The sequence below is a fragment of the Schistocerca cancellata genome, chromosome 1 (genome assembly GCF_023864275.1).
Source record: "Schistocerca cancellata isolate TAMUIC-IGC-003103 chromosome 1, iqSchCanc2.1, whole genome shotgun sequence".
Lineage (NCBI taxonomy): Eukaryota > Metazoa > Arthropoda > Insecta > Orthoptera > Acrididae > Schistocerca > Schistocerca cancellata.
Genome location: NC_064626.1, coordinates 643,041,808 through 644,065,672, shown reverse-complemented (window position 1 = coordinate 644,065,672; position 1,023,865 = coordinate 643,041,808). Strand labels below are relative to the sequence as shown.

Sequence of the window (1,023,865 nt, the reverse complement as noted above, 5' to 3'; positions counted from 1 at the left end):
CTTATTAGACTTCTGCTTAATTTGAGTTACCTTCAGGGGAAAACAATTTCCAAATAAGTTGCTAACTTTATTAATGAATGTTCCATCATCTTTCGGGCGTGCACTCGGGACAGCGACAATTCTTCTTGCGATATTTCAGCTAGAAACCTCCCAGCCATCTTCAAGGCGAGTCGGAGACTGAGTTCATAGCGTTTTTTTTCCTTTGTTGTGATTTCATTCCCCTGCCCCATATGGGCAGGGGAGGGCTGTCACCAGCACAATCCGCCGCTCTTCAGCCGAGTGACATGACAACTAAAACAAGAATAAAATAATACACTCCTGGAAATGGAAAAAAGAACACATTGACACCAGTGTGTCAGACCCACCATACTTGCTCCGGACACTGCGAGAGGGCTGTACAAGCAATGATCACACGCACGGCGCAGCGGACACACCAGGAACCGCGGTGTTGGCCGTCGAATGGCGCTAGCTGCGCAGCATTTGTGCACCGCCGCCGTCAGTGTCAGCCAGTTTGCCGTGGCATACGGAGCTCCATCGCAGTCTTTAACACTGGTAGCATGCCGCAACAGCGTGGACGTGAACCGTTTGTGCAGTTGACGGACTTTGAGCGAGGGCGTATAGTGGGCATGCGGGAGGCCGGGTGGACGTACCGCCGAATTGCTCAACACGTGGGGCGTGAGGTCTCCACAGTACATCGATGTTGTCGCCAGTGGTCGGCGGAAGGTGCACGTGCCCGTCGACCTGGGACCGGACCGCAGCGACGCACGGATGCACGCCAAGACCGTAGGATCGTACGCAGTGCCGTAGGGGACCGCACCGCCACTTCCCAGCAAATTAGGGACACTGTTGCTCCTGGGGTATCGGCGAGGACCATTCGCAACCGTCTCCATGATGCTAGGCTACGGTCCCGCACACCGTTAGGCCGTCTTCCGCTCACGCCCCAACATCGTGCAGCCCGCCTCCAGTGGTGTCGCGACAGGCGTGAATGGAGGGACGAATGGAGACATGTCGTCTTCAGCGATGAGAGTCGCTTCTGCCTTGGTGCCAATGATGGTCGTATGCGTGTTTGGCGCCGTGCAGGTGAGCGCCACAATCAGGACTGCATACAACCAAGGCACACAGGGCCAACACCCGGCATCATGGTGTGGGGAGCGATCTCCTACACTGGCCGTACACCACTGGTGATCGTCGAGGGGACACTGAATAGTGCACGGTACATCCAAACCGTCATCGAACCCATCGTTCTACCATTCCTAGACCGGCAAGGGAACTTGCTGTTCCAACAGGACAATGCACGTCCGCATGTATCCCGTGCCACCCAACGTGCTCTAGAAGGTGTAAGTCAACTACCCTGGCCAGCAAGATCTCCGGATCTGTCCCCCATTGAGCATGTTTGGGACTGGATGAAGCGTCGTCTCACGTGGTCTGCACGTCCAGCACGAACGCTGGTCGAACTGAGGCGCCAGGTGGAAATGGCATGGCAAGCCGTTCCACAGGACTACATCCAGCATCTCTACGATCGTCTCCATGGGAGAATAGCAGCCTGCATTGCTGCGAAAGGTGGATATACACTGTACTAGTGCTGACATTGTGCATGCTCTGTTGCCTGTGTCTATGTGCCTGTGGTTCTGTCAGTGTGATCATGTGATGTATCTGACCCCAGGAATGTGTCAATAAAGTTTCCCCTTCCTGGGACAATGAATTCACGGTGTTCTTATTTCAATTCCCAGGAGTGTACATACATAAGGAGATAAAAAAGGGGAACATAAAACAGAGTAAGGGGAGAAAATGGAGGTAAAAATACACTGACACGTAGACGTTCATTGGGGACAGTTAAAAAAGTCACCAGAAAGTTAAAAAACACCGTTGGCGATTCTTGTTCATAGCGTTTGCGCGTGCCTATTTATACAGAGAGTCACGTGATACAAAGCTGCTGAGGTTTAAAAGTGCATGCGTCAAAGATATCAAAGTCGCCACTACTGCGCTAGTCATAGATAAGATGTATATAGGAAAGATAAACATATAAGTGCAGAATGCAAACAAAATAGTGCTGCTGCGAATCCACCATGCTTGTAAATAAATAATTAATCTTTAAAATTGGTAACATCTGTCGGAAGTGAAGATGCAGAAATTCTTCCCAAACGAAGGTGTGAAATAAGCGGTTTCCAAGCATTGTCAAGATGAAATCCTTCGTCACGGTGTAGCAGGTTGTCGGCTAGTTGTATTTCTACAGCTTCCTTAACAACTGAGTCCCAGAAAGATGAAGCAGTAGTTAAAATCTTAACATCTTTATAATCTATGGTAAGGCCAGTAGAAATGCAATGTTTGGCAACTGCTGATTTGTTGGACTGAAGAAGACGTGTGTACCGCTGGTGTTCGACGCGTCGTTCCTGTACGTGGTTTGCCCTATGTTACGTTTGCCACGCTCACAAGGGATTTCATAAACTCCCGCCTTTCGCAAGAGCAGATCATCCTTAACGGATCCCAACAAGGCTGCAGTCTTACCTGGTGGGCGGAATATCACATCTACCTTATGTTTCTTCAAGATTCTAGCGATTTTAGAAGAAACATTACCCACGTATGGGAGAAAGGCTGTAGATTTTACTTCCCTTTCCACTTCCTTATCCTTTTCCTGTGATAAAAACTGTAGAAAAATCACAGGAAAAATTCAAGGGGCGTTCCACTACGTATCTTTAACCACATTTGATTCAATTTTCCGCATTTGTTACTGCTGGTATGCAGGCAAAGACAAATTCGTACTGCAAACGTCTCATTGGTAGTTACATTAGTATGTTGCACTTAATACATTAAAAAACATTTAGAGTCATTGTGCTGAATGCGTAATATGTGTTACGCTATAAATCACTCTGCCATTCTACTAATAATTCGTAACCAGTTGCCTTCAATCAATCACGTATGACTCTAATCATAACTCTACGCTGCGGATTAGTATGTCACCATAATTGACATTACTCACATACGAAAATGTTTCTACATTTAATTTTTTTAACGGAAATTCATTCAAACAATCTGGATTGACTTGACGTTGCAAAATGACAGCTTAAGACAAGTCTGTATAAAGGCTGTCGCCAACAGGTGACGTCACTTATGTCAACAGAGCTGCTTACAGGTCTAGTCACCAGGCAGCTCTGTCACTGTCAAGTTTTCGGCCTTTCTGATGACGTCTTGAAGTGATACCTCGTGGTCCACTAGATGCGCTGAATCCACCCAGAAGCAGAAGTCGAAACACCATAATCTATGGTAGGGCAAAGTAGTGGAGACACAAAATTAAACAGAGATGGCGTTAAACGAATGGTGGGACCGAAGTGTACCTATTTCCCAATGCATTTTCGATGACGCCACTGAAGTGATGTTACTGCAGTTGAATGTTTGTTAAAGCTCAGTTTACACAAGCATCGAAAACTTGCAGATGCACTAGTTTGTGGCTCCATTTTGTGCAGGAGCATCTTTGAAGTGCCAGAGTTTTCCATTGGCTGCACTGAATTGTGCGGTTGTCAAAGTTGTATTCGAATGGGTGAAGTTGTGATATTGTAACGAATTACGGAATGGAAGAGAAAACCAATATACGCGAGATAATAGCAACATTAAGTGACCACACGGAAAGAATATTATGCAAGGTAAACGAATTTTACAGTTTCTAATACAACAAATTTATGCGGTTATTGTGTAGTCTCGATGAAAGTGCATTAATTGTTTATCTTTTTTCTGTTTTGTGTATCAAGAGACGACAGGAGTTGAAGGACGATGAGGTTGTGGTGAAAGGGGTTATTGACAGACTAAATTCTCTGAATTATGTTCGAAATACAGGGTGGCCAGATAAAGAGGAGATCCTGAATGCTTATCAAAAGGCTCGAGAGGTAAGTATATAATGATATATATAATTTCAGGTAGGCCGCTTTGTGTGGCCGAGCGGCCGACCGCTAAGGTCGCAGGTTCGAATCCTGTCTCGGCCATGGATGTGTGTGATGTCCTTAGGTTAGTTAGGGTTACTTAGGGGTCATTCCATGCCAAGTGGTCTAAACCTTCCCACCATCATGTCTCCAATTTTCTTCAAATTTTATCTGTAGCACTAGTCAAGTGCTAAATTAAGTTTCTCAAGATTTCAAGCCTCTAGCTGCAATACTTGCTGATCTACACCCCCTTGTCTGAAGGGTAGTAAGTTCGCATGCGCGCGACATCAGACAAAATGCCATTTTTGGGGTCTCATAAAATTGAAACCAATTCATAAGAATGGTTAGTAAGATGAGACCCTGTACAGTTTTTTGTGCTGATTCAAACGAAATTAATTATAAGATTACTGATGCAAAATCCGGTCAAACAAGTCGACTCAAAGTGTACCCCTAATTCTGTCGTGACTTAATGCGACAAATTTTGACCAATATTCAGACTGCAATAATTTCCTTGCAGATAAAGATATGGACTTGAACTTTTTACCAAGTCTTATCTTTGTGCTGGACATAATACAGCTGGATTTCCAACTACCCAGGCTTTATAGTCGCCTTGCAAAATCTCTTCAAATTTGGCAGTGTCAGCGCAAATGGCTTTATTTACCAAAGTTCAAAGCCCATTACTACAAAATAGTCAGCCTGGATTTAATTGTGAATAGTATCATCTGAAAGAGAAACTCTTGCTCTACAAGATGGATATATTTTTCTTTTGCAACGCTTCCATTAAGTGCTTATTTACTCAGGTCAAAGTATCTTATATTTTGTGTGCGCAGTGCCCTGCGTTGGTCCATGATGGCTGAGCCATTACTGGTTATCACAATAAAACCAGCATCCCCATCGCCATAGGGGCCACGCCCGATAGCCATGCAGTAACAGCCACGGGTGGGTATCTTTACTGCAGGTTCCCAAGCCTGATTACAGGGTGTCTTTACCACAGGATCCCAAGCCTGATTGTGGGTTTCTTTATGCAGGTTCCCAAGCCTGTCTTCCTCAGTTACTTCATCATTCTGGAAGCATCGTTGATTTGCAAGAGAATGCTTTCAGGAAAACTGTATTGCCGACCAGATGATGTCACTGATGGAGCTGGAATAACACCAATGATAAGTTGTTCTGGAATCCAGCAAGTATCACGTCTTAAGGGCCAATAAAATGAACTTGCAGGACCATGAGGATGCATAAAGCTTATGAAAGCATCTTTCTGTTCGACTGAGATTTCAACGATGTTTCCAATCCACCATTTCTTTTCATAAATGCAAGCAACATACTGCCCAGGCTGAAGATCCATGACTTGAACTACTACTTCAGCAGCACTAATTTTGGCCAAAAAAGATGTCGCATCATTAGAAACTCTACTGACCTTAATTGTCGTCATATCAATGGGCAAAAAATGGTGGTTTTCTCTTGTGCCAGCTAGAGTGTGCCCTTGCAGGAATCTTTCTTCTTGAGAAGCTTTTTCTTCTTCAACTTCCTCTTTGCTGATGAAAAAGAATTTGATTCCATTGATATTATCATTGCAGAAGTTGAAAAGATCTTTGGGTGTTAGAATCTGGTTTTCATATGGACGTTGCAAACTTGCTCTTGCTGCCAACCGTTTTGTTGTGCCTCCAATGCCATCACAAGGCGACTTTCCATGGCTTGTTCCAAAGAAATTCCATTCTGCTGTTATTTCAAAATCTTCTTTGTGATAGCATAAGTTGAGAAAATTCTTGAAATTCTTATATTGTGCAGCTGAACCATCACTGAAGTAGTGGATGTGGCTTATTTTGGAAAATTGCATCTTCAGGTAATTGATTACTTTTCCAATGTAAACATGGACAGTAATCGTATCGTGTCGAAGGCAGTCACTAATAACACAAAGATTCACACATTGCACCTCTTCGTTTTCACAGTAGTAGACTACAAATGGATGAACTGTTGCTTGACTGTTTTCCCAGTGAAAGCCTTGCACTGCATCTTGAACAATAAATGAATAGTTTTCAGCAAAATCCATTAGTATTATGAATTCGCCTTCTTTCAAATCAGTTTTGAGAGCTTTCAGGTGCTGGCTTTGATGCTTGGCAATGTAGTGATGACAAGACAGGTTCCAAATTTTTGCTGCAATATCTTCAACATACTCTTCTGTTGAAAGCTGCTTTGTTTCTAAAGTATCCCTGTCGGTATGAATCCATTGTTTGTACTCAATCAGTTCTTCAGGGTCATTATCTTCAAAATATGTTGCAATAACTGCTTCTACACCTTCTGGACCAGGGCAGTTTTCACAACGATGAAGCATACAATCCTTGTTTTCCAAGCTGCAAACAGCTTTGCTAAGAATTTCCTTGTAGTCTTCATTGATTGATGCACCAGTGAGCATAAGCTTGACATTTTGGTGTATTGTACAGACACAAACTGAGTGCATTCCAGCAGAGCCAACTGTAACACACCATTTTGGTCTAAGCTCGCAAAACTTTGAGAAGCCAATTTCTGGTCCATTTTGCTTCTGATAAGACACGTACATTTCCTTCAAATTGCAAAGCAACAACCGCTTTTGCTTGTACACCTTTGTTCCTGAAATTCTCACAGGCACACAGTCTTTCTTCCCTGGACAAAGTCTGCTGAATTCGTCATCTTGAAAAAAGTCATGTACTTTCTGGACAACTTCATCTGAAAGCTTCCTTCCTTGCCGATTTGCTGGAAAAGCTAGAACACCTTGCTCATTCTTCAGTTTTCTCGCTTGCTTTACCATTCTTTCTGATACATTAAATGCTGTTGTCGTATCTTTAATTGTCCAGCTTCTTGGAACCAAGGTCAATATTTGAACTTTTGTCCTACGATTTGACACTTTACATTTTTCTTTCAACTCTTCTATAAGATTATCAAGATCTGCACAATTATTGCATGGGCGACTTTTACTTGAACTTGGCTGTTCATCGTAATTGATTCCTACAGCAGCAGCAATTTGATTCCCAATTAAACTTTGTGCATCCAAGATCTTTCTTTTTGCATAGCTTTGCTTATCTCTTTTACTTAGTTGTCTTCTTTTCAATGGTGAAGCACCAATAAATGATAAACTTTTGTTGATGGCTGGTTCAGTTTCATCCGTTGTGAAATCTTGTTCAGATTGGGTTGATAGTGATGATGAATCTTCTAGCTTTTGGTTCAGTGCCGACATGCAGCGAGGGCAAAGCTTCTGACCAGGTTTTATATCAATCACTTCTTTTTTCTTTAACAGGCAAAGTTTGGCAGCTGTTTCATTATCAAGCAGTCTAAGTCCAGCTTTTACATTGTGATTCCTCTTCTTGAATGGATTGCAACATTTCTTTTGCATCGCTTGATATTCATGTAGGAAGAGGGCTTCATGGTGGAAGCAAATGATGGAATTTTCGTCAAGTTTGGCTTCTGAACGCGAAACAAGCAATTTCTGGTCACATTCTGTGAAATCACTAAACGCTTTGAATCCAGTCTTCTTAGCATAGAAGATAACATGGCACTTTGATGCAGCAGCATCTTTTCCAATTGAACAGGGGGCCAACGATTCTTCTTCTTCATTAACTTCTGACATCTCTCACTGGCCAATCACTGAATAAAACACGAATGAAATATCCAATTATATCAGTAATTCTAAGCGACTATTAAGATTCAAATTCCTAGAAATGAAGAAAAATTAGTGCATCGCGCATACAAAATATAACAACTTTGATGTGAGTTAATGAGTACTTAATGGTCGCGTTGCAAAAAAAACAAATGTCAGTCTTGTAGAGCAAGAGTTTCTCTTTTAGGTGATACTATTCACAAGCAGATTCAGGCCAACTATTTTTTAGTAATTGGCTTGAAACTTTGGTAAATTTTACCGTTTGTGCTGACACTGCCTAATTTGAAGAGATACTGCAGGGCGACCATATGGCCTGGATCATTGCAAATCCGGCTGCATTATGTCTAGCACAAGCATGAAGCTTGGCCAAAAGTTCAAGTCCATATCTTCAACTGCAAGGAAATCATTGCAGTCTTAATATTGGTCAAAATTTGTCGCGTTGTGTCACGACAAATTTTGAAGTATACTTTGAGTCGAGTTATTTGACCGGGGTTTGCATGAGTAATGTTATACATAATTTCGTTGGAATCAGCAAAAAAAACTGTACAGGGTCGCATCTTACTAACCATTCTTATGAATTAGTTTCGATTTTATTAGACTCCAAATATGACATTTTTTTTATGTTGCATGCACACGGACTAAGTACACTTCAGACAAGGGGGTCTAGATCAGCAGCTATTGCAGCTAGAGGCCTGAAATCTTGGGAAACTTACTTCAACACTTGACTAAAGCTACAGTTAAAATTTGACGAAAATTGGAGACCATGATGGTGGGAACTTTTTTCAGTTTTAGACCACTTGGTGTGGAATGACCCTTAGTTCTAAGCTCTAGGGGACTGGTAACCTCCGAAGTTAAGTCCCATAGTGCTCAGGGCCATTTGAATTTGTTAGTGATAGAACATCAATGAAAATATTATGTTAGTCACTTGATATGCCGGCTGGCAAAGTGGCATTGACTACAAATTCTTACTGTAGGCTTTGATCTCTACGAGGAAATATTTTTCAAATATATTTATTCTTCTGTTTATTTAAAATGCGAAGTAGTGTAATGTCTAGAAATAATGACGGCTCACTTCTCTTGCTTCGGTATCCAGGGCAACAATGACTTCCAGGCAAATGCCGTGATGGTTCCTTTCAAAGGGCACGGCCGACTTCCTTCCCCATCCATCCTATGGGACCGATGACCTCACTGTTTGGTACCCTCCCCCAAATCAACCAAACAACAGTGACTTTTACCTGTTAATAAATTCAGTATGTGTGTACGCTGCTGCCACTGGTTCTCAGATACACATCTTTGACTGGCGGGTCATTCCACATCAAAGGGACCAATATTAAAAAGTACCCCCACTCGACCAGCTCCAAATCTAATGAAATTTGGTGTGAAGGTTTTACAATGACTTTGGTGCTTATATACCAAATTTCAGTCTAGGGGGCAGGCTGTGCTATTTTTTTGTTTTCTGTGAAACCTGGGTAGTAAAAAACTTCAATTAGAAATGGAAAACCAGGGTACGACATACATTCTGCAAACTGTTACAAGCAACAGGAATTTTTTATGCATTTAAATAGTAATATAATGCTTCTATATTTTCAATATTAATTAGTTTACTAAGCTTTAAGGACTTGAATATAAAGAATAATTCCTGCTCTGATGTTTGTTTCACTTAGCAAAGTTTTTAATTGGTCAACTGCATATGTTTAGTATACAAATAAGGGCATAATAGATTTTTTTAGCTCTTAGATTAAATGCTGCATCCAAGAAAGTGAGTAGCTGCAGTGTTACGGAAGGACATTTTTTCCCAGCCATACAAATGACTTTTAACATAAAATATATTATTATTTATTGAATTGTATAACAATAAATGCTATCTTACAGGTTACTTATTAATTTATTAGGGTCATTCCATGCTAAGTAGTCTAGAGGCTCCCACATGACCCTCATGGATTTTGATGAAATTTTGTATGAACATTCACACATGTTCTCAATGAACACTGGTAAAACTTCAGCTTCAGAAATTCAATACTTGCAAAGATATAGTCACTTGTTTGAAACCATAGTACAGCTTTCTATAGTGTGTCCTTGAATTTTCAGCAACTTTGAGATGAGATGGTCTTAGAATATAAAATTTTATTCTACTATTGCTTTCCATTATTTCACAAATCTAGGGTAAATTTGATGATTTTTCAAAAAGTGCTAAAAATGGGTATTTTTAGTCAAATTTTTCAAAAAAGTGTTTTCTCCAAACTCTTCTAAACTATGGTCATTAGAAAGAGCATATTCTAAACTATCTAGAAAAGTGGATTTGGTTTTGCAATGCAAGCATATAAGGCCCTAAAAAGTAGCATCATCAAAGACTAGCACTGGAAGTTTGAACACATTTTTCTGGCACTCAAATTATACCTCAAATGTTTTATTTTGCCTTATACATGTTTATTAATGTCTGGGTAAGTGAAATACGAAGTCCTGATGAATAGGACCTAGCTTAAGTCCAAATAGCAAAAGAATAAAAATAGAAACAATGTTATTTCTTAATTCCCCCCCCCCCCCTCTCTCTCTCTCTCTCTCTCTCTCTCTCTCTCTCTCTCTCTCTCTCTCTCTCTCTCTCTCTGGCTATGGTCCATCGTGGCTTAACCACTGCTAGTTTCATTTCACCTGAGAAAACCAGCATTCCCATTGCCATAGGGGTCACGCCTGATAGCTTAGCAACAACAGCCATGGGTGGGATTTTCTACCACAGGAACCCAAGCAAAGGGTTTCTTTACACAGGTTCCCAAGCCCTGATAGTAAAATTATTCAAGTGCCCTGTGTAAAATTAGAAGGCACTCTTGGATTCCTTAGATTGTTTCCTCTAACCTATTTCAATTTTTTATATGTGCTACGTTAATTTTCTGATGAATATCAAGAGGAATGGTGTATTGCCGGCCAGACAAATTTACTGATGGAGCTGGAATATCTGCAATGATGTGGTGTTCCGGAACCCAGCACTTGTCACTTCTTGGTGGCCAATAAAATGAATTTGCTGGACCATGTGCATGCATAAATTTTATTAATGCATCCCTTTGCTCTGTGGAGGTCTCACAGATATTCCCAATCCACCACACGTTTTCATATATGCATGCAACATATTGTCCTGGTTGGAGAGCAGACATTAATATGCCTCCTGTCATCCCAAAATCACTCTTATGATAGCACAAATTTAGGAAATTCTTGAAATTTTTATGTTGAGCACTGGAGCCATCACTGAAATAATGAATGTGGGATATCTGTGCAAACCGTGCTTTTATATATTTGATGAGTTCCTTGATAAAAACGTGAACTGTAATAGTGTCATGTTGCAAACAATCACTGATAATGATAATGTAAAAACTTAAAGATTCTACTTTCTCGTTTTGACGAAAGTAGATAACAAATGGATGAATTGTTGCTTGACTATTGTCCCAGTGGAAGCCTTGCACAGCATCCTGAATGATAAAAGAATACTTTTCTGCAAAATCCAGTAGGACAACAAGCTCTTCGTCTTTCAGATGACATTTAAGGCCTTTAAGATGCAAGCTTTGATGCTTGGCAATGTAATGATGGCATGACGGACTACATATTTTATTTTTTACATCTTCAGTAAAGTCATCCACTTCCATTTGCTTCGTGCCCAGCATGGCCCGATCGGTATGTATCCATTGCTTAAACACAATAACTTCCTGTGGCTCATGATCTAGGAAACCGCTGGCAATTTCAGATGCTGTAGCTTCGGGCCCAGGACACCTTTCACAGCGATGTAGCATGCACTGTTTAGAGTTCAAACTGCCTTGCTGGGAATCTCCTTATAATTTTGACATATACCAGCTGCGTTAAGCCTAAGCTTAACATTTTGGTGAATAGCACAGATGCAAACTGCATGCATTCCAGCTGATCCTACTGTTACACACCATTTGGGTCTAAGTTCACAAAACTTTGAGAACCCTATTTCTGGACCATTTATATTCTTATAGATAACATACATTTCCTGTAAATCTTTTCTGCATGTATGTCTTTCTATCTAAAAGTCTAACTGAAATACTATTTTTTTTTCCAGGGCACACCCTACTATGCTTATCATCTTCAAAAAAATTTTGCACTCTACTAGCAACTTCTGCTGGTAATTTCCTGCTTTGCCTATTTTCGGGAAGTGCCAGAATGCCCTTCTCTGCCTTAAGCTTCCGAACATTCTTCACCATTCTTTCGGACATGCCGAACTGAGCTGCTGTTTGTCTGACTGTCCAACTTACAGGTGCCAAGGTTAAACTTTGCATCTGTTCTTTATGAATTGCATTCTGCATCTTGGCTTTCAGTTCAGTCAGCAAATGTGCATAGTAGGCACAGTTTCCACATTCCTTAATTTCAGTAGCATCTTCAGTTTGTCGGTTTACTCCCATTGCATTTACAGTTCTGTTTTTAATTACATTTTGAGCCTTTTGAAGTATCTTCTTCATATATTGGGGCTTATCTCTGTAGCTTACTGTTCTCTTCAGGGGGGAAATACCAATAGACAATAAGCTACTATTTAATTCTTCTTTTGGTGTAAAGTCCTCATCAGAATGTGATGATGAGGCTGACAAAGCTTCGTGCAAGTGTTTATTTAAGGTAGTCCTGCAAGCCGGACAAATTTTCTGACCTGGCTTTATGTTATTAACAAGCTGCTTCTTCAACATATCAGAAGCCTTAGCTGTTTCAGTATCAAGAGTGCGAATTCCTGCCTTAACATTATGATTCACCTTCCCAAAGGGATTGAAGCATTTTTTTTGTAACCTCTCATATTGTGTCAATAACAGGGCTTCATGGTGTAGGGAAACTTGAGAGGTATTGTCCAGCTTTGCTTCAGAACGTCGGACCAACAACTCTTTTTCCTTATCACTAAAATCTGCAAACCATTTTAAAGCAGCTTTTTTGGCAAAGAAAGTGACATGACACTTTGTTCCACTATCTCCTTGCCCAATTGAGAAGGTATGCTGTTCCCTTCTGCATCCATCTCTAATCAGTAACTAAATAATGTATTTGGCCTCTAAGTGCAAATTATAATCTGCTTAAATTTCAGACAAATTGCTGCTGAATGGAATTATACACAATGTATAATACCAATGAAAAAATCTAATAAGAGATATATGCTATAAAAGACACATTCAAAACAATTTTTTGTAAATTAGATTACAAACTTTGATGGTCTTACGAATCACTTAACAAGCCACACTCAGTCAAGAGAACCTACTCACTATGCTGCAAACACCCCACTGAAATACTGATTGTTCAAACAAGGCTCACAATAATGAAACAATCTGATTGTTAAAGTAATTGTTGCCATTATATTTTCTATAAACGGTGAATCTTGTTAATTTTTTTGTGAAATTAGTGATTATGTATTTACCAAGGTAGTAGGCTACATTTGTGATTAAATACAAAATTAAAACTCTTAAATGTTTAACCAACCAATTTCACATTCCCCTCATAACTTTAAGACAAAAATTCACAGGTTGCAACACCCAGGTATTAAAATCTCTGCAATATTGATTGGAAAATTTACATCACTTGGTGCATGATTCAAGCAAACCGATTCTTTTTTGGAAAAATGTTTTATACAATTGAATCCAAAAATTAGGTCTTTATTTTCCACTTGTAAATATTTACAATTTTGAGAAGTACAAAAAATGACATTTAATAGGCATAATAAGATTTCAGGTATAATTTGAGTGCCAAAAAAATGTGTTCAAACTTCCAGTGCACCTCTTTGATGATGCTACTTTTTAGGACCTTATATGCTTGCATTGCAAAACCAAATCCACTTTTCTAGATGGTTTAGAATATGCTCTTTCTAATGACCATAGTTTAGAAGACTTTGGAGAAAACACTTTTTTGAAAAATTTGATTAAAAATACCCATTTTTAAGCACTTTTGAAAAATCAACTTCACCCTAGATTTGTGAAATAATGGAAAGCAATAGGAGAATGAAATTTTATATTCTAAGACCTTGTGTTGGTGAGTTATGGTGTGCTAAGTTTCATGCACATCCCACAATTACTTTTGTAGATATAAAAAACTAAAGTTCGCATTTTTTTATAACATCTATTTTTTCGCCCAACTTTGCTTCAAATTATCTATATGAAAATTGCTCAGAAATCCTTTTCTTAATATTTTACTTTAAAGAGGTCTAAAAGTTGTATAAGATGGCCAAATTTTGTTTCTTTCATGCAAATACTTAGAGATATCTCATCTCAAAGTTGCTGAAAATTCAAGGACGCACTATAGAAAGCTGTGCTATGGTTTCAAACAAGTGACTATATCTCTGCAAGTATTTAATTTCTGAAACTGAAGTTTTACCAGTGTTCATTGAGAACATGTGTGAATGTTCATACAAAATTTCATCAAAATCCATGATGGTCATGTGGGAACAATTCTCGATATTAGACCACTTGGCACGGAATGGCTCATTATTGAAATGAAAATTATGTAGCATAGGAAAGTGAAATTATTGTTAGTAAAATATAGACTTTGTACATGCATAATTAAAACACTGTTTTGAGAAAGTACCCTTTACATTTAATAAAGATATTTCTTTTTTTGTTTTTTAAGAAAGTACCAGGGAAAAAACTTTCATTTAGTTATTGTTCATAAACATCAACAGGATCTGAAGATTTATAAGTAAGTCTTTCAGAACTACCATTTGTTCACTTAACAAAAATGTCAGCAGCAGAAATATTAAAGACATCATTCTGGACAATTTAAAATGTGTTTTTAGTATTGTCTGTTGACTTCATTCCCATCACTTTGTAAACGTCTGTATCGGCAAGAAACTTCTGAATAACGCATGTAGCATACCTGTGTACAACAGCTATATCACTAAACACTTTGCAAAGTAAAAATGACCCATTAGACAAGACTGAATCATTTGTTAACTTGCTTTGAACTACTTGGTTCTGCTGCTGCTTGAAAACATTTGCATTCTGAATAAGTTTGTAGGTCCTTCCAGTACTATGCTGCACAGAAAAAACAGAATTTTCCAAAAGTGTGATGTGTTTTTTTTATCAGAAGAGGGTTGTGCAAAATGATATTTTCTAAGGCCACTTATAGGCAAACAGTTAATTCATTGGCTTTCCAACATTTTCTTTACTGCTTCAGTTCTTGACTCTGGAATGTAAATCACAATAATACTTTTTGCAAGATCTTTTGCAGTTGTTGCAAATTCTTCTGCATTATTTACTACTATTTTTTTTCTGGAGAATGGAACGAAAAATGGCTCTCTTAAGTTCTCCTCCGATGCCATCATGTGGACTCTTTCCATGAGCTGTTTCGAAGTAACTTCGATCAACTGTTACACCAAAATCTTCATGAAAAAGAACATCACAAACGGAGAACCAGCTTTTGAACTGATTTGCAGCTCCATCACTAAAGTAATGGACATGTGAAATTGGAAACCTAACTTTTGTTTTCAGATGTGCTAAAATTGCCAGATTGAAAGCATGGGCACTGTCCTTACTATGTTCTAAAGAATCAGATACAACACAGTAGTTTATATGCTTCAGTTCAGGATACTTGTAATACACAATGGATGTAAAACTACACATTGGGTGAACACCAGTGAGCCTGCATGATCTCAAATTGATGTTTTATCAAAACGTTTTCTGAGAAATCCTCTAGTACAACAATGTCTGTTTCGGGAAGGACACGTTTTAACATGAGAAACTTGGAGTGCTGCCTACATGCATTGTAAACATGCCCGGTCAAAGTCTGTAATTGTAAATAAAGTTGTACCTTCGCTTCTGACAATTTTGTTTGCATTTCTTGTTTCTTTGCATGACCTTCTTCTAGACACCATCCATAAAAAGTTATTCTTTCGTTTAAATCTAACCCTTCAAAATAACTGTCAAGAATTCAAGTGCCACACTCTTCACAACTCCAGTCTATACAGCTGATATTGGTGGAATCACTTCATCTAAACTTTTTGGTATGCTTAGCACATGCTTGTTCAAAGACCTTGCAGACACAAACTTCTCGACCTCTTAGTGTTGTAGGTACAACATGCTTTGGTCGTAATTGTTTAAATTTTGACAGTCCAGTGGGTAACTCCCCATACTCTTTGCAGAAAAGTTCATAAAGTTCTACCAAGGCATTGCCAGCTTATGTCACCTCTTTTGTAAAATTGTATCACCTTCTGTATTGTTTGATTTGGTACAGAATCCCTTCTTTTTTTCTTTCAAATATTGATTGTTTTGGTTTTACATTCATAGCAGTAAAGCCAGCAACTTCAAAAAAAATTATTAAGTTTTTGAGGTGAAAAGGATTTGATGAGTTTTCCAAGAACTTCGGGATGCTTGGAAGGTGATTTTGGGAGAAATCTGTTGATCCTAGCGGTAGCTTTACCTAATGTGCTAGGTGACATTTTTAATGTTGGATTTGCACTGGTTTGACGAGCAAGGGCTCATTCCATCTTTTTCTTTTCTTTTTCATATTTTCGTAAATGACCTATCTTTCCCTCAGGTATTAACTTCTGTCATTTTGCTTTCTTTCTCTCACGATCTTTTTGATGATATGCTTCTGCTGTTCCTGGATCATTCATTTTTTGTTTTTTGCATTCCTTATCACGCTTGGCACCAGTTTTGGCCATCACACCTGCACATATATTCAAGAAACTTGTTAAGTCTATAACTGAACGAAAGAAGCAATTGAATTTACATTACATTTCCAAAAAATTCATAGTAAGCCATTGATGTACATTACATTTTATTTTCAACCTCAAAGAGTGAACATATGCTCAGCTTAAAGGGGATATGCCATGTTTGATTAGAGTATAAATTAAAAATTACAAAGCCAAAGAATTGAGAAATTCTTTTTACATGTTTTTAAAAGTGTTGCACATAACAATGTCATCTAGTCTTTGCAGAGCAGGCTACGATATATTCATTCACTGTTAATAGTTATAAAAATATTTGGAAGTTGTCAGATAAATGCTAACAATATTAACAAGATGCCTCAGAATTTAAATATTTGATACTCTTGCTTATATAGCACATCGAATTATAGCCTACATTCTTCACTCAGGCCTTTAGAGTAATCAGGCTTATTCAAAAAAAATTTCAGAATTATGCATAAACAAACAAACTTCGTTTACATTAAACTTATACTTACTTTCAAATTGTTTATAACCTTTATAACCAGCAAATTTACACTTCCAACATGAACAGTCACTTGAAACCTATATAACAATGGAGAGAGAGAACGGAAAACTGGAGAGAAAACATCTGACAGAATTGTTTCATTGGCTAGCTAGGTAAAGACATGCTGTGAGTGGCTGGTTTCATTTTTAGAGAGAAACTCATATAGAAATTTATAGCAAATGTCCTTCCGTAACAAGTTTTACAAAATAAATATTTATTAAATAGTTGTTTCATGTGGATTTATGGTACTGAAGTTACAGAAAAGAAAATTTTATATTAACTGTTCATTATATTTTATATTGAAATTATGTCAACAATTTGTTACGGAAGGACATTAACAATTTTGGGGAAATTTTATGTCTTTGATAAACATACCAAATTCCTTCTTTTAATACCAAGGTATTCCTGTTAGGCTAACTTAAGTGCCTACATAGATTTTGTCACAGGATCATTAATGTTTGTGATACAAATAATATAAAATGAAACATCCTCCTGTAACAGAAAATATTTTATCTTTCTAATGTGTGAGGAAAAAATCACACTAATAATTTTTTTAAAAAAGGGAAATGACTGTAGCATATGAAACTACATAGTTTTCTGAACAATATAGCACAAAGTTTTATGGTGATTAAAAGGTTTTTGAATTTCAGTACTTGTGGCATACAATATCACGACCTGACCCACCAGTATCTTCAGTGGTTGAATTCTTAGGGGATTTTAAAGAGAGGCTACTCACCTCCGCATCATGTACGAAGAGGTGCAAATGTGCCAACTTTGCTAGGCTTTTCTAAAAGCTCTAGGAAACATTTGGTCATTTGCTTTAATATACATAGACAACTTTTTATGCCGAATGACACTATGGCAAAATTTACAGATTTAGCCATACATAAATATAAATACAAGTCTCCAAAGTGGCTAAAAAATTCGTCGCACTGTTCGGAGAGCTATGATTTGACCAACCACTGCTACTTTTCGTATCAGCCAATCACGCCAAAACTTCAGATGGCTATTCCTACCTACAATTTGTATATATCTATCAAATTTAAGTAGTACTGGATGCCCAGATGAAAAGACATGCATCTACAAAGTTGGCCAAAATTTTCGACTTGCAAATCTTATGGTGTTTTTGGGGGGCAATGTCTCAGCTGTGTCTTTAATCCCCCCCACACACACACAGTTGGATAGAGCATCCGTCAAGTGTTCAAAGCTATTTTGTTTAATTTCTGGTTCTTGCATATTGATGAGTAAGAATACGTATAAGCAGTGGGAAAATGTATTACTGATGAATACAAACATTAATACAATTTGAAGTTGTAAATCAAAAGGTGTGTAATTGTAGGGTCTTATAAAGTATAAGATTTTCCTATGGTTTAGAGAAAGTAACTATGCTAATAAGTGTTTTTACATCATTTTTCAGTGTAGAATATAAATACATTAAAACCTCAGAAAGTGCCCTGAGGATTATAAAATCTAGATCATAATGGAATGCTATGTTGCTTTAGAAGGTTTTAACCCTTCAGTGCATTGTCACTCGGTTTCCATTGGTATTTTAAAGCAGCAATACAGTGACATACATTGCTGAATCGCCACTTTCAATTGCTACTTTCATTATTGGCAATTTTCACAATGTCAATCTTTTGTGCTGTACAGTCTTGGTGTTGAGTATTGAGTTTCTGAATAATAAATAATAATTGTTTTAGCTGAAGGGAAGCACTAAAACAGTGTTTTGATAGCCTAATTTGTATATTTTATATAAAAGCTACACTGAATATTCCAGAATTTTGTCTGAAGTCATCACCATTCTATCAAGGCAATAGGGAACTACAATCAGTTAAGGAAATGTCACCAATTGACAAGGAGCTTCTTCACTGTAGGTCTGGCCTTGGTTTTACTGCAGATGCCCAAAATTTGTTCATACCAGAATGCCTTGTTAACAACAAAATTTCAATTCCTGCAAAATTTCTGCAACCCATTTGGTAAAGAAAAACATATAACCAAGAAGGCTTGAACACCAGTAAACACGGCAGTGTCTGATAGGTTGAAGTTGCTGACTGACCAAGCTTTTGAACTTGGTCAGAAAATTTGTGCCAAATGTAGACATGAAATGCCCAAAAAGAATCATCCCACCAGGATAAGCAAGAATCACCATCCACTGAAGACATGGGTGTTGTTGCTGCTTGCTTTACCACTAACACTTCATTATCATCACTTGGAGAATCACTACTAAAGCTTCAACAGACCAGCAAAAGGGATTCAATGGGGGACACAAAGTGCAAATGTCTGAAAGCTCAAGGCAGCATTACTAAGGTAATTGCCACAGCTGCTGCTGTGAGCCAAGTAGTTATTGCTCAGCTACAAATTGAAGAGTGCCAGAAATGTAAAGGTATGGACATCTTAATCACACAGCTTAAGATTAAACTTCAGACTTCAAGCAATAGCAGTAAAGTTCAAATTTTGACCCTGGTACAAATAGCTGCACTACTGAAAAAATGGCTAAAGAATTTGCTGTTCCAACTAAGATGGTGAAGAAGGCTAGGAAACTAAAGATGGAAGATGGGATTTTGGCAACACCTGCAAATCGAAAAGGGAAAAAAGCTCACTGGTGAAATAAAACAAAATGTCATCACTTTCTTTGAAGATGAATTTTCTTGTCTATGTCCAGGCAAAAGGATTGTGTTGCAGGAAGAATAAATGGGGAAAGATTCACAAGGAGAAATGCCTGCTCCTTTGTAACCTTAAAGAAATGTTCATTGCTTATTGTAAGCAATATGGAAATGAACTAAGCTTCTCAATTTTGTGAGCTCAGGCTGAAATGTAGTACAGCTGGTGCTTCTGGATCACATTCAGAAAGCGTATGTGCAATTCATCAAAATTTCAAATTAATGTTGGTTTCAGCAACATCCATTCAAGATGATTACAAGGATTTGATGAAAAAATGTATGCAGTTTGGAACCAAAAAATTGTATGCTTCAGCTTTGTGAGGAATGTCCAGAAAAAATGCGACTAGATGCTTTCCTTGAAGACTCTTTTAAAGACGATGACCGTGAAGAAACAACGGAATACAATCAGTGGGCCCATGCTGGCAGACACACATTGGAGACTTGCCAGAGAACTGTTGAAGATTTCATGGAGGCATTGATTTTTGAAAATTGCCCGTTTAAGAAGCCATCACTTTGTGTCAGAACACCAAAGTTTACATCTTGTTGTTGTTGTGGTGGTGGTGGTGGTGGTGGTGGTGGTGGTGGTGGTCTTCAGTCCTGAGACTGGTTTGATGCAGCTCTCCATGCTACTCTATCCTGTGCAAGCTTCTTCATCTCCCAGTAACTGCTGCAACCTAGATCCTTCTGAATCTGCTTAGTGTATTCATCTCTTGGTCTCCCTCTACGATTTTTACCCTCCACGCTGCCCTCCAATACTAAATTGGTTATCCCTTGATGCCTCAGAACATGTCCTACCAACTGATCCCTTCTTCTAGTCAGGTTGTGCCACAAACTGCTCTTCTCCCCAATCCTATTCAATACCACCTCATTAGTTGTGTGATCTACCCATCTAATCATCAGCATTCTTCTGTAGCACCACATTTCAAAAGCTTCTATTCTCTTCTTGTCCAAACTATTTATCGTCCATGTTTCACTTCCATACATGGCTACACTCCATACAAATACTTTCAGAAACCACTTCCTGACATTTAAATCTATACTCGATGTTAACAAATTTCTCTTCTTCAGAAACGCTTTCCTTGTCATTGCCAGTCTACATTTTATATCCTCTCTACTTCGACCATCATCAGTTATTTTGCTTCCCAAATAGCAAAATTCCTTTACTACTTTAAGTGTCTCATTTCCTAATCTAATTCCCTCAGCATCACCCGACTTAATTCGACTACATTCCATTATCCTCGTTTTGCTTTTGTTGATGTTCATCTTATATCCTCCTTTCAGGGCACTATCCATTCCGTTCAACTGCTCTTCCAAGTCTGTTGCTGTCTCTGACAGAATTACAATGTCATCGGCAAACCTCAAAGTTTTTATTTCTTCTCCATGGATCTTAATACCTACTCCAAATTTTTCTTTTGTTTTCTTCGCTGCTTGCTCAATATACAGATTGAATAACATTAGGGAGAGGCTACAACCCTGTCTCACTCCCTTCCCAACCACTGCTTTCCTTTCATGTCCCTCGACTCTTATAACTGCCATCTGGTTCCTGTACAAATTGTGAATAGCCTTTCACTCCGTGTATTTTACCCCTGCCACCTTCAGAATTTGGAAGAGGGTATTCCAGTCAACATTGTCAAAAGCCTTCTCCAAGTCTACAAATGCTAGAAACGTAGGCTTGCCTTTCCTTAATCTAGCTTCTAAGATAAGTCGTAGGGTCAGTATTGCCTCACGTGCTCCAACATTTCTACGGAATCCAAACTGATCTTCCCCGAGGTTGGCTTCTAGTTTTTTCATTCGTCCGTAAAGAATTCGCATTAGTATTTTGCAACCATGACTTATTAAACTCATAGTTCAGTAATTTTCACATCTGTCAACACCTGCTTTCTTTGGGATTGGAATTATTATATTCTTCTTTAAGTCTGAGGATATTCCACCTGTCTTATACATCTTGCTCACCAGATGGTAGAGTTTTGTCAGGACTGGCTCTCCCAAGGCTGTCAGTAGTTCTAATGGAATATTGTTTACTCCCAGAGCCTTGTTTCAATTCAGGTCTTTCACTGCTCTTTCAAACTCTTCACGCATTATCATATCTCCCATTTCATCTTCATCTACATCCCCTCCCTTTTCCATAATATTGTCCTCAAGTACATCGCCCTTGTTTACATCTTAAGCAGCTAGAAAAAAAAAATTATCTTGCAGAAAATGAATTAATTATATTGATTGATTTTGTTGAGAATTATTCATTTGGTGTTCGGGATACTGTGCAAAGATTCCATTGGGAGAAATAGTCAGGCCACATTTCATCCATCTGTTGTCTATTTCAATGGCAAAGAATGTCAGAGTATTAGCATTTGTATGGTCAGTGACTGTTCTGTCAAGATACCATTGCTGTCCGTGCTTTTCAAATAAAGTTGATAACATGTTTAAATACAGACTGAATACATTAAGAGCATTTATTACTTTACTGATGATTCAGTTGCTCAATATAAGAATCTCAAAAATTTCATCAATTTATGCCTGCACGAAAAGGATTTTGGCATCACTGCCAAATAGAATTTTTTTTGGAACAAACCATGGTAAATTGCCTTGTGACGGCATTGGGGGAACAGCAAAAGGACTTGCAGCCTGTGCTAGTCTGCAGAGGGCCTTAGGTAACCACTCCATATGATTTATTCAAATTCTGTGATGATAGTATTCCAGGTGTAAAGCTATTTATGAAGCAAAAGAAGAAATTGAAAAAATCCACCCAGATCAAAAACAAGGTTTATCACGGGACATCCAGTATCTGGAACGAGAGAAAAACAATTAATTGTGATCAGCTCAGAATAAGCAGAGTTCCGATGATGCTACTATATTCACAGTTAATGCCTTCGAAGCAGATGAAGAAATTCCAGCTGTCTCAATTCAAAGTTTACACCCAGGACAGTATGTTACTTGTATGTATGGCAATTTTTGGTGGATTGGAAACACAATGAAGTTTCACATGAGGGTCATTCCATGTCAATTCAACCAGTTTGAGAAAATGTTCCAGCTGATAGTCTCAAATTTGGCTAAAATTTAGCACACCGATGCTACCTAGTGTGGAACACTCATGTTCCCCTGCCAATTAGTTCCAGAATTATGGCTTGTGAAAAAAGGTGGTGTGACCCGGAAACTGCAACCCGCGTCTGGCAATATATCTTCAGACCCAACTTCAGGTCTTAATAACTTTGGAACTATTCCACACAGTCCAGTGACATTTTTACAACCCAGTAACATCCACTTAGAGAACACACACTATGAATCAAAACACCAACAACATATTTCTGAGGAAAAATAAAAAATTTCAAAATGTGATTAAAAAAATGTAATACGTTAAAAGGTACATATTGTAGGTGCCCTCTATGCCAAATATAATTCACTCAAAAAGGGTATAATTTTTTTGTGGTAAGCTTAATGTGGCCTAAACACACACAGAACTCACCATGCCCATATCAGTCACACAAACAGTTACATGCACACGAAAATACAAAAATTTGAAAAATTACCTGAAAAACGTGGCTTTTTGAAGTGTGGTAATACAAAAGGGACAAGTGATATCCAAGCCAAATTTCAAACACTGCATAAGTAGACCATAATATAATATGTGGCAAAATTTCAACTTGTTATTGCAAGGCATTTGTGTACAATAAAAGTTGACAGATGTATTTGGTTACGTTTCTTTTAACATGATTTAGCAAGTAATAGTGATGATGCAGACGGCTTGTTTCAGATAAAGCTGCAGCAATTGTTGGGAACCATTAGGCAACAGAAAGTTAAACAATGGTAGTTTTCTTGCAGGAACAACAAAGGAAACAAGCAACAATTACAGGTTACTCATGTTTTTAAGATTCTAGTTCAGACTGGTCAGTACTGTTGTGGAAAGACAGTATGGAGGCAGAAGAGTGTACTAGTAGTGCTTTTGTTCAAACAAGTTGCAGTGTTGGTAGAGCACAAGCATCTGAATGTCATAAAACAATATATGGAACAAAATGTGCTATTTGCTGTGTACTGTATGATCTGGACGAATCGGACCAAGATTTGTTGCTATGGAGATCCAGGATACACCGTGTGGGAACAAGAATTACAGTTCCAGGAAACTTTAGTGTTTATCATCATATGAAAGTGTTTCTGGATAAGTATTCTTTCCTACAAAGAAGTTGTTTTGATCCATTTCAGACAGTGAAGTGAAGTGTAGCCTCAGAGAAATTGATATAAAATCAGTATTGAAAGTGAATCAATGCATGGGACTTAACATGAAACCAGGACAAAAGTTATGTTCCAGGTGTGTTACACAGCTAAAAAATGAAGAATATTCTGATAATTTACATGACAGTGATGAAGAGTATCAGCCACCTACAACAGATGAGCAATTAAATATTTCAGTGACTGCTCTTGGTTTGTCTCCCATGAAGACACACAAAGTTGGGAAAAGAGACAGGCCCAGCTATGGTAGAAGAAAACTACAAGCAGCTCAAATGCAATTAAAACACAAAATAGCTGACACACTAATGATGGAAGAGGAAGAACTATCTGCTCGAAAGGAACAGAAATCATGCTAGAAATGCTCTGATTTGGACAAAATTGTGCACGATTTGAAAGAAAAATGTGCCATATCCACATGCCAGAAAAAAGTAGCTATTCTTACCTACACTGCAAAGGAATTCAATGTTTCTACATATATGGTAAAGCAAGCTAGGAAAATAAAAGCAACCCAATGAGTGCTTCCATAACTTCAGCAGGCTCAGGGTAAGCAATTGAGTTCAGAAATAAAGATGCTAGTGTCGGAGTTTTATGAAAATAATGACTACAGCCGAATAATGCCTGGAAAAAAGACTATGTAACGGTGAAAATGGGAAATGTACGTGTACAGATGCAAAAGACTGTTGCTATGCAAAGTAGTTGTATCATCTTTTTCCAATCTTCGGCCAAAATGGGTTGTGCCTGTAAGTGCAAGGGGCACAATGCTTGTGTATGTGAGACCCATCAAAATGCTAAGCTGATGTTTGCTGCTATAAAGGATTCTGGTCTGGATTACAAAGGTGCAATGAAGCTGCTAGTGTGTGACATCAGCTCCTACCAGTGCATGATACACAGGTGTGAAAAGTGTCCTGGTAAGGCAAATCTTGCAGAACACATGAATAACAAACTGTATGGTGAACTCCTTATGGATGACGATGAACTTGTTTCTTACTAACAATGGATGCACATGGATCACACAAGTCTTGAAACAAAGCTAAGTACAGTGGAAGATTTTGTTGAAATGTGTTGTCAAAAAATGGACAAACTGACCACACACAGCTTCACAGCAACAGCACAATCGGCTTATCTCCAGTTTTGTAAGGATAATTTGAAACAAGATGAAATTATAGTAATACTAGACTTTTCTGAAAATTATGCATTTATAGTTCAAGGTGCCATCCAAGGACATTTTTGGGACAACATTCAAGCAACTCTCCAGCCATTTGCAATTTACTATAGAGGTGAATCAGGTGATGTGTCTGTCATGAACCTGTGCCTGTTTAGTGACTGTTTAATTCATGATGCCATTGCAGTTCATGCCCACATTCGCACTGTCATGGCATATGTGAAAAACAAGCTGCCTCACATACGTTTTGCAAAATACTTCAGTGATGGGGCAGCTAGTCGGTACATAAACTAAAAATCTCAAAAATTTATGCATGCATTACCATGATCTTCAGATTCACGCAGAATGGAATTTTTTCGCAACATGTCATGGTAAAAATGTATGTGATGGTATTGGTGCTACCATTAAGTGCATGGCATCACGAGCTAGTCTGCAGCACCCTACAGGAGGTCACATTCTAACACCTCTTCAATTATTTACCTGGGTACAGAAAAATATCTCTGGCATACAATCATTCTATGTTTTGAAAGATGAGGTGAAATCAGTCGAAGAGTTGCTAAAAAGCAGACTAGAACACGTTAAAACTGTTGCAGGCACAAGGAGCGATCATCACTTCTCTCCAGTGGACTCTGACAATGTGCACATGAGCAGACTGTCTGGTTATAATTATAGGTTCATGCACAACATGTGTCTTCACAGTGTGTCTGACTCAGGATTCAGAAGCAAAAGCAGCAACATACAACCAGGTTGCTATTTTATTGCAGTTTATGATGACAAATTGTACTTAGGATGTGTTGCAGAGTGCTTTGCAGCAGAAGGTGATGTATTTGTGAACTTCATGGCACCAGCAGGACCAGCAAGATCATTTCATTGGCCACGTTTGGCAGGCAGGTGTTGGGTTCCTTTTGAACGTATTCTTATGACAGTTCCAGTTCCTACCACAGTGTCACGAAGCCAGTACAATTTGCCACTCAATGTACAGAGTACAGTAGCTAAAGTGTGGGAGAATTTCTGTTCGAAGCACAATTGACTGGTTTTTAGCAGTTAAGGTGCAGTCAACATTAATGATAGGTTGTGTTAATCTGTCCATATGTTGTTGCTTAGTGATGAAACAGTTGTGGGAGAGGATAAGAAGAGGCCGAACAGTTTACAATATGTTTTTACAAAATTGTGTTGTGGAACAATGGCCACATCACCAAATACATATGTCAACTTCCATTGTACACAAATGTCTTGCAATAACGTGCTAAAATTTCGAGATATATATCATTATGGTCTACTTATGCAGTGTGTGAAATTTGGCTTGGATACCACTTGTCCCTTTTGTGCTACCACACTTAGAAAATCCACGTTTTTCAGGTAATTTTTCAAATTTTTGTATTTTCGTGTGCATGTAACTCTGTTTGTGTGACTGATATGGGCATGGTGAGTTCTGTGTCTGTTTAGGCCACATTCAGCTTATCACAAAAAAATTTATACCCTTTTTGAGTGAATTATATTTGGCATAGAGGGCACCTACAATATGTACCTTTTAACGTATTACATTTTTTAATCACATTTTGGAATTTTTTATTTTCCCTCATAAATATGTTGTTGGTGGATTGATTAATGGAGTGTGTTCTCTAAATGGATGTTACTGGGTTGTAAAAATGTCACTGGACTGTGTGGAATAGTCCCAAAGTTATTAAGACCTGAAGTTGGGTCTGAAGATAGATTGCTAGATGCGGGTTGCAATTTCCGGGTCACGCCACCTTTTTTCACAAGTCATAATTCTGGAACTAATTGACAGGGGAAACTAATACTTTGTACACGAGTGTTCCACACATGATAGAATTAGTGTACTGAATTTTAGTCAAATCTGAGACTATGAGCTGGAGCCCCTGGTTGAACTGACATGGAATGACCCACGAACAACATGTCCTCATCACCTTTATGCACCCACATGGTCATGCCTGTTCATTCCACTAGTTGACTGCTAAAAATACCTCTTGGATTCCTGAGCAACATATCTTCATGACTTTAGAAGCCCCATCATCATCATCACCAGGAAGACAATACAGTTATCCATGATCTGTCATTGACAAAATTGTAGAAGTGCTTAACGAAAAGTGGAACTGACTCTTTAGTATTTTTGTTCTGCAAATTTGCTGTGTTTTGACTATATTTGTTTTTATGTCGTGTGTTAAACTAATGTTTGAAACTGACTTATACACTTCAATAAAAATAATTATGGGACTTAATGAGCAAAATATTTGACTTTTCAATCTTCTTGAAGTGCTAAGATAACAACTTTTGAAATGTATTCTTACTCGTCAAACTGAAAGATCCAGGAATTAAACAATATTTCTTTCAAAGCGTAAAGCATTCTTTTTCCAGCTGTAGCAAGAAAGAGGTTTGAAGAAAACGCAGTTGAGATATTGTCCCCCCAAAACACCCTAAAGTTATCAATTAGAAAATTTTGGCCAACTTTGCAGGTGCATTTCTTTTTATCTGGGCATCCAGTGTTAATTACATCTGGTCGATATATAGACATCATAGATATGAATAACCCTCTGAAGTTTTGGTGTGATTGGTCCATATGAAAAGTAGCAGTGGTTGGTCAAACCATGGCTCTCAGAATAGCACAACGAATTTTTTAGCCACTTTAGAGGCTTGTATCTATATTTAGGTAAGGCTAAATCCCTAATTTTTGCCACGGTGTGATTCAGCATGAAAAGTTGTCTGTGTATATTAAAGCAAATGTTTGCTAGACTTTTAAAAAAGCCTAGCAAACTTGGCACATTTGCACCATTGTACATGATGTGGAGGTGAGTAGCCTCTCTTTAAAATCCCCTAAGAATTTAACCACTGAAGATACTGAACTGAAATTTGGTATGTAGCCAACAAAGACCATATAGAACCTCCACACAAAAATTCATTAGATTTGGAGATGGTCGAGTGGGGGCCTCTGGCTCTTGACATGGAATGACTCTGGTGTAAGAGTAATACATTTAGGGAGTTGGAACTGAAGAAAGACCCAAAAGACTGCCAACTTTCCTCATTAGTTGCCTCAGGAATCCCATGTACTTGTCCTCTTCGACCTGGAGAAGTGACGGCCACTTATGGACAGGGTGGTGCAGATCTTCTGGGCTGCAGCTGCAAAATGTGATTCTTAATTCCTATTGTTCTTAATTCCTATTGTTGTGAAAACGCACAGCCTACTGTAACCTCAGATATTTGCCATTGAAAATGTTTTACCTGTTGCCATCTCATGGCACATTGTTGAATAAACACACTTGAATTAATTCAACTTTAAATAGGATTAAATTTTTATAACGAAAAACTCATTTCACTGTAGAACAGATAATAATCAGAATCCTGTTGCTCTCTCTCAGTAGGCCAGTGAAAGATAAAAAAGCCCCTTCCCTCTTACCTAACAGTCAGTGTGCTGTCATTCTTGGGTTATGCTGGTTCTGAAAGTAGGTTCTGCTACTGTCATTCCAATACTTAAACACCTGATTGACATTCTTAATCGTGTGAAGTTGTATTTTGGACTTAAAGTACAAGGATTGGTTCTACTGAACCCACATATATCAGATGCATGCCCTGTCCAGTAACTTACTGATCTGCATGACATAAGTGTGCAAACTTGAAGAGAATAGAACAAAGAATACTTATTTTACAACAACATTAGTTTTTGGGGTGTAGGTTGTGGTGATAGCATGGGCTGAAGTCTGGGTTCGGCTGGAAAGTGACAGTTTGGTTGAGAGTTAGTGAAGCCTATGAATTTTTAGGTGTGGTGAAATACTGATCTGTAGGGTAACCGGAAGTCTAGGTTTGTTTGAATGGTAACAGTTTGGTTGTAAATTGGTAAAGGAGTGTTTTGGTTAATCCCAAGTGTCCACTTAATAAGCCCATACCTCTGACACATCAGAAATTTGGCTGAAATGTAGTAGATAATGCATTCATACATGGTGTTATACCCTGATATTACTGATACAAACCATCAGATTTTAATTTTTTTGTGATTAAATGATGCTATATCTCTTAATTGGCCTTATGCTTTTTCTACACAACTTTGCTTAATTGAACCGAGATATGCCCTCTCCAACTTACTGTTTTAGTGCACTTGTTATTTAGCCATCTACCTCAACTTGTGCGGTTCAAGACTCAGACCTTCTCCTTGTAGTGCCAGTTTATTTTGCGAAGACTCAGAAGTGTTGTGCTTACGTCTGCCTTGGCTTCATTTACAGAGTCAATAAATTATTTACTTGTAATAATAAGGAATTTTCTAAGTATCATTAATATTAGAAAGCTTTTAGAAAACTGAGTTTCTCAGTTTGTTTAAATTTTACGTGATTTTGTATTGTTTCTCTGTAATTCGTCTTTCTGCTCTTAAGATATGTGAATGTATATGTAGTTGGAAGCTGTATCAAAATTTCTGCTCAGTTAATAATTTGTTATTTTGTTTTCTTTTTGACCAGACAACTGATTTTTTAAAATTGGTTACTTACGTATTCTGTCATTTCTGTTATTTGCGCAGTCCAAGCTGCAACTCAGCATTGTGACTCATAGGAGTGAGTATAAATGGGAAATGCCTTTATGGTCACTCTCATCAGCTACCGTGCGATGTGTCAGCATAGTGTGTGAGAGTTGTATTATTTCAGCATCCGTTTTTACGAATAATTTAACAGCTGTCATAGACAGTGTGCTGATGAGAAGGTAATGGGCATTTACAAATGGCAGCATTTCTGAATTGCTGAATGTTAGGTTGTGTGAAGATGAGCCTGGTGCCAACTGGCAGAGACCAGACTTATAGCCATTACTTATGTTCAGAACCAATCTTGAGCAAGCTTCTAGAAGCAGTTGATGTGCCACAAATACTCTACATTCCCTTGGCATGCTGCAAAATTCACCCTGGGCATTTCCTTTCTCTTGGTTTGCTAGTTTTGTTTCCCTTTCTTCTCCAGTCAAATTATATTCTTTGCAACATTTGTTGTTCTTTAATGAGTCTTTTCCGTGTGTTAAAAGAAATGCACATTTCCAAGAATGTTTTTGTGGAAAAGAATTCCCTAGTGATGCTTAGTTTGCCAATAAAACCTCTTTATCCTGTTGAGCTGTATATCATCTTTTTCTTGGCCTTTTAGGTATTCAGTTTATGATGATGATTTGGGTGTTTCGTTGCATAGTTAAGTTATAATCTTACAAAAAAGATGTTAGGGAACTATATAACATTTTTATAAAAATGTTTTACCTGAAATTGGTTGGTAGCCTACATTGTAAATTGTGCTACAAGATGTACATTGTGATGATGCTTACCAGTATACAAAGTGACATTAATTCAGTGTTGCAATAGTTTATAGTTTGAGTATAATTTTAATGGATCGAAACTATGATGTGCTTCAAATAACGTCATGGCGGACATTATTATTGTGGTATTGTTTTTTGTTTATGTGAGACATCTGTAGTGTGAATGGTAAGGTCACTTCTTAATTTGAACTTTAAAAAAAAGTTAAGATAATCTTAAATTTTATTAATTAGTTTTCTTATACATTTGACTTACTGCTATGTGTATTGATGGTGTTTGGGAAAACAAATATACGTTTTTGGAATGTGGAGCATTTAGCAACCACATAAAAGAAAATATAAAAAATCTTGATTGAGATTGTCACTCTGCAGCAGAGTGTGCGTTGATGTGAAACTTCCTGGCAGATTAAAACTGTGTGCCAGACCGAGACCCGAACTCTGGACCACTGCCTTTTGCGGGCAAGTGCTATACCATCTGAGCTACCCAAGCACGACTCGCGCCCTGTCCTCACAGCTTTAATTCTGCCAGTACCTTGTCTCCTACAGGAGAGCTTCTGTGAAAATTGGAAGGTAGGAAATGAGGTACTGGCAGAAGTAAACCTGTGTGGATGGGGCACGAGTCATGCTTGGATAGCTCAGATGGTAGAGCACTTGCCTGCGAAAGGCAAAGGTCCCGAGTTAGTCTCAGTCCGGCACACAGTTTTAATCTGCCCGGAAGTTTCACAGAAGAAATCTTTTTCTGTAGAAACAAAGTTTGATAATTTTTAGCATGTTTTACTTGCAGGATCGTGATGAATATAAATTTCAACTAAATGACTGCAAAAATAAAATAAAAGAACTGAAGGAGGAGCTTGAAGCAACAAGACTGAACCAGACACAGCACAATATATCCATAGCAGCAGATTTATCACAAATCAATGAAAGGGTAAGCAATATATTGTCATAATTTACACGTGTTCCTGCTAACAATTAGTGTATAAAGTAGGTTCCTTTCCTTGCAGCAGTTGCAAATCCAGCAACTGTATCAAAAAATTGATAACATTTGAATATTCTTATATGTGAATGAATAAAATTAGTTAATTTGCTTGTAAACACACAAGCTCATTTGGTGGTAGGATTTTAGGTTTAGAAAACTTTTGCGTTCATAACCCTATCCCTTGTTTGGTGTTAATTCACATTCTAAATATGGTTACAGAATTACTCTTTAGTGGTAAAATTAAGCCACAAAGAACTCGAATAAACTAGTGTAGGACAAGTTTCCCATCCTAGACAAATGTAAGGTAATGCTTTATTGCTAATGACCTCAACACCACATCCAAGTTGAACACTAGTCTCCTTGAAATAGGGCCATATACACTAAATAAATACCCTTCAATGGTATAGTTAAGAGATAAGTAAATTTGTTCTGTTTTGGGCACTAAGTTTGCTGCTGATCATTCCTTTTCTGAAACTTCAATTTTACTTGTACACCATTCCTTTTTTAAAATTCATAAATGTCCTTAATGTATAATCCATTCCCATTTTATATTAAAATTCATAAATGTTTTTAATGAATGTGCCACGACAACAAGAAAGTACTTTAGAAGCCTGAAATAACGCAGTTGTTGGGGGACATGCTTCCACGTTATATCATACCAATGGTATATTGAGAGTGAACTGTGTAATGACAAAATATGCATAGAATATTAGGAAGAACACACAATGCAATATTATATATGCTGTACAATAGTATATTTACATTTAAAGAACATTAGAAGTAAAACATTTCAGAAATTTATCAAAAAGGGTACAGAAATTAGACGAACTTTGCTCAAACGTCAAACAGTAACACAAGTCTCAATACGGTTTATAAAGTATACTGTCACCTACAGTACGATAATTTACAGCACTACCTGTAACCTACAGTACGTCATTATTCTGCTGCTTTAAAGAAGTCAGTTAACTTTCTTTGGCAGGTCATTTCACCCAGTTTCTTTAGTGCTTATTGTTTTGTGCTCATCTTGTGCAGCAACTCAGTTCGATTTGGTTCACTCTGTTGCTCCATACACATTCTCACTTTGTTTATATTATCCAATATTTTGTGTGTATTGGGAACATCATCTATACTTTCTTTTTTAGTTTCTTCATTGCCATCACTGACTGCTTCACTAATCTCATTTCAAACAGCATCAATAATCTCATTGTCATCTATGATCTCCAAAATTGGTCCTTCATTATTGATGAATAACCAGTGGTTGAAGTATTCTAGATCAATATTGCACTGTAGAACATCACATGCAGACTGGATGTCGCCACTATTGAAATCTATGTCAATACAGTGTACATCTGTTCATTTTCTTCAATTTAACATTTTTTCCAGCAATTCCTAATAGTGGTTGGACCAATGCTTTGCCATGCCAAGCCTACTGAATGTGAAACACTTAGAATTTACAGATTTCTAGGCCATTTTCTCATCTGAATTTAATATTCAAGCAAGGAATTCACTGCGATCAAGAGTCTCAAATGCTCGTATGATGCACTGATCCAGCAGCTGAATTAATTCTGTCATGTTTTTTTGGCAAAAGCAAAGCTTCTATTTTTCCATATTCTGATTGCAACACATCAGCAGGTAGATGAGCTGGAGAGTGATGGAGGATTAGTAGAGGTTATTCTCTGAGCTTGAGTAACCGTAGGTGCTGTCTTACTGATGGAACAAACTCTTCTTGAAACCAGTTGGTAAAACTGTCACACATCATCCAAGTATTCTTTGAATGCCTGTAAGTGAATTGTAAGGATGACATGTTTACTTGCTTACCTTGGTCTCTTACTTTCACCTGTTTTTCAGCTTACTGCTGCCCAATTTATCTGTGACAAGGAGGGGGGTTATTATGTATACTCATTTTCTAACCTACCCCCCGCCCACGTGCGCGTGCACACCCACGCGCAGAGTTTTGGTTGGAAGCAATTGATAGTAAAGCACTGTTCAATCACAATTATACACTTGATGGTCATTTAAATGTTCGTCTACCATTGCTTTATGTAGAATTTCAGGAAACGAGCAGATTCACTGTTCAAAGACCTTCCTTCTCCTTCAGCGGTTGTTTCGTGAACTTCATAGTAACATTTCAATCTTAAAATCTGTCACTCAATAGCTATAAAATCTTTGTTGCCATGTAAATCAAAGCTGAAATTTTTCAGCTTGGGCTCGCAAAATGGCTCTCACCTTCACTTCTCTTTATTAAAAACTGCCTTTAAAGGCATTTGTCAAGTTCACTTGCCTTTTCTTAGTTTAGTCAATCTTCTGTTCATTCCCACACTTCAATAGTATTTAAAGAACTTGGAAGTTTATTGTCTTCTTTCACTCATCTGCTGATTGTTGCTTCAGGTGTACCAACTCACTTTATAAGCTTGCTAAAGTTTCATCATTCTTCACATAATGAATAATTTTTAGTTTATCATTCACAGAATGCACTTTCTGTTTCTGTGACATCATAACAAGCACACAGAAACCTAGACAATGAATGAATAATTTGATCCACATGCTGGTTATGCTGATTTAGATTATTGCAAAGCACTATGGCATAGTTACTATGTTGACCGTGTCGCTATGTTAACTGAGATGTGTGTATTCAAAGCTTCTGTCCAGCAATGATCCTGAGATGACAAACCAAAGGTTGGGTTTAATTAAAATAATTAGTGAAATATTTTACGTATTTCAAACTCAAATGGAATCAGAAGTTTTCAAAATTTGATCTAAAAAGGTTGCTGACTTGAGTGAACAAAAATGACATCAGAATTAACTCCAAGTAGTCCCACTGTCCTTTAATCCCTTTACAAAGAATTACTGTCAAAATCTGAAAAATGCTGGAGGGAATTGTTCGATTTTTTTATGGTGTGTAGAACATTGAAAACATTGCCTTTGTTCGTCGGTGTATTAGCTAGTTTTGAGAGAAATATTCTGAGATTATGGCAGTGAGTGCTATAAAGTGAACTGATATTATGTGTGTCTCTGGATTAATTGCAGAGACAGAGAAATGTATCAAATGTGGTGGTGAAATGAATATGCAGTCAGTCTGCGCGAGCACACTAAGTACATAGATCAGTGTTTTTTACTTAAATCGTTGGAGAAGGCAGGTGGATCATTGTTTATATGTGATTGTGGCACGTTCAACTTGTTAATAATCAGTGATACACCTACATCTCCCCATGATTTAATTAACAAACATTGATCCACTCTCTTGGTCTGCTCTCGCAGATAGATTGCATAGCAAGACAGAGCAGAAAAATATTTTGGTGCTCTTTCGAATGTATTGGGGGTTTTGACACTGTCCTTGGTTTTCAGATAGTAGCACAGTGTAAACAGCTGTGACTCAAACAAAGAACAATTAATTTTATAATCCTCATTTACAGCATCACGGCACTCTTTCTTCTGAATGTATTGCTTCAAAACACGTGGTCTGCCTGCAGCTCTCATTGTCCGTGTAACAAACGGCTGGCACACCTTCTTTTGTTCCCATCATACCTCAAGGCAAGTGCGGACAACATTCCTGCACAAAACCACTTAAGCACTCCAGCGACCCTATTCGAGACTTATTGGTAAAAGATACTGAAATCATACATATGCATAGTCTCTTTAAAGTGCACACAACTTTGTCCAATAGCTAGAAATACATCCAACAGTTTTCTACTAAATGTACCTGTATGCTGCACAACACTTCGTTCATATGGCGAGTAGCGATATAGCCATACAAAAATTATACGAGAAAAGACTCAACACTGCTTACTACGGTACAGTGTGATCTGTGAAGACCAACTAATAATACGCACCAATCAGTCTGTGACCAGGAGGTGTTTGATTAGTGCATAACTGATTGCATGATAATATTGTCAGTCGTTCCCTCAAAATACATTGAAACCTGTATTTCATTCTGTGGGAACACACACTATACATTCAGAATCTTGCTCCTGATTATGTTCAACTGACACGCTTGAAATGCATTATTGAGGTTACTGAAATGCCACAGCGTATCGTATTTAGTGCACATTCATACTTGTAGAAGAAATACACGAAGGGAAAGAAATAAATGGTATCAACAAATTGTCGAGGGAACTATAAAGTTGAGACACAGAATTGCTGACCAAGTTCTGTATTCAGAAAGTGAAAAATTTAGTCCTGCCAGTAGACATATGTTACACTCAACCTATCCTACCTTTCAGAACTATTATTTCCTTCCTCTGGGGTGAGAGAGAGAGAGATAGATGGGGAATGCATACAAAGGAGGGGCAGTTCATGTAGACTTCAGGATGAGACGGTTTCACCAATTATGAAGATGAGATGAGACAAAGATGGAGAAAGGGATGTGTCATAGAACATGAGGTCAAAGATAGTACATTGGTAAGCACAGTCCCAGCTTCAGTCCGGTGGTGGTGGTGGTGGTGGTGGTGGTGGTGGTGGTGGTGGTGGAGGGAGGGGTAAGAATGAAAAGGTGAGAGATAAAAATGTTTTTAGAGGAAGAAGAAAATAGAAACTAGTTGTTGTAAAACTAAGAAACTATCTTTTGCGTGGTTTATGTTCATCATCAGGATTTCCTTCCAGTGAGCCGGGTAGGAACTTGGTGAAGTATATGCCTCCATTGGTTTCTGTCCTGGTATAACTTTTCCCTCTCCACTACATGTCATGTTACTCCTCTCCTCTTGAGATCTTCCTTAATCTGGCCTGTCCATCTCTTTCTAGGCCACCCAATTGGTCTTCTTCCTGGTACCTCCATCTCCGAATACTGGCGTGGCGTTAGTCGGGTGCATTCGCTTCACATGACCGAACCACTTCAATCTCAGAGCACTCATTCTCTCCTCTGTAGTCAATGTTACCTGCAGGTCTCTCTTTACATAATCATTCCTGACTCTCTCTCTCTCTCTCTCTCTCTCTCTCTCTCTCTCTCTCTCTCTCTCTCTCTCTCTCTCTCTCCTAGTTTTTTGTAGAGCTGACCTAAGGAACTTCATTTCACGTGCTTGTATTTGACTCTCTTCTCTCTTATGACACAAGCCTCTAGTCTATACATCATGATTGGCGGGAGATAAGTTTTATACGTGATCTGTTTGGCTCTTTGAGGGACTTCCTTGCCCCAGGTTAGATTTCGTTGTTGGTGGAAGACGCTAGATCCTTTTGTTATTCGGTTTAAGACTTCTAGTTTGGAACTTCCATTGCGTGATATGATGCTACCCAGATAATTGAAGCTTTTCACACATTCATCCTTCTCCCACCTCCAGTATGATGTGACAAGGTGTGGATGCCCTGTTCATCTTCATTGCCACTGCCTTGTTCTTTCTCACAGTTAACTTGAATTTTTTTAAATTTTGTGTTCCATTAATCTAGTCTCCTCTGAACCTCCTGCGATGTCATCAGCAAAACCAGAAGCATTGAGACCTTCTTTTTCTTCTTCTTCATCCTTGATTTTTTTCATGACTGTGTCCATAAGTGTAATGGAGAGTAAAAGGGATAGCAAACTGCCTTGCTGAACACCTCTCTTTGTCTTAAACGATTTTGATCTTCCACCTCCTACATGTACACTGCTCTCAACCTTTGTACAGCATCTGGACTTTTTAAATTAATGAATCACGAACATTGTTTTCTCAAGCATTCCCATATTTTATCCCTTGGTACACTGTCATATGCTTTTTTCAAATCCACGAATATGACTATAAACTTCTTTCCTTTTTCCCAATATTTCTCCATTAACTGATGGAGGGAGAAAATGAGATCTTTTGTTCCCCTATTACTTCTGACCCCATGCTGTTGTTCCTCTAATTGGTGTTCTAGAATTTTCTGTAATCTTTTTTTTCTAATGATCTTTTCTGTTATCTTAAGGCAGTTTGATAACAGTGTGACTCCTCGGTAGTTGGTGCATTTCTTTCTACTACCTTTCTTGTACAATGGTATTATAATTCCTTTTTTCCATTCATTCGGCTCTTTGTTTTCTTTCCATGTCACCCCCAGTACCCGGTGTAACCATTGTATTTTGTGGATTCCTGCGGCTATAATCATATCCGCTGTTAGCTCATCTACTCCAGCCGCCTTCCCACTTTTCATCTGTTTTAGGGAATTCTTAGTCTCTAACAGAGATTGGATCCTGCTCTTCCTCTAATTCAATGACTTCGGTGTCACTTTCTTGTGCACCTTCCTCATTCAGTAAGATTTCAAAATAATTCATCTCTTCTCTGATACCTTCCATGTCCCTGATAATATCCCCATCCTCTGTTTCAACCTCTATCAGATCTTTTACATTTCAATAACCCATATAGCAGTTTTTTGTTCCCATTGCTATCCTGCTCTAATTTCTGGGTGAATATTCCCCTCTCTTGTCCTTTACTTCTGTCACAATTCTCTTTGCCTGGAGTTTCTTTTGTCAGTATTCCTTCTCCAGTGTTGTCACCTTGTGTTCATCTTTTGGTACCAGCCCCTAGTTTTGTTTTCTTTTTTTCAAACTCTATGTTCTCCTTTGCCATATTACATTTTTAATTGCATTTTTTACTCTATCATTCCACCAACTGGTTTCTTTGTCTTTCACTTTACCCTTTGTTTTGCTGCATATCTACACAGCACTGTTAACTATTGATGTTTTAAATAGGTTCCACTCTTCCTCTACACTACCCTTTGTTTTTGGAAATTTTTGTGCTACTAGATTTTGGAAACTTTTCTTATTTTTTTTTCTTCTTTCAACTTCCACTCCTTAATTTTTGGCATTCTTTGTATAGCATTCAAACTTTTCATCTTATAATTTAGATCAGCTACTAGTAACCTGTGGTTGCTATCCAAGTGCTCAGTTGGTATGACCTTTTTTTGCCTATAACTGTCTTAGATTTGCCATCCCAGCCATATCTAGTAATCTTATGGCTATCTTGTTTCTTGAAGAATGCATTCTTCACTAAAAGATGATTCCTTATGCACAGATATAGAATTTCTTCGCCCTCAACATTTCGTCTTCCATATCCAAAAGGTCCCATCACCTCCTCATATCCATTCCTATCTGTGCCGATCTGAGCATTCAGATGCCCAACTATCATAATGTTATCTTATCTTAGTTGGTCTTCCAGTTGGTCAAGGAATTTAGTTTATTTCCTACTGCACCCTTGCTGAGGTGCATACTTGGGGTATAGGAAAACTATTCTTTCCCATGGTCACTCTTGCTCCAATTATCCTTTCACTTACAAAGCTCACATCTGCAACTGGGACAATGTCTTTGTGAAACACAAACCCCACTCCATTTTTTGCCTCTTTATTGTGACCCTGCCAGTATAATTTGTACCCACCTCTCAGCAATTTAGAGTTTTTCCCCTTCCACTTGGTCTCTCACAATCCAAGGATATGAATCTTTCTCCTCTCCATCATGTCTGAACCTCTTTAGTGTCTCCTGTCAAGGTTATTACATTTAGTGTTCCCACTCTCAACTTGTTTTTGTCTTTTTGTTGGGTTCTAGTTTTCTGTTCGTGTTTAGTGTATCTTCTTGCATTCCTCGGTTATTCTTCACGCTGTGAAGAGCTGTCATTCGTTCCAGGGGAACAAGAAGTGCTGTCTACATTAAGTATTTTTAATCTGGTGCTTGTTCTTTGATTGAAAGCAATGATAACTTTTTCTCATCTACTGGCCTGCTAAGCCTAACACAGCTGAGGAATTTCTTTCAGGGTTAACTTCCTCAGCCCTTGAAGATCCCTTTTTACCACAAGGTAGTGGTTCCACTCCTCATTTGCCCTTAGGAGGGGAAGGGTGCCTCCTCCACTAGCTGCGCCGTACCATAGATGTTCTTCTCCACCGTAGCTGCTGTTAAGGACTTCAGCGTATCCCTGGCAAGGGTTTGTAATGGTAAGGAAAACGAGACGTTTAGGATAGGATAGGAGACAGGCTAATATAGGTTGTTGTGGGACAGACTTCGTCTGGCTCCTCCCCTTTGGCCTGTCCGGCATGGCATGGGTGACTCTGCTGGTAGCTATGCTACTGCCAGCATAGCCCTCCGGATGCAGAGCACGCAAATCACCTCGTCCACACAGCTAGTGCTACGTTAAGGCAGTTGCAAATAATAATTTTTTGTATACAGAACTTAAGTACTGGTTACCGCTTCTGTGTCGTTATTTTAATGAAAGGTATTGTGAGGTTCTGGCATGAAGACTGCATTAAACAAGATAATTATGATTTTGATACTGATATTCCAGTGTGATATAAAAAACTTTAGTCCAGGTAATTCTTGATTTATCATCTTCAGTTGCCCAAAATTAACAAGATCTTTCAGATGAGATCATAATAGTGCATTGTATGTATGGATATTCCAAATAAGATTTTGATTTCGAGATTGATGCCATCACTGCCCTTTCCTTTTGTAAAGGCTGACACTAAATTTAGTCTTAACATTGTGACAAATATTTTACTTTGTCTACATTTTGAAAACTTTTCCAATTGCGTTTCAAACTAGCTTCATGCTTTTACTGTCAAGTGCAGCAATGGGTTAATGTGTAAGACACACCTAATGGCACTGATGCCTTCTCTGATTGCATCCATTGCACCAATATGCAAAACATATTCAGTGTTACATGCAGTTATTAGGGGACCAGAACAGATGAAGCAGACATATTCCTTCAGTGCACTCCATGCTGCTCAGTGGCAACATCTGAAAGGCAAAATACTTGTAGTAACAGCAACTGCATTTAGTGTCACTAATTGAAGGGAAATGACCCACCTCTAGAAGACTGTGGTCTTTGCCTCTTTAGCATATAAGGGGAAAACAGTGTAATTCTTCACAATTGGTAGAGTTAACTTCTGTAGACAAGAGTGGTGGTAAGTCAGACCTCAATACTCTTGAAGTAACATGTATAAGGCGCACAAACAAGAATTTTCTGTACAGACGATAGAGCAAAGGCAGGTTGCTTAGTGAGCCGTTTTCCACCTTGGATGATAGCAAATGAGCAAGGTACAGTTTTTCTTGGTGCCCTTTATCATCCCCCCACCCAACAGCTCCTCATTTCTCCAACAGTTGGAGGCTGTATTTCTTCAATCAGTAGCGAATAATCAGTTGACCTCATGAAGTTGTATCCATCATTTTTATTTGTAAATATTTCTAGTTAAAAGTAGCATTTTGAATGCTTGAAGTTATTTCACCTCATGATTTTAAAAAGAAAGACATATTTTCTCACTTTATTAATTAATGGAGTATGAATGCACCTGGTTATTAGCTCAGTACAAATCTAGACTTATAATAATGCCATGAATTTCATTTTAATCATGCAATTTGATTTATTCAGGACATTATAAAAAGAAATTCTGTGCAACTTATTGTGTCTTGTATGAATGTGTTGGTGTCTGTTCTTTTGGACTTGTCTGAAAGAAAAAGACACCATGCATTCGTATAATTAATTCACCTCGATGGGCTGTGAACCCACAACCTTCAGTGTGGATTTACAACAATGGCAGACATCTGATGGAAATCTAGAATTAGCAAGCATGGAGGACGTAGAACGAGACTGATAACACTTTTTCCCTTCCATTCCATTCCCTTTCCTTTCTCTCCCCCTCGATTTTCAGTTTGTATAATTATTGCATCTTGTTACATAGGAAACACTGGAAAGTTTATGTGCCCTAAGAAACAAAAATATCAAACAAGTTTCATTAGGAATCTGGCATATGGTCAGAAACAGAATTAACATACGAATTTCATGCAGTGGATCATCATAAAAGGTAAAATTGCGAGCTGTGATTCCAGCATGGGAAGTTGTACTAGACCTATCTAATTTACAAAGAGTGGGTAAGGAAAGCTAAAGCACTGACATTATGAATGATCCATTTCAACACCCCTCTCCCTCCATCTCGCCAGATCTACACATATGCCTCTCCCTCTGTAAAAAGGGATGTGGCTCTTGTGGGATGCATGCATTTTGTGATCAGTCATAACGTGTTGTAGGTAAATATTGGTGTCATAAATTTACGAGGGGCATTTGAAGAGTCCATGCAAAATATAAAAACTACTTAAGAGTTTGGGGTAAACCTTTTTTGTTTTTCGACATAGTCTCCTTTTGGACTTATACACTTTGTCCAACGCTATTCTAATTTGTTGATCCCTTCCGAATAATAGGAATTGTCCAAGTCTGCAAAATAGCTATTAGTTGCTGCAGTCACCTCCTCGTTTGAATAAAAATCTTTGCCCCACCAGCCATTTCTTCAAATTGGCGAACAAATAGTAGTCTGAGGGAGCCAAGTCTGAAGAATAGGGGGGGATGTGAAATGAGCTGGAATCCTATTTCCAATAATTTTGCGACCACAACTGCTGAGGTGTGTGCTGGTGCATTGTCGTGATGGAAAAGGACTTTTTTGCGGTCCAATCTCCGGCGTTTTTCCTGCAGCTCGGTTTCCAAATGGTCCAATAATGGTGAATAATATGCACTTGTAATAGTTTTACCCTTTTCCAGATAGTTGTTGAGGATTATCCCTTGCGAATCCCAAAAGACAGTCGCCATAACCTTCCCGACCGAAGGACTGGTCTTCACCTTTTTTGGGGTGCAGATTCTCCCTTGGTAACGCATTGTTTAGATTGTCGTTTGGTCTCAGGAGTATAGTAATGTATCCATGTTTCATCCACAGTGACATAGCAACACTTAAAATCCTGTGGATTCTTCCTGAACAGCTGCAAACCATCCTTGCAACACTACACTCAATTCTGGTTTTGGTCAAGCATGAGCAATCGCAGAACCCATCTTGTGGATAGCTTTCTCATGTCCAAATGTTTTTGCAAAATATTATGTACCTGTTCATTCGAGATGCCCACAGCACTAGCAATCTCACACACCTTAACTCTTCTGTCATCCATCACCGTATCATGGATTTTATCAAAGATTTCTGGAGTCATAACCTCCACAGGGCATCCAGAACATTCAGCATCACTTGTACTCATGTGGCCGCTCCGAAAATTTTGAAACCACTTATAAACTGTTCTAATCGAAGGTGCAGAGTCACCGTAATGTTTATCAAGCTTCTCTTTAGTCTCCTGAGATGTTTCACCTTTCATAAAGTAATGTTTAATCACCACACTAAATTCTTCTTCGTCCATTTTTTGACAATCACTAGACTTCCTTGATTCACATGAATGCCAAACAAATAAATAGACAAATATGGCTGAAATGTGGTGTGCATTCTTTCCAAAGATGCTACTAACTAAACATCACCTCGATACGCACCGGTGGTGCCATCTCTCAGACTTTGCGTGGACTTTTCAAATGTCCCTCGTAAGTAGCTGATTAATAATAGTAAAATCAAAATGGAAAAATATATGCTTAGTATTCATTGGTGTGTATATAGGTCACCTGGAGCACTAGTTGATAGTTTCTTAACTACATCCATAGGCCACCTGATCCATAACTTAGGAATTATGGTAATTAGCTCATAAGCAGTAAGTACTCTGACAAAAGAAAATGTAACCATTGCAATGCAATCTGAAAAGGGATTGCAGCAGAGAACAGAAGAGCATCTTAGAACCCATTCTCCTTTCTTCATTAGGGTCATGTGGGGGCTCACGTTCCAATATTAGTTCTTAATGTCAGTTACACCTTCCATTTTTTTCTGTATTGCTTCATTAGCTCAGACTCTGTCTTTTGTCATTTGAAAATATTTTACACCACATGCAATGGTGAATTACTTTTTTCCTTTTTTCAACATGCTCTATTACATTGTAAAATCAAGCAATGGAAAATCCAAGATGGAATGTGACAATAATATGGAAAGGATAGTTGCCACTCACCATATAGCATCATAGATGCTGAGTTGCAGGTGCAACGAAAAGACTGTTGGAAGTGAGCTTTTGGCCAACAAGGCACTCTTTTCTCCATGACCACCCACTTGTGATTGTGGTGGTAGACAACCCTTTGTCTTCTGCTGTTAGTAAGGGAATTTGGTTATGATGGGTGGAAATGGGTGAGTGTGGGTGGCAAAAACCATTTTGTCACACATTGTGCTTATGAATAGTGTTTAAAATGTTTTGAGTGGTGTTTCATGTGTCCATGTGTCAGTGAGGGACAGATGTATTCAGAATTTTCTAGAAAGTACCAAGTATCTTTAGAAGTAGATTATTCCAGAATGTTCGTAAAACTTTGAACTTACAGATGACTGAAAATTATAACTACATTATTATAAATAATTGCAATAATTATTAAAAATAGCTGTTAATAGAATCAAGCAATGGAAAATGCGGGATGGGATAATGAAAATATTATGAAAAGGACAGATTGCTACTCGCCATATAGCAGAGAGAGAGAGAGAGAGAGAGAGAGAGAGAGAGAGAGAGAGAGAGAGAGAGAGAGAGAGAGAGAGAGAGAGAGAGCTGCATTTGCATGAATTGATTCAGGTCATCATCTCTCTAAGATTAAAATAAGATTTCTCTCATCTAAAACAAAAAGTACTACCAAGAAAGTAATCAGATACAACTCCACTGCAGCTAATATTACAATAGAAAATATAGAAAAAATAGGGATAAAATTGACAGCGAAACAAGGTAATTGGCATGAACTCCTCGTACATATTACTAAAGCAGCAGAGAAAACTTTAGGACTCTCCAGGAATAAAAAGAGAACATGGTGTAACGAAGTGTGAAGCAGCACTAGAATGAAGAGCTCAAAAATGGAAATGTTAAAAAAAAGACTATTTAGAAGAATTCAGATAACATAGAAGAGAAGTGCCAAAAGTAATCAAAAAAATCAAAAGTACCTTTGAAAAACTCTGCTTATGGAAATACAAGAAAATATTAATAAAAGTAATACCAGAAATTTTTACCAAACTTTTGAACATGTACTTAAGGGGGGTTAGGACGTCAAACAGGGCGACTTGGAGCAGGAGAGACACCACAGGAATTTTTAACTTCCACTGTCTATACTTTTAAAAATAAATTCATAAAACTTTGTCAGAATGACCAGAAAGGATTCAGGATTTACACTTATAGTGGTGGAAGTTCAAAAATATAAGAAAATAATTTATATTTTTACGTTTATGTTTCACATTTTTTTCACTTATCATTGGCTGCATTTGTTGCTATAGGTACACTTTTCTTCATAAGTAAGGGAGATTCTTCAATTAATTTTTCACAGCATACAAACCATACTTACAGATGTATGAAACTGTAGAATTTACCAAGTATATTAAAAACTGTGGTAAAAATTGAGATAATTAACTATAATATTAGAGTTTTTTCCAAACATAAAGATTAAAATGTAACAGCACATTCATTTTTTCATGAATTAAATAATTTCTAGAGTTACTTACATCTGTAAGTGTGGTTTGTATGCTGTGCAAAATTCATTGAAGAATCTCTCTTACTTACGAAGAAACGTGTACCTATAGCAACAAACGCAGCCAGTAGAAAAATGAAAAAATGATGAACACACATGTAAAAAAAATTATTTTGTTATATTTTTTTTTAACTTCCACTGCTATGATAGTGAATCCTGAATCCTTCCTGGTCATACTGACAGTTTTATGAATTTATTCGTAAAAGTATAGACAGTGGAAATTAAAATGTCATGTGGTGTGTCTCCTGCTCCAAGACGGCCTGTTTGACGCCCTACCCCCCTTAAAGAGTATCAAGCACCAACTATGTATTTCAAAGATGAAAACAGCAAAATAGGCTTAAATAACTAAGAAAATTACAAAATAACATCATTTTTTGACACTCTTAAACTGTCCAGTTCCAACAGTTAAGTTGGAGTTTCCAGCAATTCCACAAACTCGAGTGGAAGATTTCCCACCAACAGAGTGAGAAATTTATAAAGCTATCAAATCACTCAGAAGTGGTGAAGAATCTATTACAGCAGAATTATTGAAATGGTCAGAACCAAAGATTACAAATAATCTAAAACTGCTTTTTGAGAACATTTGAAAAACTGAAGAGATTCCAGAAGGGTGGGAAATAGCATTAATCCACCCACTGCATAGAAAGAAAGACAAACAAAATGTCAGTAATTATAAAGGAGTGCTACTTCTGTCAGTGGCATACATAATATTATCAAAAATTCTCCTGGACAGTGTGCAGAAGCTTCAGACAAACAATTGGGAGAATATTAGAGAGGTTTTCAAAATGGATTAGATTTTTTTACTTCAAGTCAATGATTCGCCACACAAAGTTAACCAGCAAAACTTGTAATAGTGTTATTTATTGATATCAAGATAACATTTGATTCGATAGACAGAGAGACAGTAGATAAAATCATTAGAGATGGTATAAAGCCAAATTAACAAACATAATTCGTGAAACTCTATCAAAGATCATGTCTAAATTTAAATTTATGGAGGAACTGTCTCAGCAATTTGAAATAAAAACTAGGGTTAAAGAAGGAGATGGTTTATCATCTTTACTGTTTGACTGCATTCTAGACAAAAATGTGAGGATCTGGAATTTGGAGTTAGTCACAGAGTTTAACCAATAATTATAGGAAGGAAACCAAATGGAATTAAGGTAAACTGCTAGGATTTTGCAGTACTTTCAGAAACTCTGACACACGCAGTTATTCAAATAAATCTTCTAGAAGAAACGGCAGCTAGAACGGGTCTCAAAATTTCAGCTGAAAAAAGAAAATTAATGAAAAACATAAATTGTTACCAAAATTCATAGAAACACAAATTGGTAAAATAGAGTGAGTTAGTAAATTGAAATATCTTGCAGACACTATACAACAGAATGAACTAGAAAAATTTGCATTAGATGTAAGTGTTAACAAATGGGAAAGAGCGTATGGTTTGACAAAGAATATTAACAACAAGAAAATGCGTATCTAGAGAAACAAACCCAAACGCTAGACCACACTAGTATGATCATAATGTTTATATGGGCATGGGTGCCTAACAGTGAGCTATAAGCTAGACAGAATAGAGATACTTGAAAGACAGATAGAAAATAATCAATGCAATACAAACTACAGATGGCTGGAAAGTAAGAAGTAGTGAGATCTACAAAAACTTAGAGAAAATATCAGAAGTAATAGCTAAAAGGAGCTTAATATTTTTTGGGCATGTCTAACAAATGAATGAGAACAGGCACAGAACACAAATATTTCTGTATTTCTGGAAGAAGAAATCGACAATAGGATGGATTATAGAAATAAGGAAAGCTCTAGAAAGAAACACCATAAGGCAGAAATCTTTTCAAGAATAAAATATTAAATTTAGAAGGCTTCCAATGCAGAAGAGGTAAGAAATTGGGAACAAGATGAGCAGAAGAAAGGAAAGGACAATATGGGGAGAAGATTGGAGTACTACTGTAAAAACAGAAAACGTGGAAAGAGGACGAGTTGAAGTTGTTACTGGATCCTTATTGGTCAATATAAAAATAAATAATAAAAAAAATCAGCAATTGCTGTGAATATTGAGAAGGTTTAACTGAAACCAAAAGCAGTTACATTGCCAGTAAGCACAAAAATGCAAATAATTTAATTGTTGGCATATGGGACACAGTTAATAGCTTTAGAGCAACAACTAGCAAATGCTACAGTGAATTCACCACTAATCACAATAGGAGTCTTAAATGACCCATGCAAAATTGTAAATATGTTCAGTGATTATTCTCATCAGTTAATAGTGATTTCGCTCATAAATATAAAAATCTTCAGTACAGTTTCAAGGGCAATCTCTCGAAGGACAGCTTATTTCTAGCTCCCACTGATAAGAGAAATGAGCAACTTCATTTTTCATTAAAATATTTTATATCTGCAGGACATGTTGATAAAACTTTTCTGCAGTATTGAGAAACATCATTGAAATAGGTGCCTTTGCAGAAAGTCTAAAAAAAATGGCTCTGGGAAGAAAGATGACAAAGAATAGAAATTTAAGGCCAATTTCTGTTTTGCCAGTCTTCCCTTAAGATAATAGTAAAGGTGATCTACAACAGAATCTTAAATTGTATAAACAAATAAAATTTAATTTTTGAAATCAAAATCAGGAGATCAGCAGATTAGTCTCTTGAAGAGGTAAGAAGTTGTCTAGAAAACAAGAAATGTGTATATCCCATGATCTCGAGAAACTATTTGACTGTCACTGTTTCAGTATTATCAGATAAATCACAAAATATTGAAATTAGAGGTATTGTCTATGGCTTGATGAAATCTTAAGATAACAAATTGGAAACAGTCGGTAGTTATAAAAACAGCAAGTCACGTATTATGGTCCTAAACCACTAGCATTACTTAGCACATGCCTCAAGGTTCTTTACTTTTATTGCTACTCTTGGTTGTATATGCTAATGAATTAAAGGCTATTCTCTCTCTTATGAAGTAGCTCCGTATGCAAATGATGCATCTGTTCTTTACAATCACAAATCCTACTATAAATTAGAGATGTGCTGTAACAATGGTTTAAATAAAATAGCACCGTATTATGAAGGAAGCCATCTCAGTGTAAGCACCAGCAAAAATCAACATGGAATTTAATAGAAATAGGCAAAGTGATACTGGTGTAGAAGCATAAATAGGTAACAAAATTGTAAAAACATAATTTCATGTAAAGTTTTTGGAAATAACCATTTGTGACAACCTAAAATTGGACCATGATGTAGTCTCCTCAACAAATGAAATACCCAGGAATATATCTGCACTAAATAGGTTAGCCAAATACTGTAAAGACACTGTTCCACTAAAGACTGCATATCATTCATTATTTTCCTCAAGCATTATTTATGGGATAGAAATGTGGGAAGCAGCTACTCAATGCAAATGCGTTATATGTTATTGGTCCTGTAGAAAAGACTGTGAAAATCATTTGTGGGACTTGACCCAAAGTGTTTTGATGGTGTTTACTCCCACAAAATGTTACTTTACCAGTAATTAATGAGTGTTTTAAGTGAATTTCTATTGTTCACAACATTGCAGCCATCCTCCAACATCAGTCCACACCAACATAACAAAATAACTAAAGACAAATACCATATTAACTACAGGATAGCATTGCATGGAAGACTCACTGCATGCAGGAATCAAATTTGCATATGTATTGTACAGAGCTGTTTCAAGTCTTTGAACACTGACATTGATATTTTGCTTTAAAAAAGGTACTTACCAGAAATTTTTTGACCATGAAAAATACTGTAATTTCAGGCAGACTATATCATCTTGCAAGAAATGAATGTTGCATTGAACTCTAAGAAAGATGTCTTTCTCTTACTGTGTCTTAATATTTGAAATATAATGTACTTCTATCAGAAGAAATAAACTAAAATTTGCTGCCGTTGGACATATGCTAATCATTTGCTGTAGTATAAATAACGATAACGTTGTTGTTGTTGTTGTTGTTGTTGTTGTTATCACCACCATCGTAGTATGTTAGAGAGTACTAGGAAATAACTTTTGATTGGGACATTTGTTTTGTTACTATTTGAAGGTGAGAAATAATTTTTATTTCTATCTTTCAGAAAAGCTGTGTCTACGCGAGATTGGAACCAGGTGCTAGCAACAAGAATGGTGCTGGGGGAGAACCTAATACAATACACTCAGCTTCTGAAGAAACATATAAGAGAGAACTTCAGTATCTTCACAAGACAAATGAACAATTCCTTGAAAAAATTCGTAAGCTTGAGTCTGATTTGTTATCACACGAAGCACTCAAGGAAAAACTGAATGAGTATGAAGGAGAAAATATGAAGCTTAGGAAAATTGCAGAAGAAAAAGAGGCAAAAATTATGGATATGCAAATCAAATTTGACGAAAAATTTAAAAATTCGAAACGTGATTTCACTTTCCAAATCTCTATGTTGAACAGCAAAAATCTAGAGTTAGAGAAGCAGAGAGAGATTTTGGGAATCGAGCTAGCAGCAGCACATGAAGAAATAAGATTAATGAAACTGTCACTCAAGAATCCAGTGAAAGAAGTAAGTTTGTGTGTTTTTTCTTAATGTAATGTAAACATACTTGTTAAAATTTAAACTGTAGGTTTAAACACTTGTTTTCTATATTTCCTAACCCAGTTCTGATAGTCCTTCATTATTTTTCCTGGACTCTGTAGTCATATTCCAAAATTGTAGGGATAAAAGTATACATCAGAACACCATACATGTATTGATTTCTTTCCCTTTAAAACTGTTGCATAACAACAAACTTTGACTCTTTACTGGACTAAATCCTGGTATGGTTTTATGAAAGCTGCTGAAACTCAATAGGCCTAGACATTAGAACTTTGAGGAATGGCATGGCATTCTCACTTTGACACTCTGTTTGCGAATCCCACTCCCATAGAGTGCTGCAACGCTCAGTGTTTGACCGGTCACGGCTCGCCTGTTGACGTGGGGACCGAGTCGCTCATGTCCGGCCCCATAAGACTCGGCTCGGTCACGTACTCGCCCCATTTCTGTTGTCCGGATTCCGGACATGCGGATAACAGTGCATGACCGGTCACCGCTGACGTCTCACCTCGCCTCGCCCCGCCCCGGCTCGCTGCACTGTACTTTACTGTACAAATCCAACGCCTCTCTCTCTCTCTCTCTCTCTCTCTCTCTCTCTCTCTCTCTCTCTCTCTCTCTCTCTCTCTCTCTCTCTCTCTCTCTCGCTCTCTTTTAATACAAAAGTAACATTTCCAAGAACGGGTACGTGACACAGCTAAATTCATAAAGCACCTGTGGAAAGTAAAATGATATTTCAATACAATCGCGGATAGAAGACGAGTCTCATTTCCAAACAAAAGAGGTATTTTTCCTTTCATTTATAGGAAACATTAAATAAGTGCTTTCCCTGTAATCTAGAAGACAACCATCTTCATAAAGAAAGCATACAAAGAACGTTAAACATTTACAGACGTAACTTGTCATACATTTCAATTGTTTGCAACATAAACAAAATTATAGTTATTGTTGATCAGCAGGAAATCACTAACGCGTTCCGGATTTAATTGGCTGCGGCAATTTGTTACTAACATGCCGGCTTTACTAAAGCACCTTTCACTAGGTGCGCTTGTTGCTGGGATACATAAAATCAAAGCAGGCTATGAGATAATTTCCGTTCGCCCTTACGTCCCAAACCCTACGCGTTGCTATCGTTGTCAGCGGTTCAATCACACCAGCCAGTCCTGTTCCAATCCAGCAAAATGTGTTACGTGTGGCAAGGATGCCCATGAGGGTGCTTGTCCACCTCCATCCCCTCGCTGCATCAACTGTATGGGTGACCACGTTGCTTCCTCTCGAGATTGCCCCGTTTTTAAGGACGAAAAGCTCATCCAGGAAATCAGAGTGAAGGGAAAGGTGTCGACCTTTGCTGCCCGAAAATTATTCGCCAGTCGACAGCTCACCGTGCCTCTGACAGGAAAATACAGCACTGTCCTTGCTTCTCCTCGGCCAACAAAGGAGGCGGCCACGCAGACTTGCGACCTCACCTTTAGTGCCACGGTCGTCAGATCAGCCAGCGCAAAGATCGCCCGTTCAACCTCACCACTTTCGCCTGCCCACTCCCTGGCTCACCCTTCGTCGGGTTCTACTAAATCTCGAGCCCAAAAGTCAGACACCAAGACTTCGAAAAAAGAGCATACTCGTGAAGATTTTTTATGTACCCCAACTTCACAACCATCGGTTCCTCCTTCATCTAAACATCATACTTCCAAGAAGGCTACAAAGAAACCCATTTCATCTCCTTCTCCGCCAAGGCGTGTCCCATCTACAGCACCACCTGGCGGAAATCACCCTCGGCCGTCTTCTGTGTCGCCGAGGCGCACTGTTGGCGGCCAATCAACCGGCCGATCGCTGGTGGCGGGAGCTGCTCCTGAACAACGTATGGATCAGGATCTTCTGCCTTCGGCTGAATGCCATTCCATGCTGTCGGTTGCAAGCTTTGAGCAGTCGTTGAGTTGACAGCAACCTTTGTCACATTCCTCCATTTTCTGTTCACCCTATGTCCATTATCCAGTGGAATATCCGCGGCATTCGAGCCAATCGTGATGAATTGTCGATCCTCTTACGATCCTACTCGCCGGTCATCTTCTGTCTTCAGGAAACAAAGTTGCGTCCCCATGACCGCTTTGTTCTCCCTCATTTTCAGTCCGTCCGATATGATCTCCCCTCTGTTGAAGGCACTCCAGCCCATGGAGGACTCATGATTCTTCTCCATGATACTCTCCATTATCACCCAGTCCCCTTAAACACTTCCTTCCAAGCTGTTGCTGTCCGTCTTTCCCTTTCTGGATATACCTTTTCTCTTTGTACTGTATACATTCCATCGTCCACACCAATGGCACGAGCTGATCTCCTTCATCTTCTTGGCCAGCTACCACCCTCCTATTTGCTGGTTGGGGACTTCAATGCCCACCACCCGCTTTGGGGATCTCCACATCCTTGTCCATGTGGCTCACTGTTGCTAGACGTCTTCCATCAAGCGGATCTAGTTTGCCTCAGCACTGGGGCCCCTACATTTTTGTCTGCCTCCACGACAAATTTATCTCATTTGGACCTCGCGGTCGGTACTGTTCCGCTGGCTCGGCGCTTCGAATGGTTCGCCCTTGATGATACACACTCCAGTGACCACTTTCCATGTGTCCTTAGACTGCAGCCTCAACTGCCATATATGCGCCCGAGACGCTGGAAGTTTGCCCAGGCCGACTGGACACTTTTTTCGTCTCTAGCGACATTCGATGACCGTCACTTTCCTAGCGTCGACGATGAGGTCACACACGTTACCGACGTTATTCTTACAGCTGCGGAACGTTCAATACCACACACCTCCGAATTGCCCCGGAGCCCCCCAGTTCCTTGGTGGAACGAGGCATGCCATGACGCAATACGTGAGCGGCGACGTGCTCTTCGCGTTTTCCGCCACCATCCTACTTTGGCCAACTGTATCCGCTATAAGCAGTTCCGAGCGCGATGCTGTCGTGTCATCCGCGATAGCAAGAAGGCAAGCTGGAAATTCTTTATTAGCTCATTTAACACCTTCACTCCCTCCTCGGAAGTTTGGAGTCGGCTTCGACGGTTCTCAGGCGCGCCTAGTTTCTCGCCGGTCTCTGGGCTCACTGTCGCGCATGATACATTAGTGGACCCCGTCGCAATTTCTAACTCATTGAGTCAGCACTTTGCTGAGATTTCGAGCTCTTCAAATTACCCACCAGCATTTCTCCCGAAGAAACATGCAGCGGAAGTGCGACCTCTTGCTTTCTCCTCTCAAAATCGCGAAAGCTACAATACTGTTTTCTCCATGCGGGAACTCCAACATGCACTCTCTTCTTCTCGCTCCTCCGCCCCAGGACCGGATGGTATCCACGTCCAAATGTTACTGCATTTATCAACCCATAGTCTGCGTTACCTCCTTCACCTTTATAATCGAATTTGGACCGACAGTACTTTTCCCAGACGATGGCGGGAAGCTATCATCGTTCCTGTTCCGAAACCTGGAAAGGACAAACATCTCCCCTCCAGCTATCGCCCCATTTCTCTCGCGAGTAATGTCTGTAAGGTTTTGGAGCATATGGTGAATTACCATTTAGCTTGGTGGCTGGAATCCCGCAGTCTTTTAACACCTGCCCAATGCGGCTTCCGGAAGCATCGTTCTGCAGTTGACCATCTTGTTGCTCTCTCCACTTATATCATGAATAATTTTCTCCTGAAACGCCAAACAGTAGCAATATTTTTTGATCTGGAGAGAGCATACGATACCTGTTGGAGGACAGGTATCCTCCGCACACTGTTCTCTTGGGGCTTTCGAGGTCAGCTGCCCCTTTTTCTTCGCAAATTTATGGCAGAGCGCACATTTAGGGTGCGGGTGAACACTACTCTCTCCCGTACTTTCTACCAAGAAAACGGGGTACCCCAGGGCTCCGTGCTGAGTGTTGTACTGTTTGCCATTGCCATCAATCCAATTATGGATTGTCTCCTTCCTGATGTCTCGGGCTCCCTCTTTGTGGACGATTTTGCGATCTACTACAGCTCTCAACGGACCAGCCTTCTAGAACGACGTCTTCAAGGATGTCTCGATCGCCTCCACTCTTGGAGCATCGACACCGGCTTCCGTTTTTCTCCTAGTAAGACCGTTTGTGTTAATTTTTGGCGATATAAGGAGTTTCTTCCGCCCTCCTTACATCTAGGACCTGTCAACCTTCCGTTTTCAGACGTCGCTAAATTCTTGGGTCTTATGTTTGACAGAAAACTGTGCTGGTCCTCCCACGTTTCCTATCTTTCGGCTCGCTGTCTGCGATCCCTCAACACCCTCCGTGTCCTGAATGGTACCTCCTGGGGAGCGGACCGAGTGGTCCTCCTCCGCCTCTATCGCGCCTTAGTGCGCTCGAAATTGGACTATGGAAGCATTGTCTACTCCTCTGCTCGGCCGTCTATTCTTTGGCGTCTCGACTCTATCCACCACCGTGGATTACGTTTAGTGTCTGGAGCTTTTTACACCAGCCCTGTGGAAAGCCTTTATGCTGAGACTGCTGAACCTCCGCTGTCCAATCGGCGAGCAGTCCTTCTGAGTCGTTATGCTAGCCATCTGTCTTCCATGCCTGCTAATCCAGCCCATGACATTTTTTTCGACGCCTCCTTTGATGTAGGGTATGCAGGCCGCCCCTCCTCCCTACTACCACCGGGAGTTCGCTTCCGTCAATTGCTCCATTGTTTCACAAATAGATTATTCATAAGATTTAGAAGCACATCCCTGTTGGTTTTTGAACATTTGTAAGTTGATTTCTGAATGAATCTTAAGTTGATTTTTGAATCTGTGCATAGTGTACGTGATGTCTCTGTCAGGAGAATCCTCGTCGCATCTAGAAATAAACTTTCCGCAGACAAAAGGGGATGGGGCTATACAAGCTGAACGGAGTAAAGCCAAGCGGAAACGGATCAATGCCAATCGCTGTCTGATTATGTGGTTGATTGGGTTGGCGAATGATTAGTGTTGTTCTAATTGCTAGCGAAGTCCATAGATTCAGACCACCAGACTGGAAGTAAATGACTAACAGGAATAACAGGTGAGAAATATTACGTATTATCTTCTCAATGTATCCAAGAAAATGAAATTTTGACAGAAAAATTTTGGCCAGATGGCGACACTAGTAAGAACCAGTCGCTTAAGTTCTATTCTGGAAATAACGCGGAAAACATGTTGTACGGACATGTAACGACACCTAACTGGACAATAACTAAACCTGTGATTCTGGCAGGGTTAGTGAAGTTAATCGATGAACAAATTTTGACAATGGCAGGAATAGCTACGGAATTGGTGATGACAAGATTGTTTGTTAGAATGTGGAAGGAGAGGAAATGGGGACATCACACAAATTATGGAAGAATAAGACATTTCCAATTTTATATGAAAATTTCGTAATACTACTTTCCGATCCCATGCTTGAGAAACTGGAGCATAAAGCTTTTTGCTTGTAGTAGGCATAATAGGCATTTGATACTGATATTTTGTGAATTATATTCTGTTGCGTTATAAAAATGACCATTTGTGCCAAAACAGTCTCGTTTATTTGGTGCGTGTTAAAATTGCTGCAGTATTAGAAAGGCCTATTTTGTTTTATCTAGCAGACACTGACAAAATAGACGTAATCAGATCGAGAAACCACACCAGGCTTGGGTATTATTTTTATTAACAGCTTTTTCAATATTAGGTAACGACATTTCGATTTTTCATGTGGCAAAATGTTTGAGAAACTTTGATGAGGTAATAGATTCTTTCACAGAAAGGAAAGCATGCCATGTAAAGCTCTAGCAAGATTAAAGAGAAAAAAATGCTAGGAGCTAAGGATTGAAGAAATGTGTACTTTCTTGCTTGTCTCTTGTCTTTATTGGTTTTATGTATCCTGTATTTAATTTTATGTCACACAAAACAGCAAGTTATTAGCTAATAGGCAATAAAGAGTGCAATCCCATTTGCTATTAATTGCGAGAGTTTTTTGAGGGGCAGGCTGTCATACCGGCAGACTGGGAGCAGGAGAGGCACCACAGGACGTTCCAATTTCCACTGTCCGGAATATAGTTTGATGGCATCATTTTACAAAATACACGTTCAAATTCCACAGGGGGAAATACAGTGATGTGCGATAGAAGAATGCTGTATGAAGAGACGTGGCACTGCACTTTGGCAGACTTAAGACCAAATAACATGTTTTATATTTCCTCGAAGACACGTTTCAGACTTTTCAGAAAGATGTGTGCCAAAATATTTTTGAAAATTAGATTTTTTTTTTTTATTTATTTATTTTTTTTTTTTTTAAGTATTGGCTCGGGTAGCAAATATTGTAGATCTGGGGCTGATGCAGAGTAGTCAGAGTTATAGTGGGTAGTCTCCACGTGACCTGTGTTTACATTTAGTGATTTTGCTGTTTCCCCTTCATTTACTCTCACGTCATATGTGGCCGGGTGTTATCAAGTGAATTAAAATAAATTGACATAATTATGGAAGGCTAAAATATGTTATTAGTTTCAGATTTTATTTTATTTCCGCCTTTCTGACACTCGAGCATTAATCGCCTTGCAGAACAATGAAGTTATTTTTGTCTGTTTGCTAAAGAAATTTGACGTTTATTAACCTTTTCTGAAAAGGCACTCGGTGTATTTGAAACGAAAGGTTTAATTCCACAGTACTGGCTAGTTTCAACTGTTTGCTGCATTTCAAGTGCATGTTTTCATCTTTTAGCAAGTATGGCATTATGCCATAATAAAGAACCAAACATGATATAATACAGTACTGGTGCTCCAAGAAAACTTACATTCCAAAAACCACACTGAAAAGCTTAATATCAGGTCGAGGTCTACTTCATTGGGAATCTGGACATATGAATGTGCACTTTAAGTATGCACTTTAAACGTGCAAATTTTTAGTGTCGTTCACGAAATTCCGATGCTCTTGGAGTATCCTGAGATGTTTTGTTTCTTTTATGACATAATGTACGATCTTCCAATGTTTTACACATTGTACATACGGGCTTCCTGCATCATGGTAGCTGTGCGAACAAACCTATTTCTAACAGGTCACAGGAAAATATTGCGAATGGTGGTTTGAAAAGCGTTACTTTCAAAGTAAATATCCTTTCACAGGAGTTGAACTATGTGGGAGAATGTACCATGAATTTCCTAAATCACAGAGCATTTGACTCTCATTTAAAAATCACCTCTTTGATGATGAGTCATTTAGAAGAATTTCGAACCCTGAAGATCAGACATTTATGTCATTATTAAAAATTTTACTGGCACATTTGTGTGGCATATTCTAAGAGTAACACGCGGAAAAAGGTCATTATTATATGTGAAAGCTTAGCTTGTATTGCAGTTTATTAACCTTAGAGACCAATATTATATGTGAAAGCTTTGCTTTTCTAGTAGCAACACTATGTATATTAATTTAAACTATTAACTTTCCTTGTTTGTGTGTTCGTGCTAGTTAAGTGATGTTGCTGGAAGCCGACTACATCACGTGTCGTATGCTCTGAACATCCGTTGTGTGTACATGTTGTGTGTACATGTTGCCGCACATCAAAGATATTTCCAAAACGTTTCTCTTTCCCTAAGTTTCGTTTTCTAAAGTGCTACATCTACATCTACATTTATACTCCGCAACCCACCCAACGGTGTGTGGCGGAGGGCACTTTACGTGCCACTGTCATTACCTCCCTTTCCTGTTCCACTCACGAATGGTTTGCGGGAAGAACGACTCCCGGAAAGCCCTCCGTGCATACTTGAATCTCTCTAATTTTACATTCATGATCTCCTCGGGAGGTATAAGTAGGGGGAAGCAATATATTAGATACCTCATCCAGAAATGCACCATCTCAAAACCTGGACAGCAAGCTACACCGCGATGCAGAGTGCCTCTCTTGCAGAGTGTGCCACTTGCGTTGCTAAACATCTCCGTAACGCTATCACGCTTAACAAATAACCCTGTGACGGAACGCGCCGCTCTTCTTTGGATCTCCTTTGTCAACCCGACCTGGTACGGATCCCACACTTATGAGCAATACTCAAATATAGGTCGAACGAGTGTTTTGTAAGCCACCTCCTTTGTTGATGGACCATATTTTCTAAGGACTCTTCCAATCCTAGAGGTGGCAAAAAATAACGTAACTGATAGAAATAACCGGTTACTGAAAAGTAACGGTTACTGTGATAACCGTTCCTCTGATACAGGCAGTTATTTCAATAACTGTCTGTCAACAGTGCCTCGCGCCATCTGTTGACCGAAGATCGTACTACGCTTTCCCATCAACTCATCGGAGATCTGGCTAGGAACTAAGGAGAGGGTAGACCATTTGGAAGGCGTTCTATAGGCCATGGGAATAACTGTAAGACTGCACGCCATCTGTTGATAAGAACTGTGTACTATATCGTGCACCTTCGTTACTTTTAGCACGAACAATTAAATAAGGTTAATGTACGAGCAGTGGCTGATGGGAGCTGCAGTACAGGCATTAACAAGTACGGTCGTTCCCTTAAGCCACCGCCTCATATGACAATTTAGCTTGGATGGGTTGTATAAAGAGAGGTACCATAAGGAATTCAAGCGACTATGGAAATAACTGTCAGAGATTGGTATTTTCCTCTGGCAGTTATCGTTAGTGACTCACAGTTCTCGCTCTCTGGCAGTTATCGGACTACCATTACAAGTAACCTGGAAGTTGGTAACGGAATAACTGTGAGTCTGTGTTCCTGATACAGTGACTCCAGTCTTAGACCCCAGTGATATTACAGAGACGATAGTTACTGGAGTGAACAAATATTTACGTACTTCTTCGGAAATAGCCACTGGCCATCGCGAATGACAAATAACATGTCAGAAAGTATAACATAATAAAGTGGAATATAATAATCATTATCCTAATCATTTGTCAGGATATTGTCAAAATATGTGAATATATCACAGTAACTGCTGATATTGACAGAATTGATACACTGTCAGAATAAAACACAGTTATGTACTTTTAATAAATTTATCATACACAGAATACCCGATCTTGACTGTTGCAACAAAGTGCTGTCAAAACTGAAATATAGCAGAATTTTTACTTAAGCTGGTCTATCAGTCTCTGTTACGATATTCATCTACAGAGTAGAAGGAGGGGTCAATGAAAGTGTCCGATTCCACCCGTCTGCTTCGACGTAAAGGTGTTGTGGTGTGTGAATGTCATTACGGCACGGTGTTTATGATTTGGTTTTTGTGTGTGTGTGTGGGGGGGGGGGGGGGGGGGGGGGCGCTGTCGATCTAGGTTGCAATGCCGGAATTTGCTGATGGTAATGAATTTTTTTTTCTAGCTGTTATGTTTTGTGTATTTATGAAGTATGGAATGTAATTTAATTTATGTAGGAATGATTGATTTGTGGACTTTTGGGATTGTGGTTTTATTTTTCGCAGTTGTAGGTGTTGGTTTTTTGGCATCAGTAGCTGTGGACCTGTATAGGTCACAGGAAATGACAGATTCCCATTTTCATAGTTGTATGTGTTGATGTTTTAGTATCGTCATCTGAGGTTGAGCTATGTAGGTCAAGGGAAATGTCCGATTCCAATTTTCGTACTTTTAGTTGTGCGTATTGGTGTTTTGGTATGGTCACCTATGGTTGACCTATATTGTTCAAGGGAAGTGTCAGATTCCTGCAGATTTTTGTTGGTGTAGCAGAATGCTGTATTTTTTTTTTTCTTTTTGTTCTTCATTTTGTGTTTTGGGATCATGGTGTGTTTTTTTTTACTAGCTTGTCCTCACCCTAAAACCCCCAACTTCCCGCAGTTGTCCCATTGGTTTGATTGTATTTTTGGTGGGAAATGTTACTGTATTATTTATATGTATCTTCCTGTTTGTTGCCATGTGAATGTAGTGACGTCATAGACACACTTAAAATAGCCATTTCCGGCATATTGATGACGGGTGGAATCGGACACTTCTGTGTCAAATAGTCTTTCAAACACACTGTAAACCGTGCTTTATCTGAAACCAAGTTTTTAATGGTTGCTGACTTGCTGGCAGTTTATTGAAAATGCCTGTTCCTGAATATTGGACCCCTTTTGGACCAAGGTAAGTGGTTTTAGGTCTTTATGTAGATTGCTGTTCCCATTTCTAGTACTGATATTATGTATTAAGCTATTGGTTGGAAATACTTGTAACAAATTTCATTAAGGAATAAATATACTAGGAAGCAGCGGTTAGAATACAAAGTTCCTTGAACAGGTTCCTACATGATGTTCTTGAATTGATACCACAAACGATTTTTATTACACGCTTTTACATGCGAAAAACTTTTGCTACGTTTGATAAGTTACCACAGAATATGCACAGAATGAAAAAATATGGTATGCCCTTCCCAACTGAATTTATTATCGAGTTGTAGTCCCAGAAATGTAACACTGTCAACCTTTTCGATCTGCGTGTCTTCATATGTTTTAAAAATGCTGTAGCTGGAGAAATCGAGCAGTTTCCAAATCTGATATAAAACTTGGATTAGCGTACTCACACTTTTCCTAATAGGACTAGCTTTTACAGCACAGGAGTAAACGAATCTGTCACATTACGTATATTTTTTGTTGTGTTACAAGGCTGTACACTTCATTCTATTATGTGAGCAGCACAAGAAATTAAGCTTCGAATTTAACCTACAGTACTCAGTTTACATATTACTTCATACTTAAAAATGCACGTTGTTAACATTTTACTTAAACAGTGCTTTGGCGAAGTTCCGCGTACTTTCTGTCGCAGCTGCGAAGATAATATTTCTAATAGTGACCGATAACCTACAAACATATAATATGAAACACTAATAATCGTTCTAACATCAACTAAAATGTACCCGGAGTTCATAAGCTACGGTTATGACACGATTCATATGACATTCCTATTTCACACTACTCGCAGTTATACCGATAACTAAACTGATGGATTCCAACTATGTCGTTATTTAACTGTCAGAGTATTCGGTATTCGCTAGCGAAAAATAACTTGACAGTTATTAATAACAGTTAAAAGTAACGGTTATGAAAGAATAACTAGAACTGTGATAACGGTTACTCCAGAATAACCGTTTGGCCCACCTCTACTGACACCCACCTTACCAACAATTAATTTTATATGATCATTCCACTTCAAATCGTTCCATATGCATACTCCCAGATATTTTACAGAAGTAACTGCTACCAGTGTTTGTTCCACTATCATATAATCATGCTGCAACATCTCTGTATATTACAGCATCATCCGTGAAAAGCCGCATGGAACTTCCGACACTATCTACTAGGTCATTTACATATATTGTGAAAAGCAATGGTCCCATAACACTCCTCTGTGGTACGCCAGAGGTTACTTTGTGTGTAGACGTCTCTCCATCGAGAACAACATGCTGTGTTCTGTTTGCTAAAAACTCTTCAATCCAGCCACACAGCTGGTCTGATATTCCGTAGGCTCTAATTTTGTTTATCAGGCGACAGTGCGGAACTGTATCGAATGCCTTCCGGAAGCCAAGAAAAATAGCATCTACCTGGGAGCCTGTATCTAATATTTTCTGGGTCTCATGAACAAATAAAGCGAGTTGGGTCTCAAACGATCGCTGTTTCCGGAGTCCATGTTGATTCCTACAGAGTAGATTTTGGGTTTCCAGAAATGACATGATACACGAGCAAAAAACATGTTCTAAAATTCTACAACAGATCGATGTCAGAGATATAGGCCTATTGTTTTGCGCATCTGCTCGACGACCCTTCTTGAAGACTGGGACTACCTGTGCTCTTTTCCAATCATTTGGAACCTTCTGTTCCTCTAGAGACTTGCGGTGCACGGCTGTTAGAAGGGGGGTCAAGTTCTTTCGCGTACTCTGTGTAGAATCGAATTGGTATCCCATCAGGTCCAGTGAACTTTCCTCTGTTGAGTGATTCCAGTTGCTTTTCTATTCCTTGGACACTTATTTTGATGTCAGCCATTTTTTCGTTTGTGTGAGGATTTAGAGAAGGAACTGCAGTGCAGTCTTCCTCTGTGAAACAGCTTTGGAAAAAGGTCTTTAGTATTTCAGCTTTATGCCTGTCATCCTCTGTTCAAATGCCATCATCATCCCAGTGTGTCTGGATATGCTGTTTAGAGCCACTTACTGATTTAACGGAAGACCAGAACTTCCTATGATTTTCTGTCAAGTCGGTACATAGGATTTTACTCTCGAATTCACTGAACGCTTCACACACAACCCTCCTTACGCTAACTTTGACATCATTTAGCTTCTGTTTGTCTGAGAGGTTTTGGCTGCGTTTAAATTTGCAGTGAAGCTCTCTTTGCTTTCGCAGTAGTTTCCTAAGTTTGTTGTTGAACCACAGTGGGTTTTTCCCGTCCCTCAGTTTTACTCGGCATGTACCTGTCTAAAACACATTTTATGATTGTCTCAAACTTTTTCAACATTGTCAGTGTCGGAACAGAAATTTTGATTTTGATCTGTCAGGTAGTCTGAAATCTGCCTCCTATTACTCTTGCTAAACAGATAAACCTTCCTCCCTTCTTTTATATCCTGTTTACTTCCACATTCAGGGATGCTGCAACAGCCTTATGATCACTGATCCCTGTTCTGCACTTACAGAGTTGAAAAGTACGGGTCTGTTTATCAGTAGGTCCAAGATGTTATCTCCACGACTCGGTTCTCTGTTTAATTGCTAGAGGGAATTTTCAGGTAGTGCACTCAGTATGTCACTCGATGCTCTGTCCCTACCACCCGTCCTAAACATCTGAGTGTCCCAGTCTATATCTGGTAAATTGAAATCTCCACCTAATACTGTAACATGCTGAGGAAATTTATGTGAAATGTATTCCAGATTTTCTCTCAGTTGCTGCCAAGTAGGGAGGTCGGTAAAACGAGCCAATTATTAATCTAGCTCGGTTGTCGAGTATAACCTCCACCCATAATAATTCACAGGAAGTATCCACTTCTATTTCACTAAAAGATACACTACTACTAACAGCAACAAACACGCCACCACCGATTGCATGCAATCTATCCTTTCTAAACACCGTCTGTGCCTTTGTAAAAATTTCGGCAGAATTTATCTCTGGCTTCAGCCAGCTTTCTGTACCTATAACGATTTCAGCTTTGGTGCTTCTTATCAGCCATTGAAATTCCTGTAGTTTACCAACGCAACTTTGACAGTTTACAATTACAATACCAATTGCTGCTTGGTCCCTGCATGTCCTGACTTTGCCCCGCACACTTTCAGGCTGTTGCCCTTTCTGTACTTGCCCGAGGCCATGTAACCTAAAAAACCGTCCAGTCTACGCCACACAGCCCCTGCTACCCATGTAGCTGACTGCTGGGTGTAGTGGACTCCTGACCTATCCAGCGGAACCCGAAACCCCACAACCTTATGGCGCAAATCAAGGAGTCTGTGCAGCCCACATGGTCGCAGAACCGTCTCAGCCTCTGATTCAGACCCTCCACTCGGCTCTGTACCAAAGGCCCGCAGTCAGTCCTGTCGACGATGCTGCAGATGGTGAGCTCTGCTTTCATCCCACTAGCGAGACTGGCAGTCTTCACCAAATCAGATAGTTGCCAGAAGCCAGAGAGGATTTCCTCCGATCCATAGCGACACACATCATTGGTGCCGACATGAGCGACCACCTGCAGATGGGTGCACCCTGTACCCTTCGTGGCATCTGGAAGGACCCTTTCCACATCTGGAAGGACCCTTTCCACATCTGGAAGGACCCTTTCCACATCTGGAATGACTCCCCCCAGTATGCACACAGAGTGCACATTGGTTTTCTTCCCCTGCCTTGCAGCCATGTCCCTAAGGGTCCCCATTACGCACCTGACGTTGGAGCTCCCAACTACCAGTAAGCCCACCCTCTGCGACCACCTGGATCTTGCAGACTGAGGGGCAACCTTTGGAACAGGACAAGCAGCCAAATCCGGCCGAAGATCAGTATCAGCCGGAGACAGAGCCTGAAACCACTTCGTCAGGCAAACTGGAGAGGTCTTCTGTTCAGCCCTCCAGAATGTCTTTCGCCCCCTGCCACAGCTCGAGACGACCTCCCGCTCTACCACAGGTGAGGGGTCAGCCTCAATGTGGGCAGTATCCCGGGCAGCCACAGCCGTAGTCAGATCGTGGGATGCATGGGACGAGCTGGCCATCCCCGACAAACCCCCGTCCGAACCCCCACAGTGATGCCCATTTGCAACAGCCTCAAGCTGTATGACTGAAGCCAACACTGCCTGAAGCTGGGAGTGAAGGGATGCCAACTCAGCCTGCATCCGAACACAGCAGTCGCAGTCCTTATCCATGCTAAATTATGTTGTGCAAAGAACGTCTGAACTAATCTACAGAGAGCACAAACAATTAGACACAAAATTTAAATGGTTATTAAAATACAAAATTGCCTAGTAAATGCAGTAATGCTGCTACTCGCGCACTGCTGACACACTGCTTGGCGGCAGGAGGAGACTACGCGATTTTACACTATTCAGGTACTAAAACGCAATGCTACAACTCTCAGATACTAAAATACACCCGAAATTTATAAATTAAACAAATAAAGTACCTAAAAACACGCTAAGAAATTAAGAATTAAACTATGTAACAAGTAAGTGAGCTAAGAGCATACAACTTGCTGCTGGCAGCCGGGAAATTCTACGCCCGTGTATAAAACCATAACCATTCAAAGGATTGACAAGTTCTGAGGGAAAATATACTGTCACTTAACACGGGAAAAGTGTGTTTTCACCCGGGAGAAAGTGTATTTTTAACTGGGAAAAAATCTGGGAATTTATTTTCCTTGTCCGTATATACACCCTGATAGAGAAGTACAGGTCTCTAAAATGGCGTCCTTTCAGCTAAGAAAATCATAACAGCACACTTAGGTTTTTCAAGCTGGGAGTATTTTAAAAGTTCATGGATATCTAGGACTAGACTGTGTCAGATATTACATGATAAGAGAGAAACTTAAAAATTTTGCTGCGAATGATGAAACTGAAGTCAATGGAAAAAATAGCATTTTTCGTTTTAACTATTAACTATTTGTGTACAACTTATTCCTATAGGTGTACTTAAAACTCTTACCTTTCAAAATTATATGTTCCTTCTTAACAAAGAATACGGGAAAGTGAGGGGAAATGAAAATGGGGGAGGGAGGGGACAGGGTCACTCACACTGCTTTGTCTCTCTGCTTCACTTCCTCCTTAAATCATTTCAATTGAGGTTTCCATTTTACAAAAACTTATTATAGTTTTAAAAAGGTCATGTCAGATTTTGTCAAATTCTTCACTTAGGCAGTATATGCAATGGGATTAACTTAAAATTGGAATCTCGTTTTGTCACTACATTTCTGACTGCGCAAATTATGCAACCTATTGTTAGAATGTACAGCTTCATCTGTACTCTGGAAACAACTGTGAAAATCATGGCAGAGGTTACTTCTTGCAGTAATCTCTTTTTTCCTGTTCCACTCATGTATGTAGCACAACAAGAATGATTGCTTAAATGGCAATGTCTCTGTGGTCATTGTGGGAGCAGTATGTTGATGGGGGTTGTACTATAGTGTAGTTTCCTCACTAATCATTGTTTTTGTTGCATTGTAAGTAGGCTTTCATGTGATAGTTGGCGTCTTATCTTCAAATGTGTGCCAGTTCAGGTTTTCCAGCATCTCAGTGTTGCTCTCCCATGGCTCAGACAAACCTGTGACCATTTGTGCTTCACTGTACACATTCAATATCCTCTATTAGTCCTGTTTGATATGGGTCCTATACACTTCAGCAGTACCACAGTGTACTGGGATAGGGAGCCAGAATGTTCGTAAGCAGTCGCCCTTACTGATTCATTGAATTTTCCCAGTACCCTACCAATGAACTGAAGTCTGCCACTAGTTTTATCTATGGCAGTCTGTGTGCAAATATGGCTCACTTATGTTGTAGTCAAAGGATGCTACATTTTTGTATTTTATGAAGAGCACAATTTTACATTTATGAACATTCAAAGAGCATTACCAATCTGTGTACCACTTTGAAATCCTATCAGGATCTGACTTAATACTCGTGGAGTACCTCTTTTTTCCAGACAGTAGTTCATTATACTTCCTTTGTCAGAAAAGTTCCAGGAAAAGTTTTTTATTTCTGAGTTTGCAATAAAAAAGGAACAAATTTTTTTATGTCACGTGGTATGTGTGTGTCCTTGAAATGACCTTGGCCATGTTTCCACACAATCACTTGTGTGGCAGTGCTTTGCTTAGCAACATACTGTTTTTGGCTTGTTAGTTACAGTAACATAATGGGTGTTGATTGTAAGCGGAGTGAACTTTAAGTTCGGGACCCTTGGTGAAACATGGACAGTGATTAAGCAAGCATATGCAGGTGAGGCACTTTCAAGAAGTTTTGGAACAATAATGATGTCATGAAAAGGATAGATTGCTTAACCACCATATAGACGAAAGTTGAGACACAGACAGTGTAATGTTAAAAGTAGCTGGTTTGACTGCCACAGTACGGACTTAATCTGACAGGTCAGCTATGGGATAGCATGAATGTTTGTCGGAGCAGCTAGCTGTCAGATGGACGCTGACAGTTTATTTAAATGCAAGTAAAGGTAGCTAGCAAGTCACGAAGCCCAGAGGTTATCAGGGTTTTCCTAGGCAGAAAGAAGGGTGTGTTTCGGCGACATGGTTGCAGGACAAGCTAAGATGAGGGACCTGAGACTCTGATTGTCATGACTAATATAATTTTGAGGAACAATACATAAAATTCATTAAAAGTCTGCTAAAGAAAAACCAATAGGTTTTGAAACTGCGACAATGAGATGAACTCATTGAGTGTATGGAGCTTCAATAGTTAAATAGTTATTAACATTATTACCACTATTCTTTGTAATGAATTGTAACAGCTGAACCCATCACAAAAGTCATGCTTGTGATATGCTCATGGAAGAGGATAATGGCTGCAATATAATGAACAGATTATTTTTTTAACTAAGCAAATAAAAAAAAGTTATAAACAACTTAGTTAATTGCACAAATAGTGCCATAACTGTTATCCTCCTCAGAGACACAAATGATCTTGTCAGCTTGAGTTTCCCTTTTTAATATTCAAATAACTTTCGATTTGTATTAATTATAATTTTGATGTATGAAATAGTGTGTTAGGATTTTGACTGAAGTGCGTATATGGTGATTAATGTGTTTGAGAAATGTTTAAAATTAAGGAAATAATATATAAATGAGTTTATTAAGAGGTCACAAAATTAATGCAAAAATTTCTATGTATTTTGTCTTACGGATTTATCTGAGATTATTGTGAAAATCACAAATGGCGGTCAGGATGAATGTACCTGCACTGAGTCAAGGAGTGATCATGTGACCGATTCTTTAAATAAGGGTGCAGGGCAGAGCTCATGGTCTTTCACCTGTTGTCTTGCATCTGGAGTTTTCGTGAGGTATTTTTGTCATAGTTTCGACTGGAGTTGGAAAAAGTTATGGGCAGCATATATGCTGCAAATGTTTTTTTCATGTACTGGGACTTATGCATTTATTTAGTGCACTCTGCAGGGTGTAAATGTTCTGTCTGCACAAAGCAGTTTCAAATTTTGTGTGTGGAGAGAGAGAGAGAGAGAGAGAGAGAGAGAGAGAGAGAGAGAGAGAGAGAGAGAGACTTACATCAAAGCTAAAATCAATCTATTTGAGCAGTGTTGTTATCCTATGGGGTTTCAACCAACATATGCAACCTCAATATATTTTTTAATAAATTATTCTCTAATGTCTCACTCCTATTATAAGGTTTTGGTATTAACATTATTAGTTGTGTTTTTGGGCTAAAGAGTGACAATGTATGGCCACTCACTATTGACGATAGGAAGCCACGCTCGAAGTTAATGGCTGTACATTGGTCACACTCTGGCGGAACTTGCATCATCATAATTGTTTGCATCAAAAGAGATACATGATGTGAGGAACAGGAGACAGAACACTAGAAAAAAATGTTGTAACAGACACAACATCAAGACTGACGCTTTTGGCTGAAAGCTTAACTACAAATTCTGGAGGATGGCAGTTCAAATTCCCATTGAACTGTCCAGATTTAGGTTTTTGAGATTTCTCTGGATCACTTAAAGCATATGCTAGGATTGCTCCTTTGAAAGATAATACCCAGTTCCTTTCCCCATGATTCCTCAATCCTCACTTGTGCTCAGTGCCTATTGATCTCATTGCCTATTGATCTCATTGCCTTTGGAGTGTAAAACCCTATTCATTGTTGTGTTTTCTTGTCCTAACATTTCACAAATGTTCCAACCACATTGCATTCTCATAGAATATTTTTCATGAAAAATGTGTTATGGTCCTGATTTGCTTATACTTTTAAGGGGGAATGACAGTGTGGTAGACAAAAATATTTCTCAAATTCAGGACTTTTCCTCCTTAATGGAATGTAGTAGACAAATGGGGTTTACTGCAATGAATAAAGCATACATTGAAGTTTTAATTGGTACTTTTTATTGAAAAATATAAATATCTTCACTGCGTAATTGGGATTTTCCCGAGGCAGCTCTGAAAGCAGGTAGATCAATGGTTGTCACTGTAACTCTGGTTGTAGTTATCTGAAACATGAAATTAACATGTTATCTTGATCCCTGCAGACGTAATTGTAGTTCATTGTATGGATTTTAGATATTATAGATATTTGAAAAAATGGCAATTTTTTGGATCCATCTTTTTTTGGCTGAAAAAATACCAAATATCAACAAAAAAAGGTCAGCTATGATGAAATGAAGAAAATTCTTTTTGCTTCAAGAGACACCAAAAAATCATTAAAATTGGATGAAAATTGTAGCACGGACAACAAAAACCATACTGAAAAACTTGAGTTTAAGAAAAATGTGTTTAATGTTTGACAAGTATTTATTATATGAAAAAAGGACAAAGCTTGAAACTCACAGGATATTCTCATGCCTGCTCCATAATAATTATCGCCCCAGCTAGTGGATGATCGTTTTCTGCTACTTTGTCCTGATAAGCCCTCATTTTCATCACTGAGCACAGTGCTGCTGGTGTCTGTCTTCACAGAATTGGCGCATTTCATCGCCGATTTTGACTTAAAGGGCATTTGCCATGTGTATAAATACAAGTTTGAAACCTGCCCCCAGCAGCTTATCTCTTCAAAATTAACTACACTTTTATTATCTTTTCACATGATATAATTCGAAATAGACAAAAACTGTGATAAAATTGAAAAGTCTGTAACCAGTTGTCACACATCTTGATACATGTCCCAATCCCTATGCACAAATACTCCTTTCCACTGCATGTACAGCACTGTCGTTATTTTCTATTTGGTAATGATTCATTGCTTTACGTTTTATAAAACCATCACTACTTCTAGATTTTGCTGTTCTTGGAGAGCCTTTCTGATCCAGTTTTGCTAATTTAAATGTAAAAAAATACAAAAAAATTATTTTCACTTTACACTGAACAATACAAACGCTCATCTCTGAGTACCTCTGTCTGACCCTAACTCAGCCACAAAACAGCGGACTGAGCATCTACCAGGGGACCAACATGAGAAAAGTGAAAGTCTACTATGTGTTTCCCCATTCGAATCAGCCCTAAACATCTCACGGAGGCAACGAAGGGAATGAGAGTGCGGAACTGGTTCTTAAATGCCAAGGCATGCTGTGCACACTCAGCTTCAAACGCTCGCAGAATTGTTACTTCTTGGGGTTCGCGCTTAGTATTTTGGGGAATAATTCTTCAATGTATATACTTTAGAATTCTGTGATTTAAAAAAAAAATTGCGTTTTTTCAATCATCAGCCTGTCATTCCCCTTTAATTGTCTGTTGGCTAATGTTGTGTGCACACTTTTTTGTTACCCATCAGGGGTAGGAGGCCACTTTTATTTATTTTTATTCATCCAAGTATCTTCTTTCAATGAAACAGGAAGGTCATGATAATACACTAATACACACACACGCACACAAGCACGCTTTGAGTACATGACAGGTGACTAGCTGTTGCCTGGATGAAGGAACCACCTGGGCATTGGTGTGAACTGATTAGGAAAAGCACAGAAAACTCTAATCAAAGTAGCTGTACAGAGCAAACTCCATCCTCCCGAGTATGATGTTTGTACCTTATTCGTAAAAACTGTGTGTTTTTTTACACAATTTGTGCTTAATGTGACAGTATTGTTTCCCCTCTTTATGTTAAAATGTATGCTGTTTGTTTTCGTTATGTTCCATGTTAATTTATTACATACTACCCAATCATAAACATCTGTGAAGGTTTCATTTGCTTTCCCTAATAGGAGCTCTGGTGTTTTATAAGTGACTATTGTGTTCCTATCATCATAAAAAAGTTTTTCACCATATCTTATACTAACTGGAAAGTTATTGATTTATATTAAGAACAGAATTGATTGCAATGCCCTACCCTATCCTTGTCTGATAATTGTATTACTAAAAATTTATCATTGGCAGATGTATGAACAGTGTCTATCTTTTGCACCCTGTTTTCCAGGTAAGATTGGAACCACTCATTCTCTATTCCTTTTGCATCGGGTGCCTCTAGCTTGTTTAGTAGTATTTTAAAGGCCAACAGTGTCAAAAACCTTGGAAAAATATAAGAATATACCTGTAACATAGTCATTCTTGTCAAGAACCACAAGTACCACTTTTGCAAACTTTGTAATGTCCAATACTGTTCTTCACCCACTTTGGAAACCAGACAGTGCTTCGTTAAAAAGATTGTATTTATACATGTAACTCATTAGTTTATCTTTAGTGATTGATTCAATTATTTTTACAGGCAGAAGTGAAACTTGCTTGTAGTTTTCAATACTTTTTTGAGTAAGGGTACAACTTTTGCATGCTTTAGGTACTCTCAAAAATACATGAACTGAAGGGTTCACTTATGTTTGTTAATGGGGCTTATATACTGTCTACACACCCCTTCAGAATGTAGACCGGATTCTCAGCTACACCTGCTGTCTTCTCATATTTTAATTTCTCTTTTATCTCCCTGATGTGAAGCTGTGTTGTGGGAACAGCATTATGTTTGCTGTGTAAGTTAGTTTGGGTGCTACATGTGTTTTAGGAACATTTTGCAGCAACTTCTCAGCAATACCAGAGAAAAAGTCAGTTACAAAATTGGCAAACTCCTGAGGATTTTCTAGTATTCTACCCTCATCTTTGATTTGTATGTTGTTATACTTGTCTGCCTTTTTCCAGATTCTTGTTTGACATCTCACATTATTCTGCTTTTATTTTCTGTATTGTGTGTTATTTTGTCATTGCATGATTTTTTTTTTTTTTTCAACAAGGTGTATCCTTCTGCATATTTTTTACACCTGTGATAGTAATATAGAAAATATGGGTTAGTGGATTGCTTATTAAATAACTGAGAAATTTAATTGTCTGGGAGAACTTTCTAAACCCCCGCCCCCGTTACCCATTTATTTTCTTTTGCTGCTTAGAAATGGCTAATTTTGAAAATGTATCCCCAAAAACTAGTTATTATGAAGTGCAGAAATGAGAAAACTTAGCGTGTATGTTTTGCATACACACTTAAAACCCAGATTTGATTTGCCAGTGTCCTAGAAAAAGCAAGCAATTTATATTCCTTGAAGATTTTTTTGTAGGTCTACAGTTTTGCAGGTGAAATCTTTAGACAAGAGCCCTAAACCACCCCCCCCCCCCCTCCCCCCAGTCACCTGATTTAGTCCAGCACTCTGACCTGATATTCTTCTCCTAGCTTCTCCTGTATTTGAGGGTCTAGAACCCTACCATGTCTGCTATCTAGCAGCAGCTCTCAGCACTGTCTTTCTCTTCACAACATTTATACTCTTGGCCACAATTATGCAAGAATTGCCTTTCACTTCAATGGCAGCAGTAGTGTATTTATACAATTTTAGATTAGATGGCATGGATTACAGGCTACTCAATTAATTGTGCTTTTTTCACCCAGGCAGCAGAACACGGTAACTGCACTGAATTTGCAGATGAGGCTGTGACTAATTCAGAACAGAGTAAGTAACTCGAAATACTTTTAGTTCAGAACTATCTAAAATTATTTTAAATGAACTTATAATAAAGTTCTTTCTATTTTCAATAGTACTCCATTTCATTCTGACAATATAGTTCTGCAATTTATGTTGGAGTGAAGGCCTTTGTACTTATGTGCTTATGTCCATGGATCATTTTTCTGTCATTTCAGTATAAATGAGACTTGTCACGTAGTTTACATAGGTAACATATTTTTGAATTATTTTTATGACAATGCAGTGTTTATTTTCACATGTGACTTCCGGAAATATTTACAATAAATGTAGATTTAAATTTGTTAAAAATTTGCCTTCTGGATATAAGTTTTCTGAACAGGAAATTTGTAGTATTTTTATGTTAAAAGTGTTGTCCTTCAACAGCCTCACTTCATAAGTGATGGGAGTAGATTTTTCTATTAACTGTAGAACTTATTTTTTTCTTTGCTTTCATAATATTAAGTTAGTTATGAACAGCAGAAATAGTTTACCCTCAGTATCATATCCATAAATACTGTGTGCAGCCCCCCCCCCCCCCCCCCCCTCTCTCTCTCTCTCTCTCTCTCTCTCTCTCTCTCTCTCTCTCTCTCTCTCTCTCTCTCCCCCCCCCTCCCCTTTCCACTCCAACCCACCCCACCCCACCCCCCAAATCTTCTGCAGCCAACATAATTGTAAGTTGTTGTTAATGACAAACTTTATAGGGCAGTCATGTATTGTGAGGCTGATAGCAGTATGCTAAATTGCCTAAATATTACTCTTCAGTAATATCAATATTAATAAATTTGTAAAATATGGGAAACAACCACTTACCTGTAGAGGACTGGCATGTGGCACACGGGAATACATAAAACAACACAGTCAGTGTTAGCTTTCAAGCTCTTGCTCTATTCCTCATAAGAGAACACACATTCACACACGCACACTCAAATGTAATACATAGGAAATGTGGATTCAGAATCCCCATCAATACAGGAAACAGTAGACATCAGTAGTTCACTTTAGAAGAACAAATTCCATGGTGAAGGTTGAATTACAGCTGAGATGTTGAAGTTAGGAAGAGATGAACTCGTGAAAAGAAAAGAGAAGAAACACGCAACAGAGATCTGGGAAACTGCAGTTATTCGACAGGACTGGAAATGTGCATCAGTACAGCCATTGCATAAAAAATGTGATAAGGCAGACCCAAACAACCTAGACACTGAACAGATATAGAACTTGAAGTCAGCATGGAAAATTTGACAATGTGCAAGCAGATTTTCCATCTTTGTGGACTTTTAAGGAGGTTATGACTCTGTAGAAAGACACTGTTTTTGATACTCTAGGAGAGCTTAGAGTAGAGAGAGGCCAGAGGACTAATTTGCCAGGGTCTTGGCAAAATCTGAGCCTTTTGGTATACATGTAGTTATTCTGCATCTGCATCAAACAGGAAAGTTCCACTAAAATGGTATATAGCAAACTTTTACAGGTATCCTCCTTCAAATATCTTGCAGAGCTTGTACTGCCATCAGGGTTGGGCAGTAGTGCAAACCTAGAAACTTTGAAAGGTGTTCAGAATCATATTGTACTATAGCAAAAAAGTAACATCACACAATGCAAAATTGTGATATTACAAGACAATTCTTTTACTAGAGGTGTTACATGCATCACAGACCATAACTGTTGGAGACAACTCTTTTAAGTTGCAGAAACTGAAAAACTGAGTGGAAAGTTCTTAGAAAATATATGGCACCACACAAGAAAATAGATTTTAGATAAGAGGAGAACATCTGACATCTACAACAAATAGATAGGTCTACCAACACGATGCATGAAAGGTGCTTGAAATTCTCTGCCACATTTATAGAATGTACAACACTAGACACATCAGAAGACGATTCAACATTATTAATTTGAGGGAGGTCAGAATCAGCTGGCTGGCAGAAACTAGGAAGATTTATTATAACATGACATAACTTACAACAACGAAAATAATCAATTATTGACAATATAATGTAAATTGATAGAATAAAAAAAAATCACTCACCAAGTGGTGGCAGGAGAACACACACACACACACACACACACACACACACACACACACACACACAAAAGGGTTTAACTTTTACAAGTTTTTGGAGACAGTCACTCCTTGAGGCATAAGAGTTGAAGGGGAAGGAAGAGGGATAGAGGAGGGCTGGAGAGGTTTAGGGAAAGTGGTACAGTTCAGAAAAGTACCCAGTGGTAGGCGACGTGCAACGTACAATAACAAGAAGCCAATAAGTACCTAAAAAAGGTCCCGCCAAGTCAGCATGAATACTCTCCCAGGGCTTCTCAGGCAAAGGCCACGGCGACAAAGATGACTTCGGGGCGGCGGCCTGTGACGCACAAGGGCTGCAGGCAGCGACCAGAGTCAATGCCAGGCCAGTACACATGACGGCACGCCAGAGATTTTGTGCGAGACACACCCCAGTGCCCTTGGTGAAGGAGGCACAAGAGCGAAGCACGCAAAGATGCAGGTACCACAACACATGGCGAAGCATTTTCGGTGGAAAGGAGGATAACACCATTTCTAGCCGTGAGGCGGTAACGCAAAGCGTAGTAGTTCCAGAGTGGATCAGAAGTCTTAGCAGACGGATGATCTGGCCAACCCTTCTGAATACAGCGTAAAACCCGGGAGAGGGTAGGGTCAGAACCCGTGGCAGCCGCCAGCTGGTCCCTGGTGATGGGGAACCCATCCACAACCCGCTGCTCAGCAACATCCAGGTGGAAACACAAAAGTTCGTCCCTCTCGAATGCCAGATCAGGACCCTTGGGAAGGTGACAGTGCATCAGCATTCGCATGTTGAGCCGTCAACTGTAAATGAACCTCATAATTGAAACGAGACAAGTAAAGAGCCAACGCTGGAGGCGCTGTGCAGCCTTGTCGGGAAGTGACATTGATGGATGAAACAAGGAAACAAGTGGTTTGTGATCCATAACAAGATGAAATTTGGATCCATAGAGAAAAAACACCAAACGTATGAAGAGCATAAATAATGACCAAAGCTTCTTTTTCGATCTGAGAATACTTTTGTTGGGCGTCCATGAGCGTTTTGGAGCATAAGCAATGGGTTGTTCAGAACCGTCAGAAAAACGGTGTGCAAGGACTGCACCAACCCCATATTGAGAGGCATCCGTGGCAAGAACAAAATGTTGGCCAGGTCGTTAAGTAGCCAAGCATGGGGCCTGTTTCAGCATAGTCTTCAATTTCTGGAAAGCCGCATCGCATGACGCGGACCAGTGAAAATGCACGTTTTTATGCAACAGGCGATGCAACAGCTGAGCCACCAAATCAGCAGACAGTAAAAACCTGTGATAGTATGCTGTTTCCCCCACGAAGGTCTGCAGTTCCTTAACAGATGTAGGGCAAGGAAGGGCATCGATTGCTGCAACAGTTTGTTGAAGCGGACAAATACCATCCCGAGAGAGTTGAAACCCCAAATACGTGATAGATGCCGGAAAAAATTTTGATTTCTGAAGATTACACTCAAGACCGGCAGTCTGTAAGACATGAAAAAGTGTGGGGAGATTTTGAAGATGTTCATCAGTGGTGGAGCCAGTGACAACAATGTCGTCCATGTAATTTATACACCCAGGGACAGTGAGCAATAATTGTTCCAAGAATCGCTGAAAGAGAGCAGGGGCACTGGCAACCCCAAATGGCAATCGTTGGTATTGATAGAGGCCGAAACGCGTGTTAAGGACCAGAAAATGCCGGGAAGCATCGTCGAGAGGAAGTTGATGATAAGCTTCTGACAGTTTAGAAAAATACTGCCCTCCAGCAAGTTTAGTAAACAATTTTTCAGGTCAAGGCATAGGGTAAGTGTCGATAAGGCATTGAGCATTTACAGTGGCTTTGAAATCACCACAGACGAATATCACCATTTGGCTTAGCAATGACGACAGGAGAGGGCCACTCACTGGAAGTGACAGGAAGCAAGACCCCTGAAGCAGTGAGACGATCCAGCTCCCGTTTGACCTGATCACCAAGGGCCACAGGAATGGGCCGAGCCCGAAAAAACTTCGGCCGAGTAATGGGTTTGAGAGTGATATGAGCTTCAAACTCGCTTGCACGGCCTAACCCAGGAGAAAAAAGGGACGAAAATGTCGTCGACAAGGAATCCAATTGAGCCTAAGGAATCGCATCAGAGACGATATTGACAGTCATCTATGGAGAACCCAAAAACGCGAAAGGCATGGGAACCAAAAAGATTCTCCGCGTTACTATGGTCGACCACAAATATGGGAACAGTGCGAACGACAGATTTGTAAGATACCTCAGCATCTAATTGTCCCAAGAGAGAAATCTTCTGTTTATTTGTTAAATCCGTAATTGCCTAGTGACAGGTGACAGGCTTGGAGAACCCAACTGAAGATACGTCTGAGAATTGATGATAGTGGCAGCAGAACCAGTATCCACCTGCATGCGAACATCTCGACCAAGTATTTGGACAGTGAGGAATAACTTTCCTGAAAGGGAAGAAGTACAATTGACAGACAACACAGAATCAGAATCGGCGCTATGTTCGTGAACATCATGTATGCGGTCAGATCGTGAATGTTCCGTGCAACACCGCAGACATGAAGGAAGTTGCCGTGGGTTTTGCTGCAGTTTCTTAAAGGTTTGTTCACAGTTAGGCTGAGGCTGCGCATGGGAGCGTACTGCAGCCACGTCGACCGGCGGGGACATGCCAAACGCATTGTTAACAGTGCACAGAGGTTGTATTTCCCCAATGTCACCCCATGCCTCTATTTGCGCTCCAGCAGCGCGAGAAATTTCAAAAGACTGAGCGATGGATAGGACTTCATCTAGAGTCGGATTTGCCAACTGAAGGGCACATTGCCTAACTTCTTTGTCGGGTGCCGATCGGATAATAGCATCCGTTACCATGGAATCGGCGTAGGATTCTTTGTGAACTTCAGAAACAAATTGACACTTTCTACTGAGGCCGTGAAGTTCAGCAGCCCAAGTGTGATAGGATTGCTTCGGTTGTTTTTGACAACGATAAAAGGCAACACAAGAGGCTACCACATGCATATGCTTTTGAAAATAGACGGACAGAAGTGAGCACATTTTAGCAAAGGACAAAGATGCAGGATCTTTCAAAGGAGCCAATTGCGACAACAACCGATACATTTGAGGGGAAATCCATGAAAGGAACAGAGACTTACATGTTTGGTCGTCCGCGACATGAAATGCCAAGAAGTGTTGTCGAAGACTTTTTTCAAAATCAGACCAGTCTTCCGCCATCTCGTCGTAAGTAGGAAAAGAAGATAGAGACGACGACGAGAGACGCCCCGCATTTGATGCCCAGACAAAATCATGAATCGCATTTGTGAGAAGTGTTTGCTGTTCTGAGACCTTGCAATAGTTGCTGTAAAGTAGCCATGGAAATCCGTGGGTCAACAATGGAAAAGAAAAATTCACTACCTTGTCGCCAATTGTTATAACTTCAAGTTGAACAACTATATTTCAAGGACGATGCAATACATGAAAGTCACAGATCAAGTAAACAGAGTAAGACGTATGCCACCTAACAGTCAAATCATAACTGAGTCTGAGTCTAGCGGCCGCTGGCAGACAGCACCGCATGTAGAGGACGCGCGTAACTGCGTGGCGGCACTTTGGAAGATCAGCAAGTCACAACAGTCAGCTTAAATTTTTCTTCTCCATCTAACATGTGTATCACTTCGTGTTCTATTTGTGCTTGTTATGGTGGCTGTCTTAAGACATCGTTTTCCTCTGATTGTTTAATTGATGCGTGTTGTTCTTTGTTTGCTCTGTGATGTTTGAGTCCATTACTGTATTTTCTTCTTCTGATTGCACATTATTTGTACCAGTATTTGTTGTACTTGTTGTTTGAGGTTTTCTAATTCTGACTGGGGGATCCTGTTGTTTTTGATTATTACACGGATTTGATCAGCTAGTCGTTGTTCTGTAAAAAATTTTAATTCTGGGTATCTGGTAATATATGTTGTGTATACTTGTGATCTGTATCCACAGGGTGTATACGACCCGGGACAACCGGGAATTCCGGGAGAAACTCGGGAATTTTTTCATCCGGGAGAAAACCGGGAATTTTTCGGAATTCCGGGAATTTTTCATTGTTTTAGCCTTCAGTTACATTTTTGTAGTTTTGACTGCAGAATTGATTCTCTAGCATAGAATGTTATTGTATCCTGCTACTGGAGAATGATACTGCAGCAATAAAATATAAACGAGAGGGAAAAAAATAAAACTGTAGTGGCAAAGGAAATGTGCATTTTACGACAACGAAACACTGTGCACGCACAAGCGTCTACAGATAGCAAAAATATGTTAAAGGCCGTAGGGCGCAGACTGTAATTCTTCGTAACAATAAACTGCTTGCTATGAGCATGACGTCACAATTGTTCACATTAGGTTCGTTTGACCAGTTGCCAGCGGTCTGTTGCGCATGCGCATTTGACTCGCGTATAAGCAGTACCTTCTCTCGCTTCCCGCTTCTTGAAGTTTGGCTGTTAGCCGCATCGGTAGTAGTAGCAAGCAGCCAGATGCAAACGAGAAAAATTTTTCTCGCGCGCCCTAGCTGCCAGATTCGCACTTGTACAGAGTTGTCTGAATTGTAGTGGGGAGGGGGTTAGTCTGCACGTGACCCGTGTTCACGTTAAGTGATTTCGCTGCTTCTCTTCGTGTACAGCTCCCACGTCAAATGAAAACAAAACGGATTTCTGTGGCCGGGAGCTATCAAGTGAATTAAAATGCATTCACATAATTACAGAGGGCAAAAATATATTATTAATTTCAGTTTCTGATTTTATTTTCTTTACAAGTTAGTAGCAGTCAAGCATTAATCGCCTTGCAGAAGAATGAAGTTATTTTTACAAGTTTGCTAAAGAAATTCCGCTGAGGCAATCATTTTATTTGAAACGAAGTGTTTCATTTAACAATTTTGGGTACTTCCAACTGTTAGGTGATTTTCAAGTGCACGTTATCATCTGCCATGTATGGCATTATGCCATAATAAAGAACCAAACAAGAGATCGTAGAGTACTGGTACTCCAAGAAAATTTACATCCCAAAAACCACACTGAAAAGCTTAATATCGGATAGGACCTACTTCATTGTGAATCTGGAAAAAACCAATGTGCACTTCAAGCCGAATTATGCATTTTAGTATGATTCACGAAATTTTGATGCCTTTTGGAGTATCCTCTGATGCCCTGTTTCTTTTATGGTGTAGTGTAAGCTCTCTTAGTGCTTTATACACACGAACATGCGGGCTTCCTACACCACTGCAGTTGCACATGCACAATAATTCGTTTTTGGCGCTCTCTGGCAACTGGTAAATCGAACCTATAACTAACAGTATTGCGAACGGTGGTTAGAAAAGCGTTACTTTCAAAGTAAATTTCTTTTTACGCAAGATGAATTATGTTACGTGTGTGAAAGTGGGATGGATATCTAAATCACAGAGCGTTCGAAACTGAACAGTTTGAGGACCAGCCACTTCAAGAATTTCGAGCCGAGGCATTTATGTCACAATTTTAAATTTACTGGCACATTTGTGTGATGTATCTTAAAGTATATCACACCAAAAAAAGACCAATATTACACGTGAAAGCTTAGCTTTTCTTGTAGGTGTACGGTACTGTGTACATTAATGTAAGCCGTTAACTTTTCCTCTTGTGTGTTCGCGCTATGTAACCAAGTAATCTTGCTAGTGGCTGACTATAACACGTGCCCTATGCTCTGAATAGCTGCTGTCATCGGCTGGCGAGATCTCGTGGCTTGAGATATGACTCGCTTACAAAAGGACATCACAACCTCGGTTGCAACGCTCCGGAAACTAACAAGCTGTGTTTGGTGCAATTCGAATTTATACTTTCGTAATACGAAAATATGCAGCGTATATGTTTCTGCAAATCAAAGGTCTTTCCAAAACTTCTCTGCTCCGGCTTTTCTTTTTTTTCCGGGAAGTTCTACGCGATTATATAAAACGTTAACCTTTCAAAGGATTGATAAGTTTTACAGTTCCGAGGGAACTTTTTCTGTGCTAAGTGACAGTAGGTCGCCCGGGAAAAAGCATATTTTTTAAACGGGATATCCGGGAGAAATCCGGGAATAATCCGGGAATTTTTTTTCCTTGTCCCTGTATACACCCTGATCCAGTTGTGTTGGTTCCTAAGTTTGTTGCTTGGTAATAACAGAACATGAGATGTCGGTTAACTTCATCTGACCATCTCATCCTCTGTCTCTGTTTTCCTTCTAGAGTGGTTGCAGGAAGCATATCCTGCAAAACACCTCTATTTGGATTTAAATCATTTTCCGTGTGGCTAACAGTGTCACTACCATTGTGGACGGGCATAGGGTTCAAGCATCGTCCCTGACCATGACAGCGCTTGTCTGAGGCTTCATTAGCTCTGTCCTGAACCAACTCCTCACACTAAGAGGGGGTTAGCCCTATTAGTGGTTTGTTCTTTTCGTCGCCTTTTATGACTGGCAGAACATACCGGAGGGCTATTCTTTTCCTGGACCTCCACGGGTGGTGTTGTTGTTGTTGTTGTTGTTGTTATTTTGGAGGGGGGGGGGGTGAGAAGCCCACATATTTGCTGTATTTTAGAAGCACTAGTGTTGGAAATCGTCATTTAAATGATCAGGCAGATTATGATAAAACAGTTCTGGTGTATATTAATATGCTCCATGGCACTTTCAGCAAAGTTTTATCTTAGTCTATGAGTTTTCATAGAAGTTTTTTTTGCCATCATTCATTACAGTATGAAACCATAGGCAAAATTTACAAGTCGTTTTATATGACACATTCATGCTATCATGCCTTCTGTGTAATTTAGTTGTTTATACTATTAGTGGATTTTAGGAATGTGATGGATGCTAACAGCTATTCAACTCCATGGGAATATCAGATGTTTGATCTTTTCTATAATAACCATAATCTACTGACAACACTGCACTGTGGTTGTAGTGGCTATAGCTCTGGACCTCTTTGGTAGGAATGAGAGCCGAATCAGTCATGTATTGGAATTTATATTTTTCATGGTTTCCTTTTCTCATTCAGGTAACTGATGGGAGAATTTTCAGCCAGTCAGATTTTCATTTCAAGGTGCAAAGGAATTGATGACATTGGCTGCCAGTGGGCATTGATTTAAGTGAATGGAGAAAGTTTCAAATTTGTGCAGAACCTAGATTTGAACTTGGGTCACCTGCTTACTTGGCAGATGTAAAGGCCATTGCACCATCCACATATACAATTATGGTGAGGGCGACCAATTGCTCACTTCAGTGTGGATGCATCGGGAATCGGTGAAATGCCGCAAGTAAAGAGGATAATAGGCAAGAGACACTACGTTAGTAGTGTGTGGATAAGTTGAGAATTTGTATGATGGAAGATGTGCTGGGGTAGTTTGTGCAGGTGCAATGATGACTGTGTCCATGGCACAGTGGTAAGTACATCTACCTAGTAAGTGGAAGACCAGGTTTCGAATCTAGCCCAACACAGTCTTCCAACTTTCGCCATTGATATAAATCAGTGCCCACTGGCAGCCAATGTCATTAATTGCTTTGTGTCTTGACTGATTCATAATGGTAGCAGGATGGAAATTGTCTGTTCTTTTGGATATGTCCAAAAGACATGAATTCAACATCTCTGTTGAACGATGGGGTGGGAGGAAGGTATAACTAACAGTGAATGTTAGAGTACCTTCAGCTCCTGTTGGAGTTTGCTGTTGACAACTGCAGAGGTATGTGCGAGAGAGAGAGAGAGAGAGAGAGAGAGAGAGAGAGAGAGAGAGAGAGAGACATGCTTTTAAACTGATTCCTGATATTATCTGTAAGTAACAATAGGTATTTTATTTTGTTGCATATGAATGGTATAGCAGAAAAGGAAATTACACTTGGAAAAGAAGAGCTCTTGAATGTAAATACACAAAGGGAGAAAAGAGGTCTGCTGCAATCAATAGAGAATATGCCTGAGCATTGTACTCTTACAAGCCTGTCAGAACAATCACTCACTGAGGAGCAACAAGTAATGGTGGTAAGTATATCATCAACTGAGAGAGAAAAAAAACTGTTATAAAATTCCTTATGCTTAAAGACAATACTATCTCATGGTACAAATATAGTATATAGTGGATTATTTATGTTACAGAAAGCATAGAATCTCATTTGCGTTTATTATATATTTCTTAAAAAGCAATTTGAAGAAAGACAGCTACTATCGGCTGCTGAGAACACACACACAGCAGGAATACAGCAGTGAGCACAGTATACATAGTGACATGTTCTAGAGCAGAATAGTATGCACTGTTCTAAAAACATTTTCATGAATGCAATTACATTAACGTTTTAACTGTGACTGACCAGATGAGGTTTGAATGTCAAATACCGTATTTGTTTGCTATGAATAGTCTCACTGCTTCAGCATTCTACTTCCAGAATAATGTTGGTCAAATTCTTTATTTGTTTTTACATGGTATCTGAAGCGGCAGTATAAATAATGTATACAACAATTGAGTTACCTCCCCCCCCCCCTTCCCCGTCCCTGTGATATATGTTTCATTTTATCAAATTAAAACATCTCAAATGGTACGATTTTCTTATCTGTTTCTTACACACAGTGAAGAAGTATGTTATGTATGTATGCACGCACGCACACATGCATGCATGTTTCACTAGAATTTTTCCCTGTGACACTGATGCTGTACATAAAAATTAAAGAATTTGGGAGACCATGAATAGGTGAACAGCGAAACCGAACAAGGCTGACAATGAAGTCTAGTAGTAAGTCAGTATTTGTTAGATGGCCTTACACACACACACACACACACACACACACACACACACACACACACACACACAGGAAGAGCCACTCTGAAGAAGCCATTGGCTGATAGTCTAGGAGACACTATTGGAGGTGTACTTGCTTTCAAAAGACAGGAGTCGCAGTTCAGTCTGGTGTACAGCCTTAAGTTTGCACAGATAACAAAACCATGAAAAATGAACACAGTTTAATTTCCGTTTGACATATTTATTAAAAAGAACATTAAAAGCTGTGAAACTGCATTAGAAATGTATGAAAACTACTACATAAAGTATCCATGTAGTGTTGCTGAACGAATTATTGTTTCCATTCATTTATGCTTGGATATGGACAGAAATGACTGTCAATAATAGTACAAGATAGCTATGAACAGTGTAGCAGAAGCTAAACTCACTCTTGAAGCATTTGCAACATTGTACTGTAATCAAGTCAGTGCAAGATGATCCCTGACTGTTTGCAGCACTGTTGCCAACTTTCAGCTGCATAGTGCTAATGGTTGCAGACACAAATAATAGTGGGCTATATAGCTGCAACAACACTGAAGCGTTACCATAAAGACATTTACGAAATCACATCACATGAGTGGTTGAGAAGGGCACATGGAGCTGGTGTGCCTAGTGCACTATAACTGTCGAATATCTTTCTATGTCAACTTGCTACAGACAAGCTGTTTGGATTAACTTCATGATTATATTGTGCATGAATTTTTAATTTTCTGCAAGTCGGTGTCCCCGCAGCCTCCACCCTCCCCTTCATCGTAATCATCATCATCATCATCATCATCATCATCATCATCATCATCCTACTTATTTTTCTAAGAAAAAGTAGTTGGGTTCTTTCTTATAGCCTAATCTTTTGGCAAGCATTGTTGCTCCAGTTGGTTGATGCTGCAAGAACTGGTGTAACTGAAGATAATAGCTTAACTAGTACTATAAAGTCCTTAATGCTAGACATAGTGCAACAACAAAGTACAAAAGTTTGTGTATCCACATTTAAGTAAACAACATAACACCAGTGCAATGTTGCTAGCAACAGCAATAGAACACAGTCTGAGGAATGGCACGTGCTACTTTGCGCTTGCATGGATGAGAATTCGGGTAGATAACATGGTGAATGTTATGCCTTGTGCACAAGTTGTAGGCTTCCTGCAGTGGCTGCCCTGCGCAGATGCTGTTTGTGGAATATTTGAGTGCAGTGTACCAGCGGCATGCTGCCAGGTGCGTACCCAGATACAATGTTCAAGGTTATAGGACCCCCCTGCCACTTTGGGGAAAGGGTGTTAAACCAGTGTGGGAAGCAGGGCGACTTAAGACACATCAATGGCCTCTGCAATGGGTGATGATGGGAAAGGGATTCTTGATCAGAACTGGTGAGTAGGGATGGAAGCAGCGTGATCATGGACAGGTGCGGTGGTCCACCCTTTCACCCCATTCCCCTACTGTGCATTTGCGAAGTACCAGCGCAGCAAGGGCACTGGTTGCTTTGTAACATACAGGCCCGTGACTTGGTAGAACTGCACTGATGGTGAAGGTGCCTGGCAACTGGGCTGGTGGTGAAGAACCAGATAGTGCTGGCCCAGCAATTGGCAGAAATACTGGTGGCAGTGAAGTATCACTGGATTGTGTGGCAGCATGTGTTGGGGTGCTGGACCCCAGAGGAAATTACAGGAAGTGGTGACATCCACAAGGAGGTCAGGTCCACACCAAGGCAGGGACACACCGCTTTGCTGGAAAGGCGCTGAGGGAGGAGGAAAAGGAGGTGGCGGCGGACCCTCATCCCGCACTACGGCACAAGGATGCAGCTGATTGTGATGGTGCACCACCAGTCCCCCTGGTGCATACCATACAGGGGCGGCGGCGGCGGCAGCTGCTGCTGCTGCTGCTGCTGCTGCTGCTGCTGCTGCTGTAGACCATTGTCGGAATCCATTTGTCAGTTCCTTAACCCCCAAGCCCAGACAATGGAGCCAGGAGCGAACTGCAGTGAGGACATTGGTGGAGCAATATGTGCAGATGCAGGAGGGGACCCCAAGTCCCCACCATCACGAACCTATAAGAGACCAAGAAGAACAATGAGGTATCTTCCATGGAAGAGTCCACAGTATACTTCTTTATTTGAACCTTAATTGTGGGACAAGCCATTCTATCCCACCATTAGATTGGGGGTGAGCTGGAAGAGCAGTCATGTGGCAAATGCATAAGATCTGAAACATGAACTGTGAGCCATTATGTCACAAATTTTGAGAGGGCCTCAACTGTTAACATTCAAGGATAGCAAATAAAGTAAAGAAGTAGAGAAAACAACCAAACCCAGTAAGAACTTAGGAAGGGACCTACAAAATCAACATGGACATATTCCCACAGACATCGCTGTGCAAGCTGTGGCGAGAGGGTCGCTGCAACGCTGCCTGGTGTGTAGCACACTGAGAACAGACTGTGACAAGACATCCAATGTCACTGATGATGCCAAATCAAAACACATATCAATGGACCAATGACTTGGTATAAGATATCCCCAGGTCTGGCTGAAGCACATTCCACCGTAGGGCAGCTGAGACTACAACCCTGGGTGAGAGCTCTTTTATAGCTAAGAGAAAACCACCACCATCAGACATTGAAAAATGGTGATGGAGGACAAAATAGTTAAATAAAGGATCAGAAGGCCTGCCCGACCAAGCTGAATGAGGTGAACAACTTGTCACGAAACCACATCAGCAGCAACAGCAGCTGCGATCTGGGAGCCTATAATAGGAGATTCTGGCTACAGAAATGTGGCTTTTGGCTGTGTAAGCAGTAGCAGCAAGCAGCTAGATGCTACAGGGGACAATACTATCTAGTATTGCCCCAGTTCAGAAATATCGTAGAGCCAGGGCTGATGCGCAGAGCAGTCAGAGGTGTAGCGGGGAAGTGGGTAGTCCTCACGTTACCCGTGTTTACATTTAGTGCTTTTGCTGTTTCCTCTTCGTTAACTGCTCTTACGTCAGATGAAAACAAAACAGATTTCTGTGGCCAGTAGCTATCAAGTGAATTAAAATACATTCACATAATTACGGAAGGCAAAAATTTGTTAGTTTCAGATTTTATTTTATTTCCACTTTTCTGATGGTCAAGCATTAATCGTCTTGCTGAACAATGAAGTTATTTTTGTCGGTTTGCTAAAGAAATTTCCTTTTATTAATCTTTACTGCTGAGGCAATATTTGAAACGAAGTGTTTAATTCCACACTATTGGCTAGTTTAAACTGTTTGCTGCCTTTCAAGTGCATGTTTTCATCTTCTAACAAGTATGGCATTATGCCATAATAAAGAACCAAACATGAGATAACACAGTACTGTACTACAAGAAAATTTACATCCCGAAAATCACATTGAAAAGGTTAATATCAGGTCGAGGCCTACTTCATTGAGAATTCAGACATATAAATGTGCACTTTAAATGTGCGCCTGTTATCTGGAGCTCCCTGGCAACTACTGAAACGAACCTATTTTTAAAAGGCCGTGGGAAAATATTGCAAATGGTGGTTTGAAAAGCGTTACTTTCAAAGTAAATTTTCTGTGTACGAGAATGTATGATGAATTTCTTAAATCACAGAGCGTTTGACTTTCATTTAAAAATCAGCTCTTCGATGTCGAGCCATTTAGAATAATTTCGAGCCCACAAGATCAGACATTTGTGTCTTTATTAAAAATTTTCCTGGCCCATTTGTGATATATATCATAAAGTGTAATACGCGCATAAAAGACAAACATTATATGTGAAAGCCTAGCTTCTCTTGCAGCGTCTTAACCTAAGGCACCAATATTATACGTTAAAGCTTTGCTTTACTTGTAGTAATACTATGTATATTAATTTAAACCATTAACTGTTGCTGTTTGTGTGTTCATGCTACTTAAGTGATGTTGCTATTGGCTGACTACATCATGTGTCCTATGCTCTGAATATCCGTTGTCATCGGCTGGCGAGACCACGTGACATGAGCTACGACTGGCATACAAAAAAAAACCTTTTTACTTCAAGTATCATATGTGAAAGCTTAGCTTTTCTTATAGCTGTACTGAAGATATATTAATTTAAACCATTAACTTTTCCTAGTTGTGCTTTTGCGCTACTTAACAATGACATTACTATTGTCGGACTGCATCGTGTGTCCTGTGCTCTGAATATCTGCTGTTGTTGGCAGGCCAGGTCACGTGACATGTACTATGGCTGATAAAAGCAGTCACAATCTTGATTTCAGTGCTTCGGAAGCTACCGTATTGCATTTGGTGGAATTTCTATTTATACTTTCGTTAAGAGAAACGTGCAGCGTAAATGTTGCCGCACACCAAAGATCTTCCAAAGATGCGCTGTTTTTCGTTTCCTAAATGCCAGGAAGATCTATCCTAGTGTATAAAACCTTCACCATTCAAAGGATTGATAAGTTGTGTACAGCTCAGAGGGAAAGTGTATTGTCTCTTAACATAGAAAAATTGTAGTTCTGTCAGGGATATAGACTATTTTCACCCAGGAAAAAGTGAATTTTCAACTGGGAAATTAGAATCCCCCCCCTTGTGTGCATTTACACCCTGCATACAATATACAATATATATTGAATCATAGGTACCTTAGAAATAACAATTCTGATATGACAATTGGTACTGAAGTGACTGGGGTCTCTTGAGGTGGTAGTGTGAGTAATTATACTGACTGAACTAAAAATGTTACTACTGGCGTTACTTGTACTATTGCAGCTACTGCCAATAATAATAATAATAATAATAATAATAATAATAATAATAATGTGTTGTTGTTGTTGTTGTGACAATAGTAACAATAATAAGTGGCAAATATAAGAAGAATTTATAGGTTTGCAAAATATGTGTTTTGATACATCAAGTTCTGGGAAAAGGAAATTTAAGACTGCATTGGTTAATAATACTGGGAAATTAGGAAGATAAGGTTGGAAAGATGGATGTACAAGGGTAATTGGACAACAACTTACACATTTTGTTGCTGCTGCTGGTTCTTCTTGAGGGGAGATTTGAGGACAGTCTCCATGGACATGAGAATAAACAAACAACCGAATAGATTGAGCATGTGGAAGTGAGCAAAACAAATGAAGAAAAGTTACAATAAGCAGTAGAATACAATCTGAGGACAGACACCTTCCGCGTTATCCTTATATAGAGCAGAGCTCCGATGTGTGGCATGGTAGGTATCGTCCCATGTGCCTAAGCTGCTGGTGGCCAGCCCGCATAGATGCTGTTGCGGCATATTTGAGTGTAGTTTGCCATCAGCCTGGTGCCGTTGTACGTATCCAGACGTGATGTGAAGGGTTCAATAGGAAAATGTTCCCTTGCAGAGCAGTAACTCTGTATTTGCTCCTGCAGTGAAAACTATGCCTCATTCCACATCTGAAGGTGATTCAATTTGTAGGGGGAAACAACTGCATTGATGTTCCTGAGAAATGAAGTTGTCTTTGGCCTTGTTAATGACAGTGCTCTCTCCATGTCTAGTATCAGCTCCAATAAAGTATTTTTTCTCCAAGTATTTCACAACTTCAATTGCTTCTGGCTAAAGAAATATTTCCACTCATCATTCCATATACTATTTTATGAGAATGGCTGCAAATATTTTGCATGGTCCCTCCTCCACTCCCCCCCCCCCCCCCTCAAAAAAAAAAAAAAAAAAAAAAAAAAAGTATTACAGTGGGCAAAATAAGACAAGGGTGTGCTCGCACACTCATATCTGGGCATGTCCGATTTCAAAACAAATATCGTATGTCACATGGTGAGATGCAAATTTGAGTGGATATTAAAATCACTGCAATGTTTCTCTATTTTGACCTTCATCTATTTTCTCATATTCAGAAGTTTTATGCTGAAAGAAAAATATTTGCAATTTTCGAAGATTTTCTCAATGCACCATCTGCAATACAACCTCAAATGCACAATTGTACAACCTCATCAGGAAGCATTAGTGTATCATTTAACTCCCTAAAATGGAGATGGAAAATATTGACCGAAAACTGTGATCTACCTATAAACTGAAAGTATCAGTTTGAATTACTGCTGTCAATTCAGTTAAAATTTTAGCTGAATATGTTTAAAAATGAAGACTAACCACAAACCTTCGTAGGAGTTAGTACCCTGTCAGAAATGGAGATTGTAATTTATTTGTTGAAAGCAGGATTTTTTGTGTAAAGTGGGACTTGTTAAAAAGATTGCCTGTAGCAAAACTTCTTATTCCAGTTTCAGTGTAACCAATGGTAGCTTCTAAGAGAAACATTGGGGTGATTGTGGCATCTGGTATTATCTCACATTTGAGGACAGCTGCACAATAGTAGTTGGAAGGAAGCAGTGATATACAGTATGATGATACGGAACACATGCAACAAGACTTCATCCAGCAACTTACTCTGTTGGGAGAACACACAATATAGTTTACCTTCTGAGTTCTGTGCCAAGTGTATTTTAAATTTTAGGAGGGCAGCTTTTTGTGTTGTAATGACACTCTCTCAGTTGCCTGTAACGAGAGAAGTGTAATGTCAATTCAAGTTGTATTACATGAGGTCCACTTTGATACATTAATGACATTAATTTATCTGTCTTGAGTATTCGTGTCCTTTATATAAGTTCCAACCATGTACATCCTACCTGTTCATTTAGCCTTGTTTTCGTGTATTTCTAGAATTATTTAATTTTTACAACATATAATTCATTATCTTCATGCGTTAACCCTTTAGACCTGTTGAAAACTAAAGCTTATTTTTCTCTATTCTCCCTGGTTTGTGCACTCTGCGGAAACCGCCTAGGTTTGTACTTGGAGATTGATTTTGGCAAAAGCTCATTGCTGATCCACTGTGTAAGAGATCTCCAGTGTTGTTGATATTCAAAGAATTTGTCACCAAGCTGTAAATGTTGTGTGTCTGCCATATGTCTTCATTTTCTTCCTTCCATATTTGGCAGTGGGTATGTATACGTGACTGATTTAAATACTGACAGTCAATAAAACTGATGTGCTTTGGTTCAATCCTTTATTTTATTGGGTACAATTACCACTGGGTGCCCTCTAGGGCTGGTACTCTTTTATAATCACATCAGGCAACTGCTAATTTATAAACTCTTCCATCACCAGTTGGAGGTGATGTGGAACTTGATATTGTTTCTTGTACATTGGCTGTTCGTTCTGTGGGAATTCTATGCTTTGTATTATTGGAGGCAATGATTCAGGAGGGTTAAACAAGTCCGCATATTCCTCTAGCAACTTCTCTATTTCCTCCCTATCACTTCTCTGTAAAGGTAACATTTTCTCCTGCAAACTGGCTAAATTTGCAGACTGTCTTAGCTTAAAGTACTCCATATTTAATTCTCTATCCAAATATTCCTCCTCCATTACCTCTAGGTAGACTAGTATCGTATTTCATAATAGTTCTACCTCTACTGAACTGAAATTATCCATTGCACATATGATGCATTACAGTGCACAAAACATTGCAATTTGTCCAGTTCCTCACAGTCCACTAAGTAATTCACTTAAGATAAAATACTGAGTGGAAAATCTACTCCTGTGTCTACTCGGACTAGTTTTACTGTACCCTGCAGTATTTTATCTTGCAATTCAATTCCAAAAGACTGTGTGTATAGTTTAGGTGGCTTCTTCAGACTTAGAGACGTGCCTTGCAGTGCTTTTGGTGTTCTTGGCAATAGAACCTAAACAGAATGATGTACGATCCATCTGTCCTACGGACCATTCCATATTGACTTTAGCATGATCTTTACTCAGGAAACATAGAGTATAACATCATAGCTGAGGGTGACTTGAAGTACTTCCATGCAAGCCTGTGGCTCCGTGTCTAGTAAAAACTTATGTACTCTTCCTTTCACGGAGTTGGTTATGTAGTAGTCTGCCAGTGATTCCACAAATGGATTTTCTATGCTTAAATTTACTGAAGCTGCACAGTGGCCCACTTCTATTTAATGCCAGAGTGTGAATTACACTAGCCTGTGCTTCTGAAAATCTTTGCCGACTTTCCCACCCCTCATGTCCAACCTGTTTACAGTTGCCACACAGATTTCCTGCAGTATGCTGAATTTGATGAGCCTGACCATAGCAATAACATATGATTTGTATGTTAAATACTATCCATATTTCTCCAAGGCAGGTCACTGCATCTGTTTCTGCTAGTGCCAATGCAGTTGCCACTGCATTGTTCTATTATTTCTAAAACTGTGCTTGTACCTTAGGGAAATTTGAGATGGCAAACTCTGCAGGAATTCATCCAGTGCATTATGTTCTGCTTCATGTAGAATAGCTTTATTAGTGGTTTCATTTTTTGTAAGGTCTTAGGTATTAATATTTAGATTCATAATTCTGTCCACAAAATTTTCTATGGACTTTTTCTGTCTCTGAGAAGTACTATTTAGCTATTTGCAATAGTACTTAGAATTATTTTTGCTCCAGCAGTGTTCCAAAAACCCTTTTACAGCTGAAATGTTTGTTAGTGCAACATGCAAATACAATTCATACAGAGCTGCTAAAGCAGAGTTACTAAATACAGCCTTCTGAAATTCCTTCACCAAAGAAGATGAAGTAAATGTACCAGAATTCGAATTGGGAACAGCTGCCAGCATGAGTAACTTAGAAGTTGATGTCCTCGGAGTAGTGAATCACTTAATAAAAGCAAGTGTTCCAGTTCAGACTGTATACCAGTTAGGTTCCTTTCAGAGTATGCTGATCAAATAGCTCCATACTTAACAATCATATACAATAGCTCTCACAATGAAAGATCCATAGCCAAAGACTGCAAAGTTATGCAGGTCACAACAGTAATCAAGAAAGGCATTAGGAGTAATCCACCAAATGACAGGCCCATATCATTAATGTTGATATGCAGCAGGATTTTGGAATGGTCTGTTGACACATGGTCAACATGGATTTAGAAAACATTGTACTTGTGAAACATGACTAGCTCTTTACTCACATGAAGTGTTGAGAGCTATTGAAAATGGATTTCTGATTGATTCCTTATTTCTAGATTTTCAGAACGGTTTGGAAACTGTACCTCAAAAGTGATTTATAACCAAATTACGTGCTTATGAAAAGTTGTGTGACTGGATTTGTGATTTCATGTCAGAGTGGTCACATTTCATAGTAATTGCTGCAAAGTTATCAAGTAAAACAGAAGTGATTTCTGGCATTCCCGTAGGTAGTGTTATAGGCCCTATGCTGTTCCTTATCTACATAAACAACTTAGGAAAGAAATCTGAGCAGCCTTCTTAGGTTGTTTGCAGATGATGCAGTCATTTATTGTCTATTAAAGTCATCAGAAGACCAAAACCAGTTAGAAAACAATTTAGAAAAGATATCCATATGGTGCAAAAAATCGGCAATTGAGCCTAAATAATGAAAAGTGTGAGGTCATCCACGCGAGTGCTAAAGGAATTGCTTCAACTTTGATTACACGATAAAGCAATCAAATTTAAAGGCAGTAAATACAACTAAATACGTAGAAATTAAAATTACAGACAACCTAAATTGCAAAAACACACAGAAAATGTTGAGGAAGGCGACTCAGAGTGTGCATTTTATTGGCAGAACACAAGATGATGCCACAGATTTAAAGAGACTGCCTGCACTGCCGTTATCCGTTCTCTTATGGAATAGAGCTGCTCCGTGTGGGACCGTTACCAGATAGGATTTACGGAATACATCTACAAATTTCAAAGAAAGGCAGCACGTTTTGTATTATCACAAAATAGGGAAGAGAATGTCACTGGGATGGACATCATTAAAACAAAGGTGTTTCCCGTTGCAGTGGGATCTTCTCATGAGATTTCAGACACTAGCTTTCTCCACCAAATGCAAAAATATTTTGTTGATGCTGACCTATATAGAAAGAAACGATCATCATAGGGAAATTGGAGCTTGCACGGAAAGATATAGGTACTTGTTTTTTCTATGCACTGTTAGAGTGGAATAATAGAGAATTATTGAGAAGGTGGTTCGTTAAATCCTCTGCCAAGCACTTAAGAGTGATTTGCAGAGTATCCGTGTAGATATATATGTAGAAGAGATATTATCAGCACTGTATTGTGCATCCAGTGGATTCTGCAAAAGGTAGTTGTCATCCTTGTGTTTGCATTTATTCTTGCATACTACCTTGACGTCCTATTCCTGAAGCTTCAATACCCATGATACTGAGAGTCTTGATGGATCCTTGTCATTTGATAGTATGAAGACTAGTGAGTCAGTAGTGAGTGGTCTGCTCTGTAAATAGGATTGGAACTCAATGATTGCCCAAACAACTGCAAGACACACATTCTCAGTCATAGAGTTGTTCTTCTCTGACTTGGAGAGTACTGTGGAGACATAAGCTGATGCTGACCAAGTGGAAGGCACCATGTCGTTTGAAGTCTATGCTGTGAGTTGCACATCATGCAGCGTGGAGCAGCAATTGTTGCTGCTAGCTAGTACGCTGTGTGCCGCCCGTTCAGATCCAGTCACTAGCGAATATTTGTTATTTAGTGTTTACAGAGACATGAATTATATTAAATACATAAAATACCAATTTTTATACTGTAAATGAAATTTTAAGTAATCTTGGATTATTGGGGTTTAAAAAAATTGAAATACAATTTCTTAATGAATACATAAGCTGTTCAGAACCTGTAGCTTATGGCATCAGAACTTCAGAAAGGGACAAAGGCACCTACTATGGATGTCTTCTGCCAGAAGTAATGAGAATGCTGAGCAGGTTGCAACTGGGTAAACCTGTGAGCTGCGGTGTGTTAATAAGTTATTGAAGAACGTCTTCATAGGCATCTTGAAAAATTCAATAAATTAGAAAAACCAGAAAAAAGGCATATTGGCACCCATACCTTATCCTTTTTTGAATTGAAGTGGGTGCCGAAGGCTATCTGAGAGTACATTAAACAACTGTTAATTTCAGAAGTGCAGAAGATCAGACAAGAAGAAGAACATGGGAAGAACTTGGAACATTTTGATAACACGGAGGTTGACTCTCTTTATATGTTTGTTGATGGCTCTGATACTTCTGTAGCCAGAAGTATTGCCAACACTACAATAGATCTGTAAACACTACAATATTTAAAAAGTTCTGTTCTGTTCTGTTCTGTTGAACAACTATTTTTCTTTGGTGGAATAATGAGGCCACTTAGGCAGGATATGAGAGATGAAGTATTTGAACAATTATTGGTGCTAAAATTGGTGAATAAATAGCATGAAAATGTTCACTGGCTAGAGATATTTTATTTCAATAAACATATTTTGAAAATATGTATTGTGCATTTTGTATTTAAATATTTTTATTTAAAACCATTTTGTATTTACATTTTGAAATATGGTTCCCTGCTAAGACACAAGTTGAAAATATGCTCACTATTTTTTATTTACTTAAATTTGCCATATTTCGTGACAGTACCTTTTCCGTTAGACGTTTACAAGGCGTTATTAGTCTTGGCTTCAGTTGTCTAATGAAGTATGATTCCACAATGCATCTTTGTCGGTTGCAGAAATGACCTGGTTCAACGTGTTTTTCTCATTTGTGGTGTTTCAAATACCATTTCTTCAAATGTAGTTTCTTTTTATAGTTTATATAAAAAAATAGTAACATAATTCAAAATTATTTATGACGGCGACCTTGACATTCTTCTTCCGTCAACACACACCAAGAGTTAACTGCCGACTGACTATAGTCAAAGACGACTCCAGCGTCAGACATTTTACACAACATCACAAGCTTCCACTTGTAATAAGTCTCTTTGCTATTCTTCGACACATTTACTAATAGTAATCAATATGCTTTCACTCTCAAAAATATAAGTAAATTAACATATAATAAGGCAAATTACAATAAAAAATATTCTGACAAAAAATATAAGAAAACATTCACAATTTGGTATCGATAAATCCGGTAAAAAAATAACACATCTCCCAGATCCATTACAACTGCTCCCCAGGGCTTTTGTTGTTATGCACATATACAACAAAATCCCGACCACACTCAGTAATGGATCTGTATTACACAATTAGTACGTTAATGATGCAGTCTGATAACCTCTTCCAAATTTGGACTCTCTGAATCTGTGGACTTGTTACTGGCTGTTGTTGCAATGATACTTCCCCATCAATCTCATACACAAAAAATTCAAGTAAATAAATTATTTGACATGACAAATATACACGGTATAAAACATACATGAGAAATATTCTAATATACAGCATACAGATTGAAAATAATAGAAAGGTAAAACTCATTTCCTAGAATAAGATTTCTACAACCACTTCTTTGGTCACTATTTCCACGTGGGAAAAATATATCTAAAAAGAAAGATGATGAGACTTACCAAACAAAAGCACTGGCAGATCGATAGACACACAAACATACACACAAAATTCAAGCTTTCGCAACCAACGGTTGCCTCATCAGGAAAGAGGGAAGGAGAGGGGAAGATGAAAGGATTTGGGTTTTAAGCGAGAGGGTAAGGAGTCATTCCAATCCCGGGAGCGGAAAGACTTACCTTAGGGGGGAAAAAAGGACAGGTATACACTCGCGCACACACACACACACATATCCATCCGCATATACACAGACACAAGCAGACATTTGTAAAGGCAAAGAGTTTGGGCAGAGATGTCAGACGGGGCGGAAGTGCAGAGGCAAAGATGATGTTGAAAGACTGGTGAGGTATGAGCGGCGGCAAATTGAAATTAGAAATTAGCGGAGATTGAGACCTGGCGGATAGCGAGAAGAGAGGATATGCTGAAGGGCAAGTTCCCACCTCCTGAGTTCTGACAGGTTGGTGTTAGTGGGAAGTATCCAGATAACGCGGACGGTGTAACACTGTGCCAAGATGTGCTGGCCGTGCACCAAGGCATGTTTAGCCACAGGTTGATCCTCATTACCAACAAACACTGTCTGCCTGTGTCCATTCATGCGAATGGACAGTTTGTTGTTGGTCATTCCCACATAGAAGGCTTCACAGTGTAAGCAGGTCAGTTGGTAAATATATATAAAAAGAAAGATGATGAGACTTACCAAAAAAAGCGCTGGCAGGTCGATAGACACACAAACACAAACGTACACACAAAATTCAAGCTTTTGCAACAAACGGTTGCTTCGTCAGGAAAGAGGGAAGGAGAGGGAAAGACGAAAGGATGTGGGTTTTAAGGGAGAGGGTAAGGAGTCATTCCAATCCCGTTCCCACACACACACACACACACACACACACACACACACACACACACACACACACACATATCCATCCTCATATACACAGACACAAGCCTATATATATGTGGAATGTTTCCCTCTATATATATTACATTGATTTTTTAATTTTTTTTTTGCTCATGGTTTTTTCCTTTTGTATAATTTTTTTTCTTATGATTTTTTTTTTTTTTTTTTTTTTTTTTTTGCTTATGATTTTCTTCTTTTAGTACAGCTAAAGATACATTAGTATTATCTAAATTTTTTTGCAATTATTTATGTACACTTGCCTCTCTACTACAGTATTACTACAAGTCCCATTCTTGTGAAGAGTACTTTTGCTCCCCACAACATCAGTATAAACGACAATAAATTGCTCATATATCATGAGGCTTTATCTAAAATTGGTTTTGAAACTTATACCTTTGCATGCATGTCCCCACATGCATGCCTTCACCCACAGGGAAGACTTAGCTTCCAAAAATTAGAAAAATTCAGAAATGCTCACTATGGAGACTTATTTTTGTAAAAAAAGTAAAAATAAATCTTTCTCTCATTTTTTGTTACAACAGTGTTTTTTCATCAGTTTCAATTAACATGTGACTTCAAATTATTAATTTGTACATGTAAATATACATACTTGGTTGTACAGGTAGTTTTGTTCTAACAAGCGTATTCCAGTGGAGGACTTTTGTTTTAGATGATAATAGGTTATTTAAATTTTGAAATTATGATTTCTGTTTCTACAGTTTTAAAGAGACAACATTCCTGAGACCAAATAATTTCTTCGACTTAGGATACACCAAACGATAAGCATTAGGGTGTGGATTTTCTATGACTTTTCTCATGCTTGAGCAACATTCTGCTTGCAAATGCTATGGTACAATGTATCTTAACTCCATTCTCTACTCTTTCTTGAAATAACTCTGCTCCAAGCCCATAATTACTGCTATCAGTGTTCAAACAAAATGGTAAATTAAAATCAGGTCTGTGTAATAAGTGTTGCTTCCTCAACTCTTGCTTAATTTTATCAAACTCTTCCTGACAACTTTTATCCCAAACCCAAACAGTGTTTTTCTTTAGTAATTGACTTAAACATGGTGCATTCAGACTCTGATCACTTATATGTTTTCGGTAATAACCGCATAACCCAAAGAACGGCTTTAATTGTTTTTTAGTCTTAGGAATAGGAATTTCTGAAATTGCTTAAATTTTTTCTGGATCTGCCAAAATTCCCTTGTCTGTGACAACATGACCCAAAAATTTTAATTCAGAAACTGCAAACTTACATTTCTCTAATTTCAATGTCGTCCCCCCTTTTGTAAGTTTTTCACAAACTGACTTCAAAATCGAAAAATGTTCCTCCCAATTTTGCCCTGTAACCAAAATGTCATCTACATAAATTATCAGTTTAGATGCAAGTTCTTGCCCCAGTACATGATCCAAAGCTCTTATAAATTTGGAAACAGAAGAATTTAACCCAAATGGCACAACACAATATTGGTAACTCTTACCATTGTACAAGAAAGCAGTATATTTCCTAGAATTAACCGAAAGTGGTACCTGATGAAAGCCCGAAGTTAAATTCAAACTTGACATGTATTTTATATCTGTAAATTTATAGAGTAACTCATCAATATTTTCGGGATGGTCTGTCTGTCTGAACAAAATTTTGTTTAAGTTTCTAGAGCCCAAAACCAATCTTACTCCACCATCTTTTTTCGAAACTGCTACTAGAGGATTATTATATGCACTGATACTCCTTTCTATTATATTACATCCTTCCATCTTTTTCAGCTCTTTCTCAACAGCAGGTGTTTTTGATATTGCAATACTGTATGGTTTTATGAAAAATGGTTCATGAGGTTTTACCTGAAGCTCACACTGATAACCCTTCACCCTACCAGGTATGTCACTGAAAACATCACTGTATTCCCACAGCAGATTTTCTAACTGTTGTTTTTGCTCCCCAGATAAATTTTGTGTTTCTGAAATTTTCAAATTTACTAAATTCCCAAATTCAACTTCATCAGTATCAAATCTAAGAGTTTCAATATTCTCTAATCTATTTTCTTATAGTAAATTGATACTGTCAAAATTTCCATTACTCTGATCACCAAGTGTGTTCACAAAATTTGTCTGAATGTATTCCCTTTCACTAGTTTCTATCAAAAGTTTTCTTCCAACCCAATCAAATGCTGTATTTACTTTTACTATCCAATTCATACCCAAAAGAAAATCCTCATTAAATTCCTGAATTACAAAACATCCATGTGTGAACAACTTGCCTTCAATTAAAAATGTCACTAAAGCCTGGCTTTTTACCAATTTACTGCTCTTCCCAGTAGCACCTTTTATCTTTACCCCAACAACTGGCATTTCAACATAATCTTTCCCCGCTTTCAATTTCTTGCTTAACCTTTCAGATATTCCCGAGATCTCACTTCCTGTATCAATTAAACATTTACCAATCCATGACCCAGTTTGAACTTTTATATAAGGACTGCAAAATTGATCACTTTTCTCAGAACCTGTATCCTCATGTAATAAATCACTTTCAGTTTCCCCGAACTTATACTTATCAGAATCATATGGTGTATCATTACATGTACAGGGTCCAGCATAAAAAACTCCCCGATTACAAAGTAACGTGCAGCGGACAGTAGAAGGAGCAGAGTGGTGGGGGGGGCGCGTCGTTAAGTAGCTGCCTACGTGCCGTTTTCAGTGTACGCCATGGCGTGGTCTGGTGAACATCGTGCCTTCGTGGTGGAAGATTTTATTCAAAATGGCGAATCACCTATTAATACTCAACGTGCTTTTCGCGTTCGCTTTGCGCTCGGACGACGGGACCCTGTTCCCGATAAGAAAACAATTTATTCTTGGGTTGCTAACTTTCGTGAGACAGGTTCCGCATTAAAAAGGAAACCACCTGGACGACCACGGACTGCAATGGAAACGTTGATGCAGTTAGAGCTTCAGTTCAACAATCTCCTCGACGATCTGCTAAAAAGCATGCGGCAGCATTACGGATATCTGATCGAAGTGTGATAAGAATCTTGCATCGAGATCTTAAAATGCATCCTTACAAACTTGTAACTACGCAGGAACTGAGTGAACGAGACTGTGGTGTCCGTGTAAGTTTGTGCCAAGACCTTCTTCGGAACATTCGTCCCAACGATATTGTGATTTTTTTCTGATGAAGCACACTTTCACCTTGACCATAAGAGTATTTTCTAAAATGGCATAATATGTACTTTTATTTAGTATAAATAAAATTGTTCTACCTTATTTGGTTTTGTTTTTATTAGCTTTCCTTAAAGGGGAGGTTTTTCTGCCGGATATTATAAAATTTGCACAAGATACAAAATTGTCATTAGTACTCTCTATTATCTCAAATAGCCAAGAATTTTCATCCAAATCACATTGTATACTATTGAAGTACTTATCCTTCAGTTTTTCAAAAATAAAATATCTCATCTTTTTCCACCACTCAGGACATACAGTTTCACATACATTAATACGCATCTTTCTAAAGTTCTTGTCAAAAGAAATAGTTTCACTGTTCAGCCATAGATTCATAAGAAATGTGTGTGTATCATTAGTATCTGTAAAAGTTTCACTTACACTAGAAGTTATACATGTTCTTTACCAACAACATCAAAATTCACACTTTCACATACACCCAGCTTGTGAGCTTTATTCATCCTGGTAACATCCCTGGGAATTTCTATAATATTCTCACTATTTAATCCATTTTCAACCATGTGTATACCCAACTCCCTATTTAAACTAATGAAACACCTTTCCTCATCATCATTGTCAGTACCATTACCATCATTACCAACTTTATCATCAACATCATTATCATTATACATATTCAGGTCACACACATTCAAATTATCCCCCAAAATATAATTTCCCCTTTCTAAAGTTACCAGATCCCTTTCACCAATATTTTCATTCTCACAGCAAGCATTCTCTCTTTCATTCACACACGTCTCTGAACTACTACAAATTACATCATCTGACAAAGTGTTGCTCTTTTCTGCCCAAGTGTAAAACTCTGTCAAATTAAATGAATCACAATTACTTTTATCTACTGTATGTTCTTGTGTACTGAAAATTTTATCTTTATCAATATCATCATTATTTTCCTCTTGAAATTTTTTCAATAAGTAACAACTAATGACCTCATGTGATAGCTTAGGTTTGGAACTGTCATGTTTGGTTTTATGATAGTCACATCCATTGGTCCTTTCATCATGTTCACCTTCTGCCTCAACCTTGCAGACCTTCAAGGGGGCGTCTACTCGTTTTTTATTTCCTGAATTACAACTGGTTCCTGTTTGAACTGCTGATTGTGGTTCTGCCAATGTCTCTGATCAACATTTCTGTTCCCATTCCTATGCCAAACATTACATGATTGTTGGTAGTTTCTATTGTACTGATCTCTAACAAAATTTCTGTGATTTTGATCCTTAAAGTGTTCTCTGTTTTGTTGATTATTTCCGCGAAAATGTTGTTCTTGTTTTGGATAAAAATTATGGTCCTCCTTTTGAAAATTGTTATATCCCCCTGAATTTTGACTGACACCATGATTGTTTTGTTCCCTTTTTTGAAAGTTATCATTTCCCTAATTTTGACCATTACCTTTCTGAGTAAACCCACTGTGTGTTCTTGTTGTTACCCTATCCAACTTTTCAGTATAATTGAGAAACTGCTCTACATTACTATCAGGACAATGAACTAAACTCAACTGCATTGCTGATGGCAATCTTCTCTTTAAGGTATCAATTTTGATAAAGTCATCCAAAGGTTTTGTTAAATGGATAAGTTTTTGAAGTTTACTTTTGTAAAATTGTTTCATGCTCCCATCTGATTCTCTATAGTTTCTCCCATTCTAAGATCATCCCAAAAATTTTCCAGAAATGTTGATTCAAATTCTGAAAAGGTCATCCCCACAGTTACAATCTGGTTTGCCAAAGTCAAAGCTTCCCCCTCCAAGAATTTTTTCACAAATTTAATTTTCATATCATCTGGTGAGTGAGGTAAAAAACAATCCTTACAATACTGTATAAAATCAACGGGATGTAAGGGTCCATCTACTGAAAAGTGCTTCACTGGAATATTAGATACAAAATTGCATGTGTTGACATTGTGATTTTTGCTTTGAAATTCAATGTCAAAACTTTCAATTTTTTCGCTAAGTTCTTTGACAGATTTTTTGTTTTCTAAATCATTGCACTCTACTTTTTTTTTCTAGAGTAAGCAAACAATTGTCAGTTTCTTGTTGTACATTTTCTACTAAAACTTTTGTGTTCTCATCCAAATTTTTAATTTCCCCTTTTATCTCATTAAAACCAGTTAAATTTCTTTCCCTATCTGCCAGTAACTCATTTTTTACAGTATTAATTTCATCGCTCAATTTAGCATCAATTTCATTTACTTTTGCTTCCACAGATTCAATTTTTTCCTCAACACTGCCAACTCTGTTCGAAAGATCACCCACTTGGGTATTGACTGCTTGGACTTGCAACAAAATGTTATCAATTTTTTCATCCCAGGAAGTCTTATTGTCGTCAACTGTTTGTTTAATTTCTTTCGTGAAATTTACAAGAAAACTTTTTAAATCAAATTGATCGGTTCTTTCTATTTCATTTGACCTGCCCTGATGTTCGAAGTCTATTAAATTACTACTTTCTACTTCAGACACAATACTCTCGAAAATCTCATAAGTCATTGTGAAGAAAAAAAAAATTATACACAACAATACAAAACAAGATAAAAAGATCGTTTTAACAAAATACAAGGGTTTCGTGACTTATCTGGAATACTCTTTGACTGTTGCAAATCCACGTTTTCCATCCATGTGATTGTTGACCAAAATTCTTGAAATTGCTTCTTCTGTCGAAAATTATATTTTTTACCGAAACATTTCTTCTCCAAAACTTTTACTTCCCGATGAACACAAATACTGTAACACACACAAAAAAAGTTTCTTCCTCGTAGCACTGTTGAAGATCTCGTGAACACAATATCCTGGCTACAGTCCCCAGTTGAAATATGGTTCCCTGCTAAGACACAAGTTGAAAATATGCTCACTATTTTTTATTTACTTAAATTTGCCATATTTCGTGACAGTACCTTTTCCGTTAGACGTTTACAAGGCGATATTAGTCTTGGCTTCAGTTGTCTAATGAAGTATGATTCCACAATGCATCTTTGTCTGTTGCAGAAATGACCTGGTTCAACGTGTTTGCCTCATTTTTGGTGTTTCAAATACCATTTCTTCAAATGTAGTTTCTTTTTACAGTTTATATAAAAAAAATAGTAACATAATTCAAAATTATTTATGACGGCGACCTTCACATTCTTCTTCCGTCAACACACCAAGAGTTAACTGCCAACTGACTATAGTCAAAGACGACTCCAGCGTCAAAGACATTTTACGCATCATCACAAGCTTCCACTTGTAATAAGTCTGTTTGCTATTCTTAGACACATTTACTAATAGTAATCAATATGCTTTCACTCTCAAAAATATAAATAAATTAACATATAATAAGGCAAATTACAATAAAAAATATTCTGACAAAAAATATAAGAAAACATTCACAATTTGGTATCGATAAATCCGGTAAAAAAAATAACATATCTCCCAGATCCATTACAATTTGAAACTAAAAAATAGCATTTTGTGTTTAAATACTTTCAATAAACTATTTTTGCTCATCTATGAGCATTTACAGTTTCTAGAAGGTTCTCAAAACCTTGTTTGTAATATTTGCATATTCTGGAATATTCGATGTTTGTATAAATAGTAGCACCGTTCATCCAGGAGGCAGTTCTGTTCCATCTGTATGTTGATGTGCATACTACACCTAATTTGGTGCTAAGTGTTGTACTTGATTAAAGATCCAGCTTTTGGATATGAATTTGATGGTGGTTACTATTTGATGATATTATAAGAGCCAAAAATTTTCTGTATTTTTTGCTAAGATGCTGAATAGTTTTTCTGTGTTTTATGATTTGTATATGTTTTATCCAGGATGAAGCTAAGGAGTTGGGTCTTGGAGTTAACAGAGGAACCAAAAGAGGTCAAAGAGGGGCCAAAGGTTAGCATAAGTTCATAATCAATTATAAGTTGTTTTACACACACACACACACACACACACACACACACACACACACACACACACACACACACACAGAGAGACAGAGAGAGAGAGAAAGAGAGAGAATCGCTTTAAAAATGTCTGTATTTTCAGGATCAAAGAAGGAACGAGTTGCATCACAGAAACAAGAAGCAAAAAAGGTAATACATGCCCCCTTTTTTTAAAAAAAATATTGCAATTACCTGTAAGTAATACTTACTTGGGGTGTGATGTTAAAAAAGTAATGTTTTTCTTTTCCCAACAGATGAAGTCATCAGATGAGACAAACGATGATCCTTTACAAAATATAAAAAATGAATCAGTGGACACAAGTACTTCGAATACCAGGAAGGTTTGTGGCATTGCTTCAGAGACATTGACAAAATTCACACTTTTTCTCAAATTACATTTTTGGAACAGGATATAACAAATTTTGTTATGCAGCTAGCATACCTAAAAGAAATGAAACACAAAATGGGCAAAACATCAAATAGTGGAGATAAAAATTACTCTAGTGAAAGCATTAAAAATGGTCTAAAACAATATTTCATTGAGAAAACTACAAAAGAGCGAGAAGACAGAATTTCTGACGAATACCTTCAGGAGGTGAAGTTCTAAGTAAAGCAATAGAAAAATGCTGATGAAGACGATGAAGAAGAAACATAATACTTGCATTTGAAAGTACAAGAAACTGTCCTAGCCTTCAGAACTGATAGTTCCCTTCGCGAAGAAGAAAAGAGGAATAGCTTGGGGAAACTGGAGGAGAGGCAGGTTACTCAACCCCTGTGATGAGGGGGGAAAACCATGCGGTCTGGTGAGTCCCTGAGTGGCCTGCCTCACTTTTGATTTGTGTGTTTTAAAAAGTTGAAATGACCATCCCTCAAACTATTTGATGTACACACAGTAAATTTGTGCTTGCTCTCTTATTTGGTTTCTTACAAGCATGAAGTAAGACGTGTTGTTTTGACCATATTCCTAAAAATGCTAAATTTTTCCACACTGGAACCTCTTTTTTTATTTCCAAATTTCAAATATGGAGTTGCTTTAATACATATTTCATGTACTATTTGTTACTACATATGCTAAATTTCACGTGGTATTTCAGTGGGATCATATTAACATAATTATTTTGTAATGTGCTTTGTTAGCTGATCATAGCTTGTAGGCTGGTTCATAAAACTGCAGTTAAAATGAAATTAATGTGTGTTCATTAACCACACTTAAGCTTATCATTTTGTCATTTGTGACATAAAAATCTAAGGAATATTTGATTATATATTTCATCATAAATAACCATCTACTGTTTCCCATCACCAGCGGGGTCTACTTTGAACACCAGCCTCTCTCTTTTCTCAGTCAGTTCAGCCCTCCCCTGTCTTCCGAATACTTTCTTCCACCCTTTCTAGGCACTTGTCCCGTGCTGTCCGCTTTGGCTCTTGCCCTCCAGCTCAGTCTTGCACATCTTCCTAACCATCCTCATCTCATCCGTTTTCTTCCTATGCCCGTACCATTTTAGTCTCTTTTTTCTTCAATTTTCTACTGTAGGGATTCCTTGTATGTCAACTTCATTATTACCCTGTCTTTTCTCATGTTTCCTTTTTTTTGTTACAGCTATCAGACTTGTCAAAAATATATTTTTTATTTCAATATCACTTTTAATTTAGTTGTTGTAAAATATATAAGTATTCATGAAAAAGGAAAAAAATATATAGCCTTTCTATTGGCCATATAATTCACTTCAGAAGTGAGAAAACATTAAGATACAATTAGCCAAACCCTGCTGCCATTAGGAGGGAGCAGATTGCTGTGCGTGAATGTATAGTACTCACATACCTCATAAAATATGTGAACTTCACAAGTCATCTATGACCTTTATCAGACAGGTGTAGGTTTTTACATGGAATGCAATAGTTTTCACTTGAGTTAGAGGAAATTATTATTAAACATCACTGTACTCCAGTACTGAGTTTGTAAAATGAGATTTTGAAAAGTGTTTTTTAACACTTTTCTTTTAATATTGTGTAATTTAAAATACTTTATATTATTCTGTCCTTACAGAATATTATTTTTTTATCTGAATTATTCACTTTCGTTGTTGTGATATTTCAGTAACTTTCTCAAAAGGAATGCCAAGGATGAAAAATCAAAATTTGGGTGGAATTCCTTTAAAAAAGGATCATAGTGGATGGTTGATATTAGGAATGTAAATTCTTTGATGATTCACCTAAACTTTAATATGGTACAATGAATTAAAATCTGCACTTCGAGCAGACTGAAATTGTCCAGAGAAAGGAAACATGAACTCTTTAATAACTGAAAGCAAAGAATCAGAATTTGATGGAAATGTGCAACCAAGTTGTAGCATGTCTGAAGACCCTGCGTTTATTTGCATTGAAGAAAGTCTGAATTCGTTAAATGATTGTCGGCTTCAGTAAGTATATTCCCAGTGATTGAAAAAATGTAACAGCTCACAGTATGACAAAGATAAAGTTTAATTAAATTAAATGAAACATTATTTTAGAGAGAAACAACTGAAAATAAAACAGTGATATAATATGTGGGTGTCACACAAGCAGAAATGATTTATCATTTCACAAACAAGTTTTTGACAACATACTTATTTCTTAAAACAGATTTTTAAAATTTAGTATCATCGTCATAATCTTCCTTCCAAGGATTAGACTGTTGCCTGTTTCAGGCAAGTTGCAGTACTTGGAGCTGAAAGCCTCATCTTGTGACTTCACAGTACATGTGATTTACGGGCAAACTCACAAACAGCTTCATATAGAGAAGTGGATCAACTGGCAACAGCTGGAAAAATCTTTAAAATTTGGTTAAGGTGGAATTCCACATTTTTGGGAAAGTGGTTAAGGATGACATATTTTTGAAGCTTCTTCCTTAAAAAATACCACAGATCTTGACACAGTGGGGTGGCTTGCATGCCTAAACTGTATGAAGATCTCTCCAGCTGTGGACTACCCACTAAGATAATGTCATCAGGAAAACCAAATCTATAGGTCAGGACATAAAATGTTACATCCCTTAATCGGGCATGTAGGTTACAGAAATTTGAATGGGAAAGGGATAGGTTGCAGTTACGTATAATTGGAGTTAGTGAAGTGTGGTTGCTGGAAGAACAGGATTTCTGTTCAGGTCAGTACAGGATTATCAGTACAAAATCAAACGGGGTATTGCTGAAATAAGTCTAATAATGAGCAAGAAAACATTAATGCTACTAAGTTACTATAAACAGTACAGTGAATGGGTCATCAAAGGCCAAGGTAGATGCAAAGTATTGACCCAAAATCAAGAGAATGGAAAAATTTGTTATAAAATAAAAGAAATTATTTCTTCCATTAAGGAAGACTATTTTCTCATTGAGAGTACTAACCCAGGTGGGAACCACCTACTGTTGTCAGTGAAGTCTGCACCAATGGATTCTGGGGAGCTCACACCAACATGCAAGAGATTAAAAGTAAAAAAAGTGTTATACTTTCCTACCTTCAACGTTAACCCACTCTCCACAGCAGGAAAACTGAAACACCTTACAGATACCATGGCCAAACAAAAACTCATTAAACAGGTTTACACACAAATGATGCAGCATTAGATTGGAAGGAAAAGCCAGGCAAGAGAATAATGAAGAATGTACCTCACCTCGGCACAGGTTTTATAATCAGTAAGCAAATACTGGGAGTCATCACTGACTTCAATTCCAAGAACAAAAGTTTTTCCACACTTATTTTAGGGAAGCAAATAAAATATACACAGTGAATAATGCACATGACCCCGCAAATGAGACAAACAGAACAGAGAAAATACAAGACTTTCGGGAATGTATGTAGGAGAGACCACCCAGGATTTCAACCAAGAATTTTGCTATACGTGAAGACTTAAATGCTCAGCTTGGAAAGAATAAGAATTCAAGATCATCATTGGGAACTATCCATGCAACAACAGGACTAATCAGAATGGTGAAAATCTGGTGGAAGTGTTTTAAGAGTTTTGATCTGATAATGAACTCGGCAGCATTTACACATCTTCTAAGAAAACAGAAAACATGGGTCTCTCCCAATTCTCTACTAGGAGAGTTCCAGGTTAATCATGTAATGATCCCAAGACATACAGAGAAGGAAATCCAAAATTTCAATGTCCTTGGGGGTTGCAAACTTAGATTTAGATAGCTTCTTTTCGAAAATTAAGGTCAAATTTCTACCAGTAGCACAGCTAACTTAACCATGAAAAAGGAATAAATAACCAGTGAAACGGTAACATTCTATGAGTTAGCAAATGTGGAATGTTTGAAGTTTATACATGGTAGGAAAGGTAGAAAATCTCAAAAGGGAAATGTAAAAGCTCAGGCGTAATATTTGAGGGGGTCAGTGAAGTGAAACAAAAAGGAGATAATGATTGATGAAATTCTGTGTGGGCTTCTGGCCACATCGAATGGTTTAAAATCCATAAGATATTGGCAGACTACTTCTCGGCCATGTCAAGACTTCTTAGATCACATCATCAGTATCCATGACTCTACCAATTTCACGATGGAGGTAGAGATGGGTGGTGCCAGGCTGTTCATTGACATCATCATCCACTGTAAAGCAAATGGGTGTCGAAACCACAGTATTACCTGAAACCCTACCTACATGGATGGGCATCTATATGCTACCAGCTACCATCACCAAGGCCAGAAACATTCTGTTCTGGGGCCATGGTACATCAGGCAGAAGCCCTTGCAGACACAGAAAACCTTCCAATAGAACTGAGCTGCATACTGCAAGTTCTCAAAGAAAACTGCTACAAAAATCAACAGATTTCGCAAGCCATTTAACAGGAAACTTAAAAGCAAAAGGCCCATGAGGAGGACACAAGAAGTTTGCATTTTTGCCATTGTGTGTCACAGTAACTGGAAAAATTATCTATTCCTAAACAGGCATAAAGTCGATTCTGTCTTCAGGACCCAAGAAAAAATTCAGTAACTCATGCAGTCTGTGAAAATTATATAAGTGTCAGGACACCAGGAATATACAGAATACCATCAGTTGTGGACAATATTTTGTTGGACAGACTGTGTGCTCTATTGAACAGCACTGTATAGGACATGTTTTTCTGCCTATGTTATCCCTAGAAATCAGCAGTAGCAGAGCATACTCTGCAAAATGGATGCGAAGTTGCATTTGATACAGCTCTGGCTACTGGAGGGCTGAAGCAGCTGCCGATGATTAATTTTATATGGTCATTCCATTTTAAATCATCCCAAATGCCTACTCCTAGACAATTTATGGAATTAACTGCTTCCAGTTCCTGACCTGCTATATTGTAGCTAAATGATAAAGGATCTTTCTTTCTCTGTATTCGCAGCACATTACACTTGTCTTACATGATATACAATTGAATTACTTTATATGGTATTGGGCTGGGCACCAGTAATGTTAAAGGTAGTAGCACAGCTATATAATGATGGCAGCAGTAATCACATGACAGTCACCACTTCAGTGGTCCACAAGTACTCGGTTGAATGATCATGGATTTTAAACCACTTGGTGCCGCTGAAAGTGAGAGAGAATTTTATCTGTGTATGTCGCTAGGAAACCATGCATTCGAAGATAAGGATTTCTGTTCAAATCATATTGGAGAATATAAACAGCGGTAGAAAATGGTATAACAGTAGTACAGTACATTATAAATAGGAATGTAGGGCAGAGTGTTGAGTTAGTATGGACAGTTCAGTGATAGCATTGCTATCACCAGAATATAGAGAAAACCAGTGCAAGCAATAGTTCTGGTACACAAGCTGACAACACAAGCATAAGATGAAGAGATATTGCATGGGTACTGAACAGGTAATTCACTATGTAAAGGGATATGATAGTCTAATTATCATTGGGGGTTGGAATGTGGTAATAGGGGATGGAATAGGCGACAGTCTTGTGGGAGAATGTGGGCTTAGAATAGGAATAAGAAATGAGAAAAAATAATTGAATTCTGCAATAAATTTCAGTGGTAACAGTGAATACTCTTTCAAGAATTGCAAGAGCAAGAGATATATTTGGGTAAGGCCTTGAGATATGGGAGATTCCAGATGAATTACATTGTGGTGAGAGTGATTCTGAAATCAGATAATGGCTTGTAAGGCATACGTGGGATTAGTTACAGACTCAGATTAAAAGTTAGTAATGATTAAGGTTAGGTTGTTGTTTGAGACTTGTCCAGAAGAATCAGTATGCAAAGAAATGGGCTGCTGAATTAATGAGGGTTAATAAGATACGTTCGAAGTGTGTTGAAGCAATTGCTATTGCGATAATGAATACCACAGTAGGCAGTGCAGTTGAAAAGGAATAGACATCTCTAAAAAAGCAACAACAAAAGTTGGTGGAGACTGTGCAAGGAGGATAACTATGAGGAAACTGTGGGTAACAGAAGAAATACTGTAGTTGATTGATGAAAAAAGGAAGTACAGAAATGTCCAGTGAACTTCAGGAAGACATAACCCATTTAGGAATGAAATAAAAAGAAATTGCAGAAAGCCAAGGTTGCAAGAGAAAGTTGAAGAAATTACAATAGAAACAGTTGTCAGCAGGACTGATTCAGCTTGTAGGAATGTTAAAACAAGTGTCAGTGAAATTAAAGGCAAAGTCATAAACATTTAGATTGCAAGATGAATCTCATTTTTGAAATGAGAGGAAAGAGCAGATAGGTGGAAAGACTACATTGAAATACTCAAAAAAGGAACTCTCGTACCCTCAATTATAATTCTTCGTCTTCCATATTGTCTCTTACTGACATTCTGCAATTCCATGACCCAATTCACAACCCTCTCTCCCTCCATCCCCCACCCCCCCATCTCTCCCACTCTCCCTCCTTTCTTCACTTTATATCGCCCTACATCACTCATCCACTGCTCCCTCAATCCTTCCCTCTATATACCTCCTTCCTCCACATCTTTCCATCCCTCCGCAGCATCTGGTCTCTCCCTCCTGCCTCCCCAGCGTCTGGTCTCTCCCTCCTGCCTCCCCAGCGTCTGGTCTCTCCCTCCTGCCTCCCCAGCGTCTGGTCTCTCCCTCCTGCCTCCCCAGCGTCTGGTCTCTCCCTCCTGCCTCCCTAGCGTCTGGTCTCTCCCTCCTGCCTCCCCAGCGTCTGGTCTCTCCCTCCTGCCTCCCCAGCGTCTGGTCTCTCCCTCCTGCCTCCCCAGCGTCTGGTCTCTCCCTCCTGCCTCCCCAGCGTCTGGTCTCTCCCTCCTGCCTCCCCAGCGTCTGGTCTCTCCCTCCTGCCTCCCCAGCGTCTGGTCTCTCCCTCCTGCCTCCCCAGCGTCTGGTCTCTCCCTCCTGCCTCCCCAGCGTCTGGTCTCTCCCTCCTGCCTCCCCAGCGTCTGGTCTCTCCCTCCCGCCTCCCCAGCGTCTGGTCTCTCCCTCCCGCCTCCCCAGCGTCTGGTCTCTCCCTCCCGCCTCCCCAGCGTCTGGTCTCTCCCTCCCGCCTCCCCAGCGTCTGGTCTCTCCCTCCCGCCTCCCCAGCGTCTGGTCTCTCCCTCCCGCCTCCCCAGCGTCTGGTCTCTCCCTCCCGCCTCCCCAGCGTCTGGTCTCTCCCTCCCGCCTCCCCAGCGTCTGGTCTCTCCCTCCCGCCTCCCCAGCGTCTGGTCTCTCCCTCCCGCCTCCCCAGCGTCTGGTCTCTCCCTCCCGCCTCCCCAGCGTCTGGTCTCTCCCTCCCGCCTCCCCAGCGTCTGGTCTCTCCCTCCCGCCTCCCCAGCGTCTGGTCTCTCCCTCCCGCCTCCCCAGCGTCTGGTCTCTCCCTCCCGCCTCCCCAGCGTCTGGTCTCTCCCTCCCGCCTCCCCAGCGTCTGGTCTCTCCCTCCCGCCTCCCCAGCGTCTGGTCTCTCCCTCCCGCCTCCCCAGCGTCTGGTCTCTCCCTCCCGCCTCCCCAGCGTCTGGTCTCTCCCTCCCGCCTCCCCAGCGTCTGGTCTCTCCCTCCCGCCTCCCCAGCGTCTGGTCTCTCCCTCCCGCCTCCCCAGCGTCTGGTCTCTCCCTCCCGCCTCCCCAGCGTCTGGTCTCTCCCTCCCGCCTCCCCAGCGTCTGGTCTCTCCCTCCCGCCTCCCCAGCGTCTGGTCTCTCCCTCCCGCCTCCCCAGCGTCTGGTCTCTCCCGCCCGCCTCCCCAGCGTCTGGTCTCTCCCGCCCGCCTCCCCAGCGTCTGGTCTCTCCCGCCCGCCTCCCCAGCGTCTGGTCTCTCCCGCCCGCCTCCCCAGCGTCTGGTCTCTCCCGCCCGCCTCCCCAGCGTCTGGTCTCTCCCGCCCGCCTCCCCAGCGTCTGGTCTCTCCCGCCCGCCTCCCCAGCGTCTGGTCTCTCCCGCCCGCCTCCCCAGCGTCTGGTCTCTCCCGCCCGCCTCCCCAGCGTCTGGTCTCTCCCGCCCGCCTCCCCAGCGTCTGGTCTCTCCCGCCCGCCTCCCCAGCGTCTGGTCTCTCCCGCCCGCCTCCCCAGCGTCTGGTCTCTCCCGCCCGCCTCCCCAGCGTCTGGTCTCTCCCGCCCGCCTCCCCAGCGTCTGGTCTCTCCCGCCCGCCTCCCCAGCGTCTGGTCTCTCCCTCCCCCCCTCCCCTCCCCGCACTAATCCGAACCTCTGAGGCCTAGGTCTAATCATCCCTGTCTTACATCACTCTCTTATCACGCTTCACACGCCCCTCTCTGCCCCCACTCCTAGGCACACCCTTCCGTGGCCCTCGGCCAACCTCAACCTTCTCCATGTGCCCTATCCCACTCCTTCAACCTGCCCCATTTCACTGCGCCCTCTCTCTCTCTCTCTCTCTCTCTCTCTCTCTCTCTCTCAACTTTGGTTTTCTTGTTTGCTCTGGTCTGCTTACCTTCATGATGTATTTACACTGTGCCCTGGATTTCCTTCTCTGTCTGACACTCCCAATCTCTCTCCTTTTCTATGGCTTTGTTGTATCTGCTGTTCTTCCAGTGCACACATTACTTTCCCAAGCTCTTCTCTTCAGTTGTCTCTGTTTAAAAGCATAGTTTTTGACCCAACAGAAAACTTAATCTTTTGCAGCAAAAATTTGGAATGTTTTTTTCAGATGTAATATTTAACCATACATGATTTAGATTGTTCCTAGTTTCATTCCCTCTGCTTGCATTTACAGGGTACACGAATGAGAACAGTTGTGAATGCAAAGAAAAAGACTGTTGTATCAAGTAAAGATGCTGCTGTAACAAATAATAAGCAGTAGGTATAATTTTTATTTTGTGTTACAGTGTAATGTTTAGCATGTTTAAAATTTTTATGGTTTCATCTCCTTTTGTTTCAGGAACAAGAAATTGGCGGCTAAACAAGGTTCGTGCGGTGCTATATATTATATATGTGTTATTTGCCTCTATACATTTTTGTCTGTTTTATGACATCCATCTTACATGCTTTTACAACAAAATTTATACACTTTTGCATGCATTTGAATCTACTTTGAAGCCATTTTTTGCTATTATATTGTTGGTGCATTTGAAACATAGATTTTGACAGATTTATTAGTGAAGCAGGATAGGAACATACGATGGGAGTGGAAGGCTGGATATTAATTCAGACAGGGTTAATTTGATTCTGAGTTGTTAGAATAAAGTTTAGACAGAATAGTTGAATCTCTTAAAGGTGACTGGTACATAATGTCCCATTGTTGCTCTGGATGCAGGGAGGTGTAATCTCCTATGTACTGCTACAGGAAACTGGAAACTGTCACTATAAATCCCTACCAAAGTTTTGATGATAGCTTAGTAAGGACCCTGATGTCCACTGCAACAATTAAGGGAAACCACAAACGACAAAGTAATTTGTACTCAAATACACTACTATTGAAAGCTCAGTGTATATATAACAGAATTCTTCGCTCAGGCAAAACAGTTACTACATATACCTAATGAGACTGTGAAACCTGCCTTAAAACTGTAACCACTTTATTTGTGAGTACTCTAAAATTACAAATGCAGTGGGCCATCATAACTCAGCAATAAGTTTAATAAAACTAGCTGGGCAAATTAAAGCTGTGATAACATCGTCAGATAAATTATAAAATAATAGTAAGGTACCATCTAGAATAACTGCCACAGAGGACGGAACAGTTGTGCAATACCAGGTTCTTCGAAGTCTGGGGGCAGAAGCCACTCAATCATTACCAGACCCAATTCATTTCAAAGCACAATTACACTCCCGAAATTGTGTGACCTGTCGACAACATAATTCAATCGCACAGCAATCGTTCCACAATTTGTCTACAGACTTGTAACCAAAATGAGATAAAGTGATTATTCTCTGCCAGACTCACTCAATCAGTTACAGAAAATGACCAGATTGAGGGCACCAAAAGCACAAAGCCGTTTTAGCTTGTAAGCGTTCACAACACCATAGCACATGGCTCCATAGCTCATCTACTTGAACTGAGCAATAATCAGCACTTGGTCACAAGCGAAACCAACTAACCTTTACACTGCAATCAGATATTACTGTAACATATAGTAGCAACATACAGAAATTTTATATACTCCCTGGCAGTGTGCACTCCAGCACATATTTCCTTGTAATTGGGTGTTATACAGTGACTGAACCTTAACTCAGACCGAGTGAGGTGGCACAGTGGTTAGCACACTGGACTCGCATTTGGGAGGATGACTGTTCAATCCCGCATCCGGCCATCCTGATTTAGATATTCCATGATTTCCCTATATCGTTCCAGGCAAATGCCGGGATGGGTCCTTTGAAAGGGCACGGCAAACTTCCTTCCCCGTCCTTCCCTAATCCGATGAGACCAGTGACCTCACAGTTTGGTGTCTTCCCCCAAACAACTCAACCCCCCTAACTCAGTGGATTTTAGATACCACCAACCACTCCACGAGCAACAGTGTGATGAGTTGCAAATACACCAGCAAACACTCACGATGACAGCACTATCCAATTACATTGGCCTGTATCTTCGCTGTGGCCTGGCGAGTAACCTGTAAAGTGCGGGTTGTTAAGCAATAGACTTGGCCACTGTGTCTATGTTTTGATACAGTGTACCGATACGTGGAACTGTTTCAGTGTTTCAGAACGGCTGTGGTTCACTGTTTCGAAACAGTGGTGTTTCATTCCACCCGTCTCAGGTAACCGGACCAGATTCGATCTCGAGCCAGACACAGAAACTGTATCGTTGTATCAAAATAAGGCTGTTTCAGTCCACCTCTGCTTGGAACGGACTAATTGTATCGAAACAGTGATGTTTCATTCCGCGCTGTGTCGGACGAGATTCGGGCTCGGCATAGGTACTGAAACACAACATACACTTCGTGAAACACTTTAAAGAGTGTCGAAATCTTTTTGACAAGCAATAGCATGAAGCTTAAGATATCCGAAAATAAAGTTTCGTTTCTCTCTGACTGTCCTATTCCGAAATGGCGTAACATCTGCTTTATAAACACTAACCAAACAATAAAACAACGTATTCTATTCACATTCAAAATAATAAATATGTGAAAATCATTCAGTTAAATTACACTTTTTTTTACAACATACGTTTCTCTGGTCATGTGCAGTAATCATATTAAGAAACGCAAGTAAGCCTACAACATTTTGAATAAAAAAAAAAGCGTAAAGTGACAGTTACTAGACATATACATAAATTTGATGTAGGTATAACTGCAAGCAATCTGTTTGACGTATCACTGATAGTGTAATGGTGAACGGGAAGGGCTGGGAAGCATAGTGAATTTATAGTAACGGTTCGAAACACCTTAAAAGACAAAATTTTTTCTGTTATATTTTGTTATTTATTCGAATTGTTTGGCATTATTTGTGAGTCTATAGTCACTGTGCCTATTATCCACAATGATTCCCTTTGCGTGCATGGAAATTAGCAAGATAGGTATATTACCCATACTAACGGAATGTGGGAATCCCAGTAGCATACCCGTTGTTTCTGCAGTTTGCTCCCACCTCCAGTTCGTTCATGGTGGCTCTTCTGTCTTCAGCTATGGCTGTCCTCGGCCAATTGTAAAGTATGAAAGTCACAAGACACGGAAGCAGCGCATTTGCTGCAGGCAATACGAAACTGCCAAGACGCCTAAGTGATAGTTTCATGGTTTCTGCGACATGATTAGCGCTCTCGCACCTCATTTATGTTTATATGGACATACTTATACAGTAGACATTCAAGATGATAAAATGTGTAGATTTATTAGATTACAAAACACTAACTGTTCCACTGTTTCGAAACATCGTATCGAAACATCGTATCGAAACATTACATTGTACTGTTTCATTTGTTTCGAAACAGTTACGTGTTTCAGTTTGCCCATCTCTATTAAGCAATACACACAATAAAACCTTTTACCTGACTCCAAGCTACTAAATTGCTATCATGTCTTCGGGAACCAGACTGACTACCAGGTCTACAGCAAATGCCACACTCACCATCACATTCTGCAGTCTCTCTTCTTCGGCCAGCTATTCCATCGATTCCCGTCGCCGATCTACGGCGCGTTTTATGTCGTCGTGTTGTTCATTTATGGCACGCGCACTGGTCGACACTTCCCCAAAATAAATTGCGGGACGTGAAAACTCTTCCTTGTACTTGGACCTCTTCCTCCCGAACGCGTCGTCGGGAGGAGGTAATTTTAACTAGACTCCGGATAGGGCACTGTCTTTTTAGCCATAGACATCTTTTAAGCGGCGATCCTCCCCCACTCTGTCCCCACTGCTCTCAGTTGTGGACGGTAAGACACCTTTTAATTGAGTGCCCCTATTTTACTCCATTACGCGCCCGTCTACAGCTGTCGCCTGATATATCGTCAATTTTAGCAGATGACACGCGATCGGCCGATCGCGTTCTAGAGTTCATTCGTGCCAGTGAAATGTCGTCAGTTATTTGAAGTTTTTTTTGGGACAACCAACCCCCTTCTGTAGTGAATTTTTAAGCCTTCCTTCTGCTTTTAGTTTCTCCAATTTTATGGCTTTCGTTCCCATTGCTGCTAGTTTCCGTTTTCGTTTTTTTACTGTTTCCTAAGTCATAGACCAGGCGCTAATGACCCTAGTTTGACTATCAGCTGCTTTTTTATTTAAGAACCAAATACCGACCAGTTTGTCACAAACCATCTTCACAGGTTCTAGACAAATATACAAAATAAAATTACATGTAGTATACAGGAAATTTTACAAATTATCTTCCTATGAAGTGCAAAATATACATGAACACTAACAGGATCAGAACAGTGTAAGCCACAACATCACATCTGTCATTACTTAATAACGGCCAAATCTCGCGTGTAGAACATGTCATGAATTCCAGTATACAACACAGGACTTTTAGAGGCAAACATACTAATAAATGTGAACAGAGCAGTACTGAAAAGAAAATCAGTGTTATAAATATTAGAATTGTACAAAATATTGAGAAGTTTGTCAAAGATCTACCAAAAGTATTTCATCATATGGCATAAAAACATCTAGATGACAAGTTTCTTGATTCTAAAAATCTTTGAATGTGTAATGTTTCCTGTGTACTACAAGTAGTTTTTTTGTGTGTCTGTACAGAATCTGTCAAGGTGGTCTGTGACTGAAACCGATTGATATATATATATCATTATATATAATTTTTGGAAAGTGGTTATTAGCAGGCGTCAAGTTATGTTTGTTTCACCATTAAAAAATTGATATATATAAACAAAGATGATGTGACTTACCAAATGAAAGTGCTGGCAGGTCGACAGACACACAAACGAACACGAACATACACACACAATTCAAGCTTTCGCAACAAACTGTTGCCTCATCAGGAAAGAGGGAAGGAGAGGGAAAGACGAAAGGATGTGGGTTTTAAGGGAGAGGGTAAGGAGTCATTCCAGTCCCGGGAGCGGAAAGACTTACCTTAGGGGGAAAAAAGGACGGGTATACACACACACACACACACACACACACACACACACACACACACACACATATCCATCCACACATATACAGACACAAGCAGACATATGTCTGCTTGTGTCTGTATATGTGTGGATGGATATGTGTGTGTATGTATGTGTGTGTGTGCGTGCGAGTGTATACCCGTCCTTTTTTCCCCCTAAGGTAAGTCTTTCCGCTCCCGGGACTGGAATGACTCCTTACCCTCTCCCTTAAAACCCACATCCTTTCGTCTTTCCCTCTCCTTCCCTTTTTCCTGATGAGGCAACAGTTCGTTGCGAAAGCTTGAATTTTGTGTGTATGTTTGTGTTCGTTTGTGTGCCTGTCGACCTGCCAGCACTTTCATTTGGTAAGTCACATCATCTTTGTTTTTAGGTATATATCAATTTTTTAATGGTGAAACAAACATAACTTGACGCCTGCTAATAACCACTTTCCAAAAATTTAATACTGTTACTGCAGTTACTGATGGCAAACTGAGATGCTCCGAGGCGGCACTTCATGCCTAATGGCCACTCCAGAAAGTGACAGCTTCATCCAATAGCATAATAGCAGCGTGTGAAACCCCTGCTTACAACGGGTGGCAAAACAGGCAGAGGGACTGTTAGGTTGGTAGCTATGGCATGAATTCAAAAGTGCCAGAAAGAAAACCAAGCACAATAATTACGTGAAATGATTAAAATAATTATCCATGTTTCTCTCTTTTTACATAAGGAAAAAAAGAACATGTTTGGTAATAAATCAGGTGAATGAAGGCAATGAGATGTTGATTTGATGTTTTTCTTAACTTTTGTTGATTTTCATTTATCTAGAACAAACAAACAAACAAAGTGTATTGCTGGTTAGTGTGTGGCTCATGAATGTATTTGCCCCCTCCTTACCCACCCACATTATGAGGAGGAACAGATTATACATTTTGAATTTTTTTGGTGTTTCTTTACATCAATTGAGATGAGCTTGTTTTTTAATTTGCATCAAATTGTGTGAAATGCAGTGGGTACAGATCTCTTACTCAGCTAAATGTTCATGCAAAATGAGATGAGACATCTTCAGACAAAAAAATTAACTTTGGGCTACCCTAAGTGAATGCTGTAGCACCATTACATTTCCTTAATATGTAGAAAGTAGCGAACCGGCAGTGCCTCGCATTTGCTAAATATGTATGGGAATTGGATGTACAGTCTTAGACAAAAAAACTGACCGCCGGCCGGCCGCCAGAGTGACTAAGTCAGAGTCGTTCACTTTAGGTGGCCAATAAAACTGACCTCCCCTGACAACCCAAGTCCGGCCATCTGCATAATCTGGCAACACTGTTAGATGCGGAAGTGTTGGGAGGAAGTGTTGTCTACTTGCGAGAGGATATTGTTGGAGTGAGACCGTGGTCTTGCGGTAATCGTCGTGCATTCCAAACTTAGTCGCATGTTCGCGTCCACCTGATTTTTTATTTTTTTAAACACATTTCGGTCTCAGCTTATGAGTCTGATTGAACATCGAAGACAATTCGCTTAACATTCTACCCACCCGCAATAACAAGTATTCCAGAAACATTTCCGCAGGACACCTCGTGGCGGCGTCGCGAACATAACAGCTTACGCTCGGGCGTTTCCTTGTGCTGCAGCGGCCACCGGCCAGACGCCACCCGCCGCCTGATATCCGGCGCCGCCCATGTAAAAGCGGCGCCACGCTGTCAGTGTATCTATCAATGCCATTTTCGAATTTGAAGTTCTAGTTATCATCTTGCAGTTAAGCATTGGATTTTGCATACTTGAAAATCATGAACTACTGTTAAGCATTGTAAAATTGAGTCGCAAGTGGAAAAAGGTGTAACATCTGCAAGACAACGTTTACTTTGGGTATAACAGAGGGGTGTATGTAGAGGAGGCAGCTAGAAAGATTTGAAGTGTGTGTGGAGCGAGTGCTTTTGGGAAAAATACGCCAGAAAAAGATACTCTTGTTTCAACAAAGATCGTTCTGGCATGAATGATTTTCCACTACTCGACTACTGATATATGTGACAGATTACCGTTTTACCATCATGCGACATTTGCATTCAACAGGCAAAGTTCAGAAGTCTGGTGTAGGCGTACTGCAAGCCCTAATTCGAAACAACAAAAATCAACGGAGTGACTATTATTGAACGTCATCAGGTCGCTCATTGAGCATTCCTTTGCAGTACTGTTACTGGTGTGTTATGATGCCTTTATCGTTAACTTCCTAAGAATAAATGAACGGCTGAGTTCCCCAAAAGATGTAGACTAGAGCAAAGAGTAGTGCGAACATAATATTTTACATTTGACAGCTCCAAACGTGTGTTTTGGACTACAAATTCTGCCCCAAGGGGTGTGTGCAACACAGCAGGAATTTGTTAACAACTGAGACACCTTCGGTCGCAGTGTAAGAAAGTCGGGCAACAAAACTACATCACCTTTGCTACTGCATGATAACTCACTCTGTTGATCTGAGAAACAGAACTATCCAGCAGATTGATAGGAAGTCGTCTCTCAGACACTTGTATTGTTAGGGAAGTCCTCTCTCAAGCACTTGTCCCTCTCGTCATATATTCGTAAAATATTACCTTTCCCGCTCTTGATCGATCAACCGTCAAGGCAATTCATTTCTAGACAAAAATACTCTTAAAACTCCTATGGTTTAATGACCTCGTTAAAACAAGTAGGTTTCTACGGGCGTAGAATTTGTAAACAACTGTAGCATTGTCGGATTGTTTTAGATATCGTGAAAGAAAATTCAGCTGCTGATTAATTTCTCTTTGCTGATTACTGTTGCGTTTAGTAAACTAATGGAAAATGCAAATAAAATATTCACTTTACTAATACAAATTAAATTCAGCTTACTACAGAAACATCACGACGGCAGTCTATCTTAATAAAGCATTAAGTTCAAAAATGGTTCAAAGGGCTCTGAGCACTATGGGACTTAACTTCTGAGGTCATCAGTCCCCTAGAACTTAGAACTAGTTGAACCTAACTAACCTAAAGACACCACACACATCCATGCCCGAGGATTCGAACCTGCAACCGTAGTGGTCGCGCGGATCCAGACCGTAGCTATGCATTAAGTGTCTGTAAGACGATTGATCCTATTTTAATTTGAAGTAGCAGGATATTACCGACTTTTGACTTCGAAAAGATCTGTATTTACTTCATTTCCTGTATCATTCGCAAGTCTTATGAAAATGTGGCATTTCATAGATAAAATTATGTATTAACAACAACAACAAAAAATATGTCGGCAGAAAACAAAAGTGGCATTATGAAATTGGCAGTACCGTAAGGTTTTTGCTCTGACACTAAGGGTTACTGTAAGTTGCACGACGAATTTTGCTCGAGCATTATCTTAAGACTCCCTTATTGAGTTTGTATCTGCCTGCTTGTAGCTCTACTACAAGAGAATTAAAAATCTGGCTTTCAGCGAGTCTAGAAAGGCGAACGACAGCTGCTTGCACCTGGTAGCCAAGCACGTTACTTGAGAAATGGTATTTTCCAGAAGTGGGAAGACATCCTTTTGTGGTTGAATTGTTGGCAAATATCAGTCAGACATGTGCCGTTGGTCTAAGCGTTTCAGTGTGTTGAATTTGTACCAATGATTTTTCTACAGGTTTTTTTCTGTCCCAAATAGAGAGTTGAAGTCTCCCATTAGTATTTTCATGTCATCTTGGTGAATTTTGCTCATAGTATTTTCAAGTGTGTTCCAGAATTTTTCGACATTTTTGGTGGGGTATGTGCATTGATGAGTGTATATTTTTTACTGGGGCTCTGAATGAGCATAGTCATAAGTCGATTGTTGATGGCTGTGATTTCTTTGACAGAGTTTGATGATAGATCTGTGTTCGAGAAAAGCAATGCCGAAGATTGGTACGCCTTTCGCTACCTTTTTTTGTATTTTGCTCTTGAAGATGCAATGGTTTCCGTAATGCAAGGTTTCACTGTCAGTTAGTTGTGGTTCTTGAAGAGCAATGGTGAGAATTTTTTGTCGGTCGATGTATTATGTGAGATTATTTAGTTTTCGTATTGGATCGATGTTTAGTTATAAAAAAAAAAGTTCTTATGTGTGTGAAATCGTATGGGACTTAACTGCTAAGGTCATTAGTCCCTAAGCTTACACACTACTTAACCTAAATTATCCTAAGGACAAACACACACACACCCATGCCCGAGGGAAGACTCGAACCTCCGCCGGGACCAGCCGAACAGTCCATGCCTTAGACCGCTCGGCTAATCCTGCGCGGTGTGTATTTTCAAATGCATGTTTTCTGCTTGTAGGGAAATTTACAGAGATCTTCAATATTCTCTGCCGTGCTAACACGGACTCCCCAGAATACGAAATACCAACTGCCGCCTGTCGACAGCCGGGTTGTGTACCACCTGGGGTAAAGTTGACTTTGCTTGCACAGTTCATGTTTGCTTGTGTTTCATTGGTTTGGCCTAGGTGATTCCAGGACCGGACAGGACCAGAGGGTGTTGAAGCCTTTGGAAGCAAATATTTTCAGCCGAGCTCATTGAGCTAACAGACGGTGACCAGAGTAGCGGTGGTTTTCACTCAGACGTGTCTGGATTTTGAGTTCAAAGGATTGAGTAGCCGTTCAGGATTGTGTTAGTATTTGGTTCACCCCAAGTATTTGATTTCCTCGGTACCACCCATATGGCGGAGGGTTTCCCCTATCGGCCCCACAGGATTTTTATTATTATTATTATTATTATTATTATTGTCATTATGTCATCAGCAAATCCGATATGGTGCATCTTCCTACCACTGAAATAGATGTGCATTGTTCGCTTCTGTATTTCCGTCACATAAATATACATTGCTGCTAGTAGACATATTTCTCACTTTTTCTTAGGCAGTTGCTACTTGTTACTCCATCATAGGAATTTATTTGTGCAGCATTGTTACAATACAGACGTTCAAATTATCCGATTTCTGACATTTCATTTCGATACCGGATCGTTCTAATCGGATGCAGCCAGTCAGGTTGAATGTGGATATCCGAATACGACTCTCATCATTTGATAGACTGGGTAAACCACATTCTTAATCTAGATCATTTATTTATGACAGGGCCTGAATTCTTATACACTGTGGAAAATAATACAATGTGATTATTACTAATATGTTATTTATATATAAATATATGAACGAACGAGATAACAGTTTATTTACAGGAGCAGAGCCCCATCCATCATAGCAGAGCAGTGCGAGATTGGTTTCAGGGCCAAGAGAGGATAAAGCTGTTGCCGTTTGTTCCACGACCACCGAACATCAACCAGATAGAGAACATGTGGGCAGAGGTAACAAGGTCATTGCCATGTGGACCTACAAATGCAAGCGACCTTTGGACGAATATAGAAAACGTAAGGTGGGAAGTAAACCATCACGCTACACTGTCGACGTCTTGATGAAATCAATGCCCCTACACCTTCGAGAAATCTTACGTAATGATCGTGGGTGGGTTGGTTACTAAAAGTATACTCGTCCACAACACCCATGTTGACAATTATCTGATAGTCGGTCAAGCTTTGTTTTGTTGCAGTTCTTTAGATACAAGTCCATTTGCTTTCAGTCTCCTCCTTACAATTCTTGCAATGCAAGGTAATTGAAAAACCTCATCCACTCGATGCCAACTGAGGAATTGACTGGTGCGCGTGTTATTCAACACACAGTAATTGTCACCCTTACTGGAATCAATGACTGTTTGTGTGTGTGTGTGTGTGTGTGTGTGTGTGTGTGTGTGTGTGTGTGTGTGTGTGTGTGTGTGTGCCCACGACCTGCATATTACGTTAAGTAAGATGTATTAACTCCATAGTATCGTTAGCAGAGACAGTGCACTCTTGTTGTCGAGGCTCGCGACAAGTGCAGTGATTAGCAGTGCCCAATGCCGCCGCGATTTGTTTATGTTGGCTGAGAGTGGACACTGCAGCAGACGCTTAGCCATAAACAGAAAGAAATCACCTTGGCTCTGACTGCAGTGAGCGGATATCACTGCCTGCGTGTTCTTATAGTAACCAACGTGACTCTACTCACAGGTGCCATGGAGTAATTGCAATGGGTATCATGTCATTACTCATCAGAATATTAACCAGTGATGAAATGTCCACTCTATTTGAATCCCAAGAAAATAGGAACCTTCTCACAAATGAATGTGAGGTGTTATCAAAATTTATCCAACTTACTAAAATTAACTGCAGGGCTTTCATGTATGCAGTAGTAGCACACAAGAAAATATTATGTCTTGGAAGCGTATATTTCATTTCCTCTTCTCATATTAACGCCCTTGTTTTAGTATGAAGTGAGAAAATAAACACGAAAAACTAAAGTTCCTGAGAAGCATATCAGTCATTATCTCTTCTCATATCATAACTTTTATTTTAGTATGAAGTAAAAAAAATAATCAGTTTAAGGTTGTGAAGCATAATATGACACCTGATTCTTATCGTAGGCACTATCGGAAACGCAAAAAGCAGGGAGCTGTCGATTCTTTTGTCCAACAGTCTGTCTCCTTTCATGCATTACTCCCGCTAGGATATTCTTATTTAAGGACTTGTGGGCATCAAGTTCTTCAGCAGAAGAAGCCTTATGTTCTTGTGCTAATTACGGTATCGAAAAAATGCAACAAAGACGATTTCCCCTAAAGCAGTGGGGATATTTGCAAATGTCTGTATTCAGCAACGACTGCCAGCTGCCACAACACTTCACAGAATCCATGCGGCAGGCAACACAACTGTGCGTACACTTCAGGACTTCATTCAGTAAGACGTCAGGAGATGGATGGAAACGTCAAATTAACGTCGCTTTCCAAGTCGTATTCAATCCAGAATGAGGTGTTATTAAGGTAGTTGAGCGTTCTAGCAATTACACATTTGCAATTCACATATGAGTGTTCCAATAGCCAAAAGAACCCGTTAGTGTGAAACTATCGGGAACTGCATTAATATCAAACTGCAAGAACTTGAGACAATACGTGGGCTCTTCGCTTCGCTGGGTGACCTATTACTGTAATTTAGGATTCAATCCATTGAACTCAAAATCCAGACACGTCTTAGTGAAAACCACCGCTACTCTGGTCACCGTCTGTTAGCTCAATGAGCTCGGCTGAAAATATTTGCTTCCAAAGGCTTCAACACCCTCTGGTCCTGTCCGGTCCTGGAATCACCTAGGCCAAACCAATGAAACACAAGCAAACATGAACTGTGCAAGCAAAGTCAACTTTACCCCAGGTGGTACACAACCCGGCTGTCGACAGGCGGCAGTTGGTATTTCGTATTCTGGGGAGTCTGTGTTAGCACGGCAGAGAATATTGAAGATCTCTGTAAATTTCCCTACAAGCAGAAAACATGCATTTGAAAATACACACCGCGCAGGATTAGCCGAGCGGTCTAAGGCATGGACTGTTCGGCTGGTCCCGGCGGAGGTTCGAGTCCTCCCTCGGGCATGGGTGTGTGTGTGTGTTTGTCCTTAGGATAATTTAGGTTAAGTAGTGTGTAAGCTTAGGGACTAATGACCTTAGCAGTTAAGTCCCATACGATTTCACACACATAAGAACTTTTTTTTTTATAACTAAACATCGATCCAATACGAAAACTAAATAATCTCACATAATACATCGACCGACAAAAAATTCTCACCATTGCTCTTCAAGAACCACAACTAACTGACAGTGAAACCTTGCATTACGGAAACCATTGCATCTTCAAGAGCAAAATACAAAAAAAGGTAGCGAAAGGCGTACCAATCTTCGGCATTGCTTTTCTCGAACACAGATCTATCATCAAACTCTGTCAAAGAAATCACAGCCATCAACAATCGACTTATGACTATGCTCATTCAGAGCCCCAGTAAAAAATATACACTCATCAATGCACATACCCCACCAAAAATGTCGAAAAATTCTGGAACACACTTGAAAATACTATGAGCAAAATTCACCAAGATGACATGAAAATACTAATGGGAGACTTCAACTCTCTATTTGGGACAGAAAAAAACCTGTAGAAAAATCATTGGTACAAATTCAACACACTGAAACGCTTAGACCAACGGCACATGTCTGACTGATATTTGCCAACAATTCAACCACAAAAGGATGTCTTCCCACTTCTGGAAAATACCATTTCTCAAGTAACGTGCTTGGCTACCAGGTGCAAGCAGCTGTCGTTCGCCTTTCTAGACTCGCTGAAAGCCAGATTTTTAATTCTCTTGTAGTAGAGCTACAAGCAGGCAGATACAAACTCAATAAGGGAGTCTTAAGATAATGCTCGAGCAAAATTCGTCGTGCAACTTACAGTAACCCTTAGTGTCAGAGCAAAAACCTTACGGTACTGCCAATTTCATAATGCCACTTTTGTTTTCTGCCGACATATTTTTTGTTGTTGTTGTTAATACATAATTTTATCTATGAAATGCCACATTTTCATAAGACTTGCGAATGATACAGGAAATGAAGTAAATACAGATCTTTTCGAAGTCAAAAGTCGGTAATATCCTGCTACTTCAAATTAAAATAGGATCAATCGTCTTACAGACACTTAATGCATAGCTACAGTCTGGATCCGCGCGACCACTACGGTTGCAGGTTCGAATCCTCGGGCATGGATGTGTGTGGTGTCTTTAGGTTAGTTAGGTTCAACTAGTTCTAAGTTCTAGGGGACTGATGACCTCAGAAGTTAAGTCCCATAGTGCTCAGAGCCCTTTGAACCATTTTTGAACTTAATGCTTTATTAAGATAGACTGCCGTCGTGATGTTTCTGTAGTAAGCTGAATTTAATTTGTATTAGTAAAGTGAATATTTTATTTGCATTTTCCATTAGTTTACTAAACGCAACAGTAATCAGCAAAGAGAAATTAATCAGCAGCTGAATTTTCTTTCACGATATCTAAAACAATCCGACAATGCTACAGTTGTTTACAAATTCTACGCCCGTAGAAACCTACTTGTTTTAACGAGGTCATTAAACCATAGGAGTTTTAAGAGTATTTTTGTCTAGAAATGAATTGCCTTGACGGTTGATCGATCAAGAGCGGGAAAGGTAATATTTTACGAATATATGACGAGAGGGACAAGTGCTTGAGAGAGGACTTCCCTAACAATACAAGTGTCTGAGAGACGACTTCCTATCAATCTGCTGGATAGTTCTGTTTCTCAGATCAACAGAGTGAGTTATCATGCAGTAGCAAAGGTGATGTAGTTTTGTTGCCCGACTTTCTTACACTGCGACCGAAGGTGTCTCAGTTGTTAACAAATTCCTGCTGTGTTGCACACACCCCTTGGGGCAGAATTTGTAGTCCAAAACACACGTTTGGAGCTGTCAAATGTAAAATATTATGTTCGCACTACTCTTTGCTCTAGTCTACATCTTTTGGGGAACTCAGCCGTTCATTTATTCTTAGGAAGTTAACGATAAAGGCATCATAACACACCAGTAACAGTACTGCAAAGGAATGCTCAATGAGCGACCTGATGACGTTCAATAATAGTCACTCCGTTGATTTTTGTTGTTTCGAATTAGGGCTTGCAGTACGCCTACACCAGACTTCTGAACTTTGCCTGTTGAATGCAAATGTCGCATGATGGTAAAACGGTAATCTGTCACATATATCAGTAGTCGAGTAGTGGAAAATCATTCATGCCAGAACGATCTTTGTTGAAACAAGAGTATCTTTTTCTGGCGTATTTTTCCCAAAAGCACTCGCTCCACACACACTTCAAATCTTTCTAGCTGCCTCCTCTACATTCACCCCTCTGTTATACCCAAAGTAAACGTTGTCTTGCAGATGTTACACCTTTTTCCACTTGCGACTCAATTTTACAATGCTTAACAGTAGTTCATGATTTTCAAGTATGCAAAATCCAATGCTTAACTGCAAGATGATAACTAGAACTTCAAATTCGAAAATGGCATTGATAGATACACTGACAGCGTGGCGCCGCTTTTACATGGGCGGCGCCGGATATCAGGCGGCGGGTGGCGTCTGGCCGGTGGCCGCTGCAGCACAAGGAAACGCCCGAGCGTAAGCTGTTATGTTCGCGACGCCGCCACGAGGTGTCCTGCGGAAATGTTTCTGGAATACTTGTTATTGCGGGTGGGTAGAATGTTAAGCGAATTGTCTTCGATGTTCAATCAGACTCATAAGCTGAGACAGAAATGTGTTTAAAAAAATAAAAAATCAGGTGGACGCGAACATGCGACTCTAAGTTTGGAATGCACGACGATTACCGCAAGACCACGGTCTCACTCCAACAATATCCTCTCGCAAGTAGACAACACTTCCTCCCAACACTTCCGCATCTAACAGTGTTGCCAGATTATGCAGATGGCCGGACTTGGGTTGTCAGGGGCGGTCAGTTTTATTGGCCACCTAAAGTGAACGACTCTGACTTAGTCACTCTGGCGGCCGGCCTGCGGTCAGTTTTTATGTCTTAAGACTGTGCATCTTAATATGTAGTATCTGTGGTAATTATTTCAGGATACAGTTTTCGGTATTGTTTGCAGCTGTCCCCACTTTGAAGTTACAGAACATGAAATTATAATAAATAAAAAGACCTTGAAAAGTTTTTTACCAATGTACTTAAAACTTTCTGCATGATACTATTATGAAATATTTGGGTGGACATAGGTTGCATATTTATATGGTTCCATATCTCAGTCAGTACAAACCAAACCATTACAACCGACTTTATTAGTGTATTAAGACTCCTTTCTCTCAGGAATAGGAAAAAAGGTATCAAGTTGAAAATTATGTCAAACACTAATGTCTATAGTCCCTTGGCAATGTAAATGGTTTAAGATTCAAAATCAATGCAATCAAAAGCAGTCGCCATTTGTCACATATTTTGATGCTCACAAACTCTCTCATCAGAATGTATAGACACATTATCTGTATCAGGGCCAGCCACAGCATCCCAAACTTCATGTGTGCAATGTATGCGGGCCAAGACCTGGCACTGTCATTCAACTTTGCTCAGTCCGCCTCGGAAGTACCCGGAACAGCACAGCAGTTCATTTAGCATTGTGGTGCAGCATTTTCCGGTCGGCACAACTCCCCAAGTTAGGCAGAGTCATGTGTCACTGCTGTTAATCCTTTGCTATTTGTTTGAGGTTTAAAAGATATTCATAGGTCTGATGGCAGTTTGCACTAAAAGAGGCATTCTAGTGATCTGTCATCATAACCCATCAAATTGAATGGGAATGGTAGAAGAGAGGGTCGAGAATTTTCTGTTCGGATAAGCAACGATATTGCTTATTTGCTATGAAATGATATTATAATACCAAGTAGGAAGAGTTCAAACTTTTAGATCTCAATGAAAGAGCAAAAAATTAAGATGGTGGCAGACGGGATTCATTGTTCTGTACATCAAGAAGCACTTTGTGCTAAATTTGCAAGCATGGAACACTTGAAGAAACTGATGATACAAATAGTAAAGTTTCTGATGTTGTATCCATTATTATATTTTCAGTTGCAACAGTTTTTAATGGGAATGAATGGAGAGTATAGAGACTTCATAAATTACTACAAAGTGCATTGGTTAAGTCAAGAGCCATGCCTGGAATTATTTATTGATTTAAATTTAACTATTGTCGGATTTATGAAGAAAAAAGTAGTGCAGGAACGAAAATTAGAAAAGTCTGTGATGGATTGCAGACTTCACATTTTAGATGGACTTACGGTAACTACATACTACCCGCAGTAAGACATTTCGAGGTAACTTCTTTCTGATTTGATGGAGATTGCTTCCATCCCTGGTGACATACTTCTGCAATCTTGTAGTAATTGTGAAATTCTATTTGTATGTGGCACACGAGTGCACCTAGACAAGCCGATTTTGAGGTGCAAATTGTTTAATATCTTAATGTTTCATGACATATGTGTCAAGTTTGATTTAGAGTTACTTCGTATTTCATTAAAATAAGTTACGTTGAAAACTTAAAAAGTAAGTGTTTTGTTCCTTTATATTTTAGGGAAATTTCATCATGATGAAAAAATATATACCTCAGTATTTCAAATCCCATATACAGCATTAGGTGAAACGAATATCACGAGCTTTGCTATCCCAACAATGAAATTATATATCACACACTTTAAAGCCCCTTTCCATGCCAGAAAGCTTCAAGAAATGGGGAATTATAGATTATCTCAAATTGAATGCCTTAAACATAGAAAGCCTGAAAGGCGACGTTAGAATGTGTTTGGAGATAATGCTGCATAAGAACCAAACATGCTCGTGCCTTCTGTCTGGGATCCTGTATAAGATGAGCATGGCAAGCATTTCGCTACATAGCTGCCCGTAACACAGCTAAGAATTGACAACATCTGTGCATATATTTGGCAACCATGTGATTGTGCATTTACTTCAGCTTGTGGTCCTGAATTGTTCTGCTAAATTTGTTTGGCATTCCCTTTCCATTTTGGTGACTTACACTACATAATTCTCACGTAATGAGAGAGTGAGACAGAACATTTAATTTTTGTACTGCAGGTGCTCTGTACTTCGTATATGCTCTGTGCTAAGCCTATATAAAAGCAATTAGCAACCTCTGTAGATGTTTTTGCTGGTACCAGTATTAGTAACTCCCTACTGCTCCGGGAGCTACAAAACATGGCCACTTTTATTGGTTTAAATTTAATTGAATGCCATAAATACCCAATTCAATCACTGTTAAGTTTTCTATGAATCCGTACATGACAAAATGTGCAGTGTACTTCTATTGCTATAGAGCATGCACTGCAAGGTATTCACACAGTTTACCACATAAGTTTACCATAACAACATAAACGATGACAGTGAAACACACTACACCACAGTTACTGTGGCATGATTACATAAGAATTCGCCACGAAAAAATCGCATTAATAATTGCTTCTAAAAGGAAAACAAATGAGATATAAAGCTTTCTATAACATTAAACAACCTAGTGAGATATTCTGACTGGATCAGAAACTGTAAAATTAATTTTGAGCTACAGCACTCCTCATCTTAAAACACGTTGCTGTTGGACAACTAATGGAAATTGTAGACATTGTTTGTAGAGCATCACGCAACAGCAGTAAGGCATTTAATACTATCCAAAGCAAAGAGTGATAGCTGATGCTTTCAACAAAGGGTGAGAGCACAGTGCAACAGTTTCACCTCATTTCAATTTCTTCTGCAGTTCTTCCCTCATTGTCAAACAATAGCAGCTGGTCTGTGCCAGAATACCAGTTGTCGACGTACAGAACACACTCTAAATATATATCAAAAGTGTTGCCAGTACGTCGCCACTTTTCCATAAATTGTCAAACCCAGTATTTGTTGTTGCACTTTTATATACAGTGAAGTCCAAAATGTACCTAGTCTGACAGTCATACAACACAAATGTTTTTATTCTGAATATGCTGTCAGGATGACAGCGGTTCAAATCCATGTCTGCAATCCAGATTTAGGTTTTCCATGATTTCTCTAAATTGCTCCAAGCAAATGCTGATATGGTTCCTTTGAAAAGGCACAGTTGACCCCTTCCCCTTCCCCGAAACATTCCGAGCTTGTGCTTCATCTCTAATGTACCTCAACGCCGATGGGATATTAAACCCAATCTTTGTTCCTTCTTCCTTCTGAATCTACTTTCCTTTGATGGAATAAATTGTTTAAAAGATAATTCGACTTTTGAACGAGACTTTCGCAAATGCAAACCTCCTGACATGAACTAAATGCACTGTGAAACTTCATGAGATGTTTATCACAGATATTCCTAATTTTAAACAAACTTTCATCTCCAATACTAGCAGAAATGTCACAAAAGCCCAGCATCCTCAAAAGTAAAATTCTCAGGACCTGATTTTGCTGAAAATTTGCATGTTTAAAAGTATCTCTCTGAATCAGTAACTTTAACTTGAGCCATTAGAAGACAAGAAAAGCACAACTAAGTTCTTCAAAACCAGTATTTTTCCACTGTGACAGACAATGCACAGGTTTAGAAGTACTTTTGTAGGTCAATACATAAAACAGAGTTGTTTCACCTGCAGGTCTTCTGACAGGAGTATCACAAAAAATACGAGAATGCTTGAGTCATTAACCAGCTGACATTTATGCCCTGAAGCACTCATCAAATACATGCTGTAAGGGCTGGAAATATGTTTGTTTCCAATCAAAAGGGTCACTAAGGCATGCACTTTCCTGAAATGTTTCTCTATCATTTCTTGATTCTTCTGATGTACAGGGCTTGTGACTGTCATTTCAAGATTCTATTGAAGACTGTTACCGACACCATAATTAACACTCACTGTCACTCGTAATGAGTTCTAAAGGTTCTCTATAGAGTGATAAACCATTTCGATGAGACAAGAATGGACGTACTTAAGGTTTGGGCAAAAACACGAAACATAAAGTCTATATTTGCATTGAGGGACTACAGCAGCAAACGCAGATGTAGCTGGAACTCTGAAATTCTCTGGCAAGGCATTGCAGAAATTCTGCTTTGCGTGTCAACATGTCTAGTGCATGCAGGTACCTGTGGCAGAGTGCACTTGAACTTATCTGCAGCAATGAGAGGGCTGACAGAACAGGGCACCTCAGCACACCAATAACATGAAGGAAAACTCGGACCATACTTAGATGCATCCACAGCAGTCAAGTCAGTGGTTGGTCTAAAAAATCTAGTTTCCTCGGAACCACTTTCAATACTTCGGCAGAATAATTACTCCTATTCTGTAGGCATTTTCGTATGCATGGGAAGAGATTGGAACTGTATGTAGAATGTGTAAGGGCTTCTGAGTGAAATGTGCCGGACACAAATGCAGTTTGTTGCTGCAAAGCAACATTCTCATCTTAAGTGTGTCATGTGTCACGCAACTCTCTCTCTCTCTCTCTCTCTCTCTCTCTCTCTCTCTCTCTCTCTGTGTGTTGCATATTCTGCCTCGTGAGCCCTATCAGTCCACGTGAAATCATATTTCCTTCCCTATCCTTTTCCTCATCCCCTCCCCTTTGCTGCCAGTCCCAATTGCCACCGCCCCCCGTCCTCCCCACCTTTACTGCTCCCCCCCCCCTGCCCTTTTACTGCTCCCCCGTCCCCCCCCACCCTTTTGCCTCTGCCCCGTCCCCCCCCCACCCTTTTGCCGCTGCCCCCGTCCCCCCCCGCCCTTTTGCCGCTGCCCCGTCCCCCCCCCCCCCGCCCTTTTGCCGCTGCCCCCCCCCCCCGCCCTTTTGCCGCTGCCCCCCCCCCGCCCTTTTGGCGCTGCCCCGTACCCCCCCCCCCCCCCGCCCTTTTGGCGCTGCCCCCCCCCCCCGCCCTTTTGCCGCTGCCCCCCCCCCCCGCCCTTTTGCCGCTGCCCCCCCCCCCCGCCCTATTGCCGCTGCCCCCCCCCCCGCCCTATTGCCGCTGCCCCGTCCCCCCCCCCCCGCCCTATTGCCGCTGCCCCGTCCCCCCCCCCCCCCGCCCTATTGCCGCTGCCCCGTCCCCCCCCCCCCGCCCTATTGCCGCTGCCCCCCCCCCCCCCGCCCTATTGCCGCTGCCCCCCCCCCCCGCCCTATTGCCGCTGCCCCGTCCTCCCCCCCGCCCTTTTGCCGCTGCCCCGTCCCCCACCCCCGCCCTGTCCTCCTCCCCCCCTCTGCCCTTTGCCGCCCTTTCCCCTATTGTAAATTTTTTTAAACGAGATCACACTAAGTCACAAGCACTCCTTCTCATCAAAGAATTAAACTTGAGTGATGAAAGATTGCGTAGTGTAATTTGATTTTTAGTAGTGTGTTGCTATTGTAGAGATGTTTTGTGTGTACTTGTGTATATACATACTAAAACCCATTTGAGGCGAAGTAGTTGTTACATGCCATTTATTTTCTCATTGCAGGAGCAGATGAAAATGTGGAACCATGTCCTCTTGAATACAGTAGGTAAGATATGTTTCATATTGCTCTCATTTGTGCCACAATATGAAAATGTACAAGGTATTTATTTGGTTATATTTAAGTGGAAAGTGGTTTATCATGAGGAAAGCTAATTTCGAATTAAGTACTTTCACATTTGCATAAAGTCTATTCCGTTAATGCTTACTAATAGAACATTATCTTTTCAGATCTTCATCGAACGTTAACGTTACGTTGGGTAAGTACCTGTTATATTAAATTATGACACTTGGTTGTTGTGGTACAGTCAGTTACACAGCCTGGAACATGCAAGGAACACACGAAATGTGGTTGCAGGAATTGTCATTTGTCCAGCACCATCTACCATGGCAACACTGCATTTCCCCCTGCAGGTCATTTTATTAATGTTAATCCTATTTTATTAATGTTAATCCTATCTCTCTCTCTCTCTCTCTCTCTCTCTCTCTCTCTCTCTCTCTCTCTCTCTCTCTCTGTGTGTGTGTGTGTGTGTGTGTGTGTGTGTGTGTGTGTGTGTGTGTGTGTGTGTGTGTGTGTGTGTGTCACACTCGCTGCTTCGCTAGTGTAGACTGTATAGCCTGCAGATATTTTTTTTTTTGTTTTTATGTAATCAAATTTTTATTTTGTTCACAAATACCAGTTTTTAAAATTTTACCTTCAAAGTGCCCTAATACCGTATTTACTCGAATCTAAGCCGCACTTTTTTTCCGGTTTTCGTAATTTCAAAAACCGCCTGCGGCTTAGAATCGAGTGCAAAGCAAGCGGAACTTATGAAAAATGTTGGAACGTGCCGCCACAACTAACTTCTGCCTCGAATATATGTAGCGCGACACAAGCACGCTTTGTAGGCACAAAGATAAATACTGGCGCCAAAACCTCTGCGTCAGTAAATAAATTTAAAAAAAAAAAGTGGAAGACGAGCTTTTTTTCTCCGCCGCGAGTTTCGACCACTGCATTTTCATACATTATCCAACGAAGTAAATACAAATTCCGTATTGTTCATCTTCGAATGTAGCACAATTTCAGTGTACTACAAAAATCTGACTGGCAAGACTGTTTGGGATGTTTGTCAATATGGCCAACTCTATGTTCTGAATTTTTTCCTATCAGTGAGAAGAGATGGTTGCTAATAGGAACCTGATGAAATTTGAATCACATACAGTATTCTCTTCACCATAAGAATAATACGAATATAAACATTTTGCCATGTATTCTTTTGTGTCTGCTGCTATCTCATTTAAATCCTGTCTGCCTAATAAACTACGAAACTAGAGTGAGACAACAGCAAACGCGGAAGAATATACCTATCGTGTCATGTTTATATTCGTATTATTCTTATGCCTAATAATGACACAGTCTGAAATGAAGCACGGCAAGTGACTAGATTTTTAAATCTAAGATGACTCTAATTTCTGTGCAGAATTTGATGTAATAAAGAAGCGGCCGCAAAGATTTTCAAACGGAGAAAAATTTTCGCCTAACTCTCGTTCAGAAAATGTTCTATCATACGCAGTCTATTATTTGATTCTTGTTGATCATTATCAAAGAAAGCAGCAGTGTAAGTAACAACAAGTAGCAGTCTCTTGCCATTGCTGATTCCTCTTTAAATTGTACGCGGCAGTAGCGCGCACAAAAGCAAGCCATGCCGCAAGCCGCGACAGGCCATAAACACGCACTATCAGAATGCGACAAACAATGCATGACACAGTGCAGTAATGCATTTTCAGCTTAAGAGTGACGCAAATACCTATAACAAAGAAAACGGCACTTATCAGATCAAAGCAAAATAAGCAATCGATTCAAACCAGACGAAGCACGTGAAAAAGGAAGGGTACCCGTATAAATACGGACGGAGCGCCTGACACATAGCAATGGCTACGTGGTAAAGCTTAACTGCTAAGCTTAGGACTCGAACCAAACTACTGTAGCTGTATTGTCATTCGTTCGACCTAAATTGTGTCTCATATTACAATGGACCAACTTTGTTTCGATTTGGAGGTGTGGCCTAAAACTTTTCTCTCCCCTTGAATTTCGAGTCTCAAATTTCAGGTGCGGCTTAGATTCGTGAAATTTTTTTTTCCTTGATTTCGAGTCTCATTTTTCAGGTGCGGCTGAGATTCGAGTGCGGCTTAGATTCGAGTAAATACGGTAGTGACATACTTTCCAAAAGCCTTTCATCCCCTAGTTCACCACCTTTAGAGTGGAATTTCGGACAATCCCTTCTTTAATTATGGCTACAATATAAGATCCACACCCTCTCCAAAGTTAATGTTTCTATCCTTAGCAATTTGGGCTGAGCGGTGATGTCAGTGAATCAGTCTGATCCTATTTCACCCCCTTAGTGGTTGAATTACCAAAAACAGTGAAACACGTATTTTTTCACTTCCAACTGAGAAGCCAAGACCAATTTCCAAAAATTTAGCTGTAAATATGCATTCACAACGAAATATTTTCATAAAATGTTTCACCTCCTTAAGGGTTGGATTTCCAAAAACAGTGACACGCATGTGTTTTATTTCTAAAAGAGGAGCCAAATACAAATTTTCATACTTAAGCTTCAAAAATACTTGCACAATGAAATATATCCATAAAATCTTTCGTCCCTATAGTGGGTGAATTCCCAAAAATGATGAAACACTTATATCTTCTTTTATTATTAGTATTTTGGACTGAGAAGCTCATCCAGAACCATTGTTTAATAATGAGTCATACGTGATCGAGTGTTGTCATAGATCAGAATGCCTTCCCTATGCCAGAACACTGTCCACATCAGTTTTTCGAACTGACACAGTCTGTTTGCTCTGTCTTGACCAAAGATCCACATGCCACCAATGCATCGACTGCTGCATCGTTTCCATGATAAAGTTAGCAACCCACATATCATTGCTGTAATCGTGGTACTGCTGCAGAAATGTTAATGCTGTTCCTAATTTACTAATTTTGTCCTCGGTTGACAGAGATTATATCTCTTTAACGAGTAGATTATGACAACATTTTAAAGTCTGTCATAGCCCTGCGAAATGTTAAAAATCAGACTTTTGTTGCCCCACAAATCTGTTAGTTGGGCGACCTCCACTGGTACTGGGTTCCGGGATAGTTCCTTAGTAACATAGTTCCTTGGTAACATAGATAATTGTAAAGTAAAGGTGCTAATATACATGTTATGATGTAATAGTGGTCGTGTGGGCTTTGTTTGCATGTTACAGTGAGAATAAATTCTCATTACTAAAAAACTGTAAAATAAAAAATAAAAGATTGTCTTTAAAAATGAAAATCCTTATACAATGAGAGTTAAAGCATCAAAGTGCAGAAACTGAGTTTTGTGACTGGCCATAGTGAATAGTGGAGATGCCACTACATGTGCAGATTGGTAAATAATTACGAGACAGAGCTATCGGCAAGCATAGGAAAGATGTGTACAATGATTATGAATATTGGATACTGAGAGTTGTGCTCAAGATGGGTTCCAAGAATGCTGACAACAGAGCACAAGATCAAAAGACATTTAATAGGTATTGTTGGAGCAGTTTACAGCAAATGGAGAGATCACTTTGAACTGGAAAGGGAAAGGCAGGCAGTGGAGTGGCACTACCCATACTCACTGTAAGTGAAGAAATCTGAGGCAGCTTTCTTAGCTGCATTAGTCACAATGACAATCTTTTGGGATAGTAATTGTGTCTATCTCATGGGTGTGTTGCCAAAAGGGTCAACTATTAATTCAGAGGCATATGTAAAGAGACTGAATAAACTCGGGAACTGTTTCCGAAGTGTTCAATCTGACAAGAATCAAAAATAGATCTTGCTCCAACACTACAGCTCACTCTCGTGCACGTTTCAGAATTCATGAATACACAACTAGGAGACCAAGCAAGTTCAATAGCATCATGAGGCAGTGCAGAGTGATACAGCGGTATTCGGAAGCATTGCTTTATTTTCATAATTTACAGAAGCATAATGTAGGCGCGCCGCTCATATACTGTTCCTTGAGTCCAGCCATCTCAGCACTTCTGGAATGCAGACACAACTGCTGCCGTCTGCTAGGCCACTCAGCTGGAAACCAGCTGTGCTCGCCCGGTCGTTGTTCGCTGAGGCGTAGCGACTGGCGCCATTCCGTCCACGATCCCGGAGACTGTTACAGTCCTTGATCCCTGCCGCCCTCCGCCCTGTTTGGCCTGCTATGTCCGACCATGGGACGAAGATGGTTGTACTGATCACCCAGGGCTCTCGGGCTGCCGCTGCTCCCAGGACAGGACCAGACTCGAACCTGTGCCCTTCTGAATGCTGTGCTGCAACTTGCCACTAGTGATGCTTGCTGGATGGCAACACCCGCCACAGTCTCCAACACTGTTTCAGCATTGCTGTGCCTCCCACAGCATACACTTTGCTCAGACCCCAGTACGACAGGAGGGAAGCAAACGTGGCCCGTCCTGGACCCAAAGCAGACCGCTGTCACTGCCCTCCATCAAGCAGACCGTGCAATCTCTCTCTCCACCCCCCCCCCCCCCCCACACCCCCCCAAATTGAATTTTAACCCTTTCTTTAAAAGCTTTGTTAACGACTCGGCTATTTTAGCAAAATCATTCACAAATTCACGATAATATGAACATAACCCAATATAAGATTGTAATTGCTTCGTTGTACGTGGTGTGGAAAAATTTTGAACTGCCTCTGTTAACCAAGGATCAGTTTGAACCCCTTGTTCACTGATTACATGGCCTAAATATTTGACCTGCGTCTGCGCAAAATTACATTTTTCTAAACTTATAACCGTGCCGACTCCTCTTAAACGCGATACATGTTCTGGTATATCCTTCGAAAATACTATGTCATCTAAGTAAACCATACGAGTCTTTGGTTTCAATGCCCTTAAAATCCCATCTAATAATCGCTGAAAAGTTGCCGGTGCATTCTTCAACCCGAACGGCATACGTATATACTGATAGTGTCCCCCAGGAACAGTAAAAGCTGTCTTTGCACTATCCTCTGGCACTAATTCCAATTGGTTGTATCCACTCCGTAAATCCATCGTCGTAAAATACTTATATTGTCCCAGATTATCCAATGTGTCCGTGATATTCTGAATCGGATATGCGTCCAAAATGGTTTTCGCATTCAGAAACCTATAATCACAACAAAAACCTATATTTCCTTGTACCATCCACTGACTCCTTAGGTACGAGAACTACATTGCTTGAATACGGACTATTGCTATGCTCTGATTCCATCCCATAGTTGTTGTTGTTTTATAAACTCCTCTAGTAGTGGTTGCATATGACGTGCTACCCTATACGGGTTCCAAAACACTGGTGTATTAGCCTCTGTTGGTATGTGATGCTTCGTAATCGGTGTTGCTGGTAACCTACCCTCCGTTCCGAATAAATCGCTAAATGTCAATAACAATTCCTCCAACTGACCCTGTCGTCTCCCTGCATATGCTGTAATTTTCCCCTCAATTGCACTGCATTGACGTTTTGCTTATGGCTCGCCTCTAAATCCTCCCTATCGAGGTCATCTTCATAAAAAAAAACCAGTGTGGGCAAACAACAACACTTTCAACAAGCTAAAATCCGCTCTGCCAAAGTTTTGTATACGTACAGGAACCCAATAATCTCCTTCCACATAATTTGCGTAAGCTAAACTCCTCCGCACAAAACAGTGCGCATTATCCAACTCCTCATTGCTCGAGAGTGACTCCACCATGTGCAATGTCTCCTTTGGTAAATCCATATTTATTGAAACCCAAACTACCTTCCCTGTACCTGCTGGTACGTTATCCTGTTGATTAACCTTTAATTGATCCGTTTGCAGTTTAGCTGGCGTCACCTTCGCGTTAAGTGCGCCTTGTGACATTCATCCATTTGCAACCGTTTCCTGCATGCAAAACATTGTTCCACTGAGTTCCACTGTTTGTTGCCAAAGATCTATCTGTGCATGATGTTTATCAAGGAAGTCCAATCTGAGAATCACCGAATACCCTTCACCCACACAAGGTAACACCTCTACCTGCTTATTAAACTTAGTCCCTGCAATCATAAATGTAAGTACTGTCATATCCAATGACTTCACTTCATTATCCCTCACCCCATGTAACCTATAATGTGGTGACACAAGCCTTCTCCTGCCAACCAAGTCTAGACTAATAAGCCATGTGTACCCTTGTCTCAACCAGAAACCTCTAATAAGCAGTATTCTTTCTGTGCACCTACAAGTGCATTACCTAATTTCACTGGGACTGCCCGGCGACGGTTGAAGCAGTCCCGTTCTCGTTTAAAGGCTGCCCCAGACTTCATCGCTCAACCGCACCTTTACTGAATTCTAACAAAATTCCCCTTTCCTACGGCTAAGACTAATACTATCGCAGCAGAGCAGAAGACAAGAGCTTTTGCCAACAAGAGTATACAACAGCTTATTTCAATAGTGGTACACCTCAAATTTTGTACATTTGAGAATGCTCGGTGTTAAACATTCTGAGTGATGATCGTTCCCTGAGATATCAGAATTATTGCAGTGCATTGCTTGTTGCAAAGGATTACCATTTCTTTTTTGAAATGAGGCCTTCACATGCTCTTCCACAGTGCTGGCATAAGGCCATAGAACATGATGGAGACTGCATTGCCACAAAATCTTAATTCCTAAGAATAAATGTGTTTTGAAAATGTATTTAACAGCTCTCATAAAATCTGTAGAATACCATACTGCAGAGTTTGAGTTTCTGAGGAAATTGTGGTGGATTCAATATAGGAAGTGTTGGTCTTCTGCATGTAGGAAGATAGCTGTGGTGTATTGACACTATGACAGAAAATTTCTCACATTTCAGAAATTGTCATCTGTGAACAAAATGTCATTACATTAATATATTAATCTCTTAAAGTGGAGGAGTGAACCGTGTCTTTATACAGCATATGTAAAAGAGAAATTGAATGCTGTGCATAACAGCAAAATTACTTTTATGAAGTTCCATGTATAACTGACCAGGATATTGAAATAGCATCATCTGATAATTTTTGAAGATTGTGTAAAATAACGTTGTTTAACAATGAACATATTAATGATAGGCCCTTTAACATGTGTCATTTAAAGAGGTTTTACGCTGCTTCATTCACCTATTTGTTTTTGCTTCTCTCCAATCTGACTATAAGATAGAATAATTTTTTGTTCATCACATCTGGTTTGCTGAACAAATTCATCCCACCTAACTAACAGCTGCTTAGCTTAGCTCACTGCTTCCTTTACAAAACAACTGACACTTTTCAAAACACACTTTCTGAAGGTGGTGGTGCTTATACCCTACCTTAACATGCAGGTTTTCAGTCTCCCACATCCCCACACGTTTCAGTTGTGCCATATGACATCTCCACAGACATGACATGTGGCTTTTTCCAGAAACGCTATGATAAGCAGATAGGCATCATTCTCAGAATGTTCCAGCAACAGCTTAAAACTGTTTCTAATGATTAAATGTAATCCTCTACACAGAAGAAAACGTCATTTCATAAAAAAAGTCCATAATTTTTGTTTGTTTTTTCTTTGATGTGGCAGTAGCGTACACTGTACCCTCAAAACAGGATAACTTTTTCATCCTTTTGACAGGAACATTGTGATGCGTCACAAATTGTTTAATTATTTCTAACACATTTACTGCATGTTAAATGTCACAGGAATGCTGAGGCTCTTCTGTATCATCCTTATCGTCAGTTTCTTTCTTGTCCAGGTCCCGCAGTGCACATTGAACTATCTCAGGGATAGCCATGGGTTCTGTAGTGACGAGGTTCACATCATCGTCGCATGAAAATCGCTTTGGGAATGAACGAGAGTACATTTCAGTATGTGCTCAAGAAAGTGGCTCCTCGTATTATGAAGCGAAACACTCCTCAGAAATGCTACATCTGCAAAAGAAAGAATTACGTAGTACTGCAATTTCTAGTTACTCTAGTTTACAATACCAGTATTGCGCTCAAATGCTACAGTGCACATTGACGAAAATAATACCAGAAACATTTGAAGCTATTTATAATGCACTGGAGGAGAATATGTGAAGGCAAATAAATTTAATACATACTGTAGTCATGAAAAATTTTATTTCCGTAGAAGTTGTAGATTTTCTCCTTTTTCCCAGAGGTATATCCTGGCCTTACCTCACGGCTAATAGGATGTGCAATTTTTTTATGCTTCTCACTTTTTACTATTATTATTATTATTATTATTATTATTATTATTTTAAATTCAGGATTTCATAAGCTACACATTGCTTCATCTGCCTCGAATATTTGTCAGTTTCGTTATATACGGGAAGCCCCATGTAAATTTGGGAGTCTCTGCAACGATGCTAGCACTCCAAGCAGTTGATTTCTCCTTGCAGTAAATTTGACCAATGCTTAACTTTGAAAAAGTGTGTGTGTGTGTGTGTGTGTGTGTGTGTGTGTGTGTGTGTGTGTGTGAGAGAGAGAGAGAGAGAGATGTATAAATGAAGTTTTACTGTATTTGAGTTAACTCGTGCTTGGTTCCAAAGTTTGGATTTGACCTCCACTCAAAAAAAAATAGCCAGTCGATGTAGTGGTGCCCACATAATGGTAGCCCCTGACTAAACTGGAATTATGCCATTGATCAACCTGTTATCTCCCAGTTCTAACAACACTACCACAACAAAGGTAAAAAATTAATTATGATTGTAATGTTGCTCACGCTACTAAGTATTGCATTTTCGGGCAACGACGACGTTATATTATGTGGCAAGTGTCATTAGAGCACAGTTAATAAAGTCATTTCATGAAATAATGGATAAACTACGCACTCATCTTTTCATGTTTCCCACGCTGGTCTCGTTGTGAACTCATGGCTCAATTGTCGAAAATCTAGGTGGTGGTGATTCCAAGCTCGGATGCAAAGAGGCCTAGGTGTTATTATGCGATATTCGAAAGTTTTATAGATGTTTCACAAACTCTTCTTGAAGATTAAACCTTTGCAAGTTAGCACAATGGTGATGTAAAAATGTAATCAGCACTCCGAAAAGTTACACTTCTTTTTTATTACTTTTGTTGCAATACCACGTAACTCACAAAACATCACTTCACAATATAAAACATACTTGAAAATATCTTCCTCACTGTTAAAGTTCACATTTTATAAACTGACTACAATTTGTGTCTTTTCAACATGACGACCAAGACTTGACTCTCTCTAATAACCGCTTACGCGCCCAAAAATCAGAGTTACAAGTACGTCAAAGATCATAATGACAAAAGAAAGAATTCACATAAGAATAATATCATTGCAATATAAACATATCGATATATCAAAGTACCTCTACATTAATGAAATCAAATCTGAATGTTGTCTCAGAAATGTGTTAACTTTACCGAATCACAGTAGAATATTGCTGGTATCGAGAAGTTGAGGTGAGGTCCCGCAATGGTTACGTAATTCAAGTACCATTACACAGTGCATGTCGAAGAGTAGGTGCTGCATGCCAAAGAGTAGGTGCCTGTTTGTCTGGGGGCAACGGGCCTATGTGCAGTGGCCATCAAGCCAGGGGACCATTGCTCTGACTAGACGGCACCCACGGGAAGAGCCCTCGACTGGAACAGGTGGCATTGTAGTTGATATTTCACACAGTGTAAAGGTCCAAGGCTGTGAGGCTCTGGTAGTATCTCCAAACAAACTTGAATTATTCAGTTTCAGATTGTTACAAACCCAAGAACTTTTCCTCCTTGCCAAACTATGGGACGTAAGCAAAGTCAAGTGAATTGCTGAAACTTATTGCCGCCAGTTCCTGGTTTGCACTCACATTGATGGCGGGTCCTTCCTAACTACTAAGCCTTTGTTCTTTGTACGTAATACCAAAATTTATTCAGAAAAATCTCTTCCATCCATAAACCACAAAGTAGTTCTGCCTGAATTAAAACAGTGACTCGTACCCAGTCCTGAGCATTACTTTCTTGCAAGAAATTTTGTGGCATACTTGTCGCCATAAAATCTCACTAGACCTTGAACATGTTAAGAGATTTGATTTTTCATGAGGACTTAACACTACAAGCAGATAAGGAATTATGCAAAAACTTGGAGAAAAGAGGGATCCACTTTGCCGGACAGCTAGGTCAACAAAAAGACGTTCATCCTCACTTTTAATAGGGACTTGCTTCCTAAGAAAGTCAGAAACATAGACAACTGTTGTGATGTTGTGTTGTGTTGTGTTGTGATGTGATGTGAAGCTGTATTTCCCATCACTGATGCAGTGATTTAAATGTCACTGCTGTGGGCATACATCATGTCAGAGGCACCCCTCCCTTGACCCCCAAAATGTGATACCTGAATTAAGGAATATAAATTCTAGGATCTTAAGGCCTCATATTGAATCTGACATTTAGTAGCCCAGAAAATATACAATCACATATATCCAGTCCTAATAGTATTGACTTCTGCCATAACCGTACTTAGGTCAGCAGTAGTCTCCCTCAATGTCAAACGCCAAACACAGGTAGTTGCAGAAGAAGGGAGACAGAACCCCACTCATCCCACCCTGTCTTGTGGTTCCTGTAGCACCATTTCCTAGAATCTTTCCTCACTGTGTCCAGCTATAGAAGCATCAGCCTCCCAGACTGTCTACAAATGACGGACTCCATTTAGGAAACCTTCTCCATAGAAATCTACAGACTAGTGACCAAACATCAGCCATTTACTGATGGACCCACGGACTGAAAGTCCCAGGGGTGCTACCTCTTCTTCAGTTCTTTTCCTTACCGCAGCTAAGCCCTCATAAGAGTTCTGACTCTCAAAAGTAGTTACGAAGAAAAGGTAGAAATCACAGGAGAAGACTGTTCCAGTGAATCAGGAAGCATCAGATCCATCAATGACATTGTACATGAGTGTGTCTGTCAACGTTGTTCCGCCAACACCAGTGACCGACAGTGATCCAGGGGCATTACTCGTCCATTTGGTCCCTTCACACCTAACCAGGATGCAATTAATGTGATAATTCAATGCAGTTGGAATGGATGTTACTGTCACATTCCAACAATTGTGTCCTGTTCTACAGGGTGTGGTGTGGGAACTTCTTATTTGGAACACCCGGCACACAGTGGTTGTAATTGTTGCGTGGGTTTCAGTGCCATCAAAAGTGCGAGACTTAACTGCGTTTCAAATGGACTTTCGGTCATCAGAACTCGGCGTACGTTCAGGAAACAGTTTAACATCCGGCCTCCAAGTTGTGTTCCTGATGGGAAATCAACTGTTATGTGGGTAGACACCTTTATGGATACAGGAAGTATGCAGAAAAAGAAACCAGGACTTTCAAGAATCACCAGAACAACTGAAAACACAGAGAGGGTAAGGATGTTGTTTTTGAATTCCCCCGTGTGCAGCTGGCCTTGCAATTTCTGAATGCACAGTGAGATAAATTCTTTGTGAGTAGTTGAAATATCATCCGTATAAACTTTCAGTGGTGCATTCACTTCATCCACATTATTTTGTTGCACAAAAAAAGTGTGTGAAGCCTTTTTCGAGGAGCTTCATCATGAAGCCTTAGTGTTCTTCAGCATTTTCATTTGTCTGGCTGTGTGAATAAGCAAAATATGCGGTATTGGAGTGGCACGAAACTCCAAGAACTTCCATGAGCAGCCCCTGCATACAGAACGTGTGACTTTTTGATGTGCACTATCTAAAGTTGGTATTATTGGCCCATGGTTTTTCGAAGAGAATGATAGGGTCAGTCAATAGGCAGTCACTTCTGGGCATTGTGTCCAGATGACCTAACAATTTTTCATTCCAGAACTTGAGGAAATGAATGTGGGTGATGTCTGGTTTCAACAAGATGGTGCCACAGCTCACATGGCATGAACACTTCCCCGATCGTCTCGTATCTTTGAGGGGCGATCTCCAATGGCCAGCATGCTCGCCAGATTTAGCACTATGCAACTTTTTCTTATGGGGCTATCTCAAATCCTCAGTGTATTCCACTTGTCTGCAGACCCTGGCTGAGCTATGGAACAATATTCATGTTGCTATTGCCAACATTGACACACACGTCGGTAAAAGTGGATCAAAACTTCAGATTTCGACCCTCCAAAATTCACTGAACAGAACGGAGGCCACCTTCAAGATATCATTTTCAAAACTTAATGGAACAAAACTTCAGATATTACTCTTTGTAAAGAAAAAAGAATTAAATTGATGTCTCTAATGCTTTCTGATTTATGATTTCTTTTAAATAAGGAAGTTCCCGCACCACCCCCTGTATATTGCCCTCCGTGAAACACATTTGATTGATGACCATTCTCAAACCTTTTGAGGGGTTACCATGCCTTCTGCCAGATTCAAATATATTCACTGTGTCTTCTACAGTATATATTATTTGAAAGTTGCATCTTAAAGGTATGTATTACTCCTGTTCGTGTGCTTTGGAATGTCTTAACAGATATGAAATGTTAATGATCTAAGAACTTTTAGCATTATACTTGATAATGACATAAAAGCTGAAATATAGGTAGCACTGAAGAGAAATACACTAATACACAATCAAATGGCAGTTTATTCTCACAAAAAAAGTTATAAGAATGTAAAATAAAACAGTGGAAAATCAAGGGTAGAATGATGACAATATTATGAGAAGCATATACTGCTGCTCGCCATATAGCAGAGATGTTGAGTCGCAGACAGGCACTACAAAAACACTGTCAAACAAGCATGTCACACAGGTGAGATGTCATTCACATACAGTATAGGGAGGAGAGCAACAGACCTATCACTGAATCCTGGGGAATGTCTGAGAGCATGTTTCCAGCATGAGTTCCCCAAACTAATGGTCTACTCTTCAGTACCTGTATTTTAAATAGTTGTGAGACTGTAGTGTAGCACTGTTTGAGAAATTCAGCTGTTTTGTTTTTGTAATTAATGTATAAAAAAGTTGCCTGTTTAATATAATTTTCACATTTATTAATGTGATTACTATTCTTGTTTGAAACCTGTTTGGTATTTGGTTCAGATGCTGTTACTTTTACTTTTTAGCTAGTCTGCCAGCTGTTCATGAAGACTCTGGTTGAAGGCTTTAGATTCTGCCTCATTGGCCCATTGTTGCATGGCATTTTTAGGTTTTTGTTTTTTGGTACCCAATCCTCCTGGCATCAGTGTCTGCTAACCAGTGCCCCATACCCACCTCCACCCTACAATAGGACCCTAACTTCATCACCTGCACCCACACCCTTTTCTTCAGTCCCACCTTGCTCTGTTCTGTCACTCCTGCCTCCCAATCTACTCATCAACCTCCTCATGTGCTGCTCAAACTACTGTGTGTGTGTGTGTGTGTGTGTGTGTGTGTGTGTGTTTGGAGGAGGGACTGTTAACATAGTTTCCAGCCTTGCTTATGTGCCTGTCCACTACCTAACACATCTACTATTCGGTGAGTTGTTACCTTTGTTCCTGAAGTATTTACATTCATAATCACATAAGTTGTTCGGTCTTGGACAAAACAATTTGGAGCATCACATACAAGAAAACTTATGGATATGCCCCTCTTTTAATTAGTAGTCATTGAAAATAGTTGATAAAGGCAAGAAATTGGTTACAGTTTTTTTTCTCTGAATAAAAATGTCTTCATTAACCAGAGTCCTCCGCCTGCTATGAGGATGTTGGGAGAGAGCAGTACTTTGATGGCTACTAGACTTAGTGCTGACTGAACACTGTGCTTCAGTAACCAATCCTTTGAGTAGCTGTTGTGTTATCTGGGGAATGCTTGCATATGTTGTGCCCTATAAAGTCCACAGATCTTGCAGTACTATATTTCTTTCTCTGGGATTACAGGAAACTTGCGGTACATTTTTCTACTATTGGTATAGCGTTAATTGACAAATTATTTTGCAATCAACGTTAATATTGTACACACCTATGATGTTACTTGTAGATGTTTCAGTTGTCCTTGGCATCACCACAAATAATGATTTTCATTAATGTAAAAAAATATGAGTCTTTCTTTCCAGAAATGTGATAAATGTCACTTTTGATTGTGGTACATTCCAGCTTTTCAAATCTTTGTTTGTGTTCATATCCTTTGTTTGTGTTCATATCCTTTGTTTGTGTTCATATCCTTTGTTTGTGTTCATATCCTTTGTTTGTGTTCACATCCTTTGTTTGTGTTCACATCCTTTGTTTGTGTTCACATCCTTTGTTTGTGTTCACATCCTTTGTTTGTGTTCACATCCTTTGTTTGTGTTCACATCCTTTGTTTGTGTTCACATCCTTTGTTTGTGTTCACATCCTTTGTTTGTGTTCACATCCTTTGTTTGTGTTCACATCCTTTGTTTGTGTTCACATCCTTTGTTTGTGTTCATATCTTTTGTTTGTGTTCATTTTATACTTTTGACCATGCAGTCCTCCTTGCTTCTGGTAAATGAGTCAATGTTTTGAATAGGTGCTTGTTGTTCTTTTACAGAAAAGATCAAACTTACTGAAGATACATCAACACCAATTGGAAAACTGTTAAAAAAGGTAATGTTAAATGGTAGTAACACTATTTTTGTTTTAAGAATGTGCTGTTCAAACTAGTCGTGCTACAAATACAAATGTTAACGTTGCATCAGCCGCTGATAGTGTGTAACAAAACAGATTCACAAGTTTAACTGTGAAGTTGTAATCTGTTTATTTTCAGTTTGTAGCAGTGTCTGCTGTTACGTTGCATCTCATTAGATGCAACGTGAAGCTGCAACAGATAACATATGTGATTTCTGAAATTGTCAATCAGGCTTCTAAATACAGTACCACTTTTTAAAATTTTAGTGCGTGGCTAGCAGCTCGTAGGTAGTTGGCCGGTGTGCATACTATGAATGAATGAATGTGGGAGGGAGAGATGGCAGGTGTACGGACTTGGCCTGTGCCACACAGGTACCAAAGCACACGAGGTGTGACACGGCGACAGTGATATGGAGGCATGGTTGGGAGGGGGTCACAGGACAGAAAGGTGAAACTGTTGGGTAGAGGTTGTTGGTACAATGGATTAGTGGAAAGTTAGGGTAGGATTACTGGAGTGAAGGATGTGTTGCAAGGATAACTCTCATCTGCATTGTTCAGAAAAGATGATGCTGGGAGGGAGGTTCCAGGTGGTGTGGGTTGTGGAGCAGCTGTTGAACTTACGTTGTCCTCTGAAGTGTGGTGTGCCACTGCGCAGTCAACTTTGTTTGTGGCCACAGTTTTGAAATGGCCATTCATTCTGATGGACAGCTAGTTGGTGCTCATGCCCCCATAAAATGCTTAGCAGTGATTACAGCAAAGCATATGACATGGCTGCTTTCACACATGGCGCTGCCTCTGAATGTGTAGGATAAGCCTGCGACAGGACTGGAGTAGGATGTGCTGGGTCAGTGAATCAGACAGGTCTTGCACCTGGGTCTTTCTCAACAAAAGGGGTTGGGAGTGGGGAGGATGAAGGTGTTGTGTATGTTGAGTAGGTGACAGAATAGCACTTAAAGAGGGATGGGAAGGGTCTTCAGTAGGATGTCCCTCATTTCTGGGCACAGTGATATTGAGTGGTAAGGGAAATACTTCTTTGCAGCTGATTCTCTGTAGTAGTGGTAGGATTAGGGTTGTGTGAGGATGTGGCACGAGAAACCTGTTTATGGAAGTAGGTTGTGGGGTTAGTGCCTGTCTGAGCAGTCATAAATTATTTTCATTCTGACAGAACTTTCTTTTTCCATATTTATTACTGCTTGCTGGTATTTTTATGCCAATAGTGTGGTGGTTCTCTTGTATGAGATGTTTTGCAAATTCAGTGCTTCAGTTGTTCAGTGTGTCTTATTCTGAAACTTATGTTTGTCTGTGAGACATATGCTGAATACAGTCATTGAAGTTTAATTGACGTTTGTCTATTTTGCTGAATTTATTAAAGGCCTTCAGAGTGTTTGTAATCTTGCTTTTGAGTTTCACCATGAATCACATGAGTATGTAATAGATTATTTCTCTCTTCATCTCGTAAATTTCGTAAAACTGTCTGGTTGCTCAGATAACTGAGGAACAAGATTCTATCCTCCTTTATAGAACTGAGAGACCGAATTGTCAGCCGATGGAATTGGGTGACCTTTGGCGATAGTCTGGCAATCATCAGTGCCACTGTGAATCCAACCGTAGTACATTGGACTGTTAATTAGGCTTCAGGAATTACTGGTTGTTGTCTGGGAAATTCAGTGAAGACGTATCACAAATGACGTTTGACTCATTGTTTAGCTGCAGCAGAGGCAAACTGAAGTAATAAAATTGGCGTAATAGTTAGAATCCTCATACTGCCTTATGTGGGCCGGAAAAGAGCACAATGACCTTCTTAATTGATTACTGGGTTTGGAAATATTTCAGGTCCAATTTTGAGATGATCCTCCATCTCATTATCTTAAGTGCACATTTGAAATAGTTAATTGCTGAAAGCATACAATGAAGCAGTGGTGTCATCAAACAATATTTTTTTTAGCTTTTGTTACTATTTCTTATTTACTGTACACAAATGATACATGTCTGTTTTGTAGCTGTTGTTTGTTACTAGTTTTGCTGTTAATTTATCTCAGAATATGAAGCAGCTGTATCTGTCAGTTTTGCACAGTGTAACTGCTGACATTTTAAGGTGAAGACAATAACTATTTGATTATATTGGGTTGATGCACAAGTTCATGGTCTTTTTCCATAAGTTCAATAAACACAACAGCTACACATAACAGAGACTTTAGTCATCGGTAATATGTCTCCTTCACTATTTACAGCAGTCTGCCAATGCTGAGGTAACTTTTCGATTCTGTGGCTGTAGAAATCCAATGGTTTTGAGGCTAAGGGCTTGTCAAGCCTTGTTTGTTGCTCATTTTCATCCAGAAAGGAAGCTCTTTGAAGATTGTTCGATAGAGAATGGAAAATGTGAAAATCTGAGAGTGCAAGATCATTTGAATCCGGAATGGCTTCCCAACACAACTCAAGGCTAGTGTTTTCTGTCAGTCTAGGAGAATGTGGCCAGGTGCTATCGTAGAATAGTATCGCTTCAGATATTCTTCCTGGTCATTGTTCTTGTATTGTGTCTGCGAGCATCTCAGTTGTTGATAGTAAATGACAGCAGTGATGGTTACACCTAGGGGAAACAATTTGTAGTACACCACACCATCGCTGTGCCACCAGATGCATAACATTATCTTTTGTGGATGCACACAGGTCTTTGTACACGGACTTACTGCTTTGTTTGGCCCTAGTCATTCCTTTCTTTCCCTTATATTAGCATAAAGACTCCAATTCTCATAACCAGTAACAATACAGGATAGGAATGCTTGGTGATGTTCATGAGCTAGTTGATGATGAGCAAGCAGAGATGTACGTATGATCACAACCTGATTTTTGTGATACTAGCTTAGAGCAAGTGGTACCCATGCACCTGATTTTTCAACCTCCCCCATTGCAAATAAATGTCTTATGATGTTGGAACGATCACAGTTCATCACATTTGCGAGTTGTCAATTACAATGTGGATTAAAGTGTTTAAATGATTTTCGTCAAACCCCGAAGGTGTTCCTGAATGAATGGGGAGAGTCACTAATGTTAAAACGATGCTCCTTAAAATGAGTAAACCCTTTTCTTGACGTGCACAAATGTTTCTGGCTGCCTTTGCTGCTGTCACCCCTCTGTTGCACTCAAACAGAAGAATGTGTTCGAAACGTTCAGATTTCTCCACTTGGCACTCCATATTCTAATTTCCACAGCTACATTCACTATCTCCAAATGACAACATGTAAACTCAAAAAGCTGCAGTGAACTGCGAAGACAAAATGACAATCGATAAATAAAAGCATAGCAACTGAAGTTCCAACATGTAATACACAACTACTGCACACTTAAGCATCAACCTGATATGATTTTTGTCCCCACAGATTTTTTGCATTTACTCATATCTTCACTTAAGCAGCTTTGCTTCTCTATTCCACCATTTTATCCAGTTATACCTGCTAGCAAACCATCGAAGTGTATCTGATAGTTAAATTTATGACCTTAGCAATATCTTCCTTACTTATTTACAAACATGTCACAAGCTGAATGAACATTTTAAGTAAAATGGGACAAATATGTTCCCTTAATTGATAAAAGAAACATATTCTTTCCTTACACCAGGACTGGCTTAACTTAAAGCATACATGTTACGGTGTATTGGATTTTCTGATTATAAGGAAACCCATCCCAGACATCATTCTAAAGGACACTGAAGTGTTGGTGAACATGGTCTCCTTCATATTGTTTTACACACACACACACACACACACACACACACACACACACACACACACACACACACACACATTGATTGTGTAAATTAAGACCCGTTATATTCACTTAAAAGTAGACAATATATACCTAGTCCATCTGCTAAGTTCTTCAGAAATGTCTACACAATACTTGCAGACAAAGAGCAGGCTACTTTTTGGAGATGCCTGTAGGTCACATACAAATTAGAAACACAGTGATTATCTCCACAAGTGTGCTTAAATTGCTGTGCTGCTGTGTTTTGTTGAGAGATGTTATGTATTCAGTTTTATCATTTGGTTTGTGTTTCATCTGCCCATTTGAATACATATGGGAGTAGATCCTCTAACAAATTAACAACCTGTTACATCACCTGCATGTAGGTGGATTTGATACTGCAGTGTCTCAAAAAGAAAAGTCTCTGGTGGTGATTCGTGTTAAAATGTGGGTTTCATTCCATTTCATTAAAATGTAGACGCTGAAGATCGCCACAACATTCAGTTAACTCAAAAGTTCTTTGCAGGTGCATCATCATCGTCATCATCATCTTCTTCTTCTTCTTCTTCTAACTGTTTTTCTAATCCCTAAGTATTAGTGTGATAAACGCCATGTTTAGTAGCCCTGCACCAGGCGAGACGCGCGAGTTTTTTTGCTGCCATACGGATACGTGATTTAAAGTGTAATAAAATTCCTTTTAGTTCAGGAAACTAGTTCAATGCATGTATTAGTGTGTTTTGCAAGCTTTCTATTAAATGTTTCACTTCTCTCTGCGTATTATTCTAGAAAACATGAAAGAAACATAAAGTAGGGTTCCGATCGTATTCTTGCATACATTTTATCCCAGTAAAACTTACAGAATCTCATTTAATTGTTCTGTTCCATTCCAGAAAGTTAAGAAAAGCGTATCCCTTTGTTGTTTAACTCTTATTTTGCGAAACACAGCGTAAATTTTAAATTCCGGTATCTGGAAACGTTGCACATGCAGTAGTAGATTTGTTTACATACAGTTGCGACTAGGCCTAATTTTTGTAAACGTGTTTTTCTTCTTTTCGGCAATCTGACTTACTGTCACTAAAGTAAGTTTGTTTACATACGATTGAGCACTAGACCTAATCTTTCATAAATGTGTTTCCTTGTTTTTCTGTAATTTAATTTGACTTATTCTCGCTAAAGTAAGATCTTTACCATAAGTGAAAAGTGCCTGACGTGCCATAGAATTGTTAGCTCTGGGGTTTGGTGTGATGGGTGCAGTAGTTTTTCCATTGGGGTGACTGTAGCGGCGTGGGGAAATGGGGAAGTGGATCAGACTCACCAGTGGTTCTGTAGGATATGCAGTAGAGATAGGAAAATAGTGGAACAGGAGGGGAAAATTGCTGCCCTTCAGGCACAGTTAGAGCAAGCTAGGGAAGATCTGAACAGGTTAAGGAGGGAGAAGGGTAAAAAGAGGTGGGAAGTGGCAACAGGTAACAGGGGTAACAGACCTAGAACTTTATCAGACAGCTTTGTGGTGAATGTGAAGAATAAGTTTGACCTGTTGCTTCAGTTAGAAGCTGATGAACCTCAGACAGAGGTAGGTGTAGAGAGGGCACAACAGACTTTCAGTAGAAAATTGAATAAGAATGTAGGGAAGTCAGCAAAGAGAAAGAAAGTTTTGTTGTTAGGTAGTTCACATGCCAGGGCTTAGAAGTAAAATTAATGAACTACTTATGTGTATTGATGAATCAGTCATCGAACCCAGTTGACATAATCTGCCTCTCTGAACATCAGCAAAGAGAAAGTAAGTTTTGTTGTTAGGTAGTTGTAGGTAGTTCCTACTTCTGTAGACAAAAGATGGAGAAAGGAGGAGTTGCCACATTTGTTAAAAACAGTTTTAAATTTAAGAATATTGACATTAATAAATTTTGTTTAGAGCAGCACTTAGAAGCATGTGCAACAAAGATAGAATTTCATAATAGGTCCTTTATAATAGTAGCCATATACAGAGCACCTTCAAGAAATTTCAACCTGTTTATAAATGGTCTTGAAGATTTATTGTCTCATCTAAAATTAAAAAACAAAGAACTAGTGGTTGCTGGTGAATTTAATATAGATGTCCTGAAAAACACTGTCAGTGAACAGTTACTGAAATCAGTTACGTTGTCATTCTATTTAATTTCTACTGTAAATTTCCCAACTAGGGTATACAAATGTTCTAAGACTGCCATTGATAATATATTTATAGACAATTCTAGGCAACTAAGCCACATTACAAAACCAGTAATAAATGGGCTATCTGACCATGACATGAAACACCTAACATTAAAGTTTGAAAATTGTCAGGGTAAAACATCTATCAAAACTGAGTACAGAAGGCCAATAAAGCAGTCAAAAACTGAGAAATGTAGGAGATTGCTCAAAGAAATTAATTGGATTGATGTTTACAGCATCCAAAAGACAAATGGAAAATACAAAGCATTCGTTAATAAAATTAGCACCTTATTTGAACATTGTTTTTCCCTGAAGATAACTCAGATTAAGCAGAAGTCTAATAAGAAACCATGGATCACACAAGGGATAAAGATATCATGTGAGCCATCAAGGAAACACTATCTGATACATAGGGACACCTTTGATTCTAGCATTATAGCTCATTACAAAAATTACTGCAAAATATTGAAGAATGTTATCCAGAAATCTAAACACCTGCATTATGAGAAGAAGATAAATACATCCAGCAATAAAATAAAAACAGTATGGGATATAGTTAAGTCAGGTACAGGTAGGACCAGAAATGAGGAGGAACAAGTAGCTCTAAAAATAAATGAAACCCTGGTAACAAACACATGTTGAGTTGCAAATGATTTAAACAAGTATTTTGTCTCTGTTACTGACAGCATGGGGTTACTGACAGCATGGGGTTGTCAGGTTCAGTAAATAATGCAATGGAATATCTGAGACAAATGCACACAAGCAATCTCAGTAAAATGGAATTGACACTTACTTCACCCAAAGAAATAGAATCCATCATAAAGTCCTTGAAATCAAAGCATCCTAGTGATTAAGATAACATATCAACAAAGTTAATAAAAGAGTGTTATGTGAGCTTAGTCATATCTTAATTTATTTGTGTAATCAATCACTTGCCACAGGAACATTCCTGGACTGGCTTAAATATGCTGAAGTTATACCTCTCCACAAGAAAGAGGACAAAGAAATTCCATCAAATTACCGAACGATCTCACTTTTGCCAGCTGTTTCAAAAATCTTTGAAAAGGTTATGTTCAAGCATCTACTTAAGCACCTTAGTGAAAATAACATACTGTCAAAGTCAGTGTTTGGGTTTCTTAAGGGTTCTGATATTGAGAAAGCTATTTACACTTACAGCAAAAATGTCCTTAATTCATTGGACAACAAATTAGAGGCAACTGGCATATTCTGTGACCTGTCAAAGGCTGTTAATCGCAGCATTCTTTTAAGTAAATTAAAATATTATGGCATCACTGGTAGTGTTGCAAAGTGGTTTCAGTCATATCTTACTAATAGAAAACAAAGGGTGTCATTACGTAACACTTCAGCAGTAGGCAATCGGACATCATCTGACTGGGAAGAAATTGCATGTGGTGTTCCCCAAGGTTCCATACTAGGTCCACTACTGTTTCCTTGTGACCTGTCATCTGTTTCCTTGTGACCTGTCATCTGTTTCCTTGTGACCTGTCATCTGTTTCCTTGTGACCTGTCATCTGTTTCCTTGTGACCTGTCATCTGTTTCCTTGTGACCTGTCATCTGTTTCCTTGTGACCTGTCATCTGTTTCCTTGTGACCTGTCATCTGTTTCCTTGTGACCTGTCATCTGTTTCCTTGTGACCTGTCATCTGTTTCCTTGTGACCTGTCATCTGTTTCCTTGTGACCTGTCATCTGTTTCCTTGTGACCTGTCATCTGTTTCCTTGTGACCTGTCATCTGTTTCCTTGTGACCTGTCATCTGTTTCCTTGTGACCTGTCATCTGTTTCCTTGTGACCTGTCATCTGTTTCCTTGTGACCTGTCATCTGTTTCCTTGTGACCTGTCATCTGTTTCCTTGTGACCTGTCATCTGTTTCCTTGTGACCTGTCATCTGTTACATTACCAGATGCCAAGTTTGTTGTATTTGCAGATGATACAAACATTGCAATAAATAGTAAATCAAATATAAATTTAGAAAGTGCAGCTAATCAAATTTTTACTGACATTAATAAGTGGTTCATAGCCAGTTCACTGCCATTAAACATTGAAAAGACCCACAATATGCAGTTCAGAACTTCCAAGAGATTTCCTTCTGGTGTGTGTGTAAAATATGATGACATGGAAATAGGAGAAGTTGAGCGTGTAAAATTCTTGGGATTACAACTTGATAATAAATTCAGTTGGGAGCAACATACTAACGAACTGCTTAAGCACTTAATCAAGTCTGTGTTTGCAATGCGAATGATGTCAGACATAGGAGATATAAATATAAAAAAACTGGCATATTTTGCTTATTTTCAATCCATTATGTCATATGGTATCATATTTTGGGGTAACTTCACAAACAGAGAAAAAATTTTTTGAGTACAGAAGCATATAATAAGAGTAATGAGTAGTGTAAATCCAAGAACATCATGTCGAAATCTATTCAAAGACTTGGGCATATTAACCACAGCTTCTCAGTATATTTATTCCTTAATGAAGTTTGTTGTAAATAATAAATCTCTTTCCAACTAACTGCTTAGTACACAGTATCAATATTAGGAATAAGAACAATATACATAAAGATTTAAAATCACTTACTCTTGCCCAGAAAGGAGTCCAGTATTCAGCAAAGCATATTTTCAATAAGTTACCAGCAACCATGAAGAGTTTAGTTTCAGACAAGGCACAATTTAAACATAATTTAAAAGAATTTTTGGTGGCCAACTCCTTCTATTCCATCCATGAGTTTCTCAACAAGTGCAGTAGACCATTTTAATGAAAATTTATTATACTTTAATTTCTGACAATACTTGGTTGTAATAGCCAAGAAACTAGCAAATGTCTGAATGATGGATTTAATGAAAGCAGATGCAAGTGTTAAACCTGTAAATATTAGAAGTTTAAATTTAATTTATGTACATAGTTTTACTGTTTATTGAATGAGGATCATTAAAGTTAATGAAACTCAAGTTTTTCTAATTACATTTTTGTAATGTGTTTATCTGATATGTACCACACCCAGGAGGATTCCCTCTTTTATGGGTCTATGGAATGAATAATTAATCTAATCTTTATGTTTCAGGTACAAGGGGATAACAACAAACGCACAAATCGTAGGAGGAATAAGTAATTACAGAGCAGAAATATGTCTTACGAAATGAAGTGAGAATGTTGGTACATACTATTTTTTAATTGCTGTGGCATAAATAATTTTGAAGTAATTTTCTTGTGTGCAACATAACTATTTCTGTAGACTAAAAAAAGCACTTGGTTTAAGAGCATCATCAGGTCTGTCTTTATTTCTGCATGACTGCTAATATATTTCTTATATTGCAATTTTATCAAAGATAATATTTTAAATAATTGGTTAATTCGTCTGTTAACCAGTGTTTTATAGCAGCAGTCAAAATCGTACATGACTGATTGTCATTGAACAGGAGAGACGTTGCCAGGAAAGCAGATGGCAGATGTAAATTGGTTGTCATGCAGTATACACCAGCTATGCTTTTTAAAGCAATTTTGTCTTGAAATGAATACTTTTAAATGAAATAAGTAATTCACTTTTGATGAATGTCTGTAACATTTTAATAAATTAGTTTGTTTGCATTAACTAATACTGTGATTGTAACGGATAATACACCACATAAATTTGTGTTTTTAAGTTTAACAGGCTGACACTTTGTGTGAAGCAGGTGGCTGCAACATCACTGTACATTAGTATTAATACGGTGAAATTGAGGAAGGGCCTGCTTAAAGGGGATATATTTTTAATTCTCTTGAGCACTGTCAGTTGTGCATGACACACAGTGTGTTAGTGCAAATGTATGAAAAATGAAATCTGCTACTTGGTTTGTAAATACTATCAAACCATATTGTCTGTCAAGTTAGATTTATATGTCCCAAAGTCATTACTCAGTTTCAGTGAAAAACTTGAAATGTGGCACAGTCATATTAAGCAGCTTCTGAAACAGCTTGAAAGTAAGTATTTTTCCAGACTACTCTCCAGTTTCCCTATATCCAAAATTGATACCACATTTTAGTGAAGAATCGGAACTAACGTACCATTATCAATCATAAAGCACTTAGCAAAAAAGCACACAGTAAAACACTGGGCGTGTTTTTAAGATGGTGAAGGCTCTAATCCCCATCTGGCCATCCCAATTCAGGTTTTTGATCATTCGCCTCAAATTTGAATATGACTTTACTAAAAAGTAGATGGCTGATTTCCTTGTCAGTCCTTACCATCTCCAAGCTCATCCTCCAACTCAACGTCTTCGTCTGGAGGATGTTTAATCTTCCTTTTGTCAATCAGATCATAGCAGTAATGAAATCAATCTATGAAGGAAAAAAAAATCCTCACTAACTTCCCCATTACTAAATTTAAGTGCAATGAAAATCAAATGGCCAGCTGGCCTACCTCTAAATCACTTAGGGTGAATCCTAAAATTATTCATTTAGAGTTCACACAAACTCTAATTTATTGCAATGAACAGCTCAACTCGAAAGTCCATGTTAATAGCGGAATGTAAAACACTAGAGTATCAAAACCCATTCTTGGAACAGCCCTAACAGAAACTGTGGTCTAACAAGGGTAGGTCAAAGCTTGTGGTAAACTAGATGACGTGTTGAAGTCGAAATTAAACATAGCACTGGCATGGCCAGGCCAGTCATGTTGCCTACCATACTCGTCGCTGGTAGGGTCAGCACCACCTGTTTGAGTTAGGAGCTGGTGATGCACTCGACTTTGAGACTCGGTGTTCAGTTGATTAGTGCCATCTTCTCATAGCTTCTGATAAGGACACAAGAATTCTTTAGAGAGGAGCATACCTATTTCCTTTCCTATCACCATCTGTGTGACTTCAGTAAGTGGAACATCGAACTTACCATTCATTTATGTTGTTTCCAAACACCATGTACTTTGACTCGTGTAGATAAGAAATATTTTCCAATGTGCTGCAAATATTTAGTTTTATGTAGATCACTAAATCGCTGCTTCGCACATGTAGACTGTATGGCCTGCAGAGATTGATTTGTTTTTAATTTTTATGTTGTTCACAAATTGCAACACCTTCTAAGCTTTTCACACTAATTGAGGCCGTATAAGCATGGTCTTTTCTGATCGTACTTTGAGCAAAAAGTGATTCTGGTAGTCAAAAGTATCTGTTAGTCATATCCTTTGCATTTTTGTGAAGATATTTCCATAGCAACTTTCACGCTCTAACAAATATTTCTTCATATCTAGATGAGAAGTGAAATACCAGTTTTCTCAAGTTTAGCTATAAAATTTTTTTAATTTAACGGGATATTTTCTTAAAAATTTTCATCCCGAATTGCACGCCTGTAGGGGTTGAATTTTTAGAAACACAGAAACACGTGCATTGTTCTTATTTCTAACCAAGAAGTCTAATACAAATTGTCCTAGATGTAACCTTAAAAATTCTTTGGCAGTTCTTAAGTAATTATTTACTTTCAAAAAAAACTTTCACCCATTATTTTATCCCCATAGTGGTTGAATTTACAAAAATGCTGAAACAGGTATTTTTTATTTTCTGGCTGGGAAACCAAATACATGTGTTTGTATTTCTAGCTTCAAAATTCCCTTAACAGTGACACACTTTCAAAAAGCCTTTCATCCCCTATTTTACCCCCATAGGAGTGAAATTTCGGATAATCTCCTCTTAAACAATGCTTGCAGTATAAGATCCACACCCTCTCCTAACATCAAGTTTCTATCCTCAGCAGTTAGGGCTGGGCGATGATGAATCAGTCTGACTCTTTTTCATCCCCTTTGTGGTAGAATTCCCAAAACATAGAAACACATATTTTTTCGTCTTTAACAGAGAAGCCAAACACCGATTTTCAAAGAATTAGCTGTAAAAATGCTTCAGTAGCTCTTTAATAATATATTTTCAGGAAAAAGCTTTCACCAACTATCGAACCCCCCCCCCCCCCCCTCACAATAGGGTTAAATTTCCAAAAATGCTGAAACACATATTTCTTTATTTCCCACTTAGAAACAAAATACCAATTTTCGTAGGTCTAGCTTTAAAAAAAGTGTTTGTCCACTGTTTCACCCCTTAGGGTTTGAGTTTCAAAAAATCCCAACTTAAATTACGCCTACAGTATAAGATCTACACCTTCTCCAAATTCCAAATTTCTATCCATAGTGGTTTGGGATGGACAACGATAAGTTAGTCAGCCAGTAGAACCAGAAGTTGTTGCTTAAATTATAATGGTACCTTCTATCTGGGAGCTGAAATTGGTGGGTATTTCATGACAGTCAAAATGTAGCTTATTAATTTTTGAGGTACTGTGAAATTGGCTGTGTGTCCTCGAAATCTCATCTTCAAATACAATCTGAAGATTTCATAAATATAAGTAATTCAACAGAGAAAAGTACATTCAATTATGTGGGGCCACAAATAACTTGTCTGTGTGCTCCTTGGTGACAAATAAAATGGTTAGCTGCTGTTACATTCCACTACCTTACACTACCATGTATACTGAGTAATGATAATGAAAGCTAGGTTCATGAAGACATTGAATGAATGCATCTACTTTACTTCTACAAAGTTGGTTATTTTTGTAGACCTCCAGAAAATAATCTAACAGCAATTTGCAGGGAAATGCTTATCTCAATCCATGAGTTTTCTTCTTGTTTCAGTAGTGCGAAGAAGTTTTCATTGGAATTTGCTGCCTACAAACAACACTGAAGTGGGACACCATCTGGGTAGAAATGATGTGCATGTAACCCAGCTGAGGAGATCATACATGCACATTTGTGAAGAATTTGCAATAAGAATATCTTTCTTGTACAATTGTGACTGAGTGGACACACTTATAAAACAATATAGTGAACAATTAAAACATCTTTTCAAAGGTTTGAGTTTGGTAGTCAGTAAATAACAATACACTGCATGTAGAACTTGAGAAACTAATCCTGTGGAGAATACACTAGAAAAATCTGATGTCAACTGTAATAAAAATTACAGTAATGGGACACGTTCACAGCTGTAATGTCCTTGGGACAGTGAAAGAAGGGAATATTTGAAAACCCTTCTCACACAGTGACTGGCCAAGATCATGGCATATGTACCATACCATGTAAAAGTACAGAGATCTACGGGAAATGGACATTTTTTGACTGGATAACACACTGCTGTACAAAGGAGACGGCACTTACATCATTCACTTCGGGACTGTTTGCCACTTCAGGAGCATTGGAGCAGTGGACGATAGAGCATTGCATATTCATGAATGATAACTTCATCCTAAATGCCGAGTCTGTTGTTGCAACACAGAGAGTATTTAAAGACAATTTAAATACACAACCCCAAGTCGCAAGTCTGTCCTAGAACAGGTTACAGCTTTCAGAACTACAGGAAATATTACTAAGAAGCAGCCTCCAGGTCCTGATAAAATAGACCCCCTCTGGAAACATCGCTATGTGAGAAAAGCAATCCTGAAGAGTGAGACAATCTGCACGTCATGCATACTAAAGTTGCAATGTTCTGGGTTGTTAGGCCACATCATAATTCCTTCTAAAATAATCGACATTTTGACCCCTCTGCTGGGATCTTCTTCGATCAGTGTCACATTCCATTATGAGGGGAGTTTTCCTGCGGCCAAACACCCCAGAAGATTTTAACTTTAGTGACAATGGCCACGAAAGCCTGCAGACTTATGTAAAACACTTGTATTAGCAGGACGTTTATACCACCAGAAGACTGGAGAACCTTGGCAGAAGAGGAGGTAAGTTACAAAGCAACCTGGCCTTTCTCACCCGGTTCATGGTAATGATGTTATGGGCCACCAATAGTATCCACAAAAGTTTAGCCAGTAACGGCCCTCCTCCTGCATCAGCTTGGGAATATTAGTCTATGATAACGGCCCACCAGTGGTAGCCACAAGAATTCTAATTGATACTGCTACTTCTCCAGCATGAAAAAGGAATTCTACAGCAGTGCTTAACAAAACTGTATTGCCAGTCATCACCAACTCCACTAAACTGTTCTCTGAATCCTGAAATAGACTATTTACCAGAAACAAAAAGAGTTAAGTAGTATATTGGGAGTACATTAATTAGGCATAGATTAAATGTCAGTTCCATCTTACAAAGTGTTGGATGATAGACTACAAGAGAAACTCTCAGATACAAATCAAGTGAAAGCATTTGTCAACAAAAAATTCAGAAAAATTATGGGTCCAAATAATCATTTTATATACCAAGGAGCATTGTAACTCCTGCGAGCACAAGTGTCGCACTTTGAACGTATTAAAGGGGCTTAAAATTGGGACACGAGGGATTGAGGGGAATATATCTGAAAGCACCCTAACTTCTATGAAAGGAACTATTGTTGCTCAGCTTTAATGTGAGCTAAGACATCGTTAATGTTTGAGATGTAAATTGCAGCTGAGATTCAGTAACACTTATTATCCACAGCAGTGGTTTTCTATCTTTTTTTTCTTTGGGGCTCCCCTTCATGAAGAAAAATAATCTGAGAGCAGACGTGAAGAAAGGAGTAGTTGCCACATTCATCAAGAATTCTCATAAATTTAAAGACGTTCTGCTCATAAATTTTTCAGAGTACAGCATATGGAAGCAAGCACAACAGAAGTAGAATTTCATAATAAATACTTCATAATAGTAAGTGTACATTAAACACCTCCATGGAATTTTAATCTGTTCATAAAACACCCTAAAGCTCTACTGATTTATTTAATAACAAGAAATGAAGAAATAGTGATTGGCGGTCACTTTAACTTAGCTTTTCTTAAGAACTCTCCGAGAAAGATTCTGTTAATCAGTAACACTATCATTTGACTTCATTTCTATCGTAAACTTCCCAATTAGGATAGCTAATTGCTCATAGCCAGCCATTGATAACATCTTTATAGAAAGGTCTAATGAACAAAATTATATTACAAAACTAATAGACAATGGCTTCTGAGGTCAATGCATGCAGTTTCTTTTGTTAAATGTTAATACTGAACAGGGTATAAAATCTGTTAAATCTGAATTCGAGCCTGATCAGTAAGCCAAAAAATGGTTATTTTGGGACACTCCTCAGTCATGAACTGGAGTGATATTTGCAGTGCTAGTGGCATGAACAAAAAATACAAGACTTTCATTAATGAAGTACTTAGCTTATTTTAACAGTGTTTTCCCCAAAAACTAACCCAGATTAGACCAAAGTCTACAAAGAAACAAAGGATTACTCAAGGAATAAAGGTATCATGTAAAACAAAAAGGAAACTGTCAGTCAGAAACAGCTCTGATGCTATAGCGCATTAAAAGACCTAGTGCAAAATGTTAAAGGAAGTTACAGGGACTTTAAAGCAAGTACATAAAAAAGAACATCAGATAACAAAAATAAGGACAATATGGGATATAGTGAAGGCGGAGACTGGTACAATCAGACATGAAGAGGGGCAAACAGCATTAAGAGTAATGACTCATTAGTAAACAGATTTGTGCAGTATTGCAAAAACTTTTTTTTAAACCAATCAGATGGCCCTCTTCCTGCATATTCTATAAATAAGAGTAGCCATATTTTCTTTGCCTTATTCTATGTTTAAATTCGGTTGAGGAGGATCTTAAGCATCATCATAAACTAAAACTACATGAATCATTATATCCAAAATTTGGAACAAATTGTTTATATTTATCACACGTTCATTTGTTCAAAAGCTATGAAATGAACATCATTTACAGTTCAGCAAATCAGGAGCACAAGACCATTAAAATTTTAAATTACAAAGTTTGCTGTGCTGTGTAAACTTACTTTCCAGAAGAGTTTCTCCAGAGACAGAGTAATAGTAGAAACAGCCACTCTTAAGTTCGTTGCTTCCATGTAGCTTATTTTGTAATTGCCAAAGCTGAAAAACTGTCTCAAAAAAATGAATCAGGATCTCCACTGCACTTTGGCTCGACATTGGGAGTTCCGTGCTAATATGCAGGGTGAGTCACTAGCTATTGACACCAAGAATAACTCCGAAAACATGATAGGAGCTGAAAAGTTGCATGGGTCAACAGGAGCCATAATATGATTTTGGCTTTTTGTTGCTAGGTGGGGTTGCTTCAGAGATATGAAGTTCAACTTTTTTTTAACACTTTCGCTGCGGGTGATGTTTCTAAGCGACACAACAAGCCATGAGCCAGTGCGGCTGACGCTGATAAGCGTCTGCGCTCGCTGTCGGATTACTCAGTCTACTTGCAGCATGTAAGCTAGCAACAAAGCGTGTAAACTTCTGTTTTGTGTGGTCAGTTATCGAACGTATATTGTTCGTAATGGCGGCTAATGAACAGACACCTGGACCTTCCAATGTGAAAAGGAGCAGCAAAAGTGTTAAATTGACAGAGGAACAGTTACTTAGTGTACTAGATGACGGTTGTTTTCTGTGTAGTGAGGACAGTTGTTTTCTGTGTCATAAGGACGAGGCATACCATGGAGATTGTCATTTAGAGGCTGCAGAAGAATTGCAAAGTGATGATAGCGTGGAAGCACAGCTTTCGAATCTGTTTCGTGACATTTCCAAATCTGACGATACGAGTCACGGCGACTGTGTGGAAATAGACAACGAAAAAGAGCCCAACCTGTCACGCAGAGATAATCCAGGTGAGTCCTGGCACAAAGAACCACATAATATGCAGTATCACCCATTTACGAGGGAAGAAGTTTTGGCCGGCCGCTGTGGCTGAGCATTTCTAGGTGCTCAGTCCGGAACCGCGCGACTGCTATGGTCGCAGGTTCGAATCCTGCTTTGGGCGTGGATGTGTGTGATGTCATTAGGTTAGTTAGGTTTAGGTAGTTCTAAGTTCTAGGGGACTGACGACCACAGATGTTAAGCCCCATAGGGCTGACATGTTCCACATCCTGGAGGATCTCCTCACTACGGATCAATTGGAATGAAAGTAAATCTAATCTAATCTAATAGTGCTCAGAGCCATTTGAAGAAGTTTTGCAGATTCATTCTACTGGCAATTCTCCTGTGGATTTCTTCAGATTATTGGTAACAGACGAATTGTTGCAACTTGTAGTTGACAAAACGAACGATAACGCATATTGCCAAGCGAAAATACAAAAAAGGAATCTAGGAGCTGTAAATAGAAACCTCTAAGTATAGGTGAATTACTACTTTCCTGGTTGTTTCGTTACATATGAGTAATGTTAAATATCCGCGATAACGAGACTACTGGAAGAAAGAACCGCTGTTTGAGAATAGAGGAATAGTGATAAGTATAAGCAGAGACCGGTATTTGATCATATTACGCTCTCTGCCTTTTGCAAAAATCCACTTCAAAAATGGTTCAAATGGCTCTGAGCACTATGGGACTTAACTTCTGAGGTCATCAGTCTCCTAGAACTCAGAGCTACTTAAACCTAACCAACCTAAGGACATCACACATATCTATGCCCAAGGCAGGATTTGAACCTGCAACCGTAGCGGTCGCGCGGTTCCAGACTGTAGTGCCTAGAACCGCTCAGCCACTCTGGCTGGCAAAATCCACTTCCAGGAAACGCGAAACCAAACGATTGTTTATATAAGATACGACCTATATTGGATTATTGTAACATGAGAATGTCTTGAGTGTATTACCCGGGAAGAGATTTATCAATGATTCTTTGGAGGGGAAGATTGTCATTTAGATAATACACAAAAAGCAAACGTTGTAAATATGGCATTAAGATGTACATGCTCAACAGTCCAGACGGTTTCATAAATAAGTGTGCTGGGTCCACAGGAAGTAGTGGAATATAGGGAAAAGGACACGCTGAAAAAGTCGTTTTGCATTTGATGCATGTTGGTCATCACTTTTACTTGGACAATTATTATAACAGTTTTCATTTAGCTACAACTCTGTTGAACCTAAAAACACTTTCCACAGGTACTCTGAAAGTAAATAGGAAATATACCCCCGAAGACATTGTATAGGCAAAACCGGGAGAGGAGAGACAATTGCGCGGTATTCTAATGGACTTATGATTGGAAAATGGAAGGATGGACGAGAGGTTTCCTACATTTCCACAGTACATCTAAATATTATGGAGCAAGTAACAAATGCGCACCAGCAAATAGTCACAAAACCATTGCCTATTATTAGGTACACTGCGTGTATGTCTGGGACTGATAAACAAGATCAGATGTTTTTGTATTATTTATGTGAACGAAAGACTATCTGCTGGCCGAAAAACTATTCTTTCGTGTCACTGACATGATAGGTTTTAATTCTCGATATCTGTACAACAAATACTCAGGAAATAAAATGACGTTGTACGATTACAGAATGAACATTATAAAGGGCTTCCTTCCACCAATGGACGCTCCATGAAATGTGAGCAAGAAACATCACAAACACACGCACGTTGTACAAAAGTGGGAAGCTGCTGCAGGGAAGAAGCAAGTTATGAGGAAGCGGTGTAAGAAGTGCACGGAACAAGGCAAGCGCCCTGATACACCATACGAGTGTGCAACCTGCCCAGACAAACCTGGATACTGCTTGAACAGCTGTGTAATTTCCCAGTTTTTTGCGAAAGAATTTGTTGTGCTAAATTTGTTTTAATAGCACCGCAATTGGAGTGATGGGGAACACGAGAGAAGCCTCCACATAGGGTGTGTTTCGCTTACTAATTTCTACACATCCGGGCATCCCCTGAGCGTCTATGATAAATGTAGACGGCTAATTCTCTCGTACCAGGAGCAAATATGCTACTAAACTGACGACCTCTGTCAGTCAATCTTAAAAAATGTGCATTGGAAGTAAATATAATGTCAAATGAATCCAGTTTCCTTTTTTTTCCTTCTTAAGAATTTTTGTTTTGGAATCCAAATTTTTCCTGAATGCAGTGGATTTGTTGCTTGTTTGAGTTGTATTTTTTGTTACATTATCAACAAATCATGAACATTTGAATGACGCCTGTGACTCCTACAGGTGTCAGACAGCAAACAGACTTTAAAACATGACCACAATACAGTCAAAGCTTATTTGAAGTAATGCATCTAAGGTGTCATCATTAAGTCGGTATACAACATGATCCTACAGATCTTACAAGGTCTTGATGTCAGGCTGTAGCTCAGAGTGGTACCTGCTGTTTCAGAGTGTTACCAGCTCGCACTCGAGCATTACCCACCCGCACCGAAAGTGTTAATGGGATGCTAAAGTTTGGTGCCTATTGTCTGATAGCGGCTATCGAGACAAACCCAATGATGTGTAAAAGTAAGGTCAAGGAAGGTCAAGAAGGTAGCATGAACATCCATTTACAGAAGGTGTTCGAAGTAATGACCATTGGTATCAATGCAGTGCTGCAGTCTTCTTATCATGGATTGAGTGGTATTCCTCATCACATCGACACTTATTAAAGCACATGCTATGACAATTCTCTCTCGTGTATCTTCAGGTGTAGTTGGAAAGTCTTTATAAACAATGTCTTTTACGAATACCCACAAGAAAAAAAGTCCAGAGCCATAAAGTCTGGCGAACAAGCCGGCCACAACACATCTTTTTGCAAATTAACATTTTCATGGTTCATGAATGTAGCCTCGTCAGTAAATAAAATCAAATTGATAAATGTGTCATCCCTCTGAGTCTGAAGTTGAGCCCATTGGCAGAATTCGTCACGGGTTTTAATATTATTCAAGTTTTCATCAAGTATAGTTTAGGTGTTGTTTTGCCTGCGGTAATTTGCAAACAACTTGAGAACAGGCTAAATGCACACACACACACACACACACACACACACACACACACACACACACACACACACACACACACACACACACACACACACACACACGGAGCAGACAAGGGAGAAGATGAGATGATTTTGTCATGGGATGGAGACCAGTATAGCAACAATACTACAGCACAGAGCTGTGGAAGAAGTCTAGAGAGGGGGGTTATAACTATAGTGTGACACTAATTGTTAGCAACAAACATAGCAAATATACGTAGACAAACAAATGAACACATCGCTTGATCTCATTGATCCTTGGACAGATGACTGTGTCTGAGGTGGTGTTGAGGAGGTTTGTGTCTTATGTCAGACATAGCATATTGATCTGATGTTGATTTATATTTCTTGTCAAGCTGATGATATTAAGTATGGAAGGTTACTGATAGTGAGTCAGATTACAACATGGTCAGACAAAGATTCTGAAATCAGATTATGAATTGTAAGGCATACCCAGGAGCAGATATAGACTCAGATCACAATATAGTAGTTATGAGTAGTAGTCTGAAGTTTAAGACGTTAGTCAGGAAGAATCATGCGCAGAGAAGTGGGGTACTGAAGTACTAAGGGAGGACAAGATGCGCTTGAAGTTCGCTAACGCTGTAAATAGAGGAATAAGGAATAGCTCAGTAGACAGTAAAGTTGAAGAGGAATGGACATCTCTAAAAAGGGCGATCACAAAAGTTGGAAAGAAAAACATACGAACAAAAAAGGTAACTGTGAAGAAACCATGGGTAATGAAGAAATACTTCAGTTGGACTCTGAAAGGAGGAAGTACAAAAATGTACAGGGAAACTCAGGAATACAGAAGTAAAAGTCGCAGAGGAATGAAATAAAATAGGAAGTGCAGGGAAGCTAAGACAAAATGGCTTCATGAAAAATGTGAAAAAATTGAAAAAGAAATGATTGTCAGAAGCAACCTTTGGTGACATTAAAAGCAAGAGTGGAATAGGTTAAAAGCCTCTATGAGGGGGAAAATTGGTTTGATGTGATAGAAAAAGAAACAAATCGATTTAGAAGGGATAGGAGATCCAGTATTAGAATCAGAACTTAAGAGCTTTGGAGGACTTGAGATTAAATAAGGCAGTGGGGATGTATAACATTCCATCAGAATTTCTAAAATCATTGGGATAGTGGTAACAAAATAACTATTCCTGTGATTCTTCAGTTTCTCCCGGCGTATTTGTTGCTTAAACAGTCCACGGGTGTACTACCAGTTCATAGTGTCCAACGGGCACAATATTTCGGCGATCAGACATAAATAAATAAGTAATTTACAGGTAGAGTTACTCTTTGAGTATCAATATCTGTGCCTGACACATAGTAGCCTAATACAGCAGCAGGAGAGCTCCCAGGGATTAAGAGGCTGTTGTTTGCCACCAACTGGTAACAATTGTCATGGAAGGCAATGAGTGGTGGGGAGTTGTGGATGGATGCCATACATGGTTGGATGATACATTGCTGAGTGCTGTGAGAAGTCCAGTAAATTGGTTAAATGCTGCAGTGTTTATGGATGGGTTTGAGAACTTACCAATATTAGAAGCAAGTCATTAGCAAAGATTGGTAGAAGTGACAGTTACCTCAGAAAAGTAATAACAGGTCAAAATAAGAGTGAACGTTAATATGTCTGCTTAGAAACTTTAGGGACATATGCAGTGCCTTGTACTAGAGATAATAAACCTTTCAGTTCTATGAAGTCAGTGTCTATCTATTAGAACTGACTGAGTTTGAAGATTTTCCATGGCAAGTGTGGTGATTTTGATAGTGCATGTACTGGTAGGCATACAGTACGCAAGTTGAGAAAGAGAGAGAGAGTTATACACACGTGTGCGCATATGATAAACCTCTTCCCTGAAAAACGTTTCTCTCCTTCGTACCTCCTCTGTGTTAACACAGGTGACGTGTCATTGATCTCATTTGTACTAAGACTTCAGTACTTGCGAGGTGCCTATTTGCTTCCACCGCCCTGAGTGGAATGCATAAGTTCTAGTAAATGTCTTCTACAGTTCCTGTCCCCTGCACAGAAAACAGCACACCGGTCATGAATCTGTTATCTTGAGGCTATAAGAAACACTTAGTGAGGAACTGTTATTTTAGAAATAATTAAATTTCCAGTCAGTTTGTTTATACATTATTCCACTCGCTTTTTATTGGCGGATCACTAAAAACTGCACAATTGCATTCCACTTTAGAGTCACAAGTAATTTCTGTTCTTCAACAAAGTCATGAACTGCGTATTTCTGCAATTGCAATCACACTGTTCTCAGCTACTCGCCCATATATCCATACATTGAAAATTAGGTCTTAACTGACATCGCGGCAGACAACAATTCCGTCCTCTGAGACTGCTGAACGAGCTCTGATCTTACAGCCGAACCACTTCGCCTGCCATCCAAGTTAGGCATGATCCGAAGATCACTGAAATGTTTTGTCTGCCTTTTTGTTTAGTGGTTGTTTATTAAATATGCTATTTAATTTTTCAAATATTAATAATAGAAGGTTACTATGTTGGTTTGCAAATTCTGAATGCAGCAGCCACTCACAGAGAAGGACCACAATTTAGGCAGTCTTTCTCATGACACCCATACCAAACAAATAATCTGTCATCAGTATGTCACACACGTTACGTCATTTTGAAACTGCTGCCTTCTCAGCTGCTCTAAGAATTGCTTCTTGCATCTGAATAAGATGGCTGCAAAGCAAGAAGTATTACAACGGCCCCAATTTTAGTCTTCAAGTTTATGTTCCTTGATAGTAAGATGCCTTCTCGAAGCTATGCAGCATAAATATTGATCCAATCACTGTGGTTAAATCTACACAGCTGGTTTTAGAGAGAAACTTGGCCATGATAGAAACGAATAAGCCACATTTTGCTTGACAGTGTTGTATTTTCAACTTTAGGGCAGTGGCAGACTTGTCAGCAATCTGGCCTCTTATTTTAAGTGATGTAACAAATGTGATTAGAATTTTAAAGTTTTGTGATCTGTCCAACTTCTTTCCAAAAATTTTAGGAAGATGTTCTTAATGTGTTAACAGGGTGACTGGGTCACCCATGTTTTTTGTAAGTTGTCAGCCAGTCACATTTCCCTATGTTATTGTTTTAGCCCGTCTTTTGTTTTACTTATGTTTTAATACCAGGTACAGCACATTTCACCCTCGGATAGCCTTGGATAGCCTCACCATTTAGAGCCCATAAACTCCTAAAACACACAACACACACTGATAATGCCGAAGGTGTCTACTACCCAGTCTGTAGTCCAATGTGAGCCTGGCTGCAGCTGCACATGATTCAGCAAACACATGCAGTGTGCAGATAAAGTTACTTGCTATCTATGTGTGTCACGTATCTGTCACATTTATGAGTTTTTTGGTATCCTCTATCCACATGACAGTAATTAATCGGCTGTATTACTAGACTCGAGCTCTGCTCCCAATAAATGCCAGGTATTCAGGGCCTACCAACAACAGCCTGAGGTACATTACACATACATCTGAGTAGATATTTCTTAGTAGAGATACACATAATTTTTTTTCTTTTGTTTAGGAATTCATGTTGGACAAGCGCGTGCAGCTTACTACGAGAGAGCTCCTAAGGATCTATGGAGGCTGGACAAGCTACATTCTAAGCACTCAAGGATGGACTATGTCAGCTATAAGTTATGTCCTTGTGCTTGAGCGTGGAAATTTATCAGTAGCTTCTGACGTCTGGGCCTTCTGAAGTCGTGTTGTGATTAAGTGCAGAGGAGTGAGACATTTTGGTGGTAGCTGCCAGTAGTGATGGCTAGTTGGAAATTTTGTAGTGCAAAGTGGAGATGTGGAAAGTGGATATGTAGAAGAAGCTGGCAGTGTTAATCAAAGGCAGCACTTCGTCAAAAGTTACTAATGGTCAAAGACTTCTTAAAAGGAGAGTGAACTATATTGTTCGCCTGAGATAGATGTGCTTGATTTCCTATGGCTCCTTGTATCTTTCTTGTTTTGATCATTGGTCTTGAGAATTTTTCTTTGTTCTCATTTGTTATGACATTGCAGCACTCTAGCTTGGAGTTAAGTGGAGACCAGTAACAATGTATGTTTCATGTTCAGTGGTAGGAATTGGGAACTTAATGAAATCAGGTGCTACAGGGCCAATAGTTATATGTTGGTGATAACGTTGTTTTATCCTCATCTCTTGGATCAAGGATGGGGACCCTAACCTAAATTGTTTCAGTAATACTGAAGTTTTGCGAGTTGATACAGGTGTGCTGATAACTTTTTCACTTAATGGCAAAATTGCCTTGTATGCTGCACACCTCAGCGCATGGGGCTACATTGATGCTTGTCGCCACAATAGCCTCCAAGAGTTTTGAATAGTTTAGGACATGCCAAACACTTCATGGGGAGAAATCAGATGATTTCATTTATCTATGTTAAAGATTTCAGCTACATCTCTCTGTGAGAGAATTTAGTTTAAACAGAGAATGATATTCACATAACACGACATTAAATTACATCCAGGACATAATTTACATAACATCCACAGGCTGATGGCTGAATCAGCAGAATAAGAAGACCTACAATGCTGATGTATTCTTAAGATTTCACTGCCCACTTTCGGCGTGGCAGTTTAAAGAGGAGAAGAGGCACAGATGCAATACAATAGTCCTTCAGCCATCTTGGAACCCACAGCTAATACAGCCATAGCATCAAACTGCAGTAAGATTACCACTAAGCTAACAAGCCAGTGCTGTTGTCTCTTTTCTACAATTGCTATAGTGATGGCTAGTAAGATAATTTGTAATGTAAAGGATGAGATTAGTTTTATTCCCCCTCCCCAGGATGACCTTCCTGGACTCAAAGCCATTAATCTGATAACCCTATGTCGCATCTTATGTCAAAATTGCTGAGAATTTTTAATGGAACTGACAAGGAAAACAGGAAGTGAACTTACCAGGATAATTCTCCTCCACTTCAGGAAGTAGCTTGAAAATTGGAGAGTTTGTGGTATACCTGCCTTGCTGGGAATGATGATTGTCTAATAAAAGTAAATCAGAGTAAAAGTCTTTAGGAATGTTAATCATGAAGTTGGATGGGTGTAACACCAATTGTTAAAAATGTTACCATGAACTGAATACCTTTTTGTTGAAGTCAAACACATTTTGTCAGTTTTATGGGAAAATAAGTGAAATGATTCAAATAAACAGTGGTGATTCAATGTATGTTAATTGCACTGAATCTACATAAGCCCAAGTATGCCTCCCATATTTGCTGCTTCAAATTACTAAGTCAACGTCATTCACTGGCCATGACCAGATGGATTGTCACATGTTAGCGATTATATATTCAAACCACTACCAAAACTAAAATAACAGAAAAGAAGCATTGCACAAAACTTATGTTATAAACATTGGTTATAAAAAACAGTTCACAGCTTGTAATGTTTCCAGTTGGTGACTTCATGTGCGATGGTATCTTGTTGACCAATCTACAATTCCACTTGAAGAGAGAGATTCAGTGCTGTTGCTTGAGTGCACCCATCAGTCTAGCTCTCAACATCTTCAGTGGCAATGTTTTAACATCTAGTGATAGGTGGTTTAATATCTCCAGGGGTGCTGTGAGAAAACTGTGCAGTGTCTCACTTAGGTGACAGCTAGGAATACCAGTGTTGGCCTCATTTTGTGTGTTGTACACTCCTGGAAATGGAAAAAAGAACACATTGACACCGGTGTGTCAGACCCACCATACTTGCTCCGGACACTGCGAGAGGGCTGTACAAGCAATGATCACACGCACAGCACAGCGGACACACCAGGAACCGCGGTGTTGGCCGTCGAATGGCGCTAGCTGCGCAGCATTTGTGCACCGCCGCCGTCAGTGTCAGCCAGTTTGCCGTGGCATATGGAGCTCCATCGCAGTCTTTAACACTGGTAGCATGCCGCGACAGCGTGGACGTGAACCGTATGTGCAGTTGACGGACTTTGAGCGAGGGCGTATAGTGGGCATGCGGGAGGCCGGGTGGACGTACCGCCGAATTGCTCAACACGTGGGGCGTGAGGTCTCCACAGTACATCGATGTTGTCGCCAGTGGTCGGCGGAAGGTGCACGTGCCCGTCGACCTGGGACCGGACCGCAGCGACGCACGGATGCACGCCAAGACCGTAGGATCCTACGCAGTGCCGTAGGGGACCGCACCGCCACTTCCCAGTAAATTAGGGACACTGTTGCTCCTGGGGTATCGGCGAGGACCATTCGCAACCGTCTCCATGAAGCTGGGCTACAGTCCCGCACACCGTTAGGCCGTCTTCCGCTCACGCCCCAACATCGTGCAGCCCGCCTCCAGTGGTGTCGCGACAGGCGTCAATGGAGGGACGAATGGAGACGTGTCGTCTTCAGCGATGAGAGTCGCTTCTGCCTTGGTGCCAATGATGGTCGTATGCGTGTTTGGCACCGTGCAGGTGAGCGCCACAATCAGGACTGCATACGACCGAGGCACACAGGGCCAACACCCGGCATCATGGTGTGGGGAGCGATCTCCTACACTGGCCGTACACCACTGGTGATCGTTGAGGGGACACTGAATAGTGCACGGTACATCCAAACCGTCATCGAACCCATCGTTCTACCATTCCTAGACCGGCAAGGGAACTTGCTGTTCCAACAGGACAATGCACGTCCGCATGTATCCCGTGCCACCCAACGTGCTCTAGAAGGTGTAAGTCAACTACCCTGGCCAGCAAGATCTCCGGATCTGTCCCCCATTGAGCATGTTTGGGACTGGATGAAGCGTCGTCTCACGCGGTCTGCACGTCCAGCACGAACGCTGGTCCAACTGAGGTGCCAGGTGGAAATGGCATGGCAAGCCGTTCCACAGGACTACATCCAGCATCTCTACGATCGTCTCCATGGGAGAATAGCAGCCTGCATTGCTGCGAAAGGTGGATATACACTGTACTAGTGCCGACATTGTGCATGCTCTGTTGCCTGTGTCTATGTGCCTGTGGTTCTGTCAGTGTGATCATGTGATGTATCTGACCTCAGGAATGTGTCAATAAAGTTTCCCCTTCCTGGGACAATGAATTCACAGTGTTCTTATTTCAATTTCCAGGAGTGTAGTTGTGAATCTCATGTCTCTAACAGAAGCATCCTTGTTTTTCTTTTATATAGGCAAGAGAGCTGAAAAGATACTGGCTAAATATTGTCATTATTTGCAACTGCTTGCAAATTGGTCTACTGTGGTCAAATTTCTTGCTGGAAAATATTCTTACAGCCTTCCTTTGTAGGAGCAATATGTTTTTGTTGCCAGTAGAGCATTGCCACAGCAGCAATGCATATTTGCTGTGGCTGTGGAACAGTGCATAATATATTGTGGTTGATTACTGATCTGTTATTAAACATTTGACATTCCTGGGGAGATAAATTACTCTTCAGAGCTTAGAATAAACATATGTAGTGTGCTCGATTCACATCAGTTTATTGTCAGTTGTTATTCCCAGAAATTGGACACTATTAATATTTGCTATGGGTCCACAGTCAATAAGACAGCATAATATTTTCTGGATTTTATTTTCATTTAATTTCATTACTTCAAACAAAGTTTCAGCATCCTTTAGTGTGTCAATTTAATTTCTAGCCTTAGTTATTAATGTTGTATCGTCTGCAAATATTAAAAAGGAGCAGAGGGACAAGTACAGAACCCTGTGGTACACCATGTTCAACTGCCATTTCATCAGACATCACCCCCTGGATACAAACACTCTGCCACTTGTCAGTTAGGTACGTTGACAGTGTCAAAAATGACACTCTTTATACCAAAAGATTTAATTTTTCCTGCAGTGTCTGTGAAAGATGCAATCAGTTACCTTGCTTAGATCACAAATAATTAAAGCCGTGTTGTTTTTTTCCTTCAAATCCTTCCATTGTTTTTATTACATCAAATGTATAATTCCCTCTTCAAAACCCAGTGTGCTTATCCAGGAAGTATCGTTGTCGTCAAAGTAATGTTAAAAGTTGTTTCTTCATTATAGTTTAAATCACTTTTGCTAGTATAGGTATTCTAGAAATTGGTTTGTAGTTGGACGGACTGTTAGACTCACTTTTTTTTTACACTGGTACGTTGTTTGCCTGTTTTAAGAAGTCTGGAAAAGTGCCAGCCTCAAGGCATTGGTTAATGACAGCAGCCTAAGTTTCAGCAATATCATATACAATATCCTGCAGAACAGCACATGACACGCTCTGTGTGTGTGTGTGTGTGGTGTGTGTGTGTGTGTGTGTGTGTGTGTGTGTGTGTGTGTGTGTGTAAAACTATTGCTAATGCTTATATTGATTTTAATAGCAGTTTCTAAATATTTGGTATTTCAGCTACAGTATTCCCACCAACATCAATAAGATATTTGTTAAAATCATCAGGGCTGTGAGTGTTTAATGGGGCAGATGGTCGTCTTCTGTGTTTGTTGATCAGTACCCAGGCCGCTTTGTAAGGCTTGTGGGCTTTAGAAATGAACCTGGCATCTTCTATTTCCTTCCTATAATTTATTTTAGCTTTCAGATAACATTAGTGAAACATACCTTTGGTCCTGGTGTCTACCGTTTTAACTTGTGTCATTTAGCACCAAATTGTTTTAATATTATGTTTTCCAGCTTTAAAGTGTACCATGCTTTGTCTCTGCCTATTTTTCTTCTATTCTGTAGTTTATCTGAGGCAGTCTTTATGGTTACTGATTTGAAACTGTTGTCAAAATTTATTTTGAAGATCTGGAAAATACATTTAAAAGCATCACTTGGTCCCAGTCCTACACCTTCAGACTGCCAATCAATCCTGGCAAGCACATTTTTGAAGGTGTGTATACCTTCTTCTGTTATAATTCTTTTATTGAAGGTAGTCAGAATACCACTTACTGGCTTTTCTATAAAATTCTTTTGATTATTTAGGTGGACAACAAATGCATCATGATCTGCTGTCAGTGGATCACCACACTTATTTTGTAGTTCCATTTGTTTGAGTTGGTGATGACAGTGTTGAGGCAAACATCTGCTCTACATACAATCCATAGCTACCCATGAAATACTTGAATGTTTTCTCCTTAGTGCTACCTTCTCCTAAGTGGATGTTGAAGCCACCAAACAACTTAATTTTGTGGTTTTATGCACATTAAATAGCACAGTCATTCATCTTGGTGAGAAAATTACCAGTCTCCACCAGGTGCACGGTACATGGACACAACAGCAATATTTACATTAAACTGTTTTAACACAGCCAATTCTAAATCCAGGTACACAAAATTTTTTAGGCCATCTTCCCGAACACTGAGACTGTTCCTTAGTTATTTTATGATACTATGCACTTGTCATTTCAAGATATTCCCCTTGTCTACAATAATCCCCTGCCTTCTCAGCTAGACAGCATTCACTGGTGCACAAGACAATGTTCGGATACACTGCATATTTATTCTTGCTACAACAGGCACATTTTCTTCTGGATTAAATATCAGTGCATTATTTTTAATGGAGACCAAATTTCAATACATACTGTATTCCAGTAGCCGAAACAAACAATTTGTCAGTTAGTTTTGTATTTTGAATTACAGTAAGTAAGGAATAATTAGATTCTGTTATGTTAAACAGTAGTATATCAAGTTGACAGTATGACAAAGAAAGTTGTTACAGGTTTGTAACATTATGACATATGGTATGTATTATTTTTTTATCCAATTGTTCGTAAACGAAATGTCCTTACTGCAGCTAAACAAATCAGCAATACATGTTCCTACCAGTGAATGGATGTAATATTAGCCAATACTTTGCTGTGAAGTTGTTGAAAATCACATTTCAGAGCACAAAAGGCGAAATTACATATGAATCCTACCAAATGGCTTAACAGTTAATCAAGTGATCCAGATTAGCTTCAAAATCTTATGAAAAATGAGCTGATATGTTTCATGTTGCCAAACATGTTGCGCAATGTTGCCAATTGTACTAGCCATGGGAGTAATACGTTTGCACAGCTGAAGATTTCCCTGAGCGGACTTGGAAGTGAGAAGCATAGCTCGCATCTCAAAGATGCATTGCCTAGTTGACCCATGGCCAAAAAATCAAAAGTATTGGTCAATGACTTTTACTCTCATTGCTGTAACTAGGCTAGGGACAAGAGTCCAGATCCTAATAACACTCATATGCATTGATTGGAAGCTGAAAATCATAAATCTGTAGCTGTCTTAATTATGATTATTTTTAGGCGAACTGAAAACTGAAAAACTCATTCGTGAAAAGTGGTTACCCTCTCCTCCCCCCTTCCACCGTATGTTGCTGCTTGTAGTGTAAGCATTATATGTACTTAACACAGCTTTGAGAACAATGTCATTGGCAGTAGCCCCACTAAAGAGGAACATGAATGATAAGACAGCAACAGAGTATTGATTGCAAAACATGAACAACCCAGAGAAATTTAATAAGCTGTAAGTAATATAAAGTCTCAAATTGTTGAAGTGAATTGTGCACAGAAACAATGTGCCATTACAGAAAATGTGCTGCAAAAGCAAAAAGAAATTAAAGCAGGGAGTGAAAAATGGAACACAGTTTGTCAACAGTACAGTCTTTAATATTTAATTCTAAAGTAAAACTGTCATTCAGTCTATAATTATCAAAAGAACAAAAAGTAAGTATCCAATCAATCATTGCTGATGCTTCATAAAGTTGAAAATCTTCTGATGAATAAGCTATTCAATTTGCAGTCTGCTTATGGGAAAGAGGGGGAGATAGAGAAAAATAGCAAATAACTGGTTGACCCAGCTGAGCATGGAGCACATTTGCAAAGCAATGCCTCACAGTGAGTGCAGTTTTTTCTTAATTTATTTTCAGATGGTTTCATATTAATGACTTCTTTAACCTGTCACAATATTTATATGAGAATCAGCAAGGAGCAGTTGTTCAAATGGACTGCTATATTATGTGGCAATTTGCAAAATAAGAAAGCACTCATTGTTTTATCTCAGCCTGTGAAGCATTCAACATGTCCCAAAACAATCAGGAAGCCTGTACACTACTGTATGGGTTTAATAGTGCCTTCAAGATATCTCTTGATCACATTTACTTGTCTGCAGATATTATTACTCACCAACTCTTTTTTTCCTTCTTTTTCTTTGTTTTTTTTTTTAACTGAAAAAAATTGGGTAGGCTACTAATGAAAAACCAGAATGACCAACAGACATTAAAACGAGCAATTTCCCAGATGAAATCACTGTGGGAAAACATGAAAAGTCATTGGGTAATCGAAAAATGTATTGGAAACTTACATTCTTTGACCCTCAACTAACATCAAGTAATGCTGCCAGAAATTTCAACAAAATAAAAAAGCAAGTTAAAAAACATGGTTTATTCCCAGTTTAATAAACCTCATAATGACCTTTAACTCTCATCACTAGTTATTTTGCTCTGTAAGGCTGCCTTCAGTTAGTTACACAGTCTTCTTTTGTCTCCATGCATTACACTTTGAAAAACAAAACTGCTGATCACCAGTTATCACTGGAAGTGACAAAACTCAACACCTACGCATAAAAACAGAACTTGTTCTTATAGCCTTCCAGTACCCAAAATGACTTTGGCCAGTTGCTACAGATCCCAAATATCATTTTTGATAAATTGATACACTACCAAAAAAAACCTGCATCCATTTGGACACTGGGACCTATCTTTCGTCCCTGGCAAAGGACAGTAACTGACTCACCCACTCCACTAGTTCCTAGCTGCCTCAGAAATATTATAAGAGCTATGCCTTCGTGTTAGTAAGCACTGTAGCTACAGTTTGTTTCGCAGCTATCACTGCTGGCAGTTAGTGCCATAATGTCTTGCACTTATTCACTGTGCGACTTCAGAAGTCAGGAACTGCTGACCACGCCCTGGCACAGGGAAATAAATTATAAGTTTCTTCAGGCCTCCTGTACTCAAAGTGTAGCTTGTTCAATCTCCATAATAGACCACAACTAGCTGTCTGAAGTAACTGATATGCTATTCGCATTAGTCACTGCAAACCGAGGAGAGAGAGAGAGAGAGAGAGAGAGAGAGAGAGAGAGAGAGAGAGAGAGAGAGACGTGAAGGACCGGAGCAGGGGGGTGGGGGTGGGGGTGGGGGCTAGAAATGCAAAGTAAAATACAGGGTGTTGCAGGGAGAACGGTAAATAATTTAGGAGGTAGTAGTATGGACAAATTGCAATAAAAAAGTGTCATGTAACGTGTCCAATTTTTATAGAGTGCGGAGATTGGTTGGTTTGTGGGATTGAAGGGACCAGACTGCGACGGTCATCGGTCCCGAATACAGAGATACGCCTGTGTTCAGTGCATATTTGTTTCATGTGTTGGTACACCGGTTGCTATGGGCATATTTGTCGAATGTCAGCAGTAATGTGTTGAGGTTCATGTTGTGAAGTTGTGCTTTAGTTTGCACTGAAGTTTCCATTGTGATTTGTGACCAAGTCTGCTGTACAGTAGCATGTAAGCATGCTGCCAGTAATTACACATGTTGAGTGTGCTGATATGGTATTTGTGTACGGATTTTGTAATGGAAATGCTGCTGCTACTTCTAAGGAATACTGCAATGGTTTCCTAACCACAGACTACCTGACTCGAGTGTTTACTCATGTTCTCAATAAACTGCATGACACTGGTACAGTCCTCAGCAGTCATATTGCACCTGAACATGTAAATGAACAAACTGTGGATGAAGTAGAAAACATTATTCAGTCTGTACAACATAGTCCTTCAACAAGCACACACAGAATTTCTGCACGTAGGGGATGCCGTATGGTGGTGAGATTCAGTCTCTGAAATTCTGCTGTGGTAGCATCCAGGGTACCCATTGTGCACAGATCTTCCGATAGCCAAGCAAAGCGATAATGTGACCCACACATTCTTGTAAAATGCTGATTGTGCTTGCAATTTCTCTCTTAGTGAAACGACGATCATCCTGAATCAATCTGTCAACATTTTGTTTGTGAAACTCGGTGGTTGCTGTTACAGGACGTCCAACTCTTTGTTTGTCATGCAGGTCAGATGTTTCCACCTCAACATCCTTAAACTTACTCACCCAATGATGCACAGGACTCACATCAACACAGTCACGATAAACTGCTTTCATTCTCTGATGAATCTCCTGTCAAGAATTCAATGTCTGCACGTTGCTTAAATCACATTGACCGACCATCTGCGCAGAGTTCCATTCTTTACACTGTAACAACACAACTGTTCAATGATAAGGCTTCCCGCCAACTGGAGCTGTAGAGAAGAGGCTATGGAACAAGCCAGTACCTTCCACATACCAATGGTGCCAACTGTTGAAGAGTTACAAAATTGGAGGCATTACTTTTCAGTCAGCCCACGTACATTTGAGCAACTCTGTCACATCAGTTCTCAAAGCGTCATTACGAATATTTTCCTTCAAGTTTTCTAATGTTACTGGGTTATTTGATTGCGCTTTTTCCCTTTAGATTGCCTCCCAGATAAGTCACAAGTGGTTAGGTCCAGTGAGCATGGCACCCACAGTCTTTTGCTGACAGTCCCTTCTTCTGTGAACCTTTTATGAACTCCCAGGACATGTGGCAGATTGCCACATTCTGTTGGAACACAGCATACATATGTTCGTGTGTGTGTGTGCGTGGAGGGGGGGAGGGGACAACTATGCATAAAATTTCTCACAGATTCACATACACGCAGCAACGTTTACTGTTGTTTAAAATAAAAGGAATGCACAATATGACTTGCTGACATGGCACACCACATTCTAATTTTTATCAGTGAAAACAAGTTCCTCATTAATTGTATAGGGATTGTTTGTTGACCAGTATCTGATGATCTGGGAGTTCACATGTCCTGTCAGGTGGAAGCAGTCTTCATCACTTGTGAAATACAGCAGTGAAGCCAACATTCCACTCTTATCTCCCTCCTTCAATTCTTGGGCATGTCATATTGAAGGGCTTCATCCTTATATGGTGTAAAACACATGAAAAAATCCTATGCATTCGTTTCTTTTAATGTGTGTAAGGGTGCTGATAACCTCACCGTTGAGTGCGCTTAAACATACGCACACAAGACCTATGCGGAACGCACACTTGTTGCAACAATTAACGTTTTGTCTTCTTTGGACTCTGGCGCATTTGTGCTCAAATATCTGTGATCACAGCAGGTGTATGAATGGATAGGGTTAGATTCTGTTTGCATTTGTAACTGATTCTGTAGTACACCACATATGGAAATCCCAGGAAAATTATTCGCAAAAATATTTTGCATTTTCATATGTCTCAATTATTGCAATTCTTTCTTCAAGAGGATTCATCTAGCTAAGAGCTTTACTTCACACGTCTTATCCAAGTTACAACAGCTTTCATACTGACAATACCAAATGTAGCAGCAACAGCTTTGAAACAATACAATGGGCAGTCTAGTACTCGGGACTGGTTTTTCCTATGCCACCCCGTGGATGCAGAGGCAGGAGATGAAATAAAAGGTGAATACATATTAGAGAAATTTTTTTGTGTGTGGATGCAAGAAGTAGCAATAGAGAGGAATATGGATTCAAAATAACAAAAAAGCCTAAAAAAATTCCATGCTAATTTATTACTTTACAAGAATGTTGGCAGAGAGCAAATAACAGAGAAATGTAATAGTTAGAAAAAAATATAGGGTGTCCTATGAAGAATGCAATTTTTAAACTGAGTGCCTCGTTCAGTTGGTTAGGTTGCAGGACCTGAAATTTAAACAGCAGCCATGTGTTGATATTGTGATTACTATTGTCATTGTCAATTGGCATTTGTGCGTATTGTTATCAGCCAAAATGGAGTGATACATGATAGAGCAATGAATCAAGATTTTGAAAGTGCATTTGAAGTATGGTGAATGCTAGGCAGAGACCAGTTTTGGTAGGCAAAATGCACCTAATGTGTCAACAGTGTAGAGACTAGTAAGGAAATTTGAAGATACAGTGTCAACAGTGAACATCAAATCACTTTGTTGGAGAGAATGTCGCTAAGAGTCCAGTGAAGTTGATTTGCCACCATTCTCAACAGTTAGCCATTCTAAAAAGCAGTTTGCTTCAAATTTTAACAAAAGATATGCATCTGCGACATTTTACAGTCCAACTAACACAAAGCTGAAGCCGATGGACCATTTGAAGCATTGGACATCTGCCGATTGTGTATTCGGAAGACAAGAATTCAATAGTGATTTTCACAAGAAAATAACCATCACTGATGATGCACACTTCCAGCTTAATGGTTATGCGGATGAACAAAATCGCCAGACTTTGGGTACAGAGAAGCCCTCCATGCTCTGTGAGAAATGTCTTATCCAGAACAAGTCACTGTGTGGTGCAGGTTACGTACGGGCTGGCTGACTAATCGGCAAGACTGGAAAAGCAGTGACATTGACTGGTGATTATTATTGACAGCTGATAACACAGTTTTTATAGCCACAGTTGCAAGAATTGAATGTGGAACACAGATGGTTCCAACAGAATGGGGCAACATGCTACATTGCCGTTGAAACGACTAGGTTCCTGAGAGATGGGTTCCCTGCTCATTTCATCTCATCTCATCTCTTACAATGGCAATTGGAACTGGCTACACGAACCGGCCAAGATTTTCTGATTTGACATCTGTGAGTTGCTTGAGGGAGGTATGTCAAAGCTTTTGTTGAATTGAAATTCCACGGACCATCCTCAACTGAAGGCATAAATTATACATGTCATAGCTCAAATTCAAGTGGAACTTTGCTCTAGAGTAGTCAAAAATTTTGTACACAGAGGGGATGTGTGCAAGTTAAACCATGGAGGACATTTGAGTGATATTTTGTTTCATGTTTTATCACAGTCTGTGTATTATTGACAGGATAATACTAGCAATTTTCAAATAAATTATGTATTTTATTATTAAAGTAAAAACTGCATTCTTTGTGGGACACTCCATATGTAAAAGAAACTTAATCAATTAAAAACTTAAAGGAAAACTAACTCTATTATCACTGGTTCGATACTTTTCTATAGCCAAGTGAACTTCTTTTGGCTCTCTCCCACAGAAAATTGAGCAAAAGATCAAATAAGTAAAATATTATGTTTTCATGCTCTGATATCTTGTCCAGAATCCATTATTTCTAACTTCAATTCATCTGTCTTCACATGGCACCCTTGAGGCGTCACACGGTATTTGCCTGAAGAGGCAGCTTCATCCCAGGCTTCGAGAATGCAGTCCCAAAGAGCATCAGTTGTAGCTGGTATTGAGGAAATTGGTCTCTCATCAAAACTGCTTTGCTTTTGGGAATGGAAACTGTTGGGGTCTTATTCACAAATTCTGGGTACTTCTGGTGTGCAGTTAGTCTATTCCTGCCTGAGCCAGGAACTCTACTGGTGGTGTCTCATTCAACATAATTCCTCCACCATCTTTTTTCAGTAGTAGGTGGCACACCATACCTCCTGCCTTCTTCAGTAGGAGTGACGATTTTGTCTCGAACTGAATGCTTCCAGTGAGCCCTTTCAAATGACATCCTGTGATGTGATTTCTGCACGCCTTACTTATGACAATGCCTAGGAAAGAAACAAATGTATTTCCATAAAGAAACAGCAGTGGTGACAGCCCGAAGGAAGAGCTATTCAAAACTTCTTACCACTTTTAAAGTCTGCCCTTAAGGCAATGTGACTCCAGCTTGGGGGATAGAGTGGGCCAAAACACAAAGGCACTTTTCCGGAAGTTGTGGATTCGAATCAGTGATGTGAATGATTTTGCCTTATGTATGTTTTTGTCTATGTGTGTCCCTGAATAATCATTTGTGAACTAGTTTCTAAGAAACTTGCTTGACTTTAAACAAATAATTCATAGCTGTACTGTAATGTTGCTCAATGCTAGTAGTTAGCATCTCTAGCAGGGAAGTGCTTGAGGATACGTTCTTTAAAATGTGTATATTTAAGTAAATTAAAAGGACTGTTTGGCTGACCACTTGTTGCAGATGGAACTGTAGTGCCCCAAGAATTTCGGTGTAAGTTGTAGAGACTCTCGGCTTTCCACCGTATCAAACACCCGATATTTTAAGTATGAGGGTGAGAGAGTGGAGATGTGTCATCCTCGCCGCCGATTTCTGTGTGTGCAGGATGGATGCGTATTGGGAGAATACTGCAATAGTGATGGTCGATCGGTGCGGACAAGTGTTTGCAGTGCGAGCCATAGAAGCTGTATGTCCAGTACAAGGAGCAAGCACGCTATATTCCTTGGTGGTGTAACAATTGTATTCTTGTGAACAAATGAACTATGTATTGAACTAAAGACATTTACATTTGACTTTCTGGTGTTGGACTTGCGAGAAGGAAGAACTGGCTTTATAGGAATTATTAAACCAAACATATTGTAATTGTATCTGTTAGTATCTAATGGTCCAAGATGGGGTTGACTCACGAGAGTTGAACGCTAGTGTGAAACTTATGAAGTTGTTTTATTGTGAAGAAGAAAATATAACAGAATTGAACAAAAGTATCCTGAGAGTACAGAATCATTTCAAGAGTAGAAAAGAAGTCTATTTTGAAATTCCCTTAACCAGCTATAGTCTTCGAAGAAGAAGAGTTTGTGAAGATCGATGCAGCCGTCTGACCCGAGAAGAAGATCGGCTGCACACAATATGTGAGTCAACTGTGAGAGACATGTGAGTCGTGCACCCCAGTACCACACTGTCTCCTGTTGTCAGAAACTGTTAGAGAACCAAGGCAGCAAGACAGAGGCAGCAGATTTCACTTTGGTCCAAAGCGCAGCGATTTTCATGCAGAATTTGTGTTGTTTTATTGTGTATTTAGTGGGTAATAAATGATAAAACACAGTGAATGGTTGTTTGGCCTAATTGTTGAATGACAGTTTCGAGAATATGAAATTAGCTACACCAAATGTGTGTAATATATGTCGGGCTGTTTTTTGTTTGTTCTCAGTACTACGCATTTACCGTATCCAGAGTTTGAGTCTGGGAACATATCTTTATTCTGAGGTCCCATCCACTTTTCCCAATAAAAAGGCAATTTCTCTTCACATAGTCATCCTTGCAACCCCCAACCCCAATTATGAACCGTGGATGACAACAACAACAACAGTTGTCATAGGCTTGAACTTGTACAGCCTTTGAAAACAAATGTTATATGGATGTAAAATACCTAAACACTCATAAAGCATCTATAGCAAGTCACTTCATCAATATACTGCAATGTCTGCTGCATCCTGTGCAGATGCAGTTAGGTTCATGTTGGAGCACAAGATGTGTGGGCACAGACAATTTCTTTATACCACCTTTGAATCATGGTGAGAGATACCGTATTTACTCGAGTCTAAGCCACACTCGAATCTAAGCCGCACCTGAAAAATGAGACTCGAAATCAAGGGAATAAAATTTCCCGAATCTAAGCCGCACCTGAAATTTGAGACTCGAAATTCAAGGGGAGAGAAAAGTTTTAGGCCGCATCTCCAAATCGAAACAAAGTTGGTCCACTGTAATATGAGACAATTTAGGTCGAATGAATGACGATACAGCTACAGTAGTTTGGTTCGAGTCGTAAGCTTAGCAGTTAAGCTTTACCAGGTAGCCATTGCTATGCGTCAGGCGCTCCGTCCGTATTTATACGGGTACCCTTCCTTTTTCACGTGCTTCGTCTGGTTTGAATTGATTGCTTATTTTTCTTTGATCTGATAAGCGCAGTTTTCTTTGTTATAGGTGTTTACGTCACTCTACACTGAATATGCATTACTGTACTGTGTCATACTTTGTTTGTCGTACTCTGATACTGCGTGTTTACGGCCTGTCGCCAATCGCGGCATGCTTGCTTTTGTGCGCGCTACCGCCGCTTAAAAAGAGAGGGAGAGAGAGAGAGAGAGAGGAATCGTCTCATTAGCGAAACAATGGCAAGAGACTGCTACTTGTTGTTACTTACACTGCTGCTTTCTTTGATAATGATCAACAAGAACCAAATAATAGACCGTGTATGATAGAAGATGTTCTGAATGAGAGTTATAAAAAAATAGCGAAAATTTTTCTCCGTTTGAAAATCTTTGCAGACGCCTCTTTAGTACATTACATTCTGCACAGAAATTAGAGTCATCTTAGATTTAAAAATCTAGTCAATTGCCTCGCTTCATTTCTGACTGTATCACTGTTTAGCATAAGAATAATACGAATATAAACATGACATGATATGTATATTCTTCCGTGTTTGCTGTTGTCTCACTCTAGTTTTGTGGTTTATTACGCAGACAGGATTTAAATGAGATAGCAGCAAACACGAAACAATACATGGCAAAATGTTTATATTCATATTATTCTTATGGTGACGAGAATACTGCAAGTGATTCACAATTTATAAAAGTTCCTATTAGCAACCATCTCTTCTCACAGGTAGGAAAAAATTCAGAACGTAGAGTTGGCCATATTGACAAACATCCTAAACATTCTTGCCAGTCGGGTTTTCGTAGTACATTGAAATGCTGCTACATTCGAAAATGAACAATACGGAATTTGTATTTACTTCGTTGGATAATGTATGAAAATGTAGTCAAAACTCGGCGCGGAGAAAAAAAGCTTGTCTTCCACCTTTTTTAAAAAAAAATTATTTACTGACACAGAGGTTTTGGCGCCAGTATTTATCTTTGTGGCTACAAAGCATGCCTGTGTAGCGCTACATATATTCGACAGCAGTACTAAGTTGTGGCGGCACCCACCGACATTTTTAAGAACTTCCGCTTGCTTTGCACTCGATTCTAAGCCGCAGGCGGTTTTTTGGATTACAAAAACCGGAAAAAAAGTGCAGCTTAGATTCAAGTAAATACGGTACATCAACATCAGATCAGTACGCTATGACTGACATACATGTCTTAATCCCCTTTGACAGTTACAGTCATCCATCCCCAATCAACATCACAAGCGCATTACAGTTAATCAGAGGTCAACTGTTCGAGTTTAAGTTAGGTCACAAATAATGACATCCAGTGGTGTGTTCATTTGTTTGTGTTTATTTAACATGTTTTTTTACTTTAGATTAGATTAGATTAGCACTTAGTGTCCTACTATTGTTAAAACTTCTCTCCAGACTTATTCCACAGCTCTGCATCCTGTACTATTGTTGCCATAAGGGTCCACCACATGATTGCAGCTGTCTTTTCTTCTTCCTTGTCTTCCCCTACTGATTTTTCCTGTCAGGGATGGGTAGTCTGTTCGCAAATAACCAGAGGCATATCAACATGATGTTTCCTGTGTTAGAATTTGTGCCCAAGACCTAACTATGCCTGAAGGAAACTGAGTAACATTATAAGCCCCATGAAGAAACTGGAAACTTTTTGCAGTAGATGGGTTTGTGGAATTGCATTTCACAGTGCTGACATGTGCACTGGATCCTATGTAAGCATTTTAGTCATGGGGCTGGAAAATGAAATTATAGTTCAGCACACATGATGGACAAGATTTATAGGCTTATAATAGTGGATTGTGATGTAACTTTTTGCTTAATTAGATCAGTGACAAGAGGACATTTGGAATCATAATTTTTACTGTTTTCATCCCTTTACTGATGATTCGTTTGTATTTAGTAAATTTACCAAATTAAAGACCAATTAATTACACTTACATCATTATTCAAAATTCCATTGTTTGAGTTTAGACTCCTCTGCAAAGTTTTGAATTGTGTGCGCACTACATTTCTAGAAGTCTGTTATGGGTGTCTTATAATACAGTGAATATTTTTTGAAAAGTAGATGATTCAGTAAATTTGTGTTACTATTTTGATAATACTGCCCACTCATGATAGCTTTAATGGCTGTAGGCACCTAAGTACTTGTTACATCATTACTGTTGGTTGAAGTGTGCTGTCATCAATTGATTGGGAAAATATAATCACTACTTCTTAACACTTAGGGATAGTAACTATTAGATGTAGTTGTATGAATGTGTAACATTTCTTAAGCTGGACTGTTAATGGTTTCATGTTCTGTTCTATCTTTTAAGAATAACTATCCAAAAATTTATTTATTTAGATTTTTTGCGTGGAGTCGTCAATATGATGGCCTTTGCAAATGTCAAGTACAGTTACAAGCATAAAATACATTTAGATCTTAGCCTTACAGGTAGTAGTTAAACAGTAAATTGATGCTTGTCAAAATACATTACATCTTACACTTATTAATACAGCCAATTATTTTTTTTACACATTATTTTACAGCTCTTAAACTTAACCATTTAAAATTCGTTGTGTGAATAGAGACAATTTTCAATTACGAATTCTTTTAGTTCTGATTTGAATTGCTTTTTATTACTGTTTTTCATGGACTCTGGCAGTTTATTATACCATATCGATCCATTAGTATATGGGATCTGGTCCGTCATTTTTAATCTTGTTCTTTGTTGGCAGTAATTTTCTTTGGACCTGGTGTTGTGGTCATCTATATCACTACATTTAGTTACTTCAGTTTTCTGTGATACAAAAAATGTAATTAATTTATAAAGATACAAAGAGTATGTAGTGAAGTACTTGTGTTGTGTGAAGACATCATGGCAAGAGTCTTTATAGCTAGACCATGTATAATCCTTAACCCTCTTTTTGTAGCAATAGTACTCTGTTAAGGTGAATGTCAGCAGCACAACCCCATATTTCTATACTGTAGCTCAGATGGGGATAGATTGTCCCATAATACACAGTTTTAAGCACGTGGGTGGGCACCATTTTGGACAGTTAGCTAATAAGATAGAACCCATTGCTGACTTTTTTACATACAGCGTTAATGTGGAAGTTTGCATCCAGATGGACCACTAGAAATTTACACTTGATTGCTTCCTCTGCCACCATACCGCATATCTCATTTACATATGAGTGGTGTGAGCTGCCAGTTGTAAATATTAGCATCTGGGATTTATTTACATTGACCTTTAATCCTTGTGCATGAAAATATGAACTTAATTCTAGTATCCCATTACATGCTGAAAATTTCAGTTCCTCACAGTCTTTACCTTGAAATAAAACTGAGGTGACATCAGCATAATTTACAAAGTGCGAGTTAATGGGGCGTACAATGTTGTCATTATGTGCTAAAAAGGGGAAAGTCCAAGAATTGAGCCTTGAGGGATTCCCTGTGTCACTGTTTCACTTGTGGATTGAAAGGTTAAGATCTTATTGACAATTTTATGTGTAAGTTTGGTACACTATTTCCAATTAACCAGATAGGTGAATAGAAGTTTCAATGACGCATCACTGATATTGTACGCCTGCAGTTTTTTTAAGCTAAGCTCGTGGTTTACTGAGTCAAAAGCTTTGCTCAAGTCAAGGAATATTCTGGCTGTGTGCAAACCCCATTCTACATTGCTATATATTTCATGGAAGAAACTGGTAACAGCAATGGCCATGCTTAGTTCTTTCCTAAACCCATGTTGTGATTCGGAAAGCATTTTGTGTCTTGAGAAAAATGTTGTGAGTTGTGACAGAATAACTGTTTTAAATATTTTACTGAAGGTAGGGATTAGTGATATTGGTCTATAATTTGAAACTACTTCTTTACTTCCCTTGTTATGGATTGGCTGAATTACACTTATTTTTAAGGCATTTGGGTATATGTTTTCATTAATACTACATGTGATAACATTGGTAAGGGGTTTAGTTATTTCATACCATCCCATCCAGATGATTGCTTGTTCTTTAGCTTTTGTATTGTGTTAAATATTTCCTGTTGATTCACCTCCATAAATTCGAGCTCTATACCATTCATGAAATCATTTGGTGTGCCAGCCTGTAGATCTATAATAGGGGCTGGTTGGTCAAAAGGAGAGAGAAAATGCTTATTGAATAAATTACATACTTCATTTGGATCTTTCACTGGACGGCCCTCATGTCTAATGCTAACTGTTTTACTCTGTCCCTTGCCGGTGGCTTTACAATGTTTATTGATTAGTCTCCAGGATGCCTTACCTATTTTGGCTGAATGCTCTGTTGCAGCATTGTTTATGTTTCCTCAAGTGTAAAAAAAGGTCTGTCTTAAAAGTTTTTTTGGCCTGATTGTACTTTTACTTAAATATATATAGCTTTGTTTCCTTATATAAACAGTCAAGATCATATATATTCTGCCTTAACTTAATCATTCTAGTTGAAAGTTTCAGCCTAGTATTACTTTCAAGACGAGAGTTGGTTCATACCCTGGTTATTTCTTTGAGAGGGCAGCAGCAGTCAAAGTGCTTCAGCATTGTCCTATAAAAGTTTTCCTATTTGCTTTCTGACCCTTTAGTTTGGTAAATAGCGTCCCATTTCTCCTCTGCTAACTTAGTTTTGAAGGCACTGATGTTGGTGCTATTCAGGATCCACTTCTTCTCAATTATCCTAGTTGCCGTTGGTACAGCAAACCTTAAATATTCTAGCACCTGACAATAGTGCTCTGAGTAATGAAAATCAACACTTTGAACATTACTACTATCTTTTACATTTTTGTTGACTATTACTTACTACTATCACAGACTCATAACTTATCTTACTGGAGCTTGATTCTGTTACTGTAGTGTCAAGAGTTCACTATATTTGTGACATTATATGGGTTTAATATATCCATTATTTTCAAATAGGTTATACTACAGGAGTTGCATCAATATTTAAGTCTCCAACTATGCTAAGGTCAGTGGGGCCTGTTTGTCTAGTTGCCCTATGAAGTCTATCACGATAGTACAACATATCTGTATTTGGTGGGCAGTATATACCAATAACTTTATGCTTAGCTATCCTGCTTGAATGAGTGTTTATGTGGACCACAAAACCAGCCATTTCAATTGTTCCTTCTGTACAGTATTGTTTAACGAATGAGTGGAAGATGTTCCTTTACAGATATTGCCACCCCACCCCCTTTGTGTTGTCGCCTGCTATCTGCTAACGCATAACCATCTAGTTTGTAATACTCAATTTCATTGTCATTTAGTCCATATTCTGTAATTACTAACGGGTGTGGTGAATTCTCATCCACAAATACATGCAGCAGATTGAGATCTTACGTGGTTGGGTATTTTCTATGACATAAGACACCACTTCTCATGCAACTTCTGCTACGTGAGGCAAAATATTTGAATTAACAATGAAGCTACTCTCACATTCAATTCAAAATTGCTGCCCCTCCCCCCCCCCCCCTCTCTCTCTCTCTCTCTCTCTCTCTCTCTCTCTCTCTCTCTCTCTCTCTCTCTCTCTCTCTTTTCCCCAAAGTGAATTTGTACAAGCAATAAAAAAAAATGTTTGAACTCTGCACCTTCAAATCATTACTTCGCTCTTCTAACAATTACGATACCACTATCAGAGTAATAGTCTCCTTGGAAACATGAGTCGATGTGCTCATGGAATGTGATTTTGTGACTTTAAACTTGATTCCAAAACGTGCAAAGTTACCATTTCAAGCTGCAAAAGATGGGAGAAAAGGGATTCTAGAAAAAGGCAAAAAGAATGTTGGTGAAACTGGTCTCTCGTTCTTAGTTAAGCCTGAATGGTGGACTGTGAGCCCTTATTAGTGCATTATTAACAGTTTTATAGCCTCTGTGCCTCACAGTTGTTGGTATCCAGGTGCTGTTTTGCAATTTGAATATTCAGTCAGAACCATAATCTGCGTTGTAATCTTTAGCATATGGGGCATAGGTGGGTACAGAGTCACTGTCAGATATCTTGCATTTACTGAAACAGTCATCCACTACTTATGCTTGATGTCATGCCCATGCATGGTTTTTGTTCTATTGTTGCCATACTTTCCTGCCATTTTGTCTACAGTGGCCCAGTCTTTTTTTCTGTTGAGTACACATGACAACTAAAGTAATTCCAATTAAGTTTAACCTGAAACAGTTTTAATCTGCCAGGAAGTTTCATATCAGCGTACATTCTTTTGCAGAGTGGAAATCTCATTCTGGAAGTTTAACCTGTTTACAAAAATTAACAAAATTTTCCCACCAATTGGGCTGTAATTTTGTGTTAAATTTAAATAGTCTTTTGCACATAGAACTCATGTTTATAGAGGGTGTCTCATCTAACTCTGCCACCTCAAATATCTCTGGAACAACAATAGATATTCAAAAACAATTTTCACCAGCATGAACGGCAGGGGCTTAGGAAACCAAATACAATGCAAAATTTTAAAACGTAAACAAATACTACTTTCAACACAAACTTGTGTATTTTTAAATGGACACTCTCTATTATTTCGTATGCAATCAACAGCATGAAAAATCACAAAAATACTGGCATTGGTTGCATCACAATACGTCAATTACATCTCGAGAAATTGTGAAGCGAAGTTGACGCTTGAAATAAATGAAGCACACAGCTACCACGCGTCCTGAGACTCAAGCGTGCACCTCACACTGCCCGTGTCAGGGGCTCACACAAAGGGAATGTATGCACAATTCACAAAAATAAACAAGTAACACGTCCAATGCAAAGTTACATTTTTCAAATTGTAAATGTATGTTTATTCTATTGAAATGAAAAATAGAGCTACAATTACAGATAACACACTTGAATTCACTTTACTAAACACATTTACTAGTGCCCTGTCGCCCACATAACTGTATTGTTGTGCATTACATCCAGCATAGAAAATACACCCACATGTTGACCAATGAAACTGTGTCACGTCAACATTTGTTCGAAGTGCACTCTGTTTGCACCAATACACGTTTGCAGACAAGTAACGAAAGAGTGTGGCACAGATTGAAGAGTTTCTACAGATATTGCCACACATGTTGCAGTAATATGATGTTGCATATCCTCTATTGTCATTGGGGGTTCTAGATACACTCTGTCTCTTACTGCGCCCCAGAGAATGGCGTCAAGTCGTGGACCATTCTGGCCATCGCACAGTACCTCCCCGCCCCACCCATTTATTTGAAAATGTCACATCTAGAACATCTCTGGCAACTTTTGCATTGTGTGCGGGACATCCATCATGCTGGAACCACATTGATAGATGAGTTTCCAATCCTAGATCCTCCATGAGGAGCGCTAGTGTGTGTTGAATAAATGATGCATATCACTGTTCATTCAATGTTCCATGGTAAATATAGGGACCTAAAATACAGTTAGCAATGATACCGCACCAAACATTGACACTGTGCTGTTGTTGATGAGTAACTTGGCGAATCCAGTGGGGATTTTGCACAGATCAGTAGTGCGTGTTCTGCAGATTCTCATTACCAGGATTTGTGTCTGAAGCCTCGTCCATAAACAACGTATTGCTTAGGAATACTGGATTACCTTGCAACTGTTGAAGTGCAAAATGATATAATGCACTGCGGGATTCAAAGTCATTCCCATACAGTTCTTGGTGCAGTGATATATGGAATGGAAAAAACCAATGCCGATGCAAGATTCTGCACACAGCACTGTGGCTTATTCCTACACCTCACACAATTTCTCATACACCCAACTGAGAATTGTGCGCTACAGCAGCCAGAACAGCAGTTTTGTTTCGATTGCCATTCACTGGCATTGTACGTCGACGTTTTGTGGAAGCCCAGTTTCCTGTTTCCGTGAGTGTCTTGCAGATGTTGCCAATGGTTCGACGTGACGAACACCGCCAATCTGTTTAGCGGTCAGCATACAGTGTGTCACAACTTCGGTTGCATTTCTGTGACATTCATCATAAATTAAACTAATATCTAGTTTTGCCTTCATTACTGAAGGCCGGCATATCGACTAGATGACAGCAAATGTAACAAGCAACAAGAAAACAGGTTTTAATGTGTCAATGTATGTGAATTACGTTACAGTATGAGAACAGTTGAGCAGACCAGATTAGAAGACACTTGTACACTGAAGGTAGAGCATGCCATGGTGATTTGGTATGTTTACAGTAGGATACAGGCACCAGTGCAGGCAACCCCTGCTCTGACCACAGTACTACCTGTGATGTATTACGTCAGAAACCGTGACACCGTTGATATCCTTTACAAGCCACATATTTCAGAACTTATAGAGGTTTAGAAACGTGAAACCAAGTGTGTTACCACTAATTGTACCTCTAGTTGTCATTTCGCAACAATAAACATTATGCACAGGACGTGCAGTCTGATACCACATTATTTGACACATTATAAGAGACTGATCGGCTCAAGTAAGGTACAGCTCAAGAAGGGGCTAAACTATCCCCCTTTAGGAGTGACATCAATGAAATATGGGCCAATGATGTGTTGTCATACAATACCACACCGTACATTAACACTCCACTGACGTAGTACGTCAATCACATCATGAGTTCCGGCAGTGTGAGGAGCACACTTGAGTCTCAGGATGTGCACTAGCTGTGCACTTCATTTATTTCAAGTGTCAACTTCACTTTGCCATTTCTCGGGATGTAATTGACGTATTGCGATTCAACCAAACCCATTATTTTTGTGATTTTTCATGCTATTGATTGCATACAAATTATAGGGGGTTTCCATTTAAAAATACAAAAGTTTGTGTTGAAAGTAGTATTTTTTTACATTTTAAAATTTTGCGTAGTATTTGGTTTCCTAAACCCCTGCCGTAAGTTCGTGCTGGTGAAAACTGTTTTTGAATATCTATTGTTGTTCCAGAGATATTTGAGGTGGCAGAGTTAGGTGAGACACCCTGTATAGTGGAGCTATTTTCACTTTATTAAGTGAGTATTTATAGTTGTTAAGTAAGTTATTATGAAAATATCTCCACAATTAGAGCAGTCAACAGCCAACCACACTGAAGAGCCCTTAACAAGTGTATTTGACAATGTTAATTTCATTGTCTCCTCTGTCAGTGGCTGGAACACTTTTTGCACTATGAGGGGTGTCAAATGTATCACCCCTGCCTCAGCTCTCCCAACATCTAAAGACGCCAAGAGGCTTAAACTGGCTTCATCTGCAACACAACTAGGTCACCTAGGTATTAACAGACTTAAGTCTAACATTGAATTACAGCATATCACTGTTATAGATTGGAACATCATAAGGTCTACTCCATCAGACATGCTGACCTTGCAAGATATGCTACGATAGTGTGGTATGTGGCTCCACTCAGTGCAGCCCACTCTAGAAGTGCCAGAAATTCCTGAATGGAAGAGATTCATATAGTCTGTCAGTAACACAATGGTGAGAGAGGAGCATTAAGTTTTTGTCATTCATTAATTCACCACAAAGTAACTACAACATGGTTACATGGCAGTACAGTATGCTGTCAAGGACAAACAGCAGCAAGATGACACATTTATCAATCCAATCCCTTTCCCACTAACACTATGTAGGTCACTGACATCCCATTTACAAATTAAGCACTCAGCCATTGTTTATACAGACATATTTTATGAGTATGTACTGAAAAGTAATGCCTGTGAATTTTTTGTGTGAAAATTCCTAGAGCTTTTATAAGTAAAACAAATGTTATTAACATTCTTTATCTATATTCTTCAGTCTACATATTTGCAGCTCTCTGCTGCTAGGGGACTCTAAATTGTAGCTGCTAACATGGTGGTGTGTGACCATGGCAGCGCAAGAGAAACAGCATGCTGTAATCGAGTTTTGAATATGGAGAGTTCATGCACAAATGGAGCACCCTCTCCTTCACCATGACAATGTTAGATAACACGTGAGCACTGTGACATCTGCAACAGTCAAACACCTTGGGTTCCCTGTCACCGATCATCTTTCATTTGGTCCTGACTTGGCCCTATCCGATTTTCATCTGTTTCCAAAACTTAATGAACATCTTCAAGGACTTCACTTTGATATGATGAAACAGTGCAAGTAGAGGTGAGGTTGCGGCTGTGTCAACAAAGTCAAACATCCTACAGTGGCAGTATCGACAAACTGGTCTCTCATTGGGAGAAACGTGTCCATCACTTGGATGACTGTGTTCAGAAACAAATATATAGACTTTAAAAATGAAAATGTAGAATGTGTCATTTAAATGTGTCATTTAAAAAGCTTTGAGAGTTTTCACATAAAAAATTCAAAGGAATTACTTTTCAGCATGCCCTCGTACATAAAACTTCACTTACTAATTGCAAATAAGAACTCACTTACTAAACTGAAAATAACTGTACTCTGTTATATGAACATGAGCTCAGTGAAGTTATTTTGTCCGCTTAGATAAGAGAACTGGACAGGAATTGCTGGGAGATATATCTGTCTGTAAATTGAAAAACTAACATCATTGGTGCTGCAGGAAGTTGCATTTCTCAAAAGAATGCTACAACCGCTACAACTGCTGTACATTCTAAGAATCTATTGGCCTCTAGCAGTGTAGAACATTCTGCAGAAATTTGTGTAGATTCTTTAGATTTACATAGCTCTGTTGTCAGTGTCTGCATTGTTTTGTGTAGTTTAGCACAATCATCTCCAAGATAAACAACTGCATAATGTGCCATTCTGTCACCACTGTGTTGTTATCCACAACTTTGCCTGCTCTGTCTACAGCTCCATTTAGGTCTTGGATATTGTTGTCATCGGCAATTCTGAATACCATCTTCAGTATCTTCCCGTCAGCATTTAACCATCCCCTCTTGCACTGTTGCAAAGTTCACACATCTATTGCCCGTTGCAGTTCTTCCTGTAATCTCCTGTAGGAGATACACAACCTGTGGCATTCACCCCATACTTATCCAAACACTCTTTTTTTCTCTGTGTCATGATGCAACTTTGAAAACCTTCGCACCTCATTTTCCCACATTTATATCAGTTTTAGTGTACACTGGTGATTAGTGAGAATAACATGGTGTTACTGGGAAAGGGATTGAAATGGTAAATGTGGCCTCTTGCTGCTGTTTGTCATTGACAGCATACTGTAAAGCCATGTAACCATGTTGTAGTCACTTTGTTGTGAATTAATGAATGACAAAAAAATAATGCACTTCTCTCACTATTAATTATGTTACTGACAGACTGGATCAGTCTCTTCCATTCAGGAATTTCTGGCACTTATAGAGTGGGCTGCACTGAGTGGAGCCATATACCACACTATCGTAGCATATCTTGCAAGGTCAGCATGTCTGATGGAGTAGACCTTATGATGTTCCAATCTATAACAGTGATATGCTGTAATTCAATGTTTGACAATACCACATCCCAGAAGGTTCTCCTTCTCGGTAGGACTGTGGAACATGAATGAATGGATGAATGAATTCATGTTTAGTCAACCCTGGGTACAATGCTACAAATAGACAGCTTAGCCTGCACCCCGCTTGCATTGCTAGTTGGCTTCACCAAATCAGCCAGCCACCAAAAAGAACCGAGGATGGTCTCAGAACCCAAGCGGCAGGTATCATTCGTGCCAACATGTGCCACTACATGCAGCTGATTGCACCAAGTGTGCTCAATAGCTGTCGGCAGGGCCTCCTCCGCATCACGAATGAGACCTCCCGGCAAACATACCGAATGGACACTGGAATTCTTTCCCACCTTGCCTGCTATCTCCCTGAGGGGCTCCATCATGTGCCTAGCATTGGAGATCCCAATGACTAGCATACCCACCATCTGTACGTGTCTGGACTGGGCAGGAAAATCAACAGCTGGCCCAACAGGAGAGGCCTCCTGTGCTGGCTCAGAGTTATCATCAACACTGAGAAGCACCCCATACCTGTTGCTAAGATCTAGGGAGCCAGCCACATGGCCTGCTCCCTCTTTCGACTTCCACCCAGTGACATGTGGACCCACCACTGTCTGCCACCCACTGTGGAGTGAGGATGGACCAGTCAGATGTTGCATATCAGAAGCCACAATGACATATGGCTCACCAAGAGATTCCAGTGGTACCAAAGGTGTTGCAGGTCCCAACGTACCCGCAACTTTGAGCATTACCTAGAAGCTTGTCAACAGTAGCCAACGCAGCTTCCAGCTCTTTACGGATAGCAGACAACTCTCCTTGTGTCCACTCACAACAAGCACAGTCCCTAGCCACATCTTAACTGTGTATAAAATAGATATAATGTCTCAAATGGCGCTACTGAGTTTGACAATATACCAAAGGAGAATAAAGTCATACTAAAAGTTGGTGTGCATATTTCTCACTGTTCTCTGAGATCACAAGCTATTAAACAAAAATAAATTTCTCTACACGCAAAATTTACACTAGGAAGCCACCCTACACAATGATACTCACAAGACTTATGCAAAAACAAAAACTACGATTAATTTTTTAACCACTAGTCTACACAGTAAAATACACATATACAGTTTGTTTCTTTGCAGAAGCATGTGAACAAAAAACAAAGACTAAATTAATTTACAGTTCATCACACAAGTGCTACTGATTCGCAAATCAGATATTAATGGGTTAGCGATATCTGCACATTATGTACTGCCTGCTACACACTGTACTGTAGCTTGCAGACTGCAAATTTAAATGTTGAACAGACATTAAGTTTCTACCAGGCAAGAATAAACTAAAGAGAAATATTGCAAGTATAGTTTTCAGTTATATTACTCCAGGATAGTGTTAAAGCATTTGGCACTTAGCCCCTACACATTCTATGGAAGGTAAGAAAAATTTTCAAATAAACTTATTTTAAAAGCATGTGTCCCATGAATCTTTTGTGACAGCATTTTTAGCCAAGATTTGATTAACAATAGTTGCATCAGAAAACTTACACTATGTGATCAAAAGTATCTGGACAACTGGTTGAAAATGTCTTACAAGTTCATGGCGCCATCCATCGGTAATACTGGAATTCAGTATGGTGGCCCACCTGTAGCCTTGATGACAGCCTCCACTCTTGCAGGCATACGTTCAGTCAGCTGCTGGAAGGTTTCTTGGGGAATGGCCGCCCATTCTTGATGGCATGCTGCACTGACTAGAGGTATCAGTGTCGGTCGGTGAGGCCCGGCACAAAGTCGGCGTTTCAAAACATCCCAAAGATGTTCTATAGGATTCAGATCAGGACTCTGTGCTGGCTGGTCCATTACAGGGATGTTATTGTCATGTAACTGCTGTACCATAGGCCGTGCATTATGAACAGGTGCACGATCTTGTTGAAAGATGCAATTGCCATCCCTGAATTGCTCCTTAACAGTGGGAAGCAAGAAGGTGCTTAAAACATCAATGTAGGCCTGTGCTGTGATAGTGCCACACAAAACAACAAGGGGTGTAAGCCCCCTCCATGAAAAACATGACCACACCATAACACCACCACCTCCAAATTTTACTGTTGGCTCTACACACACGGACAGGTGACGTTCACCGGGCATTCACCATACCCACACCGTGCCATCGGATTGCCACATTGTGTACCGTGATTTGTCACTCCACACAATGTTTTTCCACTATTCAATCATCCAATGTTTATGCTCCTTACACCAAGCTAAGCATCGTTTGGCATTTACTGGCGTGATGTGTGACTTACGAGCAGCAGCTTGACTATAAAATCCAAGTTTTCTCACCTCTTGCCTACCTTCATAGTACTTGCAGTGCATCCTGATGCAGCTTGGAACTCCTGTGTGATGGTCTGATAGATGTCTGCCTATTACACGTTACAACAACCATCTTCAACTGTCAGCGGTCTCTGTCAGTCAACAGATGAGGTTGTCCTGTACACTTTTGTGCTGTACATGTCCCTTCACATTTCAGCTTCACTATCACATTGGAAACAGTGGACCTAGGGATGTTTAGGAGTGTGGACAGATGTATGACACAAGTGACACCCAATCATCTGACCACATTCGAAGTCCTTGAGTTCTGTGGTGAGTCCCATTCTGCTCTCTCACGATTTCTAATGATTACTGAGGTTGCTGATATGGAGTACCTGGCAGTAGGTGGCAGCTCAATGCACCTAATATGAAAAACTTATATATTTGGGGGTGTCTGGATACTTTTGATCACATAGTGTATTTGACCATTGAGATGGACTTTGAACCCTGAATGGAAACAGTAGAATATTTGACAGTTATACTTTGGTGGAATGGTAGTTACAAATAGATTTGCTGGCCACTACTGAATGCTGATGTCATCGAACAACAGTGAGCTGGCATTGTGGCAGCCTGCTTAATTCATCTTCCCAGATGCATTCATCCAGCACACCTCTGTAACGTTTTGGATGGCACTGCCTCATATATTATGCAGACTTCTTGCCTATATTGGCAGTCTGAGGTTGTAAGATCTGAGGACAATGGCAGTGGCAGGTTACTAAAGCTCAAGAATTTCATCTAATTGATGTAGCATGAAAACAGAGAACATTTTATCTGGTCTAAAAGCAGATATGTTTTAACTTTAGTAAAATAATCACATATACAGAAGTTTGTCTTTTACATTCAATCACATTGCAATGTGGGAACAAGTTGATATCATTACAAATTACAGAGTTTAGAAGTTAAGCCAAGTTAATATAATGTGATGTACAAAGCAGCCTCCTTAGCGGTTGTTGTAAAATATTTGTGGAGCACTTATGTAAAGGCTTTAACATTTCTGGCATGAGTGGAAGAAAATTATATCCTTTGTATGCTTGAAACTGCTGAAGCTGAAGTTTATGGTGAGATCAATAAACATAAAAAAGCATTGATTTGAGAAGTAAGCCATGATTTAGGAAAGATCAACCAGAGTTAGGTGCAGATGTAAAGTTTTCACCATTTATACTATGAGTTACTTAATAGGGTGAACACACAAAAAGATAGGTAATTTTTAATGACTTTCTAAAAATTTTTTCTCAAATAAAGCAAAAGTAATGCTGAATCTGATGATATGGTTTTATTCCTTACATTTTTGTCTTCAATTAATCATTTTTGTGTTCCATCAAAAGCTCCCTTTAACCACTGCATCAGGTTGCAACCAGAAATTAGTCCTCAGTGGGAAGTCTTTATTGGATCAGTAACAAAATAACTTTGCATAAATCATTTTCTATTAGCATGCATAGGATTATTAAAAAATCTTGAAGTTCTAACAACTTTTTTCATTGACTAAATTGAGGCAAAAGTGAGTACCAAAAATAGACTTTTGAAGATCTTGCAAAATGGCTTCATATCCTGACAGATAATTCAATTTAGAATGCTGGAATCAAATTCCAATCAAAATTGTATGTACAGTTTGCAAGTTGTGTTTTCCACCAATTTGAAGAATATGGTTTTGAAAAAACATATTTAAAGTATTGGGTTACATTTTTTGTAGTTAAGTGAAACATACCTCTAGTCAGTGATTACTGGCCCACATAGCAGTCCTTCCATATCCAAATGAAAGTCCTTCTCCATCTTCTTTTTGGCCACGGTGATTCTGCAGGCATCTTTGGCAGATTCTGTCATCCACTGCTTATGGTCGACACACTTTTCATTTGCTTTTGTGCAGAAGTTGTAACAAGCTGGTGCGATCTCAAGTTAAAGGATGTTCGTAATTTCCATAATGTCTGTTAAGCCATCACTGAAATTATTTGTTAACTATTTTCTTCCCATTGTGAATGGTTGTTGGAGACATTTGATCACAAATTCCCTTGTAACTCAATAATGGAGTTTCTGGTTAACTTGGAATAAACACTGCAATAAAGTAGAGATTGCAGAGAACATTTTAACCCAAAATATCATTTTTTGAAACTTTCAAAGAGGACTACCCCATTAAGTAATAGGCAAATGATTGATTGGGCAGGTAAGAAGACACACCTTGCCATTAAAACTGCAACACCAGACATTACAGAAAACAATGAAATCTTGCTTATTGTGCATATACAATATTGTTACTAGAATACATGACTAAATTTGTAGCTGGTTTGGTGATATAGAGGGTATGAAATTGAATGACGAGGACTGCCTCCTATGTCAACCACAACAGCTCTAACCTAGCTGTGCAATGATTCAGAATTTTTATTTTTTTATATATGGGAAAGTTATTCTGTGTTGGCTTCAACTTTGTCAGATTTCATCAGCCATAGTGGCTGGCTAGCAAGGGTGTGTAATTCTCTCAACAACGCATGACCAACGGTTGTTGACGGCTGAGAGATGGGAAGATTGTGCTAAATACACTCCTGGAAATTGAAATAAGAACACTGTGAATTCATTGTCCCAGGAAGGGGAAACTTTATTGACACATTCCTGGGGTCAGATACACACATGATCACACTGACAGAACCACAGGCACATAGACACAGGCAACAGAGCATGCATAATGTCGGCACTAGTACAGTGTATATCCACCTTTCGCAGCAATGCAGGCTGCTATTCTCCCATGGAGACGATCGTAGAGATGCTGGATGTAGTCCTGTGGAACGGCTTGCCATGCCATTTCCACCTGGCGCCTCAGTTGGACCAGCGTTCGTGCTGGACGTGCAGACCGCGTGAGACGACGCTTCATCCAGTCCAAAACATGCTCAATAGGGGACAGATCCGGAGATCTTGCTGGCCAGGGTAGTTGACTTACAACTTCTAGAGCACGTTGGGTGGCACGGGATACATGCGGACGTGCATTGTCCTGTTGGAACAGCAAGTTCCCTTGCCGGTCTAGGAATGGTAGAACGATGGGTTCGATGACGGTTTGGATGTACCGTGCACTATTCAGTGTCCCCTCGACGATCACCAGTGGTGTACGGCCAGTGTAGGAGATCGCTCCCCACACCATGATGCCGGGTGCTGGCCCTGTGTGCCTCGGTCGTATGCAGTCCTGATTGTGGCGCTCACCTGCACGGCGCCAAACACGCATACGACCATCATTGGCACCAAGGCAGAAGCGACTCTCATCGCTGAAGACGACATGTCTCCATTCGTCCCTCCATTCACGCCTGTCGCGACACCACTGGAGGCGGGCTGCACGATGTTGGGGCGTGAGCGGAAGACGGCCTAACGGTGTGCGGGACCTTAGCCCAGCTTCATGGAGACGGTTGCGAATGGTCCTCGCCGATACCCCAGGAGCAACAGTGTCCCTAATTTGCTGGGAAGTGGCGGTGCGGTCCCCTACGGCACTGCGTAGGATCCTACGGTTTTGGCGTGCATCCGTGCGTCGCTGCGGTCAGGTCCCACGTCGACGGGCACGTGCACCTTCCGCCGACCACTGGCGACAACATCGATGTACTGTGGAGACCTCACGCCCCACGTGTTGAGCAATTCGGCGGTACGTCCACCCGGCCTCCCGCATGCCCACTATACGCCCTCGCTCAAAGTCCGTCAACTGCACATACGGTTCATGTTCACGCTGTCGCGGCATGCTACCAGTGTTAAAGACTGCGATGGAGCTCCGTATGCCACGGCAAACGGGCTGACACCGACGGCGGCGGTGCACAAATGCTGCGCAGCTAGCGCCATTCGACGGCCAACACCGCGGTTCCTGGTGTGTCCGCTGTGCCGTGCGTGTGATCATTGCTTGTACAGCCCTCTCGCAGTGTCCGGAGCAAGTATGGTGGGTCTGACACACCGGTGTCAATGTGTTCTTTTTTCCATTTCCAGGAGTGTAGAACAATAGTTGAACACCTTCTGTTTTGACATAGATCGTAATTGTTTTGTCTAGGAATCCTGCATACCCGGTTTGCCTGAAAAACAATTGAACAACTCATATTAATGAGTTTTACTACAACAAGACAAATACAAACACTTAACTTTGATCTCAGAATTCTTGTAGTCCTTTATACATGATCATCCACAAGTGCAATTACGCAGATGTCTCGCAAGCAACGGGTGACATACAAAATAATCAGAATAGACAAATACAAGTAACACTTCTGGTCGTAGCAACTGCTTCTTACTAAAGTCTGTCAAGTGAACTGCACTGACTGTTGACCTCTAACTGTGCTACATAGAGATAGCTAACGAAGATGCTACGATGCATCAGCTAATGAAGTAAAGTGGCTAACACTGAAGCTGTCATCAAAGTGGTCTGCTGCTAGTCGGGCCCGACACTTCTGTTGTTTTCACCTAGGGGCTGCTGTTGTCATGTTATCGTCCTGGAGGGAGGTCACTCAGAATGCAATTGACTGACCTCTTCTCACAGCCTTCTCTTCTCTTTCATTCTCGACGAGCATGCTGGCGCTAACTGTATTATGCCGCATCCCCCCCCCCTCCCCACAAAGCGAATGGCCTATCATCGTATATGGAGCATGACAAAGGGCGGGGAGGCAGGAGCGTGGATGCTCTGATGGACCGGAAGCTGTGGCTGCAGGGGATGTCAGACTTCTAGTTGTACCCCACCATCTGCCCTTGTTCTGGTGGAAAAGTCCCCCTGAAAATGCCCAGAAGGGTATGCATCCACCTCCTAAGGACCATACCAAGCTGTACTGTAGAAGGCATCAGATGCTGTGGCGTGGGCGGGTCTAGCTCCATCGGTAGGGCGAGAGGAGGCAAAGGCCCTATACCATGGGCGTCGTCCCCTGGTGTCGTGATGACACCCTCTGGTGGCTGCTGTGGCTGCGCTGTCCTCGAGATCCATGAATCTGGGGAAGAGATACAGAAGGATCACCATGCGCACAACAGTGACGAATTTGACTGAGATGTCAGCACTGCAATCCACCTGGACCTGAAATGAGATACATGCATGCACCAAGTCGACGAAGGATCTTGCCTAACGCCCACCATCTGCTACTGCTAAAAACCCTAAACACACAACATCATGTGGCACAAAGCGATACTTGCGGCTTCCTTCAGTGCCAGAGTGCTGAGAGGGTGGAGCAGTGTCTGATGGTGGCGGCTGTGAAACAATTCCACCGGCGATGGTCCATCTCATGGATGCGAATGATAGGAGGTGAGAAACAGTTGCAGTGCTTGATCCCTGGTGCGTGTGGTGTGGAGTTTGGCCATCAGCTGCTTGAAAGTTCTGACAAAATGTTCCACTTCGCCATTTGACTGTGGATGGAACAGCGCACTAGTTAGATGCTGTAATCCATTCTGTTCACAGAATGTTTCAAATTCATTTGACGTGAACTGAGGGCTGTTGCCTGACACTATGACTTCAGGCAAACCTTTGAGGCAAAAAATAGAGGACAACACCTGAATTGTGCTACGTGACATTGGCACAGCAAAAGGAAACTTGCTAAACGTGTCAACCACAATCAACCACCAAGCGTTCCAAGGAGGTCCTGCAATGTCTATGTGCACACGTTGCAATGGTGATTGCAACTTAGGCCAATCAGAAAATTTTTGTGGGAGAGCTAACTGATTTTCCACACATGCATAACACTGTGATGTCATCTGTTCTATTTGGATGTCCATAGCCTGCCAAGTACAGTGTTGACGCACTAACTGTTTTGTATGGACATTTCCACAATGTCCTTGCTGAAGTAAATACACATGGCTGTCCACTGTCATTTTGTACAAGAATCATACCTTGCTGTATAGCAAGGTTAAGCCAATGTGCAAAGTTTCGGTGCATGACAGAGTTCTTTATGCTATGAAATGAGCAAGGCCAAGATGTGTGAGTGTATTTTAGCAAAATGTTCAAATATGATTCAGCTTCCGTGGCCTGTGCAATTTTCCTATAGTTCAGAGGAAAGGACTGAAGCAATTCAGAATCCTGAGCATCAATGTAAAAATGCATCAGAAGCGTCAAAGGCTGTATCAGGGCCAATCGGAAGACGTGATAGTGCATCTGCATTACCATGTTGAACTGTCAAATGATACACAATCTTGTACTGGTATTGAGACAACAACAAAGCCCATCTTTACAATTTTTGGACAGTTCGCACAGGAACCAACTTCATCAGATAAAACAAGGACAACAATGCCTTGTGATCCATTACGAAGTAGAATTTTCTGCCATTCAAATAGTGGTGGAATTTGGTGACACCATACACAATAGCCAATGCTTCTTTCTCTATTTGTGAATAGTTACACTGAGCTTTGGACATCACTTTTGATGTAAAAGCAATAGGCCTGTCTTTATCACCAAATCTGTGCAAAAGCACTGCACTGATTCCGTAAGAGGAAACGTCAATTTGCAACACAACTGTTTTGTCAAGATCAAAGCGAACCAAGCATCGATCACTGAGTAATGCATCTTTAAAGTTTTTTGAAAAGCTTCTTGTCACTCTTCTGTCCAAATACAGGTGACGTTCTTGCCGTGCAATGGAGCTATGATATGTGCAGAATTCAATATGAACTGAATATAATAGTTCCATTTTCCCTAAGATTGACTACAATTCTGGGACGTTGTTAGGAACTGGCACTTCACATTGCAAGAAACTGGCATGTCATGTATGGCTAACAAATGTGACTGAAGAGGATGTACACCTTGACTGTTCATGACATGACCAAGATACTGCAACTCAGGTTAAAAAAAACCACACTTGTCCAGTCTACGTTTTAGTCCTGCATCAGGTAACACATGAAACAAAGTATGCAATTTTGAGTATGTTCTTTGTTTTTGGTACTTGTGCAGTTAGCTGTCCCAAGTACCATTGGAAAATATCAGGTGCAGAAGCACTGCCAAAAGGCAAATGCAAATATTTAACCAAGTCCAAATGAGTGTTCGCAACACTCACAGTTTGAGATTCTTCATCGAGTGGTATTTGAAGATACATGCCATGCAAATCAATTTTTGAAAGCTACGACCAGTGTCTAATTTGTCCATGAGATCCTTTGGGCATGGCAATGGACAAGTATCAATCACAGTTTGTGGGTTTACTGTAGACTTAAAATCAACACAGAGGCAAATGTGACCTGAAGGTTTGGGGAGCAATACCAGTGGACTTGCCCCCTGGCTAGTTTTTATGGGTGCAGTAGCTCCACTATCTTGCAGTTCTTTAAGTACAGAAGCCACATTGTCTTGTACTGCAGTGGGAACAGTTCTGGCCTGGCAAGAATTCGGTTGAGGATTGTCTTTCATATTAATAGGTGCAACAAAATTGTTAGCCTTGCCTGAACCTCCAGAAAAGAATTCTTTCAGCAAGTTAGCTACACTGTCTTTGGCATTGAATGCAGTCACTGTACATACATTGTCCTGAATTTGCAAGCCAAACGAATCAAAGCCAAATATGTTCTCACAATCATGCGATTGTAGCACAGCGAAAGTCACAGTTCGCATATGCAAGCAATACATGGCAGGCAAAGTACATTTTCCGAGAACAGGAATGTCTTGTCCATTATAAGCTGTCATGTGTGTGCTAATTTTAGACAGGTGTGGAGAGCCTAACAGTTCATATGTGTTACGATTCATCAATATAGCAGAGACACCCATGTCCAACTGAAATTTTACACTTTTCCACTAAGATGCAAGTGAACAAAAAGTTTGTTGGACTGGCGTAGCACTGAAGAAACTGTTTGCTTGCTAGTTTTGCTAATGCCTGGAGCAGCCTTTGAAAACACTGCATTGATTATATGGGTCTTGTGTCTAGATTTTTGTGAGTGGGCAGAATTCTTATGTTTGTTCCATTGCAAACATAGGGATTGTGCTTGACCTTTCTTGCCACAAGTGTAACACTGTACTTGTATGGACGGGCATTCGTGGTGTTTGTGCCTTGAATAGCACTGAGGGCATGACTTAATTCTATTCACTGATGTAGCCTCCTGTTTAGAGAACTGTTTACGTGACTTGGTGCACGCATGCTGTTGCTGCCTACTGGACTGGTCATGAACAAGGGACGACTCAGCCCAACAAATTGGTGGCTGCTCAAATTTATCGGCTCCCACGGCACCTGAATCATACTGATGTAGAATTTGCAGTACTGATGCAATGATGGATCCAACTGTTTCAAAATCTGTTCTCTAAGTTTGATATCAGTTACATTGTACATGATCATATCAAGCAACATAACATCTGAATATAAAGCACCACAAGCACATTTGAATTGGCATTTCCTCATAATACCCCGCAAATCTATTACCCACTCATGATAAGTTTGGTCTGACCTTTTCTTGCAATGAAAGAATTGGTACATAGCTGCCACCACATTAATTTGTTGGTCGTAATAGTTAGTTAGAGAACATACAACGTGATCATAAGAAAGTCTGCTTGGAGTGGCATTAGGGAACAACTTCTGAATGAGGCGAAAGACTGTACATCCCAACATTGACAAAAAGTAATGTTGTTTCACAATACCTGATACTTTGTGAGCAATGATGTGGGCTTCATACTGTTGCAACCACTCGAGCCATTCCTCTTGTTTTTCATTAAACTGGCAAAAAGGCAGTATGGCACTTGGAGCTACAGTTGTTGCATGTTGGTCAGGTGGTTGCATTGCGTTTGTTGCTTGATTGGCCAGTAACTGCTGTACTGTGTTTATAAGGACTGCAATCTGCTGCATCTCAAACTAAAATATCTGTGTTAGCTGTGTTGTATCTATTGATCACAGCTGAGGCACCTGAGCAGGGGTTGGGGGAGGAGGGTTTCCTCATTTTGGAATAAGTAAATGCAACAAATATACAATGCAAACAATAAAAATAAGCACACAAGCAAAGAAAACTTCTGCACAGCCTGCCTGAAAACACTGAATAGAAAAAACACTGTCAAAACATGTAAACACACCCCTGCAAAGAAAAGACAAGGTGGAAGTAAGGCACCAGCAAAATACAAAAGCCCATGACAAAACAAAATAGAGACAATCTGTGGCAGCTGGTGGCACTGGGTCCAAAACGTTAACCAGTTGTCGCTATGTTATTGCTCCTATATCGTCAGCACCATGTTATTTGTACATCTCGTCACCATGTTGTTGTGTCTGTTGGAATTATGTAATACATTTATATCGGATATGAGAAAGTTCCAGAACATCGTTCTAGAATAAGTTATATCGAGTATGTTCGAGAAGTATCGATTGTGGTGACAGCTATGTTTGTGTATAAATGTGTGAGTGATGAGGTGCAATAGACAGTCTTCGTGCGTTTATTGTAAAGTTAACATGTGTATATTTTAATAAAGTATTTTATAAGTAAAAGTGTGAACATGATTCAAAACATGGTAGCAGAGCGTGGTTGTTGAAAAGAAAAGTAGAAGTTAAATATTATATTGTGGCCGTCGCGTGTTATTCAGAAAGTTCGACATGGCTGATATAACTATTCCTGTATTTGATGGCAAGGACTATGGGAACTGGAAGCAGCGGATAATCATGTACCTAAAAATGAAGAAATGCCATACAGTGACTACGAGGGCAAAAGTGAGTTCAGACAACGAAACGTGGGATGAAGAGGACTTGAAGGCTATCAACTATATTTATGGTGCAATCACAAATAAGCAACTAGAATTCGTGAGTGACAGAGAAAGTGCTTTCGAGATCATGAAGAAATTTGATGAATTCAAAAGAGTCTACAGCCCTTCAAATATTATGCAGAAACAAGTTGGACAAATTGAGGTTAAGTGATTACAGTGATACGGGGACATTTTTCAGTGCATTTGAAAAAACTGTAAATGAGCTGAAATCTGCAGGCGCTAAAGTAATGGAAAAGGAGAAGTTAAATTATATGCTGCGAACGTTACCATAGTCAATGAGCTATATTGGGGACTTAGTGGACGTCTTGAAGGAAGAGGACCAGACAGTTGAATACGTTAAAAGTAAGATTCAATTATTGAATGCAAAAACTGGAAATGAAGAGGTAAAATCAAATGCATTTCACACAGAAAGAAAATTGAATTCAAGAAATCAGGAGCGAGTATGTTATTGATGCGGCAAAGCAGGTCACTTCAAACGTGATTGTAACCAGGGAAGAACAAGTAACAGAGGCACATGGCATCGTGGAGTACATTTTCAAAGCAGCGACAGAGGTAATGGAAATATGCAGCGTGGAGGCTATAGCAATGTACAGCATGGAAATTACGGCAACATGCAGCGTGGAGGTTATGGCAGCAGGCAACATGGTCGAGGAGAGCAGCATGGTTTTAGCAGCGGTCGGTATCACAGCAAGCAAGGTTACCATCAGAGTGATCATGGTATGAGTAGTTTTATAACAGAGGTTAATTCTATAATAGGTCAAAATAAAACAGTAGAGTCAAGTAACAACAATCAAATTCAAATCAATTGGTTATTAGACAGTGGCTGTACTGATCATGTTGTTAATAATGAGGAATATTTTTCTAAGAGTATAACTTTAAAACAACCTATAAATGTAAAAATTGCTGATGGAAAAATTTTGCAAGCTACTAAAGTTGGTAATGTAATTAGTAATTTTCCTGTCTATGATCAAATGGTTCCAATTAATATGCGAAATGTTTTCTTTGTAAAAGACATAGACAAAAACTTGATCAGTTATGCTAAAATTACAGATAATCACAAAATTGTATCGGTAGGGAATAATGCTAAAATTTTTGATAAAGCTAATAGATTGATTGCGATTGCATGGAAAGAGGGTCGGTTGTATAAAATGAGTAGTACTATTAATAAAGGAGAAGTTAATGTTAATGTTATGAGTAAAGACAATAATATGACAGCAAAGGAAAAATGGCACCGCATTTTGGGACATGTTAATTTTAATTATCTAAATACTTTATGTAAACATCAATTGTTAGATGGGGTTCCTTCAGAACTAGAATCAGAATTTATGAAATGTAAAATCTGTATCGAAAACAAAATGCATAATGTTCCTTTTAAAAATAATAGAACCAAAGCAAAAGAAATCTTAGAAATTGTTCACACACCTCTAAATGGGCCTCACTCAACTACTGGAATGCATGGGGAAAGATATTTTCTTTCTTTCATTGATGATTACAGTAAGGCAGCTCGTGTTTACACCATAAAATCTAAAGATCAAGTATACAAATGTTTTGTAGAGTATATTAATGAAGTTGAGAATCTCACTGTGAAAACTGTTAAAAAGATAAGATGTGACAATGGGAAGGAATATTTAAATGAAAATGTCTATGAATTTGTGAGACAAAAAGGAATTGTATTGAATGTTTGTCCACCTTATGTGCATGAGCTTAATGGTACTGCTAAAAGGTATAACAGATCCATCATGGACATGTCACGGTGTCTGCTAGCCGAAGCGCGAGTAGACACGAGATTTTGGCCTGAAGTGGTTTGTGCAGCAGTGTACCTCAAAACAGAACTTTAGCTAATACCATTGAAAAGAAAACTCCTTATGAGATATTACTGGGGAAAAGACGCAATGTTAATAATTTGAAGTTGTATGGGAGTAGAGTTTTTGTAAGAGTACCTGAGTAACTGAGAAAGTCGAAATGGGATAGGAAAGCCGATTTGGGGGTTTTAATGGGTTATTGTGAAGTAGGCTACAGAGTGCTAATAAATAATAAGATAGTTGTTGCTCGACATGTGGACATTGTTGAAAGTGGTGTTAAATGTATTGGGTTTAAAGATTATGATTCAGTAAGTGAATATTCTAGTGATTCTGAACACGAGAGTATAGAAAATGAAACTGAACTAATAGAAAAACAGAAGGCAATTGAGAAAAATGATAAGCTTTCTGATAATCATGAATCAGAGAAAGTACTTGAGTTGAGGAGATCATCTAGAGAAAGAAAACCAAAAATATTAAATGATTATGTTTACAGCAATTTTATTTATGTAAACTTTTGCAGTGCAAATAGTCCGGAAAGCTTTGAGGAGGCGATTAACAGCGCCGAATCAAATTATTGGGAAAAAGCGATGAATAAGGAAATTGATTGTTTGAGCAAAAACAAAACATGGGAATTAGTAGACAAACCAGTTGATAAAGAAGCCATTGATGTAAAGTGGGTTTTCACAAAGAAATCAGAAAGTGTTTACAAAGCAAGATTAGTTGTCAGGGGGTTTCAACAAAAAGAAATCGTTGATGATATTTATTCTCCTGTAATCAATATGCAAACATTAAAGATTTTGTTGTCATACTGTTGTCAAGAAGGTTTGGTTATAGAACAAATGGACGTAGAGACTGTGTTTCTAAATTGTAAAGTTTTATCTGAAGTTTATGTAAAGCAGCCAAGAGGATATGATGATGGTACGGATAGAGTCTGTAAATTGTATAAAGCATTGTATGGTTTGCGAGAAAGCTCACGAGCTTGGTACAATTGTCTTGACGAGTTTTTAAGAAGTTTAGGTTTTAAAAGGAGTAAATATGATTATTGTCTCTATGTATTGCGAGATGGAGATGTCTTGATTTATTTGATTATTTTTGTCGACGATTTGCTCATTTGCTGTGTGAGAAAAGAAAAAAATGTTAAGATTAAGAACTTATTGTCATAGCGATTTAATATGAAAGATTTAGGTGAGGTAAAAAGATATCTTGGCATCGATATTAATTATGATTATGAAACAATACATTGATTCGTTAGCTGCGAAATATAAAATTGAAGATTCGATCTTGTACAAAACTCCAATGGAAGTTAGAACCAGCGTATGAAGATTGTAATGACGTTAGATGTAGAAACTTGATAGGTGCACTCTTGTACATAAGTTCGGGTACTAGACCAGATATTAGCTATAGTGTGAATTACTTGAGCAGATTCCAAAGTTGTTACAGTAGTACTCATTTTAAATATGCTTTGAAAATTTTGAAATATTTATATTTAACTAAAGATTTGAAATTAAACTATTGTAGGAATGAAAGTGCTGAGATATTAGATTGTTTTGTGGATTCAGATTGGGCAGGTGATAGTGTGGATAGAAAGTCAACTTCTGGTTATGTAATTAGATTATTTGGTAATGTTGTATTTTGGAAGTCAAGAAAACAAGCGAGTATCACAAAGGCTTCAACTTTCGCAGAATATGTAGCATTGTCTGAAGCTGTAAGCGAGGTGAAACTTGTACATGATATTTTAGACATTTTTAATGTTAAATTTGAAAAACCTATTGTCATATATGAAGATAATTCAGGAGCATTAAATATAGCGAAGTTTGGTAATTTTACAAAGAATTCAAAATATATAGAAGTACATCACCATTTTGTGCATGAGTATTATTTACAGGGACTCATTGATATTGTTAAAGTAGATTCAAATGAAAATGTTGCAGATATATTCACAAAGTCGTTATGTAAAGAAAAATTCATTAAAATTAGGAATATGTTAAACATCGCGATATAAATGTAAGGAGGCGTGTTGGAATTATGTAATACATTTATATCGGATATGAGAAAGTTCCAGAACATCGTTCTAGAATAAGTTATATCGAGTATGTTCGAGAAGTATCGATTGTGGTGACAGCTATGTTTGATATATATATGTGTGAGTGATGACACCGCCACACCTCCAAAGTGAATTGCAGTGACGCAGTCACTGCACAGTGGAAATTTACTGGCTCACCAACACAGTTAGACCGCAATAGACCGGTGATGCTGTATTGTAACCTATCACCCCGGACTACAAGTCCATTTAAGAAAAAAAAGGTGCAATAGACAGTCTTCGTGCGTTTATTGTAAAGTTAGCATGTGTATATTTTATAAGTAAAAGTGTGAACATGATTCAAAACAGTGTCTAGGATCCTGCAATGCATGCTAGGTTCGCTAAACAAACAATTAAACAACATCTATTAATAAGTTTTATTACAATAAGACAGATACAAATACTTCACATTGATCTGAGACCTCTTGTAGTCCTTTATACATAATCATCAACGACCGCAATTACACAGCTGTGTTGCAAGCAAAAGGCAACATAACAAAATAATCAGTCTACTTAAGAACAGACAAACAAAAGTAACACTTCTGGTACTAGCAACAGGGTGTATACGACCCGGGAGATCCGGGAAAAACCCGGGAATTTTTTCATCCGGGAGAAAACCGGGAAATACCCGGGAATTGTTTAGAATTCCGGGAATTTTTCCATTGTTTTAGTTTTCAGTTAAATTTTGGTGATTTTGACTAGTAAGAACCAATACTCTAACAAAGGATGTTACTGTATCCCGCTACTGCAGAATAATACTGCAGCAACAAAACATGAACGAGAGAAAAAAAAACGAAAATAAAACTTAGGTTGCGAAGGAAATGCGCCATATACAACAACAAAACAGTGCTCATACAAGCGTCTGCCAACAGCAAAGTGTGTCAAAGGCTTTAGGAAGACTGCGATGCTTCATAACATGCGCAGATGAGTCGCGTATGAGTAGTATCTTCTCCCGCTTTTGGTTACAGAAGTGTGGCTGGGCGCCACTACTTAACATTGCCCCTGTTCGGAAATATCGTGCAAGTAAGGAGTTGTGGTGGGGAGGTGGGTCGTCTCTACGTGACCTGTGTTTATGTTCAGTGATTTTGTTGTTTCCTCTTCGTCTATTGCTCTCACGTTAAATGGGAACAAAACGGATTTTTGTGTATTTTGTTAAAATACGTTCGCATAGTTACGGATGGCCAAAATATGTTATTAGTTCCAGATATTATTTCCACCTTTCTGACAGTCAAGCATTAATCGCCCTGCGGAACAATGAAGTTATTTTTGCCGGTTTGCTAAAGAGATTTGGCTTTCATTAATCTTTTCTGCTGAGGAAGTCAATTTATTTGGATCAAAGTATTTAATTTCACACTATTGGCTAGTTTCAACTGTTCGCTGCATTTCAAGTGCACGTATGGCATTATGCCATAATAAAGAACCAAACATCAGATAATACAGTACTGGTACTCCAAGAAAATTTACATACGAGTGTGCATTTTAAGCCGAATTATGCATTTTAGTATGTTTCACGAAATTCCGACGCTTTTTAAGTATCCTCTGATGTCTTGTTTCTTTTATGACATAATGTAAGATCTTTTAATGTTTCACACCTACGAACATATAATATATGGGCTTCCTGCGTCATCGTAGCTGCGCAGGCGCGGTTACGCCTGTTATCTGGCGCTTTCCTGCAACTGCTGAAACGAACCTGTTCCTAACAGGTCGCGGGAAAGTATTGCGAATGGTGATTTGAAAAGCGTTACATTCAAAGCAAATTTCCTTTTGCGGAAAATGAACTATGTGCGAGAATGTACGACGAATTTCTTAAATCACAAAGCGTTTGACTCTGATTTAAAAATCAACTCTTTGAGGACGACCATTTAGAAGAATTTCGAGCCCAGAAGATGAGACATTTGCGTCGTTATTAAAAATTTTACTGGCACATTTTGTGTATATCTTGAGTGCAACACGCGCAAAAAAGATCAACATTATATGTGGAAGCTTAACTTTTCTTCCAGCTTATTAATCTTCGAGACCAATATTATCTGTGAATGCTACGTATATTAATTTAAACCATTAACTTTTCTTATTTGTGTGTTCGCGCTACTTACGAGTGATCTTGCTATTGGCTGACTATATCACGTGTCCTGTGCTGTCATCAGCTGGCGAGATCAAGTGACATGAGCTATGACTGGCATACAAAACGCCCCCCCCCCCCCCCCCTCAGTCTCGTTTTCTAGAGAGCCGGGAACTACGTCGGTATATAAAACCATAAACGTTCAAAGGATTGATGAATTTTGCAGTGCCGAGGAAGAGTATACTGTCGCCTAACACAGAAAAAGTGTATTTTCACCCGGGAGAAAGTGTATTTTTAACCGGGAAAAATCCGGGAATTTTTTTTCCTTGTCCACGTATACACCCTGTGGCCCACTTCTACCAAAAGTCTGTCCTGGAGGGGGGCCGGTCAGCATGTGTCAGTCCTGATTGGTGTGCTGGCACTTACTGTACACTGTAACAATAACAGCAAGAGCAAGATGCGGTTTTGGGTTACCTTTTTGAAAGATGATCTCTTGGAAACACAGGCCACAGGCCTTTACACATCAGAAATGTAGTGGTCACTATCCAAATTACTGGCTACATAAACCAGAGATGATCATGTGTACCCAATGGCACCCCTACCGCAACACCAACTGCTGGGGCCATATGATAATAATGAATGCTGCCTGATAAAGTTTGTTCTCTTCAGAACCTCCACATATAGGACTCGTGAAAAGATGACGTCATGCCACTCCTTTGCTTAGTGTTGTCATTAAGTGCACCACTGGTCTGTGTACCTCTCTCTGTTGCTGTGTCAAGGAAAGGTGCAACAGTGGTTACCAGACTGATAGTTGAGATATTCCAGATACTGTTGCTCTGTCCATGTGGGTAATTGCCTTGTTGCAAATAAACCTCTTCTCAGATTGATATGTGAGATAGCTGTATAATCCTGCACAGCTGAATGGACAATATACATGGAGGAGAAACATTGTGTCATGAAATTTTAACCCTGGATAGTTGATGCCAGTAGGAACCAAAATTACTGATGTCGTGTAGATCGACAATGCACCATTTTTAAACTATGTGAACTTGGTGCCACACACTCCAATTGGTGGTGGGATTGCTCTGTTGCCATTTGTCAGTTGATGGACAGTGCTATGGTTGTCAGTTTTCACATATAAATGTCCCTTGCCTCGTCACTACTCCAACGTGATACGCACATGTGTCGAATAGGTCTTGCTGTTTGTCTCCACTTCACAACACAGGCATTCACACGTAAGCTTCGCTTCGGAGCACACACACATCACCTGTGATTTAGTCATACGGTAAGCATGGCAACACAGTAGTAGTTGAAGAACAACAAGATATGATATTTGTTTATGGACTAGCCAACAGTAATGTGCGTGAAGGTTGATGGTTTTATGAGGAAGAGTACCCAGCAAGATGCCACCCACACCCACAAATGTTTACAGCATTTCACCAGCACCTTGGCAAGACCTCGAATATGGCAAGATGCTGCCTTTGAAGAGACTGTTCTCAAGTGCTTTGAGGAAGCAAGTACAAGTACTCAAGTGGATGGACATGACATGAGGGTGATTGTTCGGTTAGTCTGGGAGGTTTTGAGGGATGATGGCCTGCATTTGTTTAATTTCCACCCTGTCCAAGGCCTGAGGCAGACTGTGAAACCAGGCTAGGATTTTGCCGGTGGTTTCTGTGACGTGTTGCATGAGATCCTGACTTCCCCACCATTGTGTTGTTTACCGACAAGTGCACGTTCAATCGGCATGGCGTTTACAACACTTGAAATGCTCATTATTGGGCAAGGGGAAATCCTCACGTCATTTACCTCCATGGACACCAGGACCAATTTTTGTTCAAGATTTGGGCAGGCATTGTGGGTAACAATCTGACTGGGCCGATCCATTTACCTCCTCGACTTACCGGGGCAAATTACCTTCACTTTTCGCAAGAAATTCTACTCAACCTGCTGGAAGATGTTCCTCTTGACGTACGGCTATGCATGTGGTTGCAGCATGATGAGGCATCTGCACATAACAGTTGTGCTGTGCGCGGATATTTAAATGAACTCTTCAACAGCCAGGTGATTGGCAGAGGTGTTCGTAGGACATGGCTCCCGCAATCATCAGATCTCATGCCACCGGACTTTATCCTGTGGGTTCTAGTTCATCCAACCTGGACGCAAACCACCTAGAAACAAAGAGGAATTAATGGGTCACATTGAACATGCCGCCAATCACATCAGGGCAATGCCAGGAATCTCTGAAAGAGTTCAGCAACACCATTCGACGTTACCAAGCTTGTGTCGCGTCAGAGGGTCACCAGTTCGAGCACCTGCTTTAAGTAAACTATGCCCTAGCTACAAAAAAGACCCTTTTCATGGCCTACACAATCTGTAAAAGACTTTCTGTACTCAAACTAACAGCTATTGCTAGGTTTGTTCCTGGTACGTCTTATTATGAAACTACAATGGATGTGTCAGGACACCAGTGGATTGACCCCCATAGTGGAAGGCTGGCACACTACCACCGAGTGTGCGGATCGCATTGAATACATCGTGATCTCTGGCAGGCAAAACATCTGCGGTCATGCGTTGTCCAAAGCATCCGGCAACAGCGCAATCATGCGACCAATTAGAATGCATGGTGCCAAGTTTCCATAGTTTAAAAACTGTGCATTGTTGACCTACACAACAGTAGTAACTTTGGTTCCTACTGACATCAGCTATCCAGGGTTAAAATTTCGTGACACAATTTTTCTCCATCCTGTATATCTGTCCCCTCAGATACTAGTCACAGGGGCTGTTGAGATCTTGAATGACTCTCCTGAACCTATTGATTCCAAATTCATGTGAGTCATGGGGTTCTGACCGACAAGAGCAACAATATCACAGAATTATAAACCAAAGTCTCATTATGAAACAATCCTGACATGATGGTAGATGTTTTTCCTTTCTGCAGTAGGCATAATAGGATATTTTCATGAACAACTAACTTTCAAATGTGATTTTTGATAGAGGAGCCCATGGCGCAATCTTCCCTTATACACAGAACGTAGACAGCTTTACTCCTACCTATTTTGTCCAATTGCATTAAAATGATAATCATTTGCATATGCCAGCAAGCTAGTACATTTTGTGTCAGTTTGGTGTTAGTTGCATACCATTTTCATAGTGTTGCAAATTTAATGGCTAGCACTGTACATCATATTAAGCAGATTTACAAAGCTTTTTATCTTGAAAGTTCCCTGTAGGTATCTGTTTCAACTAGTATAATTACAGTGGAGTAGTTACATATGTAGTTTCAAAACTAACAAGGATTTTCAACAGGGTATAAGCAGTAGTTCATTTATTTTAACATTATGTGAGGGAACTACATACCCTGCACAATCCTTATACCTTTTTATGACGTAGCATTACAGTCACTTCAAAATTGATCAGTCACAAACCCATACTCACTATTCTGACCTTTTATAGTGGGAAGTATAAGGAACAATTCTATCACTGCCAGTACAATTTTTGGATGATTATATCTAGCTCATTTCATGCAGGCACCTGTGTGTTGCTCCACATCACCACTGGAGAACTGCCAACAATACATGCATGTATTGAGAAGATAAGGTCTTCACTCCTCCCTGTGATTGCAGTATCTGAACTCACTGTACCATAACATCAGATTCACAATAGAGATAGCAAGGAACAACCAACCTTCTGCTCCTGGGTGCTAATCAAGTGGAGACCAGATAGCACACTGGGACACTGCATGTATCATAAACCAATGCATACAGATTTATACTTGAGTGCTTCTAGCTGCCATACCCAGGAAGCAATCCTCATGTGACTTCATCTTCAGGACACCAGTGCACAGGGTGCGTGAAATTTCCAATTAAGCGATCTTAGCAGCTGAGTTGCAGCACCTTAAGATAGCTTTCCAGGAGAATGGTTATAATCACTGACAGGTAATTAGCATTACCGCCCTTGTACAGTGTGATATCTAACTTAATTTCAGTTTAAGTCAATAGCTTAGCTTGAAGTTATGTAACTCAGTCATCAATAATTCAGTATTTGGTGGCAACATCATAAGAAAAACTGGAACCAAAAACGAAAATATTTACTTTCTTGTATTTTGGGAATGATAGCATGTAACAGTCAACAATAACTGCCAATGCTGTGATTTGATTTGTATTGCACTTATTTAAGTATCTATGGTCAACAGTAAGCTTGTACAACAATTTGTTTGGTAATTCTTAGTAGACCTTGAAAAGAAATGTTACCCCTATGGAAAACATTATTTAGGAATAATATCGGACTTAAAAAATAAAAAATTATTGCAGACTCAAACGGATATGATAATTAAATAACAGTCACACACAAATGTCACTTGAAAAGATCATGAACCAAAAGAAAAGCCTCTGCATTTAAATAATTCACTTTGACCACTTCTCAATATCATTACAGTAAAAGTAATAGCAACAGAGAGAGAGAGAGAGATATGCATATTACATGTGGTCATATGATACGTATTGTTCATGAAGTGAGGGAAAAATTTTAAGTCCAGCTGTGATGTTACAAGGTCAACATTTCAATAAAATTGAAGGAGGCTAGACAACGCCTTACGGAGGAAGAAGAGAAACCTGTAGCAATAGCATTTATTCCTTATGTTAGTAACATATACATGGAAGTTGGAGAAATACCTGGAAACATAATTTCAAGTATGTTTTTAAGCCACTATCAAAGAAGAAAGCCTCGTTAGGGTCAGTTAAGGACAGGCTAGAACTTCCAAAACAAGGAGTCTACCACATACAATTCCAGTGCAGGAAAATGTATGCAAGTCGGACAATATTGAAAAGATGCACAGAGCACAAGTGTCACACAGATAAAGAACAGCCAACAAAGTCTGCTGGGGTGGAGCACTGCTCTCCAGTGGATATAGCATGGATTATGGTGGCATCACATTGTTAAAGTGGAACAAACCAAAAACATGATGTGTATATGTGGGAATGTTTGATCTCAAGGTATAAGCTGAACATGTCTTTACCACTTTTAGTATATGTGTTGTACATGTTTATTGAGATATTATTTTTTCATATTTGCTTAGTTTGTGTTTCACATTACAGAATTACTTTACCAAAGATGAAAACATGTTATAGCTTTGCAACATTAAACAAAACAATGTTTTAACAAATGAGGAAGAAAATTTACTGAATACTTACCCACATTCTGAAACTGCTTTTCACCCACAAAGCCATCAATAGCAGACAATTATGTTTCAGTTCATGGAGTTTGTTGAACCATTGCATATTGTCTCACAAATTTGACAATAATTGAGGATATGAATGATGATGAGGTTGCTGAAACTGATCAGGATGAATCACTGTCGAGTGTTTTGATGTAGATCCTTACTCAGTGATAATACAAATCCACTAAGGAAAGATGTTCCTAGCTATGATAAACTCTATAAAGTAAAGCCACTAACTCTTTAAAGTAAAGCCACTAACTCTTTAAAGTAAAGCCACTACTTCTCTATATCTTGGAAAAACACTAAGGGTGTTGTTGAATTTAACAATTATTTGTGAAAGTGGAATAATTCTGTAGTTACTTTCAGAGCAAAAGGAAAGACTTCCAGAGACAGTGATGGATAGACATAGTCTTGTGAGGCAAATTCAAGGTAAAGGTCAAAGACTCAGTCATTGTGCTAGAGTAGCAAGACAAGTGTAGTAACATTAGTTTCCAGAAAAGGCAAGATGGTTCCACATAGAGCATAGATTTTCCCAAGTACCATAAGTTTTTGAAAAAGAGTGTAATGGAAGGTGTGTGTCTCGCTTATTGAAAGCTAGAATATTGTGAATTTGGAGATCACTAAAACCATGGCACAAAAATTTATTCTCTAATTGACACCACTATTGTGGGTGCAGTTGTAATGGATGTAGCAGGTGTGAGAAGTGGGGAGCTAGTAACATTTTCAGCATTATTACTGTTGTGATAGAACATTATTCCTTCTGTTCAATTCAGTAATTGATCAACAAAAGCAAGGGAGTTGGTGTCATGATTTTCATCAAGAAATCATAAGCATCAGCCTGTAGTTATAAAAAAAAAATAAAGCAGAATAGTGCAGGCTTTCAAGACAATGAATGAAACGATGTGGCCTTCAACCATATACCCTCAGACTCAGAGTTGAAATATTAAAAGGTTTGGCTAGTTTCATTGTCTAGCGGCTGGGATAAATAGTTGCCACATTACAGGCCAAATACTGCTGAGTCTACAGTATACGATAAGAATACACACATGAATCAAATGGTCAGAGGTTTCTATCACTCGGCAACTGCAAATTATGAATATAACATACAAATTTATAAATGAAAGATTGCAATTAATAAAATCTGCAGGTACTATCGTAATGACTTTAAATGATGAGTATGATAGTAGAAGTACCTCTGAGAATGCAGTATATTTCTGCAAAACACTTATTGGTGTCGATGGTCCAGCAATTAAATAAAATATAAGTTGAATAACAGGGTTCCAAACTACCTCGTGTCCTCTCTGGAAATGATGTTCCTCCCCAACCTCCATACGTCTCTCTTAGTAATGAGTGCTGTGATTGGCTAGAGTGCTCCCTCCATGTCTCCAAGACAACATGCACTCACAAACATATTGAAACACATAACAAATACTGGATTTACATTTAAATAAACTGAAATTAAATAAATATTCCTATGGCTGGACCATAAACACACTCCAAGACACGTTATTAAATACCTAAACAAATTAAATAAACTTTTATCAAAGGAATAGCAACAAAAGATAGGCCAGTAGCCTAAAAACTCTGTGCTTTCTAAAACACTGTAAATACTGGGTGATCAAAAAGTCAGTATAAATTTGAAAACTGAGTAAATCGTGTAATAATGTTGATAGAGAGGTACAAATTGACACACAGCCTTGGAATGACATGGGGTTTTATTAGAACAAAAAAAAAATTACAAAAGTTCACGAAATGTCCGACAGGTGGCGCTTCATCTGATCAGAATAGCAATAATTAGCATAAAAAATTAAGACAAAGAAAAAATGACATTCTTTACAGGAAATGCTCAATATGCCCACCATCATTCCTCAACAATAGCTGTAGTCGAGGAATAATGTTGTGAACAGGACTGTAAAGCATGTCCGGAGTTATGGTGAGGCATTGGCGTCAGATGTTGTCTTTCAACATCCCTATAGATGTCAGTCGATCACAATACACTTGCGACTTCAGGTAACCCCAAAGCCAATAATCGCACGGACTGAGGTCTGGGGACCTGGCAGGCCAAGCATGACGAAAGTGGCGGCTGAGCACACAATCATCAGCAAACAACGCGTGCAAGAGATCTTTCACGCGTCTAGCAATATGGGGTGGAGCGCCATCCTGCATAAACATCGTACGTTCCAGCAGGTGTTTATCAGCCAGGCTGGGGATGATGCAATTCTGTAACATATCGGCATACCTCTCACCCGTCACGGTAGCAGTTACCAAACCAGAATCACGCATTTCCTCAAAGAAAAAAGGCCCGATAACTTTCTCTTGTTTTTGTTCTAATAAAACCCTATGTCATTCCAAGCATGTGTGTCAATTTTTACCTCTCTATCTACATTATTCCGTGGTTTATTAAGTTTTCAAATTTATACTGACTTTTTGATCACCCGGTATTTAACCAGTTTATTCATGAATAGTAAATATCAGATATAAACAAAGACATAGATGAATAAATATATTTATAAGCATGCTGCTACCGTTTTTTTGTGTAACTGTGGAGTACTTATGGCCTGACGCTATCGATAGTAATTGGCCACTTTGACCTCCAATAACTCCTGTACTATTTAAGTTACATGCCTGTAATTTATACCAATTTAGGTTTACACTAGTAGCTTTCTAAAGACATGTAGATCAATTAAATCAGATGAACTGTTTAGATTTTGGAAATACGTTGCTCGGTGTAACTTGTATAATTTATCGTCAGATACTAAACTTTAAACTAATAAAGATATTGGAAACCTGATTACACCATCAGAATCATTGTGTAAATAATGATAATGTACATGTTTCTTTTTGAGGTACCATGATTCATCTGGCTACTATTGATTTCTATGCGGACTGTGATATGTCTGCCATTAAAGTCTCACAAAGTCCGCCATCTTTGGCACTCCCGGAATAGACATCTCCTTCATCAACACAAAGCACCGTCCTTGTCACAGCAGAATTCCCAGCCATGTGGCTGGACTATGCACTGGGGCTACCCCTCTCGCCTGGCTAGCATTCGGCACCACATGTTTTGCTGCTGGACCGCAGCTGGCCGAGCGGCCCGTGCGGCTGCACCAACTCTGAACGTATAATATTTCCAGGTCGCCACAATTCGCCCGTTACCTCACACACCTCCACTTATTTACATTCTGGCTTGCCAGAATGTTTGGAAGTAGCACCCTTCAGTTCATACTAGTACATATAAACAAATTACAAACAACATAATTAAATGCTTAATACGCTAGGCCAATAGTGTTTTCAAATCTTTTGTAGTGGTGTCGGAGCAGCATGAATTTCAAAATAAACTTAAACTAACACAAATTATGAATGAAACAGCATATTATATAAATGCCTGCATGCAATTTTTTTGGACAAGATATAAAATTTTTAAATGCACTTTCACTTATGTTTATGTATGGTGTAAAACTGGAGGTTCCTTAGGTAACGATTGTCAAGTTCAGGGTGATGTAATGTTTTATTATTGTAATCTTTGACTTCAAAAAATCACAATTTATTATATCATTTATGTTCTTTTATTTAAACATATCCTACACATTGATCACTCAACGCTAAGACACCTTCTTGCACTAACTTTTTCTGTCGCACTACACATGCTTACTCAGATTTTTGCACGAAGTCTTGATCAACTCACATCAGTCTTTTGACCAGTGCCTTGCAGAAATCGTGTCTGCCTCTGAATTCCAAGCTCCACTGTTTATCGTGACAAATCTGTCTACAACAAAAACCGGAAGTACAAACCCCTCAACAAACCATTTCCCAAAACCAACCAGGATCCTTGCTAAAGATTCTCTCCAGTGCCAATCGATACTTTAGGAACAAAGTCACAAGGCAAACGAATGAATCACAGTAAGCTCAACTCCCCATAAGTTCTATTTAATTGATTTTAATCAATCCTTCCTACCTCCAAGCACCAAAAAATGCGAGCACATACAATTATAATTTTAATACCCTTCAAATTGACCACTAAATTCTTTGAAACACTCTTATACAAAGCATAAATCAATACATATTTTACGTAAATCCACGAGGTCACTGACCTCCACACGCTCTCAGTGCTAAACTTCCCCCTTTTGCACACGTACAATGCCACAATAAACTAACAAATTACTAATGAATCCCCAAATACACATATAAATTATCCCTCCACAATTACTACCACCAATTACAGATTAGAACAGCTTTTCACTTCTACCCTTTCTATATATACCCTTAGCAGTTTTAAACTTCTCTCATTTCCACACATGCAGCAGTAATGACCGTAACGTTCTACCGTACCAGTGTCAATCAGTCTCACTAGAATCACACTCCTCCTTCACATACCAATTCGTACAAACTTCATTACACAAACTGTCCCCATCCATGCTATTTACTCCAGCCCCCTCTAAATTTCTGTTAGTTCTTCCACACATTTCGCCAATTCCCCACCCACAGCATATACAACATTACTGTTTTTCCCCTCTGAAATATCGACACTTGCAGCTTCAACAAAATTACACATCAATTCACTGTTAAACACTTTATCTTCCTGAAATAATACATCGATGCCTAAGCCATCACACCATAAATATTCATCTCAGCAAACTTACCTGCTGATACACCATTTAAATCACTACATAAATTCACATCTGAAACCTTACTTTCCTCCATCGACAAATTAACTTTACGTGAATCGTACACAACTTTATCCTCCACAGCTACATAAAACAAATTGCTGCTACCTTGTCATACAATTTTGGGACTTCCAGACTTGCTACATTCCGCTGTGATTGGACAGAAATCAGCACACACTGTTCCAGATTAACCCCCAATCCTACTTTACATACATTCTCACGTTCACTCTCTGACAAACGTTTTAGATCCGCACGTTCATCAATAAGCTTCATTTTACCTTCATTCATGACTAGAAACATGTAAATTCCTTTTTCCGAAGTATCAATACCAGTAGCTTTTACATCATTACATAAATTACCATTACTCAGTTCCTTTAAACAGAAATCATCTACCTCCGCAGATACATGTTTAACTTCAACTGCTGGCAAGACCAATGCTAAGCCTCCCTTAGTAACATTGATGCTTTCCGCCAAAACACAATCACCTTCACTTGTAGCAGGCGAGACCAAAGCTACACCACCTTCACCAACATCGACACTTTTCGCCATGACAACTTCCTTACTGCAATTGCTACTATTTGCTAATACCTCTTCAGAACTCTCCACACAATTTGCTTTCACAAAATTCATCACATCTTTAACTCACCACTCACACTCTCATTCATAACTTACATCATTCCCCGTGCCTGCTTTTATTGAAAGAGCCACCTATATAGCCTTCCTCTTTAGCGTACTCCATATTACATATTTGTTGTCTTTCTCCAAACCTATCAACATTTCTACCATTACCATTATCTCCAAACCTTTTCATTGCCTGGTTAGATCGCCATCCCTGGACCTGAGGTGTGGCGAACATCAGTTTCCTGACCGGTTGTTACACGACTGCACTTCACGCGAATTTCTCCCATCAAATCTGCATTCTTTACATGGATCCCATTCACAGAAGTTATCACTCCTGTTCGTTCTCCAACCATTCTGCTCATTCCAGTTACTATCTTCCTGAGAATTCCTTTGATTTCTCTCATGACTATTATTTTGGTGGTGATTATTTGGATTCCCGTTTAGATAACTACCACCCAGTTTGCTCTAAGGTTTAAACTGCAAAGCCCTCTCTAATTTTTCTACAAATTCTAGAAACTCATCCACAGAATCACATGGACTATGGACACGGTCCCACTGCAAATCTTTGGGTAATCACCTTTTTAATGTGGTGATTTCTGTTAAAACCCCCAAAGGATGTTTCACATGCATAAGCTTGCCAAGTTCGCGCTTGCAAAAATCTCTCATTGTCCGATTACCGTAGCTGTAACTCAGCCCATTTAAAAATTCATTTTGGATCCGCATCTGTTTTGCCTTGCTCCAAAATTTATTCGAAAAACACTTTTTGAATCTTCGTACAATGCACATGAACAACATTTAACATTTTCCGAAGACTGTTGGTCTCCGTCCCAATGCCATTTAACGTATTTTATTTTCGCTTCATCTGACATGCCGTGAACAAAAGTGTCCCTACACGCAGCCAATAAATTTACTGGGTGACATCTTCCGTCATCGGTGTAACATTTCACAAATCCGGTATTTGCCCAAGGGATATTTATAAACGCCATGGCCTGTTGGGAGGCTAATGAATTTAACTCACTTTTTATCTGTTGGATTTGTTTTTTAAATTCATTTTCACTAGTGATACTGGGCTCTATTTTATCTTTAATTTTGCCCACTTCTTTCTCCCCCTCACCTACTCGATTGGCAATGTCACTAATTGCTAAATTTATATTGCTTTTATGAGCATCTTGCATTTTCATACAATCACTTACCTTGGCCCCAAGTTCCATCTGTATCTTATCCATTTTTTCCCCAAGATCATTTTCTACTGATTCGATTTTAGATTTTACTATTACAACTTCATCTGTAATTTTCCCCATATCCACTCAGACACATTTTAATTTATCATCAGTTGCTTTTTCAAGGTTACACATAACTTTTTCAACTTCCTCTTTCACAGCGGAACTTATTTCAGTTCGCATTGTACTCATATCTGTTTGAATTCTACTGATATTTCACTTTCTCTCCAAGTGTCTGCTTAATAGGGGTAATTAACTCGTCAGCTTTGCAGCAGGCTATCACAGCTGAGTTATCTGCATAGAGGATAGTGTCAGAGGTTGTAGAGAGTTTCGGGAGAGCATAAGGGAACAATTGACAGGAATGGGGGAAAGAAATACAGTAGAAGAAGAATGGGTAGCTCTGAGGGATGAAGTAGTGAAGGCAGCAGAGGATCAAGTAGGTAAAAAGACGAGGGCTAATAGAAATCCTTGGGTAACAGAAGAAATATTGAATTTAATTGATGAAAGGAGAAAATACAAAAATGCAGTAAATGAAGCAGGCAAAAAGGAATACAGACGTCTCAAAAATGATATCGACAGGAAGTGCAAAATGGCTAAGCAGGGATGGCTAGAGGACAAATGTAAGGATGTAGAGGCTTGTCTCACTAGGGGTAAGATAGATACTGCCTACAGGAAAATTAAAGAGACCTTTGGAGAGAAGAGAACCACTTGTATGAATATCAAGAGCTCAGATGGCAACCCAGTTCTAAGCAAAGAAGGGAAGGCAGAAAGGTGGAAGGAGTATATAGAGGGTTTATACAAGGGCGATGTACTTGAGGACAATATTATGGAAATGGAAGAGGATGTAGATGAAGACGAAATGGGAGATAAGATACTGCGTGAAGAGTTTGACAGAGCACTGAAAGACCTGAGTCGAAACAAGGCCCCGGGAGTAGACAACATTCCATTTGAACTACTGATGGCCTCGGGAGAGCCAGTCATGACAAAACTCTACCATCTGGTGAGCACGATGTATGAGACAGGCGAAATACCCTCAGACTTCAAGAAGAATATAATAATTCCAATCCCAAAGAAAGCAGGTGTTGACAGATGTGAAAATTACCGAACTATCAGTTTAATAAGTCACAGCTGCAAAATACTAACGCGAATTCTTTACAGACGAATGGAAAAACTGGTAGAAGCCGACCTCGGGGAAGATCAGTTTGGATTCCGTAGAAATGTTGGAACACGTGAGGCAATACTGACCTTACGACTTATCTTAGAAGAAAGATTAAGAAAAGGCAAACCTACGTTTCTAGCATTTGTAGACTTAGAGAAAGCTTTTGACAATGTTGAATGGAATACTCTCTTTCAAATTCTGAAGGTGGCAGGGGTAAAATACAGGTCACGAAAGGCTATTTACAGTTTGTACAGAAACCAGATGGCAGTTATAAGAGTCGAGGGGCATGAAAGGGATGCAGTGGTTGGGAAAGGAGTAAGACAGGGTTGTAGCCTCTCCCCGATGTTATTCAATCTGTATATTGAGCAAGCAGTAAAGGAAACAAAAGAAAAATTCGGAGTAGGTATTAAAATTCATGGAGAAGAAGTAAAAACTTTGAGGTTCGCCGATGACATTGTAATTCTGTCAGAGACAGCAAAGGACTTGGAAGAGCAGTTGAACGGAATGGACAGTGTCTTGAAAGGAGGATATAAGATGAACATCAACAAAAGCAAAACGAGGATAATGGAATGTAGTCAAATTAAGTCGGGTGATGCTGAGGGAATTAGATTAGGAAATGAGACACTTAAAGTAGTAAAGGAGTTTTGCTATTTAGGGAGTAAAATAACCGATGATGGTCGAAGTAGAGAGGATATAAAATGTAGACTGGCAATGGCAAGGAAAGCGTTTCTCAAGAAGAGGAATTTGTTAACATCGAGTATAGATTTAAGTGTCAGGAAGTCGTTTCTGAAAGTATTTGTATGGAGTGTAGCCATGTATGGAAGTGAAACATGGACGATAACTAGTTTGGACAAGAAGAGAATAGAAGCTTTCGAAATGTGGTGCTACAGAAGAATGCTGAAGATAAGGTGGGTAGATCACGTAACTAATGAGGAGGTATTGAATAGGATTGGGGAGAAGAGAAGTTTGTGGCACAACTTGACTAGAAGAAGGGATCGGTTGGTAGGACATGTTTTGAGGCATCAAGGGGTCACAAATTTAGCATTGGAGGGCAGTGTGGGGGGTAAAAATTGTAGAGGGAGACCAAGAGATGAATACACTAAGCAGATTCAGAAGGATGTAGGTTGCAGTAGGTACTGGGAGATGAAGAAGCTTGCACAGGATAGAGTAGCATGGAGAGCTGCATCAAACCAGTCTCAGGACTGAAGACCACAACAACAACAACAACATATAAATACTAGTTTAGTGCCCACTGCTTCGCTCGCATACCGTAGTCTGTATGGTCTGCAATGGTTTTTTCCTTTGTTTTTCTTTAATCAAATTTTTATGTTGTTCACAAATTGCAACATCTTCTGAACTTTTCACACTAAGTCCATAGAAGCATGACCTTTCCTGAATGTACTTCTGACCAAAAAGTGATTCTGGTAGCTGGTGTCCAAGATTTTTGTTAATCATGCCTTTTGCATTCATGTTGTGGTATTTCCATAAGAACTTTTATCCCCTAACACATTTTTCTTTATACCTAATTGAGAAGTGAAATATCAGTTTCCACAGATTTAGATTTTAATATTTTGCAATATACTGAAATATTTTTTTAACGATTTTTGCTACCCATTTCACACTTTAAAGGGTTGAATGTTGAATTTCCAAGATCATGAAACAAGTATTTTTTTATTTTCTAGTAGAGAAATCAAACTTAAATTTTCATAGATTTAGTTTGAAAATGTTTTCACAATGAAATAATCTCACAGAACTTTTCATCCCCTGTTTCACTCCCTTAGGGGACTGAATATCCAAAAACAATGAAACACTTTTTTTTCATTTATTTCAAACTGAGAAGTCAAATACCACTTTCCAAAGATGTAGCCTTAAAATGTTTTCGTCATTCTTTAATCATGAATTATTTACAAAAAACGTTTTACCCCCTTAGTGGTTGAATTTCCAAAAGTGCTGAAACATGCTTGCATTTTCCTTTTCTTTTTTTTTCTGAACAAGAAACCTCATACCAATTTTTGCAGTTCTGTCTTAAAAATTACGTCAATAGTGATATATTTTCTAAAAGCTGCTTATCACCTATTTCAACCCCTTTAGGAGTGGAATTTTGAACAACCCCTTCTTAAAAGATACCTACATTAGTCCATTAGAATTAGCATTCAAATCAGAAATAATTGATACAGAAGGTTTTATTGTTTTAATGGTTTCGTTTGTGGCCCAATATGACTATCCTAGGTTTTCCCCCTCGGCAGAGTTTTGGTAAAGTGGTGGGGGGCAAAAATGTACCCAAAAAATGGGTATTCTTTCGATTTTGTGATTATATCTCTTAAATGACTCACAATTTCGGAAACATAGTGTAATTAAAAATTTTAGGGCATGAAATTCTGCACTGAATGAGCCCAGTATCACTAGTGAAAATGAATTTAAAAAACAAATCCAACATATAAAAAGTGAGTTAAATTCATTAGCTCTTCAAAATTGGACCAATTTTACATGTTCATGAAAAATTTTCGTTTTAACCTCTGTTTTTCAGTAATATCATTGAAACTAACCCATCTATCAATAATGTCATTCATAAAAAGATATGGAGAGATAAATTCTACATTCGAGGAAACCAAAAGTGAATTTATTGGACCACCCATTTGTGTACAGTTCCTCATTAAAGTTGGACCATTTCTCATCATAAATGAAGACAATTTCAAATGTAGTTCTTCAGTAATTCTTATGTACACTCTTTTAAATACGGACTATAGCAACCCATTGTCTTGTAATTATTTAATATAGTAATAGAATAAAATATTAAAATTTTGTAAAATTTGAAAAATAGTATTAAAAAAGTTTATCATATATCGAGGGTTAAGAACTGAGACCTCATATCTGACACATATCAGAAAAAGTCCTAGCTCAAAAAAACTTGTAAGTGAAATGTTATAACAAAATGATGCAAAAAAACAATGCACAACCTGAGAGTAATAAATGATTATGCTCCTAATAAAAAATCAAAGAATCAAAACTTTTATTAAAAAGTTATGTTTTTAGCTCCCTTGTAAAATTTGTCTTTTGTCAGATACGTGGTCTCCGTTCTTAACCCTCAATATAATATAATGATACCCATTGAACTGATATGAAGGAGGCAGGAAGAGGGAGACATTCCTTGAAATTAAGTAGTGGTTATTATATTTCATAATTACAAAAATTTACATAAATGTATGAAATGAAAAGGGTAAAAGTACACAAATTTCATATATGTCGACCTTTGACTGTCATTGCACCACTCGGTTCCTCAAAGTCTGTAATTTCTGGGTCCGATGCCATGTCACTCAGCTCCTCAAAAGTCAGTAATTTTCATCACCTCATATATACAGTCCAGGTCTTCATCAACATCTGGTTCGTCAGTTTCATCTGGTTGGAGGGAGTTAGTGCATGATTTCCCATTGCAGTTGACACAAATTAATGGGCACTTAATACCAGCCTTCCAACACCCACAACTATCTGCACAGCCCTTGTTGCATTTGCAGGAAATTCTTGAGAGAAGAGACTGTGGATCTGGTTCTTTGGAGGTAGGAGCGGGGCAAAGACCAAACTCTGAAGCCTGCCATCACCAGAGGAGTGGATCTGTCTGGTGTCCTATCCACATTGTACTTTTAAGTAGGTCCTCAAGCATTGCTGGCGAGCTGCTTCCGACGTTGGTGGTAGGGATGCTAGGGTGAATCTGGATTTCACAATCGCTTTGGAAAACAGGTCAAATTGCAATTTGTCTAAAGTGTCTCCTGCCACACCTCCATAGAGGGTTGTTAAAAATCGAAGGCCAGCTTCGACAATAACTAAGAAAGGGTTGATATCTTCCAGAAGACATTTATTTTTGACCAGTAGATTGACCACCTCCTTCTTGGCCTGATTGAAGAGTGCTGAAGTTGTGTCACATCCACGTATGGCGTGGAGAAATATGAGTGGCCTTCTGATGTTGTTTGCCAGTTTGAAACTGCTGGAACCAAATACTTTTGATGACATCTTTCCTCTTCCAGGTTTCAAGAACTATATATTTGCTGATGGTGTGGCTAGGGCATTGTGCATGATGAGAAGGTGTGTATCCACAACCTTATCATGTTCCTGTGATACCTCAAGCGCTGTGGCAACAATTAGGTTGTCTGCGTCTTCATTAGCTTGCTTTACTCAGAAGCCTTCATCTTCAAGCCTCGAAATAAGCAAGCTAATGAGACATGCTTTATTTCTGTTACTGGAAAGGAATTGCTCCTGAGTTGTAGTCATCATCATTAACTCGGTAAATATGACCTCAGGGGTAGCGTGTCTTTTGCTTCAGCAGAGGCGCTCATCATATTTGATGCTCTTGGTGGGCAGGTGTTTTGGGTAGCCATCAAACACCACACTTGTCGCACTTCCGCCTATAGTCTCTTAAATATTCAACGTATTTGGTTAGCAATAACTGGAATGTTTCACCATTCTTCCATACAACCCAGTGGAGAAGAAATCCACCATCGATGACAAATGCTGCATAGCAGTGAAAGTAAGCCGTACAGAAACGGGTGATTCATTTCACTTTTGGTCCCAATTTTTACACAGTCCAATCCAGCTACTGTCATGAATGATGATGATGATGATGAGGATGAATTGATGTGGATAACACAAACACACAGTCCAAGGCAGAGAAAATCCCAAACCCAGTCGGGAATCGAACCCGTGATCCAGAGGCAGCAACGTTAGCCACTAGACCATGAGCTGCTGTCTTAAAGGAGGAAGATAAGGTCATTTGCAAAATGCAGATGACTGCCAAAAAACCTTGCACAAGTTAAAAAAAGCAGAACACTAAGTGCATTGCATGTGATAGAGGGGGGAGGGCGAGAAAAAATAGACAGGTCAGAAAATGAAAGATATAAAAAACTAACAGGGAGTGAAAAAACAATAGTTTCTTTGAAGAAATCTTGAGGCCAAAGAAATTAATATAAATTAAGGTCAGGTGGTGGTGAGAATGAAGGACATGTTGTAATGCCAGTTCTCACTTGTGGAGTTCTGAGAAACTGGAGGGAAAGTCCAGATGGCATGTGTGGTGAAACAGGCACTGAGGTCACAACTGCCAATTGTAGAGCATGTTCGGCAACAGGATATTGTGTGTTGCCAATATGCTCCTTGTGCCTATGCTCATTTATCCTAAATGATAACTTGGTGGAGTCATGCTGATGTAAAAGTCCGAACAGTGTTTACATAACAGCTGGTATATGATATGTGTTGTTTCACAGGTGTGTGTTTTGCTGGTATAGGTGGTGGTAGGGGGTTGTGTAGGGCAACTCTTATATACAGGACAGTCGCGGAGGTATGAGCCAGAGGGTAGCAAAATGGATGCTGAAGAAACATAGGGTGTGACAAGGATATTGTGGAGATTGGGAGGGTGACAAAAAGATGCTCTAGGAATAGTGAGCAAAATGTCAGCCAGAATGGACCTAATTTCAAAGCATGATTCTAGGAGGTCATGGCCTTGTCAAAGTAGCTGATTAATATATTCAAACAAAGGTAAGAGTGACTGACAAGAGGTGTACTCCTAAGATGCTTTTTGAAGGAACCAGCAGTACTAGAACTGGATGTGGTAGGCCAGTAAATCTTGCTCTGAACTAGGCTGGTGCAGTAATTGAATGTGATGGCCCTGTAAATCTGCTTTTGAATTAGACTGGTTGGGTAATTATGTCCTGTAAACAGTCTGGATAATTGACTGATCTGGCCCTGTAACACTAACCAAAATGGCCTTGCTGCTGTGGTACTATGAACAGCTGAAAGCAAGGGGAACTACAGCCATAATTTTTCCTGAGGGCATGCAGCTTCACTGTATGATTAAATGATGATGGCGTCCTCTTGGGTAAAATATTCCGGAGGTAAAATAGTCCCCCATTTGGATCTCCAGGCGGGGAATACTCAAGAGGATGTCGTTATCAGGAGAAAGAAAACTGGCATTCTACAAGTCAGAGTGTGGAATGTCAGATCCCTTAATCGGGCAGGTAGGTTAGAAAATTTAAAAAGGGGAATGGATAGGTTAAAGTTAGATGTAGTGGGACTTAGTGAAGTTCGGTGGCAGGAGGAACAAGACTTTTGGTCAGATGAATATAGGGTTATAAATACAAAATCAAATAGGGGTAATGCAGGAATAGGTTTAATAATTAATAGGAAAATAGGAGTGCGGGTAACCTACTACAAACAGCACAGTGAACTTATTATAGTGGCCAAGATAGACACAAAGCCCAAGCCTACTTCAGTAGTACAAGTTTATATGCCAACTAGCTCTGCAGATGATGAAGAAATTGATGAAATGTATGATGAAATAAAAGAAATTATTCAGGAAGTGAAGGGAGATGAAAATTTAATAGTCATGGGTGACTGGAATACGACAGTACGAAAAGGAAGAGAAGGAAAAGTATTAGGTGAATGTGGATTGGGGGTAAGAAATGAAAGAGGAAGCCGCCTGGTAGAATTTTGCACAGAGCATAACTTAACCATATCTAATACTTGGTTCAAGAATCATGAAAAAAGGTTGTATACATGGAAGAATCCTGGAGATACTAAAAGGTTTCAGATAGATTATATAATGGTAAGACAGAGATTTAGGAACCAGATTTTAAATTGTAAGATATTTCCAGGGGCAGATGTGGACTCTGACCACAATCTATTGCTTATGAACTGTAGATTAAAACTGAAGAAACTGCAAAAAGGTGGGAATTTGAGGAGATGGGACCTGGATAAACTGAAAGAACCAGAGGTTGTACAGAGTGTCAGGGAGAGCATAAGAGAACAATTGACAGGAATGGGGGAAAGAAATACAGTCGAAGAAGAATGGGTAGCTTTGAGGAATGAAATAGTGAAGGCAGCAGAGGATCAAGTAGGTGAAAAGACGAGGGCAAGTGGAAATCCTTGGGCAACAGAAGAGATACTGAATTTAATTGATGAAAGGAGAAAATACAAAAATGCAGTAAGTGAAGCAGACAAAAAGGAATATAAACATCTCAAAAATTAGATCGACAGGAAGAGCAAAATGGCTAAGCAGGGATGGCTAGAGTACAAATGTAAGGATGTAGAGGCTTATCTCACGAGGGGTAAGATAAATAATGCCTACAGGAAAATTAAAGAGACCTTTGGAGAAAAGAGAACCACTTGCATGAATATCAAGAGCTCAGATGGAAACCCAGTTCTAAGCAAAGAAGGGAAAGCAGAAAGGTGGAAGGAGTATACAGAGGGTCTATACAGGGGTGATGTTCTTGAGGACAATATTATAGAAATGGAAGAGGAGGTAGATGAAGATGAAATGGGAGATACGATACTGCGTGAAGAGTTTGACAGAGCACTGAAAGACCTGAGTCGAAACAAGGCCCCAGGAGTAGAGAACATTCCATTAGAACTACTGACTGCCTTGGGAGAGCCAGTCCTGACAAAACTCTATCATCTGGTGAGCAAGATGTATGAGACAGGTGAAATGCCCTCACACTTCAAGAAGAATATAATAATTCCAATCCCAAAGAAAGCAGGTGTTGACAGATGTGAAAATTACCGAACTATCAGTTTAATAAGTCACAGCTGCAAAATACTAACGCGAATTCGTTACAGACGAATGGAAAAACTGGTAGAAGCCGACCTCGGGGAAGATCCGTTTGGATACTGAAATGTTGGAACACTTGAGGCAATACTGACCCTACGACTTATCTTAGAAGAAAGATTAAGGAAAGGCAAACCTACGTTTCTAGCATTTGTAGACTTAGAGAAAGCTTTTGACAATGTTGACTGGAATACTCTCTTTCAAATTCTGAAGGTGGCAGGGGTAAAATACAGGTCACGAAAGGCTATTTACAATTTGTACAGAAATCAGATGGCAGTTATTAGAGTCGAGGGGTATGAAAGGGAAGCAGTGGTTGGGAAGGGAGTGAGACAGGGTTGTAGCCTCTCCCTAAAGCTATTCAATCTGTATATTGAGCAAGCAGTAAAGGAAACAAAAGAAAAGTTCGGAGTAGGTATTAAAATTAATGGAGAAGAAATAAAAACTTTGAGGTTAGCCGATGACTTTGTAATTCTGTCAGAGACAGCAAAGGACTTGAAAGAGCAGTTGAACGGAATGGACAGTGTCTTGAAAGGAGGGTATAAGATGAACATCAACATAAGCAAAATGAAGATAATGGAATGTAGTCGAATTAAGTCGGGTGATGCTGAGGGAATTACATTAGGAAATGAGACACTTCAAGTAGTAAAGGAGTTTTGCTATTTGGGGAGCAAAATAACTGATGATGGTGGAAGTAGAGAGGATATAAAATGTAGACTGGCAATGGCAAGGAAAGCGTTTCTGAAGAAGAGAAATTTGTTAACATCAAGTATAGATTTAAGTGTCAGGACATCGTTTCTGAAAGTATTTGTATGGAGTGTAGCCTTGTATGGAAGTGAAACGTGGACAATAAATAGTTTAGACAAGAAGAGAATAGAAGCTTTCGAAATGTGGTGCTACAGAAGAATGCTGAAGATTAGATGGGTAGATCACATAACTAATGATGTGGTATTGAATAGAATTGGGGAGAAGAGGAGTTTGTGGCACAACTTGACTAGAAGAAGGGATCGGTTGGTAGGATATGTTCTGAGGCATCAAGGGGTCACCAATTTAGTACTGGAGGGCAGCGTGGAGGGTAAAAATCGTAGAGGGAGGCAAAGAAATGAATACACTAAGTAGATTCAGAAGGATGTTGGCTGCAGTAGGTACTGGGAGATGAAGAAGCTTGCACAGGATAGAGTAGCATGGAGAGCTACATCAAAGAAGTCTCAGGACTGAAGACCATAACAACAACATGACTGAGGTGTGAATGAGTCTACATCTGAACAAACAGATCTGACAGTTGTGTTGCGTGCCACTTGAATTTTGGAAGAAGTTGTGGCATCTGGCAGTCATGCGGTATGCGGATATGCCAAAAATCTTCAGTGCTGTAAGGGGTACTCTTCTTTGCTGCATGCTCGCCATACCATAATTAGTAAAATAACAAATGGATTTTTCTGCTGAAAAACTCAATATCCACAAGTCCGTAAATAAGAATGCGTGAGAGGCGCATGAAATGGAACAGCCTGAAATGTGGTAGTGTACTGTTATAACACTGTGCATGGTCAAGCTGATGCTGCCCACCAGAAGGTGATGCGAGATGTGGAATACCAAAAAGGATGGCTAGGCATTGGCGGTGTGGCTATGTCAAACCAGGCTATATTGGGTGGAAAAGTGACAGTGGGGAACCCCATGTGTCCAGTGAAAGAGACAACTGATATGTGTTCATATATAGTGCCAGTCCACTTCTCAGTTGCCATCAAATGAGCAATATTTCTCAGTTTCCTGGAAATGCAAGAACTGTGAGAAGGAGATAATGGACTTCTATGCTGAAGAGCTGCTATAAAGCAATGCTTGACTGTTTATCAGAAGATCAGCTGCATGGTTTTAGCAGAAGGCATATTGACTTGTTGTAATTTCTGATTACAAAATATTTTCTGCTGTAACCAATGCCTCATTTCATGTGAGTTATCAGTTAATTGACTGCATGTAGTATTGTAAATGCAATCAATTTGTTTATGTCTTAATTTGTGGTCTAGCTCCATTTCTTTGTTTCCAATCTCTGTTATATGCCATTTAGCAGTTTTCATCCTATCTGTGCTACCTAATTATCTATCCTTGTCTTTCCTAGATTGTCTCCAAGAAATGAAGATATTAGGAATGAACTAGATATAATATTAGTAAAAAGACTGAACAAAATAAAACATTATGGGAACTTCACCTACAAAGAATGAGAGCATTGAGACTCTCATACGTGGCCATGCTCTACTAGTCATAAGGAAGGAGGAATGTAGGAAGACCCAGAATGAGGTGGCAGTGAAAAATGAAGATGGAACAGGCACGAATGCCTAATCACTGAAGTTCAGAAGCAGAAGATATAAATGCAGATGTTGTAGATAAAACCGGTATTACGTTATTGTAGTGCAGTACACTCATTACAAAATCTGTTTCCCTTCTTTTATCGTTATGTCTATTTCATCTGGCATTTGTCAAATAAATGAGTTTATGAGCAGTTTTTTTAACAGGCTTTTTGGCATTACATTTCAATTTGGTGAGCAGGGCCCCTGTGGAAAATTGCGGGCTTCCTCAACAGAGAGAACTATGTTAGTATTCCAGAATACATAATGGAGCTAGGCATTGAGCTGCTGTATCCCCAAGGAGACATCTATTTCCTGCAAATATGAACAGAAAATAACATAAAAGCTTTTTGATAGTTTTCAGATAGTCACCCATTCATTTCCTAGGGACTACAAATTGCCAAAGCAACCACCCTACTCTGTTGTTCAGTGTTCTCAAGATGTCCCAAATATTGTTGTTACATTTTGTTCAGGTCATGATGGCTTGAAAGTAGTTTCCTCTGTCGCCTTCACAGCTTCTAGCCTCATATGTTGTCACTAAATACACACATCAAAAAAGTTTTGCATCATCTTACCTCGGTTCCGAGAGTTGCAGAACCTGTACAGAAAATTGGAATAGAGATCAACATAAACATCATTTCTGCCTTTTTTATTGCTCATGAAAACCACACATTGCATGTTGTACCACCATGCAGCGGGACCTTCAGAGGTGGCGGTCCAGATTGCTGTACACACTGCTACCTCTGTCCACAAGTTCATCTAGGCACTGTTGGTCCAGATTGTCCCATTCCTCAGTGGCAATACGGCATAGATCCCTCATACTGGCTGGTGGATCACATCGTCCATAAACATCCCTTTTCAATCTGTCCCAGGCATGTTTGATAGGATTCATGTCTGGAGAACATACTGGCCACACTAGTCGAGCAATGTTATCCTGCAGTAAGTCATTCACAAGATGTGCATGAGGGGGCTGCGAATTGTCATTAATGAAGGCGAATGCTTCACCAATATGCTGCCAATATGGTTGCACTATCATTTGGAGGATGGCATTCATGTATCGTACAGCCATTATGGTGCCTTCCTTGACCACCAGTGGCGTACGTTGGCCCCACATAATGCCACCCCAAAACAGCAGGGAACCTCCACCTTGCTGCACTCGCTGGACAGTGTGTCTAATGCGTTCAGCCTGACCGGGTTGCCTTCAAACACATCTCCGACGATTGTCTTGTCGAAAGCATATGCGACACTCATCAGTGAAGAGAACGTGATGCCAGTCCTGAGCGGTCCATTCAGCATGTTGTTGGGCCAATCTGTACTGCACTGTATGGTGTTGTGGTTGCAAAGATGGACCTCACCATGGATGTTGGGAGTGAAGTTGCGCATCATGCAGCCTACTGCGCACAGTTTGAGTCTTAACACAAAGTCGTGTGGCTGCCCGAAAAGCATTATTCAAAATGGTGGTGTTGCTGTCAGGGTTCCCCTAGCCATGATCCGTAGGTAGCGGTCATCCACTGCAGTAGTAGCCCTTGGGTGGCCTGAGCAGGGCATGTCATCGAGAGTTCCTGTCTCTCTGTATCTCCTCCATGTCCGAACAACATCACTTTGGTTCACTCTGAGGTGCCTACATATTTCTCTTGTTGAGAGTCCTTCCGGGCACAAAGTAACAATGCGGACATGATAGAACTGCAGTATTGACCATCTAGGCATGGTTGAACTACAGCCAACACGAGTCATGTACCTCCTTCCTGTTGAAATGACTGGAACTGATCTGCTTTGGACCCCCTCCGTCTAATAGGCACTACTCATGCATGGTTGTTTACATCTTTGGGCGGGTTTAGCGACATCTCTGTACAGTCAAAGGGACTGTTACTGTGATACAATATCCACAGTCAGTCTTCTATCTTTCAGGAGTTCTGGGAACTGAGGTGACGCAAAAATTTTTTTATTTCATGTATGTATATTGACAGGAGGGTGATATGTCCAGAGGTGTATTGACTGAGTTCGCATCTTCCTTTTCTGTATTTTGTCCAAGTGCCTTATTTGTTTTGTGTAGTGCTTTCAGCTGTTTCATTGTTTTTGTCTAGACTGTTCCATTCTTTGCCCTCTGCATGTAAATTACTGTTGCCTCCAGCCAGTTCTCCCCTTGATTCCTCAAGGGTTCATATAGATGTAAATCACATAAAGTAAATTTTGCACTGGAGCTATGTATTTTCTGTGATATGTTAAACTGTTGAAATATCTTAACAATAAGTGCTTGTTTCTTTATTGCTATTCTTCTATTTACATGTTATAATCATCTGTTGTAATTATCTACTTCTGAGATAATTCAGCAACTCAGTTTGATTAACTTTAGTACCCAATGTTTTCACATCTATATTGATCTCTTTAGTCTTTTTCCTCAATGACATTAATTTAATATTCACGTTTTTTAAAAGTTACTTTGACTCTCCTCTTTCATAATGCAAGGATAACATCCACATTGTCATGTTTCTTTTCTGAATTTGGAACTACCACTATGTCATATTCGTCAAATTTCCTTCTACAGTTGCTACTTGTTACTCCATCAAATGATTTTTTTTTTGCAAATTACTGTTGTAGTGCAGAAGTTGAATTTTTTTGTGTGTGTGTAATTTTTTCTATATCTCAGTTCAGTACCACATCATTCGTATCTGATTCTGGTCTTAATGTGGCTCTCAGCAGGCTACAACTCTCGTCATATGATGCACTCAGTAAACTGTCTTCTTAATCAGACTGCCTATCCTACATCTTTCAGCTGTGACAAGATCTGAACTCATAATGCTCTATAAAATACTAATACAGTGTGCTAGTTACAAATATGTTTTTTAAATACAAATAGATGAAATAACTAGACAACGATTTATTTACAGCACGACAGCCCAACCCATCAAAGCAGAGCTGTTCAGGATTGGTTTCAAGGCCAAACTAATAAAAATTGCATTAAATATCACCGTGGAGTATTTTAATCCAATGGCAAGTTACAAAATTCATTTTTATGCAACCTGTGTCCTGCATGTTCTTGGAGGACATATTACATCCAAAATGTATTTAACATAGACAGGGTAGTCTTGAGGTTGTGATTCATGACAAGTGCAGCAATAAGCAGTGCCCAGTTTGTTTATGAAATGGTTGACTGACACTGCAGCAGATGCTATATTACAAACAGAAAGACATTTTCACTCTGAATGCAGTGTGCAAACATTGCTGTCTGCACATGTTCATCAAGTAGCCAACATTTACAGATTTGATTGAGTACATGGAATGAATATCACATCATTAATCATGATAATATGAACCAGTAATATACTGTCTACTCGCTTTTGACCCCCAAGAAATTGTAAGATGTGATGGTATCAAAATTTACGCATCATGCAAAAAAGATGTAAGGAGCTTTTCTGCAATCAGTTGTAGTACACAAGTAAATAATTTTTCTTAGAAACATATAACTCATTTCCTTCTCTCATCAAATAAGACTTGTTTTAGTATGAAATGAGGAAATAAAAGCTTTAGGGTTCTGACCCATGATTTGACATGAGATTCTTATCTTAGTCCCAATCGGACACATTGCAAAAACCATGCAGTTCTCCATTCTTTCATCCGAAAGTCTGTTTCCTTACATGCATCTCTACTTCTCGCAGACACTTATTTGAGGACTTGGATGCACTGGGTTTTTTAGCAGAATGAGCTTACATTATTTTACTAATGATGGTATGGGGCACATGCAGCAAAGTAGAGTACCCCTTACAGCAGTGAAGATCTTTGCAAATACCAGCATTCAGCTCTGACTGCCAGATGCCACAACTCCTTCCAGAATTCAGGCGACAGGCAACACATTCCATTAGTCATCAGGAGATAAGACTGAAAGTCAAATTAATATCACATTCAGAATCATATTGAACCCAAAATGGAGTACTGCTGAAGGTATTCATGTGTTAAAGCAACTGAACTTTGATGTTACCCATACGGATATGTTGATAGCTGAAAGGACCTGGAAGTATACAACTGTCAAGAATTAATTAAAATCAAATTGCAAGAATTTGACAAAATACATAGAGGCTCTGCCTTTCCTTTTATGAACCTCTTATTGTTATTTTGGATCTCAGTCTTAGGCATACTGCAAATCAAAATTCTCATTCATAAGGAACTGTTTGCTTTTCTTGACAAAGTATTAGTAGCAATTATATTATAAAGATTGCCAGTAGATGGTAGTAACACTTGTAAGATCGTAATGGTATGGATGCTTAATGAATGTGGTGGTGTTACTCTGTCCACCTGGTTTGAATTACGTCAGTGGTGACGGATTTACTCTAGGACTGAGTACCTTAGTAAAAATAGTGTGGGGGCACTGGTGCTTTTTATGAGAAACAACTCTGATTAAGCTGTACTCACTTCCTCCTGGTCTGTGAGGAGGCATACACTATACACTGACGTGTGACTAGGCACACCTGCCCTGCTACCCTGACTGCCTCACTCTTCCATCAAGAATAAGTGGAGAAGGAACCAAAAACGCCCAACATTTGAAAGGAAACACCCGTCAGTCTGCTCAGCCTAATGTTCGAAGCACCTGTCTCACTAGCACCGAGCAGGCACACAGTTCATTCTTGTAGTAATTGCATTAATTCTGCAGATAATTCCTTAACAAATATTACTTTCTGCTTTGCAACTGAAATGTTGATCACTATGTTTTATATGTTATACTTAATTAGGTAATAAGCTAACTGCAGTCCTGCTTCCATTGCTCTGAAACATACCGACCATTCGTTATTTGACAATATAAATGCTACACTCTGATTCACATGTATTTGATATGAATTAACGGCATAACTAAACAATGATTAAGGAAAGGATGTCATTAAAATGTTGTACACACATAGCAAGACAGATGTTCGCAAATCATTAGTATTGTCTCAAAAAAACAATTATGTATAAAATTATATGAATACGGAACCCTCAGCTGTGATACATTACATATCTATTGGTGGAGAGGGGACAAAGAAAAGGAAAGGGATTAAAATGGAATCTTGCTTAATGAGCACCTCCCATAATGCACAATATGTTTAATGAGCAAATCAGGTTGTAAAAAGAATGAATTGCTTAACGAGCGATGTTTTGCATGATGAATGACAACAATCTAGTGTGATGTCACCAGCTATTTGCATGTGGTGGGGGAAACATTCAACAATATGAACATCTTTCATTGTCAGAAGTGACATATGAACAATGTCTTTAGTACATACTGCAGTGTGGGTTTAGCGCTGTTTCTGCAACTGTCTTAGTGCAGCTCGTGATCACACATTTTTCTAAACTTGTGTTCACACAGCTTTTTGTGTGTAAATTTTAATAACCTTCATAGAAATGTCACCGAAGGCAAAGCCGCAAAAAGACAACCATAAGAGAAAGAAAATGACCACAGAAATTAAACGTAAAATCAGTGAAAAATGCGGACATGTTGTGAGTGTTGTTGATTTAGCATGCACATACAATCAGTCTACATCAATTATTTGTGCTATCCTCAAGAACAAGGACAAGATTAAGGAGATAGAAGCTTCAAAGGGAGTGACAAGAGTATCTAAAGAATGATTTCTTACTCTGTTGATGCTGATGTTGAAAAGTTGCTCCTTATTTGGATAAATGGAAAGCAATTGCAAGGTGACACTGTTAACAAGAACATCATTTGTGAGAAGGGGAGAATGATTTTTGCAGACCTTATTGAGAAGATGCCAGGATCATCAAGAGCCAAAGAAGTGTTTAAGGGAAGCTGTGGGTGGTTCGAGAAGTTTAAGAGGAGAACCAGCACCTGCAGCATTCTAAGGCATGGTGAAGCAGCCAGCTCTAACAAAAAGGCAGCAGAGGACTTCATCAATAACTTCAAGACTCTCCTAGATTCTGAGGGTTACCTGCCACAACAAGATTTTTTTATTATTATTGTGACTAGGTGGATATATTCTGAAAAAAGATGGCAAAGCATGCCTTTATAACAGCAGAGGAGAATGCATTGCCTGGTCACAAGCCAATGAAAGACCATTCCACACTACTATTCTGTGCCAATGCAAGTGGTGATTTGAAAATTAAACCACTACTTTTTTACCATTCAGAAACTCCATGAGCCTTCAAGAAGTGTTAAGTCCAGAAGAGCAGGTTAAGTGTGATGTGGAGGTCCAACAACAAGACTTGGATGGACATGCGATCTTTTTTGTGATTGGATCAATTAAGTGTTTGGTCCTTTAGTAAAAAAATATTTTCGTGAGATGAATCTGCCACTTTATGTCTTGGTTGTTATGGACAATGTTCCTGCTTATTCTCCAGGCCTACAAGATCACCTCCTTGAAGAATTTCAATTCATCAAGATCCAATTTCTGCCTCCAAACACCACTCTGTTACTCCAGCCTATGTACCAGCAGATTATTTCTAACTTTAAGAAGCTCTACATTAAAGCACTCTTTGAGTATTGCTTTGAGTTCACAGAAACTACCGATCTCATTTTCAGAGAGTTCTGGAAATATCACTTCAACTTCATTGCCTGAGTCAAGATGACCGAAAAGGCATTGCAAAGGGGTTACCAAGAGAACTTTCACTTCCGCTTGGAAAAAGCTTTGGCCAGAGTGTGTTGTCGAATGTGACTGTGAAGCATTAGAGTCAGTACCTGTGGAGCCTGTAGTCAATGAGATTGTCTCTTTGGCCAAGAGCATGGGACTAGAAGTGCATAACAATGATATCAAAGAGCTTGTGGAAGATCACAGCCAAGAAACGACCACTGAAGAACTTACGGAGTTGCAGTGTGTTTCAAAGAAGGAAGTTGTGGAGAGTTCTTCAGAGGAGGAGGAGGAGGAGGAGGAGGAGGAGGAGGCAGTAACAGCAAAGCAGCGATCTTCTGGCTTAATAAGAGAAACACTGGAAGCATGGAGTCAGTTGCGTTGTACATTGAAAAGCATCACCCCAATAAAGCAGTGACTACAGGCGCTACAAATTTATTTGACCATGATTCTGTGTCATATTTTCATCAAGTGCTGAAGCATCAGCAGAAACAAATAACTATAGATAGCATCCTCGAAAAAAAGAATTAGTTACGTATCATGAACAATAATGTACAAAATACTGTATGTACGAGTATAATTGTCTTTGAATAAACTGCACGAATGAGATAAAACTTTTAGGATTTTTTCTGCATGTCCAAACTAACAGACACCACACAGAATCTGCAGCTGTGATACATTATATGTAAATTTAAGGTGGAGGGGGGAGAAAGGAAAGGAAAGGGGAAGGATTACTGATGTCAAATGGTCCAAATGGCTCTGAGCACTATGCGACTTAACTTCTGAGGTCATCATTCGCCTAGAACTTAGAACTAATTAAACCTAACTAACCTAAGGACATCACACACATCCATGCCTGAGGCAGGATTCGAACCTGCAACCATAGCGGTCGCTCGGCTCCAGACTGTAGCGCCTAGAACAGCACGGCCACTCCGGCTGGCGACTACTGATGTCATCTGTATCAGGACATTATGTGGAATCGGCAGCGACGAGCAAACGTATACAGACTGGGATTCAAACCTGGGATCTTCTGCTTACCAGGCAGTGCATTAACCAATTTGGGACACAGCGATATCACAACTGCAGACTATCTCAGTATGCCTAACAGCCAAACCACATTCCCACCAAGCACCACATATCCACAGTCCCTGTCTATTTCCTCCATGCTCTCTACTCAAGGTTTCCTGCAGGAGGTTGAACGTACATGTGCATCTGCACTGAAGAAGGTGGATCCATTGTCCACCTAGCTGAATCAGTTATATGAATGCATGGTGTCTGTTCTTTTGGACATGTCCAAAAGAACAGATACCACATGGAATCTGCAGCTGTGATACATTATATGCAAATCGAAGGTGGAGGGGGAAAAAAGGAATGGAAATGGAAGGGAAGGGATTTCTTATTTAGCTGCATCAGAACATTATGGGGAATCAGTAGCAATGAGCGAAATTGTGTACCGGGATTCGAACCCAGGATCTCCTGCTGGGCTAGAACATGTCTGAAAGTACAGACACAACACATTCATGTAATCCATTTGCCTATATGTGCAATGGATCCACCTTCTTCGGTGCAGATGCACAAGTATTTCCAATGTCCTGTGAAATCTCTGAGTAGAGGGCATGGACAAAATGGACAGGGCCTGTGCACAGGTGGTGCTCAGTGGAAATGTTGGTCGGCCATGAGGCATGCCAAGATAGTCCGTGCTGTTGCAATAACACAGTGCTCCAGATGGTGCAGTGGTTAACGAACCTGTCTAGCAAGCAGGAGCTTCCGGGTTCAAATCCCAGTCCAGTACACATTTTCGCTTGTCGTCACTGATTCTACGTAATGTCCCGATGCAGCTGACATCAGTAATCCCTTCCCTTTCCTTTTCTCCTCCCCACCCTCCACCTTCAATTTACTTATAATATAAATGAAATGCCATCCAGAAAATTTTTAGAGACTGTGTGATAGTCAATGGATTTCCAGGACTGGAGCTGAATTATCCTAGTATGTTTGCTAGATATTTATGTGCAATTTTGATGAAATAGTCTGAACAATCCTCGCGTAATAAGTCACAGTGAGTTTGCAAAATTTGGTTTTTGACACAAGAAGGCTGTGACTTCTTAAGCTTTCCCAACATGATAAGGCTTGAAAGTTTCCTCAGATCGTAAAATCTACTCGATTTAATATTTCAGTGATCCAGCTGTCTGCCATCTTCATGAGAACACTGCTGCTGCTGAGTCCCACCCTACTGTAAGTAATTTGGATCCACTCATTTATAATCTGACAAAGTATATAACATCTGTTCTTAGCCCATACATTGGCAAGTCTGAACACCATACAGTAGATTTTATTCGACGATTGAAACCTTTGAGGTTGGGTCCTTCGGATGTACTAATGAATTTTGATGTAGTATCTCTGTTTACATGATTCCATCTGGAAGAGTCCCTGAGTTTGATTAGTGAAATCTTGATGAAGAATTGGAGAAGCTTTGTCGTAATGTGCTGACATCCACATATTTTTTATTTAATGGTAACTTTTTCAAACAAAATGGAGTGGCTATGGGTAGTCCTTTATCGCCCATAGTCACCATTTATTTATGGAGGACTTCGAGGACAGGGCACTGAGGATTTCAGCGTTTCAACCAAAGTGCTTCTGGAGGTATGTAAATGATACCTTTCTCGTGTGGTCTCAAGGACATGATGTTCTCAACAGATTTTTGGACCACTTTAGCTGCCTTCATTTCAGCATCAAATTTACCATGGAGGTTGAAACTGATGAGATCCTTCCATTTTTGGATGCCATGATTAACAAAAATAAGATGGTACTCTGGGACACAGCATTCACTGAAACCTGGCACACACCGATTGGTATCTGCATGCTAGGAGTTGCCATACACCATATAAATGCTGTGGTGTTCTTAGGTCTCTGGTATGCTGAGCATATGCTATTTCCAATGAGGACAGTTTAATCTAAGAATTTGCAAATTTAATGGCTGTTTTGAAGGAAAATGGATACACTGAGAAGCAGATTTGTTGGACTACGGAATTTGGATCATGCCAGAGGTGCATGGAGAGGAGCATAGATCTATGTCCTTCATCCCTTATGCTGGGGGCATATCATTTAATATTGGAAGAATTCTAAAGAGTTTTGACATTAAGAGTGCGTTTCATCCACTTTCCAAGATAAGGGCACTACTCGGCTCTGTGAAAGATGATTTGGGGCTTAGGATGCCTAGCATATGCAAAATTCTGTATCATTATTGGAAGGCTTACATCTGCCATTCAATTCTCACAGTTCAGTTCAGGACAGGTTTGTTGAATATCATTGTCATACAAGGCTTCAACAACCGGAAAAATTGGTTGTAGCAGAACACTGCTTAAACTAGGAACATGGGATGAAATTTGATGAGGCTACAATAGTTGCCAACACTTCCGGTTTTTGAACAGCATTTATGAAGAGGCAATTCAAATTGGCAGACAGTTTGAGTGATAGACATTGGCTTTCCTCTTAGAAGGATGTGAAACCCTGTACTACCTCACATCAAAACAGAACATTCTTCAGTGCGGCCGTTCTGAGTGCTTTGAAAATAGTCTTTGAGTGCGATACACGGTTGCTGCCGGTGTTCAACTAATGAACGGCACCAGCTCTCCAGACTTACAGGGTACCAATTCTGATGGGCAGCATACATGCCACATACAGTAAAGAGGCCTATACAGGATGACATTTTGCAGCCTTGGCATCAGTTTTCAGTGGGACTCAGCAGCAGCATTTTACTGAGGATAGTGGACCATTGGAAGCACCAAAATATTGAATCAAGCTGATTTTAGTATCCAGCAACAAACCTAAGGAGATGTTCATGCAAGAAGGATACCCTACAAGTAAATTACAATGTTTCTTGTATTTTATGATGTGGGAAATCTGTTTCTTTCTACCTTTGTATCTACTACAGCAATGTTCACATCCTTGATGCCTCACTAGCTGTGACTGGTTTAATCTTCAATGGCATTTGAGTCCACATTTTCTGCATTGCATGTGGTTTCCAGCACAGTAGCCTTTCTTTATTGGAACTTTGTTACTCATAACTTATGAAGTATCCCTGTGAATCCTCAAAACTTGCAGCCTCTTCACATCTGGTGAGGAGTGTTTTAGTTTTCAGCTCTCTTAAGTCAGGAAAACAAAAACTGTGAAATTCCTTGACATATGATGTTTAGTTTGTGGTCAGTGTATCTGAGAATTATTAGTAACTACTACACTGTAGTCCCCAAACCTAGTTACAGAAATGCCAATAAGTCTCAGTAACATATACTTTGATATTCCGACACTTGGCAGCCGCATCTTTGAGACAGAATTTGTAGCGCTTCGCAGCCAACTCAAGGAAACCATAGCTGGTATTCTTCCTGGTAGTAGTATAACAGAATCTTGTCAACAATGCCTGAATGACAGAATTGCCCTGCTAAATTCACTTGATCTATTTGTACCACTTTCATTGAATAGCATGAATGATTTGCAAATAAGATGTGTAATAAGGTTATCCATTTATGGTTTTGAGTCTAGGAATGTCATTCCACATGGGCCTTTACTCTTGTCTTTTACACTGTGATTTAGCAGTCATAACCACATCTAGGGCAATTAAGGAGAGACTAATACTGTAGCTCTTCACCACCTCTGAGGTAATGTGGTCACCTGTGAAGCAGAAGCTGCATTGTCTCATGTTTCCAGTCTCACTGAAGATCATATTTTTATAAGTTTTGTGAGGGAGCTAAAGGCAGCCAGATCTAAAATCAACAAAGAAATTTATTTATTTATTTTATGAACTGCTACATTTCTGTACTACTTGAGACTGACGCAGGACAGCAAGTAGACATGGACTATTTCAAAGCCCAGTGTGAGTAATGTCTTACTGATTTGTGCCAATATAAGCTCATTTATGTTACAGATACCTATGTTTTACTACAATGGACTTTCAATGTATGGTTTGCATGGTAAGCAGCATGTCATTTGTATAGGTACAGTGAGTAATCTGATAGTATTTTCTATTATTTTACATCAGAGAGAAATTAATCATCAGTAGACTAACGTGCATTTTCGACTTTTTGCAGCGTAATGAATATTCCATGGACTATCACTAGACCATTCTCTCACATTATCTGAAACAGTCTGACAATGCTCAAACAGTTCGCCAATACCAAACCTGTAGAATTCTACAGGATGTGAGTTAAAGCCGTTGTCAAACAAAGTTTGAAGTGGATTTTGATCCACAAAGGTATTTTATTGACAGTTTTTCAATAAGGTGTGAGAATGGTAAACATTTGAAGGTATAAGATCAGAAGAATAAGTGTGTGAGGGTTGACTCTTAAAACAAACTCCTGGACAGTTTTGTTTGTGAAATCAGTAGAGTGCATTATCTTGTAGTAGCAACACACGATGCAGTTTTGTAGGTTGCTTTTATTACACTGTGAACGATAGATGTGTTAGTTGTTGGTAGACATGCGCCTGGGGAGAGGTTCATAGTGCAAAAATCCTTTTTGAGCTACAGGATGCAAAATATTACATTCAGACTGCCCTCTGTTTGAGTGTATGTCTTTTGTTAGGGTTCAGCCATTAATTTCTTCGTAAGAAGTTGACACAAATGCATCTTAACAAATCACCAATAACAATATTGCATAGGAATTTTCAATGCGCGAACTGATGTTCTAGCAAACATGCAGCAAGTCATCCCTTTGGCTTTTATTGCTTTGAGTCAGAGCATCCAGTACTCCTACTCCAGACATCTCAACCTTGCCTATTGAATACAAATGTCGCATCCTATTAAAATGGTTGCATTTCACCACACATGTGTTATTTAGACTTCCTGAATGTGGAGAATCTTTCATGCCAGAATGAACTTTCTTGAAACAAGAAAGCACTTTTCTAATGTGTTTTCCCAAAAGCACTCACCCTGCACACAATACAAAGGTTCCGAAATGCATCCACTGCCTTCACCCCTCTATTAATTCCACAGCAAATAACATGTCTCAAATGTTAAACCTTTTTCCATGTGTTACTATTTTATAACTTGAATGTTCATAAGTTTCAAGTAAATAATATGTAACTGAAACATAAATACTACAACTGCAAATAAGAAAACAATAGTTGATAATACACTAGTAATGCTGCACCATGTTTGCCCAGTCAGAAGGCTCGTGCCATTAGTCAGTGGGTGACATATGGCTGGTATCTGATGGCCACTGTAGCACAAGGAGATTCTCAAGTGTGAACTGTGTTGATCTTGACACAGCCATGAACCGTTTGCTGGAAGAAGTTTTTGCTATTTCTGGGGTTTTAGACAGTGAAACAAATTGTCTTTGAGGTGCCATCAGACCAAAATTTAGCAGACACTTGAAATATGATTTGAAAAATAAAGGCACAAAGGAGACTGGAACTCACGATTTCATAGGCATATTGCACGATATTTACCCATACACTTCCAGAAACTGAAATGTTGCCACATTGTGCATATGCGTGGGCTTAGTATTCTAAGGTGCAGCCCGCTATATTGGCAGCCTTTAGTGAACAACTCCGACTTAGACTCTGTGACAGCCACCAAGGTTTTATGTCTAAGTCAGTACATGTTTTTGCCTGCTGCTGAACATTTCCTCAGTCAGCACCCATGTGACTCTGAACCTGTGATGTCGTCCCTGCTCACCTCAATCATTTTTATACTTATCAACAACTACTGACAGACAATCAAACACATCAAGGGCACAGCCATGGGGACCACAATGGCTCCTTCCTATGCCACTCTTTTCATGGGGTAGTTGGAGGGAGCTTTCTTGGAATCCAGAAGCCTTCAGCCATGCATTGGTTTAGACAAACTGATGACATCTTAGTAATATGGACTCATGGTGAGGCTGACTTGTTAAAATTCTTGCACTCATTAAATATATTCTCCCAGTTAAATTTTCTATGGTACCATTCCAAATCCCATACCACTTTCCTTGACATTGACCTCATCCTCACTGAAGGTCAGCTGCACACCTCAGTTCACATTAAACCTACTAACAAACACTACTTATATTTAGATAGTTTCCAATCCTTTCCATCTCATACAGCGTTGGCATTTGAGGCAAACATTATTTGTTCAAATGCTGACTCTTTACAGCAGTATGCTGCCATTCACACCTCACTCTTCACTGGACATATTTAACCCACCAGCCTAGTTCAAAAGCAGGTTTCCTGGGCCATTACACCAGCCCCAGTACTGCTAATTCCTCCAAAACACATCTTAGCAATACACATCTTGTCACTCAGTATTATCTTGATCTTGACAGTATTACTTAGCTACTGTGAAAAAGCTACGACTTCTAAAATCAAGCCCTGAAATGAGGTCCATTATGTCCGACATTTTGCCCACCACATGTACAAAGTTTTTTGTTGTACTCCCAATCTCCACAAAATGGTTGTCAGATGCTACGCTCCGTCTGCCCCATTTCCCTACTCTATGGCTCTTTCTACTGTGACCATCCCCAGTGTAAGACTTGCCCTATGCACCAAACTCCTATACAGTGAACACTTAAAAAAACCATAAGGATGAGTCATCAAGTGAAACCAGCCAGAAGCCTACAAATGCCTAGGCATTTTTCAGTTTAACATTATTAAGGATTGATAAGTAAAAAGTGTGGTCAGCAAAGAGTACCCACAAAGGGTCGGAAAAATTTTGGTCAACTAAATGGCAGCAATACCATCATGGCAAGCAGTACCTGGGCCATACCCATTGTCAGATATACTGCACACATTGTGAACTGGACCTAAATACAGCTAGATATTATGGTCAGGAAAACGGAAATTCAGAAGATCCAAAGTGGAAACTCTGCAAAGAACCTGAGGAAACAACTGACCACACATTGAGCTGTTACAGAAACAACGATCAAACTAATCACAAGCAGACACAAAAAGCTCTGGTACAAATGGTGCACCAGAATGTATGCCAAAATTATGATCCGCTGGTGGCAGTGCAAGCCAGGAAACGATGTTAAAAATGGATGTGCAATATTACTGTAAGGGCTCGCAATTTAACCCTTTCGTGAGCAGTGGGAAACATGCTTCCCACCACAATGAACTCGCTCCTAGTCCTGTGGGATTCACAGTTCCCACCTCTGTATGGTGCTACCACCTATTTGAACAGTATAGGGTACTACTTCCAATTGGAAGTTCCCGCCGTTTTTGCTGTACCTTCGCGCAGAGGCATTGTATAGTTGAGTGTTGCTCTGTAGAGGAGCTTTTCAGTGCTGTTTGCGTGACATTTGTGATTTTTTCCTCAGAGCTGTAGTATAAGGTAAATACTTTTGATTTTTGCTATGGTATCTTATTACGAGGGCTATCCACAAAGTACATTATGTTTTGGAATTAAAAATTAATAAAGTATTGGAAATTTTTTTTATTATATACAGATGAAAGCCACACTTAAATACTACTTTTCTACATAGTTGCCATTTAAATTAAGGCACTTATTGTAGCGATGGATGAGCTTGGAAATTCCTTCGTCATAAAATTCGGCCGCCTGCGCCTTCAACCACGTGGTTACCTCTTCTTGAAGCTGTGCATCGTCATCAAAACGTTGCATAGCCAATCACTTCTTCATTGCTAGGAATAAGTGGAAGTCGCTCGGTGCCAGGTCGGGACTGTACGGCGGATGAGGAAACAACTCCCACTTAAAAGATTCGAGAACTTCACGAGTGGCATTAGCCGTGTGGGCCCGGGCGTTGTCGTGAATCAGCAAGATCTTTGAGCCCAACTTTCCCCTGCACTTGTTTTGTATTGCTCTTCTGAGGTTGTGCAGAGTTTGGCAATACCTTTGAGAGTTTATTGTAGTGCCTCTTTGCAGGAAATCCACAAATATCACACCTTTTCTGTCCCAAAAGACAGTCATTACGTGGTTGAAGGCGCAGGCGGCCGAATTTTACGACGAAGGAATTTCCAAGCTCGTCCATCACTACGATAAGTGCCTTAATTTAAATGGCAACTATGTAGAAAAGTAGTATTTAAGTGTGGCTTTCATCTGTATATAATAAAAAAAAAGTTTCCAATACTTTATTTATTTTTAATTCCAAAACGTAATGTACGTTGTGGATAGCCCTCGTATTTGGTGTGTCCTGTTTGTTGTAAAATATGTTTTACTTACATTACTTGTGGACTTTACTTGTAGTATTTGATTTGTTGGTGGGAAGGATCCTTCCCACTGCCTCTTTGGCAGCCCATTGTTTTACGTCTCTAGAACCAATATTTCTACATTTTACCACGTTTATTTGACATTTTTGACTTAAGTGAGTTTCAGAAATAATGCACAGATCATTATGTTACCAAAGACTCAAGTTTACCATACCAAACCAAGTGCTTGCTTCTGTTGAATCTGTCATAGTATTTTTTACACTGTCCAGTTCTCTATTTCTTGGCATTGCTTTCCTTTCAGATGTCTCATTCCCTAGACCTTAGCAATCCCAAACATGCTGACGAAATTTACAATATATTATTTTCATTACTTGATGAATGTGATTCAGAAACTGAAGGAGATGGAGGTGCTGCAGATGAACTGAATGTTCTAGATGAAAGTCACCAGTGCTTCAAGGCATGTTCTGTGGAACAAGACATTTATGGTGATGAACATGACAGTGAATCATTCGTGCTTCCGACTGTTGCCAGTAGTGATATGTTGGACAGTGAAAGTGAAGAAGTATGGAACGGCGACTGTTCTTACTTCCACAATGTAAAGAACAACTTTGAAACACGAATGGAAGGAAAACCAAAATTTCTCTGTAGTGCCAATGATCGAGAGCTCACTTATTTTTCTACGTTCTTTGATGGTGATGTTTTCACTCTCATTGTAAATAAAACAAACTTTTATGCAAAACAAAATTGTGGTAGTAGATATCCATCAAAAACCTGGGTGGACACGAACTACTCAAGAAATGAGAGCTTATATAGGATGTCTTATTCTAATGGTAATTCATCAACTTCCTGCTCTCTCTAACTTCTGGAGTTCAGGTCTCATAACTAAAAGTAGAGCCAATTGCTAATGTAATGGCAATTAAAAGATTTAAAAAGATTGTAGAGAATCGTTCACTGTAACAACGACAAAACTGCAAAGCCAAGAAATCATCCAGAATATGATAAATGCCTAAATTACGGCCATTGATTGAAAAGCTTTTGCAGAGCTGTAATAATAATAATTGTGAACCCTCATCATTTATGTCAGTGGATGAATCGATGATTCCTTTCAAATGATGATCATCTATGAAACAGTATATGCCAATGAAGCCGGTGAAACGAGGCTACAGTGTGGTGCTTGTCAGATTCAATCACTGGATATATAATGAACTTTGATGTTTACACAGGCAAGTATAGGCAGATAGTGACTTACAAGTCCATCGCAGTCATCGACGAAGACAAAGAACCCCCTCACCCCAAAGACCCAACAATATTTCAGAAAATATAAAACCCTCGATATGAAACAAAGGTAACGAAGGAAAACTCGCAGCTACTATTCTTGGAGAATATTTGTAAAGTGAAAATAAATTGGGCGAAAGGGTTGTAGTAGATCTAACAAAGGAAATAAATAATAAAAATAATGTAGTTGCATTTGACAGATTCTTCACCACCATGAAACTGATGTCAACACTTTTGAAGAAGTGTGTGTATGGATGTGCAACAGTGAAGACAAACAGAAAAATTTACCCAAATTTATGAAGGAAAATGTAAAATTGGAACGAGGAGAATTCCAGTTTGAAACAAAAGGAGCCATTTCTGCAGTAAAATGGATGGATAACTGCCCAGTCACTTTCCTGTCCTCAATTCATGACCCAAGAGAAACAGCCACAGTGAAAAGGAAAAACAAGGATGGTACTAGTACAGAGATTTCTTGCCCTGAAGTTGTGGCAGAATACAACAAAATAATAGGTGGTGTCAATAAGTTTGATCAATTACGAGAAAGGTATGCTATTGGCAGACGTTCTGTAAAATGGTGGCACAGAATATTTTATTTCCTGGTAGACGTTGCTGTAGTGAATAGTTTTATCCTGTGGAAAATATGTAAAAGAGAATGTGGACAGCATGATCAGCTCACATACAGGATCCATCTAGCCAGGCAATTGATCGCTGGCTTCTCATCCTGAAAAAGGACAAAAACGTGTCTTGCTGGCAAAAAGGGTAACGTACCTGAAGCTGTTTGCCATGTGGCTGTAGGGGAGCATCAACCCATTTTAGGAGAAACCTACTGGAGGTGCCATCATTGTAGTACCAAAGCTGCGGAAAAGAGCACTCGCTGTGTTTGTACGTATTGTCAAATACCACTTTGCATAGGCCCATGTTTCACAAAATTTCATGGCAAGTAATTGTGAACAATCATAACAAGAGAAGTAAATTTATCAAATAAATATACATATATTGAAAAAGTTGTTTTTGTCATTTAACTCCAAGGAAGGGCAGTGGGAAGAATACTTTCCACTTTGTTGTGTGACCTCACTTTCACAGTTGAAGCAAATTTGATATTCTGTATGATAATTATACCTATCTGTTAACTACTATCTGCTCTCCATTCATTGAAAAAAAAAATAAATAAATAAATTGCTCAATAATATTGCCCACGAAAGGGTTATGGCAGATCAGATGCTGGAACACAGTACACCAGACTTCATAACTGTGGATACAAAGGAAGATCACTGACAATATTATCCTAGGTGATAGCAGAATTGATGACGAACAAATGGAAAAACTTACTAATTACGACTTTTAAATATAACTGCTGTGACTCTGGCATGAACCAGTGGTTCTGAGCACAATGGAAGCAGTGCCAAAATATCTTTGTAGACAATTGAAAATCATTGACACTGAAAAAATTTCCACATGATAACTACGAAAAGCCACTTTACTGTGATATGAACAATTACCCACCGATACATTACACAATCTTACACACTTGGGAAATGTCCAACTAGTGATAAGAAACAAATTCAGTACAGTGATCTTATCTGCTGCATTAATGTTTATAAAAGAGAAAACTAATGAACAATTCTTTTTATAAAGACAGAGGCGATTATGGAAGGTGTAAATCAGAAAGTAATTTTGAAGTGTGATGATGGTGACAGATCTGATGGCAGCATACTTTTATCTCTTATAGCTCAGACCCTAAGTAAGTGAAGTATTACTTCCAATGTCAGCACATCATGTACCTGATGTGACTTGGAACTACTGAGACAGCCCTTAAGAGGCTGGGTGGATTGCAGCAGCTTTCAAAAAGAGAGAGGGTGTGTAGTTCTGCAAATTTTCAGTATACTGGAAATTAATGAGTTTAAGGTATTTTGAGTGGGGTATTATTGTATGGTTGGCAGTCTGCATTGGAGTAATCAAAGTTAAGCTTTCAAAAACCAGAGAAGTTATTAATTTGGATGGTGGTACTTCTATACATTTTGTAAACTCAAGTTTCAATAATTATAATTGGATTTTGTAAAGTTTCCACAAGGAAGTATTAGACTATACTAAAGAATATAGAAGACAAGAACTGGTGCTCTAAAATGTTCTTCCTAAGTTCTTTATGTAGGTGACAATGATTAGTATTAACAGATTTTTGTCACAGTAGTAACGGTATCCAATCTACTATGTTCTCCACAAAGTGGACTGCAATATCTTAGGAGCTGCTGGGGTAGTTACCTGCCTCACATTCTTCAAGTTAGAAACACTCTGACAGTAGTGGAGCAAGTCTGAAGTATATACTTGACTGCCAGATGAGAATTCAAAGATCTGCAGCAGGTTACATATTCTTAGCTAAACCATGAAAATAAATGGAAGAAAATGGACATTTCCAATGTAAATTATAGAACAGTAGAGTAAAACTGGAAAACATGTTGAACGAATTTATCATGGAACGAAAAAGTTAGGAGTTAGAATTGTTAACCAGAATTGATTTCTCATATTCTAATTTTTCTTTTGATACTAATAACAGCATTATTAAGATGCTGCTAGACTAAGGCAAAAATGTATCTAGGAAAACACCTCACTACCAATGAGGACAGTTTCCCTTGAAGCAAAAGGCCCATGGGTCACAACCTAAAAGATGACTAAGTTATGAAAACCACTATTCCCACTTTGGAATGAAAATCCTCCATTCCATACCTCGTAAGTGATTGGATTGGTTATTAAAACCAGGTATTTGTTATTTCAGATACTAATTTTTCAAACCGTCGATAATTCTGAGAAACATGCTTCACTTCACACATATAAATTGAGAATGGTAAGTTTCTGGCCAATGTCAGAATGAATGTGTAGTTCAGAAAAGCTGGTGTTTGAGGGATAGATACAGATGACCCATGTTATGATGCTGCCATTGAAATTAACCTGCTGTGGTTAGTTACATGTTGTGCCACTAGATGGTCAATTTTGTTCTTGGCTACTGTTTGGTGGTCATTCATTCTAGTTAAAAGCTGGTTATATACTACTGTTTGGTGGTGCCCATTCTAGTTGAGAGCTGATTGTTGTACCACCATGACAAACTGTGCAGTAATTGCAGAGCTGGTATGTGGCACTGCCTCTGATGAAGGAAGGTAAGCCTGTGTGCGGACTGAAGCAGAAAGTTCTGACTGGGTGGCTTGGACAGGTCTTGCACAGGCATACGATTCTTGTGGCATGGGTTTGAGTTGGGAGAACCTCTTGCCACAGATCAAATTAACTGAAATTGAGGCTACAGCAGCTCTGTCCACAAATGTAGTTGATGTAAATAGAATTTATTATTTGCTTGATTGACTGTGTGACCACTTTATGGACATGTCAAATGAACATTTGTTCAGTTCTTTGTAAAATAAAGTCACATACTGCAGCACAGATTCAACACTGCTTACCTGACAGAGCCTTTGTGTGCCAAGTAGTTATTTTCTATGTAGAAATCCAGTATGTTTGTTCCTAAATTTCTAGACAAATGGTGTCAAATTTTTGGCAGATTAAACTTTTGTATTTTGTCAAATTGAGAGCATTATAATTCAAGGGTTGTATTTCATACAATACCTCTCAAATCAACAAATGTGTCAACAAGAAGCAAATTCTTGAGTCACAACTTTGTTAAATGAGGGGAAAAAAGTATTTTATATGCAAATTTAAAACTTTTCACATGTAAACTATCTTCAACTGAAAGTTGTGCACTACATTTTGCAACATGCACTTGTTATTTTAGATAAATTTTATGTAACAGCAAGAAAATATTAGTTTAATAACGAAACAAATTTAGAATATACGTATCTTTAATAAGAGAAAAAACAGGTCATACATTTTTACAGTTATGTACACAACTGATAATTGGATCTTAAAAATATATATGTATTGTATATGTGTAGCATCACAATGAATGTTACAGTTACTATCAAATTATATCCAGTACTTAATTACATAGAATCAAATTGACTACAAAAAGCCATCATGAATCAGAACAGTACAAGTTCAATTGCACCTCCACACATTAAAAGTGTAAAAATAAAAATCAGTATGTGACCATTAAAGTCTGTTAAAAAGGTTACTAGTACGACGAGTACTGAAATTTCCTAAGGAATAATTTGAAACTATTTCAGAGATTTCACTATGAGAGGAGTGATTATATGACCTGTTTTCCAGTCACTATGTTGGGGTAGTACATATTTTTAATATTCATCCAGCACAGATGGGGAACACTAATATTCTGAAAAGTAGTAATGCAATGACTTTACAAATTCTGTAAGTTTTCAACCACACCAACATTTTGTTACTGGTCTGACAAGTGGATGGATTTTCACAGCACATTCTGTTTCTCCATTAAGATGATGTAAGGAATGTTAGATCACCTACAAACAAAGTTTGATGGATGACAGGTCAAAGAAAGTTTTAGAACAACCAACTTAGACAAAGAGCTTTATTGCCCTCCCAGTAACTTTTCCAAGTTCACAATTTATGTACAAATAAGATTCTAAATAAACTTAAAATGCTTTTTCTATGGCCAGACAAAAGAATCAACTGCCAACTTGTTTATACAATATCAACTATGAACATTCTTCATAAATATAAGCTATCCACATAATTCTGTACAACATTCTTCCTGCACTTACAGGAAGCAGCATGTTTAAACATTAAACCATTTAGTATAACACTGAGCTCTGGAATCTATATGTAGCCACCATTTTGATACTTTTAAATTATTTAAAGGGCAGAATAAAATTTACATTCACCAGGGCAATACAGTATTTGTACATCTAAATAAATTTCATCTGTAGATATCTATTCTTTATAATATATGTATATATATATATATAGTAAATATGTTAGAAACTCATTTCTGATATATAAGAAAAATGATTGCAATAATTTATCCAAGATACTTTCACATAAAAACTGCACTACAATTTTCTGCATAATAAAATAGGTTTCAAGTAAGTATAATCAATCTGATGAATCAGATAACACAATGGCCAATGAGATACATATGTATTAACATTTGCTTACAAGCTGAAACAATTTTGTTAGAAAATACCAACTGCTACACAGACCCTACAAGCAGACAACACTGGTATTAACATTTTTCCAAATTGCACAGCATTGCAACTGTTCATTTTATATTCACAGTGCTTGAGAAGAGTATATTCTTACAAATGTACACTTCCACATTACCTATAACTGCCAATGTTCATTTATTTTTTATGGGAATCAATTCATAATAGGAGTCCTTTCCACATGTGATGGTTCTCTGTTCTGACTGCCAGGAATGTTTCCAGCCACAGAAATGCCAGATGACCAGACTGGATTAGAGAAGCCAGTTGGATAACCACCTCCCAGCTAACAATGGAACAAACCTGTAATTTATCAATTTTAAAGAAAATTAGATGACAACATACACCAGTAAATGTTTTCTTTGAATTTACGTGCACAGAAATTGTTTGCAAGAAGGTAGGGTGAGAAATTTACAATCTCAAGTTATCAATGGCACAGTGGTTACATTGAAAACAATTTATGTAAGCTGCTTTTCTCAACAAAGATAATGTTGGATTCAGTTTTAAATACACACAAAAACAGCCACCAATAGTTAGCAAAAGAAGTTCAAAAGGAAAGTATGTTGCATGAGAATATTTCAACACAACCTTTCATTGTTCACAGAACAATGAAAGTCTTCTTGTGCTATTGTATAGTTCAGTTTACAGGGGATCCTTACATCTAGATTTGTAGCTTACTTCAACTGAAAACTTAAAATCATTTACATTAGAATTTGTTCAGGTTTAAATTTTATTACCTCTCACTCAGTGCTGTAAACACTTTGCTTTTCTTAGCAGCCACCAAAAGAGAATTACAGCAGCATTGAATTAACTGCTTTATTATATATAACAGGGGTAACCATCTCAACAAAATGGCACAGGACACATGCTCAATAACATTATTTGAAAAGAAATGCTTATTTCAGCCAGATTATCCCTTGAACTAATACGGGGCTTTGAATCTTTGATCTAAGGTAAGTACAATCTAAAATACGGTTGGGCCTGTAAGTTGGCACTTTCTCCCTTATGGAGACATAAGGAGTCATCCTGTACATAGTGTATACAGGACCTCCAAAACATGTTTCTCATCAAGAGCCTACCTTACAATTTGCTGATCTCTGTCTGTATTTTACAGCTTATTCTGTTGAAACAGCATATACAATTAGATCATGCCTTGACAGACCTTTGAATGTGACCAAAAAAAGACTTGTCTGGACATAGCCCTGGAAAAATTATTTGCCTTTATTTTTGTGGAGGGAAGAGAGATGCATTGCTCAGACAGTATGAACAAGCTCTGACTAAATATAGAGACCTCCATCATTTCTTCCAATATAGAAATGAAAATGTTGTATGAACAGTGGGGACCTCAACTGAAGAATATGCTCACCTTGGGTAGGATTCTTGAGATCAGTATGGTTATAGGTGTGTATTTTATCATGAAGGGGCAAGAAAGCTGATATCTAAACTGGACTGGCTTTTAGACCCCTGTACTCAAATACACACGGCAGCTGCACTATCCACAACTACAAACGTTTCCTTGTCGAGGCAAGGGAACTGCCATCAAATATAATGTGATTTACAACAGCAGCAATTAACTTTTTTAGCTTCGCAGACCTGCTGCTATTGCAGCAGCCCACCCCCCTCCCCATCTCCAAAATTATGAATGTAAATAATATTTTATGAACCCCATGTAAACAAACTACTACTACTACTACTACTACTACTACTACTACTACTGTGCCAACCTCTTCATCTCAGAATAGCACTTCCAACATACATCCTCAATTATCTGATGGATGTATTCCAATCTCTGTCTTCCTCTGCAGTTTTTGCCCTCTACAGCTCCCTCTAGTATCATGGAAGTCAGTCCCTTATGTCCTAACATATCTCCTATCATTCTGACCCTTCTCCTTATCAGTGTTTTCCACATATTCCTTTCCTCTCCAGTTCTACACAGAACCACCTCAATCCTCACTATCAATCCACCTAATTTTCAACATTCGTCTGTAGCATCACATCTCAAATGCTTCAATTCTTTTCTGTTCCGGTTTTCCCACAGTCCACGTTTTACTACTGTACAATACTGTGCTCCCAAATGTACATTCTTAGAAATTTATTCCTGCAGTTAAAAATCGATTTTTGTTACTAGTAGGCATCTCTTGGCCAGGAATGCTATTTCTGCGAGTGCTAATCTGCTTTTGATGTCCTTGCTCCCAGCTAGGCGAATTCCTTAACTACTTCTACTCCGTAACCATTAATCCTGATATGTTTCTCGCTGTTCTCATTTCTGCCACTTCTCATTACTCTGATCTTTGTTTTACTCTCAATCCATATTCTGTACTCACTAGAATGTTCACTCCATTGAGCACATCATGTAATTATTCTTCACTTTCATTCAGCATATCAATATCAGTAGCAAATCTTATCACTGATATCCTTTCACTTTTAATTTTAATTCCACTCCCAAACCTTTCCTTTATTTACTTAATTGTTGATTGATTCATTAATTGAAAAGGGTTATGGGACCAAATGGCGAGGTTATCAGTCCCACGATACTGAAGTTGGTTAAAAAAAAAAAAAAAAAAAAAAAAAAAAAAAAAAAAAAAAAAAAAAAAAAAAAAAAGAGGGCCCACTAAAAGTGGACAGATCCAGCCAAGGGAGTCAAATTATAAAACAATGTACATTAAACACACACAGTAAAAGCCATAAAAAGTGAAACCAAATCCAAAAACTGGGAAAAAAAAGGGGGCAGTCATGGTGCTACAGACCGAGAAGACTGGAAAAGAAGTCCCGAACACGACCAACCTGTTCCTACTCCAAATCTAAAGTAGAACAGATTTGAAAATAAAAACTACTTTCACAGTGTAAAGTGAGGACCAGTTCAACCATCTGTGGATCATCTGCTAATATTAAATTTAAGGAATCAGGATGACTATACATAACACAAAGGGCTGAAAGAAGGGGACATTCCACCAATATGTGGGATATCGTCAGTCTGGATCCACCACAACCACATTGTAGGGTGGGTTGTTACGTAGGAGGAAACAGTGGGTGAGCCGGTACGAGCGATGCGTAAACGGCACAAAACAGTAGATTCCTTCCAAGATGAGCAGAAGGAAAAGCTCCAAACTGCACAAAAGTTCTTGATTGTGCGGAGTTTATTACTATGAGCAGCACCACTCCAGATGTCACTCCACTTTTGGGCAAAGAGATTTGACAAACAGGCAGCATGCTCAAGGATGAAGAGAAGGTCATGGATAGCAGAGACCAAAGGGTGACAAGTAGCATCGGTGAACAGCCTGCAGGCTGCTCATTGAGTCTGAATTAAAACACTGTGGAGGGAGGCCCGACAAAAGAAAAATGGAGGTCCATCATTGTTAATCTGAGGACTTCGTTCTTTGTCATCCACTCTTATTCCCTCTTGGCTCTCCCCCTTTAACTCACCCCAATTTTTCTCAAAATTTCAAACATCTTGCACCATTTTACACTGTCCAACACTTTTCAGGTCAACAAAACCTATGAACGTATCTATATCTTTAGTCTTGCTTCCATTACCAACCACAATGTCAATTGCCTCTTGCACCTTTACCTTTCCTAAAACCAAACTGATCATCTAACACAGCCTCAAATTTCTTTTCCATTCCTCTGTATATTATTCTTTTAAGCGATTTGGATGCATGAACTGTTAAGCTGAGTGTGTGATAATTCTCACACTTGTCAGCTCTTGCAGTCTTCAGAATTGTGTGGCTGTCAGATAGTATGTCACCAGACTAACATTCTATGCATCAAAGTGAATAGTCATGTTGTTGCCACTTCCCAATGATTTTAGAAACGGAATGTTTTGTATTCCTCCTTTCTTAAGTCCTCCGCAGCTCTCTTAAATTCTGATTCTAATACTGGATCCCTGTCTCTTCTAAATCAAATCTTGTTTCTTCTTATATCACATCAGATAAATCTTTCTCCTCTTAGAGGCCTTCAATGTACTCTTTCCACCTATTCACTCTCTTCTACATTTAATAGTGGAATTCCTGTTGCACTCAATGTTAGCACCCTTGCTTCAATTTCACGAAGTGGTGTTTTGACTTTCGCATATGCTGAATCAGTCTTTGACTGATTACATAATAGTATTTTTTTACATTTATGATCACATTGCTTTAATTTTATACTCTAAGTCAACAGTATAAAAATGTAATAAAACTATTCCTATTATTTTATGTTGCTTCATTTATAGCAGACACGTACGTATGTGGTGTACATATGAGCAATTTACAAGTTCCAACTTTACATGTACCTACTCTGATTTGGTCTCTAACTCCGAGCACATTTGTACATTTATATGGAGACTTTTTTAAAAGTTGTGCTTTCACCAGTATAAAGAGGTTTTTCTGATTGCACAACTTCAGTTAAGTTTCAAATGCAAAGTATGCATTTAGTCCTTTTCTTTTAGTGTACAGTCAACTGTGAAACTTTAGTTTTTATGTGAAATGGATACATTAGTTTTTTCACAAAGTGCTCCACCTACTTCCAGCAACTGTTGGCAGAAAGATAAGGTTTACAATGACAGTTATTTAACTTAGTGTTGTATCCCTTTAGATAGAAAGCAACTGTAAATTGTTTGCTTTCAAGTTCTCTTTGAAGAAAGCACAAAGCCATCAAAATTAATTCAACACTTTGATATCAAACAATCAGTTCTTAAAAATGAACCCTTGTAATTTTTCAGAAGTAAATTTACATACTTTGAGAAATTAAAATTATGTTTAAGTCATGCCATACTAATGGCAGTGGAGGTGAAGCATCTTATCTCTTAGCATTGAGAGCAGCTAAGACATCCAAACCCAATGCAGTTACTGAAAACCTAACATTGCCTGCAGCAACTTATATGGTCAGTGTTTCAATAGGCATGGAAGAAGCAAAAAAATTGAAAAATTCTTCTTTCTAACACCAATATCAGGCTGAATTGATAAAATGGCTGAAGGTGTTCATGATTGGATAATTTACCAGGTTAGTTCATGGGAATTCTTCCATTTGATGAATCAATGGATGCAGCAAACTTATCATTGTTATGTTTTGTGAGGTATGAACATGATATGGACACACAATTTGTTGTTTTGTAAAATAATACTGAGTCATGTAAAATGACAATGTGGGATTTTCATGAAGCTAGTAGGAACTGTACTAACAGGCTGGACAAAGTTCTTCCATGTGTAGTGTTGTTGGAAAAGCACTAACAGGAAAGAACAGCTAATTAATGAAAATAAGTGTCTTATACCACAGGTGGAATGGATAGGCTGGTTTCTTCAAAGACATGATCCTGTAACAAAAAAATAGGCCAAAAATCTCCATGTAATTGTTAGTGAAGCTATAAAAATAGTAAATTTTATTTAAAAAGCTAAATGTCACAGAATATGCTGTTTGTGAAATTATGCAATTAAATGGGAGAAAATAAATCACTTCTTTTCCATATAAAAGATGCGTTAACCCTGATATTTGAAGTGTGAAATGAATTGCGAACATTTTTTTCCTAGGCTAAACAAATGCTGTTCTTGACATTTTTACAGTGATTATCATTTTCACTTAGCTAATTTATTTTACCATTTAAATGACTAATGTGAATTTATGAGGAAATGATGGAAACTTAGTGACAATTCATGCTTTCATTAATAAGCTTAATACCTGGATTATTGACCTTCAAACCATAAATTTGAACATATTCCCCTTCAGATTATATTGAGAAAAATTGGAAGACATTTACTCATCACAGTTTAGATCACACAACAACTTATCTGCATAAGCTAAAAACTCAGCTGGCAGAAAATTTTGCAGAAGACAAAAATGATTTTTTGCAGCTGTGTTCTGAATCCATTTAGTGGAAGTGTTGCTGCTGCTGCTGCTGCTAAGTTACCAGTTAAGATTCATGACCAGCTCATGAAAATGTCTGGTAACAGAATGCTCTAACTTCAATTTAGATCTTCAGATGTAAATAAGTTCTGGCTTTCTTGTCTAAATGACAAAGGGAATTTAATCACTGAAGCATTTAAAATTTTAATCACTTTTGCCACTTCACTGTCTAGGGTTTTTCATCTATATTTGCACTAACAGCCAAATAAGGAACCTCCTCATTCAATTTGCTTTTGGTTCTTCCTAGTGGTCAAAATCTCTCTTCACATGGAGAGGGTTTCATGTTTGTATCTCCTCATGTTGTTGGCATTTTTATCACTTAAATCTTTATTGAAGTGATATTTTTATTCAATTAATTGGTATAATTTTTATTTCTGATATTTTAACAGTTTACTAATACTTTATCATTTTAATCATCTTATTAACTTTTTCATTTACACTTCTTCCTATCACTATTTAAATCTTTGCCCATGTGATTTCAATTATTTCTGTGTATTAACTTTTTTTTCATTTATTCTGTTTTATCATTTTATACTTTCTTTCAAGTCACTTCCTTAGATTTATTCTTCATTATACTTGCAATTTTTTTTCAGTTCATTTAATCATATGTTTTTTGTCCATAGTGTAACATGAATTTTTGTTTTCATGGTTTTGTGACACCAGGAAATTTGCTTGTAATAATGAAAATACATCTGACAGCATTGCATTTGCAACCTAAACAGGCTACTTCATTCTGTTCTTTTAAACAATGAAACTGCATTTTGAATAAATATTACAGATAAATAAAAATTAAAACTTCCACAGAGCTTTCAAATAAAACAGAATAAGAGGAAGAAAAACAGAAAATAAAGTGAATACAATGATAAAAGTGACATGCCAATGGATTAAAAATAAAGTTTCATGTAAACAAATTAACTGATTAAAAAATACTGAGTCATTTCACTAAAGCTTGAAACAAATTTCAAAGAATCTGGTTCAAGTCAAACTCTTAACTTTCTACACAATAGGAATGCCTCTAATACTACACTTTGCCCCCACTGTGTAATGCTTAAGCCTCTAGAAAATGATTTTTCATCAATTACTCACAATTGAGGGTCCACACTGACAAATGGCTCCAGATGTGATACCGGGGACAACACATACCACTGTACATATGTTTTCAAAAAGTCAATCCCACCCGTGGGGGACCTCTCATTAGACATTATCCTATGCGATAACTAATGTCTTATCAAAATTAAAATTCTGACGGTTGGTAGGTTTTTGCGTCACATTTATCTTTCAGCACCTGCAGTAACAATCTAATCTAATACCTATTGTTTGAACATTTGCTGTTACCATATGAGATGTCCTGTGAATTCTCTATGCCACCCCCACTAATTCAGACTCAATTATTTTCTCCCCAACAATCTTTTACTAAAACAATTTACATAATTTTCACACTGTTTTTTATTGACCTGAAAGGATGTTGGTTCAATGGTTACTCTGTTTGGCAGGTCATACGTATATTTTCAGGCATCCTTGACACTGACTAGACTTAAGGCTATTGCCTTTAATTGTACTGATTAAAATGTTCATAGAAATATCAAGACAATAGTCACTCCAAGTCACTTTGATAATCGTTAGGCTGATTATCAAAGACTTTTTATATTTCCAGTGCACCAGTATCTGTTCCAGGAGCACTGAGCCTACACAATGAACGAAGTGCTTCTCAAGATCCTTTCAGTAACATACTTCTACAGAATTATTTTTGAATCTTTACATGCAATAGTGTCACCTCTAAATACAAGTTTAATCTCCTGGAACAAAAGCTTGATATGTTGTACTGTAAAACATTTTTCAGATTAATCTAGATTATATAGAAATTAAACTGTAAATATTATTGTCATCAATGACACTTTTAAAAGAAAATGTTTGCAGTAGAAGAAGCCATCCTATCTGATTACTGAACTTCTCCTCTTTGGCTTCATGAACTTATTGTGTGTCCTATTGGGAAAAGGGAGGGTTGAGAAATCTCTGCATGCATCATGCTTTGTCAGGGGTTGGGCCTTTTTTACTGTCAAGACAAAAAATTTACAAATAAATATAGTGGTTAAGCACTGATTAAATGAAGTATGTCTTATTCCCAGGAAAACTCATGAAAATTAAAAGTTTCTGCTACATTTTAATTAAAGAGTTGAGGTATTCACATGGAAGGTAAATTTAGCTTGCAGATAGCTTTTAGACAAGAATAACAAAAAACTTACTTGACTTGAATAAGATGAAAAACTGTAAGTGAGAGGTGGAATGGATCACTTGCAGCAATTTCCAGGTGCTTTCTGCTGCCCTTCTGACTCCACAAGTCTGCGCCCTTGTCCACTAGTGCCTGCACCTGTTACTTGCTCATTCTTTGGAAGTTTCTTGGCTGCAAGAAAGTGAAACATTACATAACAGAAATAAGCAAGGATAAGATAATCACGAAAATAAATTTTAGGCAGAATTTCCATTAAAGGAGATACCCTACCAAAGTTCTAGAATAATACTTTCTAAACTAATTGTTACAAATGCATGAAAACTTTACTTGTTTGAGTTTTTACCAAAACTTTACTGACTGCTTAAAAAAGAAGGTACACATAATTGAACTCCATTTGACCTTCCTAAAGTTCTTTTGAAATGACTGTTAAACAGCTCTTTACACATTTAAAGGCTGAAATGATTCAGAGCCAAATAATTGACATAGCATTGAAAAACCTACAGAAACTTACCTTTTGACATAAATTTAAGTATTGTCAAATGTGCATATTCTCTTAAGATTTTGAATGAATCAACAAGCAAGCTGAAATACACAGAAGTATGGAGAAGTGTGCCAACAACTGGAATGCAGAAAGAAAAGGAGAGGAAGCTGTCACACAAACTGCTCTAACGTAGAATTATATTGCAATATGACTGACTTGCCTAACATATTTCTAATTATTTTCCATGTCACATGCTTTGGGTAGGGCATCCATATCAACTTTTTCCAAGTGTATCACTATTTTTTTGTTCATTTCATGTACAACTGGTGAAAGATACATCTTATTAGGTACCAAATGTCTCCAAACTGGAGTGACAAAAGTGCCATCACTATGTCCGGACATAATAGCACTGCTTACAAGTAAATCTATTTAATACTTATTTCTCCCCTCTCACTTAAAGCTAATGGCTCATAAAAATAGTTTTACAATAAGGCTAACTAACACAAAGCATATCTGTTGGACAATTATGTATTCCTACTGTGTATAAAATATGAATGCAAATAATTTGTTTACAAATAAGCCCATTTCAAGGGCTAACTTCCAAAATGAATCTCATGCCATGTGTGTAATTGACTATTTACCACAGTAAACCATATTTCATTGTTGCTGGCTACAGGTGCTCGAAGTACAGCAGAACTACTTTGAAACTTAACCCACATTTTAGAGGATGTTTCATTACAATCAATGTATTCCCTCTTGCAACAAAAACTATTCCAATACTCCTTATAATCAAGTCACTGTTTTTGCCTCTGTCTTCATCTGTTAAGAAGTAGGAAGGTAAATACCCCGATCACCTTAATGTAGTTTTCTACTGTTCTCTATAGACCTGACTAAATTATTTTATTGCAAATTTCTGGTTACCAACAACCCTACACGAATGAAGTGTTAATCTGGCTAATCTTATTTCACGACCTTGCTTTAAGATGATGTATTAACTGTGTTATAAAGTTACAGCCATTATTATGACGAGAGTTAACTACAAGTGAGGGGAAAAGTAACAACCAACTCTAAGACTAGCCTTCATACCAATGTTATGAAGACTGAGGCTAAAGTTGCATATTTGATCCCCCTGAAATCTTGCTTGTGGTGACAGACTGATCTGTAGCACAGCCTTAGGTCCACTTTACGTTGGAAAGAGATAATTCACTAGTAGCAAAGCCTAATGATCATGTCCACATCACACAGAAAAATGCAGCTGTGGTCCAATACATAACTTTTACACTGTATTTATCATGTCTATAGTACAATCAGTATTTTGATCAGCAGAACAAATTGCTTAACATTTCATGTTAGATTTGTGTTCTCCTACTAACATTTACAGTTTTACATGAACCGTGGATCTTGCCGTTGGTGGGGAGGCTTGCATGCCTCAGCGATACAGATAGCTGTACCATAGGTGCAACCACAACGGAGGGGTATCTGTTGAGAGGCCAGACAAACGTGTGGTTCCTGAAGAGGGCAGCAGCCATTTCAGTAGTTGCAGGGGCAACAGTCTGGATGATTGACTGATCGGGCCTTGCAACACTAACCAAAACTGCCTTGCTGTGCTGGTACTGCGAATGGCTGAAAGCAAGGGGAAACTACAGCCGTAGTTTTTCCCGAGGGCATGCAGCTTTACTGTATGGTTAAATGATGATGGCGTCCTCTTGGGTAAAATATTCCGGAGGTAAAATAGTCCCCCATTCGGATCTCCAGGCGAGGACTACTCAAGAGGATGTTGTTATCAGGAGAAAGAAAACTGGTGTTTTACGGCGTCTGAGCATGGAATGTCAGATCCCTTAAACAAGTAGGTACGTTACAAAGTTTAGAAAGGGAAATGGATAGGTTAAAGTTAGATATAGTGGGAATTAGTGAAGTTTGGTGGCAGGAGGAACAAGACTTTTGGTCAGGTGAATACAGGGTTAAAAATACAAAATCAAATAGGGGTAATGCAGGAGTAGGTTTAATAATGAATAGGAAAATAGGAATGCGGGTAAGCTATTACAAACAGCATAGTGAACGCATTATAGTGGCCAAGATAGACACAAAGCCCAAGCCTACTACAGTAGTACAAATTTATATGCCAACTAGCTCTGCAGACGATGAAATTGATGGAAAGTATGATGAGAAAAGAAATTATTCAGGTAGTGAAGGGGGACGAAAATTTAATAGTCATGGGTGACTGGAATTCGATAGTAGGAAAAGGGAGAGAAGGAAATGTAGTAGGTGAATATAGATTGCGGATAAGAAATGAAAGAGGAAGCCACCTGGTAGAATTTTGCACAGAGCACAACTTAATCATAGCTAACACTTGGTTCAAGAATCCTAAAAGAAAGCTGTACACATGGAAGAAGCCTGGAGATACTGACAGGTTTCAGATAGATTTATATAATGGTAAGACAGATTTAGGAACCAGGTTTTAAATTGTAAGACATTTCCAGGGGCTGATGTGGTCTCTGACCACAATCTATTGGTCATGAACTGCAGATTAAAACTGAAGAAACTGCAAGAAGGTGGGAATTTAAGGAGATGGGACATGGATAAACTGACTAAACCAGAAGTTGTACAGAGTTTCAGGGCAAGCATTAAGGAATGATTGATAGAAGAAAGAAATACAGTAGAAGAATAATTGGTAGGTTTGAGGGATGAAATAGTGAAGGCAGCAGAGGATCAAGTAGGTAAAAAGACAAGGGCTAGTAGAAATCCTTGGGTAACAGAAGAAATATTGAATTTCATTGAAGAAAGAAGGGAAAGCAGAAAGATGGAAGGAGTATATAGAGGGTCTATATAGAGGTGATGTTCTTGAGGACAATATTATGGAAATGGAAGAGGAGGTAGATGAAGATGAAATGGGAGATACGATACTGCGTGAAGAGTTTGACAGAGCATTTTAAGACCCGAGTCGAAGCAAGGCCCCAGGATTAGACAACCTTCCATTATAACTACTGACAGCCTTGGGAGAGCCATTCCTGACAAAACTACCATCTGGTGAGCAAGATGTACAAGACAGGCAAAATACCCTCAGACTTCAAGAAGGATATAATAGTTCCAATCCCAAAGAAATCAGGTGTTGACAGATGTGAAAATTACGGAACTATCAGTTTAATAATCCACAGCTGTAAAATACTAACATGAATTCTTTACAGACAAGTGGAAAACTGGTAGAAGCTGACCTCCGGGAAGATCAGTTTGGATTCCGTAGAAATGTTGGAACACATGAGGCAATACTGACCCTACGACTTATCTTAGAAAATAGATTAAGGAAAGGCAAACCTACATTTCTAGCATTTGTAGACTTAGAGAAAGCTTTTGACAATGTTGACTGGAATACTCTCTTTCAAATTCTGAAGATGGCAGGGGTAAAATACAGGGAGTGAAAGGCTATTTACAATTTGTACAGAAACCAGATGGCAGTTATAAGAGTTGAGGAGCATGAAAGGGAAGCAGTGGTTGGGAAGGGAGTGAGACAGGGTTGTAGCCTGTCCCCGATGTTAATCTGTATATTGAGCAAGCAGTAAAGGAAACAAAAAGTAAAGTTCGGAGTAGGTATTAAAATTAATGGAGAAGAAATAAAAACTTTGAGGTTAGCCGATGACTTTGTAATTCTGTCAGAGACAGCAAAGGACTTGAAAGAGCAGTTGAACGGAATGGACAGTGTCTTGAAAGGAGGGTATAAGATGAACATCAACAAAAGCAAAACGAGGATAATGGAATGTAGTCGAATTAAGTTGGGTGATGCCGAGGGAATACATTAGGAAATGAGACACTTCAAGTAGTAAAGGAGTTTTGCTATTTGGGGAGCAAAAAGCGTTTCTGAAGAAGAGAAATTTGTTAACATCGAGTATTGATTTAAGTGTCAGGAAGTCGTTTCTGTAAGTATGGAGAGTAGCCATGTATGGAAGTGAAACGTGGACGATAAACAATTTAGACAAGAAGAGAATAAAAGCTTTCGAAATGTGGTGCTACAGAAGAATGGTGAAGATTAGATGGGTAGATCACATAACTAATGAGAAGGTATTGAATAGGATTGGGGAGAAGAGGAGTTTGTGGTGCAACTTGCCTAGAAGAAAGGATCGGTTGGTAGGACATGTTCTGAGGCATCAAGGGATCACCAATTTAGTACTGGAGGGCAGCTTGGAGGGTAAAAATCTTAGAGGGAGACCAAGAGATGAATACACCAAGCAGATTCAGAAGGATGTAGGTTGCAGTAGGTACTGGGAGATGAAGCTTGCACAGGATAGAGTAGCATGGAGAGCTGCATCGAACCAGTCTCTGGACTGAAGACCCGAACAACAACATTTTTTGTTGCGTATCCTGATAACATGATGGCCAATGAGTACAAACATTCTACCACAAAATGCCTGCACAGGAAGAATCTTAGTAAGACCACTGACCTCACTGAAAGTAAACAACTCAGCACATTTCTCTGTACTTTCAACAATAAGTGAGCTTTCATGTTCAATTTACAGTATATTTTCCACTTCTATCCTTGACACAATCATAGTGGACCAATATGTATGACAAGTTCAGCACCATTTTTTTTTATGTTCATTTGCAAAGCTTTCCTCAGCAACTTTATTAAATTTGTATCTAATGTGGTATTTGTGTTCTGATCAAAGTTGTGAAACTGTAAATGCATGCTAACCAATTTAACATCGTTAATTTCCAAGAGCAACACAATAAAATGGCAAAATACCTTATTGTGTGGCCCAAGTTCAGTCTTTCGTTTTCATTACTTGTCTATGTATTGATCATATTTTGTGAGCTAATTTACAAAATAGCTTCAGAGCACTCTAATGTGAGTACATTTAACATAATTTCTAATGTTCTTTTAAGTCCAATGCTAATGGTATACCGTTTTGCATTTTAATGTTTCAGTTTTATTCAATTTTTTCTATCTCAATATCTGATTTAGCTGCTTCTATATTACTTCAGTGTTTTCAATTCAAAGCTCCAGTAATTAAACAGTTATCAATATGCAAATAGCCAACAGAATTTAAAAACCTGTCACAAATGTAATAAGGTGCAAGGTACAACAGGAAGGTTTAAACAAATTGTAAATGCAATTAATTTATGAGTAAAATTGTGCACACCTGACGGTAAAGGCAGGCATGTACTGTGTTGACTCACCAATTGCTAGGAAGATCTCATTCACATTCATTGCAGTCTTAGCAGATGTTTCCATGAACAAAAGGCCATTTTCTTCTGCATATCCTTGCGCATCGTCATGTTCCACCACTCTCTTGTTAGCAAGGTCAGACTTGTTTCCAGCCAAAGCAATCACAATATTTGGTGATGCTTGTCTCTGAAGCTCTTTCACCCACGTTTTTGCTCTTGCAAATGTATCCTATATAACATTATGCAATTTCAAAAATTTATAGCTAATCAATAATCATGATCAAACAGTTTTAAGTGATTTTTCACAAAAATAATGTACCAATTTTTAAAAATCACTGAAGACTGTCTCAGAGTGTACTTACCTTTATTTCAAAAGGAGAATATGTTAGGGACATAGTGCACATTAACAATTTTTGTGTGAATGCAGAACATGAAAAAAATGTTCCACAGAAAAAATTATTAAGGATGTAACTTCTGGTAATATGCGAAGTTGATACACTGAGAATAAGTAAAGAGACAATGAAAAGAAGTTGGCCACTGTAATGGGTGAAAGTTTACATGGATTTAACACAATTTCCAATTTACTACTCATCTGAAGTCAAAATAGTTAAAATGAGATGCAGGAAAAAAAAAAGTTACACACTTTAGCATACAAATCCTACTTAAAAAAAAAATCACAAAAAGAAAAGTTGCCACTCGCCATGTAGTAGAGATACTGAGTCGCAGAGATAGGCACAACAAAAAGTAAGTCTCAAATATAAGCTTTTGGCCAATAAGGCCTTTGTCAAAAGTAGACTGCGCGCGCATGCACACGCATGCACACACACACACACACACACACACGTGATTACAGCCTCTGGCCAGAGGCTGTAGTCATATGTGCGAGATTCATTTGCACACACACACACACACACACACACACACACACACACACACACACACACACACGTGTGTATATTTTCGACAAAGTCCTCATTGGCTGAAAGCTTATATCGCAACAGTCTTTCTTGTTCCTATCTGCAACTCAGCATCTCCACTATATGGCGAGTGGCAACTTTCTTTTTCATGATCTTTATCATTCATCCTGGATTTTCTATTGTTTAATTACAACTCATTTTTGAAATGAACACTTCACTTCAAGCTGGTAGTTTTTATAGCTGGCTGGCACAGAAATGCAAAGTATCATTCTAATTGTTCTAGCAAGGCAATTATGTTAAGTTTTCCACGAAACTAGGCTTTTATTATATTTAAAAGATACATGATCACATAAACAACTTCCAGGTTAGTATACTTTGAAGCAACCTGCAAAACTAAGTCTTACAACTGGTCTTTCTGTAAATTTGCAGCCATTCGGTTACAAGGAAAAGCCTTAAATTTGTGCATGTTTACCTTTCAGTGGCTTGGTGAACAGTAAAAACATTGTTCACTGTAGTAGTCTTACACCACTTTTTTTTCCACAAAGTTTGTGGCTAACAATTTCAAGTTTTCTCAGTTTGTGCTAATCTTAATTGTGCGAGAGCACACATACACCTGCACTTAGCCGATTTTGTACTGCTGACCATCTACACATGGCAGATTAATACATTGTCACTTTTTATATTTTCCATCATTTGGTAGTTTTTTCTACATTCTTGCAATGCGGTTCATTTAAGTAAAATGACTGTTGTCCCAAACGAGTTTCACTTTGTTGTGAAGAATCTTCAGTGACCCATAATATGTATTTTGTATGTAATTGTGTAGTATACTAGTTACAGATAAAATATTACAAAGTTTTTCTTTTTTGTAGCTTCTATTTCGTGATATTAAATTACAATTTGTTTCTAATTACAATTTTTAAGTAGAATAAAGAGCCAACAATAAACTAATGTAATAACAAACCCGTAATTATATAACAGTTATACAAAAACATGTATCACATACCACTGAAGACTCTTCACAAATAAGATTTTTAATGCATATGGCACTTCATTTAGTTACATTAATTAATCGCATCCCAAGGATGGGTTTTTACATGCAGGATTTAAACTGGCAACTACACAGTTGGCTTCCTGCCAATGCAGACACTAATAGGTTACTAGTATACACTCTAGTTCCTGGTTTAAGTCTTAATGACTAGATGCTCAGGTTGTCGTTTAGACACCGCAAGGTGTGTTTTCTACTTATTTACATTTAGATGACTAACTGAATGTTTGTTAATAATCACAGTTTAATGAAAGAAAAAGCACCTGCAGTAGCAATTGCATCTTCCAAGAAATAACAAAAGCACTAATTAGCTATTCTTAAACATTCCACCATACAGGAAGTTAACTTTGTAAAATTATGACAAAGTTTTAGTCATTGACTAATAGTGAATATATGCTTTAGATGAATTCAGCCGAATGACTTTACCACAGTTTAGTTGGACCTTAGCTGTCCAAACGCAAAGCTACACAACAGAAAAAATTATTACATAGCAGTTATGATGCCTAGCTTTATTCTTAGTGAACCCACATAATTGTTAATTATGATTTACTTTTTCTTGAAGCTGTTATCTTCATGTTACCCCTACACACTAATTCTGAAAATGGTGTATTCATGTTATTACACTGTCATGGGAGTGACGAGTATTGGAGCTGTAACCTTACTGAGTTACAAACTACTTTGCCTGGTAAGAGCTTTGGTTAGAGAGAGAGAGAGAGAGAGAGAGAGAGAGAGAGAGAGAGAGAGAGAGAGAGAGAGAGAGAGATCATTTATTTATCTGAATGCCAAGCAAGTCTTAAGATAATAAGCCTTAAGCACAAAACTTTACAGAATATATTAAATGCACGCAAATGAACAATCAGAACAGCAAGCTATGCTGAAAATGACATGGCAGGGAGTATTTCACAAGATATCCAGTAAAATAAACAAGTATGGTTAAAGTATAAATCCTGGTGACAATGTCAAAGATGGTTTCATCAGAGCGAAGTCTGTTTCAGTAGCTATTCTGAGACTGCACAGCTTACATGACATCTGAATGCAGCTGACTGAAGGTAAGATTAATCTGCTAAACTAATTTTCATGTCACATGTGTATTAACTAATGAGTTAATGAACACATCTTGTTCATTGGGAGGGGGGGGGGGCAGTATTTTAACTCCCCATGAAGAGATGCAAACTTCTTTCACAATGATTTTACAGATTAACAGTTCCACTACGCCTAAAAGGTCAAAGCATTTAGGAAGCAAATTTTTCATTATATCAATAATCACATTTGAAGAAATAACCTCCATATGGTTTACAGACAGCATTATATAACCCCCTGTTAAGGCTGAAACCTGCGAAGTGCTAAGCAAATTACAATACGAGGGCCTTCTCCAGAATATGTATTTAAAAATACCCATGCTGGCAATGTGCACAACACTTTGTTGAAGTATTTGCACAATTTTGCCATTCCGAAAATTAAATGTTTTTAGCAATGGCATGTGTTCAGAATTATGAAGGAGAGAAAATCAATGAATCATTTAAATTTAGTGAACAAAAGTCAAGCCAGAATTTTAGCATACGTGTCATCAGAGAATGCTATTTATTACATCACCTGGCATACAATTTACATGGATTTCATGCTGATATCAGCCATTTCATTTCTGTAGTAATCTGCTAGAAAATTTGCTGTTTTTGTTTAGCAATAAGATTTCTGGGGCACACACAGTCAAATAAATATCAAAAAGTTCACATAAACAATCAAATTCTCATACTACATACCTACAAGTTATGAGAATATACAATGTCAGCTACATTTTTAACATGTTTTAGAGAAGCATGTTAATTGAACAGTATCCCATATAAACATATTTCACTACATTTTGGCTCTATGCAAAGCATCTATTGGCGTGGAAAATTTGCAGTAGGGTTTAATATTTGTTCTTCAGTGTCTAGTTATGTTTCTGGAATACTAATTTGAAGTTTAGACATTCATGGGAGAAAATCTCAAATTAAGAAAGTCAGCTATACATAGAAGGGATAAAGAGAAATGTCAATATGAGCCGTCAACTTCAATCAGTGACATAGGAAACATCCAACAAGCTCCGTAAACAGTACGGTGACTAATGTGATTAGCACTTTTTCAAGCAGGCTAAGCTATATCAGTGCCACCCCAACTTGTTTCCCTTACTTCCCACCCACATTAGCTGGCTTCAACTAACAACAAAACTGAATATATGTACTGAAAGGTGACTTTATAGCAGCCATTAACATCATATAACTGGCCAAAGCTGACAACCTATCTAACATTTCTTTTGACCCCAGAGGAGATGTTAGTGAAGCAGGTCCGCAATAGATTTCACCACACATTCATGTTGAGGCTTACTGCAAATGTTATTACAAAGTTAAACTTCAAAACAAATCTTTCCAACGTGACTACAGTTTGTCTGCCAATACTTTATAGCAGATCTTACCTGGTTTGTTATATCATAAACAACAATTGCAGCCTGTGCACCTCTGTAATACATGGGTGCTAAACTGTGGTATCTCTCCTGACCAGCTGTATCCCATATCTCAAATTTCACTGTCGTGTCTTCCAGACAAACAGTCTGTGTTAGAAATGCAGCTGTAAATTTATTAAAAATGTTTTAGCAGAATAATGTGTTGCAGTACATACTGTTATAAACACTATTATTGTATTATTAAAAAATTACCGTCTTCACAGTAATTCTATAGATCTTTCATTGGATGCTTACATAAAAACTATTCTTTTACAGTCTTTGCATTATGAGTACACTTTAGTAGAATTTTTCCTTATTTGTAGGAACATTTACATATTAGAAGAATTATTACATCATTCCTCTCAATGTAGCAACCTGGGTGCAGAAGAGTATATTGTCAACTATGGCAATCAGTTTAATAATCTACAAAACATCAATTTTTATTAGTAGTCATTTTGGTATTAGTCCATCTTCAAATTAACACTAACAAATATTTTTCTAATTTCGTTATTCAGGTCTCTAGCATTTGCAAATGCTTATGGTAAAGATATGTATAAACTGGTATTTGATTCCTGACAATCTTATTTTGGAGCTGAGTGTGAAATATTTTAAAAAATTCTCTGCTTGAGTAGCTGTAATTGACTCCACTGATTATCAGATTAAATATAAATTTCAACTAGAACCTGGAAAGTTAAAATAAATCTCATCTTCCAGAGAGAGAGAGAGAGAGAGAGAGAGAGAGAGAGAGAGAGAGAGAGAGAGAGAGAGACCCCTCATAGAAGTACTTGCCACAAAAGGATGCAAGTTTGCAGGTTCTAAGTGTGGGCCAGCATAGTTTTAATCTGCATGGAAGTTTGGTATGTTATTTTAACCATTTTCAAGTGGTTTTAATTAAAATGTATGCAAACATAATGCACAGTTACTGAAGTCTATTACACAACTACAACCATTAACCCTTAAAAGCAATTTACACTTTGATAAGCAAAGGACATATTATTTGATTTTGTTGACACAGCTTGAACTTAGGGCCTAACCCACCTGCAACAGATTCGTCTCAATTCACAACAGACCAACGAATTATGTCTGTTTCCATTCTATTCAATGATAATTACAAACTATTACTTTTTGCAATCTTTCACCTTATACAGTATGTTAAGTTCCACAGAACATTTCCTTTGCTACTTCATGTACAAATAACTATAGTATGATTTGCGCTAACAGATTTTGATTTACATCATTTCCCTATACATGTCATTTTTGCATTTGTTTACTTTCGTAAAATTTTCAATAGGCTTAGCCTGTGAAAAAATATTCATGGTACCTCATATTCCAGCAGCATAGACGTAATCAATGTCAATGCTATGTTGGCATTTATCCACGGAAAATCTGCAGGTAATAAGTTTTTAGATACCCTAGATCTCTCTTATAGCACTGTTCGAAAGGGTATGTTTTAAATTTCTTTTCATCCAACTACCTTAGCTAATCTGAGTAATTTGTTCCCGCAAAGCATTAATTATTTCTCAGGAATATCCTGAAAATACCTAACTGTCGGCAAAGTTATTTCTTGCCCTATGTTTTTTAAAATTACGTTCCTTTATTTCTCTATGCATCAAACGCGTCACTCATGACAGGTCAGACAGTACACAATGAGTAGCGTCATCACAATACAGTCAAAGAATTAAAAAAGCTACCTCCATATCGCTAAAATTTGTCCCAGAACAATTTAACAGTACTAATTAGATACAAACTATACGTGAACTTACGAAGTCTCAAGGCGACACGTTTCTCGATGCTGACTCACCTCCTATTGTGCTTTCCTGATATTCGTGGAATTGCCCTTTAACAAACCTGAGGACTAAACTCGATTTGCCAACAGCAGATTCACCAAGAAGAACAAGTTTAAATTGACAGACCTTTCCTTGCGTTGATCCATTTGGCCTCTGGGCCCCACCGCGACTGGCCATGACAGAGCCCTGCAACAAAACGATACCGATTAGTTCTATCTCAAAAGAATTTTCCATTCCATCAAACTTGTCAGCTCCTAACTGTCACGTTGTCTATATCCCTCACGTGTTTTCGTCCTACGGTTGGCGTTAGGCAAAATTAAAGTGGCTGACGTTTACTCCGTAAGTGAAAACAATCAGCTGACACCACTGAAGTTTAGCCATACTCCTGCAGAGAGCATACTATTCTGACAGCTGAAAGCGGTACAAATTTTCGATTGCTACAAAGACTAGGTCCAGCAAATCAACTAGGGTAGAGATAAAGAATAAAAATTTAAATACAGTATCTGAACAATAAATAAGTCTCTGATACTGACAATATATATCTAAGAAATTTTTTTTCCTAAGAGGAGCAACCTACCTTTCAAACTACACACAATGTCCACTGATCGATTATAATACACCACAAAACGGAGATTCAGAGCCGATACGATGGAATGCCAAAACAAACTACACAACCAACAACTAATTAGCCACTAAGACTGCTGAATATATGGTTGAGCATGGGCGACTTTCTCACAGCCCTATCGCACCTTCCAGCATCGAAACACCCCCTACCATAGCCACATCACAAAAGTGAACTACATTCATAGACTCTATAATTGCAAAAACGTCTAACGAGCGCAAAGTGTTTTAGAAAAAAGAACCATTGTTGAAGGTAAAATTACTTATGACTAATATTGGACTCTAAAAGAACATTTGACTATAGCGAATATTAAAATATGTGGGGGACTATTTTGCGATATCACAAACCGGAAGAAGACTTACTCCGCCAAGAGCTCGTGATGCATCTTACGTCACACCAAAGGAGCTGAATTTGAGTGTTGCTTTTGATGGTTAAAGGCGTGTGATGGAGTTATTGAAAGTTGCGGTACACTTATAATGGCATACATTGGGAAATTCACAGATAGAAGCCCCTCTATAAGAGCGGTAAGATCTCTCTTTAGTCTGTATCTTATTTTTTCTCGAAACTGACTGTACGATAGTAGAATGAAAATCCCAACTTTTTATATTTGAAACAACTACACAATAGTTCTACAAAAATAAGGGACAGCAACACTAACAAATATTTAATCGTACAAAAAGAAAAAAAAATCCCTTGTCTGTCATACTTGGCTCCTTTAATTTTAGACATTAGTGATTATAAAACCAGATGTTGCGTTAGTAATTCTGACGAGAAAGAGAGAGAGAACTGATATAAATGCTTTTTCAGATGTTATGAGGACAAATTACGGATGCAGCACTGAGTGTGCAGTAATGCACCATCATCCCATCCCTTAAATTTCACTGTCACAGGAAAAGCTACTGAAGTTCTAGTACAAATTTGTTGCATAATACATTACTGTTTAGCCAGAACTTTTCATTTTGGTTGAATAATAATGGGTCTTATTTCTACATGCTGTTAAGTACTTGACACTTTTTCCAAAAGAATGTTAATTGCCATACAGCTGGAAAAACATGATTAAAATATACTGCAAGAACACTATACAACAAAGGTAAAGATTTATCATGCAGCCACTTGATGCCTACACCTTACAAAAAGGTGTCAAGAATAAAGTCCACAATCACTTTATTAGACTACACCGATAAATTGATTTTAAATATCAAACATGACAACAGATACTTAAACTACTTAATATATTTCTCAGAAAATTCAACAACAAAAATCAGTTGACACTTGCTGCCAGGTGTTGTTTCAGATAAACATACCCTACAAATGCATCTTCAGCTAGAACATATTCATCTGGACCATCCAGTATGGTTATTCTGGTATTGGCCTCTCAATATATGTATTCTTTTCTGTTGTTTGTCAACAGTATCAGCTTATTCCCGAGAATTAGCAGGTTTCACTCGGTTAATACTAGACAGAAATCCCATCTGCGTTTGGACTGTACTTCCTTGACTCTTGTGCAGAAAGGTGTGCAGTATACTGCTGCATCCATTTTTAAATAAGCTACCACAAGAATTCATAAATCTCAGCAGTTAATCCACACACTTTCAAATCGAAGCTGAATAGTTTCAGCATGGGTCACTCCTCCTATTCTGTTGAGGAGTTCCTTGAAAAATTAAGCTGATTCCTGTGTAATATTATTGATTGCATTTACAGAAACTTATGGCTTGTCTATTTTCGGGTTCATAAACATTTTATTTTATCTGTTATTATTTTTATGTTGTTATTTCATGTACGGACATGTTCCATGACCTTGAAGATTTGCTCCTCAATTAGGTGCTACGGTACTAGATGGGTAATAAAATAAAAGATGTCATTGTCTACCTGAGTTTTATGTTTAAATTTAACTTGTCTAACTCAGTGACTGTTGGTAAAATGATGAACATAATGTTCCACAGTTTTTGGTGCCGTAATAGACTAGATCCAGGTGGTTTCCTTCCCCTTTCTCTTTCTTACCCTCCCAAAATTACTCTCCTCAGTCTCATGATTTACATATTGCATAACAACTGAGATATCATGTATGTCTGTATTAGACTCAGAATTGATATTTCCCATGCATATAATGATACATTCATGTGGTGACATCTCTTGTAAATGATTAATTTGAGCTATTGTAGATGTAGTGAGGTATATAATTGTACTTAACATAGCACAAGGCTAATGTTCCTGGCACTTTCTGTGCATCTTTCCATCATTCGAGAACCACCAGTAAGGTGAAAAAATTTCTTCTCTATCAACATACAAATTGCAAATATTCTCTTTACAACCACTGATGTGTATTCAATATAAACATGTTTGTTTCATGCAGTACGCTCAACCATGCAATCCTCTTGATATCGCTTCCAGTTTCATCAACTGCATCTTTGGCCTGTTACATGGGAGCTCCAGTCAGCTGAAAATCCGGAATCTCCCTTATGGCATGGAAGGTTCTCAGAAATGAATCTACCATATTTTTGATCTGATGTGTTGCTCTGTCATTTCAGTAATGACAGAATTTAATCTTATGGTCCCATTGCTGAAACTCATTTAAAACATTGTCATACTGCTGATGATTCGTTGAATCAGATATAACATAGTTGTGAAACTGCCATAAGTTCATCTCTGATGCAATATTATATCACAGCTGTGAGTAATGTGACAATTTCAAAACACCAGTGAACATGCATTGTTTCATTTTGAAACTTGATGACATAATTTTCTGAGAAACCAGAGTACAACATTATTTCACTATTTTTCAAATTTGCCATCAGTGCATAAGTCCTCTAACACTATTGCAGGGGTGAGGAGAGAAATCTTTTGGTAACTTCTTTAAAAGGAAAACTTCTGTGATGGTCGTGAATTGAATAATTTTTGTTTCATCTGGTGGTTTTCCACACATCCACTGGAAGGAGTATTGTCTTCAGTAACTTCAAATTCAGAAAGAAATTTGTCTGTTGTGTTAAGTTTTTGCATCCTCACTTGGCACAAGTGATATCAGTTGTGCAAACTATTTCAGCTGCCAATAAATCTGCATTGCATAGAAATGGTGGTATGTTGTGAGAAACCTTATTCACAAGTAACTGCACATTTTTGTTATATAAACATTTGCATACCTCTTGATCTCTGTTGTCAGAACTATCTGAGGTTGTCAATAAGATTGAAACTTCATAACTCCTGTAAATATGTGTGGATACTCCTCTGTAAATAGCCTCTGTGATATGCATGATGAGGTACCTTTTCTGCATTAGCAATGCTTTTACCAACATTTATGGATTTGACATTCTTCCTAACAGGAGACATCTTGCTAATATCAAGCCTTAATCACACTGCAGATACTGTGTGCAGTCTTGTCAGAGTATTCCTTGCATGATTTTTTTTTTTTACTAAGAACTGACTTTTTTGTGATAATTTGTAATAAAAGTACTGTAGTACCATTATCCATTTGTTAGGTGATCTTTGATTCTGCTTTCTTAGTTCTGCAGACTGAAGTAGGTGGCGTCTGCAGTGTATGCAGTAGTTTGCTTTTCGATGTGCAGGCAAATATGGAATTCTTGAAGGGAATCTCGCCATGGCATTCACAGATCTTTAGAAACCAGATGCATTTAAATAACCTGTGTAACCGTGTTCAGGATTTGTGGGTTGTGAATACAGACCCCAGTCAAGCCCCTCTTATTGAACAACTGTGCCATAAAGCTATTAAGTATGAAAATTTTCACTCTACAGCGGAGTGTGAGCTGATATGAAACTTCCTGGCAGATTAAAAATGTGTGCCGGACTGAGATTCGAACTCGGGACCTTTGCCTTTCGCGGGCAAGTGCTCTACCACTCCTGAAAGAAAGGATATTGCGGAGACATGGCTTAGCCATGGCTGTGGCTAAGCCATGTCTCCGCTATATCCTTTCTTTCAGGGGTGCTAGTTCTGCAAGGTTTGCAGGAGAGCTTCTGTAAAGTTTGGAAGATAGGAGACGAGGTACTGGTGGAAGTAAAGCCGTGAGGACGGGGCGTGAGTCGTGCTTGGGTAGCTCAGTTGGTAGAGCACTTGCCCGTGAAAGGCAAAGGTCCTGAGTTCGAGTCTCGGTCCGGCACACAGTTTTAATCTGCCAGGAAGTTTCAGCTATTCAGTAGTTACTAAATTGGTGAGGTACCAGTGGTCAGGACAGAATCAATTGTTATCCTCCTGACAGAGACTCAGGGTTATGAATTTAGATTCGAGGATAGTGAATGTGGAGACAGGTGGAAAGAGTTTAACAAATTACTTATTGTACATTTTCCGGTAATACAAAACGTTAACAAGTTGTTGGTTGAAATCAGCTGTTGAATTATAGGCCTTTGGTGGTTAAATGTTGGTTACAAAATTGTCCGTGCAGCAGTATTCAACTTACATGTCTTTTACTTGACAGATAAACAGATTCACTCTGAAGCCCTTGATAAGGGTGAATCATTGGCTAACTTGTGTGAACGTTTCCTAATGAAAAAATATCAAGCAGAGTTAAAAATAAGTTGACCAATCAACATTTTTATTGTGTTCAGAATCATTAGCAACTTGACCAATATATGAGGATATTTGAATGCCTTGTGAGCACTTTGTCTTCTCGTTACTGAACGGGAAGTGGTTAAAATATTTTAGGAGATATATACCTGCCAGACTGTTCTCACATACTATTTACTATCAAGCCAAAAACTCTTGTTGATTTAGATAAAGTGTTTGTGGGTATAGAAAAATTTAGTTTAATGATGAAAAGCACAGCACTTATGAATTATGCCAGACTGTTCTCACATACTATTTACTATCAAGCCAAAAACTCTTGTTGATTTAGATAAAGTGTTTGTGGGTATAGAAAAATTTAGTTTAATGATGAAAAGCACAGCACTTATGAATTATAGTTTGAGTCATTTTGTGTTAAAAATACTTCATCTGGTGGTAATAAGGGAAAACAGCTTGCTTCTGGTAACAGAACTTGTTTCCGCTGCCATCAATTAAGTCATCTAGAGCACAGATGTCCACTACCGTGAGAAAGATTGAAGAGAGGTAATGTCAGCATTGGTAGCTCATGATAGGAATCACTGTGGGCCACTGAAAGGCTGTAATGACAGTGTGTTTCGAGGTCGACTTTAGAGTTTTGCACCGTTTTGAACCATGAATCGACATGCTTTTTCCTTTACACAGGCAGCAATATTCTTCTTCTTGATTGTGTTTTGCCAGGTTGCGTATTCATGAGAAAGAAAATAGGGCGTTTAAAATACAGTAGTAAATTATTTTATATATATACCTAAAAACAAAGATGATGTGACTTACCAAATGAAAGTGCTGGCAGGTCGACAGACACACAAACGAACACAAACATACACACAAAATTCAAGCTTTCGCAACAAACTGTTGCCTCATCAGGAAAGAGGGAAGGAGAGGGAAAGACGAAAGGATGTGGGTTTTAAGGGAGAGGGTAAGGAGTCATTCCAGTCCCGGGAGCGGAAAGACTTACCTTAGGGGGAAAAAAGGACGGGTATACACTCGCACACACACACACATATCCATCCACACATATACAGACACAAGCAGACATATTTAAAGACAAAGAGTTTGGGCAGAGATGTCAGTCGAGGCAGAAGTGCAGAGGCAAAGATGTTGATGAATGACAGGTGAGGTATGAGTGGCGGAAATTTGAAATTAGCGGAGATTGAGGCCTGGTGGATAACGGGAAGAGAGGATATATTGAAGAGCAAGTTCCCATCTCCGGAGTTCGGATAGGTTGGTGTTAGTAGGAAGTATCCAGATAACCCGGACGGTGTAACACTGCGCCAAGATGTGCTGGTCGTGCACCAAGGCATGTTTAGCCACAGGGTGATCCTCATTACCAACAAACACTGTCTGCCTGTGTCCATTCATGCGAATGGACAGTTTGTTGCTGGTCATTCCCACATAGAATGCATCACAGTGTAGGCAGGTCAGTTGGTAGATCACGTGGGTGCTTTCACACGTGGCTCTGCCTTTGATTGTGTACACCTTCCGGGTTACAGGACTGGAGTAGGTGGTGGTGGGAGGGTGCATGGGACAGGTTTTACACCGGGGGCGGTTACAAGGGTAGGAGCCAGAGGGTAGGGAAGGTGGTTTGGGGATTTCATAGGGATGAACTAAGAGGTTACGAAGGTTAGGTGGACGGCGGAAAGACACTCTTGGTGGAGTGGGGAGGATTTCATGAAGGATGGATCTCATTTCAGGGCAGGATTTGAGGAAGTCGTATCCCTGCTGGAGAGCCACATTCAGAGTCTGATCCAGTCCCGGAAAGTATCCTGTCACAAGTGGGGCACTTTTGTGGTTCTTCTGTGAGAGGTTCTGGGTTTGAGAGGATGAGGAAGTGGCTCTGGTTATTTGCTTCTGTACCAGCCACTTCCTCATCCTCTCAAACCCAGAACCTCTCACAGAAGAACCACAAAAGTGCCCCACTTGTGACAGGATACTTTCCGGGACTGGATCAGACTCTGAATGTGGCTCTCCAGCAGGGATACGACTTCCTCAAATCCTGCCCTGAAATGAGATCCATCCTTCATGAAATCCTCCCCACTCCACCAAGAGTGTCTTTCCGCCGTCCACCTAACCTTCGTAACCTCTTAGTTCATCCCTATGAAATCCCCAAACCACCTTCCCTACCCTCTGGCTCCTACCCTTGTAACCGCCCCCGGTGTAAAACCTGTCCCATGCACCCTCCCACCACCACCTACTCCAGTCCTGTAACCCGGAAGGTGTACACAATCAAAGGCAGAGCCACGTGTGAAAGCACCCACGTGATCTACCAACTGACCTGCCTACACTGTGATGCATTCTATGTGGGAATGACCAGCAACAAACTGTCCATTCGCATGAATGGACACAGGCAGACAGTGTTTGTTGGTAATGAGGATCACCCTGTGGCTAAACATGCCTTGGTGCACGACCAGCACATCTTGGCGCAGTGTTACACCGTCCGGGTTATCTGGATACTTCCTACTAACACCAACCTATCCGAACTCCGGAGATGGGAACTTGCTCTTCAATATATCCTCTCTTCCCGTTATCCACCAGGCCTCAATCTCCGCTAATTTCAAATTTCCGCCACTCATACCTCACCTGTCATTCATCAACATCTTTGCCTCTGCACTTCTGCCTCGACTGACATCTCTGCCCAAACTCTTTGTCTTTAAATATGTCTGCTTGTGTCTGTATATGTGTGGATGGATATGTGTGTGTGTGTGCGCGAGTGTATACCCGTCCTTTTTTCCCCCTAAGGTAAGTCTTTCCGCTCCCGGGACTGGAATGACTCCTTACCCTCTCCCTTAAAACCCACATCCTTTCGTCTTTCCCTCTCCTTCCCTCTTTCCTGATGAGGCAACAGTTTGTTGCGAAAGCTTGAATTTTGTGTGTATGTTTGTGTTCGTCTGTGTGTCTGTCAACCTGCCAGCACTTTCATTTGGTAAGTCACATCATCTTTGTTTTTAGGTGTGTATATATATATATATATATATATATATATATATATATATATATATATATATATATATATATATATATATATATATATATATATATTTTGTGTGTATGTTTGTGTTCGTCTGTGTGTCTGTCGACCTGCCAGCACTTTCATTTGGTAAGTCACATCATCTTTGTTTTTAGGTATATATATATATATATATATATATATATATATATATATATATATATATATATATATATATATTGGTAATTATATATTATATATATTCATTTGGTAAGTCACATCATCTTTGTTTTTAGGTATATATATATATATATATACACCTAAAAACAAAGATGATGTGACTTACCAAATGAAAGTGCTGGCAGGTTGACAGACACACAGACGAACACATACACACAAAATTCAAGCTTTCGCAACAAACTGTTGCCTCATCAGGAAAGAGGGAAGGAGTATACATCAGCCCACAGACATTATTGATTGTACAATCATAATTTTATTCTGTGCATTTGGAGTGTTCAAGACAGTCATTCCTTTTAATGTGACTTGTCAACAAATTAAAAGCCAAGAAATTGGGTAATTACTTGATCATTTCCCAAGGCCTTTACAGACAAATTGGGAGTCAGGAACAATATTCGCCTTGAACACTGGAGAGGGGTGCTGTACGTCATTAAGTCAGTGTCATAATTCTTTTGAAAGCTCTGTGGGTACTTAATAGGGGAATTGGAAATTTTTTGCCAAGTTGTTCAGCCACTTTGTTGGTCTGTGTCATGTTATCAAGATTATATCTCCAGTTAACTTTCTTATTAAAGACTGAACCACTATGAAAAAGATTAGGACACATAAGTCAGCCTGATAATTGGAATGCTGCACTGCACTTATATTAATTAATTAAAAGGAGAATTGAGCCATGTGCACATTATAATTGATTTCTGCCACTCATGAAACTTCTCTGTTCATTGTTTCCGATCAAAAGGGTTGGTCGGCGTCTCGCAAAAGGGCGCAGAGTTGCTTGCAGAGTTCACTTAATTGCATGTGCGCTCCTCTTTGTTCTCAGTTTTTGTCTGGTGATCTGGAGAGTTAACTGTGCTCTTTCACTGAAGATAAGAGGCCCGATTTTTCATGTTATCAGTGTCTGTGGAAACGATGTGCATGCAACAGTTGGAGAGTTATTGCTTCCCTCTGCCTTCATGCTCACGGGTTTGCATCTTCGGAATCAACACATTTCTTGGTTGTGGGTGCTGTGCTGTTGGCATTTACTTGAAGCCAAACACAGTCGAACCAAGAAAATGTTAAGCACTTTTCTGACCTGTAACAGAAGAGCTAAAAAAGACTTGGCATTAGTGAAATCCCTTCTTCATTGGGTGAAACTCGGCTTGCTGCTTAGTTTTGGACAGTAACAGCAGTAGTAGTCTTGGACCACAATCTGGATCAGCATTCCATTGTCATAGTACAAGTCTAAGTTCTTTCAAATCTATTTGTAAAAGGAGGCAAACAGGAATTATATTTTAATATTGATTGCTTCATGGAAGTTCTATTTCTGCATTCATTATTTACAACAGATTAGTTTTTTAGTTACATGGTTTCATGTAATGGCCCCTTTGTTAAAACTGGCAGTCATGTTGGATTGTTTGATTTTCCTTTAAATTGTTGCAGTAATTCTTTAAATTCAGTTTTGCTGTGTGGAGATTTGCAAACTTTTATTAAGTTGTAAAGGCCTTGCAAGATCTTCCGGCATGCAATTTTTAGTAATGGCATTTTGAATGTACCTATGTCTGTGTTTTAGATTTGAAGGGACGGAGCCATGTCTGATGTAGCTCAAGCTGGCGGACTGATTAATGCGTGATTTCTAATCAGTTGCATTTATTTAAAGTTCTTTAATTATTTATTGTTTTGAAACTTATCAACTTGTTAACACTGATTCTCTCACTGTTCCTTGTACCTGAAAATCATAGGTATGAATGTTAAAACTTTTTGTAATGTTGTGTAATTTTCGGTAATGGAATTACTAACAATGTTATAGTGGCTTTGCAACACCTGGTTTGATTTGTTTATTTGGTCACTGCTAAAATACTGTTAAGACAAATAAATATTATGAAAAGTTTTTAAATTTTGGTCCAGCATTTTATTTTAACATTCCCAGATCCAAGCTCTCTACCATTTCAGATCTACATATTTCAATGCAGACAGCTCTAGTTACACGGTTTTCCCTTCTCTGGCTACTCCACGGGAAAAGGGACAATCCAGATGACTGTTAGCAAATCATTTAACTCAATACATGGTGTGTACTAGAACAGATGGAGATACTTTAACGGTGACAAAACAGACTGTTCTTTGTGGAACACATAGAAGACAAATTTGCAGTAGTTGACTCATGGGGCAAACTGCAAAATTGATCACTATCCATTAAAGCTTCCTCTGCTGCTCTTCAGGGATGTGAATGACTGGATGAGACACCAGTGACTAATATCCCACAAGAGTATGGTGCAAGGGGCTGTTTGTATTCTTGACAGGTGAGGAGCTATGAGCTGATCTTGAACAGCAAAGTGCAAATTTTTGTCAGATGTGTAGAAAAGTGTCCAAAGTACAGTAGAGTCCCGTTAATCTGAACTAATTGGGACTGGACCTTGTTGGGATTACTGATTTGTTCGGATTAGCCAGTATTACGGTGATGAGTTTCTAGATTGAATTATACCAAGCAGATAAGTAAGTGCACCACGGTAACAAATGGGAACAAGTGTGGGAACAGTGGCTCTCTCACTCCCTGCCCTTGTTGTTGTGCATTGTTGACACCTTTCTAGTGTCTGAGGACAGTGCACTACCAGTTGGCTCACAAAGTGCTTGGTTATGTTAGTTATCAATCGCTGGCACACGTAACAGTTGTATTGTATTCGTTCAGGTGTAGTGGTGTATGTATTTTCATATGAGTAAATGGAAACATACAACGTTAACTCTCAAAGAAAAACTGAATGCTTTGAAGTGGATAGCCAGTGGTGAGAATGTATCTAAACTGGCAACAGAACTGGGTGTTGGTAAAGCAACCGTTTGTGATTGGAAGAAGAACCGAGTGAAGCATGAACAGTCCTGTGCAATGTCTTCAGGAAAAACACTAGAAATTCAGCAGACTTTGAAACAGTCCCAGTACGATAAAGTGGATGAAGCTCTTTTCCTTTGGTTTACCCAAGAAAGAGAAAGGGGAACTCCTTTGAGTGGAGCACGGGTTCAGGAGAAGGCTGTTTACCTGAACAAGTTCATGAATGGTGATGAGTCTTTTAGTGCGAGTGCGGGTTGGTTGTACAGATTCAAAAAATGTAATGGAATCCATCAGCTAACAATTACTGGAGAGAAGCTTTCTTCTGAGCGTGATGCAGCAAAGGAGTACTTGGGTGAGTTTGAAAAAGTGATAAGAGAGGGAAAGTATTCCCCCCAACAAACTTATAATGCTGACAGGACTGGCCTTAATTTTAGGGCATTGCCAACAAAAAGCCTGGCATCAAAAGCAGAAGACAATGCTCCTGGTTTTGAAATGTGCAAAGATTGTGTGACTTTATTAGTGTGCAGCAATGCTGCTGGTAATTACAAGCTGCCTTTAATGCTGGTCGGCAAATCTGCTAGGACCACAGCTTTTAAAAACTGCAACATGAAGTCCCTGCCCATATATTATCGCAACTAGAAAAAAGCATGGATGGATGGTAAGCTGTTCAAAGAATGGTTTCAGTGCCAGTTTGTTCCCCTGTTCAACGGTTTTCTAAGGAAAGTCATTTGTCTCCCCGTGCAATCCTTTTGATTGATAACTTGCCATCTCACCCCTGCACTGAGGAATTATGTGATGGAGAAATTGTGGCGAAGTTTTTGCTGCCGAATGTTACACCACTTCTACAGCCGATGGGCCAGGTGTACTGCAAACATTAAAACTGAATTACAGAAAACAATTTTTAAGAATGCTGATCCAAGATGATAGCATTACTTCAGTGGACAAAATAAAAAAGACCAATGTGAAGGATGTTGTTTATTGGGCCGCAGAGGCATGGCAGAATATTTCAGAAAATACTCTGAGAAAATCATGGAGAAAACTGTATATATCTCTTGAATTTCAGGACAACCTAGTTGAAAATGAAGAGGAAAATCTACTACAAATGATACAGACAATCCCTGGACGTGAAGAAACTAGTGAAGGAGATGTAGATGAGTGGATGACAGTTGATGGGGCATGTGTGGACAACCTTAATGATGCTGATTTAGTTGCTGCTGTGACTCAAGACCAGGAAAAACTGGACTGCTGTGACGGAAGTGATGATGAGCCTGAAAGCGACAAAGGACAAAGGAGAGCTGATGCCACACAGTGACAGCAGAATCCTTTGACCTTTCACTAAATTATTTGGAGCAGCAACCCAATGCTACACCTGCTGATTTGATGTTTATGAGACAATGGTGCAACTATGCGTAATATAACAGACTGTCTTCATTACGCCGAAAAACAATGACTGAGTTTTTGTCATCTAAAAAGTAGGGATAAAATGTCTGCTGTATTTTAGTAAGTTTGACAGCTTTTCTTTCATTGTTATTCATTGTTTAAACCTAATGTTTTCTTGCCAATTTTTCTAATACATGTTTACTGTACTGTGTAAATTAAAATAGTGTGTATGTACAGTGGTTTACCACAAATTTTTCCATACTTAAATTAACGTTTTTTCATGTTCGGATTAACCTGCAGCCTGGGAGTTCCAGGGCTGTCCTGTCTTCATCCATCCCTGTGCCTTCAGCAAATAAGCCCACACACAAGAATCTGTGATCAATAGTTGGGGAGTCATCAGCAGTGCAAGTGCAAACTACCCCAGCATTCACCATCTGTGACATTTGTCTATCTCCAGGCAGGGCACTTTCTATGCTTGAGATGATCATCCATCCATCTTCCTCACTTTGCTCCTACTTGGGGATTTCAATGCAAACCATCCTCTGTGGGGAAGTAACACTTCATCTGTTCAGAGCCTTTTGATTGGGCAGCTTCTTTCTGATCTCAGTCTGTGTCTCTTAAATGACAGCACTCCTACCCACTTCATTGCTGCTCACTGCACCTTTATCGTTTCTGACCTTATGATCTCTTCTCACAATCTCTTGGCTTCATGACATTGGTCATTCCACGATGATCTTCGTGACAGTGAATCATTCCCAGTGGCCATGTCGAGGACAGTATTGAGGCTATGTCAAGATAGGATTCCGCCAAGAAAGCAGGCTCGTGGGGGGTGCAAAAACAGGCCAAATGAAGTTGAAAAAAGCAGCAATAACAGGTCATTTAAGAGTTAACTGGGAGAGGGGACGAAACTTTTTTCTTTCATCCAGATAGCGTCATAAAGAAATGACTACTAACAAACAGTCGTCACATGGGTTGTGTGTCAACCGTGTGCTTGGTTCATACAGGTGGTGCCTACATAGATAGCTCATGTTTTTGCCACTACTTCACTGTGGTGCTGTAAGAAATCACAGATTAGTGAGTAGATCCTGAAAGAAATATGCTATTTAACCGAAGGCTTAAGATTTTTGACAGTTTCAGCCAGCTGAGGACAGGAGTGAAAGTGTTTAACCTCCAAATCATTTGATTGAATAAAAAATGAAATTGGAAACATATGTCACATGAATACCTGGAATGGGAAGTCTGTATCTTATTTTGAAAAATGTCGGCAGATTTTGGTGTCAAATATAGCAGAAATATCAATACAGCTGAGATAGTTAATAAAACAGCGACTTTCAAATCTTAGTAGTTGAGTACTGTATACTTGTGACAATTTCAGTGACTGCAGCATCTTGTCAATGCAGTTTCAGCAAATTAAAGATGACAAATTATCTTTAGCTCAAGAATAGGGGAAGTAGACCATCAAATTCAGCTATCTTGCTGATAGAATACAACACAGCTGCTAAATTGATTTCAGTGGCTTAAGCAACGATTTAACGGCCTTATGTTGTCACAAAAATGTAATTTTAGGAAAGTAATATGTTCTCAACATTTATTTACAGCCCTTTCTTTTATTTCTAATTAATAACTTATGTGTCATTAATAATTAATGAGGAGCAAATAAAATTTGTTATTTATTATGCATTATACTACATTCTTCGAAATGTGGTGCTACAGAAGAATGCTGAAGATTAGATCATATAACTAATGAGGAGGCATTGAATAGGATTGGGGAGGAGAGAAGTTTGTGGCACAACTTAACTAGAAGAAGGGATCGGTTGGTAGGACGCGTTCAGAGGCATCAAGGGATCACCAATTTAGTATTGGAGGGCAGCATGGAGGGTAAAAATCGTAGAGGGAGACCAAGAGATGAATACACTAAACAGATTCAGAAGGATGTAGGTTGCAGTAGGTACTGGGAGATGAAGAAGCTTGCACAGGATAGAGTAGCATGGAGAGCTGCATCAAACCAGTCTCAGGACGGAAGACCACAACAACATCATATACTAAATTCATTGTACAGTGCTAACATAAAAGGAAAGATGTAGATTTTGTTTTACTTTGAATTTTTGAGAAAGTTTATACAATTTGTATTTTATTTACAAAAATTATACATTTAATTAGGTGTGTACAGCATTTTTCATTTGTTGTTGTTTTGGTAGTCAGGTGACTACTTTGCTGCTGCTCTCCATACTGGTCTACCATGTGGAAAACTTTTTTATCTCTGCATAACTGCTGTGCCACATCCACTTGAATCGAGCGAGGTGGCGCAGTGGCTATCACACTGGACTCGCGTTAAGGAGGACAACGGTTCAATCTGATGTCCAGCCATCCTGATTTAGGTTTTCCGTGATTTTCCTAAATTGCTCCTGGCAAATTGTGGGATGGTTTCTTTGAAAGGGTATGGCAGACTTCCTTCCACGTACTACCCTAATCTGATGAGACTGATGACCTCGCTGTCTGGTTCCTCCCCCAAACAACCCAACCCAACATCCACTTGAATCTGCTCACTGTAATCATTCCTTGGTCTCCCTTTACAGTTTTAATCCCCACTACCCCCCTCTCCCGTGCCCCCCCCCCCCCCCCCCTCACACACACACGTACACACACTTACTTCCAATACCAAACTGACATCCTGACGCCTCAGGATCTGTCCTATCATCTGATCCCTTCTTTTAGTCAAGTTGTGCCTGAATTTCTTTTTTTCCCAGTTTGATTCAGGAACTCCTCATTTGTTATACGATCTAAACCTATCTAATACTCAGCATCCTTCTACAGCATCACATTTCAAAACCTATCATCTTCTTGTCTAAATTGCCTATCATTCACATTTCACTTCCATAATGGACTACATTCCTGACAAATATCTTCAGAAAGCTTCCTAACACTGTTTTATATTGGTTGTTAACAAATTCTAATTTTTCAGGAATGCTTTTCTTGCTGTTGCCAGTCTGTATTGTATTTCTTCTGTACTTCAGCCATCATTAGTTATTTTGCAACCAAATAACAAAACTCATCTACTACTTTTAGTGTCGCATTTCCTATCTAATTCTGTTAGTATTGTGTGAGTTACTTTAACTACATTCCATTACGTATGTTGTAATTTTCTTGATGTTCATCTAATCTCTTTCCAAGACACTGTCTAATCTGTTCAAATGCTCTTCAAAGTCCGTAACAATATATGACAAAATTGCAATGTTCTTATTTCTTCTTTCTGAATTTTAATTCCCTTTCTAAATTTCTCTTTGGTTACCTTCAGAGCTTTCACAAATTACAGAGCGAATAACATTTCCTATCTCACTTCCTTCTCAACTGCTGCTGCACTTTCATTTGCTTTTATAACTGGAGTCTGACTTCTGTACAAGTTATAAATAACATTTTGGAACCTGTATTTTCTTCATACTACTTTCAAAATTGCTATTAAGTGTAGTCCGGTGCAATTGCAAAAACTTTTCCCCAAATGTACAAATGGGACAAGGTGTAAAACTTTGCTTCCACCGTTTGCCGATATGTGGCGGCACCGGTAAGTAGTGGTTGAAAGAAACAGATTGCAGGTGTAAGGCAGTTAGCTTGGACCTTGGTCAACATAACCTCACTCAAACATTAGTCGATTTATGTCTGCATCAGAAAGTTGTTCATGATCGAAAACGTCAGTTTACGAGCCTATTTCTCGTCACTTGTGAGAGGTGTTAACAGGGTGTATACGATCCGGGACAACCGGGAGATCTGGGAAAAACCCGGGAATTTTTTCATCTGGGAGAAAACCGGGAAAAATCCTGGAATTTTTTAGAATTCCGGGAATTTTTCGTTGTTTTAGTTTTCAGTTAAATTTTTGTTATTCTCTGTGGTAAGAACCGTTACTCTAACAAAGGATATTACTGTATCCCGCTACTGCAGAATAATACTAATACGAGAGAAAAAAACGAAAATAAAATTTAAATTGCAAAGAAAATGTGCCAAATAAAATAACACAGTGCTCGTACAAGCGTCTGCCAACAGCAAAAGGCCTTTGGAAGACTATGTAATGCTTCATAACAACAAATTGCCTTTGATGAGCGTGACATCACAACTGTTTACATTAGACTAATTTAAAAAGTTATGAGTGGGCTCATGCACGCACGTAGTTGAGTCGCGTATGAATAGTACCTTCTCCTTCTTCTGGCCACAGAAATGCGGCTGTTGGCTGTGTAAGCAGCAATCAGCCACATGATACCCGGAAAAATTTTACTGGCGCGCCCAAGTTGCCAGATTCACACGTGTGCAGCGGGCCCGGATCTAGTGGGGAGTGAGGGCAAACCGGGTTATCTGAACCGGGCGACAATTTCGGGGGAGGGGGAAAATTCATATTCTTGAGAAAAAAAAGTGTTTCATAAAGCATCTAGCGCATGTCAGTCAATCGATTATTCATATCATTTTGAAACGCACCCCTGCTGGTTTTTGAACACATTCTAAGTTGATTTTTGAATGCATGCATAGTGTACGTCATGTCTCTGCCAGGGGAATCCTCGTCAGATCTAGAAATAAACTTTCCTGCAGACAAAACGGGACGGGGCTATACGAGCTGAGCGGAATAAAGCCGAACCGGTGAATGCCAACTATTGCTTGTTTATGTGGTTGATTTGGTTTGCGAATGTTCAACCTTGTTATAATTACTAGCGAAATACATAGTTTCAGATTACCAGAATGGAAATAAACAAATAACAAGAATAACAGGTAACGAAGATTATGTATTATCTTCTTGATATATCCAAGAAAGTGAAATTTTGACAGAAATCTTTTGACCAAATCGCTACATGAGACAGGGTCACTTGTAGTCCCCAGCTAGCAGCCGCTTAAGTTCCAGTCTGAGAGTACCGCAGAAAACGCGTTGTACGAACACGTAATAACGCCTAACCGGAGAATAATCGCTGGATAACTAAACCGGTGATTGTGGCAGGGTTAGTGAAATTAACCGGAGAATGAGTTTTGACAGTGGTAGGAATAGTTACAGAGTTAGTGATGACAAGACTGTTTGTTAGAACGAGAAAGGAGAAGAAACGGGGACATCACAAAAATTATGGAAGAATATGACAATTCCAAATTCATACAAAAATTTTGTTCTACTACTTTTCGGTCTCGTGCATGAGAAACTGGAGCGTATGAATGAAATGCGAAAGTATTTCCTAATGTAAAGCTTTTTGCTTGTAGAAGGCCAAATAGGTATTTTCTATTGGTACTTCGTGAATTATATTCTGATCTATTATAAAAATGATCATTATTGCCAAAACAGTCTCGCTTATTTGGTGTGTGTGTGTTACAATTGCTGAAATATTTGAAAGGCCTATTTTGTTTTCTCCAGCACACAGTGACAAAATAGACGTAATCAGATCGAGAAACCACACAAGTCTCGGCTACTATTTCTATTAACAGCTTTTTCAGTATTAGACAACGACATTGCCATTTTTCATGTAGCAAAACGTTTGACGAACTTTGATAAGGTAATAGTCCTTTCGCAGAAAGGAAAGCACACCGTATAAAGCCGTAGCAAGTTTAGACAGAAAAATCGCTAGGACCTAAGGATTGAAGAAACATGTACTGTCTTGCCTGTCTCTTGTCCTTACTGGTTTTAGGTGTCCTATATTTAATTTTATGTCACACAGAAGAGCAAGTTATTAGCTAATAGGCAATAAAGAGTCCAGTTTTTCTGAAGAGTACTTGTTCTCCTCCTCCTCCTCCTCCTCCTCCTCATCATCATCATCATCATTTAAGACTGATTATGCCTTTCAGCGTTCAGTCTGGAGCATAGCGCCCCTTATACAGTTCCTCCATGATCCCCTATTCAGTGCTAACATTGGTGCCTCTTCTGATGTTAAACCTATTACTTCAAAATCATTCTTAACCGAATTCAGGTACCTTCTCCTCGGTCTGCCCCGACTCCTCCTACCCTTTACTGCTGAATCCATGAGTCTCTTGGGTAACCTTGCTTCTCCCATGCGTGTAACATGACACCACCATCTAAGCCTGTTCGCCCTGACTGCTACAGCTATAGAGTTCATTCCCAGTTTTTCTTTGATTTCCTCATTGTGGACACCCTCCTGCCATTGTTCCCATCTACTAGTACCTGCAATCATGCTAGCTACTTTCATATCCGTAACCTCAACCTTGTTGATAAGGTAATCTGACTCCACCCAGCTTTCGCTACCATACAACAAAGTTGGTCGAAAGATTGAACGGTGCACAGATAACTTAGTCTTGGTACTGACTCTCTTCTTGCAGAAGAGAGTAGATCGTAGCTGAGCGCTCACTGCATTAGCTTTGCTACACCTCGCTTCCAGTTCTTTCACTATGTTGCCGTCCTGTGAGAATATGCATCCTAAGTACTTGAAACCGTCCACCTGATCTAACTTTGTTCCTCCTATTTGGCACTCAATCCGTTTATATTTCTTTCCCACTGACATTACTTGCGTTTTGGAGATGCTAATCTTCATACCATAGTCCTTACATTTCTGATCTAGCTCTGAAATATTACTTTGCAAACTTTCAATCGAATCTGCCATCACAACTAAGTCATCCGCATATGCAAGACTGCTTATTTTGTGTTCACATATCTTAATCTCACCCAGCCAGTCTATTGTTTTCAACATATGATCCATAAATAATATGAACAACAGTGGAGACAGGTTGCAGCCTTGTCTTACCCCTGAAACTACTCTGAACCATGAACTCAATTTACCGTCAACTCTAACTGCTGCCTGACTATCCATGTAAAGACCTTTAGTTGCTTGCAAAAGTTTGCCTCCTATTCGATAATCTTGTGGAACAGACAATAACTTCCTCCTAGGAACCCAGTCATATGCCTTTTATAGATCTATAAAGCATAGATACAATTCCCTGTTCCACTCATAACACTTCTCCATTATTTGCCGTAAGCTAAAGATCTGGTCCTGACAACCTCTAAGAGGCCTAAATCCACACTGATTTTCATCCAATTGGTCCTCAAGTAATACTCGCACTTTCCTTTCAACAATACCTGAGAATATTTTACCCACAACACTGATTAAAGAGATACCTCTGTAGTTGTTACAATCTTTTCTGTTTCCATGTTTAAAGATTGGTGTGATTACTGCTTTTGTCCAGTCTGATGGAACCTGTCCCGACTCCCAGGCCATTTCAATTATCCTGTGTAGCCATTTAAGACCTGACATTCCACTGTATTTGATGAATTCCGACTTAATTTCATCCACCCCAGCCGCTTTATTGCACTGCAATCTATTGACCATTTTTTCCACTTCCTCAAATGTGATCCTATTTCCATCATCATTCCTATCCCATTCTACCTCGAAATCTGAAACATTACTGATCGCATTTTCACCTACATTGAGCAACTCTTCAAAATACTCCCTCCATCTGCCCAAGGCATCCACAGGATTCACCAGCAGTTTTCCAAAATACTTGTCATTTCCTTCTTACCTCCCTTTCGAAGACTGCTAATTACACTCCAGAATGGTTTTCCAGCAGCTTGACCCATAGTCTCCAACCTGTTTCCAAAGTCTTCCCACGATTTCTTCTTGGCTGCTGCAATTATGTGTTTGGCTTTGTTTCTTTCTTCAACATAACTTTCTCTGTCTACCTGGGTTCTGGTATGTAGCCATTTTTGATACGCCTTCTTTTTCCTTTTACAGGCTGCCTTGACTGTATCATTCCACCAAGCTGTTTGCTTCATCCTACTTTTACACACTACTGTTCCAAGACATTCTTTAGCCACTTCTAGTACTGTGTCCCTGTACCTTGTCCATTCCTTTTCCAATGACTGTAATTGACTACATTCAACTAACTGGTACCTTTCTGAGATCGCTGTTATGTACTTGTTCCTGATTTCCTTATCCTGAAGTTTCTCCACTCTTATCCTCCTACATATGGACCTTACCTCCTGCACTTTCGGCCTCACAATCCCAATTTCACTGCAGATTAAATAATGATCAGTGTCATCAAAGAATCCCCTGAATACACGTGTGTCCCTCACAGCCTTCCTGAATTCCTGATCTGTTATTATATAGTCAATGACAGACCTGTTTCCCCTGCCTTCCCAAGTATACCGGTGAATGTTCTTATGTTTAAAAAAGGAGTTTGTGATTACTAAGCCCATACTGGCACAGAAATCCAAGATTTGTTTCCCGTTCCTGTTGGCCTCCATATCCTCTCCAAATTTACCCATAACCTTTTCATACCCTTCTGTTCGATTTCCAATCCTGGCGTTAAAATCATCCATGAGCAGAACACTGTCCTTGTCCTTTACTCTAACAACTACATCACTGAGTGCCTCATAAAAACTATCCATCTTATCTTGATCTGTCCCTTCACAATGCGAATATACTGACACAGTCCTAATTTTCTTGCTAGACACTGTCAAATCTATCCACATCAGTCGTTCATTTACATACCTTATTGCAACTATGCTGGGTTCCATTTCTTTCCTGATGTAAAGCCCTACACCTCATTGTGCTATTCCTGCTTTGACTCCTGACTGGTAGACCTTGTATTCTCCCACTTCCTCTTCTTTCTCACCCCTTACCCGAATGTCACTAACAGCTAAAACGTCCAGCCCCATCTTACTTGCAGCCTCTGCCAGCTCTACCTTCTTCCCAGAGTAGCCCCCATTGATATTAATAGCTCCCCATCTCATTACCATTTGTTTGCCAAGTCGTATCTTAGGAGTCCCTGGTTTGTCAGTTAGAGGTGGGACTCCATCACCTCCAAAGGTCTGAGGCATTTTGCTCTGATTGTTGCCAGCATCATATTTAAAGTACCAGGGAAGCAGGTTGCTTGCCTTACTTGCCCCGAGTCCCATTGGGTTTTACCCCTAACGGCTGAGGGACTAACCGGTGGATTTGGTAGTCTTTGCCGTATGAGCACAAAGGTGACCACGACTCAGAATATGTCCGAGATGCCCAGCCTTATTCCAAAGTAACTGGTGTCCCGACTGTCGGGACCACTTACTTGGCCACTCATACGTTGCCCGTGGTTCATGACTACAGGAACCCACACTCCTGGTTACAAATAATCCTATCCAGTATTAATTGCTAGGGTATTTTTTTACAAAAAAAAAGTGTGTGTGTGTGTGGGGGGGGGGGGGGGCGGCAGGATGCCAAACCGGCCGACTGGGAGCAGGAGAGGCACTACAGGGCATTTTAATTTCCGCTGTCCTGAAATGGTTTGAGGGCATCCATTACAAAATATACACGTTTGAATTCCACAGAGCGAAATACAGTGATGTGCGATATAACAATGTTGTTTGAAGATGCGTGGCACCTCACTGCACACTTAAGACCAAATAACGTCTTACATATCCTCGAAGATCTTTTATGTATCAGACTCTTCAGAAAGATGTGTGCTACAAAATGAACTTATTTTTGAAAAGCATTTTTTCTTAATTTTTGACGTTCTGATGGGGGGGGGGGGGGGGGTAGTCTCCACGTGACCTATTTTTACATTCAGTGATTTTTCTGTTTCCTTTTCGTTTACTGCTCTCACGTCAAATGAAAACAAGACGGATTTCTGTGGCTGGGAGCTATCAAGTGAATTAAAATACATTTACATAATTACGGAAGGGTAAATTATGCTAGTAGTTTCACATTTTATTTTATTTTATTTTATTTTATTTCCACCTTTCTGACAGTCGAGCATTAATCGCCTTGCAGAACAATGAAGTTATTTTTGTCGGTTTGATAAATAAATTTGGCTTTTATTAAGCTTTCATGCTTAGGCAGTCAATTTATTCCACACTATTGGCTAGTTTCAACTGTTCGCTGCATTTCAGGTGCACGTTTTCGTCTTCTAGCACGTATGGCATTATGCCATAATAAAGAACCAAACATGAGATAATGCAGTACTGGTACTCCAAGAAAATTTACGTCCCGAAAACCACACTGAAAAGCTTCATATCTGGTCGAGGCCTACGTCATTGAGAATCTGGACATACCAATGTGCACTGTAAGGCGAACTGTGCGTTTTAGTATGGTTCACAAAATTCTGATGCTCTTGGAGTATCCTCTGATGTCTTGTCTCTTTTATGACATAACGTAAGCTCTTTTAATGTTTTACACGTACGAACACATGGGCTTCCTACATCACCGTAGCTGCGCAAGCGCGATGACGTCTTATCTGGCGCTCTCTAACAACTGCTGAAATGAATCTTATTTCTAACAGGTCACAGGAAAATATTGCGAATTGTTGTTAGGAAAGCATTATTTTCAAAGTAAATTTCCTTTTACGCAAGATGAACTGTGTGCGAGAATGTACGATGGATTTCTTAAATCACAGAGTGTTTGATCTCTCTTAAAAATCAAATCTTTGATTACGAGCTATTTAGAAGAATTTAGAGCCCAGAAGATCAGAGATTTATGTCGATATAAAAATTTTGCTGGCATATTTGTGTAATGTATATTAAAGTGTAACATGTGCTAAACAGATCAACATTATAAGTGAAAGCTTAGCTTTCCTTGTAGCTTATTAATCTTAGAGACAAATATTATATGCGAAAGCTTTGCTTTTCTTATAGCAACATTATGTATATTAATTTAAACCATTAACTTTTGCTGTTGGTGGAATTCTAATTTATACTTTTGTGATACAAAAATTTACAGCATACATGTTGCTGCACATCAAAGATCTTTTTTTTCCCCCCTGAGTATCGTTTTCTAAAGTGCCGGAAAATTCCACGCTGCTGTATAAAACCATATCCGATCAAAGGATAAGTTTTACAGTTCCGAGGGAAAGTATACTGTCACTTAATATGGCAATAGCATATTTTCACCTGGGAGAAAATGTATTTTTAACTGGGAGATCTGGGAAAAATCCGGGAATTTTTTCTCCTTGTCCGCGTATACACCCTGGTTACGCTTTTGTTTGAATATGAAGAAAACGGCGGCTGAGTCTCATCGAATGCTCTCAAGTATGTATGGTAAGGCTGCTCTTAGTGAAAGAACGTGTCGTGAGTGGTTTCAATGCTTCAAGAACGGTTATTTTAACGTCGTAGACCGGCATAGTGGTGGAAGAGAAAATGTTTTCGAAGATGCAGAATTGGAGACATTGCTGAGTGAAGACTCATGTCAAACTCAAGAAGAATCGACACAATTCGTGGGAGTGACACAGCAAGCCATTTCAAAACATCTCAAGGCTATGGGAATGATTCAGAAAGAACAAACTTGGGGCCCGTTTGAGTTGAAACCAAGAGACATTGAACGATGTTTGTGTGTTTGTGAACAGTTGCTTCAGAGGCAAAAATGGAAGGGATTCTGCATCGCATTGTGACCAGGGACGAAAAATGGGTTCGTTACAATAACCCTACACGCAAAAAATCAGGTCTAGTGAAGCAGGGGATACAACCCGTCGGCTTTGAACAATGTCATTCCTTAGTCATAGATAGTAATGTCTTCACTTCGAGGCATAGATAATAAAGCAGTTCTGTGTTCTAATAAGCGCTATCATTAAAATAATTGAATGTGAATCTAAAAGCGATCACTTGATATGCGCTAAATCATTAAACATGTGATTTAATTAAGTTAATTGTTTGTTTCTTATTCAGAGGTTGCAAATGTAACGTACGTGTATTTCCACCTATTCGTAAGTAGGATCAGTTTATTCTATCTCGTGAGATTTTTTTTTTTTTTTTTTTTTTTTAAAAGCCAAAAAACACTCATCAGCTACTGAAGCATCTGTATCTTCTAATGGGTGCGGGAGTTCCAACTCTCACCCACCCACCTCCCCAGGAGTCGGAACTCCCGCACCCATTAGAAGATACAGATGCTTCAGTAGCTGATAAGTGTTTTTTGGGCTTTTTAAAAAAAAATCTCACGAGATAGAATAAACTGATCCTACTTTATGTTAGTAATAGCGGAGACGAAATAAACAGCACATCTACAATTTGTATCCCGTGTTCCACTTAGGGTTTACTGAAGCGGAGGATACATCGTTCAGGTGAAGAACAGGACAGTAATGCTAGTGAAAACGAAGAAATCGCCTTACGACAAACTCATATTCCGGACTGTACGTAAGCAACACACTTCGAATGAGCTTTTAATTTTTATCGGGTTTCATTTGCGGTTTAGTGAAGCAGGGGATACATAGTTCAAGTGAACAACAGGACAGCAATGCTAGTTGAAACTAAGAAATCTACTATGCTGAACTTGTATCCCGTACTGCACTTAAGCAATACAGTTCAAAAGACTTTAGAGATACAACTGACATACATGTAACGTGATGTATTCTTTGCTAGTAATTTCATTCATTTCTTTCCATTGTATTTTGCGGAGAAATACTAAGATACAAACACGCGATATCATTAACGTGAAAATACTGCTGGCCCTTACATATGTGAAATAAAGTTTCTCTCTCTCACATTCCTTTGTTTCTCAACATTCTCCTCAGCTCTTTCATCTTTGTAATACATGCTCTCTGGCGACTTGTGACGTCATTGTTCAAAGCCGACGGGTTGTATCCCCTGCTAAACTAGACCCAAAAAATCATGGTGATATCCCAGCCGTGTTTCCACGTCGATGGCCAAGCCGAATATTCATGGCTCTGCATTTGGTGGGATCAGCTTGGCGTCATCTACTATGAGGTGTTAAAACTAAGTGAAACAATCACAGGTGCTCATTATCAAATGCAATTAATGTGTTTGAGCATAGCATTAAAAGACAAACATCCGCAATACAGCGAGAGGCACGATACTTTGATTTTGCAGCACGACAACGCTCGACCCCCACATTGCAAAAGAGGTCAAAATGTACTTGGAAACATTAAAATGAGAAGTCCTACCCCACCCACCATATTCTCCAGACATTGCTCCCTCTGACTATCACCTGTTTAGATGAATGGCGCATGGCCTGGCTGATCAACACAACCGATCTCATGAAGAAGTCACAAATTGGATCGATTCATGGATCGCTTCAAAAGATGAGCAATTTTTTTGACACAGGATTCGTACACTGTTGGAAAGATGGGAGTAAGTAGTGGCCAGCAATGGAAAATACCGTGAGTGATACATGTGTAACCAATTAGTTTCATTAAAGCCTCAAATGTTGGGGAAGAAACAATGGAAGCAAAGTCGAACACCTTGTAGAAACATAGGTGTGCCTTTCTTCAAACTATCTTCTAGGATAAGTTTTTGGGTCAGTATTGCTTTGCACATTTCTACATTTATCGAGAACCCAAACCAATTTGCCTCAAGGTTTGCGTCTATCTATTTTTCCATTCTTCATTACAGATTTCATGTCCATATTTTGTTAGCATGACTAATAGTCCAGTGGTATTGACACCTGTCAACACCTGCCTTCTGCAGTTTTGTCATGGCTGGCATACCCAAGAATCTCAGTAATGTTGGGCGAATGTCGCCTCTCTGTGGGCCTTCATTCCATTCGCACTCAAACCTCCAGATGTCAGACACTCAGATCGGTACCAAATATTGTGTATCGGTAGAGTATCAACGAAAACACAGATTTAGTTCGTGCTGTGAGCTGTTATCCAGTACATGTGTAAGCAGTAATTGAAAGTAACACCAAAACGACAGAGTATAGGCAAACTGTATCTGTGAGCACTGAATGTGTATAGGTAACACCACACCTGTCTATACAATTGTACTCTATAGGTTTGCTACTTGCAACTAATGAAGTGAAAGCAGACTGCCAAAAGAACATTGCTACAAACTCTGAAATGTCCTTTTACATGGCAGAAAAATGTTCTCCCATGTAACAATTTCACTCGTAATCGGTTAAAAAAAAATTGCCATCAGCAGGTTTCAAACCCGTGACCTTTAGCATGACTATCTGATGCACTATCAACTCACCTACCAGAGATTTTCATATTTAGAGCTCACATATATGGTTTGCCTATACTCTGTAGTTCTGGTGTTAGTTTTAATTACCATTTGGCTACGCATATTCTACTGGGCGACAGCACATGGCATAAACTAAATTGGGCTATCGACACACAATGTTTGGTACAGATCTGAGTGACTAACATCTGGACGTTTGGGTGCGAGGTCTCTCTGTGCACTGTTATATTCATCTTGCATGATCACATCTCCCATCTCGTCTTCATTTGCTCCCTCTTCCGTTTCTATAACACTGTCATTTAGTTCATTTCCATTGTAGAGGGCCTACATACTCGTATATTCCTCTGACTGCGTCACTTTGTACATGGAATCTTTCTTTGGGTTTGTGACCACATTTGGCTCAAGTAATTTGCTTTTGTCTTAGTGGCCAAAATTCTTTCATTTTTACTCCTTATGACGCATTTCACAACACGGCATTCTCAGATCTGTGATACAAGAATTAACAAAAGAATGAGTGGAAATTGATTATATACATTAACAATTAATTGGAATTAAGTACCTTAATGGGTATGCAGCATCTAGTTAAAATTCAACATTCTACCTTCACATCATTGGCCACACTGCCTCGCACTGTGTGGTGTGTTACAAACTAAAAGTATTAAGACACCAGGTGGGATTAGATTCAAATGTCATACACTGGATTATGATCTCTATGATGTGTAAATTAATTATGAAAAATTCATAAACCTTCCTTAAATATATTACAGTTAAAAAACCAACACTAAATAAAGGGTTTACACAAAGTCCGGGAACACTTTGTTATTTATTGCACAAGAACAAAACATGTACAGATATCATACATATGTCATTTTGAAGAGAAACCCTGGAAGTTTTTTCCATGTATATCACCACAGCATAGTTTGGTAATTTGCCGATAGTCAGCGGTAGTCGCAAACATGGCGACTTCAGGTGTGGAGTGTGTTGGAGTTTGACAAAAGCAAGTGTGCTACAGCTGTTCAGTGGATGTTTAGAACCAAGTATGGTAAGAAGTCACCAACAAGGAAAGCCGTTTACCACTGGCACAACAAATTCATTATGACGGGTTGCTTGTGCCCGGTAAAGAGAAATGGACATCCCAGTGTGAGTGAAGTGAATGTGGAGTGCGTACGAGAGACATTCATAAGGTGCCCAAAGAAATCGGTGTGTAATGCCTCCTGTGAACGTGAAATGGCTCTATTGACAGTGGGGAAAGTCCTGCGACAGAAGCTGTCTATGAAACAACTCAAATTGGAGCTAGTGCAGAAGCTCAATGACAAAGACAAGGACAAGCTTTTTGAGTTTTGTTTGCAGATGCAACAATTGAATGAAGATGGTTCACATATCGATTGTTTGTAAAAAAATAAAAAAAATTTCAGAATTTCTCTTCAAAATGCAATATGTATGATGTCTGTTCAGTGTTTTGTATATTACATTAAAAATAAGAATCACATTTTTATTTAAATGAGTGCTAGATTGTATCAGAACCTATGCAACATTCATTGGCTACATTTCAAAATAGTTTCCTTAAGAACACCAAAACTAAGATGTTACATACGAGAAGGAAAAAGGAAATGACAACCAACGGAGGAGACAAGGATCCTTTGTTATGATTTCCTAAAGAAAGTATTATATGTCACCACCCAAAAGACCAGTTACTAAGCGGTCTCTTCAAAGAGCCAAGTATCATCACCATCTCTGTATTGAATCGATGAGGTTGTGGGAGACATCTCCAGCGCAAACCCCCATGCTGCTGGAGCTACTATTACTCTTTCCTCTTTCTGCAGGCACAGCATCAGAAACACGCAATGAGTTACAGTAAACGAAACCCATATACAGACCGTCTCCCCCCCCCCCCCCCCCCCCCCCCCCCCCCCCCAACTGTCATACATGTTGTGCAGGTCCAAACAGCTTCACAAGCAAGTCGTCAGTTCATCAGCAGAACAGCAGAGAACATTCTGGTGGGCTTCAAGAGCAGAGCTAAGCCTTTATACGAGGGCCGTTCAGAAAGTAACCTCCGGTTGATTTAAAAAAATACACCAAGTTAAATAAAAATATTTTAATATATACGTCTTACAACTACATCTTTGCACTATTTTTCTACATAGTCTCCATAGCGATTGAGGCACTTATCGTATCTCTTCACAAGCTTTGAAATTCTTTCTGCATAAAAATCACCCGCTTGTGCCTGGAGCCAGCCTGTGACCGCATCTTTGAGCTCTTCGTTGTCATCAAACCGCTGTGACCCGAGCCATTTCTTCCATTGCATGAAGAGGTGATAATCACTTGGCGCCAGGTCTGGGCTGTAAGGTGGATGGTTGATAACGTCCCACTTGAAGGACTCAAGAAGGGCCGTTGTTCTGCGAGCAGAGTGAGGACGGGCGTTATCGTGCAAAAAAACGATACCGGAAGTCAGCATACCACGGCGTTTGTTCTGTATAGCCCGTCGTAACTTTTTTATTGTTTCACAGTACACGTCTTGATTAATGGTCGTACCACGTTCCATGAATTCAACCAACAACACCCCTTTGGCATCCCAAAACACCGTTGCCATCAGTTTTCTGGCAGAAAAATCTTGCGAGGCTTTTCTTGGTTTGGTAGGCGAATTTGAATGTGCCCACATCTTTGATTGTTCTTTTGTCTCAGGGTTCACGTACTTAATCCAGGTTTCGTCACCGGTCACGATTCTGTTTAACAATGGTTCTCCTTCGTCCTCATAACGTGACAGAAAGTCTAATGCAGAGGCCATTCTTTGAGTTTTGTGGTGGTCGGTAAGAATTTTGGGCACCCATCGTGCACAGAACTTACGGTAACCCAATCTTGCTGTCACTACCTCGTACAAGAGAGTCTTAGAAATCTGTGGAAAACCAGTAGACAACTCCGACATTGAGAAACGTCGATTTTCACAAACTTTTGCATCAACTGTCTGAACGAGTTCGTCAGTCACCAATGATGGTCTACCACTCCTCTCTTCATCATGAACGTTTACTCGTCCACTTTTAAATAAACGTACCCATTCACGGACAACTCCTTCACTCATAACTCTTGGTCCATACACGGCACAAAGCTCACGATGAATAGCTGCTGCAGAATATCCTTTGGCTGTAAAAAACCTTATGACAGCACGCACTTCACATTTGGCGGGGTTTTCTATTGCAGCACACATTTCAAACTGCCACAAAAACTAAACTAGCGCAGGTACGACGTTCACTCGACCACGGCTTGATGCTGACTGACCTGTTGAGTGCGTGAACGCACAGATGGCGTCGCTACTCCCCCCACAACCCGCACTGTGACCGATCGGAGGTTACTTTCTGAACCGCCCTCGTATAAAGATGCTGTTAACTTCCCAAACGAGAAAGTGATGGTATGTTGATACACACAATGAAAAACACACACACACAAATTTCAAGCTTTCGCAACCCAAGGTGATGAAGCAACCTTGGGTTGCGTAAGCTTGAAATTTGTGTGTGTGTTTGTGTGTTTTTCATTGTGTCTATCAACATACCATCGCTTTCTCGTTTGGGAAGTTAACAGCATTTTGTTTTATATATATTCCCACGTGGAATGTCGTCTCCCCCCCCCCCCTCTCTCTCTCTCTCTCTCTCTCTCTCTCTCTCTCTCTCTCTCTCTCTCTCTCTCTCTTGACACTGTGGATCGTTGAATAACTTACAAAACAGAAACAAAATGTCCCACACATCCACCTCGAACTACCATTCCGTGGCGAAAGTCAGTTAATTTCCATTAAGTGGCCATAATCGTGTCAGATCCCTTTCCACATGTATCACCTTAGTACAAATAACACCTCTGCCAATGCACTGCCTTTCTATACCTTGTGTATGTAATACTTCTGCCAACTGTAAATGTACATATCACTCTCCCATGACTTTTGTCACTTCAGTGTATTTACTGTCTCACCGCACTGGGTGTGGTTGGCAGCAACTATGTATCTGTAAATATTGCAAATGCCAAAAAAAGATTTTTATATTTGTATATTAACACAGTTATCGCAATTAGTTTATTGTGTTTCATTTGTGGCTTAAAATTTTATTTATTGATGTTTCAGCAATTATCTTAGTTACATGTTGCATATTGCTTTATGTTGTTGAGTGTGTTTCTCTTCCCCAGGCTGGGATTAGTGTGCCACTGGATGACATAAAAGAATGTTTCAAATTTGTATCTCTTGGGGAACAACTCAAAGCAGTTGGTGTTAAGGAGGAACATGAAAAGAGGACCTATCCAATGCCAAAATCAGATGGGAAGCGGTATGCTGGATTATATACTGATGTAAGATGATAGAAAAGAAATACTTCAGCTTGTAGCAGTTGGTGTTCTTGAATATTGCTCAGTGCTCCATTCACCTTAACAAATCGTCAATCATTTGTCTCTTAAGTTTAAGTAGCACACAGTCAATTCCATGTATCTCCTTTGACCCATTACATCAGATTTGGAATAAACAGCGTAGTTACACCAGTTACTAAGACAACCATAGGTAACATTTAACAACTGGCTACTTACATGCTTCGAGATGGTGACCAGAAGATTGATCATTACGGCCACAAAAGAGCATAAGAAACATGCGGGCTATTTCAGACACCAAGTGAAGTAAAGCTAACAGGACAGCCACATGAACTAGGGTCATTTCGAGTGGGGCAAACTAAAAATACTACAATAAGACTAACATCATTGCAATACAAACTTGTAATAAAAAAATAACATGTACCAATTCCTCCAGAATAAACCAAAGAAAAGAATACATAAAAGACACAGTTGGAATTGAATATCTCACTTGATTTATATAAGACAGTGATACCAGACATCTCTCCTCCTCCCTCCCTCTCCTCCTCTATAATAAATAAATAAAAAATATTTTCCATTACCCATCCCGAATGCACCTTGCCTCCATGACATCACATTTGAAAAAGCCGGATGGTGGGGGCAGCCAAATGAATATTATTAAGAATCAAAATTATAAATATGATCACTACTACATGTTTCACTCGCAACAATTTGAGCTATGCTCTTGGGTTCCTGTTTAACCTCAACCTCAAAAAACGTGTCACATCCCAAAACAACCAAATATTTGTGAGAAGCAAGATTATAAATATGATCACTAATCATTTCACTCACCGCTATTTAAACTGCGTTCTTAGGTTCCAGCCTAACCTTACCCTTGGAAATTGTGCCACATACGGAAAGAAACAGACAAATGTTGGTGAGAACCGAGGTTATAAGTATGATCATTACTGATTTCTCTAGCAACAATATAATCTTTGCTCTCAGTTCTTGCCTAGCACCACCCTTGTAAATCATGATTTACTTTGAATAAACAGCAGAGTGTACATCAGTTACTAAGACAATCACAGTTAACATTTAATAACAAGCTGCTTACATCCTTCGCATCATACGCAGGACATCATGGGTCAAAGCTGTCGAGTGGCACTGGACCATGGATTTGAACCTGCTGCACTGTACACATTACTACAATTTGACATTGTTGTCTTGATTAGTTGTATATTTTCTTTATCTTCAAGGCTAAGAAAATTGCCCATAATCAAGTTTCCATTAAAAAAAAACAGAAACAGTACTGTACATCTTTCATGTATTTCTGTGAAGGTATGTATCATATCTGTATGTCTGTATCTTTGTACTATCCATTAGTTCTTGTCATCTGATAGTAGTGTTTCTTATATTACTTTTTGAGAATGTCTCTCTGCTTTAATACATATGTTACCAAGGAGGGTTTGTTTACTATGATCAGCTTACTTGCTAAGATTAACTGAAAAGGTTTGTCATTTATTTATGTGTGGAAATATGGAAGAAATTAAAGTGATAATTGAAAGGCTGTGATTCTTCTTGATGTGCATTTAGATTGGCCACATTTAATCGTAATTTATTGCTACTGTATTGTTGTCGTAAACATTTCGGTACACGAATATTAATTGAACATGTGTAAATGGCCAGGCTATGTTTATGATACATCAGATATTTACTTCTTTGTCCACACAATGTGGAATTTGTTTACCATGGCATGAGTCCTCTCTCTAGCACACCATTTGTTTGTTATAAATAATTACATCCTCTAAAAAGCTGGACCCAGATATGCAGAGTATGGTATAAAGCATTGCAAACTTTCGGTATAAGCAGACATAACATTGAGAAATGCACCTCAAAGAAGTACATCAAATTTCCATATGAATACTAGTAGCTAAAACATAAAGGGCATTTCCAGTGTTGAGGTAACTGGTGACAGTCTTCCATATTTGTATCAGTTTTAGTAATTTTTTTGGCCAATTTCTTTTATGAGATATTCAAAATCTTGATTTGACAGCCTGGTGAAATTCTGGATCAGCATCAATCAGTGAATTAAATTTTCAGAAGCTGTTCACATAGTTAAAGAGTAACATATCCACAAATTGTGATGTCTCTCTTTTTTTCTTTCTCAGTGCAATATATAATTTCTCTGTGAGTTTTGCAGTATTAAAATTGCAGGAAAATTGTGTCTCAGAAAATTTGTTGTTCAATGTCTGTCATTGCAGCGAGTTAGGGAGAGCAATGCTTCATTTGAGCATCAGTCTTCTGGCTGGTTTGATGTTGCCTACCACAGTTTCCTCTCCTGTGCTGAACTCTTCATCTCAAGAGTATCGGTACACCAATCAATTATTTGTTGTATATATTCGAATCTCTGTCTTGTTCTGTCATTGCAACCATTCTTCTAGTCGGTGTTTTCCACAAATTGCTCTCCTCATTGATTCTAGGGAGGACTACCTCATTTCTTATTTGTGCATTTAAATTTTAGCATTCTTCTTCTGTAACACATCTCAGATGCTTTAGTTAATCTTCTTCTTTTCTGATTCTCAACACTCCATGACTCACTTTCATAAGATACTGTACTCCTTACTTAAATTCTAAGAAACTTCTTTTTTTCAAATTGAGGTCTGTCTTTGAAACTAGTCTTCTTTCTCTTCTTGGCTTCTAAGGGCTTGAAACACCGATGCCCATTTCACATTGCCTCTGTATGCTTCTATTTTGTGATACTTCCTGATAAATATTTATTCTCATCCTGTTGCATATTGTTTTAATTTCATTTACCCGTTTACTCCTGGTTCTTTTCCTCGGTCTTTTACAACTTTTACCAAATACGTTCTCCGTGATCCTCTTCCATTGTCATCAGATGGCCTGCTCATTGAAGTCTTCTGGTTTTTATTACACTCATTATTGTTGCTTGTAGTAACAGCATTTGGATTTTTGTGTTGTCTTCCCTTCCAGCTTTGTGATTTATTGTCATATTGTCAGATTTTTGTATAAACTTTGTTTTCAAGTACTTGTAACTGGCATTCTTCCCTTTTAGTTAACTCCATATTTTTTCTCTGTAGGGTGTTACTGCTCTGACGATTACATTATATTGCTTCATTTAAGTTTTCCTTGTGAGTAGTTTAGATCCTAGAAGTTCATGTATGGAGTAGTAGGCTTTACTAACATTTTGCAGGCTCATTTTCTCTTCTGTTTGTCTCTGATTTTGTTCACCTATTACTGCTGCCAGAAATTTGACTTTTTCTGCCCATTAAAATTTATGTTCGCTGGTTAGCTCATGAGAGTGGTTGTGTTCTTCGTATCTACATCTTTAAACTGTGATGCATGTAGTTTTCTGGTTGTTTACTTTTAGGCCGAACTTGGATGCTTCTTCCACAATCTCCGCAAATAGCTGTCCAGTTTTATTTTTAAAGCGGCCAGATTTTATTCCATTTAACAAAGCCTCACTTATATTATCATCCATGCATGTTTTACAAATATTTGTAAGTTTAATAAGTTGTTTTATACTAGTGGACATTTGCTCTCTTTTACTGTGCTAGTCTGTTACATGTGTGCTTCCATTTTCTTTCATGTTATTTCCCTTCCAAGGTAGCAGAATTCTTAAATTTTGAACCCCAATTTTTTAAAGTTTATTGCTAATCTCAGTTCTGCAATTTTATTATTATTTTTGTCAGACTTTGGTTTACTCTCAACCCATATTTTGTGATCATTGGACTGGTCATTCCATTCAACAAGACCTGTAATTCTTCCTCACTTTCATTGAGTATAGCAACATATGTGTTAAGGATAGACAGGATGGACCATTTTAATCCATAATGGGAAATAATGTGGGATGGAGGTTATTGATTGATTGAGGGGAATTATGGGACTAAACGACGAGGTTGTTAGTTGTAATGGGACACCCTTTTCTCACATTACCTTTTTTTATAGAAATAGCCGATACCATTTATACTATCAATTCTTGTATAGGTGAATATTATCTCAGCTGTTTAAGTAAAAGAATTTCATATGATTTTGTATACAATGTATTATATTTCAGTCTAAAATGTATAAAAGGAAATTAATTTCGTAGTACTATGTACGTACAATTAAAGTTACTTTTCTTTTAAAAATATTTGAAATTACAAAATATCTGGCATATTTAAAATTCATGTTATTAATTGACAAACTGACACTAATTATTAAATTCTGGATTCATTTGTAAAATAATTATATAACTTGGTGATGATTCTTCTTTTGTCAAGAAAGCTTGTAAACTCTTTTGCTTTGTTAACTCTTCGGCATATTGTGAGTATCGCAGAAAGTAGTTAATAATGGGCATGCCTCTGATGGAAACATACATGTCTTTTAATTTTGTCTTCAACAATGTAATTGATGGTTGTATGAAAATGGAGATTGTGAAATCAGTGTGATATAGATGAATGGGATAAAATAAAATAATATCGTGGCAACAGATAGTACTTCATGAGCTATTTAGTCATCTGGAACCCAGGAAGTAAAAATTGCAGCTGCAAGAACTGGAGCCAACAACGACAAGAGAAAATGAAGGTAAGTAAATAGTTTTTCTTTTGTATCTCTTACACCTCACGGATCATTCAAAACTTGTGCAGAGACTGAGAATTTTAATAGTGATGTGTGGGAGGGTAAGATTACGCAGTCCAGGATAGAGATGAGATACAACAAAATGTTATAGATAAAAGCTGTATGTGGCAAAGAGTGTCAGGCATTGTTACTAACGGCTGTGACACCGAAAGTGTTTTTGCAGGTGATTTGGAGGTTAAAGTGATTTTTCTTTTTTTAAATGGGAACCTAATACTTGATTCAATATTTGAAAAGAGCACCATGTTTTACGTATAAAATGATACATTATTCGAGGTCATGGCTAGCTTAATGAAGGTCAAATAAGCATATATATTTTTAGTTCTGGTAGGGATTAACTTTGAATAGAGGAAGGATACAAATTGGAAGGAGCATCTCAAAGAATGTGAGATAAGGGGACTGATTCAATGACTTGTAAATAATGATCAACATTTTATTTATGTTCTCTCTTGCAAATGCCACAATAACACTTATACTCTGTGACTTATTTATTTTTACCAAAAAATTAAAACTTAAAGTTTTAATCTCTGTTTGCTCTTTCCAAATCTGACATCACAAATAGGGGTTTCCATGTAACAAAACTTTCTGTTTGAATGACATTCAGTAATTACCTGTAAACTCAAGGTTGTTAATGGTACGTGACCACTTATGCCCCTTCCAGTCTGCATCTAACATTGTGTTTTACTGTATCCTTCCTCTGTTCTGAGTTAATCCATAAACTAAAGAAAAGACATATTTGCTTATTTTACCTTCATTGAACTTTGCCATTTACTTGAATAATGTATCATTTTATAAGTAAAATTTGCTGCTCTTTTCAAATATTAAATCAAATATTAGGGTTCCCATTTAAAAAAAACCACTTTAACCTCCAAATCATCTAAAATCACCTTCAAGGTAATGGCCTATTAGTAGCAATGCATGATCCTCTTTGCTGCTTACAACTTTTACCTAAACATCATGCTGTGTCTCATCTCCAGCCTGTTTCCCCTCCCCCAAGTACGGATTAAAATGGTCCACCCTTTATATCTGAGATTGATGTAAAATAATATGTACATCAATACTACAGTCTCAGAGACTTCAGAAGGACATAGAGACATTCAGAATCGGAAGATTTATTTATTTTATTTATTTCTTACTCCATTGATCCAACTGTGATAAACTCACAATGATGTAGTGTGTGTCAGTAAACAATCAATACAAAGGTAGTAGTAAAGCAGTCAATCGGACAAAAGTAATACTACATATTTGCTACACACACATGTGGTAAGAGTGACAGATTACATCAAACATTACACATAGAAAATGAAAACAAATTAAAAACCAGTGAAAATGACTATGAAAGTTACATGGGTATGTTACTCACATCATTGCTCAAACTTATACTACGGTATATCACACTCAAGATATCTGGCCCACAGACCTAGATGGTTTTTTCACTGTTGCTAAAAAAAAATCTTCTAAACTGTAAAATGTACTTTCCAGTAGATATTGCTTCGGATGCTCTCTAAAAGAGGAATGGTTATCAAATTTGTTTTTAATGTCTGGAGGGAGAGTATTAAAAACTTTTGCACCAGTGACTTGTACACCCTTTAGCACCATAGTTAGGTCTTACATTCATTATAGAAATCGTGCTTTCTCCTAGTATCATATCCATGGTATTCACTATTTCTTTTATGAAACTCAGTATTTTTGCTGATGAAACTCATAAGAGAAAATGTGCACTGGGACGCGATAGTAAGAATTTTTAATTTCCGGAAAAGGTTTCTACAACTACATCTGGAGCCTATGCTGCTCATTATTCCTATAACACGTCTTTGGGCCAAGAGTATTTTCTTTGCTATTTTTTGGTTTCCCCAGAATATAATATCATACATTATGTTGTTGTTGTTGTTGTTGTTGTTGTGGTCTTCAGTCCAGAGACTGGTTTGATGCAGCTCTCCATGCTACTATATCCTGTGCAAGATTCTTCATCTCCCAGTACCTACTGCAACCTACATCCTTCTGAATCTGTTAAGTGTATTCATCTCTTGGTCTCCCTCTGCGATTTTTACCCTCCACGCTGCCCTCCAATACTAAATTGGTGATCCCTTGATGCCTCAGAATATGCCCTACCAATCAGTCTCTTCTTCTAGTCAAGTTGTGCCACAAATTTCTCTTCTCTCCAATTCTATTCAATACCTCCTCATTAGTTATGTGATCTACCCATCTAATCTTCAGCATTCTTCTGTAGCACCACATTTCGAAAGCTTCTATTCTCTTCTTGTCTAAACTATTTATCGTCCATGTTCCACCTCTATACATGGCTACACTCCATACAAATACTTTCAGAAACAACTTCCTGACACTTAAATCAATACTCGATGTTAACAAATTTCTCTTCTTCAGAAACGCTTTCCTTGCCATTGCCAGTCTACATTTTATATCCTCTCTTCTTCCACCATCACCAGTTATTTTGCTCCCCAAATAGCAAAACTCCTTTACTGCTTTAAGTGTCTCATTTCTTAATCTAATTCCTTCAGCATCACCTGACTTAATTTGACTACATTCCATTATCCTCATTTCGCTTTTGTTGATGTTCATTTTATATCCTCCTTTCAAGACACTGTCCATTCTGTACAATTGCTCTTCCAGGTCCTTTGCTGTCTCTGAGAGTATTACAATGTCATCTGTGAACCTCAAAGTTTTTATTTCTTCTCCATGGATCTTAATACCTACTCCTAATTTTTCCTTTGTTTCCTTTACTGCTTGCTCAATATACAGATTGAGTAACATCAGGGACAGGCTACAACCCTGTCTCACTCCCTTCCCAACCACTGCTTCCCTTTCATGCTCCTCAACTCTTATAACTGTCATCTGGTTTCTGTACAAATTGTAAATAGCCTTTCACTCCCTGTATTTTACCCCTGCCACCTTCAGAATTTGAAAGAGAGTATTCCAGTCAACATTGTCAAAAGCTTTCTCTAAGTCTACAAATGCTAGAAATGTAGGTTTGCCTTTCCTTAATCTATTTTCTAAGATAAGTTGTAGGGTCAGTATTGCCTCTCGTGTTCCAACATTTATACGGAATCCAAACTGATCTTCGCCGAGGTCGGCTTCTACCAGTTTTTCCATTCGTCTGTAAAGAATTCGTGTTAGTATTTTGCAGCAGTGGTTTATTAAACTGATAGTTTGGTAGTTTTCACATCTGTCAACACCTGCTTTTTTTGGGATTGGAATTATTATATCCTTCTTGAAGTCTGAGGATATTTTGCTTGTCTCATACATCTTACTCACCAGATGGTAGAGTTTTGTCAGGACTGGCTCTCCCAAGGCTGTCAGTAGTTCTAATCGAATGTTGTTTACTCCCGGGGCATTGTTTCGACTTAGGTATTTCAGTGCTCTGTGAAATTCTTCACATAGTATCATATCTCCCATTTCATCTTCATCTACATTCTCTTCCATTTCTATAATAGTGTCCTTAAGAACATCACCCTTGTAAAGACCGTCTACATACTCCTTCCACCTTTCTGCCTTCCCTTCTTTGCTTAGAACTGGATGTCCTTCTGATCTCTTGATATTCATACAAGTGGTTCTCTTTTCTCCAAAGGTCTCTTTAATTTTCCTGTAGGCAGTATCTATCTTACCCCTAGTGAGAGAAGCCTCTACATCCTTACATTGGTCCCCTAGCCATCCCTGCTTAGCCATTTTGCAATTCCTGTCGATCTCATTTTTGAGACGTTTGTATTCCTTTTTGCCTGCTTCATTTACTGCATTTTTATATTTTCTCCTTTCATCAATGAAATTCAATGTCTCTTCTGTTACCCAAGGATATCTATTAGCACTTGTCTTTTAACCTACTTGATTCTCTGCTACCTTCACTATTTCATCTCTCAAAACTACCCATTCTTCTTCTACTGTATTTCTATCCCCCATTCCTGTCAATTGTTCCCTAATGCTCTCCCTGAAACTCTCTACAACCTCTGGTTCTTTCAGTTTATCCAGGTGCCATCTCCTCAAATTCCCACCTTTTTGCAGTTTCTTCAGTTTTAATTTACAGTTCATAAGCAATAGATTGTGGTCAGAGTCCACATCTGACCCTGGAAATGTCTTACAATTTAAAATCTGGTTTCTAAATCTCTGTCTTACCATTATGTAATCTATCTGATACCTTCTAGTGTCTGCGGGCTTCTTCCATGTATACAACCTTCTTTTATGCTCTGTCCAAACGTCTACCACGCGGCTTCCTCTTTTATTTCTTCCCCCCCATCCATATTCACCTACTACATTTCCTTCTCTCCCTTTTCCTACTATCGAATTCGAGTCACCCATGACTATTAAATTTTCGTCTCCCTTCACTACCTGAATAATTTCTTTTATCTCATCATACATTTCATCAATCTCTTAGTCATCTGCAGAGCTAGTTGGCATATAAACTTGTACTACTGTGGTAGGCATGGACTTTGTATCTATCTTGGCCACAATAATGCGTTCACTATGCTGTTTGTAGTAGCTTACCCACATTCCTATTTTCCTATTCATTATTAAACCTACTCCTGCATTACCCCTATTTGATTTTGTATTTATAACCCTGTATTCACCTGAGCAGAAGTCTTGTTCCTCCTGCCACCGAACTTCACCATATCCCACTATGTCTGACTTTAACCTATCCATTTCCCTTTTTAAATTTTCTAACCTACCTGCCCGATTAAGGGATCTGACATTCCACTCTCTGATCCGTAGATCGCCAGTTTTCTTTCTCCTGATAACGACATCCTCCTGAGTAGTCCACACCCCGAGATCCGAATTGGGGGACTTTTTACCTCCGGAATATTTTACCCAAGAGGACACCATCATTATTTAACCATACAGTAAAGCTGCATGTCCTCAGGAAAAATTACAGCTGTAGTTTCCTCTACGTTTCAGCTGTTCGCAGTACCATCACAGAAAGGCTGTTTTGGTTAGTGTTACAAGGCCAGATCAGTCAATCATCCAGACTGTTGCCCCTACAACTACTGAAAAGGCTGCTGCCCCTCTTCAGGAACCACACGTTTGTCTGGCCTCTCAACAGATACCCCTCCGTTGTGGTTGCACCTATGGTATGGCTATCTGTATCGCTGAGGCACGCAAGCCTCCCTACCAGCGGCAAGGTCCATGGTTCATACATTATAAGATAGTGGAAATATCCATAGTATGCTACTTCCATTGTGTGAATGTTTCTGCTCTCGGAGAGAATGTGTAGGGCAAAAATCGATGAGATGATGAGTCTCTTATGAAGATTTATTATATGATGAGACCAGTTTACTCTGGAGTCAATTAAAATTCCCTAAAAACTTTGCTGTCTCAACTCTTTCTATTGACTCTGTTGCACATTTCACAGTTAATTCATCCTCCGTTTTAGCAGTTGCAGTGAAATAAATATAATTAGTCTTATTAAAGTTTAACGAGAGTCCATTGAAGCCAAACCATTTCACTAAAACAATAAGAATATTCTTGACAGACCCTTGAAGATCTGTTCACAATGTTGGTGTCATCAGCAAAAATGGTAAAAAAGCACTGTAACATTGTACATTGAGGTAGGTCATTTATAAATACGAGGAACAATAGAGGACCAAGAATGGATCTGTGGGTCACTCCTCATTTAATGGTTCTCCATTCAGATGAAACCAGGCTACTATGGATCTCATCAGTACTATCTACTACTACTACTACTACTTTCTGCTTCCTATCTTTGAGGTTAGATTCTAACCACTTGTTTGCTAAGCCACCTATTCCAAATAGGTCTGCTTTCTGTAGTAGGATTTGGTGGCTCACAGTGTCAAACGCTTTTGGCAATTCACAAAATAATCCAATTGTTACCATTTTGTCATTAATTGATTCCAGAACTTTATTTGTGAAAGCATAAATTGCTTGTTCAGTTGATCGTCCCTTCCGGAATCCAAATTAACTTTTGCTGACAATGTTATATTTATTTAGATGTTCCAAAATTCTTGTATACATAAGCTTTTCCAGTATCTTAGAAAAGGCTGTTAGAAGGGAAATTGGCCTGTAATTTGCGACTTCAGTTTTGTCACCTTTCTTGAAAAGGGGTTTTACAACTGCATATTTGAGTCTGTCAGGCACAGTTCCTTGTTGTAAGGAGGCATTAAAATTTTGGCTAAGTACATCACTAATGTAAGCACAGCACTGTTTTAGTAAACTATTAGAGATATTATCTACCCCAGTGGAATAAGAATTCTTGAGGGAGATGATTATTCTTTTAATTTCAGATGCTGTGACAGGTCTAATGTGAATATTACCTGTGTATATTTGGGTGTAGTCTTTTGCATATGACTCAAAACTTCATCAACAGAGCCCTTGCATCCTATTTGTTCTGAAACTGACAAGAAGTGGTTGTTGAAAATATTGGCGTTGTTTATCAGGATCATGTACTAGATTACCTTCATGTTTAATTTAGACTTCTTCAGAAGTTCATATAGTCTCCCTTCTAACAATGTTCCAGATAGTCTTAATTTTGTTATGAGAGTTATCAATTTCTTGGTCATAATACAATGCATTTGATTTTTGTATTACTTTTTTTAGTATCATCATCATCATCATCATCATCGTCATCATCATCATTTAAGACTGATTATGCCTTTCAGCATTCAGTCTGGAGCATAGCCCCCCCCCCCCCCCCCCCCCTTATACAGTTCCTCCATGATCCCCTATTCAGTGCTAACATTGGTGCCTCTTCTGATGTTAAACCTATTACTTCAAAATCATTCGTAACCGAATGCAGGTACCTTCTCCTCGGTCTGCCCCGACTCCTCCTACCCTCTACTGCTGAATCCATGAGTCTCTTGGGTAACCTTGCTTCTCCCATGCATGTAACATGACACCACCATCTAAGCCTGTTCGCCCTGACTGCTACATCTATAGAGTTCATTCCCAGTTTTTCTTTGATTTTCTCATTGTGGACACCCTCCTGCCATTGTTCCCATCTACTAGTACCTGCAATCATGCTAGCTACTTTCATATCCGTAACCTCAACCTTGTTGATAAGGTAACCTGAATCCACCCAGCTTTCGCTCCCATACAACAAAGTTGGTCGAAAGATTGAACGGTGCACAGATAACTTAGTCTTGGTACTGACTCTCTTCTTGCAGAAGAGAGTAGATCGTAGCTGAGCGCTCACTGCATTAGCTTTGCTACACCTCGCTTCCAGTTCTTTCACTATGTTGCCATCCTGTGAGAATATGCATCCTAAGTACTTGAAACCGTCCACCTGTTCTAACTTTGTTCCTCCTATTTGGCACTCAATCCGTTTATATTTCTTTCCCACTGACATTACTTTCGTTTTGGAGATGCTAATCTTCATACCATAGTCCTTACATTTCTGATCTAGCTCTGAAATATTACTTTGCAAACTTTCAATCGAATCTGCCATCACAACTAAGTCATCCGCATATGCAAGACTGCTTATTTTGTGTTCACATATCTTAATCTCACCCAGCCAGTCTATTGTTTTCAACATATGATCCATAAATAATATGAACAACAGTGGAGACAGGTTGCAGCCTTGTCTTACCCCTGAAACTACTCTGAACCATGAACTCAATTTACCGTCAACTCTAACTGCTGCCTGACTATCCATGTAAAGACCTTTAATTGCTTGCAAAAGTTTGCCTCCTATTCGATAATCTTGTAGAACAGACAATAACTTCCTCCTAGGAACCCAGTCATATGCTTTTTCTAGATCTATAAAGCATAGATACAATTCCCTGTTCCACTCATAACACTTCTCCATTATTTGCCGTAAGCTAAAGATCTGGTCCTGACAACCTCTAAGAGGCCTAAATCCACACTGATTTTCATCCAATTGGTCCTCAAGTAATACTCGCACTTTCCTTTCAACAATACCTGAGAATATTTTACCCACAACACTGATTAAAGAGATACCTCTGTAGTTGTTACAATCTTTTCTGTTTCCATGTTTAAAGATTGGTGTGATTACTGCTTTTGTCCATTCTGATGGAACCTCTCCCGACTCCCAGGCCATTTCAATTATCCTGTGTAGCCATTTAAGACCTGACATTCCACTGTATTTGATGAGTTCCGACTTAATTTCATCCACCCCAGCCGCTTTATTGCACTGCAATCTATTGACCATTTTTTCCACTTCCTCAAATGTGATCCTATTTCCATCATCATTCCTATCCCATTCTACCTCGAAATCTGAAACATTACTGATCGCATTTTCACCTACATTGAGCAACTCTTCAAAATACTCCCTCCATCTGCCCAAGGCATCCACAGGATGTCATTTCCTTCTTACCTCCCTTTCGAAGACTGCTAATTACACTCCAGAATGGTTTTCCAGCAGCTTGACCCATAGTCTCCAACCTGTTTCCAAAGTCTTCCCACGATTTCTTCTTGGCTGCTGCAATTATGTGTTTGGCTTTGTTTCTTTCTTCAACATAACTTTCTCTGTCTACCTGGGTTCTGGTATGTAGCCATTTTTGATATGCCTTCTTTTTCCTTTTACAGGCTGCCTTGACTGTATCATTCCACCAAGCTGTTTGCTTCATCCTACTTTTACACACTACTGTTCCAAGACATTCTTTAGCCACTTCTAGTACTGTGTCCCTGTACCTTGTCCATTCCTTTTCCAATGACTGTAATTGACTACATTCAACTAACTGGTACCTTTCTGAGATCGCTGTTATGTACTTGTGCCTGATTTCCTTATCCTGAAGTTTCTCCACTCTTATCCTCCTACATATGGACCTGACCTCCTGCACTTTCGGCCTCACAATCCCAATTTCACTGCAGATTAAATAATGATCAGTGTCATCAAAGAATCCCCTGACTACACGTGTGTCCCTCACAGCCTTCCTGAATTCCTTATCTGTTATTATATAGTCAATGACAGATCTGGTTCCCCTGCCTTCCCAAGTACACTGGTGAAAGTTCTTATGTTTAAAAAAGGAGTTTGTGATTACTAAGCCCATACTGGCACAGAAATCCATGAGTTATTTCCCGTTCCTGTTGGCCTCCATATCCTCTCCAAATTTACCCATAACCTTTTCATACCCTTCTGTTCGATTTCCAATCCTGGCGTTAAAATCACCCATGTTCTTAGACATTATAGTTGCAATGTAAAGTTCCCTCTTTGTTTTACGTGATTGTTTAATTCCTTTTATGATCCAGGGTTTGTTCTGTGATGTACCAGTTTTGCATCTGACAAACGTTTTTGGCAATACCTCTTTAAATAAGGCCGAGAACTCATTTATGAATATATTAAATTTGGCATCCACCCTGTATACTGGGCTCCAGTCTATCTGTTGCAGTATGTGTATGCAGTATGCAGTATCATTCAGGTGAATCACTAGTCATTATCCTAATAGATTTCCAGGTGGGGATTAATTTCTTGAGAGAGTACTAAAAAGTCTACATTAAAATCCCCAAGAATGATTAGTTCCTTATTTTTAGAAAATAGAGTAGATAACAATAATTCTATTTGCACCAGAGAGGCCCTAAAGGTACCCTGTAAATTGCCACTATTATTACTGGGGAGCCATCTACTGTAACTTCTATTGCACAGGCTTAGTTGTTCTAAACAGTATTTACTTACATCTATAGATCTAAACATACTGTATCATCAGATTTATTCTTAGCAGTTTTTGGATCTTTAAACTGGGAAGATTAAAAAGGAATATATGTTGATGAACATAACTAAAACATCTGATGGGATTACAATATCATTGAGACATATGAGTCTCAACTTTATTTTTGGTAATGACAGAAACTGAATAATGAATTCTGCCAGACACTTAAATGTGATTGGCAGAGTATCGATGTAGAATTAAAATCTGTGCCACAGACAGGACTCGAACTGAGGTCCCCTCATCACTAGACAGATGTTCAATTACACCACTGTAGGGGTATGGCTAACACAAATTTTAAATAATTTCTTCAGCTTCTGTCATTATTGAAGACAAATAAAACACCTGTATTTTGATGAGGATATTGTGCTACTTGCTTCTTAGTTCACATAAACGCCAACAAAAATTAAAGGACTTAATAAACAAAGTCTGATAACGGGCCTTAAAAATGGATTATAATTAGGCTGAAATAATTTATAATCAGCTTGTACTATAGCTGGCATTACGAGGTAGTGATGAAATCATAGCACCAGTCTATGAAATTTTAAAGAAAGGTAGGAAGATTGGATTGAACATCTTGTCAATATTGAGGTCATTAGAGATGAAGCACAAGCTTGGATTTTGTCAAGGATGGGATAGGAAATTGGCCATGTCCTTTGAAATGAATCATCCTGGCATTTGCCTGTAATGATTTAGGGAAATCCGGAAAACGTAAATTTGAAAGGCTGAATGCGGGTTTGAACCATCATCGTCCTGAATGCGAGTGCAGTGTGCTATCCACTGTGCCACTTCACTCAGTATGAGATTTTATATTCATCACAACTATCTTATATTCATTGCAACTGTCTCAGTGACTGACTGCACAGTCAAATAAATTAGTGGAAGTGTAACAATGATCTGGAGCACTTCTGGTAATTTTATAGTGCTTTCAAAACTATGTTTCTGGAGTTCATGAGAAGGAAAGTTTACCATCAGCATGTGTTACCTACTATTAATTATGGCTGTGACCTGTCGATTTTTAATGTGAAAACCATTCAAAAATTGAGGGTTGCTTAACAAAGAGTGGAGAGATGCATTTAGGGAATTACTGAGAGGTGGGGGGAGTGCATCTGTGAACAGACGAGTAGAAGATACAGGTATGACAATGATGAAAATGAAATGGTGGGGAGTGGGTCATGTAGCCAGGTGAATTTGTGGTAGATAGACCAAGCCAGTTTTTACTGGATTCTGAGAGATAATAGAACATCTAATGAAAGATGACATTCGAAAAAATGCAAGAGATACACGGGTGTATAGCTGAAGATCAGAATGTATGGAAATCTGTAGAGGAGACCTCAATTGAGCAGTAGGTGGTGGTGGTGGTTATTATTATTTCTACACAGAATGAATGTAACGTGAACTGTTGCAGAGTATAATGCCAGCACTTGTGGCCTCCTGGTTAGCATTTCTGACTCTCAATCACAGGATTCCGAATTTCATTCCTGGCCAGCTTAACTTCACGATTTGACTTCTGGCCAAAAATACCATACACACACTCAAAGAATATAAAAACTTGCCTCTACAAATGTGTACATAGAAACAGTTATATCAACAATGCAATGGAAAATCCAGGATGGAATGTAATAGTATTTTGAAAAGTATAGCTGCTACTCCACATATAACAGAGGTGCTGAATCGCAGATAGACATAGCAAAAAGACTGTCAGAAAGCAAGATTTCAGCCCACAAGGCCGTCATTAGAACTAGCTCCTCTCATGCACATGACCACAGTCTCTGGCTGCTGAGGCCAGACTACTATAGGCAACCGGATGCCAGGGATAAGGGATAAGGAGCAGGCTGGGTTGGGAAGGACAAGGGGGTTAGCCGGGCTAGACATAGGGGATGGTAAAGTGCTGCTTGTGGGAGCATACAGGAATGAGGTGGAGAGCGACTAAGTGCAGTTGGGAAGTTAGGTGGAGGGTTGGGGGGGGGGGGGGGGGGGGTAGTGGTAATGAAAAAGGAGAGAAGTAAAAAGACAGTGGGTGCATTGGTGGACTAAAGGGCTGTGTAGAGCTGGAATGGGAACAGGGAAGGGGCTAGATGAGTAAGGACATCGACTAATGAAGGTTGAAGCCAGGAGTGTTACCAGAATGTAGGATATATTACAGGGAGAGTTCCCACCTACACAATTCAGAAAAGCTGGTGTTGGTGGGAAGGGTCCGGATGACACAAGCTGTGAAGCAGTCATTAAAATGAAGAACGTCATGTTGGACAGCTTGCTCAACAAGTTGGTCCAGCTATTTCTTGCCCACAGTTTGTCAGTGGCCATTTGTGCAGATAGACAGCTTGTTGACTGTCATGCAGCACAGTAGTTGCAGCTTAGCTTGTAGATTATGTGACTGGTTTCGCAGGCAGCCCTGCCCGTGATGGGATAGGTGATACTTGTGACAGAACAGGAGTAGTTTGTGGAGGGAGGATGTATGGGACAGGTCTTGTCTAGTTCGATTACAGGGATTTGAGCCATGAGGCAAGGGGCTTGTAGAGGTTTGGCCTTACTTTTGTTTATTCGTTTGTTGTCCCCAATGTCAGAGTACTGTGTTGCTACATTGGCTGAAAAAATGGGGTTTGTAATTTGGACACTGACTACTGTAAATTATGTAGCTGACAGATGCACAGGTACGTTTCACTGTCTTTTACTTTCACTTTTCACAACCACCCATATACACATTTATATGGCCAGTGCACTATTGTTTAACTTTCAATAAGCCTCATTTATAGGTTGCAGGCGAACATCCACATACTGCTACAATAGTTTCCTGTTGAACATCTACAAGCAATAAAACCTAACTGCTAAGTTCACAGTTCTTGAAGAATAATCAGGTACATATGGAGCAGACATTGTCATTGTTTTTACACACAGCCTGATTGTTTAACACTTATTCCACGGTTAAGTTGAAGCACTGTAGCAGATCTAATCAACACAGGTTTCTCGTCTGAAACTCGGCCGTGGACTGACAGCTTCTGGACAAAAAATTGGGCCCTTATATATCTTCACAATAATAGGTGCTGAAACTAAACATTGTTCAAAGTTAAATTTACAGACATTACCATTGAAACTTAACTCATTAAATTAACTGAATACATAGAAAAATTGCGTCTTTTTAATAGTTTCTTCTGCTGCAAGAGTTAGGCCACATTATTTGTTTAAATCATGAAATTAACAAATATCATTATACAAACAATACTTTTGACAAAACTGTTAATTATTTTGGAATTAATTTCAGGCCTGGCCTTGCTAACATGTTTTCATATAGAACGAAATAGAGCCTTTAAGATTACTAGTATTTTGTCGTCCTAATGTTTAAAATTATTATAGAATTTATATTTGTTTATTATATCAAAAGGTACTAACTAGGGCTAGTTAAAATAAATAAGAAAATCAATTACATATATAAAATTAAGCACAAAATCAGATCTGGTGTTATGTTCTTTAAAACCAAGGGCGAAACTTTCTCTTTTATGGAAGTGCACATTATATTCACCTATGTTAATGCTAATTAGTTCAAAAATGGAAAAAAAAAACGAATTTAAGTAGGCAGATGGCAAAATAAGAAGAGAATTAAAATGATCCCAGCTTGCTTCATCACTGGTTGAGAGCAGGGGTTGAGTAGGGATGGACGAGGATATTGTGTAGGTTTGGTGGGTGGCAGAATAGCAGTATGAAAGGGGCGAGGGGAAGAAGGATAGTGGGTTGTACATTCCTCATTTAGGGCAAGACAACAAGTAGTCAAAACCCTACCAGAGAATGTGATTCAGTTGCTCCAGTCATGGGTGGTACTGAGTCATGAGGGGAATTCTGCTCTGTGGTCAGATGGTGGGACTTTGGAAGGTAGTGGATGACTGGAGGGATAAGGCAAAGGCAAGGGAGATCCGTTTTTGTACAAGGTTGGGAGGGTAATTGCATTGTGTTGAGGTCTTATTGAGACCCTCAGTATATTTCAGGTGTGACAGCCACGGGTGGCTAGGCTGTATGGAAGGGAGTTCTTCGTATGGAATGGGTGGCAGCTGTCAAAGTGGAGGTATTGCTGATGGTTGGTAGGTTTGATATGGATGGAGGTACTGATGTAGCCATCTTTGAGATGGAGGTCAACATAAAGGAAAGTGGCTTCTTGGGTTGAGTAGAACCAGGTGAAGTGAATGGGAGAGAAGGCATTAAGGTTCTGGAGAAATGTGGGTAGGGTGTTCTGACCCTCAGTTCAGATCACGAGTATGTCATCAATGAATCTGAACCAGGTGAGGGATTTCAGATTCTGTGTTCTGCCTCAGCTTCAACTACAAGGAGCGAGCCAGAAGTTACATAACACCCTAAACTAACAGGAAAAACACTTCACTTAATTGTTTAAGAATATAGATTGCTTTGTTGTGTTATGCTTTTCATCTCACACTGTTTTTGTGATAGATAACCAGGGGTATTTTAATCCAAATTGTATGATTCATGTTCTCACAAAAAGAAGAAAAAAAAGCCTGTAATTTCGTCCAAATGTCTAAGTTGTATTTAATGCTTAAACTGTATGACTACCTAAGTTAATTGTATCATATAACCAATGCATAGTTTCTTCTGAGTATACTCCTCTGGCTCATGCATATTCTGAAACTATGGGCCATACTCCTCTTTGTTGCAAATTATTTGTCCTCAAAAGTCTCCCACTGGCTGGCAATAATTTTCTTATTTTTAATTTAATCTAATTTATTTATTGCATTGAGGCAGAATTGATGGTGCCCACATGTATTTTCTGCATATGAATTTAATTCATCAGCAAGTGCTATTATGATTCGTTAGATAAAGACAAAAACTATCAAAATATTTACATATTAAAAGAGTGTAACATTCCAGTTCTTTATTTAAACGATTTTTATTGAAAGAGTGTACTTGTATTATAAATTGGGCCTTATTGAAAGAGTGTACTTGTGATTATAAATTGGGCCAAAGTGATTCTTCAGTAAGTAGACAGAAGTACTGTTGAATATAACATGAAATTTCAAAGTGGTGAACGCCAGAGTGTCTGCATGAAAGACTTTTGCAACACTTTTGGCATTTTTTTCTATCCTTTACATGGCTAAAAGATCATGTGAAAATAAATGAGATGATGATGATGAACAACTACTTGGCAATGAAGACTGAATGCACTTGGCACCATTTAAGTTTGATCAGAGAGGTAAGCATGAAAACACACACAACACAATGTGGTGAAATTGTTGTTGAAGCTGTCAGGACTCACGTGAAAACTTCTAAAATTATACTAATCATTTTTATCATCTTGATGTTCCCACCTATGTGAATATAACACAGTGACTTCTTCCCATAGTTGACTATGTAAAAAGGAATGTAAAGAGAGAGGTGTACAGACTTCAGTGTTTCATTTAAATTAGCCTTATCTGCAACATGCAAAGCAAGAAATTAATGGCTTTTTAGAAAACAAAGAAATGCTGATGGCTGCGAAACTTCATCAGGTTAAAACTGATGCAGCTTCTGCTTTATTGAAGAGATTATTATTGGGTCCAAAATGTGAACCATGGGATTTGTGATCGGTAACATGATTTGCGCCAAATTTCACCCATTCTGACATTAGTGACTAAACACTTTTTTGTGGAAAAGGAAAGGGGCGGGGGGGTTTGACCTTGGAAATAAAATTTGAACACTCATGTATGGTACATAGGCACTACGTTTATGATTTGTGTTGTATGAAGTTATAGCATCCAGCATGTCTGCTGAAGTGTTATCTTGCTTGTTTACCTCCTTGAAGGTATTAGACAGTACACTTCAAAAAAGGAAGCTGTTTTTATTTTCAAATTCATGTTTAAGGCAGAGAAAAACATTCTCTTCAGTCTGTATAAAGTGTTTTGCTATAATCTGTATGATAATATTGAGTATTATTTCCTCATACTAAGGCACATCTACTTACATAGTGACTGCATTGTGCAGAGAAAACAGTTAGATGGAGAAGTCATACTGACACACTGGTTCAGGGGAATCACATATTTGAAAGCCATATGTTTTCTAGAAATGAAAAAGGAAGACTTCAAGAACTATAAGCTATGAGCACAAAATTAATAAAGCATAAATGTAACGATACTGCTGTGTTACTATTTTTGTTTCTTGAAGAAAGAGAGGTCATTGCATCGAAGCTACAAGGCCTATAGCACATGAGATTTTCCATCCCACCAGTTTATCTTTCATTTTGTAGTAGTTTTGCAATGTACATGCCAAAGAAATTTGACACTGAACATATTATTTGTATTTTCAAACCTTCTCAGATGCTCCAGATGTATGTTTAAATTATCCATTTGTAATTGTGAGTTGTTTCTTAAATATCAAGTTCAAGTTGAAAAAAATGTAAAAAAGATAATAAATTTTTAATTTCTTGTCTTTCAGTGATCTGTTTTATGTGGAGAGCATATCAAACTAAAAAGAATAAATCAAAATGGGGAAAGATATATTGCTACTAACTACATGACGAGATGTTGAGTGGCAGACAGGCACATCAAAAAGACTGCTATAAATTTGAGCTTTCAACCAAAAGGCTTTATTCTGAAGAAGTCATCGCATGCAGAGAGAGAGAGAGAGAGAGAGAGAGAGAGAGAGAGAGAGAGAGAGTGTGAGTGTTTTCTCATCTCTTCTCTTCTCATTATATTATGACCATGTAGTCAGCGTTAGACCTTTTTAAAATCTGTCTTCAGTTTTATGTCCATCCCTAATATCCAATATATTACTGGTACTTGAAATTAAGATTTAGTAGGATTTCTTTATATAAGTATCATCAGAATTAATGACATCAGTTCAGGTATGTATTATCGTGAAGTATATGGGAAACTGAAGTGCTCATCCTGACCTTTCTTTGACTGGCGACTTTTTATCAGAACAACACACAATGTTAATTAAGGACAATGCTTTATTTAGTCATTTAAAGACACGAGTTCTGTGTGTTCCTAAACAAATTTCACAGGCTCTCTCCACATTTACAAATAGCAACAAGCAGATTCACTTCACCACTTACTGTTCATTATACCTATGCATTAGTCATCACAATGTAAGGCCACACTGCATCACTGGGGAGGCTCTGAAAATTACCAGTATGACAGCTAGTCCACCTCATTTATCAAGTTGATGCCAAGGGGTTGCAGCTTCACATTTGGTGCCTCATATGAGTAGAATGAGAATGAATCATGAGAGACTTGAAATGTTTCTCGTGTACAGACTCTATTACCTAAGCTACTGTTGCATCATCCTTATTCTGAGGGTGTGGTGGATAACTCTGAGACATTGTCATTTGAATCTTTGCCTTAAGATTTGCTGGTGGGTGCGCAAAAACAAAGCTAAGGCAGTCACAGCCTTCTAAACCACAGATTTAAAATTTTTCTGTTGCGTGATATTGGTTTTTCAATACCAAACTCATTTCTCTCTCTCTCTCTCTCTCTCTCTCTCTCTCTCTCTCTCTCTTCACCTCCCCCTCCCCCTTTGTCCAAATCTATCCAGTGGTGATCTTATTTTTGAGCAGTTTGAGTGTTCCAAGCAGCTGGAAAAAAGCACAGGTAACTCCAGTGTATAAGAATGGTAAAAGAATGGAATCGCAAAATTACAGACCAATATCCCTAACTTCTGTTTGCTACAAAATCCTTGAACATATTCTCAGTTCGAATATATTAAACATTCCTGAGACTAAGAAGCTTATGTCCACAAATCAGCATGGTTTTCGAAAGCATCACTCGTGCAAAACTCAGCTTGCCCTTTTCTCACATGAAATACTGAGAATTATGAATGAAAGGTAACAGGCAGATTCCATATTTCTAGATTTCCGGAAAGCATTTCACATGTTGCCCCATTGCCAGCTGTTAACAAAGGTATGAACATAAGGAATAAGTTCACAGGTATGTGAGTGGCTCAAAGGCTTCTTAAAATAACAGAACCCAGTATGTTGACGGTGAGTGTTCACCAGAGACAATGGTATTGTCAGGAATGCCCCAGGCAAGTGTGACAGGACTACTGCTGTTCTCGATATACATAAATGATTTGGCAGACAGGGTGGACATCAATCTGCAGTTGTTTGCTGATGATGCCATGGTGTATGGTAAAGCATTGAAGTTGAGTGACTGTAGGAAGATTCAAGACAACTTAGACAAAATTTCTAGTTGGTGTGATGAATGGCAGCTAGCTCTAAGTGTGGAAAAATAAGTTAATGTAGATGAGTAGGAACATCAAATGTGTGATGTTCAGATACAATATTACTAGCATCCTGCTTGACAAAGTCAAGTTGTTTAAATATCTGGGCAATAATGTTTCAGAGCAACATGAGGTGGATCGAGCATATGAGAACTTTGGTAGGGAAGGCAAGTAGTTGGCTTCAGTTTATTGGGAGAATTTTAGGAAAGAGTGGTTCTCCTACAAAGGAGATAACATATAGGATGCTGGTGCAATCTATTCTTCAGTTCAGCTCAGACTGAAGGAAGGCATCAAAGCTATTCAGAGGCAGGCTGCTAGATTTGTTACCATTGGTTCGAACAACACGTAAGTGTAATAGAGAGGCTTAGGAAACTCAGCTGGGAATCCCCTGAAGGGAAGGCGATGCTCTTTTTGAGAAACACTATTGAAAAAATATAGAGAACTGACATTTGAAGCTGCCCCCAATACACTCTGCACATAAAAACCACAAAGATAAGATATGGGAAATTAGGCAAGTGTACAGACAGTTGTTTTTCCCTTGCCTTATTTTCAGGTGGAACAAGAGAGTAAAAGATACATAGTAGTACAGGGTACTCTCCGCCATGCAGCATATGGTGGCTTGTGGAGTATTTGTGTAGATGTGGATGTAGATGTAGATTACTATGATACTGTTGACTTGGTGAAGTATTTCTCTAGCTTGGTTGCTTGTCGTGAAACTTGTTTGTGTGTAGCCGCTTAGTTGGTACTGCCTGTATTTTTACTAACCATTGTACTTTCTTTATCCGTTTCTTTTGCCCATGCTTTGTACCTGTGTCCTTTCCTTATTTTCTTTCTCCAACTTCTCTAGTGTCTGTATTTGTTGTACGTATTCCAATAATAAGGATACTTGATCTATTCTTTTTCAAAAAGTTTTTTTTCTCATTTTCATCATGTCTCTTGCCAGCAACATCTCTGGGCATTAGTGTACAGAATAAAACTGTTGCATTTCCAGCTTTCATCTTTTTCTGCTATCCACAAATTGTAGTCTGGACCATATTTGGCTGCCCTGTCATTAACATGTAGCATTTCTGGGCAGCATTCACTTCATCAGCAGCAGTCTCTAGCCTACATCCACTGTCTTTAGCCTGCACCACAGTCATCATCTTACTTCATTAATGGCCTGCATTATCTTAGGTGTGAACCAGTTTCTGCCTACATTTTCCAGCCCACACTGTGTTTGGCATGCACTGTCTTTATATTTATAGCATCTCAGCTGTTATCATTTATAGCATGTGCAGTCTCTTGCCAGCACCATCTCCAGAGTTCACAACCCACAGTTGACACTATCTCTAGTATGAGTGTCTCATGCCTTCACTGTTATGTAGCCTCTACCGTCTTGTATCATCATCATCTTGTCCCTGAACTATCATCATGATCATTCTTAACCTGCATGATATTGGGCATCTGTGGTCTCCAATCTCAGCTTGTCCAGCACCACCTGCAACTTTAATTGTGTTAGCCTCCTCAATCTTTAGCCTGGATTGTCTTAGTGCTGCACCATTTTGGCTTTCACCGTTTCCCACTAGTGTGTGTCTAGCAACAGTGGTTTCAGCCTACAGACTCTTTGATATTAACATGCATTGATATGCCAGGTCTCCAGCCTGTTGCAGATTTGGCTTATGTAATCTCCATTTGACTTTGACTTGGGTCTGCAGCATATTCAGACTACAATACCAGAGTTATCTGTAGCCTCCATCTGGCACCATTTAATGCATCCAGTCTGCACTTTCTTCAGGCTTTACTGTGAAACCCATCCACACTGCTAGCCAGGTTTTTTTCTGGACTACACCATCCCAAAGATCCACAGTCATCAGGCTGGGATCTCTCTGGTGTGAATTGTCTGTGGCATCTTCTCTGGCAATTATAGTCTCCTGCCAACACAGTGTTTAGCATCCACAATCTCCAGCCACACAGAATTAGACCTACAGCATCTTGGCCTACACCATTAAGGCAGAATAAAGTTAATTATTTTTATTAATTTAATCTGTTAGGAAATTTACGTAGCTCCCTCTGCTATATTTTGAACATAACTTTAAAAGTAAATGATTTATAGAATTTGGTATCACAGCTGGTCTTCCTCTTTTATCAATTTGACACCAATAGTTGTTGTCTTATAGTGTGTAACAATTTTTGGGCCAAAGCAGATTCTAGGAAAATTTTGTTTTCCTCATATTTAGACACTTTGGTATAGCTCCCTTTGGCTCTTGGCTTCTTAATCTGGAAAAATGTAATCCATGAGAAGAAATAAAAGTTACTCCCAAACCTGTATTGAAGACCATACTAAAAGCATTCCTAATAAATTGCAGCTCCTGTTCTGTATGCGAATTTGTAAATATGCGAAAGCAGTAATGTTTCATTAAATGTAGGTTAATTAGTATAACTGAAATGTTTGTATATCTCTCTTATTCATTAACAGTGTATGCTATTTTTAATACTTTAGCCACTATGATGGAAAAACTGAAAAAATATTCATTGGATTTTCATATTAGTGATTTATGAGAACCACCACAGCTGTATTGATAGATATTTATTATGCCACATCTGGTTTCCTTTGTTAGGTCATCATCATCAGGTTGCTGAGTTGTCAAAACCATGATTTAAGATGGTTAGCCATTAGCAGTGACTATTAGTTTCAATCACTTTTGTGAAGACAATTTCAATCCCATTCTTCTGAAATGTCTATGCCTACGTATTTACTCTGAAAACCCGTATGAAGTATGTAGTTCATTTATCTTGTAATTGATCTACTAGGAAACTTCTTGTTGTTGTTGTTGTTGAAATTTGCAGAAATATGTATTGTATCCATCCTGGATTATAATATTGTAGTTAATAACATTTGTCATGTGGAAGTTTATATTATTATTATTATTATTATTATTATTATTATTATTATTATTATGTAAACACTGACGACACCAATTGCATCTAAATATGCTCAACGGTGGAATAAAATATTTGTATATGTGAAGTGTGTGACAGAAGGTGTGTAACATTGTATCACACACTAAGGTATTTTCCCATTCTATTCACATACTGTATGGAGCACAAGAATGATTGTTTAAATCCCTCTGTGCATGTTATGAGTAGTCCACATTGTCTTCATGATGTAGAGGGCCAAGATATATCTCTAAATTCTTCACTAAACAGTGCTTCTTAACAGAATGAGATTTTCACTCTGCAGCGGAGTGTGCGCTGATAGGAAACTTCCTGACAGATTAAAACTGTGTGCTGGACCGAGACTCGAACTCGGGACCTTTGCCTTTCGCAGGCAAGTGTTCTACCATTTGAGCTACCCAAGCACGACTCATGCCACATCCTCACAGCTTCACTTCTGCCAGTATCCCGTCTCCTACCTTCCAAACTTCTCCGGCACACAGTTTTAATCTGCCAGGTTGTTTTATTGGTTCTTAACAATTTGGAAGTAGGCTTTCGCAAAATACACTCCTGGAAATTGAAATAAGAACACCGTGAATTCATTGTCCCAGGAAGGGGAAACTTTATTGACACATTCCTGGGGTCAGATACATCACATGATCACACTGACAGAACCACAGGCACATAGACACAGGCAACAGAGCATGCACAATGTCGGCACTAGTACAGTGTATATCCACCTTTCGCAGCAATGCAGGCTGCTATTCTCCCATGGAGACGATCGTAGAGATGCTGGATGTAGTCCTGTGGAACGGCTTGCCATGCCATTTCCACCTGGCGCCTCAGTTGGACCAGCGTTCGTGCTGGACGTGCAGACCGCGTGAGATGACGCTTCATCCAGTCCCAAACATGCTCAATGGGGGACAGATCCGGAGATCTTGCTGGCCAGGTTAGTTGACTTACACCTTCTAGAGCACGTTGGATGGCACGGGATACATTCGGACGTGCATTGTCCTGTTGGAACAGCAAGTTCTCTTGCCGGTCTAGGAATGGTAGAACGATGGGTTCGATGATGGTTTGGATGTACCGTGCACTATTCAGTGTCCCCTCGACGATCACCAGTGGTGTACGGCCAGTGTAGGAGATCGTTCCCCACACCATGATGCCGGGTGTTGGCCCTGTGTGCCTCGGTCATATGCAGTCCTGATTGTGGCGCTCACCTGTACGGCGCCAAACACGCATACGACCATCATTGGCACCAAGGTAGAAGCGACTCTCATCGCTGAAGACGACACGTCTCCATTCGTCCCTCCATTCACGCCTGTCGCGACACCACTGGAGGCGGGCTGCACGATGTTGGGGCGTGAGCGGAAGACGGCCTAACGGTGTGCGGGACCGTAGCCCAGCTTCATGGAGACGGTTGAGAATGGTCCTCGCCGATACCCCAGGAGCAACAGTGTCCCTAATTTGCTGGGAAGTGGCGGTGCGGTCCCCTACGGCACTGCGTAGGATCCTACGGTCTTGGCGTGCATCCGTGCGTCGCTGCGGTCCGGTCCCAGGTCGACGGGCACGTGCACCTTCCGCCGACCACTGGCGACAACATCGATGTACTGTGGAGACCTCACGCCCCACGTGTTGAGCAATTCGGCGGTACGTCCACCCGGCCTCCCGCATGCCCACTATACGCCCTCGCTCAAAGTCCGTCAACTGCACATACGGTTCACGTCCACGCTGTCGCGGCATGCTACCAGTGTTAAAGACTGCGATGGAGCTCCGTATGCCACAGCAAACTGGCTGACACTGACGGCGGCGGTGCACAAATGCTGCGCAGCTAGCGCCATTCGACGGCTAACACCGCGGTTCCTGGTGTGTCCGCTGTGCCGTGCGTGTGATCATTGCTTGTACAGCCCTCTCGCAGTGTCCGGAGCAAGTATGGTGGGTCTGACACACCGGTGTCAATGTGTTCTTTTTTCCATTTCCAGGAGTGTAATTAGCTTCTGCCAGTCAGCTTTTTCAGTATTTCCATGATGCTCTTTCATTATTTCCATGATGCTCTTTCATTAGTCAAATAAACATGTGATATAAGTACATCTTTTCTTTGTGCTCATTCAGTACCCCATGTTAATCCTATTTGGTATGGGACCCATACACTTGGATAATATTCAAAGGTGAAATGCGCAAGAATTTTGCAAGCAATCACTTTTGTATACTGACAGCATTTCTTCAGTATCCTGACAGTGAATCAAAATCTGCAGTGTGATATTTCCTTGCCAATTTTTAACTTGTAGAAACCTTGGGTGTTGGCCTGGGTCACTTTGTAAGTTCTCCACAATATTTCAGTAAACTGATTTATTGCCACCTGCAGGTTGTTCCTGTTAGTGTCCTACATATACATCTTACTCGACAAACCACCTAACAATGTGTGGCAAAAGTTACTTCTGGATCCAATAACTGATCCTGCCTTCCCTGTTCCACTTGGTAGTGGCACATCAGTAGTATTATTGTCGGTAATCCTCTGTATTATCTCTAATTTCTCAGATTTTGTCATCATGTAATTTCATTTCTCATCGTGTAATTTCATTTCTTATCATGTAATTCCCACATTTTCTCATAATGTGGGAGAAAGTAATATGTTGTCCAACTCTTTCCAGAAATTGCACTCTCAAAATTTCAATAGTAAACCTCTACATGATGTGCAACACCCCTCTTGTAATGTCTGTCACTGGAGTTTGTTGAGCATTTCTGTAATGCTCTTGTGTTGACCAAACAATCCCATGATGAAACACAACACTTTTTGTTGGATCTTCTCCATCTGTTCTATCAGTTCTACCTTGTAAGGATCCCAGATAGATGCACAGTAGTCAAGAATCTGTCAAATAAAGGTATGCCAGTTCCTTCATGGATGAGTTACATTTCCTTAAGTGCCTCCTGTGAATCTCAGTCTGGCCTCTGCTTTTCCTACTGTTTGCTTCATCTGGTCATTCCACTGAAGGTCATGCTGGATAGTTACTCCTAGGCACAGGGGATAGGCAAAATAATGTGAATTGGGACGGCTGTGTTTGATGGTCAACAACGTAGATAAGAGATGTGTTGCACTGGACTGTGCATGTTCAGTACAGACTAGGCATCAGTGCAGGTTGTTTACGAATAGTGCACACTTCAAATTTGCATTCAGAGGCAGAGGTTGACGTGCAATGAAAGACCTAACAGAATTCCAAAGAAGGCAGATTGTGGGGGCCTGATTAGCTGGAGCATCAGCAACCAAGAGAGCCAACTTGCTGAATGTTTCAAGAGCAACTGTTTCAATTCTCATGACAGCCTACACAAAACATGGAAAGATATCATCATGTAAACATAATACTGGGTGCAAATGAAAACTAAATGACAGAGATCGTCATATGGCTAACACGAATTGTGTCAAAACAGCACACAACTATGGCAGCTAAAGTCACTACGGAGCTCAATAGCCATCTTCGAGACCCCTTATCTATTGATGCTGTCTGCTGAGAATTCCATAATGCAAATATTCATGGACGAGCTGCTATACCGAAACCATTAGTTATGACAGCCAAAGCAAAGAAGTGTAGAACGTGGTGTCAGGAGCATAAATCCTAAATGGGTGATCAGTGGAAACATATTATATTGTCTGACGAGTCAATGTTTTCATTATTTCCAACATCGAACCAGGCTTACAGCTGGAGAAAGCCAAAAGAAGCCTACAATCCTGATTGCTTGATTCCAATCGTTAAGCATGGAGCTGGAAGTGTGATGGTGTGGGCAGCCATGTCATGGTATTCCATTGGTCCCATCATTACTCTCAAAGGCTGTGTAACACCCAACGATTAAGTGAACATTTTAGGTGATCAGGTGCACCCCATGATTCGAATGTTGTTCCCCAAGAATGATACCATATTTCAGAATGATAACGCACCCATTCATACAGCCAGGACTGTATAATTATGGTTTGAGGAGCATGCAACTGAACTGCAGCATCTTCCCTGGCCAGCATAGTCCCCAGACTTGAACAGTGTCGAACTCTTGTGGGCAGTATTGGAGCACAGACTCCGGAGCAGATTTCCATTTCCTTCATCACTACAGGAATTAGAAGAGGTTCTGATTGAAGAGTGGCATAACATTCCACTGGACTCTATACAATCAGCATATGCCAGTATTCCAAGAAGAATCGCAGCTGTATTACGGGTAAATGGGGGTCCAACCCCTCATTAATAAACCATTCCCAAATAAGTACAGTTGTTTGCATTATTTTGCCTATCCTCTGTATTTTCAGTACATACTGTTTTCAGCAGTTTGTCACTTATAGTGTAGTTGTGCTGTAGTGGATTTCTTTTCCTATATCTACTCAATTTATTACATTTATTTACATTTTGGGTCAACTGCCAAAGCATGCGCCATTCATCAATCCTCTGCAGGTAATTCTGCAAATCTATACTATCTTCTGACATTACTACTTTCTTATAGACAACCACATCATCCGTGAACAATCTTAAAGAGCCTCTGACACATTCTAGTACATCTTTCATATACAATGTAAACAGTAATGGTCCTATCACAATTTCCCGGGGCACTGCAGGAATTACATTTGCATCTGTCAGTTTTGTTCAGTTACGAGTTATGTGTTGACTTCTATCTACAAGGAAGTCTCACATCCAGTTGCAAATCAGGTCCAATACAAAGTAATTTTATATTTTTCACTAAACGGCGGTGTGAGACAGTGTCAGATGTCTTCCTGCAGTGAAGGAACATGGCATCAACATGAGTGCCATTATCAACAGTACACTAGATTTCATGGAAGAACAGAGTGAACTCAGTTTTGCAAGCTCTCTGTTTGTGGAATCCATTGTGGTTTTTATAGAGGAGATTTTTGCTCTCCAAAAAGTCATCATCTTGAGCATAACACATGTTCCATAATTCAACAACAGAGTGATGTCAACAGCATAGGTCTGTAATTATGTGCATCTGTCCTGTGACCGTTCTTGAGAACAGGAATGACCTGCACTTTTTTACAGTCGCTAGGTGCCTTTCATTGCTCCAGTGATGTACACTCCTGGAAATTGAAATAAGAACACCGTGAATTCATTGTCCCAGGAAGGGGAAACTTTATTGACACATTCCTGGGGTCAGATACATCACATGATCACACTGACAGAACCACAGGCACATAGACACAGGCAACAGAGCATGCACAATGTCGGCACTAGTACAGTGTATATCCACCTTTCGCAGCAATGCAGGCTGCTATTCTCCCATGGAGACGATCGTAGAGATGCTGGATGTAGTCCTGTGGAACGGCTTGCCATGCCATTTCCACCTGGCACCTCAGTCGGACCAGCGTTCGTGCTGGACGTGCAGACCGCGTGAGACGACGCTTCATCCAGTCCCAAACATGCTCAATGGGGGACAGATCCGGAGATCTTGCTGGCCAGGGTAGTTGACTTACACCTTCTAGAGCACGTTGGGTGGCACGGGATACATGCGGACGTGCATTGTCCTGTTGGAACAGCAAGTTCCCTTGCCGGTCTAGGAATGGTAGAACGATGGGTTCGATGACGGTTTGGATGTACCGTGCACTATTCAGTGTCCCCTCGACGATCACCAGTGGTGTACGGCCAGTGTAGGAGATCGCTCCCCACACCATGATGCCGGGTGTTGGCCCTGTGTGCCTCGGTCGTATGCAGTCCTGATTGTGGCGCTCACCTGCACGGCGCCAAACACGCATACGACAATAATTGGCACCAAGGCAGAAGCGACTCTCATCGCTGAAGACGACACGTCTCCATTCGTCCCTCCATTCACGCCTGTCGCGACACCACTGGAGGCGGGCTGCACGATGTTGGGGCGTGAGTGGAAGACGGCCTAACGGTGTGCGGGACCGTAGCCCAGCTTCATGGAGACGGTTGCGAATGGTCCTCGCCGATACCCCAGGAGCAACAGTGTCCCTAATTTGCTGGGAAGTGGCGGTGCGGTCCCCTACGGCACTGCGTAGGATCCTACGATGTACTGTGGAGACCTCACGCCCCACGTGTTGAGCAATTCGGCGGTACGTCCACCCGGCCTCCCGCATGCCCACTATACGCCCTCGCTCAAAGTCCGTCAACTGCACATACGGTTCACGTCCACGCTGTCACGGCATGCTACCAGTGTTAAAGACTGCGCTGGAGCTCCGTATGCCACGGCAAACTGGCTGACACTGACGGCGGTGGTGAACAAATGCTGCGCAGCTAGCGCCATTCGACGGCCAACACCGCGGTTCCTGGTGTGTCCGCTGTGCCGTGCGTGTGATCATTGCTTGTACAGTCCTCTCGCAGTGTCCGGAGCAAGTATGGTGGGTCTGACACACCGGTGTCAATGTGTTCTTTTTTCCATTTCCAGGAGTGTATAATAAACTGCTACTAGAAGGGATGCAGCTTCTTTCAATAATCTTTATATAATCTTTTCAGTATCTCATCTGGTCCTGATGTCTTTCCACTGCTAAGCGATTGTAGTTGCTTTTTCTATTCAACAGTCGGGTGTCTCAGTATCTGCCATTTTGGCTTGAAAGGAGGGACTGGGCTATGATCTTCTGTGCTGAAACAATTTTGGAAAGTCGAATTCAATATTTTGGCCCTGTCTCGGTTATATTCCATATTGGTGCTAGTATGCTCAGTGAGTGAATGAACAGATTGGCTTACCGATTTTACATAAGACCCAGACCACCTACAGTTTTTACTCAGATTGTTTGACAAAATTTAACTTTCAAAGTCATTGAGTGCTTCTCTCATTGCTCTTCTTACACTCATTTTTGCTTCATTCAGCTTTTGTTTGTCATCTAGGGTTTGATTTATCTTGAATATGTAATGAAGCTCTCTTTGTTTAAATAGCAGTTTTCTGACATGAATACTAAACCGCAATGGGTCTTACCTATTCCTTAAGACCTTGCCCAGAACATACTGGGACTTGTCTAAGGTGTATTCAACAATGCTTTTGAATTTTTTTCCTTTTGCACTGCTCATCTTCAGCTTCAGCACTGAATGTTTGATTCTGATTACTCAGATACTCTGAAATATGTATCCTGTCACTCTTGATAAGCAAAAATATTTTCCTGTCTTTCTTAACATTCCTTGTAAAACTCATAGTCATAGTTGCTATGACAGCTGTATGGTCACTGATACCTTCCTCTACTGATTCAATAAGTTCATGTCTAGGAAGCTAACTTCATGATTTGGGTCTCTAATTATCTGCTCAAAGTAATTTTCGGACAATACGTTAAGAATAATATCACATGAATCGCTGTCTCTGCCACCAGTTTTCATGGCATGACTCTCGCAACCTATATCTGGCAAGTTGAAGTCACCCCCTATTACAATTACATGAGCAGCAATATGATAAATGATGTTCTGCAGGTTCTCTGTGAAGCACCCTACCACTACAGCTCCTGACACAGGCAGTCTATAAAAGCATCTGATTAGCATTTTTGACTAGCCTTTGATGCTGAATTTCACCCAGACTAATTCACATTTGGAATCTATGATAACCTCGCTAGATGTTATTGAAATCTTTACTGCAATAATTATGTTGACACCATTGGTAATTAAGTTATCCTTACAATAAATATTTGAGTCTGAGCTCAGGATTTCATTGATATTCACTTGCAGTCTCAACCAACTTTCTGTTTCTAATACTATCTGGCCATTATAATCTGCTGTAAGGGAAACTAATTCTAGAATCTTTCCTTGAATGTCCTGCAGTTTACTAATGTCGTATTAACCCTTTTTATACCCGATCTGCAAGGACAAACATTCTCTGAAAACATTGTGGCTGATGTAACTTTGATTTTGGCAGGCAATTAGTCTCTGATCTCAAGGGAGGTTGGGATTCTCTAACTTAAAAAAGGTTCCATGTGCATGCCATAAGTAATCTGTTATCCTTGTAGCCACTTCCTCTGTGTATTGCACACCTGACGAATTAAGGGGAACCCCACAAATCTGCATCAGATAACGGAGGTCGAGAAATTCGTGCCTAATGCCATCACAGTGTTGTCTGAGCCTCTGATTTAGACCTTCCACTCTGCTCCAAACCAGCTGACTGTGATCAGCCCTGAGTATGATGCTACTAATATATACATTAGCCATTACCCTCTCCATCACTCCACTCATGCCCCCAGGGGCTTGGCATTAATTTGCTGGGTACAGGCTTGGCTGGTAAGCGCTGCCAGTCCCCTGTCACCTGGGCATGCTTCATCAACCACCTTGCGGCGCAGTGGTGGAACATTGTATGTCTCAGGGAATGGGGATCTCAACTTGACTGCCCGGACTGTGAGGATGGAATGAACCTCTATAAAAAAACCCTCATTCTCATGGTGTGCTGCTTGCTGATGAGATACATGACTGTTGAGGTGGAACAGTCGTTAGCGGGCAACCTCCAGGGAACCTGCTGCACCTCAGTTGTATAAGGCGTATCTAGGCATGCGGGTCTCTGTCTAGGTGAACTTCTAGTTCCCTAGCTGCTCGTCGGACTGTGATGGATCCTTCGAAATTTTCTTTGCCTCCTCCCAGCAGAAAGGGTGGGGCACTGGTAGTTTCCAACACCCAATCCAACAAGAGGGCATGTGTAGCCAGTCCTCCTTACTCAGGAGCGAAATCTGAGAGTATCACAACTAGTAACAGAACACATGCTGGCAGTCAGAATGTGTGTTTAATCGTTAAAAGGAAAGACGGCAGCCTGGAGAAAGTTTCCCCTTTCTATACTCACAAAGGGCTCAAGGGCACTGCTGACAGTTTGTTAAGCAATTGCGTAATGGGACGCTGTTGGTGGAAACCACTAGTTCCCAACAAGCTCAGAATGTATAGAACGTGCAATCACTTGGGAATATACCATCAAAACTCAGCTGCACACCACCTTGAATTACAGCAAAGGTGCTGTGACGTGCAGGGATCTGGTGGACATTCCCGAAGAGGAACTGAAAGATGAGTGGGCTCCAGCAGGAATAGTTGATGTGCAAAATATCATGAAGAGGGTGGATGGAGTTTTTGTTAAGTCTGACTCCTTTAGCCTGACGTTTAATAGCACGAAACTCCCTGTGCATATTAAGTCAGGTTTCCTTTGTGTAAGTCTTGGCCTTATGTACGTAACCAATGCAGTGTTTCAAATCCAAGCACTTTGGGCATACTACTCTTAGGTGTCATGGAGAAGCTACTTGTGACAGGTGTGGTCAGGCCGCCGATGAAGGTGTCCATTGTTTGTCTCCATTGAAGTGTGTGAATCGCTCTGGGCCTCACACCATCTGGAGTTGGGACTGCAGCATGTATCTGGAAGAACGGAAGATACAGGAGCTTAAAACTGTTAAGCACATCCCCTCTACTGAGGCAAAAACGCTCGCTAAAGCCACGCCGCCTGTAATGCGGAAATGCATATCCTCCTATTTCCATCTATTGTACTATAAATTTTTTCCTTATTTTGTTACCTGAAGATACGACATTTCTGTGTCTTTATATATTGTAATTGTTTTACTATTTGTATATATATTTATTTATTTATGCATTTATGTTGATGTATAATTGGTTTGTTTTGTAAATATTATTTTTTATTTTTACGCTGGGTCTGGCCTAGGGAAAACTATGCTATCGAACTATTACATCGATAGGTCGTGTGGAGAACCAAAGTGTTTAGGATCTTTGGTAGTGTTAACTCTGCCGCATGGAGCGCAGGCAGAGTGAGTCTGGCTGGAGTAGTGCAGTGGAGCAGGTGTGTTGTGTGATGCTCCCGCGAGTTGCCGCACTTGCGGGGTTTGGCAGCATGTAATTGCGCTCGACTTGCTATGATAGTTTCTGACACGGTGTCGTGGACGGGAAGCATTAGCTGGCGCACATCAGAGCCTGTTTCACCTGGTGACCATGTCGAGAAGGAGGCGCGCCAACATCCAGCTTCTGCAACAGCGACGGCCGACAATGAGTGACTGTCGCCACCTCCTCGATCGATGGCTTCAAACCTTCAATCAACCAACAAGGAAGACTGGAAGCACATAAAGTTTTAGAATTGTATGGCAGACCTCAGCTTTTAAAACTGTTGCATCACAAAAATACAGCAACTTAGCATGAACCTTTGTTGCTCATTGTCCCAATTGCATTACCAAGTAGGGTCCCTTCCTTTTCTGGAATGAACCCGAGTGTCATTGAAATTAATATGCCAGCATTAAAGTAATATCATTCCATTTCACTGCTTTAATTTCGAAGTTCAGTTAAGGTATTCATAGCTGGCTACAATATTTAGATTACACAAGCACAAATTAAGAGTGCGACTTTGGTACCATATTTTAGCTTACCTGTGACTGCAGCTCAGCGTGGTACGTACTAAATTTTACTATTGTTAATTGTTCAGAATCATTTAATTCAAGTTCAAAGTTAAATCTCTCATTTCTAAATTGCGTAGATTCAAGTAGCTTTTGAAATGATTGTTGAGGTAGCCCAAGACTAACTTTATTTTATTGAATTTCGTAGTGCTTCAGAAACAAAGTTCGCTATAAATTTCAGTCACTAAGTTAACTTTAAATTTTCCAGTTTTATTGATTCTTTTGCTAAATTAAGTCAGGGTGTAGAGAAATTTATTACTTCTGACAAACAATCAGTTTTCACACAACACGTGTCAACCTTCAGTTGCCACGCTTTTAGTGCTAATTATATGTGCATTAATCTTTCATTTTCAGTTATTATAGTAGTTGTCCATAGGACTGGCGACCGTAATTTTCCCCAAATCTCAAATATCTAATTAATGCCAATTAATTGTTAACATAACGACCGCACATTTACTTTCTTTATTAATTTTACCCTTTTCTCAAAATTAATTTCCACCAATTTCATTTGCATTTTTCCTTTCATTTAGATGTAACCCTTTCCTCCCTCTTTACTGACAGATTAACTTCGGTGACGATTGCTTTTCCCAAATTTCCATTAGGTACACGCGCTTTAATTTTTCACTGTCATTAAGGTCGATAAGTGAGGGGGAGGTTACACGCCCTCGTGTTTTGCTACCTCCTTCACTTCAGTTGTTAAACAGCCCACACGGAAAGCTGAAGCTGCTACTCAATTGGAGGCTGCCAGTGTTGGTACTAGTACCTGCGTGTATCCATGCACTTGTTCTGCTGCAGTCGTTTCTAAGCCTGTCCCTCCCCCGAGAACTTCAGAAAAAGCTGTGTTTGCTGACATTGTACAGCTCCCTGCCCCTCCAAAGGTTCCGTCTGGTACACTGTTCGATATATATGAAGATAGTAACTGTTCTCGAAAGAACAGATACCATAGATGACCATGCAGCTTCTCTAGAATAAATGATAATTAATTGAACCCTCATATGAATGTGCACAAGTTGCCCGAATTATGGGAATCGTCGCCTTAGTATGCGCGAGTAATGAGTGGATGAACAAATATCTATTAGGTACATTACATATGTAGATTGTGGACAGTTGGGAATGTGGGTCTCACGGGAAGCATGCAAGGGATAAGTTCCTGCAGTGGCGCAATTTATCTGTGTCCTCGGTGGCTCGGATGGATAGAGCATCTACCATGTAAGCAGGAGATCCCGGGTTCGGGTCCCGGTTGGGGCACATATTTTCAGCTGTCCCCATCGAGGTATATCAACAACACCCATCAGCAGCTGACAGTTCAATTAATTATCATTTACACTGTCCATTATTGCCACACCTGCAACCACAGTTGTGGCTACCAAGGGGAAAAAAGTCCAAGGCAAAACGTCAAGCACCAGTGAAATTGGGCAGAAAACAGACATCGGCCTCTCTGACATCTGTTGATTCTTCCTTAGAAGCTACGGAGCTTGATGTCGGATTGGGGCAGCCATCTTGCCCCAAAACTGCACCTCCACCCATTGTGGGCTCACCTCGCCATCAGGAAGTCAGGATGAACGTACTACCCCCCTGATAGATGGCTCCCATTACACAGTGCAACATGAATGGATTCAGGACGCACATGGAGGAACTGAAACTCCTAGCACAGCAAAACTCTCCGTGCTTGTGGTTGCAGGAAACACATTTCAAAGCATCTGATGCCCCTGCGCTACAGGTCTATACCCTATATCGCTAGGATGACCTGACTGGGGAAAGAGCCTAAGGAGGGGTTGCTATGTTTGTCAATAATGGGCACCACTCTTCTGCTCTTCCCCTGGCTACCAACCTGTGAGCAGTTGCAGTTGAAAGTTCTGCACATCAGAGGCTTACAGTCTGTTCTCTTTATTTACCTCATTTGGATGCAGTAGACTCTGAGGCTCTCACATACCTTATCCCACAACTCCCCCGACCATTTCTCCTCCTGGGCGACTTCAATGCCCACCTTGCCCTCGGGGTTGAGTTTTGGAGATCCTCCTGACATCTCGAAAGCTGTGCATCCTAAACACTGGTGCTCTGACTCATTTCTGCGCTGCTACTGGGTGATTCTCAGCCAGCGACCTATCTTTCTGTTCTCCAGCCCTCACCAACTCTGTTCACTGGGAGCTCATTGACGACCACTTTCCAGCAACCACTTCCTGATCCACCTTCAGCTACTCGATGGCGTGTTGTGGGAACAGAAGCTACCAACATGGATGATTGGCAAGGCTAACTGGACACTGTTCAGCCAGTTGACTGTGTTTGAACACCGTGACAGTGTCCAGCAATGGGTGGATCACATCACATACGTGATCCATCATGCTGCTGATCTATCCATACCATTTTTTCGGCCCTCGACAGAGGTGACCTGTCCCTTGGTGGGCAGAAGAGTGCCATTTAGATATCTGGGACAGGTGTGCAGCTCTTTGGTGGTTTAAATGCTGCCCGACTGTGGACAATCTCACAACCTTTCGAATTGCAAGAGCCAAGGCTTGCCATGTCATTAAAGAGAGCAAAAAGCAGTCACGGCGTGAGTTCCTGAAATCCATCAGTCATTCCACTTGTTCCTCAAAGGTATGGAGGCCATCTTGAGGATTTCCGGTAAACACAGCCATTTACTGATAGCTGTAGTGCTGAACCAGGGGTGCCTCCAAACACCACCTAGAAACATGGCTCAGGTGCTGGCTGAGCATTTTGCACAAACTACTGCCAATGCAAGCCAAGATCCAGCGTTTTGTTGCTACTGTGTGGCTGTCAAGAGGAAAAAGTTGGATTTTAGGTTGAATAGTTCTGAGGCCTACAACTCCCCTTTCTCCACATGGGAGCTCAAATTGGCACTGACTGAGTCTTCTGACACTGCACTCAGTCATGACCACATCCAGTACTGCATGCTCCAACATCTGACAGCGGCATCAAAGGAAATCCTCCTTGAATGTTTTAATCTAATATGGCAGACAGGCGTCTTTCCCAACTCATGGAGGGAGGCAGTTCTCATCTCTCTCCTCAAACCAGGAAAGGACCACACATGTCCCAGTAGTTATCGGAGTATCGCCTTGACAAGCTGTGTAGGAAAGACCCTGGAATGGGTGGTTAACCGTCGTCTGATCTGGCTCTTAGAGACCAAGCAACTCCTTAGCCGCTCTCAGTGTCGATTCTGAAAATTCCAGTCCACAGTCGACAACCTGACCCTCATAGAGGCAGCTATTCAGCAGGCTTTCCTCCGTCAGCATCACTGTATTGGCATATTATTTGATATCAGTAAGGCATACAAACACATAACTAATGAGGAAGTATTGGATAGGATTGGGGAGAAGAGAAGTTTGTGGCACAATGTGACTAGAAGAAGGGATCGACTGGTAGGTCATGTCCTGAGGCATCAAGGGATCACAAATTTAGCATTGGAGGGCAGCGTGGTGGGTAAAAATCGTAGAGGGAGAGACCAAGAGATGAATACACTAAGCAGATTCAGAAGGATGTAGGTTGCAGTAGTTACTATATGAGGGACACTAGCCTACATTTTAGAGACACAGTGTGGTTTCTGGGCTCATTTTTTACTCCAGATTGTCATTGTTGCCACACCTGCGAGACTAGAAAGCCAGAACCCTGAAGACACTGTACATCCTCAAGTGCCTCAGCCACAGGTCTTGGGGAGCCATCAGGGCATGTCTCCTCCTGTTTTATCAGGCTTTTGTGCGTTCACGGCTGGACTACGGGTGCATGGTGTATGGGTCAGCAAGGCCCTCTTATTTGTGGATCCTTGACGCTGTCCACCATGCAGAGATTTGAATGGCCACGGGTGCTTATCAGACCAGTCCCATACCCAGCCTCTGTGCTGAGGCCGGGGAACTGCCACTTATTATCTGGTGGCAGCTCCTGCTGGTGCACCAGGTGTGTAAGTTTCTTGCAGCTCCAACCTCACCCACTCACCATATTGTTGCTCATCCACCTCTGGACCCTCTTTGTTCCCACCATCCCCGAGCCACAATGCCATTTGGGATCCATGAGCAGCATGTGCTGGAGTCCCTCGGTGTGGAGCCTGTGTGGCCCCAAATCCAGGGTTTTAACTGCCTGCCATCCTGGTTACTGGAGAGGCCCAGAGTGATTTTAGATTAGGTGTGATACAAGAGAGGTTGCACTCCTGCCACCATTTTTAATGCAACATTTTCTGCCATTTTATCTGAGCACCATGACCGTGTAGCTGTTTTTATGTATGGGTCAAAACGGGGATTCTGTTGGTTGCTCTGTTGTTTTTCCAGATCGTGTCCTCAGTCTGACTGCCTCAAGCATTTCTGATGCAGAATTGTCTGCGATCTTGCGGGCACTGGAGCAGATGAGACGCTCTTCACATCCTAAACTTGTCTTTTCCGATTTACTAAGTGCCCTTCACTCATTGCAACATTTGTATCCAGCAGATAAAATAGTCCAGACCATCCAGGATACCCTCCTCCAACTACGACGACTGGGGGTGGAGGTGGCTTTTTTGCTGGGTTCCAGGGCATGTCAGCATTGCTGGGAACGAAAGGGCAGATCTTGCAACCAAGGAGGCGTGCCTCGATCCGCAATTATTTCAATGTGCCATCCCCCCTGCAAGCACTCTCCTCGCTGTTGAGCTCACGAGTCACGCGTCAGTGGGAGAAGGAGTGGCTGGAAATGACTGACAATAAGCTCCATTTAGTCAAGTCCACAATGCATGTGTGGTGTACTTTCTTCCAGCGCCATAGATGGGACGAGGTTCTCCTCACTCGGCTTCAAATAGGCCACAGTCCTATGACGCATGGCTTCCTGCTCTGGCGAGAGGACCCTCCAATGTGTGGTGCTTGTGGGGGCCAGGTCACTGTGCGCCACATTTTATTGGATTGCATTTTACTTTTGGACCAGTGGGCCACGGCTGACTTGCTGGCAGATCCGCCATCTCTTTTGGGAAATACTCAAACGAATATGGTTAATCTTTTTAAAGTTCTGTGACTTGTCCAATGTTTTTACCAAGATTTTAAGGAGAGGGTCTTAATTTGTTCACAGGGTGACTGCCTCACCCGTACTTTACATAAGTGGCCAGCCAGTGACAATTTCCCATGGCATCCTTGAAGCTCCTTTCTCGTTTTCCATAAGTTTTATTTTCTTATAGAGCATTTTTCATCTTATACCACTTTCTTTGCATGTATGCTTCCATTTTACTAAGTTTGCTCTCTCTCTCTCTCTCTCTCTCTCCTCCCCCCCCCCCCCTCCCCCCCCCTCTCTCCCCACTCATGCAGCTGCCAGTGTAGGTAGTGGCATTATATGTGTGTGTGTGTGTGGGGGGGGGGGGGGGGGGGCAGCAATGCCTGCCTGCAAAGTATGGTCTTCAGTCTGTACACTATAACACTGGATGTGGAAGTTTCACTGTATGGGTATGCTTTGTTTTTTCTTAGCTCAGTGCAGGGGTCCATGGCAGATATGAGCTTTTCAAAACAGTCTAGAACAGAAAATCGCGAATCATAAGTCAATTACAGTATCACTGAATATGGCTGTAAATAAAAGTATAAAGAAAGGTATGAAGATCATTCTATTTACAAAGAGTGACAACAGACTGACTTCAGATTACCTGATGGGTCAACATGGAAATTTCGTCTTCAGCACTGACAATGTTGAGCATCAATGGTCAAAGTTCAAGAGCGTTGTGCAATATGCTTTACACTGATATGTGAAAATCAAAGTTGTGAGGGAACAAAAACACTTGCCATGGATCAACAACCATGTTAGGAAACTGCTATGAAAGGAAAGGGAGCTTCACTGCAAATTTAAATGTAACCAAAATCTGATTGGCAAATAAAATTTAAACAGTCAAAATTAGTGTAGGGAGGACCATGATGAATTCCAAAGTAAAATTCTATCAGCTTGACTGAAAACCCGAAGAAGTTTTGGTCTTATGTTAAATCAGTTAAAGTATCAAAGCTATCTGTCCGGACACTCTGTGACGATAATGGCTCTGAAATGGAGGGTGATATAGAAAAGGGCTGAAATACTAAATATCTTTTTGAAAACTGTTTCTTAGAGGGAGGTTGCACTGTAGTTCCTCTCACAAATGGCAAAATGACAGATATTGGAAGGTCTCTGAAGAAGCAATGCATTCCTAATGACTAGAAAAAAGTACAGGTCATTCTTGTTTTCAAAAAGGAGAGTTGAAGAGATGCACAAAACTGTACTTCAGTGTGTTGTACAATTTTGGGACATATTATATGTATGCATATTATGAGATTTCTGGAGACCAAAAATCTCCTGTCTAGGAAACAACATAGATTCCAAAAATAACGGTTGTGTGAAACTCACCTTTCTCTGTTTGTTTGTGAGACCCAGAAAATAGTAGACACAGACACCCAGGTAGATGATGTGTTCATTGATATCCAGGAGGCATTCAATACAGTTCCACAATGCTGCCAAATGAACAAAATAGGAGTGTATGAATTATCGGAACAATTGTGTGATTGGATTAAAGAGTTTCTGGTAAGCAGAACACAGCATATTATTCGTAAAAAAGAGAAGTCTTTAGATGTAAAAGTAACTTCAGGTGTGCCCCAGGGGAGTGTTACAGGACCATTACTTTTCTCAATATTTATCAATGACCTATTAGATAATGATGAAAGTTTCTTGAGGCTTTTTGTGGATAATGTTGTTGTATACAGAGAAGTTGCAGTGGTATAAAATTGCAGTGAAATGGAGAAGACCTCTAAAGGACCGATACTTGGAGCAGGAAGTGACAATTGACCATCAACATAAACAAATTTAATGTATTGCAAATGCATATACAAAAAGACCCCTGATTGTATGATAACATGAATGCACAATAACCACTGGAAACAGTCCCTTTCATAAAGTATCAAAGAGTATGCATACAGTGTGATTTAAAGTTGAACAGACACATAACATTAATTTTGGGTAGGGCAGATGCCCAGATTGAGATTCATTCAAAAAATCCTCAGGAAATTTAGCCCATCAACAAAAGAGGTAGCTTACAAAACAGTCATTTGACTAGAACTTCAGTATTGCAGCCAGTCTGGGATCCATACCAGATAAGATTGATACTGAAAGCAGCACGTTTTTTTTTTTACAGATTTATTTTGTAAATGTGAAAATGGCATGGAAATGCTCAGTCATCTCCAATGACAGACACTGCAAGAGGGGCAGTGTGGTTTACTGTTAAAGTTCTGAGAGCATAGATATTGCTTGCTCCTGCACATGTGTTGTATAAAAACCATGAGTATAAAATGAAATTGAAGCCCACATGGAGGCTTACCAGCAACCATTGTTCCTGCAAACCATTTGTGACCAGAACAGGACAATGGTGAAGTGACATTGGTGTGGAAAGTACCCTCCACCACACACTGAAGGTGGCTTTGCAGAGTATAGATGTAGATACAGGTGGAGATGCAGACCAAGTTGCAGGACACTAAATTTGTTGGTTGGACAGTGTTGGATCCTAAGTTCAGTGACCTCTTTAATCACACAGATTACCATAATTTATAGTATGGCCACTTTTTATACTGTGGTCTGCTTTGGCTGATTTGGTAGTGTCGCATAATTCAGTGTGACATCTATGTTTACAGCAGCTCTCTCCTGCAATCAGTGTGTGTACACTTTCTGTACATACTGGGTCCCAGCTTGCTATCTGGGCTCTGTTTCATCAGGATGTCAAGAAACAGATGTTGTCCTGTCTACCTCCATGGCAAACTGTGTGTTGAGATCACTGAATAATTCACCTAAACTGTTGCATCCATGTGGGCAAATGATGAATGATTCATCCTTGTAACCTTAGAAACGGGTTGGTTTTAGTTAGGCTTGTTCAAGGGCCTTCTCCTCGAAATCTTCCGTGAAAGAATTTCCCACAACCAGAAACAGAAGATTTTGTCTGTATATTCATAATGATTTCCATCACACAGGAAGTAAATTGAAGTGTGTACAAACTTGAAGAGTCTCATCAAATAGATCTTTAATTTATTGGGTTTAAGAGGCGAGGGTGGACACTAATCAAAACTCTCAAACAGGTAACTACTACCTACACGAAGTTCTTGTAGGTGTACAAAATCATAAGGGCTGCATTAACCATTTACTTCACGAAATATTGTAACTTGTCTCTTGAAAGAGGGAGACAACACTATGCTCACAAATGCCTGGATACCACCTCGAAAAAACTATTTGATGTCCATCTCAAGACAGCTTCAGTTATCTCTCCCACTTCATGGAGTGGGTTGATACTATCACATGGGCACAGGCAGATAGCACACGAAGAAAATCTACATTTAAATTCATTTCTTGTAGCACAACAAAAACAACCATGATAGAACCACTTAAGTGGAATGTGATCAATCTTACAGGGAGAATGATCAATGATGGAGCACTGTCAGTGCTGGGGAAAGGAGTAAACATTGCTCTGACTCCAACATTGGTACTAATTGCAGCTATCATAAGCAATGTGGAGCAGACCACCTACAATCCCATAACTTAATGAGGCTGAAGAAATACACTGTAAATCAAGCCACATGCTTACCAGTTGCTTAAGAGCAACATTTCCTAACGTTTCAGAATACAGGAGAATAAGAGGAGATCTGAAATGTTGCCTACAGGGAAAAACCATTGAACTTCTTCACAGTATCTGCAGTGCAAAAACTGTCAAGAAACTTTACCCACAAGCTTCAGCTCTGCCACGACTGTGCGGTCTGTCAAAAGAGGGCATACAGCTGTGGCCAGTTGTAAGCAATATAGGAACAACAATGTACAAAATTGGTCAAACACCTCTCTGCTCATCTGAGTCCATCTGTGGGGATTGCACGCATCATGTCTGTAATTCAATTCATTTTGTACAACATCTACAGAACTTCACCTGAATGGTAGTGACCTATTGGTGTGTTCTGACATAGTGTCGCTCTTCACAAGGGTACCACCGAGGGGCTCCATGGAATTAATAAGCAAGAAATTAGAGACCTACCTGCTGAGACTCTTTGAGTTTGCACACACCTCAACTTACTTTCCATTTGATGGAAATTAACAGATGGACAGCTTCGCCATAGGGTGTACTCTGTCACCAGTTGTGGTGAATTTGTTCGTGGAAGATTTTGAGGAGAAGGCATTTGAGCAAGCCCCCAAAAACCGACCTGTTTCTACCATTACGTGGATAACTTATTGTTGTTTGGTCACGTGGATAGGACAGCTGAGGTGAATTTCTGCACTACCCCAATTCACTTCATCCAACATACAGTTTACCATGGAGAAGGAATAGGATGGTGTCCTCACATTTATTGACATCCTGGTAGAATGAAAACCAGATGGCAAGCTGGGACACAGTGTGTACAGAAAGCCTTATCTATATCTGCATACCTTCAGTAGTCACAACAGCTCCCAATATGAAGGTATTTTATGCACACTGGTTCTACACATGCTTTACATACACTTGTACATAGGACACAATCCATCTGTGACCAAGACAGCCTTCCAACTGAGTTGAAGCACCTGGAGACAACATTCTGCAGGAGTAGATACAGTGGCAAGGAGAAAAGTCAGGAGACACCCCCTCTCCTGACCTTGACACTGCTAGTTTCCATAAAGGATTATCTGGGCCTATTCAAACTAGGGATCTACCAAATCCACTGCCAATGTGGCAAGGCATACACTGGGAAACTGTTCGAATGATAGAAATGAACTGCCATAAACATACATGTCATATTGAATTTTACCAGACCACCAACAGCTGTGGCTGCCCACAGTATAAAAACTGACCATACTTTAGATTACAACAAAATCATGATAGATAGGCAGTAATACTCCTTCTGTGATAGTATGATTAAAGAGGCATTGAAATTAGGGACCAGACAGTTCAATCAACAAACATAGCAGCCTGCAACTGAGACAGCTATGAAGCCCTGCACTGAGCAATGAGAAAACAATGTGGTCCCACAGATGGAGGTCCACACTCATCAATGGATGCACACAGACTAGAGATCACAGTTAATATTTTGGCATGACAACCCCACCACCTCCATTACACACCATGACAGCTGCACAGATAGCAAAAGGAATGGAGTGATAGAGGAGGCAATAGCCAACATATATTACAACATCAACATGAGCAGAGCAGCAGTCAGCAGGAACCACCTGCAGATGGCAGAGAGTTTGTTTGCCCAAATATCATGCTGAATTTATAACGCAACCCGTGCAGACACCCAAGAATTCTAAAAGAACTGAAGTCTGTTGCCTGGTTTATCTATGATCGAACCATTGAACCTATGTGATCATTACAATCCATATCCACAAAAATTACTTCACCCACGTATTGGGAGTTGAATATACCAACTCTGAGTCAATAATACTGTTTGTCATAATTGTGATTCATTCATATTGTAATCATTTGAAACTACTTTTCAACATTTTGCAAAGTGCACAGTTTTATATTTCTGTATATTTAAAGCAAGTTGCAGTTTTTGTTTCAGTTGGAAATTTTATCAAGGATTGATTAAATATTTGCAAGCCTTATTTTGGGAAATACTTAATTATAAATAAAACATCTTCAGAAAAAAGGATGAGGCTATCATCATTTGCCAGCTTATTAATATTCAACTTGAAAAGCAAGGTTTTCAGTGTACTTTCCTGGGGCACACCCATAGATACCTAGATACCTTTGCTTCTGTTGGTGACTCTCTATGCTAGATAACATGTGTTCTTTCTACTGAGAGCTCCTCCATTCAGTCTCAAATTTCTCTTGATCTCCCATATAACCACACTTTTGATAATAATCTTATGTATGATACCGAGCCAAATGATTTTCATAAGACAAGAAATACTGCATCAACCTGATGCTTTGATTCATCACTTTCAGAATTTGTTAGAAAAGTGCAAGTTGGGTTTCACAGGACTTCTTTTTACAGAATCGATGCTGGCTGGCACGGTCAAGATCATTATGTTAGACATATCTCAAAATGATTGTGCTCAGAATATGTATGTGTGTTACCAAAAAGAAATCAAACTTATTTTTTGGTGGACTGAGCTTTTGTAATACCACGTTTTCTGCTAGGAGTCTATAGAGGGAATGTTCCAGAGTTGTAAGCTGAGTGCCATTGCTGAAGGAGGTCAGGATTAGTTTAAGCAAAGTTTATAGTGTCAACGGTTTTGTGTGATTGTAATTTTTGCCATGGCTGATTTTCATGTACAGTGCTGAAATTCTGCTTTTGGCTCAGAAAAAGTGGAAGAGAAACTCTTGAAATGTTGAAAACGGTGTGCAAGGAAGATTCTATGGGGAAACTCAGGTGTTTGAGAGGTTTACACATTTTAAACACAGTGAAATGTCGATTAATGACAAACCTCATTCTGGTTTCATGCTTCCTATACATAGACTCAATCTTGTCGCTCAGACCCCACAACATATTGGGGTGAAATTATACAATAAGACAAATCTCCAAAAGATTAAAACTGATTAGCAAAAAGAAAATTGTGTAACACTCTGGTAGAAAAATTCTATTACTCTATTGATGAATTTTTTACTGATGATCTGACCATTTGAGCAGGGTAAAAATTAATGGTAAATGTATTCAGATATTTTATAGTTCTAGTACATGTTATATTCTATGTACAATATGTTACAGTTACAAGCTTGAAAAGACCCCTGTACACTAAATCAGTGATTTTTTAACATGTATGTTATGAGACAATAAAATTCTGATTCCGATTCTGATCATTCTTCTAAGACCCGAACACATGAAAATGTTGAAGACATCCACACAACCATCAATGAAGATAGACAATGGACCATTGAACAAATTGTGGAGCTGTTGGGTTGTGACATAAGGTTTGAGAATGAAAAGAGTGGCTGCCAAATTCGTGCCATGACTGGTGACTGCTGAACAAAAACTAGGTCATGTGGAAGCATCCTGTGCTTTGAAAAAAATAGTCCCAAAATGATACATACTTCTTTTTTTTTTTTCCACGGGTGACAAAACTTGGTGTTATGCTTACAATGCTGAATAAAAGCAGCAGTCAAACCAGTGGAAGACATCAAGTTAGTTAGTTAGTTAGTTATTAGTTAAGTGTTCCATTGATCAATAGCATGGAAAAACCGTTATGATGTGGAACGTGTGAAATGCACAAGAAATGCGCACAGGAAACAAGTTTTTTCCCCCACATTGCCCCAAGAAAGCTCATCAGGTGAAATCAAACATTAAAGATTTGTTTTTTTGATGTGAGAGGAGTCATCAGGTAGTTAACCAGGCTTTCTACTTGGAAGGTTTGAAAAGACTGTGCGGCAAAAGTGGTCAATTTTTGGCAGTTGGGTGACTGGTTTTTCCATCATGACAAAGCCCCTGTTCACACAGCACTGTCCATATGACCTCTGTTCCTTACCACCCTCCCCATGCTCACCTGACATTGTCCGTCCCTTGTAACTCTTTATGCTTCCTAAAATGAAGAGAGACATGAAAAGAAGTCATTTTGCTGATGTTTCTGAGGTGAAGAAAGAAACAATGGAGGCACTATCAGGATCACAAAAGGTGAATTTAAACGATGTTTTTAAAAATGGAATAAAAGATTAGATGAGTGTATTAGAGCAAATTGAGAGTACTTTGAAGGGCATTGAAGTTTTTTACTTAAAATGTGAATAAGTAAGTTACAAAAATTTTGGTTTCTCTTGGGTACCCTTGTACTAGAACTCTACAACATGTGGGCATAATGAGATGACAGTTCTATGGATCGCTTCTGTTACCATTCTTGTAGATGAGTGTGACCGGTCATTTTTCCAACCATTGGTCACAGTTATTTTGTCTGAAGCAACTACACGATATTATATTTAAAATGAGAGCTAACTCAGTGGAAAATACTGTATAGAGTCTAATAGATGTTCCTGGAGTTTTGTTTCAGTGATTTCAGCTTTTTCTCAATGTCACTGACACTAATATCTCCATAACTGATCTTTAGAGCTGTCAAACAGTTAAACTAGGGCTGTCGTTTAGTCTTACTTTGTAAAAGAACTTTTGAAAACAGAGTTCAGCATTTCCACTTTTCCTTTGCTACCCTCTGCATTCAGTTCCTGTGTTATCCATGAGTGGTGCTAACTTTGGCACCACTGACAACCTTTATGTATGACCATAATTCCTTTGAGTTTTGTGAGATGTCTTTCAGTAAGACCGTATTACAGTAGTCATTGAAGACTTCATGCATTGACTTTCTGACAGTCAGATGTGTTTCACTCAACATCTCTGCCTGTTTCTTTATCCTTCTGTTTTGCAACAGTTGTACAGTAACCACTGTTTCTGCAGAAGGTTCTTTACAGAGTGCTTGTACCAACACAAGTAGTTTTATATCTGGCGCATGATGAATTGTTCCTTTAAACTTGAGCCACACTTCTCATCATGCTTGTGGCAGTGGTAAAAGTTCTGAGTTCCTCTTTTAGATATGACACTGTCACTTTATCTTTTATATTGAACATGTGAATCTTTCTGTTTATTTTAGATGTCTGTTATGCTTTGGTTATTATAATTGGTACAACTGCCCCACCATGACTGAGATCAGTTTCAGTATGGACATCCTCAGTGAGGTTTGGCCTGTTTGTTGCTACTGGGTGGCTTTGAGCTTTTTGTTTATTGCAACAAGTGCACCACCTCCATTTCCCTTTAACATATACTTTATTCCGTGTATCTCAGTGCTCTCAATTTTGGGTTTCAGTATCTCTGTGTACCCAATAATTTTTTGAATAGCTCCCTGCCCTGTAACTTTCCTGCAAATGCCTCAGTAGTTGATCACTAGGATTTTAATATTTTCATTTGTAGGGTGTCATTTCTTTGCATCTTATACTAACGTATATATATTCTGCAAACAACTGTGAAATTTTTGGTAAAGAATAATTCACATTATATCACTTACTAGAGTGTCTTCTCATTCCATTTGTGAATGCAGTGGAGGAAGAATCACACCCTAAACTCCACGCAATAGTTGACCAACCATCATGTCACCCTGAATCATTCATCATTGGATGTGGTGTGGAGGGTCATGGGGTCAGCATACTGCACTCCTGGCCATTGTCAGTGCTCCAACCTTGAAGCCAGTACCTGTCAGTCAGGTAGTTGTACAGTTGGCATCATGAGGCTGAGAGCACCTCAGTCCCCAGCCTCCCACCAATGGAAAAATTTCTGGAAGTACCATAAATTGAACCCAGATCACCGACAGGACTGTCTGTCATGTTGACCTCTCGGCTACGGGGGTGGACAAACACCTTACTGCATGGTGTAGTTAGTCTTATCATGTCTTCATGGTCCCTACTTGAGTGGCAGACAGAGGATTGCCGTATATCCCTAGATTCCTTACTTAGTACTGGTTCTTGAAATTTTTAAGTGGATTCTTGCAGAATAGGTGACTTCTATCTTCATGCGTGTGCCAGCTCAGGTATTTCAGCATTCCCTTTCTGATATTCTCCCATCGGTCAAACAAAGATATAACTATTCATGCTGCTCTTCTCTGTATATATTCAATACTCCATGTTAGTCCTATCTGGTGTGGACCAGGATGGGTTGCACAAGTTTTTGTAAACGATCACTTTTGTAGACTGATTGCATTTTCCTAGTATTCTAACAGTGACCTGAAGCTTGCTGCTTGCTTTACCAACAAGCAAGCAGTACTTTATTCTTTTAATTCGTTTTCCATTTCTGGTTTCAGGCTGATTTGGCTCATCTTATGACTGAGCGGGCAGAGCTGTGGTCAACACGCTGACCTCGTATTTGGGAGATTGGTTAAAACTGTTGTTTGGGCATCTGTTAGGGATATTAGTGACGGGCCCATTTTTTTTACACCCACCAACATATCCCTGTCTACTCTCCAAGAAGGGAATTATTAGTTCTGAAAGTTAGGACAGTATTGTGTATTTTTGCATGTACATGTTGGCAGAACTGATAATTTGCTTGCTGAAGATTAAGTATTGGCCAGCAGTTCTTCTTCATAATTTTGTAGTTTCTATGAGTGAGTTTTCCTTTTGATGCAGTTAACAAATCTTATTGTCTTCTATGCATCTGAAATAAGTCACTACATGGGTTATATAAGCTACAACTTTTACAATTTTATAGTATTTTACAGTAGTTTATTGAACATGACAGGTAAGCAGAAGAGATAAATTAATCATCAGTATATTCTAACATTATCTACGATGGTCTGATAATGCTTACAAAGTTTGTTGTTCCGTACCTGTACAAATTTACTTGTCTGGGGTTAAAGGAATCATAAAGGCAGTTTGTAGAGCATTTTCATATACAAAAGAATTTTTTGACTGGTCAGTAAGCAGGGAAAACCATAAACATTGGAGAGTGTAAGATCAATGCAGTGAAAGGTGACCTTCCAACCAAGATCCTATGGCTCTTATCAAATCAGCAGAGAGCAGGTGGGTATTGCCATGCCAGTAGCAGCACATAATGCAGTCTTTTTGGTGGTTCCTCTGGGATTGTGACTACAAGGCATCCCAGTTGTTGGCAAGGAATGCCAGCAGCAGTGAATATATTCTTGGGACACAGTTTGTACTACAGAGCTCCCTCTTTGTGCTTCGAAATGCAAAACATGGTGTCTGTGTATGTGCAGTTGGATATGGGTGTGTGTGCGAGTGTATACCTGTCCTTTTTTCCCCCTAAGGTAAGTCTTTCCACTCCCGGGATTGGAATGACTCCTTACCCTCTCCCATAAAACCCACATCCTTTCGTCTTTCCCTCTCCTTCCCTCTTCCATGATGAAGCAACCGTTGGTTGCGAAAGCTTGAATTTTGTGTGTATGTTTGTGTTTGTTTGTGTGTCTATCGACCTGCCAGCACTTTCGTTTGGTAAGTCACACCATCTTTGTTTTTAGATATATTTTTCCCATGTGGCATGTTTCCCTCTATTATATCCAAAACATTGTTTTTTGTAGACTCACATTATGTTTTTCTTGCAGAAACTTTCCTTTTTTGGACTAGGGGTTTGAGCTTCTTTTTACGAAGCTAACATAAGTGTGTCACATCTCATCACTATAGCAATACAGAATAGGAGCCAGATGTACAGGTATGGTCACCTACTGGCTTTTGTTCCTTTAAATTAGAGTGATCTTTATACTTTACTCTTTTACTTGCCCAGTGTGTCCACAAATGGGTTCCCTGACTATAATTAGTATCTGCTGTTAAGCTAATGTGAGTTTAGTTATGCTAATTCTGAAACTGTTCAAGGAGAACAAGTAGCCACAGTATCCTTTTGTTCTTGAAGTTCCTGAGAATGTTGGAACTGCATAGTTATCATTTCCAAGCTTGTAATTTCCATGTTGCAGTTCCTATAAATGTGGTATTGGTTGCCAGAAATAAAAGGTCAGACATCAATTTTAGTAATATTCATGGTTCATTCAAGCTTCTGATTCCACATGTAACTTGAGGTGATAAGTGTTTCATATTAAGCACTAATATTGTGTACCTTTGACACAATGTGACAAAGCAGTCTGGGTTAATTTTAATTCCCCTCTTGTTTTGCCATCTGACTCCTTAATTGGTTTTGTTACTTTTAACTGATTATCATTAACATTCGTGAATATAATCTGCATTTCCATAAAAGAGAAAGATTGGCCCTCAGTTTTAAAGTAAATAACACCAGATCTAATTTTGTGCTTTGTTTTATGTATGTAATTGATTTTCTAATTTATTTGGACTATTTCTAGTTAGTATTGTTGTTATAGGATGAAATCAGTGATTGTTTCATAACTTAAATTCTATTGTTGACATATAAACAAGTATGAATTCTGTAATTATTGGAAACATTTGGAAGATGAAGTACTAAACATGTTAGCAAAACCAGCCCTTCATTAATTCCAAAGTAATTATCAGTTTTGTCAAAATTATTGTTTGCGTATTCATATTTGTTAATCTGACGATTTAAACAAATATTTTGGCCTAAACCTCATAGTAGAAGAAACTGTTAAAAAGATGCAATCTTTCTATGTATTCAGTTAATTTAATGAGTTAAGTTTTAATTGTAATTTCTGTAAATTTAACTTTGAACAATGTGTAGTTTCAGCACTTATTATTGTGATGATATATAACAGCCCGATTTTTGGTCACAAGACAGTTAGTCCATGGTTGAGTTTCATACGAGTAACCTGTGCTGGTTAGAACAACAACAATGCTTCAAATTAACTGTGGAACAAGTGTTAAACAATTAGGTCATGTGTAAAAACAGTGGCAGTGTATGCTCCATACGTACCTGATTATTCTTCAAGAACTGTGAACTTTGTGGTTATGTTTTACTGCTCGTAGCTGTTCAACAGTAAACTATGATAGCAGTATGTGGAGTTTTACCTGCAAACTGTTAATGAGGCTTATGGAAAGTTTAAACAGTAGTGCACTGGCCGTACAACTGTGTATTATTGGAGGGTTGTGAAAAGTGAAATTAAAGTACTATGAAACACAACTCTGCACCTGTCAGCTACATAATTGCAGTAGTCAGTGTCGGAATCCACAACCCATTTTTTCAGCCAGTGTAGCAACACAGTACATCGACACAGAGGACAAAAAATGGTTCAAATGGCTCTGAGCACCATGGGACTTAACAGCGGAGGTCATCAGTCCCCTAGAACTTAGAACTACTTAAACCTAACAAACCTAAGGACATCACACACATCCATGCCCGAGGCAGGATTCGAACCTGCGACCATAGCGGTCGCGCAGTTCCAGACTGAAGCACCTAGAACTGCTTGGCCACTCTGGCCGTCCACCGAGGACAATCAACAAAAATAAAGCAGCTGGAACTGCCACAACAAGTAGATTTTACAAAACCACATATGCTTTCTGATAAATCCAAACAGCGTTTTTGCATTTCTGACTTGTCAGTGCTAAACCAGGTACACTTAATCCAGAGACAGTAAAATGTTTATACTTTAATGTCTTTATTAAGGTTAGTAATAATTGATATAGATTCCTATTAAAATGAAATAGATATCAGCAATGTTCATATAATGTTTCTACTTTTTTGTAATGATCAGTGGCTATAAAATATACTTTAGCATTCCTGTTTTTAACAGTGCAAGGAATTTGAACTCAGCAGCTGTTTTGAAACTGTACAGTTAAGACCATGTTTCAATATTTACTTTTTTCTGAGAGCAATTTTCCAAGTTTTATGTATTGTTTCAGTGTTATAAAAGTTCAGTTAGGAAACTAGTATCAACATTTGTGAAAATTTAGTGTGTTGTGGAATTTTGATTTAAGGCACATTTTAAATATTTAATACTTGCGTTATAACCCAACACAAGTATGATACAATTAAGGTGTATTGTGAATACTCCATACTCTAAGACGCTAAGGGCTCATTCAGTACTCATATTGTAGTAGCCCCCGACAGTACAGTGATCACACTATTGATGTCTGAGCTGTCAATTCTCCATGCATGACAAAAAGTAGGTGTATGTCTGTTTGGGGGTACTTGGACTCAGGCACTGGCTGTCTTATCAGGTGGCCTGCTTTGGCTGCTTAGCACCCATGGGGGATATTTGTCATTATGAAATGGCCAAAGGTATCAGCTGGAGGCTGTGAGGTTTTGGCCATTTCTTCAGACAGACTGCAATTTATTTATTTATTTATTTATTTATTTCATGTTCCATACATCTCGTATTGTGAGCACGTCACATGAGATGTGGAATGAGTCAAACATACAAATCAACAAAGATACAAAAAGATACAAAACAGTCTTCATTAAATATATAAAAATGTTCTACGTAACTGCATATAGTTAATACAAAGTTTAGAGGAAAAACAGATATTGTACATATAACAGCAGATTTCTTTGAGTGTTAATACAGAATTTCATGTTTTAATTTGGAGAAAAATTGCAAGCACATTTCTTTGTTAACAAGATGGATAATTCTATCTAAATGCTATTTCTCTTTTTGCATCATAAAACTCTTTTAATGTATAAACAGACATATTTAACAAATATTCCTTTAGTTTTGCTTTAAAAAGAGATTCATTTTCTCTTAAACATTCTATCTGGTCAGGGAGATGGTTAAAAATTTTTGTTCCTGACCATTTGACACCTCTCTGAACAACTGTCAGGTTCTTAAATTCACAATGAGGATTTTCTTTCCCTCTTGTATTATATTTGTGATAGTTCTTATTTGATGGAAATGTGCAGGGTTCTTAATTACAAAACACATCAGCGAATATATGTACTGGGATACAGTGGTCATTATTTGCAGCTTTTTGAAAAGGTTACGGCATGATGTCCTAGGGGGTACTCTGCACATAATTCTAATAGCCCTTTTCTGGCCCACAAAATTTTCTTTGCCAAAACTAAATTTCCCCAGAAGATAATTCTGTAACACATAACGAAGTGAAAATACCCATAGTATGCGGACTTCATAGTGGTTAAATCTCCAATGGAAGACATCATTCTGATAGCATACATAGCCGAGCTCAATTTTTTTGGGGTCTGTTGTATATGGAAGGATCAGTTCATTTTGCTATCAATATATACTCCAAGAAATTTAGACATATCCATTCTTTCTTTTGGTTGATTTCCACGTGTTACATTTATTTCTCTCACTTTTTGTTTTTTTGTTTTTGTATGGAACTGGATAAAATTTGTCTTACTTGAGTTTAGAGAGAGACCATTAACACTGAACCATTTAATCACTTCAGAGAGTATGTTGTTGACTGACTCCTCGAAATTAACATCTGATTTTCCACTCATGAAGATGGTGGTATCGTCAGCAAAAAGAGTAAATTTGCAAGGCAGGCTTGCACACAATGGTAAATCATTTATAAACATCAAAAACAACAGTGGCCCCATAATTGAGCCTTGAGGCACACCGCAACTAATGGAAGTCCATTCAGACTGAGCGGAGGTATCCCTTGACTCAGCTGAGTAGTTTAAAATTACTTTCTGTTTTCTTTCCTGAAGATAAGATTGCAGCCAGTTACCTGCGACACCCCTTATTTCAAGTATTTGGTTTTCTGCATGAGAATGTGGTGATCTACACAATCAGATACCTTTGATAAGTCACAGAAAACACCAATTCCTATCTTTTTTTATTTAGACATTCAAGTACTTCATTTGTAAGTGCATACACTGCATCCTCAGTTGAACAGCCCCTTTGAAAGCCAAACTGGCTCTTGTTGATAAGTCTATTCATTATGAGGTGTTCAGTAATTTTATTGTGCATTAATTTTTCTAGAATTTTAGAGAAGGCTGTTAACAGTGAAATAGGGTGGTAATTAGTGAGCTCAGCTCTATCATCCTTCTTGTGTAGGGGGTTCACAATGGCATACTTGAGTCTTTCAGGAAAAATGCCTTGTTGAAATGAAGCATCAAAAATATGGCACAGAATATCACTAATCCATTTACATGAAAATTTCAATAAATTATTGGATACATTATCTACTCCTGCAGAGTTCTTACACTTTACAGACCAGATGACTGTTTGAATTTCCTCTACAGTGATAGGATTAATGTACATTTCTGGTATTATGTTGGAGTATGCATCCTGACATAAAGTCATAGCTTCCTCAACAGAGGGCCTACAGCCAATTTGTTGGGTTACTGACAGGAAATGTTTGTTAAAAAAGCCACACTTTTTTTATTTTCTATTAAGTCACCCCCATGCCTGATTTTTAGGTCATCTGTGTCACTTGTTTTTGTCTTTGTCTCACTTTTTATAATGTTCCAAATTGTTTTTGTTTTATCACTATATTTATCTATTTTCTCCTTATAGAAAAGGGCTTTTGACTTCTGCATTACTTTCTTTAAAATTTTGCAGTACAATCTATAATGATTCCATTTTTGTGTATCATTAGTTGTTCTGATTTTAGCATAAATTTCTCTCTTAGTTCTGCATGACTGTTTAATACCTTCTGTGATCCAAGGCTTACTTACGCAATTTGGATTAATATTTTTGACCCATTTCTTTGGAAAAGATTCTTCAAAAAGGGCAGAAAAATCATTTATAAAATAGTTATATTCGTCATTAGCATTATCAATGTTGTAAATAAGGGACCAGTCCATTAGCTGCAACTTACAGTTGAAGGATTCTTTTGCCTCTTTGTTCATTATTCTTATAGATTTCCACTGGGGAGATAGTTTAACAAGAGGGTTAACACTGTAAAGAGTGATTAATTGACCATCATGGTCTGTGAGACCATTTATAACCTGGTTTACATTAATGTTCTGGTATCTACTTACATTTAAAAATACATTGTCTATCATAGTTTGGGAATCTGGTGTGATTCTAGTGGGAAAATTGATTACTGAATTCAGATTATAAGTGGACATCACATTCTGGAAGTTACTTCTAATGTTATTATCAGTCAGACAGTCTACATTAAAATCACCTAAGGCTACAATATCCTTTGTTTTTGAAAATAAAGCTGACAATACCTGGTCCATGAGACTAAAAAACATTTTTATATTTCCTGCTGGTGCCCTGAAAACAGCCAGGACTATTAATAAATTGAGATTCAGCTCAGGCCATTATGATCCTAGATCCGAGGAACTTTCTCTCCTTGGCCATACCTTGGGAGGAAAACGAAACCAAGTGACTGGCAAACATTTAACCCCATCAGTTCCTGGTTTGTACCCAAATAGATAAACAGTCTTTCCTCTCTATTAAGCCAATGTTATTTCTGGAGAATATTGAAAACATATTTGATGAACTCTCTCCTTATAGTAAATTACAGAGTGGTTCCATCTCTTGTAAACAACATGATACAGGTTACCACAAACCCCATAACAACTCAGACTTGGTACAGGGATTAATTTTTCATCAGAACTAAGTGCTGAAAATAGATGAACAACTACATACACTTGCAGAGCCCTGGAACTTTGTATGTCATGTACATTGCGGCCCACCAGATAATGAGGTTGACACTAGTACACATAGCCTTGTTTTTAAGTGGAATTCGCTTCCAGAGCAGGTCAAAATTGTGGTTTTACTGTTGCAATGTGAAGCCGTATTTCCTACCCCTGATGCAGTGCTGTAAACGCCAATGTTTCGGCTACATATCTTCCCGGTGTATACATGATCAGTCTGTGGAGACTGTGGCCAACCACTTCACAAAAATTCACCATATATGCTACCACCTGCCTATGTCATTTGCAGAAATGACTACCTTACTCAGTCCCCAAAGTGTGCTACCCGAATCTAAAAACACAAAATCCAGGAACTGAAGGTCACAAATTGCCTCTTACATTTTGAAGCTCAGATAAAATGTGATCATTTATGGCCAGTCTCAGTGGTATTAAGTTTCAACCTGTCATGGATAGGCCATCAGCAGTAAGTGATCTATTTCCTCCCTTAATGTTGACCTCTGGTAGATGCATAAATAAAATGGACTGTGGGCCTGATAAGCCCTCCCCTCCCCTGTACAGCATCTGTCAGTGACAGGACTTTCTTTCAGGAATCTTCTTCTGAGAAATCCACACAGCAGCAACCCAACACTAGTCAGTGGATGAAGGTGCCAAAAGCTGTTGGGCCCAGTGCTACACACTCTTCCTCCATTCCTACAACCAAAACAAATGAGCCATCAGAAGATTCTTGATCACTAAAAGTTGTGAAAGAGGAAAAGAATAAATCTCAGGAGAAGGCCAGTAACTTGGGGGCACCAGATCCCCATGCCATCAGACCCCAAACTGATGTTCGTTGGTGTTCCATGTCCAGTGGTGACAGACAGTGATCCTGATGCTTGACCTATTTTTCTGGCTCCTTCATTCCTAAACCAGACACCCTCAGTATGATGATACAATGGGACTGCATTGGATATTATTACCTCATTGCAAGAATTTATGCTATGAATTTTCTTTTGTGCTGCCGTCTGTGTTGTACTCCAAGAAACACACTTCACTGACAATCATTCTTCAACTCTTATAGGTTACCATTCATTGCTGGAACTGTACTGGCCTCAGAGAGAGTATCTGGTGAAATCTGTACATTGTTTTGCACAGATGTCATTGGTGAGCGGATTTTCTTCCATATCATGTTGGAGGCAATGTGGTGAAAGTGCTAATGGCCCCAGTGATCACTGTGGGTAGTGTTTGTTTACCTCCAGATAGAGCACTTACTTACTTTGAGAATACCAACTTGATTCAGCAACTCCCCTCTCCCCTCCCCTCCCCTCCCCTTTCCACCCCCCTGCCCCTTTATTGTATTTGGGGATTTCAGTGTGCACTACTCCTTGTAGGGAAGTACCACATCATCTGGTAGGAACCTCTTTATTGCCCACCTTCTTTCTGATCTTGAGCTGTATCTCCACAGTGAGGGTACTCCTACCCACTTTAGTGTCACTCTTGGCATTTTTTTTAGCTTTCAACCTCGCCATCTCTTCCCCTAATCTTGTGGCTCCATTACAACAGTCAGTGCATGATGATACTTGTGACAGTGACCACTCTGCAGTGACCCTGTCACTTCCTTGTCGCTGCCCATTGGACTGCATTCCATGTTGGGCACTCTGAAGAACCAACTGGCAGTTGTATACCTCTGCCCCCTCTGTCAGATTGGACTGACAAGGTTGAGGGAGACTTCTCTGACAAGATCATCCACACCACTGGTTCTGCTATCCGCCTTTGTAAGGGCCCACTGTGTCACCAGCTGATGCCCCATGGTGGACCAAAGATATTGCAACAACCCTGCAGTGTCTCAGGTGACATTCTCCACTGACCAGTGCTCCATACAAAGGTTCACTGTCTAATTACATGCCATAAGGAGGAGAGCTGCAAGCACTGCTTCTCCTCCTAAGGAATGTATGCCTCTTCATTTCAGTTGTGTACTAAGCTCCCATAATCTACTAGGCTGACAAAGATCAACAACATTCCTGGGTCTCCTCCTTTGTAGTGGCATATCTACCCTTGCGTCAGTTAGTGCAAAACAACTTGTGGCCCCCTTTGCTGTTACATTGGAGTCTTGCTTTTACCCATCTACCTTTCAAACACGTACAAGAAAAGTTGAAGACATTCCCCTGTCTTTTACATCCATCACATTGAATTATATAATGAATCATTCACTGACTGGGAATCGTTTCAGGCCCTGGCCCCACCACACAATAAGATTCCAGGCCCTGATTAGATTCATAATCAGATGATCCAACATTTGACTGTTACTCAAAGATTACTACTACTCACGGTCTTCAACTGTATTAGATTAGAAGATGTTTTACCTGCACAATGGCAAGATAGTATCATCATCCCAATCCTTAAACCTGGGAAAAACCAAGTAGCCATTGCCATCTGCTGATCAATTAGCTTCACAAACGTGCTCTGCAAACTGCTTGAAAGGATAGGAGCCCAATGTTTATCCTGGGTTCTCAAATCATGGGGCTTTTTGTCCCCCCATCAGTGTTGTTTCTGGGAGAAGTGATCCACAACCAATGAGCTGGTTAGGCTGTAAACAGTAGTTTGACAGGCCTTTTCTAAATACCAACACCTCATTGCAGTCTTTTTTTTTATCCACATGAGACATAAGACACTGCTTGTCATCATCATATTTTACTCACCCTCCATGACTTGGCATTTTGAGGCTCCCTGCCTATTTTTATTTTGAGTTTTTATCACATTGGTTGTTTTAGGTTAGAGTTGGAACATAACTTGGCTCTCCACTAGTCCAAGAGAACTGCAGCACTCAGGGGTCATGGTGGGGGCAACACTCTTCCATACTGCCGTCAATGGGCTACTAACCTCTGTCAGCTCACTGGTTGCCCCTGCACTGTATATCAACAAACTTTGTAATAAGTATTAATCTCACTCCGTAGCCTTCACTGAAGACCAGCCATAAAGCACCATCTGAAAGCCTTCTGCTTGGAGCCTTTTCCATGGCTTCCAGTTCTCTTGTGTGAGAAGGCGTATCACGAATTTTTATCTTCATACCCTAGTTCATCCTGATGCAGTATTTTTCTTGGGTACTTAGCACTTGTGTTCTTGTACAGTCTTGATTTTTGGGGCTCCTGTTTGGTAAAAAGCTGACATACTGCCCTGTATTCATAAGCTAAAGACCAACTGCATGTGAAAGCTTAATACTGTGTACTTCCTTACCCATATACCTTTAGGTGCAATTCACACTGCTCTTCTACACACTTACTGGGCCTGGTTTGTACTATGGTTGCCAGGTTTATGGCACATTGAAAGGGTCAGCTTTGAAATTGTTGGACCCCTTCCACCATTGGAGGATAAGACTGGCCACTGGCACCTTTCATACCAGACCTGTAGAAAGCCTCCTTGTTGAAGCAGGTATCTTCCTTCTTAGTTCCAGTGATACCAACTTTTGCTCACTTATGGAATCTTCATCTCACAGTCTTTGAATCTTCCAATTTACCAATTTCTTTTTGCATACGAGAGGTACTGACCCCACAACACTTATCCCTTGGTGGGATTAGCAGTTAGAATGTGCCTAGAGGGGTCTCTGTTTGGACCCTTTACTAACCTCCTTAGAGTGTGCTCTCCATGTTTGTCCATGCATCTGGATGACGAATAAAGACCTAAAGTTTTTCATCACCGTGACCCTTCGGTGTCTGCTGAGATGGTTGTAGTTGTTGTTGTTGTTGTTGTTGTTGTTTTCAGTCCAGAGACTGATTTGATGCAGCTCTCCATGCTACTCTATCCTGTGCAAGCTTCTTCATCTTCCATTACCTCCTGCAACCTACATCCTCCTGAATCTGCTTTGTGTAGTCATTTCTTGGTCTCCTTCTACTATTTTTACCATCCGCACTGTCCTCCAGTATTAAATTGGTGATACCTTGATGCCTCAGAATATGTCCTACCAACCGATCTCTTCTTCTAGTCAAGTTGTGCCACAAATTTTTCTTCTCCCTAATTCTACTCAATACCTCCGCATTAGTTATGTGATCTACCAATATAATCATCAGCATTCTTCTGTAGCACCACATTTTGAAAGCTTCTATTCTCTTCCTGTCCAAACTATTTATCGTCCATGTTTCACTTCCATACATGGCCCCACTCCATTCAAATACTTTCAGAAACGACTTCCTGACACTTAAATCTATGCTCGATGTTAACAAATTTCTCTTCTTCAGAAACGCTTTCCTTGCAATTGCCAGTCTACATTTTATATCCTCTCTGCTTCGACCATCATCAGTTATTTTGCTCCCCAAATAGCAAAACGAATCTACTACTTTAAGTGTCTCATTTCCTAATCTAATTCCTTCAGCATCAACCGACTTAATTCGACTACATTCCATTATCCTCATTTTGCTTTTGTTGATGTTCATCTTATATCCTCCTTTCAAGACACTGTCCACTCTGTACAATTGCTCTTCCAGGTCCTTTGCTGTCTCTGAGAGTATTACAATGTCATCTGTGAACCTCAAAGTTTTTATTTCTTCTCCATGGATCTTAATACCTACTCCTAATTTTTCCTTTGTTTCCTTTACTGCTTGCTCAATATACAAATTGAGTAACATCAGGGACAGGCTACAACCCTGTCTCACTCCCTTCCCAACCACTGCTTCCCTTTCATGCTCCTCAACTCTTATAACTGTCATCTGGTTTCTGTACAAATTGTAAATAGCCTTTCGCTCCCTGTATTTTACCCCTGCCACCTTCAGAATTTGAAATAGAGTATTCCAGTTAACATTGTCAAAAGCTTTCTCTAAGTCTACAAATGCTAGAAATGTAGTTTTGCCTTTCCTTAAACTATCTTCTATGATAAGTTGTAGGGTCAGTATTGCCTCACATATTCCAACATTTCTACAGAATCCAAACTGATCTTCCCAGACGTCTGCTTCAACTAGTTTTTCCATTTGTCTGTAAAGAATTTGTGTTATTATTTTGCAGCCATGACTTATTAAACTGATAGTTTGGTAATTTTCGCATCTGTCAACACCTGCTTTCTTTGGGATTGGAATTATTATATCGTTCTTGAAGTCTGAGGGTATTTCGCCTGTCTCATGCATCTCGCTCACCAGATGGTAGAGTTTTGTCAGGGCTGGCTCTCCCAAGACTGTCAGTAGTTATAACAGAATGTTGTCTAGTCCTGGGGCGTTGTTTCAACTCAGGTGTTTCAGTGCTCTGTCAAATTCTTCACACAGTATAATGTCTCCCATTTCATCTTCATCTACATCCTCTTCCATTTCCATAATATTGTTCTCAAGAACATTGCCCTTGTATAGACCCTCTATATACTCCTTCCACCTTTCTGCTTTTTCTTTTTTGCTTAGAACTGGGTTTCCATCTGAGCTCTTGATATTCATACAAGTGGTTCTCTATTCTCCAAAGGTCTGTTTAATTTTCCTGTAGGCAGTATCTATTTTACCCGTAGTGAGATATGCCTCTACGTCTGTACATTTGTCCTCTAGCCATCCCTGCTTAGCCATTTTGCACTTCCTGTCGATCTAATTTTTGAGGCGTTTGTATTCCTTTTTGCCTGCTTCATTTACTGCATTTTTATATTTTCTCCTTTCATCAATTAAATGCAATATTTCTTCTGTTACCCAAGGATTTCTACTAGCCCTTGCCTTTTTACCTACTTGATCCTCTGCTACCTTCACTATTTCATCCCTCAAAGCTACCCATTCTTCTTCTACTGTATTTCTTTCTTCTCTCAATCAGTCCCTAATGCTCTCCCTGAAACTCTGTACAACTTCTGGTTTAGTCAGTTTATCCAGGTCCTATCTCCTCAAATTCCCACCTTTTTGCAGTTTCTTCAGTTTTAATCTACAGTTCATACCCAATAGATTGTGGTCAGAGACCACTTCTGCCACTGGAAATGTCTTACAATTTAAAACCTGGTTCCTAAATCTCTGTCTTACCATTATATAATCTATCTGAAACCTTCCAGTACCTCCAGGCCTCTTCCATGTATACAACCTTCTTTTATGATTCTTGAACCAAGTGTTAGCTATGATTAAGTTATGCTCTGTGCAAAATTCTACCAGGCGGCTTCCTCTTTCATTCCTTACCCCCATTACATATTCACCTACAACGTTTCCTTCTCTTCCTTTTCCTACTGCCGAATTCCAGTCACCCATGACTATTAAATCTTTGTCTCCCTTCACTATCTGAATAATTTCTTTTATCTCATCATAAATTTCATCAATCTCTTCGTCACCTGCGGAGCTGGTTGGCATATAAACTTGTACTACTGTGGTAGGTGTGGGATTCGCGTCTCTTCTTGGCCACATTAGTGCATTCAGTATGCTGTTTGTAGTAGCTTACCTGCACTCCTACCGTATTTACTCAAATCTAAGCCGCACTTTTTTTCCGGTTTTTGTAATCCAAAAAACCGCCTGCGGCTTAGAATCGAGTGCAAAGCAAGCGGAAGTTCTTAAAAATGTCGGTGGGTGCCGCCACAACTTAGTTCTGCCGCCGAATATATGTAGCGCTACACAGGCATCCTTTGTAGGCACAAAGATAAATACTGGCACCAAAACCTCTGCGTCAGTAAATAAATTTAAAAAAAAAAAGGTGGAAGACAAGCTTTTTTTCTCCGCGCCGAGTTTCGACCACTGCATTTTCATACATTATCCAACGAAGTAAATACAAATTCCGTATTGTTCATCTTCGAATGTAGTAGCATTTCAATGTACTACGAAAACCCGACTGGCAACAATGTTTAGGATGTTTGTCAATATGGCCAACTCTACGTTCTGAATTTTTTCCTATCTGTGAGAAGAGTTGGTTGCTAATAGGAACTTTCATAAATTGTGAATCACATGCAGTATTCTCGTCACCATAAGAATAATACGAACATAAACATTTTGCCTTGTTCTGTTTCGTGTTTGCTGCTATCTCATTTAAATCCTGTCTGCGTAATAAACCACAAAACTAGAGTGAGACAACAGCAAACGTGGAAGAATATACATATCATGTCTTGTTTATATTCGTATTATTCTTATGCTAAACAGTGATACAGTCAGAAATGAAGCGAGCAATTGACTAGATTTTTAAATCTAAGATGACTCTAATTTCTGTGCAGAATGTAATGTACTAAAGAGGCGCCTGCAAAGATTTTCAAATGGAGAAAATTTTTCGCTAAACTCTCGTTCAGAACATCTTCTATCATACGCAGTCTATTATTTGGTTCTTGTTGATCATTATCAAAGAAAGCAGCAGTGTAAGTAACAACAAGTAGCAGTCTCTTGCCATTGTTTCGCTAATGAGACGATTCCTCTCTCTCTCTTTTTTTTTTTTTATTTGTAAGCGGCGGTAGCGCGCACAAAAGCAAGCCATGCCGCGATCGGCGACAGGCCGTAAACACGCAGTATCGGAGTACGACAAACAAAGCATGACACAGTACAGTAATGCATATTCATCGTAGAGTGACGTAAACACCTATAACAAAGAAAACTGCGCTTATCAGATCAAAGAAAAATAAGCAATCAATTCAAAACAGACGAAGCACGTGAAAAAGGAAGGATACCCGTATAAATACGGGCGGAGCGCCTGACGCATAGCAATGGCTACCTGGTAAAGCTTAACTGCTAAGCTTACGACTCGAACCAAACTACTGTAGCTGTATCGTCATTCATTCGACCTAAATTGTCTCATATTACAGTGGACCAACTTTGTTTCGATTTGGAGATGCGGCCTAAAACTTTTCTCTCCCCTTGAATTTTGAGTCTCAAATTTCAGGTGCGGCTTAGATTCGGGAAATTTTTTTTCCCTTGATTTCGAGTCTCATTTTTCAGGTGCGGCTTAGATTCGAGTGCAGCTTAGACTCGAGTAAATACGATATTTCTTTATTCAGTATTACACCTACTCCTGCATTACCCGTATTTGATTTTGTATTTATAACCCTGTATTCACCTGACCAGAAGTCTTGTTCCTCCTGCCACCAAACTTCACTAATTACCACTATATCTAACTTCAGCCTATCCATTCCCCTTTTTAAATTTTCTAACCTACTTGACCGATTAAGGAATATGACATTCCACACTCCGATACGCAGAACGCCAGTTTTCTTTCTCCTGAAAACGACGTCCTCCTGAGTAGTCCCCGCCCGGAGATCCGAATGGGCAACTGTTTTACCTCCAGAATATTTTACCCAAGAGGAGGCCATCATCATTCAACCATACAGTAAAGCTGCATGCCCTTGGGAAAAAATTACGACTGTAGTTTCCCCTTGCTTTCAACCGTTCACAGTACCAGCACAGCAAGGCCGTTTTGGTTAGTTTTACAAGGCCAGATCAGTCAATTATCCAGACTGTTGTCCCAACTATTGAAAAGGCTGCTGCCCCTCTTCAGGAACCACACGTTTGTCTGGCCTCTCAACAGATACCCCTCCATTGTGGTTGCACCTATGGTATGGCTATCTGTATTGCTGGGGCACACAAGCCTCTCCACCAATGTCAAGGTCCATGGTTCATGGTGGGAGAGTGAGATGATTCTAGGCGACAAATTAGTGACAAATTATTGTTGATATGTGTTCCATTGTAATATATTAATTTATTTTTCTTCTGACTACATCCAAGGAACTTTCAGTGAATAGCACAACAGTTTGCATTTATTGCAGGAGCTTTGAAACTGTACATTCATTGTGGGTATCTGATTACAACAAAATAATACAATAAAACAATTTTCATATACTTTCTTCTTTGATGATTTTCGATCTCTTCTTCCCTGAGGAACCACTTTAGGATCTGCGTTATGTTGGAAACTTCATGACATACTTGCTGTGGCATAAAAGCATCTGCCGGTTATCTACAACTGTTGCACACCACCCAAAGACTACCTCAAATCAGTAACAATACAAACAAAATATCTGCACTAACATAGCATATCTTTTGTAAAATATGTGGACCTGTGTCGTATTTCACATATCCCCGTAGAAAAATGAGACAGTTACTCGTTTGTATGTGATGACAAGAGTACATAAAACTTCACATATATGACTCTTAGGGAAATATATCAAATTTAACCGTGAAAAAATTCTGAATCCATACATGTGCTACCCTAAAAAATTAGACTGCATACTACATTTACTTAAGTAACTTAATCCAAACATTATATATTGAGACAGTGATCATGTATGTGATGCTATGTTTGTGTGAATATGTGTGTATCTTCGTTCTATTTTGCCTTATGCCCAGAAGTTTATATTAGTAGCAATCCTTGTGCTGTGCCTACTTGCAGCTCAGTATCTCCTTTATATGATGAGTAGCAATGTATCCTTTTCATAAAATTTGTGTTATTCAATCCTGGACTTCATATTGCTTTATATATTGGTGTTGGTTTCTACAAAGGGATTTTGTAATGTTCCAAATTCACTATATGCTATGGTTAGTTTTGTATAAGTTATCTTTAGTGGTGGTTAAGTTACCTTAGTTTTAGCAGTCAAGTTAATTACTCACTGCAGCTTAACTAAAAGTTTCAAGATCAAGTAAGAAGTGATTCTAGCTAATCTACCCTCATAATAGTTTAGTCCACGTGTCTGTACGAATTGAAGCAATCTGTGAATTCTCTCTCTCTCTCTCTCTCTCTCTCTCTCTCTCACACACACACACACACACACACACACACACACACACACACTGTGTGTGTGTGTGTGTGTGTGTGTGTGTGTGTGTGTGTGTGTGTGTGTGTGTGAAGTCTTTGGTTGCATCCGGATGTGTAGTAGTCTCTCCAACATCAATAAACTCATGATAATATTGATTTTACAGATATTTATTTTTATACTCATCAGATTTTACCTGCCACTAACATTAGTAATGTCTGTATATTTCAAAAAATTGCCTGAAATTATCCCTAGCCTGGAACACTACAACGTTCAAACTCCTTCTGGACATTGGCGCGTGGGTGAGTCTAGTCAAAAGTGTGATCCTGGCATTTGTTAAGTCACACATTTACATGCACTGTATATCGTTTGTATAAACAAGGCTAAAGGAAGACTGGACGATGTGTCTCTTATTTTTCCCAATCGTGTAAGTATTAGTATATTTAAAAACAAAGATGATGTGACTTACCAAATGAAAGCGTTGGTATGTTGATAGACACACAAATACAAACACACACACAAAATTCAAGCTGTCGCAACCCACAGTTGCTTCATCAGGAAAGAGGGAAGGAGAGGGAAAGACGAAAGGATGTGGGTTTTAAGGGAGAGGTAAAGGAGTCATTCCAATCCCGGGAGCGGAAAGACTTACCTTAGGGGAAAAAAAAGGACAGGTATAGACTCTCTCTCTCGCGCGCGCGCGCGCCCACACACACACACACACACACACACACACACACACACACACACATATCCATCTGCACATATACAGACACAAGCAGACACTTGTAAAGATGCCAATCCTGGGAGCGGAAAGACTTACCTTAGGGGGAAAAAAGGACAGGTATACACTCGTGCATACACATACCCATCCGCACATATATAGACACAAGCAGACATTTGTAAAGGCCTTTACAAATGTCTGCTTGTGTCTGTACATGTGCAGATGGATATGTGTGTGTGTGCGAGTGTATACCTGTCCTTTTTTCCCTCTAAGGTAAGTCTTTCCGCTCCCGGGATTGGAATGACTCCTTTCCCTCTCCCTTAAAACCCACAGCCTTTTGTCTTCCCCTCTCCTTCCCTCTTTCCTGATGAAGCAACCGTGGGTTGCAAAAGCTTGAATTTTGTGTGTGTGTGTTTGTGTTTATTTGTGTGTCTATCAACCTACCGACGCTTTCGTTTGGTAAGTCACATCATCTTTGTTTTTAGATATATTTTTCCCACGTGGAATGTTTCTCTCTATTATATTAGTATATTTATGTGTTTTTGATATGTAGAGTGATTGAACAAAAATGAACGAAGGACTACTATAGTTATTACATCTTCTGCTTTGTAACTGCTAATTATTTCCTCTTGTTCAGAGATGAACACAATAAAAGGAATCTTCAATGAAGCATTTATGGAAACAAAAGCAAACACTAATTGCATATTATAGAAAATAAATTAGTTAATAAACCCTTACTTTGTAAACAAGAAATAATTTTTTAAACTTTTTAGGTACGTGCAATGATACAGCCTCCACTTAAGTCAGCATTTCAGGAACTGAAAGAGGAGCTAGAGGAAATAGCGCATGCCAAAGGTCATAGTGCTCCTACAAGTCACTACCTGCTGCCAAGTAGAGATATATATGAAAAGACTTATGGAATCAGTACAAAATCAGGTAAGGGAGTAGCTGAAAATCTTTACAGCAGGTAAGGGAGTAACTGAAATTCTTTGCAGCAGCCAGCAGATGACAGAAAATCTTGGTGTACTGTAAAAACAGTACACGTCTTGGAATCCACTGTAGGAAGCGGGAAATTTGAATAGTGTGCATTGAATTGAACTGTTGTTTTCAGCTTTTAATTGTGAAAAAAGAAATAAAAATTTCTGTCAATGACAAATTTGTCATTATCAGAGAGTCTTGGAAAACTGCTAGGCCAGTGGCACAATGCCTAAGAGTTATGTGCAGATGACTTACATGTGGGCAGTGGTATTATGTTTGTTACTTCTTATACATACTTTTGTGTAAACTCTACCTTGCACATAAACTGTAGTATAGTCTTTGGTATATTAATGTCCAAAATCTAAACTTGTAAGCAGAAGAAAAATTTTAAATTTAGACGTGTTGCATGTTATATTATTTTGATTTTATTTCGATAGTTCAAAAGGTAAAGGAAACAACTATTTCCTTCACAGTTCTTGTCTACAGTGACTTATGCACCTCCTAATTCTTTTAGGGGACATTCTACAGACAGAGCATCTGTGTGTTGTTGGGCTGTGGACTGTATGTGGCTAGTTCATGATCTGGAAGCACTTGGGTTTGGCAGCTGGCAGTCAGACTATGAGTGTTTCTGTTTGTTGTTTTTTGTTCCTCTTTGCAATACAATAAAAAATGATGTAGAGCTGAAAGAATATAATTCTCTTGAATGCTAGCTTCATTTCAATTAATTGAGTCTTGAAGTGAGAGGGTCAAGTGCACGAGTAATGAAGTGAAACAGTCCAATGAACAGTAATTGTTTATTGTCTGTAATGACAGTTCATACCACAAACAACTAGGTCATACTCATACAAAAATGAAAATATTATAACACTTGTTTTGCACTAGAATTTGTCATTTCCCAAAATGTTAACAGTGATTTACAGTTATTAAAGATGAACAGTCGACAAAACAAAACTGTTAGCACAAAAAAGGAAGTCCCATATCAGACATTCTCAACATATACAGCCATGTCACAAATTGTGGTAGCACATTCAGCAACATATTATCATACCAGCGAGATGTACCACACACTCAGTGGAAAATAATGCCAGTTAAACATTATACATGGAAGTATAGGACGTCAGCAATGATCTCAAAACTTTAGTGATCTGATGTCCAGAGTTAAATGCAGTCTGAAGGAGGTGTTAGCTTAGCTGTGCAGGTAACACAAAGTCAAAGGCTTCCTCATCACTCATTGAATCAAGAGTTTGGTTCTGCCATCTGGCCAATATTTTTTGTCTCTGTCGTGGTTGGTGCCAATGGCTTTTCTGTGGTTGCTTCTCTTGTCGTTATAAGAACAACTCTGGCACATATTATTTGTAATCTTTAAGAGAAGTATTTTAATACATGCTAACAAAAATTAAATCAAAGAATTCATAAAATTCTAAACAAAATTTACCCAAGTTGTTTTTAGGATGCTCATTTTATAGGAACGAGAGAATATTATTATTTTGAGGAGTAAGTAATTTTAGATCAATCAGACTTTTATTAAAATTTTATCTTTTACCAAATTCGAATTACAAGTGTATGAGAGAGTAACTACGTACCTAATTATTCAATTCTTTGGCGCAACTGAAACCAGTAATGATGTACTTTTTTTCAAGTTACACACTCTAATATGTTCCAAGGTCAACAGGAATCCTTTTGCCCTTTTGTTCAGGTATATTAAGATTCATTATCACTCTCAGTTTTGATATAATCAGGTGAAAATTAAGTTGCTGAAGATAAAGTTTAAGCATAAAACAGTTCACAGAAGTAGCAGATGGAATGGGAAAGCAGATGCAACAGAAAAAAAATACTAGGCTGAAATTGAGTGAGAGAGGATAAATACTTAATGATGAGATCATAAATTTTGGTCTCAAAGCAAATTTACAAATATGCTGGGAAGATTATGTTCAACTATTCGGCATAGAATATCTGAATAAGTCATTTAAATTCTTTAAGACAATATTTATTAAAATCTGGTTGGAGGTGTATAATGATCCAAAAAAGACTTGCAGCTAATAAGACTGCATGGTTTCCTAATTGGCAGTACAAGTGTAGAATATGGTTTTCCAATGGAAATTGTGTTTCATTTCTCCCTAAATTTCAAGAAAAATATAACTCACTAATTTTGGTGATCTGTTGATCTGCGGATGAGAAACTACAGACACCAGGTGATGGAATGCACTAACTGCCTAACTGCAGCTATAATTCTATTTGAAAAAATGACTGTTTATGTTCTTATTTGACTTTGTTGTTAATTTATCCAAATGATGCTATTATTATTGAAAATGATTTTGAATACAGAGGAAAGGTGCCTATTATGGGAAAGTTTGTTACTGTGAGACAGTTAGATTCTGACTAAAGTAAGCACTCAGCTATGTTGGGAGTATCAGAAATTAGGTCTCACAGTGCCTGAGGTGTGGAGCTGATGACAATAAGCCCATTGCAGAGCTGGACCTTGTCAAGAATCCTTTATTTTAAAAGTGTTGAATTCCATGTTTTTAGGTGTACGTGCATGTAGGGCTTATTAACTAAAGTTGAGTAGCTGTTACATCAATATTAATGAGTCACAAAGTACTCTTGTGTGTGTGTGTGTGTGTGTGTGTGTGTGTGTGTGTGTGTGTGTGTGTGTGTGTGTGTGTGTTTTTTTTGTGTGTGTGTGTTCGTTCGTTCGTTCGTTTGTTTGTTCCCCTACCACCACTAGGTGAGTAGATTTTTTTTATCTGTCCATTTACATTACATTACCAATAATTCGTTATTTCAGTTACTATATAATATGAGGATAATTTCAGCTTTCCATCCTAATAGCTGGATTCAGCCTCATATTTAAGTGATTTGACAATTTTGTGAACTTTGTGAAGCCATTTTGTGGTGATCCTGTTTGGTAAATTTTGAAGGACATCATATCATATTTGTGTGATAGACAAAATAAAAGAAGATAGTGTCCACATCTGCTAGACAAAGTAAGAGAAAACAGTGTCCATATCATTTTTTCACCTCATTCCACACATAAAATGCAGCCTCTTGTGTGGAATTTATGTAACTGTTAAAACACATCATTGTCAGGTGGTATAAACTTGGTGGACAAATAACATAGGTCAAGTTGTAACCTCATTTTTGATTACAATGTTATTTGAAATGGCCTGCTTGACAGTAGTAACAAAGGAAAGTGCTATAAATGGCCTCTGGAAAACTGGTCTCTTCCCATGTAACAGACATATACTTAGAGACAATGACTTTGTAATACACTAGCAGTTTGACATAAAATATGCAAAGAATGGAATAAATGTGAATCCAAAAGGTATCTGGCCAAATTCCAAAATCAGCAAGCCTCACCAAGAGTCATCAGCTCTAGTAAAATCAGCTTTCTGACTCTGTTAAGCAGCTAACATTGTTTTGATTCTGGGCACATTTGAAACTATTCGAAGAGAAGAAAACTGTAGCAGTAGCAAAGGGGATAGAAGCAAAAGTTAGTTCTTAGAAAAGAAAAAGAGAAAAACTCAAGAAACCTAAACTTCCAATAATTCAGAGTCTGATACATAGTTTATTGAGGACACTTCAGATGTGCAATCTGAAGGAGAACACACTGAATGCATACGAGGTGGAATCCAAAATTTTCGGGACTGGTGCTGCCATCTGGAAAGTAGTAGTAGTAGTAGTAGTAGTAGTAGATCTTTGCACCACTAGGTGGTGGGAACTGCATATCTGATGAGTTAGTGTGCGGAGTGGCATTGAGCTGGAAGGATGTGTTATGTGTCCACAGTGATTTCCATAATACTCTGTGTTTGGTGTGTGGCAATTTTACGATGGATTCGCAAACAGAACAGCACGTGTGTATCAAATTCTGTGCAAATCTCGAGAAAAGTGTTACGGAGACCCTTGCAATGATTCAAGTGTTTGGGGGACAGAGCATGAGCTGTACACATGTGTTTGAGTGGCATGCTTGGTTCAGGGCCGGCCGTACAGACATCGAAGATGATGCTCACACTGGAAGGCCCTTTAGCCGCACAGCGCCAGTTATTGTTTCCAAACTTCAACAGTTGGTTCATGTGGTTCAACACCGAACCATTCAAGACCTTGCAGATGAAGTAGGTATTGGTTACGGGACAAGTCAATGAATATTGACTGATGAATTGGGCATGCATCGTGTCGCCACAAAATTTGTGCCAAGGATCTTGATTGCCGATCAGAAGGCACAGCATGTTGAAGTGTGCACAGACCTCCATCAGACCACATCTGATGATGCAAACTTCTTGTCATGTGCTATCACCGGGGATGATAGCTGGATTTACGGTTATGATCCAGAGACAAAACAACATTCATCCCAGTGGAAGAGCCCAGGCTCTCAAAGACCCAACAAACTAAGACAGGTGAAGAGCAAAGAGAAGGATCATCATCTTCTTTGATACCAAGGGAATTGTTTGCAAAGAATTCGTCCCATCCAACCAGACAGTGAATTCCGCATACTACTGTGACATTTTGTGATGGCTCCATGAAAATGTGCTGCGACAACGGCCCAAACTTTGATGTCCTGGGAACTGGCTGCTGCATCATGACAACATGCCCTGTCACACTCCTTGTTCACCAGGACGTTTTTGGCAAAAAATAACATGGTGGTTGTACCTCACCCATCATGGGCACCTTGCAACTTCACACTATTCCCAAAACAAATTCAAGTTGAAAGGCCATCGGTTCAACACTCTAGAGAGGATTCAAGAAGCTTAGCAGGTGGTGATAAACACCCTCAAAGAACAGGACTTCCAGAAAATGTTTGACCAGTGGCAGAAGTGCTGGGACCGGTGTGTAAGTGCAGATGGGAACTACTTTGAGGGGACCAATAACCTTTGCAGCTCGGGTCCCTTCAACCCCACAAACCAACCAACCAACTACTTTGAGGGTGATGGTGACCATTAGTGCAAAGGGAAGGTTTTCAACAGATGGCAGCACCAGGCCTGAAAAGTTTGGATAGCACCTCATATTTTGCAGTGGTTGTTTCTCTGAAGGCTGACAGAGAGAAATGGGCACAGTGCATAGAATGCTATCCCTATGTTCCTGAAGAATGTTATCTTGAAAAAGAGCTTTTATAAGTCCTGAATGCACTTCTTTTGCACAGTAAACACAGAAAATGTCAGAATGGCTGTAGGGAAGAGAGTATTATTATTTTAGGATTTATCTGTTCTTATATTGGTTGATATGAAGTGTTTTCTCTGACTGCATCATTTTAGCATATGTTTTCTAATTCAAATGGACTTCTTTGTTCTTTTATTTCAAATTTATATTTATTAAGTGTTAAGTAGAATGAATTCAATAAATAAAATTTAAGGTGCAATGATTTTATGTAGATTTCCTTTTAACAAACATACAGTTATATCAAATATTGTAAAACAAAGTAGCTGGCTGGAGCGGCCAAGCGGTTCTAGGCGCTACAGTCTGGAACCGTGTGACCACTATGGTCGCAGGTTCGAATCCTGCCTCGGGCATGGATGTGTGTGGTGTCCTTAGCTTAGTTAGATTTAAGTAGTTCTAAGTTCAAGGGGACTCATGACCTCAGAAGTTAAGTCCCATAGTGCTCAGAGCCATTTGTAAAACAAAGTAGAGTAACATTAGATGAGGAAAGTTTCACATCATGGCTGAGGTTAGTATTAGGTCCACCCACCGTTAGCATCAGTTACCTACCTTATCCAGTGAGGTATGGAAGCAGTCAGCCTCTGGATATATGTCCCATCATCTGTGAGGCTCTCCTATGTATCCAACATTAGGCCCCACAGTTGGTCAGATGTTCATGGGGGCCAGTGTCGGCCAGTGTTAAGTTCATGTGATGCTTCACAATTATTAATGGGATTCAAGTTCAGCCCTTAAACAAGCCACTTGATCAGGTCGACATCAGTCTTTTATGGCAACCATTGCTGAGTGAATGATTCGATTCGTGTGAACTGGTGAGTGGTCCTTCTGAACTGAATCACTCCATTGGGATAGTGCATCCTCACACTTGGCATTATAGTATACTTCATGATGTGCACATAATGATCCACAGTGAGAAGGCCATAAATTTGGTGAAGTATCCCCATCCTATCTGACGATAGCTGCTCCCAGCATGAGACTGTGATGCTGCTAACACACAAATGTTGCACCACATAGTGTTAGTTGTCATGTGCTCCCAGTGGCCGAAAGATCATCACTGAACCCTCATTCACTGAGCTAAATATTGACTAATGTGGAAAGATGATGTGGTGCCAGTCAAGGTGCACACCATGGTCTACAGTCAGTTCAGAAAAGGCAAGCATATAGAGTTTGTGATCATCAGAGAAGGCCTTTTTATTGGCAGTCCTATGGGCTCTAAGCCCAGCATCCAGTCAGGCATTGCAAACAGTTAATGAGCATGCAGGTAAATTGGTTTCTTTCATAAGCTGGATGGCATTCAAAAACAGATTTTCATATAGGTGTCAGCTAACATGCTGCCTTGATCCTTGCTGAGGCATCAACATTTTTCATTAGCCTGATTCTTGAAGCCGGCCAATTATCTCTGTCTCATGCCACCTCTATATTCACTTCTGCATAGAGCACGTAAGTGCCCTCCGCCACACACCGTTGGGTGGCTTGTGGAGTATAAATGTAGATGTAAATGTAGATGTAGAGCGAGATTGAACAAAATAGCTGGCTGCCATTTCATGTGCTCTAAAACTGCCATACTTGATGAGTCCCATGAATCTCATGGCCTGCATATTCTGACTGTCATATACCCATCTTGTTCAGCATCTATCTGCTGTATCCATGCTATGCTTGCAATACATCAGCAAACAATACGATTGTAAAACAAAATGGTATTGAAGGGACATGAAACCTAATTACTTCATTGGAATTCTGGATCCTCAAATGCTACATGCAGTTACCATGTAACTGTACAGATTTGTTCTTGTTTGTTTCCTCCAGGCAGTATCATCTCAACATTTCAAACAGATATAAGTATGTGATGTTTGAAATTTTCCCGGCGTACTGATTGTTCCATAAAAACACGGGAGAACTGCTGTAAGTCAGTAACATCTTGCCACGATATTTCAGCACAGTCTTTTGCCCATCTTCAGGTGACTACAGCTGTAGAAGTACTGGTGAATACGTGCTGAGATCTGCTATTTAAAGCCAAAGGGGGCTGCATTGCGCAGGCGCTGTGCATGTACTGTTTAGCGTACGTGTTCACAACTCCGTGCGCTGCGCCTGGCGCCCTCCGCGGTGAAAATTTGGCATTTTGGTATCAGATCGATCTTCATCTTTATACCGATAACTACGTTGACTACGAAGTTTCTCTACAACGGGATTCCAAGCTGAATTTAACTGGTAACCGCTATCTCGATTGATAAGAGTCTCGCTGTGTGATAATTTTACTTCTATGGATTCATTTATAATTGAACTCCAGAAATTTGATGTTTGAGCCACAATTTTTGTATCATTGTAATTCATAGAGTGGCTAGTAGAAATGCAATGTTCAGCAATTGCGGACTTGGTGGGTTGGAGAAGACGAGTATGCCGCTGGTGTTCCACAATACGTTCCTGCACCGTTCTTGTTGTCAGCCTTATATATGACTTGCCGCAATCACACAGAATCTTGTAGACACCTGATTTACGTAAGCCCAGGTCATCCTTAACGGATATCACCAGTGATGATATTTTAGGAGGAGGGCGAAAGATGACTCTAACTTGATGCTTCTCCAATATTCTACCTATCTGTGACGAGATGTTCCCAATAAAATGTAGATAAGCCGTTGACCTGAAGACCTCTTCTTCTTCCTTGTTGCGTCGTTTGTGGGACTGCATAGCTCTGTTCACTTGCTTAGTTGAAAAGCCATTCATCAGGAATACTTTTTGCAGGTGTTTCAGTTCCGCTTGAAGACTGTCGACGTCAGAAATAGTATGGGCATGGTGGATTAATGTTTTAAGGACACCCATTGTTTGTGCCGGATGGTGGCAACTGGTAGCTTGCAGATACAAATCTGTATGGGTCGGTTTCCTATACACCGAATGACCAAGTGTGCCATCATTCTTGCGCCGTACCAGAACCTCTAAAAATGGCAAACAACCATCTTTCTCAGTTTCCATAGTGAACTTAATATTTTCATGTATGGAATGCATATGATGTAAAAATTCCTGGAGACGGTCCACACCATGAGGCCATACTATAAAGGTGTCATCCACGTAATTCCAAAACACTGTCGGTTTAAAAGTAGCAGAGTTGAGAGCTCTCTCTTCAAAATCTTCCATAAAAAGATTTGCCACCAGGGGAGACAAAGGACTCCCCATGGTGACACCATCAGATTGTTCATAAAATTCATTGTTGAATGTAAAATATGTAGAAGAGAGAGTACGCTCAAACAACGTTGTAATATCTGCATCAAACATATTACCGATCCGGCGTAATGAATCTACAAGAGGCACCTTGGTAAAGAGAGAAACCACGTCCAGGCTGACCAGCAAGTCGTTACTTTGCAGCTGTAAAGACTGAATACGGCTGATAAAATCACTAGAGTTTTTTATGTGATGAGGGCATTTGCCTATAACTGGTTTAAGCAGTGATGATGCCAGAAATTTTGCTAGGTCGTAGGTGGCTGCCCCAATGTTGCTCACGATCGGACGTAATGGTACACCGCGGAGGGCGCCAGGCGTAGCGCACGGAGTTGTGAACGCGCACGCTAAACAGTACATGCGCAGCGCATGCGCAATGCAGCACCCTTTGGTTTTAAATAGCAGATCTCAGCACGTATTCGGCAGTACTTCTACAGCTGTAGTCACCTGAAGATGGGCAAAAGACTTTGTGCCGAAATATCGTGGCAAGATGTTACTGACTTACGGCGGTTCTCCCGTGTTTTTATGGAACAGATATAAGTATGTTTTATGTGCAGTAATAATATACAGCCACAGAAAATCAAAAATATCTGTAAGTAAAATCATTACAATAAGAATGGAACAAATACACTGCTAAAAGTGCATTCATGTGATGCTGCCATCAGTGCCAGTGTGTGTTGCATTATCACTGCTGCTGAGCTGTACACAGCTGAAGATACCCAAGATTATCAAGACATGCAGACAGTATTGCTGTGTCAACTGTATCAATAAAAATTTACCATTGATGCTGCAAGTGAGATTGTTAGGTAACACACAACACTCCTCTGAATGTTTGTATTTGATAAGCAAAATCTGCTCATATTAAATTTTAACAATTCAACAATTCTCTTCTCAATATGCTGCAGTCACCACAGATGCTTACTGCAGTGGCAACATCGCTGACAGACCAGCAATGCAGCTTGCCAACTCGTCTGCGAAGTGTGGCCGACATAAGAGCGTTTACAAGCAAGTACCACAGTTGACAAAAATCATGTAGGTGTGGCCAAAGTCCATCAGAGGTCATCAACCAGCAGCAGGGGAAGGGGGCACGACAATCAGTGAACTATTTCCTGGTGATCACGTGTGTGCAAATCGTTCCGGAAATATCCTTCCACCCGGGGATAGATAAGTCAGCGCCTGGCTGTTCAGCGGGCAGTTCTCGACTCACCAAATGCAGAGAAGATCAACCAGTCCAGCAATGTGCCACCTCAATCATCCTCTCTTCCACAACGATCGTGATACATCTCTTCCATCATGTTAGGCTATCTATCAGCCACTAACAGCCAACTTCGATCTGGAACAGTTCTTTGGGTATAGAGTCGAAGGGAACTGTGATTATAGGTTAGTTGTTATTTGGTTGATCTCCAGAAGGGATCCTTATTGTTTTTTGTTTTAGAAGAATGGTTTACCATTAGTGGTTTATTGTAGTTTCCTTAATAAAAAAAGTTGGCAAAATGAGTTGGTTCTTGGTCTGTAAATTTAGCACAATATATTACTCTTTCAAGTACCACAAAACTTGGACATTAGTCACTCAGTAAACTGCAAAATTAAAGTCCCTAAGACCTTGACTCTTTCTGAGTAACTGAATATGAAATTCATTTTCACTGTGGTCCATCTCTGCAACAAAATATGAATAAAGACAGAATAAACAATGTGAGGGAGAGAGACACATACTAGAGAGAACAGCATAAATGATTTGATCACAAGAAGACTACAGGGCACCCACTACAGCACTTAGGATAGAACTTGTGAAAGAGCATTTGGCAGTTAGCAAGCTTATCTAAACTGAAGAAGTTTTAATTAAGGTATTGTGCCAGAGCATAGCATTTATAATGGTATAGGCATCAAGTGAGGAAGACGCCTTCTTCTAACTTTTCCTGATGCCTATATCATGTAGAAGAGGAAGCAATGCAACTACTTTTTTCCTGCATTCTATGAATCAACTTGCTCAATCATAGGCTGGTGCCCAGTGACCCCTACAAACACGTTGGTAGCTGAAAACTGGGGACATAGTGTACTCTCATTGTCAGGAGCCATAAATGTGATGGTTTTTTGTGTGGGACCCAAATGGAGAGCTGAACTACAACGCTTCAGAACCCTGCAAGAGTCCTTGTTCATTGCCTCACTTCATTGATAATTACCCTTCTTCATCACTACTATTATTTAGTGATTGGTTGGGAGAAAGTCATTAATTACAATGGATTGAGTACCACTATACATGTATTTTATCCTTTCTTGAAAGATACTATTGAATCAGTCATAAAATCATGCCATGAGATCCAAATAAAGCTCAACTTGCTTGAATGCTTCAGATTTCGTCGATGTTCCCTGCATGCAAATTACTGTATGATATTCTTCCGACACTTGATCATACAATTCATTACATCACTTTGGTCTAGATTCTCATCAACTGGAGTAAAATTTTCTTCATTGATGAGTCTTGCTTTGAATTGAGCCATGATGACCAGCAGAGATGTGTCTGGAGGTGCCCTGGACAGTGGAGGGATACACTTGACTGTTGCCCACCAAGTGGCCCAACAAGCAGGAGTGATATAGTGGCCTGCCATTTCTTTTTATAACAGAACCATTTTGGTTGTCATCTGCAGCACCCTTACTGCACACCAGTATGTTAATGATATTCTGTGGCGTCCTTTGTTATGTTTCCCTTGATAGCAAGCCATTGTGGGCTTGCATTTCAATCACAAATGGTGAAAGTTTCTACTGCTTGTCTTTGTGCTTTTCAAACCCTAACTTGGCCAGCAAGATTGCTAGATCTTTCCCCGATTGAGAATGTTTAGAGCATTATGGGCAGGGCCCTCCAACCAGCTCAGCAGTTTAACAGTCTAACTTGCTAGTTGGACAGAATTCGGTCCTCAGGAGGGCATCCAACAACACTGTCAATCAGTGCCAAGCCAAATAACTGCTTGCATAAGGACCAGAGGTGGACCAATGCATTAATGTCTTGCACAGTTTGTGAAGCTCTTTCTCTGGAAAACATCATCCAATTTATCTGAAATTGTAATAATTTTCCATCCCATTCAGATAATTCCTTCATGACAAGTCTTTTTTTTTATCTTAGAGTATATTTCTTTTGTGGCATATTGTAAATAAATTCTCCTCATCTGTGCCAGTCAGCCTTAGCAGATAGGGGAATGTGTCTAGTATTACCATTGATGAATCCCAGAACGTCAGCTAAGCCCTACTCACAATTAATTGTTGTACAACTGCTTAAAAAACACACATAACATCAGTCGTAGTGAGATTTCAGTAGTAAACGTACGAAGCTATGTACAGGAAAATATATATGAAAATCACTGCTGAAACTTGATATAACATTTCCAGTGTTACACAGGAAATGATAAACTTATTAATAGTGGTAAAGAAAATTTTAATTGTGAACTTGACTAAACCCTACAAAGAAATGAACTGTTCCAAGCTCCTTAAAATAGATACACCATTATTATACTCACTGAAAGACAGTAAATATTCCCTAATAGACTACCACAAAACTTAATTGTACATGTAGATGCAAATAATTGTAATCATGTAATGAAACACAAGTTTCATTGAGCTGATGAAATATGTGAAAACTGACAGATAATAAGATATTATTTTCAAAATTTCCTGGAAATATTAAAGTAATACATCATGTGGATAATATTAGCATGTACAGGTTGTTGTTGTTGTTGTGATCTTCAGTGCAAAGACTGGTTTGATGCAGCTCTCCATGCTACTCTATCCTGTGCAAGCCTCTTCATCTCCAAGTAACTACTGCAACTTACATCCTTCTGAATCTGCTTACTGTATTCATCTCTTGATCTCCCTTTGTGATTCTTGTTCCTCACACTTCCCTACAACACTAAACTGATGATCCCTTGATGTCCTATCAACCGATCCCTTCTCTTGATCAAGTTATTTCACAAATTTCATGTTACCCCAGTTCTATTCAGTACCTTCTCATTAGTTATGTGGTCGACCCATCCAATCTTCAACATTCTTCTGTAGCACCATATTCCAAAACTTCTATTCTCTTTTTGCACAGACTGTTTATCGTCCATGTTTCACTTCCATACATGGCTACATTCCACACGAATACCTTCAGAAAAGACTTCCTAACATTTAAATCTATATTCAAGTGTAAGAAATTTCTTTTCTTCAGAAATGCTTCTTTTTACCATTGCCAGTCTACATTTTATTTACTCTCTGCTTTGGCCATTGTCAGTTATTATGCTGCCAAAATACCAAAATTCATCTACTGCTTTATGCGCCTCATTTCCTTATCTAATTCCCTTAGCACCATCTGATTCGACTGCATTCCATTATCTTTGTTTTGCTTTTGTTGATGATGATCTTGTATCTTCCTTTCAAGACACTGTCCATTCTGTTCAGCTGCTCTTTAGAAGTCCTTTGCTGTCTTTGATAGAGTTACAGTGTCATTGGCAAACCTCAAAGTTTTTATTTCTTCTCCCAAACTTTAATTCTTACTTAAATTTTTCTTTGATTTCCTTTACTGCTTGTTCAGTATACAGATTGAATAACATCGGGTATAGGTTACAATCCTGTTTCACTCCCTTCTCAACCACTGCCTTCCTTTCATACCCCTCAACGCTTATACTTGCCATCTGGTTTCTTCACAAGTTGTAAATAGTCTTTCGCTCCCTGTGTTTTATCTCTGCTACCTTCAGAATTTCTAAGAGAGTACTTCAGCCAACATTGTCAGAAGCTTTCTGTAAGCCTACAAATGCTATAGATGTAGATTTGTCTTTCATTAATCTATCTTCCAAGACACGTCATAGGTTCGGTATTGCCTCACATGTTCCAGCATTTCTCTGGAGTCCAAATTGATCTTTCTCGAAGTTGGCTTCTAGCAGTTTTTCCAGTCTTCTGTAAAGAACTTGACTTGTGTTAGTATTTTGCAGCCATGACTATTTGAACTGATCATTTGGTAATTTTCACACATGTCAGCACATGCTTTGTTTGGAATTAGTATTATTATATTCTTCTTGAAGTCTGAGGGTATTTCAGATCTTGCACTCCAAATGGAAGAGTTTTGTCATGGCTGGCACTCCCAAGGCTATCAGCAGTTCTGACACAATATCGTCTATCCCCAGGGCCGTGTTTTGACTTGGGTCTTTAAGAGTTCTGTCAAATTTTTCTCACAGTATTATATCTCCCATCTCAAGTTTGTCTACATCCACTTTCCTTTCTATAATATTGCATTCAAGTTTATCTCCCTTGTATAGACTCTCTACATACTCCTTTCACCTTTCACCTTTCACCTTTTGACCATCAAATGCTAGAAATAATAGCAAGGTACAAGAGAAATGTTACGATATGCTGAGTGCAATGCCAAACAAGATTATTGATATCATATTGGTTCATGCGAGTTCCACACTCAAGGAATGCAACTTATTGCTTTAATGTGCCAATTCAGACATGCTTTCTCAACTCTGAGAAACAAAAAACCGATCTCTGTGTGACAAATTGAAAGATACTACATATATGTGGTACAAAAGAGCAGCCAATAGTTACAATAATATCAATGACTTTCAGGCTTTCTTTCTAATAGACTTTGTTTTGCCAAACAACAGTGGGTAGTCAAGTCAAAATTATTGGCACCCCTAATATACTACCAGAGTGATGGTACCATTTGTGATATTTTGCAGGGATATTGGGATTATAAAATATATTTTGATAAGCTTATCAGAGACACAGAACTCATAAGATTCTTATACAGTAACTACCATTGCCTGCATGTGAAAGATTAGCTCTTGCAAGATACAGAGACATTGACAATGTATTTCATTGTAGATTCAATAGAAGCTCCTGACACTGAAAGAAGGTGGCATAAGAACAATCATTCTGATCATAAGAAACAAAGACTAGAAGCAGGGCAAAATGAGCTTTGGAACTTTCAGACACCGAAATGATCCTAAAGAACCAAGATGGTATGACTACTGCAGGCAACAATACAATAGAAAGTGGTGAGTGGTACCCTTGTGATTCCAGAGAAATGATGATCACAAGACTTATGATCAACTGCCACCACTTAGAAGAAATGATGATATGGTTCTACTTTGGGATTCACAAGAAAACTGAATTAAATTTCAGATGCAATTTAGTCCAAAACTTCATGTACAGGCATGTGGCACATATTGCAAAAAAAGAAGGAAAAAAAAAGAGGCACATAGACAATGGCCGCAATATTAAGGAAGACTCATTAAGGAAAGATGAGAAATGTACTATGGGTGCTGTTAAACTGATTATGCCAGCAGAAGTATGTGGTATTGATGTTGATATCTTATCTGCTCAGAAGCAATCTGAAACGTAACAGCCCAGTTAGACTCACTTAAAACATGCATTCTCCAGATGAATTTGGAATTACACATGCATACAAAAATATGTAACTCATCTAGAAAAAATTATAACGGCAAAAATAACTGTTTGATTTCATTTACCGCACAGTGTAGAAGCTCTGTAAATGAAGGGAACAATTTCCATGAAGGGAGCTTCAAGTAATTAATGAAATATGTAAATTCTTCTTGCAGTATTATATCTCCCATCTCAAGTTTGTCTACATCCACTTCCCTTTCTATAATATTACATTCAAGTTTATCTCCCTTGTATAGACTCTCTACATACTCCTTTCACCTTTCAGCTTTTCCTTCTTTGCTTTGGACTGGAAATTTGAGCTCTTGAAATTCATACAGCTGCTTCTCTTTTCCCCAAAGGTCTCTCTAATTTTCCTGTATGCATTATCTATCTTTCTCCTTGTGAAATATGCTTCTAAATTTTTACATTTGTCTTTTAGCCATTCCTGTTTAGCCATTTTGTACGTCCTCACAGTGTCCTTTTTAGATATTTGTATTCCCTTTAACCTGTTTCATTTGCTGCATTTTTAAATTTTCTCCTTTCATCAGAGTGGGACGGGAAATACCTAGGGATTACCCTAGACCGCAGGCTCACCTGGAAGCATCACATCTGTGATGTGAAAGGGAAAGCAATAGGACACCTTCACACCCTGTATCCACTGCTAAACTCGCAGTCGTCATTGGCACCACAACACGGCATCACGCTTTACCTAACATTGGTTCGCCCACTGTTAGAGTAAGCGGCCATGGTCCGGGGGAAAGCCGCAGATGCTCTCATTGTGACTCTGCAGCGGATACAGAACTGCGCTCTGAAGACTGCTATGCATCTTCTGAGGTGCTTCTCGACACGCCAACTCCATGAGGACACCAGGATCCTGCCTCTCCGAGACAGGTTCTGCACCATCGCCAGGAAGTTCTACGAGAAAGCAGGACACTCCCGCAACCGGCTCATCCATGGACTGGGCCAACAACCTCATCACAGGCCAACCACTCGTTGGTCTGACCTGCTGAGGGATTAAGTTTTTATTAATCCCACAGCAGAGTGTGTCTTTCTCTTTTTCAGGCCACACCAGCAAGGACCAATCAACAAGAGTGATCATATATTTTTCTCTCTTTTACAGGAACTGCAGGAATGACAAATTTTGTCCAAACTGCACCACCTCGAGCCAAGGATAGGCTCCTCCTTTCAGCGTCAGCATATTAAACTTTAGCCTACCCATTTCCCTTTTTAAATTTTCAGGTTACCTGTCTGATTAAGGGATCTAATATTCCGTGCCCCAATCTGTAGAATGCCAGTTTTGTTTCTCCTGATGATGACATCTTCCTGAGTAGTTCCTGCCTGGAGATCCAAATGGGGGACTATTTTACCTCCAGAATATTTTATCCAGAAGGACGCTATTCTTATTTGACCATAAAGTAGAGCTGCACCCCCTTGCAAAAAATTATGCCTGAAGTTTCCCATTGCTTTCAGCCATTCGCAGTACCAGCACAGAAAGGACATTTTGGTTGATGTTAACAAGGCCAGATCAGTCAATCATTCAGCCTGTTGCCCCTGCAATTACTGAAAAGGCTGCTGCCTGTCTTCAGCAACCACATGTTTGTCTGGCATCGCAACAGGTATTCCGACGTTGTGTTTGCACCTATGATACTGCTGTCTGTATCGCCGAGGCACGTAAGCCACCCCACCAGTGGTAAAGTCCATGATTCACAGGGCAAGGGACAGGAGGGGTGGAGGGGGGGGGGGAGGCAGGTACAGTTGCATCTTAAAATTCTCTCATCAGATTCCTATGCTCAAGAATCACACAACAAAAAATGTCTGCTCAACATCTTATCCCAAAATTCTTCATTTCAACAGTATTTGTTCTCAGATTGACTTGTTTCAGTTCCCAACTGCAGCTACAATTCTTAGCCAGTTTATTGGAAAGGAGGCATCTTTACAGTATAACTGACCTCATGAAATAATTTCTCTGTTAATGTGCTTTAAAACATATCTATGAGTAAGTTTGAATTTTATATTGGGGTTTGTGTACTCATCGTTGCAGACAATCTGTCGCAGTGGAAGTCCTGGATAACAACGACTGTAAGATTTAACTATAAAGTTAAATGAATATTTAATCCAGTATAATGTTTCAGCTGGATATTTATTACAATCTTAAAGTAAATAAAAGCATCTTGACAAATCTGAAATAAGTAGTAACATACTTAACGATAATAAAATGAATGTTGCTCAACAAGCTACATGCTTTCTGTCCAAATACACACTAAGTACTCACTCCCCATGCCAATATGGCTACCCATATATATATATATATATATATATATATATTTTCCAAACAATCCCGTACAATCTTCGGCATTGTTTAGAATCATTTTTTGATTAACTAACAATTAAAATTAACATATAAAAACTGAAAATACATATAAAAACGTATGTTTACTCCAGAACAGCAAGTACAATTCTATGTTGGGTCATATTTGTGATACTATTTGAGTATAATTTCTCAAATACTAATTACAATAATGCATTTACATATCTCGTTAATTACTTGAGGCTCCCTTCATGGAAATTGTTCCCTTTATTTACACAGCTTCTACACTTTGAGGTAAATGGAATCAAACAGTTATTTTTGCAGTTATAATTTTTTTCTAGCAAAGTTATATATTTTTTTATGCATGTGTAATTCAGAATTCATCTGGAGAACGCATGTTTTAAGTGAGTCTAACTGGGCTGTTACGTTTCAACACCCCCAAAAGGATTTGTGAAACTGAAAGTTGAACAAAATAGCACAAGAAAAGAACAAGTTATTTCTTAACTGTATGAGCTAATATGTAACTTAGAGTTTCAAAACTACTACAGAATTCCGAAGTGCAAATGCACTAATCTCTGTACTTTACATAAATGTAAATAGTCCTGATGTTTGCAGTATGCAGACTCCTTTATAGATAATCATGAAGTTTGCAGTACGCAGACCGCTTCATAGAGAATCTTGAAGTGTGCAGTACGCAGACTGCTTTATAAGATGAAATGTCTTACCAGTGACCAATCTTACTATTTTTCATTTGTCCAGACACTTCCGATCATTCAAACATCAATCAATGTTTTTTTCAGGACTATATGTGCAACACAGTTGCTGCTTTTCCTTTGACAGTAAGTGTTACCATATAAAAGAATGATACATAAGAGTGCAATTACGTACTGGGTGATCAAAAAGTCAGTATAAATTTGAAAACTGAATAAATCACGAAATAATGTAGATAGAGAGGTACAAATTGACACACATCCATGGAATGAGATGGGGTTTTATTAGAACCAAAAAAAATACAAAAGCTCAAAAAATGTCTGACAGATGGCACTTCATCTGATCAGAATAGCAAAGATGATGTTCTTTACAGGAAATGCTCAATATGTCCACCATCATTCCTCAACAATAGCTGTAGTTGAGGAATAATGTTGTGAACAGCACTGTAAAGCATGTCCAGAGTTTAGTGAGGCATTGGTGTCGGATGTTGTCTTTCAGCATTTCTAGAGATGTCGGTCGATCATGATACACTTGCGACTTCAGGTAACCCCAAAGCCAATAATTGCACGGCCTGAGGTCTGGGGACCTGGGAGCCAAGCATGACGAAAGTGGCGGCTGAGCACACGATCGCGACTAGCAATCCTCTCCTTCCCCCCCCCCCCCCCCCCCTCCCTCCCCCATCCTCCTAATAAAACCCCATGTCATTCCAATCGTGTTTCAATTTTTACCTCTCTATCTACATTATTCCGTGGTTTATTAAGTTTTCAAATTTATACTGACTTTTTGATCACCCAGTATTACTCTGAGTGACAATATAAGTGACTAATACATCATACTGTTTGTGTTTTATAACTAATTGAAACGTCACCAACAATTATGTGGTTGGACGTTATACCCAGGTATGTGTTCACCACTTAAGTGTGAATACACAATAAATGAATCATAAATGACTGGTACTTCATGACAAAACATGGTTAGGCATTATACATTGGTAAGTGTTCATCACTTAGGTGTGAATACACATTAATTGAATCATAAACGACTGGTACATCATGACAAAAATATGAAGAGGTTTTATACATTGGTAAGTTGGTTAGAGCATATATCGATAAGTGTTGACATGATAAGCTTGAAGGATCTCAGCAATAGAAGCATATGCATGTGGGCAGAGGGAAGGATAGCTTGGTACTCTGATGAGAAGTAAGAAATGAAATAGAAGATTCGGAGTGTCGGACTTGGAGAAGAAAAGATGACAGACCCCAAAGACAGGAAACCCCCCTACCCTGGCCCCCACTGTTCCCGTACTTCACTGTGGCACCAGGGGGAGAAGAGTGTTTGGCATTTCCTGCAGAATTGACTTGCCACAGCTTCACCTTCCCAGTCCCCGAAAATTAACCCCAACACTCTCTATTGACTGATCAATGAAGGGTGAACAATTAGCATTCTGCAGGACAGAGTGAATGACATATACACTCCTGGAAATTGAAATAAGAACACCGTGAATTCATTGTCCCAGGAAGGGGAAACTTTATTGACACATTCCTGGGTCAGATACATCACATGATCACACTGACAGAACCACAGGCACATAGACACAGGCAACAGAGCATGCACAATGTCGGCACTAGTACAGTGTATATCCACCTTTCGCAGCAATGCAGGCTGCTATTCTCCCATGGAGACGATCGTAGATTTGCTGGATGTAGTCCTGTGGAACGGCTTGCCATGCCATTTCCACCTGGTGCCTCAGTTGGACCAGTGTTCGTGCTGGACGTGCAGACCGCGTGAGACGACGCTTCATCCAGTCCCAAACATGCTCAATGGGGGACAGATCCGGAGATCTTGCTGGCCAGGGTAGTTGACTTAAACCTTCTAGAGTACGTTGGGTGGCACAGGATACATGCGGACGTGCATTGTCCTGTTGGAACAGCAAGTTCCCTTGCCGGTCTAGGAATGGTAGAACGATGGGTTTGATGACCGTTTGGATGTACCATGCACTATTCAGTGTCCCCTCGACGATCACCAGTGGTGTACGGCCAGTGTAGGAGATCGCTCCCCACACCATGATGCCGGGTGTTGGCCCTGTGTGCCTCGGTCGTATGCAGTCCTGATTGTGGCGCTCACCTGCACAGCGCCAAACACGCATACGACCATCATTGGCACCAAGGCAGAAGCGACTCTCATCGCTGAAGACGAAACGTCTCCATTCGTCCCTCCATTCACGCCTGTCGCGACACCACTGGAGGCGGGCTGCACGATGTTGGGGCGTGAGCGGAAGACGGCCTAACGGTGTGCGGGACCGTAGCCCAGCTTCATGGAGACGGTTGCGAATGGTCCTCGCCGATACCCCAGGAGCAACAGTGTCCCTAATTTGCTGGGAAGTGGCGGTGCGGTCCCCTACGGCACTGCGTAGGATCGTACGGTCTTGGCGTGCATCCGTGCGTCGCTGCGGTCCGGTCCCAGGTCGACGGGCACGTGCACCTTCCGCCGACCACTGGCGACAACATCGATGTACTGTGGAGACCTCACGCCCCACGTGTTGAGCAATTCGGCGGTACGTCCACCCGGCCTCCCGCATGCCCACTATACGCCCTCGCTCAAAGTCCGTCAACTGCACATACGGTTCACGTCCACGCTGTCGCGGCATGCTACCAGTGTTAAAGACTGCGATGGAGCTCCGTATGCCACGGCAAACTGGCTGACACTGACGGCGGCGGTGCACAAATGCTGCGCAGCTAGCGCCATTCGACGGCCAACACCGTGGTTCCTGGTGTGTCCGCTGTGCCGTACGTGTGATCATTGCTTGTACAGCCCTCTCGCAGTGTCCGGAGCAAGTATGGTGGGTCTGACACACCGGTGTCAATGTGTTCTTTTTTCCATTTCCAGGAGTGTATAATGCTGTATTGGTTAATTCAAGTAACAAATGCTAGATACTACCAGCTGACTTACAAGCAGTCCCTCTAATATCTGGGTTTGATAAAACATAATCAATTACATAAATATGAAATATTGAAACCTGTGACATATCTGAGACATAAACATGAAAATACTAAAGCGAGGTACAGAATTACTGTGTTCTTCTGACATCTGTTGCTGCTCAAACATAAATTAGTATATAAACATGAAAATATACAAATAAGGTAGCCAAATGAATCGAATTACAGCATATCCCATATCAATAAACGATCAAAGTCAACTGCCTCATAGGGCAGATCATCCAAGTGTTACAATGTTAACATTATAAGAAGTACTTTCTCATGCATCAATGTGTTAGCTAAACACCATGAAGTCAAGTATGAAAGACAAAAAAAAATTATGTCGCATTTTCAAAATTAAACAGAAGGCAAGTCTGAGATACAAAATTTCAGGTTCCTAAAATCTTAGCTAAGTGTCATGTTCTCCTTCCAATAGACAAAGCATGTACGAAGTTCTGTTTAAAGTTCAAGGACATATTTCATGCGTTTATAATGTTACAAAATTATATATAAAGCAAAGGTAAAAGATATATATTTTTTCAAGCTGTGTTACATATAAATAAACAGTTGTTAGCAGAGTGATGGAATTAATTATATTCAAGATATTGTTGTTAATCGCTGGGGTATGCTATATGCCACAAGAAAGCAGTTTACCACTTGGACAATGAATGATTACACAGAATTAGATTGCATGTGTCAGCACATCATGGTACAATATATGACAATACATTGCTAGTTCTGACTTTGTTCCCATAAGTTGTAGATCTATTTAAAGTAAATATATTTCTTTTGAAAGGAAAAGAGCTTTGATAATGAGTGATCACTGAAAACCATGTTGCACGTGACAGTTTTTCATTGTATAAGTAGAGGTGAAAGATATTTCAAGCAGCAGCTCATATAAACAAACTCTCATAAGTTTGAGAATACATTGACAATGAGTAATTTAAAAGAATTATATTGCATGTAAGTATATCATTAAAGTCTAGATAGATCAGATCAAACAAAATGACTATAGTGTGCATCAAATCATGTAAAAGAAACAAAAATTGTTAACCTTCCAGACATCTATTTTCATGGAAAAATTAAGTCAGTTTTCAACTGTTGAAATACATCAAGACATAATGACTGCACCATTTGCAAGATCAGAAGTAAACTGGCTCCCATTGTCAGATAAAACTGCTTTTGGTGTACCCACTTTAATGAAGTAATCATTAACAAATTTAGTAGCTATTTTCTTACTAGTTGCTTCTTTTTTAAAGGATAAAATTTCTCATATTTAGAAAATAAATCTGCAATGCCAAAAATTTAAAAATGCAGCAAATGAAACAGGTTAAAGGGAATACAAATATCTAAAAATGACACTGTGAGGAAGTACAAAATGGCTAAACAGGAATGGCTAAAAGACAAATGTAAAAATTTAGAAGCATATTTCACAAGGAGAAAGATAGATAATGCATACAGGAAAATTAGAGAGACCTTTGGGGAAAAGAGAAGCAGCTGTATGAATTTCAAGAGCTCAAATTTCCAGTCCAAAGCAAAGAAGGAAAAGCTGAAAGGTGAAAGGAGTATGTAGAGAGTCTATACAAGGGAGATAAACTTGAATGTAATATTATAGAAAGGGAAGTGGATGTAGACAAACTTGAGATGGGAGATATAATACTGCAAGAAGAATTTACATATTTCATTAATTACTTGAAGCTCCCTTCATGGAAATTGTTCCCTTCATTTACAGAGCTTCTACACTGTGCGGTAAATGAAATCAAACAGTTATTTTTGCCGTTATAATTTTTTCTAGATGAGTTACATATTTTTGTATGCATGTGTAATTCCAAATTCATCTGGAGAATGCATGTTTTAAGTGAGTCTAACTGGGCTGTTACGTTTCAGATTGCTTCTGAGCAGATAAGATATCAACATCAATACCACATACTTCTGCTGGCATAATCAGTTTAACAGCACCCATAGTACATTTCTCATCTTTCCTTAATGAGTCTTCCTTAATATTGCGGCCATTGTCTATGCGCCTTTTTTTTTTTTTTTCTTCTTTTTTTGCAATATGTGCCACATGCCTGTACATGAAGTTTTGGACTAAATTGCATCTGAAATTTAATTCAGTTTTCTTGTGAATCCCAAAGTAGAACCATATCATCATTTCTTCTAAGTGGTGGCAGTTGATCATAAGTCTTGTGATCATCATTTCTCTGGAATCACAAGGGTACCACTCACCACTTTCTATTGTATTGTTGCCTGCAGTAGTCATACCATCTTGGTTCTTTAGGATCATTTCGGTGTCTGAAAGTTCCAAAGCTCATTTTGCCCTGCTTCTAGTCTTTGTTTCTTATGATCAGAATGATTGTTCTTATGCCACCTTCTTTCAGTGTCAGGAGCTTCTATTGAATCTACAATGAAATACATTGTCAATGTCTCTGTATCTTGCAAGAGCTAATCTTTCACGTGCAGGCAATGGTAGTTACTGTATAAGAATCTTATGAGTTCTGTGTCTCTGATAAGCTTATCAAAATATATTTTATAATCCCAATATCCCTGAAAAATATCACAAATGGTACCATCACTCTGGTAGTATATTAGGGGTGCCAATAATTTTGACCTGACTACCCACTGTTGTTTGGCAAAACAAAGTCTATTAGAAAGAAAGCCTGAAAGTCATTGATATTATTGTAACTATTGGCTGCTCTTTTGTACCACATATATGTAGTATCTTTCAATTTGTCACACAGAGATCGGTTTTTTGTTTCTCAGAGTTGAGAAAGCATGTCTGAATTGGCACATTAAAGCAATAAGTTGCATTCCTTGAGTGTGGAACTCGCATGAACCAATATGGTATCAATAATCTTGTTTGGCATTGCACTCAGCATATTGTAACATTTTTCTTGTACCTTGCTATTATTTCTAGCATTTGATGGTCAAAACTGTTTGCTGCATGTCATCAAATTTAGTGGCCAGCTCCATTCATTATTCATGTATGCCAACTACCATTTTAATGAGTCAAAGTTTACACTGTAAAAATCATTTTTTTACTATTATAACACAAACATGTGGTTCCTGAAGAGGGGCAGCAGCCTTTTCAGTAGTTGCAGGGGCAACAGTCTGGATGATTGACTGATCTGGCCTTGTAACATTAACCAAAACGGCCTTGCTATGCTGGTACTGCAAACGGCTGAAAGCAAGGGGAAACTACAGCCGTAATTTTTCCCGAGGACATGCAGCTCTACTGTATGATTAAATGATGATGGCGTCCTCTTGGGTAAAATATTCCGGAGGTAAAATAGTCCCCCATTCGGATCTCCGGGCGGGGACTACTCAAGAGGACGTCGTTATCAGGAGAAAGAAAACTGGCGTTCTACGGATCGGAGCGTGGAATGTCAGATCACTTAATCGGGCAGGTAGGTTAGAAAATTTAAAAAGGGAGATGGATAGGTTAAAGTTAGATATAGTGGGAATTAGTGAAGTTCGGTGGCAGGAGGAACAAGACTTTTGGTCAGATGATTACAGGGTTATAAATACAAAATCAAATAGGGGTAATGCAGGAGTAGGTTTAATAATGAATAAAAAAATAGGAGTGCGGGTTAGCTACTACAAACAGCATAGTGAACGCATTATTGTGGCCAAGATAGACACAAAGCCCATGCCTACTACAGTAGTACAAGTTTATATGCCAACTAGCTCTGCAGATGATGAAGAAATAGATGAAATGTATGACGAGATAAAAGAAATTATTCAGGTAGGGAAGGGAGACGAAAATTTAATAGTGATGGGTGACTGGAATTCAAGTGTAGGAAAAGGGTGAGAAGGAAACATAGTAGGTGAATGTGGATTGGGGGGAAGGAATGAAAGAGGAAGCCGCCTTGTAGAATTTTGCACAGAGCATAACTTAATAATAGCTAACACTTGGTTCAAGAATCATGAAAGGAGGCTGTATACATGGAAGAAGCCTGGAGATACTGACAGGTTTCAGATAGATTATATAATGATAAGACAGAGATTTAGGAACCAGGTTTTAAATTGTAAGACATTTCCTGGGGCAGATGTAGATTGTGACCACAATCTATTGGTTATGAACTGCAGATTGAAACTGAAGAAACTGCAAAAAGGTGGGAATTTAAGGAGATGGGACCTGGATAAACTGAAAGAACCAGAGGTTGTTGAGAGTTTCAGAGAGAGCATTAGGGAACAATTGACAGGAATGGGAGAAAGAAATACAGTAGAAGAAGAATGGGTAGCTCTGAGGGATGAAGTGGTGAAGGCAGCAGACGATCAAGTAGGTAAAAAGACGCGGGCTAATAGAAATCCTTGGGTAACAGAAGAAATATTGAATTTAATTGATGAAAGGAGAAAATATAAAAATGCAGTAAATGAAGCAGGCAAAAAGGAATACAAACGTCTCAAAAATGAAATCGACAGGAAGTGCAAAATGGCTAAGCAGGGATGGCTAGAGGACAAATGTAAGGATGTAGAGGCTTATCTCACTAGGGCTAAAATAGATACTGCCTACAGGAAAATTAAAGAGACCTTTGGAGAGAAGAGAACCACTTGTATGAACATCAAGAGCTCAGATGGCAACCCAGTTCTAAGCAAAGAAGGGAAAGCAGAAAGGTGGAAGGAGTATATAGACGGTTTATACAAGGGCAATGTACTTGAGGACAATATTATGGAAATGGAAGAGGATGTAGATGAAGATGAAATGGGAGATATGATACTGCGTGAAGAGTTTGACAGAGCACTGAAAGATCTGAGTCGAAACAAGGCCCCGGTAGTAGACAACATTCCATTAGAACTACTGATGGCCTCAGGAGAGCCAGTCATGACAAAACTCTACCATCTGGTGAGCACGATGTATGAGACAGGCGAAATACCCTCAGACTTTAAGAAGAATATAATAATTCCAATCCCAAAGAAAGCAGGTGTTGGCAGATGTGAAAGTTACCGAACTATCAGTTTAATAAGTCACAGCTGCAAAATACTAATGCGAATTCTTTACAGACGAATGGAAAAACTGGTAGAAGCCGACCTCGGGGAAGATCAGTTTGGATTCCGTAGAAATGTTGGAACACGTGAGGCAATACTGACCTTACGACTTATCTTGGAAGAAAGATTAAGAAAAGGCAAAACTACGTTTCTAGCATTTGTAGACTTAGAGAAAGCTTTTGACAATGTTGACTGGAATACTCTCTTTCAAATTCTGAAGGTGGCAGGGGTAAAATACAGGGAGCGAAGGGCTATTTGCAATTTGTACAAAAACCAGATGGCAGTTATAAGAGTTGAGGGGCATGAAAGGGAGGCAGTGGTTGGGAAAGGAGTGAGACAGGGTTGTAGCCTCTCCCCGATGTTATTAAATCTGTATAGTGAGCAAGCAGTAAAGGAAACAAAAGAAAAATTCGGAGTAGGTATTAAAATTCATGGAGAAGAAGTAAAAACTTTGAGGTTCGCCGATGACATTGTAATTCTGTCAGAGACAGCAAAGGACTTGGAAGAGCAGTTGAACGGAATGGACATTGTCTTGAAAGGAGGATATAAGATGAACATCAACAAAAGCAAAAAGAGGATAATGAAATGTTGTCGAATTAAGTCGGGTGATGCTGAAGGAATTAGATTAGGAAATGAGACACTTAAAGTAGTAAAGGAGTTTTGCTATTTAGGGAGTAAAATAACCGATGATGGTCGAAGTAGAGAGGATATAAAATGTAGACTGGCAATGGCAAGGAAAGCGTTTCTCAAGAAGAGAAATTTGTTAACATCGAATATAGATTTAGGTGTCAGGAAGTCGTTTCTGAAAGTATTTGTATGGAGTGTAGCCATGTATGGAAGTGAGACATGGACGATAACTAGTTTGGACAAGAAGAGAATAGAAGCTTTCGAAATGTGGTGCTACAGAAGAATGCTGAAGATAAGGTGGGTAGATCACGTAACTAATCAGGAGGTATTGAATAGGATTGGGGAGAAGAGAAGTTTGTGGCACAACTTGACTAGAAGAAGAGATCGGTTGGTAGGACATGTTCTGAGGCATCGAGGGATCACAAATTTAGCATTGGAGGGCAGTGTGGAGGGTAAAAATCGTAGAGGGAGACCAAGAGATCAATACACTAAGCAGATTCAGAAGGATGTAGGTTGCGGTAGGTACTGGGAGATGAAGAAGCTTGCACAGGATAGAGTAGCATGGAGAGCTGCATCAAACCAGTCTCAGGACTGAAGACCACAACAACAATAATCTCCACCTTGATTTTATGTGGCATATGATTGAGAACAGTTTTATTGTGCACTTGATCTTCATCTTTCTTAAATTTTGATGATGACCTGATTTCAGATTGAGTTGATCCATCATAAAGTTATTACATTATTCATCCCATTTTCCTGTGAACGTGCTCATGAGTTCCTTTCCTGACTTTTCTAATGCTTCTTGAAATTAATGTACATTAATTTTGATTTGATCATCCACCTAATTTAATTCACATTTAAGTTCATCAGTTTGCTCTTTAGTTTCTTTTTAAGTACATTAGTTTGATGATGAAAGTCTGCTATTTTTTCACTGTGTAATATTATTATTCATTGCCCTCAGGTACTCAAACAATTGACTCAGACCAACTGTTACTGCATTGTGATTAATGGGTGACATGGTAACCTCCATTGTTGAGCTGAGTGCTGGATCCTCAAGTCGTTACTATAAATGCTCAAGCTACTGTTTCCACCCTACCCCCATGAACCATGGACCTTGCCGATAGTGGGGAGGCTTGCGTGCCTCAGCGATACAGATGGCCGTACCGTAGGTGCAACCACAATGGAGGGGTATCTGTTGAGAGGCCAGACAAACGTGTGGTTCCTGAAGAGGGACAGCAACCTTTTCAGTAGATGCAGGGGCAACAGTCTGGATGGTTGACTGATCGGGCCTTGCAACACTAACCAAAACGGCCTTGCTGTGCTGGTACTGCGAACGGCTGAAAGCAAGGGGAAACTACAGCCGTAATTTTTCCCGAGGGCATGCAGCTTTACTGTATGGTTAAATGATGATGGCGTCCTCTTGGGTAAAATATTCTGGAGGTAAAATAGTCCCCCATTCGGATCTCCAGGCGAGGACTACTCAAGAGGACGTTGTCATCAGGAGAAAGAAAACTGGCGTTCTACGGATCGGAGCATGGAATGTCAGATCCCTTAATCGGGCAGGTAGGTTAGAAAATTTACAAAGGGAAATGGATAGGATGAAGTTAGATATAGTGGAAATTAGTGAAGTTCAGTGGCAGGAGGAACAAGACTTTTGGTCAGGTGAATACAGGGTTATAAATACAAAATCAAATAGGGGTAATGCAGGAATAGGTTTAATAATGTATAAAAAAAAAATAGCAGTGCAGGTAAGCTACTACCAACAACATAGTGAACGCATTATTTTGGCCAAGATAGACACGAAGCCCATGCCTACTACAGTAGTACAAGTTTATATGCCAACTAGCTCTGCAGATGATGAAGAAATTGATGAAATGTATGATGAGATAAAAGAAATTATTCAGCTAGTGAAGGGAGACGAAAATTTAATAGTCATGGTTGACTGGAATTCAACAGTAGGAAAAGGAAGAGAAGGAAACGCAGTAGGCAAATATGGATTGTGGCTAAGAAATGCAAGAGGAAGCCACCTGGTAGAATTTTGCACAGAGCATAACTTAATCATAGCCAACACTTGGTTCAAGAATCATAAAAGAAGGTTGTATACCTGGAAGAATCCTGGAGATACTAAAAGGTTTCATATAGGTTATATAATGGTAAGACAGAGATTTAGGAAACAGATTTTAAATTGTAAGACATTTCCAGGGTCAGATGTGGACTCTGACCACAATCTATTGGTTATGAACTGTAGATTAAAGCTGAAGAAACTGCAAAAATGTGGGAATTTAAGGAGATGCGACCTGGTTAAACTGACTAAACCAGAGGTACAGAGTTTCAGGGAGAGCATAAGGGAACAATTGACAGGAACGGGGGAAAGAAATACAGTAGAAGAAGAATGGGTGGCTTTGAGGGATGAAGTAGTGAAGGCAGCAGAGGATCAACTAGGTAAACAGACAAGGGCTCTTAGACATCCTTGGGTAACAGAATAAATTTTGACTTTAATTGATGAAAGGAGAAAAAATAAAAACGCAGTAAGTGATGCAGGCAAAAGGGAATACAAACGTCTCAAAAATGGGATCAACAGGAAGTGCAAAATGGCTAAGCAGGGATGGCTAGAGGACAAATGTAAGGATGTAGAGGCTTATCTCACTAGGGGTAAGATAGATACTGCCAACAGGAAAATTAAAGAGACCTTTGGATAAAAGAGAGCCACTTGTATGAATATCAAGAGCTCAGATGGAAACCCAGTTCTAAGCAAAGAAGGGAAAGCAGAAAGGTGGAAGGAGTATATAGACGGTCTATACAAGGGCGATGTACTTGAGAACAATATTATGGAAATGGAAGAGGATGTAGATAAAGATGAAATGGGGGATATGATACTGCGTGAAGAGTTTGACAGAGCACTGAAAGATCTGAGTCGAAACAAGGCCCCGGAAGTAGACAACATTCCATTGGAACTACTGACGGCCTTGGGAGAGCCAGTCCTGACAAAACTCTACCATCTGGTGAGCAAAATGTATGAGACAGGCGAAATACCCTCAGACTTCAAGAAGAATATAATAATTCCAATCCCAAAGAAAGCAGGTGTTGACAAATGTGAAAATTACCGAACTATCAGTTTAATAAGTCACAGCTGCAAAATACTAACGCGAATTCTTTAGAGACGAATGGAAAAACTGGTAGAAGCCGACCTCGGCGAAAATCAGTTTGGATTCCGCAGAAATGTTGGAACATGTGAGGCAATACGGACCCTACAACTTATCTTAGAAAGCAGATTAAGGAAAGGCGAACCTACATTTCTAGAATTTGTAGACTTAGAGAAAGCTTTTGACAATGTCAAGGGGCATGAAAGGGAAGCAGTGGTTGGGAAGGGAGTGAGACAGGGTTGTAGCCTGTCCCCGATGTTATTCAATCTGTATATTGAGCAAGCAGTAAAGAAAACACAAGAAACATTCAGAGTAGGTATTAAAGTCCATGGAGAAGAAACAAAAACGTTCAGGTTCGCCGATGACATTGTAATTGCGTCAGAGACAGCAAAGGACTTGAAAGAGCAGTTGAACGGAATGGACAGTGTCTTGAAAGGAGGATATAAGATGAACATCAACAAAAGCAAAACGAGGATAATGGAATGTAGTCGAATTAAGTCGGGTGATGCTGAGGGAATTAGATTAGGAAATGAGACACTTAAAGTAGTAAAGGAGTTCTGCTATTTGGGAAGGAAAATAACTGATGATGGTCGAAGTAGAGAGGATATAAAACATAGAGTGGCAATGGCAAGAAAAGCGTTTCTGAAGAAGAGAAATTTGTTAACATCAAGCATAGATTTAAGTGTCAGGAAGTCGTTTCTGAAAGTATTTGTATGGAGTGTAGCCATGTATGGAAGTGAAACATGGAAGAGAATAGAAGCTTTCGAAATGTGGTGCTACAGAAGAATGCTGAAGATTAGATGGGTAGATCTCATAACTAATGAGGAGGTATTGAATAGAATTGGGGTGAAGAGGATTTTGTGGCACAACTTGACAAAAAGAAGGTACCGGTTGGTCGGACATGTTCTGGGCCATCAAGGGATCACAAATTCATCATTGGAGGGCAGTGTGGAGGGTAAAAATTGTAGAGGAAGACCAAGAGATGAATACACTAAGCAGAGTCAGAAGGATGTAGGTTGCAGTAAGTACTGGGAGATGAAGCAGCTTGCACAGGATAGAGTAGCATGGAGAGCTGCATCAAACCAATCTCAGGACTGAAGACAACAACAACAACAACAACAACTGTTTCCACCAAAATTTCTGAATCAGTTTCTGTATTAAAATGATGTACAGTTGAATTGCCTTGTGTACTGATACCTCATAAAGTTAGGGTAGTATCTCCACTGTTAGCATTCATTGTTAATGGTAGCATGTGGCCTATTATTTGTAAAATTCACATCTATTCACAGCTTATAGTTCACAAATTATCACTTCTTTCCAACATTGTTTTTAGAAAAAACAGGGTACTGCTGTGCTTAAATGCTGTGCAGCTACAATTTACTGTAGTTCTGCTACATCTGTTGCATCTGAAGATTCCGCCAAAGTTGTTGTCTGAGACACGCATTGCCAGATGTAAGGTGGCTGCAGAATTTCTTGACTTCCAAAAACCTTTATACTCAGTACCATACCAACATTTATTAATGAAAGTACAATCATATGTAGTATTAAATTAAGTTCTGATTGATTTAATGATTTCTTGGTATGTAGGATACAGAATTTTGTTATTGTTAGATTGTCATTGGCAGAAATAGAATTAACTTCAGTCATGCCCCAGGGAACTGTGCTGGGTGAGAGGGCACAAGGCCACTATGTTATTGATTTTAAAAAAGGAAACTATTTTATTAATAGAAAAATCCATCACTTGCTTGATGTAAAAATCAAGAAGTGTACATAGTTGTGCATTTTGGTAAAATTGAGTAGAAAGGTTATTTCGAGGGTTAGAAATATCTTTTTTTATATATGAAGGTTTATTATGGCACATTCTGTTGCAGTTGTTCTGTTTATTTGCCTGAGGTATTCCTTATGGGCTCCTTGCAGTGATGAGGACTGAAGACTGTAGTGCTCCACTTGATGTCATCACAAATGCAGCAAAGCAATTTGGGCATACGCAGCTCCAAGGAATATCAGAAACTCTAACATAACTTAATCTGTGGCAATAATCCCCCCCCCCCCCTCTCTCTCTCTCTCTCTCTCTCTCTCTCTCTCTCTCTCTCTCTCTCTCTCTCTCTCTGCGTACCGCACGACTGCCAGATGCCACAACTTCTTCCAAAATTCAAGTGGCACGCAACACAACTGTCAGATCTGTTTGTTCAGATGTAGACTCATTCACACCTCAGTCATGTTGTTGTTATGGTCTTCAGTCTTGAAACTGGTTTAATGCAGCTCTCCATGCTACTCTATCCTGTGCAAGCTTCATCATCTACCAGTACTTCCTGCAACCTACATCCTTCTGAATCTGCTTAGTGTATTCATCTCTTGGTCTGCCTCTACGATTTTTACCCTCCACGCTGCCCTCCAATCCTAAATTTGTGATCCCTTGATCCCTCAGAACATGTCCTACCAAACGATCACTTCTTCTAGTCAAGTTGTGCCACAAACTCCTCTTCTCTCCAATTCTATTCAATACCTCCTCATTAGTTATGTGATCTACCCATCTAATCTTCAGCATTCTTCTGTAGCACCACATTTCGAAAGCTTCTATTCTCTTCTTGTACAAATTATTTATCGTCCATGTTTCACTTCCATACATGGCTACACTCCATGCAAATACTTTCAGACACAGCTTCCTGACACTTAAATCTATACTCGATGTTAACAAATTTCTCTTTTTCAGAAACGCTTTCCTTGCCATTGCCAGTCTACGTTTTATATCCTCTCTACTTCGACCATCATCAGTTATTTTGCTCCCCAAATAGCAAAACTCATCTACTACTTTAAGTGTCTCATTTCCTAATCTAATTCCCTCAGCATCACCCGACCTAACTCGACTACACTCCATTATCCTCGATTTGCTTTTGTTGATGTTCATCTTATATCCTCCTTTCATGACACTGTCCATTCCGTTCAACTGCTCTTTCAAGTCCTTTGCTGTCTCTGACAGAATTACAAGGTCAGCGGTGAACCTATACAGTTTTATTTCTTCTCCATGGACTTTAATACCTACTCCGAATTTTTCTTTTGTTTCCTTTACTGCTTGCTCAATATACAGATTGAATAACATCGGGGACAGGCTACAACCCTGTCTCACTCCCTTCCAAACCACTGCTTCCCTTTCATGCCCCGCGACTCTTATAACTGCCATCTGGTTTCTGTACAAATTGTAAATAGCCTTTTGCTCCCTGTATTTTACCCCTGCCACCTTTAGAATTTGAAAGAGAGTATTGCAGTCAACATTGTCAAAAGCTTTCTCTAAGTCTACAAATGCTAGAAATGTAGGTTTGCCTTTCCTTAATCTATTTTCTAAGATAAGTCGTAGGGTCAGTATTGCCTCACGTGTTCCAACATTTCTGCAGAATCCAAACTGATCTTCGCCGAGGTCGGCTTCTACCAGTTTTTCCATTCGTCTGTAAAGACTTCGCATTAGTATTTTGCAGCTGTGACTTATTAAACTGATAGTTCGGTAATTTTCACATCTGTCAACACCTGCCTTCTTTGGGATTGGAATTATTATATCGTTCTTGAAGTCTAAGGGTATTTCGCCTGTCTCATACATTTTGCTCACCAGACGGTAGAATTTCTTCAGGAATGGCTCTCCCAAGGCCGTCAGTAGTTCCAATGGAATGTTTCGACTCAGGTCTTTCAGTGCTCTGTCAAACTCTTCACGCAGTATCCTATCTCCCATTTCATCTTCATCTACATCCTCATCTTCATCCTCTTGTGTAGACCGTCTATATACTCCTTCCACCTTTCTGCTTTCCCTTCTTTGGTTAGGACAGGGTTTCCATCTGTGCTCTTGATATTCATACAAGTGGCTCTCTTTTATCGAAAGGTCTCTTTAATTTTCCTGTAGGCGGTATCTATCTTACCCCTAGTGAGATAAGCCTCTACATCCTTACATTTGTCCTCTAGCCATCCCCGCTTAGCCATTTTGCACTTCCTGTCGATCTCATTTTTGAGACGTTTGTATTCCTTTTTGCCTGCTTCATTTACTGCATTTTTATATTTTTTCCTTTCATCAATTAAATTCAATATTTCTTCTGTTACCCAAGGATTTCTACTAGCCCTCGTCTGTTTACCTACTTGATCCTCTGCTGCCTTCACTACTTCATCCCTCAAAGCTACCCATTCTTCTTCTACTGTATTTCTTTCCCCCATTCCTGTCAATTGTTCCCTTATGCTCTCCCTGAAACTCTGTACAACCTCTGGTTCTTTCAGTTTATCCAGGTCGCATCTCCTTAAATTCCCACCTTTTTGCAGTTTCTTCAGTTTTAATCTACAGTTCATAACCAATAGATTGTGGTCAGAGTCCACATCTGACCCTGGAAATGTCTTACAATTTATAACTGAACAATATTCACAAGTGTTCATTCAAGTCCTGATAATATTTTAGAACAGTGCAAAGTGAGTAACAATTGGAATTGCTCAACTCGTGCAGATACCTGTGTATAGGAATACGAAACTGAATGATCACATGGGTTCAGCCATACGTAAAGCAGGTAGCAGACTTCAGTTCAGTGGTAGAATATGGGGGAAATGCAGTCAGTCTATACAAGAGATTAATTACAAATCACTCATGTGATCCATCCTATAATATTGCTCAAGTGTGAGAACCTTAGCAAACAGGACTAATGTTTGACTTGTATACACAAGTTCACTCATAGGTGTTCATGAGTTAGTGACTAAATTGTTAATTCTTTTCTTACAAAATTTTCATCAGAGGAAAAACACGACACAGTGGAATATTATTATTGCACATAAATACTTTAGGGTTAAAGGAACCACTCACCAAAAAGCTGAGGCACTGAGTTGTCGACAACTCAGCACTTCTGCTTTTCGGAGAGTCTCCTTTAATTGTAAAGTATTTATGTTCAACAAGAAGTTCTCCACAACATTATTACACATGAGATATTAAACCATCCGAGAACTAAGCTTGGACTCTAGTATGTAGATGTGGTTCAAGTGAATTCTAGTTGCGAACTATCAGTGGTACTGAACTACGAGGGCCGTTCAGAAAGTAACCTCCGGTTGATTTAAAAAAATACACCAAGTTAAATAAAAATATTTTAATATATACATCTTACAACTACATCTTTGCACTATTTTTCTACATAGTCTCCATAGCGATTGAGGCACTTATTGTATCTCTTCACAAGCTTTGAAATTCCTTCTGCATAAAAATCACCCGCTTGTGCCTGGAGCCAGCCTGTGACCGCATCTTTGAGCTCTTCGTTGTCATCAAACCGCTGTGACCCGAGCCATTTCTTCCATTGCATGAAGAGGTGATAATCACTTGGCGCCAGGTCTGGGCTGTAAGGTGGATGGTTGATAACGTCCCACTTGAAGGACTCAAGAAGGGCCGTTGTTCTGCGAGCAGAGTGAGGACGGGCGTTATCGTGCAAAAAAACGATACCGGAAGTCAGCATACCACGGCGTTTGTTCTGTATAGCCCGTTGTAACTTTTTTATTGTTTCACAGTACACGTCTTGATTAATGGTCGTACCACGTTCCATGAATTCAACCAACAACACCCCTTTGGCATCCCAAAACACCGTTGCCATCAGTTTTCTGGCAGAAAAATCTTGCGAGGCTTTTCTTGGTTTGGTTTGGTAGGCGGGTGGATGAAATTAAGTCGGAATTCATCAAATACAGTGGAATGTCAGGTCTTAAATGGCTACACAGGATAATAGAAATGGCCTGGGAGTCGGGACAGGTTCCATCAGACTGGACAAAAGCAGTAATCACACCAATCTTTAAACATGGAAACAGAAAAGATTGTAACAACTACAGAGGTATCTCTTTAATCAGCATTGTGGGTAAAATCTTCTCAGGTATTGTTGAAAGGAAAGTGCGAGTATTACTTGAGGACCAATTGGATGAAAATCAGTGTGGGTTTAGGCCTCTTAGAGGTTGTCAGGACCAGATCTTTAGCTTACGGCAAATAATGGAGAAGTGTTATGAGTGGAACAGGTAATTGTATCTATGCTTTATAGATCTAGAAAAGGCATATGACCGGGTTCCTAGGAGGAAGTTATTGTCTGTTCTACGAGATTATGGAATAGGAGGCAAACTTTTGCAAGCAATTAAAGGTCTTTACATGGATAGTCAGGCAGCAGTTAGAGTTGACGGTAAATTGAGTTCATGGTTCAGAGTAGTTTCAGGGGTAAGACAAGGCTGAAACCTGTCTCCACTGTTGTTCATATTATTTATGGATCATATGTTGAAAACAATAGACTGGCTGGGTGAGATTAAGATATGTGAACACAAAATAAGCAGTCTTTCATATGCGGATGACTTAGTTGTGATAGCAGATTCGATTGAAAGTTTGCAAAGTAATATTTCAGAGCTAGATGAGAAATGTAAGGACTATGGTATGAAGATTAGCATCTCCAAAACGAAAGTAATGTCAGTGGGAAAGAAATATAAACGGATTGAGTGCCAAATAGGAGGAACAAAGTTAGAACAGGCGGACGGTTTCAAGTACTTAGGATGCATATTCTCACAGGATGGCAACATAGTGAAAGAACTGGAAGCGAGGTGTAGCAAAGCTAGTGCAGTGAGCGCTCAGCTACGATCTACTCTCTTCTGCAAGAAGGAAGTCAGTACCAAGACTAAGTTATCTGTGCACCGTTCAATCTTTCGACCAACTTTGTTGTATGGGAGCGAAAGCTGGGTGGATTCAGGTTACCTTATCAAAAAGGTTGAGGTTACAGATATGAAAGTAGCTAGGATGATTGCAGGTACTAGTAGATGGGAACAATGGCAGGTGGGTGTCCACAATGAGGAAATCAAAGAAAAACTGGGAATGAACTCTATAGATGTAGCAGTCAGGGCGAACAGGCTTAGATGGTGGGGTCATGTTACACGCATGGGAGAAGCAAGGTTACCCAAGAGACTCATGGATTCAGCAGTAGAGGGTAGGAGGAGTCGGGGCAGACCAAGGAGAAGGTACCTGGATTCGGTTAAGAATGATTTTGAAGTAATAGGTTTAACATCAGAAGAGGCACCAATGTTAGCACTGAATAGGGGATCATGGAGGAACTGTATAAGGGGGGCTATGCTCCAGACTGAACGCTGAAAGGCATAATCAGTCTTAAATGATGATGATGATGATGATGATGATGATGATGATGGTAGGCGAATTTGAATGTGCCCACATCTTTGATTGTTCTTTTGTCTCAGGGTTCACGTACTTAATCCAGGTTTCATCACCGGTCACGATTCTGTTTAACAGTGGTTCTCCTTCGTCCTCATAACGTGACAGAAAGTCTAATGCAGAGGCCATTCTTTGAGTTTTGTGGTGGTCGGTAAGAATTTTGGGCACCCATCGTGCACAGAACTTACGGTAACCCAATCTTGCTGTCACTATCTCGTACAAGAGAGCCTTAGAAATCTGTGGAAAACCAGTAGACAACTCCGACATTGAGAAACGTCGATTTTCACGAACTTTTGCATCAACTGTCTGAACGAGTTCGTCAGTCACCAATGATGGTCTACCACTCCTCTCTTCATCATGAACATTTTCTCGTCCACTTTTAAATAAACGTACCCATTCACGGACAACTCCTTCACTCATAACTCTTGGTCCGTACACGGCACAAAGCTCACGATGAATAGCTGCTGCAGAATATCCTTTGGCTGTAAAAAACCTTATGACAGCACGCACTTCACATTTGGCGGGGTTTTCTATTGCAGCACACATTTCAAACTGCCACAAAAACTAAACTAGCGCAGGTACGACGTTCACTCGACCACGGCTTGATGCCGACTGACCTGTTGAGTGCATGAATGCACAGATGGCGTCGCTACTCCCCCCACAACCCGCACTGTGACCGATCGGAGGTTACTTTCTGAACCGCCCTCGTACATGGTGTTTATGATCCCCTGAGTGACTGGGAGATGTTATCGTGACTGTTTTGAAGCAAGCACTAACTATTTGCTGCCTAGAAGGGTTATATAAAGACTGGCATATGAATATTTTGTGAATACGGTAATAACATTTTAGTTTACGGCACTGCAAGAGTCATATTTAGGAGGTGTGTCAACAATAATTTGATTTAGCTGCGTGTTATTTGCTCATAATATTTATACTTAGTGTGCTGTTGGAACAACTTCAATCACCAATTTTTCTTTATTAACAAAGTTTTTAAGCAAAACTAAACATACCATTAGAATCAGCAGATTATAAACTGTTATATATTGATATTTATTGTCACAGAAGCCTACTGCTACATTCTTCTTGTATTGAATCATATTACTTTTCTTTTCTTATATGTAAGCTATATGTAAACTGAATGAGCTATAAACTAAAGACACCACCAAAAGTAAATTAACAAGTCGTTTTGTGGCAAGGATAATGTTTTGATACATAATCAAATATCTATATGAAACAAAGTAAAAAAAAAAAAAATGCTCTTCAATTTATTAATTCATGTATCTTCACCCTTTTGTTTTAGGAAGTGGTACTGTATGAATGTATGCTTGGATCTGTCGTACCAGCATTGTTAAAAATGTTTATTTTAACTGTTTGTTAAAAGTATTAGAAAAAGTTATTAGAAAAGGAATATTTATTCACAGAGTTATAAGTTCAACTCCTATCTGTTCATCACTTCACTCGCCACCAAGATCCTGCATCTAGAGGTTCATTGCAGACAAGAATAATTAACGTCACATCTGGAAGAGCGTTCCTACAATGACATATATATATATATATATATATGGTTATAATAGAAGGAAACATTCCACGAAGGAAAAATATACCTAAAAACAAAGATGATGTGACTTACCAAATGAAAGTAATGGCAGGTCGACAGACACACAAACGAACACAAACATACACACAAAATTCAAGCTTTCGCAACAAACTGTTGCCTCATCAGGAAAGAGGGAAGGAGAGGGAAAGACGAAAGGATGTGGGTTTTAAGGGAGAGGGTAAGGAGTCATTCCAGTCCCGGGAGTGGAAAGACTTACCTTAGGGGGGAAAAAAGGACGGGTATACACTCGCGCACACACACACACACACATATCCATCCACACATATACAGACACAAGCAGACATATTTAAACAGCCATGGGTACCAGGATGGCCCCCTCGTACGCCAACCTTTTCATGGGTCGCTTAGAGGAAGCCTTCTTGGTTACCCAGGCCTGCCAACCCAAAGTTTGGTACAGATTTATTGATGACATCTTCATGATCTGGACTCACAGTGAAGAAGAACTCCAGAATTTCCTCTCCAACCTCAACTCCTTTGGTTCCATCAGATTCACCTGGTCCTACTCCAAATCCCATGCCACTTTCCTTGATGTTGACCTTCACCTGTCCAATGGCCAGCTTCACACGTCCGTCCACATCAAACCCACCAACAAGCAACAGTACCTCCATTACGACAGCTGCCACCCATTCCACATCAAACGGTCCCTTCCCTACAGCCTAGGTCTTCGTGGCAAACGAATCTGCTCCAGTCCGGAATCCCTGAAGCATTACACCAACAACCTGACAACAGCTTTCGCATCCCGCAACTACCCTCCCGACCTGGTACAGAAGCAAATAACCAGAGCCACTTCCTCATCCTCTCAAACCCAGAACCTCTCACAGAAGAACCACAAAAGTGCCCCACTTGTGACAGGATACTTTCCGGGACTGGATCAGATTCTGAATGTGGCTCTCCAGCAGGGATACGACTTCCTCAAATCCTGCCCTGAAATGAGATCCATCCTTCATGAAATCCTCCCCACTCCACCAAGAGCGTCTTTCCGCCGTCCACCTAACCTTCGTAACCTCTTAGTTCATCCCTATGAAATCCCCAAACCACCTTCCCTACCCTTTGGCTCCTACCCTTGTAATCGCCCCCGGTGTAAAACCTGTCCCATGCACCCTCCCACCACCACCTACTCCAGTCCTGTAACCCGGAAGGTGTACACGATCAAAGGCAGAGCCACGTGTGAAAGCACCCACGTGATCTACCAACTGACCTGCCTACACTGTGATGCATTCTATGTGGGAATGACCAGCAACAAACTGTCCATTCGCATGAATGGACACAGGCAGACAGTGTTTGTTGGTAATGAGGATCACCCTGTGGCTAAACATGCCTTGGTGCACGACCAGCACGTCTTGGCGCAGTGTTACACCGTCCGGGTTATCTGGATACTTCCTACTAACACCAACCTATCCGAACTCCGGAGATGGGAACTTGCTCTTCAATATATCCTCTCTTCCCGTTATCCACCAGGCCTCAATCTCCGCTAATTTCAAATTTCCGCCACTCATACCTCACCTGTCATTCATCAACATCTTTGCCTCTGCACTTCTGCCTCGACTGACATCTCTGCCCAAACTCTTTGTCTTTAAATATGTCTGCTTGTGTCTGTATATGTGTGGATGGATATGTGTGTGTGTGTGCGAGTGTATACCCGTCCTTTTTTCCCCCTAAGGTAAGTCTTTCCGCTCCCGGGACTGGAATGACTCCTTACCCTCTCCCTTAAAACCCACATCCTTTCGTCTTTCCCTCTCCTTCCCTCTTTCCTGATGAGGCAACAGTTTGTTGCGAAAGCTTGAATTTTGTGTGTATGTTTGTGTTCGTTTGTGTGTCTGTCGACCTGCCAGCACTTTCATTTGGTAAGTCACATCATCTTTGTTTTATATATATATATATATATATATATATATATATATGCCTTTACAAATGTCTGCTTGTGTCTGTGTATGTGTGGATGGATATGTGTGTGTGTGCGAGTGTATACCTGTCCTTTTTTCCCCCTAAGGTAAGTCTTTCCGCTCCCGGGACTGGCCTTTACAAATGTCTGCTTGTGTCTGTGTATGTGTGGATGGATATGTGTGTGTGTGCGAGTGTATACCTGTCCTTTTTTCCCCCTAAGGTAAGTCTTTCCGCTCCCGGGACTGGAGACTCCTTACCCTCTCCCTTAAAACCCATATCCTTTTGTCTTTCCTTCTCCTTCCCTCTTTCCTGACGAGGCAACCGTTGGTTGCGAAAGCTTGGATTTTGTGTGTATGTTTGTGTTTGTTTGTGTGTCTGTCGACCTGCCAGCACTTTCATGTGGTAAGTCACATCATCTTTGTTTTTAAATATATTTTTCCTTCGTGGAATGTTTCCTTCTATTATAACTATATATATATATATATATATATATATATATATATATATATATATATATATATAAACATTGGTGTAGTACAAAGTCAACGGACTTTTGGAAGTTGAGTAATTTTGCATCTAGCTGATTGCCTTGATTCATGGCTTTCATATATCATGTGAATAAAGTGAAAGTTGGGTTCTGTGTGACCATTGTTTTAGAAATCTATTTTGGTTGGCATGGAGGAGGTTATTTTGTTCAAAATACCTCATTACTTCTGAGCTCAGAATATGTTCTTAGATTCTGTGAGAATATTATGAAAAGGATAGATTTCTACTTGCCATATAATGGAGATGCCAAGTCATAGACAGGCACAATTAAAAGATTAGATTAGATTCAGTTTTCGTTCCATAGACCCAAAAAATGAGATGATTCTCATGGGTGTGGAACATGTCAGAAAGTATAACATAAAACATTTGAATATAATACTTACTATCCTAATCATTTGTCAGGAGACAGTCGAAAATAAGTTAATACAATACAGTAAACTGGTACAGCTAATATTTACAGAATTAACACACTCTCAGAATGAAACACAGTTATCCATTATAAATAAATTTATCATACACAAAATAACTAATCTTGACTGTTGTGACCAAGTGTTGTCAAAACTGAAATCTAACAGATATTTTTACTTTAGCTGACTTAAGTCTCTATTAAGATATTCATTTGTGGAATAGAAGGAGTTGCCTCTCAAAGTCTTTCAAACTCTTTTTAAACCATGCTTCATATGAAACCAAGTTTGTAATGGTTGCTGGCAATTTATTAAAAATGTGTGTTCTTAAATATTGGACCCATTTCTGGACCAAGGTAAGTGATTTTAGGCCTTTATGTAGATTCTTCTTATTCCTAGTATTGATAGTGTGTACTGAGCAATTGGTTGGGAACAGAGATGTATCACTTGCAACAAATTACATTAAGGAATAAATATACTGAGAAGCAGTGGTTAGAATACAAAGTTTCGTGAACAGGTTTCTACATGATGTTCTTGAATGTACACCACAAATGATTCTTATCACACAATTTTGCACCCTAAAAACTTTTGCTCGGTTTGATGAGTTGTCCCAGAATATGTTCTCATACAACATAATAGAATGAAAGTAAGCAAAGTATTCAAGTTTTTTATATTTATATCTCCTACTTCTGACATCATTCACACGGCAAATGCAGACTTGTTTAGTCACTTAAGCAAATCTGTGGTATGCCCTTCCCAACTGAATTTACTACAAAGTTGTAATCCCAGAAATTTAACACGTCAACCTCTTCAATCTGCATGTCTTCATATGTTATACTCACGCTGGAAGAAAATCTCTTACAGCTTCTGAACTGCATATAGTGGGTCTTCTCAAAGTTTAATGACAAAGAATTAGCTTTAAACCACTTACCAATGTCAGTGAAAATTTGATTAGCAGCTGCTTCTAAATCCGTACTTGATTTGCTACTTATTGCAATGTTTGTATCATCTGCAAACAAAACAAACTTAGCATCTGGCAATGTAACAGATGAGAGGTCATTAATACAAAAGCAATGGATCCAAAATGGAACCTTGAGGAACACCACGTGTAATTAATTCCCAGTCAGATGAAGACTGACTGCTTACTGTAGAGGTATTTCACAACAACACCCTTTTTTTCCTGTTAGATAGATAAGACTCAACCATTTCGCAGCATTGCTGGTGACACCATAATACTCTAATTTACTTAGGAAAATGCTGTGGTTCACACAGTCAAAGGCTTTTGACATGCCACAGAAAATGACAGTAGCCTGTAATTTATTATCTAATGAATTAAGTACATTCTCACTGTAGGTGTAAATAGCTTTCTCTATATCAGAACCCTTCAGAAATCCAAACTGTGACTTGGACATATGTTATTTGCAGTCAGATGCTTAAGTAAACGCTTGAACACAACCTTTTCAAATATTTTTGAGAAAGCTGGCAAAAGTGAAATTGGTCGATAGTTTGATGGTATCTCTTTATTCCCCTTCTTGTAAAGAGTCTTAACTTCAGCATATTTTAGCCAGTCTGGAAATGTTCTGCTGATAAGAGATTGATTACACAAATAACTTAAGATAGAATTTAACTCACATGAGCACTCTTTGATTAACTTTGTTGATATGTTATCATATCCACTGGAATATTTAGATTTTTAACGATTTTCTGGTGGATGCTAATTCTTTGGAAGATGTGAGTGCCATTTCAATTTTACTGAAGTTATTTTTAAAGACTGGTCTCAGATACTCCATTGCACTGTTCACTGAACCTGCTAACCCCAAACTCTCAGTAACAGAAATGAAGTAGTTGTTTAAGAGGTTTGCAACACTAATTGTACTTGTTACCACAGTTTCATTTATTCTTAGAGATGTCTGTTCCTCTTCCTTTTTGGCCCCACCTGTCTCTGTCTTCACAATATCCCATTGCAGTATTCTTTGTAATGCATTACAATTCTAACCTCAGAGCTGTTCCTAGGTAGTAGATAGTCTTCTTTTGGTCCCACATGATATCTTTATTCCTTGTGTAATCCACGGTTTATTTTTTGATTTGTGTGTGAGTTGAGTTACCTTTAGGGGAAAACAATTCTCAAAAGTGGAGACAACTTTATTAATGAATGTTTTGTATTTTCCATTTGAGTCAGATGTTTTGTAAACAACTATCCAGTCCATGTCTTTGAGCAGTTTCCTGAATTTCTCAATTTTTGACTTATTTATTACCCTCCTGTACTCAGATTTAATAAATTTTTTATCCTGACAAGTTTCAACATTTAACACAAGATGCTGCATGTCATGATCAGATAGCCCATTTACTATTGGTTTTGTGATATGACTTTTTTCCCTATATTTGTCTACAAAGATTTTATCAATAGCAGTCTCAAAGCATTTACATATCCTAGTAACAAAGTTCGCAGTAGAAACTAAATTGAATGATGTTATTACTGATTGCAATAATTGTTCACTGTTCGCCCCCGGTAGCTGAGTGGTCAGCGCGACAGACTGTCAATCCAAAGGGCCGGGGTTCGATTCCCGGCTGGGTTGGAGATTTTCTCCGCTCAGGGACTGGGTGTTGTGTTGTCCTAATCATCATCATTTAATCCCCATCGACGCGCAAGTTGCCGAAGTGGCGTCAAATCGAAAGACTTGCACCAGGCGAACGGTCTACCCGACGGGAGGCCCTCGTCACACGACATTTCATTTCAATTGTTCACTGACAGAGCTTTTCAATAAATCCACACTAAAATCTCCAGCAACCACTATTACCTTGTTTTTTGCTATAAGGTGGGACAGCAGAGCTTCCAGATTTTTTTATGAAGAGGTTAAAATTTGTTGAAGGAGATCTTTATATACCTACTGTTATAAAGGACTTTGAAATACTACTTCAACTTTTAAGTGCTGCTCTGAGCAAAATTTATTAATATCATTATTCTTGAAATCAAAACAGTTTCTGACAAATATTGCAACTCCACCTTTCTCCATATTTCCTCTACCGAAATAAAAAGCTAACTTGAATCCTGTAACATTTAACATATCTATACCAGTGGTCACATGATGTTCAGAGAGGTAGATTATATCAACTGGTTTGCTCAACTCTAATTCTTCAACACAAATAACCAACTCATTAAGCTTACCCCGTAGTCCTCGGATATTCTGATGCAATAGTGAGAGCTGATTTTGTGCACTGGCTGAATTATAACTGGATGAACATAATTTTCCCACCAGTTTTTGAGTATCTTTAGTTTCAATCAGAAGCTGTCTGTGTGAATTGTGTACATTAAAATTTGGTTTCTGACTGTCTTTTTTTTTTATCAGTGTGAATGTCATTTTCAGCTTGTCTCTGAACAACTTTTGTTTCTGCCCTTCCTGTCACTTGAAACCACTGGTACTTTACCACTTGTGACAGTGCGCCCCCCCCCCCCCCCCCCTCTCCCCCTTAAGTTATTTGCTATTAGCCCAGACAGTTTTCCCTTCTCTTTCCTGTTGAGGTGAAGGCTATGCCTAGCATAGTCCCACCTGCTGATAGAGTCAACACGAACCACACCAATATGAGACCCCATGCCCGATCCAAGCAGCCGTTCCACCTCTAAATTAACTGTCCTATCAGAAGAGTTTGAATGAGGCCAGTCATGGTGACTCAGAACAGACACAAGCCCAACACCAGTATGTCTAGTTGCTGAAGCTATCTTTACAAGGTCACTCTCAATTGAATAATTTCAGTTCATATCTATGCTGTTGCCCGCCCCACCCACTATTACCATGGTGTCTTCCTTTGTGAAGTCTTTACAAAGTGAACATACATCCTCTATCATCGGACCCAGACTTGCACTAGGTTTAAAAAAGCTTGTGACCTGGTAATCTGACCCTAGTTCATCCTGCAACAGTTGGCCAACACCTCTATCATGTGAACTACCTAACAATGAAACTTTCTTCTTCTTTGCAGGTTTTTCTGACTTCTTACTTTTCAAACACTTTTTGAAATTTTGTTGTGTCCTGTCTACTCCTACATCTAATGTGGCTCATCAGTTTCCAACTGTGACAACAGATCAAACCTGTTTTCCACATTCACAACCACACTGCCTTGAAAACGTTCTATTCCTATTTCTTCTATAACATGTTGTCACTTCCCACCTGTCTTTTCCCTTCTCCCCCATTAACCTTTCCAGATCTAGTTCCGCCTGAAGGGCAACAATCTTCTCCTCCTGTTCCACTATCTTCCTATCTCTACAGCAAATCCGGCACAACCAATGAGCCTTGTTTATTTCCCCAATTCCCACACCTCTACAGTCACCCACGTGAAAGAAACTGCAACAACCCTCACACCACACCCCAGAACTAACAATCCTATGGCAAGTCATACACTTCTTACTCATGGCAAACAAATATTAGCTTTAGTCTGAGTTAAAACAAGAATCACTGGACTCGCATTCGGGAGGACGACGGTTCAATCCCGTCTCCGGCCATCCTGATTTAGGTTTTCCGTGATTTCCCTAAATCGCTTCAGGCAAATGCCGGGATGGTTCCTTTGAAAGGGCACGGCCGATTTCCTTCCCCATCCTTCCCTCATCCGAGCTTGCGCTCTGTCTCTAATGACCTCGTTGTCGACGGGACGTTAAACACTATTCTCCTCCTCCTCCTTAAAACAAGAATAACTTTGTACATTACTCAATTAATATATTAAATTTCATAGAAAATGTAGGCCTAAATTTCGGATACTAATTTAAAACTTCTGGAGAAACAAAAAGGATATAACCTGTATTGTTTATGTGACAAAACAAAAAGTAAACAAAAAACTGAGCCTACACTTTATAAAGTTTCCACTTATTTCAGTACTTTTCACTTCATCTATCTACTAGAGAGTCAAATGGATTGTGTATAAGAATACACTAACAAGTCAACTTTACTTTATTGAAATAATCATGGAACTTACAGTATATCACAATGTAAACAAATCCTAGTCCAATGAAATGTTTTCTTTTTTCAGAAAACTACACAAAAATGTGAATCCTTCAATTGATAGCTTACAATAGGTATTACTTTACTAATTATGGTGTAATATTTCCTTAATTGTTATTACGCAGTTAAACACTTATCTTTACGAGAGCTGTGAATGCGCATGACCCACCAACCAAAGATATTAACATAAACAACTAAGCTTTTGGCCAAAAGGCCTCCATCAAATTAGAAATCACACACATACACACACTCTTGCACAAATGCATCTCATGCACATATGACTCCTGTCTTTCTCTGCTGAAGCCATGACTCGTGTGTGTGTGTGTGTGTGTGTGTGTGTGTGTGTGTGTGTGTGTGTGTTTTTTCTTATTCAGTAGGAGGCCTCTTGGCTGAAAGCTTTCTTTTTAGCAGTCTTTTAGTTGTGCCTGTCTACGATTCAGCATCTTCACTATACAGTGAGCAGCAATCTATCCTTTTCATAATATTGTCATTACTTCTTCCTGGATTTTCCATTCTTAGATTCTGTAATAAATGTATGTCAAAAAGAGCAGACAGTAATATCCTTTTCTTAGACAGGTGTAACTTGCACTTTCTTCAAACTACTGGGCTAAGCTTTTTGTTTGAAGGATCCATGGTATAGTTTGGTTAAAAGAGAGCAAACTCAGATACAAATTTTGTATAGAATCTGACAGGAGATCCATCAGGCACTGGAACTTCATCCAATTTAAGAATGTCATCTGTTTCTCAATGCCATTGACACTAACATCTCTCATTTTTTTAGTGCTGGAAGAATTAAATTGTGGCAGTACTCCTGGATTTTAATTTGTAAAGGACCATTTGATAAGAGTTCAGCTAGTCTGCTTTTACTGTACTATCATTTTTTCTGCTTTTGTGATTCAATGGGTGTCTGCGCATTGATTTTTGTACTGCTGACATCTTTCACTTATGACCAGAATTTCTCGCTTTTGTAAGAGGTCTTTCAATACTGCTACTTGTAGTCATTGCAGGTTTCTTGTGTTGTTGTTTTGTTAGCCAAACATGTTTTCTTTAGAATTCTCTGTCTGTAGTCTGTAACCCTCCTGCTACAATAAGCACTGATTAATACTTGTGGTCTTACCAGGCACAATCTAGTGGTTTAATAACTGTGTAGTGTAAAGTTCTGCCATCTTTAGTACAGGTACTGTGACTGCTATATTCAGATGCAAGCAGTTGCTGACCCTTCACTTACGGCTCCAGATGGTGCTGGCTTTGGTCACACCACTTGAAGCTGTTGCCATTGGGCATCAGTGTGGGGAGCTGGATGTTGGGATCTGAGGCACATATCACATGTCCCCCCAGCCAATTTACCACTGTGATTACCCACACTTATGTTGATGTTCCACCCATCATTGAGTGGGAGCTCATTCCAAGATGCAGAAACAAGGAGAAGGCTTTTCAAGCAACCAGTCGAAAGTCCTCCCTTGTTCATCTGACAACCAGGTTTTAGGTGCTATCTGTGTCTGGTATAAAGATTCTGAGCCAAATGCGGTTGCTTGTACTTTTTAGAGGAAGCCTCTAAATCTGCAGGATCTGGGCAGTCACAGAGGTTGGGATTATTTAAAACACATGTTACTTCAGTGCTCAAAAAACAAGTAGGAGTAATCTGTTGACTTGCAGACCCAAATCACCGAAGTCAACTTTTGAGCAGCCATCACAGGTTGTTTGCAGCTTATGGTGTCATTTACCATCTAGTAAAGTCATCTGATGATCAAAACCACTTGCAAGATGATTTAAATACCATATCTGTGTGAAAAGTGGCAGTTGACCTTAAATAATGAGAAGTGTGAGGTCATCCACTTGAGTACTAAAAGGAATGCATTGAATTTCAGTTACATGGTAAATCACGCAAATTTAAATGCTATCAATTCAACTAAATACCAAGGAATAACAACTGCCAGCAAATTAAAATGGAACAATCACATAGGTAATATTGGGAAGGTGAACCAACGACTGCATATTATTGGTAGGACACTTAGAATGCATTAAATGTACAAACAAAAGGGACACTAAAAAAAGGACAGCTCATTTTATATTTTTGCGAAATAGCTTGGAGAATGTCTGTAACATTATTGCTGGGAATATGAGTAAACATAATTATTTAAAACTGCTAAACAGTAATGTTCACTTTGAAATCTCATTAAGTAGCCTCACCAAAAATGAATAATCAAAATGGTTCCTCCACCAGGTATAGAACATGATGTACTTGTACTGAAAATTTAGACTGAAACTAATAAGAACGAAAAAGTTAATAAAATCGTTGGATGATGTGAACTCAGCAGTAGAATTAAATACTGAACTTTTTAGTATTTGTTTCTGCTTTGCTGCTGGTGTCCTGTCATTCGTAATGTGTTGCTGTAAGAAATTGTAGCGATCTTGCCGCATCATGAAAATCTAAATGAAAGTTCAGGAGTTGCAATAAATTCTGTTATTACTGCATATGTGGTGTGTAGCAATGGACTATTGGCATTACAAACTGATTACATCTTGACTGTAAAAACACTACACTGTGCATAATGACAGTGCTGTTGCACATCTGTTTATACTTGTAGTAACAATCAATAGTATTGTTTAAAATAGAAATTTACAAAATTATGATTGGAAATTAATACACAAAGATAATCTGTGGGCACCATAATTTAGGTACATTATTTCCTGATGAGTATGTGTAGGTAGTTTGTGAAATAAACAATTTAAAAGTGTTAAACACAATAATATATAGAAATTAACAATGCAAATTACATTTGATTAATTTATAAACAAAATGTAGGTTGCAAATTAAACATGATTTCTTTTAATAGTAGCCACATAGTTCATAGTGATTGCTAGGGCTGAAAAATCAGCATATATTTACATTTGTAATAAAGGACTGCATAACTTCTCTTTAATTACAAACAATGTTGCAAGTATTTTGTATAGCTGACCTATTATACTACAAGCTTTGATGAAATAATGCATACAGTGCACACAGAATATGAGACAAATGGAAATTCTAATGAACACTGGTAATCATTAAAAAATTTAGATAATTAGTCACTTCAGTGTTAGCAAAAAATATTTCTACCAATCACAGAGTCTCTGGATATTAAGTATACTTGTTCTAATGTTGTCATGAGCTTTCTGTATGGCTTCTAACCAGAACTTCCTCTTTACCTGCTGTGTAATTCACATAGTAATTAGCATCAAATTGCAATATTTGGATGGCTGACAATATTTTATATGCATATCTGAGGCTTAAATGTCTCTTAGGAGTGTGTTCTGTAACAAGTTATGGATGTGATACTCAGGTTGGGTTGCCAGTCTTTAAAACAAAGGTGTATTTTGTTGTACAGGATCTTTTCATAAAATTTCAATCACCAATTTTCTCCTTGAAATGCGAAAATATTTTATTGGCGCCCAGCTACATAGGGAAAAAAATGTTCATTGTAATAAAACAAGAGAAGTGAGATCTCTGACAGAAAGATTTAAGTGTATCTTTTTTCCACGTGCTGTTCAAGATTGGTACTGTAGAGAAATATACTTCAAATGGTTCAATGAACTCTCTGCCAGGCACTTAATTATGAATTGTAAAGTAGTTGTGTAAATTTAGATGTTGATGTATAACCGTTCTATGTTTATTTCTTCTTCATAATGAGGCGGCATTTCATAAATTCTATGAATGCATTGGTAGAATAATTCAAATGGAATTGTTACTTAATTTGTTTGTCCATTTGTAATGGTTCACCTACTTTGATTCTTCATTGATCGCTTGTTGTCCTCGGTGTTGATGCACTGGCTGAAAAAAATAGGAGTTGGATGTGCACTTACTGTCTACTGTAAATGATGTAGGATGTAGTCGACAGATGTACAGTTGCATTTCACAGTCTTTTACTTTCACTTTTCACAATCCCCCAATAATACACAGTTATGTGGCCAATGCACTATTGTTCTACCTTCCCATAAGCCTCATTAATAGTTAGCTGGCAAACATCCACATACTGCTACAATAGTTTCCTGTTGAACATCAACAAGCAATGAAAACATAACCACATAATTCACTGTTCTTTCGGAATAATCAAGTATGTATGGAACAGACACTGTCATTGCTTTAATACATGGCCCATTGGTTTAACTCTTATTTCACTGTTAAGGTAATGAATTGTTGTCATTCTAACCAACACAGGTTCCTCGTCTGAAATGCAGCCGTGGACTGACTGACTCGTGACCAAAAATCGGGCACTTATATATCATCACAATAATAGGTACTAAAACTACACATTGTTCGAAGTTAAATTTACAGAAATTACATTTAAAACTTAACTCATTAAATTAACTGAATACATCGAAAAATTGGGTCTTTTTTACAGTTTCTTCTACTGCAAGGGTTAAACTGAATTATTTGTTTAAATCATGAAATTAACAAATATAGTTATGCAAACAATAATTTTGACAAAACTGTTAATTACTTTAGAATTAATGAAGGGCTGGTTTTGCTAACATGTTTTTGAATAGAGCTAAATAGATATTTTAAGATTACTAGTACTTTGTCTTCCAAATGTTTACAATTATTACAGAATTTATACTTGTTTATATGTCCACAATAGAATTTAAGTTACAAAACAATCACTGATTTCACCCAAAAACAAATGTACTAACTAGGAACAGTCAAAATAAATTGGAAAAATCAATTACATACATAAAACTAAGCACAAAATTAGATCTGGTGTTATTTGCTTTAAAACTGAAGGACAATCTTTCTCTTTTATGGAAATGCAGATTATATTCACAAATGTTAATGATAAATTGTAAAAAGTGGGGAAAAAAAACGAATTTAAGGAGGCATATGGCAAAGCAAGAGGGGAATTAAAATTATCCCAGCTTGCTTCATCACAATCTGTAATTGTTCTCTGTCATAAGGGGTGTTCCCAGAGAAATTGAAGATAGCAAAAGCAAAACTCCTGTTCAAGAAAGAGATAAAAACAGAAGTATCAAATTACAGGCCTATTTCACTACCATTCGATGTTCCCAAAATAGTTGAAAAATCTATCATAAAAGACTAATCAATTTTATAGAAAAAAATAATTACTTCTCAGATACACAACACAAATTCCAGAAAATCTAAATATACTGATACTGCTGTTTTTACATTCCTAAATAAAGCATTAAATGCAATAGACACCAAAAAGCATGTCTCAGCTATATTTCTGGACTTCTCTAAAGCATTAGATGTCATCAGTGATAACATATAGTTCAAGAAATTTGAATCTGTAGGTAGTAGGGGCCCAGCCTATAAATGGATAAAATCATGTCTCGAAAATAGGAGCCTGCTATCCAAGACAGGAACAAGATAATGTCCTACTGCTCAGAAAAGCAGAGAATTAAGCACGGTGTACCACAAGGTTCCATTGTAAAACCCACTCTGTTTCTACTCTTTGTAAATGACTTGGAACTGACCAGTCCGCCCATAATTACATAAAATTTGCAGATGACATGAATGTGGTGCTGAAAGGAAAGACCGGAGAAGAATTACTACATGAGATTAAAAAGCGTACCGGCCACATTACAGACTGGTTTTCAGGAAACAGTTTATTAAAAAACACAGAAAAAACAGTTACAATAGACTTTCACACAGTGCAAAAGAAATGTCCACTAGAGTTGTTTAGCAGAACCCTTGAAAATGTAAGAGCTCCACAATTTTTTTTGAAATATGGATCCAAGAAGATATTAGATGGGTCCAACAAGCAAAATACATTCCAAATAAATTGAATACCATTTGTTATGCTATGAAAATTCTTTCTCACTGCATGTCGAAAGAGACGCTAAAAAATGCATACTTAGCCCAGAGAGAATCCTTGCTGCGATATGGCATAATTTTTTGTGGAAATGCATCTGCTAGCAAAAGTTGTTTTAAATGCCAAATAAGAATTGTAAGAGCTATAGAAAATACTGCCTCAAGAAGCCCATGCAAGCCCTTGTTTAAGAAACTTCACATCCTTCCACTACCATGTCTATATATTTTACAGGTAATAATATTTGTTAGGAAAATCTTAGAAAATAGCAACAATCTTACATCAGCTAACCAGAGTACCCATCTGTATAACACAAGGAGAAAGTGAGATATACATGTTCAGCATGCACACACAACACTAAAACAGAATGGACCACTGCAAACAGGAAACAGACTATACAAGAAGCTGCCTAATAACATCAAAACAATAAGACACTTCAAAATTTAAAAGTGTTCTTATAGTATAGATGAATAGCCTAATATTAAAAAAAGAACGAATGAAATGTTGATCGAAAGTTTTACGTTAAAAAAAAAAAAACACTGAGTGAATTACTTGTGTTAAATATCACATATGAAAGTTGAATTTTCAGTTGTGAAAATATTAAGCCTAAATCAATGTGAATATTCTTGTATAATTTAAATATAAGGGTCAATAAAAATGAAATTAAATGATAACTTAGACACAAATCTACAAGAATTAAAGTCTCAAGGGTCAGTGCTAAATGCTAGGCTAGATACCACTAATGGGATTATAGATACTCATGATGTCAGATTCGAAAAAGCCCATTCTGAGACAAAAACACAGATAACTAAACAACAAACTGGATATCACTAGTCCTAATTTAAAGGTTGAATTAAAAGAAACTAATGTCAAAATAGGTAAGTATTTCCAACAAGTAGACTAGCACATTACTGATTCCCATAAAGAAAAGTTAGAAGTGAATAATGAAATATCAAAATACAATCAGCAATTTCAATGTTATCATGGGTGTTACATTTATATATACATAAACAGTCTGATCTACTTATAATGGAAGTGATTGAATACTCCAATGAGTTAAATACAGGATACAAACAAACATCAGACACTAGAGTAAGTTTTAATATTTAAAAACAATGTGAGGTAGATGTAAAAACAAATTAAGAAATAACTTCAGGCCTAGAGGAAGTACTCGTCAAGCGCCTTGTCATCGAAAAACACTGTTTCACAGAAGGCAGATTTGTAAAATTCTGCTACAGCTGTCAATATACTTGAAACAAAATATTTATTTCAAAACTACTGACCAAATTTGCCTACTTAGTCAGCTTCAAGTCAATGTTTACATATGTTCAAACGTATATAGCATTAAGAGATCTTACAGTGTCATAAAAGGAACAGGACATTAGAGACTACTCCAACAGCATCGGAATTTCATAAACCATACTAAAATGCTTCATTCCGCTCTAATTGCACATTTCTACGTCCAGATGCACTCTGAAGTACCTGATATTCAGCTTTTCTGTGTGATTTTCGAGATACCAATTTTCTTGGAGGCCCAGTACTGTATTCTCATGTTGGGTTCTTTATTATCTTATAATGTCATTTGTCCCAGAAAATGAAAATTTGCACTTGAAATTGAACGAAGTTGAAAGTAGCCAATAGTGCAGAATGAAACACTTCGTTTCAAATAAACTAACTGCCTCAGTCGAAAAAAATTAATAGAGACAGAAAATAGCTTCATTAAGACATTAATGGTTGATTGCTAATAACATAGAAATAATATAAAGTCAGAAAATTGAAATGACTATATTATTTTTGTCTTTCATGATGATGAGAATGTATATTAATTCACTTGATGGGTACTGGCCACAGAGCTCTGTTTTGTCTTCACTTGACGTGGGATCCATAAATGAAGAGACCAGCAATATCACGAAGCCGGAAACACATATACGGGTCATGTGCAGACAGAAAATAGCTTCATTAAGACATTAATGGTTGATTGCTAATAACATAGAAATAATATAAAGTCAGAAAATTGAAATGACTATATTATTTTTGTCTTTCATGATGATGAGAATGTATATTAATTAACTTGATGGCTACTGGCCACAGAGCTCTGTTTTGTCTTTACTTGACGTGGGATCCATAAATGAAGAGACCAGCAACATCACGAAACCGGAAACACATATACGGGTCATGTGCAGAAGGCCCCCCCCCCCCCCTCCCCCCGACCAAACCCACACTATAACTCAGCTTGCTCTGCGCATGCATGAATCTGGCAGCTTGGGTGCACCGGAAAAATTTTTCCGGGTAGCATCTGGCTACTTGCTGCTACTGCTCATTCGGCAAACAGCCACGCTTCAATTAGCAGAAGTGGGAGGAAGGCACTGCTCGTACGCGAATTCAGCTCTGCGCATGTGCACGAGCCTGCTGGCAACTGCTCAAACGAACCTATAACACACACAGATCTTTCTGCCCGCCAAAAATTTCATCTTTGCAGTTAATACTTGCAATGCCTTCAACGGAAGCCTTCAACTGGATGTGGTAACTTCTGTGAACCACGTCACTTCTCGTGTTTCGCTGTCACTAGAGTCTTGACAATTTTAACAATCGCTATCACTGTTAATTTCTTACAAAATGTAACTTACAATTAAAAACAATTTCATCCACACTAACTGCTGTTACATTTGTACAGGTTGTACAATATAATTTCAAATAACATAATATTTTTATCATTATCTTGGTTTTATGCATGAAAATTAATTCACAATCTGATTTCAACAATTATTTTGATTTTACTTTAATTTCATAATTAGTGACTGTATGGATTTTATTGCTAACATTTGTTCAAAGTATATACATCATGCTTCGCCAGATTACATAAATTAAATACGCACGTTTTCTCAAGTATCGTAACTTCGTAAATTTGGATGGTGTAACTAGCAAGAGGCAAATATCTGCATAATTTGCAAGCATCATTAATTACTATGAATTACATAAAAATGAATAACAAATGAAAGTACATCCCTGGATAATGATTGTCATTTTCATTTGAATCGTAATGAGGTTTTTGGGTTATCAAATTTACAAATTGAAATTATGGTAATATGAGGTGTTAGTTATTTATGCTAACATTTCCACAGCCTCATAATATTTGTTGCTAAACATTTATTACTTCAATTTCACGATCTAATATTTAATTTGGTATATACACATATTTTTGTTGATTACAACAATCTATTAACAATCATGAGAATGTACGTCATTCCAGAATATTCTATATGTATTTACAAGGGAGAATTGTTTCTTTTGGGCAAACTAATCTGAATGATACCTATAAATATACACATAAAAGGCCCTACAAAGCACTGAATCATACGTAAATACACTGGATGCATTAGAAAAAAGTGGTATCGGACAGTTCATTATGATCTTGGGGGTGGCTGTTGAATAATAACCCCCATCACTACTTATCAATTTCCTTTATTTTTTATGACCAGGCAAGTATCTATGAAGATCTTACTGAATATTTTTGAGCCCAAACTGTTCAGATGTAGACCATCTTTGGCAACACACTTTGCACTTAGAAATTTGTTGGGACCAATGACAATGACTCCTAGTTTACTGTACTGTTCTTTAATGTTACCGTTTATTCACTGCACATAGCTGTCATTCACCGACCTCCTGTACACAATACCACTTATTATTATTGTTATTCTGGAATTCAAGTAGAGTCTTCTGGCCATTAGGATGAGGTTCCTTGTGTGGTTTACAATTTCTTCCTCACTGTTCGTTTCGAAGCGAATTTCTTCCCACATGGATAAAAATGCCTTTTGGATTTCTGCTATGCTTATCTACTGCGCACTCTCTTGAGTTTAGGACGTTGTTTAGGTGTGTATGCAATTGATGCGTGCTGATTCCAGGTCGAACGTCGATTTCGGAGTTTGGAACGACTACGTTTGTCAACAGTGAGTCACCAACAATAAAGAATTCAATATCCACTTTATTATAATGCTTCTTTGTGTCTTTTTTGTATATTACGCTGGTCCATTTATATTTGTTTGGTTCTTCTGTATCTTCAGTTTCTTTTTCTTTTGATTTCGTAATGGCGGATTAATTTTTTCGTGGTTTGTCAATTGTTTTTCTCCACGTATTTGCCTCAGTAGGTCCATCTAATTCTGGAGTTTTTCACATACACAACACTTTTTATGTTTCAATGCAATATTTTCTTGCTCCACCAAAGTCAATTCAGGTCAACAGAAACATCCGATCTCACGCGTCGGCTTTGACCCGTGACGTAAGGGTGTTGTGGTGTGTGACGTCATTACGGCGCGGAGTTTGGTTTGTGAGTGTGGCGTGTTTGTAGATGTTGCCTCGTTGACATTACCTTAGTAGGAGTTTTAGGGCCTGTAATATATAGTTTACCTTTTTACTGTACTTTTTGTTTTAACGTCGTCTATGAGGCTTCTATCAGTTTGCCATTAGATTGTTCAATCTTTATGGTCTATATGTTTTGTCGCTACTCGTTATGTCTAATGAATCAATATTGTTTTTTTATTTTTTTTATTTTTTTCTTTTTTTTTTATCTTTTGATTGACGTACACATTGATCTGTGGCGTAGCCCTGAATACGAGGTTAGGTTGGGAGTTTTTTTTTTTTGCGGGAGGGGTCAGGGGGGGTGGGGGGGGGGCGCAGCCCCCCCCTGCCTTGCCTTGAGTACCACTTGTTTATTATTATCTTTGTTTGCTATCAATGTTAGCAGATTGTTCTTGTGAAACCTTTGTGTGTGTTGTTTTTCTATGTGTTTTCGTCTTTGTGATACGTATGCAACGTTTTTATATCCGCCATATTGGAATTGTCGTTTATGGTCGTTTCCGCCATATTTGTGACGTCATGGGTCAAAGCCGACGGGTTGGATCGGACGCTTCCATATTTCCATCAATTCTGCTTTCAGAGTGTCACTGTCACGTTGAAGAAGACGAATAATTTCATCCTTAGAATTTAGTGCAGATGTTAATTGCACATTGTCATCACTTGTACAGTCGAGGCATGTTCACTGAATATTGTCATTTACAAATTTCAGACACACGTTTGCACACTTCCTGTGTAACCCAAAGTTGTACTTAATGCAGCGAATTCCTTTGACTACACGTTTGTTACACTTTCTGCATGAAGAACGATTTAATTTCAATTGATTTTGGAGAATTCTGTCAACACACAATCCCACCAGTGCCATTATGAAGAAGTGGAATACATAAAACAAATAATGGAAGACATAGGTTGCACGTGCTACTCTGAGATGTCATTCCAACACTTTAGCGGCATGGATGTGTGGGTAGGTTCATTTTTATCCCTGATAGCACACCTCCACATGTTGCACAGACAGTGAAGCAGCTGCTGCAGAGGTGTTTTGGAAATTCTAGAATTGTCAGCCATCATTTCCCTATAACCTGGCTATCCAGACCACCTGAATTTAATCTATGTAACTTTTGGCTGTGGCATTACCTGAAACATGTGTTCAGTGTTCCAATTATGAATGTAGCTGAACTGAAGGCATGTATTACACAGTGCATTCTGAATGTCATTCCCAAGACTCTCTAATCTGTTGCGCAACATGCTGTTTCTTGATTTCAGCTTGTAGCAGAAAACATAAACATCTCTTGCACAAGTCTCACAACAATTAGAAACTGATGTAATTTATCTTTTTATGCAGTTTTTGACCCCTGGACAATAACAAATATTGTATTTCGTTGAGAAAAAAACTTATTTATTCTCAATAAAGATCAGTTGCTTCTAAAAAGTGGTGCGTTTGGTTTTCAAATACTTAGATATATTTCTGAATCTGGAGATACTGTTTACACAAGAAGTCACTTGACCAAAGAGATTCTAAAAACACCTAAGAGTAAAAGTGTGAGTGTTGTGATTCAAAATAAAAGAACAGAGATAAACAAAACTTCACGCTAATAATATATGATAATGATTAATAATTTAACACAAAATTTCTTTTTATATATGTTAATAAAAAGAATTAACTTTAACAAAAGTCTCATGTCATTTTGCTTTTTATGTGATTTTTGGCCCCAGGATAATTAAAAACTGATATTTTTCTTTTCATGTGGTTTTTTCCTCCGGACAATTAAGAACTGATGTTTCCCATCTGATATGGTAAGATGATCTTAGAAAATAGATTAAGGAAAGGCAAACCTACATTTCTAGCATGTGTAGACTTAGAGAAAGCTTTTGACAATGTTGATTGGAATACTCTCTTTCAAATTCTGAAGGTGGCAGGGGTAAAATACAGGGAGTGAAAGGCTGTTTACAATTTGTACAGAAACCAGATGGCAGTTACAAGATTTGAGGGGCTTGAAAGGGAAGCAGTGGTTGGGAAGGGAGTGAGACAGGGTTGTAGCCTATCCCAGATGTTATTCAATCTGTATATTGAGCAAGCAGTAAAGGAAACAAAAGAAAAATTCGGAGTAGGTATTAAAATCCAAGGAGAAGAAATAAAAACTTTGAGGTTCGCCGATGACATTGTAATTCTCTCGGAGACAGCAAAGGACCTGGAAGAGCAGCTGAACAGAATGGACAGTGTCTTGAAAGGAGGATATAATATGAACATCGTCAAAAGCAAAACGAGGATAATAGAATGTAGTCGAATTAAATCAGGCGATGCTGAGGGAATTAGATTAGGAAATGAGACACTTAAAGTAGTAAATGAGTTTTGCTATCTGGGGAGAAAAATAACTGATGATGGTCGAAGTAGAGAGGATATAAAATGTAAACTGGCAATGGCACGGAAAGCGTTTCTGAAGAAGAGAAATTTGTTAACATCGAGTATAGATTTAAGTGTCAGGAAGTCGTTTCTGAAAGTATTTGTATGGAGTGTAGCCATGTATGGAAGTGAAACATAGACGATAAATAGTTTGGACAAGAAGAGAATAGAAGCTTTCGAAATGTGGTGCTACAGAAGAATGCTGAAGATAAGATGGGCAGATCACACAACTAATGATGAGGTATTGAATAGAATTGGAGAGAAGAGAAAATATTGGCACAACTTGACTAGAAGGAGGGATCGGTTGGTAACCCTACCAACTATTCTGAGGCTCAAGGGATCACCAATTTAGTACTGGAAGGCAGCGTGGAGGGAAAAGTCATAGATGTAGACCAAGAGGTGAATACACGAAACAGATTCAGAAGGATGTAGGTTGCAGTAGGTACTGGGAGATGAAGAACCTTGCACAGGATAGAGTAGCATGGAGAGCTGCATCAAACCAGTCACTGGACTGAAGACCACATCAACAACATTATGCCAAAAACTGCTTCCTTATTTGCATCCTTTATCTGGATGGGATATGATAAAATAATTGCTCTAAGTACAACTATGTGTGTCCTCTCAACAACATGCCACAGGGTTGCACTTGGTCACGTGATGCCACACCACACACGAACTTCCACACAGAAATGCGACGAAAAGTGTATGAGCAGAGAAAGCACCAAGTACGGGCTGCCTATGTCATTGTTGCTGCGCATGCGCAGTACAGTCTGTTGTCTGTCGCTGCTTGGTAACTGTTCAAACGAACCTTATTGCTTTTGCCGAGGTGGTAGGTGGTGCATGGAACTGTTGTAGTAACTCAGCAATGGGCTTTGTGCTATTGAGATTTCTAAGAGGCGAAAAGTGGAACACAAAATTGTTGGAGAGGAAACAGTAAACATAATATACATTCTCATTCTGGGAGGCAAACAAGCTGATCGGTTAAAATGATTGTGGTTAGAATATCGCATTTTCCCATAGAATATAAATATATAGGATTTATTTAATACTGTGACATATTTACTCAATTAGTGTGACATACTTACTCAATTAGCACATGTAGTGTTGAACTCGTGAACATCATAAACGGCAGATTTAATTTCATAGCTGTATTGTATGCAACTTAGTACTGTTGCAGTGGCTTTTGGCAGGTTTCTTCAAAGGTAACTCTTGTTTAAACATGTTGAGATGTTAAGTAACGGAATTGTTGAACTTCATTTTTAGTTACTGAAGTGTATAGCGATGAAACTCACAAAAAACAAGAAGAGAAATGCAGCAAAACTAGAGATACTGTTGGAAATTTGCATTTGCAAAACAAGATGCTGAAATAGCAGGTAAGGATTCATACAAATGCCTCACCTGACATTCAGAAATTTTGTAAATCAAATTAGTGTCTAGTAAATTCACTCTTTATTACTAATCTTAAGTGCCATAAGTGAGTAAATGGTTTAGGATAGAAGTATTAGAATTTCAATGTTAGAATGGAGAATTTTTAGATTTTAGCTGCTCTGCTTAGAAAGGAAATGCTGTAGGACAGATTGAATAAAAGTATGCTGTTAGTACTGTTTGTGGGCCAGTACAGTGGGAAAGATCTCGTAAGTGCAAAGCAGGCAGTACTGGCCTTTTTGCGTTGTACAAGAAAGATGCAAACTCTGAACAAATTTTCCAACAGTAACTAAGTTTCATTCTTGATAATTTAGTCCTGTTTTATTGCCAATTAGCAGTCATTGCCTCATCACTATTTCCTACCTCAGGCCAATGTAAGGTTATTTGGACAAGGTCAGGTTTTGATGCTACACCCATCTGCTTTGACCTGTAATGTCATGGTGAGCCTAGATATTTTTGAGACTTTCTGTTTGTAGATTGTGTGTTGTAGTATTTGGTGGTGCTCTCTTGTGCTGGATGTTTGTTAGTGAGTTGTCTGACAAGAATTGAATGTTTCAGGTTGCTATTGAAAGAATTTGTGTTGGCTTTTCGGTGAGTTACTTTGAATTTGCATATTTTGGTTGATGGATTCATTTTTATGTCTGGAAGTATTAGTGCTATGTGTTTCTTGTGGTCGGAGATTTAATATTTTTCTCTTTTCTTCAGTTGTGAAGAAGATACAGATATTTATGAGTGGCTCATTGCTTGTTGCAATGGGCGAAGTTGTTTGTGTATATTAAATTGGTGGTGAGAGTTTTCGTGAATTTCGGGATTCCTTGTTAGTGTTTGGTAATTGTTGGTTTGTTATTGGTAGGTATCATGGGTATTGATGTACCATTATTGATTAGGATACATTTCCAATATTAGACATGTGAGCATGGTTTGGTTTGTTGTACTGAGAACTGTGGTTTAGATAGAGTAAGAGAAAGTGTGGTATCTAGGGCTTTGCTTGAGCTAGTTGGTGTAGTGAAATTTGCAACACCATGTTTTAGATGGTTGGTTCCTGGTATCAGGGCTTTGTTGGAGCTATGTAGCTCAAGTGATAATTGTGTTGAGTTTTTTAGTTCTATATGGGGTACTGGTATCGACGTCTTTGAGATATATAGGTCATGCAAAATTTACATCACCAATAGTTTTCAATTTTGTAAATTTTTTTGTTAAATTTTGAATGTTTTGTGTGCTTGATCTTTGGGTGAATATTTGTTTTGCAGTAATGTCATTATTGCTAGTGGGGGGAAGAAATCACTATCTTTGAAATTGTGATTGTTCATTTATATAATGCCACATTAGTAAAAGTATATATATTGTGAGGGTGCTGTGAGAATGTTTAATGCCTTGGAGATGCACCTACAAAATGAATGTTGTTAAACACTAGCGTCAATATCTCCAGGCTCCCACTTACAGTTGGATGCAATATGTGATCAGATTAACTGGCTATGTGCTTCAGCATTTGCTAACTTAATATTTGTTCAAATGCAGGAGTTTTTGCCCATATATTCTTCATTTGAGATTGATTTGTATCTCATTGGTGACAGACTGGTGTACTCTACATACAAAATTTATGTTACTAATCAGTAACTCTTTTGCAATTTTACATGTAGTGATGATATTCTACTTACGTTTGTTCCTTTCATTACTGCCGGGCTCTATCACAAGTATTCAATAATTCGTTCAGTATACCTTTGATTTATTTTCAGAAACACATCGCAAATGCAGTACTACACCAAACTACAGGATTGTACAACCAAACATTCTCTGCCACCACACTATATTTTCTGGGATGGTTACTAGGGATAGGCCACAGCCAGTATCCAAGATCAAGATTTTTATTTTACCATCTGTGCCAAATTAATGTGTCTGGTAATATATTAATGTTACGTCACTGTCTATGGTATTATCATAGATACTCTGTAAGAAAATGGAAACCCCTTGTCATAAAATGTTTATTGAAGTGAATGATACTTGTATCTCTGTATCTCTGTTGCAATGAAAGCAATTTTTTAGTGTGGTGCAAAATGAGGTATCTCTTACATATGTTATATTGTCCCATTTTATATGTGTGTTGTTCACAATCCCTGCTTCCATCCCAACCCAGAGAAAGTAATTACCTGCATTGTTTTGTCATCTCACAGCAATAAAAAAAGGAAGATTAATGTTTGACAATATTATAAAAAGGATAGTTGCTACTCACCTTATAGTTAAGATGCTGATTCACAGTTAGGCACAACAAAAATATTGTCAAACAAAGCTTTCAGCCAAACAGGCATTCCTCACAGTTTGACAACATATATTCAGTATCTCCGCTATATGGTGAGTAGCACCTACCCTTTTCATAACATTGTCATTATTACATAATAGATTTTCCACTGTGTGAAGATTGGTGTTTAATGTCCCATTGACCACAGTAGTAAGGACGGACTATCAGGTTTCTTCCAACAGACTGTACATGCAATGGATATCTTGTCAAGAGTGGTGCTTATCTCTTACTATGTGGTTTTCATCAAGATAGACACAATCTCTGTCGAGGCTTTTCACATCAGATATGTGGCTGAGTAGCAGCCAACTGAATGTTGCTTCAAACCGAATTAGTGTTAAGTAAAGAAAATAAACAGATAGGAAATTTGTTCAGGGCACAAACTAGAAACTGATATTAAATTGACAGATAGTTTGACCAAAAGTTGGCTTACACTACAGTATTTTTGCAGTAGAAGTTTTCTTCTTAACTGAAATTCATGACAGTTTCTTTTCATCAGCATGTTGGGGAGTTACTCCCAAACTAAAATAGTAAGTTTTATTTCATGGCTATTATTTATTTCCATTTATCTGCTTTCCTTTCCTGATTCTCTTAAGCTGACTTGTGTGGCACAGTTGTTTCTGCCAGAATTATGGATTTTCTTTTCCTTATAATGCAAATGAAGGCGGGAAAAAATACTACTTAAGTCAAACAAGGTAAAAAAAACTAAATTCTGTGTAACTGCAAAAGAAAGAAATACTGCGTAACTGGAGCTTTAGTAGTTACGTGAGGCTATTTGTCTGTATGGAGGGTGAGAAGCTTGAAGACTGCAGCAAAGTGCAGGAAAGCTCTCAGGGAATCAACAATTGGTGGAGTGGCTGGCACTGTGAATAACGGTCAAGACAGATCTCCATGTCGATGCACCAGTTTCCAGTGAGCAACAGTTTGTCATTGAAGAGATCAGTCCACTATGCATCAGCTGCAGTCTTGGTACAGGAACTGCTCTCCACACAACAATGACCTGTGCCTGTGTACATTTTTGCATTTATGCAAAAGCAGTCAGTTACGTTGTATTTGTTTCCTCAGTGACTGTACGTCTATAGTAATAAGTTTCCAGTAACATTACAGTGAGAGAGATACAGAATATGAAATGGGTTGTGCCTCAGACTGTGAATTTGTTTGTTTATCAGGTGCATTGTATGATGATGTAAATTCTTTATCAAAGGCCATCAACTGATTTGGACATAAACCTACAAGAATGAAGTCGCTTCTTTTGTCTTGGAGGAATACAGTTCAAAATAATATATCATATTGCTGTGTTACTTACCTGGTTTATGCTTCAGGGGCAAATGTTGTGAGAATTTCAGGTCTTCTGATGCAATAAATCCATCATTTTAGGATGATCTGGGCAATAATTTTCTTATGTCTGCAAACATGTTTGGGAAAAATAACTTCTTAATAGAGAGACTGCTTCCATGTATTTTACAAGAGAATATTAATTACAAAATTTCTGTGATTAAAATGGTAATGTCTAGTTGGGGGCACTGACTTGATTGTGTAACTTGAGCCATAGCTATTGTAAATGTAAATGATGTGGTTGAAAAATGGTTATGACAGTTTACTTCATGGTCTATGGCTGGTGAGTGCCATGTCTACACCTTTTTTTTTTTTTTTTTTTTTTTTTTTTTTTTTTTTTTTTGGGTGGGGGGGGGGGGGGGGGCGTCACTCATGTGAAAGTTTAGACTGACGTCATATCTGTAACTGAGTAGGCTGATGACCAAACAAAAATATAGCACCACTGCAGTTTATTTGTTGCATTAAACATGATGCTACCACAGGGTTACAATGACTGGCTGAAGTCTCTCCTGCTATGCAATACTGTGACAGGAGACCTCAGCAACATCTTCTGAAATGCATCTGGCTGTTGTTAGGCACTTTTCTGGATCACTGAACCCCACTCACAAGAGTTTCACTAAGATATTGATGGCAATGATACAATTAACTCTTAAACACACACTGCCTGAGAGAACAAAGAAATGTGTTTATGATTTTTGCAGAAAAGTTGCTGAACATATCAACAATGTTTTGTGCTCAGTAGCTGTTATCATCAAAACTGCTATGCTAAATTAGTGTCAAACCCCTCTTCTGTTTGAAATGGGGGCCACACTCTTGGTACCAAGTTTGATGCCGCTTTGCAAGAAGTATGCAGTTTTCTAGATTCTTCAGAGAAATTCCAATTTTCACTGTAGGATTTATTGCAGAAACTCAATGAATGACTCCCAGACTGAGATACAATTGCTATAAAAATGCTTTGAATACAAATTGACTGAACATTACAGTTATGGAGTCATTCCACAAATATTCAATGATCCATCTCCCAACCGCCAGTCCGGTTAAGGTTCATTGATGATATATCTTCATGATCTGGATTTGGGGCCAAGGCAAACTATCCACATTCCTTCAGAACCTCAATACCCTCTCTCCTATCTGCTTCACGTGGTCCTCCTCTACACAATGTGCCACCTTCCTGGAAGTTGACCTCCACCTCTCTAATGGCTCCATCCACACCTCAGATACCATCAAACTCACTAACCACAAACATTTCCTGCATTTCGACAGCTGCCATCACTTCCACAAAAAAAAAAAATCTACCCACATACAGCTTAGCCACCTGTGGATGACATATCTGCTCTGAGGAGAACTCTCTTGCCCTGTATGCTGAAGGGCTCACAAAGGCCTTCGCAGTCAGCAACACTCCCTCAATCTAGTCCACAAACAAATTTCCAATGCTGTATCCTCATACACCCCCAATCCTCCCACCATCCCCAAGAATCAGCTAAAAGGAGTGCCCCCTCATCACCCAATATCACTCTGGACTGGAAGAAGTGAACCATATTGTTCACCAGGGCTTTATCTCTCTTCCTGCCCTGAAAGAGTGGCATCATACCCAAGATCCTTTGCACCCCTCCTAAAGTGGTTTTTATTGCCCACCCAACCTACACATCATCCTAGTATATCCCTGTGCCACTCCCACTATCATCTGCTTATCACAGAGACCATACACATGTGGCAGATCAAAGTGCAAGATCTGCCTAATCTACACACCCAGCACCTACTTCTCTAGTCGTGTCACTGGCTTATCCTACCCCATCAGAGGCTGGGCCACCTGTGAAAGCAACCATCATATACCAGTTCTGGTGCAATCACTGCACAGCTTTCTGTATTGTATGACTACTAACCAGCTGTCCACCAGGATGAAAGGCCACCCCCAAACTGTGGCCAAAAGCAAAGTAGACCGTACTTGTGGCACAACGTGCAGCTGAACATAAAATGATTGATTTTAATGGCTGGTTCACAACCCAGATTATATAGAGCCTCCCTCCACCACTAGCTTTTCTGAACCACACAGAGTTATCCTTACAACATATTCTCTGTTTCTGAAATTATCCTGGCCTCAACCTACAGTAACCTGCTGTCCCCATATCCTCAACCCAACAATTTCTGTCCCCTCTGTCCTGTCACCCCTCTCAAGTTAAGTTGCTTTCAGCATGTGCCCCTTCCCGCTGCCACCCCTCCCTTTCCACATTCCTGGCCGGCAAACTGGCCATCTCCATCGGAGCTACTAGCTACCCATTACCAGCTCATCTCCTTGCCTCCCACCTCCTTTCCCTCTACCCACCCCGCCTGACACTACCCCACCACAATCAGCCCACCTGCCACAAAATCAAAATAGCACAGACACTGTCAACCTAGCTGGCAGTGTGGAGAAAGAGAGTGTGTGTCTTTGTTTTTGTTAGTCTAGCTAATCAAAGGATAAATCTTAAAGCTAGCAAGTTTTCTATCTTTTGTTTGTGCCTGTCGACAGCTCAACACTTCTGATTTTCAGCGAATGCTCTCCTGTAATCCTAACGTGTTTATTGTGGTTAAAACATGCATATGAACTTCTTTGAGCAGAATTTTACTAGAAATATTTCTTGTCATAATAGATGTCTTCGAAAGATGAACTGTTTTTCATAAAAACAGAAAAATAAAGTTCAAGAGATTGAATTAAGGGGCGGTGGAGACAGTCGCTCACCCATTAGGGGAGAAACTTTTCTGTTTCTCACTACTACATCCAGTATGAGTATTTTCCTAAAGTTTCAAAAGCTTATAAATTATTTCCCCTATTTTTCTTAATTTGGCTGGGGGATAAGAAAGGCGGCAAGCTACAGGTTATCCACTGATTATTCTTAACTGATTTTAAAAAAAACCAATGTTATCTCAAAGAAGTAACACAGATAAATAACTATCAACTATATTCCCCGAGTAACACACATTTACCGAGTGAGGTGGTGCAATGGTTAGCACATTGGACTCGCATTTGGGAGGATGATGGGTCAAACCCGTGTCTGGCCATTTAGGTTTTCTGTGATTTCCCTAAATCGCTTCAGGCAAATGCTGGGATGGTTCCTTTGAAAGGGCACAGCCAACTTCCTTCCCCATCCTTTCCTAATCCAATAGGACCAAAGACCTCGCTGTTTGGTCCCTTCCCCACAACCAACCAACCAACTCCTCATCTCAGAGCTGAGTAACACATATTTAGAACCATGGGTATGACATGTCATTTACAACATCACTTAACACTGTATATTTATTTTTATTATTTTCACCCCCCCCCCCCCCCACCTCCTCTGTCAGGTGAAGGAGCAAACTGTTTGAGGGCATGCTAACTACCCTTTTCAGCCATAGGTTTCAACAACTTTTATTTTTAGGCATTTATATACCTTTTCTTGCAAAAAGCGTGTAATTTCTTTTGTTCAATCTTACCATTTTAAGTTATTTCTTTAGACTGCTGTTACAAATTTTACACATAAATAATACATGTAGCTAAAGAAAAGACAAGAACATTGAATTTATATGTTGTACATGTATAGCTAAAGAAAATATAATAAAATGGCAAGTAAATAATGTTATGCTTTGGGATTTTTTCTCAGGTTCCAGCCTTAGCTGGGACTAATCTTTTCCTTTCCAGTATGGTAGGCAAAATGGTCTGCCACTGTGTCTCATAAACAGCTCAGTCTTCAGTGTCTTTTATCTTCTTTGAAGTTGCTAGTTCTTTCTGCTGTGCCAGCCACCCTTTGTGGTGGATTAGTTCATCAATTATCAGCATTTGGTCAATCTTCGCTATTTGAGATGATCTGACTCTATCCTCTCAGGTAGCATCTGTCATTCATGTTGTGCAGGTGGCCAAACATCACTTTTTTGCCTTTCATCTCAGGATGATCATTGTGGATGTCCACCTGGGGTTTCAGTGTCCCTCATGTTCTTGAGAGTGATCTTTAATTTAGGAGGCTGTTGTGACACCCATTTGCGTACTGGCCTGCATCAATCATGACTCTGCTTGTGATCGCTGTTGGTGGGCTGATCAGTAGGTTGCAGGCATCCTTCAGTAGGGGTCAGGCTGCATTCAGCTCAGCAAATTGTATGCTCCTTTCAATGAAATTATATAGAATTCCCAATGAAGTACATCGAGTCTGATGATTCTCATTATAAAACGGTCGAATCCGTGTTCACCTATAGTAACTTCATTAATGAACTAGAAATATGTAATTCAAAAGAGGTATCTTATTTTAACTATGTTTCGACAGAACTTTACAACTGTTCCCACACCAAAATATGGGTAGTAACATCATTCACAGAAGTTCCCCTATCCACTTCAACTACTGTGTATTGTCTCAATGCTGCAAGACTATGCCCAAATACTGATGTTGCACGCTTGAGGAATGTGCATAAAATACAGCAGAAGACATCTTTAAGTGCTTCAAGAATGACTACAGATTTTTGGCTTATTTAAGATACATGGGTAGGAAGAATACGTTACAGCAGTGCTCAAGAAATGACTGTATTCCAATCTTGGGATGGTAAGTAACATTGTAAAATAAAGAGCTTATGATGTCCACATTTAAGGTAGTTTTATTTTTCCTATCAACAAGTGAAGAACAGTTCTTGGTACATTTCTTGAGTTTCATCCTTTGTGGCCATTATTCTGATGCAGTTTTAAACTCTTCTTTTGATGTGTATATAAAGATTTTTCTTTACATTAACGCCCCATTCTCTGAAGAATTTGCTTCTATTATACATTAAAATCATAAACAAGCTAATCAACAATGGTTAATGTAGTGTCTATTCTTGTTAGCTAATAATAGTACTTGCTTTAATTTGTATAGTATTGATAGTATATCTACACACTGTACGGTGATCTTTACAATTACATTTTTACAGATTTATTATTCAGTTGTGGCAAAGGAAATGCACCAAAAGTAAAGATGAGAAAAATGTGGAATTGTAATTGTATTAAACATTACAGTATTCATTGATATTTTATTACACTGGCATTCATTGTCTAATATTCCAGGTTCAACTTGCTTTGCAGAGACCAATGGCGTAAGGTATATTGTATTAGTAAAACCACTGACAAAGTACTGCCAAAGGATGTGAATTTTGCCTTGAGGGAGTATCCTGTACAGCTTGCTTCCTGTGTTGAAATGCATATCTAATGCCCTTTATTTGTGGGAAAGCAATTTCTAAATAGCCAATTTTTTAATCAGTGATTTTGTAACACTGAAATAAAAGATATCCGAAACATGCAAATCTGCTGGGAGTGATAATACTACACAGAAAACCTAAATATTTGTATCCCACATGGATTAAAAATTATTTTGTTTTTAATGATTTTTGTGTAAACATGCTGAAATCTGTGAGTTATGTAATACACCAAGGAACATGTGCTAGACAGTTGCACCCTAGTTTCCTTAGACCAGAACACAATAAAAAATGAAACCAATATTTTTCTTAGCCAATGGCCTTGCTTCAGTGGTAACACCAGTTCCCGTCAGATCACCGATGATAAGAGCTGTTGGACTCGGTTAGCACTTGGGTGGGTCACCATCCAGGTCTGCCAAGTGCTGTTGGTAGTCGAGGTGCACTCAGCCCTTGTGAGGCCTATTAATAAGCTGCTTGACTGAGAAGTAGCGACACTGGTCGCAAAAGCTGACTACAGCTGGAAGAGTGGTGTGCTGAGCACATGCCCCTCTGTATCCAAACCTGGTGATGCCTAAGGGCTGAGGATGACACGGCAGCCAGTCAGTACTGTTGGACCTGCAAGGGCTGTTCGGATGGTGTTTGTTTTTTCTTTTTTTATGCTTTCTTGAACATGCTGAACCATGTTATAAATGGGTCTACATCCACTGACTATTATATCAAATGTTTGTTGATTAGTAAATGTTGGAACTGAGGATAGTTAATTGACAATAATAACGACACAGACGTATATTTGATACCCTTTAGAAGCAATCCCGACAATTTGCACTGATACTCAAATCCATGAAGGTATCACACTTAAAAACATTGGCTGTAACTGTAATTAATTTACTCAGGAAACTTTGATACATTTTGTTATAAGCCACAGCTTCCATTACATTTTGTTATAAGGCACGACTGTCGTCCATTTGAACTTGCTTACGGTAGTCAAACCTAGGTGTGCCTCTGTAATTTTTACCCCACTCGCTTCCCTCCAGTACCAAATTGATTTGACGATTCCTTGATGTCTCAAGATGTGTGCTAACAGTCAGTCCCAATTTTTAGTTGTGCCATTAATTTCTCATCATACCAAATTTATTCAGTACCACCTATTTAGTTGTCCTGTATACACATATAATCTTCACCATTCTTCTGTAACACTACATTCCAGCTGTTATATTCTTATGCAAATTAATTTTCAGGTTGTGTAAACACCTTTTTATCCCCCTAAATGAACACTGACATAACAAGGTTGAATAGGTGTTTTGTTATGATGACTGATCTGTAGTGTAACCAGAGGATTAGGTTATGGTGCTTAGGTGACAGTTTGGTTGCGTGCGGCCAAGCTGAATGTGGGAGCAGAGTGTTAAGAGTAAAGTATTGTCCCATACCTGTGCAGATAGTATTGCATGGGTGGGTAGAATGGAAGTGGTGGGAGTTTTGTTGTGTGCGAGCACTATCAGGTAGGGAGGGATTTAGTTCAACAGATGAGGCCTACTCAAAAGAAGAAATCCTAAGCTACAGTTAGCAAGCATGCAAAAGATCACATGGACAGCTCATTCCAGTATGACTAATAAGAAAATCACTCCATTAACAATTAATACAACTGCTGATATGGATCAAGCATACTGCTCAGCAGATTACTGCAGACTAAGACAGCTACTCATGTGTGAGTGCCAAGCTATTTGGAGCTAGATGTAACATATTGATTTGTAGAGTAGCATGATGTCTATGTTCATGCCATAAATAGTGCACTTTTTGTTATAAAAATGAACTGCAAGGTAAATTCAGACAGCACATATGGGATAATAAACAAGTATCTCATGAGTGCATGAAATATATTGTATGTAATCTACAAAAAATGCAGTGGGCAAATGTCATACTGTCTTTCAACCACATACAATAAATGTTCTATTTATTTCATGATAAATTGTTGAGAAGATCTAACTGGTATTATTACATGGCTTCAGTTTATTACTGTTTGTTTACATTCCATACAATGACTGAAATTTAAATGTTACATTATTTGGTCTTCTTTTCATATTTACTGTTCCTGCTAGAAATGCACAAATCCGTCGGGTACCCGGGTTCGATTCCCGGCGGGGTCAGGGATTTTCTCTGCCTCGTGATGACTGGGTGTTGTGTGATGTCCTTAGGTTAGTTATGTTTAAGTAGTTCTAAGTTCTAGGGGACTGATGACCATAGATGTTAAGTCCCATAGTGCTCAGAGCCATTTGAACCACAAATCCGTGAAAAAGGAAACAATTACATTTCTTTCATAGGACAGTATTACAAATGTTCAATTATATTAGTAGTACATTGCAAAAAACAAATACACAGATTTTGGATGAAAATAAACAAGTCAATGTATGAGAGTCTGCCAGAACAAGAAAGGAAGAGTGATTATTTTATGGGTGGTTCTGAGCAAATTACTTTCCTGGAAGCATCTGGATTCAATGCAGTCAAGGAGCTAGCTGCTATTGTACGTACGCAGTCTCCTTATAACAGAAGACTATAAATAAAGTCAAGACAGTGACATGGTGCTGCCTAAGAAGCCACCTTCACCCCTTTGTGGTAATGACTCATGATTATTCTTGTATATAAATGTCAAGTCATTAAAAAATAAAATTGGTAATCTTAGTATTCTGTAAGGTGTAAACAAGAAGACTACATAATGTGTTAATAAACACTGACTCAGTGAAGATAAGCTACAACTGTACAAATCACAGGGGATGGTCCTGGCATACTGTGGCAGATCGAGTTGGCATCTGACACCTGCTCTAATTATACCCCAACATCTACCAATAATTTTTTTCTCTCTTCTCTGTCTCTAGTTGTCTTTTGGTTCTGATTTTCAGTAATATTTGTATGTGATGTAGGCATAAATCTGCCCATTTGTTATTTAGGACAGATTTCATTGTTACAGTTGTAGTCTCTGTATCTGACAGCAAAAATACAATTAGTTTTGTTTAAAACCATGTTAATTAAAAGTTATGTCTGATTAAAAATTTTACTATAGTAAATATCAGTGAAAATATTTTGAGCTAATAAATAGATTTAGTAAAAATGATACCACTCATGGTAAAGACTAGAATTCCAACTTTTCATTAACATAGTTAAATTTTTTTGGAAAAATTAACTTACAAGATAATTATCATTAAAGTTCAGAAGAAGACACATTTTATGTTGCAGATTTTGACTCTAGCTTATTAGGTTTCATCTTTGACTGCTGTACTTCTGTTACTCCAATTTTTATGCACAAGGTGCCTTACTTCATTAACCGATTGAGCCATTAGTTATGAATATTGCATAATCTCCCATGATGTTCAGTACTGTGTTTGTACCCATAAATGGATTAGTGCCAATGCACATGTGTAAAATTATTCCATATACTTTTCTAAAGTCCTAAATCAATACACTTTTTACGAACCAAATTGTTGTTAATAATAATAGTCTATCCTGAGTAGTAATTTTCATATTAAGTTAAGAAATTGGTCATCATCCAACAATAGGACCTTGAAGATAATATATGAAAAAAAGAAACCAAAATTGTGGTGGTGTGTACATTTTTTAGCAAACGCCGTTCTGAACTCATTAAGATTTTCAACTGTATGACTTCAGACTGATGTGCTACTGAAGAGGCATCATAGAAGAGACTACATAAATCAGGATGGTGGGCTTCAGTACTTGCGCAATACAGTGTCCTTGGTGTGGATGATACAAGCCTAGAAAATGCAATGGAAGCAGCTGCACTGTTACAGCCTACGTTAAAAATCATAACTATATTTTTGTACTGTATGCCAGACACTAATATTGAAGCATTTGGGCAGTCCTTGGAGAAAATTAACTTATTTTTTTGCAAAATGGTCTAAGGGAAGGATATATTTTGTTGGAGACACAAATACTGATGTGGATAGATTTGACAGTGTCTAGCAAGAAAATTAGGATTGTGTCAGTATATTCGCATTGTGAAGGGACAGATCAAGATAAGATGGATAGTTTTTATGAGGCACTCAGTGATGTAGTTGTTAGAGTAAAGGACAAGGACAGTGTTGTTCTCATGGGTGATTTTAATGCCAGGATTGGAAATCGAACAGAAGGGTATGAAAAGGTTATGGGTAAATTTAGAGAGGATATGGAGGCCAACAGGAACGGGAAACAACTCTTGGATTTCTGTGCCAGTATGGGCTTAGTAATCACAAACTCCTTTTTTAAACATAAGAACTTTCACCAGTGTACTTGGGAAGGCAGGGGAACCAGATCTGTCATTGACTATATAATAACAGATCAGGAATTCAGGAAGGCTGTGAGGGACACACGTGTATTCAGGGGATTCTTTGATGACACTGATCATTATTTAATCTGCAGTGAAATTGGGATTGTGAGGCCGAAAGTGCAGGAGGTCAGGTCCATATGTAGGAGGATAAGAGTGGAGAAACTTCAGGATAAGGAAATCAGGCACAAGTACATAACAGTGATCTCCGAAAGGTACCAATTAGTTGAATGTAGTCAATTACAGTCATTGGAAAAGGAATGGACAAGGTACAGGGACACAGTACTAGAAGTGGCTAAAGAATGTCTTGGAACAGTAGTGTGTAAAAGTAGGACGAAGCAAACAGCTTAGTGGAATGACACAGTCAAGGCAGCCTGTAAAAGGAAAAAGAAGGCGTATCAAAAATGGCTACATACTAGAACTCAGGTAGACAGAGAAAGTTATGTTGAAGAAAGAAACAAAGCCAAACAGATAATTGCAGCATCCAAGAAGAAATCTTGGGAAGACTTTGGAAACAGGTTGGAGACTATGGGTCAAGCTGCTGGAAAACCATTCTGGAGTGTAATTAGCAGTCTTCGAAAGGGAAGTAAGAAGGAAATGACAAGTATTTTGGACAGGTCAGGAAAACTGCTGGTGAATCCTGTGGATTCCTTGGGCAGATGGAGGGAATATTTTGAAGAGTTGCTCAATGTAGATGAAAATATGATCAGTAATGTTTCAGATTTAGAGGTACAATGGGATACGAATGACGATGGAAATAGGATCACATTTGAGGAAGTGGAGAAAATGGTCAATAGATTGCAGTGCAATAAAGCAGCTGGGGTGGATGAAATTAAGTCAGAACTCATCAAATACAGTGGAATGTCAGGTCTTAAATGGCTACACAGGATAATTGAAATGGCCTGGGAGTCGGGAGAGGTTCCATCAGACTGGACAAAAGCAGTAATCACACCAATCTTTAAACATGGAAACAGAAAAGATTGTAACAACTACAGAGGTATCTCTTTAATCAGTGTTGTGGGTAAAATCTTCTCAGGTATTGTTGAAAGGAAAGTGCGAGTATTAGTTGAGGACCAATTGGATGAAAATCAGTGTGGGTTTAGGCCTCTTAGAGGTTGTCAGGACCAGATCTTTAGCTTACGGCAAATAATGGAGAAGTGTTATGAGTGGAACAGGTAATTGTATCTATGCTTTATAGATCTAGAAAAGGCATATGACCGGGTTCCTAGGAGGAAGTTATTGTCTGTTCTACGAGATTATGGAATAGGAGGCAAACTTTTGCAAGCAATTAAAGGTCTTTACATGGATAGTCAGGCAGCAGTTAGAGTTGACGGTAAATTGAGTTCATGGTTCAGAGTAGTTTCAGGGGTAAGACAAGTCTGCAACCTGTCTCCACTGTTGTTCATATTATTTATGGATCATATGTTGAAAACAATAGAGTGGCTGGGAGAGATGAAGATATGTGAACACAAAATAAGCAGTCTTGCATATGCGGATGACTTAGTTGTGATGGCAGATTCGATTGAAAGTTTGCAAAGTAATATTTCAGAGCTAGATCAGAAATGTAAGGACTATGGTATGAAGATTAGCATCTCCAAAACGAAAGTAATGTCAGTGGGAAAGAAATATAAACGGATTGAGTGCCAAATAGGAGGAACAAAGTTAGAACAGGTGGACGGTTTCAAGTACTTAGGATGCATATTCTCACAGGATGGCAATATAATGAAAGAACTGGAAGCGAGGTGTAGCAAAGCTAATGCAGTGAGCACTCAGCTACGATCTACTCTCTTCTGCAAGGAGGACGTCAGTACCAAGACCAAGTTATCTGTGCACCGTTCAATCTTTTGACCAACTTTGTTGTATGGGAGCGAAAGCTGGGTGGATTCAGGTTACCTTATCAACAAGGTTGAGGTTACGGATATGAAAGTAGCTAGGATGATTGCAGGTACTAGTAGATGGGAACAATGGCAGGAGGGTGTCCACAATGAGGAAACCAAAGAAAAACTGGGAATGAACTCTATAGATGTAGCAGTCAGGGCTAACAGGCTTAGATGGTGGGGTCATGTTACACACATGGAAGAAGCAAGGTTACCCAAGAGACTCATGGGTTCAGCAGTAGAGGGTAGGAGGAGTCGGGGCAGACCAAGGAGAAGGTACCTGGACTCGGTTAAGAATCATTTTGAAGTAATAGGTTTAACATCAGAAGAGGCACCAATGTTAGCACTGAATAGGGGATCATGGAGGAATTTTATAAGGGGGGCTATGCTCCAGACTGAACGCTGAAAGGCATAATCAGTCTTAAATGATGATGATAATGATGATGACAAATACTGATTTAAGACTAAGGCAACCACAACAATGCTGAGATTGGATGACTTATATTTCATTAATGATAGTTCATAACAATTCTTCTGTCATCATCAGGGTTCATTAATGATACTTCAGAGAATGGCAGGGTTTCGACTACCTCTCATCATGTCCTGAAATGAAAAATATCCCCCCCCCCCCCACACACACACACACATACACAGAGGTATTCCACTCCCTACCCAACTCACGCGATATTCTTTTCTGCCCCTATTCCACCCCTGCTCTGAATCAAATGCCCCATGGGGCTTATCCTGTTATAGATGCAAAACCTGACCCATACTACAACACACTACAGGCCTGTCCCAGGCATCTCCCATCGCGTCAAAGGCAGAGACAAATTTGAGGGCAGTCATGTGATCTACCAAGTTATCTGCAAACACTTTCTGTCATACTACATGGTCATGACCATTGCCAAGTTGTGTGTCCTCATGAATGGCCCGTGCCAAACTGGCCAAGAGATAGATGGATCACCCATTTGCTGAGCATGTCACCCAACATGATACACTTGAACTGAATGACTACTTCACTGACTGGATTCTTTCTACCCACACCACTGCCCTGATCTCAACCTTCCCTGCTCTCACTCCAGCCCTACTCAACCTTCTACCCCATCGGCACACTGGCATAATCCTTTTCCCTTCTCTAATTTACTCCACTTCCCCCACAGCCCCAGCATAGCCTGCAGATGCTGCAACTAGCTGCTCATTATCCTGTCTCTACTATGTCCCAGCGTGCTCCCCCCCCCCCCCCTCTCTCTCTCTCTCTTTTGCCTGCTCTGTTTCCTTTTTCCATTTTCTAGATTCGCCAATGACTCTAAAATATTGTTGTTCACGTTTCACAAGTGGGATTTCAAAATGTTTACACAAACAATTTTTGTCAGTTCTACATGAGTACATAAAATGCACGTAATTTGTTTTTCACTGTAAGTGTCAATCATTCATAGTGATATCCAAAACTGAAATCATCATTTAATGTATAGTTTACTGCAATAGGTGTGCAAATGTTGCCACTTGCAGAATTGTAAGATTCAGTTTTTGAATTCTGCTATCTCTCAATTGTAAAATCACAGTTCTTTTATTTTGGACTATGCCATACAGAACTGAGAAGTTCACAATCCATGTCACTTATTGACTACCTGTATAAATCTCATTTACAGCTCTTAAAATATTTTGACTGGCTGTTGTACCACTTCAGTCTATTCATAAATTTTTGTTTGTCTGAAGTAATGGTATTGTGGTCAGGTATCTTATTAGACATATTTGATTAAACTTAATGGTATACAGGGAAAAAAGGTAACTGTGAAAGTAAATATCTTTTCTTATGTTTTCTTGTATCATGTCCTGACATGAGGCCCTTCCTACACAAGATTGTACCTACTTAACCCAGAGTCCTTTTTTTGTAGCTCTTTGTCTTAGGTACATACCACAAAATATTTATGCTGTCAAATTAATACAAAAAAGGTGGGAAAAAAGTAAGTAAAATATTCATTAATAGTGAAGTACTTGCCATAGTTGTTAACACATTTATTCCATTGTAATTGCCTTACAGCGGTCTACGCCCTTGTGGAAAAATGTTTGCAGTTGCCAGATACACACCTCTTTATATGAAGCAAAGGGACAGCCATGAATGTCTCTCTTCAGGGCTCTAAAAATATGGAAATCACATCAGAAGAAATTGGGACTTTATGGAGAACATGTTTCCTAGTGAAACTTCTACAGCGTACTCTATACAATCTTGGCAGGTGTTTTTTTTTTGGCAGGTTTCTTAAACTATGCTGCAGAGTTTTGCCTGGGAAGCCTTCACACAACCTCCTTACAGTTCCAATCTCTCCTCATATGATCATCTTGTGTACTCTTTCTGAAGTTTTGCATCAGTGTAACCAAATATATTACAACAAAAAAACATGAATGTGACAGGGTTCAGATCCTATGCAGAGTGAATCACAAAATATTTTTATTTCATTCATCACTTTCAAATTATTTTTTAATCTGCTATGTTGACTCAAAGAGAAATCTATAATGACAGACCCATGGTTAGGTTGGGATTTCTTAATTAACACATTCTAAGATAGATTTTTCCATGTGAGCAGTGCAAACCTTCCCTACTGCATCAACCCCCCCTCCCCCCCACTCCCCCTCCACCACACAAAAATACATAAGGCCAATTTAGTTTCTCAGTTTCTTTGCGTGGCAGTGGGGAATAACTACATAACTGACAAGAGATATATAAAACTGTAGCAGTCACAATGTGAGCAGCAGTGCAAGATGCTCAAAGTCTTGCCTTGGCAGCCAGAGACTGTGACCACGTCTGTGTGTTTGTGTGTTGTGTGCTGTCTAAGTCTAATAAAGACCTTTTTAGCTGAAAGCTGTGTTTGACAGTCTTTTTGTTGTGCCTATCTGCAAATCAGCGACTCCACTATATGGTAAGTAGCAACTACATTTCCATAATACTGTCAATTTTTTATTGCTGTGAGATGACAAAGCAATCCAGGTGCAGTTACTGTCATCACTATTTTAAAACAAACAACTACTTTTGTTGTTATAACCAGTGCTCAATTTGTGATGATATGCCATACCGATACCTCTGGTAAGTCACAGTACTGATATCTCTTCTTCTTTACTAATCAAGCATTGGTCATAACTGTTGCTACTTCTACTTGTTTTATTTCTTCAAGATCATGTCACATCCAAAAGGTCAAACCAAATTGAACATATCTAGAAGAAAGTGTTGTAAATTAGTGTTCATTTTCATAGCCCATTATGTACTTACACAGACTGATCAATCCAAAGTTACAAGCAGAGGAGAGGTGATGTGTAGAAAGAATCAAAGAAAAAGAACTGAACACATGACAAATAAGAAGCTGTGTATCATTGCCTGAATGTGTTAAAAGTGGCTCATTATACCTAATTCTAAACATATACACAGTGAATCTTTGATGAGGTTTCTGGACAGATGAATATTCAGTATTTTTTCAACCCATTCACATTCGGATTACTGGAAGTTATGCAGTCAAAAGACTGGTTCAGTAGCATCTGACTGCAAACCCAGAACTTCATGAAATATTTCCTCGCAATATGAGAGAAATGTAGGTTCAAGTTGCAGTCTGGCAGAAATTTTCATGTAACTAATACGTATTACATTTATACCTAATACAGCTGATGTCTAATAGTTCACAGTAAGTGAATAAATTTTGAATAATTGAATATATTATAACAAAACATTCAACAACCCATGCAGAACCAATCACAAAATATTTTAATTTCATACTTTTCACAGTTTTACTCTTGAAGAAATGTAAACAACTCAGCCAAAAAATATTATCCTTGGACCTATAATGATTAGAGGACGAACCAAGTGCATGAGCCCCCATCCCACCGTCTTCCAAGAAACACACACACACACGATGTAACATTATGCAATGATTCTGTAATTACTTTCTCTGGGCAGGGATGGGAGCAGGGATTGTGAACACCACACATATAAAATGGGACAATATAACATATGTAAGAGACATAACTCCTTTTGCAATAAACCGATTTATTTTCCTGGAGTTGTTTTTAACATGTCATACTAAAAAATTGCATTCATTGAAACAGTAACTCCAACACAAGAGATCCAATGTCATCCACTTCAATAAGCAATTTAAGATAGTGGGTTTTCACAGTGGTATGTAAACCATTTCATTTTCTTAAAGTGTATCTATGATTCTACTATAGACAGCGATGTAACGTTAATATATTAGCAGACACATTAATTTGGCACAGAAGGTAAAATAAAAATGATGATCTTGGGTATTGGCTGTGCCCTGTCCCTAGTAACCATCCCAGAAAATATAGGGTGGTGGCAGAGAACTTTGGTTGTGAGATTCTGCAGTCACTCTGTTGTGGAGCTGGATTTGCAATGTGCTTCTGAAAATAAATCGAAGGTGTATTGAATGAATTATTGAATATTTTTTTGATAGAACCTGGCAGTAATGGAAAGAACAAACATAAGTACAATAACATGACTAGATGTCAAATTAGAATAACATCACTACATCTAAAATTGGAAAAGAATTAAGTATGCACTGGTCAGCAACGTGAATTTTGTATGTAGAATACACCACTCTGTCGCCAATGAGGTGCAAATCAATCTCAAATGAACCTAGGAGTAAAAACTCCTACATTTGAGCACATATTAAGTTGTCAAATGGTGAAACATGTAATCAGCTATTCGGATCATGTATTGCATTCACATTGCAAGTGGACAGCTGAAGATAGTGATGCTATCAATTTACCAACAGTTGTCATGTAGGTGCATGTTCAAGGCATTAAGCATTCTAACTGATTTTTCACAACCACACTACACTTGACTGAAATAACTCCGTGATTGTGGCAGTGGCTAGGAGTTAGCCAACTGCAGTTATTTCTTGACACTTATGTGCCCGCTATAATGACTGATTTTTTAGGCACCACACAGCTTTCTCATGTGCAGTACGATACACAGGAAGGGGATAGCCAGCTGTTGCCCTATCCACCATCCCCACTGATGTACTTCCCACTGCTGCTGACAGTGACAACAATAAAAGTAATCTTAACATATGTTTTGCTCTATTTGCATTGCATGTGCAGCTCTTGCTCATTCTAAGTATGTGTAATGATGTGTATAACAAACAACTCTGTTCCACCACAGTTATTTGTCAACCAAGAGGTTATTTTAATCAAAATGTAGAAGAAAACATAATAGTCATTTTTCACAAAGTCTGCCAAAGGTTCACAAAAGCGTTCAACAATAGCCACAAAAGTTTTCTATTATTTTCCCACTAATATAATCTGAGAGGTGCCAAAAATTTTAAAACTGTCCAGAAATTACTGCTATTAGCCACCTTTTGTATTATTTTCCAATCTTTATTTACCAAGACCAGTTTTGAATCACTATCTCCAGATGGTACGTATTTATTGCATGTTTGCAGCATTGTTGGAGTTGTGCAGCTGTGGCCAGGCATGAGCTGTACATTCTTCTCACCGCATTCGGTGCTTAAATGTTTCATTCTCTTGCCACTACATGAGCCACAAGAATGCTGCAAATAAGCAATAAATATGAACCGTCTGATGATAAATCTCTTGTCAATTTAAAACTGGTCATCATAAATAGAAACTGAAGAATAAAACCAAAGGCAACTGGCTGCTGTAAACCTTAACACAAATATATATCTGAAGAAATTGCTTCTTCTGGAAAATTTTGCACTAAAGATGGATATTTAACAAAATCCTTGTGGTATAAGAGACTACAATGATTGCTTGTGCTATTTAGAAGTAGATGTAACATTCTGTAACAGTAACATGAGCAATGACACAGACCAATATGTTCATTACTATTGCTTTTCAGCCAGTAAGCTGGCTGGTAATCTATAAATAGCCAGTATGTAGCCATAAACACAAAAAAGGCACAGAGTGTAAAACCAATGTAATCTACACCATTTTGATAGAAACAGACCAATGGTCCTTGGAACACAGCATTATTTCTAACCAATCAAAATACAAACAGACTATATCTGAGGAACAAAATCAGTTTATATAAAGTGATCTCCTTCTTTATTATAAAAGGTAGATTGGCGTAGTCATGACTCCACCCACCTGTTTTGACCAGTAATGCCATCAACATGGTGTACACTATTTCAAGCATATACAATATGGTGACCACGATGTCACTCATTACACCTGCAAACAAACATAAATAACATGTGAAGTATTTGTATTGTATTGTATTGTATTTATTGGTCCAGTAAATCTTACATGTACAGTACAGCACATCAGATATTGGACAGGTCAAAGTATATCTTACAATTAAAACACTTTAGAAACTAGAAAATTATGTTCATAAAATTTTACAGCACTTCATATACTGGGCAAGTCAGTGTGTAAGTTATAATTAAACCACATTAGAAACATGAAGTTTACAACTGAATACATGTATAAGCCAATATTAATGATTACAGTATTTGCATGATCCTCACTTAAGCTCTAATGATTTTTGAGGAACTCTTCTACACTAAGAATTGACATGTACACTAGAGAATTACATTCACAGAATTTTACTTCATATACTGGGCAAGTCGGTATACAACTTATACTTGAACCCCATTAGAAACTTGAGAATTACATCTGAATGTATTTATAGGCCAGTATTAATGGTTACAGTATTTGCATAATCATCACTTAGACTCTCGAGGATTTTGGCGGAACTCTTCCACGCTATAAAAGCAATGTGTCAACAGATATTCTTTTAATGCTGCTTTAAAATTTTTTACATCAGTCTTTACTTTAATTTCTCTTGGCAATTTATTGTAGATAATTTTTCCATGGTGTAATGTTCCTTTTTGGCACAAACTGGTTTTTGTATGGAGTACATGAAAGTCAGTTTTCTGTCTTGTATTATGATGATGAACATTTTCATTTTTGGGGAGGATACTAGGATTTGTTATTGTATATTTCTTTATAAACATTGCACTTTCAAATAGGAAAATACATGGAAGGGGAAGAATCCCCATCCTTTTAAATAATGGTCTACATGGTTTGTTTCTTTTTATTCCAGCAATGATTCTCACTATTCTTTTTTGCATCCTGAAGAATTTTAGGCAGGATGGCAAGTTACCCCAAAAAGTGATACCATATTTTAGTACAGAATGTATATTAGAATAGTAAACTGTCATTAGACAGTCCTTATGACAGCAGTTTTCTAGCACTCTCATTAAATAACACATGGTACGTAGCTTCTTTAATATGTTGTCAATGTGAGTTTCCCATCTAAGATTATCCTGTAGCCAGACCCCCAGAAATTTTGTATTAGGCACACTTGCAATATCTGTATCTGACATCTGAATTCTTATAACCTCTTCAGTGTTTCTCTTGACATTATGAAAATTTAATGCTACTCCAGCAATAGAATGGAACTAAATGAAGAGGACAAATTAATAAACAACAGTAAGAATAATGACATCACTGCAAAACAAATATTTACCCAAAAATCAAACACACAAAATCTTCAAAATTTAACAAAAAAATTACAAAAATGAAAACTATTGGTGCTGTAAATTTCATGTGACCTATATATTTCAAATGAAGATCTCAATGCCAGTAACCCATACAGAACTCAAAAACTCATGACAATTTTCACTTGACCTTCATAGCTCCAACAAAGCCCTCGATACCAGGAACCAACCACTCTAAACGATGGTGTTGTAAATTTCATTTCACCCACATACCTCAAACAAAGCCCTAGATACCACACTTTCACTTACTCTGTCTAAACCAAAGTTCTCAGTACAACAAACCAAACCATGCTCACATGACTAACCAATGACGGTACATCAATACCAATGGTACCTACCAATAACAAACCAACAATTACCTAACACTAACAAGGAATCCCGAAAATTCATGAAAACTCTCACCACCAATTTCAGTATACACAAACAACTTCGCCCATTGCAACAAGCAATGAGCTACTCATAAATATCTGTATCTTCTTCACAACTGAAGAAAAGAGAAAAATACTAAATCTCTGACCACAAGAAACACATAGCACTAATACTTCCAGACATAAAAATGAACCCTTCAGTCAAAAAATACAAATTCAAAGTAACTCACCAAAAAGCCAACACAAATTCTTTCAATAGCAACCTGAAACATTCAGTTCATGTCAGACAACCCACTAACAAACATCCAGCACAAGAGAGCACCATCAAATACTACAACACGCAATCTACAAACAGAAAGACTCAAAAACATCTAGGCTCACCATGACATTACAGGTCAAAGCAGATGAGTGTAGCATCAAAACCTGACCTTGTCCAAATAACCTCACACTAGCCTGAGGTAGGAAATAGTGGTGAGGCAATGACTGCTAATTGGCAATAAAACAGGACTAAATTATCAAGAATGAAACTTACTTACTGTTGGAACATTTGTTCAGATTTTGCATCTTTCTTGTACAACGCAAAAAGGCCAGTACTGCCTGCTTTGCACTTAGGAGATCTTTTCCACTGTACTGGCCCACAAACAGGACTGACAGCATACTTTTATTCAATCTGTCCTACAGCATTTCCTTTCTAAGCAGAGCAGCTAAAATCTAAAAATTCTCCATTCTAACATTGAAATTCTAATACTTCCATCCTAAACCATTTACTCACTTATGGCACTTAAGATTAGTAATAAAGAGTGAATTTACTAGACACTGATTGGATTTACGAAATTTCTGAATGTCAGGTGAGGCATTTGTATGAATCCTTACCTACTATTTCAGCATCTTGTTTTGCAAACGCAAATTTCCCACAGTATCTCTAGTTTTGCTGCATTTCTCTTCTTGTTTTTTGTGAGTTTCATCGCTATACACTTCAGTAACTAAAAATGAAGTTCAACAATTCCGTTACTTAACATCTCAACATGTTTAAACAAGAGTTACCTTTGAAGAAACCTGCCGACAGCCACTGCAACAGTACTAAGTTGCATACAACACAGCTATGAAACTAAATCTGCTGTCTATAACATTCATGAGTACAACACTACATGTGCAGTTTGAGTACATACGTCACGGTATTAAATAAATCTTATACGTTTATATTCTATGGGAAAATACAATGTTCTAACCACAATCATTTTAACAGATCAGCTAGTTTGCCTCCCAGAATGTGAATGTATATTACGTTTACTGTTTTCTCTTCAACAATTTTGTGTTCCGCTTTTCGCCTCTTAGAAATCACAATAGCACAAATATTATTGCTGAGTTACTACAACAGTTCCATGTAGCATCTACCACCTCGACGAAAACATTAACAAATGCAGATCTTTCTGCCCAATAAAACTTTCATCTTCAAAGAGAATACTCACAACACCTTCAACTGGATGTGGTAACTTCTGTGGCCTACGTTACTTCTCGTGTTTCACTGTTGCTCGAGTCTTGTCTAAAATTGTATTTAAAGCGAGGCTGCACAGGAGCTCTGTCTGTTCGTGGGGTTTGGACCCCTCCACTATCCTCCCCACCTATCAATCCCTCATCCACCCCATTCTCTGCTATGCCTATCCCACCTAGATTTCCGCCCCTCCCACCTACTGTAAGTCCATGTGCTCTGTCTCGCCTATCGCATCCACCTCCCATCCCCCACGCGGATTCTTTACAACTTGATTCCCTTCCCACACCTTTTCCTTTTCCTCGAACAGATACAAATCCTTTACACCTACCACAAGCTTGAGCCTCCACACCCGCTTGTCTCTCCCATTCTTCCCTATCCCGGCCTGTTGCTGTGCCTGTATTCTTACTTCCTGCCTGGTCTTCATCTTCACACTCGCCATACCCTTGCCCAAGGTGGCTTCCAGCACCTTCCCCTCCCTGATGATGTCCTTGTTCCCTCCATCTACCCTTCCTACCAGATCTAACCCCCCTCCATCTCCCTCCTTTTCCTCCTTGGCTCCCTCCCTTCCCATTCCCCCACCACATTTCTTTCTCCCTCTTCCTCCCCTCCCCCTTGTCTCCCCTCCCCAGGCTTCAAACCCCTACCTTCTCCCCTCCCCCATCCCCTCTTTCTCCCAATGGCTCCTTACCCCCCCCTCCTTCTCCCCTTGCCTTTCCCATACACCCAGTGGCGCACCCCCCCCCTCTCCCCCCCACCTTCATCGGTGTGTTGGTGTCTGTTTCGCTGATGATCGTCATCACAGTGGTTCTGTGTGTGCACCAGTGTGTCTTCGCTTTGTGCAACAGAGTTTTCATCCGTGTCCTTCTATGTTTATGTATCCAACTGGATGCCTACATACTGGATGCCTACATTTGTTTTAACTGTTGACCTTCTTTGTGTAACCAGTGCCTTCAGTTGAATGGCTTCATATCTATCATGTTACGTTTATCTTCATGTTTTACCATGCATTTTTTCTGTTCTTTGTCTTCTATTATATCTGACGTTGTACCTATTGGCCAAAGAGCAGCGTATGTAGGCCGCAGCCAGCCCGCTTCATATGAGGAATGAATTTACAATTAAGAAACAAGAAAGAAAAACGAGGCTGTGTGGGGAGTCAGTCAACTATTGTTTACTTCAGGAGTCAGTGCAGTTCAGTTTGGTTTAGCTCAGTTTCGTCAGTTGTTTTGCACTTATGTCAGTTCTGTTGGTCAGCTGATGTCAATAAATAATTTGTCAAGCTTGAAATTTTCATTGTGTTCTCATTATTCGCAGCATCCACAACATCGGTGAACCACAGGCCAATGCAAATTAAGTAATAACGTTTAAAAGATCATTATGTGTAGTGGAGTAGAGCTGGGATTTATGTTTGAAATTGGAACTGTGTTTAATGAGTGGATGTTTTAGGTTATGTAAAAAAGTGAATGCAAGATCTAAACAACAACAACTTTTGCCCAGAGAATTGTTTCCGGTGGAAAAAAAAAATCATTCCTTGGTGTGGGAAGATCGCAAAATCATCAGGTTTTCTTTTTTTTCTTTTTTTTTAAAAATAGTGTTGTGTGACATTTGTGTAAAATGAATAACAACAAGAACACGAAAATGAATGAAGAGAAGCGTGTAGGCTGTGAATCTGTAGAAAACACTTTGGACCTAGGGTCAAGTATCAGTGAACTATTGTCCAGCAGTAATCCAAGTGTAGATCAAAGTTTTGGTGGAGAGGGTTCAAGTGGAAATGTCGCCACAAGTACTCCAATTACACAGGGATGAGTAGGTGGAGATGATTTGTTAATGTTATTAATGCAGCATATGAAAGAAGCGAAGGAACAGATGGGACAGATTAGGCAGGATATTGGTCAGAAAAGTTTGCAATTAAGTGAAAAAATGCCGGAATTAAAGAATACTGTTACTGAAAATACTAATCAGATAAGGGAAATACAGGAGGGTTTGACAGCACTAAAAATTACTGTTGAGACAGGGCAGGGTGAACTCAATACTCATATGGGAGCAGTAGAAGAAAGGGTAGATATGTTTCACACAAGAGTTGTCCAAAAAGAAGGAGAGATTTGAAAAACTAGATAAACGTGTAGAAGCAGAAAATTCTAAACTTAAAGTAAAGGTTGTTCAGACTAGGAGAGTTTTAGAAGAAAAGGTAAAAGCTTAGAAAAGGAACACTGAGTTAAAATTTACAGACATTACCAATCAAATAAGTAATGTAGAACTGAAGTGTGATGAAAAGATAGATTTGTGTAAAAATAATGTTGTAGATTTAAGTAGGAAAGTTGTAGAATTACAAGAGGGTGTAGCTCAAAGAAATTTTGTTAGGAATATTAATTGTGTATGGGGTGGCATACCTTCAAAATGTTTTCCAGGAGATGGGAAATTGCATCCTGTTGACTTTTTACAGCATTGTCAGGATAATTGTAGTAATGACATGACAGACAATGTTAAAATTAAATTTGTTAAGTGAATTTTGGATGGAGAAGCAATCTCATAGGCCAATCAGAATGTTAATTCTACCATGTCATATGATGAATTGAAAAGAAAGTTCTTAAATAAATTTTGGTCAGAATATAAATAAGCTAGGATTAAAAGTGAGTTCTTGAATGGCCGAATGTATAGGGAAAGTGATGGTAGCTTGAAATGTTTTTGTGAAAACCAATTGTGGAAACTAGTGCACTTAGACAAACCTTTTGATGAATTAATACAAATAGATGCCGTAAAAAGGAGATTACCAAAAATACTACAGTGGGAGTTGATTTATGGACCAGATGACACTGTAGATCAGTTCTTGAGATATGTAGAGAAGTTGGGTACAGCCTTTGAGAGAAAAGAGAGGCTAAATAATGGCAGATTTGGCAATCCACCATCTGAGGGGTGGAATCAAAGCAGGAATCACACGGAAGAAGTGATAATGAAAATCAGAATAATAATAGTGGTTACCATAGAAGTTATAACAGATAGATCAGCAATAGTAATGGGAATGGAAACAGAGGAGATGACAACAGGGAGAGACCTTGGGAGAATAGTAACACACAATTAGATAATCACCAATCACGACGAGGCAATTTAAACTGATGGACGCCTCGTTGGGAACCTGTCAGTTTGGGGTGAGAAAGAAGTAACAAAACCAGTCTAAACACCACCAGCCTAGAGTCATTGAAAATAGATACATAAGACAGAGTAATCAAATATATTGGAATGGAAATGACAGAACTAATGTAAGAAGAGCACATCACATTAGCAAATTACAGTTTGACAGTAACTTCTGGAAAAGCATGAATGAAAGTGTTGAATATAGTGTAATGGTACTTTGACTTCCGCAAAGTTATAATTTATGATCGCGCACGCAGAAGAGCGCTGCGCCAGCGACCGATTTTATAAATAATTTTGTTCTTCTTTTTTTTTTACTTTTGCGTAGTTTTTGTTTTTAAGAACTAAAGGAGGACTCTCTCTCTCTTGTCTTGATACAAAAGACGTGTATTTTCCCGCTGTGTTGAATGTGCTTTTGGTGAAAATTAAAATTACATGTCAAAGTGATGTTGTTTCAATAGTTAATGAGAAGAAGAGATAATAAAATAAAAAGGTAACACTACAATTGGCGACCGTGACAGGACTTGCAATCTTCGGATTTGATACAAGTGCAGTTTGGATTGGATACAAGTGCAGTTACTATAAATTTTGGACATTTTATCTAATTTTAATCACTTAATAGCATCAGAAAATGAATTTGGACTAAGTCTCATTCATTTCAATTGTAATGTTACGTGCATGAAATTTACAACAATATTGTTTTCCCTGTTATTAATTTGTGTTAATTTTCATTTTCATGTTGAGGAAATTAATTTGGTAAAAAAAAAAAAAAGGGGGAAAAGGATAACGTTCCATAAAATAATTTGCACGGACGCGAAAGAAAAATTTTGGATTGAAAACTGTATATTTGACGCTACATTTGCAACATAAGACTGACAAAGAAAAAATGGTGAGTACAGCAATTTACATTTTTTCCAGTTTCAAGCAGCCATCTGTACTTCCTTTATTCCGATCCATTTATTTCGAAATTATTTTCTTCAATTTGTAGTTAAAACTGATTTACTACTATTATTGCAAATGATAAGTGAAGCGCATATTCACAGTCATTTATTTGTGAGAGGGAAATTGCAGTGCCAATTTTATAATTCAATTTCTAATTAGAAATCATATAGCAATATCCATTTCCATAAGAGAAATTTCAGATTTCAACATATCATATTTAAAAAATTTTTTTTTTACCATTGGAAAATTTTATTTGCAATTAATTATGAAAATCGCAAGATGGACGCTAGACGCGTAGAAATTGTTTCCGCGGACGAGCTTAGTGAAAGTGACACATTGCAAAACATGTCCGACAGTCAAATGAATATTGAACTTAATAGGGAGGATGTTCAAGATATAATTTTACCGGATCGATTAAGACAACAACCCCTATATTTAAACAGATATACAGGCGAGTGGAGAGTGAGTACTACGCGACAAAACGTGACATTGACAACGTCAACTTCAGAACCAGACATCAATCAGACACGGAAAAATGACGAAACTAAGATACAGGACTCTGACATGCTCGACCAGATTCTGAAGTTACTTAGTGACCAAAACAGAAAGTTTGACACTTTAGACAAAAGATTTGACACTAAATTCGATGAACTGACACGGGACATAAAACAAAATTTTGAAAAACAATCGAGACAAATTGCCGACTTGACAGAAACCACCAGTAGTCTTGGAAGGAAATTTACTGACTTATCAGAGAAGGTTACGAGACAAGAAAAGGTATTTGTGGAATTCAGTGACGAGACAAAAACTGACTTACAACGATGTAATGAGAAATTGTTAACAGTAGCTTTTGAACAACAGAAAACCAGTACCCAAGTTGACGTATTACGACAGTCACACAATTCCGTAAAAACAAACCAAGAACACTTAGACCTGACGATTACAGACCTTTCAGACAGATTAAATGATTTAACATTGGAGCAGAAATCCTTACAGGAAAAGTTAGAAAAGCTTGAAGACAGAGCAGATGTAGCATCTTTAAAGAATGACACAACTCTAGCAGAAAAACTTGTACATGAATGCAAATTATGTGATGATTATTTAGATGAGAAGTTTGAGACAATGACACAGATCATTTTAGATAAGACAAAGGAACAAGTAAAGGGAGAAACAGATAATATTCAGAAAGAGGTACGTAAACTTAAAGAGAATGTAATACCAAGTTCGTCAGTGATACCAAAACCCATAATAGACAACCAAAACATAAATGAGAATCATAATAATGCTAGACCCATCACACAGCCGAAAATAGAATTACCAATGAGTAATACAAATCCCAATGAGCCATTTTCAATGCTACCACAAGATCAAAATTACTATCAGACATCACCACATACTATGCACAGTTTGACACAAAATACAGGACCCATAATACCATCGGGAGTAGCTGATGAAACATTAGTACGACATGGATACTTTCAGACATTTTCATGTGATGAGAAAGACAAAGTGCATCCGATTGTTTTCATCCGCTCTTTTGATGGTATTTTCCCGAGACATTGGTTAGAAGCCGACAAAATTCGATATGTTACAAATTTGTTACGTGGAAGAGCAGCTAAGTGGGGAGCAGCAATTAAAAGACGATGTTTAACATTTGAACAGTTTGAACAAGCATTTCTTGAGGAATTCTGGTCGATCACAGAACAGCAAAGTTTAAAACGAGAAGTATACAATCCAGAAATTTACAACCCGAAGAAAGAGACTTTACGACAATACTTTGAACGCTACCTAGACAAAACATTATATTGGACAAAACCAGCAGATTTACCAGATGTAATTAGAACACTTAAAAGCCACTTACCATTTCCTTACCATGATAAATTAATAGGAGTGTCCGAGGACAACATAAAGAATTTTTTCAGTTATGTTGATGAGATAGATGTTGTTTACAGAGATGAGATCAGGAATTTCAATCAATTGTATCCGATCCATCCAAGCAATTCGCGTACGCACAACAGAAATGACAGAGGCTATTGGAATCCGCCTCCGACACCACAACAAAACACTCAAAGAAACAATTCACACTACACTGGGACAAATCCATTCAATATTAGGAGAAACAACTCGCAGCATTGGCAAGGAAACAGTAATTATTACTATAATGGTTATCCGAACAATAATTACAATCAGAACAATAACAGTTATATTCAAAATAACAACAACAGAAGAAGGAACCGAAATTATAGAGATCAAAGAGAGGATAACAGGTACCATCCAGGATATTTTCAGAGAAACAACATCCAAACATGTATTGCAGGAATAACAGTAATGACAACACCAGTTACAGTCATGGGCGAAATAATGTATGGGGAAATCACAATGGACAACCGCCACGACACATGCAATACAGCAACCCTCAATTTGTACCTAACGGAACTCCCAATGCGACGCGGGGTAATGTCAACAACCAAACAGCTGATACTTGGGTGACGCGCGACAGAAATGTAAATATTATTGAGTTGGGCAATGAACCCAACCCGCAGCAACAACCGAATTTGCCGGAAAACGAACGACGACCGTGCTAAGCGCTCGAGTTACGGTCAGTAGGGAGCAGAGCGCAACGGAACCGACGATTTGTTTTCTCCGATATGATGACAGTAAGAAAATAGAAAAGGAATTATATCAGGATGTAGATTTTAATAGTACCAGTAAAACAAAGAAGATTATTCAGGCTATAACACGAGTTATGATTGGTAGTTATAAGGTGGAAGTAATGTTAGATACAGGAGCAGCAGCAAGTGTCATTTCAATGTCCTTATATAATGAACTCAAACAAATAATGAACATACAAACATTGCCAGTACAGAATTGTCACATTATAAGTGCCACCGGTAACAAATCAAAGAATGTGAAATTTCAAGTGCTAATTAACTTCACATTTTCAAATATACCACTCAATTACAGTTTTCTGGTAGTAGACAAATTAGTTATGCACTGCATATTAGGAATTGACTTTTTGAATGAATATCAAGCAATCATAGATTTAGGAAAAGGGAAATGTCATTTAACCGTAAACCAACAACAACTGACAATAGAGTTAACACAGGGTAAAAACTTAAACAGTAAACAAGGTAAATTTGAACAGTTACATTTTGTGTATCCACCAGCAATAAACATATGTGATTTAACTTTTAATGAAGCTGTATCTCAGGGAATTAAACCTAATGATTTATATGAGAAATGCACAGAATCTGAATATCTGACGAAGGAACAACAACTTGAATTACTTGAAGTTTTGCAGCAATTTGCTGAGGTATTTGTGGAGAAACCTGGAATTATTAGAGGCTATACTTATGAGATGGATGTTAAACCACACAAAACATACTGTAGAACATATTATAATATTCCTTGGTCAAAGAAACCCGCAGTTTTGAAAGAGATTGAAAAAATGCAAGCTTGGGGTATCATTGAAAGGTCACATTCACCATATTGCAGTCCGATCCTAGCAGTTAATAAAGAGGATGGTAGTGTAAGATTAGTACTGGATGCACGAGAAATTAACAGTTATAATCCCAATCAACACACGACCTATTAATTTGGAAGATCAACTTTTAAAATTTCATAATGTACAGTATTTAACCAATATCGACCTCCGCTCATCATTTTGGCAGGTGAACCTCCATAAAAACAGTCGTAAATACACTGCATTTCTATGTGAGGGACGTAGTTATCAATTTTGTGTTCTACCCTTTGGTCTACGAGTGAGTGCTGGAGTATTTATCGAAGCCTTAGATGCTGTTCTTGGACCACAACTGTTATCGCAAACCACAGTTTATGTTGACGACATTGTCATTGCCACCACTACTTGGGAAGAACATGTAAATCTTTTGAAGCAACTTCTGACTAAATTTTCTGATGCAGGTGTCACTATCAATTTATCAAAGACGAAATTAGGGAGGAGAGAAATCAAATTCCTTGGTCACATCATATCAACTGAAGGCATTTATCCAGACTCAAGAAAAATTGATGCAATAAAGAATTTTCCATCCCCACAGAATTGTAAACAACTCAAAGCCTTTCTTGGTCTATCTTCATTCTTCAGGAAATTTGTACCCTACCACCTTCTTAACGGTCCACATCTTCTATCTTTACTCAAAAGAAATAATATTTGGAAATGGACAGAGTTCTGTCGGACAGATTTTGAAGCGATTAAGGATGCTTTAGTTAATGCACCGTTGTTATGTCATCCTGACATGACGTCAGACTTTTGCCTAGTAACAGATGCAAGTTCCTATGGGCTCGGAGCATTTTTATTCCAAATTCATGTAGAAGATGAACAAACAGTCATCAAACCTATAAGTTTTGCTAGCCGCTCTCTCACTGAATGCGAAAAGTCATATTCAGTGACCGAGCGCGAAACACTTGCCATAGTATGGGCGTTTCGCAAGTTTCGCTACTTTCTATGGGGAAAATGTAGTAAGCTTTATACTGATTATCAAGCTCTTTTTTTCCTGCTATCATGCAAGTTATTACATCCACGTCTTGCACGCTGGTGTGCATCACTACAAGAATATGATTTTGATATTATATATATAAAAGGAGAATCCAACATTATAGCCGATGCTCTATCTCGTTTGCCACAAGGCCTACAAGAATTTTCAGATGTGACAGAACAAACATCAGATTTCAAAATTTTACTCATGTATGATGGTACATTTGCACCTTACTACAAAAACATGTGCAGGAAGTTAGCCATATTGCAGGACAATGATCCCAGGTGGATCCAGATAAAGAATAAATTACGTGCAGGAGCAGACCCACATCTTGAAAAATATTACACGTTACACAAAGAAGTATTATTTCACCGACGAAACCCTGAATCACAGCATTGGTGTGTTTGCTTACCTGAAGCTCATGTTGATGATTTTATTTTATTTACACACAGAACTTGGGGACACTATGGTGTAACCAAATGTACAGATAAGATTATACAATATTGCTATTTTCCAAATTTAAGGCGAAGAGTATTGAGTAATATTAGGAAATGCATCATATGTCAGAAAGCCAAATATTCTAATCGCACAAGCATGAATGAATTGCACCCAATCATACCTAAGAGGCCATTACAGCTAATTTCTTTAGATATTGCAGGACCCTATCCACAAGCACGTGGAGGAATGAAATACATCCTTGCTGTGTTAGATGTTTTCACAAAGTATTTAAAATTATATGCTTTACGTTCAGTTTCGGAAATACAGAAGCGTCCGATCTTACCCGTCGGCTTTGACCCATGACGTCACAAATGTAGCGGAAACGACCATAAACAACAATTCCAATATGGCGGATATAAAAACATCGCATACGTATTATAAACACTGAAATACACAAGTTTCACAAAAAGCCTAATGACTCTAACGGGACAAGCGTGGGAAATTAGGGGTTTTTGGGTGGGGACAAACTAAATATACACAAATGTAGCCACCGACCGCCATACAAAACCACGCAATACAACGAAATAAATCAACATTACAAAACTGACCAAATACAAAAAAACACATTCCTATCCAGAATCGGACACTTCCCGTGACCTATATAGCTCAACAGAACCTACCGATCACATCCCCCAATACAAAACTAAAAAACCAACACTTCCCTTACACCTACATACATCTACAACAGCTCCTGATCACATAAATTACGATCGAACACTTCCGTTGACCTATGTAGCTCAACACAACCTACCGATCACATCCCCCAATACAAAACTTAAAAACCAACACTTCCCTTACACCTACATACATCTACAACAGCTCCCGATCACATAAATTACGATCGAACACTTCCATTGACCTATATAGCTCAACAGAACCTACCGATCACATCCCCCAACACCAACCTAAAAAACCAACACTTCCCTTACACCTACATACATCTACAACAGCTTGCGATCACATAAATTACGATCGAACAATTCCGTTGACCTGACCATAAACGACACAAAGGTTTCACAAGAACAATCTGCTAACATTGATAGCAAACAAAGATAATAATAAACAAGTGGTACTCGAGGCCAGGCAGGGGGGGGGGCTGCGCCCCCCCCCCCCCTGACCCCCCCGCCAAAAAAAAAAAAAAAAACTCCCAACCTAACCTCGTATTCAGTGCTACACTACAGATCAATGTGTAGGTCCCTAACGTCACGGGTCAAAGCCGACGCGTGAGATCAGATATTTCTGTTGACACAAAACATACATCAAAAACAAAAAAAAAACGAAACTTACCTCAAAAAAGTTCCAGCCCCAGAAACTAGATTGGCCACCACAATCACACACAAATGCACCCTAACTAACCACTTTCGGCCTATACATTTTACCCACAGCCCTTAAAAAAACCCGAAAAATGCAATAGGCGTCTGGGACACTCTTCCGCCAACAGTACTCATCTAAATGAGACTGAAGGTTGGAAGAGCGCCTCTTCCCCCTCCCAAGAACTGACTTAACCGCCCCCCACATCCCCTCAATTGTGTTAGTGCAAGCCCCAGTATCATAATTCTTAAATTCTAGACTGTGGTTCACTACTAAATGATTAAATCCCCTGTCACCCAACCCCCTATAAGAAGAAAAAGCATCAGAAACTATTGTGGACCCGGGCTCTATATACTCCTCAATTAACCCCACTAATTCAGCCTTCGACCTCCCCTCCACAACCCTAAAAACACATTCAGTACCCCCACCCCCGTGAACAACAGCCCCCCAACCCAAAGACCAGCCACAGACTTCCCCCTCCCATACTTCCTTTTACCAAACTGCGACTCGTCCACCTCCACAAGCACCCCATGCCCACCCAACTTACCCCTGTACTTAATAAATTCCGAACACACTTCACGACAAAAGAAATACCAGTCTAAAACAGTCCTCTCACTCACACCAGTCTCAAACGCGCAAAAACTCTGTGGGCATCTATAACAAAAATAATATGTAATAAGCACAATCTCACGCATGCCCAATCTAGACTTCTCGAACCAGGTACCACGCCTTATAGAACGCCATACGCCATCTTTCCGGCAACACCACATGTATCCGTCGCTGGTCCGAGAGGCCGGAACTTTAACCAATTTCATCGCTTCAAGGCAAAGAGAACACTTAACAACTTCGGCGATTAAACCGAATAGTTGTAAGAACTTGATAAGTTCTAATGCTGTGTCGCCCATCATCGCCCTCAACCGAACACTATTAAGGCGGTCTTTCATATCCATTCCTAAACAAAAAACCACAACCAAATACACTCAATAACAAACTCACCCGACGTACAGCAATGAGCATTAAATTAAAACGAACGAAAACCATGAACACACCACCAGAGAGCACCACAAACAAAAACAAGACATCTACAAACACGCCACAATCGCAAAACAAACTCCGCGCCGTAATGACGTCACACACCACAACACGCTTACGTCACGGGTCAAAGCCGACGAGTAAGATCGAAGGTTTCTGTTGACCCTCAGTTTCTACCACTGCTATTACCAGACGTCTATTAACAGATTATTTTGTAAGAATAGGAAAACCTGAAGTTATGATCACGAATAATGCAGCATATTTTACCAGTTTAAAATGGAAGACATTTATTGAAGAACAGAATGTTAAACATATTTTAATTTCAAGATTTCACGCAGCAGGTAACCCAGTAGAAAGAACATTTCGAGAATTTGGACAGTTTATGAGAACACACACACCAGAGAAGCACACAAAATGGGTAGAATACCTAGCACCATTTGAACAAATAGTGAACAATTTAACTCACATTTCTAGTGGATACACACCAACTGAATTAATTATGGATAAAACAGAAAGAAATGAATGGACAGACCCTCTACCTAAATTTACAGCAACAACAAATCATGTTAGTTTAGAAGAAAAGGTAAGACAAGCTTACACAACATTATGTGACAAAGCTAAGGAAAGAAAGCAGAAATATGACAGAGGTGTCAGGAAAGCACAAACATTTCAAGTTGATGAGTTAGTTTTACTAAGAACACATCCTAAACCCACAAAACTGAAACATTTAAACAGGAAATGGCAGATCTTATACTCTGGACCATACCGAATTGCAAATATTCCACACCCTGGCTGTTATTCATTAGAATATCCATTAACACATAAACCCAGAGGTCTACATCCACACAGACATTTGAAAAAATACATACAGTAAAATGTTAGCTACTGAGGAGAAGATAATTAATATGATATACAGTTATGATGAGCCTACATTTAAGTTATACAGATACTTACAATCTAATGAATGCAGGTAAGTCTAGAAAGCAATGTGAACCATCCAATAGCTAATAAGATATTTGGTTACAAGAGGAGTTGCTATTGAGGCATATACACATTAGAGGAGGCATATACACATTAGAGGAGGCAGAGAACTGAACAGAATTATTTTCTTTAGGAGGCATGTGATAATAGTAATGTTGATATGAGTGATGTGAGTGACTGAATGAGATGAGTGAATGTAATTTTAGTTTAATAAGAGAATAAATAGTAATATGGAAAGAGGTAAATGGAATATAGATGAGAAAAGGGTATTATTATTGTTGTTGTTGTTGAAGTAAAAAGTAAGTGGTGATGAATAAGAGAAAAATATATATAATGCTGAGGAATAAGTATATGTTATTTTGTGAAGAATGAATAATGGATAGGTGAGAATGTTATGAGTAATTGAGAATATGTTGAGAGGAGAGAAACTAGATTTGAACGCTATATCACATGTACTCATGGAATACAGAATGAAAGTAATGGGAAGAATATTATTTATTGAAAGATTGGTATGCCTGAGATAATAACTTATGTGGTGTCTTATATATTCTTATAACTAAAGGTGAAAGTATAGATTTATGTGGAAAGAATTATTTACAGCGGCCACTGTTGGAAATATACCAGAAGATTTAAATCTATAACACTTTAACACTAATCTAATGGGAACTTGTAATGAAATTTTTGGAGTTATGTAGGCTTGACACTTCAGATTGGAAGAATTATTTAAGAGAACATATTTAGCAGTCATCTAATGACATAATTAAAGCTCATCTACTGAACTGAACTGATGCACCATTAAATAGAAAGGAGAATAAGGAGAAAACAAAACGTCAGTCCTCTGTTGCGGCTCATACTCTCATCCCTTCCTTAGAAAAATTTATACATGTTGATGAAATATTGGACATTATATAATTCGTGATTATCTGACAGTATGGAGAGACATACACAAATATTTATTTATGAATAGAATTTTACAGGTACCACAAGGAAAATACAGAATGGAGCATGGAACGCAGCAGCAATTATCTAAGAAGATTTATTTATATTGCTTGACACTCATGAAAGGAAATTATATATATATATATATATATATATTCACTTACCACACTGATGTACATACTTGTAGGATCCTAAGATATTTAGAGGGGCACCACTCTTAGAAACGGTAATAGAGGGGTACCACTCTTAGAAACAGCAATAGTGGGGACACCACACTTAGAAACGGTATTAGGTATAGGAACTGTTACGTTATATTAAGTTAACATGTATTTTATTAATCATATTTTATTTTGTGTAGTCCATTGTAGGGGATCACTTTACTAGTATTTATGAAGTAGTCAGCAACCATCCCATGAACCTATCCTCCTACAGAGGGCTGTCTTGAAGCTTGAAATATGTGTAAATTTTATTCCAGGAGGCAAGATGAATTTTAAGTTGAATATTCTAGCGAGTTGCCACAATTATCTTCAAATGTTGCAAGTGTAACGAAAAAAAAAAAAAAAGAGAGAGAGAATGAGCTAACAAATAAAATGTATATTTCAATCTGAATGTAATTCACATGTCAGCACAATGATATTGAATGTAACGTAAAAAAATTGACTATATTTTTCATTTAATTCTGTATATGTACTATATGACAATGTACCTCATGTAATGATTAATTGTAAATATTTGTATATTCATGTACTTATTGTATCGAGAAATGTATTTTAAGATGTTAATGAGATGCAAAGGACTTGTGCATGTAGCACATGATTCATATAAATGGAACTGAAAATGCAAAGAAGAAACCAACGTGATGGAACACTGGTCAAGCAATATTTACGTAGTGTCAACATGCTTTGAAGTGTATGGTGTTGTGGAAGCCGGCAGGTCTTCAGGTTGGTGTAAAAGACAAGCTCATCACCTGTCGTAGGCAGTGAGGTGTTTCCTGTGCCCTCATTGACCATTTATACCCCGGTAGACGCCACCAAAATTCGACTGCTGGAGATCACAATTTCGTGTTGACACATTGAACAAACTTTGGATTTTCTTCAAGTCACACGCAAGAGATCCAGGCAGTACACACACACTCAGAATCCGATACTACGTTTAAAGACATTGGAGCAATATAAAAGAAACATTTATTGTTCGAATTAATTCCATTGTAAACAGGAATCATGTGAACTGAATTCAAACGCTGCGCTAAGCAACGATAATACGCTGCAATTCAAAGACATTAATGTTACGACTCCTAAAGAAGATACACACCAAAAAGACTGTATACAAAGACTGATACGCAAAGAGCATTATGCTCAGAAATATTTTTTGTAATATGTAAATTTCTTATTTTCTCATATATGTATGTATCTATGTAAATTTTCTATACTGCCACGCTCGCTTGCGGAGTGTGTCAGTAGAGGAGGCATTGTAATGGTACTTTGACTTCCGCAAAGTTATAATTTATGATCGCGCACGCAGAAGAGCGCTGCGCCAGCGACCGATTTTATAAATAATTTTGTTCTTCTTTCTTTTTTACTTTTGCGTAGTTTTTGTTTTTAAGAACTAAAGGAGGACTCTCTCTCTCTTGTCTTGATACGAAAGACGTGTATTTTCCCGCTGTGTTGAATGTGCTTTTGGTGAAAATTAAAATTACATGTCAAAGTGATGTTGTTTCAATAGTTAATGAGAAGAAGAGATAATAAAATAAAAAGGTAACACTACAATAGGAGTATTAGCATCTATATGAATGCTGAAGAGATTCCGTTAGAGGAGGAAACTGTCTCAAATCTATATAATCAGTGTAGTGAAGACGTTTGCAAAGAAAATGTTGGTTCTGATAGTAACCTTGATGAGTTTGGATTATTTAAATTAATGGAGGAAGAGTCTATCCCTCTTGAGCATTTAAGTGATGATACTTGTACTGGTGTACTTGTCAACAATTCTGATGATCATTGTAAAGATGTTGTAGAAGTGTCTAGTAGCGTAGATGATAGCACGTGTGGTAATTTTGATAGTGAAAGTGTCAGTAGTAATGATGAATGGGAAGAAGTATTAGATGACACGGTGTATATGAAGGTTAAAGAAGATGTAATTAATGGTGAAGAAGATGATGTCAGTAGTATTTGTGAAGAATATCAGAACCAGATTGTGCCAATGGAAACTTGGAAGGTATCATCAGATAAGGAACATGTGGACAGCCATCATGATTTGGATGTGATAACTTTATGGGATACTTACAAGGGTTATAGTGACAGTGACAGAGTAAAAAGGTATACTTGAAAAAAGAGACAGCATTGGTCGTATATTTTTTTCTATTGCAAAATCGATTTTCTGTCACTGAGTGACCATCTTCAGTGCTATATTGTATAACAAATTGGGATGCACTGTTGTCACTAAGCTTATGGCAATCACATAGACAGTGAGTCTATGTGATTGCCATAAGCTTAGTGACAACAGTGCATCCCAATTTGTTATACAATATAGCACTGAAGATGGTCACTCAGTGACAGAAAATCGATTTTGCAATAGAAAAAAATATACGACCAATGCTGTCTCTTTTTTCAAGTATACCTGTTACCTGGTCGTAGTGCACAAGACAACATGGAGTCGCCAATCAATAGAGTAAAAAGGGTCATCAAGATTATTTGTGAAGAATTGCATTTCAACTGGGAGGGTAGAACCAGTCAGCAGGCTTACAGTGAGATCAGTTCCGGTTAAAGTAGACAGTGCGTGAAAGAGGGACAGGACATCAAGCAATCATCTGATGTAGCTCTAAGTAAAATACAGACAAGTAAGAGAAATTGTGCAGACAAAAACGGTACAAATGACTTGGACTTTAGAGAGATGGAAGATGATTAGTTGCATGAAGATGAGCAAAGCAGGAAGAAAAAACTTTTAGGTTGCCCGTGTATACGTATAAAAGTTGAAAATTACCCCTTAGATATGGGTAGTCCTGTTTGTGACATTTCTAAAAAATTTAGAGACCAGATAAGACATAGTGCTGGCTTTGAACACCAAGAAAAAATAAGATGATGTAAATGCCCTCAGGAGGACACCACATCTTTGTGTCAAGTGCATGGCGAGCACTAGGTCTCCGAGCTATGTAGCATTCTATTTTCTTTATTTCATTTTCAGATGCTACATCTTTTACTCATCTATAAACCTGTAATGAAGTTATCTCTTAGTGTAAATATCTCTTAGTGTAAATACTATCCATTCTCTGTAGTATACGTTTTCTGTATGTAATATGAATATTGAGTGACATTATTTGAGGAATAATTTGAAAATGTAAACTGTGTACTAAATTTGACTTTCTTACAATTATGATTGACCAATAATTGATAATTATTTTGAACTCTTAAGATGTGTAAATAATGATTCTTTAAGCATTTCAGGCAATAGTTACAACTATAGCAGAAACATAAGTGAAAAGGACATTTTACAACAGTTCATGACAAATGAGTTGTGTAAAAGATAGTGAGAAAGTTACGACAGCTTTGTAAAGATGAGGAAGATTGTAAGTGTTGTTAAGAAACTACTTTCTGCCCATCACACTCTGTGGACAATCTGTATTAGTAAGTAATGTTTACCTTTTCTGTTCATGTTATTAGCTTTATGAACCCGTGATGATGATCAGGAGGTAATTGGTGGAACAATGTATAGTTCTGGAAGTAAAAGACAATTTTCTAGATCCATATGTGTGTGTACTGTACATTGTATAATAGTTATAGATAAGTTAGTGTTAGCATTTTCGTGACAGAATAGACTCTGGGAGTATATAAGATAATGGAGATTATTGTATTTATATTCTGTTGAGCATGTATTTGATCTGTGGGAAGTGACAGCATGAAGTAGTTCAAAGGTGTTTCTGTGAGAATTGCAGGCATGGTCATGATTTTATGAATTTGCTCATGAGATGTACAAATGGACAATGTTAAAAATGTACACATTCTATTAAATGGACAAGTTGGACTGTGACAAGACATTTTGTGAAAAGTATGTCATTACAAGATTGTGTGATGATGAACAGTCTGAGTTTGTTTGATATGATAAGGAGTTAAATGAGATCCCATATAACATATGAGAACCCATATGAGCAGGAACTTTAGCAAAGAAAACTTGCTAATATTCAGTGAGAAACTAAAAGAGAAAACATGTCCTTTTGATCATTGTAACTCAAGTGATGAAAACCTTGTGAAATTCGTAAATAGTTTTCTTGGTGTCTTTAATGAAACATTTCCACCTAGACTCTGCAGCAATAAAATAACAAATAAAGTAAAGTGGCATAAAAATTTCCAGTGTAAGGAAAAGGCAAGTGTGCAGAGAACTAAAATATAATAAAGATATTGATTTCATTGCATATGTTAGACTCTATAAAACCATATTTAAAGGAGCTGTCAAGGTAGCAAAACAACTGGCAAATAAAAGGCTAATTTTAAATCATAAAAATAAGACAAAGGCTGTGTGGTCAGCCATTAAATCTCAAGAAGGAATCCAGAGAGATTATGGGAAATTATCATCCTATCTCGATTCTTCAAGTCCTATCTAAAATATTTGAAAAACGTGCTGTTGCACAAATCCAAAACTTCATTGCAAAAATTCTGTTATTCTAAACAATCAATTTGGTTTTCAGCAATGGAAAAACATGATAGCTGCAGTAAACAGTTTCATTGAGGAAATAAGTTCATCATTAGACAAGAGAAATAAGGTGGCAAGAATTTTCTGCGACATCACAAAGGCGTTTGATTCTGTAAACCATGCATTGCTTGCTTACAAACTTGAAAAGTACGGCATTAGTGGCAGTGCCCTACAATGGCTTAAATCCTACTTATCCAACAGAAAGCAAAGAGTTAGCATCTCTTCAAATGGTGCATATTATTTTTCAGACTGGGGGGAAAAAAAATCCTCAGGATGTTCCACAAAGCTTCATAGTAGGCCCAGTCCGTATTTCTCTTCTGTGTTAATGACTCACCATTAAATATCAGCTTCCCATCAGTTCTGTTTGCAGATGATACTTCTGTCTTAGTTGAAGATCAGGATTCAGAAAAAATTCCCAAATCAGTACCCTCAGTACCTTAGAAACTTGGTTTCAGCTAAATGGGTTGAATCTAAACATATCTAAGACTCATGAGATGCAGTTCAAAACCAAACAGTCAAAATGTGAGCAGATTAAGACTGTACACAACAACCAAGATATAGAAGAAGTTGACTCAGTCAAATTCTTAGGTTTAAATGGAGATAAAAATTTGAGCTGGCAGGGCACTCATTGAATACCTGGCAAATAAACTGAGCAGCTTTGCATTTGCATCGCAAATACTATTAACTGCAACTGACATTGACACACGAAAAGTAGCATCTACAAACTACTTCAAATCCATTATTAGGTATGGTATTGTTTTTTGGGGTAACTCGACAAACATAGTGCGGATACTGAAAATACAGAGAAAAAAAAATCATTCAAAATATGTGCACTGCAAATCCTAAAGAACCATGTCGACCATTATTTAGAAAACTTAACATATTAACTCTGCCATCCTTATACATACATGAGATTATTATATTTTTATACACCAGACATGAGTTATTTGAGGGAAACCATTTTGTCCATTCACATCATACGAAAAACAAAGAAAATTACATGTTCACCATGCATCACCCAAACTGTATGCCCAGGGACCTCAATGCATGGAAATAAAAATAGTAATAAATGAAAATGGAACAAGTTGATGCAGATGAATTTAGGTTCACTTAAAAGAAAGCTATATGACGTACTGACACTGAAGTGCTACTACTCATTGGATGAATTCATGCAGGATGAAATGGAAATTTGAGCTGAATACAATGTGTTACACATTCTAATAAATATCCTTATAATGTTATTATTTACTGTAGTGCTATTATTTATTAATGTAAAAATCATTGTAAATGTATTATAATTTTTTGAAGTGTCTCCTTTACGCATACCAAATGTATTGCAAATGTACATCATGAGATGAATAAAACACAAATCACAATCCAATCTCTGTCTTCCTGTACAGTTTTTGCCCTCTACAGCTCCCTCTAGTACCATGGAAACCACTCCTTAATGTCTTAACAGATATCCTATCATCCTGTCCCTTCTCCTTGTTAGTGTTCTCCACAAATTCCTTTCCTCTCTGATTCTGTTCAGAATCTCCTCATTCGTTACCTTCTCAGTCCACCCAATTTTCAACATTTGTGTGTAGCACCACATCTCATATGCTTTGAATCTCTTCTGTTCTGGTTTTCCCACAGTCCATGTATTACTACTGTACAATGCTGTCCTCCAAACATACATCCTGAGAAATTGCTTCTTCAAATTAAGGCCTATATTTGGTACTAGTAGACTTCTCTTGGCCAGGAATGCCCTCTTTGCCAGTACTAGTCTGATTTTGATGGATGTCCTCCATGCTCTGTCCATCATTGGTTATTTGCTGCCTAGGTAGTTGAATTCTTTAACTTCATCTAATTCATGACCATCAATCCTGATGTTAAGTTCTCATTTCTGCTACTTCTCATTACTTTTGTCTTTCTTCGATTTACTCTCAATCCATATCCTGTACTCATTAGACTGTTCATTCCATTTAGCAAATCATGTAATTCTTCTTCACTTTCACTCAGGATAGTAATGTCATCAGCAAATTGTATCACTGTATCCTTTCATCTTGAATTTTAGTTGCACTCCTGAACCATTCTTTTATTTGCATCATTGCTTCTTCGATGTACAGGTTGAACAGTAGGGATGAAAGACTACATTTCTGTCTTACATCCTTTTTAATCCAAGCACTTCATTCTTGATTGCACGCTCTTGTACATATCGTACATGTAGCTTACTCCTATTTTTGTCATAATTTCGAACACATCATGCCAATTTACTTCATTGGATGATTTTCCAGGTTGACAAATCCTCTGAATGTGTGTTGATTTTTCTCTAGTCTTGCTTCCATTATCAACTGCAATGACAGAATTGCCTCTCTGGTGCCTTTAACTTTCCTAAAGCCAAATTGATTGTCATTGAACATGTCCTCCATTTTCTTTTCCATTCTTCTGTATATTATTCTTATCAGCAACTTGGATGCGTGAGCTGTTAAACTAATTGTGTGATAATTCTCTCACTTGTCAGTTCTTGCAGTCCTCAGAATTGTGTGGATGATATTTTTGCAAAAGTCAGATGGTATGTTGCCAGACTCATAGATTCTACACACCAACGTGAATAGTCATTTTGTTGCCACTTCCTCCAATGATTTTAAAAATTCTGATGGAACTATCCCTTCTGTCTTATTTGATCTTAAGTTCTCCAAAACTCTCTTAAATTCTGATTCTAATACTGGATTCCCTTTCTCTTATAAATTGTCTCCTGTTTCTTCTTCTATCACATCAGACAAATCTTCCTTCTCATAGAGAGAGGCCTTCAGTGTATGCTTTCCATGAATCCTCTCTCTCCTTTGCATTTAAGAGTGGAATTCCTGTTGCACCTTAATGTTATCACCCTTGCTTTTAATTTCACTGAAGGTTATTTTGACTTTACTATGAGCTGAGTCAGTCCTTCCAACAATTATTTCTTTTTTGATTTCTTCACATTTTTCATGCAGCCATTTTGTCTTAGCTTTCACTCACTTCCTATTTATTTCATTCCTCAGTGACTCATGTTTCTGTATTCCTGAATTTCCATGAACACTTTTGCACTTCCTTCTTTCATTGATCAACTTAAGTATTTCTTCTGTTACCCATGGTTGTTTTGCAGTTACCTTCTTTGTACCTATGGTTTCTTTCTAACTTCTGTGATTGCCCTTTTAGAGATGTCCATTCTTCTTCAACTGCACTGCCTACTGATCTATTCCTTATTGCTGTATCTAAAGCCTTAGAGAACTTCAAGTTTATCCTGTCATTCCTTAGTACTTCTGTAGCCCACTTCTGTACATACTGATTCTTAAACTTCAGACTAGTAATCCCAGTCAATATCTGTCCTGGGTATGTCTTACACTCCAGTATCTGATTTCAGAATCTCTGTCTGACTAGTAATCTAACTGAAATCTTCCCGTATCACCTGGCCTTTTCAAGTATACCTCCTCCTCTTGCGATTATCGAACAGAGTACTCACTGGTAAGAGCTGAAATTTATTACAGAACTCAATTAATCTTTCTCCTCTCTCATCCCTTTGCCCGAGCCCAAATTCTCCTGTAAACTTTTCTTCTACTCCTTACCCTACAACTGCATTGCTGTCCCCATGACTATTAAATTTTTCATCTCCCTTTACCTACTGTATTACCCTCTTAGTATCCTCATATATTTTCTATATCTCTTTATCTTCAGCTTGAGATGTTGGCATGTACACCTCAACTATCAGTGCCAGTCTTTGTTTGCCTTCAATTCTGATAAGAACAACCCTATCACTGAACTTTTTATAGTGACACACTCTCTGCCCTACCTTCCTATTCATAACGATGTCCTCCAGCAGCGAGGACACTATTGTAATTTTCTTCTCACAGAAATGAATATTACAACAGTTCTATTGCAAGATCATACATAAAGATGTGAAAATAGAAAGTGAACTGAGCATATGCAGTGCAGTGGAATATTGTTCGCAGTTCACTTGCAGGCCTTTGATCCTGTGTTAATAAGATGGTGCCGGTAGAACAGTGCAGCAACACTTCAGTCTCAGCTAAAAAGAAGTTTCATAACAACTTAACATGTAAAGAATGCAAAAAAACGTGTGATTAAAGGCATTCTCTCTGTGAAATGTAACTTCTAGTTACACGAAAAGTGTGTGAATGTGAATCTCAGTTAGTGAATGACGATATTGGGTGGTCATGTCGTAAGTGATGAGCGTGCAGATTTACTCAACACAATAAAGTCAAAAGATGAAATTATCAAGTTACTGAATAGTGACATTGAGATGCTCAGAAGAGCAATTGTAATCTTGAAGCAAGAAAACATGAAACTATTAAATGAAAAACGTTTATGGATCCGTGAAAACAGTGAAGGAACATGGCAAAAAAAAAAAATTTTGAATCTAGAGATAAATATAAGTGGGTTGCAGAAACATACAAAAACAAAGGAAGGAAGCATCAAGAATGTGGCAAACAAAGCACCAGAAATGACTTCTTAATAATTGGTAATTCACTAAATAAAAATGTTGCAGTATTGAATACTAAAATTTTTGTCTACCCATCAATTAAATAATCACCTAAAGAACATGCAGACAATGAAACAAAATGCATTTCCGCCGGTACATCACAGTGAAAACTTCAGAGGTGTATTCATCCATGTGGGGATGAACTCCCTTCGCAGCAGTTTTTTTTTTTTTTTTTTTTTTTTTTTTTTTTTATGCATATTCCATGGATCCATACATGCAATTGATTTGCCTGGATGTGGAACATGTCAATACAATTAATGCTACAGAATAGTAATATAATACAATGATATAGATATTAATAAGTATCACTTTTTCTAATTTTCAAGCTGTCATTTAACTAGAATAGCAATTCACATGATGACATTATAACTATAACATTAACACTATAACATTAACATAATATTGTATCATCCATCTAATAACTAAAAGACTAAATACATCTATTATTAAGGGAGTGCATTATTTCGGGAAAAGAATTCATCTAAGGAGCACATTGGATGGTCAAGCTGGTATTTTTTTTAACGTACCTTTGAACATCGTTTCAGTTTCTCTTGTAAGTTACATTTAATATAATTAGGCAATGCATTAAAAGTCTTTATAGTGGCATACTTCACTCCCTTCTGTACAAGTGATAAATTTTTTAGTTCAACATGTAGAACATCTTTACCTCTAGTATTGCAGTTATGGTGTGAACAATTTCTTTCATACTGAGCATAGTCTTTGTTAACAACATTCATCATAGAGTATATGTACTGACATGTTGTAGTCAGTATACCTAACTATGTGAAAAGTTTTCTACATGAGGTTTGTGGAGGAACCCCACACATGATTTTGACTGCTCTCTTCTGAGCAGTTAAAATTTTTTTTTGAGGCTGGTGAATTACCCCATAAGATTATTCCATAACTCATTAATGAGTGAAAGTATCCAAAGTAAGCTGGTTTTAAAATGTTGATGTCCCCAAAATGAGTAATGATTCTTAAAGCAAAAGTTGCTGATGAAAGCCTTTTTAGAGTAAGGGACACATGCTGTTTCCAGTTGAGCCTACTGTCAATGTGAACCCCTAGGAATTTAGTGGAGTGCACCTGTTCTGGTTCCTGGTTGTCATGAGCAATTACTATATTTTCTGTAGTTTTGTTTTTTGTGTGGTACTGTATAAAATTAGTTTCTTTAATATTAACTATAAGAGCCCCCCCCCCCCTATGAACCATGGACCTTGCCATTGCTGGGAAGGCTTGTGTGCCTCAACGATACAGATAGCCGTACCGTAGGTGCAACCACAATGGAGGGGTATCTGTTGAGAGGCCAGACAAACACGTGGTTCCTGAAGAGGGGCAGCAGCCTTTACAGTAGTTGCAGGGGCAACAGTCTGGATGATGGACTGATCTGGCCTTGTAACACTAACCAAAACAGCCTTGCTGTGCTGGTACTGTGAACGGCTGAAAACAAGGGGAAACTACAGCAGTTTGCAAAATTCTGCAGACATTTTAAAAATGTGAAATGCGTTGATATAAGCAGTATTGTATGTAGATTCCACATGTAACATGGACTTCAACTGAATGGCTTGGGGAAAGAATATCTGACAAACCTGATAACCAAGGTAATTAAAACCACCAAAATAAATTAAAAACGAAAATGATAATTGCATCGCCATCACCTGACTCCATAATGAAAACGCTTCAAAAAAAGTAAAAGCAGTAGAACCATCATCAGCACCAGCAAAACATGTAAAAAAAAGACGAAATTTTAACAGAAAACGCTTCAAAAAAAGTAAAAGCAGTAGAACCATCATCAGCACCAGCAAAACATGTAAAAAAAAGACGAAATTTTAACAGAAAGAACAGTGGACAGCGATTTCAATGACAAAAGAGCTACAGTTCCTCATCATCCAAATATTATTTTAGACAAAAACAAGAAAAACGAGAAGACTCCAAGTTCACAAAAAAACACAGCAGTAGTGGCAGAACCAACATTTGAAGTGTCAGAAACAGCATCACCATCGACAACAACAAATAGAAGGCTGTTGGGCAGAAGAAGTGCTGAACCTCCTTCTCATCCCAACGATTTTTTATGCGTGGGCCTGAAGAAAAAGAAGGGACAACAGTAGGTAGTGTCAAGTGTCTCCTCCCTCCTGTCTCAAGACAGAATCCAGTGGATTCTCAGTCAGGTAACTGCACTAATAGAATGAAAAAGCAAGAGGAAGGCATCTCTTTCTCTCATCAAAATATGAGGGGCCTCTTAAACAAAACAGATCAACTTCTTATTAACATTAATGAAAAGGACAGTATAAATAATTCTCAGATTTTGTGCTTAACTGAGCACCATGTTACTGATAAATGTGCCGTGCCAACTATAGTAAGTTATAGTTTAGTAACATACTACTGTAGGGAAAATAAAGACAAAGGTGGAGTAGCAATTTATGTTAAGGATAGTGTAACATATAAAGCTATAGATATTAAGAAATATTGTGTGGAACAACAATTTGAGGTATGTGCCACAGAAATAATAACTAAATTCTACACAATAATAGTGTTGGCTGTCTACAGGCCTCCTTCAGGTGACAAAAACTTTTCTGCATTCAATGGAACTCCTGTCAGGGTTACTTTCAAAAGCAAAGGATATAGTAGTTTTAGGTGAATTCAATATAAATTTTATGACAGAAAATAAGAATAAAATTGACTTTGAGATTGTGATGACCTTACATAAACTTCCCAACAAGAATTATATCCGAGTGCCAAACTATGATAGACAACATTTTTTTAGATGTAAGCAGATATCAGAATTATACTGTCAGGCAGGTTATAAGTGGACTTTCAGATCATGATGGACAAATTCTCACTCTTTATGATGTTAATCTGTTCAAAAAAGAATTTCCTCAATGGAAATTCATAAGAGTAATGATTGAAGAGGCAAAAGAAATTTTCAACCATAGGTTGCAGCAAATGGATTGGTCTTTAGTATATAGCCGTGATAATGTTGATACTAAATTTAACTGTTTTATAAATGAATTCTGTGCTCTTTTTGAAGAAATGTTTCCCAAGAAATGGGTCAGAAACAGTGCTTCCAATTCTGTAAGTAAGCCTTGGATTACAAAAGGTATAAAAGAGTCATGTAAAACCAAAAGGGAAACTTATGCTGCAACAAGATTCTGTAAATATGTAGAAAAACGGGAACTGTAAAATTTTAAAGAAACTAATATGGAAATCAAAAGCCCTTTATTATGAGAAGAAAATAGATAATTCTAATAATAAAATAATAACAATTTGGAGCATTTTTAAAAAAGAAACAGGAAAAGATAAACCAAGAAAAGAAGATGTAAATAAAATCAGACATGAAGGTACCCTAGTAGATAACCCCAAAATGGTGGCTGAGATTTTTAATAAACGCTTTCTATCAGTAATTCAACAGATTGGTTGCAAGCCCAATGTTGATGAAGCTGTAACTCGTTGTCAAGCAGCATATTCAAACACAATTTCAGAAATGCACCTTAATCCTATCACTGTAGAAGAAATTCAAAAAATCATCGTGTGTCTAAAAAGTAAGAGCTCTGCAGGGGTTGATAATATATCTAGTAATTTATTGGAATATTCTTGTGTTTGGATAATGGATATTCTCTGTCATATTTTCAATGCTTCCCTTCAGAAAGGTGTTGTTCCCAGTAGACTTAAGTATGCCATTGTGAAGCCCCAGTACAAAAAGAGGGATAAACCTGCACTAATTAACTATTGACCTATCTCTTTGCTGACAGCTTTCTCCAAAATTCTAGAAAAGCTAATACATGTAAGAATTACTAATCATCTCATGAAGAATGGAGTTCTCAGCAAGAGCCAATTTGGCTTTCAAAAGGGCCGTTCAACAGAAGACGCCATCTATGCACTTACAAATGAAGTCCTAGAAACCCTTAATGAAAAAATGCTAGCACTTGGTGTCTTCTGTGATTTATCCAAAGCGTTTGGCTGTTTTGATCACCAGATCCTCTTGCAAGAAGCAAAATTAGTAGGAATAAGTGGTGTTGCAGGCAATTGGCTACAGTCGTACCTCCAAGACAGAAAACAAAACGTTGTCTTGAATAGCTTGGGTGGAGTGTGTGACATTTCGTCATATTCTGAATGGAGTTCCATTACCTGTGGAGCGCCTCAGGGCTCAGTTCTTGGGCCACTATTATTCCTGATTTTTATAAATGATCTACCATCATGTACAAGCCTGCCATGTAAATTTACATTATTTGCTGATGACACCAAAATTTTTATGAGCAGTAGAACACACAATAATCTTGAGGAACTCATTAATCACATACTCTGAGATGTGGATAATTGGTTCAAGGTGAATGGTCTCTCATTAAATTCCAGTAAGACCAGCTTTATTCAGTTTTGTATAAAAACAGAAAAAGAGAGAGATAAGTGTGACGTGTGGTAATCAACCAATAGAAAGAATGGAAACAACAACATTTCTTGGAGTGCACATTGACAAGAAAATTAACTGGTCTTCACATATTATAGATTTCTGTAAGGGGCTTAGCTCTGCTACCTATGCTTTACGGGCTGTCACTACATGTGTTGAACCTAACACAGCAAAGGTGGCATACTGTGGCTATTTTCACTCTGTCATTGAATACGGCATTATTTTTTGGAACAACCAGCCATTAGCAAGGAAAGTGATCACTGCACAGAAGTGAGCTTTAAGAATTATATGTGAATTGCGCCCAAGAGACTCGTGTAGAAATAGCTTTCGACAACTTAAAATATACAAAACTACATGCCAATATATTTTTTCTCTCATGTGTTTTGCTTGTAAAAATATAGAGATATTTCAACCAAACAGTAATTATCATGAACATAACACATGGAGGAAGAATGACATACACAGCGAGCATAGAAATTTGAGCTTGGCCCAAAAGGGTGTCCACTACACTGGAACAAAACTCTTCCATGCTCTTCCTCATGAAATAAAGACAGAGATTCATAAGTTTAAGAAAACAGTAAAAATATTTCTGCTAGAAAAAGCTTTTTTAAGTCTAGATGAATTTTTAATGAAATAAATTGTGAAATTTTAATATTATATAATACAAGTTGACATAATGCCACTAAGAATGTTATTTAACCTGAGCTCTGTATCTGTATGTGCTCTGCATCTGTTTTGTGTAGTGCTTTAATGATTCTAAGAAAATATGTAGTTTCTTTTTTCAGTATTGCTGCTCAAAGAATTTACTGTATAAATTTTTATATAATTATATGGTTATAATAGAAGGAAACATTCCCTGAAGGAAAAATATACCTAAAAACAAAGATGATGTGACTTACCAAATGAAAGTGCTGGCAGGTCGATAGACACACAAACATACACACAAAATTCAAGCTTTCGCAACAAACTGTTGCCTCATCAGGAAAGAGGGAAGGAGAGGGAAAGACGAAAGGATGTGGGTTTTAAGGGAGAGGGTAAGGAGTCATTCCAGTCCCGGGAGCGGAAAGACTTACCTTATGGGGAAAAAAGGACTTACCTTATGGGGAAAAAAGGACGGGTATACGTGGATGGATATGTGTGTGTGTGCGAGTGTATACCCGTCCTTTTTTCCCCATAAGGTAAGTCTTTCCGCTCCCGGGACTGGAATGACTCCTTACCCTCTCCCTTAAAACCCACATCCTTTCGTCTTTCCCTCTCCTTCCCTCTTTCCTGATGAGGCAACAGTTTGTTGCGAAAGCTTGAATTTTGTGTGTATGTTTGTGTTCGTTTGTGTGTCTATCGACCTGCCAGCACTTTCTTTTTATATAATTATATACTCAAATATCTGTATAAGCTATAAGATTATCAGATTGTATTTGTAAAAAAACTGACTCTTTCCACATCCTTGTGAACACAACACAGTTGGACCTATGGAAAAAGAAATAAATTAAATCAAATTATTAAATTAAATAGCACAGAACCTAATTGTTTCATGGATACTTTAAAATTCCCAGATGAAGCCCTGTATACTACTAAGATCGCCAGTTTCTTGTTAGTTTCTACTATTTCTGTGACACCTGCCTCAAAGTGTTTCTCTACACAATATTTCTCTACATCTATTATATTAAAGGACAGGCTGTTTTTCACATAAATAGTTGCCCCACCTTTGCACATATGCTTTCTACAAAATGAGGTAGCTAATACATAGATTAAAATATTGAGAATTCCGATGCCAACAGTGACATGGTGTTCTGTCAGACAGAGAATATGAGCACAATTTGTGCCTGTTGGTTCATCAATATTTACAATAAATCGGTCTAACTTACAGAGCAGGCTTTGAATATTTTGGTAAAAATTTTGAGCTTATTTTTAATTACATGATTGGTTGTGGTGCTGCCACTGTTGGGTCTGAGTTTTATTTCTTTTGACGTACCAGTATTACAGGAACAGTTTTCTGCAGCGAATGGGAGCTGTTGTGCTGGTAACACCTACATTTGTTGTAATTAACTGCATTACTTACCCCCCCCCCTCCCCATTACCCCCCTGCGGGTTCGGGGGTTAGAATAGGCCCGCGGTATTCCTGCCTGTCGTAAGAGGCGACTAAAAGGAGTCTCACATGTTTCGGCCTTATGTGATGGTCCCCTCTCGGGATTGACCTCCATCTTTCTAAATTATTCCGAAGAGCGAGCCAATTGGGGAAGGGCACCTTACATGGTGCACTGTATCCGTCGTGCAATTAGACCTTTAGCCGTCTTTCTCATCGTTGCAATGGTGTCCCGCTCGTTTTCGATCTCTTGGGCGATTACCACACTGCACTCTGCAGTGTTTCTTTTAACTGCGACGACGACCTTGGCCATTTTTGCAACTAAGATCCAGCACGGTAGCCAGTCTGTTGTGGTGGGGCCGCCATGTACCCTCTTGGTTGTAGCCCCCTGACAACACAGGGATCGCTCTACTGATGCCTGCGCCGTTAACTCCCCACGTATGCCAAGGAGTAGATGCCCATCGCCCTGGGGCATCGGGACTCCCGGCAATGGCCATCCTGCCAGGTGGCCTTTGCTGTGGCTGGGTGGCGCCCGTGGGGAGGGCCCTTGGTCGGAGTAGGTGGCATCAGGGCGGATGACCCGCAATGAAGCGTGGTACATCATCTATCGCTGGTGGGCCTCCACCAGCAGTCTCTAAGCGATCGAGGTCTAACCTCAACGGGAAGAAATTGGATCAGAGATCGTTTCCCTCCCTAGCTACTCCATGGGAGGAATGTCTTGCTAAAGAAGGGAGTGGAGAATATTCACCCCGGTACCTCGTGTGCATGCGGGTTGATGGAGAATCATTCATGTCGACCAAGCCCCAGTTTTTTGTGGAGCATTTAGAGGACAAGTTCGGGGAGGTGGAGGGCTTGTCCAAGATGCGCTCTGGTTCTGTGCTCATCAAAACGGCATCCTCTGCCCAGTCATGGAGGTTGCTCAATTGTGACAAGTTGGGGGATATTTCCGTTAGCATCACGCCGCTTAAGAGTCTGAACATGGTCCAGGGTATTATATTCCACCGGGATCTTCTTCTGCAGTCCGACGATGAATTACGCGCCAACCTCGAACAACGAGGTGTTCACTTCGTCCGGCACGTCCATCGGGGTCCGAGGGATAATCAGGTCGCCACCGGTACCTTCATCTTGGCCTTTGAGGGTGATGTCTTACCCGAAAAGGTTAAGGTGATGGTTTACCGTTGTGATGTGAAACCATATATCCCTCCTCCGATGCGGTGTTTTAAATGCTGGAAGTTCGGGCACATGTCATCTCGCTGTACTTCTAGCATCACGTGTCGGGATTGCGGACGTCCTTCGCATCCTGATACTCCATGTGCTCCGCCTCCCATCTGTGTTAACTGTGGAGAACACCATTCCCCCTGCTCACTGGACTGTCGGATCTTCCAGAAGGAAAGGAAGATAATGGAATATAAGACCCTGGACCGCCTAACCTACACCGAGGCCAGGCGCAAATATGAGCGGCTCCATCCCGTGCCCATGACGTCTACCTATGCCACTGTTGCAACACGAGTTCGCTCTCAGCTCTGCCAGAATTCACCGGCCCCCTTGGTTGCGGGGGGCACTTCACTCCCTGTTGCTCCTGCTCCATCTCTTTCAGGAGCAACACCACCCCAACCACCAGGGACATCTGTTCCCCCTTCACAGCCGGAGAAGCGTGAGCCTTCTTCGGCTCCTCTCGCCCGGAAGGGGTCCCTTGGGGCCCTCCCATCCCAGGCTTTGCCCAGTGCCAAAGCGGACGCCTGCAAGTTTGTCAAACAACCACCAGTCGCTGGTCGTAGGGCGTCACGGTCGTCTTCAGTCCCAGAGACTGACCCAGTGAGGCCCTCCCAGCCAGACCCACCTAAGGCACAGCGCGCAAAGCAGTCGAAGAAAAAGGCTCCCAAGCATCCTGAAATTGCGGTGGCACCTGGCCCTCTGCAACCTTCTCCCTCTGCATCCGAAGATGAGGTGGAGATTCTGGCGTCTGCTGAGGACATGGATCTCGCCAGTCCCTCGGATGCAATGGATGGCTGTTGTCCAGGTGGTGACTCAGTAGCAGCAGGGGCCCCGGAGGCGTAATCTGCCTCCCCAGTCCCTTCACGCCTTTCCCATCCATGGCTAATACCATCCTCCAGTGGAACTGCAGCGGTTTCTCCCACCATCTAGCTGAGCTCCGCCAACTTATCAGCCGTCATCCTTTCCTTTGCATTGCTCTGCAGGAAACTTGGTTTCCAGCAATGCGAACCCCCGCCCTCCGTGGCTATCGGGGTTATTTTAAGAACCGGGCAGCTTATGAAAGGGTGTCTGGTGGCGTCTGCATATATGTCCTTAACTCTCTTCACAGCGAGTTTGTACCTCTACAAACAGCTTTAGAGGCTGTCGCTGTTCGGGTGTGGACGCCACAGGCTATCACCGTCTGCAGTATTTACCTTCCACCTGATGGTGCTGTCGCACAGCATGTCCTGGCTGCTCTGATAGCCGAACTGTCGCCACCTTTTTTGCTGCTGGGCGATTTCAATGCCCACAACCCTCTATGGGGTGGGACTGTCTCCGATGTTCGCGGTCGGGCCGTGGAGCATGTGTTGGCTCAGCTCGACCTTAGCCTCTTGAACACCGGTGCTCCCACGCATTTCAGTGTGGCCCATGGCTCGTTCTCGGCCATCGATCTCTCTATTTGCAGCCCTGGCCTTGTCCCATCCCTCCACTGGAGAGTGCACCCTGACCTGTGTGGTAGTGACCATTTTCCCATCTATTTGTCACTGCCCCAGTGTCATTCTTCTGGGCTCTTGCCCCGCTGGGCTCTCCACAGGGCTGACTGGCCAGCTTTTACTTCCGCTGCAACCATTGAGTCTCCCCCACAGGGTGACATTGACGAGGTGGTTCGTGTTTTAACCACGTCCATCATTTCAGCGGCCGAGGCTTCCATCCCCCGTTCTTCTGGCCTCCCTTGGAGGAAGGCTCTCCCCTGGTGGTCGCCGTTGATTGCTGAGGCTATTCGCGACCGTAGGCGGGCTCCAGCGTCATAGGCGGCACCCGTCTCTGGAGACCCTCATCGCCTTTAAGAGGCTCCGTGCCTTCACCCGTCGTCTTATTGCACGGCGTAAGCAGGAGTGCTGGGAGCGGTATGTTTCCTCCTTGGGCTCCCGTGTTTCCCCCTCGCTCGTGTGGTCCCGGATACGGCGGATTTATGGACACCAGACCCCTACGGGTGTCCCTGGGATCTCTTTGGACGGCGCTGTGTGCACGGACGCTGCCGCCATTGCTGAACACCTTGCTGCGCACTTCGCTACGAGCTCTGCGACTGCAACTTATCCCCCCGCCTTTCGCTCTCTCAAGGAGCGGGCCGAGCAGACGCCATTATCGTTCCACACGCGTCGTTCTGAAACTTACAATGCTCCTTTCAGCGAGAGGGAATTCCTCGCTGCCCTCGCCGATTGCCCTGATACAGCACCAGGACCGGACTGCATCCACGCACAGATGCTGAAGCATCTCTCCAGGGACTGCCAGAGACACATTCTCGCGATATTTAATCGCATTTGGAGTGAAGGCGTGTTCCCGTCGCAATGGTGAGAGGGTGTTATTGTCCCCATCTTGAAGCCCGGTGCGGACCCACTGGCGGTGGACAGCTATCGTCCCATTACCCTCACCAACGTTTTGTGCAAATTGCTCGAACGTATGGTGGGGCGGCGTTTGTGTTGGGTCCTTGAGTCGCGCGGTCTCCTCGCTCCATCCCAGGGTGGCTTCCGTCGGGGCCGGTCTGCAGTGGACAATTTGGTGCGGCTGGAATCTGCTGTCCGTACGGCCTTTGCCCGACGTCAGCATCTCGTTGCTGTGTTTTTCGATCTGCGGAAGGCGTATGACACCACATGGAGGCATCACATCCTCGCCACATTGCATGAGTGGGGTCTTCGTGGTCGGCTCCCGGCTTTTATTCAAAGCTTTTTATTGCGCCGCTCTTTCCGGGTGCAAGTCGGTGCCACCTCTAGTTCCTCTTACATACAGGAAAATGGGGTCCCGCAGGGCTCGGTGTTGAGTGTCTCCTTATTTTTAGTGGCCATTAATGGTCTGGTTGCAGCAGTGGGGTCGTCGGTGTCTCCTTCTTTGTATGCCGACGACTTCTGCATCTCATTTAGCTCCACGACTACGGGAGTCGCCGAACGCAGGCTGCAAGTCGCCGTTCGCAAGGCAGCATCATGGGCTCTGACTTACGGTTTTCAGTTCTCTGCACCCAAGACTCGAGTTATGCACTTCTGCAGGCGTCGGACGGTCCACCCTCATCCTGCACTTTACCTCGACGGCCACCTGCTTGAAGTGGCGGACACTTGCCGCTTCTTGGGACTCGTGTTTGATGCCCGACTCACATGGGTTCCTCATGTTACTCAGCTGAAGCAAAAATGCTGGCGGCACCTCAACGCCCTCCGCTGCCTTAGCCACACGTCTTGGGGTGCAGATCGCTGCACGCTGCTGCGGTTATACAGGGCCCTTGTGCGGTCCCGGCTTGATTATGGGAGCCTGGCCTATGGGTCTGCGTCCCCCTTAGTGTTGAAGTTGTTAGACCCCATACACCACTGTGGGGTTCGGCTTGCAACTGGCACTTTTCGCACCAGCCCCGTGGATAGTCTACTGGTGGAGGCCGGGGTTCCCCCACCGCAGATTCGCCGCCATCGTCTGCTCGCCGACTATGCTGTCCACGTACATTGCCCGCCAGGCCATCCCAATCGTCGCCTGCTTTTCCCTGCCATGGTCCTCCATCTGCCCGAACGGCGACCTAGGTCTGGGCTTTCCGTCGCTGTCCGTGTCCAGTCCCTGCTGTCCGAACTGGGGTCATTCCCTCTTCTGCCTCCCTTCCGGGTCTGTACACCTACGCCTCCCTGGTGTTTGTCCCGGCCGTCCGGCCGTCTGGATTTGGCACAGGGACCTAAGGACTCGGTTCCGCCTGTGGCCCTCCGTCGCCGTTTTCTTGCGCTCCTCGAATCATTTCCGGGCTGTGAGCCTGTCTACACTGATGGTTCCCTGGTTGATGGTCGCACTGCCTACGCTCTCGCTCACGCTGCCCATGTTGAGCAACGCTCCTTGCCGGTTGGCTGCAGTATTTTTACTGCAGAGCTGGTGGCCATCTTGCGCGCTCTTGAGCATATGCGTTCCTGCTCAGGTGCATCCGTCGTCATCTGCAGTGACTCCCTGAGCAGCCTCCAGGCCATCGACCGCTGCTATCCCTCTTCTCCTCTGGTGTCCTCTATTCAGGAGTCTGTTTCCACCATTACCCACTCTGGTCGTTCGGTGGTTTTTGTTTGGACGCCAGGTCACATTGGCATCCTGGGGAACAAACGTGTTGACAGGCTGGCCAAAGGGGCGATAGACGCCCCAGCTTTGGAGATCGGCCTTACGGCTCGCGACCAGCAGCTGGTGTTGCGCCGTAAGGTGCTTGGGATGTGGGCTGCTGAGTGGCTTGGCATGACGGCCCCGAATAAACTGCGGGCTGTCAAGGAGACGATCGCTGTGTGGCGTTCCTCCCTGCGGGCTTCTCGCAGGGACTCGGTGGTCCTGTGTCGGCTGCGCATCGGCCATACGTACCTGACGCATGGCCATCTCTTGCGTCAGGGGGATCCCCCCCCTGTGTCAGTGTGGGTCCCGGCTGACGGTCGGCCACATTTTGCTGGAGTGTCCTCGACTGCGCACACTCCGGCAATCTTTTAATCTCCCGGGCACTTTGGCTTTGGTTTTATCCGACGATGCCTCCATGGCTGATGACGTTTTAAATTTTATCCGTGGTAGTCCGTTTTATGGTTCGATTTAGGGAGGTCCTGCACCTTTCCCTTTCTGTGTCTTTTGTCCTTGTGTCTGTTGCTGTTCTTGTCTGTAATGTTTGTTGCTCCGATTGTGTTCTTTTAGCGCCTGGGGGGACGTCTCCTCCCCCTTTGGTTTTTACCTGCTCCGTAGATTTTCGGCTCGCCTGATTTTGGAATGGGGGACGGATGACCTTCGCTGTTTAGTCCCCCTTAAACATCCCAACAACCACCACCACCCCCTCCCCATTAACCATGGACCTTGCCATTGGTGGGGAGGCTTGCGTGCCTCAACGATACAGATAGCCGTACCGTAGGTGCAACCACAACGGTGGGGTATCTGTTGAGAGGCCAGACAAACGTGTGGTTCCTGAAGAGGGGCAGCAGAGGGAAACTACAGCCGTAATTTTTCCCGAGGGTATGCAGCTTTACTGTATGATTAAATGATGATGGCGTTCTCTTGGGTAAAATATTCCGGAGGTAAAATAGTCCCCCATTCGGATCTCAGGGCGGGGCTACTTAAGAGGACGTCGTTATCAGGAGAATGAAAACTGGCGTTCTATGGATCGGAGCGTGGAATGTCAGATCCCTTAATCGGGCAGGTAGGTTAGAAAATTTAAAAAGGGAAATTGATAGGTTAAAGTTAGATATAGTGGGAATTAGTGAAGTTTGGTGGCAGGAGGAAAAAGACTTTTGGTCAGGTGAATACAGAGTTATAAATACAATATCAAATAGGGGTAATGCAGGAGTAGGTTTAATAATGAATAAAAAAGCAGGAGTGCGGGTAAGCTACTACAAACAGCATAGTGAATGCATTATTGTGGCCAAGATGAATACGAAGCCCACGCCTACCACAGTAGTACAAGTTTATATGCCAACTAGCAGATGATGAAGAAATTGATGAAATGTATGATGAGATAAAAGAAATTATTCAGGTAGTGAAGGGAGACGAATATTTAATAGTCATGGGTGACTGGAATTCAACAGTAGGAAAAGGAAGAGAAGGAAACGTAGTAGGTGAATATGGATTGGGGCTAAGAAATGCAAGAGGAAGCCGCCTGGTAGAATTTTACACAGAGCATAACTTAATCATTGCTAACACTTGGTTCAAGAATCATGAAAGAAGGTTGTATACTTGGAAGAACCCTGGAGATACTAGAAGGTTTCAGATAGATTATATAATGATAAGACAGAGATTTAGGAACCAGATTTTAAATTGTAAGACATTTCCAGGGGCAGTGTGGACTCTGACCACAATCTATTGGTTATAAACTGTAGATTAAAACTGAAGAAACTGCAAAAAGGTGGGAATTTAAGGAGATGGGACCTGGATAAACTGAAAAACCAGAGGTTGTACAGAGTGTCAGGGAGAGCATAAGGGAACAATTGACAAGAATGGGGGAAAGAAATACAGTAGAAAAAGAATGGGTAGCTTTGAGGAATGAAATAGTGAAGGCAGCAGAGGATCAAGTAGGTAAAAAGACGAGGGCTAGTAATAATCCTTGGGTAACAGAAGAGGTACTGAATTTAATCGATGAAAGGAGAAAATACAAAAATGCAGTAAGTGAAGCAGGCAAAAAGGAATACAAATGTCTCAAAAAATGAGGTCAACAGGAAGTGCAAAATGGCTAAGCAGGGATGGCTAGAGGACAAATGTAAGGGTGTAGAGGCTTATCTCACGAGGGGTAAGATAGATACTGCCTACAGGAAAATTAAAGAGACCTTTTTGAGAAAAGAGAACCACTTGCATGAATATCAAGAGCTCAGATGGAAACCCAGTTCTAAGCAAAGAAGGGAAAGCAGAAAGGTGGAAGGAGTATATAGACGGTCTATACAAGGGTGATGTTCTTGAGGACAATATTATAGAAATGGAAGAGGTGGTAGTTGAAGATGAAATGGGAATATGATACTGCGTGAAGAGTTTGACAGAGCACTGAAAGACCTAAGTCGAAACAAGGCCCCGGGAGTAGACAACATTCCATTAGAACTACTAACAGCCTTGGGAGAGCCAGTCCTTACAAAACTCTATCATCTGGTGAGCAAGATGTATGAGACAGGCGAAATACCCTCAGACTTCAAGAAGAATATAATAATTCCAATCCCAAAGAAAGCAAGTGTTGACAGATGTGAAAAGTACCGAACTATCAGTTTAATAAGTCACAGCTGCAAAATACTAACGTGAATTCTTTACAGGCAAATGGAATAACTGGTAGAAGCCGACCTCGGGGAAGATCAGTTTGGATTCTGTAGAAATGTTGGAACACGTGAGGCAATACTGACCCTATGACGTATCTTAGAAGAAAGATTAAGGAAAGGCAAACCTACGTTTCTAGCATTTGTAGACTTAGAGAAAGCTTTTGATTATGTTAACTGGAATACTCTCTTTCAAATTCTGAAGTTGGCAGGGGTAAAATACAGGGAACGAAAGGCTATTTACAATTTGTACAGAAACCAGATGCAGTTATAAGAGTCGAGGGACATGAAAGGGAAGCAGTGGTTGGGAAGGGAGTGAGACAGGGTTGTATCCTATCCCTGATGTTATTCAATCTGTATATTGAGCCAACAGTAAAGGAAACAAAAGGAAAGTTCGGAGTAGGTATTAAAATCCATGGAGAAGAAATAAAAACTTTGAGGTTCGCCGATGACATTGTAATTCTGTCAGAGACAGCAAAGGACTTGGAAGGGCAGTTGGAAGGAATGGACAGATTCTTGAAAGTAGGGTATGATATGAACATCAACAAAAGCAAAACAAGGATAATGGAATATATTCGAATTAAGTCAGGTAATGCTGAGGAATTAGATTAGGAAATGAGACACTTAAAGTAGTAAAGGATTTTTGCTATTTGGGGAGCAAAATAACTGATGATGGTCGAAGTAGAGAGGATATAAAATGAAGACTGGCAATGGCAAGGAAATTGTTTCTGAAGAAGAGAAATTTGTTAACATCGAGTATAGATTTAAGTGTCAGGAAGTCGTTTCTGAAAGTATTTGTATGGAGTGTAGCCATGTATGGAAGTGAAACATGGACAATAAATATTTTGGACAAGAAGAAAATAGAAACTTCCGAAATGCGGTGCAACAGAAGAATGCTGAAGATTAGATGGGTAGATCACATAACTAATGAGGAGGTATTGGATAGAATTGGGGAGAAGAGGAGTTTGTGGCACAACTTGACACAAAGAAGGGACCGGTTGGTAGGACATATTCTGAGGCATCAAGGGATCACCATTTTAGTACTGGTGGGCAGTGTGGGGGGGGGGGGGGGGGGTAAAAATCGTAGAGGGAGACCAAGAGATGAATACACTAAGAAGATTCAGAAGAATGTAGGCTGCAGTAGGTACTGGGAGATGAAGAATATTGTACAGGATAGAGTAGCATGGAGAGCTGCATCAAACCATTCTCAGGACTGAAGACCACAACAACAACAACTTACATTCTGCTTGGAACCTTTCCCCTTCTGCTCCAGTACCATAAAAAATCTCCATTTGCAGCTGAGGACTTTCTTGATCTCGGGCACATCCTATGTGGAGCAGCTGCAGTCACTACTGTGCTCTTTTTTTGCCATAGAGGGTGGATCTTATGTTGGTGAGGTTTCTACACTGTCTGCTGGTACACTTGATCCTGTGGGGGTTGGTGTTGTTGTTTCTGCTATTGATGATCGTTCTTCCTCCTTAAATGCTGCTGCTGCTTCACAATTTGGTAGTGGACTAACTTTTCCCACTTGAGTTCTAACTGCTGGTGGTGTCTTGGTTTTGTATAGAAAACCTGTTTTTGCTAATTCACATACAGGTGTTGCTGCATATGAAGTCTTCCTTTCAGCTGTTTCATTAATTTTGAATGAGTATTTTGATGACACTGTCTGTATTTCTTCCAATGGTACAGTTTCAATGTGCACAGGTGCTTTTAGTGTGATTGGAGGAGTGGTGTTTTCAAACAGTTTGAATGTTTCCACTAATAGTGCTTTAGCAAGTACACATTTTCCTAGCCAGTTCCTGTGCATTCCATGTCGAGTAAATTGGTTTCTGTCTTCAGAATTACTGTCCAAAAACTTCACGTCCTTGAATGCTTTGCATACCTTTTGAAACATTCTGTTCATGAATTTGATTTCATTATTTACACATGAACTGTTTGTTAGGTCATGTCTGTGTTGGGATGCTAACGATGATTGTTTTTCTTGGCGAGGTTTTTTCCAGTGCATTTAGCAATGCTGTGAGTGCATTTTTTGACACATTTTTATAACCATCATTAGCCCCAGCAATAATTACACAAACGTCATTTGGTTGAGGGTTTAAATCTTTAATTATTTGCTGGACAGGGGCCTTGGGTTTTACTGTGGCAGTAACAGAAAATTTAGATTGCTAAACCTCATCCATGGCTGTCTGCAAAGATACAAACATTTGATTTTGTTTTGTCTTCTCTCAATAATTTTATTTGTCAGAGTTTCTCTTGTGCAATGGGTTCAAATGAGTTTCTCGTAACTATAGCAGATATTGGAGCACTTTGTCTTTCATTAATGGTTTCTTTGAGAGTGTTGTAGGTTTCACTTTGTACATTTTGCACACAAGGGTTAAAATTGACATTCAAAGAATTAATTAATGATTCGATGTCATTGATATATTTTTTAGGTATTGAGAGTTCTTCTTTCAGCACATCAGAGATGAGTTCTTCAGTACCAGCATTATACATCTTGATTGCACTTTTTCAACCACTGCACTGAACAAAGCCACATTCACAATTTGGATTTATCACTTTTCTGTTCTTCACACACAGTAGATGGATCCATAGATGTGAGAAAGAGCACAAACGGATACTGCTGTGAACACTGTTTTGGCAGACTATGCACTTTAAACTGAATGTAATATGATTTTCTACGGCGCGATTTACTTTTACCTGCATATTTGATGCCATCGTGGGAGGCGCACAGTTAAGAATAGATGGTAAACAAAGCAAGAAATCTAATCCGGATGGCAAAAAAGTGTACCGAGCCCAAAGTTAATTATTAGTAGTATCCTGCATAGATCAGTAAGTGATAAATACATAGACAGGATAAACAATCACATCAGAGAGCAGTGCAACAGACTTGGTGCAGTTTTCGTGGATTCAAATATATTTACTAGTGATAAATGTGTAGGACAAGATGGACTACATCTAAACAGGCTAGGATCGGCAACATTCAGCAAGATGTATAGTGATATATGTAAGATCATAATTAATAAGGGAAACTAGTATGGAGGGATGGGGTGAAAAAATTGATAACGAAGTTGAAACAAAAATAGACGAACAGTGTTTCAAACCGTATGCCATTAGGAATATTCAAAAAAGTAACAATACATTCATAATGCAGTAAATGGGTTAAGTTCAAACTACACAAATGGCAGAGAAACAAAACTCAAAACTTAATGACTTGCAAATCATTTTGTCAGGAATACCAAATATCAAGATTGTATGCTGGCTTACAAAGGATAGTATCACAATCTTAAATAATCTTGATAATTTTTATGTTGACATCAGCTTTTGTAGATATAATTTAACTCCTGGAGGATTGTGTATACTTGTGGAAAGATCAATGGAATAAGAGCAAGACTCAATTTCAATTCCCTAAATGAAGAATGTATATTTGAAAGCAGCTGCTAGAGTTAGGGCAAAATATTGTAATTTCAGGCACAGATACAACGAAATATTTTTTGTTGAAATTCCAGTGTCTATTGCAAAAACTTCAAAAAGAAACCAAGGAAAGAGTCATAATAAATGCTGATTCCATTTCAACGTAGATTTAGCTGGTGAAGCCAATAACTCAACAAAATTAATTGATATAATTCAAATATAAGGTTTCACAGCAAATTTCACTGATTTTACTCGAGTAAACGAAATGTCTGCAGCATGTTTTGATAATATTTTAACCAATTACATTTATAATGAGGCAAATAAGTTTTGTTTAGATTTAGGACTTTCTGATCATGGCACTCTGTTTATGGAGTTACCAAAAACAATAGAACCTTTCTCGAAAAAAACCTACACCAAATGCCAGTTCAACAAAGAAAATATGAACTTATTCTATCATAGATTATATAAGGTGGAGTGCGCTACAGATCATAGTTTTTTGAGCTCTGAAAACTTTGCTACTTTCTTGGAAAAATTACTGCAAGTTTGCTACTTTCTTGGAAAAATTACTGCAAGTTTTCAATGAAACTTTCCCCCTTACTGTACGCAATAAAAAAGTAGGAAATAAAGTAAAGTGGATTACTGGAAGAATAAAAATCTCTAGTGCAACAAAAAGACGAATACATAGGGAACTAAAGCATAATAAAAGTCCTGATTTTGTTACCTATGTAAAAGATTACAAAAATATTTTGTAAAAAGTTGTGAAGGCAGCCAAAGAACTGCCAAATAATAGATTTACATTGGGTAGTGAAAACAAATCAAAGACATTATGGTGAGTGATCAAATCTGAAACAGGTGCCACAGGTAGAGGCAAAGATATTTCTGAAATCAAGATAGAGGATAAAACTATTGTAAAACGTGCTCAGATTTCTGAATTGTTTAATAAATTCTTTATAAATGTAAACAAATCTAATATCAAAGTAGCAGAGTACCCAGACAAGGTAATTTCCTTCAACAGTGAGCAACTTGACAGTGAATTTTTCAGTACATTTACCAAAACTACTGTAAAAGATATGGAAAAATGTGATACTGTTACTAAAAAGTAAAACATGAGCAGGATGGGATGGGATACCAACAAGTGTTAAAAACAGTCTCTAAAATAATTGTACAGCCACTAACTACAATAGTTAACCAGTCTCTTCAAGAAGGTTACTTTCCAGACACACTGAAGTACGAAGTAGTTAAGCCACTATTCAAGAAAGACTCAAAAGAACATATGGGAAACTATCGTCCAGTCTGTCTTCTTTCATCTCTATCAAAAATATTTGAGAAGTTAGTCACCATACAAATTCAAAATTTCATAGAATAATTTAAAATAATTTCAAAAAATAAGTATGGATTTAAAAAAGGCAAAATTGCAATATCTGCTATAAATAATTTTGTTGAAAAAATTAGCTCGTCTCTAGACAACTCACTGCATGCCACAGGAATTTTCTGTAACCTATCGAAGGCCTCTGAAAGTGTGAATCACTCCTTGTTAATCTGTAGACTTGAAAAGTATGGAATTAGGGGCATGGTATTGGAATGGTTTAAAACCTATCCAACCGACCAAAGACAAAAAGTGATTGTAACATCAGAAAGAGGAACTTATACTTCAGAATGGAAAACCATTTCACATTGAGTACCCCCAAGGTTCTGTCTTGGATCCCATTCTGTTTTTGTTTTACGTAAATGATCTGCCACTTAATATTGAGTGTCACTCAATTTTATTTGCAGATAATACATCTTTAATCATTGAAAGTAACAGTGCAGATCAAATTCTACAAACTGCATTAAATACTTTAGAAAAATTAGATACCTGGTTTGATTTAAACAGATTAAAAGTAAACATGGAAAAGACTCTGTTAATGCAGTTTAAAACGAAACAAGCAAAATTAAATTATATTCAGGTCAGTCACAGAAACCAGGATTTGCAAGAAGCTAGATGTGTGAAATTCCTAGGAATCCAACTATATAAAAATCTATCATGGGGCTCACGTATACAGTACCTTGCAAATAAATTAAATAGTCAAGGATTTGCAATAAAAATATTGTAAAATGCTACCAGTATGGGCATAAGAAAAGTAGTATATCACAGCTATTTTGAGTCAGTAATAAGGTAAGGAATTGTATTTTGGGGTAACTCAAACCATATTTGTCGAATACTAAAACTTCAGAAAACCATCATTAGAAATATGCACAGTGTAGGGTGAAGAAAATAATGTCACCTATTCCTAAAAAATCTAAGTATACTAAGTGTTCCCTCGCTATACATATATGAGCTGATTATCTTTGTACACAGTAACCCTGATTTATTTGTAGCATATCATTTTCAACATAATTACAACACCAGAAATCAAAATAATTTTATGCTGCCCACCTACCATATAAAACTTTATGCTCAAACTCCACATTATATGTGTATGAGAATTTATAACAAAGTGAAAGGAAGAGAACTGCTCAGGATAAATTTAGAAACAATGAAAAATCCTTATACAATAAACTAGTGCAGGAATGTTACTATTCAGTAGAAGAATTCTTAAACGACAACCTGAAAATTTGAGCAGGAGAGAGCAAATACTTAGAACTGTCAATCTTAAAAGTTTGTTACTTTTGAAGAAAAATTATTAATTGCTTACTTAAGTAATTTTTCAGTACTGTATATTATGTTGTTGTTGTTGGGGCCTTCAGTCCAGACACTGGTTTGATGCAGCTCTCCATGCTACTCTATCCTGTGCAAACTTCTTCATCTCCGAGTAACTACTGCAACCTACATCCTTCTGAATCAGCATAATGTATACATCTCTTATTCTCCCTTTACAATTTTTACTCTCCACACTTCCCTTCATCACTAAATTGGTGATCCGTTGATGCTGCAGAACTTGTCGTACTACCTGATCCCTTCTTCTAGTCAAGTTGGGCCACAAATTCCTGTTCTCCCCAATTCTATTCAGTACTTCCTCATTATTTACTTGATCTACCCATCTAATCTTCACCATTCTTCTGCCTCCCAGGGGCTCAGCATTCATTTGCTGGGTACAGGCTTGGCGACCCCGGGGTCCTGAGCTGGGGACTGGTCAGCGCCGCCAGTCTCCTGTCACCATAACCCCCGGACATGCTTCAGCGACCACCGTATGGCGCGGCGGTGGAATGTTGTGTGCTGCGGGGAATGGTAATCTTGGCTTGACCGCCTGGATTGCGAGGAAGGCCAACCTCTATAAAAACCCCTCAATCTTCCGGTGTGCTCCGCGCCTATGAGATGCATGGCTGTTGAGGTGGAACAGTCGCAAGCGGGCAACCTCTGGGGCACCTGCCACACCCCAGTTGTATAAGGCTTACTCAGGCATGCGGGGCTCTGTCTGAGCGGACCTTTAGCTCCCTAGCTGCTCGTGGGCCCGCAATGGACCCTTCGACCTCTACATTTCCCCCTACCAGTGGCTTGGGTGGGCCACTGGTAGGAAAACACACCCCATCGAAGAAGCGTCTTCGTGCTGCGAGTCCTCCAGCGCCTAGTGTTGATCGAGTTTTATCAGACTGTCGTAACAGAGCACATGCTGATAATCAGAATGTGTTTTTGATTATTAAACGGAAGGAGGGTAGCTTTGAGAGGGTTTCTCCCTTTTACATCCACAAGGGTCTTGAGGGAATTGCAGGAACACTTAAATCTGTGAAGCGACTGCGCAATGGGACTCTGTTAGTTGAGACATCTAGTTCGCGTCAAGTCACTTCTCTTCGGAAAGCGACCTGTCTCGGTGAGTACGCTATCGAGACCGAGCTCCACGCCACTCTGAACTACAGTAAGGGTGTTGTGACATGTAGGGACTTGGTGGATATCCCCACAGACGAGTTAAAATCTGAATGGGCTGATGAAGGTATTGTTGACGTGCAGCATATTATGAAATGAGTCGATGGGAACCTAGTCAAATCCGACTCGTTCATTCTCACGTTCAGTTGCCCACGACTCCCAGAGCATGTTAACATGGGTTTCTTACATTTGCCAGTAAGGCCATATTTCCCCAACCCAATGTGCTGTTTTAAATGTCAGCGCTTTGGGCATACTACGTTGGGGTGCAGTGGGATAGCCACTTGTGGTAAATGTGGTCAGCCTGCCCATGAAGGAGCCGATTGTTCATCGCCTGTGAAGTGCGTGAATTGCTCTGGGAGTCACCCTGTCTGGAGCCGGGTCTGCCCCATCTATCTCGACGAACGGAAGATCCAGGAGATCAAAACATCTAAGCGCATCCCCTATGGTGAGGCCAGGAAACTCTTTAAGGCCCTGCAACCTCCTGTGTTTACGACATCTTTCGCTTCCGCTCTGAAAAAACCGGTACAAATGGCCACTGTTGCTACGCAAACGGAGATTGCTAGTGTTAGCACTAACACCTGCGTTTGCCAGTGCACTTGTGCTGCTGCGGTTGTTTTGAAACCTGCGGCTCTCCCCGCAACGTCGGACAAGGCCGTGGTTGCTGACATTGGGGTACTTCCTGCCTCTTCCCATATGGCGCCTTCTGCCCAGGCGGGTACAGCTCCACCTGCTGCCAAGGCTCTGCCTTCTAAGCCCCCCAAGACAAAGACACCGAAGGTGAAGGTTTTGCCACCTGAGGAGACTGGTCAGGGTCGGTCCGATGACGAGGCCATCGTACTGTCTGACATCTCCCGTGGGTCGTCATCGGAGCTGATGGACATTGATGTCGACCGGGGGCGATCTTCTCGCCCCAGGAATAAATCTCCGGCCAGTACGGGCTCTCCTCCAAAACACAGAGGCAGGGTGAAAGTGCAGCCACCCTGATCAATGGCTCCCATATTACAGTGGAACCTGAATGGGTTCAGGACGCATGTGGCCGAATTACAACTCCTTGTACGAGATTGCCCTTTGCGCTTATGTCTCCAAGAGACACATTTTCAGGCCACTGATGCTCCTTCTTTACGGGGCTATACCGTATATCGGAAAGATGATCTGACGGGGGAAAGGGCAAAGGGTGGTGTTGCGGTTTTTGTCCGTGACATGCACCCCTCATGTGAGCTCCCTCTCGTTACAGACTTGCAAGCAGTTGCAGTTGACCTTCTTGTGGGTCGGAGGCTCACAGTCTGTTCACTTTACTTACCACCTCAGGATGCGAAAGACTCTGAGGCTCTCACAGACCTTATTAGCCAACTCCCCCGCCCATTTCTTCTTCTGGGGGACTTCAATGCTCATAATGTCTTATGGGGCTCTTCGACTACTTGCCCCAGGGGTCGCATTCTGGAAAACCTCATGATGTCTGAAGACCTGTGCATCCTCAACTCCGGTGCTCCCACTCATTTCTGTACTGCTTCTGGGTCGTCATCAGCTATTGACCTTTCCTTTTGCTCTCCAGCACTCATGGATTCTGCTCTGTGGGAGGTTGCTGCAGACCTCCATTCTAGTGACCACTTCCCCCTTTGGATTCGCCTCCTGCCTGAGGCTATGGCATTACCAGTGCCGCCCCGGTGGCACCTCTGCAGAGCTGACTGGACACTTTTCAGCCAACTGGCTGTTTTGGAACACCGTGCCAGCGTCCACGAATGGGTAGACCATGTTACAGCCGTGATCTCCCATGCTGCTGAATTGTCAATCCCACGGTCATCCGGTCATCCCAAGAGGCGTCCTGTCCCTTGGTGGACCACTGAGTGCCGCTCAGCCATCCGAGCCCGCCGTGCAGCTCTGTGCCGCTTCAAGTGCCGTCCCTCAGCTGACAACCTTGCGGCCTTTCGGGTGGCAAGGGCCAAAGCGCGGCGAGTGATTAAAGAGAGCAAACGACGGTCATGGCAATCGTTCTTGAACTCCATCTCCCATTCCACTAATTCTATGAAAGTATGGGAAGCCATCAGGAGGATTTCCGGGAAACTCGGCCAGCTCCCTGTCACGGCATTGCTGCATCAGGGAAGTCTCCTCACGGCGCCGAGAGACATTGCCCAGACACTGGCCATGCATTTTGCGGAATCTACCGCTACTGTTAACTGTGATCCAGTTTTCTGCCGCTACCGCACTGCCATCGAGAGGGGTCACTTGGACTTCCGGTCTCCAAATTCTGAACCCTACAACTGACCCTTCACAATGTGGGAACTGGATTCGGTGCTGTCTGTGGCTCATGATACTGCGCCTGGCCATGATCGAATCCGGTACAGCATGCTGCAGCACTTGTTACTGCCTTCCAAGGAAGTTCTCCTGAATCTTTTTAATATGATATGGTTATCTGGCACGTACCCTGACTCGTGGAGGGAGGCGATTTTGATCCCCCTCCTCAAACCGGGGAAGGACCGAACACATCCCAGTAGTTATCGAAGTATTGCTTTGACGAGCTGTGTTGGGAAGACGTTAGAACGCATGGTCAACCGTCGCCTGGTTTGGCTGCTGGAAACCAGGCAGCTCCTTAGCCCCTCTCAGTGTGGCTTTCGGCGATGTCGTTCCACTATCGACAACTTGACCCTGCTTTAGATGGCCATCCAGCAGGCCTTCCTACGTAACCAGCATTGTCTTGGTGTCTTCTTTGACATTCATAAGGTGTATGACACTACTTGGCGCCGCCATATCCTCAATCAACTCCATGAGTGGCCGTCTCCCCATCTTCATTCGGTCCTTTCTTTCCCACCCCTCTATCGTTATAGGGTTGGTAATGTGCTATCTGATTTGTATGTGCAGGAGAATGGTGTTCCTCAGAGAAGCGTTTTAAGTGTCACCCTCTTTGCCGTCACCATTAACAGTATCACGTCCACTATCAGGAGTCCTGTCCAATGCTCCTTGTTTATGGACGATGTTGCTGTTTTCTGTTCTTCCTCCAATCTTGTCACTGCTAGTCGGCAGTTGCAGCTTACGATACAGCGATTAGAGGCATGGACTGTGAAGACGGGTTTTACCTTTTCTGCAGACAAATGTGTGTGTGTTCATTTTAATCGTTCTCGACGTCTTTTTACCTCCCCTGAATTGCGTCTGAGGGACACCATTCTTCCTTTTAGCGACACTGTGCAGTTCCTGGGCCTCACTTTTGATTCCAAGTTGTCGTGGTTGCCTCACCTTAAAGACCTCAAGGTGCGGGCCCTGAAGCACTGAATATTTTGAAGTGTCTGAGCCATCGGTCCTGGGGAGCAGATTGGGCGCGTCTGCTGCAGTTCTATAGGGCTTTCGTCCGATCGCGTCTTGACTATGGTTGCACCGTGTATGGGTCAGCAAGGCCTTAGTATCTGAAGATTCTTGATGCAGTACACCATGAGGGTATCAGGCTGGCCACTGGTGCCTTCCGTACCAGTCCCATCCCCAGCCTGTGTGCTGAGGCAGGGGAACCGCAGCTCGCCATCCGGCGGAAACTCCTCATGGTGCGACGGGTGTGTCAATTCCTTGCCTGTCCTACCTCCCCTGCGTACCCTACCGTTGCCCGACCGCCTATGGAACGTCTCTTTTCCAGTCGTCCCAGGGCAACGAGACCATTTGGGATTCGTGCCAAGCATTTGCTTGAGTCCCTTGGTGTGGAGCGTGTGGCCCCCCAACGACAAGGTTTTACTCGTCTGCCTCCCTGGTTGCTCCAGAGGCCCAGCGTCCTTTTAGACTTGTCGGAGTACCGGAGGAGTTGCACTCCTGCGTTTGTTTTTATCTCCTTATTTTATGATATTTTAAACCAGCATCCCGACCATGTACCAGTATTTACGGATGGCTCTAAACAGGGGGACTCTGTTGGTTGTGCTGTTGTTTTCCCTGATCGAGTCATCAAGTTACGGCTTCCTGCAGCGTTTACCATCTTTGATGCCGAATTGTTTGCGATCTTGCGGGCATTGGAGCAGATGCGGTGTGTTCCCAGTCTTAAGTTCCTCATCTGTTCTGACTCCCTGAGTGCCCTTCAGACCATGCAACACTTGTACCCAGCGGATACGGTCGTCCAGAACATCCATGATGCCCTCCTCCACCTGCAATGGCAGGGGAAGGAGGTGTCCTTCTGCTGGGTGCTGGGGCACATGGGTATTAGGGGAAATGAACTGGCGGATGTGGCTGCCAAAGATGCATGTTCCCTCTCTCACGTTGTTGAATGTGCCGTCCCCCTCCATGCTGTTACCTCCCTCCTGCGTTTTCGTGTTATGCGTCAGTGGGAAGAGGAGTGGCTGGCAGTCGGTGACAATAAGCTGCATCTGGTCAAGGCTACCACGCGGCCATGGCGTACGTCCTACCAGTCATGCAGGCGGGATGAGGTTCTCCTCACTCGCCTCCGCATCGGGCACAGTCCCTTAACGCATGGTTTTTTACTCCGGCGGGAGGACCCCCCAATCTGCAGTTCTTTTGGCATCCAGATTACTGTCCGCCACATTTTACTTGACTGTCTTTTATTCTCTGACCAGAGGGCGGTGGTTTCCTTGCCACCGGATTTTCCCTCTATTTTACAAGATGACGCAACGACTGTAGTTAAGGTCTTATGGTTTTGTGTCCTGTCCAATTTGTTGCCTCGGATTTTAGGGAGAGGGTTTTAATGTGCTGCTGGGTGGCTGGCTCACCCAGGTTTTTGGTAAGAGGTCAGCCAGTCACGATTACCTCCTTGTTTCCCTTCGGTTTCTGTTCTCTTTTCCTTGTATTTCCTTTCCTTTTTAGTGTGTCCCTTCTCCTCTCGTTTTGCCTCTGTGTGTGAGGATTCGGAACTGCGTCAGGTCTGTGTGTTTTAGCCGTTCTCCTTGTTTGCTGTTTGTCTTAGTCGCTTCACTGCATGTGTTCCTGTTTTTATGCGTTTGGGTGCTGATGACCACGCTGTTTAGCGCCCGTAAACTTCAAACACACACACCACCATTCTTCTATAGCACCACATTTTGAAAGTTTCTATTCTCTTCTTGTCTAAACTATTTACTGTCCATGTTTCACATCCATATATGGCTACACTCCATACAAATACTTTTAGAAAAGACTTCCTGACACTTAAATCTATACTCAATGTTAACAAATTTCTCTTCTTCAGAACTGCTTTTCTTGCCATTGCTAGTCTACATCTTATATCCTCTCTACTTCAATAATAATCAGTTATTTTGCTTCCCAAATAGCAGAACTCATCTACTACTTTAAGTGTCTCATTTCCTAATTCCCTCAGCATCACCCAACTTAATTCGACTACATTCCATTATCCTCGTTTTCCTTTTGTTGATGTTCATCTTACATCCGCCTTCCAAGACACTGTCCATTCTGCTCTTCCAGGTCCTTTGCTGTCTCAGACAGAATTATAATGTCATTGGCAAACCTCAAAGTTTTTATTTTTCTTCATGGATTTTAATTACTACTCCAGCTTTTTCTTTTGTTTCCTTTACTGCTTGCTCAATATACAGACTGAATAACATCATCGATACCCCTTCCCAACCACTGCTTCCCTTTCGTGCCCCTCAGTTTTTATAACTGCCATCTGGTCCTTGTACAAACTGTAAATAGCCTTTCGCTCCCTGTATTTTACCGCTGCCACCTTCAGAATTTGAAAGAGAGTATTCCAGTCAACCTGGTCAAAAGCTTTCTCTAAGTCTACGAATGCTAGAAACATAGGTTTGCCTTTCCTTAACTTATCTTCTAAGGTAAATCGTAGGGTCAGTATTGCCTCACATGTTCTGACATTTCTACAGAATCCGAACTGATCTTCCCCAAGGTTGGCTTCTACCAGTTTTTTCCATTTGTCTGTAAAGAATTCATGTAAGTATTTTGCAGCTGTGACTTATTAAACTGCTGTGGCAGGTGTGGGCTTCATGTCTATCTTGGCTACAATAATGTGTTCACTATGCTGTTTGTAGTATCTGACCTGTGCTCCTACTTTTTTATTCATTATTATACCTACTCTTGCATTATACGTACTCCTGCATTACCCCTATTTGATTTTGTATTTATAACCCTGTATTCACCTGACCAGAAGTCTTTTTCCTCCTGCCACCAAACTTCACTAATTCCCACTATATCCAACTTTAACATATCGAAATGGATAATTTTTTTAAATTTTCTAACCTACGTACCCGATTAAGGCATCTGACATTCCATGTTCCGACCCATAGAATGCCAGTTCTCTTTCTCCTGATATCGACATCCTCCTGAGTAGTCCCCGCCCAGAGATCCGAATGGGGGACTGTTTTACCTCCAGAATATTTTACCCAAGAGGGCACCATCATCATTTAACCATACAGTAAAACTGCATGCCCTCGGGAAAAATTACGGCTGTAGTTTCCCCTTGCTTTCAGCCATTCGCAGTACCAGCACAGCAAGGCTGTTTTGGTTAGTGTTACAAGGCCGGATCAGTCAATCATCCAGACTGTTGCCCCTGCAACTACTGAAAAGGCTGCTGCCCCTCTTCAGAAGCCACACATTTGTCTGGCCTCTCAACAGATACTCCTCTGTTGTGGTTGCACGGTACGGCTATGTGTATCACTGAGGCACGCAAACCTCCCCACCAATGGCATGGTCCATGGTTCATGGGGGGGGGGGGGGTGGCTGTATATTATATTACTGGTATTATAAGGAAAACTGTAAACCAGTTTTTGTGTTTTGATGAGTCTCCTGTCCTTTAAGTCAATGGCTTGAAATTGTATGTTACAAGACAATGAACTTCTATTTCTCTTTAAGTTTTAAACATGCAGTGAGAGAGGACTCACTGTCCTGCCCTTGTTTCCATGTACAATAATTAGACTGAAGACAATCTTTTTGATATATATGAACACTTTATTCTGTATTTATTTATAGGTGCTAGTCAGCAATATCCAACAAATGCACAATGTGCCCATGAGCTGCAGTCCTTGGCTGGATGAGGTGTATGTCTGCTCACTGCGGAGTCTCCAGGCTACCTGCTGGCTGCTTATAACAGCTGACTAGCTTACCTGCATGCACAAAGGACCTGGGGAGTCCACTTCTACACACACAGTTACAATTTTTGCCGAAAGGGAGCAGCTTATACCGGACAGTCTGACCTGCCCAGTTTTAAAACTGCCACTACATGGCTGTTGCAGTGGCAAATGAGTTATGGAACTCAGCATACTCCCACTCTAAAATGAATCTCCTCATTTTACAAATAGACACAAATTTAATGAACAGCAAGGTTCAAAACAAGGAAAACAACAAAAATAATACTGGACACTGCTGCACAAGTTGCCACCTGTGCAACCTGTTGGCAGGTATCTCAAGGACAGATGGTTCGGGATGGGCACAAAATGGCTGTTCAATGAGGAAATGCCCAGGAGTAAGAACAGACGGGGAATCTATATCATCAGAGAGTGCATACAAAGGCCTTGAATTTAGGCATTCTTCTATCTGAGTTAATACCATAATTAGTTCTTCAAAAGTCAGTGCTGCATTGCCAATGACACATTTGAGACGTTGTAGCATACAATAAGCCCCCTGGACCATTTATATTCACAAATTTATGATCTTATCCTTTCCTTGATCTTATCTGAAATGTTTTAAACTCTGACTGTATAGTAGGATGCATCTTGCTAACTCAATTAACTCCTGTGATTGAAAAACAAATTTAATAAAATTACTGTTCTACAAAAAGATACATTTTTGACTATGTGAATATATTATCTTAACTGTTCTGTTTTGCTGTTGCATGAATTTAATTTTCTGAAAATTATTTTCGATGTTCTATGTTGCAATCTTAGTAAGACTATATCTTTACTGATGTACTTTGGATCATTGTTAACTTCCAGTGTGTTGTATGTTGTCTGGCAGGAAGGAAAGAAGGAGAAATGTAAAGTTTTATGGAATTGCATTCAAATTGAATGTATTTTGCTGAGTGAACATTGTAATTGATGGCAGCAAGGCATCGAGGACTATTAAAAATGAAAATTACCTACAAATCAGTTTGTCATCTATGTTATCTCAAGAAACATGTCAACCTGTAGGGTTTCCAGACCTACAAGAGAACCTGGCTTCCAGACAGAAGAAATTCAAGCAATGGATTTAAGGAGATCCGTAAAAAGCAAGATGAGTCTTTTTTCTTGAAAACTACCACTAGACCCGTCCAACAATATTTCAACTCTGTGAACATTTATTACAATTAACAGTCTTCCAATCGTGCACAACAAAGGAGGTTGTTAAAATGTGACTTCATACATTTGACTCATGCTTCTCACAGTCCACCAAACTGAGAGCTGATACCCTCTAAGGTCAAAAAGTTCAACACACTTTCAACTGTAGCATCATCGCAGAAAAAATGTTTAAGTTCAAAGTGTGCACCTACAAATGTAGTAGCATTATTATTATACATGTGAGAAGATTTTCCTCTTCTTGCAATGAATGTCCTGCGGGCAGCCAGAAATGAGCTGGTTACTAAGTCACTAACCAACTCTAGATGGATGGCTTTGGTTGCCAAGCAAATGGATAAGCAGGGCCTGCATAATCCACTCAGTAGTGCTGGAAAGGGCGAGACTGGTTTACTTTAGATGCTGGTAGTTGACCCATAAGTTGAGCAGCAGTCTATGACTTGAGCCTTAAGCACTTCAAATATTTCCCAATAACTCCTTTGACTGTGTTGTGCCCATTGGGAATCAAAATCCTCCTTTGCAACATGTTTATCAAAAGTTGTGACCCAGCTTGCAACAGATTTTCATGTTCATAAATGATAAGAATTTTTGTTAGATGATGCTTGGGTGGTATGATAATAGGGTGTCGCTTATCATACGATGTGTCAGCATCAGCATTCGTTAAACTCTCTCCCACTCGTAGAATACCTTGTGCGTCAACAATTGGATGCAAATCTTGTAATTTGCTGTTATGTGGTATAGAAGAATTGGCCACTAACAAAGCAATCTCCCTACCATACTCACCATGCTGATCTGTGCCAAAGGCCCTTTCGATGGCGTTTTGGCATTCTTGTGGGGTGAATGGACCAGTATGCTTGCCACAATCTAGTGTTGTTAACAAACCTCAGTGCGTAAGCCAAAACCCCATAGGTTTTCTTGAATGAGGAATATTTACACAGCAGTTCATCATCAAGCTTAATAACGAACACCAAAGATTCTTACACACACCTCCTTTCAGGCACGTCTTCTACCACCAGTGAAGGACAAGTGATGCAGTCTAGATCATAGTTGGATATCCATGAATGGTCAGACCACCATTGTACAAGTGACCTCAAATGTGCTGGACTAATGCTACGTTATAAGTGACAGCAGGATTGTCTTCTGATTTGACATTCTCCAGTTGGGAATAGAACTCAGTTCTTGAATCTCAGAGACACTGTTGGTAACAAAAGTTTTCCAGTGGCTAGGACTACATTGCAGCCAGCAGAGAACTGTTGTGGAGTCCATCCACAGGTGGATATCACTATTGTTTATGATGTCTAAGGCATTGGCCAACTTATGAGAGAGTTGAGCAAGAAGCAGAGCACCACATAATTTCAGTCGTGGAAGAGATTGTAGTTTGACAGGAGCTACATGAGATTTGGCTGCAGCCAATGAAATTACACCCTTGTTGTTGGAAAGAACACACCTGATGCATACAAAAGCACCATAGGCCAAATCTGAATCATCACAAAAGCCATGAATTTGGAGTTTAAGATATTGAGGACAGGGAACGATCTTCCTTCTGATTGAAATATCATATAGGGAAGGTAGTTGCATGTAGAGGACTTTACATTCACCAATTAGGTTGGGGCAAAACTTCACCCCAATCATGGGTTAGGTGCCACAGGCAGTGCAAGAATAATTTGCATCTTAAGACTGCTAAACCTAGAAGCCCTAGTGGGTCAAAAGTAGGTGCTATTGTGGATAGAACTTTACACTTGGTAATCTTTGAGCACCAATGACTCTTCAGCTGCATGTGGAACGGGAATGTGTCAGAGCCAGGGTGCCATAATATTCCTAACATTTTTATGGTTTCTTCACCAGTAAGATTAAAAGACAAAGATGTTTGTCTGTCCTGCAATGTAATTTTTTCGATAACCTTGTGACTATTGGAACACCATTTGCTCAGTGTAACCCCCCCCCCCCCCAAAAGCAAGTAGTTGAGTCAACTGATTTCAAGTTCCTGAGCTTCAGCTTCTGTAGCTGACCCACCTAAGAGGTCATCCACATAAAACCTAGGCAACAGCACTTGCAATGCCACTGGAAACCTGTCTTGATTTTCCAAGGCCAACTGTTGGAGACATCTAGTCACATGAAAAGCAGCAGGAGCGGTACCATAAGTGATTGTAGACAATATACACTGAAGCACCAAATAAACTGATATAGGCATGTGTATTCAAATATAGATATATGTAAACAGGCAGAATATGGCGTTGGTGGTCAGCATCACTTATATAAGACCAAAAGCGTCTGGTGCAGTTGTTAGATTGGTTACTACTGTTACAAAGGCAGCTCATCAAGATTTAAATGAGTTTGAACTTGGTGTTATAGTCGACACTTGAGTGATGGGACACAGCATCTCCGAGGTAGCAATGAAGTGGGGATTCTCTCGTATGACCATTTCATAAGTTACTGTGAATATCAGGAATCGGGTAAAACATCGAATCTCTGACATCGCTGGGCCTGGAAAAAGAACCTGCAAGAACAGGACCAACAATGAATGAAAAGAATCATTCAACATGACAGAAGTGCAACCATTCTGAAAATTGCTGCAAATTTCAATGCTCATCCATCAGCAAGTGTCAGCCTGTGAACCATTCTACGAAACATCATTGATATGGGTTTATGGAGAGGAAGGGCCACACGTGTACCCTTGATGACTGCACGACACAAAGCTTTGCGCCTCGCCTGTACCCATCAACACTGACTTTGGACTGTTGATGACTATAAATATGTTGCCTGGTCAGATGAGTCTCATTTCAAATTGTATCGAGTCAGATGGACATGTATGGCTAAGGAGACAGCCTCATGAATCCATGGACTCTGCATATCAGTAGGGAACTGTTCATTCTGGTGAAGGCTCTGTAATGGTATGGGGTGTGTGCAGTTGGAGTGATATGTCTACATACAACTCTGACAGTTGACATGTATGTAAGCATTCTGTCTGATCACCTGATCATGTCCACTGTGCATTCTGACAGACTTGGACAATTCCAGCAGGACAATGTGACACCCCACATGTCAAGAGTTGCTACAGAGTGGCTCCAGGAACACTCTTCTGAATTTAAACACTTCTGCTGGCCACAAAACTCCCCAAACATGAACATTATTGAGCATATCTGGGATGCCTTACAATTTGCTGTTCAGAAGAGATCTCAACCCCCTTGTATTCTTACAGATTTATTGACAGCCCTGCAGGATTCATGGTGTCAGTTCCCTCCAGCAGTATGTAAGACATTAGTTGAGTCCATGCACGTCATGTTGCACGAATAGTGGTGGGGGCAGGGGATATAAAAATGTAATATATATATTGAAAACTGATAAAAAATTGCTGCTTAAATAATTAAAAGAAAAATTTTGAAAGAATGATTGAAAAAAATTGGAAGGCCACATAACCTGAGTGAACTTTAACTGGCTCTAATGTAAACAGACCTTCAATATTCAATACATATATTCAGCATTTAACATTCGTAAATTTACATACATCATTTTCTTGATATCGATATTCTGCATGGAGATTAGTATGACAATACTGCTTTCGGATCGCCTCTCTGCTCACGCGAATTCTTCTTGTTAGCTTCGATCCTCTTGATGTGGGATTCTTGGCGCATCACAGAGAGTTGAACAGATGAGTATCATCACCATGAAAGTATGAATAAACTCTGGTATCTTGATAACACTTTTAATGCACAATTGGAATACACAGTTTTTAACAATATCGACTCAGCGGAGCTTGTAATACATCCGCCGGCTATCACGTATGATGAATGTAAAGCAATTAAAAAATTGAAGAGCATATAGGTATAAAAGAAAAGAACAAGGGAGAAGAGAAAAGAAAGAAATAATAATAATGTCATGATTGCCCCCTCACTGTGCACTGACGTCATACGGAGGTGCACAGTGGCTGAGCTTATTTCTCTTTTTGTAGGTTGATAACCCTGGCTGGTATGGGCATAGCCTTTATTTTTTGTCCAATGGAGTTATCCTCCATGATTACCAATTTATATAGGCATGTCAGCTCCCTTAACAATTACATACAGAAGTTCTCCTTTATAACAAAGCGCTTGCTGTAAGCGCATAGTCCCATAATTGTCAATCAGTATATGCCCAGTGTCTAGCTTGCGAAACATGCACATGCAGCTCGATGTCCATTACTGTTCCTGCTCACTTTCATGTGTTTAATACAAAGAGTGCCCATGTCATGTGTCCACATAGTCTTCACAGCACAAATTCGTGAAGCTCATGTTCAGTGGCATGATCCTTTGTGAAATATTTGATGCGGTGACAACTTGTTTCCATACTAGCGGCCCAAGGAAAGTATTTCACCTCGTTGCTCACACTTATTCAGTGGTGATACCAGCCATACATCTGACATCTGCCGATAAAAGTAAGTTTCTTGCCACTTCTAAGATGCTGTCAAGCACAGAATATTCACATTTTTATGATGTTGTTGAGCACACAAAATTCAGGTTTTTTCGACATTGTTGGGCACAGAAAATTCATGTTTTTTTGAAGTTGTCAAGCACAGGAAACTCATGTAACACGAAGTATTGTCATTTTTTAGTTCACCACATGCACACCCACATATCTCACATGCACACTTAACACTTTGCGGGCAGGTTTTGTATGTTTTTGCACTTTGTTTTTGAGTGTCTTTCATACTGTTGCATTACACAGAGTTTTTGTAGTGTCCTTTCCACATACTATACACACAACCAAAAATAAATAAATAAAAATATAACTAGAAAAATAAACTTATCCTATTCATTTGCTGACATGCCATTATCGTTGCTTATATACATAACAGTCTGATTGTCGTTTTGTTTATTACATTTTGTTAAATTATAATATCGTTACATTGTTCAATTCCAAACATTCTTTACATAACATTCATACAATAATAGATTCGTTTTTCCTTTATGGCATAAATTGAAATACATTTCATTTCAATTTAAAGTGACTTCTTATCGGAGCATATTTATCAAATTCAAGGAGTTAAAGAAGTAAACAATAGTCACTACAACAGATTCCACACACTGCTTATATAACTATGCATGGCCTTGTCTCTCTAGCATTCTCCAGGAAGGATCTACACTCGACACAGTTGAGGAAATTTCATGGAAAGGCATTTATGTGCTCAGTTACGTCTCATTGATGATCTTAACTGTCGTCACAAGAACAAAATAGTTTGTTGTTTTTAAACACAGCACAAACTTGACAGTACCAATCATATCAAATACTTATTCAGTGTTTAAAGTGCACCTCAGTATTTACTCTTTATGTTCTTCATATAAAGGATAACCATCTCATATGCTGAGGTATATATAGTTGTATCATCAATATTATATGCCATGTACAATGAGCATAAAATAGTGTTTATATAAGTAATAAAAGTGCAACAAAAATTCAATGTAATTCAGATGTTTGATGCTTTTGTGAGTAATCAACACTCATAGTAGTTAGGTTTTGATGATTATTTGGTAGTGCTCCACCTTAGTACAGCATCATGATATGCGACATACTGCAACTTCTACACATATTTTCACTCTATCACATTCATACATATCATAAACTTACAACTATATTTACTTGCGGTGTGGTCCTTTCTTACATTTATATCATACCTTACACTCGACAAGCATTTATCTTTCTTGACTTCAGGACGTATCAGTGCATTGTTCCCTGAAAGAAAAATACTAAATATTAACTTAAAACTAAATCTTCATCGATAAGTGTACAGTGGTTCGATGGTCACTAATAGCACTTTCATATATTCAACCATGTATTCATTTACTTCAGTGTGCAGTCGTGCTGTCAAAAACTCATTTAACGTCATGTTTGTGTCTCTACTTAACTTATAAACCAGAAAGATGCAACCTCTTGTTCAGCTTGTCACTTATATTGTACTCACTCATTTATCTGCAGCAAAGGTTTTCTGGTCCCTTAATTATAACTGTGCGTGTACTTTCAATACTTGAATTTGTAAATATATAGATATAATGTACATAGTAGCATAACTTCAGTAAATATCTCGTAGTTTAGGATTCCATTTCTGTGTATATAATCCCTTAGCTTATCTTTGTTTGTGTGTATTGTGTAGATAGTCGTAGTTGTAGTATAGACTCTCCCTTAATTTTCTATGTCGCAGTTTATGCAATAGGCTCTAGAAATGCTAGTGCAGGCCATAGCTCCAACACTTTCAGCTGTGTCTGTCTGGCACACATATGCTTGCGGTTTCACACACATGCTTGCGGTTTGTGACTAGCTTTCTCCCTAATGCGCATGCGCTGCATCGCTCTGTTACAACTAACATTGTGGTGAGTTGTGTGTTGCAGTGTGTGCCACCGTGTGTTTCACAAGTTCATTTATTCATTTACAACTGGACTGTTTGCAAGTTGATGCATTGTGTTTAAAGTATTGTCATGTCTAGACACATAAAAGTAAAATTCTTCCTTGTTACATCCACTTATCATTTATACATTTGACATATAAGAAAAAACATAAAGAAAAATTTTTCTTATCATCCAACTACACAAATTCTGGACTGTGATTTTCCAGCATCCTAAATTTAATATTACTATACATATGCACAACTGAGAGGTGTGCAAATGGCTCCGCACCCTCTTCTTTGAGATGTTAATAACACCTGTATTTTGTACACAAAATCCTTAATAATATCTGGTGTTTTTTCAAACAAATGTATATAAGCAAGTGTCAGTTTCCTAATTTTCACTTGCTGTTTTTTTAGACAAGCACTTTGATTCACTTACCTTTGTTCTTCTTGTGTTGACATTTATTTCTTCTGCTGACGACAGTTCATTATTGTATGTGTTGACAAACGTAACTATGGGATTTACCAATTGAACATCAAGGTTATGAGTAACTTCAGATTTACATCTATCAGTACTTCCCCTGATCAGGTCTATTACAAATAATAGGTTATTTATAGTGAAATGACATCAGCCTTTCCTATAAAAATTTGTACTTGGTACTTCCTAAATGTATCCATACCAATTAAACAATCAACTATTAATTTCTCTACTATAAAAAAATTATCATACAGAAAACTGTCCTCATTCTATGGGAATTAAGGTTTGTATCTTGACTCCTTTCAATTTCTGGCCAGTGGGAATTTGTAACTTGCAATTTTGCACTGGAAGTGTAGGTATACGTCCACATTTCTTCGTTTCTTGAAAGAATCCCTGCGACATCAAATTAGTCATAGGACCTGTGTCAAGCACAATGGGTACATCAAGGTTAAATATTTTGTCTTTAATAGTAGCTTGTACTGTGTCCTCTGTCAAGTTTTTCTGTGTACCCTCATTACCTTGATATAGATCATCTCTCACATCATTACCATGATCATATCTGATAAAGCAAGTCTCGATCAAGCTCGTGCCCTCACTCTCCTCCAAGGTCACAGAACAGGTGCTTACCATGACTGGTCCAAGTTTTCCAGCATTGCGGTGGCATGAGTCTCTAGGCTAGGTCTAATTTCAACTATGTTAACCCTTGGTGTTTGTCTATGCCAATTATTGTCCTGAGAGGCTCTCTACTGAAATTCTCTTTACCTCTGCATGTTATTCGGCATATGTGAGTTACTTTTCTGGCCGAATTCTGCTGTCTGTGTGTTATTCAGTTGTCTATTATTGTTTTGAATTTGGCAAGCAATCGGCTAATTATTGCCAGTAGCTTGTGTCTGTACATATTGTACAGTGTGGCCATACACTACTTGCCCATTGTAATTGTTTTTGATAAATTGTTGTCCATTTCTTTTATGTCTACCTTTGTATTTACAGCTTTCTCCATTGCCATTGTGATTACCGTTACCATTACCATAGGTCTGTGTGGGTAAGGTTGCCATCCGTGTTGTACTACAAATCCGTTGTTTACTTGTTGGTCTGTAAATCTCTGTGTTGCTATCGGCATAGTAACAGGACTTGGTTGTACTGGTCTCTCTTCATATATTAAATCTGTTTAGTCCAGTACAGACAGAAAGCATTTGGTGTCATGTTCCGGGATGGTAATTGGCAGGAATACAGCTCTTAAAAATTTTCAGCACATCTACTGGAGATACCTGGTTTGTCCAGTATATGGTTTTATTTAAATATTTTTCAGAATAGCCCCTTAAACTTCCGTACTTGCCATTGAACAGAGCTGGGTTGAATACTTCACATCTGAGCCTCTCTTGTATGGCCTCAAACCAATACTTTTCCAGAAATATTCTCTCGAACTGTTCATAATAGTGGCAACATTCCACCATGTCTGTAGCCCATAGCAGAATGTCACCCTGTGTGTATCCGACAACAAATCTAATTTTCTGGGCTTCGGTCCAGGTACGAGGTGAAACATTTCAAAATGCTCTGATAAAAACCACAGGGTGTGTTCTTTTCTCTTCAGAAGTAAACATCGGGAATTGTCGATGCCTAAGTAATCCCTCATTAACAAGTAATGTGGACAAACATGCCGCGCTGTCAGTGACAGACATGTTTATGTTTGCTTGTGGGGCAGTGTATGGCAACTGCACTTGCTCGACAGGTGCAACTGCCAGCAAGTGTTGTTGTGTTGTGTAGCCTTCAGTATTTTCCTTCGATGGGCTAACCAGTGAAGGTATCTAACTTCTCTAAGAGCATAGGTTTGTTTCTTGTCATATGTTGTTTTGGAATGTCAGTAGTTTTAGCAACCTTTCCTCTGCTTCCTTTAAACCCAAGTCTATTTTAGCTAGAAGTTGACTTTCGTTCTCCTTTAGAGCTTGTAACGGAACATATTAAAGGCTTTACTGTACCGAAGTATGCGATACCCTCCAAATTCAACCAGTTTAACGAGTATTTATGATTATAGAAAAGTTATTGTGTATGTTAACAATGATTGCATAACATGTCTGCATAAACAGTCAACCCATTAAATTATACTGAGTAACTGACCCACACAAAAGTTTATATCACTTGATCACTGATACAGCAAATGTCATCATGTAAAAACACTAAGTTCATCTTAAATAATTAATATGAAGTACGAAAAATAGTGGCCAACTTAGGTATTTTGGATCTCCTTAAATAAAAATCACCCAGTGAAACCTATTTGTTCACTAGGAGCGTTTTCACTCAGTATTCATGAAATCAATCCTATTGTAGACGAAAACCAATGTAATTCTTAATAATTCATGTTATTTACTTATTTATGCAAATTAGAGAAGACAATTGACAAACTTCTAAAAAACGGCCTTTTTGTAACAAAGAATTATTCTGTCAAGTCAACAAATCTGTCTGTCATTTTAATAACATGTTAAATTATGTCACTCGATGCAAATTAATAACCTTTCTGCACAAATTATGATAACAGATGTACATGTGACTTGTAAACTATATCTCTTTTTAGTAGTTCTTTGACAATGTTATAAATACAAGCAGCAAGAACAGTCGGGGGGCAGTCGGAATGTCACTTTGGTAAAGTGTGTTTGTGTGTTATTGTTTGAGGTGGATAAACAATGCAAAGAACATGTAACGGAAGTACTACTTTGTGTAGAGTCATGGTCTTTGGTGGACAGTGGAATTAAGATGGCCACCAGAGTAATAAATACTCTCCTGGAAATTGAAATAAGAACACCGTGAATTCATTGTCCCAGGAAGGGGAAACTTTATTGATACATTCCTGGGGTCAGATACATCACATGATCACACTGACAGAACCACAGGCACATAGACACAGGCAACAGAGCATGCACAATGTCGGCACTAGTACAGTGTATATCCACCTTTCGCAGCAATGCAGGCTGCTATTCTCCCATGGAGACGATCGTAGAGATGCTGGATGTAGTCCTGTGGAACGGCTTGCCATGCCATTTCCACCTGGCGCCTCAGTTGGACCAGCGTTCGTGGTGGACGTGCAGACCGCGTGAGACGACGCTTCATCCAGTCCCAAACATGCTCAATGGGGGACAGATCCGGAGATCTTGCTGGCCAGGGTAGTTGACTTACACCTTCTAGAGCACGTTGGGTGGCACGGGATATATGCGGACGTGCATTGTCCTGTTGGAACAGCAAGTTCCCTTGCCGGTCTAGGAATGGTAGAACGATGGGTTCGATGACGGTTTGGATGTGCCGTGCACTATTCAGTGTCCCCTCGACGATCACCAGTGGAGTACGGCCAGTGTAGGAGATCGCTCCCCACACCATGATGCCGGGTGTTGGCCCTGTGTGCCTCGGTCATATGCAGTCCTGATTGTGGCGCTCACCTGCATGGCGCCAAACACGCATACGACCATCATTGGCACCAAGGCAGAAGCGACTCTCATCGCTGAAGACGACACGTCTCCATTCGTCCCTCCATTCATGCCTGTTGCGACACCACTGGAGGCGGGCTGCACGATGTTGGGGCGTGAGCGGAAGACGGCCTAACGGTGTGCGGGACCGTAGCCCAGCTTCATGGAGACGGTTGCGAATGGTCCTCGCCGATACCCCAGGAGCAACAGTGTCCCTAATTTGCTGGGAAGTGGCGGTGCGGTCCCCTACGGCACTGCGTAGGATCCTACGGTCTTGGCGTGCATCCGTGCGTCGCTGCGGTCCGATCCCAGGTCGACAGGCACGTGCACCTTCCGCCGACCACTGGCGACAACATCGATGTACTGTGGAGACCTCACGCCCCACGTGTTGAGCAATTCGGCGGTACATCCACCCGGCCTCCCGCATGTCCACTATACGCCCTCGCTCAAAGTCCGTCAACTGCACATACGGTTCACGTCCACGCTGTCGCGGCATGCTACCAGTGTTAAAGACAGCGATGGAGCTCCGTATGCCACGGCAAACTGGCTGACACTGACAGCGGCGGTGCACAAATGCTGTGCAGCTAGCGCCATTCGATGGCCAACACCGCGGTTCCTGGTGTGTCCGCTGTGCCGTGCGTGTGATCATTGCGTGTACAGCACTCTCGCAGTGTCTGGAGCAAGTATGGTGGGTCTGACACACCGGTGTCAATGTGTTCTTTTTTCCATTTCCAGGAGTGTATTTGAAGTTTACATATTTGTTGGTTTCGCTCGTTCTTTATCATCAAAAGCACATAAAAAACACGGGACCTCATGTTTTTAACCCTAGACAACCAGATGTAGAGCCAGCATCAGCATCGAGAGACAGCAGCGATCCAGCAAGTAGCAGCGATTACCACAACACAATGCATTTTAATGGCGCCAACCTAACATCAAGTGCTAACAAGCTCCGTAAATGGGAGTGAAATAGTGCGATTATAGCAATTAGCTATATCTACGACTAGGCGACCATTACAAGCTTCTTCTACAGTATCTACAAAAATATTACATTCTGACACTACCTTTTAAGCAAGGGTGTTGCCCTTGTCTAGCACACCGGTTTCAGCTTTTTCAGTTATTTCCTTTAGATCTGCACATAACTTATCTCTCTGTTTTTTGGTAAATTCTGACTCTAAACTTAAATGATAAACTCAACTTATGGATTTCTGTTGGTGGGTTTTTGCATACATCTTGCAGCTCGCTGACTGTGTTTGTGACATTTTTTAGCAACGCATCCACTGGAGATAGTGTCTGCTGAATTTGAGAATTCACTTCACTAAGGTTTTGCAACTCACCTGCTAGTTGTTCCCGTATACAATCTACAGAGGTTACCTTTTCTGTTAATGTATTTATATTGCGGAACATTTCAGTAATTATTTCTTGTTTTAGTTGTTTACTGAGCTCTGTAAACTTACCGGATAATTCATCAGATAATTCAGTGTGTATATTTTTGCTCACTTTCTGAACCATTGACTAATCCTACTCTTGAAATCATTAAACGCTTGGTTTTGCTGTGCAAACCATTGTGTTATTAGTTGCATTAGCTATGTCAAAGTGTGTGTCTCACTAGTAATTGTACTGATTTTGTGAACTGTTACCTGTGCTTGTGTTCGTGACATCACGAGCAGGTACTCAAAGGACTTTTCACTGTCTCGTGCTTCAGTTTCATTATTTGAGGAAATATTTCCCAGTGAGACCTGAGAAATCATCTCATCGATCGTCATAAAAGTGGCGCCATGACTCGTTATATTACCAGTGTCATCATTTTTTAATAATGGGATCCCAACCTGGTTGTTTTGGTAGCCATCAGCCAGTACATAAGTTGATGTGTTACTTTCAACTGTTGCCAGGCTTGGATTTCCACCATCTTGGCATATTACATGTTGTAATGAATTTTCAACAATGGCCATTTCCTTTGACTCCATTGTGAACAGTGTTTAATAAAATTATGAAAAGCAAAAGTTTCAAACATGAAATTTTGTTTGTATCTGTATCTTTCAATTAAAGCAGCTTTATGGGCATTTTCATTAATGGACCTAATTATTCTCTGAGTCAGCCCTATAGATAGTCTTACAGAATTTGAAAGAATTATTTTTCACCTTAATATGGATTTTATACAGGTTTTTGTCTTTTATAGAGAAATGCACTTTCTGTGAAGGGTATTAATTGGAAGGAAAAAGGATTATTTACTGTGAGAGAGATGGCGCCAAGCATGGCCAAATAAGCATACAGCATAGCAGCTTTAAACCTTAACTGTTGAAATCTGCATTCCCAGCACGTCTCGTTTGTCGGCAGTATTTAATTTTTAGTTCGCTCCTTCAAGTTGTTAATAGTTTCAATCTCACAGACATGTAACAAATGCAACAAAGGCTTCATTAGTTCTTTGTAATGATAAAATGGATCATTTATCATTAAAAAAATTATCTTAACAATTGAAAGGTCTGTTCATATTTTGCTTGGCGTCATCCTTTGAACAGTCGCCATTGAATAGTGGTTGGGGAAAAAAAAAAAAAAAAAAAGAGGGAAACATTCCACGTGGGAAAAAATATATCTAAAAACAAAGATGATGAGACTTACCAAACAAAAGTGCTGGCAGGTCGATAGACACACAAACATACACACAAAATTCAAGCTTTCACAACAAACAGTTGCTTCGTCAGGAAAGAGGGAAGGAGAGGGAAAGACGAAAGGATGTGGGTTTTAAGGGAGAGGGTAAGGAGTCATTCCAATCCTGGGAGCAGAAAGACTTACCTTAGGGGGAAAAAAGGACAGGTATACACTCGCACACACACACATATCCATCCGCATATATATATATATATATATATATTAATGATAAAACATTGCTGCCTAAATAATTAAAAGGAAAATTTTGAAAGAATGATTGGTAAAATTGGAAGGCTCACGTAACCTGAGTGAACTTTAACTGGCTCTAATATAAACAGACCTTCAATATTCTATACATATATTCAGCATTTAAAATTCGTTAATTTACGTACATCATTTTCTTGTTACTGCTATTCTGCATGGAGATTGGTATGACAATACTGGTTCCAAATCACCCCTCCTCCACTCATGCGAATTCTTCTTGTTAGCTTTGATTCTCTTGATCAGGATTCTCGGCACATCATGGAAAGATGTACAGATGAGTATCATCACCGTAAAAGTACAAATAAATTCTACTATCTTGATAACAATTTTTAATGTACAATTGGAATACACATTTTTTAACAATATTGACTTGGTGGAGCTTTTAATATATCCGCCTGCCATCACATATATATACTGACAGATGAATCTAAAGCAATTAAAAAATTGAAGAGCATCTCTTTACCTCTTTTTGTTTGTATGTCATTGTTACCTGTTGCACAAAGTTATTAAAAGAACGAGGGCGAAAAGAAAAGAAAGAAATAGTAATAATAATAATAATAATAATAACATGGATGATCTAAAACTACTGGCAGCAACAAATCAGCAACTCAACCGATTACTAAATATAACAGAAGTATTTAGCAATGATATAAACATGGTTTTTGGAACAGACAAATGTAAGAAAAATAGCATAGTCAAGGGAAAACACACTAAACAAGAAGATTACATATTGGATAACCACAGCGACTGCATAGAAGCTATGGAAAAAACAGATGCCTATAAATATCTAGGATACAGACAAAAAATAGGAATAGATAATACAAATATTAAAGAAGAACTAAAAGAAAAATATAGACAAAGACTAACAAAAATATTGAGAACAGAATTGACCACAAGAAACAAGACAAAAGCTATAAATACTTATGCTATACCAATATTGACCTACTCATTTGGAGTAGTGAAATGGAGTAACGCAGACGTAGAAGCACTCAATACACTTAACACGATCACAATGCCACAAATATAGAATACATCACATACATTCAGCAATAGAAAGATTCACATTAAGCAGAAAGGAAGGAGGAAGGGGATTTATCAACATAAAAATCTACATTATGGACAGGTAGACAATTTTAGAAAATTCTTTATGGAATGAGCAGAAACTAGCAAAATACACAAAGCAATCAGTCATATAAATACATTGGCTACACCATTGCAATTTCATAACCACTTCTACAACCCTTTAGATCACATAACATCAACAGATATGAAGAAAGTAAATTGGAAAAAGAAAACACTACATGGCAAGCACCCGTATCATCTAACACGACCACACATCGATCAAGATGCATCCAACACATGGCTAAGAAAAGGCAATATATACAGTGAGATGGAAGGATTCACGATTGCAATACAGGATCAAACAATAAACACCAGATATTACAACAAGCATATTATTAAAGATCCCAATACCACAACAGATAAATGCAGACTTTGCAAACAACAAATAGAAGCAGTAGATCACATCACAAGCGGATGTACAATACTAGCAAATACAGAATACCCCAGAAGACATGACAATGTAGCAAAAATAATACATCAACAACTTGCCATACAACATAAATTAATAAAACAACACGTTCCCACATACAAGTATGCACCATAAAACATACTGGAGAATGATGAATACAAATTATACTGGAACAGAACCATTATAACAAACCTGACATCATACTCACCAATAAAAGGAAATTAACACAACTAATCAAAATATCGATACCCAATACAACAAATATACAGAAGAAAACAGGAGAAAAAATTGAAAAATACATCCAACTGGCTGAGGAAGTCAAGGACACGTGGCATCAGGATAAAGTTGACATTATACCAATTATACTATCAACTACAGGAGTCATACAATACAATATCCACCAGTACATCAACGCAATACAGCTACAACCAAACGTATATATACAACTACAGAAATCTGTAATTATTGATACATGTTCAATTACCCAAAAGTTCCTAAATGCCATGTAACATATCCTGTACAGTTAAAAGGAAGTCACACTTGATCAAGGACTGCATCACTTTCCATTTTTAACCAGACATAACGTCTGAAAAAGGAAAGAAATAACACAATAATAATAATAATAATAATAATAATAATATGTTACATTATATGCGGCACTTCTGTGTGCTTATGGGGGCCTTACACAATATTAGGCAGGTGTACTAGTTTCTTTGGCTCTTCAGTATGTATTCTTGCATTGGTTCAGATGGTTATACCACCACAGAATTCTCTGGAAGTTCCTATTATTAGGGTGGAGAGACACTTGGCAATATATTTTCATTATATCAGCTGACAGAGCCACATTAAAGGATCCAAATTTTATAATAATGAAAAATAAATCTCACTGGACAGTGGGAGCCCATAAAGATATCATTGAGAGACACCCCATTAGAACTGGCAGCAGAGCCATGAAACACTACCCTTAACTTAGTAGAGGAGCTGCATCCCTTGAAGACAGCATGATGTGGAAGGTAAAACCTTGTAAATCTCCATGTGTTCTAGTTCAATATACTCATGCATGAATGCAGTATATTCCCCCCTCAAGTTTGATTGCCTCTTAAATCTCCTCTCAAGATGCTCCTGCCTCTGAGAGTCCTGTTGTCATGATTCACCTAAGGGTCGAACCACAAATCTCCCATCTTCTTGTCAAGTTGTGTGGCGCTCAAAGTGAGCATCACACATATTATCCTGCTTACTCATCATTTTGGTAGACAGTTCCTCTAGCTCCCAAAACTTTTGTAGTTTGGCATCTAAATTGTCACCTCTAACAAAGCACAAGGTCGCTGTATGACAAGGCATGTTGCCTGAAGCTGAGGGAATCCTATCAGGCAAAATCCAGTTGAATTTAGTTTCAATTGATGATGGATGATTTGATTTCTCCAGTCTTTCCCTCAAACAACATCAAAGAAAATCTCAGCACCAACAATTAAATCTACTGTGGCAGGATTATTGAACTCAGGATCACCAAGTGGTCACTCAGTTGGTACACTCCAACTTCTTATGTCTATATAGCTTGCTGGTAGGTCACTGGTGACATTTTCAACAATAGCACAAGTGGTTCTGATATGAAAGTTGCTAAGCCTAGACGACAGTTCAAACTTACAGCTATAAGACACTGAGGCTGCAAAGGCATTGTTTATGCAATTACAGGAAATGACTGTTTATTTCTTTTCAATTTCAATTTATCTGCCATACCCTTAGATATAAAGGACAGCTGGCTTGCACTATCTAGCAGCACCTTACAAGACTGTTGCCTGCCCATGCTGTCTTTAATGTTGACAATGGCAGTTGCCCACAAAGCATTACAACTTGTGTTACATCTCCCCTTGGTAGAGGAGGGAGAAAAACATTCAAAATGGGATTAAAATACTACATATTGCTGGCCTAACTATGCCAGACACTGCTTCCTTTGTTTGGGAGGGAAGAAAGGAAATACTCATCTAATGGTTCAAGGATTAATGAGAAAATGTTACTCTTACAATCATGGACTGGTTGCAAAGGAGCTTTTATTTCATGAAAATGATGTGTACTCACTAATCATTCATGTACTATCGTGTTGTTTCTTCATGAGCTAGTGCTATTTATTTCAATTAACTGGTAGCTTAGTGTGAAATATGAAGAAGTTTCAACCATCGTAGAATTATCTTTCTCGAGTACCTGGAAATGTCATTATTTATGCTTTCATCTAACATGATAAAAATTAAGTAGTTCTTGTAAAATTGCATGCTTGAATATTTGTGTGTAATCTGCAGTGAATAGGTACTGGTAAATGTCATGGAGATATACTGCGACAATGGATATTTTCGTTTTTCATTTGCCTTATGACCTTTGTATAAATATCCTTATAACTAAATTGTTTACTCGAGATGCAGCTTGTTTCTTCATTTGGTACCTGCTACTCTCAACATAATTCTCTTCTTCTGTGCCATGATGATGCACTGATCACAGGAAAAAAAAAACTTAAAACTAACTTAAAACCAATTGCATTATGTAGCTAAGTGGCCACTGATACATTTGGTCATTACATCTGTCAGCAGATATTTCCATATTTTGCTTAAATTCATAGACTTTCATTTATTCTGTTACCCTTTATGATCATTTACCCTGCTAAGAAAATTATTTGACATTTCTTATGGTGTTTTGTCATTTCTTCTTAGCTTACACATCATGTATATTTTTTCATAGTGCTTCCTTTTGCTTGTAAAAATGTGTGTATATAACTTAATACCTAATTAAATCTCTGTGTACATATGTCAATAGGTTTCTTAGTTCTTAGATAGTAGATGTAATTGCTTAGTATTTCCGTTTACTTTGTATTTAAGTTAGGTACATGTACACATTGCATTCCTATTTGGTTGTGCCTTCTACCAGTCTGTCACGCATGCACACAGGTCAGTGCCTCCTCTCCTATTACTGATGTCAGCATGTACTGTTGAGCATGCACAGCTGAACCATCAGGTAATTTTTTCTATACTTCCCCTTTGTGTGAAGCAGTGTATTACTTATCATTCCTGTTGATTTTATGCTTATGTGTACAAAGCAAAAGAATTACTTGTACCTACACACATTACTTTATCCTAAAATACACTCCAGAAGAAAAAATTACACATAGAGTTATGTGCACTATGTACAATTATCCTGTGACAGGAAGAAAAAATTCTACCTAGCTTCATCATTCTATAAAAGCTTAAATATCTTTGTGAGGGAGGAGACCCTTGTCTCTCACTGTTTTCTCATAGACTAATCTGTTCGCCCCAGGGTACAATGTTTTGGAAATTATAGTGGTCCTGAACAGACTAATTGCCACTTTTTAGTCAGTTTGCCAAATTTGGTCAATTTAGGGTGTGTCTGTAAGAGGACTTGCTGCCCTTCAAAAAATTGTATAAAATGTTTCAATTTCTTATTATAAATTTTCTTTCTATACTTGGTCCTGTTTTCTAGTGTAATCATGGCTTGTTTGATTTTGTCTTGTTGTGTCATTTCTGTAGTGGGTACTTTTGGTATGGGCGACTCCCACTCATTTGTTTGTTTTGTCCGGAACATCAATTCATTAGGTGTGAAACCTGTTGAAGAATTTGGAAGGTTATTGACAACTTGCATGAAAGGAGTTATATATTCTATCCATCGGGTGTGTTTGTGAGGGTTGGATGTCCTAATAAACCAGTTAAATTCTTTAAAGACTTGTTCTACTGGGCTTGCTTCTGGGTGAAAAAAGCTTGTTAATACTTGTTTTATGCCCTGTGGGGTCATAAATTGTTTCCACTTTTGCCCAACAAATTATGAAGCACTTTGGTTTACCTATTCTTCTCAAATAGTCTCCCTCAATTCTTTTTCCAATATTTGTGGCTGTTACATTTTTAATGGCATACATTTTGATATGTTTCAAGAAAATATCATATAGTGCTACTACGTATCTTACTCCTCATTTACTTCTTGGATATGAACCAGCTATGTCCATGGATACTAGATCTAGAGCTTTTTTTGTGAGTATTGGGTGTAGCACAGTATATTTTGACACATCGGACTGTTTTGATTTTTGACATCCTGCACACTTTCTTAATACCTGTAGGACTCATCTTCTCAAATTTGGAAGATAACAAAGTGTTGCAATTTTTTCAGTACATTTGCCTACTCCATAATGTCCCCACACTTCATGTGTGTCTCTTATAAACTCATCGATATAATCTTCAAGGATACACACACACACACCATTGGTCAGATTTTTTATGTTTTCTATGAAACAAAACGCCCTTGTACTCCTGATACAATTTACTTACCTTTCTACCTTCATCTTGCTTAAGGTTTTGCATGATTTTATTCCATCTGCAGTCTTGCTGTCGCATAATTTTCATGTGCTTACAAAACTCATGGTAATCAGACTGTTGTGTTGTACCTTGCATTAATGACATTTTGATTTCTGCATTTTGCTCTGTTAATTCACTAAATTCCTCTAAACCTTGTGGTAACCTAGACAAGACATCTGCAATAATATTCTGACTTCCTGTAATATAAAGGATATTGAATTTCAATTCTTGTAAATATAGACACCACCTAGCTAAACTATGGTGCAATAGTTTACACTTTAAAAGAAATGACAGTGACTGATGGTCACAGTAAGCTTTGGTATTCTTACCCTACAAAAAATATTGAAACTTTTTAAATGCCCATAATACAGCTAAACTTTTCAATTCTGACACAGAGTAAGATCTTTCTGCTTCTGCTAATGTTCGACTAGCAAAACTGCTGACCTTAGGTACTTACTTACCTTGTTCTTCTCACATCTGGAACAAGCATGCCCCCAGTCCCTGAGATGAGGCATCTGTGCACAGACAAAAATCCTTGGACATGTCAGGGTGGCTAAGAATGTTTACATTGACTAATGCCTGCATAATGTTACTAAAGTCTTTCTGACTCTTATCATCCCATAACTAAGGCCTAGTTTTTGGTAATAAGTTGAGTAATGCATCACTGTTCATCAGTTGCTGTGGTACAAATTTACGAAAAAAGGATGCTAGTCCTCAAAAAGCTTAGTTGTTTTTCATTCCTTGGAGCTGGGCAATCAATTGCATATGGCATCAAGGGTTTTTTTTTTTTTTTTTTTTTTTTTTTTTTTTTTTTTTTTTTTTTTCCAGATAATATGCCTTGTTCTGACACAATATTTCCTAAAAATTTGAGTTGTTCCTTACCAAAACTAGACTTTTTTAACCTGGCTGTTACTCCATAATCTGCAAATCGTTGAAGTACCTGTTTAATCAGTCTAATATGTTCTAAACAAGTGGGTGTGGCTATTAGCATGTCATCTACATAAACAGTGACTTTGCTAAGCAGTTCTGGTCTTAAGACGTTGTCCAGTGCAGATATAAACATGCACTAATGTTCAATCCAAAAGGTAGAACATGGAATTCATAACTTCTGCCACCCACAAACAAATGCTGTATATTTTTGACTTTCTTTGTGGAGGTTTATTTGCCAGTATGATTCTGTGAGAACGAGTATACTGAAGTATTTTGTATTGTACTATTTGTCCAAGTTGTCTAGTCTGATGCTTAGTGGTTCTAAAATCTTATTAATACCTCAATCATCGAGAACTAATCTTACAGACCTGTCTGGTTTACTTACTGGTAATATAGGACTACAATATGGTGAAAATGAAGGTTGTATAATTCCCCATTTAATCATATATTTGATCTCTTCCCTTACTGGCTCTCATTTTGCCCATGGAAGAGAATATGACATTACACAAAATGTTTCACGTTGATAAACTCCTGTTTCCTTACTGAAAACATTTGCATATTTAAATAACAAGTTAGAAAGTTTTGGTCATTGTGTATCATTTAGTATCTGTGATTCACTTACTTCTTGCTCTACCATTTCGTAACTAATCTCATTGTTTGCTTCTTGTTCAGTATCAAATTTGTTTGTATAATATACAGTTGGAAATGAATATTGTACTATTACATTTGACCCTGGTTTGTATTTTTACTTTCATCAGGTGTTTTGACTAAATCGATAGGAAAAATCTGATCCTTTACATAAAAGTGGTATTTATGATTACCTATGTCAATCTGTGTTTTGTATGTTCTAAACATGTCCATGCCAATAAGACAATTAACTATGAGTTTGTCAATTATAAGAAACTTGCACTTCACTGTATACTGTTCAGTTTTTAATGGAATAAGTGCCTGATGTCTAACCAATGTAGTCTTACAGCCTGTAGCAGTTTGCACCTTGCAATTCTGGACAGGAAGTGTTTGAAATTTACCTCTTCTTCAATTCACAGAAAAATGCGTTGAATCTAAAATTAACTGTGTGTCAATATTAAATATTTTCACCTTAATGATTGCTTGTACTTGTTCTTCATGGATATTATTTGTTGTATCTACCTCATGCTGATACAGATCATCCTTCATATCACCTTGTTTGTCAAATCTTATGAAACATATTTGTCGTTTTGCTTTGCCCCCACACCCAGAGAGGTCAATAGCCTGGGGCTTAACTATGACCGGTTGGTGTTTTCTGACAGTGTAGTGTGACTTAATTCCTTATCTGGGGTAATTTCAGTTAGTTGCACAGTTTGGGTACTTTGCCAATTTGTGTTGTTGGCTGCTGTGCCATTATTTTGCTGCCCAAAGGTCAACTACAGTATAACGTAAGGCATGGCATTGTTGCCATGTGTCAGCCACTGCTGCTTCTGTTTATATTCAGCATATGGCCTTGTGATGGTGGATTGTGATTTGATCATGAATTCAAATTACTCCTGTTGTTTCAAAAATTTCTTTTAAATCATTTGTTTTTTCCATTCCCATTACCGTACTTTTTACCTCTGCGTATGTAACTTTGCGTTTCATGTACCATCCCTGCTGTGCGTTTAGATCACATTTCACTGACTGATTTACATAACTATGTTGTTGTTATGCCTGATTTTCTGTTGCTCTATTCAGTACAGGTCTTTTCTTATAGATTAAGTCGATAGAATCAAGCACTGACAGAAAATATTCAGTGTCATGCTCTGGCGTGGTGACTAATTTTTCTCTAATGTGCAATGGTAAATGGCTTTTCAAAATTTTTAACACATCTAGCTGTGATGTTGGGTTCATCCAGTAGCATGTCCTGTTCAGGTATTTTTCAAAGTATCCGGGTAGACTATTGTATTTGTCACTGAATGGTGCAGGGTTGAAAACCTCATGTCTGAGTGTTTTTTGTATTGCCTCAGACTAGTATTTGTTGAGGAAAGCTAATTCAGATTGGATATAAGGCCTGCAATGTTCGACCACTTCAGTTGCCCGTACAAGAACATCACCTTGCTTATATCCCATGACAAATCTGATTTTCTGTGCTTCTGTCCAGTTGTCTGAGAATACGTGACGAAAAGAACTGATAAATACTACTGGGTTCCTTCTTTTACCTACGGCAGTGAATGTAGGAAACTCTCAATGTCTCAGCAAACCTTTGTCTGCAAAAATAGTTGATAGATGCATGGTGTTTTTGGTTGTATTTATGTTGTTATTGTAGTTGCCTGTAATTCTGGTTGGTAATTGCTCAGGTGTTGGAGTTATGGGTAAATTTACTTTTTGCACTCAACCACTGTCACTGGTACCTGCTGTAGGACTCATAACAGTTTATGGATAAATACCAACAGGTTGTGGTTTGTTCACTGTAGCCTTTGTGTTATTTACATGCATATTTCGAGATCCAGTAATATTTTATTCTAAAAGACGGATCCTACCTTCCACGGCTTGTAGATTAATGTTTACCTTGTTCAGTATTTCATTTTCTTTTTTCTGAATAGCTTTTTCTACTACATCTGTGTATAACTTACAATCAGTTACTAACTTCTCTGCAATGGTATTACTCTTATCTAACATACCTGCTTCAGCTTGACTAATGATATCACTTAGATTTTCATCTATCTTCTCTCTCTACTTCTTAGCACATGCTGAGTCAACTTCTAACATTGCTACCCTCAAAGTAAGCACTTCTGCAGCTAGAGGTAGACATTCACAGTCTTTGTTTAGTTTGTTAACGACAGTGGTTACCTTTTTTACTGTTAAACACAACTGATTTTTTGTGGCTTCAATAATTGCGTTCACGTATGTGATTTTCTTTATCTGTTGCTCTACTAGATCATGATGGTCATTGAAAGAATCTACCTTCTGTTTTAAGTATGTAATGTTACTGTTAACTTCAGAAAGTACTTCATGCTTTACTTGTTTTTTCATATCATTCAATTTTTTGTTGATTTCAGTGCAAAATTTTTTGGATAAGTCATTGAATTTCTGTGAGATCATGTATTGCAAATCCTTGAATACTTGTTTTTCAAAATAGTTCAAATGGCTCTGAGCACTATGGGACTTAACTTCTAAGGTCATCAGTCCCCTAGAATTTACAACTACTTAAACCTAACTAACCTAAGGACATCACACACATCCATGCCCGAAGCAGGATTTGAATCTGCGACTGTAGCAGTCACGCGATTCCAGACTGTAGCGCCTAGAGCTGCTCGGCCATCCCAGCTGGCTAATACTTGTTTTTGTTCTTGTTTCATTGTATTTAGATCTTGTGTAACAGTGTTTTGTTGCTGTTTTACCATGTTCATGTCTTGTGTCACATTATCAATTTTGGTATTCATAACTTGCTTCATATCACGGAAATTTGTGTTGGGACTATCTAATTTCATGTTTATGTTGGATAATAACTGCCATAGCAGTACATCAGTTGTACTACTGTGGTTGCTGTCAGCTGCACTTTCCAGATTAATGTTTGTGTTGTGAACAAGTGGTGTTTGTAGCGTGTTGTCAAGATTCAAATTTGTATCACTTTTCAGTGTTTCCTTCATGAGCTGTATATAACTCTGGGAGATGCGTGATATTGTCTCATCAGTTGTAAACATTGTGTCATCAAGGTTATTCTGCTGTGGAGTATCACTGTCATTTGTCACACCTGCGACACTCGTCTCTGATCTGCTTAAACTTTCTGCAGGAGGCATGCATGGCACTTGAACTTCAGTTGTTTGACCACACAATTCTACGCCATCTTGGCTGATTGTGTTTTCATTGTTGCTATCGACAATGGACATATATTTTTCTACCATGTCGTATGAATATGCAAAAAATAAAAATTTCACAAAAAACATGGTAAAATATCATACACTAATTATTACACTTGATAATTGTAATTTACATGATGTCAAAGCCTTTTTATGTCATTATGATACACAAACTATTGTGTTGCAATCCTTTATGTTCTACTCACAATGCGTAACACACTGAAAAATTCCTGTAAATTTTTCACAATAAAATTCAAGGAAGGAAATAATGAGGAAAAGGTTTCCATCTACATCAAAAGTGGTGCTACCAAGCATAACCATGCAAGCAACTTGCGTAGCCATCCTATCTTTGCTGCGCCGAACAAAACAGCTTACTATGGAAAATTTTATGTAACCTGTGTCTGATTTTTATTTCTTTCCAAAATTCTCTCTTCAATTTTTGCATTTTTGCTTTACTTGCTCCCTGTTGTGATTCATGCAAATAGAAGATACAGACAACTAGTTTTTATGACTAATAACAATATCATAGAAATTTCTTACTATAACAGTGGTTAAACTTTCAACTGGTGCCCTTTAGTTGTGGCACTTAGGTCGCCAGTTGTATTACAATAAACAAATAAAAAAAGTATAAATGGAAAAAATTAAAGTATAGTATAATGCATTATTAGTAAATGCTCTGCATATACAAAATTGTGCTATTTGGACTTTGTCTCTTACATTTCGATTGTAGATGCAGGCAGCTGACTCCAAGAACACCAGTGCATCTCAAAAAATGAAGAAAATCCTCCCAACTTGGGTCCACATCACTTCAATAAAAATATTTAATACAGTTGTTAAGTCTTCTCTTATTCAGAATCACATATAATACATAACACTCCTAGCATGTCATACTTTGAGTTATCTTTCTACATATGAGAGAGAGAAACAAAATCATGTACTGTACAAATAAAAATGAATGATGTTTCTTGTTCATTTGTCTGCACCTTATTGTGCATTCATAATTAATGTCTTCAATGACAGTTATGGTTGATCGCTATTTCATTTTTATTTTGAATGAATTTTAACTTTACAATATCTGGGGGGTCTTACACTATGTACCTACACAACATACATGATTCACATATAAGCAGTAAAGACAGTAAGCTATATCAATTTGCAGATGACACCAGCAGCTTAATTACACGAAGTAGCAATATTCAAATATGGTGTAGTGTTTTGGGGAAATTGTGGAGCTAGTCAGAAATCAGTTAGATTGCAGAAAAATATTATCAGATTAATGGAAGGGTTAGATCAAAGATCACCATGCAAGCCACTATTTAGAAAAAATAAAATACTACTACTTCCATGTATTTATATACTTGAAAAGGTAATTATTATAAAAGAAAAACTAAACAGTGACAGTTCAAGCATCACCTATAATGAATCTGTACATAGCTACCACACAAGACAAATAAATGATCTACATGTACAACAGACAAACACAGCACTATTACAGAAAGGCATACTCCACCCTGACATCAAATTGGACAATGCACTATCCAAATCCACAAAAATAATAATGGACTTACACAAGTCCAAATCAACTGTGAAGGATTACTAGTTATGCACTGCTTCAGTACAGTAAGGGAATACCTTTGTTGTTGATGTGGTCTTCAGTCCTGAGACTGGTTTGATGCAGCTCTCCATGCTACTCTATCCTGTGCAAGCTTCTTCATCTCCCAGTATCTACTGCAACCTACATCCTTCTGAATCTGCTTAGTGTATTCATCTCTTGGTCTCCCTCTACGTTTTTTACCCTCCACACTGCCCTCCAATGCTAAATTTGTGAATACCTAGAAAAACAAAACTGCCTCATTGATTAAGACTGTTTCTATAAAATGTGTAGAGTTTTGCATAATTTTATCTTTTGTTAAAATGATGTCAGAAAAGAAAAGAAAAAAATCAAGGAATGTGTATTGTAATTAATGAATGGTCCAATATCTTTTGTACACTAAACAATCCTAGAGTCTCAGGACTAATAAATAAAAATAAAAAATAAATTTAGGAGATTAGATGGATAGATTGAATAACTAATAAGTAGTTACTTAATGAAATTGAGAAAAAAAGAAATTTATGGCACAACTTGACTAAATGAAGAGACTGGTTGACTAGACAATTCCGGAGGCATTAAGGAACAGTCTACTCAATAATGGAAGGAAGTTTTTAGGGTGAAAACTGTAGAGGGATACCAAAGTTTGAATGCAGTAAGCTGGTTGAAAAGTTGGTTGTTGCAGTATTATGCAGAGCTGAAAGGACTTTCACAGGATTGAATAGTGTGGTGAGCAGTATCAAACCAGTCTTCAGATTAAATGCCACAACAACGTAGGTAATTGTGTTGAACTTTTTGTTTAATTTAACTTTGCATACCATGGGGGCCTATGTATTTTAAATAAATCTTATAATTTACATGTATGTTTAACTTCATAGTGAGATTTGCTTTCTTTTCAGTCATCTGTTTTTACTCTAAAATGTTATTAGTGTATGATAGCCTATGATTGTCGCATTCTGTACTGTTTCTTTCTTTATCATTTGATAAAATATAGTCAATCACATTTGTAGTACCATTTGGTCATTGCTAACAAGGAACCCCTTGAGTGAGAGGTTGCAAGTTTTCGGTCTTTAGTAAGAGTCACTTAAAAGTGTTGTGTTAACACTTATGACAGGAAAAATACTGGCTACAAGTGACTCATCATGTGCATCAGGAGAGCAACAGGAAATGAGTGTCCGGAACATGTAGAGATCAGTCTTCTGTGGGATTTATGTGTTACACTTCACAAAATGGACATCATTAAGATTCAAGAAATGTTTAAAACAAACCATTAACTTGCCCCATAAACACCAAATGAAAAATTATGCATCATAGTGATCATGAAGGTTCACACCATTAAGATTGAAGGTGAACTCCTTGGGAGTTACAAACTGTGCAGGACATTCAGCTAGGTATTCGCTCTTAAAGAATGCATATAGTATCATATTATTGGTGTAATGGGGTCATGACAACTGATGAAATGTGATGGCATGCAATTGAATGTGAAATAGATTGTTATGGAGCTTATTGCAGAATTGGCTATGTGTTAAGGTGTAGCTGAAGAAAAAACAAACATCCAGGGGCTGAAATCATCTAGTTGTTCCAGGTGGTAACAATTGCAATGTCACATACTTTTCAGAAGGGTTATTTTACTCTAAAGAAGTATGATTTTTATATGCAGGCTAGGAATCAAGCAAAAGCCAGTTATTTTGACCAGCTGTTGGCCAAAAGCAGTGCTCATGCCATAGTTGTAGTTCTCTTTCATCATTTTCCCACTCTTGCTTGCTGTGATGTTAATATTCCCTACTGCTCTTGCGAGATCACACACATGAGAAGGAATCTTAGAGGGTGGAGCACCTCCACCCTCTTGCAGCACAATAAAAAACTTTTCAGCCGATTTACCACCCAGATTAACAGTTGACTTAATTTTGTAGGAATTTATTAAGGCATTGATATTAGTTTATCTTGATACAATTCTCTTGGTACGTCTTATTTCCAGGGTTTCTTTCACATGCATTTCCTCTTCAAATTCTGATTGGTCAGAGTTGAACACAAATTCCTTACTGAATGATGGGATATGTTTGTTTATCTCATTTAAAAATTTTTGGGCTGATTCCACAGTTTTTATGCATTGGGCGGTTGACACTTTGTTTGAAATTGTCTTACAATACTGTAGCACTGTTTGAAGTTATACAACCATCCACTGCTTCCCTTGAAATCATAGGTACTTAATGTTGAGCACAATTTGATGTGCATAAAATGGCAGGCTACTATCATAGACAACGCTGCAAATTATATTGAGCATCCTTGAAATGCACAAACACCAGTTTTTGTAACAAGTGCACCTTGCCCTCCCTACAATATCCACAGTTTTCTTGTGCACAACATGGTCATATTGCTGTGGACTTATTGAAGATCTGATCATAATTTTTTTTTTTTTTTTTTTTTTTTTTAAAGTATACTGCAGATGATTTTCTGTGTCCATAATTATGTTTAGTATCCTTCTCTTGGACAATGGGATTTGTGGCTTCATGTCCAACAAGAATGATGAACTATATTGTTCAATACCTGTTTCAGTGTAACTTTCACTTGTTAAGGACATATTGTCATCGCTGTACTTTTCATGTGCATTATCCGCACATTCGAGCATACACAACACTGCACATTTCACTGACCCATCTGGCAGAAATGCTAATATTTCATCTGTCACTTCTTTTTCACTCTGCAAAATTCCTTGGGTGCTTTCCAACAAAATGTCAACTTCCACAACTGTTGTTTAGATATAAAGCAATGTTTGCTTTGTTATCAGTACCATTGCTCTGCTTTGTACCAACACAACTAGCACTGTAGTTCTGTTGTGAGTTACTCATTGACTAAGCAGTTCAACTATGCTTCATAGCCTCATGCTGTGTTCACCATTGGATACCTCCAGTCCCACCCCCTGTTGTCACTAGCAGCCAATATTATGGTCGCATGGTAGACAAAATATGGAGCATCAAATGGGGTTTCTTGTAAGTGCATTTTCTATTTCTTTTCTTTGTGAAGAATATTCTCAGGAAAACATTTCAAATTCCATTAACGTATAACCTCTCTTCAGCTATGGTATCATACTTCAAATTTCTCGCTAAAGATTCATTCTTTGGTTTCTTCCCTCCTCTTACATTAAAATCCCTTATGCTCACACTGTGTCCATGAAGTATGACTAAACTGACAATAATATGAACATTAGAAAATGGAACACTTCTACTAATTTTTATTTAGAGACAATACATTGCTAGCTGTCAATATCTAAAGACAGATTAGTAGAGTTCAAAGAGAAGTTAAAACAATATCAAATGGGATGTAGCTGGATTATCAGAAGAGCAGTGAAGAAGACAAATTAAAAAAGAAGAAAATCACCAATCTGAATTTGAATTAGGACTTCTGATTTTACTATCGAGGAACAGAGCAGAGAGAAACTTCAGGTAAATGGTTTGAAGGTACCGCAAGAAGTGGTGGTGAAAAACTATATGAAAATTTAGTCATGTGGAAAACACAAAAAATTTGTCTATGCAGTCAGTGAAAAAAAGTATTGTGGTTCAACCTGGGATATGGTATTGCTATGCAGTCAGTGCAAAAAAAGTATCGTAGTTGGACCTTGAAAATATTGCTGTGAAATTAATGTAAGAAACTATGATGAAGTTATCACAAGATCAAAGTCAAGTGAAAAAAATTGTACTGTGGCAAACTGAAGGAAAAAAAAGAAAAAAAAGAAAGGAAAGAGAGAGAGAGAGAGAGAGAGAGCCTTCACCTGAACTTCAAAAAATATCAGCTACCAGTGGCGTACACAAAACAGACAAAGCAAGGACTACAGCAGAAACCTTGGAAAATCAAAGTAAGTGTGTCAAATATGTTTAATGCCCAATGTGATTCTGCAAACAATGCTGTTCAGAAATGTCTGAGACCAGTAACTAATGATAAACAGCAGATGCTGAGCACTGTAAAATTTAGAATCTTCAAATGCTAATCAATGAAATGCCATTTTAAAAATAGTGACCAACTTAAAGTCTGCAAAAAAGAACAACATTTCTGTTTCGTTCTGATTTTTGCTGATGGTCATGGTTGTTATGTGGTGGAAAAGGTGGCAGACACACAAAAAAACTTAAGTATGCTGGTTGTTATAAAGCGAGGAGCTGGTAAGATGTGACAAACTCTATTTTAAAAGACATGAAAAACTGGACTGCAAAGACTATGACAGAATTTGTGCAAGTGCAAAAGATGTTGCAACAGATAAGGGTAGTGAACTCATCACAGTTCTTGAAAGTGTGTTATTCAAATTAAGTAACACAACTTTAGCTGTTGTAAATAAAGCACACAGATACAACATACCTCCTTCGTCATGAGTAAATAAGTTATAGGAAAAGCAAACAGAGAGATAAATGGAATGTGCAGGAAATTTCTTTATGAGGGCTTAGTAGAAGTAAGCATGTTACATAGATCCACACATACCAGCCGTGGCCATCATGTAAGTTACAGGAGCAAACAGTTCTTGGCAAAAGAATTCTGTAGTTAAGTAAACTTGAGCTAAAGGAGTCACAATATACTCTGGGCAATTTTATCACAAAGAAAGAATCTAATTCTTACAAAAAGAGTGAATAATAAATATTTTCTGGAAAGCAGTTTGTATCACAAAAAATGTGACACAGAACTAAAATGTTAACACACACTAAAGATTGCACACCAGAATGTGCAGTCATTAACAAAGAACAGTGATGAAAAAAACACACTTCTCACGAGGGAACGGAGGGGTGTTTCAGTTTTATGTTTTTGCAAACTTGGTTATAAGACAGTCTGTTGCTATAGAACAGAATCACAATATCTAGGAACTTGTATTTAGTGGGAGAATAAGTAACAGTGTGCCCATAAATTATCTTTACAACTTAAGACTTTAATAACTTTAAAACTGTACTAGATATTAAGAAACGGTTTTCAGCATGTGATAAGATAACTCATGAAGTTTTTTTATACCTTCCAGGTTATGCAATTTTGGCACAAAATTGAACTTGAACACCTGAGAAAATGTTGATGCCATGGGAGAAAGCTCAGAGTTTGGTCTGGCTCATACAGACAGTATCTGATATCCAAGTGCAACAAAACTTTTTTACACAATATGGAGGGCATCCACAGTCCTGACTGACTATAAAGGCTTAGCTAACATCATTTATGGAGACAGATAGCGTTATCCATAAAAAAGGACAGGTCACCCATTTGTTTCAGATGGTAATGTGGGATAAGGTACAGCATGCATTGCAAGGAGTCACAAAATTGGTATGTGTGGCGGCCAGAGAGTTGGAAATGAGATGATCAACAGTGCACATTGTCTTGCATAAGAGGTTACGGCTGTATCTCTATCTCTACAAGATGCAGCTTCTTTAGGCATTAAAACCTATAGACCAATCTTGGCACAAACAATTTATAGTGGATATGCTAGGCAAGATTGAAGCAATGTTTCATATATCTGACAAACTGAATCATCATAATGTTAAGGGTTCACAGCACCCTCATGTTACACATGAAATTGAAAGAGACAGTCCCAAGGACAATGTTTGGTGTGGAATGATGCACAGTTGCATCATTGGTCCGTTCCTTTACAGCAGTAAGCAGTAGTGTGTATCTGGACATGTTACAAGAGTTTCATGTGCCACAATTGGAATACCTGCAACATGATGATATATTCCTGCAGGACTGGGCACCACCCCACTGGACCCTAAATGTCTGTCAGTTTCTATATGAAAAGTTTCTGGATAGGTGGATTGGACCAGATGGTCCAACTGGATGACTGCAATGATTCTCTGACCTCACACCATCAGACATCTTCCTGTGGGGTATTGCAAAGCATCTAGTGTTCTGAACCAAGGGTAGTGACCTGCAGGAGGAAGGCATGCTTTTGCAATGCATTTGAACACATCACCATGGAGATCTTCAGTCATATATGGAGAGAAATGAAATTCTGACCAGACATTATCCATGCCACTAAAGCTGCACGCATTGACTAGTGTGAATGAGGAAACAAAACTTTATGAGTAATCTTACCACATGTTGAAAATCATTTGTTAATATCTAGTATAATTTTAAAGGTACAAAGTCTTAAGTTGTAAAGATTTTATGTGTGTACAGACCTCCTAATGTGAATATAAGTGCTTTTTTCCAAACAACTTGGCCTTGCTCTAGATATACTCAACATTTCTTTGAAAACGGTGATACTCAGTGAAGATTTTAACACTGATTCTCTGTGGCAGAGCTCTCACATAAAACAATTGTAACTATTATAAATCCCTATAAACTGCATGTGACAGTTAGTTCTCCAACACATACAACAAAGACTTGTGCCATTCTCCTTGATTAGCTATGTGTAGAGGTCTGAGCAGATAAGAAAAAAGGATTCTGCATCCACAAGACTTTTACCTACATCTCCACACGTTCTTTGTCAGCATCAACAGATATTAAAGTTTTGGAAAGCAATTTCAGTTGCCATTGCTCTGACAAAAAGGTTGTGCCCAGCCTGAATGTTTCTCTGGAGAAGTCTGCACTCAGCTTTGATGCAAATTAAGGGCAGATATATTTGAATGACAGTTTTTTTTAATGTAACTGTGACACAAAAGAATTTATTTCTTTTTATGTAGAAAGCCATTCAGTGTGAGTGAATTTTGTACCTGATTTTTAACATTTTAGAAAGGTTCTCATGATTTAGATAACAATATTTTAATACAAAATGGCTTCCCATATTCTTGATACATTCAGCAGATAATAGCAGTCCGCAGCTGATGGTCTAATGGCTAGCGTTGCTGCCTCTGGATCACGGGGTCCCGGGTTCGTTTCCTGATGTGTTGGGGATTTTCTCTGCCAGGGGACTGGGTGTTTGTGTTGTCCTCCTCATTTCATCATCATCATCATCATCATCATCATCATCATTTGTGAACATGGGAACATGGTGAGATTGGACTGTGTAAAGATTAGGACTTTGTACAGGCACTGATAACCATGCAGTTGGGCACTGCCCAAACCAACCATCATCATCAAATAATAGCACACTGACATAATTTTTGCAAATTTTTCTGTGGGTAATGTACTAGCCTCCTTGAAACTTTCACATATTAACTGAAATTTTCTTACTTAAATTATATTTTTCTCATCCGAAGATATCTCTGAAAATACCTGATTATCGAAACCTATTTTTCTGATAATACATTTCATTATTTTATATCCATTTCGTAATATTGATCTTGTGCCATGAAAATTAGTAATCACAACTGTCAACTTTAACAATCTAAAAATAAATTTAGAGTATACATAAAATTGTTATGCTTCAGTTTTGATGCAAACAAAATTTTTGTCTTCATTTGTAATTTTTCTAATCTTATTATCAATAATGAAGTCAATTTCATGCAAGTAACAGGAAGTAACTATTTTTCAGTGTCAAAAGTTGCAGTCTCTGTTATTAAACATTAGGCATACAAATCTTCATGTAAATAATGATTTTCAGAAAACAGTATGTAAACTAAATCTGAAAACCAGTGTGAATTAAGACAATCATGTTTATACTAATTTGGACTATATCCTCCTCCAGAAAGTAGTGCAAGCTGGGTTTTAATATATACACAAATTTCTGGCACCAAGTGCATCGGAGTGGGTTTAGCATCTATTGTGTTTGGTATGTGTTGCTCCCATGTTGATTATGTTCTTTGTATGGCTCAAGCAAGTTGCACAATGTTTATTATGTCAAATATGTGATGATAAATTGTGTTTCCAGAACATGCAAACAAAGAACAAATTGGTTGAAAGCAATATAATGTCCCAGCAACTTGTCATTTAAGCGACCCGGGACAAAATCTTTTCAATAGTTCATAGAGGAACAAAGGAGCCAGGCCTAACACTGAGATCAACTTCACAAGTCAATTATTATTTACCTGCACTTTAATGCATTTGCTCTTAGTGCATATTTCAACATTTTTCAATCTATAATATTTGTACTTTGTTATTTATGGACATTTAAGTAAGGGATGTGCATTATAAATGGGAAGTAAAATAAAGTTCTGGCACAAGTTGTCATATGTTGCATATTGTTAAATGTTGGCCACATAATTGGTCACCACAATGACAAATTGTATGAACATGTTCCAAGTGTTGCATCATATACTTGTAAATATACTTAACACAAATGTTGATAGATTCACCGATTTTTACCAAACATTATTTATGGCATATATGATTAACAAATTGCTGTGAGATTATGAAATGAAAATTCCAAAGAATACCTTGTCTTGGATTAGCCTAGTTATCATATTGTGGTAGCTTTTCAAAGTTGTGCAATTTAGCTCTGTTACTGCAAAAGAAACATTAAGTTGCTGTAAGGTAGCTGCTCGTAGGATGGAAATAGAATGCACATTTAAAAGTGTGCAAAACCAGGAAGAATAACATGTTGCCATCTTTAGTATCACCAGTTGTTAATAATGCAATACCCTTCTACAGGGCACTGAACAGTGTAACTTATATAGTGGTACTCCATCCTCTGAAATAAGGAAAGAAATTTAATTGTTAACTTTAATTAACTGTCTCACAGCAGTTCATGTTCCATAAAAAAAGTAGACCTCTGGTAGTGAACAATCAAATGGGTAGGCACACTGCGGAGAATTGTCGCTAGCTGTGAACAATCAAATGGGCTGGCGCAGCAAAGCCTTGTGATCTGTCAGCCTTTCCTTACATGACTGCCAAACTCATTCATGTAGCATCAGCCAGAACTTACTTCACAAACTGCATGAAAATATAATGTTGTGGCAATACATAGTCACTAGGTGCAGGTACCTCAGTTGCAACTAAAGTGCTTGTAGCCAAAAGCTAATAATGGAAATAGGCTTCCATTTTATGTGTATCCTGTTAACATTCCAAGAATCCCCAAAGACTTCAGGTTTTCAGATAACTTTACATCAGGCTTGCAGTGCTGATTTATTGCACACAGCCAACAAAATTTTAGGAAAAGCTTGTAATAAGATTGATATTGTCCTTTAATTTTTAACCAAAGAACAATTATGGCTGATACCCACAGATAACTTGTGGATATCCACAACTGTGCATCATTTTATCTGCAAAGTAACTATTACTGTGGATATCCACATCAGCACAGACAAATATGGACAAGTGTATTTCAGAAAATTCTGATACTGACTCCAATTAATAATCATTCCTGTAAAACAACATTTTGACCAGAGTGCAGAATGTTATCCATAAAGGGAGTTACAGTCAGATAAATATTGAATATGTTCAGTACTGAATTAGTGGAAATTTTTTATCCATTTTCAAGCCTAACTTTGAAATAACTTTTCAAAAATAGGAAAGTAATTTCCAGAAGTACAGACAGATTCAAAAACTGAGTTACATATTATATTAGGTTGTTCATATATTGTTCTTAGAACAAACCTGTCTTAAATTTTTATACTGAAGAATTATAGAGACCTATTAGAGCTACAAAAGTTGTTAAAGTTAAATTATATGTTATTCTGGAAATAGTGAATGCCATGTCTGACTATAGGGTTAGCAACTCTATTATTTTGCAGATGTTACTGCTGGTGAAACTATAAACCCTCCAAAGTCACCTGGCCAAGTTATGTTTGAAAATTCCTTAGGTCATGAGTTGTATGTTAAGACCCACATGTCTTATGCTCCGGGTGAACAAGTGAATCGAAAGTAAGTTTCTCTGCATTCTATTACTTCTTTTGTTTTCTCTTAAAGTTCTAAGTAATATACACTGCCAGAAAAAAAAATCTGTCACCCTTCTGGAGGTTTTCAGTTCACTCAGGATTTATTGTTGCAACAGTGCATATGGAGTACATGAAATGATTACATTTACAGACCAATGGCACAAGCAGTCCAGGTCTAAGGTACCTAGTAATTGACCCATGGTGAAATACCCACATTAGTACATCATGTAGCCTCCAAGGGCAGCAATGCAAGTGCTGACACTGGCAACCAGTTGATTGCACACATGACAAATAGTGTCCTAAGATACATTATACCACACCTGCTCCACCTGTTCATATAGTTTTGTGAGAGTTGTTAGTTGATGGGTTGCACGAGCCACTTCTTATCCCATCACATCCCATATGTGCTCAACTGGAGACAAGTCCAGAGATCATGTTGGCCACAGAAATTACTGCACATCTTGCAGAGCACATTGAGTTTCATGGGTGGGCAGTGTTTGGGTGAGCCTTATCCTGTTGAAATCACACATGACCTTCCTGTTGCAAGAATAACAAAAGAATGGGTGTAACAATATTCTGAATGTGCCAAGCACTGGTTAGTGTCCCATCCAGAAACACCAAATGTGAATGAGAGATGTAGCTTATTGCAACCAAGACCATAAGGCTTGGGGTGGGGTCAGTGTGTCATGGAGGAATGCATTCTGTGAAGTGGCACTCAACAGGTTTACACTTGCATTCACGCAGAATCTCTTTTCATCACTGAAGACCATGATGATGCGCCATTCCATGTTCCAAGCGATCCATTGATGACACCGGTGCACATTGATGCTGTGGTGGAAGATAGGCTGGAGGTGCACATGTCCATAGCGCCAGTGCTAATAACTGGTTTGCAACAGATTGTGTTGACATGACTGGGCTAACGAGCCCTTTTATTTGTGCTATGGTATCTGTATGCTCTGCCACTGCTGCCCCTTACAATACAATGATCCTGGCAGGTGTCTGTGTTGCATGGATGTTAGAACCTTGTCTATGGGTGTGAGAATGTTCACATGACCACTGATACCAGCATTGCTGCACATCTGATGCAGCACAGCCAACTTGCATGACAGTTCGCTGAAAGGGCCATCCTGCCATATGGAAGTTCACAATTTGACCTCTTTCAAACTCTCTCAGTTGGCTGTAGGAAGCACAAGTGTGTGTTCATTGCATTGTTGCCTGCTTGCTTCAAACTTTAGCACCACATTGAGCCATCTGGCTGTGAACATTCCCTATTAAAGGATAGACACAGATGGTAGCTATCTGTTGGCAGGCAAAATTAAAATCATTACTTCTCTATCCCTGAGGTGGCATAAACAATCATCGGATCAATATCAACATGGTCTTTCAAGATGAAGCAATTTTTTTTTTCTGGCAGTGTATATATGATACCACTCACTGTTTTATTTACTATTCGTGTAAAGTTTTTGCAAAAGAAATCATATATCATAAATTGTTAATTTATCTAAATTATGTTAATTTATCAAAAAGAATAATCTTCAGGGATATAGAACAAGTTGATGTGTACATTCACAAAAGAGAAGTAACTCTGTAATGGGTTTCAGTGCTTAGTGTTCAGTGATCTGTCTTCACAACAGATGCTGATAATTTATTTTAAGTAAGCTGAGTTGAATATCTCATCCATATCTAGAGTTATAAAATATTATGCATTTTATTATTTCGTTGATGACCTCATTGCCTTCTGTGAGATATGATACTATTTCTGATATGAAGGAACATTAACTGGTGAAAGGATTGTGTTATTCAGGTGGCTTCCAATTACTGTTCAATGAAATAAAGGTTACGAAGTTTACTAATATTTTCACATACTGAATGATTAACAAAAGATACTTCTGTCCTCGCCAGCATTACAAGAACATGTTATCCCCATTTGTAACAGCTCTTCTGACAAGTTTAAAAATTTCTTGGATTCAGAAGTTTGTTGGTGATTTTCTTAAACTTTATCATGCATTGTTGAAGGCTACATTTTACTCTTAGTTAAAGTAAACCTGTGCCTGTCCTTTCATGTATAATATGGAACTGTGTGCACAATAATACACACTACTCAAAAGAAATGATGACAACTCAAGATGGTTACATCATTACTTCATGCAGAACAGTTGATTCTCAAACATTGCTGATATTGCTGCTCCATTTCAAAATAAAGAATGAACATTACTGCTGCATTTTCAATTATGCAAAAATACACCAGTGTTTATACAATTCTGACCAAATTCCCCAAATGGTATTAAATACATTCAAAAAATTAGATACGTGGTTTGATTTAAATGGGTTAAAATTAAAACATGGAAAAGAGTCAGTTAAAGCAGTTTAAAACAAAACAAGCACAATTAAATGACATTCAGACCAGTCACAGAAACCAGGATTTGCAGGAAGCTAGCTGTGTGAAATATCTAGGAATGCAACTGGAGAAAAATCTATCATGGGCCTCACATACATAGTACCTTGCAGATAAATTATATAGCCTAGCATTTGCAATGAGGGTATTGTACAATGCTACCAGTGTGTGCATAAGAGTAGTAGTATATCACAGCTTCTTTGAGTCAGTAATAAGATATGGAATTGTATTTTGGGGAACTCAAACCATATGTGTCGAATGTTAAAACTTCAGAAAACCATCATTAGAAAAATGCACAAAGTAGGGTGAAGAAAGTCATGTCACCCACTCCTAAAAAATCTAAGTATATTAAGTGTTCCCCACTATACATCTATGAGCTGATTGTCTTTGTGCACAGTAACCCTAATTTATTTGTAGCAAATCATTTTCAACCTGATTACAACAGTAGGAATCAAAATAATTTTATGCTGCTCACCCACCATTTAAAACTTTATGCTCAAACTCCACATTATATGGGTACAAAAATTTATAACAAAGTGAAAGGAAGACAATTGCTCAGCATAAATTTAGAAACAATCAGAAAAGCCTTATATGATAAACTAGTGCAGAAATGTTACTATTTAGTTGAAGAATTCATGAACGACAACCTGAAAATTTGAGCAGGCAAGTAGAAGTACTTAGTACTGTTCATTTTTAAAAGATTTTTGCCTTTGAAGAAAAATTATTAATTGCTTAATCCATTAATTATTCCATACAGTATATTATATTACTCATATTATAAGGAAAATTGTAAACCAATTTTTGTGTTTTGACGAGTCTCCTATACATTAAGTCAATGACTTGGAATTGTATGTTATGAGACAATAAACTTCTATTCTATTCAGGGTTACTAACTGCTGCAGAAAACCCTTCTCCAGTAGATTCGAAATAATTTGGTTCTGCTTACTTTAACAAATGTTTCTACATAGTCAGTAAAAAGCACTACAACGAGGTATGTCAAGTATTCACTTTTTTATTAACTTTGTTGTGTCGAAAACACAACCTTTGCAAAATCTCTCTTTACAGAAACTTCAGTGCATCATTTGTAACTGCTTCCAGCATTACTCCTACTCTTCTGTACTATCTTTTTAGAAATATTTTACATGCAATATGCAGCAAGCTTATATCCCTGTATAATATGAGGTGGCATCAAAAGCATTTTCCTTCCATGAGTGGAGTCATATTTTAAAGATAGGAAACTGAGAGTCACATTAACAAATTATACTATAACTATGAAACTAATTTCAAAGTGGGGAAACATTCAGTGTGGTGGTGAACTGCAAGATTTGGTACTTGACCCAATATGCGCTGATGGTGCTAACTGACAAAGAGTCGAAACACATCAGTTACAAGCACATCCAGAAGAATAATGGAACAAGCCTACAAGTAGATCACAGCAACCAATGTATCATTTAATTTTGTGAAGATTCACATTATTTATTCATCCCAACAAGATTAGGGTTATTAGGCTCTTTCTTTCATCCAATTAATCATTCTCTATGGAAAATCCAGGGTGGAATGTACCAATAGTTTGAAAACAATAGTTGCTGCTCACCATATAGTGGAGATGCTGAGTCACAAATAGGCACAACGATAAGGCTGCCAGGAAGTGAGCTTTTTGCCAACAAAGCCTTTTTTGAAAATAGACAACATACATGCAAACACTCAGCAAACGCAACTCACACACACATGAGCATAGCCCCTGGCACTCAGGTGGTGGAGGAACCCAGGGGTAAGGAGGAGGCTGTGAAGGGGAGGGGAAGGGATAACAGGGTAGGGGTGGGGGATGGTAAACTGCTGCTAGTGGGAGCATGCAGGGACAAGGTGGAGAGAGGGTAGGGCAGCTAGGTGCAGTCGGGATGTAGACAAAGGTTGGGGGAGAGGGTGAGGCAGGGGTAGCAGAAAAGGATATAAGTAAAAAGACTGGGTATGTTGATGGAATAGAGGGCTGTATAGTGCTGCAATGGGAACAAGAAAGGGGTTATATTGGTAAGGACAATGACTAATGGAAGTTGAGTCCAGGAGGGTTATGGGAACATACAATATATTGCAGAGAAAGTTTCCACCTCCGCACTTCAGAAAATCTGGCACTGGTGGGAAGGATCCAGATAGCACAGGCTGTGAAGCATCTCCACTATATGGTGAGTAGCAGCTACCCTTTTCATAAGTGTTCTCTTTATTTTACCTTACGTTCATTATGATACACATGTTATACGATGTCCTGTATCTCATGTAGAAGCCAATGCTTTAAAATAACTATGACACAAACAGTGGCCATACTAGCAACTATAGTAAAATTTAAAACAGAGTTGATACTCATTAGTGGAAAGTGTAATAAGAAAGACAGATTACTGGCAGGTAAATCTACACTGAGGACACTGGCAGCAATTGACATGAGAAATGGAAGTGGAAGTATAGAGGCAGCTCCTGTCGTGGTACGGTCCTAGCCAGTGTACTATTGGCTAACGTCGTCTCACAGCCTTCTCTGTGGCTACATTCCATGCCAATCTGCTGGCACTCAATGTTATGCCGCAATATCCCCCCACCCACCCCCCCACCCCCATCCCACCCCCCTCCCACCAATGTGACACACCATCATCATGTAGGGAGCGCAACAACGGTGGGGCATTCTGGATGATGGTCACTGCACTGGACCAGAAGCTGTGGCTGCAAGGGATGTCAAGCTTCCAGTCATATCCCGCCATCCAGCCTTCGGTCTGGCAGAAACTTCCCCAGAAAATGACCAGAAGGGTATGTGTCCACCTCCAAAAGCCAATAACAAGATGGGGCGGGCATCTGTGGCTGTGGTGTGTGTGAGTCCAGCTCCATTGGTAGGATGCGAGGAGGCAGAGGAGTCGAAACCTTTGTCTCCATAGGGTCATCCCGTGTTGTCATGATAACACCCTCTGGTGGCTGCTGTGGCCACACTGTACTCGGAATCCATGAATCTGGGGGAAGAGACACAGGCAGATCACCATGCACATGACATTGGGGAAGCTGATTGTGATGTCGGTGCTGCATACTATCTGGACCTGAAATAAGATATATGCAAGCGCCAAGTCAATGGACAATCTCAACTCATGGCCACCATCTGCTGCCACTAAAAATATCCTGTAAAAGACAATATCATGCCACACGATGCAATACTTCTGGCCTTCCTTTGGCAGCAGAAGGAAGATGGAGCACTGTCCGATGGCGGCAACCGTGAAGCAATTTCACCAGCGATGGTCCATTCATGGGTGTGAACAATAAGAGGCAAGAAACAGTTGCAATGCTTGATTACTGGTGGGTGCAGAGAGGAGTTTGGCCATCTGCTGCTTGAAGGTTCTGAAAAAAACGTTCTACTTTGCTGTTTGACTGTGGATGGATTGGTGCACTAGTTAGATGCTGTATTCCATTGCTTTCACAGAATCTTTCAAATTCATTTGATGTGAACTGAGGGCTGTTGCCTGACACTATGACTTCTGGTAAACCTTTAAGGCAGAAAGTAGAGGACAATACTTGAATTTGCTACGTAACATTGGCACAACAAAAGGAAACTTGCTAAATGAGTCAACCACAATCAACCAACGAGCATTCCAAAAAGGTTCCGCAAAGTCCATGTGGACACATTGCCATGGTCATTGCAACGTAGCCAAGCAGAGAATTTTTGTGGTGGAGCTAATTGATTTTCCAGGCATGCATGACACTGTGATGTCATATGTTCTATATGGGTGACCTTACCCTGCCAAGTGCATTGTCGAGATGCTAACTGTTTTGTATGAACAATCCCCTGGTGTCCTTGGTGAATTAACTACAATACTTCTTTTTGCAAAGCTTTAGGGATCAACACACAACTGCCATTTTGAACTAAAATCACACCTTTCTGTACAGTGAGGCTATGCTGATGTGCAGAGTATCGGTGCACAACAAAGTTCTTTATGCTGAGCAAGAAACGAGGCCAAGATGTGCGAATGTATGGTAACAAAGTGTTCACTTCTGAATCAGCTTCCATGGCCTGTGCAATTTTCCTATAGTTCAGTGTGAAAGATTGAAGCAATTCTGAATCCTGAGCATTGATGTGGCAATAAAATGCAGCAGAAGCGTCAAGTCTGTATCAGGGGTCATCAATATGATGGCTTTTGCAAATGCCAAGTACAGTTACAAACATAAAAAACATTTAGATCTTAGCCTTACAGGTAGTAGTTAAACAGTAAATTGATTCTTGTCAAAATATGTTACATCTTACACATATTATTTTTTAATACATTATTTTACAGTTCTTAAATTTAACAACCGAAAATTCATTGAGTGAATACAGACTCTTTTCAATTTAGAATTCTTTTAGTTTTGATTTGAATTGCTTTTTGTTATTGTTTTTCATGCACTCTGGCAGTTTATTATACCATATCAGTCCATTAGTATATGGGCTCTGGTCTGTTATTTTTAATCTTGTTCTTTGTCGGTAGTAATTCTCTTTGGACCTGGTGTTGTGGTCATGTATATCACTACATTTAGTTACTTCAGTTTTGTGTGAGACAAAAAAGTAATTAATTTATAAAGATACAAAGAGTATATGGTGAAGTAATTGTGTTGTCTGAAAACATCACGGCAAGATTCTTTACAGCCTAGTCGTAACCCTCTTTTTTGTAGCAATAGTACTCGGTTAAGGTGAATGCTTCTGCATTACCATGTTGAGCTGTTGGATGATGCACAATTCATACTGGTATTGAGACAACAACAAAGCCCATCATTGCAATTTTTGGGCAGTTCGTACAGGAACCGCTTTTGTTGGATGAAACAAGGACTGCAATGGCTTGTGATCTGTCATTGAGTAAGATTGTCTGCTATACAAATAGTGTTGGAATTTGGTGACACCAAACACAGTAGCCAAAGCCTTTTTCTCCATTGATTGCATTTGATGTGAAAGCAGTAGACCTGTCTTTATCACCAATTTTGTGCAAAAGTACTGCACTGATTCCATAAGAGGAAGCGTCAACTTGCAATACAACTGGTTTGTCAGGATCAAAGTGAACTAAGCATCAATCCCTGAGCAATGCATCTTTATGTTTTTGAAATGTTACTTGGCACTCATCTGTCCAAACGAAGAGGACATTTTTGAGATGCATCTGATGCTATGGAGCCATGATTTGTGCAGCATTCAAATGGCTCTGAGCTCCCAGAATTTAGAACTACTCAAACCTAACTAACCTAAGGGCATCACACACATCCATGCCCAAGGCAGGATTCGAACCTGCGACCGTAGCTGTTGCACGGTTCCAGACTGAAGCGCTTAAAACTGCTCAGCCACACTGGCCGGCACGCAGCATTCGGTATGAACTGAATATAATAGTTCATTTTCCCTAAAACTGACCACAATTCTGTGACATTGCAAGTAAATGGCAAATCCTATATGGCTAACAAATGTGACTGAAGATGATGTTCCCCTTGACTTTTTATGACATGACCAAGATACTGCAACTCAGGATTAAAGAGATCACACTTGTCCAGTCTACTCTTTAGTCCTGCATCAGATAACACACGAAACAAAGTATGCAAATTTGCAATATGTTCTTCAGGTGTATGACCTGCTATGACAATATTGTTCAAATAGTGTGAACAGTTTGGCACTTGTGCAGTCAGTTGTTCCAAACCCCGTTGGAAAATAGCAGGTGCGGAAGCAATACCGAAAGGCAAATGCAAATATTTAAACAAGCCCAAATGAGTATTTACTACACACACTTTTTGAGGTTCTTCATCAAGCAGTATTTGAAGATATGCATTGCACAAATCAGTTTTTGAAAAGTAGCGTCCAGCACCTAATCTGTCCATGAGATCCTCTAGCTGTGGCAATGGAATAAGTATCAATCACTGTTTGTGGGTTGACTGTAGACTTAAAGTCAACACAGAGGCGAATGCAACACAGAGGCAAATGAAACCTGAAGGTTTGGGGAGCAAAATCAGTGGACTTGCCCATTGAGTAGCTTGTATGGGTGCAATAGCTCTGCTATCTTGCAATTCTTTAAGTTCAGCAGCGACTTTGTCCCTGTAATGCAATGGGAACAGATCTGGCCTGCTAAATTTTGGCTGAGGATTAACTTTCAGAGTAATATGAACAACAAAATTGTTAGCCTTCTCTAAACTTTCAGAAAATACTTTTGGGAATTCTTTTAGCAAGTTAGCTACAATGTCTTGTGCATGGAATGCAGACACTGACAACAGATTGTCCTGAATGTTAAAGCCAAACAAATCAAATAATCAAATGAATCAAGACCAAGTATGTTCTCACAATCATATGATTGTAGCACCGTAATAGTCACTGTTCACATATGCGAGTGATACATGTCAGCCAAAGTACATTTTCTGGGAACAGGAATGTCTTATCCATTATAAGCCGTCAGCTGCATGCTAGTTTTAGACAGGCATGGGGAGCCTAACATTTCATATGTGTGATGATTTAGCAGTGTGACAGAGATATCTGTGTCCAACTGAAATTTCACATGTTTCCCACAAAGAAGTAATTGAACAAAACGTTTATTGCCATATCACTGAAGAAACTGCACACTTGCTAGTTTTGCGAATGTCTGTAGTAGACTTTGTATATACTGCATTAAAGACATGGGCCTTGTGACTAGATTTTTTTGAGTGGGCCAAATTCTTACGTTTGTTCCATTGCAAACATATTGACTGTACATGTATTTTCCTGCCATAAGCATAACACTGAGCTTGTCAGGATGGGCAATCTTGGCATTTGTGCCATGAATAACACTGAGGACCAGACTTAATTTTGTTTGCCTGTGTACCTACCTGCTTATGTTGTGTGGAGCATTGTTTACTCAGCGTGGTGAGTGCAAGCTGCCGCCGCTGTATGAGCTAACCTGAAATAAATAATTTGATAATTCAGAGGCTTTCTTTACCAGGACACAGATTAGCTGGCTGTTTTTCAAGGGCTTCCTTATGTGGTGGGGGAGTGGCTATGTACATAAAAAACAGTGTTCCATTTGAGCCCATAGATGTATCACGACACTGCACTGGACAGATATTTGAATGTTGTGCAAGGGTAGTTGAATTTAGTGAAATTAAACTTCTAATTGTTTTTGTTTACAGGTCCCCTAACTGATTTCAGAGCATTTTTGTTCAAGCTAGAGGGGGTTCTTGATTCACGTTGTAGGAAATACCAGAAATTAGTTATATGTGGTGACTTCAATATAAATTTTGTATATGATGGTGCAAGAAAAAGGATGTTGGTAGAGCTCCTATATTCATATGATCTGATGCAGACCGTATTTTTTCCAACTAGGGTGCAGGCGAACAGTAGTACAGCCTTAGACAATATTTTTATTCATTCTTCATTACTAGATGGGCATTCTGTTAGTAAAAGGGTGAATGGCCTTTCAGACCATGATCCACAAGTTTTAACTCTAAAAGGCTTTTGTACTCAAACAAATGTAACATATAATTACAAACTATGTAGGAAAGTTAATCCAGCAGCAATAGAGAGTTTTTTAAACCTTGTCAAGGAACAAGGGTGGCAGGGTGCTTATAGTGCCGATGACATAGATGATAAATATAATGCTTTCCTTAACACATTTCTGATGCTCTTTGAGAGTTGCCTTCCATTAGGACATTCTAAATGGGATACTAGCAGTGATAGGCAGCCCGGGTGGCTGACTAGTGGGATAAGGATATCATATAGAACAAAGCGGGAATTATATCAGAATGTTAGAAGTAGTCACAATCAAGCTACAGTGGCCCATTACAAACAGTATTGTAAGGTGCTTAAAAATGTTATTAGGAAGGCAAAGGGTATGTGGTATGCAAATAGAATAGCTAATTCACCGGATAAAATTAAAACCATATGGTCAGTTGTGAAGGAAGTGTCTGGTCAGCCGCATAATGTTGACGATATAAAGTCAGTTCGTAGTAAAAATATTTCTGTTACTGATAAATCAGATATATGTACAGTATTTAACAATCATTTTATGAGCATTGCTGGTACATTAAAGAAAAATTTAGTTTCTACAGGGAATCGTATAACTTTCTTGGCAAATGCCTTTCTGAGATTGATGCCTGAATTACTCCTCTGTTATACAGACAAGGGGGAGATTGAATCAATAATTAAATCACTGAAGACTAAGGCCTCTCATGAATATGATGGAGTGCCTAGCAGAATATTAAAGTACTGTGCTGCACATCTTAGACCTGTATTTAGCCATATTTGTTATTTTTCCTTTAGGAATGGTCCATATCCTGAACAATTAAAGTACTCAGTAGTAAAGCCGCTTTATAAAAAGGGAGAAAGGGATCATGTAGACTACTTTACATCAACTTCCATGCCATCTGTGTTTGCTAAAGTTATTGAAAAGGCAGTGTGTGTAAGGATAGTTGATCATTTTATATCACACGATTCACTTTCAGATGTACAGTTCGGCTTTAGAAGTCATTTAACAACTGAAACTCCTATATTCTCTTTTCTCCATGAGGTACTGGATGGGTTAAACAAAAGGTATCGAATGCTAGGCATATATTTTGATTTAACTAAGGCATTTGATTGCGTTGATCACAAAATATTGCTCCAGAAGTTGGCTCACTACCGAATATGAGGAGTAGCTCACAGTTGGTTCACGTCTTACTTTAGCAACAGACAGCAAAACGTCATTATTCACAATGATGAGAATGGCTGTGATGTGGGGTCTGAGTGGGGTACAGTCAAGTGGGGGAGGTGGGGAGGGGGTCCCAGGGATCAGTTTCTTATTTATATAAATGATATGCTCTCTTTATTACGGGTAACTCTAAAGTATTTCTGTTTGCTGATGACACTAGCTTGGTAGTAAGGGATGTTGTGTGCAACATTGACTCAGTTTCAAATAGTGCAGTTCAAGACCTAAGTTCATGGCCTGTAGAAAATAAACTAATGATAAATCACAGTAAGACTCAGTTTTTAAAGTTTCTTATACACAATTCAACAAAATATGACATTTCAATTTCACAGAATGGGCATATGATTAGTGAAACTGAACAGTTCAAATTTCTAGTTGTTCAGGTAGATAGTAAACTGCTATGGAAAGCCCATGTTCAGTATCTTGTTCAAAGACTTAATGCTGCCATTTTTACTATTTGAACAGTATCTGAAATGAGTGATCGTTGGACACAAAAATTAATCTACTTTGCTTATTTTCATTCGCTTATGGCATATGGTATTATATTTCAGGGTAACTCTTCCTTCCTAAAAGGATATTTTTGGCTCAGAAACAGGTGGTTCAGGCAATAAGTGGTGTAAGTTCATGAACCTCTTGTCAACTGCTGTTGCTGTTCACTAGTCTGTGTATTTTGACATTTTGTATTTTTCCACGTGGAATGTTTCCCTCTATTATATATATATTTCTAAAAAGAAAGATGATGAGACTTACCAAACAAAAGCGCTGGCAGGTCGATAGACACACAAACAAACACAAACATACACACAAAATTCTAGCTTTCGCAACCAACGGTTGCCTCGTCAGGAAAGAGGGAAGGAGAGGGAAAGACAAAAGGATTTGGGTTTTAAGGGAGAGGGTAAGGAGTCATTCCAATCCCGGGAGCAGAAAGACTTACCTTAGGGGGAAAAAAGGACAGGTATACACTCGCACACACACACATATCCATCCGCATATACGCAGACACAAGCAGACATTTGTAAAGGCAAAGAGTTTGGGCAGAGATGTCAGTCGGGGCGGAAGTACAGAGGCAAAGATGAAAGACAGGTGAGGTATGAGCAGCAGCAAATTGAAATTAGAAATTAGCGGAGATTGAGGCCTGGCGGATAGCGAGAAGAGAGGATATGCTGAAGGGCAAGTTCCCATCTCCGGAGTTCTGACAGGTTGGTGTTAGTGGGAAGTATCCAGATAACCCGGACGGTGTAACACTGTGCCAAGATGTGCTGGCCGTGCACCAAGGCATGTTTAGCCACAGGGTGATCCTCATTACCAACAAACACTGTCTGCCTGTGTCCATTCATGCGAATGGACAGTTTGTTGCTGGTCATTCCCACATAGAACGCTTCACAGTGTAGGCAGGTCAGTTGGTAAATCACGTGGGTGCTTTCACATGTGGCTCTGCCTTTGATCGTGTACACCTTCCTGGTTACAGGACTGGAATAGGTGGTGGTGGGAGGGTGCATGGGACAGGTTTTACACCGGGGGCGGTTACAGGGGTAGGAGCCAGAGGGTAGGGAAGGTGGTTTGGGGATTTCATAGGGATGAACTAAGAGGTTACGAAGGTTAGGTGGACGGCGGAAAGACACTCTTGGTGGAGTGGGGAGGATTTCATGAAGGATGGATTTCATTTCAGGGCAGGATTTGAGGAAGTCGTATCCCTGCTGGAGAGCCACATTCAGAATCTGATCCAGTCCCGGAAACCCAAAGTCTTTCCGCTCCCGGGATTGGAATGACTCCTTACCCTCTCCCTTAAAACCCAAATCCTTTTGTCTTTCCCTCTCCTTCCCTCTTTCCTGACGAGGCAACCGTTGGTTGCGAAAGCTAGAATTTTGTGTGTATGTTTGTGTTTGTTTGTCTATCGACCTGACAACGCTTTTGTTTGGTAAGTCTCATCATCTTTCTTTTTAAATATATTTTTCCCACGTGGAATGTTTCCCTCTATTATTATATATATATATATATATATATATATATATATATATATATATATATATATATATATATATATATATATATATATATATATATATATATATATATATATATATATATATATATATATATATATTGAAATTAGAAATTAGCGGAGATTGAGGCCTGGCGGTTAGCGAGAAGAGAGGATATGCTGAAGGGCAAGTTCCCATCTTCGGAGTTCTGACAGGTTCGTGTTAGTGGGAAGTATCCAGATAACCTGGACTGTGTAACACTGTGCCAAGATGTGCTGGCCGTGCACCAAGGCATGTTTAGCCACAGGGTGATCCTCATTACCAACAAACACTGTCTGCCTGTGTCCATTCATGCGAATGGACAGTTTGTTGCTGGTCATCCCACATAGAACGCTTCACAGTGTAGGCAGGTCAGTTGGTAGCTTTCAGACAACACTACTTACAAAGTTTGCCATGGTAATCCCATTCCTGATGTCCAGGCGGAGCTTCAAGGAATCCTCAGAACCTTAGGCCCCCTACAAAACCTTTCAACTGACTCCATCAACCTCCTGACCCCACTAACACCCCGCACCCCTACCTTCTGCCTTCTTCCCAAAATTCACAAACCCAATCATCCCGGCCGTCACACTGTAGCTGGTTACCAAGCCTTCACAGAACGCATCTCTGCCTACGTGGATCAACACCTTCAACCCATTACATGCAGTCTCCCATCCTTCATCAAAGACACCAACCACTTTCTCGAACGCCTGGAATCCCTACCCAGTCTGTTACCCCTGGAAACCATCCTTGTAACCATTGATGCCACTTCCTTATACACAAATATTCTGCATGTCCAGGGCCTCGCTGCGATGGAGCACTTCCTTTCACGCCGATCACCTGCCGCCCTACCTAAAACCTCTTTCCTCATTACCTTAGCCAGCTTCATCCTGACCCACAACTTCTTCACTTTTGAAGCCCAGACATACCAACAATTAAAGGGAACAGCCATGGGTACCAGGATGGCCCCCTCGTACGCCAACCTATTCATGGGTCGCTTAGAGGAAGCCTTCTTGGTTACCCAGGCCTGCCAACCCAAAGTTTGGTACAGATTTATTGATGACATTTTCATGATCTGGACTCACAGTGAAGAAGAACTCCAGAATTTCCTCTCCAACCTCAACTCCTTTGGTTCCATCAGATTCACCTGGTCCTACTCTAAATCCCATGCCACTTTCCTTGACGTCGACCTCCACCTGTCCAATGGCCAGCTTCACACGTCCGTCCACATCAAACCCACCAATAAGCAACAGTACCTCCATTATGACAGCTGCCACCCATTCCACATCAAACGGTCCCTTCCCTACAGGCTAGGTCTTCGTGGCAAACGAATCTGCTCCAGTCCGGAATCCTTGAACCATTACACCAACAACCTGAAAACAGCTTTTGCATCCTGTAACTACCCTCCCGACCTGGTACAGAAGCAAATGACCAGAGCCACTTCCTCATCTCCTCAAACCCGGAACCTTCCACAGAAGAACCCCAAAAGTGCCCCACTTGTGACAGGATACTTTCCAGGACTGGATCAGATTCTGAATGTGGCTCTCCAGCAGGGATATGACTTCCTCAAATCCTGCCCTGAAATGAGATCCATCCTTCATGAAATCCTCCCCACTCCACCAAGAGTGTCTTTCCGCCGTCCACCTAACCTTCATAACCTCTTAGTTCATCCCTATGAAATCCCCAAACCACCTTCCTTACCCTCTGGCTCCTACCCCTGTAACCGCCCCCGGTGTAAAACCTGTCCCATGCACCCTCCCACCACCACCTATTCCAGTACTGCAACCCGGAAGGTGTACACGATCAAAGGCAGAGCCACGTGTGAAAGCACCCACGTGATTTACCAACTGACCTGCCTACGCTGTGAAGCGTTCTATGTGGGAATGACCAGCAACAAACTGTCCATTCGCATGAATGGACACAGGCAGACAGTGTTTGTTGGTAATGAGGATCACCCTGTGGCTAAACATGCCTTGGTGCACGGCCAGCACATCTTGGCACAGTGTTACACCATCCGGGTTATCTGGATACTTCCCACTAACACCAACCTGTCAGAACTCCGGAGATGGGAACTTGCCCTTCAGCATATCCTCTCTTCTCGCTATCCGCCAGGCCTCAATCTCCGCTAATTTCTAATTTCAATTTGCCGCCGCTCATACCTCACCTGTCTTTCATCTTTGCCTCTGTACTTCCGCCCCGACTGACATCTCTGCCCAAACTCTTTGCCTTTACAAATGTCTGCTTGTGTCTGTGTATATGCGGATGGATATGTGTGTGTGTGCGAGTGTATACCTGTCCTTTTTTCCCCCTAAGGTAAGTCTTTCCGCTCCCGGGATTGGAATGACTCCTTACCCTCTCCCTTAAAACCCATATCCTTTTGTCTTTCCCTCTCCTTCCCTCTTTCCTGACGAGGCAACCGTTGGTTTCGAAAGCTAGAATTTTGTGTGTATGTTTGTGTTTGTTTGTGTGTCTATCAACCTGCCAGCGCTTTTCTTTTGGTAAGTCTCATCATCTTTCTTTTTATTTTTATATATATATATATATATATATATATATATATATATATATATATTTTAATATAATAGAGGGAAACATTCCATGTGGAAAAAATATATCTAAAAAGAAAGATGATGAGACTTACCAAACAAAAGCGCTGGCAGGTCGATAGACACACAAACAAACACAAAATCCTAGCTTTCGCAACCAACGGTTGCCTCGTCAGGAAAGAGGGAAGGAGAGGGAAAGACGAAAGGATTTGTCTCATTCAACCTGGTGTTCCACCACCCCTGACTTTGTCTGTTGTCTCAGACTAATGCATCTTACATACTCACATACATGTGCTAGTCAGTCACCCCATCTCCTTTACATACATTAGTCCACATTTACAGCCAATTTTGAGGGTTCCAACAGCATGTGGCTTGCCAACTGCTTCTTTTGTAGAGCATCTTTTATTTTGTTACTGCTTCAGAAAATTAGCTTCATGCCTGCTCAGTGAAGAACTTTGCCTACAGGTATAACTACAAAAGCTCAGGTCCATTTTTGGGGCCAGTGGTTATGGAATGAAGATTATAGATAAAAAACTATGCATTGTTAGATGCCCCATGCAGAAAATGTGCTTTGTTGGTGCTGCACAGTTTTCACAGTTGTGGCTGAGGTAAACTGATGCTGCAGTGTTCACCTTTTATGCAGAATTGTTTCTTCCACAGAGCAGGCTTGATTGCTAGATTTGACCTTTATCATCTAGATGAAGAAGAACTGATTCATTTTCATGACTCAAGAAAAGGAAATCATTATCTTTGAAATGTAAACTTAATATTATCAAAGACTTCAATGCAAAAATTAAAATTTGTGGATTGGTAAAGAAGACAGTAAGAACAATGATAAAAGGTAAAAAAAAAAATTCTCAAAGCTGTGAAAAATGCTCCATCATTGAATTCAAGGATCTTTCATAAATGTCATGGTATTAGCACTCAGATAAAAACATGTTAAAATTATGATCTGATACCCAAGTAAGAGCAAAAAATTGTCCTGTTGACTCTCAAGTAAAGCTGATTTTTGAAAGATTGAAAGAAGAAGCTGGGGAGATGGCCAAAGATGAAATGTTTATAGCTAGTAATGGTTAGTTTAGGCCATTCTAAAGTTGTTGTAATTGGCATAGCATTGCAGAAAGTGAAGAAACAGCAAGTGCCGGTAAAGTGACTGCATCATTCAATCCACAGAAACTCAAGTCAAAAATAGAGGAAGGTGGCTAGGGCTATACCAGCCAAACCATATCCAATGCAGATGAAACTGGTCTATTCCACAAGAACACACCTAAAACCCTATTATTGCATGTGAAGGGAAAACTAAAACTTTTCCAAGTTTTAAAGCTGCCAAAGATTGATTGATTGATTGACAATGATGGTTGGTGTGAATGCAGCTGGTGATTGTAAATTAAAATCTACCTTAGTTTATTGCTCAGAAAATCCAAGAGCTTTAAAAAATACATCTAAAGATGGGTTGCCTGTAATCTGAAAATCAAATGCTAAATCTTGTAGGATGGCTTTCCTTTTTGAGGACTGATTTGGTCATCAATTCAGACCTGAAGTTGAATTTTATTGCCATTTAAAACAGACCCCATTTAAAATGAAGCTGTTAATCAACAGCACACCAGGTCATCATCCTGTTACTCTTATTAATTTTGAATCACATGTGAAAATTGTATTTTTGACAACAAATGCAACCAGCTTGCTTCAGTCGCTGAGCCAGTGAGTCATACTGTTCCTGCATTGTTGCTTGGCTCATGGAATCCCCCCAAATGGCCTTACCATCAAATTACCCATCTCTGGCTGCCACCCCTCCTTCCACAATGACCTCCACCTGTTCAGATTCCGCCAATCCTTAGCCCTCACCATCATAGTCCTGCAAAACCATATCAACCAAGCCCAAACCTCCTTGCGGTACCTTCTCTCCATCCACAAAATTCTCCTGCTATGCAATCCCAAATTGCTGGAACCCTTAACACACATTGAAACTCTTGCCCTTCTTGAACTTTAGCAACATGCACAAAGCCACCTTAAAAAGCTTTCCATCTTGCTCACTTCCTACTCCCAACTTGGAGTACCACTGTCTACCACCTCTACAATAGGCTCCAAACCTCCCCCATGTCCCATCATAGCTGACAAACCCCTACTACACTTACCCCACCCTCCAGAGCTCCCTCCCACCACCACACAGAACACAGAATCTAAGCAGACCCACAACACAGTCATAAACCTATCCTTCAGAAATATCAGTTCTTTCCGAAGGCCACACCTTTTGCCCCACACCCAAGTTCAATCATGCAGGACTTGTTAAAGACCTTCTCTCCTTTTCCCAGTCCCTACAGTGGAAACACCTTTTTGACACCAACCGTACCACTCAGACTCAACCAATGATCAATATTGAAACTTGCCTAACTCAATTCAGTCCTCCATCCAATTGTGATCCACCCTCACTGCCCCCTAATCACCCCCTGTTAACTTTCCAAAATTTCTTAACCTTGAACCTTGCCTCACCATCATTCCTCAAATCCCGCAACATGCAAACTAACCTTACATCTGTGGAAAGAACTGCTCTCCACCATCCAAAAACTGATCCCAAGCTTATAACCTACCTGCAGACAAAGGCTCCACCACTGTTGTTTTGACTAGTCACTACTCAAATCCTTAAGCCCATCCTGGTACCTCTCCCAGGAGTCCAACTGCCTACTCACTCCTACCAGTCACTGCACTCCTGCCTTCTACATGCTTTCTAAAGTCCATAAACCTAACCACCCAGGATGCCCCATTGTGGCTGATTGCTGTGCTCCCACTGAGAGACTCTCTGCTCTTGTAGATCAACACCTTCAACCTATTAACTGGAACCTACACTCCTATAGAAAAGATACCAACCATTTCCTCCATCAACTCTCCACAGTTCCTGTCCCTTTACCACACAGTGCCCTGCTTGTCACTATTGATGCCACCTCCCTGTACACTAACATTCCTAATGCCCATGGCCTTACCACTATTGAACACTATCCTTCCCAATGCCCAATGGATTCCAAACCAACAACCTCCTTCCTAGTCGCCATGACCAACTATAACCTCACCCACAATTACTTCTCCTTTGAAGGCATTACCTACAAATAAATCCACCATCCTATGCCAACCTATTCATGGTCAATCAAGAGGAATCCTTCTTAAAAACCCAGAATCCTAAACCCCTCACCTGATTCAGAGTCATAGATGACATCTTTGCTATCTGGATCAAAGGTGAGGAAACCCTATCCACATTCCTCCATGACCTCAACAACTTCTCCCCCATTTGTTTCACTTGGTCCTACTCAACCCATTAAGCCACCTCCCTAGAAGTTGACCTCCACCTCAAAGGTTGCTACATCAGTACCTCCGTCCATATCAAATCTACTAACCACCAGCAGTATCTCCACTTTGACAGCTGCCACCCATTCCATACCAAAAAGTCCCTTCCATACAGCCTAGCCACCCATGGTCATCACATCTGCAGTGACGAGCAGTCCCTCTCTAAATATGCCGAGAGTCTCACTGAAGTTCTCACTGACTGCAATTATGACGGTGGTTTGAGAAGTTCTGAGAACAGAATTGAAAAAAAAAGTACATTCATCACTGAAACTTTTTTTATTTTTCAATGTAGTCTCCTTGTAGATTAATGCACTTGGTCCAATGATGTTCCAGTGCCTTGATCCCATCTCAAAAATGAGTTGCCTCCAAGCCTGCAAAATATTTGTCGACTCTGGCTATAAATTCTTTGTTTGAAGTGAATCTTTGTCCACCAAAAAAATTTTCAGTTTTGGGAAGATATGGAAGTCTGACAGAGCAATATGAGGTGAATAAGGTGGGTGTGGTAACAATTCATACCTTAGTTTATGTAATTTTGCCATGACGACAGCACATGTGTGCAGGCATGCATTGTCTTCATAGAAGAGGACTTTCTCCCTTGCTAAACGTGGCCTTTTTTGCGTAACTTTTGTTGCAATTTGTCCAGGAGGTTAGCATAGTATTCTCCAGTAATTATTTCCCCAGTGGGGAGATACTCTACAAACAGAATCCCCTTCGCATCCCAGAAAACTGATGCCATGACCTTACCTGCCAAAGGAATTGTCTTTGCTTTCTTTGGTGGCATAGAATCAGCATGTTTCCACTGCTTTGACTGTTATTTTATCTCTGGGGTATAGTAGTGCACCATAGTTTCACCTGTGCTAACAAACTGGTGCAAAAAATCTTGTTTGTTTCTCCTAAAACAGACCAAACATTTTTCCAATATGTCCATTCTCATGCATTTTTGATAAAGTGTCAAGAGTTGCAGCATCCATCTAAGCAGGTAATTTTTTCATTTCTAATTCTTCAGTTAAAATGAGATATTCCTTTTCAGATGACATCTGGCAAGAGTGAGCAATTTCACACACTTTCAGTCAGCAAACCACCATGGCCATTTTGTGCACTTTTGCAATGATTTCTGGAGTAGCGACACATCTTGGCTGACCACTGCACGGATAATCTTCTAAGCCATCCTGACCAAATTTAAATTCATTTTTCCACGTTGCAACAGTTGAATATGAAAGAGAAGAGTCCCCTAGTGTATCCTGGAAATTGGTGTGAATGTCCTTTGTTTTCTTACCTTTCTTTATGAAGTACTTAATCACTGCCTGAATCTCGATTTTTTCCATCTTCGCAAATCACTGTGTGGGAACAACAACAGAGCCACAGCTCTCTTCCAAGAGCATTGATGTGGCACGTGTTTACAGGCAACAGTCCAATGAATATCATGTGAACAACTCACTGTGCTAGCACTGACCTCTCGTGATGATTCCGAGAACTTTTCAAACCACCCTTGTATCCTCCCAACCTTGTACAAAAACAAATCTCCTGTTCATTATCCTTCCAGCCTCTCACCACCTCCCAAATTCCCACCATCTGGCCACAGAGGAGCATTCTCCTCATAACTCAGTATCACCCAGGATGGAGAAATTGAATTACATTCTCCACCAGGGCTACGATTACCTCTTGTCATGTCCTGAAATGAGAAATTTCCTGCCCACTATCCTTCCCACAGTGGTATTCCACCGTTCACCAAACCTACACAATATACTCATCCATCTTTACAAAACCCGTGCTCCCAGTCCCTTGCCTTATGTCTCATACCCCTGTAACAGATTTAGATGCAAGACCTGTCCCATTCTCCCACCACCATCTACTCCAGTTTGGTCACTAACATCGCCTATCCCTTCAAGGGCAGGGCTACCTGTGAAACCAGTCATGTAATCTACAAGCTGAGCTGCAACCACTGTGCTGCATTCTATGTAGGCATTACAGTCAAAAGCTGTCTGTACGCGTGAAAGTCCAGTGACAAACTGTGGCCAAGAAACAAGTAGACCATCCTGTTGCTGAACATGCTGCCAAACATAATATCCTTCATTTCAATGAGTGCTTCACAGCCTGTGCCGCATGAATCCTTCCCACCAACACCAGCTTTTCTGAATTCTGGTGGGAACTTTCCCTGCAATACATCCTACATTTCAATAACCTTTCTGGCCTCAACTTTCGTTAGTCACTGTCCTCACCCACCCAGCCTCTTCCCTATTCCCTTTCCAGTACTACACAGCCATCAAGCCGTCATTCCACCATCACACCCAGTCTTTTTATTTCTCTCCTTTTCCACTACTTCCTCCCTCCCCCCCTTTCCCATCTCTCCCCTGCCCTCCATCTAACCTGCAGAGATTCACTGTCTGCCACACCCACCATACTATCCCTCCCCCTCCCTGCCCCAGCCTTCTCCTTACCCCCACCCAGTCACCACTCCCATCATGCACTGGTGCTGCTGCTCTTGCACTGTGGTTTCAGTTGCCTGTGATTTGCAGTTGTGTGTGCAAGTTGGGTTATTGTGTGTGTGTGTGTGTGTGTGTGTGTGTGTGTGTGTGTGTTGTTGTCTATTGTTGACGAAGGCCTTAACGGACAAAAGCTTTAATTGCGAGCGTCTTTTTGTTGTGCCTATCTGCGACTGAGCACCTCTGCTACGTAGTGAGTAGCAAGTTTTCATAATATTGTTACATTGCATCCTGGATTTTCCATTGCTTGATACAATAAATAATGGTACACCATAAGGAGGGCAGCAAGAAACACAAAGCAATGCCAGGTGCACTCTGCATGTATGCCTGGGGGTTGTATTCAACATGCTGAAGAGGCTATTCTGGAAGCCATTGACACAAGAGGGTGTAGCCAACTGCAGACTGTGTACATGAACAAATGATGGCTTTCATGTGGGATCTGAGGTCATATTTGGATCATTACGTATGAAGAAACAGTGATGATCACAAAATATTATTTATTTAAAATGACTGGTTTTGGCACATATAGTGGACCATCTTCAGATTGATTGCAACATTTGTTGGAGCTGGTGACATACTGAGCAGCTGCATGTGGTCAAGATGAGCAGTTCTGTCGAGTTGAGGGTTTTGATGGAAAGCTTAACAACAGCGTTATGAGACTGTTTCAGCTATGGATTTGGTGGAGTGTTGATAGGGAGTTTTAGGGGATGTGGGAAGTTGAAACGGTCAGCTAGGCAGTGGTGGATGAGGAGGAACATTGTGGGTAGGATAGGGGTTGGATAGTGGTGCCCTGAGATGGCGGTAGGATGTCAGCAGATTGGATAATTTATGGAGGTAATGTCTGGAATGCTTCTCCGGATGCTGGAGAACAAGGGATTCAATTTCAGAGATGTGATGTATGATGCAGGAATTGCACAGTAGCTATATCTTGCAGAGGGAGCAGAGATGGTCCTGCTATGCCTGTGCCATGAAGATGTGTTTTTGCAGTACTGAGTTTGTGAGAGACAGGGACTACCAGAATCTGAAAAGGTGACGGCCATTGTGAAAGGAGGGGTGAGATCCATAGAAAGGAATTTTTATGGTTAGGCATTTGGGGGTTGGTAGTGCTGGTGTTGGGGGGGGGGGGGGGGAGGGGGTATTCTGTGGTTTAGGCAGCATTTAAGAAAAAAGATGTGGCACTGGGCTTTAGTCAAGGAAGGGATACTTTTCCAAATTGTTGCAGAAAGGCGGAGTAGGGGCCCATGGTGGCAGGAATGATGTAAAGGAAATGGGAATGATGCAGAAATGGGAAAAAAGGTGTTGTGGGTTGTAAGAGGAGCCAGATAAGACAAAATACCTGTAAAAGTACATAAGGACACAAAAACATGCACAGGTGTGCAAAAATATGTAAACATATGCAAAAATGCATGGATCCACACAAAACTACATACAAATACCACAAAAATGTTAAAAAGTATAGAAAAAAACGTGGGAGAAAAGGAACGGATGAGGTACTGGAGTATATGTATGTTATGATAAGGGAAGAGACAGGGGAGGGTAACGGGTTAGGTCAAGGATCACAAGTTCGTGTGGCATGGGCAGATGTGGAAAATAAATTCCTAAAGTCAATCAGGATGAGGGGTGAAGTGGGATCAATAGAAATAAATATTCAGAGGCAAGAATTTGGGGAATCAGATGCTGCATCAACAATCTGCAAGGTGCACAGATAATTAGGGATACAGTGTGGATCAAAAGTAGATGTGGTTTGGAAGGTAGAACACAGTAAAGAAGAGAAAAAATGGGTATGGAAGAGTAATTCTATACAGAATAATAACAAAGGAAAACATCAGAGGGTTTTGGGATGGAAGAAAAGACGTTCGGCAAAATCAAGCAATGGAAACAATGTAGAAGATAGATTCCTACTTACTGCAAAGATGACACGTTAAGTTTCGGACAGGCACAATTAAAAGACACTTACAAATAAGCTTTTGGCCACAGACTTCATCAGCAAAAGAAAGAGAAACGCAAGCAAGTACACCTCATGCACACATGACTGCCAACTCTGGGCAATCCTCTGATGGAGTCAGATATGTTTTTGATTGTGTCTCTTATAATTTAATTTGTGGTGTGATAAAAATGGAGATTGTGAAGTCAGTGTGATATAGAAGAAAGGGATAATGTAAAAAGATATTCATAGCAACAGGAAATCTTCTTCAGTTATTTCATCTTCAGGAACCCAGAATGTTAAATCAAAATTTCAGCTGCAAGAATGTACTCCTAGACAAGACTTTGAGCCAACAACAACAACAACAACAATGAGATAATGAAGATAAGTAATAATTTTTTCTTTTGTATATCTTACGCCTCTCAAAGCTTTCAAAATTTGTGCAAAGACAGAGAATTTTAATGCTGATGTGTGGGAGGATAATATTACAAATGGCTGGATAGATTTGGATGAACATTGGAATGGAGATAGCCTTTACCTGAATTAACATATGGGTTACTATTTATTCTGAAAAAAATCGCTGTTCCCATGGGATGGTCAATGTGACTACTGTTTCTGGTGCGTAATATGAGTAAACAGTCATCCATGAAAATTAATCATCAAATGAATGCATTAAGTTAAGCACAGAGATTAGTCTGTAACTGATTTGACATATGAAAAAAGTTCGTGCATAAATCTAGGATGGCAGAAATATTCCTGTAGGATAAAATCATCACTAAACTCCATAACAATGTAACATATGTGCATGAAAATATTTTGCAGCACGTGGAATGTTTGAGAAGTGTATTGGGTTGTGATTGTCAGGATTCTTAAACACTGACTTGATTTTTCTGTTTGGATTTGAATAATTTATAATTTTTTGTAGATTTTGTCTTTTCTAGGATTTAAATAGTTCAGAAGAATTAATGTTGAGAACTTGGGTTGTGGAAGCTGAGTTGAGGGCAACAAACATTCTTTCAGTTTCTATCATTGTCTCAAAATATGGTAATGGTTGTACCCCCCCCTCCCCCGATGTCATGTGGTTTGCTGGGCCACAATTGGCTCACGCCTCAATACCTCCACACTTCCAAGAGATAACTTTTGTATTGGTTCACACTCATGTAGAGTGAGTTTCAGCATTAACCATTCTTTATAAATAACAGCTTAACCTCAGGTAACACTGCGGGACACTGCTAGCTGAATAGTAAAAGAAAGTAAATTAAATATATATAATTCATAATAGCTTCAATTACAACAGCACAAAAGTTACTAGTGAATTCAAACCAGACTTGGATAATCAGCATTAGTAATTCCAAATTATGGCAAAAGATATAAAAAAAGCAATACAATGTGTGGGAACGTTGGCATCAGTGGCCACAAAAATACTACTAGCAGTTTTGTGTCTGATGGTTAATAGTAGCTTTTTAGATCGCTCTGTGACTCAAGTATGTTACGTTTGGTATTGAGTTTCTATAAAATAAACTGTGTTGTGTACTCTGTACCACTGCATCACCTGTCATTTGCTATCCCTATGTGCTGGAGTTCGACAAGTCCTTAAAAAGTAGAGATGCAGCAGGATGGGATGGAATATCTACCATAATAATAAAGGAAATTTCTAAGGAAACAGCACACCTGCAATCAGTCATTGAATGAACAATACTGCCCAAATGTTCTGAAATATGTAGAAATGAAGCCATTACAAAATAAAGGCATGGGGAACTACCACTCAATCTCCATTCTTCCTTCAGATCTCTCCTGTACCTGTTGCTGCAATTGGGAGATAGGAATTCACAAATCATGACTTGCACCTGAATAAGAGTGGGAAGGACAGATTAGCTGAGCAACTTGCAGAAAGTGTAAGAGAGGGGACAAGCACACAAGGCAAAATTCTTGTCGTTACTGGAGACCGAGAGGCTCATGTTTTAGGTGAAGGTCAGCTTTGAGACACATGCCCTTGAAAGAATAAGACCATAATATATATAACAGTGTTCAGAACAGTAAAATTAGATTTTTTCACCAGAGTATTAAATGGCTGAAAAACAAGGTAGATGACCTTCTTTCGGGTATAGAAAATGTGAAAAAGTTTTAAGTGATAGACATTCTACGCCTCTCTGAACACCATATAACCACAGGGATAGAAAAGTTAGATATAAGGGACTATACTACCATCATTTCCATTTAGAGTGGACTGGAAAAACTAAGAATTACAGCATATGTAAATGTTGGCCATAAAGTCAAAAATATTGATACAATCAGTTTTGGGTATCAGAACCTAGTAGCATGTTTTCATGAGTTGTTACTGCAGAATACTTCTCTTGTAATTGTAACAGTCTGCAGACTCTCCCTAGGAATCTTTCATCTATTTATGAAAAATCTAAATGCATCATTGAGGTACCAAGAAACAACTGTAGCATGTGGGGATTTCAATGCAGATATCTTAAAAGATACGAACAGGAAAAATGAACTGGTATCATAATTTGGATGTTTCAATCTGATTTGAGAAGTCAGTTCTCCAACTCATGTGCAGCAAGATATTAGGACTTTAACTGATAACATTTTTCTAGACAGTGCTCAAGATGAAACAATTAATGTGTATCCTATGGTTAAAGGACTAGCTGACGATGATGTACATTTATTGGAAATAAACAATACACTGTACACTCCTGAGGTTGGTTCATGCAGGACAGTGGAGCTTGTTAATGAGTACAGGGTACAATGCTTTAAGAAAAGGCAAAAGACATGAAGAATATACAGACAGAGACACTAATGTCTAATTCAATTTATTCCATTGTACATTAGTGTATACCAATTATCTGATCGACTCATGAATGTAAAAATTGGCTCTGGCACATCTACACTTCATCTACATCTACGTCTACAAGGATATTCCGTAAATCACATTTAAGTGACTGGCAAAGGGTTCATTGAACAACCTTCACAATTCTCTATGATTTCAATCTCATATAGTGCATGGAAAAAACGAACACCTATATCTTTGTGTGTGAGCTCTGATTTCCCTTATTTTATTATGGTGATCATTTCTCCCTAAGTAGGTCAGCATCAACAAAATATCTTTGCACTCGGAGGAGAAAGTTGGTGATTGAAATTTTGTGAGAAGATTCCACCACAACAAAAAATGCCTTTGTTTTAATGATGTCCATCCCAAATCCTATATCATTTCAGAGACACTCTCCCCCTATTTTGTGATAATACAAAACATGCTGCCATTCTTTGAACTTTTTTGATGTATTCCATCAGACCTATTTGGTAAGGATCCTACAACATGCAGTGGCAGTCTAAAAGAGGACGGACAAGCATAGTGTAGGATGTCTCTTTAGTAGATCTGTTACATTTTCTAAGTATCCTGCCAATAAAACACAGTCTTTGATTAGCCTTCACCACAACATCTTCTATATTTTCCTTGCAATTTATGTTGTTTGTAATTTTAGTTCCTAGGTATTTAGTTGAATTTACTGACTTCAGATTTGACTGATTTATCATGTAACCGAAGTGTGTCCTGCTACGTGCCCAAAGCTGGATGCTCTGATGAAGAGAAGGATGAATTTTGGACAGAATTAGGTCCCATCTTGAAGAATATCTAACAATAGGAGGCACCTCAATGGCCATGTAGGATCAGCAATAAATGGGTATGACCAATGTCATGGTGAAAATGGATATAGCACTGTCAGTGAGGATGGAATAGAGATTCTAGATTTTGCCCAAACACATGAACTTGTGGTGACCAACATATTCTTCAAGAAGAGGCATACATGTCTGATAACCTATATAAATGGTGGGCACAAGACTCAAATTGCTTACAAGAAGATGCAACCTGAAGCTGGCAACTGATGTAAGAGTTACCCCTTCAGAATCATCTGCCCTTCCCCAGCATCGATCTCTTGTCATGGACTTCAAGTCGAATATTCACAACCAAAATAGTCTCCAAATCATTGGAGTGCAGAGAATCAAATGGTGGCATGTGTCAGAATGCAAAGCTCAGCTCACCATAGCTCTTACGGCCATTGACATAGACGTAGACCAGCCATATCAGGCGTATGGTGCAGCATTACCAGCCATGCCCATTGTGCAGTGAATAACATTCTTGGAAGGATGAGACCTGGCAAATGAGCAATTAATAAAGAAGTCTGATGGTGGAATGAAGATGGGCAAATGGCTGTGAAAGAGAAGAAGAAGGCTTTCAAAGTATGGTTCCAGTCCCACACCAATGGACTCCTGCAATGCTACAAGACAAAGGAATTGGCTGCCAAGAGAGCGGTTGCAGCAGCCAAATCTTCTTATTATGACTTTGAGTATGATAAACTAGACACATCTGAGGCAGTAAGCAAAATTTATTGCCTCACCAAAGCACTTTGCTGAGCCACCCAGAACATTGGTCATGTTAAACACATAAAGGACAAAGACCATCGACTCCTTCATGACCCTCTCAGCATTCTCTGAAGATGGAGTGAATACATCTCCAAAATCATCAACGATGATTTTTGACCATCCTCCAATACTGAGTGCTGATCCAGGTGCTGGACCTGTACTACCAATTAGCATCCGTGAGGTGGAGGTAGGAGTCACGAAGATGAAGAATGGAAAGACTACTGGCCCTGATGACATCCCAACTGAAGCATGGAAGATCCTTGCCCACTAAAGTTCCATAATTCTTTCTACCCTCTTCAACAGAATCATTGACGGGGATGTAGTCCCAGTAGTCTGACAACTAGTGCCACACTGCCAATCTGGAAGGGAGAAGGTTATGTGACAGAATGCTCACAGTATTGACCAGTTTCACTGCTTTGTCACACCATGAAGATCTTTGAGCAGTTTATAGACACCAGGCTTCATGCAATTGTTTCTATCACCCCAAATCAATGCAAGTTTCACAAAGGAAATGGAACTGCAGATGTCATTCATGTCACTCAGTTACTTATTGAGAAACACCTTGAGAAGAACAAGAATGTTTACGTCATTCCTAGATCTGGAAAAGGCCTTCGGCCATGTCCCACATAAGTTTATTTGGCATGCATTATGATCTAGCAATGTCCCTGAAGCTTACATCCAATATGTCCAACTGCTGTCTCAACATTTCTCCAGCAATGTCTGATGTGCAGTGGGTACATCACTCCCTTTTACTGTCAGTGCTGGAGTACATCAAGGTTCAGCACTGTCACATCTACAGTTTATCCTTTGTATTGACACAGTGACATACAACCTACAGTCCCCACATACTTCATCACTCCTATATGCTGACGATGTTTTACTGGAAAGCAAACACCGTGAAGACCTCCATGAACAGATGCAGTAATGGAATCAATGACTTGGTAAATTTCATCTTCAACTGAATAGCAAGAACACAGAATACATGGGGTGTGGTATTCACACTGATGGGACCACCAGTGTCAGCAGAGAAGACCTTAAGAAAGTGGAGCAATTCATACATTTTGGCTCACTCATAAGCAGTGGTGGTTAAAGTCTATTGGATGTCTGTGCCCATGTTAACACAGCCTGGATGAAATGGCACCAGGTGACTGGCATCCTTTGTGATCGCCATATGCCTTCACACCCTAAGTAAAAGGTTTATAGGAGTGTGGTACACCCAGTCGCACTTTATGGGTCAGACTGTGGACAATGACAATGAAACATCAGCAGGATCTCCATGTGATGGAAATGCATATGCTCAATGGTCACTTCGGCTTACCCAGTTTCACCATGCAACAAACGTCGCTGTTTGATAGTGACTTGAAGCTGCACCCATCTCAGACAAACTACGGGAAAGCAGGTTAAGATGGTACAGACATCATGCAAGTAAAGCAGTCTTAGTGGCAAGAACAGCTATGCACCTGGACATAAATGGCTGACGACCTCATGGCAGAGCCAAGACACGATAGATGGACCGAATCGAGAGGGATATGGAATTCATCAATGCCACCTATGAAGATGGCCTGGACAGACCCAGATGGAGACAGATGTGTCAACAAGTGAACCCTGCTTGGGATAAAGACCAGAATAAGTCAATTCCAGTGTTACTTGCATATTACAAAAAAATATTGTTATATTTAAGGAAAAATCATGAAAATGTCTAGAAGTATCTGTATCCTGTCAGAAATTAATAAAGTAAATAATAAGATTAAAACTATATGGGATATTGTCAAATGGGAGACAGGACAGCCAGTCATTGAACAAGATACAATAACAATTAAACTAAATGACAATTTTGTGACTGATAGTTCACAAGTTGCTTTTATATCTTCCTCGCATGCCATGTGGTTTTTTAATGGATGTAGAAGTGAGGAACAGATGCTGTTCATGAACGGAGAGTTCAGATATTAATTTATTCTACATCTAATATCAAATAGTAAAAAAAAGACATAAGTTTGTTGCTGTATTTGCAGTCTCACTTGCCAACAGCAGACTTTAATGTAGAAATACATACACATTCAAAAGATTTATAAATCTGTCACTCTTCAACACAATATCTGTTCAGACTACGTTGAGCCCTGGCCACTATGGAAGTCTGTAAATGTTATTCAAGAGGAAAACACACAAAATGCACTCAATGCATGTGTGTTCAAAATTAAGTACACCTGACACTGGAGCTCCAAGGAAGGGATGCTTGCCGTCTCATTGGCAGTGGTGTAATCAATCATGGTACTGCTCTCATGTCACAGTGGTGACTGTAAGAAAGGCAGTGCCATAACTGGCAGTCACAGTTTGGTGGTGGTCATTCATTCTCATGGATTGCTGGTTGGTTGTTATACCAACATAAACAGATGTGCATTGATTGCAGCAGAGTTGATATATGACATGGCTGCTTTTACGTGAGACCCTGGATCTGATGGGGTAGGTTAAGTTTGTGACCAGCTTGGGGTATGAAGTTCTGTATGGGTGGATTGGGCAGGTATTGCACCTGGGTCTTCTGCAGGGATATGATCCCTGTAGCAAGGCATTTGGAGTGGCAGTAGTGGATGGACTAGTATGATGTGTAGGTTGGATGGCAATACTGCTTTAGGAGAAGTAAGATAGTAAGCTGTTGTGGAAAGCCCATGTCCAGGATCTTGTTCATAAGCTAAATGCTGCTTTATTTACCATTAGAACAGTATCTGAAATAAGTAACACTTCAACACGAAAAGTAGTCTACTTCGCATATTTTCATACGCTTATGTCGTATGGTATTATTTTTTGGGGTAATTCTTCTGATTCAAAAAGGGTATTTTTGGCTCAAAAACGGACTGTTTGAGCTATATGTGGTGTAAGTCCGAGAACCTCTTGTCGACCCCTATTCAAAAATCTGGGAATTCTGACATTGCCCTCACAGTATATATTTTCTTTAATGTCATTTGTTGTTAGCAATATTAGCCTATTCCCAAGAGTTAGCAGCTTTCACTCAGTTAATACTAGGCAGAAATCAAATCTGCATGTAGAATGCACTTCCTTGACTCTTGTGCAGAAAGGAGTGCAGTATTCTGCTGCATCCATTTTCAATAAGCTACCACAAGAACTCAAAAATCTTAGTAGTAGCCCAAACTCTTTTAAGTCTAAACTGAAGAGTTTCCTCATAGCTCACTCCTTCTATTCTGTCGAGGAGCTCCTGGAAGAGCTAAAAAATTAAGCAAATTCCAGTGTTACATTGTTGATTGTCTTCATTTAAGCTTACGACTTGTCACCTGAATATGTTTTTTTTATATTTCATTTTATCTGTTTCTAATATCGTGTTATAATTTCATGTATTGACTCGTTCCATGACCATGGAGACTTCTCCTTAATTTGGTCCCACGGAACAATAAATAAATAAATAAATAAAAAAAGAAAGTGGGAAGGCTCTTGGTTAGGATTTCCCTCATTTCAGAGCATGATGAATGGGACAATTAAAAGTGGCCCAGATGAGTGGAAATGACCGGACATGAAGGTATGCACATAACCACACCCCATGAAGTGCACAACACTTGTACGCCTGCCACATGATCCACACCAGTTCAGAGTGTATGTGGGCTGTGTCAGTGTGAGTGGAGCAGTGCAAAGGAGACAATGGTACTCACAGTGGAACAGGGGGTGTTCGTTGCAGAAAGTTAGATGGCAACAAAGTCATGGAAACAGTATGGTCAGATGTTTTCTGAGAAGTTTAATGGTGTCAAAGTGCCAGCAAAGAATGCTACCATGCAATGCTTAGTTCAAAAATGGTGTTAAAAGAATCTGTTTTGATAAAGTCAAAAATCATTCCAAAATGTGTCTGCAGACCAGAAAATTTGGCCACAGTTCACCAGAGAATGCTTCAGAGTCCCACCAAATCAACCAAATGCCTGTTGCAAGAGACCAGCATATTACATTGATCATGCAGACAAATATTCTACATGCACCTGCACATGCATCCCTATCAAGTGTCCATTGCTCACACATTAAAACCAGCAGTTGCTCCTCAATGCCTCCAGTTTTGTGAGTTGCTGTTCATTGACATAAGAATTAATGGCTTGGACATGGATCTGTTCTTTATGTATGATGAAGTCTTGTTTTACCAGAGCAGTTATGTCAACTCACAGAATCGTGAGTTCTGGTCAGCGTAGAATCCGCATAACTTCCACAAAACACTATTGCATGATCAGAAGCTTGGGATTTGATGTGTGGTGTCTGCATGCCACATTACTGGTCCCATCTTCTTTCTCTTTCAGCAGACACTGACTCTGGTGTATTACACTGCCAACATTTTGAAACCATTTGTGGCAGTATTAACAGAGGAGGAAAAGACCTACAGTTACTTCTAGCAGAATGAACCAACTGCCCATACAGCCAGTGGAACCTTGGAGTACATTTACACAATCTTCATGCCTGACATAGTTGTTAGCAGAGATCAGTCTGGTTGCAGCCCGAGCTGATCACCCAGGTAACCTGATCTGTCAGTGTTCTTTGTGTGGGGAGCTCTGAAGTCTAAGGTGTATCGCAACAACCCTCATAGTGTTCCAGAACTGTAGCAGAACATTTTGGATGAGATGGCAGAAATTCCAGCAGTCCAGCTTCAATTTGCCTTCAGCAAGTTGTTGACCAGGGCTCAAAAATGCCGAGGGATGAATGGTGGTCAATTTCAGCAACTTCTATAGTCAGGTTAATATTATATTTTCTTTCCTCTGTTGTGTTTCTTTGTGTCTGAGAACTCTATGCTCTGGGCCACTTTTATCTGCCCCACCCTGTAGATAATCAAAGCCCTGGCAAAAAATATGGTTCAGTTCTTCCATTCCAGGGTGATAGTGGGTGACAAAGGGAATGCTCCTTTATGGGTTACTCTTGGGGGCGGTGGCAGATCTAGTATATCCTCACACGCCCATAATTCATCCACCACCCCTAGGAACCCACTATGAAGGAACCCTACTCACCAAATATCACACTGGACTGGAACAACTGAACCATATCCTTCACCCGGGTCTTTATTGCCTATCATCATGCCCTGAAATGAGGGACATCCTACCCAAGATCATTCCCACTCCTCATTCTGTTCCCCATCCAATCTACACATCATCTTAGTCCTTTCCTATGATTCTCTAATCCCTTGTCACATGGATTGGGGTCAAGACCTGCCCAATCCACAACCTAGCACTTCCTATTTCAGTCCGGTCACAGGCTTGTTTTCGTTCCTCATCAGAGGCAGGGTCACCTGTTAAACCAGCCATCTCACATATCAACTCTGCTGCAATCACTGCACAAATTTTTATGTCAGTATGACAACCAACTAGCTGTCAACCAGAATGAATAGCCACCAATAAACTCTAACCAAAAACAAAGTTGACCACCAAGTGTCATAACATGCAGTTGACCACATGCTCATGGCTGCTTCAAAACCCAGGCCACCTGGATCCCTCCTATTTAAATGGTAATTATTCTTGCAATACATCCTTCATTCCCATAACTCTCCTTGCCTCAATCTCTGTTAACCCACTGTCCCCACAGCAACCTCCCAACAGATTCCCCCTCCTGTGTCCTGTCACCCCCTTCCAATCTATGTCTCCATGTCACCTTCACTGCACCATACTCCAATGGCTCCAGCTACTGTGTATCACATGCCTAGCCCATACAGCTGCCACCTCTCCCTCCCACTTTCCTAACCAGCAAATCAGTTGTGTTCCTCTGAGCCATTAGCCACCAAACCCTAACCCATCTTTCTGCCTCTCACCTCCCTCTCCCTCTACCCATCCCGCTTAACACAAACACCCGCCCTCCCCTACCCAGCCCACCAGTAAAACTGAAACTAGAAACAAAATACTTAGTATATTATTGGATTCCAGAAAGGTTACTCAACTGAGAATGCTATTTACACATTATACATCCAAATACACAGTGTGGCAACATAACTTCCTGATTTCAGGACACATCAAAACCCTTTTTATGATTTAGACTTTTAATTTTTTTTTAAATCCAGGTACATTCAAAAGTTTTGTTTTACACAGTTTTGAAAATCGTGTCAGTAGGTGACGCCTCCCATTGCCCATACACTGACTAAGCCAATTTCTGGGTCTCTCATGACCTTTACCATAGCAGTGGGTATGATGGCAATTTCTGCCCATATGTTGGCCTTCAGCTGTAGGGGTTTTGGGGGGGGGGGGGGGGGGGGGGGGGAAGGGCAAATCCCTTCAAGTGGGAATCATTGCTCCATCCTGTTGGAACCAAATGCTCCATAAGTCCAGTTCATCATGTCTTGGAAAAAAATAAAAGTTCCTTCAACGTATACACGTACCGGTCTGAATTCACATCACTGGGACCCCATTGTATTAAAGAAAAGAAAAGAAAAACAGGACAAACAATCCCAGATGAGGAAACTGCACACCACACTGTGACTTTTTAGATGACTGCAGAGGCCTTTGGTGCAATTCTCAGTGATTGCTGCATGTCTTTCTAGTGTACGAAGTAATAGAAAGTGGTTCCCACAATTGAATGCATGTGTGAGGTCACAGAAAATTTCTGCAGCCTTTTTTTGTTGATACTAAGACCAGCTAATGTTCTCCATGAAGTCATTTATGCCTTGTATGGTTGTTTTATTTTTCTGAAAGCTAAAATTTTTTCTTATTTCAATATTAAGCTTTTGTATAAAATTTTGTAAGTGTTTAACAACTTCCACAAACACTTTTGAAGTTTTACCTTAGTTAGTTAGTTAATTACACGTTCCATATATCAGTTGAATGATTATTTGTTTTTATTATAAAAATGATGTGGAACAAGTCAGTTTCTCAGAGGAAAGGATGGGGTTGTGCAGAAGAAATGATTTTATGTTAGATTTAAAAGCTGATATACTACCTGGCAGACTTATTGTGATGGTTATTTATTATAAATTTCATTTGCAAATATATGCATTGTGGTATTGCAGTTAAAATGCCTAGCTCTTTGAAGAGGTACCTACACAACATCCATGGGTATTCTTACTGCTTACTTTTGTGAAATCTGTACTTCCTTTCTAAGTGCTGAGTTGCTCCAGAAAATTATACCATAAGACATTACTTAGTGGAAATCTGCAAAACTGTCAGAAGGTTGATTCATTTGTTTCCAAGACTAGCAATTATACAAAGAGCAAAAGTAGCTGAACTTAACTGTTTGAGAAGCTCAGTAATTTGCTTCTTCTGGTTTGAGTTTTCATCAGAAAGTACAGTCAAAAATTTGAAGCATTCTGTTTTTACAGATCTTATTTATGTGCTACATAAGTTGTTGGTATGACTTTGGGGAGGATTACCGGGTTGGTTACAACAACAATCACACCCCTTTAACAGTAGTTCATTTATTAACCTTAACACATACAAGGCTCACAAAGAACTGAGCTGACCATGGCAGAACGGCCAAAGATAATGCTTAGAGTCCAAAGATGAATGCATATCGATGTTGGTGTCGATTTCATCTCGTATGGAGTACACTTGAGAGGCCGGGGGGGGGGGGGGGGGGGGGGGGGGGACTGTGGCATCGGTAGGGGTGGTTTGTGGGAGCTAGGCCACGGTCAGCTCAACAGCGTTGTCAGGGAGCTGTGTGGGTAGATGTCCTGAAGGAAGGTTCGGCCACCGAACCTGGAAGTCGTTGAAGTAAGCCGGGCGTCGTACAGGGCATGCTGGTCATTTGCGACAGGTAGGTCGGCGGTTTGTGGGTGGAATGAAGCAATGACAATGATGTCTCCAGAGGGTGTGACGAACACACGAAGCATGTCCAGCTCAACATCAGGCGGGAGGGGAACACATTTCACCAGGTGGCAGGGAATGACAGAGGTTTTGTCATGAGCACTGTATGAAGAGAAACACATGATGAACAGTGTATAGTCATGCAGTATTACTGAGATGTTGTGAATTATGTCCGGGGGGACAGGCACAAATACCTCGAGCGAGGGCATGTTCAAGATGGGGGGGGCGTGGGAAACCTCGATAGGGTGAGGCAGGCGATGGTGGAGACGTCGAAGGTACTGGCAAAGGAGTTGTCGGTGAGGGTGTGATCGTAGGTAAACTCGACGTGGGGAGCATGTGGTCACTCGATGGAGTACGTGAGAGACCGAAGTAGAGGGTGAGGTCGGAGGAGAGCTCGACGATTGGAGCTGGCAGTCACTCGACAGAGTGTGTTGAGACCAGTGTAGAGGATGAGGTCAGAAGAGAGTTCGATGATTAGAGCTGGAAGTCACTTGATCGAGTGTGTAAGTCTGACATGGAGTCAGTGGTCAGAGCGTCATAAGCCACGACAGTGAGTGGCGTGGTCGTGGCCTGAAGGGGGGGTAGAAGAAGGATCAACATGAGCAGGGTTAAGTCTGTTGAGAGAGACTGTAACAGCTGAATCTTTCATCTGGATGTCATAGATGTTGGCTTAGCGCCAGAGAACTCGTAGGGGCCGGCATATGGAGGTTGTAGGGGAGCACAGATAGTGTCATCTCAGAGCATGACATACTCGCAATTGTCCAGAGATTTCGGGACGTGAACCTTAGGACGGGAATGGCTGGCGGGCAGAGGGATATGGAGGTTGATGAAGTGGCATCTGACGTGGTCCATGAAGGAAGGTAAGTCAGACTGAGGGAGAGAAGCGGAAGGGCTCACAAGTTTGCCAAGGAGAACAATGTTCTGGCCGTATACAAACTCAGCTATTGTGCCTTTGAGGTCTTCCTTATCGCACAAATGCCGAGTAGCACAAGGGGAAGGGCCTCCTTCTATAGAGAGTGATGGCATCGAAGAGCCGCTTTGAAAGTGCAGTGCCAGCACTTGACTAACCCGTTACTTTGTGGGTGATATGCTGTGGTATGGATGCGCCGGATGCCACAAATGTTACAAATCCCATTGAACAGGGCCGACTCAAATTGTCTGCCCTGGTCAGTCGTGATGATAGCTGGACATCCAAAATGTGATACCCATGACTCAACGAAAGCTCGAGCAACAGTTTCTGCCATAATATTGGGGAGGGGGACAGCCTCGACCCAGCGAGTTGTTCTGTTGATAGACGAGAGAACATAACATAGACGAGAGAGGGCCGACAATGTCAATATGAATATGCTCGAAACACCCAGGAGGGATCAAAAAGGCGCTGAGGGGGGGGGGGGGGAGGGGGGGGGTGAAGTGTGCTTGTGTACTTTGCAGCATTGACATACAACACAAGAGCATGGCCATTGCTGGCAGTCCTTGTTGACATTTCTCCACACAAAGCGCTCTGCTATGAGGCGGGCAGATGCACCAACATCGGGGTGGGCTAAATTATGCAATGCGTTGAAGACAGCTCGATGGAGTGTGGTTGGGATGAGGGGATGTAACGTGCCTGTACTGTCGTCGCACCAGATCTCACCAGAAATGCCAGGGAAGGTGGTGCGGATGAAGTGTAGTGAAGAAGTAGAGTCTGAAATCAGGTTTTGTGTTTCCTCGTCGGTGGGTTGGAAGTTAGGCAGTGCAGAGAGGTCTAACAGTGAATGGACGGCATCGACTCATGAAAGGAAATCAGCAACTATATTGTCAGTAAGATGTGAAGTCCATGTATTTGAAGCAGCGAAGAGGCGGGTCAGCTGGCGGGTTTGTAATGGCCACAGCCAGGGGTTTGTGGTCTGTTAAAACATAGAAAGGGTGTCCCTCAACATCAGTCTTAAAATGCTTGATTGCTTCATACACCATGAGCAACTCCCTGTCAAATGTGGAATATTTCCGTTGTGCATTGGTGAGCTTGTGCGAGAAGAACTGAAGAGGCGAAGTTTGACCGTCGATTGTCTGGCTAAGGACAGCCCCAATGGCAGTATCACTCGTGTCTGTGGTGATGAAAAGCTGCACATTGGGATGAGGATGCGCAATGGTGCAGGTCTCGGCAAGAAGATTTTTGAGGGCAGTGAAAGAGTCAGTCATAGCAGGGGTTCATGGAATGGGCCGAGATCCAGAAGTGCTGGTGCCTGCCAAGGCATCCGTCAGTGGAGCCTGAATCTCCACAGCCCAAGGTAGATGTCGGCGATAATAATTAACCATCCCCAGAAAGCACCGGAGCTCTTTGAATGACGAAGGTCTGGGTAGGTTTAGTATTGTACTTTCCTAGGGGGCAGTGAAATGCCATCGGCAGAGACCCAAAAACCAACAAAAGTGACAGCGGGTTGATGTAGCTGCAATTTGTCCTGGTTGGTCTCAATGCCTGCTGCCACAAGTGTGTTCATAACAGTTTGCACATGTCGAATGTTGTCCTCAACGGAGGAGCTGAACACAAGAATGTCATCAAGATATGCAAAGCAGAATTTTAGGTCGAATTGCACTTTGTTGATGAAGTGTTGTCAGGTCTGGGTTGCGTTTTTCAGACCAAAGGGCATGAATCGAAACTGAAATAACCCGATCGGGGTGGTGATTGCTGTCTTCTTGATGTCTTCAGGTGCCATGCGGATCTGGTGGTAGACCCATTCGCAATCAATGACAGACAACGTGGTCACACCTGCGAGGGAACTGGTAAAGTTGGCAATGTTGGGTATGGGATAGGTGTCCATAGTTGTTCGTACATTTAGTCGATGGTAGTCTCCGCACATGCACCAGGACCCGGCTTTCTTGGGTGTCATATGTATGGGCATAGACCAGCTACTGACAGAGGGTTCAATAACGCAGGAGCTTAGTAGTTCAGAAATCTGATTTTTAAGGTCGGAGAGGCGCTCAGGACAAAGTTGACGTGGTTTACTGGAGATCAGGGGACCCGGCATGAGGCGAAGCTTGTGAACCGTGCCGTTGGTGATGATGGAAATGTTGTCAGTGGCACAGGAGGCAGTTTGTTTACAATGTGTGGCTGGCGGGGCAGGCGAGGCATGGTCGTGGTGTTTGGAGCCACTCGGTGGATCCGACGGGAGCTGAGGCGGTGAAATGTCCCAGGAGTCAAGGCGACAAGATGGCCACCGTCTCGAAGCAGTAGCATCCTGGTCAGGTGAGCTCGGTAGAGCTCGTGAGCCGTTAGTGAGTCCATTGTCCAAGGACGCGGCCTGTGGTAGCAAGGTCATGGGCAAAATGCTTGGCGCGAGTGCACTGTTTGTGTTGTCAGTGGCAGTCGCACAGCGGCGCGCAGAAGCCGAAGTTGCATAGTTTGAAGTGCTGTCCACGAGGGGCGGGGTAGGAGCCATCAGTTCGGGAACACGTGATGCTCGTCGCGCATGTGCACTTGTGTCCGGCCAAGTGTCAAAGTGTTAGGAGGGTGTGGACCTGCGGAACTGTCAGTACATGTTATGGCAGTCTTGATAGCACAGTTGTGAGGGGTAGCGGGAGGATCGATTGCTGGGACTGCAAGTAGATTCGGCGCACTTACTGACCTTGCTTTGTCCTTGCTGTAGTGCCTTAATTCCTTTGCTGCATCAGAGAGCTGGAGCTGTGTTTTGTGGAGCCGGAGGTAGAGCTCGTGGTTTTCCTTGCATAGGTGAGCGACATGTTCAAGCTCAACAAGCCACTTGTGCATGGTTCCTTGTAACGTCATCAACAGAGACGAGCATGTACGGATGAGATGAGCCCAGACCAATGTGTCACGGGGGGTTTGCTCGACGGAGCACAGAGGAAGTGAGTCTTGGATGGATGATGAAACACGGTGTTTCACAATAGGTCTGGTGAAAGTTTGTGGTGTCGCAAGAAGTCACTGCCTAGTATAGGTTCATCAATTTCGAACACTAAAAAAGTCCACTCGAGTTTGGAGTTTGTGGAGAGTGAGACGATGTGGAAAGTTGAACCCAAGCATTGTAGTTTAGTTGAATTCATGGCTTGCAGTGGAGTATGATGAGGGCGGATGTTCGACGATGCTAAGGACGTAGGCAGCAGCGAAGCATCGGCACCTGTGTCCACTATGAAAAGGTATCCCGACAAAATGTCTTTAATGTAAAGTCGTCCACAATTATCCGGTCATTCACGAACAGAATGGAGCACTGGGGGGTGCCTGTCATGTTGTGCGCAGGAGGCGGCACCCAGACCTACCTACGATTGGCGTTTGGGAAGTAGCAGGGTGGTCTGCAGTTCCATGCTGCTTCACCAAACTGTGTGTGGAAGTAACAGTACTGGTAATGGAGTTGCATTTCCTGCGGAACGTTCGTTGCCAGTGGCAGTGGCTGAGGTTCGGTGGCCACAGCAGTTTCAGTTGCAGGAGGGGGCGTGACTGTGGGTGGAGCCGGTGACGTCCCAGTTGCTTGTTTACTGCTTCCTGGAGCGAGCGGAATGGTCGGCACAGTGCGACCCCGGCCGCATCCGGCCGCAGGACGATTAGCCTGAACCTGAGACTTGTCAGGTAGACAGTGGCTGGCGAAATAGAGGAGTGATGCATTGTGTAGCTTGTCCGCAATTGTCATTCTTTGCTCGACAGGTTCAGGAGACCTTTGAGCCAGAGCAAAGCGGATGTGAGGAGATAGTTTATCTGACCAGATGGCAAAGAGAGCTGTACAGAGAGTAGATCGGCACTGACCAGGGCACGTAGCCATCTCCAGAGCTGGGAAGGTTTGTCGTTGCCTAGAAGCTTGACGTGGAGCACTTGCTATATTGCAGCCTCAGTTGAGCATGCAAGCCGACGTAGAACTGTCTTTTTGGCTAGAGTGTACTGGGTAGATGAGTCCGGCAAGTGTTGTAGAATGTTCGGAAGAACAGGTTGAGTTGAGTTCGTCGGGGGACTGCCTGAATCGAGCTGTTGTTGCTGCAGTATTCCAGGAGTGTGTGCCTCCAGGGGATGTGGCAACAATGGCTGTTCAGGTGGCAGTGTGAATGTGACACGTTGTGCTTGAGCGCGATCCATCAGTGATGCGGAAGGCCGACGCGGGTGAGACACCATAATGTGTCAATTGCGGTTGCAGAAGCTCAACACATTGCAGGTGTGTTTGGATTGAGGCATCGCGGAAGACCGACACGGTCGAGGCACCAAAATGTGCTGAGAATGGTAGCGGAAGCTCAACTGGAGCCGGCACAGGGGTGACAGGTGAGAAAAAGTTCAAAGTTTGAGAACGCATGTTAGTCTGTGGAAATCTCGACGTATGATCAGAGTTGGGGCCACCTGTGTTGCAGGGAGGCTGCGGAGGTGTGGGCTGTCCAGAAGCACAGTGTGGGAAATGATGACAAATGTGGGACGGAATGTGTGAATGTTCACTGTTCATAGTCACTCCACTGAAAACGGTGTGCGGATAAGGTGAATGTCGTGGCACAAAACACTGAGGCATAGAAGTGGGACGGAGGTGGAGGTCAGGCACAGATAACAAGTTATTGTTCCTGTTGCAGGCCGAGGTATCAAAGTAGGAAGACATGTGCTGATGGCTTGAAATAGTGGAGCTCAGCGCGTACTGGCCAGTACTACTATAGAGGCTTTCACCTGAAGATGGCCAGAAGACTCTGCACCGAAATACCGTGGCAGGACGTTACTGATATCCAGCAGTTCTCCCATGTTTTTATGGAACAATCAGTATGCCGGGAAAGCTTTGAACATCACATCAAGCAACTCTATGGGGAGGATGTGATGGAATGTATTCAAAGATTCGACAAGTTACATGAAAGAAGAGTGAGGCTGCTGAGTTCATTGATATTCTTATTAAGTTGCAGAGACAAGGGCATTATTCCAACGTTTACCAAAATTGTGCATTTCATAAATACTGTTTCTGCAAACAACATCAAACCTAAAGCAAGCATGGCTTTGGTGAGAGAAAGGATTCGTTTTAGTCGATATGAAATGGATTCTGTGTCAAAGGAAATGTTCCACATACATTTGGAATTGGCAGCAAGACTATCTTCTCTGTCGTGGGAATGGGTGGATGGTGTGACATGGGCTAAAGCAAACTGGAGCCATGGTAAACCTGTGACGAGGAAAACTGCCAAGATTGACGGACTTTCTACACAGATGCAGAAGGAAATTCCAACTCGACGATCTGTTGTTAATTTGACAGAGAAATCTTCAGATGACGCGACTGTGTCTGTGCTAGCAAAAGGACTAAATTTTGCTCCCACACCTGTTTCACCACCACTAGTGGATTTCATAAGTGCCATCAAAGAAGCTGTATGCCATCTTGATACAGAAGAAGTGGAAGAAGTTCATCAAGAGTCTTGCCTTGTGTTGACCAGAGGTGCAGCAATGAAGAGTAACATCTCGCCCATGGAGAGGATAGCCCTCCGTAACTTATGAGCAGATGTGGATACAATAGTCTTAAAATCTGACAAAGGAAATGCTACTGTCCTCATACCAAAGGATGACTATATTAATAAGATCAATGTTTTAATATGTGACTCAATGTATCACAAAATCGATAAGGATCCCACGAGCTGAGTGGTGCGAAAAACAGCAGAACTTTTATCAAATAGTTCTCTACCGAAGGAGGTCATCAAGAGACTGAAACCAAACAGTTCAGTTCCACATAGGCTATATGGACTGTCTAAGATCCACAAGGAAAATGTGCCATTACGTCCAATTGTGAGTAACACTGGAACAGCCACCTACGACCCAGCAAAATTCTTGGCATCTTTGTTGAAACCAGTGATAGGCAAGTGTGTACATCACATAAAGAATTCTGGTGATTTTATCAGCCGACTTCAGTCACTACAACTGCAAAGTAATGACTTATTGGTCAGTCTTGATGTGTTTTCAGTTTTCACAAAGGTGCCTCTGGTGGACTCACTACACATCATTCGTAATATGTTTGGTGCAGACATTGTTTGAGCACACTCTCTCCTCTACATATTTTATATTTAACAATGAATTTTACGAACAATCTGATGGTGTCGCCATGGGGAGTCCTTTGTCTCCCTGGTGGCCAATTTTTTTTATGGAAGATTTTGAGGAGAGAGCACTAGACTCTGCCACTTTTAAACTGACAGTATTTTGACGATACGTTGACGACACTTTTATAGTGTAGCCTCATGGTCTGGACCATCTCCAAGAATGTTTATGTCACATGAATTCCATACATGAAAACATAAAGTTTACCATGGAGATAGAGAAAGATGGTTGTCTGCCATTTTTAGACGTCTTGGTGCGACGGAAGAGTGATAGCACACTTGATCACTCGGTGTACAGAAAACCCACTCATACAGACCTGTATCTACAAGCTACTATAGTTCAATTCTTTTATCTTGGCGATTCGTGCATGCCCACCCAGATGCAGGAGATTGCTGCATTGCCAGTTGCATGCGCCAAGAGAAGCAGCGCCATAGTATAGTTTGCAAACTTACATTCAGGGGGGGCACGCAGTTTATGAAGTAAAGCCACCACGGCCGCATTAACCCTTTCGCTGCTACATAGACGTGCTCCCCACATTCCACGCTGTGCGCGATTTTGTCATCACGTCACTGCTCGCCTGTGCACACACATGGTGTTTTGACTGCTTTGACACTCTTTATCATTCGATTTCACAAAAACTATTTGGCCCAAAAATCTGATTTTTTCACATCTTCTTGATTGATACCTTCCCCCCATAAATGACTTGTAGCAAACCATTGCACGAAATTTTGAAGAGTTTGCAGAGGTAAAAGTACATAGCATATATTTTCCGTATGATCGATTATAGTTGCCACTAGAAATTTCAAAAAATTACATTCAAACGAATAAAATTCATGAAGTAAGACACTCCGATATTGTTTTTAAATAAAGGAAATATTAAGCACCGAACAAGGTTTGAACTCAGAATCTTTCGCTTAGCAGCCAAACACTTTAACCATTATGCTAACGCAGCTCATAATTCAATGGACCTCCCAGATGACTTTAAAAGATCACACAAAATACTGACAAACACTATTGGTGTGACTATGAATTACTCACGTTTCGTTGAAATACAATAGGAAATAAACAATTACTGCTGTTCTTTATAGCGAAAAAGTGGTTAGTGAGAATGATACAAACATCTTTCCTTGCTATCGCCTGAATTAGGAGGCTTATTGCTTATTTGGTTTAATTAATTAATAGAATATGAAGCAATTGATATAAAGAATGCTTTTTCCAAACTTTCTATAAAAGAAAGTCTGCTATCAACACATAGCTTTTGTTCAATTACTTTATTTATGACTGAACATTTCTAAAACTGAAGACACTCGTCCGTGCTCTGCACTGCAGTCGAGCTCTGGCAACATCGTTTTCTGTTCATTGGCTGACTGTGTTTTGTGACATCAGATGTGCAGAACGAACCTAAACTCAGCTGCCATTGTAAATGACGCGCACTTTAGTTGCCACCATACAGCACAAACAATGGGCCTTCTCAAAACCTTGATTCACCGTGCCCATACCATCTCTAATGCCGACAGCCTTCAACCGGAACTGGATCACCTGCAAAAAGTATTTCTGAAGAATGGCTTTTCACCTAGGCAAGTGAACAGAGTGATGAAGACCTACAAACAACGGAACAAGGAAGAGGAAGAGGCCTTCAGGTCAATTGCTTATCTACCATTTATAGGGAATATTTCTTCACAGATAGGCAGAATATTGAGAAATTATCAAGTGAGAGTCATTTTTCACCCTCCTTCCAAAATTTCATCACTGGTGGGATCCATTAAAGATGACCTGGGCCTGCGTAAACAAAATTCCGTGTGAATGCAGCAAATCATATTTAGGGCAAACAACACGAACTGTGCAGGAATGCGTTGTGGAACACCAACGGCATACTCGCCTTCTCCAACCCACCAAGTCCGCAATCACCGAACATTGTATTTCCACAGACCATTCCATGAATTACAATGACACAAAAATTTTGGCCCATACATCAAACTTTTGCAGCTCGATTATCAATGAATCTGTGGAGATAAGATTGTCTGACAACAAGACTCTCATCAATTGAGATAGCGGTTATCAGCTAAACTCTGCTTGGAATCCTGTTATAGAGAAACTTCATAGTCAACATACACTCCTGGAAATGGAAAAAAGAACACATTGACACCGGTGTGTCAGACCCACCATACTTGCTCCGGACACTGCGAGAGTGCTGTACAAGCAATGATCACACGCACGGCACAGCGGACACACCAGGAACCGCGGTGTTGGCCGTCGAATGGCGCTAGCTGCGCAGCATTTGTGCACCGCCGCCGTCAGAGTCAGCCAGTTTGCCGTGGCATACGGAGCTCCATCACAGTCTTTAACACTGATAGCATGCCGCGACAGCGTGGACGTGAACCGTATGTGCAGTTGACGGACTTTGAGCGAGGGCGTATAGTTGGCATGCGGGAGGCCGGGTGGACGTACCACTGAATTGCTCAACACGTGGGGCGTGAGGTCTCCACAGTACATCGATGTTGTCGCCAGTGGTCGGCGGAAGGTGCACGTGCCCGTCGACCTGGGACCGGACCGCAGCGACGCACGGATGCACGCCAAGACCGTAGGATCGTACGCAGTGCCGTAGGGGACCGCACCGCCACTTCCCAGCAAATTAGGGACACTGTTGCTCCTGGGGTATCGGCGAGGACCATTCGCAACCGTCTCCATGAAGCTGGGCTATGGTCCCGCACACCGTTAGGCCGTCTTCCGCTCACGCCCCAACATCGTGCAGCCCGCCTCCAGTGGTGTCGCGACAGGCGTGAATGGAGGGACGAATGGAGACGTGTTGTCTTCAGCGATGAGAGTCGCTTCTGCCTTGGTGCCAATGATGGTCGTATGCGTGTTTGGCGCCGTGCAGGTGAGCGCCACAATCAGGACTGCATACGACCGAGACACACAGGGCCAACACCCGGCATCATGGTGTGGGGAGCGATCTCCTACACTGGCTGTACACCACTGGTGATCGTCGAGGGGACACTGAATAGTGCATGGTACATCCAAACCGCCATCGAACCCATCGTTCTACCATTCCTAGACCGGCAAGGGAACTTGCTGTTCCAACAGGACAATGCACGTCTGCATGTATCCCGTGCCACCCAACGTGCTCTAGAAGGTGTAAGTCAACTACCCTGGCCAGCAAGATCTCCGGATCTGTCCCCCATTGAGCATGTTTGGGACTGGATGAAGCGTCGTCTCACGCGGTCTGCACGTCCAGCACGAACACTGGTCCAACTGAGGCGCCAGGTGGAAATGGCATGGCAAGCCGTTCCACAGGACTACATCCAGCATCTCTACGATCGTCTCCATGGGAGAATAGCAGCCTGCATTGCTGCGAAAGGTGGATATACACTGTACTAGTGCCGACATTGTGCATGCTCTGTTGCCTGTGTCTATGTGCCTGTGGTTCTGTCAGTGTGATCATGTGATGTATCTGACCCCAGGAATGTGTCAATAAAGTTTCCCCTTCCTGGGACAATGAATTCACGGTGTTCTTATTTCAATTTCCAGGAGTGTAGTTATCTGCATAAAGATGAAAATCTACCTGATATCGATACGCCAAGCTTTCACCGTGGAGGGCGCAAGGCACAGTGCACGGAGCTGTTATGAAGCGCATGCGCAATGTCACCTCAGTATGGCTTTAAATAGTGGAGTTCAGTGCGTACTCGCCAGTACTACTATAGTGGCACTCACCTGAAGATGGCCAGAAGACAGAAGACTCTGCGCCGAAATATCGTGGCAGGATGTTACTGATATCTGGCAGTTCTCTCGTGTTTTGGGGAACAAACGGATAGTTGTTACCCAGCATAGAGTGGAGATACTGACTCATAGAAAGACACAACAAAAAGACCATCTGAAAGTTGGCTTTCAGCCAACAAGGCCTTCATTAAAAATAGGAAACAAACACCACACACACACACACACACACACACACACACACACACACACACACACACACATATGACCACAGTCTCTGGCAGTTGGAGCCAGCTGCCAGAGACTGTGGCCATGTGTGCTTTAGTTGCATTAGTGTGTGTGTGTGTGTGTGTGTGTGTGTGTGTGTTTGTGTGTGTGTGTGTCGTCTATTTTTGACAAAAGTCTTCTCGGCCAAAAGCTAACTTTCCAACAGTCTTTTTGTTGTGCCTTTCTGTGACTCAGCATCTCCGCTAAATACTAAGTAGCAACTATACATTTCATTATAAACTAAATAGTTAAGTATTTGAAGTATCTGTGCTATCTAATTCAACAAACATGAGTTCTAAAACATAGTGTACCACACATATTTTGAAACATTTGTAAGATATGTGGTTTTATTGGGAATGAATTTCAAATAATATATCAAAAAAACAGAAAAATAGAACTTTTTTATGGCATGTCAGGAATTTCATTCACTGCAATCTAAATATTGTCACCTAACAGATGGATCAAATATTAAGTTTGTGATAGAGCAACTCATCAGTATAGAGGTAGTGTGTTGTCAAACCTAAATAACAATGTTGTATATACATTTTTGAGCAATTTTGCTTCAAGCACCAAAACCCAAAATTATTTGAAGAAAAATATTTGCACCACACATATGATGCCATAAATAGCAAAAGTTCTTGCTCACTACATGTAGATAAAACTTCATGCTTAAACCCCATAATATGTGTTCATGAGAATATATAACAAATTAAAATGAAGAAATATCCATTGTATGGAGTTGGGCACTGAAAAAGCCACCGTACAATGTACAGGTAGAAAAGTGCTGCTATTAATCATACTGTTCTTGGGTCTGCAGCCAGATCAAGCATTCATCTGAACACAATATTTCCAGTCCACTTGGCTGCCATTTTCAGGTAAGAATCCTATATGCTGATCTTGCTACAGCTGATTGATACTTTGAACAGTGGCCCTTTTACAGGCTGAGGAAGGCCAACAGTACATGCATCACAAATCACTGCTGTTGCTCCTTAGTGCAGGTGAATGTACATCACCCTAGTGGTGAAAGCTGCCAAAAATGACAAATCACTATCAAGTTCCACTATCTATAAATTCTACCAGTCATGACAACAACCATTGTGTTTAATATTAGGTAAAAGAGGGTTCTTGCTTTGAAGATTAATCTTTCTCTTAATGCCTGCCAGTCTAATTTCAATAGCTTTCTTTAAAACACAGTCCCAGTAGTGAGAGCCAGAGACATCCATTTGTGTCTTATCATACAACAATCTGTGTCTCTTGGTAAGACAGTGACCCACTACTGCAGATTTCTCAGGCTACATCAAACGTGTGTGGTGATGGTGCTCAGTACATCTGTATTGAATGGTACAAACTGTCTGGCAAATGTATTATTTTGCACAGTGGTGAGGGATTTTATAAACACTGGGCTTCCTCAGTCCTAGGTGAACTTTAATTGAGCCAAAGAGAGCTCTGATCTTTGTTGGTGGATGAAATACACTTTTAATATTATATCTTTTTCAAATTCTTTCTATTTTTGAAGATAGCATGTATTAGAAAGGCCACTGATCTACATGAATTCTTCTCATGGTTCTAGTGCAGGTCCAAACTCATTTGCTCAATGGATCTGCATGTCTCTGTAGCCATTCTGCTTCAATACGAGCTTTAGGTGATCCAGTTCCTGTGTCAAGCTCTTTGCATGTGAGATGGCATATGCTGTCTTTGGCAATGCTCACAGGACCCCCTCCTCCACTGCACTGGTATGATGGATGGCAATTTGCTGCGTGCAGATGCCAGTCTGTGTCCATTGGATTTTAATAAACACTGTGCCCCAGGTCCCCTCACCCATTTTGTAGACCAGTATATCTAGTAACAAAAGCTTTAATCCATTGTGAGCTCCATTGTGAACTTGAAGCTAGGACAAAGACAGTTAAAATGATGCAGGAAACAGCTCAGAGCATCCATTACTTGAAGCCATGCCATAATTGTATTGCTGACATACCTCCAGAAGCAGGTAAGTTTTAAAAATGCCATTCTCAGTGCTCTGTTTCAAAATCTAACATAGATAAATTAGTGACTATGGGGAGATAATGGACTCCCCATAGCCATTGCATCAGTTAATTTAAAATAATTAACACTGAAGAAAAGATATGTTTATGTCAGCACATGACTACAGAGCTTCAGTGAAAGCCCTGTTTTTCACTAATTAACATCAAGGACACTTCGAGATGAGCCTGGATAGATCGAGACACTATATCAAAGCTCAAAAGCAAATCCAATGGACCAAGATGCAAAGACTTCAATCAAGGGATAAAAATCATAGAATTTGATGTTCACATTTTCCGATATGAGGCCTAAAACAGACACTAAGAGCTTAGCCAAGGTGTAAGTGGGTGCATCCAAGTTGCTCACAATGGGACATAATGGAATGGAGCACTGTCAGTAAGCAGTTATCAAAGTTTCAACATATTGGATTTTCACCCATGATGGCACCTGTTGACAGATGATGATGAACTTCATGAGTAAAGAACTGGATGGTTCAGTGTAATCAGTTTGGGAGAAAGGGCTAAATTTTGCTCCTACACCAAGGAGTCTTCCCATCACTGTACTTGTTTCCTTGACCAAGCAGGTGGTGTCTATTTTTCCTGAGGACTGAGCAGAAGAAATCAGGCAAGAGGTTTCACATACACTGTGTTGGGCTTCACCATGTGAAGTAATATCTCCTATGTCGAAAGGGCAGGAATCTAGTTCTTTAGAAAATACCTAGATTTATTAATTCTACCATCAGACAAAGATAATGTCACAGTTATTCTTTCACAGGATGACTATATGAATAAGAAGGAATTTTTACCTAAGGGCTTAGCATACCAAGATTGCATAATGATCCAACTGAATGAATAAAATGGAAGTCTCTTCATTTCTCAAGAAAAGTTCATTATCCAGTGCTGTGACTAAAAAAAGTTTGGCTCAGTGCCACCATTCCACCAACATAATACAATTTGCCGTAGTTCATAAAGATAGAGTTCTGTTATTTCCCATTTTTGTGTGCCCACTTACAGCTTGACTAAGTATTTAGCATCTGTTCTTAACCCTCATGCTGGAAAAGTTAAATTTTATTTCCAATTCTATGATTTTTATTCCTCAATTGAGGTCTTTGTGTCCTGACCTCTTGGATTTGCTTGTGAATCTAGATTTAGTGTCTCTTTTACTCTGGTTCTTTTTGAAGAATCTTTGATGTTAATTAGTGGAAAAATGTCAAAGCTCTGCAATCTTGTGCTGATGTGAACATTTTTTTTTATCAATGACAATTATTTTGAACACACTGATGGAGTGGTTATGGGGACACCATTATCCTCCATAGTCACCAGTTTATTTATGGAAGATTTTGAAAACAGGGAATTGAGTATGGGATTTTTAAAACATACCTGTTTGTGGAGGTATGTCAGCAATATGTATATGGTAAGGCTACATCGAATGGATACTCTGAACTGTTTCCTGCATCAATTTAATTGCCTTCATACTAACATCACATTCACAATGGAGGTCAAAATGGGTGTAAGGCCTCTGTTTCTAGACATACTGGTCACCAGAACTGTTTCTACACATACTGATCTGCAGAAAAGATTATGGGACCTGGGACACAGTACTTATCAAACATTGATGCCTATGGACCAACATCTGCCAGGAGCAAACTGCCATCCATCAGACTATTGCACAGGGAACCTGTGAATGTTGGCAAAGAAAGAGTATGCTATCTCAGATGCACAGAGCTTGTCAGAAGAGCAGGATTACCTTAAGTCTGTGTTCAAGCAGAACAGCTACACAGACAAAGATGTCTGTTGTGCCTTTGAGGTTGGTCCTGCATCAGAACCACAAGAAGATGCATGTAGATCAGTGGCCTTCCTACCACATGCTGGGAGCATTGGGAGCATATCTTTGAAAACAGGAAGAATTTTAAAAAGATATAAAATAAAAAGTGTATTTTGTTCAACAGCCAAGATTAGAGAACTCCTTGGTTTGGTTAGTGATGGCCTAGGATTGAGGAAGCCTGGTGTTAATAAAATCTCTTACCATTGTGGGAAACTAAATTGGCCAGACAATTTGAACCATTCAGTACACATGTACTGAACACATAGCCCCATAAATTTCATGTAGCCTGAGAAATCTGTGGTGGTGGAGCATTGTCTTACTGAGGGACAAAGAATGTTGTATAATAAGACATGAATGGTTGCCTTGTGTATTGCTATTGGGACTATGTTTTAAAGGAAGCTATCAGAGTTAGTCTGGCACACAACATTACAAATAGAGACGTTACACTCTAAGAAAGTTTTGGAACCATGTTTCATCTGACAATGGTTATTGACTTGACTGACAGAATAGCGATAGCGATTTGTCGTTTTTGCCAGCTTTCATCACTGGATCACCATACATTCTTGTGCACTACTGGACACCAGAAATATTTCTTTGCACAATCCCTGTTGGCCTTCTGTGTCATATAATAAGGCTGTCATTCGTGGCATCAATCAGTGCCAGTGGGATTAGCATTAGTCACCTGTGGAAATATTGTGTTCAGATGATTGCTTGGTGTGGCTATAGACACAAGAAGAATATCATCAGTTAATATACCAAGAAAATGTAAGTACTCGCAAGATTTGCTGTGCCTTGCCAGAATTTCTAAATGATAATACAACACTACAATAGCATATAATACATTTGCTGTAATTACATTGCATAAACCAGCATTTCATATTTATCTATAAGAAATGTTTTCAGTGGCACTAGCACTTTAAAAAGATAATTATACTTTCTGGTGGGTCTCCTGTACTGGAAATCAAATGAATTCATGTGTATGTAAAGGTACAGTAAACTTTTGATGTTGAGTCTACCTGAAATGCGTGTAATGTTAGCAGAAGACTTCACTCCAAGAACCCATTATTTTTCAGTCATGTTGGATCTTTTTTGAATATGTTTATTTGTGTGTGCCTTTGTTTCCACAAACTTAGCACAGAGCACTTTGGGGCTGGTCTATAGAATTTTCAGTTGGAAGTGTAGAGCTTTGATAGAGCTCTTGTCTTTTTTTTAAAAGCTTATGTAGGGAAAGATATTTCCATTTACTTTTCATGCTCAGGAAAAAAAACCACATCTTCATTTAATTCATAATACATTCCATTTGCAAAAATATTGCATATTTCAAATAATTATACATCTCTCTTAATATTTTCCTCATTCCTCTTATAACAACCTACATTATGTACAACCACAACATGGAAATCACAAATACTAATAATTTTTACTACATGTTTTAATTTGAAGTATTAATCCAGGTTACATTGTTTTGCTTTCCAATTTTTTTTAAGGTACAATGACTGCTAATGTGCTTCTATTATCAGCTTATTATGTGTCTTTACAGTTACACAAGTCCAAATTTCAAGCATGATAAAAAATTTGGTATGCCAACACCATGGGATGAGACTGGCATTTGGGTTGCAAAGGTTATAAAATGGATAAATAATGAAGAGATGTGTGTAGTAACACGAAGGCAAGCTGAGTATGTTGCACAAACACAGCCCCAGTTAGGAAAAGTACTTCAGCCGTAAGTATTGGAGCCTCCCACATGATCTCTGTTTACTTACTCTATCGTTTAATGGAAAATCCAGGATGGAAAGTAACAATACCAGAGAAGGAACGTTGCTACTCACCATATAGCAGAAATGCTGAGTCGCAGTAGGCACAACAAAAATATTCACACAATTATAGCTTTCGGCCATTAAGAAATTGTGTGAATCTTTTTTTGTGCCTATCGCGACTCAGCATCTTCGCAATATGGTGAGTAGCAACTTTCCTTCTCTGGTATTGTTACTCTATCATTTATTTGTCCTGTTTAGCTATGACTGCCCTGCATCCAGATCATGTTTTCTCTAATTTGCATAAACAGTATCAGAGCTTAAATGAATTTATAAATCATGTACAAATTATAGATGTTCATACAATTGTATTTAATTATTATATGACATTGGAATAACCAGAAAGAAGCAAATAAAATTCAGCTACTGAAGTACAACAGGCAGAACTACAAGAAATAGCATCACAGTTATGAGCCAAACTTTCTCATGCCACAATTTATGCCATTTTCCCATGTATCAACCCAGAACTTGTAACATCTTAGTACTAATTCAGCTCCTGGAATTGTTATTTGTTGTATTTGTGCAGTGCATAACACAAAGGTACAGCCGTATTTTCAGGATACATCCATGACATACAGAAGAAAAAGATATGTTATTTGGACATTCGTCTGGAAAAACTTAATGTCCATATTAGAACTCATTTTCTATGATTCTTCATGGCACATTAGTCATGAAAAACACATAAGACTTGAATGTATCAGCATACAATATGAAACTCTTTCTTACATGAAATTGCCTTCACATCACAGGCAGAAAGGTTCTCTCAGAATCTTTAAGGATGTGGTATGAGTCAAGAAATACATTAAAAAAAGCAGCAACTCTTATAAAATGAGCCTGAATGCTGTATTAAAAATAAATTATCACTTTACTACTTAATGCTGTTTGTGCTCAAGCCAGCTACGCTTAAACTATTAAGTTAGAAGATAAGTTACTGACTTGAAAATTGCTGATTTCTCAGTCTTATAAAACAGCATAAATTTCCTTTACTTCATGTGTGTTGTCACAAATTTTTGTCATCCGTCAGATTAAATACCTGCTTTTTATGTTGGTATCTTAAAATATACCTGATCACAGATTAAATACCTGTTTTTTTATGTTGGTAACTTAATATCTACCTAATCACAATGGCATTCTTCATAAAAACAAAAGGGTGTCACTTGTAATGCAGCTTTATGATGGAGACTGCTACATCCCATTTGTATAATAGGAATTTTCAAGTCTTTAATCTAGGTTGTCAGGTACTGCATAGGAGTGATTAATGAGATAAATTTTTAGTTTTCTTTTGAGTCAGTAGGGACTCTTCAATTTCTTGCTTTATGTTGGATGGGAGCTATACACCAGAGTACATAACTTCAATTTGAACCCTGGACAAAGAGACAAAGCATATATGAAAATTATTTCATGTCTTGTATTGTAGGATAAAAAGCTCTGAGTTAACGTATTGCATCAAATTCAGCCTGAGCTTTCAATGACTACCACCACCATTGTTGACAGGGGCTAAATCTGACAGTCAACCCTTGACTTAGCTCCCAATAACAATGATGGAGCCAGTCATAGGAAGCTTGAGATAAAAATCTAAATCTGACATGCTAAGTTAACCAACAACTTTTCATCCAAAGACACTCTCACAAGAGACTCCATAACCATGTCTTGTATTGAGACTGTGCAAATCATAGCTCAGCTGAAACTGATGCTTATTATCAACAAAAACACCCTTCATGAAGTAAATTTTCTGGGAAGTGTGTGTAAAGAATCCCAAAATTCTTAAAGAAGCTTCTGCAACATGTGTTTTTTTTTTATTTTACATAATATTCTTATTACTCACTGGTACTAAATACATACTTTATTTACTTTATGTGTGCTGACCCAGAAGATACTCCCAAAACATTACAAAGTGAAAACCTGAAAATAAGTAGTCACTCCCATCTTTATGTCAATATAATGAGATATTTTGTTAAGAGCCGAACATACTGAACTGAGCTTCTTAATTACTTTTATGTGTGTTTTGACTCTATTCAAACATGTTATCCAGGTGGACCTAGTAGAATTTTACACACAGTGTTCCATTTACTGTATGACCACTAATGCTTGCTTCTGGTGTTAGTAGGTAATTTTTGCTTGTTTAAAATTGCTAATATGATTCTTTGTGAGATAAAGAGTTAAAGAGTTAGTAGTAAACTAGTTGTAGCCTTGTTCAGCTATCTCCTGTGATCGATGTGTTAAAGTAGAGTCTGAAGCCTTGATTAGCATGCTTCTGTCAAGATCAAATATTACAGTTTTCAAACTTTACTTTAAAGTTTTTGGAAGGTTATTTATGTAGACTTAGAACAAGAGCAGACTCAGTACTGATTCTTGTTGGATCCCAAATGTTATGCTACCCTATTTTGATTTTAGTTTCATTATTGTGGCTCAGTCTGTGAATATGACTCTCTGGTTTTCGTTATGACAGAAAAATTCTATCAATGCTTCAGACATGCCATCAGTGCCATAATATTTTAGTTCTAAGTGGAGTTCTGTGGTTTACATAATCAAAGGCCTTGACAATGCTACCAAATATGTCAAGATTTTTTTATCTCTAACAGTAATCCATTTGTGAGGTCTTATAAATCTTTTTTGTGAAGTATCCTTTATGAAAGACAAATTTTGGAGCAATTAACAACTTTTCCAACAAAACTGAGGCAGTATTCTATCATAGGCCACTCCCTCAAAAACTTTTGAAACAACTGGAAGGAATAAAATAGGTCCACAATTACAATTTATGTACTTACCTCCAGTTCTATAGATAACTTTTAAAACAACATACTTAAACTCATCAGAAAATATGTCCTCAGTAATTAGCTGATTACAGAGATAACTTAAATGTAGCCCTATCAAGTTCACATATTATTTTGATCTTCTGCTAGAAATTCTATGATAGTGAACATATAAGACTTGAATATACCAGAATACAATATGAAACTCTTTTTTTACATGAAATTATTGCTTATAGTGAACTGTTGAGTTGTGTGATCTCTGTAGATGTTGCATTGTTGATACTAATGTATGTTTGTAGCACATGTAGTGTCTGTGAAGGTCAATCTAATACATCTGTATTTTCTTGTTTATTTGTGATTGAAGGGAAATAATCATTGAAGTGGTAGGCAATTTCAATATCATCATCTCTGTCACTGCTAATTCCTGGGTCTCAGTTTCATTTGCACCACTATTTTAGTTTTGGAGTGAGGCTTTCCCCAATGTCAGATCCCTTCTTACACCTAATTTTGAAAGACATCTGGTACTCTGAACTTTTATCATTCATACAAATTGCAGGGTCTTTTTTATGTTAATGAGGTACCATATTTACCTGATCACTTGATGACATATTTTCTCAAATTAGTGATTCGAAAAATACAGGGTCATCTTATGTTCTTAGATGTGGCTACCATAGTTGAAATTTAATTTGATAATTTCAGAATGGGGGGATGAGGAACAGTGGCAGTGGCTTGAGTAAGCACTAGGACATACATAGGGAAAGGAGCAACAAGTGGGACAAAAACTTCAACTTGCTGCCAGCTATGGGAATGACTCCCAGTACTGAACTTTTTGTGAACGTGTACAACATGGTAGTCTATGTGAATCCAAATGAACAGGTTCTCAACTATAGTGCACAACTGGCACCATAAATGAACAAATATTCAACAATAGCACAAATTTCTACAGAAGACAAATTAATTCTAATATAAGTATGTTCATGGTGGTTCATGGTGTGGGTTCCTGTAGTCATGTCCTAGTTCATGAACCACGGGCAACGTATGAGTGGCCAAGTAAGTGGTCCCGACAGCCGGGATAACAATTACTTTGGAATAAGGCTGGGCATCTCGGACATATTCTGAGTCGTGGTCACCTTTGTGCTCATACGGCAAAGACTACCAAATCCACCGGTTAGTCCCTCAGCCGTTAGGGGTAAAACCCAATGGGACTCGGGGCAAGTAAGGCTAGCAACCTGCTTCCCTGGTACTTTAAATATGATGCTGGCAACAATCAGAGCAAAATGCCTCAGACCTTTGGAGGTGACGGAGTCCCACCTCTAACTGACAAACCAGGGACTCCTAAGAGACGACTTGGCAAACAAATGGTAATGAGATGGAGAGCTATTAATATCAATGGGGGCTACTCTGGGAAGAAGGTAGAGCTGGCGGAGGCTGCAAGTAAGATGGGGCTGGACGTTTTAGCTGTTAGTGACATTCGGGTAAGGGGTGAGAAAGAAGAGGAAGTGGGAGAATACAAGGTCTACCTGTCAGGAGTCAAAGCAGGAATAGCACAATGGGGTGTAGGGCTTTACATCAGGAAAGAAATGGAACCCAGCATAGTTGCAATAAGGTATGTAAATGAACGACTGATGTGGATAGATTTGACAGTGTCTAGCAAGAAAATTAGGACTGTGTCAGTATATTCGCATTGTGAAGGGACAGATCAAGATAAGATGGATAGTTTTTATGAGGCACTCAGTGATGTAGTTGTTAGAGTAAAGGACAAGGACAGTGTTCTGCTCATGGGTGATTTTAACGCCAGGATTGGAAATCGAACAGAAGGGTATGAAAAGTTATGGGTAAATTTGGAGAGGATATGGAGGCCAACAGGAACGGGAAACAACTCTTGGATTTCTGTGCCAGTATGGGCTTAGTAATCACAAACTCCTTTTTTAAACATAAGAACATTCACCGGTATCCTTGGGAAGGCAGGGGAACCAGATCTGTCATTGACTATATAATAACAGATCAGGAATTCAGGAAGGCTGTGAGGGACACACGTGTATTCAGGGGATTCTTTGATGACACTGATCATTATTTAATCTGCAGTGAAATTGGGATTGTGAGGCCGAAAGTGCAGGAGGTCAGGTCCATTTGTAGGAGGATAAGAGTGGAGAAACTTCAGGATAAGGAAATCAGGCACAAGTACATAACACCGATCTCAGAAAGGTACCAGTTAGTTGAATGTTGCCAATTACAGTCATTGGAAAAGGAATGGACAAGGTACAGGGACACAGTACTAGAAGTGGCTAAAGAATGTCTTGGAACAGTAGTGTGTAAAAGTAGGAAGGAGCAAACAGCTTGGTGGAATGATACAGTCAAGGCAGCCTGTAAAAGGAAAAAGAAGGCGTATCAAAAATGGCTACATACCAGAACCCAGGTAGACAGAGAAAGTTATGTTGAAGAAAGAAACAAAGCCAAACAGATAATTGCAGCATCCAAGAAGAAATCGTGGGAAGACTTTGGAAACAGGTTGGAGACTATGGGTCAAGCTGCTGGAAAACCATTCTGGAGTGTAATTAGCAGTCTTCGAAAGGGAGGTAAGAAGGAAATGACAAGTATTTTGGACAGGTCAGGAAAACTGCTGGTGAATCCTGTGGATGCCTTGTGAAGATGGAGGGAATATTTTGAAGAGTTGCTCAATGTAGGTGAAAATGCGATCAGTAATGTTTCAGATTTCGAGGTAGAATGGGATAGGAATGATGATGGAAATAGGGTCACATTTGAGGAAGTGGAAAAAATGGTCAATAGATTGCAGTGCAATAAAGCGGCTGGGGTGGATGAAATTAAGTCGGAACTCATCAAATACAGTGGAATGTCAGGTCTTAAATGGCTACACAGGATAATTGAAATGGCCTGGGAGTCGGGACAGGTTCCATCAGACTGGACAAAAGCAGTAATCACACCAATCTTTAAACATGGAAACAGAAAAGATTGTAACAACTGCAGAGGTATCTCTTTAATCAGCGTTGTGGGTAAAATCTTCTCAGGTATTGTTGAAAGGAAAGTGCGAGTATTAGTTGAGGACCAATTGGATGAAAATCAGTGTGGGTTTAGGCCTCTTAGAGGTTGTCAGGACCAGGTCTTTAGCTTACGGCAAATAATGGAGAAGTGTTATGAGTGGAACAGGGAATTGTATCTATGCTTTATAGATCTAGAAAAAGGCATATGACCGGGTTCCTAGGAGGAAGTTATTGTCTGTTCTACAAGATTATGGAATACGAGGCAAACTTTTGCAAGCAATTAAATGTCTTTACATGGATAGTCAGGGAGCAGTTAGAGTTGACAGTAAATTGAGTTCATGGTTCAGAGTAGTTTCAGGGGTAAGACAAGGCTGCAACCTGTCTCCACTGTTGTTCATATTATTCGTGGATCATATGTTGAAAACAATAGACTGGCTGGGTGAGATTAAGATATGTGAACACAAAATAAGCAGTCTTGCATATGCGGATGACTTAGTTGTGATGGCAGATTCGATTGAAAGTTTGCAAAGTAATATTTCAGAGCTAGATCAGAAATGTAAGGACTATGGTATGAAGATTAGCATCTCCAAAACGAAAGTAATGTCAGTGGGAAAGAAATATAAACGGATTGAGTGCCAAATAGGAGGAACAAAGTTAGAACAGGTGGACGGTTTCAAGTACTTAGGATGCATATTCTCACAGGATGGCAACATAGTGAAAGAACTGGAAGCGAGGTGTAGCAAAGCTAATGTAGTGAGCGCTCAGCTACGATCTACTCTCTTCTGCAAGAAGGAAGTCAGTACCAAGACTAAGTTATCTGTGCACCGTTCAATCTTTCGACCAACTTTGTTGTATGGGAGCGAAAGCTGGGTGGATTCAGGTTACCTTATCAACAAGGTTGAGGTTACGGATATGAAAGTAGCTAGGATGATTGCAGGTACTAGTAGATGGGAACAATGGCAGGAGGGTGTCCACAATGAGGAAATCAAAGAAAAACTGGGAATGAACTCTATAGATGTAGCAGTCAGGGCGAACAGGCTTAGATGGTTGGGTCATGTTACACGCATGGGAGAAGCAAGGTTACCCAAGAGACTCATGGATTCAGCAGTAGAGGGTAGGAGGAGTCAGGGCAGACCGAGGAGAAGGTACCTGGATTCGGTTAAGAATGATTTTGAAGTAATAGGTTTAACATCAGAAGAGGCATCAATGTTAGCACTGAATAGGGGATCATGGAGGAACTGTATAAGGGGGGGGCTATGCTCCAGACTGAACGCTGAAAGGCATAATCAGTCTTAAATGATGATGATGATGATGATGATATAAGTATGTTCTCACAGAACACTCAAAAACACAGCTCATCAAAGGAAACACAACATTCAACAGTGATGCCACCACTCCACAGCACTGTTAATTTTCAAAGTTGGCAGTGAAGATAAATCTGTCTCACCTCAGTGTTCTGATTTCTGCTGATTCAGCACTCAACTTGCTTTGATTGTCAATACTGTCACAACAGTAAATTGTATTGATCAGATAATGGATGTAAATCACAGTCATGTATCTTTTGAAATATGAGGGTGTATGAAAACACCATTCACAAGTGGTTCTAGCCAACAATATGCTGCTACTTTTAACTTAATGGTGATTCCTGAAGCAGAGGCCACAAACAATTGTGCAAAAGAAGAAAATTATGTGGCACATGTGCCTAGTGTGAATAAATTAAAAAGTCGATATTATACATGCCTAACCTTTCGAGGACTAAAGAATGGAAGATTTTATGAGTTGAGGCAGCAGGTTGTGCAGTACATGAGAAAAACACAATGAAGGCTTCTTGATTACTCATGACATCAGAATTAAGGCACTCTAGATAAAGAGTAATTTCCTGTGAAAGCAGCCATATCATTTACTGTCTCAGCTGCAATCACTGCACAGCTTTTATGTTGGTATGACTACCAACTAGCTGTCCACCAGGATGAAAGGCCATCACCAAATTGTGGCCAAGAGTGAAGTAGACCACCCTGTGGCACAACATGCAGATGAACATAAGACACTTGATTTCAGTGGCTTCTTCACTAGCTAAGCCATCTGGACCCTTACCTCCACCACCAGCTTTTCTAAACTTTGCAGATGGGAGTTATCTTTACAACACATTCTCTGCTCCCGACATTATCCCAGCCTCAACCTATAGTAACATACTGTTCCCACAACCTCCACCCAGCAGTTTCCACCTCTTCTGTCCATCATCTCCTCCCCATTCTCATCTCCCACCCTATTTATCTGCAGCTCTCTGCTAATGCATCTGCCCATCCTTACCCATTCCTCTCCTTTTTTCTCAGCCTCCTTGCCCCACAACCTCCTGACACTGTGCCTGTTGGCACCCTAGTTCCTGCACCCTCCATCAGGCAGTGTTCGTCTCTTTCCCCATCTGAACACTACTATCCCTTCCCCACCCACTCCAGATTGCTGCATGCATCCCACGTGATAGTTGCATTCTGGCCCAAGGTGCTCGAGTTGGTGGTCAGGTGTGCATGAGATGTGTTTTCTTGTGTGTCTGAATGGTGTGTGTCCTTCTTTTAGTGATGAAGGCTGTGATTGAAAGCTATGTAAATGTGTTTTAATTGTGCCTGTCTGTGACTTGACATGTCTTCTTTACGGTAAGTAGCAATCTGTTTTTTCCTACATTGTTGACCTTTATCTTTAGCATTCATCCATAGTGCCACATTTCAAAAGCTTCCATTCTCTTCTTGTGTGAACTGTTTATTGCCCATACTGGGAACAAACTAAGCACAGTATTTAATTTTCCCCAGAAATTACTGGTGTTCTCTTAATAAGGAAGGCTGAAGTAATTTGCCAATGGCTTCCACATGCTGCTGCATGAGGAAGATTATATCTTTGCTCAAAATGAATCTCAATTAGTTAATATTGGGGTGAAATAATCATCATTTTTGGAAGTTACATGCTGTTTATAATGTTGAAGAAAGGAGTTGCAGATTTATGATTTCCCTCAGTTACTAACATGTCACCTATATCATTTCCACACATTGGGACTGGCATAAGATATTGTTCTAAGAAGCACCAAAAATGGTTGCAGTATTTTCATTTCTGGATGAAAGACACATGCAATGATTCATATCAAAAGAAGTGTTTATCACCAACAACCTTTGTGCTTCCTCATCCAGTAGAAGATATAACTAAATAGCTAATAGGCATATATGGTAACAACCATTTTAATTCCATAAAAAAATCCTAAGGCTACAGCAGAGGATAGGGATCAAGAAATGTTTGACAACTGACTGTAGAAGTAAAATCTCCAGGTATGCAGGCACAGAGAACGTGAAAAAGCTTCAAAAAAAAAAGGGCTTAAGATTACCATGGAAGTGTGTTAGTTCCCACACCCTTCATATTCTGATCTTTTGCCTGCAAAAGAAGCCATTCCTCTGCATGTGATCTTAAATGCACACTGTTGTCCCAGTGTCATTTTTGTTCATGTACCTTGATAAAGAAATGATTACTACCAACAGATATCTATCACTAACACAGTTTATGAGGTCACAGTATGTTTAATTCACACAGCTACCACCTACACAGCTTGTTCATTTTCAGCTGTGTAGCTCTTGTTACTACTTTGCCACTGTATTGCAGGCATTGAAGCAAATATGCTATTTCACTGAAGCCTTTAAATTTTTGCAAGTTTCAGCCAAGTGAGAACTATGAACAGTTTGTGAGGCACACAAAAATTACACATTATACTACTAAAAATAAATTTATCATAAAAATAGTTCTGTAACAACTTGGTGTGAGTGGGGTCACTATGGTGTAGTGGTGGTGGGGTGTCAGGTTGTGGAGGTGGTGGCCAGGGGTGGCTAGGAAAAATCCGCTGCAAGACACAGTATATTTTATTTCATCTTGAGCTACAGCATCAGACTGCTGAGACATCTGTCAACATGTCCTTTGCAGAAATGTCATCCACTGGTGGCACTGATGACATTGTAAGGTCGCAGTAGTGGGGTGGCCGTTAGCTGTCCATATCCTGCTTTGCTGACACTGTTTACCCCACTCAGCAGCTCATGTCTGAGTAACAGTATGTGGCCCCGAATGAGCAGTGCCTGCTGGATTCTCCTAGGCAGCCATTGCTACTGGGTTAGGAGCTCATCATGGTGTGGAAAGATAGCAGCAGTACTCCCCTGACTGTGTACCGTTGCCCTCCCCAGCAGAAGTTTGGTGCTGCCATGGAGCCTGCGAGATGGCTCATCCATTGTGTCATTGTTAAGTCCACAGGTGTGGATATAGAATGATGTGAATGCCTGCTGGATTCTCCTAGGCAGCCATTACTACTGGGTTAGGAGCTCACCATGGTGTGGAAAGATGGCAGCAGTACTCCCTTGACTGTGTACCGTTGCCCTCTACAGCAGAAGTTTGATGCTGCCATGGAGCCTGTGAGATGGCTCATCCTTTGTGTCAGATGTGGACATAGAATGATGACCTTGTGTGGTGAAGATGCCTGGTCAGACCTGTGTTGGATGCTGGTTAGCCCATAGCACAATGGAAACTTGCGTGGAGCTGCAAAGGGTGCTGCCAACAGCCCTAGAATCAGAGAGTATTTATAGTGGTTAAAAATAGCACACTTGTTGCGCCAATACATTGCTTTCAGACATGTTCAAATCAACACCCCTGTGTCTGCATGATGTGGAAATACTCTGCAGCCCAGCTTGTCATTGCAGGCCTTTCCTGGAATGTCACCATGTCACCATGATTGTATCTCTCCTTAGCTGAGTGGTCAGTGTGACAAAATGTCAATCCTAAGGACCCGGGTTCGATTCCTGGCTGGGTTAGAGATTTTCTCCACTCAGGGACGGGGTGTCATGTTGTCCTAATCATCATCATTTCATCCCCATCAACACACAAGATGCCAAAGTGGCATCAAATCGAAAGAGTTGCACCCGGTGAACTGTCTACCTGACGGGAGGCCCTAGTCACACGACATTTACACTTGACACCATGATTGTGTGGTTTGGCCCAGCCACCTTGCAGTCTACAGTCAGGCTTGCTTGTGAAATTACATATCATTGCCTCTGTACAGCCTGCTTGATTCACATACAGTTGCAACGGAGCTGCTTTTGATTCAGTAATGCCCTAAATTTAGTGATGATATTACATGTATCCCCTCACTGAGTAGACCCAGACCCCGGGTCTCAACCCATGAGCAGTCTGCAACAGAAAACTTCATATAAAAACTCGCTACATAGGTTATTTACCATTTTCATCTTACATTAAGCAACAAAGCTCTGAAGATGGGACGCACCCTTACAATTCTCAGTGGACTGGCTCATTCATCTGTCCTTATGCTGCTTCAAAAAAGCTGCATTCTCATTTGAGCTACCTCTTAAACGTTAAATCCTCCAAAACACAAAACAACTATTTCCATGAATATCCCTTCATTTTGCCCTTATGGTATCCTACAACAATGCTGGTTTCAACACTACTCAAGGTTAGTTGTCTTTCTAATCACAATTAATTATACACTACAATACAACTCACTTATTACTACACCTATCTTCTTGCACCCCTTGTACCTTCTCATGTATGAACAGTTGACCAGTCCAATGGTATCTGATGTACTGAAGGATTGCACACATGATATACTGATATAATTATGCCCACCCATGTTGGGCAGATGGTAACCCTCTCCCATTGACAATGCTCAAGTTTGGTTAGTGACATGACTGCATGACTATCACCATCTTCTGCGATCAGCAGTACTTCCTATGTTTTTACTCAAACAGACTTCCTGGAGATTCCCCACTGTAGTGGGTATGTATGTATGGGGTAACATTTAAATGTGGTTCACCTGTTGCTAATTGGAAATTGTATTAATATATACAACCATGCTATATCTGTCCTGATCTCACCACTGCTATATGGCAATACAGTGATAAATGTGAATTTTTAACTAAAAGTTCCAGTTCTAGTGGCAACTCGTTCTGCACTTTTGAGCGGCCTACCAAGAACTGACAGAGGATTAGGAGAAATGAACTCTGCTGCCCATTTGGTGCATGTAAGACTGCTTTTTGTAAGTCTGGCACCACTACCTGAGCATCTCAGAAACTATTGGCTAAAGATTGCAACCATCTTGCTACTGAGACACAAAGGATTTACAGACATTGGCTGCAAGTGGACATTGATTTAAATCAATGGGATAGGTTGCAAATTTGTGCCAGACTGGGTTTCGAACCCGGGCCTCCTGCATACAAGACAGATGCCCTGACCACTGTCCACCTAGACACAGTGGCCATAGCAACTGCACCAATTCCCATAGCACACCTCCCGTCAGATCCACATTCTCAACCTATCTACACACTACGAATGTAGTTGTTGCCCATTATTTTCGTTACTTGTGGCATTTCGCAGATTCCTGCAAGAGTTCAAGCCTGGTGTGCATCTGCACTAAAGAGATCATTGGCTGTCCTCAATGGAGAAGAGCTCACTGGTGAGTATGTTACACAAAACAGAGTCAACACTAACAGAGTGCCTTTGGTTGTGATGCTTCTGGTGGTCCTGCTCCTCTCAATATTGCTGTACATGTGAGAGCATTTGCTCTGCGAAACACATCACTCTTGTGTGTCTGTTAGCCAATTTAAAGACAGGATTAGATTAGGATTCATTGTTTCATTTAGATAGGTTAGATTTCACAGTGGAAGGATCATTATTGGCTCCTCTGGCCAGTACAACTGCAGTTGCATAATGTTCAACTTTTTTCCTTTGTAACAGAAGTTGACAGGTAAAAGGTCTGCCCTGTTATGTCACAGTCTATCTCGATAATAGTTATTCCATTCCCATGCAGTTTCAAACATTTAGCTCCTGTTCGTAGCAATTCACTACTACAAATTCAGTAATGTTTACAGAATAAACCCAGCTTGAAGCCACTTGCTGAAAATAGGATCACAGCTCCACGAAATCATGTGAGCAATCCTGACATTCTGCTTTACCTACATGCAAATGCATCACCACCCAGGTCAGACAGATGGTAACACTCTCCCTATAACAATGCTTGAGTTCTGTTAGCAATATTACCGCATGACTACCACCACCTTGAACAATCAACAGTACCTCCTATGTCTTTACTTGGACAAACTTCCCCAAGGTTCCCCAGTTTAGTGGGTATGCACATATGGTGTAACATTTGAATATAGCTCACCCATTGCTAATCATAAATCATATAAGCATATACAGTCACGCTACATCCATCCTGATCTTGTCACTGCTATATGGTAATACTGTGGCAGATTTGACTTGTCTGGTTTAACTACGAGTTCCAGTTCCAGTAGCAACTCCTCCACTTTCTGCAGGCTTACCAAAAACTGATCCAGCATTAACAGAGCTGGATTCAGCTGCCTATGTGGTGCATGTATGACTTCCTATCCAAAGTATCCACCTGAGCCTGAGTAACTTCCAGGTCCCAATTCACAGCATACACTGTCATCTGTACCAGATGCATTATCTCCATTGTTTATGTTCGTAATTCCCATATTTTGTTCAATACCCCTTGTTCCAAACTGCTTAACTGTTAAGTATGCCATTCCAGGGTGACCTTATTCCTCCATGCTACATCACTCACTCACTCATTCACTCTATAATATCCTTCAGTTCTCAGATATCACAGACATCTGTGGCCACAAAAACCATTTTCAGTAACCTACCCCATGTCAACCAACGTCACAAGTGTTGCTGTACCACACGAGGCACTACTTCCACAACCTGCTGCATTTGCTCTCACAATTGTTCATATGACTGGTGCAACATACCATAATCATGCCTCATTTCCTTCAGCATGTCTTTACCTTTCATCTCCCTCCATAATTCCATAAACACATTATCCAAACATCCCACTTTCTTAGGCAATTCCTGAGTATTTAGGATCAGCTTCCATGACCAACAATGGTGTGCGAGTTCTACATCTTCTTGCTTGTGAAAAGTACTCCATTTCCAATGGTAGTACCTATAGCACTCTAAACCAATCCTGGTGAAGAGGAGCAACACTCCCAAGATAATGATTCCCCTCATCTTCACTTCGACCTGCAACAAAATGGGAATCCTGCCTTTGAAAGGTCTGCTACCTTGTAGCAGACGAAAAGAAAATTCAGCTCTGAAATACCTAGCTTACACACTAATGATCTACAAATATAACATTATATATAACTTGAACTAATCTCCTTCCTCCTGTTCTCAGCTGATATGCTGATCACTTATGCTTCTAAGTAACATGTACATTCTAACACAAACATAAACTGTCAGGCAGCAATAGCCAGTCGAGACAGAAGCAGCAACAGGGAAGTAATCGATTTTGTGACTTTTAAGAGTTCCTAGCCACGAGCAAATTTTATAATATCATCTGTGGGCTTTAATAGTTTAGCTTCTTGAGTTCCTGCATGTTTTTAATATATAATAGCCACAGTTCTTGCATTTTCATTTGGGTCAGAAAGTAAACTGATGTTGTGACATATTACAAGTTCCTAATCGGGGGCAAATTATTTAGTTTCGCCTGAGTGCTTCAGTAGTTGGGTTTTTGAATCTCTGCATATTAATATGTTTTCTTAGACACAGTTCCTGCATTTTCATCAGTGTCCACATTAGAGTTGCACAGTGCATGCTGATAGTCCATTTATCTGTATAGGTTAGTTTTTGACGGTCTTTGGTATGGACAGGGACTACAATTGTTGTGTGTGGATGAGAACCGAGTTGGTGACACTTCACTCTCAGCTTCAGGCTGCGATGGCTTTGGTTAAACAGCTTGCGGCTGCAGTGGATGGGCACCACTGTTGTGGGCCAGCCATGGGGTTTCAATGGTCGTCCAGCATGTCCAAGTCCTCCGATCAGTCCTCACCAGTGCCCAGCCCAGTTACTGCTCGCACTGAGGTTGACCCCTCACCTGTGGTCGAGTGGGAGGTAGCCCCAGGGCATAGCAGGAGGTGAAATACTTCTCAGGTGGCCACATGTAAGGCCTACCTGGTTTGTCTGACAGATAGATTCCAGATCTGTCTGTGGCTGACACTGTCGCTGAGCCAGATGCTGTCGCCTGTCCTGTTTCAGAGGAAACCTCTCAGCTTGGAAGATCTGGACAATCACAGAGGGTGGGATTATTGATAGTTGGGAGCTCCAATGTAAGGCGTGTTATGGGGCCCCTTGGGACCATGGCTGTCGAGATTGAAGAAGGGAAAGAAAACCAATGTGCATTCCACATGCATACCAGGTGGAGTCATTCCAGATGTGAAACAGGTCCCCCCTGATGCCACGAGAAGCGCAGTATGCAGCCAACTGCAGGTGATTTCTCACGTCGGTACAAATGATGTGTGTCACTTTGGATCAGAAGCGATTCTCTCTGGTTTCAAGTGGCTAACAGAAGTGGTAAAGGCTACCAGTCTTGCTTGCAAGATGAAAGCAGAGCTAACCATTTGCAGCATAGTTGACAGGACCAATTGTGGATCTCTGGTTCAGAGCCAAGTGGAGGGTCTTAATCAGAGGCTCAGATGGTTCTGCAACCATGTAGGCTACAGATTCCTCAACTTACGCCAAAGGGTGGTTGGGTTTCAGGTTCTGCTGAATAGGTCAGGTGTCCACTATACGCAGGAGGTGGCTACACAGGTAGCAGGGGCTGTGTGGCATGGACTGGGCAATTTTTTAGGGTAGAGGGTCTCAGGAAAACACAAGAAGTTCTTCAGTCACAAAGGGTGCAGGCTGAACACAGGAAGAATGTAGATACAGGAACCATTGGTTGTAGCTGTGTTGGGAAAGTACCAGAGCTCCAAGTGTTAATAGAAAACACTGATGCTCAAATCATAATAGGCACTAAAAGGTGGCTAAAGCTGGAGATAAGTTCAACTGAAATTTTTGCAAAGAACCTAACACTGCTCCAAAAGGATAGGCTAAACACAGTCGGCAGTGGTGTGTTTGTTGCTGTGAGAAGTAGCTTATCTTGTCGCATAGATAGTTCCTGTGAGTTAGTATGGGCAGAGGTCATTGTTGACAACCAGAATAAAATATTAATTGGATCCTTTTACCAACCTCCCGATCCAGATGATACAGTTGCTGAAAGGTTCAAAGAAAACTTGAGTTTGATTTCAAACATGTACCCGACTCATATGAGTATAATTAGTGGTGACTTCAATTTACCCTCAATATGTTGGCAAAAATACGTGTTTAATTCCAGAGCTATGCATAAAACATCATCTGAAATTGTGCCGCTGGCCGGAGTGGCCGAGCGGTTCTAGGTGCTACAGTCTGGAACCGCGCGACCACTGCGGTCGCAGGTTCGAATCCTGCCTCGGGCATGGATGTGTGTGATGTCCTTAGGTTGGTTAGGTTTAAGTAGTTCTAAGTTCTAGGGGACTGATGACCTCAGCAGTTAAGTTCCATAGTGCTCAGAGCCATTTTTTTTTTAAATTGTGCCAAATGCATTCTCTGAAAATTATTGCAAAATGCATTCTCTGGAAATTATTGCGAGCAGGTAGTTCATGGGCTCTCACGAATATGGTTGTGAAACCACATTTGACCTCTTAGCAAAAATTAATCCCGAGTAAATAATGAGCATAAAAATGGATGCAAGGATTAATGAACTCAGGGTTGTCGTAGCAAGATTGAATATTGTAACGCCCAAATCCTCCAAAAATAAATGAAAAATATACCTATTGCACTGTTACGTGGCTTTATGCTTAATTGTTGTTGTTGTGGTCTTCAGTAGTGAGACTGGTTTGATGTAGCTCTCCATGCTACCCTATCCTGTGCAAGCTTCTTCATCTCCCAGTACTTACTGCAACCTACATCCTTCTGAATCTGCTTAGTGTATTCATCTCTTGGTCTCCCTCTACAACTTTTACCCTCCATTCTGCCCTCCAAAGCTAAATTTGTGATCCCTTGATGCCTCAGAACATGTCCTACTAACCAGTCCCTTCTTTTTGTCAAGCTATGCCACAAACTCCTTTTCTCCCCAATTCTATTCAATACCTCCTCATTAGTTATGTGATCTACCCATCTAACCTTCAGCATTCTTCTGTAGCACCACATTTTGAAAACTTCTATTCTCTTCTCGTCCAAACTATTTATCATCCATGTTTCACTTCCATACATGGCTACACTCCATACAAATACTTTCAGAAATGACTTCCTGACACTAAAATCTATACTCGATGTTAACAAATTTCTCTTCTTCAGAAACGCTTACCTTTCCATTGCCAGTCTACATTTTATATCCTCTCTACTTCGACCATCATCAGTTATTTTGCTCCCCAAATAGCAAAACTCCTTTACTACTTTAAGTGTCTCATTTCCTAATCTAATTCCCTCAGCATCACATGACTTAATTCGACTACATTCCATTATCCTCGTTTTGCTTTTGTTTATGTACATCTTATATCCTCCTTTCAAGACACTGTCCATTCCGTACAACTGCTCTTCCAAGTCCTTTGCTGTCTCTGATAGAATTACAATGTCATCAGCAAACCTCAAAGTTTTTATTTCTTCTCCATGGATTATAATACCCACTCCGAATTTTTCTTTTGTTTCCTTTACTGCTCACTCAATATACAGATTGAATAACATCCGGGAGAGGCTACAACCCTGTCTCACTCCCTTCCCAACCACTGCTTCCCTTTCATGCCCCTCGACTCTTATAACTGCCATCTGGTTTCTGTACAAATTGTAAATAGCCTTTCGCTCCCTGTATTTTACCCCTACCACCTTTAGAATTTGAAAGAGAATATTCCAGTCAACATTGTCAAAAGCTTTCTCTAAGTCTACAAATGCTAGAAACATCAGTTGGCCTTTCCTTAATCTTTCTTCTAAGATATGTCATAGGGTCAGTATTGCCTCACGTGTTCCAACGTTTCTACAGAATCCAAACTGATCTCCCCGAGGTCGGCTTCTACCAGTTTTTCCATTTGTCTGTAAAGAATTCGCGTTAGTATTTTGCAGCTGTGACTTATTAAACTGATGGTTCGGTAATTTTCACATCTGTCAACACCTGCTTTCTTTGGGATTGGAATTATTATATTCTTCTTGAAGTCTGAGGGAATTTCACCTGCCTCATACATCTTGCTCACCAGATGGTAGAGTTTTGTCAGGACTGTCTCTCCCAAGGCTGTCAGTAGTTCTAATGGAATGTTGTCTACTCCCGGGCCTTGTTTGACTCAGGTCTTTCAGTGCTCTGTCCAATTCTTCACGCTGTATTGTATCTCCCATTTCATCTTCATCTGCATCCTCTTCCATTTCCATAATATTTTCCTCAAGTACATTGCCCTTGTATAGACCCTCTATATACTCCTTCCACCTTTCTGATTTCCCTTCTTTGCTTAGAACTGGGTTTCCATCTGAGCTCTTGATATTCATACAAGTGGTTCTCTTTTCTCCAAAGGTCTCTTTAATTTTCCTGTAGACAGTATCTATCTTACCCCTAGTAAGATAAGCCTCTACATCCTTACATTTGTCCTCTAGCCATCCCTGCTTAGCCATTTTGCACTTCCTGGCAATCTCATTTTTGAGACGTTTGTATTTCTTTTTGCCTGCTTCATTTACTGCATTTTTATATTTTCTCCTTTCATCAATTAAATTCAATATTTCTTCTGTTACCCAAGGATTCCTACCAGCTCTCGTCTTTTTACCTACTTGATCCTCTGCTGTGTTCACTACTTCGTCCCTCAGAGCTACCCATTCTTCTTCTACTGTACTTCTTTCCCCCATTCCTGTCAATTGTTTCCTTATGCTCTCCCTGATAGTCAGTACCACCTATGGTTTAATACGTTTATCAAGGTCCCATCTCCTTAAATTCCCACCTTTTTGCAGTTTCTTCAGTTTTAACCTACAGTTCATAACCAACAGATTGTGGTCAGAGTCCACATCTGCCCCTGGAAATGTCTTACAATTTAAAACCTGGTTCCTAACTCTCTGTCTTACCATTATATAATCTATCAGATACCTTCCAGGATTTTTCCATGTATACAACCTTCTTTCATGATTCTTGAACAAAGTGTTAGCTATGATTAAGTTATGCTCTGTGCAAAACTCTACCAGGTGGCTTCCTCTTTCATTTCTTAGCCCCAATCCATATTCACCTACTATGTTTCCTTCTCTCCCTTTTCCTACTCTCGAATTCCAGTCACCCATGACTATTAAATTTTCATCCCCCTTCACTACCTGAATAATTTCTTTTATCTCATCATACATTTCATCAATTTCTTCATCATCTGCAGAGCTAGTTGGCATATAAACTTGTACTACTGTAGTAGGCGTGGGCTTCGTGTCTATCTTGGCCACAATAATGTGTTCACTATGCTGTTTGTAGTAGCTTACCCGCACTCATATTTTTTTATTCATTATTAAACCTACTCCTGCATTACCTCCATTACCCCTATTTGATGCTTAATTACAGACTTACTAATTTATCAGTTGATTTGTTTTCACCACGTAACGCCCACTGTTTATGTCCTTCTTCGTTGCTGAGCGATGTATCACTTTTCGTTCTGACGCCACAACTCTTCTTTTCTTATATCTTTACTTCTTTTTATCTATATAAATGATGAACTATTGGTTTTGCCGTTTAACAACTTTTTAATAACCGTGGAAGTATTGCAGGCATTGGGTCTCACCTAATGTGTCACCCGCCTATATGTTTTACATGAACCTTCCAAGACTCGATCAATCTGTTTCCAGAGAGAAAACAGAATATCTCTTCCTTTGACGTTGTCCAACAATGACCTAGGAAGCTTGATGCCCTCCCGGCCCAGGCTCTTCCATGGCTTGTGGTAGTTTGCAGCATTCGTTTTATTCCTTGCCCACTTGCCGCTACGTCAAACTTTCATGGTGATCGTTGGGCGATGTCTTCCACGTTATCTGCAACATAAATAAACTCTCTTCCCACAGTATTTCTGAAAACCCAAAAACAAACTTAAAGAACATAATAAGAATAACTGTTCTTACAATTATTCGTATAAGTTTTGGACGATTTAATGAGGTGTGGGACAGGCCTAAGCCTTGTGACACCACACTATTCAAAGAAATCAGATAAAAATTCACTTGATGTCTTCTTGAGACAATCTCCACTCTTTCCAAATTAATAATATAAGTGTAGACCAGATGTTGCTTGAATTCAAAGAAATAGTATCAGTAGCAATTGAGAGATTTATACCAAATAAATTAGCAAACAATGGAGCTGATCCTCCTTGATACACTAAACAGGTCAGAACACTGTTGCAGAAACAACAAAACAAACATGCCAAATTTAAACAGACACAAAATCCCCAAGATTGGCAATCTTTTACAGAAGCTCGAAATTTAGCACGAATTTCAATGCGAGATGCTAATAACAGTTTCCAAAACGAAACTTTGTCTCAAAACCTGGCAGAAGATCCAAAGAGATTCTGGTCATATGTGAAGTATGTTAGCAGCAAGAAACAATCAATGCCTTCTCTGCACGATAGCAATGGAGGTACCTTCCAAAATGCCTTCACAAAAAAAACACAAAGTAAATATTCCAGAATTCGAATCAGAAACAGCTGCCAACATGAGTAATGTAGAAGTAAATATCCTCGGAGTAGTGAAGCAACTTAAGTCACTTAATAAAAGCAAGTCTTCTGGTCCAGACTGTATACCAATTAGGTTCCTTTCAGAGTATGTTAATGCATTAGCTCCATACTTAACAATTATATACAATCATTCACTAGATGAAAGATCCATATCCAAAGACTGGAAAGTTGCACAGATCAAACCAATATTCAAGAAAGGTAGTAGGAGTAATCCACTTAATTATAGGCTCATATCATTAACGTTGATATGCAGCAGGATTCTGGAACATATATTGTGTTCAAACATTATGAATTACTCGAAGAAAACGGTCTATTGACACACAGTCAACATGGGTTTAGAAAACATCAGTCTTGTAAAACACAACTAGCTCTTTATTCGCATGAAGTTTTGAGTGCTATTGACAAGGGATTTCCTATCGATTCTGTATTTCTGGATTTCCAGAGAGCTTTTGTCACTGTACCACACAAGTGGCTTGTAATGAAATTGTGTGCTTATGGAATATCGTCTCAGTTATGTGACTGAATTTGTGACTTCCTATCAGAGAGGTTACAGTTCATAATAATTGACAGAAAGTCATCGAGTAAAACAGAAGTGATTTCTGGCGTTCCTCAAGGTACTGTTATAGGCCCTTTGCTGTCCTTTATCTATATAAATGATTTGGGAGACAATCTGAGCAGCCAGCTTAGGTTGTTCACAGATGATGCTGTCATTTACCGACTAATAAAGTCATCAGAATTTCAAAACAAATTGCAAAATTGTTTAGAAAAAATATCTGAATGGTGTGAAATTTGACAGTTGACCCTAAATAACGAAAAGTGTGAGGTCATCCACATGAGTGTTAAAAGAACTCATTAAATTTCGGTTACACAATAAATCAGTCAAATCTAAAGGCTGTAAATTCAACTAAATACCTTGGAATTACAATTACAAACAACTTAAATTGGAAGGAACACACAGAAAATGTTGTGGGGAAGGCTGCGTTGTATTGGCAGGACACTTAGAAAATGTAAGAGATCTACTAAGGAGAGTGCCTACACTATGCCTGTCCGCCCTCTTTTAGAATACTGTTTCATGGTGTGGGATCCTTACCAGATAGGACTGACAGAGTACATCAACAAAGTTCACAGAAGGGCAGCATGTTTTGTATTACCACAAAATACGGGAGGGAGTGTCACTGAAATGATACAGGATTTGGGCTGGACATCATTAAAAGAAAGGCGTTTTTCACTGCGACGGAATCTTCTCATGAAATTCCAATCACCAACTTTCTCCTCCGAAAGTGAAAATATTTTGTTGACGGTGACCTACGTAGGAAGAAATGATTACCACAATAAAATAAGGGAAATCAGAGCTTGTATGGAAAGATATAGATGATTGTTCCTTCCGTGCACTATACGAGATTGGAATAATAGAGAATTGTGAAGGTGGTTCAATGAACCCTCTGCCAGGCACTTCAATGTAATTAGCAGAGTATCCATGTAGATGTAGTACTACTCTCTTCTACTTCCTTGATCTTAACTCATACAGAATCCTCTATATACAATGTTTCCATGCTTCCTCTTCCTCCTACTATCCACATCCTTACTCTCGGTTGATAACAACACTTGTGTCAATGCACTTAGAGAGCCTTGAAATGGTTTCAGACGTCTGAACAATAGTTGTATACATCGGTAATTGGAGCTTGGCATTTACCTGCAATGTTGTTTCAACTACCTGATATGACCCCTGCCAAAGAGTTATAAATTTCATGGTCTTGTTTTGGAATGTACTGGTTTAATAACTTTTCTTGCAGACCAACTTTGTACTGTGGTAATTTGCTCACATAATTTCCCAATCATTCCAAGCATTTCAGAGCTCTAGTGTTTGCTCTCTGATTGCGCTTCAAAATTTCCATAACTGTTGTAGCAAAATCCTTGACAGACACCACATTGGAGATCAAATTCCCCAAACTGTATTGAATACTTTAGAAAACTTAGATACCTGGTTGGATTTAAATCGGTTAAAATTAAACATGGAAAAGACACAGTTAATGCAATTTAAAACAAAACAAGCAAACTCAAATGATATTCAGGTCAGTCACAGAAACCAGGATTTGCAGGAAGCTAGCTGTAAGAAATTCCTACGAATGCAACTAAATAAAAACCTATCATGGGGGTCACACATATAGTACCTTGCAAATAAATTAAGTAGCCTAGCATATACAACTGCACAGTGCATAACTTAATCATAGTTAACACTTGGTTCAAGAATCATGAAAGAAGGTTGTATATATGGAAGAACCCTGGAGATACTAAAAGGTTTCAGATAGATTATATAATGGTAAGACAGAGATTTAGGAACCAGGTTTTAAATTGTAAGACATTTCCAGGAGCAGATGTGGACTCTGACCACAATCTATTGGTTATGAACTATAGATTAAAACTGAAGAAACTGCAAAAAGGTGGGAATTTAAGGAGATGGGACCTGGATAAACTGAAAAAACCAGAGGTCGTACAGAGTGTCAGGGAGAGCATAAGGGAAAAATTGACAGGAATGGGGGAAAGAAATACAGTAGAAGAAGAATGGGTAACTTTGAGGAATAAAATACTGAAGGCAGCAGAGGATCAACTAGGTAAAAAGACGAGGGCTAGTAGAAATCATTGGGTAACAGAAGAGGTACTGAATTTAATTGATGAAACGAGAAAATACAAAAATGCAGTAAATGAAGCAGACAAAAAGGAATACAAACGTCTCAAAAATGAGATTGACAGGAAGTGCAAAATGGCTAAGCAGGGATGGCTAGAGGACAAATGTAAGGGTGTAGAGGCTTATCTCACTAGGGGTAAGATAGATACTGCCTAGAGGAAAATTAAAGAGACCTTTGGAGAAAAGAGAACCACTTGCATGAATATCAAGAGCTCAGATGGAAACCCAGTTCTAAGCAAAGAAGGGAAAGCAGAAAGGTGGAAGGAGTATATAGAGGGTCTATACAAGGGCAATGTTCTCGAGGACAATATCATGGAAATGGAAGGGGATGTAGATGAAGATGAAATGGGAGATATGATTCTGCGTGAAGAGTTTGACAGACCACTGAAAGACCTAAGTTGAAACAAGGCTCCAGGAGAAGACAACATTCCATTAGAACTACTGACAGCCTTGGGAGAGACAGTCCTGACAAAACTCTACCATCTGGTGAGCAAGATGTATGAGGCAGGCGAAATTCCCTAATACTTCAAGAAGAATATAATAATTCCAATCCCAAAGAAAGCAGGTGTTGACAGATGTGAAAATTACCGAACTATCAGTTTAATAAGTCACAGCTGCAAAATACTAGCGCGAATTCTTTACAGACAAATGGAAAAACTGGTAAAAGCCGACCTCGGGGAGATCAGTTTGGATTCTGTAGAAACGTTGGAACACGTGAGGCAATACTGACCCTATGACATATCTTAGAAGAAAGATTAAGGAAAGGCCAACTGATGTTTCTAGCATTTGTAGACTTAGAGAAAGCTTTTGACAATGTTGACTGGAATACTCTCTTTCAAATTCTGAAGGTGGCAGGGGTAAAATACAAAGAGCAAAAGGCTATTTACAATTTGTACAGAAACCAGATGGCAGTTATAAGAGTCGAGGGACATGAAAGGGAAGCAGTGGTTGGGAAGGGAGTGAGACAGGGTTGTAGCCTCTCCCTAAAGCTATGCAATCTGTGTATTGAGCAAGCAGTAAAGGATACAAAAGAAAAGTTCAGAGTAGGTATTAAAATCCATGGAGAAGAAATAAAAACTTTGAGGTTTGCCAATGACATTGTAATTCTGTCAGAAACAGCAAAGGACTTGGAAGAGCAGTTGAACGGAATGGACAGCGTCTTGAAAGGAGAGAATAAGATGAACATCAACAAAAGCAAAACAAGGATAATGGAATGTAGTCGAATTAAGTCATGTGATGCTGAGGGAATTAGATTAGGAAATGAGACACTTAAAGTAGGAAAGGAGTTTTGCTATTGGGGGAGCAAAATAACTGATGATGGTCAAAGTAGAGAGGATATAAAATGTAGACTGGCAATGGCTAGGAAAGAGATTCTGAAGTAGAGAAATTTGTTAACATCGAGTATTGATTTAAGTGTTAGTTAGTCGTTTCTGAAAGTATTTGTATGGGGTGTAGCCATGTTTGGAAGTGAAACGTGGACGATAAATAGTTTAGTCAAGAAGAGAATAGAAGCTTTCGAAATGTGGCGCTACAGAAGAATGCTGAAGATTAGATGGGTAGATCACATAACTAATGAAGAGGTATTGAATAGAATTGGGGAGAAGAAGAGTTTGTGGCACAACTTGACTAGGAGAAGGGATCGGTTGGTAGGATATGTTCTGAGGCATCAAGGGATCACCAATTTAGTACTGGAGGGCAGCGTGGAGGGTAAAAATCATAGAGGGAGACCATGAGATGAGTACACTAAGCAGTTTCAGATGGACGTAGGCTACAGTAGGTACTGGGAGATGAAGAAGCTTCCACAGGATAGAGCAGTATGGAGAGCTGCATCAAACCAGTCTCAGGACTGAAGACCACAACAACAAAAACAACATACAATGAGAATATTGTTCAATGCTACCAGTATGGGCATAAGAAAAGTAGTACATCACAGCTACTTTAAGTCAGTAATAAGGTATGGAATTGTATTTTGGGGTAACTCAAACCCTATGTGTCGAATACTAAAACTTCAGAAGACCATCATTAGAAATATGCACAATGTTGGACGAAGAAAATAATTTCAGCCAGTCCTAAAAAGTCTGAGTATACTACGTGTTCTTTCACTATACATATATAAGCTGATTATCTTTGTACACAGTAACCCTGATTTATTTGTAGCAAATCATTTTCAACATAATTACACCAGAAATCAAAATAATTTTATGCTGCCCATCCACCGTTTAAAACTTTACGCTCAAACTCCACATTATATGGGTATGAAAATTTGCGACAAAGTGAAAGGACGAGAATTGCTCAGCATAAATTTAGAAACACTGAAAAAATCGTTATACGAGAAACTAGTGCAGAAATGTTACTATTCAGTGGAAGAATTCATAAATGACAAACTGAAAATTTGAGCAGGAGAGAGCAAGTACTTAGGACTTAATCTTAAAAGTTCGCTACTTTTGAAGAAAAATTATTAATTGCTTAATTAAGTAATTATTCAGTACTGTATATTATATTACTGGTATTATAAGGAAATTTTGAAAAAAAAACAACATTTTGTCTATGGAGTGCGTGACTGATTCTCTTGTAAAAATTTTTGTTTATTTATACACACAATCACATGTTTATGACACAGTCATAACCGGTTTTGGCCATACGATGATCATCTTCAGATTCTAAAACAATACAAAAGAAAATTTATATTAAAACCTAAAAAATAAGTGCAATATTTAACCACACTTATTAGTAATCTACTGAATTTATGCGAAATACATATAGTTCACACCTAAAGGCGGCATACACTGAACACAGGTTCATGCATTGTCAAACTAGCTATAAAATGTGAAACACCGGTCTTATATAGATATAAAAATTTGTTACATTTTGTTCACCGTCTTTGCGCTAGATGCGCACGTCCTCTGGAAGATAGTCATAATTTTTCAAAAGCCTAAAATATAAAAATTTACTATTAATATTTAGGTGAAATGTACATAAAATTTAAGATTACAGAACAGATTGTTACTTCAGTAAAATAACATTTCAGAACAAGGAGAAAACATTGCTATAGGTGGAAATACAAGTAGCACTTGTAGAATGTATTTCTGATGCCCGATGGCGCTGTATTTCCGGCTATTGCCTGTTTATGCTGTTGTCCATTGGTACGGCAGGGACGACATGGGCAGGACAACGAGTGAAAATTGTAAACTAGTTTTTGATTTTGACGAGTCTCCTGTACTTTTAAGTCAATGGCTTGAAATTTTATGTTATGAGACAATAAACTTCTACTTCTACTGCTACTCCCCATGAAACACCAATGACATGAGCCTCCCATAAACTACCTCAAATGGTGATAATCATAGTGGAGAATGGACTTTTGAATTATATGCACCTACAGTGAAGTATAAATACATGTCACAATTGTTATGATGTGTGTTCACATGATGGCTCAACATCTTTCTGACTGTGCAATGCACCCTCTCTGTTTAACCATTAGCCGGAGGGTGCAGTGGAGTTGGCTTTAACTTCCTAACCTTTAACAGATTACACAGCTGCTTTAACAAATCTGATGTAGGCCCATTATCAGTGATCATAATTTCTGGCACTCCAAATTTGAACACCCATATGTTGACCAGTGATTTTGATCAACAATAATTAACACAAATAGATTCTTGGATGCAGTCCTGTTAAATGGCTCGAGGCCATCCAACACAACCATTTTAAAAAGTTCCATTGCTTCTGGTAACCTCTACAAAGGTATTAACTTGCTCGCATTGCACACAAACCATTCCATAACAATCCAAATCATTCCTAGATTTCCACAAATAATATTCCGCTATTTGCCTCGTCATTGTTCGACAACCGTCATATTCAAACAACACCCGGTCATGCGTTTCTTTCAGCATTTCCTAGTTTAGCATTGTTGGCACTAGTACTCATGGCCTCTATCTTTTTGTTTTACATAATAACCCATTCCACACATTGAACTGCAGCTGCAGTGAATACTGTTTGCATTTTGTGTCAGACTATTACGCTGCTCACCATTGTGCACGTTAATGACTCAGTTTCTGTGTCACTGCTAGTCAACTGCTTAAACTATACATGCTAGTGTGTCTCTTGTGAGAGTTGTGTATGACTTCATACTCGAACTCACTTAGCCTCAATGCCGATCTAGCCAGAATATTATAAGTGTCATTGAGCTCCAACAACCTCTTAAGAGCTGTATGGTATTTTACCACTTTAAACCTCTTTCCATACAAACAAAACCTGAAATGTGCAATTCCATACATCATATTAAGCACCTCCTTTTTGTCATTGAATAGTTTTTCTCTGTTCTATTCAATTGTCTACAAGCATATGCTACCGGCTGCTCTTCTCCACTTACTATCTGGTTGAGAACACAGCCTATAACTTGATTAGAGGCCTCGGTTGACAACATAAACTCTTTCTCATAGTACAAGCAAATTAGTGCTGGACTTGATGGTAATGCTCTCTTTAACTCCTTGATTGTGTCCTGGAGTTCCTTTATACATCTGAGCTTTAGCCCCTTGTTTAGCAGTCATGTAAGTGGTCCCACTATAACTGCAAAACTCTTTATGAATTAACAATAATAATTCCCTAAAACTAAAGGAGATTGTGACCCTTTAGTATTACTAGGAATCAGAAATTCCTGTACTGCCTCTGTCAGCCTTGGAGCTGTCTTGATCCCTTCTCTGCCAATAATGTGCGCTAACTACATAACATCTTGAAATCCAAAATGCCATTTTTCCATACTTATGTTAAATTTGCTGCTTGTAATAATCTAAAAACCTCAAAAATGTTGCATATATTCTGCCATATCCTTCATGTAAACAATTATATTATTTAAGCATCCCATGCGCTGGTGAGGTCTCAGCCCCCTCAGCACTCCACCCAACAAATGCTGAAGTGTTATTTATTTTCTAATTGGCATCCTACAATACTGAACATGGCCCCAGAGGATCGAGAATGCTGTTTTCAGGCAGTCCACCATAAGTGGTGCCCACTCCTCGGATCTAAGGTAGGTAAGTGCTTTCATTGCCCCAAATTGTAAATAGTTTAAGTGATGTTTGTGATTGAATATGCATCAGTTTTGGTTTTGCTGTTAAGATATCTGTAGTTACAACACAATCTACTTGTATATCTTTTGGTCTCATTTGGTGGCTTTTATGGTACAACTACTATGGCTCTGCTCCATTTACAAGAAGGGGGATAAAGAGATACATCAAACTATCGACCAACTTCAATTTTGCCAGCTTTCTCAAAAATATTTGAAAAGATTGTGTTCAAGCATCTCATTAAGCATCTGACAGTAAATAATATATTGTCCAAGTCACAGTTTGTATTTCTTAAAGTTTCTGATATAGAGAAAACTATTTACACTTACAGTGAGAATGTACTTAATTCATTAGATAATAAATTAGAGGCTACTGGCATTTTTTCTGTGACCTGTCAAAAGCCTTTGTGTGAACCATAGCATTCACTTAGGTAAATTAGAATATTATGATGTCAGTGGCAGTGCTGCGAAATGATTTGAGTCTTATCTACCCAACAAGAAACAAAGAATGTTGTTGCGAAATTCCTGAGCAGTAAGCAGTCAGTCTTCACATATGACTGGGAATTATTACATGTGGTGTTCCTCAAGGTTCCATCTTGGGTCCATTGATTTTTCTTGTGTACATTAATGACCTCTGATCTGTTACATTGCCAGATGATAAGTTTGTTTTGTTTGCAGATGATACAAACATTGCAATAAGTAGCAAGTCAAGTACAGATTTAAAATATCTGATATTCAAATTTTCACTGACACTAATAAGTGGTTTAAAGCTAATTCACTGTCATTAAACATCGAGAAGACCCACTGTACGCAGTTCAGAACCTGTAAGAGACTTCCTTCCAGCAGGTGTATAACATACAAAGACTTGCAGACCGAAGAGGTTAAATTTCTGGGATTACAACTCGATAGTAAATTCAGTTGGGAAGGGCATACCACAGAATTTCTTAAGTGCCTAAACAAGTCTGCATTTGGAGTCAGAATGAGATCAAATGTAGGAGATACAAATATACAAAAACTTGCACACTTTGCTTACTTTCATTCTATTATGTCATATGGGATCATATTCTGGGGCAACTCATCAAACCGGGCCAAAGTTTTTAGGGTGCAAAAGTGTGTGATAAGAATCATTTGTGGTGTAAATTCAAGAACATCATGTAGAAACCTATTCAAGGAACTTTGTATCCTAACCACCACTTCTCAGTATATTTATTCCTTACTGAAATTTGTTGCAAGTAATACATCTCTATTTCCAACCAATAGCTCAACGCATAGTAAATACTGGGAATAAGAACATTCTACATAAAGGCCTAAAATCACTTACCTTGGTCCAAAAAGGGGTCCAATATTCAGGAATATATATTTTCAATAAATTTGCCAGCAACCTTTAAAAATTTGGTTTCAGATAAAGCACAGTTTAAACAGAGTTTGAAAGACTTTTTGATAGGAGACTCCTTCTACTCTGTAGATGAATATCTTAACAGAGACTGTTAAGCCAGCTTAAGTAAAAATGTCTGTTAGACTTCAGTTTTGTCAACACTTGGTCACAACAGTCGGGATAAGGTATTTTGTGCATAATACTCTTATTAATAGTGCATACCCATGTTTCATTATGACAGCTTGTTAATTCTGTAAATATTAGCTGTTCCAGTTTACCGCATTGTATTCACCTATTTCGATAATCTCCTGACAAATGATCAGGGTAGTAAATATTATATTCAAATGTTTTATCTTTTTATCTTATACTTTCTGACATGTTCCATACCTACGAGAATCATCTCATGTTTTGGGTCTATGGAATGAAAACTGAATTTAATCTAATCTAATCATGGACTAGCGCTTTTCTCTGTTACCTCATCCACTAACTGTTGATCAATGAATTCTTCTAACACTGGTTGTAAACATTGCAGTATACGGTAAGGTCCACTTCATAACAGTGACTCAATTCCTGTGGATATGATGCTATGTTACAGGTATTGCTAATAAAGGCCCTCACGGAAAAAACAAATCTTCAAATTCAGAGAGTAACTTATCCATCTCCCCCTCGATAAAAAAACAAATCCCCAAATTCAAACAGTAATTTCTCCCTCTCCAGTCAGTCATTACCTCTGGTATGCTCCAGCTTCCAATGCAATGCAGTTTTGTCAGTGGTTTGCACAGTACCCTGGCACACACTGGCAGGTCACCTACCCACATAATCCAGGACTTCCAGATTAGCTACCAACATTCTTTTGGTGAGCTGTACTCCATCAGCATCAACATTGTCTAAATTCTTGGGCACTACATTCCCATCCAATTCCTCCAATACATGTACTATGGTTCTCATTACAAAGCAATATGATATTTGTAATGCAGGCCATCCCAGTACCACATCCACCCAGACCAACTTCCCAGTATCTTTGGCACAGTATCATGTGATTTGATCCTTGGTATTGTTGAATGCAGTTCAAGCAGTGCACCCCCTTAAAATTGACGCACATTGCATCCATACTTCACAGGTGACAGTCTCCCCTAGCTGCAACATCATGTCCCTAAGTTGAACTACATGTTGCCTAAGGTCAATTTTGGCAGCTGTGTTATCAGAAAGTGTAATCCTAAGATCATGCAGTAACCATTACTTACTTGGGGCACAACTTCAATGCATCACTTAAAACACTTTGTCCCCACCTGGAACTCTATCATCATTATCTCTATCTCCATGAAAATTATAGTGCAACAGGTTTAATTGCCTCTTACCAATTTGTCCATACTTGCCAATGACATACACTTGTTGTTGTTGTTGTTGTGGTCTTCAGTCCTGAGACTGGTTTGATGCAGCTCTCCATGCTACTCTATCCTGTGCAAGCTTCTTCATCTCCCAGTACCTACTGCAACCTACATCCTTCTGAATCTGCTTAGTGTATTCATCTCTTGGTCTCCCTCTACGATTTTTACCCTCCACACTGCCCTCCAATACTAAATTGGTGATCCCTTGATGCCTCAGAACATGTCCTACCAACCGATCCCTTCTTCTGGTCAAGTTGTGCCACAAACTTCTCTTCTCCCCAAGCCTATTCAATACCTCCTCATTAGTTATGTGATCTACCCATCTAATCTTCAGCATTCTTCTGTAGCACCACATTTTGAAAGCTTCTATTCTCTTCTTGTCCAAACTATTTATCGTCCATGTTTCACTTCCATACATGGCTACAATCCATACAAATACTTTCAGAAATGACTTCCTGACACTTAAATCTATACTCGATATTAACAAATTTCTCTTCTTCAGAAACGCTTTCCTTGCCATTGCCAGTCTACATTTTATATCCTCTCTACTTCGACAATCATCAGTTATTTTGCTCCCCAAATTGCAAAACTCCTTTACTACTTTAAGTGTCTCATTTCCTAATCTAATTCCCTCAGCATCACATGACTTAATTCGACTACATTCCATTATCCTCGTTTTGCTTTTGTTGATGTTCATCTTATATCCTCCTTTCAAGACACTATCCATTCCATTCAACTGCTCTTCCAAGTCCTTTGCTGTCTCTGACAGAATTACAATGTCATACACTATGTGATCAAAAGTATCTGGATACACCAAAAAAAAAAAAATGTTTTTCATATTAGGTGCATTTTGCTGCCACCTACTGCCAGGTACTTCATATCAGCGACCTCAATAGTCATTAGACATCGTGAGAGAGCAGAATGGGGTGCTCCACGGAATTCCAAACTTTTAACGTGGTCAGGTGATTGGGTGTCACTTGTGTCATACGTCCATACGTGATATTTCCACACTCATAAACATCCCTAGGTCCACTGTTTCTGATGTGATAGTGAAGTGGAAATGTGAAGGGACATGTATAGCACAAAAGCATACAGGGCAACCTTGTCTGCTGAGTGACAGAGACCACCAAACGTTGAAGAGGGTCATAGTGTGTAATATGCAGACATCTATCCAAACCATCACACAGGAATTTCAGACTGCATCATGATCCACTGCAAGTACTATGACAGTTAGGCGGGAGATGAGGAAACTTGGATTTCTTGGTCGAGCAGCTGCTCATAAGCTACACATCTACTGGTAAATGCCAAACAATGCCTCGCTTGGTGTAAGGAACATAAACATTGGATGACTGAACAGTGGAACTATATTGTGATGAGTGATGAATCATGGTACACAATGTGGTGATCCGATGGCAGGGTGTGGGTATGGCAGATGTCCGGTGAACATCATCTGCCAGCATGTGTAGTGCCAACAGTAAAATTCGGAGGTGGTGGTATTATGGTGTGGTCATGTTTTTCATGGAGGGAGCTTGCACTCCTTGTTGTTTTGGATGGCACTATCACAGCACAGGCCTACATTGATGTTTTAAGCACCTTCTTGCTTCTCACTGTTGAAGAGTAATTCGGGAAAGGCAATTTCATTTTACAACACGATCGAGCACCTGCTCATAATGCACACCCTGTGGCGGAGTGGTTACATGACAATAACAGCCCTGTAATGGACTGGCCTGCACAGAGTCCTGACCTGAATCGTATAGAACACCTTTGGGATGTTGTGGAATGCCAACCTCGTGCCAGGCCTCACCGACAGACATCAATACCTTCCTCAGTGCAGCACTCTGTGAGGAATGGGCTGCCATTCCCCAAGAAACCTTCCAGCACCTAATTGAACATATGCCTGCGAGAGTGGAAGTTGCCGCCAAGGCTAAGTGTGGGCCAACACCATATTGAATTCCAGCATTACTGATGGAGGGCACCACAGACTTGTAAGTCATTTTCAGCCAGGTGTCCAGATACTTTTGATCACATAGTGTATGTCCCTGTGTCCAAACAAAATTTGTGCTTTCCACTATTCACTATTCTGACCTTTTCATTCGGCCACTGCATTGGTATTAGTTGCTTCTTAACTTATCTGGAATTCTAAGTGGTGTATCTGGGGATCCCTATTACATTTAACACCTGTATATTTATCTCCAGTTTCTCCTTAACTTTTCTACAGTCATATGGGTGGTGCCCAACCTACCACTCTGAGGTGGTGTCATTGTCACTGCACATGTCTCATCCTCTCACATCTATAATGCTTCACAGTAGTGGAGATTACTCCTCTCTTATCCCACATTCATATTACCACCTCAGTCTTCTCAAACTCCATGGCTAATCTGACACAGAGTATAAATCAATTGGGGTACGTGTTCACTTCCTTCTAGGCATATTAGGGGGCAAGCCCCTTAAAGATATGTCCAGTGCCCTCTGCTTACTTCTGGAGTATAGCTCTATTTGGCTGTTTACTGTCCCCTCATTCATGTGTCTGCACATTTCACTTTTTGTGTTCTGTCCACAAACTTTTCTACCAACTAGTGATGCTCCTTTGACAGACTACACAACTGCCCCCAAAAAACCCTCACAATACTTTTTCTTCTTGTACCTTTGTAGCAGGCCTTTTTCCAGTTCATCTAATGTATGCACTACTTTAGGCCCTCAGTACATCTGAGATACAACTTGTAGGAATATCAACAATCTGGAGTTTCCATTGTTTGAGATACACCTTGGCTTCCCCTACTAACTTAACTTTGCCACCTGTAATAATTGAACCTGTTACCACCCCAATATTACCTGGTAACAGCAGATCATTGAAAAAAGAGACTACACACTCAGTCGGCTTTCCAGAGAAGAGCATGACCATACCAGCTTTGACTGGATCCAATAAAGGATTGGGTTGCTTGGCTAATTCCAATTCTTCCTCCCTAGCTGCAAGCCTGTTACACAAGTCTGCATATCTGCTTTCAATTAAGCCATTTCATTAACCAATGCTTGAAATGCCTCCTGAATGGTGATAAAATTGCACTTGCGACACTGCTGTTACATAACTTTTTCTCCATTACACACCACGGAACACAAAAATACATTCACAACAGACCTTGTGACACAACAAACATATCATCTTATGTCTTGTCATCATGTATCTTGTCTTATCATCATCCATCTTGACTCTGTGCACCGACTAGCCATATGCCCCTTCCCAAAGACAATTAACACACATAACTGGTTCTGCCTCTGTACAAGGTGCTCAGTGCCCTGTCAAATTACACTGACCACATCTCATGTTCCTTTTTGAATGATCAGCTGGTTTACTACGCTGTAAAAACATAAACCTTGTATCCTTAAGCATCACTCACTTAGACAGTACACGCCATCTACACATAAAACAAGGAAACAAACACAAAAACCAATAGTCTGCTCACTCAACCCACTGTTTTATGAAACTGCATGCAGTGGTTGAGAAGCAAAGCTGCGCGAAAGTCAACTGCGCTGTGTAATGGTCGCCTGGTCGTAGATATTGCTAATTGCTATAATCGCACTATTTCACTCCCATTTACGGAGCTTGTTAGCACTTGATGTTAGGTTGGCGCCATTAAAGTGCATTGTGTTGTGGAAATCGCTGCTACTTGCTGGATCGCTGCTGTCTCTCGATGCTGATGCTGGCTCTAAATCTGGTTGTCTAGGGTTAAAAACATGAGGTCCCGTGTTTTTTATGTGCTTTTGATGATAAAGAACGAGCGAAACCAACAAATATGTAAACTTAAAATTTTTATTACTCTGGTGGCCATCTTAATTCCACTGTCCACCAAAGACCATGACGCAACACAAAGTAGTACTTCCGTTGCATGTTCTTTGCATTGTTTATCCAACTCAAACAATAACACACAAACACACTTTACCAAAGTGACATTCCGACTGCCTTCCGACCGTTCTTGCTGCTTGTATTTATAACATTGTCAAAGAACTACTAAAAAGAGATATAGTTTACAAGTCACATGTACATCTGTTATCATAATTTGTGCAGAAAAGTTATTAATTTGCATCGAGTGACATAATTTAACATGTTATTAAAATGACAGACAGATTTGTTGACTTGACAGAATAATTCTTTGTTACACAAAGGCCGTTTTTTAGAAGTTTGTCAATTGACTTCTCTAATTTGCATAAATAAGTAATTAACATGAATTATTAAGAATTACATTGGTTTTCGTCTAAAACAGGATTGATTTCGTGAATACTAAGTGAAACCGCTCCTAGTGAACAAATAGGTTTCACTGGGTGATTTTATTTAAGGAGATCCAAAATACCTAAGTTGGCCACTATTTTTCGTATTTCATATTAATTATTTAAGATGAACTTAGTGTTTTTACATGATGACATTTGCTGTATCAGTGATCAAGTGATATAAACTTTTGTGTGGGTCAGTTATTCAGTATAATTTAATGGGTTGACTGTTTATGCAGACATGTTATGCAATCATTGTTAACATACACAATAACTTTTCTATAATCATAAATACTCATTAAACTGGTTGAATTAGGAGGGTATCGCATACTTCAGTACAGTAAAGCCTTTAATATGTTCCCTTACAGCTGACACCAGTGGCCAGACGAGGTCCACAAGTATTTCTGACACCACTCTATAGCAGCTTGGGATGAGTGGGGTCACTATGGCATAGAAGTGGTGGAGTGGTGGTTTGTGGAGGCAATGGTGTTGGCCAGGGGTGGCTAGGAAAACTACACTGCAAGATACAACATATTTTATATCATCCCAATATACAACATCGGAGTGCTGCGATGCACCTGGATATGCCTCTCTAGGGCCGAAGTCCAAAGGTTGGCTGTTTGATATCCACATCCTGCTTTGCAGGCATTGTTTACCCCACTCAACAGCATGTGCCTGAGTTAGCACTATGTGGCCCTGAGTGAGCAGTGCCAGTGACACACAGGTCTGCTGAATTCTCATAGGCATCCACTGCTACTGGGTTAGAAGTTCACCCTGGCATGGAAGGAAGCAGTACCCCCATGGCTGTGAACCACTGACCCCCAAGGGGCTGTAAGGCAGTGGAATAATTATTATCGAGATGGACTGTGACATAACAGGGCAAACCTTTCATCTGTCAGCTTCTGGATAGGGGAAACCAAGTTGAACATTATGCAGCTTCAGTTGTACTGACCAGAGGAGTTGATAGTGATCCTTCCATTGTGAAATCTGACCTACCTGAATGAAACATTGGATCCTAATCTAGTCCTATCCTTAAACCGGCAAATTGACATACAACAGTGATGTGTTTCAGTAGATAAATGTTCTCCCATGCGCAGCAATACCAGGAAGAGGAGCAGCAGCAGCACACGATCAAGAGCAGAAGCACACAACCACAGGCACCGTGTTAGTCTTGACTCTGTTTGCACAGCATTCATCTACCTTAAGTGGAGGGCCACTCGTCAATGAGATCCTGCAGTACATCAGATACTGATGGTCTTGTTAAACATTCATACATGGGAAGGTATGACAGATGAAAGAACCTGGATACAGTAATGAGAGTGTTGTAGTGTAAAATATAATTAATTGTGATTTGAAAGACAAGGAACCTTGAGTGGTGTTTGAATGAGCATTGTTATTTACAGTATTGGAGGATATAAGGGTGCAGTGAGGGGATATTAATGTAAACAGTTGTTTAATACTTTGACGGGATATATGTATAAGAGGCAGCTCAAATGAAAATGGAGATTTTATGTAGTGGTGTAAGGACGGATGGAGAAGTCGAAGGGCTGATAATTGTACAAGAAATGTATCCCACCTTCAGAGCTTTGTTGTTTACTGTAAGAAGTCAACTGTAAGTAAACTATGTTGTAATTTTGTATGTGAAGTCTTCTGTTGCAGACTGGCCATGGGTTGACACTCAGGGTGTGGGTGTTACCAGAGAGGGGAGATGTGTAACACAGTCACTATATATTGAGTATTACAGAATTAAAAGTAGCTCCATTGTGGCCATGTGTGAAGCAAGCAGCAGACACAGAAGTGCTGATTTGTAAGTGAGCCTGATGTACACTGCAAGACAGCAGCATCTAGCCACACAATCATGATGACATTGAAGAAAGGCCATATAACTACAAGCCATACTGCAGAGTATGTCCTCACCATGGACTCAAAGGGTTGTTGATTTGAACATGTCTGGAAGCAATGTAATGGCACAACAAGGGTTCTATTACTCACAATGAATACCCTCTGACTGTAGCACAGTCTGGCACCCTCCTTCCTCCACATCAGGTCCACACAAGTCTCCATCACACTATGGGCCAGCAAGCAGCAGACGCTGGTTTGGGCAGCCAGCTCCACCAGATCAACTCATGATTCTAAATCCACACTGAAGGGCTTAAAATGATGCAACAGATGAGCTGTCCCCCAGACTCCATGGCAGCACTGAACTTCTTCCTTAGAGGGCAGTAGTTCACAGTCAGGGGGGCACTGCACCAATCCTTCCACATCAGGGCGAGCTTCTCACCTAAAAGCAGTGGATGCCTATGACAATTCAGCAGGCATACACATTCCTGGCACTCCTCACTTGGGACCACATACTGCTAACTCAGGCACAAAGTAGTTGAGTGGAGTAAACATTGTCAACAAAGCAGGATGCGGTCATCATGCTGCTACGACCTTGCAATGTCACCAGTACCACCGGCAGACCACGTGCCTGCAGAGGTCACATCCAGGGGTGTTGCAGCAGTCTTATGTTGCAACTCAAGATGAAATAAATATGTTGTATCTAGCAGCGGAGTTTTCCTAGCTACCCCTGGTCAGTACCACCACCTCCACATCATAGTGGCACCTCACAGCTAGGGTCATTATAGCTCTCTCAATACAGTCCCATTTTAAGTTATTTTGTACCTATTTCTCAAGAATTTAAGCTACTATATCTGAAACTTAATGATGTGTTGTCAAGACTGGTACTGCACCACACTTGTGCAAGATGGGGAAGGTTGAATTTCATGTACATTTATGCATTATTCTGTCATTTTGTTGGAAACAGCTGGTTATCAGAGATTGTTTTCCTTTCCTTAGGATTTATTATTTACATAGTCTATGTAAACTACAGAAGACCTAAGACATAGCTTCATGGCATGCCATAGTTGGTCACCTGCACTGTAGCAGTTAGTAATTCTAGCTGTGTCACAAATGAGGACTGAATTAGGATATACTTCCCACATACACCATCCTGTACCTGCTGTTTCAGATCTGCAGTAAATTCCTCATTCCTCTCCAACCAAGGGTCCACCCCTCACAGTTCATTATAAGAGGGTCACTCCAAAAGAAATGCACACTATTTTTTTTTAAATCCATCTTTTATTCTACTTGTTTGAAAGTTTTATAGTGTGTAGATACATCCTTTAGGAACAATAATTTCATTTCTCCACATAATTTCCATCCCTCTCAACTGCCTTACGCCATCTTGGAACCAGCGCCTGTATACCCGCACGGTAAAATTCTGGACCAAACTGTTGGAGCCACTGTTTTGCAGTGTGCACAAGGGAGTCATCATCTACAAACCTTGTTCCACGAAGAGAGTCTTTCAGTTTCCCAAAGAGATGATAGTCACATGGAGCCAGGTCAGGACTGTAAGACGGGTGTTTCAGTGTTGTCCATCCAAATTTTGTGATCGCTTCCATGGTTTTTTGACTGACTTGTGGCCGCGCATTGTCGTGCAACAGCAAAACATCCTGCTTTTGCCGATGTGGTCTAACATGACTGAGTCGAGCTTGAAGTTTCTTCAGTGTCGTCACATATGCATCAGAATTTATGGTGGTTCCACTTGGCACGATGTCCACAAGCAAGAGTCCTTCGGAATTGAAAAACACTGTAGCCATAACTTTTCCAGCAGAAGGTGTGGTTTTGAATTTTTATTTCTTGGGCAAATTTGCATGATGCCACTCCATTGATTGCCTCTTCGTCTCTGGTGAAAAATGATGGAGCCATGTTTCATCACCTGTCACAATTCTTCCACGAAATTCATCTCCACCATTCTCGTACTGTTCCAAAAGTTTGCTGCATACTGTTTTTATTGTTTCTTTGTGAGCCACTGTCAACATCCTGGGAACCCACATGGCACAAACCTTTCTTAATGCCAACACTTTCAGTATTCTGCAAACACTTCCTTCCCCTATCCCAACATAGCATGACAATTCTTTCACTGTAATGTGTCTATCAGCAGTCACCAATTCGTTAACTCTCTGGACATTGTCTGGAGTGTGTGCAGTACTAGGTCTGCCGCTGCAAGGACAATCCTCAATATTGCCGTGCCCGCTTTCATGACGTAACCAGCTTGTCTACCGACTAACTGTACTGCGATTGACAGCAGCATCTCCATACACCTTTTTCAACCTCTTGTGGATGTTTCCCACTGTCTCATTTTCACAGCACAAGAATTCTATGACAGCACATTGCTTCTGACGAATGTCAAGTGTAGCAGCCATCTTGAAGACATACTGTGATGGCGCCACTCACGGGAACAGGTTGAACTAAGTTTGAAAACAAGAGGGAAGGATGTATCTACACACTGTAAAACTTTCACACATGCAGAATGAAAACTGTATTTTTAGAAAAATAGTGTGCATTTCTTTTGGAATGACCCTAGTAGTTTTATCTCCCTCTTTCATTGTTCTATTGCTGATGCAGTTGGCTGTGGCCATCTACTTTCTAACTTTCTAATGCTTTGAGGAGATGATGAAACAAGCACAGCACTACATCTCGGAGCACATTCTTTGTGTTTGAGCATGCTCAATTGGTTATTGCTGAAATGTAACAGTTATTTATGTCATGACTGTGTATTATGTAACACTGTAGTCATTAGCAGCATCAGCTACATACCTTCAAGCTCAAATTTATATCCTGGCCTTTCCATTTTCAGTATGTTTTTGACACAAAATTCAAGTATTACATCCTTTTGATTATCTTTCCAGAGACACAAAATAATGATTTTTAAGAAAGTAAAAGGGTGTCCGCAGCTATTCTGTTCATGTATTGACTCTTCCAGAACTGCTGACTTTTGGAAAACTCTATGAGTAACTGCTGTTTTTTTAATAAGTCAATTTCGCTAAAAATTGTGTCTTAAGTATTAGTGTCATTACAAGCTGTAGCTAGAACATGAAATTTAGGAATGATTTAGATAATTCTATAGTAAAAACTTAGACTGCAGTATTTCTGTTGCAGAAATCATGTGCTTGAAACATGTGTGCCACGAGGCCATATATTTGGCAAAACAGAAGACCGCATTCTTACTTTGGGTGATGTAATGCGGCAGACAGAGCCAAGCCTTGAAAAACAGGAACAAATGGATTACTTTGGCTACATCAATAAAATCCGATTTGTATTAAAACACCGAGACCCAGAATTTCCTTTTCAAGATTTTTATGAGAAACTGAAAAATTGTGATACAGTATGTTTGAACATTTTACAAGTATTATATATAATTTTTAGTGGTGTTTGCATTTAATGCTTTTGTTCATTAAAGTATGTCTTCAGAGGCTCTCCATAATGGGATCTGTAGAACACAATGATCAGATCCAGATTATTTAGTTAGTTCATTAAAAATTTTCTATTTACTTTTTGGTAATCCATTTTGTCATTTTTTTTCACAGCAATTTAAAAATGTTATTCCATTAGAAGAATTGTATCATGCATGCAATCAGTATAGAGTTCCTGTAAATCAACGTTTACTTGAAGGACTTCTGGCACTGACTAGCATTTTAAGTGAAAAGAAGCATGTGTATTACAGAAAATTTTTTGAGCTCATTAATACAAATTTTGCCCTTCCAGAAGTGCCCAAGATATGTGGTAAGTAGTAATACTTTTATATTTAAGCTTCAAAAGCACCTTATAAATTTCCATGTGTGCATAATTATTGAAAATAAAATCAGCTACATAAATAGTAAAGGAAGTAATAGGCTAGTCATCAATTATTTCTTTTTTGTGTGAATTTCATAAATGTATATTAAAATGTTCAATAAAAATAAACTTCTCTCAAAGAAATTTTGTACCACCCTCATGACTTACATAGTTTTGTGATGCAATACTTCCTTTCTTTGAACACAGAAAATCACTGAATACAATCGTCTGTGTACTGAAGGTAAAAATAAACCTGCATTCTCAGTGCAGTTCAGTAGTGAGCTATGCCTCCATCCCAACAGGAAAATATGGACCATGAACATTGACCTATCCATTAAAATGCACAGATGGATCATTTCAAGCTTAAATCATGCACGTGTTGTTCACTTTATGGTAAGAGTGTTTGCTGTCAGGGAATGTCGCCCATTGAACTGGTGTACCCCACCAGTCATGTTATTTGAACATTCATCTGCTGTCAAAAGACACAAAACATTAATAATTTGCCTTACAGTGTTTGCCTGTAGTCAACAATACCTGCTGATAACCACTGCCTACAAGATATGGCTTGTACGTATCCTCTGGTAACATTATTAATGTGAAAAATGCCAAGTTGTTCTATGGGTGCAACCCAGCTTAAACTCTAGGCTCCACTATACACACTATAATGGGCTTTGTAAGTCAATTCCAAGTTCAGTGGAAGGAAATGGTATACTGCCTCTAATAGGGCTGTGCTCAGTAAAGCACTGTGGTGTTCAAACCAACCTCCAGGTTGATGATTACATCTCCCCTTTTTAGGCATCTTGAGGAGAATTCAACAGAACTGCATGCTGCCTTTTTGGAGAAAGTAACAACTACTTTAACATGATCAGTTTGGCCTCTATGCATCCATTATACGCAACAATACAAACCTGCCTCTAAAAATATCACCTAGAATTCCTTTACCTAATCAAATTGTCATAAGAAGTTATAATTAATTATCTCTTGGACACTTGTGCAGCAAACACAGTTTCTAATAACTTCAATCACACCATGTGGTACATTAAAACTAGCTGTATGTGGAGGGTAAAAAATAGAACTATTATATGGTTGTGTGGCTGAGAGCTATTGTTGTCATTCCAATCACAATTGACACCACACTGAAGTTTGTTCTTTTACTGTCTGGTTGATTAAGCAATAATTCACGCCAATTTCAGATTCCATTGATTCCCAAATATTACAGTTTTGGCTGTGATCAATAATTGCTTTTCTTTTTTTCGAAGAAACAAGACAGATCTCTGTTGGATTTATGGCCAAAGACTGAAAATCTCATTTTGACCTTAATCACAACATTCCACAGCCCTAAAAATTGGTTTTCTTATAGCCTGCATACTACATGACACATGGGAATACATCAATGCACAAGTCCCCGAAATGGCGTCAAATCGAAAGACTTGCACCCAGCGAACGGTCTACCCAGCGGGAGGCCCTAGTCACATGACATTTACATTTATTTATGGGAATACATAGTATAACTGGTCACCAGATCATAAAATTTGTAATTATTTATGCATATTTCACAAAACATAATTCTATGTAGTATAATGGGATAATTTTCTTGGTTTGTGAAAGTAGTAAATGTGTTGTGTAAAGCTGATAGTTGAACTCCTTGCATTATCTTCAAGTACTGTAGCATCAATCACTATATCTACTTATGGGTTGAACATTCTCAATACTGCAGGCTAGATCAAATGAAAAACTTGCAGAGGATTGATTATTGGTGCAAGGACTGTTAATCCTGAATATAAATAAAATAAAGTTAATGTATTACGCATAAACAGTCACAAAGATCCATTACAGTTTAAGAACACTATTGACAGTAAATCATCAGGACTGGAATGACCACATACGGTTAGTTGTAGGAAAACCAGATGCCAAGCTGAGATCTACTGGAAGAGGAAATTTAATTCATCCACAAAAACAGTGGCTTACAAGACACTTAACTTGTTCAACCAATTCTTGAGTACTGTTCATCAGTCTGGGATCACTTATCATGACGGATTAATATAAGAGGGGAAATACAATAAAGTAAGATGTGTTTCACCATGGGTCCATTTAGTAGGCATCACAACACTATGGAGATGCTCGACGAACTCCAGTGGCAGACAATATAAGAGGGGTAACATGCATCACGGAAAGATATAGTATTGAAATTATGAGAATTTACGTTTCAGAAAGAGTCAAGCAACATTACTTCTCCCTATTTATGTTTCTTGAAATGGTCATGATGCGAAAACCACAGGAAGAGGGGAAATTATGGTGAGAGCAGAAGTAATACCACACTTGTGGAGTGTAGATGTAGTATATTTTCATTAGTAAACTGGAGATATGGCTTGGTAGCAACTTCTTTCATAAATTACATAGTATTCTAGGGCAGTCTCTCTCTCCAAATATGACAAGAGTCTCAACGAGGCCTCCACAGACCAAGATTATCGTCCCTACCTAACCCAGAAACAGATCTACCTCACCTCATCACCCCAGTCACCTACCACACCTACCATCACCCATATACCCACTGACTGGCTACAATGGAGACCCCCCCCCCCCATGATTCATTACTGCCCACAGGAGGATACACAAATTACATTCTCTTTTTTGTGCCATGAAATGAGAAATAGCCATGCCATCTCTCATGCAGTGGTATTTCACCATCCACCCAACCTGTCTGGCTGCATGAACAGTCACTGTCAAACTGCAGCCTAGAGATAGCTGGACCACACAGCATGTCGCCCAACATGATGTGCTTGACTTCAACAATTGCTTCATGGCCTATGTAGTGTGGATTCTTCCCACCAGCACCAGCTTTTCTGAAATGCATAGGTGGGAAATCTCCCTGCAACTTATCCTTCCACATCTACATCTATACTCCTCAAGTCACCTTACATAGAGTGGTGGGGGGTATTTTGAGTACCACTGTCATTCCTCCCCTTTCCTGTTCCAGTCACTAATGGTGTGGGGGGGAAAATGATTGTTCGTAAGACTCTGTGCAAGCTGGAATCTCTGTTATTTACCTTCATGGTCTTTTTGTAGGAGAAAGCAATATACTGATTGATTCTTCTAGGAATATATATTCTCAGGAACTTTAACAATAAACTCACTGTAATGTAGAACACCCCTGTTACCAGCAGTTAGTTTTATGTGCTCATTCCAATTTAAATCATTCTTTATGCATACTCCTAGATATTTTTTGGATGTCGCTGCATCCAGTGATTGCTCTACAATCATGTAATCATACAATAATGGGTCTTTCTGCCTAATTATGTGCAATACGTTACATTTGTTTATGTTGGGGCTGACTGCCAGCCCCTGCACCAAGTGTTGATCCTCGCGGTGTTGATCCTCTGCAGGTCTTCCTGCATTTCACTACAATTTTCTAGCATTGCAACCCCTCTGTATACAAAAACATGATCTGTGAAAAGCCTCACAGAACTTATGAAGTTACCCACTACGGCATTTATGTATGCTGTCAAAAGTAATTGGTAAGCAGGAAAGAACTAATGTTCAAGTCTGAACACACTTTATTCAACTAAAACACCTTCTTGGCATGCACTAATTTCCAAATGGAAGAACAACAAGAAACCCAACAATTTCTGTGGTGGCAAAAGCCAGGTAAGAGTACCAGACAATGAAAAGAAATAATAACTAATAATAATACACAATTGCAAAGCTACGATGCACCCAACAAGATACAACTTTCTACTGAAGGCTATGCCAAGTGTCTACTAGGCTAGAGCCGGCATAGGTATTGACTGGAGCTGTCCTAGCTATAGGTACACACTGCTGGTCTGACTCTGCTGGCGTGTTTTAACACTGATTCAGCAGAGGGCTACATGAAGTCACATTAGTGTCTGTCACATGGATTTTCACGAAGTAGTGCTGTATTTTTATGCAGAAAATCTGTACTGGTGAGCTCTTGTAGGAAGGTTGGCTGCCCACTTTTCTTGTCTGTTATGCAGGCCCTCTAACTGATAAGGGGCCGCTACAACGTTTCTCCCCCTGGAAAAAAGAATGCACAGCACCACAAATGTCCATAGGAGTAGGAGTGTCCCGGTCAATGTCCATAGGTTCGTGGTTGGCAGGGGCTGGAGGCAGTGACGCAGCAGGGGCCGCTGGCAACAGAGGCAGGCTGAGGCAGAGGCAGAAGTGGAGGTTCCGTCACAGGTGGCCAGCGACAGGCTCTGGCAGCTCCCACGGGGTGTCGTGGTCCACCAGATGGGGGCAGAGCTGGTTGAGGTGCCGGCGGCCAGTGGAACCATTGGGCCACCAGATCGACGCCATCACCCGGCCGCAGAGCTTGGTGATGACAGCAGGCGCCCAGCGTATCTGTGGATAAGAGAATATCTGTGGATAAGAGAAGATCTGTGCCCAGACCTCCCACCCGACGCGGAAGAAGTGTGCCAGAGTGTGGGCGGGAGGGTGAGAAGTCTCAGAAACAAGGACAGATAAGGGAGAGCGGAATGGTCAACTGTGACGTATCTCGGCTGGACTTTTACTGGCATGGTGGCACAGTCTGTAGCCAAATAAAGAAGCATGGCCTCCACCAGTGGATGCTGGCTCAGCAGCTTATCGAGCTGCATCTTGAATGTCTGCACATTTTCTGCCTGGCCGTTTGATGCAGGGTGGAATGGGGTGATATTGACAAGGGAAATCCCATTGGCAGCACAGAATTGCTTAAACTCAAACATAGTAAACTGTGGACAGTTATCCATAACAATCATTTTGGGGAGTCCCTCGACAGCAAAGAGGCGCTGGAGAATTTTGATAGTCTCAGCAGAAGTGTTGTTCATGATGTGGGATACATAAGGGTATACCGACCCGGAGATGATCAGGATGGGCCACTGGGAACCATGAAACAGCACTGCGAAATCCAAGTCGAGACTTTCCCATGGAGCAGCTGCAACTGGCCACGAAAAACACAGGCGCAGGGGTGCTACCTGACGCATTTGGCACGTGGTGCAGACCAACATGAGGGAGGCAATGTCTTTATCCAATCTGCATCAATAAAGGTGTCAGTGGGCCAGCTGTTTAGGGAGGATGACTCCCAAATGGCCAGCACGGAGGAGGCTGAGGACACAGCGGCACCATGAATGTGATATGAATACCCAGGGAATGTTCGAACCACTGTGCAAAAGCATGACGCCACTGCGGAAAAAGAGACTCTGCTGATGATCCCAAAAATGTTGGACTTCCATATCGCAGACGCTGCAACAGCTGGTTGGTGAACCCGCAGCAATTTGGCGGAAGAGAGCTTGCAGTGTCTGATCCTGAGCGGTGGCCTGCCGGACTGCTTCGGCATCCAATGGAAGCATGTCCACAGCTGTGTCCACATTTGGTTTCACATGGAAACAAAGCAAGGGGGAGGAATCAAACTGACGGTCCACTCTGGCAGGCAGCCGGGAAGGGAAATCGGCATGCAAATCAGAGGTGCAATAGACAATATCAAAGTCTAATGTCACCGGGAAGAGCGCCCAATGCTGGAGATGGCATGCTTTCAGAGTTGGCACTGCAGTATCCAGGTGAAACAAAGAAATCAAAGGTTTGCGGTTGGTCTGCAGAGTGAAATGACGACCATACATGAAATCATAGAATTTTGTCAGGGTGAAAACCAGCATCAAAGCTTCCTTTTCAATTTGACTATATTTGGTTTGAGTGTTGATCAATTTTTTTGGATGTGAAAGCCACCGACCTATCAATGCCGTTGACCACTTGCAAGAGGACCACAACCAGGCCATAGTCAAATGCACTGGCGGTGACGATGAGGGGCAGGGAAGGGTTGTAAGTGGTCAGACAAGGTGGGCGGGAGAGAGTCGACTTGAGACTTAAGAAAGCCTGCTCACATGCCGCATCCCAAACACAACGCACACCCTTGCACGATAACCCGGTCAGGGGCATCAAAATCTCTGTGGAATAGGGTATAAAATGCCGATAGTAGTTATTGGACTGAGGATGGATTGCACTTGCTTCACATTGGTGGGAGGAGGCAGGTTTTGAATCACCTCGACACACTCCTTGGAAGCATGTAGGCCGTGGGCATCAATCGTGAATCCAAGATAACTGACCTCATATGCAAAAAAGTCACACGTTTCTTTCCGGCAATACAGATTAGTCTTGGAGAAAACCTGAAACAGCCTATCCAGCTTGTCTGCGAGGTCCACCACAGACGAGCCACCGACAAAGACATTGTCCAGATAATTTGCCACACCAGACACCGGACTTGTGAGGTGTTCCAAATCATGTTGGAGAATGGTGGGGGCACTGGCAATGCCAAACAGAAGGTGGCTGTACTGGAAACGGCCACATGGGGTATTGATGACTAGCATCTGCTGCGATTCATCATCCAACAGCAGCTGCGGTGATGATTTGTGACAAGCCTGTGCATCCACAGGAAGCGTAGCATCTATGTGATGTTTCTGCAAAGCCTGACACAAAATGACAATATGGCCCATCCAGCTGCAAGCCATGCACCTTGCTCGCCAGTGGGGGCACTCTGACCATTGGGAGTCCGGAAACAGTCCGGATATGATGGAAAATGGATGAAAGACTTTCCGTCACGGGACGTACCAACGAACTGATGAGTCTCCCGCTCAGTGCTAGCAACTGGCGAGGCACGAAAACAGCTGGGTCAAGACGCGGCGGTTGTAGCCAGTGAGGCCGTTCAAATGCACGGGTGATCGGCAGACAGATGTTGAGGGACAGGTCCTGTTAACTTCAAAATATCAGCCCAAAGACCCTCGTCTGGTATGTGAAACACCACCATATTGCGAATCAATGAAGAGGCATAAGACTGCTTGCAGGCAACATTAGCGCACCAGAATTTGCAATTATGGGAGAGACCCTGGAGCATCATAATCCATTCCCAATACAACTTACCTGGAGATTTTCGACAAGAAAGAAAGTCTGACGGGTGGAGGTGACGTGTATTTGTGCGTCAAAGTACTCAAAAAGGCAGTGGGGGCACTCTGACCATTGGGAGTCCGGAAACAGTCCGGATATGATGGAAAATGAGAGATTGTGAGGGGGCTGCTCAGGGTACAATTCTTGAATTAAATGATAAACCTATGGACTGACTGACTGGCATAAATTGACCATGGTTCAACACACCTATTGGAAGCCAGAAACATTGGTGGAGCCATGGGCAAATTATTCAATTTACCCGCAATGGAATCAACTCTGTGCGCTACTTCTTGCAACACTGGGAGTGAGAACGATGTTCTGACATTGTGAGTGCTCCTTGAATGTGCTGTAGAGTTTCCATCAAGGACTGAAGAAATTCCTCTGAGGAGGACATTTTGACCAAAAATTAAAGTTTTATCCTTGTTGCCAATTACTGCAGTGTTCTGTGGTCAGCATGAAAGAACTAACAATCAAATCTGCACACATTTTATTTAACCAAAATGCCTTCTTGGCATGCACTAATTTCCAAATGCAAGAACAATAAGAAACCCAACAATTTCTGTGGTGGCAAAAGCATACAAGTGTACAAGACAATGAAAGGAAATAATAACTAAAATACTACGCTACACAATTACAAAGTGGCGTTACGCCCAACAAGATACAACTTTCTACTGAAGCGAGTGTCTGCTAGGTTAGAGCCGGCATAGATATTGACCAGAGCTGTCCTAGCTGTACGTACACACTGCCAGTCTGACTCTGCTAGTGTGCTTATAACACTGATTCGGCGGAGTGCTACATGTAGTCACATTAGTTACAATTGGTGGATCTCTGTCACTTTGCTTTTCACGAAGTAGTGCCATGTTTATCCAGAGTGTCTGTTGATGTTTACATCCAATGGCGAACTCTTGAAGGGGGGGTCGGCAACACACCTTGCTTAAGTGCGGGCCCTCTAATTGATAAGGTGCCGCTACGACAGTAATGGTAGCGTAACACTCTCGTAAGGTATGCTCAAAGTTACTTTTGTGTCTGAAAGTTTTCCACTGAGAATGACATGCTATGTTCAGTTTGCTACAAATTCTTCTGTGCAATTACATAGCTGTCCTGATATTTGGTACACTCATATGTTGTTCATTAGGTGCACTGCGGAGGTGCATCAAATGCCCTCTAGAAACCAAGGAACACAGTATCGACGTGGGCACCACTACCTATTGCTTTTTGGGTTTCATGAACAAACAAAGCGAGCTATGTTTCACATGACTGTTGTTTTTGAAACCCATGTTGATTGCTGGAGTCTCCAGGAATGTAATAATGTTGTTGTTGTGGTCTTCAGTCCAGAGACTGGTATGATGCAGCTCTCCATGCTATTCTATCCTGTGGAAGCTTCTTCAGCTCTGGGTAACTACTGCAACCTACATCTTCTGAATCTGCTAAGTGTATTCATCTCTTGGTCTCTCTCTATGATTTTTACCCTCCATGATGCCCTGCAATACTAAATTCCCTTGACGCCTCAGAACATGTCCTACCAACTGATCCCTTCTTCTAGTCAAGTTGTGCCACAAATTCCTCTTCTCCCCAATTCTGTTCAGTACCTCCTCATTAGTTACATGATCTACCTATCTGATCTTCAGCATTCTTCTGTAGCACCACATTTTGAAAGCTTCCATTCTCTTCTTACCTAAATTATTTATTATCCATGTTTCACTTGCGTACATGACTACACTCCATACAAATACTTTCAGGAAAGACTTCCTGACACTTAATTCTATACTCGATGTTAACAAATTTCTCTCCTTCAAAAACACTTTCCTTGCCATTCCCAGTCTACATTTTATATCCTCTCTACTTCGACCATCATCCGTTATTTAGCTTCCCAAATAGCAAAACTCATTTACCACCTTAAGTATCTCATTTCGTAATCTAATTCCCTGATTTAATTAGACAACATTCCATTATGCTCATTTTGCTTTTGCTGATATTCATCATATATCCTCCTTTCAAAACACTGTCCACTCCGTTCAACTGCTCTCCAGGTCCTTTGCTGTCTCTGACAGAATTACAATGTCATCAGCAAACCTCAAAGATTTTATTTCTTCTCCATGAATTTTAATTGTTACTCCAAATTTTTCTTTTGTTTCATTTACTACTTTCTCAATACACAGATTGAATAACACTGGGAATAGGCTACGACACTGTCTCACTCCCTTCCCAACCACTCCTTCCTTTTCTTGCCCTCCACTCTTATAATTGCCATCTGGTTTCTGTACAAGTTGTAAATAGCCTTTCACTCCCCGTATTTTACCCCTGCCGCCTTCAGAATTTGAAAGAGAGTATTCCAGTCAACATCGTCAAAAGTTTTCTCTACGCCTACAAATGCTAGAAACACAGGTATTCCTTTCCTTAATCCATCTTCTACGATAATTTGTAGGGTCAGAATCGCCTCACATGTTCCAACATTTCTACGGAATCCAAATTGATCTTCCCTGAGGTCAGCTTCTACCGGTTTTTCCATTCATCTGTAAAGAATTCATGTTAGTATGTTGCAGCTGTGATTTATTAAACTGACAGTTCAGTAATTTTCACACCTGTCAGCACCTGCTTTCTTTGGGATTGCAATTAGTAAACTCTTCTTGAAGTCTGATGGTATTTCACCTGTCTCGTACATCTCGCTCAACAAATGGTACACTTTTGTCAGGGCTGGCTATCAGTAGTTCTAATGGAATGTTGCCTACTCTTAAGGCCTTGTTTCGACTTAGGTGTTTCTGTGCTTTGCAAATTCTTCACACAGTATCATATTCTCCCATTTTATCTTCATCTACATCCTCTTGCATTTCCATAATGCTGCCCTCAAGTACATCACCCTTGTATAGGGCCTCTATATACGCCTTCCACCTTTCTGCATTCCCTTCTTTGCTTAGACCTGGTTTTCCGTCTGAGCTCTTGATGTTCATAGAAGTTGTTCTCTTTTCTTCAGAGGTCCCTTTAATTTTCCTGTAAGCAGTATCTATCTTACCCCTAGTGATATATGCCTCTACATCCTGTAGCCATCCCTGCTTAGCCATTTTGCACTTCCCGTCGATCTCATTTTTGAGATGTTTGTATTCCTTTTTGCCTACTTCATTTATTACATTTTTATATTTTCTCCTTTCATCAATTAAATTCAATATCTCTTCTGTTACCCACGGATTTCTACTAGCCCTCATCTCTTTACCTACTTGATCCTCTGCTGCCTTCACTATTTCATCAAAATGGTTCAAATGGCTCTGAGCACTATGGGACTTAACATCTGAGGTCATCAGTCCCCTAAAACTTAGAACTACTTAAACCTAACTAACATAAGGACATCACACACATCCATGTCCGAGGCAAGATTCAAACCTGTGACCGTAGCAGTCTCGCGGTTCCAGACTGATGCGCCTAGAACCGCTTGGCCACTATTTCATCTCTTAAAGCTACTGTATCTCTTTCCCCTGTTCTTGTCAATCATTCCCTAATGCTCTCTCTGAAACTCTCTACAACCTCTGGTTCTTCAGTTTATCCAGGTCCCATCTCCTTAAATTCCCACCTTTTTGCAGTTTCTTCATTTTTACTCTACAGTTCACAACCAATAGATTGTGGTCAGATTCCACATTTACCCCTGGAAATGTCTTACAATTTAAAACCTTGATCCTAAATCTCTGTCTTACAATTATATAATCTATCTGAAACTTTCCAGTGTCTCCAGGCCTCTTCCAAGTATACAGCCTTCTTTCATGATTCTTAAATCAAGTGTTAGCTATGATTAAGTTATTCTCTGTGCAAAATTCTACAAGGCAGCTTCCTCTTTCATTCCTTATCCCAGTTCCAGATTCACCTACTACTTTCCCTTCTCTTCCTTTTCCTACTATCGAATTCCAGTCCCCCCCATGACTATTACATTTTTGTCTCCTTTCACTTTTTGAATAATTTCTTTTATCTCATCACACATTTCTTCAATCTCTTCGTCATCTGCAGAGCTAGATGGCATATAAACTTGTACTACTGTGGTAGGCCTGGGCTTCATCTCTATCTTGGTTACAATAATGTGTTCACTATTCTGTAGTAGCTTACCCGCACTCCTTATTTTTTTATACATTATTTAGCCTGCTCCTGCAGTACTGCTATTTGATTTTGTATTTATAACCCTGTATTCATCTGATCAGAAGTCTTGTTCCTCCTGCCACCGAACTTCACTAATTCCCACTATATCTAACTTTAGCCTATCCATTTCCCATTTTAAATTTTCTAACCTACCTACCTGATTAAGGGAACTGACATTCCACACTCCGATCGGATCCATAGAATGCCAGGTTTGTTTCTCCTGATAACGACGTCCTCCCGAGTAGTCCCCTGCCCGGAGATCCGAATGGAGGACTGTTTTACCTCCAGAATATTTTACCGAATATTGACACATCATCATTTAACCATACAGTAAAGATGCATGCCCTTGGGAAAAATTACGGCTGTAGTTTCCCCTTGCTTTCAGCTGTTTGCAGTACCAGCACAGCAAGGCCATTTCGGTTAATGTAACAAGGCCAGATCAGTCAGTCATCCAGACTGTCATAGTATGCGAGCTGACATTGGTTTGCTGTAGAATTTTCGAACATGTTTTAATGTCATAATATGCAAGCATAAAACATGTTCAAAAATTCTACAACAGGCCAATGTCAGAGATACATGTCTAGAGTTTTGTGTGTGTGTGTGTGTGTGTTAGAAGTTCTTTCTTGAAAACCTGCATTTTTCTCCAGTCATCCTCGAGGTCTCAACTTTCAGTTGTTTCTGTTCTCAACCTGTCTCCTTCGCCTTCCTTGTTCCAACTGTAGCCTCTCACACATGACTCCTATCCCCCAGTGCACTTTCAGTCATTTTCTCTTGTCTGCTTCTCATTGTTCCCTTTTTACCCCCTAGGCACAGCCCTCCAATCCTGCACTTAGCAACAAGGTCACCCATATGAGGCAATAAGGGTGTCCCCCCCCCCCCCCCCCCCCCCTCCAGCTCTCAAGGAAAGGAAAAAAAATATAGTGATTTAAAAATCAGTATTACACAGGAGTTTAACAGGGACAGAACTGGAATTTTTGTGGAGTATTCATCTTCCAAAATATTAAAAATACTCCATACGCCCAGGTCTTGGCCCTACTACAATCTATCTAAGGGCACTCTCGCTTAGCAGCCTAGCACCATCCTGTCACCATCGTGTCCCTGCACAATCCCACAAGCAATGCTACAGCATCAGTGTGCCTGTATGCCATTCCACACATCCTCTATATGGTGGGTAGCAGTCTACTCCATTTCATATTGTTGTAATCTTCTAGAATGTAGAAATGCAAAAAAGCTTCATGTCTAATTATACATGCACAAAAGAAGGTATCTTCATATTTACATATCAGAATTATTGTTCCATTATATTACATGCGTATAGTGGTACTGAAAAGGATTGTAAGATCAAAAGGTTTGTTGAAGGAACAGTTTTTTTTTTCTTCGTTTGCGCAATTCAAAAATTGCATTATTAACGTCAATTGAAGTAACATGAAAAATTATAGTGCCTTCTTTTTAAATGAAATATATCAAAAACATATTATTTCAGATATTCCACTGGAACAACAGTTATATGAAACCACATATGCTAGTGCAGCTGCTGACTTGAAAAGAATTCACACTGCAGGTAAGAGAAAGTTTAGACTATTCCAGTTGATTACATGTGGTATTATAGACACCAAAGCATAATACTGTAATAATTATTACTTTGAAATAAGATGTCTTTTGTCAAATACCATAGTCTTTAATTTACTCTCAGACTGGTTGCTGCTATTTAGATATTTTTTTATGCTATTGAGCCATACTGGTGAATACCTTACCCCTCCCTCTCCTCTGTACCACATTAAGGCTGAGTGATGGATAATGCAGATAATTTCACCTAGCATTATATTTAGAAATGAAACTGCTGTTTTCGCGCTGTGATTGACTGTTGACAATATATTACATTAGGGAGTGAATATATTGTGAGGCAATTATTAGTATGCCCATCTGTTTAAAGAGCTGTCCATAAGAGGTTCTATAGTGGACACAACACATTAGTCTTATTACACACTTTTAGGCAACTAACAGTTTTTACTTAATGACAAGTTAGCCAGAATAGGATGCCATGCCATAAGACATTAAGAATGAATACAGTTAAGCAACTTTTTGTCATTTTCATCTCCAATATCTCATATTATCCAATAAGCAGAATTTGCAGAACTTAGACATTTAATATCTGTACACATGACTTTCAATTCAGGTTGTTACCAACATATTCATCTACGTCTTTAGACCATACTGTTTCATTTATTCCCCCATGTATTATTTCTAATTACGTTGTCAGGCCCTGCACAGTATTGAATTGCATGTACTGTGTTTTATCTAAACTCAATGACAATAAATTTACAGAGCGCTAGTTATCAATTTTCAAAAACATGTTATTTCCATTTTTAGGTTTTAAAGTTATGTCATCAGACTCCATTATAATACTTGCATCATCGGCAAAGAGAACTTTTTCTGCTTCTTGGATATACAACAGAACATCATTTATATTATAATGACCCTCCCTTGGCCACAAGAAAAATTATCAAGTATTCCTGATAAGAGCAAAAAGAACAAAAAGACAGGCAGCCTCGAAACTTTCTGCTGCAACATTAATTTTAACTACTGTTTCCCAATCTTACCAGGTCGTCTTTCCTTCTTAGTATTAAACGATTTAAATAAATCTGTCCTTTGATGTTACTTTTTAAATTGAAAATTGAAATTGACTTTTCATAAAAAATAATGTAATTAGTGCTGTGGATCTTAATTACTGTCTTCTTGGCTGAAAAAGAGTACATTATTAATTTTTCAGTAATGTGTGGCTTCTCCAGAGCGCAGTCGAGTACACTCAAGGTTAAAGTTCTTCTTAGCGCCAGTGTAAGAAACAGCTTTTCAAGATATGTGTCGTAATGTAGCTCTGAAAAATTGTTGACGCTGTAATTGAAGAGCAAGTAAGACAGATACAATTCTGAGCAACTATGATTCTGTTGGTAGGGCAAGTTCCACAAATTTTCACTTTTCACAAAATAGAATCTGTTCATTCCTAAAGACCATGATATTAAACAGGGATCACACAGTACTACCTAGCATTCAAAATCCTAAGTCTTCTGATTGCTTGCACTTTGTATCGTAATTACTAGGATAAGAAAGATAATATTCACTTCAAAAATGAGAAAAATTTTATCTCTTAAGAGAACAATTATTACTTCATAATAAAGGTGGGAATTTAAGGAGATGGAACCTGGATAAACTGACTAAACCAGAGGTTGTACAGAGTTTCAGGGAGAGCATAAGGGAACAATAGACAGGAATGGGGGAAAGAAATACAGTAGAAGAAGAAGAATGGATAGCTCTGAGGAATGAAGTAGTGAACGCAGAAGAGGATCAAGTAGGTAAAAAGACGAGGGCTAGTAGAAATCCTTGGGTAACAGAAGAAATATTGAATTTAATTGATGAAAGGAGAAAATATAAAAATGCAGTAAATGAAGTAGGCAAAAAGGAATACAAACGTCTCAAAAACGAGATTGACAGGAAGTGCAAAATGGCTAAGCAGGGATGGCTAAAGGACAAATGTAAGGATGTAGAGGCTTATCTCACTAGGGGTAAGATAGATACTGCCTACAGGAAAATTAAAGAGACCTTTGGAGAAAAGAGAACCACTTGTATGAATATCAAGAGCTCAGATGGAAACCCAGTCCTAACCAAAGAAGGGAAAGCAGAAAGGTGGAAGGAGTATATAGAGGGTCTATACAAGGGCGATGTACTTGAGGACAATATTATAGAAATGGAAGAGGAGATAGATGAAGATGAAATGGGAGATACGATACTGCAAGAAGAGTTTGACAGAGCACTGAAAGACCTGAGTCGAAACAAGGCCCCGGGAGTAGACAACATTCCATTAGAGCTACTGATGGCCTTGGGAGAGCCAGTCCTGACAAAACTCTACCATCTTGTAAGCAAGATGAATTAGACAGTCGAAATACCCTCAGACTTCAAGAAGAATATAATAATTCCAATCCCAAAGAAAGCAGGTGTTGACAGATGTGAAAATTACCGAACTATCAGTTTAATAAGTCACAGCTGCAAAATACTAACGCAAATTCTTTACAGACGACTGGAAAAACTGGTAGAAGCCGACCTCGGGGAAGATCAGTTTGGATTCCGTAGAAATATTGGAACACGTGAGGCAGTACTGACCTTACGACTTATCTTAGAAGAAAGATTTAAGGAAAGGCAAACCTACATTTCTAGCATTTGTAGACTTAGAGAAAGCTTTTGACAATGTTGACTGGAATACTCCCTTTCAAATTCTAAAGGTGGCAGGGGAAAAATACAGGGAGTGAAAGGTTATTTACAATTTGTACAGAAACCAGATGGCAGTTATAAGAGTCGAGAGGCATGAAAGGGAAGCAGTGGTTGGGAAGGGAGTGAGACAGGGTTGTAGCCTCTCCCCGATGTTATTCAATCTGTATATTGAACAAGCAGTAAAGGAAACAAAAGAAAAATTCGGAGTAGGTATTAAAATCCATGGAGAAGAAATAAAAACTTTGAGGTTCGCCGATGACATTGTAATTCTGTCAGAGACAGCAAAGGACTTGGAAGAGCAGTTGAAAGGAATGGACAGTGTCTTGAAAGGAGGATATAAGATGAACATAAACAAAAGCAAAACGAGGATAATGGAATGTAGTCGAATTAAGTCGGGTGATGCTGAGGGAATTAGATTAGGAAATGAGACACTGAAAGTAGTAAAGGAGTTTTGCTATTTGGGGAGCAAAATAACTGATGATGGTCGAAGTAGAGAGGATATAAAATGTAGACTGGCAATGGCAAGGAAAGCGTTTCTGAAGAAGAGAAATTTGTTAACATCGAGTATAGATTTAAGTGTCGGGAAGTCATTTCTGAAAGTATTTGTATGGAGTGCAGCCATGTATGGAAGTGAAACATGGACGATAAATAGTTTGGACAGGAAGAGAATAGAAGCTTTCGAAATGTGGTGCTACAGAAGAATGCTGAAGATTAGATGGGTAGATCATATAACTAATGAGGAGGTATTGAATAAAATTGGGGAGAAGAGGAGTTTGTGGCACAACTTAACGATAAGAAGGGACTGGTTGGTAAGATATGTTCTGAGGCATCAAGGGATCACAAATTTAGCATTGGAGGGCAGTGTGGAGGGTAAAAATCGTAGAGGGAGACCAAGAGATGAATACACTAAGCAGATTCAGAAGGATGTAGGTTGCAGTAGGTACTGGGAGATGAAGAAACTTGCACAGGATAGGGTAGCATGGAGAGCTTCATCAAACCAGTCTCAGGACTGAAGACCACAACAACAACAACAACAACAACAACAACAAGAACGTTCTTCTCAGTGCTCAACTATAACAGTATATATTCATCTTCTTACAAGAGCATATACTGACAAAAATTAATATTTTCTTATATCTCGCAGCAATGGCAGCTGTCATCTCTTTTTTTAACAATAGAAGTACAACTTCTTTGAAATATGTCCTTCCGTAGTCAAGTCTAACTCAGGAGGGAAAAAAAAAAAAACATTGGGAAAGTCATGGAATATACAAGTGTGTTAAAAATCATGGAACGCTAAAAAGCCAATGATGTTATTTACAATGCTGCGCTCTCGCAGGTGAAAGCGATAATGCAGGTTATGAAGTGATACTATAATATACACAGGGAATTCAGAAAGTAAGTTATATGGGTGTCTCAGGAGATAGATATCCTATATCCAGGATATAACAGGAATGATCATTTAAAGCAAAAATGTCTAGTAAACTTGGGTTCTAAAACGCATAATTTAAGAGCTATGAGCACTACTTCATCTTAGATACTGTGAACCAAATTTCTTCTGTTGCAAGCTCTTTGCTTTCCATATTTTGGGACGTCTTATGGGCCAAAATAAGAAGAAAAAGTCATGTAAAAATGGGCTGTAAAATCGATATCTTAAGAGTTATGAGCACTTGTTCAGTGAAGAGATGTGTTTAACAGAGAAGATGAACAAGTGCTCACAGCTCTTACGGCACGCACTTTATAGCTCATGATTACTGGATTTTTTTTTCCTTATTTTTCTCCATACTACCGCTTCTCAAAATATGGAAAGCAAAGAGCTTGCAGTAGAAGAGGTTCCTTTCACAGTATTAAAGATGAAGAAATGCTGACAGCTCATAAGTTATGCATTTTAGAGGCCACGTTTACTAAGACTTTCCTGCTTAGAATGAACGTTCCTGTTATATCCCTGAATACTGACAATTTTTCCTGGGACAATCTGTATGTTGTCACATCCTAACACCATTGCACAAAGAGTGGCACATTTTCATAAGCATGTACATGTTCTGATTACCTGCAAACACAGTTTAGCTGTGGTATGGATAACAGGTGCGTCATAGTGTGTGTTTGACATGGGACAGCAACTGGGAAACCTACTCTAAAAGCTGAACTACATGGGACAATACAATTCTTGTGGGCAAAACATCTAAATGGCACACTGATTTATGGTGAAATTCTGGTCGCATATGGCTTAAATGTAATGTCATATCCAGCGTTGTGAAATGGAGCCCACAATTTGATCAAAGTCATACAGACATGGGTGATGTTGATCGGGAAGCCCAGATCTTGAATCATACGATCTCCTCCTTTTTGGCAAGCTGAAAGAGCATCGGGGAAAGAGAGTTTCTGATGATGAGGATCTTCACATAGCAGTTCTCAAATGGTTCTGTGATCAAGAAGTGGATATCTGTTGTTAAGGAACCAAACAGTTGGTAGAACCTTTTGACTATTGTTTACAGAAACTTGTGACTACGCTGAGAATAATGTCATCTATCTGAGTCATTTGAAGTGTATTTCAGAAGTTGATAAAATTTATTTGACCTGCCATAAGGACGTGTCACTTACTTTTTGAAGTTCCCTCTTATAACAAGAACAAGAGCAGACTCAATATTGATCCCTGTGGTATACATATAGTGACTATTTCCCATTCTGAAAATGCTGTTTCATCATGCACGCACCCCGAGTTTCTTAAATCAACATTCAGCACCCTTCTAGTTAGGATGAAAACTAGTTACCATCAAGACCTCTGACTGTGTAACATTTGAGCTGCTTGTTAAAATTACTGTGGACTAAATGCTTTTGACAGGTTACAGAAAATAGCAGTTGGCAATATTTTGTAATTTAAATTGAGTGTAATCATATTTGTGAACTGAAAAAATAGTGTGTTCTGTGGAGACATCATTTGTAAATCTAAATTGAGAATGGCTATGTATCTTATTTTAAAAGAACTGTGTTATGGTTCTCAATATTCATCTTATTACCTTTCCTGTAAAGGGGTCTGACAACAGCATAAATCATTCTCTGACATTTAAAACTTTCCCATCGTATAGATTGTTTCACAAAATTTTGGACGAACTGCTGGATGTCAATAACTTCCTGCTATGACATTTTGGTGCAGATATTTCAAGCCATCTTCAAACGTGTACCAACGAAAATACACTGAGCTCCCCTCTTTAAAACTGCACTGGCATATGTGCATCGTACCCAGTTATCACTGTACATGCATTGCTACAGCACATGTGCATCTCATGCAAGTTTGGGCACTACTGTGAGTGCACTCTGTGACAAAAGCCCATCTCATCGACATCAGACTGCATTCACACGGTAAACTGCAGAATGATGCTGGCTACGCAGATCATGAAGTTTATCTATAACAAGATTCCATGCATTATCTAACTGAAAACCACTGTCTCGATTGATGCGGTCCTCAGACAGTTGTTTTTCCACTGGTTCATTGATAACAGAGCTTGAAGAGTTTGTAAGTATGAGGCGCAATTTTTGTTTAATTGTATTTCACCGAACGGTCCAGTACAAATACAGCATTATGCAATAGTGGATTTGCTCACTTGGTGTTCCACGATGCCCTCTGAAACAGTGTGCGTTGCTTGACCTATATATGACATGCCACACTTACACGGAATCTTATAAACACCTGCCTTGTGAAGCTCTAGCTCATTAATTTCAGCAGGTGCGGAGTGCTACAAACATATACAAGGCATAAGAGAATGAGGCTTTCAAGACAGCAAACCAACTGCCCTGTACTGAAAATGGTTCCATGAAAATAGGCAGAGTACTCAGAAAACGTAAGATTACATTGATCTTTCATTCTCTATCAAAAATCTCAGCACTTCTGGGTTCAGTCAAAGATGACTTAGAGCTGTACAAGACAGATTCCATGTGAGTATGGCAAATTGTATAAAGGGCAAATGATAAACACTTTTCAGGAGTGCATCACTGAACACCAAAGCATACTCGCCTCCTCCAAGCTAGCAAATCTACTGTCACAGAACACTACACATTTCTACTGGTTATTTGATGAAATAAAGACACAAAAATTTTGAACTTTCAAACCTTCTGAACACTATTATCAATGAACCATTGAAACAGAACTGTCTGAGGACCTTATCAGTCAGGATGACAGTTTCCAGTTACATGATGTATGGAATCCTGATATAGGAAAACTTGGTGTTCTGCAATTTCACCATGTGAAAACAATCAATCTGATACCAGAAAGCTGAGCTTTCATCACGGAGAACGCTCACAGCAGTGCACAGACATACAGCATATGTGCATGTGCTCTAGCAGTACATGCATAGTGACAACTGAGCATACCACATATGCAGTTTTAAACAGGGGAGCTCAGTGTACTTTCATCAGTACACACCTGAAGATGACCTGAAGGCTGTGCAGTGAAATATAGTGGCAGCAATGATCCTGTATTTTACCTGAAATTTGATGTTAAATTTTGCAGTCTGTCTGAAAACACTTCCTACAATAGTGATGTGTTGCACATGTGAATAAAAAAAATGCATTTATATACAGAGCACAGTTTTAGTACTTGTGATATAGTCAACTCATTAAGAGTTTTTAATTTTGAGGAAGTTAACTACACTCTTAATTTCTTGTAGAGCTTGGAGTCGTCATAATTCAACTTTATGTGTGAAAAAATGCTTCTTACATGTATTTTATTGCTTTATTCCATGGACTATCTGTACTAATCTTCTGAGTTAACTCAGTGTAGTGATTATTTAATATACTGGCTTTGATAATAGAGGCCTCACATTTTTAACTGATTTCCTGCTTTCTCTTTTTAACTACTGCCCATACAGATTTCTTTTAACTTAATGAATCATTGATTCGAGATTCTACATACAGATCTTTTCAATTTTTAATCACTTTCCTTAAGGCAGCATAGTATTTCTCACAATATGAAATCAGTACTACTTCTATATTTGCCCTAACTTTTTCAAACAATTTCCTTTTCTTCACAAAATATTTTGATTCAATTCATAAACCATGTTTTTCTGATATATTATTAGTAATGTACTTCATTGTTTTATTGGGAAAGCAGCTATTAAAGATTGATGGAAAACCATCTATAAATAAATTAAATTTGGAATTCACATTTGACCCATTCTATAAAAACCTCCAGTTTGGCAAAGAGTTCTCGGGCTTCCAGCCGGGTGGCGGTGTCTTCAAACTGCGACGTTTCGACGAGTGACATACTCGTCATCTTCTGGTGAATGCGGATGCCGGTCCCTTTATACCTGCGGCGTGCCCCCCCACCACCTGGCCGCAGGAGGCTGGATCCAGAGGAGCCAGCGGGTGGGGTGGAGGGGGAAGCGGGTGCACCATTCGTGTCTCCGTCAGAGCATTCCGGTCGCGTCTGGTGAGCTGGACGGTTCTTGGTGCGTTCCTGGCATATTGCGGCTAATGCTGGATTCCAAGCCACGCTCAGTTTATAACCTTCGTCCCTGTTCACAAGATTCTCATTGATCCGTATTTCTATTGATTCTTTAATGATGCTGTCCCAATAGCTCCCGGCTCGGCACAGCACCCTGGTGTTCTCGAAATCAAAGGTGTGGTTTTCTTTGATGCTATGTTCTGCTATAGCAGATTTCTCTATCTGCCCAAGTCGGACATGCCTGGTGTGTTCCTCTCACCTTTTCGAGATGCAGCACTGCGTTTGTCCAATGTACTGTACACCACATTCGAAGGCAATGCTGTATATACCAGGTGTGTTGAGTTTGAGTGGGTCTTTAGCTGAGCCCAGCAGCTCTTTCGTCTTCGGCGGTGGTCGGAAGACGGTGTTTATGTTTGATTTTCTCAGTAGCCTCCCGATTTTGGCTGATTTGGCCCCAAATATGGAAGAAAGGTGAGTCTCTTGTTAACTTCCTCTTCATGAAATTTGTCAGCCTGTCTCCTCTTGAAGGCCCTACCAATCTGTGTTTCACTGTACCCATTTTTCCGAAATAACTCTCTTAGGTGGTGTAATTCGTCTGAGAGGCTTTCTTTGTCACAAATGATACATGCCCTATGTACCAAGGTGGTCAGTACTGACTGGCATTGCGCCGGATGGTGGCAGCTGGTTGCATGGAGGTACAGGTCTGTGTGCGTCTTCTTTCTGTATACTGAATGGCCCAGCGTGCCATCCGCTTTCTTCCTGATCAGTATGTCCAGGAATGGAATACAGCCGTTCTCTTCTACTTCCATCGTGAAGGTGATATTCTCATGTATGCCGTTTAGGTGGTCCATAAACTCCTCCAGTGCCTGCCTGCCATGCTGCCAAATAACGAAAGTGTCATCAAGTGTCAGCAGTTTGTTCATAATGCTCTCCATTGCACTTGAAGTAGGTGATCGTAAGTGCTTATTCAAAGAGCTTCACTGTTTCAGGCTTGAAGTGCTGATTAAGGAGTGTCAAGGCGTCTTGTACAGGTACTTTCGTGAACAAGGAGGTGACGTCAAAGCTCACGAGTAGGACATCTCTCTGTGTTCAGATGTCCTTCAGTATTCTTACAAAATCGGTGGAGTTTTTGACGTGATGACTGCAGTGTCCCGCCAGTGGTTTTAATAGTGTCGCCAGGTATTTGGCCATTCCATAACTGTGCGAGTTGATAGTGTCCAGAATCGGCAGTAGAGAGGTATTTAGGAAAAACGGGTACAGTGATACACAGATTGGTAGGGCCTTCAAGAGGAGACAGGCTGACAAATTTCAGGAAGAGGAAGTTAACAAGAGACTCACCTTTCTTCCATATTTGGGGCCAAATCAGCCAAAATCGGGAGGCTACTGAGAAAATCAAACATAAATACTGTCTTCCGACCACCGCCGAAGACGAAAGAGATGCTGGGCTCAGCTAAAGACCCACTCAAACTCAACACACCTGGTATATACAGCATTGCCTGCGAATGTGGTGTACAGTACATTGGACAAACGCCGCACTGCATCTTGAAAAGGTGTGAGGAACACACCAGGTATGTCCGACTTGGACAGATAGAGAAATCTGCATCAAAGAAAACCACACCTTTGATTTCGAGAACACCAGGGTGCTGTGCCGAGCCGGGAGCTATTGGGACAACGTCATTAAAGAATCAATAGAAATACGGGTCCACGAGAATCTTGTGAACAGGGACGAAGGTTATAAACTGAGCGCGGCTTGGAATCCAGCATTAGCCGCAATACGCCAGGAACGCACCAAGAACCGTCCAGCTCACGAGACGCGACCGGAATGCTCTGACGGAGACACGAACGGTGCACCTACTTCCCCCTCCACCCCGCCCACCGGCTCATCTGGATTCAGCCTCCTGCGGCCAGGTGGTGGGGGGCACGCCGCAGGTATAAAGGGACCAGCAACCGCAAAGTCTCGGCACTTTGCCAGAAGATGACGAGTATGTCACTTGTCGAAACATCGCAGTTTGAAGACACTGCCACCTGGCTGGAAGCCCGAGAACTCTTCGCCAGCTGTATACACCGGGAAAGCATACATTCACAAACCTCCAGTATGTTTCCTGTACGACTGCCTTGATCATTTCTGCTGTCTATTCAGTAAGTCCTCTAGGTGTTGTCCCTGATACCACTTCATTGAAATCAGATAACTTGATAAATATTAACTACAGAAAATTTCATTTTAATCTTCCAGAAAATTAATATTAAAATCTCCACAGGTTATCATTTGTTTTCTAAGAGATGTAATGAAGACTCACATTTTTACAACATTATCTGAAAGCTTCCCAGTGTGAATCCAGACACTGTAGCAATTATAAATGATTTTTCTGGTAGCAGCGATTCACATGTGCAGGCTTCCAATTGATGATCTACGAGGGCAGTTCAATAAGTAATGCAACACATTTTTTTTTCTCGGCCAATTTTGGTTGAAAAAACCGGAAATTTCTTGTGGAATATTTTCAAACATTCCTGCTTCGTCTCGTATAGTTTCATTGACTTCCGACAGGTGGCAGCGCTGTACGGAGCTGTTAAAATGGCGTCTGTAACGGATGTGCGTTGCAAACAACGGGCAGTGATCGAGTTTCTTTTGGCGGAAAACCAGGGCATCTCAGATATTCATAGGCGCTTGCAGAATGTCTACGGTGATCTGGCAGTGGACAAAAGTACGGTGAGTCGTTGGGCAAAGCGTGTGTCATCATCGCCGCAAGGTCAAGCAAGACTGTCTGATCTCCCGCGTGCGGGCCGGCCGTGCACAGCTGTGACTCCTGCAATGGCGGAGCGTGCGAACACACTCGTTCGAGATGATCGACGGATCACCATCAAACAACTCAGTGCTCAACTTGACATCTCTGTTGGTAGAGCTGTCACAATTGTTCACCAGTTGGGATATTCAAAGGTTTGTTCCCGCTGGGTCCCTCGTTGTTTAACCGAACACCATAAAGAGCAAAGGAGAACCATCTGTGCGGAATTGCTTGCTCATCATGTGGCTGAGGGTGACAATTTCTTGTCAAAGATTGTTACAGGCGATGAAACATGGGTTCATCACTTCGAACCTGAAACAAAACGGCAATCAATGGAGTGGCGCCACACCCACTCCCCTACCAAGAAAAAGTTTAAAGCCATACCCTCAGCCGGTAAAGTCATGGTTACAGTCTTCTGGGACGCTGAAGGGGTCGATGTCCTTCCCCATGGTCAAACGATCAACTCTGAAGTGTATTGTGCTACTCTTCAGAAATTGAAGAAATGACTTCAGCGTGTTCGTAGGCACAAAAATCTGAACGAACTTCTCCTTCTTCATGACAACGCAAGACCTCACACAAGTCTTCGCACCCAAGAGGAGCTCACAAAACTTCAGTGGACCGTTCTTCCTCATGCACCGTACAGCCCCGATCTCGCACCGTCGGATTTCCATATGTTTGGCCCAATGAAGGACGCAATCCGTGGGAGGCACTATGCGGATGATGAAGAAGTTATTGATGCAGTACGACGTTGGCTCCGACATCGACCAGTGGAATGGTACCGTGCAGGCATACAGGCCCTCATTTCAAAGTGGCGTAAGGCCGTAGCATTGAATGGAGATTACGTTGAAAAATAGTGTTATGTAGCTAAAAGATTGGGGAATAACCTGGTGTATTTCAATGCTGAATAAAACAACCCCTGTTTCAGAAAAAAAATGTGTTGCATTACTTATTGAACTGCCCTCATAAGCAGGAACTACTGGTATCAACCGATTTGAACTCAGTTTAAGAAAACATGAGCTAGAGTCAGTGATACAGGGGGTCATTTAGAGATGGGCCAACACATTCGGAATGGAAAAGACGGGATTAGGAAATCAGCTTTGGCAGGAAGGGACCATCCCAGTGTTAACCTTAAGTAAATTAAGAAAGTCATGAAAAATCTAAATCTAGCTTATCACTTATCCCATAGCATGGAGTATATAATACAGATTACTGAGGAGGTAGAGACGCTACAAAAATGGGAAAGAAAATTGACCATGTACATTTCAAATGAATGAACACCCTGGCATTCTCCTTAATCAGTTTAGAGAAATCATTGACAACATTAACCTGGATAGCCAGAGGATTTCAATTTGCTCCTCATATTGTGGGTCCAATGACTTAACTGCTGTAGCAACTCGCTTAGTCTGATTTGGAAAGTAACACAGAAATGTAAAATTGTTTCAAACTAATTGAAAACCTGGTGTTTAAAACAGAATCAGCACCTACTGGCACTCATGGTCGAAAACAGGTAACCTTCCAATTATTAGCACAGCATTGATAGGATACAAATTCTGACACTTGGCATAAGGGGTTAATTCCTGCACAGTTGAACAAAATATAATCCAATTAGCTGATGAGTTAGAGAAATTATAACAAATGAAGATTTATCACAGTGCATTCTTTCATCAAAGATGTATCACCAATGTACATTTACTTGTATTTTTCCCTTCTCTCTTGTTACTTCCTCTATCTCTAACGCAGTGTTTCACTTTTAACCTCAATTAAAATTAAAATTACACTGTATTCTATGACAAAAAGTTAGAGCATCATCTAATTCTTTTGTCAATTGTTTTGAAAATTCATTAAATTAGTTACATATTTTGTTTTCATGGCCCTTCCCATCACTAGGGCAAGAGCCTGAAAAGTGTGAGACAGACCTTGGAGATCAATGTAGTGGATCAACTGTCAGATCTCTCATCTCTCCATCAATATACATACTGCATGGTTTAAACTGTGGAGATATGCTGAAGGTGTGTAAAACTTACTTATTTCAAAATACTAGAAAATTCTTAAGAGAGCTAGATGAGTACTTCTTTCTTTTTTCTTTTTCAACTGCAAGTGATATAATAATAGAAATGAACTATAATTTTGAAACAGAATTTTCTAATTATTCAGATAATATTGCATTCACAATTTTTTCTTTTTAATTTTGTGGTACATCATGACTTTTTTGTGGTTAAATTTCTCAACAACATTTTTGTCTCATGAGATTCATTTAAAATCCATTTTATTTGTTTCAGAGTGTGTTGCATTTTGCTGACATTTGCAGTGGTGTTGCCACATGTAATTCACTGATGATATTTTGACATAACTGCATTGCCAATTGCAATTTATTACTGTTCCCTAAAGACATTTACCTCCAAACAGTGATGTGTAATCTAAATCACACATTTTTATACACTGATTACAGTTCAAGTCACTACAATTACAGCCCAAATTGCAGTTATGCATTTGCTATGACTAGTTCAGGGGAACACTTTAAGTCACTGTTGTTCAGAGTCCAAACTAACAGAATTCTGGACAGCAGCACTTGTAAACTGATATTTTCCCGAAGTGAGATGCCTTTCACTAATTAAGGCTGTCACTGCAAAGTACTTTAAGCATGAAAATTAATTCCATTACAACTGAAACTCCAGGTAAATACTAGTCTTATATGTGTGTTAAAATACTGTTTTACAATTAGTAATGTTGCAGTGACATACAGGGCTCACTACAGCTTCACTATATGTTGTGTGGCTACCCAATACCAAAAATTTCACATTTCCACAAATTTTTCTTGGAGACCATCAGAGAAACATCTGTCTTTATCTTGTTAAAAGATGAGTAATAGTAACTGTTTCTGTAGAGTGAATGGCAGAAAACATAACATAATGTGTGTGTGTGTGTGTGTGTGTGTGTGTGTGTGTGTGTGTGTGCGTGTGTGTGTGTGTGTGGATGAGCATCCAGACAACGGAAGAGAGTAATATTGACAGCAACATTCAGTACACTTCTGATTTTGAGCCCCCCCCCCCCCCCCCCCCCACACACACACACACTCTTTCTGATCAAAATGTATCTGGACACCACTCAGTGGACTTTAGCACAGGGTGTTGAACTCTGCTGACAAAATTTTCAGTGAAGTATCTGAATGTCTGTGGAGAAATGGCAGCCCATTCTTCCCCATGATATGAAACCAGAGAAGGTAATGACGTTTGCATATGCATCTTCTGGGTCAACAATAGAAGGGTCCTGAATGTTACTGTCAATATTTACTCATTTTCCTTTGTCTGGACACTCATCCACTTGGTGACAGCAATGCTATTTTTTGTGACACTACATCTAGAACAGCCACTTACTAACTCTTTATACAGTGACAAAGATTTTTTATAATGTCTTTCTGCTCAAGTATATGCCTTTCATACCGGAAGCCAAGTCCAAAAAATTTTGTTTCTTCATTATTTAATTGTTTGGTATTGTTTTACCCACAAGATAAGGATTTTATAATTATTCACTCCACAAAAATGGTTCAGATGGCTCTGAGCACTATGGGACTTAACATCTGTGATGATCAGTCCCCTAGAACTTAGAACTACTTAAACCTAACTAACCTAAGGACATCACACACATCCATGCCCGAGGCAGGATTCGAACTGCGACTGTAGCGGTCAAGCGGTTCCAGACTGAAGCGCCTAGAACCGCACGGCCACACCAGCCGGCTATTCAGTCCACAGAATTTCAGTGAATCAGTCCTGTTTACTATGTTTCGGTTTCTTCATCAGTGTTATTCCCATTAATTTCTAATAGGCATCACCTTTTAAATTACCCACCAAAACCGAGTGTGAATCATAATGGAACAGTGCTAACTTCTTAGGTAGTCTCTTAATGCACGTATTAGTCTGACAAAATATGCATTCCAATACACATTTAATTCTGTATAGTAGTATAAAATATTCTACAACTGATTTGAAAATTCTTTCTTAGGTATCAAGTGTCCTACTGAAAAGTTGATCACCCTCATTCTGGTCCCTATACCAAATAATCAAACCAGTATCTTAAAAAGTGGAAATGATTTACATTTTCTCAGTATCATTTCATCTATAAATCACTTCCTTAAAGAAATGGAAATGAGTCACATTCTGAATATCATTTCCTGTATCATTACACCACCATGTTGTTGTTGTTGTTGTTGTGGTCTTCAGTCCTGAGACTGGTTTGATGCAGCTCTCCATGCTACTCTATCCTGTGCAAGCTGCTTCATCTCCCAGTACCTACTGCAACCTACATCCTTCTGAATCTGTTTAGTGTATTCAACTCTTGGTCTCCCTCTACGATTTTTACTCTCCACGCTGCCCTCCAATACTAAACTGGTGATCCCTTGATGCCTCAGCACACTTCCTATCAACCGATCCCTTCTTCTAGTCAAGTTGTGCCATAAACTCCTCCCCAATCCTATTCAATACCTCCTCATTAATTATGTGATCTACCAATCTAATCTTCAGCATTCTTCTGTAGCGCCACATTTTGAAAGCTTCTATTCTCTTCTTCTCCAAACTATTTATCGTCCATGTTTCACTTCCATACATGGCTACACTCCATACAAATACTTTCAGAAACAACTTCCTGACACTTAAATCTATACTCGATGTTAACAAATTTCTCTTCTTCAGAAACGCTTTCCTTGCCATTGCCAGTCTACATTTTATATCCTCTCTACTTCGACCATCATCAGTTATTTTACTCCCCAAATAGCAAAACTCCTTTACTACTTTAAGTGTCTCATTTCATATTCTAATTCCCTCAGCATCACCCGATTTAATTCGACTACATTCCATTATCCTCGTTTTGCTTTTGTTTATGTTCATCTTATATCCTCCTTTCAAGACACTGTCCATTCCGTACAACTGCTCTTCCAAGTCCTTTGCTGTCTCTGACAGAGTTACAATGTCATCGGCGAACCTCAAAGTTTTTATTTCTTCTCCATGGATTTTAATTCCTACTCCGAATTTTTCTTTTGTTTTTTTTACTGCTTGCTCCGTATACAGATTGAATAACATTGGGGATAGGCTACAACCCTCTCTCACCTCCTTCCCAACCACTGCTTCCCTTTCATGCCCCTCGACTCTTATAACTGCCATCTGGTTTCTATACAAATTGTAAACAGCCTTTTGCACCCTGTATTTGACCCCTGCCTCCCTCAGAATTTGAATGACAGTATTTAAGTCAACACTGTCAAAAGCTTCCTCTAAGTTTACAAATGCTTGAAACGTGGGTTTGCCTTTCTTTAATCTATCTTCTAAGATAAGTTGCAGGTACAGTACTGCCTCACGTGTTCCAATATTTCTACGGAATCCAAACTGATCTTCACCAAGGTTGGCTTCTACCAGTTTTTCCATTCATCTGTAAAAAATTCGCGGTACTATTTTGCAGCCTTGACTTATTAAACTGATAGCACGGTAATTTTCACATCTGTCAACACCTGCTTTCTTTGGGATTGGAATTATTATATTCTTCTTGAAGTCTGACAGTATTTCGCCTGTCTCACACATCTTGCTCACCAGATGGTAGAGTTTTGTCAGGGCTGTCTCTCCCAAGGCCATCAGTAGTTCTAATGGAATGTTTTCTACTCCCGGGGCCTTGTTTCGACTCAGGTCTTTCAGTGCTCTGTCAAACTCTTCACACAGTTATCGTATCTCCCATTTCATCTTCATCTACATCCTCTTCCATTTCCATAATATTGTCCTCAAGAACATCGCCCTTGTATAAACCCTCTATATATTCCTTCCACCTCTCTGCTTTCCCTTCTTTGCTTAGAACTGGGTTTCCATCTGAGCTCTTGATATTCATACAACTGGTTCTCTTTTGTCCAACGGTCTCATTAATTTTCCTATGGGCAGTAGGCAATCCATATTCACCTACTATGTTTCCTTCTCTCCCTTTTTCTACTATCGAATTCTAGTCACCCATGACTATTAAATTTTCGTCTCCCTTCACTATCTGAATAATTTCTTTTATCTCATCATACATTTCATCAATTTCTTCGTCGTCTGCAGAGCTAGTTGGCATATAAACTTGTACTACTGTAGTAGGCGTAGGCTTCGTGTCTATCTTGGCCACAATAATGCGTTCACTATGCTGTTTGTAGTAGCTTACCCGCACTCCTATTTTTTTTATTCATTATTTAATCTACTCCTGCATTGCCCCCATTTCATTTTGTATTTATAACCCTGTCTTCACCTGACCAAAAGTCTTGTACCTCCTGCCACTGAACTTCACTAATTCAGACTATATCTAACTTTAACCTATCCATTTCCCTTTTTAAATTTTCTAACCTACCTGTTCGATTAAGGGATCTGACATTCCATGCTCCAATCCATAGAACTCGAGTTTTCTTTCTCCTGATAACGACGTCCTCTTGAGTAGTCCCTGCCCGGCGATCCGAAGGGGGGACTATTTTACCTCCAGAATATTTTACCCAATACGACGCCATCATCATTTAACTACACAGTAAAGCTGCATGCCCTCTGGAAAAATTATAGCTGTAGTTTCCCCTTGTTTTCAGCTGTTCACAGTATCCACACAGCAAGGCCTTTTTGGTTAGTGTTACAAGGCCAGATCAGTCAATCATCCAGACTGTTGACCCTGCAATTACTGAAAAGGCTGCTGCCCCTCTTCAGGAACCACACATTTGTCTGGCCTCTCTACAGATACCCCTCCATTGTGGTTGCACCCACGGTATGGCTATCTGTATCACTGAGGCACGCAAGCCTCCCCATTAATGGCAAGGTCCATGATTCATTGGGGGGGGGGGGGGGGGGGGAGTTACCATAAGTAACACAAAGGAAATGCAACCACTCATCTATAATGGACTGATGTTCAGAACATAGAAAAACATAAAAACAAACAGTATTCACACTAGCTTTCAAGCTCTTGCTCTTTTTCTAGTGAAAGCACATACCGTCATACACACAACTTCACAGACACCCAAATGTATGTATGAACACTCCTGCGCTGAGGCTGATCATCAATTATTGACAACAGTTGCCTGGGCTGATGGAGCTGGGGATAGGGTAGAGAAGGATGTACGAAGCAAGGAGAGTTAGAGGGCAGAGCAAGGCAGGTCTTCAACAGATGACAATGACTCAGTGGCTGCTCAACAAGGTGAAAGGATTTCAGAGAGTAAGGCATATGTTTGAAATTCCTTTTGTCTCACTGTGCAGCTCCTGCATCATCTCTCAAAAGACTTGCCTCAGTCTATCCCACTACTCCTCCTTGCTTCAAGTGTCCTTCTCTATCCCCTCCCCACCTTATCACTCCAGGAAAACTGCTTTCAATAATGAATAATCAATCTCTCTCCAACTGTGAGAACATATGTTTAGCTGTCTTTTTGGGTGTGGTTGTGTGTACCTTTATTAGAAAAGAGCAAGAGGTTGAAAGGTATTGTAAATATTGTTTGCCATTGTGTGTTTCTATGCTCTTACGCATCAGTCCACCATAGGTGAGTAGTTGCCTTTCCCTTATTTTACGCTCAGTTTCACACAGGAATTTTCATTACTGTTTTGCTACCTACCATAAGATAAACAAAAAGTTTTACAGTGTTATTTCCATGAGCCTAAGGTTTCTTGGCTTACCTGTAAGTGTGTGTGTGTGTGTGTGTGTGTGTGTGTGTGTGTGTGTGTGTGTCAATTTGAAATTTTCTATCATGCTATATAAGAAAATTTTCATTAAATTCTGATATGAAAGTGATACATACATCTGTTTCCAAAACTTTCAGCCAAGATGCAAGCAAGAAATTTATGAAATGTTCCAGAAAACCGGAACAGCACTGGATGAGGAAAAATTTGATGTATTATGGACAGAAGCATGCAAAATAGATAAAAATGAGAAAGTGTGTGTAGAAACATTCAAAAATGTACTTAACTCCAAAACTACAAAGAATTCATAGATTATATTACAACTTTATTCTATTACGAACTTAACATCTTTGTTAATATAATAATAATAAAAGTATAAGTGTGTTGTGGCAGTAATAATCTTTGCTCCAGTATGTGCACACATTTCACTGATGACTTACATTGAAACAACTCCCTGAATATAAAATTGTAAAACAATTTCATCCACAACAACAAATTTTACACACTTCACAGTATCCACCACTGTTCCAGGCGTTCATCTACTATGTTTCTTCTTTTTTGCAGAAGTTTTTTGTCTCTTTGTACTGTCTGCAGTCTTTTTCCTTTTCTTTTTTTTAGGGTTTTTTGACTTCCTAGGTTCTTCCTCTGAAGATGATGACGAGTCTGGAAAATTAAATTTTAGTAAAATATTGCACCTTCAGACAATAAAATACAGTGAAAGAGAAACTGAGCTAAACCCCTAAATAACAGCTCAGCTAGCAGAATACATCATATCTACATTTACATGGTTACTCCACAAGTCACAACCAAGTGCCTGGCAGAGCGTTCATCAAACCATCCTCAAGCTGTTTTCCCACTACTCCACTCTCAAACCGTGCACAGGAGAAATGAACACTTAAATCTTTTTATGCAAGCTCTGATTTCTCTTATTTTATTATGACAATCATTTCTCCCTATGCACGTGGACGCCAACAAAATATATCTACATCTACATCTATGTGATTAGTCTGTTATTAACAATTAAGTGCCTGGCAGAGGGTTCAAAGAACCACCTGCAAGCTGTCTCTCTACCGTTCCACTCTCGAACAGCGCATGAGAAAAACAAGCACTTAAAATTTTTCTGTGCGAGCCCTGATTTCTCTTATTTTATCGTGATGATCATTTCTCCTGAACTAAGTGGGTGCCGATAGAATGTTTTCGCAATCGTAGGAGAAAACTGGTAATTCAAACTTCATGAGAAGATCCCATCACAACGAAAAATGCTTTTGTTTTAATGATTGCCACTTCAATTCACGTATCATGTCTGTGGCATTATATCCTCTATTTTGTGATAATACAAAACAAGCCGCCCTCCTTTGAACTTTTCCGATATCATCCGTCAGTCCCACTTAATACAGATCCTACACTGCACAGCAATACTCCAGAATAGGGTGGACATGTGTAGTGCAAGCAGTCTCTTTATTAGATCTGTTGGACCTTCTACGTGTTCTGCCAATGAATCACAGTTTTTGGTTTGCTCTACCCACATTATCTATGAGATCGTTCCAATTTAGGTTATTTGTAATTGTAATCCCTTAGTATATAGTTGAATTTACAGCCTTCAGATTTGCGTGACTTATCACTTAATCGAAATTTAGTGGATTTCTTTTAGTACTCATGTGAATAACTTCACACTTTTCTTTATTCAGGGTCAATTGCCACTTTTCATGCCATACAGATATCTTATCTAAATCATTTTGCAATTCATTTTGGTCATCTGATGACTTTACGAGACAGTAAATGACAGCATCATCTGCAAACACACTAAGAGGGTTAGAGGGTTACTGAGATTGTCTCCTATGTCGTTTAAATGGATCAGGAACAATAGAGGGCCTATAACACTTCCTTCGGGAATGCCAGATATTACTTCTGTTTTACTCTATGACATTCTGTCTATTACTATGAACTGTGACCTCTCTGACAGGAAATCACGAATCCAGTCACACAACTGAGGTGATATTCCATAGGCACACAGTTTGGTTAGAAGACACTTGTGAGGAATGGTGTCGAAAGTCTTCTGAAAATCTAAAAATATGGAGTCATTTTGACATCCTCTGTCGATAGTAATCATTACTTCATGAGTGTAAAGAGCTAGTTGTGTTCTGTAAGAATGATATTTTCTGAATCCGTGCTGACTATGCGTTAGTAAATCGTTTTCTTCGAGGTACTTCATAATGTTCCAATACAGTATATGTTCCAAAACCCTGCAGCAAATCAACATTAGTGATATGGGCCTGTAATTCAGCAGATTACTCCTATTTCCCTTTTCGTGTATAGGTGTGACTTGAGCACCTTTCCAGTCTTTAGGTATGGAACTTTCTGTGAGCAAGCAGTTGTATATAATTGCTAAATATGCAGCAATTGCATCTGCATACTTTGAAAGGAACATCAATGGTATACCATCTGGACCAGAAGCCTTGCCTTTATTAAGTGATTTAAGCTGCTTTGCTACACTGAGGATATCTACTTCTATGTTTCTCATCTTTGCAGTTGTTCTTGATTGGAATTCGGGAATATTTACTTCGTTTTCTTTGGTGAAGGCATTTCGGAAAAACGTGTTTAATAACTGAGTCGAGAGGTTGGTAAAACAATCTCGGAAGCAAGACGGGCAGTTTTTACCATTTTCGCTAGCTGCCCGACACCAGAGAGAATCTCCTTCCATCCAAAGCGACACACATCATTGGTACCGACATGGGCTACCACCTGCAGTTGGATGCACCCAGTACTCTTCATGGCATCTGGAAGCACCCTTTCCACATTCGGAATAACTCCCCCCTGTATGCACACAGAGTGCAAACTGGCTTCCTTCTCGTCCTTGGCAGCCATCTTCCTAAGTGGCCCCATTATGTGCGTAATCTTGGAGCTCCCAACTACCAGCAAACCACCCTCTGTAAAGGCCCAGACCTTGTGGGCCAAGAAGCTTCCTCTGGAACAGGGTAGATGACTGCATCTGGCTCAGAAACTTCATCCACCACAGATAACACCAGAAACCTGTTCGTCAAACGAACTGGGGAGGCCCTACGATCGGCCCCATGGAAAGTCTTTCGCTGCCTGCCAGACTCTGGAATGGTCTCCCACTCGACCACGGGTGAGGGGTCAACCTCAGAGCAGGCAATACCTTGGGCGGCCACAGCAGTGTATCAATCGGGGGACACGTGGGTTGCACCTGACGTCCCTCGCATCCCCATGCCCGACCCCCCACAGTGTGCCCCTTGGCAGCAGCCTCAAGCTGTGTGACGGAAACCAACACTGCCTGGAGCCGTGAGCGAAGAGTCACCAACTCAGCTCGCATCTGTACACAGCAATCACAGTGCCTATCCATTTCTGAACTCGCTCCTGTTTGAAACTCATAAACATATGTAATAAACAGTGTACTAGCCTTATTAGCAGCAGGAACTCGTGGTGCTCTCTCACTGACGGTAAGCTGTTCTACGCAAAACATACGAAAGCCTGTACAATACGAAGGTCGATACAACGGTCGATAGCAACGGTGGTACTGTACACTATGCTGTTTTTAAAATGAAAGGTTGCTCCTAATAAGCGTTCGGAGAAGGAAGTTGGAAATTGAAACTACATGAGAACATCTTGCTGCAGTGAAAAACACCATTGTTTTAATGACTGTTACCCCAATATGCATACTATATCCATGGCACGCTCTCCCCTACTTTGCAATAATACAAAACGAGCTGCCCTTCTCTGAACTTTTTCGATGTCCTCCGTCAGTCTTTATCAGATGCGGATCCTGTATGGTGCAACAATACTCCACAAAAGGACAGGCAATTGTAGTGTATACAGCCTCTTTAGTAAACCTGTTGCATTTTCAAATTGCTTTGCCAATAATTTACAGTTTCAGGTTTGCTTTCCTCACCACATTATCTATGTAATCATTCAAATATAAATTATTCATAACTGTAATACCTCAGTATTTAGTTGAATTCACAGCCTTTAGATTTGTGTGATTTATCATGAATTGAAATTCCATGGACTACTTTTCGTCTCATACAGATATCTTGTCTAAATCGTTTTGTAAATTGGCTTTTACCATCTGGTGACTTTATAAGAATGCAAATGGCAGCATCATCTGTGAACAGTTTAAGAGGGCTGCTCAGATTGTCTCTTAAATACACTGAGTAGCCCAAAAATCTGTTACACCTGCCTAACATCATGTGGAGCCCTCATGAGCACGCAGAAGTGATGCAACATGATGTGGCATAGACTCGACTAATATCTGAAGTAGTGCTGGAGGGAACTGTCACCATGAATCCTGTAGGCCTGTCCATAAATCCGTAGAGTGCAAGGGGGAGGAAATCTCTACTGAACAGCATGTTGCAAGGCATCCCAGATATGCTCAATAATGTACATGTCTGGGGAGTTTGGTGGCCGGTGGAAGTGTTTTAACTCAGAAGAGTGTTCGAGCCACTCTGTAGCAATTCTGGATGTGTGGGGTGTTGGTCGGAATGCACAATGGACACGAATGGATGAAGGTGACCAGACAGGATGCTTACATACGTGTCACCTGTCAGAGTCATATCAGAGGTCCCATATAACTCCAACTGCACATGCCCCACACCATTACAAAGCCTCTACCAGCTTGAACATTCCCCTGCTGACTTGCGGGGTCCATGGATTCATGAGGTTGTATCCATAACTGCATGTCAATCCACTCAATACAATTTGAAATGAGACTCGTCTGACCAGGCAACTTGTTTTCAGTCATTAACAGTCAAACGTCGGTGTTGATGGGCCAATCAAGGTGTAAAGCTTTAGGTCATGCAGTCGTCAAGGGTACACGAGTGGGTAGGCCGTATCGATGATATTTTGTTGAACGGTTCTCATGCTGACACTTATTGATGGCCCAGCATTGAAATCTGCAGCAGTTTGCAGAAGGATTGCGCTTCTGTCGTGTTGAATGATTCTCTTCAGTCATCGTTGGTCCCATTTTTGCTGGATCTTTTTCTGGCCACAACGATGTTTAAGATTTGATGTTTTACTGGATTGCTCAAGGTACACTCACTCATGAAATGGTCACATGGGAAAATTCCCAATTCATCGCTACCTTGGAGATGCTGTGTCCATCACTCAGGCACCCAATTACTTTTAATTGTGACATATCTATTTATTCAAATTTGTAAAATGAAATAGAATTCTTTTTTGTTGGTAAAAAGATATGAGCCCAATCCAAAAGTTAGTTTGTTATGACAAATATACAATAAGCAAAACTATTTGATGTAAATGGTGAATGTTTAAGACAGATAAGATTTTTCTTGGGCTAATTTCACTCACAATCTGACAGAAGTCTACTATGCAAACCAGTCTTCATACTAATACTGAAATAATTTATTTGCTCTTTGGGATGAACACCACTTTCAAGAAGTTGAATCTATACACTAAAATCCTCTCCGGCAACTTACAACTGAATCAGCAGAATTCGTACCACTTTGAATTTAACACTGTAGTCAACCTTCAAAATTAGCAGTGCTGTTGATCAATAGCAGCTTTAGGGCCATAGTTGAAGCACATGTTTCATTTGTTATGCTGCTTTTGAAAAGTTAGCATTAATTTCTCCCATATAAATGTATACTGTGGAGTATTTGTTCAGTTTTAGTTCCGACTACAACTGCTCCAAGTGAATTGCAGTTTAAGTGTGGTGATGTTCTTAAAAAGCCAAGACACATGGTATACATTTCCGTGGTTGGAAGCATGATGAAATTTGCTACCTGCTCACTCTTCCCTTCCTCAAATTCATCCAACCAGTTGGGCAAACTGGTGCCACCGTTCCCCGTCTCACCCTTCCAAGTTCTTCCAATTAAATCTGAGTGCAACCTAAATTGTCAACACTTTATCTTCAAATGTAAGATGACCTCTCAATTAAACTATTACACAACTTACAATGGGTTGGTTGGGTTGTTTGGGAGAAGAGACCAAACGGTGAGGTCATCGGTCTCATCGGATTAGGGGAGGATGGGGAAGGAAGTAGGCCGTGTCCTTTCAAAGGAACCATCCCAGCATGTGCCTGGAGCAATTTAGGGAAACTGCGGAAAACCTAAATCAGGATGGCCGGACGTGGGATTGATCATCGTCCTCCCGAATGCGATACAATGGGTTGACCTCAGGAACAATGGTTTAACATGTGAATTTAAGATGACCTTCATATGACTAATTCGAGAAAATACCTCATATTATAGTAAGATAAATATGATAATTAATGACCACAAAAGTAAAATTAGAGAAATACATATTTATATTGAAGCAAAACAGTATTCTTCCATACACATCACGTAGTCTCTGTCACACACCATGGGTAAGAGATGCAGACACAGATGCAGAAGCAAATTTAGCATATTTCCACTACTTTGTATCGAATTATGATACATGTTCAAACAGACTGTTTCAAAATATCATGCAACAACCTTTAATGTGCTTAGGTGTCAATGTCAGATGGACCTACACACAAATCTTGAAACAGACTGCTTTTGAGTGAGTTTTGGGATTTTAAGATTATTGGTGTCCTTACTAAATGTAGTATTATGAAAAGGATACATTGCTACTTACTACAGGGTGTCCAGAAAAGGGCTCCCTGATTTCAAAATTAAATATCTCGAAAACAAAGATCGATAGAGGAATGCAGTAAACAGTATGTTTATTGTGAAAGCTGTAAGAAGTTTATACAGCAGTTTGAAATAATAGTTACAAAAGCTGCTAACAGATGGCGCTGTACGCTGTACAGCTCATATCAGCCAGCATACATAAGTGAAATAATCGTATGAAAACAATCTTTGCAAACAATCACATCACAATGTTTTCAAAATGTTCACGATTGGCAGTACAGAGGCGGCGCAAACAAAGAATGAAATTCGCCATCACATTTCATAGTGTCTCAACCGAAATGGATTAACATGCCACAGAGATCGCCGATTCAAGCTCATCCAGCGTGGCGGGATGCTTCGGGTACACTATGTCTTTCACTGTGCCCCACAAAAAAAAAGTCACAGGGAGTCAAATGCGGCGAATATGGAGGCCAATCCACGCCTGCACCAGTACATTTGGGATATTCCAATGCAATGACTCGATTCCCGAAATATTCCTCATGAAAGCAAAACATTTGTTCGGTCCAATGTGGTCGGGCTCCATCTTGCATAAACCATTCAGTACCTGGTCGATCCTCTAACGCTTGCTGTGTGGCGACAAATTGTTCGTAACATGCACCAGTGACCGTTTCTCGAATGAAAAAAGGGCCAATAATGCCTCTGCTGCATACTGCAGCCCACACAGTAACTTTAGGAGAATACAGGGGTTTCACTTCACACCAATATGGATTTTCGGAACCCCAAAATTGCCAGTTCTGCTTATTCACGTATCCATTCAGGTGGAAGTGTGCTTCATCTGTAAACCAGATACAGCCAACATCAAATCCTTCACTATCAATCATTGTGAGCAACTGATTAGCAAAGGCAACCCTTTGTTGCACAGCTCGTACAGGTATGGCCTGGTGCATTTGAATTTTGAATGGAAATATGTGTAGGCTCTTTCTCAGTATTTTCTGCATGCTGGAACGCTTCAAACCAGTCTCAGATGCAATTCTACGGATGGATGACATTGAATTTTGCTGAATAATTCCAGAAACTGTGGCGATATTTTCAGGCGTAACTGCGGTTTGCTTGCGGCCAACATGCCCCACTAGATCATCAGTTACGCTGCCTGTTCATTGAAATTTTGCAAAGAGCGTACAAATGGTTTTCGCATTGGGTCCTTTTGGAACATTAAATCATGCTTGAAAACTTCGCCTTGTTGCCGTAGGACTCTCTTCTAACCTGTGGTACTCTAGCACCAGAAAAACGCGTTGTTCAATGGAGTACATGGCTTTTATCTCTTCCTTCGGTACGCTAACCTCCTTTCATGTTTCAACAGTGGAACTGATGGCTCTGGGCTTCGGATCACTATTTATACTAGGCATTATGTATGGCGATTACAGCGCCATCTGTTAGCAGCTTTTATAACTATTATTTCAAACTGCTGTATAAACTTCTTACAGCTTTCACAATAAACATACTATTTACTGCATTCCTCTATCGATCTTTGTTTTCGAGATATTTAATTTTGAAATCAGCGAGTCCTTATCTGGACACCACAAGATGACATGTTGAGTTGCAGACAGGCCCAATGAACAGACTGTTACACACAAGCTTTCAGCCAAAGCCTTTTTCAAGAAAGAAAAAAAAATGCACACAAATTGACATACGCAAGAACACCTCTCATACACTTGACCACTATCTCTGGCGACTCTGGCCAGACTGCAACAGAAACACATCAGACTGGAGCAACAGTCCAGAGCCAGGGCACAGAAGGGCGAGTGATAGCAGTTTACAGGTGGGAGAAGAGGAATCAGAACTGCCTGGCAGAGCATGCACGGACTAGAGGTGGCAGGACAGAGCTGCCAGGCACAGTGTTGGGAGGTTATGGGGGACGGAGGGGTCGAAACAGTGAGTGGAAAGGAGAGGAGCAGAGAAGGAGGAATACCAGTGGGTGCATTGTCAAAGAGCAGTGCACAATGATGGCAGAGAAAAGTGAATTTCGAGGAGGTGACAGGACATATGGAGGAGGAACAGTTAGGTGGAGGGTGTGGATACAGTAGTTACTATAGGTTGAGGCCACGATGATTTTGGGACCAGAGAAGTTGTAAGGATAACTCCCATCTGCAGAGTTCAGAAAAGCTGGTGGTAGAGGAGAGGATCCTGATGGCCCCTGTTGTGAAGCAATCACTGAAATCAAGCACATTATGTACAGCTGCATGTTGTGCTACAGGGTGGTCCACTTTGTCTTGGCCACACAGTTTAGCAGTGGCCATTCATTGTCGTAGACGGCTGGTTGGTAGTCACACCAATATAAATAGCGGAGCAGTGTTTGCAGTAGAGCTGTTTTATAATATGGCTGCTCTCACAGGTGGCTTGACCTCTGATGAGGCAGGATAAGCTCATGACAGGACTGGATAGGAAGTGCTGGGTGAATGGAGTGGACAGGTCTTGCACTTGGACCTTCCACTGGGATATGATTCCTCTGACAAGGTGTTGGGATTGGGAGTGACATAAGGATGGACTAGGGTGTTATGGAGATTGGGTGGGTGACGGAACACCAATTTAGGAGGGGTGGGAAGGGTCTTGGGTAGGAGGTCCCTGATTTTAGGGAATGATGATAGATAATTGAGGCCCTGATGAAGGATGTGGTTCAGCTGTTCCAGTCCAGGGTGGTATTGGGTGATGAAGGGTGCGCTCCTTTGTGGCTGGTTCTTGGAGGCAGTGGGAGGACTGGGGGTGTGCAGGGATATGGCATTGGGAATCTGTTTGTGGACTAGGTAACACAGCTTCTCAATGCTGTGACTGGCAGCCCCGTCCTGCAACCTTTAATCCCTGCATGCTTCACCATACAGAGCCAATTCCTCTTACCCCATCTGTAACCTGATATCCCTCCTCCTTCCCTGCCCCATTCTGGATTGTTGCTACTGTTTGACCCATTTCTGTTGCAGTCTGGCCAAAGTCGCCGGAAATAGCATCATAAATTTGTGTGTGGTGTGCTTGCTTGTATCAATGTGTGTGCTTTTTTTAATTATTATTATGTAGAAGGTTCGTATGTGACAGTCTTTCTGTCGCACCTGTCTGAAACTCGTCATGTCATCTATATGGTGAGTATCAATCTATCCTTTTCATAATATTGATATTCCAACCTGGACTTCCCATGGTGAAATGTAGTCTGAGTTGAAAATGTCAAAACACACAAAATTTCAAAAAGCGTAAACTCAGTTAAAATCACTCTCTCCCTTGCTGACCCACAATCATATTCAAATTAATGTACGTTACTGCATAATCTGGTAAAGCTGATTTGTGGTCAAACACAGAAATCAGTGTCAGACCTATCAGTTACAAAATAAATAAAATGTGAAAAAACATCTGGATGAGTCAGCTACAATGGCTGCACATTAAGAAACACACAATAATTTACGGAGAAAATCAGACACATCATAAAATCTTAAAGGTCGTAACATATTAATTTGTCATCTTCTTAAATAGATGATGAATCCGCAGATAAACTGGCCTCCTTTCTCTTGCCTGAATATAAGCCCAATCAGTTAAACCACAGAAAACAAGAATCAAATTTCTATGCCATTTAAAATTATATATTAGAGGGAAGAATGTCGAGGCGAAGCTGCAACTTATTATCCCTCACTTCCCATCACGCTTCGCCCCAGATAGTTGGTACATTGTAACATTAATTTCCCCGCATTTCTTTGTACCTTAGTACTCATGCTGTGACACCACCTACCCCATCATTTACAAGTAGAGAAATTCCTTTCCGGTGCTCTGGTCAATTTTATCTGGCGGGTAAACCCATTTTACAGGCTGAAGGGTACTGGAGAAAATCTGAAGAGATGAAAAAATTCTAAACATGAATATATCTAATCTGCCCCAATGTCCTTCACATTCGGTACAGTTCTGTATCAAGTATAATAAATTCATACGGTAGATGGATCTCGTCGACATGTTCAGTGAACACCAGATGGCAACAAAGAGACTCGACTCATTAAATCCATTTAATTTCATCAAATTTCATGGCACAGTGTTAGTACTGGGTTTGCATTGAAATTTGTCTCACAGAGCCACTAAGTGTTGCTTTGTGTGGATCTCAAATGCCTTCATTGCATGCATATGACTCATAAAGTCAATTCAATGACAAGTCCATGAAAGTTTAGTATGCCAATTATTCTCAAATGGTTGGGAACCTATAAACCTGAAGTGCCATGAGAAGTTCCTGTCAGATGGTAAGAGACAGCTTCCTACCTTCAGCACAGAAGCTGTGGATGGGGCTGGTGTTGTACGCATAGTAGTTATGTCTCATCCCCTCATGGTGAATAGAGTTAAAGTGAAGCTCCCAGAAGACATGGTCAGAAGTCAATGTCACTTCATACATGTACACATGTCAGCATGTATATAAATGATTAGATTAGCAAATTCTCTGTAACAAGTAGAACTGCCATCAGAGTGCATTAGTGTTATTCATGTTTAGTGTTGTTAGCAGGCTTGGCAGCATTTTTGAAGAGGCAAAATTGGGCCACTGCCATATCCGAATGTTCTATAAATCTGGATATTGCACAGTTCAACTGCCTGGCCACATGGTGATCCACAATGAGGTGCTTTTCAAACTCTGTAAGGTGCTGATAATGCTGTCTCATATGAGTATGTGACATATCTGCTTCCTTCACAGAGGCCTGGTAGCAACTGTTTGAGGATCTGTAACCAAATAACCTCTCTACCTCCCTTCCCCCATTTTGGCAATGTCCCTAGAAACATTAGTGGTGGGGAATACAACAGTACAATTAATAAGTTTAAAATGTGGGTTCCTGAAAAATAAAAGAACAGAGATCACCCTGTGCCAGACTTTCAGCTGTCCCGTTGGTATCCTTAAACAATTTTTGTTTCACTACTGTAATGGAACCATTTTGTTGGTGATGTTTCTGTTTACCTTTTGCCTTTTCTCTTAATTGAAATGAGGAGTTTTTGGTAGTTAGCAAAGGAGTCAGGGGACATTTTGAGTCTCTCAAGCAGACTTTAACACCATATTTTTGGTCACCACTTCCTCAAATGATTCCGTGGGCATGAATAGCCACGGATGATCAGATGTTTTTCATCTCTTTTACCTAAGATTTTTGTTTGTGACTCCATGTTTTCCTTTAACTGTCATGGTTGAGTCATATATTCTGATAAGAAGGTGGGCTGTTCACCGCTGTTACCTACAAACTTATTTGTCTACCTGTGTGAATGAGTGGTTCAAATGGCTCTGAGTACTATGGGACTCAACTGCTGTGGTCATCAGTCCCCTAGAACTTAGAACTACTTAAACCTAACTAACCTAAGGACATCACACACACCCATGCCCGAGGCAGGACTCGAACCTGCGACCGTAGTAGCAGCGCAGCTCCGGACTGGAGCGCCTAGAACCGCACGGCCACCACGGCCGGCGTGAATGAGTGGCTAAGTGGGTAAATGTCATATTAAAAACCTGAATTCCTGTGTTTGATCCTCACTGAGTTCTGTCATTTTTTTACTGTTGCTTATCACTTCTTTCATTTGTGGCAGTTATTTACTAATGTAAAAAAATTTAAGTTGCACTGTGGTTCAGAGTTCACAACTAAGTGTAATACAGCCATGTTAACAATTTGTAACAGGAGATACGTTCTTCAGTGTAAGGACACCTAATCATGTAATCATGCTCCTCTTTATCTGCAGTTTGCTCGACAACATCACACTTCTGTTGGACACCATTCATCCCACTCTCATTGGAGCCTTTTTCCAGCATTTAATAGTAACAGTTATAAAACATCAATAAAATGCAATGCGACAACTTCTTGTCTCCAGAGATAGTGTATTCCAGAAAAAATTTACAAATTCCGGAAAAAATTCAGAAATTCTGGGAACAGTGGGTCACAAGTAGGAAGAACAATTTTGAAGGGGGGCGGCAGCACTTCTTGAAATCGCGTGCGGGTGCACACAAACACACACACACACACACTGTTTATAGACACAAATTCACTTCACTTTTTTTTAACACATCTCCAACATTCAGAACATTTCTCCCACAATTACACTAGTTATATTCAAAAAGCAACCATGCAGCATGTGAGAAAGAAAACAAACTGTACTAGTATCTTCAATAAGCATCATATCCTATTTGTGAAAGATGGTACAAGGTGTGTGTGTGTGTGTGTGTGTGTGTGTGTGTGTGTGTGTGTGTGTGTGTGTGTTTGGGTTAGGGGTGTTCAACATCAAGGTTATAAGTGCTCATATGCAGATCAATAGAAACTAAAGTGACTAAAATGTAGAAAATGCAATACAACTAAATGGCAAACCGAGATAGGACTGCACTCACTCTCTCCCAATCTCACCTATGATCCACAGAATCACATAAGCTCACGACATGGAAAACAATGCCACAAATTCTGAGATGTGTGAAAACTGTCAACTAAAATACAATTAAGGCTAGAGAAAAACTAAAAGAGATTCAGAGCAATATGTGGCTCACTGATCGCTTACCAAAAACTTGTATGAGCTAGCCAGCCGGATAACACATAAAAAAAAAAACCCTAAAATTTCGAGCTGCTGCCCTTTGGTCCAAAAATAAAACAGTCTAGTAAAATGTGGCAAACTGCAATCTGTAAGCCACAAACACAACACATTGGAGGGCCCTCTCACCAGATCAAAAAGCCCTGTGTCATCGAGCTGTGGCCTATGTGAAGATGAGTAAGGTGGTTCTCATCAACCCTGCATGGCCAGAAGGAGGTACACCATGGCCTCATTGTAGAGTTAATGGGACACAGCTTATCAACAGTCACTTCCAGTCTTCCCATAGTCACATGACTATCTATCTCAAAAATGAGGTAAGAGCAAGCAAGGGGACGACACAACGAACTAATTGAGGATGTGAAATGACTCCTTGACTGCTATATTCACTATATCTGCTGGGTACAGTCATTGTAGAGAGTGACTCAGGGAATCAAAACAGACACGGAATTCAGTACTCTAACCACACTGCTATTTGGGGAGCAAAATAACTGATGATGGTCGAAGTAGAGAGGGTATAAAATGTAGACTGGCAATGGCAAGGAAAGCGTTTCTGAAGAAGAAAAATTTGTTAACATCGACTACAGATTTAAATGTCAAAAAGTCGTTTCTGAAAGTATCTGTATGGAGCACAGCCATGTATGGAAGTGAAACGTGGATGATAAATAGCTTAGACAAGAAGAGAATAGAAGCTTTCAAAATGTGGTGCTACAGAAAAATGCTGAAGATAGATCATATAACTAATGAGGAGGTATTGAATAGAATTGGGGAGAAGAGGAGCTCGTGGCACAATTTGACTAGAAGAAGGGATCGGTTGGTAGGACATGTTCTGAGACATCGAGGGATCACCAATTTAGTATTGGAGGGCCATGTGGAGGGTAAAAGTCGTAGAGGGAGACCAAGAGATGAATACACTAAGCAGATTCAGAAGGATGTAGGTTGCAATAGGTACTGGGAGATGAAGAAGCTTGCACAGGATGGAGTAGTATGGAGAGATGGAGTAGCATGGAGAGCTGCATCAAACCAGTCTCAGGACTGAATACCACAACAACAACAACCACCACATCTCATCTGCTCCAGTGCCTGCAGAATTGCGTATAATTCTGTGTTGAAAACATTAAAGCTTTGAGGCAGTCAGATCTTGAGAATACAATTGGGGAAAACAAGAAAGCAACCAATGGAGCCCCCTGTTTCGACCCATCCATAAATAAGATACAGAGCTGTGGTATTCAGTTAAAATATCATAAAACAATGTATAAAACATATGCAGGAGTGCAATCTCTCCTGTACTGCACTAAATCTAAAATCACTCTGGGCCTCTGTGGTGTTGGTGTTGTGATTGCTCCACAAAAAACGACTCCAGAACATGCTGCATGTAGATCCCAAACAGCTTTGTTGCTTCTGGAGGATTGGAGAAAAGGCTTTCCTGAGATGGATGAGCAACAGTATGGTGTGCAGGTGAATTGGAGCAGTGAGGAACTTACATACCTGATGCACCATGAGGAGCTGCCGCCAGCTGGGGAGTGATGGTTCCTCAGGCTCAGAAAACAGACTGGGTGGGGCTGGTCCTGTAAGCACCGGTGGGCAACCTAATTCCGTCATGGTAGATAGCGTCAATAATCAGCAGATAAAAGGGCCTAGCTGATCTATTTACTGTGCACTCATAGTCTAGCCGCTACCACATGAAAGGCCGATAAAACTTCCCTGTCTGCTCCTCATGACCTAAGACCACACACTTTAAGACATTCAGGGCCTTCTGTGCTCTGGCTTTCATGTCTCTCACTGTCTGGAGACACCCCTGTTTCAGCAGTGCTGTTACTGGGAAACAACTGTGTTTACCAAAAGTCCTCCTGATGGCCTCCCGTATTTTTGTAGAACATGTGGAATGGTTGATGAAGTCCAGGAATGCTTGCTATGACCTTTTCTTCCTCTTGTTAATTACGCATCGAGCCTTGGCTTTTGTGACTCAAAAGGCTGTGAGGTTGTCTTGCTGTTGGGAGATATTTAAACTGTCAGAGAGCCGCATGCTTGTCCCATCTTGTTGAGCAGCACTCATCGGTCTACCCAGGTGAGCTGAGGACTTTGGATAGATAAGTCAGCGGCATGATGGATCACTTGTGTGATGTGGTCCACCCTTTTCTGGACACTCTCGTAATATTCAAACACAGCCAGGTGACTGAGTAGGATCCAGTTAGCCCGCCTGACCATCCAAAGGTCATCAGTTGCTTCCCACTGAGTTGAGTCTGTAGGATCTGGAGAGCAGAAAGAGAAGTTGATGGCTGTGGACGACGCTTTAGCAGCTGAGAAATGAGTGGTACCACCTGTGTAACTGACTGCACAGTTCCTGATATATTACGAAGTTCTCTAAGACTTGACTGCTAGGGCAAGTATAGTTCAAGCCCCAATATACATTATGGGCATTGAAATAACACAGTAGAAGAAATGATTAGGGGAGCTGTTCTTTAAGATCTACGAGAGCCTCACTGTCTATCACAACCTGCAGAGGTAAGTACAACGAGCAGATAATGATGATCTGACCCACATGAACTGCAATGGCTATGGCTTGTAGGTCAGTAACCAAGGAGAGAGCAGAGGAGTGGTGCATGTCATTGACAAACACAGCAACCCCTCCCTTGGCCTGTTCCCCAGTCAGATCATCCTTTCGATGGAAGCTACAGCCTCATAGTACAGGGACAACAGACACTTTAAAATATGTTTCCTTCAAACACACACCCAAGGGACATTCCTGTGCTAGAGGTTCAGTCCTCCATACGTGTCCTGAACGCACTTATGTTACACTGCAGTATGGGAGCCATTTATCATGGGGATGCACTTTCACCCTGTCTTTCCACCAAGGAGGGGGCCCGTAATGGATCGAGGCTTGGTGTTCGGAAGAGACGAGCTGCTGATTCTTTGCCTTTGATTTTTTGCCCTGGGAAGGCTTTGGAGCCACAACCATGGCTATGGTTAATGGCAGCACTGGACAGCGGACCAGACTGAGCTGATGATGATGATGTTTGGATTGTGTGGCGCTCAACTGCGTGGTTATCAGCGCCGGACCAGACTGAGCTGTCAAAGGGGCAGGAAACCCCAGAACAGCAGCAACCACAGATTTTTCTGATGTTCTGAGAGGAGGTATAGGCATGGGTATTAGTGCTGACAGTAGCAATCTCCATTTGTGTAGCAGCATCAATTTCTGGACTGGCTGTTTTATAACAGAAGCAAACGAGGCAGTGAATGTGAGTGGCTGCATGGCCTTGCAGATCTTCCTGGCTTCACTATATGGGATGTACTTTGTCGTTTTTATCCCTTGGATCTTCCTTTCTTTAAGGAAGATACTGCACCCCTATGCCATATCCTCAGAGCAGCAGTTGACACACGCTGGAGGAGTGTCACAAGCTTTTCTTCCCTTACAACCAAGAGAATTGTGACCAAAGTGCTGGTATTTAAACAGTGCTTTGCATAGGGAAACCCGCACACCTAGGTGAAGGAAGCCAGAGTCAACAAGCTCTGAAGTTTCATGCTGTTAAATGTAAGTATAAATGAGTCTGATTTGATCCAATCACCATCCACCTTTTTCATCACATTTTGCACGTCAACAATGCTTTCTTTGCCCCACTCAGCTTTCAGTTCCTCTTTTGGAATATTAACCACATTTCTGTGTGACACAATGCTTTTGCTGTAGTTCAAGGTGTTGTGCAGTTCAGTTTCAGTTCCATATTCTCTGAGGCATTTTACTCGCTGGAGCTCCTTTACTTGTTGGATCTAGGCATTTCTACCAACAGGGTCCCATTTTGCAAGCACATGACAGACTTTAAAGTGCCACAGATTGCCTCTAATATGTTTTGGATACCAAAAAAATGAAACTTTCACAAAACTGCCTTCTTTCCATTTGACTGCTAAAAACACATTATGCAGTCTGTTACTATAAATGGCAGCACTCTGAATAATTCCTGAATGAGGAGGACTAGCCAGACAAGCCCTCTTGGATTGGTGTGTTGGTACCTACCACCAGCCCATCCATTTCGCTGGGACAAGAGGATATTTCAAGGGTTCCATTTCAGTCCCACAAGCAGATAGGGAATTAAGGGTCCACCCAGACAAGAGCAATGCTTGCCTAAATTAAGCCTTATACAACTGAGGTGCAGCGGTTTCCTCGGAGATTGCCTAATGATTGCTCCACCTCAGCAGCCATGTATCTCATTGGTTTGCAGCACTCCTTGAGACTAAGAGGTTTTTTTATAGAGGTCTCTACTATCCTCGCAATCCCATCGGTCAACAAAAAGGGAAACAAGTTTAATCTTTTCGACTATCAACAATAAACTAAACATTAAAAACAGCTGAAAATGCAAACATACATCAGGAATATGTCTACCACCACAATTAAAAAATAGAATAAAGAAAATATTTGCAAATCAATTTATAAAGCCCATGAAATTAAAAAAAAAATCCTATTACTTTTTTATCATGCCACATAATATATCTGTCTGCAGCTCGTGGTCTTGCGGTCGTGTTCCCAGTGGGGTCAGGGAATTTCACCTGCCTCGAGATGACTGGGTGTTCGTGTTGTCCTCATCATTTCATCTTCATAAGGAAAGTGGTGAGGTCAGACTGAGCAAAGGTTGTGAATTTGTACAGGCGCTGATAACCACACTGTTGAGCGCCCCTCAAATCAAACATCATCATAATCATCATATATACCTCAATATATGCCAACAAACTACTGTACAATCTGAAGAAATATCACAACTATCAAATGATGGGGACAGTGAACAGCAGACATGTACATAAGAAAAAAAGAGCAGACAATGCGTAGTATTCCCACAAGTCCTTCGAAAGAGCCAACACACTCACTCACTCTCCCTCCCTCCCTCTCCCCCCCCCCCTCCCTCTCTCTCTCTCTCTCTCTCTCTCTCTCTCTCACACACACACACACACACACACACACACACACACACAAACACACACACACACACACACACACACACACACACACACACACAGAGAGAGAGAGAGAGAGAGAGAGGGGGGGGGGGGTCTATTTTTCCCTAATGTTTCTTCCACCTGGCAATCTTTCTTACAATAATCCTCTTACATATTTATAAGACCAACCTTTTCATAAGACACAATGGCCTTCATCTGGATTCATCCATTAATATTTTTGTGTATAGGTGTGGAAAGTACTGATGGAATGAAGGTAATTTTGAGTCATTGAAAGACACCCACACAAGACTGCAAACTCCTGAAAATCAGTTCTATGATAGAGCAGCAGAAATAGTTTAGTATTCCAATGTTTCTCGACTGGCAGGGAACCCATATATCTGACATGCCATGATAAGCTTCTGTCAGATGGTAAGAGCCCACCCAGAAGCTGTGAATGAGGCTTGTGCTGCACATCATAACCCCCTCACTAGTTGAGCGTTACCTGACTAGCTAGAACATAGCCCCCTCACATCTGGGCCTGCCATCGGAGAACAAATAATGGACTCCCTGCAACATTCTGTGTCATCCTCTATTGCTGGTCAGAGACTAGCAGCAGCCGGACTAGGGCCTAGGCTGGCATCCATTAACTGTTGTGTACAGATGTGACTCTCACAACTAGAAAAATCCATGATGAACAGAGTATGGAAAGTCCTGATCGACTGTAAACAATGAGGAGTGAAGGCAACAACTCATCAAATAGTTCGAGTCATTGAAAGGCACGCACACGCATGCACGCGCGCGCGCGCGCGCGCGCCCACACACACACACACACACACACACACACACACACACACACACACAAAACCTCCCGCCTCACCTCACACGTAAACATGTGTATCAACTATTCAACACCTCTCTGTTAATCGCTTAGTTGTTACCTTTATTCCAAAATTATTTAAAATCTAAGATGAATTACATAGCTCTTCTTTGAACCTCCATGTTACGTGTTATTAATTCAGTTGGATGTGGTTCCTAACCTTAAAAAACATACAAAAGAATGGGTAAGATGAGAGATACGAAAACATCAACTTTGCACGAGAGTTACATAACCGTTCCAATGCAGCAACCTATATACTTTAGAAATAATTACTGTTTTAGTCTGTAGTTGCAATTCCTTTTTGATTTATTTTGTCTACTGGCTACCAGTTTCAGTACACAGTACCATTCTCAGGCCATCCCCTGGCACATAGTTGTGATGCTCACTTCCCAAGCAACTGTGTAAAGAAAATGTGGCTATAGACTAAAGCATAAATTATTTCTAAAGAAGTGCATCATAACATCTGCTTTTCTGAAAAATTGGATTTATATGGTTATTCTGAAATTGTACAGCTAACTCTGGAGCCTGCAATTTGATGAATGTTCACAAATGAGTCATACTAAATTTACATAGCCTTTAAAGTGCTATAGTTACTTCCTTGGCTTTTTGTAATATATTCCAGGAAAACAGGTTTAAAGTCTTTTATGGGTGAGAGGAGAGTTTGGTTTCTTTTTTTAACTTTATCTACCATTATGAATTATTAAGCAATAAAATTATTCTTTATTCTTGATTAAAATGTTTTATTTCATAATAAAAGTAATCAAGCATCACACTACATCTTTCTTCATAGTATTTATATTTGGCCCTTATTCAACCAAGAAACGAACACTGAGGGAAAAAATCTAAGAAGAAACAAATAATGATACTACACATCCAAAGTTATCGTTTCCTTGCACAAAGTTAATGGCTGCACACACAATATGAACTTAGCTAGCTTTACTGAGTGACAGCAAAGGAGGATTCCTCCATTTGGAGGACCCTCAAAGCCATTAAAGCATACTCATACACGTATGTGTGCACAAAACTTCTCATCATCAGCACTTTATAGAACATACACGTGTATATTCACAAAATTGGCTCAAGTGTCCTGGTGAAATTCAGGGTTTGACAACCTACCTTTTTTGTTACCATTTTCACACGCTTACAACTGCCTTTATGTGCTTACTATCTTTTTGTTGGGTGTTATTTTTAAGTATCATTACAATTACAATTTAAATTACTACAGATGTGAAAATGTAGGTATTTCACTGCAGTGCTGACATTTACCACAGATTGTGCAATGAAAATAATTAAGATATATTTGGCTGTTCTTGTGTATCATTACACTTGCTTGAATTGAGTCAGCCCCTAATCTTTATGTGAAGTAGTAAATTATCTAGCATTTTGCAATAATTTTCTATGATTATCATCTCTCTGAATGTAACGATGTTATCTCTGAATAACATCATAAATACTATGAATATTTAGGGCCTAACAGAGTACTTACAGAATTCAAAATTTTTTGTAACCTTGATGTAGGGCAGTCATTATATATGAGTTTATGTATCAAAAACACAATACATATTTATAAAGGACCTAGTAAGGTTTCATGGATCATAATATATATTAATTTGAAAATGGTAAATTTCCTTTATAGTTTGAATACTGTCTGCTACATAATCATTGAGTATTGTTTACCTGACGATGTATTGGATGAACTGCTTTCTGAGGAATCTGATGTGCTTGAACTGCTATCAGAGGAACTGAGTGCCTTCATCAAAGCAGGTAGCATGGAAACTTTTGGTTGAGATTTTAGATGTTCCCGCAGCTCGTCTCTGCAGGAAGAAGAAAAACTGTAATCCCACAGCCCACACATCAGAGACTGATTAAAATAACTAAATGGTACACTTACGTTAGGCCACCCAAACCAATCGAGGTGAAGAAATTTATTGCAAACCTCGTGTTTTTTGGATTATCACGAGGAAATAATCCATCAAAAGCTATCTGCATTGTGCTGAAAATAAAGAACCGTAAGTCTTAAAACACACAACCACCAAAAAAAATTTTAATGATTCACAAACTGTAACAGATGTCATCAAATATCACCTATCTCTCTGTCTCATTAAATGTTTTACATTTTAAGATCTTGCAGTCTGTTGGTCACTAACTGGTATTTTATTTCTTTAATGCTCAAAATTACCCTTTGTTTAGTGCTCAAAATATAATCTATTAAATTATTTAGTCACAATATGCTAAAAACAAACTAATTTTTCATTATGAAACAATGACAAAGTCAACAAAGGAAATGTAAAAAGTGACAAGCAAATTTCTTTGCTGTGATTCAGTGATTTATGTGGCACCCAACAACTGATTTAATGGAGATTCAGGATGTGAGACCATAAATTGTAACATTCCAACCCATAATGTTACATATCAACTGGAAGGATGAAAGTGTTACTTACAACTGAACTACTGAAAAAATTAAATGAAATACTCTGTCACCTTTCATATGTGACTTCAAATAATTTATCTCTAGTAATCAAATGTAAAAATGTCACGTATAAGAAGTATTGCAGTAAGATTTTGGAATATATACTGTGTTTGAATGTTATGAATTATCTCAAAGAAAGAAATCCATTGATACAGCCAGCATGAATTCCTAATTCCAAAAACATCGTTCATGTGCAACACAACTAGCTCTTTATTTCTTCTGGCAGGAATCTCAACTTGATTCCATTTTTCTAGATTTCCAGAGGGCTTTTGATACCATTCTTCACCGGCGGATTCTAATTAAATTGTGTTCCTATGGAGTACTGTCTCAGTCATGCAACTGCATTTGTGACTTCCTGTCAAAAAGGTCACAGATCGCAGTAACTGACCGAAGGTCCTAGAGAAAAAAAGAAGTTTATCCGGCATTCCCCAAGTAAGTGTTATAGGCTCTCTCCTGTTCATGATTTTTATAAATGATTTAGGAGTCAATCTGAGCAACCCTCTTATACTGTTTGCAGATGTGTTCTGTCATTTACTATAAAGAAGTCTTCAGCTGATCAAAACAGTTTACAAAATGATACATATGCGAAGTGTGATAACTGACTCTAAAATAATGGAAATTGTGAGGTCTTCCACATGAGTACTAAAAGGAGTCCATTAAATTTTGGTTACAGGGTACATCATACACATCTAAAGGCTGTCAATTCAACTAAACACCTAAGGATTACAATTCTGAACAACTTAACATCAGAACAAGATTACGAAAAGGAAAGTTGTTACTCACCATATACAGGAGATACTGAGTCACAGATAGGCACAACAAAAAAGACTGTTCCAAATAAAGCTTTCAGCCTGTAAAGCCTTCATCAAAAATAGACCACACACACACACACACACACACACACACACACACACACACACATGACTGCATCTAAGGCAACTGTAGCCACACTGAAGGCCTTACAGGCCGAAAGCTTTATTGGGAACAATCTTCTTGTTGTGCCTATCTGCGCCTCAGCATCTCCACTATATGGTGTGTAGCAACTTTCCTTTTCATAATATAGTTACATTCCATCCAGGATTTTCCATTGTTTCTCATCGGAACCAATGCATTTTTCGTTGCAGTGAGATCTTTTCATGAACTTTCAATCACCAACTTTCTCTTCTGAATGCAAAAACATCTTGTTGATGCCAAACTACTTAAGGAAAAACAAACATCGTAATAAAATAAGAGAAATCAAAGCCTGCATAGAGAGATTCAAGTGTTAGTTTTTACCATTCGCTGTTTAAGAATGGAATGGTAGAGAAATAGTGTGAATATGGTTCAACAAACCCTCTGCCAGGCACATAAGTACGAATTGCAAAGTTTCCATGTAGATGTAGATGTCATATCCCCTCCCACACTATGCCATCACTACTCTACTGGCTTAATGTTACAAAATAGTTATCAAGGTAGTTGAGTCAAATGAAGCAATAAATCTTTTTGGTAGAAGGAGCTGTGGCTTCAACCCATGTTTCCCTATATATAGATACTAAAAATTAAACTTCCATTAAATGATTCTTGTTATTGAAGGCCTAAAGAAAGTAACATTAACAATTTTGTTACATTATCTGTCCATAACTAGTGCTGGCAAAGTGGTTTGCATACAAAAATGAGAGCTCAGAAACATACTAATAGGATTTAACAATTTTCCTCTCAATATGACATTTGGGAGATAACACTCTTGTCCCTCTGCTCCATCACATTTCCTCTTACTTTACTTTCCTCAAAAATCTGAATAATACATCCCACTACATACAAAAACGTGGGAATTTAAGGAGATGGGACCTGGATAAACTGAAAGAACCAGAGGTTGTAGAGAGTTTCAGGGAGAGCATAAGGGAACAATTGACAGAAATGGGGAAAAGAAATACAGTAGAAGAAGAATGGGTAGCTTTAAGGAATGAAATAGTGAAGGCAGCAGAGGATCAAGTAGGTAAAAAGATGAGGGCTAGTAGAAATCCTTGGGTAACAGAAGAAATATTGAATTTAATTGATGAAAGGAGAAAATATAAAAATGCAGTAAATGTAGCAGGCAAAAAGGAATACAAACATCTCAAAAATGAGATTGACAGGAAGTGCAAAATGGTTACCAGGGATGGCTAGAGGACAAATGTAAGGATGTAGAGGCGTATCTCACTAGGGGTCAGATAGATACTGCCTACAGGAAAATTAAAGAGACCTTTGGAGAAAAGAGAACCACTTGTATGAATAGCAGGAGCTCAGATGGAAACCCAGTTCTAAGAAAAGAAGGGAAATCAGAAAGGTGGAAGGAGTATATAGAGGGTCTATACAAGGGCGATGTACTTGAGGGCAATATTTTGGAAATGGAAGAGGATGTAGATGAAGATGAAATGGGAAATAAGGTACTGCGTGAAGAGTTCGACAGAGCACTGAAAGACCTGAGTCGAAACAAAGCCCCAGGAGTAGACAACATTCCATTAGAACTACTGACAGTCTAGGGAGAGCCAGTCCTGACAAAACTCTACCATCTGGTGAGCAAGATGTATGAGACAGGCGAAATACCCTCAGACTTCAAGAAGAATATAATAATTCCAATCCCAAAGAAAGCAGGTGTTGACAGATGTGAAAATTACCGAACTATCAGCTTAATAAGTCACAGTTGCAAAATACTAACGCGAAGTCTTTACAGACGAATGGAAAAACTGGTAGAAGCCGACCTCGGGGAAGATCAGTTTGGATTCCGTAGAAATATCAGAACACGTGAGGCAATACTGACCCTACGATTTATCTTAGAAGCTAGATTAAGGAAAGGCAAACCTATGTTTCTAGCATTTGTAGACTTAGAGAAAGGTTTTGACAATGTTGACTGGAATACTCTCTTTCAAATTCTAAAGGTGGCAGGGGTCAAATACAGAGAGCGAAAAGCTATTTACAATTTGTACAGAAACCAGAAGGCAGTTATAAGAGTTGAGGGGCTTTAAAGGGAAGCAGTGGTTGGGCAGGGAGTGAGGCAGGGTTGTAGCCTCTCACCGATGTTATTCAATCTGTATATTGAGCAAGCAGTGAAGGAAACAAAAGAAAAGTTCGGAGTAGGTATTAAAATCCATGGAGAAGAAATAAAAACTTTGAGGTTCACCGATGACATTGTAATTCTGTCAGAGACAGCAAAGGACTTAGAAGAGCAGTTGAACGGAATGGATAGTGTCTTGAAAGGAGGATACAAGATGAATATCAACAAAAGCAAAACGAGGATAATGGAATGTAGTCGAATTAAGTCAGGTGATGCTGAGGGAATTAGATTAGGAAATGAGACACTTAAAGAAGTAAAGGAGTTTTGCTATTTGGGGAGCAAAATAACTGATGATGGTCGAAGTAGAGAGGATATAAAATGTAGACTGGCAACGCCAAGGAAAGTGTTTCTGAAGAAGAGAAATTTGTTTCTGAAAGTATTTGTATGGAGTGTAGCCATGTATGGAAGTGAAACATGGATGATAAATATTTTAGACAAGAAGAGAATAGAATCTTTCAAAATGTGGTGCTACAGAAGAATGCTGAAGATTAGATGGGTAGATCACATAACTAATGAGGAAGTGTTGAATAGGATTGGGGAGAAGAGAAGTTTGTGGCACAACTTGACTAGAAGAAGGGATCGGTTGGTAGGACATGTTCTGAGGCATCAAGGGATCACCAGTTTCGTATTGGAGGGCATTGTGGAGGGTAAAAATCGTAGAGGGAGACCAAGAGATGAATACACTAAGCTGATTCAGAAGGATGTAGGTTGCAGTAGGTACTGGGAGGTGAAGAAGCTTGCACAGGATAGAGTAGCATGGAGAGCTGCATCAAACCAGTCTCAGGACTGAAGACAACAACAACAACAACAACAACAACATACATACATATGTTGCAAACTATTTACTTTTAGTCCATTCAGATTACTGCAGTTGTCAATGTTCCTAATGTGCAATGAACCCTTCATGCATAGAATCTTTTACTGATGAACATGTTCCCATTCTTTGAGAATGTCTTGTATTTCTAGCAATTATACCAAAAAATGTGTGGCAGGACAGTCCTGCTGTGTATCCACTAGGCTCCTGGATGGCTTTTCCAACTTAATCCCATAATTCAACTCTTTGCTCTCTTTTTTAAGGTGAAGGAATTACTGATTCTGGAAGCAGAATTTTCTATAGTCTGTTTATTAAATTTGTTCATAAAACATACTTTGTGAAACAGTATGGTTTACTCAGCTATTTTTCAAAAGGAGTCATGTTGTGTATGTTTGATTGAAACTGATAAACTAAAATATCATGTTGTAATGAAGTTCTTTGTTTTCTATGGTTCAGTGCCGATGAGAATTCATACGTCATTGATGAAAGTTTAAAGGAATCTGCTTCTCCATGTGGCCATACACCTGTAGAGTATTATCCAAATGAAGGCTTCAATAAGTTTTTACAAGAGTTGAAAAACTACATTTTTTCTCATAGCTAACTCCTTCTATTCCCTGTAGAGCAAAATCCATTTCATTGTGTTATAGGGATGTAATTCATTGCAATGAATGGAATAGGACAGCTTCCTTCTATTACTACAATTGAAGCTCATTGGTGCAGGTACAGAAGTGCAAAAGATAGCCATGTAAGATTTTGGTTTCTCAACTTACTACAGGAAAATGCTAATTTGTTTTATACTAATACACCATGGCAGACGACTTACTCTTTCTCACCTGTCATTAAGAGCTGTTATATACATTTGTTGTTTTGTGTTCATTATTATTCTTATTGTTTTCAGAATCATTTTCTATTTTATTTACGTTTTTAAAATCTGATTTGGTTAATGTGAAAAACACATAGTTGCACAGTGATTTGGAGCCCATGTTAAAATGTAGGCCCCTTTACAATTGGCTGTGTAAGTCAGTTCAAAGATTTGAAGAAGGTAATGGCATAAAACCTCCAAGGAACAATGTCTAGCAAATCACTGTGGTGTTCAAATCACTTTGTGTATTCTATAACATAACATCATTTGAAAAACATGATCAGTGATCAAATGTACATGAAACAGCAGATGATACAGATATATCTGAGGAAAGAGAAGATTCTTCTTGTTAACTGCCTTGTAAAGGATAACACTAATGCAAATACCGATCAGGTCTTCTGGACGAACTGCATGAAAAATGCGCAAGGAAGTCTGGATTCCAAAATAAAGACAATATCTTTCACTAAAGCAAATGTACTTTGATCATGGGATAATTAAGAAATTTTTAGTGTGAATTGTTAGAACATCCATCCTTCTTATACAATGCAGGCATTTGATGCCTTTGACATCTTGTCGCCTTTGGAAGTGGAGAAGGGCAAGGCACTACCAACCTCTTCAACACCACCAGACATGTAGATGCCTCCCCCTGATTCGATATCATTATCTTCATCTGTATTCTCAATATTTTCAGCCATACCGACTGACTCTGTTGGGGTAGGGGTGTCTTGTATCTTACCCAGATAACGACACCGATTCCATCACAGAAGATATCAATGTTATCGAGTCATAGAGGTTGTAGGGCCCAGCAGTTCAGGATAGACGGTATTTCATGCAAATCACCATATCCTACCACCTAAATAACAAACTGCTTTCATAAGCAGCAGGCAGGAGTTCCACAGTCATATCATTTGCTAAATGAAGACTATAAAAAATCATCCTGGCAACACACTGTTGGAACCAAGCTGCCTGCTACTGGATCAGACAATGCATTGCTATATGGACTATTTATTGCTGCACTGATAATTACTTTGCAGGGACTTATGGACTTTCTGCCATGAATCAGTGGCTCAGACAGTTTTGCGACCATGTTGGCTGCAGATTCCTTGACTTGCACCATAGGGTGGTGGGGTTTCGGGTTCCGCTGAAAAGGTCAGGAGTTCACTACACTCAGCTGGCGGCTACACAGGTAGCAGAGACTGTGTGGAGTGGACTGGGCGGTTTTTTAGGTTAGAAGGCCTCGGGGAAGTACAGGGTGGGCTGCAATCTCAAAGGGTGCATGGCAAATACAGGACGTGCTTGGATCAAGGAACAGTCGGAATTGTAGTTGTAAATTGTTGTAGTTGTGCTGGGAAAGTCCCTGAGCTACAAGCGCTAATAGATAGCACAGAAGCTGAAATCGTTATAGGTACAGAAAGCTGGCTAAAGCCTGAAATAAGTTCTGCAGAAATATTTACGAAGTCTCAGACGGTTTTCAGGAAAGACAGATTAGGCAGAATTGGTGGTGGAGTGTTTGTGTCTGTCAATAGTGGTTTATCTTGTAGTGAAGTCGAAGTAGATACTCCGTGCGAATTGGTATGGGTGGAGGTTATACTTAACAGCCGAACCAAGTTAATAATTGGCTCCTTCTACCGACCCCCAGACTCCGATGATATAGTTGCTGAACAGTTCAGAGAAAATTTGAGTCTCGTAACAAATAAATACTCCACTCATACGGTTATAGTTGGTGGGGACTTCAACCTTCCCTCGATATGTTGTCAAAAATACTTATTCAAAACCGGTGGTAGGCAGAAAACATCTTCCGAGATTGTCCTAAATGCTTTCCCCAAAAATTATTTCGAGCAGTTAGTCCACGAACCCACGCGAATTGTAAATGGTTGCGAAAACACACTTGACCTCTTAGCCACAAACAATCCAGAGCTAATAGAGAGCATCATGACTGATACAGGGATTAGTGATCACAAGGTCGTTGTAGCTAGGCTCAATGCCGTTTCTTCCAAATCCACCAGAAGCAAACGCAAAATAATTTTATTTAAAAAAGCGGATAAAGTGTCACTAGAAGCCTTCCTCAGAGACAATCTCCATTCCTTCCGAACTGACTATGCAAATGTAGACGAGATGTGGCTCAAATTCAAAGATATAGTAGCAACAGCATTTGAGAGATTCATACCTCATAAATCAGTAAGAGATGGAACTGATCCCCCATGGTACACAAAACAGGTCCGAACGCTGTTGCAGAGGCAACGGAAAAAGCATGCGAAGTTCAGAAGAACGCAAAATCCCGAAGATTGGCTAAAATTTACAGATGCGCGAAATTTGGCACGAACTTCAATGTGAGATGACAATGAAACATTGTCTCGAAATTTGGTAGAAAATCCTAAGAAATTCTGGTTGTATGTAAAGTACACAAGCGGCAAGACGCAGTCAATACCTTCGCTGCGCAGTGCCAATGGTACTGTTACCGACGACTGTGCCACTAAAGCGGAGTTATTGAACGCAGTTTTCCGAAATTCCTTCACCAGGGAAGACGAATGGAATATTCCAGAATTTGAAACACGAACAGCTGCTAGCATGAGTTTCTTAGAAGTAGATACCTTAGGGGTTGCGAAGCAACTCAAATTGCTTGATACGGCAAGTCTTCAGGTCCAGATTGTATACCGATTAGGTTCCTTTCAGATTACGCTGATACAATAGCTCCCTACTTAGCAATCATATACAACCGCTCGCTCACCGATAGATCTGTACCTACAGATTGGAAAATTGCGCAGGTCACACCAGTGTTTAAGAAGGGTAGTAGGAGTAATCCACCGAACTACAGACCTATATCATTGACGTCGGTTTGCAGTAGGGTTTTGGAGCATATACTGTATTCAAACATTATGAATCACCTCAAAGGGAACGATCTATTGATACGTAATCAGCATGGTTTCAGAAAACATCGTTCTTGTGCAACGCAGCTAGCTCTTTATTTGCACGAAGTAATGGCCGCTATCGACAGGGGATCTCAGGTTGATTCCGTATTTCTGGATTTCCGGAAAGCTTTTGACACCGTTCCTCACAAGCGACTTCGAATCAAGCTGCGAGCCTATGGGGTATCGTCTCAGTTGTGCAACTGGATTCGTGATTTCCTGTCAGGAAGGTCGCAGTTCGTAGTAATAGACGGCAAATCATCGAGTAAAACTGAAGTGATATCAGGTGTTCCCCTGGAAAGCGTCCTGGGACCTCTGCTGTTCCTGATCTATATAAATGACCTGGGTGACAATCTGAGCAGTTTTCTTAGGTTGTTTGCAGATGATGCTGTAATTTACTGTCTAGTAACTTCATCCGAAGACCAGTATCAGTTGCAAAGTGATTTAGAAAAGATTGCTGTATGGTGTGGCAGGTGGCAGTTGACGGTAAATAACGGAAAGTGTGAGATGATTCACATGAGTTCCAAAAGAAATCCGTTGGAATTCGATTACTCGATAAATAGTAAATACTCAAGGCTGTCAATTCAACTAAGTACCTGGGTGTTAAAATTACGAAAAACTTCAGTTGGAAAGACCACATAGATAATATTGTGGGGGAGGCGAGCCAAAGGTTGCGTTTCACTGGCAGGACACTTAGAAGATGCAACAAGTCCACTAAAGAGACAGCTTACACTACACTCGTTCGTCCTCTTAGAATATTGCTGCGCGGTGTGGGATCCTTACCAGGTGGGATTGACGGACGACATCGAAAGGGTGCAAAAAAGGCATCTCGTTTTGTATTATCACATAATATGGGAGAGAGTGTGGCAGATATGATACGCAAGTTGGGATGGAAGTCATTAAAGCAAAGACGTTTTTTGTCATGGAGAGATCTATTTACGAAATTTCAGTCGCCAACTTTCTCTGCCGAATGCAAAAAAATTTTGTTGAGCCCAACCTACATAGGTAGGAATGATCATCAAACTAAAATATGAGAAATCAGAGCTCGAACAGAAAGGTTTAGGTGTTCGTTTTTCCCGCGCGCTGTTCGGGAGTGGAATGGTAGAGAGATAGTATGATTGTGGTTCGATGAACCATCTGCCAAGCACTTAAATGTAAATTGCAGAGTAGTCATTTAGATGTAGATGTAGATCAAGTTTATTCACTCACACTGACCCAGCTTGTTAAGGATTTTGTAAACTGTAACTCTTCTGCGGTTGTTTTTATCACATATTAATACAAGCTGTGCACATTCACAGGAACCAAATGAGCATGTAGAAAACTTTCCTTCTCCTTACATTTTCTACAACTTACTGGGAGATTATGAAGTTGGGAGATTATGAAGTCCAACAAGGTATAAAACTGATGCAAGGTATCTTGGCATTCATCTCACCCAGAAATAGAAATTCATGATACATACACAGCTAGGAAGCATAAGGGTCCTTGTAGTCTGACGTGAGTGCAAGGCAATACATTAGTATCTTGTTTTTGCGCATTCAGAACCATTCAAACTGATGCCCTGCTCACCACTGTCGGAATTCATCCTCTAGATTTAATTATTAGACAAAGGGCATACATGCCTTCAAAGGAGAAAAAAAAAAAAAAAAACGGGAAAAGAGACATCTCGTTTTAAAACAGTTCCTTTAGATAAGGAGAAAAGTTTTAAAAACAGCAATATCTCGAGGAGATGTCATGTAAGTGGACAGCACTTGAGTATGTTGTTACAACTACAGTTTCACATAGAATTATCATACTCGAACCAGTGGCACTGCAATCTATATGATTCATCTTTACGAACAAGATACCCCTGTGATCGACCAAATAAGGCCTTTTCCAGTAAGTTTATGGCCAGCAAAACTTTAACCTTTATGTACCTGTTTCCATTTTTTACAGCCCTCTTCTGATATTTTCAAAAACATAATCCTTTCTTTTTTTTGGGAGGGGGGGGGGGGGGGGGGATGACGCAAACTACAAACTTATCCCAACTTACCCAACATCAAAGTCACTAAATACACTTAAATCTTCCAACTTAGACTGTAAGTTGTCACCAGCTTTGCTGTATCAAATCCTCAATGAGTAAATGCTGTAGTTGTGTTTACAGCACCAATTTAAGCAGGCTGTTAAATAATAACTAGATGGCACAATTGTGCCACATATTCCTCATTTATCTGTTAAAGCTGCTATGTCATGAATTAAAATTATTTATTATATTCACTGAGACCGTATTTTCGATATTTTTTTAATGCCTATATAGCATGATTTTATAAAAGCCATTCAAAATCAATTAAAATATGATGAACAATAAAATTTGTAGAATTACAATGTTGTGCTGAGAAAATGATCATCAACTGTATTCGATCTTATTATTAGTTTTTCCATCTCACTTGTAATGACAATTTGGACTAACAGCAAGACCATAAAACATTTCTAACTATTAATCACCAACCCCAATTGTCAATGCAACTGAGGCGGAAAAATAATAAATTTAAAAGAGTCTGCATTTAATTAAAATAAATGGTTGATTTAAAAGTGAAAACTAATTTTGGGAGCAAATAAATTTTCAGATTCAAAACAACTTTGTGTTGCTACTTGTCAGTAGCCACAAGCAGTAATCACCCTAAGAGGAGCCGTTTCCTTGATGTAATATTGTGGGATTTACAATACCTGATCTGGGAGTATACCCAAGAACTGTGTATTCCACAGTATCATTGAAAAAGCCTGATGTGTCACTACTCTATGTCTGTTACTACAGGTATTTTAACTGATTCTGAGTGACTTTTATAAAAGTTATTTTACAGACATAGCATTCTGCCAAAAATAGATCCGAGTAAATACCAAGAAACAGATTAAAACTTTGCATCACTGATGAAAACCAAAAATAGTTTTTAAATCACAATACACCAAATTAAGAGAGATCTATAGTCATTATAAATAAGGCCAATAATCATAATACACCAAATTTAAGAGATTTATAGTCATTATAGATAAGGCCAATGCAGTACAATCATGACACTTAGTTGTTGAACAGTATGTTTAAACTGATGCCATGAAAACAACACAATATGTCCAATAATTACACAGTTAGTGACAAAGTACAAATGGTATTTTCACTGTTCAGACGTGATTGCTGCATCTGTCATTAAGTATGTAATTATAGTCATGCAATCTGCACAGCCAATAAAGTCACCGAAAACCTGAAATTTGTTGACAGATGGTCTGCAACAGATAGCCCATCTTCGCTTATGAAATTTGGAGGCAGTGTCTACTCAATAGAGAAGGAAATTCTGACAAATAACATTAAGCCAGTTCATTCACTAACAAGTCTGTGTTAATTGCAGAGATGCTCAGATGGTTAAATATTCATCTTTATGTTGTTTATAGTCTCAGACAATAATTTCCAACCACACATCATCAGGCATCCAGAATGTCATCCAAGGGCAAAAATACATATGAATGAACAACATTTGTGTTATAAATCAAAAGATTACAACTATGACCTCATTCCAGTTAGTCTACTGTTTCTGCAGTTCCTGGAGGGATGATTTCATAATGTATTGTGCACTTGTTCACAGACCCTCAGATGCAACAAAAGCTTTAAGAGAAAACATCAATTCACTAGTACATATATTTTTCACTCACACAATCATTATCAGAGCAGACTTCAATCTAGCAATACTCAATTGGGATAATTACAGTTCTGTAAATGATGCGCATAATAAGACATCCTGTGAAACATTACTAAATGTCTTCTCTGAAAACCACATGTGACAGGCAGATTGAAGGCCCATTCTTGAGGGAAATGTACTGGATCTAATGACAACAAACAGACCTTATCTCTTTGAGGATGTCCACAGTGAAGCTAGTATCAGTGACCATTAGACAGTTGATTACCAAAGAACAAAGGGTAACCAAAACAAGTAGAAAAATTTGTATGTTTAACGAAGTAAATAAAAAGACAGACACACACACACACACACACTATCTCTCTCTCTCTCTCTCTCTCTGGGCATATGTAATGGTTGTTAATGGTATAATGGTATCACAGTTAAAGAGTTCAGACACTCATGGATGAGACTGGAACTGAAATTGAGATCAGCAAAACAAAAGCAGAAATGCTGAACTCCATTTTCAAACATTCCATTAGAAAGGAAATCCATGAGTATCGCCCAAATGTAATTCTTACTCACTGCAAAGATGAGTGAAATAGATATGTTCACGGTGTTGAGAAACATTGAAATTGTTAATACCAAACAAAGTTCCTATCAGATTCTACATCGAATTCAGGGATGAGATAACACTCCTTAAACAATAACATACCATATAGACCCCTCTAGTGGTTTGAAAAAAATCAAAGGTCACTTTGATCTACAAGTAGGGTGGCAGTGATCCACAAAACTGCCATCCAACATCTTTGACACCGATTTGCTGTGTAGCCTTAAAACAGAGCTCAGATGTAATGACTATCTCAAACAGAATGACTTCCTCCATGCCTACCAGCATGGATTCAGTACACATAAATCATACGAAACTCAATTCGCACTTTTCTCACATGACATCCTGAAAGCCATGAATCCAGTCAAGGTTCAGTACAAGCAATACATCTTGACTTCTGAAAAGCATTTGGTTCATAATCACACCCGCACTTACTATCAAAAGTTTGATCATATGAAAGATCAAGTGCAATTTGTGATCGGATTGATAAGTATTGTATCAGTTGCCACAAACTATAATTGCTCTTGTTTCAGTATCTCCTGTAGTTTTGGCTTGTTGCTATTGTTCTTACAAACAGTACCAAATAGGGTTGTTAAATGATTTTTTTTTCCTTACCTACTTCATTATTTGTGATAAACGTTTCATTCTTTCAACAACATTTTTTTCCCCCAGTGCAGTTACAGTTCAAATTATGGGTTGGCAACTGGTGGCCTGCAGGCTGCATCCGGCCCACGATTGGTTTCAATCTGCCCCACAGAAAAAATTCCATGTGAACAAAATATGAATGTACTCTCAAATGGTACATAAGTGGACAAGAAAAAATTCCTGGATTTCCTAGTTAAAAATATGCACATTTTCCTGGATGAAAGTACATTTTTTCCATGTTATGTGACAATATGCTTTTCCTCAGAGCTATAAAACTTATCAATCCTTTAAATGGTAAAGGTTTTATACACTGGCATAGAACTTCCCTGCACTTTAGGAAATGAAAACTTATAAAAATTCAATGTGTTTTGAAAATAACTTTGATGTGAGACAACATGTAGACTGCATATTTTCATATTACAAAAGTGTAAATAAAAATTCCACCAAATACAGCATGGTAGCTTCCGAAGCACTAAAATCAATATTGCGCCGCACAATGTGATTTTCTCAGCCAATCATTATTCATGTTATATGATCTCATCAGCCAATAACAGCAGATATTCCGAGCACAGGGCACATGATGTACCGTAACCAGCCAATAGCAACATCAATGTTAAGTTGCGTGAACACACAAATAGGAAAAGATGAAGATTAATGTATAGACAGTATAGCTACAAGACTAGCTAACCTTTCACATATAATATTGGTCTGTTTTAGTGTCTGTCACCCTTTAAGATATTTCAAACACAAATGAGCCAGTAAAATTTTAAATAATGGCATAAATGGCTGGTCTTCTGGGCCCAAAATTTTTTATAAGGGGCTAGTTCTCAAAGTGTTACATTCTGAATGAGAGTCAAACATTCCATGGTTTAAGAAATTCATCACGCATTCTCATATGTAACATGATTCATCTTGTATAAAATGAAATTTACACTGAAAGTAACAGTTCTCAAACGATCACTTGCAATGTTTTCCTGCAACCTGTTAGAAACGTAGACAGTTGTGATGCAACTTTCACTGAAAGCAGTTTGTTATTATGAAGTCTTGCATAGAGTTTGTCCTAAGCCTTTGACACATTTTGCTGTCACCAGATGCTCGTGTGTGAGCACTGTGTTTTGTTGCTGTAAATGGCGCACTTTCTTTGTAACTAAAGTTTTATTTTGATGATAGTCTCTGATTTATTATTTATTGCTGTAACATTAATCTATAGTATCAGGGTAAAGTAAAATTCTTTGTTAGAGTGTCAGTTGTTACCATTAAAAATTACAAAAATTTAACTGAATACCACAACAATGAAAAATTCCTGGAATTCTAAAAAAATACCTGCACTTTTCCTGGATTTCCATCTGTCCCAGGGCCTATATGCTGTGTCTCAGAAACGCTTGTTTTGAGGTTTCTGGTGTTGTGTGGTAGGAAATGGAAGCTATTCATATTGTCACATTACCCCATGAACATTAAAGTCATGAATGCCATAGTTTTGACTTTATGTGCTGGGAGCTTTCCTGTCACATCATGATTGACTGGCAGAGATGTCACTGAAGAGAAGTATTACTAAAATTCCAAATATAATTTCAATGAGAACTGGAATGTTAAATAGTAGACCACTACATCTACATCAACAGACATACTGTGCAGTCCATGTATGATGAATGGTTATCATGTACCAGTACTAGTCATTTCCTTTTCTGTACTACTCACAATTACAACACAGGAAAAACAACTGTCTCTGTGCCTCTGTATGAGCTCCACTTTCTCTTCTCTCAGCTCCAGGGTCCTTCACGAAATATTCATTCTATGTGTTCTTTCTACAGTCTCTTAATTTTCTCTAGTGTTTCATAAAAAGAATGCTGTCTTCCCTCCAGGAATTTCCATTTGAGTTCACAAAGCATTGAACCTATCGGTAACAAATCTAGCAGCCTGTCTGTCTGAATTGCTTCCATGTCCTCATTTAATTCGAATGGACTGTACTAAGTTTTTACATGTGGTCTCCTTTATACACTATGTGATCAAAAGTATCCGGACACCTGGCTGAAAATGACTTACAAGTTTGTGGCATCCTCCATTGGTAATGCTGGATTTCAATATGGTGTTGGCCCACCCTCAGCCTGATGACAGCTTCCACTCTCGCAGGCATATGTTCCATCAGGTGCTGGAAGGTTTTTTGAGGAATGGCAGCCCATTCTTCATGGAGTACTGCACTGAGTAGAGGTATCAATGTCAGTCAGTGAGGCTTGGCATGAAGTCGGCGTTCCAAAATATCCCAAAGGTGTTCTATAGGATTCAGGTCAGGACTCTGTGCAGGCCAGTCCATTACAGGGATGTTATTGTCATGTAACCACTCCACCACAGGCCATGCATTATGAATAGGTGCTCGATCATGTTGAAAGATGCAATCGCCATCCCCAAATTGTTCTTCAACAGTGGGAAGCAAGAAGGTGTTTCGAACATCAATTTAGGCCTCTGCTGTGATAGTGCCATTAAAAAAAAAAAAAGAAGGGGTTCAAGGCCCATCCACGAAAAACACAACCACACCATAATACCACCACCTCCAAATTTTACTGTTGGCACTATATACGCTGGCAGATGACATTCACTGGGCATTTGCCATACCCCGCAACACTATGTACTGTGATTCATCACTCCACACAATGTTTTTCCACTGTTCAATCATCCAATGTTTACATTCCTTACACCAAGCAAGGCATTGTACGGCATTTACCAGCATGATGTGTGGCTTATGAGCACCTGCTCAACCATGAAATCCAAGTTTTCTCACCTCCCGCCTAACTGTTATAGTACTTTCAGTGGATCCTGATGCAGTTTGGAATTCCTGTGTGATGGTTTTGATAGATGTCTGCCTATTACACATTACGACCATCTTCAACTGTTGGCAGTCTCTGTTGGTCAACAGGCGAGGTAAGCCTGTAAGGTTTTGTGCTGTGTGTGTCCCTTCACGTTTCCACTTCACTGTCACATCGGAAACAGTGGACCTAGGGATGTTTAAGAGTGTGGAAAGTTTGATAACACTACTGTAACATGTTCAAAGTCCGTGAGTTCTGCGGAGCACCCCGTTCTGCTCTCTCATGATGTCTAATGACTAATGAGGTCGCTGATGTGGAGTACCTGGCAGCAGGTGGCAGCAGAATGCACCTAATATCAAAAACATATGTTTTTGGAGGTGTCCGGATACTTATGATCACATAGTGTATACGAGCAACACTTTCCTAAAATGATTCCAATAAACCAAAGTCAATCATTCAGGTTACCTACTATCATCCTTACAGGCTCACTCCATTACATATCACTTTGCAATGTTACACATAGATATTTAATCAATGTGACTTGTGTCAAGGAGCAGAGCACTATTAATGTTGTATTCAAACATTATGGAATGTTTTCCCAGCTTATCTGCATTACTTTACATTTTTCTACATGAAGAGCAAGCTGCCATTCATCACACCAACTAGAAATTTTGTCTAAGTCATCTTGTATCCTCCTACAGTCACTCAACAAGGACATCTTCCATACACCACAGCATCATCAGCAAACAGCCACAGATTGCTGCTCACCACGTCCATAAGGTCATTTATGTATACAGAAAAAAGAATGATCCTATCATACTTCCCTGGGACACTCCAGATGAAACGCTCGTCTCTGATGAACACTCGCCATTGTGAATTACATACTAGGTTCTATTACTTATTAAGTCCTGGAGCTATTCACATATCTGGGAACCTATTTCATATGCTCGTACCTTTCTTCACATTTTGGCGCCCAACCCTGAGCATAGCTCAGACCACACCACTGCATTCAAAAGACCATGCCTGAATACAATTCAGGCTGAAATTTTCTTTACATGCGAGCCACCTATCACTTGAAAACTGGACTCAATTCGTACAATAATAATGTAAGGATGTCTCACTACCTGTCCCGTGATACCTGTCCATTTCTGGAATTGTTTTGAAGGGGAAAAAAAAAAAAAAAAACATTAGTGGACACAACAGCTACTGTCTTGATTGTCTGGGCCAATATGTGATCATGCTGATGTAATTTCGTGCGAGTACTCGCTAGGCTTCACAGTTTGCATAATTCTGCTACAAATACATCTTTTTCTTTCTTCTTCTTTTCTTTTTTTTGAGCAAGAAATTTTGGAAGCTCAAGAGGAAGAAATTACTCAATAATTGCTTCATATTTTTGTTTTTGGATGGCTATTTAAACTTTCTATCAACATCATTTTAAAATTTGTAATTTATCAAAACACTACTGTAACAATGTTTCGTTTTTGCATCCAAAATGCCCAATGCAGCTCAGCAGCTCTATTCGGAAGTCAACGAAGAAGCCCTTGGAATTGTTTACGCCTTAAAAGATTTCATGCATTCTCATATGGTACAAAATTCCACTTAGTCACAGATCATGAACCTTTAGTTTCCATGTTTCACCCTTCAGCACCTTTACCTGACAAAGCCGCTTCTCGACTTCAATGTTGGCCTCATTTTCGTTGAGATATAATTAAGAGATCCATTTCTTTCCTTTGTTGCAGCACGCAAATGTGCACACATTGTCTCAGATGCCCTCGTGCTCATCCATTGTTCAATCAGGAAGTAATGCTGTGTTTTCAGCTTGACGTGGAAGCAAGGCATACTACTGATGGTTTCCCATTATCAGCTACAGGTTTGCACCCGCAGTAGGTGTGGACCCAGTTCTTAAACAAGTGGCGTGCATGATGAGACACGGCTGGCCTAACCGTCCACCGGGACGGTCATCAGACCCACTGCAGAACGTCTATGCTTTCCATCACCATCTTCCCCTGTTAGAAGATGTCATTCTCTTGTCGACAGGAGGTACTCCACATGTTACAGCAACTGTGTATAGGGAGGTTCTCAACCTGTTACATTAAGGTCATTGTGTGATCTGGATGATTATTGATCACAAGGTGGAGAGACTGGTTGCGGCCTGCCACAAGTGTTCAAATCAATAGGCAGCACCATGTAATGTTTTTCACCCTTGGCCAGTGCCCATGCTATCTTGGGAAAGAATCCAGATTGACTTTGCCACAGCATTTAGACACTTTTTGGTGATTGGCTGATGATTAGTTTTCCAAGTTTCCTTATGTTGTTCGTTGTCTACCACAGCAGACATGACTATCAAGGCACTGTCAATGATTATTCCTTTCAAATATCTATCTAGTGCAGTGGTTTTGGACAATGGTCTTCAATTTTTGGCTTAAGGATTTTTGCTCACTTAACGGCAGCTGCCACATCATGGTGCTTCTCTCTCATCCACAATCCAATGTCAAGGCAGAATGTCTTGTATGAACTTTCAAACTGAAAGTGTGCAAATATGTCACAGAATTTCTAGCGGACGAGACCCTTACATTCTAGACATGGTCTCCAGCTTTTCCACTGGTGGACCAGTCCCCCCACAGACAACACAGCTCGAGCCCTTGATGCCCATGCGTTTCCTTCTCTCTCGGCATGTGGGGGACGGGTGGTGGAGGGTGCTGGTGCTTCATCATTCCGCCCAACGGTGACTTCTAGGCTGACACAGGTGCCTCCTACACTGACAGAGGTGTTGCTTACACTGACCACGGCACTTGCCAGCAAAGTCTACATTACCTCCAGACAGTGCGGCTCCCCGGCTCACGGCACCTATAGACAAGTCTGACATCGACATGACTACTGCCTGCAGGTTGCCGGAGTCATTCCCCTGCTTTCCTGAAGGAAATGGAAGGCACATGTGTTCATGCTTACATCACTTCCATCCTTACTAGTGGACCAGGAACTGTTCCTGCTCTGGACAACTGCATCAGACAATATGAATGTGTCAAGCATCAGGGCGCATGGTAGAGGAGTCATCATCTGGTTCCTCCCCCCCCCCCCCTCGCCTTCCCTAAGGAAGGAGGTGCGTAGTTAACCCACACATTACTGCAACTCTGCCACCACTGGAGCAGTGCTTGTCCATTTGCACACTTATTTGAGTAGTGTAGCTGCTCTGGGCTCCCACAGGAGGCTACCGACTTTGGTCCAGCACCTCTATTGCCTGCAGCGAACATGAAGTGCCACATGGCTGGCAAATGCTTGTTATAAAGCCAGCAGTCTTGTGCATATTCTCTAAAGGGTATTGTACCTACAGTCTCACACTGTGACTTAATAAATACTTGGTTTCTTATGACCGTATCTTTTATTGTGTTTGGCGTTACAACAGTGGTATTACCAAAGAATGCTGAAGAATAGATGAGCAGATTGTCTTTGGATTGAAGCTCACAACAGCAACAGCATATGTTACCCTTTGTTCCTATTTTTGTCCTCTAATGTTCCTTCGAGCACTAAGTTGACTATACCTAGATGCCATAGCAGATATCTGACTAACCTGTTAAATTTTGAATTTTTTTGATACCATCACACGTCAAATACTTCAATGTTCTCCCTCAAACATCCTCTTTGTGAATGTCCACATCAAACATGGAATCAATAAACTACATAAAAAATCAGTAGTGTCATATCTCAATGAGGAACTCGAAACTTTCAGCACAAGACAGGAGCATGTAGAGGAACTATGGCTCAAGTTTAAAAGAATAATTGACCATGCACTGGATACATGCACTGAAGTGTCAAAGAAACTGGTATAGGCATGCGTATTCAAATACATAGATACGTAAACAGGCAGAGTACGTCACTGCGGTCGGCAATGCGTATATGAGACAACAAGTGTCTGGCACAGTTGCTAGGTTGTTTACTGCTGCTACTCTTGCAGGTTATCAAGATTTGAGTGAGTATAAACATGGTGGTATAGTCGGTGCACATGCGATGAGATATGGCATCTCCAAGGTAGTGATGAAGTGGGGATTTTCCCACACGACCATTTCATAAGTGTACCATGAATATCAGGAATCCGGAAAAACATAATCTCCAACATCGCTGCAGCCGGAAAAAGATCCTGCAAGAACAGGACCAACAACCACTGACGAGAATCATTAAGCGCGACAGAAAAGCAATCCTCCTGCAAACTGCTGAAGATTTCAATGCTGGCCCATAACAAGTGTCAGTGTACGAACCATTCAACAAAACATCATCGATAAGGGCTTTCGGAGTTGAACACCCACTCTTGTATCCTTAACGACTGTACAACACACAGCTTTACACCTTGCCTGGAACCATCAGCACCGACATTGGCCTGCTGATGACTTAGAAACATGTTGCCTGGTCAGATGAGTCTTGTTTCAAATTGTATCAAGTGGATGGATGCGCACGCGTATGGAGACAACCTCATGAATACATGGACCCTGCATGTCAGCAGGGCAGTGTTCAAGCTGGTGGAGGCTCTGTAATGGTGTGGAGCGTGTGCAGTTGGAGTGATATAGGACACCTGATACATCTAGATACGACACTGACACGTATGTAAGTATCCTGTCTGGTCACCTGCATCCATTCATTTCCATTGTGCATTCTGACAGATTTGCACAATTCCAGTGTACCAGTTTCTTTGGCTCTTCAGTGTACGTATGCAGTAGAACAGTTCATAGTGGGAGGGCCCCTCCATTGTATAAGGTCAATTTAAAGAAACTTCTAAAGAAACACAAATTACTGCATAATATATTAAAACAAAGCATAAGGCTGTAGATAGAGAGATGCTGAATAAAATTCATTTGGCTGCCAAGAGAGCAATGCGTGAAGCCTTCAAAAACTACCATAGTAGAATACTGTCTGATAACATGTAAAGGTTTTCAGTGGCACCAAAGTTAGGGTCCAGTCCCTATTGAATTAGACAGGAACTGAAACTGAGTGTAGCAAACCAGAAGCTGAAATGCTTAACTCCGTTTTAAAATGTACACAGTGTTGCTACAAGAAAAACAAAGTTTTCGCATATAATATTGTTCTCAAGCTGCAAGAGAAGCTAAGCTTTCACATATACTGTTGATCTTTTTTGCGCGTGTTACACTTTAAGATATATCACACAAATGTGCCAGTAAAATTTTCAATAATGACATAAATGTCTGATCTTCAGGATTCGAAATTCTTCTAAATGGCGCGTCATCAAAGAGTTGATTTTTAAATGAGAGTCAAACACTCTGTGATTTAATAAATTCATGGTACATTCTTGCACATAGTTCAACTTACGTAAAAGGATATTTACTTTGAAAGTAACGCTTTTCAAACCACTATTCGCAATATTTTCCCGCGACCTGTTAGAAATAGGTTCGTTTCAGCAGTTGCCAGAAAGCGCAGATAACAGGCGACACCACTCTTGGGTAGCTATCATTATGTAGGAAGCCCGTATGTACGTACGTGTAGCCAGCCGGAGTGGCTGTGCGGTTCTAGGCGCTACAGTCTGGAGCCGAGAGACCGCTACGGTCGCAGGTTCGAATCCTGCCTCGGGCATGGATGTGTGTGATGTCCTTAGGTTAGTTAGGTTTAATTAGTTCTAGGTTCTAGGCGACTGATGACCTCAGAAGTTAAGTCGCATAGTGCTCAGAGCCATTTGAACCATTTTGTACGTACGTGAAAAACATTGAAAGATCATACATTATGTCATAAAAGAAACAAGACATCAGAGGATACTGCAAGAGCATCGGAATTTCGGGAACAATATTAAAATGTGCACATTTAAAGTGCATACTTAAAGTCCACATTCGTATGTCCGCATTTCCAATGAAGTAGACCTCGACCTGATATTAAGTTTTTCAGTGTGGTTTTCGGGATGTAAATTTTCTTGGAGCACCAGTACCATATTATATAATGTTTAGTTCTTTATTATGACATAATGTCATACATGCTAGAAATTGAAAACGTGCACTTGAAATGCATGCAAACAGTTGAAACTAGCCAGTATTGTGGAATTAAACATTTAGTTTCAAATACATTGACTGCCTCTGCGGAAAAGGTTAACAGAAGTCAAATTTCTTTAGCAGACAAACAAAAATAACTTCATTGTTCCGCAAGGCGATTAATGCTTGACTGTCAGAAAGGTGGAAATAAAATAAAATCTGAATCTAATGACATATTTTAACCTTCCATAATTATTTGAATGTGTTTTAATTCACTTGATAGCTCCCGGCCACAAATATCCATTTTGTTTTCATCTGACGTGAGAGTAAATGAAGGGGAAACAACAAAATCACTAAATGTAAACACGGATCATGTGGAGACTACCCACTACAGCTCAGACTGCTCTGCGCATCAGCCCCGGATCTACAGATTTGCGAACCGAGTGAATATTTAAAAAAATTGAGTTTTCAAAATATGTTCATCTTGTAGTGCACATCTTTCTGAAAAGTCTGAAACACAAAACATATGTATTCGAGGAAATGTATTATTTGGTCTTAAGTATGCCAAAGTGCAGGGCCACGCCTCTTCATAAAGCATTTTTCTACCGCACGTCCAAACTATATTCAGGTGAGTGGAAATTGAAATGTCCTGTGGTACCTCTCCTTCTCCCAGTCAGCCGGTTTGACAGCCTGCCCCTCTTTAAAAAAATCTAGCAATTAATAGCGGATGGAATTATTTGTAATCGAGAGAACAAGAACTCTTCAGAAAATCTGAACTCTTTATTGCCTATTAGTTAATAACTTGCTGCTTTGTGTGACATAAAATTAAATATAGGATATATAAAACCAATACTGACAAGAGATAAGCAAGAAATTACAAATCTTTTCAAACCTTAGTTCCTAGAATTTTCTCTCTCTAATCTTGCTACAGCTTTACATGGAGTGCTTTCCTTCCTGTGACAGAATCTATTACCTCATCAAAGTTCATCAAACGTTTTGCTACATGAAAAATCGAAATGTCGTTATCTAACACTGAAAAAGCTGTTAATACAAATAATACCCAAGACTGGTGTGATTACATCTATTTTGTCACTGTCTGCTGGATAAAATAAAATAGGCCTTTCTAATATGGCAGCAATTTTGTAACACACCAAATAAACGACACTCTTTTGGCACAAATGGCCATTTTTATAACATGGCAGAATATAATCCACGCAGTACCAATATCAAATGCCTATTAGGCCTACTACAAGCAAAAAGCTTTATGTTAGGAAATAGTTTCACATTTCATTCATACGCACCAGCTTCAAGCATGAGATCGAAAAGTAGTATTACAAAATTTTTATATAAATTTGGAATCGTCTTATTCTTCCATAATTTGTGTGATGTCCCCGTTTCTTCTCCTTCCTCGTTCTAACAATCTTGTCATCACCAATTCCGTAGCTATTGCTGCCATTGTCACTATTTGTTCGCCGATTAACTTCACTAACCCTGTCAAAATCACAGGTTTAGTTATCCCGCGATTATTTTCCGGTTAGGCGTTATTACGTGTTCGAACAACACGTTTTCCGCGTTGCTTCCAGAATAGAACTTATGCGTCTGCTAGCCGGGGACTGTACAACTGGTCTTTACTAGTGTAGCGATCTGGTCAAAAATTTTCTGTCAAAATTTCATTTTCTTGGATACACCGAGAAGATAATACGTAAACTTTCTCACCTGTTACTCCTGTTAGTCGTTTATTTCGATTCTGGTAGTCTGAATCTATGGATTTCACTAGTAATTATAACAATACTGATCATCCGCAAATCCAATCAACCACATAATCAGACAGCGACTGGCATTCATCCGTTCGGCTTTACTCCTTCAGCTCATATTGCCCCGCCCCCTTTTGTCTGCGGAAAGTTTATTTCTAGATGCGACGAGGATTCTCCTGACAGAGACATCACGTACACTATGCATGCATTCAAAAGTCAACTTATGATTCATTCAGAAATCAACTTAAAATGTGGTCAAAAGCCAATAGGGAAGCGTTTCAAAATCATATGAATAATCGATAGACAAACGTGCGCTGGATGCTAGGCACTTTGTGAAACAAGTTTTTTTCCCCTCAAGAATATGAATTTGGCGCCCCCTTTTTCGGTAGCTTCTAGCTGCTTGCTGCGACTGCTTGCACAGCCATCAGCCATATTCCTGTAGCCAGAAGCGGGAGAATCTACTACTCAAACGTGACTCAACTGCGCATGCGCATGAGCCTGCGCGTAACTGCTAAAACAAATTGAATGTAAACAGTTGTGACTTCACGCTCATTGGAGGCAATTTGTTGTTATGAAGCATGCATAGTCTTCCTAAAGCCTTTGACACATTTTCAATTGGCAGACACTTGCTTGAGCACTGTGTGTCGTTTTTGTATATGGCACATTTCCTTTGCAATTTAAGTTATTTTTGTTTTTTTTTTTTCTCGTTTATGTTTTATTGTTGAAGTATTATTCTGCAGTAGTGGGATACAGTAATATCCTTTGTTAGAGTATCGGTTCTTACCAGTCAAAATTACAAAAATTTAACTGAAAACTCAAACAATGAAAAATTCCCGGAATTCTAAAAATATCCCAGGTTTTTCCCGGTTTTCTCCCGGATGAAAAAATTCCCGGGTTTTTCCCGGATATCCCGGTTGTCCCGGGTCGTATACATCCTGATGTTTAATCATTCAGTATGCCATGTCCATATTTCATGTAATCATATCATTCTCAGCATATTTACGTGTATTCCTTCCCTAATCTTGTTTTGACTGTTCGCACTTCCTTTTAATTTCATTTTAAGCAACCCATACTGCTGCCTTCCAACCTTACTCTTAAGTTTCTTATATTTTCTTCTTCCATTCTTTCGGTCAAGTATTTTCTGAACCATTTATGCTTCTTTGCCTCTGTTTTCATTACACACACACAAACACACCTGTATCACTACATTATTCTGGCTGATTACATTGTGCTGGTACTGCAGTTTGACTGTGTGTAGTTGACAGCTCCCTGTATCTCCTAATCTTAACCAAGAATACCTTCCTAAAGTCTAGAAGCCTTAGTTCCCTCTGACTCGTATCACCCAGCCCATATTCTCTAATTACTCAACCTTCCATTCCCTACTAGCATTACAGTATAGGACTATCAAATTCCATCCCCCTTTAAATATTTTATCAACTCTTCTTTTCTTTATATGTCGAATCTATTTCCTCATCATCATATTATGATCTGGAATCACGTAACATGCTCAAACAAAACTGGACACTGAACTTTTATCTTCACATGTGTTCCAAAAGCATCAAGATTACTTTAAACATTGTCAGAAGCAGGTGTTAATGGAAGTGTGGACACAGGCTGCTGACCTTTGCTGTGTCTGTACATAGCAGTGGTGCCCTTATAAATGTTAAATACAACAATAGTGACAACTGCAATGGCTGTAATATTGGTTGCTGTGATTCATAAGAGAAATATAAATATTCCTGCAGTAGCTGTGGAGCTCTGCACATTACTAGCTAGCACCAAAAGTAGCTCTGGGAACATCTGCTATGTTAGCAATCCAAAGTGCAGTCAATAACAATGGCTGCACACCAGCATTTGCTCTTGTACCAGGCAAAATTAAACAAAAGATGAATGGCAGAGAATACTTTTTTTTTTTTTTAAATCCTCTCAAGAGGACAATTTTTAATGTTCTTTTTATGGGGATGAGGTCACTGTGTTTATCAATATAGGTAACAGTTTCTACTGTTCTGTAAGTACCATACCAATACTAATTCAACAAGTAGAAGTGAATAAAGCAATAATTACAAAAACAATCATGTACTTTAAATCAAAGATAAAGTAGAATTGAACAGTAAACAGTCCACAACCTAAATACATTTTATGTTAAGGAAAACTGCATCACCACAATAAAAGAAATGAAACCAGGCTCACATACAACCTACAATGGCACAAATAAACAAATACACAGAGGAATAAAATACATGTATTATGGAGGGCATGAGCATAGGCAAGAGGGTTCAACATTATAAAAAGGCCCACTTAAGCAACATGCTATCACAGCGTTACACCTAGGCACCTGCTGGGTGCTGCCGTCTGCTCATCAGTCAGATCCACGTAGTTATCAAAACCAGTGACACTTTGGCATGCAGCAACACCACAAAAGAACCATTTTGGCACATATAAATACTGGCCATCCGGCCAGGCAGGTCACAGAACTGGCAAGTCATTGACTCGGCATCCGTCAGTGTCAACTTCCATTGTGAGGCCACTCTACTCTGCCATCATCTTGACAGGGCTGCCTGCAAGAGCCAAACTGTGGCCCTCCTAGCCACTGAGCCACTGAGGTGCTGGCTATCACCTGTTGCCACCAGCTAGCTGTCTCATACTCAATGGGCCACGTCAGCCTGCTGCATCAGCCCTGACATAGCTCAGCCACATGTGTAGTGTGTAAGAAGTCTTGCGTATTCTTTGGAATACATGGACATAATGTGTCCTTTCGGATGAAAGATCCTGAAATGCACAGAAGGAAGGGTTGGACTCCACAGCTTTTTTGATGTAACAGACACTCTCATGAATACCAGCCATTCAGAATGGATAGGATTGGCCACGAAATTCGTGAAAATAAATCATCATGCCAGATATTCCTCCTGCACAATGAAGCATACTGCACTCTGGGAAATAATGTTCACTTCAAAACTATTACACATACCTGCCCGTCAACAAAGCCAAAAATGCAGTAAGGCCGTAAGAAAGGATATTTAGTGACGTATCTACATTGGCATGAAGGGTATTTGTCACAAACAAAAACATTATGCACTCCATCAAAAAGTGTGTGTGTGTGTGTGTGTGTGTGTGTGTGTGTGTGTGTTGGGGGAAAAGTGTGTGGTGACACATCCCTCTTTCTAATTCCCTCCTGAAAACATCTTGTTGGCAAAAGATGTAATTAAGCCATTGTCATGACACACTAGGGCCACATTTTTATTCAGTTTAGGGGGAGGGGGGGGGGGGTAACGGAAAATGTAAATATATTTATTTACAAACTCTTTACAGCCATATTTATTAATGTACAAATCTAAAATTTTGCATGTGTAAAGCAAAAGAGCTGTGTTTTAACGGAAAAATATAATAAAATATGTAGGATTAATATTTTGCCTGAAATTTTAATTTTTAATTTTTTTTATTGTATTTTTTATTTAAAAAAGCCGTAATTTAAATTCTAGTCATGCAATTAATCTGAAAATTTTATTGTAGCGTCCTGAGAAGGTTATAAGACCACTGAACTACAATTATTAATTTATGGTACAAATTGTATAATTAACAGAATTTTTAATTTTGTGCATCCAAAATTAACTTTTTTCTACATATAATGATCTAAAAATCAGAATGTAATTGCAGTATCTTGTATTTTTTAGTTTCAGGAAGACAGTAACATATTGCGAACTGTTCCCGAAAATTTCATAGCATTAGTGCATATACTTTTTGAGAAAAGGCTTCTAATAATGTAAAAAATGTAAAACAGAGAAAATGAGATTCAAAGAATTTCTTCTCATACTTCTACATGTAATAAGCTTACCTCAATTTTAAAATCCTCCATACTGATATTCAATGTCCTCCAAGTTTCTCTTCTCTCCTGTTTGAATCTGCCTGGCCTGTATTTGCAGGTAAGACACTGGTACTTTAGCTTTCTTAAACCTGCTCTCATCGATGGTGTAAAATGCTTTTGTTGGAAACACATCAGGATCTATACTAACTCTCTTCAGCACCTCAATTCTGCCATTATTTCCGTTATTGTAACATAAAAGTGCATCATAGACACCTATTTTGAGTACTCAAGTCCACAGAACGTCCTTTTTGAGCATCTAATCCAAATTAAATTATTGAGGCTTTTATTTGCTTTTTGTGTCTTTCCATGAAGACACTTCCTCAATAAATCAGGGTTTGCAAGAAACCTGAATGTGGGCTTAATCGCATTCATAACAGGTTCTGGAAATGAGTGTTTATGTGAATATTTCTCATTTCTGTTGTTGAACTTACACCAATCATCTTTCAGTCACAGATTGTGCATTGGTGTTTGGTCATGGATAGTTTGTGGACAAAAACAGCCCACACAGCACACCTCAATGCCTCTAAACTATGTGTGTTTTTCCTGATAGCTTTCAGAGTAAGCCTACCTTTTCCTCCTAGTAGTTTTCCATCCTCAGGTATTTCACCTTTCTCCTCTTTCAACAAGCGATGAAGCCTACCACCAACCCTCTATTGGATGTGGCCAACACATTCCAACTCTTCTATTATTGTATTGTATGGATTTTTATCTGTTACAGCTTTGAAAGAAGAGGAGTCCCCATCACCAAGGTATTTTAGTATATATAACACCATACTGTTCCTCAGATTTGGAGAACATACACACAACTGCAGCAGCCTCCATGCCCCACTTGAGCCAGTATAATTTTTAGAACATGCTACTGCATGTTTTTCTTGCCACAGTTTCTCATGATGCACACTGGTAGCAGTATTCAGATATAATTTCTACATCTAAAACTTTACCTGAGTCAATACCAATAACAGATGCAACTCCATACAAAGACGTGTGACCTCCTTTCATCCAGGTCACATCTACAGACACACACGGTCAGTAACATGTGTAGGAGATTCACTGTCATGAATATCTACCCCAGGATCTATTTCCTTTTGGTTTATTGCCACCAATTCCTCCACTGCTTTCTTCATAGAAACTTTGTCAGTATCACATACAGCATCAGACATTTCTTTATTTATGTTTTCAAATCTTGGACGAGATGGAGGCATGTTCAGAAAACCACACAACAAATTACCTCCTTCGCTGCCCTGTCCACGGCATCGCAGAGCATATGGTAACTTAAAATTGCTTTCATAGGTACCAGTGCCAGTTTTTTTGAAGGAGGAAAATGAAAATTCACAGCTACACAAATTACAAATTAATATAAAATCACAAGCTATTCCCACTCTTCTTTCTTCAACATCTTCAACAACAATCATGCATTCCATATTCTTACAGCTAGCACATGAACATGAAAACTTTATTTCCTGGCAGATAAGCTCTAAATTAATAAGTCTGAATCTAATGAAATCCGTATCAACATCATTCAAGCACCTGTATAATTCTCATGTCACAAGTTTCGATGCTGAATCTGAGAGCTTATGTTCTTCATTTCGAGCTGTTTCCTCTTTTTTGCTGGTAAACCGATTTCCATGAAACCTCCATTTCATACACACAGTTTTTCCACCACCCATTATGCATAAATCTTGACTTCCACATAAAGGTTTGTGAATTCAACCTTCCACCTACTAATAGGAGTTAGTATTGTCAAAATGTAAATAAACCACATGCATGAAAGTTTTCAGACAAAGATACAGATGTCAGCCAAAGATATTGAAAGAAAATAGCCTTCACACTGACAAAAATTCTGCTCAAGCAACCAGTTTCCCAACTGTCGTAAAAGGTGGGAGAGGCCGCCAGTGCACAGATAATCAGTTTAACAATTTCAAGGCATTTCTAAAGCTGCTATCATGATAAAATTCACACACAAAATAGATTAAAGGAAATAATATTTTTGAAAAAGTGATTTTTTGGACCAAAATCCATTACATCCCCCCTTCTATTTCATCACTGTTTCCCATTCAAGAGATCCACAGTGTCATATAAACATTATCCAAACTTTTCATAGCATATTTCATTCCATCCCAGTTACATTTCAAATTGTTTATTGGCATTATCAGTGCTGCTCCAGTAAGTAAAATTCTGCAAGTACAAGTGTGCTGATAAGATTTTTTATTACGTTTGTGCAGAATCCAGAGGGAATGGAACAACTCTTTCAGCAGCCTAAATACTTCCAGTATTGCTATTGACCAATTGACGCCACAATTTCTAGGATACTTCGTTCTGTCTTAATATTTCCTCTTAAGTACATAATCTGTCTGATGGGAGACTTGCTGCTACTGTGGTCTGCATAGTGAACTTATTTCCAGTTATAAAGTACATATAGCTAAGTTAGAAGTCACGATCATCATCATACTGTTCCCAGGTTGTATCATACTGTTCCCAGGTTGTAAACTGACCTGACTTGCATTATACTCCAAATCAAGTATGAGGTCAAATGACAGCAGCTCATGCACTAAAGTAGTAGAAGTCAGAAATATCAAAGTTACTTACGGATCTTTTACTCTCTCATTCAATTTTGTTAGTCCCATATATTCAGAAAGCTCTTGAAAGAGGATTTTAATAAAGATTCTGCTTGAGCTTGTTGTGTCCTCTTCATTCAGCTTTATAAATGAAAGCACTTCCCATGAAATGGCATCAGTAAATAACAAATGTGCAAAGAACTTTGCAGTATTTCTCAATTTATTTGTATCCAAACGATGTATTGTGTTGTAGGTATCACGGAAGATTTGTTGGAATGGAGGTATGTATACCTTGTTGATCTGGCAGAATCTCTGAAACATATTTTAACTTACATCAAAAACAAATATGTAATTTCTGTAAACATACATACTAATTCCAAACAGTTTTATCATGGTGCTTACTGCTGCAATTATCTTCTACTTGTTTTTTGTAACTTATAATGTTATATCAACTACAGTTCTTGTTACAGGGAAATAATTGTACCCGGAAAGTGTCATGAAATTTCTTATAATTCCATTTTTTGCCACCTCCATCCAGCTAAAGATGGTAATAAATTATTTTAGGTGCTCAATAATAATGTATGTTAAACGTTAAATTCAGTACTGTTAAAACCAGTTTGCTAACGAGAAGCTCTCCTCGGATTCCCATCTGGGTGACAGCATTAAACTTCTGCTACATTTAGACAAGTATAAAATACTAAACTTTGGTGAGGGCCCTGGATATAACACTCTCATAAGTATCAATGACCCCCTCCTCAAATTAAAACACTGAATTCTTCAACAGCAATATAAACTGGAAAGTTTACACTCACATGGCTTCTGTTTAAACACACCTACTAGAATAATCCTGCTTTGTAAAAGAACTTCCAAATAAAGGGTTTACATGTCTAATTTTTATTTCACAGTCATTCTCTGACAAGATAAACAGCATCATTAATATTTTTCACAGTTTAAGTCTGGCAGAAGAAAGTAAAAGCTAAACAATGATTACCTAACATGTAATCAAGATGTGATTGTATACTTCACAATGTGAGAAACACAAGAAAATTCAGTCTCTGCATAAGTTATCTTCCTGGAAGTTGTTGAGCAGAAAGGAGAAACAAAATTATACAGAGTGTTCAAAAAATGTGTCAAATAATATCTTGAGAGGTGATAGTACTCATCAAAACAAGAAAAATAAGTCCAATAAACATGCGTCCAGAAATGCATACTTTCTGGGATAAGTCCAATAAACATGGGTCCGAAAATGCATACATTCTGTGATAAACAAATGTTTACAGGAGGCATTCAATGTGGCGTCCTTTTATGACAATGCACCCCTCTGCCCTCCAGCATTAGGAAAGAGGCACCCTTTGAAGTATACCTGCTTGCACGCATTGAAGATGTGACCCTGTAGTATCCGCACATCACTGATTGGCATGGTGTTGACCAATTCCCTCCAGTTTCCCCATAACCAAACGTCTAGGGGATTGAGGTCTGTGGAATGAGCAAGCCAAGGTGTGGGGCTGCCCGACCTATCTAGCTGTCCTGAAATGTATGCGGCAGATGTTTGCGCACAATGTGATGAAAGTGTGCTGGCGCACCACCATGCATGAACCACATTGGCATTCGTTGTTGCATTGGCACAGCCTCCAGCAAGGTACGCAATACATTGATGAGAAAGTCCAGATAATGCACCCCACTTAACCCTCGAGTGGGTCACTCATTAAAAAATCTCTATGAAATATAATCAGTTGGTACAACTGTGTTCTTCTCTCGTGTATTCCTTCATTGTTGTCTTGACTTCTGCTGTAAACAATCGTTTCTGTCTGTGATTGTTACAAGTGGAGTTATTTCATATATCTTCTGCCTGTCTGGCGCACCTGCTGATGTCCTGATATCAGAAAGTGTTTTTTTTTTTTTATGTGCTGTACAAAACCTTAACGTTATAGTACTTCATTGTTTTACATATTTTGCAATTATTTTTGTTTTTATAGGACTAAAATATGCCTTAATGACGCCGAGGTTGAGTGGCTACTCAATGAGGATCCAGATTTTCTGGTCTCAAATTTCGAGTTTGATGATTGTGAAGATGAGGATGAAGAAGAAGAAGAAGAAGTGATCACACAGTGGTATCATGATTCAACAAGTGAGCAAGAATGTGCCTCTGAAGCCGAAGAAAGTGATATCGAACCTGTTTCAAATGATAAGAATTATATTGGAAGGGATAAAACGTGTAAGTGGAAGAAATCTTGCAGTACAGACACAACAAAGACAAAAAGTAAGAACAATGACAATATACGTCTCGGACCTAAAGCCATAGCCAGAGATGTCAAGGATGATATAAGTGCATTCACTAAAATAATCACCATTGACACGATCAATGAGGTTGTCAGATGTACTAACATATATATTCAACATAAAATAACTAGTGTAAATTATATGGAAGAAAAGATGCCAAAGACATGGTGAGAGATGAAATAATGGCATTGTTAGGATTTATCTACATCTTAGGAATGAAGAAGGCTAACCATATAAATATGAATGAACTTAGGATGTCTGATGGATCACGCATGCAGATACTTAGAACTATGATGAGCTCCAAGTTTTTCTATTCCTATTACGTTGTATCAGATTTGATGATAAAAGAACATGACAAGCCAGACACGAAACGGACTAGTTAGCTGCTATTAGAACAGTGCTTGACGAGTCTATTAAAAACTGCAGAAACAGTTACAGCGTGAGCGAATTCATAAATGTGGATGAAAAGTTACGAGCATTTGGAGGATGCTGTAACTTCATTCGGTGTATCCCGAATAAACCAGCAAAATATGGAATAAAGATGTTTGCTCTCTGTGATGCGAATACTTTTTACACCAGTAACTTGGAGATCTATTGTGGCAAGCAACCTCAAGGGCCATATGCTGTTTCAAATTCTCCTTCAGACGTGGTCAGCAGACTTACCAGTCATACTGAAGGAAGCAATACCAATGTGACTATGGATAATCAGTATACCAGTTATGCACTAGCACTCTCCTTACTGGCCAGGAAACTCACATGCGTTGGAACAATGAAGAAAAATAAACGTGAGTTTCCGTCAGAATTCCTACCAAAGAAAGATAAGAGTACAAAATATGTCTTTACTTGGGTACCAAAAAAATATTACTTTATTGTCCTATATACCTAAAAAGAATAAAGCAGAAGTAGAAAAAGTTGGAGAGTCTTCTTCAAAGTAGCATGGGCGATGTCTACACTGTGGACACGCCGAAAACATAAACACTACAATCAAATGTGATTTTTGCCGCAGTTTCATCTGCAAACAGCATGTGACTATCAGATACCCAACTGAAAACTGTAAACATGTCGACTCAGAATAAGACGTCACAAAGAAATGTGTGTGCGTTGTTCACTTTCATAATAAGTAAAGTTATTATTATGATAACAAAATAAAATGGAATACAATCTTCAGATAACCCAAATATATGTGTTCTGTTTTTGTCATTCATAAATCCATGTAAATAGCAATAAAGATACAAATGAGATGTAAGAAACAGAAAAAAGTGCCACGGCACACAGAGTGCGCCACGCGTCTTCTCGCGTAATGAATGGAAGCGCGCCCGCTCAAGGCTTAACCTTTGTGGTAGCACATATTCTATAGCCAAGTACACTTGCCCATACGCTGACTGAGAATCAGTGTTGATGCCCTCTTCCCTGAATTGCTTGGGGATTTACATCTGCTCATACATGCTGGTTATGGATATTTGCAACACAATCTCCTATGAGCCCTACCTCATTGGTAAATAAAATCTTGAATGTGAAAAATGGATCTGCAGCACACTTCTGCAACAACCACTGACAGAACTGCTGTCTGCCATGATGATCCTGTGGCCTTAGGGCCTGAATGCGCCGTAGACAATATGGGTACAGCAATTGTTCATGAAGTACAGATAAGAGAGAGAGAGAGAGAGAGAGAGAGAGAGAGAGAGAGAAGAGACCTTATGCTGCTACTAATCATCACCCACTGGCCCCAGGGGTTTCTTCCACCGAACACAGGCACATGGTGCTCCATGTCAGACGTGTGGCGTGTGCCGGGCCTTCCACTGCCAATCTTCAGAGGTGCAAGGGTACCTGTGTCCCTCATATGCTGGAAAAGTCTGCTGAATAGCTTATCAGAGGGCACTCTGTGCCGTGGATATTTTTCAGTGTAGAGGGCACAGACTTGCAGACTACATCCATTTGCTAAACTATAGCAGAATAACGTATCCGCAATTTCACTTGTCAAGTAGTAAGCTTCCGTCGCTAACAAGTGGTGGAAGAGAGAAAATTTAAATGTGCTACACCATTTGTACGAAGAAACTGCACCATAACAGTATACACATAACTGAATCCGCTTTTGGAAGAAAGCGAAAGACCATAATATATACACAGGGTTGCCAGTACTGTACAATAAGGCACACAAACATGAAAAAGTCTAACATAGTCTACAACACAACTCAGACCAAACAACTGATTGTAGACCACCTAATGGTAGATACAGCACTGTGAGTAAGACATTATAATACACTGCTGACACATTTGATGGTACACCAGTACAACGACTGTGCTAATATCTGCAGCCCTGCCTATAACATTGTGTTTATCTCAGGACATATATGTTTCCAGATTCATTTATTATTTTTCTTATTTCGTTGAGTACTACCACCACTCAAAGTATTTGACACTTTTTTTTATTTTTAACAACCTGTATATGCCAGAGATTGAGGTTTCAAAGCAAGAGGTACTTTCTTTGGGAACTGGATTCAATAATGAGATAGTGGAACATAAAGGAGAGATACAGAAAGAAAAGGAATTTTTCCTCTTCTTTACCTTTTGCATCTCTATCAAAATGGACACCACATCAACTTTCATTCTCTCTGTTATCACTACCAACATTCAAATGTGTCAGCAGGGTATTATAATGTCTTACTCACAGTGCTGTATCTACCATTAGGTGGTGTACAATCAGTTGTGTGGTCCGAGTCGTGTTGTAGACTATGTTAGACTTCATCATGTTTGTGTGCCTTATTGTACAGTACTGTCAACCCTGCATACATATTATGGTCTTTCACTTTCTTCCAAAGGCGGATTCAGTTATGTGTATACTGTTATGGTGCAGTTTCTTTGTACAAATGGTGTAGCACATTTACATCAAAAACTGATCAAAATGTCAACAGAGTCATAGGTCTCATACACTTCAATTTTCAGTTAATGGTATGAGATAGAGGGAAACAGTTGAATTTGACTCCCATCATCGTTCATCACTGTAAATGAGAAAAATCTGTGCAAGAATGGTCTCAAAGTTTTTATTGAGAACAAAAAGATGAAAGGCAGGACATGTTTTGATATACAATGAAAATGAATCTTCTTTTCTGAATCATCGTAATTGGTGACAAAACATCACTCTTCATATATAATCTGGAAAAAATACCAAGCCAGGAAGAAGAGCAAGTCTTATCATGTTTTATGGTCTAATGAAGATGAACCTCCTTTTCTGGAATGTAATAACTGGTGACAAAGGGTTGCTTTTCATATACAATCTCAAAGTAGTACCAGAGCCAGGAATGGCATATTTCAATTTCAATGCTGACAAAAGCAAGAATGATCAAATCAGCATCAAATGCATGCTGACCTGCTTTTTTAATATACTTATGGAGGACTTTCACCAATAATTTGTTGTTGAAGAACCAACAGTAAACCAGCATTCTTACCAGGAATTTCTTGACAGCCATAAAAAAATGGGGACTGGGTGGTACTTAAGTCAGACTAAGCTTGATGCACAAGGCGTTGCAGTATTTGCACCTTGCTACCAGTTCTCTATTTATTTTTGATGAGTAAAAATATTTTGATAATTTTTCAGTCATCTTGTTCTCCAAACATAGTCTTCCTGATTTTCTTCTCATCCTGAATCCAAAATCTCACCATTTTGGGGAGAAAAAAAAAAAAAAACAGAAAATATTAAAACAGCTATGACTTACTAGCCATCTGTAGCCTTCCAGTTACCAATACTAAGACTGTTGTCAATGTTACAAGCACAGTGTGGTGTGTCAGTGTTTAATCTGAAGATGAGAGATTGAATTTGTAATTTTTAGATTGCAAAAGAACCTTGCATACAGCTCATCTCATTACTTTATTCATGGAGCTTGTAAATATTCATAAAAAAAAAATGAACAGCAAGTAAGCAGCACTTGAGGTCTAATATGTGGGGTTAAAAATGTATTCTGCTGAAATATGTTTGTAACTTCAAGTAGGATTTATTCGTTACTGAAATGACTTACATAAGGAAAACTAGCTTACCTTCAGTAAATTAGTAAATCACACACGCGCACGCGCACGCGCACACACACACACACACAAACACAAACACAACACTTCTGAACCAGGTATTATAAAAAGAAAAGAGGAATATTAGTTCGAATCTTACTTGTGCAAGAAGGCCAAAAAACTTTTCATATGTTCGCTGCTCAGCACAACAATCCAGAAACATATGGCAGAGTTCAATTTCCTGGCCAGGTTTTAATTCCATTCTCATCAACTTATGTGCACATTCCTCAAAATCTAAGCTGGAATGAATTGTAAGGTAAATTGCCCTCCTAAGGGCAACTAGATTGGTTTCAGTGTTGTCCAGAATTGTTTCTTCCTTCTCTCCCTCTGTAAAATAAAAAACAAAAGTTAGGGTCAATTGTACATTAATCAGCTTAAATAACTGGTAACAACTATGGCAATGTAACAAACCTACAATGAAAAATATTAAACTGTGAAAAAGAAAGACCATGAATCATATTGAAGCCAAAATTATCAGTAATGAACAAACACACACATCATAGCCTTGGAAGAATATTTTACATACCAAATTTCTTTTTTGCTTTGGAAGTTTTACAGACCAAAAGCTGCAGACAGGATCTATAGAAGAATTATAAAAGAACTGGACAATCCACCACAGCTCATAACTCCGTTACAACAATTATTTGAAATGGAGTACAAAGTTTTGAGAGGCATTCACAAAAATTAAACACATATATAGTTAATACATTGTAGCATGCAAATTTTGCTGAGAAGTTCCATCTAGTCACAAATACAGACTGACAAGCCAAAAACTTTTTATGTCTCTCCTCTGTAGTGTACAAGATATCCCACATAATTATAACCAATCAAATAGCAAATAATTTTGTTTCAATCACGCAAAGAAGAGAATAATTATTACATAAAAGATGATTTGTAAGCATTAAATTATAGCATGGATCCATGAGTAAAAGTTACTACCTTCTTTGAGATTCATAATTCACAGCTCTCGACTCCAATTAGTAATGTGTCAATAGGAAAAGGGACGGTGACATTAGCTCTAAAAATGAGCATTAGCAGGGCCTCCAAGTGGCTTTATCTGGCCAGACAGGCCAGATGCAATCCCGGCACATACTGCTAGCATGCTATGGAGATGGATGCATTTGCACAATAGAAGTTAGTTGAAGAGAACTGACAAGTGGCCATTTCTGCGGAACAAGGAGCTTACAGATATCAGAGTAACTACCAGACAGCACAAGAATGCTTTCAAAGAGGTGCTTTCTGGGTAGAGTGCACGTGTCTTTTAATGGGGACAAAGAAGGGATTATGGAACAGTTGTGGAAGTGCTATAAAAACATTTGATTGGCATGGCAAAGAAACCAAGTCTGACCAGTCAGATGGATGGACACAACCACAACAGTTCTGTGGGATGCTACAGGAGACATGCTCCTGGGGTGGTACATTTCGATGAGATGCATCATGAAAGGCACTTCAGCATCTGTTAGGAAGAAATGGTGCCATCCAAAGGAATGGATAAACGAGAAGATGAATGTCATTCTGTACAAGTAGACTGCATGTCTCATATTATTAACTATTTCCATGGACATGAAGTAACAGCTGATATATCCAATCATTATAGCTTAGTAGCACTGAACACACTTTGCTGTAAAGTGTTCTGAATGTTATTAAGCTATAATGATACAATGAATGTCTTTGTAAAAGCAGCTATGGCAAATAATCATTTGAAAAACTTACATGGGTGTGTTCAGATAATCAGCAGTTTCAGACATAAATTTATTAGCATGATACACGTTGATGACAAACAAGTTACAGCATCTTGTAAATTGCAGCAAAGGTACTGTTTTGTTAAAACAGACTTCACAAATGGTGAAATGGAATTGGAAATGCCATGTGTCTAGGGCCTCCCGTCAGGTAGACCATTCGCCTGGTGCAACTCTTTTGAGTTGACGTCACTTCAGTGACTTGCATGTTGATGGGGATGAAATGATGATGATAAGGACAACACAACACCCAGTCCCTGAGCGGAAAAAATCTGTGACACAGCCAGGAATCGAACCCAAGCCGTTAGGTACAACATTCCGTCACACTAACCACTCAGCTATGAGGGGGGGACAATGGTGAAATGAACAGTGCGAAAGCAGTTCTCCTTGGTGTGGCACAAAGATTTCAAGACATGATGTGGTTAGTGTGGATAACTTTTCATAGCATAGCAGAAAGTCTTCACCAGAATTTTTGTGTTCAAAATTAATTAATCCATGGCAAGATGTTTTTTCATTAAGAAAAGAAGTTCTCATTGTCTAATTCCATGGAGCATTGTTAAACAAATTAAACAAACAACCAACAATTCTGAAACAAGAATAGCTCTGGCAGCTGGCCCATAAACTAACAGATAGCTACAATACACAGTAAGCAATTGTCTTATTTACTACATCAACCCTCTAGGTAGAACAGGAACATCATCCAAATATCTTACCAGCAAATGAACTTGACATCAGGAGCAAGTTCTTCTACCAGTTTGTGAGTCAGTTTTGGATAGTAATACTTGCATTAGAGTATTAGGCTGGTCTTGAGCCACAAGTGCAGGCAGCGTTTCTGAAAATGAGTACGCCAGTTTTACCCTGACAACTGAGACAGTAGTAGTCTTACCATTTAGTACAATATCCAGAGTTTGTTCTGCTTTTCTGATCACCTGACATCTAAGGAGCTAGTACACATGGTTTGACACCCTCCGTACACTGCACAATATGCATCTGTACATTGTACAGCATGCATGCATTTTTGCAGGTCCCAAGGCATTAAGGTAAGTGCCGTTCTGTGTCTGGAGGCTTGATGTATGTGAATGCAGGCAAAGTGATTTCTCAGACAACAAATTAAATCTTCATGGGTCATGGTCTGGTGGCTGTGAATATTTCAGATTGATGAATTTACCTGGCAACCAAAGTGTTTCGCTATATATGATCTCTACTGACAATGAGCCTAAGTCTGTTTCATACGTAGTGGAAAGGCTGAGTACGACCATAGGTAATGCAGTTGTCCAGGTGCTGGTGTGACACATTAATCAGCCTTCAGAGAATGGTGCCACTGTTTGATAATGCACTGCAGAATTTGCAATGCTACTTAAATAAATCTGTACTTGAATTGTAGGCTGCAGTCTGTCGTAATGTGCAGCAGACAACCAAAGCGAGAAAACCAACATTACACAAAGGCAAAGGGTAGCACCTCCACCAATATGTTATCAACTGGTATAGCTTCAGGCCAACTGATGAACCAATCAACGGCACTCGACAGACAACACTGATCATTAGAGGGAGGAAGTGAACCCACAACATCAATGTGCATATGCGTGAAGCTCATTTTCATGCCTGTAAATTCTCCAATTTGTGTATGCACATGATGGGCTGTTTCACTGTACACATTGTACACATGGGCCCACTCTTCTGCAAACCAGGCTCAGCAAAATGTTTTGGCACCGAGATGGCATAGCTTGTGAAGGCTGTTGAAGCCACATCCATGGAAAGTGGGTCACAGAAATGGGCAAGACCTTCCACTGGAAATGTCATAATATAGTTTGACATCAGAATTACAAATATCAGCAAGTTGCAGTTGTATGCTGTGCAACACATCACACGGTAGCTTCTGGAGTTCCTCGTCAGATTCCTGTCCCTTCCAGAGCTGGAAAAAAGTCGTGTCACTCTGTTAACCAGCAACAAAAAGTCAGCGACCACAACATTTATGCCTTAAATGTGTTGGATATCAGTGCTTAATTGAACAATAAAATTCAGGTGGTGGTACTGCTGTAACTCTGCTACTGCTGTTGTTCTGCCTAAAGGCAGAGATAAACAGCTTGTTATCAGCAAATATGAATTCTCTGGTCTTCAACAGTGGTCAAAAGAACCCGACTGCTGCACACACAGATGGAACCTCATCATCATAAGTACTCCATTTCTGCTGAGAAGTGCAGAGCTTAAGCAAGAAGAAGGCAAGTGTCACCAAGTGCCATAAACTTGCTTGTATGACACTGCACCAATAGCTGTCAGAGTGGCACAGACTATTAGCAAGAGTGATGCATCTGATACAGGGTGCCAGGAGTGCATCATTTACTAGGGTTTGCTTCACTGCATTAAAAGCAGAGCTCACCTCATATGTCCAGTGGCTGGATGAGTTTCCAAGAGTCCAATATGTGCTTCTGTTATTGGTTCTTGCAGCTCAGTTTAGTGACACAAATGTCACCAGTAAAAATTTAGCCTCCCTAAGACACAGTGTAGCTACGTAATGGTTTCAAGCCATATAAACTTCATGATGGCTTCCACTTTCTCTAGTAGCAGTGAAGACCATGTACATGAAATCAAATGGACCAAAATTGTAATCCAAGGTCTGCCACAAAACACACTTAGTAGTGTTCAAAACCACACTATGCTGTTCTAGGCATTTGAAAATCCTCCTCAGGTTTTGCTGAAGCTGTTCTGCTGTGGCTGAAAATACGAGATTGTGATCCAAGCAGCACACTGTCAATGAACCTCTGCCATGATTTGAGTGGCAATGTGCAAACCAAAGATCATATAGATACCTTCAAATAAGCCGAGTTGAGTGATGATAACAGTCTTGGATTGTCTTTGTTTGCCACAGGAATTAGCACAGTCCAGTACACTAAACAAAGTTGCCCTACTGAGAGGGTAACTGTAGTACCTTAATCGAGGCATTGGATATCTGTACAGATTTTTGTTGTATACTATGCACGGCAATCGCCACACAAGCACTATGTGCCACCCTTTTTTCTGTATGAAATGGAGGGGTGAAGACCTATAACTATAAGGAGGGCAAATAATACATTCCATGAGAACTGAGTTAAAACCCCGTGAGATGATCAGGACTTAAATGTCTGGACAGCTTGAAACTGAAGTGCCTTTGCAGTTTTGATAAAATGTTCTATGTTGTAGCATACCTCCCTCAGCACACCAGATAGTTGATTTATGGCCAGAAATGGTTGAGCAACTTGGCATATATGCTTTCTGCAGCCTAGTGCACTATGAGTCACTGCACTGCATTGGAAACCAGCAGCAGAAAGTCTGGTGATGGTGTCAAGGAACTGCGCATTTGCCACATCACATAACAGATGGTAAACTCAGCTCTGATTACAGGCTCCATGATATCCACAACAGTAAAATACCAGACCAAGGCACAACACTGCCCCAAGTCTACCTCAATACATTCTGTACAGTAAGTGGTTACTGATGAGTTGATCCTCAAACTACTGGTAAATCCAACATGATGTAGGTGACTATACTGCGCTACTTAGAACTGATGGATTCATTCTGGAAAGACTGCGTGATCTTCTGCAGTAACGATGTCTATCCTTTCTGTAACTGTGCTGAGTCAGCAGTTCACTCATTTCACTAGTCAAAGTGTCCACTTTGTCTGATGTGAGATTGTAATCTGCCCATCTCACTGCTGGTGATGAGGCACTGTTGTACCAAGCCACTACAGTACTGACTGATAGTGGTGTTATTGCATCCTGAATCCTCTCAGCCATATCTGTGACAGCATCTACACAAACACTGAGATGCTAATATGGCTATCAACCCAGAGAGAGAGAGAGAGAGAGAGAGGGGGGGGGGATATCTCCTCCCCCCTACCCCATACTTTTCAGGTAATCTGCTGTTATAGCACATAAATTTATTTGCTCTTGTAGAAGTCTAAATAACACAACACTTATTTACAAGATATAAGCTGATGAGAAGCAAGTCATTGAGGTCTTGTAAAATACAGTTAGTCCCTATACCATTACCATTGAAACAGACTTCATAAAAGCTTAAATGAACAGTACAGAAGCAATTCTTAACACAACACAAAATATTTATGGACACAACATGGTCAGTGCAGTTAATTTCTCGTGGTGTTGAAAACAATCTTCTGAAGAATTTTTGCTTTTGAAATTAATTAACGCAAGGTGAGATGTGGCTTCATGAAGGTAAAGAAGTTCTCCTGTTTAGTTCCATGGACTGTCATTAAACAAACAACTGCCACTGGTGAATCATGAACACCTCTGGCGGCTGGCCCGAAAACTACAAGGGCAATCCGAAACAGAAGGTCTCTTATTTTTCTGGGAAAGCAGAGAAACCTAACACAGTTGTTGGCCACACTGTTGTGAGTGGTGCTTCCTCCTTTCCCAAACAAGGAAGCTCGTGCTTTGGTCAGGTACTTAGTCTTGACTTGGCAGCCATTCAAAAAGGATTTTCTGGTGAACACTAGCACCAAATCCGAAGTTCATGCAATTATTCGATTTTTGAATACAAGTAGCTTTAAAATGGTTGAAATTCACTGTCAAATTATGGATATGTATGGACAGTCCGGTATGGATGTCAAAAACATATACAAGTGACACAGAGAGTTTACAGCCAGTCATACATAAATTAGCGACGAATAAAGGAGCAATAGGCCATCAATTTCTGGCGACACAGTTGTGAAGGCTGAGGAAACTATACATAAAGATTGGATGATGAGTCTGGATGCTCTATGCAATTTTGATCCTGATGTTTCCCAAAGCACCTTCCACAGAATTTTAATGGAAAAGCTGTAATATCAGAAGTGTTGTACAAAATGGCTACTGTGTGTGCTGACAGAAGAGCACATGTAGCTAGTTGGTCCTTCTTGAAAATTTCTTTGCCACTAAGAAGACAAAAAGGACAAATTCTTAGATTCTATTGTCACAGGTAACAAAACCTATGATTAACTTTACACCCGAGACAAAACAACAGTCACTTGATTGGTGGCATGCCTCGTCACCCAAGCTGTGAAAATTCAAATAAACGCAGTCTGCCGGTAAGACCCTTGCAACTGTGTTTTGGGACTGGAATGGGGTACTGCTGGTTAACTTTCTGCCTGCTGAGCCAACAATATATGCTGACAGTTACTGTGAAACACTGAATTCAGAAATGGAGGAGCATTGAGCAAGGGCATAAAAATTCTCCATAACAACGTCCAGCCCTATGTCGCCAATTCATCTGCTGCAAAACTTTGGTTGGAACGTCATCACCCACTCATAATACAGTTCAGACTTGGCACAAGCTCAAAGACCGCAGTTCAGTATTTTCCACAGGAGATGGCAGCAACTGCATATGATATGAGCACTGCAAAACTACCACTGCGTCTACAAAAATGCATCAACTGAAATGATGATTATGTGGAAAAATAAAGCATTCTTCAATCTTTAAAATATGTACAGCTCCAATACACAGTACACAACTATCTTATTTGGAATACCTTTTTCACTTGTTCAGTCTGAGTTACGTGATAATTGTGGGAATGCATATAATCTTTGTAACTCAAGACACAATGTTTATCATGCAGAAAAATAAATCTTGTGCCAGAGGGCAGCAACAACAATTACGTGCTTGCGCATTACCTTAGCACATGCATTTACAGGTTTTGTTATCCACAGTTTGAATCAGTTATTGGTGAGACCGGCTTAGCTTTTCTCAACTGAAGATGGCGGCCAGGTGGACTGCAGAAATATTGTGTGCAGATGACAATTTGATCCGACTGAAGACCCAACAAGAATTTAATCAATAAATCAGAAGATTTATGGAATTCAGATAAGCGTCTTCAGCAAATATATTAACTAATTTAGTTTGATGAAATCAAATTTAAGACTTTCACCCTTGGAGTCACAGTGGTTTCTGCCACAACCTAACATTTTACTCATTTTGTTTTAAAGTACTAGTGCCTTTTGCATGAAACCCCTGATGCTTTGAATGCCCTGAACCACGTTTCAAAACAAAATGAATAAAATGGTGCATTGCGTCAAAACCACTGGGGCTCAAAGTGTTAAATAGGCGTGAGAAGAAGAAAGTGGGAACATCTCTGTAGAGAAGGGGAAGGAGGGGGTGAGACTAGAAAGGAAAATACACCCAACCAAAAAGAGTAACGACAGTCACAGCAGTACAAAAAAGAAAGAAATCAGTGTTTGCATTGGATAACCAAGAAAAAATTAAGGGGTTGTGGGAGCATTACACCTCTAGTTAAATAAAATTCAACAAGTGGAAAATCTTAATAGAGTAAGTTTTAAATAGACCTGAAAATAAGTAACAAGAAAATAAAGTAAATTATAACCAACATGATTAAAAGAAAATAGTACCAATTAACAATGAAGTCACTGAACAAGTTGATGAGTTTTTGTATCTAAGATATTGGAAGGCAACAATGGGATGGACAGCAAAAGAAATAAAGACAACAGTTGAAAAGGCATAGAGAACTTTTGGTAAACCATAAAAGTTTTGAAAGCTAAGCTTAAGATAAGTTCTAATGGGAAAATTTATAATTAATTTGTTTAACCGGTTCTGACTTAGAGCACTGAGACATGAACTATTAACATTTTGGCAACAGAGCCTGAGCATAGGTCGAGCCACAGAACTGCTTCGAAACGACGGCATCCAAGAATAGGTCACACTACTGTTGCATGCCACTCACAGCCTATTAGCCGTCCGGAAGCAGGCTGGCTACTGTGGTAGTGCTGCTTGGAACACCTGCCTATATGTCCCTTGACTGCTGCACCTCTCTGTGTTCCAGTTTTAGAACTACTTCATTTGCATATTCTATATAGAACCACATAGGTATCCCAACAGGTCCAGTGGTCTTTTCTCTTTCAAGTGATTTCAGTTGATTTTCTAGCCTGTGGTCACTTACTTCAATATCTGTCATTTTAAAGTTTGTGCAATGATTTACAGAAGGAACTATGGTACAATATTCCTCAGTGAAACAGTTTTGAAAAAATGAGTTTAGTGAGCTTAGTATTTCGGCCTTCTCTCTGCCATCCTCTGTTTCAATGCCATTATTGTCACACAATGTCTGGATGGACTGCTTTGATCCATTTATTGATTTAACATGAGACCACAGCTTCTTAGGACCTTCTTTCAGATTGGTACCAGAAATTTACTTTCAAATTCCCTGAATGGGTCATCACCATGGCTCCCTATACACTAATTTTGGCTTTGTTCAGTTTTAGTTTGTCTATAAGGCTATGGCTACATTTCTTCTCTTTGTTTTCGGAGCAGTTTTCTGACAAGGCTGTCGAGCCACGGTAGGTCTGTCCCATGCTCAGAGCTTTGCTTGAAACATACCTGTCACAGGCATATTGTACAATATTCTTCAACGTGCTCCATTTATGCTCAACCTTTTCCTTCCCGGAGATGAAGGTTTCTTGTTGGCGGCTCAGGTAATATGAATTCTGTTTGCTGTCACACTTTCTAAGCGGAAATATCTTCCTACCTTTCATTACATTTTATTTACAACCATATTCATATGATCCTGTAATGGCCTTATTGTCTGGATTCAGTATTCTCCATTTCCTGATTCGAAAAGTTTGGGTCTGTTGGTAAACACCTGATCTAAGATATTACCTTCAAGAGACAGTTCCCTGACTAATTACATGGGGTTATTTTCAGATATCACAAATTGCTTGTGTCTCCCAGTCTGTAGACTGTTAGCTGAAATCTCCACAGGTGACCAGGAAGTTTACCCAGACCCTGATTCAAGTTTTCTCTAAAATGTTCAGCCACTACTATCATTACTATCCATGCAGCATTTGCACAGAAAAACACATCAAGTGCTATTGTGATAACATTATTCAATAGTCTCAGTCGATGAGTTTTGCTACTTATGCACCAAAACACCTGATCATGGCCAAAGTAGAAGGGGTATAAAATGCAGACTGGCAAAAGCACGAAAAGTGTTTTTGAAAAAGAGAAATTTGTTAACACTGAATATAAATTTAAGTGTTGGGAAGTATTTTCTGAAGGTATTTGTATGGATTGTAGCCTTGTACAAATGTGGAACACAGCTGGCAAACTGTTGAAATAAGAAGAGAATAGAAGCTTTTTAAATGTGCTGCTACAGAAGGAACACTGTTGGATAGGTAAAAGAAATAATGAAGTAGTACCAGATCAGATTGGGAGAAAAAACTGTGGCACAATATGATTAAAAGCAGCAATTAGTTGGTAGGACACATCCTGAGGCTACGGCAGATTGTCAATTTGGTAACTTCTGACTTGTTGATTGTCCTCTTTTCTATTCTTAACTTTTGAGGTTTATAGATCTTATCTGTTGCTTTGCTGTCATAATCATCTTATTCTTATGTCCCTCCTTTACTAAGAGTCAAAAAATCCTCTCTCACTCAACCCCTGAATGGTCCCACCTCTTCTGCATCTCTATTGCTAGATAACGAAAGTTAAGATTCAAAATGTTATCAGTTTCTATCAACATTCAGTCATGTGAATATCTGATCAAACACAAAAGTTCGTTAGACTTATTTAAAACCATAAAAAAATGAATGCTGGAATGATTTCTTGCTTTTTTCAGTATGAAATGGGAGGAGGAATGTTATGAGGAGACATAACTTATTTCCATTAATGAATAAAAATTTATAAAAATGATCATACATAAAAGCAGTTAATTGAATATTCTGATTTAGTGCAAAGTATTTCAAACATTTCAGACAACTGGAGGGTTAAATAACATGTACACTAACAAAATACAATTGTATTTTTTATCTCAAATTAATGGTTTATGTCTCACCATTCTCACTGTCACCTTCTGAATCTTCTTCTTCACTCTCTGAGCCAGAACCACTACCAGATTCATCACTGCTCTCATCCAACAGTTCTTTCTTTAGAGCATTATATTTTTCTTCATTTGTCTCATATTCTGGATCAAATTTGAACACATCTGGGAACAGAACAAACATGATGATTAGTACTATTAAACAACACAATTGAGAAATGGTGAAATGTTTATATAAAATATGTTACAACACATTTATTAAGACAAATGAGTACCTTTCTTCTCATGTGTGACCGCGCGCACAAGCACATGAAAAAAAGGGTGTATTTATAAGAATGGAAGTCAAATTAAAATGTAAGTAAACTATTTGTTATTTCAAAAGCAATTGCCATAAGTGTTAATATACAGAGTGAGCACAAAGTCTTGCCCTGATTATAACAATTTGTTACAGAATAACTGTTTGACATAATAATTTTCATTTGATGCCATTACATACGCTAGTGTTACTAGTTTTTAAGACCACTTACGTTAGTAAACCTCAACGTGTGCTCCCTTGGTAGCTCACAGAATATCGAAGCGGTATTCCAGTTCCCACCAGGTGTTTCGTAACATGTTCTGTCACTGTACCTACAGCAGCATGTATCCTGGCTTTCAGTTTGTCAACGTTAGCAACTGGTGTGACGAAGACTCTGTCCTTGATATAGCCCCAGAAAAAAAAGTCAAGGGGCTTCATGTCTGGAGAGCGGCATAATGCCTGGAGAGGGAAGTAATGTCCGGGTCAGTGGATTGAAGGAACAGTCCAACATCTTGGCCACCCCACTCTCCAGACATTAAGCCCCTTGATATTATTATTATTATTATTATTATTATTATTTCCCCCCCCCCCCCCCCTGGGGCTATATCAAGGACAGAGTCTTCGTCACTCCAGTTGCTGACGTCAACAATCTGAAGACTAGGATACAAGCTGCTCGACATTCTCCGAACTATCAAGTAAGCACACGTTGAGGTTTACTAATGTAAGTGGTCTTAAAAAACAACTAGTAACACTAACCTATCAAATGTAACTTATTATGTCAAACAGTTATTCTGTTATAAATTTTTATAGTCAGGGCAAGAGTTTGTGCTCACCCTATATTTATACTATTGTGAGACAAGACGGTCAGTCCCTTAATGGAAAAATGTTTGTAGTGCCTATGGAACCATGACTGTACCTGGGCCTGCACCTCTTCATCCAAAGCAAATTGACAGCCACAAACATCTTTCTTCATAGTCAAAAATATGGAAATTAGAATGGACGATGCGTAAGGACTTTCCTGCAAAACTCCTACAGTGTAGTCAAAATGGCATTATTCTGTTGCAGAGTTCTAATCTCTCCCATGAGACTTCCATATTTTTGGAGCCCTGGAGAAACACATTTGAGGCCATCAATTTGCTTCGATGAAGAGGTGGATGCCGGGGTACAATCATGGTTCCACAGCCAACTGCAAACATTTTCCATGAAGACAATGGCCATCTTTTCTCACAGTGGTTATCACTTCTGAAATAGTAAACAGTTTACTTACCTTTTTTCACCCATCTGTCTCACTTTCATCTGACTTCCTCTTATTCGTATGTATAGCGGATAGACAAAAATATTAACATTAAAAGTGCAACACACTCCCATGTCTTATACATTGTATGAAAACAGTTAATGTGAAAAACAGCTTAGAGCCATCTCATAAATGATAAATACAGGTCCTATATAAAGTTCAAGTGAATATTATTAAGTTTTTCCTGCAAAAATACTGACAAGCGCAAGTAATGATGATGCAGGTGGATACTAATCATGCATCCTTCTCTCCAAAGTAGACCACGAATGCTCAATAATATTGAGATCTGGTGACAGCAGTGGCCAGCGAAGATGTGACAATTCATGCCTATGCTGGTAAAACCAGTCCCGGATGAAGTGAACTGTCTGAACAGAGGCCCTGTCGTCTCAGAACACAGCATCCCCATTGGGAACAAACACTGTAACCTGTGATGGACCTGACCAGCCAAAATTGTAAAAAGACATCCAACGAATGATATTCTCCCACTGCCCCACAGTCCACATTTTATGGCTTTGGCACCATGTTTCCCTGTTACCAGCATTTACATCACTGATGAGTGGATTTGGAATTGTAGCTTCCCCTGCAATTCCCTTTACCTGCAGCTCTCTTCCTGTTGTTTTTGTACTGACAGGATTCACAAGTGTGACATTCAGTTCACCAGTGACTTTTACATCTGTTGTCCTCTTTATTTTTCATCACAATCTGAATTCAATGACAGTCTGTCACTTCACTCATGACACACTTTCATCTGTGTTGTGACTTGGTGAATGGTGTCTTTCCACTTTGTCTGTGTGTGGCATAAATCTTCAATAAGGTGCCTCTTGAAACATCAAATGCTTTGTCGACCTTGGTTATGGAAGCAAATTGCCCATGTGTGGATTCATTTAGCTCCAACATAATACACTCGCAACTAAACAACAGAACACTATTCTAGTCTCAACTGTCATTTGTAACATATTGAGGATATACCACAGGTGCTGTTCGTGGCCAAATACAACAGTGCAACTTGTCTTCACTAACACCAGCATATCCTGTGGTATTTCCAAATTTTTTGTCCAATCACATTATCTATGTATTTATGTCCAAAATCTCCTTCTAAACCATTGGATATCAATTTCACGCACATTTGGTATACATACTGCTTGCTATATGAGAATCTGCAGTGTGGGGGGTTAGAACATCTTAGCTGCCATGGCAGCGGAGATATGGGCAAAAAGACGTTTTTATAAAAAAAAAAAAAAAAAAAAAAAAAACATGACATGCAAGTTGTCTTGCATAACAAGTGAGTTGTGTGCGTAGTCTCAGCATACCTTGCAGAGGCTACACATGTGGATGGGCACAGTTGACTGGAGAGAGGAGAGGGAGGAGATGGATAGTGAGAGAGGGGGGAAAATGGTGGACAGAGAAAGGTGTGAGGAGGAGACAGACAGAAAAGAGTGCGGGACGTGACAAATGAGAGAGATGAGGGGAGAAAGAGATGGACAGACAGAGAGAAAGAGGAGAAGATGGACAGAGAGAGAGGAGGGGGGAGGCTGGGGGAGATGGACAGAGAGAGGGGGAGGGTGGGGGAGATGGAGGGGGGAGAGAGGGGGGAAGGTTGGGAGATGGATAGAGAGCGGGGGTTGAGGGCAGGGAAGATGGACAGAGAGAGGGGTGAGGGCGGGGAAGATGGACAGAGAGAGGGGCGAGGGCGGGGGAGATGGACAGAGAGAGGGGCGAGGGCACGGGAGATGGACAGAGAGAGAGGGGGGGAGGGCACGGGAGTTGGACAGAAAGAGAGGGAGGAGAGCAGGGGAGATGGGCAGAGAGAGAGGGAGGAGGGCAGGGGAGATGCACAGAGAGAGGGGGGCGTGGTCAGGGAGTTGGACAGAGAGGGGAAGGGATGGGGAGATGGACAGAGAGAGGGGAAGGGATGGGGAGATGGACAGAGAGAGGGGAAGGGATGGGGAGATGGACAGAGAGAGGGGAAGGGATGGGGAGATGGACAGAGAGAGGGGAAGGGATGGGGAGATGGACAGAGAGAGGAGAAGGGATGGGGTGATAGTGAGAGGGGGAGGGAGGGGGAGTTGGACAGAGGGAGGGGGAGTTGGACAGATGGAGGGGGAGTTGGACAGAGGGAGGGGGAGTTGGACAGAGGGAGGGGGAGTTGGACAGAGGGAGGGGGAGATGGACAGATGGAGGGGGAGGGAGGGGAAGATGGACAGATGGAGGGGGAGATGGACAGAGAGAGGAAGGGAGGGGGAGATGGAGAGGGAGATGGGGAGGAAGGGAAGAAGAGATGGACAGAGACGGGGTAGGGAAGAGGAGACGGACAGGGAGAGAGGAGGAGGGAAGAGGAGACGGACAGGGAGAGAGGAGGAGGGAAGAGGAGACAGACAGGGAGACAGGAGGAGGGAAGAGGAGACAGACAGGGAGACAGGAGGAGGGAAGAGGAGACAGACAGGGAGACAGGAGGAGGGAAGAGGAGACAGACAGGGAGAGAGGAGGAGGGAAGAGGAGACAGACAGGGAGAGAGGGGGAGGGAAGAGGAGACAGACAGGGAGAGAGGGGGAGGGAAGAGGAGACAGACAGGGAGAGAGGGGGGAGGGAAGAGGAGACAGACAGGGAGAGAGGGGGGAGGGAAGAGGAGACAGACAGGGAGAGAGGGGGGAGGGAAGAGGAGACAGACAGGGAGAGAGGGGGAGGGAAGAGGAGACAGACAGAGAGAGAGGGAGGAGGCAAGAGGAGGTGGACAGAGACAAGTGAAGGAAGGGGAGACGGGCAGCGAGATGGGAGAGGCGGAGACAAACATTGTACGGGCCAAGGAGGGAGGTGGACAGAGACAGGGGAAGGAGAAGATGGACAGAGACGGAGAGGTAGGGTAGAGGAGATGGTCAGAGAGAGAGTGATTAGGAGACAGAAGGGGGGGGGCATAGGAGACGGACAGATAGAGGGGGGAGTGGGAGACGGACAGATAGAGGGGGGAGTAGGAGATGGACAGAGAGAGGGGGTAGGACTAGGTGGACATAGAGAGAGGGGGGAGACTAGGTGGACACAGAGAGAGGGGGGAGGACTAGGTGGACACAGAGAGAGGGGGGAGGACTAGGTGGACACAGAGAGAGGGGGGAGGACTAGGTGGACACAGAGAGAGGAGGGAGCAGTAGGTGGACACAGAGAGAGAGGGGAGCAGAAGGTGGACACAGAGAGAGGGGGAGCAGTAGGTGGACACAGGGAGAGGGGAAGGGAGATATGAACAGAGAGCGTGTAACGCCGGAAATGCATATCCTCCTATTTCCATTTATTGTACTATAAATTGGTTTTCCTTATTTTTGTTACCTGAATATATAACATTTCTGTGTCTTCGTATATTGTAATTGTTTTACTATTTGTATATATATATTTATGCATTTATGTCGATGCATAATTGGTTTGTTTCATAAATGTTATTTGTATTTTTACGCTGGGTCTTGCCTAGGGAAAACTGCTATCGAACGATTACATTGATAGGTCGTGTGAAGAATCAAAGTGTGTAGGATCTTTGGTAGTGAACTCTGTCGCGTGGAGTGCGGGTGGAGCAGAGAGGGGGTCTGGCTGGGATAGTGCAGTGGAGCAGGTGTGTTGTGTGACGCTCCCGCGAGTTGCCGCGCTTTCGGGGTTTGGCAGCATGTAATTGCGCTCGACTCGCGATGATAGTTTCTGACATGGTGTCGCGGACGGGAAGCATTAGCTGGCGCACATCAAGAGCCTGTTTCGCCTGGTGACCGTGTCAAGAAGAAGGCGCGCCAACATCCAGCTTCTGCAACAGCGACGGCCGACAATGAGTGACTGTCGCCACCTCCTCGATCGACGGCTTCAAACCTTCAATCAACCAACAAGGTAGACTGGAAGCACGTAAAGTTTTAGAACTGTATGGCAGACCTCAGCTTTTAAAACTGTTCAAATCACAAAATTACAGCAACGTAGCATGAACCTTTGTTGCTCATTGTCCCAATTGCATTACCAAGCAGGGTCCCTTCCTTTTCCGGAATGAACCCGAGTGTCGTTGAAATTCAAACGCCAGCATTAAAGCAGCATCATTCGATTTCATTGCTTTAATTTCAAAGTTCAGTTAAGCTATTCATAGCTGGCTACAATATTTAGATTACACAAGCACAAATTAAGAGTGCGAGTTTTGTTACCGTATTTTAGCTTACCTGTGACTGCAGCTCAGATTGGTACGTACTAAATTTTACTATTGTTAATTGTTCAGAATCATTTAATTCTAGTTCAAAGTTAAATCTCTTATTTCTAAATTGCGTAGATTCAAGTAGCTTTTGAAATGATTGTTGAGGTAGTCCAAGACTAACCGTATTTTACTGAATTTCGATGTGCTTCAGAAAGAAAGCTCACTATTAACTTCAGTCACTAAATTACCTTTCGATTTTCCGGTTTTATTAATTCTTTTGCTAAATTAAGTCAGAGTGTAGCGAAATTACTTCTGACAAACTTTCAGTTTTCACACTACACTTGTCAACCTTCAGTTGCCACGCTTCTAGTGCTAATTATATGTGTAATAATCTTTCTTTTTCAGTTACTATAGTAATTGTCCTTAGGACTGGCGACCGTAATTTCCCCCAAATCTCAAATATCTAATTACCGCTAGTTGATTGTTAACGTTACGGCCGCACATTTACCTTCTTTATTAACTTTACCCCTTTTCAAAATTAATTTCCACCAGTTTCATTAGCATTTTTCCTTTCATTTAGAGGTAACCCTTTCCTCCCTCTTTACCAACAGGTTAACTTCGGTGACGATTGCTTTTCCAAAATTCCCATTAGGTACACGCGGTTTCATTTTTCACTGTCATTGAGGTCGATAAGTGAGGGGGAGGTTACAAGCGGATGGAAGTAGATGAGCAGAGAGAGGGTGGGAGTAGAAGAGCAGAGAGAGGGTGGAGGAGATGAGCAGAAAGAGGGCTGGAGGAGATGAACAGAGAGGGAGGGGGAGGGAGAGATCAACAGAGAGTGTGGGAGCAGGAAAAAATTAGCAGAGAGAGGCTGGAGTGAAAAGCAGATAGGCAGACGGAGGGAGGAAGGGGGGGAGGGGGAGGGGGAGGGGGAGGGGGAGGAGGAGATGGGTGGAGTGAAAGGGGGAGGGAGAAAGAGGTGGAGGAAACATGCAGAGGGAAAGGGGGAGGGAGGAGGAGGAGGAGGACGAGGAGGAGACAGGTAGAGGGAAAAGGGGAGGGGAGGGGAGGGAGAGGGAGAGGGAGGAGGAGGAGACAGGCAGAGCAAAAGGGGGGTAGGAGAAGGAGGAGATGGGTAGAGTGAAAGGGGGGAGGAGGAGGGGGGAGGAGGAGGAGGAAGAGGAGGAGATGGGAAGGGGAAAGGGGGAGGAGGATCAAATGTATAGAACAAAAGGGGGCAGAGGAGGCATGTAGACCAACACCTTCAACCTATTACCCGGAACCTGTCCTCCTATATAAAAGTTACCAACCATTTCCTCAACTGACTCTCCACAGTTCCAGTCCCTTTACCACACGGTGCCCTGCTCATCACTATTGATGCCACCTCCCTGTACACTAACATTCCTAAAGCCTATGGCCTTACTACTATCGAACACTACCTTTCCAGACGCCCTATGGATTCCAAACCAATAACCTCCTTCCTAGTTTCCATGACCAACTATATCCTCACCCACAATTACTTCTCCTTTAAAGGCACTAACTACAAACAAATCCGCAGTACGACTATGGGCACCCGCATGGCACCATCCTATGCTAACCTATTCATGGGCCATCTAGAGGAATCCTTCTTAAAAACCCAGAATCCTAAACCCCTCACCTGCTTCAGATTCATTGATGACATCTTTGCTATCAGGATTGAAGGTGAGGACACCTTATTCACATTCCTCCAGAGCCTCAAGAACTTCTCGGCAACTTCCTAGATGTTGACCTTCACCTCAGAGATGGGTACATCAGTACCTCCATCCATATCAAACCTACTAACCACCAGCAATACCTCCACTTCGACAGCTGCCACCCATTCCATACCAAGAAGTCCCTTCCGTACAGCCTAGCCACCTGTGGTCGTCGCATCTGCAGTGATGAGCAGTCCCTCTCAAAATATACCAAGGGTCTCACTGATGCCTTCACTGACTGTAATTATCCTCCCACCCTTGTACAAAAACAAATCTCCCGTGCCTTATCTATCCAGTCTTCCACTACCACCCAAAGTCCTACAGTCCGGCCACAGAGGATCATTCCCCTCGTAACTCAGTACCATCCGGGACTGGCGCAACTCAGTTACATTCTCCGCCAGGGTTTCGATTACCTCTCATCGTACCCTGAAATGAGAAATGTACAGCCCACTATCCTTCCCACCCCTCCTACCATTGTATACCGCTGTCCACCAATCCTACACAATATACTCGTCCATCCTTAGACAACCCCTGCTCCCAGTCCTTTACCTCATGGTTCATACCATACCATACCATACCATAAAAGGAGGTTGTATACATGGAAGAAACCTGGAGATACTGAAAGGTTTCAGACAGATTATATAATGGTAAGACAGACATTTAGGAACCAGGTTTTAAATTGTAAGACATTTCCAGGGGCAGATGTGGACTCTTACCACAATCTATTGGTTATGAACTGTAGATTAAAACTAAAGAAACTGCAAAAAGTTGGGAATTGAAGGAGAGGGGACCTGGATAAACTGCCTGAACCAGAGGTTGTAGAGAGTTTCAGGGAGGGCATTAGGGAACGATTGACAAGAATGGGGGAAAGAAATACAGTAGAAGAAGAATGGGTAGCTTTGAGAGATGAAACAGTGAAGGCAGCAGAGGATCAAGTAAGTAAAAAGACAAGGGCTAGAAGAAATCCTTGGGCAACAGAAGAGATACTGAATTTAACTGATGAAAGGAGAAAATACAAAAATGCAGTATATGAAGCAGGCAAAAAGGAATACAAACATCTCAAAAACAGGATCGACAGGAAGTGCAAAATGGCTAAGCAGGGATGGCTAGAGGACAAATCGAAGGATGTAGAGGCATATATCACTATGGGTAAGATAGATACTGGTTAAAGGAAAATTAAAAACACCTTTCAAGAAAAGAGAACCACTTGCATGAGTATCAAGTGCTCAGATGGAAACCCAGTTCTAAGGAAAGAAGCGAAAGCAGAACGGTGGAAGGAGTATATAGAGGGTCTATACAAGGGCAATGTTGTTGAGGACAATATTGCGGAAGTGGAAGAGGATATAGATGAAGACGAAATGGGAGATATGATACTGGGTGAAGAGTTTGACAGAGCACTGAAAGAACTAAGTCAAAACAAGGCCCCGGGAGTAAACAACATTCCATTAGAACTACTGATAGCCTTGGGATAGGCAGCCCCGACAAAACTCTTCCGTCTGGCGGGCAAGATGTATGAGACAGGCGAAATACCCTCAGACTTCAACAAGAACATAATAATTCCAATCCCAAAGAAAGCAGGTGTTGACAGATGCGAAAATTACCGAACTAGCAGTTTAATAAGTCATGGCTGCAAAATACTACCATGAATTCTTCACAGATCAACGGAAAAACTCGTAGAAGCCGACCTCGGGGAAGATCAGTTTGGATTCAGTAGGAATGTTGGAACACGTGAGGCAATACTGACCCTACGACTTATCTTAGAAAATAGATTAAGGAAAGGCAAACCTACGTTTCTAGCATTTGTAGACATAGAGAAAGATTTTGACAATGTTTACTGGAATACTCTCTTTCAAATTCTGAAGTTGGCAGGGGTAAAATACAGGGAGCAAAAGGATATTTACAGTTTGTACAGAAACCAGATAGCAGTTATAAGAGTCGAGATGCTTGAAAGGGAAGTAGTGGTTGGGAAGGGAGTGAGACAGGGTTGTAGCCTATCCCCGATGTTATTCAATCTGTATATTGAGCAAGCAGTCAAGGAAACAAAAGAAAAATTTGGAGTAGGAATTAAAATCCATGGAGAAGAAATAAAAACTTTGAGGTTCGCCAATGACAAAAGCAAAATGAGGATAATGGAATGTAGTCGAATTAAATCAGGTGATGCTGAGGGTATCAGATTAGGAAATGATAAGCTTAAAGTAGTAAATGTGTTTTACTATTTGGAGAGCAAAATGACTGATGATGGTCGAAGTAGAGAGGATATAAAATGTAGACTGCCAATGGCAAGGAAAGCGTTTCTGAAGAAGAGAAATTTGTTAACATTGAGCTTTAAGTGTCAGGAAGTCTTTTCTGAAAGTATTTGTATGGAGTGTAGCCATGTATGGAAGTGAAACATGGATGATAAATAGTTTGGACAAGAAGAGAATAGAAGCTTTCGAAATGTGGTGCTACAGAAGAATGCTGAAGATCAGATAAGTAGATCACATAACTAATGACGAGGTACTGAACAGAATTGGGGAGAAGAGGAACTTGTGTCACAACTTGACTAGAAGAAGGGATCGGTTGGTAGGACATAGACTGAGGCATCAAGGGATCACGAATTTAGTATTGGAGGGCAATGCAGAGGGTAAAAATCATAGAGGGATACCAAGAGATGAATACACTAAACAGATTCAGAAGGATGTAGGTTGCAGTAGGTACTGGGAGATGAAGAAGCTTGCACATGATAGAGTAGCATGGAGAGTTGCATCTAACCAGTCTCTGAACTGAAGACCACAACTCACGTACTTCAAAAATAAAGATCTAGCAAATACACACCATTTTTTGTACGTTAGGTAGTGTAAAAGTAATGGGAAATATCATGTTGGCATCTAAAACTACTACTGGAGTAGAGTTCATTGGAAATTGTAGGGGTGTTCGTATGACATGATTTATGTAGAACCACATTTCCTTATGCAGGATATCAACTGTAATTTTATGATTATAATATGGAATGCCCAGAGTTAAGGAAAAAGGGCAAAATTCTGTTTCAGCATGCAATAACTGTCAGTTACCAATATTAGTAAACTACTGCCCTCAGATTTTGCCAATTTTAATGGGAACACGGAAAATGCCAAATTTCACAATGTTTCGCAAAAGCTGCCAATTTTGCATAATCACACTAAAAAGTGCAGATGTTGTGTTATTTTTGTCTTTATTATTTACACAAAATTTTCCTGTCACTAGCTATGTGGCACCAGATGTCAACACAGGTTGCACAATTCCTGTAAACTATGGACTGGTGATTCTTGGGTGCAGAGCTGCTGTCCAGAAGCAACTTAGTTGTGTTCCATTGAGTTCAAGTCAGGCAAATTTGATAACTGAGACATCGTGCCCCTCAAGCCACTGTACCATGGTTCTCGTCTTGTGAGACGGACAGCTAACCTGCTGGAAGGTGCCATGACCATCAGGGACAACAAATAGGAAGACATGCAAGAGGGCTGCAAGAATGTCCATGTAGTCCACAGCAGTTTGGTGTCTTCAACTGCTATCAAAGGTCCCATCAAGGCCCACGTGAAAGTCACCCCCATCTCGTGTTACTGCCCCCAGTGGCCTGCATCTACAGCCCAGTGCACATTTTGAGAATCCATTCATCTGGATGCTAGCATATCTGAAAACAACAACAGATCTGGTCTAAAGAGACACATGATTCATCCATGGTCCAATTTTAATAATCCTGTGCCCACTGCAATCTTAATTGACCATGTCGTCAGGTCAATATGGAATCAGGTGGAGTCATCTGTTGCAGAGCCCCATGTTCTACATTTTGTGCTGTACAGAGTGCTCCAAAATATTTCTGGTTGCACCAGCATTGTATTCCATTACCACATTTCCCTCTAGCCACTCCTGCTTAGCCATTTTGCATTTACTATCTATCTCATTTTCTTGACGTTTGTATTCCCTTTCACCTGCTTATTTACCGTATTTTTGTATTTTATCCTTTCATCAATTAAATTCAATGTCTCTTGAGTCACCCAAGGATTTCTTCTAGCCCTTGTCTTTTTACTTACTTGATCCTCTGCTGCCTTCAATATTTCTTCTCTCAAAGCTATCCATTCTTCTTATATTGTATTTCTGTCTCCTATTCTTGTCAATCATTCCCTAATGCTCCTTCTGAAACTCTCTACAACGTCTGGTTCTTTCAGTTTATCCAGGTCCCATCTCCTTCATTTCCTAACATTTTGCAATCTCTTCATAAAGTTTTAATCTACAGATCATTACCATTAAACTGTGGTTGGAGTCCACTTCTGCCCCTGAAAAGTCTTACAATTTAAAATGTGGTTCCAAAATCTCAGTCTTACCATTATGTAATTAATCTGAAACCTGCCAGTCTCTCCTGGTTTCTTCCATGCATACAATCTTATTTCATAAATCTTAAACGAAGTGTTAGCAATGATAAATTCTATCAGGCAGCTTCCTCTTTGGTTGCTTTCCCTCAGTCCGTATTCACCTACTATTTTTCCTTCTCTTCCTTCTCCTACTGTCTTTTTCCAGCCCCATGACTATTAAATATTTGTCTCTCTTAACTATCTGAATAATTTCTTTTATCTGATCATACATTTCTTCAAACTCTTTATCATCTGTGGAGCTAGTTGGCATATAAATTTGTACCATTGTTGTTGGTGACAACTTTATGTCTACCTTGGCTTCAATAATGTAACAATACCATTAAAAGGAAAGTTGCCACTTACCATATAGTGGAGATGCTGAGCCACAGATAGGCACAACAAAAAGACTGTCACAAATAAAGCTTTCAGCCCTTAAGGCCTTGCTTTGTAAGGGCTTGTTGTGCCTATCTGTGACTCAGCATCTCCACTATATAGTGAGTGACAACTTTCCTTTTCATAATATTATTACTTTCCATCCTGGATTTTCCATTGTTTGATTTTTGGCTTCAATAACACATTCACTATGCCATTCATAGTAACTGATCTGCGGTCCTGTTTTCTTATTCATTATTAAACCTACTCCTGCATTCCCCCTAATTCATTTTGTATTTGTAACCTTTTATTCACCTGATCAAAATTTCTGTTCCTCGTGCCACTGAACTTCACTAATTCCCACTATTTCTAGCTTTAACCTATCCTTTTCCCTTTTTAAATTTTCTAACCTACCTGGTTGATTAAGCACTCTGACATTGCATGCTCCAATCCATAAACACCAGTTCATTCTCCTGAGTAGTCCCCACCCATAGTTCTGAATGAGGGACTATCTTACCTCCAGAATTTTTACCCATGAGGATGCCATCATCATCATTTAACCACACATAGCTGCATGCCCTCGGGAAAAATTACAGCTGTATTCCCCTTGCTTTCAGCTGTTTGCAGTACCACTGACAGCAATGCTATTTTGGTTAATGTTACAATGCCAGATCAGTCAATCATATGGACTGTTGCCCCTGCAACTCTCTTCAGGAACCACACTTTTGACTGGCCTCTCAACAGACACCCCTCCATTGTGGTTGTACCTATGGTGCGGCTATCGAGGCACACAGTCCTCCGCACCAACAGCAAGGTCCATGGTTCATGGACCAATCTATATAAATAAAAATGTTAAGGTTTGTTTGTTCTTCCAGAAGTTTTTCAACAACTGCTTTGAAATTTTGACACAAAATTTCGTTTGAATATATATGGATTTTTATATACCTAGCAGGGGCCATATGGTATATAAATGTATAAAAATTATATAAAGGGAATACACTGTTAGCAAAAACTTCATGCTCTTTTGTTCAAAACTTGAATCCTTTGAAATTTTGACAAAACATAGCATTTGAATATGCACTTTTCTATATACCTACTGGAGCACCATATGGTACATAAATATATATGACATATATTTATAAATAAAAATGTAATATATATTATAGCAATAATATGGAAAATACAGATTGCTACTCACCATATAGCAGAGATGTTGAATACCAGATAGGCACAACAAAAAGTCTACTAAACAAATAAGCTTTTGGCCAGAAGGCCTTCTGAAACAGAGAAAACACACACACACACACACACACGCGCGCACCCACACACACACACACACACACACACACACACACACACACACACACACACACACACACACACAACCACAACCACAACCATTGTCATTGTCTCTGGCTGCCAAGGCCAGAGACAGCGGCTTCCAAAGTAGGCCTTCTCGCCAAAAGCTTAGGTGTTTAGTTGTGCCAGTCTGCGACTCAGTGTCACCGCTATATGTTTGATTTGCAATCTATCCTTTACATAATATAGTCATTATTCTATCCTGTATCTTCCATTGATTTATACACATTGAAGAGCCAAAGAAACTGGTACACCTGCCTAATATAGTGTAGGGCCCCCACGGGCATGCAGAAGTGCCGCAAAACAATGTGGCGTGGACTCAACTAATGTCTGAAGTAGTGCTGGAGGGAACTGAAACTACGAATCCTGCAGGGTTGTCCTTACATCCGTAAGAGTATGAGGGGTGGGGACCTCTTCTGAACACAGGGTGTATACACGGACAAGGAAAAAAAATTCCCGGATTTTTCCCGGATCTCCCGGTTAAATGAACACTTTCTCCCAGGTGAAAATACCCTTTTTCCGTGTTAAGTGACAGTATACGTTCCCTTGGAACTGTAAAATTTATCAATCATTTGAATGGTTATGGTTTTATACAGCGGCTTAGAATTTCCCGGCACTTTAGAAAATGAAACTCAGAGGGAAAAACCATGTTTTGCAAAGTTCTTTGAGGTGCAGCAAGCAACATATATGCTGTATATTTTTGTATTACGAAAGTATAAATTCAAATTGCACAAAAAACCGCATATTACTTTCCGAAGCATTGAAATCAAGATTGTGATGCGCTTTTGTAAGCCAGTCATAGCTCATGTCACGTGATCTCACCAGCCGATGACAGCGGATATTCATAGCATAGGACACATGATGTAGTCAGCCAATAGCTACATCACTGTTAAGTAGCACAATCACAGAAACAGGAGAAGTTAATGGTTTAAATTAATATACATAGTGTTGCTACAGGAAAAGCAAACTTTTCATATATAAAATTTGTCACAAAGCTACAAGAGGAACTAAGCTTTTTGTGCATTTTACACTTTAAGACACATCACATAAATCTCTGATCTTCTGGGCTCGAAATCCTTCTAAATGGCTTGTCATCAAAGAGTTGATTTTTAAATGAGAGTCAAACGCTCTGTGATTTAAGAAATTCATCATACATTCTCGCACATAGTTCATCTTGCACAAAAGGAAATTTATTTTGAAAATAACACTTTTCAAACGACAATTTGCAATATTTTCCCGAGATCTGTTACAAATAGATTTGTTCCAGCAGTTGCCAGAGAGTGCCACATAAGAGGCGTCCCTGTGCTTGCGCAGCTATGATGACATAGGAAGCTCATATGTTTGTATGTGTAAAACATTAAAAGATATAACATTATGTCATAAAAGAAACAAGCATCAGAGGAAACTCCAAGAGAGTCGGAATTTCTTGAACCATACTGAAATGAATAAGTGCACATTTGCATGTCCAGATTCCCAACGAAGCAGGCCTCGATCTAATATTAAGCTTTGCAGTGTAGTTTTCAGGATGTAAATTTTCTTCGAGTACCAGTACTGTAATATCTCAAGTTTGGTTCTTTATTATGGCATAATGCCATACGTGCTAGAAGACGAAAACGTGCACTTGAAATGCAGTGAACAGTTGAAACTGGCCAATAATGTGGAATTAAACACTTCATTTGATACGAACTGGCTGCCTCAGCAGAAAAGATAAATAAAAGGCGAATTTCTTTAGCAAAGCGACAAAGATAACTTCATTGTTCTGCAAGGCAATTAATGCTTGACTGTCAGAAAGATGGAAATAAAATAAAATCAGGAACTAACAACATATTGTAGCCTTCCATAATTACGTGAATGCGCTTCAGCCCCAGTTCTCCGATATTTCAAACCGGGGCAATACTAGATGGTGGTGCCCCCCGCCCCCCCTCGAGCATTTGAGATAGGACATAAAAAAAGACTTTTCAAAAATATGTTCATTTTGTAGCGAACATCTTTCTGAAGAGTCTGATGCATAAAACATATAACTTCGAGGAAATGTAAGAAGTATTATTTGGTCTTAAGTGTGCCAAAGTGGAGTGCCAAGCCTCTTTACACTGCATTCTTCTACCGCACGTCACTGTACTTCACACTGTGGAACTCAAATGTATATATTTTGTAAAGGGTGCCACCAAACTATATTCAGGACAGCGTACATTAAAATGTCCTGTGGTGCCTCTCCTGCTCCTAGTCGGCCGGTTTGACATCATGCCTCCCCCCACCCCCCTTAAAAAAAAAAAAATAAAATAAAATAAAAAAAATTTAAAAAATAAAAAAAGGCCTCACAATTAATACTGGATTGGATTATGAAGAACAAGAACTCTTCAGAAAATTTGGAGTCTTTATTGCCTATTAGCTAATAACTTGCTGTTCTGTGCAGCATAAAATTAAATACAGGATACATAAAACCAGGTAAGACAAGAGACAAGACAGTACACATTTCTTCAATCCTTAAGTCCTACCGTTTTTTCTCTCTCTATTATTGCTACAGCTTTACATGGTGAGCTTTCCTTCTGTGAAAGAATCTATTACCTAATCAAAGTTCGTCAAATGTTTTGCTACATGAAAAATCTATATGTCGTTGTCTAATACTGAAAAAGCTGTTAATACAAATAGTACCCAAGACTGGTGTGGTTTCTCGATCTGATTACGTCTATTTTGTCGCTGTCTGCTAGACAAAAGAAAACAAGCCTTTCTAATATTGTAGCCACTGTAACACACACCAAATAAGCAAGACTGTTTTGGTAATAATGGTCATTTTTATAATATGACAGAATATAATCCACGAAGTACCAATATGAAATGCCTATTTGACCCACTACAAGCAAAAATCTTTATGTTAGGAAAGAGTTTCACATTTCATTCATACACTTCAGTTTTTGAAGCACGAGGTCAAAAAGCAGCAGTACTAAATTTTTGTATAAATGTGGAATCGTCCTATTATTCCGTAATTTGTGTGATGTCCCCGTTTCTTTTACTTCCTCATTCTAACAAACTATCTTCTCATCACTAATTCTGTACCAATTCCTATCACTGTCAAAGCTCATTCTCAGGTTAACTCTACTAACCCTGCCAGAATCACCAGTTTAGTTATCCAGCGATTATTCTCCAGTTAGGTGTTATTATGTGTTCGTACAACGCGTTTTCCGCGTTACTCCCAGAGTAGAACTTACACGGCTGCTAGCTGGGAAAAGTACAACTTGGCCTTTCTGCTGTAGCGATCTGGCCAAAAATTTTCTGTCCAAATTCCATTTTCTTGGATACACCGAGAAGATAATACGTAATGTTTCTTACCTGTTATTCTTGTTAGTCGTTTATTTCCACTCTGGTAGTCCGAATTTATGGACTTAGCTAGTAATTATAACAATGCTGATTATTCCCATACCCAATCAATCACATAAACAAATGACTATCACCCGTTCAGTTTTATTCCGCTCATCATATAGGACCACCCCCTTTTGTCTGCAGGAAAGTTTATTTCTAGATGCTACGAGGATTCCTCTGACATGGACATCACATACACTATGCACGCATTCAAAAATCAACTTATGATTCATTCAGAAATCAACTTAGAATGTGCTCAAAAAGCAACAGGGATGCGTTTCAAAATCATTTAAATAATCGATGGACTAACGTGCGGTAGATGCTAGGCGCTTTGTGAAACAAGATTTTTTTTCCCCCAAGAATACGAATTTGCCTCCCTCATCTCTGAAATTGCCAACCGGTTCAGATACCCCGGTTTGCTGCATACACAACCAACAGCGACATTTCTGTAGCCAGAAGCGGGAGGAAGTACTACTCATATGCGACTCAGCTGCCCATGCTCATGATCCCGCTCGTAACTGCTTGTTGAATCTAATGTAAAAGATTGTGAGGTCACGCTCATCAGAGGTAATTTGTTGTCACGAAGCATTGCATAGTCTTCCTAAGCCCATTCATACAGTTTGCTGTTGGCAAATGCTTGTATGAGCTCCGTGTTTTTTTTAATATGGCGCATTTCCTCTGCAATTTAAGTTTTATTCTCTCGTTCATATTTTGTTGCTGTAGTGTTATTCTGCAGTAGCGAGATACATAATATCCTTTGTTAGAATATCGGTTCTTACCAGTCAAAATTACAAAAAAATTAACTGAAAACTAAAACAATGAAAAATTCCCGGAACTCTAAAAAATTCCTGGGTTTTTCCTGGTTTTCTCCAGGATGAAAAAATTCCCAGGTATTTCCCGGATCTCCCGGTTGTCCCAGGTCGTATACACCCTGGAACAGCACATTGCAAGGTATCCCAAATATGCTCAATAACGTTCATACCTGGGGAGTTTGGTGGCCAGCGGAAGTGTTTAAACTCAGAAGAGTATTCCTAGAGCCGCTCTGTAGTAATTCTGGATGTGTGCGGTGTTGCACTGTCCTGCTGGTATTGCCCATCAGAATGCACAATGGACATCAATGGGTGCAGGTAATCAGACAGGATGTTTACGTATGTGTCACCTGTCAGAGTCGTATCTAGATGTATAAGTGGTCCCATATCACTCCAACTGCACATGTCCCACACCATTACAGAGCCTCCACCAGCTTGAACACTGCCCTGCTGACATGCAGGGTCCATGGATTCATGAGGTTGTCTCCATACACATACACGTCCATCCACTTAATACAATATGAAACGAGACTCATCTGACTAGGCAACATGTTTCTAAGTCATCAGCAGGCCAATGTCGGTGTTGATGGTTCCAGGCAAGGTGTAAAGCTGTGTGTCGTACAGTCGTTAAGGATACAAGAGTGGGTGTTCCATACTGTATATGTCCATCCGCGCGATACAATTTGAAATGAGACTCGTCCAACCAGGAAACATTTTTTCCAGTCATCAACAGTCCAATGTTGGTGTTGACTGGCCGAGGCAAGGTGTAAAGCTTTGTGTCGTGCAGTCATCGAGGATACACAAGCGAGCCTTCGGCTCCGAGAGTCCATATTGATGACGTTTTGTCAAATGGTCCGCACACTAACACTTTTTGATGGCCCAGCACTGAAATCTGAAGCAATTTGCAGAGGGGTTGCACTTGTTGTCACATTGAAAGACTCTCTTCAGTTGTCACTCGTCCCATTCTTGCATAACCTTTTTCTGGCTGCAGCGATGTCATGAAGAGATTTGATGTTTTACCAGATCCCTGATATCCACGGTACACTCGTGATATTGTCATACAGAAAAAAAATCCCCACTCCATCACACCTTGGAGATGCTGTGTCCCATCACTCGAGCACCATCTATAACACTACGTTCAAACTCACTTAAATCTTGAAAACCTGTCATTGCAGCATCAGTAACCTATCTGACAACTGCGCCAGACACTTGTCTTATATAGGCATTGCCAACCAAAGTGCCGAATTGTCTTTGTTTACATATCTCTGTATTGGAATATGCATGCCTATGCCAGTTTCTTTGGCACTTCAGTGTATATGGCACTACAGTAGGTATATACCAAAAAAACAATAAAGGACTTTTGAGATTTAAGCTTTTGAACAAATGAACATGAGGTTTTTGCTAACAATGTTCCTCCTTTATGTATTCTAAATACAAGGGTCATTCCGAAGGTAATCCCTCCTATTTTTTTGTGGTGACTTTGGATGTCCATGCCAGATGTCGTTGGTGTAGTGCTAATGCTTGAACCTTCCTCTTTCATTTGTAGGTGATCCGTTGTTCTGTAGTAGTTGGCCCCAGCAGAGGAGTGTTCCAAAATGGAGTCTGATATGGATGCACATATAGAACAGCAATGTATGATTGAATTCCTCACTGCTGAAGAAATTGCGCCATTTGAAATCCATCAACGCTTGCTAAAGGTGTATGGAGATGATATAATAGATGTGAGCAATTTGAGGTGATGAGTATGGCATTTCAAGGTGGTGAAAAGGGCATGCATGACAAGCCAAGGCCCAATACACCCTGCACAGCTCTCATCCCTTGCAATGAAGAGCACCTTGACCAACTCATTTATGATGATCAGCAGATAATGACCATGGGTCATCTTGGTTATGGCAAAGTCTGTGTGAGACAGATCCCGTGGATGCTTACAGGAGAATAAAAAACTTATTGAATAGAAATTTGTTGGGACCTGCTGGACCAATATGAGACTCAAGGTGACAATTTTCTGAATAGGATCATCACCAGAGATGAGACATGGTGTCACCACTACAAGCCAGAATTCAAAAGACAGTCCATAGAATAGTAAAATGCGAAGCCTCCATCAAAGAAGAAATTCAAGACACAGCCACCTACAAGCAAAGTTATGTGCACAGTCTTATGGGTTAGCCAGGGTGTGGTTCTTTTGGATGTTGTGGTGTCTGGGGAATGCTACAAGACGACACTCACTAAGCTGAAAGCCTGAATTTCCAGGGTAAAGCCAGAGAAGAAACTCAACTTTCACCTGCAACATGAAAATGCCAGGCCCACAACAGTTTTGCGACTGCACAACTCATGACAAAATTCGGCTAGACTGTCTTACCACATCCACTGTACAATCCAAAGTTAGCGCCTTCAGAGACAGTCTGCAGCTGAAATATTGCTCTACTTAGTTGTGCTATTGTGATTTGTTTATCTCCTGTAGTTCCCATGAATAAAAATAGGAGGCATTACTTTCAGAACGACCCTCATTTATACCATATGGTGCTCCAGTAGCTTTACAAAAACATGTGTATTTGAATGCAATGTTGTGTCAAAATTTCAAAGCAATTAGGGAAGAACTGATGGAAATTTTCAGATTTTGAACACATGAACAATTACTTTAAAATTAAAAGGAAGATCAGCATTGGCCGTAATACTGATGTTTTATTGATAGCAGAATCGATTTTTGATGACATAGTGATCGTCTTCAGTGCTGTAAAAATTAAACTCAGACACTGGTATCAAGTTATCAATAACCAAAACTGAGAAGCGATCACAAAGCTTTAAGGAAGTGGTTAGCCTCAGCTTATTGTGATCACTTCTCAGTTTTGGTTATTGATAATTTGATACCAGTGTCTGAGTTTAATTTGTACAGCAATGAAGATGATCATTATGTGATCGAAAATCGATTCTGCTATCAATAAAACATCAATATTATGGCCAACGCTGACCTTCCTTTTAATTTAACATATATGGTCGTTGTGCACACAGCACTCCATGGAGTCGCCAATCAATGAACAATTACTTCTATGTAAATAAAAATGTAAATGTTAGTTTGTTCAGAATCTTAAACTCCAAAAGTCCTTCACCAACTGCTTCAAAATTTTGACATACATTATTATTATCAAAAATCTTGAATAAAACATCTTGAGTGATTTACTTCAAATTTTTACATAATATTCTAATGTACATTCGGACGGACAAAGTATATAAAATATAAAACAGTGAAATATTATCAGCAAACAGGAAAGTTGTATTTATGGCTTTATGGTTATTATTATAATATTACTACAGAATCTGAATATGCAATAATGGTAAACAAGGCTCAAAGTCAGAGAGAGGGGGGAGGAGGAGGTGGACAGAAGAGTGGGAGGAAATAGATGTAGAAAGCAAAAAGGAGGAGATGGACAGAGACGAGAGAGGAGAAGATGGACATAGAAATGGGGATGGTGTGATGGACAGAGGGAGATGGTGAGATAGGGGGAGGAGAAGATGGAGAGAGAGAGAGAGAGAGGAGTATGAGAAGATGGACAGAGAGAAGGAGGAGACAGGGAGAGCAGGAGAGAGACAGCGACAGAGACAGAGAGAGAGAGGGGGGGGGGGGGGGGAGAGGAGAAATTGACTGAGAGAGGGTGGAGGAGGTGATGGACAGAGAGAGGCGGATGGAGAAGGAGATGGAAAAAGAGAGGAGATGGACGGAGATAGGGGGGAGAAGTAGATTAAAATGTATATCCAATTCCCATACATATTAGAAATATGAGCTTTCTCTTGTTCTTCTTTTCCATTTCACCAGACTGAGTTACAGCAACGTGTGGCTGGGAACAGGTAGTCCACAATAAAGTGTGTGAGAGGAACTGCCGCATCTATTCACACATATACTTCAAGGAGCTCCTGCGCTGCTCTGGCAAATCTCAACCACAAACATCTATTACCACATTTGGATTAAAAGGGGATGATCTTATGACAAGCTGAAGCCTTGAATCAGTTCATGAGGTATAGCCTAAAGATATAGCTCGTTGCACTTTGATCACAAAAAGCAGTTAGACAAATTTGATTCAAAGTATGGCAGTTTTAACATGTCACATGTAATCAATATGTTAGCAGCTGAAAATACTGCATTATAAGTACAGTATCCTTACACCATTTGATTTCAACCTTTTTATACCAGTTACAGAGAATGTACACACAAACAGGAACAGTAACATTAGGTCTCCCATTGAATCTTCATGTTGATAGTGAATGCAACAAGATTTGGCAGGACAGAAGATTAATGACTGTTTACAAATTCAATACAAATTAGACAGATCATATTAATTGATGAAGGTGTCACTATCCCTCCTAATAATCACTCATATTTTATTAAACATACAAAAGCAATGGGACATTATTTCAACAGCAAAAATCTGCAGTATTGCTGCATCACATCTAACATCACTTTGAAACCATGTGATTCTTGTATTTCTGTACTCTACCATGCTGCATGACAACAAAACAAGACATTAATTCTTGTTGTGTGAATTTGCTATTTCACCTCAAGAAAGTGAAAGGGTGGCTTCCCTTAAGTTGTAAATGAACTGCACAGAAATGGAAACCTATGAGCGAAACTGCAATCAGAATGCAGGATGTGACAGAACCATACCCAACACATATATTATGGAATTTTCATTATCTTCCTTCGAATCGAAATGCAAAGGAAGTGCTGCCCACATAGAACTCTTGCTATATGCACTGAAACAAATGTTCACTTAACGCCTGGAGGGAGAGCACTATGGATATACATGTCCCATTTATTTTGACCAACCTAAATAACTGTTTGTCCAGATGCAAATTACAAAATGTTTCAAGAAAATATTCTTTAGTCATCAGAGGGACATCAATCAACATGATTGCCTTTGTTGTAGCTCTGTTTTTTACAAAGATATGAACAGTGGTATGACTTTTTTAAATGGCACCCTGTATTTTTTATTCGGTAATTCATTTTCTCACAGTGTACCATCCACTGAAATACAACATTATTAATTACATAACACAACAATGACATTGACACCCCCAGTACTTAGTGCAGGTACTCGGGGTAATGGAACACATCCACATGATGATGTTGACAGAGGACAAAATGTACACATAAGTAGAATGCACACCCGTCATACCGTCAACCATAGTCAGTTGCAGAGTTGTGTGACTAGAATGTACACCAATGAAGAGAAGGTAGAAATCCTACTCATCTATGGGGAATGTAAATTAGCAGAACAGTAGCTGCAATACTGTTTTCTTATGCACAGGTACATTTAGTACAGTAGTTTAGTCCTTTTAAATATTGTTGTGTTGAGTAGGCATACAGTAAAGGCTGTCCTTCCTACAAACTGCATCGATATAACGTTTCTTTTATTGTTGTTGTTGTTGTTGTTGTTGAAGGTAGGTGAAATTTTATGCAGGCAGCGGAACTGTACAGAGAGCGATATTCTGACAAGAACCCACCTTCCCGACGGATGTTTTCTCATGTTGTTGCGACGCTTCAGGAAACGGAAGTTTCAACCCACGAAAACGCAATCGTTGTAGCACTTGCACAGACGAAGCTGCCAAAGTTACTGTTCTCGTTCTTGTTGTTATGAATCCACATGTGAGCACGCGACAGCTTGAACACAAGATTGGCAATCCTAAAACCAGTGTACATCATATTCCCACACGTCATCAGTTCCATCCTTACTATGTACACCTACATCAAGAATTGCATGGGAATTATTTCCAGAATCGTGTACAGTTCTGTCAGTGGGCACAGCAACAAATCCTCGCCAACCGAAACTACTTCTTCAATGTTCCATTTACCGATGAATGTTCCTTCTCAAACAAAGGACAGGTAAATACAAGGAACATGCATTATTGGTCCAGCGACAACCGGCAATGGCTGACAGGTGGAACATCACTGTCAATGGAGAGTTAATGTTTGGTGTGGGATGCTTGGTACTACAATTGTTGGCCCTTATTTCATCAATGGTAGTCTAAACGTCACAGTGTATGCCAACTTCCTCAGACGAATTCTTCCTCCTCTTCTGGATGAAGTTCCACTAAAAACCAGAATGCTTATATGGTATCAACATGATGGATGTCCAGCACAAAATGCCATGCGTGAATGTCATGTTCTGAACCGAAGGTATCCTGCCAGATGGATTGGTCGAGGAGGAACAGTTACTTGGCCTGCTAGGTCTCCTGATTTAAATCCTCTGATCTTTTTTCATTGGGGATGCATTAAAGATGTTGTCTATCACAATATTCCAACAGCTCTAGAGGACATGCAGGAATATATCACGCTTGCTTGTAATTCTCTTCAGCAGGCAACATTGGAAGCAGTAAATAATTATTTCATTCAACGAGTGCACCAGTTTATCGGTGTCCAGAGTCACCACTCTGAGCACCTTTGAATGTTCTACTCCTGAGCAATGGTACAAGAGTGTCAAAGTCAATTTTGTGTTATGTTCTTACTTGATTTTCATTTGTTTTCTGATAACTCCAAGAAATGAATAAGTTTGTGATCCTGCACTCAAAGTCAATGTTGTGTTCTGCAATTAATAACATTGTTTTTCGGTGAATGGTATGTGATACATTTTGGAATAGGTCTTTAGGAGAGGAAATGAATAACCGAATAAAAAATACAGGTTGCCATTTAAAAAAGTCATACCACCATTCATATCTCTGTAAAAAACAAAGCTACAACAAAGGCAATCATGCTGACTGATGTGCCCCTGACAGCTAAAGAACATTTGCTTGAAATCTTTTGTTATTTCCATCTGGACAAACAGTTATTTAGGGTGGTCAAGATAAATGGGACACCCTGCATACCATAAATTATGATTCTGTCTGTGTCTGCTTGTGTCTGTGTATGTGCGGATGGATATGTGTGTGTGCGCGAGTGTATACCTGTCCTTTTTTCCCCCTAAGGTAAGTCTTTCCGCTCCCGGGATTGGAATGACTCCTTACCCTCTCCCTTAAAACCCACATCCTTTCGTCTTTCCCTCTCCTTCCCTTTTTCCTGATGAAGCAACTGTTTGTTGCGAAAGCTTGAATTTTGTGTGTATGTTTGTGTGTCTATCGACCTGCCAGCGCTTTTGTTTGGTAAGTCTCATCATCTTTGTTTTTAGATATAAATTATGATTATATACACTATGTGATGAAGAGGATCCGGAAACCTGGCTGAAAATGACTTCATGGCGCACTCCATCGGTAATGCTGGAATTCAATATGGTAATGGCCCATCCTTAGCCTTGATGGCAGTTTCCACTCTCGCAGACATACGTTCAATCAGGTGCTGGAAGGTTTCTTGGGGAATGGCAGCCCATTCTTCACAGTGTGCTGCACTGAGAGGAGGTACTGATGTCGGTCGGTGAGGCCTGGCATGAAGTCGGCATTCCACATCCCAAAGGTGTTCTATAGGATTCAGGTCAGGACTCTGTGCAGGCCAGTCCATTACAGGGATGTTATTGTCATGTAACCACTCTGCCAGAGGCCGTACATTATGAACAGATGCTCGATAGTGTTGAAAGATGCAATCGCCATCCCCGAATTGCTCTTCAACAGTGGGAAGCAAGAAGGTGCTTAAAACATCAGTGTAAGTCTATGCTGTGGTAGTACCACACAAAACAACAAGGGGTGCAAGCCCCCTCTATGAGAAACACGACCATACAATAACACCACCGCCTCTGAATTTTACTGTTGGCACTACACACGCTGGCAGATGACGTTCACCGGGCTTTTGCCATACCCACACCCTGCCATCGGATTTTCACATTGTGTACTGTGATTTGTCACTCCACACAATATTTTTCCACTCTTCAATCGTCCAATGTTTATGCTCCTTACCCCAAGAAAGGCGTCGTTTAGCATTTACCAGCATGATGTGTGGCTTATGAGCAACCGCTCGACCATGAAATCCAAGTTTTCTCACCTCCTGCCTAACTGTCATACTACTTGCAGTGGATCCTGATGCAGTTTGGAATACCTGTGTGATGGTCTGGACAGATGCCTGACTATTGCACATTACAAACCTCTTCAACTGTTGGTGGTCTGTCAGTCAACAAACGAGGTCGGCCTGTACGCTTTTGCACTGTACTTATCCCCTCACGTTTCCACTTCACAATCACATTGGAAACAGTGGACCTAAGGATGTTTAGGAGTATGGAAATCTCACGTACATATGTACGACACATGTGACATCCAATCACTTGAGCACATTCGAAGTCCGTGAGTTCTGCAGAGCACCCCAATCTGTTCTCTCATGATGACTACTGAGGTTCCTGATATGGAGTACCTGGCAGTAGGTGGCAACACAATGCACTTAATGTGAAAAACATATGTTTGTGGGTGTGTCTGGATACTTTTGATCACACAGTGTAGTAGAATCTCAACCAATGGAAGAAGGGACAGCAATATCCACACACACACACACACACACACACACACACACACACACACACACACACACAGTACAATTTGCAATGGAAGTGGATTCTTTGCAGATATTTTATCTGAAATATCTTCTGACCACGAAAAATACTTGATGATGATGTTTAACAACATTCTTTAAAAACTAACTTCCTGAAGGAAAATTAATGAATGATTACAGTACATACTTAATATCTCTTCTGCATTTTTTGCTTCATCCAATGTTATCAGATGAGTGAACTGGTCCTCCTCTTCTACAAGGTCCAGTTCTGGAATGACTGATACATGGTCTCTAAATTCATCTTTACGAATTTGGAATATAACTTCTATCATATATTGTACCTGGAAAGAATTGATCAAGTTACTACATAACTGAAACCTGAGCATTCATGCATACAAAAATTGCTTCAAGCTTTCTACACCTTCTTCAAGAATAACAATAAACTACTTAAGAATGATACATAAACAACCCATGTCTCCATCCTCAACTAAGAAAATGTCTACAGAACACACAGAAATCGGCAACCATTATTTGTGCTGAACAGTTATGTATAATACCTTGCACCAGCTCCGGTTACAGAGTTTTACAGTAATTTCAATATCAGAAGCATACATTGTCTTACAAAAATTCAGTAAATAAAAAATATGTGCACAGTATAGAAAAGACTATTAGTTAATAGGGCAGAGTCAGATAAATTTACACTCTGTGAAAAGCAAAACCACAATTGTTTACTTCTTACATCACTCCTAACCATAATGTGATAAACATAATTATTGTTACTCCCCATCTCTGTTTTAATTTAATTTATACCCCATCATTACAACATCTCTGGTGCTCAAAATGGGGCCATTACATTAAATTTTATTTCCATCATTACTATAGCACAAAAGTAAACAGCAGATGCATTAAATACTAAACTTACGAAGACAATGCCTTATATCAGATTACTGCAAATTCCACATTAGAACCACAGTTACTGGAGAACACTGAAAAAGTATCACATAGTATTAGTACACTAGCATCTCTTTTATAGGCAGATATGTGAAATACTGGCTGTAGAGAATAACAGTTCTTCAATAAGTTGGCAATTTCTATTTAGAATTGCAATCTAGAGGCATGTTGTGATCACCTTAGAGATAATCTCTACAGAAGTACTGTTAGAACTGGGTTATACAACTACACAAGGAACAGATTTCTTCCATTTGAGTTTTGTCTAATCTGATGTTTTGATCATGCATATCTTGATTCAGCTCATCACATCATGGTTGCTGATGTTAAAAAAATGGCATGGCAACACTGTGAAAAAACTAAGTGGGATGGGATAAGGAGTTGACCTCTGAACACTGGCATATACATATATACAGTCAGAATAGTGTTACAGCTTGCTCCACGCAACATATTCTCCATAGCTCTAAAATAAACCTACCACAGCTGTGGAGGTGAAATAACCAACATGTTATGGTCCAGAAAAACTTGTCAAATGTGTTATCGATAACAAAAACAAGCGTAACAAGAGTTACATGAAAAATCGTCTGATAAAAACCAATCTACTGTTGAATAAAGCAAAAGGGCTACAAATATTATTGCCTCAATGGAAGATGTAAGTTCTGCAGCTGAAATATGTGTTTATTCACCACTGAAACCAGAGCCAACACACATTAATAGTCCATCATTCCCTTGTATTTGGCAATTTCTCAAGAAACATTTTCCATATACAGAAGTAATGCTATGCATTTAACAACACATCTTTCGTCTTTCTGACATTTTCATGTGCAGAGCTTTATCAATCTGACCTGAGCATTCACTTTTCCTGACCACAGACTTTTGTCCCCCCCCCCCCCCCCCCCCCCCCCCCCCGCTCTACCATGAAGGATGTCAGTCTATATCAGACCTGTGAACCAAAGTTCTAAGATTGTGCATTGTCAGCAAATGATGGCAGCTGTTGCTTAAATTCTCTCTTTAACTAGTCTCAAAATCTTTTCACATTTAATCCTACTGGCAGTAAATGCAGTCTTCATGAACTGTACCACGAAAATAACTTAGTAACCAAGTTCCATGACCAGCTTCTAGCTGTATAAAATTATCTCTACCCCAAAAATGCAAGCAATGAGAATCTTGAAATTATCCTTGGAAGATGGGATATTCCAACAATTTTCAGGAGTGCATCCAGCACAGCATTTAGATTATTGTACATTTCAACTCACAGTCACTGTGTATTTCGGTCTCTTACTGACTGATTAAAGAGAATTACCTGTACTCTTCAGAGATTGGATTTATCATGTACTTCTCCAGACACACACATCAAGTTCCTGACAGTTAGCTAATAGCGTAACTTCAGTCCACCCCAAGGCAAATAGCAAAGATGAACTGCCCTACTACTAATTTATGGCAAGAAGCTTCCTTTAGATGTTCTATTTGTAATTTAACAAATGAGGATTTGAACAATGTGTAACAGCAGTATGGGAAGGTCTTTCAATTTTGCTCTGACATCACATTTCTTGCCATTCATATCATTTCTTCAAGCAATCGAAGAAGCTGTCACAAAGCTGCCTGGTGACATTTCTGAGGAAATAGGGCCCAGTACTAGTTGCTGTGCTGGTCTTCAATCAGAAGTCAGGTTTGATGCAGTTGTCCATGCTAGTCTAGCCCATGCAAGCCTTTTCATCTCTGCTGCATAACTATCCTACTTACAGCCATCTGAACTTAATTACTGAAGTTAAGCCTTGGCCTTCATGTACAGTTTTTAATTTCCACACTGCCCTCTATTACCAAACTGACAATTCCTTGATGTCTTAAGATGTGTCTTATTAACAAGTAACTTTTCTTAGTCAAGATGTACTATAAATTTATTTTTTTTCCCCCAGTTCGATTCATGCTTACCATCTGCAGTGTTCGCACCACAAGCAGCATGTTGTGTTTGACCAAAAGCAGAAGTAATGCACAGATAAAAATCACTTTAAATGTTGTTTGCAAGTGAACCTGAAACTGTATTATGCATTAACATGGTTAATGAAGATTCTAACTGCAGAAATTGTGTGCACTTATCCAAGGAAAGGAAACAGTATGAAACAGAAACAAATGAATGGTATTTTTTTTTTCATTTGTTGAAGCTGTCACACTTTTGTAAAAACACTTTAAACCATGTAGTCATTCACTTTTACCGTCAAGATCTTCTGTTTGTGTGTCTTATTCTTCCTCTATTGCATATCATGTGACTGTATTGAAGGTAATTTTGTCAACAGTGGGGCTGTACTGTACCATGAATGTATTTTGAAATAAGACAATAATCAGTGGCATTTCCATACAAATAATATGGCAGTAATGAAAGGTGCAATATAAAGTAATTCATGCAAAATAGAGGGAGCCTTCAAAGTGTTCATGAACAAAACATCTGAAATGGAAACTCATCTTTTTTCCCCAGATATTTTTGGTGATTTGCCAGAGTGTTTCTTGGAAACTGTTTGAACATCCCAATGCTATGCACACTTTGTCCTGTGCAAGTAGCAGCTATCGTCAAAGATCTGTAGATGGAGTGAAGCAATTCCTTCCGCCCCCTTTCTGTTTTCCAGCATTAAGTAGCACACAAAACAGTTTTGGCAGCATTGCTGCATTGCATTGATTTCCTTTCAACAGCAGGCCTTCTGCGATTGTAGGTAACGCATGGGATGTACCAGAAACTATTCATCACTCATTTTGGTAATGTACTGCACAATAAAAACTACCCAGAATAGTAAAGTGCAAAACAATAACAGACAATAGCTACCTCACAGCTACCTCACACAATATGGTCGGCAACCTAGTGTTGATTGCAACAAAAAACAAATGACTGTCAGCGGAAGCATTCCAACGTCTATTAACTTCTGCCAATTCAGGACTATGGTGCAGACTACCTACTAAAAGTTACACACAGTAGTTGCACTGTATTAAGGTACCTATTACTGATTCTTTACTGCTGATTGATAGTATGTTAAAATTGGATAATATAAAACTATGTAAGCATACTGTTTAACAAACAGAGGATTCTGGTATGGTTTCACTCTTCCATTGTGCAAATGATGAAACAACAGATACTGAGATGACTGACTGCATAATAGAAAATCGACAAAAGTCGCCCAACAGAGAATAAAAAATATTGTTCAACCAATTTCTGATAATTCCTCATCCCTCTGCAACCGTTACTATAAATGATTAATAGAGTAGTAAGAAAACATCCAAAATGGAGTGTTAATTTTGTTACAGGTTCATCAAATTCTGATGGCTGTCACAATTTGTTACAAAATGATGAATGAAAAATGAGAAAAGTTTTAGCTCTTATTGAGTGCTATTTTTTTCATATGTCACTCACAATTGGAACAGAAAGTGAAACCAGGAAATCCTCCACCTCACATTGAAAGGTGGCTTGCAGAGTATTACATCCATCTACAACATAAGTAATGGCCAGTCTTTCTATCTATTTGTGATTTTATCAATTTTCTGAACTGAATTTTCTTTTTTGCGCAATAAAGGAAGTTATACTGTAAAAATACAAACCCTTTTTTCTAGATGTCCTTCATGTAAAATATTACGAAGCATCTCAAAGATGGCAAGAACTCCTTTGTTGGACACTTCTGTTAGCTTCATGCCGCATTCTTTGAGAAATGCAATTGCTACTTCAACAGAATCATCAGTTGGTGTTTCAATCAACAATGTAAGGATTTCCAGTGCTAATATTTCATGAGCCTGCAAAAGTAACAAAACATTCCTAGATTAAAACATTATTGTAAATATTGACATGCCCCATTAAACATGCAAATAGTGACAACAAAAAATGTTTTTTCCTTATGATACCTTAGTAAACATGAAGTTCTTCTGTTTGCTGACAACAACAGGTCAAAATTTATTACAACCAATCTTCTTTAAAACAATTAATTTTGAAAGAAAAAGAAACTCCATTTTAATATGATAGAAAAAAAGAAAGAAAGAAAACAGCACAGGGTACTCTTACTGCATCTGCACATATTCCTTGACTATGCAATACAATTTCTATAAAAAAAAAGGTCACTCACCAAATAGATAAGTACTTTTGCTTTAAAAGTCACTGTTAGTAATCTACCCAATTAGCCACATGTATGTAATTGCTCAAGAAAAATTACAAAGAAGCTGTGATAAACCAAAATAGATTAAACTACACTGATTCACATAATTTAGCTCTGTGTCCACTGTAAACATCAGACATTTAAAAAAATACAATATGGCATGAAAAAAAGACTGTTACATGTTCAGTAACATGGTAGCTATTCATTACAATGAATTTTAACACTGGAGCTCCAAATGAAATACAGTATTTTATAACATTTCCAAATAATAAGGGTGAAAATTATGGCTGATTCACTGGAACAACAGTGCTTTTTTTCCTTCCACATACGATCAAGAGATATTTTTGTTGTTACTTTATCTTGTAACCTGCTCAGAAACACAGTTTAAAAACTGCATTGCTTCACATGTGGAAAATACATTTCTTCTTATCTGTTCTCTTTTTTAATGTAGGTATACAAGGTTCTCTGTAGCAAAATCTGTTGATCACAGAAGTAATGGTCTGTTAATGAAAGGAAGTGGACCATTTGTAAAACCTGCAAGCAGCATGGAATGCTATGCAAGGATTCTACAGCCTAATACTCATAGTTCTTTTACTCACTGATTGTAGTTTTGTGTGGGTACCTGAAACTTTACTTTTTTGGCAGAATTCTGAGGCAATGCAATCAGTCTACAAAGGAGATTGCTACAAATCAGTTTTGTGACCCAACCTAGAATATTGAACATACTGAACATATTCAGAAATGGCAGCAACCCCCACACATCACTCCCACAGGGATCATAAGGACAAGATTAGATTAATTACAGCACACACAAAGTCATTGAAAGAATTGTTCTTCCCACACTCAGTAGGTAAAAAAATCCTAATGACTGGTTCAGTCGGATGTACCCTCTGCCATGCACTTCACAGAGTTTGGCAGAGTATGGATGTAGATGTATCCTACTTTTTTGAACAGAGGAGGAGGTGCAAGGTGAAACGTTTGCAAATTTTTTCAATGAAGCCGCTAAATTTCTTCAAGATTTTGAGATATGACAGCCAATCAAACAATTTATATTCCTGCACCTATTTTTCCGTTTTAAATATCAGGCAACCTTGTGACCAGGGAAGGTAACGGTTTGGGTAGTTTGTGCACAGTTGAGGTAATTCACAGGATCAATTGTCATATGGAGTTCTGGCATACCTTTTTCCACAAACAGGTTCTGATGCACAATGGGATGACATATGACCACAAACAGACATATCAAAAGCACTTCATAGGCTTTAATTGATGAAAGCAGAAAATACAAAAAAGCAACAAGTGAAGCAGGCAAAAAGGAATACAAACGTCTCAAAAATGAGATCGATAGGAAGTGCAAAATGGCTAAGCAGGGATGGCTAGAGGACAAATGTAAGGTTGTAGAGGCTTATCTCACTAGGGGTAAGGAGATACCTTTGGAGATAAGAGAACCACTTGCATGAACATCAAGAGTTCAAATGGAAACCCAGTTCTAAGCAAAGAAGGGAAAGAAGAAAGGTGGAAGGAGTATATAGAGGGTCTATACAGGGGCGATATTCTTAAGGACAATATTATGGAAATGGATGAGGAGGTAGATGAAGATGAAATGGGAGATATGATACTGGGTGAAGAGTTTGACAGAGCACTGAAAGACCTAAGTCAAAAAAAGGCCCCAGAAGTAGACAACATTCCATTGGAAGTACTGACAGCCTTGGGAGAGCCAGTCCTGACAAAACTCTACCATCTGGTGAGCAAGATGTATGAGACAGGCGAAATACCCTCAAACTACAAGAAGAATATAATAATTCCAATCCCAAAGAAAGCAGGTGTTGACAGATGTGAAAATTACCGAACTATCAGTTTAATAACTCACAGCTGCAAAATACTAACGCTAAGTCTTTACAGACGAATGGAAAAACTGGTAGAAGCCGACCTCGGGGAAGATCAGTTTGGATTCCGTAGAAATATCAGAACACATGAGGAAATACTGACCCTATGATTTATCTTAGAAGCTAGATTAAGGAAAGGCAAACCTACATTTCTAGCATTTGTAGACTTAGAGAAAGCTTTTGACAATGTTAACCGGAATACTCTCTTTCAAATTCTGAAGGTGTCAGGGGTAAAATACAGGGAGCGAAAGGCTATTTACAATTTGTACAGAAACCAGATGGCAGTTATAAGAGTCGAGTGGCTTTAAAGGGAAGCAGTGGTTGGGAAGGGAGTGAGACAGGGTTGTAGCCTCTCCCCGATGCTATTCAATCTGTATATTGAGCAAGCAGTAAAGGAAACAAAAGAAATGTTCGGAGTAGGTCCTAAAATCGATGGAGAAGAAATAAAAACTTTGAGGTTCGCCGATGACATTGTAATTCTGTCAGAGACAGCAAAGGACTTGGAAGAGCAGTTGAACGGAATGGACAGTGTCTTGAAAGGAGGGTATAAGATGAACATCAACAAAAGCCAAACAAGGATAATGGAATGTAGTCGAATTAAGTTGGGTGATGCTGAGGGAATTAGATTAGGAAATGAGACACTTAAAGTAGTAAAGGAGTTTTGCTATTTGGGAAGCAAAATAACTGATGATGGTCGAAGTAGAGAGGATATAAAATGTAGACTGGCAATGACAAGGAAAGCGTTTCTGAAGAAGAGAAATTTGTTAACATCGAGTATAGATTTAAGTGTCAGGAAGTCGTTTCTGAAAGTATTTGTATGGAGTGTAGCCATGTATGGAAGTGAAACATGGGCGATAAATAGTTTAAACAAGAAGAGAATAAAAGCTTTCGAAATGTGGTGCTACAGAAGAATGCTGAAGATTAGATGGGTAGATCACATAACTAATGAGGAGGTATTGGATAGAATTGGGGAGAAGAGGAGTTTGTGGCACAACTTGACTAGAAGAAGGGATCGGTTGGTAGGACATGTTCTGAGGCATCAAGGGATCACCAATTTAGTACTGGAAGGCAGCGTGGAGGGTAAAAATTGTAGAGGGAGACCAAGAGATGAATACACTAAGCAGATTCAGAAGGATGTAGGCTGCAGTAGGTATTGGGAGATGAGGCTTGCACAGGATAGAGTAGCATGGAGAGCTGCATCAAACCAGTCTCAGGACTGAAGACCACAACAACAACAACAACAACAACAGGCTTGTTGTTACATCTATATACCCCGACTCTTTTTCTGGCAAGATATCCTTTCAACGTCAGTACAAAAGAATGTGCATAAATCCTGTTCCAGTTTGGGTCCCTCTGTAGACATTGTACAAAATGAACACAGGCATTTTAGGTTTTCTGAGTTCTTTGTCAGACTGGAGCAGCAGACCTCTGGGATCATATTAAGGCTTTTGGGGAGGGGAATACCATAAGTAATACAACAATTTTTTCCCTGATGCAACAGTACACCACACTGTGCTTTAACCTGCAATACAAAGTGAAGGGTGTTGTTACTTTCAAAATGTGCCCAACCTCAGTCGCCTCTACGCTGCTGGAGAGTCAGGACATGCATTGTTGTGAACCTCGTTTTGAGGTTACACAATACAGCGTGATGAATTGTTCTGTATACCAATGTTACACTATATATTAAAATAACTGTTTATCACATTGTAACCGAAGATTTGAACATTAAGAAGGTGTCTACCAAACATGTCCTAAAAGTGTTGACTGATTAATGAAAGGACATGCAAGTGCTCCATTGCCAAGAACTCTTGGAAATGTGTGAAAATGATCCTGATTTTTTAAACTCAGTTATGACTGGTGATGCGTGGATTTCTGAGTATGACCCAGAGATGAAAAAGGCAACACACCCCAAAATCACCCTACCACAAGAAGGCACAAATGAGAAAGTCCAAGATCACAACCTCATTCATTGTCTTCTTGTCAGAGGCACTATCCACTACGGATCTGTACCTACAGGGATCACTGTGAATGCAGTTTTCTATTTAGAAGTCCTCAAAAGCTGAAAAGAAGAGTTGCAAGCTGGTGAAGCAACTTCAAGAATGAGTGGAGGTGGAAACTGCATCTTGACAATGCGTCACAACACAGTGCCTTCATGGTTAACTCATTTTTGGCAACGACTCACACCCCACAGTTTCTCCATCCTCTCTACAGATCAGGCCTGGCTCTCCCAGACTTTTTTTTCCCCTCACTTAAAAGGAGGCCTGAAAAATAAACACTGGAATTGAAAACATCCAGGCTCACATTACGTTGGATGTAACCGACATCATGGAGAAGGCCTTCCAGGCCTGAAAACATCAGCTACAGAAATGTGTCAAAGCAGTAGGGTGCTATTCCAAAAATTTTTGACTAATTGTTCAATAAATGATAACTGTTATGAATCTGGTTGCATTACTCACCTCATATATCCTACGTTGATACATGCTTGGAGTGTTTGAGACTGGGTTCCAGTGACCACTAGAATTCATTTCGCATTGTTTCCACATCTGCTTTGCTGAACTGTTTTGATATTCTCCACAAAAAACAGTAGCTTCATTGGGTCATATGAATAAAACTGAGAATGTAATTTATTCTTGAAATTTCAGAAAATATTCTCAGATTTATATGAATAAAGAGTGTCACAGATTATACCTTCACCTGAAAATGTTCTCAGCTTGAGTAAACAGGTGGGAGGAACTTGCTCAACATGAAGAACGTTTTCCAAGTTCATATAAATAAAACTAGAGAAGTTTTTCACACAGGGAGAACATTCTTCATCTCCTGAAGTGAGCTTTGCAGCATACTTTGTTTACACACGCAACAATAAAAACATTATTTGGCTGGCAAAATGCTTTCCCAAAAATCATGAAAGAAGAGGGGATGACCTTTCCAGCAATACAAAAAATGAAAACCTTTTTGGGCTATTTAACAAACCAGGTTTTCAGACAGGCGTCAGCGAAGACTTAGGTATACACCAGACAACTGTGTCACGATATTTTCAGATGGTCTTCATCATGTTTTCTCACAGCATAAATCTTATATTTTGTTAAGTTAGAAATAAGAAGGTGTATCAGAAAAATAAGAACTGATTTATTACAAGCCTAGTGATCTGTTTCTTGTAATGACCCCATACCAGCAACTGCTTAAGTACTTGATGCATGAGCGGACCATAGTGCATCAAATTTAACCAAAATTATCTCATATTAGAAAACACTCACAGAGTTCCAGTTGGCAGTAGATGAAAATGTGATGTATTCTCAAGATTTCGTTACATAATGTGTTCATCTAACTTCAATAACAAAACAGTTTCCCGCATGTCAAAAATTCGTAACATCGTTGAAAAATGAATTTTCATCAACTGTTCCTAAGTTGTCTTAGTAACTGGATGCTGTACATAAAACTAATATCAAAACCTAGTACAACTCTTCCAGAACATGTGATACCAGTTCGATATTTCTACACTGGATAGTTTGCCTATTTGAATGAACTGAACGAAATGTAGTATTACGCATGTATTCTGTGTTGGATGCTGCAGATGACACACACTGAGAACCTTCTCAAAGAGCAGGGGAGATAGTGAGAAAGAAATCCTTCACCAGAGAATATGCTTCAAATTTTTTATTCATATGAAATTGAGAACTTTCTCAGAACATTTCTTTTGCTCCGATCTTTTCAATAGAATGTTCTCTTCTTTTAGTCATGCAACCCACTGTTGTGAAGGAATCACCATCAATTCTAGTGCAAACTAAATACTGAGTTGATAGTTTGGTCCCCCGTTTCCTAGCCTGTCCTCTGCCCAAAGTATAACTATGGAACCCATCAAGTACTTAAACGGTTGCCAGTATGGAGTTGTTACAAGAAACAGATCACTAGGTTTGTAATAAATCAGTTCTAACTTTCTGTGATACACCTACTTATATCTAAGATTATGCCCACATTAAATTTTCTCTTGCTAGTCACTGAAATGCCCAGTCCTAAATGCCCAGTGTCTGGTGTAAATTTAATTATTTTTATTTGCAAGGTGTCTGCTATCATGCCGCCTACTCCAATTGTGGTTTGTATCCATAGGCACCAACCAGCCACAATGCCCACCTGGTTTGATAGTCATTTCTCAGTATCCAAAACGTATAAGCATCTGGTGATAGTCATTCTCAGTACCCAAAAAAGGATAAGCACCTACACTTTGGCTTACCCTTGTGAGTCCTCCAATCTTGGGGTGCTTAGACCCCATCAGGTTGGACTGGTTGCTCAGTTGTCTCTTTGGCAAGAGTAGTTGTCGATGTAGTAAGAATGCCTAGGTGATTGCCATAAGGCATGGATTGGGTGCCATCTACAGTGTCCCTCCCCAAATGCCTTGCATGCATGTTTGCAAAGGGAGGCCAAAACTTGACTACAATATGCTGGTTTTAATTTGCAATAGTTATGCAGAAATGTATATTCTTGCATAGGATAGACACACAGACTAGTACAGAGAGCTGCATTAAACCAGTCTCCTGACAAACATCCCTACCACCAAAACAACACAGAATGTGTCACACTGATAAGCACCAACCATGTCAGCTGTGGTGGAACAATGCTACAATTGACATATCATGAATTACAATGTTATAGAGTTGTTAAAAAATGGCACCACATTCTGAAATTTTGTTTGAAAAGAATCTGCAGAGGTGATGAGCAGATAAATAAGACAGGGGTTTCCAGTTAAGTAAGGCTTGGGAACCAGTCTTGTGCAAGTTCAATGCATGATGACTGTCTGCCAACTGAAAAGGTCATACCACAACCCATAGACATGCTCCTTTATCCACCAGCGGCATCCTGATCCGTGTGATGGTGGCATGGATTCTGAGAACTGTGAATAGTGTGCCAATAACGTACTTCCCTCCACCTAGCTAGTGGAGCTGAGAATTGTGAATAGTGTGTCAGCAGTACACTTCCCTTTCACCTAGCCAGTGGAGCTGCTCACAGGTACCGCAGTACTGAGCTCGATAGAGGGAGGGAGTGAGAATGTAAGACAGCACCCAGCAGAAGACAAATCAATCATCAGCTCACTTGAAAATCATAGTAAGTCAGCTTGCCAAATATCACACCACTGGTGTGAGGATACCTGCCTGGCTGGCTGACACACACACACACACACACACACACACACACACACACACACACACACACACACAGGGAAAAAATCAAACACATCCTTTTCATAGGAACCTTCCCAGCACTTTCCTTAGATGGGTTGGGGGAAATCACAATAAACCTATACATGAATATAATAGAGGGAAACATTCCACGTGGGAAAAATATATCTAAAAACAAAGATGATGTGACTTACCAAACGAAAGTGCTGGCACGTCAATAGACACACAAACAAACACAAACATACACACAAAATTCTAGCTTTCACAACCAACGGTTGCTTCGTCAGGAAAGAGGGAAGGAAAGGGAAAGACGAAAAGATTTGGGTTTTAAGGGAGAGGGTAAGGAGTCTGCTTGTGAGAAACTCTTTGCCTCTGTATATGTCTGCTTGTGTCTGTATATGTGTGGATGGATATGTGTGTGTGTGTGTGTGTGTGTGTGTGTGTGTGTGTGTGTGTGTGTGTGTGTGTGTGTGTGCGAGTGTATACCCGTCCTTCTTCCCCCCTAAGGTAAGTCTTTCCGCTCCCGGGATTGGAATGACTCCTTACCCTCTCCCTTAAAACCCAAATCCTTTCGTCTTTCCCTTTCCTTCCCTCTTTCCTGACGAAGCAACCGTTGGTTGCGAAAGCTAGAATTTTGTGTGTATGTTTGTGTTTGTTTGTGTGTCTAACGACGTGCCAGCGCTTTCGTTTGGTAAGTCACATCATCTTTGTTTTTAGATCTAAACCTATACATGGATAGACAGACAAAGATTTCAGCTGCTGTTCTTTTGAATGGGAGTCCAGCACCTAACCATTTTGCTGGCTTGTTCAGTATCAATTCAGTGGGTCCAACCTGATGACTTTGCAATATAGCAGTCAAAGTCAATTTGATATATAGAGGTAGTGTCCAACATTTTCGGGAATGTAAAAGATGTTCTTGTAGATGACCTTGACAAGGTTTGTCAGTCAGGCAACACAGAACTTGGAGCAGAATGAACAGCATCTTGAAAAGATTTGAAAACAGGAGTAATGAAGTGTAGTAAAATTAAAATAGATGATTCTGAAGGATATTAGAAAATGAGACAATAAAAGTACTGAGTGGTTATAATTAAAGTGCAGCTACTCACAGAGGTCCAGTGTGGGCTGTAATTATTGTATGGCAACAAAACTTAGTGACGTTCTGATGTGTTAATGAGGTAGCAATTTATACTGGAAAAAAGTAGTTCCAATTTTGGCCACCATGTTCAAATCAGGCACTGTGAGGGCAAGAAAGATGTACAGAAATGTTTCCATATGTAATGGATTAGGAATGGGATAAAAGGCTGAACAACTAAGAAAGGCATAATGCTGATTGTATTATTAACTACCAGTTAGACAATTTGTTCAATATGAGCACCAAAAATGTCAATGAGATGCTGTATTGGGCCATATTTGCACTTGTTGGCCAAATTTAGAACTATTTTTTTCCCAGCATAAACTGGTTTCACATAAACACATTAGCATATCTACCAAGTTCCATTGACATATGATAATCACCACCAAGTTCCACTGACATATGATAATTACGGCTCTCACTGGACCACCATGAGTAGCTGCACTTTTATAATAACCACATGGTAGTAGATAAGTTTTGCTATTTAAGCAGTAAAATAACTGATGATAGAAGTAAAGAGAATGTAACATATGGACTGGCAATAGTAAAAAGAAGCTTGTCTGGAAAAGAGAAATATCTTATCTACCATAATTTTAAGTATGAGGAAGTATCTTCTAAAGTATTCCTTGAGGTGTAGCTTTATATGGAAAAGATAGGTTTACTCTCATCAGAAGTGACAATAAACCAACACTCAAAACAATAGTTCAGGTATGCATGTCGAAAGCAAAGACAAGATACAGAATATATACAGTGATACTGAATGTGTAATTCACTATGTAAATATAAAATAAAATAGGAGATTGGAATACCATAGTAGGAGAAGGAATATGAAACAGAGTTACAGAGGGACACAGTTTTTGTACTAGAAATGAGAGAGGAGAAATATTGAGTTCTGCAATAAATTTCAGCTAGTAATAGTGAATACATCATTCAAAAATCACTACAGGAGGAGAACAGAGAAGGGGACTCGAAACCAGGCAGTATTGATCATGCACATTAACTCTACATTTGACTTACCACTCTCTGGTTAACAAGATGTGCGATGAATGTTACAGCTGAAATGCATGTGCTTTTATCATTTCTTCTGAAGCCACGTCTGAACTGAATAACAATCCGCCGCAGCAACAACTCTCCAATATTGGGAAACTACAAAAGAATGACAATGGCTAATTTCAATATACATAAGGACTTATCAACATAGGAAGTATTGAACACATATCATTAATGGGCATATTATAGAAGGGGGAAATGAAATATTACCAAAAACTAAAATATTTCAATAAATTCTAGAAAACACATGGTCTAAGAAAGACTCTGCTTCAATGACAATAGTGTATTAGCTTGATCAGTTGGTAAAGCAATTTTTGTTTGTCATTTTGTTGAGTATGTATCATATCGAGAATTTACTGCAGTCTGTATTAAGGTGCCACGTGAACTGTGTACTGGATATCATAATTGCATTTGAAATTTACCACAAATTGCACTGGGGAATTTTTATTCTTATTCTTAGTTTGTTGGTAATGTTATGTAGTTTTCAAGTTTTGGTTTTTCTGCACATCCAGTCAAATATTTGCTCCCTCTTTGGTAGTGCACTGTGTAACCAGACTGACGAAATGAGAATACACTTGGCAGGTTATCTTGGTTTCTCAAAATATGTGTTTCCTAGAAGCACACACAAGATCTCTGCATAATGGAGCAACATCAGAGATATCCATCTGCTTGGAGCAGTATCTCCCTCTGATAAATAACTACTTGAGAAACTGGACCCAAAACCGCCCTGACATCATATTTCATCTGTTCTCTTTCAATATAAAGCTGCAACCCATCAATCTCCAGTTTGAACATATTCCAACATTATTCTTACGCTATCAAAAGCTTGCTAAATAACAAATGCAACATGCCCCCAATGACTCATACCATCAGAGATGGTATCATTTCTTTCTCTGTTACTGACACACACACACACACACACACACACACACACACACACACACATAGTGCAGTCACATTAAAGTGACAACACATCAAAAGCCTGAATAACCACCTTTTGCAGCACAGACATGCAGAAAGAGAGTCTGTGATGTTCTGAGAAGTCCTGACAGGGATGTGTGATGATGATGATTGGTTTGTGGGGCGCTCAACTGCGTGGTTATCAGCGCCCGTACAATTTCCCAACCTTTGCTCAGTCCAATTTCGCCACTTTCCTGGATGATGATGATGAAATGATGAGGACAACACAAACACCCAGTCATCTCGAGGCAGGTGAAAATCCCTGACCCCGCCGGGAATCGAACCCGGGACCCCGTGCTCGGGAAGCGAGAACGCTACCACGAGACCACGAGCGGCGGACTGGACAGGGATGTGGAGCCATGCTGACTCCAGTGCCACACCAGCTGCACTAGGTTTCTCCGTTGAAGATCCATGGCACGAACAGATTCTTGATTGGGTTTTATATCTCAGAAGTTTGGTAGCCAGGGGAGTAAACTCATCCTGGTGCTCTTTAAATCCAAATGTGCAATGCAAGCAGTGCAATGTGTTGCACTGTCCTGCTGGTCAATGCCACTGTGCCAACAAAAAAAAAAAAAAAAAAAACTGCATGTAGGGTAGGACATAGTCCTCATGGGTAGATGTGTACTTCTATTGATTCACTGTACCTTCCAGAACGATGAGATCACCCAGAAAATGTCATGAAAATATTCCCTAGACCCTAACACTCCCTACTCTGGCTTGGATCCTTCTGACGATTGTTGCAGGGCCATACATGTCAACAGCCATCTATCTGGTAGAGCATAAAACCTGATTCATCTGAAAAGGCCATCTGTCACCACTCAGCGGACATCCAATTGTGGTACTGGCATGCAAATTCCAGCCTCCACAGCTGATTAACCAGACTCAAGCTGCGGAGGCCCTTATGAAACATTTGCAAAACAGTCACTGAGGTCACACTGTTGGTAGCCCCTTGGTTTATCTGGGCAGTCAGTTTCTCAACAGTTACATATCTATTTGTCCGTACACATCTCTGTGGCCATCGTTCATCCCTGTCACCCCTGTGGTGCGCCACAGTTGCCTTGGCACCTGTTTTAGATAGCATCATTTTGTCATGCATGGATTACTTTAACCACAGTTTACAAACTTAGCTTCCACCCTTTTGGACGCCGTGCCCTTGTGGATGTCAGATAAATCAATCAGTTTCCACATTACAACAATGACTGCACTGTTTTCCACAGCCCCTGACATGATTTATATACCCTCCACTGCTAGTGCTGCCACCTGCCATCTGTGAGTAGTTATTGCATGTTGACATCAAACATGTGACTGGACCATGTAATATTAGCTATTTTACACAGTTGCAAAAAAAAAAAAAAAAAAGGTATAGGATTACATACTTTCTCCTTCTACATCTACATCTACATCCATACTCCGCAAGCCACCTGACGGTGTGTGGCTGAGGGGAGTGACCTTGGTCACTGTACACCAGCTGTTCTGCTAGCTATACAGGTCACTGAGTACTACCAAACTGCTTCCTACAGCTCAGTCCTTAAATTTATTGCAACTGCTCAATATTTCTTCATTATTCTCACAGCTAATGTCAGTGTTTGGTGTTCCATCTAAATAGATTTTTTTTCCAAGCAAGCCTATACAACATAGTGTTCCAGTACTCTACAACTTAATTAAGAACACGTTCTCAATAATTTTACATTTGGGTGCAGATCACCATCTCCATAGACATTGGTTATGGCACAGACTTGTATTAATGACCAATGAGAGGTTAATTTGCCACACAGATGAGAACCTAAATGCTAAGGAGCTGTAGTATTTGGGTAGGGCCAAGAATGTTTGTTGGTTTTGTACATCCTACGGGCACACAATAGCACAACCATTACCATCTATACATTTATACTTGAAGTTTCATTACAAAATAAACTATTCACAGAAACTCGTCACTAATTTATCAGTAATGTACTGAGAACAATAAATTTACAAAAGCTTTTTAAAATAGGCCTACATAAATACTGAAGAAGTTTGACTGTTATAATCTTTTGAGAAACCACACAAGATAATCCTTCCCAATACCTTTGGGAGAATGAGAGAACTGCAAATCCCTAAGTTTCACATTTTCAAAATTATCATTCAAAATACAGGGCATATTAATGCACTTATACCATTTCTTATTATCAAGTTGGTTGCACTCTTCCAAATCACAGCATATTGACATCTGAACGCAACAGGCAATGCACACTGTTGGGCCCTCTCACTGCAAAAGAAAGCTGTGCATCAAAGAATGGTGCTCCATCCAGAGCTGAACTAAGACCCTTCACTTCAACTCAATAACCAGAAAAAGCTAACACATGGTCGGGAAGTAAGATTCAAACCCAGTTTGTCGCCCCTCTTCCAGCTACTCCAAAGATGCTTGATGCTGTTCCTCAACAGCAAGGTTACAGAAAGTAGGACAGTTTTATTTTGTGTGTGTTGTTCAATGTCTGTAATTACGAGATGTCCTGGTACCCTGCACTCAATATCGCCTGCATCACTAGATGTCAAAGGCAAAATGTGTACTGGACAGACTGGACAAGTTTGGGTACATGCATTGAATGGCTTATTGTGCACTCAGGAAATTTGAGCAGATGAGGGACTGTGTGGCTGTACAGCATCTCATTTGCCACAGTGGTCTACAGGTTGGATACACTGATGTGACAAAAGTCATGGGATAGAGAGATGCACATACACAGATGGCGGTAGTATCACATACACCATGTATAAAAGAGAAATGCATTGGCAGAGTTGTCATTTCTACTCAGGTGATTCATGTGAAAAGCTTTCCTAAGTGACTATAGCAGCATGACAGAAATTAACAGACTTTCAGTGTGGAATTGTAATCGGAGCTAGATGCATGAGACATTCCATCTTGGGAACTGTTAGGGAATTCAAGACTCTGTAATCCAGAGCATCAAGAGTGTGCCAAACATCAAGCACACCATAGTTCAGGCATCACCTCTCAACACAGACAATGTGGTTGACAGCCTCCACTTAACACCCAAGAGCAGTGGCATTTGCATAGAGTTGTCAGTGCTAAAAGACAACCAACACTTTGTGAAATTACTACGGAAATCAATGTGGGACGTATAACGAACATACCCATTAGGACAGTGTTGCAAAATTTGGCATTAACGGGCTATAACAACAGATGATGGGTGTGAGTGCTTTTGCTAACAGCAAGACATCGCCTGCAGTGCCTCTCCTGGGCTTGTGACCATATTGGTTGGATCCTAGACAACTGAAAAACCGTGGCATGGTCAGATGATTCCAGATGTAAGTTGGTAAGAGTTGATGACACGCTTCGAGTGTATCGCAGACTCCATGAAGCCATGGACACAAGTTGTCAACAAGGCACTGTGCAAGCTAGAGGTGGCTCTATAACTGTGTGAGCTGTGTTTACATGGAATGGACTGGGTCCTCTGGATGTTCACCTACTTGGAGACCATTTATAGTTATTTGTGGACGTCATGTTCCCAAACAACAATGGAATTTTTGTGGATGACAATGTGCCATGTCATCAGGCCACAACTGTTCATGATTGGTTTGAAGAACATTCTGGACAGTTCGAGGGAATGATTTGGCCATCCAGGTCACCGGACATGAATCCCATTTATAGGATGTAATTGAGAGGTCAGTTCGAACATACAATCCTGAACTGGCAACACTTTCGCAATTATGTATGGCTATAGAGGCAGCATGGCTCAATATTTCTGCAAGGAACTTCCAATGATGTGTTGAGTCCATGCCATGTTGAGTTGCTGCACTATGCCAGACAAAAGGAGGTCAGACATTATATTACGAGATATCCCATGACTTTTGTTACCTCAGTGCATACCTCAGTATCACAAACTGTGTACTGGTACAGTAAGTAAATCTTTAGGATAAAAAAAAGGCAGACTATGGATTGGTCAAAGTTACTACCCTGCCTATATCCATCAGTGTAAACTGGTAAGTAAATGCAGCAATAGAATAAGATCTCCAAAAATTTATTTTGAAAATAAACTCAGGGGTTGTCTCCCTGTCAAACTAATATCAATCTAATTTAATTCTGGTTATCCAAAATACCACAGCAGCAAATGACTGCATCACTGTGTATGGACTATGCCTCAGTCCACACAGAATGCCATATGGTCTTGCACTGCATGTATCCATAATTACTTTGGTCCGTGTGAGCATTTGGAGGATGTCATTACTACACGTTGATGATCAATCAGATGGAAGAATCCCTGTTCTTCAGAAGAAATGGTGTGTGTGTGTGTGTGTGTGTGTGTGTGTGTGTGTGTGTGTGTGTGTGTGTGTGGGCGCGGGCTTGCCTTTTTTTAAGAAATTGACTTATTATTGAAGCTGATCACGATCAATAATGCATATTGAAAGATTGAACCACAGTGTAATCGACAGGAGGGTCAGCTATGAGAATCCTGATCAATTGGGGTTCCAGTATTTGGTTGTCAATCACAGGCAAAAGTTAAGAAGAGGGACTACAAAATTACTCACAAGTTTTGCAGAGCAATGTTGGCTTTCAGTGATGACATTATCCATCAAGAGGTGTGTTGGCAGTGCAAGGAGGTGTGACATTTCAGGTAGTCATAAGAAAATAGCAGAGAAACAATGTTTTGTAGAAATGCATGAAAACTGATAGTAATACCACCTCAAAATGTGCAGTGTATTAGGGGAAGGAAAAAAGAAAGAAAGAGCTAACTTATTATGTCCTTATGTAAACACAATCTCTGCCCATGCTACATAATCTAAAATATTGTGTGGAACCAATTCAAAAGAATATCAGAAGTTTTCACTTTCAGTATTAAAACTTTTAAGCTGCTGTCTCACTTCTCGTTGATTACCTACAACTATTCTCCCACCGGCTACATAAAATGGATGCTTATCAACCAGTGTGAAGAACACGTCAAGCATCCTGCCTAACCTTCCCCCATTCTTAACATTAGCCTACCCATATACAAATTTAAAGAAAAGAAGGATATTAGCCTAGCAAAAATATAAAGAAGGATTAACTAGGGCTATGAAGAATATTGCATGTCTGAAAAGATGGCAGTGGACTACATTAAAATTTTAACTGGGTAAGTATGTCTGTCTAATTTTTTATTATGTAACAATATTATGAGAAGGAAAGTTGCTACTCACCATACAGCAAAGATGCTGAGCCGCAGAGGGGCAGAACAGAAAGACTCTTCACAATTAAAGCTTTTGGCCATTAAGGCCTTCATCAACAATAGACACACACACACACACACACACACACACACACACACACACAAACGCAACTCACACACACAACTGCAGTCTCAGGCAGCTGAAACCATTTAATTGTGAGATTCTTTTTGTTGTGCCTATTTGTGACTCCGTATCTCCACTATATGTTGAATAGCAACTTTCCTTTCATAATATTGTTACATTCCATCTTGGATTTTCGATTGTTTGATTTTATTTATTATGTAAATGTGATTTCCCCATTTTAGCATAGTGATGTTTAATATGGTGGCAGCAGATTTGCACAATTGCTATGTGTTAAAGGTATTAGTCTAAACACATGATGGGTTTGAGAAATATTAGGAAGTCCTTCAGGACCACAACGTAGGCCCCGGGAAGACTACATGGCAGTCCTCCGTAAAGTTGACTGTTAAACTATCCATTCCACCTCAGGTAAATAAGAGATGTACATTGACTGCAGAGATAAGAGGAAGAGATAATTTTCAAACTCCTCACTGCAACTTGTCAAAAGCAGCAAGAAAAATTCCACTCATAGGAGAAAACAGACTCATAGAAATGAATTAAAGGCGAAGCTGCCTGGTAGAATTTTGCCCAGCCTGCAATTTATCATTACTACCCTTGGTTTAACAATAATTAAGTATGGGTTTATAAGTGGAAGATACCTTAAATCAACTTTTCAGATACATTACCTAATCATATGCCAGAGATTTCAAAACCAAATTTTCAACTGCAAAACAAGAGGCAGGTGTGGACAATAATTCTGTGGTCATGAACTGCAGGTTAACACAGCAGCATTAGGTAATAAGTGACAAACAGGGAAAAGGAATACAACAGAAGACTAATGGGTAGCTATGAGAGATAAATAGTGAAGCCAGCAGAGAATCCAACAGGCAAAAAGACAAAGATATTTAAGACAATTGGCAAAGAAATAAACTAATAAAACATTGAAAGTAAAATAGGCAAGAGGTAATACAAGAGAATGAATGATACGCAAAATGGTTAAGCAAATATGGGCAACCTATAACTACAGAACGGACTGACAACATTGAAAATTTGTGTTGGACCACGACTTGAACCTGGATTTCCTGCTGGCTGCGAGTGATCACCTTAAAACCATTTTGGGTATCCATGCATGTTTCACAACCAGACCCAAACTTCTAAATGTGGCTGTCCACACATAATTAACTTGCATTCGTACACTTACTGTAATTCTGGTACAGGGGAGACATTTAATCAAAAGTTGCTAGCCTCATAGCGGCAGAAAATATGATATTGCAGTGCCTATGTTTGTAAGAAGTATGATGCAATGTTCCTTTGGACATGGATTTCACAGTTGTTGCCTGTATTCACAACTGCAAACACGTTTCCTATATATCATAATGACTGTAGTGACCGCAATGCCTGTTCCTTAAGACATCCTTGCATGTCCGAAGGAACATTGCATTGTACTTCTACATCTACATCTATACTCTGCTAACCACAGTGAAGTGCATGGAAGAGGGTGCAGGAGTGAAAGAGGAATGATTGTCTGAATGCCTGTGTTTGTACTGTTATTATTCTAATCTTGTTGTGGTACCTACGTGTGTGGCTTTGTGTGACCTATGTATCATAGGCAGTTGTTGCATATACCTAGAGACATCTTGAAACTTTGTTAGTAGACTTTCTTGGGATATTTGCATCTATCTTCAAGAGTCCGCCAGTTCAGCTTCTTCAACATTCCTGTGATACTCTGCCAAGGGTCAAGCAAATCTGAGACCATTCATGAAGCCCCCATTAGTCCTATTTGGTAGAGGTACTGCAGACTAGAGCAACATTCTAGAATGGGTCATAAGAATGATTTGCACTTCCCCAGTATTTTACCAATAAACCGAAGTCTACAACCTACTTGAGCCATGACACCATCTGATTTACACACAACTAAGCCTGTGTCATCATTCTATTTAACATCTCTATGAAGTGTTAGACCCACATATTTGTAAGGGTTGGGCGATTCCAAGTGTGACTCGCTGGTATTATGGTCGTAGGATACTTCTTTCTTTCTTTCTTTCTTTCTTTCTTTCTTTCTCTCTCTCTCTTTTTAAGTGCACAGTTTTACGTTTCTGAACATTTAAAGCAAATTGCCAATCTTTGCACCACTTTGATATCTTATCAAGATCTGACTGAAAATTTATACAGTTTCTTTCAGACAGTACTTCATTTTAGATAACAGCATCATCTGCAAAATGCCTGAAGTTACTACTAATATCATCCCCAAGGTCATTAATATACAACGAGAACAGCAAGATCCAAACACACTTCCTGGGGCACACCAAAAGTTACTTCTATATCTGACAATCAATCTCCATTCAAGATAACATGCTGCATCCACCCTACCAAAAAGTTATCAATCCAGTCGCAAATTTCATGTTGCCCCATATGATCGTACTTTTGACAATAAGCATAGTTATGGTACCAAGTCAAATACTTTTAAGAAATCAAGAAATGCTCCTACCTGACTGCCTTAATCCAAGCTTTCAGTGTGTCATGTCAGAAAATTGCAAATTGTTTCACATGTTTGATGTTTTCAGAATCCATGCTAGTTGGCATGAAGGAGGTCATTCTGTTCGAGGTACTTCATTATGTTCAGCCCAAAATATGTTCTAAGATTCTACAACAAAGCAATGTCACTTATCCTGGACAGTAGTTTTGTGGATCACTTCTACTGTCCTTTTGCTTTACTACCCTCAATTTCATTTTCTGTCTGATTCACAAAGGACAGGACACCAACATCAGTGCCACTAATAGCCTTTACATAACACACAGAATTTCTTTGGGTTTTGTGAAAGACCATTTCACAATATTCTGCAATGATAGTCATTGAGGGCTTCAGGCATTGCTCTCGTAAGAGCCAAATGCATTTTATGCAGCATCTCTCTATCTATAGTCATATGCATTGTTTTACGCCTATTATGCAGTAGTATCTGTTTCTTTAGAACTTTTTTTCCAGTGATTCCATATCATGGAGAATCCCTCCCATTATGAATTGTTCTCCGGGTATGCATCTAACCAGTGCATGATCAACTATTCTTTTGCTTGAGCCATAGTTCCTCTAAATGCTCCTGCCCTGTGCTGAATTTTTCAAGTTCCTCACTGAGATATGACACCACTGAGCTTTCATCTAGTTTAATGAACATATATATCTTTCTGGTTGTTTTAGTTGTTCTTTCGTAATCATTGTTAGCCAACAGAATCACAGTCACTGGTACCAGCCTCGATGTGGAGGTCCTCAGAAAGATCAGGTCTATTTGTTGTCATTAGACCCAACATACCTCCACCATCGGTGGGGTTATGAACTATCTGTACTTGGCAGCTTTCAGAGAAGGCATTTACGATGTCTTATCATGCCCACAACTAACAAAACTTTGATTTTACAAACTGATTGTAGGATGATTATAGTCTCCACTGATGATTTCAGAATGATCGCGGAAGTTATGTACAAGCAAACTGAGGTTTTATCTAAAATTTTTGGTTACATTAGGAGGCGAGTCTGGTGACTGATAAAAGGGTCAAATTACCACTTTATGCCCGCACCTGATTCTGAGTCTTGCCCAATCAATCTCACATGTAACTTCAATTCCTATCTCGGTGGATTTGAGTTTATTGTCTATTGCAACAAATATACCACACCCCTTTTCCATAAGCCTATCTTTTTGACATACATTTAAATTTCTCCCAAAATCTCACTGCTGTCAATTTCAGGTTACAACGAGCTTTCTGTATCTAGTATTATATGAGCTTCACTGCTTTTTGGGAATACTTCAAAAGATGGACTTTGTTGAGAATGCTTCAGCAGTTAACCGCTAGGATTTTAATACTTTCACCTGTGGGAGGCATTCCTTTTGATCTTACATTGATGCTTATGGGTTACTTACAGCTGTTATTACATGGGTTAGCTGGAGAGTTGCCTGAAGTAAAAAACATTGTGTATACCTCATACAGAGTCAGCTGCTTAGGTAGCAGTCTCTGATGTATAATGTATGCCTTACCAATTTATGGGAACCCTACAACCCTCAACCCTAAGGCGGAAGTCGAGGAAGTCACAGGCTGCCTTGTAGAAGTCTCTGGTTCAGTACTTCCACTTGACTCAGAACCAATGGGTCAGATCAGTTCTAGCGACAATGCTGCAAATTGAGAGCTGGTCTTCTCACCATACTCTGCCAGTATGCTGAAATGATCCAATTACAACCTCGAAGTCCAGAACACAGGCATAATTATTTCCGTGCAGCACAATATGCAGTTGGTTGCACATTCTTCCTTCAATGGCTGCCAAAACAGCCTCTTCAACATGTTGCATGAGGCCCCCAGGCATACACACTGAGTGCATCTGGTGTCCTTTCCTGTCCCTTGCTGCCATTTCCCTAAGGAGTACCTTCTCACAAACACAGGCACTGCAGTGTCAGTTAACATGAATGGCTAGTGGAGAAAGATCAAAAGCATCCATGACTGTGGGACTGATGTACGCTGACTACAGGAAAATTAATGAAATATTTGGTGGAAGAAGAAACAGATGTACAAATATCAAAAGCTGAGATTGCAAGCCAGTCCTAAGCAAAGAAAGATGGAGGGAATACATAGGAGGGCTATACAAAGGAAACAAACCTGAAAGCAATATTCTGAAAGAGAAGAAGTAGATAAAAATGACATGGAAGATATGACACTGCGAGAAAAATTTGACAGAACACAAAGACCTAAGTCAAAATGTGGCACATGGAGGAATAGACAACATTCCCTCATAATTCTTAAAATACTTGGGACAATATGGTGATGAAACCATTCCACTTGGTATGCAAGATATATGATACAAGCAAGATATCCAAAGACTTCAAGAAGAAATAATTCCATTACAAATAAGGCAGATTCTAATACATGTGAATATTACCAACCCATCAGCTTAATCAGACACAGATGCCAAATACTGATACAAATTATTTATAGAACAATGAAGAGACTAGTAGCTGATCTCAGGGCAGATCAGTTTGGACTACAAAGGAATGTAAGAATACACGAGGTAATACTGACTTATTTTTGAAGATAAACTAAGAAAATCCAAACCTATTTTAATGCCTTGGCAGATTTTGAGATGTTTCGACAATACTGATTGGAATGCATTCTACGAAATTCTAAAGGCAGTTGAGACAAAGAATAGAAAAAGAAATGTTATCTACAACTAGCAGAGAAATGAGATTGCTGTTACAGAGTTGAAGGACACAAAAGGGAACCAATAGTTAGGAAGGAAATGATAGAATTGCCCATGTTATTCAATTTGTACACTGAGTATGAGTAAGGGAAAACCAAGAAGAAATGTGGAAAGAAGACTGAAGTTCAAGGACAAGAAAAACTTTGAGGTTTGCCAGTAAAACTGTCGCTCTGCAGCAACAGTGATAATTAAACAGAATGGTAGTGTCCTGAAAAGAGGTTACGAGATGAATAACAAAAGTAAAACAAGTATAAAGGAATGCAATCAAATTAAACTAGACAATAGTGAGAGAATTAGATCAGGAAATGTGACACTGAAAGCAGTAGATGAGTTCTGCTATTTGGGCAGCAAAATGACCGACATGGCAGAGGATATAAAATATAAACTGGCAGCAGCAATAAAAGCATTTCTGAAAAAGATAAATTTGTTAACTTCTAATATAAATTAGAAATTTAGGAAATCTTTTCTACAATTTTTGACTGCAGCGTAGACATTGAAGGAAGTGAAGTGAGAAGAGAACAGCAGCTTTTAAAGCACAAGCATATTGAAATTTAGACAGGTAGATCTGTCCAAAAGGAAAGAGGATAGAAGCTTTTGAAATATGGTGCTGAAGAAGAATAATGAAAATTAGATGGACAGAACTCAAAATTAATGATATGGTTCCGAATTAAATGGGGAAAGAAAAGAAATTTATCGCACAACTAGACTAAAAGAAAGAATTGGTTGATAGCACACATCATCATGAGGCATCAAGAAACTGTCACTTTGGTAATGGAGAAAATTAATTGTACAAAGGGACCATGGCTTGACTACAAAGCAGGTTCAAATGAATGTAGGTAGCAGTAGTTGTGCAGAGATTGATTTGTGTGGAGAGCTGAATAAAATAAATCTTTGCATTGAAGATAACATCAAAAACTACTGCCCGAGATGAACTAATTTCCATGATGAAAATTAAATTTGCGAATTGGGTCCGATTTCTTTGATGAATTTTATTAGCACATTTTGTTCCATATTTTTCTTTTACTTTTTTTACTTTCTTTACCTCCTCCCCCCCCATGAACCATGGACCTTGCCGTTGGTGGGGAGGCTTGCGTGCCTCAGCGATACAGATAGCCGTACCGTAGGTACAACCACAACGGAGGGGTATCTGTTGAGAGGCCAGACAAACGTGTGGTTCCTGAAGAGGGGCAGCAGCCTTTTCAGTAGTTGCAGGGGCAACAGTCTGGATGATTGACTGATCTGGCCTTGTAACAATAACCAAAACGGCCTTGCTGTGCTGGTACTGCGAACGGCTGAAAGCAAGGGGAAACTACGGCCGTAATTTTTCCCGAGGGCATGCAGCTTTACTGTATGAGTAAATGATGATGGCGTCCCCTTGGGTAAAATATTCCGGAGGTAAAATAGTCCCCCATTCGGATCCCCGGGCGGGGACTAATCAAGAGGATGTCGTTATCAGGAGAAAGAAAACTGGCGTTCTATGTATCGGAGCGTGGAATGTCAGATCCCTTAATCGGGCAGGTAGGTTAGAAAATTTAAAAAGGGAAATGGATAGGTTAAAGTTAGATATAGTGGGAATTAGTGAAGTTCGGTGGCAGGAGGAACAAGACCTCTGGTCAGGTGACTACAGGGTTATAAACACAAAGTCAAATAGGGGTAACGCAGGAGTAGGTTTAATAATGAATAGGAAAATAGGAATGCGGGTAAGCTACTACAGACAGCATAGTGAACGCATTATTGTGGCCATGATAGATACGAAGCCCACACCTACTACAGTAGTACAAGTTTATATGCCAACTAGCTCTGCAGATGACGAAGAAATTGAAGAAATGTATGATGAAATAAAAGAAATTATTCAGATAGTGAAGGGAGACGAAAATTTAATAGTGATGGGTGACTGGAATTCGAGTGTAGGAAAAGGGAGAGAAGGAAACATAGTAGGTGAATATGGATTGGGGCTAAGAAATGAAAGAGGAAGCCGCCTGGTAGAATTTTGCACAGAGCATAACTTAATCATAGCTAACACTTGGTTTAAGAATCATGATAGAAGGTTGTATACATGGAAGAACCCTGGAGATACTAAAAGGTATCAGATAGATTATATAATGGTAAGACAGAGATTTAGGAACCAGGTTTTAAATTGTAAGACATTTCCAGGGGCAGATGTGGACTCTGACCACAATCTATTGGTTATGACCTGTAGATTAAAACTGAAGAAACTGCAAAAAGGTGGGAATTTCAGGAGATGGGACCTGGATAAACTGAAAGAACCAGAGGTTGTACAGAGTTTCAGGGAGAGCATAAGGGAACAATTGACAGGAATGGGAGAAAGAAATACAGTAGAAGAAGAATGGGTGGCTTTGAGGGATGAAGTAGTGAAGTCAGCAGAGGATCAAGTAGGTAAAAAGACGCGGGCTAGTAGAAATCCTTGGGTAACAGAAGAAATATTGAATTTAATTGATGAAAGGAGAAAATTTTAAAATTCAATAAATGAAGCAGGCAAAAAGGAATACAAACGTCTCAAAAATGAGATTGACAGGAAGTGCAAAATGGCTAAGCAGGGATGGCTAGAGGACAAATGTAAGGATGTAGAGGCTTATCTCACTAGGGGTAAGATAGATACAGCCTACAGGAAAATTAAAGAGACCTTTGGAGATAAGAGAACCACTTGTATGAACATCAAGAGCTCAGATGGAAACCCAGTTCTAAGCAAAGAAGGGAAAGCAGAAAGGTGGAAGGAGTATATAGAGGGTCTATACAAGGGTGATGTACTTGAGGCCAATATTATGGAAATGGAAGAGGATGTAGATGATGATGAAATGGGAGATACGATACTGCGTGAAGAGTTTGACAGAGCACTGAAAGACCTGAGTCGAAACAAGGCCCCTGGAGTAGACAACATTCCATTGGAACTACTGACGGCCTTGGGAGAGCCAGTCCTGACAAAACTCTACCATCTGGTGAGCAAGATGTATGAAACAGGCGAAATATCCTCAGACTTCAAGAAGAATATAATAATTCCAATTCCAAAGAAAGCAGGTGTTGACAGATGTGAAAATTACCGAACAATCAGTTTAATAAGCCACAGCTGCAAAATACTAACATGAATTCTTTACAGATGAACGGAAAAACTAGTAGAAGATGACCTCGGGGATGATCAGTTTGGATTCCGTAGAAATGTTGGAACACGTGAGGCAATGCTGACCTTACGACTTATCTTAGAAGAAAGATTAAGGCAAACCTACGTTTCTAGCATTTGTAGACTTAGAGAAAGCTTTTGACAATGTTGACTGGAATACTCTCTTTCAAATTATAAAGGTGGCAGGTCTAAAATACAGGAAGCGAAAGGCTATTTACAATTTGTACAGAAACCAGATGGCAGTTATAAGAGTCGAGGGACATGAAAGGGAAGCAGTGGTTAGGAAGGGAGTTAGGCAGGGTTGTAGCCTCTCCCCGATGTTATTCAATCTGTATATTGAGCAAGCAGTAAAGGAAACAAAAGAAAAATTCGGAGTAGGTATTAAAATCCATGGAGAAGAAACAAAGACTTTGAGGTTCGCCGATGACATTGTAATTCTATCAGAGACAGCAAAGGACTTGGAAGAGCAGTTGAACGGAATGGATGGTGTCTTGAAGGGAGGATATAAGATGAACATCAACAAAAGCAAAACGAGGATAATGGAATGTAGTCGAATTAAGTCGGATGATGTTGAGGGTATTAGATTAGGAAATGAGACACTTAAAGTAGTAAAGGAGTTTTGCTATTTGGGGAGCAAAATAACTGATGATGGTCGAAGTAGAGAGGATATAAAATGTAGACTGGCAATGGCAAGGAAAGCGTTTCTGAAGAAGAGAAATTTGCTAACATCGAGTATAGATTTAAGTGTCAGGAAGTCGTTTCTGAAAGTATTTGTATGGAGTGTTGCCATGTATGGAAGTGAAACATGGACAGTAAATAGTTTGGACAAGAAGAGAATAGAAGCTTTCGAAATGTGGTGCTACAGAAGAATGCTGAAGATTAGATGGGTAGACCACATAACTAATGAGGAAGTATTGAATAGGATTGGGGAGAAGAGAAGTTTGTGGCACAACTTGACCAGGAGAAGGAATCGGTTGGTAGGACATGTTCTGAGGCATCAAGGGATCACCAATTTAGTATTGGAGGGCAGCGTGGAGGGTAAAAATCGTAGGGGGAGACCAAGAGATGAATACACTAAGCAGATTCAGAGGGATGTAGGTTGCAGTAGGTACTGGGAGATGAAGAATCTTGCACAGGATAGAATAGCATGGAGAGCTGCATCAAACCAGTCTCAGCACTGAAGACCACAACAACAACAACATATTTGTTTTCTTTTATGGCTAAACACAACTGATTACTGTTTTTTTTTTTATTCCACTTTACAGCAGTTTAGTTTTACACTTTGAGTTGGGCTTGGAAATACATATGGAGACAACAACCAATGATGATATGAAGAACAGAAATTTGAATACAAATCTACTCTGAAGTCCCATGATTTCTGAATGAGAATTCATTTCATGTTTCTTTATTTGTAGTGTTTAGATTATTTCTTGCCTACTGGAATATTCTGCACAGCCTTCTTTGATGTAAAAATCTTTGCTCAAGTTAAAATGAAGTTTAATTCGTTTTTGTGACTGTTGTAGTACAGAAACTGTGAGTGCATAACTTAAGTTTTATCTGTAGTAATGTTTTCTAAACAAGTCATACATGTCTGCTGTTGTATAATGTAGTGTATCTTTACAGAATCTATTGTTAAAATTTTGAAATTGACTACACAAACCTGAGAAAGAGCACTCTTTGCAGCTGACAAAAGTATGCACGACAGGAATGCAGCTACACCAGAAAGTGCATTGTGACATGCACTGGTTTTGTTCTACAAACATTTTCATGAATACATATAAGTCAAAATTATAGCTGTGACAGACCTGCCGATACTCGAGCAATATAGATGTGTCAACCAAAACTTGCAGTACCACCCACTGGCATTGACCTGTGACATAACTGTGCCATATTGTGTGACAGTGTGGTGTATTAGAAATTGACCACGTTTGCAGAAGGGGTGATGTGAGTATGTGGTGGCATTCCAAGGTGGGACATTTATGTTTCTAAAGTGTTTGTGAGTGATTCAATGGACAGCTTGAATGCTGTTCATAAGAATAATATTGGAAATGTTTGCGGCAGTTCATCAGTGACTTATTTTTATGTTGGCAGTTATGGGCAATAGATTCATTTTCCTGTTTGGAATTATTAGCACAGTGTGTTGTTTATGGTTGGAGATATAATTTTATGTTTTGTTTCTTGTTAGTTTTTTGATGTAATGAATTTCATGAGGAGGTCACCATATGCCACACTGGAGGATGATATGGACACTATGATTAAATCCTTACAATTGTCACATTTAACTGCCGATATGTGAAGTGTCATGTTTGTGGAGAAGGTATGAGACTGACCATAGTTGCTGCATCTCAGACCAGGGATCATATGTGGTGCTTTCAATGATGCATCTCAGACCAGGGACCATATGTGGTGCTGTCAATGGGACAACAGTTGGCGTTCTATCTGGAAGGGTTCTTGGTTTCAGAATGCTAGGGTGGCCATTTGAGAAATTGTGCTAATGACATATTGTTTTAGCTATCATTCATCAACTGAGGTTTCTGCTCACGAGATGGGCATCAGCAATCGACATTGTTAGATTGGTTTTCTTTTCCTAGGAAGGTGTGTGTGGAATTTAATAAGTAAAAGGGTATAAGGGCACACTTGGGGATTTCAGGTGCTCTAGCTGACATTGGGAACATGGGTGCTGGGTTTTCTGAATGGTTGTTAGGGTGGTATGTAGATGGATAAAACAGGTTTAACTGAGGAATAAATCGAGGAGTGGACTGTTGTTGCATCTCATTCATTGTCTGTTTATAGAGACTGGGGTATCAGACTTGTAAGTGGAATTTAAGAATTACTGGATTGGTGCTTGTACTAATACACTAGTAGGATTCTGGAGAGAGGAGGGCGGGTGTTAAATCTGTGACAGGGGGAAAGAGACGTTCTCCAACCTTGCAGTCTCATCCAGATGAGTACTGTTGGAGGAAGAATGCACCAGATTATTTCTGTTCGTTTAAGAGCATGTTCAAGGTTATAGGGAAAATGTGTAGGCCGAAGGACGTAAGTTGAATCGATGGGGCAAATTGTTTCACTGAGTTCGGGTTGATTTGTAAAGATTGATTTTTGGTTTGGTTTGTTATTTGGTGGTGTTTGATAGGGTGTGGGGAAGGCTTGGAGGTAGTAGGGGCTGAGGATTGTTGTAGGTTATTTTGTTTGGAATGTTTAGCGTTTTTTTCCCCCTCCAAAGGTGTGAACAATATTATTTTTTTGCTAGTTATGCTTTTATTTGGGTAGTGTGTTTACAACAGGTATTAGTAGGTTGGAGGATGGTAGTTTGGAGGGGGAAGCTTGGGAGGAATGCGCGGCATTTATGGTTGTGTGTGTGTGTGTGTGTGTGTGTGTGTGTGTGTGTGTGTGTGGGGGGGGGGGGGGGGGGGGGGATAGAATGCACACATAATTGTTTGTTTCTTGTATATCAAAATTTGTATTAATCCAATTTTCTATGAATTTTTGGGTTGCATTGTTAGCTGTAAGTAATTATGTTTGTTTGTCATTGGAAGGTAGCGAGGAATTTGTTTCAACTACATTGGTAAGATTAGTTTTTCGATATTAGCTCTATGAGTTTTGGTTTGTGGTACCGCAGTCTTCATTTCAGCTACACAGCATAGGTGAAGTGTTCAATACTGGATTCGTGAAGCTGTGTGTGGTTTTGTGGTATCATGGACTAGGTTCAAGTTATACAGGTCAAATGATATTTCCGGCACTGATTTTGTAGCTATTTGTGTTCATGGTACTGCAGACTTCAGCTGAGCTTAACAGATCAAGTGAAATTTCTGATACCAGTTGCTCTTCAGGTTTTCGAATAGAAGTTTAGTTGACATGTGGAATAATCAGAGGACACTGGGTGCTCGCTCAATGTCCTTGACCAGTGCATGGAACCTGGGTTTTACAATGCACAATGCACTTACAGATTGTGCTGTGCAGCCAAGACTAATGATCCATTCTCTTAATGTCTATTCTGACATACCTATCTCTCCTACTTTTCAAACTTCACAGCAGCTCAACAACCGAGCAAGGTTAATAATTGGCTCCTTTTACCGACCCCCCGACTCAGCAGCATTAGTGGCAGAACAACTGAGAGAAAATTTGGAATACATTTCACATAAATTTTCTCAGCATGTTATGGTCTTAGGTGGAGATTTCAATTTACCAGATATAGACTGGGACACTCAGATGTTTAGGACGGGTGGTAGGGACAGAGCATCGAGTGACATTATACTGAGTGCACTATCCGAAAATTACCTCGAGCAATTAAACAGAGAACCGACTCGTGGAGATAACATCTTGGACCTACTGATAACAAACAGACCCGAACTTTTCGACTCTGTAAGTGCAGAACAGGGAATCAGTGATCATAAGGCCGTTGCAGCATCCCTGAATATGGAAGTTAATAGGAATATAAAAAAAGGGAGGAAGGTTTATCTGTTTAGCAAGAGTAATAGAAGGCAGATTTCAGACTACCTAACAGATCAAAACGAAAATTTCTGTTCCGACACTGACAATGTTGAGTGTTTATGGAAAAAGTTCAAGGCAATCGTTAAATGCGTTTTAGACAGGTACGTGCCGAGCAAAACTGTGAGGGACGGGAAAAACCCACCGTGGTACAACAACAAAGTTAGGAAACTACTGCGAAAGCAAAGAGAGCTTCACTCCAAGTTTAAACGCAGCCAAAACCTCTCAGACAAACAGAAGCTAAACGATGTCAAAGTTAGCGTAAGGAGGGCTATGCGTGAAGCGTTCAGTGAATTCGAAAGTAAAATACTAGGTACCGACTTGACAGAAAATCCTAGGAAGTTCTGGTCTTACGTTAAATCAGTAAGTGGCTCGAAACATCATGTCCAGACACTCTGGGATGATGATGGCATTGAAACAGAGGATGACAAGCGTAAAGCTGAAATACTAAACACCTTTTTCCAAAGCTGTTTCACAGAGGAAGACCGCACTGCAGTTCCTTCTCTAAATCCTCGCACCAACGAAAAAATGGCTGACATTGAAATAAGTGTCCAAGGAATAGAAAAGCAACTGGAATCACTCAACAGAGGAAAGTCCACTGGACCTGACGGGATACCAATTCGATTCTACACAGAGTACGCGAAAGAACTTGCCCCCCTTCTAACAGCCGTGTACCGCAAGTCTCTAGAGGAACAGAAGGTTCCAAATGATTGGAAAAGAGCACAGGTAGTCCCAGTCTTCAAGAAGGGTCGTCGAGCAGATGCGCAAAACTATAGACCTATCTCTCTGACGTCGATCTGTTGTAGAATTTTAGAACATGTCTTTTGCTCGAGTATCATGTCGTTTTTGGAAACTCAGAATCTACTATGTAGGAATCAACATGGATTCCGGAAACAGCGATCGTGTGAAACCCAACTCGCATTATTTGTTCATGAAACCCAGAAAATATTAGATACAGGCTCCCAGGTAGATGCCATTTTCCTTGACTTCCGGAAGGCGTTCGATACAGTTCCGCACTGTCGTCTGATAAACAAAGTAAGAGCCTACGGAATATCAGACCAGCTGTGTGGCTGGATTGAAGAGTTTTTAGCAAACAGAACACAGCATGTTGTTCTCAATGGAGAGACATCTACAGACGTTAAAGTAACCTCTGGCGTGCCACAGGGGAGTGTTATGGGACCATTGCTTTTCACAATATATATAAATGACCTAGTAGATAGTGTCGGAAGTTCCATGCGGCTTTTCGCGGATGATGCTGTAGTATACAGAGAAGTTGCAGCATTAGAAAATTGTAGCGAAATGCAGGAAGATCTGCAGCGGATAGGCACTTGGTGCAGGGAGTGGCAACTGACCCTTAACATAGACAAATGTAATGTATTGCGAATACATAGAAAGAAGGATCCTTTATTGTATGATTATATGATAGCGGAACAAACACTGGTAGCAGTTACTTCTGTAAAATATCTGGGAGTATGCGTGCGGAACGATTTGAAGTGGAATGATCATATAAAATTAATTGTTGGTAAGGCGGGTACCAGGTTGAGATTCATTGGGAGAGTCCTTAGAAAATGTAGTCCATCAACAAAGGAGGTGGCTTACAAAACACTCGTTCGACCTATACTTGAGTATTGCTCATCAGTGTGGGATCCGTACCAGATCGGGTTGACGGAGGAGATAGAGAAGATCCAAAGAAGAGCGGCGCGTTTCGTCACAGGGTTATTTGGTAACCGTGATAGCGTTACGGAGATGTTTAACAAACTCAAGTGGCAGACTCTGCAAGAGAGGCGCTCTGCATCGCGGTGTAGCTTGCTCGCCAGGTTTCGAGAGGGTGCGTTTCTGGATGAGGTATCGAATATATTGCTTCCCCCTACTTATACCTCCCGAGGAGATCACGAATGTAAAATTAGAGAGATTAGAGCGCGCACAGAGGCTTTCAGACAGTCGTTCTTCCCGCGAACCATACGCGACTGGAACAGGAAAGGGAGATAATGACAGTGGCACGTAAAGTGCCCTCCGCCACACACCGTTGGGTGGCTTGCGGAGTATAAATGTAGATGTAGATGTATATATTGCCAGATGGGATACTACAGAGAAATGGCTAACACACAGTCTAGGAGATCTTTTCAGAAAGAATTTTTCAGTCTTCTGTGGAGCTATGGAGCTTTTTGAAGCTTCCTAGTAGATTAAAACTGTGTGTCACACTGGGATCCAAACACAGAACATGCAATGCTTTTACCGAATGAGCTATCAATTCAAGATCCATACTGAACCCCCCCCCCCCCCCCCACCATGAACCATAGACCTTGCCGTTGGTGGGGAGGCTTGCGTGCCTCAGCGACACAGATAGCCGTACCATAGGTGCAACCACAATGGAGGGGTATCTGTTGAGAGGCCAGACAAATGTATGGTTTGAGAAGAGGGGCAGCAGCCTTTTCAGTAGTTGCAGGGGCAACAGTCTGGATGATTGACTGATCTGGCCTTGTAACACTAACCAAAACGGCCTTGCTGTGCTGGTACTGCAAACGGCTGAAAGCAAGGGGAAACTACGACCATAATGTTTCCCGAGGGCATGCAGCTTTACTGTATGGATAAATGATGATGGTGTCCTCTTGGGTAAAATATTGCGGAGTTAAATAGTCGCCCATTCGGATCTCCGGGCGGGGATTACACAGGAGGACTTCGTAATCAGAAGAAAGAAAACTGGCGTTCTATGGATCGGAGTGTGGAATGTCAGATCCCTTAATCGAGCAGGTAGATAAGAAAATTTAAAAAGGGAAATGGATAGAATAAAAATTGGATATAGTGGGAATTAGCGACGTTCGGTGGCAGGATGAACAAGACTTTTGGTCAGGTGAATACAGGGTTATAAATACAAAATCAAATAGGGGTCATGCCGAGTAGGTTTAATAATGAATAAAAAAATAGGAGTTCAGGTAAGCTACTACAAACAACATAGTGAACGCATTATTGTGGCCAAGATAACACACGAAGCCCACGCCTACAACAGTAGTACAAGTCTATATGCCAACTAGCTCTGTAGATGACGAAGAAATTGAAGAAATATATGATGAGATAAAAGAAATTATTCAGATAGTGAAGGGAGACGAAAATTTAATAGTCACGTGTGACTGGAATTCGATAGTAGGAAAAGGAAGAGAATGAAACGTAGTAGGTGAATATGGATTGGGGCTGAGAAATGAAAGAGGAAGCTGCCTGGTAGAATTGCACATAGAGCACAACTTAATCATAGCTAACACTTGGTTCAAGAATCATAAAAGGAGGTTGTATACATGGAAAAACACTGGAGATACTGACAGGTTTCAGATAGATTATATAATGGTAAGACAGAGATTTAGGAACCAGGTTTTAAATTGTAAGACATTTCCAGGGGCAGATGTGGACTCTGACCACAATCTATTGTTTATGACCTGTAGATTAAAACTGAAGAAACTGCAAAAAGGTGGGAATTTGAGGGGATGGGACCTGGATAAACTGAAAGAACCACAGGTTGTAGGGAGTTTCAGGAAGAGCATAAAGGAACAATTGACAAGAATGGGGGAAAGAAATACAGTAGAAGAAGAATGGATGGCTTTGAGGGATGAAGTGGTGAAGGCAGCAGAGGACCAAGTAGGTAAAAAGACGAGGGCTAGTAGAAATCCTTGGGTGACAAAAAAATACTGAATTTAATTGATGAAAGTAGAAAATATAAAAATGCAGTAAATGAAGCAGGCAAAAAGGAATACAAACGTCTCAAAAATGAGATCAACAGGAAGTGCAAAATGGCTAAGCAGGGATGGCTAGAGGACAAATGTAAGGATGTAGAGGCTTACCTCACTACGGGTAAGATAGATACTGCCTACAGGAAAATTAGAGAGTCCTTTGGAGAAAAGAGAACCACTTGTATGAATATCAAGGGCTCAGATGGAAACCCAGTTCTAAGCAAAGAAGGGAAAGCAGAAAGGTGGAAGGAGTATATTGAGGGTCTATACTGGGGCGATGTTCTTGAGGACAATATTATAGAAATGGATGAGGAGGTAGATGAAGATGAAATGGGAGATATGATGCTGGGTGAAGGGTTTGACACAGTATGAAAGACCTAAGTCGAAACAAGGCCCTGGGAGTAGACAACATTCCATTAGAACTACTGACGGCCTTGGGAGAGCCAGTCCTGACAAAACTCTACCATCTGGTGAGCAAAATGTATGAGACAGGCGAAATACCCTCAGACTTCAAGAAGAATATAATAATTCCAATCCAAAAGAAAGCAGGTGTTGACAGATGTGAAAATTACCAAACTGATTGGCGAAGATCAGTTTGAATTTCGTAGAAATATGCGAACACGTGAGGCAATACTGACCCTACGACTTATCTTAGAAGCTAGATTAAGAAAAGGCAAACCTACGTTTCTAGCATTTGTAGACTTGGAGAAAGCTTTTGATAATGTTGACTGGAATAATCTCTTTCAAATTCTGAAGGTGTATTTACAATTTGTACAGAAACCAGATGGCAGTTATAAGAGTCGAGAGGCATGAAAGGGAAGCAGTGGTTGGGAAGGGAGTGAGACAGGGTTGTAGCCTCTCCCCGATGTTATTCAATCTGTATATTGAACAAGCAGTAAAGGAAACAAAAGAAAAATTCGGAGTAGGTATTAAAATCCATGGAGAAGAAATAAAAACTTTAAGGTTCGCCGATGACATTGTAATTCTGTCAGAAACAGCAAAGGACCTGGAAGAGCAGTTGAACGGAATGGACCGTGTCTTGAAAGGAGGGTATAAGATGAACATCAACAAAAGCAAAACGAGGATAATGGAATGTAGTCGAATTAAGTTGGGTGATGCTGAGGGAATTAGATTAGGAAATGAGACACTTCAAGTAGTAAAGGAGTTTTGCTATTTGGGAAGCAAAATAACTGATGATGGTCGAAGTAGAGAGGATATAAAATGTAGACTGGCAATGGCAAGGAAAGCGTTTCTGAAGAAGAGAAATTTGCTAACATCGAGTATAGATTTAAATGTCAGGAAGTCATTTCTGAAAGTATTTGTATGGAGTGTAGCCATGTATGGAAGTGAAACATGGACGATAAATAGTTTGGACAAGAAGAGAATAGAAGTCTTTGAAATGTGGTGCTACAGAAGAATGCTGAAGATTAGATGGGTAGATCACGTAACTAATGAGGAAGTATTGAATAGGATTGGGAAGAAGAGGTGTTTGTGGCACAACTTGACTAAAAGAAGGGATCGGTTGGTAGGACATGTTCTGAGGCATCAAGGGATCACCAATTTAGTATTGGAGGGCAGTGTGGAGGGTAAAAATCGTAGAGGGAGGCCAAGAGATGTATACACTAAACAGATTCAGAAAGATCAACGTTGCAGTAAGTACTGGGAGATGAAGAAGCCTGCACAGGACAGAGTAGCATGGAGAGCTTCATCAAACCAGAGTCAGGACTGAAGACCACAACAACAACTGAACCATTTGTTTACTTGAAAGATAGCAAATAGAAAATGAGGTCAGTGACACACTTCTGATACATTACCACAAGCAGAACTGAGTGGAAACTATCAAGGCCAGACTGAATCAGCAATTAGTCATCAAATGTGTATGATGTGCAACGCATTTGGTATTTAATGGTGCACAACATGCTAACTACATTATTATTCATACTTACCCAAGATCACTGACATAAAACCTGGCATATCAAAACTGCGGAAAATTTATGCTTTGGTGGAAGTTACTATGGTCAGACTAATTCTGTTATTAATTGCATTCCATGTTGCTTAATCTGAGTGTGTAGTGTACTCCATCAACTGACTTTGGAACAAAATAACTCTAAATACAACATTTTTTTAATTAATTGGAAGAGGGACATACTGACCTTCCTGATACCACCCATCTGGTTTCAGCCATGACGTCATCAAAATAGCGACCTAAATCACTCATCAGAACCTAACATGTGCCACACACATGCCATAACAAGACTTATAATTATCCTCCTAACATGCGAATCAGCTTTAAACCTGACATATCTTGAACTATGCTATACATCAGTCTGCTAGCACAAACAAGATTTTATAATCACGTTCTTCAGCATCACCAACACCCAACCAAATATCATCTTCAGGTCTGACTGCATGTTTAGTATGCAAAAGCACATCTACTATGTTTCTAGATATTATTTGTATGTTTATTTTTTTAAATGATCTAATGAAGACGTCAATTCATTGAGGGGAGAGGATAAATTGTAACATGTAGAACTCAAAATGTTACAATGTAAGGGTGCAACAATGGTTTGTATCACGTTGCATACTAGAGCTAAATAGGTGTGGTGGTGATGGTGAGTGTACTGCAGATCGTCATGCTGCTGTGGGCACTTTTTTTGTATGAAGATTAGGTTCACAGATTTGAATGTAGAGCTACTTCTCCCACCCTCCCTCCCTCCAAAATGAAGTTGTAATGAAAGATTCATTCTTACAACCTGTCACGGACTGTATGAAATAGGTAAATAACTTGTTGACAATAAACATCTAAACAACGGAACACATAAGATCAAATGTTCTGCGAACATTAGCGGTGTTTCATAAATGCAGGCTTACTAACACAAGCAGCACTCATGTTAAACTTAGGCCAGCTTAGTAAGCAGCCACCCATAAAGTTAAAGATACAACTAACTGTAAAGATTCCAGGTGCACTGAATTCCACCATACTTTGATGAAAGGCTTACATGTATAGCCGTCTTTTTGTTGTGCAATTCAATGTCTCCCTGTATAATGAGCACCAATCTATCCTTTTCTTCATAGTGTCAATATATTGTTACTCAACTATTTAACATAAACTAAAAAGACTTAAGTACATATTAAACTTCTTAAGAGCATACCTTGCTATTGATAACAGCAACTAAAGCAGCATAAACATGAGTAAAAGTGGGTGATGCAGCTTGGGCCTGTATAATAGACCGACACAACAATCCTCGGCCCCTAACAATATTTTCTCGAAGGAGTTCCCGAACAATTTTACCGATATTTCCCGTGTTAACTTTGTTGATGTGGCCATGAATAGACTTTTTAAGAGCCTCCCAAGCCAATCTCTGATAAGCAGCACTTGTTTTGTCTGTTATTTGGGCTTGCATCATTCTCAGTTTAGCTGGAGGGATATATGCACCTCCTGTTTTTGATGTAATCATATCGAGGGATTTTTTCTGCGGTGCTGGAGCTGCCGGTGGTTCCATTGTCACGTTTGCACTTTCGGTGGCTGTCGATTCACTAGTGGGTTTTGATCTGTTATCCAATACAGTACTACTGTCTTTCTTGGGGCTGCGATGGTCACTTCTCTTACTACTGTCTCTATAGTCAGTGTGTTTACTGCCAGCGTTTTTGTTATCTTTCCTGTCTGTATAAGACTTGTCTGAATAGGAATCCCTATTTCTATATTCAGACCTCTTAAATCTGAAATTTTCGCCGTTATCATGGAAACTACGTGGATCTGAATAATATCTCTCATAACCGTCTTTGTCTGCCGAATAGTGTCTGTCTGAATCGCGTCTTTCACTTCGTTCATGACTACTACCATACCTGTCTCTCATAGTCCTCGAATCTTCGTAGCGCCTGCTTCTACCTGAACCATTCTGCTCTGTCCTGCTGTACTGGTGGTTTGGTGTTTCAACATCAGCGAACGAAGCACTGCAATCCCTACTTCTGCTATTGCGTTCTTTATCCTTATACCTTGACCCTGAATTATTGCGGCGACTTTTATACTGATCTTCCCTTGTATCCTCTTCATGTCTTTTCTGTTTCCTTCTTTCGCTGCCTTCTTTCCGGTAAGTTTCCGAACCCCTTCCGTCTTTGTCCGACAAACGATACGTCGCAGCTTCATTGCGGCTCATTGTGTCTGTTGCTTCCACTGACAAGCGAACTGTATAATCTGTAACACCATAACCAATGGAGGCCTACACCATACTCTTGAGATTACAAACATTCAATACTACGGTGCTCTGACACAGCATACGAAAAATTCGCATGAGTACGACGCTACTTATAACACTTCTAAACAACTTCTCGACAACATACACGGAAGCACAACAGGACACACCACTAACATCAACAACATTGCATTTGCAAAGAATTTAAGACACAGATATCTATACAACCTCCGGGAATGAACACAAATGTCATATCCAATGCGTGCAACCACAGCCTTGATTTTGCTACCTACTGCGTCAGCAGCGCGCCAAGCGGTCAGTACGTAAAACAGTTCGGTGCGATCGTGATAGCAAAAGCAAGCAGCAGTTATTTTGGTTTGTACAATGGTTTTTACAAATGGGAGCATAGGGTACCGCAATAAATTGCAGCAACAAAAAGAAGAAGGTACCACATCTGTCCTTTTTTAGGTTTCCTAAGACTCTGAGAGGTAGACACCACCATATTACTAAACTGTATCGTCAGGATTCGCTTGGAAACTACATTTATATTGATAATTAATGTTTCGCCTTTGGAGCAGAAACTGGCTAGTGAAAAAAGACCCTGTTTACCTTTATGATAATGTTAAGTTTTGTTCGCTACACGCTGACAAAATCAGCTCATGAATGCAAACAATAATAAACTCGTGTGGAATGCTGTAACCACATTGTTTGACTTCCCAAGTAAGCCATCTCAACTGATGAAGGAGAGTAAATTGCCATAAAGGTTCAATAATCTGTCTAAAGCAGTAAAACATTCCTATGGCACAGAAGCAGCGAGTTCAACTCTCCATATTTCAACGCCAGAATCATCATCACAGACCTGTTTTGACGATGAAGTGATAAAGAGCAGTTATTCTTGTCTAGAAAAAGCGTGTGGAGTATCAGATCGCTAGCCTTCGTGCGAAACTGTTACGGAACAAGGAAAGTGCCTATCATTTTAAGTACAGACAGCAACAGAAACTGTATCAGAATGATCAAGTGAAGACTACAGGAACCCTATACTTAAAAAAAAGATGCCCTTGACTTATTGTTAAGCCAGATTAGCATGCCATTTGCAAGATGGAAAGACGAAAATAAGCTGTTTGCGCTAAATTTATTATATTACAGCACTCAGGCATACACATTCTGTCAGGATGTTTTAAGTTTCCATCAGTGCGTACATTACAGAGGTATGTGGAAGGTATACAAATAAAATGTGGAGTAACTGACAATATGTTCCACCTTTTAAAGCAGAAGGTTCAGCATTTCTCCAGTACTGATAAACTAGTGCATATGTCATTGTATGTAAGTCTCTTAACGGCAAATTTAACATTTGACAGCACTCCTCTCAGTGTTATTTGCTTCGAGGACTTGGGATTTACACTCACAGTATATTTCTCCCACTATTTGGCAGATGCTTGTCCCTCTTAGAATAATATAAAGATGAAGATCGTACTTGTGACAACAGGCGACAATGATTAAAACACAGTACGCCTACAGAACGACAAACGTGGCATCGATCCCTTTTGCACGTGCTTCTTACCTGTGAATCTATGTGTTTATATTCCTTTGACATCAACATGGTAATCTGCAGTTCTATCCAAACTCACAGGTATTTCTTCGCGAATGTATTGTAACGTGCCACTGGATTCATTATTTTTATCCCTACTTGCGCTTATTGTAGAATCATTTTTAGAAACATCTATGTCTTCTGATATTACACTAACTCTTGGAGGCAAAAAAATAGTTCAAATATTCCGTAAATCACATAGGGAAGGGATGCTTGGAGCGCTAGTGCCGCTCCGGCTGTCAAACGGTGACAACTTCTACAGCAGTGAGTGTCTCGACTGTTAGACTGTGATGTGTACTGAGAGAAATTTACTGCACCACGAAAACGCCTGGCTGCATTGACGTTTCGAACCAGAAATTAATATTAAGTGATCATACCATTCTGAAAGTAACTTAATATGTGTACTACGCTGGGCTACTCCCATATCGCTTGCTTATTCTCATTTCACTTGCATTCTTTGTTATTTTTTGTTTGTTTTTATATTTGCTGCTGGAATTTACTTATTTTTCTAGTTAATGGTATTAAAGAGATGAATAGAGCAAGCAGGTTCAACATGATGTAGGTTGCAGTAAGTATTCTGAGGTGAAGCGGCTTGCACAAAGTAGAGTAGTGTGGAGAGCTGCATCAAATCAGTCTTTGGACTGAAAATAACAACAACATTGTCAAGCTGATGATTGTCACTGTTTAAATAGTCTACTGTTCCTTGCCCATTACGTTCGTTAAAAAAAGAAGCGAGAGTCTCCATAACGTGAATATACGGTAAAGGTAGAGTATCTAAGCTCTTAAACAGGGGAATACAGTAGTTTCTAGGTTTACATCATTCTTTAATCTAATGGCCTTTTTTGTATTCTGAAAAATTTGTTAGCTGCTGCCAAGTTACCCCAGAATATGACCCTATGCTTAACGTTGGAAAGAGAGTAGACACAATAGGTGCCCTTAATCGTTTTTCCACATACCGTCTGTAATTTAAATAACATTGAAGCTGATGGTGGACACACACTTCTTAGTATTAGTCTCTGTGGAAACTAGTGCACACTAACAGTATTCCTGTGGCAATAAAGACAATCAGTGGAATGATGAATGTGTTAATGAATCATGTAGTCCAACCTTCTCAATAATTTAGAATATTATTTTAATCATCACTGTGTACTAAAAAAATGCCTTATTCCAAAAGCAAAAAAAGTTGTGTAATTCAACATCACAAAGACATGATATTTACAGATGTGGCCCTAACAATGATAGTAATCTTGATTTCACATTTGGACTGAATAAATCTTAATAGTTTTAACTTCCTGGGACGAAGATGTCAATGAACTACCTTCACCAAGGATCCAGGTTTTTATTTGGTTTAGACAAACAATTATACAACATTAAATTAATTTATGGGCATGGAGTAAAAATTACATTTAAAATATCTGTATACATGTATTTAAAGTAATCCCCAATGTGCCAGTAGCATACAGCATGGTCTTCTTTTTATTTTGCGAGAAAAGCTTCACTAACACATTTCCAAATATTTAATGCATTATGATAATTAACTCTAACTTCTACATTACAACAAATGTTGACTACTGTTTAATATTGAGGCTGCTTCTACAATGGGGTCACACACATGTGTTACAAAAATAGCAATCACCTATTTTCTTTCTGACAGGCATAAATTCTTAAGCACAACTGAAATTTAATCAGCACCAAATTTCTCTCTCAAATAGCAGTTAGCTATTTAAGCATACTTGCTAATCTGTTTACTGAATACAGGTAACAGAGACCAAACAAAGGCAAAGTGCACGAATTGTATGGCTAAGAATATACAATCATATTCCACTTGACACTTGAGCACAGAATTCCAAGTCACCTGTGCATCTATCGTTGGAGCCAGGAGCGTACAGCAGTTAGTCACATGATGCCGGTTTCTGGTCTGAAATGTCAACACAGCTGAGTGTTTTGTGGCACAAGAGACTTCCATGTGCTGAGCAACTGAATCTGGATTCACACTAGACACCAAGGGAATGGGACAGACCACCTATTGACATCACCATCAAAAAGCTGGCGACACACAAGAGGATTTTAGTGATGGGTTGCGGCTATTTCCGACAGATTTTGCAAAAGCCCCAGACCCCACCTGTGCATTAATCTAGCAACAGATTTGGCAACCAAGCCTGTATACATACCTACAAAGTTTTTCAATCTAACCTCAGTTTTCAAGCAGATGCTGACTGTGTATGCTGTACTTCTTTTGAGGATGGCTACAACAGCAGATAAAGCATTACTACATCGACTGTGGCACTATGTTTAAAGATAAAGAAGAAGAAGAAAACAAGACACTGGTCCAAGGAATGGTTAAAAAGGCGAGTGAAACATACATATGAGAATCTGTTGAAGGAAATGTTACACTCGGAACATGATGGTTGCATCTGTTTTATCCCAATGGACAGTGAAACTTTTAATAACTTGCTTATGGTCAACCCATATTGGCCATCACAGCACCATCACCTCATATCAAGATGTATTCTCACTGTCTGTCACATCATGGCACACCAAGTCGATTCAAGACTCGTGATGACAACTCGCATGGTTGTCCTCAACTTTTTTTCCATGGGAAATGTGATCTTCACAAGCTGATTTTTAACTGTTTTCATGCCTGAAGTGCACATACACAATACAGTAGCTTATGTATGTTGATTTTGAAGTCAAAATTTATACGAAAATGACATTTATTGGACTCAAATGGCTTGCAGAGATATCTTGTATATTGGAAAAGGCAGACAGAAGTGCAAAACAATGCAAAAAAGATCGTGGTTTCGAAAAATGTCATACAAGCTTGAGGAAAAAGATCGTGGTTTCGAAAAATGTCATACAAGCTTGAGGAAAAAGAAACTGCATAAATATTTCAGAAAGTCGAAGCACTAATTTTTCTAATGTTACGTCAAATTGCACCCACAGTAAGTAAAAGAAACATAGTGGTATGAGCTGCCATCTTATAACATGAAAATTTCATTTGTTTAAGCTTTAGTTGTCAACCTGTGCAAAGTTTTGTGCAGTACTCAAGTTTACACATTTTCTTTACGTATTGTATTGGCTTTTAATAGTTCAAGCGCCTTATTTGTGTTATGGTTAGCTAGTGAAACCACATAAATAGTGGCCACTAATGCCTGCAAAGCTGTTTCACACACAACCCATAGAGCTACTTAACAATAAATAAGCTTGCCACAAACACATATTCAAACAATCAACTCTAACACATAACTTGATGTGTACTTCACAAAAAAAAGCATTTTGCCACTGTTGCAGTGTCTGTAGGTTTCAGTCGACAAATGCCTGACAACATACATACTTAAGAGTCTGATTCTGCCCAAAGTACTTTTTTCACTTCAAGCTGCAGTTGTATTACTGTCTATTTCATTGCAGAATACTAAATACAAGTATGTATAAAAATCCACTTTATAAATGTTATAGATGGCAAGTAATTTAGTGTGCTCATGTCGTATAATTGAGACTACTGCCTAACTGCGTCAATTAATCTTTAGTCTTTTATTGTAAAATTATAAATTGTAACAAAAAAACAACGAAACGAATCATTTATAACAAATAACAAAAGTAATGAACAACACAACTGATATCAACTATGAAAACCACAACAAAACGAAATACAGATGTGCACATGGCCATGCATTGGGAGGAAATAAGCTTGGAGATCATATGATCAACAATAGATGGATGACCTCAACAATCAAAACTTTTTTCATGAGAAACGTTGACAGTATCATGATGTGACATGATAGGATGGAACGCCAAGTGTGGATGCCGCCGTTGAAATGAACTGTAGAATGTTTTGACAGGATGTGATGTAATGTTATAGTTGTTGTGGTCTTCAGTCCTGAGACTGGTTTGATGCAGCTCTCAATGCTGAAAGCTTCTTCATCTACCAGTACCTACTGCAGCCTACATCCTTCTGGATCTGCTTAGTGTATTCATCTCTTGGTCTCCCTCTACGATTGTTACCCTCCAAGCTGCCCTCCAATACTAAATTGGTTATCCCTTGATGCCTCAGAACATGTACTACCAACCGATCCCTTCTTCTAGTCCAGTTGTGCCAACAACTCCTCTTCTCCCTAATTCTATTCAATACCTCCTCATTAGTTATGAGATCTAACCCATCTAATCTTCAGCATTTCGAAAGCTTCTATTCTCTTCTTGTCTAAACTGTATCATCCATGTTTTGCTTCCATACATGGCTACACTCCACACAAATACTTTCAGAAACTACTTCCTGACACTTAAATCTATAGTCGATGTTAACAAATTTCTCTTCTTCAGAAACGCTTTCCTTGCCATTGCCAGTCTACAGTTTATATCCTCTCTACTTCGACCATCATCAGTTATTTTGCTTCCCAAATAGCAAAACTCCTTTACTTCTTGAAGTGTCTCATTTCCTAATCTAATTCCCTCAGCATCACCCAACTTAATTCGACTACATTCCATTATCCTCGTTTTGCTTTTGTTGATGTTCATCTTATACCCTCCTTTCAAGACACAGTCCATTCCGTTCAACTGCTCTTCCAAGTCCTTTGCTGTCTCTGATAGAATGACAATGTCATCGTCGAACCTCGAAGTTTTTATTTCTTCTCCATCGATTTTAGTACCTACTCCGAACTTTTCTTTTGTTTCCTTTACTGCTTGCTCAATATACAGATTGAATAACATCGGGGAGAGGCTACAACCCTGTCTCACTCCCTTCCCAACCACTGCTTCCCTTTAAAGCCCCTCGACCTTTATAACTGCCATCTGGTTTCAGTACAAATTGTAAATAGCCTTTCGCTTCCTGTATTTTACCCCTGACACCTTCAGAATTTGAAAGAGAGTATTCCAGTCAACATTGTCAAAAGCTTTCTCTAAGTCTACAAATGCTAGAAACGTAGGTTTGCCTTTCCTTAATCTATTTTCTAAGGTAAGTCGTAGGGTCAGTATTGCCTCACATGTTCCAACATTTCTACAGAATCCAAACTGATCTTCCCTGAGGATGGCTTCTACCAGTTTTTCCATTCGTCTGTAAAGAAATCGCGTTAGTGTTTTGCAGCTGTGACTTATTAAACTGATAGTTCGGTAATTTTCACATCTGTCAACACCTGCTTTCTTTGGGATTGGAATAATTATATTCTTCTTGAAGTCTGAGGGTATTTCGCCTGTCTCATACATCTTGCTCACCAGATGGTAGAGTTTTGTCAGGACTGGCTCTCCCAAGGCCGTCAGTAGTTGTAATGGAATGTTGTCTACTCCCGGGGCTTTTTTTTTTTACTTAGGTCTTTCAGTGCTCTGTCAAACTCTTCACCCAGTATCATATCTCCCATTTCATCATCATCTACCTCCTCATCCATTTCCATAATATTGGCCTCAAGTACATCACCCGTGTGTAGACCCTCTATATACTCCTTCCACCTTTCTGCTTTCCCTTCTTTGCTTAGAACTGGATTTCCTTCTGAGCTCTTGATATTCATACAAGTGGTTCTCTTTTCTCCAAAGGTCTCTTTAATTTTCCTGTAGGCAGTATCTATCTTACCCCTAGTGAGATAAGCTTCTACATCCTTACATTGGTCCCCTAGCCATCCCTGCTTATCCATTTTGCACTTCCTGTCGATCTCATTTTTGAGACGTTTGTATTCCTTTTTGCCTGCTTCATTTACTGCATTTTTGTATTTTCTCCTTTCGTCAATTAAATTCATTATCTCTTCTGTTACCCAAGGATTTCTACTAGCCCTCTCTTTTTACCTAGTTGATCCTCTGCTGCCTTTACTATTTCATTCCTCAAAGCTATCCATTCTTCTTCTACTGTATTTCTTTCCCCCATTCCTGTCAATTGTTCCCTTATGCTCTCCCTGACACTCTGTACGACCTCTGGTTCTTTCAGTTTATCCAGGTCCCATCTCCTGAAATTCCCACTTTTTTGTAGTTTCTTCAGTTTTAATCTATAGTTCATAACCAATAGATTGTGGTCATAGTCCATATCTGCTCCTGGAAATGTCTTACAATTTAAAACCTGGTTCCTAAATCTCTGTCTTACCGTTATATAATCCAACTGAAATCTTCTAGTATCTTCAGGGTTCTTCCACGTATACAACCTTCTTTCATGATTCTTGAACGAAGTGTTAGCTATGATTAAGTTATGCTCTGTGCAAAATTCTACCAGGCGGGTTCCTCTTTCATTTCTTAGGCCCAATCCATATTCACCTACTATGTTTCCTTCTATCCATTTTCCTATCATCGAATTCCAGTCATTTCATCAATTTCTTCGTGCCGGCTGAAGTGGCCGTGCAGTTGTAGGCACTACAGTCTGGAGCCAAGCGACCGCTCCGGTCGCAGGTTCGAATCCTGGCTCGGACATGGATGTGTGTGATGTCCTTAGGTTAGTTAGGTTTAATTAGTTCTAATTTCTAGGCGACTGATGACCTCAGAAGGTAAGTCGCATAGTGCTCAGAGCCATTTGAACCATTTTTGAATTTCATCATCTGCAGAGCTAGTTGGCATATAAACTTGTACTACTGTAGTAAGTGTGGGCTTCGCGTCTATCTTGTCACAATAATGCGTTCACTATGCTGTTTGTACTAGCTTACCCGCACTCCTATTTGTTTATTCATTATTAAACCTGTATTCACCTGACCAAAAGTCTTGTTCCTCCTGCCACCGAACTTCACTAATTCCTATTATATCTAACTTTAACCTATTCGTTTCCCCTTTTAAATATTCTAACCTACCTGCCCGATTAAGGGATCTGACATTCCATACTCCGATGCGTAGAACGCCAGTTTTCTTTCTCCTGATAATGACGTCCTCTTGAGTAGTCCCCTCCCAGAGATCCGAATGGGGGACTATTTTACCTCCGGAATATTTTACCCAAGAGGAGGCCATCATCATTTATCCATACAGTAAAGCTGCATGCCCTCGGGAAAAATTATGGCCGTAGTTTCCTCTTGCTTTGAGCGGTTCGCAGTACCAGAACAGCAAGGCCGTTTTGGTTAGTGTTACAAGGCCAGCTCAGTCAATCAACCAGACTGTTGCCCCTGCAACTACTGAAAAGGCTGCTGCCCCTCTTCAGGAACCACACGTTTTTCTGGCCTCTCAACAGATACCCCTCCGTTGTGGTTGCACCTACGGTACGGCTATCTGTATTGTTGAGGCACGCAAGCCTCCCCACCATTGACAAGGTCCATGGTTCATGGGGGCGTGTGATGTAATGGGCAGTGTGAACTGACCTTTAGAGTTAACTTGCCCTCACACTGTAAAAGAAGACACAAGCATTCGAAAATTTATTCTCTTCTATTTGGTCTCTAATGACAGTTCATTTAAATTCCAGAATGTGAGAACATACAGCCTACATCATCTGTTGAAGAACTAGATAAATTCGGTTTATTTTTATTTTATTGTACTCCCACTTGCATGTTGTTTGTAGAATACTGATTTTCTTCTTAAGCTTTTCCTGCATAATATATGGTTGAAAAAGATGCGACACCTCTATTGTGTTGGTAATTGCCAGCACTATTTTGTTTTTATCCTAGTTAATTGTTTCCATTGTTGTGAAAACTCGTGATACAGTAGACAAATTGTTATAAAACTTTGTTTATTAAACATATGCAGCAAAACATCAAGGCAAACGAAGTCCATCACCTTGTCAAATTTTCTGTCTATCAAAATTTCTGCCACACACGTTTTATGTTTGAAAATCATTTGAAACAGTACCCAACATGGTCAAATATTTGGCAAACATACTAATATTTGAGAAACTGTATGATCGTTTATGTTCACCTTTATCCACAGTTCTTGGAAGTGGCTGTCCCATCGCCCCAGCTAGGTACACACATGCTGATTTCTATGAGGGATCTCGTCCATGAATTTTCCTGTCATTTTCAGGTGACAGCATGTATAATGGCCAATTCACACTGGCTGTCAGATCATGTCACATCAAAGCATTCTACAATTAATTTCGCTCTGGCTATCGATGTCCCATCAGGTCATAGCACCTTCAAGGTTTCAAAGGACACCATCACAAGTTCTTGATCTCATTTCCTCCCAAGACACAGTTATGTTCTCATCCTCCATAAAGAGTTTCGCCATACTTTAATTAGCTCATAGTTTTTGTTGTTGATGTCAGCAGTTAGTCTACAATTTGTTATTGTATTCTTTGTTATTGTTTGTTATTTGTTTTAGATTGAACAGCCATGAAAGTTGAGATCACATGACTTGAACTGACTTGACTTGGAGATGATGATGTTTGGTTTGTGGGGCGCTCAACTGCGTGGTTATCAGCGCCCGACTGACTTGACTTGATGTACAGTGTGAATACACCCTGATGTGATGGTACCACGCTGACTAATGTGGATTAGCCTTTAGCTGCTAGAAGTTTTGTGAAGGAGTGGACCATTGACCACATCGAGATGAGGAAGTGATCAGGAATGGACAAGCTCGTATTTTTTGTGATACCATGGTTATTACCTACAGGAAATTTGGAATAAAGAGTATATAGCTACAGTAATGCATACGCATTTCTAACTTACTATAGTGTTAGCTAACGAATCACAGTCGGTTTTCCTCTTCTTTCTTGTTACAAACTTATCCATAGCTACTAATTATCAACAGCATACGGCACAAAAACAATAAATGGTAGCACTTACATTAAATTCAACTACAAATGAGAACTGCACTGATTAACAAATCAACTGAGTTCAAACAAAGTCAACAATTGATCTTGACCAAAATAGGAATGGGCAATAGCCAACAGCACTACAGATGTGTAGATAGTTTAAATCTATTGTTGGCCTTGCTGGCAATAGATAGTGCATATCCATTTCTCATCATATGACTGAAAATCAAAACATCTTTCAATTTCACTACATGGCAACTTGGCCATGTGTAATTTCGTTGAGGTGATAGAGGGTGTCCAGACCCCCTGGATCTCTCTTTTGGCTACATCCTTGCTGTGGGAACGTCTGAGAGATAAGACTTCATGGGCAGTATGTAATAAAGTGTTTCTTTGTATAGGAAGAATATATTTGCACCAATGTTTGCAAAGAACCAGTCTCCTGTATGTATTTGCGTTTTTCTTCCTTTAATAGTCTGTGTAGTGAAGGAGAAAAGATCTTACACAACTTCTGGATGTTGAATGTAATGTAATAACAACTGCATTCTGTGACCTCACAGAGGAAGTTTATCGACCGCCAACGATATTGAGGTGAGTGCCCTGTCTCTAAAACAGATAAAAGTATTGCATTTTTTTAAATTTTGTGAGAACACGATTTCAAATTCACTCTTGCTTTGTTTTCTTCTGCAGGCTGATGTAGCAAACAAACAGGTTATGTAAGTTACAATTAAACTAACTGTTTGCTGGCTTAGAGCAACTGGAAGAGATTTCTATTTAGAATTACTATAATTATTTTAAATTTACCTGCTACTAATGTGGATAGTTACATAACTACTGGTCCTTTGAAATATTTTTCAGACTGGGACCAGCCGAGTCGGTAGATTATTGTGAAGATACATAATGGTTAGGTGCGCATTCACTCAACCATTAGTTTGCCGTGTCCATAGCAATCAATGGCTCTGAAATTAAATGCCGATCATTTTAATTTATCTTTCATTTATTTCATGCAAGAGACGTTACGAATGAATTATTCATTCATCTCTTTACAATGATGCTGTTGGTCTTTGCCCATGTCAGACACTGGCTCCAGTTTTTATAATTAGATGGTGTTGGAAGGGAAACTAGCTAGGTATCCATCTCGAATGTCCTTTTACTCAGCTTGTATCTTTCTTTTTCATGTGTTAATCCCAGGTGAAGCATATGATCCACATCCTACTGTTTCAACCATCTTAAATGATGTGTTATCTTCCAAGGCGATCAGGGTTACTGTAAAAGTGGATATTATACTTTTTATCTAGTTCAGCTGATAGTCTTGTTGAGAAACTTTCTCCATGTCAAGGTTAAATACTCTGTAAAAAGACAGTGTGAGACAAGAGGGCAGTAAAGACAGTGCGTCATTCTGGCGTGCAACATGGGGCGATGAAAAATACACTTTACAACAAGGAATTATCTGAACAGGAGGCGAAAATCCGTAGATGTGTGAAGGGGTCGTGCTATGAATTGCTGTGGCACCCCAGACCATCAGTCCTGCTTGTCAGACCATATGTCTGCTGACAGTATATTGGGTACATCACCACTGACCTAGGCATCTTCAGACACGTCTTTGCTGGTCATTGGCACTCAGTTCGAAGCAGATCTCAGCACTGAATACAATCCTACTCTATTCGAAGATATTCTAGGCTGAAGACGTATCTGAAGACGCCCTGGACAGCAGTGAGATACCAACCTGTCACCCACCATATGTCCTGACAACCAGGAGTGATGGTCTTGGGTACCATTTCATTTCATAGTAGGACCTCTTTAGTTGCAGTCTGCTACACCCTTACACCACAGCTGCACATCAATGATATTTTATGTCTAATTTTGTTTAACTTTATGATAACCCATCCTGGACTTACATTTCAGATAACGCCCCCTCCCACACACACACACACACATGGCAAGAGTTTCTTCTGCTTGTCTTCATGCTTGCTAAACCTTACTCTGCCCAGCAAGCTCACCGGATCTCTCCCCAATTTAAACGTTTGGAGCATTATGGGTAGAGTGCTCCAACCAGCTTGGGATTTCAGCGATCAAAAGCACCAGCTGGACAGAATTTCCACAATATCCTTTAGGAGGGCATCCAACAACTCTAATAGTCAATGTCAAGCCAAACAAGTGCTTGCATCAGGACCAAATGTGGACTAAGGCATTGTTGACCTACTCAATTTGTGAAACTTGTTCTCTTGAATAAGTCATAGTATTATTTCTGAAATTACATTTGTTTATCTGTTCCTATACAGGGTCCCAGCTATCTTGTCCACCCAAAATATCTCGAACAATAACAGCTATTGGAAAACGACTTTCACCGGTATCAATGTAGGGCTGGGGCCCATGAATGTACATATTTGGAAACATTCTAAAACGAAAGCATATGTGTTTTTTTAACACAAACTTGTTTTTTAAATGGACCTCCTATATTTTTTCTTCAGCAATCCATAGCATGACAAAGCACATACACAATGGCGTTGATTGCATCGCAATATTCCCATTACATCCCGAGATATTAAGACGCGAAGTTGACGCTTGAAACACCCGACATGCACTGCTAGCGCATGTCCCGAGGTTCAGGCGTGAACCCCATGCTGCCCGTAACATGTGACTGACATGTGTAATCACACCTCCATACGTATCAAGAGGTCCGAAACGAATAATACGGTATGCTGCCATCAGCTCTCATAAGCACATAATGGTTTCCCTCTTGCACGTTTTACGTATCTACGTACACAATATGAACCTGTACCGATCGGTGTACACCCGTCAGGTTGTCTTATTTATCCTGCACACCCAAAATAAGGTTTATCTAATGCGCTATATGACCCATTGTGCCTGTCGTGCAGGGCCTGGCTCTACCTAGTCAAGTTTCCAACGTAGTTCCCACTACTGCCACAGTTACCACTTCGCCTTGTTTATGATATGCGGCCCATGCAAACTCCTGTACTCCACCACCCTCCGAGCATCCCATATGTTGTTGCTTTGGCGTGCAGTACACCGCTGGCCAGTGTTGTCGTGCATCAGAGTAATCTAGTGACGGCACGGAGGTAGTACACATTGTGAATAAACGTTGTGTTGTGGAACTTATACTGTACAGTATAATGTACACACATGAAGATATGGTAGAAATGCTGCTGATCTATGGAGAATGTACGTTGACGGGAAATACGTTATGAGATTGCTTGTTTGTTGATAGTACTGTTAGCGAACATTATGTTTATTAAGTTAATATGTCTGTTTTCTACCCCACTCTACATACCTGTACTGTACCCTGTTGGAGGTGGACGAAATGCTGTTCAGGTAGAACGACTGTACAGAAGACGATTCCCTGAGAAGTCATCGCCTTCGCGCTGGATGTTTGGTCGTCTCACATCTTGTCTACATGAAACGGGAAGCTTAAATCCAAGACCTCGACATCGTCCTAGAACACACACAGATGAACGTGCTGAAGTTGCTGTGCTCGCTACCATAGCTGTGAATCCTCAAATCAGCACACGTCAAATTGAACGTGAAGTTGGTGTGTCGAAATCAAGTGCACAGCGTATTCTTAAACGTCATAAATTTCATCTTTACCGTGTTCATTTACACCAGGATCTTCATGGAAATGTCTTCCGCAATAGGGTAACATTTTGTCGGTGGGCTCAGCAAAAACTTCTGACTAATCCAAATTTTTTTGCAGATGTTCTCTTTACCGACGAGGCATCATTCTCCAACAAAGGAATTGTCAATATGAGGAATATGCATTATTGGTCCGCAGACAATCCAAAATGGCTCCGTCAGGTAGAGCATCAACGTCCGTGGAAAGTTAATGTTTGGTGTGGGATTATTGGAGATACCATTATCGGACCTTTCTTTATAAATGGCATCCAAAATGGCAGACAATACTCCAGATTTATACGACACAATCTTCTTGTTCTCTTGGACACCGTACCTCTGAACTGGAGAATGGTCATGTGGTATCAGCATGACGGATGCCCTGCACATAACGCCTTACGAGCACGACGACTTCTGAACCGTAAGTTCCCTGGTAGGTGGATTGGATGAGGTGACCCGTTAGGTGGCCTGCCCGATCTCCGGACCTTACACCGCTGGATTATTTTCTTTGGGGAGCAGTGAAGGATGCTGTTTACCAACATGAACCAACAACACCAGAGGACATGTAGCAACGCATTATTGATGCTTGTACAGCCATCAAAGAGGAAACAGTAGCACGAAGTAGGGCATCCTTCATCCGCAGAGTGACCCTATATATGCAAGCCAATGGGCATCACTTTGAGCATGACATGTGAACGCTATGTTTAGTATGTAGTGCTGGTACCACAGTGGAAGTTTCTACAAAGGGCCATTTTACCCAGTGATGTTAAGAAACATTTGTTTGCAACAATTTGTCATTTAACGCATTAGATAAACATAACATTGCTAATTATGTGATAATAAAACTAATTGGTTAAACATGTTTACATTCATCTTCTATGTCCTACCTGAACTTCCCAAGTCAAAACATTTTTACCTAAACAACGGTAAAACTTTTAGTCCACTTGCTCGTTTCACTAAAACCAGCAACATGAATTTTACTATTATGAGTGAATGATTAACTGTCACTTGCGCTAAATCTACAGTAAAGTAAAGTTTTAACATTGAACGGCATTACTTTTTAGTAACGGATTAACGATAAGCGAAGTTAACTTTGTGACTAACGTTGCGGTACACAGATATGTTATAGAACCGCATCACTCCTAGCCTATGGGATAAATACCTGCTGGAATGGCAGCAGACCGTATGATTCGTTTCGGACCTCTTGTTAAGTATGGAAGTGTGATTACGCATGTCAATCACATCGCGATTACGGGCAGCATGGGGTTCACGCCTGAGCCTCAGGACATGCGCTAGCAGCGCATGTCGGGTGTTCAAAGCGTCAACTTCGCGTCTTAATATCTCGGGATGTAATGGGAATATTGCGATGCAATCAACGCATTTGTGTATGTGCTTTGTCATGCTATGGATTGCTGAAAAAAAAAAATAGGAGGTCCATTTAAAAAAACAAGTTTGTGTTAAAAAAACATATGCTTTCGTTTTAGAATGTTTCCAAATATGTACATTCATGGGCCCCAGCCCTACATTGATACCGGTGAAAGTCGTTTTCCAACAGCTGTTATTGTTCCAGTGATATTTTGGGTGAACAAGATCGCTGGGACACCCTATTTATTACATTTACCGATAATTCAGAACATTGTTAAAAGAAGTTGTCAAACATGTCCGCTTTTCTATTGCCCGTGGGCATGATGGAATGCTAGTCGTTCTATTATTTTGTTTCATGGGCGTCCATCTTTCCCGTCTGTTTTACATAGCTACTACTGCAGCACTTTGTTATTTGAAATTCTATCTGAGACAAGTAGTAGAGTAATGTCTGCATCATCCGACTTCGTGGGTTGCCTCCATCAGAAGGAAGCATACATTCAGGGTCAAACTTAAGCTATCGTTATGGTAATTGATTTATGACTCCCTGGGGATAATCCACCCTTCTGAGAAACCTCATCCCTCTACCCCTCCATCCTCTCTGGGAAAACCCCAATTGTCCCCTGTCCCCCTCACTGATACAGGCACATTTGTAATGTCAAAATAATTGACTAATTAAGCTTATCAATTAGTTGCCCCTCTCCTGCTGGGTAATCTCCTAGCCCTCACCTCCCCTCTTCCACTTCTCCCCTCCACACTAAAAAAATGGTGGGAGAGAGACTCAGTATGTGCTGGAGAGGAAGTATCACATGATACGAAATTTATTTATAAAATTCATTTCAAAGTGGCTGGATCTCTCTTATTTGGTAAGAAAACCTCACATCCAGCAACTATGTGTCATAATTACATAACTAAACTGCAGCGGATCCATCTACGAGCTCTGGCCTGATCATACACCGAAGCTACCCTACGCCATTTTAAACAATATGGCATCTGGTAAACAAGGCAATGTGTGGAATATTGTTTATTTAAACAATTTGTGATATGAAACTTCCTGGCAGATTAAAACTGTGTGCCCGACCGAGACTCGAACTCGGGACCTTTGCCTTTCGCGGGCAAGTTCAAAAAATGGCTCTGAGCACTATGGGACCTAACATCCGTGGTCATCAGTCCCCTAGAGCTTAGAACTACTTAAACCTAACTAACCTAAGGACATCACACACATCCATGCCCGAGGCAGGATTCGAACCTGCGACCGTAGCAGTCGCGCGGTTCCGGACTGCGTGCCTAGAACCGCTAGACCACCGCGGCCGGCGCGTGGGCAAGTGCTCTACCATCTGAGCTACCGAAGCACGACTCACGCCCGGTACTCACAGCTTTACTTCTGCCAGTATCTCGTCTCCTAACTTCCACACACTCCGCTGCAGAGTGAAAAATCTCATTCTGGAATTTGTGGTATACAAGGCTGTGTACGGAATACAGTTTATTTATTTAAACAATTTGTGGGTTGCAAGGCAGTATGGAATATTTAAACAGTTGCTGCGCTTTTTTATTCCGATCGCGCAAGGAAAACCGTCATGAAACACTCACCAAATGTAAATACACTGTCACAGATGTCGCAGATCATATCTGGCGGAAAAAAAAAACTTAGAGCCACATTCTGTCTGCCAGACTGATTACACTGCACCATGCACGCCACTGGTCAGGGACTGCCACAGCTGGACTATGCAAACAAAGAACCAGATAGCGGCATCCCTTTGAAATTTGATACGAGACTCACTTCCTGCCTCGCTCTCTGCTTCTCTCTATCTACCTGTCTCAAGTGGTTACTTCCTGTTTGTGTGAACCAACAGATGCAACCACGCACACACCAAGATGTCATCCTCGCCCCCCCCCCCACCTTCCGTGCCCCTTCCCTACCCCCTCACCGATCATACAGACTTGCTGCTGGTAGTCGATATATCCCTTTGGTCTCTCACTTCCACTGCTGTGGAAACCTGTAGCAGATGGAACAAAGACATTCGAAAAGAAGCAGGTAGTGTCTGTCGTGTACCACACTAACTCCTCATTTGTCCTGAACAAAGACGCAGATATCTGGGAAATACCCAGCCCTTTGGATGTCTTGGAAATAGTTCCTCACTCTACCTGATTGATTAACTAATTAATTAAATCGATACACTTCGTGTGCAGGCAGTTTCTCCCTGCATCCTATTGGTGGATACCAGGACTGGAGTATTTTGCAGGCTTCGATGCTGCAACCACCCGGTTTCCAAACGTTTCTGGATATTGCCTCCTATTGGATACTGGCACATTAAGGTCATTAGCTAGGAAGTTAATTAGACTGGAGTAGCTGAGAATTTTAAACTTCAGCTCAATCGCATGCCAGGTCCTTAATCTGCAGAGAGGTTGGATTAAGGTGCGTCTTCACAGTACGACTATCGGAAACAATAAATTGACCAATAGGAAATTTGAAGTTGCAATTAGTTTTTTAAAGCACTATATAATTCCTAAGTTGGTTCTCTTATTTACACCAGGATGGAGAGTGAGGAAAGGAGGAGGAAGGGTCTACCATGTGACAGGATAGTAACAACAACGAATAACACTCCCACATTTCCACTGCCAAGACAGAGTCTGCTGGACTATTGAGAAGCAGTAAACATCACACACTTAAACTATCCTAATTCCAGTCCTAATATCCATCAATTGGATGCACGGAAAAACTGCCTGCACACAAAAGGTGTCGATTTAATTAATTAGTTAACCAATCTGGTAGAGTGAGGGAAAATTTCCAAGACATCCACAGCCCAGCATTTTCGAAAGGAGCTACCTACTTCTCGAATGTCTTTGTTCCATCCGCTACAAGTTTGAATAGCAATGGAAGTGAGAGAACAAAGTGATACACCGACTGCCAGTGACTTTGCATGAGTGACGAGGGGGGCATGGGAAGGGAGGGAAGGGAGAAGGGGTTGGGAGAACATCTTGGTCTGTTTGTGTTTGCATACATTGGTTCACACAAAACGAAAATAACCACTTGAGACAGGGAGAGAGAGAGAGAGAGAGAGAGAGAGAGAGAGAGAGAGAGAGAGAGAGAGAGAGAGACGCAGAAGGGCTACTGCTACCTGTTGCTTCATTTGCACAGTTCAGCAGCTGTGGTCCTGAGAAATACTTTAAATAAATTAATTTTGCCTTGTATCTGATAAATTGTTTGAATAAATAATATTCCACATATTGGCTTCTCTACCAAAAATGGTTAAACATGGCACAGGGCAGGTTTGGGATAGGATCAGGGTAGAGCTCGGTGGGTCGATCCACCACAGCGTAATTACGTAATTAGGACATGTAGTTGCTGGAGTTGAGCTTTTCCTGCCAAATAAAAGAAAGATCCGATCCCCGTAAAATAAATTTTATACACAAGCAATATATCCTCTGCTATGTAATTAACATTGATTTCAATTTCGTATTGTGAGATACTTCCTCTCAGCACTGACCAAGTGTTTATCCCACCAATTTTTTTTCTGAGTGGGGGGAGTGGGAGAAGGGATCTGACAGCTGGGGGATTTCCAAGGAGGGGGAAGGGTTAATTCATTGATAGGTTAACAAATTAGTCAACTTGATACCACAAGTTTGCTTGTATCAGTAAGGGTGAGGGGGCGAGAGTTGAGAATAGTAGTGGACCAAGGCTACCATCACTCCACTCTCCATTGTGGCCAAATGTATCCAAGATGGCGGATCCAAGATGGCGGATCCAAGATGGTGGATCCAAGATGGCGGATCCAAGATGGCGGATCCAAGATGGCGGATCCAAGATGGCGGATCCAAGATGGCGGATCCAAGATGGCGGATCCAAGATGGCGGATCCAAGATGGCGGATCCAAGATGGCGGATCCAAGATGGCGGATCCAAGATGGCGGATCCAAGATGGCGGATCCAAGATGGCGGATCCAAGATGGCGGATCCAAGATGGCGGATCCAAGATGGCGGCGATAGATATGGCAACATCGCGATGACATCAAGGTGGGAAGATAGGTCAGTTTGGCTACCTCCACTAACCTAACCCCCTCCTTCCCATCCTCCTCTCCCCACTTCCAGAAAAGGGCGGGAAGTTCAAAATCCAGCAGGACAATGCAACACACTGTGGCTACCTCCACTAACCTAAGAAAATGGTGGGAAAATAGGTCATTTGGGCTACCTCCACTAACCTAAGTCATCTGACTGCCACCTCTGTCTAGGAATTGGTGGGAGAAGGACTCAACTTGTGTTGGATATGATGGACATAAGTATTTGGCATGCAGTGTTTATTTAAACAATCTGAGGCAGTAGCTCAATCCAGTGTCTTCACCATGGGGTCTGGAGTCCAACTGACGTAGTGCACAGTACTGACACCAGAAGGCACTGACGTCCCTTGTGTGACGTAATCCAAGATAGTGGTCTGGAGAGAAAAAATGGCGGGAAAAAGAACTCAGCCTGTGCTGGGCTGGTGGATATGATGGACATAAGTCTATTTTCAGTCTTTATTTAAACAATTTGAGGCAACAGCTCCATCCAGTGTGTCCACCATGAGGTCTAGAGTCCTACTGACCTAGTACACAAAGCCACCAGAGTGTGCTTTCATCCCATGGTAGTCTGGCGGGAAAAATGGCGGGAAAATATCTCAGCCTATGCTGGCCTTCTGGAGAGAGGAAGGAGTACTTTATTTTGGAGCAATTTATTTAGGGATGGATTTCACATAGTTTGTTACAGTGATACAAAACACACGCTCTGACATGCTTGGGGTTGCAATTCACAGCCTATAGACCTAACTACTCGTAAATCACCGATCTAATGCAGTACACTGATGTACAGACACGCAAACAACTCGTAAATTGTCAAAATATTGCATGTATAATGCTCTGCAAACACGCTTGCTAAATGTAAACTCTCGAAATAATGCAAACAATTTATTTAGGGGCGAATTTCACCTAGTTTATTTATGACACATACAAAACACTCACCCTAGAGTGTTTGAGGTCACAGTAAATAGTCTACAGACTTGCAAACTACTCGTAAATCACCGAAATAATGCAGTAAACTGATGTGCAGAGACGCAAACAACTTGTAAATTGTCAAAATAATGCACGTATAAGGCTCAGCAAACACGCTTCCTAATCGTCAACTGTCGAAACCATGCACTGCACAGTCTACAGTCCTGTTCAGAAAATAATGCGACAGACACGAAAACAACTCGTAAATCACCGAAAAATGCGTATTAACACCCACAACTCCTAAACAGCCGAAAATAGTGCACGTAAAAAACACTCAGTGCACGTAAAAAACACTCAGTGCACGTAAAAAACACTCAGTGCACGTAAAAAACACTCAGTGCACGTAAAAAACACTCAGTGCACGTAAAAAACACTCAATGCACGTAAAAAACACTCAATGCACGTAAAAAACACTCAATGCACGTAAAAAACGCTTTCGAACTATAGTCAACCATGACGTATCAGCAAACTTCTCCAGGTGCACACGCTGGGTGGCGCACTCAGGCAGATCCCATATTCGAGACGCCTCTGGGCACACGTGTTTACTATTGCTCATGTGATACCTGTGCATACTGACGTCACAGGTCGCGCTATAGAAATCTGCTTTGTCCCTAGCGATCCTAATGGGACATGCGAGCTGCGTCTAGTTCAAATGGTTCAAATGGCTCTGAGCGCTATGGGACTTAACTTCTGTGGTCATGAGTTCCCTAGAACTTAGAACTACTTAAACCTAATGACATCAAACACATCCATACCCGAGGCAGGATTCGAACCTGTGGCCGTAGCAGTTTGCGGTTCCAGACTATAGTGCCTAGAACTGGCTGCATCTAGTCATGCATGCATGTTTACGTCCCCAGCATGGCTGACGCATGGCCACGAAATGTTCACATGGCGAGTCACCATCTAAAAGGTTCAATGTTATACTGACATCACATGGCTATGTAAAATAAGAGCCAAGACGACCTCTCTGAAATTGTTAAATAACAAGAAATAGTTAACAGTCTCTTTTGTAGGAGCTTTTGTGATGTCCCAGCTTGTCTGCATGAAAATTCTTGTCCTAACAGAACCTGTTTACGAAAATAATGCAGAATAATGCCGAATGCATTCCTCCTGATGGTCCTAATGTATCATACCATCCATCACGTGTTACCCTTCCGAAGCACAAATGTTCTCACTGCTATTTAGAGGCTCCATTCCCCGGCACAAAGGATGTCTTGTCAATGAATGGAGCATTATGATTGGCTCTTATTGAATTTACCCGCCGAATTACAGATGCCACCAGTGTGGAAGCACTGTCGCCTTTTTTCTTCTTTCCTGCAGACGAGACTTTCAGTGGCAAAAAACTTTTGTACAAAGCACCATATTGCACAGACAATTAAATCCTGCAAAGTGACCTACAGATCGTCAAATACAGGAAGACTCTTCCTGAATTATACTGCTCTGCCACTGAGGACAGGAGATTTAATATTAGAGTGTGAAACGGATCTCCAACCCAGCAATATATCACTGCATACCATGTCGATGTAGTAAACATACAATTCGTATCCGGGCCATACAAAATCGCCTTTTACATCATTGTTATAGCTATTAGCCACGAGACACTCGTATATATACCACGAAGACAGTGTAAGCACATGCACTAGCTTGCTGGTGTGACCGAGCAGTTCTAGGCATTTCAGTCTGGATCCGTGCGACCACTATGGTCGCAGGTTCGAATCCTGCCTCAGGCATGAATGTGTGTGATGTCTTTACGTTAGTTAGGTTTAAGTAGTTCTAAGTTCTAGGGGACTGATGACTTCAGATGTTTTGTCCCATAGTGCTCGGAGCCATTTGAACCATTTTGAGCACATGCACTCTAGATATATTCATCGCTTTACTAGATATTTCCTGCTAGGTCGGGTGGTCATCCACTCCCAACACGTGACCAGAGCGCCCTCAGTAGACCGAAGTCACTCACACTGTTCTAGAAATGCGGGGTCGGCCCCCCTCGGCCCAAAAGCGTTACTGCTCTCAGCCCCGACCTGCTCGCTGCTTGCTGCTTGCTTGCTTTTCTACACCATTCTCCAGACTCTGGGATTACAAGAACATTTGTAATTTCGCACGGTTTGCCAGAATACCATACCATTTTCGCGATACTTTTCGATATCAAGCACACAGCAATATCGCTTGTATAGCAGTATCACTCACGCAACATAATTCCGAAGATATAGACTGGAAATTTTTTCTCTAGAAACCCAAAACCTTAGTGGGGTAGAGCGTGCTGTAAATCACTGAGTAACTACAAACTTATCCCGTCTGTGAAGACTTACATAGACCTTTACATGAAAACTAGAAAAAGCAGAGGAAACTGATATTTCCACTCGTGAATACCGATGTCAATGATGCAACAGATTCCAAATCATCCCTATAATTTACAAGGTCAACTAAGGTGTTCCTCATGTCTAGAGAACCAGCAAACGTTTCTTCCACCTGTCTTTCACCTGCTAGATGAACACATCACAATCGATGTTCCCTCAACTAAATAAAGGTGTGAAATGTGCAGAAGCAGTCAACCGGACAATTTACATGGGAGTGAATAACAGTCCAGTGTAAACACACATCCATATTGAATCTTCTCGAATTTCCACGCGATCACAAAAGCTGCTCGACACATAGTAAGTATTAGTTCGCTATTCGCCCCTCTAGAGGACGACACAGTTAAGTCAGCTACATTCCAGCAGGCCTTTCCAGTCAGACAGCTCCTGCTGTTAATGGGAAATGTGAATCATTCCGGCCACAGGCCACCTGCACTGCACACCATAGGCAGAATTATACTAGGAAATCGGTCACATATGTTTGATCGCTATACTTACAATTAAATGTTACAATTGTGGTCTCAGTTGAAAGGCATTCGACAATGAGGGAAGTATCGGAAATACACCCTGCTGACAGCTGTGGCTCTGGAAATAGAAATATCAGTACTATTCTTATGACTTGACATACTCTTCCCTTTGCTATCACAGCATTCCACGTCAAATTCATACCTTCCTTACGACTGGACACAGTCATTTCCTTTGCACATGTCGGAACAACTGTATCCCACCTGGAAGGCGGCGCATGGGTCTGCTCCTGGAAACTGAAAGGTTGGCCAAATGAAGCAAGCGAATAGGAGCAGGTGAGGTAAAACATGTCGGTACTGCTTGTCAAATTATAGATGTTTACTACAGGCAAAAATAAGTTGATAAACGGTTACATAACTTTGCATTGAGGTGCGAAGTGTCCCGGCCGTCTGCTCTTGATTGAATGGGCTGAATCTGGAGTGGAGCTTTTAGATCTGCACAGCTCGACTAGAGGGTGCTGTCGCGGCGGCGGCCGCGGCGACGACGACGACGACGACGACGACGACGACCACCGGAGGTGCCCCGTGGCGGTGGAGAGAGGCGCCCGTCCGATGCAGGTGACCGGACCGGTAGCGGCGACGACGGCAGGCGAGCCCGCGGCGGAGGCGCGAACGGCGGAGGCGCCGGCGGTGAAGTTGTGGGCTGAGGTGGCGGAAGCCGCGAAGCCTCCAATCCTGCCGAAAACAACCAGCGGCAGGAAACCGAGGATGGCACAAACGAATCTGGTTCCGGTGCCGCTTGACAGTGCCGGAGGGACCAGAAATGAGAAATAAGGCGTGGCCAAGTTGGCGAAGAATGCGCCCTTGCTCCCAGCGCTGCCTGCCAGAGAAAACTCGATAGAACACCAAATCATGCGGCGCCAAGCCAGAACGAGAAGAAGCAGCGGGAGCATGCAACGGTGGGTGAAATAGCTGCAGGAGCGACCGATGGGCGCGGCCATGTAATTCCGCTGGGGAAGGGGTGCCGCGCGGCTGAGAGCGATAGGAAGCAAGGAAAGTCCAGAGCGCGCGTTCACGAGAGTGTGTGACACGCAACTTGCTCATCTGTGACAAACGTACGCACAAAGTGTTCAGCCTCGCCATTCGACTGGGGGCTGAATAGGGCTCAGGTCAGATGGCGAATGCCATTAGCAGCACAGAACGCTTCAAACTCTGAGGACACGAACTGAGGGGCCATTGTCGGAGACAATAACTTCAGGAAGTTATTGTCGGAGACAATAACTTCAGGAAGGCCCTATATCCGAAAAATAGATGTCAAGGCCCAAATACTGCTGGTAGATGTAGTAGAAGACATAGGTACAACAAAAGGAAAGTTGCTATACGCATCAATAACTATCAACCAGCGGGTGTCCCAGAAAGGACCCGCAAAATCAATATGAACGCTCTGCCAAGGCGCAGTAGGAGGCGACCACGCAAAGAAGCGCTGGCGGGGAGTAGATTGATGCTCGGCGCAAGAGCGACAGTTAGCAAGCAAATTCTCAATATATTATCAATGCCGACCCAAGTGCAGTGACGACGCGTTAATTGCTTCGTCCGTACTATACACCCCAATGACTAGCATGCAGTAAACGGAGGATTTCCGACTGCAACGAACGAGGTACAACCACACGAGACTGATCATTGTCAGTTCGTAACAAGATACAGACAAGTTGTGACGTTGTGCAAAGTAACGTCGAATTAGTGGATCACGAATCTGCGTAGCAGATGGAGGCCATTGAGTACGAATCTACTGCAAAAGAATCTGCAAAGAAGCATCGGCGGCTGTCGCGGCAGCAATGCGACGAAAATCCACCGGAAAACCAGCTAATTCCTTATCTTGCGAATCAATAAACATGCATGACAATTCGGAAGAATCAAACACTGCGTCAGGACCGATAGGTAGACGAGACAAAGCGTCAGCATTGCGATGCTGGGCCGTAGGCTGAAGCAAAATTTCGCAATTGTAGTTAGACAAAAACAAAGATCAACGTTGCAACATTTGTGCCGTACGAGCCGAAGCTGGCTTTGACGGGTGAAACAACGAAGTCAAAGGCTTATGGGCGGTGACCACATAGAACGTACGACCGTACAAAAAATCATGAAACTTAGTTACTTCACAGACAATAGGTAAAGCTTTCTCCATTTGAGAATAGTTTTGCTGGGCAGGACTGAGCAACTTAGACGCAAAAGCGATCGGGCGGCGACAGAATTAATGCGGTGCGAGAGAACCGCTCCGATGCCGTGAGAAGATGCATCGACAGCCAAAACAACTGCTTGGAGGGATCGAAAGGAATCAAACAGCGATCACTCAACAAAGCAGATTTGAGCTTGTGGTAACAGCGTCACATTCCGAAGACCTAACAAAAGAAACGCTCTTACGCCGAAGGCGTCAAAAAGGCGCTGCAATCTGCGCTGTATTTGGTATAAACCGAATATAATATGTAATTTTGCCCAACACAGACTGAAGTTATTTCAGGTTCCTGGGTGCTGGCAGCTCTCTAATCGCACTGAGATGTGACGGCGAAGGGTGGATACCCTGTCCGTTAATCATATGTCCTAAATACTGAATCTCGGTTTGAAAAAATTTGCACTTGTCTCTGTTACACTTTAGTCCTGCCTGCGTAAGTACAGTAAATAAGGCACGCAAATTCTGCAAATGTTCGTCAGGGGTGCGACCTGATACAACTATATCGTCCAGATAATTGGAACAACCAGGGACAGTGGCACACAACTGCTGCAAGTTAGACTGAAAAATAGCAGGAGCCGAAGCACAACCGAACGGAAGGCGGCGAAACTTGAACAATCCAAGGTGGGTGTTGATCACAAAATTGCGCTGCGACTGTTCGTCGAGCGGAATATGAATGTATGCGTCCCGCAAGTCAATCGTGGAAAAGAATTTTCCCGCACCAAGCTTATCAAAAATATCTTCAGGACGCGGTAGAGAAATGTAGCTACCACTGTCTGGGGACTTACTGTAGACTAAAAGTCAGCACAAATACGGAGATGACCGTTTGGTTTCTTCACACACACTGTAGGCGAAGCAGAAACAGGTTCAATGACACCACTGTCTTGCAAATGAGTAAGTTCAGCAGCTACGGCGTCGTGCAGTACGTGCGGTACCGGGCGTGCGCGCCGGAAAATAGGCATGGCAACATGTGCTGCAAAGTATGTGGCACAACCAAGGCCATCAGAAAACAGTTCAGCAAAATCATCGAATAGTGTGGCAACACTGTCTGCATGGTCACTAGCGTTGATGCAAAGTACATTGTCCTGAATTGCAAGGCCAAAAAGTTCAAATGCGTCCATGCCAAAAATGTTCGTAGCATCACTAGAGCGGAGCACATGGAAAGACACTGTACGAGTCGTTGCACCATACGTGGCTTGCAAACTACACACGCCGATCACTGAGATTTTCTATCTAGTAAATGCAGTCAGTGTGGAATGCGAACGACGAAGTGGTGGCAAACCAAGCAAGTCATACGTAGATTTGTTCAGTAAGGAAACTGACGCGCCAGTATCCAGCTGCAAGCGAACGGAACGTACACAAATCTTCAAAGTCGCCAACGCGAGTCATGAGAACGGGAGGCAGGTTGTGACTTAGAATTTCTCTTACTGCACACGGCATGTACGTGTCCTTTCTTATTACAGAAAGGGCACTCTGCTTGACGGGATGGGCAACTGTCCCGTGGGTGGGCACGAAAGCAGTTCAGACATGATTTCAGTTTCTGAGCAGGTGCCAGGTGTGAAATTTGTTTACGTGCGCGCGAGCGGCGCGGCGTGGCTGGCCGTGCTGGAGCCAGGCGGAAGGGCACGTGTTGTGCCGCGCTAACAGTACACATACCCGGGGTCACGTCGAATGCGGAAGTAGTCATGTCTAACGTATCTTGTCTGTCTAGCAAGTCCACTACTTCCTGCAAAGACGGGTTTTTAAATCTGAGGATTTGTTTGCGAATGTGGCGATCCATCACATTCTGGGCAATAACGTCTCTAATCATATCTGCATATGAGCGTCCACACGAGCAATTAAAGTCAAAATCAGAAGTTAGTCCCTGAAGGTCGGCTAACCAAGATTTATTTGACTGTGTAGGGCCACGCCGGAGGCGAAAGAATTTGTAGCATGCAGCTACCACATTTACACTATCACGGAAGTGGGAGTTCAAAGCGTCAATCACTTCGTTGTAAGTTTTAGTTTCTGGGCGGGTAGTGGGAAACAATTTCACGAGCATACCGTACAACACAACACCCGCGTTGGCAATGAAAAAAGCAAGCCACTCTGTACCTGGTATGTTGTAAGCTCCAAAGTGTGCCTCGAGCTGGGCGATGTATTCTGGCCAGCATTCAACATCAGGATTGGCGGCGGAGGCGCCGAAGTAGCTGCAGTTTGTAGTGTGACCAGTCCATTTATGGCAGCAAGCAGCTGCGTCATATGCTGAGCCTGAAAACCTACAAGACTGGACAGCGAAGCCTGTTCCTATCGCGAATCCTTGGTTTACACAAATGAAAGTCTTATAGCAACTGGGGGAAGCAGTCATAAACCCACACGGTCACACGGGGAAATCACAAAAAAGCTAAAGTAGTACCAAGCAAAAAAAAAAAAAAAAAAAAAAAAAGGAAATGGTAGGAGAAGGAAAAAAAATTAATACCATCCTCGTCGCCAACTTTTGTGTCCTGCCTCGAAGGAGGCGCGTGGGTCTGCACCTGGAAACTGAAAGGTTGGCCGAATGAAGGAAGCGAGTAGGAGGGGGTGAGGTAAAACACGTCAGTACTGCGATTAAAATATTAGATGTGTACTATAGGCAAAAATAAGTTGATAAACGGTTACATAACTTTGCAATGAGGTGCGAAGTGTCTCGGCCGTCGGCTCTTGATCGAATGGGCTGAATCTGGAGCGGAGCTTGTATACCTGCACAGCACCGACTATAGTTCAATTCTTTTATCTTGGCGGCTCGCGCATGCCCGCCTAGACGCGGGAGATTGCTGCATTGCCAGTTGCACACGACGCACGCGCCAAGAGAAGCAGCGCCATAGTATAGCATAGTTCGCAAGCTTACGTTTAGGGGGGAGCGCGCAGTTCATGAAGTAAAGCCACCACGGCCGCAGTAACCCTTTCGCTGCTACAAAGACGTGCTCCCTGCATTCCGCGCTGTGGGCGATTTTGTCACTGCACTGCTCGCCTGTGCAGACACATTGTGTTCCGACTGCTTTGACACTCTTTATCATTCGATTCCATAAAAACTATTTGGCTCAAAAATTAGATTTTTACCTATCTTCTTCACTGATACCTTCCCCCCATAAATGACTTAATTTTGTTTCCATGTTCAACGCAGTTATTATGCAGCATTAAATACAGTAAACCATTGCACGAAATTTTGAAGAGTTTGCAGAGGTTAAGTCCATAGAGTATACTTTCCGGATGGTCGATTTTAGTTGCCACAATGTTGAGAATGAAATGTGGACAAGATACCTATATATTTCATTTAATTTAAGTACCACATAAGTGTCGTATGTAATATGGAGAAATATTCCACCTTTCGCGACTGTAACGAAAGTTTTACTTACACTGGGCACGTTTGGCTTTATTTTAAAGCACTTCAATCAGTCAAAAGGAAGTAGACAAAATACATTAAACAAAACTGTGGACTTACAAAAACATTAGGACTTGAATATACCGTCTGTCAGTGAAGTGCTCAGAGCTATGTCAAATATAATTTTGTGTGTGGCACACACAAACAGCATTTATTTGCTAAAACACTGATGAGCCAACACAAACGTTGAATATTGTGCTACCGCAGCACAAAACTACGAAAGGTGACTTGGCAATGGAGGACACAAAATACAGTCCTCTTATGATGCTTCAAAAGAGAGAAACGCGTCTGGTCTAAATAAGTCGCTTATTACAGTTGCAGAAGAGGGATATATTTCAATACCATTGGTAAAACTGCGACTGTGGAACAAAAACAAGAAATAGAACATGAATACCATTGTGTATGTGCCATAGCTTTCACCAATGGAAGTGCTTTAAAATAAAGCCAAACGCGCCCTGGGTAAATAAAACTTTTATTACAGTCGCGAAAGACGGAATATTTCTCAATATTACATACGACACCTATGTGGTACTTAAATTAAATGATATATTGTTATACAGTAAATATTATATGAAATTTAGGTATCTTGTCCACATTTCATTCTCAACATTGTGGCAACTAAAATCGCTATGGACTTTTACCTCTGCAAACTCTTCAAAATTTCGTGCAATGGTTTACTACATTTAATGCTGCACATCAAAACAAAATTAAGTCATTTATGGGGGGAAGGTATCAGTCAAGAAGACGTGTAAAAATCAAATTTTTTGGCCAAATAGTTTTTGTGAAATCGAATGATAAGTGTGTCAAAGCAGTGGGAACACCATGTGTCTACACAGGCGAGAAGTGCAGTGATGACAAAATCGCGCACAGTGCGGAATGCTTGGAGCACGTGTCTGCAGCAGCGAAAAAGTTGATGAAGAGGCAAAGCACTAGAAATTTCATTAAAACGAATAAAATTCGTGAAGTAAGGCACTCCAATATTGTTTTAAAATAAAGAAAATATTAAACACCGCACAAGGTTTGAACTCATGACCTTCCGCTTGGCAGCCCAACACCTTAGCCGTTCCGCTACCGCAGCTCATTGTACAGTGAACTCCATAAGGACTCTAACACGCACGCAACTACTTATAAACACTGTTGGTATGACTATGAATTACTCACGCTTCGTCGAATTACAATAGGAAATAAACAATTACCGCTGTTCTTTATTGCGAAAAAGCAGTTCGTGAGATTGAAACAAACACCTTTCCTTGTTATCGCTTGAATTAGGAGTCTTATTGCTTGTTTGGTTTAATTAATTAATAGAATATGAAGCAGTTGGTATAAAGAATGCTTTTTCCAAACTTTCTATAAATGAAAATCTGCTATCAAGACATTGCTTTTGTTCTATTACTTTATTTATGACTGAACGTTTCTAAAACTGAAGACACTCGTACGTGCTCTGCACTGCAGTCGAGATCTGGCAACGTCGTTCTCTGTTCATTGGCTGACTGTGTTTTTTGACGTCAGATGCGCAGAACGAACCTAAACTCGGCCGCCAAGATATATGACGCGCACTATAGAGGGCGCTGTCGTCGTTGTCTGTCGTAGTACCAACCTAATGACTTTAATACGCCGTGGCATCGTTGCTATCGATACCACACATACTTATAAGCCTGATGCTCAAGGTGAACCTACCACACATCCCCTACTACTAAGTATAATACATCGTCAATAACTGATTGCTGACGATACGAAATAACACTGACTGAAAATCAACAATGGGTGGACGTGTCTCATAAGTTTTCTTGTGAGTGGCACCACTATGTCTTAGAAAGAGGCGTAATCGTCTTACAAACCGCCAGATGTTAAAAAAACACAACCATATTACCATCACAAGCCCTCCCTCTTGGTTCTGCAGGTGCATACAAGTATCCATGTTAAAAGATATACTGGCTTTATGAATAGAGGTATGGCATTACCTCGGCATGAAGTCGTTTTTGCCATACAAATACCGCGACACTGAATATAGACGGTGATTGCCAGAGCGTATAGTATCAGACCAACAGTGTGGTTACACGTCGCTGATGGTTCAACCTCGTAATAAAATTACCGAATTTAGAAAGTGATTTGGCTAAGGAACGTAGTATGAAACCAGTATTTGCAACTCCCTCACGCCGCTGTCGGTAGATATATCTCCAGTATTTGTAACGCATTCTGTCTCGATGCCATGTCAGAGGTTCAGTGATATTTCGACTGGGCTATAGGCGATGGTTGATTGAGAATGATCGCAAACTGTAGATGGGGTACTGATTGAGGTCGTAAGAAATGTACACTAGCTTTTCAGGTCTCTAGTGCTACTCTATCCGCTACAAACGCTGTCTGGGATTTAGAATCAAGTCTCTCCATTCAAACACATACCTGAATTGGATCTTATGGAGAAGTCCTTTAATGCTTACAGCCACTAGTGAATCATATTTCTGGCACTCTCATATCTTGAAACGAGTCACCTTTCTCAAACTTATCTGCTACAGTAAAATCCCAACATTGTTTTAGGTAGTCCCTATGCGCCTTGCAACTGCTGCCATTTCTGCAGCTTTATGTATGTGATCGTTCCAATTTAAGTCAGAACTGAGCAGAAGTGGAAGAAAGCTGTATCTGTCACCTTCTGCAACCCATGCAGAAACAGGTTAACCTGAGTTAGTGCGACAGGACTGTGTTTTGACCATTCCATGGAAACGGGAACATATTGTCGTAGCTCCACCAACTGTGCATGCTGTGTAAGGTCAGCGCCGAACGAAGCCCGCTCCTGCAACACGACGTACTATGAAAGACAGTATGGGAACTGGGAGAAAGACGAGAATTTTGCTATTGCATTGTGGTTTGTCCCAATACTACATACACGTACTGCTGTCCAAAGCAGATCCGCGTCCCTCAGGGCCCATTCACGTCTATCAAACCAACACGCTATCTTCGTTATTCTGTACCATCCAACAGAGAAAAATTACGAACTATAAAAGCTCCACTAACTTCATCCGACAGACACTCGGTAAGATTTTTACCACGTCTCTCTCCACCCATATAACGAAAATATATAAAGTCTGCATGGCAGCATCGACAACATGTGACGAACCTATTAAATATACAGCTATTGATCCATTGTACAGACCAATGCAAAGGTACATCGCCTGTACTGTAGAAGGATGTCCGCATCCCACAAACTATACTATAAGTCGAAGAGACCCACCCTGTAACCCTGTGTCGTTGTTTGAAACACTGTGTTTTTCTGCTATAACACGCTTTGTACACTGCCATACATTTTGTTTTTTCCGCCACGACTTCGAGGTCTATGTCAGGTTCTAAACTGACATTAACACGTTCTGCTCCATTGCTTCTCACAGAAAACTAGACGTCGTACAGTATAAGTCATTTTGTTACTGCTGCTACCATAATACACCACACGCACTGGATGATTTTAAATAAAAGACAGTTACAACATAAGGAAACTGGGAGAGTTTGGCGGCGTTATGGAGAGTTTCCAAACTTCTATCCAAAGGTGATTGACGGCCTCTACATTTATACTCATCTCTCACAGTGACGGAATAGCTGATGGTTCTGCATTCCGTTTCGACTGATTTCTCATATTGCAATCATGTACGTGATCACTGTTTCGGTGTTAGCCATCACCAGAAAGTGTTGCACCTCCACCAAAACTCTTTCTCCAACTCAAACAAGCGATGTCAGTCAATCATTATGTGGTAACCAACTGCGTACCAGTGGATGGATGGGATGGAAAAGACACCGTCGATGTACTGAAATAATTAGCGTCACAGTTGATAGTGCAAACAATTTTAGCTATTTTACAGTAATTTCAACACCAACCAATGATGCGACAGCATGTTTCCCAATTTCAGTATCATCGCTAAACCGCAACTTCTCTACTTTGCGAGTATCATTGCGAATGTAGATAGATGACTGTCCAGCACATCCATTCATTGTTAATTCTCGAACATATATATCCTCAAAATATACCAGACAACGCTCTACATATTTCTGGCACCTCGAGCATGGAACTTAATTTACGATCTATCTCTATGCGAATGGGAGTCACAGAGCATTCTCGCAGTCGTAGGATAAAATTAGAGACTGACATACCCCCTCGCACTGTTATTTACCAGCCCACCCTGCAGCACCGATACCAATTTACTCTGCAGCCGACCAGAAATGGACCGCTACATTCCACGTCTTGTGAATGAATGGAGCTTGCCGAGTCCTCAGCCATCCAAGTTCACAAGATTTCTCCAGATGCATCCTTGTCGAGGAGCTTAGCACTCCTTATCGATGGATAGTAACAGATTTGAAAATGTTGTGATATAATAGCATACGGTTAACAAGAACAAGAATCAGGTGATTTTTATGCATGATGGAGCTAAAGACTGATGGAGTTCGGAGCATTTTACGTAAATCAACTACTTTATCAATTTTAAAGTATTGTTCTAGTGTCTGGAATCAGTACCAGGAGCGTATTGGTAAGAGAGAACTTAAAAAAATGCACTCATAAGGCTACACAGTTCTGCACTTAAAACAGGCTATAATGTTAGACCGATTGAGTTTCCCACCTATCAGTCGTGTGGAATGCAGTGCTGTTAATATTCCAATGAAAGAAATATATTTCCATCACATGACATAAATCTTTCTTGCAGGTTTCTCTACGATAAACTATGGTAACAAACTATAAAACAAAAAAACAATTCTTCCTTAAAACAGTGGCTCTGTGTGATAAATGCACAATATAGCTTTCCAGAGATGTATAGCGTCCACTGTTCACATCCGATCACGGTTCAAAAATTATACTATGCCCACATCAGTCCTATATAAAATGATCGTTGGTAATGGATACCTCTTACAAGGAATCAGATAAACGCATAGCAGCAGCGTCCGACATGTGAAATTACAACTCATGCCGCCACTAAATCTGTAAACAGCATATCTGTCAAGCAGATGTGTACACACGGATTGCAGCGTCTCACAGACACCTATCGCCAACTAAGTTATGAAACTGAAGTATCGATTTTACACCCAAGATACGACAAGGGAATGGAGTACATCACATAAATCTTCGTTCGTTTAGAGGAATGTGTGACGTTTCATCACAGATGCGATGGAAGTCCTCTGATAACCGAGGGATGTACTGTCAACGATCGGAAATAGACGCTGCTCTAAGATCCACACAGAACACATGGTTGTTTACGAGTCGAACTATGTCACACAACTGATGCATCCTGACAGAACATCAGGAAAAAAAAATGGTCAAATGATCTGCAGCAACTTCCGCCCCCCCCTCTCTCTCTCTAGAATGCATCATTAGTCTACCATTAAATTGTACCTCATTATGACTCCATCTCAACCAACCACTCCACCCACTCTGTGTCATTCTTTAACGCTGATGCATGTAAGTTTACAGGCAGATGGTTCTCTGTCTTCCCGAGAAGTGTCAAGTACAGTAGTCAACTCGCGTGTATCACTGTTACCTCGATAGACATACGGTAGAATGCTGCCTCAACAGAAAAAAAAAGTGAGTGTTTCCCTGGATCCCTTCGCTTCCATGTCGACGTTTTCTCGGTTTCCTCTTGCCGTCGCGTTCTTGTTCCCATGTACTAGAATTGTTCTGCGCCAACCAGAAGATACGCAAGTACATCCTCAATTTCCCCACATTTCGGTGTATATTCCCTCAATTTATACGTATTTTCCACAAATCTATCGATTTTTTAACTCTCTGCTATTACATCACAGCACTTTCAAATCTTTTACTATACATCAATAATGATTTTTAACCTCCTCGACATGGGCGCATCTGGAAAAATCTTGTGCACTTGGATGGACGAGGATTCGGCAAGCTCCATTCATTCACGAGGCGTGGATTGTAGCAGTGTACTTCTGGTCGCCGGCCGGAGTGGCCGTGCGGTTCTGGGCGCTACAGTCTGGAGCCGAGCGACCGCTACGGTCGCAGGTTCGAATCCTGCCTCGGGCATGGATGTGTGTGACGTCCTTAGGTTAGTTAGGTTTAATTAGTTCTAAGTTCTAGGCGACTGATGACCTCAGCAGTTGAGTCGCATAGTGCTCAGAGCCATTTTGAACTTCTGGTCGGCTGCAGACAGAATCGGTAACGTGCTGCAGGGCGTGTTGGTAAATAACGGTGCAAGGGGGTCTTTCAGTCTCTAATTTTATCCTACGACTGCGAGAATGCTCTGTGACTCCCATTCGCATCGAGACAGATCGTAAATTAAGCACTATGCTCGAGGTGCTCGACATATGTAGAGCGCTGTCTGGTATACTTTGATGAAGTATATGTTTTAGAATTAGTAATGAATGGATGTACTGCACACTCATCTATCTACATTCGCAATGATACTCGCAAAGTAGAGAAGTTGCGGCTGTGAGCGTGAGGGTGCTATTCTGTCATTCTTTGCAACAGATTAAACTGAGATGTACCCTTTACCCTGTGGCTCCTGCAAGATGCAATTTCCACCCCCACACTACTACAGAAGTCAGACAGATGCTCCTAACGTTCTAAAGAGAAATGCCTGAAAAACTTTCAGTAATAAATATCTTCTGGAGTCGTCCGCTGTAAGGAAATGACACCAAAATTCACAAAATTTCTTACGTAACTAGTGGGATACTTGGGTACTGGAGTAGTGCTAGTTAGTGTAAGAAAAATATGAAAATAACGAAAATTATTATTTACTTTGCAAAAATTCTGAGAAATCACAATGGCACTTTTAGTTATGAACTGAACAAGTTATTTCCGGGTTCTTTTCGGAATGTGAAGTTACCTCTTAAGGATAGGATTCGCTAATGAAATTTCTATACAAAGTTTAAGATTGTTATTGACTTGGCAGAATAGCTGAGAGCAGCGCCTGCTCAACTTGAATAATTATCCGTTAGAATGTTGCTAGGTATGGTCGAGGCTGTCGCGTGTGAAATGCAGTGAAGTGTACGGTTGTGGAGGAAATATGGGGCTCGCAAGAGCTGTAGCGCACAATACCGTAAGCTGTGATGACTGCTGTCTGCGCCGCTCGCTGCTGACAAGTAAGATAACTCTTGTTCTATCTGGATTGACCTTCGCCAATCAACCTCTCCCTCCGACCTTGTTGAAGTCAGGGACTCCTATTCGCCCCTAGTCTAACTATTGGCGTGGTACACTGGTCAGATAACCAGTCCCCCGAACTCTGTCTGTTCACACCTCACAATAAGTGTGGCATCCAACACAGTGAACAACACTTAATCGCAAGGACTCAATATAGAGTCTCACTCCGAGTCACTCTCGACAGAGGTGCTCTCCCAGTGAAGTACTGAGGAGAGACTTGTTCCTCGCTCTTTGAGTACACGTATGAGCGCACACGCTCTCATTATGTGTTCTCACTCCAAGAGTGACAACAGAACGGCCCCTCTCCATGCCACACGTGAAGGGGTTTATCTGTCAGTCTCTTCCATTACTCCTTCAGCTCAAGGCGTCAGGAAAATCGTCTGCCAATCACCATTTATCTTCTAAAAGGGGAGAATAACGTTTCGTTTAAGGCGACCAATCCGGAAATCTGTAGCATCGGCGTTTGGCGTTTGCTGTCTCCCTGTGAAAACCTCTGAAACTGGTGTGCAAAATGTGTGACAAGATTAAATACCCTTCGACTTCAAGAAGAATGTAATAATTGCACTTCCAAAGAGAGCAGCCACTAATAGGTGTGAAAATTACAGAGCTATAAGTTTAATAAGTCGTGGTACCAGAATACTAACACGAATTCTTTACAGAAGAATGGATAAACTAGTAAAGCCGATCTCAGGGAAGGTCAGTTTGGATTTCTGAGAAATGTAGGAGCATTCGAAGCGATACTGACCCTAAGGCAAAGCTGCGTTTAAAGCATTTATAGATTAGAGAAAGCTTTTTACAATGTTGACTGAAACACTGTCTTTGAAATTCTGAAGGTAGGAGGGTAAAATAGAGGGAGCGAAACGCTATTTACGACTTGAACAGAAACCATGTGGCAGTTACAAAAATCAAGGGGCATGGAATGGAAGCAGTGGTCGAGAAGGGAGTGAGACAGGGTTGTAGCCTGCCCTGATGTTATTCAATCTGTACACTGAGCAAAGAGTAAAGAAAACCAAAGAAAAATTTTGAGTAAGAATTAATGTTCAGGGAGAAGAAACAAATACTCTGAGGTTTCCCATTTGCATTGCAATTCTGTCAGAGACAACAAAGGACTTGGAAGAGCAGCTAAATGGAATGGACAGTGCCTTGAAAGGAGAATGTAAGATAAACATCAATAAGAGCAAGACAAGGTGAATTGAATGTAGTCGAATCACATCAGATGATGTTGAGGGAATTAGATTAGGAAATGAGACACTTACAGTAGTGGCTGTAAAATAACTGATGGTGACAGAAGTAGAGAGGATGTAAATTGTAGACTGGCAATCGCAAGAAAAGCGTTTCTGAAGAAGAGAAATTTGTTAACAGTTAATATAGATTTAAGTGTTAGGAAGTCATTTATGAAAGTATTCGTCTGGAGTGTAGCCATGTTTGGAAGTGAGGGACAGACGATAAACAGTTTAGACAAAATAATGCTGAAGGTTAGGTGGGTAGACTACGTTAACTAATGAGGAGGTACCGAAGAGAATTAATGAGAAAAGAAATTTGTGCACAACCTGATTAGAAGAAGGGATCGATTAATTGGACACTTTCTGAGACATCAACAGATCACGAATTTATGACTAACTGCATCAACGGTGATTAAAAAGCAAGATAACAGAGGGTCCCGAGATCACGGTTAAAACTTAATCGCGATTAATTTGCCTCTGTGCTGCATCAAATTTAAACACCGACTACCAAAACGCGGTTAGGTAGTGGGGAGTTTGACCACGGTTAACTCCTCATGTTACAAAGGAAAGCGCCCATTTACATGCAAAAGTTAATGATATTCGCTGTCTGCCTGTAGCAAGGGTGTTGTAACCGCCTTGGTCTGTGGTACTTACGCGAGCTTTTCATATTGTTTGCGTATCGTGAGCGTTGTTACTGCACTGTGGAGAACAAGAAAAGCACGCCGAATTTTTCCAAATTCGAAGTAGACATACTTTTGGAGTTGGTTGCCTCCAATTCAAATACATTAGAGTGTAAAAAAACGGATGTTTGTACAGTTAGGGAAAAACTGGATGCATGGGAATATATAGCAACACTATTTAGTTCAACTCCAGGTAAGATTAAATTTTATTTGAATCATAAATCAATAAATATCTGTTACTTATGTAAATTAAAACACTATTTTTCGTGGTGCTTAGATTAATATTAAATAACAATTCAAGATACACACAACAAAAATGATATCAGCTACTACAAAATATATCCATTTCAGGTGTAACAGAAAGAAGGCCTGAAAGGCTTAAAACATGTTACGAGAATTTGAAGAGGAGGTTGTGGAAGGATTTGGCTGAAGAGAAGGTTCAAGTCTCAGCACCTAAAAAGAGTCCACACGAGGAAAAACTACAGGCAATAGTTGGTTCATCATTGAAGCCACTGGAAAAATACCTTTTATTCGGATGCACAATACAGTGTAATAATGGATCCAAATGTAGATGTAGTTGATTATGCAGCAGTTGGTGATGCCAGCAGTACCACAAACAGTAATGGAATTGTAATTGCTGCTGAAGCTGGCGGAAGCCTGATCCCATCACAGGTTGTTATGGAGAATGTTCAACAACCCTTCTCTAAACGTTCAAGTGCAGGAACGCAAGAAACATGTAATCGGAGAAGGATTCCAACGAGACCTAAACCAGCTTCCTCCTCTGCACTGGACAGTGTGATGCAGAAGAGGGTGGAAGTACTCTAGCAGCAGCAGGAAATGATGAAGAGAGAATATATGAAAGAAATGAGAATAAAAAATCTCATAATTTAAATACAAATATTTGAAGGGGAAGAATTCTACCGAATGTAATGTAAATGTTTAAAAAAACATTTTGTTATTTGTGCACTATAATAATATCAAATAAAAATAATTACATATTTTACATGTATTAAGTAACAGTTTACCTCAGTGAAAATGTTCATCAATTATAGTGTGACGAACTGCTCGTCCTGGTAATGTGTCATCACTATACATTTGTTGACCGGAAGCCATTGGTTCATTATTATCGTCGATATCGGGGCCCCTGTCGCTACGTAATAGCCTCAGCATCCGCGTAATTTCCGTATCTTCTAGCGGCTCTTCCTTGCTTGTGCTCCTTGCAATATTATGCAAGACAGCCGTACTTACTATAATTGCCACTGTCTTTTGTGGATCACACCTCATTCCATAGATAAAATGGGGAATCTCGTCTTCCACAAACCATATTGTCTCTCCACAAAAATGGTTCAAATGGGTCTGAGCACTATGGGACTTAACATCTGAGGTCATCAGTCCCCTAGAACTTAGAACTACTGAAACCTACCTAACCTAAGGACACCACGCACATCCATGCCCGAGGCAGGATTCGAACCTGCGACCGTAGCAGTCGCACGGTTCCGGGCTGAAGCACCTAGAACCGCTCGGCCGCTGTAGCAGGCTGTCTCTCCACAGGGTTTCTTGTTGTAATGTGAGACTTATTAAATCGGTGTTCTGCCGCACTCTGTGGATTTGAAAGTGGTGTCAATAAGTAAGGTCTGCATGCATAGCCACTATCTACTAGTAAGTGACCGACTGGTATTTCACCATTTTCAAACTGTGCTCTTCGAGCGCAATTATGAAATATGGTACTATCGTGCACAGAGCCAGGCCACTGAGATGCAGTTTCCCGTATTATTAAATTGTGGTTGCTGATTGTTTGACAGTTAAAGGAGAAATATGATTTCCTATTGCAGAAAAGTTCTGTATTCTGTCCCACAGGTGACTGAATCCTTATGCGAGTGCAATCGAGTGTACCAATGACTCCAGGAAATCCAGCCAGTGTGTTGAAACCATCCATCACAGAGCGTACTTCCGCTCGAGAAGGGAACTTTATGTATTGACGGGACATTCCCGACACTTTACTTATAATTCTTTATGCCGTTGTAGAATGTACATTAGCACTGTCACCAAATGCTATACTAAATGCTCCAGTTGTGTATGCCCTTAATGTCATCAGAAGTCTGTTCATGGGCGAGACCGGATTATTTCGATAAGTTGGAAATTCTAACCTATCGTGGATTTGATCCAATAACCACCACACTGTTTCTTTTGAAAGTGGAAACCTCTCTTTCAAATTTCCGGTTACGTAATCATCGAAAGGATTTCCCCTTTCCACAAGTACACCAACACGGTTGCGACGATTTATATGTTGAAGATATAGCATTTCTTCGTCTTCTATGCCGTCTAAAACGTCAAAACGAGGTGCCATGTTACGTGTTTACAATAAGTTAACCGCGATCAATTCAAGACAATCGAACCTTCGAGCTCGGTTAACTTTAATCGTGATCATATACATCGATTAACTTTTATCAAGATTGGTGCAGCCGAATCTCGAGTTAATCAGGATTAAATGGTGACTTGACCGTGGTTAACTTTTAATCAACGTTGGTGCAATCGGCCCTTAGTATTGGAGGGAAATGATGGGGTAGAAACTGTAGAGGGAGAGCGAGAGATGAATACAGTAAAGAAATTCAGAAGGCTATTTCCTCATAAAGGGTGCTTTGACAACATAAGCGGTTTATACCACCAACGAGGTTTCCAAAGCATTCAGTAAGAGGATTTTTATTTGTGAAGTGTATGTTCAAGATCACATTTTTGTGATTCTGTAGTATGTATGTATGTCAATGCTGTATCGTAGCGCCTGTTATATTTTTAACATTTAAGGAAGAATCATCATCATCATCATCATCATCATCATTTAAGACTGATTATGCCTTTCAGCATTCAGTCTGGAGCATAACCCCCCTTATACAGTTCCTCCATGATCCCCTATTCAGTACTAACATTGGTGCCTCTTCTGATGTTATACCTATTACTTCAAAATCATTCTTAACCGAATCCAGGTACCTTCTCCTCGGTCTGCCCTGACTCCTCCTACCCTCTACTGCTGAATCCATGAGTCTCTTAGGTAACCTTGCTTCTCCCTTGCGTGTAACATGACCCCACCATCTAAGCCTGTTCGCCCTGACTGCTACATCTATAGAGTTCATTCCCAGTTTTTCTTCGATTTCCTCATTGTGGACACCCTCCTGCCATTGTTCCCATATACTAGTACCTGCAATCATCCTAGCTACTTTCATATCCGTAACCTCAACCTTGTTGATAAGGTAACCTGAATCCACCCAGCTTTCGCTCCCATACAACAAAGTTGGTCGAAAGATTGAACGGTGCATAGATAACTTAGTCTTGGTACTGACTTCCTTCTTGCAGAAGAGAGTAGATCGTAGCTGAGCGCTCACTGCATTAGCTTTGCTACACCTCGCTTCCAGTTCTTTCACTATGTTGCCATCCTGTGAGAATATGCATCCTAAGTACTTGAAACCGTCCACCTGTTCTAACTTTGTTACTCCTATTTGGCACTCAATCCGTTTATATTTCTTTCCCACTGACATTACTTTCGTTTTGGAGATGCTGATCTTCATACCATAGTCCTTACATTTCTGATCTAGCTCTGAAATATTACTTTGCAAACTTTCAATCTAATCTGCCATCACAACTAAGTCATCCGCATATGCAAGACTGCTTATTTTGTGTTCACATATCTTAATCTCACCCAGCCAGTCTATTGTTTTCAACATATGATCCATAAATAATATGAACAACAGTGGAGACAGGTTGCAGCCTTGTCTTACCCCTGAAACTACTCTGAACCATGAACTCAATTTACCGTCAACTCTAACTGCTGCCTGACTATCCATGTAAAGACCTTTAATTGCTTGCAAAAGTTTGTCTCCTATTCCATAATCTTGTAGAACAGACAATAACTTCCTCCTAGGAACCCGGTCATATGCCTTTTCTAGATCTATAAAGCATACATACAATTCCCTGTTCCACTCATAACACTTCTCCATTATTTGCCGTAAGCTAAAGATCTGGTCCTGACAACCTGTAAGAGGCCTAAACCCACACTGATTTTCATCCAATTGGTCCTCAACTAATACTCGCACTTTCCTTTCAACAATACCTGAGAAGATTTTACCCACAACGCTGATTAAAGAGATACCTCTGTAGTTGTTACAATCTTTTCTGTTTCCATGTTTAAAGATTGGTGTGATTACTGCTTTTGTCCAGTCTGATGGAACCTGTCCCAACTCCCAGGCCATTTCAATTATCCTGTGTAGCCATTTAAGACCTGACATTCCACTGTATTTGATGAGTTCCGACTTAATTTCATCCACCCCACCCGCTTTATTGCACTGCAATCTATTGACCATTTTTTCCACTTCCTTAAATGTGATCCTATTTCAATCATCATTCCTATCCCATTCTACCTCGAAATCTGAAACATTACTGATCGCATTTTCACCTGCATTGAGCAACTCTTCAAAATATTCCCTCCATCTGCCCAAGGCATCCTCAGGATTCACGAGCAGTTTTCCTGACCTGTCCAAAATACTTGTCATTTCCTTCTTACCTCCCTTTCGAAGACTGCTAATTACACTCCAGAATGGTTTTCCAGCAGCTTGACCCATAGTCTCCAACCTGTTTCCAAAGTCTTCCCACGATTTCTTCTTGGATGCTGCAATTATCTATTTGGCTTTGTTTCCTTCTTCAACATAACTTTCTCTGTCTACCTGGGTTCTGGTATGTAGCCATTTTTGACACGCCTTCTTTTTCCTTTTACAGGCTGCCTTGACTGCATCGTTCCACCAAGCTGTTTGCTTCATCCTACTTTTACACACTACTGTTCCAAGACATTCTTTAGCCACTTCTAGTACTGTGTCCCTGTACCTTGTCCATTCCTTTTCCAATGACTGTAATTGACTACATTCAACTAACTGGTACCTTTCTGAGATCGCTGTTATGTACTTGTGCCTGATTTCCTTATCCTGAAGTTTCTCCACTCTTATCCTCCTACATATGGACCTGACCTCTTGCAATTTCGGCCTCACAATCCCAATTTCGCTGCAGATTAAATAATGATCAGTGTCATCAAAGAATCCCCTGAATACACGTGTGTCCCTCACAGCCTTCCTGAAATCCAAGAGCTGTTTCCCGTTCCTGTTGGCCTCCATATCCTCTCCAAATTTACCCATAACATTTTCATACCCTTCTGTTCGATTTCCAATCCTGACGTTAAAATCACCCATGAGCAGAACACTGTCCTTGTCCTTTACTCTAACAACTACACCACTGAGTGCCTCATAAAAACTACCCATCTTATCTTGATCTGTCCCTCCACAATGCGAATATACTGACACAATCAATTTTCTTGCTAGACACTGTCAAATCTATCCACATCAGTCGTTCGTTTACATACCTTATTGCAACTACGCTGGGTTCCATTTCTTTCCTGATGTAAAGCCCTACACCCCATTGTGCTATTCCTGCTTTGACTCCTGACAGGTAGACCTTGTATTCTCCCACTTCCTCTTCTTTCTCACCCCTTACCCGAATGTCACTAACAGCTAAAACGTCCAGCCCCATCTTACTTGCAGCCTCTGCCAGCTCTACCTTCTGCCCAGAGTAGCCCCCATTGATATTAATAGCTCCCCATCTCATTACCATTTGTTTGCCACGTCATATCTTAGGAGTCCCTGGTTTGTCAGTTATAGGTGGGACTCCGTCACCTCCAAAGGTCTGAGGCATTTTGCTCTGATTGTTGCCAGCATCATATTTAATGTACCAGGGAAGCAGCCTTACTTGCCCCGAGTCCCATTGGGTTTTACCCCTAACGGCTGAGGGACTAACCGGTGGATTTGGTAGTCTTTGCCGTATGAGCACAAAGGTGACCACGACTCAGAATATGTCCAAGATGCCCAGCCTTATTCCAAAGAAACTGGTATCCCGACTGTCGGGACCACTTACTTGACCACTCATACATTGCCCGTGGTTCATGAACTAGGACATGACTACAGGAACCCACACCATGAACCACTTTAAGGAAGAATGAAAGGTTAATTTCCAGCGAGGAAACCCTTGAGCTAAATGCAAATGAAGAGTCAACAAATGTGTCATGTAACATGATTGTATCATGTAACTATATTTTCGTCCTATGATTTTGAGATATCTCACTGTAAATATGCGGTGATTATGTTCCACTCGAAGATCTGTTAGTTATATAAGGAATACGTAGCTAGTAGGCTACAGAGTACTGATTTTTGTAGATTTCATATGCGGTAAGTACATGTTTAGATTTAGATAGTCAAAGGTTGTCAAACCTCTAGGGAGGTGGCGTAAATTGTCGAAAAATCTCGAAGAATTTGTCTTATTACTACACTCCTGGAAATGGAAAAAAGAACACATTGACACCGGTGTGTCAGACCCACCATACTTGCTCCGGACACTGCGAGAGGGCTGTACAAGCAATGATCACACGCACGGCACAGCGGACACACCAGAAACCGCGGTGTTGGCCGTCGAATAGCGCTAGCTGCGCAGCATTTGCGCACAGCCGCCGTCAGTGTCAGCCAGTTTGCCGTGGCATACGGAGCTCCATCGCAGTCTTTAACACTGGTAGCATGCCGCGACAGCGTGGACGTGAACCGTATGTGCAGTTGACGGACTTTGAGCGAGGGCGTATAGTGGGCATGCGGGAGGCCGGGTGGACATACCGCCGAATTGCTCAACACGTGGGGCGTGAGGTCTCCACAGTACATCGATGTTGTCGCCAGTGGTCGGCGGAAGGTGCACGTGCCCGTCGACCTGGGACCGGACCGCAGCGACGCACGGATGCATGCCAAGACCGTAGGATCCTACGCAGTGCCGTAGGGGACCGCACCGCCACTTCCCAGCAAATTAGGGACACTGTTGCTCCTGGGGTATCGGCGAGGACCATTCGCAACCGTCTCCATGAAGCTGGGCTACGGTCCCGCACACCATTAGGCCGTCTTCCGCTCACGCCCCAACATCGTGCAGCCCGCCTCCAGTGGTGTCGCGACAGGCGTGAATGGAGGGACGAATGGAGACGTGTCGTCTTCAGCGATGAGAGTCGCTTCTGCCTTGGTGCCAATGATGGTCGTATGCGTGTTTGGCGCCGTGCAGGTGAGCGCCACAATCAGCACTGCATACGACCGAGACACACAGGGCCAACACCCGGCATCATGGTGTGGGGAGCGATCTCCTACACTGGCCGTACACCACTGGTGATCGTCGAGGGGACACTTAATAGTGCACGGTACATCCAAACCGTCATCGAACCCATCGTTCTACCATACCTAGACCGGCAAGGGAACTTGCTGTTCCAACAGGACAATGCACGTCCGCATGTATCCCGTGCCACCCAACGTGCTCTAGAAGGTGTAAGTCAACTACCCTGGCCAGCAAGATCTCCGGATCTCTCCCCCATTGAGCATGTTTGGGACTGGATGAAGCGTCGTCTCACGTGGTCTGCACGTCCAGCACGAACGCTGGTCCAACTGAGGCGCCAGGTGGAAATGGCATGGCAAGCCGTTCCACAGGACTACATCCAGCATCTCTACGATCGTCTCCATGGGAGAATAGCAGCCTGCATTGCTGCGAAAGGTGGATATACACTGTACTAGTGCCGACATTGTGCATGCTCTGTTGCCTGTGTCTATGTGCCTGTGGTTCTGTCAGTGTGATCATGTGATGTATCTGACCCCAGGAATGTGTCAATAAAGTTTCCCTTCCTGGGACAATGAATTCACGGTGTTCTTATTTCAATTTCCAGGAGTGTAGATGAAGAAACATCTCTTCAGCAAAGGACTGTGAAATGAAATGACAGTACAGAAAATACGACGATGACATACCATAGATTAAGTGACATACCATAAGAAATGGTTACTTAGTCATCAGATCAGTATGCTATGTTTTCTTTGATACACCATTTTATACGTGCTCCTTAGGGTCGGTTGTATAAAAATCGCTGTCTGGAGATCAAATTTGACATTAGATCAGAAAGTGAACTATGTTCAGGCCTCAGCTCTATTGTATAAATCGAAGTCGGATCTACCGAACCAGGTTGAGATAGGATCTTAGGTAGCACATAAAATGCTTGGCAACACGGCTGAAATCGGCTGTCGACATGATTATTGAGTTTTGATCGCAGATATCTATCGCACACCGTAGATATGTTGTATTTATTATCGAAGGTGTCGTGCTTTAACCATGGGAGCAAGTAAACAGAAAAGGAGCGATCGTCAAATTGCAAATTGTGCTGGGCTGTACAAAGACATAACTGAATAAAAAAAAAACATTGGCCATTAAGGTAAAGGCATGGAGAGAAGTTGCTGTTGCGTCTTGTAACGCCGGAAATGCATATCCTCCTATTTCCATCTATTGTACTATAAATTTGTTTTCCTTATTTTTGTTACCTGAATATATGACATTTCTGTGTCTTTACATATTGTAATTGTTTTACTATTTGTATATATATATTTATGCATTTATGGCGATGTATAATTGGTTTGGTTCGTAAATATTATTTGTATTTTTACGCTGGGTCTTGCCTAGGGAAAACTGCTATCGAACGAATACGTCGATAGGTCGTGTGGAGAACCAGAGTATTTAGGATCTTTGGGAGTGTTAACTCTGCCGCGTGGATCGCGGGCTGAGAAGGAGAGTCTGGCTGGAGGAGTGCAGTGGGGCAGGTGTGTTGTGTGAAGCTCCCACGAGTTGCTGCGCTTTCGGGGTTTGGCAGCATGTAATTGCGCTCGACTTGCGATGATAGTTTCTGACATGGTGTCGCGGACGGGAAGCATTAGCTGGCGCACATCAAGAGCCCGTTTCGTCTGGTGACCATGTCGAGAGAAAGGCGCGCCAACATCCAGCTTCTGCAACAGCGACGGCCGACAATGAGTGACTGTCGCCACCTCCTCGATCGACGGCTTCAAACCTTCAATCAACCAACAAGGAAGACTGGAAGCACGTAAAGTTTTAGAACTGTATGGCAGACCTCAGCTTTTCAAACTTTTAAAATTGTTGCATCAAAATTACAGCAACTTAGCATGAACCTTTGTTGCTCATTGTCCCAATTGCATTACCAAGCAGGGTCCCTTCCTTTTCTGGAATGAACCCGAGTGTCATTGAAATTCAAATGCCAGCATTAAAGCAATATTATTCTATTTCACTGCTTTAATTTCAAAGTTGGTTTAAAGTATTCATAGCTGGCTACAATATTCAGATTACACAAGCACAAATTAAGAGTGCGAGTTTTGTTACCGTATTTTAGCTTACCTATGACTGCAGCTCAGCTTGGTACGTACTAAATTTTACTATTGTTAATTGTTCAAAATCATTTAATTCAAGTTCAAAGTTAAATCTCTTATTTCTACATTGTGTAGATTCAAGTAGCTTTTGAAATGATTGTTGAGGTAGTCCAAGACTAACCGTATTTTACTGAATTTCGATGTGCTTCAGAAAGAAAGCTCACTATTAACTTCAGTCACTAAATTAACTTTCGATTTTCTGTTTTATTAATTCTTTTGCTAAATTAAGTCAGAGTGTAGCGAAATTTATTACTTCTGACAAACTTTCAGTTTTCACACTACACGTGTCAACCTTCAGTTGCCACGCTTCTAGTGCTAATTATATGTGTAATAACCTTTCTTTTTCAGTTACTATAGTAATTGTCCTTAGGACTGGCGACCGTAATTTCCCCCAAATCTCAATATCTAATTACCGTTAGTTAACTGTTAACGTAACGGCCGCACATTTACTTTCTTTATTAACTTTACCCTTTTTCAAAATTAAATTCCACCAGTTTCATTAGCATTTTTCCTTTCATTTAGATGTAACCCTTTCCTCCCTCTTTACCGACAAATTAACTTTGGTGACGATTGCTTTTCCCAAATTTCCATTAGGTACATGTGGTTTAATTTTTCACTGTCATTAAGGTCGATAAGTGAGGGGGAGGTTACAGTCTCTCGTAAGACCTATACCTTAGCATCTCTCAAATCATCCAGGTTCATCGGAACAGATTAAGCAATACCTACAAACGAAAATGAGAGACTAATAATTATCCTAAAATAAGAAACTAATAGTCCAAATCACCGGGTCTAGTGAAGCAGGGGATACAACCCGTCGGCTTTGACCAATGACATCATACATTACTCACAGATAATAATGTCTTCACTTTCAGCCATAGTTAATAAAACACTTCTGTGTTCCGGACAAGTGCTATCATTGTACATTAAAATGACTGAATGTGATTTTAAAGGAGATCACTACATATTGCTCAAAATATACTTTGTGTGCGTTTATTTAAATAATTGGTTATATGCAATCCATTCAGTACTTAATTTCATTCTTAGTGATATTGAGGTGATTTGGACTATTAATTTCTTATTTTAGGACAATTTTTAGTATCTCATTTCGGTTTGTAGGTATGGCTTCATCTGTTCTGATGAACCTGGATGATTTGAGAGAGGCTATGGGTGTAGACATGTTGAGCACAATTTGTTTTTTACAAATGTGTGGTCTCATTGCCGAGTATGTTCTATGTCGTGAGTGCGGCGAATATATGCGCCTCACGAGTGTACATGCGCCATACTCAGCACTTATTCGTATGGCGCTGCATCAAAGATCGGTTGTGGAAATCCATTAGACGAGGGACGTGGTTCGAAAAATCTAAGCTCGCCTTGAGAGACATTATGAAAATCACGTACTGTTGGTGTTTGAGATATCCTTATAGCTCAACTAAAGAATGGGATACTATTGTCACTGCTGTGATGAAAACTATAACTTTCAGTCGATACTATTAGCTTCGAAGGCGAAAAAAAAAAAAAACTGTACCTCATATTGGAGTGCGGGATACAAATTGAATATGTGTCGTCTTATTGCCTCTTCGCGTAGTTCAACTGAGGTACAGGTTGCAAATGTAATGTACGTCTATTTCCACGTTTTCGTTAACAGTGTACATATACATAGGTCAACTGAAGTATGAGATACAAATATTATACACGTAGCTTTCAGTAGTGCCAAACATACACATAAACTGTATCGTGGCCAGAATAAATGATCGTCGCCCATGTGAAGATTCAATCCGGTGAAAGAAAATTCCCGTGCCGCGCGAAGAACAACTGTCACCTAGTGTGTCAATCCTTCCAAGCTACAGCTGTAAGAATGTTACTTCCGGGCCAGATTCGAACCAGTGACCTATGGATTTCTGCTTACAGAATCTCTACAGTCCACCTAATTTCTTCCAGTCTTTAGTTCGAGTTTTAATTTCTTTCTGAGTACTTGATCATTTTCGTTCGTAATTACTTGCACTGTCGCTTGACGAGCCTTCACGGCTACAGTAGAGGCTTCAGGGCCAACGAAAACCCCACCGTACTTCACCCTTAGCAGCTGTCCCGTAGTTGATGCCATCACCTTTACACGATCCACAACAACAAATTGAGCAGCTACATTTTTGTTATCCTGCACCCGACTTTTGGAGATGAATGTTTACCATATTTCCAAATTGTACTTTGTGATCTTTTAATGAGAGAGTGCGAAAATACTCTTTTTCGATATACATTTTGAACTCCAGTAAGCTGTCGCCTCCTTTTTTCTTAATAACATAATTGTCATAAATCCTGAATAGACACATTATAGCGGTACCTGATCTGGAAGCAACAAGTCTGAGATTTCTACATTTTTACTATGAGGTCGTTTCAGCAAAGTTATTTTTCTTTTGATGTCCTTCCTTATATCTAAATAGAGACCGCATGTAAACCTGTATGAGAGCTTGTCAACAAGAAGGCAGATTTGTGTCGCATAAACCAATATCATTAAGGCCCTCATTTGTGCTTATAACATTATTGACGACTCTATACCAGGAGTCCTTCACTTCACTTGATGGAACATTCGTGGCCAGATTTTTCCAGACTATCTTCCAATTCTTTTCTGAATATTTCTGTTCAGTTTTGTTCCATTTCATTATCACTTCTACGATCGAAGGGTTGTTTGCGTCTGACTGGTCTCTTCGCTTGATTCTGATGTGACTGAGTTCGATGTAAAATTGTCGTGCAAGTTTTAATTTAGGATTGATCGATGTGACAGTCGTCGGCGGATCGAGTCTCTTGGGCTGTTTCGCTTTTAGCAGTGCAACAGTGACTGTGTCCGGATGGTTTTCAGTGCACTCTAAATTTATCTTTAAATACAAGGCTGTTACTTTTTTATGAATGCCTACGAGACCTAGGCCTCCTCCGCCCATCTTTAGTGTTAAAGCACTAGATACGACGCGGAATAGGTGCCTTTGCCATATATAACCACACACTTCCGTCATTATCGACCTAGCTATCCCTTCGGGGATTGGCAAACATTGTCCTAAATAGAGCGCTTTTGTCAGAATTGTTATATTAACTATATTAACAAGTTGAATCTTCTGCAAGACACTCAGATTTCTGAATCTGTTTCTCTTGTGGCGGATCTAATATTTCGTAATATTGCCTTCCAATTTATGGCATTCATTTTAAGAGGGCACTTATGGAAGATGATGTCTAGGGATGTGAGTTGCTCCGTGTATTTTGTGCAGTCTAATTTCATCTGTGCAAAAAACCCTCAAGTTTAGCGAGGGACTTTTAGTCTCCCTGATGATTACTCCTGAAGCCTGACTGTACTGGTCCAGTGTAGTTTTCCAAACACTCAGATCTTCTCTGCTCCTGATTAACACACCTAAGTCGTCAGCAAAGGCGTTTGTAACTTTTTTAGAGCCCATAACGGTGATGCCTTCCAAGTCACTGTGTAACTTCCTTACCAATGGCTCTAACGCTATCACACCGGCCGGAGTGTCCGTGCGGTTCTAGGCGCTGCAGTCTGGAGTCGAACGACCGCTACAGTCGCAGGTTCGAATCCTGCCTCGGGCATGGATGTGTGTGATGTCCTAAGGTTAGTTAGGTTTAATTAGTTCTAAGTTCTAGGCGACTGATGACCTCAGAAGTTAAGTGGCATAGTGCTCAGAGCCATTTCAACCATTTCAACGCTATCACAAAGAACAACATCGATGGCGGGATTCCTCTTTTAATGTCGTATTGTATTGTGCACTGACCATTAATTATTTTTGTCGAAATCCCTCTCACCATATTCCCCTTTGCTTGCAGGAATCTGTTTGAAAAACTCATTTTAAACAATGTATTGAACATGTATTTATGTCTCACACTGTCAAACGCTTTTGTGAAATTGATAAATACTAGGGCTCCTTTTAAGTTGTTCGTAGAGGAAATGGAGTTAATGTCTCTATACTCGCTTATGGTTGCAATGATACTGCGGCCGGCTGGGCAGGCTGGGTCTGCACCTACTATGCGCTTCAGAACGCTCGTTACACGTGATTTGATGGCACGGGCTATCAGCTTGAAGTCGGCATTCAGCAGGCATATTGGGCGTGTTTTATTGATGTCTTTGGTACCCTTCCCTTTATGATTAAGAATTGTAAGACTTTGTTTAAAATCGCTGGGAATTGGTTCTCCATATAATACTTCGTTTACAATATCTGTAGCCGGCCGGAGTGGCCGAGCGGTTCTAGGCGCTATAGTCTGGAGCCGCGCGACCGCTACGGTCGCAGGTTCGAATCCTGCCTCGGGCATGGATGTGTGTGATGTCCTTAGGTTAGTTAGGTTTAAGTAGTTCTAAGTTCTAGCGGACTGATGACCTCAGAAGTTAGGTCCTATATTGCTCAGAGACATTTGAACCATTACAATATCTGTATATTTGCCACCGATAACGTTCCAGAATTTTCTGTAAAATCCAACAGGCAAACCGTCAGGACCAGGTGTTTTCTTCGAAACCGCAGCAATTACTCTGTCCACTAGATCTTCATTTGAGAAGCATGTCACAAGATTCTTGTTTCCTCTTGATGAGACGCTCTCATTGATGCCTTCAAGCAATTCGTCTACAGAGTGCTCATTGCAAGCAGTTTCAGTGTATAAATCGGAGAAGAAACAGTGCACCCCACTGACTGTGTCATTTCGCTCTTCCAGCAACACATTGTCTCCAAAGATCATTTTGTCGATGAACTTCCGCGCGAGTCTCAACAAGTGGTATAACGAGACACTCTCATCTTGAGGGTCGTTCTGGGCTTAGATCGTATTGTTAGACCTTCGAGCTGTTTTCGTTTTAGAGCTATCAGTTTCGCTTTAATCTTTTTAGTTTTCATGCAATGCGCAATGGAATCCGAAGATCGATCATAGAGCTCCCTGAGGCACGTATAGTAAAATTCCATCGTGTTTTTTGTTAATTGAGCTTCTCTTTCCCATACGTAATCACTGCCGATCTTAACTTCTTCTTTCTACACGATGTCCACCAAGCAATGTCAGAGTTGTGCCCAGGACGGGCTCTGTGACATGCACCCCAAATGCTTCGTATGTATTCTTCTAACTCGCTGTCGTCGAGTATACTGTCATTCAGCTTCCAATGACTACGCCGCCAGTGTGTTTTCTGTTTGCTCATTTTGATACAACATTTCACTGCACAGTGATCTGTGAAACTAGGCGGGATTACTTCACCAGAAGAAACACTACATTCCAGATTACATTCAAAATTGTTCAAATGGCTCTACGCACTATGGAACTTAACATCTGAGGTCATCAGTCCCCTAGACTTAGAACTACTTAAACCTAACTAACTTAAGGACATCACACACATCCATGCCCGAGGCAGGATTCGAACCTGCGACCGTAGCAGCAGCGCGGTTCTGGACTGAAGCACCTAGAACGGCTCGGCCACAGTGGCCGGTCAAGATTACGTGTTATATATATTCTATCCAGACGGCTTGCTGCCACGTTGGTGAGAAACGTAAACTTGACAGTAGGTGGATATACGAGCTCAAAACATCCTTCATTTGCAAATTTTTAACTAAATCAGAGAGTTCACGAGAAGAATTGAAATTTGTTGTCTTGTCCTTGTCTCTAAGTCACAGTTCCAATAGCCACCAATTCAGAAAGTACAAAATCTCTTGTTTAAAGAACACGACACACTCCTGTTTCGAATTATTACCAGATGGAGCATAAATATTTATAAATATCTCATCAAGAATCAGACAACTAATCCCTGTCCATGATTCTAAATAGTTTACATTTGCAACAACTTCTCTAACTAAATAGGCTGTTCCACATGACGTGTCTGATTCATATAGAAACTCCTTCAAAGCACTTTCACCGGAGATTGCACTCTATTGATGTTTAAGATTGTTATACTATACTTATGATTCGTGGTTATAGAGGATGAAGGGAATAAATTACGTCAGTAATCACTCAAATCCTCCATGATTTAGATTACAAGGGATACTTCATGGTGACAGAAGAGTGAACGCTGAACTGACATTCGCCCAACGGAGTCACTCAGACAGAGGGCGATTCTTTCCTGAAGTAACTTCAAATGCTGCGGCTTCTACACCTAGGACGTCTGGCGGCACCGTCGTACTCTCCATGGCGCCATTGGCCCAGCCCATGTTATGATCCACTTCGTCACGCGTTTTTTTTTTTTTTGCTGGGATCAAAGTTTTGGCGATTGCCCCGCCGTTGGTTCAAATGGCTCTGAGCACTATGCGACTTAACTTCTGAGGTCATCAGTCCCCTACAACTTAGAACTACTTAAACCTAACTAAGCTAAGGACATCACACACACCCATGCCCGAGGCAGGATTCGAACCTGCGAACATAGCGGTCGCTCGGTTCCAGACTGTAGGGCCTAGAACCGCACGGCCACTCCGGCCGGCGCCCCGCCGTTTGTTCGTCCTTTACGCACTAGTATTGAAACGTCCCCTTTGAAAAATTATACACGACTGTGCTTAAACTGATACACAATAATTTTAGCGCAACGCAGTCTGACTATCAAAAATCCCTACAAAAGAATGGCCCAGACAAACATTAAACTATACCTTTCACAAATCACTTACCTCACCAAAAATCTTCGTTACTCGAACTACTGCAAAACAGCGAGCGCCACTACTGCCAGCTTAATAGTGTTGAAAAATCATAATGTACATAGCAGTTCATAATATCCAGTATTACAAATTTCAAAACTCCGCCATCTCTCTCCCCACATCCACCACTGCTGGCGGCTCACCTCCAACTGCGCAACGCTACGCGCTGTTCACATCCAGCTGCCGCTGCCCAACACTACAATGGCAGACAACAATGCAAACTAGCCACAGACTGCACACAGCACAGCCAGTGATTTTCATACAGAGTGCTATGTAACGTTGCCAATAAGAAAACATAAACAGCCTACTTACATAGAGAAAACATAAACAGCCTACTTACATAGCCCCCACGCTCCCCACAAAAAATTTTACAAATTGTTTTGGGCAGTGGCCAATACCGATTTGATAAAATTTTTCATAATTACAATAACAAAGAAGTCAAATGCACACACTTATTGATACAATGTTGGTCAAAAGCTAAAATTTTCTCACAGTCCATAAAGATAGTCCTGATCATTCATCATAATAGTAATTACAGTTTTTTTTCACAAAGTCTCATTAGTAAAAGAAATTGCACACGGAAGTAGTGGATTTCCATGCAGTCTTGAAGAAGTAGTGTTGTCCTTCCAACGGAAAGACAGTGCTGACTCTTGACATGCAGACAGGTAATGGGCCACAACAGAGCAAACCCACAGCAGAGTCAGTCGAAGTTATGAAGAATATTGGTAGGTAGGTCATCACAGAGTAGACCCCACTGTAGTCCTGGTAGAGATTACGGTATTGGTGGGCCACCAGAGGTGCAGACCCACTGCAGTCCTTGTAGAAATTGTGGACAGGCCCACTGTAGTCCTGGTAGAGATTGTGGTATTGGTGGGCCACCAGAGATGCAGACCCACTGCAGTCCTTGTAGAAATAATGGTATTGGTGAGTCAGCAAAGGTGTAGACCCACTGTAGTCCTTGTAGAGATGATGGTCAGCAGCCATCTGCTGCGACTGTGCAGGTGCACAATCACCATCGAAGAGTCTTGCAGAGAAGATAGCAAGTCCATAAACCACCACCTGTGCACGCACAAAGTTTTTGGAATTGTCCTTAGAAGTCTTGCAGACATTATAGCAAGTCCATAAACCACCACTTGTAGACTCACGAAGTTTTTGGAATTGTCCTTAGAACCAGCAATGCTGTTATCCAGTCCTTTTCTGAATTAGTAACACACGTGCAAACACTAACAGTCCCAACTTCTCACATATTGTGCATTACTATGACCAACAGAAATGTGTACAGTGAAATGAATGCTTACACGTTACTTAATTTGATGAACTGGTGTCAATTACAATATTATAACATGAGAATACAATTACAAAGGTACAAAATACATAATTAAAGAACATAACAATACAGATAACATTTGTAGTACAGGCTTTACAACAGAATCGAACTAACATATACATCAGTGTTACAGGAATTATGACATAAGTAAATACATAAAAGATCAGAATAATTATTGAAACATCAACTTCACACAAGAGCATTAAAACAAAACAGAATAAATAATGTCTAAGCATATTTACCAGATAAATAACATATTATTAATGCCAATTATATTTGAGGAGAACAGTATTCCTCATCATAGTGAATGTAGCTTAATATTAAAAGAAGAAAAAATTCTATGAAACTACACAGAGACAGGAAGAAAACAAATACACAAGGGTACACAAACACATAGTGGGATAACACAAAAGGAAAGGACAGGGTTCGTTTTCAGTGTAACATTTGGTACTGCAGTCCAACCCAAAACTTCATTCCATAGATTGTTCGTCTTATTTCAACATTTGCTTCCACCAAAAAAATCCTATCCAAACATGCTTTCTGTATTTTTCTCGTATAACCTCTCAGTGCATTTCTTCAAATTCATCGCAACTCATTCTCTTATATAGTCTACCCCTTCTTACGTTAACTTAAATTTACTGAGCTCAGATGCTAAACTAAGGGACGAGGCAATGCAGCAGCACAAAACAATTAACACGAACAGCAATGACAAAAAATTCAAATTGGCAAAGTAAGCAACAATATTACAAATAATATGCAATGAGCCGCAAACAAAAAAAAATAAATCAGTAATAAACTGGCTTAGCAGAGTAACACAAAGTCAAATTCAGTAACACTATGCCTGGCAAACAGCAGTAACTTATACCTAAACATGACATAGCTCAAGCAGAAAAAATATTACAGTAAAAACAACAATGCAGATAAGGGAAATGTATATTCACATCTTAATGTCTATGTAATTAAAGTGGTGCACCACAAAAACTAATTCTACAAAATAAATTACCAAGTACTTGAAAAGAAAATTATGTATGCAATTCCTCTGAAGGGAAACGTCTTTTTATGCTCCTTCGTTTTTTTTTTAATAGATCATAAAATTATTTACTGGATCTGTAGGCATAAAATATCTATATTAGTACATTCATAAAATTTTATTTTAAACAATGCTGCAGTGCAGCTAGAAACTAGATATTAAAGAAAATGAGCAAATAAATACATAAAGCAAGCCATATGGCATTTCTCTAAACTAGAAAGACAGTAGTCATAATCAGGTGTATAGACATAAAAATATTTCTCGTCATTTCATTAGGCATTGCAGTAAATATCATAAATTAAGAGCTCCACAGTGTTATCATGTTTTCAAGTTTGAGGGTGTCGTATTTACGATGCTTTCTACAAAGGAATGTCAACAGCGAGGATAATGGCCTCCCTTTTTTTTTTACCTGTGCCTCTGGAAAGTCACACCCTAATGGCTTTTTCTCCAGGCATCTGACACAGCTGGGTGCCCACGACGCATTACGTGCAGGTGGTCACTTAACTTTCTTACGCAAATATTTACGACAGCAGTTTCCGCTACAGTGACAGTCTCATATACAAAATTTCACGGGTCGAGAATTTGCGTTGCAAATGTGTAGAAACAAAATCTTATGAATATAACAGTGTCGGCATTGTAATACATTCACGCATTTACATATATTTCATAACTCTTAAAGTACGATTCATGGTTTCCAACATCCTTATTCACAAACCAGAGTCCCTAACCACTACTCATTATTCCTTACCTTATTATACATATACATATTCGTTGACACTTATTCAATATTTCATCATAAGAGATACGTAGCATAATCAAATAACTCATATAGCATCAGCCTATTAATCATAAACGTACCTCAGCAGCATAATAAACATCGTCGTCATAATAATAACATCATAACACCTCAGTCAAATCTCAAAAACGTCGTAGCTTTCTGCAATAATTTCAAAACCTAAAGAAAATTCTCTGCTCATTTCAGTAGTGTCATCTACCTCAAACATACTTTAAAAATCATGATCTCATACCAAATACATCATTCAAAGCTCTCATAGTATCACAATGGGTCCGAAAAAATATGAACAGTTCACAAAGTACAGACAAAATACAATTTCGTAAGTGTGAAGTTACCCAACTGTGTAATTGTGTAAACATGTGTCACTGATGTAGTAAAAAAAATGTTTGTTTCTCTGTTAAATAATCAGGTGGCTGTGTAATTCTGTGTTGGAGAAATATGGTACCGATGTGTAAAGTTGTATAAGCAAATACCATATTAGCTAGGGCTACTTGTGCTTGCCAAACACATGGTACACAAAGTAAGCGTGTACCCCCCTGAGGATTAATGTAATTATACCCTCAGGTGTTACAGATTACAGCAATGGAATGAAATGTATCACAGAAAACTTTCTTTGTATTTCAAAAATCTTGAAAAATAAATGGTTTAAGTACAATATTAAGCACTCAAATGCGTGTCCTGTAGCGCTAAATGTGCATCTTGTTGTAAGATAATCTCTGTGGAAGTGTCATAGTTATTTTTCTCCGAAAGCTAAGTTCTGCAGAAGCCAATGTACTTACCTCATGATAAACAAAAGTGAAATGCTGTGCGTATAGATATCTTAGTTATTACGCTTATTGTTGTGATGATGAAAGTACTGTGCTGTAATGTATTGTTGTGCTACGGAAAAGGCAGTCTCATTGTAGCTATACCACAAAAGTTACTACTAAAACATGTTTTACTTTCCAGAATAATACAGAAAACTGAGCAGATATAAAACAGAAACACTGCAAAAGCAACATTGTAAATTGTCACTCATTAGTAGCGTCGTGACAAAATCGTGTAGCTGTCACATAAACTAATCACTGTTTCATCTGGTATCTCACAGAAAGTACTTTAAATCCAGAATGTATTTTCAAGTACACCAAAATGTTGCATTAAAATCTCATTAGCAGTATATGTTCTAAGTATGTAAGCCGTATATTCGTTACGTAATCGTGCAACTAACAAGGAAGAATGTATAAATAACAACACTGTGTCGTCTGTTCGCAATAACAATGCATTCGTAATTACTTGTCTAAGTTACCTATGTTCTTGACTGGATAGTTAGTTTGCTTTAAAACATATTTGCATGTTAACACTTTGTAAGTGTGACGAAGAGTACTAGTAACGTGAAGTGAAAAATTTTATAGCAAAGACTAAATTAAAAAACAGTTTATCTCTCAATAAACGGTTTTACATGTGAGATGTGGTGTAATCCTTTGCTCTTCTCAGTACGCAGAGTTTAAACTTAAATGAAATTATCATGTGGTATACGTCGGTAAAGAATACTGGAATTCTGCTCAAGTTTAGAGTCAATGTTATTTTTCCCTGAGCCAGTGGGCGAAAGTGACTAACTGCGGTGCGAGTCATTGTCTATTTCTTTGTTGGCGCGCGTCGTTATTGGGATTAGGAGACCTAGCTTCTACAAATTCACGTTGTCGAAAGTGCCCTGCTCTGTTTGAATCCCCCCAGTTCTGATGAAATTCAGGTCTGTCGTTATGATTATATCGTCTGTCGTCGTGTCGGTAGTTCCTGTACTTTCTTTCTTGTCGGTTAAGTGGTGGAGAATTTCTCCCTTAATTATCACTGCACGGTGGACCATTGCATCTGAAGTTATTCTGTCTCCCTTGATAATAATTGTTTTGGTTCCCATATTGTCTGTTTCTATGGTAATCTCTGTCATATTCATTACTACGGAAATGCTATCTTTCTCTGTAACTATTATTACTCTGCCAGTGGTTGTCATATGGGTGGTGTCTGTTTTGGTCACGATTTACGTTGTAAGAATAGGCTTGTCGTGGCCAGTTATCGTTTCTGTCGTTACGGAATTGTGACGGATGTAACCTGTAGTGATGGTTTTCCTGTTTTCGCATCCTGCGACTGTCTGTGTCAATTTCTAATTCTTGTAAGAGTCCCTGAAAAGCTTCAATGTCATCTTTGCAACGTCCTGCTAAAATAATATGTCGTAAATGTTCCGGTAATTTGATTAAGCAAATGCGGATGAGCTCTGAGGGGCTGTATGGGTTTGACAGGTACTGATTCTTGTGCAACATGTCTTCAAAATATTTCACAAGACTGGAAAATTCAGATTGTTCGAAATGTTTCATCATTATGATGCTATGTTTTACTCGGTCTTGTGTAGCTTGAGACCGATATGCTGAGAGGAACGCATGGTAAAATTCTCCTTCACTGTGACAATCGTGAATGACCGATCGCATTCTTACAGCTGGTTCATTCTCCAAGTAGCCACACATAAATTCTAACCTGTGCTCCAATGACCAGTTGGGAGGAATACAATGAGAGAATTGATGGAGCCACACTTGTGGATGAATGTCGTTGGCAGAATTTTTAAACGTTTTGAATTTACGTGTAGTAATGAACAGCTTATAGTCAAAATCATCATGTCGGCGAGTAGCATATCGGTCATTGTTACGTCGTGTCGGCGGTTCCATCTCAAAATTCGGTGAACCTTGCCAATTTCTTTCATAATTTCCGAAGTGCCCTGAGTTATTATTTTGTGGCTGTTCCGTATTTCTATGTCCCTCTTCCCGTATTGGAGCGCGAGTGGCCTCTGAAATACGTAATTCTTGTATTACCTGTGTCAGCTGATCTTGTACTTCCTGGATTTCTCTTTGGTGTTGCGTATTAATTTGATTCTGATTTTGTTTGAATTTCCTAATTTGTTCGCACTCTTCTGTGTCAGTGATGGCTACAGGTCTTGTGTCATTCAGATCATCATCTACCTTTGTAGATAAGTTAGTTACCTGATCCGAAAGTTCGGCTACTTTCTCCGATAGTGAACACATTTCCTCAGTGTGTTTTTCTGAACCAAGTTTCCGAGTGTGCATTTGTGTTAAAATCGAATCTACTGTGTCCTTTAAGTTTTTCTGAGTTTTTGCAAGTTGCGTAACCGAATCGGTAGATGCAACTGAGTCAATTTTAGCCCACAAGGTGTCATGATTTTCATGAACAATGGTTTGCAGTTCTTTTATGGCTGCTTCGTGATTCTGTAATGCATTTTCATGCCGCGAAAAAACAGGTTGAAAATGCTCACAAATTTGTGTTTTTACGTCATTACAGACTTTTTGACATTTCGATTCAATGTTATGTAACTCAGTAGTTAAATCTTCACGTGTTTGTTCAAGTGTAGTGTCTAACTTTTGAAGATTTTGTTCCATTGTGTCTAACTTTTTAAGATTTTGTTCCATTGTGTCTAACTGTTGCTGTGTTTGTCTCTGGTGTTGTTCCATTGTGTCTAACTTTTGAAGATTTTGTCCCATTTGTCTCTGATTTTGTTCCATTTGTTGCATTAATTGCAATAATAATGTATTAGTGTCTGGAATCTGTTTCTCTATGCTTTTTGGCAGTGCATTTTCACCGGCAACATTCACATTTTGACAAGCAGAAAATGTGTCTTGACTCATTTGAGAAAACGGTGAAGACCCAAAACCTAAGTCTACAGTATTTGCAGTATTGTGTTCTGTCATTTCAGATCCCTGAGGCGAGCTGTTGCCGACCGATCGATCGATAATGCTTCCCTGTTCACTACCTGTTTCACTGTCTACACCATTATTTGCCGCCCGCTCCATTTCCCTATGCACAATTATCCAATTACTACTTCGAATGTCTGTTAATTCACTACACAGTGGTGCTAATAAGCTACGCTCTTCGTCACTATTATTTATCAGTTTACTTTGGAGCCTAGTGTTACGTTTTTCACACGCCATTATTGTCACAATATTTCACACGACAACACAGAAAAGCACAATTTGAAGAGCAAAAATAAGAGAACACATTAACATAGCACTGAAAATAATATCTAGTTAATTGCAAGCGCAGCTGCGAAATACTTGGTGCAAATCTACATGCATGCCACAACTGTTTTACTGTGCAACAATGAAAGACTGCAACTACAAAGGAGATTCTCTCTACAATTACGTGCTAGCAATAAACAAAAGCTACACTAATTACACAAACTACAAGAAAAAATCAGAAGATTCCAGTGAGGTATCCTCGGCTAAAGGTTGACATATGAAATGTCCCCTTTGAAAAATTATACACGACTGTGCTTAAACTGACACACAATAATTTTAGCGCAACGCAGTCTGACTATCAAAAATCCCTACAAAAGAATGGCCCAGACAAACATTAAACTATACCTTTCACAAATCACTTACCTCACCAAAAATCTTCGTTACTCGAACTACTGCAAAACAGCGAGCGCCACTACTGCCAGCTTAATAGTGTTGAAAAATCATAATATACATAGCGGTTCATAATATCCAGTATTACAAATTTCAAAACTCCGCCATCTCTCTCCCCACATCCACCACTGCTGGCGGCTCCCCTCCAACTGCGCAACGCTACGCGCTGTTCACATCCAGCTGCCGCTGCCCAACACTACAATGGCAGACAACAATGCAAACTAGCCACAGACTGCACACAGCACAGCCAGTGATTTTCATACAGAGCGCTATGTAACGTTGCCAATAAGAAAACATAAACAGCCTACTTACATAGAGAAAACATAAACAGCCTACTTACAGTATCGACACCAGAAACATTGTCACTGACATTGCCTTCAGAGTGTTTGGTGGTTCAAAAAAATGGTTCAAATGGCTCTGAGCACTATGGGACTTAACGTCTGTAGTCATCAGTCCCCTAGAACTTAGAACTACTTAAACCTAACTAACCTAAGGACATCACACACATCTATGCCCGAGGCAGGATTCGAACCTGCGACCGTAGCGGTCACGCAGTTTCAGACTGAAGCGCCTAGAACCGCACGGCCACACCGGGCGGCAGTCTTTGGTGTTTTTGTTCTTGCCACAGTCACTTGTGCTCGAATTTTGTTCTGTCTCGTTTTTTTGCGTCTGTGATAGTTTCTCTTTAGTTTTAGGAGCTAACGTTTCAGCCTTGCGTCTTTTCTTCTTATGTTTCAAAGGCGATTCGGATTCGTCAGACAACGCATTTTCGGTTTCTGCGCTTAGTGCTGTGTCCTTGAGAGGTTTTTGCAAATTTTGGGTCACTAGGTTTGACAATGAGTGCAGTAACGACACCTTCCGTACTCGTAGATGTACGTGCTTCCTGGAGGGGAACATCTGACTGACTTCCGGCAGAGGGAGCTGAGTTACGGTTTGCACTGCGGATGGGACGGGTGTCGGATATGTGACAGGCGTCTCTACTGTCATCGACTGGTCAGCTAGTGGAGCGGACGAAGAAGTATCCGAAATCTTCTGTTGGGAGGTGACAGGTGGCGTCCGGTCTACCTGCTATGTCTGTTCCACGAGTGGGCTATCACGCGCGGAGGCCTTTGGAGTTGCTGCCACGGCAGCGGCTGTGTGAGCCACGTCGTCGCCGGGCGGCAGCTCGGCCACGAGAAAGCGCGGACACTCGGCGCGTACGTGATCCGGAGAGTCGCAAATGGCGCACGTTCTCGGCTGTCCATCACACATGACCAGTACTCTATAGCTTGGCACAGTGATGGATGATGGGGTGTGTTACACCAAATCAATTTTCATCTGGCGAACGCCGTTCAGGCAGTGGGAAACCGCTACCCCACCTCTCCTCAGTAACTGAATATGCTTGTACACGCCCATATTGACTAAGCGCCAGGCTAATATGATCAGGTGCAATCACCACTCAAACATGTGGGCAGTACGGAAGCCCATTCCTGCATGCGACACCTTCACCTCACTAATATTCCCATCCGTGTGAGTGAGCTTTAAAGTACCGCCACATTTTTCTACAGCTCGATTACACAATTAGTTATCCGATAATTTGAGGTAAACCACAGCATCAATCTGCGACACTACACTTTCGGTTATGTGAGATAAGGTGATTCCTGCCGCTCCAGTGACAAACTTATGAATTTCAAGTGAACTCGTGTTAGGACTTTCACCAGTGAACGACAACTTGATCGTATCTCTACGAGAAATCGTATCCATCTTCAAAATTTTACACATAGAAAGATCAATCTTCAGACTCCAAAACAGCACTAAACAAGAAAACAAACTAAATACACTTACAGTACACAGCTACAAACTGAACAGAAAAGTAAACACGTTTGCCTCGCGAGAACCAACCACGGAGACGTTGAAAGAGCGAACGGCTGTCTGCTAGCAGCCCCGCTGCCGCTGATTACGCTGTCGCACTCGCTTGCCGGAGCGCTACTCAGGGATGTTTTGACACCGCAACCACACGCCAATACAATTTAGGGATGAACTAACACGAAATGGGCTATATTTTTCAATATTTTCGAGAACTACACGAAAACCCATGTTTCTTTTGGTTGGTTTAGTCAGATCGTCTCTGAGCCTTAGTTCCAAGTGCTCAGCAGTACTATTCTCCAAAGGAGATGTCAGCTTGTTATTTAGCTCCAAGAGTAGGTTCACCCTTTTACGGAACGTACGGGGAGTATGGAGTTACCTGAATGCTCAGATATTTGTTAAGTAAACGAAAGGAAACAAGGAAATTCACACCGCGTAGTGTTATTGTACATAGAATTTTGCCCAACAAGGGTCCAGAATGCTCGTAAATCGGAAGTATGACATGGTTTCAATGGTGTGGAATGGAATTATGCTAGGTCAGGAAAATTCGAAATATTAGCAGTGAACAGTTAAGTGTGGAACTGACTGCGATGCGCAAGTTGCTGTTAACCTTAATATTTTACGCCACAGGAACCTTTCAAATAATGGCTGGTGAGCCGTTTAAAGCAGACATTTACGATTAATAATGCGGAAAAAGTAATAACAAATGAAAAAGTTCAGCAATTGGCGTGGATTCGAACATTTCTTTTTTAATCTCATTTTGTTCGGTAGTGTTCTTTGCGTTTGTCCGGAGTGGACGTCCCATGACTTCCTACGAAGTGCGACGTTGATCCATTCTTTTTTTTTTGTGCTATCGTGTCGGCTACCTCTGAGCTGCCGAAATTAATGAAACAAAGGTATGTGTTTTGATTATTTCAACGCACTTATGTGTGATGATGGTGATGATATCTGATTTGTGGGGCGCTCAACTGCGTGGTCATCGGCGCCCGTACCAAGTCCCAATTGTTCCACAGTCCAATTTGTTACACAATCCAATCTAGCCACTGTCACGAATGATCATTGTGAAATGATGAGGACAACACAAACACCCAGCTCCCGGGCAAGGAAAATCCCCAACCCGGCCGGGAATCGAACCTGGGACCCCATGATCCCGAGGCAGCAAAGCTAGGCAGTAGACCACGAGCTGCGGACTCAACGCACTTATGTCCTACTTATCAATTCACGTGGGAATGTCATAGCAGTTTAAGGACGTGTTCGGTAGTTAAAAATTTAATACGAATTGCATAGTTATTGCTAAAGATAACATATGTAAGTGATGTTGAATCGTTATTGGCTGCTGTCAAAATCCCCATACTTAACTGTTCACTGGAAATATTCCGAATTTTCCTTTCTTAATCTGCTGCTAATGGTCTATAAAATGCCTTTGAACTAATCACATAAATTACAAGTCGACTCGCAAGAGTTGTTATGAGACTGATCATTAAGTACACACGGTAGCCGGTAATTTCCTTAACCTAACCTCCCACATCGAAAAAAAAGTATTTTGAGCATCAGCGGCGTGGGAATGACGTAGTCACACATTTACTTTCCAATTTTTTGTGTTAATAACAAAGTTTTATTATTTCAGTTGTTATCTGCTAAAAACAGAAGCGCCACTACACTATAAAATGTCAATTGGAGCTGAACTTGACTTTGAACAGTGAAATTTCGCCAGTCAAATACGATCCGACTTCATGGTGATATGATCTAGGATTAACATTTATACAACGCAAGTTGCCAGGTTAAGCTTAATCTAAGGTCATTTTCTGCCTCAACCTAAGATTACATACTTTATGCAATCGGCCCTTATTGGGTTATTTTGTATGAATCAGCTCTCAGTGTACTTGTCTTGCCGTGTTATCGTAAGGTAAACTGAGCCATGAGTTCTTTTGATAAATGTTGGAGAACGCGAAGTACTAGGAAGTCATTCTTTCATGCATTAATGCACATTTTACTAGCGTCCCTGTGTTTTGCTAATTTTCTGATGCATAACGAAACGTTAGGTATCTAAAATCACGTTATGGATGTGTGTAGAGAATTTGGTGTCCTAACCTTTTCGATAATCCAATTCCTAGTGAATAGATCACTGGGACAGAATGTGTCTGACTGATTCATTCCGTAATTAGGAATAAAACCTTTAAAGAATGATATAAAAATAAAGGATCTATGTATAAGCTATCATTATACTTTGTAAATAAAACTTGTAACATAAAAATACTATAAAAAGAAAAATTATCACGATCTGGACTCTATAGCGAAAAAGATACTAGTTCTTGTCAAGGACAAACATCTAGTACAAACCCACGAATAACGTATTTCAAAGCAACACTATTGGTGAATCAAACGGACGTGCAAGGACGTTTATATGTGAGAAGCTGTCTCATCGAAGTAACAACAAAGTGCAGATGAAAAATATGAAGTTGCAACGTGGGAAGGCACTTGCCTCCGCCCAGCTGCGAGTAGGGTGGAAAAGAGTGATGAATTCGACGAATGCAAAAACCATGTGAATCTGCAGGTCAAACGGCACGTTCAGTGCCGTCAGCTGAATAGCAGAGGCGTGATTGATCAACTTAAACTGAGGCTAGTTGACGTCATAAAGCCCTGCTCGAAATTGGAGGGACAGTCGCTATTGGCGCGAATGATGCTCTGAGACAGTGTGGGAGATTTTGGAATCAGAACTGAATGCTGATTCGCAGTTTTTGAGGAGAGTAGGGAACTGAGCAATGCTGGCTTTGCTGCTTGTATCGCATCACAGAGGGGATTCAGGATCGGATCTTCGTCGGAGTCGGACGGTCTTGCGACTTGGTCGCTCTGTTTCAGAAGAACTTCGAATTCTCGGACAGCCTTCGTGGCCAGGGGTTGGCACAGAGTTGCTGCACGGCAGAAGTCGGCGCCTATATCATCAAGCCTCTTCCATGAACCATGGACCTTGCAGTTGGTGGGGAGGCTTGTGTGCCTCAGCGATACAGATGGTCATACCGTAGTTGCAACCACAACGGAGGGGTATCTGTTTAGAGGCCAGACAGACGTGTGGTTCCTGAAGAGGGGCAGCAGTCTTTTCAGTAGTTGCAGGGGCAACAGTCTGGATGATTGACTGATCTGGCCTTGTAACACTAACCAAAACGGCCTTGCTGTGCTGGTACTACGAACGGCTGAAAGCAAGGGGAAACTACAGCTGTAATTTTTCCCGAGGGCATGCAGCTTTACTGTATGATTAAATGATGATGGCGTCCTCTTGGGTAAAATATTCTGGAGGTAAAATAGTCTCCCATTCGGATCTCCGGGCGGGGACTACTCAAGAGGACGTCGTTATCAGGAGAAAGAAAACTGGCGTTCTACGGATCGGAGCATGGAATGTCAGATCCCTTAATCGGGCAGGTAGGTTAGAAAATTGAAAAAGGGAAATGGATAGGTTAAAGTTAGATATAGTGAGAATTAGTGAAGTTCAGTGGCAAGAGGTTCAAAATGGTTCAAATGGCTCTGAGCACTATGGGACTTAACAGCTATGGTCATCAGTCCCCTAGAACTTAGAACTACTTAAACCTAACTAACCTAAGGACAGCACACAACACCCAGTCATCACGAGGCAGAGAAAATCCCTGATCCCGCCGGGAATCGAACCCGGGAACCCGGGTGTGGGAAGCGAGAACGCTACCGCACGACCACGAGCTGCGGACGGTGGCAAGAGGAACAAGACTTTTGGTCAGGTGAATACATGATTATAAATACAAAATCAAATAGGGGTAATGCAGGAAGAGGTTTAATAACGAATAAAAAAATAGGAGTGCGGGTAAGCTACTACAAACAGCATAGTGAACGCATTATTGTGACCAAGATAGACACGAAGCCCATGCCTATCACAGTAGTACAAGTTTATATGCCAACTAGCTCTTGAGATGATGAAGAAATTGAGGAAATGTATGATAAGATAAAATAAATTATTCAGGTAGTGAAGGGAGACGAAAATTTAATAGTCATGGGTGACTGGAATTCGAGAGTAGGAAAAGGGAGAGAAGGAAACATAGTAGGTGAATATATATTGGGGTTAAGAAATGAAAGAGGAAGCCGTCTGGTAGAATTTTGCATAGAGCATAACTTAATCATAGCTAACACTTGGTTCAAGAATCATAAAAGAAGGTTGTGTACATGGAAGAATCCTGGAGATACTAGAAAGTAACGGATAGATTATATAATGGTAAGACAGAGATTTAGGAACCGGGTTTTAAATTGTAAGACATTTCCAGGGGCAGATGTGGACACTGACCACGATCTGTTGGTTATGAACTGTAGATTAAAACTGAAGAAACTGCAAAAAGGTGGGAATTTAAGGAGATCGGACCTGGATAACCTGAAAGAACCAGAGGTTGTACAGAGTTTCAGGGAGATCATAAGGGAACAATTGACAGGAATGGGGGAAAGAAATACAGTAGAAGAACGGGTAGCTCTGAGGGATGACGTAGTGAAGGCAGCAGAGGACCAAGTATGTAAAAAGACGAGGGCTAGTAGAAACCCATGGGTAACAGAAGAAATATTGAATTTAATTGATGAAAGGAGAAAATATAAAAATGCAGTAAATGAAGCAGACAAAAAGGAATACAAACGTCTCAAAAATGAGATCGACAGGAAGTGCAAAATGGATAAGCAGGGATGGCTAGGGGACCAATGTAAGGATGTAGAGGCTTATCTCACTAGGGGTAAGATAGATACTGCCTACAGGAAAATTAAAGAGACCTTTGGAGAAAGGAGAACTACTTGTATGAATATCAAGAGCTCAGAAGGAAATCCAGTTCTAAGCAAAGAAGGGAAAGCAGAAAGATGGAAGGAGTATGTAGAGGGTCTATACACGGGCGATGTACTTGAGGACAATGTTATGGAAATGGAAGAGGATGCAGATGAAGATGAAATAGGAGATACGATACTGCGTGACGAGTTTGACAGAGCACTGAAAGAACTAAGTCAAAAAAAGGCCCCGGGAGTATACAACATTCCATTAGAACTACTGATGGCCTTGGGAGAGCCAGTCCTGACAAAACTCTACCATCTGGTAAGCAAGATGAATGAGACAGTCGAAATACCCTCAGACTTCAAGAAGAATATAATAATTCCAATCCCAAAGAAAGCAGGTGTTGACAGATATGAAAATTACCGAACTATCAGTTTAATAAGTCACAGCTGCAAAATAATAACGCGAATTCTTTACAGACGAATGGAAAAGCTGGTAGAAGCCGACCGCGGGAAACATCAGTTTGGATTCCATAGAAATGTTGGAACACGTGAGGCAATACTGACCTTATGACTTATCTCAGAAGAAAGATTAAGGAACGGCAAACCTACATTTCTAGCATTTGTAGACTTAGAGAAGCTTTTGACAATGTTGACTGGAATACCCTCTTTCAAATTTTAAAGGTGGCAGGGGTACAATACAGGGAGCGAAAGGCTATTTACAATTTGTACAGAAACCAGATGGCAGATGGCAGTTATAAGAGTCAAGGGATATGAAAGGGAAGCAGGGGTTGGGAAGGGAGTGAGACAGGGTTGTAGCCTCTCCCCGATGTTATTCAATCTGTATATTGAGCAAGTAGTAAAGGAAACAAAAGAAAAATTCGGATTAGGTACTAAAATCCCTGGAGACGAAATAAAAACTTTGAGGTTCGCCGATGACATTGTAATTCTGTCAGAGACAGCAAAGGACTTGGAAGAGCAGTTGAACGGAATGGATAGTGTCTTGAAACAAGGATATAAGATGAACATCAACAAAAGCAAAACGAGGATAATGGAATGTAGTCGAATTAAGTGTGGTGATGCTGAGGGAATTATATTAGGAAATGAGACACTTAAAGTAGTAAAGCAGTTTTGCTATTTGGGGAGCAAAATAACTGATGATGGTCGAAGTAGAGAGGATATAAAATGTAGACTGGCAATGGCAAGAAAAGCGTTTATGAAGAAGAGAAATTTGTTAACATCGAGTATAGATTTAGGTGTCAGGAAGTCGTTTCTGAAAGTATTTGTATGGAGTGTAGCCATGTATGGAAGTGAAACATGGACGATAAATAGTTTGGACAAGAAGAGAATAGAAGCTTTCGAAATGTGGTGCTACAGAAGAATGCTGAAGATTAGATGGGTTAGATCACATAACTAATGAGGAGGTATTGAATAGAATTGGGGAGAAGAGAAATTTGTGGCACAACTTGACAAGAAGAAGGGATCGGTTGGTAGGACATGTTCTGAGGCAACAAGGGATCACAAATTTAGCATTGGAGGGCAGCGTGGGGGGTAAAAATCGTTGAGGGAGACCAAGAGATGAATACACTAAGCAGATTCAGAAGGATGTAGGTTGCTGTAAGTACTGGGAGATGAAGAAGCTTGCACAGGATAGAGTTGCATGGAGAGCTGCATCAACCAGTCTCAGGACTGAAGACCACAACAACAACAACAACAACAACAACAACAGGACGTTGCCTACAGACGACGTGCTGCAGATTTCAGTACTGGTACAGTATTTTGCGGCTCCGGCATTGTAGGACCTTATCAGTTTTATATTGAATCCCTCATTTCTTTGCTACTAGTCCACCTTGGTTGTTTCTCCATGTGCTCGCATTTGACCTCTCACTACTAATTGCGATACTGCTATATAGTTGGGAGATTACTATTTGATTCATTAGGACCTCCAGTAATAATCGTCAATCTATTGCATCACAGAGAGTAGGAGCCCTTTTTTCTCGAGCCAACTCTTATTCTCATAACATTTCAGTATACCCTACCCTTAAACCCACTGTTTGTGTCGATAATCATGTACATTTATGTTCTGATGTATAATAAATCTCATTGTAATATTTAATCCGCGTATCATTTTGTAGATATATGCAGAACCCCATTTCCTGTTGTTTATTATGATAAAGTTCTCTTTTTTCTGAGTAGATTCCTTTTTTATTAAATTATTGTTAGTGTGCACTCCTTATTTTACCAACCAGCAGGGTCCACCATCATTTTCTTCCGTTACCGTTGCGCACATAATCAATTAGGTGGTATGTAAGGAGGGGGTCGAGTGCAGGTCCAGTTCTCATGCAAAATTCGTCTGAATTAAAGAGGTACAAACTCCTCTCCATCCTGGCACCTCGCAAAGAAGCCTTCACACAGAATTCACCCAAAACGCACAGACTTGAATTCATGGCATATGTATGGTTAAACGTTATTGTGGGGATGATTTATGATCCAAAACTTCGGGAAGCTTTGCTTACACCGTTACTATGAATAGAACTAGATTCCATCAGTTTACTAAAACAGTAAGATTTCATGACAGAGAGACTCGAAATGAGCGCAGGGAACAAAATAGGTCTTCTGCAATATGAGAGCATTTGATAAAATGTATGAATTACTAAAAAAGGGAAGGAAGACTGGGATTAACGTCCCATCAACACTAAGGTCATTACAGGTGGAGCACAAACGCGGATTGTGTCTAGGATGAGGAAGGAAATCAGCCATGCTCTTTCAAAAAAACTATTCCGGCATTTACCTGATGTGATTTAGGGAAATCGCTGAAAATAAAAATCTGGATGGCTGGACGCGGGTTTGAACCGTTGTCCTCCCAAATGCGAGTCCAGTGTGCTAACCACTTTTTTTTTAATCTCATTTTGTTCTCTTTTGTTCGTTGCATCTGCTCGGGGCGGACGTCGTAAGACATCCGTTTAAGTTCGTTGTTGATCGATTAGCTCAGTCTTTTTATCACAGAGGGCTGCTAACCCTCTGACCGAACACGCTTCTATTTTCCTTTATTAAAACAACCATATATGTACATAAGCACAAAAACAAAATATTGAAGTGCTGGAACTGATTCAACACGAATTGTATCCTACAATAGACTGAAGAACACATTTCAATATAGTGCCATTTGTAAGCTTACAAAATAGAACATAAATAGTAGCCTCTTCAGTCCAGACAGAGACATAGATCCGAAAAGCAAACATATATATAATTGATTGTCTTAACTGGAATGACAGTTCTGTCATTTGATTCATAACCGTCCAAACTCAAAGTCATTTGGAGCACACAAACGGATAAAAAGAGATGCACAGGTACATAAATTAACGAAAACGTCATAATGAAGTTAATAACACCATTGAGAAGTCGGGAGTAGTCCTAGGAACTGGTATAACCCCTTATTCGTTGTGTATTTTGTTCGCTACATAGTCTTGCATGTGATTTGTGTCCTTACCGGCATCGAGAATTACCCTACGCCTTGTTTTTCAAAAATTATGTCTAACATGTTAGCAAACATCTTCCTGAAATTTGGGTAACGTTTCATCTTCCAGCGTGCCGTTCTCATGTAAGCCTCGAAACTAATGAGATTATCTTCACTATTGTGGATCATGATATATGTCACAAACTGTCCTAACATCCACATCACGGTGTTGTTCTTGGTAGCGGGAAAATGTTTCGCGTCCGGCCAGAGCAGGATGTCGGTGCAGTGGCTGGTTGGGCTGCTGCGGGTAATCAGGCCCAGCCTCTGCTGCACCCATTTCCAGTTAATGAGATGACCGCCACAAGTGAAGCGATGGCGTAAGGTGTCGACCAGGCCACAGCGGACGCATTTATCACTGTCACTTCAACCGATTCTATGCAACCTTTCATTAGTGGGTATAACATCGTTTACCACTTTATACCATGTGGACGCCACTTCAGCAGTGTGGACGGTTAAACTTATGTTGTCCCAAACTGCCTTCCAATGAACACTGGGGTATTTAAGTTCAATAGGATTCCGGACTATTGGAGATGTCCATCTTTTTAATAATAGGTGCGTCGTCGGTAAATCCTGCATGAAATAATGTCCATCAATATAGCTTACTTCAAGAAAAAACTGCTTGACATGTCGTAGTTTGTAATGTATTTTACCTACATCAATGGGTGGATGCGTATCGGTGGGTTGTAAGGTTCGGAAGAGCCAACTGGTTACGCTGAGAGGTTCCTTGTCCAACAAATGGGTGATTCGTTTAATATATAACGCAGTACACTTTCGGTTAATGTCAGGCATGTTTAGTCCGCCGGCCTGTCTGGAAGACGTCAGCGTGGTGTATTTCACTTTGAACAGATGCCCTTGCCAGATAAATCTATTAGAGAGTTTCATCACGTGTTTGGCCTGCATCTTGGGGTCTGGAAATAGTTGGGCCATATAGTACGCTTTACTGAATATATAACTGCTGAGTAGTCGTATGCGTTGGAGAATGTTAACGGACCGCCAATTGTTTTCATAGATGGCACCTTGCATTTTATTGGTGACCTGCTTCCAATTTTTTGCATTCATTTTTAGCGGGCATTTGTCGATAAACATCCCCAGAGTGGTGTGGTTTTCCACACGCTTCGCCCAAGGTATAATAACTGCGTCGAATCCTCGAATGTTGACAAAGGTGCATTTACCGGCGTTGATTTTAGCACCGGAAGCACGACAGTACTCGTCTACCGCGGTCTTGAGGGTTGATACGTCTCCGTCGCTGCGCAGTAACACTCCGACGTCGTCGGCGTAAGCACGAACCACGAAGGACGTCCCGGCGATCGGAAGGCCTGCAAGTTTGTCATGAATAGAGCGTAAGAGCGGATCGAGCGATAAAACAAATAACATCATGGAGAGAGGGCACCCCTGCGGCACTCCTCTTTGGACCTCGATGGGTTGAGTAAGCTGTCCATTTACACTGATTCTGGTTGTAATGCCCGTGACGAAATGTTGCACGACATTTATAACCCGTTGCTCAAAACCACACCGCTGCAGTAGCTGTAGGAGGTACTCGTGGCGGACGCGATCAAAAGCCTTGCAAAAGTCGATAAACAGCAATGCGAGATTCACGTTAGTGACTGACGCTATGGCTATTACATCTCTATATTCCGAAAGGGGCGTCATAATAGTGCGACCAGGGATGCATGATTGATGGTTGTGAATCACTTGCTTCATTAACGGAGACAATCTGCTGTTGAGTGCTCTGGCGAAGGTTTTGTAATCAAAATTGAGTAAAGTAATAGGTCGGAAGTTATCTAAGGTTTTTCGGTGTTTGTTTTTGGTATCAATACAATTCGGCCTTCCTTCATTTCGGCCGGCACGTCACTCCCTCGCATCACTTCATTGAGAACATCTGTAAATGCGTGTCCGATTATGGGCCAGAAGCGCACATAAAATTCCCGTGGCAAACCATCAGGGCCAGGGGATTTATTTGATGGCGAGCCAGAAATCAGTTCAAGGACTTCGTCTGGAGCAAAATCGTGTACGACCGCCAAGTTGTCCGCAGGCGTGACTACGGTGGGCAGAGCACACGATATCGCCGCCGTCATCACCATATGTATCGCATTGCGAGTACAGATCCGTGAAGTACCGGTAAACTGCAGTAAGAATATCACTCTGTCGGGTCAAACGGAGTCCATCATCTGTGTCCAGCTCCCCGATAAAAGCTCGCTTGCGATGGGCACGATGTTTTATGAGGTGATACAGCGATGCAAGTTCGTCCTCTTGAAGCGATTTTGCTTTAGATCTGATCTTCAGTCCTTCAAGCTGCGTTCGCTTTATGCCTATAAGCTTCGCCTTTATTTGTTTGATGGTCGTCAGCTGTGTGTTGGTTGGTGTCGTAGTCGCATACAACTCTCGCAGAACTGTTTGGTAAAAATCAATCGTGCGTTTGACATCTTGCGCCCGTTGCCAACTGTAGTTTCTTAAAGATAATCGCATTTTCCGTTTGACCACAGCATTCCACCAGGCTATCTTGCTCGGATATCTGCAGCATTGCTTGAGACAATCCGCCCATGTCGTGGAGATGACATCTTGTAGCAAGGCATCGGCGGGAATAGAAACATTTAGGCTCCACGGAATCCTATGCCATTTAGTATGCTGTTTGTCCAGATTTATTGTGACACAGAGGGCGCAGTGGTCGGAGAAGCTAGCCGGAATGACATCGGCGTCCAGAACATGTTGGCAAATGTTCTCAGCGATGTACAAACGGTCTATACGGCTACATGCGGTGGTGGTCAGGTACGTGTACTTTACCAGGGTAGGAAATTTTAGTTCCCATGCATCCTTCAGCTGCAGGTGACGCACCAGATCATGTAGTTCCCTACAGTAATTAAAGTTTGGCGATTGGTCTTTCCTGTGGATCACACAGTTGAAATCACCACTAATTATCAGCTGGGTTGGGTTGCGGCGTAGCAAGTATATGATGTCTTGTTTAAAGAAGTTAGCTCTTTCTGATTTTAAGGTCGTTCCAGATGGAGCATAGATATTGACGAGGGTGACATCAAAAATTTGGCAAGCTATGCCTCTACCGGAGTCCAACATTTCGATATTGCTCACTGGGATTCCGTCTCGTGATAGAATGGTCGTACCTGTACCCCCGTCCGCCACGGTGTTTACGATTGTTGCAAATCCTGATACATGAAAACTTAAGATAGACACTTCCTGTAACAGAACTATATCAGCTTCGGACTCATAGATAAACTGCCGTAGCATTGCTAATTTTAAATCTGTCCTAAATCTACTAATGTTCAGGGACAAAAACTTATAAGCTTGACTCATGATCGTCCGAGACTTGTGGGTGATGGGAAGCGTAGGAAGCCCAGTCCATCTCACCGTCGGACTTCGAACCTACATCCGCAGGTTTTGTACCAGTTTTTGCGCTGACTTTACTTTTTGAGTTACTTCGAGCCACGGAGTCCTTTGGTTTAACTTTATTTTGCTGTCGCAAAGGCGTCCGAAGTGTCATTGAAGACGGCGGAGTCGGCGAGTCATGGCTGTAAGCAGTATGTGAAAGTCCTTGCTTCGGAACGGGTGACGGCAAGTCCGAAGACGCGGCGTCAGTAGGCTCACTGTGTTTGTTTGGAGCCGCACTGGCTGTTTGTACACAGCTGTCCGGTTCCTCGTGTTGTTGGGAAGCAGTTTCGAGGTGGCGGCTGTTTATGTTATGCTCTACGGCGCGTGCATCATCCGCTCTGTTTACGAGTTGCAGTTGACTGACTGCCGCCTCTTGTGTGTTGACCACCTGTGGCGAGTCGGCAAGCGGCATCGGAAAGGATTGCCGTAAACACTCGGCTGCACTCGTATTGACAGTTTCTGCGTCGGGCGGTTGAATGGGAATTTGGCGGGTCGTAACTGAGCCATCCGACACATGCGTGTCCTGTGTGGAGGCCCGTGGCTCCGCGTCATCGGTTTGATTTTTTACTGCCTGTTCGCCGGAACCACTACCGTCACTTATAGTACGTCGTCGTTTGTTACCGACAGATAATGCAACACCGGTGGCTAAGGAGTGACTGGCCACGGGTTTTTGAGGCAAGGGTGGGAAGGTGCCGTTACCGAGATCGTTGTCCTCTGACACAGATGCACTCGGTTGGGAGTCACAGAAGGCGTCTGATTTTGAGTTAGGACATCAGCCAATGTTAATCTCTGTCGTTGTTGCAGATTGTTTCGAAGTACGACAACTCGCCGTGGGCAATCCTCTCGTAAATGGCCACTCGTGTTACAGATGAAACAAGTACCTACTTGCCCCTCGTAAATGACATGAGCCTTATAACCACAAATCATTATATAGGATGGGATATTGACTTTAACGGCCATGTCAACTGAGCGAACCCCACTATAACATTGGAGTTTGTGACGGCTCGACCATTTTTCGTTTCTAATCTGTCGGATGTCACCGTATTTGGCGAGGACATCTCTAAGAAAACAATTCTCAACCTCAGGTGGCAAATTGAACACTCGCATTTGTTTATACTCAAAGTCAGCGTTAGTTATTGAAACGGTACTCACCGACTGATCACGATGTCGGAACTCTGCTTTCCCACCAGTATTCACCAAAATTTTCTCCAATTGTATCTGGTCTAAAAACTTCACAAAGAAACAGTATTCCGCCATGTCATAATATGCTGTGTGGACCTGATCGGATGTGATGCCAATAATATCTACTATCCAGTCATGGATTTCTAGAGAACTCGGTTGCATATTCCTGGAAGATTTCTCAAATGCAAAACACAGGGTATTCTTACGTGGTACACTGGGAGCCATAACTGCACTATATGCGCGGTCGGGACCGCTGTGAGTAAATTAAGAAGCTTGTGTACGACGGTAGTGAAGAAGCACTGAGAATATCACAGGTCACAATCCAAGAATTATTATAAACACTGCTCGCGGCGCTACGACTACGCGGAAGTACCGACACGTCCGATCGCTGTCGCGTCCCAAGCGGAACTGAGAACACGCTGAGCTACCGTGCCGGCAGCACTGGGTCACCCATCTCGGTGAATGAATTACTGCCAAGATATTATTGTACTGGGTGCCCACTGTTATTGATGAAATGTTGTCATTATTGCTTGGCATGTGTCCCTTCAAGGTCCTCATGAAGGAAAAACCTGGTAAGTATGGTACACTCATAGGAACGCTAACAGACTCTAAAACCAGGTATGTTCTCAGCATGAAGCCGTATGCAGGGAAGAAAAATTATAGTCCACAACAATCAAATTCAGCTGTAACTGTAGTGAAACACCTAGTTGTTCCTATACATAATTCAGGGTGTAGTGTCAACATGGACAGATATTACACTTCAGTTAGTTTGACCGAATATTCCCTGGTAGGAGCATTACAAGCTAATAGGAGACGTATACCGTGACGACTGAAAGACAACTCAAGAAGAAAGTTATACTCCAGTACTCAGTGATTCTAGTCCTGTAAGTATCCCAGTCATAATTGTTTCTTGCATCTCCCGTGTGAAACCCAAAAGAAACGTTCTGTTGCTATCGACTCAACATTATGGCACTGCGATTGGTTCACCTACTGACATTAAGAAGAAAACAGTCATAAACGAAAGGCAGCGTTGACACAATCGATCAAATGGTGAAGAAATTTTCAACTAGGACGGCCACAAGAAGTGGCCGCTATCATTTTCCTATATTCTTGTGGACATAGCAGGGTTAAATGGTTATACATAGTTTCTGCTCAACTTCCCAGATTGAAATAAGACGAAATCTAATAAGCGACGGCTTTTTCTTCAAGAGTTGGGACAATAGCTCACGAAACCACACATTGAGGAAAGGGCTACGAATATTAGAGGACTCCAGAAGTGTGTTGTTTCAGCCAAGGGAGGTACTCTCAGACGGAATATCAAGCGCAAATTCGCTGCAAAGGAAGATCTCATTTCTGTTGTCGTGAAAGCCAGTCAAAAGCAATGAGGTGCAATAAAGTGAACAAAACAACAAAAATATGTAACAACTGTAAGGAATAGATGTACATTACCGTCACACGTAAATGTGATGAATAGCGAGAGCAGGTCAGGTACCACACAGATTTGCCGCAGAAATGAAAACAACAAATAAACGAGGTGTGAGCTATGTTACAACAACACAAACTGTCTGTGACCTGTCAAAACGTAAGTTTTTAACGCTTTCGAAGTTGCGTTTCCGTTTTGACAGAGCACAGACAAACTGTGTGATTGTGAAACTGTTGTGTTTATTTGTTGCAGGTTATGTGACAAACAATTATGTTTTCATCACTTCCTTGGGAGTGATCACATTCACATTTATACGAACGTCTAAATCGGGTAAGGTGGCATATCTAATTCGCTCACCCGGCGTACAACATAGGTGTGTCGATAAGAAAATTCTATAGAATGACACACATACTGCCACAATTGACGTGTGTGACACACCAGACGTGTTTTCCAGTGGAAGATTCGGTTGACTGACCGACTACCGACTTGTCATCAAACGTTTGCAGTTCCCATTCGAAAGCTACTTCCTTTCGGCTGCTAATAGAGCAGTTGTGCAGAATCAGCTTTCATTATAGGTCCCTTCCTTGCGCCTCGCGTTGCAAATAGCCGTTTTTTTTAGTTAGGTACACCTTCTTCCTGTTTTCATGCTTGATCTGTGTTCAGTTTTTGACGAGCTATCCACTGAGCCCTCTTGCCACCAAATCTGAGGGGAGTGCGATGGGGGTTTCCGATGTTAGCCTTATGTTAAATCAAAATATAAAGTCGTCATTAACTAACTAAAGAAACTTCTTAAGGATACTTAATTCTAACAAAAACAGCTGTAAGCTAGATTACTTGCGTAATACTTGGAAAATCATGAAGTAACACCAATGAAAAATGCTTTAGCCGTAATTATTACTCACTTTCGTATGCAACTTAATTTTGGTGAATACTTGTGTTAAAGCTGTGTAAAGGAACCTCTTTATCCTCAGTCACTACATGCTACAGTTTAACAATATAAGGTTTCTTTATGAAACACAATAAAAATTATATACAGAAAATTATAATGGTTATAAAGCATGATGTTTTACCTCAATATGTGTATTTTTGTGAAGATGATTTTTTCCTTTTTTCTGCTTGCTCTTTTTTTAAATAATTATGTACGTGTGTAATGAGCATAACTTATAAGTTTAATACTGAGAATCGTAGCTGTTAAATAACGTTCTAACAGGATTCAAACTGATGAAGTCCTCTGATTTTTTGTTGAAGCCTTGAAGTCTACTCATCTAATAGAATAACTTTTAATGCTCAAGGGGTTGTGATATACTTCTTTTTGTATCAAGAATATATTTTCAATAATGGTTGGAAATCAATCTCCTTACACATATGTGTTTATTTTTCTTAATAGTCTCTGTGTAAGGAAGGAGAAAATATCTTACATAGTCCCTAGACATCCAGTGTAATGTAATAGCATGTCAGAAGCCAGGTGTGCTGTGAACACATCTTGCTCGTCAGGTTCTCTGTGGGTATGCAGATTAGACTGATGCCGAATCTATCACCAGAGATCATATAAAATGATAGATTACCTTTTTGAAGTTAATAGGCTGTTTGAAAATTCAACTGATCTGCATATAGGAAAATTTTATTTGGTAAGTTCCCGGACTCGTCAAGGCCTCGCGTATTGCTTATTGTTGGAGGAAGTGGGCAGTTCAATTGAATAAGTCACTTTAATGATAATAGTAGGGAGTTGGCGGCATCAGCGCAATTTTGATATCAAATTGACATGCAAACTAATTACATTGATCAATTAATACCCCACCCCCCACCATGTCCATCCCCCACCTCCAGATGACATCACGTGTTTTTCTCGACCTGCATGTGGGCCACAGCCCCTCCCCCACCCCTCCCATTTCCCCACCCCCCTCCCCCACCCTACCTTATTGGAGGTAATTTCGAATTTTGGCGAGAATTTCGAATTTTTGTGGGAATTTCTTTGTCCCAGGGGTGTGCTATCATCCCACCCCACCACCCAACCCTGAACTGGAATGAAATTAAAATCGGTGGTACCCTTTCTGGGACTCGAACCTTGACTATACTGGATGGAAAGCCCAAGTGCACCCCTCATAACAGAATTATACCACCAGAGACGCTTGAAATTGGTAATAGCCAATAGGAACGCAACATCCGATCACATCTGGGATGTAAGGCGGGTTCAGCATTTCTGCAGTCTCAGTTGCAGTCAGTCACGCAGAATGAAGCGCCAGTCGAGATCGTTCAGCGCCATCCAGCCACAGCATCAATAGAATACCAATAAGCCGCGAAAGAGTAAGTACCCCTGCTTAATGTCTGTGTTTACTTCCGTGTGAGGGTATTTGTGCTTCTGTCATCCCTTGTAACGGTTTTTCTTCTTTGCTCTTCAGCGGATATGACGTCATCCAGCCTGTTAGGGTCTGCAACAGCGACATGTACCAGCCTGTCAGAACCCACAGCAGCAGCAGCAGCATCCTGGGATCCTGTCGTGCACCTGGTCACATTGATGGCGCAGGACAATCAGCTGTTATTGTCGGTAGAAGACACCCAGCCAGCCCCTGACTCGCTGAAGTACACCTGGGGTCCAAATCAGCATGATGCAGGTTGGTTCTGGCCTCCATCATATGCGCCATTGCAGAATATTCCGGTGATACTGCATGGACAAAGTGTGGATGCAGTGGATGAGAAGATACCAATTGAGCCCTGTGCATCACTACTCTTCTCTTCAATGAATAATTTAACCGCTAGTGGTTCCAAACGTTTACATATTGGTGTAGAAGCAACCATAGACATAGAGTGGCGTATTGTGACAGAGATCGAGAATGCAGCTAAAAGAATTAAAGTGCGATTTATGGAGGTGGCATGGGATGAACTGTGTCGTGCAAAAGCATCTATCAAGCAGCAGTTGACCGCCGAGTATCTTACGAGCCGTCCTTCTCTGGACATTTACCGTGCTGCTCTAACTCTATCCATTACAACAATGTTGAATGACTCTGCACTCCGTGTGGAATCAGGTAACTCCACCGTTCAAAACTTTTTCGATCTACAGATGGTGCTATCCATTGTGTTGGAAAGACTGAACAGACGGCTGCCTTATGTTAAAGCTGTGTATAGAGACGTTGCAGATTATCTAAGTATGAAAAGTGTGCTTGTAGACGACTTCGAACAGTGGGTCAGCATGGTGCCGGCGAAAACTAATGTATACCAATAAATTTGATAGGAATACTTGCTGAATTCTGTGCTTACAAGAAGGCTTTATTTTCTATATTCTGTACTGTCTTTAAGATAAAGAAAGAACCAGTTGATGTACTGCATCCCGTGTGTGATTACTGAATAAAAAAATGTTTATAACAATGTAAATGTTTTTTTATTTCTTACCTCTTAGTATATTCCCATTACTAAAGCTATTGTCCCAGTATTTTCACTGGAAACATGCAACAGCGGAAACATCCTCCATAAAAGCCCATTGCACGCCAGTACCTGAAATGGTCGGTATCATGGAAAGGGTATAGTGTTAATTATTTTCTATAAAAACCCATTGCACGCCAGTATCTGACGTAGTAGGTACCATGGCAAGGTAGATGAAGCATCAAGACTTCGTTGTAAGCGGCTGGAGCTGTGACAGTGTGCAAGAAGACCGGAAGAAGAAGAATGGCGCACTCCTTCCTGACAACATACGTGCAACAATTGTAGGACCATCCAACTGTGGCAAGGCAAATGTTCTCATGTCGCTGCTAACACATCTGGATGGAGTCTGCTTTGAGCATGTATATGTATTTTCAAAAACACTGTTTCAGCCCAAATACCAACTATTACAAGAGATTCTGCAGGTTGTAGAAGGTGTGACATGCACAACATTCAGTGAGAGCAGCGATGTCCCTCCACCGGAAAAAGTAAAGCCAAACACAGTGTTCATATTTGATGATGTTGCTGTGGAAAACCAAGATCACATTAATAAAAAATGGCTCTGAGCACTATGGGACTTAACATCTGTGGTCATCAGTCCCCTAGAACTTAGAACTACTTAAACCTAACTAACCTAAGGACATCACACACGTCCATGTCCAAGGCAGGATTCGAACCTGCGACCGTAGCAGTCGTGCGATTCCGGACTGAGCGCCTAGAACCGCTCGGCCACCGCGGCCGGCAAGATCACATTAGTCGATATTTCTGTTTGGGTTGCCATATGGCTATTGATGTATTTTATCTGAGTCAGACATACTCCAGAATCCCAAAACAGCTAGTGAGGGCTAATGCAAATCTAATTATAGCATTCAGACAGGACAATCTGAAATTAAAACACGTTTATCAGGCTCATGTAGGACCCGACATGTCGTTCAATGATTTTGCAAAGATACGTGCAGACTACTGGAATCAATCACAGAATGGGTTTCTCGTTATTGATAAAACAAGAAAACTGAATGATAGCATGTACTGACAGAACTTCCAGGAGCTCCTATAGCCATGCAAAGAGGTGAGTACATCAGTATATGCATCACCATGGATAAATTTGCACGCATGACGGGAGCTCAGTTTGATAAGATGGGTGTACATAGACAAAACATTCGCTTGTACGAGAACGCGAAAATTCAAACTCTCGAATATGAAGTTATAGGTGTACGCAAGGAACTAGAGACATATTGTCAAAAATTATGAGATTGAACAATACACTGAATGACTGGGTTAATGCAATAGAGAAGAAAGTAAACGGTTTAACTGAACGGGGAATAGCTGTTATTGAGAACGGTATATTGTGCGAATGGTTTAACGCAATTGAAAAGAAAAAAGGGAACTTAACTGACGGGAAAATAGTTGTTACTGAGAAGGGGGGCAGCATAAGATGAAGAAGAGCGGATATATAAACCCTCACGCTGCACTGAAGTCCGATTAGTATACACCGAGATGTCAATTAAGCATAAAGTAATAGAGGCACGGAAGGCCGTTCGCGAGAAGTTACGGTTGCTGAGGTTAGCGGGAGCAGACAGTGCGAGAAACCTTTACACCAGTTACTGAATCTCTCGATGAACTCTCAGCGAAATTCCGCAACGACGACGATGACGCTATTGCCGATTTCATTAACCGTCACAGCGGCGCTAGTATAGACAAAACATTCGGTATTAGTGGTGAGAAACCATACATGTTGGGCCAATAAAAAACGATACAGATGGGCGATAAACAAATTTCAAAGAACGCTCGATCTACTGAACCTTATTTTCCTAAGACCCACAAAAAACTGTAAATTATTCGCCTAAAGATCTGGAAATGTATCATGAAATATTGCTTTTTATTGATCTGTATAAGAATGCAAAAAGTCGAAGCAATGTGAAATACAAATGCATTATAAGACCTATTTTGGATGATGAAAGAGATAGTAGCGGTGATGGTATTGACATCCAGCGTAAAATAGTGAGCAATCGACTCCCGCAGTAAAGACATTACGACAATCCCAACTAGCCAATGCTCATTGCATCAGCTGCCGCTGGTAATACAGCTCATTCGAATTATACTCGTTATAGTTCCCTCCGCTACCGCTAGTTAGCACCAGCGACCAATTATAGTCGTTGCTGTTCCTCCTGCTGCCGCTAGTTGGTGTTTTTCGTGTTTTTCTTCAGTGTATTGCTGCTGAGTGTTGCTCTTGATGCTTTTAGGAGGCTTGGGGTTTTTTCTTGTTCTGTGGCTTGGGGGTTGAGGGATATTTTCCAGCTAGATTATACTCGCGTCAGTAGCGTTTCTATTATCGTTGCAACAATTCCGCAACCTTTATTAGCGTTTTGGTGCAGTTGTCGCAGTATTACACCTGTTCGGAGTCGTGTAAAACGAATAGTGATCATTCCAGTGAAGAAAACCATTGGGAAGACATCTCTGTTTCGGAATCTGGTGATGATTCTTTTGAATTTTTGTCAAGTGAAGAATAATGAGAGGAAGACGCAGATACAGACTGGTCTCAGGTGATAGTGTGCCATGTTGTCAATTCAAATACTGATTGTGCTCGTCCAAGATTTCTGTTTTCTGCTAATCCTGGTTGTACGATTCCTTTTGCTGATGATGAACTTCAAATATATTAACACTTTCTTGATAGGGATTTACTGGAAATATTACAGGCGGAAACTGCTAAATATATCGCCAATGTGTTTCGGCCACAGGCTGTAACGTTTTGTTCGCGTCATGTGAAGAACTTCGAATTTTCTTTGCTCTAATTGTTTTACTAAGTGTTGGACAGAAACCTGAACTGCAGGTGTACTGGTCACGGCGGGCAAGCATATCAACTCCATTTTTCAATGACATAACGTCCTGTAAGATGTTTTGCCAAATGAAAAAAGTATCTTAATTTTTCTGACAACGAAGTATATGATGCCACAAATAACCCAAATCCTAATTTGAACAAAATTTGGCCAGTTTACCAGCACCTTGAAAATAAATTTAAAAGTTCTTATATTCCTGAACGGAACATTACAATGGATGAACGGGCAGATTAAGTTGGCGAGATTTTGAATAAAATTCTACATGTTGAGTGAATCGGCTAGTAGATATGTGCAGTCCCTGATTATTTACACGGGGAAAGGGACAAAGTGGGATGCAGACTTCACTGACTTGCCAATGTTGTCACAAGTTGTCTTGACACATCCAAAACCACTCCTAAAGCAAGGTTACTGTCTAACGACAGATAACTTATACACATCTCCACAGTTAGCAGATTTCCTAATTTTGAAGTCCACTGATAGTTAGGAACAGTAAGAGTGACCCAGAAAGAAATGCCACAATCTCTCCAAAATCTGAAATTACGAAAGGGGGAATTGCAGCTGAAAGACAAAGAAAAGCACTAGTTTTGCATTGGAAGGAAAAGAAGGATGTGGTACTTCTTTCAACTACCCACACTATGGATATGGTGGAGACTCAGAAAAGATCGCATAAAGTAATAAAGCCAAAGCTTATGCTTGACTACAACTGTACAATGGGAGGAGTGGATTATCTCAGGATAATACTGTTTAGCTACTCCCAACTGCAATATCTCCTTTGATTTCTCAAGATAAACGTAAAAATGAATGCATTTTCAAGAGAGTGTAAAATTATGTAGAGAAAAAGGTAAGATTTTGAAAGTTTTGTGTCAGAAATAGGTACATTAAGAGGTTAAAAGTTTGAACGGTCTGTGGGAGGCGGATCTTGTCGACATGAGAGAATATTCACGTGTGAATAACGCATTCAGATATATTTTAATGGTTATTGATACTCCTGAACATGCCGGGGCATTACCCGTGAAAGCAAAAACAGCGAAGGAAGTCGCGCATGTGTTTGATGGATTCCAGCAGATGGGGACGGATCGAAGCCCAGAAAACCTTCAAACAGGTCACAGCGGTAGGTTTTACAATAAATATTTCAAGGCCGTGAAGGAGCGGTATGAAATACATCACTACTCGACGTTCACCCACCTGAAGACGATACCGAGCGAGGTGGCGCAGTGGTTAGACACTGGACTCGCATTCGGGAGGACGACGGTTCAATCCCGCGTCCGGCCATCCTGATTTAGGTTTTCCGTGATTTCCCTAAATCGCTCCAGGCAAATGCCGGGATGGTTCCTTTCAAAGGGCACGGCCGACTTCCTTCCCCGTCCTTCCCTAATCCGATGAGACCGATGACCTCGCTGTCTGGTCTCCTTCCCCAAACCAACCAACCAGCCAACCAACCTGAAGACGAGTGTCATGGAATGTTTGAACAGAACAGTGAAAATTCATATGTGAGTGCAGTTCAATCTTCATGGCTCACACAGATGGATTGATATTCTCCCACAAATAATTGCTCAGTATAATCAAACCAAACATCGCACAATAAAAATGAGACCAATCTATGTTCACGATAATAGACTTCTAGATACAGTATACAATCGCATTAAGATGGTAGATCCGAGCTAACAGCAATTTAATGTAGGTGATTTAGTACGTATTTCAAAAACACAAGACAACATTTGAGAAGTCATACATGCCAAACTGGTCAACCGAAATATTCACAGTTTCCAAAGAGCAGAGAACGAATACTAGAACTACCTATTTAGAGGAGGAGGAGGTGTTCTCGGCAAACTACCTATCGCATTACACGTTCTTGGATATAACTACTGTGGATCTGGAACAAAACTTCAAAAACGATTGGCACGCGGTGATAAGGGAATAAACCTACTTAACGAATTTAATATGGAACTGACATCACTTTCGCAGCAAATAAAGATCGTCAAACCGCCAATCGAATTTAAGCTGATAAAGCTAAGGCAATACGTGCGAAAAGGATATTGGTATTGGTCAATGCATTACAGTATTTGCAGTTGAAAAAGCTATGTGTGGTAAAGTTAGCTTGGGTTTGGGTGCGAAGATGTTCAGCCAAGTTATGAACATTGCACGTAGGGCGCTAAGGAAGAAGATGAAAACCAAAGGGTTCATGAAAGACTGTATTCTGACAGCGTTGTCTGCAGCTAAAAGAGCCCTGAAGTAGAAAGGAGTGAGAAAAAAAAATCGATTAAAGCACCCAGAGTTCTACCAATACCCAAGACGTCAGTTGGAATTATTCCCTTCCTCATTCCTCCCTTAGCTGGTCTCTCAGCGGTGGGTATAATGACTGGGAGTGCTGCAGGCATTTCCAGGACAGTCAAGAATGCACAAAGCTCTCAGGGGCAACTGCAGGAGGCACGAAGACATAACCGCATGATGGAGGTAGCAGCCATCGGAAAAAAGCTATACTTGAAACCATACAAGAAAGGACTAGATTTCTTCATAAAAAAAACCCTAACAGTCCTACCACACAGGGCGCTTACAAATACAAATGGCACTGAGCACTATGGTACTTAACTTCTGAGGTCATCAGTCTTACAAATACAGATCTGCTTAAGTTTGTTATGAAGAAATTCAACATTCCGAGATTCAGAGGAGTGTTTATGCAGAATACATTACCAAAGACTATGTGGAAATCAGGAGAATGCGGAATTGTGAATTGGGATGTAGCAGGATAACCTGGAACTCACTGGGTAGCATATGTTAAAAAAATAAATACAAATAACGTCTACTATTTCGACACATTCAGCGACATGCAACCCCAAGAACAATTACTATGACACTTCAGAGGCCGAAGTCATGTATTCTACAATTTTCGACGCTACCAAGACTTAAATACATTCCTGTGTGGTCATCTATGCATCATGTTCCTTCTGACTTTTACAAATGATATATAAGACCGGTTATTAAGCACCCATTCACCAGCCGATGTTTAGATACAATGTCACACACTCTGACATTAAATGAACAATCGTCTGTATTATGTGTGAATTACTTCCCACCAATTGATTTAAGTGTTGGAGAGTGAAGCAAAGCGCTGATTGGACTGGAGACATACAACACCATCCCAAAATCACAGAGGCTAACAATAAACTACATCTGGAAATTAATGGTAAAGAATAAATTGTAGAAATTGAACCTGGTGCGTACAATATTGGTGATTTAAACGAAGTTTTAAAACTGTCTGGAAAAGGGACTGAGCTCCGTGCATACACCAGTATGGTTAAATCAGAAATAAGTATGGTGAACGCTTCTATTGACTTTAAGCAGAAAGGTTCAATAAGCCCACTATTGGGTTTCACAAAGGGACAGGTTTTGAAGACAGATCCCAATAAATTTTACAAACAGTGGATGTTCTCCCTGTCAGCACAATCTGTGTTGAATGTAAGATTGTAACGAACTCATATCTCAGTGATAGATTGGTTCATTCAGTTTAGAGATTCTTCCCATCAGTCGGAACAGGATATAAGATTGTTGAGACTCCTACCACCGCTGCATACATTCCATTGACAGTTCAGACACTGGACTACCTGGAGCTGCTTATTGTGGATCAGAATAACCAACTTGCTGACTTTCGTGTTGAGGAAATCGTTGTACGACTACATCTATGGCAAGATGGGCAGTATAAAACCAGTGCAAGTCATGCACAGTACAGCACTTCGCAGCAGAACTGCAAGGTGATAACACGTTTCTAAAATCAGGAGGCTCGAAAACTCGCAATGACGTCGTCGCTCAATATATCTCACCCAGTGGAATATGATGAGCCAATCGTACCCCAGAAATACTTCTCGCATAAACCTTATGCTTCAATGACATTTAACAAGAACGATGAAATTAGGCTTGTCATCCAGCATCAAGACGCTTTAATTTTTCCATGCAAAAGTTTCATATATTTCGATGGATCCTATAAGAAAAAATATTGTAGCCATACAAGACTTACGTGTAACGCTTTGGCATTCCTAGACCAGGAAATACGTTATGAACTTAATAGGGTAGAGATTGATCATACACGTACTGTTGGCGTAGCACCAACCTTTAAAACATAAGTCTCATCATCATACTCGGGTTTGAATGGCTTAGAAAATGCAGGATGGTTCATAGACGAGCCTGTGGGCAGAACAGCAGAAGAGTACCAACGATTTACTGAACTGCTTATGGGGTACTTTGAGGACCTGCAGCGAATTATTATGAATGCTAAACAGGAGCTTATTTTGGTACGGAGTGCAACTGATAGCAACACATACATTCAAGGAGCTCAAGAGGAGAATTAGTTCATCATCAATAAAATTATATGGAAAATGCCGCAATCACTGTGGCAGACGAGGAGCGCTTGAAGCTTTTAAAAGTTCTGAATACCGATACATATCTGCCATTAACTTTCTGCTCATGGGTTTTTTTTGAGATCCCAGTTATACCAACAGCGAGCAGACAAATGCAGGCTACTACAACCTCGGTGCAGCTGGAAACACCAAGGTTCATCATACTTGTATTCCAGACCAATAGAAGGAGGAATTTAGCAAATGATTCCACCATATTTGGCCACTGCAATTTAACTAAAGCCAAAGTCTACTTGAATTCCGAATTCTATCACTACGGCAATTTACTGCTACAGTGGGGTCGGAATGTATATAGTCTAACATTTGACATATATACAAGGTTCTGTGCTTCATACTATGAAGGTGTTGAAGAGGAAGGATACTTACTCAGTCCACGGAAATTCAAGGAGCTGGAACCCATCGTCGTGATAGACTGTTCTAAGCAGAATGAGGTACATAAATCACGACCAACAGATGTATGAATCGAATTTCAGTCTTCAACATACACTCCTGGAAATGGAAAAAAGAACACATTGACACCGGTGTGTCAGACCCACCATACTTGCTCCGGACACTGCGAGAGGGCTGTACAAGCAATGATCACACGCACGGCACAGCGGACATACCAGGAACCGCGGTGTTGGCCGTCGAATGGCGCTAGCTGCGCAGCATTTGTGCACCGCCGCCGTCAGTGTCAGCCAGTTTGCCGTGGCATACGGAGCTCCATCGCAGTCTTTAACACTGGTAGCATGCCGCGACAGCGTGGACGTGAACCGTATGTGCAGTTGACGGACTTTGAGCGAGGGCGTATAGTGGGCATGCGGGAGGCCGGGTGGACGTACCGCCGAATTGCTCAACACGTGGGGCGTGAGGTCTCCACAGTACATCGATGTTGTCGCCAGTGGTCGGCGGAAGGTGCACGTGCCCGTCGACCTGGGACCGGACCGCAGCGACGCACGGATGCACGCCAAGACCGTAGGATCCTACGCAGTGCCGTAGGGGACCGCACCGCCACTTCCCAGCAAATTAGGGACACTGTTGCTCCTGGGGTATCGGCGAGGACCATTCGCAACCGTCTCCATGAAGCTGGGCTACGGTCCCGCACACCGTTAGGCCGTCTTCCGCTCACGCCCCAACATCGTGCAGCCCGCCTCCAGTGGTGTTGCGACAGGCGTGAATGGAGGGACGAATGGAGACGTGTCGTCTTCAGCGATGAGAGTCGCTTCTGCCTTGGTGCCAATGATGGTCGTATGCGTGTTTGGCGCCGTGCAGGTGAGCGCCACAATCAGGACTGCATACGACCGAGGCACACAGGGCCAACACCCGGCATCATGGTGTGGGGAGCGATCTCCTACACTGGCCGTACACCACTGGTGATCGTCGAGGGGACACTGAATAGTGCACGGTACATCCAAACCGTCATCGAACCCATCGTTCTACCATTCCTAGACCGGCAAGGGAACTTGCTGTTCCAACAGGACAATGCACGTCCGCATGTATCCCGTGCCACCCAACATGCTCTAGAAGGTGTAAGTCAACTACCCTGGCCTGCAAGATCTCCGGATCTGTCCCCCATTGAGCATGTTTGGGACTGGATGAAGCGTCGTCTCACGCGGTCTGCACGTCCAGCACGAACGCTGGTCCAACTGAGGCGCCAGGTGGAAATGGCATGGCAAGCCATTCCACAGGACTACATCCAGCATCTCTACGATCGTCTCCATGGGAGAATAGCAGGCTGCATTGCTGCGAAAGGTGGATATACACTGTACTAGTGCCGACATTGTGCATGCTCTGTTGCCTGTGTCTATGTGCCTGTGGTTCTGTCAGTGTGATCATGTGATGTATCTGACCCCAGGAATGTGTCAATAAAGTTTCCCCTTCCTGGGACAATGAATTCACGGTGTTCTTATTTCAATTTCCAGGAGTGTATTTCCCAGAACACACTGCAGCATATGCTCTAGTTGTACATGACCATGTGATTAACTATTGCCCACTTACCGGTGTTGTGCAGTGTGCTGTATAAATGACCAAGTGCTGTGACATGCCCAGAGCATTTCACAATGACAACTTGCAGTGTGAACGTTGTTGCTGACATTCAAGGTTTCTATGACGATCAGTGCAGACAATTCGTATTTAAATATGTTGCACGCCTACCATACATAGAAGATGATGGTGTAATAGAAACATTCTTAGCAATAATTGCACCACTGAGGCCCTTCAAGGATGTGAAATGTGCTAAAACATGGTGGAGTGTGAAGTGGCCAACACATTTCTTTCATGGTTTCCACTGGACGATCATTTATGTCAAAGACAAGGAGAAGATCTCATGGATGCAGCGAATCTTCAAGTTTACATATATTCAAGACCCGGAATTCTATGGGTGTCCTGCTATCCATAACCTCAACAAGAAGAAGCTGTTGGAAAATAGTTTTATGTCTGCTTATGTAAATGTAAAATTACTTTTAAGTTGGATTAATGAATATAAATGAATTTTTTACCTCACATTCTGTGTTTTTCATTCTTTCTACCTAGCTCCTACTTAGATAGTAAGTAGCTTTGCCTAGATCCTATGTTTGTGGCTTTATTCAAGGAGAGGAGATATAATTTCAGCCATGTTTACTATATGTCTTGGGAAGCGGACACGATCACTCCCCGACTGTTCCCAAAAACCTATATGTGCAGTTGTTGTTGTTGTTGTGGTCTTCAGTCCTGAGACTGGTTTGATGCAGCTCTCCATGCTACTCTATCCTGTGCAAGCTTCTTCATCTCCCAGTATCTACTGCAACCTACATCCTTCTGAATCTGCTTAGTGTATTCATCTCTTGGTCTCCCTCTACGATTTTTACCCTCCACACTGCCCTCCAATGCTAAATTTGTGATCCCTTGATGCCTCAAAACATGTCCTACCAACCGATCCCTTCTTCTAGTTAAGTTGTGCCACAAACTTCTCTTCTCCCCAATCCTATTCAATACCTCCTCATTAGTTACGTGATCTGATGTGCAGTACAACAGGCGAAATCCCATGCAATCATTACATGTATTTTGTTTTCTTCCATCTTAAACTTCACCTCCATCATGCTTTAAAATGGTTCAAATGGCTCTGAGCACTATGGGACTTAACTTCTGATGTCATCAGTCCCCTAGAACTTAGAACTACTTAAACCTAACTAACCTAAGGACATCACACACATCCATGCCCGAGGCAGGACTCGAACCTGCGACCGTAGCAGTCAAGCGGTTCCGGACTGAGCGCCTAGAACCGCTCGGCCGCTTCGGCCGGCCCCTTCATGCTTTAAACTAAAGTCTTGTGCCTTTATGTTAATTTGTAAGGGTAGGGATTTGTGAAATAACAACAAAGACGTATGGTAACGAATTACGATATTTTATTCAGACATAAATACTCACAGTAGTAATACAAATGGTTCAAATGGCTCTGAGCACTATGGGACTCAACATCTTAGGTCATAAGTACCCTAGAACTTAGAACTACTTAAACCTAACTAACCTAAGGACATCACACACACCCATGCCCGAGGCAGGATTCGAACCTGCGACTGTAGCAGTCCCGCGGTTCCGGACTGCAGCGCCAGAACCGCTAGACCACCGCGGCCGGCAGTAGTAATACAGCTTTACATCCACAAATCTTGTTGTTTTTACAATACACGAAGTAATATTGCTTTTAAATTCACAGTTCTTGTTACTGTTTGAATTTTTTTATTTACAGTTCTTGGTTTATAAAAATACTAGTACTGATCGAAAAAAATTGCACTTTACATTGCACTACTGTTTACAGCTATTGCAGAGGTATAGTTTCTCTTACACTAATACTATTACTAATGAAGTTCCACGCAAACAGAAGACTTAATTTATACTTTGAACTGGATGGCGCTAAACATTTTCCACCCTAAGCAGCTGAAATAACTTAATAATACAATGAAGAGGATGGCCCTAAAATCTTCATCCCAAACAGCTGCACTAAAATGAACTGGGTGGATCTCACACTTAAAACTAATATGACTTGGATAGCTGGCAGTAGGTGAAATTTAAAAACTAATCTATTTACACATGGTCTCACACCATCACACACGCACATGAAGTGCAAAAGCGAGAAATACGGTAAACTATTTTTTCCTTAATTTACGTTTTATTAAGTTTTATGATGATTTTGGTTCAATTTTTAAATCTTTTTCATAAATACATTGCACGTTTTTAATTTTTAATAGCTTTTTTATAATGTTTTCCCATCACATACTACTTATATATGGCTAGATATTATGGTATCTATTTAGAAAAAAAGAATATTTTTACACACTGGCATTTTACACAGACATCCCCACCAAACGCACTCACAAGCATACTCATGGACACACTTAAGCACTCACACATGCAGGTGCACCATACATCACACATACAATATTTTAACTACGATAAAAGAGCCATACTATTAGGTACAAGCTCTCACTCACTTTCACTTCGTCGGATTTCCCCCCGCCCCCCTTCTCGAGCTTCAAGGTAAATAGTGTGACTACAGGAGGGTTTAGATCCCATCATCACAAATGGCTGTTTTATTGTCATGAGGTGACAATCCGACTTTAGATTACAGCACAGAATACACCTTGTGACCTTGCGATCGAATACTAGTTTGCTTTACTAAATGCAGAGCACTGCGGACGCCACCAAACGGGCACTGTAAGTAGCCTTCGACCGTGAGGACATGTAATGCTACATGTCACACACCCTTAGCTTACATCTGGGTGGCTCCATCTACTGCACAATGTGCATACATTTTGGATCTTAGACCCACAAACTCCACAATTGGCAATCCATCCGCCTCATCTTTCATTAAGTCAATAACCTTCCTGTTCTGAGGAACAATACCAAAAGGATTATTGGCTGGGTATCCCAATGTGTCGAATTCATTAACATGACTCTTAATTACTTCATATGGATTGTAGTTCTTCATCCAATTGATGAAGCTATCTGTATCCATATGAAGTAACTTTGGTTCCATGAAGTAAGTTTTAGCAAACTCATAGTGGAAGCGGTACATATGGAGTTTGGAGATGTCCAGTATACACATACCCAAACAGATTGGTTTCATAAACTCTACTGAAACCTTCCACATCCCTACAGCAACTAAAGTTCTCATTGAAAATTGTGACCCACTTAAAATTTGACTTGGTGATGCACTTTTTTACATCCCACATCCCATCCCATTCGGTCCTGATCAAAATATCGCGTTCATTTCTTACATTCTGCATGGTTTTACCGAAAATGGAATTATTTATTAATTTGTAAAATTCTTTTTCGAAATTACTAGATGCGACCTCCCTCTTTGCGGTATTTAATTCAATATACTCCTTCAACTAGGAGGACAGATTGAAGGAGATAGCCCGTGATAATGAATTACATACCTCTGCTTGTGTCCAGCATTGGTCATCAGTTTAGAGGTACTGTTTCCTCATAGAACTTGTTGCTCTGGACATAGCAGCAAGTCGCTTGTCATTTCATGCAAACTAACAGAATATATGAGGTTTACCTCCACCACATACCCTACATCAGAATCAGCCGCCAGACCCAATATTTTTCCACGTGATCCCTCTAATTCGTTTTTGGGCACCCACTGAAACCCACCAACTGGCACTGGCTGCACCATGGTCTGGCAGTATAAGTTATTCACATCCAAATATAGAATATAACTTGAGGGATGCGTTGAACCCCGTCCATATGTGGATTATTTGCCTTGGTATGTCTATGGAGACCCTGGCAAAGTGCTTCACGGATCCCACACTCAAAGAAAAGAAGCATACTTGTATCAGTTAAAAGTTCGATGCTGCACCTTGTTTTTTTGAGCATTGCATCCCAGGACAATCCAGGTGTCAGGGTCCAAAGAGTATGTGGTCACACATACATTCTGGAACTTCTAAAAAACATCCGCAAGCAAGCGCATGTCGCTGTCCGTGTATAGTATTGCATATTCACCCAAATTTGGAATATTGAATTCCCGCCAGACATTTACGGCATGCTCATAATCTGCACTAGTTATGGCATCGCCTGTGAGAGTACTGGTAAATGCAGATATGTTGGCCAGTCTGGTTTAGTCTAGTTTTGCCTTACTATCCAGATATTCATAAGGGAAAACTTCTTTCCTAGTCACAAGCTGAAACTTTTTCTTGTATGGTTGAGCAGACTGGATTATATGCATATCCTCCCAAGATCGAGCTTCAACGAGTTTCTGGAGTGGCGACTGCATAAAACGTAGTGTATCAAGGAAGTGGAGCATAATTTTTGGTGTCATTCATTTGGAGAATGAAATATACTTCTCAACGCTCTCAGGCAGGACACTGACCTGATTTTTCTCCAAACCGAAATTAACCAATTGCTCATCTAGAATGTGAGCATCATACCCACTTAAATTAGGAAGAAAATGGGTATATGTTGTGGTAAGTGATACTTCCAATTGCATGCCTTGTGAGCTGCACCGTGGAACTTCCCCGTAACATGACAATGATCGCTATGTGAAGTTTCAGCTTTTTCTGTCTAACAGCAGCCCACAGCTATGACAGTTAACCGCATGATTGTATAATTTTTTATCCTCCCCTGATTTGGTCATGGGGATGTTGGTGCTGTAAAGCCGGTCAACATCCATTAGACTTTTTCAAACTCAGTGAGCAACCAAACCACAGGATTATCCAAAAAATGGTTCAAATGGCTCTGAGCACATGGGTCTTAACTTCTGAGGTCATCAGTCCCCTATAACTTAGAACTATTTAAACCTAACTAACCTAAGGACATCATGCACATCCATGCCCGAGGCAGGATTCGAACCTGCGACCGTAGCAGTCGCGCAGTTCCAGACTGTAGCGCCTAGAACCGCTCGGCCACTCCGGCCAGGCCAGAATTATCCCTGGCATAAGATTCATAGTGGTTAAAACTTGAATGATATGAATATGCAATTTGGTACACCACCGCATATTGTACGTGTTTTTGCGTGAAGGTGGTGTGTGAGGCTAAGGGGTTCCATTCACAGCAGGTGATAGGGGCAAGGAGACATTCGACGTCTGCATGTACAACAAATGAACATCGTTCCTGGTGGTGAGCATTCTTGACTTTAATGAACTTGTTTTCTTGTGTAGGAATAACAACAAACAACACATACCGGTTCCTTTGATTCACAGTCCATCAGACGTCTTTTAGAATGGAACTCTATTGAAATGTCATTTTGACCACAAGATATGAAATAATAGGCGAAACAGGGAGACTTAGAAGCGAAGAATGATATGATGATGGATGTAGACAAGCACTGGAACAGAAAAAGGAAGCAACACTGAAGAGCTTACAGTGAAATACGAGATAAAATCATGCATTATATAATGAAAAGAGAGCAGAGACAGCAGTGGCATGTAGGAACAAAAGGGAAGTCATAAGGAGAAAGATTGAAGAATACCAAAAGAATAAGAGCAGAATATTTTATAAGATAATTAAAAAAGGAACCCAAGAATATAAACAAAAAATAACAGCATGTAATCTGTTTAAATCAGCAGAGGGAAATCTGCTGACAGACAAACAAGACTAAGATAGAGAATTCTGGAGGACTATCCAACCAGGAGTGAGCAGCCACACTATTATACAGTAGATCAAGAGACAGAAGAACCAATAATAGAGAAAGTATGGTAGGTAGTGCAACGTCTAAAAAGTTACAAAGCACAAGAAACTGATAGAATAAATGCAGAACTGTTGAAAAATGATATACATGTCTTCAAAAGAAAGTTGCTACAAAATCAGAAAAGAATGTAGGAAGAACGAATCTTACATGAAATTTAACCAATCTATAAGAAAGGAGACAAGAAACGTTATTCGAATTACCAAATAATTACGTTACTGAATGTAACTTATAAGATTCTCTCTAGTATTACCTACCACAGGCTAGCTCCACAATGCAGAAGAGATTGTGGGAGAAAGGTAGTGTGAGTTTCAGCTTAAGTAGGTCAGTAATAGATAAGATATTTGTGCCAAGGCAAATAAATGACAAGGTACATTGAGTAAAATATTGAGCTTGATAACCACTATGTAGACTTCAAGAAGGACTTCGATAGTCTTCATAGATCAGAAATGCTAAATGATTTGCTATCCTTGGTGTACCATCTAAATATGTTTCTCTCACTCAAGCAACATTGGCTGGTTCCAAGGCTGTGGTGCAAGTGGACGGAGAATTGAGTAAAAGGTTTATCGTTGGTAAAGGAGTCAGACAAGGGGACGCCCCTTCCTCTCTTCAATGCTTTTCAATCTGACTCTTGAAGCAGCCATTCTAAAGCTTCAAATATCTGGTTACATAGGCACAGAGTCAACCTAGATATGTGCATATGCTGATGATGTAGGAATTATTAGTAGAAGAAGAGTTTCACTGATGAGAAAAATTAATGAGCTGAATGACGCCACACAACATAGAGGCCTTTCTATCAGCAAAACGAAGACTATGTACATGAGTTTCTCTGGGAAGGAAAATAATAACTTTGATAATCTATCAGCATCAAGTTTCAGTTTTAAACATCTACAAAACTTAGGCTCAGTATGCTTGTGAAATATCAGTTTTTGAAAAATTTAGTGTTAGGCTATTTGCTGAGAATAATTTGTACACTTGATTAGTGACTATCGGCGTGCATACTGTGTTATGGGGTTGGGCCCTTTAGGCAGAATACTTGTATCATCAACAAAATCAACAAACATCAATATTTTTGCTCTGTTATTAACTGTAATTCGTAGATCTTTATTGTAGATCGAGAAAATCAGTGGCCCAAGGATCGAGCTCTGTGGAACTCTGTTTGCAGAAACCAATTTTCTGAAGCAGGAAAAAAATGAAGACCAAGTATACCGCTGAAAATACAAAAGAAGATAATGTATTGACTAAGTGGAAAACAGTGTCTTGAAAAACATTTTTCAGTTTGTTTAAATGACTATGATTTTTCTGGAGAGTAGTGTACATGAATAACTTCATCAATTTTCTTTATGCCAGTAAGTTTTCATGTAAAGAAATGTGGGCTAGTAGTCGTTATCTTTATTATGTGCTACTAAAAAAATGATTTTCTGTGTTTTTGCGATATTTACAATATTTGGTTGTTATTTACCATCCGTTATCATTATTATTACTGAAAAACTGTTTTTCGGTGTTAGTAGTAAATTTATAAGGCATTTTGTTTAGTCTGTATAAAACTTGCTACAAGACACTTCTAATATCAGTGTAAAATATTATTTATAGGCAAAAATAAACTAAACTTAGTCTTCTTCTTTTCATGGTCTTACAATAATGCATAGCTCTTAGCCTCTTCAACAAGTTTCCTCCATTCTGCACTCTCCAGTTCAATCTTCCACCACCATCTGACTCTAGGAGGTTTTATATCTTCTTCCAAACTGTCTGCTCATGGCTTTAGTGCTCTTCTCTGCTTTCTTTCAGTTGGCGACCATACAAAAACCTTTTTAGTTGTTCTTCCTGTATCCAGCCTACGAACATGGCCCCATAAGACAACAAGCCAAAACCAGAAATAAATAAAAATCGGTAGAACAAAAAAAGTTTATTTGTTACTCAAAACTAAATATGGAACTGTCCTACCAAGAAGTAATGGAAGAATCTATAAATAATATTATCCAGTGTTATATAACAAACATACAAATTTATGTTCCTGAAATGATATCAACAATCAGAAAATTAATGAGATCACATATGCAAAATTCCTACCTATCCAGATGGACAGTCAGTTAAGATGGACAGAGAAAATGGATTAATTTGCAAAGAAGCTCAACACAGAGACAAAGAAACAATTCTGTTATCATATTTTGAATATTTCCATTCTATGGTATACTGTGTTACAATCTTCCAGGGAAAATCTGCAGAAGTTGAAAAGATTGTTAAACTTAAAAAAATAGCTGAACTTAAAAAACGAGAAAGGATATTAATACGTGCTGTTTCTAACAGAACTGCCTGCACGGGCTTCTTAGAGTCTCTCTGTATATTTACTATTATAAGTCAATACACTGTATTTCTCTCCATAGAATCATCAGGCGCATTTTCTCTGGTTTTTACAGCATATACTTAGAATGTAGTTTTTTATGTAGATAAGTCAGCCCAAAGAAATACTACTCATCATCTCTTTCATTTATCAACAGAAAGTTTTGGTTTGTTTCTGATTTCAATCAAAATTACTCTTAAATCGGAACTGCATTCCCATTCGATTGTCCATTCGATAGAGCGCTTACAAATTAGTCTAGTTCGATATTTGTGTTATCGATCAGTACCAACAAGGACAGTAAAACACTAGGAAAAATAACATGGAGTATACCTCCATGAAAAATAGGAATCCAGCAGCGACTCAGTAACACAGCATGCTTGGCGCTAAAACAAATGCACTAAGTGGGACTCCTCTATTGAATGGGCAAGAAACAAACAGATGTCTTCCATCTACTCTGGGAGACGCAATAAAGACTTAAAACCGCTATATTTTGGGGCTAATTGCAGCTACACAGTACAAAAACGAAACTGCAAATACCTGCTGAAACACCAGAGAAAATGCATCTGCTGATCATAGGAATGATACCTTGTATATACTCACTGATGAAGGTTGAGACCGTCACCGTTTAAGCACGTAATTATTATTCAGGAATGGTGATTTACTTAAATGTCATTGTTTGTTTACAGCATATATTTAAAAAAAATCTTGAGCATTGTGTTTAATTTTTTCCCATTATTCGTATGTAACACCACTGTGACAAGATCTTGCTGTGGCATGTGCACCTAGAGCAGTGGTTGTGGGGGCAGGTGTCAAACACACACCCGAGTGGCGTGCAAAGCGCCACTTGTTCCCATGTGGGAGGTGGCGGCGGCTAGTGCAGTGCTTGCTCCCGAACCAAAGCATACCATCTCGCGTCCTTGGGTGGTTCAGTCAAAGCAAAGATCTCTCACCCCCTAGGCTGGCGATGGTGAAGGCTCCAGTATGCAGGAGTATCAAGGAGCACCCTCGCTGCAGCCTGGGTGCTCCCAAAAGAGGTTGCTGCCACCACCTCCTACTATTCACGCTCCAGATGCTCGCTCTCCCTGGCAATGCTGTGTGGTCTCCAGACTCTTTCGTTTATATTTTGTGTCTCAATCTGTTCTGATACTCTTGAAAAGTAGACATATCTTCCAGTTGTTCTTTATTCCATTTCTTTACTCTGGTACTATTTACGAGGGCGGTTCAATAAGTAATGCAACACATTTTTTTTCTGAAACAGGGGTTGTTTTATTCAGCATTGAAATACACCAGGTTATTCCCCAATCTTTTAGCTACACAACACTATTTTTCAACGTAATCTCCATTCAATGCTACGGCCTTACGCCACCTTGAAATGAGGGCCTGTATGCCTGCACGGTACCATTCCACTGGTCGATGTCGGAGCCAACGTCGTACTGCATCAATAACTTTTTCATCATCCGCGTAGTGCCTCCCACGGATTGCGTCCTTCATTGGGCCAAACATATGGAAATCCGACGGTGCGAGATCGGGGCTGTAGGGTGCATGAGGAAGAACAGTCCACTGAAGTTTTGTGAGCTCCTCTTGGGTGCGAAGACTTGTATGAGGTCTTGCGTTGTCATGAAGAAGGAGAAGTTCGTTCAGATTTTTGTGCCTACGAACACGCTGAAGTCGTTTCTTCAATTTCTGAAGAGTAGCACAATACACTTCAGAGTTGATCGTTTGACCATGGGGAAGGACTTCGAACAGAATAACCCCTTCAGCGTCCCAGAAGACTGTAACCATGACTTTACCAGCTGAGGGTATGGCTTTAAACTTTTTCTTGGTAGGGGAGTGGGTGTGGCGCCACTCCATTGATTGCCGTTTTGTTTCAGGTTCGAAGTGATGAACCCATGTTTCATCGCCTGTAACAATCTTTGACAAGAAATTGTCACCCTCAGCCACATGACGAGCAAGCAATTTCGCACAGATGGTTCTCCTTTGCTCTTTATGGTGTTCGGTTAGACAACGAGGGACCCAGCGGGAACAAACCTTTGAATATCCCAACTGGTGAACAATTGTGACAGCTCTACCAACAGAGATGTCAAGTTGAGCACTGAGTTGTTTGATGGTGATCCGTCGATCATCTCGAACGAGTGTGTTCGCACGCTCCGCCATTGCAGGAGTCACAGCTGTGCACGGCCGGCCCGCACGCGGGAGATCAGACAGTCTTGCTTGACCTTGCGGCGATGATGACACACGCTTTGCCCAACGACTCACCGTACTTTTGTCTACTGCCAGATCACCGTAGACATTCTGCAAGCGCCTATGAATATCTGAGATGCCCTGGTTTTCCGCCAAAAGAAACTCGATCACTGCCCGTTGTTTGCAACGCACATCCGTTACAGACGCCATTTTAACAGCTCCGTACAGCGCTGCCACCTGTCGGAAGTCAATGAAACTATACGAGACGAAGCGGGAATGTTTGAAAATATTCCACAAGAAATTTCCGGTTTTTTCAACCAAAATTGGCAGAGAAAAAAAATGTGTTGCATTACTTATTGAACTGCCCTCATACTTTGGTAGCTGTATCAAGTTTCTGTCTCATTTTAGCTCCTACTAGGTAATGGTCAGTATCGAAATTAGCCCCTCAGATTTCCACCTCTTTGACATTAACAATATAGTCTATTTGGCTTGGTGCATTTGTTCTTGGTATTTTCCATTTCCTTTGTAAATATTTTTTCTTGGGAAACGTGTACTTGAAGCTCTTAACACGGCCACAGAAGCGAACTGAGCGATCTTCATACCCAGATTTCTGTTATAAATAGCATTATTTAGTGCATTCGAGTGAGTTGTAATCCAACCAACTCCCAGCAACACAAATCATCACACAACTTTATTGGTGTACAGGCAGGTGTTTCCTCCTGCCTATAGACCAATGAAGTTGTATGATGACATGCACTGCTGGGAGATTTTTGAACTGTAATTCACTTAAATGCATGGAAGACGGCCATTTATAGCTGAAATCTGGATATGGAAGGATAATTAAAAAAAATTGGGATTGCGACTGATTGCAGTATTTCTATCCTTCCTTATAATAATATGCAGTCGTTGTACACAAGTTACATGTGGAGTCAATTTTAGTGAATCATCATAGTATTTTTACTAGTTTTATCATGGAGACTTTACTTACCAAACACACTTCTGAAAATCTCTTCCTTGCCCAGTTTGGCATTATAGTCACCGAGGACTATTTTGCAGTTATAGCTAAGTATACTATCCCAAACTTCCATAGCTAATCAGGGAAAGAATCTACCATATTTTTATCTGATTCTTCTGTTGGTGCTTATACATTCACAGAGGTCACAGTGTGAAATTTGCCTTAGCTAAGAACAGTACATATTCATTCATTATGCGAAGTGAAAGCAATAGCAGATCTATGTGTCCCCTTGGAGACTATAAACCCAACTTCATGCTCCCCCTTACTTTAATCTTTTCTTAAATAAGGAAGAATTTCTGCTTAGGAAAATCACCACTTCCCTTCTACCTGATTTCTTGAAGTGCATCAACTCTCATTCCATACCCTTCCTCAATGCTATTCATAGCTTCTATCTGCTGGAGTGTATGTGTTCCTTGTTCCAAATTTCAGCACTGGCATATCCATAATCTTTTTCCTTGCCGCAATTCATCTTTTTAAGGACAGTCAGTCACTCCTTGTTAAATTGTTTGCAATAGCTAGCTTTGTACAAGTTATGAGTATTTACCCCACACTTGACCCAAAACCTGAATGGTTAGTGCTAAGTCTATGAGAATCAATGTTTTTGTACTCGTACCTCTTCCACATGTAAGTGATACCTCCTCATTTTTACCATATTCGGGAAGTCGTCATGCAAATACATGTCCAGCCACCCTGCATGATTTCCTTAAATCGTTCCAGGCAAATGCTGGGATAGTTCTTTTGAAAGGGTCCAATCGATTTCCTTCCCCATACCTGAAACGACTTCCATCTCCAATGACCTCACTGTCAATGGGACGTTAAACCTTATTCTTTCTTTTTTTTTCTCCTTTCAGTGTAGCTAGCCAGCAATTGCTGGATGCTAAGGCATATCCATACAGGTTTAGCATTGTTATTTCATTAGACAAATGGTGTTCAGAAATACATATTGGATGTACATGTTTTATGGGCTGCAATTCGTCTAAACAAATAAGACACTTATTGATTTTATTTTTTAATCCTCTGATATTTTGGTGTGTGAAGTTCACATTGCTTATTATCTTCACATATTATAGACTCCAAATTTACAGGTATAGTATTTTTATGTTGATAGTCTGAAGTTTATAAGTTCACCCTATAAAAGTGGGAATAATTAAATACAAGCAAATACATATTCTGACAAATCATTTCTCTTAATTTTCAGTAGCTCTCATTAGCCTTCAATGTTACTCTGACGTTAAAGAGGTTTATTACATCTGTACCTGCAAATCGTGATGTGATGTATACCAGAGGTTACTTTTCCTTAGATTATCTATCATTTATGCCCCACTAGGAGGTACTGATAAAACAAATCTTTATTTTCTATTAATTTCGATCGAAATGATCATCATCGAGCAATGTAAAATCGTTATGGCAGCTTATATTGCACAATTTTTACTGTGACCACAACAAAAAATAAAATTATACACGTTCATAATGCGTCACTGTAGTCTGTTATAAAATGCATGTATCCAAGTGAGCGATCTTAGTAAACTGTAGTGAGATATTTTACTGTAGAAGTTGCTTAAACAATTTTGTGTTGCTTGGCGATGATCGTTTCGATCACAACAGCTTTTGAAGATTTATTTTGTCTGCAATTCCTGAATGGTTATGATTTATCAGGTTCCATTCCGCTACTTCGATGCAGAAAGGGAATAACTGCATTTACGTCTAAAAATTTGTGAACCATATTTTTAACTGTTGGAATAAATTTACAGCAGATGTTCTTTCTTCAGATCTGTTTTAGAGCTCATGTATCATACTTTTTCTGATGCATAGATACATACGATGGTTATGAACGAACACTGTTTTCGACTTCGCAGGTACTTCGCTTTGAGCAGAGGTCTCTGATTTGCTGTGTGTGATATCGCCCTTCACAAGCATCACAGTGTTTTTGTTTGCACATTGTGTTGTGAGATATGGAGGACGAGTTGGAGGATCGTGTGCTGTACCAAACATACATATCGCATATGAAACTGATATCGCGGTTTGCTGTTGGAGTTCCCTTGAACACAAATTCTATAAGCTGCATGTGGCGCTTCTTACGAATATATGTCTTGAAACCAGAAGTGTTGTTGTTTAGTGCAATTCTATTTTTAATCTTAATTTATGTACAAGCGCTTGATGTATGGAGTCGTTCTCTGCTCGGTAGATTGCAGTATACTGCTTTAGGTCGCTCAGCTGCACAAGTGCAGAAGTTACAGTATTTGGTCAGTGGACCAGTAACTGGAGGAGAAAAATTGAGCTGGGAACTGCGCGAAGGAAATATAGCGGCATATGCAGTTCAAGGTCGGAGGCCACGAATGGAAGACCGCTTTGTTGTGAATGAAGATATTAATAAGACTGGAGTGTCGCTGTACGCAGTATTCGATGGCCACGGAGGCGAGGTTACTATTCCTACAGTTTTCATGATAACTTGTGCTGTCAGTAATTGTAGTTGCACCAGTACCATTTGCTGATGCCACAAATTCTACTTAGGGATTTTGTAAGGGTACTTTATGCAAGTGAGCAGAGCACAGCACCTCCGTTTGCAGTTTGAACATGCTCGATCTAATCAATCTGTAATATTAAAATTGTGGATTTCCTGTCCCAAACTTGAGTTTTGTTTACCGGCAGAGACTTGATACAGTTAACCGAAAGAGAGTTACATATCACAGTTTGCTGCCCTGTTTGAGAAATCAGTAGTAATAGTTATTTGTTACTGACAGTTCTACAAAGTAGTAAGTACTGTACGTGTCATAGTATATAAACAAGCAAACCTCCAACAGACATAATACTGTTACTACTAATAATATTTACCAGGAAAAACGCGTTTGTAGAGCATATCACTACTGACATTACAACAAACCTTCCTTAGTAATCTTTGCTTCAGCTGTCTGCTATTTTGCGTGAAAGCATCAGAAACATTCCAGGAGGAAAACATATCAATGAAGTACGGTATGCAAGTATTTAATTTTTTTTTTAATTCCCTTCTCCAGTAATTAGTTTCTAAAGATTCTGGTGTTAGGTAGACTATGTATTTTTATGTTTATTTCTGAGCATTATGTTTCCTCTTCACTCTGTTTATTATGTGTGGTAATTTGTTGTTTATGATTCAACCAGCTGTTATGGGATCCTTTAAAGGTAATTCAGGATTGTCCTTGTTTCATGAACTTGTGATCCAATCTTGTATCTGTGTATGTCTTTGTCAATAAAGCTGGGTCAGTGTGTGATTGTGTGCCCCTGCCCCTCCTGAAGTCTTTTTTGTTGTGATAGACTCATCTGTAGTTTAAGCCAAGGTCTGGGTTAGTTTTGCACAAGAAAATTTGGCTGTGTGTTTGCAAATTCAATGAATGTGAATATAACATAAATATTGTGGTAACAGTTTTTTCCCGGAATAGCCATATAAAGAGGAATATTCAGCATGAGTTGTCGGCTTTGACCTGTGATATAGGTAACATATGATAACGGTAAACACAACAAACAATATGGTGACTATAAAGTGATTTCAATGGTGATTTTTTTCAAACTGCTACAGATCAGTTTGTCACTGCAACCAGATATTTTTTTCTAAGTTTCACATTTGTTGGCTTTGCAAACTAACAAGCTATCTGTTACTTTCCAACATAAACTAGACTTTGGCCAGAGATACATATCAGTCTGTCACCACAACCAGGTTTCAAACTAATATGAACTTGGTTTTGCTTCGTCAACTCACAACTACATGGGGTTTTTTTAGGCTAGGCATTAGTGCGAGGTGTCCTGATGAACCCTCACCATTCGGCATGCATGCAAGGAAATCAGAATGCGCTGAGTGTAAAGACACTTCAGCTATCAAGATACTAGCAGTAATTTTTCAGAGTGTTTGGAATAAAGTTCCTGAATTTACTGCCCTCCAGGAAGCGTGTGGCGTGCAAATTATTCTCGGGACTGAGACCTGGCTGAACTGAGATAGGAAGTTCTGAAATATTTAGTGAGGGTTGGAACATGTATCAGAAAGACAGATTAGACACCGTGGGAGATGGTGTCTTCATTGCAGTTGACAAAAATATTGTGTCCACTGAGGTCGAAGTAGAGTGTGATTGTGAAGTTATCTGGACACGTTTAACAGGGCTAGGAGAAATAAAGTTAATTGTTGGGTGTTATTACCAGCCGCCGGGTTCCACTGTGACAGTTCTAGAATCATTCAAAGGGAGTCTACATTCTGTATCGCAGAAGTACCCGGATCATGCTATATTAGTTGGAAGCGACTTCAACCTACCTAGTATAGACTGGGATGATTACGGATTCATTACAGGTGGTACAGACAAGCCGTTGTGTGAATTACTTTTGAACACATTATCCAAAACCTGTCTTTAGCAGCTAAATCGACAGCCAATGCGTAATGGAAATATTTTAGATCTGGTAGCCACGAACAGACCAGACATCATCGAGGAGGGTCAGTGTTGAGACAGGGATTAGTGATCCTGATGTCGTTATGACTATGGTTACGAAAGTTAAAAAGTTTGTCAAGAAGGCTAGGAGAATATTCTTACTAGAAAGAGCAGATAAGCAGTTGTTAGCATCCCACTTAGTAAATGAATTGACTTCAGTTACTTCCGGTACGATGGACGTGGAAGAATTATGGGCAAATTTTAAACACATTGTAAATCACGCATTGGACAAGTATGTGACAAATAAGTGGGTTATAGACGGAAAAGACCCACCGTGGTTTAACAGCGCAATTCGAAGAATGCTCAGGAAGCAAAGACAGTTGCACTCGCTGTACAAGAACGATCAGGAGAATGAGGACAGGCAAAAGTTAGTAGAGATTCGTGCTGTTGTAAAAAGAGCGATGCACGAACCATACAACCACTAGCACCGTCATACCTTAGCAAAAGATCATGCTGAAAACCCAAGGAAATTCTGGTCTTACGTAAAATCGGTAAGCAGGTCGAAGGCTTCCATCCAGTCACTCACTGATCAGTCTGGCCTGGCAATGGAAGACAGCAAAACGAAAGCTGAAATTTTAAATTTAGCATTTGAGAAATCTTCCACACAGGACGATCATACAAACATACCGCCGTTTGAGTTTCGTACAGATTCCCGTATGGAGGACATAGTGATAGACATCCCTGGGGTTGTGAAGCAGCTGAATGGGTTGAAAATAAATCGCCAGGGCCTGATGGGATTCCAATTCGATTTTACAGAGAGTACTCTACTGCATTGGCTCCTTACTTAGCTTGCATTTATCGCGAATCTCTTGCCCAGTGTAAAGTCCCAAGCGACTGGAAAAAAACGCAGGTGACGCCTGTATAGAAGAAGGGTAGAAGGATGGATCCTCAAAATTACAGACCAATATCCTTTGTTGCACGATTCTCAAACATATTCTCAGTTAGAATATAATGAATTTCCTGGAGACAGCGAAGTTGCTGTCCATGCATCAGCACGGCTTTAGAAAGCACCGCTTCTGTGAAATGCAACTCACCCTTTTTTCACATGATATCTTGTGAACTATGGATGAAGGGTATCAGACGGATGCCATATTCCTTGACTTCCGGGAAGCGTTTGACTCTGTGCCCCACTGCAGACTCCTAACTAAGGTACAAGTGTATGGGATTGGTACACAAATATGTGAGTGGCTCGAAGACTTCTTAAGTAATAGAACCCAGTACATTGTCCTCGATGGTGAGTGTTCATCGGAGGTGATGGTGTCATCTGGAGTGCCCCAGGGAAGTGTGGTAGGTCCGCTGTTGTTTTCTGTCTACATAAATGATCTTTTGGATAGGGCGGATAGCAATGTGCGGCTGTTTGCTGATGATGCTGTGGTGTACGGGAAGGTGTTGTCGTTGAGTGACTGTAGGAGGATACAAGATGCGTTGGACAGGATTTGTGATTGGTGTAAAGAATGGCAGCTAACTCTAAATATAGATAAATGTAAATTAATGCAGATGTATAGGAAAAAGAATCCCGTAATGTTTGAATACTCCATTAGTAGTGTAGCGCTTGACACAGTCATGTTGATTAAGTATTTGGGCGTAACATTGCAGAGCGATATGAAGTGGGACAAGCATGTAATGGCAGTTGTGGGGAAGGCGGATAGTCATCTTCGGTTAATTGGTAGAATTTTGGAAAGATGTGGTTCATCTGTAAAGGAGACCACTTGTTGTTGTTGTCTTCAATCCTGAGACTGGTTTGATGCAGCTCTCCATGCTACTCTATCCTGTGCAAGCTTTTTCATCCCCCAGTACTTACTGCAACCTACATCCTTCTGAATTTGCTTAGTGTATTAATCACTTGGTCTCCCTCTACATCCTTCTGAATTTGCTTAGTGTATTAATCACTTGGTCTCCCTCTACGATTTTTACCCTCCACGCTGCACTCCAATGCTAAACTTGTGATCCCTTGATGCCTCAGAACATGTCCTACCAACCGGTCCCTTCTTCTTGTCAAGTTGTGCCACCAACTCCTCTTCTCCCCAATTCTATTCAATACCTCCTCATTAGTTATGTGATCTACCCGTCTAATCTTCAGCATTCTTCTGTAGCACCACATTTCGAAAGCTTCTATTCTCTTCTTGTCCAAACTATTTATCGTCCAAGTTTCACTTCCATACATGGCTACACTCCATACAAATACTTTCAGAAACGACTTCTTGACACTTAAATCTATAGTCGATGGTAACAAAAGTTTTCTTCTTCAGAAACGCTTTCCTTGCCATTGCCATTCTACATTTTATATCCTCTCTACTTCGACCATCATCAGTTATTTTGCTCCTCAAATAGCAAAACCCATTTACTACTTTAAGTGTCTCATTTCCTAATCTAATTCCCTCAGCATCACCCGACTTAATTCGACTACATTCCATTATCCTAGTTTTGCCTTTGTTGATGTTCATCTTGTATCCTTGTTTCAAGACACTGTCCATTTCGTTCAACTGCTCTTCCAAGTCCTTTGCTGTCTCCGACAGAATTACAATGTCATCGGTGAACCTCAACATTTTTATTTCTTCGCCATGCACTTTAATACCAACTCCGAATTATTCTTTTGTTTCCTTTACTGCTTGCTCAATATACAGATTGAATAACATCGGGGACAGGCTACAACCCTGTCTCATTTCCTTCCCAACTACTGCTTCCCTTCCATGCCCCTCGACTCTTATAACTGCCATCTGGTTTCTGTACCAATTGTAAATAGCCTGTCACTCCCTCTATATTACCCCTGCCACCTTTAGAATTTGAAAGAGGGTATTCCAGTCAACATTGTCAAAAGCTTTCTCTAAGTCTACAAATGCTAGAAATGTAGGTTTGCCTTTCCTTAATCTATTTTCTAAGATAAGTCGTAGGGTCAGTATTGCCTCACGTGTTCCAACATTTCTGCGGAATCCAAACTGATCTTCGCCGAGGTCAGCTTCTACCAGTGTTTCCATTCGTCTGTAAAGAATTCGCGTTATTATTTTGCAGCTGTGACTTATTAAACTGATAGTTCGGTAATTTTCACATCTGTCAACACCTGCTTTCTTTGGGATTGGAATTATTATATTCTTCTTGAAGTCTGAGGGTATTTCGCCTGTTTCATACATCTTGCTCGCCAGATGGTAGAGTTTTGTCAGGATTGGCTCTCCCAAGGCCATTAGTAGTTCTAATGGAATGTTGTCTACTCTGGGGGCCTTGTTTCGACTCAGGTCTTTCAGTGCTCTATCAAACTCTTCACGCAGTATCGTATCTCCCATTTCATCTTCATCTACTTCCTCTTCCATTTCCATAATATTGTCCTCAAGTACATCACCCTTGTATAGACCCTCTATATACTCCTTCCACCTTTCTGCTTTCCCTTCTTTGCTTAGAACTGGGTTTTCATCTGAGCTCTTGATGTTCATACAAGTGGCTCTCTTTTCTCCAAAGGTCTCTTTAATTTTTCTGTAGGCAGTATCTATCTTACCCCTAGTGAGATAAGCCTCTACATCCTTACATTGGTCTCCTAGCCATCCCTGCTTAGCCATTTTGCACTTCCTGTCGATGTCATTTTTGAGACGTTTGTATTCCTTTTTGCCTGCTTCATTTACTGCGTTTTTATATTTTCTCCTTTCATCAATTAAATTCAATATTTCTTCTTTTACCCAAGGATTTCTACTAGCCCTCGTCTTTTTACCCACTTGATCCTCTGCTGCCTTCACTACTTCATCCCTCAGAGCTACCCATTCTTCTTCTTCTACTGTATTTCTTTCCCCCATTCCTGTCAATTGTTCCCTTATGCTCTCCCTGAAACTCTGTTCAACCTCGGGTTCTTTCAGTTTATCCAGGTCCCATCTCCTTAAATTCCCACCTTTTTGCAGTTTCTTCAGTTTTAATTTACAGTTCATAACCAATAGATTGTGGTCAGAGTCCACAACTGCCCCTGGAAATGTCTTACAATTTAAAACCTGGTTCCTAAATCTCTGTCTTACCATTATATAATCTATCTGATACTTTCTAGTATCTCCAGGATTCTTCCATTTATAAAACGTTCTCTCATGATTCTTGAACCAAGTGTTAGCGATGATTAAGTTATGCTCTGTGCAAAATTCTACCAGATGGCTTCCTCTTTCATTTCTCTCCCCCAATCCATATTCACCCACTATGTTTCCTTCTCTCCCTTTTCCTACTCTCAAATTCGTCACCCATGACTACTAAATTTTCGTCTCCCTTCACTACCTGAATAATTTCTTTTATCTCATCGTACATTTCATCAATTTCTTCATCATCTGCAGAGCTAGTTGGCATATAAACTTGTACTACTGTAGTAGGCATGGGCTTCGTGTCTATCTTGGCCACAATAATGTGTTCACTATGCTGTTGGAAGTAGCTTACCCGCAGTCCTATTTTTTATTTATTATTAAACCTACTCCTGCATTATCCCTCTTTGATTTTGTATTTATAACCATGTATTCACCTGACCAAAAGTCTTGTTCCTCCTGCCACCGAACTTCACTAATTCCCACTATATCTAACTTTAACCTATCCATTTCCCTTTTTAAATTTTCTAACCTACCTGCCCAAATAAGGGATCTGACATTCTACGCTCCGATCTGTATAATGCCAGTTTTCTTTCTCCTGATAACGATGTCCTCTTGAGTAGTCCCCGCCCGGAGATCCAAATGGGGGGACTATTTTACCTCCGGAATATTTTACCCAAGAGGACGCCATCATCATTTATCCATACAGTAAATCTGCATGCCCTCGGGAAAAATTACAGCTGTAGTTTCCCCTTGCTTTCAGCTTTTCGCAGTACCAGCACAGCAAGGCTGTTTTGGTTAGTGTTGCAAGACCAGATCAGTCAATCATCCAGACTTTGCCCCTGCAACTACTGAAAAGGCTGCTGCCCCTCTTCAGGAACCACATGTTTGTCTGGCCTCTCAACAGATACCCCTCCGTCGTGGTCGCACCTACAGTACGGCCATCTGTATAGCTGAGGCACGAATGCCTCCCCACCAACGGCAATGTCCATGGTTCCACTTATAAAACACTAATACGACCTATTCTTGAGTACTGCTCGAGAATTTGGGATCCCTATCAGGTTGGATTGAGAGAGGACATAGAAGCAATTCAGAGGTGGGCTGCTAGATTTGTTACTGGTAGGTTTGATCATCGCGTGAGTGTTACGGAAATGCTTCAGGAACTCGGGTGGGAGTCTGGAGGAAAGGAGGCATTCTTTTTGTGAATCGCTACTGAGGAAATGTAGAGGACCAGCATTTGAGGCTGACTGCAGTACAATTTTACTGCCGCCAACTTATATTTCGTGGAAAGACCAAAAAGATAAGATAAGAGAGATTAGGACTCGTACAGAGACATATAGGCAGTCATTTTTCCCTCGTTCTGTTTGGGAGTGGAACAGGGAGAGAAAATGCTAGTTGTGGTACAAGGTACCCTCCGCCACGCACTATATGGTGGATTGTGGAGTATGTATGTAGCTGTAGAAACTGACACTTTCCTAATGTAGAACTCTGCCTAATCTACAGATCAATTTCTCACCATAACCAGGTTGTTCTGCTTTCATGTTTGTTGGCCTTGCCAACTAACAACAAGACTGTGAACATACACATCAAAAGGTGATGTTACAGCAACCATTAGCATTACCTCAGTGGCTGAAGTCGGCGAATCCTAAAAAATATTCCTCTCGACCTATATAAATGATGTCTACTTTCGCACCATACTTAACACACTTTTCATTATGATAGCTAAATTTGTAATTTATATTCAGAAAAGCTGTATCAGGTGATAGTCGAGTCTCCTAGTATTTTGGTGTATTTTTTTGTGTGTACCTGTAGAAAAGATATAGCTGCAATCAGAAGTTTGGTTTGAACACCACTATGCTTTACTTGGCATCATCTATTGGAGGAGGTCCACAATTTATTGAGCAGACTTACCTAGTCAGTTATTTATATATTTGATTTATTTATTCGTTCATCTAGGGATCATCTTAAAATGATAAGAGATTTGTCATCATAAAACAACAAAAATAACTAGCACAGATATTTATATATGCACAGAATATATAAGTGTAAAATTATGTAGGTAGGATACATGGCTGGCCATGGCCTTGATGAAAGAGCCATTTGCCAAGTAGGAAAATCTATATCAGATGGGCCAGAAAGAGTAACTCCATCCTCCTGAATATGAGGTCAGTCTCTTAACAACTGCTATACCTCATTCTGTTGGCTTCTTTTATACATGCACAATTTGCTCAAGGTAACTTATATTCTACTCTTCATTGGTACAAATCCCGGGGAATTTGTGAATTTATTAATTGGGTATTTCTCTGGTATTGCAGAGAAGTTGCAGCAAAATCTTCATTATATACATTTAGCAATCATGGTGACTTACACAAGAACTACAATGATGTTTCCCACAAAAGAGCTTGAAGTCAGGAAGACAATACAGACATTAAATCATAGAAAATCAGGAGGCATAGATTAGGTTTCAGTCACTGTTCTGGATTTACTCATACTTCCATGGTAGATTATGCACTTTCTAATAATGTAGGACCTACTGACTCTGTCAGATGTTTTAGATAAAACAGATGTGATGGTAATTGGCCTGTAGTTTCCATGTTAGTTTTTGTTTCACATTAATGTAGAGCAACTACTTAACTTTGTGAGTACAATTAGGAAATAAAATTTTTTGTAAACATTATAAGAACATCGATCTCAATGCAAAAAATGTTTTGAAAGTTGAAAATTAAAAGTCTTGAGTGCTTAAAAACAGTTATTACAGGGATGAACAGTTTCAGTCCAGTCTTAGACTACCTTCAGGCCAATCTCCAGTGGTAGTGAACAGAGGTGGTGCACGGAGCAGGTATTGCTTGTTGAGAGCAGTTGACATTCATCTCTCAACAGGTGATACCTGGTCTGTTCACCACCACCACCACCACCTCCCACTGCCATTGGAGAAAGGTCAGAAGATGGTCTAAAATACACTCAAATGGGTCACCATTGTAATAAATGTTTTTATGTGATCAAGACTGTTTCAATTTGAACTTGGAAAAATTGAGGAATTATCACTTTTTTCTGCAGTTGAATTTATCTTATCAGTCAGTGGCCTTTCCTGCATGTGACTAAATAAAGTCTCTTGAAGTAGTCATGTTGTCACTTTCTCATTTAGCCTACAAGTCCCTGTATTTGCAATATGTGTATGTGTGATATTAGTACAACAGAAAAGAACAAAGTTGTAATGGATGTATCAGTAACCTGAATTCATTATGAGATGTCAGTGTTAGCTGTGGAGGGTCTTACATATAATAGCTTTTACTGACTGTTTGAATGAAATCCATTGAAGTAATGGACACTATATTCAATGAGTAAATATGAGGTCTGCCAGTGATAGAAATCTGGTACCTCTTATACTGCTACTGACGGCACTTTCTCAATTGGATGTTACATATCAAGTAATTACAAATTATCACGAAGAAACTAAGACAACATGTTCAGTTACTGTAACTAGCTTTTATCTTTGTTTATCAAGGATGGTTCCAGAAACACAAATGAGTATCAGAGATCTTTCCTGGGAGGAGGAGGGTGGAGGGGGATAACCTCCATCCCTACCTCCCTAATGCTGCAGTGGATGGCAGGGCTGCAGGCAGACAGATAGTCTGGTCACAGACTTGTGCCACAGACTTCTTAGCCTTCTAGACTAATTAGATTAAGGACCAAATTCAAATGGAGGCATTTGTTATATAAGTGAATCAAATGAGAAAGATGTTTTGAAAGTGCATGCTGTGTAGAGCAATTGTAGTATAATTGTTCCACTGTAAAGTAATGGTTCATGTAATGTGAATTGGTTTTCCTTCTGTAAGCAGGACAGTTTTAATGTTCACAGTTATGTTAAGACTGGAAAACTAATTTCATATTACTTTGAAAAGTTTTTCTAAGGTGTTTGACAAGAGTTACTAAATATGCTGATAATACCATATGTAGTACAAGAAAATAATAAACTGCTTTTTGTATACTTCTGCACTATGTATTGACTTACATAGGTGTTGCTCACAATTGCTGAACCAGGCATTCTGTCCAATTTCATCTTGTACTTCCTTCAGTTTCTCTGTTTGATTATTGTTTGATATTTTTATGTGAGGAGATGGAGTCTTCATAGATTGCCTTAAGTATAAATCATTCAGCTCTTGCTTTTTGTAGCATCTCACATGCTGATATTGCTTGAAGCATTTCAATACATGAAATTCTATTCTTCTGATGCTTCTTTGTCATCTGAACTACTAGAAACTCTGTAGTTTACTTTCTCATTTGGGAATGACTTGCCTACGAGACTGGGTGTCGAGTATACAGCCATAAATATGAAATGTCTTATTTACCAGGTGTGGATGTACAGGGCACTTGTTTTGCGGAACCACAGAACTATTACAAATTTTGTGCAGTAACTAAAATAGTGCATCGAAACTGTATTTCACATACGTCAGTGAATTTCTGTAAGCATTGTAACCCATTCATTATATTGCAGGCAGTGGCAAAAATACTGGTCCTATATTCTGGGATAAATGGACTTAAAGTTAACACCCAGCCACTCCTGCATGGTTTTTTTAATGGTTCCATAAATCAGCGTCTTCTAATGATGCAGTTAGACACACTTCACCAACCGAGAACCATCCTGTGTCTCAATTCAACAGGAGGCAAATTAAGGAAATGTTAAGGAGATTTGTGTAATACCCAGAGTTTTCTTTGGTCCTCACCTCTACTACACAGGGGCTGTAGTATTGACAGTTATTTGGATTTCTGCCTAATCCAAGTATCATTACGGAGAACATGCCAGAGATAGTTGGGCTCCATATGAATGCCGCAGCTTGCCCCCACATGAGGCGCAGTGGCTGTGGCAGTCACATGAGATGATGCTGCCCTCTTAATGCCACAGCCTGGCTGTTGTTAGCTAGTGTCTCACTAGTATCTGAAGCTTTAAGTTACATCCATTGAACAGTAATATTTTGACCTTGTCTGAGTTATGTTTGTGATCTGGATTGCTCCCTTACTTGTTGTCTACAATTAAGATGACTGCTATGCTCTGAACTTATTTTGGTTATTCATTCACTTCATGAGGTCTGCTGCCATTTAGCTCTTCCACCATTCTGAATTGTCATAAATTTTGATCTGCCTATGCAGAGTAGGATAGAAAAGGGCCACATAGACCTACTACTGAAAGGCCAAGCAGTGATAGATCGTACTATTTGCGAAGCAGACAAAATCATTGACGAGGATAGTAGTTGAGGTATCTTCGTTATCACTGGTGCATGACTCACAGCATTTTGCGTAACACATCCGTTTTAGGCAGTTCATGGTCATTTTTGCTTGAACACTAACCAATTAACTGCAAATTGGCCTCACTGACATTGTTTTAATTTCAGTATCTGCTACATTATAACTATTGCAAGTTCCCTTTAAGACCAGAAATTACAGTGCTCAAGAAAGTGATTTGTGTAAATAAGGAGAGAGAAACTTCTCTTTCTGAATTACCCAAACATTTTGTGTTACAATATACTTGTTTAGCCATTTTTACAGCTTAAAGGCATATTCTAAATGGAAAAAAATACTGTAAGGTAGTTAATATTCCTCAATTTTATCAGAAATTTTGGTTCGTTACTTAGTTAACCACACAAGGGCCCTAAAGATGGAGAAATCGCATATTACAAAATATTCACATTATGTGACAAATCTTCTGTACATTAGTTTGTTTGCTAAAAAACTGCCAATGTAGTAGGATCATCTTGCCACCAATAAATCATTTAGGGTACTTTATTAGAAGTTAAACATTTTATGACTGCTGGCAAGTGGTTAAAAAGGTGGAATCTTGGATAAAATGTATATTTCTGGATGAGTAAATGATTTTAAGTTATTAGGTAGGTTGTTGTTATTCGTAGTATTGATTCCGTGAACAGTTTTCTTATAAAATGAGGACATTATTAATAAACATAATATTTTTCGTTCATATCAAGAGCACTGTAAGCATATGTCCATTTCTTATTTTTGAACAGTATCCTAAAATATTAATCATTTGCCTTACTAACTGTTGTCTTCACCTCAGTTGGATTTGATTTTCTGTCACTGTCAATACTAATACAGACATAAGGCTAGAGCCCTTTGAATATTGGTTTTGTAACTAATTAGACCTTCCTATTTCTTGGTTTTATAATTAATTAGACCTGTCTGTAAAGATAATATCAACATCAGTTTTTGAGCAGTTGCTTATCCTAGTGCGTAAGTTAACAATATGAATTATGGAAGGAGGGAGACTGCAAAAGGAGCTCTTTTGTAGCTGGTTACTGTGTGATCTTCGAAGGGCTCTCCACTTTTTTTTACCAACACCTCCAATCAATTGCCCCTGGCTAAGATTCCCATATCAAGTACACAAACCACTTCCTTCATCACCTCTCAACTGTTCCTACCATATTACCTCCCGGATCCCTACTTATCACTGTTGAACCCCCTCCTTTTACATCATCCTCCCCCGTGTCTTTGCTCTTGCCGCTTTTGAATCATACCTCATAATGTCTTACAGACTCCAAACCCACTAGCTCATTCATTATGCACCTGACAAAGTATATCCTTCGACTATAACTATGCTCTTGCAAGGGGGAGGCAGGCGAATCAGTGACACAGCTGTGGGAACCTGTATGGCGTCCCAATGTGCTAACATTTTTTTGAATCATCAGTCTTGTGGCTGGTTTGATATAGCCTGCCATGAACTCCTCTCCTGTGCCAATCTCTTCAGACAGAGTAGCATTTGCCTTCTACACTTTCAGTTGTTTGTCAGATGTATTCCAATCTCTGTATTCTGCTGCAGTTTCTTCTTTCTACAGCTCCCCATAATAACATGGACATTATTCTCTGGTATCTTAACACATGTCCAATTGTTCTATCCCATCTTCTTGTGTGTTTAAAGTCAACTTAATGTTAAATATTGTTATGTAGCACCACTTCTCAAATGATTAGATTCTTTTGGTTGGTTGGTTGGTTGTTTGGGAAAGGAGACCAGACAGCGTGGTCATCGGTCTCATCGAATTAGGGAAGGATGAGGAAGGAAGTCGGCCGTGCCCTTTCAGAGGAACCATCCCGGCATTTGCCTGGAGTGATTTAGGGAAGTCACGGAAAACCTAAATCAGGATGGCCGGACGCGGGATTGAACCGTCGTCCTCCCGAATGCGAGTCCAGTGTCTAACCACTGCGCCACCTCACTCGGTGTTTAGATTCTTTTCTTTTCTGGTTTTCTCACAGTACTTGATTTACAACCAGACAATGTTGTGCTCCAAATGTACATTCTCCGAAATTTCTTCCTCGAGTAAAGGTCTATGTTCAATGATATTCGGCTTCTTTTGGCCAGGAATGCTTTCTTTCTTTGTGCTAGTTTACTTTTGTCCTCCTTGCTTCGTCTGTCACAGTTTTTGCTTTCAAAGCAGCAGAATTCCTCAATTTGGTGTACTTCTTGACCCCCAATTCCGATGTTAAGTGTCTCACTGTTCTCATTTCTGCAACTTCTCATTGCTTTCATCTTTCTTCAATTTACTCTCAATCCATATTCTGTACTCATTAGTCTGCTCATTCCATTCAACACGTCTATAATTTTTCTTCACTTTCAATGAGGATAGCAGTGTCAGCAACAACTGTTTATTCCTAAGGCCAAACTGAGTGTCATCTGACAAATCCATGATTTTCTTTTCCATCCTTTTTATGGGACGTATAAAGGAAACCTTCCTGACCACACCAAGATTCTAAACCCCATTTCTGATTCAGGTTTATTGATGCAAGCTTCACAATATGGATGCAGGGCTAAGAGACATTATCCTCCTCCCGTCAAAGTCTCAATGCCTTCTCTCCTATCTACTTCACTTGGTCCTCCCTAGCCCAGTGTGCCGTTTTCTTGGATGATGTCTCCGATGGTTCCATAAAAACTCTGTCCCTGTCAAGACACATAATCAGAAACACACCTCCATTTTAATAGCCGCAATCCCTTCCATACTAGAATGTCTCTGTCACATGTTGTGGATTGTGCATCTACAGGGAGGACCAATTCCTTGCCCTGTATGCTGAAGATCATTCTAAAGTCTGCAGTGACAGGCAATACCCTCCAGACCTTGTCTCCAAACAGATCTGCACATATCCTCACATGCCCTTACTCCTTCAACCAATCCCATGAATGAGCTGCAGAGGAACAACCCAATATCACTCTGGACCATAACCAGCTGGTGTCTTCCTTAGGGCATAGATTAGCTTTCCGTATTCCCTGAAATAAGGATCACCCCTCTCTTCTCTCCCAAGGCTGTATTTTGCCATTCACACAGTTACGAAATATTCAGGTCCACACTTATGCCACACTTGCTTCAAACTATGTACCAGATCGGTCATATTCCTGTGAAAGACCCAGTTGCAAGACCTGTCTTTTGCACTCACTCAGCACATCTTACTACAGTCTGATTACAGCAACATTCTACCCTGTCACAGACAGGAAAACCTGTGAAAGCAGTCATGTCGTATTCCAGTTCTGGTGTAACTTTTAAATAGCCCTTCATGTGGACAAGACAATGACCAGCAGCCTACCCTGTTGAAATGCCAAAAGTGGAGTTCACCACATAGAAGCATAACGTCCTTGACCTCTTTGGCTGCTTCAGAACCCCTGTCTTGTGGATCCTCCTCTCCCTGCCCCTCCTGCCCCTGTACCAGCTTTTTTTACGTACATGGATGGATGGTACCCATGCAACTTATCATTTGATCTTGCAACGCTTGTAACCTCAAACTCCAGTAGCCGTGTTTACGTCCGTTTCCACCTATCTTTGTGCATCTCCCGGCTGCTACACTTCTTCATTCTACCCTCCCTCAATCTCTCCCTCCCTCTCTACCCTCTCTTGTCTGCAACCACAGTGGGGCTCGTTTCTCCAATCTCTCTCTTCCTGTATATTGATCTCACTCTCCCAATTAAATCCTCTTCTTCATTGCATGTTACACACGCCTTCTGCCTGTCCCAGTGCAAGCTCAATGGCACCACCTTTCCTATCCTGCCCCATTGCTGCCTGTTGCCTCTCACTCCCAAATTTCAGCCGTCCTTCACTCCACTCCTCTTTGTCATCTTTGCATTTTTTTTTCTCTCACCCTGCCAGTACAATGAAACAGACTGTATATGATGTTGAAGTGTTACTTTTAAGTAATTACACGATATCTACTCAGAGGAAATTTCCACCATACACTCTCTTAGCACTTCCTGCTCTAAGATGAATTGTGCTGCTGCCAATATGTTGAGGGTCTATTTTAAAAAAGTAGTATCCCTACAATCCACACAACTGATGTCTTTCCACTAACAGCTCCTATAGAGCTTGAAAGCTTGCTTATTACTTAATGGAAACAAACACCACAGTGTTCTGATAGGTCATTTGATAAAATTGAAAGGAGATTACAGAAATCCTAAGCTGTTATGTGGAACACTGGAGCAGAGTAGATAATTTTGAAAATATCACATTCTTGTTGGGTTTGCAAGCTGGCTACACAAATCACCGATGTTTTATTTGCTTAGTTAGTTATGGGACAGCAAGGATGCTGGGATGTTCTACAGATGTGTTAAGTAACCGACAAGAGATGAGCTGGTAGTTGTTCATGGAAATTTGACATGTCGACCATTTGTGTTTCAGGAAATGATTCTCTTCCCACCTCTGCATATAAAACCGAGACTTAGCTATTCACCAAAGCATTGGAGCCTACTTCTAAGCATCTCAAGAATATGAAAATTCTCTCCCCAGTATTACCAGGAACAAAACCTAGTAAGGTGTAATTTCCATTGGCTCCAAATGAGGAAGCTAATACATGTCAAAGAACTCAGGTTCCCCACTTATATCGAAATGTGTTAGAGTCAAACTTGGATGTTTACTCAGAATGACAGCAAGGCATTAAAAGAGTAGTAGTTGGTGTCAAACGGAGTGCAAGAAACGGATAATCATGACAGCAGTAACCTAATGTATGTGAGCAAGAGTTGAAGAACCACCTTCTTGAGACTGAGTATTGATTTTCTTCATGACATTTTCATGATAAAGGGTGATTTTTCATTACTTTCAAAGTAGAGCAACTTCTAAGTGACTGTATCTAATTCATTACTTATATGCAAAAAAGTACGTTACAGGGTCAATCCATATGAAGTGGACCAGTGATGGTTGCTTGACCATTTTTAAATATTTTAAACTTTTTTAATATGTGATTACCCTATATTTGAGAAGTTCAAAACAGTTTTTTATCTTAATTTATCTTGCACCTTTACTGGACTGTGGCCATTTTTATTTGTAGGTGCACGACAATTTTTCAGTCTGGAGACATTAGCGAAAATTTGAATGTCTCTGGGCTCGGTTAAGTTACAACGTTGCAATTGACATGATTGTTTTTAGAAAAGTGTCCTCTGCAACATTGTCTATTACACAAAATACCCTAAATTAAAAAATAACCAGTCAATATGACCTCCAAAGTTTGGTATCCAAATTTTCAAAAATCCACTTTTTAGGCCCAAAAATAACAAACAAGGATTGATTTATGAGTGTATTTTTTCCTATTGTTAGATATCATAAAATACTAGCTTCATATAGAGCAAGAACACTTACAAACATTTCCTTAATTTTTTAATGAATTTTAGAAATTTGAAAATTTTCGTTTTTTGTTAAGTTTGAGGTTAGTTATCTCAGGTTGGACTGAATATAAAAATATATTTTTTGCACAGTTTGTACGCCTATATGATAAGCAATGTACTGTATTGATATCTGACTGTGAACAAAGATATGAATTTTTGAAAATGAGGAGATAATTCACATTACTCTACAACTGATCTTATGGCTGTTGCCTATTTAAATGGTTTATTGTTTCATTGTGATAAAATTTGATTGTGACATATATTTAGTTAACACCACCACCCAATGTTCATTTAGTTTATTCATTTTTAATAATGCAATATTAAACAATAGGAGTTTTCACTTTTGTTCTATGGTAATAAAAATGCCGATTTACATTTAGGTTTATTGACAATAAAGAAGTACATTATTGCTGGGTGTGGCATTGTAGAATTATATTATTGCTGGGTGTGGCATTGTTGTATTCAGTCGGTTCTGAAAGCTCTGTTAGAGTGGATGTACGTACTTCATCAAGAGTATAGAATGTGTTACGTGCATTGTTCTGGGTGTAATCTGTAATTAATTTTGAAAGATTAACTGGAATGCAATAACATGAATGAACAGTGCTCTGTTGGACAGATAGCAAATGAAGTGTGTCACAAAACAGTTTACGTGTCAGTTTCAAAAAACTTGAAAAATGTCAATGACTTTGATGAAGTTAGACAAACTTTGTTCAAATTCCGAGTAAGTTGTTCTATAACATCAGTGTGTGAGTATCATGAGAAGAAATATATTCAGAAGTACAACCACATTTTTGGAAGAAAGTGCTGTAATCCACTTAAAATTCGTAAAAAGCTTATTACTAAAGGTTTGAGGGAAATAAAACTTGAACATTTGCCCTTGTTATGTTGGAGTGAAACAGCTTCTCAAGTGAAATATAATGTGATTCCAGGAAATTCTCTCTGTCCAAATTGTTACTCAAAAATATTTGTTGTGAATCCAGAACCAGAATCATGTAACCTTGTTAATGACACTTATATTCCTAATGAGGAAGCTGTTAGCATATTGGATTTTGCTTGTTCTAAGTCAGACGTATCTCCTGCTTCGAAAATAAAGAAAAATAATGGTAGCTATTGAAAATAAGGTACAACAAATTTCAGACAAAATTAGAAAAGACTTGGAATCATGTTTTAATAATACCGATACATCCAACACTGAATATTTGAGCTTAATAGAGAAATTAAAAATTAAATATTTAGTGACATCTAAAGAGGAAAAAGTTAAAATTTTAAGATTGCTCCCTGACTAGTGGTCAAGAGAACAAATAGGCCTAGTTCATGAATTCAGTGTTTCTCGTCGTTTGATTAAACTAACCTGAAAATTAGTGAAAGAGCAAGGCATTCTTCCAGTTTTAGGAAAGAAGAAAGGAGTAGGTATAAGTGAAGAAACAATTAAAAAGATCCAGCAGTTTTTTGAAGATGATGAAAACAGTAGAATGTGCCCAGGTTGCAAAGATAGCAAAAGAGTTGTTATAAATGGAGTTAAAGTAACAAAGCAGAAACGATTAGTGCTGTCAAGTTTAAATGAACTTTATGTAGCTTTCAAAAATTCTCATCCTGAATGCGAAATTGGAAGGTCAAAATTTTGTGACCTCCACCCTAAGTGGTGTATTTTGGCTGGATCCTCAGGGACACACTCCATATGTGTTTGTCAGACTGACGATTGTGGGTGCAAAACTCAGTGATCTTAGCTACAAAGAGTTACTAGATTTAATGGTCTGTGACACTAACAGTTATGAGTGCATGATGAGTTTTTCTAATAAATGCCCTGGTAAGGAAACCATTATTGAATTGTTTCATGAATATGATGAGGAAATGCCAGACAGTATTACTTTCAAACAGTGGGTCTCAACTGACAGGGCAGAAATGATAATAGTGGTTAAATCTCAGGAAGAATAGCCTACTTGGAATCTGTGATTGATAACTTACAAAAACTCAAAGTCACCACTATGTTTCTAAAATCCAAAGTAAGTTTTTGAAGGACGAAAAAGCACAACTTTGTGAAACTGAATTCATAGTGATAGCTGATTTTGCAAAAAATTTACATTTGTGATTCAGGATGCAATACAAGGGTACCACTGGGTCAATGACCAGGCAACAGTGCATCCATTTATTCTCTACTTTAAAAATGAGAAAGATGAAGTTTGCAGTTCTTCAGTTTGCATTCTAAGCGACTATTTGGAGCACAACACTTTAGCTGTACATGTGTTTCAAAAGTATGTAATAAATTACATTAAAAAAAAATTCCCAAGGTTGAGAAGCTGATATACTTTTCAGATGGAAGTGGTAGTCAGTATAAGAACAAAAAGAATTTTTCAAATCTGTGCAACCACAAAGTAGACTTTGGGTTGGAGGCTGAATGGCACTTTTTTGCATCTTGCCATGGTAAAAATGCATGTGATGGAGTAGGAGGTACAACAAAACGTGAAGTAAGTAATGCCAGCCTACAAAAACCAACCACAGACCAAATTCTCACAGTACAGGACATGTATGTCTTTTGCAAGGATAATATTAAAGGCATTACCTATTTTCTGATCAAGAAATAAGAAGTGGTTTTGCATATGAAAACACCACTTCAAACCAGATTTGAAAACAAGACATTTCCACAAATTCCTTGGCATTGCAGAAAACTTAGTTCAATGCTGTGTAACATCAGAAACCAAAATTTATGAGGATCATTGTGTCAGTAAAATTACATCTCTTTCTTTAACATTGAATGACATAGTGACGTGTATATGATGGACAGTGGTGGCTTGCAGAGGTTGAAAGAACATGTTTGGAAAACAGTGATGTTTTTGTGCATTTTTCCACCCTGCTGGCCCAAGAACATCATTCAAGAAATGGATACCAATGAAAAATGATGTAAGAAACTTTCAGTGCTTGAACTTTCTACAGCAACTAGGAGGTCTATTCTATATCACAGAAACTGTCTGAAGAAATAAGTATTCTCAACATGCACCACCAGGTTTAGGAACAGTCACATCTCGTAGGATGTTAATTGAAAATATTTATTTTAAGTATGTCAAAATAATATAAATGTTAATTTCAGTGATGTTTCCACATTTTGTATATAATTCCGTACCTTACTTCAATAATAATGGTTTATATCCCACCAATATCACACATGAATAGGCAACAGCCATAAGATCAGTTGTAGAGTAATGTGAATCATCTCCTCATTTTCAAAAATTCATATCTTTGTTTACAGTCAGATATCAATGTTGAAATTTTTACAGTACGTTGCTATCATATAGGTGTACAAACTGGGCAAAAATCAATTTTTATATTCAGAGAAGTTTGTGGCACAACTTGACTAGAAGAAGGGATCAGTTGGTAGGACATGTCCTGAGGCATCAAGGGATCACAAATTTAGCATTGGAGAGCAGTGTGGAGGGTAAAAATCATAGAGGGAGACCAAGAGATGAATACACTAAGCAGATTCAGAAGGATGTAGGTTGCAGTAGGTACTGGGAGATGAAGGAGCTTGCACAGGATAGATTAGCATGGAGAGCTGCATCAAACCAGTCTCAGGACTGAAGACCACAACAACAACATATTCAGTCCCACCTGATATAACTAACCCCAAACTTTACAAAAAATGAAAATTTTCAAATCTCAAAAATTCATAAAAAATTAAGGAAACATTTGTAAGTGTTCTTGCTCTATATGAGGCTAGTAGTGTATGATATCTGACTATAGGAAAAAAAATAGACTCTCATAAATCACTCCTTGTTTGTTATTTTTGGGCCTAAAAAGGGGATTTTTGAAAATTTGGATACCAAATTTTGGAGATCATTTTGACCAGTTATTTTTTAATTTAGGGTATTTTGTATAATAGACATTGTTGTAGAGGACACTTTTCTAAAAACAGTCATGTCAATTGCAATGTTGTAACTTAACCCAGTGCAGAGATATTCATATTTTTGCTAACGTCTTTAACTGAAACATTGTCGTGCGCTCACAAACGAAAATGGCCACCTTTCAGTAAAGGTGAAATGTATAATATTTCTAAAAACTGTTTTGACCTTCTCAATTATAGGGTAATCACATGTAAACAAATTAAAATATTTAAAAATGGTCAAGCAGCCAACTTAATTTTTATTGCACCACTTCATTTGGATTGACCCTAAGGCAATGTTGCATTACCATATAAATTTGGTTAGGTAGACACATTTTCTGATTTTTTTTTCTTTTTTATAATTTCTCCTAACATGAAAAATGATGTGAATGTTGATGTTTTAACACCATCAGCATCAGATACATCCAAAAACGTATGTTGACCAAAATCTATATTACATAACAATTATCAGTGTTCTTAAAAGTATGTGATTTTCTCATGAATGGGCCAGCCCCTCCTTTCTCTGTAGCTGCTGTATAAAAATAATGTTCTAAGCAAAATCCTGTAACAACATATATACCCCAGCGGTCCAACAGAAGCCTAATTTAAATATATAAGCCTGTACAATAGAGTCTCAATATTCCGAATCCTGGAATTATGAGTTTCCCATGAATACGAGCCTCCAAAAAAATAAGAAAAGAGCTACTATGCAGTGCAGCAATCCTTGATCCATTTCCCCGACCCACTCATAGCTAAACGCCTGTCTAACAACTCACTACTCTTAGTTGTTGGTGTCAATCACCCCATGCATATGCTTCTCCTGATTTTTAATTGTTTAAACAAGCAAACCTTTTGTCAAAAGTGTCGGTACAGTACACTGTTGTGTTTTGTTTCCTTTGTTGATTGTATTTGATTGTACACCTACAGATGAGTGCTGTAACAAACGAAAGGAAATTTAATTTGTGACTTTGAATGTTAAGTGGAAGCACAGAAGTTACTTGAGAAGGGATAAACAGTAAAAATAGTTTTTCTCGAGTACAGTGTCATTGAAGCTAACGTTGTGACTGGCTAAGAGACTGACTGAATTAAAACAGTTTCTTTGAAAGAAATAATCTCTTAACCGAAAAACTTGAAAGAAATTGGAGTTTGACAAAGCAAGTGAGGCCTTGTTCATGTGACTTATTCTTTTCAACATCGTTTCCTTTCCTTTCCCCACATAAATTTTGATAGTTCAAGTTTTCAATAGTTCAAGGTGGTCATGGTTCCTTTCATTTTGAACTATCAAGAGTCTACTGTAATAGGAGGCACTGCACATTGCATACAGTGAAGTTGCAGTAATAACAAATGCTAAATTACTGAATTTACAAATGTTACCATGTTTGTGGTGACGATGAATATCAGGAATATCATCGGAAACTTAACAAACCTGGTTATCATTCAGTCGTACTTTACAAATGAATGAACACTTTAGAAATGGGCCCAGATCACACCTGGATACTGGTCCATGGCCAGAGACATCATATATCCTGAACTGTGTGTTGTGTGATGATATAATTTTGCATGTACTTGCAGTATTATTTGCTGATACTGCCTGCAAAATGTGATGCAAATGGAGTTAATATTAAGGAAGTAATAAATTAAAATTCATGCCTTCAGACTCGGGCTCCATCCCTAAAATGTTGAATAATGATCACGAAGAGCCAGGCTACCAGAAGAAAAGTGAAATGTATGTGCAAACTTATACTTGCCATTAGTAGAGTGGTTTATTTTGGCAAAGAAAAGGGAACTTTGGATTACAGGAACAGAGTAAGAGGGGTACAAGACTGGTAGGTTTCTGTGATCAATATGAGATGATAATTATTAAAATAATCCATGAATGCTCTGAAAGAAGACAATATATGTTTTCATTTAGTTGTCATTTACCCAAAGGTCACCTCACAATGATGTGGGAGTTGTGAAGATAATACAATGCAAATCAGTAACCCAAAATCTAAAACACACAGAAAACATAATGTGTTTTATCTTGTACAACTGAAAATACAGACAGAAAGAACCTTAACAAAAAGAAGTAAGATGAAAGGTCACATGGGAATAAGAAATTGAATTGTGCTGAAAGTAAACCCAAATATTCTCAGAATCTATTAATCCCAGGAAAATTGGTGATTTTCCTCAATTTATAATGTATCATTGACTTTTAAATGGTCTGTTGTGCCATATCAAGCATATTCCAGGTCAACTAATATAATTGAGGCAGCATTGTGGAAGTGGGATTCAAGCCCAGACATAATTACCTGTATCTGGAAATTGATGGTGATCACAAACGAATTCTACCAAAATATAGAATCTTTGTTTCCCATTGTTGTTGCAAGAGGTGGGTCCGAGCGACCTGCTGCCCTTTCTAATTTTTCCCACCCTATCCCTTTTTACCCCTTGGAGAAGTAAATTAATAGACCCCAAACCTGCGTCTGTCAGCTAATTGAATGTGAGTACTGACCAGCCTCTCTCTCTCTCTGTAATTTTATAAATATACAGGTGCTAAAAAAAAAAGTGTTGAATATCTTGAGAGGTGGGAGTACTCACTGAAACAAGAAAAATAAGTCCAATAAGCACGGGTCTGGAAACGCATATCTTCCGAGATAAGCACTTGTTTATAGGGAGGGCTGTGCAATGCTTGGTTGCAGATATTAGCACAGTCGTCGCATTGGCACTCCATCTGCTGTGTCAGCAAGGTGTTATGTTGTCTAACTCACAATACTCTACCTATCATTAGGTGCTCTGCAGTCAGTTGTGTGGTTCAAGTCGTGCCGCAGGTTGTTTTAGCTTTCCTCATGTTTTTGTGTCTTATTGGACAGTACTGTCAACCTTGGGTATGTGTCATGGCATTTTACCTTCTTCCAAACACAGATTCACTAAGTGTTTACTGCTATTGCATGTAGTACACTTACATTTTCTCCCTTCCATTGCTTGTTAGCAATCGAAGTCTACTACTGGGGAAATGAAATGGCAGATATGATATTCTGGTATGGTTTGACAAATGGACGTAGCCTGTGAGCCCATGCTCTCTGCGCTGGAAAATATCCATTCCAGCGTTTGAGACACACAGGTGCTCATGCACCTCAGAAGACTGACAGTGGGCCTGCACAGTCTGCACACCTGACATAGTGGTGTGTGTGCTATGTTTAATGGGAGAAACCCCTGGGGCTGGTATGTGATGATTAGCGGTAGCAGAAGGCATGTCTCACCCTCTTATCTAGAGGGTAGCTCATCGTTTGCTGTACCGAAATCATCTACAGTATGTTCATGCTATAAGACCAAAAGATCATCATTGCAGACGTCGGTTCTGTCAACGGCTGTTGTGGAAGTGTGCTGAAAATCCACTGTTCTCATCCAAGATTTTGTTTACTGCCGAGGCAGGGTTTACAATAGACTTTTGAACCAGTCAATGGCGTGCAGGCGCTATAAGTTCACCTATTCAGTGTGTACCAGGAGGTACAACAACAACCGGTTTTACTTCAAATGGTGCATCATTCCTTATGCCGAAAGACAGAGGGGTGCATTGTAATGAATGAATGAACCCCTCCTGTAAACACGTTTACTGCAGAAAGTATGCATTTCCGGACCCATGTTTATTGGACTTACCTCAGAAAGTATGCATTTTTGTACCCATGTTTATTGGACTTATTTTTCTTATTTTGATGAGTACTACCACCTCTCAAAGTTTTAAATACTTTTTGTTTAATGCCCTGTAGAATCATTGCAGGAAAATCAGAAAAAAATCAAGGAGGAAATGAAACATAGATGGGCACAGAGAGAAGAGATGAGAAACAAAGCTGCAAGGAAAAACAAATAAAATCTCAAAATAGAATGACAGAAGACATATGGAATTATCAAGGTTTTGAAGACAGAACTACAGTAAGAGAAATCTTGGAGAATGGAAGAGATATGTAATCTTTTAGAGACAGAAAGAACATTGACAAAAAAAGTGAGATGAAAGGTCACACAAGAGTAAAAAAATGATGAAATTCTGCAGATTCTGAGGGATAAAAAAGCAGTAGACATCACTGACATATGCACGTAAGTCATGAAACAGAGTTGGTGAAAATTGAACGATTTCTTGTTGGAGAGTATTGTAGCTGTTATGAAAAGTGGCAATTCCTAAAGTTTTCTACATGAATAAAACAGTTCCCTTCCTGAAACAAGGGAATGTGAGAGAATATAATTATAAATCAGTATTTCTCATATCCCAAGCATCCTTAATCAATTATCATCTGTTCAACTGACTACATATCTTCTCCTCCATTTCACTTTCATTACAGAAATAATTTCATCTTTGACTCCAATCTGTTCTGTGATCCATTCGTATAATTCCTAACAATTTCAAAGTTGCATCTCTCTTTTGTTCACTGAACAACCCTCAGTTTTTGAGTCATTTTTACATTAAAATTCCATACATACCACTCAAAACTGGTAACGCAATTTGATTATAAAATTTCTTGATGATGCTGTACTGCAGCAACCAGCCCCAAATTGGTTTTGGTTTACTTTATTGAAAAAGGACTGTTGCTGGTTTTGCACTGATGCAGTCCATCATCACATGGCTTCCATGCCGTCATCAAACCACTAGTTAATTTAGCGTTTTGATGAAAGCTTGCAAGTCATCTGATGATGAATCGTGTCCGTTCAAAACCCGTAAGAGTACTTTTCAATAAAGTGAACCAGGACCAATTTGTGACTGCTTCCTGCTGTACACTGTTAACAGAAAAATCTGTTGGTAGGGCAACCACAGCTATGAGTATCATATTGGGTATTAATAACCACTTCAGCTGTATTCAGTCCTTTATTGTTGGATCACTACTGGTTTCGTGGCACCAAAAGCCACATCTTCATGTGAACACTTGTGTAACAATAAATCCAAGGAATAACAACCCTGAGATATACACTAGTATGATAAATCATTTTAAAGTTTTAAAAATTCATTCTGGCCCAAAATTAGGTCTTAATAGTTTTCATTTATTTTCTCCATACCAGTGAATCACTGTGGTATGTAAAAATGGAAATGTCGTGTGGCTAGGGCCTCCCGCGGGTAGACCGTTCGCCTGGTGCAGGTCTTTCGATTTGATGCCACTTCGGCGACCTGCGCGTCGATGGGGATGAAAATGATGATGATTAGGACAACACAACACCCAGTCCCTGAGCGGAGAAAATCTCCGACCCAGCCGGGAATCGAACCCGGGCCCTTAGGATTGACAGTCTGTCACGCTGACCACTCAGCTACCGGGGCGGACACCCACTGTGGTATGATTTGTTTAGGACCCATCCTCTGTATTGGAATCCAGCTGTTTTATTCTGTGACATACGGCCTTTTAGTAGTGTTTTGTTCTGACGGACAGTGAATGTTGGGTAAAAAGATTCCGATCTTTTCCACTCGAATGTTTAGTCATGCGATTACTAACATTTTGATATTCTTTTGTAAGAGTTTATAATATTTTTAACAAATTTTAAAAATCTTTAAATAATTAACCATACCAGCGTATGTTTCAGGGTTGCTATTCCTTCTGGATTTATTGGTATACAGATGTTCGCCTGAAGATGTGACTTTTAGTGCCACAGAACTGGTAGTGATCCAACAATACAGCTGAAGCAGTTATTAATACCCACAATGACACATTTAACAATTTGTATCACATAACAGCCACAGTCTCCAATCCTGCTATACTTGATAAATTGTGCTATAAACTTTGTTTTTGAGATATTGAAACCTTTGTTGTGAAAACCTTATTTAGTTTACCAAAAGAACTCCAGACCGTTCTTACTACTCTTTATTTCTTCAGCTGTCCCTTAAGTTGTCATAAACGGCCCTAAATATAAAATCTCACCCACTGATTCAGTGACTTGATTATTAATGTGTAATATTCTTTGTATTAATGTGTTAAGTGTCCCTTATTTTAGTGTAAATACAAAAGATTTTCAGGCCAACTTTCAAACTCATTGTATTAAGTTCTTCAATTAGTTGTCAAAGTTTATTTTATCCACAGGCATACAGTATAGTGTTATCAGTGAAAATAAGACGGTTCATCTGTGATGTTTCATCAGCATGTATTCTTTCTTCTTCTCAGTTTTAGATCCCTAAACTTCCCCTAGGTTTGTTAAGAATAATTTTGGTGAGACAGAGTCCCCTTACCTGATATTTCTTACAGTTCAAACAATGGAAACTCCGGGTTGGAATATCAGTAATGTAAGATAGATTGCTACTTACCACAAAGATGACACATTAAGTTTCAGAAAGGTACAATTAAAAGATTCTTACACATAAGCTTTCAGTCACGGCTCTCATCACCAAAAGAAAGAGAAACACACACCATTCATTCACACAAACAAGTACACCTCACGCACACATGACCGCCAACTCCAGAATCTCAGAACAGAATTCCTTAAAATTCTAAATTTCTCACTGTCTTGTTGGATTGATGTTTATGCTTTTTGTTTGCTGACATGTATCAAATCCATGCCTTGTACTTCAAGGGTTATCAATACAGGTTTTATTGAATATGAGACAGAATGTTCTCAAAATCTGTGAATTCCATGAAATTTGATGATTTTACTCAGTTTATAATTTTGTACTAGACTTTAAAGTGGTGCATTGTGTTACATCAAATACAACTGACACTCAGAAAATTCAGACACATGTTTGTAGCATCATAATAGATCAATGTTGGAGGTAATCGGAAAACTGGGCCACCCAGCTATTGCCACTCTTACACATATCTAACAATAACAGACAGTACTGTGTGTAGCAGTATTGCTTGTAGCAGCCATTACAGTATGTAGAGCATGTAATGTTACGTTGCGCTGTTGGATACGTTTGCTTCAAACTATATGACGAAACAAATCTGGCTCATTGTAACAGTTAATTGAATGCTGCTGGGGACAATTGATACAGAATTTTATGTAGTACATACAAAGATTAAAAATGAACATGCCAGTAAAGAAATTTCATGAAAGATTTAATTATTCTTTATTATGAAAAGGGACGTTGCTACGCACCATGTAGTGGAGGTGCTGAGTCGCATATAGGCACAACAAAATGACTGTCACAAATAAATCTTTTGATCATTAAGGTCTTTGTCAACAATAGAACACACACACACACACACACACACACACACACACACACACACACACACGCACGAGGCCTTAATGGCTGAAAGCTTTATTTGTGACAGTCATTTTGTTGTGCCTATCTGCGACTCAGCACCTTCACTGTATGGTGAGTGGCAACTTTCCTTTTCATATTATTGTTACATTCTATTCTGGCTTTTCCATTGTTTAATTATTCTCTATTTTTATTGTGATGCTCAGTACATATTGCCCAGCACTGAAAGTGCAGGGCACTGCCTCTCCTAGCAGCACTTCTCTACCTGTATAATTTGTGTCTGTGGATGGGACCTATTGTCTCCTCTTCCAGTCCCCCCCTCCCAACTACACTTCCTTCCTCTAGCAGCGACCAGAAAAAAATTCAGTAAATAATAATATTATAGCCCATACAAAAGGTTAACTGAGATTATCAGTGAACTTAAATGGAATGTTGGGATGGTATGCAGTATTGTTCTCGCATTGTGTGTCGAAATATGGACGTCAGCCTTCCCACACTCCATACATGTATGGAATTAAGACATAAAATGTTTCCTGAGCTTGCTTAAAATTCAGTGGTTTTTGCGTGAAAGTTTTGTTCTTCACAGAAAGGAGGCTGGTAGGTGTATGGTTGTTTTTGTATGTTCTGTCTTCTTCCTGGTAAAATAGAAAAGGAATGTATTATTCCAGTTTTGGAGCTTGTCTGTACTCAAACAGAATTTTGTGAAGTCCCATTTATAACACTTTGTCTTCCATCTGTAATCAGTTTTGTTGTAACATTGTCATCTTCATGTGCCTTTGCTTTTATATTTCTTCAGTGACTTTGATGCATCATCTCATTCTTGTTGCATACTCCAAATTACACTTTCAAAAGGAGTTACAGAAAATCAGTCTCATCATTTTCAGTAGTGGGTACAGTTTGTACATTTCTAATAACACTCTGCACTAAAAGAAGAAAATGAAAAATTGTATTTGTGTGTGCTGGCCACTGCGAACCACACAGAAGCATAAAAAAGTGTTGCACCCTTTGATTCTTGCAAACGTGTTGAAACACTACAAGTGCAGACCCTTGTTTTATATTAATAAACACGTAGTTTAGTGGCAAATCAAGTAACACCATGAGAAATTCTATTTAGGTCAATAATGGCTAATCATAGCTATTCGGGTGTCAAACCAGAGGGAGACTGAGGACTGCAGAAACCTGATTCACTATTTGCTGAATGTGACCTAATGGAAACCATCCATGTAATATATGAATCGTATGCTTCATATAACTAAGTAAGAAAGATGTAAATATTAAAAATCAATAAATAGACAAAATGGAAGACTAGCATAGTTTTAAAAGAACCATCAGTTTTCGAGTCTCCTCCTTTAGGGAAAGTTTCATCAGTAATTTCGTTTATGCATTTATGAAAAAACTATGTAATTAAATGATAAGATCAGATTTATGTATTAAAATATAGCCACTTGTTTTAGATCTATTTGAGATCAACTTTACATTTGTAAATGTCATAAGTTATGTATTACTTTGTACCTCTGTTGCATGGTTATTTTATTTGTTATTGCAGCAGGTAGTTGTCACTGAAAGATAACATACAAAGGAGGATTGGAAAGTAATGCACAATAATTTTTTTCTACCCTGGTATTGCAGCTAGAACGTTGAAATTTCATGACGATGTAATGTGAAGTTTGTGCTACGGAGAGCTCTAGCAAGATAGGTCATAACTATGACACAAAAAATATATATATTTGTTACGCCTCATTATTTTAGGAGGAGAAGACATTTGAGCCTTACAGTATATAAACATTGATAATATTTCTATCAGTACGAGTAGGTGCACAACTTATTCTGCACGGACCTTCAGTGTTTTGTGGATGCATACTGAATTTTACACTTACTAATGCGAATGTTAGTGCACATGGTAATGGTTGGGTAACTGTGGCTCTAGTACGTGTTGCTAAAGTGGAGAGTGTATCAGGGCTGGAGACTTTTAACAGTCACAAGTCATCCAGATACTGATTCTGATACCTCAGAGGGGTGGGGGTTGTCTTAGACCACCTCCTTGATTTTTACACACACACACACACACACACACACACACACACACACACACACACACAGGTGGTGGCAAGGGGAGGGGGTATGGGGGCTATAGCTCCCCCCCCCCCCCCCAAATGGGGTATCGTATTACACTGGATAAAATGACTTCAGAAATCAGCAAATATATTACTCCAAAAGAGTAAATTATTTTTATAATAATTATGTAGCAATATAGGTTGCAGTGTATTTAAAACACATTTTAACAAAAGAATAAGAGCGGCAAATAGCTTACTATGTGAACCAATAAATATCGTTTAAGTTAAAATGGGTATCTTATTGTTTATTAATACACATTTTTTACCCTGAATTCCAAAACTGCTTTAAGCAACACCAAATTTTACCAATTTGTCGGTGGCAGGCCCTAACTCTCCTTTTCTTAAGCGATATTCCACTCCAAAAGTCAAAGTGACTCAGTCTGTGAGGAATGTGCCTGTGGCTGTGTTCTGGGATGTGCAAGGTGTGTTATTGGCATACTTTGCTGAACAGGGACCACAGTGAATGCTGCAGCCTACATTAAAACTTTGGTTAAGCTGCATTGCACCTTTCATGACAAATACCACAACATTAATGCTGATGGTGTCAAAGTTCTTCAAGACAATGCTTACCTCTGTGTTGCTGCTTCTATCTGTGAGAAAATCATCAAATTTGGGTGGAAGGTGCTTCAGCATTCACCAAACAGTCCGGACCTTGCACCATCAGACTTTCATCTATGTGGTCCCATGAAAAAAATCCTTGCTTGCCAATGCTTTGCACCAGATGCAGAAATGAAGTCAGCAATCCACAGATAACTTTACTCCTACCAAACGGACTACTATGAACAGGGCACATTGAAACTGGTACCACAATGGGAGAAGTGTGTTGAGAACTTTGGTGACTATGTAGAAAAGTAGGTAAAAGATGTAAGTTCCTTTGTGATACTTTTGTTTTGTTTCCTGTTAAGCTTTTTGGTAGTAAAACTATTGTGTGTTACTTTCTGTTCTTCCTTGGTACAAATCTGAATACCAGTTTGTAAATAAATAGAATTGTAACTTCCTGGCAGATTAAAACTTGTGCAGCTGAGACTCAAACTGGGGACCTTTGCCTTTCGCAGGCAAGTGCTCTACGGACTGAGCTACCCAAGCACGACTCACAACCCGTCCTCACAGGTTCAGTTCTACCAGTACCTCGTCTTCTACCTTTCAAACTGCAGAAGAGTGTCTGTGAAGTTTGGAAGGTAGGAGACAAGGTACTGGCAGAATTGAAGCTGTGAGGACGAGTCGTGCTTGGGTAGCTCAGTCGGTAGAGCACTTGTCTATGAAAGGCAAAGATCCCCAGTTTGAGTCTTGGTCCGGCACACAGTTTTAATCTGCCAGGAAGTTTCATATCAGCGCACACACCACTGCAGTGTGAATATATCATTCTGGATAAATAAAATTGCCGTGGAACTTCAGTTTTGTTTATTTTATTATAATTATAATTATCATATCGCATGCTGTCAAGTACTGATGGAGAATCGTGTAATAATATCTGAGAAGCGCCTTTGCAAATATTTGGAGCAGTCATTGTAACACAATGCTAGTGTAAACAGTGCACCTATAGGCACAATGTTTCTTTTGCGTAATGATGTCTAGGCCTCAACCCACTTGTATAAAGCCCTTACTCTTTACAGTTTACATTCCATTTATTAAATCGGCGATAATTTGAAAGAAGTGTTCTGTAATTTCGAGACATGATATTTAAAAAAAAAAAAAAAAAAAAATGTAATTTACTTTAAAATCATTTTGTACATATTTGTGAAATTCTCTGTGACAGTTTTCAATAAACTTACTTTTATTTTCTTTCAGTTTGCTGCCAACTATGCTCGTGACAAACTGATTCAAAATTTGTACAACAAAGTCATTGAACTCAAAAGATTGAAGGCAGAAGGTAAATACAGAGAATGTGAAAATGTCACAACACAAGCAGAGAAGCCACAAGAATCAAATAAAACAGGGGGGTCACCAGCAGTAGACAGAAAGAAAAGTTTCAGGAAAGCAGCTTCACAAACAGATGATTGTGTAAAAAAGCGTGCTGGAGGCATTCCTGGGGTAACGGATCCCGAGCTGCTACAGCGACTCGGTTCTCTCAGTACAAGAACGATAACACGGGAGGCACGACCCTCAACTGCTCCTCCACCTCCTACGAACCCTCCAATTCGATACCTGGATGCCTCAGGTACAATTGATTATGGACGACTTCTTACAGATGAAGTACTTGCTGCTGATCATCTGTTAGTTGAAGCTGCAAAAAAGAGTCTGGATGTTGCAGGTAACTTTTACAAATTTCCTAGGTTGATAAGTAGTACTGATCTACTTAGCACAGTAAGATACTGTTCTTATCATGCTTTTGATATAGGTAGCATAATCTGTGAATAATGTCATTTCAAACAGACTATTTTCTACTGCATTTTTGTCTCCTGTTGCAGTGATTTAAATTATGAAAATATAGTTGTAAGGAGGTTCAAAGTCTGTCATAAACTTGAATTACTATTTCTCGAACTTCGAGAAGCTCAGCCAAGCAAATAGATGCTGCAGAGAGGTGAGCATTGGAAGGGATTAAGTGCTGCCCTTCTCATAATGTGTTGGTTCTACACATCTGCATTGACCTTTGTACTGAGCACACATGAATGTAGAAGTTACACACACTGTACTTTGCGAGGGTGTCCATACCCAGGAGCAAGAAAGGGGAGAGGGGGCTGCACATCACCCTCCCTGCAGTCTGTGTTTTTATTTCATGAAAAGATTTAAAAGTTAGTATTATGCAGGTTGTTAATAGGGACAGAATCTAATTTTTTATGGCTACTTACCAAGTCACCATTCGTCTTCCAAAATATTCTGTATCCCCCTCCCAGACTATCACAAGGACACCCCTACACCCCTGGTGTGCTTTGTGTTGTAAATTTCTTCCCTGAGGAGTTTCAAGAAAAGCCCATGTTGCGCCTGGAATTGTTTCATCACTTGTTTTGAAACAAAGTATCTGTAAGCACTACATACAAAATTGGTATTGGTAGTTCTGGAAGGTTGACAATGGCTGGACAAAAAACACGATTGGCCAAAGCCAACTACCTCCAGTTCAGAATTATGGAGACCAATAATGAAGAGAAGTATGACAAATGGTGTACAGTCTGTCTGAAAGGCAGACATCGTATATATGTTATCTGCACCAATCAATCAGATTGAAACTACGTTATTGGATGACATAATTAATAATGTCACAATGAGATGATGTGTTGTGTTTGATGCAAAGTAGTGCTTATAGATACTAGAAGTCTAGGTGCTAACAGAAAGCACTGAAGCTAATATTGTTATAGGTACCAAAAGCTTGCTAAAGCCAAAAATAAGTTCAGCTGAAATTTTCACAAATGACCTAATTGTGTTCAGAAAGAATAGATTAAATACAATTGGAGGCAGTGTATTTGTTGCTGTTAGAGGTCATTTACCTTGTGAAATTAAAGTTGATAATTCCTGTGGGTTAGTATGGGTAATGGTTATATTGACAACTGGAATAAATTAATAATAACTCATATGATTCAGTTGCTGAACAGTTCAAAGAAAACTTGAGCGTCATCTCAAATAGGTACCCCCACTTGTATAATTACAGTTGGTGGTGGCCAAAATACATGTTCCAAGCTGGTGTTAAGTATGAAACATCGTCAGAAATTCTACTAAATGCTTTCTCTGAAAATTATTGTGAGCATTTAGTTAAGGAGCCTGCTTGAAGTGTGAATAGTTATGAAGACATACTGACCTCTTAGTGACAAATAATCCTGAACAAATAGTGAGCATCATGACAGGTACAGGATTAGTGACTACAAGTTTGTTGTAATGAGACTGATAACCACAACATTTAAATCCACCAAAAGTAAATGTAAGATATAGCTATTTAAAAAAATCAGATAAAATTTGCTTGACTCCTTCCTAAGAGACAGTCTCTACTTCTCTCGGCTAAGTATGTAGGTGTAGACCATATGTGGCTTGACTTTAAAGAAATAATATATTAGGCAGTTGAGAGAATTAAACCGAATGTTGTGTGCCACAAGGATTGGGGAATTTGGCTTGATAGCAAGGATGGTAAAAACCTCTTTAAAAATAAAAATAAACCAGTCCTAAGGTATCTGTGTTTTAATGAGATGCATGGTTGTTTAGGTGAAACGTTTGTTAGCGGGCAACTGTTGGGGAATCTGCTGCACCTTCATTGTATAGGGGTTGCTCAAGCAAACGGGGTTCAGTCCGATTGGACTAATTTTCCTAGTTCTTTGTAGGACCAAGATGGAACCTTCGAAATTTTCTCTCTACCTTCCAGCGAAATGGATGGGTCACTGGTAGGTATCGGCACACAATCTCTCAAGAGGCCTTGTGTAATGAGTCCTCCAGATTTTGAGTACTTCAGGTTTTAGTAACAGAATGCGTGCTGTGGGTCAGAATGTGTTTTTTAGAGTTAAAACAAAAAGAGGCAAGTTTTAAGAAAGTCTCCCCTTTTTGTATTCAGAAGGGTTTAGAGGGTATGGCAGGTAAATTAAAATCTGTTAAGTGGTCACACAGTGGGACACGGTTGGTCAAAACCTCTAGTTCCCAACAAGTGACAAACCTGCAGAAAGTGAAAAGCCTTGAAGAGTATGCCATTGAAACTGAGCTACACACTACCTTGAATTGCAGTAAATGAGTTGTTACTTGCAGAGATCTAGTGAAGTGAACATTCCCAAAGCAGAAGTGGAAGACGCATGGCGCTCAAGATATCATGAAGAGGATGTATGGGGATCTGGTAATATCCTACTTCTCCATCTTTTTTTTCAGTAGCACAAAACTCCTAGATAATGCCAAGGCAGGTTTTCTTCACTTACACACGAGGCCCTATGTCCCAAACCCACCACTTTAGGCCGTAAGCGAAAAGCCACTTGTGGCAAATGTAATAAGGCCGCCCACGAAAGAGATGTTCGTTCATCTGCTTTGAAATGTGTGAATTTCTCTGGAGGTGACCCTGTGTGGAGTAGGGACTGCAGCGTATATTTTGAAGAACAGAAGATACAAGAGCTTAAAACTACAAAGTGCATCGTGTATGTTGAGGCCAAAGAGATGTATAAGGTCATGCCGCCCCACCCCCCCCACCCCCCGTGATCCCTATCTCATTTACTTCAGCTCTCTAAAAACCTGTTTAGAAAAGCAATGCTGTTGCACAAACAGAGGTTGCTAGTGTCAGCACTAGTACCTGCCTATGTCAGTGCACTTGTGCTGCTGCAGTTACTTCGAAGAATATAAAATATCAGAAAGGGTGTGGTTGCAAACGTCACTGAGCTCCCTGCCCCTCCAAAGGTTCAGTCTGATCCACCATCCAGTGGTGCCATTACTACTGCCTCAGTTGTGGCTCCTAAACCTTCCCGGCCAAAAAATAAAAGGCAAAGCATCAGTCACTGACTAAGATGGAAAGTAACAGTCCAACAATATTAACTTCTTTCTACCTGACGTCTCTTGTTTGTCTTTCAAGCTGACTGACCTTGTTGTTGGCGGAGAGCATTTATCTCACCAAGACCGAGCCTCCACCTATTGTGGGCTCTACTTGCCAGCAAAAAGAAATGGTGAAAGTTCAACCGCCATGATAATAACTCTCATACTACAGTGTAACATTAATCGGTTCAGGAGACATGTGGAGGAACTGAAACTCGTAGCACAGGAACACCCCCTGTACTTGAGTTTGCAGGAAATGAATTTTAAAGTGTCTGATGCACTCGTTACTATGGGGCTATATCCTCCATCACAAGGATGATCTCATTCGGGGAAGAGCCAAGGGAGGGGTTGCTGTGTTTGTCAGTAATTCCCACCTCTCTTCTGCCCTCCCCCTGGCTACTGACCTGCAAGCAGTTGCAATTGAAATTCGTATGTGTCAGAGGATCACTGTTTGCTCACTGTGTTTACCTTTACAAGATGAAATAAACTCCGAAGCTGTCACAGGTCTTATAGAAAAACTGCTTCCCTCACCCCCCCCCCTCCCCCCACTCTCAACCTATTTCTCCTGCTTGATGAGTTTTTAGTGTCTGTAGTGTGTTATGGAGCTCAGACTCAACTCGCCCTGGGGGAGGTTTTGGAGAGCTGTTTTAGGAGCTGTGCATTCTCAAAATGTGCAATCCTACTCATTTCTTAGCGGCTACAAGATCATCCTCACCTATTGACCCCTCTTACTGCTTTCCAGCACTTGCAGATTCTGCTAAGTGTGAAGCAACTGATGACTTTCATTCCAGTGACCACTTCCCACTGTCAATTCCACAACCATATGGAGTATTACTACACAGGAAGTCACCAAAATGGGTGGTCAGTGGAACTAACTGGACGCTGTTCAGCCAGCTGGCTGCGAACACTAAGGCAGTGTCCAGTGGGTGGACTACATCATATGAGTGACCTGTCATGCTGCAGATTTATCCATCCCAAAGTCCTCAGATCATCTGAGGAGGCAATCGGTATCTTGGTGGACCAATGAATGCTTCTCAGCAATCTGGGTCAGGTGTGCGGCACAATGACAGTTTAAATCTACATCTACATCTACATCCATACTCCGCCAGCTACCTGACGGTGTGTGGCGGAGGGTACCCTGAGTACCTCTATCGGTTCTCCCTTCTATTCCAGTCTCGTATTGTTCGTGGAAAGAAGGATTGTCAGTATGCTTCTGTGTGGGCTCTAATCTCTGATTTTATCCTCATGGTCTCTTCGCGAGATATACGTAGGAGGGAGCAATATACTGCTTGACTCTTCGGTAAAGGTATGGTCTCTAAACTTTAACAAAAGCCCGTACCAGGCTACTGAGCGTCTCTCCTGCAGAGTCTTCCACTGGAGTTTATCTATCATCTCCGTAACGCTTTCGCGATTACTAAATGATCCTGTAACAAAGCGCGCTGCTCTCCGTTGGATCTTCTCTCTCTCTTCTATCAACCCTATCTCGTACGGATCCCACACTGCTGAGCAGTATTCAAGCAGTGGGCGAACAAACGTACTGTAACCTACTTCCTTTGTTTTCGGATTGCATTTCCTTAGGATTCTTCCAATGAATCTCAGTCTGGCATCTGCTTTACCGACGATCAACTTTATATGATCATTCCATTTTAAGTCACTCCTAATGCGTATTCCCAGATAATTTATGGAATTAACTGCTTCCAGTTGCTGACCTGCTATTTTGTAGCTAAATGACAAGGGATCTATCTTTCTATGTATTCGTAGCACATTACATATGTCTACATTGAGATTCAATTGCCATTCCCTGCACCACGTGTCAATTTGCTGCAGATCCTCCTGCATTTCAGTACAATTTTCCATTGTTACAACCTCTCGATACACCACAGCATCATCTGCAAAAAGCCTCAGTGAACTTCCGATGTCATGCACAAGGTCATTTATGTATATTGTGAATAGCAACGGTCCTATGACACTCCCCTGCGGCACACCTGAAATCACTCTTACTTCGGATGACTTCTCTCCATTGAGAATGACATGCTGCGTGCTGTTATCTAGGAACTCTTCAATCCAATCACACAATTGGTCTGATAGTCCATATGCTCTTACTTTGTTCATTAAACGACTGTGGGGAACTGTATCGAACGCCTTGCGGAAGTCAAGAAACACGGCATCTACCTGTGAACCCGTGTCTATGCACGAAGGGGGGCAAGTTCCTTCGCGTACTCTGTGTAAAATCGAACTGGTATCCCATCAGGTCCAGCGATTTTAATTGTTTCTCTATACCTCTGTCGTCTATTTCGATATCTACCATTTTGTCATCTGTGTGACAATCTAGAGAAGGAACTACAGTGCAGTCTTCCTCTGTGAAACAGCTTTGGAAAAAGGTATTTAGTATTTCGGCCTTTAGTCTGTCATCTTCTGTTTCGGTACCATTTTGGTCACAGAGTGTCTGGACATTTTGTTTTGATCCACCTACCGCTTTGACATAAGACCAAAATTTCTTAGGATTTTCTGCCAAGTCAGTACATAGAACTTTACTTTCGAATTCATTGAACGCCTCTCGCATAGCCCTCCTCACACTACATTTTGCTTCGCGTAATTTTTGTTTGTCTGCAAGGCTTTGGCTATGTTTATGTTTCCTGTGAAGTTCCCTTTGCTTCCGCAGCTGTTTCCTAACTTGGTTGTTGTACCACAGTGGCTCTTTTCCGTCTCTTACGATCTTGCTTGGCACATACTCATCTAACGCATATTGTACAATGGTTTTGAACTTAGTCCACTGATCCTCAACACTATCTGTACTTGAGACAAAGCTTTTGTGTTGAGCCGTCAGGTACTCTGTAATCTGCTTTTTGTCACTTTTGCTAAACGGAAAAATCTTCCTACCTTTTTTATTATTTCTATTTACGGCTGAAATCATCGATGCAGTAACCGCTTTATGGTCGCTGATTCCCTGTTCTGCGTAAACAGTTTCAAATAGTTCGGGTCTGTTTGTCACCAGAAGGTCTAAAATGCTGCCCAACAGCAGACCATCTTGCATTCTTTAGAGTCACAAGAGCCAAGCTCAACGTGTTATTAAGGAAAGTAATAAAAGTCATGGAAAGCGTTCCTGGACTCTCTCGACAATTCCACTTTTTCTACAATAGTATGGGGGAGGTCATCAGGGGCATTTGAAAAGTCCGTGCAAAAACAAAAACTGCTTACGTGTTTAGGGTAAACCTTTTTTATTCTTCGACATAGTCTCCTTTTAGACTTATACACATCATCCTAAGCTGTTCTAATTTATTGATCCCTTCCGAATAATAGGAATTGTCCAAGTCTGCAAAATAGCTATTAGTTGCTGCAATCACCTCCTCGTTTGAATAAAATCTTTGTCCTGCCGGCCTTTTCTTCAAATTTGGGAACAAATAGTAGTCTGACGGAGCCAAGTCTGGAGAATAGGGGGGATGTGATATGAGTAGGAATCCTATGTCCATTAATTTCGTGACAACAACTGCTGAGGGGTGTGCTGGTGCACTGTCGTGATGAAAAAGGACATTTTGCAGTCCAAACGCCTGTGTTTTTCTTGTAGCTCGGTTTTCGAACAGTCCATTAACAATGAGTAATATGCACCTGTAATAGTTTTACCCTTTTCCAGATAGTTGATGAGGATTATCTCTTGCGAATCCCAAGAGACAATCGCCATAACCTCTCCGGCGGAAGGAATGGTCTTCGCCTTTTTTGGTGTAGATTCTCTCTTGCTAACCCATTGTTTAGATTGTTCTTTGGTTTCAAGAGTATAGTAATGTATCCATGTTTCATCCATAGTGATGAAATGATGCTTAAGGTCCTGAACAGCTGCAAACCATCCTTGCAACACTTCACACGATTCTGTTTTTGCTCAAGCATGAGCAATCGCGGAACCCATCTTGCAGATAGCTTTCCAGTAATGCAAAATATAAAGTACCCGTTCATTTGAGATGCCCACAGCATTAGCAATCTCATGCACCTTAACTCTTCTGTCATCCATCACCATATCATGGATTTATCAATGATTTCTCGAGTCGTAACCTCCCACAGGGAGTTCAGAGCGTTCAGCATCACTTGTGCCCATATGGCCACTCCGAAAATTTTGAAACCACTTATAAACTGTTCTAATCAAAGGTGCAGAGTCAGCTTGTGTTTAATCTCCTGAGTCATTTTGCCTTTCACAAAGTAATGTTTAATCACCACATGAAATTCGTTTTCGTCCATTTTTTGACAATCACTCGACTTCTTTGATTCACACAAATGCCAAACACAAAGAAATAGACCAATATGGCTGAAACTTGGTGTGCATTATTTCCTCGATTCACGACGGTGGTGCCATCTCTCGGATTTTTCACGGACTTTTCAAACGCCCCTCTTACCAGTAGCAGCAGTGCTGAAAGAAGGTTGTCTCCAAATGATGCCCAGATACATCACTCAGATAACAGCAGAGCATTTGCAACGACTACAGCAAATACCAACCAAGAACTGGCATTCCGTTGCTACCATGCGACTGTAGAGAGGATCCAGTTGGACTTCACATCCAACAATTCTGAGTCTTACAACTGCCCTTTATTCACGTGGAATTGCATACGGCACTGCCTCAGGCTCGCGATACTGCAACCGGTCACAACCAAATCCAGCACACTTCAACAATTGCAGGCATTTTCAAAGGAAATACTCCTTGAATGTTTTAATTTGTTGGCAGAAAGCTCACAGTCCCAGCTAGTGGAGAGAGGCCATTTTGATACCTTTCCACAAGCCAAGAGAGGACTGAATTTATCGCAGTAGTTACTGGAACATCACCTTAACGAGCTGTTTACGAAAGACCCTACAGTGAATGGTTAACCATCATCTCATCTGGATGTTAGAGACCAGGCAACTCCTTCATAGCTCTCAGTGTGTGTTCAGGAGGTTTCAGGCCACTGCCAACAACCTGACCCCGCTAGAGGCAGCTATGTATCAGGCTACATAACCATCAGTATGATCTTTGGCATCAGGAAAGCGTATGACAGTACTTGGAGACACATAATTCTAGAGCAGCTCCACCAATTGGGATTTTATGGCCATATTTCCATCTTCTTATGGTCCTTCCTTTTTTTAGTCCTGAGTTGTTGACATGGTGTCGGATCATTTTGAGCAGGAGAATGGTGTTCCACAGGGCAGTGTGTTAAGTGTCACTCTCCTTGCCATAGCCATAAACAGTACCACATCTACGGTGAAGAGCCCTGTTCAATTCTCTCTATTTGTGAACGATTGAGCAGTTTTCTGTTCCACCTCCAGTGTTGTCACTGCACTTCATCAGTTGCAACTTACAGTGCAGAGGTTAGAGGACTGAGCTTCTAAGATGGGTTTTCATTTTTCTGAAGAAAAACTTGTATGTGTTCATTGTAATCATTTTTGTCATATTGTTAATTTACCTGATTTGCATATGAGGGACACCATTCTCATTTTATAGACTCAGTGAGGTCTCTAGGCCTTATTTTTGACTCCAAATTGTTGTGATTATCATACCTGAAAGAACTGAAAACCAGAAGACAGAAGTCACTGAACATCTTGGGAGTGGACAGGATGCATCTGCTCCAGTTTTATGGGACTTTTGTGTGATCATGGCTGGACTGGGGCACGGTATTTAGCTATGTGAGGCCCTCTTATCTGAAGATTACTGGAGCTATTCGCCATGAGAGGATTATACTAGTCACAGGTGCTTACAGGACCAGCCCTTTATCCAGTCTCTGTACTTAAGCTGGGGAATCGCCTTTCACTGTCTGGTGGCAGCTCCTCGTGGTGCATCAGGCATGTAAGTTCCTCGCTGCTCTGAATTCACGTACACACCATACTGTTGCTCGTCCATCTCAAGAACACCTTTTCTCCAGTCATACAGGAGCTACAAGGTCATTTGGGCTCTGCGTTTAGCACGTGCTGGAGTCAGTTGATGTGGAGCAAATACAGTCCAAAACCTACATTTTAACCACCTGCCACCCTGGTTACTCGAGAGGCCCAGAGTGATTTTAGATATAGTGCAGTGCAGGACAGATTGCACTCCTGCATATGTTTTTAATAGATAGTTTTGTGACATTTTATCTGAGCATCACTACCCAGTAGTAGTATTTATGGATGGATCTGTTAGTTGCTCTGTTGTTTTCTCCTGATTGTGTCTTCAAGATCCCACTGCCTCAAGACCGTATTATCTTTGACATGCAATGATATGCAATCTTGCAGGCTCTGGAGCTGAGGAGAAATGTTTCAGTTTCTAAATTCCTTGTCTGTCCTGATTCTCTGAGTGCTCTTCACTTTCTACAACATGTGTATGAAGCAGATAAAGTAGTCAAGAATATCCAGGACAACTTCCTTGAACTACAAAACCTGGGAAAGGAAGTGTCTTCTGCTGGGTGCCATGGCACATGGGTACTGCAGGAAATGAAAGGGCAGATGTAGCAGCCAAGGAGACACGTCATAATCCTCAGTTAGTTCGGTGTACTAACCTCCTGCACACTCTCACCTAACTGTTGAAGCTCAGAGTCATGCATTGATGCGAAGAAGATTGACTGGAAGTGACAGACAATAAGCAGAGTCTTGTAAAGTCTACAATGCGACCATGGCATACCTCCTTCCAGCCACACAGGTGGAATGAGGCCCTCCTTACTCATCTTTTCATAGGCCACTGCCCTATGATGCAAGGCTTCTTCGTCCAGCAAGATGACCCTCCAGTGTGAGATGCTTGTGATGTACATATCACAGTGTACCACATTTTACTACACTGCGTTTTATTTTGAGACTAAAGGGTGGCAGCTCATTTGCTGACAAACTTGCCGTCTGTTTTAACAAAGGGGCTGTCCAGTACTTACCTCAGCTTAGTATAGCCAATAGATACACAAAACAGAACAGAAAATTTATGTTCCTAGCTTTTGGAACTTTGTTCCTTCGTCAGGGAGGATAGAGGGTAAAAAGGGGGAAGAAGGGAAAGTGGATTCAATTACTCACAACCCAGGTTATGAAGCAACAGGGGAAAGGTAACCAGGGAGGGTAGCAAAGATGGAGGCATAGTTTGTTAGTATTTGTTTCACATCTTTGTATGAGATTTTCCATTAATCATTTAGATTGCCCTCTATTTTAGCTGACAGTCAAAAGAATGTGCTATGATGTAAAATTTTGTGAATTGTTCAACTTGTCCCCTAAAATTTTAGGGCAATGTTTTAAATGTGTTATCAGGATGGCTGTTTCATCCATGTTCTTTGTAAGTTTTCTGTGAATATATCTGTATTTTAGTTTCCTATTGTCGTCCTTGGTTTTACTTGATGATTTTAGAACTTCTGAACACTTTAAACGCCATCTTCCTTTCTGTGAGCTAGTATGATTGTGCATGTGATCATGGGTGAGAGTGAATGCGATTTTATCTCAGATAGGCTCTTAAATCTTTTCTCACATTTCCAGTGCTTTAACCACATCTGTTTTTACTAAGTTCATAAGGGCTCTGATAACTTTAAACCCCCCCCCCCCCCCCCCCACACACACACACACATATATATTTTTCTGAAATTCCTTCACCAAAGAATATAAAGTGAATGTTCCAGAATTAGAATCAAGAACAAGAGCTTACATGACTATCTTAGAAATTGATATCTTTGGTGTAGCGAATCAGCTTAAAGCACTTAATAAGAGTAAGTCTTCTGGTCCAGATTGCATACCAGTTAGTTTTCTTTCTGAGTATACTGACACAACAGCCCTAGACTTAGCAATCATATACGACCACTCACTCGACAAAAGATCCATAGCAAAAGTCTGGAAAGCTGCACAGGTCACACCAGTATTCAAGAAAGGAGATAGGAGTAATCTTGTGAATTTGGACCCGTATAAGTGACATCAATTTTCATTAGGATTTTGGAACATACACTGTGTTCGAACACTATGAAATACCTTGAAGGTAATGGTGTATTGATACATAGTCAGCGTGGTTTCAGAAAATATATTTCGTGCGAATCATAACTAGCTCTTTATTTGGATGAAGTAATGGGTGCTATCAACAGGGGATCTAAAATTGATTCCATATTTCTAGATTTCCAGAACGTTTTTGACATTGTTCCTCACAGGATACACCTAACCAAATTTGGTGCCTATGGAGTATTGCTTCAGTTGTGTGACTGGATTCATGATTTCCTGTCAGAAAGGTCACAGTACATAGTAATTGATGAAAAATCACTGATTAGAACAGAAGTGTTATCGAGCGTTCCCAAGGGAGTGTTACCGATTCAGATGATACTGTCATTTAGCCTCTTGTAAAGTTGTCAGAACATCAAAATCAGTTGCAAAATGACTTGGACATGATACCTCAATGTACAAAAAGTGGCAGTTGTCTCTCTCTGAATAAGGAAAATTTCTTTGGAAATTTGTGGTAAGTTCCTATGGGACCAAACTGCTGAGTGCATTGCTCCCTAATAAGGAAAAGTGTGGAGTCATCCACATGAGTACGAAAAGAGAGCTGTTAAATTTCAGTTACATGCTAAACCATACGACCAAATACGTAGGAATTACAATTATGTACAGCTTATATTGGATCAATCACATAGATAACGTTATGGCGAAGGCAAACCCAATACTTCATTTATAGGCAGAACACTTAGAAGATGCAACAAGTTTTTTTAAAGAGACTGCCTACACTACACCTGTCCCCCTCTGCTAGGGTACTGCTTTGTGGTATGTGGTCCTTATCAGATAGGATTGATGAAGAACATCAAAAAAGTCCAGAGGACACTAGTTCGTTTTGCGCTATTGTGAAATAGGGGAGAGAGTGTCACGGATATGATGAGAGAGTTGGAGTGGGATTTATTGAAAATAAATAAATAAATAAATAAAAGGCATTCTTCGTTGTAGAGAGATCTTTCCATGAAATTTCAGTTACCAGATTTGTTCTGTGAATGTAAATGAATGTGAAAATGTTTAACTGTCCCCACCCTACATAGAGAGAAATGATTATCATAATAAAATAAGAGAATCAAAGCTTGTACAGAAAGATTTAAGTGTTCATTTTTCCCACATGCTGTTAAGATGCGTGGTACGGTAGAAAAATAGTTTGAAGGTGGTTTGAAGAACACTCTACCACACACTTAAGTGTGAATTGCAAAGCAGTGATGTAGATGTAGATGGTCATTGTTTTTCTTGTTGATCTGTAGCTAAGTGTCCACATAATTCTGCTTAAAAAATTTAATTTGAAATATTTTACTTCTTTGTGAGTTATTGAACATACGTCTGCTGTACAGGTCTGTGTGTTTGACTTGATTAATTTGTGAAGAGATTGGAGATCTCAGCGGATGCCCCAGGATACGACAATAACTTACTCGGTGGAGGAAGGTGCAGGTTGAGTTTATGGAATGCCATTTGTTGCTTTACAATAGTGGGTGACCTTTATTTGACAAGATATACTGAAAACTTCACAGAATAGGAAGTTTAAGGCAAGTTATCACAAGTTACACAAGGTGGTTTAAATACCTCTTTTAGGAGTTGCAGTTTTTTTTAATAGAACAAGTAATGCCTCTTTATAATAACAAGTCCAACATTCATAAAAATACAACTCAAGAGCCCTTTGCGCACTCATAAAATTTCGAGCAGGCAGATTATGGAAAGAGCATTACCATAACAATTTCAGAACCACTCAGTAGGTAGTGAACTTCAAACAAGGAAGGTGGCCCTTATTTAGAAAAAAATTACAAGTTCAGGATTACAATTAAAAATAACTTGAAGACGCTAGCAATTTAGAAACAGAAGTGGAGGAGCTCTTTGACATTAGGAACCTTTCAAACAGGAAGGTAACAATATTCAAAATTTTACAAGTTCAGCGTTTGACAATTTGAAGTCATTTGGACATTACCGCTTTCTCAAACAGGAACAGTTACAAAATTTTTAAGATACAAAATTTCAGCATTTTATGAATGTGGAGAGTCTCTTTGCCATAAGCAGCTTTGCAAACAGGAAAGGCAACAATATTTTAAAATTTACAGGTTCAGGGCTACAATAAAAAGATCTGGAGTCCCCTTTGGTCATGAGCAATTTTGGAACAGAAAGGTAACAAAGAGTTGAAAATTTACAGATTCAGCAATATAAAATTAAAGGATTGAAAGATCTTTAAATCAAGGCTGGTGGAGCCAAGGCTTGGCTGGGATGGCGTAGGGCAGCAGACAATTTGATTTAAACTTAAGTCCAAATGCCATAAAGATTAAGCACTTAACTTACAGAAAGGTGACGTAGCAAGTACCTACTGCAAAATAGGAGGCAGAACACACACTGCACAAAAGCACACAGCTGACGTGGACTAACCACACCTGATGAATCGGCGGGTAGTGGATAACAAGCTGGGGCCAACGGTTGCAACACTACAAACAGCTTGGGAAGCAGAGGGCAAACAAACAGGCATATAATTTATCCAGGACTGAGCATCAAAAGTATGAAAATTCTCAAGACCGAACACAAGAATATCAAATGCAAACCCTATCCCGGACATTAACCAAAATCTAAGTGTTACAGTGACTGCACAACTAGAACAAAGGTGATTAACCAGTTAATCATTTAACAGTAATGACCAAACATAACAATTTGATTTAGTAGCCAACTGTTCACAAGACCTGTGAACTTAAGAAGTAGCAAGAAATGCTTGAGCACTAATACCTAAGCACGAGATCACAGTAGTAATAAAATATACAACAATAAACAATAAATTCCTTCTTTTAAGAAAAGTGCTGGCTCTCAACAAGACCTTCCAACATGAGTACAGAAAACAAGCCAACATTCATCGGGCCACTGGCTTTTGCTCACCATGACCATGCCCAATGTTACAATTCATACATAAGTCGGGCATTGCCACCTTAAGGGCAATTTCACACCCAAGCAATACTCACAAGGATAACTAAACAAATGGTACAGAGTGACGAAGAAATGTGGGCAAACTAGCCTAATGGGAGCAAGTTCAACACCGGAGCACATGTGCCAAAATCCATAAATGGAAGTGCCTTACCCAAAAATAAGGTAGGGCTACCAGAGAAAATCAGCATCATCAAGACGCCCCACATCAACAGATGGTCACTCCCAAATCCAGTCGGGCACAACAGCATAGAGCTCAACAATCCACTCGAACATGGCCCTGTACAAATAGCCACTCACTTGGACAAGCAACTGCTGATCAGGCCCCATGATTGCATGCTCACTGTTCATAACAGACTTCTCTGTCTCATTGCCCCGCCCCCACCCATCAACAACCTGCCTCCGACTCCTTGTAAACAGAGAGCCAACTACAAGAAGACTGAAATGCCACCCAGTGGTGTAATAGGAAAACGGACTGTGCCAGTAAGCAAGTAACAGCTCAGAAAATGAGCCAATAAGCTCAAGATGATTTAAAGTAACCAGTTGACCTTAAATGTCTTTAAATAAGCTGTTGCTTATTATTGTAGAAGTTGTTTAATAGTTGATTACCACTTAAATTGTGCAGGAAATGTCTGAAATTTCAATAAATGTAGATGATTTGATGATAAGAAGATAAAGAAAATGCTGGCCTTCAGTATGTTCATTGAACAAATCTTGCCATATTTTGATATAATACAAGATGGGTGAAGCAAATAGAACATAAAAAGCAGACTAGCACAGGCAAACAGGGCATTATTGGCCAAAAGGAGTGTACTAGTATCAAGAATAGATTTTAATTTGATGAATAAATTTCTGAGACTGTACTACATTTGGAGCACAGTGCCGTGTGGCAGTGATTGAGATGTGGTGCTATAGATGGATGTTTAAAATTAAGTGGAGCGATAAGGTAAGGAATGAGGAGGTTCTCCACAGAACATTAGGAAAATGCTGACAACAAGAAGGGACTGGATGACAGGACATATGTTAAAGACATGAGGGAATAACGTCCATGCTACTAGAGGGAGCTGCAGAGAGTAAAAACTGTAGAGGCCGAAATGGATTGGATTACATCCAACAAATAATTGAGTATGTATAGTACAAGTGCCACTCTAAAATGAAGAGATTGGTGTGAGAGAGGAATTTGTAGCAGGTTGCATTATACCAGCCAGAACACTGATGCCTAAGAAAGTTGTATTTGACATATTCTCCTATTACAGCTCCGCAGAGTCAGTTACTCCTTTCTGCTTTTATTTCTTTGTTGTCGTGAAATGTGGCACCATGAGTCTGTAATAAACCCTGAGGTGACGCAGTGCAGTAAAAAAAATTAACCAAAGTGTATGAGCAAGAAATATTTTGTGGAATGCAGGATTTACCTGGAATTTAGTAACATTTCTGTATTGTTGAGTGTTTCTGAGATCTGTGTATGAGTCACATGCATGTGAGTGATTTCTTTTCCTAACTTCTGTTTATTCCTTTTCGATCTTGTACTTTATGGGTATTTAGGCTTTGTCTCCCTTATTTTTGAAGCACCGCTTTGTAGCACAGGTTTGTCAGTCACTCTTCTCCTCCTCTTGTCTTGCTCCATGTGATCCCACTCCTGTCTACTCCTGAAGGTAATAGAGAAAAGTATACTAAAGTTATTTCAAAAATAATTTCTCTTGTCATGGACTCGTTGTCACTGAGTCTCATGTTAGTATTTAACAGAGATATTTCCTTGCCATACTGTGCTGAGGTATCCATTGATATACTTGGAATTGACACAGATCCCAATTCTTTAAAAAAAAAAAAAAAATATGCCCGAAGATCAAAGAGCATATATAACATTTGAGGCGGAGCCATATTGCTTTTTTTGTGCCAGTCATCTTAAGATTTAGACTTCTGTCTTGCATGTCAATCTGTTGTGAACAAGGAAACAGTTCATGTCAACACTTAAATCATAGTTTCCACTTACCAGTATGTATTTGAAGAAAGCATATTTAGGAACCACCAAGTGCCACTGATGAGTATTCAATGCCAAATTCAATTACCTGGTCATAATCCAATAACAAAAAATTATTTAGAACAGCCTGTATCATTCTTACTGTGCTGTCTACAAATGAAATTAAAGTAACCAATCTTCATCACTGAAACTGCTGCTGTCAATAGTAAATTGCATTAATAGAATTAAATGATTAGTATTCAGGTATCGTTGTCCTGGGTGAAGTGCACTCTGTGTACTAAGCAGTGTAGTACAGTACTACGCGATGCAGTGCTCTCCATGCAAGAGGATGAACTAATGATTAGACAAAACTGTTCTATGTATGTATCCTCCGAGTCTTTCATGCTGGCATGTTTCAATAAAATCTTCTCAGTTTACAAGCTGTGTCACGTCGAATGAAACACACAAGCTTTCAATAACTGTCTCCACCATTATCATCAGGAGTTAAAATCATTGGCTGTTGGGGCTGGCAAGCTGTTCTGGTTACACAGATACAAAAGCAGTGTCTGGAACCTATCGGAGAGGGCCGAAGGGACAGCTGCCAAACTTGTCTTCCGTATGTGCATCACTTTGGCTCTCGGGAAATTTCCAGATGCTGCTTTTTCATCTATAAAATCATAACATCATACTATCCCTGACTATGAGTGATTCAATCCCTGATGGTGATGGGGGAGACAGCTGTCAAAAGCTTGAGCTTGTGTTCGAAGTGACGCAACTTGTAAACTGAGAAGAGTTTATTGAAGTTCTATGTATATCTCTAAAATGATTATGTATTTGTGTAAAACATTTTGTTGCCTGTGCTTTTGTCTGCGTTCAAAGTGTTAAGAAGTCATTTTGGTAAAATAAAATGTTTGTTGGACCATACCTGTTCCTTTTATTTCCTTACTGAAGTGAAATTTTGTGTACAGGTACTACTGCTCTGATTGCTTTGTTGGAAGGCAATCAGTTGGTAGTAGCAAATGTTGGAGATTCAAGGGGAGTGATGTGTGACAGCCGCGGCAATGCTATACCACTGTCTTTTGATCACAAACCACAGCAGGTACGTATATGTATTTATACTGAAAAGCATTACTAATTTGATAATGTAATATACAGAAAAAAATTGTCTTCGTAATAGTATGAGGTTAAGTCAGTAAATATCTGCGATTTCATTCTAATCGTCTTCAAATTGGCGGCATGACTTAGTGCTCTCACCAGCTGCTAGATGGCACCATTCTGTTTCCTTGTGGCAGTTTCCAACATTGTCACTCCAGTTCATTTTGTGCTATTGTGAAGTAAACATTGCTGTGCTATTCTCCATTTGCATCAATGAAGAACAGCATTATCTGATCAGTTTTGCGGTCTGAAAGTGTACCAGGAATTGGAATTGATATAAGACTCTCAACACAATAAAAGAACAATATTTTACCATGTTGGAGTGTTTCCCAGTGGATTGAACAATTGATAAGTGACTGAACAAGTGTGAAGAACAAGGAAAGAGCAGGATGGCCAACATTGAGCAAGTGTGGAGCCTAATTTTGAATAACCAACAAGTGTCTGCTGATGAAGCTGTAGACCAAATACACATTAGTCATGGTTGTGCATACATCATTCATAAAAGGCTCAACTGTCATAATGTCTGTGCAAGATGGGTCAAATGAACAACTCAATAAAGAGAACAAGCACAGTCTTGTGAGAACCTGTTGGCAGCTACTTGAACAGCCATGTTAAAGAAGTTGAAATGTTTTATGAATCAATCATTGCTGGAGATGAAAAATGGGTTCAACTCTTTGAACCAGAGAGCAAATGCCAAAAAATGGAATGGAAACACTTAAAATCTGCAACTGAAAAGAAATTAAAGAATCAACCATCTGCAGGAAAGTGATGCTAACTGTTTTTTGGAGTACACAGGGGGCAGTTCTGGAGCAGTTAGTGTGATGTGCTTGGTCACTGAGGTCAGTTATCAGATGTTTTGCATTCGTTCGGTTCACTTAAAAGGTGGTTGAAGAGCCCATTGATTCACCTCCGAGGGAACAGTGAAGGAAGCAGTACATGTGTCGTTTGGTGCTCAGCAGAACATCTTTTTTTCTGAGCGTGTTGGAAACAATGGACCAAGTGCATTGAAAAGCCACATTCAGAGCAGGGATACGACTTCCTCAAATCCTGGCCTGAAATGAGATCCATCCATCATGAAATCCTCCCCACTCCACCAAGAGTGTCTTTCCGCCGTCCACCTAACCTTCGTAACCTCTTAGTTCATCCCTATGAAATCCCCAAACCACCTTCCCTACCCTCTGGCTCCTACCCTTGTAACCGCCCCTGGTGTAAAACCTGTCCCATGCACCCTCCCACCAGCACCTACTCCAGTCCTGTAACCCGGAAGGTGTACATGATCAAAGGCAGAGCCACGTGTGAAAGCACCCACGTGATTTACCAACTGACCTGCCTACACTGTGAAGCTTTCTATGTGGGAATGACCAGCAACAAACTGTCCATTCGCATGAATGAATGGACACAGGCAGACAGTGTTTGTTGGTAATGAGGATCACCCTGTGGCTAAACATGCCTTGGTGCACGGCCAGCACATCTTGGCACAGTGTTACACCGTCCGGGTTATCTGTATACTATCCACTAACACCAACCTGTCAGAACTCCGGAGAGTTCTCCCTTCAGTATATCCTCTCTTCTCGTTATCCGCCAGGCCTCATTCTCCGCTAATTTCTAATTTCAATTTGTCGCCGCTCATACCTCACCTGTCTTTCAACAACATCTTTGCCTCTGTACTTCCGCCTCAACTGGCATCTCTGCCCAAACTCTTTGCCTTTACAAATGTCTGCTTGTGTCTGTGTATGTGCAGATGGATATGTGTGTGTGTGTGTGTGTGTGTGTGTGTGTGTGTGTGCGCGCGAATGTATACCTGTCCTTTTTTCCCCCTAAGGTAAGTCTTTCCGCTCCCGGGATTGAAATGACTCCTTACCCTCTCCCTTAAAACCCACATCCTTTCGTCTTTCCCTCTCCTTCCCTCTTTCCTGATGAAGCAACCGTTGGTTGCGAAAGCTTGAATTTTGTGTGTATGTTTGTGTGTCTATCAACCTGCCAGCGCTTTCGTAACGGTTGCTTCATCAGGAAAGAGGGAAGGAGAGACGGGATAAAATTGTATGGTAGATTCGGTAAAGAGGAGAAGGTGAATACTTGCAAAAACAGAAAGAGAAAATAAGATGACAGGAAAGATTTCGAAATGCAACAGTGACAATAACAAACATAATTGTTGGGTTCAACGACCTGCCAGCACTTTCGTTTGGTAAGTCACATAAATCTTTGTTTTTAGATATATTTTCCCCATGTGGAATGTTTCCCTGTTGTTCTGACATCATAATAAACAAGAAAAATGTTATACAGATTTTTTTGACTTACCCTCACATATTGGAGTAGTGTGACATTCTGATGTTCTTTGGATAGTTAAGCTCTAGGACTATAGTATCAGTTATAAAATTATAGTTTATGAATGGAATCTTCTATTTACAATATTGTTATGTCATTGCTCCTATGGGTATACTCTTGGACACTTTCTTTAACTCTCTGTGACCCAACAGTGTTGTTGTGAAACTGTTATTGTATGGTATTCTCAGAACTGAGTTGCATCACAATATCAGTTACAGGTTTTACACCCTCTAGTGTGCAAATAATCAACTGTGTAGGCATAGTAGTACACCTTTAATTTCATTTCTTTCATTTCTAAATGTGTGGCATTTTTTGGCACATGCATTTTGATGCATTATTTGAACTTATTGTGGCTGTTGCCTTGGTGGAACTATGAACTTACTAAGTAAAATATCACTTTCATTTATAGCTCTATTGCACACACAAAATATTATTCATTTTTAAACTCTGTACATTTGGTGTTGTTATTTGTTGTTCACTATGATGCTTGATAATTTCACTGTTGTGTGTAACCTGGCACTCCGCGTGTAATTGCCTACTGTTCTGAGTGCATTCTCCTGCTACAGACTGCATCATCTTCTGCACTAGGTAGTTACTTTCCCTGGTTCTTATGTAGTTATTCTGACCAAGAACTGGATAACTTTTAAAAAAGCATATTTCAATTCTTAAGTGACATATTTCAAAAAAAGTGTCGTCATACTGTCCAATGTCACTTTGTTTACAGAACTAAGGCAACTCTTATTCCTTTTTTATTCTTGTTGCATCTGGCATGTTTTTTTACTGCGTGATTTTGTTTTAGTGAAAATTCAGCAGCACTTGGAAAGTGCGTTTCTGAAAGTCACATGAGATTTTTCTCATCTGATTTGAGACCTGCTAATGCCATTCTTTCTTGATAATATTTCTCTTATGTATCTTGTAAAGGACTTGAAAATTTAGGACACACGTATCAAGGTACGGATAACAGAGTTTTCTTGTATCATTTTGTAATTTGGGAGCACATTCCATTGAATTAAATACGCTAGTCCAATTCCCCAGTTGAAATAATTTTGGCTGTATCGCAAATGTCCAAAATTTATATTTCTTTTGTCATTCCATTCAATATTCACCATAGTGTTTGTTGAGCTAAACTCCATTTCTCCCATTTCTAGGTTGCCTTCAAGTTTTGACTTGGCTTTCCTAATCATGTGAACTGTACCAAATGCTTTTGTTACTCTTTCCTGCAAGGACTGGAGGGATTAGGGCTTGCATATGACTGTCCTCTTCACAAATATGCTTCCAAAATTTTTGTCACAGTATTTCCTGTCTTTCCCAAATAGCCATTACTGGTATCTATGTCACAGTTTGCACCACTGTAGGCTATCTTTCATAAACACTTCTTTCAGATAGCTTGTATTGTTTGAACACCAAGTGTTATTTGAACAACAAGGAACTTCGGTCAGTACAGACTTTTTGGAATGGCATGAGAACCATACAGAACATCCTTCTTGGACACCAAACAAGTGACCTTATTTTGTGTAAGTTTTAATCTTTAACTGGAATATTGTTATTGTAAAAATGTAGCACCCAAAGCGACAATAAGTAATCATCATGGGACATTGTTTGACAAATAATGTCATTTCAAAGAAGAGAATCCTTTTACCAGTATTCAGAATAGCTCACTTTATTAGTTCTTCTCAGAGAGTTACAATTGCAAAACGATACATTGGTGCTGTGTGTACATCTTTATTAGGAAACCAAAGTCGTTTAAATGCCTAGAAAGATTAATAATGTGAATATTAGGAAAGCAAAGTAATTTAAATGACTGGAAAGATTAATAATCTGAATAGTGTTGTTGCAAGCCTATTACACTTGTCTGTGATGAGTAATACTAATAAATTTGTTAAAAAAGGCTGAACAGCTTCTGTTACACAGGTGTTTCTTGTAAATCGGAAGGTTCACAACTGAATTTTCTATTTGAAAATTGCCGACCTCAAGACTCAGCTTCCTTCTGCACCACGTGTATGGGAGGAACAAGAAAAAATATTTTCTCTCCCTTGAGATGAGATGTTGAAAGGCAGCAATCATCAAGAGGCACAAAGTCCTTGGGTTGCTGACACACACAGTATCAAGTATTCAAATAACCTGATGTACTTTGAAAATAGTTCAATACCTGCCACTAGGCCAACAAAGTGCCACTTGAAAAGCGGTACCTGCTGCCTTTGACGGATATAAAGGAACCACTAGTATCCCATAAACCATTTGGAGCCCTACAAGCCACATTGTGTAACCGTGACACAATAATTTACTAAATATTTGAAACATATATATTAAATGTTGTCTTCTTTGTTTTGTGGCCTATTTTTCCACAGTTGCAGTCGTACATCTTATATAGGTTAAGGGGGGAAACAACATTATGAGGCTGTTTGACACTGATTTTTGTGATTTTTTTTTTCCTGGGAAGAATTAATTAGAATTTAATCAAATTTTGACATAATTTCATTCATATTTCTATCAGTTTCTGTGAATTTTTTGGAATAATTTCAGCCAAAAATAACAAAGTTACACTGTGACGTCCACTGAAGGTTGTGAGCATAGTTCTCAAATTGTGTGCCATGTAGCCATTCCAATTTTCATCTGAAACCAAAAAGGTTTTGATTTTTACATTAATAACTTACTTTCTAAGAATATGAACCTCAATGCAGGTGAAAATAATTGAAAATTAAACATTTTGCAAGCTTTGGAACAATTTACTTTGATTTTCACGATTTTTTTCTCTAATTATGCATAGAAAAATACCCTTAAAATCATTATATCATCCCGGAAGTTGGTTCATATAATTCTTAATTTTATAAAGAATCGCATTATCAATTTTTGTAATGATCAGTTATATAGATTTTGAATTAGATTGCACACAAATGTGAGAAAAGTCATTTCGAGATAATTGCGTTTCAAAAATAAATTATCGGAAACTAGAAATTCAACGAAGTTAACAATAATGTAAAATGCTTACTGATTAATTTGCGATTCCAGCACCATATAGTAATCCTTCTTTTTCCTCGTAGGCTTTGTTTTGCACTTGCAACAGTGCTTTCCAAGCTTTCCGACCTTCCTTTGATTCCAATGAACTACATTGATTCTGCTGGCTCACACGCTGGTTAGTCATTTGTTCAGCATAATCAAAGCTTTGCTTGTCTACTACAATTCCTACCTCATTCATGACCATCAGAAGGGATGAATTTCCTTCATTGAATAAGCTCGCTGCTAAATATTATGCCAATTCAACAACTTTTAGTCCGTAGTGCAAGTGTTTACGAGTTAATTGCCAAATAGTGGAATTAAAATTTTCATTCAAATTTTGTGTGGGGTCACCTAAACATCTCTCCAGTAATTCATCCCTTGATAAATCTTCATATATTGGAAAAATTTTCTTCTGTATGTCGGGGTGCAATGGAGTAGGATGCTGTTCATTTCTGCCACTCGCACCAGCGTCTTCTCCCACTGGGCAGTACTCGTGTCGAGGATTTTCATCCATGTAAATTGTACAATAGTATGTAGTTATAGCCTGTACCCAATGTGCACTCGGTTCTGTGCTCATAAAATTTAAACACATGAATTTTGCTTTGAAATTTTGACAGTGTATTCTTGGATAGTGAAACTAAAGTTACATATAATTTTAAAAAATCAGATTTTTTTTTTTTTAACCTCGTAATGTGGTTTGCCCCCCTTAAGTACCATCTTGTGCGACTAACGAAAGTCTTATAATAAATGAGTTTTGCTTTGTTTTAAATATGGCTTTTTTTTTTTGTTTTACAGTTTTGTTTTCTAGGATCGTGAATAGTTCTCAGCTTTAACTTACTACTCTAAACAATATTAATACATTATTAATTTAGTTCAGACTTCAATGCGAGATGCTTACAACAGTTTCCACAATGAAACTTTGTCTCGAAACCTGACAGAAAATCCAAAGAGATTCCGGTCGTATGTTAGTGGCAAAAACGATCAATGCCTTCTCTGCACAATAGCAATGGAAATACTATTGAAGACAGTGCTGCCAAAGCAGAGTTACTAAACACAGCTTTCCGAAATGCCTTCACAAAAGAAGACGAAGTAAATATTCCAGACTTCGAATTGAGAACAGCTGCCAACATGAGTAACGTAGAAGTAAATATCCTTGGAGTAGTGAAGTAACTTGAATCACGTAATAAAAGGAAGTCTTCGGTCCAGACTGTATACCAATTAGGTTCCTTTCGGAGTATGCTGTTGCATTAGCTCCAGACTTAACAATTATATACAACTGTGTGCTTGATGATGAAAGATACGTACCCAAAGACTGGAAAGTTCACAGGTCACACCAATATTCAAGAAAGGTAACAGGAATAATCCACTAAATTACAGGAGCATATTGTTAACATCGATATGCAGGAGGATTCTGGAACATATATTGTGTTCAAACATTATGAATTACCTTGAAGAAAAGTCTATTGACACACAGTCAACATGAGTTTAGAAAACATCGTTCACATGAAATGTTGGATACTATTGACAAGGGATTTCAGATAGATTCCGCATTTCCGGATGGCTTTTGACACTGTACCACATAAGCGGTTTGCAGTGAAATTGTGTGCTTATGGAATATCATCTCAGTTATGTGACTGGATTTGTGATTTCCTGTCATAGAGGTCACAGTTTGTAGTAATTGACAGAAAGTCATCGAGTAAAATAGAAATGATTTCTGGCATTCCGCAAGGCAGTGTTACAGGCCCTTTGCTGTTCCTTATCTATATAAACAATTTGGGAGACAATCTGAGCAGCTGTCTTAGGTTGTTTACAGATGATGCTGTCGTTTATCGACTAATAAAGTCATCAGAAGATCAATACAAATTGCAGAATGATTTAGAAAAAAACATCTGAATGGTGCGAATATTGGCAGTTGACCCTAAATGATGAAAAGTGAGAGGTCATGCGCATGAGTGCTGAAAGGAATTCGTTAAACTTTGGTTACACAATAAATCAGTCTAATTTAAAAGCCATAAATTCAACTAAATACCTAGGTATTATAATTACGAACAACTTAAATTGGAAGGAATACATAGAAAATGTTGTGGGGTAGGCAAACCAAAGACTGTGTTTTATTGGCAGGACACTTAGAAAATGTAACAGAACTACTAAGGAGACTGGCTACTCTAAGCTTGTCCATCCTCTTTTAGAATATTGCTGCACAGTGTGGGTTCCTTACCAGTTAGGACTGACAGAGTACATTGAAAAAGTTCAAAGAAAGGCAGCACATTTTGTATTATCGTGAAATACGGGAGAGAGTGTTATTGAAATGATACAGGATTTGGGCTGGACATTATTAAAAGAAAATCGTTTTTCGTTGCGACGGAATCTTCTCACAAAATTCCAATCTCCAACTTTCTCCTCCGAATTCAAAAATATTTTGTTGACACCGACCTACATATGGAGAAAGATCACCATGATAAAATAAGGGAAATCAGAGTTCGTACGAAAAGATATAGGTGTTCGTTCTTTCCGTGCACTATACGAGATTGTAATAATAGAGAATTGTGAAGGTGGTTAGAACCCTCTGCCAGTCACTTAAATGTGATTTGCAGAGTATCCATGTAGATGTAAATGTACAGGGTCTACATAAAGTCCGGGAACACTTTCAATTATTTATTGCACGAGAACTAAACATTGTACAGATGTCATACATATTGCATTTTGAAGAGAAACTCTGAAAGTTTTTTTTTACAAACTTCATTTTGAGAACCATGAGTGACCTGCCAGATGTCAATACGGTTATTGAATTCTTGCCATACCTGTCCCAGAATGGCATCGTTGACTATGGCAGTCGCATCCCGTATTCTCTCCCGGGGCTCTGCTACATCACTTGGTAGAGGCAGTACATGCACCAGATCTTTAATGTGTCCTCACAGAAAAAAGTCACACAGAGTGAGATCTGGTGGTTGGGGAGGCCATTTCATGAAGCAGCTGTCCCCTTCTGTATCACGACCATGTTTGCGACTAGCACTGACTATTGGCAAATTACCAAACTATGCTGTGGTGGTATACGTGGAAAAAAAAACTTTCAGGGTTTCTCTTCAAAATGACATTTTCTGTCTGTCTGCTTGTGTCTGTGTATATGCGGATGGATATGTGTGTGTGTACGAGTGTATACCTGTCCTTTTTTCCTTTTTTCCCCCTAAGGTAAGTCTTTCCGTTCCCGGGATTGGAATGACCCCTTACCCTCTCCCTTAAAACCCATATCCTTTTGTCTTTCCCTCTCCTTCCCTCTTTCCTGACGAGGCAACCGTTGGTTGCGAAAGCTAGAATTTTGTGTGTATGTTTGTGTTTTTTTGTGTGTCTATATCGACCTGTCAGCGCTTTTGTTTGGTAAGTCTCATCATCTTTCTTTTAGATATTTTTTCCACGTGGAATGTTTCGAAAAATATACCTAAAAACAAAGATGATGTGACTTACCAAATGAAAGTGCTGGCAGGTCGACAGACACACAAACGAACACAAACATACACACAAAATTCAAGCTTTCGCAACAAACTGTTGCCTCTCAGGAAAGAGGGAAGGAGAGGGAAAGACGAAAGGATGTGGGTTTTAAGGGAGAGGGTAAGGAGTCATTCCAGTCCCGGGAGTGGAAAGACTCACCTTAGGGGAAAAAAGGACAGGTATACACTCGCACACACGCACATATCCATCCGCATATACACAGACACAAGCAGACATTTGTGTCTGTGTGCGTGTGTGCGAGTGTATACCTGTCCTTTTTTCCCCTAAGGTGAGTCTTTCCGCTCCCGGGATTGGAATGACTCCTTACCCTCTCCCTTAAAACCCAAATCCTTTCGTCTTTCCCTCTCCTTCCCTCTTTCCTGACGAGGCAACCGTTGGTTGCGAAAGCTAGAATTTTGTGTGTATGTTTGTGTGTCTATCGACCTGCCAGCGCTTTTGTTTGGTATATATATATATATATATATATATATATATATATATATATATATATCAAAAATAGAGGGAAACATTCCACGAAGGAAAAATATACCTAAAAACAAAGATGATGTGACTTACCAAATGAAAGTGCTGGCAGGTCGACAGACACACAAACGAACACAAACATACACACAAAATTCAAGCTTTCGCAACAAACTGTTGCCTCATCAGGAAAGAGGGAAGGAGAGGGAAAGACGAAAGGATGTGGGTTTTAAGGGAGAGGGTAAGGAGTCATTCCAGTCCCGGGAGCGGAAAGACTTACCTTATGGGGAAAAAAGGGCGGGATATGTGTGGATGGATATGTGTGTGTGTGCGAGTGTATACCCGCCCTTTTTTCCCCATAAGGTAAGTCTTTCCGCTCCCGGGACTGGAATGACTCCTTACCCTCTCCCTTAAAACCCACATCCTTTCGTCTTTCCCTCTCCTTCCCTCTTTCCTGATGAGGCAACAGTTTGTTGCGAAAGCTTGAATTTTGTGTGTATGTTTGTGTTCGTTTGTGTGTCTGTCGACCTGCCAGCACTTTCATTTGGTAAGTCACATCATCTTTGTTTTTAGGTATATTTTTCCTACGTGGAATGTTTCCTTCTATTATAACCATATCATTAATTTGAACCCAACAATTACGTTTGTTATTGTCGCTGTTGCATTTCGAAATCTTTCCTGTCGTCTTATTTTCTCTTTATTTTCTCTTTCTGTTTTTACCAGTAGTCTCACTTTGTATTCACCTTCCCCTTTTACCGTAATACTACACAATTTTATCCCGCCTATATATGCTCAATAATACGTAACCCACTTCCAAACCATAACCAAAAAAATTTTTATTTTCGGCTTTCAACACTACCGCTGCTATAAAATCCACCATTTCTAGTTCAATTACAGCTGCTTTCACGTATTAAACAACCATTTCGGCCAGTTCTAATAACTTTCACTTTATTTCCACTTCCGTTTTTCGCACATCACTGATCATTTTAGCCGCTCCCCACAGGTTTTAACATCATTATTTCTTCGTCAGACAATTGTTAGCCCCATTTTTGTAATCTTTCACCACAACACCACTCCTTTTAATACGTTTTTTCGAAATTTTACCGAATTTCTCCGTCCTCTAACGTGATTTAGCGGCAACACAACCACCTAACCTTCATGCACATCGCTGTCTTTTTGTTCCCTTAAAACCCACTTCCTTTCGTCTTTCCCTCTCCGTCACTCTTTCCTGATGAGGCAACAGTTTGTTGCGAAAGCTTGAATTTTGTGTGTATGTTTGTGTTCGTTTGTCTGTCTGTCGACCTGCCAGCACTTTCATTTGGTAAGTCACATCATCTTTGTTTTTAGGTATATTTTTCCTACGTGGAATGTTTCCTTCTATTATAACTATATATATATAATAGAAGGAAACATTCCACGAAGGAAAAATATACCTAAAAACAAAGATGATGTGACTTACCAAATGAAAGTGCTGGCAGGTCGACAGACAGACAAACGAACACAAACATACACACAAAATTCAAGCTTTCGCAACAAACTGTTGCCTCATCAGGAAAGAGGGAAGGAGAGGGAAAGACGAAAGGATGTAGGTTTTAAGGGAGAGGGAAAGGAGTCATTCCAGTCCCGGGAGTGGAAAGACTTACCTTAGGGGGAAAAAGGGACGGGTATACACTCGCACACACACACATATCCATCCACACATATACAGACACAAGCAGACATATTTAAAGACCATGATATTATATATATATATCATCTTTGTTTTTAGGTATATATATACCTAAAAACAAAGATGATGTGATTTACCAAATGAAAGGGCTGGCAGGTCAGCAGACACACAAACGAACACAAACATACACACAAAATTCAAGCTTTCGCAACCAACGGTTGCCTCATCAGGAAAGAGGGAAGGAGAGGGAAAGACGAAAGGATGTGGGTTTTAAGGGAGAGGGTAAGGAGTCATTTCAGTCGGGGAAAAATATATCTAAAAACAAGAAAAGGGGGAAAAAAGGACAGGTATACAATCACGCACACACACACATATCCATCCGCACATACACAGATGTGTATGTGCGGATGGATATGTGTGTGTGTGCGAGTGTATACCTGTCCTTTTTTCCCCCTAAGGTAAGTCTTTCTGCTCCCGGGATTGGAATGACTCCTTACCCTCTCCCTTACAACCCACATCCTTTCGTCTTTCCCTCTCCTTCCCTCTTTCCTGATGAAGCAACTGTTTGTTGCGAAAGCTTGAATTTTGTGTATATGTTTGTGTTTGTTTGTGTGTCTATCGACCTGCCAGCGCTTTTGTTTGGTAAGTTAAATCATCTTTGTTTATATATACTAATTGGCAAGCTGGCATTGCTTCACATATATTTAGAAGAAGAGGAAGAATGATGTAAGAAGCAACTATTAGCAAACAAAATTATGAGGAAAAACCATATTGTTACAGTGACCACTGAAGTTGTTTTAAAATAAAGCAAAACGTGTTTGGCCATAATAAGACTTTTATTAAAGTTACAAAAGATGGTATGTAACTTATATACATTGAATTGGGGTAGGCCATGGAATACACACTGATGAGCCAAAACTTTACAACGAACTTACCAATACCGTATTCAGTGACCTTTGGAATTCAGTGGAACTGCATATCTGCATGGCATGGATTTGACAAGTCCTTGGTAGTTTCAAGAGATATGTAGCCCCAGATGTCTAACCATAGGTCACGCAGTCCCGTAAATTATGGGCGAACTGTTTGTGCATACAAGTGTGTTCCATCTGTTATGTATGGTGTCTTCAATTACCCATAGAAGTTCATATGCATGGCCTCCATAGCTAAGTACTGTCCACAATGGCATGTGTCTATGGCCTGCTATATGTCTCGAGTACTTTTGGTCTGGATGGTGGTGTATCTGGACGAACATGACTCTCAACCTGGTGTAACTAGGAATTTTAATCATCTAATCAGACAACACATTTCCATTGATGCACTGTACAATCTTGACAATCCTATCCACACTGCAGTTTTAATCAATGATGTTCTCAGATCAGCATGGGAACACGCAGGGGTCATCAGCAATGTGAGCTCTGAAACACTTGTGCCTGCACCAGCATTGTATTTAGTGTTCAGATCTGCCACAGATCACTGCCTTCCCTGCTTTACAGAGCAGGCAAGCTTTTGACCTCAATGTTCTGTGGTGAGGCATGAATGTCCCAGTCACAGTCCCCTACCTGTGGTTTCACAATACTTCAGTCACTTTCTATAGATGCTCATGACAGTAGTGCCTGAACAGCAGACCAGCTTCACCATTTTCAAGACATTCATTCTGAGATGCCAGGCCATAACGATCTTCCTTTTGTCAGAGTAGCTTACATCACTAAAGTTATTTGTAACCTATATTGTCACCAGAGTGATTTCTTGTTCATCTCTGCATTGCTTATATACTTTTCCTACTGCATATGTGCCTGTAGTGCCATCAGGTTGCATTCAATCTCACAGTGGCCACTAGTTATATTTTGACTCGTCAGTGTATATGACAGTAAGTTAAATGGTCAAGTGTAGCATTCAGACACATCATTTCAAATAAAGCACTACATTGTGTTTCTAAATATCCCAAACAAATCAGTAAAATAGGGATGCAATGTTTATAAGGCAAATAAGATTGGATGATTATAACGGTGTGAAATTTACATGGGGAAAATTAAACAGTGGGCAGAAAATAGCACTGATGAGCTATAGTTAGGCATTTTTTAAAATAATAGTTACCCACTGGTAGGTGTCAAGTTTCAAACTATTGGTGCTGGATTCGTTGCCTAGTAGGTCCTAGGATTTATTCAGACAGCGAATTTGACTCTTACCTCAAGCATTGTTTTGAGTGTATGAAATTAAAGTTACACCACTGTTAAGATTCCATATTAAGCTACAGGACCTTGTATTAGTGGTTGGTGGAACATGTTGGTGGAAAGGAAATTGTGTACCTCTGATAGGATCTTACTTAGCAAAGGGCTCAGCTGAGATGTTGAAATCAGCTTTCAGATTGACTATTTTACTTTTAACCCTCATGAAAGAACTGGAACAACATTGTTGTGGAGCAATAAGAAAAGATAGCTTTTGTTTTCCAATATATTTTGATGAAAGGAGAATGGAAATGGAGAGACTGATGAGTTATTGCAGCATTGCACAACTCTTAAAATTGTCCAGTCATTTGCTGCCTTTTCTTATAATGTTTTAATTTAATAAACTCAACATATCCCATATCCTCTAAAATATGAGGGTGGTTTGAAAAGTTCTCAGGACGGAATAGGGGGGAGGGGAGGGGGGGGGGAAGCTTGCATCACTGAAACTTTTTTTATTTTTCAATGTAGTCTCCTTGTAGATTAATGCACTTGGTCCAGTGGTTTTCCAGTGCCTTGATCGCATCTTGAAAATGAGTTTCCTCCAGGCTTGCGAAATAGTTGTCATTTGAAGTGAATCTTTGTCCACCAAGAAAAATTTTCAGTTTTGGGAAGAGGTAGAAGTCTGACGGAGCCATATCAGATGAATAAGTTGGGTGTGGTGACATTTCATACCTTTGTTCAAGTAATTTGGCGATGACGACAGCACGTAAATGTTGTCTTGATGGAAGGTAACTTTCTTCCTTGCTAAACCTGGCCGTTTTTTTGCATATTTTTTGTTGCAATTTGTCCAAAAGGTTGGCATAGTATTCTCCGATAATTGTTTGCCCAGTGGGGAGATAATCTACAAACAGAATCCCCTTCGCATCCCAGAACAGTGATGCCATGACCTTTCCCGCTGAAGAAATTTTCGTTGCTTTTTTTGGTGACAGAGAATCAGCATATTTCCACTGCTTTGACTGTTGTTTTGTCTCTGGGGTACACTAGTTCACCCAAGTTCCATCTGTGGTCAAAAACCGGTGCAAAAAATCTTGTTTGTTTCCCCTAAAATGGGCCAAACATTGTTCCGATATGTCCATTCTCATGCGTTTTTGATCCAGCGTCAAGAGTCGCGGCACCCATCTCACAGATAATTTTTTCATTTCTAATTCTTCAGTTAAAATCTGATATTCCCTTTCAGATGATATCTGGCAGGTGTGAGCAATTTCATGCACTTTCAGTTGGTGATCCTCCATGACCATTTTGTGAATTTTTGCAATGATTTCTCGAGTAGTGACGCATCTTGGCTGACCACTGCGCAGATCATCATCTAAGCTCTCCTAGCCAAATTTAACTTCATTTGTCCACTTGGCAACAGTTGAGTATGAAAGAGTAGAGTCCCCAAGTATATTCTGGAAATCAGCATGAATGTCCTTTGCTTTCATACCTTTCTTTACGAAGTACTTAATCACTGCTCGAATCTCGTTTCTTTTCTTTTTTTTCCCCCCTCTCCTCACAAATCACTATGTGGGAACAACAGCAGAGCCCCGTCACTGCCATAGCTCTCTTCAAAGAGCACTGGTGCAGCATGTGTTTACAGGCAACAGTCCAATGAATATCACATGATCAACTTGTGCTAGTGCTGACCTCTCGTGGTGATTCCGAGAACTTTTCAAACCACCCTCCTATGTTAAAATCAACCATCTTTGACCACTCAGTATCCCAGTCATTCATAGTGGACCAATAAAAACTATCAGCTTCAGATCAAACTTTCCTACTGCTGTTCAGCAATGGACAGAATGCTGCAGTGTAGTTTCATCAGGGATGAGCCTGAGTCTGATCCTGTAGTTAGCAGCAGGTAGAATGCTTGCACTTACTTGTCCATGTATAAAGTAGTACACCACATAACCCCTTTGAGAAAACAAGTTTCAAATGTCATCATTGCATCAAAAAACTCTGCAGGGATGATTTCATTCTTCCTTTTTCCACTCTCATAATGGCAGTTTTTTTCCATGCCACTAGGATATGCTTTACTGTCTGCCCACAACATTACCAACACTGGTATTTTATCACAATCATAAACATGTGGTTCATACACAGATAAAGGAAGTGTTTTCTCATCAGCTTAACGTCTTTTCATATTTTTGTCAATTATGCATTTGGTGGTGTTTGGAGATGATTTGTGTGTGTTGGTTACAGACAATGTTCTAGGTATTGCAATATCAGATAGATTCTGGGTTGTAAGTCCTTACTTTCACAGTGTAATAGAGTGCGAGTGAAAATGAATAGTGTAAGTTACAAGTTAGAGAGCTTTCCCAGATTTCTTGTGAGAGTAACACTTACAGTAAAAACTCTTGCAACACAAGTACTGAATTTAAATATTGTGCAAATTTTTAATACTGGAAATCAACAGTTTAAGACAACATTTATAATAAATATTTATAAAAATAGAGATTATGTGACCGTGCCATTAAAAATGTGCTATTCTGCTTTCTGTGCCTGCTTGGTGGGGAACTCGCATGGAGGCCAGGGTACGAGTTACGACATTCCTGCATTCTTACTATCTGATGGCAGACTTTTGCATGTCCAACATATTGGAATTAACTGAAGTCACACATTTTGCTTTCTTATATTTTGGTGTCAGATTTTTAGAGTTTCTATGTGTGATAATCTGCACAAGGTCACAGAAAGGTGTATTTTGAAGTATAATTTATTGGGATGACGTATCGTGAAGTGAGGTTCCGGGTTAAACAATTGTTTCCCTCTAAGTTTCTCTTAAGAAAATGTGACACAGAAAACTTTGACGTAACTCTCAGTTTCAAATATCACCAGCTACCACTGCCAGGAAGGCACCCAAATAGGCATTGCACCAAACTGTAGCTGGAGAGTGTTGAGGAGAGAGAAGGGAAGTAGGAGGGTTAGGCACATAAAGCTAATTTTCACCAGACGTAAGGCAATTATTGGTTCAGTGGGAACAGGGTGCTTGTGTAATTGTACATAATACTGGGAAGAAGACCATGTTGCATTCCTTAGCCTTTGCATACATCAACAACACATCAAACCTTTCTATGACAATGTACATTGAAACAAATATAGTGTCACTCCAAGTATTATGAGGAGGTGCTGAAAAGTAACACATCCAGATTTTCTTATGTGAGAACTTTTAAAGGTTTTTAAATAAAATGAACATTAACTTTCTACATCCTTATTCTTTATGTCTGCATATTTGCTCATATTTCTCTACGTAGTAAGCATGGTGATGAACATGTTTGTACCAATTAGAAACCAGTTTGTTGATGCCCTCACTGTATTATGTTTGACTTTGTTATTGGAGCTGCAACCTCACCTCTGCTTGCACAACTTCATGACTATCAAAGTGAAGTCCCGAAGATGTTCTTTAAGTTTTGGAAACAGATGAAAATTGGGTGGAGCCAGATAGGGACTGTACGGAGGATGATCAATAACAGTGAACACAATGTGTCAGATTGCTTTGCAGATGTCTAAGCTCTCGTAAGTGGTCTGGTATTGTCATGCTGAAGGAGAGGGTACTCCATGTGTGGATGAATTCTTCGAATTCAAAACTTCGCTACAACACACTGTTTCTCATGCACCAACATAGTTACTTTACACACTGCACTAGAGGGCTGCAAATATGTAGATATGAAGAATGAAGATAAAGCTTTAAGAGTTTTTACATGAAAAATTCGGAGGAATCATTTTCCAGCACACCCTTGTATTATGATTACATACAGCGCAAATAGACCAAAGTTATAATACTGATACTGTCCTTTAACTTCTATCCAAAAGTAATTATTGTTGCATATATCCACAGATTTACTGGTATATGTATCCACATTTTCTGCAGTCTTCTACCTGCCAAGTAGTTCTAATAGCAGATATTCACTCTGTGCAGACTTCCAATGAAGGGCATTAGGATGTTGTGGTATAGGATGGTGGCATATAGGGTCGTGGCATTGACATTAACAGTAGATCCAGGCTGTAATGGGGTGGGGATGATTGAGAGGTGAGAAAGGAAGTGGTTTTTGTCCACCTGTATCCCTGTCCTTGTGTCATTTACTTTACTTCATTTCTTTGGCTCTGCAATCTCCTTTGTGGTCTGTTCTATCCCTACACCTTATAGAGAACCACATGCAACTTTGCCTTGCCTGTGCCAGATTTGGCTCATCACTGCCACATTGCCACCTCATCCCATACTGTATCTCCTTCCTAGCCATCACTATTTTTTCCCCTCCTGGCCTCTTTGTTTACCTCTCCCAGTCCACTTGACTGCTCTTTGGCCCAGTCAAACTGTAGCATCAAGACTATTTAATTTGCTGTTACAAGGTAGTTGTGTGTGTGCTCTGAGGAAGCACATTGTCTGAAAGCTGAGTAAGGTTCAATAAACTATTTCCATTATTTGTATTCCACCCAGGACTTTCCTTTATCATATATACAATTGCAGTCAACAATTTTCTGGCAATTGAAATCATGATAACACTGTATAGGCCTGGCAACTGAAGATTGCCTCAGAGGCAGTTGTACAGTCACTATATTCCAAGCACACTGTTACCACTGGTATGAGCTGTCTCAGTGTACCACATGGAGGATATATCACCAAAAAATACAGTGCTTGTGGTGGTGTAAGTGATGAACCCATAACGCTACATGTAAAGAACGGATCTTTCATTACAGTGTTCCAATGACTACCATGATATATGAGCCATAATTACCACAGATGTTGGCTCTTGGGCTTGGGTTCCAACAATGGCAATCCATTTTTATACTGCCTGTTTTCAGTCAAATTGTTCTACCACTGTCACGTGCACATTACATTGAAGTATAAAAGCATTTTCAAATCAATTGTCTACTTTTTTTAATTGCGAGCACAAGGAACATTAGCACCTGAGTTATCCTGCCACCAAAGGAAACTTACTGCATTAAAAATAAGAAGTGATTGGTAAAAAAGTGATGCTGTGAAAATTTGAACAATAGTAAAGTTGTCCACAACTTGAAGGTTGGTTTGAGCACAACAGTTATAGTATTAAGCTTGGCAGACACTGAACCATGACACACTTTGACATTTTTCTTGTCTGTGATGGCCACTTTTTAAACTTTTACCAAGAACAATTAAAGGAAAACAGTTGACACAGGTTATTTTATTGTTTCTCAAAATATTCACATTTAAAATTTATACACTCTCATATGGATTTTTAACTAATTCTGGAAACATTTTCCCACTCTGATGTTACCTCAAAAATATTATTTTGGAAGGGTTTGATAACTCTTCTCACAATGATGGAAATTGCTGTCTGTGTATTCCTTATTTAACAAGAGGGAACAAAAAGACGTTGTTAGGTTATAATTCAGGTGAGTGCGTACAGTGAATATTAATTACAATCCAGCTTAAAATGATCAGTTTTGATAATGTCTTTATAGAGTGATCCAGTTTTGGCAGAAAGGAAAAAAGCAGATTCGTGGAACTGAATTGCACTCTGGAGAGACTGCAGGGTATAGTATTCGCAGATATATTAAACTCGCAATAAAAGTGGCGCCCGATATCCGACTATACAGCTGCAAGTATCAGGCAGTTATATCCGCCATCATGCTGTTTTCATTATGTACTGAGTTAATTAATTACCTCAACAGTTCGTTGACAAGTAATGGTTGCGTCGATGTCAATTACTACTTTGCTCATGCACAGGTGCGTGCGTGTGCGCGCGTATTTGTTTGTTTGTTTGTGTGTGTGTGTGTGTGTGTGTGTGTGTGTGTGTGTGTGTGTGTGTGTGTGTGTGTGTGAGAGAGAGAGAGAGAGAGAGACAGAGAGAGAGCTAGCTTTCTCTGTCAAATAATGAACTGTTTGATGTTCTGCGTGACAGCTGGCATTGACACGATGAAGAAAGATGCGATTATTTTTTGTTGTGTTTTCCAATTTCGTTAATAACTTGGGGCAAGCAAGTAGTTGTACACCATTCAGCATTAAGTGTTTTTATATCCTACAAAACAATGATTTTGACATGTTCATTGTAACCAAAGAAACAAGGGACTATTTTCTTCAGTAATGAACCACTTTTGTTGGTTTCGGTCAGTGTTAGAATACCCAGACATTTGTTCCATAAAACTTCAGGAGAGTTGCAAGATGTCTGCACCTTGCTGCCATTATATTTCACTGCAGTCTTCTGGCCATCTTCAAGTGAATACTGGTGAAAATGCACTGAGCTCCTGTATTTAAGATGCCACCGCCATGTGTGGTATGTCCAGTTGGTGTCGCACATGCGCTTGTGCTGCACACCCTCCATGGTGAAAGCTCATCTCAGCAATATCAAATCAATTGTCCTCATTTGGTAAAATTGCAGAACGATGCCAGCTATGCAGAGCATGAAGCTTTTTTGTGACAGGACACATTGCAGAATTTAACTGCAAGCGACTGTCTTGATTAATAAGATATACAAACAGTGGTATTTCCCACTGATTCATTGATGATGGAGCTCCAAAAGTTTGATCTGTGGACCACAATTTTTGTTTCATTGTATTTCATCAAATGACCAGTGGAGATACAGTGTTTGGCGATAGCTGACTTATTGGCTTGGAGGAGGCGAATAAGCCGCTAATGCTTTACAATGGGCATCTGCCTTGTGCAGCTCTAAGTCTTCCTTCACTTCACAGGTACCAATAGTGCCAAGATTTTGGAAGGAGGATGAAAGATTACTTCAGCTTTGTCTTTTTAATATCCTGCGTATTTTCACTGAAACATTTTCAATATGTGGTAGGTAAGCAGTTGTTTTGGAGGCCCCAGTCTCTTCTTTGTTCTGTTGTTTGTATGTTTGTAGTGCTCACTGTACCTGCTGATATGTGACTATCTACTGTTCAGGAACAGAGTTTGCCGGTGTTCCAGTTATAGTTTATCGGTATCCAAGATGGTCTTTAGAATGCCCATCATTTGTGCCAGATGGTGGCAATTAATAGCTTGTAAATACAGGCCTGTATGAGTGGGCTTTTGAAACATTGAATGCCCAAGTGCGCAGTTGCCCATACGTCATGCGAGGATGTATAAAAATGACAAGCAACCATATTTCTCCATCTCCATAGCAAATTTTATGTTTCCATGCATGGAGTTCAGACATTGAAGGAACTCTTAGAGACTGTCCAAACCATGAGACCAAACTATAAAAGTGTCATCAATGTGTTGCCAAAATATTGTTGGTTCTAAAATAGCTGAGGTGGCAGATTGCTCCTCAAAATCTTCCATAAAAAGATTGGCCACCAGGGAATATGAAGGACACCCCATGGCGATTTCATTAGACTGTTCAGGAAAACTCATTGTTAAATAAAAAGTATGTCAGGGAGAAGTATGCTCGAACAACATTTAATTCAGCCCCAAATCTATTGCTGATGAAATGTAGAGAGTCCACCTGAGGCACGTATGTAAAAAGTGAAATAACATCAAAACTGACCAAGTCATTTCTTTCCAGCTTAAGTCACTGAAGTAATGTGATAAAATAGCTGGAATTTCTTGTATGATGTGGGCATTTGTCTACGATGGGTTTGAATAAAGACACCAAATACTTCCAAGTCATATTGCTCACTGTAGGATGTAACTGCACCTCTTCTTTTTGGACATTGGGCAGCCTGTAAACCCTAGATTGAACTGAACTGATTGGCCTCAGTCTCTTAATGACCACCTTTGGTAGAGAACTTTTCTATAGAAGTTCTGCTGTTTTTCGCATCAGTCAGTCAGTAGAATCGTTATTGATCTTGGGATACATGGAGTCACACAATAAAAACATTGCTCTTATTAATATATTCTTCTGTGGCATGACCACAGTAGCATTACCTGTATCAGACCTGCAGATTACCATATCCACTTCCGCTCATAAGTTAAGGAGGGCTGCCCTTGCTGCAGGTAAGATATTGCTGTTCGGTGGTGCGGCTCTTGTCAACATATGGTATGACTCCTGAAGAAAGTCCTCAACTGCATCTGTTGCAAGATGCCATACAGCCTCTTTGATGGTACTGACAAAGTAGTGGTGAAGCAGGTGTAGGAGCAAAATTAAGACCTCTTGCCAAAATGGATACAGTTGCGTCATCTCTAGATTTCTCCATCATGTTGATAATGGATTGTTGAGTAGAAACTTACTGTGACATCTGTGTCGACAGTCTGAGAATCTTTGCAGTCTGCCTCCTCATAGCATTGTTGTGAATCCAGTTTGCTTTGGTTCATGTCACACCATCTACCCACTCCCAAGACAATGAAGATGGTCTTGCTGCATTTAAAATTGAGATGGCAGTTTCCAGTTACATTTTACGTGGAATCCCATGACAGAAAGACTTCATGCTGTTCCTAGCCAGTGTCATTCTGTGATTATCTGTACAAAGACAATTGATTTGATATTGGTGAGGTAAGCTTTCACCACAGAGGGCGAGCTGCGCAGCACATTGTACAGACTTGGAGCAACACATGACCTATACCAACTTGATACAGCCAGCATGTGCCAGTGGGGGTCTTAAATATGTGAGCTCGGTGCATTTTCACCGAGCAAGGTGATGCAGTTGTTAGCACACTGGTCTTACATTTGGGAGGACGTCAGTTCAAACCTGCATCCGGCTATCCAGATTCAGGTTTTCCACGATTTTCCTGAGTCGCTTCAGGCATACACCAGAAGGGCACAGCAGATTTCCTTCCCCATCTTTGCCTCAATCCAAGCTGGTACTCTGTCTCTGAAGACCTCGATGTCAACAGGACGTTAAACTCAATCTTCCTTCCTTCAGTTAATTTTCATCGGTATTCACCTGAAGATAACCAAAAGACTCTGTGCTGAAATATCGCGACAGCAAGTTGCAGACATCAGGCAGTTCTCCCGTATGCTGAAAAAGTTTAAATTTCACCCAGACTTCAGTTGCCAGGGACTACAGTCTTTTGTGTGTGTGTGTGTGTGTGTGTGTGTGTGTGTGTGTGTGTGTGTGTTATCTATTTCTGATGAAGGCCTTGCTGGCCGAAAGCTTATTCATAACAGTCTTAACAGTCTTTTTGTTGTGCCTATCTGCAACTCAGTGTCTGCACTATATGGTTGAACCAAGCAATTTGAGGCATTTACATTGAGTTAGATATTAATAAAAATTGTAAAAAAATCATTGGATCAAAAACTAAATTTGAAATTTTTATTTTTTTACAATGCTATTTCTTTATATGCTCACAGTAAACAAACTACTTGGCCAAATGATAGATTTAAAAAATAAATGGTTAATGTTGCACCTCAGTATGATCACTTGTAAAAATTTAAAGGCAGCATTTGGACACTTCTTCAAAGTGTGAATGAATTGATGTGACTGTACAGATCTTAAAAGTTTAACAATAAAATGCTATTAAATGACTTGTTGTTGTTGTTGTTGTTGTTGTTGTTGTTGTTGTGGTCTTCAGTCCTGAGACTGGTTTGATGCAGCTCTCCATGCTACTCTATCCTGTGCAAGCTCCTTCATCTCCCAGTACCTACTGCAACCTACATCCTTCTGAATCTGCTTAGTGTATTCATCTCTTGGTCTCCCCCTACGATTTTTACCCTCCACGCTGCCCTCCAATACTAAATTGGTGATCCCTTGATGCCTCAGAACATGTCCTACCAACCAATCCCTTCTTCTGGTCAAGTTGTGCCACAAACTCCTCTTCTCCCCAATTTTATTCAATACCTCCTCATTAGTTATATGATTTACCCATCTAATCTTCAGCATTCTTCTGTAGCACCACATTTCGAAAGCTTCTATTCTCTTCCTGTCCAAACTATTTATCGTCCATGTTTCACTTCCATACATTGCTGCACTCCATACAAATACTTTCAGAAATGACTTCCTGACACTTACATCTATACTCGATGTTAACAAATTTCTCTTCTTCAGAAACTCTTTCCTTGCCATTGCCAGTCTACATTTTATATCCTCTCTACTTCGACCATCATCAGTTATTTTGCTCCCCAAATAGCAAAACTCCTTTACTACTTTAAGTGTCTCATTTCCTAATCTAATTCCCTCAGCATCACCCGACTTAATTCGACTACATTCCATTATCCTCGTTTTGCTTTTGTTGATGTTCATCTTATATCCTCCTTTCAAGACACTGTCCATTCCTTTCAACTGCTCTTCCAAGTCCTTTGCTGTCTCTGACAGAATTACAATGTCATCGGCGAACCTCAAAGTTTTTATTTCTTCTCCATGGATTTTAATACCTACTCCAAATTTTTCTTTTGTTTCCTTTAATGCTTGCTCAATATACAGATTGAATAACATTGGAGAGAGGCTACAACCCTGTCTTACTCCCTTCCCAACCACTGCTTCCCTTTCATGTCCCTCGACTCTTATAACTGCCATCTGGTTTCTGTACAAATTGTAAATAGCCTTTCGCTTCCTGTATTTTACCCCTGCCACCTTTAGAATTTGTAAGAGAATATTCCAGTCAACATTGTCAAAAGCTTTCTCTAAGTCTACAAATGCTAGAAACGTAGGTTTGCCTTTCCTTAATCTTTCTTATAAGATAAGTCGTAACGTCAGTATTGCCTCACGTGTTCCAGTATTTCTACGGAATCCAAACTGATCTTCCCCGAGGTCGGCTTCTACTAGTTTTTCCATTCGTCTGTAATAAATTCGTGTTAGTATTTTGCAGCTGTGGCTTATTAAACTGATTGTTCGGTAATTTTCATATCTGTCAACACCTGCTTTCTTTGGGATTGGAATTATTATATTCTTCATGAAGTCTGAGGGTATTTCGCCTGTTTCATACATCTTGCTCACCAGACGGTAGAGTTTTGTCAGGACTGGCTCTCCCAAGGCCGTCAGTAGTTCCAATGGAATGTTGTCTACTCCGGGGGCCTTGTTTCAACTCAGGTCTTTCAGTGCTCTGTCAAACTCTTGACGCAGTATCATATCTCCCATTTGATCTTCATCTACATCCTCTTCCATTTCCATAATATTGTCCTCAAGTACATCGCCCTTGTATAGACCCTCTATATACTCCTTCCACCTTTCTGCCTTCCCTTCTTTGCTTAGAACTGGGTTTCCATCTGAGCTCTTGATGTTCATACAAGTGGTTCTCTTATCTCCAAAGGTCTCTTTAATTTTCCTGTAGGCAGTATCTATCTTACCCCTAGTGAGATAAGCCTCTACATCCTTACATTTGTTCTCTAGCCATCCCTGCTTAGCCATTTTGCACTTCCTGTCGATCTCGTTTTTGAGACGTTTGTATTCCTTTTTGCCTGCTTCATTTACTGCATTTTTATATTTTCTCCTTTCATCAATTAAATTCAATATTTCTTCTGTTACCCAAAGATTTCTACTAGCCCTCGTCTTTTAACCTACTTGATCCTCTGCTGCCTTCACTACTTCATCCCTCAAAGCTACCCATTCTTCTTCTACTGTATTTCTTTCCCCCATTCCTGTCAATTGTTCCCTTATGCTCTTCCTGAAACTCTGTACAACCTCTGGTTCTTTCTGTTTATCCAGGTCCCATCTCCTTAAATTCCCACCTTTTTGCAGTTTCTTCAGTTTTAATCTACAGGTCATAACCAATAGATTGTGGTCAGAGTCCACATCTGCCCCTTGAAATGTCTTACAATTTAAAACCTGGTTCCTAAATCTCTGTGTTACCATTATATAATCTATCTGATACCTTTTAGTATCTCCAGGGTTCTTCCATGTATACAACCTTCTATCATGATTCTTAAACCAAGTGTTAGCTATGATTAATTTGTGCTCTGTGCAAAATTCTACCAGGCGGCTTCCTCTTTCATTTCTTAGCCCCAATCCATATTCACCTACTACGTTTCCTTCTCTCCCATTTCCTACACTTGAATTCCAGTCACCCATGACTATTAAATTTTCGTCTCCCTTCACTATCTCAATAATTTCTTTTATTTCATCATACATTTCTTCAATTTCTTCGTCATCTGCAGAGCTGGTTGGCATATAAACTTGTACTACTGTAGTAGGTGTGGGCTTCGTATCTATCTTGGCCACAATAATGCATTCACTATGCTGTTTGTAGTAGCTTACCCGCATTCCTATTTTCCTATTCAATATTAAACCTACTCCTGCATTACCCCTATTTGACTTTTTGTTTATAACCCTGTAGTCACCTGACCAGAAGTCTTGTTCCTCCTGCCACCGAACTTCACTAATTCCCACTATATCTAACTTTAACCTATCCATTTCCCTTTTTAAATTTTCTAACCTGCCTGCCCGATTAAAGGATCTGACATTCCACGCTCCGATCCGTAGAACGCCAGTTTTCTTTCTCCTGATAACGATGTCCTCTCGAGTAGTCCCCGCCCGGAGATCCGAATGGGGGACTATTTTACCTCCGGAATATTTTACCCAAGAGGACGCCATCATCATTTAATCATACAGTAAACCTGCATGCCCTCGGGAAAAATTACGGCCGTAGTTTCCCCTTGCTTTCAGCCGTTCGCAGTACCAGCACAGCAAGGCCGTTTTGGTTATTGTTACAAGGCCAGATCAGTCAATCATCCAGACTGTTGCCCTTGCAACTACTGAAAAGGCTGCTGCCCCTCTTCAGGAACCACACATTTGTCTGGCCTCTCAACAGATACCCCTCCGTTGTGGTTGTACCTACGATATGGCTATCTGTATCGCTGAGGCACGCAAGCCTCCCCACCAACGGCAAGGTCCGTGGTTCATGGGGGGAAGATTAAATGACTTAAGGTGAAGAAAACATCAGCATATTTAAAACAACAATTTTACAATCAAACCCAAGGTATTTAGTTGCCTGCAATTCCCATTGTGTTGTATAAAAATTGGCCAAGTGCGAGTAGGACTCGCACATTGAGTGTTCCATACAAACTTAATATGTATATGTATAGTTCATCCATCCTGGGACTCAAGAATATCAATGATCTTTGTCTGTTATCAGTATCGATATTGGGTCCTGGGAATTCCAAGAGCATATCAAAACCTCTACAGCAGTTCCTTAGGCTAACCTGGATATACAGACAGAAGCGAGTAGAGTAATTGGGTTTATATTTGTAGAAAAAGAGGACTTAAATAAAACATTTTTATTTACTTACTGCAACAGGACTACAACTTTCATTTTATGTTTACATGCAGTAATGTTCGTCTATTATGCTTTTGACGGATGATGAATGTAGTGTGTGTTCACATGGCAAAAGATTTATTTATGTGATGTAATTTAAAAAGCTTCAGATTTTTTATTTTACTTGTGCTGTGAAATCTTGCTTCATGCTGAATTTCATGATTCTATGTAAACAGGAAGTACCTTATAGGTGTTTCAAGAGTGAGTTTGTTTAAAATATGTGACGTAAATGACCAAACCTTTCCCATTGACTTAGAAGCTTAAGTTTTTTACACTGCCAAGGAATGATAGACTTCATTATGTGACATAAATATGAACTTGATACGCCAACATGTTCGAGATAAAAAGGGATCATAAAAGACATACAGAGAGACACAGGATGAAAAAGAAAACAAATTGTATGATATAATTAAAAATTAACAATTTTCGGACTTTTTCCTTTACTTGTGCTGTGAAGCCTTGCTTGCTGCGAAATTTCATAATTCTCAGTCAATTGGAAACACTCGATAGGTTATGATCAGTGAGTTTTCAAGTATCAAAATATTTGATGTAAATGGCCTTATTTTTTAATTGAAGTGACTTAAAAGCTTAAAATTTTTACATCCCCAAAGGACCCATAGACCTTAATATGTGACAGATTTGAACTTGATATGTGGGGCTGTTCCCGAGAAAAAGGATTCTTAATGGTGAGCAGACAGACAGATGGACAACTGAGGCACAGAATCCTTAAAAAGAGCGAGAGAGAGGGATAGATGTTTGCTGTGTTGTTATCTGCCATTCAGATACACATTGATACAATCCCAATGTGTTTGAAACCTATATCTACCCAATTGTCACCTAACACTATTCTTCTCACCACCAATACATTTTTGCCAGTATCCTTTATGCATATGACCTGTCTGCTGGAGTACTAATACAGTTATGATTCCACATGTTTAATGGTGTCTTCTCTTAAGCAACAGCTACATTCAGGATGTATTGTGTTATAAAAGATTATAGTTCCTCACCACCTCTTTGAGCTAAACTAATTAAAAATTACAAAAGTGGGTATTATGTCTTTAGTTACTTCTTTGCTCTTGCTTTTATATGGCTGTTGAGATTCTTCTTGAAATGTGTGCTATACCTGTCCTTCACTCAGCAAATAATTCATTACTTCCTCAGCAAATAATTCATTACTTCCTCAGCAATATTTTGCAATTTAAAACTCTCTTAAAGGATAAATATCTTTGAAATCCGGTTTCATTCAAATCGGAATCATAAAAAGGCTAATTTTATTCTAGTTCAAAGTATCTGACAAACACTTGGAGCTGACAACATTGAATTGCTACAACTTTAAAATGAGCACCACTTAATTATAATTGTGGCTTGGATACAAGTGCACAAAGAAAATGACAAAGACAGACAGAAAATGAGCCAAAATGTTGTAGCAGATCACCCATATATGCTTGCTGCTATGACACTAACATTCAGGACTAGAAAATAATGGTAATGATAGTGTTACTTTGTAAAAGAGTAATCTTTCTGCATGATGAGACTTTTAATTTCCCTCGTGTGTGTGTGTGTGTGTGTGTGTGTGTGTGTGTGTGTGTGTGTGTGTGGTGTTCTTAGCATAAGTTAGTTTAAGTAGTGTGTAAGTCTAGGGACTGATGACCTCAGCAGTTTGGTCCCTTAGTAATTCATACACATTTGACTTTTAATTTGAAAAGTTGATTAATGTTGTTGCTTGGCGTAGAAGATAGCCACTACCAGTCTATGCAAAACATAATTTATATGCCATGTGCTGTATTTTAATTTTTACTGAGAGCAGAATTTAAACTGAATTCATTTTGCACACTGGTAGCTGCAGAAAGCTGTTAATTTTGTAACCATTTAGAAAGCAGTCATGTTGCAGCTTTTCTGTGCAATAGGTCTAATACTTAGGGTTTTTTCACAGACCTGACATGTTGTTTTGAAGCATTTATCTTGAACTTTAATTGTTATGAATGGGAATTTATTAAAAAGGTGTTAGAAATTATCATTAATGTAAGCGTTGGTATCATTTTCTTTCGACTGTTCACATCAACTGCCATTGACATACATTCCTCAATCATATATGCTTTCCTCTTTATTTTCCCAGGTGCGTGAAAAGAAACGAATAAAAGAGGCTGGTGGTTTTGTCACTTTTAATGGAGTGTGGCGTGTGGCTGGTATATTAGCTACATCCCGAGCTCTTGGTGATTACCCTTTGAAAGATAAAAAGCTGGTAATTGCTGATCCAGACATTCTGACTTTTGATTTATCAGACCATAAACCACAATTTTTAATATTAGCTTCAGATGGATTATGGGACACTTTCACAAATGAGGAGGCAGTTGCCTTCATTAAGGAGAGACTAAATGAACCCCATTATGGTGCAAAGAGCATTACTTTGCAATCATATTACAGAGGTTCGTTGGATAATATAACAGTTGTTGTAATCAATTTTAAGGAACAAAAATGGAGCTATGCAAGTGCCAAGAAAACAGATTAAAATTTTTTGTGTGTGCTTTCATTTGCACAATTGAGATAAAGTACAGTTATTATATTTGTCATTGTTTCACAAAAGTCTATTCATAACACAGTTTTAGAAAAGAGTTTATGATTGTTGGTGTTGTATGGAATCTGTTTGAATCTCTTTCAGGGAAGGGGACTGAACAAAGTTTCACTAGAAAAATTATTTTTGTGACTTGCTGTATTTGAGATATGTGGTTATTGATTGAAATTGCCTTTTGTACTATGTAACTGTTATTAAGTCTGTTTTTGATGGTGACTTGTATTTTGTGATCGATTTTCTTGAATGTTAATTCACTTGTGATCTAGTCAGATATGTGTTGTTACACAAAATTTATGTACACATGAGTGGTATATATTTATATGTACAATAAAATGTGCCAAAAGCTCTGTAATCCCTTTATTTTATTGCTTCATGTACCATTTGCATGTTGCCTTAGAAGTTGGAGAAATGAGTTAAAATGTGTCAAGAGAATAGCAGATTTGCAGAATCATATCTGTGTTACTATGGAATCATCTTGATTAACAGTGCACTTATTTCATAATAAAATTTGCTACAATGAAGGAATATCCCTGCTTTATGTACTGAGTTCATGAAAGTGTGAAGTATCCTATGGGTAAAGTGTCATCGACCACAGCAAAGAATTTACATACACCCCATCCCATAAAGTCCTAATTATCTGCACATACCAGTGTGATAGTCACACTTAATTGTATATTTTGACTGTAGGGAATGCCTCTTATTGTAAACCCACATTTCTTATGAAACATATGAAAGCTGATATCAAACAATGGAAAATCCAGGATGGAATGTAACAATACCAGAGAAGGAAAGTTGCTACTCAGCATATGGCGGAGATGCTGAGTCACGATGGGCACAACAAAAAGGTTCACACAATTAAAGCTTTTGGCCATTAAGGCCTTTGTCAGCAGTACACACACACACACACACACACACACACACACACACACACACACATATATATATATAAACACAACTTGCACATGTCTGCAGTCTCAGAGGGGTGAAACCACACTGCGAACAGCAGAACCAGTGCATGATGGGAGTGGCGACTGGGTGGGGGTAAGGAGGTGGCTGGGGCAGGGAGGGGGAGGGATAGTATGGTGGGAGTGTTGCAGTTTACACGGAGGGCAGGAGAGAAGGTGTGGAGGGGGGAGGGGCTAAATAGTGGAAAGGAAAGAAATTAAAAGACTGGGTGTGGTGTTGAAATGGTGGCTGTGTAGTGCTGGAATGGGAGCAGGGAGGGGGCTGGATGGGTGAGGACAGTGACTAATGAAGATTGAGGCCAGGAGGGTTACGGGAAAGTAGGATGTATTGCAGAGAAAGTTCCTACCTGCGCAATTCAGAAAAGCTGGTGTTGGTGGGAAGGATCCATGTGGCACAGGCTGTGAAGCAGTCATGTCATTTAGATGAGGGATATCATGTTTGGCAGCGTGCTCAGCAGCAGGGTGGTCCACTTGTTTTTTGGCCACAGTTTGTCGGTGGCCATTCATGCAGACAGACAGGTTGTTGGTTGTCATGCCTACATAGAATGCAGCACAGAGGTTGCAGCTTAGCTTGTAAATCACATGACTGGTTTCACAGGTAGCTCTGCCTTTGAAGGAATAGGTGATGTTAGTGACCGGACTGGAGTAAGTGGTGGTGGTAGGATGTATGGGACAGGTCTTGCATCTAGGTCTATTACAGGGGTATGAGCCATGAGGTAAGGGATTGGGAGCAGGGGTTGTGTAAGGATAGATGAGTGTATTATTTAGGTTCGGTGGACGGCGGAATACCACGGTAGGAGAGGTGAGAAGGATATTTGGCAGGACATTTCTCATTTCAGGGCACGACAAGAAGTCTAGAACTTCAATTTCAAATGACTTTCATCAGTAGCATTAGATTTCCCTTCAGTCTTATAAACACTTACCTTACTATGTTTTCTCAATGTGTGCAAAGCCCAAATTACAAGGTAATATGCAGAGAGCATATTCTAGGAGGTGAGCATTTTAGAATAATAATCGCTGAGACTTTTGCTGCCACTTGTTGACATATTGCTGAAGGTACCTGTTTTCATTTCTTTGGCTGATGGCTGTTTTATTAGTAATCTGGCATTTCGAGTGCTAGCATTCTTAAAGAGTTATCCTCCAATACTCTTGTTGAATAGATGTCAAGTAGTGGATGGAGGTTATACATACTTACAGTGGTGTTGTCAAAGGGCTGAACTGGAGGCATTATTAGCTTGCTTTCGCATTTACAACCTGCTGTTGATATCTGAAAGACAGGAATCCAACATCTGCTTAGCCTTGGGTTTTCTTCTTTCTTGTCAAAGGTGTTTCCTTGCTTATATAACTCAATGGCTTCTCAGAATAAGTGGGTAATGTAACACCTTTCCACAAATTGAACTTGAAGTTTGGTGAATATTATACAACGTTGCACACCACTCAACACACACTCAGCCATTGCTGGTTTCTTCATCTGCCCCTGCTATCAATTCTGTTATGTTGGATGAACCTGGCATTAAGCAGATCATCCTTTCATTTCTATGTGCACCTCATCGTAAGTGTTTTAGGTACACAGCTGAGTCTGTGAGTGAGATCTCATTTGTCTCTGGCTGATCTGATGCTGTCGCAAATTTTCCTGGCCTGTCTGCATGTTGTCCTTATGTCGTGTTATTGGAATATACTGCTAAATCTGTTTGCCACTTTAGGCATGTAGGGTTAAAATGCCATCCCCGGAATTTTTTCTTTAAAGATGTCATTTTTCCAGGTGTTGACGTTTTTCATGCTTTCATGGAATATCCATTGCTTCCCAGAACATATTCAAATTTGTGTATCTCACAAGTGGAATGCTGTGGCTCACATATTCTTATTGCGCGTGTCACAAGTGTATTAATTGCTTGATTCTGATGATTTGGCTTGAGAGGTTATGTAATGCTAACTGATTTGTGTAGGTTTGTGATGTACACTAATAATAAAATTGTAAAATCATTGTACCTGTCTGTCTGTCGATTTGAACTTGTTTATCTTCAAAATTCTCATGGGGTTTTCACAGGTACCTTAGCGTAGCTTGGGGTGATATGTAGGCATTATTTCATCAAAATTGGATGACATTCAAAAAGATATTGTGATTTGAAGTGCCACCTAAAACAGTTTTAGATAACGTGTATGATGACAACCTGAAAAAATGAAAGTGGAAGTCTCAGGCTAAATACAGTGCACCATAAGCAGTGGAGGATATTTATTTGAGAATGCCAGTTATTTGGGGCTTTTGAAATGTCACATTATCAGGTAGACATCAACCGAATAAACCAAAACAGATACCTTCAGGCACTATGTAGTCATAGTATGTTCTCATATTTTCACCAAAGACAACTGAAACTAAAATCTTAAAATATCATTTTCACATGTACAGTTATCACCAATGAGGTACAAAATGTAGACATTGTTTCTTATAGTTGTTGGTGCAATGTTTCAGTTATGACATTTTCATAGCTGTATAGCTGTTTCACCGTACAAGTAAAAAAGACTGTTCCTATGTCAGCATGTATTATCCACTATGTGCTAATGCCTTTGTACAGATTTTATGCCTCCATTTCTGTAACTGATTTTCCCCATTTTTGACCACTGCTGTTGTCACTATGCTGAAACTTAAGATCTTCATCAGAATCAAATAAAGGATTCTTCTAATAATTTCCGGGTATGCAGCCGGATCCCGTCGACATTCTGCCATTGTGGCAGAATGTCGACGGGATCCGGCTGCATACCCGGAAATTATTAGAAGAAGAAATACGCCGGGAAAATTTCAGAAGTCACATCAAATAAAGGATCATTTTTTCTGCGTAAAAGGTACTGTAACGAACATCTGTGTAGAGGCAGTCACAGTGTATAATTAATCAATACACATATGTAGTTTAGAATATTTAGCCATTAACAGCACTGTCAGCATCACCTAAAACAATGTCCACTCCTGGTATCAGAGTGGTCAGTGCGACGGAATGTCATACCTAACGGCCCGGGTTCGATTCCCAGCTGGATCAGAGATTTTCTCCATTCAGGGACTGGGTGTTGTGTTGTCCTTATCATCATCATTTCATCCCCATCCACATGCAAGTCACCGAAATGGCGTCAACTCGAAAGAATTGCAGCAGGCGAATGGTCTACCTGACGGGAGGCCCTAGCCACACGGCATTTCCATTTACCTAAAACAATAAACAGACTTCTGATGAACACTATTTGCTGTAGTCATAAAAATCTGCAAATATGAGATGTTAGCTAACATTGTCCTATCCATAGTGGAGTAATAAATGAATACTGTGTATCTTGCACTGAACAATGCGTCATGTTTGGAGGATGCAAAAGTAGGATAGAAGAAGATTTAAAGATTTGTTTTGTCATCAGTTGTTGCACTGAGTACTCTGTTACACTTTTCAGACTTTTACAGAATTATGTAATTTTTTTGGTCGTTATTTCTGTTGTTTTTTAATTACAATACTTTGCCAAATGCCAAGATCCCCGATATAAAATTTCCATGGGGCACATTTTCTTTATCTTACAGATATTCATATTTTTTCTGAGATATAAATTGCTAATCTGGCATACTTTCATTGATACTAGTTATATGGTCTACTTATACTTATTTTCACTTTTGTGCACATGTGAATGATGTCCTGTGTTGGTTTGGAGACTCCCCCCTCATTTGGGGGCCATGTCATTTATATAAGAATGAATCATTTCTTTCCTAAAATGATTCAAATCTACTGAAGATTAGTACGACTATCACAGTGAAAAATTGTGGGAGATCATAGTGGTTGTGGAAAGTATGGGTCCCGACTAAGAAATGAGCTTGGTTGTGATTCAAACAGCTCTACGGAAGATTCTGATTGGCTGCCTGGGAATTAAACAGATCAGAAGAGCATCATACAGAATTGTGGATATGAAGAGCTAAGCAAGATTCTTGGAGATTTAACTCTGGAAGAGAGTAGAGAACTGAATGGTCATAATTATAAAATTGCACTCTAGTACAAAGGAGGATCACTAGTGGCAAATGAAAGAAACATGTGGGAATTTTCTATTTGCTGATTGGAAGGGCTTCCAGAATGCTGTTGATACCAACAGTTTACCACTTGATATATTCCTGCTTCTGGTGTACGAGGACACCTGAAACCTCAATGAAATTAACAGATCTTTGGAGCAGCGTATGACTGTATTGTGTAAATAGGTGGATAAAACCAAATACTGTACAGATGAAGCCATACTTTGTGTTTATGGTAAGAACAGGTCATTCTGGGAAGATGACAGTTCAATTCCTCCTCCACCCATCAGGATTTACTTTTTTCTGGATTTCCCTAAATCATTTAAGGATAATGCTCACATAGTTTCTTTATAAGGTCATGGCCAATTTCTTTCACCAATCTGAATTTGTGCTCCATTTCTAGTGACCTTGTTGTGAGAATGTTGCAGATGTTTCAGCTCTGTAGACCAGTGACCTCTGAACCATGAATCTTTTTTCAGTTTATTTTAGGTAATTGGATTTTTTTTTTTTTTTTTTTTTTTTTTTTAATTTCGAGGCAAGGAGAATGGCAAAGTCAAGTGTTACAAACATGAAAATATGGCTTTTTCTGCAGTAAAACACATTTTAAAAAGTAATAAAATGTGTTTAACCTCTCGTGATTTAGTTCAGTCTATCATTGAATAAATTTTATAAGAACCAAAACATTAAATTTTTGATGCAATAATTTAATTGAATAGATAAAAAATCTATTCACCAAGTGGCGGCAGAACGAACACATAAAAGAAGGTTGTAATTAGGCAGTTTTTGTGTGTATGTGTTGTTCTGCTGCTTGGTGAGTAGACTTTTTTGCCTATTGAATGTGTCTGTGTAATGTAGAATTGACCACTAGATATCATGAGAGGTGGACCAATCAGCATAAAAGGATGTGGGGAGCATTGTTTTGTTAGCACAGAAGCAGTAACAGCAGAATGGGTTTGTCAAGAGAGCTCTTGTCTTTGAATGCAGACTGGTATTGGATGTCACATACGTAACACATCCATTAGAGACATTCCAAGCCTTCTCAATTTGCCCAAGTTGACTGTTGATGATGATATTGTGAAGTGGAAATGTGAAGGAACAACCATAGCTAAATTGAGAGCAGGTAGACCACATGTACGGACGCAGGGCCTATTCAGCATTGCAGAGGGTGGCTGTAAAATATCACATGAAATTGTGTAAGAAATCACTAGTGAGTTTCAAAATGCTGCCAGCATCCAGTTAGCATGATGACTGTACCAGGAAGCTAAAAAGAATGGGGTACAGTGGTTGAGCAGCTCCTGACAAGCCATACATTTCTGTAGCCAGTGCTAAACAAAGCATGAGGTGTTGTCAAGAACAATGTCACTGGACAGCAGATGACTTGAAGTAAATGATTTGGAGTGATGAACGATGCTACATCCCGTGGCGATCGATGGAATGATTTGGGTGTGGTGAATGCCTGGAGAATGTTACCTGCTGTCATGTGTAATGCCAGCTGTGGAGTACGGTGGAGCTGGTAATACAGTAGGTGTTTTCCATGGTTACGGTGTGCTTAAGAAAAGGCTAAATGTGGAAAAATATGAACTCGTTTTACAGCATTGTGTACTGCATACAGTAGAGGACATTTCAGAAATGATTGTATGTGCATGCACCCTGTCATAAAGCAACATTTGTGAGGCACTGTTTTGTGGACAATAATATTCCCAAAATGGTGTGGCCTACCCGGAGTCCCAACCAGAACCCAATGGAACACCTTGGTGTTAGTTACAATGCTGACTTTGTTCCAGCACCTGCGTCCTACATTGCTACCTACCCTGGTTTTGGCTCTTGAGGAAGATCGGCCTGCCATGCCTTCACATATGTTCAGACCCGTCATTGAAAAAATCACTAGCAGAGCTCAAGCCATCTTTAAAGGTGGAGGGTGGATGAACCACACAGTAATTTCCATTAATAGGTGTCTGAATGCTTCTGATCAGATTGTGTGCAATGTCAATACTACTTAGATCAAATCAAGCATATCTAGAAAAACACACACTTGTCAGTGAATTGCTATGAATCATTAAAGACAATTCTAATAATCCAGCTGTTGTGAAACATTGTAAAACCTTTGTAAGGCTGATAGTTAACAAAAGATTGAATTTCAGATTTTTTGTTATATAACCTTTGGTATCCAAAGCATTTCCTAAAAATACAGTGTTGATGACTTTCCTTGATAAATAACTTCTGTATATGTTAATAAGTTTTGTGTAGAAGTCAGTGAAGAATGTTAACTAAATACCTGATCCATAAATAACAAAGTAAACAATATTCGGATGAATACACTAAAAATTGGTGTGTTAGTTTCAATTTTAGGGTGCTACTATTATTTTACGTAATGGACAATATTATTCTCATTTGTTTTGATCTCTGAGTGAATGGAGAATGACTGCAGTATGTATGTGAAGTATGAATCATTGAAATTGTGAATAACTAAGTGTGAGTGGGAATCAGATTGTGTAGTCTTGATGTGAGTTACGTACGTAAGGGAAAATGATAATTGTAAAACAGCTAGTTTTTGACACTGCAAAAATGTAAATGTTACTTCAGTCATCCAGACAATTTAATATGAGGTTAATTTGCTTTTGTTTGCTTACTGGGATTGTGTTGGTTTGCACTTTCATGTAAATTAGTTTCAGAATGGAGACTGACCAAAGAGGGAGAATACTGTATTATGTGAATCAAAATATCAACCTGATTGGCAACTGTGTTATTCAGCCAACCACAAGAGACATCTTTCATGTGCTTTGTACTGAGAAAGGAAATTTGTTCATGTGTTGAGAAAGAGACCTGGTCAGGTATTGTGAGGAAAGATCATATTGCCTGGACCTCTAGGTATTTTATATAAGATGATGATGATGATTATGATAATGTTTTCATGGAGAATTTAATTTATCATTAAAAGTTTATGATCAATTGTGGCTTTTGTCTACAAAGATTTCAGTTTTGTAGTGAATATTGAGCCTGCCTTTTGGAGGGCATAAATTCCATTTGGCATACTGTGCAGTCATAACCACAAACTTGCAGAGTCCAAAAGTAGAATCTGCATAGTATCTAAATGAGTGTTCAAAACTATTAAACACTGTGTGTTTTTCAACTGTTTATTAACTGACAAAAAGTGTTCTTCCAGTAACAGGTGAGTTAAAATGTTAAATTGGATGCCAGAGAGAGAGAGAGAGAGAGAGAGAGAGAGAGAGCTGTAACTGAGAAAGGATTAGTAAAAACAGTGCTTAATTTGGTTCTTTCCTTTCTGAAACTACATGATAAGACGGACTTGATAGAAAATGTGTGCTCACAAAGTGACACACAAAGTTCACAAAGTGCACACAAAGTTCAATGTCAGTATGTTTCTTTATTTGGTAGTTAGAACCAGGCTTGTTAAAGTTAACTCATTTCAACAGTATAATGCAATTAAAAATATCTGTGCACCCTTTTAACATGTGAAGTGCAGCTGATCTTTTACAACTTTTCTCAGGAAAGGAGTAACACATGTCGCATGAGGGCATGCCATGCTTTTGAAGAACTCACAAGATGAGAACTTTCTATATTACTAGGATGGCAAAAAAAAGAAAAAAGAAAACTGTGCTGCCACCACAACATGGTCCAAAGACAGCTCAGAAGGGAAACATTATCAGTGTGGTTGACCTGGTCACTTTGAACATTGTTGTAGGGGATCGTGGTGTAATAGGTGTAAACAGGCGAAACACTTAGAGCAAGTGTTTTGGTGGAAGCAAGGTGGCTGGTTACAAGGTGCATTTATTGCCCTGTAATTAAAAGGAAACAAGGGTGCCGTGGCCACTTTGCGGTGTTCTCAGTAAATGCAAGCACAGGAAACCTGGGTGCAGGATCAGTGGCAAATTACTGTTTGACCATCTTTAGACGGGGTAGAACATTACAGTTTTTCCTGAATACACGTTCTCAGGTATCCATGGCAAATCAAGAGATACTGAAGTTGAAGAATTTGGAACTGATTCAGTGGAGTCCGAGAGGGGTAAGCAGGAGTAAAGAGTATTCACTTGGTTCGGCATGTGTGAACTTCAAAGCAAGTGGGGCTTTCCGACTTGTATGCAATTGCTTCTTCCTCAAGTTGACACTTCCAGAAAAAAAAAGTTAGTACAGCACTGCAGAGGCTTCCAATTCAATCAAGATTTATTCTTGCAACAATGCGTATGGAGTCATGAAATGTGTACACAAACAGATCAGTAGAACAAGCAGTTATGAGGTACCAGGTATCGATCCATGCTGAAACACCCATATTAGTACATGGTGTAGCCTCCATAGGTGGCAATTGCAGGTGCTGATTTTGGCATTTAGTCAATCATACAGATGGCCAAATTCTGTCATGGGATACATTACACCACATCTGCTTGATCTATACACATAGTTCTGTAAGATGGTTGACAAGTTGCACAAGTCACGTCTCATCCCACCATACCCCTCAAATGCTCTATTGGAGACAAGTCCATAGATCATGCTGGCCAGGGAAGCTGCTGCCCATCTTGCAGAGCACACTGAGTTTCCCAGGCAGTGTGTGTGGGCAAGCGTTATCCTGGTGGGACAACACATCACCTTCCTGTTTCAAGAACAGAAACAGAATGGGTCTAACAACATTCTGCATGCACTGAATACTGGTTAGCATGCCCTCTAGAACCATCAAAGGTGAACAAGAGTCATAGCTTATCACACCCAAGACTATAAGGCCTAGAGTGGTGCCAGTGTGTCTTGGACAAATGCACCCTATGAGACAGTGCTCACCAGGTCTACATCGTATGTTCAAACAACCTTCACTTGCATACAGGAAGAATCTGCTTTCATTGCTGAAGACCACAGCACGTCATTCCATCTTCCAGGTGATCCACTGATGGCACCACTCAAGCAGTGCACGTCGATGCTGTGGCATGAGTGGAAGAACAGGCTCAAGGTGTGCATGATTGTAGTCCCAGTGTTAATAACTGGTTCACAGCATTTCAGGTGGACACATCTGGGTTCACAAACTCTCTTATCTGTGCTGTGGCAGCCGTATGATCCACCTTTGTTGCTCTTACAATAAGACAATCTTGGTGGGCATCTGTGCTGTGTGGACATCCAGAACCTCATCTGTAGGTGTGAGAATGTTCACGTGATCACTGATGCCAGTATCATTGCACAACTGGTGTAGCATGTACAACTTGTGTGGCGGTTCTCTGAAAGAACCATACTACCACTTAGAAGGACACATTTTACCCCTTTCAAACTCACTTAGCTAATTGCAGGAAGCATGAATGTGTGTCTGTGGCATGGTTGCCGGTTTGCTTTACAGGCACTGTACTTTCTGGATGTGAGCATTTCCTAGTAAAGCACACATGAAGATTGTGCTCTGGTAGGTATGCCAATATGTCATCTGTTGGCAAATGATGCTGAAACCATTATCAGTATGTCTACTATCCCCTAGGTTGCATATACCATCATCAGATGAAAATTTACATCTTCTTTCCAGATGTCCTTTTTTTTTCAGCTTTGTGGGACATCATATTTGGGCTGGATTCCCTGGTTAAGTGTCATGCCAAAGTTGATCTGAAGTGGAACATGGAAGAACTGGATAATACATCATTTAATTTAGGTGCTGCCACCTGAAAAACCAAACTGCCAGAAGGCACAGCCCTTGGTCTGGGGAAGCCACCTAAATTATGTGAACGGTCCCTTAGAGTAGACTTGTGTGATAGTACAGCACAAGGTGCAGGGGAGCTAGTCTGGGTAGATGTAGGTGCAGATGTGCAACTCAATATTGTATGTGTGGTATAGCCATTAGCAAGAAATGGGGAACAGATATGGTTTGCTATAGCATATCTTGTGTACAAGAGGAGGATAGAATTCGGGTAGCAACCATCAGCATGGATGATTTTAGGTCAAAGTACATCTATCATGGGGTGCACTGACGGCCAATCTGGAGGTATTAGAGGAAGAAGAATTCGAGTGTTAGGTATGAAGGATATTTGTTGAGTCATTCAAGCAGAATAGCTGCATTGCTGGAGAAAATGTCACATTTGCAGGGGAAAGATAGGGAAGAAATTGAGGAATTGCTGGTAGATAATGTAGAGTTATTTATCTGACTGGGCCATTGCCAGTAACTCTGGTAACACAGCAAAGGATTCTCACTGGGAATAAACCTACAGTGTATAAGAATCCGGACTGAATTCTACGACTCCTCCAACCTATAATGGGGGAATTTGTAAATCAGTAACTCTGAAATGAGGTTATGGAGGAATATACCACCCTGTGGGGGACACCCATGGTAATTGCACCCAAGAGAAGAATGGGTAGAGTAAGGCATAAAGTTCTGTTATGATTGTTGCTATTAAAATTGGCACAGAGTCACAAATTCATATCCAGTGCTAAATGTCACAGTGAATAAGCTAGGGCAATGCCATTATTTTGCAGTGCTGGATATATGATGTGAATACAATCAGTTAGAAGTGGCACCAGCGCAAGATAAGAGTTCATGGTTCCTTCCGAGCATTACCAACACTGCAAAATGCCATTTGGACTGAAGAATACACTGGCAACATTCCAGGATTTGCAAGATGAGGTGTTCTGGGACCTAAAACTGAGACAGTGCATAGTTTACTTGGATAACATTATAGTATTCTCTGTGGACATACAGGAACATGTAGCCTTTTATGGGACAAATTCAGCCATATACAAGCAGCACAGTTAACCCTGAAACTGGAAAAATGTCTGTTCGCATTAAAGGAAGTTCACTATTTAGGCTTCTTAATGGCCAGGATGAAGTGCAAACTGACCCTCAGCTCGTGCAAAACATAAGAGAATTTCCTACCCCTGAGATGGTAATGGAGCTGCAGGTCTTTTTAGGTATAGTTGACTCTTATCAACAGTTCGCGACTAATTTTGCGGAGATAATGAGACCCCTCACACATATTTTGAAGAAGGGGTAAAATTCCACTGGACACCATAGTGAAAAGAGACCTTTTGATGATTAAAAGGCTTCTTGGCCAATGGCCCTCTCCTTTCTTTCCCAGACTATAAAAACATTTTATATTATCATGCTATGATAGTAACCTTGCCTTGAGATGTGTGCTGAGTCAGGAGGTGGACGCTGAGTTAGGAGGTGAATAAAGCAGAGCATATGATAGCCTGTGCTTCCAGGCAATTAAACATAACTGAGAAGAACTAGTCCACTATGGAAAAATGAATTCTGTGTCTGAAGAATAATGTATTTTCATTGCTACTTGTATTGAAGACATTTTAAGTTAATAATGGATCAGACTGCCTTAAAGTGGTTTATGGGTCTAAAGTTTCCCACCAGCTGTCTGCCCTCTGGACATGTGGCTGAATTTTGAAACAATTCTTCATCTTAAGAAAACCCACTACAATGCAGATGCTTTCAATTGGAAAGTGTACACATTAGAACAAGTCCATACTTCCACAGAGTGATGGCAAGCAGTGGAGAATGCTGAGCCAGATTGTCAACTAATTTGCGACACAAAGAAGGTTCAGCACTGATGATGGGATACTGTTTAAGCAGGTCTAGTGTGGGCAGAATGTAGTTATACCACTGAGTTTACGTGATAAATGCTGGCAGCACATCCACAGTTCTGTCCAGGCTGGTCATGGGAGACATTGAGCTACAACAATGTGTCACTGAAAATTACTGCTAATGAACCTGCAAGTGGGATGTGGAGCAATACATAAAGAACTGTGTACCATACACACAAATGGCAGAACTTAGCCATCATCAGGTACCAATACAGAGATTACTGGAGGTCAGCCAACCTCTTAAAATTGGACCCTTCATTCATCCACCAAAAAGGAAATGGTATGTCTTAACTAACACTGATATGATGATAGTAACCAGTCCATATCAACAAGCCGAGACTGTGACTTAAGCAATGGTTGCCTATTGGACCTTGAAGTTTTGGATGCCAGAAACACTGATAACTGATCAGGGAACCAATTAATGAAGCAGTTCTATCAGTTACAAAACTTCAGTAGTTGTGGACAAGTGCACTGCATCCACAAGCCAGTCAGAGACATGAGCAGGTACACAAGACTGTAAGTACAATTTAGGCTCACTATGTAAATAGTTATCATAACAATTGGGACACTTTGGTACCCTATGTAGTAACAGCATAAAATTTGAAGGTGCATTAAAGTATAGGCCTCTGATCCTATGTAGTTGTCATTGGGTGGAAATGACTTCCTCCTTTGAGGTATGTAAACCATTGTCTGGGGAGGATGTGTCAACTAACTGTGATTTCGCAATAAGGTGAAGAGACATGCAGCACCAGGTGTGGAAGGCAAATACCGAAGCAATTGAATGCTAAGAAAATGTACAAAAATGTGAAAACCAAATTGCATTCTGATACTCATCAACCCCTAAGCTCCTAAACAGAAATGAGCTCTATCAGGTGTATGAATGAGCTCCCTGCCGCCGCTGGATAAGCAGCTTCCAGCAGCAAGTCGTACTATGAGCTCACTTATTTGTTTCGGTTTTCTTTGAGTGTTTTTGGGTACTTGCATAGTTTAATTCACAAATTTCGGGCATATTATAGTATTTGAGAGTTTTAGCATTGCATTTTAGTACCTGAATAATGTAAATTCATGTAGACGTCAGTCATCTGTGTTTGTTTTGAATGGCCAGTGTTAGTTGGTCACAGCCAGTGAGCTCCCTGCCACCATTGGATAAGCAGCAGCCAGCAGCAAGGCGTACTCTGAGCATACTTACTTGTTTCATAGTTTAATTATTAATTTATTTGCATGTTTTTGGGCACTTGCATAGTTTAACTCACAAATTTTGGGCATATGATAGTATTTGAGAATTGTAGCATCACGTTTTAGTACCCGTATAGCGTAAATACGCGTAGTCATCAGTCTGTTTGTTTTGAACGGCTTGTGAGATAAAAGAGGGGAAAAAAAATTGTTAGGGATGGATAGGGACTACGCCTGTTGTGTACGGATTCAGGGGGAATTGGCCACTGTCCGTAAACAGCTGGAAGCTGTGTTGGACATGGTCAACAGGCTCCAGGCTGTTGCCCTGGGCCGCGGTGACACTGGGATACCCGAGGTGATTGCTTTGGCACCTCTGGAACCTGTAGCATTGCCTGAGACCTCTGATGACACTGCGCCCTCAGATTCGGATGTCCCTGCTGGTCAATACTTGCCTGACAGTGATTGGCGAACTGTCGCAGGGCCGCAAATCCCTGGGTGGAAGGCAAAAGTTGGTGCTGGCCGCAAGGCTGTACCCTTGCGCTTTCGTAACAGGTGTGAGGTGCTGCCCACTGCTGAAAGTACTTCTGAGCCAGCAAGGGTGGCCTCGCCTGTTGCAGCATTGGCCGGTCTTCCTGAGAGGTCTGGACAAGCGCAGAGGGTGGGATTACCTGTCATTGGGAGCTCCAATATTAGGCGGGTGATGGAGCCCCTTAGGGATATGGCCACTAAGGATGGAAAGAAAGCCAATGTGCACTCCGTGTGCATACCGGGGGGAGTCGTCCAAGATTTGGAAAGGGTCCTTTGGGATGCCATGAAGGGTACAGGGTGCAGCCAACTGCAGGTGGTGACTCATGTCAGCACTAATGATGTGTGTTGCTATAGACTGGAAGAGATTCTCTCTGATTTCTGGCAGCTATCTGAGTTGGTGAAGACTGCCAGTCTTGCTAGCGAGATGAAGGCAGAGCTCATTATCTGCAGCATCATCGACAGGACCAATTGCGGACCTTTGGTACAGGGCCAAGTGGAGGGTGTGAATCAGAAGCTCAGACAGTTCTGCGACCATGTAGGCTGCAGATTCCTCGACTTGTGGCATAGGGTGGTGGGGTTTCAGCTTCCGCTAAATAGGTCAGGTGTCCACTACACACAGGAGGTGGCTACATGGATAGCAGGGGCTTTGTGGCGTGGACTGGGTGGCTTTTTAGGTTAGACAGTCTTGGGAGACATCAAAAAGGGCTCTAGTCTCAAAGGGTACAGGGCAAAGAAATGACGAGAATCCACCAAGCAACAGTCGGTATTGTAGTTGTAAATTGTCATAGCAGTGTTGGAAAAGTACCAAAGCTTCAAGTTCTGATAGAAAGCACTGAAGCTGAAATCGTTATAGGAACAGAAAGCTGGTTAAAGCCGGAGATAAATTCTGATGAAATTTTTACAGAGGTGCAAACCATGTTCAGAAAGGATAGATTAAATAAAGTAGGTGGTGGTGTGTTTCTGTCTGTTGGTAGTAGTTTATCTTGTAGTGAAGTTGAAATAGATAGTTCCTGCAAATTACTATGGTTAGAGGTTATACTCAATAGCTGTACCAAAATAATAATTGGCTTCTTCTACCTACCCCCTGACTCAGATGATATAATAGCTGAACACTTCAAAGAAAACTTGAATCTCATTACAAATAAGTACCCCACTCATACAGTTATAATTGGTGGAGACTTCAATCTATCCTCGATTTGTTGGCGAAAATACATGTTCAAAGCTGATGGTAGACAGAAAACATCTTCCGAAATTGTACTTAATGCTTTCTCAGAGAATTACTTTGAACAATCAGTTCATGAGCCCAAACGAATTGTAAATTGTTGCGAAAACACACTTGACCTCTTAGCCACAAATAATGCCCATCTAATAGAGAGTGTTATGATGGATACAGGGATTAGCGAACACAAGGTCTTTGTAGCAAGGCTCAAAACCATATCAACTAAAACCACTAAAAATAAACGCAAAATGTATCTATTTAAAACAACAGATAAAAATTCGCTTGATGCCTTCCTAAGAGAGATATGACTCACATTCAAAGATACAGTATTGACAGCAATAGATAGATTCATACCGCATAAGTTAATAAGCAATGGGACTGATCCACCATGGTACACAAAACACGTCAGAACACTGTTGCAGAAACAACGAATAAAGCATGCGAAATTCAGAACGCAAAATCCCCAAGACTGGCTAAGTTTCACGGAAGCTCTAAATTTAGTGCAGATGTCAATGTGAGAGGCTTTTAATAGTTTCCACAATGAAATATTGTCTCAAAATATGATAGAAAACCCAAAAGAGTCATATGTAAAGTACACCAGTGGCAAAAAAACAGTCAATACTGTCACTGCACGATAGCGATGGAAATGTTATCGATGATCGTGCCACTAAAGCGGAGTTACTAAATACAGTTTTCCATAATTCCTTCATGAAAGAAGACAAAATAAATATTCCAGAATTCGAAACCAGAACAGCTGTTAGCATGAGTGACATAAAAGTAGATATCTCAGGTGATGCGAAACAACTCATATCACTTAAGAAAGGCAAGTCTTCTCGTCCAGATGGTATACCAATCAGGTTCCTCTCAGAGTATGCAGACACAATAACGCCTTTCGTAGCAATCATATACAACTGCTCATTTGACAAAAGGTATATTCCTAAAGACTAGAAAGTAGCACAGGTCACACCAATATTCAAGAAGGGAAATAGGAGTAACCCATTGAATTACAGACCTATATCACTGACCTCAATTTGCAGTAGGATTTTGGAGCATATGCATCACCTTGAAGAAAATGACTTATTGCGAACATTATGCATCACCTTGAAGAAAATGACTTATTGATACATAACCAACATGGATTCAGACAATATTGTTCTTGTGTAACACAGCTAGCTCTTTATTCCCATGAAGTAATGAGTGCTGTCGACAAGGGATCTGAGATCGATTCCATATTCCTAGATTTCCAGCAGGCTTTTTATACCGTTCCTCACAAGTGATTATTAATCAAATTGTGTGCATATGAAGCATTGCTCAGTTGTGTGACTGGATTCATGATTTCCTGTCAGAGAGGTCACAGTTCGTAGTGACAGACGGTAAATCATCGAGCAGAACAGAAGTGATATCTGGCATTCCACACGGTAGTGTCATAGGCCCTCTGCTGTTCCTGATTTATATAAATGATCTAGGTGATAATCTGAGCAGCCCCTTAGATTGTTTGCAGATGACGCTGTAATTTACTGTCTACTAAAATCTTCAGATGATCAATTTCAATTACAAAATGATCTACAGAGAATTTCTGTATGGTGCAAAAAGTGGCAATTAGCACTAAACAAGAAAAGTGCAAGGTCATCCACATGGATACTAAAAGAAATCTTATAAATTTAGGGTATATGATAAATCGCACAAATCTAAGGGCTGCCAATTCGACTAAATACCTAGGAATTAGAATTACGAGCAACTTAAACTGGAAAGACTACATAGATAATACTGTGGGGAAGGCAAAACAAAGACTGCGCTTTGTTGGCAGAACACTTAGAAGATGCGACAAACCCACTAAAGAGACAGCCTACATTACACCTGTCTGTCCTCTGCTGGAATATTGCTGCACGGTACAGAATCCTTACCAGATAGGATTGACGGAAGACATCAAAAAAGTGCAAAGCAGGGAAGCTCGTTTTGTGTTATCACAGAGTAGGGGTGAGAATGTCACTGACATGATACGCGAGTTGGGGTGGCAGTCACTGAAACAAAGGTGGTTTTCTTTGCGGCGAGATCTATTTATGAAATTTCAATCACCAACTTTCTCTTCTGAATGTGAAAATATTTTGTTGACACCCACCTACGTAGGAAGAAATGATCATCATAATAAAATAAGAGAAGTCAGAGCTTGAACAGAAATATTTAGGTGTTCCTTTTTTCCATGCGCCATTCGAGAGTGGAATGGTAGAGTAGTAGTTTGAAAATGGTTTGATGAACCCTCTGCCAGGCACTTAAGTGTGAATTGCAGAGTAACCTTGTAGATGTGTAGATGTAGATCATATGATGTCTCTGGTAAAGTTACAGCTCCAGATGCACATCACTGTGGTGCCTGTGGAATGAGCTCATCCATTCAAAGACACTCCAGAAATTGTTCCACTGTTACTGGAGGAGGTAAAGGTAAGACCAGCAGGGTGAGTAACTTTTCACTTAGCTACACTACCTACCTGTAAACCATAAGGTTATGAGATACACTATGTGATCAAAAGTAGCCAGACATCCCAAAACACATACAGTTTTCATATTAGGTGCATTGTGCTGCCACCTACTGCCAGGTACTCCATGTAAGCGACCTCAGTAGTCATTAGACATCATGAGAGAGCACAATGGGGTACTCCGTGGATCTCACAGACTTCGAACGTGGTCAGGTGATTGGGTTTCACTTGTGTCATACGTCTGTACATGAGATTTCCATACTCCTGAACATCCCTAGGTCCACTGTTTCCAATGTGATAGTGAAGTGGGAATGTTAAGGGACACATGCAGCACAAAAGCGTACAGGCTGACCTCATCTGTTGACTAACAGAGACCGCCGACAGTTGAAGAGAGTCATAATGTGTGACAGGCAGACATCTATCCAGACCATCACAAAGGAATTCCAAACTGCATCAGGATTCACTGCAAGTACTATGACAGTTAGGCAGGAGATGAGAAAACATGGATTTCATGGTCGAGGGGTCGCTCATAAGCCACACATCACGTCAGTAAATGCCAAACAATGCCTTGCTTGGTGTAAGCAGCATAAACATTGGATGACTGAACAGTCGAAAAACATTGTGTGGAGTGATGAATCATGGTACACAATATGGCGATCCAATGGCAGGGTGTGGGTATGACAAATGCCCGATGAACATCATCTGCCAGCCTGTGTAGTGCCGACAGTAAAATTCGGAGGTGGTGGTGTTATGGTGTGGTCGTGTTTTTCATAGAGGGTCTTGCACCCCTTGTTTGTTTGCATGGCACGATCACAGCACAGGCCTACATTAATGTTTGAAGCACCTTCTTGCTTCCCACTGTTGAAGAGCAATTTAGGGATGGCGATTGCACCTTTCAACACTATCGAGCACCTGTTCATAATGCACAGCCTGTGGCAGAGTGGTTACACGACAATAACATCCTTGTAATGGACTGGCCTGCACGTAGTCCTGATCTGAATCCTATAGAACACGTTTGGGATGTTTTGGAATGCAGACTTCGTGCCAGGCCTCACCAATCAACATCGATACATCTCCTCAATGCAACACTCCATGAAGAATGGGCTGCCATTCCCGAAGAAACCTTCCAGTACTTGATTGAACATATGCCTGTGAGAGTGGAAGCTGTCATCAAGGCTAAGGGTGAGCCAACACCATGTTGAATTCCAGCATTACTGATGGAGGGTGCCATGGACTTGTAAGTCATTTTCAGACAGGTGTCTGGATGCTTTTGATCACATAATGTAAGTCGTCATATTGATTGTAAAATCCTTCTTTCCCTAGTGCATGATCCAGACACAACCTGAAGCCAGCACTTGGGAAATGCTGTGTAGCAGCACTACCATGTGCTCCCTGCCGCCGTTGGATAAGCAGCTGCCAGCAGCAAGTCATATACTCTTAGCTCACTTATTTGTTACATAGTTTAATTCTTAATTTCTTTGTGTGTTTTTGGGTACTTGCAGTGTTGAATTCATAAATTTCAGGCGTATTATAGTATCTGAGAGTTGTAGCATCACATTTTAGTACCTGAATAGTGTGAATTTGCATAGTCGTCTGTCTTCTATTTTTGTTCTGAACGGCCAGTGTCAATTGGCCATAGCCAGTGTGCTCCCTGCTCCCATTGGATAAGCAGCTGCCAGCAGCAAGTCATATACTCTTAGCTCACTTATTTGTTACATAGTTTAATTCTTAATTTCTTTGTGTGTTTTTGGGTACTTGCATTGTTTAATCCATACATTTTGGGCGTATTATAGTATCTGAGAGTTGTAGCATCACGTTTTAATACCTGAATAGTGTAAAATCACGTGATCTCCTCCTGCCGTTGAGCAGTGTGTCAGCAGTGCACAAGTAGCAGCATTACTGCATTTACTAGGCAATCTTGTATTTTAATAACCATTTAAATTTTGTGTCGAATTGTTTGTGCCCTCTGTAGATTAGTTCAGATGTTCTTTGCACAATAGTATTTAGCATGGATAGGGACTGCAACTGCTGTGTTCGGATACGGGCTGAGTTGGCATCCCTTCACTCCCAGCTTCAGGCAGTGTTAGCTTCGGTCACACAGCTTGAGGCTGTTGCCAATGGGCATCACTGTGGGGGTCCAGATGGGGGTTTCACTCGTCCCACGCATCCCCTGATCGGACTACGGCTGTGGCTGCCTGGGATACTGCCCACATTGAGGCTGACCCCTCACCTGTGGTAGAGTGGGAGGTCGTCTCGAGGTGTGGCAGGGGGCGAAAGACATTCTGTGGGGCTGAACGGAAGGCCTCTCCAGTTTGTCTCATGAACCAGTTTCAGGCTCTATCTCTGGCTGATACTGATCTTCGGCCGTTCCAGAGGTTGCCCCTCAGTCTGCAAGATCCGGGCAGTCGCAGAGGGTGGGCTTACTGGTAGTTGGGAGCTCCAATGTCAGGCACGTAATGGGGACCCTTAGGGATATGGCAGCAAGAGAGGGGAAGAAAACCAATGTGCACTCCATGTGCATACTGAAGGGAGTCATTCCAGATGTGGAAAGGGTCCTTCCGGATGTCATGAAGGGTACAGGGTGCACCCATCTGCAGGTGGTTGCTCATGTCCGCACCAATGATGTGTGTCGCTATGGATCACAGGAAATCCACTCTGGCTTCCAGCGGCTATCTGATTTGGTGAAGACTGCCAGTCTTGCTAGTGGGATGAAAGCAGAGCTCACCATCTGCAGCATCGTCAACTGGACTGACTGCAGACCTTTGGTACAGAGCCAAGTGGAGGGTCTGAACCAGAGGCTGAGACGGTTCTGCGATTGTGTCGGCTACAGATTCCTCGACTTGCGCCATCAGGTGGTAGGGTTTTGGGTTCTGCTGGGTAGGTCAGGAGTCCACTAAACATGGCAGGCGGCTACACGGGTAGCAGGGGTTGTGTGGCGTGGACTGGGCGGTTTTTTAGGTTAGATGGCCTCAGGCAAGTACAGATAGGGCAACAGCCTCAAAGGGTGCAGGGCAAAGTCAGGACATGCGGGAACCAAGCAGCAATCTATCGAAACTGCGTTGGTAAAGTACCGGAACTTCAAGCGCTGATAAAAAGCACCGAAGCTGAAATCGTTATAAGTACGGAAAGCTGGCTGAAGCTAGAGATAAATTCTGCTGAAACTTTTACAAAGGCACAGAAGGTGTTTAGAAAGGATAGATTGCATGCAACCAGTGGTGGCGTGTTTGTCACTGTTAGTAGTAGTTTATCCTGTAGTGAAGTAGAAGTGGATAGTTCCTGTGAATTATTATGGATGGAGGTTACACTCAACAACCGAGCTAGGTTAATAATTGGCTCCTTTTACCAACCTCCTGACTCAGCAGCATTAGTGGCAGAACAACTGAGAGAAAATATGGAATACATTTCACATAAATTTTCTCAGTATGTTATAGTCTTAGATGGAGATTTCAATTTACTAGATATAGACTAGGACACTCAGATGTTTGTAACGGGTGTTAGGGACAGAGCATCGAGTGACATTATACTGAATGCACTACCCGAAAATTACCTGGAGCAGTTAAACAGAGAACTGACTCATGGTGATAACATCTTGGACCTACTGATAACAAACAGACCCGAACTTTTCAACTCTGTAAGTGCAGAACAGGGAATCAGTGATCATAAGGCCATTGCAGCATCCCTGAATATGGAAGTAAATAGGAATATAAAAAAGGGAGGAAGGTTTATCTGCTTAACAAGAGTAATAGAAGGCAGATTTCAGACTACCTAATACATCAAAATGAAAATTTCTGTTCTGACACTGACAATGTTGAGTGTTTATGGGAAAAGTTCAAGGCAATCGTAAAATGCATTTTAGACAGGTACGTGCCGAGTAAAACTGTGAGGGATGGGAAAAACCCACCGTGGTTCAACAACAAAGTTGAAACTACTGCAAAAGCAAAGAGAGGTTTACTGCAAGTTTAAACACAGCCAAAACTTCTCAGACAAACAGAAGCTAAATGATTTTAATGTTAGCATAAGGAGGGCTATGCATGAAGCGTTCAGTGAAGTTGAAAGTAAAATCCTATGTACCGACTTGACAGAAAATCCTAGGAAGTTCTGGTCTTACGTTAAATCAGTAAGTGGCTCGAAACAGCATATCCAGTCACTGTGGGACGATCATGGCATTGAAACAGAGGATGACACGTGTAAAGCTGAAATACTAAACACATTTTTCCAAAGGTGCTTCACAGAGGAAGACCGCACTGCAGTTCCTTCTCTAAATCCTCGCACAAACGAAATAATGGCTGACATCGAAATAAGTGTCCAAGGAATAGAAAAGCAACTGAAATTACTCAACAGAGGAAAGTCCACTGGACCTGATGGGATACCAATTCGATTCTACACAGAGTACGTGAAAGAACTTGCTCCCCTTCTAACAGCCGTGAGCCGCAAGTCTCTAGAGGAACGGAAGGTTCCAAATGATTGGAAAAGAGCACAAGTAGTCCCAGTCTTCAAGAAGGATCGTCGAGCAGATGCACAAAACTATAGACCTATATCTCTGACATTGATCTGTTGTAGAATTTTAGAACACGTTTTTTGCTCGCATATCATGTCATTTCTGGAAACCCAGAACCTACTCTGTAGGAATCAACATGGATTCCAGAAACACTGATCGTGTGAGACCCAACTCGCTGTATTTGTTCATGAGACCCAGAAAATATTAGATACAGGATCCCAGGTAGATGCCATTTTCTTTGACTTCCAGAAGGCGTTCAATACAGTTCCGCACTGTCGCCTGATAAACAAGGTCAGAGCCTACGGAATATCAGACCAGCTGTGTGGCTGGATTGAAGAGTTTTTACCAGACAGAACACAGCATGTTGTTCTCAATGGAGAGACGTCTACAGATGTTAAAGTAACCTCTGGCGTGCCACAGGGGAGTGTTATGGGACCATTGCTTTTCACAATATATACAAATGGACCTAGTAGATAGTGTCGGAAGTTCCATGCGGCTTTTCGCGGATGATGCTGTAGTATACAGAGAAGTTGCAGCATTAGAAAATTACAGTGAAATACAGGAAGATCCACAGCAGATAGGCACTTGGTGCAGGGACTGGCAACTGACCCTTAACATAGACAAATGTAATGTATTGTGAATACATAGAAAGAAGGATCCTTTATTGTATGATTATATGATAGCGGAACAAACACTGGTAGCAGTTACTTCCGTAAAATATCTGGGAGTATGCATGCAGAATGATTTGAAGTGGAATGATCATATAAAATTAACTTTTGGTAAGGCGGGTGCCAGGTTGAGATTCATTGGGAGAGTCCTTAGAAAATGTAGTCCATCAACAAAGGAGGTGGCGTACAAAACACTCGTTCAACCTATACTTGAGTATTGCTCATCAATGTGGGATCCGTACCAGGTCAGGTTGACAGAGGAGATAGAGAAGATCCAAAGAAGAGTGGTGCATTTCGTCACGGGGTTATTTGGTAAGCATGATAGCATTATGGAGATGTTTAGTAAACTCTAGTGGCAGACTCTGCAAGAGAGGCACTCTAAATTGTGGTGTAGCTTGCTGTCCAGATTTTGAGAGGGTGTGTTTCTGGATGAGGTATCGAATATATTGCTTCCTCCTACTTATACCTCCTGAGGAGTTCACGAATGAAAAATTAGAGAGATTCGAGCATGCACGGAGGCTTTCCGGCAGTCGTTCTTCCCACGAACCATACGCAACTGGAGCAGGAAAGGGAGGTAATGACAGTGGCACATAAAGTGCCCTTCACCACACACCGTTGGGTGGCTTGCGGAGTATAAATGTAAATGTAGATGTAGATGTACCCTGGAAAACCAAATACCAGTTATTGTAAATTGGGAAGCTGTTGGACATCTCAACAAACCTGGACCTCTTTTAGTGGCTATGAAATACTGAGAGCCCTTAAAGTATGCCCATTAAACTGTGAAATATTATTCACCATAAACTGGATGGGGCATGAACTAACTATCAATGGACAAACCAGTATGAAACAAAACTCTGGTGCAGTACTAACTGTTTCTGGTCTCCTTCAACCACTTTCAGATGCAACTCCAGCAGACTGTGGAGCTAGTACCGCAAATCTAGTAAAGACAGAAGAGAGATTAGTTAGACACTGGGAGCAGGGGTGAAAACAGTTTTTGGAACAATCAACAAGGAAGATATACAAGGGTAATAAACACACAATGTGACAAGTGCATACACACATGGGAGATAACAGGGAAACAATAGAACTGCATGTCACATAACTGGGAAATGTGAAGAAGTACATAGTTAACAACACAAGGCACCTCTATGCTTGAATCTCTGCATTAGTGATTCACATTCAGGAGACAGCAGCCGTGGTGTACCAAGACTTAGACGTTGTCAGAATGCAATTTAAATCATTCACACCCAGCTGACCACTAAGAGGCTACTGTGAACCTTCACATATAATATCACTGATGCCAACATCGAAGGAGCCAAGCTGCTAGAAGCACTGATTCACACCACCCATGGATACCTAATCTCATTACTATTGCTGCTGGGACAATTTCTTGAGGGACTACAGAAGGTTCATGAGGGGTTAATGGCCCCTCTAGAGTTTCTGTTGGCATTGTAAGAACCACCATTCTACCATGTGGCTGAATTGAATGTAACATTAGATGAAATGTAGCTACAATTATGGTTACTATAGCACTGACATGTAAAGAGTGCCGGTTGAAGTGCTATGTAATTCACTCTTACCTTCAAGAATGAGGGGCCCTAAAAACTTGTAGATGCAGAACATTCTACTTATAATTGCTGATAGAGAGTACCACATGCTAATTACCACCTCAGAATTGTTACAGAACCAAGTCAAACAAATCACTCTACATTCCACAAAACTGATTCATAACACTCAATGATCATGTGATCTCAGCCTGTTTGATGCATAAAACCCCATATATGATTATCCTCTGGAAATACTTACTAGTCAAGGAAAATGGGTTCAAAAGATTAGCCCAGATTGCCTTATTTTCAGCAGCAGAACTGATGATCATTATTTGCACTTATTATGATCTGGAGCACCTAAGCAGATCACACCACCTAGAACTAAAGGGTTGGAATTTAATGATCAATGGAACTCATTGTGATGTATTTGCAACCATTACATGAATCGCAGTACTGGACTCCACCTATGTACTGCCTCATCTACCCTACCTTTGTTTCAAGATCTTCCCCACTGAAAACCTAACATACCTGAACACTACATTGGAGCAACACTTCTTGTCTTTTTATATCAGCTTTAGCATCTCAGAATAATTGTACTTGAATGGACCAACTATTGAGACAAAGGCAATAGCACAGAGAATATCAGTATTGACTTCTCAAATTGGGAAAATCCACATTAGCCACCTACCAAGCCTTGATAATGATAGACACTGTCTGTTGCTACCACAAACAGACTGTCCTTACACCTAAGAGCCTATGACACTGGCACACCAGAGAGCTACAGCTCTACAAACCCTAGAGAGAGTTGTAGCTTTTAAGTGAGACTGAATGTCTATTTCTAGTATCATCACAGCTAGCTTTCCTCAGACAAGCACCACACTAAATTCAGGGACTGAATTTCTCTGAAGAGGAAAGGAAATTGCAGCATTTACTGAACACAGGAGTGTCATGGAATATTGTGGCATGGTGATTCAGTTGCTGTTTCTGAAGGCACTTGGTTGATGACATGCCCCACCAGTTAACTGTTACTAGCATTAAGTCAATGCGTAGTGAGACTCCTGTGTTAACTCGGCATTGTAGCAATTTCCCATATGTGCCTCCACCACCAGGCAACAATACAACTTGCTGAGGCTCAATTTCCTACTGGGCAGGAAAGAGATGGTGACAAAGCTCAATGGACCTGTGTATAGGGCTAGACAGTGTCTGCCAGCGGGTGGTCCATGTAATCCCATGGATGCAGCAGGCCTTTTCCAAGCCCCACCAATTGCACTAACCACAGCTGCTCCTGCCTACGAGATCACTGCTTATGCACCAACTCACCACCACTGCAGTCTGTCACCACCACACCACCTCCTAACATTGAGCGAGAGCTTCAGGCACAACCACCACTGCTACATTGTGTAAAAAGATGCCGTGAGTCAAGGTCTGTGTCTGCTCCAGCGTGATGTAACATGAAGAGTTTTACTGCAATCAGTCTGTCTTACTTGAGTGCCTGTCACTTTCCACAGTCTCTTGACTCCTTGCTTGCTGAATGAATCCACAATGTCTGAGTGGGAGGGTGGCTATGTCATCCTGACCAAGAAAAAGCAACATTCCTTCACCTCACAATGACAGACTGTAGAAGCTGTCCATTACAGAGAAAAGGAGTTTAGCTGTTGAAGAAATTGGTGGAGTTCATCAGGCCAGATAACAAATATGTCACTGAAAATCCTTTACCAATCCATCTGGTATAGCTTCTGGAAGTTGAAAATAGGTCTAACCCTCAAAGATGTAGAAGTTAAGGGTAAGGATAAAGTTATTCCTTTATCTTTTGGACATGCACATGGGTTGCTGTTATTTCTTCTGCTGATAATTTAGCTGATAACCTTACAGCTATCACCAAGATGAGTCACATTCATAATTTAAACCATTTGATGGAAAACGGTGGAGTAAATGCACATGTGTCAGATATAATGTTGGTTAATATGAAACAACAAGGTTGTAGAATGAAATTTTCACTCTACAGCGGAGTGTGCACTGATATGAAACTTCCTTAAAACTGTGTGCTCGAGCGAGACTCGAACTTGGGACCTTTGCCTTCTGCGGGCAAGTGCTCTACCGACTGAGCTACCCAAGCATGACTCACGCCCCATCCTCACAGCTTTAATTCTGCCAGTACCTCGTCTCCTGTGTGGGAGTGTGTGTCATGATTAATCTTGTAAATTGGTACTAACAAGTTCTTACCCTTTGTTATGGGTATTATCTTGCATTAATCAACATTTAAAAGGAGCTGTCATTCATTGTATCAAGTGACAAATTTGTCCAAACCTTTCTGTATTTCCTTATGATAATCCAACGACAAAACATTCGTGTAAATAAGGACATCAGCATTGAACAATGTTATTATGCTGTTTACTAAATATGATAAACCATTTATATATATTGACCTCACTGGTGGTCCTGTGATGTCCTTTGGGGCAGACCAGATATTACATTTGTTTCTGAGGTATATTCGGTGTCCATTATAACTGGTAATGTACGAGAATTCACTGATCCGATTCTTTGAGGGAAGCTTATTTCCTCCAATAACATTATAAAGTTCAAGCTTAAAATATGCTCTAGTACCCTGAAACAAATGGACAAGAGAGCTATTGATCTGTAATTCTGTACTTTTATGCTTTTTGTTAGCAGGAGTGGTGTACACTCTTTTGCAGTTATGTGGGACTGTTTGTCACACAAGAAATGCTTGGTGAATATAAGCTAGGAAATGAGCAAATTTCACAACACATTCAGTCCAAAATGCATTAGATGCCTGGTGCCTTGTTCACTGTGATTAGTCTTAACTGTTTTCCAATATCAGGAATGCTTATTTTAAAATATTTTATGTGTGAGAATATGTGGTGGTGGTGTAACATTGGTATGATGGTACCCTCACGTGTAAAGATCTTTTCAAATGCAAATTTAATGTTTCGGCATTCTGTCTGCAGTCTTCAGTTTTAAATCTAATCTACAAGAATTTGGATGAAAGCTTTGAATCATTCACTAAATTTACATTAAACCAGAATGTCTGAGGATTTTCTAGAAGGTCCTTTTCCATAATCTATCAAAAATATTATGGGTATTACATGTAGCCCTTCCAACAAAGTATCACATGCCATCAAGTTTTTTTCTTTAAGTTTCTCTGTGTCGTTTTTTGTAGTTAGACCGTAGTAGACACTTTATTGTTATATTTTCTATGTTGTATCATTATACCAGGCTGGGTCTTTCCACTTTTGTTTTAGTTTAGTGTTACTTTGAAGAGCACTTTAAATCGAAAGACCATAACATTGTAAGATGAAGTTTTGAGCTGTTTCTCACTTTCATTCAGAATAATGCTGTCTGATTCATTGTTTGAAGCTCAAAAGTATATTTCTCAATCAAGGGAAACTAAAGCACAAAGGAAATATACTTCCCAGAATAATGATGAAATGAACTTCCTAATGTACAATTTAAGGTATGACATAATGATATGATATGAACTTCTTACTTGTACAATTTAAATTGCAACATTTTAGAACAAATCCATAACTAGAATGGTGTAAGACTTCGTACAGTTATGGTAGATTTGACAAAGCAATACTGACTGAGACTGAAAGGACAAATATGATGGTGGTTACTAGCTAGAGAAACTTCTGAAAGAAATTGAAGATGAAAGGACATGCAGAACATGGACTTTGTTCATGAAGTTACATATGCAGCTGCTATATTTTTGGATATCATGAAGATTTTATTTCTAAACAGTTACATTGAATCTATATTTACACTCCTTTTATTACAGAAAACGCACACACACATACACACACACGCACACACACACACACACACACACACACACACACACACACACACACACACACACACACGCCTCTCTCCCTACATTGTATTCAGTCGACTGGCATCTCTTTTCTGGCCCACAGTGAAGTTGGGGGTGCAGAGTAGGGTGGGGTGATGCATGGAGAGAGGCAGGGGGCAGAGAGGGGGTTGGGGGGAGTGCCCAGCGGCTTGTGGGAGAGTGGGGAGCTGTCTGTGGGCTATGTAGGGGTGCAGGTAGAGGGGCAGGTGGCAGAAGGCTGAGCATGTGATTTCACAGATTAGGGCATGAGATGGCAGCATAGAACTATGTGACACATATTGGGTGGGCATACTGTGGGGATGGTGTGTGTATTTACAAACAATCTCTCTCTCTCTCTCTCTTTCTCTCTCTCTCTCTCTCTCTCTCACACACACACACACACACACACACACACACACTACTGGGTGGGAGGTGGGTGGAGGGGGAGACCAAATTACCTTAGGTTTAGATCAGGGAGGTTGCAGGAGCGAAGCATGTGCTGTAATGGTAGCTCCAATCTGTGCAGCTGAGAAAGGTTAGTAGTGGTGGGGAGGATCCAGATGACATAGGTTGTGAAGCAGCCATTGAAATCTTGTATGTTGCGCTCTGCTGCATGTTTTGCCACTGGGAGGTCCACCTTGTCTTGGGCGACAGTTAGGAAGTGGCCATTCATTCTGGTTGACAGCTGGTTGGTTGTCACATGAATGTAAAATGCTGTGTAGTGGTTACAGCAGAGCTGGTATATAAAATGGCTGCTTTCACAGGTGGCCTGGTGTCTGATGGGACAGGATAAGTCTGTGACGGGACTGGAGTAGGTGGTGCTGGATGGGTGGATAGGTCAGGTTCTTGCATCTAGGTCTTCCACAAGGATATGACTCATGTGGCAGGAGATTGGGGGTGAGAGTGGCTTGGGGATGGACTAGGATGTTGTGGAGGTTCCACCCTATGCCACTCCCACCCCCAAACCCCTGCCACAGGGATCCAATCCTTGTGGAAGACCCAGATGCAAAACCTGCCCTATCCACCCACCCAGCACCTCCTACCCCAGTCCCATCACAGGCTTAATCCACCCCATCAGAGGCTGGGCCACCTGTGAAAGCAGGCATGGTATGTGCAAGATTCCAATGAATCTTCACATCCCGTGCTATCAGGATCATCCCCATCACCACCAGCTTTCCTCAGTTGTGTAGATAGGAGCAATCCTTACAGCACACACTTTGCTCCCACAACCTCCCTGTCGAAACCTAAGGAAACTTGCTGTTCCCCTTTCCCCCCAATCCCCACTCCCTAGCAGCACCCTCGCTGCAGCAAAGCCCAGCTGTCTGCCGCTTGCCCCTCTGCCTGCACCCCTAGATAGCCCAGAGAGGGCTCCCACTCTCCCATGAGCCAGTACATGCTCCCCTTCCCAAACTAACCTTGCCTCCCACCTCTCTCTATCCCACATCACACTGTACCCCCACTTCACCCTAGTACACTCACCATGAGCCAGGAAAGAGCTGGCAGTTGACTGAGCACAATATAGGGAGACGGGTGCATTCATGTGAGTGATCAAGCAAATGTGTGTGTGTGTGTGTGTGTGTGTGTGTGTGTGTGTGTGTGTGTTTTCTCCTACAAGCTTGAGAAAGGAATTTCATTCCGAAAGCTAGTAAAGCAAAGCTAGTAAAGCAAAGTGCTGTACATCTTATTTGTGTAACTGTCGATGAAGCAGCGCTTCTGCCTATGTACGTGGGTGTGCGCATTCCAAGTTTCTGACCTTATTTTCATAGTCTCAACTACCTTCTTATTTGAGCCCCTTTCTTTTATTCCATGCCTTCAGTTTATTTATCATGTATAAAAATGCAATAAATGAAGCCAGTGAAAGGGAATACAAATGCGTAAAAAATGGCTAAGTGGGAATGGCTAGAGGAGAAATGTAAGGATGTAGAAGCATATATTACTAGGGATAAGTTGGATACTGCCTACAGGAAAATTAAAGAGACCTCTGTAGAAAAGACAACCACCTGTATGAATATCAAGCACTCAGATGGAAAACCAGTCCTAAGCAAAGAAGTGAAAGCACAAGGGTGGAAGGAGTATATAGAGGTTATACACAAAGGAGATGCACTTGAGGGCAATAATGTGGAAATGGATGAGGACGTAGAGGAAAATGAAAGGGAATATGATACTGCATGAAGAATTCGACAAAACACAGAAAGACTCAATTCGAAACAAGGCCTTGGGAGTAGAGAACATTCCATTAGAGCAACTGATACCCTTGGGAGAGTCAGCCATGAGAAATCTCTTCCATCTGGTGAGACAGGTGAAATACCCTCAGACTTCAAGAGGAATGTAATAATCTCAGTTCCAAAGAAAGCAGGTGCTGACAAGTGTGAAAATTACCAAAGTGTCAATTTATTAAGTCTCAGCTGCAAAATACTAACATGAATCGTTTACAGAAGAATGGAAAAACTGGTAGAAGCTGACCTCGGGGAAGATCAGTTTGGATTCCATAGAAATGTAGGAACACGTAAGGCAGTACTGACCCTACAACTTCTCATATAAGGTAGGTTAAGGAAAGAGAAACCTTCATTTACAGCACTTGTAGAGAAAGCTGTTGATGATGTTGATTGGAATGCTGTCTTTCAAATACTAAAGGTGGCAAGGGTAAAATACAGGGAGCGAAAGGTATTCCCAATTTATACAGAAACCGAATGGCAGTTATAAGAGTCAAGAGGCATGAAAGGGAAGCAGTGGTTGAGAAGGGAGTGAGACAGAATTGTAGCCTATCCCTGATGTTATTCCATCTGTATATTGAGCAACCAGTAAATAAAACAAAAGAAAATTTTGGAGTAGGAATTAGTCCAATGAGAAGAAATGAAACCTTTGAGGTGACATTGGCATTCTGTCAGAGACAGCAAAGGACTTGGAAGAGCAGCTGAATGGAATGGACAGTGTCTTGAAAGGAGGATGTAAGATAGATGTCAACAAAAGCAAAACGAGGATAATGGAATGTTGTTGCATTAAATCAGGTGATGCTGTGGAAATTAGATTAGAAAATGAGACACTTGAAGTAGTAAATGAGTTTTACTGTTTGGGAAGAAAAATAACAGATGATGGTCGAACTAGGGAAGATATAAAATGTAGACTGGCAATGCCAAGAAAAGCGTTTCTGAAGAAGAGAAATTAGTTAACACTAAGAATTCATTTAATTGTCAGGAAGCCCTTTCTGAAATTATTTGTATGGGCTGTAGCCCTGTATGGATGTGAAATGTGCACATAAACAGTTTAGACAAAAAGAGAATAGAAGTTTTTGAAGTGTGGTGCTACAGAAAAATGCTAAGATTAGATGGGTATATCATGTAACTAATGAGAAGGTACTGAATAGGATTGGGGAGAAGAGAAATTTTTGGTACGACCTAACTAAAAGAAGGGATTGGTTGGTTGAACACATTTTGAGGCATCAAGGGATTGCCAGTTTAGTACTGGAGGGAAGTGTAGAAGGTAAAAATTGTAGAGGGAGACCAAGGAATTCGTACAGTAAGCAGAGTCATAGGGATGTAGGTTGCAGTAGTTACTAAAAGATGAAGAGGCTTGCATAGGATAGAGTAGCCTTGAGAACTGCATCAACCAGTCTTTGAACTGAAGAATACAACAACAGCAACAACAACAACAACAACAAGATGACATGAGACCAGTGTACATAAGCTTCTGACCCTTTTCAGTTCCTCTTTTCATTTGACATATAAAGACAAGCACAATATATTTTCTGACAGAACAAATTTGAAAATATCAGTTAATTGCTACTTGTTAACTCTTAAGCTCTCTGTTAGTTATACTCATATTATTTTACTTCTCGGTAAAAATGTAATCTTTTTCATTGATATTGTAAAGTCATGTTTAAGGTAACCA

General features: G+C 39.9%; 5 protein-coding genes across 7 annotated transcripts; 3 read left to right on the top strand and 2 right to left on the bottom strand.

Annotated features, from left to right (window-relative positions):
* The first annotated feature begins 3,358 nt into the window (after positions 1-3,358).
* On the top strand, positions 3,359-155,960 carry LOC126183381 (centrosomal protein of 112 kDa-like). Of its 2 annotated transcripts, none has more exons than XM_049925328.1 (15): positions 3,359-3,638; positions 3,744-3,878; positions 30,829-30,969; positions 48,443-48,898; positions 70,883-70,943; positions 80,850-81,004; positions 102,045-102,111; positions 102,265-102,311; positions 102,416-102,502; positions 111,278-111,360; positions 111,443-111,468; positions 131,890-131,932; positions 132,115-132,143; positions 146,343-146,398; positions 155,433-155,960. In XM_049925328.1, exons 1-15 carry the CDS (start codon positions 3,567-3,569, stop codon positions 155,478-155,480), a joined length of 1,506 nt encoding a protein of 501 aa, XP_049781285.1. In that variant the 5' UTR covers positions 3,359-3,566; the 3' UTR covers positions 155,481-155,960. The 2 variants fall into 2 exon arrangements, with proteins under 2 accessions (XP_049781285.1, XP_049781274.1); XM_049925317.1 differs by having other exon boundaries at positions 3,365-3,638; positions 80,847-81,004.
* A 101,646-nt stretch (positions 155,961-257,606) lies between these two features.
* LOC126183367 (ras-related protein Rab-5C) lies at positions 257,607-279,633 on the bottom strand. 2 transcript variants are annotated; one of them, XM_049925299.1, is made up of 6 exons: positions 279,447-279,633; positions 278,884-279,055; positions 277,056-277,207; positions 272,654-272,870; positions 267,017-267,174; positions 257,607-259,199 (listed from the first exon to the last, which is right to left on the bottom strand). In XM_049925299.1, the coding sequence occupies exons 2-5, from the start codon at positions 279,044-279,046 to the stop codon at positions 267,062-267,064; spliced, it is 645 nt and encodes a 214-aa protein (XP_049781256.1). In that variant the 5' UTR covers positions 279,047-279,055; positions 279,447-279,633; the 3' UTR covers positions 257,607-259,199; positions 267,017-267,061. The 2 variants fall into 2 exon arrangements, with proteins under 2 accessions (XP_049781256.1, XP_049781263.1); XM_049925306.1 differs by lacking the exon at positions 279,447-279,633 and adding an exon at positions 279,153-279,303.
* Positions 279,634-279,830: 197 nt separating this feature from the next.
* LOC126183362 (EF-hand domain-containing family member B) lies at positions 279,831-674,867 on the top strand. Its single transcript, XM_049925285.1, has 10 exons — positions 279,831-280,015; positions 309,406-309,564; positions 378,211-378,373; positions 550,274-550,403; positions 602,362-602,544; positions 642,706-642,931; positions 643,134-643,329; positions 655,910-655,987; positions 668,794-668,915; positions 674,696-674,867. Exons 1-10 carry the CDS (start codon positions 279,968-279,970, stop codon positions 674,864-674,866), a joined length of 1,476 nt encoding a protein of 491 aa, XP_049781242.1. The 5' UTR covers positions 279,831-279,967; the 3' UTR covers position 674,867.
* Positions 674,860-810,077, bottom strand: LOC126183356 (pre-mRNA-splicing factor CWC22 homolog). The gene is made up of 10 exons (XM_049925272.1): positions 808,766-810,077; positions 782,789-782,917; positions 773,041-773,229; positions 768,698-768,851; positions 742,344-742,493; positions 731,896-732,122; positions 725,488-725,768; positions 695,392-695,493; positions 695,178-695,314; positions 674,860-675,218 (listed from the first exon to the last, which is right to left on the bottom strand). Exons 1-10 carry the CDS (start codon positions 809,768-809,770, stop codon positions 675,091-675,093), a joined length of 2,502 nt encoding a protein of 833 aa, XP_049781229.1. The 5' UTR covers positions 809,771-810,077; the 3' UTR covers positions 674,860-675,090.
* Positions 810,078-912,864: 102,787 nt separating this feature from the next.
* On the top strand, positions 912,865-991,817 carry LOC126183352 (protein phosphatase 1L). Its single transcript, XM_049925259.1, has 4 exons — positions 912,865-913,413; positions 945,047-945,509; positions 962,459-962,589; positions 991,010-991,817. The coding sequence occupies exons 1-4, from the start codon at positions 912,946-912,948 to the stop codon at positions 991,400-991,402; spliced, it is 1,455 nt and encodes a 484-aa protein (XP_049781216.1). The 5' UTR covers positions 912,865-912,945; the 3' UTR covers positions 991,403-991,817.
* The last annotated feature ends 32,048 nt before the right edge of the window (positions 991,818-1,023,865 follow it).

What these genes read in the sequence shown, in the direction of transcription:
- LOC126183367 (XM_049925299.1), bottom strand. Translation starts at nt 279,046, where the DNA reads ATGGCCAGTCGCGGTGGGGCCCAGAGGCCAAATGGATCAACGCAAGGA. An exon ending in TCAGGAAAGCACAATAGGAG is followed by an intron (nt 277,208 to 278,883) that starts GTGAGTCAGCAT and finishes ATAAATTTACAG; the next exon opens with CTGCATTTCTAACACAGACT. An exon ending in TTTATGATATAACAAACCAG is followed by an intron (nt 272,871 to 277,055) that starts GTAAGATCTGCT and finishes AATGTTATATAG; the next exon opens with GATACATTTGCAAGAGCAAA.
- LOC126183362 (XM_049925285.1), top strand. Translation starts at nt 279,968, where the DNA reads ATGGCATACATTGGGAAATTCACAGATAGAAGCCCCTCTATAAGAGCG. An exon ending in TGGAATCAGTACAAAATCAG is followed by an intron (nt 378,374 to 550,273) that starts GTAAGGGAGTAG and finishes ATTATTTTGCAG; the next exon opens with ATGTTACTGCTGGTGAAACT. An exon ending in AGAAGTGCCCAAGATATGTG is followed by an intron (nt 643,330 to 655,909) that starts GTAAGTAGTAAT and finishes ATATTATTTCAG; the next exon opens with ATATTCCACTGGAACAACAG.
- LOC126183352 (XM_049925259.1), top strand. Translation starts at nt 912,946, where the DNA reads ATGGAGGACGAGTTGGAGGATCGTGTGCTGTACCAAACATACATATCG. An exon ending in TCGATGGCCACGGAGGCGAG is followed by an intron (nt 913,414 to 945,046) that starts GTTACTATTCCT and finishes ATTTTCTTTCAG; the next exon opens with TTTGCTGCCAACTATGCTCG. An exon ending in AAAGAGTCTGGATGTTGCAG is followed by an intron (nt 945,510 to 962,458) that starts GTAACTTTTACA and finishes TTTTGTGTACAG; the next exon opens with GTACTACTGCTCTGATTGCT.
- LOC126183381 (XM_049925317.1), top strand. Translation starts at nt 3,567, where the DNA reads ATGGAAGAGAAAACCAATATACGCGAGATAATAGCAACATTAAGTGAC. An exon ending in TGTGACTAATTCAGAACAGA is followed by an intron (nt 70,944 to 80,846) that starts GTAAGTAACTCG and finishes TGAATGGTATAG; the next exon opens with CAGAAAAGGAAATTACACTT. An exon ending in GCTGTAACAAATAATAAGCA is followed by an intron (nt 111,361 to 111,442) that starts GTAGGTATAATT and finishes CTTTTGTTTCAG; the next exon opens with GAACAAGAAATTGGCGGCTA.
- LOC126183356 (XM_049925272.1), bottom strand. Translation starts at nt 809,770, where the DNA reads ATGAGCCGCAATGAAGCTGCGACGTATCGTTTGTCGGACAAAGACGGA. An exon ending in ATCTTGTTAACCAGAGAGTG is followed by an intron (nt 773,230 to 782,788) that starts GTAAGTCAAATG and finishes TTACTTTTGCAG; the next exon opens with GCTCATGAAATATTAGCACT. An exon ending in AAGGACATCTAGAAAAAAGG is followed by an intron (nt 768,852 to 773,040) that starts GTTTGTATTTTT and finishes AATTCTTTCCAG; the next exon opens with GTACAATATATGATAGAAGT.